The following is a 1120353-nucleotide window of genomic DNA, read 5'->3' on the forward strand; positions in this document are numbered from 1 at the left end:
AAGAGCCGGGCTGGCTCCCTGAGGTGCAGGACCCAGTGCCAAATGAAGATGTGGGGCCTCATCCAAAAATTAGGAAAATAGTACCATTAAAAGTACTAAAATGTTCTCCCCTTCTTCCATGGTCTCTCTCACATCTTGTTATGGTGGGTTTTTACTTGCTACTTAATGCTGTCCTAAGTAATGAAAAATTTAAATTCTAAATTATTAGCATTAATTTTATTCATCTTTATAGTACACAATTCCAGTTTGAAATGCAACTAGAAGACCAGTGAGCTCATGCAGACTCACCAAAATTAGTTTGTACTTAATAGCTTATGAATGTATACATGTTGTATGTATATGTATTGTGTCCTCACTAGAACACTGGAAACGCTGCAAAAAACCGCACTCAACTATTATTTCACTTCTTGATACGTACACATTCTACCAATACTCTTTCAGCTTACTGATGAGTAAGGAAGGACTAAAAGAAAAACTAGGAGCTGCCCTAAGTAATCATTTTCGGCAGACATGGATGGCTAACGAAGGAAAATGACATGAGTACAATAAAAATTTTAAAGTAACATGAGTAGAAAAAGGATATGACCAGGTTCCAGGGTCATTCACACTTCTTAGAATGCCATTACCTTCTTTTTTGCATTCAAATCAAGTCTGGTTCACACGGAAAGCACGGCTTCCTGGAGCTCTCAGTGCTCCCACTCAGTTGTAGGAATAACTTGCTTCTACTTTGAGTCTCTGAACCCCCATATCGTGGGTCTGCTGCGATTCTGTGCGCGCAGGCATCACAAAGACCCTGAGTGGGGTTTGGGGAACAGTGGACACGCCGCATGGCTCGCCTCCGCTGCTGTGTATGTGCCTTTGTCTCCTCAGACTTCACGTACAAAACACAAGTTCGAAGAGTAAATTAAGAACTTCAGACAGTGACAGGAGAGCACTCGACCACGCGAGAGGCCCACTGAGTGTGGGGCCCTCTGCGCCCACTCTGGTCCCGTGCCTGTGAAGCCGCCCTGGTGAAGGGAGGAGGGAGCTCCCCTGGGGAAAGACCAGACAACCCGTGAGCGGAGTGAGCTCCGTGGGGAGAAGACCCGCCTGCGAGGTTTGTCTCGAAACTAAAGCACTTTAAATGGCAAGAGGCTCTACTGTAAATCAGCTGCCCAAGGAAAAGATAACGATGCTGGAATCACAAAATGAGAATAAACGGCAGAATGCCTCACGAGGCCTTGATGTAGTTAAGATTGTGCATAAATGCCACTTCGTCATGCTGCTTGAGTCCTACGACAGGGAAGCACCCAAGCCAAGAACAGGACTGGCGGGGCGACTTGCGCAAAATCCATAGATTCTATCCCTTGAAGCTGTGCCTCCCCAAACCTGAACATCATCAGTGTCACTGGACTTGTGTGTAGAAAATCAGACACTCAGATCCCACTCCAGACCCACGACATCAAAATTGCAAGGACTCTTAATCAACTGCCATTGTGACAATAATGCTTCCTGAATCAGCTTTCTACTTAACGGGTCTAAGTGGTTGTGCTTTCACGTCATGGAGAAGATCTCAAAATCTGTTTTTCATCTACAAAAGCATGTACAATGATTAGAACAGAAGGACCAAGGGACCCTGTGGGAACACATGTATTTTTTAAACCTTTTTTTATGGAGACTTTTAAATATTTACAAAGATAGGTAGAATAATGACCCATGCATGCATCACCCCGTTTCAGCAATTCTTATGACCAAGCATAACTATTTATCTGGTCTTTGCCCTTCCAATTTTAATTTTTTAAATAATCCCATTTTAACTTATCTGTTGGTTTTTAAGTTACAGTTCTTTGCATTACGTTTAACAGTTGCTCGAAGGATTGCAGCATGTATTCTGTTTTCTGTTCAGCGCAGTTACCTGCTCAGACACAGAGCACGCCTAAGTAGCCGCATTTGTGTAGAATCTGGCCCCCTGAATGCGGGTCACGGGACAGTAGGGGGTACCAATTAAAGGGACTACACTTTAACCCTTGGGGTCTTGTGATGAATTCTCTTCTTTGGTTTAAGCTAGCGCAGACCGGATTGCTTTTCTAGCTGCGCGTGCCCTGGTTAGTACACAGCCTCCATTATGTAGCTATTGTGAAGATTAAATCGGCTAATAGCTGAGAAATCAGAATAGTCCCTTCTTTTTCCCTTCTTCCTAACGTGACTCCCACCTTTGTTTCTAGCCGTTCACCTTCTGTATGGGCCTCTGGCTCTGCCTTCCGATCCTCTCACTTCCCTTCCAAAACACCAGTATGGTTTCCTGCCTGCCAGCGCTGGCCAGATGTCCCTGCTCTGCCTCCCGAGGTCCCGCTCCAGTCTACTCCACCTCCGAGCTCTCCCTGGAGCCTAGTGCACCAGGAGAGCCCCCTCTGGGGCGGAGTGCCACATGCTGGTACCACTCAAGGAACCTTCGGTCATCTTGCCTGTTTCCTGTCTTCAGTGGTTGTTGAGACAGCAACTGTACTTTGGCAAGCCATGCTGCCGGTGTGGACTCCACGAACCATTAAAGGATTAAACTTCAAATCAGTTAACACACAATTTTGTGCCAAATCAAGAGCTGCCTCATACTTAAGTCCAGGATAGACAAGTAGGAACAGACAACCAAGCAAAGCAATTAAGAAAAAAAAAAAAAAAACAGTGTGAAGCGCAGTTAATTTAAATGTTTATGCAAATTGCGAAAAGGCAGCCGCTACTTTATTTTAGAAGCAGGACACTTTCATTCAGCACACAGACCACCTCTGTCTGAAGACCCTGCCATCACAAAACCTGTTGCTGATATTCCCATGTTTTGGCATCCAAACAATATCTCCCAGACTGCCTCTTGTCACTCCCTGGCTGTGGCTCAAAATCTCTGATCAGATAAGGTGCCTTGATTTATGGGTTCAGAAATGTAATCTTCCTGATAACCCATGCTTACGTTTTTTACAGCACCTAGCACCCAGGCCTTGCCCAGCACCCACCCTTGGTACGTGTAGCACAGGGAACGAAAGACCATCTAACTGGTTGTCTTCGATACCCACCCAGCTAGTCACACGGATAAAATCTGTTGTGAGCAGCCTTCCCGGATGGTGAGGGTGAACTGCAGTAGTGAGGCCCAACCAGAGGGCGACATGGTGAAAACAAGCGCCATAGGACCCAAGTGGACTTGGCTCTTGTCAGAGGTGTGCTCGGCCACGGCGGACAGCACAGGGTCGTTCGCACCGTCCCGACAGGGACTCGGGGGAGACAGCACATATAGGCAGATGCGTTGGCGAGGAGAGTGCGTATTTGACCAAATACCAATCATACGGCCCTCTGCTTTGAGGACAAGAATTCCCACGGCTCAGAACACAGCATGGGCAGGAAGTGGACATAGTTTTGTAGACACGGTTTTAAGTTCTTGGAGTAAACGTAATCCAAAGCAGTCTTATACACAAATTTTACCCCAAAAAACCCTCTTACGTAAAATGAATAAAACAGTAACAAAGTATATGCACAGGTGTATTTTCTCGTACCTGTGCTATCCAGTATGCCAGCGACCAACCACATGTAACCATCTAAACCTAAAATTTAAAATTCTCTCTCAGTCTCTCCAGCTGCATGTCAAGTGTTCAGTAACCACATATACCAGAGGCTATCATACAGGATGGTGCATATATAAAACATCTCTATCACCACAGAAAGTTCCACAGGGCAGCCCTTAGAACCACACAGGACTTGTCTTCACCTTACAATTCTCAGAATAACTCTGCTGCAAAGCCCTTTTATACTCATACTGTACTCAACAAATTACCGAAGACACTCTTTTTCTAAGACATGCACCCTTTCCTACTTCATATATTCTTTTTTTAACTCCTGGCTCACAGGGAAAGCCAGGGATGAGTCAGCATGTCACTGCACCTTGGAAAGGCACAGTGGGCTGTGCGGGTTCTGGGCTTTGCCCCGTGTGACAGTCAAGGGCCGCGAGGCAGCTCAGCCTCTTGGCCTCTGCAGTGTCCAGCATGGAAAGTGGACAGAAACAAAAGAGCAAGTTTCCGCATCTCTGAGCTGCTCATCCCCTCTGCCCTTCCAGGAACACGCGGGCCTGACTTGGAGAGCACCCTCCGAGCTCAGAAATAAGAAGGAACGTTTCTCAACGTACCTACCATTCTTCTGGAGATCGGTTATCTTTTTTCACAGCATAAAGATCGGCAAAGAATAGCCTGGAGACCAACCAGAGCAGGGACACAAACAGCCCTCAGAATAGTGCAAGTCCTACTACGGGAGAGACCTCATCCTTCAGGCAAAAGCTGCAAATAAAGGACCAACTACGAAGGGCAAGATTAAACCTCTGGAAAACCCACTTACCTTTGCCATGGCTCTCATTCCCAACCATCCACTTTCAAACTTGATTTGTAAATAAGACAACACCTGTCTTGGGGGAGAGATGAAGGTAGATTGCTCTCGAAGGTGCATTTACGTGTGTGGAGGTTCCCGGGGCATCTCCCACAGGCGGCTCTAGACCATGGTGACACGCGGGTTCTGGAACAGAGTATGAGGATTTCAGAATATAGGTTTACTAAGCAAATTTAATAAGAAAAACTTTTTTCCTTTAAAAATTTGATTCTAAAATGGACTGCTGTGGCCTTAATTACTATCTCTACAAATCATGTTTTAGACCATTTTAAAAAAGTGGGAAATCACCTTCAATATTATCCATTAAAAACAGGAAGAATTCAATCACAAGACAAATTCAAAAATTTGCCTTATATAATTCTTTTCATAAATACAACCTTAAAAAGTTTAACCCAAGGGTGAACTTCTATATACATATGTTGATTTAGGAAGTTGTCAATTTCCACAACCTTTACAATTTCAGGACAGTTTTTCTTCCAAAGAAATACAAATTATTTTTTTTATCACCTGCTGAGAGTGGATGCTGGATTAGAACCATTTCCTTCCATTGATACTGCATTTTTAAGGTTGGGTTGAGGTGGGAATCAATTCTATTCTCTTATTTCCAATCGTATGCCTTAATCTTCTTAAACAAGAAGGGCTCTGCTGTTGACTGAATTGCTCTAATCCTGTAGCCAGGTCTACCGCCAGCTGCTGTATACTGAGTTCTAGTAAAGATGACCTTGTTTAAATCAGTATATCATCTAGGACATTTTTTTTTCAGAGACTGGATAAAGCAGCTACAAAAGCTTCCCTTAGCACCCAGCTCTTCCTGTATAGGTACCACATTTTTTATTCTTACTTAAAAGTCGAGGTTTACAAAAGTATAATTATTCCACTGGGTATACAATTCAAGTATTTGTAGGACAGGGTGACTTGTCTCCATTTCCTAGCCCACTTCCCTGCCCAGAAGCATCTGCTGTCCATCCCCGGGACCCCCTTCCAGAGAGCAGTGCGGGTTTCACGCATTTCTAAGGTGAAGGCTATTAAGGGGCAGGAATTCAGAAGGAATTTGAGCTTCCTACTTTATTTTCTGGAAGTGCAAGAGACAAGGCCCCCACTTAGCTGGGTCCACCGAATAGTCCCAAGTACTGCAGTAACCTGTCCTAGGACAGGCAGGCCCACTGCTGACACAGTAACAAAAGGCGCCCCACTTACCTTGTGGCTGATTTAATGTTGGGTATCTAACAGGCTGTGCAGGTCCTCTATGGAGTATCTTTTCCATTTGACCAAAACTCATCTCTTCCCATTTTCCACCTAAATCAGATAACTCCTAGATTATATCAAAATGAATAGAGGAAAATGTATTAAATAGACACCAGCTGTCTAGCCCCTCCGATGGGAGATGAGGTGAGTGTGCCTGAGTCTCTGCAGACGTGGCAACTGGTCCATGCAAACCTTTTCCAGGCCCACCAGCCACAAGCAAGGAACCCGCAGTGTCCCGCCCTGGACAAGCAGAGGGCCCAGCACACACTGACCCTCCATAATCCTGAGGAGCTGGGTGTCACGGTCATTCCCCAGTGATGGTCAGGACGTGCTGTTTCTCATTCTCAGCCGTTCTAAGTATACAGCTGATTTAATTTTCCTGAACATGTAATACTCTACTTCTAAATCACAAAATGTTCTGGAAGCAAATCATTGTTGCTCATCCAGTAATTAGGGACAATCTCCACTAAGTCAACAACTGAAATGGTGTCTGAACTACAAAAGCATAAATCCGTACTTCTTCAGGTGGGTCATCTTAAATACTCTCTTTAAGGGGCTCCTGGGGGGCGCAGGCGTTGGGCGTCTGCCTTCGGCTCAGGGCGTGATCCTGGCGTTCTGGGATCGAGCCCCACATCAGGCTCCTCTGCTATGAGCCTGCTTCTTCCTCTCCCACTCCCCCGCTTGTGTTCCCTCTCTCGCTGTCTCTGTCAAATAAATAAATAAAATCTTAAAAAAAAAATACTCTTTAAATGCGATAACTAACCAGTGCTCCTTAAGGGAATATAAACGGCTTGGCCCTCCCTTAGTTGAGTATCAGCAATCTGAATAAACTCTCCCATAGCCTTTCACCAATCAGAGTAGGAATCGTGCCATCGCCAAGTCACAAAAGATGCTTCTGAACCCTCCCTACCTGTGCTACATGTACACGGAGATGGCTGGGTGGGTGTCCAGGTGAGTGGACTGCCAACTCATCGTTGATGTAAGATTTGTGCGTGATAAGAGCCCTTTATCAGCAGGAGTTTAGATGGTGTGGCCACCCGGTACACCGCCAGGCTTCCGGAGTTTGGCTTGGTCAGTGCGGGGCTGACTGGCTCTCCGCCCGCCAGGCCCAGCCCCGGGTCAGGCCGTGCCACATGCCGAGAAGAGAACATGTTGAAGCGGGGTTGACTGTTGATTAACAGGCTTTCTTCCGGTTTCTAGAAGAACAAAACCAGGCCTCGTGTGAGAGGCCAGAACACATCACTTCCTGTCTTTTGCCCCTGGGGCAAAGCATTCACTATCTCATCCTTACTTTCTTCGTACATAAAATGAAAATGCGGAATGGCCATATGGATTACATAAAACAACACATAACAAGTGTCCGCACGGAGATGCCATCAATACTTCAGCTCTCTTAAAAATCATTCAGAAAGGCCATGGCCCACGAATTGCCTAGCAACAGAATTTTTCTACCAAATAAGCTGCCTTTTGTGACAAAAATTGAGGGGGCATTTTAATATGAACCTCAACAGCAATTGCAAAATGTCATCCCTTCTCCTAGGCAATCAGGTATTTTTATTTTTACTCACGTCTCTGGCAAACTGTATAAATAGCTGCAGATTAAGCTAAGTTTTCATTGTAGTTGATGACTACCTCTCATGGCCCTAAGGGGAGGGACCATGACTCTCCTCTTCCCAGCTGAGTCCCCAGCTCCTGGCACAGGGTCACCTCTATAATAGGCCCTTGCGGCACATTTGTGACTGATGGTCGTTATTAATTTTCTAGAGCCGCCATAACAAATTACCACACACTTGGTGGCTTAAAACAATAGGGATTTATTCTCTTACAGCTCCAAAGGCCAGAAGTTCAACATTAGTTTTACTGGGCCAAAACCAAAGTGCCAGCAGGGCCATGCTCTCTCCAGAGGCTCGGGGCGGGGGTGGGGGGGGGGGGGAATTTGTTCCCGGCCACTTTCAGTTTCTGGTGGCTGCTGGCATTCCTTAGCATGTGGCCGCATTGCTCCAATCTCTGCCTGTCTTAAGACCTTCTCTTTTGTGCATATAAAACCTCCCTCCACCTCTCTCTCTTAAAAGGACATTTATGATTAGATTTAGGGCACACCTAGATAATCCAGGATTATCTTTCCATGTCTGGGTCCTTTCCTTACTTTATTCACATTTGCAAAGACCCCCTTTTTTTTTTTTTAAGATTTTATCTATTTGTCACAGAGAGGGAGCGCACAAGCAGGGGGAGCAGCAGGCAGAAGCAGAGGGAGTACCAGGCTCCCTGCTGAGCAAGGAGCCTGAGGTGGGGCTCGGTCCCAGGACCCTGGGATCATGACCTGAGCCAAAGGCAGAAGCTTAACCGACCGAGCCCCCCAGGGACCCCTGCAAAGACCCTTCTTTATCACATGTTCAGGTTCCTGTGATTGGGACCTGCTCTCTTTGGGTGGTCATGACTTAGCCTCCTGTGGTATCTGGTGATATACTATCTCAGGGCCATGAGCACAGAAAGGGTAGATTTGGGGGCGGTGGACAATGAGGCAGCCACCCGCAGGTTAGGAGCTCAGAAACCAGGTCTCCTGACTCTGATCCTTCACTGTATTTGATGATGGGCTTGGGAGAAAACAAAACAGGGTCTTCAGCCCTCCTGGGCCCTGTGCATCCTCCCTTCCATCCCCAAAGCCCTAAGTTATCTTTAAATCGAAAAAAACCTTAAGATTCCAAAGAAACCTAAACCCAGGCCTCTGTAACAGAAGAGCTTGCCTTCTTTGCTGGCAGTTCTGTAATTCCAAACTAACTTCAGAAAGAGGCAGGAGAATACCTATGGTGACGACCGTTGCCGGTCCTGAAGCATCTCCCGAGGGGAAGGTACTATTTTGTTCAATGCTTCTCACAGGTCTTCCAGAGAAGCTTAACCTCCTGAATTTAAAACAAACAAACGAACAACACTAATAGAGGAAGCCAGAGTAAGTGGCAACAAGGAGGGAAGAAATGAGCAGCAGGAATAATCCTTTAATTTCGCTAAGAACTACCAAACCAAGTTCCCAATAAAAAGACTCTCCGTACCTTGCTGTAACCAAGACATTAGTTGACCTTGCTTGCTTCCTCTGAGAATTTTTTAATACCTAAAATAAAATTAACTTCAGATTTATTCAGTCGCTTCCTTTTGAACGTGACCTTTTATTCCAAAGCAGTAACTCCCAGCAGAGCGCTAGGGGCCCCTAGAAGGACATCGAAGCATCTGTTCGCTAAATGGTGCAACAAAAATGCATCTTGTGTCTGCACGTCCCAACCCCCACGATATAGGTGCTCTCTGTCCGTATTCGCTGCGGACATAACAAACGCTCTGACAAACAGCCACATCATATCACAATATTACATGTTATTTAGAACCATAAGAAAATAAGCATTAACAACCTATGTATCTTTTCCAATACAGTGATTAAACTCAATTGTCTGTAATACACAGACCTCCTCTTGGCAGATTCCGGGCTTTCCTGGGGTGCTCACTTTCATCACGTATTATCTGACCACTACCTGCTGGAAAGAGCTTCCAGGCTCTCAGGAGAGTGGGGATGCAGAAGCAGAGGACACAGTCACGGAGGCCTGCGGGGAGAGCCTCTGATCTTCTGCTCTTCAGACAGCACGACTACATCTTGTCTGTAAATCACATGCACCCAGATTCAGGCATACAGAGGTTTGAAAAGTGACGCAAACATGGAGTTAATGGCTTGACCATCTACCTGTGCAGTGGTTCACCTCTCCCTCTTGCCAGAGACAGAGGTTCCACCCCGGGAACCAGGCACCACGGGGCTGAGGGGTTCCTGTGGAGGCTCGGCCACCACCCGGGCACCAGCCACCCCGGTGTGGCCCCTGGCAGTGCCTTCCCCACTGGACACCTTAACTTCTGATGACCGGTACTCAAGTGCCAAGGACTACATTTGTCACTCTGAGGTTCTCTGTAGACAAAATTTTAAATTTCCATTTTGTTTTGGGAACTTAGTCAATTTTTTGAGAAAATGAGTTTTTACATAAGAAGTAAGAGAGTTGCACAATAATTCAGTTTTTAAATGCTTCTCTAATTTTTGCATCAGCATTACAATGGAGCAAAACAAAATACATGGATAAGGTGATCTGTATGAGGTCATGCTAACAGGTCCTGCAAAAAACACTGATGCCTAATTAATAGGAGTTACAAAAGGCACATTGGCGGGCACTTCCCACTCTATTAACACAAAAGAATAAACAACAACAAGAAAGCCAAAGGGCCTGGAGGCCATTCCAAGCCAGAGTCCTTCTGACGAACCTGAGAAAAGGTTTCCCCAATTCAGAAGGTGAGCCTTTGGAGCTGTTTAAGGCCTTACGCCCAAGAGAAGAAGTTTCCAGCCATGGCATTAAACTCTATTTATTTAGTATTTGAAACATGGTGTACATTTATGAATTTGTATAAACATTTAGTACATCTAAAATCCACAACTGGTAAACAATCTGTGCTTTCTTTTTGTGTACAATTTTGGAGTTTCCATCTGGATATTTTGGTGTCGCGGAGAGACCCAGTCTGTGAACCTAATCAGCCCGCCTCACATGCCCTCAGTAACTGTGACCGAAGTGATCCGCTCCGTAAAACGGCTGCTCCTTGCACAGAAAAGGTGTCACACTTTGGAACTACTAAACCAGGTGTCAAGGAAACACGAGAAACACAGCTGACACAATGACGAAGTGTGTGAAGGAGACGCCGAGAGAGCCCCATCAGTGCCCAGCGCGGCCCACGCAGACACCTAGACATGGACACTCCCCTTCAGAACCTTCGGATGTTAGTGTCGAGTCTCTTCACCCCCAGCTGGAGGGACTCTGTCCAGCAGGAATTTGCACTCTTGGGCACACTTCTCAGGGTTCCCACTGGTGTCACAGCTGCAACTCTGCGGTGCCAACCAGGCCCAGGGCTCTGGCTTCTTCCGGAGTCAGGCCGCTCTTGAGGGTCCTTCGCACTGCAGCAGCACCCGCAGATCACGTAGGGATGAGAAGACAGGGAGGTGTTAACAGCCAGCACGTGGTCATCCATCGCCCCCCCCCAAGACCCCCCAGGGTAGTCACTGGGCTCACAGATGCTCAGCCCCACCCTGCTCCTGCTGAATGCCTGGCCATCTACCTGCCAGGGCAGGACAATTCGGGGGCTGCAAGAGGCTGACCTAAAGAGCCAAGTGGAGGGACTGAGCTTGTAAGAGGGTAGAAAGGAGGCCCACCCTCGTAAGGTTTCTGAGAAACGGGTGCAACAGTGAAGTACAGACGGCATGTGGAGAGCTCAGCGTCTGGCCAGCATAAGGAGTGGATCAGAGCTGGAACAGTCCTTACAGTTCCAACGACTGCAAACGAAGTAAGATGACCCCATAAATCTGTAGGATGAGCAATGATCTGGGGGACCTGGTCCTGCAGAGCAAGGTGTTAACAGAACTGGGCAAGGGGCGGCAGTCAGGACGAATCTCTAATAGCGTTGTGGCTCTTAGTCTCCACTCATCAAAGGGGCTCTGGAGGCAATAACTGTTGACTCCTTATGGACCGGCTGCCAGGGAGCAAACTGCCAAACTTCTGCCCGGATTCAGTAGATGTTTTCTGTGAAACACGCAAGGCTCAAGAAGGACCTGTGACACTCTCCTCTGGGGCTTACGACTGGCAGGTGGACGAATGATCATATGTGACTAAGAATTGGCTCGTGGTTAGCTTGGCATTATGGGCTTTCCCATTGTTTAGTGTTGATCAATTCTGACATCAAAATAAAGGCTGGATAAGGGTGAATGAGGAGGCAGCTGTCCCTTCCAAGACAAGTCCTTTCATTTGAAAGGTTACCTAATTACATGTCCCTTAATTTCTAAGTTGTATTTGGCCTACTTTCTACAAAAGGTCATAGGGAGTTTGGGGTATTTGCTCTATTTCCAGAAGAGATGTGCTATGGATATAACTTCCACCCTAAACCCTAAATCGGACAGCGGACCTGAGTTGAGCAGGGCAGGCCCTTGATCAGAATGTGGAGAAAGTAAAGCTCACCCCAGTGTCTTCCCATCTTCCTGTGCCACACCCAATTCCCCGCACCCCCTGTATTCGCCCCCTCAGGGGGAGGCCTTAGATGATACAGACGCCAGGATCCCAGCTCACGTGTCTACAAGCAACACCACATATTCCATGCCTTCCTGTCCTCCTCTAAGCCCACTCAGCCTGTGGGCAAAGGATCTGAAGAGACCTGGTAAAACGTACAGGGTCTAAATATCTATGAATAAATGGTTTCTTCTCTCCCGGGAATCAGCGCTTTGAACAGGGGCAAACACCTAACCCATCAATTGGTCAATCAACAAATACTTTATGGAGAACCTATTGTGTGCTTGGGACTTATAGAATCAAAACACTGCTAGAAGACTCACAGATGTCAAGTGTGGATTTGACACAAACAGAGACACAAAGCTCTGTGCTGAGGGTTACCCTCAAATCATGCCTCCACACACGACCGTAGCTCTGGGCTCCCCAGCCATCCGTCTGCAGCCGCTCTTGCACTGGCTCACCCTCCCCCCACCCTTGGCCCCTGGGCTCCAGACTGTCTAACTTGTCCAGACAAAATGTTTGGCTCCAGAGCCTCGGCTGGAGGCAGATTGCATTTAAATGAGTAATGGAATTTGTTCTATGGGGCAGCAATAAAAATACTAGTTTGTAATAACCTTTTATGTTCTTTAAACACTCCTTCAAGTGTTTGTTAAAGAAAGATAATTTTAATGGCAGAAAATGAGATAAAATGTTTCTCATTCTTGACAAGGACTGCCAGGACTTCTAAGATACAAAATTCGGCTTGAAGAAGTCCATGCTGCATGAGCAGGCCATCTCGAATTTCATTAGGCACAGAAGGCGGCAGGGACATGAGTCTGTGAACTGTAATCCCTGAGCCTTTAGGTACACGTGCTTGGCCAGGTGACTACAGAAGCCTTCACAGACTGATGGGCATTTCACAGGAGGGCTTTTCAAGATGCTTCCTTAACCTCTGTGCTTGCATTTGCTTTAGTCCTGTAACTGTGGTGTTCAGTTCAGTTCATGTAAATATGGTAAATAAGGACCCTGGCACCTTGTAGGGTGTGCAGTCATCTCACGGATACGGGCATTGGGCCGGCCTCTCTGGAACAGGTGCAGAGAAGAGAACCATGCTTAATGGCATTGCTTTGGCCTGAGCCTCGTAGCCTACTCTTTGTTTTGAGGGGCCACACCCTTTGGGGTCCTCCCTTGCCCCTTCTGCCTGGGCTCAGGTGTTCCGTGCTGTGGGGGTAAAAGCCAGCATAGGCCAGGTCTCTTTGCTCACCAGGTGTGTCCCTAAAAAAGAATTCATAGGAAAACCTACCCCATTAATGGAATCCGACTTTCCGTGGGCCTTCGTGACACTTGAGATAAATTCTCTCATATTAAATACAACCAGCCCATCATCAATAGGTGATGTATATAGTAACGTACATATACATATACAAAGTCATATAGTAACCCCCCCAAAGACCTTAAGAATCTGAACCCTTCCTTTGCTAAAAAGTCACACTACCACTTGAAAAGACGTGTGGAATGAAGATGAGCAGTTGAAATCGGTTTTGTGCTCCTGTTCAAATTACACATAGAGAGGGCCTCTTGGGGTAGCCATTCATCCATCTGCCTGCTCCTCAGTTCTTTCGTTTGTTCATTCATTCACTCACTCACTCAGCCAATGTTACTTGCGCCTCTACCCTGAGCCAAGTGTTGCAATCAGGGAGGCAGGGGACTGACAGGGACACGGTATGAGGAGACAGCTCAGGGCAGCAGACCCCGGCTGGAGAGGGTGTTGGCTCTCAGTCTCTGGAAAGCAAAAAAGGACTGGGACATAAGAAGAAGAGGGCTGGCAGGATAGGGAGCCTGTATAATAGAAACAAGTCATCAAGTAGGGGATTTCGCCAGTCCTGGGGGGGGGCGGGGGGCGGCGTATGTCTGATAGAGAACGTCTGGGCCGCTCTCCACTCCTGCTTCCCGCCTGAACGCTCCGGCTGCCCCGGAGCGGCTCCCCAGCCTGTCGCACGCACCTGCCTCCCCTCCCTGCAGCCGCTTAACAGACACCGGCCCGTGTGTATGTTCATACCCGGGTGCCCGCGGCTCTTCCGCAGACGGCACGGGTCGCAGTGCTGGCACCAGCCTCCGCTCTCTGCCCCAGGCACTGGTGACAGCTCTCACGAGGCGGCAGTGACAGCAGCGGATCAGACACAGGACAGCCTCCGCTGTCAACACGCAGCACAGGCGCGTCTGGGGACCCCGGGAAAAACTAAGTTCTTTTTCTCTCCCCGCCCCCAGAACGGAACAATATTTGATCCCACAAAGAGCTCTCAGGTGGCTCTTTGCTAAAAATGAGCTGAATCTGAGAACAACAGTGATGGCAGCCTGCCTTTCCTGAGGGTTAACCTGGATGATTCCATCTATTCTCTATGGAAACCCTAGGAGAAGAGTGCTGTCATTTCTCCAGCAAGTGAGCGGACAGCACAGAGAGATCAAGTCCCTGGCCCGAGGGCACACAGGAAGTGGTCCACAGAGGGACTGAAGGCAGGACGTGTGAGACCCCGTCCGCCCTGGAAATGGCAGGACACATTCAGACCGGCTTTCATACCCATGGGACACCCGCCGAGTTGTACTTCCATACGACAGAGGTCTATTTGCACCCTTTCACCTTTAGATCACTGAGAGGGTTTTTTCTCCTTTGCACATAATGCCAAACAATTTGGAAATAAGTGAGCTTTTTCGTAATCCCTAAGATTCTACTAAAGATTTTCTACCAAGTATACAGAGAGTAGTGTGTCCAGGACTGCGGGGACTAATACCAGAACTACAAGAGGTCTTAAACGCATGTCTCTGGTGGCTGGGAAGTAACAAGACTGCTGCTGTTTATCCACACCTCGTTCCCTGAGGGACCCGTCCACTGACTGGAGCAAAAGCGCCAGGTTCAGTCATGCCTCTTGGACTTAAATATAAGGAACTCTTTTTAGCTCTATCACGATTACTGATTCCATATTAGACTGTCTGTGGGTTGGTTCACTTTGTTCTGTCCATGTTGATTATCTAACCATCTGAGTTCTTTTTGTTGTTTCCACCCTCCATCTTGTTTTTCCTCAAGTATCTGTCCACTAGAAGCAGAGGTTTCCCAAATTGACAGGCATTCTACAAAATAACTGACCAGTACTTTTCAAAAGTGTCAAGCTCTTAAAATGTCCTCCACACATCAGAGGAGACATGCCGTCTCAATGCAGCGGAACAGCCCAGGGAGGGCAGTGGAACAGAAAGAGGACATTCATGGAAATATCGGTGAAACCTGAATCAAGCCTCTAGTTCAGCTAATGGTATTGCACCAAGGTTCATTTCTTAGTTTCAGTGTTGTCCTAGGATGTGCAAGGTGCTAGCATTAGGGGGCGCTGGGTGAGGGACACAAGGCAAGTGTACTCTTTTTGCAACTTAAGTCTAAAACTCTTTCAAAATAAAAAATAAACAACAACAACAAAATTCAGAACACTAACGAAAAGTAAAGGTTCCCAAACCTGGTTGATTTAAATTCAACTTTAGACTCAGCCCAGATGCACTGAACTTGAGTCTCAACGAGAGGTCCACGCACTGCATTTTAACCTTCCCCAGGAGATCCCGACGGCCAGCGAGGCTTGGGGTCCCGACTTAAATCACTGCCACCTGACTGAGACCCAGGGAAGAGCGGGCCCTCAGGAAAGCAATGGCCTTCATGACAGCAGAGCTGAAGTCTCCGAGTGCTGCCTAACCCAGGAGTAAGCTCACCCACGAGGAGACAGCTCTTGGAAATACTTACGGTAGCAGGTGCTTTCTAGAGCCAGTGGTCTGGCCATGGTCTTGGCTCGGCAGACCTACCTCTGCCTAGCCCGTGGCTACATTCGCATCCAGGACCCCACAGTAATCCCTGTCGCTCCTAGGCAGGCCTTGACCAGAAAGCACTTCCGAAGCAAGAGCAGACTGCCCCATAGGAGTTGTGCTATGGGTGAGGGAAGGAAGACATGAAATAAGTTCTCTCCACTGTTTCTGGGAGAGCCTATGTGAACTTGGGGCATTCCGCAGACAAGAAGGAAGGGGGCTTCAAGAGTCACAGACTCCTGGGTTGTCAACATTATTTCCTGGGCAGGACAAAACTGCCCCCCCTTTCCAGATGATGTCCGGCCTGGCAGTTCTCCATCAGAGATGTAGGCAGAACCAGACAAGCACCATGCTGACAACCCAGCCTTGGGTGCACAGCTCTAAGCCCACTCAGCCAGCGCCCTGCGGTACGAGGAGAGGTGAAGCTGGGTCTGGTCTCATCCCCGGGGGCCAAATCAGGTGGGTGCCGGTAGCAGAGTGACGGCTGGGTAGGTGTGGCTTCAGCTTCATACTCCCCCCGGGCTGGGGTCCTGTGGGGGCAGCAGTGAGACAGAGCCCGGGACGGAGGACAGTGGGAACCCGTCTGAGGCACCTCACTCAATGCTCACAACCACCTGGGAGGGGGCACCGCTGGCCTCACTGGACGGCAGCAGACTGAGGCTCAGTGGGGCCGAGTGAGTGAAGAGGGACCCCGACCCCTCCTCTGTTGTATGAATGTGTACATTCCGCACATGGAACAGGATTCCATTTGAACTGGGCAGCAACAGCAATGAGATACACTCACTTTGTGTCGGGAAGGTGCTCGGCTCTTTCCACAGCCCCCTTACAGGATCCCTCTCCGGCTTTCCTTTCAGAGCAGCTCTCACAGGCAGGACAGACTCCTGGGCTCCTCTTTTCACTGATCCTCCCTCCTCTTGAACCCCCAACACTGAGCCAAATGGGTGCCCGGCACCCAGACTTGGGGGGGAGACAGGTAAGCCAGCCTCTCCTCTTTCAGTGTGCTAGTTCCCAGTTTGGGGGGGGGGGTCATCTGAACACGAAACCAGAGAGCCATCCAGCACAGTAAAATATTTCCAAACTCTTCCTGCATCTGCCTCTTTGACCCGAAACTTCTAGCTGGGCTTCTTCCTACATCAGAGTCCTGACCTCTGGCCCGGCCTATGGGCTTGGGTGGGAGGCCTGTACACCCTGATGTTGGACCCGCCTTCAGGGCCTGGGTGATGTGGGATCTGTTGGCCATTCTGACAACACCTCCTCTTGTTCGGGCCTGATTTCTCTTCCAAGTTCCCAGACCCTGGTTAAGCCCCCCATCCCACCTCCACCCCTGCATATCCCTCCAAGGCTCTTTCCTGCATCTGTCCACCCCCACCTCCAAGACCCTCCCAACCCCGAGCAAAGACTGCCCATGCCTTCCTCACTTCCTGCTCTTACTTTTCTAGAGAGAAGGTCTTCAAATCACCAGAGGCTTAAAGCAGGACGCAAGAAATCAGAGAGCCACCATCAGCTCCATCCTGTCCCGGTCACCCCCTCCCATAGCCTGGAGGAGACACGGGTGTCACTCTTCCCACGAGGCACGTGCCCTCCGCTGACCCTCTAGAGGAAGAAACTCTTGGTCCTCTCTTGGACTTCTTTTTGTCCTCCTGTCCTGTGGCCTGGACACATGGGTGGGCACCCTCAGCCATCTTTAGAGGAAGGTCAGTCCCTCTGTAATGAGCTCTAAGAATAATGAGGGGCTGAGTAAATAGGAATGAGGTTGTTGTGGAGAAGCCAAAAGTTTGAGAAATTTTGGTCCTTTCCACTAATATCTTATTTTACTATATTGCAAGAGCATTAGTTTTCATTATTGCCATGGTTAGCTTGCCCTATAAAAGAATATAAAATTGATTCACAGTAAGCAAAAACTAAACAAAACACAGGGAAGTTTTTCTTGATGGGATTAATGGGAAATTCCTGGGTATTTACCACTTTGGAGAAGGAGAGACAAGTGAACGAAGTTGTGTACAGATCAGATCCAGGGCTAGATCTAATATTTTGTGAGGCATATCTCCCGTTTTCCCTAAAACAAATTGAATAATTTTTCAGATCTGTTGGTTTTCTTTCTCCATGAAGTTCTACTTAACAGCGTGTTTACATCCCTGAAAGTTCTGTAAAAATAAGATGTGAGTTACATAAATCAATGTGAGGTATGTCACAAGCCCTTTGAGGGGGATGTTGAAGCTTTAGGACATGATGAGGAGGCAGTCATGGTGGGGGGTGGGGTTTTGGGGGTCAGGGCGTCAGATCAAATCAAGATTCTGTGCTCCTTTCCCAGCAGTCCCTGGAACTAGACTCTGGCTCTTTCCACTGAGAAACTGTTCTTACAAGGGTGACCAGCCTTAAGATTTTAATGAGCTAAGAAATTGGCCAGTTTATTTGTAAGTCACATTAACGTAATCACATCTTTATAGAAATATAGCTCTGTGCCCAAACTTCATGGTTATGTCACTGGTGGGGCCCAGACCCCCACCTTAGAAGGAAACTCAACACGAAAATGGTACCCAGACTCTCACTACTGTGACAAGATCTGGCTCCCTGGGGAAAAGAGAACAGACAGACTGAGTCCCTAAACCCTGTTCTGTTCTGCGACAGTCTGGGCTGGTGGCCATATGCAGCCAGGGAGCTAGGCAGAGACCTTCTTCCAAAGATAGGTCCAAGAGAAAAGAACATGGGGGAGCAGCTCCTCCTCCTTACAAGCCACCAGGGCCCATCTGGCAGAATCACACTGGTAAGGATATTTCAAATGCCATTCAGCTTCAGGATTTTCTAGAAAAGGCCAACAACCAGGACACCAAAGAGAACAAACAGCCCTGGGACAATATAGCTGCCCCAATATGATGAAAAGAGAAACCAAAACAAGAAAAAACCAAGAAGCTCCCAGAATGTTCTCCCTCAATCTGATCCACCAGTCGATCGGAGAACCTCAGCTGGAATCAGGGGCAGGCACATGAGAGGGCATTGGGTCCACCATTTCACAGACTAAAAATCACTGTACAAGTCAAAACACTTGAAACCCGGATTGTCACCAGCTGGAAAAGCAGAACTGAGCCACGGGAACCTGCAAATCGATTAAGACGCCTTCCCTGTGCCCCCACCAGCTGCATATTTCAAGCTTTAGCAGGACATTTGGCCTGCGCAGTCCCAGTCACCAGCATCAAACACGAAAGCAGACATTTAATTATCTTGGAGGATGCTCCAGCGGCTTGGAGGTCGTAAATTTCTAGGTTATGGGGTGGATTCTGTTTGGTTTCCTGCAATAGCTGGACTATTACTGTCTTTAGCCAAATGAGTGATGGCCCAAATACGTTGGTTATTCATTACCCACTTGCCTCACCATGGCCATTAAACAATCAAATCAAATACAGCATTGTCCAAACCACGGAACTTCACATCGATTTTGCAAGCTGGTTTTTTTCTCATTCCTTTAACCTCTTGCAAGAAAGCTGGAGTTTATCATCCCTCTTCAACAGAAATCAAAGTAACTTTCCCCCGTCTTAAATTTCTGTTGATGGTGCCATTACTAATAAATTAAGCCTGTCAGATATAAACACTCACATACAAGCAGGGCTGTATTTGTTGTAGTAACTGCACCACAGAATAAAATGTGTTTGGCTAACTAAAAAGAATATACGGCTGTTTTGCATAAGATTGGAACGGAAATGGTACCACAGGAAATTGGTTTATGTCAACCACAAACACAGGCAAAATGTCTCCCTGGCCAGATTGAAGAGGAAAATTAATTATGACTGTGTTGTTGTTCCCAGCGACATTATGTGTCTCTCTAAGAATCTGGTTCTCTCTAGACCAGAGGGCAGGGCCTACACTCTTTGCCAACACAGGCATATAACCCAGGGGAGGAGCACATACCCTCGGCCTCCAGGCACTGGCCATGTCACTGCCTCACTCGGTCTCCTTTTCTGAGGCCTCTGGCCCCACAATGCCCACCTTCCATGAGGGCACTCCCCTGCCTGGCATCTTCTCTCAGCCCTCTTCCTTGGGCTCTGCAGCTCAAACCCTGATCCCCTCCTGCGTGAATCTCAAAGGTGGCACCAAACCGAGTCCGAGTTCTTACTGAACTCCTGCCTACCTGGAGTCACTTTCCTTTCACTTTTTGGAGCCAGTACTGGCAGAGGTAAGCAGTCTTCCCTCTTGTGATGGTCACAGATCCCTATGCTCCTTGCCATCCCTCATTCCTGGAGGCAGAGCCGGTAGAGACTCAAGCTGGTCTCCTGAGCTGAGTGATGCAGCACTGGGCCAAAGGTTGGGGGCTGAGCTCTTTCCTAAAACACGCGAGGGTCATGGCTCATGCAGACAGATACAGAGGAACCCTGTTTCTCTACGGAGAGCAGCCCCTTTGAGAGTTAGCATGGTGCCCACAGAGGCAGCCCCACGCCCATCCTTCCGTGGGCAGGAGCAGGCCGTGGGTTCAGACAAAGGGGAAAATCAGTCCCTTTGATTTAGTGGAATTCTCTGGTACCAAAAGAAACAAAATAAACTGGTCAACCTAGATTAACATTAAGTATTCCGAGCACCCCAATGACTATAAAATCATTGATTTTCACCTTCGACATATCTGTGAGCAGCAGTGAATCCCTAGGGAACCCATCTTCAGCTAGAAAATGGTCCCTGATGCAGAAATATGGCCTCAGCAAAGCACTGGGGCAGTGCTTGGCAATGGCCCCCCTGTACCTATCCCTGCACGTCAGAGATATTTCAGGCTCTTTTGGACCCTCTTGGGAACAGAGTAAGAATTGAGGGAGGCCTCACCAGAAGTGGCAAATACACTGGACAGGTGTGGCTGCAGCCCCCCCCCCCCCACAATGGTAACATTGATCGTCAACCAAGAAACCTTTCGTTGATGAGTCCGGGTGACCCTCCAGGCATCACTGACAACTGACTGGAGCTGGCCTCTAAGTGTCTGTCCCTCCCAGGGCATGTAGAACAAGAGGCCAGGTCCCTGTAGGGCCAGTCCCTCACCCGAGCTCCAAGGCACTTACGAGACTTCCGGTTGGCCCGGGAGCGCTTCCTCTCCCGAGGCACCACTCGCTGACTGGGCACCTGGGTGGCCGACTTGACAATGCGATCCATGATCTCATCGGCTGCATCATCCGTGACGTTAGGGGAGTCATCAGTTCCCATAGTCCATGAACTAGCGGATCCTGAAGAATGAAACAACCAGAGAGAAGGAACACACTAGAGAAAATGCCAACGCTCTCTTCCAGGCATGGAGCTCTGTCAGCAACGGATCACACCTGCGGCCAGAGCAAGCACATGAGCCCGCAGATCCCGGGGTACTCACCCGCCCCCCACCGCAGGGGCGCCACGGTGACCTGTGGCCGCTACTGCCACTCACGCGCACTTGGAGCACTTAACTAATAGGACCCTGTAACACAGCTACCGAAGGCCTCCACCTGACAGGCCCCGTGATGGTGGGAGGGCAGACCCCACAACACAGCGCACAGCACAGACACTCGGTGATGCACACCCAGTGAGGTCCTGAGATGTGCGTTCATTCAGCTCTCCAGCCATGGCTGTCCATGCCGAGTGAATGTCAACCGACCCTAACTTTTCTTCTAGTTAAAGAAAATGGATTTTGTGGAGAAAGGGGATCCCTCCTACATTGTTGGTGGGAATGCAAGTTGGTACAGCCACTCTGGAAAACAGTGTGGAGGTCCCTTAAAAAGTTAAAAATTGAGCTACCCTATGACCCAACCATTGCACTACTGGGTATTTACCCCAAAGATACAGCCATAGTGAAGAGAAGGGCCATGTGCACCCCAATGTTCATAGCAGCAATGTCCACAATAGCTAAATCGTGGAAGGAACTGAGATGCCCTTCAACAGATGACTGGATTAAGAAGTTGTGGTCCATATGTACAACGGAATATTACTCAGCTATCAGAAAGAACGAGTTCTCAACATTTGCTGCAACATGGACGGCACTGGAGGAGATAATGCTAAGTGAAATAAGTCAAGCAGAGAAAGACAATTATCATATGATTTCTCTCATCTATGGAACATAAGAACTAGGAAGATCAGTAGGGGAAGAAAGGGATAAAGAAAGGGGGGGTAATCAGAAGGGGGAATGAAGCATGAGAGACTATGGACTCTGAGAAACAAACTGAGGGCTTCAGAGGGGAGGGGGGTGGGGGAATGGGATAGGCTGGTGATGGGTAGTAAGGAGAGCACGTATTGCATGGTGCACTGGGTGTTATACACAACTAACGAATCATCAAACTTTACATCAGAAACCAGGGATGTACTGTATGGTAACTAACATAATATAATAAAAAAATATAATTAAAAAAAAAGAAAAAAGAAAATGGATTTTGGATTTTATAACAGCTTATCTTTGGATTACTTGATCTTTTTTTTTTTTTAAGGAACTTTATTTTTTTAAGGTTTATTTATTTTTAGAGAGAGCGAGCTAGCCCAAGTGAACGCATGGGGGAAGGTACAGAGGGAGAGAGAGAATCTCAAGTAGACGCCCCACTGAGCCCAGAGCCCAACATAGGGCTTGATCTCATGACCCTGAGATCATGACCTGGGCCGAAATCAAGAGTCAACTGCTTAACTGACTTACCCACCCTAGATTACTTGAGCTTTAAAAATCATAACAGGAGGAGCACCTGGGTGGCTCAGTTGGTTAAGCGTCTGCCTTCAGCTCAAGTCATGATCCCAGGGTCCTGGGATCGAGTCCTGTGTCAGACTCCCTCTCTCACTCCCCCTGCTTGTGCGTGCTCTTTCTCTCAAATAAATAAATAAAATATTTTAAAAAATCGTAACAGGATTATCTTCTTCAACTAGCAAAGGAGGAACCGACATAAATTTTTCTCTGCTTCTTGACCAGAAAAATACATTTATAAATAATTGTATATTAAAACAGAGCAGGTCTAAATCTGGCATAAAAGCATCTGCCTGTAGACAAGCAAGAAGAAAGCCCCACAAAAACATAAGCTCCCAAGTCATGTTCAACAGTTAGAAATGAATGCTATAATATATCAAGAAATGTGCCTTTGTGACAGATTAACTTCCTTGTGAAATCTCTAAGATGGGAAATAAGCTTCTGTAAGAAGAAAAATGTGCAATGTGCTCAAAAGTGTGAATCTCCTCCACAAACACGGCCCTTTGTAACAAACATACAACTTCAGAAGCCTGTAGGTGTGTTCTCACACCCTGTGCCTATGGAACACAGGTATGTGGAGCCGAAGGTCCAGCTGAGGCTGAAGACCAGTCAGCTTTTCTCAAACCACAGGCAGAAATGTTAGTACCTCTTTACCTTAAATTCTTTTTTTTTTTTTTTAAGATTTTATTTATTCATTTGACAGAGAGACAGCCAGCGAGAGAGGGAACACAGCAGGGGAGTGGGAGAGGAAGAAGCAGGCTCCCAGCGTAGGAGCCCGATGTGGGGCTCGATCCCGGAACGCTGGGATCACGCCCTGAGCTGAAGGCAGACACCCAACGCCTGTGCTACCCAAGCGCCCCTCTTTACCTTAAATTCTTGAGTTCTATTCCCATACTAATTTTTAAAACCTTTTGCCATTTGGATATCGATGGCAATAGCTGGGAACAGCTGATCACAGTTCAGTAGACTGTGATTCTTGCGGACATGTGTTTGTGGTTGAAATTTTACAGTAAATACGTAATGTGCTATCATTTAGTCCTAATTTCTGCCAGTAAAATGCACACTGCTGAACTGCATACATAAATAATTCACACTTTGCAAAAGGAGTAGCAGGATTCCTGGACCCCCCACCCCCAACATGCATGGATCTGTGGCTAGAGGTCAATATGTTTTCCAATGACAAAGTTTTGTTGTTGTTGTTGTTGTCATTTTAAACCTTAGTTGTATGAGTGGGAACATAGCTACAGCGCTGGCATATACAAAAACAGCAAATTGTATTTTTTCTGCTTATGCCCAAGGGCACTTGATCTACTTGCTTCCATCAGATGAGATTTTTCAGCATCATAAATCCCTTTAAAAATAGGCTCTTCTCAGAAAAGAAGTTTTGAAATGGCTGAACTTTGCTGCATTCTTGGGATGGTCCATGTGGTCTAACTGGAGGCAAGAGGCCTCCCATTGGCACAGCTCTACACTGGGACCCTTCGGCACCTCTGATCAGTGGTCTTCCTCAGAGCAGACAGGGCAATCCATAATACAATTGTGTTTTGCCCAGCAATTTCCTGTTTTCCCTTCTACCTAGTGATTTATAATTCTGTATCTCATTTTAAGAGATGCCAAGTTACCCTTCCAAAAACACACAAGTTTCAATCAACTGTCTTTGCTCATAATACATTTTCAGTGCAATACATTTTCAGAGCACTGGGCCAAAAATGAAGGCATCATCTGATTCTCCTACTAAGAATTCCCTATTCTTCCCATCTTCGACATCCCTAGGGATCCGCTTTCACTGTAATATGTCAAGAGAGGCTTCAAAGGGACGTGCTGCCATATGTTCAGGATTGCCAGACCTGGTTTTGTGATGATTTCATTCTTTTATGGCCTCAGGCCTGCTTCTGCTTTTTTTATCCCCCCCTCTCCTAGGTTACTTTCCTGCCTGATAACTTTAAATGCATTCTTTCTGGTCATGTATAAGCTATTTTCCCTGGAACCCTGCACCCACATATAGCATCAGGGAACCACTGCCCATACTTTTTACAGACCCCAAGAGGCCACTGGCTCACCACAGCCTCCCAAGTGTTAGCAAGACATTTATTTTTTTTTCCAAAGATTTATTTACTTTAGAGAGAGAGAGAATGTGTGGGTGTGAGGGGGTGAGGGCAGAGGGAGAGAATTTCAAGCAGACTCCCCCACTGAGTGTGGAGCACAGTGCAGGGCTCGATCTCATGACCCTGAGATCATGACCTGAGCTGAAATCAAGAGTTGGATGCCTAACCGACCGAGCCACCCAGGTGCCTCACAAGACATTTATATATAGTGAGATGTGGCAGAAGGAATGAAGTATTACAGACTCTGATAGCACCGTATCACTTTATTTTGACTTCAGTTTTAAAAAATATGTAAATTGATAACATACACTTGTTGAATCAGTGTTGTACACCTGCAACTCATGTGACATGTGTTGACTATACTTCAATTTTAAAAAATGTAAACTGCAGTTTGAAAGAAAACACTAATTTATTTTTTCTCTTAAAAATCTGACCTAAAATAATAGTCTAAAAGGGTAATAATTGTATCAAAAAAGAGATTATATTTTAACGTAATAAAAGTTTTCCTGTGTTTCTGAAAGAATTTCCCTGGATACAGACTTCTAGGTTTAAAGGTTTTCCCCTTGGCAGTTTGAAGATGTCATTCCACTTTCTTCTGACTTCCATGGCTCCTGATGACAGTGAGCCCTCATTCTGATGGGTGTACCTTAGAAGGGTAATATATCTTTTACATCGGCTTTTTAAAAGATGTTATCTTCATCGTTGGTTTTTAGCAGTCTGCCTACATTATACCTAGGCATGGTTTTCTTTTTATTTATTCTCCTTGGGTTTGCTAAGTTTCTTAAATACGTGGGTTGATATCTATCATCAGCATTGGAGATTCTCAGCCATCAGCTCCTTAGTTAATGCTTCTTACCCTCCTGCTGCTGCTCCAATTACATACAGGTGAGACCATTTGATTGTGCACCTCACACCTTACATTTTATTCTGTTCTGTCCATTTTTTCCTATGCTTCACTCTGTGCATTTTCTAATAACTTGTCTTTTGAATTCTATCTTTTGCTGGGCTGAGTCTGCTGTTAAACCCATCCAATGAGTTCCTTATTTCGGATATTTCTTTTGCAGTTCTCCAACGTCTATTTGATTACGAGTAAGTTCCAATTGGCTGTTGAAATGATCCACCTTTTAATCAATTTGTACGTATTTTCCTTTACATTAACATTTGTCATGGTTAAACCTTGGCTGTAAATTTCAACATCTGGACCACCTTTGGATCTGCTGCTTCTGCCTCCTTTTCCTTGCCGGGCACATTTTCATCTTTTCCTCTTAGCTTGTAATTTGGACTATGCACTGCACTTTGTGTACAGAAGGATGCAGAGACCGGGGTCGGTGTCCTTTCCCCCAGCCTTCACTCTTCTGTGAAGCAGACATGGTGAAGTACTGAGTGGGGTTGGGACTGGACTGTAGTTTTAATGAAGAATCCGTCCACCTCTGTTTCTAAATAGCTGTATGTATTTGTTGAAGATGCTCAGTCCAGTTTGGTTTTGTTTCCTCAGACCTTCAAGGCTACAGCAGACTTCCTCCAGCCTTTCTGGCTCTGCCTCCCTGTCTCCATGCTGCCCCGGCACTTAGCAAATGTCTCACGGAGAACACGGTCTCGGGGTTCAGAGACCCTCTACTTCCAATCCCTTGTGGCAGCATCCCATGGCTGTTGGACGCTCTGCTGGCTTCTCTCCCCTATCCGAGTCTCTCTGCCCATGGCAGATCCAATTCTCAGCCTATGCCCGGACATAGCAAATGGTCCTGGACAGGCACGCTCAGCTCATCTACAATTCTAGTTTGTCTAGTTCTCTTTCCCTTCACAGGTCACTGATACCTTTTAAAAGAAAGCTCTTGCCATTAGAAAAAAAAAAATTGCAGTTGTTTTAGAAGGAGTGGTGGCCTGCCACTCCCTACTACGTGCCATCTGGAAGCAGAAGTCCCTGAATGTGCAGAGAAACTGAACAGCCTTTCTTTCTAATCCCTTTCTCTTTTAAAATTAGCACAGTCTGTTATGTTCCATTAGACAAACTAGGCTCCATCTCCCTCGATGGCTTCCACTAAGCTACTCTTGCACCCACCCAGGTACAGGGGCTCAACGCTCCTGATGGCTGTGGTCAACTCAGTGCAGGCACTAATGCTGCCCTTCATCTTTGTGGTGGCCATGTTCCCTCTCCATACTCTTCATGGCCAGGACACAAAGCCTGCAAGAGCTGCTGGGGCCCACAGAGTCTAGACTCACCCATGGAATGTCTTAGGTCTTTTTGAGTACCACAGGTACAACGGATTCCCTTCCACACACCCCAAAACACTGCAAAACTGTTTTATTTATTCTTATCCTTGTTCGATGCTCCATCTAGAATGAGAATCTCCACTGCAAAGCATTTAATGGTACTATTTTTTTCACCATCTGATCTTCCCCACTTTTTCCTATCTTTTCTTGCTTATGCATTCTTTCTCTGTGTCACTACTTGGTTTCCTGAGAAATGGAAGCCTTCTATATATAGCACTGGCCAAGAAGAGGACACCTCTCCTTCCTTGTAGAAAACCAGGTCATCAGGGGTGCCTGGGTGGCTCAGCTGGTTAAAAGTCTAACTCTTGATTTTGGCTCAGGCCATGATCTCAGGGTTGTGAGATCAGGCTCTGCATTGGGCTCCACGCTTAGTAGGAGTCTGCTTGAGATTCTCTCTCCCTCTCCATCACCCCCCAACCACCATGTGTGCTCTCTCAAATAAATAAATGTCTTTTAAAAAAAAGAAAGAAAATCAGACAATCAGAACATACCACATAGAGTATTCAGGACTATGGTTCTTCATAGGTGTGTGTGTCTGCTGTTGGTCACCAAAAGGGTGCCCTTTCATTGCTAAAGCAGAGTATTTATGTATTTTCTTAACTCCACAGTCAAGACTACCGAGAACTCAGGGGGTTTGGGAAAACCAAATCCCAGAGAACCCAATCTTTGATTCTTTGACATAATAATAATATTTGGAAGTATTTGGGGTATAGTTTGGGAATCAAGGTTGTAGTAGAAGATAGAACTTTCCTACTTTGTCTGTGTCTCAGGATAACACTGGGGCGAAGGCGGAGGGAGGCAGCTCTTCTTCTGTCATGTTAACTGCTTATCAAAGTAAAAACCCTGCTAAAAGGTAAAGACGGAAGTCCAACATTAAGAAGCAGAGAAATGAACTAGGGTGATACAGAACTCACATGAAATAAGAAAAACATCTGCTAATTTCATAAAAAGCCTGAAGTGCAGCTCCACTAGGGAATCCCACATAAACCATAGGGATCTGGAACATGGCCTGAAGCCCTTTCAAGACTCCTCCGTAGATGGCAGCCTGTGGTCCTTGGGCTGACAAGAAGCTCCAAGAATCTCTATGCACCATGTGACCCACTTTCTTCTAAAGAAAACTTGAAACTACATTTATTTTTTCTCTTACGTTGAATTTATTGTTACTATCATTCTTTGTTTATATGTAACAGAGTTGACAACAGCAAAATTCCAAAGCACTGGTCAGTCCGCAAAGGCAGAAGTCACTGAAGGGCTTTCTCAGGGGTTTTTCCATTGCAGCTCAACCTGCCTTTCTGTCATCTTGTGAGCTGGAATGTTCTCCTGAGCCTGGGACGATGCCTGATGGGTACTGCATGGGCTCATTGCTTTACCGAGTTTCTGTGAGAGGTAAGCTAACCCACAACCCAGTTTACCTGGCCTGTTCTCTTTTGTCACCCAGTATAATCACTACCAGAACCGCTGTCACATGCCAGAGCATAACAGCTTAGACAGTAAGTGATAACGCCTTCTAGCTGTGCACATTGCATGTGTTAAGCAAACGCCAAGAGGAGAAAGCCTGTCCTCCAGGAGTTCATTCTCTTTAGTGATAAAGTCTGTAATTTTGAGGCAGCCTGAACTGGGGGTTCGGGAGTGTGTGGGAGGAAGGCGTGGCCCTCGAGTTGAGGAGTATGGAGGAGTAGGTAGGTTCTGGAGGTGAATGGGGGCTGGACTGGCAGAAGAAAAGGGGACAGCATCAACAGCAGAGGGGCTCAGGGAGACACAGGGTGCGGGGAAGGGCGGTGCTCACAATGTGGGAGTGCGTGAGTCCCAAGTGTGGGAGACAGGCTGGGACCAGACCACAGAGGGCCCCAAGGGACAGCATGAATAGCATGGGCTGCGTTTTGTAGGCAGTATGGAAGCTGAGGAGGGGTTCATGTGCTGTCAGTCTGGATCCGGGAACACCGCTAAACATTCTCAGGTGAAAAATGCACCTGAATTCTCAATTAAAGTAAAATATCCCTTCCAAGTTATAAAACAAACCTAGAAACTCGTATCTGTCTTTAGCACCTTTAGTTTTCATTTCTTCCTTGCCTCTAAAGATTTTAAAAGGCGCAAAGGGGCAGTGCTTGAATCCAGCAACCTTTCCCTACACAGGGCCAGCCAGTGAAAACCTGAGGCTCTACGGGCCCCCGAGTCTCTTCTACAACCGCTCACCCATGCCACCACCGCATTTGTGCACCATGGATAGCACCCACACAGTCCTCCTGGCTGTGCTCCAGTGAACACCTCATTTACATAACAGGTGGCCAACTGAATTGGGCCCAGGGCCATGGCTTGCTGACCCTCACTTTAACCCATAAGGGTTCATTCATAATCATAACTCCTCTTGTGTGAATGGAGTTACACTTGTGGGAGCGCCGTGTGGCTTGAGATGAGGAACTACAGTAAGTCACAGAGATGTGAGTGAAGGCAAGTGGCTACGTCAGCCCTGGCGGTCCTGGGGGTGTGGTGGTCCTTAGCAGATACTTCCTGGACACAGCCATCTGTAACCCCATGACAGGGACCAGACCAGAGGGGGAAGGCACCCCACCCACCGTCCCCCAGCCAGGAGTTACCTCGGCTTGCTCGGCTGCGGGTGCGGACGCCCAGCACCGGGGGTGGCGTCTTCCATGGCGGGCGACGAGGTCTTCAGCACAGCCTTCATGTTCTCGTGCTCCGTGGCATCCTCCGCGTAGCTCAGGCCCTGCGGCTGGCTCAGAGGTGCTGGAGAGCTGCTGGAGAACTTGCCGGACTACAAGACCAAAAGTAGGGGTTAGGGCGTGAGGGGACTCCCCAAAAACCAACTTCAGTTGAGGAAAACCTCTTCGTGTTTATATGCATTCTGCAGACACGCTCTCTACGGCAGTCCCTAAGGTTGTCCATGAGCCAATGACAAATGTCCATGGATACGGGAAGTTCTCCTCTCAGAAAGAACAGAGCTGCTCCCAGAAGGCCCACACACCCGTCCGCTTCAGTGGCTCTCCTGCCCCACCGCAGCTGCCCTCCGTGGGTGCCTGCTAGCGGCGAATGACCGGAACCCTGGGAAGAACTCAGAAACCCCATCTGTTTTTAACACAAAGCCCTGATATGAGAATTAAAATATGCCCAATTAATCAAATGTATTGAGATTTTTTAAAAATTTAGCACCAGAGAGCAGTTAAAATTTTTTTATAGATCACTGAGGATGTTAGCATTTAAAAAGTGGGATTCAGTTATAAGAATCCTACTATGGTAAGCACTGGGGAGACTCTTTCCAGGTCTAGTCCCATCCCACTTGACAGAGAAGGAAACTGAAGCCCTCCAAAATTCAGTGACTTGCCAAAGGCCCCAGGGGAATCAGCTGCAGGGCCCAGACCAGAACATGACATAGAAATTCATGCTGAAATGGAGTCTGGCAACTCATTGCTTCTGGCTGTGTCAGAAATGGGGTTGCTTGAACACGCATTCCATGTACATGATCATATTCTCTAACTGTAGCTGAGCAAAGAATCAGGGCATATATGCTTTAAAAGAGCTATGCTGGAATACTGGGCCATATGTACAGAAGGCCAAACCGCTGGATGAGAAGGAGAAAGTCAGATCAATGTTTGCAAAGAGCAGTCCCACAGATTCTTGGCTTCCTCTTTTCATCGAGTGTCTCAGCCATGGCACCAGGGCCCAGGACACATCTGCTAGTACCCTCTGCCCTACTCCCTCACCTTCCAGGGCCAATTGGTCCTGACATCTCTGGTTCTCCCCTCTGCACCTGGGCCAGGAGGAGGAGCCCCTGCCCTCTCACCCCTGCACGCATGAATTCCAATGAATCCAATGGAAAAGGGGCCCAAGTCAAAGCCTGCCCATGAGTGATGACCACTTCCATGGCTGCTGTCCCAATTCCTCTTTGGTTTTAGGGCTCTTTCCATGGTTATTCTAGAATCCAGTTCTCATATTTGGGTTGCCAAAAGGCTCAGGCAGGGGGCTGGAAGGAGGAGTCCCTGTCCACTTCTCCAATATTGGGAGAATATCTCCAATATTAGATCAGCTGAACCTGGCATTCTTGACAGGCCCTGGGACTCAGGAATGGCTTGGAAAATGCAGTGAGCCTTTTGATTCCTGGCATACCCATCATGATGAGAACCCACGTAAGGTTAGTGATCACACGGAAAGCAACCGGAAAACGATCATGCATGGTTTAGAGCACTGGGTGGTGCTGAGGCCTCATGCTGCTTAGGTCAGGTTAGACTCTACAGCACACTTGGGAAGGTCAAATGTGGCGTTCTTCAGGTTTATTCAACAGTCCTACCTCCACTTCATCCTCTTCATCAGTCTAGAGGACAGGACGGGATGGAAAAGACAGAAGGGATTCTTAGAAGGTACAGAAGTTAGTAAAGATGAGATCATCTCAATGTCATATCAAATTCCAAATACAGAAATTGGCCACCACAACCGGAGTCCGCCCTTCTGATGTGGGAGTGGCCAGGCCCTGACTGCATAGCCCTCCCGCCCGTGTCCAGACATTCCCTCTCTGAGCCCCAAGGCCAGTTCTGACCAAAGTCAGGAGGAATTTGTGGGGCTCCAGACCAACCTCCTGAGGCCGCCCAAGGGCGCCCAGCCAGTGTACCTGGTGTCCTGACTACTACAGACTTAACTCGCAGCTCTGTGCCCTGCTCTTCAGCTGGCCATGTCCTGTGGAACCCACCACAACCCACCGGTCATCAGGGCCTCTGCAGGTGGACCAGCCTCCACCTGCCTGGTGCCACCTGTCAGCTACTACCGCCCCCCCCCTTCCCCATCCCGAGTGCTTGAGCCCTCCCTGCCCAGCTGCCAGGTCCGGGCCTCCATGAATCCTTCCACACACAGGCCAGATGGGACAAGTGCTACGGCTCCCCAGGCAGACTGGCTCCCATTACTCTCGCCTCAAAAACATGAAATTCAGTTCTTTAAAAAATCCTACCTGCCCCTCATGGAAGCTTTCTGAGTGGACGTGCCCAACTTTTAATTATCACCAGATAAACTTCTTTAAGTACCTTTTAAATAAATATTCCTTTCCTAAAAATAAACTGAGGGTGGAGGTCATGTCCATTTCCTGGTTTTAGATTAAACACACCCTCAACATAACCTGTGTTTCCACTGAGGTTACAAGGCCAGGCCTGCAGATTAGACAAGGTTTTTGAGAACCGACTAAACTTTCAAGAGCTGAAATGACAAAATGCTTCCGGTTCATCTCGTTCCACACCACCCCCAGGCAAATGGCTTTCCACCCAGAGATGACAGTCCTGCTCTGTTTTTATGTCTACCTTAGAGCTTATTTATTTAACCAGGATGGCTGGTGTTTTCTCAACCATCAGCCCATGTGCAAGGAACTACATATACAAAATCTCTAGCTTTCTCAACATCCGTCAAAGGAACTTTTTGTAGGAGACAAAGCTGAGGTGACATCCTGCGAAACTGAAGGAAACATTTAAAATAGTCAGGACACTGGGGTGGGGGGGCTCTCATGCCTTACTATGGTCATCAACCACAGCCCCCAACAGGAAGTAGCCGACCTTACGTCCCAAGAGAGATGAAGATTTTCTCCTCACCTGGCAACAGACCAGCCAATGAGAAACTGCCACAACTCAGCCAATGAGAAACCACTGCCACCCGGGATGCTCACTTTTTTCCAAAGGACTTTCATTGGAAGCAGCCCCTCCCAATGCCCTCTTTGCTCAAAGTCATGTTCCTCTCCTTTGTTCTCTGGACTTGCCCATGGTTTTATCATAGCCTGCATGTCCCAAGTTGCAATTCCTCTGCCATTCCTGAATAAATAATTTTGCTGCTAAAATAAAATGACCTTCATTTTCAAGGTCAACAGAGCTCCCCACTGCCCCGATATGGAGGGCCTGGGATTGATGGTCTGAGTTCTTGCAGCCTGTCTTGAGTATGACCACAGCAGACAGGGCTACGGTTGTCTTATGCTTCCTGTCTATGTCACCTTTATGTCTAGAACTAGCTCGGGGAGCAAGGACGAGGAATCCCTTAGTTTCTCACTGACTCCTACCTGGGAGGATCCCCGGATTTTGAGAAAGAAAGCCTTCTGCATTTCAGAAACAGAGAAAGAAGAGGAAGGGCAGGCACACAAGGGCAGATACAGGGCAGACTCGAAACGCAGGGTGTTCAGACTTTACCCAGATTTCACTATGTCTTAAACAATAATTGTTTTTCTAAAATCATCTCCGCTTAATTGCTACCACTTCCACATTCATTTTACCCGGCATCTATATAACAAATGATTCGCCACACAGTTTTCTCTAAAAATTGAATTGAATTTCCAGCTCTAATGTTCAGGGACTCCATCTATTGCTGGGTTTTGTTTTTAGAGTTTTAAGTTGATATGGTTTTCTAACCAGATCATGAGGACACCCTTGGGGTATAAGCTTGTCTTTTACTGTAGTCACCTGCTGGTCGGTCCCCAGGGCAGCGCTGGACACACAACAGGGAAGCTAATTGAGAGTTGGGAAAAGCAGCTCTTTGTTTTAAGTGACAGTATCCTAATCTTCCAGCAGATGGCAGTCTCTCTACGTGAATGATGCCACTGTGCCCACTGAAAACTGGATGACATTGAGGATGAACCCTGAAGTCCGCCCTGTCCATGTTTTAATGGGAATTTAAATATTTTTGAGTCAAACTCCAGAAATATTTACTCCTGTTTATAAATAGGCAAGCTAGATGTTTTCAGAGAAGGGAAGAATTTGAAAATCAGTGGGATCTGTAAAAAAAAAATCTGAAGAAATTGGCAAGAAATTTTTGTGTTTTCCTAACTATAAGCATACCAGGCTTGTAGTTTTCACCCGCCAATGTGTCTCACTTCCACAGAAACGAGGAAGCCCCTTTTAAAACTTTTAAAAATAACACCTTGGAATGAGAAGTGGGCCACGGTTTGCCCAGATGGATTCAGTTTGCTTCCTGTTTCTGTCCTCTGGGAGGCTACACATCCTACTGAACCCAGATTTCAGGAGACGAGAAGGGAGAGTCTCGGCAGGTGGCACTGGCATCCAGAACCACCAATGGGCTGTACACAGGGCCCCTCTGCAGAGAAGTGATCTAAGGGTTGAGAAATTTCCAGGGGAACAAGGAGTCTGGTGAGGGAATGGTGAGGGGATGAGTCCCTAGTTGTTCTCAGAAGTGCCTTAAAATTACAACAAAATTTCTAAAATGATGGATCCAGTCTCCACATTCCTGAAGAATGTGGACAGTAATCACGCGCCCTCTGTTTCTCCTACAACCTGCACACCCTCTGGGGAGAGAAGGCAGAACTGATTTTGTTCCTCCCCAAAGAAATCGCCCTGACTTGAGCTCAGTTGAGGCCTGCAACCCCTAGGATGATGGCATTCTATTGCTTGGACCTTTTCCCATCCCATTCTCCATATCACTGAGAGCCAATGTGCTTCTTAGATCCATATACAGATGGCTTAAGTTTTACAAAGACCCACCAGAAGGAGGCACCTGCATGGTATGTCTTTGTCTCAGGCATCTTCCCACATCCCTTTCTCCTCTACTTACAAAGCATCTTGCATCTGAAAGCCCACAGCACTTGTGTCCTGCAGGGTTCGGGGCTGAGGTGGGAGAGGGGAGCCCAGGAGCTGGGGCAGCATACACATGTGCAGCCTCCCACCCCCACCCCAAGGGGTTCTGGGGAACTCCTGTTGGATTCACTGTTCTGCGGATCTCTTCCCACCTGAATATTCTCTGACTCAAGGGACTGCCAAGAACCCCTCGGATTATGTCTTTGAGCAACCACATCCATTATTTCTCAATTCCGATGCCTCGAATGGGTGGTCCATGTGTCAACTGATTGGTTATATAGCATTGTTATGGCGATTAAAATCCTGAATCAGTATATCTGTTCTCCTAGGATAAATGGCATTGTCTCTTATATTTTTTCTTTTCTTCCACTTTTACCCACATCCCAGAGGTTGAAAATGGAATCAAACCTTTAATGACACCACATCCTACAACACTCCAACATGGGTTAAAGTTCCTCCACTAGCCACACATCCTTAATTTACATGTATTTGTCCCACGTATATTATATAGCAGATTTTCACAGTCATAGTAGAGGAACAGTTTAAGAGCACTTTTTAAAAGATGGCATTTTTTTTTCACATTAAAAAAAAAAAAAGGCACAGCCCCCAAACTGCGGGGGTTGGTCTACTTTCACAATAAATGACACAAAGAGACAGATTTCATGGAACTTACATCGGTGATCATCTTCCCTCTGGTCTTATTTCTCTCTCTGTGGTTGGCCCGTTTCTGTTTCTGCTGCAAAACCCTTTCCCTGGTGGTGCGATACTCCAGTGCAAACTCGCTAATGATCCTGCAGAATTTGTTTATGTTCACTTCCCGAATTGCATAAGGCGGGTGACCCATGAAGAGCAAAAAGGAATGGAACCTGCAATGAAAAACCCAATAGCAGTGATGACTTCAGTTCTAAGGAACAAAACCAATTGCCTGAAAACTTTCAGCAAGAAACCAATCAGGCAGGCATTGGTCTTCATTCCTGGGGCTCTGGGGCTGCAGGGTCTTCTTGAGCGAAAAATTCAACTGGAAGTCAAGTTCAACTCACTTTCTCACTGATGGAGGATGTCTAGGTGGTAGGATTTTAGGAGATTAGTTACTGTTTTTGCTTCTCAGTGTCTTAATGTTTTTCTAAAATGTATGTGCAAAGCTTTTGCAAGAAAAAGGATAAAGCACTATTTTAAAGAAAATACTGCACAAGTTTCTAGGTTATGTAAGAACTGAATATGGAATAAAGAAATATAGCTTAGCAATTCCTTGAGAACCTGCTTTAATGCCTATTGGAATAAACACAAGCATATGAGCTGTTAACTGATGGTTTGTAAAAATGCTGATTAAGTTTTCCGTGAGTATATCTTCTGAAATATTTTCTCATGATCTTATATACAATCTTTTTTCTTTTTTTTTGAGAGTACACAAATGAGTGGGGGGAGGGGATGGGCAGAGGAAAAGGGAGAGAGAGAATCCTAAGCAGCCTCCACGTCTGGTGTGGAGGTCAACGTGGGGCTCAATCTCACGACCCTGAGATCATGACCTGAGCTGAAATCAAGAGTCAGATGCTTAACTGACTGAGCCACCCAGGCGCCCCACATACAATCTTAATTTTATTAGGAAACACCACACAAGCAGCACGATATAAATTTCAGCTATTTAACTTAATAAATGAAAACTTACTGGATTTTATTGACTTAAACGTTTTCTAGAGGAAATTAAATAAGCAAACATGTACACCATTTTTAGTTATCAGGAAATGAGAAAGAAGATACTAGGAGACAGAGGGACATTTGTATGTAGACCAAACAGTCTTATATAAATGATACCACTATTTGTGGACAACTATTTCTGTGTTCGATTGTTCTAATATGTATAGATTGAACAGGGGTTTCGTTTTGTTTTCAAGTGAGGGAAATGGGCATATTCTTTATGTGAAGAATCATAAAGTAAAACATACAACTTGTAATTGAAGAGGCTGAAAAAATGCTGTTTAAAGACAGAAAATTTAGCTACAACTATAAAGCTCTTAGAGGAACATGGCCTGTTAGTTTTCATGACTTTGGATTAGCCAATGATTTCCTTCTTATATGTGACACCAAAACCACTGGCAACTGAAGAAAAACATAGATAAACTCAACTTCATCAAAATTAAACACTTTGGCGCTTCAAAAGACCACCATTAAGAGTGAAAAAACAATGGGAGAGAATTTGCAAATCATATGTCTGATAAGAGATTTGTATCCAGAATATATGAAGAAATCTTACAACCCAACACCGAAAAGACAAAGAAAATATGGACAAAGGATGTGAATAGACATTTCTCCAAAAAAGACACACAAATAGCCAATGACCAAATGAAAAGTTGCTTCACATCCCTAGTCATTAGGGGAATGCAAACCAAAACCACAGACAGTAACAAGTGTCAGTGAGAATGGGGAGACACTGGAGCCCTCATACAGCAGCAGGTAGAAACACAAAACGGTTCAGCTGCTATGGAAAAGTCTGGCAGTTCCTACAAAGTTTACACAGGGTTACCATATGATACAGCAACTTTGCTCCTACGCATATACCCAAAAGACATGAAGATGTGTGTCCACACCAAACCTCTATAGAAATGTTCATAGCAGCAGTAATCATAACAGCCACAAGGCAAAAATGACTCAAACGTCCAACAAATGAACAGGTAAACAAAATGTGGTCCATCTGTACAAGGTACTGCACGACCGGCCCCACTTCCTCTCTCAACTCCACTGAACCCAGCCACAATGGACTCCTCAAGATTCTTGGAAGAAGCCCCAGGCCCCAGGGGTGATATGGGGGGGATCCTACAGGGACACGGAGATGGCTGAGAGCCTGTAGGGCCTGTGAGGAAGGGCACGGAGGCCATTCCAATGGCAGGACCACAGGCTCTGAAAGGTGTCTAGTCCCAGCCATTCCCTCTCTCTCATCCTACAGGATTCTGCCCAAATATCACCTCCTCAGAGAAGCCTTCCCTGGTCTTTCTATTTTGTAAAACAGCACCTGGTCACTCCCTGTGTTGATTATAGTCTTATCTTTCTTCCTGGCTCTTACTACTACCTGCATTATATAGTGGATATAGGATCAGTCTCTCTGCTCTGTTCCATCATCCACCCTTCTCCTCAAGTGTGCTAATGAGTAGGGGGTCTGGCCCAAGAAGGGGAGGGGTGGAATTTGGGCTACCAAGAAGCCAGTGTGGGTGTCACCTGTCTCCCCATCTCTCCCGCCAGCCCCTTGCTGAGTTCTCCGGAGGCCTTCCTCCACTGGCTTCCGGGCCCAGTGCCCACCACCACGTGCGTAACTCAGCCTAACGAGTCTATGGGAGTGAGCGAGTGCACTTGCTCATTCGTCAAGTGGACGAGGCTGCTGGGGGGGCACGGTCAAGCAAGCAGAACGAGAGCTTCTTAGCCATGCAACGGTTTGAAAGCTGAGTGTTACTTAAAGAGGATTGTCTAAGTTCTTTTATCTGCCCCTTTACCAAGAGGAGACCCAGTGGAATAACTAAGGGGGGGCCAGACAGGAAGGTGGGTGGTCAGATGTGTGTTCTCGTCTCTCTCCAAGGAGGCCCTGGAGTGGAGAGAGGTCTGTTGAGAGGCTAAGGGGTGCTGAGGACAAGAGGGATTTCTGTCCCACCAAGAGGTCCCTGTGCAAGACAGAGGGTTCCAGGCCACAACAGAGTACCCCAGGCAGAGTGCAAAGAGCAGCCTGGTAAGGAGAGGAAGCAGGAGGGTCTGGCCAGACTCACTGCCCTTCAGGGGATCCTGCGTGGTGTGCAGTGGACCCTAGGGAACACAGAGGGTGTGAGCAGAGAGCCTGCAGGGTCTGAGGGGATGAGTGGAGCAGAGGGGAGACCTGACCACTTGTCCCTTCAGCTGCCAATCACAGCAGGAGGTGCCCGTAGAGGCGGGCCAGGCCTGTCCACATGGGAGGCTCCATCTGAGAACCTATCCCCTTCTTCACCACTGAGCTCTAGAAATCACTGTTCTTTCCCAAGGCCAACTTTGAGAGGGGTAGCAGGAACGAGTTGAACTCCTGAAGACCAAGCATTCAGGAGACTAAAAGTTCAGCGGCTTACATTATTGGCTAGGTCAGCAGACGGCTACCCCGCCATGCAGTGGATCATTAAGGAGTTGGACTGAACACCGTGAAGGAAACAAGAGTTCTTTTCTCTGCGTATCTGAGTGTCATGAGAACAGATCCGCAGCTCTGCTACCTGTGGAGGTTTGAGTTCATCCCTAGGAGCCAGATAACCTTCACACCCCGAGAACCGCCGAGCAGTTCTGTGAACAATGGCGTCTTTCAAAAAGTGCCCTATTAAATGAATTCCTAATTACACAGATAAAAATGTAACTCTTACACTTGCAGGTGAGGAAAAAAGATGCAGGCCGAGCTACTTCCAACTTTCTGATCTGAAGTCTTCTATTTAGGCTGATCGGCATGCCCCAAAGGATTCGACCTGTACCCACCTCAACCAGGGTTTTCCTCCTCCCTGCGTCTCAGTTGCCCAGTGTGTAAAGGGAACATGTCCGATCACAGCAGTCATGGGCTATGCTCCTGGGAAATGCTGGTAGTTGGGGAGAGAAAGAGGAAGCATAGCCTCTGCGGCTCTGAGGCCCCCATGGCCATTTCAGCAAGATATTCCTACTTTCGTCACTTCTATATATGGCATTCCTGCTACCAACTTCATTTGAAGCCAGGGTTCTATGGTTTAGGTGCTTTGGCTTGGCCATTACCTGGACCCATACTTTAGCCATGGCCCCTTTACCACCCAGATTCCTAGCTTGTGCTGGTCGTCCCCAGTGGGACGGGCACCAGTGAGTAGACAGGGCTCTAGGTCATGCAAGAGCAACCGTCATGTGGGTGACCAGCTTACCAGGGAGAACAGGACAAGCAGAGCAAACATTATACGCATTTTATGCACACACACACACACACACACACACACGCAGTAGAGCCTATAGCTTAAGGAACAGCTGTGTCACCAAAATGAGCTCTTACCTGTCCGGGGTAAAATGGCTAATGTGATCAGGCCTAACAGCTTTACAAGACTTTCGGAAAACTGTTCCAGTTTCATGACATTCCAAGTGGAAACTATTTGTTTATTTGAGCAGTTTTAAGTTGGAAATTGCTCGAATCATACAAAGCATGGAGGGCCAAAGCACCTCACATTCCCTGCCTCCACTTTTTAAACATGTTAAAAGCATAGTGTACTTTGATTTCACTAAGAAACCTGACCAAATCTCTGATAAGTCCCTCCTGCCCAGAAGGCCCTGTGAGGTCAAGGTGGAGTGCAGTGAGCAAGGTTTATAACTGAATTCCCGAAGCACTGAGTAATGGACAGTCATCAACCTGGAGGGAAGAGTCTGTTCCCTATTCTTGTCCTGGCTAACATTTAAAGACTTCCACCACCTTCTCTGCCCTACAACAGTCTGGATCAAGACCCAGGAGGTATATGGTTACCAAAGCAGCAAATGGCACAAGGTGGGCAAGAGCTCGCATGCAGACAAGACAATTAGGTTATTAAAGTGCTGGTGGAGGGGGCGCCTGGGTGGCTCAGTCGTTAAGCGTCTGTCTTCAGCTCAGGTCATGATCCCAGGGTGCTGGGATCAAGTCCCGTACTGGGCTCCCTGCTCTGCGGGAAGCCTGCTTCTCCCTCTCCCACTCCCCCTGCTTGTGTTCCCTCTCTCGCTGTCTATCTCTCTCTGTCAAATAAATAAAATCTTTAAAAAAATAAGTGCTGGTGGGTTCAAGGAGGGTGAAGGAAGGAAAGAAAAAAGAAGGTTAAAGGAGGGAGGGAAGGGAAGAGAAGAAAAAAAAGTGAAAAAAAAATGAAACACACAGGGATAAATGAAAATACCACCCATCTGTTTAAAAAAATAATCAAGTGCTTGGACACCAGCCTCGGTGTCTACCTGAGAGGCAGGTCTCCAGGAAAGGCCCCGTGGGGAGGGCTCCCTTCACAGAACCGCAATGAGGCCTGTTTCAGAAGGCCCGTCACAAGAGTATCTGTTCCCGGTAGACCACAGCCTGCAGGTCTGGAGACTTGCACATTTATTCAGTAAGGCCCAGAACAGAGCATTCAGACCCCGAAGGTCAGGACCTGGAGCCTACAACCGTACTCTGTGATATCACAAAGAAGAGGGCGATGGTGCATGGTCAGAAGCGGCCTGGCTCAGGAAGTCAGAAGACCCAGGCTCCAGTCTTGGTGCTGCCACTGCTTACAGGTGAGCCACCCTGGACCGCTGTGGAGCAGTTCTAGACCCCAGCCAGCCTCCCTGCAGGCAAGCAAGGCCTCATACAGCCCTGCACGTCTCCCAGGGTCCTGTTGGATCCTGTGACTCTAAGGGCGGCTGGTCCAGGGGCTGGCACCCATGGGGGCCCAGGCCCCATCCAGGTGGCCTGCAGCAGAGCGGTCTTGGAGAATCAGCAAGGGGCAGGTCTTGGAGGGGACACTGCAGATGATGTAAAAGGAGCTTGTCTAACAAGTCAAGCTGCCTCACAAGGACACATGCTGTCTGTACGCAGAACTGTTCAAGCAGATGCAGAGATAAAACTTGTCAGAGATCTCAGAGAGGCAATTCCAGATCAAACGGGATTTTTGGATCACGTTATCTCTGAGATTCCTTCCAACCTCAGAATTCAATGACATTATTGGGGTGTGTGAGTGTGTGTGTGTAAGAAAAATACCCATGAAACAAACATGTGCAAAGGTGTGTTTTCTATGTTCCCAGAATTTAGAGTACAACTTTTGTAAACTTAACCTTCAGATATTGGTTTCTAGAATATTTTTAACATGCCATTGTATGGGTGTTGCCATTAGTTCCTTCATCCACTTACCTGTTAATTATTCTTCGATGGACAATCTTTAAAATTATAATTCGCTCTGCACAGTCTTTTAGGAACTCTGACATTCGCTGTTTTAAAACTGGTTTCATTTCATGTTTTGCAATTGCCTTGAGGTGATCCCATGAAGCTTTGCATCTTCTCTCCATCTGACATAAATTATCCTGAAGTTGATCAAAGTCAACCTGAAAATCGGAGGGAGAACAATTGTAAAGGCGCTGAAACCACCGGACACCAACCTGAACCAGGAAATTCAACTGCCTCCGGGAAGAAACAAACATCAAAACCAAATTTACATCTTGAAATACAAACGTATTTATGACCTAAAATTATCCACATGTGGATTTGTCATTATCTTAACATCAAATTATTTAGTGATAAAACTGTTCTCCAAATGAACCCAATGCAAATATCACTCTTTTTCCCCCCATATTTGGAAAGAAATCTTAGGAAAGTCTTCAGGAACTGTAAATTAAAACATGATATCAAGGAACTCTAGTACAAGAGGAACTGAGCAGATGTCTCATAAAATTTTTCAGAGCACTCTTGCTCTTCAGAGATGATTTTTCACTCAGGGCTATAGGAACAGACCGGACATACAGGGACGGTTCTAATAGGGTGGGGCCAGCTCAGGGGCAGACAGCGTCTCTTCACAGTGATCTCTTACACTGTGTGACAAATGTTATTTATCCACCCACTCATTCATTCATTTGACCCACACCCATGGAGAAATGGGTGTATGTCAGTTCCTATACCAGACACTGAGGACGCAAAGATAGATGTTGAACGAGACTAGGCTGCTGTTCTCAAGGAGACTCAGTGTATAGACAGGTGTACAGACCAGACATTGAGGATGTACAGAAGCCATCAGGCATGCGCGTGCATGTGTGTGTGTGTGTGTGTGTGTGTGTGTGTGTGTGTGAGAGAGATAGAGAGAGACAGAGAGACAGAGAGAGAGAGAAAGAGACAGAGAGAGAGAAGTCTTGCTGGCAGATGCAAGCCACATGTGCAACGAACAGATGTGCTCTTCAGGGAAGTGGGAACAATCTGGATTAACTGAGGTAGCCTGAGCGGAGGCTTTCTAAAGTGATGCTTTGGCTGAATCTCTAGACTAGAAATTATGTGAATCACAGAGTTCATCATGAAAAGAATGCACTTGAGGGCATTTAACGCAGAGAGCTGTGGGACAGGGGTAAGAAACTGAGAAGGCGAGGAGGGGAGGCAGAAACAGATAAGTAGGTGAGCTGTAGGCAGGAGACTGAGGGCACAGAAGTAGATGCAGAGGGGAAGATGGTGGGAGAAAGCGAACGCTGGCCAAATCAAGGTCAGAAGGAGAAAGCAGATGCCTGGAGGTGAGGCGCCATTGCTTAGATGACAGAGGTCAAGGGATGTGAGCCTGGATGTGAGTGCGCTTGCTGGAGTGGTCCCGCCCTCCACGAGACAATGGAGGGGATCAAGTCAAGGAAGGTCAGAGAATCTATCACCAGGCGGGATGAAGCCAAGCTGAGCACAAGGGATGCCCTGGGGGCCAGGCAAGACCTCGCAAGTTCTGGGTTTCTTGGGTGCTGAAGAGCCAACAACAGAAGGCAAGTTTAGGCAGAGCCCCGGCATTCAGGTAAGCAGGGGGTTCGTGTGATTTGGAGAAAAATGGCCTGAAACCAAAGGAATTCTGGGCCCAGAGTAGAAAAAGCTTCACTTTCCTATGATAGACTGGAACTGAGAAAAAAAATCAGGTGCTCATCTGAGAAGGAAAAAAAATATAGATTTAGAAAGGCACTAAATAGTTCAAAGAAGAAGTCTAGAAAAGGATCCGGATGACCTGGGACTGACAAGTAATGTCCAGGAGATTTTAAGCCAATTGCTACACGTCTAATCCTAACTCTCTGGATCTGTCCTCATTTGCATCTGGCAGCTCCCGGATGGACAATAAAATAAGCTCAGTTCCGCTCCGACAGGCACCGAGCAGCCCCACTCAGTCTAACCAGGTGACACTCGCCCGGCGCGGCCGTGGACACAGCAGCCGGCGGACCCCGTGGAAGGGATGGTTTTCCAGGGAAGAGAGTCCGCCGTGAGCCCTTAAGGGGGGGGCGGGAGGCAGGAGCCCACTGCCACCAGAAGCCAGGTGCGGAGGCTTCCGACGAAGTGCAGTTTGGGGGTTGAGCTTAATGCAGCCTCTCCTGAGGGGGCTTGGAAGCCTGCCTCCTCCGGCTGGCTGCCCGGCCGCAGGCCACAGGCACAGGTGTCCTGAGTCTGCACAATTCTCCCCGACCTCAGGTTCTGTCACCAGCTCCACTCGGGAGGGGACGAGCAGAGGCACAGAGAGGTGAAGTAGCTTGTGAGAGACCACACGGCTCGAAGGAGTGGAACTGGGATCTGAACCCAAATCTCTCAGGCTCCAGTCTAAGTTCTCAACCAGCATGTGGTAAGCCTAGATTTGCCCCTAAAAAATTCCACCCCAGAGACACAGCTGGCCTGGCCGCCTTCTTTGAGAAGGAACAGCTCTCCTGAGGACTGATCCACAATGGGCCACTGTTGTGTGTAGGAAGCCCCATGAGCTGTGCTCTGAAGCAAAGTCAAATCTTACCAAGTCAGACTGGGACGCTGTGGGACAGCTCAGGGGACACAGTTATCCTGCAGATGCCGGACAGCCTGCCCCCAGGGGCTGCCGTGCTGAGACCCCACGTGCAACAACACACCAGGGGACGGAGCGAATGCAAGGAGGAGTGAGGTTTCCTGAGGCTTATTTTGTGCCTGTCTACACAGGACGACCCCTCAGGACCCCAAAAGGCATTGGGAGTAAAAGCTGAGAAGGGGTAGCTGCCCTCTTGCAGGTCACAGGGAGCTGGGTCAACAGTCGTCTTTAGCAACTGCCAGAGTTAATAGGTAAAATCGACCTGCGCTTCAGGCTTGTGCAGCCAATCTTCGCACAAGGATAAGTTATTTTGTTATGACTTAACTACAAACTGAACATCCTCTGGGGATGGGGCGGGGCGGCGGCCGGGGCAGTCGCTGGGGGCCAGCCTGGTGTCAGGACTCCGAGGCCAGGGCTACTTTAGTTCCAAGCAGGCTCCACCTAGGAGAAGACCGTGGGAAAGAACAAAGGACCACGTATAACTACGGAACGGATTTGTCCTGTGGGGTCTGGAAGCAGGACAAAGAGGCCTCCAGATATGCAGCAGACTCTGTCTCAGAGACAGGTGTTCCTAAGGAACTGCCATCTGAGAAGGTGCTCAGGGCAGGTGTCGGAGCAGCCGTTGGAGGGCCCCCTGCTGCCGCACGCAGAGGGGCTCTAGGTCTTGGTTAGGAGACGGATGCGATATCTGTAAAGACTTCAGAACACTGTCTGGCACGGAGTAAACACAGAAAGCGTGCCTGTGAAGTACAGGAGTCTGCGTTCTCAGAAGCCTGCGGTCAGCGGTTGGAGCTGCGGGACTGCCGGCCATGCGTCCTTCGGCCTCAAGGCTGGCCCCCCGTCAGGCCGGCCCGGGGCCCCCTGCTTGCTGTACTTGGCAGCTGCCGGCCTGTTGCTCCTGAGTTAGGTGAAGGAGGGTCCCAGGCCCTGGGGTCCCACAAGCCAGTTCTGTGGGAGAAGGCGGTGAGAGAGAGTTCCGTGAAGGAGACCTCAGCAAGGCCCCTTCCCCACTGCCTGCCTCTCTCTCTCCTCTTCTTATACTAGGGTCCAGAGTGTCCCAGAGCTAAAGGTCATCTGCTTTCAGCTTCTCAGCCTGCTCAGGTTGGGTTTCCAGAAGTTTTCCCCACACTGGCCTGACTCCTTTTGCCCTATGAAGCCGTTCCCCATGCGGTTCCTGTGGCTCCCGAGACCCTCACATTGTCCAGCTGTGCCGTGTTGGGGATTCCTCGGGGGTTCTTCAGCCTCAGAAGTGCTCCTGCAAGTGGGGGCAGCTGGGTGTCCAGCTATTGCAACTGTCTCTTTTCTAATAAACTACAAGTTCATGAAGATTTTAACTGTGCACTCGATTTAAGAGTTTGCAGCTGAGGGGCCAATGCTACATACTGTTTACAGCCCTATAAAACCGTTCCCTCTGTGTAAGATCATAGGAATAGCCAGCCAGTCTTTGGCGGAGCAGAAGGCCAGGTGCCCTCTGTTTCCTGGCTCCACGCCTCACTGCAGGGTCCTGTGGAAGTCTGAGGAGGAGCCAGACTGCATCGTTGTGACATTTTTGCCCACTGAAACCTAGTGGAGAGGTGTTCATGCTCGGGAGAACCCAGACCTCTGAGTAACACTGCTCCATAGTGGACGCGGAGCTAGGACCAGGAGGGCAGACCTGCCTCACATACCTCAGTAGGAAAGAATCTGACAGAGAACCAGAGATGGGGAAAGGATCTTACAAGTCCATTAGAATCGGCATCAGACGAGTCAGATCCACAAACTGTAGAGCAAGGGTTGCAAGCAGCACTTGGACATTTTTACTTAATAGAGGCTGCGCTCCTCCAAGATGACTGACAGAGATCCAACATCTGAGGGAAAGGCACGGCCCACTCTTCCGTGCCCACGGACGTACCTTGGCTGACCTGGTGACGGCCCCGATCTCCGAGTACAGATCAGAGCTGTCTGGGAAGTTTTCTGCCACCATGGTGCACACGTGGTGGAGAAGCGACTGCTTGTGCACGGTGTCTTTGACTTCTGGAACCTTCTCGAGGTAGCTTAACTCAAACGCTTTGGCCTGTTTGGTGAATGTTAAATAAAAGGCAAGAATAAGTTTTACACAGGCTCTCAGAGAGGCACAAAGGGCTAGAAGCAATGCCCTGTTGGAGTACTGGGCATGAAATAAGCCTCTGGCTCTTTCCCACCACAGCCGTCAGCCACGAGCTGTCCCAGGCCTCTACCCCGAGATCAGGGAGCTGTGGGGCTGGGTCTCCACCATCTGGGTATCTACAACTTCTTTCTCTCTTTGCCCTCTACTTTTCTACTTCTTGACCAAAGATAGGCCAATTTTTCTAAAAAGTTGGTTTATAATGTGTATAAGTACAAATATTTGAGTGATAAGTTCAGGGAAAAAATGGGGGGAGGGAAGTGGAAGAAATTCTTTCCAATGTCAGTTTTGAGAGTAGCCAAGCTTCATAAGGAACAGGGTGCTTATTTTTCTAAATGTTCTTATTTAATAGCAAGATACAGACTCAAATAAGTAGGCCCTGGTAAGTTCAGGATGAAATCCTTCCAGATTTTCCAGCAAGAAAATACAAAAGTTACTTCATTTGTGCTTTGGAGGACCAGAGGTACAACCTCCCTCAGCAAATGGAGAGCAGGGACTTTGTGACAAGGGAGGTAGGAGAATAAGGGATACAAAACACTTACATTAGTTCCATTTAGAAAGTTCCCAATGGCTAAGAGAGTAGACAGGATAAAGCCCAAGGTTTTATTGTTCTCCAGTTGGTCTATTCCTTCCTTCAGATCCAAAAGTGGTTCTGCCACTTCCTTTCAATTAAAAAAAGTTGGAAGGTGATGATAAAGAATGCACATTTTGGCTTTCCTTTGTTCTTTTCAACTTTTGTACGAGGTAACAACAGAGGCGCTCTCTTGGTATTAGGCAGTCCCATGTGATGGGCGCACGCACCTAAGTATGGAAAAGTGCCAAAGGGCAGTGGGGAAGTCTAGTCCTCAAAGTCTCTTCAGTGGGGACCAAATGGGTGTGCGTGGCTACCTGTGCCGGGGTGACAAATGCTCTGTCTTCCCTCGTCCCTGCCAATCCACCAAGCTCAGGCAGGACCCTTAGACCACCCTCCCCTCTTCTCTACTTCCTCTGCATGTACCTTCAGCATTTGGACCATGGTCTTCCTTTTTGCTTTCTCCTTCTAGGCAGATGACACCAGAAACTGCCCCTCACTGTCCCTGGACCCCTCAGGTCTCCTAACCTCCCCTCTGGGCACTCTGTGGCTGGCCACTTCTTTGCTCTGGTTACTTTCTAGAAGACTGCCAACCTCATGACCGCCACTGCCTTTGTAATTCCCACTCTCGCAGACTTTCACACTGGCTTTGAGACTACGTCATGCCAAGTCACCTCAGCAGTCCTACGTCTCTTCATCCTCGCTTGATTTCTGAATGAATTCAAACACCATGGTTCCCTCCTGATGCCCCTACACCCACTGCCACCTACCTGGTCCTCAGCATAAGACCCTGCTGCCTCCTTTGCCAGAGGATGGAGACTATACGGGCTTCTCAGTTAAGCTATTCCAGCTCACCTTCCATCTCTTTCCTCCCTACTGGTTCCTTCTGCTCAGCCTGTAAAAATACTCCCATTTCCTCAGGTAGAAGACACCTGCTCCTTCCACTTCTTACTCAGATGAATCTCCCCATGCCTTCACTGTTAAGGTCCCTTTCCTTCTATTCTCCTCTCAACCTCTTAGTGTGTTTCGTCCTCAGCTTCCTACGGAGGTACTTTCTCAAAGTGACTCCATGCCAGGCTAACCGCCGCAGTCAATGGTACTATAGTGACTCGTCAGGTGGAAAGATAGTAAGTTACATTCTATATTGTGCATTTCTGTGTTTTCCAAATTTTTACAACGAGTTTACACAAGTCAGAAAGTTAAAAAAATTTTTTTAACCAGCGATCTGGTACCCTCGAGCAAGTGTCTGAGGCTGAGGCCAGGCAGCCACTGGAGAAAAATGCCTCAATGGCAGCCTGCCAGTCACTTAGTGTAGACACAACCTCACCATAACCAACTTGCCCTTCAGACCCTCACTCAAGAATGATACTTCATAACCTTCACTCATAAAAAACTGACTTTCTCAACGCTGGGGGTGAGGGCTGGCGGCCTCCCTTCCTAAGTGCATACCTTTTCTGTTGTTTCATAATCCATCTTGAATGCCCACAGGTGGAGCCGAGCCGAGAGCTCGCTGATGGAGGACAGCGTGAGGAGGAACTGCTCAGCACTGCCCAGTGGCACGTCAGGGTTGGCCAGCTGCGCCTCCTGGATCTTCTGCTTCTCTTCTTCGGTGGGAATCATGGTTAGAATTTTCTGGAAAGATGGAACAATGTAGTACATTCTTAGTGACGGACCCTAGCCCAGCCCTTTGATGTTTCCAAAATCATACTGTAATTTTCCAACCAGGTAGTGAAAAGATTCTGTCAGCATTCACATCATTCACAAGTGGTACACCATTATAAACCAAATACCACAAAGAAGAAAAGTCCCAGGAAGAGTCTAAATTCACATTTATTGTTCTAAACTGGTCTCTCTCTCTCTCTCCTTTAATCTCCTGTTTCAGAAGGAATTTAAAAAACTTGCCCCAAATTTTCTGAAACTGAGGACATATTCCACATAATAGTCACACCACATATTCCCCCCACCAGTAAGTATGATTTCTCAAGCACCTAGTAGGTGCCACTTCTGTGTTCGGGCACTTTATTATTATTATTTTTGGTTTCTTCTGGCCTCACCCCCCACATGGGCACAGTCACAGAAAGGACATGGCAAAGTGAGGCGATTGAGCCCCAGTTTTAGCTAGAGGACCAAAAAGGAAAGCCCCAGGGAACTAGAAAGTGCTAGGGAGGTCAGGGAAAAGGAAACCCTGGCAAAGCAAGTGCAAAAATGGTGTTTAAGAACTTCTGGGGTCATCCCTGAGCTGTTGATGTGTGAATCTGACCTTAAACGTTGTATCAAAGACTTGGAAAACTGAGCTGACATTGGAACCACAGCCCAAAAGAGGCAGGTCAGAACCTGTGGCCTGAATCCAAGCGAGTGAGGGAATAATTTTCTTTTCTTTCTTTCTCTCTTTTTTTTTTTTACGAGACCAAAATTACCAAAGATACTACAAGAAAACTGCAGACCAACATCCCTGATAAACCTATATGCAAAAACCCTGAACAAAACTATTTTTAAATATGTAAATGTCAATATATTAAGATATATAAACATTGTTATATTTTATAAAGTGACCTATTAAGAATAATAACCACAAGTTTGGTTCAGTACAAAAAACCAATCAATGCAATTAATCTACCATATTAGCAGTCAGAACAAGAAAATTCACATAATAATATCGGCTGATGGGGCGCCTGGGTGGCTCAGTCTGTTGAGCGTCTGACACTCAGGGTTGTACGACTGAGCCTGATGTCGGGCTCTGCGCTCGGGGCGGGGGGGGGGTCTGCTTGAGAGTCTCTCCCTCTGCCCCTCTCACCCATCTTCTCTCAAAAAGTCTTTAAAAAAAATAATGTCAATTGATGCAGAAACATTTTTTGTAAAATTCAATATCCATCCATAACAAAAAACTCTCAGCAACCCAGCAATAGAATGAATCTCCTCCATCTGATAAATGACATTTATGAAAAACCTCATATCATGCTTAACGGGAACAGACTGAACACTTTCCCTCTAAGACTGGGAACAAGATGGGGCTTATAAAATTAAAAAAAGACATAGAGATCAAAGAGGAAAAAGCAAAACTATTCCTAACACAGACAGCATAACTATGTGAATCTACAAAAAACTTATAATACTGTGAGTTTAACAATATCGTATGATTTAAAGTTAACATATTAAAGAACCATTTTATTTCTATATTGACAGCAAACAGTTACAAACTGAAATTTTAAAAAAGTACTATTTAGAGTGAAATATTTAGGTATAAATCTAACAAATCACGTGCAGGACCTATATGCTAGAAAGTAAAAATGTTAGTGAAAGCAATCGAACACAATCTAAATAAATGGGGATATACCATGTTCCTAGACTGAAAGACTCAATATAGTCAAGATGTTAATTTTCCCCAAACTGATCTATAAATCTAACTCAATTCCAACAGCAATAACACCATGAATTTTTTGTGGATATAGACAAGCTCGTTCTAAAAAAGTTATACGGCAAAACAGATGAACCAAAACAATTTTGAAAACGGGGGAGATCTACTGTACAGCTATAGGAAGAAGACAGTGTGGCCCAGGCCGTGGGACAGACACACGGATCAGTGGGACAGTACAGGGAGTCCGAAAATAGAGGACACAAATACAGCCCAGTGATTTTGACCAAGGTGCAAAGGCAATTCAATAGAGAAATGACAGTATTTTCAACAAGTGGCATTAGAACTGGAATCCATATGCCAAAAAAAAAAAAAAATTGAACCTCAAACCTTAAACGTTACACATAAATTAACTCAAAAGGGATCACAGATCTAAAAGTACAAAGTACAAACTTGAAAGTACAAAACTTTCAAAAGGAAACACAGAAGGAAATGTTTGTGGCCCACGTTAGGGCAACAAACTCTCAGACACGATAGCAAAAAGAATAGGTTGAGAAACTGAACTTCATCCAAATTAAAAACCTTTTCCTCTGTGAAAGACACGTGAAGAGAACAAAAAGACAAATTATAGTTCCTCAAAGTTATTAAACACAGATTTACCATATGACCCAGCCATTCCATTTGTAGGTATTGACTCTTGAACAATGAAAACTTAGGTTCACATAAAAACTTATAAGTGAGTATCTGTAGCTTTATTCACAGTTGCCAAAAACGAGACCAGGTTACACAATCCTTCGACAGACGAACAGAGCAACCGTGGCACATCCCAGTAATGCAGTGGTGCTCGGCAATGAAAAGGGACCAACTATAGACACATACCACAACTTGGATGAATCGCAAAAGCATCGATCACGCCAAGTGAAGGAAGCCAGTCTCAAAAGGTTACACACTGCATGCTTCCATTTACGTGACTTTCTCGAAAAGACAAAACCATAGTCATGGGAAGAGATCAGTGGTCACCAGAGGCTACAGGTGGGTGAAGGGCGTGACTAGAAAGAGCTAGCATGAGACTTTTTCTGGGACACAGGATGGTTCTGAATCCTGACTATAGTGGTCACTACGTGGATTTATAGATTTTTAAAAGTCCTAGAACTGGGCACCAAAACACGTCAATTTTCCTTTATATGAATGCAAAAAATTCAAAATAAGATAAAAAACAGGACAAGACAGCATAATCCACAAACACATCATTCACATGACTATGATTCAGGATCTGTCCGGGTGGGGTGGCTGGCATCCTGGGTCTGATGGGAGAGTTCTCAGGGCTGGTCATCTTTGTAGTTTCTTAGAAGCCAGTGATGCCAAACTGTTCTGTGCTTTAGTCATAGTGACGCTGCACAAGGGGAGCCTAGCTACGTCCTCTTCCAACATTCCCTTCATCGTGGCCCTCATGCTGAGACAGTGGGGGTGGTTGTAGGCATCAGGGCACACATCCAGTAGCCATGCTCGGTGCTCCCACCTGTCCACACAGATGGTATTAAAAAAATAACCAAAGCAATCTGAGATGTCACTCCTTTAAAAACATCCAGGATCTGAACTGAACTAGCCTTCAAAGCAAAAACTGAATTTGTATTTTAATTTTCTTACTGCTTAAATTGTTTGAAGCGTGTACGAGAATTCCAAAACAGAAAATTGTCAACACTCCACCCCCCCTTCCTCAGAAGGCATTTTCCTGCAATGATTTTAGCTGCTTCTTTCTTTTGGGAAAGTAATCAAACACTCTTACTTTTGTTTTTTACTTCTCTAATTTAAACCATTTGTTCACCACTGAAGATTTATGAGGTTGCCATCTGCCAGTTTATTTCACTTTATTTTTTTACACATCCCTGGCAGTCAAAATAGCCGCCAGGTGGGGGAACGGCGGGCTGAAGCCCTCTTCAATGAGCCGATGGCCCTCTCTTTCCAGGAGCAGAAGATAAGGGGTGAGCGGGAAGAGGTACCTTTAATTTGCCCCTCCGCCATGTCTGCGAATTTACTGATGATCTTACCGTCATCATTTGGTTTCACAGGGAAAAAGACATCAAACAAAACCACTACAAACTAATCTCACTGTTTGTTTTCTTTTTTTGCTTTCTCCCGGACGGTGTCCTGCCAGCTCTGCTTTAAGTCTGCTTGCTTGGTTATCTGAAAACCGTAGTCCAGAGAAAAATGGAGAGGTCTCATTTTTTATGAACCCAAATGCTTTTGGGTTTGGCCATCTCATTCACCTGCAGATAAGACCATCACGAGTTATTATTCTGGAACAGAAGCTGGAGAGAACCTAGCACAGGGATTTTGGTGACAAGAGCAGAAAGCTGGAGCACTCAGAGCTGGGGCTGGTTGGTGTACAACTTGTGTAATCTCATGAGTCAACGGCTCTCTGCTCATGCACTTATTCTTACGCAGGGATTTCTTCCCTTTGCTTCTCAAGGTACCTTGAGCGTATTTTCTTTCATTTTTAGGACTCCTCGGTGAGGCCTGTGGGGCAGAAACTGCTGCATCAGATTTGCAGGTGAAGTGGTTTGCCCGAAGGTAGGTTGGGTCAACCACGGCGGAGCTGGAGAGCCACCGAGGGGGCTGCTCCTACTTTCCCAGCACCATTGCCACAATTTGTGGCTATTCAGCCAGAAAGGCAAGACCCCCTGTGTGGCTAAGGCGCCCGGCTGAGTGACTGTGGCTCCTGGGCCCAGGCTCACCCGTGTGTCCAGCGCCCACTCCGATGGCAGTTGCACAGCACGAACAGCCTGAAAACGTGCTCTCGTTCTGTATATGCGGCCAAAGGGACTCTGTTTCTAGGACCCTGGCAGGCCTGGCAGCCACAGTGAGCCAAGGTAAGTGTCATATGGGACCATCCACGTGTGCTACTCTGCAGATACAGACGATAAAAGTCAGAAAAGCAAGAGAAAGAAGGAAAACCCTTCATACTTCATTTATGATAAGCCGATGACCTGTTTTATTTGGGAAAATGTCATGAATACTACTTAGAGATGGCCCCGAAATGTGCTCTCAAGTTCAACACTCTTATGAAAGATGAATTCCTTAATGCAGTTACTTAACCACTCTCTCAGGCCTTCGTGACAAAGCCGGACACACATCGCTGGGTTGCTAAGCAAAGCCGCAGGACGTAATTTAATACGTCCTAATCACATTTGGTACACAGAGGTTTCGAATGGCCCTATCGAGCCGTGGCACCATGCTACAGGGCCTGCGGCCAAGAAGCAGACAATTCGTTTGACAGAAGGCCCTTCAGGCGGTAGCTGGAAATCTTATTAGTAAAGATCTGTAAGTACACCACTTCCATCTCTTCTCCGTCCTGCCTTAGCTCTTGAACAGCAAGCCCAGAGAGTAAGTTCCGGGTAGTGGCTCAGGACAGGGATCTAGAACAGCGATGCCCCCTCAGGGCCAGGAGATCAACGGCCAGAGACAGCAGGTGACAGATGAGTGTGTCCGGTTTCCACTGGACTCTTCTCAGCACGACTGACCAGAACTGAAAAGCAAACATGGTCCCTGGGGCGCCTGGGTGTCTCAGTTGGTTAAGCACCTGCCTTCGGCTCAGGTCATGATCTCAGGGTCCGGGTCGGACTCCCTACTCAGCGGGGAGTCTGCTTCTCCCTCTGCCGTTGCTTGCGTTCTTTCAAATAAATAAATAAAATCTTAAAAAAAGAGAGAGACAGAAAGAAAAATATACACGGTCCCTGGATTCACAGGGGTGGCCTCAGGTCAGGTATCCTCAGGGGGATTTTGCCCCCAGGGTGCATCTGACGAAGCTGGAAACATATTTGGTGGTCACCGCTGGGGTGGTACCACTGGCCACTTTGGTGGAGGCCAGGGACACTGCTAACCATCCTACAACGTAGAGGACAGCTCCCAAACAAAGAAATGTCCAATCCAGGATGTCAGTAGTGACGCGGTTGAGAAACTGTTCAGACACACACTGTTAAAAATGCGCCACTCCCTGTGCTGTTGTGACTGGGGGTGCACTCACTGCACACTCACGACACAGCGAACGCTCAGGAAGGGTTCAGCGGTGTTTCTGTGGCTGTGTCCCCCCCGCTGTCACCAGTCCGCACCTCAGCTACTGCCCCGGGGGGCACACTGCAGGTGGCGCTGTGAGGCGGACTGCTTGCTTCAGGAGTCTTCTCCCTCTTGTTCCTTTTGTCACGAGCCCGGGCCCTGACTGACACTGGGACTCTCTCCTCATCCTCAACATAACAGCTGTATCACGAGCATCTGCCCACAGGAAGGAAGCTACGGAAGGCACGTTTACTGCCGCGTTGCTCCCATGCCCTCAGCCGCACTACTCCTCTGGAGTAGTGCTCTGCTCCTTCCTGGATCAAAAAGGTCCTCACTGGAAACCAGTCAGGAAAAAAATAAAAGTAATTTGCGTTATTCTGAAATCGAAGTAACTTATTGTACCTGAAACTTTCCCTACTCACGGAGAGCTACATTTCAGGAAAGAACAAAGGCAAACCCCAAAGGAATCAATCTTTCCTGACGGACTTTCAAGTTCTCATGACAAGAAGGGGAAATATTTTTAACAGGGGAAGATGTCATTTTTCCCTTCCATCAGGCTGGCTCCGGCTGCATTTGAAGCCTCTCTTTGGATGGATCTGAAGCTTTTGCGATCTCCAAAGGACACCGTGAAGTCAATACGACGGCTGGAATGTGTGCTAGGGCCTACCACGTAGTTCGCCCCAGATGAAAGACACGTTGCGCTGGGTTCATCCAGGTTGGCAGCTCCCACCTGCCTAGTGGCCAGCCAATGCTCTTCTCTTCCCTCGCTTCTCTGGGGGCCCCAGAGAGGGACTGCCTCACACCGAGGCCTGGCCTGCTGCCTTCTCACTGTCCGGCAACTGCCTCAATGTTCCTCTCTGTATTTGCCTGCTGTCACCGGCTCTCTCCTTTAGAACCCTGCCTCGGCCTGCCACTCGCTCTCATTCCTTGGCTGCCCACCTAGATATATTCACCTGGTCTGTTGCCTGGCCTGACTCCAGGGCTGGGGCTCAGTTTCCTCCCCACGCAGACAGCAGATGCAGGCTCCACCTCATACTGGCTCCTGGAACCGGGCGTGTGTGTGTTTCTCAGAGTGGAGCTGCTCGGGCTTTGCATTGGTTCCCTAGGGTTTAACCACCAAAACCGGGTGGTCAAAACAACAGAATTCTCTCAGTCTGAGGGACTACAAGTCTGACAGCAAGGTGTCAGCAGTGTGGTGTTCTCTACGAAGGCTCTAGGGAGGAACGTTCCTCACCTCTTCCTAGCTTCTGGTAGTTGCAGGCGATCCCTGGTGTCCCTTGGCTTCTAAACGCATCACTCCAATCTCTGCCTCGGTCATCACGTGTCAGTCTGCTCTGTTTCTGTCCCTGTGTTCTCGGTCTTCACAGGATGGCATTCCCCTCTGTGTCTCTGTCCAAACTTCCCTCTTCTTATAAGGACATTAGTCCCTGGAGTAGGGCCAACCCTAATTGAATATGACATTATCTTGATTGCCTCTGCCAAGACCCTATTTCCAAATAAGGTCACAATCTGAGCTTGTGGGTGGACGTGGATTTTGAAGGGACACTACTAACCCAGTATAAGCCTCTAGGAGCCCAGTTTTTCCTGCGGGGGCCTCTTCTTTCCAAAGCACAGAGGCATGCCCGCCCTTCTGGGTTCAGACCCACTTGGCCCCATGGACCCCAACTGCTCCTTCCCACACTTGGGGTCATGGGCGAGCCTTGCACCGTGGTCCTGGGCCCTTCCGCCCCGTCAGGAGCTCATTCTCCCTCTGCAGCCAGTCTTCACTGTCCTGCCCACTCTCCAGTCCCTCAGATAAGACTGCGCATGAATGAACCCCAACTATGGGAAGCCTTTAAAGGGATCCCGGGCTCCTTGCCACAAAGCAGTGTCTTCACATCCCCATGGTGACCCAGCAAGCCCCAGGCTATATTGCTCATCTGGAGGAATCTACGTGCTGGGCCACTTGCTCCACACACTCTTTCTTTGTTATTAGAAGAGAGGCTTTAACTTGCCGCAGAGTGGAAGCATCCCATGGTGGACACAGAACAGAGCCTGGTAGACGAGTGCTGAGCCCGGCAGGCCATACAGTCCCAGCCAGCGACCCACCTCTCTCCACTGCTGCCGTTCAGACCAACAACTGCCAAAGGCGCAGGGGGCGTGGGTTCTCCAGCTTATCACCCCCGAGCTAGCTCTACGCATCCCACTGAGCGCCGAGAAAGAAGGAAAGTCATTGTTAGGGAGGTGAGCATGCGCTAAAAGCCCTACTCATGAAACTGTTCATTTAGCACGTGCGGTGGGAAACGACGTGAAACAGACCCCACCAGCCCCCCTCAGGAGGTTATCCTCGTCTTCTTCCATGCTGAGGTAGGTGAGCGTGGTCAGAAGGCAGGCAGTAAATGAACCAGAGAGTGAGGCTCATTGAACTTCAGGCCAAGTGGGGCTTCCCCGCATGACCCAGAGCTTTACTAAAAAAATGTGAGAATTCTTAACGTTATTCAGAGTCTGGCTGAAACAGCAAAACGGCAAGCCACCCTGTGGAGAAAGTCATATTGGACACAGTAACGCTTTACATATGGGACACGTTAACAGAACACAAATAATGCTTGATAGAGCTTCTCTTACCTCAATTCCTTCTTTGTTTAAGGCATATTCATCAAAATTCAAAATGGCTATCTTAATCGTTCTCGGAGGTGGCAGCACTGTCAGACCAATATTAATGGCATTGCTCCTCTTGGGGTCCAGGACGATGACCTCCTGCCTTTTCCCATCGGCAGCAGTTTTCTTGGTGATAAAAAAAGGAGAATCCAAGATTAATGCATCATCTTTGGTCTTTTCTGTGTTTCATTACTAAAAGCAAACTCACTACTTATTTAGAGATGAAAACAAATGGCCCCGATTCAGCTCAGGGAAGGGCTGGCTACCGCTCTGCACAGAGGAAAGAGATCAAGGATTAGCTCTGAGAAGCCGCCAAGCATGGGTCAGCAATGGAACTTCACGAGTCAGACACATTACAAAATAAAATTGATTTTCCTTCAATTGGGAAAAATGTAATATTTGGCAGGAAGAAAAAAAACCCTGTTTTTTTCCATAGAAGCAGTGGAAACAAAACTAAAACCTCTCAGAGCTCCCTTCCTACAGGCTGCAAGGTGTTGGAATGTGCCTTGGTTGGCCCTAGCGCAAATGGTATGAGCCCGGAGATGGAGACCATCAGTGTTCATGCTGAGAAAACAAGAGTGACGAGGACAATCCGACCTCGTTGGTCAGTCAGCCCCTCTGCATCCCCGGCTGCAAGTCTCCAGGCTCCTCACACCATTTCCACAGCCTGTGCCCCTGCCAACAGAGGACCTGCCACCCTTAGACACCAGGCGGCTGCCCACTGGGAGGTGAAGAGGGGCCTTCTGAGGAAGGGAAACCAAAAGGAACCCGCTCAAGAAGAATGAGGGGCGAATGGGCAAAGGGGCCAAAGAGAGGGACAGGTGTCCTCACGGAGCCTTGTGTGTATGGCCTCCCTGCTGCCCTGGGTGCTCCTTGGGGGGCAGGCCCTCAGCTAGCACGTGACCAGAGCCTAACAAGTCTGTGAGGTGGTAAGCCAACAGGGGCCAGGGCCGCGATGACAAGGCCCTCCGCGCCCCCCTCAGCTCTCCAGAAGTTAAGGGTGGGTGGCAACGGGGCCAGTGGATGAGACCCGGCTCACAAGCACCCTGTTTGTGCTCAGATTTCCCTTGAGACAAACCAGAGCTGGGAGGATGACTGTGTTCACATATGGAACGAGCCCAGGACAACACTGATGAATGTGGCACAACGAGCCTCCTGAAAGAAAAGACCTGTTCAACACGATGGTGGGTGTGCTCCCCATGGGAAAGAGCTCAGCAGCGGGGTAACCACCATACCTGGGGCTGGAGGGGGTCAGGGTCTGGAAGGGCTGACACTTGAGCTGGGCCCTAAACATTGTCTAGGATGGAGCCCGGAACTGGGCAGTTAAGACAAGGAGAGAAGAGGCTTTGTCTAGCTCGCTGGGAACTGCCAAGGATGAGGCTGGAGGCTGGGGGGCCACATGCAGGGGAGCTCAGGGGCTGGCTGCTCCAGGCCCCAGCCGAGTGGCTGATGCTTGGACGGCCGGTCTCCTGTGCACAGGCCCTCCCGACTGGCCGGGCCTGCGAGTGGCGGAGCTTTCTGGAGAGGCTGGCTTGCTGCAACACTGGAGGCTGGAAGCTGGCAAGGAGAAATGGACTGTGGTTCCTTAAGTCCTCCCAAGCCCTTCCAAACGCAATTGCTAAAATTCTATTTTAAATCCTTAAATATGCATTTGGGAATAAATTAAAATTTCCTCATGAAGAAAAGAACTGAAAGCATCCCAGCTGTTCTGGGGCCTGGTGGCCAGGAGGAACAATTCCTGTGGGTGTGAGCAGTTTTGAATGCCCAGGGACATGTGGTGCCGAAGGTTCACCACTCTGCAGGGCAAACCGATCTTCTATGTATTTAATCAAGTAAGCTCACTAGTAGCCCCTGAAATTCAGCTTTCAAACCTAAGATATTATTTTGTGTGTGGAAAGTGAAGAAGGAACGAGAAAAGGTTTGGCAAAACAATGAGAAGAGGCAGTGAAAAGGGGTGCCAGCACGTGAGGCCTGGAGACCCTACGGTAGACATCCCATCAGCATGTGGAATGGTGCCACATGAGGAGGGTAGCAGGGACGGCGGGAGGCAAGCACCCCCAGCCAGGCTCCAGGACAGCAGGCATCTCCTGGAAGGCAGGGGTTCCCTGGGAATCATTACCCTTAGCCTCTCATCTATAGAGCCCCTCTCACTCCAAGAGCCTGGAAAGATGGCTGAGCAGACTGAGCCCAACCCAGCCTGTGTTCAAATGAGGAAAAGATGCCCCCCTCTGGCGAGACAGAGCCCCTGGCAAAGAGCTTGAGAGAGAAGCACCACTCAGATTTCAGTCCTTTCCCCTCAGTCAGCATTCAGGACAGCCTACAACGTGCAGACACCTATGTGACCGGCTCTGAGCCTGACCTGTCCTTGTCCCCGTTCCCAACAGAACTCAGTTGACACCAGTGGACACGCCCACACACTCCCCTGCGAGTCAGGGAGCAGCAAGCCACTGAGCATCCCGAAACGACAGGGAGAGCTGTCCCCAAAGATGACTCCGCATGTTTTCAGAGCACTTCGACCCACTCGGCGAAGGAAAAAATAAGAATTAAAGCAGTATCTGAGGAGGGCACGTAGTGCACGGGGCACTGGGTGTTACTGCATCAAAAACTAATGTGCTGTATGGTGACTAACATAAAAAAAAAAAATTAGAGTAATATCTGAAATTGAATTTTTCAATCTCTGGATTTTATCCAAGAGGTGTTCTAAATGCTGTTCTTCATAATTAAAACAGACTCCACTAGATGCTGAACACGCAAGTGCCCTGGGGTCTGTGCTGCCCGAGACAAGGGAGGGGTCATGTGGGGATGTCCGTTCTCTCCCTCCCTCCCACAGTAACCTAGAACAGCACCTTCAAGGGTGGGCCCAAGGTCTCTGTGCCCGGGAGCACATGTCCGTGTCTCAGGATCAGCAGTCATCGAGTCTGAAGCATCTCAATTTTCTCTCTGTGGTCAAAGCCCCAGATCAGTAAGTGTGACCTTCGTGATGTCCTTCACATGGTCCCGTGACAGAGTCTCTGCTTGCAGGGCCCTGCATCTTAGAGCGGATTGGTTCCAGAGAGCAGCCCCAACCCAGGAAGCGGACAACTAGGTGAATCTGGGGCTGCAGGGAACGGTCACAGCCCTCCCCCAAGCCTTAGCAGCCAGCAATAATCACTTAAACCAACTACCTCTTCTATACTTCTCAGAAGTCCTCTAACCCCTGGGGCGTGGGTGCTGCCCGTTTGGAGTCTCTTCCTGGAAGGGCTCACTTCTGCCTTCCTGGAAGCTAGACCTTCAGTCTTCTTGCATAGCTTGGAAAAAGGCTGTTGAACTGCCTTAGGGGCCTCCTTCCCGACCCTTCTGAGAGGTCTCTGTTGGCCTTGACAGCACTCTTTCCGTGGAGGGTAACCTCTTCTCTTACCAGTTTGGCCATTTACAACTCCCCCCCACCCCCCCGCAATCTTCTTGGCTGAATCAGAAACAAAAACAAACAAAAGCCCTACATGGCATCCAAGGCTGAAGCATTTCCCCAGAGACACATTTCTGGAAAGGCAACGGTTGGCATGCTAGAGGATCCCTGATAGTTGGGGCTTCAAAGGTGGTGCTCTCTTAGATACTAAGCATTACTGCCTGGTTCCGCTCAAAAGTTTGGGTTAACCAGGCTTTCTGGAAGCAAATAGAGCCTGGTTTCTTCCCAGGGTACCCCGTACCCCTTAAGGAAGTTCCTCTTTTCCCCTGAACACTTCGGGACATATTTGGAAAAGTGGCATGTTCAGAGACATATGGTTTCCCCACCCTCCCTTGATATTATTCTTTGGTTGGGGCAACTATCTCACCCCAGAGTCCGCTGCTCCTGTTTTCACTTTCTGCCAAGTCCTAGCCTAGCATGCTGTGCCCAGAGCCCGGGCCCCCAGGAGCCTCCTTCCAACAATCCTTTCCTCCCTGAGAGTTCTTGAGACTCTCTGAGGTGGAGGATAGAGCTTTGGCTGATTGACTTTTTGTCAAAGAATACTAGAAACAAAATGGAATCCAAGGATCACATGGACAGACTTAGGAGCCCTGAAAGGTAACTTCAGCTGGGATCTGACCATTCATGGCTGTGTGACTTTGGCAAGTCACTGGACCTCTCTGTGCTTCAGTTTCCTCTCTGGCACATATCTCACAAGGTTTGCTGTGAGAATAATATGACAATGGATGTAAAGCAGCAAGAACAATGCCTGGTTCATGGTAGGAACTACAGAAGTATTTGCTAGAACTATCAGAATAGTATTACTGGTATTAATACATGCAAAGTACTTATGACAATGCCTGGAACATAGTACTTTCTAAAAATGAGCTCTTACCTGTTTACCAACAGCGATTTCTTTTTATTGTTTTTACTCTATTGACATTTTAAAAATACGTGGTCTACCAATATATATTTTTCATGCCTAATGCATCTACCACATTTACTGATAAAAGGCACCTACATAAATACGAATGTCAGATCAGATCAGTGGCCCCACCCTGAAGATGATAGTTCCAGAGGAAAGCATAGAGACTCCATACTCAATGTAGCCCACAGAGCTGCTTGCCGGGGACACGGACAAATTGCATGGGGCTTTGTGAATGACTGAAAATAGCTCACGGGTGTTCATTAGAGTCTGCACAGACCTTCAGGCACATAGAATCCCAGAAAATGAGCGCATCTTCAGGGATACTAAAGATCTTGCAAAAAAGAATGTAGAGAACATCTTGGTTTCTGTTTTTAACAAAGAATATCATGGTGATTTCCACATGCCGAATTCCCTTCTGAAGCTAATAGACTGGTCTCCAGGACTAATGCAAAGGGATATTCTAGAGAAAGAACAGGAGATTTTCCTTTTCCAGAAGACATGGCTGCCTCCATGACTGACGGCAGAAAGGGTAAACATTAAGTCACTACCACTAGCTGGGAAAAATTCAACATCATGTATCTGAGGAGGAAGCAGGACTGATCAATCTACTAACACTTTCTGAAGGGAAGCCAGAAAAGCATTTTAGACCAGTGCTTTACAACTGTGGGTACACAAAGAATCTTCAGTGGTACTTCTAAACATCACTGACGTGTGGATTCTATCCTCTGAGATTCTGACCTCCTTGGTCTAGAACAGGGCCATGGGTCATAGATGTTAAATCATCTCTCATGCAATTAGAGTCACTGATTCAGACTTTTTGTAAGTCTAAAGGCTTTTGAGACAGGACTGTTGAGTAGAAAGGCATTCTTTCAAGAGGAATGCAATTTAAAAATAGGAAACAAAAGGCAGGGATAAGAGAACATTTCTTAAAATAGGAAAACAGTAACAGGGTCCTCCTGTTCATTCTAAGATGTAACAAGGACTGGTCCTACCATTTTTATGAATGATGTAGGATAAAGTCCCAACAGCTATAGACAATGTGGGGAGTTTTTATCAATGTTACAACGCGAATGACGTACCCAACAAATGCCAAGCTCACAGCCCAATGCAGGGAGCTGAACTGGCAGCTACAGAGAAAGTCTTTCCACACTCAGGGGTAAAGCAGCTTTGGATGCTGACTCCTGAAGACACGGCCACACATTCTGCCACAGCTAACACCACACAACCGCACTGTGGGTGTGGTTCTTGGAAATAAAACAGAAAACCTGGCTCCACCTCTCCACACAGTCCTCGGGCTTCTGCCTGCAGCAGACCATGGTAAGGAAGACCAAGGTCAGACTAGCGCTCCATGGAAGGCAGAAAATTCCTCATGAGGGCAAATATGAAATAAGCATGGGGGTAGAGGGGACCCACGTGGGGAGGCATGACATCTGGGCAGGTAAACAGGGCTTGGTTTCCAGTCTCCTGATGCTGCTATGAAGAATCAGTCCTCTGAATCTCTAAAGACTGATTTTACTAGAAATAAAGGACGCAACCTTTAAAGAGTGGATATTCAGTGTATAGAACTTGTCACCCAGATGGTGCTGTGACTGAACGTAGAATCTGTGCTCAGGATGTGATTAGATGAACACCCCTAAGCCGAGAACACTCCCATGAAATGCACGACCTCTCAAAACGCTTCTTAGCATCGCTGTCACAGACCCTGGGTCTGGCTCAGCAAAGCACGGGCTTTACGATGATAAATCATTCCTCCTCACTCCCTGCTAACTGCCAAAAGAGTGACGCCAGAAGATATTTTCAAAACTGCCTGTTGAGAAAGTGACAATGACAATGAGGCCATGATACAGATGTCATAAAGATGTGACAGCTGTGGAATTTTCCTAAATCCTGTAACAAGGGAGACTGATACACATGGGGGAGCATTAAGGCAACAACATCACCCAACTATGTCTAAATAAAGGCTGAAAATCCCATAGTTAGGAAGAGAGTTTCTGAGGAACTTGCCAGAATAGGCTTGCCTTATCATGACGTTTAGGGGAAAAAAAGTATTAATTTCCCCGTTCTGCAGCAGTCTTCTACAGCTGAGGCTAGCTGCAAAACAGCTGTGTTTCCAATGGTCATCGTGTGTGTACAGTACCCTAACGAGGAGACCCCTGAGGGAGCAAGGAAGTGCTTTAATAATCATGCTGGGATGACAGGCATACACAGGGGCCAACCTGGAAACACTAGATGTATGGTCAACCCACTGAAGTCCCAAAGTTGGGTTTTGAACTTCCAGACAGAATTCAGTTTTCTGAGGGTGATGTTAAATAAAATATCATTTCTGTATGTCCTGAACTTGAATACAAGGTAGAAAAACTTGACTCTCTTCTTGGAAGAATAAAACAGATTGGGGCGGGAGGGGGGAGTCAACATGGAGAGTGGTGGGGTGGGGGGATCAATACCTTCCTCATTGTTGCCTCAGTTTTCACTTTAAATCAGTGGTGTCAACTTTGATTCAGTCCCTGGGAAGCTTTTAAAAATAACCCAGGCTGGGGCTCACCCCAGACCAAATAAATCATCATTCTCTGAATTTTCTTAACAAGTCACTCCTAATCATTTCTGATACCCTTTGAAATGTCAGGGTAAATAAAGTTGAAAAAAATTTCTCCAAACCCATTTTGGAGCTCCCTTCCCATGATAAACTTAATGAGCCCAAGGGAGTATGACAGGATTGAGTCCCCAAAGGGGACACCAAGTCTCTTCCTTCTTTCTGTTTCCTCTTCCACGCTTCACCTGTCTGGGTCTATCTGTAACTTAGGACCTAAAAACTGCCTTTTGGGAGCAGGAGGGACTTTGCCTCTCTTGATTAGGCACACAGGGTGAAGACCACTTCCTGGGGGCTCCTCAGGATCATGGCAGGTCCGCAGAGGTACTTCCCCTTACGTCCAGGGGCTTTCTGCCCTGACACCTTTCTCTGGGGTCACTCCTACAATCTCCTATGTGATTCACCACATCTTAGACCAGCAGTAGAAACACAACGTGATGAAATTTAGCACCGGATTTCTGCCTTTCTCCACAAAACATAATTAAAGTCATCTTACTAAAAAGCTATATATATTTCCTGCTGAGAGAGAAAAACTATTCCTAAAACTATGTGGAAAGGAAATACAAAAGCATACTTTTCTGTTCTTATTTCCACTAAGTGGTCACCCAGCCTTGGATCTGGAATGTGAATCTTCATTTTGGGGGTGACCTGGATGGTCATAAGCATGTTCCGGAACTCTGGTTTGGTGTAAGCTGTCTGACAAAACCCAAAACCGATTCCCTTTGCTCTGTGCTGGCTCGTGAAGTCTATTTTATTTTATTTGTGTTGCTCGTTATTGTGTTTAATGAAAAACCTCTCATGAGCCAGAATTCGGAAGTGGCTGTTTACAGCTGTGTTTTATGAAAATCACAATCGAGGATTAGAAACAGAAGTAAAATTGGTTATATCTGCACTGCGAATGTACACTTAAGGATTCAACTCTCCAATGTGATATATTTTTATCTTCATGTGCATTTTCATCTTTCGTAACATTTGTGAATTAGTTCCTGCTCACATTACTTATCCCCCCCCCCCCCCCGCCAAAGAACAAAGGTACGGGTTTCTGGGTCCCACTGAAGAACATACTTGAATCCATGTGGTAAATTTTTCAATATACTATTACTTTTCTCTTATGCTCTCACCTTATAAAAACTAGGCAAACACGTGTCCTTTAGCCAGGCAATAAAGTATTTTATGAGATCATCACCTACTTCAAGCAAGAATGGAACTTCGGGCTACTGAGAGGGCGCTGACCAGACTCTTGTCACCAACCAGAACAGGGCCAAAAGAAGGAAGGAGGCAGGTGGGCCGCCCTTTTGGGTTTTCTCAGTGAAGCTCTAAATCTTGCTATTTCCTTTGTAAAAATGAAGTCAGAAGTAATTTCATTGCCAAACCATTACTCCCTTTTCTTCCTCCCACCCGAGTCAAGGGCCAGCAATGTAAGGGTGCTGAGCAACCAGGGGAAGCCCAGAGGGCGTACCCCCAGATGAGCCCACATGGGAGGTGGGGGCTGAGGGAGACCAGCCAACTAGATCAGTGGGTTGGAGGGTGGTGTGAGCGAGGGCAGGCCCCGGGTAACTCCGGGCCATCAGACACTGCTGTTTAAACCAGCCGGGCCTGTCTTCTCCCAAATGCCGGGCTGCACTGGAAGAACCGAAGGGGGTGTGCGGGCGGCTCAGCACCACGTCACCAGTCCTGGGAAAGTCAGGACACAGACGCACAGAGCGGGTGCCCAACCTCACCTTCCTCGATGTCATTTCCTAGAGAGGACCAAAGGGCGTCTCCTATCAGCTGAAGGAGTGCACCAACAGGACCTGATTTGCTGTGTTGGATTCTAGCCGTTTGGATTTATAAGCAGGAGGAAGCTTTAATTCTGACGTGGGGGGATTCCTGAGGCTGGAATTGTTTAGACTCACATCACTGCTGAGACTGGGCAGAAATTAACATCAGTGTAAAGGCCAACTTAGGAAGAGCTGCCCTACCCTCCACGCCCCACCCCTCCTCAACCAGTCACTGATCCTGTCACTTGGCTCCTCATCTGAAGAGCACTCTTGTCTGGACAACGCTGCACGTGCTTTTTGATTCAGAATTCATACTGGACTGGCAGGTTGGGGAGCCCGACTCAGCTGGCTTTATACTCACCCAAAACGCTGATAAACGGAACACATGTGGAGCTAAAACTAATTTATGGTAAGTTCCGGCCGGTAAGTCTTGCAGACTCTAAATCTAAGGACTCAGATTTAAACTAAATTAAGTCTTAGATTAAATCTAAGACTTAGACTCAGCTGTGTGGTTACAGCTGAGGTTCCAATAGACTACCACTACCATCGACTAGAATCAACCAAGGTAAGAGTAAGTGGACCCATCCCCTGGATAAAATCCATCTGTCTGATAAATCTGCACGACTGCTTTCCTCCAATTAATGCCAGCATCTATGATTGGGCTATGCTCATGTTCCCTGGTGGATCGTTCTGTCTTTTCCTCTGGGTTATTCGGTTCTTTGAAAGCTACTTTGCCTGACCGTGTTAGGAGGCTGCCGTCCATGTTAGCCAATCAAGGGTCCTGTACTGGTGCAGTTTACGTCTAGCACAGGACACAGACTAATCTCGGAAAGGGCAGACTTTTATACGGACCGCCTCTTTTTACCACATAGCCAAAGCAGCATGAAAGGATTTTGAAATACAATAGAGCTCTCAGTCCTACTCAAGAGCTCAAGAGCGGAAAGGAACTCTGCAAATCAAGGAGCATTTGGGATGCTAGCGGTACCTTCGAGACGGACAGTTCCTTAGATTTAGACTCAAACAGGTGCTCCAGCCTGGACGTGTCCACCTTAATAGGTTCCAGTTTCGACCACAGGAATTCTCTGCAGCGCCGGTTGTTCTTACATGGCCACTCGAACGGCCGCACTTCATTCCAGAAGAGACGGATGGTCTTCTTTTTCTTGGTGAATGCCGGCTGACCCCGGGGGACCTGGGGCCACCCTAAGCCCTGAGGAGCGTTGAATACTGGAGGAGGAGCCAATAAATTACCGGGGACTGGAGGGGGAGGCACGCTGTCCAGCAGGGGCGGTGGGGGCGGGGGCGGCAAACCCAGAAACGTGGGCGGGGGCGGGGGCGGCGGCCCCGGGGCCTCCCTGGGACCCAGGTCCACGTCCAGGACGTCCACGTCGTCCTCCTCCCCCAGGTCGGTGAAATCCATGTCTTGGATTCTGAGCTCCCTCGGATTGGCCATGAGCTGGTCCCAGATGTAGTCGGATTCTGTCTTCGGCTGTGCGGATGCTTTCTCTGGGACCTTGTCATCAGGCTCGGCGTCAGGGGAGACGGACCCTCTCCCTAGGTCCCCACTGTTGAATTTCTCAGCGAAGGCTTTCACGCTGCCCCGATTGTCCAGACAGCCAACGTCCATCCTCCTGACGCTCTCATCCTGGGCCAGAGAGTTGGCCTGCAGCGTGGATATCCTGCTAGCCAGGCTGGCTACCGCCTCCGCGCCCGGCTCAGTCCTCCCGCTCTCGCCCTCCGCCTTCTCCTCGTCATCCGTGGGCTTTCTGTTATGGGCATACAGCATGTCCAGCATGAACCTTTTGTTGGTGAGGATGTCGCCACACTGTTCATTTACACCAGCATCCTGAACACCCGTGGACCACAAACCTGAAAGCATACAGGCGGGGGAAAAAGTGAGCAAGTGGCAGGTGCCTAGTCTCATAAGAAAGCCGTTAGGTGATAGAGAGGCCTTACACACAGAGTGACAGAGAAGACACTGAAATAAAGCGATTGAAAAGGAAGGGGTCACAGCGGACAGGATGCTCATGACCAGGAAGAGATGCTGGTCAAAGTCACAATGACCTGCTCCAGGACCCAAGACACTTGTAGGTAGGACGCTGCTCTCAGCTCCCACTGTGGCTCATGGGAGTCTTTTCCTCACTTTTACTGCCCACCCATGACAGCGGGTCGGGACCCACCCAGCCACAGGTAACTAAGGGGCTTCTGTCCTAACTAGACACAGGGAGGCAAGGAAGACGCTCCCTCGCCCACCATAGGACAGTGTTGGAAAGGCTGCAGATATGTTTGTTTCCCCCTCCACTCATCTGTATCAGCGCACCCCAAATGCCTGGGGACACACATAAACCATGTCTCCAGTCGTATTTTAAGTCTGTGGTCACCAGTCTCCAGGAAACCCTTAACGCTGCCTGCAGCCTCATTCACCACCTTTCCTGGGGGACCTTTCCCACCTCCCCTCTCTCCTCTACCCTCCGCACCATCTCATCTGCACACCAGCATAGCCTTGCTTCCCAGTTCAACAGCTTAACAGAAGTCAGAGGAGATCTTCCAGGGTCTCATCTGGCCTTCCGCCCACCTGCACCTGAACCCCAGCCATGGCCTCCCTCCAGTGACTGCCAATAAACCACCCCCTTTAGCAGGGTCAGTCACTTCCCATGTGCATCTGGAAGCCATTCCAGCAGTTCTCTGTCTGGCATTTCCCATGCTCCTCCCACTAGACCTTCCTGCTGGCATGTTAACATGGCGTAATTTCACCCATCTTAAAAAAACAAAAAACAAAAACAAAAAAACAACTCCACTCCACTTAGCCCTCCAGCTATAATCCAACTTTTCTCCTTTCCTTTAAAGTAAAGCTGCATATCAGAGTTGTTTTGCTCACTGCTCCGATTTTTCTCCTTATTCTCTCTCTTGAACCCAGTCTCATCAAGTTTTTGCTCTCACCGCTTTTCAAAGCTGCTCCTTCCCAGGTGGTCAAAGACTGGTGCTGCACTAGACCCTGCAGCTCACTCCCTCCTTTACTCACAGCCTTCCCTTGGCTTCTAGGATGTTGTACTCACCTGGGCTGCTTCCATTTCTCTGGCTGCTCCTTCTCAGTCTCCTATGCCAGTTCCTCCTTATCTTTACCCTTTAAATGTCCTTGCACCTCGTGTCCTTGTACACTTAGTTCCCATCTCATCCAGTCTTCGGGCCTTAGGTACCATCACTGCCCTCATCCCCACCCCCTCTCCAAACCTGCTTCTCCTGCAGCCCTTTCCTATCTCAGACATGGCAACTTTCATCCATCTTGCTGCCAATTCCAAAAATCTCAGTCGTTGGACTCCTATTCTTTCACACGGGCACCTAATACAGCAGGGCATCCTGTTAGCAAAATCTTCAAGTCACATGCAGAATCCTCCCACTTTTCTCATCACTTGCCCTGCCATGGTCCTAGTCTGAGCCAGCATGGTTTCTGGCCTGCAACACTGCAGGGGTGTCCCCTAGCTGGTCCCAACTTCCATGCATGTCTCTCTAGAGTCAGTTCTTAACAGCAATGCGATGTGTTAAAAGGTCTGATCAGATATTTCTGCTCAAAGACTTCTAATGCTGCCACATTCCACCAAGAAAAAAGCCAGTGACCTTTCAATGTTCCCAAGCCTCGTGTGAACCCACATTAATTTTCTTGACAAACATACCTGGGCCTCTTTAGCTACAGTAGCTGCTTGACACTTCCTAGACCTCACCGGGCAAGATCTGGCCTCAGGGCCTTTGCCTATCCCAACACAAAGTGCACCCATCTAACCACACAATTTGCTTCTCAACCTCCTTTTAGGTCTTCCCTCAAACGCTATCTTCTCAGTGAAGTCTTCCCCAATCACCTTATTTAAAATTGTGCAACGCTCGCTCCCTCTCCCCAACGCCATTTATCACCCTTGCTGGCATTCGTCACCAGAGCACTTAGTACTGCCTCATCTTCCACACACTTTCCTTATTTATTTTATTGCTGCCTTTGTCCTACCACTGGAATGATTATAATTACTTGTTCAACTGTCCTCTTCATTGGAATGTAAACTCTACAAGAGCAGGGATTAGAGTTATTTGGTTGCTGTTGTTCACTGTTGTACTCCCAGCATCTAGGATGAATCAATGAACGGTCAGGAATATTATTCCTCTGAGTTTGCTTCCTAAGGGCCAGCAGGGCTGTTTGGCGGGCATTCAGGATGTGAGTTCCATCATGTACCCAGGGCCTCTGTGGATACTTGTGTTGGGGAGTAGCAGGGACCTAGGCCACGGACACATGCATCAGGAGCTTGTGTTCCACCAAAGGAGAATGGCCCAATCAAACCTGCTGGGAGGGAGGGACACTGGTCTCTCCCACATGGCCCTGCCCTGATCTTAGAGGAGGCATTACTGGAGAAGCACAAAGGTCCCCTGGTGCTCTGTTTCCTTTGAAGCTTCGTCCTCTGCTCAGCAGTGACCTAACCTCACCAAAGGACCAATAACCAGAACAAGGAGCTCTTGAACCCTCTCAAACAATACACTTAGGAGACAACCACCATCAAAGAGGGAAGAGATGGCATTTGAGGACATAATGGGAAAATCTGGGTACCCAGAGTCCCTACACCTGGCCAGACAGCCCCATAAGTGGGAAGACTGCTTTGAGGTCAGGGAGCTGTAGCACATAAAGTGGCTGAGTCTCTCTCCTTCTCCATTTACTGGGAAATGTTGCAATTTCTTATTTTGTCAACAAGGAAAAGGACAAAATCAGGTGGTATTTTAAATGCTGGTGTTCTCCCTTACTCTCTTTATTCACTTAGGTCTTCTTGGATCATTACGTAGTGTTGCTTCTTTGTCTCTAGTAATTTCCTTTGCTCTGAAGTCTACTTTATCCGATATTAATATAGCCTCTCCTGCTTGTCTTTGATTAATGGTAGCATGGTATATCTTTTCCCAACTTTTAACTTTCCATCTGCCTATGCCCTTATGTTTAAAAGGAGTTTTGTATACATGGCATATAGTTGGGTTATATTTGTATCCACTCTGCACATCTCCATCTTTTAATTTAAAGTAATTATTGGCTGGCTCAGTCGGTAGAGCGTGTCACTCTTGACCTTGAGGTTGTGGGTCTGAGCCCCTCGTTAGGTGTAGAGACTACTTACAAAACATAAAGTAATTATTACGTTAGGGCTTCAGTCTGCCTCTTTATTTTTTGTTCGTTCTCTTTGTTTTAGTTCCTGTTTCTCCTTTTTTTGGTCTCAGGTGGGTTACCTGAATATTTTTTAGAATTTCAATTCGATTTTTACTGGTTTGGGTTATGCTGCTTCATACCATTGTCTTAAAAGTTGCTCTGGGAATTACGATGTGCACGCTAACTTCTCTGTGTGCTGGGATTGATATTCTGCTACTTGAAGCCCGGAACCCTTACTTCCATCTAGACCCTTTTACCGTCCCTTCCACTTCAAAAACAGAACTGTCCCAACTATTTCCTCTACATACTTGAGCACGACACATCACATTTTAACTTTTGCTTCCACCATCACATAGATTTAAGAAACTTATAAGGCAAAGATAGTCTTTTTTATTTACTATTTTTACCTATTCCATTGTTCTATTTCTTTCTGAAATTCCGAGCCTTCTTCTGTCATCAGTCACTTTCTGTTCTGAGAACATCCTTTAGCCATTCTTTAAGAGTAGCCTGCGAGTGGCAAATTCTCTAAGTTTTTCTTTAACTGAGAATGTCCTCATTTTTCTCTTCATTCTTAAAGGCTACCTCCACTGGATCCCGAATTCAAGGTTAATAATTCTAGTCTTTTAGCACTTGACAAATGCTGTGCCCCTTCCTGCTCGCCTCCATGTTTCAGATGAAACAGTTGGAATTGGCATTCTTCTATAGATAACGCATTGTTTCTTCCTACTCCCATTCAAGACTTTTTATTTTCAATCTTTAGTTTTCAGAAGTTTGATTATCATTTGTTTTGGTATGAATTTCTTTGGATTTATCCCCGTTAGTATTTGCTTAGCTTCTTAAATCTGGAGGTTTACACCTTTTGCTAAATTTGGGAAATTTTCAGTCCTTATTTCTCCAAATATTTTTCCAGCTTTCCATTGGTCCCTACTGATTCTGGGTTGGGAAGAATAGATTGCAGACTAGTTCTACCTCCAACCACATCATTCTGCCTTTTTTTTGTGCTGGGTGGGGATGGAGGTTGAGCTCCCTGCTGGGCCCAGCTGGTGTCAGAGAAGGAGGGCAGGGGCAATAGAATGCTGGTTAGTCCTCTTCCACTGCCTCCTTAAGTCTCTCTCCTACTGGGTGAAAGTGAAATCTCAGATCTCTATAGGACCCCATTGACACTACCTCAATAGGGGTACTGGGATGCCCCTTGCTTCTGCCCTGTAGGGGATAGAATATCAGTTCCCTATTAGCCCAGAACTACCCCAGCGAGGAAATGAGAAAGCATTACTGGCTTCTGTTGGGCAGGGGACAGAGGACTAGCTCCCTCCTGAGTCCCACTGACACCACAGAATTGGAGGGAGGGGAGAATGGGAACTGTGTCACCCCTGTTTCCATGGAGTGGAAGTTATAGAAGATCACTTCCTCTTTAGTCCCACTGAAATTACTAGGTGGGAGAGGAATAGGACAGCAGCAGATTTTCCATTACTGCTTGTCTAGGGTAGGGCATGTATTAATAGCCAAGAAGGTTTTCTGTTCTGTTAGGCAATCCTTTTCCCAATTCTTTGGCTATGGGAATAGGATTTACTTAGAGCTTCACTGCCATGTCACTGAAGTCCAAAGGTCCTTAGACAGTCTGCCTTCTTTCCACTTTTCAGAGTCATCCTATGATTGATTGTTCTGTTATGCCCAGGGTGTTCCTATTTTAGTTGTAAGAGGAAGGGACTGGGAACTACAGAGCTGCTCCATCTTAGCCAGATGCCTCTTGATTCAATTATTCATCAGCGGTTTTTTTGAGCCTCTACTATGTTCTAGTCCTACGGCTAGGAAGTGAGGACTCACAATGAATAAGACAGACATCCCCATCCTCACAAAGCTTACACTCAAGTGGAGGTAAAGGACAGTTATACAAGGCATTACAGCGAAGTGTAACAAATGCTACGATAAAGCCTCTCACACTAACACCGTGGAGTGGAACACATGAACCAAAAAGAAAGCCACACAACCAGAATAAGTTGAGACTCTTTCAAGCCCCACAGATTCATTTCTGAGTAATGGATACAATCACTAGGATCATTCTGATTGCTTTTGTGAATTGAGAACACTCTGAAAGGCAAGAGCTATGATGACAGAGCTGCCTGACTTCACAGCTGCTGATGGTGTCTAGGAGCAGGATTTTCTAGGAACTAAGAAGCTACAACAAATAAACACAATCACATCTCTTAATAGCCCCAGACTGAAGCAGAAAAAACCACTGCAAAGCCCTAATTCCTGAGTCAATAGTCTTGGACACCACCAGCTTTTGGTAGAAAGTCAGTGGTTCTTCACTGGGAGTAGAGTCTCCATTTTTGGAAAGTTGCCCTTATTTGGAAAAATATTGGACAATCTGATCCAAGAAAGTTCTGTTCCTTGGCTTCTTCTCACCAACCCAACTTGTTGATATGTTTTAGGCTTGCTAAACCTAGTGGTGATGAATAATGCCTACAGCTATTTATAATAAAACATGATTTAAGACCAAACTGATCAAGAAGACTTACCCGACCCAACTCCCTGTACCGTGACCATAATCACATTAAATGTGAATACTAACAAGTAGAATTTGGGACACTAACTGCCATCCGATTTTGAAAGAAAATTAAATATCAGTATATGTAATTCCTTCTAGCACATACATCTTCAACTAGACACGAGATTTTCAATACAATAATTACTAAGATGTGAACTCACAGACTTCCAGTTCTTGTTCAGTGCATCATAATGGCCAGCAATATAAAGAATAAAACTTATTAATGTAGCTGGTGAAAACTCAAATATCAAGTAGGACTAAGCCACTGGTTGATAGGTCTCATGGTAGGCATGATGGCTCCATCCATTCATTCATCCAATTTTCATTCACACACCCATGCCTCAGGGACCATGTATCCTTAATCTATGAGCTAACGAGCCATGCACAGGTCATGTCACTGGCTGGCAGGCCCCAGCAGAGCTTCCATGATGCACTTTGGGCCCAAGACATAGGGTCCTTGAGTGTGTATCAGCCTGTAGGTTAATGAAGGCTGGCTAGTAAGACTTGGGTCCACTGGTGGAGGGTGTTAGTCGAGAGAGGTGGCTGTCATCTCAACAGCTCACAAGTCATGGGTAGAAAAATCAACCTTATGGGGTTGCATATGAACCATAAATCAATAATTATTCCTATAATCCTCTGTGGCGCCCTCCCTGAGTCCCCAGTGAGGATTAACATTCCATTTGGTCTCTCATCATAAAGTCACCATTACACAAATGAACTGAATGAGAATCCGCTATAATGCCAAAAAGATCTAATTTCATAAAGAAAAGCAAATACTTTCTAACAAGAGTGGCCCTGAGCATACTGAAGAAAGTTCCTTAAATTATGTTTATGCCACTGGCGTACATCAAACTGACTTCAGCACATTTCGAGCTGCCACTTTCTTTCTAGAAGTACTCATTCAATTCATTTTAACAAATTTGCTCTGGTCTGAAATGTCCATCATAATGGCTTCGCACACTTCACTGAAGAAATTTTCAAGGGAGCGGATACCAACATGACATATGTCTAAATTTAAAACAGAAAAAAAAGCTACATTTGCTGTTAAAAAGAAATTAGAAGGAAATGAGGAATTTCTCTTTTGGGACTTATTCCTCAGGAAAAGTCCTTTCCTGTCCTCATTATTGGGCCATTTTTCCACCTGTTGAAGTGATGGTACAACAGCCTGGCACAGGGCATGGGGGCCACCTCCCCCATGGGGCAGGAAACTGAGGGCTGCCCACAGCGTGGCCACACCCCTCACCTCCAGACACCAGGTGACACAACCCAGTGAGTGAGCTGAGCCAGCAGGGTCACCTCTGGCCAGCAAACCAACTCCCCCGCCCAGGGTTCCCTGGAATGTATTTACGAAGAAAAGGGGCTATATTACCAGTTCCCCTGTCCCTGGAGAGCTTGTCCTCCTTCTCCTCCCTCTCTAACGTGCTGCTGGAGGACGAGATGCTGGAGGCAGAGCAGTTGTCCTTCTCGTTCACCTCCTCACTCTGCCTCTCTTTCTCACTGAGGGAGGCCCGCTCTTCCGGCTCTTGCTCCAGTGCTCGCTCCACGTCACTCTCTGCTCCCACGCAGGCAGGGGCTACTTCAGGGCTGGCCTCATCCGTGCCCTGCCCCACCTCCACCTCCGCCTCCCGTCCAGGCTCAGGATCCCCAGCACTCCCTGCTGGAGACAACAATGGAGATTTTAATCACAACAGGAATTTCTTGGGAATGTCAAGTGAGGTGTGAAAGTCGACATGAGGTTGATTCCTCTTTGCTGTTTGGTGTGGGCAGATTTCTAAAGATGGCCCCCAGGATTCGCATCCCCTGGTCATTCAGTCAAACACTCCTCTAGGGACTGCTGATGGTGCAGTCTCCAGTCACTGGACTCTAAGATGTGGAGATTATCTAGGGGGGCCTGATACAACCCAGTGAGACTTTTAAAAGCACAGTGTTTTCTGATTGGCCACAAAAAACAAAGAGAGATTAGAAACATGTGGCCTTAAAGATGGAGGGGTGATGTGACGGACAAGGAATGTGAGTGGCCCTCTAGAAGCTGAGAGCAATTCCTGGCCAACATAAAATAAAGAACAGGGACTTTGGGTCTATGAGTGCAAGAAACCGACTTCTGCCAACAACGTAAATGAACCTGGAGGTGGATTCTTCCCAGGGCCTCCAGTAAGAGACAGGCCAGCCTCTGCCTTGAGTGGGGCCTCGTGATACCCAGGGCTGAGAACCCCATTGAACCCTGCTGGACTTCTGACCTATGGAAACTGTGAGAGAATGAACGGGTCTACTGTGAGTCACTGTTTGCAGTATTTTGCTACAAACCAGGAGCAGCCTTGTGTTTTATCAGTAGCCAAACCAATGGGGACTGTCGCCCTTTACTTGAATTAGGTTTGCTCATAATTTGATTAGCCCATGATTTTGAAAGTTGTTCAGGAGAATCACTCACGGGCACAGAACTATGTATAAACCTATCAAGACTGGAGATTTGATGCCCGTAGCAAGGTAAAATGTTCATGCTCCCATGTGTGACATCCTCTACAGAACAGGAAAATGGCATAGTATGGCCTTGCGTGGTTTTACTGAGCAAAATTCTCAGCTGGGCACCATATATCGGTAGCAAATGACTGACAATACAGAAAGTTCTGAGTCAGCTGCCACACATGAAGGCCAGAGGGAGACAGGTGACTCCTGAGAGCAGGGCTGGGCGAAACCACATCGCTGGAATCATGGCAGTGTGCCCTAAGAGCACGTGCTCAAGCCCTAGGCATATGCTCCGCAAATACAGAAAGTCAGCAGGGTCTGCACAGGGCAGGAACTGTAAGACACCTGCCCAGACCCCAGGAAAACAAGCAGATCAGGGCGTTCCCTCTGGGGAGGCAACCTGCTGGCTCAGGTAAGGGGGGGATGGCTGCCAGTGGAGTTTGCAGAATTCGCCCTCCAGCAGGCCGGCCAGCGCCATTCCTATGGGACAGGAGAGCTCAGGCCTCACTGGCCAGGAGCCCAGCTGCCCTCAGCTTCCCAGCCAGAAGTCATTCTGCCAAGACTCCTTGGGTCCAGCACCCCCACCCCCCATCTGCTCTCAGGCTGCCTTCCTCCGAGAAAGAGGGAATTGGGGAAGGTGCAACGTCAGCTTCTCCTTATGTCCTTGGGTAACTTCCAGCCACGGAAGGAAGAATCACTCCTCCAGGAGTCTCTCCAGTGCCCATCAGGTAGGACGTGAGTGTAGAGGTCAGAGAGCCTCTCCGTTCCGCCTGCCCGTGGCTTCATGACAGGCTGTCTATCTTCTAGTCTAGTACAGCAACCTGCTTCCCTGGGAGACTGGAGGAAGGCAGGCCGGGGCAACAAAGGCCCTCTGCTGTCTACTGGCTGTCCTGCTGGGTGTCCCCAAGAACTGGTGATATGAGGACAAAGTTTCCAGGCCGAGATGTGCTGCCTGGCAGTAGCAGGAGGAAACCAAAGGACATACAACCATGAGCCCACATACGTAAGTGTGGTACCATCGGACACTCTTCCTCAAAAGCAAAGACTGAGCTGAGTACAGGGAAAGAGTGAATACATCCTTGAGAAAAATTCCCTTTGGTATTAGAGGAATTTTTATGGTGATTTCGTCTTCATCTGATAATAAACTATTTAGCAAGGAGCTACAAACACCCCTTCGTTTACGAGCAAGGCAGAGCACCGTGTGACCAATACCACTGTCATCCTTCGGTTGACAGCAGGCATATGTCCTTGCGCACATTTACTTCAGAGCAGCCACATCAAAATGAAAATGTGTTTCCAACCGTCTAGCATGTGGCAGGCATTTGAGGTTTAATTGGCGAGCATATGGCGAACACTGGCTGGGGTGCCTCCCTGTGGCTTTATCACTGACAGGGTGGTTGCCGTGGGTCTGTGTCCACTCTCCATCCCCAGGACACTGGGCATGCGAAGTGGGAAAGACCCAGGATTCAGTGGCGGTTTGACTTCAGCACACGCGCACGCCACCATCATGCGTCCTTCCACCGAAGCAGCGACTCTGGCCCCTGATGAGCCGTGGCCTTCTGGACAGGTGTGGTGACAGACATGCACGTGCTAGCGAGCCACACATCCTTGTGGCTAAGACACGAAACAATTTCACACCCCTCCGCTAGGGCCCCACTTCATGGAGGCATTTCCACGTGCGATCGACCAGCGGGTGGTCTCTCTGTCATGACTGCTGGGGAGGTCGCCATCGCCACACCCGCCTCCTGACCAGAACGCAGACTCAGTAGCACAAGGCCAGACTGCAAATCTGTGGCACGGGAGGCTGTCCTGGCGACGGACAAATACACACATTCGAGTCAAGCAAAACCAGCACAGCTAGAGAGTGACGATGTGGGCGCAAACACACACCACTGCTCCTTCCTGACAACACCCGTCCTGCACATGCCTGGCCGCACACTTGTCACTGACAGAACACACACCCCGGCTTTCAGAGGGCTTGCTCCTCAGCTACGGAAACAGGACGTGAGAACCCATCAATGGGGATCACAGTGGTATGTCGCTGGGCACCCAAGGGAGGGCACTGGATAACAAGGGACAGGGGATCCCTGGAAGGAGCAGCCGGGACCCACGGCAGAGCCCTTCTGCAGTTGCATTAATCAAACACAGGAATGACAAGGGCAAAAGGTCCCCAAGGGCTGAGACCTGACCTTCCTCTTGTGTCCACGAGCGCCCAGCACAGTATTGAGCTGACATCTGCTCTCCCAAAGTCTTCGCTGACACCCAGGAAGCTCTCTGAGGCTGTACCCCAAGTTTCAGAACATTTCTGCTCCCCTTTCCCATTCTTCTCCATCAGGTCCCCTCTTATCAGCACCCTCTCCACACATACACCCCCATTCCTTGACACTGCCCTCTGCCAGGCTACCCCACTCTGGGCGGACAGGGGGAAAAGTATCATCTACCCTCCTGGAGTACCCAGGAAGCAGGAGGAACCATATCCTAGGAGTCTCCAGGAACAGCCCTAAAGAGAGCTAAGGCATTTGTCAACACCTAAGGGTGGAAACTGCTTACGACTTCCCCTATTGCCGGTCCTTGTGTTTAGTGAACCTTTCTCTGGCCCAACAATGGTGTTGGTGGTGAAAGACACAGTGATCCGTGAGTGACACAAGTGACAGACCCAGTGCTTGTCATCACAGGGATCACAGAGGAGCAAAGAGAACCTATGTGCCTGGCCATGGCCCCCGTATGGCAAAGGTGGGGGAACCCTACCCCAATGAACATGGACATCCCAGCCCCCAGGCTCACCCAGACACGGTTAAACATACCCATACATGTGACAGAGCTCTAAAAACAGCAGCATGGTGCCCTGGGGGGCGGGCGGGGGGCGGGTATGGCAAGGGACTTCGGCAAGGCCTGGGAAGGAACATAAGCCGCTTTGCCAAAATGACATTTAAGCAGGGTCTCCAAGGAGGAAAATGAGTTAAAAGGGTGAAGAGTGGCCATGTTCTGCGCAGAGGGAAAAAGCATGTGCAGAGACCGGGAGCACAGGGCACGCTGGAGGAATGAAAGCTGTCTTGCTGTTCTTGCAAGGTGGGGTGAGGACCTGGGACGTCATGCTAAGGGCAGTGATAGCTGCTGTAGGTAGAGACAGGCAAACAACACTTCCCGCTGGGACAGCTGACACATGCCTGGTGCTATGGGTGAAGCTCATCAGTCATGTGGAGCACCCAGTCCCGGAAGCAAGCCCTGCAGACAGAGACTCAGGAGGAAGAGGCGAATGCCAGACACTGGGGCTCAACAGACCATGATGAATAAAAACATGACGCCCATGGGAAGCTGATCCCACTCCAGAGAGCCACTAGGGGAGCTAGCCGGTCAGCATCTGAGGGAAGCATGGGGTGCTGTCTCCCTCTGAGGACTGCAATGGAGCACACCTCACATGAACGGTCTCCTAAATCCACACAACCCCTCTGTGGGGAGGCCTCTCCTATTGTCCTCAGAAAGCAAGGCTGGGGAGGGAAGAGTGAAGGCCCAGGCCATGGTGCTGGGCAGGGTACCCATTCCTGAGCACATGCCTGTAAGGACCCTGAAGCCCTGCCTTTGATGCAGGGTCAGAAATGACTGCAATAAACCAAACCTGCAAGTCAGGGGCTGCCAGGGCTCCCCGCCCCCAGCCTTTCCATCAGCAGCCATGCCCGCCTATCACCCCGGACAAAGGAAGGACGCGAAGATCTGCCGCATCTCTGGGACTGGGCGGAGGAGGAGAGGAGTTAAAAGAAGTTCCTGGGCCAAGCACCAGGTAGTCCTTCCCACAGCAGGCATGAGTATGGAAGCAAAGGGAGGACATGGCAAGAAATGCCTGGCAACATAAAAGGCATCCAAAACCGGCACCTGTCTTCCATCCTAATGGAGCAGACTGATGGGATCCTGGCATTGCCAGAACGCACTTAGCAAAGGCCAGAAAAATGTATTTGGCCAGATCCTGCACAGACCTGATTCAAAGGGCTTTAAACTAAATTTTAAGGTGGGAGTGCAGAGAGGAGAAAAAGGAGGGAAAAAATCAAAATTAAACTGCATAAAGGGATATAGGAATGGCTAATTTAGGTAATGTGGAAGAAATCATTGAAAGGAAGAGATCCACAGTATACTCAGAAAGAAGTAACAAGGAACCTGGTTGTCGCCATCCTGGGGATGGGCCTGCAACCCAAACATGGCCACTGAAGGGAATTCTTTATCCAAAGAAAACAGACATTACAGGAGAGAGAGACTGGGCGTGGGAGCAGGATGGGAACCCATCAACATGAGAACCACAGGGAAAGAGGGAAAACGTCACTGCTTTTGTTGAGAGAATAGAAACAGGGTATCCGCCAGATACTGGGACTTCCCTCATGCAGATCACAGAAGTGGGAGGGAGATGAGAGACAGCAGGCCCTGAGCAACTTAGCCAGGGCAGAGGATGGCTCCTAACAGCTAGTTCTCTTTGTCCCTCCGAAAGCCCAGCACCAACTCATCTGGTCCCGAAAATCTCACTAGACATCAGGCCCAGCATACTGGGTACCGAGCGCCTTCTATACACTGGAGCGTCCCCGGAACCGCATACACGCCACGCAATGGAGTCCTCACACCAGCAGTATGAAGATTTGTGTCCCCGTGTGGGAAGTGAGGACACCTGCCCAGAGAGGTTAAGCAACTTGTCCAGGGCTACACCGTGGGCTGGATGCTCACGGCTGCTCCTCCAGACCACTCTCTGCTCTGTGCCCTGGGAGGCTGGCTGCCTCTCACTTTCACAGGGAGGTAGCAGCAAGGGAGGGAGGGAGGGAGGGAGAGGCTGCAGTATTTATGACTCCACTCTCTTCACATGGGGCCTCAGTTTGGCAGAAGTGATCAGGCCTCCGTTTCTGTCCTGTGCCCTCCTTCCCAAGGCCACAGCTCTCACTGAGTCCCAGGCATGGACCAAGTTCCTCCAGGCCTGGAGGTGGGAGCAGTGTGGACAGTCTCCCACCACTGCTCGTCTCCGGAGGCTTCTCCACCGGATGGTCCTGTAACCTTCCCCACACCTCCGTGAACGGTTTCTTCACTGGCTGCCCTCAGGCACCCTCTGAGCACATCTGTCTCCTTCCAGCCTCCCCAACAAGCAGAGCTGGGATTTGCACCCCACGGGACTGACTGAAAGCTCAGGCTATTAATCACGATGGCTGTGAGGTGGGAGACTTATGCTGTAAAGGAGAAGTACATAATCATTCCTGAGGAGACAAGCAAATATACCATGCAGCGTGCACGAACCTTCCAGGTCTGCTTTCATCCATGTCCCTGACAGCTGAGTCCAGAGTGTCCAGTTGGGATCTCCTGTCATGCAACTTTTCTTTGAAGAGATAAATTGCTGGTAGAAAGATCTGAACTTAATAAGTCTTTGGGTGGCTTCAATTGATTTCAGTCTGTGATGGTGTCTCAATGACTCTGCCAGGACTTGGCTCTCTGGCAGGTCTTATGAAACCAAGGGCTGGGCCAGCCAATTCTATAATAGTTGCTCCAAATCCTGTACATTCCAGGGACCTCCCCAGTTCAGAGCTCATAACTAACACCATCAACGTTAAACTTGGGGTTTAATCACATAAATGTGAAAAAGGTCCCAAGAGAAAAAGCTCACAACTTTGGAAATTCTTTAGACTTTGCGTTTGGTGTTGGGCCAGTTCATGCTAAGCTATTCACTCAGATTCACTCTAGAGCGGGATTTCTTGGCCTTAATACCATGGATATTTGGGGTTGGAGAATTCTGGGGTGTGGGAGGGCTGTCCTGTGCACTGTAGGGAGTTCAGCAGCATTCCTGGCCTCTACCCACTAGAGGCCAATAGCACCTCCCCCTCAGTTGTGACAACTAAAAATATCTCGAGACACTGCCAAATGTCTCTTGGAGGGAGATGGGGGTGGGGGGGCAGCAGGGATCGTCCCATGTTGAGAATCACTACTCTAAGGGAACGGTTTCATTAGGATGGGCTCAAACTCAGCCTCCTCAGGCTTTACACAAACAAACAAAAAAACCTACTTTATCATGTGCAAAATACTGACCCATCAGTCTAGTGTACTCAGATGTCTTCAAAATTTAGCCCAGTTTTATTCTCAAAATTGAGATCTAGATTTTCTAAACAGGCTCAGCCTAAGTCACGTCTTAAGATGAAAACCATATGTGGCCAAAATTACCTTCGGAAGCCCTTTTGGAAGATGCCATTTTATAGACACCACACCAACCCTCACAGTTCCAACAGTCAAGGTGTTCACTTAGCTTCAGTGGAATGCCATTAAGAAGTATGGGGTTTGTAGTGGTGGGCGAGTTACCACGAAACACAAATCTTCATACTCTAACATCACTTTTGATGCAGAGCTGTTCACACTTCATGAGGCACATGAAAGTCAGAAATGACTCAAGAAAAAAACAGATCCGTGGCCCTTGTGTCATGCTCACATGGAAACCTACACCTGAGCTGGGGGTTGGGCAGGATTACAAGCACTATTCGAATTGAAATCTGCACTCCCCCCACCTTTGCCCCTCGGGTTATGCTTCTGATGGCGTTCACAGGATATAATTCCACTGTATTATCATGTAGGACAAAAAAGAAGTTTCTAGTTTCAGGTCCAACTATTGCAATATCGGTTAATGGATAGATTCTATTTTACACTATAAACAGAAAATGAAAAGAAAAAAGAAAAAAGAAAAAGCAATTTAAGATTATTGTATCGTGTATCACTACTCTGTATTTTGTATCATTGTTTTATCATTATCTTGAACTCAAACCATACGACCCCAGATATCAACCCCTGGATATGAAGACTTCCTTTGAACTTGTTTAAATTCTTCTAAAATCAGATGGACAGATCTTGTCTTGGCTCAGGATCAGTTCGGGATCAGAACAGGATCAGTTCCAATATTCATTTGTCTTTCCATGCCCAGTAGGACTGGTGGACCTCCTAGGTTAACTACATGCTCATTTTCTTACAAGAGCAAATAGGAAGACAGCAAGACTTTCCTCAAGGATGAAGACACTAATTCCAAACTGGCAATGCATGTCAAGAGCACCGCTAGCTCTTGTCATAGTCCCAGACAGAACATCAGTGACATCCAAACAAAACAGCTATTTTGGAAAGTATATACTAGCATTAAAATGGATAGTCCTGAATAATAACAGCTAGCAAATAAATTGACTGACCTTGAGTTTTTTTGGTTAATTCACTTTTTCAGGCTTAGCAGGAGGAAGTTACTTTTAATTAGATGTTCTAATGTAATTAGTAGCAACACTCGCTCACTCGTCAAATTTAGTGATACCTCTGTTGTGTCAGGTGCTGCACTAAGGCATAAGGAAGTCAGATGTGAAAAATATCTTCCACAAAATATTTTTCAGGATAAAGTGGTCTAGCCAAGAGATATTATGGTATCAAAACAACTATTAGCTAAAGAAAATACTAGCTCTTCCTGCCAGTAGCGTCTGACCAGGCCTAGGCAGAACCAGCTGACCTACAACTGGGGTACAACTAGAAATCTTAAACTCTCACCCCAAACAGTTGACTCTTCTTCACTTATAGTCACTAATCCATCTAGTCAACAACTTAGTTTATCTGAACTTGTCAGCGCATTCATATAAAAAGGAGAAAGATCCATTTATATTAAAATCCATTTATATTAAAATAAGGGACATTTTAATAGGTGGTTGAATAAATATCTCAACTATCCATTTATCAAGAATCATCCTCTGAATTTTCTTCTTCCTTTAGGGTTAGATCCTCAGAAGGAAATGGCCCACATAATGTCAATTCTCTGTAAGAGTTCTTTTTCTACATTATCCCACCATCCTTCCTTCAGTCTTTATAGAGCAGACTATGTTGTCAAAGATGTGTCCTCCATCATGACCCATGTAGTAAATTTCTGGATACAGGGGAAACAGTTGTCTCTATAGATTACTGTATTTTCTTTTTTCATGCTATTTGTTCATTCACTAGCTCATAAAACATTTACCGAATGTCTATTCTGCTCCAAGCAGTGGGAGATAACAAAGGTGAGTGCAGGCATGGGCTCTCCTCTGGGGAACACACAGATCAAGAGGGGGGACCATTTACTGCATATACAGTGAGATAAGCCCTGTATCCCTGGTATGCACAAGAGGTAAGGGAAACACATAAGAGGAATCAAAGGGGGCTTTAGAGAAGATGCTTCAATTAGATGGCTAAGAGCCCAGGGGACCCCTAGTGGAAGAGGGCTCTCAAGCACAGAAGCACACGTGAGAAAACATAGCCCCCTTCAGGTAGTGCCAGTGGTTTGGTGCTGATGTAATCTAACATGTAAGGGTGGTTGTGGAGGTTAAAGACTGGTAGTAGGGACTGGATAACCAAAGCCTTGAGTGCCACGTAAGGTCTTGTCTTTACGCTATAGATAATGGAGAGCCACTAGAGCTGTTTAAAAACAGATATGATTTTTTTTGGTTGGGTTGCTAATAAGAACCTGGAAGATATGAGATCTATTAGAAGTTATTGAAATGGTCCCCATGAGAGATGGTTGAGAGCAGGACAAAGGCAATGGCAATTGGGAGACAGGAAGGAGGGCTGAGTTGAGAGAAAGGAGCACATGAACACTTGGTGATTGCATGCCAGTGTGAGCACTGACGGAGGAGTTAAAATTTATATGCATGCTTCCAGCTTAAATGACTAGGCCAAGAGAGATGGTCTACACAAATGAGGACTGGAAGGTATGAACGAACAGGCTTGGGGGGTAGGGAGTTTATGGGTGAGAGATGGGCAAATCTCCCATCTGAATGCCTCTGACTGGCACCTGTTGAGTGTGACATGTCTGTGGAGCATTCAGATGCTGATGTCTAAGGAGGCTAGATAAATGTGTCGTGAGCTCCAGAAGGCCAAGGCTGGAGATGCAGGCCTGGCGGTTTTCATCATATAGTCGGGAGTTAACAATCACAGGTGGGGATGTGAGAAAACAGCCAGAAGTCAGGCATAAAAACAGAGGGTTGCTGGGAAAGGTCCCTTGGGAAAACCCAATACTTAGGAGGCAGGCAGGCAGAAGAGTCAGTAAGAAGACTGAAACAGAATGACGAGAAAGACTAAGGTAAATGATGAGAAAACAGTGAGGAGAAACGCAGGAACATATGATAAGCCAAATAACACACTGAATCTGGAGATTATCTAGAGGATACACAGGGACCAAGAGCTGCTCGATCTAGAGAGTCAACAAAAATCTACTGGAACTTCCAAATGTATCTGGCGGAGGCAGCTTTCTCAGAGGATGTCCCAGCTTCAGAAGGCTCTGAAGATTCGTGCCATGTTCAGAGACAGGTAAGATGCACTGCAGGGTCACTGACCCGAGGAGTTCTCTTGGAAAAGCATACTTTAGGGACTGGAAAGCTAATGTGTGATTATCCTGCCACACTGCAAACAGTGTATCATTTTGCACAAATGCCTTATCAGGGTGGGTGAGGGAAAGGCAGGGGTGGTAGAGTGGGGGCAGGGGTGCTGGAGGGAAAAGTGGAATGGCAGGGGGGTGGTCAAGGTCCTGATCACAGGTAAGAATGCTACAAGGGACTGGGTAGTTACTCATCTTTGTTATTTCTCAGTTCTTAATCAACAACTCGGGAAATTCAAAGTACCACACTGACTGAAGAATGCTCAGCATCCCTACCTGTGGAGGCCTCCGGAATGTCCCTGGGAACATTTACCCAAGGCTCCCACCTGGGATGAAAGACACTAATGTCTTTCCAGATTGCCTGTTAGCACCTCCAGATGCAGACAAGCTCATTCACCCCCAGTGCCTGCTCCAGACAGGGTCTTGCAACTCTGGATGCGCTTTCTTTTTGTCAAATAGGAACAAACAAGCTAATTCCTGTTCTAAAGTTGAATATTTTGTTTTCATTAAACAGATTTTAAGATGCAAATTTGTAAATGCTGGTTAAAAACCATTATAATCCAATGCTTGGAAACTTTTCTCCATGGGTCTCTTGTGTTTCTGCAGTCTTACAGGCAGGGGCACTGACAGTCTTAGCTCTGGAATATCTTTCCAAGGATATGTGCACAGCAAATGGTTTTGGAAGACAGAGATGGTGTCTCCCCCTGGAGCAAAGCACTGGTTGGTTTATAGCTCACTGTGATGAAGATAATGTCTCCCTCTGGGACAAAGGGAAGACATGTTTACTGCCCACTATAAAAGATGTGGTGTCCCTAAGTTCAAGGTTCCTCTCTGTGTATGCAGCCATCACTTGGGCCTATTCACATCAACTTGCAGGAACTGGGGTTTGGAGAAATGGCACAAATGCTGATACTCCGGCTACTACTATTGCCATGAGTAATAAAATCCATTGTCTCCGACCCTGGAGTTTCATGTCTTGTGCCCCCATCCACAAAATTGTGGCAGGCTAACTTGGTAACTTACAAGTCGGTAAAGTCTCAGACCCTTCAGAGATTTTGATACCTAATTACTACCTATGAAATGATCATGTTGTTCACATAATACCATTCTTTAACAACTTTTCCAATGCCATTCCCTGCCTTGTCTTCACTTAAGCATACTTAAGTAGGACTCATACTCGATCTACGTCAAAAGGATTCAAGACTATGTTTTAAAATGTGGTGCATGAAAGCACGCTGCAGGCAACTGTCATTTTCTATAGGAGGGGAAAAAGGGAAAATTTTTGCCCTTTTCCATTTTTAGAGATGGAGAAAAAGCGAGGCAGGAAAATCCAATGATTTGCAAAAACTCTTAAAGCAGTTCCACAGCAGGTGTAGCAGGCAGTGCCTTGGCCTTGGGTAGAGTTTCTGAGAGGTTTGGTCTAACTGACCAAATGGCATCAAGTCGCAGCAGTCAGGTGAGGTGTGGGGAGGTGGGGCCGCCCTGAGTCACAGAACCACAGGAATCTAGTTTCCTGCCAATTCATGAAATACTGGACTGGAGGTGTCCAAAAGGTTTATGCAAGGGAACCAGCATGCATTAGGCTGATGACTGATGATATTCCATTGCTACTGTGCCAACTGGAAACAGGATACCAGATGTTTCTGATTTCTGCCATGTGGATTGGGTAACTGAGGAGAGTGTCTACACCCGAAGGAGACTCAAAACATGTCACACAAGGTGACAAAGGTGCTCAGTCAATGACTGGTAACAATGACAGCAGCTGTGATGATGAATGATGCCTAGGTGAAAAATGATTATTCATTTAAGCTAATGGAACAATTCAGGATATAACTATAGGTCTGTGTTTTATTTCCAGGTGAGAGGACAAGGAAGCTAGAGGAAGAGTCCTATTTACCAGCACTTTAAAAGCTTGGATCTGTGAGAGGAAAATATCAGTACAGCATGTCAGTCATTTCTGTAAATGCCTCCAGGTGAATGCTGGTGAGTAGGTCATGGCCATATAGGTTATATCTCCAAGGCCCAACAGTAAGACAATTGGAAATATCTAGGAATCCAGTTACGGGAAGAAAAAAAATCATTGAACATATTTTTCCCTGACATTAAATTAATATAGTGTGGTAAAATTTTTAGATGCATCTCTAAAGTGTTGTTTCTGTATGTGATGCAGAGAGCACGGAGCTAGAAATAAGACAATAATCTAGCCACTATGTACACTTTCATTGGCTGCATTAGTGGGTACAAGCCACTGGTGAACTCATGACAGCAGCTGCTTTCAAATGGGAAAGGTAATTTCTCTCCACTTAGCCTCGGGATGGACTCAGGTGTATCAGCCTGGGAACAAGAAAGCCACACAGCGCTAGCCTCCAGGAAAGGCAGTTCCCAACGGGGCCACCCTGCAGGGACCAACAGCAACACCTGGTTTTGAGATGGATGGCGTCTCCATTTTGTTTCCACAAAACAGGTTATATGGATCCGCTACCCACTGGGATAATAGGTGACTTGGCTAAAATGATTTCACTTGTGGGTACACATTACTTTTATTCCTCAGTAACTTCTGCAAGAGTCATAGCAAAGAATTCTGTCCCAATAAGAATACTAAACTTCTTTCTTGAATTAGTGAGAATCACTTATTTCCAGAGACAGTTGTGAGTTTCAGAAAATAATAGGAAGTAAACGTATTAGATATTCTGACCTAGACTACCAGGGCTCAGTGAAAGTAAGGAAAGGCTAATTAAAGCAATGAACAGAGAGGACCTTCATGTTTAGCTCAATCGGGGGCTGACTGTCTCCATTAATTGCAGCACAGTACAAATGAGAACACGTGTATTTGTTCGTTCCTCACTTGGGCCTGGTCGTTTCACACAGAGGAAAAATATTCAGACCATCACCACGAAGTCTAGGCAGCATTGGGACACACATCTGCTGTGAGCCACAAGAGGGCCAGATGGAAAAGTAATTTAAGCACACACTGACTGGATGGTAGGGGTAGGGCTTCAGTTATACAAAAGTTACAGCAGATTTAGCTGGGAAGGCTTTTGGCTGAAGCGTCTCACTAGATGGCACCTAATGCTATTGCTATTTTCACATTTACCCTTCCTTCTTTCTAAATACATTGTGTAAGAGCAAAGGTAAAGAAGTGTTTAATGTTTTCCTATCTTCTGCTATTAACAATTCTCCAGACTCTTTAATTAAAAAAAAAAACCCATAAATTGACCTTTAATACTGAGATCTATATCATTCAGTAACAAATATCTGTCTTTCCTTTTCTTTGCAGACATAACTCTGAAATGTAGGCTGCAACGTTTGCAGATATTGGGGAAGGGGTCAAAGCAGAGGGATGGTGTGGCATTAATGTGAACACCACAAATATTAGGGTACCATGATGCCCTCATAAATGGCTGCACTGAGCGTGAAAAGATGGGTTCTACTCCCAGGATGGTGCCAAGAAGATCTGCAAATGGTGGCCCTTTCCATTTACTTGAGTCTCAGTAAAATATGGATAATAGCATCTCCCCTGCTTCCTCAGATGCCCAAGGACGTGTTAAATAGTAGCATTTGGGAGGGAGGGACAGAGCACTACACAAGTGTGAAGATTATCCTCATATGATTCCACAAGCAGAGAGAATGAAAAAGTGAGTCAACCCGGGCACGTGTAGACCACACAGTGCCAGGTGTTCGGAGCAGGACAAACATCTGCATCTGGAATTAGATTTTTTTATTCTTCCCCCAGATGTTGGGATATTGTAAACATTAGGAAGAAGCAAAAAATTACTTTGAGCCTTTAAAAATGGGACCCAGTAAAAAGAATAGATCGTGAATTGGTGGCTAGTAGAATGTTTCAGAGAACAATAGCAAGCTAGGCTGAGAAAAACCTTGCCGCCAGCCCGACTCTGTATTTCTGCCATAAGGGCAAAGGTCTCTAAATCAGAAGGCAGTCTCGGCACCTTTCTCAGACAACCTCTTGTCATACGCTTGTAACTGCCACTGTATAATTCAGGGATGTACTGGAACACAGACGTCAGATTACTTTGCTGGTTCCGACTGGTTTGGGTAAGTACTTAGCGTATGATGCACAGCTTGTCCAGATCCCACAAGAACCACTGCTTTGCTTTTTTTGACAAAGCAAACGTCATACGATGCTATGTCATTAATCTGTAATTAGGCTTCATTTCAAGCCCAGTATTCCTATTTCAGATGCATGTGGCGTGAGTTCAGTCAAACATTTTCTCTGAGTCCCTTCTCCGGAGAGGAAAATGACATTTACTATTAATCTTTCTGAAAACATACTGAAATAAATTTATTTTCCTCCAATGCATATGGCACGTAGCTCAAGTATTTTCTGTGTTCTTCCTGAAGCTTAAAATATTCTGCCTTTTTGGGCACCTGGGTGGCTCAGCTGGTCAAGCATCTGCTTGGGCTCAGGTCATGATCCCAGGGTCCTGGGATCGAGTCCCGCATCAGGCTCCCTGCTCTGTGGGGCATCTGCTTCTCCCTCTCCCTCCCCTCCCCAATCCCACTCATTCTCTCTCTCTCTCTTGCTCGCTCGCTCTCCCTCTCAAATAAATAAAATCTTTAAAAACTTTATTCTGCCTTTTTAATTGGATAGAACAGCCTCAAGTTTGACCATCACTGGGCAAAATATTTGAGGAACTGTCTTCTCGTCACAAACATCAAGAAGACTAAAAGTTTTAAGGACAAACAATATTTATATATACCAACAATTCTCTCTTGGCTTGGGGCTGCTCCGTATTTCCCAGTTTAGACAACCATTCCGTAAACTAGAGAGGGTACAACTCTTAGAGTTAAAAGTCCCAAGATTAAGTGCTGAACCACAACTTTGCAGGGGAATGTTTTTCATCTCGCCTCTGGAAATACCACAATCCTGATAGAGCAGGGATACCAGGCAGGGTCTGGAAAGCACAGAGCTGTCACAGAACAGTCTGTTTTCCTGATTCTTCGAGTCTCGGGATTTTCAGACCGACATTACTCATCCTTGACCGAGCCATCTGCCTGGGACAATGTTCCACGGCTCAGGGACCAGCAGGAACTGGACATGACGGAAAGCTGCAGGGAAGCCAGCCTGCTCCTGCAGAATGAGCCCCAAGGCTTGGAGAGCCAGTGAAGACTCAGACAGATGAGATTGTTCCGTTCCATCCATCCTGCTGAGGTCATGCAGTCCTGCCTTGTTGAAACTAAACTTGACGCCATATTTAGTCAGCCCTCTGAGAGTTAAAAGTTGAGCTCCTCTGCTGTCTTCAGTTGGCTAAGCCTCGGTCAGGCTGCAAGCCATAACACCCGTTCATGCTGAATAGTGCTAGCTGCAGGCTCGTCAACACGCAGTGTAGATGGTAGTACCCAAGACCTATCCTCTCTGTTAATGTCCGAGAAAATGGACCCACCGTCCTCAGAGCAATCAGGAAAACAGCTGATGCTCTCAGGCTGCAGTGTATAACATTGTTTTCTCCAAATAAAGCTAAGATGACAGACAATTTCTCCAGGGAGAGCTTGTCTGCACACAAGCATCTACACCCACACCACACGTGCCAGTAATCGCTACTATCTTCCCTTTTTTTCTGCTTCAATGTTTAACTTCTATTTCCACTAGGTCCACATTTTTTCCTTGCTTGCTTTAATTTTATTCTCCATCAGTTTAACTGAAAACAGACCCACAATTCCTAAGGTCAGAACATTCTAAAGTGGTCACTTTATTGGGCAGAGCCAATAAATAAATAATATCCAAATTAGAGAGTACTAAGTTAATACCCTGTGATTTAGGAAGAAATGGCCAAGTAAGCCTTGTTTTCAATATTCTCCCTTCTCAATGACCGTGCACTGACAATCTTCACACATAATTTTGCTTTAATAGAAGCGGCTCTGAAGGCAGCTGGTTTATTAGTGTGGTGCATTTGCCCTGAGTTTACCCTTTGTTACTACTTGATACCACTTTGCACGTAGTAATGGTCCCTACTGCCCAGAAGCCTCACGTGAATTACCCCATCAGAGTTCCCTGTGCCCTCCCAGCACTCACCTTGGGGATGCGGAGGTGTTCCTGGAGAGGAGGAAGATCCCGGGAGAGCCTCTTGTGAGTCTAGACACGGAGGGCTACGGCGCAGAGGGGTGGGGGAGGCAGGGGCTGCCGGGGAGGTCAGGTCCAAGGAGAGGTCACCTCTGCCCCGGCTCGCGCTCCGGCTTCTCAGTTCCTTCTCGTGCGCCTCGGCTGCCAACTGCTCCAAGTATTTGTATCTGAAAGTTAAATTCCAAAGGGTTTCCGTAAAAAGAAAGAGGAGCCCGTGGCTGATGCTTGTTTATGGCTGAGACACCTGCAGAGTGAGCTGGTTTCCTGATGCACGGAGCACGGCTCAGGGCTGGCTGGAGGGCCAGTCTGCCAAGAACAGCCAGCAGAGCCAAGATGCTAATGATTAAAAACCCCGCATCATTCATAACCAAACAAATTGGGAGAAATGGCAACATCACACAGTCTCCAGATACTGGATCACTGCTGCACAGTCCGATTTTGCTCTTTTAGGAAACATTTGTACAAATAAGCAAAACAGCCATAATGCCCATTACAGAGCCCCAGCAGTGACAGCTGAAAACCACACGCACTCAGAGCTTGCAGCTGTGAGATGGGAGGGGGCCCTTGGTGCGGCGGAGAGAAACAATGCCCCCAAAATACCAAAAGGGGTTGTTGGACGAAGCCCTCCCTGAATTTCTGAACCTGCTTCAATGCTAACAGCAATGCGACTGGAATTCACTTTGTTCTCTCAGTGTCGACCATGGAAACTTTTTTATATTCTAAAATATTTCTGAGTAGGACTCAGACAGCCAATAGCTTGGACCTGACGTCACATATAGTTTATTCATCAAAGTCAGTTTAAAAGAACAAAGATACATCTGTTTTGCATTTCAGGCAGGCAGAACCCACTAACTGTTTATTAAGACCAGCTACCAATCATAGTCCTCATAGTGTGCTTTACAGATCAGACCAAAATAACTTTGAAATACGTGCCTCTTCCAGATGTCTGCTAATTTTACCCACCATTATTTGTTCAGAAATAAATTTACGAATTCAGCTGTAGCAGGTTTCTATCTTACCAACCACGACCCTTTGAGACAGGTTCTTCCAGACCCTCACTCACACCTGTCCAGATTCACTGCTTCAGTTCCTCCCAATGGGCAAGCCCCCCAACTCTAGCCCACCGAAGCCCCCACCAGACACCGCACACGGCATTCCAAGTTCACCCGCATAAGAAAGGCAGCGTGCATCTACGAAAACTTTAAAAAGAATGCACTGAAAAAGCACGCATTCTGCATGCATCCACAAGGTGGCTGTGGCTCCCCCACGGCTGTCTGTCCGCGGTCGTCACCCCTTCTCCCTGCCAGTCCAAAGGCCATCTGCCCCACAGGCCAGGCTCGCACGCGTGTCTCCCTCAGCGAGGCCTGCCTTGACCACCACAGCTGGAAGTGATCTTGGCCTTGCCTCTGAACTCATGTCGGATATGTAGTCCATTCAACTCAGATGGCATTTTACATTTACTGCCTGGCATATTTAGTCATCTTTTCACATGTGTGTGTCTGTTCTCAACAAGCAGCTAATAGGATTTCTGAGAACAGAAGATTACCATCCTTTGTTCTTTCCCTCGGCGCCTTGCATTTGCAGGCGGAGGAGAAGCAGGCAAGGCGTGCAGTGAGGGGCCTGCGAGAGAGTGCCCCGCCTGCAGGGGTCTCCCTGCAGCAGTGGAGGCCCAGGGTGGCAAACACACCGATTTCACTTGCCGACAAAAGACCTGTGATGGGTCCGCATACCCAACGTCTGGGGCATGGTTGGGAGAGCAGCTGCCTCATGGTGACAGGGCATGGGAACTCAGCCCAGAGAGAAAGCTTTAGAAACTCTGGACTTTCTTCGCCAACAACGTCACCTCTCAAAAGGTAGGAGAGGTAACACAAGGAAGCTATCTGAACTTAACTTAGACCCGCAAGGAAAACCACCCGGCTGTGGAATCTTGGAAGAAAGGGACCTTGAGGGCAAGAGTCAGAGCCCCAACAGGAGGCATGTTCTAAATGAGGTGGAGGCACCCTTGGCCCGGGAATTGCCGTGAGCCCAGGAGGGGGGTGGGAGGTATCCCCATGCTGAGTCCAAGCCTTCTGCCACAGGAGAAAGGGGCAGCCAAGAAACGGAGTGCAGACAAAGAGACCTACATAGGCCCAAGGCTTCAGGCCAGGAGGACAAGCCATTTATGACCTTCATTTCCGGTGGCCCAGCCCTGGGCCTGGCCTCTCCACACCCCTACCTGCAGGCAGCCAGACTAGCAGGGACGTGGGGTTCACCCCACTTTCCAGAGGTTGCCAGGGGTTGTTCATCCAGCGTCTGGACAGATAGGACTCAGAGGCTTCCTGCACACCCTCCGTCTCAGAGATCTCATCCATAGGGGAGCCACAGGACATGGGAAGTGCTGAGGACTTAATATGAATTCTTCTGAGGAGGCTTAGCTGGTAGACAAAAATGGCAGGGGAGGGGGCCTGGGGACTTGTTTTATGGATATCAAGTTTCAGTTTTACAAGAAGAAATGAGTTCTAGAGATGGATCACACAGCAATGTGACCATACCCACCACTACTGAACTGATACGCTTAAAATGGTTAAAATGGTAAATTTGATGTTATGTGTATTTTGCCGCAACTAAAGACTTTTCATTTATTTTTTAGAGAAAGAGAGAGTGCACGCATACGAGGAGAGCAGGGGCAGAGGGAGAGGGGGAAAGAGAGAATCTTAAGCAGGCTCCATGCCCGGTGTGGACCCTCACGACCATGAGAGCACGACCTGAGCCGAAACCAAGAGTCGGATGTTTAACAGACTGAGCCACCCAGGGGCCCCTACAATTAAAGACATTTAAAAATGGCAGGGACAGGGGCGCCGAGGTCAAGAGTAACTAAATCTTTGTGAAAAAGCAGTGCCAGTGTCCACTTGCAACAGGCCAGAGAGGGGAGGGGACCCGGTGCGCCTGGGAAGGGCTAAGCCCCCTGGCATTTACTGCTGAGTAGCTTAGCAACCTCTCCTGACCCCGTCAACCTTTGGCAGTCCTTGGGGAAGAAGCTCGCTCTATGTCTCAACCTTCCCTTACAGACAGACTCTGAGCGCCCTTAGAGGCCCAACAGTACCTGATCCCAGGAGAACGGCAGCCCATGTGAGGATGGTCGTATGTCCCTGTGACTTTGTGACACACCCCCAACCAACAGACTCTCCTTAAGTTTCCTGTGTGCAAAGCACTGGGTTTTCTACCCACAGACCACAGCCTCAAGGAAAGACGTTTCACCATTCCCACCTTCATCTAAACATTCCCATTTATCCTACTTCTGCCCGTATCTTTTGTTTATTCATTCAGCGTTTCATTATTTATTGAACATTTGGTGAGTGCCTGTCATGTGCTAAGAGCTGCCATAGGTACGAGAGATTTCATAATAAACAAGAAAACCCCCACCCTGGTGGAGCTCACAGCTCGGTGGGAGAGACAGGCAAACAAACCTTAGGAATGAATTCACACATCCACCAAGGTCATGGGCTGCAGGGGCCGGGAGGACAGTCGAGGGAACATATACAGGGCTCTACAGAAACTGCTTGACCGGAGCTTAACCTAAACCTACTTCCAGATGACTTTTCCTGCCACTCTCCTACTTGTGAACTCTCCCTTACATTAAGCCAAAATCTGGCTCCTTCTAAGTACTACTCTGTCCTCAGACCTGCTAAGCAATGCTCAGAATCCTCTTTACTGCTTCACTCATCACCTTCATGCATCATTTCTCCAATCCTAGCTCAGTCCTGACATTCCCCCTGCCCTCTGTTCCCATTACCCCCGCTTGTCATAGGCATTTCCTATGCCATCCCCCTCAGACGAATCCCTGCTCCGACCCCATCCCAACATATGCTCAGCCTGGATCCCATTCCTTCTTAGTCCCTTAAAAAGATTATTTGTGAATATCACTTAATCATGATCAGATAAAGCCTTTCTCCCCTCCCCCCCAAAATCAGAAGTAACACTTCAACAGTCTACTCTGGGTCTGCACCATTGTCAATAAAATAGTTTGTCTGAGATTATGGAATGACAATAGGAAATAAATCAAAGTAAAATCTAATGGGCCATTACACCTCAAAATAGCAAAACTACATTCATCTTGTTATACGACAAACCTCAAAAAACACTCTGCTATGACTCTGGCCATTCTTCTCGGAGTCATTAAATTTAGAGCAAGAGACATGGGACCCAACAAACACACCAGGCTCTACCAAGAGTTGCTAGGGGTGCCTGGGTGGCACAGTCAGTTAAGTATCTGACTCTTGGTTTCAGTAATGACCTCAGGGTCGTGAGATCGAGCCCCCTATGGGGCTCCGCACTCAGTGGGGAGTCTGCTTAAGTTTCTTTCTCCCTCTCCCTCTGCCCCTCCCCTTGCTCTCTCTCTAAAATAAATAAATGTTTTTAAAAAACCCTTTCTAGATGGAGTCCTCTTCCTTACTTCTGAACCTCTTTCCACCTCTGATCTCCAGTTTCCCCATCCATTCCTGAATCCCATTATACTTGGCAATCTTATCTTTTCCTGGTCTACCAGAAAGCCCCAATAGCTTTCCAAACAGAGACAAAAGTTTATATCCCTCTCTCCCTTCTTCACCAGGTTATTCAAGAAGCAAATTAACCAAGAAAAGTGGCTGGTCCAAACCAAAGGGAAATTCTTGGCTGCTTCCATAACGTTCCGTGTAAGTAGAGATAGGGCCCACATGAGGCCAGAGAGAGCCCACTCCTGCACCGGCGAAGAAGGCCCAGGCAAATGGGTGGCATGGGGCAAGGACTGATGTAAGAACAAGAGGCACCAGGAGACAAGTGGCAAGCACCCCTCTGTATAGGTTTTCCAGGCATAAGTGATGCTGTGCTTTGATATCCAGAAAGAGGGAGCCTTCAATGGTTTGGGGAAATTTTGAGGTCAGTCTGAGCCAGTACAGGCCTTGATATCTCCCCAGAAGCTTTCAAGCCTTGCTGGTGCAGACATAACCTGACAGTCAAGTTGTCAAAGCTAAAAAAAAAAAATTTGGTTTCTTAAGCCTGGGCATGAAGTCGACAGCATTTTCAATAAAAGTCTATGTCCTCCAATATCAAAAATGGGTATGAATTAGAAAAATAGAAGTTTCTTGTTTCTTTTGCTCTAACTTTGCCGGCTACAACTGGTTATTATGATGGCAATAATCTAATAAAACACTGGAATTAAAGCAATGCCATAGTTTTTTTCTAAGTCTGACCTAAGCATCTAATTTTTTAATTGGATACAGGCAGGCTCCACTCTTCCCTGCCCTCAGACTGTCTTGAACTATTTAGCTGAAGGTGTCTAAGAAAATTCAGCAAAATTCCACTTTTTGGCATAGTTCACAGATGGTGAGGTTCCCAAATGGCTCTAGTAGGAAATCAGCCTTTCCATTGCTCCATGTACTATCGCCATCTGGTGGTTGATGGAATTACTACAAGGTCAAAACTTGCCTTGCCGGTTTACTTCCAAAAACAGTTTCTTTTGCTTCTCTTAGTTTATCAGACATTGAATACATTTACTTTGGATATTTTAGGATTCAAAGAATGGGGCAATTGAAAATAGTTTACAGCTTAATATTTTAAATAAAGCTGTGGATTCATTTGTTCATTTATTTCATATATCCTTCCTAAGTGCCTACTATGGGCCAAGCACTGTGGAGGGCACTGGGACAAGGAAAATGAGACGTGGTTCCTGCCATCTAGGAACTGAGAACAGTTCAGTAGGGAGACAGGTAAATGATCAGGCACATCCTGCAAGAGTCTCAGGAATGTTCGGCACTTCAGCCAGCGCCTGCCATAGTGTGTGCAGTCAAATATTTGTTAAAGGAATTCTGAAGGAGTGACCTGGAAGCACACAGTAGGGACACCTACCCAGGCTCAGTGGTGGTAGTGCAGGGTATTTAAAATACATACCATATGTCAATATGCAAAACTAGTGTGCTCATGTGGAGAGTAGTCTGGAGGAACAGACCTATATTTCACACCATGATGGCACTAAATAATAAATCTGTACTTTCTTGGAAAATTTAGATAGCTAGGACACTTTATTCTACAAAATACCAGTTACCCAAAGTCTTAGGTGTCTTAAGTGAAGCTATTTATTTTAATTAACACAGTCTACTCAGCATGCTCGGTTAAGAATGCAAAGTCAAGTGCCATTTGGTTGTAATAGGAAAGAAGAAATATACAAACCTTTCTTCTCTTGCTTGTCTTTGCTCCTCTCTTTTGTCTAAATACTCTCGGCTAATGGAAATATGCAGAAGAAACAAAGTAGGGAAGGAAAATAACAGAATTAGATGCTCATGAAATTGCCAAGAAATTATTGACAGTGTATCATGAAAGACTCTATTGCCTCAGAAATGGATAGTGGTTGTGTTGGATTAAAAAACAACAACAACAACAAATATAAAGGCTATACTTTAAAAGTACTAAATACAATGGATTTCTTATAAAAGCACAGGAATGAGAACATGGGAGACTCTACAATTAAAGAAAGAAGAATTTAGGTATATGGGGGAGAGGGGAGAAGAAAAAACTTTTTAAAATGTCAAACAATACACAAGTAACATATGTCAATTGCAAGCAAGCAATAGCTTTCAGAGACAATTAACATCCAATCAAGGTCTGGTAGGCTCCACAACTTTGGTCTCAAGAATTAAATCTGAGTGGGTCCAGGCATCTTGGCCATTTTGTGTTGTACTCTGCAGTTTGGAAATTCATCCCACAGTGCAGGATTCTTTCTCTTCACCTTTCACACTCCCAGTTTCTCTGCAGGGATCATGGGAAGCCCTTGCTTTGTACATTTACTTGTTTGCACTCCCAAGATGCCAAACTTCATCCAATTTTAACGTTTATTGCTCTGCTCCTGCTGATGAGATTCCAGCTTAAATCTAAGTTTAGCTAAGTTAGCTAAGTTCAGCCACTTCTCAATGGACCTCTTATTTGCTTGAAAAATTATGACTTCATGGTTTTCTAAACTGGACCTCACAATGTAGTTAAGTATTCTATCCCTGGGGCACCGGGGTGGCTCAGTGGTTAAGCGTCTGCCTTCAGCCCAGATCATGATCCCAGAGTCCTGGGATCGAGCCCCATTTCAGGCTCCCTGCTCAGTGGGGAATCTGCTTCTCCCTCTGCCCCTTGCCCTGCTTGCGCTCTCTCACTCTCACTCTGCTCTCTCTCTCTCTCAAATAAATAAATCTTTAAGAAAAAAAAGATATTCCACCCCTCCATGCACTGGTAACAGGATATGAAGGGGCGGTACATCAGAGCAATTAAAGCAGATCAGGAGAAGGAGAAAACACAGCAAAGACCCAGATTTGTTATCATTTATAAGCACCTGTCCTCATCACTTACCACATTAGAAATAACACATCCCATAACCCAGAAAGCTTAAGATCATATTCAACAAAATAACAACAGATAAGAATACTTTGCAAGGGAAAAAGCACAAGAAGACTAAGTAACCTAAATCAATAAAATGGCTGAAGGAAGGTCAGCCATTTGAGTCATCTCAGGGACTACTTGATAAAGCTTTTCCTATTTCCTTTTTTGAATTTCTTTTCATTCACATCCTAAGACTTCAGGATGGAACCACAGTCATCATAATTAATAGCTGTATGTGGTCTGTCCTGATGGTCAGCATTCCTTCTTGGACAGGGTTGTTTTGCCAGGATCTCTCTGTGTCTTAAATGAGAAGTGAGACCCACTTGGGACCAAGGGCAAACAGTGGATAGTTACAAGTACAGTCTCTGCCTACATACATGCATATGGCTTAATATATAATACAATGCACTCTTGTCCTGTTCTTCTGGGACTCTAACTACATGAGCGTGAGGCATTCTGTTATTGATCTATGGGTCCCTGAGACACTGTACATTTTTTCCAATGTTTTGCTCCATTTTTTGGATTGGATAATATTTCTATTGTTCTATCTTCCAGTTTAATGACCCTTTCTTCTCTCATCTCCATTCCGCTATTGAACCCATCCAGTGAATTTTTCATTTTGATTACTATATTTTTCAGTTCTGTAAGTATTTCCATGTGGTTCTTCTTTAAAGTTTCTATTTCTTTACAGAGACTTATCTTTTCATTAGTTTCAAAAGTATTTGCCTTTACGTCTTAGAACAAGTTTATAGTAGCTGCTTTAGTCTTTGTCTGATAATGATGTCTATGTCCTTTTGTAGTTAGCATATTTTGATTCCCTTTTTTCCTCTAAGATTCTCTTGGTTTCTTTGTGTGACAAGTGACTTTGGATTGCATTGAGAACACTTTAAATATTTTGAAAGGAGACTCTGGGTCTTCCTTGAATTCTATGGAGAATCTCGTTATGCTTTAGCAGGCAATCAACTAGGTTAGGTTCAGCCTTCAAGTTCCGACTGCCTTCTGACATTGGTTCCCATATTAGCTCAGTTTTCAAATATTTTTAATTTTCTCCAAATCAAGCCCTGTGTGTACCCACTCAGTGGCCAGTCTGGGAGCTGAGTGGTGGTCCACTCTATTTAGTTCTCAAAGTCTGTGGCACGCTGTTCAGGTTTTAAGCCACATGTGCACAACTGGAGATGAGCTCAGGAGTGCTCTCTTGACTTCTCTACTCTTTGTGAATTTCCTATAATTTTCTGGCTTCCCTGGGTCTCCCTTCCTGCTGCTCTAGCCAGAAAGCTTGGGCTTTATTTTCTACGCTCTGCTGCAACTTTCAGTAACTCCATCTGCACGCATCTGCAGTGTGCCAGAATGACACAGAGAAAAAAATGGTGATTTCCCTAGCACTCTTGGAGTCATAGTTCCTCTGGTCAGAGGAAGGGTTCCCCTCCCTTAGAGTTTTAGGCACCTGGCTGGACACTGCTGCCATCATTGTGCTTCTGTAAAAATAAAGCTTCAAGGCTGGGGTAGGAAAAAAGGGGAAAATATGGAAAAACAAGACATTTCTCCAGTCTCTGACTCTTAGGACCCCATTTGCTGCTCCTCAGTCCAGAGAGGTCTTCTCTTAGAGTTTTTTAGTTCACACTTAGTATGTGCTTCTGAGTTTTGGGGTACCTCTGACGACACACTAGGTGACAGTGGAGGAAAAGAAGGGTACGCTCTCACTGGCTTGGAACTTTGAAGACTAACCTCTGTCCCCAGTTCACCCACTCCCTTTTACAGCTCAGAATTATCAGAGCTCTCAGCATTCTGTCCATGATTTCTGGTTGCATTCAGTGATGCAGTAGAAGGGACAGGACGGAGGATGCGTATTCCATCTTCCCCTGAACTGGCACCCCGTTTTAATAGGTTTTTCCAACAAAATCTTTCTATATGTAAACAAATCTCTGAATCTTCCATGTTTTTCTGTCAGATTCTCTGCTGCTACTTGGTGGCAAAATATGCAAAACTCTCAGAAATCCCTGATTAGGAAGGATTTAATCTGTTCCAGTGGTTTTACAAATGGGTCTTTCCAGAAGTGACAACTTCCAGAGTTACCTCATGAGAAATGGTGCATATAGGTGTGGCATTTCCATGTATAATTTGGGAAGAGTGACAGCTCAGGGTACGCCATGCAATCACAGCGGAGGACGATGTTGGTTTATTTCCTGCAGGCAATTAACCCAGCCTTACAAAAGCCAGGATTAGCATTTCACCCACAGACTTGGGATATTTGTTTCCATGTAATAGTGAGTTACAATTAAGGCAACTTCATAACTCTGCTTATATTTTCACCATTTCTACAATTACACATGCTCTCCTGGGTTCTGGAAAAACATTACTGAACCTGTAAATCCTCAATGACAATGTTTGATATTCTTTGTGGATTTAAATGGGAGTAATTGAAGGGAATATGGTTTGCCAAAGAAACTGAACTGAGGAAACAGGAAATGAAGATGGAGTAAGAAATGAAAACAAGAAAGAACATAGGAGGTCTAGGAGCAATGACTGGAAAGATGACAAAGGGAGAGATTCGGAGGAGGAGAGGAAGCAGGGAAAGGAAGAGGAGAAGGAATGAAATGTGTCAGGAAAGAGTAATCAGCAGAATGGCTTTCTCCTTCATAGGAGGAGAGATTATTGTTCAAAAAAATATATTGAAGATTGCTACAGGGAGCAAAGAAGCAAACCAGAAGGTGGGAAAAGCATTTTCTTTTGGCATCCAATAGAATATGAATAAAACATGAGTAGCTTTAGGGGAAATGACAAATTAAGTTAAGACAATTAGGCTCTCAGTCTTCAGGAAGGCCTGGATAAGACCATTTTTGATAATGGAGGACCCAAAAATACACAAGTTCCTAATTGTATTTGGCTGGCTTTCTGTGCTTCCTGCCATATGGTTAGAGGAAGAGGGCCATAACAAGCCAGAGCTAGCCCATTTCAGGAATGTCTTACTGTTCCTTAAAAACAGAGACAGAATCTAAAGCAAACATATTACTACCTAACCCTTAAGACCCATATGAATCATACAGAGCATGAAGGTATGTGCTTTAATTTTCAATTTGTTATTTACAAAATCTTGAAATTTCTCTTACTTGAATTTGTTCCTTTCTTCCCGTTCTATTCTTTGCAACCTTTCTTCTCTCTCCTGCCGCCGCCGCTCTCTCTCCGCTGCCAGTGACTCTTGGTGCTGCCTAAAGGATGATGTGAGAAGACCACTCAGTGATGACCTAAAGATACAGAGTTAACGTTTTAGTGGCTTGGCCTGTGATTAAAAGTACCCAAGTAGGAACCAGCAAGACTTCAGTTAGAATTGAGGGTCTGGTCCACTGGTACCTAGGTATTGCTGGGGGAAAATTACTGAGTGTCTCAGGATCTTCATCTGTAAATGGAGGTAAGTAACACACTTCATGTGCCAGAAGGACAAGAAGGTGGCAATGTCTATAAAATACTAAGCACCATGCTTGACATATAAGCAGTCATCAATAATAGGTGCTATTATTATCAAAAAGAATTCCAGTAATATGCATAACATGTAAATACAGGTTCATCCCCTCTCTCCCCCTCCCTTTATCTCTCTATAGAGAGAAACACACACATTTTAAACGTGTCTACGGAAAGACTTTATAGAATCATCATTCAATCTAAAACTGTTTTCTTACTCAGTCATCAGTTTAAAAAAATGATATCTTACCATTTTCAACAACATGGATGGCACTAGAGGGTATTATGCTAAGTGAAATAAGTCAGTCAGAGAAAGACAATCATCATATGATCTCACTCATATGTGGAATTTAAGAAACAGAGGATCATAAGTGAAGGAAGGGAAAAATAAAATAAGACAAAATCAGAGAGGGAGACAAACCATAAGAGACCCTTAACTATAGGAAGCAAACTGAGGGTTGCTAAAGGGGAGGGGGTAGGGGGGTGGGGTAACTGGTGATGGGCATTAATTACATGATATAATGAGCACTAGGTGTTATATACAACTGATGAATCACTGACCTCTACCTCTGAAACCAATAATACGTTATATGTTAATTGAATTTAAATAAAATAAAATGAAATACAATAAAAATAAATAAATCTTTAGGGGAAAAAAAACTGTTTTCTATTTTACATATGCTAAAATATTTTACCATACACCAGATTCTCAATATACCCCCTCAAGATAATTGTGTCGTCTTAAAACAGGTGTTGGGATAACAGATGAAGGAAAAAAGACACAGCAATGGTCTGAAATCTGATTGGAATTAAGGAAATTTCATTCTACTTCAAGAAGCAGTCAAGAACATACAGCATGTTCAAAGGACTTGACTCTTAGTGATAGCTCCCAATCTTGACTGTCCACTGAAGATGGCATTATGGGGACAGCCAGCTGTGGGAGGCCTCAGTGAGGGATCACAGGGGTGGGTATCACAGGAAATGTTAAGTCAGGAGAATGGGTGGGAAGAGGGAAAATTATGTAAGCATATGAAAAATAAGGAAGGGAGTTTGTTGGGAAGAGGAGTCTGTTGGACCTCTGGGGAATAACAAAACAAATCTGTATGGACAACAAGGCCTTAATTTATTGAAAAAAATTCCAAAACTAAGATACAACTATTTCTGAAATATTGGTTGGGTGAAATCCTACCTGAACTCAGTGAAAATATGCCTGCCTAGTGGAAAACGCAAGGTTCCTTAGTGCAGGAGAAAGATGTGATTCTGGTATCACGCACATTCTGCCATAAGTCCCACAGCCGTTCTCCCTAGAAGAGTGAAGCTGCCTCTCGCTCTCATTCAGAGGTGGAAGAAGTAGAGGGAAGAAATTGCCTTCCTCATAGCTACAGGAAGGGAGTAACCAAATCCTAAACTCCAGGCTCACTAGGGAGCTATGACATCAGCCCTGGACAATCAGGCATGTATAGAATTTGATTTCTCCTTCACATAAATGAAATCCAGACTATCTTGCTTAAGTTGCTGTTATTTATTTTTCTGTTATATGCAGTTGAATCTAAGCCACAGAGTGGACAGGCTTACTATACCTCTCACACAGTGATGGATAGAAATTTCATGGACACAAAAGATTTTTTTCAACTTGATTAATAAGTTTAACATAACAAAGGAACATATATACCCAATGCCCCAAGTTAGAGAAAACACATTCTTCTCAAATACACAGAGACCATCCAAACACTGACCATTAATCCTGCCACAAAGCTCATAAAGAAACACCAAAAATTGGTTTCATATGGGCTACCTTCTTAACCACAATGCAACTGAGTCGAAAATAATAAAATTTAAAAATTGATATAAATGGAAAATTGTAAACACTTCTAAATAACTCAGGCCAAAGAAGAAAAATACAGAAAATCAGAAAATATTCAAAGGGTACTATAATGAAAAAGCTATATATCAAGATTTAGAGGATGTTTCTATATTAGTACTTAGATTTATTGCCTGCAGTGTTTATATTAGGAAAGAAGTTAACTCAATAATCTGAAAAGCAACAGTAGAACAAATTCAAAGAAGGCAAAAGAAAGGAAATAAAGGTATGAACAAAGATGAATGAAATAGAGAAATCAAGATATATAGAGAAAAATCAACAAAATCAAAGCTGATTTATAATTTTTAAAAATAATAATACATTCTGTCAAAATTGTTCAAGAAAAAAGCTACGAATAAGCAATATTCAAGAACAGCACATAGATACAACTACAAATATAACGAGAGAAAAATAATGACGAAAAAATGGGAGAAATTTCTTTGACAATACATCCGGAAACTTTGAAGAAATGGATGATTTTCTAAAAATAACTTACCATATCAGACAGAGGAAGAAATAGATATTTTAGATAGCCCTATTAACCTTAAGAAATTGAATCAATTCATTACAGATATATCTACACACACCAAAACAAAACAAAAACCTCACAAGGCTCAGATTTTTTAAAGGTATTTTCTATAAAGTAATCAAAGAAGAGCTCATCTTAATCATATACAAAGTTTCAGAATATATGAAGAATGAGTTCACTAGCTCATCTTATGTGATTAGTAATACTCCACAAAAACTGAACAAGAACAGTATGAAGATAGAAACTTAAATACTGACTGCAAATATAAACACCACTGCAAAATCTGAAATAAAATCATGTTTTGTTTGTCCAATGAATGGGAGGATGTTTAAGATGAATATATCAGGGTGCCTGGGTGGCTCAGTTGTTAAGCGTCTGCGTTTGGCGCAGGTCATGATCCCAGCATTCTGGGATCGAGCCCCCGCATTGGGCTCCCTGCTCAGCAGGAAGTCTGCTTCTCCCTCTCCCACTCCCCCTGCTTGTATTCCCTCTCTTGCTGCCTCTTTCTCTGTGAAATAAATAAAAAAATCTTTAAAAAAAAAGATGAAGATATCAATGACTATAATAGATATAGGAGAAAAACCAATGACTACCTCTTTAGATGCAGGAAAAGGTTTAAATGCAATACTCAATTGTTTAAAAAAAAAACACACACACAACGAACAAACCAACTTCAGCAAGCACTGGATTGGAGAGTACTGTCTTGGCCTGACAATGGGTATTTAGCAAACAGAATTTTTTAAAAACCTATGGTAAACATTACTCAATGCTGGAACATTAAGAGCATCTTAATGTTAGAATTGATCAATCAGTGGGAAGTGATGGACTATTTAACAATTGGACTATTAGCCACATAAAACAAAATACAATTAGGCCTTCCACATACCAAACACAAAAATAAATTCTGAGAGTTTAAGTGGAAAATGTAGAAAGCACAACTTTGCAATGTTTAGATTTCAAGAAAAAACTTTTATACCAGAAACCAAAAAGGGCAATCAAACACGAAAAACTTGATACATTTACATATATTAACATTTGAAATTTGTGTGCATTTAAAGAGTATTTAAGAATAAAGAAAAGCCACCACTTCGGAGGAGCTACTTGTAATACATATAAACCACAAAGGACTAGTATACATGCAACAAAAAGAACCACTCCACATCAGAAAAAAGAAATCACTCAGTGGAAAAATGAGCAAAAATGACCCAAAAAAATGACATTTTGCTGAAGAAGAAAACTAAATGGCCAATAAAAATACAAATGATTACCATCTTAACTAGAAATGAGGGAAAAAGAAAGCAAGTTAAACCCATAGTGATATATGGTTTCAGATGTCTCAGATTGCAGATTGACAAAAACTAATGCCTGATGACATGAAGCACTGGTACAGAACAAGACAAGAACTCTCTTATGTTGCTTCTGGGAGTCTAAGCTGATATAATCATTTTGGAAAAGCACTGAATACATTTGAAGATATACATATCCTACAACCCAGCAAATCCACTTTTAGATTTATATTAAAGAGCAACTTTTGCATGCTAAAGATGGCCAATATACAAGAATAGTATATGTTACACTGTTTTGTACTGTTAATGGTTAATGATTAGAAACATCTATATAGAAAAACATAGTATATTTTTACAAAGAAATACTCTATACCTGTGAAAAATGATTTGAGTGAAATGGATGAGTCTCAAAAGCACGATATATTGACCGTGAAAAGTACTTTGAAGAATATGAATAGTAGGCTGTTATTTCTGTGATGTTTAAATATATGCAAAACAAAATCATACACTATTTAGGGATATGTTTATCTTTAGCAAAAATATAGTAACATATATGGAAATGATTAAACCAATTTCAGGTGGTCGTGACTGGGGAAGAAAAAAGTTAAAGGGACAAGGGCTTCAATTTTTATATACAATGTTCTTTATAGGTCTATAACTTTCTGTCATTATCTAAAATCTTCTGTAAGCCTGGAATATATTTTTGGAGGTCATTCTTTTGCTTGGTAAGAATCAAAAGTACTTCTCTTTTAATACCAAATATCTTTGAAGCCTCAAGCTAGCTGAACATCAAAAGTTAAGTCTAGTTCCAGAATTTTATTTATTTATTTTCAAGATTTTACTCATTTACTTGAGAGAGAGAGCAAGAGAGAGAGCACAAGCAGGGAAGAGGAAGAGGCAGGCTCCCTGCCGAGCAAGTAGTCCTATGTGGGGCTCGGTCCCAGAACCCTGGGATCATGACCTGAGCCGAAGGCAGATGCTTAACTGACTGAGCCACCCAGGCGCCCCTAGTTCCAGAATTTTAAAACAAAAAATAAGGTCCTCTACACAGAAGAATTATGTTAGGGACTACGTGGGGGATTTGAATCCAGCCCAACTTCCCAGCCTGCCCTGTGCGGTTGTCTTTTTAAGCGCTAGCAGCTTTACCTTAGGAGTTCTCTTTTCAGAGGTAAGAGACAGGAGCAAACTTGGTGGTCTGCGCTCTTGGGTGAAGAGCAAGGTAAGGACCTTGCCATTTCCCCTTACACTTCTGACTTTAGTTTGTTCTTCTAAATGCTCCCACTTATTTCAGGAAAAACTTAATACATAACTTAATAATGGGCTATTCGAGGCTATGCTAAAGAAGTCTCAGTGAAGCTTCTCTATACCATATATTAACATGGTTTCCTTACATAAACTGTGGATATTAGAGCCTGTATAAAATTAAAGTAGCATTAGAACTTGAGAAAGTTAAGGAGGGTCCAGTTTAGTCAAATGGACAGGCCATTCGTCCTGCAGATTGTGCTCCTGCCCACTTGGACCTCGTAAGAAGCGCTCTCATCTTGACTCTCTGGTCAGAACACAGCAAACGCACTATCGGGCAGCATTAACAACACATGAAGTCTCCTTAATTTAACATTTCAGTGTGGAAAGAACTGAAATGTGAGTTGTTAACTCCAAACAATACAGAATGGTTCCTCTTTTCTGGAAATGATACAAAAGGCCTTGAGCAACTTAAGATCCATTCTCTTGAGCACCCTAACACAGATCCCTGTGGCAGGAAGGGAGAATTAAAAGACCCCCTCCCATGAGATTTCTGTCCTAGATGCATATAAGCTACTTCGGTCATACTGGAAACAGAAGACTATAAACATAATATTAAAAAATTAAATTTCCCTAGGTCTCCTGGATAAGCGCAACATGTGAGAATATAAACTGTGGTCCTATAAAGCCCGTTTCTGGAAATGGGCTCAACCTACAATATCAGTGCCAGAATGCATTCAAACCATACAAAGGGGACTATCCCAAATCATCCTCAAAAAAAAAAAAAAAAAAAAAAAAAAAAAAAAAAAAACCAACACCCAAATAGCAAAATTCAAGCTAGCATGGTAATTTCTTCTCCTTATAAAGACATCTTTAACAGATTTTTATCTTTCATATTAAGTTTTCCAGGAAAAATACCTACAGTGATTGGAAATTGCTGTGATGTTTCATCTTGGCCGGTCTGAGGGCCGGCTATGGCGGAAAGGAATGAGCACAAGGCTTAGAGAAAACCTGAGTATGGCCGATCATTGAACACCTGGGAGCCTACTTTACTTGTTTGTCAAATGGTGGTAATACTACTTGCAACTCACGAAGCACGCGGTAAGGTTAACAGGAGAGTTTAGGTAGGCGTTTGCTTAGAACAGCATCTGGGCCACAATGGGTGCATGACACATCTCATTTTATGTGGGGAGCCTAAAATCTCTAAATGCGGGGGGAATAGCTAAGCTGCCATCCTCAAGACTAGATCTGGAATATGACCCAGGCAGTTTCCAGCCTGAGGCGCAAGTTGGCTGGGGATTTGATCTGCACCTTCCCGCCACGGCTTCCAGCCGGCTGAGTCACCAGGACGGCGTGCCACCCCGGAACGCAGCTGGAAAGCTGAAGTCATGGAAGTTACACCCGAGGCAACTGCAACCGAGTGAAGCCACCTAAGAATGCAGGTGGAGAGGAGCCAGAGAGAGATTTTGCAATGGAGCGGATGATATACTCTGAGGGAGAGGAATTGCAATAATTAATCTTGGCCATCCCAGGCCCCCAGGGGCTGCCCCAGAAACCCATCTGGTTAAAGCCTCCCTCGCCAGGATGTCTGAGACAGGAACTCCATTTCACTGAAATGTGGGGTACTAAGAGTTACCATTTATGGAGACAATACCGTGTGGCAATTATTTTATGTGAAATGGTTCTTTTAACCCTATGACCTCTTGCACAAAGTTCCATTATTCTCCCCTTCGTAGGGGAGGAAATGGAGGCCAGAGGAGTCACACTGGGGAGACAGCAGAGCTGAGCATTTAAACAAGCCCATGAGGCCAGACCCCCCAGTGTGGACCAATGTCTTAGAGAAAGTTCAAGAGGAAGGAATACATTTCATCTCATTTTATGAGGCCAGCAGTACTCTGGTGTACAACCATTCTGGAAGACAGCTTGGCAATTTCTTAAAAAGCTAAACATGCCCCTACCATAGGACTCGGCCATACCGTTTCTAGATATTTAACCAACAAGAAATGAAAGCACACTTCCATACCAAGACTTACAAACAAATGTTCACAGCCAAAATTTGGAAACAACTCAAATGTCCACTAGCAGGTAAACAGATAAACTGTGGTATATTTATACAATGGAATACTAGTCAGCAATAAAAAGGAATGAAGTACTTAAACGTACAACAAAATGAATGGATTTCAAAACAGTTATGCTAACTGAAAGAAGTCAACCCTTCCCTAGGAGTACATACAGTGTGATTACGTTTACATAAAACTCTAAAAAATGTAAACTAATCTATAATGACAGAAAGCAGACCCATGGTTGCTTGGGATGGGAAGCAGCAGCCATAATCACAAAAGGGCATGAGAAAATGTCTGGGCTGATGGATATTTGCATTATCCCGACTGTGACAATGGTTTCACTGGCATATACGTATGTCAAAACTTTGGCTCAGCTTTTTTATGTCAATTATACTGCAAAAGCTATTTAAACACACAACACCCCTTTTGGTAAGTTGGAGTTAAGTAAAAGTCTTATCCGTAAAAGAAGATCTTCAACATTTTTTATTTAAAAAATTAGCTCTGGTGATACAGTAACAAAAGTCAGACTAAGTTCACAAATCATCTGATATTTGAAATGATCACTTAACTCACAAGTAGATGATTTAATATGAAGATACAGAGGTCAAAGAACAGTAATAAAATGGCAATTCAACAATGCACAACAGTGAGGTTGTCCTCACAACCTGCCTATGAAATTGGGGGTCCCCCAATCTAATCACAGGAGAAGAGGTAACTCTGGGTTATGCCTAGCTATAAAAGGCATGTGCTTGCCCTGAAATGAGGAAATGTCCAAATCTTCTTTCACACTTCGGGGCTACGAATCAGCTCTCAAGATGAAATGAGCAAGCCCCAAGAAACAGGTAACCTTTCTCCATGATCACTGCTACGATCCTGGAGACCTCTGCCATCAAAGATGGGGACATGGGTTTAAGGGTTCCTTTTGCTTTCCCTTCTCCAGGCTGTCACACATGGCTTCAGCACAGGCCCGAGCTTCTCAGACACGGAGGGGAAGAGCAGAGCGCATATAGCATGCCACGGAGACTGGTCCCACGTGCAGCCTCACGTGACTATGCTCACTTACGTGCAGGGCATGAGACCATTCCTCTAGGCCTAGCTGCATCATGCTTTGACCTGTCCCCTGGCCCCTTCTGCAGGCCCTGACCCCAGGCTCACAGTTCTTGCCAGTTCGTTCTTACTTTCTACCCCTCTGTCCAAGACTAAATGAGTCTGCCAGCCAGGAGGCCAGTCTTCCTGTCACAGCTCCAGGATCAACCCAATGTGGCTTCGTAATTAAACTCTTCTCCTGGCAGCTTCCAAAATATGGATTGCCACCAGCACCTCCTGTGCCATGGCTTCCTGGCCTTGCTGGCCCAGACCGAGGTCCATCCTCCCTGACTTCTATCTTCCTCTCCTCTCCAGGCCAACTTACACCTCCCATGCCTGCCTACCCCTTCTCTAAACACCGAATCTCTTCCAAACACAGTTCTCCAGCTCAGGATCATGTTTTGAAGACAGATGGGGACTCTATTTTCTTTTAAATTTCCCTCATTTAAATGGGCTTGCTCATCTCATCATGAGAGCTGTCAAACCTGGGATAAAATGCAACAGGTCTTACATTGGTGACTCAGTTTCCCAGACCTCTTACGAGATGTGTCCCTCACCAGGACAGAGCACCTATGCTGGGCTCTCCACTTTGATGGCCTCTAGCTCTTCTATGAAATTTCATTTTCTTCACAAATTTACTGCAATGGAAACTCTCTATTTGCTGATAGTTTGCTTATCTTCTCTTTCTGACGCTAGAGTGTGAGCCCAGTGAAGCCAGGAGCAGGGTCTGATTAAATCAATGCTAGATTCCCTTGCTGGCAGAGGTGGTCCGTCATGAGCGCTGAATAAATATTTACTGAATGAAATTCAGGAGTCACTGTGTATGAGTCTGTGCAGCCCCCAATGGCTAGGTTTCCGGATGTCGCTGGCTACCCTGGTTTTGCACTGGCACTGTACTAAGATTGGAGAGTGAGAAAGGGTGTGGGTGGGGGTTCTATCTAAATATTTTGCTATCTGTCTACACACACATACTCTTTCTCACAATCAACACAGGAAGAAAGTCAGCCTCTCCCATTATCATAGTAAAGCTTATTTACTTATGGCTGGGCTTTGTAGGAAGCGGTGGGGGAAATGGGACAAGGGACCCAGGAGGACATTTTCCGAGTGAGAAATCTCTTCCTCGTTCTTACCCTTTTTCACTCTGTAATCTTTGTACAATGCTAGTGCAACACCACGGTGGCCAGTGATAAACGGAAACCTGGTCATGAGGGGCTGACCCACCAGGAGCAGGTGCACAGAAGGGGGACGGCTCAGGGGCTCAGTGTGCAGCTGTCTGCCGCTCTGTGGGTGTAGCTGCTCCATCCACACTTTGGTGGGGAGTGATGTTTGCATTTCCTTGTTATAAATCGCACCTAACCCTAAGTGTTACACACACTGTTCTTGCTTCCCGACGGAATTACGAAACATACACTTTAAGGTTGCTGTGCTTACCTTTTATATAAACAAGGATGAGAGAATTGTCTAATTAAAAAAAAATCTATTCTAATCCCACTTTCCAAAGGAAGAAAACAGGATTCTGTGAGGTTAAACCTGGCCAGGCATCTGTTCACCTATTCATTTGAAAAAGAGGTATGGGGCAGGGCAGCGAACAGGAGCTGGGGAGCCTCATGTGGGAGACACAGAAATGGCTGCCGCCCAACAGCACTGAAGCAGCAGCAGTCGTCCTACAGGAGAAGGCAAGGGACGGGAGATCAGCACCAAGGGCTTTCTGCCTTGCAAAAAGAAAAATGGTCTCTTTCTCAGTCATGTGAACATGGTTCCCATAGAGCACAGTCCTGCTTGTCTTAATGATTTTCCCCAAATCTTATAATAAAATGGCCACTCTAGGAAAGTCAGCCATCCTGATCCCATGGCTTTGGGGGACCCAAGTTCATTCCCATAGACTACCGCAGATTTGTGAGCCCCATTTTGGAAACAAAAGGATAAATACATAATGATTTGAAGGGTCAAGAACTGAAATAGAGGTATATGAACCCACAGAGACGTTACAACTCATTCTGTCTGAGGAAGTCAGAGGAGTTTTACAGGACAGATGTCATCTACGTGGCTCTTGGAGGCCAAAAAGGAATCAAGTGAATGAATAAAGGAGAGGTTAGTCAAAGAACAGACAAATTTGAAGGAAGGGGCCTCAGGAGAGCCTGGTATGCTCATGGTGGCATCTCCAGGGGGTTGAAGTGCAGTGAGGACGGGGGACATGATGGCTGATGAAGCTGGAAGGTGCACGCAGGACCCAAATGTGAGAGATCCTATCGGTGATGTTAATCGTTCTGGGCTTCCCTGACAGGCGGGGGGCGGGGGGAATCATTCAAGGTTTCTAAGCAGGAAAAGCCACCTGCTCAGATCTGCATTTCAGAAGGACATTTATGGCTCAACAGCTAGTCCAGGCATGACCTAGATCTTGAACTAAATCTCTGGTAGTAGGAATGGTGAGGAGTCGGCCCCAGAACACGTATGGGAGAAAGAGTCTCTAGCGTCTGCTGAGGATTTGGAGTCCTCCTGCAGGACAGAGGGCTGAAGGTCTCCCAAGACCCCAGGTCACCACATGAAGCTGCCGTCAGGGAGCCAGACCTACTGCAAACTCGCTCGGCCACTGTACCGGCGCTTCTCCTCACCTGTGCTTGGGACGTAACATAGCTGGTTAATCAGGACCACCCCGAGCCTCACAGGAACTCAGTGCAACAAGACTGCTTTCAGCACTTAGCGACAGGCAAATAGGAAGTCCACACGGTAAAAGGAGAACACAACTTCTTTGAATGGTAGGGACTCAGTCCACATTGGTGCCTTTTATTTCCTATTGGCAGTTATGGACTGGGTGTCATTAATTGTGATCACATAATAAGGCAACATCTTTTATTCAGTTTTATGAGCAATTCAGGGTTTTCTCAGTGATGTTCGAGGTTTATTTTTTTTAAATCTACTTTGACAGGGAGCCTGAGTGGCTCAGTTGCTTAAGTGTCTACCTTGGGCTCAGGTCATGATCCCAGGGTCCTGGGATCGAGCCCTGCATCGAGCTCCCTGCTCAGCGGAGAGTCTGCTTCTCCCTCTCCCTCTGCTGCTCCCCCTGCTTGTGCTCTCATGCGTGCCCCCTCTCTCTCTCTCAAATAAATATTTTTTAAAAACCTACTTTGAGCAATTTAAATTGAAAATTAAAAAAAAAAAAAACTTTAAAGCCCCACTGTACAGTGGGCCTCTTGACTCTACTAACACAATTTTTAACATGATCTATATGGTACTTTGTTCATAGATCAAGTGATGGAACATAGCCAGCAAGTATTTGAGATCCAGAAAAACACATGAATCATATATTTGGAGAAAGCAGTGGTTTGAAGACCAAACAAGTAAAACCTCAAGGTACATGTAGGTACTAGTGAAGGCAAGAAGTGATAAAACCCAAAGCTGACCAGAGCAAGAGAACACAAGCACGCGGATCCACGCTGAACAGAGCCAACGTGGAGGAGGAAATCAGGCTGAGGAAGATTCAGGTATCAGCAAGTTACACTCAGGGCAACAGTCAAAAGGTCTGCCAGGCAGGTAATAAATAGAAGAGCTAAAGTTACTGAAAGGCAGAAAATGCATGGAAACAGACATCTTCATTCCGAGGAAGAAGTTGCCACACCAATGGTGGAGACAGGCATTGAAGGGGGTCACAGGAAGTGAAATCCCACAAGGGGGAGCCTGACTCGGGAGAAGTCACAGATCAACACAGCAGGCTCCCATTCCCCTAGTCCTCGCTGCTCCGTCCCGGGCTCCCCAAATACCCCTCATTCTCTATTCCATATGTCAACCACCATTTAAAAAAAAAACAAAACCACACAATAGCAGATGACAAAAATAATGGGACTGTTTCTAGGTGGCCCATGATACATTCCTACTGCGAAGACAACCGACTGAATGGTAAAGACAAGAACTGGGAGGAAGGAGAGCTCCTGACAGCCTCAGAGAAGGCAGGAGACGGGAGATGCTCCTAAGGGAACAGTTTGAACACAGACCCACGCACAAATCTGTGTTCCTGTCGGTGTAGGACAAATTGGTAGGGAAATGATGGATTATTCAATAAATGGTATGCAAACAAGCGACAATATTTAAGGTGGATCTCTGCCTCATGTTAAGTGCCAAAATAACTTCCGGATAGATACGATATTTCAATGTGAAAATTGTAGCTCGAAATTCTAGAAGCAAGCATGGGAGAAAAGGCTTTCCTGTTGGGGAACACAAAACCAGAAGACAAAAAAGATTAATACGTTTAACTCATAAAATATAAATTTTTCTGCATGGCAAAACCACCAGAAATGAAGTAAAAAGACCAATGATTGAGAAAAATAATTGCTGCTCTTATCACAGCCTATAAATTACCTCTACACTTGGGTAAGAACTCAATGACCATGAACCAAACATTCACAGAAAAGGAAATATTAAAGGCTTAAGAAGTATGAGAACATGCTCAATCACATTTAAATTTTACTGCACAAATTTAAATTTTACTGACATGTAACTCTTCACTACCAGGTGAGCAATGGTTGAGATGTTGAATGATCCTTTTGCAGGGGGATGGGCAAACAAGCTCTCTCACACTATGGTTGACACTCAAAACTGGTACAATCTTCATGAAGAGCAATTTGACAAAAATTAAAATGCATCAACAACTGACTTACTAAATCTATTTCTAGGAACTTATCCTATGGATAACCACACACATGTAATGTGACACATGGGTAATGATTACACAGCAGTGTCACTGGTCACAGCAAAACACGGGGGCCCATCAATATGGAACTGGGTACAGGAAGAGAAAAAAGTATGACGCAGCCATTAAAAAGAATCCAATAAGTACTGTGGTGGGAAGGACCAAGATATATTTTTTAAGTGAAAAAGCAGAATGCAGAATAGTCTGTATAGTATATGACTATTTGTGTAAAGATTATGAAGCATGTATACGCTTCTGTGAACATCAAAGGTCTCTAGAAGCATACCTAAGAAATTGCCAGGAGTAGCTGCTTCTGGGGAGGGAGCTTCACTTTCACTGTACAGACCTTCCCACCTTCTAAATGCTACATGGTGTACGCGTAAAGCCCATATAAAAATAATATTTAAAGTTGCATCCTTTACTCATCCCTTATTATCCATTATTACTCCAATGGAGGTGCCATTACTTATATGTGGGTTTACTGTTGTCCAGGAAGTAGGAAAAACTCTGCTGGCACAACTATACAGGACAGATAATTCCCAAATTTTCTAAAGTGTCCTGATATGCATCTATAAAACGGGCAGGTGACCGTCATTTCCAGTAACCAACGGTACTGTTGTAAGGGGAAGAGAGAACACAACCATTGCTTAAGGCACATCCTGCTCCTTCAGGTTTCAGCTCCTGAGTGCACAAAGCAGGCGCCCCTGCCCCCTGAAATCTGGGCCCAGGGTTCTTCCAGTGCGCTCCCACTGAGCGCTCAGTGTGTTCACCGGCTAATGCCCCCTTTCGTGGTATAAGCTGGGCCTCATTATCAGAGAACTTCCCAGGCCCAGCGCCAAGACTAATGGCCTCAAAGTACCTTCAGCCCCAGGCACCGGACTTCCAACCCCCTCACAGTCACCCAGGAACTGCAATCACCACACCAAACAAGCACCTGGCCGCCATTTCTGAAAAGGCCCACAAGATGGAGATGTCACTGCAGGAATGGGAAGAGAACGCGCCCTGCCCTCCCCAACTTCCCAGACACGTTTGCTCTGGTGTAATAATCGTTGCTTGTTTGTCTCATTTGAATACTCAACATGAATGGTTCAAATAATCTTGTAGTTTTTTCTTTAAAATATATTTAGAACGTTTCCATTCAAAAAGCACACTTTCAAAACTGAAGCATTTAGAAAGTCTGCTTTCATGAAACACTTGCATCTTGCATCCCTGAAGTCCTGTGCAAATAGTTCTGGTTTTCTCATTTTCTTTTGTTTTGGCATCACTCGACTTCCAATTTCATGGAAATTAATGTTACGTTGTTTCTGAAAGAGAGCCCTATAAATGAAGCTGTAATAGGAGATGTGGAGATGGATTCATTTTAATACCCTTGCCTTGGCTTAATTCTGTATATTGTTTCTTCTAGGTCAATTTATCATTGCAAATTTGATTAACGTCCAATATACGAGTATGCTTGGGAAAAACATGGAAAACTCTAAGCTCACAATGATGCCTGGTGGTATTTGGGCCGGTTGTAAGTGGCCCAACATGCCTGAAGGGGTGTTTTGGCTGGCCTAATTCTCCTAGGACTTCAGGGAAAGGAGTCTTACTTCCAAATCAAGGGAATAGAGTTCTAGATCTTTCCAGTACTGCACAGCACCCTGATAAGCTGTTTATTCGTCAGGAGTGTGTTAACAGAAGATGTGGTTTCTCACTGCAAAAATGCAACTATTCTTCTTAATACTTGAACGTCTTTCCTGAGTGTTTCGTTTTGGTTTCAATAATTATGGGTATGTAAAACATCTCAATAATCTTACAGATTCTACTGAAGTATATACCTCAGTAAAAACAATCATATACCTTAATAGGGCAGGAAATCGTCGTAAATGTGAACAGATTATGAGTGACATCCAAGACTCATTAAATATATAGTATCAAACTATATATTATAATAAATACAACTGACATTGTACATTTGGGTGATGGTATACAAATATGAGTTGGAGCTGGGGGCCCTCCTTCTCTCTCTTTTTTTTTTTTTTTGTAGTCACCCAATATAAGCCAGCAAGGTTAGAGTAAAACATGGTGGCACAGACAGGCCTGGGGACTTGCTGGTCTTAATAATGAAGCGGCACATCTGATGTTTCAAATAATTCATCACATGGTTTTGCAAAGCCATAGACGGTGATAGTTGGGGAAAAAAAAACATGCAAATGTAAAGGAAGTGATAAACTCTTTGAAGCTTTACTTGCTAGTGGATACAGTAGATGGTACAGGTAAAGAACTTCTGTGGCAGAGGGTGCTGTAAGAAAGAACAGATGACTTAGGAGAGGAAAGGACCCTGTTACTGGTTTCTCTGGTCACCAGGTCTCAGTAGGCTGCCTGAAGGGATTTCGTGCCAGTATGTTCTTCAAGCCAAGGACCACTGAGTCCACCTCCCTGTGCGCCGCCCCCCCCCCCATATCTCCCTGGGTGTCATACAGACTCCTCATGCCTTGCATACCCCAGGCTGAATATCTCCACCTTCTATTTGCTTTTCTTCTAGTAACTTCTGTCTCAGTTCCTAGTTTCTAACATCCTCATGTTCCAGCAAGCCTGAACCCTCACTCACTCTGCTACCCCTGCTCCCACCCTCCTCCAAGTCTGCCCAAACCCACTGTACCTCTCAAGTGGCCACTGCCCTTCCTGGGCATGGTCAACTCTCTCGGACTCAGAGGCATCTTCTGGCAGTCCCTGCCCTGTGGCCTCAACCCGTGGACTCCATTTATGGGTGTGTCAGAGCACCTCACCAACTGCTTCAAAACCCTAACAGCTCCTGAGGTCTCAGGATGAAGACGAGCCCCATCCCCAAGCACTCTGGGATCCAGCCCCACCCTTCTTCTTTTAATCCTCATCCCCGCCCCACCCCGGGCCCCAGGAGACATGCAGCCAGACCAAGCAGGGAAGGAGACACAGGCAGGAGTCTTTCCAGAGGACTCCCCAGCTCAAACCTGGAACTGGGCTTCCAGGGGATGGAAGGAGGCAGAGGCTGGGGCTTCCCCTTTAAGACCTAGGGGAAATTTCCCCTAAAGCCCAGGGCTTTGGACACCTGCAAACTTCCCATCCTTATAACTCGTCAACTTCAGGGTTCTCCACACTGTTCCCCAGCCAACAAGTAGGTAATTCACCTGATCCTTCAACTAGTGTTACCACCAGCTCTGCCATAGCCAGGCCCCAGGTACTATGGGGGACACAGCAATGAATGGGCCCTGGTCCTTGTTCCCAAGTTGCTGTCCACCTAGCAGGTACAAGACGTGAGATGTAATATCAGAAACACTCTAATATTCCTGACTTTGGCCTCAAATCCCACATCCCTTAAGACAAAGATCCTCTTCATCAGTGACCTCTCTGGGACCAGAAGTGATCCCAGCTGATCCAAGAAGAGGTTCCCCAGGGTGAAGGACAGAGTGTCTTCAACCTAATCAACTTGTTATCTTATTGCCAAGGCCTAACAAAGTCCAAATATGCCCAGCCCAGGGCCATGCTGGGCTGTGGAACCTGAGATTTTGACAGAGTGGAGCTTACATGACACCTTGGAAATTAACGTGATGGGTTAAATAGCTTATTGTACAGCCCCTCTTCCTGGGGCTGTAAAGTGTTGCCTGCTGTCCATCCCAACCAAACCTCGAGTCACCAGCCATGCTCAGCAAAACATACTTCAGAATACACAGATGATGATCAGAGTACGGAATACAGGTTGAGTTTGCTTTAAATTCATGATTTGAGGCAAATGATCTTGGGGAATTGCTCTTGTCTAGATTTCTGATCAGTCATGAGCCGCTGGGTGTTCTATCTTAATCACATATTGTCACTTCCCACTGGACCCACATGGTGGGGTTCACACTTTCATGGGTACCTTTCATGGGTACCTTTTCATTGGCTCATCAAAACCACCCTCTAAGGTAAGAGTTGGCATAAGTGGCATTTCACCCTCAGGGATTAAATAACTTCGCAGTGAGTATTTTGGAACCCTAGCCAGTCTTCTCTAACTCAGCACTCTTGCCCTATAAGGGTAACTGTTTTTAATTGTTCTAAAATTACAGGTCTTACCTTTTCCTTGTAAACACATCCTTGTGCAATCACTCGCTTCCAGAAGTAATAATTAGTTAATTTCTAGTGGTCTAATACTCTTGCCAAGTTACATTCCTTCCATGGACCAGTGCAATTCTTTTCTCTTCTGGTAGGTCCTGGATTAATTACCAAGGTACTGACCTTTATGGGCCCACTATCTCCTGATTTATATGGAATTAATCATTCAAAGGTAAAAACTGATGTGTATAGGACCAAATACAGACCTTACACAAAATCTAGAATGGTTTCTCATAGGTCAATCAAAGCATTCACATTTAAATATTTGGGAACAAATTTTTATACTTTCTATGGAAAGTCTGTAGGCAGATGAGGCAATAGTAACAAATATCACCTCTAATAAAATATTTACTTTGTAGGTAGTGTGAAAGAGAAGATATTCTTGCCCCCGGACTCTATTATATAGAGGAAAATACCTCAGATTCTGCTTTTTATTTATACTTTTCCTTTAGTCCCTCAATCAAACGGATTTCCTTCACTGGACAACAGTGAAGCGATCAGCATGCTTATAAAACCTACCTTTCCAGCCTGGCCTCCTGTGGGGGTGAGAGAGATGACGTGGGGGTGGTGGGCACAGCAGATCCAGAAGGTCTTGAGTGATAAGAGGTGTTGCCAAGGCTGTTGTATCTAAATAGGGTCAAAGTTTAAGGTGGGGAAGAGGGTGGAAGGACAGAGAAATGAGTACAAGTCAGTAAATGAAAAACATTTATCAAACTATCTTCATTTTTGCAAGAAAAACAGGCTTGGAAATGTTAATACCATTAGTGATTATTCTAACTTACAGAGATTTACTAATTGCTTTGTTTTGATTACTTCTCATTTAGAGAGGTTTCCCAAAGGCCAACCCTGTTAGGCAGCAGGATTTATGATAAAGGGTTTAAATAAAGCCGTCATCTTTCCTTGTTAAATGTACGTTAAAATTCTTTGCTAACAAAAAATCCAAATTATTTTCATTTGAATCTATGAAGATTCTTCATGCCTCTCATGGTGCTACAACTAGTGTTAAATCCATCAAAGATCTGTAGAAAATACCAAATGATTAGCTAAACCAACATCTTATTAAAAATTCTCCAAATCAATGCCATTCATTAAATGCAATCTTGTCACGTGACCAATGACCAAGGAGAAAATGTCCTCAGATCTTCTGAACCGATCTACTGACCAGAGGTACACGGATGCACGATTTCAGCCAGTATTTCTTTTTTTTTTGTATTTTATTTTTTTGATTTTTTTATTATAATATTTTTTATTATATTATGTTAGTCATATCCCTGGTTTTTGATGTAAAGTTCGATGATTCACTAGTTGCGTATAACAATATTTCTTTTGAACCAAGAGTACAGCCACCGGGTTTAAATGAGCCTTTATCATTTCCCAGTCATCTCTGACAAGTTTCAGGATTTGTTAAATTCTAGAGTTTTCTGTTTTTCAGAATAGCTGTCCTTTAGCAGTTTGCACTTAGCTATCATCACTGTGTATTCCCAGAAAACAAATCATCCCCTGAAGCCCTTGTGGGGGGGGGGTGGAGAGCCGACACCCATGATTAGTTACAAATAATGAGATTCAGCGAGTTCTGCCTCTCAACCTAGTCAGCCACAAGGCAGGGCCAACTCCTTCCCCTAAACTAGCAGGGGACACTGTGTGTGGGTGTGTGGGACCCCCTGGGTCACTATGATATAAGCGTACAAAGACCTTCCTACACACAGTGAATCCAGTCCAAGCGCCCATCAACAGAAATCAGCATGAATCATTTTGGGAAGCAACTTAACTTCAAATGTGGATATCTTTTCACAGAAGCAAGCCTACTTTTGGGAAGCTAACATAATCTTATGATTATTTACATATTGAAAATGTCATGCATGGCGATACTCACTGGAACATTACTAAGATCATGGTGGAAAAGCTGGAAATTACCCAAGTAGGTAACAACGCAAGAATGGCTAAAAATTGTGATCTGTTATTTATCAATGGAATATTATGCAATCATTAAAAATGATTGCCAATTCTGTACAGGATAGCAGGGGAAATGTTTATATACAGGCTGAAGCAAAACATCAGAATATTTATACCAAGTTAGATTACAACTGTATAAAAATATTCTCAAAGATCAAAAGCTTTGTATAGAAAAAAATTAAGAACAGGTCATCTATTTTAAAAAGTGGAATATAGACATACATTTTCCATTTGACTTCATAGATTACATTATTATAACGGGAAATAAAATATTTATATTACCCCAAATCCATCCTGTGCTAAGTCTGGTCTGCTCAGCTACTGCTCCTCTTGTGTATTTGGTGTCACACGTCAGGCCCGTGCTTAGTACCCAGGCATGCCACCAGGCAGATGACGGCTCAGATCACACAATCTTACTCTACCGGCCTCCTCAGTTAGCACAACACCTTCATGGGACTTGGTTTCTGGGCTTTCCTTTTCTTTTCTCTTTAAAAACCCACCATGCTACATGTCTAACCGGTTAACTGCTTCTCCATGTGAGGGTTGGTTTGACTTTTCGAGAGTGCTCCCAAACCACAGGGCATGGAGAAGGCAGAGAAGCAAAGGATGAGAAGAACATACAAAGAAAGGAGCGGCAGAGAAAGGAGAAAGCAGCTCAGGAGCGGAGAAGAGGGAGAAAAGTGGGCAGAGAGCACTGTGACGTGGGTAGGGAAGGAGGCTACCGTCAGGAGCTGAGTCCTCAGGGAGCCGGGGCCCCTGTGCTCAGGCTTCAGCCCTGCATCTCCCAGCCGCCTGGACACCCAGCTCGTTACTCCACGCAAGCGTCTAAAACAATGCCCTTCCCACCAAAAGTGGGCATCTTGGAGAATGTTTTAACAGGATTACTTTACTAAAATTGAGTTTAAATGGCCTGATGGAAATAAAAACAAGCATAACGCATATTCCCCCTGCTTTGGTTTTTCTAATGGCTGAGCAATTAATTCGAATACCTCACAGTCTGTTCAGTTTTGCTTCTCAATTTCAGCCCAACGAACTAGATCATACGACTCACTCAGTCCACTATACTTTTTTTTTTCCCTTTGGTACTTTCCACGGACTAACTGGTTGGTATCTACTAGAACTGGTTCAATGGCAGTCAACCACTGAGCTGTACAGACTCCATGAAAACCACAGTCCGTGAACATCAGAAAATTAACAGGTACAAACAATATTTATACAGCATTCAAATTCCTGTCAGAAAAAGATTAATAATTATAAAAAATTCTCAGTTAACTATAAGGCAATCCTATGCACAAGCATGAAGCTGTTTTTCTTAATTTATGTGTATACTCATCCCAGCGATGTGTTTCTATTACTCCCATCCCCCAGGACTATAAGCAAGTAGCGACAACCAAGTGGGAAGGACCTGGGCCCAGGAAAGCCTCATCAGAGGCTGTGAGACCATCACCAGAAAGTCCAGAGTCACCCTCATGGGCTAACACCACCCTGCTGGCGAAGATGAGGTTGCCCAGTTATTTTTATTCCAGTCAAACGTACAGCTCTTAACTTGCACATAGATACTGTTCTCGGAGGGCCTAAGAGCCGTGTTGGAGGCGCTCCATAAAAATCATGTGAGAGATCCAGCGAGCCCACAGTGTGAGACCCAGAGGAGACTCCTAGAAAACCTGCAGTTTGGAGGTGCTCACGGTGGAGTTCACACACTCCTGCAGGCATATAAAGCCACCCTGGAAACAAGAGGAAATGAGCTTCAGAGCCCCAGGCTCTGTATCTGCTCTTTTCTTAAAATGGGTCTGCCTATGGCCTCTCCGAGGGTCTCCAAGTTCTCCTCTCCTGCCTCCCCTCCCAAGACTGCCTTCCGCATTTGGGGGAAAAAAGCAACACCCTCACTCAGGCCAAATCAGCGTGGGGCACTGCTTTGAGCGTCAACAGCTCCAGGGTGCCGGGCAAAGGAGTAGTGCGGGCAATTCTTGAGGGAATCCCTTAAGAAATGCTGAAGAAGGAGAAGGCACTACCTTATCCAGGAGTAAACTCAGAGCCAGGCCTCCCCCACTTTCTTTATCTACCTGCCCACCTGCCTATGAATTGTGTCTAAATGGAATTAAAGTAATAAAATAAGCATAATGCGCTTTTCCCTCCATTGGTTTTTCAAATACCTGAGCAATTAGTCCAAATACCTCACAGTCTGTGCAGTTTTGCTTCTCAGTTCTAGAAGTGAGGTGGTTGTCACAGGGACATGTGCATATTTGAATTGAAACATGAAGTCGGACTTTTTCTGACAGAAATTCAGTCTCATTCGTCTGAGGACAGGCTTTGCCAATCAGGCATATGTAGGTGTTTCCCAGAATTTAATTGCTTAAATCTGAAACCCCAAGGTTTTGACAAAAAGGAATTTAAAGCACATATATAATAAACAAATGACGTCTTTTACAGCTTTTTAAACTCCTAACAAAAAACTTTAGACAGGCTATTTAAAACTTTGAGGGAAGTATGGGGCACCTGGGTGGCTCAGTTGGTTAAGCCTCTGACTCTTGGTTTCGGCTCAGGTCATGATCTCATGGGTCATGTAGGGCTCCACACTCAGAGAACAGTCTGCTTGAGATTCTCTCCCTCTGCCCCTCCCCAGCACCACGTGCATACTCGTGCTCTTTCACTGTTTCTAAATAAATAAATCTTAAATTAAAAAAAAAAAAAAACTTTGAGGGAAGTTTCAAAAAATTCTTAGGTCATATGTAAGCAGAAAGGTTGATGGTCACAGTTCTAGATTAATTCTTCTATTAGACGGTGTGTCTGACACCTGCTGCAACTGGTCCTATTTGTGGTGTGAAAGAGCTGTTCTTCAGGTCTGGGTCCCATAAGCCTTCATTCAAATCAAGGCCTAACTTCTTGCTGGGCACCCAGGCCGAGGGTCCCCCAAACACAGGCTCTGGCAAAAGCATTTTGTTGACAAGGACTTGCCCTAAGAACCCCTGGTGGGGAGCGTCTGGGGTTCAGGCCTGGTATTTGGAGCTGCTGTGTAGATGGCCCCAGGCAGGAGAGAGACAGACTGCCTAAAAGAGAGGCCTGCACAACCTACAAGTTAGAACCAGAACCTGGAGCAGGATGCTTGGGGCAGAAACCACTCCCCACTTCCCTGGGTCTCTGTGCCTTAGTTTCCTCATTGTAAATAAGGGTTGGTAACAGAACCTACCTCTTAGCATTAATATTTTAAGATGTTAATTTCATAGCAAGTATAGGGCCCAGCTCATAATATACAAGTGTTATCAATGATTATTACTCTAAGATAGGAGCAGTCATCAGTATTACCAATCATTGATTTTGGACAATTGGTTGCTCAAAATATTCAAACCCTCTGTCCCCCTTTCCCCACCCTGCAGAGAACTCCTAACCCAGGCAATAGTGAAGGGCAGGCACACGGGCACGCAACAGGCACCTGCTAAAATTTCCTTGTGCAGTTCTGATTTACACACCTCCCTTCCTCTGCTCCTCTCTTCAATTTTTACAAGAATTATCACAGCGCTCATACTTAAACAATGTACTTGCATCAATGCCTGTGAAGGGATTCAAACCACAATTGCTTGCCATCTCATGGGGAGCTATGAGCAATCTTTGAAAGAAAAACGCATACATTAGAATAGAAAGAGAAAGCAACAGAAAAGGAAGAGAAAATAAAGACAACCCACCTATTAGATGAGAAAGACCGCAAGTTGTAAGGTTCAGAGGCTGAATACGTGCTCAAAAGGAGAGAATCAGAGGGACTGTTAAAGGAAGGAAAATCCCACTCAAAACACTGCATGGAAAGGGGGCAGGACACTTCACTATATCCTGCAGGTCCCACACCACACAGGTAGGTGCAAGATGTAAAGATTTTGTCAAACCATGCATATTTTTAAAAACCTATGCTTAAAAATCCATTTTTAGTAATTGTATTATAGCAGAAGAGCTCCTTGATTCAAACAGATGACAATTTTCTTCTGCCTCTTGCCTAAATGCTGGTAGTTAGTGGTTAAGGAGTTAGTTTACGCCACAACTGCCCTCTGCTTGGACTGGAATCCACACAAACAAAGCAGAAGGCAAGCCCGAAGGTACAGTCAACATGCTGTGTCCCCTTCCCTGGATGAAGCTCACACAGGCCTCCCAGGAGGCGGGATCTACCTGCTTTCCTTCTGGGACTCGGCCTCCTTTTCCTTGGCGGACAAGGGCGAGTCTTCAAAGTCATAGGAGAAGAGGTGGAAAGGGCTGTGGGGCACATAGGGCAGCTTTCCTATGGTCGGTGATGCCTTCGGGGGACCAGGTGCAGTGGAGGAGGGCCGGGAGGTAGGGGCAGGGGTCAGGGGCGGTGACAGGAGGGCAGGCCCAGAGGACCCGCTGCACAAGGGACTCCCCATCGCAGTGCTGGCTGGAAGCTGTTTTCCCTGCAAGGTGGCACTGGAGAGGGCTGAGGTCTCGGGAGCAGCATCCTTTCTGGCGGGGCTCTGCTCCGAGGCAGGCCTGGCCTCCCTGCTGAGCCAGCAGGGAGGAAGGGAAGCAGGGGAAGGAAAGGGAAGTAAAGGTTAGGAAAGAGAAAAAGACACAGAAACCCCACTACTGTTATGGCCATTTAACTCCAGAATCCAGCTGTTTCTTGAACTGCAGCATGGAAGCCCACCACCAGAAGCTTTGGTTTGCCCAACAATCCTGGTGCCCTGGGCTTGTCAATCTGGGAGGCAAGGCTTGCCAAACGCAAGGACACATCTCTGCAAACCAGTCTGGCCTCTGGGCTTTCGGAGGCTTTCGTGTGGGGAGTTAATGGAGCTCCCCCTACGGCTCTTCTTCAATAGCTCCCCAGCCTTCCCAGTTTCTCCCCACTGATTGTACTGGGACCTGAATTTCCACGATTTGAATTTCATTTCTTTCTCTCGGTCAAAATCAAGTTCTGTCCTTCACCTAAAAAGCCCAGCCTGGAGGAAGAAGTATCCCCCAAGCCTCAGCGTTTAGGTCCCTATTTTCAGGTGCTTCCTCAAAAGCAGGTATGGAAAAGGACAAAGGAGAAGAGATGCCAGCAAGGAACGGAAAGAGCCATGAAAGAGGGACTGGCACACTCAAGTCAGATTTTGCCCGCCTCACACTTTCCCCACAACCCACATCTACGACTAAGCCCTAGACATCTGGACTCCTTCAGACAGCCCAATTCTGCCACAGTTGTAAACTTTTTCCGTCTTCACAAGACTGCATTTGGACTACTTCAATCTTTGGAGGTACCCTCTTCTAAACGACAGTCTCTGTTCAACTATGCATTTTTCAAACCATTTTTCTTCTCCCGGAGAACTTGACGCCCAGCCATGCCCATCGTCCTTCTTCCAGAATTTGACTCCCAGCCATGCCCATTCGAGAATGGGACGTGATCTGTTTTCTTTTCTACCTCAAATTGGGAGCTCCCTCTGTATAGAAGGGCAGGGACAGAGTAGTTCTGCTGGCCGGATGAGGGGACGGCAGGAGACCTCGCCGCAGTGCTCAGCGCAGGCCCGGAGCCCGTGACATGCACACAGAAAGAGCAGCCAGCAAGCAGGTCACGCAGGGGAAGACACGAAGCCAGCAGAAGCAAGCAGCATCTTTCTCGCCACTTTAAGGTCTGAGTGGATTACACCAAGAAATAAATACATCCACGTCAAGGTTAATGAGTGCCTTAGTCACTGTCAAGACCAAGCCCCAGTGTTAAATATGCACCACTTTATTTCCTAAAACTGGAAAGCTTAACTGTAGTTTGATCAAGGACACCTCCAGCATCGGGTCGTACAGAGAAAAGCCCTGACAGAGCAATCCGCCACCATCTACCCGTGGAAATAACAACCCTATGTAAAGACAGCACGACATCAAGAGGGATGCCTTGAAGGTTGCCCTTTCTAGCCAGATTCTTCCATCCGGTCCGAGGTGCTGTACCATGAGAATAGCCGAGGGCGGATGGGTTTGTGTGGGTGGGACAGATCACCCACATGTAAGCACGTATGGAGCCATACCAGCATATACATTGAGGGTCTCCAGGATCTCCTGTGGCAGATTTTCAACCTAAGGTGGGACTATCAACCAAACTCCCTCCCTCCCCAGAGCACCCCTGAGTATCATTACCCCCAGGCATGGCAGTTCCCCCTAGGTGACGGGCTCTGGCTAATGACAACTTTCTCCCCCTGCATTCTGACATGGGTGGCTCACTCTTTGTGACCAGGTCATTCTTTTCTTCTCTCCACACCTGCACCCTGCTGGCTTCTTCCCAGACACTTCCAAAGCAGGGAAACAATCACTAGTTTGTCGGATCAGAGAGGAATCCATGACCCCTGGGAATGGCGGGTGTCTCAGCAGGTGAAACGGACCCCTTTTTCGTGCACTGGTGGCCTGCAGAAAGAGGCCAAGCAGCAAGGAATCACACTAATTTTGAAGTTCGTAAGAAAGAGGTTTCACCCTAATTTATCTACGAGCTTTTTGATTTTGCTTATTTGTGGAAAAACTAAAAATGTTAATTTGCAGTGGTAATCAGTGAAACGAAAAATATTTCAACTTTTGAATTACTTTTGAATGTTAGAAAATGAAATTACTGGTGATCAAATTTTTATCTTTTAAAAACACATCATGTGGGGAAAATACCTATAAAATTAAAAAATATCGGCAAGATGCCTCTGTTAACGTTGCCTGAAGACAGAAAGAACGCATACTTGAAAAGTATGAGCAGAGGACAATAAATTCCCTCAAAAGGCTGTAGAATCATGGTACATTTTTCTGTGCTGCATGGGGTGAAAAGTACTCCTGTCCATTTGGATAAAAAACAAACCTGCATCATAAACACAATAGTTACCCACACACTTTAGCAACTATTATGTTGGTAAAATCAATAGGAGGAAGGGGACACATGGTATTATCCTTCCTACAACACTGGAAGAGTTAATAACATTTTCCGAGCAGACACGAACGTCCTTCTAGCCAGTGTCAATCTAAGCCAGCGCGCTAGTGAGGGAGGGAACAGCAGGGAGAAAACCAGTTATGTGATTTTTTTTCTATAAAGCGTGGTCAGGAAGGGACGGTGCAGTTCTCTAATGAGCACGTGCTCAGCTATTTCTACAAAACCAGTCACTCTGGGGCTCTGTGCTCAGGGTACAGCCTGCCAGTGGGAGCCAGTGAGGAAGGGAGATTCCCGAAAGGTGGCTGCGAACTGTGGATTAGGAAGGAACCGGGCTATTAGTGGGAGCCTGGGAGGGTCCAGGCTCAGTACCTGTCCTTGCCCTGACAGGGGGCATCGTCCTCTCTCTCTTCCTCTGAATTGGGCTCCGTGACTGGCTGCTCCTCTTCCTCCTCCTCCTCTTCCCTGAGACAAGGCCAGGAAAGAGAAATGCACAGACACGAGATGGAAAAGCGAGATAAGCATTACAAACAGGAAGATGAAGCAGAAAACAGAACACAACACAACGCTCCAGCTGGCTGAAATGAACAGAACACACTCAGTGTGTTAGGAGAGAGGAGGCAGTTCTGAGATGAGGCAAGTTTAAATGTGGGTAGAGATACAATAACCCAGCGCAGGCCAAGATTCTCTGTCAGGTTGGCTGGATGCCCCTGCCCTGCACCCCTCCCCCCACCACGCGGTTCAGAGCAGCTGCTGGCCTTGGGCAGGCCCCTGACGTGGTTGGCCCCCTCCACACAGAATCAGGCAGTGAGTGTTCCCGGCGGTGTCCAGCTCCTGCAGAAAGCACAGAGTCCTCACTGCACTCTCCCCCGTCCCCGGGGTTAGAAACCACTGAGGGTCAGGCCAATCTGAAACCTACCTCCATGGAGGGCACGGTTTTTACATTCTACTCCCTCGTCCCCAGGGAACTTGGGGCAGGGGGCTGATCTGTTCCCACTTCGAGGGTGGACACGTGGTCCTGGTGGAGTCAACAGTGTCACCCCTGGGATTTCCCCTGGTGCCTTCCGGGATCCGTAACTGGAAGGATACCCCAACTGCGTAGCTACAAGCGGAGGAAGGCTGCCTGTCACGAACGCCGAGCCAAGAAAAGCACAGTTGGGCGGGGGCGGTGCAGGTAGACATCCAGGACGATTCTAGTACTTGGACCCAGTACTTTGGAAGCTCTACCCTAGCCTTTCACTAACGGAAGATAATAAATTCTCACTTGCACTTAAGACAGTTTAATTTGGGTTTTGTCCTTGCAGCTACATGAGTACAGACTTTGATAACCAAATCATTACCCTCCTTTGGGCTCTGAGCCCTGTCAACACCTGCCTCATGTCACTCTCTACATGGAACACCTACCCCAGGGCCTGTGGACCTCTCCATCACTTGTGTTCTTGAACTCCAGTGACCTTCACCTTCTTTCACTTCGCCCCTCACACCCTGGACCTCACCGTCACACAGAACCTGTCTACCTCGGAAAACGTACGTTCAAACTTCCTACCCCACCGCCGGCCACAAACCCTCACTCACCCCCATCTCTCATTCCTCTCCTCCCACCAGAACCCCACTGCCATCTCCTCGTGTCCACCCTCTACCTTCTCAACGCTGCCAGCTCCTTCTTGCCTTCAGTCCTCACGAATCCACCTTTCCCCACCCCAGGCATCATTTTGCCAGGATCTTTAACTCTTTTGCCCCCTCCGTCCTTCACTTGTGTTTTCTCTTTTTACTGAAGTATAAAATACATTCAGAAAAGTACACAAATCACTGACATTTCACAAAATAATCACATCCCTATAACCAGTATTCCCTTAATGCTCCCTTCCAATTGCTTCCCTCCCGTACCTCGCCTCAAATAGCGGAGATCAGCCTGGCCGGTTTTTCTTCTGTCTAGAAGGAACCACGTCCAGCTTCTTTTGTTCAACAGAACATTGGTGAGACTCATCTTCGTTGTTATATGCCCTTGAAGAGCACTCATTCCCGTTGTTATGTAATACTTCCTTGTATGAATAGACCACAGTTTAGTTACCCATTCTACTGCTGATGATTACCAGTCACTTTTCAGTTTGGGGTTATTCTGAGTGGGGTTATTATGAGCATTGCAGTATATGTCTTTCATTGAATATGTGTATATATTACTAGGCAGTATGTATCTAGGAATAGCATGTCTGGGTCATTGATGCTTGGGTTCATCTTTGTTAGAGACTGTTAAACAGTTTTTTAAAATGTACATTCCCATAAGTAGTATATGAACATCCTGGCTGTCCCACATCCTTGCCAAGATTTGGCTTTTTCCTCTATTTCATTTTAGTCATCTGTTTGTAGTGACATTTCACTGTGGTTTTAGTTTGCCTTCCCCGATGACTAGTGAAGCCAGGCACTTTTGTCATACTTCTAAGTGTCCTCCAGATAGATATTCTCTTTTTGAAGTTTAAGTACTTTGCCCATTATTCGAAACCCAGTGTGTTTTTCTTTTTGATTTGTAGAAGTTCTTTATATAATTTGGGTACAGGTCCTTTGTCATACTTAATATGTTGCAAGAATCTTTTCCTTCTCTGTGGGTTGCCTTTGGATTCACTTCATGGTGTCTTTTAATAAATGAAAGTTCTTAATCTTAATGAAGTCCATTTATCTTTCTTCTTTGATAGTGCCCTTTTTGTGTCCTGTTTTAAAATGTTTTGCTTACACCAAGGTCTTAAAGGTATTCTTTTGTGTATCCCCCTAAAAGCTCATTACCTTTGTTTATATTTGCAACTCATCCAGAATTAATTTTTGTACATCACGTGCAATAGGTGTTTAGACATATTATTCCTCTATATGGGTATACGACTGGCCCAGAATCATTTAGTAAAAAGGTCATTCTTTTCTCCACTTCAGTGTCATCATTATCATAAATCAGGTAAATATCTGTGGGTTTTGGGACTTTTTCTTACCAAAGGTGAATTTTTTTTTATCTGTGAATACCTTGCTATCTTACTTACTATAGTTTTATGACAGATCTTGACATTGTATAGTGTTAAGTCTTTAGCCCTTTGCACTTCTATGAGAATTTTGAATCAGCCTATCAATGTCCATAAAAACCCTGCTGGACTACTATTTGGGATTACACTAAATTCATAGACAAATTTGCAGAACTGACATCTACGTACTGAGTCTTTCAAACCATGGTATGGTATAGTCTTTATTTAGCTCTAATCTTATTCCAACCTTCTTTAATATCTCCTAATAGTGTGGTAATTTTTCAGAAGAGATCCTACATATCTTTTGTTAAATTTATTTCTGGTATAAATTTTGATGCTACATTACATTTATCAATTTCTAAACTTCATTTTCTATTTGTTGATGGTATAATCTTTTAAAAAATCTACCTTGTGTCTAGCAACTTTTCCAAATTTATTGACTGTAATACTTCTTATATAGATTCTTTTAGACTTCCTCTGTAGACAATCATATCTGTAACTAATGACAGTTGTTTATTGCTTTCAAATTCTCACGCCTTTCTTGCCTTATTACACTGGCTATGAACTCCAATAAGATGTTAAATTGAAGTGATGAATTTAAGTATCCCTTTGTTTTTCCAAATATCAGGGGAATCTATGAGGTTTGCCATAGTTTTGTGTGGATATTCTTTATCAGATTAAAGTTTCCTTATTTGCCAAGAATTTTTATCATAAATGAATATTAAATTCTGTCAAATTTTTTTCCATTTGAAAGAATAAGTGTATGATTTTCCCCTTTCTCTATTAACAATGAATTACAAGGACTGCTTTTTTAAAATATTAAACCAAACTTTATACCAGGAATAAACTCTATTTTGTGGTATTATTCTTTTTATATATAGCTGGGTTCTATTTGTTAATATCTTATGAATTTTTTTTACATACACCTTCTGCAAAAATTGGCTGTAATTTCTCTTTCTTATCATGTATTTGTCAGATTTTGGAGTCAAAGTTATGCAAGCCTCATAAAAAATTAGGTAGAGCAGAGAGGGAGACAACTGTGAAACTAAGGAAGAGGAAGGGGTCTGAAAAAGATGAAAGCACACTTGGCTGAACTTGGTGACTGATTAGATGGGGCAGAAAAGGGAGAGAGAAACATTGGCAATACCCAATGATGACATGCCCCACACCTGGATGGGAGGGTGCCTCTGTCACAAACAAGGAGGCCAGTGGAACGGGGAGGCCAGCATTCCTTCTGTAATGCCACCAGACACACACCCACACACCTCATCTGTCCTTCTCAGCCTGGTACAGCTTTTACTCACAAGTCACCCCTTATCAGCCTTCGTCTTCTTTTCTCCCACCTGCTCCAACAGCAGCCCAGATAAAAACTGTTCCCTCAATCTTCAGTCTGATGCCACCCTCACTCAGCTTGAGTGGCAATTTGCAGATGCTATTATTTCTAGTCTACTGAGGCTGTCCTCTCCTGACGCCCTCCCTCCAAAATGTCTTGATTTTACTTGCTCCCCCAGGAGGTAAAGTCATCAGAAGCAAAGTCTGCTAGAGTTGGAGACGCTCAGAGCCAGGCTGCCTGGGTTGCACTCCAGCTACACCACTTACTGCTGTGTGACTTTGGGTCTTATGATCTCCTCCCCCCCCCCATGGGTTAGTAACAGTACCTACACCTTGCAGGAGGGTTGCATTCATATGTAAAAGCATTTTGAAAAGGCGTGGCATATGGCGGACAAATCAGTTTGTTTTAGCTATTGGCCATCATCAACAACGTCACCGTTGCCTTTTGGGCCCTCTCAGGAAATCTCTAACATCTCCCACCAATGGACATTCAGAACTCTGCTCAATGCCCTAAAAAAGAGGACACAGTACTCTGCAAAGCACTCTATACCACTGACAGACAGCAACACTTTTCCATTTATAACTTCTACCTGTGTAAACTCTTCTTGATCCTTCTCTCCTCTGCATAGTTGCCCCACAGATGTTTGAAGATCACTGTCCTGACCGACATCCCAAACTGTATCCTCTTTGGGCTCCACACCTGCCGATCCTGCACCAAACTGTCACATGACTTGTGTGTGCCATAGCTGAGCGGTGGGACAGAACCAATGGCAGGCAGCACAATGACCTACTTGGAGGGCCCACTTCCAGGGTGCCCTATGGTCAAGGCACTGGCCTTGCCCTATAATCCAAATAGATGGAGAAAGAAATACTCTCTCGTGGTACAAAGGATTTTCTATGCTTGATTTTAGTTTCAGCCCATGATGACTTAGTCAAAAAGAATCTTTTATGCTGATAATATTTAAGATGAAGAATTAGTTCAGACAATTTTGCTTTTCCCCTAGCTAAATTTTCTCTTAAAGTGTAACTTAATTTTGTTTACATTTGTTCAGAAAGAATTCTGGGTCTCTGGCCTTTGGCTTTCAAATACCACGAGGGGTGTTTTATTTTTAACTGATAAGGAGTTACTCCAGTGCACAGGTCTACTCTGAACCCAACAGGCACTTTCCTTTCTACCACAGGCAATCTCAGACTGGAGGTCACCCTTCCATATTAGAAAAGAGACCCAGAGGCCCACAGTCTGACCAATTCTGCAAAGCCTAGTTTCCTTCAAAGCCAACTTTACTTTCTAAATTTGGATCTCAGGCTGAGGTCACATTTCCTAGGCTCCAAAAGACAAACAAAAAGGAAAATGAATGTTGCTGAACCTTTCAAAAGTACAAAAAAACATTTAAAACAGTGTTAAAGTCTATTCTAAGACCAAAATACTACGGATGAGGGAAAGTCAAGCAACGCATTCAGAGAAGGCATTTCAGTACATCTAACAGACAAACTCATATCAAAAATATACAAAAATATATTTTAAAAATAAAAACACAACTATATGATTGGGCAAAATACATGATCATGGGCAATAAACTTCTATGAAGAGATATTTTAACCTATCCATCAGGAAATATAAATCAAGACCACAGTGACATACCATCTTATCTCTACTTGGAAAAATTAAGAAGTCTGGTAACACCACGTGCTGAAGAGAATGTAGACCAACTGACTCAGATTGCTGACAGGAGTGTGCACTGGTCTAACCACTTCGGCAAAGTAATTGGTGCTATCACATGAAGCCGAACACCCGTATTGCGACCCAGCAACGCCACTGCTAGATGGCACCGCGATCCCCCAGAGCAGTGGTTCGGAACTCGGGTGATTCAGTCCCCCAAGGGACATTTGTCAATGGAGATGTTTTAGTTGTCACAGCTGGGGAGGGGGTGCTGTCATCTGGCAGGTAGAGGCATCGTGCAATATGCAGGACAGTCCTCCACAACAAAGAAGAATTCAGTCCAAAATGTCAGTAGTGCCAAGGTTGAGAAACTCTCCCTAGAGATACTGAAACACTCATGCAGCAAGATAGGAGTCTAAAAATATTCTCAGCAGTACCGTTTCTAATTGCCAAGAAATGGAAACAACCCAAATGCTCAGCAAATGCTCGCCAACAAGAAAAATGATACACGGATTGAGGTAGAGTCCAAGCGGTGAAAAATAAATGAAGGTCAGCTTCACGTGACGATATGGATGAACATTAGCTACGTAACATGGAGAAAGTGTAAGAAGGAGCACACAATAGGATACACTTTCTAAAAGCTCAAAAAGGCAAAACTTATAATGGGTTTACTTACGCATATGTTTGATAATATTATAAAACAACAAACCCGTAAAGACGACAATAAACAATATTTGAGGGTGTTGGTTATCCAGGCAGAGGTGGGAAACATGGAAGCGCTCAGATGGGTGTAAGTTAGGGGAAAGGCTCTGGTTTTTTAGGTAGGCCATAGTCTCACTGATGTTTTTTTTTATATCACTAAGTAAATTTTACATCAAAACAAACGAGGAAGAGGGCCACACGTGGACCAACAACAATACACCATAAACCAAGGATTATCATTGATCCAACACTGTTAAACTGGGATTTTTATAATAGGTTTTTCTCAGAGCAGTTTTAAGTTCACAGCAAAATTGAGCAGATGATACAGAGATTTTCCATAAGTAACGACCGTTTTTTCAAAAGCAAAAAAGTCTAACAATGGGACAAGAGTGCTCTCTTCCTTTATCCAACAAATATTTATTGAGCATTTATTTTATGCAAGACTCTGGTTCCTACCCTTGGAGTTTACAGGCCCGTGGGGAAGCAAGACATTATACAACAAACTATACCAGGAAGTATTCGGCTGGGGAGTGGAGGACTGACTGGTCTGAAAAGCGAGACTTCCACACAGTTTTGCTGTTGGAACAAAACTCGGAAGGCTGATGAGGCATGGACCAGAGGAGAAGATAGGCTTTGCGCATGACATTGCCCTACTCAAATCTTAGGATTCAATCCAATTTGCCCAGCTAATACCCTAACTCCCTCTACCATCTCTTCAACTTCATCTCTCACTCTCCCTTCCTAAACCTCCCTCCCCCCGTCTTAATCGGTCTATTAATCTATCCACCCAATGCCCGGTGTATTTCAGCTTCGGGGTCCCCCCGCAGAAGCCATTTCCCTGCCTGGAGTTACTCCTCCAGCTATTTCTCCAGCGGACCCAGCCCCCAAGGACATCCAGTAAATCCCTGCTGACTGTTGCGGTTCTTTGGCACTGTGAACCCAGCATGGTGCTCAGCGCAGAGGCACCTGTTAAGGGTGGTCAAAGAACAAGACTGGCAAGAATGGAGATAGGGCCTTAGAGACCTCCCCATGCTGCAGAGAAGAAAGATGAGGTCCAGAGAGGGCAAGATCACACAACCTGCCAGGAAGAACTCTGGTCTCTTGATATCCAGGCTAGCGTCCTTTCTACCAGCCAGCCTACCCAATGAAACCAAAGCAGAATCTCAGCTGGTTTTATCGCTCTGTCATCAGTGCACTGTCCTTCTAAGCCACAGTCTCCTGCACTGTGCTTCTCAATCCTCCCGCACAGCACAGATGATAGGATACACAACACAACAGAATAATGGATGAAGTTGCTTATGGCCCCCAGTTACCCCAGACCTGCCTGGTTGCCTTGAGGAGATCAGCGTCTTGATATAAGTATGACTCTTGACATAGGTATGACATTTGTGGCAATTAATTGGAAAGCTCTGCTTTAAGGTTTAGAAATAATGCATACATTTTACATGCTCCATTCAGTTCTGTAAAATGTGCATGACTTATCAAAATTAGATGAAAAAATATTGCATAGAAATGCTTTGTTAAATTTATGACAGAGAAAGCATCCCCTTGGCTCCATTTGCCTCACCCTGTGTTAACGAATACTTAAACCACTTCGGATTTAGCTTTAGCAGTGATTCACACTTTCTGTTAACTTTAAGACTGTTTCCAGGTTACCAAGGGCCAAGATGAGATTTGAAAATGTCCAATTAGTGATCTTAATCAGTTAAGACATATAGCTGACCAAGTAAAGCAGTGATTTCATTCAAAAATAGTTTTATTATCCACCAAATTAAAAAAAAAAAGTTCCCTTAAAAAATTTTTGCCGGCCAAGAGAATGAAAAGACATTTAACCGAGCCCAGCTGTTGCTCTGATGTTTCCATGGTGAGAACCCAAAGTTAGACAGGAAAGTATTTATTGTCCTTGTAGCATGCAAAGTTTAAAAGGAATATAAAGCACAGGCCATGGATGCCGAATATATCTAAGAACTGGACTCCACTGGCAGAATCTTAATGCATAAGCCATTATTTTGTTATTCTGTTTTAGAAGAAAATACTAATGGATCCAACACATTCTTTCTGCTGAAAACATGCAGTAGTTTAATATAATGGAATTCCAATCTAGAGAGTATAAGCAGCAACAGGAAAAGATACATTAGCTAGGTTGCAGTTAATTCAGGTGTCAAAGTAATTCAGGTGCCAAGCAAATCAATCCAGTGATAACTACAGACAGAAGTGAGGCGTCTCACTACTTTGTATCTTGATTTTATGTTTAAAAAAACCTTTATTCCAGGCCATAGATACTAGTAAATTGTGTTAAGTGTCCCTTACAGATCTAGGAGAGAAGTGAAACTAGGATAAAGGGAGACTGGAATTCTCTATGAACTTTTGGAAATGGACGGGATGCCAAATCCCAGGCTGAGGTTTCAAGATGGCGGCCTCCAGAGGTGAAAACAGTCCTGCCCTGGGTCTGGCTTGTCTTCCTACTTATCTCATTCATATAATAAAGTGGAACAGGAGGATGGTAGCTTCCAGCTCTGGTGGTCTGTGATAGCTGAAGACACAAAATTGCATGGACGTTGGACAAGTTCTCCCATTTCCAGAACTCGTGCAACTACTAGTCTAATATGTGTTTACTGGTCAAGCTTAATTATAAATGTTTCAAACAATGGCCCCTCTTACACACATTCTTTCTCATGTTTTTCACAAATGGGAAGAAAAGTATAATAAAGAGTGAAAAACTTTTAGTTATAAATCAGAGAAACAGGATATGTGTGTCTTTGTGAACCAGATACCAAATGCAACCACCATGAGGAAGCCAACGTGTTTCAGAGTTTGTGTGCAGTAATATCTTTCTAACTCATGACTCAGTTTGCTTCTAGAATTCTAATTGCCCTTTCACATGCTTTAGACTTGAACCCACCAGAGTCAACTCTTAATATGGTAATAAAGTACAGATAATTGACATCTGGAGATAAACCTCAAATCTTATATTTCAGCCAGGGTTTTTCTCAACAACCTCATTTTCTATTTTCTACCCCCTCAAGTCATGCCTCCAAATTACCAATAGTAACCACACGGACTTGTGTGGGTAGATTGCTTTCTACTTCGCTGGCCATCTGCTGGTGAAGATGCCAATGAAGAATGAATTGTATAAAAGGGAGATAATAGGAAGAGAAAAAAGAGCAGCAAAGGGCCAGAATTATCTATAAGGACCATCACCAAAGGAACTGGACATGGGCCACCAGTCCCCACGCTGCTCTGTAAAGTCACACAGTCCCCAGAGTGTCCCAGTGTGGGACTCAACCTGGTCCAAGACAGTGGTCCTGGGACATAAAGCAGTGAGGACTACTGATTCTTTCTCCAGTGTGGGCCTCAAATTCTCCACAGCCATAGCAACCTCCAGCTTAATGATCCTCTCCCTTGAGATACAGGATTTTAAAATGTTAATGCTCAGGTCCTACCTTCAGAAATTGTATTCCACCATTTTGAGGTGTAGTCTGATCACAGGTTATTTTCAGTGCTCCACAGGGTTGAGAACCACTGCCCTAGTTCAAGGGACCAATGTTTTTCAGTAGTTCTGTGTATTAGCTACGACCCACCATCCCCGTGTCCACTTTTCTTCACCTCCAATCTGATCCCCACCAGGAAGACAGGCATCTCTTCAGAGGTGCACGGCTAAGCCTTGCATGTCAAATAGCCGCCAGACTCCATACTATGGTTTCCAAGGTCCTGCAGGACTTAACCTGCTTGCTGTGCAACCTCATCTCATCTCCATGGCACCTGTGTCCCCAACCATGCTCCACAACCCTATTTCTGGAAACCCCTATTCATTACCTGGGGACACCAAACCCTTTCCTCCCTTTGCCACCAAACATGACATTCCCTCAGCCCAGGGAGTTCTTCTCATCTTTCAGGATTCAGGCTAAGTGCCTGAGGAGACGTCTTGGTCAACTCCCATCCCACTATCCTTTTTTCTAAAGAACCTTTTAAAAATGAATATGTAATTACAGGAATATATGCTTCCTTCAAAAAAGTATAAGACTGCTGATAAAAACTGAGTTCCCTTTGATCAGGGATAACCACTGCTACAAATCAGGTGGGTAAATTTCCAGATTAAAAGAAAATTTAAAAACGTTATTCTATAATGTTTTTATACAGCCACTGATATAGCAAGAACGTTAGTACTTCCGGTATAGTACATTTCTTATAACTGGTTTCATTCCATAATATGCCTATTCAATGTTTTCCTTAGCTAGCCATTTCCCAATTCTTTGCTCTTATAAATGATACTGTAATGAAATCCCTGCCCATAGCTTTGTGCCCCTCTGCAAGTTCTTCTCAAGGATGTATCCTCACATCCCTGTTACCCTCTACCATACAGTCCTGTTTACTTCCTTAGAAAGCCCTCTGCCGAAGCTGCACATAGTTATTTGCTATACTATTTGCGCACACGCTGTCTGAGGCTTCCTGAGAGTCATTTCACCACTGTAGCTCAGAACCAAGAAAGTGGCAGGTACAAGAATATAGGAGTTGGCTGAACAATGAAGAATGAATAGGATTTTGCTTTCCTTTAGCCCATAAACTAGGATTTCTGCCACAGACACAAAGCAGTCATCCTACTATCAAGGCTCATAAAATGTCAATACTAAGAAGTCTATCGAGTTGAAGTCTATCCCTGAAATGAGACGCTCAGGACTGGGGGTTTCTCATCCAGAGGTTTGGCGGCTTCCTCATGGACTTAGACACACAAGCTATCATGATGAGGACCCAAGCCCCAGCCATGTTTTTACAAATACAAAGGCACTCATCTTCGCTTGTTTTTTTCCCCCCATTCCATGATCAAAATTATTTACCCTTCTATTTTGAAGGCAACTTTACAAAGCTTGTCACAGGTGAAAAAAAAAAGAAGTTTTCCAGTATCTTCTCAAGTCCAGTAAGTCAGTATTGGTTTTGGTCTGGAGGCCTGCTGCTGACACAGGTCACTACAGCCTCTGTCCCCCTCACACCCCGTCCTGTCCAACACCTGTACGAGACAGACACCTGCAGGCAGCGGGCTCTGACCAGCCCACTTGCTCATGGGGCGACTCTCTAGCCATTTGTAATCTCATGTTTATAAAATCAAAACCACAGTTGGGGGGGGAAAAAAAAGACACCAACTCTCTCAGGAATGAAATTATTTCTCTGGGACAATGTGAATATCCCAGTTGAATACTCCTTAAGTGCGGTATTAGTGTCTCTGAAATCCTCTCTGAGTTTCTGTGTCTTTAGGAATTATGCTCTATCATGCTCATCAAAAGGTATTTAGGCTGCAGATACCTGTCCCAGATGTGCCCGGGCTTCCTAGAATTCTCCAGCGCACTCTCGGAGGGTAAGGCTGGTTTCCCTCTTGGCTGGGCTCTGACTCTGCTCTGAGGAAAGCAGGAGCTACTGGGGTGAAGGGAGGCACCTGTAGTCACTCATTTATTCTAGTTATTTAATGTACACTGTGTGGGGTGTTCTCCTGCTGCACACTTTACCTGGTTTACTCCTTGAATTCTCACAGGAGCCGCTGAGGTAGGTACTAGTATTACTCCATTCACAGACGAGGAGCTGAGGCACAGAGTGGTTAAGGAGTTTCCCCTTAGTCACACAGCTAGTAAGCAAGCCAGGACCTGAACCCAAGTAGTCCAACTCTAGCATCCAAGCTCTTAACCACTATGCTTTGCTACCTCAGCTGTGATCATTTCTCTGCGGGTGGGGGCGGGGGAAGCCTTTTCTATGTAAGGACCAGAAAAGGCCATTAATCCTTCCTTCTTCCGAATTCTTTCCTGAACATCAAGGTCTTCTCACTGCATTCACGTGCACAGTGAGTTTACTGGCTCTCGCCCCTTGCTCAGCCCACCAAGGCTCCATCCCTCCAGAAGGAGATACAGCGCCGGGCACCACGAGACACATTTGGGCCACTGCTAGAGTCCATGTTAATTCTGGTCAGTTTCTGAACCATCAACAGTACCTCACTCAGGAATAAAGATTTTTTTCAACATGAATCCGATGCTTCAGTGATCACGGTCAGCGTGCTGAGCAGGTGCCGACAGACAACAATGCCATCAGGCTGGGTCTCTCTCTTTCTCGTTGGGTCTGTACCCTTCAATTTCCCAAGCCTATTCCCCAAAGGCTCCTTTGCAAAATGCTTCACCAGCTACACTGCTGGCCACTCTATCTTCTTTCACCAGGTCAGATTTGGCCTCTTCCACCTATATTTTCGGGGGTTTATTTCCCTGTTCATCCAACCTTCCTGAGTGAAGAGTCATCACCAAGCTTCTTCCGCAGACTCCTGTCAAGCAAAGGTAATCACATTCCTCCTCGCATGACCGGGACCAAACAGGTCACTCAGTAATCATGAGAAAGCCTCTGTTCCATTTCCACAGGCATCCTGGGACTCGCACGAGACAGAGAGAGAGAGAGAGGCTCACCCTCCAGAAGGACCACCCCACCCACACCCACACAGACTACCACGGAAAATCAAGCTTCTCCAGAAAGGGCTGTGAACATCCAGAACATGGAGGGGAAGGTGCACGTTATAGGAAAGGTGGTGTTTGCACAGGTCAAGGGGACGCAGCCTGGACACTGAAAGAAAATTCCCAGAGCAAGTCAAAGATTTAATGAGAAACAAGGACCTGTCCTTCTCTTTGAAATGTGCTCACTATGGCTCTCCCAGTAAAGGCTGTCTCTTCCTGAAACATCACACCAAAGTGGGCCACTCTAGCTTGAAACATAGTCACACCTGAAGACAACCAATTTCAAGGTTCAATGACTTGGCAAGTAAGTGAGCGTCTCGGTTCCAGCATTTCACACGACGATGAGCCTCCACTTTGCTTTCCAGGGCTTTCCCCAGTCACTGCTCCACTCACTTGCTTTCTCCATGGGTTATGGCATTTAAGCCTAGACGTCAACCATCACCTACACATACCTGAGTTCCAGAAATGTCTATACAACAGTAGGGGAAGTTGTATTTGTGATCCACTGACACTTGCACTTAATGCCCAAAGCTTGCAAAGTGACCTAACAGCCACCCCATGATGCTGGGCCAGTGGCTGCCTGGGAATCGCCCAGACTCCTTTTTCTCACCTTAAAATCCAGTCACTGTCCTGCAGATAATGCCCTGCCTGTCTCCTCAGCTGCTCCTAACTCGCCACTCTCCCGGCCACTGCCCGAGTCAGGCCCTCTCCTGGACTGCTGCCACCTGCTCTCTGCTCTTCTGAGTCATCTCCCTGGAACACAACCCTGATCACACGTCACCTAAAAATTCACTGGTAGCTCTGCTCAGTTTTAAGGATAAAATTTTGCCAATTTCCTCAGAACCTAGAAAGATCCCCAAATTCAATTCGGCAAAGCTCCGAATGTATACAAATGTTGGTCAAATCCCTACGTTGTGCACATGGAACATAATACAGTATGTCAATTATACTTCACTTGAAAAAAAGCAGCAAGGTCCAAACGCCCAATCAAGTCACAGTGAAATTTTAAGAAACCAGAGATCCTGCCCCAGAAGTCAGAGGAGCTTTGCGAAGTCACCTCTTCTCACACTTCAATGCCTCTGTTTTTTCTTTTCAGCAGTTCTACCAGTTCCAAGCTAACTCCCCTTTGCCCCCCCAGCACTCTCCCCTCCGGTCCACCCCCTTACTATTCAATACTCGGGAAACCAGAAAGAGCCTCTTAGACAGCAAATGGCAAATCTGAATCACCGGCTGTATTCCAATCATACCCACCTCACAAGGTCACATCCCTGGTCCATGACTCCCACTTATAACAAATCATTTGCCATCAGATAAATCTTCCCAGGTAGCCACTTGCCACTCAGGGTACCAGTGGTTATTAATCTGGCTGTTGTGAAATCCTCTAGCATGTTTACGCCAGGGCACAAAATCTTCTCCCCAGCTCGCATCCGTATTTATTTAACAATTACCTTCCTTAATAGAACAAAGCCCAGGAAAGCTCCAGGGCATGGAGTGGCTGTAATAATAACAGTGAGCTAAGCACACATTTGGGCAGCGTCTCTTAAATCACCCACCACCCTATTAAAGAGGTAGCATCATCCTGAGTTTACAGGGGAGAAGACCGAGGCCAAGCCTGGACTTTTACGCAGTCCCAGGTTGTGAAGACCTACCCTGTGCTCTCGGCCACTTCCGCCACTGCTCCTTTACTGCCCTTGGCCAAACCTTCCTCCCGGAGCCAGGGCCGACCACGGCACCCAGTTGTAGATCTCGCAGGTTAACACCAATTACACACCACCTACTCGTCTCATGCTCTTCGTCGGTCAATCCGTTGCTCATTGCTGTTTCCAAGAAAGAGAGCTAGGACTAGTCTGCTATTTCTGCTACTGACCCTACAACTAACCAGCCGAGAATTCTGTGACTCCTGGCCATGAAGTCCTGTGGACAAGGTGTGAGAAAGACCAGAGAACAAGGCACTGCCCCAGAACTCGGCATCCAAACACGCCTCTTCCCGTCAAAATATGGGAAGATGAGCTCACCCACCCTGCTAATGTTTCCATAATTAGGCTCTCCTTTGCCCACTGGTTCCTGTGGCTGGTGGAGAGGAGCCAACACCCCTTCGTACTTCTGCAGGAAAACAGAAAACAACTCCCTCTCCAATTGCCTCCCTCCAGCTCCCACTCAGAGGCTCAGCCCCAAGGCTTGGCTCCCACCACTCGCCGGGCCACTAATTGGTACACACCAGGTATGAGCCCCCAAAAGGTGAGGACAGCCTAGCCTCTGACCATTTTTAACTGTGGCTTCCTCTCAACCAGATGAATTTCTGTTCCTATACCTTCCTTCCTTCTTCTATCACAAGATAAAGGCTGCTTCGTTATGCTGAACGAGGAAGGCTTGCTCCAGTGTTGCAGTTACTGCTCTGAACATTTTCAGAACTCCTTAGGAATCGTCTTCAGTGCCAATTTTTGAGAAAAACAAACAAATCAGTGTGATTATCTCAAGATCAAAATCTAACAGGGACTATAAACAATACGGCTCATTAGGATTACCAAGTCACAGTAAATATTTGCTCTGAGTGATTTCTTGCTTTTTCAACAATCCTGATTCATCCTCGAAAGAGAAAAAGTTGTTACTGCTGAGCACGTTGTGCAGGTTCAGAGCACAGTCCCAGGGATATTTGGTTCTGAGCACATGCTCTGGACTAGGAAGGAATGGGTTCAAACTCAGCTGTGCCGCTTACCACCTGTGCGATATGGGGCCTGCTCTTTAACCTCCGAGCCTCAGTTTCCTCACCTTAAAAAGGGGAAGATTCTACCACGTTCTTCACATAACTTACAATTCATGCAAAACTGCTCAGCATGATAGCGAGCGCAGAGTCAGTGCCCCATACGTGCCGGCTCCTGCGATCACTGCGTATCTCCTAGACAGGGAATGAGGAAGAGCAAAGCATCCTCCCCGGACAAAGTAGAGGCTCGTTAGGAGGAGGATACACTTTCCTGAATCAGCACGCCACCTACAAGCTGCACAGGAAGAGACTAATAAATTGGGTACCCTAGCAATATCTTTTACGCATACCAAGGGACAGTGGAAGTGAAGATGTTTAATAGACAAGGAAAAAGTATTTGTGACATAGCTGTCAAACTTATTATCTATATCGTATAGAGGATGTTTACATTCTCTCTGCTTCTGTATCTGAAAATTTCCCTATTAAAATAGAGTAGGTGCTCATCAGTTTAAAAGGACAAACCATTCAGGAGACAGATGAGCCAAGGATATAAAGAGGCAACACTCAGGAAAGGAAATTTCAACAGCCAATGAGCAACCTCAGTGGTAATCTAAAAGTGCACAGGGAAACACTGAGGCTCCACAATTAACTCTTCAGAAATACGAAACTTCGGAACAACTCCTAACACCCAGTGCTGGTGAAGGTGTGACAAAATGGTCAGTCACGTGCGGGGGGGGGGGGGGCAGCAAAGTGGTATCGTCTTTTTGAGGACCAGTGGTGTGATATCAATAGTTAAAATGTAAGGCCCTTTGATCTAGAATCTCACTCCTACGAATCTCTCCTAAAAGAATGCTAACATACGTGTACAAAAACATGTGTGGATGCTTATTCCAGCAAGTTTAGTACTAGGAAAAAAAATGGGAATCAAGCCATAGCAAAATGAATGAAGGCATCCTGTCTTTATAGTACCCCGTATAATGGAACACTAAGCAATAACTTTTTTAAATGTACTGACATAAAGATCTGGAAGTAGTAATATAAAATATGGCAACGTGTATTTGATAGTTGCTTATTAACTGCCAAGTACCAAGGATATTTGTTTTATATTTATGGAATCCCAGGGGAAGAAAAAGTAGTTGAATAAAATGGGACTCTGGAGGCAGAGCCCTTGAACTCGAAAACCAGCTCCACCAGGAACTCTAAAATCAATCTGATCAGCTGTGGGACTCTGGACAGTTCCTTTAACTCTCTTTGCCTCAGCTTCTCGTCCTGCCACACAGAGATCCTATCAGCACCTACTAATGGGGTAATGATGAAAATGGACTTGGTGCATTGAAGCTCTCGGCAGAAGGCCTGGCAGGTAATTAGGTGCCCAGGAAAGGCGAGCCACAGCGACAGCTGCTAATTGCCATCATCATCCTCTGCACCGTATGGTCCAACTAGGTCTATTTTACACTGCATAGTTGCTACCACATCTTCACATCCTCGATCCTTTTTATTGGAAAACAGAGTTGCTATGTAGTCGGTGCCCCCTGTGTGCCTGGGGCCATATCTAAATTGCTACACGGCTCTTAGTGGTGGAGCTAAGCAGCCCCTCCCCTGCCTCAGTACTTCCATCCTAGGTGGGGATGGGAGGACCTGTGCAGGCTGAGGGTTCCTCTGCTCTCGAGGAGCTGTAGCCTATTCTCCGCCAGCGGGTTCACACTGAGCTCCCGATGTGAGGGTCCACACCATACCCAGCCTGACTCCCCCTCCCTGAAACGCGGGTGAACTAGCTATCTCCTGGTCAGGACCCATGGCCTGTAGCCCAGGTGGGCATGGTCCCTCTCGGCTTCCCCCTCTCTGGGACCCGCCAGAGGCAAGCCGCAACTTTTCCCTGCGGCTTGCAGATCAGGTATGTATACAAATGACTGTGTCTGGTTCCTCCCAGCAGCAAGCTCAAGGCCTGGCCCCAACCCTTATCTCCCCCATCGGCCTGTTGACTTCCTTATCAACTTATTAGAATGAGTACTTTGGCGCAACATATGTTAAGCCTTTTTTTTTCTTATTTTTACCTCTCGTCTAACTTATATAACAAAGTAGCAATTTTTGAATTCAACTTCTATTTCTTGACCACCAGTTGATAAAACCATGAGCCAAGAGGACAGTGCCCATTGCTCCTTCTCAGAACTGACTCCTCAGTGCCACCCGACCATCTGAGAGCCCTGGGTAGTCAGAGTGACTCTAGTGAGCTTGTCTTGTGTTCCTGTTCCTCCAGATTCCTGAGCCTGGCTGCAAAACAGCACAGCTTCCACTACAGAATCATTGCTCAATCTTGCCGCTTTGTAATATGGCTGGCGTCACGTGCTGTTATGTCAATTTGGGGGAATGTGATAGATATAAAGCTGATTGGCATTGGGTATACTGGGCTTTTGGACTACTGAGAAAAATCAGGAGGTCTAGTCAAACCTTTGGTTCTTCCAAAGAGGGTTCAGCATATTCCCTAAGAATTTGAAGCATAAACTTTGCTAAATCAATTACAACAAAAACAAGCAGAAAAGGGACTCTACTTTGTGTACAGTAGCCAAGAAATCTGAGAATTCTATTCTCTGAAAAAAAATAAAAAGCCAGCTTTGACCCATGCACATGAACGTTTGAAGGTAGATCCACAGAGTTCCATGTGCTGCTAAGAAAGACACCACGTCCTTCCAACAGTTGAAGCTCTCCCTACCTCAGCATCATCCCAAGGAGGAACGAAAAATTATAATCAATTACTTGCTGTCCTGTAAGGTGGGGTTTCTCAGACTCAGCACTACTGATATTTCAGAACAGATCATTCTTTGTGCAGAGGGCTGTCCCGTGCCTTGTGGAATGTTCAGTGGCAACCCCAGACTCTATCCCCCAGGTGCTGACGGCACTCCGCGATGATCGTGGCCACCAGACACGTGTCCAGACATCGCCAAATGTCCTGAGGGACAACACCACCACCTTCATGGGAACACTGGCACTGATTCCAGGCTGTTTCCACCTCTTGGAGCAGCCCCACCTTTCTTGGACTCATCTCCAGATCCCCTTCTCCTTGCTGGCTCTGTATGTCCCCTCATCTAACTCATCTCCTGCCTTGTCCAATCCCTTCAACCGCCCACAGTGCCCTGAGAACCTATGAGCAGCTGTCAGCCAAATCCCGGATAGTCTCAATGTCTTCATGGAATATTCCCTGCTCCCACCCTGAACTTAGCACACTGTTCCCTACAGCCCTCTCCTACGTCATGATGGGCTCTTCGGTCACACCCCATATACTCCTCTTTGCCAATTCCAGATCATTTCTCTGCCAACCTCCCTCTAGAAACTGAGCGTCTTAGAACAGGGGCTGGCCAACGATAGCCTGTGGGCCAAATCTGGCTTACCACCTGTTTTTATATAGTCCGTCTGCTAAGGATGGTTTTCAGATTTTTAAATGGTTGAAACACAAACCAGAAGGATATTTCCTGACATGTAAAATTGCAATCTCAGTGTCCGTACACAAGCAAGCTCATTTGCTTACCTGGTGTCTCGGGCTGCTTTTGCAAAGGCAGAATGCCATTGAAGGGTTGCAACACAGACTGCCCGACCTGCAGAGCTTAACCTATGTACTACCTGGCCTGACAGAGAAAGCTTCCAACCCCTGCCTTTGAGGTACGTGGCAGCAGTCTGGGCCAGCCAGTTGTCATCATCTACTACCTGCCAGGTCACTCTTCCATGTGTATTAAAATATACACAGGACCGAAGGCTGGATGGCACAACTGCTAACGTTAGTGACTGAATCAAGTTCAAAATTACCTCCGTGGGTTGGAATGTTGTGTGGAAATCAGCAGGATGAAAGGTTTCATATATTAAGTCCCATGCAATGTTCATTATCAGAGAGACTGACACACAGAGCAGAAAGATGATCTGGTGTGTGGTGACAGAGGTAAGAACTATGATGAATAGGGAAACACTATGGGGAATTTCATCCATGTAATGGCATACGAAGCAATAATAGAGCTAGAATATTATGGAGTGCATTTAGGTCAGAAGACCTTCCTCACAAACAGAAAAGTTCAGGGATAGAACGGGGTGCCCCAGAGAGGAGAGGGCCTAAGCCTAAAAGTGCATAGAAAGTCCTCCTGCTATAGGCTTAAAGATTTTTTTCTCTTAAGATTATCTACTATTTATAATTTAAACCAGCAACACTGGTTGTTTTGCTGATTTGAGGCTGCAAGTAATTTTTCCTTGGTAAAAAAATGAAAGCACCCACAGTTTTCTTCCAGTGCAAAGATGAATGTTTTTTTCTTTTTAGAAAGAGAGAGAGAGCACACAAAAGAGCGGGAGGCAGGGGGCGAGGGGCAGAGAGAATCAGAAGCAGGCTCCACACCCAGCACAGAGCCCAACATGGGGCTCAATCTCACAACCTGAGATCATGACCTGAGGCGAAATCAAGAGTTGGGTGATTAACTGACTGAGCCACCCAGGTGCCCCTAAAAGCATTTTTGGTGACTATGTGCCATAATGAGCTTTATCTTTACACTTATATTTTGGATTTCATTCTTGGGGTGCCTGGGTGGCTCAGTCAGCTAAGCGTCTGACTTCTGATTTTGGCTCAGGTCATGATCTCAGGGTTGTGAGATTGAGCCCTGAACTGGGCTCTGTGCTGGGCGTGGAGCCTGCTTCAGATTCTCTCTCTCCCTCTGTCCCTACCCCCCCCACACTCCCTGCTACCCCTTGCACTCATGCGTTCTCTCTCAAAGAAAAAAAAAGGTGATTTTAGGTGATAGATGACCAATAACCAACAAACTTCTACCTTATTTGATAAATGCTCAGTGCAGAGTTCTATTTCTTATGAAACAAAAGCAAACCAATCTGTTCTTGGAGTCTCAGTTCTTACTGGAATTAAAGCACATAGCCCAGCAGGCTTAAGTCATAAGGAGACTTTGAAATTTTCTCCTTCCGAACTCTGAATTTTTAATATTTGCATCAAAAAAATATACCTACATAGTATATAAATAAAATTTCTCCTCACTCGGTGACTGTGCTTTGGGATGGTGGGTTGAAGTGATTCCGTGTGATTTGGACACTGAAAGGCAAAGGCCAAAGACTTGTGTCGAACCCACAACTCAGCCCCTTAGTCCTGGGATCATCACACGGCACCAAGGCCCTGTCTCTCACTTGTAAAACGAGGATGAAGACACTTGTCCTGCTAGATCCTCCAGAGGACCATTGTGAGAATGTCAGATGATGTTAAAGGACCATCTGAGCAGGGAATGCCATATGCATTTTAGGGCAACGTGAATCTCTAAACTCTAGCATGTTCCTATCATCTTCTTTTCAGAGGTACCGGCATTAGTTGGGTCAGAATGATAAAATCCAGTCTAAAGATCCTATGTGGCATACACAAGGCACGTTGCCACAAGTCAGTGCTAAGCAGGGCCAGAATGCTCACATACATGAGGAGCCAGCTAGGTCAGGCCTGCTCTGTCTTTCAAGGTCTGTGGGGAGTCGGACACAAGGAACTACTTGATGCTAAGGTGCCGTGCGGAGGCACAGGTGTTGAGCAGCTGACGAAGCTATGCATGCAGGGATCATTTCCCATTTGGCCTCTTGTCACCCTTTCCCCCATCCCACTCCCACCTCTGCCAAAACTGTACTGCTGCTTCGGGGCCGGAGGGCCAAACCCCTCCAATAGTCTTCATGAAGCCACTTCATAATCAATCTGTAAAATGTTATGTCTTTACAAGTGGGAAAGTGTATTCTTCTCCAATAAGTGCTGTAAATGTCCGTCAAAGTACTCATTTCAGTAAAATGAAAACTCAGTCCTGTTTGAAAAGAATGAGACAAGAAACATGCAGAGCATCACGTGTGGCTCCCATTCCAGATCCCCCCCAAGCCCCACACCTCGAAACCGTGAACTGTGCCCATGACAGTCTACTCCACTGCTGTCATCCTTGCCAACCTGCCACAAGGTGTGGCCATCTGAGCTCACAACATGGGGACCTTTGAAAAGTGTAACAGCAAGAAACAGACCAGGCATCGACAGGACACAAGGCAGACAGAACAAGAGAACGCCAAGCGCTGCTGACAAGGACTCCGAATGACTGGCCTCAGCATCTGGGGTGGTTTTACGTACCGATTTGCAGCCTACTGCACCCCCTTCTCTCCCTCAGCTAGGAGCAGTGCTGAAAGAACCTTACGTGCCCTTTGAGCACTGCCTAAGTTTCTTGAAGATCTTAGACCACAAGGTGCAACGTTTAGGATAGACGCTCTCATTCCTCCGTCTGTTTAGAAGTTTGTCTTCTTTTAACACCTTGTTCTACACAGACTCTTAGAAAAATCTGTAGATGGATAGTTACGTGGTAGAGAAGGGTGTCAACGAGGATCGTGGCTTGCACATCACTCTCGGACTAGTGCCTTCCTCTCCTTCTGCGACAGGAGGCACCCAAGGGCATGGCCAGCTCAGCCTCCAGGGGCTCTATGCACACCAGACTGCTCGGGACATCGCTCAAGATGGGGGTGGATGTTCCTCAGGGATACAGAGGAGGGGACATATCTCGATCACTAGCTTAAGGGCATCCAACTTATGCGGAGTGACCTTCTTCTTCATCAGGCAGCCTCATGACTCACATGTGGCTCCCAGGTGGATCTCCATGATGAGAGAAAATGCTCCAGCCAAATGATGTAAGCAGAGCCTCCACGTGCCAGCAGCAGGGGGTGACGCACTGGCAAACCAGTGCACCAGTCAGTCCAGGTGGACCTGGCTGGCATGGACTGGTCCACAGAGCTCCATCACCCTAGTGAACGGACAGCATTCCCTTGGGGAGCTATCAGTGGACCCAGACTCCAGAACAGCATGGCCCTCCATCGTGTTGCACCTCTACTTTATAGAACCGTTTCTAAGTTCCTATAGATTTTGTCAAAATCTATTACTTTTGTGTGTGTGTCAATGGCATTTACTGAAATTTACATATTTATATATTATCTACTCATATAAATATAATATAATGTATATGTACATCTATGTTTATATTTATATAATTTATCTGTTTAATTCACACAGGCTTATTCTATTTAACTAAAATCACCCTCAACTATGCATTGCTACAAGTATCTCAAGACTAACGATCTTATATTTACAGGATGGCGCACCATTCGTTTCTAGGTAAAGTCCTGTGTTTTGTATTCTTTTCCATTTGATAAAGCACAGATTTTCGTACAGATATTAATAGAGATAGGACTGTGAAAACACAAGTGTGTGAAGAAGAGCTCGTGGAGTTAATAAGATCACATCTAGGCCTATCCCCAGGACCACCTTGCCTGGGGACGTTCCAAGGACCTCTGGGGTGGCGTTTTAAGGGCAGGGAAGAACCCAGAAGCCGGGAGCAAGTCAGGAGAGGTTGTGTGGCCAGCAGGGACGGGATGGTGGTGGGTGCCTGCGGGGTTGTGACCCCGCCCACCTCGTCAGGGTCCTTGCGCCCCTCGAAAGGGCTGGGGTAATGCTTACTTTTCACAGTGCTCTCGTACTTGACTGGGCTTGAAGCCAGGAGCCGACTGGGAGCAGGGACTGGTGGGGGCCGACAGGGGACTGCCAGTGCTCTGCACCGAGTGCCTGCGGCTGCGCCTGCGGTCCAGGCCCCGCTGCTCGCCCGCGCCGCCGCTGCCGCCACCGGAACACACGCTGGCCCTCCTCCGGTCCCGGCGCCCGCTGGGGGGCGGCTCTGCAGTCTCATCGCCGTCCTCCAGCCGCAGTGCCACCTGAAAAAGCAGAGAGCGCCCAGGGCAAAGTCAGACTTGACAGCCTCTCAGCGACCTTAGGTGGGATCTGCATTTCAGGTTCGCTCTAATGTGACTCCACATTCCTTCCATCCTGCGAACTCAGCTTCTCTGCAAGATCTTCACAACCACAGGCGTGCCAAAGTGCAGTCTGCAAACGGAAAGATGCTTGCCACTGTATATTTTCCCAGTCAAATGGGGATGAAAAGGCCAACAGATACCCTGAGCAGGTCTGCGAAGTACTCTGCAATCAGACAGGATCTTTACCCTGGAGCCCAGCACTGTCCCTTCCGGGGCTGCATCTCTCCCGGCCCACCCTGTGCTCTGCTGTGGTCCAGGAGGCGAGGTCTGTCCTGAAGCCCAGCCGCAGGGAGCCCTCCAGTGCCTGATCATTCCTGAGCTTGCTTCCCAACCGAGCGCAGCCAGGACTGTGGTCAGAGGCAAGGGCCCCAAGACGCAGGTGAGCGGAGTTGGCCGCACGCACGATCTTTCCGAGAGGCCCGGTGCAGCGGCACATCCGGCCTGATGTCAGCGCCCCCGCTTGGCGCTGCGGCTACGGGGCTACCCTCCCTCTGCCTGGTCCCTGGGGTTGGGGGTGGAGCCTGAAGTGACACCAGACAGCCTGCATATGCCAGTCACAAAAATATACACCAGAGATAAACTTCACCTCTAAATTGTTTTTAAATCTTCCCTTAAAAGTCATGCATATTTATGCAGAAGAATAATTGCCTTACACCTTGCCACTGTGGTTTCACGTGGAAATCGGAGCCAGCTGGCACCACACCCCCACACCACTGCCCTTGGCCGAAGGGTATTTTAGTCCTGCTCCTAGATGGCGCCCTTTCCAGAGGCCCAGCTCTGCCATCTTGTCCTCTCGCTCTGCCCGGGATCCTGCTCCGCGGCTGCCTCAGTTTAGGCTCTGACACCATCTGGCTGTGCTTTTGCACGGCTCCCTCCTTGCCCGTGCCCGCTCTCCTCGGCCAGGGGCACCGCTTGGCAAAGCACAAGCTGCCAATGACGAGGCCTGGCATGCATGCTGGCGGTGCCACTCACCAACCGGGTGTGACCTGCAGCTAATTACCTGCCTTTTCTCTAGCTCGCCCCAGGAGGTAACAGTATTGCGTTCGTGGGACTGCGGGAGGAATCGCTTCTATAAAGATGATTTATGTGGCTGGTACTCAATAAATAGGACTATCCTTCCCCAAGCTAGGCCGTCAGACGAAGGGGCCCAGGATGCCCACAAATTCCTCCATCGCACATAAGTGGCAAGCCTGAGCCCATCCCAGCCAAGTCCAGCAGTCTCTCTGACTCGTCTACCAGGGAGTTCCACAGTCCTGCATCCCCTGAGGTGCCGATTCTCCAGCCCTACAGGTGCTCTTGGTCACATTTCACAACTCAGTCCTGACAGGTGAGAGAATGGAGACCGAGATTGGCTAACCAAGCAAAATGGTTTTCATATCACCTATCTATAGAAAGCCAAGCTAGTGCAAAATCAACAGTCCCCTGTGTCCAAAGTTTTGGCACCTGCGCTCATTTAACAAGGTGAGCTTGACTGTGTCAAGGCCAGGTTGGCCACCCGCATCCCGGTTCACAGAGATGAACACCTGGGACAGGTGGCCTGTTTCACAGGGGTGTACTCCCCCGCTTTACCTGTCCCATCTCCAGTTTCTTCCAGCTCTGACTTTTGGGTAAGATCAATGTAGTGAAAACTCTATCTTTGTGCCAGATACATTTTATAACACACTCTCAGATGGATATAGGAAGACAATTTAATAATATTTTGACTATTTGTTCTCCCAGAATTTACTAGTCAGACATAATTTTGGGAGGTTTGAGGTAACAATTGATAAGAGTTGAGAAAAAGCACTGTTGTAAAATGTCACTAGAAAAAAAAAAAGTCATTGTAAAGTCGGTTTCCTAAGGGTCTTCACTCCAGTATCACTGCAGGAAGTAAGAAAGAAATGATGTGTTTGGTTAATCACATTTATCATCTCAACGTTAACACTTTAAATGGCATTCTCTAGGACAGTGGGAGAAGGACTGTACATCTGACGAACGACGGTATTTTTAAATATTTCTAACCAGTTGTTTTTTCTTCATTTTTAGATATGAAAATTCTAGACCATTTGAACTTATTCTGACCCGAAGTATTGATTCTGCTTCTTATTAAGGCACACATTTGGAATGATAAGATTAGGGGATAAAGTAGAGTTCAGATATTTCTAATTCCTTGTCTAACCTCAGAGATCCAAGGATCAAATAGCATGCCTCTCACAGCTCCTTTCAGAGAGGAGCTTTGTGTTCTGTGTGCACAAAGCAAAACCCATTTTAACTGCCTTTCGTCAGAGAAGATGGAGACAATCAAGAAGTTTAAATGAAAAGAAAAACCTGGAAAAATTATCAAAGCAACCCCATAAAACAAATTTTAATGAGGGCTTTCTAAAGTTCAGAGCCTCGGCAAAACATCTATCTCTTTTACAAAAAAAAAAAAAAAGAAAGAAAGAAAGGGGTGCACGGAAGGGTAGTTACAGAGCACAGAATCCCAGTCGATTCAGTGGCAGCCTGGGGCCTCACAGCGAGCATCTGCGTAACATGAAATTTGGGCCCAGTGTTCACTCGTGATTTTGTTTTTACCAGGAGAATCGTAGAATCACCAGTATCCACTGAAGACGGGAAGAGAGGCTTTACTTTCCCACACAAGGCTACGGTGGCAGTGCCCAGTTCTTTAGATTCTAGGGAGCGCAACAAATTAGTCAAGAACACACAGAGCTGGCAAAGACCTGGAGGGCCCAGCACTTACCACGACTCCTCCTCCGAATCTCGGGTGTCAGATCGAATTAACTACAGCTCAACCAGCATCCTCCACCAAACCCAAGATAAGACCAACAATGTCCCAGGGAATCTCTAGTCTCTCCCTAATGAGGAAGTGTTTCACTTGCTGGGCCCCTCAGCAAATGCCTTCTAATTCTTGTAATTAAATGTAGAACACAGTTTATACGCTAAAACCCAGTTGAGGGGCAAGCGGTTTCCAAATCCAGCACTGAATGCTACCACACTCTATCCCACCTTACTAGGAAAGCAGTTAGAAGATAGGGTGCTATCTGTGACAGCTTCCTTCCGTCGTTGAGGCCGGTGAGTGATGTGGACACTCTTTTCAAGTTTTCATTATGGAAATTTTCAAACATACACAAAATATGAAAGAGTATGAAGACTGTGATGCATTTTTCAGCCCTGATAGTCCGACAAGTATCAACCCCATCCAGTCTTGTGTTATTTATACTCCACTCCTCGCCCCCAAATCCCAGACGATATCATTTCATCTGTAAATATTTTAGTAAATGTCCCTAAAAGATAAGGATTTTTAAAAACCATAACCCCCGTACCACTGTTCCACTTAAAATAACTTCTTAATATCATCAAATATCCAACAATGCGAACATTTTTGATGGAAGTCAAAAGCTACCACATCTCTTCGAATTTATATCATTATTACTACTAACATTGTGGCAGGCTGCCATCTTGCATAATAGATACAGTCGTTTTCCATATCGCTATCTCATACCTTCTTTTTAATCCTATACCTGTACATGCATACCTATACGTCTTGGTTCAGCTTTAAGGTGAAGTGGATGCCAGCGCTAGTACCATTTCAAGAAGCAACATGCCAATGGCAGCTTGTAGGAAATGGTCACAGCGCTAGGCTCCCAGAGAACCATGCCTCCTTGTTTCCTCACTCTTGTGTAGCCCCCTCCTACACCGAGCCCATTTCCTATGGGACTTGCTTTGGCCAATGGGACATCAGCAAACATGATGCAAACAAGGCTTGAAAAGTGTTTGCACGTTGGGACTGGCCCTTCTGAAATGCTGCTACCATGCGAAGAGGTGCGAGCTAGCCTGCTCAAGACTCAGAGCCCAGCCAAGAGCCAGCACCCAATGCCAAGCCAAGTGAATGAGGCCATCATAGACCATGCAGCCCCAGTCAAGCCACCAGATACTCTCAGCTGAACCAAGCCCAAATACCTGACCCACAGAATTATCAGCAAATTCCTGTGTTGGACCACTGTGTTTGGCTTACCTGACATGCAGCAAGAGTAACTGATACACGTTTTTAAAATCACCTATGACAGGAAAGGACTTGAAGAGACTGGACTATTAGTTAATTATTCCTAACATTAATAGCTACCCCTCTCTTTTAGGGTCTCTGGACCCAATTCCAACAGTGGGGGGGGGGGAGTCAAGCAATTCTTGAACACCCGCAGGGTGTCTAAGAATTAACTCCATTCAACTCAGTTCTGACACTGTCTCCCCAGGGCCAGCATCAAATATTCTAGGTTAAGAGTTCAGTTCGACAGGACTGCCTCACTGCCTCCCACCCCAATTCAGATCCCAGCTGCAAGCTCCAGGCTGTTACCTGTGTTTCTGACCAACCAGACTGGAGGTTCCAACATCCTCCTCCTTAGGTTCAATGAATTTGCTGGAGTGGCTCACAGAGCTCAAGGAAACACTTACTTACATTGACCAGGTTATTAAATTATAGGATAAAAAATATAAATCAACAGCCAGATTAAGAGATACACAGGGCAAGTTCCCAAACAAAGGAGTTTCTGTCCTCATGGAACTTGGTGGAATGTGTCAGCATTCTGCTTCCCTGAGACTGGAAGCTCTCCAAAAAGGACCAAAGAGCTGCCCTCGTGGGTGTTTATGGAGGTTTCATGATGTAGTCATGATTAACTAAGTCATTGGCGATTGGCTGATCCAACGTCCAGCCCCTCCAACCCCAGGAGGTCAGGGATTGGGGCTGAAAATTCCAACCATTTAATCACACAGTTGGTCCTCCTTTGGCAACCAGCCCCATCCTTAGGTGCTTTCTGAAAGTCACCTCCCTAATATAACAAAATATACCTTTATCACTCTCAACACATAGGAAATTTCAAGGGTTTGGGGAGCTGTGAGCCAGAAATGAGGATAATGACCAAACACATTTTTCTTAAAATAAATCACGTTATCACACTCTCACCCCCAAAGTCTTCAGCCTTAATATGCTTTTCCATTACCAGGACCACATTTTTAGAATTAAAAATTAGAACATATAATCTGACAAAAGTTTTCATATTTTGATTTGTGAATTTATGTATTTGAAAACTCATATGAAGCTATAAAAATTAAAATGAATTTAATTAAACAGGAATTAAATCACCTCTCTGAAATGGAATTAAATTACATGGAATTGGGCCTGTCCCCAGAAAGTCCAGGACATGTGGTCACCAGACATCCTTCACTTTTAGCAAGAATTCTAGAAACCCAACCAAGTTCTCTGCAATTATTTGAAAACATTCATAGTCTTCTGTGAGGAAAAGCCTGGCTTTGCTCATAGGTCTCTTTGCTGTCCCTGCATATACTGAACTTAGTTGTCCTGTGGCAGTAAATAGTTTTCAGAACATTCACTTTCAGAAAGGAATAAAAACCCTGATTCCGCCCCATATCTCAAGCATCGAGTTGTCACCTTGGGATGTTACTCTTTCCTTTAAGATAGCTGCATCCTGATTAAATCATGCCCTTCCTTCAACCCAGCATCTGGCAAATATAGTCATAAAACAAGTGATATCTAAAAGAGACTTTCATTCGCGCACTTACTGAACATCTACTCTGGACAAGCACACTGCTGGGCTCTGGGGCAAAGAAAGAAATGAAATATGACTCAGAGTAACAGCTCAAAGGAAGACAGACAGACAAGTACGTCCTGAGGACTGCTCAGTCCAAGCTATGGTCATAGCGAGCTCTCTTTCCTAAGTTATGAGCAAAGAGCAGGGGACAAGCAGGAGGAACTCCTTTTACCTTGGCACGAACGCCTTGCGGATAAGGGGACATCTATGGATCTATGGTGACTCCTACAGGAGTAAGAATTTGCAAACTATGAGAGCAGGAAGGAAGAACTCTAGGCAAAGAAGAGAGAATGAAGGAAAACTCCCTGCCCACCCCCGCAAAGACCTGCCTTCCATGTTCTAGAGACAGGAGAGAACTTCAGAGACATTGTAGGAGTGGCCAGAGACAAGGCCACAGGAGCATAAAGGCCACAAACAATGTAGGTCTCTGTACCAACTCAATGTGTTTGGGCTTCATCCTCATGGCCACAGAAAAGGTTTTCTCATGTATTCATTCACTCATTTGCTTACTCAAGTTTGTTCTCTTAGAGGAATGGCATAGTCAGATCTAACTTTCAGGAAGATCCTTTTTTTCAGTTGCTGGGAGTTAGGCGGGGGAGAACAGAGAGAGGTCTTAATGGGATATAGCCCCTGCAGGATGCCAGCCTCTCCAGGCTCAGATCATGCTGCTGTCCCAGACCCTAACCTCTCCAGTCACACCAATCTCTATTTGACCCTTCACACCTGCCAAGCCAGAGCTCCTCTGCTGCTTTGCCCTCCATCACTATCCTTCTTTAGGCCATCTTCTCAGAAGGCCATCTTTCCTGTCCCTGCCTCACTTTCTCACCCCTACTTCATCTTGTCTCTCTTCATAAACATGTTTGGAGCTTCCAATTCTCAATTTATTCATGTACTTGGCCACTGTATGCACCCCACTAGGGTGTGCACTCCCTGAAGGCAATGGCCTTGTCTGTCTAGCTCACTACTATGTCCTAGGGTCTGGAATAGTGCCTGGAACATAGTAGGTGCTCAATAAAGTTGTGCTGAAAAAGCAAATTTTGAATTTGTTAAGAAGAGAAGATACTACAATGAGAAGATACTACAATAATCCAGGTAAGAAACAAGAGGACCAGAGCTAGGGGAATGGAGAAGAAAGTGAGGTTGTCAGCTATTATATTTCTAAATGGGAAGGGGGGCAGGAGAAAAAAAAATAAAGGAGTCTAGGATAGCTCCAGGTTTGTAACATGGAAGATTCTACTGTTTATAAAAGCGGAGAAACGAACAGATGATACAGGATTTTTATTTTCTTTATGGGAGAAAAATAAAGTTCAGTTAGGGCTGGTTACATGTCATGTGCAGCTTCCAAACAGCTGTGCCCAACATAGAGCTCCCTAGGCACCATCTATGTCCCTCTGCACTGTTACATTTGGCTCCTGGAGGAATCAGCTATTTGCTTGTCTTAGACTATAGGTTTAGAGTTCCTTGGATACAGACAGAACTTCTCTCTGCACTTTTAGCCCCAGCAAAGTATATGATATATAATAGGCCCCATGAATGAAAGTAACACAAGAAGAGAAGCAGGAAGAAAAGCAGGCAGCCATGGGCCTTGGCAAAAGCTCAAGGTCAAATATCAGCCACCAGCCTCAAAAACTGAACTCACTGGGTAAATCAGAACAGGCCACACACACTGAGAGAGGAGGTCTGGAACCCCGACACTGAAAGGGAGGTCAGAGAAGGATCCAGGGGAGGACACTGAGGATGAATGATCAGAGAGAGATCCTGGAGCCATTAGCACACTTAGCCACCAGAAGTACAGAAGCAACACACAAGAGTCATCTCACAAACACTAACATCATTCTTTCAAAATGCTAGCAAAACAGTGATGCCCAAACTGATAAAGACGGCATACAAAAAGAAGGAAAAGAAGAGAAGAGGTGGAGGGAGGATGAGGGGGAAGCCAGTAAGACTTAAGAATACTTGTGCACAAATCCTAAATAAGTTAGTAATAAACAGAATTCCAACAGCATATTTTAAGAAAGAATACACCATCACCAAGCGGGTTATAGTCTAGAAACATGAAGATGGTTAAAAACAAGAAAAAGTAAAGAAATGAATTAAATAACCAATTCAAAAAACTAGAAAAAAAACAACAAAGTAAACTGAAAGAAAGTTAGAGATGAAAATTATAAAGATAAAAAATTGAAGAGGAAGGAACACCTCCAAACTCATTTTATGAGGCCAGCATTACCCTGATACCAAAACCAAATAAAAACAACACACACACACACACTACAAGCTAATATCCCCAGTGAACATTGCTGCAAAAATCCTCAACAAAGTATTAGCAAACTAAATTCAACAGAACATTAAAAGGGATCATACTCCATCATCCAGTGGGATTTAATCCAGGGATGCAAGGATGGTTTAATATCCACAAATCAATCAATATCATACATTACATTACCAAAGGGTAAAAATCATATGATCATCTCAACAGGTATAGAAAAAGCATCTGAAAAAATTCAATATCCATTTATGGTGAAAATTCTCAAAAAGGTGGGTATAGAAGGAAATACCTCAACATAATAAAGGCCATATATGACAAACCCAGAGCTCACACTCAATGGTGAAAAGCTGAAAGCTTTTCCTCTAAGATCTGAAACAGACAAGGCTGCCAGCTCTCATCACTTTAATCAATATAATATTTGGAGTCCTAGCCACAGCAGTTAGGCAAGTAAAAGAAATAAAAGGCATCCAAATTGGAAAGGAAGAAGTAAAAGTGTCACTATTTGTAGATGACATGATACTATATAAAGTCCTCAAGACTCCACCAAAACAAACAAACAAACAAAAATGATTAGAATAAGTGAATTCAGTTAAGTTGCAGCACACAAAATTAGCATACAGAAATTGGTTATGTTTCCATATACTAATAATGAGCTATCAGAAAGAAATATTAGATAAAAATCCCATTTACAATTGCATCCAAAAAAATACCTAGGATTAATTTTAACCAATGAGATGGAAAACTTATTTTCCAAAAACAATAAAACACTGATGAAAAAAACTGAAGATGACACAAATAAATGGAAAGATACACCATGCTGTCAGATTGGAAGAATAATGTTAAAATGTCCCTACTACCCAAAGTAATCTACAGATTCAATACAATCTCCATCAAAATACCAATGGCATTTTCAGCAAAGTTGAACAAATAACCCTAAAATTTGTATGGAACCACAGAAGACCCCCCAAATAGCCAAAGCAATCTTGAGAAAGAAAAACAAAGCTGGAGGTATCATGCTCCCTGATTTCAAGCTATACTACAAAGCTACAGTAATCAAAACAGGATACTGGCACAAACATAGATACACAGATCAATGGAATAGAATAGAATAGAAATAAACCCATGCTTATGTGGTCAATAAATCTCTGACAAAGGAGGCAAGAATATACAATGCGGCAAAGACAGGCTCTTCAATAAATGGTGATGGGAAAAACTGGACAGCTACATGCAAAAAAATGAACCTGGACCACTTTCTTCTATCATACAGAAAAATAAGTTCAAAATGGAGTAAAGACTTGAGTATAAGACCTGAAACCACAAAATTCCTAGAAGAAAACAAGCAATAAGCTCTTTGACATCAACCTCAGCAATAGCTCTTTGGACCAGTCTCCTCAGGCAACGTTAACAAAAGCAAACATAAACAAATGGGATTATATCAAACTAAAAAGCTTTTTATACAGTGAAGGAAACCACCAACAAAGCAAAAAAGGCAACTTACTGAAAAGGGAGAAGATATTTGCAAATCATAGATCCAATAAGGGGTTAATATCCAAAATATATAAAGGACCTCCAAAGCTTCCCAAACAACCCAACTAAAAAATGAGCAGAGGACTTAGACATTTTTCCAAAGAAAACATCCAGATGGCCAACAGACACATGAAAAATGCTCACCACCACCAATCATCAGGGAAACATATCAAAACCACAGTGAGATATCACCTTACACTGGTCAGGATCAGCTGTTATCGGACAAGAAATAACATGTGCTGGTGAGGATGTGGGAAAATGGGAGCCCTTGTGCACTGTTGGTGGGAACATAAAATGGTGCACTCTGGAAAACAGTACAGGATTCCTCAAAAACTTAAAAATAGAACTACCATATGACCCAGCAATCCCACTTCTGGGTAATTCTCCAAAGAAAATGGAAACACCAATTCTAAAGAGATATATGCACCCTTATGTTTACTGCAGTTTTATTTATAATAACCAAGATATGGAAGCACCCTGAGTGCCCACTGACAGATGAACAGATAAAGACGACGTGGTATATATACACAATAGAATATTACTCAACCATAAAACAGAATGAAATCTTGCCATTTCCAAAAACATGGACGGACTGAGAGGGCATAAGGCTAAGTGAAATAAGTCCAATAGAGAAAGACAAATACCATATTATTTCACTTATATGTGGAATGTGAAAAACAAAACAAACCAAAAAAACAGACTCACGGATGCAAGAAACAAGCTGTTACCCGAGTAGGGATACCCTCAGAGGGCAGGGGAAACAGATGAAGGGAATTAAGAAGTACAAACTTCCAGTTATAAAATAAATAACTCATGGGGATGTAACGTACAGCATAGGGAATGTGGTCGATAATATTGTAATAACTTTGTACAGTGATAGACAGCTAGATTTATCCTGGGATCATTTCACAATGTATAAAACTATCGAATCATGATGATGTATACCTAATAGGATATTGTATGTCAACTATACCTCAATTTTAAAAACAAGTATTGAAGGGCACCTAGTTGCTCAGTAGGTTGAGCATCTGACTCTTGATTTTGGCTCAGGCCATGATCTCAGGGTTGTGAGATCGAGCCCCATGCTGGGCTCCAGGCCACATTCAGTGGGGAGTCAATCTCTAAAAATAAATAAATAAAAAGTATTGAGTTACAAACAGAAAAGCAGTGCAAATCATATGTAAGTCAAAATTATTCAGAAAAAAAAACAAAAAATAGACAAACTGCTAGTTTATTTAGAATTACAAACAAAAATTATGAACTATCAAAGGGAAAATATCTACTGAAACAGAGGAAATTAAAAACATTCATAGGAGATTTATACATCTCTTTGCTAATCCATTTAAAATCCAAAAGAAATGAATGATTTCCTAGTAAAATATAATTTAGCAAAATTGATCCCAGTAAAGATAGGGAGTTACAGAAGATTTTCTCTTGCCGCCAGCACATGCGTGCACGCACACACACACACACGCACGCACACTCTTTCTTCTCCTCCTCACACAGGCCCACACAATTCCCTAAAGGAATTCTATCAAATCATCAGAGAAAAAGGAGACAAATTTCTAAATATTTTTATAAAGAATAAAACTGATATTTAAACATAAAAAGTATTGCATACACACACAGAAAGGAAGTACAAGAACACTCAAGGCAACACTGTTTGTCATGGCAACAATACCACAAACCAACCAACATTCATTTCGAGAACAGTGGGTAAATAAATTGTCATACATTCGCCAGCAGTGAAAATGAATAAACGAGAACACCACACAATAACATGGGTAGGCTTTTTGTTTTTTTTTAAGTAGGCTCCACGCCCAGTGTGGAATCCAGCACAGGGCTTGGGCTCACGACCCTAAGATCATGACCTGAGCTGAGATTAAGTCAGACACTTTGGGATGCCTGGGTGGCTCAGTCAGTTATGTGTCTGCCTTCGGTTCCTGGAGTCCCAGGATCGCATCCGCATCAGGCTCCCTGCTCAGCAGGGAGTCTGCTTCTCTCTCTGACCCTCCCCCATCTCATGCTCTATTTTCTCTCTCTCAAATAAATAAAATCTTTTAAAAAAATGTTTAAAAAAAAAAAAGAGTCAGATACTTCACCGACTGAGCCACCCAGGTGCCCCGACATGGGTAGGTTTAAAAAACGGTAAGCAAATGGGAAAGTGTAAAAGGGTACAAATGATATATTTCCCTTTATAAAAAGTTTGAGAGCAGACATAATTAAACAGTGTGTTGTTTAGGGATACAGACTGGGAGGAAGGAGCTAGAACAGCTGGCCTGTGACCTCTTCACTCCTTTTATAGAGGAATGCCTCTGGAGAAAGAAACAAGGCAAGTGACTTCTTCTAGTCTTTTAAGTATACCAATAACCAGGCTACCTAATAAATAGCCTAATGATATTTGCTAAAATGAGAGCTCTTGTTTCTGGAATGCCCTTACCAGGATAGGACTGGCTAAGGATCTCCTGGCTGAGGATTACCTGTAGTAAATAAATGTAGAATGTGTGGGCTCACGAGCCACGACTCTCTGAGCCATGTAGTAGAGATGTCTCACAATGGAATAGTACTCGATGGGCGGGGGGACCTGTGATCCCCACACTTGGAGACCTCGCCTATTCCGGGTCAGAGAGCACAGGTATGATGAAGAAAAGACCTAAGACAGACCGCTCGCGGCTCCCTCTGCGCCTCTATAGTCTGTATTCTTGAAAGTATTAGCATAACTAGATTAGCACAGCTAGATAACAAGATCTCTGATCTGTCAACTGATTTGATATTCTGATGTTTTGTGTTAGCTCACAGAGTAAGGGATTTTCAGGTAAAAGTGTAAAGAAAAGAAGAGTGCTGGGGGATAGTGGGATGACAGCAGGGAGGGCTACAAAGGACACTTCCGAGTTCCTGGTAATGTTCTAATTCTTAAATACATGAGGGTATCAGTCAGGATTCTCCAGAGAAAGTGAACAAATAGGATATGCATGGAGATTTATTATAAAGAATTATCGGTGGTCCAAAGGCCTGAGAACCAACAGTGTCAGTCTCAGAGGGAGTTCAAAGGTAGTAGGCAACCTTTGTCCCAGCTCATTACCATCAGGCAGAGAGAATCTGTTCTACTGAACAGATTGGATGAGGCCTGCCCACACTGGCAAGGGCAATCTTTACTCATTCTCCCAACTCAAATCTTAATCTCATCCAGAAACCCCCTCACAGACATGCCTAGAATTATCTGAGCACCTTCTGGTCCAGTCAAGTTGACACATAAAATTAACCATCCCAATAGGAATTTGTTTTATTGTTCTTTAAGTAACACACAGATGCTATATTTGATGCTAAAAGTATGGAGGAAATGCAATTCGACAAAAGGAAGATGGTGAACACAGAACAACTTCTGAAAAGGTTGATGGGAAGGGGGAGAGGGAGATGGGGAGGTAGCTTGAGAGTCAGGCAGGCTGAAGAGAAGGTACAGCCTGAAGCGGGACGTTTCCTGGGGTAGGTATCCAGGCCACTTTTCAAAATTCTCTCCCAGTTGGCTCACTAACGGGAAATTCACCTGCATTATGCAGTCTTCCCGTATACACGGACTACAAAGAATCCAGAGCTGTATTCATGCAAGCCTCTGATTGAGCAGAGTCTCAGAGATGGGCGTTCTGATCGGGGGGCTAAGGTAAAAAGGTTGTCTGTACCAGGAAAAGTCCACCTTTCACCTCCATGTAAGCCAACTGTCTTTGGTTTCTTTCTGCTCCATCTCTAGTATTCTTACATTAACCTCTCATTTAGGAGTCGTAAGAATATACTCCTCCACCAGCCACTGGCTTCCCAGGGCCATTGGGCAGTGATAACAAAACACAAAAGTCAGAGCAGATAACTGGGGAAATGAGGGTCAGCTGGAGAAGATGCCCAGAGCAAGGACACAAAGAATTGGGCCTGCTGGGTGGCTATGGGAAGCTTTAAGCTCTGATCACAAGTATCTCTGGTTTAGTGTCTTCTGATCTCTCCTAAGATTATAAAAAGATAATTCTGTTCTGTCCCTCAACTGTCACTTTTTATGACAATGACTTGTAGCAAATAGTGAATTATATGTCAGTCTGTTCACTTCTACCCAGTAAAGTCACAATGGAGCCTCTTAACTGGGAAATATCCTTCCAAGGACTCTAGCCATGCACAAGAAATTTATGAATAAAGCTGTCCATCATAACAGCATTTCTAATTGCAGAAGTTTGGAAATAATCCAAATCTGGAAAAAAAAGGAGATTTCTACATTATGGTACATGCATACAGGTAGAATATTGTGTTCCTAATAAAATTAAGTTATTGACGATTTAATTTAACAAAAAAAGGCTCTAACATATTTACCAATAAAGATTCAGCACACGACCCTGTGTATAGACAATTATCTCCATAGTTAAAAACATACACCTGCATATACAAAAAAGGCTAGAAAAATGGACCAAAATGTTAACCATGGTTAGTAAATAAAATCATGGGTGATTTTCTTCCCTCTTACACTTATATATTCCTCAGTAAGTACATATCATTTTTGTAAGTGAAAAAAGGAAAGATTAAAAATATAAATCACTATGAATAAGACTGATCAGTTAGGTCAGACGTGGAACAATACAACCCATCTACTGGGAAAAATGTATTAAAATTTATATTGGATAAGGATCTAGTATCCAAAGTATATCAAGCACTCTTACGATTCAAGAGTGACAAAACAACCCAATTAAAAAATGGGCAAAGGATCTGAATAGACATTTCTCCACAAAAAAATAGAAAAATGGCCAATCGGCACATGGAAAGGTGTTCCACATCATTAGGCACTGGGGAAACGCCAATCACAACCAAAATGTGTACCACTTCACATCCACTGGGATGGCTATAATTTTTAAACAAGGACAATAATAAACACTGAGGAAGATGAAGAGAAATTGGAGCCCTCATTACACTGCGGGCGGGAAAGTAAAATGGCGCAGCCTCTGTGGAAAACAGTCTGGCAGTCCCTCAAACAGCTACACATCAAGTTACCATATGATCCGCGATTTACTCTTACAGAGATATAGCCAAGAGAAGTGGAAGTATGTCCACACAGAAACCCTGTACACAAATGTTCGTAGCAGCATTACTCACAGCTGCCAAAAATGGAAATAACCCAAATGTCCATCCAGTGGTGAACAGATGAAGAAAATGCAGTGTTATCAATGGAACATTAGCACGAAACGGAACAAAGTACAGATACATGCTTAAAACATGGATGAACCCTGAAAACACGTTACGTGAAAGCTAGTCACATGTTGTACAGTCCCATTTATAGGAAACGTCTAGAAAAGGCAAACCCAAAGAGTAGATTCGTGGTTTGAGTGTTATGCAGTATGCAGGGCAGGGAGAAATGGAAAGTGTCTGCTGACAGGTATGAGGTTTCTTTTTGGGGTGATGAGTACATTCTGGACCATGTCCTCAAGGACAGCCTAGTTCATACCGTTATTATGGGTAAGCATGTGTATAATTGTGTCTACAGTAATAAGCTTTCCTGTGTAGTCACACACCAGAGTGGAATCAGATCTCCAGATTCTGCCCCCTTCTGGCCATGGAAGGGAACTGGGACAGTCAGGATCAGCAATAAGGAATGTGAGTGGCTACTCATAAAACGGGCTCTAACCTTCATTTAGAGTCCAGACAAGAGTCACATCAAATAAGTAACTTCAATAAGAGGGCATTTGACTTAAAACTAACCCACAGGGAACAGTTTGAACTCCAGTCAACAGGCCACAAAGTCATGATGCGTAACCCAAATCCAGGCCACCTTGATGGATGTGTCATGCGGGCTCCATGTTCACACTCTGCAGGGCTCTGTGCTTGGTCTAATACTCTTTTGCCAGCTTGAAATTCTTATTAATTTTATCTTTAAATTTCTGAGGGTTTTTTAAATTTATTTTTTAGAGAGAGTGCGAGCAAGAGCAAGCAGGGGGAGGAGCAGAGGGAGAGGGACAAGCAGACTCCATGCTGAGGGCAGAGCCCGATGTGGGGCTCGATCCCATGACACTGAGATCACAACCTGAGCCGAAATCAAAAGAGTCAGATACCCAACCGACTAAAGTACCCAGGCGCCCCTAAACTTGTGTTTTAGAAGTGAAATCCAGTGGGACAATGGAGTGTGTGCATGAGTAGGGGAAGCAGATCCAGCACGCACATGTGCCAGCCCCTGCCCCCGTTAGCACAGGGTGCTGATAGAGGCACGGTCCACGGGGGCTCGGTGAGAATCAAAATGAGCACAAGGGAGGCGTGCTCCCTTGGAACTAAGCAGAGGCACACACAGCCCTGGAGCCCTAGAGGCCTTCCATGCAAACCGGAGCTGGCTCTGAATGCAGAGAGATGGCAACCCAAGGGTCCTACCATATCCCTTCTTAACTGGGTTACTCTGCTGTACTAGCCAACCACTTATGCTGCAATGACACAGAAAAACTAGAAAGTTAAGGCAGCCCACAGTTCCTTTTCCTTTCAGCCCTTCCTTACTCATCAGTCGAAGGTAGAGTGTTAACAGAATAAACACATACCAAGAGCTGAAGTAAAAACAGAGTTCACCTTGTACAGTATTTCCACTGTTCCGGTAGGAACAAAGCCCACAGGCCTGTAGGAGCCAGGAACTGCACACTGCATAGGATTCTGCATAGAAGTTAAATGCTCTTATATTTGCATTTTGAACTGGCATTACATAATATGAAAATGGACGGTAAAATCTATGCTAATATTTTAAAATTTCCATTTTTATTTCCTTACGATGGCATTAAATAGCAAATAAAACACCACAACGAGGCAAGAGAGGCCTCAGAGGGAAGGGAAAAGCTGTGTAGTATCTTGAACAGTCAGCAAGCGACGAAGTCTCCTCCAGCAGGGGCTCTGGCCTTTGCGTGAACACCAGCAGCACCTGAAGCTTGCAGCGTGCAAGCTGCTGCACCCACTCCCAGAGTTTCTGATTCAGGAGGTCTGGGGGTGGGCGGCCCCAGAACCTATGTTCTGTAAAGCTCCCAGGTGTTGTGGATGCTGCTACCCCACACTCAGGACCACCCATCTAGAACGCGTTCGCCTCAGCCCCTGACAAGCTGTACGACGCCATCCAGAAGGGACGTGCTGTTACCTCGTAAATGTTCAATTGCTCCACCAAGTCTAGGTCGGTTCCTTTCTTGTTCAAGTGCCGCTGGGACACGGCCGCAATGCCCAGCTCCTCCAGGCAGTCCACCACATCGTAGAAGCTGTCTTGGTCTGGCAATCCCGACAGTGTCTGAAGAAAGAACAGGACACGAGCATGTTTTAGGGGACAGTCTCAAGGCTCTCGAGGCATTTTTTTGCAGGGTAGCCAGTGGCCAGGATTCTAACTATATGGGACAAAACAAGACAAATGACCAGATTGTTCGAAAAAAAAAAAAAAAACCCTATAGCGTGGTAAGCAGAACACACCCCAAGAGCCCACTCCTGCTGTATAGGTCCTGTATAAACCCCTTGAGTCCAAGCAGGACACTCCCATCATTGAACTACATTATATGGCAAAGGTGAAGGGATTTTACAGATACTCAAATTCCAAATCAGCTGATTTTGAGTTAATCAAAGGGAAGAGTATCCTGGGTGGGCCTGACCTCATCAGGTGGGCCATTTAAAAGCAGGTTTAGGCATTTCCGGAGCTCGGAGACTAGGAGAGAGATTATCCCGCTGGCCCCGAAGAGGCAGCAAGCCACCATGAGTTCTCCAGCTGCAAGGAAATGAACTCTGCCAACAACCACGAAAGCTTGGAAGAGGCTCCCAAGCCTCAGACCAGACTCCAGTCCTGGTCGACACCTTGACTATGGCTTTGTGAGACTGAGCAGAGGACCCAGCTAGGCGGTGTCTGGAGCCTGTCCCACGGAAACTGTGAGATGATAAGTCTGTGTTGTTTTAAGCTGCTAAATTTGTGGTAATTCGTTACATGGCAATAGAAAACTAACATGCTCGCTGATTAGAAACTCCTGTTAGGAAAAGTCTACCAACAGCTGGAGTTATAACAATGCGATGAGTCCTTTTTCTTTCAATTTGGTAGCCCTTGCCCTTGGTCTATGAAGTTTAGGAAAACATGAGAAATTTCAAAGCAACAACCAAGAGAGGAAAAGATAACCCAAGAGTGGAGAAAAGCAGACTTCTTTTTGAATTCTGTGTCTCTTAAAAGAAGGATGATCTCTCAGACGGGGCTTCTGCTCAGAACTGGAGGGACCCTTGAGGTGATTTACTGCAAGCCCTTATCTCTCGAGTGGGGAGATGAGGGCTGGGGAGGGAAGGGGTTTGCCTGAGGGAACAAGAAGTTCCCGCAGACCTGGGACAGAAGCCTCGCCTCCCCTCACACACTCATGCTTCTGCACAAATTATTCTGGCCTGGAATTCCCAACACAGGTCTTTACTCCCTACTTCATTGCCTTTGCATTTCCAAGAACCCTACATACAGATTTCAAAATTATTCTGAATTCAGAAGAAAAAAAGACCAACGCTGTCTTAAGAACAGTTTGAAGCAGAAATTTTTCCAATGCTTCTATTTGGGGGCTAGTAATAATTAGAGAGAATGTCTCTATTCATAACCCAAATAATGGATTTTTTCCTTTCAATGCTGACTGAAGAGGACTCAAGTTACCGCTGTTGAGATCAGAAATGAATGAAAAATAACTGAGATGGGATAGCTTGATTAATGAGGGGCCCCAGCAAGGACCCAGAACGGGAGGCTGTGAACCAGACTCCGTCATAAACACGTGCTCACACCTACGGCACAGCAGCATCTCTGCATTAGCGGGACAACAGTCCCCGGAGCTGCCCCTGGCTCCCGACATGAAATGAAAGAGCATGCAGCCTTTTAAAGAATCCCATCATCCTAACAAGCCATCTTCTGGTTTTAGTGAAAACCTTGAACTCGTTAAAAGATGAGGAAAAGAAAACAGGACCCCAAAGCCTGGGCAGGGCTGGTGAATGGAGGTGCCCTGGTTTCGGCCCAAATTCCCCATTCGAGAAACCCAGATGAATTGACATTTAGTGTTGGGTTTATGGGGCACCTGGGTAGTTCAGACATTAAGTGTCTGACTTTGGCTCAGGTCATGATTCCAGGGTCCTGGGATCGAGCCCCACATCGGGCTCCCTGCTCTGCGGAGAGCCTGCTTCTCCCTCTCACACTCCCCCTTGCTTGTGTTCCCTCTCTCGCTGTCTCTCTCTGTCAAATAAGTAAAATAAAATCTTAAAATATCTCTAAGCTTTTAAAAAAATAAAAATAAAATAAAACTTCCTACTCAACTGTGTGGGGGCCACGATGAAGCAGAGTCCTCCTCACCTCTCACTTCCCTTCCCTTCTTCTTTCCTTTTTTTCCCTGCTGAGAATCAACTGAAGTCCTTACAAAAGCTTCCAGGGGGTTAGATTCCTAGACCTAATTCCCATTGCCTTAGCAAGCCCAACCACGATAAAGGGGGCTTACTATTAATTAAACAATTAGGTCCACAGAACCGAACAGATTCAGGGAGACTTGCTCAATAATAGGTCCAAAAGCAAGGGTATTAAGAGGTCATTTGTCATTTCCGCCATGGAAATTCAGGCTGGAGCCAAGCCCACACACACCCCTTCCAGGTATGGCTGCAGGGGACATGGCCTTTTGCCACCAACACACACAGGTGCTTTTCTCCAGGTGCAGAGGAAGAGGACTATCCATCCTAGAAGCACATTCGCCTATTTTCAGCTGATTCTCTGACATGCTTAGCAAATTGTACCATGCTCCCTTTGCTCCCTGGGTCCTGTCCTCGCATTTCTACCCTGACATGTCACCGCTAAATTGCCTCCTTCTGGCAAAGGGGGCAGCTAGCCCAGAGAAGTCTGTGAGGCAAATGTCTTTTGATGTCTTCACTTTCAGACGACAGTCACGACCCACCCCCCACCTGCTTTCTCTCAGACCTCGTCCTGCCAGGGCTTGTGACATGTAAATCTTCACAGACATCTCTCCAAGGGAGAAATTTCTGTCCTGAAGGACATTTTCTTTTCCTCTCCTGGGTTCTCACTGATTGCATCAAATATTTCTTCTAGGAAGAACCCGGTGTGGCAATGCATGCACACAAACTTTTAGAGCACCGTTACTGGTGAAATCCAAAAGCTGCAAAAAGCCAAGTCTCCTTCAATGGGAGAATCCATCGTGGTGTATCTATATTATAGACTAGGGCGCAGCAGCAGAAAGGAGCAACCATTACTGCCCTCGGTAACAGATCAGCCTCAGAGGCAGTATGCTGAGTGAGAGAAGCCAGACTCAAAGGGTTACATCTATCCTGTGTGGTTCTATTCGACACTGATGACATGACAGAACTACAGTCTAGACAATGGTTGTCAGGGTTAGGAAGAGGGAATCAGGAGATCACTACAAAAGGCTACCATGACAGAGATTTGGGGGAAGATGGGAATGTTCTATATGGTAACTCTGAAGGTTATGCATAGCTATCCAAGTTTTACAACTGACACAGCTGAATTTTTTCTTACAAGTTTCCGGTATGGTAATTAACAATAAGTGAAATGCAAAAGCCAAGGCGAATACTCAGCATGAATCCCATCCAGGTTACTTACCCCCCTTCCCTGAAAGCTCCAAGCCAGCCTCACAGAAACAGTAATACCTCTTGTGACTCACCCCCCCCATCAGCCTCTTCCTATTCTACAAGGTGGTCAATATCTGAGCCCCTCAAAGCGGGGGGTTCCCACTGAGGGGATTTCAGCTGGATCAAGACAGGGCATTAGGGAACATCAGCTTGCAGGGTGAGAAATGGTTGGTTTCTGATACTCCTTCAGATCTGACAACACAGCGTCAGGAGGTAGGAGCAGGAATGGGGGGAGATTAGTCTGGATCTTGGAAACCCCCCATTAATGTCCCTGTTTAACAAAGACAGCAAATGCCAGTCTCGGAACCCTAAGCAGGCTAAAATGTAGCACCCTTGTTTTGTCATAACAATGTTCATGTTTTGAATTCCATGTTGGTAGTCCCTCTTTTATTTTGTTGAAAGAAAACTCAGAAAAGCAATATAATCGTTTCCCAGATTTCAGAGTCTGAATTTTTTCCAGACCCATATTAACACTTCAATTTATTTATTTTGTTTGGGATCTCAGAACATTTACTCATTGGGGCAACAAACAGGCCTAAAATTCAACAAAGGAAAGCAAACCCAGTGTGGGTGCCAGGGGTTTACTTGACCTTTTTTTTGAGGAAAGGATGGCATTTGGAGTAATGTCCATAGGACCTTCCTCAACTTTCCCTGAGCCAGAACTAATAAAAGATGAGATAGAACTGCCCTAAGGGAAAGAGTAAGCGAGGAATTCCTGGACATTAAATGCCATCTGATGCCAGGGAGAATGTGACACGCGCTGGGTCTTTGCCAGTGACTGGCAGCAAGATGCCCACACACTCCCCGCCAACACTGCTGGGACCGTCGGAACAGCCCAGCGCGGCCTCCGCCAATAGGATGGGTAGCATGACAATGGAAAACATCAGGCAGGAGAGAAAATTCCATTTTTGCTCAAGTCCACGTTTTCCAAAACAATGTCACTGACTGAAAAGGGTAGGAAATAGATGACCTTAATCTTAAAAAGAAAAGAAAATTGCTTTAAAATTGCAAGGTAAAATCAACTCACAAAGACGTCTGAAAACATAAATAGAATTCTTAGGATTATCCTACAGAGAAGTACTGCCCATTCCTCACCAGGACTGTAGAAGAATTTCCTGGGTCCTCATCAACAAATGGCATTTCATTAAAAAGCAATCCCTGCCAATGAGACCTGGGGGAAAACGCCTGTTGTTTTAGTATATATTTCTTTACATCTTACTAGATTTAATGTCCTTCATTATTCCACTGGGTTCTTTATATATCGAGGATTGGGTAACTTCCTGCTCTGTTGTTTGCAAACAATCTCCCAGTTTGCCACTTGCCCTTAGCTTTTGTTTGTGGTTTTCATTTTACAAACAAGATCCATAATTTCATAGTTTCATGCAGTGAAATATTTAAAAGTCCTTCCCTTTGGATTCTTTTTGACAGGTTTGTTGATTAACATGATCTTCACCTCTACTTCCCATTTTGCTACTGTTATGTGTTACATCGAACTCTAACCTGTCTGGAATTCATTTCAGTACCTGTCAAAGGACGTATTTGTTTATTTCCATTTAGCACACCCCCGCCCCCAGTCATGAATGATGCTAAGCCGTTCCCCGCTGACTGCAGTCCTAGAGTGAGTTGTTCCGGGCGGTGAGGTCTGTTTCAGAGCTCCTCCGCTCCCATCATCTGTCTGCTGAGGAAAGAGCCAGGACCACATTGTTCTAATCCTTAGAGTTTGCACAACAGTTTAATATCTAGTGGAAATTTCTGCTCACAATGCTTTCTACTAATGTGTCTCCAGTTCATCAGGGGAAATGTTTCCCTGGTTGTACTTCATGCAGAGATTCTGAATCTTCTCTAAAGAACCTCCCATCACTGCAGCCGGTACTGTAGGCCTACGCTCAGCCGCTTGGGGAGGAAAGGCAGGTCCATGGGGCGGTTGTGGGATTCCTGGGGTCTAGGGCAGAGCCATCTGCGGGACATACCATCCCTCCAACCACAGCTTCAAGGAGAAAGTAACTCAGGTCCCGAGAGTGGGCTGTCCCAGGGCAGCGTGGGGTCAGCACCCTCTCCAGGGAGGGATCCTTAAGATGGCTGCTGCCCTCCCAGCTGGTGACCAGGAGGGATGTGTTGGGAGGGAGGGGAGCACAAGGGTGATATCACCTTCATAAAAGGAGGATGGGACCTGCCCCCAGCAGTCAGAATTCATTAAGCAGTGGAACAAGAGTACCTTCATTTCTCCTGGACTGTAAGCTATTTTCTTTCTTTTTTAAAAAAAAGATTTATTTGAGAGAGAGAGAGAGAGAGAGAGAAAAAAAAAAAACAAGCAGGGGAAGGGCAGAGGGAGAAGCAGACTGCTGGCTGAGTGCAGAGACTGATGCTGGGCTTGATCTCAGGACGCTGAGATCATGACATGAGCCAAAGGTGGATGCTTAACCGAGCCACTCAGGCGGCCCTGTAAGCTATTTTACTTGGGGAAAACTTGTGGATTTATATTCTTTTTTAAAAAATGATTTATTGGAGAGAGAGAGAGCAAGCAAGCACACATGCATGAGCAGGGGGAGGGGCAGAGGGAGAGAAAGAGAATGGGAAAGAATCTTAAGTAGACACTGTGCTGAGCATGGAGCCAGACATGGGTCTCCATCCCACGACCCTGAGATCATGACCTGAGCCGAAACCAAGAGTCAGATGCTTAACTGGCTGAGCCACCCAGGCGCCCCAAAACTTGCTAATTTATATTCTTAAGGAAAAATGTTTTTAAGTGGACATCTTGATAGGAAAAGTAATCATAAAATTCTGTCATCTCTCTGGTTTTGTTAGAAAAGACCAAAGCAGAGAAAGCACAGACACTCCCAGGCCTGCACACACATGTGCACTAGCCACGCACGCACACACACCATTTCCTCTTGCGAACAACACTGTAGCCATGGTTCCAGCCACCATCATGGGGGTCCTAGGTGACGTGGCTCTTCCTCAGAGGGCAAACTGTAGATTTTCACATTGTATGAGTTCCCTGGGGCTGCCGTAACAATGTATCACAAACTGGGCGGCTTAAACCAGCAGAAATTTATTTTCTCACAGTTTGAGAGACAAGAAGTCTGATCTCAAAGTGTAAGCGGGGCCGCAGAGAAGGAGGGTCCTTCTCTGCCTCATCTTGCACTGGCTGCTGGCAATCCTTGGCAGTCCTTGGCTAATAGATGCATCCCTCCAATGTCTGCCTCTGTCTTCACACAGCTGTCTTCCTCACGTACGTGTGCACACATTGTCTTCCCCCTGTGTGTGTGTCTTCTCCTCTTCTTCTAAGGACACCAATCATGTGGGATTACGACCCACCTTAATGACCTCATCTTACCTTGGTTGTTTCTGCAAAGACCCTATTTCCAAATAAGGTCACATTCATAGATATTCATAGGGGTGAAGACTTCAACATATCTGTTAAAGAGACATAATTCAACCCTTAACAATCATCAACCAACCTTGTTCACTAAAGTCATCGCATAAACCAGCAGCTCTGTGTCGACCCCATCTTTTTCCTCCAGGATTTCCATGATATTTGACCAGGGTTTGACTCCTAGGAGTAAAGCAAAAATCATTAGAAACAGCAAGTCAGTGCTCCTTATCCAACTCGTATCACAGTTTATCCAAAGACTTATCACCCAATGATGGCAGTCTTTCAGTCGCCAAATTTCAAAGTGTAACATTCTCCTGAGGATGGACTTGAATATGCTTCTAATTTGGCAATAATATACCACTTCATTCTCATCCACTTGAACATGTGTACTCTCTATTGTCAGAGTGGCTATCAATTTGCTTGAAAGTTCCCTTTACATTAAATATGTAATTTGAAAAAATCCATTCGTGGGCATTTCCCTCTCTGAGCATGGAAACTCTTGGTAAATACTCTCTGTATGTCCATCAGCGTGGTATGCTCTGATGTCCTGCAAGGAAAGGGGACATGGAGATCTTTACATTCACTCCAACAGTGGACTCCCAGAAATACCAGTGAAACCTCTGTCTAGCAAACATTTCAAGAACATAAGTATATTACCTCTATTCAATCCAGGCATAAATACCATTTAAGCATTAACAGGGTACAAAGAACCCACCTCACTAAGAACCTGGTCCTTTGAACCCTGTTGATGCTTAAACAGTATTTGTGCCAAAGGTGGCAGAGGACCTGGTACAAGAAGTGACTCTTAAATGGGGCTCTGCTAGTTAAGATTCAGGGGTGGTTATTCCCTGGCTCCCAGAGAGGGCGGGAAACCCATCACGTTCAGGACTGCCAAGCCAAGGCCAAGGTCACAAAGGGGATGCAAAACCTGGACACAATTTCCTACATCTGAGATAAGCATTTGAAGTGAAGTATTGCCTTGCCCTTGGCATGGCCACGTGGAGGATGAAGCTCCTTCCTGCTTTCTCTATAAAGATCTCTAGGGATAGTGTTTATTTTTGCTGCTAAGAGTAAATTCTGAAATACTGTAAAATCGGTGGCTTCTTGGCTGAGTTATGTCTGAGCTGATTTGCTGGCCTTGAGAACTAAGCTCCCCAAGGACAGCAGTGATCTCGGTCTTACTTCTTTGCTCTTAGCACAGCGTCTGGCACATAATCGGTCTGAGTAGTAAGTGGAGATGTCTGAGAGGGCATGAAATGGGTAAAGCTGGAGGTGTTCTGGGTTTTTTTTTTTTTAAAAAGCTTTTATTCATTCATTTGAGAGAGAGAGAGACAGAGAATAAAAATAGGGGGAGCAGCAGAGGGAGAGGGAGAAGCAGACTCCCTGCTGAGCCAGGAGTCCCATGTGGCGCTTGATCCCAGGACCCGGAGATCATGACCAGAGCCAAAGGCAGATGCCCAACCATCTGAGCCACCCGGGTGCCCAGGCTGGGGCTCTTTTAAAAGAGCCAGAGGGGGGCGCCTAGGTGGCTCAGTCGTTAAGCGTCTGCCTTCAGCTCAGGGCATGATCCCGGCATTCTGGGATCGAGCCCCACATCAGGCTCCTCCACTGGGAGCCTGCTTCTTCCTCTCCCACTCCCCCTGCTTGTGTTCCCTGTCTTGCTGGCTGTCTCTATCAAATAAATAGATAAAATCTTTAAAAAAAAATAAAAAATAAAAAAATAAAAATAAAAGAGCCAGAGGGCAAATGCACACAGTAAGAGAAGGAAGGGGGTCAGAAACAGGCACCTACTACGTGATGGTTAAGAACACAGACGTAGTTTGCTATAGAGGCGCACGGGCTCTCCTAGCTAGCTAACAGAAGGCCGTTTCCTTGGGCAAAACTGCCCAGCTGGTTAGAACCAGGCAAGCTTCTCTCACCCTAACTCCAAACACAAATGCCTGACCCTTTGCCTGCTAATGGCTCATGTTTACCATCAAACTATTCTGAAGTCCACACCTGTTCTTCAGCCCCCAGCAAGGCAGCTCTTCCTGCCCTCATGCAGTCAGTGTGGTGAGGAGCTCTCTAGTCTGTCAGGGCCAGTCTGAGCACCGCAAGTCCTTCTGCTGTGTGCAGGACAAGTGCAACTGGCAGTATTCCCAATCCGCACCCAACCTCAGCGCAGAACACGGGTTCTAGTGGGTTCCCCACAGATGGCTACAAGGGAGACTGCAGGAGACAGCGCTGAAGCTAAGCACTTCCAGTGGTGCTAGTGGGCCCAGAACGGCTTTCTGGTTGCATACTTTGGAGCCAAAGATGCCAAACGGCCTGGGGAAGAGAAGGGAAGTGTAGCCAGATCATCTCCTCCCTCTCACATATGGACATACTCGTGTGCACACCATTTAATCCTTTATCATGAACACATTCACACACTGGCTTCTTTTAATTGAAAAATTTAATTGAAAAATGTGTTCTTCAGATGTGGTATGTGATTACCTTTTAAGGATATCAAAGCCTGGAAACTTGCATATATTCCTACACTACTGAGATGAATGTTTACTCTCCATGGATTGTTTTGGGGCCACAAAATGGGAAACATTTTAAAGAAAGAAGGTGAAGGGGAGGAAACATTTTGGTGCAACAAAACAGCCTTGACAGGGCTCAAGCTGGCCCGTGGGAAGCACCAGCCACTCAACTCGCCCAGGAGCTGCCCCCACTGGAATGAAATGGTCCAGGGCAACCCCACCCCCACCTCCGCGTGCTCCATAAAGTGTGTGTGTGTGTGTGTGTGCGTGTGTGTGTGTGTAGGGGGGGTAGCCCTGTATAAACCATATGATCTGACCTCTTCCCATAACAGAGAAAGAAGCTGAGCCCCAAAGTAGTGGAATGAGCAGAGGCTCGAAAATGCTTCTATGTAGGGGTGATCGTGTCAACCTCCGAGAGTCCTGGGACGTGTCAGGGAGAGAAAGCACTTTGTCTTTTTGCCTCAGCGCTCATGAAGGACCCCAGGAGACAGTAATTTCCTTAATCATGTCCTTCTGTCTCCAGCTCCACCTCCAAACACTGGCTCTGTGAGTAGAGGCTCCATGAGAGCCCGTTTTTCCTCTGATGTTTCAAGCACATCACTGGCACTGAAGTATTTACTGAATCAATGAGTTTTATATGAAAAAATACTTAGCACAGTGTCTGGTACATAACAGGCACTTGAATATCAGTAGCTGTAACTGTCATGGTGGCGGGTGGCAGTGGTGACACCCACACTCACCCAACCGGCTTCTACACACTCCAGGGCAGGTCCCCTCTTCCCACCAAACCGCAGGGCCTCGCTCTCAACCCAGAAAAAGCAAGCACACCGCAGATGACTCAATACCTTCTCCCCCCGACTTGCCTCCTAGGTCCCTGTGGTAACTGCTCCCCCACCAAATAAAGGTTTTTAGCCCGATGCCCTGTACGTGAGGTGGTCTACCCCGCCATCAGAAGGGCAGCGTGTTCCGGGTCTTTCTACATGACTGACAAACATGCTTATCTATGCTTCGTCTATAGACAACCATGGAAACAGAGCTTAAGTTTTGTCACCTAACTCCCACCACGCTCCAGGAGCACTCCACAGATCAATATATCCTCGAGCAGGAGGCAGAGACGGGCTGGCTTCAGAGGATGGCTGGATTTGTCTTCCCTATTAATCAGGTGTGATCAACACGCTTGGGAATGAAGTCCTATCTCATTACCTCACATCCCAACGAACATGGAACTTCTTCGAAAGCAGTGCTGACCTCAAAAGCACTTGCTGACCCAGTTATGACTGAAATTTCAAAATAAGTTCCCCAGTCTGGTCACTTGCCCCACCCTCTCTCTGAGAGGCAAACCCGTAGAGTTAGTGGAAAGGGCACCTTCCAGAGGAGCAGAGCGTTCGGTTCTCAACCCGTTTCCTGCCAATCCCCATAGGGACAGTCTCAACCAAAGGGAGTCTCTGATGATGGCAAAGTGACAGAGCAAGGCCCTCTCACAGGCGCCTGTCCACACTCACGGCCCTTCCCTCTTCCTGCCACACCCTGTCCACGAAGATGGGAATGTGACCTGAAGATGGCAGGAAAGAGGTGACCCAGCAGTGTGAGCAGGCGGCTGTGATACTGCGCCACGCCCCGGACCCTGGCGCCAGTCCACCTCTCCATTCCCACCCCTGCGCAAATGTGCCACCTGCCGGGCTCAAAGGGGGCATAATTCATTTTCCTTAACTCACGGGTAGTTGTTAGTCCCTATGATGGACGTAGACCCCTCAGCTTCCATACCCGCTCCACGGCTGGCCCACTCCTGGCCAAAGGGCAAACCATCCACACTCACGGAATGCACCCTTCTGGGTAACAGCCATGCAGCCTGCACAGTCTTTCCAAAGCAAACGGGCAAATTTGTGCTGGATTCATCCACTGTAGGCGGTGCTAATTTTTGAGGACTCCTAGCTTACTTGTTGGCTTTCTTTGCTGATTATTTAAATCTGACAGTTTTCATCAAAGCCACTTTGAGGAGTCAAATTTATGGCTTATTTATACACTTGGGCACCACCGGCCATGCTCCATTGGCCCTCAGTCACCACCGGCACCTCTGTCTAGCCCTTCACCCAGCTGAGAGGGAAACGAAGAGCCGCTTCTAAACCGGCCAGGTGGAAACACAGCTGGGAGTCACGGGGCTCTCTGCAGAGCCCCGTGACATATTTAGATGTTTTAATTCCATCCTAGGGCTCGGGAACAATTTTACTAGCAGTAAAATAGGATGATGTTATATGTATGCATTATAAAATCACAGCCAAGACCACACATGTCCGCAGAGAAACGTGCTATGGAACCACATGAGAGGCTGTGTCTGAGTTTTTCCCTCAGTGTTGCTTTTCACTCCGCTGCTAGCGCTCAGTAGCAGACAGATGGCAGTAGCTGCCAAGAAGTTAAGAAATTTTATAGGCAAAACCATCAAGTTGAGAAAACAATCCATTAGCTACTTTTTTATTTTTTTGAACAAATTGGGAAAAGATGGCCATCGTTGTGTCTTGGGAGAGACACTGAAGATAGCAGAAAGCCTCTGGCAAGGCTGTTTGGTGGGGTCTTAGATGTGGGGACCAAGCCCTGGGTTATCCCAAGATCCCTCCTCTACCCCCCCCCAACACACCCTTCATAGAATGTGAAGTCCAAGGAAGGAAACTCTAAACTCCCAACTCGATGAAGCCAAAGGAGGACCCCAAGGCTGTGAGAAGGTTTATCCCTTACATACAGCCCCCATGAGAAGGGCCCATGGGTTACCCAGAATTTAGGACAGGAAGAAAAATCCATTAACTGTCCTAAAGTAATCTCCAGAGTTGGGGAATGGAGTATGACCCCTCCAAGGACCAGTAAAAGGGTCTGCCTCGCTGTCTTCCCATACACCCACCTTTGGACCTAAGCCTCATTAACTGGCCTTGGAAACACAACCCCTGGTTTCTGAGGAACTGGCCGTCTTCATTCAGGATTTTCAGATGGCCCCATAATCTGCTCTTGGCCATAAGAGATTTAAAATGTGGCACCAGATGGAAACATGCTATGGTAGAAACACACACACAGGCCTGCCCTGGTCTGAGATCCATCTTCCAGATTCATGGCTCGTGTCTACACACGAGGGTGTGTCTCTCTCACACCCCCACCCAATGCACAAGCCTAGAGTTACCTCCAGCCTGCAATCCACCATGCCTGGTGCTGACATCTGCCTGAGCATTCGTGGGAAACGTATGGGAGCTCAATTTATGGCCCTGGATGGCTTTCATTAACTTATATGAAACTGTTGAAGTAAGCAGTGAGCTACTTTCTTTCACCTTTGGATTCAGCACTGGGAGGTGGGTCTCAGAGCAATGCCGAGTCAGAGGTACAACTGGTCTGAATCAAAGAGCGCTATTTAGGCCCCTTGGTTCTGACAGTTGTATCTCGGCTGATTTGTGCATAAGTGTGTGCACAGAAACACATACATGAAACTGTAAGGAAATATACCAACGTGTTAACAATTATTTCTGTCTGGTGAGATTAGAGGTGATTTGTTATGGTCTCTTTTATACTCCCCTCCCCCCCCCCGCCAAATATTCTGAGAGTATTACTGTTATAAAAAGAAAAAAAATGTTACCAAGTTTTTGTTCTTCTTTGGGTCTTTGTGGGGAGGATAGTGGTAATAATAATGTCCTACTGGAGAACAAACCCCCAAATTTTGTTAAAAGGACAAAACCAAAAGCCCGTAACATTTCAGTTTCAGGCTTCACAATGTTACAGGGGCCACAGCATGTTACACACTAAACCAAATCCAAAGGCATTTTGTCTTCAAGTGTATGGAAGGCCTGCCTGCTGTGGGCCAGCTAGGTGCTCGGAAGCCAAGAGGAGAGCCAAAGGTCCTGCCACCCTCCAGCAGGGGGCACACTCTTCGGAAGGGTCAATGACAACAACAGAGCAGAGAAGTGAACATATGGGGTGACTGACCAGGGAAGGGGCAGTGCAGGTCAGGTGGGAGGTGGGGGGTGGCAGGTGGACGGGGACTGGATGGTGGTCAGTTGCAGGGCTTGGACCTAATTCTGTGGGAAGCCACTGACAGGGAAACAACGTGACCAAATTTGTGTTTGAGAAGAATCTTCTAATAGCAGGGGTGAGGGTAGCACTTCAGGGAAGTGAGGGATGCCAGGTGACGACAGATGGAGAGGGCCCCCAGGAGGGGGGTATGAGATGGAGGGACGGAAGGGAGCACATTTAAGGAACATCTAAGGGTTAGAGCCAATAAAGCATGTGTGAGAGCGGGGCGAGAAAGGAGCCACGGTGACCGGAACGACATGGGAAAGGGGAGAAGGAGCTGGTTCTCCCGGTTGAGTGGAGGGGCCTGGGGACAGGACATAAACGTAGACCTGTCCTGGGTAAGCCCATGAGTGCTTTTCTTTGCACTGTTAAATTTTCTTTGCACATGTTCCATCCCTGATCTTTGTGTACTTACAATTCTAGAAAATATGTTGCCTGCAGCGGGGAGCCCGCTCCCAGCAGACATGTCCACCTTGATGGAATAGTGTTTGCAGACCACTTACCCCTTTTAGTGTCCACAGCAGAGACAGCCTGGATCAGAAGAGGTGCATTGGACTCGGAGTACTCCACAAAGACGAGCAGCAGCTTCAGGGCTGTCTTCACCACCAGCCGGAACTGCCCAGAAAAGAGAAAAGCGTCACGCAGCTGTGGACAGTCTGTGTGCACCTGAAGGCAGGCTGGCCCCCAGCGCTTGCTTTGGCCTGGGGACTCTTCTCCTCAAGCAACACAGATGCCTTAGCCAGATGCCTCAGAAGCAGGAATTCATATTAGCTCTACTGCACAGATCAAGAAACTGAGGCACAGACTATCCTGCCCACAGCCAGAAATAGAACCAGAATTCGAACCCAGGGCCTCTGGCCCCGGAGCTCACACCCTGTGGTCTCTCAACAAACAAGGTAGCACTTGCCACGTCGGTTGCTTAATTTTATCCACACTAGAACACTATGGTAGGAACCATCACAATTCTCGTTTTTCTGGTAAGGAAGCAGGCACAGCAAGGTAAAAGACTTGCCCAAAGTCACACCACTGAGCTGAGGCGAGCAGGAATCTGAACCGAGTCCCATCCTGCTGGGCCCAGGGCACAACATTGGTGAAGAGCCACCCATAGCCCAGGGCCCTTCCGTCACACAGGCCACCAGTTACCCACCCAGAGAAATTCCCAAGCCTCCCAGCTGAAGCTTAGCCAACCCTGGGGACTACCTGTGGGAGCCTCGGGGGGAAGGGAGGGCTCCAGGTCACCTCCTTCCACATTCCCCCAGGTGCTGCTGCCACAACTCATTACCTACAGTCTCCCTTCCCTGAGCCCCGCCTTCTAAGAACTTCCTTCTAAAGGAACTCACCCACCAACTCTCTCCTGGAAATGGGTTCCAATCATGCATCTAAGAAATAAAGAGCCTGCTCTGGGCTACCATCCCAGCCCCAGCCATTTGGTTGGCAACGCCCCAGCCCCACAGACCATAGGGGAGGGGAGTTTATCTGCATCGTGTCGTGTGTGCAGGACCCAGAACTGCATTTGGCTGGAGTGGGCTCTGCGACGTTTGCTCACTGAATGGATCAGTTAATGGCCAGTCAATGCACGACCCCTCGACTCCATCACCTTGGCTGTGCAGAATCAGCTCCAGGTTCTCCATTTGCAGCCCGAGGAAGACCCAGGGCCTCCCGGAGGCAACAGTCACATCAAAATACTAGGGACACATGTAGATTTTACAAGGACCTCGGAGCATCGTGCGCCCCGCGGTGAATAGTGTCAACACCTCACCCATATCATTTCCCCAAAGTCATGCAAACACCTCGACCCCCTTGCCCTTTCTCGAAACTCTGGCATACTTCCCTAGTGAACTCTCTTCTCCTTGACTCCACGTCTCTCTCCAGCCAGTGCCTTGGTTCTCAGCTCCCCCTTACAGGAAAACTTTTCAGAAGGATTGCCACACTCCCTGGCTCCACTTCCTCACTTCCCACAGACACCTCAACCCAGTCTGATAGGGCTTCGATCACCATCGTGCAAATTAAACTTCTCTTGTTAGGGTTGACAATGGCCTCCATGTTGTTAAATCCAATGGTTGCTTTTCTGCTCACCGCAACCCCCAACAGCACATGACACAACTGCTTCCTCCAAGAACAGTTTCCTGTCACCATGGCCAACCCGTCTCTGACCCGAATGGCCACTCCTTTGCTGGCTCCTTCTAGGGTACTCAAACTCTAGGTGGGGGAAGGCCTCAGAGCTCATTCCTGCATTCTTTCCTTCTCTTTCCATACGCTCCCTCTAGGGGAGTCCATCCAGTCTCTTGGTTTTAAATTCTATCTGTGACTCAATGCTCACTGTTGCACCTCAGGAATGACCAAAGTCCTGGGCTCTGACACCCACCTGACCCCTGACATCACTACTTATATGCTAACAAGCACCTCAAATTCAGGTGGCCAAAAGGGAACCCTTGATCTCACATGTGCTCATTCCATCCCACCTACCATCCCAGCCTGTTCCTTCCACTCCCCATGTCATCACAAGGTCCTGCCACACACTGAGTGGCCAGTGGGGGTCACCCTGCACTTTTCTCACCCCATTCCCACAACAGATCCATCTGCGAGTGCTTGCCTTGAGAGCTGCCCTGAATCCATCCACCTCTCTGACTCCCTGTCCATCCTGGACCACTGTAAAGCCTCTTCAGTACTTCCAGACTTGTCCCTGCCTCCCCTGATGTTCATTCCCCAAGCTGTAGCCAGAGTGACCCCTGCACTCTCCACCCTCCCTTCATGGCCCACCGAGCTCAGGATGGAACCCCCTCCCACAGGCTGTCATGGTTCACCTGTCACTCCTTCTCACCCGGTGTGTTCCCACCACCTACATTTCTGCAGTCATGTGACTATGTGTTTTTAACATACCAAAGCTTGTTCATGACTCAAGGCCTTCTCAGGGGATATTCCCTGCCTAGAAACAGTCACCACAGAACAGGCCTTTTCTTATTCCCCCTCATGGGAAATGCCCTCCTAACCCCTTCATCCAAAGGGGCCCCTTGGTCACTCTCCTATCAGGGCGTTATATTCTTTTCATCCTTTATCATGATCTGAAATTGCTACATACACAGCTGACATTCCTCTACTGTCCCCAACGAAGACATAGGCACCTGGCAGCAAAGGTGTTCTCTCAGACACACCAGAAACAGCGTCTCTCCCAGAGCAGCTGACCAGTCAGGGCTGCAGGTGAGGCTTGGTCTTCAAACGCATCCCCCCTCATGTCAGTGGAGCAAGCCGTTCCCCACTCCACCCTCATCCTCAGCAAAGCTGGGGCCCCTCCACAATCACACTGAAGACAAGCGGTGCCTTGGGCTTCTGTCCTCACCATTATGTCCTTACCACCCCGAAAACGGAATTCTTTAGAGGGCTCGAAACTCTTTAGAGAGTTTTTACCTGCATAACTTGAGTCCTGCATTCAGTCCTCTGCTCTCAGACTAGGAACAGACTGAATTCCAGAGTATTTTTTTCAACCACAAGGTTGGGGGTAGAAGGGGAAGGCAAGGCATAATGAACTGTTCTATCTTTGTATGTTTAGAGCTGTAGACAGTTCTTTAAGTAAATAAAACAACCTAGCAAGCCCAGGCAACTTCCTCAGTGGGCGGACTATTATTAAGTAGATTAAGCCTTCTCAGTGCCTTCCTGGGCAAGATCCTGGCTGGTGCCCACCCCACTCCTCCCATGAGCTGGTCTCAGCGGGGGGGCTGCCCTTGTGCCCCTCTCATCAAGGTTCTTCCTGAGCATCTCTGTGGTCACAAGATCTTGGCCAACACAGTCCCAGGGACCCAGAACCCCCTAGCCATTCTCCCTCATGAGGCTAATTTTTTTTAAAAAACCTACTGTTTTCTAGCAAAGTCTTTTTTTATTGGTCTTAACATGTCTATTCATGTCTGCTTCTGCTTTGCTGTAAAGGGCTATGTTTGGAGCTCTTTTGGCATTGTATTTTTATTAAAAAAATACCAAACTCTTCTGATTCATGGTTTTAGGCTTCTATTGAGTCTAAGTTTACATTTATGTGTGTTTGGAAGCCTAACTATGTGAAATTAACAAACATGTTCGATAGCTAAAGTACTTTAGAAAAAAGAGCAGAATGTGAATTTATGGAAATACATGATACGGATTGCAAAGCATGTCCTAACTAATCACCAAATGTGTCCAGCAGGACTCCTCCCCAGAAATACCTTATTAGCATTACTGTAGAGACTTGAAAGTAATAAAAGCACATTACTTTAAAAGGTTTCTACATCAACCCTTATTTATCCAGAAATCATTTAATTTGATGCCCACAAGTATCTGGAATGCAGTCAAAACCCTCCAAAGCCTTGGAACAGCCACAGCGGAGGCCACACACCCATTCCTCCAAGTCCAAACACGCTGCTCCTCGCAAAGCTCTGAAAAATCCACACTTGGTGCGTCTGCACTGATCTGAGACACATTCTAATAGGAACGGCTATGGAGGCCGCCAGCCCGCATCCACTGGGAAGGGACAGACCACAGGCCAGCGACAGACCGGAGAGGCAGGCCCAGCATGGCAGCAAGAGCAAGGACCATGAATGAGGAAGGTGGGGGCAAGCTACCCGGGGGCCAGCACACACACCACAGCCCAGCTCAGCCTCTGAAGGCTCCTCCAAGGGACAAGGCAGCGTCCCTCCAATCTGAACTGTTGGATTTTCAGTTCTGCCTGGTGCTCCCTCATGTTTTGCAATGACTTACTAAAGGCTCAAACATACGCCCATCTGTCTAACATCAAAGGAAAGTCAGTAAGAACTGATTCTCGTTGTGAAGGCTCATCGATCACATGAGAAGAGAGAGCAACCAGTCATAAAACAGTCCAAGGAATACAGGGCAAAAAGGAGTCGGTCTCAGAAGCAGTGGTACAAAGCCAAATGGGCACATTTCTCACGTCTGGAGGTTTCTGAGGGGCCACCTGCTAACGCCCCTGCAGAAGAAATTCAGAACCTGGATGGTGGCGGAATGGCCTACCCCGTTTAAGGTCCCTCCCATCCCAAGACGCTGTGCTGCTTCTTTCAACAAGATCGGGTGCTTTCCAGACGCCCAGCACCCAACGAGGTTCTGTGAGGGGATAACAAAGCCATGGTCCTGTCTTCGCAGACATGCTCATCTCGCTGCTGAGAGAGGACTGAGAATACCTCCACACTCCACAACGAGTGTTCTCTGTACTAGAAGCCCTCAGAGTCGGGTTGCTGAGGAAAGAGAGCACTTGCCAGAAGCCAGCCCTGACAGTGGGGAGGGAGAGTCAGTAGAACCAGCTTGGAGCCGATCCAGCTGCCTGTGGAAGAGAAAAGCTGTGTGACAGCCTTTGGGTTCATGCTCCCACAAATAATGCCCCTTCCTTAGGGCTAGAGGAAACACGCTGGGGGTCTAGATTCAGCCTTTGAGTTGCACGTTACCTGCCTTTTATGTAATTATATCCTAGGGAATACTGGTATTCTATTTTAACACAAGTCCATTATAATAAATTATGCTTTATATTGCTTTAAACCAAGTAGCTAAATCACAGTATTTAACAGGACTCTGAGACAACCCCTTTGTTATAAGGGCAGGACAAGAACACGAAGCCAGCTGTGAAGTGTGCTTCTCTTAAGTATTTAGCGCACTTTGGGGGCCACTGGGCTGAGCTTTACTTTCTGCTGCAACTACCACTTTGCACTCCATTCTTACTCGGCGTAAAAGAGAGGCCACGAGCCTTCAGAGGAACAGAGATGCCTTTTGACCAAGGGATGTAATATTTGTCAGGTCAAGCCTCAGTCCAGGGATTGAACCTCCAGATTCCATAAACAACTTGGGGATCCAATGTCGCCTCCATGCCAGGGAGGCTGAGCCTGAGGGAGGGGTGGCAGGATACTGTCAACATAGCACTTTCCCTTTTTTTTTTTTTTAATTTTCTGGGCCAACCCACAGAAAGAGTGTGGCGTCAGCCGATACAGAACCCAGGTGTCTGGATTTTAGATAAAATGTAACTACCAGATGTATGGAAAAGGAATTAAAGCCAGTTTCTCAGTCATCTTGCACGTTAGAGCAAACTGGAGCTCCCTTCATGTTTTATTGTACTTAGAGAAACACAAGAACTATACTTAGAAGGTCAAATATGCTGCTTATTAAGTAGAAATAAAAGTATTCCAAAAAAAATCTCCAAATTCCTACTCCTCTTCTAAAAATTCAACAACCATAAAAAGAAAACAATTTCCAAACCTCAGGATTTAAATTACAAAGGAAGTTAGAAAAACATGCTTCATTTTATTTGTTTCATTTTCCACTAAAAAAGCATAAATATATGTTCTAGAAGCGGGTGCTCGTTATTAAAGCTGAATTAGAAATTGGTAAGATAACTTGACTTCTAAAGCTTTGCCACACTGTTTACCAGCTTACCAGAACTAAGAATATACTGAGTATTTTAACAACAAAGAGCCAAGTGACTAAAGACACTTACTTTTAAGACCTTCTCATGTAAACACTTTATTCCAAAGACATATTATCCTTAAGCTCAGAATTCCTGAGCCAGCAGCTCAGAACAGGCCCCAAAGCATTTTCAACTGGTTATCAAACAGTCCAACAGATACCTCAGACCCTGAATCTATCCCCGTTTAAGAGACTGTCTCCAAAATGAGATGGGTCTGGTCAGAAATCAAGTGTGGGCCCAAACAGATTACCTGAGTACAGAACTCTGGGCCATGGCTTTGCAGGCATCTGGCATGGGGGCGGTGGGGGATGGAGACCAGGGTTGGCGCATCTGCCAGGACAGGACATCACCTGCACCAAAGCCACGTGCTATGGCCTCAGGGCCTGATAACCGACCTGCTTATGACCTAATGGAATTTGTAAAAAGGGAACCAAGCTACACTTGTGATTCATGTAGTAGCCAAGTGTGAGTCTGGGAACCCCTTAAGACTTCACTAGTTAGTGGAGAGGAAATCTTGCAGGATGCAAGATACAGCAGAGTATTCAGAAACAAATATCAAAATAATAAAAAAAAGCTACAAATGAACATTTTCTTTCTACTGAGATAAAATTCAGGGGTTCAGCAGGAGGTTTCTTTAGAGAACAGTGGATAAGAATGGGCAAGGCCAAAACATACCCACTTTGCTAACTTTCCTTTAGGACACTCAATGGAGTTATGAGGAGCTGGTTGAGAATAGGTAACACAGATTCACTCTGTTATTGTTAACTAAGGAACACCAAAAACTCTGCACTAAACTACTGCCTTAAAGAACACCCTGGTGATATTTACAAAATGAAGGAGAGAAATCAACAAGTTGGGTCCTTGTCCAGTTAGTGATATCCCCATTCTCAGATGCAAAGTCTCGTGTTCTGGAAGGCTACCCAACTTGTCACATGACTCATTTCTGAAGAAAGTCAAAGGAAAACACAAAGGCCAATCTGATTCTTTCTACTGTACCATGGGGAGCCCCATCTTTCCCTCTGGTGCAAAAATTTAAGCCTTGGGGAAATGAGACAAATATGCTCTTAGGAGCTGTAATCAAGGTTAAAGAACTTTCCTAAGTAAATAATCCGCCCTGGAAACATGACAGAGGACAGCTAAGCCTGAGGAATGGTGAATGTGAATTAGTGAGAGTTTGACAACTTAGAGTGGGTGGAGGATGCTGGCAGGTGAGCCCTGGCAGGTGGAGAGAGGCTTCGCGAGCGAGCTGAGCAGCACTGGCAAGGGCAACCCTGAGCCTGCAGGGCCACTCCCAGGCCGGCTCCCAGAAGCCTACACTTGGTCTGGTTCTCCTGCCCAACCAACTCGCCTAGAGCACTGCTTGCTGAGGAACAGCGCTCCGGCTCCTCTGGGGTTTCTACATCACCCCAAATATTCCTCCTTATTAGAACCACCCATTCCTAGTCTCTTCAGCTGCCAAAACACAGCTGCTAGTCCTCAACCAAATGCCCTACCAGGGCAGAAGGGTCAAAGTCCCACCCCTGCTCCTGTTTCATGAGGATCTTACCTGTGTAAATTAGTTAGCTACTATTCTGGTTTATCAACAAGCCTCTTGAGAGTCATGGTTCCTACCACAAATCAGCTCCCTGAAGTGGATCATCTCAGTGTGGACGGAAGAAGCTGCTGTCCAGCCCTGTGGCTGGAGACCCATCCTGCTGATGGAGAACCATCGGGTTCTCTCCGCATACGGGCTCCTGTAAGGTCTGCCTCAAATCTCTGGTCTCTCCCCGTAACATTTTCCTATAATCATAATGAGTGGAACTACTACTTCTCTCTTTTTTTTTCTTTTTCTTCCGCTGAGATTATCCTCATATGGGGCTTCCAAGCGATCACACAGGTGAGAATTCGTTTTCTGGCTGTATGTAGCCAAGTAACCAGCAAGACGGTGATCACCCTTTGGACCCACCATCTCTTTAACACAAATACTACTTGAACATGCCATTAAAATTTGTACAATTTTTTAAACCTTAAAAATGATCCACTGATAAACATGGAAAAATATTCAAACACCACCTCACTCACTATGTTTTCATGAAGTTAGTAACAAAGCTCTTTAAACGGAAATAACTCAATTAATATGAGAAAAGTCAAATGAACTATAGTCCCTTTCTATGACTATCAAATGGGTTTTAATGTTTTAGTGTAATAACACAGGAAAATGCTGGTACTATAGAGTTAACTATGTAAGAAAGATTCCAAAGATTAGAAGAAAAAGTACAAAGTTAATGTTTAAATCTATATAGAAGTATTTCAGGTGATTTTTACTTTTTTTGTGTATTTCTAAAGTTTTAGACAAAGAGACAATATTACTTTTTTGATCATAAAAAAATTCACTGAAAGTTTTAAAAACCCCAAGTCCCCACCCGTGCTATCAAGAAACTAAGCAATCAACAGAACGAGATTTAACTCAGTGTTGGCACTTTATAATTCACAAGGACCAGTATGTTAAAAATTCTGGTGGAAAAAGTAGACAATGTACATGAACAGATGAGGAATTTCAGGGGAGGGAAACTCGTAAGGGTCAGATGAAAATGCTAGAAATAAAAAGCACTGTAAAAGAGATGAAGACTGTATTTCACAAGCTCATCAGGAAGACTCGCGTAGCTGAGCACAGAATCAGGTAACTTCATAAGTCAGCAGAAATTGCCCAAAATGCAGCAGAGGAAAGGAGAGCGAATCAGTTTTAACCACACGAAGCATATTTTTATGTCAATCACAGGCAGCACTTTAAAGACTAAAACTTTCCCTTCCTGGACAGAGAAGCCCGACGCAGGAACATCTTAACGAGCATCCCACTGAAGGTAAAAGGATACTAATGAAGCACACCATCTCCGTTTCCTCCTGTGAAGATCCAAAGATGCAGAGATTAAAAACCTTGGAAAATTATGTATCTCAAACAATAGTACATATGACGTTCCCCTAGAGTGAGAACAGGAATTCGGATAATGACTTCTCAACACAGTAACTCTGTTTCAGTTTTTACATGTGAACATGTTAATTAACGTGACCCCTCATGATACGGGTAAGAATAAGTGAGCACCGTATTTGCCGTTCTGAGACTTTACGACGCAGGCACCTCAAACAATGCAACGTTAATGTCCCAATTTTCAGAAAAAGGATTACCGATGAAGTCGAAAATGGAGAGCCCACACTTTATGAAGCCCTCTATTGATCCCTGGCAATGTGCTCCAAAGGCTTTCTGGATGGAAGTCTTATAAGCGCTTAGGAAAGAGAAGGAAACACCTGGAAAGCAGCTTCTGGCTGGCTGAGCATACCTCCCTTTTTTAAACAGGAAGTTGGTAGAAGTTGTGGGAAAAGAGAGATTAGCTCACAACACTGGGCACTAACGTGCAGACACAATCAGCAGTGTTTTACATATTCTTCACTATTATGTGCATCCCTATTTCATAGATTATCCCCCTTCTATAGATGAAAAAATAATCCACCCAAAGTATCACACAGCTGTATTTGGTCTCAGAGCTCCGCACTTAACAGCAGATGTAGCGTACCTTGACTTTGACCTTGGAACCCAACGAAGAAATGAGGCTGGCCAATCAAAGTTGGGTGCCTTCCCACTAACTGCACCAAAATGGTCTTAAAACAAGTGATGAGTGTCGACCTGCAAGCACCATTCACCGGCTTAGGCACCCTTGCCTACACCGACATTGTGGTTAAGAACAAAGAAGCTCCACTTGTTAAATTTATGTTAAATAAAACTAGAATTAACGGTTAACATGATGAATGGCCAGAGCAAAATGCAAAATAATCTTAAGGCTGGCCCTCTGACCTGATCTCAAGGGGAACAAAAACAAAGCCCTATGTTCAGGTGTAAATCAGTCACAGAGGTGCAGAATGGGAGAAACTAGCAAATAAGGATGTATAAAAAACAAACAAAACCCCTGGGAGGTTTAGTGCATTATCAGTCTGATGCGAGCCAGCACCCAGGGCGGCTGCTGCAAGCCTAGTGAGTCAAAGTGGGATTTGTGTGTGTGGGGGGGTGCTGTCTCCAGTATCCTGAGGAATTGCAAATTATGTCGCCAAGGACTATCTGTGGAAACCATCAAGCTTAGCTTGGACAGGATGACATGTTAATGGCTTTAAATACTCAAAGAGCTTCCACGGGGAAGTGAGGGTGTGTTGCTCTGAACAGCAGTGCATAATGTTTGGTTAAGGTCAGAGAGGTGGACACAGGTCCCAGGAAGGAAGGCTTCCCACCTATTCCAGGGCCCAGCAATGGTGCTCCCTCTGCCTCGAGAAGGATCAGGAAGGTGGCTGGTGAGTATCAGGAACATCTTTAACAAGACTTTGCCATCTCTTCAAGGCCAGGGTTCTGTTTGATATTCCATAACTCAAAGAGTTTCAGATCTCACTTCCATGTGGGGCATCTGAAGGGATCACACAGCAGTGACATGCCAATGACCCGAGACCAAAGGGCTCCCTGGATCTCCTCTCCTCTTCCTGGATCAGCTGCCACCATGGCGGCCCTGGCTTAGCCCTCCCTGTGGACACGACCTTCACCTCAAAACCAAGGTGTCAAAGCTTTCCTGCCAATGAATCCCAATATGCAACTTCTCCGTTCCTGCCAGAGGCCATACCAGATTCCTGGCTGCCCTGACTCAAAACTGTGACCCTATCTTTGATTCCCGCTTTCATGTATCCACATCCAGAAACCCAAACCTAGGAGGCTTTTCCTCAAAATGTCCCCATGTGTCCATTATTCTGTTTCCATAGCAACTTGTGCCTAGGGGTCACCATCCCACAGTTTTGATAGTGTGTGAGCATGCCTGTCGCCAGCCAGGCACGAAGAAAGCCTAGAGATCTGTGATCAGCAACCTGGGGCACAGCTAAGAGAAATTAGATTCCACAGGGCTGACAGAAAAAGAGAGATAGCAGGGCGAGCCAAGGTGGACAGCCAACTAGAAAGTGCAGATTTCATGACTGGAGGCATCCCTGGAGAACCCACAAGGAAGTGGGGGGCCCTGGGGCCTCCCCGATGGGCCAGAAGGGGATCCATACGGAGAGACAGACTTTCTGTGTTAGAGTGACAAAAGGCCAGGCTCTACAAGCCAAATCATCTCACCCCAATTAATTAGACTTCCAGATGTAGGAAGAGAAGAAAATCCATGCTGTGTAAGTAGTCATGGGATGGGCATCTGCTTCATACCTCTGACTGGGGAGTTTAAAGATGGGCTTTTGTAAATAAAATGAAACATTTTATTGAAAACACTTTTTTTCTTTCTTTTAAAAAGTGATTATTTGGCTGCAAATGCATCATTTTCTCCTCTGGCTAGGAGTCTCAAATATCTGCAAATATGCATTGCATAATGACCCTCTGGCAGGCTGCAAAATCACATCTTGCTGCCTTTCATGGAAGGAAAATGAAGAATTATGAAAACAGAATGACAAGGTTTCTCTAACCCAAGATTTCATGTATCAACACTGTGCCTGTTTAAGGCAAAATGAACAGAATCTTAACGTAAACCTTTTAGGTTCTGAGAAATCGGGCTTTGAATCAAAACAAAGCCCTAGGACCTCTGGCTTTCCTGATTTCTTCATGTGAACGGGGAAACCTATGTGTAAGGAGGGGACAGAGGCTTCCTTCTCCAGACCTATGAGTTTCAGGTCGGTGCAGCCATGCTTCTCGTAGATCCTCGCTATCCAGGCACGGGGGTGAGGGGGGAATGTCAAGGGTCCCCGTTACTGGTTTTGCAAACAAGAGATGATCTCATGAGAACTACACCAAACATCAGTTCGGTGGCTGCTGCCACTGTTGACTTTCAGCCACTAGCCCAGAACCGAGCACACCCTGGAGAGCAGAGCGAGACCTTTATCTGACATCACAGTAAGTGGACATGGGTGGCGGGTGTCACCCATAGTCCTGTCTCACAACACTGCAAGCTCCAAGGCTCAGGCTGACCATGTGCTCTATTTTCTCGCCTTCAGAGTGACCAACTCAGGGTCAAGCACAGGAGACAGAGATGATTATGGACCCTTTGGGAAATAAAAGATGGGGAAAAACCAGCACTGAATCCCCAGCTGGGAAGGAAGCAAATGCCCCACCCTAGACAGAGGCCCCAGGGACAGATGCCCAGGGTCACAAACATGTGGGTGCTGGGCAGGGAAAGGAGGCTGGGGAGGCAGAATTCCGACACACTCATTCTTGAAGACTTTGAATTTTATGATTTCTCCATGTTATTTAGAAATGCAATAAGGAGGTTCCCTTTTTTTTTTTTTTCAAGATTTTATTACTTATTTGACAGAGAGAGAGAGAGTGAACACAAGCAGGCAGAGTGGCTGGCAGAGGGAAAGGGAGAAGCAGATTCCCCGCTGAGCAGAGAGTCTGACGTGGGGCTCAATCCCAGGACCCTGGGATCATGACCTGAGCCAAAGGCAGAGGCTTAACTGCCTGAGCCACCCAGGCACTACCCTTTCAATTGCTTTCCTTAAAAGAATGATTCTCAAGAAACATCAGCAGGACTGTGTTGCAACAGGTTAGACTCTGAGCCCTCCTCCCGTCTACTGAGCAGAGAAATGATCTCTGTTTGGCCTGTTTTCTTTTTCTCTTCTCCTCTTTTTCTTTTCCTCCCCTGGGGTCTCTCCTCTCATTTTTCTCCACCTTCCCCTCTTTCTTTGTGCCTTTCCCTCTGTATCCTTGCTTCTTTCCTCGGGTCCCACCACCTAGATTTTGCCTTCACTCTATGCCCTTCCTGCTGATGAGCTAAAAGACTGTCATGTGTCCTGCTGTAAGTATGTAGGTTTTGTTTCCTTTTAGAAGTAGGGCTGGCTATTGGTGTTTGATCATGGCTGTATTAAAGCTACGAAGATTTTTTTTTTTTTTTTGGATGGGGGAAAGAGGGAAGGCAGCAGGAGAGAGAGAGAATCTTAAACAGGCTCCACACCCAGGGCAGAGCTCAACGAGCACAATGCAGGGCTCAATCTCAACCATAAGATCACCACCTGAGCCGAAATCAAGAGTTGGACACTTAACGAACTGAGCCACCCAGACACCCCCAAAGATTTCTTTATTCGTCTACAACATGCACCAAAAGTCCATTTCTACTGCAGAATCTCCTTCCATCTCCCTCGACTGTGGGGTCCTCGAGACCATCCAGAGACCCTTGGGAAGGGAGAAGCTTCCAAATGAACATGAAGATGGGGGAGGGCTCCCAGCATGAGGAAAAAACAGAAAACACTGAAACAGGATAGGAGATATAAATCTTCCCACAGCCTGCCTAATTCAACCTGGCAAAGCCAGCATGTCATTCAGCATCTAAGGTCACCCACGGCTGTTTGTAAATAGAGTCATTTCCATTTTCCATAGAAAACAAAGCCAAATACAAAAAAGAGAGAGAAGATTGTCAGCCTTCTGAGAGAAACCATGGCTATTTCTATTATGACATGTGTGTGTTTGGGAATCTATCATCAGTAATAGGAGGAAAAGGAAAATGAGAGGGAGATGTAAGGGTCAACCACGGATCTGGGACCCAAGGAGTCCTGCGTATCAACACCACGCACAGAGAAAAGGCCCTCCCCACCGCACAAGGGCGCCCTCACCAGGACTCTGAAAGTCTGTAAGGACCACAAACCTCAAACGGGATCTGTTCTCCAAAGTCAAATCACAGCTGAGCACTCACTCCTGAAGTACAGAAGCGTCTTCAGGAAGCAGGTAACAGGAGAGGTCGGGCCAAGGGATGGGACTTGCCACCACGAGCGAGATGCTAGCGCCCACCAGCCTTGATGGGCTTGCCGAAGTGTGCGTGGGAGCAAGTACGGGGACGGGGAACAGTTTGGGCTGACCGCATGCTCTCCAGACCCGCCCAAAAAGTTGTTGATTCTGTGACCTGTGTAAGTCAGGCTCAAGTCTCCCCTCCGGACCCCTAGATGCCGCTCTGCCTGACCCTGGTGCCCACAACACGACAGTGACTTTGATCTCCTCCACAATGCCCACCCATCCTCACCCCAAAAGCTGACCACATTCCAGCCTGGGTTCATTCACACCTGCTCAGGACAGGATCCCTTCTTACACCTCCTCCATCCCCCCTCCAAGTGGGTCTCCCATGGCCCCATGGGAGGACCCAGGAGGACCCCACCAGAGCCCTGCCCAGCTTCCGGTACACTTCAAGAGCCGGGGAGGTCTGTTTTCTTAGTGGAGCACTTCCAGAGTGTGGGGACCTCACGCCACATCGTGCCTGGATAAAGTCACCACATGCCAAGATCTGTGGGGGAAATCAGAGGGTCCTCCTAACTAAGCACTACTTTCTCAACTACAAAATGGGGTAATGTTATTTATCTCATCAAGGGCTTCTGTGGATTAAAGGAGATCATGCTTGTAAAGCACCTACTATAGTGCCTGGTCCATCTGTACTCCATGTTAGTTACTTCTATAACCGATGGGAGAGTTGGAAGGTGGTCTCACATTCCCTTACTGCACATAGGAATAAGCATAAACCTATGTACAACATAAAAATACGTCCCTAAGTAACTGCAAGATGGAACAGAGCAGCTAAGCTTGATACTCTCTCTGTGGTACAATCTTTTAATTAAGCACTAAAACCCAGAGGTGCCGAAAGCACCTGATCAAAGCTGAAAAGAAGAAAACATAAAATGCATTAAAAATTCAAAAGCTTTTTGCAATTTGAGTGTATTTTTAGATCTACAAAACCATAGTCCCTCACTTGTCCTGTTACAGGGCTTGGAACCAAGCTGAATAGAATTTCTTTCTGCAAAGCCAGCTCAGAGAATAAAAAGAAAGGTGGGTGACATGCAAACTGAATGAAATGTCCAACTACAACCTTCTCTTACCTTTGACCCAATGAGAGTGTACAGCCACTGAATGGTTTCATTGTGGGTTATGACTCCATTCATCCCATCCACATACAACATAATCTGGCCCAAAGCTACAAAAGAGAGGAGAAAAAGGAGGAGACATTATGGTTTTATATGTACATGTAATCTTCAGGAGACATAATGGCAGCTGAGATTTTCATACTGTAAGTACACGGTGTGTCACGAACCAAACCTGAAGAGATTTCCTGAGCTCTGACATTAGCTAAATCTCATCTCGGAGAGAAGGTGTTGACCATGGCAGAGGAAGCAAGAGCTATTCCTGGTGTCTGGAAGATGCAATTAAGGTACCAAATCTAGTGATTGTTGTTGCTGTGTGTCTTGATGTATAAATGCATGTTTTTATGTTTCTATATCTGTGTGCAGTCCCAGACGGGGCAACCATATCCCTTGGATGGTGTCTGGGTTGTGGCCTTCCACTGGGGCCAAGAGGAAAAATCAAGTTTTTAAAAGCAACCTGGCAGGTCTCAGATGCTATGGGACCATCCTGAGCTCATACAATTTTAATCCTTTAGATAAGAGATAAATATGTGTTTCATTATTTGCAATTCCTTTAAAAGACTTCTCAGATTTAGAAAAACGTCGGAAAGCAAGAGAAACATCATTTGTCAGACACCAAGTCCCAAATTCCTAGTTAAGGAAAAGACAGTCACTACATATTATCTTTATTCACCAGAAAGAAAATACAGGTCATGTTACTACCTTTTTTAAAACGATTATTAATTCTAATTTTTCGGTTCCACTAATACAAAAAACCATTTGGATTCTAGAAAATGAACAGAAATTACGTATGCTGAATAGGTTTCCTTAAATCACGCGTGACCTCCTGAATCTTCTTTCACCCGTAATTAATTGGCACAGGATTGACATTTTTAGGCAACACTTTTTTTCCTGGTCACAGTAGGATATCTCATTGTAGAGAATTGGAAAATATAGAAAGTGAAAATAACTCATAATCCCATAATTTAAGGATAAACATTCTTAATACATGGATTTATCTTCTTCCATTCTTTTATTATACACATGCACGTGCACACACACGTTTATATGTAGGTCATAGGAAAATGGTGTTGAATGAAAACAGTAAAACACAAAATAGTGATTATACACTAATTCCAAGCATAGAAATATATGTGATATTAAAAAATACTTATTATCCTAGCCAACAAAAGATCAAACAAAACCACATAATCATTGAGAAAAAATTCTCTTAAACATGCAAAAATTCAAAATTTTAAGAAATTATATATATTCGTGACACAATAAGCACTGTATTTTTGAAAATAACCAATTCATATTCTATTTAATGGTGAAACACTGGAGATATTCCTATTAAAATCAGGAAAACTCGAAGATGATGCCCACTAATCCCCATGATTATTTAGCTCTGTTATAGAATTTCAGGTAAATGTAAAAGACATGAAAATTAACGAAAGGTAGGATGGTTGGAAATGAATACATAATATTGTCGTTATTTGCAAGAAATATGGATCCAGTTAAAAATTCATCTATGGAATTTACAATGAAGAGATCACAATTACAACCACTTTCTCACCTTCATAAGAAAGGTGGACCATATAAAGAAAGTCAAGTTTAAGGTAAAGATGTAATAGATAAATGGACATATGACAGCAGTATGATAAAGGTGTTATTGTATAAATAATTCATAAATTGATTAGAAAATACTAAATGCCAAGAGAAAAAAGTCAAAAGCATTTCATAAGAGAGATGACAAGCTAGTTTACAATAACACACAAATTTGTCCATCATCACTATAATAAAAAAATTACAACAATGAGGTAGCATTTTCAGTTAAATCAGCAAAAGCATTTTTAAAAAGAAATAATTAGGTATCAATTGCTAGAGAGTTAAACAAATAACTTCACTCATAACAGGTGGCAAGGCAAACTGATATAAGTCTTGTAACAAAGCTACTTAGTGCTGTAATTGTTTTAAATTGTTTCCATTTATTTAATGCCCACTGTGTGCCACGCTCTGAGGGGATATTTTATATGCATTATTAATACAACAGCCCTCTGCACTGGGTATTGTTACCCCCGCTTGACAAGAAAACAAACAAAGAACAAAAAACCCAAGGCTCTGGAAAGTACAGGAACGTACTCTAAACCTCCATTGATACCAAGGGGTGGAACCCACCCTCAGTCGGGGTGGGCAGACTCCCTTATGTAAGTACTAGGAGCCTGAAAGTCCTCTCTGAGTTCTTCCCTGTCGTAATTTCAGGAATCTGTCCTAAGGAAATAACCCTAAGGGGAAAAAATGAAGCAGCAGAAAAGATAGTCACTGAAGTGCCACCTGTAATATTAAAATTAACTAGGACCTAAATATCTATCAGAGTTCTAGAACTCAGCTTTGGTAAATGATTACATATGTTATGTCCTAAACCATAAAATGTTTCTGATAATTAAAAAGTAGAGAATTATAAACATGAAATTATGCAATAAAACAATCAAGTCTTCATGCATCAAAGGGAAGGAAAACAAATGAAATAGTAAGCTTATGATTGGGTGTCTATTCTTTGGACATGTTTGGTTTTTTTCCCATTATGGGCATCAATTATGTCTATAATAGAAAAGTAAATAAATATACAAAAGGAACAAAATAAGACTATAAAATAAAGTGTTAGGTGTTCTTGGTTTTCAGAATTTTTTCCTAGCCCATCCCTCTCAATGAGCTCCTCCCTCCTTCAGAAAGATAGACCCCCCACTCCAGGGAATAGCTCTGAGAATTTAGTACATTCCACCCCATTCTTCCCCTTTCCCCCCTTCTTTCCTCCTCTCCCACCCAAAACAAACTGGCAAATCTCCAGGGAAGGGGAGTGCGCACCTCTGTCCTTTTCTCATTCTAGTTCCACTGCTGAAGCAAATCCAGAGGCAGAATTTAACACCTGCCTCTAAATTAGCCTGAAGGCACGGGGGAGGCCGTCTACTCGCCTGCCTTTAGGGACATGCAGCCTTTGGAAGGACCCTGCCCCTAAGGCTGAACAGCTGGGCCCGGAGGTCTTCACCCTAACTGCCCAGGGCCTGGTGCCAGTGCTAAAGGTACCCCAAAAGGCCAAGTCCCTGCTACAGAAGAAGGCAGCCAAGTGAGATTTAAAACCAACCGGAATTTCTCTAAGTCTTCTGTGACCAGCTTCCCTCCAAGATCCTATCGTTATTAACAAATCACACTGGACGTAACTCACCAGAAAGTTCACGTCTAATGGAATTCAAGATTCTGATCACACTGATTTGTCCTATTTTGGTCATCAGAAGCTTTCCCACTAGATCTTTTATTCCCAGCCCTAACGCGGAAGGACAGCTTCCTGTCAAATCCACTGCAGGCACAAGAGGGCGCTAAACAGATTTAAGTGAGTTAATACCGCACTGACTCAGTCTCTAAAACCCACCAGCCTAAATGTGGGCCAGTGAACAAAACTCACACAGAAACAAAAAGCAGAGGGCCTGGGTCACAGGAGCCATGAAAAGCAGTGATCTGCATTTTCAAAAAGGATGAGAAAGAGGAGAATGTCGGAGCAGAGTGGTGGGGAACAGCCGAGGTCTGAAAACAGACGGCCCAGAGTATCTGTCCTTCTGCCCCAGGTGGACTTTGCTCTGGGCACACTTATGAATATCTGTGCCTCGGTTTCCTCATCTCAAAAGTGAGTATCTATATCACAGGGGTGTCGCAGGGACTGAGTGAGAACAATGCCTGACTCAGAGCAAAAGCTCAAGAAATGTCAGTCATATCACCATCACCTACATCACCGACATCGGTCCATTATCTACTGAACAGAAACACCCCTGAAAGGATCTCAAAGACACCAAGCAGGGGAACAGACCCTCTGCTTGAGGCCAAGTCATAAAAATTTCTCCTGCATTTTGCTCCAGACATTTTGTAGTTTTACTCCTTCAGATATATGATCCATTCGGGGATAATCTTTGTGTAAATTGTGAGATTTAGACAGAAATTCATTTTTTTCCCATACAGATGTCCATTTGATCTAACACCTTTTGAAGAGACTATTGTATTTATTGCACTGCTTTTGCAAATTGGTTAAAAAAAAAAATCACCGGCTCTGCTTGTGTGGCTCTATTTCTGGACTCTGTTCCATTCCTCTGTCTCTCCCTCTGCCAATACCACATTATCTCGATTACCGTAACTAGAGTAAGTCTTATCATCAGGTAGTAGGATTCCTACAATTTCACTCTTTTTCAAAATTGTTTGGGGTGTTCCTGTCCTTTGGCCTTTTCATATAAATTTTAGGAACAGCTTGTCTAAAATCTACAAAAAATCTTCCTGGAAGTATTATGACAAATACATGAAGTCTACAGATAAACTTTGAGAACCGACATCTTTGCTAGGTTGACTCTTCTAATCCATGAACCGTCATGTCTATTAATTTAAATCATCTGACTGCTTCCATCAGTGCTTTGTAGTTTACAGATTTTGTACGTGACTTTTTGCTAATTCTTAAGTCTTCCTCATTTTTTTGGAGGTATTAGAAATTACATTTTAAAAACTTTTCCATTCTCAACTGCTTATCACTAGCACGTAGAAATAAAATTGATTTTTGTCTGTTGACCTCATATCCTGTGACTTTGTTAAAATGTATTAACGCTTGCAGTTTTTAGGTTTTGTTTTTGTAGATTTTCGAGACTTTCTACTTAGACAGTAATGCTGTCTGTGACCAAGAACAATTTCATTTTTTCCTTCCCAATCTATAACCTCCTTCGTCCTCCTTGCCCGACCACAAAGGTTTAAGATTTTCAGTACAAAGTTCAACAGAAGTGGTAAAGGTGGACATCCTTGCTTCCTCTCAATAATTGGGAGAAAGCATGTAGTCTTTCACAATTATGATATTAGCTGTAGGTTTTTTTACATTGCCCTTTGTCAAGGTGAAGAAGTTCCCCTCAATTTCTAGTTTGCTAAAGTTTTTTTTTTTTTTAATAAGTGGATGCTGAATTTTGTCAAATGCTTTTTCTATTTCAACTAATAGGATCATGTGGTTTCTTCACGCTGTGAATGTGGTGGGTTACACAGAGTGAACTTCAAATATTTGAACCAGCCTTGCATTCCCTCTTGGCCATGGTGCATTATTCTTGTTATATATTGCTGCGTTTACTAATATTTGCTGAGGATTTTTGCTGCTTGGTTCATGAGAGATATTGGCCTGTAGTATCCTCTCTGTCTCATCTCATAACGTGGTAATTCTGGCCTTATAAAATGAATTTTGGGAAGCATTCCCTCCGCTTCTATTTCCTGGAAGAGATCATATAAAATTGGTTTTATTTTGTCTTCAAATGTTTAGATTCACCAGGAAAATATTTGGGTCTGGAGATTTCTTTTTAAGAACATTGGTAACTGCAAATTAAATTTCTTTAGTAGACACTGTTAATAACAGTTAAAATAGGGCTAATCAGGTTATCCATTTCACCTTGTGGGACCATTGGTAGTGTGTGGTTTTTAAGGAATTGGTCTACTTCATCTAAGGTATCAATTTTATGTGCTTAGAGTAGTTTATAGTATTCTATTACTCATCTAATGTCTGCGGGGTCTGTCATGATAGTCTCTCTTCATTCCAGATGTTGGCAAATAGTGACTTTTCTTTTCCATCATCATTATTGCTGGTCATTTTTCTTTTCAAAAAAGTTATCTTTTTGTTTCACTGATTTTTTTTTACTGTTTTTCTGTTTTCAATTTCACTAGTTTCTACTCTATTACTTCTTTCCTTCTACTTGCTCTGGTTTTTCTTTTTCTTATTTTTGGTTTTTTAAGGTGAATATTTGTATTATTTTTTTTCTAACATAAGCATGTAATGCTAAAATTTTCCCTCCATGCATTACTTCAACTGGATCTCTCAATTTCTGATATTTTTATTTCCAATTTTTTCAAAATATTTTCTAACTTCCACTGGGAAGTTCTCTTTGACACAGGGATTATTTAGAAGTATGCTGTTTAATCACGAAGCGAACAAAATATTCCTGTTACGTTTGTTATTTATAGCTTAATCCTATTATGGTCAGAAAACTCATCATAGGGTTTTCTTTCTTTTAAATTTGCTCTAGTCTGCCTTCTGACCCCGGAGGCAGGCCATCTTGGTAAACGTTTTACGCACACTGCAAGACCGTGTGTGCCTCCCTGTAGTCGGGTGGAGTCCGCGAAGACTCTCCAGAAGAGCTGGTTGCGGGCGGGCGGGCGCGTGGGGGCTGTTTAGCTCCTCCATAGCTTTGCTGATTTTCAGTCTACCAGTTCTATATATCACCAAAGAGAGGAATGTTCACGTCTCCAACTATAACTGACCATTTTCCTTTTCTTATTTCAGCTAAGTTTCTGCCTTACGTGTTGAAGCTCTATAGGTTTTCCATTTCTGGGTGAACTGACCCTTTCATCATTATAACGTCCTTTGTCTTTTTTTTTTTTTTTTTTTTTTTTAACGTCAAAGTCTACCTTCTCTGATGTTAACATAGCCTTCTTTTGATTAATGTTTGCATGGTATTTATTTCTGAATCCCGTTGCTTGAAAACTACCTATGGCATTATCATTAAAGTGGATTTCCTGTAGGCAGCATTTAGTGGGGTCCTGTTTTCATTTTGATTATCTCTGCCTTTTAATTGCCATGATTAAGCCAGTTATGTTTAATTATTGGTGCATCTAAGGTCAGGTTTATCATTTCTAATTGTTTACTGAGCTCATCCAGTAAGCTTTTTATTTGGTTATTATATTTTTCATTCCTATATTTTCGATTTGGTTCTTCTTTAGATCTTCTGTATCTTTCTTTGCTTAGGCTTTCTATCTAAGTGTCACCCTTTCTTCCTGATGCATTTTTAGAATGGCTGCTTTAAAGTATTTGAAAAATCTAATATCGATGTTGCCTTGGCACTGGGGTCTGTTGATTTATCTTTTCCCATGCAAGTTGAGATTTTCCTAGTTTATTGTATGCCAAGTAATTCTGGCCTATTTCCTGGACACTTTGAAAATTTTAAGACTCTGGGTTTTGTTTAAATATTACAGAAAATGTTGACATTTTTGTCCCAGCAGGCAACCAACCTGGTTCAACTCAAGCCACAAGTTCTGACCTGCCTTTCATGGGCTCTGGTCCTAATGCCAGTTCCGTTTTCAAAGTTCTTACTGTGCTTTTTGATTGATCCGGCATGTGTCCCATCCAGTTTGAGACTTGGACATGACCCACCTTGTTGTTTCAGTCTCAGATTCTCCGGTATGCCGTTTAGGGTCAGACTTAGGCATGTACAGTTTGTAGGAACCCAAGACTTCCTAAGAAAAAGTCTCCAGGTGACTTTCCTGAGCTTCTCCTTCGATGTCTCCCTGATACTTTTAGGCTCCCGGGGCTCCCCATCAGCCAGGACACTGGGCCATCAAATGCCCTATTCTGCCCCTTACTTTCTGTGACTATGTCCTCCTCTGGAGCCAAGATGTGGGAGAACCAAGGGAAAAAAACAACAACAGAAGTTCACCTGAACCTCCTGGGCCACAGTTCTATCAGAGAAAAAGGTTATGCCTCCCTCCAGGTTTCAAGTGTTGCAGACCCCGCTGTTCGCACATTGCCCTGGCTGTTCTCACCCTGCCATTACCTAGGGGGCTGGGGCACAATGTAACATAGAAAGGAATAACAAACATGGGCAGCTTTTGTACTCTGAGTGTTTGCAGTCCTTTTTCCTCCTACTCAAGGCAAAAGCAGAAGGCTTCTTCTGGAATGCTCTCTGTCCACACAAATGCCCGCTTCTGAGTTTCAGGCTGATTGTGGAGTCCAGATCAGAGAATACAAGAAAAATGTTAAAATGTTAAAAGTACCATCAGTTCAATGCTATTTCACAATCTAGACTTCTTCCCTCACCTGCCACTCTTCCGAGGCCTTGACTGTTGCCCTGTGTGTTTGCTCCAGCATTACAGCTGCATTTAATGGGTCGCGTGTGCTCATTCCATCTCACCCCGAACCAAATCTCCTCCTTCCTCCTCTGCTTTTAGAATAAGAACTGCAGCAGCACCATAGGAGGAAGGTGGCCTGGAGAGCGCACATCCTGTGGGGTGGGGGCGGGGAGTGTGTCCACCAGAACTTGGCCTCTGCAGTCTAACCCCATGGTTTTCAATCCTTTCTCTCTCCTTCCTTTCTCCTCCTTCCCTCCCCCCTCATTTTTACTTTCTTTCCTTTCTTCCTCTTTTATTTTCCTTCCTTTTTTAAAGCTAGAGGTCTTTCACTCCAAGAAGCTCTTAAAAATAATCCAAACACGGTTAACAGATGCTTTGCTGGATTTTGACTGCTTCCCCCACCGCACTGGAACCCCTACCGCACCCTGCCTACTGCACACAGCACCCGGTCACCCAGGCTAGGTACTGGAGCTCAGGTGCAAACCTGCATCTTCAAGCACCCCCCGTGAGTCAGAAAAGCAGCCTAGTGAATCCAGACCAGCAATATTTTTTTTTTCAGGAAACAGAATAGAAAATAGAGTGCACTTCATTTATTCAAATAAGGACTATTTTTATTCTATTATAAATAAACAGGAATCTTTTTTCCTGTAGGTGTCCAGCCACAAAAGTTTAGAATCTCCTCCTCCAGACTCCTTCCCTTCCCTTATCTTCCACCTGCATCCACATGAGTCACCTAATTCCCTCAATTTGTCTTCTGAAACAGGCTGCAAATGCATCTTGTCTTCCATCACTGCCTCAGGTCCAGCTTTCGTTGTCTTTCTTGAATGACAGCTGCTGGTGTCCCTATGTTGACTCCCACTCTTTAGCTAATCCACAGTAGATGTTGTTACCACCCAATTTTCCAAAGCATCAAATGTCTCAGCTGAAGCTGGAAAACCTTCCAGCTCCCTCCTACCTCAGGACGAGGCCCGGGCCCCTCACCTCCCCAGCCAATCTGCCAGCCTATTGGCTTTTGGCGCAGACCCCCCGGGCTCCTGTGCCTCTGAATCTTCTGCCACCATCTAAGGGCTTCAACGCAACCCTATCAGCCTTGAATTCATAACCCATGCCTCACATTTAAGAGAAGTCCTTACGTATAAAATACACATTCGTTTTACAAACCAGAGCTAGATGTAAATTTTCTAAAAAAAAAAAAAAAAATTTCTTACACCCCAGAGACATACAAGAAAACAATTCCAAATCAGTCATTGGCCTGCTTGTTCATGTCCTTTCCTTTGGCCAAAGATGCCAAAAATGCCGTGGAAGAAGCTGGAAGGTAATTCCTTCCCAGCAGAGTCACTCTGACTTTTTAAACAAAGAGCTCAAACACTGCTGCCCCGTGTAGTCTTTTAATAAACCCTTCACCCATGCTTTCCTCTTATTCAGTGTTAGTGACATTATAGGTCACACATGTTCTGGAAACAGATTCAGGAGCTACGTTACCTTCTTAGGGGAGTTCCTATGACTTACGCCTACATTTTTTTTATTATTATTATTGTATGTTGGTCACCATACAGTACATCATTAGTTTTTGATGCAGTGTTCCATGATTCATTGTTTGCGTATAACACCCAGTGCTCCATGCAATGCGTCCCCTCCTTAATACCCATCACCGGGCAAGCCCATCCCCCCACCCCCCCTCCCCTCTGCAGCCCTCAGTTTGTTTCCCAGAGTCCATAGTCTCTCGTGGTTCATTTCCCCTTCTGTTTACGTATTTTAAATACAACATTGTTGCTGTTGTTTAAAGTGCTGTTATAAGTATGGCTATATCACACAATTTATTCTAAAACAGCTCTTTTACGTCCTAGATAAGCCTTGGTTTGTAAACTAAGTATCCAGGGACATAGTTGACCCTGCAGTTCCATCATGAAACAAAAGATGCTGCCTCCTGAAGTTGGAGTATTTCAATTTACCTTTTTTCTACAGCATCATCCTACTACTGTTGTTTTTTTGTTTTTTTTTTTTTTTTTTGGCATGTTTGGGTAACTTTTCGTTTTGAAAGAATTACAAAATTACCAAAAAAGCTGCAGGAATAGCACAAGGAACACTTATTTACTTGTATACATTTTACCCGAATTAATCATTTACATGGTATACTGTGTACTTTATCGTTCTCTTTCTCTGAGATTTTTAAAATTTTTCAATTAAAAAACGAGTATATTTAAGGTGTACAACATGATTTGCTAGACATACAGTGAAATGATCACCACAGTCCAGCTGATCAGTGTATCTCCTTGCGAGGTTCACGTCTGTGTGTGCTGAGAGCACCTGAAACCTACTCTCTCAGTCTATCTCAGGAATTTAACAGCATTAACTAGAGTCAGGCTTGTCCGTTAGATCACCAGACGTATTTATTGCCCTTACCCATTCTTGAGTTTCTCTTCACGAAAGCAGGAGGGAGGAAAGCCTGATCTACAGCCATTTCCTAAGATATCTTACCAATTGAAAATGTGACTGCAAATCACTATTTATTTAACCCAAAGTAGAGAAAAATAAGCTGTATGAAAAATTAAAGAAAAATAGCCTCATCTCAAGGGCAACTATCTGCTACTAGCAACTATTACTGGTCACGAAGGTATTTCCTGGAGGTGGGGGAGGCTGACCTGCAACTTGCCCATCGGGGGTGAAGATGGATGTTGCCGTGTGGTCAGACACCATCAGTTCCTCCTGGAGGCAGATGTAAGCACAAGACTGACCCGGCTTTCTTCAGCCAGAACCCTGTGGGGGCTCCGAGAATCTGCAGGGAGACTGCTTAAATCCAAGTTATCTCCATGGAGGGGAAAACCCCTACTACCACTCAAACCTTATCTTCTGGGAAGGGCTAATTCATCTCAGACTCCAGATTCCAACTTCTTTGAATCAGACCATTAAAACTTACTCTTCTTAATACTGAAATGGATTTGCCAATCCCCAATTTCCATTATTCTCCAAAGTCCGCAAGAAATAGTGAAAAGAGGTCGATAATGTTGACATTCTTGGAACTAAGGGGAGACCGTGGAGTCTGAGTTATTATTATGCTCTTCCACTTAACTGTCCGCCCTCAGTAACAAGCCCGGGCCCAGTTTTCCCCAAGGGCAACTGTCAAAAAAATACTCTTTCAACACTGATTACCACATGAAAATTAAGGAGAATAAGCTGCCAATTCTAGACTGGAGACAAGAATGTAATCAGCACAAAGAGCTCCAACAAGGTGTCAAAGTTTTGAGTCCCCAGCTGACATTTAGAAGGATTTGCAATGCAAATTTTCTGAAGCACTCTTAGAAAAATGACTAACCTCCCCTCACCCCTGAATGCCCAAAAGGTCCCCAAGATAAGTTTTAAAGTAAATCAGACCTAAGAGCCTTGCTTAACACTTGCGAGCTTCACCAGTAACACCCAGAGAAGGGAGGAGGGCCTTCCACCCAGGCTCCCTAGAACAGGATCATTGGCCTGGTTCTTTCTGATAGATCTTCCCACCAGGTCATTATGCAGCCCAGCCGTGTCCGCATCCAATACCACTCGCACAGGACCGAGTTGTTGCTGGTCTATTCCTTCACCTTCCAACCAGCAGCAGAGTTCAAACCCGTTTCTGATGCTCAAAGTTTAAAAGGCCTTCCCCAGCCATCAGTACAGGAACAGCCTCATTACTGCCAGGTCTACTGTGGCCTCAATCACCCCTAGGCTCCCTGGCCTCTCTCAGTCTCTGCCATTCCACATTACCCCATTTTTTAGATAAGGAGAAACCAAAGGAATAAAGATAGGTTTAATACATTAGCAGCTTTTCAGCTTCTAAAAAGTTTTGGCAGACCCCTAATTTCTCTATGAAAAGAAGAGTCCCTCTAATAATGCGTTCTATGATGATCTTCCAGAACTTTTAGCCAGTGACCTCAGAGCAGACGTGCATGCCCTTCCCAAGGCATCTCAGAGCCAGAGATAAGCTAAACCAGAGACTCCACAGGCCCAGCAGTGACCCACCCATCCTGCTCATCTCCTGCTCTCCCTCTAAACCCTGCTCTTCCCCACGGAGACCCGGGGTGGCCCCATGAGTCCATGACAAGGGCTTGCTTGAGAATGCCTCCGGAGAAGCAGCTCCTCCCCTGACCTAGGGAGGGTACACGCAGGAGGCAAAACACAAGGGGTACCACCGTCTGAGTGGCTTACCTCGACTCTGGGATGACAGAGGCCATAGGCACGAGGCTTGGAGGGAGCACTTAGACCCAAGCGGGGTGGGATGAAGTGGGATGGAGCTCATAAACACCCCAATTTAGAGAAGGGTGGGGTTGGTATGAGCCTAATCATGGAAGAGGGCAACAGAATCATACCTTAAAGGCTGGGGCACCCTTCACTGCAAGAAAACAGACAGCTTCCAGGGCATGAGAAGAGAGAAAGTACATCGATGCTTCCCCTGATTTCTGCTTTCAGGACAGTGTAGCACCAATGAAAATTCACAGAACTGGGACCCAGGGAGAAGTTGTTTTCCATGTTGCCGCCACCAATTCCTAGTTCTAAACAAGTGCAACTTATCCAGCCTGGGCCTCAGTTTGCACATTTCTAAAACGGAGGGTAAGTCCCACCTGGATCCCCAGTTGTAAAGATGAGACGAGGTTCTGTATTAGCCCAGCACACGGCTGACGGTCCAGCGGTCCTTGCCAGTGTGGTTGTTGAACTACATCTCTGGGCTTCAGCTTTGTCATCTGGGAGATATAAGGGTTTAACCTGAAGACCTCCTAAGCCCCCGCCCAGCTCCAAAATTCTCCCTTCTCATAACATTACTCCAAAGCCCCTTGTGGGGATGTAATATGAAGTGTCTGGCACCAGGGGGAGCACTTCTAATGGACTGCTAACCCAGGCCACCAAGATGCAACTCCAGAAAACTCAGAAATATACTTCCAGGCATTAAAGCAATCACAGTATATCCCAGTATACTAATTCTGTACTTCTATTTAGAATTTCAACACCTTTAGGATTTTAACTTCCTAAAAAAAAAAAGAAAGAAAGAAAGAAAAGCCTGTCTTACTAAACTTCCAAACTTACTAAGATTCTACCAACTACTGGTGAGTCTGCGTCTACAGGGGACTGGCCACTGGCCCCCTCCACGGTGCTGGCCCTCTTCAAGGTGTTGCCTCTGCAGGACCTACAAGGAACCTGTGTCCTGTAATTACCTCGGCTGCCAGTATCCCAGGCAATGATCCTCCTCAGGGCTCTCAGGCAGGGCTGCAGGGGAAACCCATTGCCTGGGAAGCCTTAAACCGCTGCTCCCGACCCCTAGAGCCCCACCTCAAGCAACCCCTGGGTCCTGGGTGTGGATCTGGCATCCAACGCTGTCAAAGGTCCGCAGGTGTTTCTCCTGAGCAGCCAGGGATGTGAACCACTGGTGGGCACTAAACTAGTCATTACCTAGGAGATGTGTTTGGGGTAGGCTCTCTCCCAGCTCACTCGCTCTCAGTACTTGTTTTGAACCAAAACCAAACTCAAAGGCAAACATGGAAAAAAACAAATTCCCGTGTCCAACAATAACAGTTGCTCCATGTTTTCCAATGGGGCAGAGGACTGTGGATAGGGACAAGGTAGGTGACACTGGTTTCTACGAGCCCAGCCTACATCTCTCCCAAAACTCTAAATGGCTGGAAATGGTTTCCGGGTCTCGTCTTGTTTGAAGGACAGTTTCAAAATTTCAATTTTTAAACATTATTTTGAGATCATAACATAATGTAATGCAGTAAATAATGTTTTTAAATAAGACAATCCCTTAGTCGCTTCTCAGAGGACTTTATTACAGACCTCCACAATGGAATTTCAAGGATGTTTTAAAAATGTGGGTCCAGTGTAGGCGTTACTTGCCTATGACTTAAACTTAAGTGTATTAGTATGACAAGCTTGCCAAATGTATTTTTATGATATTTTACACATTTTCAGACCTAGAACAATACCAAAATAGGCAAAATTGTCAAAGATCTGGAAGCCTTCCTCATGTGACTCATTCTTACTTGTACCTGTTGCCTCTAAATTGGTGTTCAAAGAAAAGGAAGAGAAATAATGAAAGCTCCTTTAAACACAAAAATAATCAAGTCCCTCTTTTGATTGCACATGCCCACTCCATTTTCTATATGCCATAAGGCTGAAATAAGTATGGAAACATTTTTAAAAATCCTATCAGATGCATGCTACATACAACACAGATGAACCGTGAAAAAACATCCCACTAAGTAGAACGAAGCCAGAGGCAAAAAGACTATACTAAGATTTCATGTACATGAAATACCTAGAAAAGGCAAATTCAGAGAAACAAAAAAGGGGTTGAGGAAGGGGAAAATGGGAAGCCACGGCTTGGTGGGTACAGTGTGTCTGTTTGGGGTGATGAGAAAGTTGTGGGAATAGGGGTGATGGCAGTACCACGTTGTAAAGAGAATGCCACTGAATTGTACAAAAGTGGTTAAGATGGCAAATTTTGTTATATACATGTTACTTATGTATATGTTATAAGAGATATATTTTAAAAAGAAAACAATAAAAACCGATGGCCTCACACCCATAGCAGAAAACCCTCAAAGCAATTAAAACGTCTTGGGAGTCATGTGGCCTGAGCACATTCCACAAGTCCCTCCCTGGCGCGAGTATGCGTAAGACTAGACCAGCCCTTGCCGAGCTGACCGATTGTTACAAGGCTGTGCATCCACGGACGCCACTGCCACCCATCCTGTCCCCTTAGCCAATGCATTAGACTCCCATTTAATTAACAGCTCTTCCCTGGCAGCTGTAGTCACATGTTCGTTAGAACTGGATTGTTTTGCCATGCTAATAGTCATTATGGGCTGTCAACAATGAGTACTTTATTTTCAATCCTATAAATCCATGAGCATTTCACATGTCATCAGCTAGTGAAGCTAAACAAAGACTTTAGGCCATGCATTCTCAAACAAGGCCAAAAACCAAAAAACAACAAAAAAAGTTCTCAGTTGCAAAAATACTGTAAATATTAGGATGGTTTATGGTCTACAGACACACAGTGCGTAAGAAATGCACAGTATGTGTGCAGCATTAACATTTCATGGCAGGGTGCGGGGAGAAGACGGGGTGATTAAGAAAAAAATGTCCCTAGGGGGGCTGAAAATGAAGAAAGGGTTGATAAACATGGCTTTGAATCCTATAATTAAAGATTTTTCCTTAAACCAAAAATAAACAAAAACCAGCTGCTCTTCACAAAAAAGAATAGAAAGAAAGAAAAGGGAAAAAAAGGAAAGCTATGAGAAGTTTTCACTGAAGACCAGGGTACAGCATTGCTGCAGACCTCCCTCTGGTCTTTTCCGCGCTCTGCGAGGGGCCTTCCTCTCCATGTGGCTCAAAGTCTCTCAGCTTTCCCTAAGACTGACATAGGTATTCCTTCCCCAAGCCGTGGCGCACAAGTACTAAGTGCCAGGCATTCCGCTAGGCCCATTCAGGCAGGACCCTCATCACCAGAAGGAACAGAGCCCCATGGCCGTGAGGAACAGAGGTGGCTGGACCCCTGGCCCGAGCAGCCTGGAAGAAAAGCAGCAGGGGGAAGGCCAGGGAAGAGCTCACCGCATGGGCTCTGAAGCCAAGAAACCTAGGTGTCAGGCCACGTGGCCCTGCCTCTTACCAAACTAGCAACTTTGGGCAAATGATTTGACCTGTGTTGCTTCAAAACCCTCTTCTGAGGGGGAAAAAAAAAAAAAGACACACGGTTGCATTGGGAATCAAGTGAGAGAGGACAAAATACACTGGTCTCTTGCAAGCTCAATTAACTACTGGTAAGGCTCTACCAGGTGAACTAGGATAATTCGAAGGGACACAGCTTGCTGCCACAATTTCCATCAGTGGACCCGGGGCACCGACATCATTCCACACTCCTAGGGCCCTGTAACATCTCCTGGGGCGACTCTGGCTTCAAGGTCAGCTTACAGGAGAATGGGCTCCAGCAGGTTAAATGCAAAGCCCAACCTGAAGGACCCGAGGACTACGGGAGCAGCGGCAGGCAGGGTTTCTAGGTCAATGAAGAATTTCAGCAACGTGTACCCCTTTTTTAGTTGAATTCATCTAGCTAGGGTGAGGCACTGACTCTGGTTGCCCAAGGACATACTGAAAGGACACACCGAGTTCACTTCCCACAAACTAAACTAATGAGCAGTTAAAAAAGTTGTCTGCATGATATCATGGGTCCTAGAAGGAATAGGCCCTTGAATAGATGCCTCTTGCTAAAACTTTATCAGCAGATACATGCTTCCATGCCACAAAGGTAAGGTTAGGTTGCAGCACACATCGCCTTGTGGGGTTAATGTAACTTATGACATAAAGCTTATGTTCCAGAGCCCTTCGCTCCTGCAGGTGCCTTCCCAGACCTTGAGGGGCCCTGGCAATGCATTCTCAGAGCCCTGTATTTTCACATAATTTGTAAGAGGAAGGTACTTTAACAGCAATTGCCCCAGACCATGGTTGCTTTCCACGCTGGTTCCCTCCATCATCCTTTCTCGAGTGGCGGGTAGAAGGGTGGTCATGGGCATTTGGGGAATCCAAATAAGGGAGGCGAGGTGGGGGTTTGGTGGGTATATTTACATGGTTTACCATCTCTGTGGCGTACAGAGGTTTTTGCTCGTCATCCCGATGAAGGAACGATTCTCCAGAATGTTCCTGCTGCCCAATGGGGCAACTCACCTGATTGTGTGACCTGAGGGACAGACCCTAAGGTCACACTGTAATATGAACGTGACCTAATTGTGAGGCAACACGAGTATGTGAATGGGAGAACCAGTGCTTCAGGTGGAAAGAGCTAGAAGTTTGTGGTGTATTCTTCCAATTCCTATAGCTCCCATATGAAACTAATAGAGGCTTACATCCATTTGAAAAAAAATCTCAGACATTCCCAAAGGATTACCAAGAATGAGCTGTGAAGATAAAAAAGAATAGTCTAAAGCAAGGGTTGGCAAATTATGGCCCCACAAATTATAGCCCACTGGCCAGATTTGGTCTCCTGCCTGTTTTTATAAATAAAGTTTTATTGGGACACAGACACACCCATCCATTTACATGTTCATAGGCTGCTTTTGCCTATAAAGGCAGAATTGACTAGTTGATACAGAGGCTCCCAAGGCCTAAAATATTTATCATCTGATCTTTTACAGAAAAAGTCTGGTGATCCTTGCTCTAAAGTATCAGTACAAAACAAACTGCAGTCATACCAGAACAAAGGCTGGATTATCTTCCTGCTTTCTCTATAGAAAACACATTGCAACAGTACAAAATCATTGTAATAGTAAGAACATAGAAAGCCACAGCCAGAAAGTGCAGGGAAAACTATATTATAGACGCACATGTTAGTATGCCAACTAAGAAAAAAACCAAGATTTTTTTTCATAGTAAGTTTTTCTGGGTTTGGAGATGTTTATGGTATCTGTCAGCCTCCTATAATCTATAATTTGTTGTGATTCATTTTCTCATTTTAAGATATTCACTTCTGGGTCCCCCCAAGTCACATTAGCTTCAGGCCACACAAGTCTGGATAACATACACCCACTAATGTATGAAGAGGTGGTACCCAGACATTTCTGTGGACCCTAGTCATCCCCAGACAGAACTCTCCTGGACTTTTCTGAGGGGAAAAATAAACACTGATAGGATGGAAAAGGCAAGTAGTTGGAGACGAGAGCTCAGAGTAAGACAGTGATTATAACCAAAATAGACACGTCCTCAGGGAGCGCCAGCCTCACACAATGAGGAAAAATCACTGTGCAGCTCACTTTAAAATGTGTGTTCTGTCCAAGCAAGGTGCTAAAATGAAACAAAGTCAGGTTCAGAGGAGCAGAGGCATTGGTAGCCAAATGACATACAATCACTCAACAAAAATCACATGTAAATTGCCACCTATTAAGAGGGAAAGGTAGACCAGCTAGTCCTATTTTAAAAGCTTCCTTCTGAGCTGGGGAGGGATTTGTGTGGGAGCAGGGACAGCTGCTCTTCTTTCTCTGCTTTTTCTGCTGGGCTGGGAGAAGCAGCAGAGAGGGGGATCCTGGGAAGACAAAAAATGCTACTGGGTCGACAGCAGGTAGGTGGTCTTGCTATTGCAGGGGAATCAAAGGCAGAGAGTTTTGAAACCTTCTAGCTTTTCTACATCATCCTGCCCTGAGAAGCTGAACATTATCAGAAAAATCCAACTCCCAGAAACCATCAAGGAACATTAGGAAGTGATAACTGTGATCCAAGCAGAAGATCAAGAGAGAAGACAGTGCTTTATACTAGGTCAGGATGAGTGAGGTCGCTGGAGCCAGGTGATTCTTCCTGTTCTGTCAAGACAATGGGGGCAACAGGGTAGCTACCAGGGGCAGCGGGACTGAAAGCTGAGAAAGTACCGGCAGGCAAACACGGAAGATGAGACAGACCGGATACCTGGCAGCTCAGTGGGGCTGCAGCTGTGGTGAATTTAGCCTCAGAGGGTCCAACAGGAAAACCCCAGGAGTCTCATTATACAGCAGCTCAATGCGGAAGGAATCATGTGTGAATGGCACGGAAAAAGATACTGAAATTCTACAAGACTCTCCTAATTCTAGATAACTAAGGCATAGCTCTGTGGATTAACCACAAAGGTTCCAGATTCTCATTCAATTTCAGTTAATCTGACTAGTAATGCCATTTATGGTGGCTTTTCTTTTTTTAAGAATCACATAAAAATGTGAATATGTACTTAAAGACGTAAGGCGCCCCTTCTCCCAGAGAAGAGGTAAAACGAGAGAGGTTATGAAACTTAGCTCCATAAAACATAATTATTAACCTCCCAAGCCTACAACTTCTCTTATACCAATACGCTCTTGTCTAGAGAAACTCTCACACATGCGTAAGGAGACATGTGCAAGAATCTTTGTAGCATCAAGGTTTGAAACTGAAAAACTGAGGCAACTTAAATGCCCATCAGCATTAGGAGGTGGCTCATGAAACTGTGTACCCATATACGAACACACCACACTACCAAGAAAATAAATACACACATACATATAGTATGCCTGCAGGGATTTATCTTATTTTTCTTTACATCTCTGCATGCTTTTGATATTTTGTAATAAATTAAAAATTATATTAATTGCAAATGGACAGATTCTAATACAATGATTAACACATTCTTAAAGTAGAGGAAACTGGCCAATTCAATCTTATCAAAATGCCATGTCATTTTGTGTATTCTCTTGAGTGTTTATACATATGTTTTGTGAGGCTGTACTGATGGCATACCATGGAATATTTTTGTACATCAGTAATGAGTTCAACATTAAACATATTTAATGTTGAAAATCTTCGAAATTGTCATTTAAAGTAACCCACTGTTTTATTGCATATAGATGCCTCAATTTTAACCACTCTCCTTTTCTTAAACAGATTTCTTCTCATTTTCCATTATAAATCACACTGTACAGAATATTCTTGTGTGCATAGCTTTTTCCTTTTAGAATTATTTAAGATATGTTCCCAAAAGTAGGATTACAGTTCAAAAAATTTTGATTTTTTTTGAGTCATTATACATTGTCAATACATTTTAAATATAAATGGTTGCAAGACTTCTTGTTCTGGCCGAGATTGAGAAACAGGCATCAAATTTCCCCTGCTGCTTAAAACATAAAAAATCCCAGCTTACTGCCTTGAAAAAATTTCCAGACATGACACGGGGAAGAGGACCCAAAGCAGAGCTGGGGAATCATCAAACTCCCTGAGTGGGAGATCTGAGAGAACAAGATAGATTGAGTTCATAGGACAGAATACAAAAGAGAGCTGTACAAAAAGAACTTGGAAATCTACAAGGATTCCCTTTGAGCAGTCAGCAGACTATTAATCAGTGCACGTAAGTACCTGAGGTCAGGAAAAGAACCACCCAAAAGGATTAGAAAGAAAAATACCCAGTGCTCATATACGGCTATTTCCACCATACAGACTAAAAAAAAAATCTCATGATTCACAGGACATTGGGTACATACAGTACTCGGAAGTACCTTGTCTTAGTCATGGATAAAAATTAGCCGTATACTACATGCTTCTCTGATACCACCTAATTAATCCTAAAAGCAAAATTCAAAGGCAAACTGTTTTCAAGTAACCGTTCCAGGACAAACTTTAAAAATGTTTATAAATTTTTTTTAAAAATCAGCATTCCAATAAGGTAAAATCCATTATGGAATTCATAAAAATCACCGGGCATACAAAGAAGCAGGAAAAAAACATCCCTAGTCTGGCGAAAAATTAACCAAAACTGACACAGATACTGGAAATATCAGTCAAGGGCATTAAACAGGTATTAGAACAATATTCCTTATATTCAAAAGCTAAAAGTAGGGACATGAAAAATGTTAAAGAGACCTAAATTGAACTTCTAGATGAAAACCATAATCAGACTAAAGATGAAAGATGAAAATTATACTACGTGGAATTAATGGCAAATTAAATACAGAAGAAAGGATTAGCAAAATTGAGGGCAAAGCAACAGAAACTGCCCAAAATGAAACAGAGAAAAAAAAATAATTTAAAAATAAAGAGAACATCAGTGAGCTGTAGGACATCTTCAAGCACGTGTGATTAGAGGTCTTGTGGAGAAAAGATGGAGAAGGTGTCAAAAAATACTTGAACAAATAATGACCAAATCTTTTCCAAATCTGATGAAATGAAAATTGTAAACCTACAGATCTATGACGCTCGACAACCACAAGTAGAAGAAACATGAAGAAAACTACACCAATTCACATCATAATCAAATTGATCAAAATCAGTGATAAAAAGAAATATTAAAAGAGACGTAAAAATGACAGTATATACAGAGGACCAAGGATAAGAATGACAGCACATTTCTTGCCAGAGACAATGCAAGTGAGAAGATAGTGGAATAACATATTTAAAACACTAAAAGGAAAAAAAAAAAAAAAAACCTGCCAGCCTCATTTTTACACCCAGTGAAAACATCTTTTAAAAACAAAAGTGAAATAAAGACTGCTGTGTACAGACAGGCGAAAGTGAAATAATTCATCAACAGCAGATTCCACTATAAGGAAGAAGGAAGGACGGCAGAAAGAAGATGATGCCAGATGGACATATGGATCTACAAAGAGGAGTAAAGAGCATTGGAAAATGTAACAATGTGGGTAAATACGTAATTTTTAAAAACATCTAAGTCTCTTTAAAAGATAACTGGCTGCCTAAACAGAAAAATAACAGTGTAGTGGGAGGTTTATAACATACGTTAAAGTAAAGGATATGACAACAGGCACAAAGACTAAAAAGGGAGAAATGACACTATATCGTGAGTTTCATATATGGTACATGAAGTGGTATAATAGCACTTGAAGAATGTCATAATGGGTTAAAGATACATGCTGTAAACCTAAAGCACCCACAAACATAGCAAAGAATTATAGCTAAAAAAAAAAAAAAAGAAATCCTAAAAAAATAACCTAAAAAAAAAAAGAGGAAAATGTAACAAAGTACAGATAGAAAACAAACAATAAAATGATAGGTTTAAACGGAAACATCCTTAATCACATCAAATGTCCTAAACATTCCATAATTTCCTATCAGATTACATTTTTTAAAAAAAGACCCAAGTGCTTCCTCCAGAAAAGAATTTTTCTTCTATAAAGGCAAAAATTAGCTAAAAGCAAAAGGATGAAAGAAAAACCATGATAATGCTAATCCAAAGAACACTGGAGTGGCTGTATCAACACTAGATGAGGTAAATTTAAGATAAATGAATATTGCCAGGGATGAAAGAGGTCATTTCAGAACAATGAAGAGGTCAATTTATCAAGTGGCAATAACAATCCTAAATATAAATGCACGCAATAACAGAGCTTCAAAGTACCTGAAGTAAAAATTGACAGAGCTGAAAAGAGAAGCAGAAATATATACAATTATCACTGGAAACTTCAACACTACTCTCATAGTCATCTACAGAACAGTAGACAGAAGATCAGTCAGGATGCAGAAGACTGGAACAAAACTATCCATCAACTTGACCTAATTGACATTTATAGAACACTGCACCCAACAACAGCACAATGTACATTCTACTCAAATGCCCAAGGACAGACCAGATTCTGACCCACAAAAATAGTCTCAATAAATTTAAAGGGTTTGAGTCACACAAGACATGTTCTTTGACCACAAATTAACTTATAAACAAAAAATAGTAAGATCTCTGAAAATTCTTAAATATTTATATAATAAACACTTCTAAATAGCCCATGGGTTAAAGAAGAAATCAAAAGGACAATTACAAAGTGTTTTAAAATTAATAAAAATACAATATGTCAAAATTTGTGAGATGCTACTAAAAAGCGGTGGTTAGAGGGAAATTTACAGTACCCAACCCATGTCACAAAGAAAGTTCTCAGGTAAACGACATTAGTTTCCACCTTAAGAAACCAGAAAGAAAGAGCAAGTTAAGCCCAAAGTTAGCAGAATAAAGGTAATAATACCTATCAGAGGAGTAATCATTGAATTTTTTTTTAAAGGACAACATTAAAAGAAAACCAATCTGGTTCTTTGCGAAGATACATAAAATTATACATCTCTAGCCAGGTTGATGAGAGAGAGAGGGGACACGAATTACAATATCAGAAATGAGAGGACAACACTATACACTCTGCTGATATTAAAATAAGAAGAAAATATTACGAACTTTACGCCAAAACATTTTGACAACTTAGATGAATGGATAAATTCCTTGAAAGGCACAAACAAGCCCTTACTCAAGAATAAATAGCCTGAATGGCCCAACATCTATTAAAGAAATAAAACTTGTAGTTAAATTTTTCTAGGAAGGGATCTTCAGGCTCAGACGGCTATACTGGCAAATTCTAATAAACATTTTAGGATGAAATAACGCCAGTTCTACACAAACTCTTCCAGAGAACTGAAGAGGAGAAAATTTTCCCAATTTATCCAATGATAAAAGAATGAGCATCACTGGGGCGCCTGGCTGGCTCTGTCGGAGTGCAACTTTTCACCTCAGAGTCATGTTCAAGCCCCACCTTGGGTGTAGAGATTACTTAAAAAGTAAATAAATAAACTTCTAAACAAAACAAAGAATAAATATTACCACGAAAATGAAAACAAACAGAGGAAAACTATAGATGAATATCTCTCATGAACATAGCTGCAACAACAAAAGAATTTTTAGCAAATCAAATCCAGTATTAAAAGGAAAATAGAGGGGCGGCTGTGGGGCTCAGTCGGTGGAGCATGCTACTCTTGATCTCAGGGTCGTGAGTTCAAGCCCCATGCTGGGTGTACAGATTACCTAAAAATAAATTTTACAAAAAGAGAAAAGAAAATACATCGTGAGCAAGTAGGGTTTACCCCAGTTTAATAATTTAAAAATGAATCAATGTAATTTACCATATCAACAAAATTTTCAAAATGATCTCCATACATGCAGAAAATTATTGAACAAAATCTAATGTATATTCCTGATATAAACTCTCAGCCAACATGGAATAGAAGTTAACTTCCTCAACCTGCTAAAGGATTTCTACAAAAAACCTACAGATAACACCATGGTTATGGTTAAAGACCGAATGCTCTCCTCTTAAGGCAGAAAATGAGAAGAATGTCTACTCTTACTACTTCTATTCAACATTACCCAACCTTACAGACAGTGCAATGAGGAAAGAAAAAGATTAAAAGGTATCTACTTGGAAAGGGAAAACCTAAACTGTCTTTATTCATCAGACAACATGATCACCTAGGGAGAATATCCTATGGGATCTACTAAGGGCTGGAGTTAATAAATGACCTTAACAAGGTTACAGAATACTAGATCAATAGTCAAAATCCAGTCTTAGATCTATGTAATGCCAATGAGCAATTCAAAAATGACATTTTAAAATATATCGAAAATATGAAATACTGAGGGATAAACTACAAAATATTGCTGAGAGATAGTAATGACCTAAATAAATGAAAAAATAAACCATGTTCATGGATTAAAAGACTCAGTATTTTGAAGATGTCAATTCTCCCTAAATTGATCTAAAGATTCCATGCATTCCCAATTAAATCCCAGCAGGATTTTTTTTTTTCCTCTAGAAAGTGACAGGCCAAATCTAGAAATTATATGGAAATGGCAAGAATCTAATATGGGCTCTTTGAAAGAGAAACACAAAATTGGTAGACTTACAATACCTAACTTCAACACTTACTATAAAACTACAGTAATCAAGACAGTGTGGTATTGGCATTATGATAGACGAATAATCAATGGAACAGAATAAAGTCCAGAAATAAACTTACATGTATATGGACAACTAATTTTTTTTTTAAGATTTTTTATTTATTTGACAGAGAGAGAGAGGCAGCCAACCAGAGAGGGAACACAAGCAGAAGGAGTGGGAGAGAAAGAAGCAGGCTCCCAGCTGAGCAGCCTGATGCGGGGCTCGATCCCAGGACCCTGGGATCACGCCCTGGGCCGAAGGCAGATGCTTAACGACTGAGCCACCCAGGCGCTCCACAACTAATTTTTAATAAAGGTTCAGAGATAATTCAATAGAGGAAAATAGTTCTTTTTTTTTCTTCAACAAATGGTGCTGGAACCATTGTTTATACATAAGAAAGAAAACTTTGATCCATACCATATGCAAAGACTAACTCAAAATAGATCATAAATTTAAAACCTGAAGCTATAAACCTAGAAGAAAACGTCAGAGCAAATCTTTGGGACCTTGAGTTAGGTAAAGATTTCTTAGATATGACACTAAATGTACAGTTGATAAAAGAAAAAAAACTCATAAATCAGACTTTTTCAAGATTAAAAATACCTTCTTTGAAAAACACCATTAAAAAAATGAAAAGACAGGCCACAGACTGGGGAAAATATCTGCAAATAGCATATTTGATAAAAGACTTGTATCTGCAACATATAAAGAACTCTCAAAACTAAAAAAAAATTAATAAATAAAAATAGGAAATAATATAATTAACAAAATAAAAAGTAACAGAAAACAGATAATCCCATTTAAAAATTGGCCAAAGATTTGAACTACTTCACCCAAAGAAGATAGGCAGATGGAAAATAAGCACATAAAATGATATTCAACATCATTAGTCATTAGGTAAATGCAAATTAAAACCCCAAAGGAATACCACTACTCACCTATTAGAATGGCAAAAATTGAACAGACTAACCATATCAAGGATTGGAAAGGATGTGGATGAATGGGACTCACACACAATAGCGGTGGGGATGGAAAATGGTAAAACCCTTTGGAAAAGTTGGTAGTGTCAAACACCCATCTATTTTATGATTCAGTAATTCCCTCTTAAGTATTTACCATACAGAAATGAAAGTATGTGTCAACAAAAAACACTTGTACACAAATGTTCACAACAGCTTTATTTTGAATAGTCTAGAACTGGAAACAACCAAATGTCCATCAACGTGTGAATGGGTCAACAAATTGTGGTGTCTCCATACGGGAGGACACCCCTCGGCAGAAAGAGGCATGAACTAGTCATAACACACAACGTGGATGGATTTCACAATAATTAGGCTGAAAGAAGCCAGACTATATGATCCAACTTATATAAACTTGAGAGAATACAAACTAATCTCCTCAGAAAAGAGATCAGCGGTTGCCTAGGGAAGGGATGGTGGGTTGGGGATAAGAGAAATTAATACGAGGAAAGTTTCTGGGGGTGGGGGACACATTTCACTATGGTGGCTGTGGTGACCATGGTTTCACTAGTGTATACCTACGTCACAATGTTTTAGATTGTACGTTTTAAATATGCAGTTTCTTGTAGGTCAATTCAATCTCAAGAGTGGTTTTGAAATATCTATGGTTGTACCTCACAACGCAGAAAAAGAAATATTCTAAAAACTAAAAGGGAACAATGGCATAACAAGTACACTCTCCGCAGCAAGTCAGTTGGAAGTTTCTCGCAATCTCGGAAATCCTTGCACTCGCCGAGCTAAACAAGGTGCCTGGCAAACTGTCAATGTTCGATGGATGGTTTGCTCGGTAAATGAACAAACCTTAAACACTCATCAAACTCAAATATCACTCCTCCACATTCTTTTTTTGCTCCAAGCCTGGCTCAGGAACACCCACTTGGTGAATGGAACGGTCTCCCCGGTACCTGCACACTGGGCTTGTGCTGGGGGCTAAGTCAGGCCAGGGAGAAAAGAGCACATGCTGTGTAAAGCTACCGGCACAGGGCCAGCTCCCACGAACGTGACTTCCCTGTCTGAACTTTTTTCTCTCTCTCCCCCCTCTTGTCCTGTATATTTGTGGGGATAAATGTTTGAGGTCTTTATCCATAGTTTTAAAATTAGACCATTTAAACTGTTAGGAATCTACCTCACAGTAAGAAAAACAAAACACAATGATATTCCCTTCTACCTTTGGTTGTTCTCCTCTAAGCCTTGGGCTGTTGTGTTTTGAAACAATCATCCTGAAGACAGTGAAGGGAAGGGAAAGGCTCTCCCACCCCAGTCAGTGCATCAGACCTTGGACTTCACCTGTGCAATGGACCAGCCCCTGGACTGCCAGGGACTTGCCCTTTCCTCGTCTATAGTCTCCTGTGCCCTCTGTCCCTACAAGGATGCCACTCCCCTCCAGCATCACTCTGTGCCTGCAGGCAGGGGGGCAAGGGGGCCAGGGTGAAGGCTGTCCCCAGGAGAAGCTTGGTGCAGGGAGGGATCAGCTGTGTGAGGTGGTAGGAGTCAACACTTCAGTCCCTCTGTCACGGGCTGCGCTGACTTTCCAGTCCCTACATCACAATTCTTGCTTTGAGCTTCTATACCGATTTCCCCATGAACAACAATGAGAGAAGAACAGAAGGCCTAGAGAATCAGCGTTGGACTCGAAGAGAAGCGTGTATGCAGTGGCATTGCTTACTTCTTCATGCATTTATTGGGTGTCTCCTGCAACACCCAATAAATAGGACACCAAAATGCTCTGGGCGTAGCGGAGACACCAGTGAGCAAGCAAACACATCCGCGTCCAACTGTTAGGAATCGACCTCACAGCAAAACAAAACAATATTCTCTGCTCCCTTTGGTTGTTGTGCTGTAAGCCTTGCCGATCATGTTTTGAAACAATAATCTCGAAGAGAGGGCCTCAAGTCCAAGTTTAAAACAGCCCCCTTCATCCCGAAAGAGAAGAACCTGGACTCTCCTTAATGAGCATTCCAGCCCGCCTGCCCCTCTCCCTTCCTGCTGCTGGACGGGGAACATGGGGGACGTCCTTGAGTTGCTCGTGAATGTGACTCTGAAGCAAACAATAGACCAACATCTGAAAAAAACGCTTTGCTCTTCAGACGGCCGTTCTCTGTGACCCGCACCTAAGCTGAAACTCACACCCACCACCACACACGTGTTGGAAGTTGCTCTGGGGGCTGTCCAGGGTCAGTTTTCTAAATAAGATATCACGACTCTCAAGTGCAAATGACAGGAGCTGGTGCAAAGAAACAGAAAACTGTAATACACAGATGTGAAATAAAAACAGCCCGAATGCCACTAGAAGCTGTGCCGTAAGTACAGCCTCGGGTGGTAAGCAACGCCCGTGTAGGAACACCAGACACAGGAGTAGCAGAAACGTTTGAAGGTGAAATGCGGCGGAATGACAGCCGAGGGAAATGCACCCCGAAAGGGACTGCTTCTGCCCGTACACCTACAAAATTTCGCTCCAGCTCCATCCTCCTGAGTTCTCCAGGAGGAGCAGCCTGCCCTGACACACAGATCCGAGACAGATTTCACGCCGGTTGCCCTCCAAAGAGCAAGCCTACGTCGCACATGGAGGGCCTTTCCCAGTAGCTAGTTCTCAGCAGCTCCTTCCAAGCAACCAGCTCGGTCCTCTAATAGTTGTATGGGCATAAAATGCCTTTTAAACAGCATTCTTTTTTACTGTCAAAGTAGATTTTTTAAAAAGAGAGATACATCAAGTTTTCCCCTATTTCTACAAGTCAAAGAAGCAACAGTAGTTCATTTCAACCTTTTCTTGAGGGAGTACCAAACACTAACATCACCCGAGTCCTCCACCGACTACGGAACCTCTGACAAATCCTGCTGCTGAGAAGCTCGTCTTTCAACGGCGTCTTCCTAAGATCAAGCGTAACCCATGCTGAGGAAAGGCGCTTGCTTTCCCCCACTCATCAAACACGCACAGAGAAACACAGAAATCGTTTCCAGAACCTAAAAACATTGCATGATAAACATGTCTGTGCTCATATGTTATCAGCAGCACTGCTGGTTGCTAAGGATTCAGGAATTTATTTCAAATGCCTTAAGCCCCCTATTTTTTAAAAAACATTTTGGGTGCCGATTAACCTCCAGCTTGGTCCATTCTTTTGGTGAAATGTCAGCTCTTCAGTGAGACTCTGCTTGTCCACACTGTGTAATATAGAGCCTGCCCACCTCACCTCTCCACTACCCTCCGTCCCAGAGCCCCACTTTATCTTTCTTCACAACAATTAGAACCACCTCTCATCATGACATACACCCTTTATACGTGCTTGTCTATCTCCTTGGCCAGAGCAGAAAGTTCCACGAGGCAGGGCCACATACAGCTCACCACTGTATACCCTGGTCCTGGCTCACTGGGGACAAAATGAATGTTTGCTGAGCAAAGTGAGAAGAGAAAGGGGAGGAAAAGCAGGCTGGGCAGGGAAAAACTTTAAGTTCTGAAGTGTCAAGTAAAAGTCTGCCTTAGTAACTCTCGCATCGTTCTAACCTATCCAACACTGAGCCCTTCTACAGACACGGCTTCACTGCATCCTCGTGAGGACATTTGGTTGATAGGACTATTAGTCTAGTTTTAGAGATGAGAAAACTAGAAAGTTATTTAGTCCAAGACTTTAATCAAAGAAATTCCAACTTCTGAAGATACTGTTTTTTGTCTCATTTTTAAGTTACAATTATCTATAAAATTTCTACTCAGAGGTTTACATAGAGCTGGAAAAGTACCCACCACTCTGTTCAAAGAACTGCCTGGGAAAGATGCGAAGGTAGGAGGAGACAAGTCTGAGAGGTTCAGCAGGAAAGGGGCAAGCACGCTTGACTACCAAGCCCCAACTTGTCTACCCACACTCACCTGGTTTTTAGGTTTCTCCAAAACACATTTACTGCTCCACAACCCTGGTTGGTTCTCCTTGGTTTTTTCGATCTGGGGCCAACTTTTCAGCTTGCCAAAACTTTTCCACATCCAGAGGCACTGGGGTAGCCGGTTACTATGACTGGTCACTGTGGCGTCTACAGCCACCCAACCTCCGAGTGACTCAGGTGCCCAGGCACCTCACGGCAAGAGCCGACTTGAGACTCAACCTGATTCATGGGGCCCAGAGATGCCTGGGCTTTGGCCCCAACTAATAAAGCATTTACCTATGGACTAGATGCAATTAGATGAGAAACAAACAAGGACAAGTAAAAAGGAAAGTCAACACGTGATAAGCAAGCAGGGAATGCTCCTCCCCAGTGATATCCCACGAGAGGGCTGGGGGTAGCATTGCAACAAAGAGCGTGTGTGGGGACACGGGGCAGGGAGCCTGTGCCAGCTTCCGGTAGGGACTCTACAAACCTACATCTCTCCTTAGAGAAGAATATGGTCAGGAGCCTTTCTTCCAGGGTAACACCCCACCCACTCTAATATTCAAGGATAATACTGCATAAATAAATATATGGATCTATCTCGGTAGAGAACAGCCAGAGAATTTCTCATTACATGACATGACACCTATCATGTGCCAGAAGCCTATAAAAAGACTTTAAAATAATTTTATGTTTTGCATGAAGATTTAATTCGCTACAACTATGTTGGAACCCCTCCTTCTGCCCTGGACAATGAAACTTGGGTTTGAGCCATGAAGTGCCCAGTTTTCATCACGGAGATAACTGGAAGAGATCAGAAGCATGATCTTTTTCCATAAACATTCTTATTTTAAGAAGTAGAACTGGTTTTGAAACACTAAGCACTGGCAATATCATGAAGCACTATTTAAAGGGTAGAGAGAGCAAGCTTTGAGAACAGGCACTTGTTCCTTTTGATGCTTTCCTCCACGGCACTCAGTAGGACCTCACCTTAATGCTGACACACAGCCCCATTTCTTTACCTCCACCCAAGTCCCAGTGAGTGGTAGGACTCCTAGGTCTTCTGAACCTTAGCCCAGCTTGGCTCAAAAGCTTTTCAGCACCCTCAAGCTTCAAGAATGTTCTCTTTTGCTCACCTTAGGTAGACAAACCAATTGAGATTCTTCTTGGCTCTCAACAGGCTGTTATTTCTGAGTGCCCTGAACTTTCTTCTCCAGACATAAGCAGGAAAAGTACATATGTGATGGCATATGGCCCAACCAGGGTATCAAGGAAAACATCATGCAATTAATTACTTGATCACAGATTTCTCTGCTGGTCGATTTCTCTAAAGGGAAATGTACTAGTCAGGGTTCTTCTGAGAAACAGAACCAATAGGGTGGATGGATGGATGGATTCACACACACACACACACACACACAGAATTATTTTAAGGAATTGGCTCATGCAATTGTAGAAGCCAGCAAATTCAAAAGCTGCAGGGTGGGCTGGCAGTCTGAAGACCTAAGAAGAATCAATGCTACAGTTCAAATCTGAAGGCCACCTGCTGCAGAATTCCCTCTTGCTTGAAGGAGATCGGTCTTTTGTACTATCCGGGCCTTTGACTGATAGGATGAAGCCCACCCACATTAAGGAGAGTAATCCGCTTTCTTAAAGTCCACTGACTTAAATATTAATCTCATTCACAAATACCCTCACAGAAACATCCAGGATGATGTCTGACAACTTATCTGGGCACTGTGGCCTTGCCAAGTAGACATATAAGATTAACCAACACAGGGGGCTGATGCACTCCCTCTCCCTCCTCCTCGCCTTGTTGTTCTTCCAGATACACTTAATATTTTGTTAAATATAGGAACATGTCTCCTGCAATACGGATGCCCCTAGTAACTGTGAGGCTTTATATACTATCTTTGACAACTTACACATTTCTCCCTTTACAAAGGAACTCACACAAATCTCAAGGTCAAGAATTTTCTTTTCTAAATATGACATTTTTTTTCTTTGGGGGAAAAAAATCAAACTTTTGAAAACAAACTAAAAAAAAGTGCTTTAAGGCAGAGTGGATATTTTCCCAGCATAATTCTTTTTCAGCCAATTTATTCTGGGACAAAGATGATCATTCAGGAAGCACCACATGTATTTATAGCAGGTAAAAGGGGTAAATGTCAAAGCCAAGAAATCCAATACAGAATACTCAGTGGAACTGTGTGGCCTTTCCTTTAACTTCTTGCTTTATTTTTAGGAACTATTAGTGTGAAACAGTTGCCTACTATTTTTCTTAGAATTTACACACACACACACACACACACACACACACAAAAAGGTTAATTTTTTAAATGCTTAAAAATGAAAATAAATTGAAGAGATGGGAGTCTATAAAAGAGATCAAGGCACCTCCACCCCTCCCTACCTACTGGCCTTGGCATCCGTGGGATGAAAGCATGTTGACCACCGAAGTCATGACGGGTTGTACTTCCTGTTTGGGCTCCAGCTCTGATCCTTCTAATTTTCACAGAGCATCTGTCTTCATAAAAAGGCAAGGACAGTACTAGCTCTACAAAGGGCTGTGGGGAAATCCATTAAATCAGCCTCATTATAAATAGCTCTATCCACGGTACATCAGCCTTTTAATTCCAGCATTATAAACTGGGATCCAAGTTCCCATTTGTGAAACAGCTTTGATGTGGGGCTGGTGAGGACTGGACCAGCAAGCGTGGATATTTCCTGGGAGCCTTTAGATGCCAGCACAGATCTCCTACCTCTGCCTCTGGCTAGTGCACTAGTGAAGGGTCCTTTATAAGCAGAGACTACTGTTATCTCAAGATCTCTAAGTACTTAAAAGAAAGGGCATTAATTTCTCAGAATTCTCAAGGGGGATAACCTGGAGACTTAGTTCAGTTCTGAGGTTCAATTTCAATTGTGCTCCATAAAGAGGCACATGAGATCAAATGCCAACTTTAAAAAGGTTAAACTTTAAAAAGGTTTTAGGAAACTTTGGACCCAGAATCTCAACCATGTAACAACTTTCCTACTATCCTAATGTCCTGGGGCTAGTTCTACATTTTACTGACCACCCGATTAACTTCCCATGTTACTTGGAATGAATAAACACACACATCTATATCTTGTTTCAGATTTCTGACTGCTAAAATGGAAAGCAAAACAATAAACTTACAGCAACATTTCTCACAATAATCTCCCTCTGAAAAGCAACACTAACAGGAAAAGAAACTAAACAGAACCAAACACACTTCCTTTTGGTAAGGGCAAGCCAGTCTTGAAGAAGGTGGGAAGACAGAGAGGTCGAGGGAAGGGGCACGGGATTAAGCATGCTGTGCCCCACTGATGTGGGGCCTGGTGACAGGAATGCCACACGAGTAACCAGGGGACTGGAGGTGGGATGGGGACACTTGCAGCTCCTTCCCTGAAAGCTGCTCTCTAGCCAACCAGCCCTTCCTGTCCTCACTTTGTACAAGTCTCCCTCCTCCTCCTGCACTCCGTCCAGCTCCCCTCCCTTATGCCTGCTTTTACATCCTTGAGTACCACTCAGTAAATAGATCTCAGGTGAGAGCAGGCCTGGAAACAGCAGCGCTGTCAATTACCTCAGACACATTAACTTTTTATTTATTATTATTTATTTATTTGACACAGAGAGAGAGACAGCCAGCGAGAGAGGGAACACAAGCAGGGGGAGTGGGAGAGGAAGAAGCAGGCTCCCAGTGGAGGAGCCTGATGTGGGGCTCGATCCCACGACCCTGGGATCACGCCCTGAGCCAAAGGCAGACGCTTAACGACTGAGCCGCCCAGGCACCCCTACATTAACTTCATTCAATCAGCAAGACCCACAAAGTCTCCGGGTCGAACTGGCACCATGAGCACCCTTCCGCCCAAGCGCACCTGTCTATGAAGGCCCTACCCCGAGTAAGCCCACATTCTGCTGATGAGGGTGCCTGACGTAGCAACAGATGATCTTTGTTCTAGCAACTACTTACACTTTTAGCCTTTGCAGTTCTGGGAGTCATTCCGAAAAGAAGAAATGTTGATGGAAACTATACTCGGCTGCTCTGCGAGCTGACAAATATAAATACAAGTGGATACTGTTGCCTCGGATGCACAACTTGACCACTGTAACTGGAACCTGGCCACATCGGATGTACTGGAGATGCAGAATATTTTTCCTTTTTCAGGGGCCCTACAAACTTGCCTAACATTTCAGGCCAACCCCACCCCACGTCTGCAGTTGCGTGTGTGTCATCGAGGAATCTGCTTTGATCTGTAGAAAGCGTGTTTGTTGGGGCAACATAATGAAAGGCTTATTATTTAAATGTAGGCTCCATGAAGCCAGAGGCAGCAGGGAACATTCTGCAGGGCTTCTCTTTGTTGAAGTCCAAGCCTTCACAGGATGCATAGAGCTGCGCCCCCATCACCACCCGTCAGAACTAGGCCTCTGCCCAAGGCCTGCTGCTTTGATTCATTATTGCTCTCCGTTCCGGGGGTGTGTTAACAAGCACATCATCCCCAAACTTGCCATTCCTATTCTGGAGCCGGTATCCTACAGGGACCAAAAATAATCCCAGAAAATTCTGCTTTGATTCTCTCAACATAGTGGAGATGGGTCCCAGTCCCATTTTAAGGTTTGGTCACCCCTGATCCCACCCACCTAGTGACGGATTTCATTCATCGCCACTGGCCAACAGCCTTGGTGCGCCACTAAAGCGGCCACGGAGTCCTCATTTCTCCCACGGCAGTCACCTCCTTGACAGCATCGCGGACGGTTATTCACCGAGTCTCTGCTCACCTGTGCACGTGTGTTTGAGAAATGGCAAAGCCAGAGGCTGTTCTCTGGCCAGGGATCAGGTTTCCTTACACGGAGCCCCAATCTCACTCCAGATACGTGCCATCCAGACCCTGGCAGGGGTTCTGGCCTCAGGGCCTACACATAGCACAACTTTGTGTCTTCTGTATCTGTGAACTATCCAAATAAAGTCACAGCAGGCCCTCCCTTGGCCAGCCTTGTCTGGGTTCCCTCAACTGCTCCTCGTGTGCTGGATTCCAGCCAGCTCGGCCCAAGCAGTCTGAAGTGCAGAGTAGCCTCAAGCTCGGCCTCGTCAGCACAGACAGCCTGAAGATTACGATGTCCCTTTATCGGACACGACAAAGTCATCAATGCAGCAGCCCACACTGCTTGTGGATGCTTTGGGGGCAGGGAGGGGGCCAAGGAGGGGCCTATTAGAACAGCTGAGTGACAGAGGATGCCCACTGCTCTTTTTTACTCTTTTTATTCTGAAATAAAAATACACAGAAAATTACAAAAGTAAGTACAGGTAGTCTTCACCAGTTTCCCCCAATGGTTACATCCTCTGTAACTACAGCACAGTATCAAAGCCACGGTGTCACATCGGTAGGGCACGTGTGGAGAGTCCCGTATCATTTGATCACATGTGCAAATGTAACTACCACACAGTTGAGACAAAGAACTACCCCACTGCTGCAAAGATCCCCTTGTGTCCCCCGTTCACGGACGCATGCACACCCCTACCCCAACACCAGCATCTCCAACCCCCAGCAACCCGTTTTTCATCTCGGTAAGTGTTGCTTCAAGAGTGTTACATACAGCATGTGACATTCTAGGATTGGCTTTCTATAATCAGCATGATGCCCTTGAGATCCATCTGAGCTGTATGTGCCCATGGCTCATTCTTTTTTTTTTTTTTTTTTTTTTTTTATTGCTGAGCCATATGCCATGGTAGGGATGCACCTCAGACTAGCCAGCTACTCACCTACTGGGGGACAACTGGTCCATTCAATCGGGTTTTTTTATTTTGTAATTTTTATTATTTATTACTTCCATCCTTCTGCTTGTTTTACGTTCATTTTGCTCTTAAGCTTCTGGAGGTGGGAACACAGAATATTCGTTTGAGATTTTTCTGTCTTTCTGACGTCAACATTTAGTTCTATAAATTTCCCTTTTGCACTGCTTTTTTGCATCCCACAAGTTTTGAGATGCTGCATTTTCATTCTTACTCAATTCAGTGCATATATTTTATTTCCCTTGAGACTTGCCGTGATTCATGGCTCTTGGGGAAGGGTGTTGTTTCGTTTCCAAGGGTTTGGAGATTCTCCTGTTATCCCTGTGTCACTAATTTCTAGTTTGATTCCACTGTGGTTGGGAGAACACCCTCTGTAGGACTTCACTTCCTTTAAGTTTGTTGAGGTTTGATTTACGGCCGAGTGCATGGTCTATCTTGGTGTACATTTCACAGGCCTTTAAAAAGCTTGTATACTCTGCTATTATTGGTTGGAGTGCTCTGTAAACGTTTGACAATATTAATGCATTCTTCTGTATCCTTGCTGATTTCTATTTGTTCTATTGATTGTTGAGGAAAGGGTAATGAGGTCTCATGCTAACCACAGATTGTCTATTTCTCTCCTCAATTTTATCAGTCTTTGCTTCACTTCCTTCGTAGCTCTGATGTTTCTTGCACACACATTTAGGATTGCTGTGCCTCCCGGGAAAACTGAACTTCTCATTATATGATATTCTTCTCTGTCTCTGGTAATTGTCTTTGCCTTGTTTCAACTGAGTAGCAGTAAAAGCCCTGACTATCCACCTGGTCTTCCACCCCAACAAGGAAAAGGGCAGGCCCCTCACTTCTACCTGATAGGGGTAAATGTCCAGACTCCCCATGTGGTCTCCACCAACTCCTGGGGGAGAGACACTCCCACTGCCAGAAGGAGATAAATGTCTCAGCTCCCCATCAGAGAACAGCGTGGTGACTGTAAGGAGGAGACCAGATGTGAGAGTGGAGAAACCCAGAGCAACTGTTTGACATGATAACAAATGGGGATGCCAAGAAAGCTGGAGACCTTGGGATCCTGGCCCACAGCAAGTGTGAATGATGGGGGAGTTTCCAAGGATCTCAGAGGCCACAGCCCCGGCTCTGAAGTGAAAGCACGATGGGGGTGGGGGAAGGGGAGTTAATGTCTTATCTACAGTGAAGACAAGCCAGCCTGACCACACAATGGACCCAGCAAATCACTGCAGGCTGGAGACTAACCCCAATGCAGCAAGAAGGCAGTGTGAGCAGAAGCCTTGGCTTTAAAACGAGACAGGCCAAGGAGGGTGAGGGGTCTGTCCTTAGGGGAAACCAAGGTCATGTCAGATTTTAGTCATGGGAAAACATTTTAATCAAGCTCCACTTGGATTCTGTAAGTTTACCTTTCTCTGCTTTTGTTTTTCTTTCCTTTTTTATTGTTATTTCTAGAAAAGATTCCATTTGAAAAATTACACTATTTTAGCTGAACTAAGGGGAAAAAAAGGACTATTTCGTGGGCACTGGTGTTGGGGCCAGGATTGCTAGCAGAATTCCTGTGTCCCGACTGGCCTGGTGTGAAGCAGCCTCTGCACGGCGAAAGCAGACAGGAGTGTGGGAACAAGGCCTTCCCTCCTCCTGCTGATTTGACCCCCACCAGGATGCTACGCAGCCTCACTCTGCCTCCAGCAGGGAGTCTGCGCTCGGGACAGCTTCCCAGGCAGGTGGCTGCGGGTCACAGAGGCAAAAGCGCCATGCGGGGCCAGCACGGGGCCTAGATAGAGAAAACCCGTGGGGAGCCGACTGTGGATACAGGAGGAAGAGCTCTGTGAGGGACCCCTGTCCAAGCTCACTCTAAAACGTCTAAGTGGGCACAGTGGGGGCACTGACTCCCTGAAATCCACTTTTCTTAACGATGCGAAGTCACCAAGACTTATTTGTAAAATTACACAAACACACAGAGCAATGGTTCAAAATCCAAGCATCATAAACATTAAAAGACCATTCAGTTTTGACAAAATTGTATTTGTGTAAGGCCAGACAGTTACTGTGGCCCCATTCGCGAGGAGGAGGGATGAACTTTCTAAGCAAATCATCCGTATAAATCAAAGTCGGCCAACGACAGCCGATGGGCCAAATCCAGTTCACCACCTGCTTTTGAACAGCGTGCGAGCTAAGAAGAGTTTTGTGCAGATAAACACGTCAATCTGATGATAGAAAACACTAATTTTTAACCTCAACTAAGGGAAATGCTATCTCCCCCCCTCCCAAGATTCTGTTCACATCATTAGCAGACCTGAGTTACAAGAATACAGTACTCATTTATTATATTTGAACTTAGTCAATAAAAAGTCTGTACAAATTTGCTTTCTCCATCATCACAGAACTGCCTATTCGATAGTCTCGATTTTGTCTCCTGGTCTGCAATGCCTAAAATATCTACTGACTGGCCCCATACAGAAAAAGTTGGCTACCTCTGGCATGAGTTAGTAATATAAATAAATAACAAAAAAGAAGTCTGAAATATTGTTAAGGCTATCATACAAACAAAATGTATGAATTTTTAATAATTACCTATTCACTATAGCATAATTAAGCAACACTCAATGTGCCTGTGGGACTCTAACTTAAAGGTAACAAGCTTTTCCTCCCTCCCTCCCTCTTTTTTTTTTTCTTTCTTTCTTTCTAGAGAGGGGGAGGGGCGGGAGGGCAGGATGAGACAGAGAATCTTAAGCAGGCTCCACACCCAGCACAGAGCCCTATGCGGGGCTTGATCTCAAAACCCTGAAATCATGACCCGAGCCAAAATCAAGAGTCAGACGCTTAACTGACTGAGCCACCCAGGCATCCCACAGGTACATTTATCTTAAACCATTCTCTAACCCAGACGTTTTCACGCAAAGGGAAATCACACCAAACCTGATTAAACGGATTCTAGCTAAACGCTTGCCTCACTGACCCAAATTTTTACTTCTGATGAACTTGAGTGTTCAGCCCTCAGATTAACTCAAAAAGTGGCTATGGGAGGGAGAAGAGCAAAGTGTGGGGAGGGAGAGGAAGCATCGAGCTGGACAGTGGCTTCTGCCAGCCAGACACCAGCCTGGGCTTGCAGGCTCTGGGGGAGGCAGGCTGAGAAACCCTGACCCAGGGACCCATTTTGGATCTCCTCATCTGGGATAAAGTCTTCAGCCTAGAGCACACAATTTTCACTCCTGGAGACTGAAAACTGCACATGTAACTTAATTCACCAATTTACTGAGCCTTGCCTATTAGCTCACAGCCCAGTGTCACGGGCAATGCTGCTTTGGTAATGCTAAGTTTTGTTTGTAACACTGATACTTTTCAGTCTGAAAAAGTGGGCTTCTTAGGGTAGCAGTGAAGTACAGTTGGAAGAAACAAATGGGGAAAGTTTGTAAAACAAGAAACACAAGAAGAAAAACATGATAAAGACATCAAAGTGGCCCAGTGGCCCAGTAGGGTCTCCATGCCTCCCACCCCCATGGTGGGTAAACTTTCACAGATGGTCCTGAGTGTTTTGAATGGCCTTCTAAGGACAGAAAATTTACAGTCAAGTAAAAACTAGACCTTGGAGTTTGCAAATTAGCGCCAGGGAAACAACCCCCTCTCTCGTGCTGGAAGGGGTCTTAGGAGCCACCTGGCCTAGTGGAGCTCTGAAAAACAGGGTAACGGTGAAGGTACTCGGGGTACCTTCAAAGGTACTGGTCAACTATAACAACCCAAGGCAACTAGATAGGCAGATGCTGGATTTCTAAGGCATACTAATAAAATTCCATCACTCTTGATTTTAGTTTTTTTAAGATTTTATTTATATCTTTGAGTGAGCAAGCGAGCAAGAGAGAGCAGGGGGAGGGGCAGAGGGAGAAGCAGACTCCCCACTAAGCAGGGAGCCCAGCGAGAGGTTCAATCTCAGGACCCTGGGATCGTGACCTGAGCCAGAGGCAGATGCTTAACCGACTGAGCCACCCAGGCGCCCCATAAACTTCCATCTTTGATGGTCATCCTGGGTGGACAGCAGTCCCTCGCAGGATCAGCTGCAGGAATGTCCCCTCCTCCACATCACCCTGGGGTCTGGTGCCCGCCCTGTCCCCACAGCCGGCCATGAGAAGCTGCCCACCTTCCCAAACAGAAGCATGGCGAGCGGCAAGCAGAGGCAGGCAGACGACAGCCTGACCTAGCTGCAGATCTCTCCACTCCCGAGGCCCTGACGAGAGCAGACAGCAGGACTGCGACCACTGTCTTTGGACATCTGAAGGGCTCCCACCAGATGGGGGATTCGAGCTACCGCATGTGCCACATCCAGGGCCAAGAGAGGCCACATCCAAGAGGCCAAGATGTCAAGAAGGTGCAGATTCCAGGAAGGAGGGACTTCAGTCATCAGAAATGTCCAAAACTGGGTTGGGTCCCCACTCCAGGCATGTTAAGTTTCTTTTCACTGGAGGTAGGAGACCCATCAGTCATGGAGGGGAAGTTAATTCAGAGGACCCTGTAATCTTGGCGTTCTTAACACTAATGGGGAACCTATTTCTCAACAGAACACATGCATTTTAGATATCCTATTACACTCTTCAGTTTTCCCCTTCCCCACTCCTGTCCTCTACACGCCCCTTTGGAAGCCTCTGCTGTCGGGTTTTTCTTAACCTCGTGATTTGTGCACAAGCCCCGGAGGGCAGGCCAGATGGAGCCGTGGCTCTCTCAGTAACTATGACAGCATGTCCTCTTCCCAGGACACTTCTGCGAGGGGCCTGGCCGCCAAATGCTCAGTCCCACTCGCCTTCATAGTTCTCAACCTCATGCCTTGTGACAATTATCTGAAGACCACCACCAAGACCCCCGGAACTTTGCAGAGCCCCTGGGCATGTCACAACAGCTCGCAGCCCTGAGCTCCATCCATGCCACCCCGTGGAGCCGCTGCTAATGGTCTACTTTGAAGATCAACACTTCTGGATGGGGTTGTTTCCAGAGCATGCCCCAAAAGAACAGGCGCTCTGTAAACATCTGAGAACAGGCAGGCTGGCCTCTGAGATGCGGCCAGAGCTCCCTCCTCCATCCCTGGCCCGTCCCTTCTGCCAGACAGGCCAGGAGTGGACTGGGCTTTTCTACAGCCCTCACTACGTGCTGGGATGAATTCGGGGCATCACACGCACGCCGTCATTCAACCCTACAGCAAGCTATAAAAGAAATACATGTGTTCTCCCGTTTAGAGAGGAAGAAACTAGGCCTTGGAGAATTTTGAGCTCCTGGTAGTAAAATCTGGCTGTCTACATTCTGCGAGTGGCCCAACTCACATTCTCAGGGTCTCCTGAGGTTTCACAGTTCCCTTTGATGAAGCACCAGCATTCCCACCTTGTCTGTGACCTTGAGTACCCAGAGTAGAGGTCCATTCTGGTCCGCACCCCGGTGACCCTAGGCATCTGACCCCAGGTGGCCAAGACAGTCCTGAGTGTCCTCCTGATTCTCTGACCATTTCCTTCCTGCTCCCTCTGGGCATCTGGTTTCTCCTTGTACCCTGAGGGCTGGAGTCACCAAGCTGTGCTCTTGGCCCTGCCCCTCACTGTAGAGTACTGTACACACAGTTCCTGCTCACACTTGGGCCCAAGGATGATTTCGGCGGGCCCTGCGCCATATCAGTCACACTCCTGTCCCCATCAGTCCTCAGGACGGAAGCCGTGGCAGCCCACCATGGCCTAGGACCCCGGCTGGCAGGGCCGGTAGCTGCCTCTCCATCCCCTAGGTAACCTTGAGGCCACCCAAACCTGACGGCCCATCCCACCTCCCTCTTGAGCTTTAGGCTCGGGTACCCACCTGCCTGCTGACAGTCACACGTAAATGTCCACAAGCAGCTCCAACCCAAACACCGCCCTCAAACTGCTCCTCCGACTGCCCTCTCAGACTCATTCCATAGTGTCACCACGTGCCTGATGACTCTGGCTGGGCACCCATTAGTCACCCGATGCCTCCGGCACCCTCAAGCCACCCACCAGCAGACACGGATGCTTCTACCTCCTGTTTGGGAAGCAGCTGCTCCCCTCACCCCCCTGCTTGGGTCAGGATCTTCTCATCTCTCACCTCTGTCCACACTGGCGCTCCCTCCGCCCCCCCCCCCCCAGCCCCAGCATGGGATCTCCCCAGTCCGAACCTGGACCACACCCCCTCCCACCCAGACCCTTTGCATGCCCCACCCTCTGCTGTACGACTGAGTCCAGCTCCTCTGCACAGCCGCCGACACCCAGCACCAGTGGGCCCTGCTATACCTCCAGCCTCCACACTACTCATTCCAGCCTTGCACCTGCCCTGAACACCCACTTGGCAGCTGGAAGCTTTTGGCAGGCATTATGCTGTCCCTTGCCTTTGTGCTTTTATTCTCTTGTTCCACTGCCAGTCATAATCATAGATGCCTCCCTCCCCAACCCACCATTCTCTACGCTCGCTCAGTGACTCCCTCCTCGCTATTGCCCTCCCCGTCCCAGCCAGGATGGTTGCTATCCAGGTAATTGTGGGTAGTTCCCCACCAGAGCCCCAGGGGTTCTGCTGTGCCGGCACTGACCCCCTGGGGACGAGATGGCCGACTTGTATCCATTTTCCCAGCCAGACTGCAAGGTGGGGGCTCTATCTTATTTCCTTATCTGTAGGTCTAGCACTCAGCAGGCCCTCATCACTACAGGAAGAACCGTCTCCTCACCTTTCAACATCCAGTCTGGCTGACGAAGATGCAGCATCCTTGAACCAATGGCAGAATGAATGAAACTGGGCAAGAGAATAGCACCTTTAATTCTTTCTCTACAACTAGTGAAACAATGGCGTCCCATGCTTGGACCTAAAATGTAACTTTCTTCTCCCCCTCCCTCCCTCATCTTTCTCCTAGTACTTCTCTCTTCCTCTGGCATTGTGAGCCTATGGGCATGAAGACTAAACACACAGGGCTCCTGAGTGGCTCCAGACAGCAATGGTGACACAGTGGCTGAGAGGCCACCACAAGAGGGCTGCTTCCGGGAATGTGCATAGCCTCTCGTCACTCGAGCCAGGGTCCAGGCTCTGGGAATGGAGAAATGAGCAGGGAGGTCCCTGACAGGTGCAAGGACACTGACTGCTCCAGAGCCCTGTTCTCGCGACCCACAGGCATGGACCTAGATCCTAACTGACAGCACTTGGGCAGGAGACGTACATGCAGAGGACGCATGGGTCAGCTTCACACAGGGGGTGTCCTTACAGAGCCCCACTACCACCACTGCAGGGAGCCCAGCTGGGAGGACCACCAGGCAGGCGTTGTGCTAGGGGCGGTGAGGTGAGCATCCATGTGGAGATGCATTACAGAGAGCCTCGAACGACAGGACGAAACACTCCATTCGTCCCCTCTAACAACGGTCTCTGACCTTTAATTGTTTTAACAGAACCTTTTTCAAAAGAACACCTACACACAAGCCTGAAATATAAAACAGACCGAAGTGAAGACTGTGGTTAAAGAGGAGGTGGGGCCTCGGAGGGACCATAGGATTTGTGGAGTAACACGTGGAAACCCCTGGTTCCTTATACAAATGGGGTCAGAGGGGATCCGAAGATGACACACAGAGGTTTTTGGGGAAATGTCCAGTCTCCCACCAAGAGCAGAGGAGGTGGGCGTCTCAGAAATGTTTTCAGCAGTGAAGGAAACCCACCCCCGGCCAGGCTGAGAACAAGTCATGTATCAGCCCCTTCCACCAGCCATGTCACCCCAAAGACGCCTCGGCTGGCCAGCCTCACAGCCGGAGCCTGCAGAAACACCACAGCCATCTGCCCTCCTGCCTCCTCTCTTCCAGGGAGGGTGGGAGCGGAGGCACAGGGCTGGAGGAAGAGGAGAGGGAAGGCCCTGGAGTGTCTCAAACACATCGACCAAGACTGAAGTCCTTCTGAACCATGGCACTCACTGCTATGAGTACAGGGCAGACCTACTGAGAAATGAGACACTCCATACTTTGCAGACTTGAAGCCTTAAAATTACAGAGCCTCGCTATGTCCCCAATTACAGTGATGGAGAACACACATTCAGGGGCATGATTTAGGGCATGGGAGGAACTCCAGGTTTTCCTCCAATGATGACATAAAAGCCGCACGGTAGGAAGATTTTTCCAGAAGCCAAGGGCAGAAGCAGGCAGGCGGCAAGGCCGAGAGGGAGAGGGTGGGAAGACCTACAACGAGGAAGTACAAGACCACGTGAGACACCCCGGGGAGCCTGGAGTGCTGGGCAGGGCAGCATGGGACCCATGCCCCCCCCCCCCACGGAGACCCCAGGAGGGGCCAGCCTGCGGGCAGACAACTCTGGTTTGGGGCGCTACCAAGAGGATGGCAGGTTGTTGACAGCTGAAGATGTGGGGCAGCAGCCAAATGAGGAGTCAACCCAGAGACTCGCATTTTGGAGACATTTTTCCTGACTTCAGTTAGTTTTAACCTGTTCCTCTAAGTTTGGTTGGAACAGGTGGGGTTTCGAGGCACAATTTTTTAATATCAAATAGGCTCTTTTCAAACCAAGGAGTTCGTGTCATCTGAGGTGCTGCAAATGAGTCCTGGGGATAGTCTGTCCCTCCTAATGAGGACACAAGGAGTGCTTTTCAGAGGGGGCACAGAGAGCTGGCCCCCATGCAGGAACGGAAGGTCCCTACCGCCGGAGTGCCATGGGACAGGAGTGAGAAGGAGTGCTGAAAGAGTAGTCCTGGCTGAATGAAAAGGCAACAGGACAAACTGAAAGCAGGGTCGCCAAAGAGAAAGCGGGTGAAGGGTCAGCAAGGGGGAGGAGGGAGGCGTGCTCATGTGCATGAGGCCACAGACTCCTATGAGGTGGGCCACAGACACATCGAGGCGTGAGGGAGGCACAGGTGAAGACAGTGGCTGTTTGCACACATCGTGTCGGGGCTGTTGTTAACCCTGTGGAACGTACCCCGCTGTCTGACACCCCTGGCTCAGACACTGTGCAGCTGTGAGGCTGTGGGCAGGTCACTTCAGCCCTCCGAACTCAGTTTCTCTCTGGGTGCGATGGGACGGGCTGACCGGGAGGCATCTTCTGGCTCTCGTGTCCTGTGTCCAGGCAGGCCAGCTCTCGATGGGACACTGAACTAGGACAGGCACGGTCACAGAGACAAGGCCCGGGGAACTGCTGGAAATGGGCCAAGGAAAAGCCTCTTCCCAGCCCAAAGACGCTGGTACCGGGGTCCCCAGTCCATCTAGGTCACATGGTCGCCCACCCCAGGGGCAAGAGGGGAAGAAGACTCAGAACCAAAGCCCCAACAACTGAGAAGCAGCCCACTGGGATGGAAGGTGGCTGTGTTCAATCAACTGTAGCTCTTTGGACTCAGGCTGGAAAACACAGCAATTCCACTCCTCAACGCACTCCCCAGAGAAATTCACACGAAGGCACAAGAATGTGCATGTTCCCATTGTTTGCAATTCCAGATACACTGGACACAACCTAGGTGTGGACCAACTCGCCAGCCAGAAGTACCGTCAATGCACTGGAGTACCGTCAAGGAGTGAACACGGGCAGACGCAGGCCCCGTGCACAGTCGCATCAATCTCACAGGGCTCTAGTCACTCCTTTCAACAAGCACTCACAAGCACGAGCCTCTGTGCGAGGCGTGTCCAAGGCAGTGGGGATACGTGATTGAACAAAATGGATGAAGCCCCTGCCCCGCTGGGGGGACAGAGAGAAGAAACCACCACCGAGTAACCCGTGTCGTAGGACACACTATGCTGTGCCCTATAGAGAAGCACGAAGCAAGAAAGAGCAAGTTCGGGAGGAGGCACTGTCTTACGCGGGGGCCAGGAACAGCTGAAGCGTGCATTGCTGACCTTAGGCTGGGGGGCACAGCTGGGTCCGTCTGTATTATTCTTTATACCTTTTTCTAAGTCTGATATATTTCAAAACAATAACAGTTTTAACTACAACTGAGAAGGGAAGCAATGAACAGCTGAGAATATAGGTAGTCTTCTACCTTAAACATATCCCATCCTCATGATCCCAAGCCACCTGTTCTCCCCACACACCCCCTCCTCCCTGCACAGACAGCCTAGTGCTCCCCTGGGGTGGGGGGAGCCATGCCCTGGCAGATGCATCCCTGAGCCTCTCCACCTTTGGTTGGAGGAAAAAACATTGCAAGGCACGGGTCCTATCTTCCATCCCCACGTGGCCAAACCTCCCACACAGGGAGCTGGCGTCTCTCAAGAAGCAGAGGCTCTCAAGGCCAAAAGCGATGCCCCTGGAATGCAGCCAATCCTTGTAGCACCTTCTGCTACAGAGCCCTACGCGGAACCTTGTCAGAGATGTGACTTCCAGCATGGGACAACGGGCTTCCTCTCCAAATTGCCCAGACTTTTCAGCCTTTAGGATGCCTTAGCCTTTTTACATCTTTAAAATACAAGTGATATGAAAATATTCCCCCCAATGTCTCTTTGGTTTCCCATTGAAAAGAAAAGTCAGAAAGCAAGATGCACTTATTCAATGAAGGCCCTCTCCCCCTGGAAATAGAAAGTGGCTGAAGCAGACGACGTCCAAATCTTAATCATCGGGACATTAGGAAAAGACATAACCACTGCCTCACTGTACCACACTAGCAGTCCGCAGACGGAATCACATGTCAAAGTCTATCCCTCTGATAAAGGAATTGGAATTTCAACCCATCTGTCCTTGAACGCTGCCACGTTTCCAGAACCACCATAGGAACTTCCCACCAAAAGGCTATTCAGAGCTAACACCAGAGTGTTTAGCTGTATCTAGGGAAGCAACATCCAAAGCCAGCCTGTGTATCACCAGCAGCCATATCAACTTCTCAAACTGCAAGTGAGAAATGTGCCTCCAGACCCCCTCTTTACAGCAAATGATGGTGACATATGCTTGGGGTCAAATCCCCTCCACACACACACACCCCTCAGCCCAGCGCCAGATTCGATGTGTCACATTCAGTCCAGCTGACTCCGATCCATGAGCAGGGTCCAGAGCATGAGAGAAGCAAGGTGAACAGGGATGTGGCACAGCACACCGGTGCAGAAACACACGTGAGAATGTGTACACGACCAGGCTTCCGAAAGGGCAGAAGCTAGGCCATGAAGTCAGCTTCTGCAGGACCCTAAACCTTCAAGCCAATCTGCCAGAACAGCCATGTTCCCTCGTTAATACGATATAAAGTCCAGTTAATAAAGGAGCTAATGGCATACAGCTGTGCATGTGGTACTGGCCTCGCATCAACACCAGGCAAATGCGCTCACCCAGCACCCCGGGGGCCACTAGGGTGAACTTCCTACACTACCCGAGGCTAAAAGGGAAAGCCACAGAGAGACCAGGGATGCCAGCTCAGATACCCAGGCTGGAAGGCTGGTCACCTCGAGGAGGAAGGAACCAGGACATTCAGCAACTGCCCTCTGCATCTCTCAGCACTGTGCTGTCCGTAAAGGAAAACAAAGTGAGCTCCAAAAGGCAGACTTTCCTCCTGAGAAACACAGGGCTCCAATCAGGAATGTAGAGCACTCTGTTCCCAGCAAACCATCCCAAACACCCAGAATGGGGTACATCATTCCAGATTCCCCCTAGCATCTAATACAGCAAGATTCCATCTAACTGTCCTCATGTGCTTAGACGTGGTTTTGGCTAGGACCATGTTCATCTTTTTTTTTTTTTTTTTAATATTTGAGAAAGAGTGTGTGTGTGTGTGTGCGCGTGCACACACACACACACACACACACACACACGAGCTGGGGGAGGAGCAGAGGGAGAGGGACATGCGGACTCACGCTGAGCCTGGAGCCCAATCCCACAATCCCAGGATCACAACCTGAGCTAAAATCAAGAGCTGGGTGCTCAACCGAGTGAGCTCCCCAGGTGCCCCAGCCACATTCATCTTTTGTGGGCTTTTCTTTGTTTTCCTAACTTTTGATTCTAGGACTCTCTGCCTTATCCTTGTTGCAGATTTGCTGTCCCCCACATCGTCTGGTCAACAGCTTTCCCTTGATGAAGGGCCTTGCAGACACCAGGCACCGTATGAGTGGGACAGGCCTGCTCAGAGTGGGACAGGGGTACAAGTAGGGAAGAGTGTCTGCTTCTTAAGGAGGACCCTGCCTGTGGTGGGAAAGGACAAGGGCATATATGGTCACAAATATTCTATGAGGTAGGAAGGCCACACCCACAAACAGCTTTAGGAAGGGCTCTCCAGAAGGCATCACAGGAGGGGGTCATGGCGAAGGCATCAGTGGGTAACAAGGAGCCCTGCATTAAGCCAAGGAGGAGGGCGAGGCAGAAAGAAGGGTCAGCACGTGCAAAGCGAAGAGGTCAAGGGCCCAGTAGATTCAGACACTTCCGGAGTCCAGTCTATGTACGCCCCTTCACAGAGCCAGAGCGGACTCTATCTTCCCCACCGGTGATATAAATATTTTCTCCCTTCCATGGCCATATGCCAGGAAAATGAACGTGCCCTAAAGGTGCTCATGCGGCAAGTTTCAGGAGACCCCACTGCACTCTCGTGACAGAAGACCTAGATACTGACAGAGACAGTGAGTTTGCCCACCCCTTGCTATCAGCTGCATGCGAAAAAACAGCCCCAAACCATTCCCCCCTGTAGTGCCCTGCCAGGGCAAAGAATGAAGAGGGAAGTATTGGTCGATTTACTCAAGGAGTCCATTAGGTTACGAGACAGGTTGCACTGTTACCATCCCTCAAGAGTTGGCAGATTCTAGACACTCAGTGTACATTCAGTACCTTTTAAAGAAATCCCTTTTTATGAGCAATTATATTTATTTCTTAGTGCTAGTCCGAAAACCTAATTTAGAGCAGATGACGCAGATGAGGGTACACCTCTCCCCTTCAGTGTAAGGAGTGTATCAGCACCGCCTGCTCACAGGTCGGCCAAACGCGGCCCCCCACGGGAACAGTGGACGGGCCTTGGGCTGGAATGTGCTCCCAGGATGGAAGAGCAGCCAGGCAGCCACCGCTCCCTCCCCCAGAGCCACAGAATCCAGATGCAGCCTCCACAAAATATCTGCTTGTCCAAACAGATGGGGAAATGACTGCCACTTAACGCATCTGGAAGGTTACTAGTATCTCAACTATACTTTACAAAGCTGTTCGCCGTTCTCGGTTGCAAGCACCTTTCACATTAGGACTAGAACTCCTACAACAGGGATTTTGTAATCCACATGAAGTTCAGAAACAACACCTTTCACTCGCATATTTATTTTCGAGCCCGATAATGCCTAAAAACCTTTGTGCTATGCTACTGGGTATTTACCCCAAAGATACAGACGTAGTGAAGAGAAGGGCCATATGCACCCCAATGTTCATAGCAGCAATGTCCACAATAGCTAAATTGTGGAAGGAGCCGAGATGCCCTTCAACAGATGACTGGATTAAGAAGTTGTGGTCCATATATACAATGGAATATTACTCAGCTATCAGAAAGAACGAGTTCTCAACATTTGCTACAACATGGACAGCACTGGAGGAGATAATGCTAAGTGAAATAAGTCAAGCAGAGAAAGACAACTATCATATGATTTCTCTCATCTATGGAACATAAGAACTAGGATGATCGGTAGGGGAAGAAAGGGATAAAGAAAGGGGGGGGGGTAATCAGAAGGGGGAATGAAACATGAGAGACTATGGACTATGAGAAACAAACTAAGGACTTCAGAGGGGAGGGGGGTGGGGGAATGGGATAGACCGGTGATGGGTAGTAAGGAGGGCACGTATTGCATGGTGCACTGGGTGTTATACACAACTAATGAATCATCGAGCCTTACATCGGAAACCGGGGATATACTGTATGGTGACTAACATAATATAATAAAAAATCATTTAAAAGAAAAAAAAAAAAACCTTTGTGCTATGTTTGGTGTACACGAAAATAGTTGGTTCAAGTGCATTTCATGTTTTATGAAATTCTCATGAAACCTAATACATCAAGCTGATTCTGTAAAAAAAAAAAAAAGCTGAATTATGAAAAGCAAACATCTTGAACGACTAAGTGAGGAGGAAAAACAGTAGGAAAAACGGTTTCCTATGTCTTTGAAATGGATCATATAGGACTGAACTACTTACAATTTATCAACCACCTTTGGAAACATAATGCTGATGCAAGCAAAGTTGAGGAACAAAAACATGATGATTTCAGGATTTTCATCCAAAATCTAACTTAATACAGTGTTTTTTGTATATCCATCCTTACTCGATGGCTCCCATCCTAAGGCCACTGCCAAGTTCCTTGTGGCAAGGGGCCTCAACTGGAGCCCTCCCCCACCCCCACTGCAGCTCTCTGCACAGGACACGTGCCGGATGTGTGAACACGTGAAGGAGCAAATGGTGTGGATACAGGGAAAGATGAACCAAAACCATCTTTGGAGAGGAGCAAGACTTGCCCCAGAGCCCTTGTGCCCCAGTTACCCACGTCAGACTTTACCAGCAAGATCACTGCCAGGTGACCCAAGTGATTGCTTAGGAACTTTCCTTTTTTTTCTCCTGAAACTCAGCCCAATCTTAAGACCACCATGTTTTCTCCTGACACCGGCATACTGGAAATACTGAGTTTTCTTCTGAATCACCTTCTTCAGTGACTCATTTGTGTACAACAGAGAGCCCTCTACTTGAATGGGTATAGACAATGCCAAAATTGAGAGACCCAAAGGAATGACTGCCACCAAGTGAGGGGTCAGAGCAGACGGCAGGAGAGGGTCACACACAAGCAGCAGCAGGGGCACAGAGGGGAATTCAGCTGGAAGAGATGGCATGTGGTTGCCGAAGCAGCCGAGGATGAAAATAAGAAGTCGGTGACCTCATGAAACCTTCCCCTAACTCCCCACCAGAGACCTCTGCCTCTCGTGTGTTCACACGGTATTTTGTACCAATTTTAGCAGGTCCAGATGGCTTTGCATTGTGATTCTTTGTGTGTGACCAAATCTGTTTTCTGCTGCTGTAGAACAAGCCACCGCAAACTTCGCGCTTAAAACAACACATATTAGCTCACAATTTCCATGGGGCAGGAATCCAAGCCCAGCTTCGCTGGGTCCTCTGCTCAGGGTCTTACAAGGCTGCAATCAAGGTGTCAGCCGGGACTGTGGTCCCATCTGAGGCTTGGGGTCCCCTTCCAAGCTTATGTGGTTGTTGGCAGCATTCGTTTCCTTGCAGCTGGAGAACTCATGGCAACGTGCTTCTTCAAGATCAGCAGAAGAGAGAGTTCTCTGACTTCAAGACTTTTAGGGGTTCACCTGTTTAGGCTCATCCCACCCAGGCTTATCTCCCTTTAAATGGACTCAAACTCAACTCCTTTGGGACTTTAATTACATCTGCAAAATCCTTTCACCTTTGCCATATGATGTAACCTAATCACGGTTCCATGATATTCACACATGCATCGTAATCACAGGGGCCATCTTAGAATTCTGCCTAGCATAGTGAGCACATCACTTCCCCTACTAAATTCTCAGCTTGCTCTCCTTAATGCCTCATTCAGGGACTAAACAACACAACTTGTTAACTGTTCAGTTTGTATTGTTCTCTGCTACTTGATACTCAGACCCCAAAGTGACTGACTCATAAGGTAATCAAGTCACACTAATGAATGAATGAACCATTTGACCCATCTTTATTTATTGAGGCCTCTAACCACAGAAAAATTGGGACCACCAACTGACAAAAAGCAATGACATCTATAACTTGGGAGAGGTCAACCTTTGTGCAACCCCCCAGTTAAGACCTGAGGAGCTGGAAAAGACAGGAGGAAAACATGGAAAAAAATATAGGGCAGGAAAACGCACATGGGGAGAGAAACTATTTAGACCACGATGGTAATGCGAGTAGATACCAAGGAAAGTCAGGAAGACAGCAACAGGTTGTCCAGCCCGTGGACACCCTCCTCATGGCTACCAACCTCCTTCTCCAGCCCTACCTTGCTTTGACCAATGAGTCCAACCTCACAGTGCTTCTATAAGCCCTCCTGGCTCCTGAGCCCCAAGCTCTGGAGGAGCTGCAAACCCACCATTGTCTCCTGTTCTCCTGACCTCACAATGTACATATAAATTCCTGGATATAAACCAATACTCAGCTGTGCTAGTCCTTTGAAATTCTGTAGATTAACATGAACATTAGCCCCTTAATGACTATGGGCAGTTCATCTTCCTTTTCAATGACTCGGCTGGGCTCTGTGTCATGCAACCATATGGGCTTCTTTGAAGCTGAACCAGGACAACATAAGCTCGGGGATAGGCTGGGGATCTTACAGCAACTAACACTGAACACGTAGAGGAGGAGCCAAGAAGCTCTGCTTTCATCCCCCATCGGCCTTTTATATTTTACTGAGAGTCAGTATCTTAGAGCTGAAAGGGATCTTAGAGGTCATCCAGCTTCACCCTTCCCCAAGCCTTATAACCCTAACAGGTCATCTGCTCTCTGTTGGAGCATTCCCAATGCAAAGTAGTGTGTTCTGTGGTTAGAAAATTAATTGCCACTCTCCTGTCTGAAATCAACTCAACAACCATTCTGAAAATCCCCAGTATTCCCCAGAATAAACAAATACCATATATAGTATTCCTATTCATTCGCCACCTCTCAGGCTGTTGACAGACATCACTAATCAGCTGTGGCACTCTTTTCTGCTGATGCTGGATGTGGCTTCAGAATCCTCAACAGAATGCTCCAGAAAGTCACCACTGATCAGTTTATGTTGGCAAGGGAAATAAACTAATTTTCCAACTCTGTTCTTGGAGTTTGTCTTCAGTCAAAAACCACTTTCCTATAACTCCTACTCACTGCTCTTAATCTGCCTTGAAAAGCATCAGTTTTGTCCCTTCCTCCAAAAACAACCCCTTACTTATCTAACCACATCTAAAACTTATCCCCCCCACTTAAACCCCTGCAGGCTCAAGCCCCGCTCCACGGAAGTGTTACCTGGAAGGGAAAGGGAGGGAGCTCTAATTGTGGGGTGATCAGGGTGCCCCAGTAGTGTTTCAGGGAACCCTGGAGCCAAAAAGTCACTGGGGACAGAGATGATGGTGTGCCTGCAAGAAGTGGCTCCAGAAATGAGTGAGGCCAAACTAGCATAGGAATGGCTATGGTGGAATCCAATTTTAGGAAGCTGGGGACAGGAGAGGCAAGGCACAGGAAGCAAGAGATAATGTGGTTGAGATCCTGAGAATATCAAAAACCAAAGCAAATGAAAACCCTCCAAATCACACTTCATCATTTACTATAATACTACTGTCTCAACGCTTCACATCTTCAGATCCTGTGTGCACAGTTCTCGATATAAAGTATATGCTACCTACAATCACTCATAAAACACTAAGACCAAGACAGAGCTCCCCTCCCATTCATTTTTTCCATCAAGTATCTGTTTAATATCTAACAAGGCACCAAGAAGCAGGCTAGAGCAGGGGCCACAAAGACTATGACAACACTGTTTCTGCCACCAAGGAACTCACAGTATATCTGGTTCAGAGGCAGGTGAATAATTCCTTGAGATACAAAGGTTATACAATATAATCCACTTTGCATGTATTTTATCTGTAGAAATCATGGCATATTTAAAATCAAACTATATACCACTTTGACCTACTGAACATGCAAAATTAGCAAAAGGAAAATTCAGTAACTTGACCTTCTTTTTAAGTACTACAAACAAATCCATTCATGCCGTAGTGCTTCAGGAGCAAGAGATCTGTTGGGCTAAAGCTTCACAATTAGCAGAACTGAGCTCTCTCAAACCCTTAGCACAAACCAGCAGCTTCCCTGGGAGTCATGAGTTCTCTTCCCTGCAGACATTCTGTCATTCATGTATCCTCTCCTTCAGCCAATTTTTGCTAAACTCCTAAAATGTGTCTGGCATCAGGGATGGAAACGGACACACAGGCAGCCAAGTATCATTCACAGAATTAGCCTAGGGTCTCTGGCCCATAGGGCATGCTCAACAAATATCAGTGAGGTAAGTATCAGAACCAAAACCTCGGGGGCAAAGAAAGGTCTCCTGCAGAGTATGGTATGCAAGCCCCATTCTGAGTTGGAGCAGGGAGCAAGGGATAAAGTGTGAAGCAGGTGAGGAAGGGCCTCCCAGGCAGATGCCCAGGTCAGAGAGAGCACTGAAGTGGACAGACAGGTACACCCAGCAGGGGAGGGCCCAAGGTGGGCGCTACCCACGTGGAAGAGTGAGGGCTTCATCCTGAGGACGAGAAGAGCCACTGAAGGATCTACACCAAGGACTGAGGAGACAGCTCAGCACTGGAGAAGGTCAACAAGGTACAGGGTACAAACTGGACCAAAGAGAGGCAAGAGGGAAAGCAGAGAGACTCATCAGCAGGCTGCTGGAGCAGATCAAGAAGGAGCAAGTGATGATCTCAAGTCAGAAACTAGAACTGGGAATGAAAAAGATGAAAGCACGTGAGAGGCAGTGGGGGCAGAGAAGTCCAGATGTGGGGACTGAGGATCACGGAGAGTGAGAGAGAGACAGGGGTCTAGGAGGCAGCGGTCCTGAGTATATGATGGAGGACTGCTCTTCACCGACACGGTGAACAGAGCCATGGGGGTGCTGACCAAGGTGTGAAGATGGGTTGGGTTTGGACAAGGTACACTCGGGACACCCAGGACATGGCTGGCTCCGCAGGTCTGCAGCATTGCAGTGACCTGGGCTGGGGACCTTGTCCACAAGGATGGCAGGAGAGAGGGCAGCATCCCACTGGGAGGCTGGCCCAATCTACCAAGAGCTCTCAAAACTCCAAAATGCAGCAATCGATGGACATAGTGAGTGATGTTTCCCCTGTAAACTCCAGGCAAGAAGATAATTTTAATCCACGTTTGGGGCTAGATTTAAAATTTGCTGAAGCCATTCTGTGCTATTAAAAGCCTGCATTTGTAAGGAGAAGTCCTAAAAAAGAAGATCACATGTAAGATAAAAAGTTACAGCCAAGGAAATAACCATTATGATTGAAGGTAGTCCTAGCCTGCAGTTCCTCGGGAAAAGTCTCCTGAGCAAGGAGAGAAGGACGGGGTGAGGCAGCACATCTTCCATATGAAGCGAGCAGAAAAATTCCTCATGAACACACAGCAGTGAGATTTGGTCGTGGAAAATTCCATACCTAGGAATGACCAAGTAACTCTGCCTTTCTTTCTTCTATCTCATCTCAGATAAAATGAAGAAGATTGAAGTTTCTGGTAGAGAGGAACATTCTGGAGAAATCTCTTTGGCTGAGACTTTGACTGATATGGTTTAGGTTGAAAGACTCAGAGACATGACAGCACAACATTTCAAGGGTTTTTGTTGTTGTTGTGTTTTGTTTGGTCTGCAAACTGGCCTGAACTTCTGGAAGGCTGTAATTCTATCTAAAGTGCAAGGTGAATTTTAAAGAAGCATCTAATCCATCTGGGAATTAGTCGAGATTAAATGATGATACTAATATTACGTAAAACCATTCAGGTCTACCATTTCTATAAGCAAAAATGGTCAAGTATCAGCAGTTTCACCTGATTTGGCCTCATGATGCTCGAGGTCAGAAATAATGTTTCCCAGGCAGACCTGGCTGTCTCCTGCTTTATAAAGACTGCTCTACACAAGTGTTTCTGTTACTACTTAATGCTTGCTACATTCAACAGTATTTTTTTAAAAGATTTTATTTATTTATTTATTTATTTGACAGAGAGACAGCCAGAGAGAGAGAGGGAACGCAAGCAGGGGGAGTGGGAGAGATATTCAACAGTATTAATAACTGATTTTTATTTTAGGAAAATTAAAGCTTCAAAGAAAAGCCTTATTAACCCCAAACCCTAAAAGCAAAATTATCAAGAAACAAACATTCTCTAATTACAGGGGGAAAGCGCCTTGGAAGAGGGGTTAGCAGGGAAAAAATCAAAATCCTCTTAAAGCCCAAGCATCCACATAGTTAGAAACTAAAGGCAAATATCCTGCTGGCTGCCAATTGTGGTGAGGGGCTCAGGGTCCCACAGGTCACCTGTCTCACCTGGGGTGTCTCCCAGTACCGTCCTTTCTCACCTGAGCACTCAGAGGGAAAACAAAGGGCACTGTGTCCCAACGAAGGTCAGGACCCAGCTGTGGGCTTTCCTCACTTTCTCAGGCAAGAGTTCCCTCATCGTCCTGACCCACTGCGTTCCTGTCCGCAGCACTGACAGACCAAGCTATGCCAGGGCACAGGCCACAAGGAAGGAGGATTCAATAACTGAGTACTTCCAGAAAAAACGGCACCACAACAAGCAGCCTCCAAACCACCCTCCTACCAATCTACCCAGAAGACCAGTGAGAAGCCCCAGTGGAGAAGAGATTCCACAGCCCCGAGATGAGGGGGAGCCAACCCCATGCCGCTGACTCTGAGGTCCACCCACATACATCAGAGATGGCAGCAGGTCCAAGGGGAAGGCTGGACCCAGCATCCGATGCCCTCTTTTGAGAAATGCATTGTTGTAGACGGTCATGGAGAAAAGTTGAACAAACCCATGGTACCCCATGATCTGGGCAGGACAAGGGAGAGATGTGAACTGCCCCAGTGTGAGCCCATTTTTGGCCTCTGTGCCCAAAGTGGCTGGAAGTGGAAGGACAGAAGTGTAGCTCTTAGTTGTTCTCTCAGTTGTTGTTGTTGTTGTTGTTTTAAAGGGGGTGCAGGCCTGATAAAGGGTGGTGGTGGCAGGGTGACAAGAAGGGACACAGATGGGACACTCAAAGCCCCCTGGGGTGGCACTTCTGTCCCATATACAGCAGCCACAAGAGGAACTCAGCCTTCCTCCCCAAGCAGGACAGGGTGTGGTTTCCCTGCCTCCCGACCCAATTTCTCAGCAATATGGCTGCTTCCACCTGTAGGCCACCTCACCAACAGCACGCCAAGTGGGTGAGCAGAAAGGTCAGGCTGAGGTCAGACACAGCCATGGCCCAGAGATCCTTAGACGCCAAAAGCAAAGGTTTCAACACGGGGAGAAAGGAAACAAACAAAACATAAGACCACATCCTCCAACTACAAGTGGCCCACCTCCCCCAGCTGGCTGGCAAATGCCAGAACCCACAGACCAAATCTCCGCCAGGCAGCCTCCAGTCTAAGAAGAGATTCAAACATGTCAACACACAGAGAGAGAGGAGCTAACTCTCCCTCACCGTCTTCGCCAAGCAGTTGCTACAAATAAAGAATGCAGGGCCCAGACACAGATTGCTCCCTGTTCAAAGCAGCACACACACAAGGGCAGGGGTGGCATGAGAAAGACCCTCTCCGGAGATAACACTCCAAAACCCAATTTACAGAGCAAGTAAACAACAAAAGGTCCCAAGAGAATATTCTCACTCTATCACATGGTAAATATCAAGGCCCAATTCAAAAACGAGACCAACAAAAATAAATACAAAAACACCAAGGAGGAATAGACCTAGAATTCTGTAACCAAGGCAAAGGGAACAGATATCTCCACAAGAGTCAGATGAACACATACAGGAGTTATACACTTGAAAAGCCTGGGACACAGAAGTGCATGTAAGCAATAGTTTTGAACTTTCAAATAACCATGTCAATTCTTCCCAAATTAATCAACAGATTTAACATGGTGACAACCAAAATTACAAACCACTTTTTAGAAAGGAGTATAATAATTCATTGGTAGTGATAAGGGTGTCCTGATCACCAGGAGTGACTAGGGTTAGAGAAAATGATCACCCCAGGCCTGGAGCAAATGAACAGAAAGGAACTCAGGTGGGAGCATCAATCCCCTCATCCTTTCTCAGGACAATGATTCAATCCCAAGCAAGATACAAATGTATGTACCATCTAACACAACAACCCTATCCTCGGAACTTTCACCCTAGGTAATAGACAAGTAACCCCCAGAGGGTTGTGCGCTAGGAAGTGTATCAGTCTGCTCAGGCTGCTGTAACAAATACCACAGACTAGGCGTGTAAGCAGCAGAAATTTCTCAGTTTTGAAGGCTGCAAGTCCAAGATTGAAATATCCACACGGTTGGTTCCTTCTGAGCCCTTTCTCCTTGGCTTGTATATGCCTATATTCTCCCTGGGTTTTCACATGGTCTCCCCCTGCACAGGCCTTTGTCCCCTCTTTTGATAAGGACACCAGCCATACTGGATTAGGGTCCACCCTAATGACCTCAGCTTAAGTACCTCTTTAAAGGACCCATCTTCAAATACAGCCATTTTCTGAGATCCTGGGAGTTAGGACTTCAGCATATGAATTTGAGGAAAGTATACAATTCAGCCTGCAATATGTGGTTACCTCATTGATATCATTGATTATTACTGATAATAACTGTCATAGTTACAATCTAATCCTTTATTTAGGCCTTTCTATGAGCCCTTGAACATTCACAACACTCCTATAAAGTAGATACCATCTCCCTGGAAACTGCAGTTGAAAGCAGTTTAATAACTCTACTGAGGTCTAAGAGATGTCACAAAGCCAGCTTCCAGGGTCCATATTTTCAAGCCACTCCCAGGCTTGACACAGATGGACAGCATACTTAGAGGACACTTCATTTTTGTAAAAGGCATGCATGAAGTAGACATGAACATGTGCAGGTAGGAAGTGGTTTTTATCTTTGTGTAATAGGACTATGGGTGATTTTTATCTTTTTTTCCCCTTTGTATGCTGTTTGCTTTCCATACAACAGTGTGTTCACAAACTGCACAATAAAAATTGTAAAAGGCTATTTGTTTGAAGAAAAAGAGGTATACCATCACTCGGTCTTACTCTGTTTTCTTTTCAGACACGTCCATCTGAGATTGCCTCTAATCTGCTAGCCTTGACACTCTGACATTCTCATCTCGGGCACACACCTGGACCCCCCCCCCCTTTGATAAGTGGACAGTAAGGACTTTCTGCAGTGGAGCCCAAGGCACATGATTTGGGATGGAGAGGAAAGCCTGGCTTTTGTCACGTTACAAGTGCAACCAATGCAGCAAATTTCCAATGGGAGTCTTCTTGTCAGTGTGCTCTGGCCTCAGTCAGCCACTCTACCTACTCTCGGCCTCAGTTTCCCAAGCGTGGCCATTCGGACTGGAGGATGCCACTATCTGGGTGGTGACACAATTTCTCTCCCTAGATAATACCCATGTAAGGGCTTGGGTGGGGGAGAAGGCAGAGGACAGTGCTGAGCTTCACACCTATTGAGAAATGCCAGGGTGGGGTACAATAAAAACACTACTCATGTTAGACTTGAGATCCAAGTTCACAAAGTAGCAACTACATCACAACTTATGCCCTGCTGTGACAGAGCTAGACTCTTCCGCTTTATCTCATTGTACTCCTAGTTTCACCGTCTATGATGTCATCAGTCAGAGATTTCTAACTTACATGCCTACAGGGCACAGAGGCCACGAAATAGGTGGAACCACCCAGGAGCAACACAAAAAAGAAGCGGTGGAAATGGAGGTAAACAGAGCCCACGTGCCCCATGTCAAGGGAACAGCTGCTTCTACTCTAGCGAATGACAGCCATGCAGCAATGAGGACCCCGTGTTGGCTTGAGCTTACAGTTTTTCAAAAGAAGTCAGAAATCCATAGTTTTATGTCCAGATCTCCCAATTTTGAAATATTCACCACTACTCAGAAAAGGTTTAACATACTCTTCTGGGCAAATAAAACACTTGCCAGTTGAGTTTGGCCTCATGGGCTGCCCATCTGTGCCAGCAGTCCCTGTCACACAGACCAAGCACGAGAGGGACATTAAGTGCAGAAGAGCTCCATCACTGACACTGGCTTCACCCCCCAGGAGCGGGTGACAGACCCCCCCCCCCGACACGTGTGCACTTGTGTCATGCGCATCAAAGCCTGCCCATGCGGCCGCCATGACGGATCCCTGAAGTCCTGACTGAGCACTCTGACACGCTCATCTCAGGAGATGAAGTTTCCTCCAAGAAAGGTCTGGGCACCCCAGGACCAGCGTAAGGGGATAGAGAGGCCGGATATTCAGAAGAAAACACAGTCGCCAAGGACTTGAGCTTGGTTCAGGAATTGAGCAGCTCCCCACTTCTGCTCCCATCCCCACCACCCTGGGTCCAGTATGGGCCCCTCCCTACACTCCCCATCTGCTGTCTGAGCCAAACGTCTATCCTCCTCCTTTGTTTAGAAATGGCAAAACACAAACTTCTAAGTTTTTCCAGTATGGAGGATTTTGGTTTAAACACCATTTGATCATTTTGTACCACCTAAGATCACAAATCTCTTTCCATGCTGTCTATAGCGTGTCTGTTCCTGGTGACGCCGATGCCGATGAAAACCTCCTGGCCAGGAGTCTTGAACCTCATTAAGAGATCCCCTAACATGGAAGGCATTTTTTCCCCCAGACTGGAATATAGTTAAATGATATTTGCCGAGGCACTGAAATTCTCTGGTTCCGGTTTTCCCCGAAGAAACCTGAAATCTGGATATTTTTTTTTAGGTCAAATGTTCCAATTTTTAAATGTTGACAGGCATTAAACCATTTTTAACATGCATTATAGGGACAAATAAAATATCTGCAGTGAAAGGGCTGAGCTACAGTAGTTCTAAAACCTTACCCAGCTCTGATAATGATGGAGGTATTTTATGATTAATGGGGACTTTGCTTCAGGTGAAATGATCAAATCAAATTTCTCCATGTAAGACTAGCCCTAAGAGGCAGCTTCCCTTGAAGTACAGCCAGAAAAGGCAGCTGGTCCCACTGATTCTACTCATCTCTTTCTCTTCCCCCACCCCCAGCCCCGAAGCAGATCACCTATATACACTCTTAAAATATATAAGGCGTGGGAGACACAGCATGCAAAGTGGCCCATGCACAGCACCTTCCAGAAAGCCTCACCAGGGCCTGCTGGTTTCATCGTCACATCCCCAGGGCCTGACGGGGCCCACAGTGAAGGCTCAGTATGTGTGCACAGAGTTCCCAGGAATATACCATTCTAGGTCCTACTTTAATAAGAATAATTGGGAGGAACAAAATTCCACAGGAGACTTATATTAAATACTGGCTATCACAAAAAACTTTACATCATTAGCTAAAACCATCCAAGAAAAATAAGTCAGATAAATATTATTTCTGCATGTTGTGCATTTAGACCTCTTCCCAGCAGCCGGCTCACATTTTTGGAGAGCACGTGGCTAACACCATCACTCAAAACCTATCTTGACCTCTCAGCAGATACATCCTCTACTAAAAGCAACAAATTCCTGGGCCTTAAGGAAAAAAAAAAAAAAAAGGCTGACAGACGGCTGAGCACAAAAATAAAGATAAATTAATCGAGTTCTAAAAGCAGATGTGGAAAGCACTGGGTTCTCCAAATGCTCTTGTTTCCTTTGGATCTGGGGGACTCACACGTGGTCCCACGGAGCAGAGCTCCTAAGGTAATTTCATGAAGGGCACTCTCTCCCCAAGAGCAGTTTGACAACCAACCCACTTCAAGGACTGTAATATTGCTTTTCACATGTCTGCTTCTCCATGCAGTTCTGAGGCAAGGGGTAGAGGTCGGTCAGCTCTTCTCCAGCAGCTCAAGTGCACACCCCCAGCCACCAGCCACGTCGGGCTCTCACACTCTATGCCATGATACTTCTACCCTAACCGCCCAAAACCCACAGAAATTATTCAAATACACCAGCCCATCCTAAGTCTACTTACCCCACCCCGCCAGCTTCCCCCCATGGAAACTACAACAAAGGTGCTGGCCCTCTTCCTCTGCCTCATGACTGACCTCCATGCTTCTCCTGAGTGGCCTCTGGGGGGCACGCTGGGTTCTCCCCAGGGAACCGTGAGTTACAAAACCATCACACTCTCTGCAGCCTCTCTCCAGATCTGCATCTGGCCTCACCATCTCTCACCCAGGGTAATATGGTTGAAACGAGGTTGAACAAAGACGCAGTTCAAAGGTTGTCCTTGATGGCGAATGTCTGGTGGCTGCCAGCAGCTGATCACAACCTAAAAAAGCCTACAAGAGAAGTTCTTCAAAGTCAGGAAGGGGTGACTCAACATGCGGGCTAGGAAAAATGATAGTTTCCTTATATAAAAACACAAAAGTCACACCCCGAGAAATCTGTCATTTACATCCCTCAGAAGGTATCTTCCTGGCACGGGCTCTGGTCAGATACATCACAATGTGCTGAGGTTTGCACACCGGGCCCTGCTCACACCGAGGCTTCTGAGGTTTAGCGGAGGTGGGGCAGGCACGCCCGTTCTGGAAAACAGAACATCTCCTAGTAACCTGAACGGGAGCGAGCACTTGCTCATTCCCCACGGTGAGCCTCTGGCCTTCAGTAGACGAACACGACTGGAAAGGAAAAGTCTGAAAGCAAGGCCCTGGCGGTGGCAATGAAAACACAGAGCCTGCTTCTGTGTAAGAAATGGGTGTCTGCAGCAAGGGTCTTTCGTCACACAGAGAAGCAGCAGGAGGCCGACAGGACTCTCCCCTCATTGTGCTTGGGCATTTTTTTTTTTTTAAGATTTTATTTATTTATTTGAGAGAGAGAGACAGCCAGCGAGAGAGGGAACACAAGCAGGGGGAGTGGGAGAGGAAGAAGCAGGATCCCAGCGGAGAAGCCTGATGCGGGGTTCGATCCCAGAACCCTGGGATCACGCCCTGGGCCGAAGGCAGACGTTTAACGACTGAGCCACCCAGGTGCCCCATGCTTGGGCATTCTGATTCTTAAACATTTGGTAACTGACTTTGGCACCTTCCTGCTACTGCAAACTGCAAATTAATAAACCATTGCCAAAAAATTACAAATAAAATCAATCAACCAACCAACCATTGCCAGTGTCACGAGAAGCACTGAGGTAGAGCCCCGCTGAGGTGTTCTGCATCAGTACCATCTTTCCCCACCAGGAAGCGCAATTCGCACAGCTCACCATCTGGGGCCACGTGCAGCCACTGAGGTTACTCTGCCCCGACACGATTTCCTCCGTGGCAGGGAGGCCCTCACTCCCTCCTCCTGTGCCACCACAGGGCTGCTCACTAGACAGAGCTTTCTCAGCAGGGCTGAGCTCTTTCCTGCTAACTCCAGCTATGTGGCAGAGACCAGAAACCATATTCATCAGAATATGGTTAGAGTCCAGGAAGCCAAATGGTCTGCCAGCCTCCCCTACAACTACAGATGGCCCAGTTCCAACCTATGAGAGAGGTCTGTGAGGGGCTTCTGACAAAAATGTGGCCTTCCTGGGGCGCCTGGGTGGCTCAGTTGGTTGAGCAGCTGGCTCTTGATTTCAGTTCATGATCTTGGGGTCCTGGGATTGAGCCCTGCATTGAGGTCCACACTCAGTGGGGCGTCTGCTTGAGATTCTCTCTCTCCCTTCCCCTCTGCCCCTACCCTCATGCTGTCCCTCCAATCCCTTTCATAAATAAATCTTTTTTAAAAAAATGTGACCTTCCTGGTAAGGGCTGATCGCAGCTAGCAGAGCCACCCCCTCAACCCAGGCTTGCATGTAGGTCACCCTGGCGTTACACTATAAAAACATACATATTCGCTCCTAGATAAGGGTCAGAAGAAGAAAGATAAACATGTAGATGGGTATAATATTAATTCGACAGAGAGGTGTGTGTCTATGCTTTAAAAATAACAACAACAACAAACCATACCATGTGGACCCACTATTCAAAATTAGGTAATTTTAGGTTTCTTTCCTTCCAAGTGGTTCGACTTATAAACATCCCTAAGCCAGGTAGAAAGTAAACTAGAGGAGTTTCCCTCACCCTTATCTCAGTGCCCTCCACTGTTCTAGGTGTTGGACCCGTGTGAAAGGAAAGCTAAGGATGAGAATCTCTTCAAACACAAAGACAGCCTCATTGGGAGGGAACAGCAGGACACACTGTAGGATTCATCTGTCTACACACCCCGTAGAAGCTTCCAGATTTTCATTACAGTGGGGATAGAACTCATCAAATTCATCCTTAAGCCACCTCTGACAACTTGTAATGAGGATCGACCACACACCCAGAAAAAGATGGAAGGTGGGCAAAAGGAGACGACGACTCCCCAGCCTCCTGAACGCTGTGGAGCAGAAGCAGGAGGCTGAGGAACGCTCTCTCACGCACACATTTGGATTTATCAAGAACAGAAACAGCACCGACTCAAAAATACAGTTTTTTTTTGTTTTTTGTTTTTTTTCCCCAGGAGCCCTGAGTTTTCTCTCTTGCTCTTTGCTGCCCTGGCTCCGCAGGGCCACGGTCCAAGAGGGCCAGCCTCAGTTGGCTGTGATGAGTAAAGCACAACAGGAGGCGCCTTCTCAGGGTGAAGTACGACAGGAACATGCTGCCCCATTCAGGGCTAACCACGGTCATCCGGGTCATCCGAGAGTAAATCTCATGTCACATACTTGTCCCTCACCCAAGGGAAAGGGAAAAGCACTCTTTCTCCCCTTTTGTGAACACGGAAGATGGCACTGTGGGGTTGCAGGTATACATGGTGATGAGGGAACAAGACCTGGATGAGACGTGGGCCACGGGGTCTGTGCACAGCCCCTACTTGACCCTGCCCTAGAGAAACGGACTCCATTAGACAGCTGCTCCAGGTCTTCGAGGCTCAAACCCTCCCATTGCAAAATGGAGATAAGGTTGAACTACATTTAAGCTCTCTTTTCGTAGGTCAGAACTTGATAGCAGTCATTTCTTAGAGTCCAGCCTAATAATTCCTGCTCTCCCTGGTCACATTTTTATAGGATCAAATAAAATTATTTATATGAAGGTGGACAAAAATACTTTAACCAAAGAGCATTAACTTTATGAACTGGAACAATGATCAGTGCTTCAAACTCAGCACATGCCTCACCTGACAAAAAAGGAAGGAGGGAGGGAGGGAGGGAGGGAGGGAGGGAGGGAGGGAGGGAGGGAGGGAGTTATACCGATAGCTTTCAGAATCATTCTTTAAAGTGTCAGCTCTGGACCCACCCCAAACCTACTGAGTCAGAAACACGAGGACCCAGTGGGGAATGTGAGCTTCTGACAAGCGCTCCCAGTAACAACCCAAGTTGGGAAAAAAATTTTTTCCCAGGAAATAAATTGGCCTCTTTGGTTTGGGGCGACTTCCTGCTGAAATGCAGGCCCTCTTAGTGTGGTCTTTGCCTTACCAAATGAAAGAGAGTGTCAAAAATTTAATGTGAAGTAGGTTTTTCTTAATAACCAGGAGGAGATGTGAGGTAAAAATCAGCCAAGTTAGCTCAGTCACTAACCAGTTACTAGGAAGTGATAAAACTTGAGGTAAGCGTCAGCTTTTGCTCTAGAGCGTCTTTATCACCTTACTCTGTAATCCAGGTCTTCTAAAAAACTCCTGGTATGGACTGTGGACTCCGGGAAACAAACTGAGGGTTATAGAAGGGGGGGGATGTGGTAACAGGGGGATGGGTATTAAGTAGGGCATGTGTGGTGATGAGCACTGGGTGTTGTACGCAACTAATGAATCGCTGAACACTACATCAAAAACTAATAGTGTACTATATGTTGGCTAATTGAACATAATAAAAAAGAGAAATGTTAAAAAAAAAAAAAACTAAAAATAAAATAAAAGTAAAATAAACGTCTCAGTATTGAAGTTCCTGAAGGCGATGCCAGGCCCCGCCTTGCAGCAGGGATGTCATAACTTACCCCTCAGAATGTAGTTCTGATAATTCTGGTCTGCCTCAGCTCCCACCTTGATCAAACACGTCAGACCTTCAGCCACCACAAATTCGTGCACCAAATCCTTGTCATCCTGGCAGGAAAGGAGGGAGAAAAAAAGACTTCAAATACTGTCCTAGTCCTTCCTCCATCCATACTGTTAAAACTATAGACGAGCCTTTGAAGCCAGACTGACCCTCTCAAGACTGTTCTGCTCTATTCAAATGAGGCATCTAGAACCGTTGCCAGAGGAATTTTACAACCAGTCTTCACATTGTTGGTTGCCAAAACCAATTATTGCCTTCTGGGCAATCTAATAAAGATAAAGCAAATGAATCCCCTGTCAGGAATATTTACAGTGTTCTGTTATTCATTCTTCAAAAATCACCAGGCTCCGTGCCCTCACAGGTCCCCAGGGACTGGCCACATGAAGCTTGCTGGCTTTTAGCAACAGGAAATGTTCGATTGCAGCACAGACCATCAAGTGCAGGATTCAAAGCCACTCGTGTGTTCCAAAAGACAGTCCTTAAGTTCAGTGGTTACAAGGGTCTTGCAAATGGTATCTCGGTGAGGAAGCAGTTGCTCTAGCTCCCAGGAGCTCCTGCTCGCAGGGCAAGCCGGGAAGCAGAGCGCACAACGGGCTGTGCGTTGGGGGCAGCCACCTGACCCCGCAAAGGGGCCACTCTGGCAAGCCAGCAGACTCAGGTCACAGAAGACAGGACGTGGAAGGAATCTCAGGGACCATCTAATTTAGCGGTGGTTCTCAAAGAGCGGTGTCCAGACTCACAGGCGGCATGAGCGTCACCTGGGCACTTGATAGAAATGCAAATACCCCAACTGACTACCTCGGAAACTCCACCCTGAGGCTCAGCAATGGGTCTTAACGCATCCTCCAGGTGACTCAGAGGTGCTCAGGATGGTTCCCAGCCCTGACTCCTTCACATTAGGACTATCCGGGGAGCTTTAAAAAGGAGTAGAAAGCAGGACCCTACCCAGATTTAATCAGAATTTTTAGGGTTGGGGCTCTGGCTCTGTTCTTAAATTCCCCAGGAAATCCTAAAGGGCAGCCAGTTCAAGGACCACTGACATAAGCCTACCTTCTCTTTACAGATAAAGATGCAAAACTTTGGCTGAGATCACCTCTGTCCAGCCAGCCCCATCATTTTCTGGAGTACCAAGTTCTACAGAGCTCTATGAGAGGGATTTTTCCACTACTATTTCAGGAGATTTCCTCAATTGAACAGTGCCTGGTCTCAAATGCAGCTAGCCTAAGACTGGAATATTCATCTTCAATTATAACAACAGAGAAAGAAAAAAAACCCTCAGTGATGTAAATAGTAGAAAGCTTAATGGAATAATGAGGGGTTATTATTATAGAAATGGTCAGCAACCATAGTTTATTTCCAAAAAAGAAAAAAATAATTTAGACAAACGAGCGTAATTCTCCTGTCCCTCTGTGAAATCAGCCCCTCATTTTGATTTTATGGCATTTTCCAATTATATGGATGGAGGACTTGAGCTTAGATGTGGGCAGGCCAGGCGAAGGCTCCCCCTTTGAACCAAGAAAACACTCTCAACGTTCAGAGGGCACTGGGGGGAGGGGGGACTGATGCTTGTGCCCTGAAGGTAATGAAAGACAGCTGTGTTAACTCAGACTTTAAGATAATCATGGCTTTGGAAGAGAAAATGGGACAATATCATGAGTTTTTGGAAAATTACTTTACACTCATATGTATAAAGGAAATAAAAATAATTCTCCCTCCATCCATATCCTTTTCCACCAGCATATGTGAAAAGTGAACATTTAGATGAGCTCATGTCTAGTCAGAAAGTTTTTCCAAGCATGTAACAAATGTTTATTACTTTAACTAAAACTAGATTCACACATGACTTCATGGTGAAAAAGTGAGAACAAGCTCTCAAGAAACCACTCAAGCTAATCACTAATATTAATACAGCAGAGAGTTGGCTGCCCGGCAAAGGCATTTGGAAAAAACATGGACAGGGGAGACAGTGTTTATAAAAATTCAGAACCATAACTAAAATTTATGTACATATGTAGATAAGGCACTTAAGTAATAGACATTTGTGGATAATAAATTGTGGAGAATGTCTTACAAATTGGCAATGGCTGAGATTTTGAACACGTATCCTGAAATACTTAGGCACTAATAAATGATTTTGAAAACATTGGTTTCCGACTAGAATGAAATCAAAATGTTCACACCAACTGATTAGAGATGATCCCTGCATTTCAGAATTTTCTACACTAGCCATACTTTAACCTGTGGTTTTTTTTTTTTAATGTCTATTAGTCAAGGAATATTCAACTCAATGCAAAAGACCAAGGACTTTGTATTTTACACCCTTATGTTCTAAGTTTTCCAGAAAGAACCCCTGCATGTAGAAAACACAAGATGATGAAAATGCAGACTGTGGGTGTGGGAGAAGGCGATCCAAGCCCCAGACAGCTTGCAGCCTGTGTAATCCATTCAACACCCAATGATGCCTGCCCTGGTTTGAGCTGTTCGGTGCCCGCGTGTGTGGTCTCACAAACAGATTATACACTGCTGGTAGCAAGCACCTTCTTCCTTGCCTACATAATGCCAGCAAAGGCTGCTCAAAAATACCAGTTTGATGAATACATGGGAGCAACAACATCCCTGAGAATTCAGATTTAACACTACAGAAAAAGAACTCGGTGAAGGAATGTGCAACAAAAACCCCAAACATGTTTATTTTTAAATTTTTTCACCTTGGAAAACTTTAACCATATACAAAAGAAGACAGAACAATTTAGTGAACCCCAGGTGCCAATCAATTCATACCAATCCTGTTTCTTCTATCACCCCATATTAATTTGTCTGCTGCCATATTAATTTGAAGCGAATTCCAGACATCACATCATTTAATCCATAAATACTCCAATATCCATCTCCAAAATACAGAAACTCTTTTTAAAATTATGTACTCATAATAAAAAACTAATACTTTATTCTTAAATGTCCAATCAGTGAACAAAATTCCAACTGCTTCATAAATACAGTTTTGTGTTGTGTGTGTTTTTGTGTGTTTTTTTGTTTTTCTACATTTTGTACCAGGATCCAAGTAAGATCCACATGTGGATTTAAAGGTCTTTTAATTCACTTTTTTCCCCTTTAAATGTATGTGTTAAAGAAACTGGGTCATTTGTCCTGTAGAGTAGCCTACAGGCTGGATTCTGTTGACTGCACCAGTGGGCTGTAGATTAACATGCACCTCTGTCCTAGATCATTTATAAATTGCTTACTGCATATGGAGGCATGATGAGATCCAGGGTTGATTTGTTGGCTTGACCACATCGTCAATGGTAACGTGAATTGCCATGGGGAGCCACATACAATCTGGCTGTATCTCCTTTCCACCATGTCAGCAAGTCTTGATGCTCAATGCCTAGATCCCTTCGCTTAGAGTTGCAAAACTGTGATACTTTAATTCTATTACTCCTCCTTACTTATAAGCTACAAGATTATGACAAACAATACTTCCCCCCTCAACTACTATTTGATTATCCTCAAGTTCACAGAGAAAACTTATGATTTTTGCTGCAATTGTAAAACTGCTAGAAGAAAACATAGGCAGTCATTATTTTGACACCAGCCCTAGAAACATTTTTCTAGACATTTCCTAAGGCAAGGGAAACAAAAGCAAAATTAAACTATTGCAGCTACACCAAAATAAAAAGGTTTTGCGCGGTGAAGGAAACCAAAAAGGCAACCTACTAACTGGAGAAGATATTTGCAAATGATATACCCAATAAGGGGTTAATTTTCAAAATATATAAAGAACATATACAACTCAACACCAAAAAAACAAATAATCCAATTCAGAGCTGAGGACCTAAATAGACATTTTTCCAAAGGAAACATCCAGATGGCCAACGGACACATGAAAAGATGCTCAACATCATTCATCATCAGGGAAATGCAAATTAAAACTATAATGAGTTAGCACCTTACACCTGTCAGACCAGCTAAACTCAAAAACATAAGTTGTAAATAACAAGGGTTGGTGAGGATGTGGAGAAAAAGGAACCCTCATGCACTGTGAGTAGAAATGCAAATTTGTATAGCCACTGTGGAAAACAGTAGGGAGGTTCCTCAAAAAATTAAAAATAGAATTACTATATGATCCAGTAATTCCACTATGGGGTATTTACCCAAAGAAAATGAAAATACTAATTACAAAAGATATATACACTCCATGTTTATTGAAGCATTATTTACAATAGTGAAGATATGGAAGCAACCCATGTGTCCATCCACTGACGAATAAAAAAGATGCAGCGTGTACACACACACACACACACACACACACACACAGTGAAGTATTACTCAGCCATAAAAAAGAATGAGACCTTGCCATTTACAGCAACATGGATGGACCTAGAGGATAGAATTCTAAGTGAAAAAGACAAATACCATATGATTTCATTCATTCTGTCTTAAATAAATAAAATCTTTTTAAAAATAAATTCAGGAACACAGAGTTTTTAACTTAACCTCTTCTACCTTTTTTTAAAAGGATTTTTATTTACTTGATATATATACAGAGAGAGAGTGTGCAGAAGCAGGGGGAGCAGCAGGCAGAGGGAGTGAGAGAAGCAGCTGAGCAGGGAGCCCAATTTGGGGCTCAATCCCGGGACCCTGGGATTGTGAAATGAGCCAAAGGCAGACGCTTAACCGACTGAGTCACCCAGGTGCCCTTCTTCTACCTTTCTATCTTCTTTCTCCCACACACCAAGAATCCTAATCCTCAAGAACTCTAAGAATGACAAAGTTAGAACACACACACCAGTCTCAGAATAGCAATACAACACCAGCAGCAGCAACAAGATGATTATAAATAGTTGGTTGTGTGTGTGGTTTCTTTTTGTTCTTAGAGTAGATTTACTCAACGTACACAAACCACAATGTTTTAAAGTCACTTGGAATAAGTAACACTTCCCTGGTCAGTTTGGCCACCAGCTGGACACTCCATGAGGTGAACACGGGTTTTGGAAGAAGTCAAAACTGAACAGAAACAGCAAGAGGCTGAGGGACTCTGGGTTAGGGCGAGGAGTGGCAGGAGCATGGCCCTCTGGTGGCACAATGAGAGTCCAGCCCAAGTGCAGCTGGGGAGCTGAGTTAAAAAGAAGGAGGTCATCGAAGGTAAACAAGTTTTATTTTGTTCAGCTAAGGAACAGGGAAATACAGATGGAAATTACTCAGAAACAGGAAAGACTGAAGACATAGGCATCTTCTAGACTATCCAACTCACCTAGTTCATTCACTCATTGCTTAAGCAGCCCCAGACATGCGCTGGGCTCCAAAGACCCAGCGATGAAATCCAGGGAGCTCGCATACAGCCAGACTCAGACAAGTGGCCTGTAGTATCTTAAGTTCTATACTAGAGAGAAGCACAGAGAACTTCAGAGATATTTGAAGGGACTAAGAGGAGTCACTTAGGGAGAGGGACCAAAGTAGGAGGGGATACCAGGAGAGGTCAGAGAGCAGATGTGGGGTGGCAACACATTCTGGCATAGAAGCAATAGGTCCAGGGGCAAAGGTGCAGAGAAGAGTGTGGCTTGCTCCCAGAATGCAACCATGAGTAGAATTTAGGATGCAGCCAAGGGCAGAGAAGTGGGCAGTAGAGGCCAAATCCACAGGGCTTCCATGTTATACTGAGAAATTCAGATGTAATCCAGAAGGCTCCATGGAACCAGCAAGAGAACGATTTCCTCAAACCCCTCTGGTAGGAAGTTAAAGAACAGACTGAGATGGAGAGAACCAAAAGCAGGCAGTGCCCAAGGACAGCTGTTGTGATTTTTCCAGAACAAACAGCCTGAACCAAGGCAGACCCCAACCCTCAAGGTATCATGAGGGGCAATGATACAGTAGGTTCACAACCATAATTGTCAGGAGAGCCAAGAGGACTCATGTCCAGAAATGCTAACATTGAGAAGAGACTCAGCTTGGGGAGAAGGGAAGGGCATGGTTGAACAAGTTTAAGGACCAGTGGGATGAGAATGTTCAGATGGGATGGATTTTTGGCCTTTTTGCCAATCCCCTCCCAGGAAGACATCCACGAGGGGGACCGCCACTCTACTAGAACTATCACTGAAACGAAAATTTTTTAAAAATACGGATAAGACAGGAATTGAAGAGAAGTAGACTATACACTAGAGTCCAGAATCATTACAGAAGGAACAACGAACCTATACAGACACCAGTTCTTGCAAGTTCCATCCTGATTCTGCCCAGGCAGCAGCCTCTTCCTCTTCCCCTGGCATGCTCGCTCTCTCTCTCCCCTCTGCAGTCTCGCATGAGAGGCTTGGAGCTTGTCTGCCCTCCCATCCTAGGCTCGTGACTTCCTCAGGGCAGGGATAGAGGGAAGGCTTAGGAGAAAAGGATAAAACAGACCCTGAAAAAGGGACACACACATGTGCACAAGGGATGTGTCCTTAGCAGCATGGTTTATACAACAGCCAACACCTGCCAATAGAAGAAGGAACAAGGTCCCTTGTGCTGTATTCGTACACTAGAACACTCCGAGCAACACCAGTCAGTCATGCCCACCGCTAGCCCACTGTAGTAAATAAGCTGGACTATGACACATGCAGCAGAACATATCTGGAGTCAGCAGAAGAAAAACACAGATACTGTCGGGGACTCTTCACCATCAGCACGGAAACACACATGCGCACGACCATCAATTGAGAGGGGACCTGGGGTAGGGAGAGGATGGTTGGAATGAGGGAGAAAACGTGACCTCAATTATAACTGTGGTAGGTTTGTCTTTTTAAAAGTCTGAGGTAAATATGGGAAAACATGATTTGATAAAGTTGTCATTACTTCTTAATGTCTGAAATATTTGATGCTGTAAAAATATTCTCAACTGAGATGTTGACCTCATTGACATTTTAATCCAAGGAAACCTTTCTTCCTGTAATCAGTGAGAGTAGAAACATGTCTGTATCTAATTCCATAAGCAATGCAAAAACAGGACCTAAGAGCATTTTTTCTTCTTTTTTACCTGAAATATCTGCTTCAGGGAGAAAAGGGCCCTTCTTAAATCTCGCCCACTGGAGTTGTACAGTTTTTCTGAAACAAAAAAAAACATAACATATAGAATTAATTAAACTGACTCAATGAATGGTAAAAACATAGCATGTGAACAATGAACAGAACTTCCACTGGAGAGGTGAGTAGACTGAATGCTTCAAAGATACAGCCCTCATGTCAGACAGTGCAGAGAACAGTCTGGGCTGCTACAGGTGGCCGGAAGAGAGGGTGAGAGGGTTGTGGAGAACAAGGCCCCATGTGCACCCTCAGCCCCCACCCTCCCTCTCTCCAGACTTGACTCCCAGCTGTTTGTAGACCATCGCACTTGATGGCCAACTATATCCAGAAAATTAACAGAGCCGAGATGGAACTCATCCTCCCACCTCCCTCCTTCCTTGCCTCACAGCCTCTGCACCACCATGCTTTCTGCAGCTGGGCTCCGCTTTGAGGCACATCCTTTTCTCCTGGGATCTAATGGTCACCTTGAGAGACCCAAGGGCAGCACAGGGACTTTAAGGACTAGATTCCTTAGTGATGGCCATCTAAACAGCCTTAGCTCTGGGTCTACCTGGGCTCTCACTCATGTTCAAGGATGGGCCTGGCCCTAAGCAAGCACATGAAGGAGCCCTGTGTTGGTCTTCTCTGGCTCAAGACCCAGGCCAACCCCTACAACTCCCAGTGTTCTGTTACTCACATTTAACATGTACCAGTTAGGCCAGGCCTAGTGAATAAGGAGGTGACCTTGACCTAGGACCCATCCTCCAGGGGTCACAATGTAGTAGGGAGACAAATGAATATGCCAAAATTACTAGTTAGCCAGCAGAGGAGAGCTACAAAGTGCTGAGGGCACAGGAGGGAGGGAGAAACCAGTTATTCCAGGGTACGTAGAATGCCTGGGAGCACGGACCCAGCTCAACTTCACACAACTCAAGCTTGGCCCTGACCCAGGTGACTCAGGGGTCACGTTAGGTTCCTAACATCAGGTACCAGACTGACCCAATAAAACTCATCCAACACATATTTCCTGAGCACCTGCCAGGAACTGTTGTAGGCAGAAGGTAGTGAAGAGTGGAGCAAAGACTAAGCAGTCAGAAAGCCTACATTTCAAAGCCAGTGTCACCACCTACTTGCTATACGACCTTGAACAAAGTAGTTTACCTTTCTAAGTCTTGGATCCCCAGTCTACAAAATAAGACCATGCAACAATAGATTTAGAGGAAGATAGTTTTTGTGTTAAACACTGAAATGATGCAGGGTGATGCCAAATTATTTAAAACGTTAAAGAATAAAGCAGTCAAAAGCAGTATTATGCTGGAGGCCAGCCTCTCTGAGCTTCAATTCCAGCATACGGGGGGCAATGCGCAGACCCACATTCTCTGCTTATGTCACAGACTTGAGTGGAAGGGCATGGAACACATAGGTGTATAAGAGTTGGCAGAAGTCTGGTCATAAGAAGAATATGCCTGCTTACACAGTAACTCTGGAAGGGAACAGGCTCCCACCTTCGATTTAAAAGGCTGTAGGGGATGTGGGGTTCAGCTTTTGCATGGCGGTAGCTTCCCCCAAAGGCCTCCTTACAGACATCTTGCCCTCTTCCCATGAACTCTCCACACCAAGGCCAGAAGGGGTGGGTCAAAATGACCACCTGATGATATTACTTCTCCCATTTAAACCCTTCATGGTTACCACTGCCTGCACTGAGAATGAAATCCAAAATCCTCTGCATGACCCGTCAAGCCCTTGGTCATGTAGCCCTGGCCCCCTCCCTGTGTTGCAGACACTCTGGTCTCCTCTAGGAAACTGGGCAGGTCAGGTTCCTCCAGACTCAAAACCTACGAAAACACCCAGAAAGGGGCAGAGGCTAGATTGTGTCAGTTTGGGGGTCTAGGGGGTGGTGTCGGACCCCAAGGCCTTCTTGCTATTTGACCGCTATGGATCCGCCACCTCTAAACAACGTGCAGGACACGATCGCTTACTGATTATGGAGAGTTTTGATTAAGACAGAAGGCATCGCCTTCCTAAAAACAAGCATCTGAGAAAACTCCAGAGAAGTCAGCCTTCCCTAAAATGAACATCTTGTTTATCACAGACCCTAAGACACGAGGCCCAGATAGCTTTCAAGCAGACCTCTAAGGTGTGTGCATGGCCACAAAACACACAATAAATAAACGGAGTGAACTGCATCACCCCTGGGTCAGTTTCGGCAGCTAACCTCTCAGACTGCTCAAATCCCAAGAATAGAAATTTTGATTTTTGCCAGTACCACTTCTAATAAATAAAGATAAATCTATCAGATGCAAGCATGGGGATATAAGCCCTGAAGAAAAGGGGCAGATTTATCCTACCCAGGAAGAGCATCGAAAGAGAGGGTCAATTCCAAGTATGTCTTCATAAGGGAATAAGACTTGCAGACTTTTCTTGCAGATGTGCCACTAGAGGACAAGCAGAAATAGGTCTTAAGTGAATTTACAATATCACAGAGTTGGTTATTGATGATCTGCCCTAGCTTCTTATTGATGTGAATGAAAATTATGGTTGTGTTCAGATTGTTAAGGTTTTTGTACTCCGTATTCTACTCAAAATCAGTTTTTTAGCTGAGAATAACTTAACATATTGTTGAGGATATTTTACATCTATATTCACGAGGAATACTGATCTGTGTTGTTTTTTTTTTAAGATTTTATTTATTCGACAGAGATAGAGGCAGCCAGTGAGAGAGGGAGCACAAGCAGGGGGAGTGGGAGAGGAAGAAGCAGGCTCATAGCGGAAGAGCCTGATGTGGGGCTCGATCCCATAACGCCGGGATTACACCCTGAGCCGAAGGCAGACGCTTAACCGCTGTGCCACCCAGGAACCCTGATCTGTGGTTTTGTTTCCTTTTCATGGTATTGATGTTGTGGCAATACTGATTCTCATGAGTTGGGAGTATTGCCTCCTCTTCTACTTTCAGCACAAGTCTGTGTACACTTGGTATTATACATTCCTTATGTTGGGCAGAATTCTTCAGTGAAGCCATCTGGGGCAGGAGTTCTCTACATTGGAAGGTTTATCAACTATGAATTCAGTTTCTTCAATTAACATAGGGCTATATCTGATTATTTCTTCTTGAATGAGCTTTGATGATTTGCATCTTTCAAGGAATTTTTCCAATTCATCTAAGTTGTTAAGTGCATGGGCATCGGGTTGTTCATAATATTCCCCATCACCATTTTATTGACTCTAGCAATCTCCTCTTTTACCCCTGTTACTGGTGATCCCTTTTCTCTACTTAGTCTGGCTAGCGATACATCAATTTTATTTATCTTTTCAAAGAATCAGCTTTTGATTTCATTGTTCTTCCCATTTCTTTCCTGTCTTTATAATTTTCTTCCTTCCACTTGCTTTTGGCTAAATTTGCTCTTTTTTCCTACTTTCTTAAGGTGGAAATTTAACAATTGATAGAAACCTTTCTTCTTTTCTAAGTGTTGAATGCTACAAATATCTCCCCAAGCACTGCTTTGGCTGCATTCGCACAATTTGCTATCTTGTGTTTTCGTTTTCATTCAAAAACTGAGTGAATGCTGAATTCAAAAGGGAATAAATCCTGTGATTTTGTTTTTGACCTATGGTTTATTTAGAAGTATACTGTTTAACTTCCAAATATTTGGGAATTTTCCACATATCTGTTATCAATTTCTAATTTCATTCCTTTCTGATGAGAACATAATCTTTTTAATACATCATTTTAAGTTTATTAATGTTTATTTTATCGCCCAGAATATGGTTAATCATGGAACATCTCATATACACTTGAAAAGAGTATGTATTCTGCTGTTACTAGGTAGACTGTTCTAGAAATATCCACTAGGTCAAACTGAGTGGTAGTGTTTTCAGGTCTTCTATATTTTCATGAGTTTCTGTAGGTCACTATGAGAGGAGTATTGAAACTTCCAACTATGACAGTGAATTTGTCTATTTCTCCTTGCACCTGTATGAGTATTTGCTTTAGGTACACTTTGCCTTTCTCTTGTTATGGGCACTCACATTTAGGATTGCTATGGTTTCTAAGTGAATTGACCTTTTATCACTATATGATGTCTTTCTTCATCCCTGACAATATTCCTTGTTTAAAGTCTACATTTCTAATATTAATATGGTCACTTTTGGCTAGTATTTGCATGGCATAGTTTCTTGTAGTTATAGTTGCAACTTGTTTTTATCCAGTCTGACACTAGCTTTTAATGGACATGCATTCATCATATTTTTAACCTCTAGGAGGACATCACAAATGATTCTTCAGTGACACTGAAACAAAAGATCTCAGGGAGGCCTGATGGGGCCACTTACCCTTTGATGAGAAACATCCTTGCACAAATGCCAAAAACATCTTTGAGTGGTGCCAAAACACTCTCCCCCTCCTTTTTTTGCCAAGTCTCTTTTAATTAAAACAAAATTTCTATTTTTTTTTAAATGTTTTTTGAGAGAGCTAGGGAAAGAGAATCCTAAGCAGACTCCATGCCTAGGACAGAAGCCAACTTGGGGCTCAATCTCAGGACCCTGAGATCATGACCTGAACCAAAACCAAGAGCCAGAGGATTAACTGACTGAGCCACCAGGAGCCCCTATAATTTCCATTTGAAAAGTACTATTTCAATTGTCCTTAATTTAAAGACTGTTTATAGTTATTCATTTAAATAATTATTCTAAACAAAGCTGAATAACGAAATAGTAATGTTCCCAAATAATTCTTTCATGTAAGAGAATTATCACTACAAAATTCAGAGAAAGATTCACATATTTTAATGTAGTTTTTTACTATCAAAACTCAAAAGATCAGCTTTCCTATTTAAGAATATTACCTATTTTAGCTTAAATGTCCTTTAAAAGGCAAAGTTTTTTATTCTATCTGTTAAAAGCACTAGGTGATGTCTAGATCAGGAATCTTTCCAGTCTCAAACCTGTTAAGTTGTAGCTTTTTCTTTTTTTTTAAACCCTTCATAAAAGCAATTAGCAGTGAAGCTTCATTTTTATAGACAAAGATATCCTCGCCCAAAGTACTATAAATCTTTTTTTCCTCCACAATCGACATTTTTTAGAATGTCATGCATTGGTCTCTGTAACATATGAAAGCAACACTGAAGTTATCACCATTGTGGTTGAAATTAAAATGACTTTTATTCAAAGAGACATTTCTCTAAAGTACTCAGTTTTTTAAAGATTTATTTATTTATTTTAGAGAGAGTGTGCACGCAGGGGCAGGGGAGAGGGCAGAGGGAGAGAGAGAGACTCTCAGACTCCCCACTGAGCACAGAGCGCAACGTGGGGCTTCATCTCAAGACACTGAGATCATGACCTGAGCTGAAAGCAAGAGTTGGACACTCAGCTGACTGAGCCACCCAGGTGCCCCTATTTTTTGATAAGAGCATTGACATTATCTTTCTTAAAGAACCAAAATCATGGTATAAAATGAAATCACAGCACTTAATTAAAACAAAATTATTATTTTTTAAACATAGTGGTACTGATAGCGTCTATACCCAACCTGACCTGTTCTGTTGGTTCTCCACATACATTTTAGGAGATACCACTGTTCACCTAGAGGACAAAAAAGGATTAGGAACCAAACATGTTTGTAAATGACACAGAAGCATACATTGGAGATATTCCAAGCTTGGTTCCAGACCAGTGCAATAAAGTATCACAACAATGCCAGTCAAATGCATTTTTGGTTTCCCAGCGCATATGAAAGTTATGTTGACACTATACTGTAATCTAGTAAGTGTGCAATAGCATTATGTCTAAAAAACAGTACACATATCTTCATTTAAAAATACTTTATTGATTAAAAAAATGCTAACCCCCTGAGCTTTCAGCGAGTAGTAATCTCTGATCGCAAATCACCATGACAAATATAATAATGAAGAAGTTTGAAATATTGTGAGAATTACCAAAATATGACAGGGACACAGTCAGCAAACGCTTTTGGAAAAATGGCACTAATAGACTTGCTTGACGCAGGGTTGCCATAAAACTTCAACCTGTAAAAAACGCAGTTGCTGCAAAGCGCAATCAAGAGCACTAAAATGAGTATAGTTTGCCGGTATGATGTGTCACTGTGGGAAGCACAGTCCCTGCTGGTAGAGGAGGAGCCCGCAGACATTTCATCACATCAGGTGTCATGCTCGAACCAGTGACTACTGATGGCCTTTGGTGTCGTTCATGAGCAGCCCCCACAGGCCAAAGGAGAAGCACTTTCCCACAGCCCAAGCCCCAGCTTCCTTGACACAGGGCTAACCATGCCATGGGAGGGGTGGTCTGGAGCCTTCGGTGCTGGGGACGCTCCAGAGTTCAGGAAACAGAGTGTTCTATCTGTAGCACATCCAGGCCTCACCATACAGAAAGTCAGACTCACCACGGCTGTGCAGGCCTCCCCTTCGGGTTAGATGGGACTATAAAGGACTCCCCTAGGAATAGGGCTGGCCTGGCAGCTTCCTGAGGCGATACCGGACATGGCTCTTGGATGCATCCCCTATTAAAGCAATCACTCCTCCTTTAGAAGCAGCCCATCTATGCAGAGCTCAGGTGTGATTCGCAGTCCTGGGTTACATGAGCGCATGCAAGACTTCCTTAGGGAAGGACGACTGAGCCCCATGGGGCTCCCTTGTTCTGCCCTCAGTATCCGCAGCCTCTGCTCTCTGTGTGGGTCCTCATGTGTGCAGATCCAGGTGCACCTTGGGCTTCAGCCTGTGGGTGACGAAGTAGAGCATGGGGGTCCTCTGATTCTCCAAATATACCCAATACACTGCAGACTGTTCTCATGGGTCCCGAGTCCCAAGGGAGGGAATTCCATATGTCCCTACTGCCTGAAACTCAGGCAATGCAGAAGAAAGACGCCGCCAAATGTAGAGCAGGGAGAGAGGCCCAAAGCCCACCCTGTGCCAGCAAGAGGGCAGCTCCAGAGGCTTCTCCCGTATGCAAAGGAACTCACAAAGGCTCTCCCTTTTCCTCTTTGTCCACCTACATTGTAAACACATGCCAAGGAGCATGCAGCCTCTACCGGGGGATGGTGAACGAGAAGACAGATCCTGCCACACCAGGCTCCATGTAAAGCCCTAATTCAGAGCACCGGGGAGTAAGATGCCTACGTGACCAAGATGTGAAATGTGGGCCCCTTCCTGGCAAATATCAAAAAAAACCCCACAGCATCTCAACCCAAAGCTGATTCCTACGAGTAAAGGGCAGGGCTGGGCTCAGGTTGGAGTCCAGAAGATTTGCCATTCTCCCAAAGCCTGGAGATGGCCAGGTGGGAGGTATGCAAAGAGAAGCCTGCCTCCCACCAGCACAGCCCCAAGGGTGGGACAGTAGCTCTCGAGAGCTCAGGTGGCAGAAAGTCCCAGGGAAGATGCAGTGCTTGTCCCAACAGCTGTGGGGAGCTATGGGGGGGGGGGGGGTTATGCATTCATTCCTATTAAGGTCAAGCACAGCCTGTGGTTGGCCAGTAAGTGAACGTATGAATGTATCCTCGAACCTCCTTCCAAACTGAATCTACCGAGGGCGCAGTCCTATGTACAGCACTAGCCTTTGGCTGAAAGGTCATTAGGAGCCTGCATTTGGTGGGGAAAGGAGACAGAACGAGAACATCATTTGTTAAAGTCTTTATAACTGCCCCCATCTTTTCTTTCCATGGTTCTTGCCTTTTAAAATGAAACACGTTCCTAAGAGATACAATGAAAGTATTACACTTTAAACCAGCTTATAATGATGAGCAGAGGGCAAACTAATTAAAGGCCATTCAGGACCATTCCTGTTCCGTCCTCGGGAAGGAAACCCACATGGCCCGCCCACACGAGCGCCGAAAGGCACAGCCTCAGCAGTCCTGTGTTTCCTGCTCAGCCAAGAGCACAGTGATGAAAACCTTGGGTGGGGAAAGCAGACCTGAACATTAGAATGAAACGGTGGGAAAATTAGAACCAATTTACATTTAGTGAAAAACGTGGATGGGAGGAACCCAGGGCATCTGTGAGCGTGCCGAGGCAGTGGGAGAATGAAAGATACATCCAGAACTTCATGCTTCAGACCCATAAAAATCACTGACTTCAAGGCTAATAATTTCAGCACATCCTTCTCTCACCAACCGCCCGACACACGAAGCAAGCACTCTGTGCGAATACTTGGACCGGGACCCTGGAGACCCCCCTCTGCACAGAGGAGGCCATAACTTTCCTTTAACCCTCGGGCTGCCACAAGAGACATCACACAGAGATTTATTCACAAAGTGTCCACACCTACATTTAAAAATCTGTTGGCACTGGCTACAGAGAATGCAGCCGTCATGATTTTTCAGATGGAGCAGGGAGACGTGAGCTCGTCCTTTGCCAGGCATTAGTGCGTGCTGTTCGCTCTTTACACTCACCCATCAGAGAGCTGGTGAAGAACAGCTCTGAGATGGGGCAGAAATCGCTGGCCAGGCTTAGGTGATGCTCCGCCCCCCAGCCGGGAACTCTGCAGTCCCAGGCTCCTGTCAGCACCGAGTCAAAGGGATTCCACTCTGGACATTCTCCCCATGAATTTGAATGAGCCACTGACACACTGATGACCAGCAAGTACAACCCACTTCAACCTGCAACTGTTGCTTCGTTAGGACATGTTGATATTTTAAAGACATCCACCAAAGTGGCCCAGTAGAAAATTTTGCAGTGAAAAAACCACTTGGTCGGTTTTAAAAAATCACTCTTCCCAACAATGTTTAATTAAGTGCTTTAGAGTCATGGTTTCACTTATAAATTATATACAGGTCATCACAAATGTTCACATCAGACGGTATGGGTACTTCCTGTGGGCCTCCAGACCATTCCACGGACCACGGGTGAGCAGCCTGGTGGAACTCAGCATCTTCAGTTTACAGGTAAAGAAACTAAGACCCTAGCGCTGGAATCACGGGCCCGAAGAAGTGGGGGAGAGTGACTGAAAATGGCTAGCAGAAATGCAAACTGGCTGTTATGTTCTGTTCATACAATAAAAATGAAGTGGGCCACTGAAACCCGCTCACATCCTAACCAGAACATTCATGTCACCATGTTAATTCAGAGACAAATCACACATGTACAAAAGCAAGGGCTTGTGTTCTGGAGGTGGGCTCTGAAAAGTACCTGGGGGATGGTGGGGAGTAGGGATTCATGAGGGTACCCCCGCCCCCCATTCATCAGGAGGCAGCCCTTTCAGCCTGAGGATGAAGAGGCTACATGTGAATGATGGCGAGGTCGTGAGTCCTGAGAGAGAAGACTGCTACAGACCACTGTATTTAAACCCAAAGTCCCTTGGAGTATAATCGGTTTCAGTATTTCTGTCTTATAATCCTTATGCTAATCGCTGACTGATTCTCTACTAAGCAGATGTGAAGGAAGACCGTCTCAGCCATCCAGAGTTGAGTGAGGGAGACAGACGTGCCCCCAAGTAATGCCCAAGCTATGTGAGAAGGTGATGGCAACACTAAGGGGCCACCAAGGAAGGACAGGTGACACCTGGGCGCCTGAGGCTGGGGAGCAGAGATCCAGAAGAGGTGATACGGAACAAATTTTGAGGGTAAGTAAAAACCACAGCGAGAAGTGCGGTGCAGAGGGGAACCCGAGGACGAGAAAGGACCAGGTGTACAGCCTGGACGCTGCCAAGGGAGGCACCGGGTTCAAAGAACACCAACCACCTCAGCGTGGCTGGCACCTGGGCAGGTAGGTTGCGGCGGTGACGGCATGAGGCCAGGGACACTGCGGAGTCCTCGCGGTCAGGGTCTCACACTGCCACGCCATGAAGTTTCAACTCCATGTCTCTCTCGGGCAGTGACAGAGGGTGCCAGAGGGATTTCAAGCAGGAAGGACTCTAATGACACAGGGTTCTAGGAGGCTCACTGCCGGTATCCAGCCAGGGCAGAGGAACTCCTGGAATGGGGATGGGTAGGAGCAGGAAACCAAGTAAGAAGCCTCTGGAGTCCCCTGAGCAAGAGGTGATAGGTCACAACAGAAACAGTGGGGATGGCGAGGAGGGGTTGACTTGAGTGTGATTGAGGGATAGAGCTGAATGTGGGGTGAGACAAGTGAAGGACCCCCAGACCTCCAGCTTGCCACCTGGGTTTGTGGGGAAGCCACTCCCTGAGACACGGGACAGTATGGGCAATTGCTGACAGCAAGCAGAGCCTCTGCCCTGACATGGACCCCCCAGGACAGTGAATACCATCCTTAGGTCTTGGGGGTAAAAAGAGGCCACATGCCCCAGGCTGGAGCATGGTTTTCCTGCTTCCTCCACCTCGCTCCCCGCTGTGTGCCTGTCACCTCCTCCTGAAGACACCGTCCTTCACCTCCCGAGCCGCCTGTGACCCCTAGTCTTCACCTGTACTCTAACACCTGTCCTGCAGGCCCTGAAAGTGGCCAGCAGCCTCCTGGGAGCTGTTGGCTACAGACGCTGCCCCAGACTTCAAACCAGGAGACTCCGTGCTTCGTGGCTTGTCCACCACAGCCAGCCACGTGAGCCCCGCCCAGCTCCACTCGTGGCCACTGAGGAAGGCATCGGGCAGAGCCAGGTACCTTCATTCCTGACTTTACTCGGAGGCGACTGTTTCTCCCTGAGTTTTAGGGAGCTGGTCAGCTTTGGGCCCCAGGGAAGCATACTTCTGTCTATTCCCATCTTCGCTTTCACAAAGTGTCCCCTCTCAGAGGCAAAGAGGCCGGATCGGCTGCTGCAGGCCACTTCTTGAACGGAATTCTGGGGAGAATTTCTCCCCAGGATCCAATGGCAGAGACAGAAGGGTCTACGAAGACATCCAATCCTACCACCACCCCCTGGAGAAGCTGAGCCCCTCGCCCAATCCACAGAACCCCCGCTCCTGAGCCTAGAGCGATCAGCACTTTGACAGCGTCCCTCTAAAAAGGGTGCTGACCCGGGGTGTTCAGATCATTAGCATCTGAAAAGCAGCAAAAACACCCTGAGCCAAGCAGTGGTGTGAAAAACGGGTGACAGGGACCTTTTCTATCAGAGTTCTGGTCTGTTGCTTCAGAACTCCTGCGTCTCCGTCTACACCTGTGCCTCTCCGTGTCCTGTAAATGGCTTGGCTCCCTGCCCCCTGCCTTCCCCCTGTCCTCCTCTCCCGCTGCAGCTCCTCCTTTCTTTGTTCTCTTCTTCCCTCATTAGGAAACTGGAGGACCTCCAGGTATTTTATTTATAGGCTTTTATCATTCCCTTTCTTTTAGAATTCAGTTAAAACATTTAGATGTATGTTTTGTCAAAATTATATCTCTCTTTCTAGATCTCTCTTAACAACAACCAGGAAAGCACAGTGCTAAATGGGTTTTGCTTGAGGAGAGGCTGCTTCTCCCAGAGCCACACAGCATCATGGCTTCACTGCCCTGCAGCGAACCCTGCTCGCCCCCTCCTGGCGGGGCACAAACGGAAGGGCATCAGCCTCAACAAAGGAGGCCAGCTCTCTCTTCTGGAAGCATCCCGAGTCCCAGGTGGTGTCCACAGGAGACCATCTCTCTCCGTGCAGTGTCAAGCCCAACTCTGCTTTCCTCTCTAAGGAGAAAACTTAGAAGAGAACCATCCCAGCCCAAGAGCCAGAAACCACAGACACTCCCCACCAGCCCCTGAGTGAACATATGGAAAACACTGAGCCGTATTACCCAGGACTGACTGTAGCCAGAACGGTCCTAGGCTTGGCCTCTGCAAAGCAGCTCTTTCTCCCCAGCCTCTGCTCACTGAAACTGCCACGCGTGGCCCCTGACCTCCTGTCCTGCCCACCCTTGGGGCACTGTGGACACTTCACCTGCCCTCTCCTGCACTCCCAGTGGGCAAGGTCCTGGCCCTGCACTGTGCACTGCTATGGTTTGCCCTTAGCCTTCCGTGCTATTCTGCCGTAGCCTTGGATAATACCACCATCCAGACTCCTAAACTGATGTTTGCATTTCAGAAGAGATTCCTCTCTGTGCCTCGGTTTTCTTACAAGTAAACAGTTTGAGAAATACACATCCCCACATTTTGAAGCACACAATAACATTGGTAAAGCATCGGGCACATTTCAGTGCTCAGTAAAAACCACTTTTCCTTCTCTCTCCAACCCCAAAGGCTTCAACAACATTTCTAAAAAATACCCAAGACTCTCTGTAGTGAATAGGCGAGCCTCTCATGGGGCCGGCGAGGCACCTCCTGTCGTCTGTCGGGTCCTTCTAACTGTGCACTGAGAAGGCCGCCTGAACACAGACAGCCCTGGCTGGGCCCTGGGGGTGCCTCTCCAACCACGACCACTGCCCCCAAGAGACGGCCTCTTCCTTCCTGGGGTCAATGGCTCTTGACAGGGAAAACGTTCACCATCCCTGCACTAAACATTTTGAGGAAAAGAAGTAAATGTCTAATCCCTAGAGAAAAGATAAGGATCATTAGCTGGGGTCAAAAGGGAACAATCTGGCATCAATCATGTCACTGAGCAGAGTGGCAAAACTCCATAGTTCAGCTGACCCACCCCATGGGGCCGGGCTCTTCCTTTAAGTCTTCTTCAAGACGGAAACAGCCATTAATCTATGGCAAGTATCCTAACACAAACAAAACTGCACCAAAGATTGGGTTTTTTACAACAACTGTTTTGATAAGAGTTTATTCTCTAACCAACGGGTGAGGACTGGGAGGACCACAGCATTTTCACAGTTAAGTGCAGGACGCCTTAAATGTTGTTTTGTCTTATGACAAATTCACATCTGAACTGAAGGTCTCTAGACATCAAAAGGACAAGCTGCATCCCAATCCTTCCTGACCTCCTGACACTTTCCCTCTGTGTTTATTTCCAGCCTGTGCCAAGGAGGGCTAAGCCCAGGGTTCATAAATGACCCAAGCGTCAGGTCTCATCCCCTCTATGCTACCAGCTAGGAGAGTCCAATAGAGTGGAAAACATAATTAGGAAGCATCGTGCATACCGCCTCACGTCTCAGACAGACATCCATTGCAGAGGACCAGAAAACCCAGGGATCAAAGCTGCTGGGGAATCAGTCTCTCTGACCCTAATCTCTCATCAGTATTTGCTAATGAAATCGACTATTTGCCTATCTGTGACTTCTCCTTGCAAACACGGCGCTCCAGAGGGACGTCACATAAAGCACAGGGACTATCGCCTCTGAGCCACTTGCAGGCAGTTACTTTAGCAGGAAGGAGCACTGCCTCCCAGCCTCAAAGATGTGCAGAAGATGGTGCTCCCACGAGGAACCGAGAGTCTAATAGGGCGGATCTATCGACAGATACACTCAGTCTCATGTGAAAAGTGATCAAACAGAGGAGGGCTTGCCGGGGGCGGGGGGCGAGGGTCCAATAAACTTGGGGGTTCAGGGCGGTTTCCAGAAGCCGAAGATGTCAAGCAAATTCTAGGGTCAGAGTTATCCAGGTGAATAAAGGCAGATAGAGATTTCCAGGATGAGAGCACAGATGTGACACACCCCAAGAAGTGAGAGCACCGGGTGTCTCTAGGTAACCTTTGCACCTATGACACTATGGACAGGAGCCACAAAGGGGCAGGATCATTTCTCTGGACCAGACACATGCTGACTCCTGGAATGATCATCAATCACACTCATGGTAGGTTGACAGAATGACTTTTTTTGATATTCACCCAACCAACACTACGTCACTCATTAGGTACCAAGCTTCACGCTAAGTTTTAGGTTCATTGTGTGTGGATGGGGTCTTACCATGGTGGTGACGTTTGCAAGAAAATGAAAGCAGTCCAACAGTGTTTGCCCCACCTGCCTAGTAAGGCTCACTTCTCACATCTGGCTGACTCTGACCCTCCAGGGTCTCTGCCTCAGGAGCAGCACGTCCACACTGGGGTCCACCTGCTCCCCTGAGTCAGGGCAAAGAGGAAAGTACTAGGACAGCCCCTGGATTCACAAGGACTGATGGGGAGCGAGGGCTGGACGCAGCTAAAGGGTAGACAACCCACAGGCTTTGGAGCATGGTCGGCTCCCGCAGTCAGCCTCTCACTGTCCCTGTGCCTTCACCATCAATCCACACTGGAGGCTGAGCCAAGGGAGCCTTTAAAAGAAAGATTCAGAACCACAGGCCACTGACAGAAGAGGACAAGCAAACAGGCACGTTCTTCTAACCGCACGGCGCAGTCATCACATGACCATGAAGTGGGCAGACCTACTACTGGTTGGATTATCTCGGACAGGGAAAGTGAGTAGACTTCTCGATGGTCCATGACAATAAGCAGGGCATGTTGGTGGTGAAGGGGACCCTAGAGTGCCTTTGTAAGAGATGAAGTTCTCTTTGACTTGAGGTTATCGACCACCCACCTACCCCCTAACACCCGAGCTCCACACATACTCCCCTCCAACATGGACGGCAGCCTGCATTCCCTCCCAAGGGCAGACGTATTTCCAGGCGTAGGAACTCGAGTGATAAAAGGGTACAGGGTTGACTCCGCCACACCCTCTGTGTGAACAATGATCTTGGTGGCAACCGCCAAGGGCAGGCGGCATTTAGAGTGACAGAACCAAGAATGGGAAGCTGGCCAGGGTGGCTCCATTTGGTGCCCCCGGTGGGTTCTCCCTTGGGCTCTGCCCTAACTCCACACAGACCAGAGCCACAGGCATGGAAAATGTCCTCAGTAATCTTTGTGGTCGGACAGCAGGGCCCCAGCCTTCACCACACCCCCCGAGGAGCTGGAGCTCTTTCCTCAGGAAAGAGACATGAATACCCGTCATTATACCACACTTAGAGGCTCCCTCAAACACTGCCTTCAGATAAAGGAGCCATTAGAACAAAACCAAGCACCCGAACTGTTGCTTGGCATTGCAAGGAAGGAGAAATCTGTTTCATTTTCTCCTAGCCTGAAAATTATGAGGTGGCCTGTTTCATATACTCTCTCTGGGATCTAAGACTACTAGATTTTAGCCTCATTTCACCAGTTAATTCCTATATTTACAGGATATTTAAATTTAAGCAAAATCAGCCTTAAGTCAGGGAAGCATTTTTAGCACCTCCATGAATTAAGTAAGAATTTAAAGAGCCACCCAACCCCGTCCAGTCCCATATGTAGCATATGGCATACGAGGGGCATAGAAGGTATACGGCCACATCCTATCTTTGGTTGCAAAGCAAATTGTCAGCAAATTTTCTGTGACACATATTAAAAGAGCTGGACAACTGAAGAGAAAAAAGATCTTGAGAAACCGGCAACAAAAGGAAGCCATGAGAGGCAGGGCTGCCCAGACGAGAGGAGCCCTGGTGACTAGGACCATCCACGGGGGGAGACAGTCACATGACAGGGTTTCCTTTACAACAGGCCAGCAGAAGGTTGAGGCACCTTTCACCTCCTCTTGCCGGAACGCACACAGAAACCGTCTAGGGAGTTGGGCAGCTGCAGATCTGGGTTAAGTAGGCCCAACTTTCTGCATGTCTACCAAACTCAGAGGTCCCAGAACCATACTGGGAGAACCACTGATCGTGGGGCACTGAGTTACCACCTGAGGACCCTGAAGGAGAGGCCACCCACCAGGGGAGACTAGTTAGAATTTGAAGGAGTCCATGGAAAGCATACCTACTGCCGGTGCTTCTAATCCTGCTGTTTAAACCCACTCTCGGAGCTCGTTCACCAGCACGGGAGAAGATAAAACACTCTCCAACTGCGCGGTGTGTGGTAGTCAAGGCAAATTCACCGGCTAGACAGACTAGGGGGCCACCTCCATCCTTGAACTGCAGTTAATCTCCCAACCAGTCCTTCACCAGAAAAATGAGGGTAATATAAAAACCCACCCTGTTCCTGTGAAAATACTTGGTAATGTACTTTACTAGCATTATGACCTTTCCACCTGGGAAGAGAACAAAAGGAGCCAGTGGAGGATAGACTCCTGATATATACATGATTTTCACACCCAAGGAATAGATTTCCTCTACAGGAAAACACCAGAAACTGACCAGCTGGAAGGGGTAAAGAGCAGGTATGAACTGGCTCCCACTTGTCCTGTCCTTCTTCAGCTCAGAGACCCTGTCTGGCTTTCTGAGTGGATCGTGGAGCTGAGCCTGATTCCACTGGGAGCTCTGTTCACATCTGGCAGCGCTGACCCAGACGGCTCCTGCTTCTCCATGAACCATACTGCCCTGCTGCCTGGTCCTGGGTTTGGGACATGCTAACAACTGTGGGTCCCCTGCAGTGACTGGCCTTCCAACCGGAAGTCACCACCTGGCAAAACCCCAAAATCTTCTAAACCTTCCCTCCCAAAGCACAGTCCTCCCAGGCTGCTCTGGAGCCAGGACAGGGAGCCTGGGGGATGCATTAGAAGTGAGGTTCTGCCTCTCTTCCCAGCGTTCTAAGTTCATGCATCTATTCCTAGGGCATGAGTGCATCCGGTTGGCTCAGAGAAGAGCCCACCGTGGCCCTTGGCTATCATTCTTACCACAGGTGAGTCATGCGTTTTGAACCTGTAGGTATTCTACAATGTTCTGTCTCTTAACTGATCTTCGAATATTTAATTCAGTTCAAATCAACATTTACTAGGCTCCATGGGGTATGAAGGAGAGATTAAATAGCTTGCTCCCAATGTGCTTATAAGCTAGCGTAAAACAATTCCACAAAGTATAAAACAAGACAAACCAAAAGTCTTTAGGTAACTGCTTCAGGGACCACAGCAGAGGGACCAGGAGCCTGCTCCTATTCTCAGGCTAGAGCCCTGTGGCCAGCCTTTGTGCTTCTCCCTCCTACACGCCCAGGCTCATCTGGCAAGGGACTCCATCCAGCCCTTTCTTATGACTGCCTTTCCACACCCCTGGTCTAGTAAGTAATCTTCCCTCACCTGGGTCATGCAGTGGTGTCCTATATGGTCACCCTGCTTTCGCCCTTGTCTCCATTTGATTCATGGCCTCACATCTTCAGACCTTTAAGAAAACATCCCCTTCTGGGTGAGATCTTCCCTGGCTACCCTAGTTTAAATTGCCAGCATGCACCCAGATAAACACAACTCAGAACCACTCTCCTGCTGTTCTTCTCAACACATGCTACCCTCTAATATTTTACTTACTTGCCTTGCTTACCATCTGCCTCCCCTTTTGCAATGTAAGCTCCACCAGAGCAGAGATTTTTGCCTGCTTTACATCGCTATAGCCCCAGGACCTTAAACAGTGACTGACACATAATAGGTACAGAATACATTTTTGTGGAGTAAATGAAAGAAATCAGTACCTTCCCTCCCCTCCCTCTTCCTCTGATCTTATGAATAGCGTGTTTGAAGTCTGTTCCCACCCCCTTCTTTCTTTTACAATTTCTGAGAGCTAGGAATAGCTTTCAAGATCTTTAAGTGTCAGACACACCTACCTTCTGCCTAATTCCTTACAACTCCAACCCAGATCCTGATGTAAAATAGTGGCAGGCTGCCTTCACATCATTGTTTGGAATTAAGGAAACATGAATTAATTTGTTCTCACTCTCAGCTAGATCAATGGCAGGCGTTGCATGTTCGGAACGCCTGCCTCTGATTTGGTAGAGACTTCTCCTTTCGTGGGTAGGAGGGGAAAGAACTGCCTTTTAAAATGCTAGCTGCCAGATAAAAATACGTTTGTCTTTGGTGGTTTTGATTGCATTTAACCTATGCCTAACATTATTTTCCATAGTTAATTTACTTAGGAAGAATAAAAGTCACATCTTTATAATTTGCATTTTAGGTTTATTTTGAGGTGAGGCGCTAATTCAAAATATCGAGACACAAATATTTGTTTGGTCTCTGTCCATGGTACCAGCAGGACACAAGTGCCCCCCATTTTCAGAACCACATAAAAAAAAGCTCTCTGTGGCAACCAACTTTGGGGAAAAGAGGGTAAGGGGGGGAAAGGAGAGGTGGTAAACACTGACTCCCAAAAGCAGAGTTTTCCACCTTTTTCCCAGCCACCTCTACAACAACATAAGGAAGTTTCACAATCTCAATAGAAGGATCACACGTTAATAGTCCCCTTATTTTCATTGTCTTCTCTGAAATTCTGTGGTCCTAGAGAGTTTTGGCTCACTTGAAGAGCTTGGTCCAAAAGGAGGCCTTTCAAGAGTAGATTATAGCTGACTGCAGAAATTCCTGAGGCAATTTACTAAGAAAAGAGAAGTGGACAGCAAACACAGAATGCAGCAATGATTTTCCACCACTCCCCTCCTTCCTTCCAGCCTGTTGCTTTTCTCCTTGCGCAGGGGCGTGGGGGGGGGGGGAGACTAGGGGAAATTAAGGTTTATTTCCAACACCAGCTACAGAATGCTTTAAAAACCTTAACAAAAGGAGTTACACTCTTCAAAAGCAAAAAGGCTCCCAATGCTTCCAGCCCTGTAAATACAGCACAAGAAAACTCAGCTTGGAAATGGCCTGAGTTTCCAGAGAATTCTTGAATATTCTTTTAATGCCACAAGAAAGGAAGGAGTCAAGACAGGAGAGGAAAACTGCTGGAATCCCACCTTTGGATTTGGGGGAAACTTTGGAATCCCAAAGCAGAGCAAGTAAATGGAGACCATTCATGACATCGTGGTAATCCTTAATTGAGATCACCAATACCCACTTATACGTAAGATATGCAAGTTATTCACTAATACTGAAGTTGGTCTGTTCTGTTGAACAAGGTTGCTACAAAGATATAAATCAAGGACCAAACGCTATTTGCTACATTTTGTATATGACACCTCCTCACAACAGTGAGCAAGATGATTGAAGTCACTCTCCCACTTTTCTAGAGTCTAGCAGAAACTGCTAACTTCCAGAATAAAGTTTAAAAACCATTCAAGCAGAAAAAGCTTTTGAGAAACTTGAGTAGTTGTCAATAGTAATAATGTCCGTGAAGCCACAGGCAAGAGCCTCATGCTTCATGTTCCTAGGACGAAAGAACCATATGAGGCTGCATTTGCTTTTCTGGGTGGACATTTCAGCTACCCCCAGTTTCTACCATACAAACCTTTGATGGACACTGGACATCTCCATGCATGTGTGCAAATATTTCTCTACAGAATTAAATCAAATGTTGTCCACGGTTGTAATGGACCTGGTGACGTGCTGGTCGAACACAGCAAATCGAAGGCAGTACCTAAAGCGTGGCACGGGCTATGAAGGCTCGGGATGCCTAGGGCAGCACTGAGAAGGAGAAGCCTCTGGCAGCGGACCCAGAGTGTCTGAGGCTCAGAGAAAAGCCATCTCCCACTGGGCCAAAGTGTCCCTGCACGGAAGAAGGCCAATTTGAAAATGTCCATTTGCCTAAACCTGATCTGCAGAATTGACTTGTTTCTCTCCATCATTTAGGAAGTTTTAGCAATCTGAGTGTGATGGGTGTTGCAGCTACTTCTCCCTAGATCTGGATGATTGGTTTCTAGGAAAGGCTCGTTTGTTTCTGAGCCAGCCCCCTGCAGCTGCAGCTGGGAAATCATGGGGGGAACATCAGCACGGCCTAACAGGGCAGTCGACTGGAAAGGCAGGTCAAAGGAGGAAAGGTGGGGGCGGGGGAAGGTACATGGAAGCAATTCAGGGCATCATGATGATCCTTCCTTGAGATCATTACCAAAATCTGCTTATGTAAAAGAAATGCAAATTATTCACAAATCGTGAAGTCCTTTTATAGGACAAACGTTTTTGCCTCCGATACTGCCTAGCACATTCCTGGTATGTACGTGTGTACACACACACACACACACACACTGGTAGTATACATACATTCTGACCATTTTCATGTCATTTGACCCTTTAGATCTCAGTTACCTCCTCTGTAAATAAAGGACTTTAACAGTCTCTTTGGTCATGTGTTGCCCTAAGAGTCAATGAAAAAGGATTAATATTCAATGGCTATCTAATCTCCTTTAATATCTGTTTCGTCAGATTATTCCCACTTTATCACCTCCATTTCTTGCCTCCTGAGGAAGAGTCTCTGCTTGACCAAACTCTAGCCAAGCTCCTCTGAGCCCTTTTTCCACCAGGCCTCAACCTTGGCCTGTCAACACTTGAGCAGGGACACCTGGCTGGTTCAGTGGGTAAAGCATGCGACTCCTAATCACAGAGTCATGAGTTCAAGCCCCACGTTGGGCTTGGAGCCTATTTAAAAAAAAAAGGGGGGGGCACCTGGGTGGCACAGCGTTTGGGCATCTGCCTTCGGCTCAGGGCGTGATCCCGGCGTTATGGGATCGAGCCCCACATCAGGCTCCTCCGCTATGAGCCTGCTTCTTCCTCTCCCACTCCCCCTGCTTGTGTTCCCTCTCTCGCTGGCTGTCTCTATCTCTGTTGAATAAATAAACAAAATCTTTAAAAAAATAATAAAAAATAAAAAATAAATTAAAAAAAAAAGACTTGAACAAACACTAACAGTTCTTAACATTTCAAGGTCACATTCCTAGGATGACTCAAGCCTCCCCTTAGACGGCATGCCTGAGAAACCTTATGGAAGCCTAAAGAATTCAGTTTGTTGTAGCCAACACCTGAAGATAGGGCCCCTGTCTCCCAGCCTCTGCAGGAGGGTAGGAGCCTAACTTTGCTAAGTGCCAGTTCACAAACCCAAAGCCAGATGGGTTTCACATGGACCAACGTCTCCTTCCCACTTTTTATAATCTTTCACTTCCCTGACTCTGAGCCCCCACTCACCCCTCCCTATTCCGTCACTCTCGCTTTCAATGGCCCAGCCATCTCTGCACAAACCGAAGCTGAGTTCAGTTCACGCTGGACTCTTTCCCCTCTTGCAGTAGATTACTGATTAAAATCTGCCCTTACTAATGTCTGGCTTTATCTGTGGCATTCCATCCAGCCACAGGGACCCATCCTTGGAGAGGGCCACTCCACCCATCCCACTTCACCCTCCTCCCCACCCGAGGAGTCAGCACACCCCCTGCAGCCCCCTCATTCTTCTTCTCCTTCTGGGGTGCCCCACTCTCCTCTCACCAGGCTCTACAGACCTCCACGGACCTGCTGTGAAATCCCTCGTCACCAGACAACTGCTGCCAAGCTGCTTTCTCTCGTCTGGAGTCTCACAGCACATCCCACTGTAGCACCCAGCCCCCCATGGATCCAGACTCCACCGGATACTTGTGTTACACACGGTCCTTGCTTCCCCAGCTAATGCTAAGTGCTTTTTGGACAAAACCCTCATCCTGTGCTTCTTGCATGTTCTGGCAGCTCTGGGAACACTCCTTTGTCAAGACCGTGTTCAATGAGTCCTGTGGTTGAACTGACTTCTCCATCCCCGCCGCACCCCGCACTGTATCGGCTATCCAGTTTGGATCTTCACACTTAGCAACAGTTGATTATGGAAGGAAGAAAGGTCAAGAGATGTTCTTCTTTGATCTATAATTCAATTTGCTTTCAGATTCCTAATTTTTTCCATGACTTGCTTTGAAGTGCTAAAAGAGGTGAAATTATTGCCTTTGATCACAGGGATTCAGTGACTCAAACTGGCTTAAAATCGGACTTAGACATAAAAGTGCCAAGTAGTCTACAGACCTTTCCCAGTGACAGGGAGCCAAAAGCCAGAGAAGTCGCCTTGAGCAACAACTTGGAGAGGGAGTACCCAGATCTTTTCATCCTCAGTCTCGGGGGCTTCGAGAAAAGGGCAATCAAGGAACAAAACCCTATTGTGCCACCATAAAGAAGCTGCTCCCCTGTGGTATCTCTGTCATCACCCCAGGCAGGGGGCCCAGCATCCAAGTCCACATCCCGTTCCCACACACCCAGGTCTCCGGGCTGTGGGCAAGGGAATCCGCCTGGGACAGCCCGCCCTGGCCTCCCAGCTCTGTCCTCCACATGTCATGAATGGCTTGGCCTCCACCGTGGCCTGTCTGGCCATCAGTGATTCATAAAATGGCAAGGCTTTACTGCCTCGTTAGTTTTGAGAGCGTTATGACTTGTTCCTGCAGGTTCCTGGTCCGGAGATGAGCCACAGAATCCTGGGATCTGGACAACCAGGGACTTGGGATACAACCAGGTTATAATCAGATCACTTTATCTGGCCCAAAAGTCTTTGAGTCCTTTTCCCCTAAAAATCATTAACCCCCAAAAACAAACACAATGGTAAAGAAAAATTTCATTTCGTTCCCGTAATAAGGAATATTTCAGAGGGGGGAAAAAAAAGAGCAGGACATCTGTTATCTTTAAGAACCTTCAAGTTGTTCCATAAGTATGGCAAGTAAGAGACACAACTTATTTCAATATTCTGACAAGTCAGGGCGAGCAGAGAGAATCAGGATGGGACAAACCGAGAGGAACAGGAGAGCAAGCTAAATGCCCTTTCCCCCATCTCACCATTTCCAGACCTCCTGTGGGGTCAAGATTTCTCCAATCCAGCCTTGCAAAGTCAGCCCCTTCCTAGGAGCCCTCCTTGGATGACACCAGCTTCGTGGGCTCTCCTCGGAGCCAGGCCCCGAGCCCCCGGCAAGGGAAGCCAGGGCACCAACCACATGTCATTCCCGATGCTGGGCAATTTCACTCTCCACCTTGCTGCCCTGTCTCCCCCAGGCCACAGGGCCACAACCAGCTTACCCTATGGGGCATAACGGGCTTCAGCTCATGGTCCCAAACCCTGTAGCCAAAGGGGGCATCCACGGACTGGACACAGAGATCCCTTCCTGCCCACTTGATGGCATCACCTTTCCCACCACCGCAGACACGAGCATGCGTCCTGGGGCCCCCTGGCAGCCTGTGCAGATGTTCATTACCAGCAGCACCTGGTGGAAACGGTACTGTAGGGGGCCAGGAGCCGGGGCACCTCAGCATCCTTGGGACAGGCTCAACACTGCGATTGACAACAGAGCTCGATAAAGGACTGACAGACCAAGTAAGTGAACGGACGAATTCATCGAGTCACTCTATTAGTTAAATGCTTTTTAAAACAAACTTCTTTTGACCAATCCCTGGGTCATATGTTTGCTAATATAGCTAGTGAATTATAAATTCTGTCAGTCACATTCTTCTTAATTTATAGCTTTTAGATAACATTGTCTAGGCCATTATTACCTTTTTAATTGTTTCTATTTTCTCATTATAAAAATGCATTCCCACTATTTAAAAAGTGCTATAATTATACAGAAAAGAGAATAAAACACTACAAATTATATGTCTGTATATGAAGTGAAAGTCTCCTGTAATCCTATCCCTGTGGATTTGGGAATATATGCCTCCAGATTTGTTAAAGGAAGAGAATAACCTCATATATACATTTAAACTAAGCAGTGTGAATGACCGTTTCTGCACCTCATTACATGAGGGAAAGTTTTGCAGAAATTGCCTTATTTCAGAGTAGGTCTTTCCTATTAGAATTCTCAATCCCTTTGTTTCTTCACCCCTCGCCAAGATTTGAACTACTTCACCGACTTAAAACACCCTCTGTGGCAGCCAGTGAAGACACACACTTTTCATCAGCAGCGGCTGGAGCACAGAAACCCCTGATGTTTCACAAGATGCAGACAACATGAAATTCCCAGAAGACTGAAACCCCTCGAACATTCTGGTACTAATCCTACCCTCCCCGAGCCTTAGGATATTTGACCCCCTCGAAAGACCCTGAAGACTGAACTGGCTCCAAACTAGCCAAGAATGACCTGCAACTCCAGGCAGCTTCGACCTTAAAGGGAAACTGGCCACACTTTCCAAAGTCCAGAGGTAACAACCTGCCAGGGGACAGCAGGCCTCGGGAATCCGCTCTGGGCCAGGAGAGGAGCATCTGGCCTTCTTGGTTCTGTGAGCCTTTCCCACCCCAGCATCTGAGGCCAGATCCAAGGCAGAGGTGATCTAAAGGGTTGGGGCGGGGTAGGTAGTGGGGGTAGCTGAGCACCAGAACTCAGCCACCTCAAGGTTTTTCCCTGGGGTTTCCAAGGCTTGCACCACAGGACCCTATTCTCTGACTCCTCAGACATTAGCCTTCCTGGGTTTGAGAGCCCTTTGGAGCCCTCCTCATCTTCCAAGGACTGTCAGGCTCTAAGCCACCAAATGCAGGGAAACGGCGCCAGCCCTCAGTTTGCAGTTTGCTTCCTACTCTAAAAATCCAGCTTCCCAATTATAAGACATGGCCCAAACAGTGGCCAGGATAGGATGAGAATGGTCTTTAAGGCATCTGTAAAAACCTGCACAAGTAACATCAGTGTCTCAATCCTAATTTACTCCCTCCTATTTGACATTCCCATTATCATTAGTGCATCTCTTCTGTAGGGTCTGAACTTACAGGGCAAAGCAAAGGGAACCATGTTCCCGTGGACACAGTAGAGGAGTCAATAAAACCAACAGGTAAATATTCTGGAGTATAATTTGTAAGGTCAACCAACAATCATGATGGCCCCTTAGGGACCTTTAAGTCCTTTCCAAGCTCTTTGTAATTTTCTATGTTGCATAGATACTAAAAGAAACATGGTTTCCTAACCGTTTTTAACTGTTCGTGGCCAACGGAAGAAGAAAGTTGGAAGGAAACTGATGCCTTAAATAGAGAACTTGGACATCACTGCTATAGGACTGTAACACAGGGGAAGGGTGGGATGTGGGATCAGCAATATTGGGATCAGATTTCCCAAAATGGGTTCCAAGTTGTGTTGGTCAATTTTGTATGTCAACTTGACTGGGCTAAGGATTGCCCAGAAAGCTGGTAAAACACTACTTCTCGGCGTGCCTAGAAGGGTGTTTTCTCAAAGAGATTAGCATTTGAATTGGTAGAGGAGTAAAGAAGATCACCCCCACCAATGCGGATAAGCATCGTCTGATCTTCTGAGAGCCTAAATAGAACAAAAGGTGAAAAAAGGTAAATTTGCTGTCTTTCTGCTTGAGCTAGGACATCTAAGTTCTCCTCCCCTTGGATGTTCATGCTCCTGGTTCCTGGGTCTTCCTACTTAGACCAGGACTTACGCCACCAGCTCCCCTGGTTCCCTGGCCTCTGGACTTAAACTGAATTACAGCACCAGCTTTCCTGGTTCTCCAGCTTGCTGACCATTTATGTTAGGACTTCTTGGCCTCCAAAATTGCATGAGGAAGTTCCTGTAATAAATCTTTTATATATATTGAGTTGACTCTTAAACAACATAAGTTTGAACTGCACAGGTCCACTTATATGTAGATTTTTTTTTTATAGTACAGTAAATGTATTCTCTTTTCCTTCTGATTTTAACGTTTCTTGTCTCTGTTTTACTTTATGGTAAATATACAATATATAACACATATAAAAAATTTGTGTTAATCAATGCTTTGTTATCTGTAAGACTTCTGATCAACAGTAGGCTATTAAAGTTCTGGAGGAATCCAAAGTTGTATGTGGATTTTCAACTTTGCAGGGGATGGGTACCCTAACCTGTGTTGTTCAAGAGTCAACCGTATATACTATTGATTCCGTTTCATTGGAGAACCCTAATACAGGCATCTCTCATTTTATTGTATGCCACTTTGAGCTTCACAGATACTGGTTTGTGGCAATCCCGCATTGAGCACGTCTCCCTGAGCCGTTTTTCCAACAGCATAGGCTTACTTTGTGTCTCTGGGTCATGTTTTGGTAATTCTTACACTATTCCAAACTTTTTCATTATTATATTTGCTATGGTGATCTGTGATCAGTAATCTTTTGCTTTGGGGTGCTACAAACCACACCCCTATAAAACAGCAAACTTAATAAATGCTCTGTGTGTCCCGACTGCTCCACCAACAGGCAGTTCCCTGCCCCCCCCCCAGGGCCTCCCTATTCCCTGAGACTTGACAATATTGAAATTAAACCAACTAACCCCACAATGGTCTCTAACTATTCAAGAGAAAGGGAGAGTCTCATGTCTCTCACTTTAAATCAAAAGCTAGAAATGATTTAGCTTAGTGAGAAGGCATGTCAAAAGCCAAGATCAGCCTAAAGCTAGGCCTCTTGTGCCGGACGGTTAGCCAAGTTGCAAAGGCAAAGGAAAAGTTCTTGAGGGAAAATAAAAGTGCCACTCCAGGGAACACACATATGATAAGAAAGCAAAACAGGCTTCTTGTTGATACGAAGTTTTAGTGGTTTGGATCGAACCAGCCACAACATTCCTTTAAGCGAAAGCCTAATCCAGAGCAAGGCCCTAACTCTCTTCAATTCCATGAAGCCGAGAGAAGTGAGGAAGCAGCAGGAGAAAAGTCTGCGGCTAGCACAGGGTGGTTCATGAGGGTTAAGGAAGGACGCCATCTCCGTAACACGACAGAGCAAGGGGAAGCAGCAAGCGATGCTGAAGCTCCGGCAGACTCTCCAGAAGACCTAGCTACTGCCGTTCATGAAGGTGGCCACACTCACCAACGGAGTCTCAGTATAGACGAATAGCCTTCTACTGGGTGAAAATGCCATCTAGGAATTTCACAGCTAGACAGAAGTCGGTGCCTGGTTCCAAAGCTTCAAAGGACAGGCTGACTCGTATTAGGAGCTAATGCAGCAGGGGACTTTAAGTTGAAGCCCATGCTCACTGACCATTCTGCAAATCCTAGGACCCTGACAAATGATGCTAAATCTACTCTGCCTGGGCTCTTGAAATGGAACAAAAAAGCCTAGATGACAGCGCATGTGTTTACAACACGGTTTACTAGATATTTTAAGCTCACTGCAGAGACCTACTGCTCAGGGGAAAAAAAATCCTCTAAAATAGTACCGTTATTGACAATGCACCTCATCACCCAACAGTTCTGATGAAGATGTTCACTGAGATTAACATTTTCATTTCTGCTAACGCATCCATTCTTCAATCCACGGATCAAGGAGTCAACTTTCAAGTCTTCTTTAAAAAATACATTTTGGGGACACCTGGGTAGCTCAGTCAGTTGAGCGTCTGACTCTTGGTTTTGGCTTGGGTCATGATCTCGGGGTCATGGGATCAGCCTCATGTTGGGCTCCATGCTCAGCATGGAGTCTGCTTGGGATTATCTCCCTCTCCTCCTGCCCCTCCAACCTGCTCTCATGCACTCACTCTCTCAATAAAAATGTCTTTGGGAAAAAAAAAATTAAAAATACATTTTGTAAGGCTTACAGCTGCCATGGATAATGGTCCTTCTGATGGATCTGGGCAAAGTAAATGAAAACCTTCTGGAAAGGATTCACCATTCTAGATCCCATTAAGAACATTTATGATAGGAAGAGGTCCAAATATCACCATTACCAGGAGTTTGGAAGAAGTTGATTCCAGCCTCATGGGTGACTCTGAAGCGTTCAAGACTTCATCGGAGGAAGTCACTGCAGATGTGGTGGAAAGAGCAGAAGAACTAGAATTAGAAGTGGAGCCAGGACACAAGACTGAACTGGTGTAATCTCCTGATAAAGCTTGAATGGATGAGGAGTTACTTCTGATGGATAGCAAAGAAAGTGGTTTCTTGAGATGGCTTCGACCCCTGGTGAAGATGCCGTGAAGATCGTTGCAATGACAACAAATGGGTTAGAACATTACATAAAGTCAGCTGATAAAGCAGTGGCAGGGTTTGAGAGGATTGACTCCAGTTTTGAAAGAAGTTCTACTGTGGGTAAAATGCTATCAAATAGCATCACATTCTACAGAGAAATCATTCACGGAAGGAGGATTCACTCGATGCTTCAAATGTCACTGTTGCCTTATTTTCAGAAATTGCCAAAACGTAGGCAAGACGCTCCATAGCAGAAAGACCCCAACTCACTGAAAGCTCAGACGGTGGTTAGCATTTTCTAGAAATAAAGTATTTTTAATTAAGGTATGTACATTGTTTTTTTTTGTTTTTTTGTTTTTGTTTTTTTACAGATAATACTATTGGACACTTAATGGATACAGCACAGTATAAGCATAACTTTTATGTGCACCGGGAAACCAAAAAATTCATTTGACTCACTTTATTACGATATTCCCTTTAGTGCAGTGGTCTGGAACTGACCCCACCATCTCTCTGAGGGATGCCTGTACAAGTATTACTGATTCCTAAGGATGCTTCTCAAAAATGTGTCCTGGTGTAAAGAGCTTTCTTTACCAAGTTGTTCTCAGAGCCACTGATACATTCCTGTGGAACCAAAATTTAGCAGAGGGTGGTTAGACACCGCCGGCCCAGGGGACTTGAGGGGTTAGCAGCACTCTGACAACGAAGAAGGGTGAAGAATCTTCCTTTGGGTTTCACCTCTTCCACTGAGTCCACGCTGATCTCATTTTTTCGATGCCCTGAGGAAGTTATTAATCTTTTACAGAACAATAATGCACTCTGAAAATGTCTGGACATGCTGTGGTGGGGCAATCCCCCAGCCTAGAAAGTTTAGGCAATCACAGCTCCAGCCCCGGCCGTGAGTCTCCAGGCTTCATGAGCTCACAGATCCCCCAGGGAGCATGAGAAAATGCAGGTTTGGATTCAGCAGGTGGGATGTGAGATTTTGCACTTCCGACAGGCTCCCAAAGGAAGCTGGTGCTGCTCCGGGTCCAAAGACCGTGATTTTGAGTAGCCGGGATCAGACAATCATTTCATTTCCCTGGGCTTGGGTCCTACCTTCAAATGAAGGAAGCTCAAAACTGGCTTTGTTCATCACCAAGGACTTTCCTGTTGTAAAATCCTAGTCGCTTCGGCGTGGATGCAAAGCATCTGTGACAACCGCACGCAGACGGCAGAGTTGAGAGCCTGGTGCAAATTCTAGCTCGTTATGCCCACACCATGTTCAGAGCAGTATGTTGCAGAACAGCTAAGAAGCAGACACAACCCGAGAGTTCATCACATGATAATTGGGTAACTGAAGCGTGATATATACATACAATGGAATTTTCTCAACAATAAAAATGAGGTACCGATACCGGGTACAACATGAAATTCAAAAACATTACACTTGGTGAAAGCAGCCAGTCACAAGAGACCAAATATTGTATTATTCTATTTTATGAATTGCCCAGAAAAGGCAAATGCGTAAGGACAGGAAGGAGCTTAGTGGTTACCTAGGGGCTGTGGAGGGGAAAACACAAATGAGGAGCGACTGCTAATAGATATGGGGTTTCCCTTTGGGGTGATGGGAATGCTCTGGAATCAGACACTGGTGATTGTTGCACAACTCTGTGGATGAACCAAAACCTGCTATACACTTTTAAAAGGATAAATGTTATGGTAGGTACATTATTTCTCAATAAAGCTGTTTTTAAAAGTTCTAGCTCCTTCATTTGCTATATATGTGACCTTAGACAAGTTAGAGGATTTTTTCCCTCATCCGTGAAACAGGAATGATGTAAGGGTAACTCACAATGAATTGCTGTGAAGCTAGCTGCCATTCTGTTCCCACCAGCGATCTGAACTTGCTCCCACAAAGCCTTCAACAGCTTTAGTACCAGATAGGACTTCGTGCTTCAAACTCATAGAAGTTGCATCTCTGATGCAAATCATGGAGGGCAAATAATTTATATACCGGAGAGTATAACATGTGACTATAGGGAAATGGGATTTGCATATATACCATTCCTTACTTTTGGTTAGAGACTTCAGTTTTTTTCAAGCAACATCATTACCTGAGCTGACGATTTTTTAAAAGACTGATTTATTTATTTTAGAGATAAAATGAGCATGTGTGCAGGGTGGGGGGCAGAGAGGGAACCTCAAAGCAGACTTCCCACTGAGCACCGAGCCCGACCCACGGCTCCATCTCATGACCCTGAGATCATGACCTGAGCCCAAATCAAGAGTCAGACACTTAACCAACTGAACCACCCAGGCAACCCCCTGAGTTTGGTGATTTTTATCAGCTCAGCCAGGATTCGCTGCGGCACTGGGAACCCTGGGTGCTAAAACCTATGCTAGTCATTATTCCTATCATCTAGTTCAAGAAAAACTTGCTGGGATAGAAGCAAAATTGTACTTTTGAGAGCTATATTCCTAAAACAAAGAACCTTTCCATGTGCTACAGAGAAAATATCCCCTCTGCTGTGGACAGACCAGCAACTGTGGGAGCAGCAGAAAACCAACTACCTTTAAACAGGGTCATTTTCCCATGGGGAGGTTCTCTGTTACCGTCTTCACCCTAGTGATTCTAATTTCCTACAGCAAAACCTCAAGAAGAACTTTCCAAAGTCAGCAATCCGGACAAAAGGAGCCTTTACTTGGAGAAGCACTCAATACACCATTGTTGGCTCCTAACTGCAAGGACTACTCTTTGTTCTGAATAAGACCAGTGCTCAGGAGAAGCCGGGGGCCACTCGTGCAGGGCAGCTGGTGACAACCACTTGCCCTAGACACAGGGTGATCTAGGAAGTATAAGGGGTGGTTTCCACTCCCAACAACCTTGCAGCCCTTGGGAAGAAGATACTACTACGGGACACCTTGGGAAAGCACATGACACAGCAGGAAGCAAGCCAGCAGGGGTCAGGGAGCAAGCCCCAGCCTGCAAGGCCCTGGCAGGAGACGGAGCTCCCAGGAGGCAGCGAGGCTTTCACCTGTTCCTGACACCTGTGGCAGCATCCCCAGAGCATGCACATGCACTCCTCGCCTTGTGGGGCCAGGCGGAGGACCAGGGCTGGCATCTCGAAGCCACCCCCTCCGAAAAGTGCACACCCTCTGCCCTTATCACATAGCAGGAAAGCACGAACACAATTAACTCTGGGGTGCGTAGTATCTGAGTCACAAGGAATACTCGTGAGCGTTTAGAGCCAGGATCCAGAGCCCTCAGGTCTCTGCTCAGAGAGGTGCGGGGGGCCTCCCACACCAGGGACCAAGGCCTCTCCCCAGGAAGGTGTGATCAGTCGAGGGGGGAAGCTGCTAGTTACTCACCATTCACCACCTGATTACAACCTGACGGCTCTTTATCTGATAGGTTCTTCCTTTCCAACCCTGTGACCTTGGCCTTTTTATCCCTTATTGCCCATGAGAACATCAGTGTCCAAGAGGCTTCAATACTCTGCTCGAGGTTCCATAGCTAAGCAGGAACCTGGCTAAACTCTGTCTGCCTTCGCCCTCTAGAAGCAGGGCGCTTACCTCATTTTGCTCCCCAAGGAATGTACAAAGTCACTGAATGCATCCAGTGTCTGTACAGATCATCGGGCACTAGCCCAGTTCAAAGTCTCTTATACCCTGGAAATATATTAATGATCTGTCATTACAGAACCATAGGGATTTTAGAGAGTGCGGGACATGAGAAAGTCCCCTTAGGAAGTGCACACTCTGCCCTCCCCAACTTCCATACCAAATCTTTGTCCCCTAAACCTCTCCACAAAGCTCCCCTGTCCTCCAGACAAGTGTCGCAGAAATGAATGATCAAACCTTTTGCCATTTCTGAGCTCATGGAGTTCCTTCCCGTTATGCCTGAGCAAGCAGACACCACGTGACACTCGTTCCTATCACTAATATTTACTGAGCATTTCCTGTACGCCGGGTACCTGGTAAGCAATGAGGAGACGATGGTGGGCCAAAAAAGAAGGGGAAGTCCCTCTGCCCGGGAGTTTGCAGGCTTTATAAGAGGATGCTAACTGCTGCCCCAAGTTCGTACATTCTTGGGGCACCACGTTCTGCCTGTGACTTTTGTCAGGGTCCCCAGGGAAAAGCAACACAGACAAAGCCCCTGCCTCAGGGCACTGCACCGTCCCACCGTCTGGAACCCCTGCCAGCTTGCCACGACAGAACTTCCTCATAACCCATTTCCTAAACTTTTAGGTCAGCTTCTTGACAAAGAACAGGAGCTGGTCTTCCAAAGCCTGCTTCCCACACAGATGCATCCCACAATTGCACAGATCAGGACACACGGGGAAACAGGCATGAAAATGGCTTGATTTGTGGAAATAATAATGCTTATTCTGGCTTAGCCACAGAGTGCTGGAGCTTCCCCCCGCCCAGACCCACTGCCACCCCCTTAAGCCTCCACAAGTTCCCACGGGGCCTACTGAAGCCCACAGCTCCCGAACACACGAACGCCCTTAAAACCTGGTCAGAGCACCAATCCGTTTCACAGTACGACCGCAGTGAACATGACACTGAGGCCTTGCAGCCCCTTGTGAAGCCTGCCATCAGCGGCTTGTCGGTCAAGGAAGAGCAGAGGAGGAAGGCTTGGTTTCTGGGATCTTAAGCAGCACTTTGGGTCCCAGGTCTCAAGCATGGCACTTTGCACTCCCACTCCTGCTCGCAGAGTGTGGCAAGGAGGGAGGGACGGACCCTCCACAGCTGCCCCCAGCCCCCCCACCCCAGCACCAGGCCGGACTACTGTCCACACGGCCACGCACGTGATCAAGGCCCAGGGATTGGGGTGTGGCTTGCACGTGCCCGTCATCTGCACCCAAATCCACAGAACCCAAGCGCCGAAGAAACGTCTCCTTAAGCTTCCGAAGGAGGACGTGGGCAATAACCACCCAGCCCCGCAAGGCTCAGCCTTCAGACACGGAGAGGAGCTGGCTCTGTCCCTGATGCTAGGCTAGGGGACAGGAGCATGTGCAAAACAGGAAATTCACCCCAATTCTCAGGAAGGATCAGAGTGGTCACCATTCCAAAAGGAAAGACACCCCCTGCCCCCCAGCTAGGTAAAGGAAGGCCAACTCCACCACCAGAGCAGCCTCAAGGCCCATGTTACCGCATCCCTCCCGGGGCTCAGCCCAGTCTGAACTAGCATCGCTGTGTGCTTGTTAACGTCTCACCTTCCCCAAGCTCCAGGAAGGCACAGGCCTGATCTCTTGTATGTCCCACTGAATCCCAGTGAGAAGGCCTGGAGCTGAGGCAAGGAAGGTCGTCCAAGGTTCTCTGCGGGTTTGTGAACGGCTGTACCAATGCTGGCTCCCGCCCAGAGGTGCCCTGCCCTCTGGGAGCACAGCAGAGGGAACAGCCACAGGAGGGCCTGGCTGGGGGGTAGGGGAGGTGGGGAGGAACCCTGTGGGATGCCCGGAAGAGCCAGGATTGGGCTAAGCTCCGCCACCACACTTGGAGGAATGCATATCTGAGCCACGGAGGTCTCTGCCATCAGGTACGGGGCAGGCAAGGTGGGGTAAAGCTGGAAGATCACTAAAATCCTCTTGGTTCTGTGGGCTCGCCCTTCCTTTACACCAGCCTGCAGTCGTAGGGCGCACCCAGAGGGCAGGGGCGGGGGGGATTGCTGGAGGCATGCTCCCACAGACATCTCCAGAGCCCCAGCTCTGTGTGCAGTCCCTATCTTATCACCCTGTTCTTTCCCCACCACCTCCACCTTCCCTGTCCCCAAGTGACATCCCTGACCATCTGGGCCCTTATCACTGTGTCTGGCTGGCTATTCTTAGTACCCCACTTTCCCTAGCGGTCCTGTCCTCCTGGCTCCCAGCTGGGCCTCCCTGCTCATTACCCCAACAGACAAGGGCGGAGACACCACCATGCACATGGCTCCAGTACTGCAGGTTCTTTAAGGTGGAGGGGACAGAGGCAATCCAGTCAGACTGAGGCCCCGCAGAGGACAAATATGGCTGCCACAGAGTTGGCACTAGAAAGCCAGTGTTGGCTAGTTCTCACTTGGTTGTTCCCCCCACACCCAGCAGCTCACACAGGAGCACCTGTCTTCATGTCAGTGTAGAGGGGGAGTGGGGAATGTGAGAGGCCCTGGGGGCCACCCTAACCATCTGAGGACAAACCTACCCTCTACCTGCAGACATGCACATCTTTGGGGGTTTCTTGGCATTTGGATTTATTTTAGCAAGTATCTCCATTTCTGCCGGGTCTACAGTGTGGGCACCCACGCCACAGTTGACCTGAGGTCACCTCCCCACCTGCACGAACCACAAGAGGACCCAAGTCCTATCGGGTTGAACGTTATATAGGGTAAAGCAAGTCTTGGAGAGCAGAGGCAACACAAAGGCTAGCACCGAGTGCTTCTAGAATGTTGGATGGTGTGATAAGCATTTTACATGTGATCTTCATTGACCCCCCCATAGTCCCATGAGTTGGGAATGGTGTTTTCTTGGTTTTGATAAACAAACTGAGGATAATAAGGTCCCATGGCCATTCCCCAGCTATGAGCTGAGGAGCTGGGATTTGAATTCAAGCAGTGAGAGCCCAAAGCCCTTGGCCCCCTCACTCCTTCCTGGCCACGCCATGGGAGTCAGCCTGGACCACCTCCTGCCTCTGCCCTGCCCACGAATGGCTGCAGTTGGAGAGCTTCGAGGGGCAGCCACACGGTGATGGTACCACCTCTTCACCCATAAGGTGGTTCTCTCTCTCTCCTCTCAGAAAAACATGGTACCTGGGAAAGGGCATTTCTACTTTAAACATTGCAAATATCCTGCACACCGTGACTTTCTCGCCACCCCAGAAGAAAATCTATTCTGTGGCAGATTGGAAGTCTGTCTACTATGAAACCCCAGAGGAGCCAAACAAAAACAAGGAGGACAGTCCATCTCCCAAGACAAAGGTGAAGGTAGAAAGTATACAGGAGAGGTTGGGACATACAACTCCTACCTTCCTAGGCACTCCCCAGAAGGCAATGTGTCCATCTTATTTAAGGAGCTGGAACTGTTGGTCAGCAGGAGAGGATGGGGTCTGGGAAGACCAGGCCAGGAAGCCACACCCAGACAAGCTCTCCTTCAAGCTGGAAGGCAAATTCACCCGTTTACAGTGACCTCTGTCCCTGCCGGTGGCCTGAGAGTCTCCTCCCTGGGAAAGCATGGACCAGAGTACCTTACCCAGAGGTATGGCAGCTCTCTGCGGCAGAGCTGGCAAATCTTTATTCCCTCACCGTGTCAGCATTACATAAGGTTTGTAGGGATGGGGCAATGGAGAGAAGGCAGGGGCAACAGGCATACACGAAGGTGAGAAAGCTGGAGTGTCTACAAGAAACTGACAAGTATTATCTACTTCAAGGACTTGCTCTAATTTTATGGTCAAGAATTGAGGTCAAAGCCAATCTCAGTCTGAGCAAGCAAAATATACCTATGCATGGAGAAGAGGGAGGAAAATCTAAGTTTAGTGCGATTCAGAAGGATTTAGATTATAGAGGGGAAAAAAAACCACGCCTCTTTCCCACTATCCTCACGGCATGCACTGTGTACTGAACCCACCAGGCCCAGGCACCACTTCGGCGTCATTCTTAACATAGGATTCTGGGAATCTAGTATCAATAAATATGTGTTACCCCCCCCACCCCAGAAATAAAAACTTCACAGGGATCCTTGATTGAAATCGGTGTGTGGATGATCAATCCCTAACAGAGGTTTGAACCTAGAAGCGTGAGGAGGCCCGCAGCTAAGCCTTCTCACATTACATCCCTGATGACAGTGTCAGTAACAGAGCAACAAGCTAGAAGGACCCCACGGGGCTGGAAGGCCGGTGCTGCACAGCCTGGCTCCCACCCCAGGGCTCTGCAGAAGCCAGCCCGTACCTCTGCTCACTCTAGCTCACTTCTGGACCCACAGCTACAGGAAGATGTCCGCACAGGTCACTGCATTCTGATACCCTTATCTATTCTGTGTCTGAAATTGTCACATCCCTTTTTAAAATTTGTTTTACTTAAAAAGTTTTAAACATGGTAGTTTGCCTGTGTACGTGCACTTTTACAGGAGACAGACACTGGAGGGCAGCCATCCTGTGGATGTCCAGGGCCCATGGCTCCCTCCCACCGAAGGGAGGAGGGGAGAGGGGACGAGATAATGGGGAGGGATGAACAGAGGAGCCAAGAGATGGGTCTTTGTTCTTGCTTCCACTGAAGCCAAACCACCACCACCTACTCCTTGGGGCCTCCCTCCCCCTCTCTGCCTCATCCTGAGCTCCTGCCCTCCCCCCCCCCAAGGGGACCCAGCGGCGTCTCCCTCCCTGACACTGGGTCTCTGGCACGCGTGCTTTCTCCACTTGCGCTCAGATCCTTTCTACTTTTGCAAGTTATCACACTGGCAGTCTGCAAGGAAAAGAAACGCAATGTCTCTTAGCTGTGAGTTGATGGAATTTTTATCTTCTTGACCCAAGTTTCCCCGGCTGGGCCTGACTCACTCCGCAGGAGCCGATCCGTCCCTGGCCTCCGGCTGCTGGGTGCTGGGGCCCAGACCGCAACGTCACACAGCACAGGGAGGGCTGGGCTCCCCGGGCCCCCCACAGGTCGGCCTGGCCTCGCTGCATGCCTCCAAGGGCAGGAAGCATGCTGCTACCATTCAGAGCCTTTCCTGGAAGAATTTTAAGAGCAGCAAGATGTCCTCAGGAGCCATTCGAACGTTATTAATGAAAGGAATGTGCATTGCTCTGTAACAGACTTGTCCGTTTCTAATCCTTTCCCCAGATACCTTTTATCAGAGAGGCACGCAGTTCATTTCTTCGACACGTCAATATGGACACAATCATCTGAAAACTCAAGTAGAGTGGCATGTTTCCCAAGAGAATTATCAACCTGGCCACAGATATGGTCCAAGTTGAAGGCCAGCTATGGAAAACAGAAGGCTTTTCTGACTAACTACAAATGAAAGCTGGTCTCTCTCTCCTGTTTAACCTCATTGCAAAAGCCACCGGCCATGTCATTCAGTGAGAACATTTCCATCGATACTGTGGCTTTCTTTTTAGATTAACCTCTTTTCTGAATTTTAGGGCCTGAGTATTTCATCAGTAAATAGGGGCCCATACAAGAAAAAAAAAATGCTCTTTTAAAGACAACTGTTACATTAATCTATCCATGTATGAAACACTTGTAAGAAATTACTGGATTTTAATTTCCCCAACTTCTAATATCTCCCCAGCCTAAAGCCACAAGAAAGCACTGAGAACTTTAATATTTTCTGCAGATAAACCAGCGCTTGGGCGAAATGCCCGTCACAGCCTGCAAGGCTATCAGGAGGAATTCTGAGCTATTCAGCTCTCACCGTGCAGAGATCATGGAAACCGAAAACCACCACCCTAATTTGGATTTTACTGAGAATGTTTAACTCTGGAGATAAAAACTAGTTCATCTCTGGCATGAAGATTCCCCATTAACAAAATCGCCCATCTTAAAAATCCAGAAATCACGCTCATCAGAGTTGAAGTGGATTAGTGTGCAACAACAACAACAACAAAAAACAGATTATTGGCTGCTATCTTTACACCACTAGGAATATTCCAGGGTCAGTAAACAGTAATCTGAAGGAATCGAATATAAATTATCTGGGGCCATCTAATACAAAGATCGGAGAACTAAAAAAAAGTAGCTAGAGGGGAAAACCTACTTGCTTGTACCCAGAGAACTGCACCAAAGCCACAGGGAGGTCTATCTCCTTTTCCCACCCCGTCTGGCCAGTGAGCAATCCTAAGCAGCCCAGCACTGTCTACTAGGGGGCGGAAAAAGCGTAAAGTAACTTCAATGAAAACGGGTTTGTATAAAATCATCTAAACATCACCACAACCAATTTCACTTTTGCGTATCATTCTACAGTGGAGCCTAAATTCTTAGATCTGAAAGAGACCTTCGATATCTTCAAGTCCCACTGATTTTATTAAAAAAGTAAAGTTCAAGCTTAGAAGGGATTGGCTCAGGCTCCCCGTAATTTGTGACAGATCCATGACTAAGGCAGAGGGCTTCCAACTCCTAGGGCAGCTCTTTCCACCGCATTACCCTTTCCCTGCTGGAACCCTGCTTTTTCTTACACAACAGACAGGCAGAACCCCAAGTCTGCAAGGCGAACTACCTACGTTCCAAGAACTTACTGGTAAGTCAGTTACTTGAAATTTAAAAGAAATCTCCCTATGAAAGCAACATTGTCAGGCCAGCCCACAAAAGTGAATTGAGAAGCAGAAGTGGGTAATCCTTGAGCCCTCTGAGTCCTGAAGTCCTCCAAAACCTCTAATCCAGGTACCAGTGCCGGGCAAGCACGGACTCATGAGCCAACTCACTGTCAACCCATGAGGGCAAAGAGGGTTAATATAAAGGCTTTGGAATGAGACCAGCCTGGATTCAAATTCAGGCTCACCCAACCTTAGCAGATAGTGATAGACTTTATTCTCTCTGTAGGAATCTCATGGAAAAAGAGGATGGGATGAAGAAATCCTTTCCCTATCCCTGCATGTGCCCATCGTATGGGTGGCTTAGAAGTCAAAACAGCCCTTCTCCCTTCAGGAACAAGGGGAGAGAGAGAATGGGGGAAAGATGACATCCCACAGAGGAAAGAGGGAAGCCTTGCTCCAAACAATGGTTGGTGGCAATGGAAAAAGGACACAGGCAGCCAGCCCCAGTGTCCAGGACAGAAGCCTAGGGCCATAGGAAGACTTGCAAAAAGGTACCATATAAGCCCCGCTCTCCTTCGCTCTGTGGGGACACCCCAGCCACTAGCTAGTCGGTGGCCCCCCAATCCCCATCCTGTGCTCCTCCCGACTTCTAACAACTCTCCATCTGCTATCATGGGAGGGGTCATCACCAACACCCCAGATTCTGGGGGGCTTCCCTTTCCCTGATCAGCAGGCACAGGGGTGCAACAGGGGCAAGTGGGGAACTGAACAATCATCTGCTCCATGTCACACATCTCACAGGTGGCTCCTTAGTCACCTCCCACCACCACCCTCCCACACAGGTCTTAATGTCCTCATGTGATCCATTCGATGCTAAGGCTCACACAGATTTAGTGACTTGCTCAAGGTTACATGGTAAGCAAGAGGGGAATCAGGACTCAAATCTACAAATGTGTGGCCACATGGCAAAGTGGGAGGTGTGCCACCGCCATCACTCGATGCCTGTTCCCATAAACCACTGTGCACAGAAGCTAGGAGCTACTGAAGCCCACAGTCCAAGCTGTGCACCGCACAGGTGTCTGGGACCGTTCAGGAAATAACATAGCAACGCTTCATGGGGAAAGTGACCTACGGGATGGCATCTAACACAATGATTGCATTAATGTCTCACACCTGCATCATGATTGGTGGCTTCCCACACCTCTGCTCCAAAGTAGTACTGGATTATAGTCCAAAACAAAAAAGAAATACCCACAAGTCTACACTGATATAAATAGAAGACTGAATAAAGGGGAAGAACATACAAGAAGAGAACTCCCCACCCCCTTGAGTTTGGGCTGTATCTGGTGAGTAACTTTCTTCCAAAGGTCCAGTACAGAAAGGGGAGACAATGAATAACTTTATAGTGGAGACACTGGACATACACCACATCAGCCAAGTGATCAAGGACACATCTAGATATAATAATGCAGTTCAGAAACAGGTCAAGTTCAGTAGAGAGACTGATTTTTTTTTTAGGCTGGAAAGAAGTAAAATTTATTTGAATATTAAGGTAAAAAAAAAATGAGGATTCATGAAATTTAGTTTGGGCAAATCATCCAGATGGTGCGACTGAGCCATTTTCAGGTTTCATGATGAAGGGAATTGGGGGGATGATTTTCCACCAAAAACAAATGAGCATGTTTGTTAAAAGGCTGAGACTGTCCCACCTCCCCTCGCCGCAGCAAAAGGTCGATGAACCAACAGAGGCAGGGAAAAGGGCCTGAGCAGAGGGGAGCACAATGAACCGAGACACTTCCATCCTTAATTCTCGTTTTCAGTCTTCTCTGCAACGAGCTCTGATGTGCAGACATATCGTCATACAAGTGACAGGGGTAAGTGAGTGCTGGTAAGCTGCATGCTCCCCAAAAATACTTTTTGAAAACTGTTCATTCTCTTTTATTTCACTTCTTACAGAATTATCAAGGGGTAAGGGAATGAGACAGCCACCCGACGACAACCAGAAGGGACCCCAGACAACCTTCCTCCCGCCTCCACTGCCCAACCTAACTAGTATGTCTTCATGTCTGTCCTTATTTCACCAGAGTCATTCCTATGGGTTTTCTGCAAACCTCCAAATACCCCCAGGGAGGATTTTACCGATTGATCATTCACACCATGCCAATGACTGCTTTAATCAAGTCTCAGAGTAGCGACCCCCTGCTACAGGTACCTGGGAAGAGATGGATCCCAGGGGGTGAAGGGACTCCGTGTTGCTCTTCCTTCTCCCTCTTCCTCTAATTTTTTTATGGATTCTCAAGTGTTCTCCTCCTCCCTGGGGACTCCAAGATTTACCCCTCTATAAGCCCAGGACTTTCTATGTTACCCAAATGTTATGAATAAATAGCACATAGACCATGAGGCTGTAATTTGTCTTAGATCTTGGCTTATTACATGGCATGGGATTAAGCAGATACAAAATTCTGTCTTTTACAATCTCCAAGCTGTGATGACTTGAGCCCAGTTAACTTCACTAAGCCCCAAAGGTGGGTCAGAGAAATCAAAAGCAAGCAGGAACTGAGTCAGAGAACAAACACTCAGAGCAGACACCTGGCTGGCTCTCCACCTGCGGCGACCAGCACTGCGGTTTTCCTCATTCTCATCCTACCGGGCAAGACTGTCAAACTCTATGCCATCAGTTTCAGCATTACCAATTCTACCAATCGAGGCAAATTACAAAAGCTGCTCCTTTTTCTTTTTTGAACACTCTGCCTCTGAATACTCTGAATTCAGACAACTGTAGTGTTTGAATGTAAGCCAAAAGTCTTGCAAAAACCAGATGCTCTGTACAGAAGCTTAGCTTCCTACCACATCTGAAGATGCTCGTCCCAATGGATAACCCACCAGTCCTGGTGGCTGTAACTTTCACCAGGAGGTCTGTATGACCCATCGCAGGAGGACCCTAACCAAGCTGAGTGACTTGCACAGCTATGCCGCAGCAGGACCCAGCGTCGTTAAAAAAAAAAAAAAAAAAAAAAAAAAAGCAAGTCAACACAAAGTAACCCTGAAGGGCATTTTAAATCCATAATGAAATCTCTCGAACAGGTATCAACACACAGGAAAACCATCGCAAGGTTTTCTCCCCCGGTCTCTCTCTTCCAATCACATGCATCCTGGTAGCTACTCCTTTAAGGATCTCTCTCCTCCCAAAACACTCTGGTCTTTCTGGCTCACTTCCCACTTCCTCACACGCCAGGTCGAAGGGCCGTGCTCTGAGCAGCCTGACCCATATCTTTCTAATACTTCTCTTCACTGTTCCACAAAAGCGAATGTACAGGTGCTAAATAGGGAAACACACAGTCCTTGAGAAGGCGATCCCTTTCAAAGAGAATATTTATACACCAGTGTGTTCCTCCTCAGACTCATTCATCAGCACTAAATGGCACTGTGACAAGTCCCCCCATGACAGAGGAAGGATGGTCGTTGCAGCTCCGGGGTCCTGCCTCACATGCACAGGCAAGAGCTGGGGCTATCCGAAGTCCAGACTTCAAGCAGGGCTCTCCTGGGAAGCTTGGTACAGCCCAGAGAACTCAACGCAGGAAGGCAGCAGAAGTGGGGGTCCCCTCTCTGACCCTGTCACTGACACGGTCACCCTTGGGGAGTCCACAGGTTGGAAACCCTTTTCTTTCCCTCCCAGCGGCCCCCAAGGAACATTGAGGGCCTCAGTGAGCACTTTGAAAACTATAGGCTAGAGGATTTCAACAGCCCTATCCTCCTACTCCATCCTGCCCTAGGGTCAAAGAGCACACATTTGTCTTTACAAGAAATGACCGTCTCTTTTCAAAATACTTTCTAATACAACACAATCAACTGCCTTCTCTGTCTCAAGAAGCACATTCAACCTATGAACCCCTGAGCTGGCACAGCTGTGAAGTCTACAGCTTGAACCCCAGTTCTCCGTGCAACCTTTTGCGTTTGTCAGAGAATTCCTCTTTCCGATCACTGTCAGAAGTTGATTCATCACAGGCCATCAAATGTTGTACAAACATGGAAAACCATGCATAGCCGAATGCTTTAAGACCCACAGTTAATTATAACTGTACCAGGGGCCCAGGAGTTGGACTCACCTGTCACCGTTCACTGCTTCGGACAAAAGGAGTTCAACAGGAACAGAAGCCCCATTAACTCCATGGGAGAGGCCTAAAAAACATCGGAAAAGTACAGGTCCTCAGGGACGGGGACCCAAACACCAGTGCACACGGACTTGGCAGTATTTACTAGCAGAGGTTCTGCACTGGGGTTCAGGACCCAGGAGACACAGATCTGACAGGTGTCTCCAGCCATTAACACATCATGGTCGGGGAGGGGGTGCAGAACCAAACCACGGATGCCAAGAAGGGAATGTGCCACTCTCCTGAAGACTGCAGCCCAATCTGCATCTACCTTTGCCCCCAACAGTGGCAGCAACCAGAATCAAATGTGCGCGGTGATCACTCCAGTAACTGCTGAGTCATCTCAGAGCATGAGGAAGGCAGGCCCCACGGCATAGTTTATATTTTTTAATAAATTCTTTGGCTCTTTCCCATATCAGATACATTTACCTATGATGCTTAGACAGCTTTTTAGAAATGGAAGTTTAAAAAAATATTGACAGCACCTGTCTCAATGGACAACAAGTCTCTCTTAATAAAATTGTCTTAAAAGGTTTTGCCCCAATAGGCTCTTTCTAGTGCCAGTGCTGATAAACTAGCACAGTGGGTGGGCTCCACGCCAGAAGCAGGGAGACGGGATTGCAGGGGCCCTGCAGATTGGAAGGTTCTGGAATAGTCACTGCAAGACATCAACTAGAAAACTGATAAGAAACTGAAGTGCCTTCCAGCTAAACACAGCAGCTTGAACACAGGCAGTCTGGTTTCTGAAATATTCCTAGCACACCTGCTCTGCTGGCATTTCCTCTCCCGTCTCCTTTGTTCTCGTTGCCTTATGCCTTTGTTGCATCAAGAGCGAACTTCACACCGGCGGGTCTGAAGAAGAAAGTGCTAAATGGGCCTGTGCTCAGACTTTGCAGACCAGGGAAAGCTCCCTAAGTAGGAGCATGAGGAAGCAAGTTAGTTCAGGATGCAGAAAGCAGGACACAGGACAGAGCTGAAAACAGGACTGGTTGCAAGTTTTAAAAGGAGAAGTTAGATACTAGGACACCCTTTCCTGTACCAAAAGGCCGGGAAACCAATTGTGCCTCCATCATAAGACAGTGGCAGGCTGTGGAGACACTACAGAGAGACAGGAGAGATGGACACCAGGAAAAAAGTCGAGAAAAAAATTGAATAGGTAGAATTTCTGGTGTGTCCAAACAGATTGAGGATTTTTTTTGAAGCTCTGTCAGAATTCAGGAATAAATTCACAACAGACACACAGACAATCAAGCAGGATGTCCTATGTCCTGACATCCCAGGGCTCCCTGCTCCAGCTGTTTCCAGGCCCCTTGATCACCCCACTTCAAGGTTGTGGGCAGTCAGCACCCATATTGATACCCATATCCCCTCCAATACACAGGCTCCATGAAAGCAAAAACCAGATAGCCTCTTGGAGAGGCCTCACGTGGGAAACACGGAGGGAGCACACGCCCACCCACGACCATGCCAGAGCACGGTGAGCAATAGGATTTGACTGGGGGGCACAGGACTGTTTTGAAGATCCAGCTTCTCCTTTCCCACTGGCTGTGTGTCCTCCAGGCTGACTCTCCTCGGAGCCCCTTTTCCACAGTTCTTACCTGACTACCTTCCATTGGTGGGGGATCAAATCATCATGTAAATTAAAACCTCTGTCTAACCAAAGGTGTTTCTAGAGCCAGAACTGCGTTAAGCTGATCCCTTGGTCCTGATGTCTCCACAGCGTGGGACCTAAGACAAAAAGCTAACAGAAAATTAGTATGTGGTCAGGGCAACACCAGGCTAGAATTAAGCTTGACCGCGAAGAACTCTGGCAAAAGTATTTAGTCTGTATTTTTAATTTTTGGAGGAGCCTCCATGCAGTTTTCCATTAGCAGCGAATACCATTTTATCCAGCAATCCTACTTCTGAGTATGTACCTAAAAGAATTAAAATCAGAATCTCACAGAGGTATCTGCACTCCCATGTTCACTGCAGTACTATTCTCAAGAGCCAAGATATGGAAACCTAAGTGTCCACTAACAGATACATGGATCAAGAAAAAAGTGGTAAATACATACAGTGAAATTCAGTCTTAAAAAAAAAATGGAAATCTTGAAATATGCAGCAACATGGATGAGCATGGAAAATATTATGCTCAGTGATATAAGCCAGTCACAGAAGAGCAAATCCTGCACAACTCCACTTACACGAAGTAGATAAAATAGTCAAACTCACAGAAGCAAAGACTAGAAGAGCAGTTCCCAGGGCCTTGGTGGAGGGGGCAATGGGAGGTTGCTAATCAATGGGCATGAAGTTTCAGTTACATAAGATGAATAAATTCTAGAGATCTGCCGTATGAGATGGTGCTTGCTTATAGTTAATACTGTATTATACTCTTAAAAATTTGTTAGAAGGCTTGACCTCATGATAGATGTTCTTACTGCCATAAAAAATTAATCTCTAAGCCTCAAGATCCAGAGATAGCTACCTCTGGTTCTCTTCTTGACTCCTCAGATTCTCTGGGCTTCTTTTCTTGACTCACATTGACAACCAATGGTGAGTAATTCCAAGCCAGACAGGCCTGCTTTGCAGGCAGACTTCATTAACTCCCTGAGGAAAAATACTGTCAGATCCTACGGCTCTGGAAAGGCAGCCCAAGTACTAAAAAGGCTCATGAGCCTTTATGAGTCAAGTCCCAAAGTTCTCCACGATTCGGCACAAAAAAATGCCAAGAGGCACCCTCATAATCCTAACTCCCGATGACAGTGAGCCACAGTCACAGTTGCGAGGGTGGCCAGTCGCTCCAGAGGGTGAGCAGGACCCCAACCCCCCCCCCCGGCTCAAAAGAACTTGCAAGCAAATGAGGTTGCTGATTATGGCTGATTATGGCAAATGAGATGCTTCCAGGGCCATGTCTGCGAGAAGGAACCACAGGCAGGAAAAAAGGAACAGGGAGAGCAGAGCAGTGTGAGGCTAAAAAGGAGCAGACGCACGACCACAGGTGTGCTGAGCAATTGTGGTGGCCCGAGAATGCAAACTGCATTCTTACCCGGTCAAGCTCATTCTGTACACAGGACCTCTGACAAGCAGGTATGACATGCAGGACAGCACAGCACAGTCCCAGCCTGGGTAACTAGCTGTAAGCCAGGTGCCTTTCCTTCCTCCCCACTCACCCTACCACCACCACAGGGAACTTGTACTTTGCCCTGGGTCCGGGGCGGGGGGGTGCTCTGCACCTGTCAGGCAGCTTTTCCTGAACACTGGTGTGCAGAGTCCCAGACACTGGGAGGAGGAGAGAGGCACAAGTCTGAGGAAGTACCAGGTTGGCTAGGCCGATCTACCGCCTGCGGTACTAAAGCAGAAGGGGGTGGGGAAGGGTGAGATGGGCAACACCATAGTTGCCAGGTGGGGAAAAAGGACTAGTTTTCGGCTTTTCCATCGTAGGCAGCTTTGAGTTCTGACAGACAGGGAGAGGAGAGAAAGGGGGATTTGGTCATCACTTTGAAGAAAGCAAAGGTCCCATGACTTTTCCAAAGTGACTTTTGGCTTCAGGAGCCTTTCTTTACCCTGGTACCACTTCAAGACGCGACCGGCTATGTGCTGGCGTCCTAAGGCAGGACACGGCACCCAATTCAACTCCGATCTGTGACCTCAGCCGCGTGCTTTAACGTCATGCATCAACTAGCTCTCTTTCCTGCACCCATCACATTCCAACTGCTGACCACCAGCACGGGACGCTGAGATACACACTAGGTTAATGTGGGACGTCAGGACAGGGCGATCTTGTGTTTTTCAATTGCTTTAGGGTTTTTCTTCTTTCTCTGGGATCAAGACATGAAAGTGGTTTGCTAAGAAAACTCATCAGGCCAATGTGGGTACATTTAGCTTGTAAAAAGAAACTAAATTGAAGGACAGTTGCAGTAGGAGCAAGTAAATGAATGAAACGGATTATCAACTCTTCTTCTTTAAGACCCCAGGGAATGGAAGCCAGGTTCAAACTCTCTGGGTTTACTGCTCATTAAACAGTTATTTCAGATGCCTAAAGTCAACGTTTTTTGAAACAATACCATGTTTTCTAAATATTCTCTAATACAATGAATTTTCTTTTTAGAAAAACACTTACGAATGCTGTTTGTCTAAAGGCTCCCATGTTAAATGCTTAACTTCAAAACACCATAGATGATCTCGCCTTGGACCCCCGCAGCCCTGCCTCCCCCAACCCGCGAGGGAGTCCCACTTCTCTCCTTAGTTCTGCTTCTAGATCTGTCACTTGCTGCTCATTAAGGGTGGACATTTCTTTCCTTTATCAAACTATAATAAAAACATGACTCCAAAAGTCCCCCAAAATATCATATGTTCGTTTTCATAATTATCATATAAAATCTTTAGTGTTTTTCTACCCACCATGGACCTCCATTCAATAATGAACCAATAATGAAATTGGACTGGAAAAACACTTTTCCCTAAATAACTCTTATTTTAAAATACATGTATCAAGAAAAGCTTACTGGACTAATTATTATGCACATCAGAACAGGAGGAGAGAAATGACATTTTTAAAATTCCAAGAATTCTAGCCAAGCATAAAAATATTGGAAGTTTTTTAGGCTTTACATTATGCTACTATTTTAGAATGCATGTAATTATCTCCCGCAGTAAAATTCTGGGGAGCAAGTTGGGGAAGAAAGGAAGTAAAGTGAGGGAAACAGCTAACACTGTGACTCAAGTTCTGCAGTGAGAATGACTTGGGCTCCTATCCTGCCCTTTGGTTCTACAATAGTGGGCAGGTGCCTTAAGCACTCACCATCTCTGCCCTCTCCCCAGAACATCAAGATAACGAGGGCATACACAGCATGGAGCTAATATGGGCACGTAAAGAAAATACAGAATAGTACCAAAAACTATTTCAGGCTGTATACTCAAAATTATATGCCTTCCCTACATGTTTGATTTTGACATAATAAAAACATAAAATATGTATGTACCATTTCCTCCCAATTCTCTAGCAGTTAAGCCCAGGGATAGAACTGCCTTTAAAACAGGAAATGTAGGTCGCTTCTAAAGCAGAGTGAGTTGAGAGCCACTGAGCCACATCTTCAGTATGTCCTTGCTAACTATGCAGCCCCAAATTTTACCATTAGGGATTAACTGCTTTGGTTAAAACACTGTACTCCCGAAGCATCTTTTAAACACTAATAACCTCATGAGGCCTCAGAGTAAACGAGTTCTTCCAGTCATTCCCAGAAAAAAAAAGAGCACTGATAAATGGCTGTCCTAAAGGGGCAAGTTGGAGGGGCTGGCGAGGTCGAACAGTGGAGAATGGGGAACCCTGGGTTGAGTCGAGGAGGACAGAGGCTGCATGTTTAGTCACAGAGTGCAAAGAGGTAAGGCCTCAGGGATCAAGAAGCGCAGCAAGGAAAGGCACCAAGGACAAACATCTCAGTTGCAAGACCCAGTATGGGTCACCCCTGGGGACAGCCACAGATGGCACACAAGCTTCCTTCTGCACCTTGGCAGGCAGCCGATCCTCAGTCATCCCACACACTCTGCCTGGAGCTTGACTGGGCCCGGTCAAGGCTGTCTAAAGAAAGCACTCTTTGATGCAGGGGAAGCAGGGACTCTTGTGCACCAGATGTTTGGGAAGCCAGGTCAGCCCGGTCCCAGTGAGCCGTGGGGCAATGGTAGCCGCCCATCTCCAGGCCTCACCAGCCCAGGCAGAGGCACGCTGACGAGGGTGCCGGCAGGGGTCTGCAGGACAGGGCTTCAGTATTATAATAAATGTATGGCTCAGAAACAGAAAATCCAGTCCACGCTTTCAAATTACTGTCACATACCCATCGTTTTGCATGATCTGGGAGCTGGCTCCTCCCCCATTCTTCATGCACCAGCATGGAAAATAGAGACTGAACTCTCTGCTGTGAACATGTGAGCAATGTCACGGAAATTCTTTCTCCACGTATATACTCACACTTGCCCTTTTATTTCAAAATAGTAATAATAATTATCTTAAGAAGGCTGGCGTGAAATGAAAACCGGCTTCATGGCTTCCTCGAGCATAGCTACTAACCTTCTACTGCTCCATTTCATTTTTTACCTATTTCTATTTTTGAAAAGGAAATACATTTACAATGTATGAAAGTCAAAAGGTACAAAAGCTTATACAGTCGCTCAGCCCTCCTGTCCCCCCAGCTATTTGATTCCCATTCTCAGGGGCAGCCAAAGAAACCAGTTTCTTGTTCAGATATGCATTTAATGTGTTTCTAAATTAAGTGCAAAATCTGCAGACGAATGGCTAAGGAAGATGTGGTACAGACACACACACACACACACACACACACACACACACACACTGGAATATTACTCAGCCATCAAAAAAATGAAATCTTACCATTTGCAATGAGGCAGATGGAACTGGAGGGTATTATGCTAAGTAAAATAAGTCAATCAGAGAAAGACAATTATCGTATGATCTCACTCATGTGGAATTTAAGAAACAAAACAGAGGATCATAAGGGAAGAGAGGGAAAAATAAAGTAAGACAAAATCAGAGGGAGACAAACCATAAGAGACTCTTAACTATAGGAAACAAACTGAGGGTTGCTGAAGGGAAGGGGAGTGGGAGGATAGGGTAACTGGGTGATGGACATTAAGGAGGGCACATGATGTAATGAACCTTGGGTGTTATATAAGACTGAAGAATCACTGAACTCTACCTCTGAAACTAGTAATTCACTATATGTTAATTGAATTTAAATGAAACAAACATTTTTTTAAAAGTAAAAATTTTGCTTTTATATGCCTCAAAAATCCTTTTTCAGGGGGCTACACTAAAAATGATGTTAGTGACTACATGATATTCCATTAAATTGATAGTTTGCTTGAACTTATCCTGTTGCAATTAAGCATTAAGTTTGCTTTCAGATTTTCATGATAAATAATGCTGCAAAAGCCAACTGGGGACACTGGTTGGCTTTTGTCATATTGTAGAAAATTTCCTGAGGCTGGAACTGCCTATCCTCCTCCCCAACTCCACCAACCCTTTTGATAACTATACTGGAGGTAAAGAGAAGCATGAGGTCCACACCAGCCTTGCTAAAGACCAGCTCATGTGGTCAAACTGAGCCCGGTCAGGTTGATGATGCCTGGACACCTGTCACATACCAAGGCCAAACCAACATCATTCCCAGACCAAGCACAGAGGTATGTGGATGATGGCATCCTGAGAGATGCTCTGGTCTGGGCCCCTCCAACACGCGCTCATACCCCAGGGATCCTCAAGGACACAGAAGTAGCCTGCAGGGTTAATGGTCCCCATCCTGAGCCTCGTTCTTACTCAAAATCTGGGAAATGAACTACTACATTCATATGAATCACTGATCCTTAGAAAGTGGAAGGCCTAGTCCAAGTGAGTTTCTAAAAGAAGACTAAGGAAACAAGAAAAGATTTCAACACTTTGGGAGAGGCAGGCAGTGAAGGCGCTGCCCCCATTCCTCCCAGAGTTTCCAGTGAGGAATGCTGCCCTACAGAAGTTCGCACCACTTACTCCAAGCTCTGCGTCATAAAAACACTGGTGTTTGAAGGAAGTCCATCTCAAATTCAAAAGAGGAGCTGCCACAGGTGCTGCGTGGCAAGGCCTTTTGGGTGATCACAGCAGGCCCAGGGCGAAGACCCCAGGGCCCCTGTCGCACGCTCCACCGCCTCCCAGTGAGGAAAGTCCAAAGCAGCCCCACCTCTCCGCACCTACATCCCAGACGTTCTCCTATTCATTTGGATACACTTCTGTTGTGGAAGACTTAAGGCCACGCACAAACTAGACAAATCAATGAAGATGACAGTCACCTTGCACTAACGCTCTCTGGTCGAGGGAGGCAGATACAACCGCTCCTGGAGCACCCATTACACCAAGGGTGCAGCCAGTGCACAGGGAGGGGTCACGAGAAGCTGGCCAGGGCGAAGAGCAGCTTTCCTCCAGGACCAACCATACACGAGCTGTGATTTCATGACCTCCCCAGTGGGGTCGGGGGGCTCCCTCAGTTCCACCTACTTTCAGATCCTGACTTGCAAAGCCTTTCCATTCAAAAAGGTTCAATTTGGGACGTGCGGACTAAAGTGAGGCAAGACTTGCCAATGAGAAATTACCCCATGACCTCCCTGGGGAGCAGTCTCCAGGGCTGATGAGACGGCACGCTGGAAGAGGAAAATGCCCGCAGAGCTCCTGCTGCTGAGTAAGAGAAATCAATACGTAGATTTAAAGCTGTGAAAAGACAGCCTGATTCTGCTGCTGGCTTCTCATGTTGCTGGTGAGGTCACTGTCACTACCGATGATCCATCATTCTGATAACCCCCAGGGCCCTTCTAGATGGCAGGGAGACCAGGTTCCCAGCATTCCGGAGTCCCAAGTGGTGGCCAGGGGTGACATCACATTTTGAGGTCTGGTTTTCACACAATTTGTTCACCCTGGATGGATCAGTCCTGTACCTGCTGCAAGATGAACCATGGTCAATTCCTGGGCAATTCTAAACCCTTTCGCATCCGGCCAACCTGTTCCTGCCCTCCAAGCCTGACCCAGCATAGGAGCCGGGGCATCCGTTCACCAGTACAAGCCTCAAGGAAGGCTTCAGTGTTCTGGATGCAACAAAAACACTGGAAAACCCTGGAAGAAGGTCAAGAAGCCTTCATTAATTGATTCAGAAGACATTTGCAACTTCATTTTCAACCTGACTGTATCAAGATCCATAATCGCAATTGTGTTGGCTAACCAGATAAAAAGCCTCAGTGGTAACTACCTGGAAATGCCCCAGTTCCTGGAACTCACCAACAAGCCATCCTCCGCGGGAAAGAGGAAATCCGAGAGGAGGCAGAGGCCCAAACCTTTCTAATCACACCAGTAGCCAGGCTGTCAGACATTGAAGTGAAACAAAGCTTATTTTTGTAGGCATTTTAAACACAGACTCATGGTCAGTGGAATGATTTAGAATCCCTCTTCTGACTTTAAATAAATTGAACCGGATTTGAGAGTGGAGAAGGGAAATACGTTTCAGTGTTTACCACTCCATTTACGATTTCTTTACTCCTCAGACCAACCCTATCAACCTTACCAGACACCATGAAATGTACTTTCCATACATTACTATTTATTTCTGCCATTTTTCAGGTCGGTTAAATAAAAAGCCTGCTTATGAGTCATACCACCGAAACTCAGGGCAGGACTCAAACCCAGAAGATTTTAACCCAGCCCCCCGTCTCAGCCCAGGCTCGTTCCCTAAAAGAGATCATTTCATGCACCACCATGAAGAGCAGCCCGTATGTCCCTGACGCAGCCTGGGAAGCATGGTTATCTACATCCCAGGCTGGCCTCCATTCTCTGTCCACTACACTGTACTGTTGCCCTAGAAGACAGGAGGAGAAATGTTCATAGCAGCAATGTCCACAATAGCTAAATCGTGGAAGGAGCCGAGATGCCCTGCAACAGATGACTGGATTAAGAAGTTGTGGTCCATATATACGATGGAATATTACTCAGCTATCAGAAAGAACGAGTTCTCAACATTTGCTACAACATGGACAGCACTGGAGGAGATAATGCTAAGTGAAATAAGTCAAGCAGAGAAAGACAACTATCATATGATTTCTCTCATCTATGGAACATAAGAACTAGGATGATCGGTAGGGGAAGAAAGGGATAAAGAAAGGGGGGGTAATCAGAAGGGGGAATGAAACATGAGAGACTATGGACTATGAGAAACAAACTGAGGACTTCAGAGGGGAGGGGGGTGGGGGAATGGGATAGACCGGTGATGGGTAGTAAGGAGGGCACGTATTGCATGGTGCACTGGGTGTTATACACAACTAATGAATCATCGAGCCTTACATCGGAAACTGGGGATGTACTGTATGGTGACTAACATAATATAATAAAAAATCATTAAAAAATAAAAAAAATAAAAAAAATAAAAAGAAGACAGGAGGAGAGAAGGGACAGTGGGTCCTCCCGGAGAACCACCATGCCCTCCACGGCCTCTCCATAAGCCCTGAATGTCATCGCTGCCCACCACCTCAGGGACACACGAGTCAGTACGATAGGCCTGTCCTATTTAAATTATCCTACCACATCTAAACTATAAAGGCCCTTTATCTTTTACTCCTAGGAATTTACCCTGACCATACGCCTCCTGCAACATGAAAATATACACACAAGAGGCTTATTCCGTGCGGTAATCGCAATATATTGAAAACAACCTAAATGCCTTACATAAGAGGGTTGAATAAACTGGTACATCCACACAATGGAATACGAGGCAGCTATAAAGAAGAATGGGGAGGATCTCAATGAACTGATAGGAAGGGATTTCCATGGCATTCTCTTTAAAAAAAAGTGCAAAAGAGTATCGTATTGCTACCCTTCACGTTAGAAAGAGGAGACACTATTCATGTATCTGTGCATTTGTGCAATAAGAAATACAGAATGATAGATGAAAAACAGATTGGTTACCTACAGGCTGTGCTGGGAACAATGTGGAAGGAAGGGGGGGATGGTAACATGATGGGTGAAGGGGAAAGCAACACTTCTGAGTACCCCTTTTTGAATTGTTTCGATTTTTAAAATTGGGATAGGCCAGTGATGGGTATTAAGGAGGGCACATATTGCATGGTGCACTGGGTGTTATACGCAAATAATGAATCATGGAACATTGCATCAAACACTGGGGATGTACTGTATGGTGACTAATATAACAAAATAAAAATTATTTTTAAAAAATTGTGCTTAGTTTCTCACATTTTCAAAAAAAATAATTAAAATCAACCAAGTTGTAAAAGGAACCCAAAATGGAGTGCAAAAAGAAACAGATCTAAACATGTTACAAATGAATAATTTAACCACACTGAAAGAATGGGTAAAGAAATAAGTATGTAATTAATATGTTCTCCAAAGAACCTATCTTTTTTTTTTTTTAAGATTTTATTTATTTATTTGACAGAGATAGAGACAGCCAGCGAGAGAGGGAACACAAGCAGGGGGAGTGGGAGAGGAAGAAGCAGGCTCACAGCAGAAGAGCCCGATGTGGGGCTCGATCCCATAATGCCGGGATCACGCCCTGAGCCGAAGGCAGATGCTCAACCGCTGTGCCACCCAGGCGCCCCCAAAGAACCTATCTTGACTAGATACTGTAAAGCTAAAGATGAAAGGACTCTACAGTAACTATTATACTCTACTTAGTCCCCCCCCCCATAAGTGCATGGGTTAATGATTCAGAAACTATTGCACTTTATTCTGCTTTCTAAGACTGAGTAAATAAGTAAACACATTGTGGCTAACAGGAGCCAGGTTTCTTTTTGATGGAGAAAGGAGTTACGAATAAGAAAAAGGGGGAAGACCAGAATAAGCCCTGTGTGGGCAGATTAGAATAGGTCCTTTCATTACAAACTCAAATATTTGGATACAAAGAGATAGGGAAGTGTGTGAATTCATACACACACGTACATACTTACACATATACATGTTTTCTAGTTCTGTGCTCTGAGAAGGTATAAAAACCAATGACACTCCAGGATCAATGAGCACACCTAGCATTTGGGATCTTGTTCTCTAGACACCATTCTCCACTAAAGGCAACAGAGCTCCTTGGAGAAACCACAGCTTCCAGGACTGAACAGGATAAACACAAGATGAGCATAAAACATCTCGAGATGGGAAATTTTTCTTAAGTCCAAAAAAATATAATGAGAGAATATCTAAAGGACACAGGAGTCAACATGAATGATCTCCCAAAGGTCAAGTCTGGAAAAATTGGAGAATAAATGATAATAATGGGTTAGAACCCATAGAACAAAACAGATATCCCTAAATTCATGATGATATTAATACATAAACACATAGAGAAGGGAAGACATCCGTTACAGAATTTCAATTCATAAATGCAAATAAGAGAGAAAATTACCATTAGGCAAACATCACAGTAATGATTGTCACAGGCAAGAATTACAAAGAGAATTGAAAGTATGATGAAAAGCAGAATATTTACTTCATCTCAAAGGACCTCCTGGCAGGATGTTTATTAATGACAAAGGGGCAAGAGCTTGCAGACAATACCTGACCCACACGACCAAAGTTACCATCTGCAGCAATGAAACAGACTCTAACATGCCACCTTCTCTGACAAACGGAGAAGAGCACGACACTTCTGCCATATGTTGGTCAAAAACATGTAACTTGAATCCAATAATGAGGAACCATCCAACAAATCCATTCTGAGGCTCATTCTACAAAATAATTGGCCAGTACTCTTGAAACATGTCAAGGTCATCAAAGAAAAAGACTAAGAAATGGCCACAAAGCAGAAGAGACGAGAAGATGTGACACCTGTGAGACGTGGGATCCTGGATTGAAGACTGAATTGGACCCTGGAACTGGGGGGGGGGGGGGGGGGAGTGGGACAGTTGACAAAATTTGAATAAAGTGTATAGAATAGTTGGTAGTATTGTAGCAATATTAATTGCCTAATTTGGATGCTGATACTATGGTTTGTAAGAGGTTAACATTTGGGGAAGCTGGGTGAAGGGCACACAGAAAGTCTATGTAATATTCTTGTAATTTGGGGGGGAAGGTCTCCAATTATTTCAAAAGGCAGAATTAAAATATATTTAAACAAAGTTTCCCCCAATAAATCCTCATTTCTTGGTAATCTGCCTGTGTTTTTCTATACAACCACTTAAGGTAAGAGAGAAACAGACTGGATGAAAAATAAGTCTATCAATGTAAGAAGTCATCCAATAAAAAAAATCCAATTAAAAAAGTATCTAGGAGGGAAAATCCATTTGTAAAGAAATGAGGAGTAAAATCCGCTGTTTTTAAGCTAAATATGGAAACACATTTCTATGTATGATAAACATTATCATGAAAATACCTTGTAAGAAAAAAAAAAAAAACTGTTAGCCTCAACAGACTCTTTTCATCTCAAAGAATGCCACATACTTAGAAGAATGTTTGAACCTCTATCTTGCAAACACATTACATGAAACAGAGGGAACAGGAAGGGGAATGTGGGGGAATGGGAACTGGGAGGGGCAATCCAAGAACACGTGGAACGTCCAGTGTCTGGAAGGTGCTGAGTATTCCAGACGCTGGCAATGTCATTTCTAAATTGTGAAAAATAATGACGCTCTCTCACAGAGTGACTCATAAAGGAAACACTCCGTAATCAGTCATTTTTTATTCTATTCCTCAGTTTTAGTCACTGTCTTTCGTGAACTGAAAAATCCTAACTTAGCATAGCTTGGCTTAGCCTTTCTACTTTTGGCGGGGGGTGCGGGGGAGGACTTTTTTCTATCAAGCAACGTGTCACTAACTTAACCAAGGTCTCTTCTAGCTCTACTGAACAAATTCAAGGAGTCCCTCATTCTGAGAAGGTACATTTTGTTCCCCAGGCACTTCATCTAAAATGTGATAGAGAGCTGGAGCTTATAATTAAGGCTCATAAAGGCAGTTGCACAGCCCAGCTGTTTGAATGATGCTTCCACCATGACATGCGGTTTCCCCATGTACCATCTCTATAATGACCTTAGAAATCAAAACTAAGGAGCCCACCAGCAAACACAAAGCCAAGAAGAATCCTGCCAGGGAAGGCTCTGCCTGCTACCACAGCTATCATACACCCAGCCTGCAACAGGGCTATCAGGACATGTGTGAACTCTTCTGGGCTCCCCACCGAGGCCTCCCTGTCTCCAAGCAGACTTCATTTAGACCCCTGGGTCTCAGAGTCTGGCCCTCCTCCTCTATGTTCCCAAAGATCCCCATACTTCCACACTTGCCAGCACTTCAAACAATCAAGTCTCCCAGCTGGACTTGAGCTACCTGAAGGCAGGGTAAACGCACAGCACTCTGCACCAGCGTCTGACGTGATGCCGGGTCCATACAGACACTTACTGCCTACTGGCTGCCAAGTAGAGCCGGTGGGAGGCACAGCTGACCATGCGTGCAGTCCGGCTATGGAGCACATGCTTGTTCGTGTGACCCACTTGACTGAGCTCCTACATGCCTAGAACTAGGCAGTGTTCTAGGTGCCGAGAATGTTGCAATGGCAGAGAGAGTGAGAGACCAACCATCCTATGGAACAGAGAATTTAGTGGGGGGTGGGGAATGGACTTTAAACACATAACCACGCAAATGATCATGTAACTATGAATGCAAAAAAAAAATTGTCAAATAAAACAAAAATATAGCAGGGCTCTAAGATCACGTAACTAGAGCAGCCGGCTCGTGATTTCTGCTCAGGTCCTGGGATCCGGCTCAGTGCTCGGGAACGAGTCGGCTTGAGGCTTCTCTCCCTCTGCCCCTACCCTTGCTCATGCATGCACGCACGCACTCCCCTGCCCCCCCCCCCGCCAAATAAAGCTTTAAAAAAATATATATCATGTAACTAGATGACATGAGCACATAAGTTCCCGATTTTTAAAGGTTATCCAAGCCAGTAATGGGGGTTGGGGAGAATCTCAACAGACACAACCCCAACATTGAAAATATAAAGGAAAAAAACCTGGAGGTGAGCCAAGTGCCAGCCTCAGGGGAATGACCCCACATGGCCTTATCCAGGCAACCTGAGGGAATGGAACTACTGAGCCATTTAAAAATGACAAGTATGTGAACTATGTTGATATGTGGGAAGATATTAATAGAGTTTACTACAGATTGGATTTTTTTTTTTTCTACCATAAAGGTGCTTAAGTCCATTAACAAAAACTTTAGAACTCCGCCCCAGCCACTGCTGCCTCAAGATAATCTACACCCTGGGGACCAGCAGCAACGGGTGAGCCTCGGGGTCTTGGTGGCAGAACAGGAGTACGTGGAGGGCTTTGGAGGTTGTCCGGTCATTTTCCAGATGTACAATCAGCTGGTCCCAACACCCAACCGGGACAGCACCTCATGCCCTTTCCATCCCACATGCAGGGGCGCCTCAAACAAGGAAAGGGGATTGGAGATCAGGCGAGCAACCCCATCCTCTATCAGGAAGAAAAGGCTCCCCCCTGGGATGGATGCGGAATGGCTTCCTGAAATGCCCTGGGGCCTGCTCCTCTCACAGGAGGCAACATCTGAGCCAGTCCTCACAGCACGTGGCTGGCTGAACCTGAAGGTCCCCCCTATTTTTTCTTAAAGGTTACTAGTTGAATCCAGAGCTATTCGAAGTGTGGAGCCTGGACCAGCATCACCTGGGAGCTGGTGAGAAGCACAGAACCTTAGTCCCACCAGACCTACTGAAGCACCACCTGCATCTTGACAAGATCCCTGCAAGAATCACAGGTACGTTAAGATCTGAGAAGCAACGGTTCAGTCCTAGACGGCAGGAAGATGGATTTATTCATTCCTCAAGCATTCAGTGACTTCTCTGCTAAATCCAGGGGGGAATCCAAAGATCTGACCAGGCACCTAACAAGGCCCTGGGGAAGAGAGAGCCAAGAGAGGCAGTGATCCAGCTGCCCTCAGGCAACCCCGGGGAGGAAATCCATGGCTGACCAACTTAAGAACTTTTCAGAAAGATGCCAGAGGGTCCAAGACTGGGGATGGATCTGGACGAAAGTCTTCAGGAAAACGATACATTTAGCTGCACTGAAACCACACTCTTAACATCCATAAAAGGCCCCTTACAACCTGTGCTGGTCAATAAGGTGCTGTACTGCTCCTTCCATCCGGCCTCCTCTGCCGGCTAGAAACTTGCCCATTCTCTCCCGCCCCACGTTTCCAGGAGCCGCTAGATTCGCTTTGTTCTGTGGCAGAAAACATGAACCCACCATGGCCCATATCAGCATCTGACTGCGTTCAGCATGACTTGGAGTTCAAGGTGGACACGGAGTCATCCCAGGTGACACCAGACAGGCTCGGGCCAGGATGTGGAGGGTCTGGGCCTCACCCCAAGGCCACCGAGAGGTCAGGTCAGGATTAGAACTGTTTTTTTATGTGAAAGCTCAGGTGTCTGAGTGATGGGTGAGCTAGAGGAGCGACAGGAATGGGGCACAGCATCTGTCAGACCGTGAGGGCCAGAGCCAAGTCAGGCTGGGAACTGGAGCAGAGAGCAAGGCTGGAGGGCTTCCCGGCCGTGATGCCAGGCATGGGTCTCCAAGACTGGTCAGTGGGTGGAGAAGGAAGCCAGCTGGGTAGGGACCACCAGCAGCTTTTGCTGACAAGGGGGATACTAAACTGTGGCGAGGCTGAGTCTGGGAGGCTGCTGGACAAGACATCCGTGGGCTGACCCAGGTGCGGGCCAGAGAGGAGGAACTTGGGTCTGATTAGAAAGGCTACTGCAGCCACAGCTGGAGGAGAATGGACATAGTAAGACCTGAGCAAAGGCCCAAGGGGGAGTGTGACCCCAGGAACCAAAAGAGGACCCACAGCAGCTGCCAGAAAAAAAGAGGGGAAAAGCACGGAAGCCTGTTATCAGGGGAGCCAGTGGGAGAGGAGAATGTAAAAATCATAGACGACAAATCACCTCCAGTGCTTCAGGGGAAGTAAGGACACAAGAAAAAAAGGTCCCTGCCTTTGGGAACTACGAAGCAGCAGTAGCTGGTGACCTATAAGCACGCCCCCTGCTGATGGCACCAGGGAGGGCATGCGGACTCAGGACAGGGGTGCTGGCCCATCCTCAGAACAGAGGCAAAAGCAGTTGCTGACAACACCCGCCATGCTGGTGTGCTTGGTATGCCTAAGGTTAACTGTATTGCTGGATAACGCCTTCTACAGTCTAGTCTTCGGCGAGGCTCGCCACAGCCCCGTGGTGGAACCCGCCGGTAACAGGTCCTGAGGCAGCCCTGAGCGCCGCCTCTGTAGAGGTGGGACACGGTGGGCAGTCCAGGGGATGTGCCACCTAAAATAAATGCTCTCAAAGATAAACCAGAATGATCCCTTAAGTGCTTCTCTGACTATCCATGTTGGAGGAACTGTTTTTTAGGTTATAATTTCCAATACATGCTAACCAATGCTTTTGTCAATTACACTCAAAGTACTAGCAAAGGAAATAAAACAGGACCTACAAATAAATACCAAATGTTTTATCATTGGACTCGATCCACAAAATTCTGCATTAATAGGATCTAAAAGACTTAACGTGAAAAGAATTACACATATAAGCATCTAAAAGAAAGCACATAGGCAATTAATGTAGAAAGTCACTAAGACTCTCAACTTTGTTGTCATGCAAACAAAAAGTCACAAGTGAAACAGATTCCCACATTAGAGCCTAATACACGTACGGTGAAGAAAAGCTACATATATCAGCATTCAAGGTCTTTCATGAGAAAAACTACCTTAGTTTTCACTTATTAACTTAGCTTGGTATCAGCCAAATTACTCTTAAGGAATAACATATATCTAAATTGTTTCTGTATTTTGTTTAGTAACACTCATTGTAGCAACCAGTCTTACGGAGGGGTATGCTGATGGAAATATGAGGGGAAGAGAATTGAGCATGACTTTGACAAACCCAGAACATTCCTTTTTAGCTTTTATTCAAAACAAAAGCAAATGATGCTGCATTTCCAAAATCCAGCTTCAATCCTATAGTAGTTGCCAGTTCCCCATCTATCCTGTGCAGTTACAGCTCGATTTAAATTATCTTTCGATGAAATAATTAAATACCAGATCCATAAATTTCCCAAGCATGGATTCTTTTGATAGGAAATCAGATTCAAAATGTTCAAATTCAGAAGGTATTCAGTGATAATGTTTCCTAGACGTTCAATGTCAAGATCATTACCTCCTTCACCGATAACTGTAGCTGAATCGTGGAAACTAACACAGCCGTCTGTGGATTCTGTTCTTACAAACTTCTTTTTGCCCTTTGATCTTACCTGCCGTTGAAAAACATGATGCCTTCCTCTGTTGCGTGCAGCTTATAACACCTAGGATCTCCAACAACTAAATCTGACTAACTGGTATCTTCAAAGAACTGAGAGCAAGCAGGTTCCTGGTCTCCGAGAAACACTAACAACTTATTTTGCAGTTCCTTTTCCACAGAATTCTTCCATAGGTAACCATCATACCTCAGCACTCAGTAATAGTTTTTAATGATTAGCATCCATATCATATAAAAGGGAGGATACACTTTAACACCTTTGCCTTTATATAATTTACAATTCTTACATCGCTAAGCACCCTGTTTAGTTCAGATGACATTTTTCCTATTACGGCTTTTTCAAGCCTTTGAAAAAGGAGGAAGGAGTGCATGATCTCCACTGCATTACGACCTCCCTAATCCATGCGCCTGTTCTAGAATATTCTCTTATTCTGTCAGAACACACTCTCTTACACAAAAGAAATCCCAAAGTACACTCGTTGACCACAAACTTCTTCAGTTTTATATGGTTCAGAGTTAGTTGTGTTAATCAGGAAAGCTGAGAATTTCTCCCATCTCAACATCATGCTCGTATTACACATTTACTAGAATTGCCACACCAGCAAATCTGCATCTTCTTCAAGCTATAATGAAAAATTCTCTACTATTTGTTCTATGGATTGGTTTTCTGTAGCACTAGCTAGTTTTCAGAATACATCATTGGAAAGTGATACTTGAGCCAGCTTCTTTGCCCTAGATTCACCCACCATTTCCACGCAAGCATTTCTGATGCCAGTCTCAACAACTGTCTTGGGGGAGTGGGGCAGAGGGAGAAAAGAGAGAACTTCAAGCAGGCTCCACGCCCAGCGCAGAGCCCGTTCTCAACCCTGAGATCATGACTTGAGCCGAAATCAAGAGTCAGACACTCAACTGAGCCACCCAGGTGCGCGTGTCTTTCGATTCTTAGCAAAGCAAAGTGTTATTTAATAAGAAGCCCACGAAGTACTAAAGTTGACACGTGCAACAGTGAACACCTGAGTCTGTCAACTCTTAACTGGATATTTTCAGATAATTCTTTGTTTTTCAATATATTTTTTGGTTTATCCGTTAATGCTCTAAGTATACATGCTCTTCTCTCTCCATCAGCCAGTACATTCTCACAAAATAACACATTGTGCTTAAGCAGTTTATCTGGCTAGTTATGGTTATAAAACTAAATGTACAAAGGTCCATACAGCCAAGAAAAACTAATACAAAATGTTTGCTCTCAAAATGGCTTCTGCCGTCACTGCATTGTTTACTACTACTATGCATTCAGGAGTTTTTTCTTTGCAAAAAAAGTTCGGTGACATATGCTTTGCCATCATTAAAGTTAGAACCAATATACATTTACTGAAAAATATTTAGCAAACACTGAGCTTTAAGAAACTATCTTTATTCATATAGGAGACAATTATGCATTTAGAATATTTAATGGAATTTTATAAAGCTGTTATGAAGGAGTATAGCAAAACTGCAGGATAAAAGGCCAATATACAAATATCAATTTTATTTCTATATATAAGCAATAAGAATTGGAAATTTAAACGTATAATAGCATCCAAAAATGACATACTTAGGGATACACTTCAAGTATGTGTTTAGGCCTGTACCCTGAGAACTATAAAACACTGCAGAGAGAAACTAAAGACGGTCTAAATAAATGGAGATACGTATCTTAAAAAAGCCTTGTACCAAGACTTGAGATTAAGTTGTCAATTCTCCTCAAATTGGTCTACAGATTCACTGCAATGTCAATCAAACTCCCGTGTTTTAATAGAAATCCACAATCTGATGTCTAAAATGCATATGGAAATGCAAAGGCTATAGAGGAACCAAAGTAATTTTGAAGCCTTACACTACGTGATTTCCACGAGTACTATAGAACGACAGGGAAGACAGCATGGTATCGTCCTAAGCAAAAACAGACAGTAGGGGAAGAGAATGCAGAACCACACACATGTTGTTGATTTTCAACAAAGGGGCCAGTATAATTCAATAGAAAAAGTGATTTCAACCACTGGATGTCCATACCTTACATTATCCATAAAAATCAACTCACACCTGAATCACAGACCAAGATACAGACCTAAACCCACAAAGCTTCCATCAGAAAACCAAGGAAAAGATTCTTTGTAATAGCAGGATAGGCAAAAATGTCTTAAGTAGAATACAAACAAATTTAAGCCTAGAAGAAAGCGCTAATACACTGGACCCCATCAAAATTTAAAACCTCTGCTCCTTGAGAGATACTTTAAGAAAATGAAAACAAGCCATTAAAAAAAAACCAGTCCAAATGTACATTTGGCAAAAGACAGGTATGCAGAATACATGAAGAAATCATAATTTGATAAAGACAACCCAATAATAATAATAATAATAATAATAATAATAATAATAAAGTCAGGGGAGGGGCAAAGATTTTGGATAGATCTTTCACAAAGGAGATACCTGGTTGGCCACAAAGCACATAAAACAATGCTCAACACCATTAGAGAAAAAAAAAACATCTAAAATGAGATATCATAAGAAGCCTCTTAGAATGACTAATACTAGCAGGACTGGAATATTGAGTGTTGTCAAGGATGTGGAGCAACTGGGACTTTCATACGCTGCTGATATTAATGTAAAATGGTATAATCATTCTGGAAAAAAACTGTCAGTTTCTTACAAAGTTAAACATACATTGACCATAATGACCCACCAATTCCACTCCCGGCTATTTACATAAGAAAGGTAAAAAATATATGAAACTTGTACATGTATGCTCACAACAGCTTTACTCATGCTGGCTAAAAACCAGGAACAACCCAAAATCAATCAACATTTGACATTTGATACAAATTGTGGTCCATCCATACCATGGACTAGTCATCAGCAATGGAGAATGATAAGCTACTGATAACACAAAGCGTCGATGGGTCTCCAAATCATTATGCTAACTAAAAGCCAGACCCCTCCCCCCAAAAAAGTAGTGAATAAATCCATTTGTGACACTCTAGAAAAGATAAATCTAACCCATAGTGACGGAAAGCATGTCGGTGATTACCGGTGGCTCTAGGATGAAGGGTGGGAAGTGGACAAAATGTCAATGGACTGCGAAGAGGCACAAGAAAACCTTAGGAACATAGACTGTGGTCGTGGTTGTTATGTGGACGTATACATTTTTCAAAGCTCATCAAACTGTCACTTAAACGGGTGCATGCTTCGGAACGTAAGGTATGCCTCAATAAAGTTGAGTAAGAATAAAACAACACCATGAAACAGTTGTAAACCACGTGACTGACGCACAGCCTAGGCCGTGTGTAACTCCACACATCAGTCCAGCAACACCCCATCTGTTCTACACTCTGGCCAACAGGACTGTCTACTGACCTCATGCTTGCATCCTTTAGCAATGTTACGTTATTCTAGAGGCATACCCTGGAAATACTGCAGGCTCGGCTCTAAGCCAACGCCTACAGTGAATATCACAAAGGGAGATAAATGAATTTGTTGGCTTCCCAGTGCATATAAAAGTTATGTTTACATTATACCATCATCTATTAAGTGTGCAATAGCACTGCGTCCAAAAAAAAAGAAAATAATTAAAAGACAGTTTATTGCTTAAAAATTTTGCTAACCATCACCTGAGCTTTCAGCAAGTTGTAACTGCCAATCACAGACCACTGTAACTAATAATGAGACAGTCTGAAATACTGCAAGAATTACCGAAATGTGACACAGTGACATGAACCATTCCAACAGATGTTGGGAACATGGAGCCAAGAGACTCACTTGACACTGGGTCGCCACAAACCTTCAATTTATTAAAAAATGCATCATCTGTGAAGCACAATTAAGAGAAGTGCAGTAAAAAGAGATACCTGTGATTGTTTCTAAATGCTCTCTCTCAGGTTCTGTACTTCGCTCACTGTCAAGTGCCAGCCAACAGCTCACAGATCCGCAGTCATCTATGGATGACACTTGGAGTAGCCATGTCTCAACTGCCTGCCTGGAATGCTTTAGATTCAATAAAACCCCAACGTGCTCAAAATTGAAAAAAATTATTACCCTCTTCACTTATGCTCAAAGTCGTACTGAAGTTCATTCCCTTATAGGGATTTTGGTGACATTCCTAATAAAGTACTAATTAGGGAGCTTGAGGAGGGAAGGAATGTAAGCTCCGTAAGGAAAATTGTTACTATCCCCTGCAATTCTTTGAGGTTTAAATGAGCAAATGTTTAGAGGAGTGTGGTGGATAGAATTTTAGGATGGTCCCCAAGATTCCCCCTCCCTGCTATACAAACTCTATAATCCCTTCCCCTTGAATAGTGAATGAGACTAATGAATAGGACACAATATCACTCTCACGACTAGGTTACACTATAAGACAAAGAGGAAGAGATTTGTGCATGTGTAATTAAAGTCCCAAATCAGTTTGAGTCCATCAAAGGAGAGATTATCTTGGGTGGGCCTGACCTGCAGGTGATCCCTTTAATAGCAAAGAGACAAGCAGTGGCAGAGAAACTCTCCTACTGCTTTGAAATAGTGACCGCCATGTTGACAAGAGCCACACGATAGGCAAGGGCAGGTAGCCTGTAGATGCTGAGGGCCTCAGTCTTACAACCTCAAGGAATGTAATCCTGCCAACAATTAGTGAGCTTGGAAGAGGAATTTGAGCCTCAGATGAGAACAAGGCCTGGCTGACACTTTTATTTCAGCCTAGTGATATCCTGAGCAGAGGACCCAGGTACGTGACGCAGGGACTCCTGCCCTATGCAAACAGGGAAAATAGATGTGTATTTTTAAGCCACTAAATTTGCGGTACCTTACTATGCAACAATAGGAAACCAATAAGAGGGCACCCAGGTAGCTCAGTCAGTGAAGTGTCTGCCTTTGGCTCAGGTCATGATCCCAGGACCCTGGATTCAAGTCCCGCATTGGGCTCCCTGCTTATGGGGGAGTCTGCTTCTCCCTCTACCCCTCACCCCTGCTCGTGATCTCTCTCTCAAATAAATAAAACCTTAAAAAAAAAAAAAAAGGAAACCACTAGAAGAATCCAAAAGTATAATTTACATTTATATACAAACAACTTTTGGCAAGTTTCCACCCCAAGGATGTGGAAGTATACAGAGATATCATCATGAAAGAAAAGCAGATGTGACCAAGTTATCCCAAGGAACAAGCTGACTCAGTTCACAGAAAAGCCCATGGAGGCAGGCCACATGGCAAACTGGTGAGGGCAGTCTCTGGCACAGGCCAGATCTGGTTTCCAACTCAGCTCCACCCTTCTGACCCCAGGACCTGTGGAGAATCATTTTTCCACACCTCATCTTGCTTATCAGAGAGACAGAAGGTTAAACACCTACTAAATCAGTGAAGTCTCTAGGGCCACAACCAAGAAAGTTACTGGCTAAAACAAACAACAGAGAAACGCATTAACAATATAAGCACGGGCTTCAGAATCAAAAGAAAGGCTAAGGGCTGGGCCTTGGGGAGTGCTGGAAACACAGTAGCCTGGGGGTGCGGGTAACTGACCACCAGCGTCTCATCAGGAGCCTCTGCTGTTGGCCTGAATCTGCTCCCCTCCCCCACAAGATCAGAATTCCACCAAGACAGAGGTCCCAGCGGGACCGAGAGTCAGGGAGCTCTGTTTAAGTTGATTCACAAGTGAGCCTCCACAAGACCTCTCCAAACATCAGGCCCTGCTGGGGGGGGGGGAGGTCCCTCAATGGGGCAGTGAGGGTGGGAGGGGAGTCAGACAGGTGGAAACACCACAGAGCACCCCCCCACACACCCCACCACCTCCTCACAGAAGAGGAAGTACGACACGGCAAGTACTACACACGGCAAGTGCTCAGAATGGCAGCAATTACTAGCCTCTACTCGTCATCTACTTGACACCCGAGTTGTGGTAAAAGATGATGATTTGGAAACATAATCCAACCACACATGAAGGCTATACGCTGCTCGGTAATACTTACGGGCTTTTAGATTTTGCTAGTTCTCTCGTTGGCCCTGGTTTGTGCTCTTCCACAACTCCCAGCATCTTTCCCACATGAGGTACGCATTTCTGTGCAATTTCACTAACTTGCATTCACCTTGCAGTACAGAATTCTGTCTTCAATGTCACTAAACCGAAGGCTAACCGTCTACTGAGTATGCACATTACTCTGATTTTTCAAGTCTATTTTTTCATAACATTTGTATTCTTATGCCTTAAATTCCTTCTTGTAGATCTCCCATAGTTTTAAATATATTTAATATTCTCTATCCAGCGATCTGTTATTTAAGTTTATAGCATTTTTTAATCTGAATCATTCATTATACATATATTATTTAATCAAGCACAATTGGCTATAAATCCAGTTTCCGGTTAACTTCTTACAGAGTAATGAAGATCAAGAACACATTTCTGCTGCTTTCAAATTCGAGGTATTTTTTTTTTTTAATGTTCAGTTAGCCACTGTAGAGTACATCATTACTTTTTGATGAAGTATTCAATGATTAGTTACGTATAACACCCAATGCACATCACAACTCATGCCCTCCTTAATACCCATCACCCTGTTACCCCTCCCCCCAACCCTCTGCCCTCTGAAACCCTCAGTTTGCTTCCGGGGGTCCATAGTCTCTCATGGTTCATCTCCCTCTCTGATTTCTCCCCGTTCAGATTTCCCTCCCTTCCCCTATGGTCCTCTGTGCTATTGCTTAGGTTCCACATATGAGTGAAACCATATGACAATTGTCTTTCTCTGTTTGACTTATATCACTTAGCATAATCTCCAGTTCCATCCATGTCAATGCAAATGGTGGGTATTCATCCTTTCTGGGGGCTGAGTAATATTCCATTGTATATATGAACCACATCTTCTTTATTCATTCGTCTGTTGAAGGACATCTCAGCTCCTTCCACAGTTTGGCTATTGTGGACATTGCTGCTATGAACATTGGGGTGCATGTGCCCCTTCTTTTCACTACATCTGTATCTTTGGGGTAAATACCTAGTAGCACAATTGCTGGGTCAGAGGGTAGCTCTGTTTTTAACTTTTTGAGGAACCTCCACACTGTTTTCCAGAGTGGCTGTACCAACTTGCATTCCCACCAACAGTGTAAGAGGGTTCTCCTTTCTCCACATCCTCACCAACATTTGTTGTTTCTTGCCTTGTCTATTTTTGCCATTCTAATTGGTGTAAGGTGGTATCTCAATGTGGTTTTGATCTGAATTTCCCTGATGGCTAATGATGTTGAGCATTTTTTTCTTGTGTCTGTTTGCCATTTGTGTATCTTCTTTGGAGAGGTGTCTGTTCATATCTTCTCCCCATTTTTTAACTGGTTTATTTGTTTTCTGAGTGTTCAGTTGGAGAAGTTCTTTACAGATCTGATATCACAGCATTCTAACCCCACTGCTGACCGTCCACACAGTCTCCAGTGTGGTGGACGGCTCTCTCAGGGGGCCTGTAATTTTGGATTGTGAGCTCATCTTCGGGAGCATTCCGTATGTGAGAATCCTGTGCTGCCTGAGTACAGCATATCCCTCAGGAAGGGCATCGCCAGCTTCTGGCCCCTCTCACGTTAATTTACCAGCTTGGGGATTCTTACACAAGTTAATGCAGTTCAACCCCCAAACCCAAGAGAGGGCTGGCCTGAGGTTACCACCCTACCACCCCCAGCCCTAAGCCAGGGTGCATCAACTTCCTGGTGATCTCCCCGATCTGATGCACACACTTTCTGGGGCCCATTCTTTCACCAGGAATATAGTCCCGAGAGACCTGGCTTTAAATAGGGGTCCCCACCCCTCTTGGGCTTTCGGGCTCATCTTTCCTGCCCTCGCCCCAAAAAAGACCTGCAGTTGCCAAGACTGACCAACTTTCCTGGAGCTGCTCCAGCCTCAGCTCAGAGTCCTCACAAAAAGCTTTTTGGGCACTCAGGGTTTCCTATGAGTGCTTGTTCTCTCTACACACATTCAAAAGGATGCTCAGTGTTTGACCTCCAGCAGTGCTGGCATTCTGTAAGAGGAGGGATTCCAAAATCTCCCATTTCCCATACTACCAGGGACAGAAGCCCCAGGGTATACATTCAACAAGTAAGAGATATTTTAAATCAAGCATCTTTTTTTTCTTACACAAGCTGTGCATGCAAAGTGATTTAAACCTCATCTAGTCTAGCCTCTCATCCATAAAAGATCCAGTCCCGTGACTTACTGGAACAAGTCAAATGAACACATTTAACAAGATGGTAAAAAAAAAAAATACAGGCAAGTAGAAAGAAGAAATAACACCAATCCCCTTACCATTAGACATAAAGTTTGTTTACATTATTAGGGCTCATTGTTATAAATAATGCTTTAAAATGGACGTGTGGAGCTTTTGTATTTCATAAGATTTCCTTAGGATTGATTCCTGGAAGTTAAATTACTGGGACAAGGAATAAATTTGTAAAGGTTTTTCCTAAATAGTAAAAATATCTAAACACACTGCTTAATTGCTTTTCTGAAAGAAGTGTACTTCCAAAGCAAGAGCAGAGTTTGGAAATGTCCACTTCATGTCCTATTAAGCTTGGGTTGTAGAAAGGATTTTGTGCAAAAGTCCATGAGTGGGCCTAAGACATCTGAACAATTAGAGGGAATGTAAAAGATTAAAAAAAAAAGATGAAAGCCTTAAGAGTTTATTTTATTTTGCCAGAGAGAGAGAGAGAGAGAGCAGAAGCAGGGGGAGCTGCAGGCAGAGGGAGAAGCAAGGAGCCAGATGTGGGACTCAAACCCAGGACCCTGGAATCATGACCTGAGCTGAAGGCAGACGCTTAACTGACTGAGCCACCCAGGAGCCCCTAAGGCTTTCATCTAAGCTGAAAAGGCAGAGATTCATACAATCAAGAAAAGCCACCCCCCCCAAAAAAAAATACAGTCCAAACTAAGAACACTAAACAAAAGTCAAGACAGAGCCATTATTATATGTGAGTGAAACATTTGCTTTACAAAAACAGCAAGAAGGTGCCATTTACTGCCCTCTGTGGTTGACCGTGACCCACGAGTGCCAGCAGTGTCTTGGCCCCGCCTGCCTTCCTCCCTTCCACGTGTGATCCCAACACACCCAGAGAATGGCAGGGCCAGGCACCCAGCACACACTCCTGAGATCACAACTTCCCAGGCTGTAATCAGAGGACTAATTCCAGAAACCTGCTGGTCCTTCCATCCTCAATGTCAGATGAAGGGGGTGGAGGAATTCCTACCCCCTTTTCTACTTGGGGCGGGGGAGGGACCTTCAACAGAAATCTCGAAGTGGTGATTTCATTTTCAACCTCCCCACACACTGAAGGTAAGGAGACCAAAAGATGCATCTCACCAATTTCTAAACAGCAAACACCAAAATTGACAGTCCTATTTAAAATTTTAAAAAATAGAGAAAGAAAAGAAAGTCTTTAAACTAGCATCCAGCTGGCGCTCTGTAGACTCTTTGTATAGTGGATTTTAAATTACAGATTAGAGTAAAACAACACGAGCAAAAATAAGGAGTAATCAGGGTCTCTTTCTGAAGAAAATCTCCAGGCCAGCCATGGGCCTGACGGTCTTCAGCTACCCATGCCAGCTCTAATAACCGCTCTGAAAAACACTACTCCCTCAGAGGCACAGCATTCTTGGGAAATCAAAGCTATGATTACTGGAAAGCGGAAATGCTCAAAAAGAATTACCAAAGGGAGAAAGGACTTTTTGTTTTATCTTCAAGATTTATTGAATGGAGTCAACCTTTACAGACTCAATGCAAATGCATTCTTGGGGACACATTCCACACACTGCCCGTGTCCCCTGCCCTCTTTCCCCTCGCTCTCCTGGTTCAAGTAACAGGATCATTGTATCCCCACAAGTACATTCCACAGGACTCGCTCTCTGCAAAAACAGTCATGGTTTCTCTCGCTTCGCTGGAAATTTCCTTGAGCCTTCCCACTTAAAGGACCGTCCTATCACGGTTTCCTTTTATAGTATTACACAACCCAAATTATAATGATAAACTCATCTCTAAACCATATGGTAGTGACTCCAAAATTAAAACGTAGATTGTCCAATACTGCAAAATCTCTGATTTAGAGAGGCTACCAAATTCTGCTCTCCACCCACTGAAGACACACCCTAACCCAGCCATCAGGCTTGTTCACAACGGAGTTCAATCTGTCCACCAGTCACCCTGACCCACAGAGTTAGTGCTGCACTCGGGGGCCACCCAGAACAGACGTGACCAGTGGGAAGAGGCTTTGGACAACCCTGCCAGGTTTCCCAGCCAGGCCTCCCCCAGCCCTCTGGCCATCCAGTATTCTCCTGCACGCTCTTCAATACACCCTCCAAAGAGTCAGGGCCCCCAACATAGGGCTTGCAGGGTACTGCGGCTGGAGGCACTTTATGTGCCTTTAAAGGAAAGTAAAGATTTATAGGCCGTCTCCTCCTATAAAGCTTTATAATCTGTAAATGTGGTCAACATACAGGTCTTTTATAGAATTGCTGTTTTTTTTAAGCCTATACTCCTGTCAAAATGTTTAACCCAAGAGGTAAGACATTTATTTCAATTACATTCCACCTTTTTGGTGGACTTGAATTGAGATCATAACTGGTCCCGCAACCGTTGAGGTATTCTTGTCAGCTTCCCAGCACTTGAAATTGCTCAGAGTATGTCCCCCAGATGAATGGATAGATGATGCCCTCTATTTTTTTTGATGAAAATATGAAAGCCTTGTGGCATTCTTGGGGTCCATTCTGATAACTTACAAAAAAATAAAAAGATTGCTTTTGAAGAAATGGTGATTTTTTTCTATACTAACATCTAGTCCACAAGGACATTACAAGAATCCCTATCAACTGTATTCCCTAAAATAAGACCTACCACCCCATGTTATCTCCTATCTGAGACTGGCTCGGCACTACTCGCTCTTAGCTAACCCACAGTGGTTCGCTCCTACTAATTCTGCATCATTCAGAAATGCTCACAATATGCTTATCAGTCTGCCCCCAATTTCACACGTTATTCAATAAATTTTTATCTCCTATGTGCTGAGTGGTATAGATTTCACTCAAGACTGCTGCCAGACTTCTAGGAGCCCAACATTTTGACCTTGTTTCTTTTCCAGTTTTAAAAACTGGCTATTCGCCCTACCTAGTCCTCTGGCAAATGGACAGCCGTCACAACGAAATAACCGGAAATTTCTATCAACACCAATGAGCTGTCAGAGTCCCTTATCTTTGTTCTCTTTCAAATAAGGATCTTTCAACTGTAAGAAGAGATGAAACTCTGTCCTGTATTCTGAGATCTCTCAGCTTCACAGTCTCAACCTCGAGGTCTGTGGAGAGAGACCCAGAGGTTCAGAGTCTGCACGAGGCAACAATCGTCCACCTCCACCAGTGAGCTCAAAGAATCTGGTCGGGCTTCCCCCCCCCCACCCCCCGTGGAAACAAGACCCACTGGTCTGCTAGTAGGTCAGTGCTCTCGACAGCTACTGCTCACCGTTGCTCGCTGCAACGCAACATGATTCCTTCCCAGCGCCGGCACTGCCACGCTGCCTTCGGGGCATTCCAGGGAATAGGAAAGGCTGCTCTCCCAAGAGACACCTTCTCCCGGCACCTCCACGGATGCTGAGCTGCTTCCTCCCTCCTGCCCTCTATGTCGTGCTCATCTCCTATTAAGCTTGAACTCCCTTTCACCTTGACCCCAGTTATTTTTCCAATCTTAAGACTTCTTTAACCTATGTTAGTAAGCTAGAAATAGACATTTAAAAAATTTTATTATTTTCAGAGGTAGAAGTTAGGGATTCATGAGTTACATATAACACCCAGTGCTCATTATATCAAGTACCCTCCTTAATGCCCATCACCCAGTTAACCCATGCCCCCAAACACCTTCCCTCCAGCAACCCTCTGTTTGTTCCCTAGAGTTGAGTCTCTTATGGTTTGCCTCCCTCTGTTTTCATCTTAATTTCTCCTTCCCTTCCCCATGTTCATCTGTTTTGTTTCTTAAATTCCACATGAGTGAAATCATATGGAATTTGTCTGACTTATTTTGCTTCACATAATATCCTCTAGTTCCATCCACGTGCTTGCAAATGGCAAGATTTCCTTTTTATGGCTGAGTAATATTTCATTGTGTATATATACGACATCATCTATCCATTCATCTGTTGAAGGACATCTGGGCTCTTTTCATAGTTTGGCTATTGTGGACATTGCTGCTATAAACATTTGGGTGCAGGTGCCCCTTCAAATCATTCTATTTGTATCCTTTGGATAAATACCTAGTAGTGTAATTGCTCCGTCATAGGGTAGCTCTATTTTCAACTTTTTGAGGAACCTCTATACTGTTTTCCAGAGCGGCTACACCAGCTTGCATTCCCACCAACAGTGTAAGAGGCTTCCCTTTCTCCACATCCTCTCCAACATTTGTCAGTTCCAGAGTGGTTAATTTTAGCCATTCTGACTAGTGTGAGATGGTATCTCATTGTGGTTTTGATATTTCCCTGATGTCAAGTGATGGTGAGCATTTTTTTCACGTGTCTGTTGGCCATTCGGATGTCTTCTTTGGAGAAATGCCTGTTCATGCCTTCTGCCCATTTCTTGACTGGATTATTTGTTTTCTGGGTGTTGAGTCTGACAAGTTCTTTATAGATTTCGGATACTAGCCTAATCTGATATGTCATTTGCAAATATCTTCTCCCATTCCATCAGTTGTCTTTTGGTTTTGTCGACTGTTTCCTTTGCTATGCAAAAGCTTTTCATCTTGATGAAGTCCCAGTAGTTCATTTTTGCCCTTGCTTCCCTTGCCTTTGGAAAATTGTCTAGCAAGAAGTTGCTGCAGCCGAGGTCAAAGAGGTTGCTGCCTGTGTTCTCCTCCTCTAGGATTTGGATGGATTCCTATCTCGCATTGAGGTTTTTCATTCGAGTTTTCATGTATGGTGTAAGGAAATGGTCCAGTTTCATTCTTCTGCACAGGGCTGTCCAATTTTCCCAAACCATTTGTTGAAGAGATGGTCTTATTTCCATTAAATATTTTTTCCTGCTTTGTTGAAGATTAGTTGACCACACAGTTGAGGGTCCATTTCTGGGTTCTCTATTCTGTTCCATTGATCTATGTGTGTGCCAGTACCATACTGTCTTGATGACTACAGCTTTGTAATACAGCTTGAAGTCTGGAATTGTGATGCCTCCAGTTTTGGCTTTCTTTTTCAACATAACTTTGGCTATTTGGGTTCTTTTCTAGTCCCATACAAATTTTAGGATTGCTTGTTCCAGCTCTGTGAAAAATGCCAATGGTATTTTGGTAGAGATTGCATTGAATGTGTAGATTGCTTTTGGTAGTAGAGACATTTTAACAGTATTTGTTCTTCCAATCCGCAAGCATGGAATGTTTTTTCATTTCTTTGTGTCTTCCTCAATTTCTTCGTAAGTGTGCTATAGTTCTCCAAATACAGATCCTTTACCTCTTTGGTTAGGTTTATTCCTGGTACCTTATGGTTTTCGGTGCAACTGTAGATGGGATTGATTTCCTGATTTCTCTTTCTTTTCTGCTTCATCATTAGTATATAGAAATGCAACTGACTTCTGTGCATTGACTTTGTATCCTGCAACTTTGCTGAATTCCTGTATCAGTTCTAGCAATTTTTTGGTGGAGTCTTTCGTGTTGTCTGCAAAGAGTGAGAGTTTGACTTCTTTGCCAATGTGAATGCCTTTTATTCTTTTTGTGGTCTGATTACTGAAGTTAGGACTTCAGTACTAAATTGAACGAAAGTAACGAGAGCAGACATCCCTGCTGCGTTCCTGACCTTAGGGGAAAAGCTGTCAGTTTTTCCCCATTGAAGATGATAGTCATTGTGAGTCTTTCATATATGGCTTTTATGATATTGAGGTATATTCCCTCTATCCCTACGTGGTGGAGGGTTTTTTATCAAGAAAGGATGCTGTATTTTGTCAAATGCTTTTTCTGCATCTATTAAGAGAATGATGTGGTTCTGGTTCTTTCTTTTATTCAGGTAGTGTATATCACATTGATTGATTTGCAGATGTTGAACCACCCCTGCAGTCAGGAATAGATCCCACTTAGCCATGGTGAATAATCCTTTTAATGTACAGTTGGATCCTATTAGCTAGTATCTCAGTGAGAATTTTTGCATCCACGTTCATCAAGGATATTGGTCTGTAGTTCTTTTTAGTGGGGTCGTTGTCTGGTTTTGGGATCAAGGTAATGCTGGCCTCATAGAATGAGTTTGGAAGGTTTACTTCCATTTCTGTATTTTGGGCCGGTTTCAGAAGAATGGGTATCAATTCTTCTTTAAATGGTTGGTAGAATTCCCCCTGGGAATCCATCTGGCCCTGGACTCATGTTTGTTGAGAGATTCTTGATTACTGGTTCAATTCCTTTGCTGGCTATGGGTCTGTTCAGGTTTTCTATTTCTTCATGTTTCAGTTTTGGTAGTTTATAGCTTTCTAGGAATTTATCCATTTCTTCCAGATTGCCTAATTTGTTGGCATATGATTGTTCATAACATTCTCTTGTAATTGTATTTCTTCAGAGTTGGTTGTGATCTCTCCTCTTTCATTCATGATGTTATTTGGGTCCTATCTCTTTTCTTTTTTGCTAAGTCTGGCTAGAGGTATATCAATCTTACTCTTTTTTTATTTAAATTCCATTAGCCAACATATAGTACATCATTAGTTTCAGATGTAGAGTTCAATAATTCAGCAGTTGCATATAACACCTCAGGTGCTCTCCTTAATGCCCATCACCCAAATTCTTTCAAAGAACCATCTTAGTTTCATTGATGTGTACTGTTTTTGATTTCTGTACCATTGCTTTCTGCTCTAATCTTTATTATAAAAATAGACATTTTAGGGGCGCCTGGGTAGCGCAGTCATTAGGCATCTGCCTTCGGCTCAGGGCGTGATCCCAGCGTTCTGGAATCAAGTCCCACATCGGGCTCCTCCGCTGGGAGCCTGCTTCTTCCTCTCCCACTCCCCCTGCTTGTGTTCCCTCTCTCACTGGCTGTCTATCTCTGTCAAATAAATAAATCTTTTTAAAAAATGACATTTTAAAAAGATTTTGAGAGCGAGCGCAAGTGAACAGAAGGAGAAGCAGACCCCCTGCTGAGCAGGGAACCCAACATAGGGCTCAAACCCAGAGCTCAGATCATGACCTGAGCCCAAGGCCGACACTTAACCAACTGAGCCACCCAGGTGCCCTTAGACATTTTTAAAAGCCATTCTTTTTCCCCGCTAGCAAAGGAATGAACTTCATCTCTAACAGATCTGAAAATTGCTTCAAAATACAAAGGGAATAAGGAGGACCCTCTACAGCAGATTGGTCATCTATGAGAATGGAGGCCTGTGTGGCTACCACTGGGGCCAGCCAGAAAACTGTGTTCTCCACACCTGTTTGGCTGGGGCTTTGAATATCATTAGTTATAAGTCTACTTAGTTCTTCAGCTTCCTTTCCCACTGAGGTGTACTCATCTTTGAAGATTAGTAGTGATTAATACTATCATAGGTGTCACTTCCAACCCCCTGCACAGATACAGCAGATACAACAGCCCAAAGAAGTCCTGTGCCTTCCAGCATTGCCATTCATAGCACAGTAAGCACCCAAATGACACTCCAGTTACTGCTTGCCATGCCAATTTGTTTTTCCCAGATGCCCCTGCCACAAAGAAGTCTGACCATCTTCAATTTCTAATGGGACCTCAAAACCTCTCATGAGGTGCCACTTCCTAGGCCAAAGCTTCATGTACCAGCATGGTATATCCTTACCTGAAGTCCGAGCAACATGGGCCCCTCAATTTAACATTCTCCTCTCAACTGATTCCTGCTGAAACTTTTTTTCCAGAATCTTATCAACTTTATTAAAAATTTTCAAAATTTATACCTGACCGTGGTCAATGCCAAAGCTCCGATCTACTAGAGATACTTAGATTGACTAAAAGTGACCTCAGTCTTATATTTAAACAATGCCCATGTTCAACTGTAAGAGCTATATTCTTTAATCCTCACCTACAACCCTCCTCATTGTAACACAACGAACATGCCTGTCCTTGTGAAGCTTACATTCTAGCAGGGAACAGACAATAGGTACACAATAAGTGAACAAATAATCTAGTTTGTCTTAAGCCTCTTGAACAGTGACCATGAGTACTGAATCCCAGGGCCAGCGGCTATCAGCAAAGCTTCATTAGAGAAGCTTGGCATGTTTCAGTAGGAGATCTCCATTATTCTAAGTTCACGTTTTTATTAAGCTTTGTAGAAACGTGTCATCACTTCTGTTCAAATCTCCTCCTGTAATTTTTCTAGAAACACACCTTACCGCAACGCATGCCTTATTTACGATGGAAAAAGAAAAGCTATCAAGACAGACTTGAGTTTAAATTCTAACTGTGCTACATTCTGTGTGTCTTCATCATTTCTCAGATAATTCCTATCTCACTGTTTGGTGCATGAGAACCAAACAAAGCCAAAGTGACTTTGGACATATTCTTTGAGTTGTATGGAAGATGAAGGTAACAGAACCAACCTCAAAAATATTGTCAATATTAAATGAAACAGAACTAAAAGCACTTATCCCAAAGTCAGGATCCCCAATTATCAGTTCTTAATGTATAAAAAGCAACTGGTCTTAGAATGAAGTAGAAATCGAATAAATGTTATTTCCTTCCTACATCTACATGCCTGCGCTTTCTTCTTTTGGGGGAGTTTTTGGTTCCTTTCGATGTAGGCCACCTTCCAAAGCACCTAGTCATTGGATAGAGGGCCCATGACATAAAGCGGGTAGGCCTCTGCTCTGCTCCCCAAACCTACCATCCTCACGCTCTGCTCACATGGGACCCAAGATCACTGTTATTTCTTATGTACATCTCTATGTCCTCTGAGGGAGGGCAGGAAACACATCTTCTTAACTGGAATCACCAAAACCTATGCAATCCCCTCAATGCATGGAGACATGGGCTCTGAATCCAAAATCCCCACATCCCAGCTCTATCACTCACCAGCTACACCACCCTCTCTGGGCCTCAGTGTCCTCATCTGAAAGAGGACAAAGTAACAGCAGCTGTCTTGTCAGGTTGTTGTGAGGATAAACTGCTATCAGCACATGGAGCACATCCCAAAGTCATAGCAAAGTTACATGTGTGTACATGTGTTATACACGTGCACACATGTGTGTCAACAATTCCAGCTAACAGTTTTATGCACACACCCAGTCTGTCCTTTACTGAACACTAAGTACAGACATATTTTCAGTACACATGCTAGGTGCTCAGGCAATGATTCACTGACTTAAGAATTTTAGTTTAAAAATACAAACTTGGGTCCTTCCTAACAACTAATCCAAAGTATCTTAAAATTCCTTTTTTATTTATTGAATTCTTTTGGAGTCAAACAACACCATTATGATCCCTTGGTTTTTTTTTCACTCTTTTTACTATGTGAACATAACCTCTTCCACAGGGCTGGCCACTTGTATTATTATTCTGATTGTTCTTACTTTAATTGATTTTTAATATGTTGTTAGAACATTTCTTCTCCGATTCAAATTCTCAAAAGCTATGTGACCTACATTCCACACTACCATTTTTGCCTCCCCTTAGTGGGCTATGTCAGCCAAAGAGCCAGACCTGTTTGCCAAACTCATCCACTATGCTATATCCCTTAACTGTAGTAATTTTAATAGGACCATTAATTTGCAACAGAATGTGGCTAGAACGCCATTTCCAGCAAAAGATCTGATAACTCATTCATTCACCAAGTATTTGTTAAGCACCTGTTCTGTGCCAGACACTGTTCCAGGGCCTGGGAACGCAACTGCGAGCCAATGATCAAAAGGCTCTGCCCCCTTGAAATGACGTTGTTGGGGGAGGAGGCAGAGACAAGACAATAAGCAGTAAACCTAAAGCAGTCATACTCCGTTCCTGTGAGACCACCACACACGCATCCCTAAGAAGTCATTGTGCTACGCAAAAAATCACACAATAAACACCAAAGGCCATATATGGGGGAAAAGGCAGAAACCTAGTAAAAATGACCACAATTGTAAACACACTGAGAGATTAAGATAGACACAAGTACTACAATAAACATGGCACTTTACTGCAAACAAACAAATAGAACCTGAAGTGCGCTTGAGGAAGCGGACGCTGGGTCTGCAGCTTGTGAGCAACGGTGGAGTGGTAGGAGCATTATCTGAAATCAGATGAAGTTGTCACATGGGGACAGAATGTGCCTCGTGAAACAAGACGTGAACGGAGGCGGCCGGGAGATGTTTCAGGGGTGTGCATGTGCTCGCCGTGTATTCCTCTGTGGCCCGGCTCAGCTGGGTGCAGTTTTCTGCATTCATCTAGCGCTTTTGCAAAGGAAATCACACATCAGCAAATCTGAAACCCGTGTTATGGTCAAATGGTTCAGTACTGTATCAAGCATGTTGAAACAAACACGTGCTTTAAAAACAAGTGGTACACAGCATTGGGCATATAAGGTGATAATTGCTGTGAGAAACTAGAGCAGGATAATAAGGACAACTGAGAATTAGGATATTGTTGAGTTTTTTAATGTATTATTCTCTACTACCATTTTCACTCTATACCTACGGTTAAGAAAAACCCCTGGGTGCGCTGGATTTACGCACAAGCCTGCCATCCTTCTGGTGCTTCTTCCAACTTTCCCAAGTGCATGCTGTGGTCCCAGGGCCTCCCAACACTGTGCCCACCCTCACAGCCCTCCTATGCGGCATCAGGTACTTTTTACTATTCATCCAAAAGGATTCGACACACTACAATGACAGCACAGTATTTCGAAGTCAGCCCCACGTGTGATGAGCGAGTCCAAACACATCTGAGTGTCCACCATCGGACTGGTTTGTGTTCAGGAATTCGCAGATTCACCCTGGCAAAGAAGCGGTAGATTATCTTCTCTTCACACTTCCCCTGTGGTCAAGACGCTGTTGAGATCTTTCAGCTGTTCCACATGCTTTGAGAGCTTCACTCCAACTCAGCCCATTTCCAGCTTCCTTTTCCACATCTGCTCATTCCTTATTCCAACCCAAACTAACCTCTAACAAGGCTCCAAAATTGTAATCACAGCTTCCAATCAAATCCTGCAAATTTTCTATCATAAATGTGTACTCTTCTCTAATCACCAGAAAGCTTTCAGTTCTTACATTTGAAAGTTCATAGCCGAAAGAGGATTCGGATACAGAGCTTCAGGAGGAGGAGAAGCAGATAGAGGGGCTGGGGGGCACGTGTGCACGGTAACCCCCAGAAGGCAGGCCCTGAGCAAGGAATGGCGGGGAAGGCGGGGAAGCCTGGGCAGTGGGACACCCAGGAAGGCTCCCTGAGCCCTGCTTCCCATCCTACCACCCCCTGCTTGGTGGCTTCCTGTATGTTGCAATGATGCAAACATTAAATCTTTTGTGCTGTCAAAATAGAGAGATTTCAAGCTGATTGCTCATCTCCCTGTTACACCCTTCTTACACATCTGATGAACACAGCTCCTGTCAGTGTTTAATTAAATCAGATTTGATTAAGGCCTTACTCAGGGACCCTGCTTTGTGTTTCCTAATCTGAACTGGATCTTTTTTGTTTCTCAAAAGGCTTTTTCAGCCACAGCTGCTGCTGGGGTATTAGAGAATGATGCCCCTCTGGGCAGCCAAGAGGCTGAGCTGGATCACAGGCCCATTCAAGCTTTCTGGGATGGGTGTCCTTGGTCAGGGTCCAACAAGCCCTAGTGTCCGGGGAGGGCTCCTCTGACATGACAGCAGGCCTCTGTGGGTCTCCTGTGCTGTTGGGAAGTGCTACAGCCTCATTTCTGATGGTGTTCTCACACCTACATGCAGAATAGGTTTTTTCCATTACTATCTGACACCCTAGGAAGTATTCCAACCTATTCAAATCAATCTCAAATTGCTGGTGGGAGGGGAAATTAGAACAAGTCCTATGAAAAGCTATTTGGCAATATCTATCCAAGTTCTAAGTGCACAGACCATCTGACTCTGGAATTTATCCTGCTGATAAACTTGCACATGTGCAAATGACACACATACAAAGTTACTCATTGTAGCACTTTCCTATGGCCAAGAAGAAACCAACTATTCTTCAATAGGGGGTGAACTGAATAGAGGTTTCTACATACATGTAATGCTGTATTAGGCAGCTGTTAAAACAGGAAGCACTTTATTCACTAAAATGGAAAGAGCCTCAAGAAATATTAAATGAGGGCCCCTGGGTGGCTCAGTCAGTTAAGCGGCTACCCTCGACTCAGGTCAGGATCCCAGGTTCCTGAGATCGAGTCCCACATTGGGCTCCCGCTCAGCAGGGAGTCTACTTCTACCTCTCCCTCTGCCCCTCACCCTATTCGTGTTCTCTTTTTCTCTCAAATAAAATCTTTAAAAAAAATACTAAGTGAAAAATAGTGCATATGATAGGCTAAATTTTTTTATTCTAAGGAAGAAGTAAATTATATTTTTTTCTCCATGTATAAAAACATAGGGAATTAATAACACTGATTACATGTGATGGCAAACTGGTGAGTTTGGGGGATGGGGCTAGAGAACACTACCAGAGAAGAAGGTAGGATATTTTACTATACATCATTCTACACTGTTCAAAGTTATAGCCAGGTGAATGTGCCACTCTTGAAAAAAAAAAAAAGTTTAAACTACTTTTAAAAATTAGAATAAACATTGTACACCTTGTTGAAATGCCAACCCCACTCTGAAAGCGACGGCTGTATACCAATGTAGGAAGGAGGCTTTGGGCATACTGGGATCCAGCAGACCCCTGCTCTCCTCTTCCTATCTCTTTTCTGGCTCCACCCATTCCGACACTGACTCCTTTGTAATTCTTCAGGTAACCTACCTTCTCTCTCCATTATCCACTCCCTACTCACACAGGTGCTACCACCCAGGAACCAGCATGGCCCTGTTGTCCCCTAGAACTGGCACGTGACCCAAAGCCACCACCAACATCCACAGCAGTCCTGGTTGGATGACAAAGTTGCACGTCACTACTGTGTTCTTGTCAACTGCTAATGGTGGAGAATTATTCCAGAAGATTTGCTAGCAACCTCCATTGGACTTGGAGCCACATTTATAAGTTTTCAACAGTACATATTACATTTATTGCTATGCCATATTTTCTAAAGAAAAAAAATTCAGCCGTTCACCACTTTACTGTCTTCTTCCTTCCAGAATTTAACCCATACAAAAAATTAACTATGTACAATCTCCAGTCTTGCTTTAGGTTGCAGTGCTTCTGGTCTTTGAAATCTCAGCTCCACAAATTCTTGGTTCAACCCAAGTTTTCAGAGCCAACTAACTTTAGAAGAATGAGAAGCTTTACAGAAGAGGCTATCCAACCTCCTCATTGGTTACTTCAATCAGTTTTTGAAAATTCGAAAACATCTTTTATCTAAGCATAAAAGTTAGACTTCAATTGTGTGTCTTTCCTCACCCGTGAATGTCCCGTGGCAAATCAATCTTATCTATATTTTTGTTTTAAAAAATGCTTTAGTTTTTGAAACATGCCTGGGAATACATTATTAGCTAATGGTCAGAGTAAGTTCTAATAATGAGCTATGAAAACCTACGCGAAGACAAAGACCAGTTGAATGCCAATTCTAACAAGACTTGTGACCATGGCACCATCTTCCCCGATGGTCATGACTGGGCTTCTGCCAAGCATTGGCTGAGTCACGGCCATATTTAACCTCACCATTTGTCTTTTGGGTAAGGAATGGGCGGGAGTGAAAGAAACAGTGATAAACATCAAAACCCCAGCACTACTGCGGAGTCATCAGCTGAAATTAAAGACGAGAAAGACACGTCTCCCCTTACTATTTACACCACCCAGACTGTGTGACTTCCTACTTGTTATCCTCAACTGCCACCAGACAGTCAGACCCCAACAGTCATAAAGCTGCTGGAATGGGAAAAGAATTTATCAAGCATCTAAGCTAATCACAGATAAGCTAAAGGATGCAGGCCAAATACTAGGGCTCCTGCCTGACCTGTTTCCAGAAGCTAGTTCGGACTTTAGGCAAATACCACTTTTTTAAAGCCCCTGAAGTGTGAGGATGAGACCTGTTTAACACTGAATTTCTAACTGTTGTGATCTAAGGGCTTGTTAGGAAGCCAGCTGTCCTGCCCTCACAAGGACCAGCCCCATGTAAAACTAAGAGCTCATTTAATAGACCCGCTCCCAGCCCCACCCTCCGATCCCGTGGGGCCACCGTCCCGAGGCAGCACGCAAGGCACGGGTGCTCTAACGTGAGCAGATGGGCACTCATGGTGTTCAGCCACACTGGAGGGGCACCGCATCAGGTGACAAGGAAGACCCATGATTCTAGACAGGCACACGACAAATAATCCACTAAGTGTCTGCAATAGGCTCACGACTGGCAGGCTGCACACCTCCATCCACGTGATAGCTGACTGCATGTGGTCATGGGCTCCGCTCTGCTTCCAAGTGTGCTCACCATCAGTGAGTTCAATGCGGACACGTGCCTGGCACGGTTATGGATGGATCAGTATAAACCCACAACAACTGTCAGGAATATCCAGGGCCCACCTCCTTCCTTTCTAGCGCCTACATTCAAAGAGATGGTCAGCTTCATAAAGGACTGAGCCCAAGAAGAAACGCAAGAGTTAATCAAGTGTCACTTAACAGGATCCTCCGGTGGGAGCCATCTGATGCCTCCACGTCATAGATGCCAGTAACTTCAAGAAAAGGGACAAACCCTTTCTCAGTGCTCTTCCAGGGCTTCCCAGGAGCCTGTGCTCCAGAGCTAACACTCTTGAGCCAGCTCATTTTGTTACTTAAGCATCTGCTCTTCTTGATATGGAAAGGAAGGCAAAAACAGAGTGCGCCCTCTTCCCCTCAGCCACACGGGCCTGTGCTGGCCCCAGGAAGCCCTCCCGTCTCTCGGAGCTCCGTGAGACACACAAGCCCCCTATTTATAGATGCCCCATCCACCCATTACTCAGGCACTTAAAAGCGCCTGGGCTCCTCCTAATCCAGGGTCAGCACAGATGCACGCTGGCTGTCAGCGTTCGCTCTTCCAGTAAACCTAAAAATTACAAGTAACAAGCTGCTACAGGGTAACTCCTGGGTATCAGCATTCTTTCCTTCCATGGTTTATGTCAATTCATGAAAACATGTGTGAAGCATCTGCCTTTTTATTTAAACAGAAAGCAAGAGCTCAGATTGCTGCACTGTGGCATTTCATGCACAAACCCAACAGCTAAATTGGGAGCTCCATCGATGGGAGGGGCACCCTGGAGTTAGGTCACCACAGCTGCCCCGGCCACCAGCTGCCCAGGAGGCCTCCCCGTGAACTGAAGGGGAGACAGTCAACCACAGAGCAAGGCCAAATGCTTAGAGAAGGAGTAATAGTTCCTTCTGACTTCGCTGCCGGGCGTCCGATTCCAAAGTACTCTCGACTGCAGAGAAGACGGCAAATTATAATTATTTTAAAATTCCTTTTACTGCATCCAGTATTATTTCACAACATTTTCCTTGAATTTGATACTGGTAAGAATTTGTTTATGGCCAGACCAATTGTAAAACGAATAAGCCTTCATTTTATTCAAGTTCTTCTGAGAGCCCTGTTTTGTTTTTTTCCCTTTCTCTCCCACTAACACGGAGCACTCCCTTCCCGCACACGGTTTTCGCCCTATTTGAGAGTGAAATTCCCATCTGGCGAGAGAATGTAGGTTCTGACAGAAGGGGCTGACTTCTGCATTCCTTTCATGTACACATTTTCACCATAAACCTCAACTCCCGTTACCTCCGTTTCACTGCGGCACCCCTAAACCCCAGCCAAGTTCTGGGGTACAAAGCAGTCAAGCCAACGTGGAGAATCTGCACACTGGTTTCACAAAAGCAACACGTGGGCCTTCTTAAAAAAAAAGAATAAACTGCAATAGAGGAGAAAGCATTTTATTCCATCTTTCTACCCCTAAAGCCTTCACTTGAAATGAGACACATTCTAGATGCTAATCTCTGTGAAATTCCTTTTCAGAATACATTAAGACGGGAAGCTGTGGTGACCATCTATGCTCGGAGCTAACCCCACCACTCTGAACCCCATCAGAAATGTGGACGTTCGTCTAAATGGAATGAGGTGAAGGGCTGCCAAGTTCCAAACCACCACCTGCGTACGGGAGCAAAGGTCAGCGACTCTGAGACAAAAAATGATGATTTTTGGTGGGAAAACTGAAGAATACGACTTCTCTTATAATATGCTTAATTATATGTATTAATAGGTCTAATGCTTTTCCTTTTTGTTAAAAGTAACATGTTTCAGCCTAAATTTCTTGAATTCATAGTAACATTAAAAAATAAAATAAAACCTCTACACCAAAAAATTTTCCAAGACAGCAAATAGTACTTGATTAGATGCATTGCAAGGAAATGAGAAGTTGGTAAAAGAAATTAAGGCCAACATTATAATCTTCTCTAAGGCAGTTCGTTTGCTAAGTGACTTAATTGTTTTCCAAGTATCTGGGGAGAAAGCCTCACTGAAAGTTCCCTATTTGTCTTCTTCCTCTCTTAATCCTCTGCCAGCTCCGACATCTACACAGCAGCAATAAGAAACAGAGCATGTGGTTAAGGAAATTTCTAAAGGATATAATCTCACAAAATAAAATCATGGGCATACAGACACATTTTGGGTCTTCTAGCATCTCTCACCAAGGGGGGGGGGAGAAATTTAAATAGAATTAAGGAAGCAGGTCTCCTTGGTTTTGAACTTTTGGACAGACAACGGAATGCTGGACAGCCAAGGAGATAAGAGGCGGGGACACCGTGCAGGCAGAGAGAAGGGCACGGGAGGGCACAGGACACTGGGCAGCAGGAGGAAGGGCGTGTGTACTAGAAGGGTACAGATGTGGCTGGACGGCAAGGGTGGGGGTGGGTCTTGAAAGCAGCAAATGTCCTAGTTAGATCTGCATTTCAGTTGCATCACCTGCAAAATGAATGACGGGTTGTCAGGGAATCCCTCCCAGAGGAGAGACCCCCCAGGGACAGTGCCACCGAAACTCCAAGCAGAGGTGTCAGGACCCCAAATTTACAGTGGTAGCAACTGGAATGGAGAGAGGGGGCTCATAGGAACAACTGTACAAATCAAAATTATGGGTTTTCATTAAGTAGAAATTAGAGATCAACCCAAGTGAGTGCTATTAACCCAACAGCTGTGGAAGGAGAGTGTATTACTGTTCACTTCATCACCTGTGTCTGAAGCACAGCCCAGCTCCCCCATATGAAGGAGGCGGCCCAGGATGGGGTCAGGACTCCTCATACTTCCTAAGTGATATCCAACCCACCTTCTCATATTCCTGTGTCATGACACATGGTTAAGAAACGACACCCATGTCCAGGATACTTAGACACTTAGGGTGTTTGAGATTGGTTTGAAAAGCAAATTTATTTCCAGCCGAATCACAAGTTAAGCAATATGGAAAGCAAAGAGATCATCTGATGACCGCTTAATTAGATCATCAACCTTAATCGAGGAGACCAGATTCCTTTCACTTTCGGGGATGCTGTGGCGTGGGAAGGGGTGGCACCACCCTTATGTGGTCTTGGAAAAAGAATCACTTGCTGGTGGGACAAAAATGACTGTCTGAAATTGAGAATAAACAACTGTAAATACCCCAGGGTTTGGTATTTCTTTTAGGATTTGAGAAACACGCTGATCATTTTAATCCTATTGGAAATGACTAACAAAGTTACTGCGGTGTATGCTAAATATAGACATACAGCAGCCTGGTAAACTTTAAAACATCAACCAATTAAATATTTATTGCCTTAATAAAACAGTTCAAATGAAATGAAGCTGAAAAGATCCTGTTTGTCCTCAGTGTCAAACTGAAGCATACAATTTAAATTTTAATGACGTATGAATAAATCCTTGCACACTAAGTCATTTTTACCAAGTCAAATTTTCTTCCTTCTCTTTTCTTCCCCTTTCTCTGACAGCCCAATCAACTCCCATCCTACACCCTTACTTCTTGCTGTTAGGACTATCAGAGGAACCTCACCGCTCCTAATTTGATTTTGTGGATATTTTGTGACTAAGAAATGAAATCAAAGCTGATAAGAATATATACAGGGTCAGAATAAACAAGCATCGTATGAGAACCTTTCCCAATTAGCACCAACACCTAGAATTCTGGCACATGACTTCCTCTGATTGTCTTGGGCTCGAAGCCTGCCCCCACCTCAGCCTGTGTTGTTTACATGAAGAAAGGGGCACTCCCCAGAGGTCCAACACCTCCCTGAAACGCTGAGGGTCTTCCAGCCAAGGAGTCCAGAAATGGAGATGTCCAACACCCCAGTCCTGCAGTCTCTGCTCCCCAGGCCCCCAACACCCCCCTCCTGCTGGCCAGGTTCCTTGGCTACTCAGGTGTCAGTTTTGCACAGAGGAGTGGCCTGGAAGAAGGAACCTTGCCCTACCCACTACCTAGCACAGGACAGGATGCAGCAGGGGCTAGAAAGTCGGCAGCCCCCAAGGAGCCCCTCTTAAGCCCCACGCTGTCACCACCAGCCAAGTGCTCTCGTGACAGCTTCAGCTGACCTCCGGGAGCTTCCATTTCCCCATGCTCCATCCACTGCCATCTCTCTTATGGACTGTGAGAGCTATAGAGAATGTTCATGAAACGCCTCACCCAGGCCCAGCCCTTGGATATGCTTGATACACATGTGAGGGTGGCTGCTACTGTCCCCACAGTTGTCATCAACACTGGCAGCCAGATGGAGCCGCTGGCTCACCCCCCAGGGCCCGGCATCAATGACGGACTGGGGATGAGCTGACAAGTGTAGACAAGTGACCCACTGGCTTTGGGTAAGGGAGGGGCGCCCCCTGCATTGTCCTGGTGTCACTCTGGCCCTCCTTAGTACTGCCGCCACCTTGCGCTCTGGAAATCACCCTGCCGAATATGACAGAGAAATGGAGGGTCCCCACCCCCCAAAATGTCCTTTCTGCACTCTGGAAGACAGTCATCATAGAGATGGACATGTTGAGGTCAGAAGGGTTTGGGTTTCTAACTCCTCTATTAACAGGACTTTTAGGTCAATGAATTTCACAATGAAAATCAGTTTCATCGTCCTAAAGCAGGAATGACTCACTCACTGAGGCTGCATGTGGAGCTGCTCACATCGACGTCCGCGCAGCTCCTCTGTGCTTGCTACGTGATACCCCCTCAAGACCTCTCCCTTTCAGCCCGTCTTCTGTCTCTCTGAGCAGTGGTCCGAGGGTGGAAAATGAGGCAGATCTGAAGTAAACTGCTCCGCTGAGAAACTGTACGACCTGAAGCAAGCTTTTCAAGTTTTCGACTCTCATATAAACTTTGCTTCTAAGACCAATTGAAAATAGTATTTTAAATTAGGTTTTAAAATTATAGGCAAATTCATAGCGACAGAAAGTAGATTCAAGGTTACAGGGCTGGAAGAGGGGAGAAAGGAGAGTTATTGTTTTTTGTTACAAAGTTTATTTGGGAAGATGAAAATTTCGGCAATAGTGATGATGGTTGCAGTGCCTGGGTGGCTCAGATAGTTGAGCGTCCGCCTTCAGCTCAGGTCATGATCTCCAGGTCCTGGGTTCGAGCCCCATGTCATGCTCCCGGCTCAGCAGGGAGTCTGCTTCTCGTGCTCTCTCTCTGCCTCTCCCCCTGCTCGTGCTCTGTTTCTCTCAAATGAATAAAGATCTTTAAAAAAAATAGTGATGACTGTCATACAAAATTGTGAAACGTAACTAATGATACTGAGTTGTACTCTTAAAATGGCTAAAAAAGCAAACTCTGTTATATGTATCTTACCACAGTAACATTTAGTTAAGTTATGTAGAGGATATGGTGAGCGCTGGGGAATAAGGAGAGCATAACTATTTCAACAAATAAGCGGTATGCCTTAGACCAGGATATGAATGAAATCTATAAACCCAGGCTGCCTAACATTATGGGTCTGGCTAGGATTGATAAATGGAGATCTGACATGGGACAATCTTGACTGTAAAATCAATGCACCATCTACAGGAAAAGCAGCCCCTGTCGCCCCGAGGCTGCCTAGCAGTAAGGGCTCCCTGCTCCGGTCAGCAGGCCTGACCTCAGAGCACAGCCCCCAGAACTAAGTGATGCCACGTTCCGGGCTCGCAGTTAGGACACGTCACACTTTCTACTTTTTTAATCAAGGGAAACATTAAAGAAACCTCTGGGAGGGAGCCACAGGCTCGTCGGGGTCTCAGTGCACACATCCTGCAGGTGAATATGAACCCAGGCCGGACCCGGCCACTCCCCTGGGAAATAAGCACATTTACCTCTAGGCCCGTAGGACATCGCCGGCCACCCATGCTAAGGTCTCTTTATCCAAACACCACCAGACAATAACTTTGGGCTTACGATGGAAAATGTGAAGAGCCCACCTTTTTGACAAGTTTCTGATCGGTATTACTAAAAACTAGGATGTTTCGATTATACTGAGTTTCTGAGAGAGGTGCAGTCCTCTGGGTCTGGCCCGGCCCATCGCTGGCTGTTCCACTGAGTCATTCATGGAACCAAGGTTCACCATGTGGCCTTGGTGGGCAGAGGCCCTGGCCAGGCTCTGGGGACAACTTCACCGGTGAGCTAGCTGGGACACACGTGCCATAGCCATGGGCTGCCAGAGTGTGAGAAAATTCTATCATTCACTCTTTCTCACATATTGGATTTTTATGCTTTTTTCATGGTTAGATTTCTACACCTAATCAATATTTTTTATCCTTAATATTATTCAATAGTGAATTTTCACTAATTAAAGCAAAAAGTCTGAAATGACTGCGGCAAAAGCTATTTCGACTTTTATAAAATTGCTTTAAGAGCCAACGCTTCTGTCTACCTTAAGTCTTGCTTTAGAGGGGAATAAATTCACCTGGCCAACTGTTCCCCAGAATCCCATTTACTTTCACATGAGGAAAATGTCACAATAACCTTCCAAGACACGTAGATAGCTTTCCCAGCTGTTCAAGAATAAATACGATTTTTCCCTCATCGCTTGTCAATTACCCTGATTTTAAATTATGTGTATTTAAGTAACGTTTAGCTTTTGTTGTTTTAAGAATGGCATCACCTTTTCCCTTTAGAGCTTGCCATATTTCTATAAATTTTAGCTTAATTTTAAATAGAACTAAAGTAGCTTTTATTTTCTGGGTAAGTAGCTTTATCTCACAGTGGTCTTTCAATGCATGTGTGAACATACCCATGGAAGGCCCTCGTCTTTGTACTGACACCCTTATTATAGTTGTTCTAAAAGTGCTAAAGAAAGGGCACTGTTTGAAAAGCTCTTCCCCCTGCCACCCTCCCCCCAAGGCCATAGCCCCAGCACTGTTAACATCCCCCCACCCCCCGCCCTAGCCGCCTGTGCAGGGTAGGGGTGAGAGGCGGTCCTGGTTATAATTAGGCAAGTACAGAGCACACTTTATACAAAGGGCTCAATTCCCACTCTACAACTCCAGGGATCCATTTGTCACCCCGCAGATGGCCCATCGGGCAATATCTATTCTGGGAGCATCTGAGTGGGAGGGAGAGGGAGGCCAAGGGAGCAGCCATTGCCGGGCGCAGGCGCTAATCAAAGGCAGCAGGCAGGTCAATCTGCCAAGGGTGGGACGGTGGCCTTCGTTTAGGTTCTGAAGCGAAAGAGCGTCAGATAACTCTGGAATGATTTAGGTACTCTCACTTTGTGAAGAGGAACCAGAATCTTGGTTCTGCTCTCTTTTTGGAAATTAACAACTGCAGCATTGTCCCGTGCCACGGAGGCCAGGTTCTGGAGATACATCCATGGGAGTACCTACTCTATATTGTGCTCCAAACATTTCCAATGTGGGCACTCTATTATACCGAAAAAAACAATTAACAAAGAAGCAAATAAACATAGAACACAGTGAATAAGAGAAAAACAACCACTGAGAAATAGCAACAAGGGGTCTAGAGGCCAGACCTTTGTGTGTTTTAAGAACTAAAATTCAGTGACTAAATATCCTTTTATAAATGTTAAAATATAAACAGAGCTATGAAGTCAATTGCTTCTTCCTTCAGGATCACATAATTGCCCTTTGAGGAATTAAATTTTTTTTTTAGCAACTCTCTTTACAACAGATCTCACGAAATTAACAAAAGCACTTAAGTTATAAGATTGAAATTTCAAATACATTAATTCATCAAAAATGTAGGGGGATAGTCTTTTCAACAAATGGTGTTAGGACTGGGTACTAACATGCAAAAGAATAGCTTGGACCCTGCCTCACACCATATACAAACTCAATGGATCAAAGACAAATGTCACAGTTAAAATAATAAAACTCTTCGAGAAAAACATTGGAGTAAAACTTCATGGTATTTATGATTATGATATTTGATTAGCCAATGATTTCTTACACAGCACCAAAATCAGAAGAAACTGATTGTAGGCAATGGGGTCCTTGGACAATGTCCTTTTCTTCTGATCATTTTTCTCACAAATATTGTTACTAACTGTTCCCTCTCCAAAACCAATGGGCGAACTGACAGGGGCCTTCAGGGCAAAGAGGACATTTGATTTCCAAGTCCTGATAAGAGTTGCACAAGCCACCATGAAACCACCTTTCAAGCAGTGAGCGGTATTTCTCCCTCAAGCTGCCAAAGCAGCCCCACCAAGCCACACCAGCAGAGCTATGGGACAAATATCAAAGCTTTGACTTTTTCCAGTGGCCAGAAGTCTGCATCTGGTGGTCAGTTCTGAAGACTGACAGCAAACTATGACCTCTTCCTTCATTCACTCAAACAACAAACACTTACTGAGCATCCATTTATTACCAGGCCCTAAAATACACATAGTACTTGGTGCTGAGAGCACAGATGAAAGACAAAGTCAAGGAACTCAGAGACTAGTAAAGGAGAAAGCAAGTAAATAACAATGCATAAGGGCACCTAAGAACACATATGTGGGCATCTAGACCGGCAGATGAAAAGAAGGAGGTTTGCTGGAGGAGCGCGCACAGAGTTGAATCGGGAAAGACAAGGCACTAACCAGGTAAGGAAAGCAGAGAAGGGTGATCAGCATGGAACAGACATGTCAAGCAACAGCATGGATGAAGAGTTTTTATAGACTCTTGGAACTGCCAACCATGTGTTACCATCACTCTTTAAAACAGCCATTCTTGTCTGTTTATTGATATCATGCCTGCATGTTCAGACTAGCAACTTAATTCTTCCAGGCCTTGAAAAGCAGGAGCTAAAGGAGATGAGCATATGCCTCAGCCACACTGGAGGAGAAGTTACCCACTGTCAATGAGGATGGTGGTTCAGATGGTCTCCTCCTGGGAGAGAAGGAATTTGGCAGGCTGCCAGGCTCAGCTATCCAAGAAGCAAGGGCAAGGCCCAACTGAAGTCTTTGCCCTGATTTTAACTGGTTGTATCACCTCAACCCAGTCACCGAAGCCCTCAGGCCTAGCTCCCCAGCAGGGAAGTAAGCAAAACATCTCAGGAGCCCCTCCCAGCAGTAACAAGGATTGCATGACCTGGTCAGCTTATCCATGACAGGCCATTTGCCCCAGTCATCCCTCATACTTTTTACTTAGCCAGCCCAGGAATGTGTCCCTTTCACTGTGGAGTCATGAGGCCTGCCCTTTCCAAGGAGGTGAACCACCACACATTCTGGGCTTGGCTCCTGGGCCGGGGACATCCTTGGTCTTCCTCATGATGGACACTCTCCAAGCCTGGCCAGATTCCAGTACCTCTACCCCCAGCTGCTCCCTGACAAGTCCCCGGCTATCCAGCCCTCACTCCGGGTGGCCAGTGGCACTGCATCCTGGATATGAGCCAACTGAGCATGCTGGTCTTCAGCTTTGTTCTCTGGTGAGGCTGCCACCTTTCCCACTTGCTGCCATCAGTGCTCCCACCCACCCCATGCTCCCTATGTCCTTCGCATCTCCTTCTCAGCTGCCCTGTAACACCTGTCAGCCCTGTCCACAGCTCTTCCACCTAGAGGGGTTAACCCTTACCTTTTGAAACACCCATCTCCTGGGCATGCATTACTATCCACTGATGCAGGCCCTGCCCTGTAAATCCTGCCAGCTGGGACTCAGTTTCACCAGGCTGATATGGGCATTTCCTCTTCATGACAAAGACCATCTTTAAGATTCCACATTAATATCCCCCAATTTTGCACACCATTCAGCTCTTTTCTTCCTTTACAACTGACTACAACCACCACGAAGTTCCCTGCTACTGATTTTAAAGGTTGGTAAATGGACAGAAGTTTACATAGCCTGCAATCAGTTTCTTGCTTCTGATTTTGGTGTCCTATAAGAAATCCTTGGCTAATCAAATATAATCATAAATATCATAAAGGTTTACTCCAATGCTTTTCTCTAAGAGTTTTATCATTTGAACTCTGACATTTATGTCTTTGATCCATTGAGACTGTATATGGTGTGAGGTAGGGTCCAACCTATTCTTTCACATGTTAGTATCCAGTTCTAGCACCATTTGTTGAAAAGACTATCTTCCTACATTTTTGATGAGTTAATATTTTTTAAGTTTCACTTTTACCCTGGAGAAGATATCATCAAGCATAGCCCAAGAGCTCTGCAAGGTGGTCTCACGGCAGCAGAGGCTCTCCCTGCAGGAAGCTGATCAGTCAAGGCCTCATACTTCTCAGCCTCAAACATTCTCAACAGCATTTGCCTTTGTTTCCTCCTGGGAAAGGACTGTGTTACTTAAAATAATATTTGACAATCACTGACCACGTCACCCTATAAATGTTATTATTACCCTTTTACAGATGAGGACACTGAGGGGCATAAGTTAAGTAGAATGTTCAAGACCCCAGCCAATGAGTGGAAGAGCCAGGATGCAAATCCTGTCCACACTCTGAGACCGAGTCTACACTGAATGTGACTTAATGTAGGGTGTCTACAGAGCTCAAAGTAGAGTTTAGTGAAGCAGCCTAACATATGAGAAGAATATGGCTTTGGAGTCAGGCAGACCTCCCTACAAATTCTTGCTTGACCACTTACACCTGTGTCTTTGGTGGTCTGTGAATCTTTCTGAGCCTCAGTTCTTACCTGTAAAATGAGGATGCGAATACCCATTTTACAAGGCGGTAGACTTGAACCTGATTGGAATAATGAGTGTGAGGCTCCTAAAGCCATGCTGAGAGTCCATGGCAGATGTGCTTCTCAAGCACCAGGGCTGTCACACCCATCATTGGTGTTCATGAGCACAGACAACAGAGACAGCACCCGTGGAGAAATGCAGAACTAGGGAGGGCCAAGGAATTCCTGGAGACTGGAATTCCAAGAAGAACTTGTGAAGCAGTAATTCTTAATTTGACTGCACTTGGCGTCACCCAGGAAGCTCTGTGGCCTGACAAAAGCACCTAGGCCTGCCCTACATCTACTTTTTCAAAAAACTCTACACACATGGGGAGGAAGAAGAGGAGAGGCAAGTAGAGAGGGAGAGGGAAGCCAGAGAATGGGAGACATACCCTTATCACTGTGTGATCCAGGCAGACCATACACTTACACTGCCTATCGATGGATCCCAGGGGCCTTCTATGTACAAAGCACTGGACTCATACATGACCTTATCCCTCAATAGGCGCAGAAGCATGTGTGCTTAGTACATATTTATAGGTGGGTGGGTGCCAAGTGGATAGATGGGTGATGTGACAAGCCCAAATGAAAACTTACATATGGTCTGAGTACACCCAATGAAGAGGCTCAGTGGGGCCTACCATTAATACACAGCCTCCTGCCAACAACCCTTCCTCTTCACCAGCCCATGAAAGGGGGTTACAGACTGTTCTGACTCTCAAGCTGCCGGCGAGAACATGCAGCATCAGTAACTTCAAAATTCCCTAATAACACTTCAAAAATAAGAGCACCCAGTCCCAGTGGGCAGCTGATCTCAGGTAAAAGACAATCAGATCAAATTCATTCATCCCAAGGTGAGAATGACTGATAGACAAGAGGGGGCAGACTCTCCGAGGAGTTTGCTAGTCTAAGTGCACCTCCTCTCAATGTCATGTGTCAGAGCTATCTGTATCCCTCTCTCACCTCCCACTTCTAACCCTAGGCCAGAGGGTTCTGGCACAAACACACCACTCTCATCCCCACATATCCCAGGCTACCTTTCCAGGCATACTTGGAAACTCTTGGAAAGGAAAACCCTTACAAAGGTGTAAAATTTAGCTTTCAAAAACACAAAAATACCAAAGAAGGCAGGAAGATGGGTGGGTTGGTGAGCTGTCCAGTTCAGACAGCCTAAATCCGCATCTCTTGTGTTGGGTCACATTTCTGCAAGTCCATTTGCAATGGCAATGCCTGTTAATGGCTGAATGCAGCAGACATGTGACCCAGCAGCATCCCATGAGTGCCAGCACTCACTTCCCTCTGCCTCTAAAAGCATCTGCTGGTGCCACCTTAAACACACACACACACACACACACACACACACACACACACACACGCGCGCGCGCGACAAAGCCCCAGTATGAGCTTGGGGCAGATCAACCTCCATCAAAGTACCCACTCCTGAAATGAATTTCCCATCAGGCCATCATTGAGAAACTCCTACGTGCTTGGCAATGCTGGGCAGACCCCTGTGCAGCTGGTTCAACTTCTGGAACCCACAGGCAAGTTGACATACCATGTTTTAAATAGAAACAGTCTTGCTTCATTTAACCAAGAAAGAAAAGGGAAAATATTTATTATGCAATGCCCAGCATCCATGAACCTTACAGCCACAAACAAGAGTTATTCCTCCATGTGGACAAGCAGCACATCTGTTCCGTATTCTGACATGTTCACAGTCATAAAAATGTCCTCACAGCTGGGTCCTTGGGGAGTGTATTAAGATGTGTTATTTGTTCGTCCCAAGTTCCACAAATACGGGCCCTGAGCTTTATTCCTTGGGTTTTTTATCCTATTTTCACCTGCATTTTTACATGTTCAAGAAATCCTTCATTAAGAGGTCACACATCCGTCAAATAAGGTAGGCACAGAAATTAGAACTGTAAGATGTAAGTTGTATCGTGCAAGCATCCCATGCTCGTCAGTTTGGCTCCTCGTGTGACAGCACCCCTCGCTGCTGCAACCACCTCAGAGGGCAGAGGGGCGAGAAAGAGGAGCAGCTCCAAAGTTCTAAAAATATATTTTGATCTTAGAACTAAATCCTCCTGCAGATTAAAACTTTTTTCCCCACAAACTGAGGGCTTCAGAGTGGAGGGGGGTGGGGTATTGGGATAGGTCGGTGATGGGTATTAAGGAGGGCACATATTGCATGGAGCACTGGGTGTTATATGCAAACAATGAATCATGGAGCATTGCATCAAAAACTAGGGGTATACTGGATGGTGACTAACATAATAAAAAATTATTACAAAAAAAATTTTTTTCCCTTAAAATATAATTAGACAAAATGGTGGTCTCTGTGGCTCGCGATGGTTTCCAATGACCCACCCAGTACGGTGAGTACCATCGGGCCCACTTCCCAGATGGACAGATGGAGGCTGGAGAAGTCCTTGGAAACAGCTACTAAGTGGCAGTGCCGGGAATTAAACCCAGAACTTCCAACCTCGTGTCCATTTCTCATTCTGCTTGATGGGGCTGATGTTTTATAAGACAGAAATGAACAGTAATGACTTCACAAAAGCCCAGAAATGAAAACCATTAGACACATGATCTAGTTGTCCATTGGTTTTACATCAGTGTCAACATGTCATTGACTTCATAATCCTTCTATAGTCGTGGGTAACTCAAAGGACTCAAAACCATTCTAGACCAAAGCTAGAAGCACACATAGCCATGCCAGGAGGAAAGCAAGCAGGGCAGCCCTCAGATCTAGGAATGGGAAGAACAGCACCCTGAGCACAGGGCACCTCGACTCAGCCCATGGTCGTGCCGGCAGCACCCTGCGAGCCACCGTGGTAGGGGCAGGAGAATCCCAGGAGCAGACTTGGGCCTTAGTATCATCCAGGAACTTGTCAGAAACAATCTCAGGTCCCACCCCAGACCTACCAAATCCGTGTCTCCAGGGGACACACGGGCACACTGAAGATGGACAAATGACCCTTTGGGCATCTGCAGCCTGGGAGGGGGTCAGGCCACATTATATGCAGCTCTCTCTTGTTCCTGTACTGGCCACCATGCCTTGTCCTTCAGGCTTCTAGCTCATGAAATCCCATCAACCCTGTAAGACTGGCATTACAATCCCTGATCTACAGATAAGGGAGTGGAGACCCAGAGAGGTGAAGTGAGGTCACGGAGCAGCAAGAGGCTAGGTCCATACACCCAGCCAGCCCCCAAGGCCCTGCTGCTTCCCTCCCAGGAGGCATGTCATCGATACCTGAAGCAGACCGCACCTCGAATCTGCCCAACCTAGGGCTGGCTCTCCAGAGGCCTTGTCCAGTCAGACCATCCCTGCAGGAGGCAGAGTAACCAAGGAGGTGAGGGAGGCCTAGGCTGGGAGCCAGCACTACCCAAACTTTCAGGAGGCAGCTGGGGGCTAGAAGGGGGGACCCTTAAGTTACTTAACACGGCTAAGCTCAGCTTCTGCCTCTGTATGAAAGGAATAATCAAACCTCTCTGCTAATGAGGCAGAAATGTGATCCCATAAGTGGAGTGCTTAGCACAGGTGGGGCACAGAGCAAGCTGATGGCTTCTAGTTACCCTGAGGGCACCGGAGCATGAGTTAGCACCCTTGACAATCACCTGGGGAAGCTTTTCAAGGTCACCAATGCCCAGGCCCCACCCCCAGAAAGTGGGACCCCACACCGGCCTGCAGTGGGGTCCAGGCACCAGTTCTTTTTAGAAATTGCTCGGATACCCTAATACAATCACTAGTAATTTCTACCTTATATTGAAGCGTCTTTGACAGACACTGGGAAAACTCTGGAATAACTTATAATGTGAATTATGCTAATAAAATCGGTAAGGATTGCACTAACATCTTGTTACAGCTTTTTATTCTTGTTTTTTTTGTTGTTGTTGTTTTTTTTTGTTTTAAGATTTGAGAGCGAGAGAGAATGAGCAGGAGAGGGCGAGCAGAGGGAGAGGGAGGGAAGCACACTCCAAGTTGAGAGCAGAGCCTGACACAAGGCCCCATCTCACGACACTGAGCTCAGGACCTGAGCTGAAACCAAGAGTCAGGTGCTTAACTGACTGAGCCACCAAGGCACCCGTTTCTGTGTTTTTAAATCTCCAGTTTTTGCTATGACTAAGTTTGAAAAGTCTTTATTGGGGCTTATCTTTTGTCATAAAGATGACCAGTGAGGTCCCTAAAATACTAACTTCCATGTTCAGAGCACACAGGATTGGTAAAAACGCACTGACACATGAGAGGGCTTCTCACATGTCGATCCTGGTAGGCGGCCCAGAAGGAAGACTTGCTGCCCATCCCGCAGGTAGCTCAGACATGTAGTTTATTAAAAGTACGAAATGAATTATGGGCTTTTTGTGAACTAACCAGGATTCTTCTTTCTACACTGACACCCTTGGGTACATGTCACCTCAAGTGATACCTCACGTTATTCTGCCAGTCTGGTTCCCAAGGGCAGAAAGCCTGTAGAGGACAGAAGACAACACTGGCCAGCCCCCCCCTACCCCCGCAGAGTCCTCTTCCAGCACCCTCCACTTGCCCAGGCCCTCCTCCAGCTCCGGCCTGTCACTGAGCAGTCCATGCAGAGCCAAGGTCCCCGAGCCCTGCACCACCCCGGCCCCTCCCCAACAAAACCATCCTCGCAGATTCTCTCTTCATGGTCATGACTTAGCAAAGTCTAACCAAGGAGAGCTTTCCTACCACCGAGCCAGCTTGAGTTTCTAACTTGCGTCACTGTTGGCCACAGCTTCAGGCCGAGCAGACACGCCTCTCGGCATATGTGAAACAAAAGATGCTATGAGTAAATGTTGGGTTTTCTGCAGCTGATGGAAACTCAGTGTAGTTCTAGTTCAGATACTCTGAAAACTGGAACCTATTTGTTGAGGCCTTAAAAATTCAGAAGGATGAAATCCCACTCGGCACAAAGCCCTCTCCCTTTCGGACACAAAGGACAGGCATGGCTCAAAGAGGCCCCACAATGTCACACCAAAGGAGAAGCACTGACGGTCAGGGAAAGAGGACTGATCTAATATCATTGCATAGTGGACTCCAGTCCCAGCCTTGCCTGTCACTAGTTGTGTGACCTTAGACAAGTCCCTCTCCGGGGGCATTTGCATATATATAGCTAGACATCAAACACGAGGAGCACTCGGGTTCTTCACAGGCTTCAAAGCTAAGGAATCTTCGCTTGGGCCTCTTGGCTGTTATAAAAGAGAGAGAGAGACATGCTGGCCTTCTTCAAACCTGGAGTTTTATCAGGTTTTCTGCTTTTAAACACCAAAAGGCAAAGCCCTGCTGGCTCAGTATTTCTATCCCATCTACCCCAAAGGCCACTGCTCCCTGTCATCATCTCCTGTGCTCAGGGCTATGCACAAATCATCACAACTTCAAAAGCACCATGTTTAAAAGATTTCTGCTTTTAAAAACTAATGGATTTTTTTAAATGAATTTTTTAAAACATATGCAAGAAGACTGGAAACAGGTCCACGTAAACATTTCTATATCAGAGTTCACACCAACATTATTCCTAATAACCAAAACCGTGCAAACGACCCAAATATCTATCAGCTGGGGGGTGCATATGCAGAGTATGGTATATCCATACACGAGAATATTAGTCAACCATAAAAATGAATCAAGTACTGGCTGAGCCAAGCTACAACAGACAAAGCTTGAAAATATGCTAAATCAAAACCAGACACAAAGGCCACATGTCACAGGATTCTATTTATATGAGATTTCCAGACGAGGCAAATCCATACAGACAGAAAGTAAGTTCGTGGTTGCCAAGGACCTGGGGAGAAGACTGGGGAGAGCTCTAACGGGCACAAGCCAGGTGGTCAAAATATCCTGGAGTTAGCGAGTGGTGATGGTTGCACAACTCTGAATACATTGAGCAACCAGGGAGAATATATTAATGCTTTTTCAAAGGTGGGGAGGAAGTTCTAGGGTATGTGTACTTGATCGCAAAACATCAAATATTGCGTCTGTGTACCTGGCTGTGTGGGATACTCCTAGAAAATTCTTCACAGTTCTGCTGGCAGCATCAGCGAGGTGCGACCCATCCTGCCCCATAGCCTTCAGTCCCTGTGAGACAGGCTGGTCACACTAGGCTACCCCCTGGGAGAGAGGTGAGCCGCCCACGTCTACAGGAGCATCGTCTCCTGGGTGACTAACGTGTTTCTACACATCCATCAGGAAGTTGGCAACACGGGCACTCAGCTTGGTGTGGCCAATTATGGCCATCCCGTGGTGCACTCCGAGCGAGAGGTCCTACGTGGGACGCCTCATCGGTAAAAGCTGAGGGCCTGATAAAGTGCTTCACAGGTTTCTAGCACGTTTACTTCCTTTACCACAGCTGATCCTCACAGACAGAAGCCCAGAGAGCACAGGGTGTTACTGTGCCCATTTCACAGACCAGGAGACCGAGGGTCAGAGAGGTGCAAGGACCCAACCAGGGTCACATTCTAGTAGGAAACGGTGCACAGCATGAAGCTGGGGATCCAGCCTCCCAGGCCAGCACTCTCTAAAAGACACTTGCCTGCCCCTTCTTGCCATGTTCTCGGCAGACGAGAAGGATCAAGCATCACATCCTCCAAAATGCTCCTTCACTGTAACTCGTACTCAGTGGCTCACCCCTGGAATGAAGAGTCATCCCGCTGTCCCCCCAGAGCAAGAGGCCAGCCAAGCTCCTGTCCTCCCATCTGAGACACAGAGGTGGAAGCCTGTGGCTCTCTCTCCTCCTTAAAACTCCTCCCTCAATGTCAAATGCCCCTGCAACCTTTTCAAATTCTCTGACCATTTACTCTCCTTCTGGGCTACGGCTTCTCCTCTGTCCTATGGAGACAAAGAGAAGGATTCTGCTGCATTCTAACCTGGTCCGGAGACCGCACTTTGAGTAGCAGACCCTGGGGTCTCCACTCAAGAGCTAGGAGGTAGGGGGCAGACAGCAACCAAACAGATTGTTTTCTAATGCCCTCCCATCTACAGGGAGTGGGCAGGAATGCTGTTTCCATCTCTTTGGAGGATTCCACTTTTCTAAAGAACCCAGAGTAGTCAAATTCATTGAGGTAGAAAGTAGAATGGTGAGTGCCAGGCCTGGGGGGGAGGGAGAAACGGGGAGTTGTTGCTTAATGGGTATGGAGTTCCAGGTTTGCAAGATGAGAACAGTTCTGAAGATGGATGATGGTGATGGTACAATGTGAGTCTACTTATACCACCGAACCACACACTCAAAAATGGTAAGACGGTTATCTGTGTGTATTTTGCATTTTTTTAAAAAGTGGTTAAAGGGATAAATGGTCCATAACTTGCTTGCAAGTGTGTGTGGCTTAAAACCAGCTTGCAAACCAGCATGGCTTGGGTTAACGCATTTCCAAATATTGAGATTCTGACCAAGCAAAGGGAACGAGCAGGAAAGACAGGGCACAAGGGACAACAAAAGAGAAATTATGATGAAACAGAGCCAAGGCCTTTAATTTTATTAAAGATCAGTTGTCTACTTAAGAAAAAAATGCCAATTTTTCTATTGAAGATTCTGGGTGTTTCTGACTTGAAGACTTAATTTGAATCGTCACTGAGAGACCTAAACCAACCCTCCCCCACCCCCACGAAAATGGTATCAAGACATTAGTTACACAGCGCAGCTTCCTTGGGGAGAAAAATCCGTATGGGTGTTAGAGTATTCAGAGATTAGTATCTCGCCCACATAAGCAGGATTTGTATATTTAAACTTTCGATAAACAGCAAATAATTTTTAAACACGCAACGACAAGACCTTCGCATTTTAAAAAAGCTAAAATATTTCCCTGCCCCTGAAGATTTTCTAAAAAGGCAATTTACTTCAGCCTGTGTGCTTTTACTGCACTTTCTTTTTGCCAGAGCCATGGCCCCACAGCGCAAGTACGATGAGGTAACGGTTTCAGCGCAAGAGTTGAATAAATGTGTCCATGAAGCACCCGGGGGGCTTCCTTCGGCCCAGCTGGCAGCACTAGCGCCACCTGAACACCTGTCATATTCCAGAACAAATACCCTTTTGACACAATACCCTATGATTTCTCCAGTCAAACAGAGTGAAAGAAGGGACTCAAACACAGAATGGCAGAAATGCAAATTAAAACCTCAGTGTGCTATCGGCTCACACTCCTTAGAATTGCTATGGAAAAAAAAAAAAAAAGAAAAGAAAAGAGACTGAAGAAAATTAAAAGTGTTGATGGAGATGTGGAGAAGCCGGAAGCTCATGCACTGCTGGCGGGAAGGTCCAATGTGCCATTACGATGGACAGCTATTCCTCAAAGAATGAGAAACAGAAGGACTCGAGGATCTAGCAACAACGCTTCTGAGTCTATGTCCACAAAATAATTGAAAGCAAGATCTCAAAGAGATTTATACACCAATATTCACAAGTCACATTCTTCACAATGGCCAACATACACAGAACCGCAAAGGGAACGTGCTTTCTCATCACCCAAGCACCAAAGACCATCTGGGGCTCCACACACTTTACACTAAAGTGAGCCCAATACAAATTTTTCCAGCCTAACATCAGACTCAGCTTCTGCCAAGTTCTTTGACTCTAGTCAGTCAGGGAACTGCAGAAGCTCCCACGAGGCCATCCCAGCCTCAGGAGGAAAGTGGAAAAGTCACCTGGCACTTCTGTCATGATACGTATGTTTTAGTGGCTTATTGGATGTTTACCTATCTAAATAAACAAAAAAAAAGCCACGGAATCCTTTAAATCCAGTCATCACAGCATGGATGTACTCAGGGATTGGCATAAGACCACACTGACAAGTCAGTGATTTAGGCATTACTGCTAGAAAGGCAGACGGCAGAGCCGCCCGTCCCTCCCACCAAGAGATTCAGGATTTGCACTGAGATGCCATCAGCAGTCTGAGCTTTGTGCAAAAAGGTCAACGCATAACACTGAATTGTTTTCATTTGCAGAACAGCATAAATTTAATAAGAAAAATATGTTCGAGATTACAATCATATTCAAAACGTCCTTTTAACTTCCTACATGTTTACTCACTTTCTGTAGGTTTGTTCGTGCACCCGGCAGGAAAGGTCCATTTGCCTGAGCTGCCTACCTCAGTATTCACACTCACATTCTTTCTTGTGAGAAGAATCCCAATTTTCCTGAGGGTGGCCCTGAAGCCAACTAAAAGAATTTATTTCCAGGACTCCTTAGCAGCTATCTATAGCTACAGAACTCAAATCTGGCTAATCCGATGCATGCAGAAACTTCCGGAAAGGCCCTTCCTCAGCCCTCCCTCCTCTCTGCTGCCTAAAATACAGAAGGGATGACTCCAGTTCAAGTGGTCATCCTGGACTGTGAGGGGTTGTGCCAGGAATGACAGAGCCAATGAGAAAGAGCAAACTATGTCCCTGATGACCTTGGAACCGCCACACTAGCCCTGGAGAGCATCCCTCCAGACTTCCTGTACACAATAGGGAAGGAACCTTCTATCTTCAAACCATTCACTGTTGTTTTGAGGGCTGCACTATAGAAAGGTAAACTGAATTTTAAGTAAACAATGTTAAGGACATTCTATCTTTAAAAAAGCAACCAGACAAAACAAAAACCCCAATAACATCTTTTCCAATAAAATGATACATGTCAAATACAGGAGGCTAAGGAAAAAAACCCAAAACACTACAATTTAAGTGGTAAGGACAACCACCAGTAGCCTTAAGACATGTATGGTATTGTCATCTGCTTAGCAGAAAACAGAGGAAACAATGAGACATCTGACAGACATGAGAACAGGAGAACCCAAAATAGCTAATAGGTATTCACTGGAAAGTATGGTAGGCCAATTTGAGAACAGCAGCAGAAACTGAGATGGGTATTGACCAATCCACTACCAGGCAAGTCAGTGAGCCCATGGTTGGGACTGAATGATCTGGAGCAGTCTAGCCCTGTGAACTCTTAAAACTGGCTGCCAGGGCCCCCTTCCAGGATAGGAGAAATGCTGGGAGCGGCATCAAAACTGAGCAAGATAGGAACAATACGGAGGAAAGAGATGATCCAGTTAAAAATAGACAGGAACAGAGCCCAGAAGTCTAAGAATGCAACCAGCCAAGTCTCTGAACACTATACTGAAATAGATATGGAAGCTCTATGGCTTAGGAAAACAACACTGAACCAAGCCACCTTCTCAAAGTTCAGGAAAACTAATTTCATATAAAAATGAGCAACATAAAGTATAAAAGCCAAATTGCATGCAGAGTTACTACAGGGAAAAAGTGATTAAGGAGCTGAATGACAGCTTATAGGCAATGAAAGCCTGCCAGAAAGGCACACCTAAAGAACAAAGCCATAACTTCCTTGTTAAAAAGTGAGAAAAGATAGAGAATTAATATAAAAAACAACATAAATCAGAATTAGGAAAACTTAGAAATGAAATGACAGAACTTGGGTATTTGAAATTAAAAAAAAAATCACTTCAGAAATATTAAACTAGAAGAAACACCAGAGTAAATGAACACAACAGATAATGCTTTAAAACATGTGTACATTTAAATGAGGACTTTGTTAATTCAAAAATAAGAAAATGATTTGAAACAAAGTGAATTACCAAAGGTCGACAAAGAAGATCTAACATACAGAAAACTGGAGTCCCTAAAGCCAACCAGCAAAGCAAGAGAACCAATACTAAAACCTAGAAAACAAGAAAACTTTCCTAAAATTAATAAATACATTTATTTGACAGTACATACTAGCACACTAGGCACCTGTGGGAAGAACCCACGCCAAGACACAGTCTGATGACTGAGTGTTACAGAAGAAGAATTGGGGGACGGGGGTTATCTAACCAAAAACAGGTGACTTATGAAGGAAAGGAGAGTAGATGATCACCAGACTTTTTTTTTTTTTTTTTTTTTTTTGAGAGAGAGAGAGATTGAGCTTGAGCAGGAGGAGAGGGAGAGGGACAAGCAGACTCCATGCCAAGCAGGGAGCCCGATGCAGGGCTCATGACCTGGGTCTAAGTCAGACACTTAACTGACTGAGCCACCCAAGTGCCCCCACCAGACTTGTTTTAAAGCACTATTTTATATAGAATGAAAATAGAGTAACAAGAAAATGTCAGCCAAGCATATTACACAGAGCAAAAACACTTAAGTATCAAGTGTATCAGCAAACTTACCAATGTGCAAAACCCCAAAGCCCTTCCTGAATAATCTACTAGAATAAGGATGCTCAAATTGTAATCGGACTCTTTACACTCTTCAAATTATTGAGGAGCCCAAAGAGCTTTGTGTATGTGGGTGAAATCCACATAGCTTACCTTTTAGAAATCAAAACAAGTTTTTAAATGTTTTATAATCAAAAAAATAACAGACCCGTTTTATGCTATCATAAATAACATTTTAGGAAAAGTAACTGTTTTCCCAACCAAAAATAATTAGTGAGAAGAGTAGCATCGCTGTTACTTTTGTAAATCTCTTTCTCTCTTAATACATGACAGCCTGACTCACTTATCTGTTTATGCAATTTGTTATGAGATCATAAGTCACATAGCAGCTTCTGGAAAACTCCACTGTATGCTCATGACACAATGAGGTGGGGGGAGGAAACTAACACTTTAGAATTATTACAAAAACAGGTTTGTTGTGTTGTAAGATTTCATTTGAGAAAGAGAGCGAGCACGAGCAGGGAGGGGGGAAAAGGGAGAGGGAAAAACAGACTCCCCATTGACGTGGGACTCGATCCCAGGACCCTGAGATCATGACCTGAATCGAAGGCAGACGCTTAACAGACTAAGCCACCCAGGTGCCCCTGAAAACAGTTTTGACCTCAAGGACTCCCTAATCAGGGAATGAGCTTTGGACACATCAAAGGACTAAGAAGGTGTCCGCATAAGGGTTGGTGGTGAATGTTAAGCATGAAGGTGCCTGTGCACCTAGGAGTAAACTAGGGCTCGAACAAAGAGGACAGTTCGAAACGGCTCTGCATTTTGATAGCGTAGATTCAGAACTACACAAGTGAGCAAAGCAAAAAGCAGAGGAAAAAAAAAAAAAAGAAATTTAACTCTTCTAGGTAATTATATTGCCAGTGGTAGTAGTGTTGTTATTCTGGTACCTCTGTGAGTATGGGCTGACTCTAGGCTATTCTGATTCTATCCCCCCCCACCCTGTGTGCAGCATCACAAGCAACCCTGAACTCATAGCCCCCCTCTCCCCCTCCACATGCCTCCAGGAGCATCCTTCTCGGCAAGGTATCTCGTCCTTATTCTCAACTCAGCCTGCCCCAAACTGAATGCACGACCATCTCCCGAAGTCAGCTGCTCCTCCCAGGCCTGCCAGGCTCCACCGGGCCCCAGCTGAGCTTCAGAAAGGGGTTTGGCAAAAACAGAAATGACCCCACTAAGACCAATGAGGCAAGATTTTTAATTGTGCCTCCATTTTTCCAAAAAAACTCAATAAAAGAAATGTCCATTTTAACAAGGTTTGGGTGTTGTTGTTGTTGTTTTTTTTTAATTTGCAGCTAAAAACATTCTGTGCTTTTGTATATCTAAATCAGAGCCAAAACACTGGTTTCTTCCTCTAGACCATCTCAAAGGGATACCCCAAATCAAGAGCAGCATCTAGGTTCTAACACAGTGGTTGCCCTTTGCAACTGAACTAGCAGCAAGTTTAGTGCTAACGTTGAATGACCAGCTGCAGTAGCAAGTTCATCCCAGAGGCCTGGTATCTGCTTCTTTGTTCGTTCTGATTTGTTATGATCCATAAGTAATGTGCTATTTTGTGTTGTTTTGGTTTTTTAAAAAGATTTTATTTATTTGACAGAAAGAGCACGCAAGCCCAAGCAGGGGGAGTGACAGATGCAGAGGGAGAAGCAGACTCCCCGCTGAGCGGGGAGCCCAATGCGGGATTTGATCCCAGGACCCTGGGATCATGACCTGAGCTGAAGGCAGACACTTCACTGATGGAGCCACCCAGGTGACTCTACACTATTGTGCATTGTTTTAATACTGTACATCACTTCTAATCATTTTGGGGAGCAGGAAAAGTGTAACCATCCTTAGTTAATCATGGAACCCGGTCAACCACTGCATCCCGCAACCACGCTTCTCAATTATAACCCTGGAGTCCCTCCTTACCACCAAGACCCCCTGAAGTATTCTGGTAGTGGGCAGCAACACCAGCCTCCTCTCCACCCTGACCTTTTGGCTTCTCCCCATGCAATTCATTCTATATACCATTTCCAGAATATTCTTCCTTATAGCCTATTTCCATCTTACCCCCTACCCCGTTCAAAATCTTATTTCGATGATTCCCTGATGTTCTTTTTAGTAAATAAAGTAAAAATGGCATTTTGTATTTAAAGACTGTCTACACAAAGACCTTAATAATCTTTATTTGGGCAACCCAATATTTAAATTGATATTATCTTGTTTGACCCTAACAATGAAATTATGAAACAGACTGTATCTTTCCCCAGTAGACAAGCCAGAAAACCAAGGCATTTCTCTCCTCCCAACACCGCGTGCCCACCCCCCCACCCCCACCGCCGCCATGCACACCCGTGTTGTATCCTGCTTCGATCTTCTATCCAAGTAGAGTAGATTCTCTCTGCTGCCACATTCATTCTGCTCCTGCCTGTGCCCACTCAGGTGTCTTTCCTCCAGGCACCTCTTCAGCCCCCCTCTACGTTACCTGTATAAATCCTTCCAGACTTTCATCAAACCACTCACCACCTCCCAAGACCTCCCCTGAGACAGTTCAACTGTAGACCCCACGCCTGTGAGTCTACGTGGCTTAACTCTGCCCTCACAGAGCATATCCGCAGAACTCCAACTTTTGTGAAGGTTGGGGCCATATTATCAACGCAGTTAGGAGTTAGGAATAGACCAAGTTAGCACAATTTAAGAAGCAGCAGCCAGTTCTGCCCTCCAAGGAATATCTGGCAAAGTCCGGAGGTGTTTTTCACTGTCACAACTAGGGATGTTGCTACTGGCGTCTAGCAGGCAGAGGCCAGGGATGCTGGAAAACATCCCACACTGCACAGGGCAACCCACAACAATGAAGTATCCTGCCCGAAATGTCAACCCTGCCGACGTCAGGAAATCCGGCTCTAGCAGAGGTAAGAGAAAGTGCCCAGGAGACCCAGGCCCTCTAAAAGTGAAGGCAACATCATGACATGAGATCCAGAGCCATCAGAAATGCTTTCAACATTACATTTCGTTCCTGAATTCTAAAATTAAGCAGCTCAGCCTCCGGCCGTGCAGCCGTCCCTGAAGCATGTGGTGGGCAGGGCAGACGCTCCAGAATGACCACATCACCAACGACTGGGGCTGGCGGCCGCACGGCTGCCTACTAATTTTAATCTCTCTTTCCCAAAGGTCAGGAATATTTTCAGACCTCTTAGCACATGCATATTGTGGACAGACTTGATATATGTCGCTTCCAGTTGGCAAAGCGTTCCATTCGCCAGCACCCCGAGCTGAGTTACAGGCTTAACTTTGTCCCTGTCACTTTCCAAGGGACTTTCTCGTCCATTATCCTAATTGGCAAATGATATGTAAGTACCAGAAGGCTAAGTGTCCCCAATTATATTCATAATGAAAGCTTAATCTCCAAAAGAAAACAGTAATTCATTAAAACCGCCCTTCCCATGTGCCATTACAGGAGCCAAAAGTAAAAGAACGTGCTCCATGGTGAGGGACAAATTAGCCGCCTGAGCACGGAATGCAGACGAGGCCAGAGGGGAAGCAAGAGCTGCGTCCTCCTTGGCTCCCGTCGAGCTCTGTCCTTGCTGCACGCAGCCCTGCCGCCTCCCTAGGGCAGGGGTGGAGGACAACACAGAGGATGGGGGTCAGGGCTGGCAACAGTGGGAAGCAGTCCTTTCTCAGGGCCCTGCTCAGGGCAGCTTTTTAGCAGACCCTTCAGCCTTGGCCTCTATATCTTATCAGCACTACAGGGAAGGTTTCGGCGGGGGGGGGGGAGGAAGACAACTCTCTGGCCTGATATTTCAGCTTGACTCTCCATAATCCCAAACTTTTCTGCCCTTCCTCTTCCTATAGGTCTGTGAAGGCCCACCATATGCTGCACAATGTGCTGGGGAAGCCCATCGTATCTGCTGCACCCAGCTTACAGAGGGCTGACTGTGTGCCCCGGGGCGGGGGGCGGTCTCACTACCTGATGTGGACTAACTCATTTAACCACCAACAACCATATGATTGTGTCATTTTACAGGTGAGAAAAGACAGGCAAGAGAAGTCACTTGCTGAAGTCGCACAGCCCTTTAGTGGTCAAGCCAAGGTGTGAACCCGGAGGACCAGCCCCAACGTCTGCCCTCCTAAACAGGGACCAGCAGCGCCACAGAACAGCCAGCACTCCTCACGTGTGGGGGTGGGGGCTGTGAAAAGCACTCCATATGTCCCATCTCACCCGTGGGGGACGCAGAAGGCCACCCATCATTTTCCTTGTGGTGTGGCGGGGTATGTGAGCCAAGCCCAAATGTCTCACTAGGAGTCAAAAAGTGGAGGGCACAGAGTCATGGGGCTCTGTGGCCTGTGTGACAGGTCCCCAGCAGCCCTGCAGAGCCAAAGCTGGAGGGGCAGGACAGAAGGCATCTTACCCAGATCCCCAACCACCCCATGACATGCACAGAATGATGACCACCGCTTTATGAGAAAGTCACCTGCTCAAGGTCACCTGCTGCTCAGTGGTAGAGCCAAGGCTCCACTACCCCGGCATGTCTCAGGACTTCCTAGGCCCAGGACATGCCCCTGGGGTTGGAGGCCTTGAACTTGCCAGAGCTCCAATTCCCTGAATGTGCCATTTCCACAGTATCCCCTGTAGAACCCACTACTGTTGTGAAGAAGCTTCCCTGGGCAAGAGCGGCCAACGTGGATGATGGATGGATCCCCATCTGGGCTCCCAAGCACCCAAGAGCACCCCTTCAGATGCAGGGACCCTGGTGCTTGTATGGGACGAGGGCCAACCCCTGGCAAAATGACCTCTCCACCTGTTGCATGAGCCCTCTCCCTCAAAAGCAGGTACTCACATGCCAAGTGCCTCTAAGGTCCTCCAAACCCAGGCCATGGAAAGGCTCGGCATACGTCAGGCCTCCACCCAAAGCATCCCCTCCCAGGAGCACTGGCATCTGCACATGAAACTCAGCCTTCTGCTCACGGGAAAATGCTCCAGCATCAGAAACAGAACCCTGACTAATGACTACAACTCAAGTTCTTGGGCTCTTTGCCCTCCAATTCCTGATCTCCCAGTGCACACAACCGTCACTCCTTGGTCAGTACTCAGGGCCCCTTTCACAGGCAGGAGGAAAGAAAGCTAAAGCAGTGTCACTTCCCACCCAGAGGTGGCCTCCTGATCATTCACGGGTGACGGGGTATCGATCAATGTGGTCCTGTCCTTATTTCCCAAATTTTGCAATCCCTGCTTCCATCAATTCTGTTCCAGATTACTCCAGGTCTCAGAGCTTGACAGCCGAGCTTCCCGCTTTCCCCTCCGAATGCTGAGCGGAGAATCACGCCAGGCCTAACGGAACCACCACCATCACTGAATGTGTCCTGTTACATCAGTTGCTCACAAAGGGACTTTCTACAGCAAGTCTGCCACACACGCACTCATCTCAAAACCATGTCTGGGTCACGCCTTGATATGCCCAGCCGGAAGTTAGAACATGAGGTCCTAAATCTCTCGTTAAAGAAGTGTTGGCCAAAAATTTCTAAGAAGAAAATGTGCTCCCAGAAAAAAAAAATCAACACAGGCTGAACTGGGGACAATGAACATCACGCAGGTCAGAACCAGACCCCAGCCTGGAACAGGCACCATCACTTCTAGAACAGCAAGCACCAAGAGAGCATCTGGCTGCACACCCCCAACAGAGTCACAGTTTATTTTAGACTCACTCCCTCTCTTTAACCTCAAATACTCTAGCCTTAAAAAGCAGAAAGCTCGGGGCACCTCCAGTTTTAATTTAGCCTGGCGCAGCCACGCTGCTGCAAGCTGGAAACACTGCAGAGGCAAGAAAGGCAGAGGCAGCTGTCTGTCCGCTCTGCTCCGGACACATCACCCCTTCCTGCTGAGCACACAGCTCATCTCTAAGCTGCTTGGCAACGGCGCTCTATGCCTGTGGGAGAAGGGGTCGAGCTAAAGTACTCACAACCCCAACTGCTGAGCCTCACATACAGAGAATTGCTGTGTGGGGCTCCGGGGGTCCACAGATCACGCTGCAGTCTCTCCCTCCTGAGTTCAGAGGCACACCGGCCACACTGATGCCTTCCCTTCGATGCCACCCAGGAGAGAACTGGCCTCCCACCCATGGCCAGACAGGCTTCCTCGTAGTTCAGGGAATGACCCCAGGCCCGCTATGGGGACAGGCTGCTCGCCCATGGCCAAGCAAAGATCTTGAAGATCCTCACAAGAGGACACTCCAAGGAAAGGGAGAGGCTGGGCCTCACTGGATGACTGCCCTCGCCCAGGCCCACCCATCTTTCCCTGGCAGGAGTGAGGGCAGCCTCAGTGCCCCGAGGAGCCGATAGAATTCCCAGCTCCCACTGCACATGGGAAAAGCAGGGTTCAAAGATTCCCCTAAGATGTACCCGTATTGGAGGAAAATAAAAATCCATACCCCATCATCCTAGGGCCAACATGTACAGGGAGCTAGGATTTAAAAAAAAAAAAAAAAATCACTGCTCCAGGAAAGGACAATAACCAGTAACCGTGTACGTTCATTAGGAAACAAGGAGAGGAGTTCTTCAATTCTTGAGTCTGGGACTGTTACACTCCTCAAGGAGTAAGGAAAGAGAAACAGCAATGCACCTTGCGGCTTCAGGCGGGAATGAAGGGCTGCCTGTTCCCTTCGGACATCCTGGGCCTTTTCGGGGGGCTGAGCTCTGGTCCCCAAAACACATTTTGTCCACTTCGTTTCTATCTAACAACGGACCTGGGAGGCACATGGGGGCACTGGGGGTTTGTTTTATCTCTGCTTAGCTTGACACATCTAGTTTAACCGTCTTATCAGTCAGATTCTGTACACAGGATCAGGAGAAATGAAGAGTATAATTAGAATTTTATGAGCAAACTTCCTTGGAGAACAATAAAGGTAAGATTCAAGAGAAAGCTCAGTGTAACCATACTATCAAAGAGACCAAAAAAATGTATTTTCAACGTGTATGGGAAATTCTCCTACTTTGAATTGAATTCCATCCCCAAGATCAGGTGGGGAAACAGAGGCTCAGGGCAGTTCTATGATTGGCTCCTAGAAATCCAACTCCTTCTTAGAGGCCTCTTTACCCTTCCACCCTGAGAGAGAAGAAGGTCCTCCATCCCGGCCTTAAGGATCACAGGACACAGATCACCCAACTGGAGGAGAGACGAACGGTCAGTGTCCCAATGCTAAAGACACTGGGGCACCAGGGGCTGGGGAGCCAGAGTCCTTCCGACGGGGGTGAGGAACAGGAGATGGATGTGGGACCAAGTTCAGTATCCAGTGGACCCAGCACAGATCTCGACGGCAGCTCCTGAACTCCAGGAGAGCTGGAGCCTGCAAGTCCACAGCTTCTAGTTAGAATCAGGAGTGCGGATGGAAAAGCCTCATGCCTATTTCCTTTCTAGCACTTAACACGGTGGTGGCATCCAGGAGGCATTTAATAAGTGTTGAAGAGCTCTTTCCCAAGTCAGGTGGAGAGCTAACCAGGTCCAACATTACAGTCGCATAAAGGACAGTGATGTTTTCCAACCCCCCACCAGACGCTGCTGACTCTTGGCGGCAGCAGCCACGAAGCCCATGTTCATGAGAATCGCACAGGGCAACCAGATGGCAGGTCCTTGACCTAAGACAGCGCATGGCTCATCAGTGCCTTCAGCGGTTCCGAAGGGAAGCGTGAGGGTCTCCGTTCCTGGGGAAGCTGGTGCCATGCCCCGGGCCTAGCCGCCTGACTATGCCGGTTCCAGAATTCGGATCCCGCCTATCACTGCTCTTCCCTCACCCACCTTCTCCCCTCAACTAGGACACCCCTGAAGAGGAACCAGCACCCTCCACTACAGGCGGGGCGCCCACACCTCAGCAGGACTGCGCCAGAGCATCTGCTTTTTATTTTTTTTATTTATTTTGCCTCCTCAGTCATTTGTTTAAGTAAAACGAAAACATGCCAAAGGAGGGTTCTATAAAATACATGTATATATGCTGGTATGTGTTAAATATTTATCCTTGGATCCTAGGGACAACCTCATTTGGAGTCCTCACAAGTCCTCCCCACAAGGCCCAAGTCTGCGGTAGCCGGCCCGGCCGTGAGTGGGGTGGACTCTGCAGGCTGTGTTCCCTAAACCCCCGAGCCAGCAGCCACAGCCTGGCACTCCCTAAGAGCCCTGACGAAGGCCAGGCCTGCAGTCAATCCCAGAAAGGACTGCACTCCAAACCTTGGAGGACAGCCAAGGAAAGGCAGGGCTGCGACTAGAACCCCAAGACCGAGCTGCCCTCTGACGATCACCATCCCGATACCTGCCGTGAACACATCCGCCCGCCACCACCCCGGAGAAGCCTGGCCTCAGCCGTTCCAGGCAGTCTGTGAGGCCATCCCAACAGACATTCCTCACTTCTAGAATCTACCATCTTCCATTAAAAAAGAAAAAAAAAAGGAAAAGGAAAGAAAGAAAGAGGAAGAGGAAAAAAATCCACAGCATGAATCTCATCAGTGACTCACATGGGCCTTGGCAATTCCCAGGGAGGACAGCTCTGTGGAGCTCCTTTTTAAGTCCCTAATGGGCTGGGAATTGGTTTTACAGCTTTCTGATGAAGTGTGAAGTGCTCCGTGGCACCCTGCTTTGCTTCCTGGTGGCTTCCGAGGGCCCTCCCGGTGAAGGGAAGAAGCGCCTGGTCAGCCCATCCCCACCCTCAGCAACCCCAGCCCTCAAGGTGCAGAACGGGAGGCCGAAGAGACACCGACACATGACATGGTGGGAGCTTTTTAAGGTACCCTGGGCCAAACAAGGCCTAAAAAAAATCCTCCGGATACAAAGCCAGCTGACAATTGCTGTGATAGGTTATTTATGTGTCCCAGTTTACCATCACTAGAGTAGCTGTAGACAAAACATACAGATTTTTTTTTTTTTTGGTGCAATTTGAACAGCTTATCTGACCGTTCTGTAAATATCAACCCATACAGAATATTTTGACTAGTTTTATAGTGCTTAGAACATCATTTTTCCACTTTAAAACTACACAATGTAACTAGCACTTGGTGTGACATTATGGTGTTTTCACTCCTTTCATGCACCCAACCGTCTCGTGTAATGCCTGAGCAAGTTCTCGGCGTCACCCTCCATCTCGGCGGTCCCTTCAGGAGGACACTGCTGGGGAACACAGAAGGGGAGCATCAAACTGCCTTCACACTCACAAAACCCACTTAATTTCAGTCAAAATTAGAGTTTTTCAGCACACACGCTGATTATTTGATGCTTGCCAACACTGGAGTATTCTAAAATGCATCAAAACCAGGGTAACTGAAGAGAAGATCACCACAAAAAGACCCCAATGCCACCAGTTACACAGGAATCACGGACTCGGGGTGGCCAACTCCATTCTATCGCATCAAGTAAAATGTTAATAGAACCCTACCGACCTGCAGTTTCCAATCTGTCCACCGAGCAGAAACGGGGAGCAGCTGAATCATACCGTAAACACACCGGTTGAGCATTATATGGGTTTTACATGTCTTACCCTAATACAATTCGGATATCCAGTTCTGGATAAGGAAGGCCCTTCAAGCATGGGAGGCAAGCCTTGCATTTCATCCACGTCAGTTTTCTTCTTAATTTTTTATTATGTTATTTTAGTCACCATACAAGTCAGTTCTGTCTCTAAACACATCAGACACTCTTCAAGTACTTTGAGAACCAGTGGCTGATCCCATTTCAACTTCGATCTGACAATTTGTAAAGCAACGAAACACAAAGCTGTGATGAGGAAGATGATGCGTTTACCACCATTGGCTCGAGGTAGCGCACGCCGGGCAGTGCTCGCCTGTACACACACTGTCTCCATAAATGCTCACAGCACTGCCAGGAGGGAGGCACCAGGGCCCCCCTGTCCTCACCATCACAAATACGCAGACAGACCTCACAAGGTTGAAGGCAGGGGAGGTAGCGATGGAGGCCCCAGGCCCCAGTCACATGGCTCTGGCATACATGCGGGCCACCCAGGCCACAAGCCGTGTCAGGCCCTGCATTCCGGATCCACACAGCACCCCCACAGAACCCAGAGCTCTCCTGGAAACGCTTTAAAATGGCATTCCACCCACGTCCACAGATTTGTTACTATTTACTTTCACATTCTACTTACTGCCTTTTATTCTCCTTCCTAAGAAAATACCAAATTCATTTCTCAAGTAAATAAATTAAACATGCATCAGTACCATGAACCTTTTAGCAGATCTTTTGGGTTCCTGGACCAAATTGCAACATCTGTGTGGGTAGGCTTTCCCACACCACCAAGCATTAGACACCAACTGGGTGCCCTACAATTCAACTCAATTCTGACACTCCCTGTAGATAACATCACATGCCGCAGGTTAAGCGCTCAGTCTTCCAAGACTGCCCACCACCTTCAGATGCCAATCACAAATCCAGGTTGTCACCTGTCCTTCTGATCTACCAGCTTTTGATCAGAGGTTCCAATGAATCCCTCCTTGGGTTTGATTAATTTGATAGAGCACCCCACAGAACTCAAACATTCTACTAATAAACTACTAGTTTATTATAAAAGGATGTAACTTAAATGGAAATGATGCATAGGGCAAGAGAAAAAGGGGTATGGCCCTTCCGTGTTCTCTCCCCGAATCTTCCTGTGTTCACCAACCAGGAAGTTCTCTGAACCCTATTTTCTTGGGTTTTTAAGGAGGCTTCATTTTTGGCATGATTGATTGAATCACTTGCCAATGGCTAAGAGGTCAGGGATAGGACTGAAAGTTCTAACTCTCCCATCACATGGCTGGTTCTAACCCACCACCATCCTTAAGGTGGGGACCAAGTCACCTCATTAACCTAACAAAAGGCGCCTTTGTTGCTCTTATCACTTAAGGAATTTCAAGTGTTTTAGGAGCTCTGTGCCAAAAACAGGATGAAGGTCAAATATTTATCATAAATCACCAGCACGGTGGCTTTCCTCAATCAAATACTTTAGGGTCTGCTTCTGTGGGCTGGACACAAAACAGTCCACCTTCAAATGCTCAAGAGCTAACTGCTACCTGGAACAAAACCCCTACCTCCTAGATCTTCCCAGATAAGGACCAGACCTCCAAAGCGACAGCAGGAGGACTCACAGCCTCCAGCCTCAAACCCCTGTGTTCCTTTCGGACAGCTCCTAAAGCCAGAGCTGACAGCATGTAGTTCTGATCAGTCAAGAGCCTTCGTTTCCAGGTCTTCCCCACTTGAAGCCCAAAATGAGAAGCCATGTCCAGCCAGGCAGGATGGAAGCCTGGAAGGGATGTGGAAGCTCTAGCTCCTTCTACAGCAGTCAGCACCCCGGCTTGGAAAAAAAGAGATTTCAACTGCATAACTAAACACAGTCAGCTCTTGAAGGGTGAAATCCATTTTTCTCAGCTGATTAACTTTCCCCTAGGGCCATCTGTGAACCACACCAGAACTCCAAAACCATCCTTTGAAGGATGGTGAAACCTCACTTCAGGAAGATGTTTTGAAAGATTTAGAGATTTGGGCAGAACTTCAGACTTTATGGACCTGAAGGGTCGCACTGGGCTCTACAATCACATATCTAGAAAAGGGCTAAAGACCATATAAATGCCCTAAAGGGCTAAAGACCATATAAATGCCCTAAAGAGCAGAGGAACAGGCCAGCACAAAGAGCACTAGTTGGAGAATTGAGAAATTCAAGCTTTACTCTCTCAGCCCCTCCCATGGCTAATGAGAGTCCATGAAACCAAGGGTGGAAAGGACCCAACTGCAAAGGTGCCGCTCCCTGAACATGATTCACATTACTTTGGTTTTTTTAAATGCCCAACGTAGGGGGCACTTGGGTGGCTCCGTCATTTGAGCATCTGACTCTTGGTTTTGGCTCAGGTCATGATCTCAGTTGTGGAATAGAGCCCCACATCGCGCTTCAGATATTCACACTCTCTCACTCTCAAATAAAATCTTTTTTAACAAATTAAAAATTAAAATGGCCAAGGTAAATAGTCTACAATTTAGAATTCTTCTCAAACTGTCTTCATGGCATTTTACAACTTGAAATACTTGCAGATACATTATCTAATTTTTAGAGTGGTAGTAAGCTAACTATTGAATCTAAAGTAGAATCTTTTTAAAAGGCTAAGAAATTATTGAAATATCAACTACATGCCAAATGCTAGACCTTGTCGCACAAAGATTTCCCTAAATCCCTGAAAATGCACCCTGCTTCTGCCCACACCATCACAGTCCAGTTACTAGGATAGAAATAAACCACATTACCTTTCAGTACAATTACCAATGTTTTCATTTTGTTGTTTTTTTTTTTATTTTATTTGAGACAGAGAGCACACAAGAGTAGGGGGAGGGATAGATGGGAGGAATTGTGGAAGGAGCCGAGATGCCCTTCAACAGATGACTGGATTAAGAAGATGTGATCCATATATACTCAGCCATCAGAAAGAACGATTACCCAACATTTGCAGCAACATGGACAGGACTGGAGGAGATTATGCTAAGTGAAATAAGTCAAGCAGAGAACGACAATTATCATATGGTTTCACTCATTTATGGAACATAAGAAATAGCAGAAAGATCAGTAGGAGAAGGAAGGGAAGAATGAAGGGGGGATAAACAGATGGGGGAATGGACCATGAGAGACTATGGACTCTGGGAAACAAACTGAGGGCTTCAGAGGGGAGGTGGGTGGGGGATAGGTTAGCCTGGTGATGGGTATTGAGGAGGGCACATATTACATGGAGCACTGGGTGTTATATGCAAACAATGAATCATGGAACGCTACACCAAAAACTAGGATATACTGTATGGTGACTAACATAATAAAAAATTATTTTTCAAAAAAAAAAAAAAAAAAAAGAAAAGATGGGAGGGGAGAAGAAGAAGGATAAGCCTGACGTGCGACTCCATCCCAGGACCCTGAGATCATGACCTGAGCCGAAGGCAGACACTTCACCGACGGAGCCACCCAGGCACCCCTGTTTTCTTCTTTCCAATTAAACTAACGAGATTCCAATTCTGCTAACCTTTTTTGTTTTCTCCTTTTGCTATTCTGTCGCTACCACTCTGGCATCTGAACTTGAGACTGCAGCACTTATAACCAATTCCCAAACACCTTTTTTTTTTTAACCTCCTTCGAATTAAATATTCAACTGGCTGCATGTGTTGAACTACTAATGCTTTCCATGTGTTTTGATTCCCAAGTTAAAATAGTTCCCATTTGGTATTTCTAACGCAACAGGAATCGGTAAAATGCGCCAAGAATCCCCACCCCAGAGCCCATTTTTTCTAAGTCCCTCAGCAAGACCTGAAAAACACATGGGTACACATCTAATCATTGAGGAACCCCCTTGTGGCAAGGTATATGCAAGCCATCCGTCTTACTTTTCAGCTCCCATGCCCTCTGGATACCAAAATTTCTAGTAACCAATCACTTTGCTTCCTAACATACCCTTATCGCTCCATGACAAAAAATGATGCTGTTCCTTCATGGGGGGTGGGGGGGAGCCTCAGTGCAGCAAGCCCATCACTGGAGCTTGCGTCACATGCCTCAGGCAGCTCAGACCTGCAAGTAGAAATCATTTACAGCGACACTCGAGAATTCCTTCGAAAGCATGGTGCTTTCTTTACCAGGGGTTGTTTTCTGGATAAAACTAAAGGTTCTGCTGGACAGCAACTTTGGAGTCTAGCAGCCAGCACGTGGTTTAAAGTTGGAACATCTACGACAGGTGTCCCCCCCACTAGGACTACCTTCTCCAGAGTATTTCTGGACTCTGGAGGAATGTCATGGTCCTTGTTAAGGATAGAAGCAATTATTACGACAGGGCAAAGTAAACATCAATAATGGTTCCAAGGCAAGCCTCAATTATCATTCAACAATCTAAACTCTTCGGAGGTAAAACGTAACAAAGTCCTAAAGAGGCAAAGAATGAATTACTTAAATAAAGTCAAGGGGAGAGGTAAGCGCACAAATGTGAAGTCAAACTGCCTTAAGAGACCCTGGATAAATGTTTCTTTCCTATGGGTCAATCCACATTTGTTCATTTTTCCTTCCTCTTAATTCCCATAGCTGACCTGAGTTTCCAGCTGCATCTGGAAGGTTCTCATGCTAATTCTCTCATAGGTGTGTGTCTCCTTTTCTTTATTCACTTTCTGTATTTATGTTTGTTTGTCGATGGTCGAGTCATTTTTTAAATTCATTCTCTAATTGTACTTTTAATTCCTGGCAACAAATCATTCCTGACCTATCTATATACTGTCCTCTAAGATTACAGCCTGTGTGGACAGGTGTGACAGTACTGAATAGCCATCAGCATTTAAACTCCAGACTCTGGGCAATTTAACCATCTAGTGGAATGTTCCACGTGCTTCCCCATATGCTTTCTCCCTTGGGGGCTGGTGGCGAGGGCACATCTGTCAATCACTGTTTGGCCATAAGTAGAGGTAGCCACCTACACAGAGCTGAGAGGCTGACAGGCTAGCCTCTCCCAGCCCACACTGAGTGGCCTTCTAGACATGTGGACATTCTGTGGGGTCTGCACCTGGGAGCTGAGGTAGGTTAATAGTAAACAGATGATGGGAGGTGTTTATCTGATTAGCCCAGAGAGCCTGTTTTCACCTAGAGAACAGAACTGTAGGTAAAAAAAGGGTCACAGAGTTGATGGGATATTAAAGGGAGGTTTAACAATATATATGAGTACTAAAAGTCTCCTGCTACAAAGGGAGACGCAGGATTTCAAACCTGAGCCCAATTTGTGCCAAGGCCATAGCCAGCCACTCAGGTCTCTACAGAAAGGTGGGGATAAGGGATGGATCCCTACATCAAAGGACAGAAAATTGGAAATGTGACCCACTATGCCTAACCCCACTAGGGAAGGACATAGCCAGGACACGGAGTTTGGCCATCGTGACATCCACAAACAGGGCAGGAGGAAACCCTGCCCCTGTCTCAAGACCACGGAGGCAGGATAAGAGCAGAAGCTGGGGAAATGCAGAGCAGAGTCAGCAAGAAGCCCAGGCCCAAGACTTGGAATCAGACACAGCAGGGCAGGGGGGGCCAGGAGGGGAAAGAGGGATTGTGGGGGTGGTTCTGGTCACAACAGCCTAGGTTATGGTTTCCATGGTGATCCAGTGGATGCATGGGGGCCCGCCACCTCAGACAACATAGGGCCAGCAGCATCTGTGTGGACCCACTCCCCCTCCCAGTGCCCAGAGGGGCAGGACCCCCAAGCTACCACACAGGCCTCCAGTGTCTCAGTGTTGTTGCTGCCACGCGTGCGCCCCCCCACCCCGTGCTAAGGAGCTCCTCTTCTTGATTAGCTAATTTAGAAATACCACCCAGATGCTATGAAGCCCAAGAAGGTCAAAAATACATTTTGCAGTTTGTAGAAGGAAACCTGTAGTTTTCATGGGCATTCCAGAGTCAAGAGGTAGGGAGGACCACGTTGGAATCCAATTAACAGTCCAAAACCCAGTGTCACATAACAACCCACCTGAGGGGCAAGTGCAACATCAAAAAAAAGTAGGGGGGAGGCCTCCCTGCAGGGGCAGGAGAGCTCAGCCACATAAAAGTCCAGCTCAAACTTAACATGGAGGGGGAAAGACGCTCAAAGCAGGGGACGTGGTGCTGGGCCCAGTCAGAAAGCTTGGCAAGGTGGAAGAGGTTGGTACAAGCCAGGCTGATCCACAGGCCTAAGAAGGCAGAGCCTGAGGAAAGGATTGGAAAACAAAAATGTATGGGTGGGGGTGGGGAGTAGGGTGCAGTCAGGGGTCATGAATCCCCTCAGTCACTCCTGCACTAGAAGGTTCTTCTTGAAATGCCACCCTTCCCACCCCCCTTTGTCATTTGTCTCTTCACTGGAACAGTATAGTTCAAAGCAGAGCTGCATGACTTAGGTCAGGGGAGAAGAAGTCTCAGCAAATGATATCTGATGCCTTGTTCTGTTGTTTGTGTTGCTGCACATGGATTTTTTGCATCAATGGGTGAAGCCGCCTTCTCGTGTGATTTTCTGGTCTCTACAAGGGTCCTCTCTGGGATTTGACCTTTAACGAGCGAGGAGACTAACCTAACAGAGAGATTAGTCACCTTGCCAGTTTCTGCCTACCTCATCTGTATCTTCATGGGCAGATCTCATCTCCTAGGTTTGGGGGGGAAATACCTCTACTCTAAAAACCCTTCGTACCCAGTTGTCCTTCACAACTGCCATCAGAAATGACACTTTGCAACCTTCAGCCAATTTATCCTTTTAACTCAATGCTGGATACTTGAAAGTGTCCACCTTATGGGCCACAGACAATCACTGGACAGAGTTTATTCTCTTAATGAGAAGACAAGGTCTAGTCCAAAAAACTGAGCACAGAGGTTTTAAGTCCAACAAAATGCCTTCAAAGCAAGCCAGTAGAAAACACTCAGATATTACCTTTAGGATCCTAACAACTTCAAATCTTTTCTGTTTTTAAATCCTCAGTTCCATCCCTCACCCCTACAATTCTTCCACTCCGTTTCTCTTCAAGATGAGATTGAGTCATCAGAGCCAGTTGGCCCTCTGAACATTTTTCTGGTGTCTGGAAATAGGATCACTTGCAGAGACCAAAAAATTTATTTTCTCTAGCTAACCTCATAAAAATGCAGACTTTACATGCCTGTCAGATTTTTTTTCCATCCATATCTAAGTTCATGCCTACAACATGACCACTGGTTTTTCTGAGGGACTGAAGCTAGATTTGGAAGGCGAATCATGCATTGTCTGCTACAATGTTACATCAAGTGGTCATACTCAAAACCGTGCAAAGAAATAAAAATTACAGTGGAGAAGAGCATCTCTCTCCATCCCGAGATCTCATTCCAACTTCCTGCTTCAGCTCTGGCGCGCTATCAGAAAAGGCCTGTGTCGGCTACCAGCCATGACCTTCAAAGCAGTGCCCGATGGCCTTCACCTTTTGTGAGGTCTGTTTGGTTGCGGACCATAAAGACTCCGCTCTTGTCCCAATTGGGTCCAGAGTTCCAAAGTTAACACTGGAGAATTCCAACAGCATGTCACTTCCAATTATCAACATGCAGTCCTGGATTCTAAACATTCCTATACTTAATAAAAGCAGGAATGAACGAGAAACGATTGTAGGGTGAAAAAAACATTTTGGAGAAACTTACTTGATAGCATTTTCAACCCATGAGCCCAAACTGATTCTGGACCCTTCCAGTCCAATCGCGTGGTGGGAAAGGGGTCATTGGGGAAATGGCGTATGGTGTCAGCGGTAAGGGAACGGTGATTGTCCAAAGCCTGTAATAGTTCAACCATTGCTTATATGGCAAGGAGGGGAAGTCATCTGGAAAAGAAATGAGGACTCAACCAACTGATGTAAAAAAGGTTTTCTCCCCTCTTGTCATGTTTTCTTTCGTCATTTCGGCTGAAGATTGTTCCAGGTTTGGGTTTTATATCCCAAAGAAACCTCATCTAATATTGCCATTTGGAAAGGGAAAGAATATGTCACAATGGGGGTTGGTACTTTATACATACGATTCCATTTTCTATACATACATTCCATTTTCTATACATAACCAAAGGATAATATTTAGTGCTATTATAATAAATCTATTCCAGATCTTGCGAATAATAGGAAATGGGACAAGAAAGAAGGTTTTTTTTAGTACACAGGAAAAACTTTGCCTTCTTGGGTACTGATTAATTTATACAGTCAAAACCTCCCATCCAACATAATTAGGGCTGGGGTAATGAATGGTGAGAACTAATTAAAGCACAAAATCCTTTTGAAGTAATAAACACCTTAAGACTTTATTTTAATGTGCAGCTATAAGACCTGATCATGCTGGTTTTGCCTGTGATGAGACACTGGGCATCCAGCATGATAACGACACACACCTTCACACCCACTTTCAAGCTACGACGTTTCTTTAAATAAGGGTCTACTTACTAGAATTCTCTGTGGACCTGCTTTCATGAACCCCTCCACTGATGTGGTCTGGGATTTCCAATCTCAGTTTCAGTGAAGTCAAGCAAGAACAGACACTTGTGAAGACTATAGCCCGTCTAGATTTTTTGCAATATTCCAACTTTTATAGTTGTTGCAACCCACCTATGTTGACTAATGCTTTAGTAACCAATTTTGAATCTTGTCCAAAATAGCCTGTAAAGTTTCAAAGCACTGACCTTTTATACTCCTGTTTAATCAGTATATATGATATTCACCTACCACTTCATTCAATTACTTCATTCCAATACCAAGTACACCTGGCATTAAGAAGGTTTGGGAACAAACACCCTGATTCTGTTAGCACCCAGCTCAACCCCTCCAGCAGGAAGGACTGCGTGTCCCGGGAGAGTGTAAGACGGGCTGCTGGCGCTCAGCATGCTATGGGGAGAAGTTGTGTGTTTTACGTGGTACATATGTTACATGAGACTATAGAATACCTAAGTTAATGCAGCAAGTCAATAATATAGAAGCTGGTTTAAAAAAAAAAAACTCCTGTACTTGAAATATTTATTCACAAAAAGTGAATTTACATAAAAGGAATTAGTTCATTAGGATTCTGATCTAGCCTATTTTAGTGTTAATCTGCTTTCCATTGCCTTACTACCTTGGGAAATACCAATTCATCCTCGTGTCCCAAATCTCTACAGGTTATCAGCTATACTTCAACCAATAGTTAACTTCAACAGTATTCAGCACATTACATACTGGAATTTGCTCCAGATCTGGATGTGGGGGGAAGGTGGGGTTACCCAAAGTCACAGGTCACAGGCATTTTCTTCAGGTAGACATGATTTATATATATGAAACAACAGGAAAAAGTGTAATGCAGGTAATTTAAAAAGCAAATGATTAAATATAGAGTGTATGTTTTTACAGTACATAGTTCATGGTCACTCAGTACCACCGGCAGTTGAGAGGTGAACAGTCACTGCTGAAGGTTCTACAGATCTCACTATGTCTCCAACAAGATTAGGGTCCCTCCCACTCTGAGGCTGGGGAGTCTGCTCTACAATTCCTCTCTGCCCACACAGAGATCGTCACTGGACGTGCTTACGGCCTCACATATTTAATAACACATGACCTATAATTACACAGCTTCCCCTCCACGTTCAGCCACCTCCTCACCCCATCCCTGGGTCTCCAACAGGGAAGCAGGGAAGGCACCGGAAACAATCCTTTCCACTCCACTCCGTCCCCACACTCCAGGTATGAACTGGGCCTCAACATGACTACCTGTGCTCTCTTAACAAGAGGCCTGAATTAAGACCACAACCTATAATAAAAGCAGAATGACTCAGATAGGGAAAACTTCCATGTCGAAAGTGAATTTTAATTCTCTTCTTCTTTTTAGGACACTAGATATTTGCCTCAACTTAGCCCAACGCCAGGAGGAAACCAGGCCAGTTTTAGATATGCTTCACATAAAAATGCTTTACTTCACATCAATAACTGCTTTCATTGCCGTTCAACTCACACATGTAGGTAGGGAAACCAATAGGTACAGGAAAATGGCTGCAGGAATGGCCCCAGTGGGGTCCCTGTGTGACCACTCACAAACCATTCCGAACCACAAATACATCCCCTTGACACCATATTGTCTGTATCCATGTACGCCCCATCCTCCACGGACCTGAGAAGTCCCTTTTTATCACCTGACCCCAGCCTGGAGCCTCAACCCCCACGGCCCTACAGGGAGCTTCCTGAAGCCACCAGAAGGCACATGAAGATCACTTCAACCAGCGGGAGGTTCACTTGGACACTGCCCCACGAAGAACCTCAACAACCCGTCTCCCCTCCCCCTCTCGTCACTCACAGAGCAGCAAAGGAAGTCAGAATGAAACAGTTGCTGGAAATTGCCTCACGAAACTAACAACCTGGGATAGGGGCTTACCCAAGTAGACAGTGTAACCCTATGTATTTTATTGCTTAGAGGACATTTCTTATCACACATTTAATCCCTTGAGGGCAGATGGCAAGTCTCCCCTTCTGCACATGTCACTCACCGATGCAGGCATGGACCCTCACGGACAGCTGTGTCCTCAGGATGATGCTGTGCTTCTTGCCCCGCCTGATGGAGACAGAAGACAAAATAGACATGGGTATCCCGGAGGTCGCCAAGACGACACCTACATGCTGTCGATCTGCTTGAAGGTTCTGGCACACCCACGTCAGAAACTCTACACAAGTAGGGACCAAACAGAACGAGAATCTACCCTGAAATAACATGAAGTCACAGGGCTTTACAGAAAATTAGACACCGAAGTTTGACCCTGTTGGCTGGCACACACATTTTATTACCAAACCTGGTCAACTCGTTCTATCCACAGAGTTGAGTGTGTACTCATGCTTGACCATGTTGGGAAAATTGTAAAATCTGTGCCCATCAAGTGACACACATCTGCTTGACCATTTTTACATTTTTTTTAAAGCTTTTATTTGACAGAGAGAGACAGCCAGCGATAGAGGGAACACAAGCAGGGGGAGTGGGAGAGGAAGAAGCAGTCTCGCAGCGGAGGAGCCCGATGTGGGGCTCGATCCCAGGACTCCGGGATACGCCCCGAGCCGAAGGCAGACGCTTAATGACTGAGCCACCCAGGCGCCCCTACATTTTCTGAATATAGAAGGGCACACAGCAGAATCATCACAAAAAGCCGGTTTGCTGTGTAGTAAGTCAAGACTACTAGGGCTTTTACCCTTCACTCATGGGAAGGTAGGAATCCACCAAAGAGCTTACAGGCCATTTATTCTCAAGAACGCTAATTTACACCACGACTTTGCATCCTACTCACTTAAGAAAACAGCACTGGGTGTTATACACAACTAATGAATCATCGAGCCTTACATCGAAAACCGGGGATGTACTGTATGGTGACTAACATAATATAATAAAAAATCATTATTAAAATAAAAAAAAAAAGAAAGAAAGAAAACAGAACTGGGGGGGGCGGGGAGACAGGAGTGGCTCAAGATGGTTAAGTGTCAGACTTCAGCTCAGGTCATGATTTCAGGGTCCTGGGATTGAGCCTCGCATCAGGCTCCCCACTCAGCAGGGAATCCACTTCTCCCTCTGCCCCCAACTCGTGCTCACACTCTCAAATAAAGTCTTTAAAAAAGAAAAAAGGGGCCCTCCTCCCCAATTCATCTCCTAGTGGGGCTCGGCCCACCTTGTGCAGAGAAGGACCAGGCACACAGCAGTTAAGAGAATAATTGGGAGAATACAGGAGTCCTGACTCCCTGGGGTGACAGAGGCTTTGAGATTTGGACAAAGGCAGGAGCCAGCCAACCAGCACCTCAGCAGATAACCTATGGGGTCTCTCAGTGGCTGAGCCCCCTTCCATCACTGGGAGCTCCTCTCTCCTCATCAGGGCTCCCCCCAGAACAGTCTGGCAGTGCTCTCCTTCCTGGTTTTGGGTTGTGTTGGAAGGAAAGGAACAAAAATCTCACCAGGGCACATGACTAATATCGTGATTATGAATTCATAGTAATCACTGCAACAGTTTTATTCATTTTTTTAATTATAATATTTTTTATTATGTTAGTCACCATACAGTACATCCCTAGTTTTTGATGTAAAGTTCGATGATTCATTAGTTGCATATAACACCCAGTGCACCATGCAATACATACCTTCCTTACTACCCATCACCAGCCTATCCCATTCTTGAGACCCGGTAAGAGGGGAAAGTACAGCTTTTAAGAAGGTCTCTTCCAAAGGGGAAAGGAAAACCCCTCGCATAGTCCTACAAAAGCATGTAGTGGCCTCCAGCCCAGCAGCTGCTTGTAAGCAGCTGCATTCAGGACTCCTTCATGTCCCCATGAGCCCCTCCCTGATTCTTTGTTCATCTGATTGTTTTACGATTGCTGTGTGCAAGGCACTGGTCTCGAGGAGCTTTCCCCACATACACAACACTTGACCCATCTTCCCAAGTCTGGGATTCCTATAAACACAGACTGCAAAACTTTCTTCACACATGAAAATCTTTCTCTGGATAATCCAGGTGTCGACCCTCCTTCAATTCTTGTGATCATGCTAGAAAGTTCTAAGTGCATGGAACTGAATTATTAAACAGATTTTGGGGGTGTTCTGGGATGGGGGCAACCACCAGGTGTTAGCTTCACCCAGAGATGGGCAGAGGTCAAGCTTGGAGCAGTAACCAGAGAACCAATGAGTTAAGGCCAGACCCTAATGAGGAGTAACAGCAAACCCTGAGTCCACAGACCTAGAGGATTTTCTGTAAAATTCATGTTATCAGCAGTTAGGAGTCAATAAAGAAAGCATGTAGACAAAAATACATGCTTTAGATGCCTGGATATGGGGGGCTGGGGGGAATGGAATGACCAGGGAAAAGATTTCAGAACATCTCAAGTTCTGGAAAAGTTCAAGACAGCCGATTGCTAGCCCTGTTTTTATCTTCAAGCAACTACAAAAAAAAAAAAATCGAATTTTGAGGAAGTGCTTGTTTTCCCACAGAATTCTCCAGTCTCACAGTGGGGGGGTGGTGTGGTGCGGTCTGGGATTCCGGGCACCCGCACGGAAACAAGCACAGTCTTCCTAAGGAAGCTACGGTAGGCCCACCGTCTTGGAGGGGGCGTCTTTTCTGTGCTCATGCACTGAGAAAGCAGGCAACTGGCTGGTAATCCTAAACCCTAAGGGAATTTATAAGACCACAGAAGGCAGGCCTTTTTTGTAGTTTTATCACTTATGATTCCTCTGCTTCAACATTCTACCTCTTTCCCATGCCCCTGTACATGAAATCCTACAATGGAAGAAACCTGTGTAGAATTGGGGGCCACAGGCTATGGAAGTTCCCTGAGAGGAGGCCCCAGAACCCAGGAGTTCCTAGCGAAGGAGAGGACTGGCCTCAGCTGAGAGGAGTGGTGATGAGTGGCAGCTAAGCCCACAGAAGGTGTCCTCCATCTCCCATCCCTGGTTTCTCCCACCTTCAATGTGGGTACCATTGTTGTGCCCATTTTGCAGAAGAGGAATACGCTAGTAGAAAGGAGAAACTGCAGCAAGTCACATGGCTAGTAGAGACAGACCCAGGCTGAAAGAGTGACTCCATGATCACCTGCACCATCCTGCCCATTGCTGGACGACGGCCTGACCTCCTCCAGGGCTTACAAAGGATCAAGAGTCTAGGCATTCTTAGGGAACTGGTATAACCACAATACTAAAACCTAACAAAAGGGACATACATTAGAAAATTAAGGTGCAAATTAAGAAAAAGTTAGAATCAACTTAATTTGGTTAGCCAAGAACTCAAGAAGAATTACAGGAAGTTCTAGGTTTTATTTAAATCTATAAAAAGGGGGACCCGGGTAGCTCAGTCGGTTAAGCGTCCAAGTCTTGATTTCAGCTCAGGTCGTGATCTCTGGGTCATGAGATCAAGCCGCGTGTAGGGCTCTGCGCTCAGCAGGGAGTCCGCTTCTCACTCCCCCTCCGCCCTCTCCCCTACTCACGTTCTCTCAGTCTTTAAATAAAATCTTTAAAAATTTAACAAAACAACTAGTCTGGATGCAGAGATAGAATCCTCATTTTGAGGATGCTATAGCAGCTCCACCAGTCCCAGGGAGGACTGCCCACATTGAATTCCACCAAGATACAAGCTCATTTTGGTTGAAGGTATACCCTACCCACTACATGCCTTCTTGCCTTACATGATGCTGGAAAGTGAGCAGCCGTATCTGAACTGTGATGAAGCATGAAAGATGGAAGCCACATCCTAAGGATGGCAAAGTAGAGAGATAAGCCGGGCCCCTAAGAGCACCTTATCAACATACCGTCCTTCAAATGGCCCTAATTATTCACTTTAATTAGACTTCATTTTTAAGAGAAGTTTTAGGGGTACCTGAGTGGCTCAGTGGGTTGACTGTGCAGCTCTTGGTTTCAGCTCAGGTCATGATCTCAGGGTCATGGGATCAAACCCCTATTTTGGGCTCCAGACCCAGCAGGGGAATCTGCTGGAAGATTCTTCCCCTCTGCCCCTCTAACTCGTGCACTGGCTTGCGTGTGCTCTCAGTCTCAAAATCTTTCTAAATAAAAAGAAGTTTTAGGTTTACAACTCCCTTCCTCCAAGGAATCACCCCAGCCTCTCTGGCCTTTGATGCTCTTCACCTGGGTCCCAGACTAACATTCCTCACCTGGGTGCCTCACACCTTGGGTATGGTTCAAGGTAACCTCATTTGTATAAATGCTCTCTCCCTCCCAATTGCTCCCACTCCAGAAAGCTCACTACTTTTCCAAAGATGTCATGTGCCCGTTTTACTCTTTTCTTGCCATAGTCAACTAGTACCACAGCACCCTCCCCTCCACCACAGGCCCCAATCCACCCCCACCACGCCTTCCTCAGCCACCAAAGCTCAGGTGCTTGAGATCACAGGGGGCCACATCGGACAGCAACCTCCCTGCTCAAAGTTCTGTCCATTCACGCCACCCTCCCTGTTACTGGACTTCCAGGAGGACTCCCCCCTTTGCAGGCCAGGTCTCTTCTGACTCCCACCATCACCTTAAAGCCCAGTGCCCACCCGAGCTCACCCATTCCTGCTGGACGCCATCTTTGTTCAGTGATGTGATTGGCATTTGAAGGTACTCAGAGCCTTTCCGCTCCTACCGTCCACTCAGCATAGGAGTGGATTCTCTCCTGATTTCCTAAACACATCTCCTTCCCAGGCAGCCCAGGAGGGCTTTAAAAAGCACCACTGCCTAGGCCCACCCCCAGGTTCTGATTTCATTGGTCTGAAGCTGAGCGGGAAGGGAAGTTGAAGTTCCTCAGGTGGGTGCAGTACCCGCCCCAACATGGAAAACCTGTGCTGTCAGTTCCCGAACACCAGGCCACCTGAGGAGCTTTTAAAGAGGCGAGAATCCCGAGCCCCACGCCAAACCTCCGGAAGCAGGCGCCTAGAAGCCAGCATTTCTAGGCAGCTTTCCTCCAGGTTATTAAGGCAGCCCAGCACTGGCCCAGGGCCGTGTGCAAGGTTTTAGGCGGCGAGGGGTTCCACAGCCTTCCATCAGATTCTCAGAGTTCTTTGCATCCCAAGAGGTCAAGTTTGAAAGAATAGCTTTCCCTTCTTACTATCTGACAGGAAAGGAAACCTCATCACTCACCTCTTTGTGTCTCCTCTGCTTCTAGACTTAGCAGTATTGAGAAGTCACCCACATTTTGAACCCAAATCTAAAAACTCACTGAACCTGAAAATCCAAGCCATACACAAATGGGAGCTCTGGACAAGTTGAGAGACCCTGGTTCGGGTGTGGACAGGAAGCAGTGCGCAACTTTTCCTTCTCCTCCTTGGTGAGGACTTCCAGCTGAGAGCGCAGGCGTGTTGTCTGGGGCTCCTCTGGCAAAGCAGCGAAGGAGACGAAGAGTCTCCTGTCTTCTCAGTGGGTGCCAGGCTCAAACTGCAGCCCACCAAGCCCTTCCGCTGGCCCCGGGTGAGGGCGAAAACTGGCCATTTTCAAACAACAGGGGCCGTCCCAGCAAGGTCAGGGCTCTGCTCTTTGCTGCCGAGCTCTCCCACGCAAAACCCTGTGTACCCACAAACCATGCAGAAACCTCGGGGGTCCATGGGCCCCACACACATGGTTCCCTGGGGTTCACGAGCTACGGGCTGAGAAGCTAGGCATGTTAGAACCAAACCAGGGCTCTCCCCAACCCCCTCGTGTCCCTAAGCACGTCAACAGCAAAGCTGGCAGGCTCGGGACACAACGGGCCCTGCAGACCGGCTTCCTCACCTGCACTGGAGGGGACTGAGAGCCGTCCCGTCGCACCGTCCGCCCAGCGCGCACAACTCCCGGCCGCATTTTCAGGACTGGCCTTCCCAGGCAGCCCTGGAGGGCTTTAAAAAGCACCACCGTCTGGGCCCACCCCCAAGGTCTGATTTCATTGGTCTGAAGCTGAGCGGGAAGGGAAGTTGTTAACGTTCCTCAGGTGGGTGCAGTACCCGCCCCAACACGGAAAACCTGTGCTGTCAGTTCCCAGCCAAAGAGCAGACCACCTGAAGAGCTTTTGAAGAGGCCAGGATCCCAGGCCCCAGCCACACCTTCTGAAGCAGGCGCGTAGAAACCAGCATTTCTAGGCAGCTTTGTCTGGGGTATTTGGCTCTAAGTACCTTCACAGGTTCAGCCCTTTCCAGCCCTGCCTGGCCTGAGCCACCAGCCTCACGCTGCCAGGCTCTCCCCACCCCACCCCCACAGGGTTGTTCCCGACGTCCCCCCACACACACAGCGCTGGGAGGACCAGCAGGGGGGTGTGGTGTAGTTAGCAGTGCCCAGCCAAAGAGGAAACTGGGAGAGAAGCAGCAGCTGTCTTCAGAGCTGACCCTCGGGCGCAGGCCTGCACGGAGCCAAGCGCAGGGAAGGGTGAGTACCCTAAGTGACCGAGACAAAGGCAGCAGCACTTGGGGACGCACACCCCACGTGCAACAACCCCACATCTCACCCTGCAGCTCTCAAGTGCTCTACCACGCTCCCCCTGACGGCCCTCTCGCCCATCTACCTCTCAACCACTGTCCCCTCCAGGGCTAACTTCAAGCCCCACCTTTTCGGTGACAGGTCTCTGTGCCCCTCAACTGGCACTGGTTTTTTTTGGAGGCAGTGGAGATAGAAATAAGCACAAAAGAGGCGGGGGCTCTCTGGCCCAGCTCTGTCCTGTGGAAAAGGATCCAGCCTTGGTTTCCTTAACTAAAAGAAATGAGATTTCAGAGTGCTTGGCCTGCATGGACCCTTCCAGTTCTAAAATCCAGTGATTCCCATTTCCGTGTATCTGCTTCTCAAATTCTGACTGTAATTATAGTAAGGGCTGCAACTTTTGAGTTCGTATTATATGCTGGCAACTAGCCTGCTGTTTCAGTACTATACGTCATTGCGTTTTTTTCCTCACAACAACCCAACGAGGATGCGTTATGATGATCTCCAGTTACTAGGAGACTGAGGTTCAGAGAGGGGAAGTAGCACCCCCATGGTCACACAGCCATGAGACTAACAGCAGAGACCACGTCCCTAACCATTAGGCCATGCTGCTCCCCGCTGTGCTCTCCTCTGGGGCCAGAGACCTTGTTGGGATCCCTGCCGACACGGGGAGCTAAATGGAACTGGGTAGTATTCTCCTCGTTTCATAAATAAATTTTATAAACTCCAATCAGAGATAAAGTGACTTGCACAAGGTCACACAGGAAGGGTCAGGGATCATCATCCAGAGGCTCGGGGTTTCTGGCTGTGTGCACCGTGCTGTGCTGGCTCGTGTCCCGGCCTTGGACGGCAATACATGGACCTGGCTCCATTTTGGTAGCATAATAATTGCTTTGTCCTTCTACTTTTGAAGGTCTTTCTCCTCTTCTCTGATTAGCTATAGCTTAAGTGATCATTCTAAACAGGGAGCGAGTTAATTTTTAGTCTTGACATAAAAGAGCAGGGTAATGGACAAGCACCAAGAAACTCCTCCAGCAAGGAAAATGCTCTCAGAACACCCTGTGCAAAAAAACACCACCATTTGCACACCGCCTGCCACACATTGTCATTATATGGTCACAACATTAGCAGATTTTTGCTATAATTCACACAAAGAAATCAAGAGAAAGAATGGCTTCATTTGTCCTTTTCATGCCTCAGAAGGGCAATTCCTAACTAGGAAGAAATTATATTTTAACTCCCATTCGTGGGAGACAAGAGTTCTCAGGCATACAGACTTTGCCAAATGCCACCCTCTTAGAGGGACACTCAGTGCGAATGACAGATGTGCCCAGACGCCTCCCACCTGTGCAGGAAGGCTCAGTCTGCCGGCTGCTTCCAACCAGCTCCCAGCAAGCTGCCATATGCTGCCAGGGCTCCGTGGTGTAAGTGACCCGGGGAAAACGGAGGACCCGGCAATGCCGGGACAGCATCATCCTGGCCTGTCTGCTGCAACCTAGGCCAGGGACAGAGGGGCCCCACCAGTGGTTAGTAAAAGTGGCTTCTTCATACTCCTCCCGACAAAAAGGAGTGCCATCTTGACTACATTCCAAAGGACAAGGTGGGGAGGTCACCACAAACCAGGACTCTTGGAAAGACATAAAGCCCCCTCTGGAGTGAGTTTGGGGCCCACCTATCAAAAGCACAGCCACCCAGCATGGTCTGGCTACCTTCTATTGACACTTTCCCACATATGAATCCTGCCTTCTCATCTTGCCATAATCCATCTAAGGTGTAGGGTGCAGAAATGTTGTCAAGGTTGCACCTATCAGATGGACCCATGGCCAGGTGAAGATTTGCAAGGAAGCGGAGTGAGAAAGTAAGCCCCAGGATCTCCTCTGGGGAGCCTGCAGCAAGGTTCCTGGCTCTTCAGGAACGGCTGCGGGGCCTACCAGCACCTGGATGCTGATGCTGACAGGGCCAGATGACGGCAGCAAATACATTCCCCCGCCCCCGCCGCCCCCCGGAGCCACCGTGAGGCGTGCTTGAGTGCTATTTGGACCAAATCCAGTGTTTTAGCCTGGGACCGATGATGTCCTTGCATGAACCAACATTATGTCACCAAAGGTGCCACCGTACTTCAAGTAAACCTGAAATGCCTTTGCCCAGAAGCTCCTGGGATGGTCAGGGGAGCACAGACTTGGAATCGGGTCCACCTGTTTTCAAACTTGGCTCTACCATACTGGCTCTCTCTCCCCGGATGTGTAATTTACCTCCTGACCCTCAGTTGTTTCAAATGAAAAACAGAAACAATGAAATCCAGTCACATGACTGTTAAGAGAATGAACTATTAAATAAACAGACCGTGAATAAGGTGCCTGGTATTGTGGTTGGCAGAACAGGTGCTCCCTAAATGTTATTTTCTTCCCCGCTCTAATTTTCTTTTTTAGAGAGAGAGTGTGCACCTGCTGGGGGCGGGGGGCAGAGGGAGAGAAAGAATCTTAAACGGACTCCATGCCCAGCACAGAGCCTGATGCAGGCTCAATCCCAGGACCCTGAGATCATGACCTGAGCCGAAATCAAGAGTCAGGTGCTTAACCGACTGAGCCACCCAGGTGTTCCTTTCTTCCCCGCTCTTAACTCTTGATACTGCTGTCTACTGTAGCGATGCTTTTCTTTCCCCTAAGCTCCCATCTCCAAATTGAATTTTGATAAGAAAGAAAAAAAAATCAAACAGGGCATGGTCTTCAACTATAATACCAGTAGAGACATTTTTCAGGTTGATAATAATCTACTCATAACATTCCTGGTGTATGTTTAATCAATGAGCCATGAAGTCATCCAATTAGACTGACATCCAGCCTGAATTCTGACATCTTATATAAAGGAATGTCATTGTCAAATACTCGGTAAAAACTATAGCAATGAAATTTTCCCAAGTCCATCAATCTAATACTGTTATTTTTTTTTAAATAATGATGAGAAGAATCTGGTATGACATAATAATGAGTGTGTGTACAGCCTATGGAAGTTTCCAGGGTCTGTTCCCATTGGGTCCTCAGAAAACCTTGCTGGTTCCTACCAAGGATCCTGGCCTTAGTGCTCACGGTCATGTTATTCAGGAGTCCATTCTGGGATCCTGTCATTTACCTGACTACCAACGTTCAGTAAGTGCCTATAATGTGTTGAGAAGATGCCAGATGAGAGATATTCAGACAAGCCCAGTACTAACCTAGTAGAGCTTTAGAAGCAGACAACTAAGGACAGGGGGGGACAGTTAAGAAGGAAAGCACCATAAATTGTGGCAGGTGTTAAAGTAAGGGAAACCCAGCAAACCACCGTAAATACTAGAGTCAGGTAGAAAACTAACACTAAGAAGGTTTCCATTTTCCCTCATTTTTGAGCCATTCAGGAAGAATCAGCACTCCCAGATAAGATTCATCTGGCTGTAATCTATTTTTAATTCAGGCAAGGTAGCTTCAAAGCAACTTTTGGGGAGGTCCTCGAACACCAGATTAAGACAGCTAAGCTTTATTTGGAAAGCAACAGGGAATCTCTGAAGGTTTCTAAGGAAGAAGGTGATGAAATCAGAGATATACTTGGTTCTGAATGGATGAAAGAAGGCAGGGAGCCCCAATCAAAAGGCTATTTCAATAACCTAATAAATACAGGAATAGCTGATCGTGTGGGTATATGTGATTTATATATGATTTCACTTCCTGCACACCTCTCTGGTTTTTTATGTCTATTGCTTTATTCAGATTCACAGCAATCAGCAGTATTAAGCAATTCTAGATGTAGGCTAAAAGTGACTTGATGACAACACCATCACAAGTCATTTTCTCCACTGCTGTGAGTTTGAAAGATAATATAGTTACAAAATAATCTACTAGGACATCTGCCAAGGAAGCAAAATATCCTGGAAGTTATCATTAAGAACAATGCTTAAAATAGTTGTCAAGCTACTAAAATCTAGAAAATATTAATTTAATTATATTCGGTTTAAAAAATTCTATTCGGTTAGAAGGTCAATATAATGTGCTTCATTAACTATATCAGAAATTTTCCTGCCCCCGAGCAGCCTTGTCAAGAAGAATTCCTCAAAATGCAAACAGGTTTGCTATCACTACCGGTCAGTCACTTGCATCTGCCTTCTTTGGTGTGACTGTGAGTGCAGAGAAGGTCAAAGCTACAGTGGCCTCTTCCAAGAATTAAGGCCTTACTGTACCCCCATGTCTTGGAAGCTTGGGACTAGTCAACAGAGACAACCGTTGCTCTTACCCAGCATCATCCTGGAAGCCTTCCAGCTCGTCCCGTTGCTCAGCCAGGGTGGCCTCCAAGTCCAGGTAGGCGCCATTGTGGGAGAGCTGCAGCGTGCAGTCATCGAGCTGCAAGAGAAAGAGCCTTTAAGCCCAGTCTGCTCCTGGGATGCGGACTTTGGATGCAGAAATCACTTCATGTTGCCCTCAGGTGTTTTTTTTAAATCAAGCATGATTCTGAAATTCAGATTGTAACTGGAAGAGGTAGCGGGTTCGTACAAATAAATTGGAAGCACACGACATAGTGAACAGATGGCAATGACACCTATGAAGGGAGTGGCCCTGATAGGGCCCAGGAGACGTGGACAAGGGAAGAGAAGGAGCCCTTTGGTACCCGTGTCACTTTCCACTCTGAGGGCCCCAGGAATACGCCATGGAGGATTTGGGGAGTAGAAACCAAAATCACAAAGGTCACAGAGTTTAAAAGGCAAATCTGGTGCAGAACATGCCCTTTGCTTTGATTCAGTGAGAAGCCTACTCCTTCAGATTCAATGGTCAGACCTGGCACATGACAATTAGTAGTTGCTCAATAAACATTTTTACGGTTGAATTGAAAAAAACGTTCTCCATCTGAATGATGCCATACTCAAATGACAACATACCAAAGAAGACATTAGGCCTCTTTGTTACTAGTCGTATTTTTTAAAAAGTCGTTTAACACTTTCATGTTATTATGTCCCATGCATAATTCTAAGCATTTTACATACATTACATCATTTGATTCTCACACAAACCCTATTAACATCTATTGTTCTCCCCATTTATCAAGAGGAAACTAAGACACAGAGAAAGACTAAGTTATTTGCCCCTTGTCACATCTGGGAAATGGCAGAGCTGGGACCTGGATGCTGGTAGTCTGTGTGAATCGAGGCCATGCTCTCGATCATTATGCCTCCTCTCTATGGCCACAAACCTACAAAGGACTTGAAAATACCACATTTGCAAAATGCAGTATGTGTCATCTTAGTGTTCCAGTGTGGCCAAGGCCATGCCACATGTTTGCCACCCCATTCCCTTTTCCTTCTGATCACGGAGAGCACATATCCCAGCCTTACAGTCGGGCTAACAGCCATGTAACTGAGTACTGACCAATGGAATATTAGGGAAAGTAAGAAAGGCTCCCAACAGGCCTGGCCTTGACACCCCCGCACACCCATCCACCTTTCTTCTGCGCACAGCCAGAGGCAGAGAAGCCAGAGGCTGGATGCAGAAGAGCCACAGGAGGCCTCCAAAGTCAAGAAACCAGCAGAGCCCCGGAGAGGAGGAGCTCTGGTTCCTGAATCACCGCGTGGAAGAGAGCATTCTGCTGCCCGGCGTCCACTACCCACCCTGGCTGGTGACTAGAGCACAAGCCGTGAGCTTCGCTGTGGTAAATTGTTAAGATTGTGAGGCTGTTACAACAGCCAGCATGACATGACATTGGGAATGATCGATACACTTAAAAATACAGGGAAATAAGTTTACTAAAGTTAACATCCCGAGGAAAGCCGACTTCACGCTTGATTTCTTGGGCCACAAGTGTGGTTCTTAGCATTCACCTACCTGATGGGTTAAGGCTCTTATTCCAATGACAGGAGATTGGGGGAAAGCAAAGGCAAATATTTAGCTACTTTAAAACATCTAGATAAACGCCTGATAATCCTCCCACTATAAGTGAGATTTCAAACTAGGAATTAGTCTCTTTTGATGGAAAAGCTTTGCTTATTATCCTCAACAAGAGAAATGTAGACCGTCGACTTGTCTAGAATTGGCATCTGTAACAGTCTGCTAATTCTTGTAGAGACCCCGCAGCTCCTATTTCTAGTTATCCTCAACAGAATGAAAGGAATTTGTTTTATATTATTTGTAAGAAATACCTAGCTCAATCATTTGAAGGGGTTAATCCTATTTGATTCACTTGTTTTCTTTCTCTAATAACAAACTGGTCCTCTTAGATACTAAAGGCACGCTGGTAAGGTTCAGCATTCTTGACTGGCATTTTACAGAGGGATCCTCTCATCTGAGAAACCATTTAAACCCAAGGATCCAATTGGCCAAACTCCCTGTACTGTGGTGTGAGAGGTGCGCCCCAAGTTTGGGGGGAACACGCAGGGGAGCTGTTTCCCCCAGCCTGCGGAAGCAGCAGACAGGAAGGATTTCCTGCAGAAGGCATCTCCTGGGCCAAGGGTCTCCTGTGGACTGAAATCAGACTTCATTGTTCCTAGATGGAAAATTCCATTAGAAACTGGACCTGTTAACATGTACACTAAACCATGGGTAGAGCTGGAATCACTCCAGCTCAGTTTGCTTTGACCCCCTGTTGAGGTTATTAGCTAAGAAAACTGACTTGATCTGTCCTGTTGATAGTACTAACACTTTTGCTTATTTTACATCCCACTTGTTATCAACAGACCAGAAGATGGGGATAATGAAAGCCCTTTAAGCCATAACAGTTTCTTTTGCCTCAGCCCCCTGGAAACGTGGGAGCCCAGAGAAAGAGGCTTTTGGATAAAGAGTTTCTGCTTCTCCTCCAGGGGGGCCTGAGTCATTCCGAGGCTGGGGTCCACACTCAGGCCAGACAGAGAGAACTGAGTCAGAGAGGAAGTGCTGCTGTGGGTGTGGAGAGAGGCAGAACGTGAACGTGCATGTGGTATAAATATTCCCACGAAGGCCCATTTCAAGCTACCAAAGGGAAGTCACTGAGCTTAGAGTTGGAAAAAGAGACACAGGAGCCCACCAGTACATAGTACCTTCACCAGATACAAGAGATGTCAGGAACCTCGAACGTGTGGGTAGCAGTACAATATAATAAAACAATTAGGAAGTAACATGTTTTGAGGATTTATTAGCTTTGTTTTTAATATAACGTGTTTAATAAATGTTTACATAATTTACTTTTTAATAATGGGTACATTCAACAACTAGCTCATGAAATTCCCAAGAATTGACCTGTCAGCCCCCTCCAGTCACCCAGGCCAGCTCCAGCACACACCCCTCTGGCCCTCCCACGTCATTCATTGGAGGAACCCAACGTGGAGACAGCAGGGAGTGGGTAAGTGGCCGAGGAACCTGTCCCGGCCTTCCGTCCTCACCACCCCACCCAGCCCTATGGTCGTCTCCTTAGCTGGGGCAGAGGTGGGGCTCACTGGCTACCAGCAGATATAGCCCTGTTCTTACTGGCAGCTGTGGCCAGTTTGCCCATCTTCTCCATCCCATACCTTTTGCTTTATGCTCAGGAGCCTGAGATGAATATGAATATCCGGTTTTCCTCAACATTCACCAAGGATCTGCCCACCAAGTCTCTGCCTCAGCACGCTCCCGGCCAGCCTGGAACCACAATACAACAGCCCACAGTCTCCCTGGCCTCCAACAACAGAATCCCAAAAGCGTAGCAGAACTGCCTGTTCTCATCATTCCTCTCCTCACATTCGAGGCATCATGACTACCCTTTTCATAGTTCAATTTTAACAAAATTATATGTCAGGCACGGGCTGGGCACCAAGGAACACATAAACGCTTCCTCCCTCAAAGATCATTTTATTGAGTAAATATAACACACAAATAGAACACAGAAGAGAATTAAAAGCCGTTTAAACCAACTGTTATAATGTGTGGAAGTTCATCCTCAGTCGTATTCCTTCCCTATAATTAGCAGCCACAGGCTCCCGGGACCCAAGCATCCTCCATAAAAATGCCCCAGTCCTCCTCTCAGCAGAAAGGCCGCCATTACTTCCTAAGCCAGTGTCACAACCCTGCTCCCCTAATTAATAGATGGGCAATTTGTGCTAGTGTTAGTTAACTAAAACAGGAGAGATGAATATGGGCCTTTTAATCTGTCAGGAAGTGTGTGTGGCGTCCTCACAGGAGCGCTACCAGAAGGGGTCAAGGTCAGACGTCACAGCCTTTAGCGAGCTGGACACGTGAGCACCACGGGGGTCCCAACAACACGTGCAGCCTGTGAAGACACCACACAAGTCAACGCACACGGCTCGCTCCACTCCCCCACCCAAGCCCCACCTCCTCTGTACGCCCAAGACACAGGAGATTAATCTTCAAACCATCACATGAGCCAAGGAGTCGGAATGAAGGGCTTCCTTGCTGGACACTCACACTGAAACAGCGAAATCCCCTAAAAGAGGGTCCACTTTAGGTACCACTTTAAAAGCAAACTGGTGAGTCCACTCAACGAATTCTTCAATCTCGTCAGGGATAACTGTTCCAAAAGAACGCACCGACCTTAATAGGCAGTGAGTCAAGGTTCGTTCCAAGCTGGCTGTTCTAAAGATTCAGACAGAACTATCCCGACTTTGCCTCCGCAGTGGAGGACACAGACACCTCCCAGCGCCTGACAGGGAACCTCAGTTCCTACTTCCACCGAGGCAACCTGATCCCCTCCCTTGGCCGCTCATGTCAACCATCTTCCTGAGTGACTTAAGGGCCCTGGAATTTCCTGACTCCGACAATTTTCACGTCAACCCTGATCCCCTGGCTGCATGTTCCCCGCACTCCTTTCTTGGCTTTCGGTGCGGTGGCCAGGACACTGCCGGGCACTTCAGGACAGAAGACAAAGCAGGGAGTCCTATGGGAAGATCCCATTACAGGGCTGTTCCAGAAGTGCGGCAGCAGGGAAGTCTAGTGGTGGTGACCCCGGCGTGGCAGGGAGACTTCGGCTTCGGCTGCCGGCTGTGAACGTGTGGCCAGGATTCCAGGGAGGGGGCGGGGTGCTCAGGAGGGGGTCAGCCACCGAACCACAGGAGGGCTCTGGAACTGTGTGTACCCCCGCTTCACACACCATTAAGGCAGGCCCCCCACCCCTTGCAGGCAGGTTGCACTAGGCCACTCTCGGGCTCTTTTGCCTGTTCTTACAAAGACAGGGCATTCAAATAGAAAAGGCAGACTCGCCATCCCGGGGGAAAAAAATATATCTAAAACAAGGCTGATGTCACGTCTCCATTTGTATATTCTTTTCTTTCCTTAATCCAGTGAAGTGGCCTGTTACTGGTGGTTTAATGATTACCTCTGTTTGGCAGCAGGTCCCCAGTGATCCTTAGTCTAGGCAATAAAATAGATTTGCATGGAACCGTTTTATAAATATACACGAGGGCAATCCTTTAAGCTAATTTTGGTGATAGTTCAGAAGTGGGAACACATAGGCTGATTTTCAAGAGAAGAATAATAAAAGCTAAAATATCATTTGCTCGTGTCATTTAATTGGTGCCTCCCATCCTCATATCCACACAGCTGACAATATGATTTTGAGGCTCCTTCCGTCAAGAGGTAGATTCTTTCTCTACTCCTAGAATCTGGGTTGGCCTGTATATGGCTTTGGCCAACTCAGCAACAAATGTGACATCATAGAGACTTGAAAGATACTTGTCCCCTAGGGCTGTCCTCTCTTACTGCTCTTGGAACTCTGCCAGCGTGTGAAGAGGCCTGGGATAGCCAGCCTCCGGGGTGACTGTTTGTTCCCACTGCCCCTGCCACATCCTGCCAACTGCCACACACTAAGTGAGGCCGACATGGATCATCGAGCCTCCAGATGACCCACCTGCTGATGACAGACACAAGAGAGCCCAGCAGATGCCAGCCAAACTGGCCCAAACCAGAAGAACCACCCAGTAGACCCCCAGACTCATAAGCAACATCGTAAGATTATTGCTTTAGGTCAATCTCCCTTTCCCAGGGCCTGCCCCTCCATCCACAGCAGACACGCTGCCCCCTGGAATGCAAGTTCACACGATAAGTGCTCAGTGCCTGGATCAGTGATGGGTGAGAGGCTCCCATCACCAAGGTGCCCACCAAGCACACCACGACACCGCTAGCTCCATGCAAGAAGGCCACCACGATGCCCAGGCTCTGAGGCCACAGAGCAGGCGTGTCCTTCCCGGAGCCCCTACCGGGGACAGAGGACAACAGCAGATGCTGGGCAGAAAGGCTGGGAGCATCAGGGAGTGGGAGAGTAGTCAGCTGAGACTCCCTCCCAGGGAGGTAAGGAGGCAGCAGAAGGCAAAACCATGCATGAGCCGTGCTTCTGAGCCCTTAGAGCGTGTTCCGTCGTCCCATGGCACAAAACACACGCTCAAAGATAAAAGTATGAAGACTCTCAAGATGGCACCTGCAAGCACAGGGCCCTTCGGACTGCACTGGTCACACACCCACAAAGCTGGCCCCGCTACTGGCTCAGAAATGAAGCATGGCTGTGGGTCCCATCTCTCTCCAGGGCAGGCTGACCGGGGGCTCCCTGGGTGCCCCCCTTTCAGGCTCATCCCAGCTCTAAGAGCAGCAGAAATGCAGTCAGCACATTTCCATTCATTGGGTCTAAGAGCACTATGCCTGTTTCCCCCTCAAATGGTGTTTCTTTTGCTAGGCAGTCACCAAGCTTGTGGCTTCTTTAAATTTTGTCATTCCTTCTAAAGGCAGCAGAGACAAGGAACTAGACATAGGTGACAGGCAAAAAAAAAAAAAAAAAGTTAGGAAAAGAGAGCTTTCCAATAAGCAGTGCCACAAGGTCCGTCCACAATTTCTTAATAAAACCTGCACAAAACCCGGGCTCAGCCATTCCAGCATCTATGGGCTATGGTTCCCCCATAACCCATACAGACCACTGCAGAGGGACGAGGTGGAGAGGGGGCACGCACGTCGTGGCTGCCCTCTGCCATGTCCTGAGACGGACAGTGAAGACGTGCCATGTGTTTCATTGTCCTTCAACCACACAAAACTTTCACATTTGTTCCTTTGTACATACAATACATTTCATAATAAAAAATGATTCGTTTCACATATCGGTCCATCTTCTTAGAGAAAAACCAAATGAAGCTGATTTACATGATATCAGAAGAAAATAGGTCCTATTGGTTAACCCCAGCAAACCTTATTCAAACTTTTAAATCCCTAGGGGCCCATTTAGCTTCTTTGGAACAACAAATACATCACAGGTACTTTTTTTTTTAAGATTTTATTTATTTATATGAGAGAGAGTAAGAGAGAGAGAGAGAGAGAGCACAAGGGGAGGGAGGGCCAGAGGGTGAAGCAAACTCCCCGCAGAGCAGGGAACCCAAAGCAGGGCTCCATCCCAGGACCCAGGGATCATGATCTGAGCCGAAGGCAGGTGCTTAACCGACTGAGCACCCAGAGGCCCCCATCACAGGTACTTTAATAAATGTTTTAGGGTCAAGTACAAGGATATTTTTGAAGATCCAGCATATATGGGTTATGAAATAATATGAATGTATTTACTTTGAAAGGGGCTGGATTTTACTTCCTCAGAAACCTTCAGTAAGTTGTGTTATCTGTGGCCACCAACTTCAGCGAGAGAAACAACGTCCTGAAATTGATTTAGGCAGTTTCCAGATTTCTATTTAAGTCAACAAAACCGTACAGCTCACCAACCAAAGGCCAGGGCTTCTGCCAAAGTCTACAAGAAAGACAAAGGCAAGATTTCGCCCATTAAGACCTTAAGCCAAGGGGATGTGATAATCTGGTAAATATTTGAATTACTTTAAAAGACTTTGTTATCATTAAATAAATAACCAAGAATGCATTAACCTTCTCTCTTAAAGAGGCTGGAATATTTACTATGTTTACAGGTACCTTTTTTCCATTTTCTGTTTCACTTTGGTCAATCTGAAAAACAGTATCAGCACTAAATTTCAGGATTATATCTGATCCATTACAGTCATCCATTCCTTCATGCAGGTTCATAATTCCTTCCTGTGCTTGTTCTCTGCACCAGGCACTGTGTCATGTCCTAGGGAGCCAACCATAATCAGGACAGCCCCGGGAGCACTCACAGCTGTAGATGGGGCTGATCCCCAACAGCGGGTTGGAGTTCAGGGAAATGTGAACAATGAGTTCGTCACCTTTGTTGTCTGTTCTTGATTTCACTGTGGGACAGCGGGACGGGTTGGTGGAGCAGGGAGCTAAAGGATTCAAAATCCCTGCCAGGGCAGAAGTGTGAGTAGCCAAGACGCTGAGAGAAGGAAGCCAAGGGCTCTGAGAGGGGAGTCTTCCTGGCCACAGGAGAGTTTGGGCTTGATTCTAGGGCAACGGGAAGCCATGAAATGGCTGTAAAGGGATGCATGCAGGACAGCTTTGCCATGTGGGGAAGGAAGGGAGAAGAAAAATGAAGATGCCAGTGCTGGAATTAGAGGAGATCTGAGGGGGGGCTGGACAATGATGGAAGCTGTGGGAGTGGACAGAAAAGAGGGAGAGGGCTGATTCAAAGAAAGAGAGGGGAAGGGAGAAGGAAAAGCCAGGGCAACATGGGCATTGATGAGATGCAGTGATACCCAACAGAGAGAAGCAAAATCTTGAGTTTCTGGTTTGAGCAAATTAATATCTTTTGGTGATACCTTTACAAACATGAGAAACATGAGACGGGAAACTCTTGGGGGCAGGGAAACAGGATAGAATAGGGGTTTTTGTTGTTAACATGCTACCTTTGAAACAAGTGGAGATGCTGAGTAGAGAAATCGATTTTGGGGGTTTGGGCGTACATACGAACATGGCAGTTGAACTCTCATAAACGCACTGGTGTACCGAAAGATAACAGCTAACTTTTTGTATCTTGAAGTTCTGGAATGCTATCCCCCTTTTCATTCCTGATAGTGCTAATTTGTGCTTTCTCCATTTTCTCTTATAGTTTAGGGAAGGTCCCTCATTCATTTATTAGTCTTTTCAAAGAACCAACTTTTGATTATATTGCTTTTCCACCATTTAAGTTTGTTTTTTTATCTCCTTAATTTCCTTCCTTCTACATTTTTTGTGTTTCATATGCTGGTTTTTTCCTAGCATCTAAAATCTTATGATTTTCAGTCTTTCCTCTTTTCAATTATGTGCATTTCAGACTATAATTTTCTTCTGTCAGGTTTAGCTACAGCCCACAATATCTGATATGCCGTATTTCATATTTTTATTACCCTCAGTCCGCAATATTTCCTAAATTTCATTGGGATTTCTTCTTTGATTCATGGGTTATTTAGAAATGTGTTACACACTTCCCAAATATTTGAGGATCTTCAAGTAGGGACACCTGGGTACTCGGTCAGTTGATTGATATTCCCTAGTAGACTCTCTTAGCAGTACGAGAGTCCCTCCTTATCTGCAGTAATGTTACTGACCTTAGACATGACGTCATCTGTTGCTAGGACAACCAGACCACTTTCGTTAGGTTAGCACCCCATGGTTTACCTTCTTTCCATCTTTCACTTACAACATTTGGGGCCCATATATGTAAGATGCATCTTTTTTAAGTAGAACATAGTTTGGGTTTTTTTTTAATCCAATCTGATGATCTCAGTTTTTTGATACAAGTATTTAATCAAAGTCTGTTAACCTAAAGTGATTGCTGATATTTAGGTTCAAATCTGCATATTCTAGTTTCCTTTTTCCTCCTTTCTTGCCATCTTTGGGATTAATCTACTCTTCTTTATTACTCCATATAGCCTCTGTATTTCCTCTCTATTATTCTATTTACTCTTAGCTCCCCAGTCTTATTAATTCTTTTAGTAATTTACCCTATAGGTAATCACATGGCTTCCTGAGTCAGAAGTACCTACCAAAAATGAGCATTATCACTTCCCAGACAATGTAAGGGCACTAGACCACTTTAATATGGTCTATACCTTCTGAGATATTGAGATATGTATTTTGAACCCCATGACATAGTATTGTTTTGAGCAGTCAGTATTCATTTAAATTTATCTACATATTTACGTTTTCTCTTGCACTTCATTCCTTCCTCCATTTCTGTGCTGCTATCTGCGATAATTTCCTTCTGCCTGAAGAACTCTCTCTAGTATTTCTTTAGTGAGAGTATGCTGGCAATAAATTTCTTTAGTTCCTAGTTTCTGGAAACATCCGTACTTTACCTCCATTCTTTGGGTAACTGCTTTGTTGAGATATAATTCATATATCCTATAACTCACTCATTTATATTGTACAACTCCCTGGCTTGCAGTTTATTCACAGAGTTGTGCCTCCATCACAACAATCAATTTTAAAACATTCCCATCGCCCAAAAAAGAAACCACATATCCATTAGCTGTAACTCCTCATTCCCACAATCACACCCCCGGCTAGCCCCCAGAAACCACTAATCTACTTTCTGTCTTGAAAGATCTGCCTATTCTAGACATTTCACATAAACGGAATCACACAATATGTAGTCTTTTGTGGCTGGCTTTTTTCACTTAGTGTAAAGTTTTCAAGGTTCATCCACATTATAGCATTTATCAGTACTTCATTCCCTTTATTGCTAAATAATATTCCATTGTATGGATATAGCAAATTTGATTCATCCATTCTTCAGATGATAGACATTGGATTGTTTCCACTTCTTGGCTACTATGAATTACTGTGAACATTTGTGTATAATTTTTTATATAGACATGTATTTTCATTTCTCTTGGGTACACTTTTTAAGCAATTGCCAGGCTGTTTTCCAAACGGGCTATACCATTTTACACTCCCACCAGTGATGCATGAAGGTTCCAATTGATCCATAATTCCGCCAACACTTGCTTGCTTTTAGCTTCTAGCCATCATAATGAATGTGAAGTGGTATCTCATGATTTTGATTTGCATTTCCCTGATGGCTAATGATTGTGAGCATCTTTTCATGTATTTATTATTGGTCATTTGGGGATCTTCTATGGGGAAATGCCTATTCAAATCCTTTACCCATTTTTTTATTGGGTTATTTGCCTTTTTGTTGTTGAGTTATATATTCTGGAAACAAGTCCTTTTTTGGATATGTGATGTGTAAAATATTCTCCCAATCTATGGGTTGTCTTTTTACTTTCTCAGTGGTGTCCTTTGAAGCACAAATGCTTTTAATTTTGAGAAACTACAATTTACTTATTTTTTCTTTCGTTGTCTGTAGTTTTGGTACCGTATCACCTTCACTTTGAAAGACATTGCTGGAGGATACAGAATTCTGCGGTAGCAGTTACCTTCTTGGAGCAGTCACCAACTGTGACCCCTGGTGCTGCAGCTCACGCCAGCTCAGTTGAAACATTGGCTGCCAGGCCTACTGTTGTTCTTTGTAAAGGGAAACTATTTTTCTCAGGCTGCATTTAATGTTGTCTTTGTCTTAACTGCCAGGGCTTTACTGTGAAGTGCTTATGTGTGGTTTACCTATTATTTATCTTGCCTGAGGTTTGTAGCACTTCTTGAACTTGTGGCTTGCCATCATCTTTTGGTCTTGGAAAATCTTCCCCATTATCTCCTCAAATATTGCTTCCATCCCATTTTCCTTCTCCCATTCTGGGACTCCAATATGTGTATTTTAGACACATGTACCATATGCCTATTATGCTCTTTTCTGCATTTTCCATTTTGACTCTCCATAAATTGGTCTTCATGTCTTCTGACCTATGTTCCAGATCATTGACTTTCCCTTCAACTGTGTCTAATTTTCATTTGAACCCATCTACTCCATTCTTAATTTTTGTATTTTTCATTTCTATAATTTCTATTTGCTTCTTTATATTATATACCCCCGCTTTGTTTTGTTAAAATTCTCCATCTTGCCTATTTTCTTGAATGTATTTATCATAATTGTTTTAATGATCATGTCTGGTAACTCTAGTATCTATATACCATACAGATATTTCTATGATCCAAGTCTCTGGATGTACCATGTATATTTTATTAACTACAATCATTGTTTATGAAGAAATTTCAAGGCGCTGGGTGATATCTTTCTCCAGAGAGGATTTTCCTTGGCTCCTGGCAAGCTGTAGGAGTGCATCACCATAATCCAATCAAGGATTGAGCTCATTCAGAACTGGGTTTCTGTCTTTGCAGGCCTAATCTGTTTGCAGTAACCCCTTACTTCTAGGTGTAATCTTCAGGGGTCTCAAATGAATGCATGGAGAGTTTATGAAGATCCGTCTACCTTGGTGAGCTCTGAGCTCTGTTTTCTTCTCCCCAGCACTATGAAACTGCTAACAGCTTTCCCTGACTTCTCAGCCTCCTCACACTCACTTTCTGCTCGCCTTCATCGTCTCTGCACCTGCCACTGATGAACTGCTGAGTGCATCAAGGTGAAAAACAAGTTAGGATGCCAGGCTCATTGACTCTGACCTCAATGACTCTCCCTTCCCTCTGGGATCTTGGTTTCCCAAGTTCTGGCTGCCTTGGGAGCTTCTCTGGTGCCTTCCAGAAGATATTTCTGATACTCTGTCTACCTTAGCTGGTTGTCTTAGATAGAAGTATTGGTCTGCCACAAGCTAGTTATTACAGTCAGAAGCAGAAGCCCAAACATCTAACTTTTAGTCGCTAAAAACATTTCCTATTCACTTGACATGAATTGAGATGAATTATTTAATCCTCACCCAGGCCATGGGAAAGGGACTGTTACTATTCTCACCTGCCCAGCGACATAAACCCATGGAGCACAGGCTCACAAAAAACAAACAGCTCCATCAAGATCACCAAAATTAGTGGCAACTGAACCCAGACAGCCTGATTCTGAGCTCATGTCTTTAGCTACAAGAGAGTATAGAATGAGTTGGAAAGAAAGGCACAAGTGTAAGCCCTCAGAAGTCCAGCATTTAGAGACTGAGTCAAAGACAAGAGAAGGAGCAGCAGAGGGAGGAGAGGAAAACCAGAAGACCATCCTATCAGCCAAGGGAGGAGAGGGTTTCAAGTAGAACGTGGTCACTGAGACACAGACCGTAACCACTTCTATCTGAAGATAACTAGGCCTAGCGATATCAGCTGCTCATCTCTTTGAACAATAAAAATCAAAACTTTTGCCAACACACCAACACATCCAATCCTCACATCCCACACTTCTACAAACATTCCCTGGGCACACCCCGTGTCCCAGGTGTACCATGCTAATTTGGCCTGCCAGACTGAGGCGGTGCAAAACAGTCCTGACTCGCTGAACCACGTAACCAAATTCATGTGGTTAAAATGGAACTCTTCGTAATTAGAGAAACCGGGCAAATATGATAGCTTGCACAGTTTCTCCTTAAAATCTGCAAAACTCCTACAGGAAATTTACAAGGGAATTTTTAACTTATGATTGCTTTATTCTTCAAAATTTCTTTTATTCACATTCATTGGAAGAAAAAGATTGGAATGCATAATACAAAGATACTTGTCAACATACAGAAGGCTCTGGGTATTACAATCAGAAGGAAGAGTTGAGGAAATGAGGACAAAGAGAAGGCAGAGGGGAAGGAGTACATTATGTCACTAATGTGAACCACCAGTCAACCAGATCCACTGAGACCAGAATTTATGCCTAGGGTCCTCCAGGCCGGCCATAGAATTTACAAGGCCCGGTACAAACTGAAAATATGCGGCCATGTTCAAAAATTAGGAAAAACACTTTTCCCTTTCTCAGCAGTCTCTCTTTCAACCTGTCACAGTGTTGTGATATTGTGTTTTGTTTTTTATCTTCTATTTACTATTTCTATTTCTAGTAGAAATAGTGTTATTTCTAGTACTATTTCTAGTACTATTTACACTCCTTTGGGCTCAGGGATACTTACTGAGCAGTGAAGACCTCACCGGCACCTCCACAACTCAGCACGCTGGCATGGGCCTGCACCCAGGCTCCTGCTGGGGTGGGGGGCCGTGGAAGCCACTGGGCAGACAGGGTGGGTGGTGTGGGGAGCCCACAGCAGGGAACCTGTCCTAGGGAGGTGGGGAGACAGAGGCAGGCAAAACCACATATGAGCAGGGGCTCTAACCCCCCAGATCATGCTCTGTTGTTCCATTAGCCTTCATTTAAAAGACAAAATCAAAAATAAAATTAAGAATTTCCAAAGTGTTTTCAAGAGGCACCTGGGTGGCACAGTCCAACTCTTGGTTTCAGCTCAGGTTGGGATCTCAAGGTCGTAAGATCAAGCCCCACATTGGGCTCCACACTCAATGTGGAGTCTGCTTAAGACTCTCTTTCTCTCCCTCTGCCCCTCCCCCTACCATGCGCTCACTCTCGTGCTCGCTCTCTCTCTCTCTCTCCCTAAAATAAATAAATAAACTTTTTTTAAAAAGTGCTTTAACAATGAATCATGAAACACTACATCAGAAACTAATGATGTACTGTATGGTGACATAACATAACGTAAGATAACATAAAAACAAATGAATGAATGAATGAATGTCTTAAAACATGCTTTTTTAAAGCAGGTCATTAAGCCCCAAGTGTGGGGCGCTGTGTGACAACACTGATTGCACACCAGTGAAAGCATTCCTGTGACCACCCCTTAACACTGCCTTGTGGGTTCTGGGCTGTGAGCCAGAACATTCTGGTTGACCCGCCAGCTCCTCTGATCTGCTTGTATTCCTGTGCGGTGGGACCTACAGGACATGGCTTGGATTCACAAGACCCTATTGCCCAGTGTCTCTGCTATCCCTAGAACAGTCCTTAAGCTTCTGAGTGCATAATAACCTCCTGGGACATGTGTCTAAGAGGGAGTTCTGGGTCATACCCCAATATTTTAGTTCTGAGGGTCTCAGTGGGCTGGGCTCAGAACACTGTTCCTTTCCCAGCATCCCCAGGTGATCTGATGCAGGGGCCTTGAACACTCCTCAGAACAGGTGCCAAAGATACCATGTTAACTCCCGGGTTGGGATGGGGGTGGTGGGTGGGAGTCTCAGGTTAGGCTGGGGACCGAGAGCAGAAACTCAGCAGGGAGAGAGGGGGGTCCCAGTTCCTTTAGATTTTTTGGACCTTTGCCGTCTTCGCCCTGTCGCCAGTACCTCCTTCGTACTCCCCCACACTGGTGTGTGGTGTTCATGCTGAGCCAGTGTGTCTTGGGGTCCAAGTGGGGGATGGAGTATTAACTCCATGCCCGAGAAGGTATCCTGATATCCTAGGAAAACACACAAATAGGCCAAGAATCCAGCTCCACCTGGCATGTGTGCCATAAACACCCAGGAGGAGAAGCCACACCTCAGGGGAAGTCCAGCTGGCCATGACTGTGACTTCTAGGAATAGCTTTCAAGAACCCTAGAGGGTGAGCTGCCTGCCAGCCAGGAAACCCTAAATACCCCAGTCGCTCCACGGCACCCCCAGAAAGTGGCCCGTGGGGAGACAAGAAAATCAGCCACAGAGTCAAGAGACCGGGTCTCTAGGCCTCGGGCTGCTGCCAAGCCAGGAGCAAAACCCAGGGCCGGCCAGTTAGCGCTTCCTGTAAAACGAGGGAGGCGGGCGGGCGGTGGCGTGCAGACTGGCAGCTCCACGCCACACTCGGTTTGGCCTGCATGGCATTTTAAAATATTTCTGGTTAATTGCCAAATAGTTCAAAGAAGTTGTACATAACATTCCAAGCTTCCAGCTTCTCCTGAAGGATGGGAAGATCCAGATGCCCGGGACCATCCCTTCCAGGCCCAGGGAGGCTGGGCTGAGCATCACCCATCCTTTATTTGGGGTACATGGTCTTCTGGTCCCCGGGGCTACCTGCCCACCTGACTCTTTCCATCATCTGTCTGGGCCCCAGCTCAGCTGACTCCAAGGTCCTTTTTCCTTAAACGCTCTCTGATTAAATGTGCAGTTTCTTCCTTTAGTTTCAACCGTGCAGAACACTAATGTTCCCTGCCTGACACATTCGCACCAACCAAAGGATTTCAAAATCAGCAGTGTGAAATCAGCAGACTATTCGACTCTGCTCTGTTCCCCGAGTAACTCATTAACCATGCGACCAGACAGCCCTAGTTTAGTGATCAGCTGGGACCCCTCAACCCAACACTCTACCCTTTAGTAGCTCACTGAGGTTTGTACTCAGCGTCCCAGGTACCAAGTCAGCATCCACTGCCCCCCCTTCCTCCTTCCTGTCACCATCGCACATAGGAAGCGTCCTCGTGAGATGCCTGATGCCCTGGTTCTGAGAACCCTGCCTGGTGGCGATGCCTCCCCCCCACCTCCCATGACAAAGTATAGGGCTGGTGAGAGCTGTAATTAAAGCCTGGTCTCTGTATTCCTGGCCACAACTTTTTAAATCCAATTTCAAAATCCATAGGCACCCACATATTTCTAAATTCCAACTGGTCCGTGTTTAACTTAAAAAACAAAAACCAAACAAAACACAGCCCTGGCTCCTGAGCAGAAGACCACATGACCCTCAGACAGCTCCCTCCTGGAGCCTCTGGACCCAGGAGGACCCCCTTCCAAACAGCCACGTGCACGGAAAGCCAAAAAAGTAGAAACACTTCCATTCATGACGCTGCATGCTTCAAGTAAAGATTCCCTGAAAAACCCCCAAACATGTTGTCATCTCTAACAAGTGTCTGACAAATGTTTGTAGAGAGAAAGTCACCACCTCTGGGATTATTCACGTTATATGGCAGCCGCGAGCAGGACCAGCACCGTGACCGGGTCTGGGGCATTCAGGGATCGCACTCACCATGCAGGCTGTGCACTTCTGGAACCGAAAATAAAGACCGTCCGTACACGACTCCAGCTACATTCGTTCTAAGGTAGCTCATTGGAGAGTCTGGAGAATCCGGCTATTTATACAGAAATAACTGTCAATCTACGATTGTTCAGGAACAAATTTTTGGAATCAATGAACACTTGTTTAATGTAGTATATATTTTCTGGTGAGTGAAAATCCACACTGAACTTTTGAATTTGTAGATTCACACCAGTCGTCAGTCATCATTGTTTGGGATCTGGAGATACTCCACAGCTGAAAAGTGTACTACAATGTTGGCTTTAAAAAAAGAAATCAAAATCAAAATTTTCTTCGTGTCCCAGAAACAGTTGCAGCAGCTTCGGTTAGAAGTAGAGGCACGTCGGCGACAGAACTCCACTCAGGTCCTTTTCTGACTGGACAGTCAGGTAAAGAGACTCTGGCGTTCATGGGAAAAAACCTCACAGCTACTACTCTCATGGAGGAGCACACATGAGCACGTTTGCCTGCTTATTTTTTTTTAATCCACCTAAACGCGAATTTCGTATGGCCGCCTCACAGTTCGGTTGTAGGCAGAGAGTAATCGTTCCCAGATGCTCAAGAGAAAGGCTGTGGCCATGCAGCCACTGCAGCACCAGATGTGTCTGGTGTATGAGTGCGTCCTGTGTCCTGTAAGGTGGCCACTGACACTTACGCTATTCTTGCAGCAAGACACCCAGACCATCACGTGCACAAGCACGCCCGGGTGTCACACGCACCTTCATGCACCCTCATGGCCGAACAGGCAGGAGCCACTCATGCCTTAGGTCCCTTGTGCTGACCCTATCAGAGCCACAACCCCGTAGCAACAGAGGTCTGTAAGGAGCACAGAAGCGTCCAGGTTTCCGCCCACCTGGAGGACAGGAACAGTGATGAGCGCACCGGCATCGACATGAAGCAAGGTGGGCCTGTCCCTGAGCCAGCTCGAGCAAAGCTGGACAAACAGGACAGAGTGTACTAAAACGAGACGCTGGACAGCACTAGAACCTTGAGATTATGACTCCAAGGTCACAGCTGTTTTACTAGGCGACGTCCACGGGCATCCATGAGCCCATACCAGGTCCTGGAGGGCTGTAGCTGCTCCCAAGGCCAGGAGGGTGGCAACACGCCTCAGGCACAGCTACCGAATGGCAGGGCGCACAGCCAGGGGTGCCAGGCTGAATGGGCTAAAGGTGGATTCTGGAACGCTTCGGACGGCCTCTCACCAGCTGCTGGAGCTCCGTACAAGATTAATTAAATTAGTCCCTAGGCTCTGAGCCAGAGTGGCAGGCAGGACGATTCCCTCTCTCCTCAACCCCGCCCCCCTCTCATTCCCACTGGAGAATTCTAGTAAAACCTGCAATCATGTCATCAGTTACAGTTCTCAGAGTAGGTCAGAAAGTGGGTTTCCTGGTACAGAGCCTCTCAACCACGCCTGGGCGCTGCACGCGGCAGATATTCCCCCAGCTTCACTGGCCCTCGGGGAAGCCAGGCCGTGCAGGTTTCAGACATGCACTAGGGCTTAGCAGCCAGGAAAACTCAACCAAAAACAGCCCTGCTCTACCTCTTTAATCTACGGGGACTCCAACTTCTAGAAAGGAGACAACACACCATAGTAGTAGAGAATTCTGAATTCCTTCTTTTGTGTCCTGAAATAGTTATCGAACCCCTGCTTTATGCAAGACCTGGTGTGAGCTGTTGTTTAAAGCATGACTCCCATCTCAAAAACAGGTCATCTGAGTATAGCTACTCCTAGAACAAAGGTGAACCAGGTACATGAATAATGACCCCCAGAGAGTCTGCTCATGTCAGTGTCAGTCTCTTGGGTTTCTGTATATTTTTTTGTGGTTTTTTTTCCTAGTAAATGTATTATTAAAATGTAATCAGTAAAAAACTATTTTTTTTTAGTACACTCAGAGTGGTTTGATCAGTGCTTCCTAATCCCTACACAGGAATCAGCTACAGATCTTGTGAGATGCAGATCCCAATTCAGTAGGTGGGGCAGGGCCACGATTCTGCATTCCTAACAAGAGCCCCTTGATGCTGGTGTTTCTTTGGGAAGACCTTACACAATGAAGGTCTGAGAGAGAGAGAGAGGGAGAGAAAGAAAGAAAGACAAAGGGGAGGAGGAAGCAGGGCGGGAAGGGAGAAGGAGGAGGGATGGAGAGGGAAGAGACAGAGCAAGCTCCATCAGGAGGGAGAAGGCGCACCTGTCAGAGGTGGGGGAGGGGCGTCCAGCAAGGCATCATGAAGGAAGGAATATGTGACTATGGCCAGGAATACGGATGTGATTTCAAAAGGCACACGTGAAGGATGGAGGGGCGGGTAGGGATGAAAGCTAAAGAAAGGAAGAGAAAAGAAAGCACAAACTGGACTCGACGCGCACTAAGGTATCCGTCCATGCAGTCCGACTACCGGGTGAGGCAGCAGTTCTCAACAGGAGCATGGACAGTCACGGGGTGGGGGGGGCTTCCCACTACACAGACTGCTGGGAGCCACCCCCAAGCGTCTCTGGATCGCTGGCAGAGGGGCAATTTGCACATCTAACCACTACCCAGGTGTTGCCGAAGCTGCTGGTCCAGGGACCGGACGTCAAGAAGTGCTAGGATAGGTTTTGGCAAAGACAAAGGACTCGGCCCCACTCCCACCCGCACTACATTCCAGGGAAGATCATCGGATTGTCTCAAAGAGTGGACTGTTCCCATCTGGAAATGGCTGCGACCACTCGTGTTACAGCCTGCCAAGGCAAAGACGGTTATAAAGCTAAAAGGGCAAAATCGTGCATCCCTCTGGATAGGCTTTACAATGGGTTCGAATCCGTCCCACCAAGTTAAGTGGGGACCACATGGAACCCTTTCAGCCTGTAAATGAATTCCCAGAGAAGAACTCGAGTTGACAAACAGCCACCCTCCATGTCAGCCGGTCCAGTGTTCCAAGACAAAGTTATCTTTGCCCCACAGTCATCGTCTCCAAGACTAATCTTCCTCCTTCCCTCCTCTGGCAAGTAATAATTGGGCCCTGAGAACGTCTAGAAAGCCAGCTCTCACAGACAGAGTCAGGGAGCTTCTGGGGCCGGCTGTGAGGTAAGCCTGGGGGCACCAGCAACTCCACTGAGTCCAGGAACCAAGGCCTGGTCGGCAAGCCTAAGTTACAGAGAGGCTGCCCCTGGCCAAGGACAGTGCGGGCAACAGATACACAAAGAATGAGAAGCTTCTGCCTTCAAAATGCCCGCAGGCAAGAGCGGAGCGAGACACGGAGGAGACAGGAGCCAAGAAGTGCCACCCCAGGGAGCAGACTGGCTCAGACATGGGGCCTCTCCTTGGCTCTACTTTCCAACCACACGGCAGGGGTAGAGGTGCGATTAAAGCCTATAGATGCCAGAGCCCACCTGCGATCCGTGGTCAGAATGTACAGGAGCGAGGGCCCCGGCAAAAGGATGCTGAAGGCCTCAGCCCTTCCCCTCCTGCACCTGGCACCTCAGCTTTAAGGGCACGCCCGCCCACCCCAACTGAGCCCGAGAGCTCGGTCCAGCCCTCATGGCAACAGGCCAGAACCTGCCCTTGTGCCCAAAGTGTGCCAATAAAGAGAGATTCTTTCCAGAAATTGCCCAAGCTGTGCCTGGAGAGTCCGGGCCTGCAGAAACACGCGTCCTTCAAGCATTTTGTACCTCCAGTGGCTGGAAGAGAGAGGAAGAGAGTGGGGCATCCTCTGTGAGCCGTCAGAGATGCCACTGCCCCAAGGCACCAAGTCAAAGTCATAATGCAGGCCTCTCCAATAGGGGCTCAGTTCCCAACACACACGATCCCTGTGCCGCAGGCCTGCGACAGGGGCTCACGGTCCTCCTCCACCACTGTCCTTGCTGCCCTGGCTGCCCAAGAAGCTGCAGGCTTCTAAGGAGAGCCAGTCCCTGCGAGAGCCAGACTGGAGAAGCAAACAGGGCAGCCCAGAGGAAGGGGGCACCATGCATCCTCATAAACATGCTGGGGCCACAGGTGAGGCAGGAAGGGGGACCCAAGGAAGCCGGTTGTCAATGGATTTCTCCTCACTCCAGATTCACCCCTCAATCCATGCTCTGCGTTAAGGGAAGGAATTCTCCCTGCATTTCTCCTTCACGGAAGCACAACGTTAGGCTTTCTCAGCAGAGGTACTGGAAGGATGCTGCAGGAGGAAGGGGCTGCAGGGGAAGGGGTAAGCTATAGGGTGAGGCCATCCAATGGGGCTCGGCCTCAGCTCCACACCCAGAATGTTCTATCTCCCAGCAACCTTGCAGCCCCTGCACAGCCAGCCCGGCCATCGCCTTCCTGTAGCCCCTCTCACGACAGACATCAGGCCCTGCTGGCCTCCTGCCCACACTGGCACCCCGGTTCCTTCTGCTCACTCACTGCCTCCCCAGGTTTCTCTCCGATGATCCTCCTGATGCTACAGCCTTCTGGACAGAGACACTTGGGCTCCAGGCCTCCTGCCTGCACCGGTGTCCCCTCCCCCTGCACACCCACACCACCACAGCTCACCCACCCCTTCTCAACTCCTGTTTGTCTGGTGAGCAAGGACCAACCAAACCAGCAAACTTCTCTACCATCTAGTGCGACCAACTACACCTTCTCCAACGAGGTCTACATCCCTTCCAGGTCTGTCCTTCCTTGGGCACTTTCCCTCAGCCCCGGGGTACCATGGAGAGTTTTCGTATATCCTATGCTCCTTCATCATAGTTTCATAATTCTTAATAATAAACTTCCCCTGTTTAAATCACTGTGTGGTTTCTACCTCCCACCTGGACCCAGACCATGGTGCCAGAGGAAGTGTCCCTGAGGCGCACCCCAGAGCAGCCCTATAGTTATCAGGGGTGCAGCCAGGCCAGCAGACCCCGTGTCACTCACCTGCTGACACCGAGATCCTCACAGGATCGAGGGGTCCCTACAAAGGGACACTAACTTCCAGTGTAGCGTGTGTTAGTCAACTGAGTGTATACAGAAGCCAGGAACGGTCAGACCCTCCTCTTGAAGATTCTTAAATCACCTGTCAATCCCCAAGTTTTTTGGATGCTTACTAACAATGAGTATTTCATAGCTTATTTCTATCAAAAACAGGAGAAATTATGTGTATCTTATTTTCAATGACTTTTTACCTCTTGACCAAAGAAAATAGGAAAGGGGCTCCTGGGTGGCTCAAACAGTTAAGCCTCTGACTCTTGATTTTGGTTCAGGTCGTGATCTCAGGGTCGTAAGATCGAGCCCCACATCGGGCTCTGTGCTGAGAGTGGAGCCTGCTTAAGATTCTCTCCCTCCCCCTCTGCCCCTGCCCCTCCACCTCACATGCACAAGCGCACTCTCTCTCTCTTAAAAAAAAAAAAAAAAAAAAAAAAGGAGAGAATTGGATATACACCTCTTTGGAGGAAATCTTACCCAGAGGTCAGGGGAGGAGCTTGGGAGGGAACAGGGAATGTCTCCTCTCGGGGGCAAGTGGACGATGGCACCAGCCCGGAGCATGCGCAGTCCCAGCCCCGCCACGGCCTGTGAGCCACTTCCCGGCTCCAGCGCCATGTGGGCTCACTCGCTCGCTCGCTCGCTCGCCAGAAGGTACTGAGCATCTCGCGGACTGGGATGGGATGAAATACGTTATCTGATGCTGCGTTCACTAAACTGCTCCTGACCTTGATGTGATTCCCCAAGGAGGCCTCCCTGCTGGGAGGGGACCGAGTCCAGACGCAGCCGGCTACCCAGCCACCAAAATCATTTTCAGGGACGAGGCTGGCCTCTCCATGTGCAGCCAACTCACACAACTGGAAACACAGCCGATTTTTCAGGGGGTGGACCTCCGCTGGATGAACTGGCCATCCAAGTAATGGACGACAGGTCCCGCAAGGCCACGTGCCCCTGCCTTCAGCCTGCCCTCACCAGCCAAACCTTCATCCAGGTCCCGCGGAGCTCATCCTCAGAGGTCACGGTCATGACCCGAGGGGAGGAGCTTCAGTGGAATGAAGAGCAATAAGGAAGTCTGTTCCCTAATCGTTTGCATTATGGCTGAGCTGGTTTGCCTCAAGCAATAAATAATAATACGTCCTCATATTTATAGGGCACTTTACTGCGCTCGAAATACTTTTACAAACATTTCCTTTTGAGAAAGGAAATCTCCCGCTACTCTGGGTATTTCTTTCTCTCGGATGCTTGGTTTTCGCTTCTTGAGAAGCTTCTGTGTAATCCGCTCCATGATATAAAACACAGCCCACAACAACGTTAAGGGTCACCTCCAAAGTACAAGGAGAAAACCTGTGACTTGTAAAAAAAAAAAAAAAATTTAATAGATTTGGTTAATTTGCACTTAAGTTGGTTAATTTCAAGCCAGATCTAATTCGGTGGGTATCAGGCTCATGCAGCACAATCCCCCGCAGGTATGTGGGGAATGCCACGCACTGTGACAGTCCAAACACCCGCTGTCAGTGCAGAAACAGCCTCCAGGACCAGACAGGCAAACCCAGCCACACACACTCCCCGCAGACAGGACTAAGCCATCACCTTGCTCTTCCACCTGCGACCCGACCTCCAAGCTGCACCACGGGCGGGCACTATCAGCAGATCTCACACGGCGAAAGCCACAGAAAGCTGCCTGCCCTTCCTAAACCACAGGTGCCCTGGGCGCCCTGCTCAACGTCTTCCCTAGGATTCCATCTCCTGTTGGCAGGTGGCTCAGAGATCCACACTGGCATCCCCAAGACATCTGTAGTGGTGCCAGGAACGTGCTCACGTGGCAGGGTCACAAACCAGCTGGCCTCCTTCCTCCTCCTGTCCTGTTCTCCTCCTTCACCATCAAGCTAAAACTCAAGTCACCCACCTACCCCCCTTTCTACATCTCCCTAATACAGTCCTGCATGATTGAACCACCCTGGCCCACATGCCTGCAGCCATGAGACCACAAAGCCACGGCATGTCTCTGATCCCCGCTCCGGCCCCTTCCTCATCGTCATGAGGGAGTATTTCTAAAACATGAAGTCTCTCCACTGCAGTGATTTACATCTCTCCAGAATCTTCTCGTGCCTTTAGCACAATAGCTACCCTTGTATTATATAACGCTGGGTGAGGGAGTGGTTCTTCTGGGCAGCAGAACCGTGGAGACCAGGATGGGTAAGGAGAGCGACAGAACCTCCTTCTGCTTTGCTCACAGGCAGCGTGAGAGTGGCTGGTGGGGCACGAGACAGTGAGGAAGGGCAGGCCGGGGCTGATCTCACGGAGGAAGGTGCCCGCACACTCTTCTGCATGCTCTGCACACACAACAAAGGTTTCGGAGGGGAGGGACGGGGCTGGTGTCAAGTTTCTGGAATCTCTGGTAGCTCTGTGGGTCACAGACAGCAGGAAGTGGGAGCTTGCTTTTGCTTCCTTCTATTGCCTCTAAGAGCTTTGGGTCTGGAGGCCTGACCGCAGGCCGTGGGCTGCCAGAGTGTGAAGCCTGGGGATGGTGGATGACCCCCAAGCCGCAGCCCTTTTGTCTCTAGGGAACTGGCTTCTTGGGAGAGCAGGAGGTGCAGAGATGGTTAGTTTCTGAGTTTTAACAAATAAAGTAGAATCTAAAAAAAGTGGGGGAAAAGTGGTTTAGGCAAGAGCCTGGAGGCACGAAATCAGGAGGGAGCTACGGACTCCAGCGTAGCCCGCCCTTCCTCTGCACGCACTTCCTGGTCAGTCCCAGCCAGCTCAGGACGTCAAAGCCCACCCATCCCTACTCCATAGCCCCAGCCGAAAATCCAAACTTGAAAATCCATTGCCTATTTGGCATTTGCACTCGGATATCCAACCAACCGCCCCAACTTGATACATCCAAACTAAGCCCTTCATCTCGCCCACAAACCTGCTCTCCCACAGTCCTCCCACCTCAGCAAGGGGCGCTCTGACCTTCCAGATGCTCTGGCCAAAACCGCCCATCCGCTTTGACCCCTCTCTTCCTCCCACATCCCATACAATCTGTTGGGAAAGCTCGTGGTTCTGTCTTCACCATATATTCAGACTATCTGACTTCTGCCACTATCACACTCCTGATGAGCTCCGGGTATCACCTCCGCTCACCCTACAGATTCTCTGGACCCTGCGGCTAAAGGGATCCTCTGCAGCGTGAATCAGATCCTGACACTGCTGCTCAAACCCCCCCCATCGTCTACCCACTGTGAAGTCCTACAGTGACCTGCCAGCCCCACGGGAACTGCCCCTTATCTGTCTGCCTCTCCCACTACTCCTCCCCTCACTCGCTGCACCCTACCCACTCTGATTCTCGGTTGTTCCTCAAACGTGCCAAGCACACTCCTACCTCAGGACCTTTGCACTTGCTATTCTCTCTGCCTGGAATCTGGAATCCTCTTCCTCCAGCGTGCCATGTAGGTTCTCCCCTCCCTTCCTGTAGTCCTCTGCTACAATGTCACCTTTCTGGAGTCCTTTCTTCACTGCTCTATATAAAATAGCAGCCCTGGCACTCCCTAATGCCTTGCCCTATTCTTCTTACCCTTCACCACCTGACATACACCTGTCTGTCTCCCCAGCAAAACGTCAGCTCCATATCAGGAATTTCGTTCTGGCCACTGCCCTACCCCCAGTGCCCAGCACACAGCAGCCAGTCAAACATTAGCAGAATATGGGACTTCGACGACTGAGCAGGTCGAATAGAAGGCTTCTAAGAAAACAGGAATGCTATTCACAGAGAAGTGGGAGCACCAAGGATGGAGGGGCTTGAAGAGAAAAGAAGGCAGCATGGAATAAACCAGGGGTCAGCAAACTATGGCCCGCTGGCCCAATGCAGCCCCTCACTTGTCCCTGCAAATAAAGCTTTATCAGCACAAACACCTCTGTTTACGTTTCGCCAGTTGCAGCACAAGATTTGAGCAGTCCCGGGGGTGATTTTGCGGCCCACAGAGCCTGAGTGCTTACTCCCTGGCCCTTCACAGAAAACACTGGTCAACCCCTTACATAAAGCAGAATTTTTCAAACTAGAAACTCATGGACAAGCCTCCCACAAAAAACGTCCGCAAACCTTCCCGGAGGCTCAGACCCCAGTGTGCGGGACAGTCAGAGAGAATACGGCAGTGGCGGGAAAGTAAGGCTTGGATTCAGTGCCCAGTGCTGCCGCTCAGCACTGTGTGACCTTACGTAAGTAACTTAACTTCTCTGAGGCTCTTCTTCCTTGTCACTAAAACCAGAAACACTCCCAACCACCCTGCAGAACTACTGTACGGACTCTAGACTGTGGCGGGGAAGCACCCAGCAATGGCTAGCTCGCAGCAGAGCTCCGCCACTAACCACCGCTTGAGAAGGTCCTGAACCCACCCCCAACGGTCTTGACGCTACACGTTTGGACTCCCCTGACCCTCACAGAGACTCGAACACGGCTGGGCCAGGACTCCAGCGGGTTCCCCTTAGCATGGAGGAACATGATTTTAAAAACTGCGTTTTTTCAAAGAAAGGGGATAAAGTCCATGGCTTCAGCATTGGGAAAGCACGACTCGGGGGAAGTCAGGGAGAGCCTTGAGCTGCCTTGGAGAGCCGACGGGGCGCTGGGACAGTCAGGACCCCTGTCAATCTCCTCAGCTGCTTCCCGAATTAGCAAGAAAATCTCCAGATCCAAAGAAACCTCGTGACACACTTTGCAGAGATACCGTGGAAAGCAACTGATTTGGCGGCTATTTTTGGCTGGTTAGCAGATAACTGGTCCTTGCTGAGGCAGGACTCTTCAATCACTGGCTTTAACATGCCAGGCTCAGAGCAGAGAAACAGCCGTGCGGCGAGGGCAAATTCTGTCGGGCACCTGCTCCCACTAGGGCTCTGTTTCCTAAGCCACTGATGTTCTTTCGACTTTTCCACAAACCGAATACACAGTATTATTTTCTCAAGTATTTTCTAAAGTTTGAACCACTTTAGTAATACGAAATATGTCGGGGGGGGCGCATGGGTGGCTCAATTGATTAAGCATCTACCTTCAGCTTGGGTCATGATCCCGGGGTCCTGGGATTGAGCCCCACGTTGGGCTCTCTGCTCAGCGGGGAGCCTGCTTCTCCCTCTCCCTCTGCCTACTTGTGCTCTCTCTCTCTTTCTGTCAAATAAATAAAAATCTTTGAAAAAGAAGGAGAAAGAAAGAAAGAAAGAAAGAAAGAAAGAAAGAAAGAAAGAAAGAAAGAAAGAAAGAAAGAAATGTGGGAAAATTCTGCACCATGGAAACGTACTGGGTTTTTTTTTTTTTTTTAAGATTTTATTTATTTATTTATTTGACAGACAGAGAGAGAGCACAAGCAGGCAGAGTGGCAGGCAGAGGGAGGGGGGGAAGCAGGCTCCCCACCCAGCAGAGATAGCCTGACATGGACTCAGCGCAGGACCTGGGGATCATGACCTGAGCCGAAGACAGACACTTAACCCTACTGAACCACCCAGGCGCCCCGAACTGTACTGTTTCTTAAATCAGAGAAAAGAACTCTCAGCTCAGACTGGATACATGAGAAGCAGCACTAATTAAGAACCGATAGCAAATCCTTTAATGATACCATTTTTTAGGAGTAAATAAGGTTTTTAACTTATTTAATTAGACTAACAACAAGCAGAATTTAAAGGGAAAGCCTGACTTGGAAGTCAACTTAATTATGGCCCTGGCGTGCATAGTTGAATCTTTTAGTTCTCGTAAACTTGTGTCTCTCATTTCATTCCTTGACTTTCCCATTACCAAGATGGGGCCAGACTGAAAACCCTAGTGCTTACACAGGGCATTTTTTATTTCAGCTTGACCACCAGGCTCACAAAAGATGGACTTGGCTAGGCTGCTGAGGGGTCCCAGCTAACAGCACTCCACCGAGAAATACCCTCAGGGAAGAGGTAACTGTGTTCCAGCCATTAAACCAAGTGAAGTTTTATTTCCCTATCTTATCTTGGGTTGCTATCACAAAATACCATAGACTAGGTTACTTCAGTAAGAGATATACACTTCTTACAGAGGCTAGGAAGTCCACGATCAACATGCTGGCAGATTTACTTCTCGGACTTCCTGGCTTGTAGATGGCCACCATCTTGCTGCGAGCTCCCATGGTCTTTCCTTGGTACCTTCATGTGAAGAGAGGGATCTCTCCTGCCTCTTTTTCTTATAAGGATACAAAGTCCCTATTAGGCAGATATAAGGGCACTACTCCCTTCATGGCCATGGTGTATGACATCATTTAAATCCAATTACCTCCTAAAGGCTTCACCTCCAAATACCATCCCATTGGAGGGTAGAGCTTTAACATATGAATTTTAGAGAGACCCAAACATTCAGCCCATAACATTCCCTGAATAAAGTTTTTAAAACATTTTTTTCATTCAGGTTGTGAAAATTAAATTCTTGCCTTCTGAAAGAAGCCCTCTCTACCACCCACTGGGTCTAAGCTCTATTACATTCTGAAATCTTAGCATTTGTGTCTCAGTCTACAAAATACTAATTTACATCTGTCCTTTTGTTAAATAAATGCCCTTCTGTCTCTTTCATCTGTGGGTGTGGGCTCCCCTATCAAGAATTCCACTCTTTGCAACAGAGTAAGAAAAGAGGAGGGGGAAGGAGAGGGACAAGAGGAGACAAAAAAGAGCCTTTGCTTTCCTTCCTTCTGCCCACAGCACTCTGCCCACAGCCAGCGTCATCTATGGTGGATAAGGCAGAGACGATGGAGCTCTGGTGTCTCCAAGGAAGACAGGGGTCCCAGGAATGGCTATTTCAATGATGCCTGGTCCAGAAGCACCTCAGAGACCATGATGCTAAAAACACTCACTGTGCTTAGGGATGAAGATAAACCTGCTACTGGACAATCTCAAAATCAGAGCATCTGAAAAATATCCCAGACTTTATCGTCACCTCCTTTTCCACATAGCCAGTTCCCAAATGGCAAAAGCCAAGAGATTCCATACCAATGGCTTCTATCCTCTGCGCTTTTTTAAGTAGTTTTTTTTATTATTATTATCTAAGTATAACATTTAGAAAAGCGTACAAAGCAATGAATTTTTCCAGTGAATACGTCCATGTAACCACCACTCAGATAAGAACATAGAACATTCCTGGCATGCAGAGGCCCCAGCCAGCCACTAAATCCCCCTGCTCGTCCAAAGGTAATTGCTATCTTAACTTGTAAATCATAAACTAGTTTCCCCGTACTTGAACTTGATATGAATTGTGTAGGTACTCGCCAGTGTCTAGCTTCTTTCACTCAACTGTATGTCTGTGAGATCCATCCGTGTTTTGCATGGATGTAACACCACATTGATTTTCAGGGCTATACAATATGCCATTGTATGAATATAACACAACCATCCATTCCACTGCTGATAAATGTTGCATGGTCTCTGTTATTTGGTATCACACAGATTGCTACTGTGAACATTTTTACATATGTCTTTTGGGGCATCTATGTTTATCTATCTGTTGGGTCTCTATGTAGGAATGGAGTCGGTGAGTCATGGAGCATGCAGATGTCAATTCGATAGCCTGTAAAAGAGTATTTAAAAGTGGGAGTATGTGAGCCTTCCTTTGGTTCCACACCTTTGCCAACCTTTAGTTTTATCACGCTTTTAAATTTTAGCCATTCTGGTGGGTGTGCCTGTCCCTTATGAATAAAGTCTATTGGTCACGTGGATATCATCTTGAAGTGCCTGTTCAAGTCTCCCGCCTCTTCTTCTATCAGACTGTCTCTTCTTATTTATTTGGTAGGAGTAGGGGCTCTTTATGTATTTTGAATATGAGTCCTTTGTTGAATAATACATACACATGGATAGATAAAGAGCCCATAAATATCTTCTCCCATTGTGTGACTTGTCCTTCAACTGGTATTGGTGTCTTTTGATGAACAAATCTTCATTTTAATATACTCCAAATTATCACATTTATTCCTTTATTGCTAGTACTTTTTGTGTCTTGCCTAAAAATCTTTGCCTACCCAAAGTTGTGACTATAGTTCCCTTTACTATCATCTAGGGGCTTTACTGTTTAAGCTTTCGCCATTAGACTTATGATCCATTTGGAACTGGGTTTTTAATATAATGCAAGAAAAGGGGCAAGATGCATTTACTCCCATGTGGATATCCAATTAACCCAGGACCATTTACTGAAAGGACAAACCTTTACCCGTTACCTCTGTCATCACCAATACATATGTGGGTACGTCTCTGGAGTCCGTGCTGTTCCAAGGTCTAGTTATATGTCCTTGCACCAATACCACAATGTTTTTGGTGCTGTAGTCTTCATCATTGCAATGTAAGTCCTCTAGTTTTATCTTTTTCAAGACTACCTTGGCCATTCTTGGCCTTGTGCATTTCCGTATAAATATTAGAGTCAGTTTGTCAGTTTCTACAAAAAAAAAGAAAATCTACTTGGATTTTAATTGGGATTACACATACCAACTTAGGACAAATTACATCTTTGCAATACTGAGGCTTCCAACTTACGAACATTGTGTATCTGTCCATTTAATTCAGTTTTTAAAAATATCTCTAAAATTCCTGAGTAAAGGTCTAGAATATCTTTGGTCAAATGTATTCTTAGATATCTGATGATTTTATTCTTTCATCATTTTTAGTTTCTAGTTTTTGTCACTGTAATATAGAAATTGAGTTGATTTTTGCATACTAATCTCATATTCAGTGAGTTTGCTAAGTTTATTTGTTAATTCTAGGTGATGAGTTAAGGTTTTGAATAAATTTTTTATATAATCATGATGTCTACAAATGACAATTTCATTCTTCTTTTCAAATCTTTATACTTTTTATTTCTTTTCCTGGCCTTGTTCCTGCTAGAGCTTCCAGCGCCATGTTGAAAAGAAATGATTAGAACCAACTTCCTCGTCTCAGTCTCATTTGGGGGCTTTCAATATTTTACCATTAAATATGATGGTTGCTCTATTTTTAAAGAGATATCCCTCATCGATATCTGCAGTTTGCTGAGATCTGAGTTTGCTGAGTTTTTTTAAAAAAACAAGTGAGTATGAACTTTAACAAACACTTTTTCTGAATTATGAACATGATCTTTCTCTTCAGCCTGTTAAAATATTGAATAACATTAGTTTTTAAATATTAAACCAAATTCTCATTTCTAGAATTAATCCAACCTGGTACTACTCTGTCTTATCCTTTGAATACGTTGTTGAACTTACTTTGCCAACGTTTTCTTTAAGTTTGTATCTATGCCGATGAAAGAAATTGACCCAGGCACTTTTCTTTCTTGTAATATCCTTGCCAGGTTTGGGGATCAAGGTTATATTCATAAAATGAGTTTGGAAGTGTTCACTTCTTTTCTCACTCTCTAGAGGAGTTGGTATAAGATTGGTGCTAGTTCTTTAAATATTTGGCAAAGTTCACTAGTGATATCTGAGCCTGAGGATTTCTTTATAGAAAGAACTTATTTACAGATTCAATTTCTCTAAGACCCAAATATGGTAAATTTTGGCAAATGTTCCTGTGCACTTATAAAGTATGTATATTCCACAATTGTGGGGTATAATGATCTCTACATGTCAATTAGGTTATATTGGTTGATAGCATTCAGATAAAAATCTTCTATAACCAAACAGATGTTTTTGTCATCTTCTGCTATCAGTTACTAAAAAAACATGCCAAAAAGCCATTCTAATTGTCTATTTGTAAATTTGTCTATTTACATGATATTACATGTTATTTTGTCTGTCAAAATTTATTTCATACATTCTGTAATTAGATGTAAACAAATTGGAATTTCTGGTGTCTCCTTGGTTGATTGTCCCTCTTTGTATCTAGTCATGTTTTCTGGCTTAAGTTCCACTTTGTCCCATTGCTATATCACCTGATTTGCTCATGGAATATTAGTTTTCCATTCATTTCCTCTCAGTCTTCTTCTGTCCATATATCTAAGGTGTTTTGGTAAGCAGCATTAGTTGGATTTTGCTGGGTTTTTTAAAATCAAATATCACAATTTCAGAGTTTTAATTGGAATATTTAGCCATTTTTTAAAAGATTCATGTATTTATTTGAGAGTGGGGGGTAGGGGCAGAGGGAGAGAGAGTCTTACGCAGACTCAATGCCGAGCACCGAGCCGAGCGCAGGGCACGATCTCACGACCCCGAGATCACCACCTGAGCCAAACAAGAGTCGGACACTCAACCAACTGGGCCGCCCAGGCACTCCTAACCCATTTTTATTTAATGCAATTACTAACATATTTGGATTTAAATCTACATTCTATATATTTTCTATTTTTCCTAATGGTCAGTGTCCCTTTTTCTCTCAAGTCTCTCAATTCTTATCTTCTTTTGGGTTAGACAAGTTTTTTTAAATATTCCCTTCCTTCTCATCTTGCTAATTATATATTATTTTACTATTATTTTAAGGATTATCATGTAAATAACATCCTTCACTTATTACCGATTAGTACTTTTCCCATTCCCCAGGAAATAAAAGGACTTTAAAACACTTCAATCCTATTTAACCCCTCATTCTTTTTTTATTATTGGTTGTTGTATATTTTGATTTTATATGTACTTTAATCCCATGAGACATTATTATTGTTTTTTTAGAGTCAATATTCATTTAGATTTCCTCACGTTTGCCTCATCCATTGCTCTTCGTTCCTTCCTGAATCTCCTGCTTCTAACTGGAATCATAAATGCTTCTTTCTGAAGAACCACTTTTAGTGTTCTTTTAGGGTGTATCTGCTGGCAATAAATTGAGTCTTTGTTTCCAGAACTGATTTTATTTCATCTTTATCTCCAAGGAAAATCTGGGTATAAAATTCACTTTGGCATTTATTTTTCTTTAACGGTTTAAAGATGTATTTCATTGTCTTCTGGATTCCATCATTTCAGTGGAGAACTCTTGCTTCTTCGAAGGTAATAAGTCTTTTTTCTCAGGCTGATTTTAAATTTTCTTTTTGTCTTTGGCATTCAGAGCTATTACTGGCATGTGTTTGTGTCTTTCTTTACATTTTTCCTACTTGGGGCTGATAGCACTTCTTTAGTCTGTGTTTTGATACATTTCATTGGTTTTGGTAAATTCTCTGTTAGTACCTCTTGAAATATTGCTTCTTCCATTACCTTTCTGGGATTCCGATGACATATGTGTTAGACCTTTTTCATTATATATCATATCTCTTTTGTGGACATTTTCTTTATTTTTCATCTCTTTTTTCTCTTCCTGTTTCAGGCAAGATATTTTTTACTGGCCCATCTTCTAGATCACTAATCTCTCTCTGGCTGTGTCTAAGCCACTGTTAAATCCACCTGCTTATGCTTAATATCAGTGATTCTATTTCAGTTCTAGAATTTCTATTTCATTTATTTTCTATTGGTTTTTTATGTAAATAGATTCTAATTCTTTGGTGAAATTCTCTATCTTGTCATTTACTTGTCTTGAACCTGTTAATCGCTGACATTAAAGCCCCTGTCTGATAACTACAATATCTGTATCACCTGTGTGTCTGTTTTGAATGTCTTCAATGTCTCTTGATCTTGCTTCTTATTATGCCTGGTATTTATTTAACTGAGTGATGGATATTATACACACACACATACACACACACACACACATACATATATATATGCAAAACTACAAAGGATCTAGATGGTATTACATGATTTTCTGATTTTCTTAGTTTGGGACAGGCAACTTAGATCAGAAATAGACCATCTTAATCCAAATCAGCAACTGAGCTGATCTGAGGTTTAGTTTCAGTCTTTGTAAATTTGGTCTATTTCTGGGGCGCCTGGGTGGCACAGCGGTTAAGCGTCTGCCTTCGGCTCAGGGCGTGATCCCGACGTTGTGGGTCGAGCCCCACATCAGGCTCCTCCGCTATGAGCCTGCTTCTTCCTCTCCCACTCCCCCTGCTTGTGTTCCCTCTCTCGCTGGCTGTCTCTATCTCTGTCGAATAAATAAATAAATAAATAATCTTTAAAAAAAAATAAAATAAAAATTTGGTCTATTTCTGATCAGCTAGTTTGAGGTTGGGTTTCAGTCTTTATAAAGTTGGCCTATTTTTGGCAAGCCATTTCTCCTAGGATATAGTCCTTCAGGGTTTCTGACTAAAGTGGGAGGGTATTTAGAAGCACGGGGTGTGTCCAGGATCTCTCCACCTTTGTAAGCCCTGCACTCTCCTTTCTATCTCCTTAGCATCATGAGACCGTGGACAGTTCTGCTCAGCGGTTCACCCTCTCAGCCTGCGCTGCTTATGAATCAACCATTTTTCTTTGGAGAGGGGGTCTCAGAGACGAGACAGTAACATATGAAAAATTAAGTTTGAGATGGAACTGACCTTTTCAGATTTAGTCTTTGGATCACCTTCTAATAAGATACACACCAAAAACCTAGAACCAGGATGGAAAACTCATCAAAAACAATTTTAATACCATAAATCAGAAGCACAGAAAAGTAAAAACGAAAAGGCTGAGAAAGTGTTGGAAGAGGCAGCGGCCATGACTTCAGGGGATACAGAAGTGATTGAGAGCAGCATCCTATCCAATGAGTGCTTTTCCTCTCCTGAGGGAGAAGTAATTCAAACACATTCTCATAATCTAAAAAGAAGGAAAACCTGAGGAAGGGGGAGACCCATCACTGGGAAGGCGAGCAGGAGGATGGTGACTTCTGGCCACTGTCGGCAGAGAAGCCTCCATGAAAGATGATAGCATCTCTCTGAGCCAGTTCAGTCCCTGGAAACGGGGAGGCCTTGGGGAACCGGAAATAGCTGAGCACCGGTGTGGGGGTGCACACGTGGCTCAGTCAGAGACGAGCTCGGGCGTGGGTGGAGGCAGCTGCCTGAAACCAAGTTAGCTCCTGCATCTCCAAACCTACCTGCACGAGTGTATACAGCTGGGGGAATGCAGGAGGATGCCATGTCCCAGGACCAGCTTCCCTTGGTTCCCTGCAGGGACCATTGCTTGTGCAGTAATGCGGATCTAGAAAAGAGGGATACCGCAAAGGGACAAGAAATGGCTGGTGGACCGATGGGTCAGAGGACAGTGGGAGGGAAGGCAGGCTGAATTCAGGGTGTGGAGGGCCACGAATGTCAAATTAAGAATATCAAGTTACTTAGGCCTTTGGCCACAAGACCCGAAGCACAGCTCTTCTAACCAGACCATCCTTCTGCTCTCCACTCAGCTCAGCACATTTCTCTCACGAGCACCACGGCCAAGGCCACAAAGGGTGCAGCGTCGGCAGCAGCACACAAAGCAGATGGGAAGCAAGATTTAGAACACGAAGTCCAGCAATGGGGCACGTTGTCAAATTCTTCCCTTAGCACCATGGCAAAGACACTAAGAAAAAAAAAGACTGCACTGGGTGGGACTGTCTGTGAGGCAAGACTGGAGATAATGAGGAGACTTCAGACAGCATGTTTATTACTCACAAAATGCGGCCCCTGCTGGCTTGGGGGGTCACAGCCCCAGGCCAATCGGGATGCCTCTCCCCACCCCTTCTAGCCCCCCAAGAGTGTGTGGTCAGGCAAAGTGAAACTCTTGATCCCAGCAGCAGAGGACCCACCTTTGCTGCCAGCCTCAGTGCCTCAGTGTCCCAGTTCCCGCCACTCCTGCCCTCCACCCCAGCCCTGTGTCCCCTCAGAAGGCAGACAGACCCAGCAGCAGTGCTCTCAGGGGAATATTGCGAGAGTGCTGAAATCATTTTCCCCCAAATACTTTCACCTCTCGATTATAACCTCTATCACACAAGATCATAATTGTCAGTTTAACTGTCTTTCCAGATCAGGAATAACTGGCAGACGTGTTCTAATACCTCCCTGGATATTCGGTCCCCATGTAAGACTCAAAATACACTGATTGCATTTCTCAATTTGGTTGAAAGCCTTGGAGCTTGATCCCAGCTCTGCTGATCACCAGGACTCAGAATTATGATCATGATTATGGATACACCAAAGCCTGGTTTCAAGAGCCAGAACCTAGGCCTGGCATCCCAGGCTCTGCACCAACTGGCCTGGCTCATCCCTCTCCCCTCTCCGAGCCTCCAACCTACTCTCCACTTGCCCACCCACACTCACATCTTCTTTCCATACTTGACTACATCCTACCTCCGTCTTGAGGCCACCCCTGACCACATCGGTCTGACTCCCACAGGGGAAGGGACCCAGTCAGGGACTCCCAAGCCAGTGATAAAACAGGAAAGAGAAGCAGCAGCAGAGGTCTCCCTTTCCCTGAGTGGGCCAAGCACCACGCTGAATGCTTTCCGAGTGTCATTTCATTTAAGGCTTGCAACCACGCTCTGAAAAAAGCACCATTATTCCCATTTTATATACATGGAAACTGAAACTCAGAGAGATTGGAAGCATGTCTGTGGGATCCAAAGCCTTGCTTTAAACCATTGTGCTGCACTGAACAGCCGAAGGAACGTTCACAAAGGGCTCCTACGTAGCCTGAGGGCGGCGGGGTGTGGGCAGGCCGCAGAGCCCAGCAGCCGTATCTGGCATCTTCCAGGCAGCACTAAGTGCCAGTGGAATGGATGAGTGCATTAACAGCAGAACTGACCGTCGAAGAAGATGAGGATGACCCAGCCTGGAAAGGAGCGGGGGCGGGATGATGGCGGGAAGGCAGAGGCAAAGGCAAGCAAGCTTGAAGCAGCTGAGAATGTGAGGAAGGAAGGCCGCCGGCTTGCTGAAGCATGAAACAGAAGACAGAGACTGAGGGGCAAGCCTGGACAGAGGGGACCTGCCAGGTCCCTGAAGGCACACAGGCCCCCTGCCAATGCCGATGACCAGTACCTGAAGGGAATGGCTGGTTGGGCCCTGCACCTCTAAGTCAATGTGCCCGACACTGAACCCACCAACTCCCCCACGAAACCTGCTCTTCCCTTCAGGCCCACAGGCTCCAGGACAGACCCAGCTCCCGACGGGGGCCTCAGCTCCGCCTTCCCCTTCATCCACCCCTCGCACAGCTCTAAGTGGGGCCCAACCTGGGCTGCAGCAGTGAAGAAAACAAGCTCGATTCACTGCCCTCCTGGAGATTTCCCAAGGACATCTCGCTCTCCGTCACCCTCTCGGAGGAAGCAGTGTGTCCCCAGCCCGTTCTCCTGGCCCAGGGCAGCCCAGGCCCAGGGTGGAAGGGGGGTCCTCTTCCGGCCACCCCCTGCTCTTTCCCTTTCAAGGGTGGAGCCATGCAGCAGCACCCTCCCTCCTCATCTGTCCTCAGGACCCTGGCATCAGCCCACAATCTCCACCCCACCCCTGTCTGCCACTCTCTTAGAAGAACCCTCCACCTCAATGGCCTAGCACCCCATTCCTCAGCAAGAAAGAGGCAAGAGGGCACGCTTACACTGGGTTACGTTCCAACCACACAAACTCACATCCAGAAAGTTGGCAAATTCACATTCTTTTGCTTTTTTGTTGTTGTTATTTGGTAGGGAGGGCGCAGAGGGACAGAGAGAGAATCCCAAGCAGGCTCCATGCCCAGCGCAGAGCCCCAGGCCGGGCTCAATCTCACAACCCTGAGATCATGACCTGAGCTGATATCTGGAATTGGATGCTTAACCGACAGAGCCACCCAGACGCCCTCACATTCGAGCACCGCTAAGAGACAGCGTCCTTGAGGCAGGGGCTCTGCCGCAGCACGTGGTCACGTGGACAGCGAGGCTTTGCTGCGTCTCTGGCACTCCTACCCGAGGGAGCATCCAAGAACCCACGGCATCACCTGCAGCCCTGCACCCTTCCTCGTGGCTCACGGACACAGGAAACAGAAAGCCCACCCCCCTCCCCATGGGTGGGAAGCTGCCCTCCCCGAACATTTGCCGCTTGGTTCTCGGGCACCTCGCAGGAAGGGCGGACGGCCCTGAGCTCTGCTCCTGGGCACTGGGCAGTCAGGCCCCCAAAGGGGTGTTTGCTACCTCCTCACCCTCGCATCCCCTGCACCTGGCCCGGTGACTGGTGGTCACGGTTTTACTTAAACTGGGCGGAAAGCAGCAGTTCTATAGATTCGGAAAGTGTGATGGTATGAATGAAGGTTAGCAGCAGCCCCATTCTCGGAGACCCCCAGCCAGGAGAGAGAAGACAGAGGGATCAGTCCAGAGCCCCACTCGCCAGAAGCTGTGGAGACTGAGCGCTGGCCTGAGGGGGCCCGGGTCCCTCCGTCCTCCCTTGCGCACCCGCAGAGGGGGGCACCCATTGCTAAGTGCACCTGACCGCCCTCCCACGGCCACACGTGGGAGCACCGGGCTCAGCGAAACCCCCAGAAGTGGAGATGGGCTCGGGCCACAGGCTACGTAGATTATGGAGTCACACCACTTCCCTCCAGACACCTGGAGACGCACGCCCACTGGCACCGACAACGACGCAGAACCACACAGCTGGCAACGACGCTGTGTTCTCACGGCGCGTATCTACAGGTAAGAAGGACAGCCGGTTCTCCTCATGGACGGTGCACAAAACGGATGAGGCGATCCAGAGAAGGGCTGGAAGCAAGGGCCACCGGGGTCCGGGCCAGCTTTCTCATTTTGCCGCTGAAGACACTGAGGCCGGGAGAGCCCACCACAGATCACCTAGCACGCGAGGCCCCTTGCTGTTTTGTTTTCTTTCTTACCCCTCTCTCTCTGCATCTCTGCCACTAGAATACACGCTCCAAGGAGGTCAGGAGGCTTGCCTGTTCTGTTTGCTGTTGTTTCTACAGTGCCTACAACAAGCCTGGCACATAGCAGGCACCCAGTAAAAACGGGACTAGCACAGCTAACGACCCACCGTCATGAGCACTGTGCTGCGAGGACGTCAGACTGCTTCTGAACACGCTGCCAGCTACTGACCCAGAAGGATTCACAACAGCCTCACCTAAAAACACCCCCAAGGGGCCGTGCTGCAGAATGACGGGCCAGCCCCCAATCCACGGATTATTCTGAGCCTTATATAAACCGGTGGAAAACACTAATGTCATCAAGGCCCTTCGATCAACGATGACTGATCCATACGACCAAACGGCACTGTGGACAGTGCAGACAGCCCCAGAAACCCAAAGAGTTGACCCTCTCCCCATCAGACGGGTGTTCAGCCCCAGTGGCCCAGGCGGGAGAATGAGAGCAATGCCACATCAGCTGGTGAAGAGCAGAAATGCGGCCGAGTCCTCCCGGGGAGGGCCCACTCCCCCCGATGCAAGAAGGGAGACACAGAGCCTGGCCCTGGGAGTGCAGTGGGCAAACCCTCTCTTTGCCCCCTCGCAGATTCCAGACAAACGCTGCCCAGAATAATGAAATTTAAACTGTTTAGACTTCGCAGAACCGCGTGCACTAATTTAGTGGTGCTGGCCTGTTCTGCTTCAGGGACCAGGCAGGCCAAGGAACTCTGTAAAATGACAGCAATGGCTCTCCAAGAGTGTGGGGGAGAAAAGAGGCTTAAAGAACCTGAGCCCTGAGACACAAAGAACTCCTGGCCCGTGAGGGCCCCTCCTCTCCCTTCCCGCTCCTCAGCCTGGGATTAGCCCTTGTCTTTCTCATGGCCGCCTCACCAGCAGCGTGGGGCGAGAGCTGCCACTTGGGAGCCTGGCAGGTCACAGCACTGGGGGACAGCTCACCGAGGACAAGACGGGGGACACGCACCAAATCAGGAAGGCAAAACCACATTTACCAAGTCGGGGTGATGACAGAAGCAGGGCGGGGGGTGCCGGGGTGAGCACGGCTGGTGTTCGCTGGGACATCGCAGATCAGAGGGGCCTCTGTGCGGGCGGGCATGGAGCAGGAGCTAATGAGGCACACATGGCAGCACAGACAGGTTCTGGGCTTTCATTGAAGTCTCCCTCCCTGCTGACATCAGGCCAGGCCCTCACCCAAGCGCTGTTCACAAACACTGATGTTAGAAGCAAAATTCAAAATCTCAGGATGCACCAGAGGCCTAAGCCCACATCCCATCAGGGGAGCTCCCCACTTCCCTCTAAAAGAGGAGCCTGGCGGAAGCTTCTGTACACTGGACAAATGACAGAACCAAGAGGCTCAGAGTCAGGCGGACATCTCAGAGGGAGAAGACTTTGGTCATAGGAGGCAGAATCTGGAAACAGAGCTCTTGAGTGGCCAAGGACATGAGCAGAGACCAGAAAACTGAGAGAGAGAGGAAGAGACTGATCTCTCAGGGAGGTGACCAAGGGACATTGTCCTAAACATCTTGACAGAAACCAAAAGGGCTAATGAAACTGAATATAGACCAATCACGATTTCCTACATAAGCCCAGCCCCCAGCTTACCCCACGGGTGGCGCTCAAAAGTTCTCCATGACTTGGTGTCTGGAACTCGGAATGCATTTTTCATAGAAATAAAGCGATACCTATGGTGAGGCTATCAGGCCAGCCGGTCACCATCGTGGCCTATAAATGCTCAGCATCAAGGCCCGTGCTTTATTCTTCTTTGATTTCCAAATGCACTGCAGAGAACCTGACAAAGAGCAAAAACTCACATGGATACAGGGTGAGTGAAAGGCTTCCGTGAACGGCAGGCTTGGTTTCACCTTTCACTTCCCTGTGCGTTCCTAGAGAGGACCTGGTGTCCTCGGTTTTTAAAGATACTCAGAGAATCACGCTGAACTCCCCGTTTAGGCCGTTTACCTGATTTATGTACTAGGATATCCTAAGGAAACCAAGTATTCCTAATAACCCCACAGAATAGAAAGACAGCTAAATGGGCCCTGCTTGTGCATTCCAGGCAGGTCTCCGGGCTGGGAGCTTCATTTAGTCAAGGACAAATGGAATGTTCAAGAAGCCCTGACCAAGGGGGGAGGTCCTCCACTGATGGCCACCTTGAGGCCTTGGCAACTTTCTGGACCCTGAGCTCTCCCTTAGTAAACAGAAGGTAGAACTTATTCAAAAACCAGATCTTGGGGCGCCGGGGTGGCTCAGTCCTTTCAGCATCCAACTCTTGGTTTTGGCTCAGGTCATGATCTCACGGGTCATGAGATCAAGCCGGGCACTGGGCTCTGCACCCAATGGGGAGTCTGCTTGAGGATTCTTCCCCTCTGAGCCTCCCGCCACTCACACCTTCACTCTCTCTCTCTCAAATAAACAAATAGATCTTTAAAAAAACAAACAGATCTTTAACATTCTAGCCTCTGAACTTCTTAAGGATTTAGCGTCTTCCCATTGTTCCCACCACGACCTCCTTCACTTTAGATGGGTCCCTTCGCTGCCTCGCCAGAGGAAGGAAACCACGGCGGTCTGGCCACCTACTCACCACTGCTCACTTCAGCTCTGTGATGATCGAAGGGCCGTTTTCACACTCTGAGGTCCTCCCATGCTGCCTGCGGCTTCATTTATTTATGGTATTTTGTCAACTGATAGAACTTCTGATGATCTATGCCCTGCAGGGTTTGAAAAATGGTCTCCATACAACTCAGTCACAGGCACTGTCCCTTTGTAAAGTCATGGAATGAGGGCACAGAGTGAGAGCTGGGTGACGTCACAGCTCGGGGTGATGAGGCCGCAGGCGGACCCCAGGGCTTCATCTCACGTTCCTCCCCAGCAGGGTCTCTGAAGGCTTAAGAATAAAGAATTGTCAGAAACCCAAAAACAATGATTTTTAAATGAATGGTCCTTTCTCTGGGCAGCTTTTGGAAAGATTCTTCTGCTCTGAAATTCAAAGACTGGACTAACAAATTCTTCTGACAAAGGGTAATTTGCCTAATAAGTACAAACCCCCTGACAGGCCTGCCAAGGAGAGTGCCAGGTCATTCTCTGCCAAAAAAGCAATCCCACTTCTAGGTATTTATCCTAGAAAACTGAAAACGTCTGTTCACACAAAATCTCTACACGAACATTTACAGCAGAAAAGGCGGTAGGACATCCTGGCTGAGACGCTGGCCTCCAGCTCAAATGTTTGCAGCGGCCTTATTTGTAATCACCGAACACTGGAAATAACACAAATGCCCTTCAAGGAGCAAATGAATGACCAAACTGGTAGAGCCATACAATGGAATACCACCGGCGGTAGGAAGGCACGAACTCTTGCCGCACACGACTCCGATGGGTCTCGAGGGCATTATGAAGAGTGAAAGAAGCCAGGCTCTGAAGGCTACATACTAAACGATTCTCTATACAGCCTCTGGAAAACACAAAACTATAGGGAGAGAGAAGAGACCTGTGGTTACCAGGGATTAGGGGTGAGGGGAATGTCTGACTACCCAGGGATAGCCCTCGGGAGTTCTTCAGGGAGTATCCTGTAGTAGCTGTGAGAGCCTCTGCATGGGTCAAAACTCCTAGGATTGCGCACCAAAAATCAGAGTGAATCTTCTTGTGTATAAATGACTTTTTAAGACGTTCGCAAATCTCTGACACTTCCCACCGTGTAACGGGGGAGTCTTGAACAGTGGCCAGCCTTGCTGATTCATTTGAATGTGTAGAGGACCAGTGAGAAGGACAGAAAAGGGGAGACAGCACCCCCCTGGTCTCCAGCCGGAGCCCTGAGCTGCCAAGGAAGAGTCCAGCTACCCGGAAGCCACCATACTAGAGACCCGCAGAGATACCAGAGAGATAACAAGACCAGAGAGATAACGAGAGATGCCCAAGCTGAGCTCAGCTCTCCGAAGAAGCCATGACCTGGCTGCACCCTCATGACGACCCTGAGACAGAACCACCTGGCAAGAGGCTCCCCAATTCCTGGTCCAAGGAAACTGAGAGAATATGTGACAATTTTAAGCAACGATGCCTCAGCGGGACTCGTTCGCAGCCACAGATAACCAGTCGGGCACACTCTTGAGCTACTGCCATGTGACACCTTCTCACACATAATCTTGCTTGTTTTTCCTTCATTTCATCTTTTGCTGGGCACTTTCTACACGCCAGGGACTCTCTACGGAATGGGGCAAGAAGAGTTGAGAGCCAACAGACTCCCCAGAATGTGGGGGCTGAGAGATGGCCGTCAGAGCCAGGGAGAGGGTGTTGGCTTGGACCGCTGGCCAGACATGGTCTGTTCCTCACAGAGGCAGCGCGGGTCTGTGGGAAGATCACAAGATCCGATCTCAACACAGCGTGTGTTCGGCATCTGTGGGACATCCAAGGGGAGCTGTCCAGGGCCACTTGGATTGTTGGCCTCAGGACCAGAGAGAGCACTGGGCCAGACAAAAGAACAAGGGCGTTATCAGATTGCACTGGGAGCCACCCAGAAAACAAGGTCATCTGTGAGGGGAAGGCATGGTCTTGAGACAAAGCCCTGAGGAAGGCCAACCCTCAAAGGGCAGGAGGACACCGAGGACTGAGAAGGAAGAGAGGGGAGGGGAATCTGTCACTGTAGAGCTCAGAACAGCCAGTATTCTTCTGAGGGGATGACCAGAACCAGCAAGTGCTGCTAGGAGGTTAAATAAGATAAAGACAGAAAACTGTCCCTGGCATGAAAGACGAGCTCCTCAGCAAGGGCATCTACGTGCTGAAGGAATGATCCTAGAGGGAAGCCTAGCTGAAGGTACAAGGAGGGGCAGGGGCTGCCTTGTCTCTGCAGTCATAGGTGGGGGGGGGGGCAGCTGGGGCTAGAGCCACTAATTCAACAGTAGGATCCTTTTTTGGTTTTGTCCACACAGTCCTGTAAGGAGGATGCTATTGGTCCAAGTTTTGGGAAGAGGGACTATGGAGTGCACAGGCGGGGCTAAAGCTGTCACCCACCGTAATTTTGCTGACCCTTGGTTTCCTTAATTTTGGTTACTGTGCTGGCCCTCCCAGAGTCTGACACTGAGCAGACACCTCATAAACGTGTGCGAAAGAGAGGAAAGAGGGAGAGTCCCTGAAAAGGGTCACATCTTAGCCCTCGTTGGCTAACACCTGCACTCACGGGGAACAGCAGTGACGAGGGGCGTGGACAGCGGGAGACAGCATCCTCCAGGCCCAGGCCAGGCCCTGCCCGTGGCTTGTCCCCGACCATCCTCCTCCTCCCACACATTCTTCATCAGTGGCTTTTCAGTCACTGCCTGTCCATCCCTCTCCTTTCTTCTCTCGCCCGTTCCTTTCTCTCCCCTTTTCTTTGTAATCATTCCCTTCCCATATTTTCATTTTTCTCTCCTCTTTCCTTCCTTTTTTTTTTTTTTTTAAGATTTTATTTATTCATTTGACAGAGAGAGAGACAGCCAGCGAGAGAGGGAACACAAGCAGGGGAGTGGGAGAGGAAGAAGCAGGCTCCCAGTGGAGGAGCCTGATGTGGGGCTCGATCCCAGAACTCCAGGATCATGCCCTGAGCCGAAGGCAGACGCTTAACGACTGAGCCACTCAGGCGCCCCTCCTCTTTCCTTCCTTTTCCCTTATGTTTTCAGTACATGGAATGGAAGTCACTTCTGAAACGGCTTTGTGCTCATTGTGACAGCCCAGTGTGCCAGTCCAGCCCCTCAGCCCACCCTCGTGCATCATCACTCCCACATTGCGGACTGCTTTCACTTGCCCAGAGCCATCCAGACCTGACCCCCACCCCAGGTCCCATCTACGTGTCACCTTTCCATTCACGTACTCAATCCTTCCCATCTCACCAGGAGGCTTTCTGGAATGTGAGCCCACGTACATCTTTCCCACTGCCGACATCTCCATAGCCCTGGCCGCCTATGTCACACGTAGACGTGAGTCATATGCTGCCTTGTCAATTGTTACTTCACTCTTTGTTATGTCTATGACTGATTTCCCCAACCAATCATAACCGTAAAGGAGATGATTTTCATGGCCTGGGATCAGTGGCCTTGATAGAAAGAAAGCTTCCCACTCAACCAACCTCTGCTCCACAGCTCCCTGGGAAATAATCACCAACTGGTGACATATAACGTCTACGAACTCGGCCGAAATCTCCTCCAGCTTTCTCTGGGTGTCCAGCTATGCTCCCTATGCTTATCTCTGACAGACTGAGGCTCAGAGTCCTCGCTGGACAGACAGTTGGGGGCCTGGAGGCCAGAAGACGTGGCCAAAGGTCTAGCCCTGCCATCCCCAGAGGGGCTGTTCCTGAGCATGGGCCATGAAGCCACCCTGACTTTAGTGTTCTCAACTTGGAGATGGAGCCTAACTAACCCATCCCCCCCCCTTTTGGGGTTGTGTAAGGATCAGCCAGGCAAACCCATGTCCCAGGGCCGTGTAAACTGCACAGACACGCCGTGGTTCCTTTACTGGCAGATTCAGTGATGAATCACCGTCCACAAAAATGCACCCGGTTCTGGGAACAAAAAACCACTCACATCCCTGACTATTGTTCTGGACAGGAAGGCCAAAAGCTCTTCTTTCCTGCCCCCAAATAGCCGGTGCTATTGAACTTGAATGCAAGACCCCCGGAAAGGCTGGATAAGCTCTCCCACCTCCAAGCGCTGGCCCCTCAGACACCAGCCACTCGACAGCGCCAGGTCCTGCAGAAGCCAGGGTTGCTGATTTCTGGAAGCTGTGATCAGGAGCCAGCCTGAGCACTCCTGCAGCCCGTGACTACGACCTGATACGGCCAAGGGGTAACAGATCCGTGTGAGCTGAGTGGCATCACCTGAAACAAAACCTTTCCAAAACCTCTGAGGTTGGCAAAGGGCCGAAGCTTCCTCTGTGGAAAGAAGGGCAGCTGGACTCTGCCGACACCGCTCCAGGCTTCCAGACCCCCCTTCCTTGGGGACTTCCCACTAATCCCAGCAGCAGGGGTCTCCCCAGCTTCGGCGACCCTGCCCCCCACACGAGCTCACACCTTGCCCTCCCCACGGCGCAGCATGGGCAGGAACAGCAAACGAGGCGGTGTGCAAGGCCAGGAGCCAGGCGAACAGGGGCATCTGGCCCGTGAGGTGGTGCTGCTTCTCCATCTCGCACGGCAGGCCTCAAATCCGGCCCCACGGGGGACCCCTCACTGCCCAAACGCAGCAGAGCCCCAGGCTCGTCCACACCCTGCAAAGCCAATAGGAGATGCCACGGACAGGACGGGGGGCCTGCTTTTGCCGACCCCAGGCTTCCGATCTGAGATCCTAGCACAGACCCGGTGCAGAGAAGGCCAGAAAACCAGGTTTCGACACACTGAAGAATTGTGTCTACCTCACTCACCTGCCGTCTGTGGGGGAAATTGTAACATGCAGATCACGTTCACAGACCAGGATCTGAGGAAGGATCGTGAAAGTGAAGGGTCTACTCGATTGCTGCAATCATCACGATGGAAATGTGTACTGTGGTTGTCCACTTAACAGTCCTTCCAATATTCAAAAATTATGTATTAGGCTTTCTCATGTGCCAGGCACTGTCCTGGGAGGTAAGTTAAACCGCACTCCCTGCTCCAGAAGGGTTACCCCTGGTGGGAGGACGGGAACACAGTGTCATGGGGGAGGGGGCGCACGGAGCACAGCCCGCCTGGGTCTGGGGGGGGCCGGGAAAGCCCCCAGAGGTGACCCTTAGATGCGGTCTCAGCTCAGGCTGGAGGGCTGAAGAGGTGGTCCGGGTGGAGGCAAGAACCTGAAAGACCATCCAGGGCAGCCTATGCGGAGATCTGCAAGGATTTAGCACAGGGTTTGGGAGGGGCAGGGAAGGAAGGACGGCCGGGGACCCTGTGGGAGCGGCAGACCAGAGGCCAGGTCACAGAGAACCCTGAGTGTCCCTGTGAAGGGCTGGGACTTCACCCCGTAAATAGTGGGGGGCCACCAGAGGGAAGAAGGGGGAGGCAGGGAAATCGGGCTGGGGGTGGGGGGACGGATCAGAAAGCTGTTTTCTAGAGCCAGGAGTCCGAATGAGAGCCAAGAAGACTCAGGAATGGAGGGGAGGGGACCGGGTGTGAGCAGAGGAGTCACGTCTGACTCGGCGTTTGTAACGAGTAAGATGCAGAAGAGCGACATGACCAGGTCTCGGAGGAAGAAGTTACTCAGACATTTCTTAGCTCCATTTCCGTACGTACGATCTGATGATTCCTGTGAGTTGTTATGGACTGAATATGTCTCCCAAAATGCATATTTTGAAACCCTAACTCCCAATGTGATGGTATCAGGAAGTAGAGCCTTTTGGAGGTAATTAGGTTTAGATGAGGGTGGGGCCCCATGATGGGATCAGTACCCTTACAAGAAGAGGAAATTAAAGGTACAAAACCACAAAAGAAAAAAGGAAGGAAGGAAGGAAGGAAGGAAGGAAGGAAGGAAGGAAAGGAGGAAGGAAGGAAGAGAGAAGAGGGAAGGGAAGGGAAGGGAAGGGAAGGGAAGGGAGGGAGGGAGGGAGGGAGGGAGGGAAGGAGGGAGGGAGGAAGGAAGGAAGGGAGGAAGGGAGGAAGGGAGGAAAGGGAGGGAGGGAAGGGAAGGAGGGAAGGAAGGGAGGGAGGGAAGGGGGAAGGGAGGGAAGGAGGAAGGGAGGGAAAGGAGGGAAGGAAGGGAGGGAGGGAGGAAGGGAGGGAGGGAAGGGAAGGGAAGGGAAGGGAAGGGAAGGGAAGGGAAGGGAAAGGTAGGGAAGGGCAGGAGGAAGGAAGGAAGGAAGGAAGGAAGGAAGGAAGGAAGGAAGGAAGGAAGGAAGGAAGGAGGAAGGGAGGAAAGAGAGGGAGGGAAGGGAGGGAGGGAAGGGGGAAGGGAGGGAAGGAGGAAGGGAGGGAAAGGAGGGAAGGAAGGGAGGGAGGAAGGAAGAGAGAGGAGGGAAGGGAAGGGAAGGGAGGGAGGGAAGGGAAGGAAGGGAGGGAGGGGAAGTAGGGAGGAAGGAAGAGAGGGAAGGGAAGGGAAGGGAAGGGAAGGGAAGGGAAGGGAAGGGAAGGGAAGGGAAGGGAAGGGAAGGGAAAGGTAGGGAAGGTCAGGAGGAAGGAAGGAAGGAAGGAAGGAAGGAAGGAAGGAAGGAAGGAAGGAAAGGGAGGGAGGGAAGGGGGAGGGGAGGGGAGGAGGAAGGGAGGGAGGGGAAGGAGGGAAGGAAGGGAGGGAGGAAGAGAGAGGAAGGAAAGGAAGGAAGGGAGGGAGGGGAAGGAAGGAAGGGAAGGGAGGGAGGGGATGGAGGAAGGAAGGGAGGGAGGGAGGAAGAGAGGAAGGAAGGGAACGTAGGGAGGGAGGGAGAGGAAGGAAGGGAACATAGGGAGGGAGGGAGAGGAAGGAAGGGAGTGAGGGGAAGGGAGGGAGGGAGGGGAAGGAGGGAGAGGGAGACACCAGAGCTTTCTCTCTCTGCCACGTGAGAACACAGCAAGAAGGTGGCCTATCCACAAGCCAGAAAGGAGGACCTTACCAAGAACCAAATCTGCGGGTACCTTGATCTTGGACTTCCAGCCTCCAAAACTGTTGAGAAGATAAATGTCTGGTTTAAGCCCCCCGATCTATGGTATTTTGTTATAACAGGCTGCACTAGGATAGGAGTTTTATTAGCTGCCCAATATTCTATCCATAGGAAAATGTAATATATTTAATATCTCCCTTGTCATGGGACATTGAGGATTGTTTAGCTCTTCATTATTAAAATAATCCTCAGGGGTGCCTGGGTGGCACAGCGGTTAAGCGTCTGCCTTCGGCTCAGGGCGTGATCCCGGCGTTAGGGGATCGAGCCCCACATCAGGCTCCTCTGCTATGAGCCCGCTTCTTCCTCTCCCACTCCCCCTGCTTGTGTTTCCTCTCTCGCTGGCTGTCTCTATCTCTGTCAAATAAATAAATAAAATCTTTAAAAATAAAATAAAATAATCCTCAAATATCTTTATACATATAGCATTTTTATATTTTTATTTATCTCTTCAAATAATTCTTGTAAGCGGGGTCACCGGGTCAAAAATAATCATTGTTATGATTCGTACGTGTTGCCAAGTCTCTCGAAAGAGGAAGGGCCACTGACGAGGCTCCGGCAGCATGCAAGCGCCCGGTTCTCTCACAGCTCCAGCAGCTAATGAGAGGTACCTTTGTCTTCCTAACACAATACTGATTCTCGTCTGCATACAATGTGGCAGTTCTAAGTTTAGCTTTGACTTTTAAAGTATAGTCATGATTTTGTCCCTCAAAATAGGCAGAGCCCATGGGATACAGACACATAATTTACTAAGGGTTTTAACAGTCTTCTCGGAATCCCACCTGGTGGTACTCCCAGAATCCAAATGTTCCTCTCAGTCCTGACACCAGCTGCGTGTCCGGACAAGGTCACCCTGCAGCTGGGCTTCACAGCTTGGCCTAGCTCTTCACCAGCCCTCCACTGACTCTGGGACCACCTCTCCAACCATCTTCTTAAAATGGGGAAACTGTGGCCATCCCAGGTAAATTCCTCACCCTTCTGCTCAGCAACTAAACCCCTAGGAATTCATCTTAAGGAAATAATCAGACATAAGCACAAAGGTTTTCTTTCTGCAAGCATATATGCTACAGCCTTATCTCTATTTTTATAGTGACAACTACCTAAACGTCTAACAGTTCATTCATTTCCTGCATTTGTTTACTGAGTATTAAGCCCCAAGCACAGGCAAATAAACATGGCAGAGACCGAGCCCTTTCCCGCACAGCGCAGGGGAGCAAGGCTTCCAAGGACCACAGTACGAGCACAGAATGAATCACCGTGCTGTCATTAAAGAGGATATGCTCCAAGAGTATTTAATGGCTTGGGAAAGTATTCATAATATTATAATTTAAAATGCATAGCTATTAAAATCCTGGCAAGACACAAAGTGGTAAGAGTGATTGGTTCCCTTTGGGTGGTGAGAAGAGTGGTTTTTATTGCTTCAGTGTGCTTTTCTGTAGTTTCCAAATTTATCCACGTGCTCGTTCTGTGATGGGAACAGATGCTCTGTTAGTTTCGTGTGGGTAGGACTCCTTGCCTCGTGGCCTTTCTCTCCCTGAATCCAGCTCTGCTAATGGTAACCTCTCCCCGGCTGCGTCACTCTGGATTCCACACACACAGTTTAAGTTCACAGCCAGGTGGAAACACAAGTCTGAAGACGGTTGAGGGTATAAGCAGACACAGACCAATATAGATAATATTGACTTAGGCAAGAAAAACAGACCGCATTACTCCACGTTAACATGAGAAGAAAGGAGCTTTTTACCTCTGCCATGACAGGATAAAGTGGCAGGTTGGATACTTCCAGCAACCCCATCTAGGCAATCTGCAGGTCGCAGCTCACTCCACTTACCAAACGCTGTGGTCACGGCCCTTCTGGCTTATCCATCCTATTACCGCCCTCTTAGCCACAGTCAACCAATAGTGTCCAGACCCATCCCCATCCCCTTCTGTGAAGATATGAAAATCCACTTCTGCAAGTGAAAATCAGGAACAAGTAAAGAATAAATTCTAACAAATAGAGCTCAAAAAGGGGAAAGGCTGCCCACGAAGGGAGGGGCAACTACTCACTCTCATACTAGACTATGCAAGTCAGAGGTTTTCCAGAAGGAACTAATGCCTGGAAAGAGTTTGAATGAGACCACACTTCCTTCCTGCTAGCTCTGAATGCTATGACCATTCGCCCGTTCGACAACCATTTACTAGACATGTACTTTGTGCCAGGCGCTGTTCTAGGCTCTAGGGCTACATCAGTAAATGAAACAGACCATAAAACCGGCCAACCAAGCAACCCTGCGTTCTTGGAGCAGTGAGCCGGCCCTGCAAGGGCTTTGGATGACCCTGAAGGACAGGGGGCTGAGGGAGGTTTGGAGCAGAAGAGTGATGTTTTCTGACTCTCTCTTTCCTCTTTTTTTTTTTTTTTAAGATTTTATTTATTTATTTGAAAGAGAGAGCAAGAGAGGGCATGAGCAAGGGGAGGGAGAAGCAGACTCCCCGCTGAGCACAGAGCCCTACATGGGGCTCCTTCCCAGGACCCTGAGATATGACCTGAGCTGATGACAGATGCTGAACCGACTGAGCCACCCAGGCGCCCCTCTCTCTTTCCTCTTTAACAGGTCACACGGGCCCCTTTTGTAAGTATTCCTTCACATTAAAATCCATTAAAGGGACCCTCTTTCACCATTTTTCCTATTAATGGCTACGCTGCAAGGCAAGGAGAGAACGTCCACCCACCAGATACCCACCCTTAACTATAAACCACAGTCAGTAGACAGTGGGGCACCGGCACAAAGCAGACTGCTAGACAATGGAGCAGACAGCCCAGCAACGGCCCTCCGAGGCTGTGGACGTATGTGGGTCAGGGAGACACCGATGAGACTGGGCTCCACGCCCCCCACAGTCCCTGTGACTGGGATGTCGTCAGCCTCTCTTCAGTCGGCCGCCTTCCCAGGGAGTCCGCACCCGTGCACCTCGAGCCGCACGCGGCCTCCCTGGTGCAATCAGAGAACCAGACGGAAGTCCCCTCAAAATTGTTCACGAGGATCGAAAGCTTGTGAGTGGGTGTAGCACACTTAACAGCATTAAATTTCATTTAATTAAATTACAAGAGGAGAAGGGAAGGAAGCACTGTTTAAGCCCTTTGTCTCAACCCCAACACCGTCACACACGTGTTCATGAGTCGTGAGGGACTTACCTTTGACTCTGGATTAATTAACTATCATGAGGGGAGGCCTGGGGAAGGTGAGCTCTAATCATAGAGAAAACAAAACAGCATTAAAGTGGTATAAAATGTAAGGGGTCTAAACTCCTTTAGTCAAAACTCTGGCCAGCATTAACAGGCAAGGTGAGTGGCCGCAGTGCTGTGGGTGACCGCAACTTCGCCAGAAGGACCCTCCTTGTCATCCTCTCCTCTAAGGACCCACTGCTCCGTCTTGCACCTGCTCTCAACCTGTCAGAGTCTGGCCACTCAGCAGCATCTGCCCTTCGACTCATCTGCTACGAGCCCCAAGCCACTCTCGGGATCCGTCCGAAGATGCATCAGTTATATCTTCCATCCTGAGAACTTCGAAATAACCTTTGGGGTGTCCTGTGCACTCTGGTGAAGACCACCGCATTCCATTCGCTGCCGTAATACCAGCACAAAGAAGCCTGATCGATGACAACAAAGCCTTCTGCGTTTTCTTCTTTCCAAGAATGTTAAAAATACTTGATGAGGCGATCAACAATCCATGTGTCTGTGTCCCTTTTGCCAAATCTAGGGCTGTGAGGCTATACTGAATTGCAAGTTGGTTAACATTTTCCCTTTTTCCAATGTGCTAACAATTTCGAAACATTTTTTTCCTGATATTAAGTTCTAAACATTCCCCCTTGGAGTTCACAATTTTACTTTCTGGTTACGAATCTAAGTGGTGAAGAGGAAGTATGTTCCCAAGTTGTAAATAGATACAATGTAATGCGATTTGTTACTATGTGGCTCTAAAAACGGACCAACTTCTGGGTATATAATTTTGCTCATGCATGGTAATCTTTTTTTTTAACGATCCATCTTCCCCCTCCCCAGTAGCTAATCCATAAACAGTTTAATCTGTCCATAGGAATCAAAAGCTGCCTGTAAGAGTGCCAACATATACCATCAAGTTACATTTTCATATACATGACAACATCGCTGCCCGGCAACTGCATTCTGGGAAGCTCTCCTGGGGCGTACTCAAGGTCCAGGTGGAGAGAACCAAGTAAGACCCTGGGTGTGGCCGTGAGAGCAAGTGGCTCCAACAGCCACTGGGAAGCTGAGCGCCTTTATACTGGCATCATTATTTATAGCCTTCGCAACACCTTGGCTTCATGATAAAAATGGAGAGGCATCTACAGAAGCTGCACGTAGAATCTCTCTACCTTAACCCTTCCTTTACCAAACCGATGATCGCTGAGCTGGCTTCATCACAAGAACTGACTGAGCCTAGAAACATATCCTGAACGTAAAAAGACTGATGTCCTACACTTGTTTCCCAAAGATCTTAAGGAGAACGCAACCATCAGGGTGGGAAGAAAAACATCAGTGGGCGCACAATGACCAGTTTGCTGACAATTGGCCAGCTCGGCCACAGCGAACCCGCTCAGGACACCAGTGACACTGAAGGAAAGGACTCGGATCCCAAAGGGAACATTGGAACTCGTAACCTAATTTTTTAGCTCTTTTATTTAAAAAGTTCAAAAAAAAAGTTCAACATATATAAAAGTATAGAAGATAGTATAATGACCCCCTCATATACCCATAATCCGGCTTCAACTCATGGTCTATCTTGTTCCTCTGTAAACTCACCCACCTACTTTCCCCTCATCCGGGATCATTTTGAAGCAAATTCTGGACATCCTATAATTTCATCTGTAAATATTTCAGTATGTATCTTTGAAAAACCCAAATGTCCCTTTAAATAAAACCATAATATTGTTATCACACCGTAATAATTTTTAATATCAAATAATTTATTTTCATTAATTTAAATTTAATGAATTTTAATATCAGTCATTATTCAAGTTTCCCCAATGACTTCAAATATTTCTTTACTGTGTGTTTGTTCAAATTAGTATCCGATTAGAGCCACACATTGCGATTGGTTGTTATCTATCTCTTAAATCTCTTTTCATCTAAGGTTCCTTTCTATCTTTTTTTCTTTGCAATTTAATTTTTGGAAAAACTATAATTGCCCACCATCTGGATTTTGCTGATTGCACCCCTGTGGTGAGGTTTTAACATTCATTGTAACTTAATTTTCCCCATTCCTTCTTAGTTCAGAACAAGATCCAGAAACACTTCCCAATAAAATTGTCAAAGACAAAAACAAAAACAAAAAGCAGTCTGCTTGTCTCTGTAAAGGAGCAAATGCTGACGAACCCGAGATTCTGAAAACGCCCCCGGATCGGAAAGCCAGGTGGCCCTGGGGACCTTCCTGAGCCAGCCACAGGCAGCAGGGGCATCCCCTGGAGAGACGCGGAGGGTGCCGGGAGCGGCCGGGGGCCGGAGGGGGGGGGGGCAGAAAAGTTCGCCAAGTGTTCAAAGTTCCCTCTTCACAGAGAAATAAACCCTGGAGGAGAAAGAAGGCTGGGGGAGGGGTGCTCAGCGCCGGCTTCAGCATGGTAATCAGTTTTAAATCTGCCACCACTAAGAACCAACATTGCAGAGCCCGGAGGGGGAGGGCGGACGCAGGCCTGCTGTTTTCCAGAGGGACCCAGGTTGGACTGCGAGGACAAAAGGCACAGAACTCACAGAGCTTCCACGCTGGAAGGACTTACCAGAGCACAACCGTTTAAGTCACAGCCCTGTGACAGGCAGCCGCGTGTGAAGGCACTGCAGTCGCCCCCCTCCCCCACCTGCACCTCCCCCTGCACAGAGAGCATGTGCTCTGCTGGCTTTCTAATAATGGGACACAGTTGGCTACAGGCTTTGGAGTAAAAAAAAAAAAAAAAAAAAAAAAAAAAAAGACTTGACCTTAAATCTCAGCTCCTTCACTTAAAAGCAGCGTGGCCTTAGATAACCTGCTTTGCCTCCCCTTGTCTCAGTCTCCCCATCTGTTACCTGGGGATACTACTGTCCACCTGCTAGAGCTGTTATGAGGATGGATGAAGTTATGCAGGGAGGCCTGCCGTGTAGTGCCCAGCACACTCCCAGCAATGTCTCCTTTTCCCCCCAAAGATTTCTGCCAGTCCCTTCGAACCCAGATCCTTGCAGGAAGCCATGACGGCACCTGCGGGACGTCTGGCTGCCTTACCGATGCTGTCTGTGGCCATGCATGAAGCAAAGCCAACTGACCCATAAAGAGTTCAATCCCATGATCCTGATCTCAATAGCCCAGCTCCAACCAACTGAGCTAATTATGGTAGAGTCAGATTCAACCCAGCTTCCACGGAGATGCTCTTAGCAGTTCATACAACATTCTTAAACAGTTTTGTCCTAAGACGCTCTGTGACACGACACACTTGCCAGCTTTACCAGCGATCTCATCTTTTAAAAATCTTAATGTAATGTAGCAAACAGATGTGTCCCTTAAGAGGATTAAGGTGGAAATTCATTACAGCAATAATACCAGTGGATTTGTGTTCCATAACTAACACAGATTGATCAACTTAGGGCACACTCCGTCTCAGCACTAGTCAGCTTCAAGAAAAACAGGGGAGAACTCGACAGCCAGGTCTTCTCCCTCAAGGAATTTATCTGCAACAGGGGAGACAGTCAGAGCCCCACCTACTGAGAGCCTGACCTAAGCGACCTCTAATCCATGCTGCTTGGACTGTAGCATGCACAGGAATCAGGAAGCATGTTGGAAAAGAACTCTGGCAAATGGACAGGCTGCCTGAAAGGAAGACATCCAAGACATTACCGTGGAGTCATTAAGAGCTCAGACCTGGTGTCAAATGCCAACCCTGGAATTTCCCCCTCATGTGACCAGGGGAATCCCATCTGCTGTGGGTCTCCTCTGCTCTGAAATGCAACAGTACCGGTACCTGATCCGTGCTCTTGGTGAGATGACGCATGTCTAGGATGCTCCTTGCCTCAGGCAAGTGCCTAGAACACAGCCACTAGCATCACTCCACTCGGTCTGGTCCACAAAAGGGACCGAAACATCTCCTGAGCTAAATTACTGTCTTAATTGCCATTTTAACGGGTAAGCTAGTTATCACATTTTTTGTAAAAATATTCTCCAATTCCACTTTTGTCTATCAAAAGGAAACAAGAATCCTTAGCCTTTTGTATCAATCAGTCCAACACATTTAAATTTTGAAAGGCCTCTGACTTACTAATTCTACTGTATAGATTTTTCTAAATTAGAAGTCCTATAATTATAATTCTTTAAAACACTAAACCAGAAACAAAACCTATTCATACAACATTAGACAACAGAAGGCCTTACCTAGGCCAGACAGAACATAGAACCACCAAAATGAACATCTCCCCAGTGAGAATACAACATCTGCTTTGACCTTTTTGTTATCAAACTCATCATTAATGTAACTGTCTTCCCTGGAACTACTAGCCGCTTAGGGAAAAAACAAAGAAAGCATAATATGCATACTATATCTTTTTTGTCCAAGATGATACTAGTTAAATGAACAACTAACTTCTAAAGGAGTCAGCAGATGTGATCTAAATTAATATACCATTAAGTTAAGAAAAGATGCACAGGGGGCACCTGGGTGGCTCAGTCGGTTAAGCATCTGCCTTTGGCTCAGGTCATGATCTCAGGGTCCTGGGATCCAGCCTTGAGAAGAGCTCTCTGCTCAGTGGGGAGTCTGCTTCTCCCTCTCCCTCTGCTCCTACCCCCCCACACACCCTGTGTTCTCTCTCTCTCTCATTCACTCTCTCAAATAAATAAATAAATAAAATCTTAAAAAGAAAAGAAAAAAGAAAAGATGCACAGACTCTGGTTTGGGCTGGGAAGGGCCTGAGAGATTATCCAATTCACAGGTTCCCAGCACAGGAGAATCCTAGGAAGGGGGCTGTACAAATGAGAGGTCCTTCTAGAGGCTGGTTGCACAGGTGTGTTCACTTGGTGACCGTGCCTCCAGCTGCTCACCTTTGCCCTAACTCTTCTGTACGTGTGATCTACTTCAAGCAACAAGTTTACTCCCCAGGAGAGTTGCACGTGCCGGACCACTGGGTACACCGAGGGTGTCTGCATGTTCCCCAGTCAGGCTTCTCTGTCCTGTCCATCACACAGATTGCCCTCCCCCAAGGAACTCCCTATCTTGCCAAGGCCGGGCTCACCCTAGGAGAAGCATTCCACGTGGTGTGCGAAGCCTTACTCATCGCAGGGGCCTGGAGTGACAGCTTGTCCACTCCCTCACCATCAGCTAATTCATGGCAGGGTTGGTAACTATCTGTTCCCACCTCTCAGGTGAACTCTACCAGACCAGGAATTCTGCCTCAAGGCTCTTACTCACGCTTGTAACATTCACCTGCCCCAGGCCAAAAAGTACCTGGCACACAAAGGCGATTTGGTAAGCTCCCCAAGTTACTGGGACGGAACCCCCATGAGGTGCTGCTTTCTGCCCACAGCCACACAGCTGGTCCAGGGAGCAGAGCAGCCCTGGGGGCTCAAGACACACAGGCCTGGCTTGAATCTCAGCTCTCTGCCCCTAGCGGAGAAACTAGGTTACTTCATTGCTCTCTGCCTCAGTTTCCTCATCTGCAAAATAGGAATTATAAAAGTATCCCCTTCACAGAGGTCCGTGGCATTTAATGGGACCGTGCACTCACGTCCCTGGTGGTGAGATATAGGTGTATACCGATATGCCAAGTGAGCAAAACTCGTTCACTCTTTCCATCGCAGGGGGGCCATGCAATTTGAAGATTCCCTGCTGGAAACTAACAAGCATTTTAGAACATGAATGTGCACCTAGGCACATAAATGCCCTGAGTTCTGCCTTACAGAACCCTGGCTAATAGAATCAGCCAATCACTCCGTTCTAGATGTAAAAAACAATGCCAAACAGCTGAACGTATTGCAGAGGTCTTTGGGCAAAAGATGCTGAGACTAAGGCTGGCAGGCTGCCGAGACAGGGAGTCAAGGGGTTCTATGGGATACCTTCTGGTTCTGCTTATTCTACAGGGGACACCTCAGAAAGTTCTGTGAGCCAGTGCAATTTCATTGCTGTGGCTTCTGCGCCGGGAGGGGGCGGTGGTGCAGGAAGCCCAAGCTGGAGCCCCAGGATTTCCTCCTACCAGACCAGACCAGGGACACAGGATCAAGACTAGGGGGCTAGTCCAGGGAAACATAAAACCGTACTTCCACTTCCAGCTAGAAAAGTCAACCTATGTATATAGGGCTTGAAATCCAAGAAAACCACTTCAAGGTCATAGTGCCACAATTATGAGCCTTCTGTGGTTTCGACAAAAGATCATTGTAATCAGAGATGATAATGAATGGAATATCAGGATGCTGAAGAAGCCCTTCGAAAACCTGTGACTCAATCTACTGATTAAGAAGACCCAAATAATTTACAAAAGTGATTCTGATCAACTGAATTCACAGCACCTCATTCTGTCCCTCCATCTCCCAATCCAACCTGCTTTTATGACCAGAGAGATTCCCCCAAACAGTGACTGAGATCCATTCTGCACCAACATGGAGAGAATGAGCTAGCGCTGACCCCTTCCTTACTCCTGAAAACAGGTTACTAATTAAGTAAGGAGGGAAAGCACTGATACTCTCCTAGTAGAGGGAGAAAAACAGCACTGCCAAAGTTCACTAGTTTCCACATACAACCTCCCTCTCTTCCAAGGCAGGTGAACGTCATACAGAAATCTAAAGAATTTTCGAAAATCAATTTTTTCTTTTTGGTATCAAGGGTTATCTCTTCCAAATATTTATCAATGTTGATCTTCAAAGAATAAATCATCTCCAAGCTTTGATATGAATCCTAAGCAAAAAAAATGTGCTGGGAAGTAATTAATTCTTCAAGGTGCAATCTGTTTAAGTAGGAGGAAGGGCTCTCCTGAGTCACTAAATGGTTAGCTTGCAATGCCCAGCTCTTTGCAACACACACTTTGCAAGATGCCTGTCCTCCTGCAAAGGGTTAAAAAAGAAGAAGAAGAAAAGAAGAAAAAAGCCTCTATCGGGAGGACTGAGAAGCCATTCTTCCCAGGGGACACTCATTTCGGGCTGCAAGGCTCAGGCTTTGTGCGCGCGCCGCCCCTCCGCGCCCCCGCCCCTCCTCCCACAGTGACTGCTCCTCCAAGGTTCCCAAGGCCACCTGCTTCTCCCGAGAAAAAGGGACTACTCGGAGCGCTATCTCAGTGCGCAGTCGGCGTCCCCGGCGATGCCCCGCGGGGGAGGAGGTGTCCCCAGGGAAGCGTGCTTTGTCGCGAGGGTCGCGCGGCCGCCCTCAGCGGCCCCAGAGGCCTGGGAGATTTAGACCTGAGTCCCCCGGGCCCGGGTTCTTTCCGCGCCCCGCTCAGCGTCCGCCCAGGTAGCAGGGCAGACCGCCGGCGTCGGAGCTCCACCCCGCCCACCCAGCCGAGCTAACGGCACCGCGCCGGGGAAATCTTCTCCATCCCGCCTCCGGCCGGCGCGGCACCTGCTCGGCCCCGCCCGCTCTGGGCCGGAGCGCGGGGCTCTTCTCCTCTCGCGCCCGGGAGATCCCGCGCCAGCCGGCGGATGCCCGGGGCCCCTCTGCCTAACCGGGAGGGGGAGGTCTGCCCTTGGGCGCCTGTCCCGGGGGGCCGCGCCTACCCCAGCCTGCGCGCTGTGTCCCCACCTCCGCGCGCCCCGCAGCACGGGCTGCGTCCAGGAAACCCAGCTGGCACCGGTCGGCCGTACCTTGTGCGGCGCCCGCAGCAGCCGGTGGACCCCGGCCAGCTGGGTGCCGAGAGCGAGGTCCTCGCGAAACGTGAACAGCGGCGGCCGGCTGGGCTCGGGGAAGTTGGTGCTGTTGAAAGGGTCCGTGTCGTCCAAGAACTGCACCCGGCAAGCCAGCGTGGCCATGATGCATCCCTGCCCCTGGGAGCGCGGGCGCCGGGACCGGCGGGGCCGCGGGCTGGGACGCCGGGGTCACGCCGCGAGCAGGGGAGGCCGCGGCCGCCGCTCGCTGGCTCGCGGGCTCGCAGGCTCCGGCGCGCCCGGCTGCAGCCCGGGCTCCGGCCGCGGGGGGCGGGGCGGGGGCGGGGCCCACGGGCCCCTCTGTCCCCTCCTTCTCCGGCTCCTCCCCTCCTCCGTCCCCTAGCGCCCGGCGCCGCTGCCCCGGCCGGCGGGACCTGCCGCGGGGAAAGGGAAAGAGAGAATGGCTGGCGCGGCATCCGCAGCCCCGCGCCGAGCCTGCTACCAGCGGCGGCGGGGCGGGAATCCCCGGCGGGCCGACTCCGGCAGTACGTGCGCCCCTCGGCGTAGGGAGCACCCGCGGAGCTGTACCCCTACGAGCTCCGGGAACTGGAGGGAATGGCCATCCTGTCTTCCCCATCTGTGAGAGGGCTTAACCCCTTCCAGATGAAGGCGGCGGCGCCGGGCTCCTGCTGCCTGGATCTGAAAAACCCCAGCTGGGCATCTGCAGGCGAGGGAGCCGGCCCCTGACAGCAAGCAGGGTGGCGGCAGCCACCGAAAGCCCAGGCAAGGGTGACCGGGAGGTTTCCCTTGGGGAGAAGGGAGCTTAGAAGAAGGAGGGTGAGCCGGGGAACCCAGGCAGCTCCTCATAGACAATCTCAGGAGGCGCTAGGAGAGACGACTGGGGGACTGCGAGGCTCTGCCCCAGGACCCCAGCGCTGGGCGTGACACCGGGGCCACCTGGTGGGTGCTAGTTGACCCTCTGTTATCACTGCAGCCTCTTGACCAATTCGGTCCCAAAAGCCCACACTGGACCTTGTGGGGCCGCGGACCGCTTCGGAGAGGTCACCGAATTGCGGAGGGGCCGCGGCGACTTAGAGACGCGCTCGCGACCGAGGGACGTGGAAGGAAGGGCTGCAGCGCGCCTGCCTCGGCGGCAGCGCGCCAGCCTCGGCCACGCCGGAGCACCGGGGCTCCTCCTCTCCGCCTCCCTCCGCTCTCCTCGCTGCTCGCGAGCGACCCCCTCCGTTTCCAATAAGGATTCGACAGTTCTCTCCTTTCCCAGGCGGTGACCAAGTCAGTGTTCCTCACACCTTATATAGGTACCTGGGCTAATACGCAATTGCTCTTAGCATCGGTGTCTATTTGCAAGGAGGCTCTATGACCTCTCTCTCTCCCTTCCCTCTGGTTTCAAGGAGAAAGAAACCCTTGTCCCATACTTACCCCCTTCACTGACTGGTTTGTTTTTAACATTTTATTTTTAAGTAATCTCTACACCCACCATGGGGCTGGAACTTACAACCCCAAGATCAAGCGTCGCCTGCTCCGTGGAATAAGTCAGCCAGGCGCCCCCTTCAGCAGCACCTTTAGCCTTCCCTCTCCATAGACTCTCCCTGCCACACATGCAACACTTAAGCCTGGTCTTAAAACAACAATGATCCATGACACTTCTGCTCATTCAGAAGAACTCGAGCTTTCCTTACTTCTGCTGCTTACTTGCTCGTTGAATGAGTTCTCTGGTCCAGGGAAAGAAAAAGTTATAACAAAAAAATCGGCTCCCTATTTTACAATCCCCATTCCCATCCCACCGTTCCCATCCCATCCCACTTCTCAGAGGCACACATTTCTCTTCTTTTTTCAGAGGCACCCATTTCTAAATAATGTAACCACACTGATCTACTTTCAATTATGAATTTTAGATAATACACTGGCTTTCTATCATGCTAAATGAAGATTTTTTTTTAGCTTTATTACAGACCACTTCCCTTTCTCCATCTTCCCAATATAGTTTTATCACAATTCTAATTGAATTCCTATTCAGTGATTTTTTTAAATGATGATTATGTTAATATTGTTCACTTTTGTGCCAAGTAGTGCACATGATTACATAACTTTTGTTGTACAACTTTTTGTTTTTCTGAAGTTAATATTTGTTTCAATTTTTTTCACTTCCCTATTTTTTTTCTTGAACAGCTGGTTAGGTCTTCTCATATCCTTTTTTTTTTTTTTTTAAAGATTTTATTTATTTATTTGACAGAGACAGCCAGCGAGAGAGGGAACACAAGCAGGGGGAGTGGGAGAGGAAGAAGCAGGCTCCTAGCCGAAGAGCCTGATGTGATGCTCGATCCCAGAACGCTGGGATCACGCCCTGAGCCGAAGGCAGACGCTTAACGACTGTGCCACCCAGGCACCCCTGGGTCTTCTCATATCCTGCAACAGCTCTGAAAACACCTCTTTCAATACTGTCAAATTATTTCCCAGTGCTGTATTTTCTCCTAAGATATCCTTTTCAGAGATATTCCTCCGGTGTCCTCCATGCTCCTGGTCTCATTTGGAATGTGGCTCTCTCAGCCCTATCTTCCTGGAGAGTTCCTTGGCTTCTCTCTTGTGTGGGACCCCCTGGTTCCATCACTTGTCTTATTTTTACTTGATTTATATTCTCATTTTTGTCAATATATACCTTAGTAGTTTCCTGAAAAGATAAACTTTTGGTCACTCTTATGTCTGAAAGTATCTTTGTTCTCTATCCTCAGACTTGGCTCGATGTGGTTGTTTTGCTGGCAAGAATGGCCACAGTAATTCTTCCCATTCCTTTTATTCCCACCATTTCGCAATCTGACTTTTCCACTTCTTCCATAAAAAGGTGGGACTATTTCCCCACTGCTTGAATGGGGATGGCTTTGTGACTTGCTTTGACAAAGAGGATCTGTTGGAAGTGGCTTTGTGTGATTTCTAAAACCAAGCATCAAGAAGCTTTACAGCTTCTGCTCTCACCCTCCTAGAATGTTGACCTGAGGGTGTCATACACAAATAATGAATCATGGAACAAGACATCAAAAACTAAGGATGTACCGTATGGTGACTAACATAACATAATAAAAAATTATTATTAAAAACAAAAAACAAACAAAAAAGGTGCTGGGTAAATATTCAGTGGAAAAAAAAAAGAAAAGAATGTTGACCTGAGAATACCATGTGAAGAAGCCAGGTCTCGCTTTAGAAAAGCGGTAAGAGAACTACTACTGAAGACTGGCGATATGGTTAGTGGTGTTATGTAGTGGTGAAACAATTGGCAAAATGACTACCCAACTGCCTACAGTAATTTGGGAGATCAAAAATGTATCTAATGAACTAGGAGTCTTAGCTAAGGAGAGCTCTAGACAGTATGTCAAAAATATCTGATAGGTGCTTCTAACTGCATATAGTAAGATATTCTGTTTGCTAGCAGAATTTAGAGGAAATACAGAGGGCCTAAGACTTGCTGGGTTGTAGAATAAAATAATCTCTCAACCCCAGTCTGCCCAGCTAGTAACTGACTTTGGTAAAGATCAATTTTTAAGTGTGGTTATAAGACCCTTCGTTAAGATCTCACAGAGATTTAAGGTGGTGCCTGGTAACTCTCATTTAAGCAAAGGGACTTCTAAGAATCCTAATGGGTGTTATTCCACGGCAGCCTGAGAGACCCAAATGAGAAAGAATTATGGATATAGTGTTGGGAACACAGAGTAAACCCTAATAAGATTCATAGAAAATCCACAAAGTGTTTAAGATAGTTGCATTAATGGAATCACAGCAAATTTGGACTAAAAGGGAATTAAAATTATTCAAAATAAAAAGAAACCTCTGGAACTCCAACCTGCAGTGGAGTTCTAAGAGAGCTGTTCAGCAGCAAACATGGAGCTATTGTTTTGTGTTTGTTGGGTTTTTGTTTTGTTTTGTTTCGTTTTGTTTGGGAAAGTAAGGATCTATCAGAAGGTGGAGCTAAGAGCCGTGGAGAACAGTGAACTTGGGAATCATCACAGGGAGCAGAATGGGGCCCCACTCCCCGGAGCAGGAGGAGCTGGCAGCACACACCTGTCTGGAGCTCAGAACTGCCATGGGTCAGTGACCGCTGTGTGTCTCACAGTCCCTTTCTTTTTGAATGAGTGTCTGTTCTGTCCAGTCTCGCCATTGTAGATTAGGTGTTTAAGGGGCAGAAAACTTGTCTGTTTAGGTCACAGGTCTCTGGATCAGAGAAGTGGTATCTGAGGAGCCCATGCCTCATCTGTGCAGTGATTCAAATAGCAGTTTCCTCACCACCTTTCCAGCCTCTGCCCCTGCCCAGTTCCCAAACCAACACCACACATTTTGGGGTTTCATTATGGTAGCACTTCACTCCCTGGTACCAATTTCTCTTTTATTCAGTCTTTGTTTCATAACAAATCACCCCAAAAAGTAGTAGCTTAAAACAATAACTATTTTGGGGCGCCTGGGTGGCTCAGTCGTTAAGTGTCTGCCTTCAGCTCAGGTCATGATCCCAGGGTCCTGGGATCAAGCCCCGTGTCGGGCTCCCTGCTCAGTGGGAAGCCTTCTCCCTCTCCGTCTCCCTCTGCTTATGTTCCCTCTCTCACTGTGTCTCTCTCTCTGTCAAATAAATAACATCTTTTTTAAAAAATAACTATTTTATTTGTTCTCAATTGCAATTTGGGCTGGGCTCAGCTGGGGTCACTCATGCAGTTGGACTCATCTGGAAGCTTGACTGGGGCTGGTTGGACTAAAATAGCCTCTGTCTGAATCTGGTAATATGTGTTGGCTGTCAGCTGATTGATCTAGGGAACGTCACACGAGCTGGTTCTTCTCTCCTCCACATGGCTTCTCATCCAGTGAAGTAGACCTGGCTTCTTCCCACTGGCCATGTGAGCACAGCATTCTAAGAGTTCTAGAGCAAAAACCGCAGGATCTAATTTTCTCAACGTTTTCCACCCTGTTGATCTCTTTGATTATTTTGTTCCACGTTTTGAGTGATTTCCTCAACTATATGTTCCTTCTGTTACTGAATTTTTAGTTACAGCATTCATGTTTTCAATTTTGGGGAAATCTTTCTTGTTCTCTAATTTTCTTTTTGTCTCCAGGATTCCCCTGATACTATTCATTATCTTTTCTTTACAGTTTTAATTTCATTGCACTGCTTGTATGTTCTTTGGGGTGTTTTTTCCCCCCTCTTACTTTCATTCTTTTTCTTTTATAACAGAGGTCATTCTCAAATTCTTGTGATCTCTAGCTGCTCATTCATATTAAAAACTGACTGGAAGCTCTAAGTTATAGAAGAGATCCTTTGCCTGGTGGGCTTCACTGTAGACCAAGCTGATAGGCAAATGGCTTTTCCCTTGAGTATCTTTGGATCCTCTCTGGGGTAGTTCACTGTATCCAGAAAAGTCCTTACGAGTACTTCCCTTAGCCCAGAGCAAGAGGGGCCCCTGCCCTAGCCTCGGTGCTTTAGAGAGTCTCGCTCAGCCCACCCCTCCCTAAAGGGCAAGAAGTCCACAGCACCAAGAGCTCATGCCCACCTGGCTCTTCTCTCTCTAGAATTCCCTGCCCAAATGGCACTGAACATATTTCCAAGGCCTGTGGGTGCTTTTTCCCTAGAGACACCCCGAAGCCTGAGAAGAAGTTAAGGAGTGGCCATTTGCAGTGGAGCACAGGCAGAGTTTAGCTGTATGGACATCTAGGGTTCATGACTCAGGGCTGAGAAGAAAAAAGGTATAGGCTGTGGCTGGCGACCAGGGGCTGGACCAGTTCTCCTCATGTCATCCTATTCCTGTGCAGAGTGCCAAGGAGCCAGAAGACTAAATTCACATCTGTCATTCTAAGCTGTTATAAAGATATATTTGTCAAAGTTGGTAGAACATATCTTACTTAACATTTTGTTTGACTTATGAATTTTAAATATTTAGACATATGGCATATGGACCCCCACTCGAACTTCGCCCAAGCCCCTACATATGTTGAAAATGGACCTTCATCTTTCTGCCTCCTCACCTCACTTTCTGGGGTGAGTGGGGGAAGGGGTGGGGTCACTTGTTCACTCTGCAGAGTTTCCCTTACTCTCCCCACTCCCCATTGCGGGACACACCACTACTTTCTCTAAATCCTGAAGCCATTCTGGCTCATTTTCTTCAGACTACACCTGCTGCCCACTAACAAGTTGCCATAAGCACAAGGGGCTACACCAAGGAAGAAATGGAGCATATTTTCCAGGTGATACACCTGGGAGCCCAAGACTAGGGAACCTGCAATGGCTGGGCCAGCATGCCGTTGAAACACTACAGTTATAAATCCGGTACATTTCTATTGGAAAATGTTATGACTATACCCAGCAATATTTTCATAATTATTGTCCTGGAATCCCACTCAGGTTCCTAGAGAATAATTTAGCAGAGGCAAAAATAAATGAATAAATAAATACATAAATAGCCATGTTTAAAAGCAGAGTATATTGCAGTCTTACTTACAAAATGAAAAACTCAAACATGTTTCAATAGGGGTGTATTTTAATTACTTATAGTACCTAAATGCAACTATGTATCCATTTAACGTTACGAAGACCATTTTGAAGTACACCAAATGTTTAGAGTAAAATACACAATACAAAAGTGTGCACTGACTTCAGCCACTGGAAAGCAATTGTGTAGGGGTAGAAGGGTCCTGAGTATCCAATTTCCAATCCTTCTGCATAAGCTGACTTCATCTTTTCTGCTTAAAAATTTTAACTAGTTACCTAGTTAGCTTTAAAAAGCAACAACAAACAACAAAAAACCTGTATTTTACCAGACTGTGGATAAACATGACGTAGTATTTCGTTGTCCCTCACGAGGAGATGACAGTAATACTTTCTGATTACTCCACATGTCTCAGTCCATTCAGGACTGCTATAACAAAATATCCCAGAGCAGGTGACCGATAAACAACAGAAATTTATTTCTTACAGTTCTAGAGGCTAGAAGTCAAAGACCAAGGTGCTGGCAAGTTTGGTGTCTGGTGAGATCTTCCTTCCTGGTTCGTAGATGGCCATCTTCTGGCTGTGTCCTCACATGGCAGGAGGAGGGAGGAAGCTCTCTGAGGTCTCTTTTTAAGGGCACTAAAAAGTGAGGGCTCTGCTCTCATGCCTCCAAAAGGCCTCCCCTCCTAATGCCATCACATTGGGAGTTAAGCTTTAACACATGAATTTGGGGGGAGACAGAAACATTCAGTCTATAGCAATAAACTTCTGGCAACAGGGAGCCTGGACACCCATGCCGGAAGGAAATCCCAGGTCTTGGTACCAACCAGAGCAGGCAGGGTCCGGGGCAAGTCGCTATCCCAGAGTGATGATGACACAATTAGTTTCCAGCCACAGGTGGGAGAGAGAAAACCAGGACAGGTCTTCACGTGGCTGTTTCTTTTAGAAAGTGAATAAAATGTGGTTTCTTCTGTAAACTGCAAAAAGCAGGAACAAAGTAGCCCTTGAGAGTTTGAGTGGTGCTCAGTTGCACTGGGAGAGGAGAGCTGCAAACAAACCAGGCAAAGGTGGATTGCTTGCAAAAGTCACAAAGCTTAAGCCTCGCACTTGCACAGATGCCTTCCAAAGCCCTTTCCTTTCACATGTAAGTTAATGTCCCTTTTTTTGCCTAATTTTTATTTTGCATTCTTTCTTAAAGATGATTTTTTTTTAGTCCTAAGAAAATAGGAGACTCCAAAAGAATGGTTGATGCCATGCCAGTGTAAAATTCATCTGACCCAGATGACTGGGTGACTCGGTTGTTAAGCCCCCGACTCTTAATTTTGACTCAGGTCACGATCTCAGCATAGTGAGATTGAGCCCCGTATGGCTCCATTCTCAGTGCAAGGTCTGCTTGAGATTCCTTCCCCCTCCCTCTGCTCCTCCTCCCAACCCCTCCCCCAGCGTGCTCTGTCTCTAAAATATATAAATAAATAATATCTTTTACTTAAAGATATTATTTATTTATTTGACAGACACTGAGAAAGAAAGCATAAGCAAGGGGAGCAGCAGGCAGAGGGAGAGGGAGAGGGAGAAGCTGACTCCCCACCGAGCAGGGAGCCCGATGCGGGGCTCAATTCCAGGACTCGGGGATCATGACCTGAGCTGAAGGCAGCCACTTAACCGACTGAGCCACCCAGGTGCCCCAAATAAAATCTTTTTTAAAAAAATTTAATCTGACCAAGACATAATGCAGGAACTAACTTTTAAAGGATTCCAACATCAGTAATGAAAAGCGTCTCAGAGCTTCCACTAAGGAAGCCAGGCGGAGAGAAGTGAGCTAATGTTTGTCATCCTTTGGGACTTGCCCACCCGATCTGAACTAGTGTTCAGCCTTCTTTAAATAACGCAATCTGCAATTACCGAATGCTGCCACTAGGTGGTAGACGTGGCTTACTTGGCATAATTATTTTGCGGCCCTGTGCTAAACACAAATGTTTCATTCAATTCTCCATTCCCTGAAGAAACTCAGATCTCAGTTTTCAGATGAGGCTTAGATCTGTTCAATAGCTTGCTCATAAAGAATGAGGTTTGCTATGATTTTAATTTGGGGGTTTGCAAGGTCAGATACATAGAAGTTAATTGTCAGCACAAAACAGGTGAATTGGAAAAAAGGAAGCTAGAAAGTGTCTGCCAGCTTGCTTTCTGCTTCCTGTTGTGCCCTGAACTCCCCCTGCAGCGAGAAGAGCTTTGGCCTTTCTCAGGGATACTGGGTGCTCAGACCTCTGACTGCCTGGAGAACGTTTCATCCACTGCCAGGGTCCCCAGCAGGCACCTTGCTGAGAACACTCGGCGCCCACTGGCATGCAGTCTAGCGGCGGGTCTCTGCCCGCACTGGATCCCCGCAGCCTGTGCTCTCCTCGGCCACTCACCACCTCCCTCCCGGAGAAAGGAGAGCTGAGAAAGAGGGAGCACCATTGGTACCAATGGCTTCTTCTGGTCAGGACAGGGTCACTCCAGAGAGCAAATGCCAATCACTGGAGCCGGCCTTGCACAGCCTCACTTCTCTCACTGCAGAGGGAAGTTTGGGGAATGTCCCAGCATGGTCTCTTCATCTCTTTCCCTTGCCAAAGGCCCTGAAGGCCAGAGATATTTGTGAGTGGGTGTGGACATGGCTTTCTTTCACGCACAGGAGATGGCACTGTTCTGATCAGCTTTGCAGAGCATTCCTTCCACCCTGCCCCCCACCCCGGGCCAGCCCCCACACTCCCAGGTGTGCCCCTGACCCTTGCACTTCCATCAAAGCACCATGGTCTGGTGATCCTCTGATATGAACCCCCAAGCTCTCTGAATATAGAACTGCGGCTTTTCCTTTTCTCACGGTCACCATCGGGTTGGGAGGGGGGGTACACACTAGCCGCCACGGATCAGGAGCGGTACTTTCTTTTTAAATAATGTTTCTACTTGTACCAAATGCAAAGCAGTCTGTTTAATAAACAATATGGCTTTCTTAACTTTACACCCCAAAAAGCTTTTAGAAAAGAGCAAAAAAGCCCAAAGTTAGCAGAAGAAAGGAAATAAGACTAGAACAGAAATAAATGAAATAGAAAATAGAGAAACGGGGGCACCTGGGTGGCTCTGTGGTTAAGGATCTTCCTTCAGCTCAGGTCACGGTCCTGGGGCCCTGGGATCAAGCCCCTGGGGTAGGGCTCCCTGCTCAGCAGGGAGTCTGCTTCTCCCTCTCCCTCTGCCCCTCACCCTCCGCTCATGCTCTCTCTGGTTCTCTCTCAAATAAATAAAATCTTAAAAAATAAAAAGAAAATAGAGAAACACCAGAAAAAATCAGCAAAACTAAGAGTTGGGTTTTTTGAAAGGATAAGCAAAATTGACAAACCCTTCACTAGACTAGGGGGGAAAAAAGAGGACTCAAATAAAATCAGAAGGAAAGAAGAATTACAACTGATGGCACAGAAATAAAAGGGGTCATAAAAGACCGCTATGAATAATTATACTCCAACAAAATGGATAGCCTAGAAGAAGTGGATAAATTCCTAGAAACATACACCTTAACCAGAGTAAATCATGAAGAAATACAAAGTCTGGACAGACCTATAATAAATACAGATATTTAATCAGTAATCAAAAAACCTCCCAACAGAGAAAGCCCAGGACCAGACGGCTTCAATGGTAAATCCTAACAAACATTTAAAAGAAGAATTAAAGGCAATCCTTTGCAAACTGTTCCCAAAAATGAACAAGAGGGGGCACTTCCAAACTCATTGTATAGATGCCAGCATTACCCTTACCCAAGATAGACAAAGACACCACAAGAAAACTATAGGACACTATCCCTAATGAATATAGATGCAAAATACCTCAACAAAATACTAGCAAAATGAATCCTTTAGCACATTAAAAGAATCATGCACCATGACCAAGTGGGACTTCTCCCTCCAGTGCAAACATGGTTCAACATATAAAAATCTGTTAATGCAATATATTAACAGAATAAAGGCTAAAAATCATATGATTATCTAAATAGATGTGTTAAAAAGCATTAAACAAAATGCAACACACTTGCACAATAAAAACTCTCAACAAACTAGGAATAGAAGGAACATATCTCAACATAGTAAAGGCCGTATATGAAAAGCCCACAATTAAAATTATGGTCAATGGTGGAAAACTGAAAGTATTCCTCCAAGTTCAGGAAGAAAGCAAGAATGCCCACTCATGCCACTTCTATTCAACACAGTCCCAGAAAGCCTAGCCAAAGCAATTAGGCAATAAATAGATATAAAAGACACCCAAATTGGAAAGGCAAAAGTAAAATTATCCCTGTTTAGAGATGACATGATATTATATACAGAAACCTTAAAGATTCCATTAAAAATCTGTTAGAATAAGTGAATTTAGTAAAGTTGCAGGATACGAAGTCAACATACAAAAATCAACTGCTTTCTACACACTAAAAATAAACTATCTGAAAAGGAAGTAAGGAAAACAATTGCACTTACATGGCACCAAAAAGAATAAAATACTTGGCGGGGGGGTGCCTGGGTGGCTCTGTTAGTTAAGCGTCTGCCACTCAGGTCATGGTCTCAGGGTGCTGGGATAGACCCCCATGTCGGGCTCCCTGCTCAGCGGGGAGTCTGCTTCTCCTTCTCCCTCTCCCCCTCCCCCCTGCTCGTGCACTCTCTCTCTCTCCCTCTCTCTCAAATACATAAATAAAATCCTGAAAGAAGGAGAAGGAGGAGAGGAAGAGGAGGAAGAGAAGGAGCAGAAGGAGGAGGAGGAGGGGAAGAAGGAGAAGAAGAAGAAAAGCACCTAGAGATTCTTCCTAAAGACAAAATAACAGCGTGGGAAAATGGCAAGATAAAGGTTCAGCATTCCCACGGAGCCTCATTAAAGATCTCACCTAATTACTTCCAGTTCTGGAAAGAAATAAGTCACCGGAATAAAAGGTCCAGCACAGGGAATAGAGTCAATGATACTGTAATAGCGTTGTGCGGTGACAGATGTGCTCACAGGTGTGGTGAGCCCAGCATAACACACACAGTTGTTGATCACTGTGTTGTACACCTGAAACTAACACTGTACGGCAGCTACACTGAAATTAAAAAAAAAAAGTAGTGATAGAGAAAAGAGACAGAGAGAGAGAGAATTATAATAGGAAAAAAAAACACCACCTCATCTGGGGCACCTGGGTGGCTCAGTTAAGTGACTGACTTCGGCTCAGGTCATGATCTCGGGGTCCTGAGATGGAGCCCCATGTCCAGCTCGACGCTCAGCGGGGAGCCTGCTTCTCCCTCTCCCCCAGCCCCTTCCCCTGCTTGTGCTCTCTCTCTCTCCAAAAAATAAATAAAAATCTTAAAAAAGAAAGAAAGAAAGAAAGAAAGAAAGAAAGAAAGAAAGAAAGAAAGAAAGAAAGAAAGGAAGGAAGGAAGGAAGAGAAAGAAAGAAAGAAAGAAAGAAAGAAAGAAAGAAAGAAAGAAAGAAAGAAAGAAAGAAAGAAAGAAAAAGAAAGGAAGGAAGAAGGAAGAAAGAAAGAAAGAAAGAAAGAAAGAAAGAAAGAAAGAAAGAAAGGAAGGAGGAAAGACAGACCCTCATCAGATTGAAGTTACCCTACTTCAAACCCACAGGGGCAGGTTGCTGGGTGCGGCACAGCTCCTGGGTGCTGCCCTTGCTTCAGGAAAAGCCCGGAGCCCTCAGAACCGGCCTCCTGAGCTTGGCAGTGCACACAGGAGAGCGGGAATTAGGGGAAGCCAACAAGGGCTCCCTCTACCCCCAAGAGAACGCTCCTTGTTCAAAAGATGGCGTTCTACTGAGCCATGTGCTGATCTCAATAAAAGCAGACGGAGCTGTAAAAGAGAAATTTTAATTAACGCCGAGAAAACATTTCCGGAGATAACATCCCGATGTTAGTCAGAAGCGGGTAAATCAGGGTGCTCTGCGTTTTCTTTCAACACAGGGAGCACCTGGGACCCTACAGACAGGAACCGTGGGGACGACAAGTCCAGAGACACATGCATCAGATACACTCCAAAGTTCACCTGTGAACAAGACAGCAGCAACAAGCTAGATTATTTTAGCAGTTGAAATAATTTCATAAAGAAGAATGTGCAACTAAAATCAAGTCAAATCTTTGAAGACATGTCCTAGAATGTAGTGGGAAATTGGAATCCCAATTTCAGACACCAAAGATTCTCATTTAAAATGTCCTTTCCCAGGGCGCCTGGGTGGCTCAGTCAGTTAAGCGTGTGCCTTCTGCTCAGGTCATGATCCCAGGGTCCTGGGATCGAACCCCACATCGGGCTCCCTGTTCAGTGGGGAGCCTGCCTCTCCCTCTCCCACTCCCTCTGCTTGTGCTCTCTCTCTCTCTCTGTCAAATAAATAAACAAAATCTTTAAAAATAATAATAAAATAAAATGTCCTTTCCTAGGGTGCCTGGGTGGCTCAGTCAGTTAAATGTCCAACTCAGCTCAGATCATGATGGTGAAATCAAGCCCTGCGTAGGGCTTCACACTGAGTGTGGACCCTGCTTGGGATTCTCTCTCTCCCTCTCCTTCTGCCTCTCCCACCACCACCACCCCCACCCCCGCTTGCACGCACTCATGCACGTACTCTCTTTCTCTTAAAAATAAATACATACATACATACTATCCTTTCCCAACAGTCACCCCACACCGATTAATGGCTGGACCCATTCTTTTTTCTCCTTCCTGTATACCCTGAGCTTCTGGTAGGAGGGCCTGCATCCTGCTCTCTGCTTCTGACCACTGCCAGGCCAATTTCTGCTCTGTTTCCTGATATAAAAATTATTTTGTGAAAATAATAGCAAAATCCTGCATTTTCTTTGATGTGATTTTTTTTTTTTTTTTTGGATGTGGGGTAGGTTACATTCTCCAAACTCTCTAGAATAAAGATGGACGGTCCAAAATAAAGAGTTGTGTCAGTCTACTCAAAGTTTGCCATCAATGCAAGTGAGGCAGTAAGAACTGTTTGGAGCACACGACGTGCTCCCAGACCTGGCCATTGCTGTGATAATATCAGCTGGACACCCCCATGTTCCAGGCCCCAGGCTAGGGACTGAGGCCAAATTAATTCCTGAGAATTGTGCACATGTGGGTGAAGGGTACACAGGAATGCTCTGTAATATCTTTGCAATTTATCTGTAAATCTGAAATTATTCCAAAAATTATTTTTTAAAAAAAGTTGTGTGCACAGATTCTAAGAAGTACTATTGTCCTTCCATGCCCCATAGTATTTATGCCCATCCACCCCCCCGCCGCATGATGCAGACTCAAGGTCCCCACGCCCCAGGGGACACGGCCTGCACTCAAGTACAGACCAGTGTATCCCGTATCTGTAGGGAGACTGTGGCAATTACATAGTGTGAAACAAACCCCAGTTTTGGAGAGACACAGGAAACAGAGCAGAACATTTAAACCATGAGTGGACCTTCTAATTTATTACCGGAGAGAGATTAAATATTTACCCTATTTCAGTTAATTTTCAAGAAATGCTCCATGCAGCCTGTTTACCTGGCTTCCTAGAATTCTTGGCAGACAAAACCAGAACGTACTAGCCTAGACATAGATCTTCCTAAAGAATCAGTCTGTTATAAGTTCAGTTTCTATCATCTGGCATCCACAAAAACAACATTTGGTCATATGAACCTTCAAGAAGATGACTTACAGGCTTCTGAGAGTGAAATTTACTGAAATTGTCCATGCAGCTACTCTACTCACTAGATGGCATTCTACTCTCATGAGACATCCGTGGTGAAGAAAAGAATGATCAGGACAATAAAATCACTTCGCTTATGTACTCATTTCTTATTTATACCCCATTTATCATCAATGAAATTTGAGAGTACCAAAAATACACATCATAAGACCCCAAAAAGGAAGGAAATTGAGGGAAAGGAAAAATCAGTTGGTGCTGTGGATGAGCTCAGAACCTTAATGGTAGCGCATCAGCCGTAGACTGTCTCCCCACTTCTAAAGCTTCCTCCGCGCTCTTACTCAGAACTACAGCTCTGGTGTGGATAACGAGCCAGGATCATAGTTGGCAATCATGCTTACCTTTCTCTCGCGCCTCTCAGAAAGCTTTTGGAAAACATTTTGGTTTCGCTGCCCGGTTTGCTGGTCGATGCAAATCATCTGGCATCTGTGACAAGGCCCCGAAACCTGGGAGGTGAGAAGGGAAAAGACAGCGTTGCCATGAAAGTGACCAGGGAGGAAGCTGGGTCCGGGAGGACTGGTTGTAAGAGGTGGTCTCCAGCCCCAGTCATGCGGGGTGCTCAGTACTCTAGCTGCAAGGAGCCAGAAAGAGGCACCTCCTCACGTGGTCCTGGGGAATCATCCATATTTGCTCATCAGCTGAAAGACTGCTGCTTCAGGGCTTCATAGAGAAAGAGAAGAGTGGTTGCTATCTCAGGTTTCTTCCTGGATCCTCCCAGGAAGAAAAGAACTAACTGACTGGAGGGTAAACTGGGAGACAATAAACACCCATGGCCCCAGCACTGAGTCATCAGTAGAACCTTACTGTGTCCATGTTCTTTGACCCAGAAATTTCCCTACTAGGAATTTCACCTAAGACAAGAACCACAGGTGGGGCACCTGGCTGACAGAGGCGATGAGCATCCGACTCTTGGTTTCGGCTCAGGTCGTGATCTCAGGGTTGTGAGATCGAGCCCCACATGGGGCTCCATGCTCAGCTCTGAGTCTGCTTGAGACTGTCTCCCTCTCCCTCTGCCCTTCCCACTCGTGCATGCACGCTTTCTCAAATAAATTTTTAGAAAATGAAAGAAAAGAACCACAAGTACAAACACAGATTCATGTACAAGTATCTTTCTCACATTATTTGTAGCAGGGAAATCTGGGAGTATCTTAAACACCAAAGAGTAGAGAAGAATGGCCACACTCCATGTATATATCATGCAGGTATTAAAGTTAATCTATAAAGGGCTTTAAATAAAAGGGGTATTATTTATGTTTGTAATTGAAATAAGCAGGAAACAAAATTACATGTGTAGTCTTACATATATATATATATATGCATACACAGATTCTTAACAGGGGTTATACCATATGGTAGAACTTCTATTCTGGTTGGCCTGCCATGAGCGTGGATTACTTTATAGTGAGAAAATCTCCCATAAATGTTAACATAAAAAAAGAAAGTATGCATTCAGCAGTGACAAGATGCTTCTTCTTTTTTTTTTTTTTTTTGCATATATAAAAAGGGCAAAGGTACTTGATTTTTCTCCTTTGCTCCTCTGCTCACTCATGAGCAAACACAAAGTATGCACCGAAACCAGAAACACCTAAATGTGGCTACATCTTGGCCTGTTCCTATCGCTCACCTTCTGGCTGGTGGGCACTAAGTCAGGGAAGATATAACCTCACTGTGGTACCGAAGTCAAGATGGGCAGTCTTCCGTAAGCAGCTGGGGGTGCTGTACGGGGCTCTACCCTGCACTGGCTTTGATACTGGGCAGACCTACAACCTCTCGAAGCGGCATTTCACCATCCAGCCCCTTAGCTTGATTCAATGAGGATTCCAGGTACTATTTCTAGGATGCCAAGCCCATACCAGGCACTTAGCCATGCTCAAAAGTGGAAGCTATCATGATTATACACGAGAATCCCCCAGATGGAACAGGACTTCCACAAAATTGGAACACTAAGCCCTCCAGGATCAAGGACAGACATCCTGCCTTTTCTGCCTAGAACATTATGATTCCCAGGCCAGGCTCCCTCCGAGCCTGCAGAGACATAACCCACGGAAGAGATGTCCCACAGAAGGGATGTCCCACCAGCCCTGGGCCCGGGGACCCCAGCTGCCACCTGACGGACAACACTTCAAGAAAAAATACTGTCACTTTAATGAAAAGACTCTCTTAAAACAGTTTCTCAAGCTGGCAGAAGGAAAGATATTTTCCAGGCACTTTTTTCAAACACCAAAACAAAGAAATCAATTTTCTTAAAACACTGTAATTTTTAAGCTCTTTTTTCTAGTACTGTTATCCATTGGGATTTTTAAAAATTGTTTACAAGCATATGTGTTCTTTGAAAAATAACTCAAACAATGCAGAAGCTTTAAGAATTAAAAGAGGGGCGCCTGGGTGGCTCAGTCGGTTAAGCGGTTAAGCGTCTGCCTTCGGCTCAGGTCATGATCTCAGGGTCCTGGGAACAAGCTCCACATCAGGCTTCCTGCCCAGTGGGGAGCCTGCTTTTCCCTCTCCCTCTGCCTGTTGCTCCCCCTGAGTGTGCTCTCACTCTCTCTTTCCAATAAATAAATAAAATCTTTTAAAAAAGAATTCAAAAAGAAAGCGCTCAGCAGTGGCCTCCCTCTCTGTCCTCAGAGGCAAGCACCGCTAATGAGGCTGTAGGTTGCATGGGACTGCTGCTCGCAGCAGGACCCAATGAGCCATGCACCTGGGCAGCACTCTCCCTGGGCTCTCAGAGGCCACTGCACCCTCCCTGTCCCATTACTCCACAATACATAGTAGACCCCCTTCCATGTCTGTACTCAGAGACGACTCCATCCTTGGGCTTTGCAGCGTTCACGATGGCCTGGCATTCCTGGGGGCTGATGTTCTTCACTGTTCTATGAAGCCATGGAAACAGTTTCTAATTCTTTGTTGTTATCAATGATTTTGTAATAAAGGTCTTAATCCACATAACCCCTTTGGCCATTTAACATTTTTTAGCATCGATCTCTTTAAATGAGATTCTAAAGGCAACAGGTATCAAAGTTTTGATGACTTGATGATCCCCAGTGAAAAATTACTTTCCAAAAGAGACGTGCTAAATCTTTCTGCATTGCAACAGCCTCAGCCTGAGGATTAGCATCAGCAATGTCTTTTAAGCAGTTACTTTTTGAAAGGCACAGAACTAACTACAGTTTATACTTTTTAGCGCCTGCACAGGACTACACTGTATGAATATAGCATAATTTGTTTAACCAATCTCCCTTTTGTGGATATGTAGAATGTCCTCCAATTTCTCATATTTATAAAAGCACTACAATAAGTAAGTTTAAAAAAAAGATTTTTATTTATTTACTTGAGAGAGAAAGAGCAAGCAAGAGAGAGAGCATGAGCGGGAGAGAGGGCAGAAGGAGAGAGAGAAGCAGACTCCCCACTGAGCAGGGAGCCCTACACAGGGCTCCATCCCAGGACCCCGGGGCCATGACCTGGGCCAAAGGCAGACGCCCAACCAATTGAGCCACCCCGGCACCCCAATAAATAAGTCTGTAATATAGCTCTGCATACTTGTATGACTGTATTTTATGGAATAGATTTCTACCAATGAAAGTTTTGGGCCAAAGGGCAGGCATATTTTCACTTCTATTAATGAATGTTTATTAAGAACAGTGACCTAAAGAAAGCAAAGCATCTCAGAAAAGTTTCTTAAAGACTCTTTCCTGTATTTACGTCCCAGGGTAGAGCCATAGGTGCTAACATTGCCAGGACTCATGCTGACAGTGACAATTAAGCTAGTTCAAGTTCTTTCGCTTTCCTCTTTTCTTCCTTTATTTCTCCCTCCTTCTCTCCATTTATCAAACAACATACATTAATGTCTGTTCAGTATTAGGCAGGATATGTGAGAGCAAGTGTTTTAAAGACATGGCAGGGACAGAGCAACAGGAAATAAGAAGGGCAAGAGGAGGTCAGGACACAGGGATGGGTTGGGGGGTGGCGGGAAGGCTGATGCCAGAGAGAGGTCTGTGGGAGTGAATGTCAGAGAAGAGAAGAGATTGCTTTCTTCAAGCAGGAGCAGCTGCCAGGATAAGAGGAAGTCTGGGGAGTTAAATGGATAAAAGAAATTCTTTAGGACTTTTTGTGCCATTCAATTTAACTGCCCTCCGCAACCTCAGACCTCTGACATTCTTCAATCAAGATTTCAATTCTTGTTTACCGCTTTTCTGGATATTACAGTTGTGTTCCTTCCAAGTGCAGAGCCGGGACACAAGGTAGCCCCATTACAGTCAGTTTATATCACCGATTAATAACTCTACTATCAAAATAGTCTCATCCCCCACTTAAAGAACTGGCACATTCTGTGCAGATGACCCATCTTTCCATCCCTAGCTATTCCTTATCTATCCTGTCTATCCATTCTCTCAACAATCATTGAGCACTGACTCTGGACCAGGACTGCTCTGGGCCCTAGAGGGACAGCAGGGAACAAAACATACTTGGGCCCCACCCTTGGGTGCTCTGAAGGAGTAAGTAGGTGCTATGCAGAGTTGGACCTTTCCAAGGAGATGACCTCTGAGTGGAGAAGGGACAGCAAGACAAAGACACTCAGACAGGAAGCTGGACATGTTTAGGGAATAGAGAGAAGGGCGGTATGGCTGGAAGGGGGAGGCTGGAGGGGTCAGGGGGCTCAGGTCTCAGGGGTCTCAGGGGTCCTTCTTGGCTTGAAGGAAGAATGCAGGTTTTAGCCTAAGACTTCCTCACATCTTCCAGGCCCACAGCACGATTTGGGGCGCTCAGAGGCTGGGGAGAGAGGGCAGACATGGTTTTGCTTCTGACGACAAACTACTCTGCAATGGCCAGTGAGGCCAGAGGCAGAGGGAGGGAAGGAGGTGGGGTGGCCGTGGGCACTGAGGGACCGCTAGGCGTCTGGGTCCTCCTCCACAAGCACCAGAGAGCAGGGAAGTCCAACGGGTTTCAAGAGGATAAAGTTCTCACAGACACAAACATTCTAAGAAGACAGAGTTTAAGCCTAAACATAATGATGAATTGGGGACGCCCTGAGCCTGCGATCACTGGTACGGGGCAGATTCTCTCTGCCCCCACAGGAAACAGACTGCTGCCACCCTCGTGGGGAATAAGCGATGGGTCCTTCCAAGGGGACTCCCAGAATGCAGATGTCACAAACCCTCCCGCTGAGGATTTGAGGGGCAGAGTCAAAGACAGAGAGGGATTCCCACCTGCCGCCCTCCTGGCCTCAGACAGAGGTCAGTCTCCATCTGCAACCCTTGAGGAAGGAACTGAACTTCCCCCAACTCACCTGGAAATGCAAGGAACCAATTGAAATCTCATCCCACTTTTCTTCTTCAAAAGCCCTTGTTCCATTGGTAATAATATTGGCACGGAACCGTGAGATGAGGTCTTTCATTGGGAATAATTCCTCCTTCCCATTCTCATCACTGTTTAAGACATACCAGAACGGGGGAAGTGAGGAGGGGTGGATAACCGCACTGTTGTAATTGTTCAACATTTCTAGCACTCAATGCCTGACTTCATCAACCGTACCCTGGCCTGAGGCCTAGATGATCAGAACAAGCTCCTACCATGAGTAGCAGGCCCGCAGACACCCATCTGTCACACAGACCTCCAGGGTGACCCCTAGAGGCGGTGCAGAGGGTGAGTAGATCTTAGCTGAAGAGATGAAGGACGCTAGAAACCAAGGGGACGGGGGTCAAGTGAACCAACTTCTCCAAAAATACCCGTTCTACAAGGTGAGTCCAGACGAGACATTTAAGGAGCCTCGACAGGCTTAATTACCAAGGACCTAAAATGTTCCAAGAGCTCTACTCTTTTGGGATATCAGAACATCATGAATCACCAACAAGTACATATGGAGGTTTTAGTATTTATTTCCCACGGAGGACAGACTGGTGGTTTCCAGCGACGGGGGTGGGAGCAGGCAAAATGGGTGAAGGGAGTCGAATGATACAAGCTCCCAGTTATAAAATACGCACGTCACAGGGATGTAACGTACAGCATGATGGCTATAGTTATTTATACCGTACTATATATCTGAACGTTGCTAAGAGAGTACATCGTAAAAGTTCTCATCACAAGAAAAATAATTGTTAACTATGTATGGTGACAGATGTTAACCGAACTTATTGCTGTGATCGTCTCTCAATATATATAAATACTGAATCATTCTATTATACCTCTGAAACTAGTATGATATCGTGTGTCAATTATATCACAATAAAAACAGATTTACTTCCTGACTTCCATCCTGTTGGCAGTTAACTAGCATATACTATTTTTGTAATTCTTGTTGACAATTTTTTGTCTACTGCCATGAGGCCCCACAAAATGATTGTCTGCACCTCCGTGCACCCCCACCCCCAAGGGAAAAAGCACTGAAAAAAAGCATCTGAAAACTTCAACCAAAGAACCCACTCTATGATCCCATTATATTGGGTTCAAGACCAGGTGAAACTATCTATGGTGAACAAAGTCAGAATGGTGGTGACCTTCTGTAGGGCTGAGTCAGACGGGACACAAGGAAGGTTTCTGGTTTTCTAGAAACGTTCTCTACTTGCTCTGGCTGCTGGTTACATAGGCATACACATTTGTAAACACTCACTGAGCTACGGATTATGATTTTTGTGCTTTGTTGTGCTTCAACCACAACAACAACAAAATTTAAGTTGGGGAGGAAATTCTTAAGCATGGCTGGAATTTTCTCTGGAAACAGAACTGAAAGGCTCTGGTGGAGGTTAAGGCCGTATCCCCTTCCAAGCAGGGAGTGGTGTGTGAAAAGCCGGGAGCCAGGAGAACCAGGGCTAGCTTTGCCACTAGGTTCAACTCCCATGACCAAGGAGAGCGACAGTTTCCTCATCTGAAGTGCAAGGCTGGCACTTTCCAGTCCTAAAATCCTTTGATTCCGGATTTACCCTCCAGGTTACAAACCCTTCTTTTGTGCTTTTGGATATCAGAACATCATGAACCACTTGAAATAAAAGGAAAAATTTTATGTTCAAAAGCTATTGTGGTCAGCGTATGCATTATAGAGTCCATCAAATTTGAAAGTAGCACAGAGACACACCAACCAGAGCCCCCAGCAACCCTCTTGGGTACTAGGCACAGGCTGGTCCTCTCACCTGTCCCACCGACTCCCTGCTCCTCAGCCCTGCATTCAACCAGCTGGTAGGAAACACGGTCCCCTCCTGGTAGGAACCAGGACAGCCGCAAGCCTGTCTCCACCTCCTAGTTTTCCACACCATGAATCCCAGAAGACCGCTGCCCTGCTCTTTCCAGGGCTCTGGGGACCTGAGGAGTGTCCCTCGGTGCTGGGACAGCTCAGTGAACACCCAGGGACCACGCAGCTGCATCACACTTACGTACCCAAGGAGGGCGAGCTGGGCCACGGCCCTCTGTTGTGTGGTTTTGCCAATGACTATAAACAGGAATGACTAAAAACAGTCCATCTGTGTCATTTTTATTAAGCTATATTTTGTGAGTATGCACACACGTGCCCAGGACCACATGGCATGTGAGAGTCACAGGATCCCTGGCTCGTGATGACAGGCTCACGCACACCCCTCCTGGCCTGTGAACTAGGGATCAGCAGCTAGTCGCAGCTCTCACATAACAGTGGGGTGATTTTTTTTTTTTTTGCCCTAATGGTCTGACTACCTTGGGACTTCAATTTCCTCTAAAGAACAATGAGGGGGATTGAACGAACCCTTTCTAGAGCAGTGGGTGGGGTAAGCAGGCAGCCGTGCTATTCTGTCTGGTGATACAAACAAATAATATCTCTAGCTACAACTCTAGAGGCCTTCACAACCGCTCTCCCTTTCCCTCGAAATGACTGTGGAAGTAGGGCAAGGCTCCTAGGGGACAGGGAGTGGTGCGAGGGTGGGCAACAAAACTGGGTCAAGTTCAATTCAATTAAAGAAAATGTTAAGAAACAGAATGATTAAAAAGCGAGAGTTGGGGTTGACTAAGCATCATGAAGGCATCAAGAGAGACGTGGGAACTGGACCTAAGGGGTTTGTAACTTCCCGGGGCCTCAGTCTCTCCTCTGGACTCCGTGACTCCCCAGGTAGGTGCCAGGCTCACTCCCAGAGTCAAGTGGGTGATGCCTGTCTGCTGTTCCCAAGGCAAAGGGTCTTACCTGGCATTTAATTGCTGCTGAAGTTCCAAAACACTGGATCTGTTTATCAGCAAATACTGTGCTTCATTCACCAGAGAAAGGGTGGCCGTTTTACTGGCAGACTGATCTAAAAGTGATGGAGCATTTTAAACAATCTAAGTATCCATCGATGGAGGAATGGATAAAGAAGATGTGATATACATATATATCATATATCACATATATGTACAATATTATATATATATATCATATATACGTACAATATTATATCCATATATCACATATATCACATATCATATATATGTACAATATTATATATGTATATATCATATGTAATATGTAGATACATGTATACAATATTACTCAGTCATAAAAAGGAATGAAATCTTGGGGCACCTCGGTGGCGCAGTTGGTTAAGCGTCTGACTCTTGGTTTCTACTCAGGTCCTAATCTCAGTGTCGTAAGAGAGAGCCCTGCATCTCTCTGCTTGAGATTCTCTCCCTCCCCCCTGCTATTCCCCCCACCCGCTCGCACTCTTTCTCTCTCTCTAAAATGAATAAATAAAATCTTTTTAAAAAATGAAACCTTGCCACTTGTGACAACATGGATGGACCCTGAGGGCATTATGCTAAATGAAATAACTCAAACAGAGACGCCATATGAGCTCACTTGTATGTAGAATCTGAAACAAACAAAAAACAAAACAAAAAACAAGCTCATAGATACAGAGAACAGATTGGTGGTTACCAGAGGCAGGGGGTGGGGGTGGGCAAGAGGAGTAAAGGGAGTTAAAAGATACAAACTTCTAGTTATAAAATAAATATATCATGGGAATATCATGTACACATGGTGACTGTAGTTAACAACACTGTACTGCGTATTTGAAAGTTGCTAAGAGAGTAAATCTTTAAAGTTCTCATCACAAGAAAAAAATGTGTAACTATATATGGTGACAGATGCTAACCAGACTTATTGTGGTGATCGTTTCTCAATATATACAAATGTCAAATCATTATGTTGTACATCTGAAACTAATATAATGTTATATGTCACTTACACCTCAAAAAGTTTAAATAAATCTAAAAAGAAGAGTTGCTTTCTTGGAATACAAATGAATCATGTTTCCATTAGCTTGCATTTTTAAAAAGAAGACACTATTTCTACAAGGGAAAAAACTGCCCTGGAAATTATAAAAATGTTCTAAGCATGGCTCAAACCTCTCAGAAACAGAAAGAAAATGAGCTCCTAGAATACTCTGTTAATAATCTGGGGGAAAAAATAATAATGAAATGGTGAAGTGAAATTGGTCCAGCAAAGAAGACCTGGAGGCAACATTTAGAGAAGGAGAGATGGGAGGGAGTGGGGTATGGGTGACTTCCCCAAAACAGTCAAAAGAGATGCCTTGAGGAGGACCAGAAGCCCAGGAAGATCTTCTGAAACCAGTCAGGAAAAGCTGGTTTTTCTCATCAGGCAAGTGTGTGATGTTGACTTTGAAATAAATAATACAGGGGCGCCTGGGTGGCTTAGTCAGTTAAGTGTCTGACTCATGGTTTCCGCTCAGGTGATCTCAGGGTCTTGAGATCGAGCCCCGAAGCAGGCTCTCAGCATGGAGTCAGCTTGATATTCTCTCTCTCTCTCTTTCTCTCTCTCCCTCTCTCCCCCTCTGCCCCTCCCCCCACTCTCTCTCTCAAATAAATAAATCTTAAAAAAAAAAAAAAGAAAGAAAGAATTCAAGTTTTAAAACTACTGAAAGGAAAAAAAATAGAAAACGAGTAAAAGAAAAGTGTGCCCAGAACCGCTAGCAGCTTCTGTCAACCGTTTGCAGGCTGGGCATCGCTGTCCTTAACGAGATGTGAAAAAAGGTCAGCCGGACCAAGGCCACGTTAGCTGTCTCCAAACCAAGCTCGTGGAACCCAGAGTACACAAGAATGGATACTTTAAAGAGGATTGCTCTCCAGACCCGCTACTTCCATAGGTCCTCTTTGCTGAAACGGCTGCGCCAGAGAAGGGAGTGGAGTCCGAGTCCCCTCTGCAAAGGCCCTTCCTGAACTTCCCCGGAGGAAGGCTCACTCACCTCTCCTAAAACGCATTGCCACGGGGGCTAAACCTCTCCAGGGCGGAAAACGAAAGCCCCACTCCAAGCCCTGGCGTCTGTGCTGAGAAAATACAAGCCTCTAAAGCACGAGTGAGTGAATGAGCCTCCTGCAGGTGAGAGGGGTTCCCATTCCTCACTCTACACAAACCTGCCCAACCTAATTAAGGGGCCAAGAGACAGACGGTCTGAGTCATCGTGATGGGAGATCCCTGGGCTTTAATCATGTGCCTCAGAAGGAAGGTCTGAGTGACAGTGCGTTCACCGAATTCCTTTCATCCCCAGCTTTTTACTGACTTAAATAAGGTTTTCCAGAGAAGAATCAGTGCTGAGCACCCGCTTTCCAGGGCACAGGTGACAGTCATTCAGGGACAGGGGAATTAATGGCAGCAGCGGGTGGGGCGGGTGCATCACATTAAGAGATTCATTTTCAACAATGTTTTTATGTTTATTAACTATTTTTTCAAACTTTGTAATATCTTGTATTGCTTTGATAAACTGTGTACTATTAAAGACTCATCCTAGAAAATACCTCCTAACACTTAGACTCTTATGATCACAGCAAACTTGGAAAATGTGTATATATTTCTATTTATATGTAACTGTAGTTTCAGATAAATATGATAGAGTGATCAAAGAAAGATTTTCAAGCATGAAATATATAACACTAAAACAAAATTCCATCAAGGAAGTGGGATGGAAATACAAATTGAAGAAGGAAAAGGAAAGAAATAAAATTTCTGACCATTAAAAGGCAGTTTGCCCATACGTATGTATTTTTTTTTAATGAAAACTCTTGAGAATCAAACCACTAAATATTGAAATTCCACTGGCCAATTTAGATGACAATCTAAAAATGTCCAAGGAGGTAGTGTAACTCTAAAAAAGTTCCTCTCGGGTGTACCAACGTGAAAATATTCAAAGACCAGCGGCCTAGCCCATCAGAGACCACTCCACCATAAACAGCATCCATGCAGTTTAATATTCTCAAGCTGACACTCCCTGGCACTGCAGGGACAGACTTCCCTTCCCACCTACCTCACCAGGTCGCCATCTCCCACCAGGACAGTCACTGCCGCCTCCCGCCTGGCCCCCGTGCTCCCCTCACCTCCCTCCCTGATGCAGCCTCCACACCAGGCCAAGAGTGTCTTTTCAGCACACGTGACCTCACAGAACTCCTCAGCTTAGAGTTCTTCAGTGAGTGCCCCCAACCACAAGACAGTGCTCACTGACTCCTCAGCCAAACATTCATCTCTTCTCCCCAGCTCTGCCCCAGGGCGCCCCTCCCCACATGCAACCCTTCCTAAACCCTTCTCTGCGCCCATGAAATGCCAAGCCCTGCCATTCTGCTCCCGACTAACCTTCCTGCCTCTCTCTGCCTAGAAAACTCCTCTCTCATGTTAAGGTACAGCTCCAAAGTTACGTCCTCCCTGAAGCTCTCCGTGATTCACTCCAGGTGTGGGGGACGCCTCCCCCACACCCGTGCCCTTTGCATAGATCTTTATTGTGACCTTTATGTTAACGTCACTGTCTACTGGTAAGCCATAGCTTCTAAACTTAGATCTCGAAGGACCATTACCATTGCTTCCTAATCTTCGCCAGCCTCCTGAAGACCCAGCTGAGCCCCAGGTAGACAGGAGGCACTGGGAATGATCAGACCTTATCCTGTCAGTTCATTTCTATGGTGGCCCTGGTCCTGTCGAGCCCCACTCCTTTCATGTCCCTACTCACAGAATTGCCCATTTCTCTCTCCCCTTTCATCACGTCTCTTAGGTCACCTGTGCCCAAACACCACCAGCTCACCTCCTCAATTAAGATGAGCATACATTTATTCCCCTTCTCCATCACACAGCAACTCAAATTATTGAACGACTTCTGACACGACAAATTGTCGACACTTCTAAAAGTGCGAGTAGATTATATCCTTTGAATCCTCTCTCTATTATACGTTTTCAGGGATTCATAGGTTCACCTGTCCAGGTCCCTCAATCCAGTCACTGGTCCCCATACTGTCAAAATGCTACTTGAATTTCCAAGCCAGTCTCTCTGGGAGCTAATCACCAAGCCAGGTCATCCCTACACAAATTAATAATGTGGCAATGACTCACCCACCCATTCATTCATCTAGTATTTACTGAGCAACTACTATGTGCCAGATGCTGTTCTGACACTGGGGATACAGCCCCGAACAAAGCATACAAAACTTCCTGTCCTCTCAGAGCTTACGATCTGTCACAATCCCATAAACAGAATAACTGAGTAAAAGGCATGGCCTCTGGGATGGGAAAAGTACCAGACAGAAAAATAAAACAGGGAATGAACTGAAGAGGTTCCGGTAGGGGCTCTGGTTCTAAGGAGAGCAGTCAAGCAAGGCTTCCCTGAGAAGGGGATGCTTGAGCAGACACCTGAAAATGATCTCTTCTTCCCACGTGGTACTGTTAACTTTCAGATACTTTCTTCTCTGCTGTCTCACTTCAGATAACAACAGCTCTGGCAGGAAAAACTGTCGGCACTTTTACAAGTGGAAAGAGTTGGGGTCTACACCAGTCGAGGCACCACAAGGCTTAACATTTGCCAAGCTCTTACGGCCATGTGGCAGAGCCAAGACTAGAAACCGGGTTTTCTTGTTCCTGCATACGATCTGAGGACATACCAAGCTACCCATGTTTTTATGTAACCCAATGAAACTGCTTCTAAACAGGGAGGACTGAGACAGAGAGCTTGTCGGTGGCAGAGCAGCTGGCTGGAAGCCCACCTCCACCTCCTTGGGGTCATCCTGGAGACCACACGTGGGTCCTGCAGACCACCCTGCTTTCCGCGCATGAGCAGGTCGCCCTGTAAATCCATTCCGCGGGCTGATTTGGAGTATGCCAGGGGAAAGTTCCTGTCCCCTAAGAACTACGTCCAAATGTGATACCTTTGCCCCGTCTCTTTGCACTTCTTTGAAAGTCTGAACTTTGTTTGATCAATTGACATGGACGGCCGAAAAACCTTGACAACCAGCTCGAAATTTTTTCTCCACAATTATAAGTATTTACCCTGAGGGAGAAAAAAAAAAAAGGAGGGGGGTGAATGTTATTTAGTATTCCTTTAAATAATTCTTATTCTAAACAGCAAAAAAGTTAGATTGCAAAATATAATACAGTGTAATAAATATAATGTAATACGATATTGCATCCCAGGGAGAGAAGCCTAAAGCGACAGCGTGATCAGCTGAGGGGGGACGGCCAACGCAGGGGAAGACCCGGGGCTGGGGCTTGCGCAAAGCCTTTAGATCAGATAGAAAGCTTTAGGTGTTCATCTTGAAAATCCTTGTTTATATTACTTATAGCCACTGAATAGCACAGAGCTTAGAATTTGAGAGCTTCCAGGGCTGTTCTTTGCTTTAAGAAGCCCTTGAACCCAGACATATGTTCTGGATTTTTACTATGGGCTTGACTAATATTTTTCCTCATGGCCAGACCACATGGAATAATGGGTTTGGTTTGTGAAAAGAACGCTATGCCTTCAAGTTACCAATAGAAGTACATCTATTGATCCAGCTTTTTTTTTTTAACTCTGCAATCTTAGAGACTTCTTAAATGTAACTTAAAGCATTTAAATTTTTAAAAATTGCTTTAAACTCTACACATCACCAGGATTTATAATGCAAAATTGCTAATAACCTACATTGGGATTACAAGATAGATAGAATGGAAAACCTGTCATATCCTTAATTTTTACTGGAGCAAATAGCTGCCTACCTGTGTCTAGAAAGGGAAGCGTAGAATGAAACCTCATTTAGTTGCACTTTCTCTCCAATGCTCTGAGAGATTGCATGAAAGTCCATTTTCATCAATTGGGGCACTTACGGTTCTGAGCAGAAGATGCCTATCTACCCCTTTAATAGCCAGAAAAGAGCATTTCTCTCAAATGCAGCTAAATGAAATGTACAACCAGGAATAAGCCTCATAAAAAACAGCAGGTACCCCTAAATGGCTCCATTTCTCTCTGCTGGCATCCTGAGGAAGGAGCACATTTGGTAGGTTTGAAGAACAGCGTGGGGCAGTGTGGTCAGAGTGAGTTCGTGAAGGGAAAGGGGCAGCCGGCTGGATACGGGGTGCAGCTGAGGACCAATCTACAGGGCCTTCCTCTCTTCCCCCTCTGTGCCACCTGCAGACGGATCTGAGGGTTTCACCTGCCGCAGACTCTCACCTGTCCGCGCAGACCTTGCTTTGGCAAATCTGAGCCCGTTCACCATTTTCCTCAAGAGGCACCTCTATAGGCTCCATCCCTAATGAAAAAGGTTAGAGACAGATTAATTATCAGGCAAAAAGAACAACTATTTAAGTGAAAGTCCATTATCATGAAATACACAAGAACTGTAATGACCCTGGAAACTGGTTGGATTAAATCACTGGCCAGATGTTGGAAATCTCCTTATAACTGAGATTCTCTTTCGCATGATCAAGACCACCAACTGTATGTACATCAAAGAGCCTTCTCATGGAAGACTCTGCACTCGGGCAGTCGCATCCACAGTCACTGGAACACTATAAACCCCTTAAAAGACTTCTCTACCTCTGGACAACTCCACATCCCAAGGTCATTGTTTTCTAAGCTACCTTAAGTCCTTTAGAAATAGGCAGGCATGAAGGCTCATTCTGTAAAGATATCAGCGTAGAGTGTTAATTCGCAAGAACCCATGGGAGTCAGCATCAAAATGGGCTCCTGCACCAATCGTCATTACCTGGAAAGAAAGACAGATAGATGGACAGATAGATAGATATACAGACAGATAGGAATAAAACTATTTCAGTAGGGTTGGGAAGCTTTTTTTTTTTTCATTGTTACATGTATCATAAGTATGAAGGAGTATATAGCATATGTATGCAACAGTTTAAAGAATAATAATAGTTAACACTCATGTACCCATTACCCAGCTAAAGTGCTATTTATTCTTTAAATAAAGTCAGAGTGAAATACGTGGATGAAACGAGAAGAAACTGATCCAGTGCCATTAAGGAGTGAAAGACCTTTGGTAAAGGCTGGAACTGCTGAGGCCCTTGCTACTCTGCACTCCTTGCTCTCTGTGAGTCCTTAAGAATCCAGGGAAAGGCATGAAGCCAAGACGCCTGAGTGGAATGTGTGGCGGCCCCTACTCTGTGGATGCTAGAAGCAGGAGCTCCTCCTGTGTGACCCACCTGAGCCCTCCGGCCTTCTCAGCACTGCTGCCAGTCACACTGCTCACCAGCATGACCCATCCTGGCCCTCGGGCACGCGCATATCATGCACACCTGTATCCCTGCCCATCCCAGTCCTTCTTCATCACACAGAGCACAAGAAATGGGCATATCACCAGCTTTGCATCATGCCTGCTACTCAGGCCCTGCCCATCACAATGGGGCTTTCACCACGACAAAGGGAGAGATGCAACAATTTGAGTACTAAGTATTCCATGAACTGTGTCCCCTGCTCCTCTGCACCTTACAGGTGCACAGCCAGTTCCATGCTCCTGTCCCCATGTGGGGAAAGCCAGAAGAATTACTAATCCAGAATGTTCCCGAAGTTTGGAGAAGGAATGTGCTGTGCTGAATAATTACAGATGCTGCTGTGTCAAAAGGGTGTGCATGGAAGAACGGCACAGTGCCAGGTATGCACCCACAGAGGAGAGCAGTAAAGTGAGCTTGGGACACTGGTTATGAGGAAGTAACCAGAGCAGGGAGGACAGCATGTGGACAACGGCACTCCCTGGGCAGCCAGCGAGGGGCCTGTACACACCCTCTTTCTATCCTTACACGAGGCTCTAAATAAATCCAGGGTCTTTGGCCCTCAGTTGCCTTCTAAAGGTCATTGCAGGCCTCTGGTTAAGGCAACAAAATCTGGGGTCCAACCATGAATTGAATTCAAGGGCCCCCAAAAAGTTCATGGGGAGTGAGTTCTTTCCATATGCACTAAGTCCTGTGCTCGGCTCAGAGACGCAGAGAAATAAAAGAGCCTGATGTCTGGACTCAAGATGGCTAGAATCTTTGGGAGTGACGAGTCACACGCATGAAACCATTATAATGTCTTGTTTTACTGTTTATTATTCAATTTGTGTTGTCATGCATTGCCAAAAGATGCCCTTACTCCACCCACAATGTGGGAGTTCCCTGCGAGTGAGCAGAATATCTGATACATGGTAGGAGGGGACACCACATGGCTTCACAGAGTGCTGCTAATTTGGAGTGCAAAATATCAGATATTTGTTTTCTTTCTCTCTCCCATTCCTCGCATTGTGGGATAAACCCTACATAATCATGATATATATTTTTATGCCTCAGAGAATAGAAAGAAAGAGAAGCAATCTACTCAATTCTTTTTGTATGTTAATATCCTGGATACCTGAACTTAAATAAGAAAAGCACAGTAAAAGAAGGTGATGTATCAATTTCACTAATAAATAGGTACAAAAATACTAAACGAAATATTAGCAAACCAAATCCATCAATGTATCAAAGAATCATTGCCAAGTAGTGTTTCCCCCCAAGAGTCCAAGGACAATTTATTACTAGACAGTCTACTAACATAAGACATCACAATAATAGACTATAAGAAAAAAATATGATAACCAAGAGATGCAGGAAAAGCATTCAATAAGAATAGACCATTAGTCATCATATGGCTAAATAAGAAAAGAACTATTTCAGCTTGGTAAAACAAATCTATCAAAAACCTACAGTAAGCATCATTCTTATTTTTGAAACTTTAAAAGCATTCTATTCAGATCAGTAACAAAGAAAGATATCTTCCATCACTGCTTCACCATTATACAAGCAGGCTAAGACAATGCAGTAAGATAAGAAAAAGAAAGAAGAGTAATAAAAATTAGAAAGAAAGATATGAAACTATTATTATTAGAAGATGATATGACAATTTACACAGAATGTGTGAAAGAAAATCTTCAGATTGACTAATAAAACTAATAGGAATTCAGAAAAAGTAAAGGGGAAAACATTATATACAAAAATCAATAGTGTCTCTATGTGCATTAAATGGTATTAAAAATATTCCAACAAACTATTACATAGCAGGGCACCTGGGCAGGTCAGTTGCTTAAATGTCTGACTCTTGATTTTGGCTCCAGTCATGATCTCAGAGTTGTGAAATTGAGCCCCACATCAGGCTCCACGCTGTGTTCTCTCTCTCTCTCTTTCTCCCTCTCAAAAATAAATACATTCATTCATTAATTAAAAAAAAATTTACATAGCAAAAAAAGGTGTAAAAGTTTCTGGAAAATATTAAAATTTGGAGCAATAAAAGAAGTCCTAAAAGGAAAGAGACACTATTAGAAATAAAAGACTCAATACTATATGATACAAATTCTTTTGAAATTAATATATGGTATTATAATCAAAATATGATTGCAAATATATGACTACAAAATATGTGATTTTACAATCAAAATCCCAAGAGGGCACACCAATAAAAATACAGAGATTGTCAAAGTGGATTAAAGAGCGTGAGCCAACTCTATTCTGGATACAGGAAACTCACTTTAAATATCGCGATACAGGCAGACAGACTAAAAGTAAAATGGAGCCTTCAGAAAGATGAAAAAAAACCTCCACAATGGGAGAAAATATTTGAAAATCATAGATCTGAAAAGGGACTTGTATACAGAATATAGAATGGACTCTTACAACTCAATAATTCAAAAATAAATAAGCAAAGAATTTGAATAGATATTTTTCTGAAGAAGATAGACAGATGACCAATAAACCCAAGAAAAGATAGTCAGCATCATTAGTTCTAAAGGAAATGCAAATCAAAGCTGGAGAGGTACCACTACACACCCACTACAAGGACTATTGAAAAACAACAACAGAAAATAACAGGTATTGAGGACGTGGAGAAATTAGAACCTCTGTGCATTGCTGGTGGGAATGTAAAATGGTGATGCAGCCAGCCACCTTGGAAACACTAAACATAGAGTTCCCACGTGACCCAGCAATTCTACTCCTAGGTATGTACCCAAGAGAATGGAAAACATATGGCCACATGAAAACTTGTACACAAATGTTCACAGCAGCATGATTTCTAATAGCCAAAAAGTGGAGACAATCTAAATATCCATCAACTACTAAATGGATTTTCAAAATGGTATATCCATGCAATGGAATATTATTCAACAATATGGATGACCCTCGGAAAACATAGTGTTAAGTGAAAGAAGCCAGTCACATACCACGTGATTCCATTTACACAAAACATCCAGAATAGGCAAATCCATAGAAACAGAAATTTGATTAGTGGTTGCCAAGGACCAGGGATGAGGCTGGCGATGGGAAGTGACTACTAATGGGTATGAAGTTTCTCTTTTATGGCGATGAAAGTGTTCTAAAGTTGATTGTGGTGATGGTTGCACAACCTCATGAATATACAAAAAAATGACTGACCTGCACACTTCCCTCAATAGCCACATGTAAGCAATGGCTACCAACTTGGACAATATAGACACTGAACATTTCCATCAACACATAAAGTTCCATTGGACAGAGCTGATCTATACTTCTGTATATGTTAGATAGTTCATAACAAAAAATCAACAAGGAAGAATTAAACCTTGAGTATGTACTATGACAAGTGACTGAAATAAAGGGAAGGTAAGTGAAAAAACCTATAATTTCACATTTTGTACATCTTTATTTCCTGAGTGAATTGTCAGATCTTTACCTCTCTCTAGGAATTTCTCAAAACAGAAGGAGCAAGAACTTTGTGTTGTCTCTTAGACAACATTTCACTTACTTTAGGATTATTTTAGTATTTGTAGAGGAAAACCAATTGTTTTAGTTTCATAGGAGTATAAAAACTACTCTTGACAGTTGATTTGTGAAAATGAACCCAGTTTTCACACCTTTGGCTTTGATGACCATGACCTTTTGCTGCAGGTCAATGAAGGGCTGGATCAGGCAGAGCCGGGGCTCCTGCTTCTGACTCAGGCACACACCGTTGTGGTTCACAACCATCCAGCTCCGGTCATACAGCAGCCCTTGATTTCCTAGAGGCCACTTGGTCACCTAAACAAAAAGGTAAGTGCATTTTAGGGCAGGGCTCCTCAAAAATGGTCTTTGCATTATTGCACAGGTACAGACAGACTTCATGAATTCAGCACATACTCTGGAAGGAAGACATGAAGGAAGAAAAGAAAGTAAAGCAAAGAAGACGATGCAAAGGAGACAGTGCGAGAGCGAGATACCTTCCATTCACCCTCCAACTCCACTTCTGCCCTTCTCGTCTTCAACCTGTCTTTTAAATGGGTAATGTGTGTGCATGGAGCAATATTCAGAAAACACAAGAGTGTGCATGGAAAGTAAGTCTCCACTCCACCCCATCTCGAAGCTCCCCTCCCCGCAGACTTCCATCACTCTCACTTTCTCTATATCCTTCCACAGTGCTAAATGCTGTGCAGGCATACCCTCATGCTACAGACATATTTCTCGCACAAACTGTGGCTATCCTGGCATGGTCACTGAGTTGATCCACTTGAAGTGTACAAGTTTTCCTGAATTCTTCGTATTTCTACAAAATTAAAATGTAAATTACACCCACTGCCCAGATAGCTCTTGCCTTCTAATACCATTCTCCAATAAGAAAGAACTGGAGAAATGGTTGATTCTAGGGCTGGGTCAGGAGCATCTGGTGGTGATAGAAAAGTAAGGAAATACTCAAAAAACAAAATGATGGGAGTATGTCAAAAGGGTGCAGGAGTCAGCTGAAAGCATGCCCACTGGCCAAAACTGGAACAATTTGAGCAAAAATAAGAACAATGATGTATTACTATTGTCTTATAACCCAACATATAAAATACATATTCATGAGTCAATACTGAAATAAATACGTGATGGAATAAATAATAAATAAATACCCAAATATATAAATAAGAGAAGTTAGCTCTCCATATAGAAGAACCTCAAATAATTGATGTAGATGCCCCCCCCAAGAAGGAGTATAACCCCCAACCCCTTACATGTAGGCTGCACTTACTGACTTACTTCCAAAGTTCAGTATGGAAAGGGAGTGGAGGAGAAACTTTATAGTGAAAAAACCTGGTAAATATTCTCTCAACAAGATGATCAGGGTTAATTAACATCAATAGTGATAAGTCATGTTGATAGTATGCACTATGGTATGATATGATATGATATGATATGATACAATATGATATATGATATTTGATATGATGAGAATAGCCCTTTGCCTCTGTGGTCCTCCTCCCCCAAAAAACCCATAACCCCAGTCTAATCATGAGAAAGACATCAGACAAACCCAAATTGAGGGACATGCTAAAAAATACCTGACCAGTACTCCTCAAAACTGTCAAGGTCATCAAGAACAAGGAAAGTCTGAGAAACCGGTACAGCCCACAGAAGCCTAAGGAGACATAACCGCTAAATATAATATGACATCTGGGATGAGATCCTGGAACAGAAAAAGGGAATTAGGGAAAAACTAATAACATTTCAATGAAGCATGGCCAGGTCTTCGGAAGAGTTTTGTTCACGGCTTAGCTGCTAACAGCATTGCACGCGACAGCACATGTACCGTAGCCCCATCAGTGAAGGCTCTTCTGGAACCAGCATTCCATGGAAGAAAAGCATAGGCAAAGGAGAAAAAAATGCTTTTGAAATAGTTAAGAGACAATCATTCTTGAACTGTGAATCAATTTCATCCAATTGTTTTCCTCTGAGCATTCAATTCAGCTACCCAAAGAACCTGAAAACTTCAATAGCGGGTGATGAAGAGTGGGAAACAATTTTTAATTAAGGGGCATTTTGGGGTGGGTCTTCCAGTAAGGGACCTCAGGGAAGACTGAGGCACCATGGAAGTGGAGAGGAGCTGCAGGGCACAGGGGGAGGGCAGAGAACTCAGGGAGGGAGAATGTCAAGGTGAACTTCACCTCAAGTGGAGCGAGCCCTGTATTCAGGAAGTGGAAATATCGTGTGATGAGGGGTAGGGGCACTCTGGAGACTGAGAGACCACTGGGTTTAAATCCTATCTCAAGTGCTATTAGCTTTGAACAACTTCCTAACCTTCCTGAGTCTTGGCTTTGTCACATGTAGGATGGACATTATTATCATTTCTCATTGTATTGGCTAAAAGCTAAAATGAAATCTAAAATGTAAAGCAACTAAAATATATCAGATGATCCATAGATGTTAATCCCTTTACCTCTCCCTTCAACTTTTCTCATATCAAATAGTCTCCCCACAGACTATAGTTGCTTCTGTTGGTCCAACACTCAAGCTCCGCAATATTATGGTCTCTATAAGTCTTTACAGGTAAGCCCAGAAACCACCATCATTATTTCTTATTTATTTCTTTATTATTAATTATTATTTCTATAGGAAAGCCCAGAAATCACCATTATTATTTCTATAGGAAAACGTGTTTTGAATTACAAATAACTTTTTAGAAGACAATGTATTACTGGGAGACGATCTTCACGGTCTCTTGTTTCTGCACGTCTGTTGTAAGGAGCAGAAGCACTAAGTGCCTTTTTGTTGCAAACTACCATCATGAGTATGTTTGTATAGCGAATACAAATAAACACAGTGAATACAAGCTTCTGGGTAGAGCAGGTTTGCTCCCAGTCCAATATATCATGTCTTCCTCCTGAGCATGGCATGTTTGCTCACATCCCATTATGAGTACAGTTCCCTAAGTGAGGGGTTCCTCAGCCATGTACACAGCACCCACCTGGGCCCCTCTGTAACCCCTCTTGGGACTTGGGGGGCACAGGGAAGCAACACAAACATGAAGCTCATGCTGCCTGCTGTTCTGTCACTAATAAAGCCCTTTGTCTCTGACCCAGGAGTCTCGTGTCTTTAGCCAGCATCGAGAACACTGTGACAGGCTCGCGGGTTAGCTTACAAGGAGGGCAAACCTCAGACTCCTCACAGTTCTTCACCTATTTGTTGAGAGAGGTCTATAATTTTCTATCTTTTAATTTGCCATCTAAAAATGTAATGTGCTGGCCTCCCCTTTCCTCCTTTCTTCTTCCTGAGGGAGGGGGAAACTGGCATGTGTGGGGCTGAGCCTTCAGCTGTTGAAACGGGGGTTTGGTTCCAGAAGGAGGAGTTGAGCAAATAAGTATCTGGTGAAGATACAGAAGCCAGGTTTCTCACAGGAGTTACGAGTATGGAAAGGGGCATAGAAAGAATAAACAACGTGGTACTGGATTGAAAGAGGAGGTGTTAGTGGGAAATCAGGAGCATGGCTAGCTGATAAAGATAGATGTTAGATAGATAGATAGATAGATAGATAGATAGATAGATAGATAGATAGATAGATATAGAAATACAGATGTGTGTATGCACACATGTATGCAGAGTATCCCAAAGTCTCAACACGTACACATATGTTGTGGACAGAATAAGGGTCCTCCTAAACAGGTCCACATCCTAATCCCTGGAATTAGGCAAAAGAGACTTGAAGGTGCAATTAAAGTTGAGGACCCTACAATGGGGAGATCTTCCTGGATTATCCAGGTGGGCCCAAACTAATCAGATGAGTCCTGTTAAAAGTTTATGATAATCTGTCACAGCAGCAAATATTCCTAAGCTCTGTACACTCAGAGGGCATAGTAGCAAGAACAAGGATCAGACCTGGCGACCAAGTATTTGTTTCTCAGTATCATTCTCTGATGTAAGAAGTGCGGTGCCTTTGATGAAATGACCTATTCCGTTTCTCAGGCAGGGAACATATAGAATGAGCCTAGAACACATTATTATACCAGAAAGTAAGGAAATGCTCATGGAATTACAGGGACATATCAAAAGGACACAGTAGTTAACTTGAAGGAGCTCCCAGTGGCGAAGTCTGCAGCAATTTAAGCATCAAAATAAATACTGGTAATGATGGGTTGAAACCTTTTGAGCAAAATCAGAATCCGTGAGTCCATGCAGATACAAAAAGAGACAGAGAAGAATTAATGAGTAAACATGGAAGAAGAGAAGCTCTATCCTACAATAGAATACCAACCAATAAATCTAAAAAGAATGACGGAATTTCTTAAATTACCATTTTGCAATCATCATCCCAATCATTGATTTAGGCAAAAGTCATCAATAGATGCTAAATCCAGTAAATAAAAGTTTGACAAGGAACAGGATATTTACATATCCTCAAAATATCTCTCCACAAAATACTGATGAATTACTAATTAATGAATTTTATAGTAGAGAAACCTGGCAGACCCCATCTTAAGCAAATGATGATAGTTTATGTCACCAGCACTGGGACAAATGAACAGAGTGTGTCTCCTTCTGGGATGCACTGAGAAAGCATAGTACCTCTCTTATGGAATTCCTGCCAAAAATACAGAAATCATAAGGAAACCTCAGATAATACCCTTGCATTGGGGGCTCGGGGGCCTTTGGGAGGTGACTAGGTCATGAGGGTGGAGCTGTCATGAATGTGATTGAAGATCTTATAAAAGAGGCCCCAGAGAGCTCCCTCGCCCCTTTGCCCCGAGGACACAGTGAGAAGATGCTGTCTGTGAACCAGGAAGTGAGCCCTCACTGGACTTCGAATCTGCCAGCGCCTTGATCTTGGACTTGCAGCCTCCACAACCAGGGGAAATACATTTTTGTTGTGTATAAGCCACACAGTTGATGGCACTTTGCTATAGCAGCCTGAATGGACTCAAACAGCCATCCAGCAGAATTCTGTCTGGTGCACCCCACTTCTTGCCTTCGTGGTTCCTATCACCAGGGTGATTCTATTCACTTGGGTGGTCCTTGGTCTTGTGTCTGTCCCCTCTGAGATATTGCATTCTCTGAGGGAAGGAACCTTTTCCATTTTGTTCATCAATGTATACCGGGTGCTGGCCCAAGTGCTGGCAGGCAGCAGGTCCGTGGCATGCAGTTTTTGAATGAGCAGATGGATAGAAGACCTTTAGCAAACCTTACTGAATATCAGTGTCCTACTCTGTAAAATGGGACACTAATTCCTGCCCGGGATATCTGTGCTATGTGGCTATCCTATGGAACACGACCAGTCCGTGAAAATACGAGTCCTCACACACAAGGGAAACATGGACTCCTCATCTTCCTCCATTAGGAAGTGAAAGTGAACTTGCTTGTTATGGTCTCAGCCTGGAGGACAGGCTCCCATAGGACCACCCTGCAAGGCAGGCCACAAACAGCGCTGGCCGTGGTATGTCTGACCAGGAACCAAACAGCCTGTTATTCCAGAGGCTCAGGGGTCTGGGACCTTTGCCTGGGACTTGGGACACACACAGAGCATAAGAAGATAGCCGCAGTTTGGCCACCGCAGGGGTGTCAGGGCTGGATGGCCAGCCAAGGCGGGCACCCCAGGCTCCCAGCTCAGGTAACCACCAGGCTGGCACATTTCAAGACATAATAGGTCATACCCATAGAGAAGGATGAGTAGAACAAGTCACATAAAAGCATTGACCCAAGGAGTCAGCAGACCCGCGTTCAAATCTTTCCTCTTATTGATTACGGGGCAAAGTACTTAACCTCAATAGCCCTCCACATCTACAAAATGGGGGTGATATTACCATGTACCTCGTATGATTGTTTTAAGGATGGAACGAAACAAAGCATGTAAAATGCTTCAGCAGGGAACCAGCACACGCACTTGGTGAAAACCGTATCCGTAATTATTAAGAGTAGCTAGGTGTTCCCCATTCAGAACAGGATCTTCTCAGGCGTAGCCCTAAGAGGAGCCATGTTCAAAAGTCAGCTCAAACCAAGAAAGGCAGAATGAGAACGACCCTTCATATGTCACAATACTCTGAATATGATTTTGATTTTCTGCATGCTTTGCTTTACCTTCTGTCCTTTTTCTTCACTTTATCAAAAAAAATCATAAAATAAACAACAACAAAAAGCAGTCTGTGTACCGCCATGAACACGCTTACCTCAAACGCAGCACAGGATTTGATCGGGTAGAGGTAAAGGTTGGTGATGACATGTGGCCCAACGCCCCCATCCAGCACTCCTGCTGCTTTCTCTGAAGGGACCTGCTGGGTCCCGGCGGCCATCAGCGGAAGTGGGCACGAACCCACTGTATCCACAGCACTAGGCAAGTCGTTGCAAACCCCAGAGGCTGTGGGAGCGTCTTCCTGAGGGGAGGAACTGCATCTGTCCACGGTGGCAGGCCCGGCGTCCTGAGCCTCACTCTCTGCCGGGGCTCCAGCCTCCCCAGGGGTGGTCTGAGGGAGAGGCTGGCCATCAGACTGGTGCAGCTGCATTGCTATAATGAACGTGAGAAAGGCCTGGGCATCCTCAAGTGTAGACATATATCCAAAGGAAATCCTCACAGACCCTGTAGGCTGCCCATCTATGAGGTCCACATTGTCTCCGCAGACATGACCAGCCTAGAATAAAAGCGAAATAAGTCAGCCAGAGTGACTCATTCCTCATGGATAAATTAGAAATCATTTTGAAGAAACTTTATCCAGGACAAGGAACTGCCACAGTCACGTGCGCTGTGTGCCCGAGCCATGCTATCCTAAGCGCAAGGACTCCCTTGTGAACCTCGCTGTACTCAATACCAGTCTCAATGGATCATCAAAAAGTTTAGAAGAAATACTGCATGGAAGGCATTTACCCAGAGCCGCACACCATGCCAACCCACAGACATATCAAGACAGACCAACATTTCAGCAGCGTGATGGGTCAGCTTCTTGGTCTCCCCTGGGCTGAGGCTGGAGAAACACAGGCTGGTCGCTGCTTTGAGCCTCTCTCAGAACCAAAGGGAGGGCTGCATCCCTGAGAGCTGCCCTTTGACAAGAAGGCAAGACAGAGATGCTCCCTCTGTGAATGACCAGCCGAGGCCACTACAAAAGCCAAAGGCAGGCTGGGTGCTCCTGCTGGGAGGTGGAGAAATAAAGGCGAGAGGTCCCCAAGCCTCTCCAAGTGGGGCTGCCCGGTATCAGTCACTGCTAATGCCATCTACCTGCCCCAGTGCTGAACCCAGGTCAGTCCCCCAGCAAGTTGGGGTCACAATACTCCACAGGATCAAATATTCTATCTAAAACTGCATTTGTTTCTGTGCCAGGCCTTCCTCTCTCTTTTTAAGTAAAATCCAGTTCATGGTTGGTTGGGATCTCTGACCCCAGACATGAGACCAGCCTCCAAGGTGGTCGGAGAGGCCACCATTGGAGACAACCAGCATTACCAACCTCAAGATGCTTCTTGACCATCTCGTCGCTTAGCCCCAGGTGCCGCTGGCAGGCCCCAGTGTTGCAGAAGCAGCCAGTTCGCAGGTGGATGTTATAAAGACTGGCCATTTTATCCACCTGCGGGTTCAATATGACATGAAACCAGTGTTAAGGATGTCCAGTTCGCTCTGACTTCCTGGGAGAGAGCTTCAGACCAAAATGCGGGCCTCCCTTTCCTATCAATAAAATGAAAATCTGAGCTGGGAATTTTGCTCCCAAGTGCCATGATCTATCATGGGTTTACTAAACACATTTTATAAAATGTCACTGATAAATAAAGGACTATAATGTATGCCTGAGAAAACCGAAAATATCAAATTCAGGCCGAACTCCAAGTTAGGAGCTCATATTTCAACAAACAATACTATTAAAAATGGACAGAAGATTTGAATAGACATTTTTCCAAAGAAGACATACAAATGGCCAAGAGGTACATGAAAAGATATTCACCATCACTCATCATCAGGGAAATACAAATCAAAGCAACAATGAGATATCACCCACACCTATTATAATGGCTATTATTAAGAAAACAAGAAATAACAAGTGTTGGAAACAATGTAGAAAAAGGGAACCCTTGTGCACTGTTGGTGGGAATGTACATTGCTGCAGCCACTACGGAAAACAGTATGAAAGGTCCCCAAAAAACTAAAAATAGAACTACCATATGATCAGCGATCCACTTCTGAGTATCCGAAGAAAATGAAAATACCCTCTTGAAATGATACATGCACCCCCATGTTCATCACAGCATTATTTACAATAGCCAAGACATGGAAACAACTTAAGTATCCATCGAAGGATGAATGGATAAAGAAAATTGGTACACACACACACACACACACACACACACAGAGGAATATTTTTCAGTCATAAAACAAGGAATTCCTATCATTTGTGACAAGGAACTTGGGGACACGATGCTAAGTGCAATAAGTCAGACATAGAAAGATAAATACTATATGATATCATTCATATGTGGAACCAAAAAAAAAAAATCAAACTCACAGATCCAGAGAACAGATTGGTGGCTGTCAGTGGCAGGGGGCAAATGGGTAAAGGCAGTCAAAAGGTACAAACTTCTAGTTTTAAGATAAAGAAGTTTTAGGGATGTAATGTACAGCATGGTGACTCTAACAATCCTGTGTTATATGTATTTGAAAGTTGCTAGGAGAGTAAATCTTCAAAGTTGTCATCACAAGAAAAAAATTAACTATGTGTGGTGATGGATATTAACTAGACTTACTGTAGTAATCATTTTGCATTATATACATATATCAAATAATTATGCATACACCTAAAACGAATACAATATTATATGTCGATATATCTCAATTTTTAAAAAATAATAAACTAGTTATTTTTTTCTTCAAAGAACCCACATGCTCCAAGGGAGAGTCACAAGAATAAAATCTGAGGGGCCAGGATGCAGGACAGCTCCTTGGCATCTTCCCCCCAGGGTTGATCACAGAGCAGTCCCCAGCTGAGTTACCACTCAGAGCCGCCCTGTCTGGGCTCACAGCCTGGGCCACAAACAGTACTGTGTTGACACTGTGTCTTATCAATTTGCTTTCCGTAAAATCCCTTAGTTTGAGTTGAATCACAGAATTGCCATTCAATCCAGAAGTTCCAAGGCTCTTTCCTGTCTCCTGAAGGCTCTGGGAAGCAATCTGCGTTCACTCAAGGCTCAAAGGGGGAGCTAACAAGGGGGATATTTGCCCGGTTGCTACGGCTGTGGGCCAAAGGCTCCATTTTCCCAAGTGTCTGGGAGCCCGTTGAGGGTCCTCAGCCCGGGTGACTCCGCTAAACTCAGGGGAGTCACCTAACTGAGTTCAGGAAAATAGTTTGCCCAGCTGGGCAAACCTTTGAAGGTTTGCTCCCTGGGAATCCACACTGTGGGGTGGCCAAAGGCAGCCAGAAGCAGTACGGCCCTCTCTGCAGACACAGGTCACCACACGGCCAGGCTGCGCACGGCAATGGCGCCTCCCACACTGGTGAGACCATGGCTGTCTTCACGTTAGCTGTCTCCCCTGGACTGTCAGAGTGAGAAGAAGCCATTCTCTGGGTGGTCAGGAAAACAACTCTGCTCCTTTACCCTGGGCAACAGCTCAATGACGTGGAGACCTGCTAATGAAATTCAGGCATTCCCTGGCTCTCAGAGCTGAGACCTGGCAGCACCACTGGGTCTGGCCAACTCCATCTCCAGAGTCAGGTGGCCTCCATTCAAAGGGCAGCTGCTAGGGAAGCTCCCTCATTACCCCACTCCAACCCCTGCCAACTGGAATTAGAAGTCTCCTGTACCCAGCCCCCCCACACACACCCCACATTCACCATCCCAGTTACCACTGCTGTGAAACAAGCCACCAAACGTGGTGGAACAAAATAATAACCATTTTTTTGTGCTCACAGCTACTGTAGGTCAGGAATTCGGAAAGAGCACAGAAGAGATGCTTGACTCTTTTCCATGATTTCCCAATTCTCAGCTGGGAAGACTCCAAGGCTGGGAGTGACGTGGTGTCTGGGAATAAGAATCATTGGAGACTCACTTATGTGTGTGTGTGTCTGGCCTCCCAGCCAGGAGGGCTCAAAACAGGACAGCCACCAGAGGGACTGTGCTTGGCCTCTCCACGTGGCTTGGCTTCCTCACAGCATGGCAAGCCTCAGGATAGACCTTCTTACATGGTAACTTGGGGCCCAAAAGTGGATGTCCCAAGGAATACTGCTGATGTGGCATTGCCTTTTCTGCCACGCAGCGTCGCCTTCTGTGGCATTCTCCTGGTTATCAGTGAGTCACAAATCCACCAAGATTCAAAAAGAGAGAAGGCCCCCACCTAGAAGAGGATGTGGGTACAGCAGGCTGTTTGGGCGTTCCTCCTAATTCCCGTCATGAGGCGGTACCCTCTCACCTTGAGCCCCGTGGGATCCCAGCCCGCACCCGGCCAGGTGAAGGATTTGGTTTCGGCGGCAGGAGGAGCACAGCATCCGGGGACAGCGAGAAAGCAGCCTGACCACAGTGCAGCACGGGAGCCTTCCCTCCCAGGTGCCTTCACCTCGGTGTTTACTGAGCACTCGCTTCCTACTGGCCCCGCGCTCAGGTGTTCTAGAGCGTGTCTCATTTAATCCTCACAGCAACACTATCAGCAGGGTACCTTGCTATCCCCGTTTCATGGACACTTGGAGAGTTTCCACTAACTTGCCCAAGCTCACAAAGCCAACAAAAGGCAGTCAGAATCTGAGCCCACAACGTAACCACTGAGTAGAGTGACGTCCACAGAGGGGAGAATGGAATTAGGGGGACTGGATATCACAAACAGGAACCCCAAAGCTTCTTAAGGAAAGCTAACTTCTTTGAAAAGATTCATAGATTCTTTTGAAATCTCCTGAAAAGAGAGCCCAACCGGCCATGAAACCATCTGATCTTTCTGAAGGCCACCAGTGTCCCTATGGAATTCCCACACCAGGAAGGAGCCGGGCTGGGCCCTCCTGAGCCAGCAGCACAGCTGGCCATGCCTCAGTCATGGAAGCCACTCATCAATCATGTGACGAGCTCCCTCTACAAACACACAGAGGGAGAAACTTGTCCTGGGTCCGGCCTCGGGGAGTAAGAGTCCTAGTGAAGTCAGCGGGACACCTAGACAGGTGTCTCCCCCCGCCCCCACCCTGGGGATCTTCTCTTTGAGGCTTCTCTGGCCAAATGAGGCATTCCTTCCCTGCTCTGCCTGCCACAGCATACTTCATGGTCACCTGTCTGTCCTCCTCCACACCTCGCAGGATATACAAACTTACTTAGGTCCAAGAATGAGACTTACTTTACCAGTCACCCAGAATAATGTATTTAAGAAGGCAAAACGTTTCCTCCTGGTGCATTTTCCACCATCCTCCTAAAGCCTTTAAAATCGCAGGGTTCTTTGTGGCGTCAGGCTGTCAGCGTCTTACTGGGTCGGGGGGGTGGGGTGTGCACAGTAAGCCTACCCAAGAGACAACCTCAGATTGTAGAGTGTCCACTCCCAGATACCAGTAAGAATCGACATATCCCCAGAAGCGTATTTCTCAACTTTGTTCCTTTGATAGTTTATGGCTGTTGAGGAAGAGGGGGGGGGGGGATATGTTTCCTTGAGAAATGGATTTTGTTTGAGAAATTCTGCATTTAACAAAGGTGAATAGGGATTGTAGCTTTCAAGGGAAGATGAGCACCTTCACCCAAACTTATCTGACCATTGAACCTGTTCCTCACAGATTTGCTCTAGGAACCCAAGCTCTGGGAAAGGCCTCGGCCCCCCATCCCTACCAGTCTGTGACACCCCATCGGGGAACCATCTACCAAGATGTCTGAGTGCTTGATATGACTCTGGACATTTTAGTGGACTAAACAGTGACCGGCTTACTCAGCTATGGCAAGGACCCAAGCAGTTCCCAATCTCCACTATTTGTCCTGTTTTCATGGGAAAATAGCTACAAAGAGTACACTTGCACAAACTACTTTACCAAACTACTACATCCTTTAAACTCATAATATGCATGAGCTATGGCAGAAATAAGGGTTTTTGTGATACTAAGGACATTGTTTCTACTTGTCAGAAAGGAGTTCTGGGGTGCCTGGTTGGCACAGAGGTTAAGTGTCTGCCTTCAGCTCAGGGCGTGATCCCGGCGTTATGGGATCGAGCCCCACATCAGGCTCCTCCGCTAGGAGTCTGCTTCTTCCTCTCCCACTCCCCCTGCTTGTGTTCCCTCTCTCACTGGCTGTCTCTATCTCTGTCGAATAAATAAATAAAATCTTTAAAAAAAAAAAAAAGAAAGAAAGGAGTTCTGAATTCTAAGCCACATGCAAATACATGGTGGTAACTGGCCCACGTTTTGTGTGATGCCATGATCCGGTCTGATGTATCACTGGGGACACCCTGCTGAATAGACACAACATGACCTGAGAAGTACTATTCTGTCTACACTGCTTTTCTGTCTACACTCTTTAGGGTGCCTTCCCTTGCTGGCAAGCTGTCAGCTGTCCCCTTGCACTGTGATCAAAGACTCTGCCCCTCTCTCCTCGCACTTGAAATTGACCATTTCTGGCTGGAAAAGGAGGGCTGGTAGACAAAACAGCCACACCTGTCAGAACGGCATGGAAAGGAGAGTTCGGCACCTCTAAGGAAGGGCCGGGGCCCCTCCACCCAGGCCCGGGCTGCCCTTCACACAGCTGCCGCAAGCACCCGGGGGCCCGCACTGCACATTTCAGGGCTCAGAAGGCGGCAGAGTGCCAGAGGACAGCATTCCTGCTGTGAACGAGGGTGCGAGGTGCTGAGGAGACCCACCTGGGAATAACCAATGATGTTCCCACTGGGGTCGAGCACATTAAAATTGATGACCGGACCCTGCACCTCCGGGCTGCTGAACTCAGAGTCGCTGTAAATCCGCACGACGGGGGCTCCACTGGGGTACCGGAGAGCAGACAGGGCAGTGTAGGTGTACTGAGCCAAGGTGAAGGTGTGCAGCGTTATATTCTCCATTCCACCTCAAAAACCATCGTGAAACGTCAGAGAAAAACAGGAACTTCACGTGTAATTCACTCATTCTATTTATTTATTTATTTATTTATTTATTTATTTATTTATTTGAGAGAGACAGAGCGAGCACAAGCAGGGGGAGCAGCAGAGGGAGAGGGAGGGGCAGACTCCCTGCTGAGCAGGGAGCCGGATGTGGGACTCGATCCCACGACCCTGAGATCATGACCTGAGCCGAAGGCAGACACTTAACCGACTGAGCGACCCAAGCACCCCAAAACAAGAGCGTTCTAATCAACAAAGCTGAAGCTCAGATTAATGATTGTAAATACTGGTAGAGAGTGTGTGGTACTGTCCGTATGGTTACTGTGTAGATGTGGGGCCCTGAGCAACATCTGACTGTTGCTGTTCTGTGGAATCTTCCACAGGAATTCTTGTCATCCTTCTTTTTTCTTTTTTTAAGTTAGACCCTTGGGTTACAAGTGGCAAAAATGCACAATTTTATCTTTATTCATATTAAAAAAATTTTTTTTTAATTTTATTTTTAAGTAATCTCCACACTCAACGTGGGGCTCGAACTCATAACCCCGAGATCCAGAGTCGCATGCTCCACCAACTGAGCCGGCTGGGTCACAGTTTTATCTTTAAAAGTATCCTTTTGTTGCTGTTGTTTCTTTTAATGTTTAAATCATTTTAACACTATCCAAATCAATTAAGGATACGTGTGATGACATGGATGAACCTTGAAAACATTATGTGAAATAAGCCAGAAACAAAAGGACAAATATTGTGTTATTCCTCTGATATAAGTGCCTAGAATAGGCAAATTCATAGAGACAGAAAGGAAAATCGAGATTACTTGGGGCTGGGGGAAGGGAAAAAGTTTGCAATGATGCTGAGGCCCTAGAGACGCTCAGCGCTGGATGGCTGCATAACAGTGTAAATGTACTCAGTGCCACCAAAGTGCACACTTAAATTGGCTAAAATGGTGCATTTTATGTTACAGATATTTCACCACATTTTTTTTCCAAAAGAGCAAATAAGTAGAAATATTCAGGGTTTGCTTTACTGTGGCACTGATATGGTCAGTCTGCTTTCAGTTCAGAGGTGCCCCTGCCCCACTTGCGGTGTGGGTATCTACTCATCTCTTTCCTTGGAAAAGTGCTCATTGCTCATGCTTGTCTTTATTATCTCCTCTTTGTCCTGGATGATGTCCAGTCACCTCCCTGCATTACCATCAGAGCTACCCTCCCCTGCCTTCCCCTCCCGTGAATCCTGTCTGCCCCCAGTCCTGGGCTCAGGTTGGGAACCTAAAGGGTCTCGTTATAGTGACGAGAGAGAGAAAGGAAGGCCTACCTAATCATTAAGCCACATCCCTGGTTCACCACAACTCCAGCTCCATATGGATGGTACGAGCAGTGCCAGCCAGTTCTAGAAGCTCAGCCTCTGGAGCAGTGCCCAGGAGCGCAACCGGATGGCGGATGCCCGGCTCATGAGTCAGAGGTTCTTGCAGTCATGTATACCTTTGTGGCAAGCTCCACATGATGGGAAGTGGCATCTGTGTGCGTGTCAGCCCCCACTTGCCCACACACCCCAAACACTTGCCAGGAAAGAAAACGTGCATCATTGCAAAGTCCACAGCAGAGACAGAGGCCGGGGCTCAGGGTTAGGCATTTTTTTTAAGATGTATTTATTTATTTGACAGAGAAAGAGAGAGCGCACACAAGCAGGAGGAGGAGCAGCAGAGGGAGAGGGAGAAGCAGGCTCCCCGCTGAGCAGAAAGCCTGGCACGGGGCTTGATTCCAGGACCCTGGGATGATGACCTGAGCTGAAGGCAGACGCTTCACCAACCCAGGTGCCGCAGGCACTGTGAAGGCCTAGGTTGAAATCCCTGCCCTCTCAATACTACCTCCCTGACCCTGGGGAAGGCATTTGACCTCTCTGAGTATTAGCTCCTCAAGGGCAAAGTGGGCTCGTCAGAGAGCGCCCCCGTGTGACCGGAGGGAGGACCTAGCAAGGGACCGGCTGAGTAAGGTCTCAGGTCTGTAACCATTCCCAGTCCAGGGCCCGAGGACGGCTCCTTTGTGGCTGTGAAGCTACTCATCTCCTGATTTACAGTATCTCTTACTTGTTAAAATGTTCTTTTAACTGGCCAAAAAAAGGGGGGGGCACTTCAGTCTCTTGCTCCTACCTCAGAAGTCATTCTGAAGTTCTTGAGAATAAGATTCAACTGCATTCCGGGTTCAGCAGCCAAATGCCAGCCAGTAGCACTGACCCTCTCTCCTTATCCAAACTGCACCCGTTCCAGGAGCAAATCTGACCCGGATGAAAGCGTCCACTGACCTGTGAGGCGCTCCAGGGCATCAAATCCATGTTTTAGTGCTATCACATCAAGGAACGAGATGGTGCCGTCTTCAAACCTGTAACAGTGTTGAGGGAAACAAGGTCACGCTGTGGCCAACATCTCCCTGTGCATTTTGTGCTGTGTAACAAAGTTCTGATTTTTGGCTTAGCCACAGTCCCTGAATACTTTGTCTACCACCTTATAAAGCACTACTCGCTCTCCCCGTCAGGACACAGGGCTTTGCACACCCAGATCCATGGACCACCTCTGGCCCTGACTCGCTCGGCAGCTTTCTTGGGAGAGGATGGCCATGGTAATAAGGGAACTAAAAGACAGTCACCACCTTGAGAAACGCTATCCTGCCCCATGAAGACTGACAAAACCTCAAGTGCTTCGGGCTCTTGAAATGCTGCCCTTGACCCCAAGAGAACACCACTGACAGGGCATCGGTTCAGTGTGATCAACGTGCTATGCGTCAGGATCCTGAACTCTATGGAACCACATATCATTTTGGAAACACTACCATTCCAAACTCTGTGGAACCCAAGTATCATTTTGGAAACAGCTGAGTTCACAGTTTCAGAGGGAAATGGCGTCCCAGGGAGAGGTTGCAGTAAAGACCCCAGGCTGGCCGAGGCAGGCACACTTCCCGAGTAGCAAGAACGTCAGTGCCGCTGGGAACGCGTGTGCGTGAGCTGGGAATGAGCTGGGAATGAGCTGGCAAGGTGGAGAGTGGTGGGAGACAAAGTCAGAGGACATCTACCTTGGGGAGATACCACGTGTCTGAAGGGCTCTGAGCAGAGAGTGGGGAGAGGACGGGACCCAGGCTTTGACAAGCAGAGTCAGTCGTCACACTGCTTTAGGAGGGGGGGAAGCTCGGAGACAGGAGGTTTCAGGGAGCATGGGATGACGATGGTGACAAACAGCAGCCTCTGGGAACCGGGCTGTGAGTTGTCAAAGCAAGTTGAAGCTTTCAACGGAAATACTGTGCTTTGTATTTTCATATTCTAGGGATAAGATTTGCTCAGAATATTGTTACTGAAACATGAATTTCTTTATAAAACCAATGTATTAACAATTAATTATGAATCAAGTATATGAACCAACAATTAATAATGAATCAATTGTGAATTGATAATGAATTAGTTGATAATGAATCAATTACTAATTGATTAATCACTAGTTAATTAATAAATAATCTTTAATAAAGTAAACAGCCTATAATGACTTAAGTTATTGATCAATAATAAGTAATTATTTATTCATCAGTAATTAATAGACTATTGGGGGAAAGGAAGGTTTTTGTTTCCATCAAAGGCTTTATCTCCTTGGGTTATAAAACGATTAAGAACATGGTTTGGGTACATGTACAAAAACCATTTGGGTTGAGTATTAAGGCTCTTGAGTTCTAGTCTTAAGTTCACAAGAAAAAAATGAGGCTTCTAGTGGTAAGTAAATACCTTCAGCTTTCTGGGAATCTTGGTGCAGCACCTGCCATGAGGCAACCTGCCCAATCGAAGGAAGCCCAGCCCAGCCCACCCGCATGCTGCCCGTTTCGAGCTGCCCCACTTCTCCTGGCCTTCAGATGCTCCTATGGGCTCAATAAAGTTTGAGTTGTTATTCTGATCTGCCTTTAATTTGTATGATGTGTGCCTGTCATTCTTTTCTCACTTGGTTATTTTACTTGCTATTTTATCACACTTGGATACAAAATGTTTTACATTAGCATTGCTGTTTCAGAATCCCCCAGCTATGGAGAAGTCCTAAATACAAGAGACACCAGGGGCACCTGGGTGGCTCATTCAGTTAAGCATCTGCCTTCGACTCAGATCATGATCTCTGGGTCCTGGGATCAAGCCCTGTGTCAGGCTCCCTGCTCAGCAACGAGTCTGCTTCTCCCTCTCCCTATGCTGCTCCCCCTGCTTGTGCATTCTCTCTCTCTCCCTCTCTCTGTCTCTCTGACAAATAAATAAAATCTTTAAAAAAAAAAAAAAAAAGATTGTTTCTTTTTTAAAAAAGAAGAAGAAGAAGAAGGAAGGAAGAAAAAAAAAAACACGAGGTGCAGAGATCAAGTCACATGCCCGTGTCCCCACAGCTGGTGTGGGGTAAAGCCAGGATTCAACCGCAGCAGTTCAGCTCTGGGGCCCACACACGTGACAGCGACTCTACCGCCAGGGACACGCCCCCACCCGCAGAACCCTGAGTCTGCACCTGGATCTGTGCGGGATCTGACCCACCTTCCCATCCAGGCCCCAGGCCTTCTGAGGCACCAGCAGGGTGACTAGCTCCCCAATCCCATGGTACTCCCCCCTGCTGGCCCCAGCAAGACCCTGGGTCGACTGCCATTTTTACCCTCTCACGCCATTGACCTTATGGGTCCCAGCCATCCCCACGGGAGAGCTCCTGGCTCCCCACACCCCCTGCCCTGCTGCCTGAGGAAGACACAGAAACCCACAAAGCTGGGCCGTTTGCAGGCAAGCAGCCACCTGCCCTCAAACCCGCTTTGTCACTCACAAGGCTCGCAGAAGCTGCCCCACATGGCCGATGGCCTCTGAATTAACCTAATCTTCTTGCCAACCAGCTGCCAGGCTGAGCGGATTCCAGCCGCTGAATAGCCAGTTGGACGGTCCGTACACCAACCTGTCCCGAACATGCCATCTTTCTCAACGGCTGCTTGCATCAACTCTGGGACAAGGCCTGGTGGCCCCCCCCCCCCGTCCTCTCCTGAGAGCCCTTCCCCTCTCCTGCCTGCGGCCCTCGTCCTCTCACAGCTGCGGAGAAGCCCACAAACGGGGGCCCTGTTCACCAAGCCGCCTGGGGCAGCTCCAGCCCACCTCGGCCTCCCAGATCGGAGCCCTGCCGCCAGCCTCCGCCCCTGCCTCCACTCCAAGCCGCCCACCACCCCACCCAGTGGCCCAGTCTGGCCCCTTGCACAATCGTCTAGGTGCCCCAGGCCAGCCCCTTGCTGAACTGCAGCCAGCCATTCCCAAGGGGAGCTTACCTTTCAGCCACCGAGCGCCTCGGGATATAGAAGTCGTCGCCGGCAAGGTAGGCAGCGGCCGTGCCCCCTCCAAAGTAGGTTTTCCTCAGCAGAGGAGCCACGCGGTTATTCACCAGCAGGGCGCCCAGGCCGGTGGGGAAGCCAAAGATCTTATAGAAGGAGATGGGGACAAAGTCGGCCTGGTGGACCGACAGGTCCAAAGCGGACGTGCTCACGTAGGAGGCCGCGTCGAGCAGCACGAACCACCTCCCAGGCACGGCCACGGGGCCCCTGCGCCCGGCCTGGACCTCTGCTATCCAGGACAGGGGGTATCTGGTTCCGGAGAAGTTACTCTGAGCCGGGTAACAAAAGAGATGCGGAGGCTGGCCGTCGGGGGCACGCGCGCCCGAGCCCCTTGTCTCCGCCCGCCGCATGTCCTCCGGCCGGACCGGGACGCAGGTGACGTTCAGGGCCATGGCGACCTTCCTCATGCCCACCACGGAGGTGTGGCTGTCCGTGAGGTAACAGAACCGGCTCCCGCCGCTCTCCGGGCCCGGGGACACCCACGGGAAGGCCTCCGCCACCAGTTTCAGAGCAGCCGTGCTCCCTGCCGTGAAAATCACGCTGTAGTCCTCCGGGGAGGTGTGGAAGTGCGCCAGAATCCTGGAAGAAGCACAGCGTCAGCCAACTGCGCGCTCTCGCTGGTGTCGCGTGTTCAGAGGCAGCCGTATTTCTACGACACGGGGCCGCTCTCTGCCTTCGTATTTAAGGAAAAAGCCCGGATCAGGTTCGCCACAATGGCGAAGTGGGGGCAGGGGCAGAGCAGGCTGCCCGAGGAGACGACAAACAGGCTCGGACTGGCAAACGCAGCTCCACCTCGCACGTCCCCCACCCCCACCCCAGAGAAGATAAAAATCCACAGGGCGCCTCGGTGGCGCAGTCGCTCCAGCCTCCAACTCTTGATTTCGGCTCAGGTCCTGATCTCAGGGTCGTGATCTAGCCCGGCCTCTGGCTCCACGCTCAGCGGGGAGTCTGCTTGGGAGTCTCGCTCTGCCCCTCCCCCTGCTCGCGTGAGCTCGTCTTCTTCTCAAATAAATAAATAAATATTTTTTAAAAAGATAAAAATCCACAACAACCTTAATCCTAGAAAACACTCTCTCCTTCGTCTGCTCTCTGGCTCTACTCACAGCAAGGTTTAAGTCATCAACTTATTTCGTGGTGCCTTTAATATTGGCAGCCCAGCATCCCTTGCGAATTGGAAATAACTTGAAATTATATCAATTCAAGTAACTTTAGGCACCACCTGGAAATTACTTACTAAAAACTAATTATTATATGTGGAAAAATATAAAGAGCTGTTTCAAGTTCACATATTAGTTAAAAGATTGGGGGGGGTTAATAATGCCTGATGAAACATGAAAAGAAAGCCCAAAGAAAACATTTTTCCTCTCTCTGAAAATGAGACTTAGGAAACTGGGTCCCTCCTGGTCACTCTGGCCCCCAGGCACTCTGGCATCAGCCCAAAGCCACATAGAACAGCTGTGCACACCTCAGGGCTGCCCAGCTGTGCTTCGGGGCTTTCCCACTCTGTACCTACTCGCTCTCACCTTCCCGTCCTCTGCCCCTGATGCTTGACACTGTGCACGTGACCATGTAGCTGCACGTGATCTTCCTGAAACCAACTCAGAACCTTTGTGGGCTGCGGTGGGTGGTAGGAAAGAAGTCCGTCCACCTGGGAGTGCCGATCAGGCTGGCACCTCTGACACTCACCTGTAGCGCACATGCTCCACGGTATCGTGGGTGAGCCTGCTGCTGATATTCTGGCTGTGAGGATTACCTGGCGGGTTACAGAAACAAAGCCATCAAGTCACTACTTCCGTTTCTCCTCTGCATTCCTCCAAAACCCTCTCCTTCCGTGTCTCAAAAAATTAAGCATAACTACTATATGACCCAGCAATACCACTCCTATATACTTAAGGGAAATGAAAAGGCGTGTCCACACAAAGATTCATGCACAGAAATGTTCATAGGCAGGTTTATTGGTAAAGTCAAATTCTGGGAACAACGTGAATATCCATCAGCTGATGAACAGAGAGACAAGATACGGTATATCCACACAATGGGAAAGTATTCACAACAAAAAGGAACAATCTACTGGCTATGTCATGAATGAACCGCAACAACATGCTAAGAAGTCACTTACTGTATGATTCCATTTATATGAAATGTCCAGCAAAGGCAATGGTATAGAAAGAGATTCAGAAAATAGTGGATTAGTGATTGCCTGAGACTGAGGGGGCAACAGGGATTGACTATAAACAGGCATCAGAGATCTTACTGGGGGAGTGAAAATGTTCTAAATAATTTATAATAGTAGTAGCACCACTTGATAAAGTTACCAAAATCACTAAATTGTACATTTGAAATAGATGAATTTTATGATATGTAAAATATAATTCCATTTTTTAAACAATTTTTTAAACAAATAAACCAATTCCTGTAGAACGAGATGGGATCCAGGAAGAACATTCTGGAGATGGAAGTCCGCTCATAGGCAACCAGGCCAATGTAAGAACCTTTTCTGCAAGTTCCCTGAAAGGTGGTTCTGATAATTCCAGGGAACCAAGTACACAACCTCAGGAGGCTGCCCTTTCCCCCAGTCATGAGACAGAGCCATGAACACCACTTAACCTAAATCCCCCTCTGTTGTCCTGTGTTCACACCCCTGCTACTGGCATCATTCCTGCACACATCTAATTTCTCCAAATATGTGAAGGGGGCCATCACATCTCACTTTAGCCCATTCTCAAGGTTAAAGTCTCTCCTAATTTCACTTGTCGATTTCTAGTTTTCCTCCCCTTCTCGGATCCCCCGGGGGTGTGCCCCAAAGTATCATCATCATCTCTCAAAACACGGCCCCCAGACGAGGATGCAGACCTCTCAAGGGGCAAGACATGCAGGGATCAGGCATAAGCATTTCTCGGGAGCAGGACCACAGATGTGCGTTAACACAGTCTTGACCTTTTTTGTTTTAGGGTTTGTTCCTTTGTTTTCTCATTCCATGCCATCTGGTCACACTGGATTTCTGGCCACTAAAGCGACCAATGTTCCTTTTCCATATGCACTAGTAACCAGTTGGACTTGGTACTTCCCCTTACTGCCTCTCAACACCCTGGTTTTTAGCCCCACACCATCAACATAACCTACAGTCTAGATGTTGTTGCCCCTCGACACCTTTCCCACCGTTACGACTCTTGCAAAGGTTCAAGTCTTGTGGATCTCCTTGCAAATCATGGATTCAAATCAAGATAAGGTCCCTCACTGGCATCGCCCCTAGAAACTATTCCCCAGATTTAAAGCTCCGCTGGCTGCCCAGGATCTTAGTGTGGCATGATACGATTATCATCAACTGAGGGGGTCTGGGGAGGGCTCAGGGCTGGTGCCCTGGAGATCCAGCTCCCCCAGCTCGGGCGCTTCCTGACTGTGTGGCTGCGGGTTAGCTACCTACCCTGTCCGGGGCCCAGTTTCTTTATCTGTAAAACAGGAGTGAGGACAGAACCTGTACCTTAGCTCCTTTGATAGCAGTGCCTGTACCCTAGTTTGTGGGAGGACGGAGGGGGAGGGTGGAGCTAAAGCATCTGGAGCAGTCCCTGGAGTGAGTGTTCAGGACACCAGGGCACTCACCGCTCTCACCCCTCCTGCACCTGCTACTGCTGCTTTCAGTTCAAGCTCCCTTTCCAGGCTGCCCATGCCATCCACAGTGACTGCCCATGCTTTCTAGAATAAACATCAGACTTCACAGGGCACCTACAATGCCGCTCCCTACCTCCTCCACTCTCCTCCCCTCCTCTGTGCTCTAGGGCTAATTCCCGGAACCACTAAGGGTCTTGGTTCAGGCTATTACCTCTGCCTGGAATGCCCTTCTCCTCCTCTTTCCTGTGTGAATCCCTGCTCATCCTCCAGGACTCACCCCACTCCTAAGGCAGCTTTTTCTGACACTCACACTGCCAACGCTGTGGCCCTTCAGCCACACACCCCCCAATGGTATTGGCAGGGGGGGGGGGCTTTTGTTCACAGCCCTTCACATAGCTGGTCATTCACATTTATTTTCACTTGATTAAGGTCCTGTGTTGACTAGATCGCAGTCCATGAAGGCAGGACTGTGCTTCCTTTGTTTTCAGGATAGCACCATGTCCCCCTTAGCAAAGTGGCTCAAAAAACATTTACGGAGTGAAAGAATGGGGGGCGCCTGGGGGCACAGTTGGTTAAGCGTCTGACTCTTGGTTTTGGCTCAGGTCCTGATCTCTCAGGGTCATGAGATCCAGCCCCACAACGGGCTCTGCACTCAGTGGGGAGTCTGCTTGAGGTTCTCTCTCTCCCTCTCTTTCTGCCCCTCCCCCCTGATTATGCTCTCTCTCTCTCTCTCTCTCTCTCTCTCTCTCAAATAAGTGAATAAATCTTTTAAAAAAGAAAATGCCTGCATATCCTTCCTGCCACCCTACGCTCTGCACTGCCCTGTCCCACAGGGTCATCCCACCATAAACACAACAACTTTGTACCTCTGTGCCCTTCTGACACTGACCCCTCCTTCTAGAAGTAAACTGTGTCCCTGAGGTAATTCTTCCTATCCTGGTAGTGCATGTGTTCTAGGGACTGACCCGAGGGCTTGCTGACCCCCTCTCCCGTGGAGCCCATTCAGCTCTGTGTGCTCAGCACAGCCCTGGTCTATTAATCTGACGGTTAGTAAGCAGGGATATCAGCTGAATGTAGTTGGCCCCTATTCAATGCAAAACCAGTTTTGGTGTGTTGTTCTTTACCATAAACATTTTCCATGAGATCTTTAGTGAAGCTCGTGAGCTGACTCTGGGGGAACAGTGTGGCTCCTGCATGGTCAAGGTAGACAGTTCCTGAAAGAAAACGCAGAATAACACTGTGGTTATTTTTCAGACGTATTCCACTCATTTCACCTAGATCTGGGTTGTGCGAGCTAACCCTCACAGGGGGCACCACCGGGCTACCGACTTCTCCCAGCCTCTTGATAGGAGCTCCTTAATCCAAATGTAGGCATGAGCAATGGAAGGTTGCACTTTCCATATTGAATGACCTTTAGAGCCCCAAGCAAGCCTTCCTGATTAGCCAGCTCTTTTGTGACCGTGGAACAACATCCCACACAGAGGAGGAGCCCAGCAGACATTTGTGATTCCTGACGGTAAAGCAATTTCACATTATGACTCACTTCCTCCCTGGGATTTCCTTGTCGCTTCCCTGGCAGGCGAGCCCTGATTCTGCTTTCCTGCATGTGAATTCTACATCCCTCAACCCTAGAACAGCTCCAACAGCTTTGGACAGTACTAGGATCATAAATGATCTTCCTAGAGTCTCTCATCAACAGAGACAGGCAAATTTAGATGAAAGTGAGATACTGAGGTTTTTCCCATCAGATGGTGGAGACCAGAAGGTTGGAAAACTCACCATGTGGACGAGGGTGCTGGAAAACAGGCCCCCTGGAACAAGGCTGGTAGGAGGCTACATTGATAGAAATTCTTTATGGACAGCAATTTAGCAATATCGGTCGCACTTTAAAAGCAAACCCATGGGGCACCTCAGTGGCACAGTCGGTTAAGCATCCGACTCTTGGTTTCGGTTCGGGTCATGAGCTCAGGGTCCTAGGATCGAGCCCCACACTGGGCTCCGAACACAGCAGGAAATCTGCTTAAAACTCTCTCTCCCTCTCCCACTGCTCCTCCCCCATGTTCTCTCTCTCTTAAATAAGTAAACAAATCTTTAAAAAATAAAATAAAATAAAAATAAAATGAAACCCTCTTTGACCCAGCAATCCCTCTTCTGGGAATTCATTCGTAAACCTCCATGGTTTGTGAAATGGCCAGCACGTGAGGACATTTAGTGCGACATTGGCTGCAACAGCAGGAGACTGGAAATGACTTAAATATCCACGAACACGTGTTTAAAATAAAGAATTCTTGTACCTCCATCTAGCACTTTATAAGGACTGACAGGAAACAAACTCTGAGATACACTTTCGAGAACATCAATATGAATAGATTCATTCCTTCTTTCATTCACTTAAATGTTTTGTGGGGGGTTTTTTGTGTAGAATGGATTTTTTGTTTCTTTTATAACAGCTTTATTGAGATATAATCCCCATACCATAAAATTCACTGTTTTAGTGGTACTTTTAGCAGATTCACAAAATTGTGCAACCATCACCACTATCTAATTTTATAACACTTTCATTCATCCCAAAAAGAGAGCCCATACCCATTACCAATCACTCCCCAATCCATCCAGCCCTAGCCCCTGGCAACCACTAATCAACCTACCTGTCTCTACAGATTCGCCAATTCTGGGCATTTCATGTAAATGGGATTATACACTCTGTGACCTTTTGTGTCTGACTTCTTTCACTTAGCGTAAGATTTTTCGGGTGCATCCATATTTTCATGTCGTTCCTTTTTATGACTGAACAGTATTCCATTGTATGGACACACCACATTTGTTTATCCACTCATCCCATGATAAACATGTGGGTTGTTTCCATTTTTTTGTCTATTATTAGTGATGCTGCCATGACCATTTACGTGCAAGTTTTTGTGGAGACATCTGTTTTTTCCCATTTGGTGGGTTGTCCTTTCTCAGTGGTGTCCATCGAAGCCTAAAAGGTTTTAATTTCGATGAAATCCAATTTGTCTATTTCTGTTGTTGCTATTGCTTGTAATTTTAGTGTCATAAAAAACTGTTGTCTAATCCAAGATTCTGATGATTATTGTTCATGCTTTCTTCTAAGAGTTTTATATTTTAAGCTCTTATATTTAGGACTTCAATCCATTTTCAGTTAATTTTTTAATACAGTGTGAGGTAGGGGTCCACCTTCATTCTTTTGCATGTGGATACCAGCTGCCCCAACACTATTGGTTGAAGAGACTATTCTTTCCTCTATTGAATAGTCTTGGCCTTCAGTTAAAAAGCAATTGACCATAGACGTATGGGTTTATTTCTGGACTTACAATTTTACTCCATTGTTCTATGCATCTGTCCTCATACCAATACCACACTGTCTTGATTACTGTAATTTCGTATAAATTTTACTTACTTTACTTTTATGGGAAGTGTGAGTCCTTCAACTTTGTTCTTTTCCAAGTTTGCTTTGGCTATTCTGGGTCCCTTCCATTTCTGTATGAATTTTAGGATCAATTTGTCAATTGCTGCAAAAAGGTACCTGGGATTTTGATTGGAATGAGATTCCATCTGTAGGTCAGTTTGGGGAGTATTGTCATCTTAGCAATATTTAGTCCTCAAATTCATCAATACAGGATGTCTTTCCATTGATTTAGATCTTCCTTCATTTCTTTCAATGACATTTTGTAGTTTTCCGTGTTTAAGTCTTGTACTTCTTTTGATAAATTTATTCCTATGTATTTTATTCTTTCTAATGCTTTCCTTTATGTCATTTTCATACCTCTTCTTGCTAGTGTAGGGAAATCGGGTAGATGTTTGTATATTGAGTTTGTGTCCTGTAACCTTGCTGAACTTGTTTTTTAGTTCTAACAGTTTATATGTGGATTCTTTAGGATTTGCTATATACAAGATTGTGTTACCCACAAATAGAGATGGTTCACTTCTTCCTTTCTGATCTGGGAGACTTTTATTTCATTTTCTTGCCTAATTGTCCTGACTGGAACCTCTAGTACAATGCTGAATAGAAGTGGTGAGACCAGATATCCTTGTCTCATTCCCGATCTTATGGGTAAAGCTGTCAGTCTTTCTCCAGTAAGTATGATATTAGTTGTGGGTTTTCTATGCAGATAGCCTTTATCAGGTCAATTAAGTTTCCTTCTATTTCCTAGTTTCTTGTATTTTTACACTCGAGAAATGTTTACTGAGTACTTACTGTGTGTCTGGCACTGCTCTAGGTAGCAGAGACATAATAGACAAAAGAGAAGCCAGTATAATAGCGACAAAGAAAGACCATAAATAAATGTAAGCTGTGTCAGGTAACATGCTATGGCTCAATTGTGTAATAAAAAAAGGTACACACACATATAAATAGACAACAACTCAAAAGAGCTGACTCTGGGGCAACCACCATGGCTGTGGCTGGAGTGAGAGGGGGCTCCCTGGCCATTCTTTACCCTCCTTTGGCATCATTTGAGTGCTGTGTAAATGTGCTACCTAGCCCAAAAAGTTAGTTTTAGAATAATATTCTCTTTAACTGAAGATTCAGAAATACAAAAGCAGTACACCAAAAGAAAGGCTTTTGTCCCCCCCCCCCCCCGGCATCAGGGCGATGTTTATGTGAGGACACACCGCATGTGTGAAACCTGAGGGGTCCCCAGGGAGCACCACAGCCTTGGCCATGGTCCAGGGAGGCTTTTGGGAGAAGCCTGCTTTGGCCTTTGGTCCAGTAGTTAATTTTGCAAAACCAGGCAAGCGTGTTAGATTAGCTAGAGATCTGATCTTCGGAGAAGCCAGCTAGCATCGTGGTTAACAGTGCGGAATCCAAGTCAACCAACTTGATTGAATCCTGCTCTACCACTAGCCATTCTGGATCCCTGTTTCTTCATCTGCAGATGGGATGGGGGTTAAAAGAATTGGTAAACAGAGCCCAGTTTAGTGCTTGAGACACAGTAACACCTCATGAGATTTGGCAAGAAGCTGGCAAATGACCCCCAAACCCACTGGCATTGGGTCTTCAAGAAGGAAATTCCAGGGTCTCTTCTAGATCATGCTTCTTCAGTTCTCAGTTCCACACAGGTTGAGTGGTCATCCACTGGCACCCTGAGACTTCAAGAACCATTTGAACCACATCTGAAAATTCAATATGCTCCCTTCACCAAGACAAGGGAATTCCCATCCTATTGGCTGGGCAAAATATTTCATTTAAAGATTAAGCATGTAATTATCTAGAACTACCACTTAATCAGATAAGCTCTCAAACTTGCACAAAACTATGAAGGGAAGGAGGAGGGGAAAGGAAGAGGAGGTGAAAGTTATGTTATTTTGTTTTGTTTTTCCCAGCCCCATGAGAGAAAAAAAAGTGAATATGTTCCAAGACTCCCAGCTGTGGGACGGGTGGATTTAATCCACAAAAAGTCTACTTGAACTATTAATGTAAAGGAAATGCTGGATACTTGCACTAGATAGATAGATAGATAGATAGATAGACAGACAGAATACAATACAGTAGATGTTAAAGGGGCTCTGAAGGCCAGCCTCGGATCCTAGCTATCACATTTAAATTTCACATTTAAGGGAAAGGGTGCTGTTCTCTGAGGGACACAAATGAAACAAGTAGGGGCCCAGAACATACCTCTACTTTCCCAGGGTAGTGTTGAGGGGAGAGGACAGCCAGTGGTGGCTGTGAGGGACCAGAGCTGGAAGGATTAGGGGATTAAGCAGGTGTGGTGCAGAAATAATTACGGACTGCACAGTTACAGCCTCTGAGATTTGCTTCCAAAGAATGGGGAGCCTCCTTCCCTCCCCCCACACCTGTGGGTGTTCATTGTACTGGTCTATTTCTAGGGTGGAAATTTCCATAATAAAAAATGTCAGGGACAGCAGGCAGAAGCGGAGGGGTGAGGTGCTGTCTCCTCCAGGTGAATGTGCCACTGGGAAGAATGGGGAGGTAGTAAAGGGGCGGCCAGAAGGTCCCCTGTCTCCCTCCTGAGATTCCCTACTGAAGTACAGACAGGAGACACACGGAGAGGAGGCCACAGCCCTGAAAACCCCAAAGGGACAAAACAGTCACTACCCCAAACACGAGAACATGACCCAGAAGAGCTGAAATCAGCTACCTGATTAATGACACGGGACATCACCTGCTGTTCCGCCACAAGCTTGGGAGCAGTCTCCTGTTGTTCAACGGGAAAGAGTAAGTACACCTCCCATCCTGGTGCCTGGTGCCACGACCGTGCCCACTTAACCTCCCGTCCCTCCCTGCTCCAGGGGCAGGCAGTTCCAAAGCTCCAGGAAGACCCTCACACGAGGTCCCTGGCAAAACAGTGAGTCCTGACCCGAGCGGGAGCAAGCGCTGGGCAAGGCCACGGGCCAGATGGAGCTTGATTAAAAATTTATTTATTATTTTTAACGATTTTATTTATTTGACACAGAGAGAGAGAGAGAGAAAGAGCGAGAAAGAGACAGAACAAGCAGGGGGAGCGGCAGGCAGAGGGAGAAGCAGGCTCCCTGCAGGGAGCCCGATGTAGGGCTCGATTCCAGGACCCTGAGATCATGACCCCAGCCGAAAGCAGACGCTTAACCAACTGATCCACCCAGGCGCCCCTTGATTTAAAATTTAACCAGCCTGTTCTGCCTTGAGGAAATCAAAGGGACGATGTGATCCTGGTCCTCTCGTCCAATTTACAGGCTCGTCCTGTACTTAAAGCTCAAACTGCACGGTTTGCTAATGCGCGTCCCCCAGCGAGCTGGAGTTCGGAGGTATTGTTCTGACCGCACGAGTGAGAGAGATGAGGCTTTGAAAATAGAAGATGCGGTGAACTCAGTCTCCCGAGGCTGTAGCCTCTCGGTCCCAACCGCGCGCGCCCCCCGAGTCGCGGTCCCAACCCCGCGCACTGGTCACCCACGCACTGCACCTGTCCGCAGGCGAGCACCTGAACAGTCAGGGGCGCGGGACATTCCTGCATTTTGCAACCCTGGCTCCAGTCGGACCTTTAGAGCCCGGGGTCTCGTAGCAAGCGAGGGCAAAAGGAATTCCTAAGCCTGGCCCGCGGAGGGCGAGGACGGGTGAGTAAGGACCAGGCTGGTCCTGCACCACGGTAAAGTCTAAGGAGCAAGAGTAGCAAGAAATCTTGGGCTGCCGGTGCGACCTCAGGGAGCCGGGTCCACGAAGCGGACGCGTGGACACGTCCCTACAGGTCTTTCGATCCAACATTTATCCCAGATAAGGTGAGCTGCTTCCACCTAGAGCCAAAGCTCCTTCCACGTCAGTTCCAGAACACGGCGCCCGCCACGTACCCCATGCCCACCCCGCACAGGTGCCCCCGCCGGCCTCACCTGCCAGGCGGCCGAATTCGCGCTGGCGCAGCTCCCGCAGGCTGCGCGGGCCATAGCCGTAGGCGAGCGGCTGCTTGCTGGACTCCCGGAACCGCGCGAAGGCTAGCAGCTCAGCACCCCGGGGCGCCGCCCCGCCGGCCATGACTCAGGGCCGCCCGCCGCGCCGTCCGGGCCGCCGGGCCGGGGGAAATGCCGAGGCCGGCGGGCGGCGACTCCGCCTCCGCCGCGCCCGGGCCGCACCTCCCGGTCCTCCAAGGGCACCTGGTCCGCGGCCGAGGGCGGCGCCTCTCCGGGCGGCCCCGCTTGCCAGCGGCGCTGACTCACGGAGTTTCACTTCTTTGCGGCCCTTTTCCTGGGGGCGGGGCAAGGAAGTGCCCGTTTTCGTGATCCCTTTGAACAGCTTCCCAGTGGAGCCCACGGAGATGCCCCCAAAGCCCCGTCGAACACGAAGCTCTCGTTTACCTATGGTGCCACGAAGAGGCTGGTGGCAGAAGTAACTGCTTTTTCCTGCGAGGCAACCTGAAACCTGGCGATCCTCCCGGCCCGATTCCCCCGGTCCCTAGCCCCGCACGGCACCCGGGACCCTCACTCTCCGCGGCGGAACCCTTGTGGACGTGACCCGTGCCGGGAGACTTCTTGCTGCTCCGCACTGGGGTGTGCGCTCGGCGTGTCTGAAAATGCGGCTGAGCAAAGTGTGGGAGAGGAAAAAAGATCGGGGATCCTTGCGGTTGGTTAATACCTGGTTGCGCACCGTCGAAACCGTGGCTCGGATGCGATTCGGACCGGAGGGCCTCCTGCGCTCCGCCCTTGGGCCTGCAACCTGGGTACCGAGTCAGAGCTGCTCTGTTCCGGGCACCAGTGCCTCAGGACTGAGCAGCCTGCTAAGCCCAGGTGTCGGAAGTGCGGACCCCGTGCGGGAGCGAGTGGGCTGGGGCACAGCGTGGGGCCCAGGTGCGAGGTAGGGAGATCTCAGGTGCGATGGCAGGGTGGGGCCGGTTCGGAGGATGGAGTGGAAGATGACCTGGTAATGGAGGCCCAGGCGAGATGCCTGCTGTGGAATCAAGTTAGGGGGGTCTTAGTGCAGAAGCGGCTGGGGAGGGGGGACAAAGTGCTGGGAGCCAGGTGACCTGACTCAGATGTGGGCCCAGTGGGGCAACACACCCAACGGGGGGGTGGACCACTGGCTTTTCGACCCATGGTATGGTGGGATGAGGTGGGAAGGGAGCCCATGCCACAAGTTCACCAACTGCACCGTAGCCAGGCCCACTGCAGCCCAGTGCGGTGCCTCAGGCCCTTGGGATGCCTGATGATGTGTGAGCCAGATCCCTGGGTGCAGACTCTGCCTGTATAAAAAGCATCCTGAGGGTTGCCTCTTGGCCCAGCGTGAGAGCCACCAGAGGGCCATGCAGTGTTGGCCCTCCTGGCCCAGCCCCCCTGTACCAGGTTGCAGTGGGGGGGGGGGGTGTCTATAACGGCCCTGACCAGAGGTTCCCCATCCTGGGGCTGCAGCCGTAAGAGCCAGTTCCCTGGGTGCCTCCATGCTTAGGTGGTCTCCACCTGCAGACAGGCGCGGCTCACCTTCCTCATTGCCAGATCCCCAGGTCCTTACTGGACAAGCATTCATACTTGTTCTGGAAGGAATGAATGTTATCCATGAATGAATGCCTGAATTTGCTCTCTGGCATCACTGACCACCCCATCCTCTTCTGCGTACCTTCTGCCTACACTTGGAGCGAGAACCTTGGGCATTGGTGACATCTTGATCCCTCTCCACTGCACTCTCTCCTGAAATGCACCTTCTGGCAACAAGAGCAGGTATGCCCTGGGCACCCGTTCACCGTTACCTGTACTCATTATCCCACAGTTAATTAAGCAGATCTATGGCGCGGCTCCTACAGGTGGAAAGGTAAGTCACAGAGACATAGAGTAACTTGCTCAAGAGCACATAGCTGAAAGATGGACAAGTCAGCACCTGTGAAGTCAATTTCCAGAGCCCAACTGGCTAAATGTGTCCAGCAGCCTCTCTGGTACAAGCCTCTGTGGTCCTCAGGGCCTCAGTTTCCCCATGTCTAAGATGGGAGGGTGGTGAGAGTTGGTCCTCCCAGAGAGTGTTCGGTGTGTGTGCTACTCACCCCTCCTTTAATGCCCTTCTTTCCAGGGAGGCTCTCCTCCAGGCCAGGCTTTTCAGGCATTAGCTTGCATGGATTGCCTAGAAGCCTATTAAAAGGCAAATTCCAATTCTTTAAGTTTGGGTTAGGGTCTGAGGTTCTGTGTTTCCAAGAAGCCTGGGGTGATGCTGTTACTCAGGTCCCTGAACTACACCCTGAGAAGTGAGAGCCTTCCTTATTTCCCTAGGAATGTGAGGGGTACCCCCCTCTCGTCAAGGTGTTCTGTGGCCAAGTAACAAATCCCAGCCCCACCAGGGCGCTGCTTTCAGACAAGCTTGCCTAGTGAATCATCTGATTGAGCCAACTCAGGGCAGAACTCTTTTTAAAAAATTTTTTTATTTTTAATTGTGGTAAAATATACAGAAAATTTACCAACTTAGCTATTTTTTAAAAAAGATTTTACTTATTCATCTGAGAGAGATTGAGCACGAGCAGGGGGAGAGGCAGAGGGAGAGGGAGCAGCAGACTCCCCGCCCAGCTGGGAGCCCGACATGGGGTTCGATCTCAGGACCTGGAGATCATGACCTGAGCTGAAGACAGATGCTTAACCGTCTGAGCCACCCAGGTGCCCCTGAGTTAGCCATTTTTAAGTGTACAGTTCAGTAGTGTTAAGAATATTCACATTGTGTGCAACCAATCTCCAGAACTCTTCCCCTCTTGCAAAACTGAAACTTCCTGTCTTACAAAACTGAAACTGTTTCTATCCACAAAACAACTCCCCACCCCACCCCACTCAGCAACCACCATTCTATTTTGTCTCTGTAAATTTGGCTATATTAGTAGAATCATACCATGTCTTTTTGTGACTGGCTTATTTCACTTAGCATAACGTCAAGATTCATCCATGCTGTACATGCATCAAAATCTCCTTTTTAAGATGGAATATTCCATTGCATGTATACACTGCATCTTATGTCTCCATTCATCCACTGATGGACACTTGGATTACTTCATCTCTTGGCATTGTGAATAGTGCTGCTAAGAACACAGATGTGCAAATACCTCTCTTGAGACTCTACTTTCAGTTCTTTTGGATATATAACCAGAAGTGGGACTGCTGGATCATGTGGTGGTTCTAATTTTCAAGGAACCACCATACTGCTTTCCATTAGCAGCTGCACCATTTCATTCCAACTGAGCACAAGGGTCCCAATTTCTCCTCATTCTCATTGGTGGGTTTTTGTTTGTTTTTATATAGTAGTCATTCTACTGGGTGTGAAGTGACATCTCCTTGTGGTTTTAATGTGCACTTCCTTAATAATTAGTGATGTTGAGCATCTTTTTCTGTGCTTTTTGGACATTTGTATGTCTTCTTCGGAGAAATGTCTATTCTAAAGTCCTTTGCCCATTTTTTCAACTGTGTTACTTTTTGTTTTTTTGTTTTTAGTTGTTCAGTTGTAGGAATTCTTTATATATATATATATATTTTTTTAAGATTTTTATTTGACAGAGCGAGACAGCCAGCGAGAGAGGGAACACAAGCAGGGGGAGTGGGAGAGGAAGAAGCAGGCTCGCAGCAGAAGAGCCTGACGTGGGGCTCAATCCCAGAATGCCAGGATCACGCCCTGAGCCGAAGGCAGACGCTTAATGACTGAGCCACCCAGGCGCCCCGTGGAGTTCTTTATATATTCTGAACATTAACCCTTGTCAGGTTATAATTAGCAGCATTTTCTCCCATTCTATAGATGGCCTTTTCACTTTAATTGTATCCTTTTATGTACAGTGCAGAACTCTTGAAGATCATTAAAAATCACTGAACTACCATTCAGTCAAGAAATATCTTTAAGTTCCTGGCTCTGCCCAGGGCACCGCACGCATGCTCAGGAGGATGGGAAGGATTGTGCCTATGGAGCCATGTAGGGAAATAACTATTGAACATCCAGCCACAAGGCCATGTGGCCTGAGTGCTGAAGGATGCAGGCGTAGAATTGCAGGGGAGAGGAGAGGGGCTACTTCCAACTAAGGAGTTCAGGGAAGGCACCCCAAAGGAGCAAGCCTGCAAACCTGGGCCATAGCAATGAGCCTGCGAAGAAAGGTGGCAGAGTAGTGGGGGACAGCGGGAGGCTCCACCTCTAACTGGCACCCTCAAGTTTATTTTACCAAGATCCCCAGGCCTCTCCTGCCAGGAGGACTGTCAGAAATCAGCCTGCACATTCTTATTCAGCCTAAAGCAGAACCAACGTCCTGCCTCCATCAGTGAAATGTCTTACACGTGTTCATCACTCGTGGGCTCCTCCGGCCTGTGCTGTGGGCCTGCCACTGCCTTGCCTGCCCTGGCCCAGCTGCTGACCCGGGGGCCTTGGAGGAGCCTGAGCTGGTCCATGATGAGGTCCCAAGAAGCTAGCTTCTGCATCCAACGTTTCCAGCTGTGTAGGGGAACAGCTCTTCAGCTCCTCCTTACAGCTCTCTCTCACCTTGGAACCGTGAAAATTATGTGCCTCCAGGCCAGACCGGGCAGACATGAGACAGCCCTGATTTTGTACTTAAAATCTCTCCCCCTGGGTGAGGCTTTGTCCCTCGTCCAGCTCACTGAGCTTAGATGAGATCTCCCCAAAACCCCTTGCTCCCACGTTACCTGACTTCTACAGGCCCCCACCCCCCAGTCCTCGGGCAACGGACTCCGTTTGCAAAAACCTCCACTACACAGAAGGTATTCATTCCTGTATTCTTCATTCCCTCACTTGGCAAAAGTTCGATGAGTACCTCTCAGAATTAAAGTCTGTAGTGGTTGAGGAAGGCAAGGTAGATTTGGGGGGGGGGGATTTTGGAAGGCTGTAAGTCTTCCAGAATTTCATTCTGAACATTTTTGAGCACAAAAGTGGTCCCAAGAGATGATTTAGGTGGGTCTAGCTAATGGCCACAACCAGGCTGGATGGGTGCTAAGAAATGGGCGTAGGACCAGCTACAGCCTCCTGCAACCTCTAGGCTTGAGTCACTGAAGAGGAAAGTGGGCGCTGGCAGGGGCATCACCCAGTGCTCACTGGCGAACTGCTCCCCACGAGGCCCATGCTCAGTCCTGGGAAGCCAGCAGTCAGTAAGGCGGCCTGTGTGCCAGAGAGGCCCCAGTGAAGAAGGGTCCGCAGCTGGATCACCTCCTCCACACTGCACAGTGCCGCAGAAGGGGGCTTCACAAAGAGGTTGAGGCTGTGAGGGAGAAAGCCCCCCCAACCCAGGACTCCAGAAGTCCTGAAGAGAAGGTGCGAGAGGGAGGGCAGCATTCCATGTGCAAATGCTGGAGCTACAGAACAGCTCAGAAAACTACAGAAGCACAACCTCCACTGAGCCTGGAGCACTGGCTGTGGCTGTGCAGGCGTAAGGGGTGGGGACGGGGAGCGAGGACAGGGAGGAGGGCCAAGCTCTGCAGCCAGGAGGGACAGGAAGATGCCAGGGAACCCTACAGCAGAGTGGCTGAGTCAAAAGTGTGCCTGAGAGCCCAGCAGCACGGAGGAGAGGCCTGCGGGGAGGCTGGCCGGAAGTGCTGGCAAGGAGCAATGAGGGCCCCCCTGGCACAGAAGGGATGGAATTCATCTTGGGACTGAGGGAGGACTGGCCCAGGTGACTCAGCACTGTTGGGAGTGGATGCCTTGGTGGATGCAGGGAGGAGGGGGCTCAGGCATAGGCGGACAAAACGGTTCAGGACATCAAAGTGGAGATTGGGGCTCAGGGCTCAGGAAGGACAGTGTCAGGGTGGGAGACACAACTCATGGGAGAAGCTTGTGGAAAGGTCACTCCCTAGGCTCTGAAGCGTTCAGGGAGAGGCAGAGCCCTGGGAAGAGCAACATTTAAGCGGCAGCTACCTCCGTGCCGATGACTGGTGAGAAGATGCAGGCGGAGAGAGGGGAGGAGAGCCAGAGGAGAACACCTTGGGATACTAGGGCTGACAGGCCGGTTAGGGCAAGGGCCAGATTGGCGAATGTGCTGGCTAGGTGGTGGTGTGGCAATCTTAAGTGAGACAATTTCGTTACCTTGGTGGGGATGGAAGCTCCATTATAATGGTCAACTTTTATTTTTTTTAGATTTTATTTTACAGAGAGAGAGAGAATGAGCGGGGGGAGGGAAAGAGGGAGAGGAAGCAGGCTCCCCACTGAGCAGGGAGCCCAACATGGGACTCAATCCTAGGGCCCAGGGATCATGACCTGAGCCGAAGGCAGAGGCTTCACCGACTGATCCCCCCGGGGCGCTTCTATAATGATCAAGTCTTAAACAGCAATGAAAGGTAGAGGTTTTCCTACTGGCTAACCCCCAAGGCTTCTTGATCCTGGAGGTATTTGGGGACTGAAATTACGATGGATCAAATTTCCTGCCAAGTAGTTGGGATGGAGGGTGGGTGTTTCAGAGGCTAAATTTGGTTTGGATGGAGAATTTATTATTTCCTGCTAGAGTGAAATGCATCCTTCTGTAACAGTGAGAACCTGCTAGCCGAGATCCTCTGACACCTGAAAAATGAGAAGGGAGTCGACAGAGCAGGAGTGAGACAGCAGCGGAGCAGGATTCTCTCCAGAGCCTGCCAGAGTAGAAGTTCTGGGAGAAACAACTTGAAAGCAGTGGAAAGATCAGAAACCCTAGGAAGCTCCCTCCCCTACAGGGACAGGAGACCTTTTCTGTGAATAGAAGCTAAAAGGGCAGGACGGAATCCAGAACAAGGCTCCATTATATCTAAACCCCTAATGTTCAAAACAACAAACCCCCACTGGCCAGTACTAGGCAGACCACAGGAGTGACAGGGTGGGGGGACCCAAAGGGGTTACTTTCCTGAGGCTGTTTTCCTGGGGTCTCAGCTTCTCCCGGTGTTCATTCAGGGGCAGGTCCGCTGGGCAACCTTCATGGTCCCTTCCATGTTGACACCTTCCCTCCTGCTCTGTGCCTCCTACCCCTTTATGCTACCAAGACAGGGAGAAGATCTGATATCAGTCATTCTATTTACTGACTAGTGGATTACACCGAATCCTTCCTCCACCAGCCAGCCATCTGTGTTGTCAAATTTACTCATCCTTAAATGCAGCAAATATTTGACAATACACTGCTCGACACACTGTGCTAGATGCTGTGGAGAGCAAGAAAACACGTTTGGGCTTTAGCAGGCCTGTATAGTGGGAGTTCATCAGTTGCCTAGCCAGCACCCACTGCCCCTCTGACTTTGCTTTGGAAAACCACCCCACATAGAGCAGCCATGTGGTCGTAATGGGACGACCCTGCCTCCAGCTCCAGAGTCATCCATGGCTCTTCCACATCAGACGGGCAGGCCTAAGCCACTCAATGTGTGGTTCCCCCGCGCCCCCCCCCCCACCGTCTTCCCCCCACCGCCCATTGTGATCAGGTCAGGATGTTTGGGTCAGAGTAAAGCTAGGGACTTAATGTTTAATTTATTCCCTTTGATATGAGCAAGGAAATCTGTAACTTCAACAGCTGCTTTCATCCATGGGGGAGGGCAGCCTTGGAAGAAAGCTGACCCCTGGAGAGGTCAGTTGAGAGTAGAGAGAGGGTCACAGCGCGCTGATGAAACCATACTTGATTGTTTTCTGTCTACCACTGGATTGTTTTCAGTTACGTGAGCTAGTAACTCCCTGTATCATTTTGAGGCAAACTATCTTACTACAGGAAGAATCTAATTGACATAATGTAAGATAGATGTAAATAAAAGATAGGGAATGAGAATGCCATTAAAACTGGTAGTACTGTGGAACTCAGAGAAAGGAAAGAATACTTGGAACAAAGGGATTAATAAAGGCTCTATGGAGGTGACATGAACTGAGCTTTATTCAACCTAACAGTTGGTGTCTAAGAATATATATCCAGACCCTGAGCTAACACTTTTCATGTGCTGGCTCATTTAGTCCTCCAAACAACCCTACAAGGTGGCTGCTTTTTACAAAATGAGACTAGTATTTGTTCTTTCTTCCAGAATAAAGCACCTCAATTCCCAGCTGAACACATGGCCCCTGTAATAAAAATTTTATTTCCTAGTTTCTCTTGCAGTATGGCCACAAGACTAAATTCTGGCCACAGTGATTAAGCAGAACTGTGTGGACTTCCAAGAAGTTTCCTTAAAGCTAGGGACAAGCCTTTCCTTTCTGTTGGTTGGAATGCAAAGATCGTGGCAGGAGGCCAAGCAGCCATCCTGGATGGTGAGGAAGCCACACACTGAGGATTACAGATAGCAAAGAAAAAGAACCTGGGTTCCTCATCATATTGAGAAGTCTCCCTGCCTGACTGGTCTGCCTACCTCGATTTCCTTTTTTTTTTTTTTTTTTTTTTTTAAAGAAAAAGAGAGAGCTCATGAGCAGGGAAGGGCAAAGGGAGGGAAAGAATCTTAAGCAGGCTCCACACCCAGCGTGGAGCTCGATCCCACAACCCTGAGATCATGACCTGAGCAGAATCAAGAGTTGGACGCTTAACTGGGCCACCCAGGCGCCCCTACCTTGATTCCTTTTGAGAGAAAACTTCTACCTTCAATAAACCAGAAAGAACATTTGGCATTTTCCTTCTCACACAGCTGGATGGAAGTCAGGCTGATCCACGAGTATTATCTCCATGTAGAGCTGAGGGGAAACGCTTACCCATACTTACTGCAGCAAGAGCCAGGATCAAACATGCTTCCGATTCCTCCAGTCCAGCTTCCAACCCCCAGCTAGGTGCCTTGAGAAACACACAGGAGTTTGTATAAACGTAATTCACAGAAGGCCTGGTATTCCTTAAACCACCCAGGATTTTCTGTGGTGGCCAGAACTTCTAATTTAAGAGAGAGAGAATGAGTCTGTCCTTTCACTTTATTCCTGAATTTGCAGTCTCCCTCCAATTCCCACATTCCCCCTCTGGAATCCATAACCAACTCTGCTTTCCCTGAGGTTACTGGGAAGTGATCTGGCTCCGTGCTGTACAAGGTAAAAATGTACTCAGAACAATCCACTTACCTCCCCCCAAGTCTAGGAAAGTTGTACACGTCAGAAGACAGCAGTTGCAGGGTGCCTGGGTGGCACAGCGGTTAAGCATCTGCCTTCGGCTCAGGGCGTGATCTCGACGTTATGGGATCGAGCCCCACATCAGGCTCTTCCTCTATGAGCCTGCTTCTTCCTCTCCCACTCCCCCTGCTTGTATTCCCTCTCTCACTGGCTGTCTCTCTCTGTCGAATAAATAAATAAATAAATCTTAAAAAAAAAAAAAAAAAGACAGCAGTTGCTTAGATTGGCGCTCGACATCAATCTGAGCTCTGATGCTGTGAATCAGGCAGAGAAGTGAGAAGTTGGGGAAAGGGGCAGGGCAAGTCAGGGACTCTGAAATACTCCTCCACGCCTCTGGGGCAAAGTTCTAAGAGGTCCCTTTTGCTTTAGATATGATGAACAATGTGGTTCATAATACGATACGGTTCAAAGGGTACTCCTTTAGTAGACTGAGAGGCGTGTAAAATTACAGTGTATGTGTATGAATGACAATGCAGACTGCCCCACTGTACAGCAAGTCCTCTGAATGCTTACTGAACTGGATACTCAGGTGGTTACCGAGGAAGATGCTTCAGGGCAACTTATGAAAACTGTCTAATACAAACCCAAGTGACAAATTAAAACAATAACCATGAATTCAGTCTCTCTGAGACTAGGCCTATTTTCAGGGAACCTTAGGGGGTTGAGTTCTGTGCATGAAAAATGTTCTAAAACACCAAGTTAGTTCAGTGAATCTTCTCTGGGGTCCCACACGCATGGGATTCAAACAAATCCCTGTGTGCCAATGGGGGTGAAGACTCAGATACTTTAGTTGATAAGCAAGGAAACTGTACTTCGGGGCATCCTGGTTCGAGGCTGGGAACTCAGATTCTCACTGCTTTGGTGTATGCATGCACGCATGTGCCTGAGGGCATGAGACAAGTTTATACAGACTCAATAGTCTAGAAGTGCACAGTCCAAATACGGATGGCCACTAGTGACATGTGGCTAGTCCAAATTAAGATGGGCTCTCAATGTAAAATACACTTCATATTGTACAAGGACTTTATAAAAGAAAAAGTATAAAATACCTCAACTATCTTTTATGTTGTATATGTGAAATGATACTATTTTGGATATGCCGGGTTAAAAGATGTCACTAAAATAAATTTCACCTAATTGTTTTTACTCTTATTATATAGCTACGAGGAAATTTTAAATTATTTACGTAGCTCAAATTATATTTCTGTATTTCTAGAAAAACTGGATAGTGGTCTAGAAATCTCGATTTAGACAAAATATCACAACTCCTTTGGAAGCAAACTGTCACATTAGATCATGGCAAACTCCAACCAAGAAAGTCCTCACTTCCCCCCTTTCAGCATATTTATTACGCACAGTATTCATTTCATTGCCAATTTCCCAGATGACTCTGGGTCAGGGAAAGCCTCCACTCTCATGCCAATATTCCCCCGAGCTTAACCTCCCTCCACCCAACTCCCAAAACTCCCGACTCTCGTGGTGCATGTCCCAAACTTCTGGCACACCCAACATCCTGTTTCTAGCATCTTCTTCTTCCTTCTGCTCCCACTACACACTCACCCTCAAGGGCATCCTTTCTCTCATGATTCATGTATGTGACTTCACACCAACTCACATGAGACACAACTCTCCTTTTCAGCCCCGACATCTACCAGAGTAAATGTCAGGATAGCCTGCTTTAAGTCAAACTGTAAAAGAAGAATCAATCTATGTACTTTTAAAGAATACAAGAAAGAACTGACTGCAGTTCAAATTCACAACTGCCTGCCAAATTCCTAGAATGGTGGGCGTGTACTGGAAGAAAGGTCAAGACCACACAAAGTGTAGTCTGTTAAAATAAAAATTGAGTAATCTAGGTTTTATCTCTTTTTATTTTCTATGTCCTCTCTTTGAAGAGAGTAATAAATAATGAAATGTCCCAAAGAAGGGCATATGAAAAGAAAAGGCCCCAAATAACACAAAATTAGGCAAATTCACTCATGAAGAAAGAGAATAAACAGAGGTTCGGGACACCAGGGTGGATCAGTTGGTTAAGCATCTGCCTTTGGCTCATGTCACGATCCCAGGGTCCTGGGATTGAGTCCCGCCATCAGGCTCCTTTCTCAGGGGGTAGTCTGCTTCTCCCTCTGCCTGCTGCTCCCCTTGCTTGTCCTCTCTCTCTCTAACAAATAAATAAAATCTTTAAAAAAAAAAAAAAAAAACGGAGAGAGGTTCTTAATCTGGGACACATGGATGCAGGTCTGAATCCCCGAAAGTGTGGGCCTGAGGTTCTGAGGGTGTGTGCATACGTACATCTGTGAGGAAAGAGTCTGCAGCTTTCATCAGATTTCAAAGGGTCTGTGATCCAAATAGTATTACTGCTATGGGACTTAAAAATGAAACTCGATGAAATTAAAGGTGAAGAAAGTCATCTATTTACAGGATAAATATCTTAAGACACCAATGACAACATGTCCGTGGTTATTAAGCCCATCACAATGCACATCTGTTAACTTTGTAGATCTTCACAGTGTGATCTTCACCACAACTTGCAAAGTGTAACCACTCAGCGCCTTCTGCTTCATTCTCTTCAGTTTTTCCGTTACAATTCTTCCAGCATAATTTTTTGATAGCAAGTGTATGACTTTGACTAAAACAAAGATAGAGAAATCATGAAAGGAATGTATGCTAGGACTACAAAATATTTTATCTATGTATTAATTTAATTACCCTGCCCTTGCTATTAATGTTGTTAACATGAATGGAAGTCAAAACCTGAAAATCAAAATGTACCAGTCTTACAAAGAGCAGAATCAGACCTATAAATACAGAGAACAAACTGATGGTTGCCAGAGGGGAGTTGGGTGAAGGGCTGGGCAGAGGAGATGAGAGGGAGATTCAGACTTCCAGGTATGGGATGAGTAAGTCACGGGAATGAAAGGCACAATGAGGAATACAGTCAATGACACTGTAATAGTGACATTAACAGGGACAGACGGAAGCTACACGTGGGGTGAACGTAGCGTAACGTGTGAACCTGTCAAATCACTAAGTTGTACACCTGAAACCAATGTAATGTTGTATATCAACCATACTCAAAAATAAAATTGTAAAAATTAAAAAGTACAGGTTTTAGAATACCATCACTAATACTTTAGCAATTTTATTCTACACTTGAAAACATCTTACTCTACTTAAAACTGTCAGACTAAATATCTTATTTACTGACAAAGGACACTACCAAAAAGAGCAAGAAACGAACAATGAATTCCTGTCAAATTTTGTTTAAATGATCAGTAGAATTCATGAAATGGCTGTTAAAATCAGTCTTTCAGATAACATTACTAAATGTGTTTCTTTTTAAAGAATTCCAACTTGCAACATATTCAAAATTATTTTATTCTTTTGACATCCCTGTGACACAGATGGACTCTTACGTTTTTACTGCTGGGTAAGGAAAGATCTAATAAACTGCCCAATGAAACAATCTTGGTCTCCAGTGTGACCTCTAACTGCATGACCTTGGGCAAGACACTCATATTAATGCCCCTTCAACCCCATGACAGGCCTAGAATGCTACTAAACATATATTAAGAAATCCCTATGAAAACATAATACCCTCTAAAAATTTAACCTCCAAACCAAAGAGGAATAAAGTTAAAAACTTAAGTAGGTTTTAAGGCAGTAAACCCTGAAAACAATATCAGAGCACACAAATTATACTTTCAGATGCTGAGAGCCCACATGTCACCAGATGCACTCTCAGGATCACAGGGAGGAATGAAATAGAACCTTGAGGTAATGAAACACATTTTCACAAAATTGGCATACCAGAACCTATGCAACCCCACGACCGTGAGCCCGTGCAAGTGGCCACTCTGGAGGCTACGCGCACTTCAACAATGCTACTGTACATCACAGTTTCCTGAAGTGCTTCTCAAGGCAGTGCTTCCATACTGTGCAGGCTATGACTTCAACACTATCTCAATGACAGTGCATCTTTTGTGAGTCTGACTCTAATCTGATTACTGAGGGTAGTCAAGAGTCATCAGGAGATGAGCTTTATTAAAGAAATCAATGCCAAACTTTAAAAAAAGTGATGAAGTGAGTACAATTATAAAACGTATTTAATTGGTTTTCTTGAATCACTTGTAAGCTGGTTCCTAAAGAGAGGTTCCAAAAATATTTTAAATGACACCAACATGACTAGAATCTCATTTGTTATTGATAATATTAAAGATATACCATTTCACTGGAGGAATGGTTTGAAGTAGTGACATTACTGAAACAAGTGTATAACAGTACAGCTGACCCTTAAACAACACGGGTTGGAACTGCATGGGCCCACTTACACACGGAATTTTTCAATACATACAGTACAGTACCATAAATGTATTTTCTCTCATGATTTCTTAACATTTTTTCTCTAGCTTATGTTTATGTTATCAATAAGGCTTCTAGTCAACTGGAGGCTATTAGTAATTAAGCTTTTGTGGAGTCAAAAGCGAAACACCTCTAACCCCCACACTGTTCAAGGACTAATTGTATATACTGCTTCCCAGGGGAGCTATGTTGAGGAACAGTACCTTTTTTCCTATGTAAGCTTTAAGATGGTGGGTTTCTTTCTTTCTTTCTTTCTTTCTTTCTTTCTTTCTTTCTTTCTTTCTTTCTTTCTTTTTTTTGTAATATTCCCTCTAAATCTAGCATGTTAAGAGATCACATTTAGAAGACAGGGAGTTTGGGGGAGCCAACCTAAAAGGCAGTGTTTGCTTGTATTACCTCTGCATCTCATTATTAGCAAAAAGTTTCATTTGAAAGGTACCTGAAATTTGATAAGTGGGATATTAACAATCCAAATAATATAATGTGGTTAAGTCATGAATTAGTTCTTACAAATCTAACACCACCACAATGACAAAAAAAAATCTTAAAATAAAAAATAAAAATTCTGTTCTTGTCCCCTTCCCATGCTTTCTAAGGGGCTTCCTGCCAGTATCCCACATTCAGGATCTGTGGAGGAGAGCAAGCACCATGGCAGGGCAAGGTAAAAGGAAGGAGAAAAGAAGGGAGGGGAGCCCAAGAAGAGAGAAAATTTCAAATGCCTGGAATATGGAATTTTCACTGGAGTACTTCCCTCTTCGGTAAGCAACACCATGAACTATTTTAATTGCTAAACCCACCATCAGAGGTGGGAGAGAAGCCAAAAGGGCAGCAGGAACAAAGATTAATTTTAACCAATATAATTATTACGAGCACTAACATGCTTTGCCAATAAGGAGACAAACCCCCATGGATGAAATATCTTATAAAAGACATGTGCTCACAGGTCTCTCTCCACTAAGCCCATCACTTTCATCATGATACTATCATTTGGAATTGTATCTGACATTCTATTTTGTTTTTTTTTTTGTTTTTTTTTTTAAAGATTTTATTTATTTATTCGACAGAGATAGAGACAGCCAGCGAGAGAGGGAACACAAGCAGGGGGAGTGGGAGAGGAAGAAGCAGGCTCATAGCAGAAGAGCCTGATGTGGGGCTCGATCCCAGAACGCTGGGATCATGCCCTGAGCCGAAGGCAGACGCTTAACCGCTGTGCCACCCAGGTGCCCCTGACATTCTATTTTGAACAGTGCAGATATATGAAGGTTGAAGAATCCAAAAAAAAAAAAAAAAAAAATCTGACAGAATGAGGTTAATGATTTTTTGATAATTTAGACATTTTTAAAGAATAGTTTGGGTTAAAAATCAGATTAAAAAAACATCCTGCTATCTAAGTGGGTGAGGGTGGGGAGAGGGTTATAAATGACAGGTGCTCTAAGCCAGCTCAGGCAGCAAAAGCCCAGGTCTGGGGCATGAGGCTCAAGGAGCACTTACTGTGCATGAAAGCAGGCATGTGACTTTGAGGGGCACCTGACTGCTCCACCATGGGATCTGAGCTGAAGTGTTCAAACACAACATGAGGCTACCAAAACACAATCTATGATATTTCAAAAAATCACCCACATTTTTAATCCAATTTTGTTACAAATCTACTCTAGTCACTTTCTAGATGACATCGTTATGAAAATCGCTTTCATCTCAAATGTGTTGTCTATAAAGATATTATGCAAACAAGCAATCTGTTCAAGCAAACTTTTAAAAACCAAGTGCAATATAGTAACAAACATCAATCTCAAGAGACTACCACAGTACCACTTGGTGGTAAGCACAATGAATAGAGATTTATGTACCTCTCCATGTAAATGTGGCATAAATTTGCCACTAAAGACGAACACTATATGATCTCACATAGAGAATCTTTATAAAATAAAAACAAAAACTCATAGGAAAAGAGATCGGATTTATGGTTACCAGATGCAGAGGGTAGGGAGAGAGGGAATCAGAGGAAGGTGGTCAAAAGGTACAAACTCCCAGTTATAAGACAAGTAAGCACTAGAGACGTAACGTACGACATGATGATGACAGCAGACACTGCTGGATGATGAACGGGGAAGTTGTTAAGAGAGTGGATCCTAACAGTTCTCATTACAAGGAAAGACTTTTTTCCTATATTCTTTTCTTCTTTCCCTTCTTTTTATTGTATCCATATGAATAAATGGATGTAAACTGAACATACTGCGGTAACGTTTCATAATGTATGTAAATCCTGCTATAGGCTGTAAACTTACACAGTCACTTACACGGATCACTTCTCAATAAAACTGGAAAAACACTGCCACTAAAACCTCGATGCTTCGGGCGCCCATGTGGCTCAGTAGGTTAAGTGGCCGACTCTTGATTTCAGCTCAGGTCAAAATCTCATAGAGTCCTAGAATCCAGCTGTGTCTGGCTCCCCAGCAGAGTCCCGCTCCCGCTCCCTCTCCCTCTGCCCCTCCCCCAGCTCATGCCCGCTCTAATAAATAAATCTTTAAAAAAAGATCTATAAAAGAGCAACTTATTTTTTAAAAATTAATTAAAATTAAAATTCAATGCTTTATAACAAATACAATTATAATTTGTATAATTATAACAAAATCTAATCTGATAAATAAAAATAGTAAGAAAATACCTTTGACTTGTTTCTACACAGTGGGTCCAGTCATTTATTTCTGGAACTTGATCAGTCTTTTTCCAGGTGTATAAACGAACCTTTCCACACTCTAATCCTACTGCAACAATGTATCTGTTTTTAAGGGAGGAGGGGAAGACAGTGATTAATCAGCATGAATTTTTGTTATCTCCGTCATCACTCTAACAGAGTTCTTTACCATGTTCCCAACTTCCGTGGCTTACGAAAGGCTCTGGTTAGAAGTGCCAGCCAGGAGAGAGTACACTGCTCCTACCGTGCCCTCATGGAGCCGCCTCTCTGTCAAGGGTGCACAAAGTTTCCCTCTGACCTCTACTGGCAAAGCCCACAAGCCAGTGTTCCGTGGCTGGCTGCAGGGGTCCTCGTTCTACCGCAGACACTTGTTACCGAGAAAGTACCACGGTTCTAAATTTGGTGAAATAAGGACCTTTGAGCCACACTCCCAATCCCCATTTTCCTACTCTGCATATCATCGAGTTCTATCAATTTAACAATTCTTAAAAGAAATGTAAGCATTATGAAAAAAATAGCAACTTGGAAGCGAAGAGAAACCAAGAATGAAAATGTAAGAGGGCTACATATTAAGAAACCAAGTGTTAACAAAAATGTAAAACAAAGCCCCACTCAGAGACTGACCGTTGGGAAAGGCTGAGCAGCGGGCAGACACTGACGGCCGTCACTGCTCCGCCCACGTCCAGGACGGAGGAGCAGGGGCCGATGCTGTGCTCCACGGAGTCCTCACTGGAGTCGCACTCGCCCCACACAACCACCTAACAGAGACAGACCAAACTCTGTCAAGCTTTCTCTTTGCAAGGCTTCAGCAATGCATTAGAGTATCGATGGCACAGATAATGCAACATATTCACTCTAGCATTTAAAAAAAATTCTTCGTTCACATTTGCAGACGATGTTCCAGGATTTCAGAGTATTTCAAGCATCACGGAGAAGCCACGGTGTGACAGACAAGTCTGTGAGACCTCAATTACCTAAGTGTGCTGGTCCAAACATGGACTGCCCCTGCCCAGAGACCAGGGATTGTCTAGCCCGCTCTTTTATACTCAGGAAACCAGTTCTGATCCAGGGAAAGTCTATCAGTCACATCCTCACCAAGAGGTTCATGCACGTCTCCAAGAAGTTACCAAACAACACATGGGGACCTATCAAGCCCTGGCTCTTCCTCTATACCACCAACTGCTGAGGCAAACGACTCAGCAGTCAGGAGCAGCTAACCTTGATGATACCCTGTGGAAGAAGTGACACTTCCCTGCAAGTGTTAGGAGTTAGTTGGACAGTTAGGTGGTCAGGGTCCCCAAGAAGAAAATATGGAGTCAGGACAGCTAAGATAAAATAGCACTGACATTCTGCTTTGCAGCCTTGCAGAAATTACTTCTCCAAAACGTCCTAAAATAAGACAATTAACCAGAAAGTGCTTGTCAATATCACGGGCAAGGGGCAGTTAAGACCTTAGCCCCCAGATGTCAGCAAAAAAGGACCATCAGCACGTGGACATTAACCTAATAGGTAGACATATATGTGACCAAAGTCCTGATCGGCACGACTCAGCATACCCTGATTGCTTAAAAAAGTTCTGCAAAAGACCTCATAAAAACCCCTAAACTTAGAAACTTGGAGGGCAACCCTCTAGGGTCCCCCTCCCTCTCTGGGAACTTTGTACTCTTGCTCAATAAACTCTGCTTCGCTGCCCACCGCTCCTCATCTGGTCTACCTCTTCATTCTTCGAAGTGGCGTGACCAAGAACGCGGGCACTAAGGGGACACAAAATCCTGTAACAGAAGCTCACGCCTCCAGGGGGGTGACTGGTCACAAAGAAACAGAGAGGGAAGTGCAGTGGACAACACTTGCAAAATCCAGACCAAAGCAAGATTCCAAGCAGGAGGCTCTGACCAAGTAAACCGAAGTGCACTTCTGAGAATGTGTGGTGGGTGACACTCTGTGTGTTTCAGGCATGACACAGCCCTGGGAGCCACAGCTGGAGCACGTGCGAGTGCGCGCAACCATGGAGGGCAGAAGCAGTCCTGCTTCCTCGGTGGCCAGCACAGAAGCCCCAGGGAAGAAAGGAACCAGCAAATGGACACAAGTGAAGGTCTAAAAGAAATGGGTTTAGAGGCTGACATTTCAGTGTTTCACTGAGTGACATTTCCAAGCTAGTCCTCTGCTTCAGTAATTTGTACCATGACAACTAGAGAGAGCAGGGAGAGAAAAGGAAACGCTCAACTGTCTCACCACCTCTGATATGCAAGCACTCAGAAAATGGAAAAGGCATTTTAAAGTGTGTGAGGACAGGAGACACCAGAGGCCAGGGTGAGGGCCGTGGTCAAGAACCCATTCAGAGCTAACTTGTTTTGATTTTTTCAAAGCTTGGGAAACACACACCCACACACACGCACTGCTTCCTCCACTGAATGAAAAGGCAATAATCATCTATTGTAGAGAAAAATTTTAATTCATAAAGTATGAAAAAGAAAAGAAGCCAACTGTTTTCCTCCTTACGCCCCTCTACCCTCTCCTGCTTTCCTAGCTGGTTAGTCTTGAACCATTTCATTCACTACTTCTCTCCCACTGGGGACATCTGATGAACACCATGTGTCTAAAAGGTTTTCTTTTCATATTTGATTTTTCAGAGAAATGTATTTATAGAATTTAACAAGAAAAGTCTTTTTATGCATGCATATGAAAAACACAGAAGAGAATACACAGATTGATGTTTTTAATTGTATCAGAAAGTCAGGATTATGTGTTTTTATCCAAACATACCTGTAATATTATTTTACATTTGAAAAAATATTAAGTTAAAAAAAATTACCTTTTTGTCCCGACTCCCAGTGAAGAAATACTTGCTATCGGGACTCCAATCACAAGACCAAATAATTCTACTGTGCACAGCAGTTACCTTGTTGGTGAAGGCGAAGAGGCTGAAAACTGGGTCTGAAAGAAACACCATACACACTACTCACAGGGCAGACAAAGCTGTTTTTATCTGGTAGAAATTTAGGCTTATGTGCAATATACATCACACCCTTTAGCAATCATTTTATACATGCAGACTTTTGCAACAGACTAGGTTGCTGGCCCTCATCAGAAGGCTATGGGCATACAGTTACTTTTTCAGTAGGGAATGTCACTAGTCACTCTTTAGTGACTGGTGGCAAACACCTTCCAGGCACTTAACTAAAAATTCAACTTATGCCCATGAAAGAAGCCTGAGCAATTTAACTTTACTCAGGAAGTGGCCAGATTTACACATACGGAAAAAAGATTAATGTACTCAAATAATGAAAAAAACCCAAATGAACGAAAACCTTAAAAAACCTTTTCCCTTGTAAAATTTCAGTGTAAGGTAACTTCTAGCCTTCATATGGACCACACCTAAAAAATAAAATTACTTATGAAGAGGGAAGAGGAATGTACCTATTAATCTATAATCCATAAGATACAATAGATTAATGGATGTATCATTAGTATCATATTAACTTTTTAAAAACTAAAGGCCGCATGTTAGGAAATCACTAGTTGCAGAAGAAATCAGTCTGTTCTAACATGTACTGTTTAATATGCGTCAGTCTCTAAAATACCAGAAACTGAGAGACCAGGAACATCACACGATCAAACTGCATGCAAGTTATACCAATAGAAAGATTAAAACAGAATTAAACAACATGAAGATATCTTAAACACTCTAGATTTTACCCAAAGAAACCCGGGGAATAGAAATAGGCCATGCTCCAACAACACAAAGGTTTCCCCCCCTTTTGTTTTTAATTTATGCCAGGCTCAGAGGAGAACGCAGGTGGGTGTTAATATCCTGCCCAGGGGTCACGGTATTCACAGACAGATGCCTAAAATGCCCTTCCTAATTAACAAAGTGACAGGGGTAAGCAGGAAAAAGGTAAAAATAATGGTCTTTCTAATAAATTTCACAATTTAATTGTATCTTCATTATTACTGTCCCATAAAACCCTAGCTCAGAATATGGTACCCATTTAGTTTTATGCTGGCATTCTGTAAAAATTCACAAAATCTACATTTTTTAGATTTCTATGTTTCTTTTAACTGAGATGTCTGAATACACGCCATCCTGACTATATAATCACAAGGAAGTCAACTCAAAGATCACTGCATTTAAATCTTACACGGAAGGTCGAGTCTTCCTCAGAACACAACTTTGAAAGACTTCACAACAGTGAGACTCTGGTCTTCACCCTGTTATTACTTCTAGTCCTCTTCACCCAGTAGCTCCACAAGGTACATAAGATGGACATACGTGTTTCACTAACAATCTTCCAATTGGAAGCTGTTTTACCTAACTCAGGCGAGACTGTGTCCTGCTTTTTCCACAGTGACCATGTTCGATCTCTGGAAACAGCTAGTAAGAACTTGTCATTAGGTGAGAAGGCCATCTGCGTGACAGTCAAACTGTGAAAAACTAAATTCTGCACCTGTTTCCAAGATGTAGTGTTCCAAAGAATGATGGCTGCATGCTCTTTCTTAGCTGCCTGGAGGACAGAGATGAAACACATAATTTAAGTAGAAATAAACTAGAAAAAAACTCACATTTTAAAAATAACATATTGTTTCTATGGGTACATTTTATGTATCTATATAAAGGGGAAAAAAATTCTGAGGAGATACATACCACAAGCAGGTGTAATCCCCAGAAAGAGGAAGACTGGGATTAGACTAAGTGACTCATCAAACATGGACACTGTCATCACAGTGTTTCAATGTTTTACAAGAATATGTTCGTAGATTAATTTGTAATTAAGAGTTTAGAGACTTTCACTTTCAATCAATATAATGGAACAAGAAGGACCAGACTGACTCTCTTGTATGAAATAACTAAAAAACCAAACATAATACCTGAAAATAATGGCACTCCCAAATATGAGATATTTGGCAACAAAAAAACACTGATCTCTGAGAGACAAAGTGAATTTGAGTAGGAAAAAAAAAAAAAGGACCTCACTAAACTCTATGACAACTTCAAGCAGCCAAAGAGGTGTAACTTGAGTCCCCAAAAAGGATAAAAAGAAAAAATACTTAAAAAGATAATGGCCAAAAATTTTCCAAATTTGATAAAAACAATAAACAGACAGATCCAAGAAGTTCAGTAAAACCCAAGCAGAGCAAACATGAAGGAAATTATATCAACAATAATCGAATTGTTTAAAATCAGCAATGAGCATAAAATTGCAGTTCGAGGGGAAAAAACCCATCACCACGAAACAGAAAATTATAGCAGACTCCCATCAGAAAAAATGCAAATAAAAAAAAATGGAGCTACATCTTTAACGTACTTAAAGGAAAACCAACAATTTTTTACGCATTATAAAAATCATTCAAAAATTAGGGAGAGAGAGATTCTGCTGGACAGGCAGAAACTCAAAAAAGTCATGACCAGCAGAAGTGCATTATTAGGAATGTTAAAGAATATCCTTTAGGCAAAAGAAAATGATATCCGCTGGAAAATATTTTATTTAAATAACAACAAGATCTTGTGGAATTTCTATGAAGAAGTAAAGTGTCAAACAATACCACAGAGTAGGGGGAAACAAAAGTATACTTCTGTGAAGTTCTTAAATCATACACGAAATAGTGCAACATTATTTGGAGGCAGACTGTGGCATATTACAGATGTACAGTATGAAATGAAAGACAACCAATAAAATACCAGTGTTTGTATCTACTAGCCAAACAAAAGAAAGAAAATGGACTCATAAAAAGCAATCAGTCAATCCAAGATAAGTAAAATGAAACAAAGAAAGGATAGATCAAATAGAAAACGAATAGCAAGATGAAAGACTTAAATCCAAGCATATTATTATGTTAAATGTAAACAGTCTAATAAATACCCTGTTAAAATGGAAGATTATCAAAGTGAGTAAAAAAGCAAGACCCAACTGTAGGCTGCCTTTAAGAAACCCCCTGGAAAATAAAAGGAAACAAATAGCTTAAGAGCACAAGGATGGAAGAAGATACATAATTCAAGCATTTCTCAAAAGAAAGCTGGAGTGGCTATATGAGCATTGGACAATGTAGATTTAAGCACAACATACTGCCAGAAATAAAAAGGATCTTTCCATAATGATAAACTAGTCAATCAAGAGAAGATAACAAATCATAAATGTTTTAACAGCAGAGCTTCAAAATATATAAGGTAAAAACTGATTGAAATACAAGGATTAAAAGTCCACAATCATAGTCAGAGTTTTCAAAATGCTACTCTCAGTAAAACTGAAAGGATAAAGAAGACGTGAACGCTATCAACCAATCTGACGTAATTCATATTTTCAGAACACTCCACCCAACAGAAAAAGAATCCACATTCTTTTCTAGTGAACATGGAAATTTACCAAGATTAAATTTCAAAGGACTCAAATCATACTATGTTCTCTGACCACAATGAAATTAAATTAGAAATCAATAACAGAAAGATATTTGGAAAACACTCAGTATATGGAAACAAATAAATCTCAAAATAATCCATAGGTAAAAGACAAAATCAAAGGGAAATCAAAAAACATTTTTAGTTAAGTGAAAATGAATAAAACGTATCAAAATTTGGGGCGCCTGGGTGGCACAGCGGTTAAGCGTCTGCCTTCGGCTCAGGGCGTGATCCCAGCGTTTCGGGATCGAGCCCCACATCAGGCTCCTCCGCTATGAGCCTGCTTCTTCCTCTCCCACTTCCCCTGCTTATGTTCCCTCTCTCGCTGGCTGTCTCTATCTCTGTTGAATAAATAAATAAAATCTTTAAAAAAAAAAAAAAGTATCAAAATTTACAGAATGTCTCAAAAATAATACTTAGAAATTTATAGCACTCAACACCTATATTAGAAAGATCTAAAATCAACAGTCTCAGCTTTAACCTTATTAAACTAGAAACAGAAGAGGAAATAAAATCTAAGAAAAAATAAAGGGGTGCCTGGGCAGCTCAGTTAAGAATCTGCCTTCAGCTCAGGTCATGATCCTGGGGTCCCTGGATTGGGTCCCATATAGGGCTCCTTGCTCAGGAGTGACCCTGCTTCTCCTCCTCCCTCTGCCCTTCCCCCTCCTCCTGCTCTTTCTCACTCACTCTCTTCTCAATTAAATAAATAAAATCTTTAAAAAAAACCCAAAAACAGCAAAACGCAATGAAGTAGAAACAAGAACAATAGCAGAGGAAAATCAACAAAACCAAAAAGCTGGTTATTTGAAAATATTTCTAAAAAATCATTATTTTCCTGATTCTCAGAATGCTTCCTCACAAAAAAAAAAAAAAAAAAAAAAAAGGCAGGGGAGGGCGTGAGGAGTGAGAAAGAAGACACAAATTGCTGACTGCAGTTATAAGAAAGGTGACATCACCAGAGATTCTACCGATATTAAAAGAAACATAAGAGGGGTGCCTGGGTGGCTCAGTCAGTTAAGTGTCTGCCTCTCGCTCAGGTCATGATCTCAGGGTCCTGGGATCAAGGCTCAGCGCAACAGGGAGCCTGCTTCTCCCTCTGCCTGCCCCTCTGCCTGCCTGTGCCCTCCTCCCCCATCAAATAAATAAATAAAATCTTAATAAATAAATAAATGAAGATCATAAGAGAGTATTATAAATAACTTCATGTCAACAAGTTTGACAATTCAGGTAAAAGGGACAAATTTTCTGAAAAATACAAACTACCAAAGTGCACTCAAGAAAAACTGGATAACCTACACAGTCCTATATCAATTAAAGACATTATATTTGTAGTTAAAAACCCTCCCACAGGGGCACCTGGGTGGCTCAGTCGTTAAGCACCTGCCTTTGGCTCAGGGCGTGATCCCAGAGTCCTGGGATCGAGCCCCACATCAGGCTCCTCTGCTGAGAGCCTGCTTCTTCCTCTCCCACTCCCCCTGCCTGTGTTCTCTCTCTCGCTGGCTGTCTCTGTCAAATAAATAAATAAATCTTAAAAACAAAACAAAACAAAACAAAAAACCCTCCCACAAAGAAAACTCCAGGATCAGTTGGCTTACTGGGGATTTTTCTCAAACATTTAAAAAAAGAAATAATACAAATTCTACACAAACTCTTCCAGAAAATTGCAGAAAAGTATTTCTAAGAGGCTAGCATTACTCTGAAACCAAAACCAGATGAAGCCATTATAAAGAAAGTAAACTATACTGCAATATCTATCATATACTCTATATAAAAATTTTGAATAAAACTTTAGAAAAATGAGTCCGGTAGTATATAAAATGATAATGTATCACAACAAACAGGTAGGGTTTGGTTCCAGAAATGCAAAGTTGTTTTATTATTTAAGGTCAGTATAATTCACCATATTAGTAAACTAAAAGGAGAAAACTGTATGATAATGTCAACAGATGAAGAAAAAAATATTTAGCAAAATCTATCATCCATTCCTGATAAAAACTATCTGCAAACTAGAAATTGTAGGCAACCTGATAAAGAAGAATCACAAAAAATCTACAGCAAAGATCACCCGTAATGGACAAAGAAGGAATGTTCCTGAGGGAAGGAATAAGGCCAGGGATTTCTGCTATTACCACTTCTATCCAACATTAAGACATCCATATGGGAAAGGAAGAATAGAACTTTCTTTATTCATATGCAACGTAGGCATCTATATGGAAAATGCTACAGTATCTATAATAAATTTAACAAGAACTAGTAAGTTTAGGAAGCTTGAATAAGCTTGAAATAAGATCAATATACAAAAAGTAACTGTATCTCCATATGTAAGCAACGAACAGATATAAAATATACGAAATAAGAGTAAATTTGACAAAACCGTGTAAGACCTGACACTGAAAACTACAAAACATTCCTAGTGATATTAAGATGTTAACACTGGGGGAAACTAAGTGAGAGGTATTCTATGTATCATCTCTGCAACATTTTGTTAAATCTACCATCACTCTAAAATAAAATGTCTACTTAAAACAAAAAATCATTCTTAAGAAATTAAAGACCTAAATGAGAGATATACTGCATTTGTGTGTCAAAAGACCCAATATTGTTAAAATTTTCCCCAAATTGACCTATAGATTCAATGCAATGCCCATCAAAATTCTAGTAGGTATTTTTGTGAAATTGTCAAGCTGATTCTAAAATTTATATAGAAAAGTAAAGAACCTAGACTAGCCAAAATAACTTTGAAAAGAAGAGCTTTGATTCCTCATTTCAAGACATATTATAAAAAGCTATAGCTATTAAGAGAAGGTGGTATTAGCATCAACATTAAGAAAAAAAGATGAATGGAAGAAAATAAAAGTCGAGAAATAGACCCACACATACATGGACAGCTGATTTTTGGCAAAGGTGCAACAGGCAGTAGGTATAGTCTTTTCAACAAATAATGATGGAACAGTTGGATACCACATGCAAGAAAACCACCTTTAACCAATATTCCAGGCCAAATGCAAGAATTAATTAAAGATGTATCACAGGTCTAAACATAAACCCTAACATTTATAAAACTCCTAGAAAAAAATGTAGCAGATCTTTGCGATCTTGAGTTAGGCAAAGATTTCTTAGATATTACACAAAAAGCATAACCCAATATAGAAAAAAATTGGTAAATTAGGCTTCACCAAAACATACAACTTCTGTTCTTTGAAAAACACTGTTAGGAAAATGAAGACAAGTCACTGGGAATACTTATCTAAATAGCATTTATCTGATAGTTGTATCCAGTGTATATAAAGAACTCTTCCAGATTCAGTAGTAAGAAAACAATGCAATAAAGAAAAGGCCAAAAGATTTGAAGATACTTCATCAAAGAAGAGATACAGATGGAGAATTAGCACATGAAAAGATGCTCAACATCACTGGTCATTAGGAAAATGAAAATTACAACCTCAATGAGATATTACACACCAAACAGAATGGTTAAAAAGATTGACCATAACTTACAAAGTGTTGATGAGGGTGTGGCGCAATAGGAGCTCCCACTGCTAGTGGGCCTGTAAAAGGGTATAATCACTTTGGAAAATAGCTTGGCAGTTTCTTAAAACTTTAAATATACATCTAGGGATGCCTGGGTGGCTCAGTCGGTTAAGCATCCGACTCTTGATTTCGGCTCAGGTCATGCTCTCAGAGTCCTGGAATCAAACGCCACATTGGGCTTGGTGTTCAGTGCAGAGTGCGCTTGACCCTCTCCCTCTGCTCCTCCCCCAGCTTGTGCTGACTCCCCCCACCCTAAAATAAATAAACAAATTTTTTAATAAATAAATAAACATACATTTAGCAATTCTACTCGCAGTTATTCATTCAACAGAAACGAAAGCATATATCCGTATGCAGACTTGTATACAAATATTCACAACTGCTTTATAAGTTAAAGCCAAAAGCTGGAAACTCCAATGTCCATTAATAAGTGAATACATCAGGGGCACCTGGGTGGCTCAGTGGGTTAAGCATCTGCCTTCAGTCAGGTCATGATCTCAGGGTCCTGAGATCAAACCCCGCTTTGGGCTCCCTGCTCAGCGGGGAGTTTGCTTCTTCCTCTGGCCCTCCCCCATTTGTGCACTCTCTCTCAAATAAATAAAATCTTTAAAAAAAAAAAAAAGTGAACAGATGAACAAATTGTAATGTACCTGTAAAAGGAAAAACTACTCAACAATAAAAAAGAATACACTGCTCACACATGCAACAACACAGATGAATCCCAAATTCTTGTACTGAATGAAAGAAGCCAGTCCACAAAAAAGAAAAAAGGGGAGCATGCTGTATGATTCCATTTATATAAATTTTAGAAGACTTACAGTACTCTATCATGATAGAAAGCAGATTAGTGGTTTCCTAGGGATGGGGCAAGAGAGGGTAAGAAGGGACAGGAAAGAGGACTTATCAAGGGGCAGAGGAAATTTCTGGGATTGATGACTATGTTCATTATCTTAACTGTGGTCATGATTTCATAGGTATAAACAAACATATGTCAAAACTTATCGGGGCGCCTGGGTGGTGTAGTCGTTAAGCGTCTGCCTTCGGCTCAGGGCGTGATCCCAGTGTTCTGGGATCGAGCCCCACATCAGGCTCCTCTGCTAGGAGCCTGCTTCTTCCTCTCCCACTCCCCCTGCTTGTGCTCCCTCTCTCGCTGGCTGTCTCTGTCAAATAAATAAATAAAATCTTAAAAAAAAAAAAAAAACTTATCAAACTGTTCACTTTCAACATGTAACTTATGGTATGCTAATAATACCTAAATAGAGTTGTTAAAAATGTTAGTTTCGGGAACCTGGATGGTGCAATTGGTTAAGCGTCTGCCTTCAGCTCAGCTCACGATCCTGGGGCCCTGGGATCGAGCCCCACATCGGGCTCCCTGCTAGGCGAAGAGCCTGCTTCTCTCTCTCCCTCTGCCACTCCCCTTGCTTGTGCTCTCTCTCTTTCTTGCAAATAAATAAATAAAATCTTTTTAAAAATGTTAGTTTCAAAGGAAGATACATCCAATCATTTGCTTTACCAATCAAAACCAAATGTGTGGCTGGCATCCCCCATTCAAGAAACCCAGCTAGCTTCAGGTAAACCTTCAGATTTAAACTTTCCAAGCCACACCTCTTTTCTACTGTTTATTAAAATATAAAATACACAGAAAAAGTATACAAATAACAATAAGAAAGTTGCATACATTTGCTATGAGCAAGCCCACGTGAAAAGGAAAAATAACCAATTATATGACTGCCCAAAGCTAAAAACAAAATAGCTGCCCAGTAGAAGCATGGCTATTCCTGCTACTATGCTGCATTCTTTACACAAGCCCCTATAACAAAAGGAAGTAGTCTCAGTACCAACCTCAAAGAGGGGACAACAAGCAAAGGAGGTGAGACAGGAGGGGCACAGCAATATTTCTTATGACGCCTCTCAATGCAGGCAGTGGCAAGAAGCCACAGGAAAAGCAGGGACAGAGGGGCCCAACCATATAGGTAGCTCGCATCATCAGCTTAAAACGAATAAATAAATTCTAGAACATGTAGAGAAATATATGGGTCTCAGGCCTTTCAGTCAATCCTCCATACATATTCACTCCACAGAATATGGATAAATACGGAATTGTGAGTTGGAGATCATTCTCCCAGGCAAAAGCTTGAAGAGCACTATTCCGCAATGCCACGTGCTAGTAAGCCAGCCACCACCGCGCCTCACCGCAGCACGGTCTGAGGGACTCCATTCACTCCAGTCAGTACCAGTCTGTTCCTGGACAAACTGTCAGATGGAGGGGAGCGCGCTCTGGGTCTCACCCTTTCACTCCCTGTGTCTTCAGAACTCCCAATTATTTCAATTTATTTATCGCATTTTTAGGTCACTGAAAAATACCTGATTAAATAAATCAGGCATAAATCAACTCAAACCAAGTTTAGGAACAAAAGTGTGTGCTGAAACAGATTTAAAATTCAACTGCAGGCTTTTTACTTTTTATTTGTTTTTATTTTTAAGTAAGCTCTACACCCAAAGTGGGGCTTGAACTCACAATCCTGAGATCAAGAGCCACAGGTTCTACTAACTGAGCCAGCCAGGCGCCCCTCAACTGCAAGCTTTTAAGGGATAGAAGGGAAATGAAACTGAGAAAGCAAGATTCAGAAAAAACCAGGCCCAGTGGCCTTTCACAGAGCGTTCTGCCTCCATCACCACAACTTGCAAGAGCCTGAGGATTCAAATAACATGTGAACAAATAGAATGAAAAAGTAAAATTCCCTACCTTACATGCTGAGGCAAGCAGAGCCTTTGAATTGCTACAAGCAACACAAAATATTTCATAACCATGTCCATATCTAAAATTTAAAAAGAAAAAAAAATGCATGACCCCTACATTAGTATATGTACCTATTCTCATGCTGCAAAGTTTTCAAAATCTGAAAAGAACATCAGTTTCTCTAATATACAATTCTTTTAGGGATGTTACATTTTTGTCTAGACAAACATTTAGGGAAAAAACAGAGACTGGGGAAAATGCCAGCTTCCTAAAGGTGATATAACTTATTCAAACAATTAGATAAAAATACAAATTTTCACCCCCAGCCAGCCAATACAACAAACAAATCCAGGAAAGGTTTTGATAGAGAACCACAAAAGGGAAAAAATAAAAACAAACAACAGAATAATAAATATTAGAAGTCCTTTTAAAAAAGGAAAAGAAATATAATGTTATATCTCCCTACTTCAAAAATGAAGACCAGTAAATAAATCCAGTAAATAGAATACATAGTAATATAAAAATCTATGTGAAGTTTAATTCTTTCCCCTTAGGAAGGCCACTGAAGATTTTTAGATGAGGGGGGGACAGTATAGGTGAAAGGAAAGCAAAGGAGAAAATCAAATCGTGGGGAGAAAAAAAATCACAAGTTATGAAAGAATCATCAAAGAGCTTAGCACAGTTTAACTTACAGTTTTTGAACTTCAGGCCACAAAGTATTCTGCAGAAGATGGTCCTCAGTGGGAGGTTCTACAATACATGTATAGCATTGCAGTTCATTTTTCTATTTTCATGCAAGTAAGTGAATTCTATAGCACTTACGTAGGTCAACGTAACAGGTACCATACCATGTGTACTAACGACTCTATTGAACCCCCTTTTTACCATTTCTTACCAGTAAGTATGGAGGGGTGAAAGGCCACTGGCTGATAATCGAAACTAGTACCAGTTAATAGTTCTTCTTCATCAGAAGGCTGAGAAGCTATATCTCCTAGTTTAAAAGAAACACACCAACATCATGAATTAGTCCCCATATTTATAGGTCCTATACACGTCCCAATATTAAGACCTTCAGAAAGCAATGGCACCTCAAAGTACTTCAAAGATGCATCAGTGTGATTCCAAAGCCATGGGTATATCCACTACTCCACTATTTTGCAATTGTGCTCCTTGAAGCACCAGTCAATTCCAGAAAGATTCCTTTCTTTTTCTTTGACCTAACAGTTCCCAAACTTAAAACAATCAGACAAGTTCTTCAGCTAGCCATATTAGCACGTGTGGTGGCAGTGCTCCATGAAACACACTTTGTGAAAGCTGCACCTATTTCAGGGTCTGCATATGGACAGAGCACTTAGCATGAAATGTCTGAGGCAGAAAGCAGATGCATGTATCGTGATTTAAAAAAAAATCAGGGGCTTTTAGGTGGCAGAGTCCATTAAGTGGCCAACTCTTGGTATTGGCTCTGGTTGTGGGGAATCGAGCCGCGCTTCGGGCTCTGCACGCAGCAAGGAGTCCGCTTGAGATTCTCTCTCCCTCTGTCTCTGCTCCTCCCCCCTTCTCTAAATACATAAATCTTAAAAAAAATTATTTAAAAACTCAGTAATGAACATGAGGTACATGTTACCCAAGTGTGTAACTAGGTTTTAAACACCACTATGGGTTCAAAACTTTTGGACACAAAGCCTTACCCTGAAAGACAGCTTTATTTGATAACCCCAAAGCAGGGACAGTAGCTCCTTCTGGAAGATCACCGTCTTGCTGGAATAAAAAGTATGATACATGTTTTAAACACTAAAAGTTACTATTACCTCAGGCACACAAAATGTCATCCTCATAAATGCAGAGGAACAATTTAAAGACCACATTGTGTGGGTATCTGCCCACACTTCCATTTTCTTCTAAACCAACAGATGGAATGCTCTCCAAAGACAGGCTGCAGTTAGCCCCCAACCCTCTACACCCAACACATGAAGTGGAGTATTTTCTCATCCATGAGCTCGTCAAACCCTAACAGCTCAGTGAGTTTCAGAGTCTGACAAAAGTGTACTTGTCTGGTTTCTAGCAAAAAGTGGGCTGAAAATGGCATGCCCGGGGCTCTACTTCCAAGAGTCTCCCAAGCACACCCCTAATGATGCTTGTGTAAACATCACTGTTTTCCTAAAAAGGCACACAGTATTTTCATTACACATATTTAAACAACTCAGTATTTTAAAAAAATTTTACAGAGTCTCATTTGAAGTGCCAATAATCTTATACCCTGCAATTTATACCAATCAAATTATCTCATAAAAAACTATATGCTAACCATCAAAACTGGCACATGTCCATACGCTAAGAGCATTTCTCACAATTTAGACTTTAATACAGGGGCTGGAACTCAACACAAACATGAGCAATGGGAATTTAAGCCATCATCAAGAATAGCTACCCAGGACATAAGAGACTGCATGTTTTATCTCAGAAACAAAGAAAAACAAACCAGCATGGAAAAGAGCAGCAAGAAGCATTCCTACAAACCTATCCACACATTCAGAATGGGAACAAAACCCAAAACACGGCAAGAGGCTTTCCAGTCTAGGCAATTTCTGTATCTTGGGACACAGAGTTGAGTGTATACCTGGACTAAGGCTCTCATGGAATCCTAAAACCACATTTCAATCCCTAGAACTGAGAGATCCTGAAACCAACGGCCTTTCCACCCCCATAGCTCTACATAATAATCCCAATCAAGACTTCCCTTTTGATCTCATTCCCACTATTATGATTAGAAACAAGCAGAACAGAATCTTAGATATTCTTCACATAATCAAGAAAGCCTGTGTCATGAGGTGCTCAGTATATGCTCAAGGAAATTTAGCTGGGACTTTTATTTCAGATGACTCACTTTCTTCACCAGTCTTAACCCAGCCCTGCCTTCAGGGTCTCCAGGCTCAAAGGCATCCTGTTCTCACATAATATTCTCCACCCAAAATACCTTTCAGGACTTTGTTTAGGAACCCTCCAACAGGGCCCCCTAGTCAAAATGGTGCCTGCCTCCCAAGGTCCTCCAGCACTTGACTTTCTCCATTCTCTCCATTTCCATGGATATACTACTCTTCTACCCTGCTGCTCGCTCCCTCTCTCCTTCCTTCTGCCTATCAAGTGTACTTATCCTTTTCAACCTCAGAACCAAATCTGTGACCCATCTCTAAGTACAGCAAAGAACGATATGATACTCACACTTCTGTATAACACAACTATCTTCCTAATTTCCCTTCCTTCAAAACTAACTACTTTACAATTTTCATAACTTACATATTTTTATAAGCAGCTCAAATCTTCTGTAAAAAGAGAATATAAACACTAAAAACAACTTACCTTTCAAAACCCAAATTAAGTCCCATTAAACATTTTCTCTTTACCCTAGTATAGTGTACTTCTTCCTTCTATGAATAATTTACTTAAGCCACAAAAAAAAAAAAAAAAAAAAAAAAATTCACTGGTCTCATCTAGTAATTCCAGGTACTTCTGTTCCACTGCTCCCTATCCCTAACCTACAGCTACATGGACATCTCCTTGAAAATATGACCTATCTAGGGGCACCTGGGTGGTTCAGTAGGTTAAGCGTCTGCCTTCGGCTCAAGTCATGATCCCAGGGTCCTGGGATTGAGCCCCGTGTCTGCCTTCCTGCTCAGCGAGGAGCCTGCCTGTCCCTCTGACTGCCACTTGCCCTGTTTGTGCTCACTCTCTCTCTCTCTCAAATAAATAAATCTTTAAAAAAAATTTTTTTAAAAAGGAAATACGACTTATCTATTATATTAGTTAGTACCTATCAATGTGATGATATGTGGTATTCCTGCCTTGATTTAACACTGTAATTCTTTACAGTGTCTTAGGCTACGTTTTAGAGAAATTTCTGGTTTTAACGCCTAAATTATTACATGCCACAATGTGCACTGAAGTTTGTCAAGCCAATAATAACATAATTTGACTTCCTTTCTACCCATGAGCTCCATTTAAGCAAGATTTTGCTTAAAGCAAAAAGTTTTTTACATGAAGTACATGACTTTTTTAAATGACGTACGTGAATTTAGTTGAAACATTTAAAGGAATACTCACAGTACAAAGCACAAGATTCAGTGACTGGCCCGTAATGGCACAAAAATTTTCCACAAAATTTCGAGGTGCAGAAAATACTCGAAGAACTTTTTCATCTGCTCCAGATACAAACTGAAACCGACTAATCATTGCCAAACATTTCAGGTCATATCCATGTATCTGAGGCCTGGCAATTTCATGCCAAGTCACCTGGTATTAAAATAGGATAAACAAAAATGATGTTTCAAAAACCAAATTCTTCTCAACAAGAAAATACCAGATGCAAAACCATTTAGTATGCAACAGAAATATAGCCACAGAGCAGATTCATTCATGTCCTGCTTACTGATAATTCAACCCTTTTTGTTACTAAGTAGTATTCCCTTGTACAGCTATGTGTGTGTATATAAATATGTGTGTGTGTGTATGTATATACATACACATATGGAAGCTTGTTGATCCATTCACATACTGACAGACATTTAGGTTGTTTCTAGTTTTTGTCTTTTACTGAAAAAGCAGTTGTGAACATTTCTGTACAAGTCGTTGCATGGACATGGGCTTCTATTTTTCTTGAGTAAATACTACCTATAAGTAAAATGGCTGGATATCATAGATGCATATTTAAATTTTTAATAAACTGCCAAACCATTTCCCAAAGAGGTTATACATTTCACAATCCCACCAGCAGCGTACAAGAGTGCCAGCTGCCTGCTCCCTCACCAACACTTGGTACAGTCTTTTACTTTAATCATTCTGATAGGTGTATAATGGTATCTCATGTGGCTTTATTTTGCATTTCCCTGATGACTAATGGGGTTGAGAATCTTTTCCTGACCTTATTTCCTTATATCTTCTTTGGAGAAGTATCTCTTCAAATTTTCTACCCATTTTTTACAGGATTGTTTGTTTTCCTATTACTGAGTTCTGAGACGCTCTTTATAAACCCTGGATATCAATCCCTTACCAGAGATGTGCTTGGTAAATACTTTCTCCCAGTTCGTGACTTGTCTTATTTTCCTGACAGTGTCTTTCAAGGAGCAGAAATTTTACTTTTTGGTGAAGTCTAACTTATCCATTTTTTAATGGATGATTAATAAACAACAGCTGAGCCGTACCATTAACAAATCATAAAGAGTCACAGAAAAACACTACAAATCACTTGCTTTATTTTTTTAATGGACGCTAGTGTTGCTCCCAATGTCCTCTCCTTTATCATTTGAATCTACCACTGTACTGAAGTATGGCAGGTTTCACTCATTTTCAAGGACTGACCCACAGTCAGTTTCAAGTTCTTTTGTCAGAAATTGAAGCTGAGTACACAGGCTTTCTCTACCACATAGCACAGTTCAATGGCTTGCCAGTGGTAAAGTTCGGTTGCAATTTTTTGAGCTCAGGGCCAAGACTGAAAAGTTTACTGAACAAAAACTGTCCTTAATCACTACTACCTAATACTGTATGACTTTAGAAATTAGATTTTACTGCAGACTTGACAGTGTTTCTTAATGAATTAAACCTAAAATTACAAGGGATAAGTGAACTTTTATATAGAATGGAAGTAAATTCATTTTGAAAACTAATAAACTGAATTGTAAAGAGCATATGTATGTTTTGTTTAAGTTTTTAAGAAAATACCGAACCGTTTTCCTGACTGCTGTGTCACTCTGCACTCCTACCAGCAACATATGAAGGCTCCGGCCGCTCGGCATCCTTACTGCCGCTCCCTGCTGTCAGTACGTCTCACCTCAGCCCCTCTACAGTGTGCAGAGGCACCGCGACACTTTTCACTCGTGTTTCCGTAGCGGCTAACAATGTTGCCCCACTTTTCACGTGCTCAAGGATGTTTTTTAAAGTGCATCAGTCAAGTAGGAAGACATTTTACCTGGGATTGGTCTTTTCTCTTCCACGGAGCAAACAGTCGAGTTGTCTGGTCAGTACCAACAGTGATGATAAACTCTCCTTCTGGATCCCACATTAGGTCTTGGACACCGTCAAAGTGTCCTGAAATAACAATCTCTGGAGTCCACTCTCTCTGCAATGAAAGTGCTCATGACACATCAAATAATCGGAGATCACTACTACCCAGAATCAAGTCTGATTATGATAATGCCTTCCGCCCTCAGGGCTAATGATGGAAAAGACTGAGGCCCCCGAGCAAGGCAAAAAGCTAAAAAAAACAAGACAGGACCTTAAAATAATAAGATCCTAAAATAAAAGGATGGGTTTTCTAATCAAGCATGTTTGAACTTAAACATTCAAATATGTGTTGCGTCCTTTGAAGCAGTAACCCTGGGAAATTCCCCTCTGTTCAGCATTTACTGAATGCCTCCTAGAAGCCAAACACTATTTAACTTTTCTCTGCCTCAGAGAACTCTTCTGTAAAAGAGTTACCAAGCTTGTACGGTTGTTATGAGAATTAAATTAATTTATATTTGTAAAGCGCCCAGAACAATGCCAGCACATACCAGGTATTATGTATTTTTCTGTTAAACTACATAACAGAGTATTATGCAAAATGAGTCAGTAGATTCTGAGTATGTGCCTGATTGGCTTTTTTAAAAAGATTTATTTAGAGAGAGGGAGAATATGAGGGAGAGAGACAGCGGGAGGGGGAAAGGAAGAGGGAGAAAGAATCTCAAGCAGACTCCACTCTAAGCACAGAGCATCAAGACCTGAGCCGAAACCAAGAGTCAGATGCTTAACCAGCTGTGCCACAATGGCTTCCTTTATCAAGTACAATGAGCTGCAGGTGTAGAGAACAGAGGCTGAATCAAACCCAGCTGGCTCACCTGAGGGAGCCTGTACCAGCAACCATGTGAACAAATAAAGACAATAAAATACAGAAAATGCCGTATGTCTCATCCACACAGCACAGGTGATGGTTTTGAACAACCTCAAGTAGTGGTAAAATGATCTTTTTTTTTTTTTTAAGATTTTATTTATTTGTTAAAGAGAGAGCGAGCGAGATAGTACAAGCAGGGGGAGCAGGAGAGGGAGAAGCAGGCTCCCCACCGAGCAAGGAGCCCAATGTGGAACTTGATCCCAGTCCTGGGATCATGACCTGAGCCAAAGGCAGACACTTAACCGACTGAGACACCCAGGCGCCCTAAAACAATCTTTAGAGTAAAATTAAACTTGTATAAATAGCTAAAAGCTCACTCAAAGCCAAGTATGATGAATACAATCAGTGATTAAGCTAAGCTATATTATTTTCTAGTCAAAAAAATTAAAAGGTTGTGACTAATAAGTGACATAATTTCTTCTGTGACATAAAAATTGATTCTGAAGTTAGCACTAATAGGAGTTTCCAAAAAGTCCTGAACAAAGGGCAGCACTTTTGTACTATCAGTACAGTTTTCCACTGTAACAGTCCTAAAGTACAGTGTTTGTTTATGAAATCAGCCTCAATTATAACAAATGTGCCACTCTGGTGTGGGAGGCTATGCATGTGCGGGGACAGAGGGTATATGGGAACTCTCTGTACCTTCTGCTCAATTTTTCTGTGAACCTAAAACTTCTTTAAAAAATAAAGTCTATTTTTTTAAAATGTCACCTTAAATACTTGGTAAGCAGCTATTACAAATCTGAAGTCAAATTATAAGTACAAGTCCTTGAATTCTGTCTTCCGGTTTGAGTTTCTTTTTACTTATCTGATGCTTTTTTCTATGAAGGCCCTCAAAAACTAAAGCTGAAATATGGCTCAAAGGAGCTCTGAGTTAAAAACAAAATTTATCCTAAAAAATATGTTATTTCAAAGTGTCTTAGGGGCACCTGGGTGGCTCAGTCGGTTAAGCATCCTCCAACTCTTGATTTCGGCTCAGGTCATAATCTCTGGGTGTTGGATTGAGCCCCACATCAGGCTTCACGCTCAGCGAGGAGTGTGCCTGGGATTTTCTCCCTCTCCCTCTGTCCCTCATCCACCTATGCACACCTGCACACTCTCTCTCAAATAAATTTAAAAACCTTAAAAAAAAAAGTGCCTTAGCTGATGATTCCCTGGCTCATTTCATAGTAGAAACAATTCTTCTGTTTTTTGGTGTGTGTATACAGTTGACACACAATGTTACATTAGTTTCAGGGGTACAACATGGTGATTCAACATATCTATACATTATGCTATGCTCCCACCAGTGTAGCTACCACCTGTCACCATAAACACTATTACAATACCATTGACTATATTCCCTCTGCTGTACCTTTTACTCCCATGACTTACTCATTCCGTAACTGGAAGCCTGTACCACCCACCCTCTTCACCTACTTGGCCCAACCCCCACCCCCCTTTCCCCTCTGGCAACCATCAGTTTGTTCTCTGTATACACAGGTCTGATTCCATACTAGTAGAAATAATCTTGAAGGTCAACTCCAAATGGAAAATATAAGAGAAAGAGTAAATCATTCCATGCATCGAGAAGTCAAATCCTCATATATGATACAACTATTACAAAGCCCACCAACTAAAGGTTATGCAAATCCGTGAATACTTACTTTACTTAGAATCTACTGACTCACATTTCACTCAATGCTATTACTTCTTTCATTTATTATTACCTGATTTAAAATATATTAATATACTATCCCTCCCGTAAGTGCCATGCCTAGGTTTTCATACTGTACAAATACAAACTCATTGAAGCATCACAGAAACCCTATGAGTAGGTGCTATTTCTAGCCACATTTCACAGAGGAGGAACCTGAGACAGGTTAGGCAATGTCCTCGAGGACACAGAGCTAGTAAATGCTGGTGCCGGGGTCTGAACCCAGGCTGCCTCCCTCCAAGGCCTATGCTCTTAGCTGCTGTTCCTGCAATGTTGTATCCTCACGTCCAAAGAAGCAGATCAAAAGCAAATTAGAAAGTAAGAGATGGAATAATGTGGAGGCAGCTACATGACTAGAGAAAGATTACCTCTTTGATAACAGACTAACAACTATAAAAAAAGATGTAAAAGAACCCAGTATCTAGAGGACCATTTAAAATTACACTTATCAACACCCCTGAGAACATTAATATATTCCTTCACAAAATAACAGGTGGTCCTACTGCCCTTTTGTCAGTTGGACCCAACTGTCCAAGGAAAGACCAAAGCATGCTATCTTCCTTAAGAAGACAGGGAAGTTAAACATTTTAGGAAATACTCCCATCAAAAAATTTACAGAACTTAAAGGCAGAGCTTAAAACGTATATAGCTTAAAGTTCACTTTTGTAGAAAGTTTACTTATGTGCAAATTTCAAACCCTCAACAATGCTGGACAAATGAATACTTTTAGTCTTAGAAAAGCATAAGTTTCTTACTTAGCATAACTACAGTGTAATGTCTATAGTAAGAAGTGATGTCATTTGAACTTAAACACCTCTACTATGTTTCTGGAGAGTATTGTAAGTATGTAACATAGTTTACCTAGGTTTCATTTCACTCTGTTTAATTACAAATGCTTTACTTAAAAACACTTTTCTTACTGGGTTCGCTGCATTCTGTTTCCAAAGGTGCAATGCTCCATGGAAAGCATGAGCGATGATCATGGAGCCATCTTCATTGAACTGGCAATCATAAAATCCCAGAGTATTTCCACCTACTTCACCTACTCGAACCTTTGCAATAACAGAAAATAATTCACAATCAGTATTCCACACTTGTCACAGCAGAAATCGGAGAGTCCAGAGATTATGATGTTCCCTCTTACTTAGGGAACATAAAGAGTAAACATCTGCAGCTCCAGAAATATAGACTTGGAGGTTAAATATTGTTTATTAAACCCAATTTTCTGTTCCTTCAATATTCACATTTTTACCTGTTCTAGCCAAACTCCTGACTCTTCATCTGGAGCCCAGAGAATCATGGTTTTATCCATGGAGGCGGACAATAATCTCATTGGCTGCTGAAGAACACCATCTGAAGAATAAAAGCTAATGTCTTAAAGTGACCAACAAGCATGACGTTGGTAGATCAGCAGGAAATGGGTACTGCAAGAACACTCACTTGCAGCATTACAATAGCAAAACTTCTGGAAACACACGGAAGTCTACCATTAGAAGAACAGATGAACAAGTTGTGGTATATTTAGACAATGGAATATTATACTTCAATAAAAATAAATGAGAGCTACATGAATCAACATGGATACATCTCCAAAACATGTTAAGCTGAAAAGACAAGTTATAAGATGAGAATACATATTGGTATCAAGTTTTAACAACTGTAAAGCAATACTGTTTGTGGCTACATAAATGTGTAGCAGAAGTATAAAATCACTCATGGGAATGACACGCAGTGAATTCAGTCCCGTAGTTGCCCTAGGAAGAATGGAGGGGAAAGGGTTCAGGAAAGAATATACACAGGGGTCCCTCAATACCAATAATATCTTTTTTTTCAAACTGCAATAAATATGGCATAATATCAACAACAGCTGAATGGTAACTACCTGTGTATTCATTATTGGTATTTTCTACTCTTGCCCAGGGGAAGGGGCTAGGGGAAGAATGTGAGGCTTGTGCCTTGTTCAGCTCTACACCACAGCACCAGCTTCAGCAGGCAACCATCACACCATAAATGGAGATTGAGGGCAAAAGAAAGAGGGAGAAAGTCTTTTTTTTTCATAAATGTTGTGTCTCAGTATTACACCAACTTTCTATTTCCAGGGGCAAAAGTTCCAGTGAAGTTGAAGTTGGCTTACAAGTCAGTTTCTCTTAAATCCCATAATGACTAGATGAAAACTTTAAAAGGGAGTTAAAAGGGGTGTGGTGGTTTCAGCATCACAGCAGTGATCACACTTTTCCTACTCAGGATTGTAAGTTTCAGTGGAACTGGGTGTCCAGAAGAACATATCAGCAGCTGCAGTATTGAACTTTGCCAACTTAATGTCTTGTAGTTGAGATTTTTCTTTATTTTTTAACCGGTTTTTTTTTTTAAGATTTTATCTTAAGTAATCCCTACACTCAACATGGGGCCCAAATTTACAACTCCGAGATGAAGCACTGCATGCTCTACTGACTGAGCCAGCCAGGCACCCCTATTTGAGATTTTTAATCAAACTAAAAAAGAAACCCTCCACTTCATTTGGTCAGCTTAAAATTCTAAACATGAGATTTAAATGAAATGAGGAATATGTGTGTATTCTTTTTCCTACCTTCGTAGAACGAAGGCTGCCAGTGAACTGCATTTACCCAGTTCTCATGACCAGCCAGCACAGTCTCCAGAGTAACTGCACACACTACCTTAGTACCTGTAACAGAAACAATGACATTTTCTTTTCTCAAAGCTCTTCTAGAAAGAATTTTCATAACCCAAGTTGTACAATTACATACGCCCCTTCAAAAATTAGAACATGATTTAGATTCAACAAAAAACTAAATTTCACTAATTTAATCCATTCAAAATCACGGAGAAAAAAAGTTCTAAAGATATGTAAGTTTTTCTCTCAATTTTTCTCTATTTAGTCGTAAATACATGTTAAGGAATATATTCAATTTTTAAAGTTTTCTGGAACAGCTACTGTTATATTCCAATTAAAAAGCAAAACCAGACATGTCAGCCTCCTGGCTATCCACACTCATCATCAACATGCAATAGCCTAAATACCACTTTTTTAAAAACTTAAGATAAATGCAGAAAGAGAGGAGGTCAAATCAGTATTGTAACCTTTCAAATAAAATAATAAAAATGTCACAAAAATTTCATATTTGGGAATAGCTAGCTACTCGTAACATGCTGGTTAAGGATTTCTTGGTTCTCCCCATAAAACTACGTTACCAAAATCTCAACTCTAATGGGCTTTAAAACCAATTACAGTAATAATAAGAAGAGTATTCCTAGGTGAACAATGCTCACTGAGGGCTAACTTTATAATTTAGTTGAACACTCAAAAAATATTTCCTTCAAATACAACATTCCAGCAGGATCTATCACGCAACGGTACTGTTCTGATTCCAGACAGTAAGAAAATCAGATTTACATATACCACTCAAGTGTAGCGCTTTGGCTTGTCTCTTATTCAGTAAAGGTATGGATAATTCTCTTTATTCCTTTAGATCTTCCTATGCTAAAACTGCAAATTTGGCATCATTTTATAAATTACTGAGAATGTTTTACTGAGAAAACATTTAACATTTTCAGCAATTTTTAAAAATCTTACTAATATGGTTAGAAAAAAATAAGTTTCATATATGAAAAATAACTTATCCTCAAATAAAACCTTTTTTTTTTTTTAAAGTGCATAGTATCAGTTTCAGGTAGGGATTGGATACTTCTGAAAAACTAACCTTCACATAGGTGTGTAGTGAAACAGATAAATGAATGAGCTAGGAAGCTGTTACATCAAATATTTTCATTATTACTCACTTTCATTTTCTATTGTAAAAGTATTTTCCTTCAGTTTTATATTATCATCATCCTGAGTTTCTGAAGATGTTGATTTTATATACAGCTTCCATATTCGTATCAGGCAATCTTGTGAACAGCTTGCTAGGAAAAGATCTCTACCTAATAAAACAACAAATGTTACTATTTTTTAAACATTATATTCTTAAATTTAGGTATAAGACTTTCTCTCTACAATATGCTGATCTCTAGATTTCCTGAAAAAATGAGACTCTGCTTCCCTACCCTTTATTCATTTGACCTGTATTTTCTTAGTAACACTGGCAAATATACATACAACACTAATAAATGGTTACAATGTGCAGCATTGTTATACAGTCCACAAAATTCTACAAAGAACTCAAGAATGTTTGCATATGTAATAGTCAGCTAGTGAGCTCCTTAAAACATCAACTAGTTTCATCCTCTACCACCCAAATTAATAGTTAACAAAGGGGTAAGTATCCTCTTTTCTAATAGGGACAAAGAAAAATGTTACATACAAAGGAAACATTAAATGAACATATAAGAGGCTGCTTTCCTGGAAGTTCCACACACTTGCCCCATCATATGTACTTCAGCAAGATTTCATACTGACCAAAGGTTGCCCATTCCACGCCTCTTATCCAATCCTCATGTCCACAGAGAAAAAGCACTTTCTGAAACTAGTAAGATAACAAAAATCATCGGGCTTGGTGTAAGAATTTAATACTTTATGTATATCAGTGATTTCATTTGGGGTCACAGCCAGTCCCAATGCACAGTTTTTGCTTGTTTGTTTGTTTTTAAATTGGGAACATTCTGATCAAGATAAAAAGATAGAGCTCTCATTTGGGAATAAAAATTTCATTATCATCTAACTCATCTGAGTAAGTAATATAGTATCCATAGACCTTAAATAAATACTGTAAATGTTTACAGGATAAAATGACATGTGCTGTCCTATAGAAAAAAGTTGGGTGGTTGGACATTCACAACCATTGTAAACTTTCTTATAGGATGCAAAGAAACAAGTATCTCCATGATTAAATAAATAAGCCTAAAGTTAAACTACCTCTTTTCTGGAACTTCCCTTCTGTAATTTAACCACTCAACATGTAGGTAAAGCTCAGAATGACAAATAAACACTATCAGGGGAATTTCACCATAGATATATGAAAATTTACAAAAACAACAAAAAAATCCACTACCACAACATCTTCCTCCTGTCCTTTCCCCATCCAACAATCTGTTTCCCACCTAACAACACTGGACCAGGTGGCCAAGGTAGCGCTTACTTGGTGTTCAAACAAAGTGGAAAACTGTCTAAGAGAAGACTGTCAAAAAAGATTCTCCTACTGGATTATTATGGTTTAAATTAGAATATCCCTAAAATTCTACAATCTGGAAATAATCTGTATTAAGATATGTAATTAAGCAGAACATAATTCTAGTATCTTAATGAAATCATTAATTACCTGGTCATCTCGCTGAACGAATAAATGAATTTTGCAGTCATCATCGCCACATGCTAATATTGGTACTGAAAGGATAAAAGAGGCTTTACTGTAAATATTCCATCACATGTTATGATTATCACCAATGCTGGATTCTAAGCACTAGGTAGTTAATCCAGGCTTCTATTTTCCGCACCCTGAACAAACATTGAAAGTGCTCAATAAATGTCTATAGGAATAAAATGAACACTCTAAAACGTGCTATTAAATGGTTACTTAGAGAAGAATGACTGAGAGTCCTTTCCTCCATCCTGTGTCACTTGTGATAGAAGTAGTGGTGAAAAGAGAAACACAAACAACATTTCACCCAAGTCAACCAGAAGATTAATCCAAGAAGTTGTTAACCCAACTGAGTAAAAAAATGTAAGAGCTATGAGGCCAGCACCACGACTATTGCACAAAGATTTAAGGGTATGCTTGTCACTTCAAGTATCTTACATTTTGTTTGAGAATTCAAAAATAAAACCAAATTCATGAAGCAAGTGGAAAACAAAGTAAAAGGCTGTGTAATTATTGCACAATTTTAAGTTGCTAAGAGAGTAGATCTTAAAAGTTCTCATCACAAGGAAAAAAAAATTCTGTAACTATGCATGGTCGGGGACATTAGCCAGACTTACTGTGGTGATCATTTCTCAATATATACAAATATCAGATCATGATGTTGTACACTTAAAACTATTATGTCACTTATACCTCAATTTGTGGGAAAAAAAAAAAAGCAGGTAAATACGTAGTTAAAACACTATTGGGGCGCCTGGGTGGCGCAATCGTTAAGCATCTGCCTTCGACTCAGGGCGTGATCCCGGCATGATGGGATCGAGCCCCACATCAGGCTCCTCCGCTATGAGCCTGCTTCTTCCTCTCCCACTCCCCCTGCTTATGTTCCCTCTCTTGCTGGCTGTCTGTATCTCTGTCGAATAAATAAATAATATCTTAAAAAAAAAAACAACAAACTATCAAAGATGAGGTACAAAAACTCATATCACCAAAGGACTGCAGATAAATAAGGACTCTTTTTCTAAGTAAATGGAAAAATAAGTGTGTTTTTCAAAGATTTTCTCACTTTAAATCAAGTGAAAAATAAAACTCCAGTCACTGGCCTCAGTGTGCATGAGAAGAAACGAAATTCTCCGTTATAAAGCCAGAATGCGTGAGTTCCTCCTACTGGGATCCCTCACACAGAGCAAAGTGGGAGCATCACATGAAACGGGGGAGCTACAGTTCCTGCTGCAGAGCGCGCTGGAGGCTGGCGGCTTCCAGGCCTGCCTCTCTCCGCCGGGTACGTCCTCCAGGAACCTAAGGTGGCAGAGATGGACCGACTCGCACTGGCCATCAACTCTGGGGAGGATCATCAAAGGCACAGACAGACAGGTTTCATAGCAAAAGGGAGAATTTTGTGCTGGGAAATTTTAAGTGGTCTTGGGCAAATGGTCATTCTGTAGGATGTGAAGAGGCGCTCATCTTCACAGAAATGTTCACAGGGTCCATCTTCGGTATTTTTTCAACTTATTCTAGACCTTCACCTTCAAAGGGTTAATTTTCCCAAATCAGGTCTACAGATGTTGATAATATATCTGATAAATAGCAGTATCAATCCCAAGTACATGTTAAGTCACTTAAATTTTCAAGGGTTATCAAAATTCTTAACAGCTTCCCTTAATTTTATGTTCTATACAAAGATCATTTGAATACTGAAAACAAAAGTACACCATAATGTACAGAGTAGTAGAGTCATTATGCTGTACACCCGAAACTAATGAAACATTTTGTCAACTATACTTCCATTTTTTAAAAAAAGTATATTATCCACGTTTCAACTTGTTTCATGAAAACATTTAGATATGAAATTAAGACCTAATGTTTCTTTTAGGTTCTGGTTGTATGAAGACATAAAAATACATTACTGTTTCAGTGTATACTTAGCAGGATACTCACCATCAGTATTAGGCAAATAAGATAAGCAGAGAGCCAGAGTGAATCCATTTCCAAAGTTCAAGGTCTGAATGCACGTTACTAAGAAATAATAAAAAACACCATGAACAGCTAACTGTGAGCTCATCCGCCCTGAAAGCCCTAGGTGCAGAGGGGATCAAAGAGGTCAATCCTGACCCCCCGCCAATGACCATGTAAATTTAAATGATCAACCTTTAACAACATTACAGAGAACAAAATGACTTAAAACACTGAAAAAAATGGTATGTATGTTCTTCCATCATTCATTGGACAATTACTACTTCCTTTGGAGTATAATGTCCATAAACCTACCTTCTGCACCCTTTTTAGACCAGATTCGAACAGTAGAATCGGAAGCTGCAGAAACTATCAGTGTATGTAATCCAATATCCGATGCCCTCCTCTGGTAAAGAGCATGCACTGCGTAAACAGGTCCTTCATGGCCTTGGAGATGGACTGCTTTTAAAAGCTACCTCAGAAAGAATTGACAAAAACACGGTGATAAAAAAAGGAATTAACAGTTCCATCTTTATTTAACTAAAATCACAGAATTAAAGGTACAGTTAAAATGCCTGACCCAGAAATACATCCTTTCAAGTTGAAGAGAATGTAAACTTCAGAGAAGCTGGTCTGAACACAATAAGAACACATGAACGTGCACAGCCTTTGACACAGCAATTTCCCATCTAAGAATCTACCCTGAGATGCTAACCACACTAGAGTAACAGATAACAAAAGATAAATGCAGAAAGACATTCATGACACACTCTTTACAATAGTGAAAAACTACAATTAATCTAAAATTGCTAATAGGGAACTGATTAAATTGTTATACACAGACACTGTAGCCAGTAAAAAAGGTAACATGGAAAGACAACCACAACACTGACATTTTTGAAGACTACAGCCAGCTTTGTGAAATGTTCCTTCTTTTGGATTAGTGTGATATTTCCTCATGATTAGATTCCGGATATACATTTTGACATCATTACTATCCACGTACATCACATCAGGAAGCACATGATATCACTCTGTCCCAATTTTAGTGATGTTAACCTTGGTATCCTAGTAGAGGTCAAGATGATTAATGTTATATATTAGGATCCATACACTAGCTTCCAATAATGATTGACCTTTGGCTTCTTTGAAAAACCATTTTAAAAAACTCAAGTACAGTATAATCTCTTTTATGTATAATTATACACACAAAATAGAGAGGTAGAACAACGTTCATTAGAACGTTAACTGTTTTGTACTTAGTTTTCCTTCTTTATACTTTTCTGTATTTAAACTTTTTTCACATGAGTCTATATTATTACTCCCTAAAAAATTAAATCTATTTAAAGTACTCACTTTACTTTTTTAAGCAGGGTTATATATCAACCATCAGAGACCTTTAAAAACTCAAACAAAAGAAACCTCTCAAGTTCACCAGCTTGTTAAAAAACAATGCTCAATCATCAGAGACTCAAACCTCTCATTATACCAGCTTAGAATTATTTCCTTTTATCGGAAGTCAAGGTGTGTTGAGCTCCTGTGTACATGGAAATGAATATGGAAAGGAACCTGTAAGCCTCTAAGGTTTTCATGTGTGGACCCATCCCCTAAATCCTCTTATTCCCTTCATCCCCCTTTTATACCTTTTACCTTCCTGCTGTCCTCCTCCTCGTTTGGCCTCACATTCTCTTCTGGCCTCTAAGTTTGCTGTCTGCCATCAGATACTCGCTCAGCCTACAGTCATCTCTATTGACAGAAGCATGAGGCAACGCTGAGGAAACTTTTCCAAGGATTACCTCAAAATCTCAAAAATGAGTGCTCAAATCATTCTCTGGATTCCTCTGCCAAGATATGTCCAAGTAGGAGTTAAGTTTGCTACACCCCTCTTTGCTCTCATTCAAGTCTAGGTGCTTCCAAAATCCCCACCTCCACATCTGCCCTCTCTTTCTAAGGACAAGTCTGGATGTCTGGCCAGCAATTCAAGTGACATGTCTATAAGTAAATTCCACATCTTCCTTCCTACTTCCCTATTTTTCTTTGTAGAAGCACCTTTCTCCCAGAGCCTGAAAACAGAATCCCACTATTTTTAATTACTCACTCCCTTAACACCAGCTCCCACTCCTCTGATAACCAGTCAATGTCAAAATCATATTCCCTTCAAAAACACACCCCACACTGCTTTCTTCATATCTTTTCCTACTCTAATTTGGCACACTGCTGTCAGATTAATCTTCTTTTGACACTCATTTTCTTCTGCTTAGAAATCATCAATGACTTCCAAATGCCTGCTAATAAAGAACAAACTCTTAAAGCTGATATTCACATTGCCATACAATCTTCTCCTACTGTACTTTAGTACCACCGCCTACAATGAGTTACCTAGGAACATTTCCAAAACCATGTTGTGCAGAGTTATAAGGAATGCTAAGCGATTTAAAAGGAAAAAAAAAAATCAAACTTGAAAGAAGTTTGGAAAATGCTAGTTAAACAAAAATACTCATGTTCATCCATGTCAGAACTCCGCAGGGATTGCACTATACTCAGGGTGCACTGGGACTCTCTAAAGAAGGTATAGCATATATACCTTAGGTATATATACCAAGGTTATTTCCCAACCTTGAGTGCCCATAGATTCCTTTTCTTCATGTAACTTCTTGAAAGATGAATAATTCTCTGAACAAACTTTAGAAAACCCTGCGCTAAAGACATCTTAGGCTTTGGTTAAGACTGGATACTGATGACCAGGTGGTCTCCTTTATCACCTGAGCTTTTTTATTCATGCCATTTTTCCTACCAGGAATTCTCACTCCTTAAATTCCTCCCAAGGAAACCATCCACACTTTAAGACCCAACTCAAAGGCCACCTCTTAAAACTCTACTGAACTCACATGGTTGTGGTACAGCATGTTAAGAGTAAATATCTACGAAGCTACCCTTGTACTTTAGCTCATCAAGTACATTTTGCCATCAAAACCATGTACATGACTCATAAGCAGAATTCTGCCTCCTCTTCATCTTCTGCATGACGGATGCTCAAATGTCTAACATGCTTTTAATCTTTGCTTATAAGTAGAAACAACCCAATGCCCATCAATAGAGTTCCATTCATACTCAGCAGTGCACATTATAACATTACTTAGAATTATGTAAATCTATACCTACATGGTAAAAGCTGTCCTATGAACACAGGCAGTGTTAATTTTTGCTATCACTGAAAAGAGAACAAACGGCCCCTGTTCTAAGTGCAGTTTGAAAACTATTCCAAAGTGATGGGAAATTCACAGAAATGAATGACAGCATATGAATACTGGAGCAAATATTAGAGAAAAGGGTACAGGGCATGTGAAGTATAGAAGATACAGGATCTGGATTACTGATAAGAATGAAGCGACTTCATAAAAGAACACAGATTTTAGGAAAAGAGCTGAAAATAAAAGCAGATATAAGTTATTTAACTATAAACATGTCTACCCACCTGATCATTCTCTATTTCCCAGTGAATCACTTGATTATCAGATCCTCCAGAAACTAATTCGGTAGAAGAAGCTGAAAAAAAATTGATTTCCATAAATATATTTATTTTTTTTCCCAGCTGTTTTCAGAACTTTCAAAGCTATAGAAAAGATATAAGAAAACTCATATACTCCTTACCTAGACTTCCCAACTGTTAACATTTTGCCACGTTTAACATCTCACTTTCTCTATATATGTTTATGCATAGACATCTTTGTTTATGGCAAACCATTTAAAAATAAGTTGCAGACGTGAGGACCTCTGACTCTTAAACACTTTATCATGTATCTCCTAAGAATTGGAACATTCCCCTACATTGCCACAATACAATTATCATATTCAACAATTTTAATCGTTGACATAGTATTATTAACGTAACATACAGTCTATGTTAAAATTGCCCCAAATTGTCCTAGTAATATCTTTTATACCTTTTTAAAATTCTGAATCTAAGGACCACACATTGCATATTTGTCATATCTTTTTAGTGTCCTTTAACCTAGAATAGTTTCCCAGTTCCCCTTTTTTGTGACAATGAGTCCCAGCCAATTGTTTTGTGGAATGTCCCTAGTCTGGATATATCTGACTGCTTCCTCATGTAAGATTCAGACTAAACAGTTTTGGCAGGAATAACATATATGAGATACTATACTCAGCTGCTGCTATCAAGTATATGACATATTTTTGAAATAAGACAAATATTTCAAAGTTTTTTTAACCATTTATAACTTCTTAAAGATTTTATTTATTTGACAGACAGTGAGAGAGGGAACACAAGCAGAGGGAGTAGGAGAGGGAGAAGCAGGCTTCCTGCTGAGCAGGGAGCCTGATGAGGGGCTTGATCCCAGGACCCTGGGATCATGACTTGAGCAAAAGGCTGACTCTTAACGACTGAACCACCCAGGTGCCCAACCATTTACAACTTACTGTTGATAACAAATGGAGTAACAACCAAAAGGGGGGTAAATTTCATTTTGATTTGGATTTTCCACTTGTTTGTTTCTTCTGGCCTATGTGCTAGATACTTAGGGGAAGCAGCAGGGGGATTATCTAAAGGACATTAGACTTGTTGTCAGAAGTCTCAGGTTCACGTCCTAACCCTAGCACCAACCAGCTGTGATATTGGGCTTTAATTTCTTTATACATCACAGAAATTATGCCATTTAACTACATGATTTTGGAAATTACTATAAGGTACATAAAAGTAATGTGTTAAAATTCATTTTAAATATATAAAACAGTATTTTTTTTAAGTAGGTTCCACACCCAACATGGGGCTTGAACTCATGACTCCGAGATCAAGTGTCACATGCTCTACTGACTGAGCCAGCCAGGCATCCCTGAAAATATGAAATGTATTATTAAAATTTTATGTTCACTAATACTTGGGTTAGAAAAAACATCTTAATTATCTGGTGACAGTGCCCTAATCTTAGAGGAAATCAAACATAATAGTTATAGATTACAGTGAAACACAAGCAATTCATTTTATGTAACCTCACTTTTAAAGGGAAGATAAAATACACTAACCCAAATTAATATTTTATAATAAATCCCTATACAGAAATTCAAGTAGTCTTTGATGTCACTTGGTGGCAATTAATATAATTACAATTGTGCTTTAATATCTGCACCAACAGCCACTCTTTCTATTATTTAGAGGTTTTTACTGACCTAACATGACTAATCCTACATTACCAAGTGAAATCAGTAGCTTATTAAACTTTTTTTAATGTCACAGATAAAGTCATGGCAAAGTCTTACTCATTCAGGAACTTTTGCATTTGCACATGGCTCAGAATACTCTCAATAAATGTTTATGGAAAGGAAAATAAAATTAATTCAGAGTCCATAAGAATACCACAGTAGGTATCTATAAGACATTTGAGGAAATCCCATAGGATTTCAGAAGCACCATCTAAAAGCAGTATGTTAATTAAAAATTCTTGAGTCACAGAATCATAGAGATAAAAGAGACCTGGAGATAATCTAGTCCAGTAATCCTCAATTATTTTGGCACCAGGATTCTTTTACACTCTAAAAATTTTTTGAGGGGGCGCCTGGGTGGCTCCGTCATTAAGCGTCTGCCTTCAGCTCAGGGCGTGATCCTGGAGTCCTGGGATCGAGCCCCACATCAGGCTCCTCTGCTGGGAGCCTGCTTCTTCCTCTCCCACTCCCCCTACTTGTGTTCCCTCTCTCGCTGGCTGTCTCTCTCTCTCTGTCAAATAAATAAATAAAATCTTTAAAATAAATAAATAAATAAATAAATAAATAAATAAATAAAAATTTTTTGAGAATCCCAAAAGCTTTTCTTTTTATGGCCTATATGTACCAATATCAACCACATTAGAAATTAAACCAGAAATCTGAAAAAACTTTTTTATTAGTTTATTTAAAAGTGATGATGAACCCTATCACATGTTAACATAAATAACATTTGTGAGGGTCAGGGGGAAATCCCTATATTTTCCAAAACAAAAAAAATTAATGAGAGGCACTGTTTACATTTCTGCCAATCTCTTTAACATCTGACTTTATTAGACTACAACCGGATTTTCATACCTGCTTCTGTATTGAATCTGTTGTGGTATGCCACCATATAACTTGAGACAGAATGAGAATGAAAAGTGTCAGTAACTTTTTTTTTTTTTTTTAAGATTTTTATTTATTTGACACAGAGAGTAAGAGAGCACAAGCAGGGGGAGCAGCAGGCAGAGGCAGAGGGATAAGCGGGCTCCCAGCTAAGCAGGGAGCAGACACTGGACTCTATCCTAGGACCCTGGGATCATGACCCAAGCCGAAGGCAGACGCTCAACCTACTGAGCCACCCAGGCGGCCCTGTGAATAACTTCTTGTATTATTCTGAAAATAATTTTGACCTCACAGGTGTTGTGAAACCCTAAGGTCACCCGATCGAGTTCAAGCGTTTACTTTCCAGGTGTTACTAAGGTGTAAAGTGGGGGTGAAGAGAGATGCAATGTCCTGCCTAAAAAAGCAACAGCTTGTCTGTGGCAGAAAGAGATCTCAAGCCAAATCCTCTGGATCCCAGCCTGCACCCCAGCACAGGCCCTGCTTACAGGCTTTCAGTCAAAAACTGTGGGCAATGGAGAGGGTCTAGCCAGAGTCAGAGGCTGTCTCTACACTCATCCTAGGCACTGCTGTGTTATCCATGGTTTAGTTCCATGAAGTACAGGTCAGATATTTCACTGGGCATACCATTTTTCTTCTGTTTTCCAACTGCATAAAATCAGATAAGCTAATGTTAAATTAAAACAAGTGATAAAAGAAAAACAACTAATTATACTTTATCAGGAAACAATTGAGATAATCTTTAACAACTAGATTAATACTTACAACCATCTTGTTTACAAATCCACTGTATGCAATTGACTCGAGCAGTGTGACCATTCAGGTTGGTAATAACAACTCTTTTCTTTACAGAAGAAAACACCAGTTAGTAAATTACAATTTATCCTACAGAGGAATTAATACATTAATAAAAGTCAGATATCAGCGGTTTTGATACTAATCAAAAGTTCAGGATTACTTCAAAACGAATCACCCCTCTTAATTCATAAACTTTAATCCATAGCTTAAACCATCCATTCTGATGTGTGCCTGCCTTTTCCACTACTCCACATTTCCTATGTCCTGTACTCTCAGCACACTGAGCTCTCTGGTTTTCATCTGCTAGCTCCTACTAATCGCCTCCATCCTTCTCTACTGGACAGCCTGTCTTGACAGCCCAGGCTAGGCAAGGTAACTCTTCCTAGTGTCCCCACAAGTCTCAGGGCCTACTTCTACCATGCTTACACCAATCTGAGGGCTTTATTGAGCAAAAAAAACCCTCAGTAAAGGAATTCATGATTACTGGATTCAAATTCGTGACTCAGCTTTGCATACCATTGCTAATCAGGTGTTGGGTCCTCCAGCCTTAATGATACAAAGTTACCAGCCACAACTACTTCCTCAGAGAGCAGATCTCTTCAGGGCCTATAGTCAAGTTCCCAGCAGCCCCTTAGACTGTGCTTTCAGCAAAATCCCTCCACACTGTTGGCTTTCTTTACTTCCCGCACCACTGACAATATTAACTCTATGCCTATACAGTGCCTTCCTCTTTAGAGCCCCTTTCTCTACTGCCAATAGCAGTAACTTCCTATTTGCTTATATGCCAACTGAAATTCTCATGACGAGAAGGTATGCAAAATAAATGTGCAAAAACTAGTATATTTCATATGTAAGTTATTTGAAGTTGTGAAACAACTTATAGTATATTTCCCTGTCTCTCTCACTAGATTAAGAACTCCTTAATGATTAAGATCTTCTGATTATCTTGGTGTCATCACTACCCAGTCCAGGGCGAGCCCACAGAGGGTCCTCAAAAATTTGCTGAACGAATATCACTCCAAAACTTTATTTTAGCATCTGACATGCTCTTATTCCTATACTAATTAAGTGCCCAAACAGTAAATATTTAACAAAACACAGTACTTTTTAGGCCCAATATACTTTTTTTGTAAGTTAAAATCCCCTAACATGACCACCAAGTTATCATTAAAAGTAAAAATGTAATGGAAGACACAGGCACAAATACATTAAATGGCTGTAGAAAGATGGGCTTCTACAGCTGACTGAGTAAAGTCTACGGTTGGTTTTCGTGCTTTCTCTTGCCAGTTAAGAATGCATGGCAGTAACCGGAAACTGCGACGGCAACCTAAAGACAGGGAAAATGAGTACAACTATTTCATATATAAATTTGAAAAGGTTATGAGAATGGGATCTTTAATCAAACTAATAAAGCAGTACAAGAAATACCGACAGCTATTTCCTGCACTGCATTTTCATTTCTAGCACTTTTTTTTTTTTAATACACTGAGGCTCTTTTTGAGAAGTAACACTAATTGTATCGTCCAAAATTAGACAATGATAATGGAGTCATAACAACTCTGGGAAGAGTGCAAAAACTAGGCACTTCAAAAGTTAGGTAGGTACCGCACCAAGAGAATAATCAACTGACTGGGTGAAGTTCAGGGAATGTAGAAGTCCTGCCTTAGTAGTAAGGTTACTGCTTACTTACTACTTAGTAAGTAGTTACTGCTTAGGATCCCTAACCCCTTCGACCTTTATCCCAACAGCGCCTTCTTTAAAATGTCTATTCCCAACGCCAAAATAAAAGTGATTTTCTTTGAAACTCAATACAAACTTATTAAATAAATCTGAAGGAAAATACAGAAATGAGCACCTGTGATACGGCTTTCATCCATACCTAAATGGCAAATCCTTTAAAACCCAAACCGGTTAACAGTATGACAGTTCCCACGGAAGGCTTCAGGTGGGATTACGGGGGCTAACAGGCCACTGGCAGGACCTGGTGACCCCAGACTGTCGCGGCGTGCAAGAGGACGCGCGCACCCATGGGAGACTCCTTGCCCACAAACCCACCCAGCCGCTCCCCAGGAGCGTCCACAGTCTGCCCCGAGCGCACGCAGAGAATTCGGCCCGCCGAAGAACATGGAAACGGGCGTCCGGCCACTTCTCTTACCTTAGGGTCATACAGCACCACGGAACAGGACGTGCCGAAGGCCAAAAGTCCTCCGGGCCCGGAGCTCCAGCTCAGGGCTCCCCGCACCCGGTTTGGGCAGCAAAACACGTGAGTTATCTCCAGCCCCGGCGCTACCATGCTGCTAGCTGGGCCGCGGCCGAAACCTGGGCGCGCACTTCCGCCCTCGGAGCGGAACTACTAGCGCAGTTGCCTCTCCCGCTGGCGTTATCCGCACCGCGTTTCAGAGGCGGCCGAGGGCGGGGCGGAGGCGGCTACGCCCCCGCCCCGCCAGGCCCGCCCCCTCTCCTGGCACAAGTGGTCCTCAGTGCCCGGGCGCAGATACTAGCTCTCTTCTGGATCGTAGCCCAGCGCAGAAGCACAACCTCCGTCCCAGGAACGAAGGCCTTACTGGAGTGGCTCAGGACCTTCCACAAAGACCCGGGGCTCGTGTGCCTGTCAGGACCATCCCGCTGCCCCTCTCGGCCAGGGAGGGGGACGGGGCTGGCCGGGGGGCCTGGAGCCCCAGCAGCGGACGGGGCTGGCCGGGGGGCCTGGAGAGCGAGTCTCGGGCCTCAGAAAGGCGCAGGGCCGCCGCGGGCCTCGAGGAAAGGGCCCTCAGCTAGCTGGTGTCAGCGCTCGCAGCCCACTCTGACCGCGCCTTTGCCCCTCCCGCTCCTGCTAGCCCCGTGGCGCCGGCGAACAGGCGGACACGCGGATCCGCCTCACCGGGACGGGATTCCGGGTCGCACTGCGCATGCCCTGAAGTCATGGCCGGCGGAGGCGGTGGTTCGCGGCGGCGCGCTGCGCGCGGCGGTAATTAGTAATTGTCCTCCTGCTCCCGGGAGGCGAGGCGCGTGGGGCGCGGCTTCCCGGTGGCTGCGCGGCGGTACCCCGGCCCGAGGGGCAGCCGGGTAGATGAGACCGCCGCTTTTCCGTGCCGTGTAGAGGTTTCTCAGAGAGAAGCACGGACCGGTTCCGAACCCTCCGGACCGCCCGCGGGGAACTGAACCGGCGCGCGGGGACGGGCCGCGGAGAGGTGAGTCTCGTGGGTCCGGGAGGGGACAGCGGAGAGGGGACCCTCGCGGGCCGTGGAGGCCGGACTTTCCCAGTTTCGGGTGCATGGTTAGGCTTCGGGATGCAGCGAAGGACTTTAGGAGGAAAACGGTCTGTCCTGTTCATCTCGTATTCGAAGAAGGTACTGTCGTGTTTAAAAACAAAAAGCCTTTGGAAGCAGTTTTGTGTCCTCTTTCCCATTTTCTCCACTCGCCCCTTTTTTCCAGGCCCTTGTCCTTAGGCTTTCTTTTTTTCTTCCACATAGTGCCGATTTGCAGGGAATATCCGCCGGCCGATTCGCCGGCCGGTCCACGACCGCCCTAAGCATCCTCGCTGGAGAAAGGCGTGGAGCTGCCCACTGAGCTATCGGTCTATGTCCCCACCCACCCCGCTCCTTGCCTCTCTCTCCTGAGAATGATTTCTTAATCTTTCACTTTTGCATTTTATCTGAATTTCCAAAACTTCAGACTCTGAAGATTATTCTTTTAGGAGTCTAGTCCTATAGTAGATACATACTTCCATTTTCCACTGCTCCCAGTATGATCAGCAGCAGTATGCAAGAAACAAATTACAGTTATGGAGCACCTGCACAGATGTTGGTTCATATTATTTCTTCAGTCATCCGTCAAATATGTATCATTACCAGCTTTTCCTGGTGCAGGAAACAGCTGAAAGTGGTAGAGCTAGGTTGCCCCGTCCTTGCTCTCAGGCTCCAGAACCCAACCCCTAGCCTCTTTGGCTGAAGGCAGATGAATTTGGTCACAATTGCCATCCATCAGAGGTGGTGGACATCTTCAGGGTCCTGCGATATCAGTCCATCTGCTTCTCTGGACTATATCTTCCCTTGTTTAACTGAGTTCTGCTTTTCAAGGCTCAGCTTGATTTTTTTATATATATAAGATGGGCTCTTCATTTTTTTTATTTTTACTTTTTTAAAGATTTTATTTTTAAGTAATCTCTACACCCAGCGTGGAGCTCAAGCCTACAACCCCAAGTTCAAGAGCTGCAAGGTCCACTGACTGAGCCAACTAGACACCCCAAGGCTCAACTTGAATCTTCTCTCTGGAGTGTAGGCCTTTCGTTCCAAATACTATTGTGTGGATGAGTGATGATAGTCTGTGATAAAGTTTTCACTGTTTTATAGCCACATAAGAACGATACAGTCTTTTATGAAGTTTAATTTACTTGAAGAGGTGTTATTTTGCAGTCTTTCAAGGGAACAAGATCAATCTATATGTACCAACACAGAAAGGTGTCATTTGTTGAGTGGGAAAAAGGATCCCGTTTGTGTAAAGGAAAAAGAACACATCTATTTGAGTATGCGTAGAAACTATCTTAAGAGATAATATAAGAAACCGGCAAAACTAGGTACCTTTGAGGAGTGGGATTGGGGGAAATAAGACTTAAATTGATGTGTATATATTTAAGAAAAAGTTTTAGATGTGAATTATTCTGAGATTGCCATTTCTTTTTTTTTTTTTTATGTTAAAAGATTATTCTATGAAATGATGGTGGTGGGGGTAGTTGAGTTTTGTTTCGAATCATTGTTCTTACCTTTTGAGGGTCCCTTTTGAAAGGGTCCACAGAAGCAGTAATGAGAAGTTGCCAAGTATGGCTGTGACCACATGAATCTCCAGTTTCTGAATTACTTTTGCTTTTGCAGTGCTAATTACGGTCTCAGCACTCAGTTGTTCTCCAGTTGTTTCAAGTGTTTTACCAATACAAGGGTAGAGCCTAGGATTCTTCATATTTCCTTTATGTATATATGTAGGTCTTTATATTTTCATAGTATGTAGCGCTAAACTAGTCACACTAAATGATGCTTTGTAAACCTTCATTATTTGATAGCAATTTTCAGCATGAGATTTCTTAATTCAAATTGTTTTAAAAGTGAAGGCAAGAATTTTTTTTTTCTGTCTTCTCTAGGAAGGTGCAATGGCGAGGAATTTATCTGTAGTCTTGATTCTGACCTTCACCCTGTCAGTCACAAATCCCCTTCATGAACTAGAACCGGCAACTGCTTTCCCTCAGACCACTGAGAAAATTATTACAAATTGGGAATCTGGCATTAACGTTGACTTGGCAGTTACCACACGGCGACATCATCTACAGCAGCTTTTCCATCGCTATGGAGAAAATAATTCCTTGTCAGTTGAAGGGTTCAGAAAGTTGCTTCAGAATATAGGCATAGATAAGGTTAAAAAAATCCATATACACCATGACCACGACCATCACTCTGACCACGATCACCACTCTCACCGTAATCATGCTGCTTCCAGTAAAAATAATCGGAAAGGTCTTTGCCCAGACCGTGAGTCTGATAGTTCGGGTAAAGATTCCAGAAACAGCCAGGGGAAAGGATCTCACCGATCAGAACATGCCACTGGTAGAAGGAACGTTTTAATCAAGGATGGTGTTACTGCTAGTGAAGTGACCTCAACTGTGTCTAATGCTGTCTCTGAAGGAACTCACTTTCTAGAGACAATAGACACTCCAAAACCTGGAAAACTTTCCCCCAAAGATGTGAGCAGTTCCACTCCACCCAGTATCACAGAAAAGAGCCGGGTGAGCCGGCTGGCCAGTAGGAAAACAAATGAATCTCTGAGTGAGCCCAGAAAAGGCTTTATGTATTCCAGAAACACAAATGAAAATACTCAGGAGGTAAGATGAATGCTTTTCATTATGCCTGCTTGTTTGTCCTGTCATTGCCATTCTATCTCTAGTTGCAAGGAGTATAAAGTAAAAATAAAATGATGAGGTTATTGAAAAGGGAATTTCTACTTTCTCATCCAAGCACTTGGCCCAAAGGCCCTTGTCCCTACTGTGTTGTAAACATTCCTGATAGAAAACTTGGGGGATAATTTTTTGGTAAGAATGGTGCTGGCAGCTAAAACTATTTTCTAATATGGAACTTAAAATGAGTATGGAAAGCAGTAATCAAGGTTATTTTTGGATAAAGTCTTTAAAAGGGGAATATTGTTACTGAAAAGTAGAAAATGGGAGGTTGAAAAAGCATGCGTTAGAATCCCTGTTTTGGAGAAAGGTGTGGTTGAAGGCACAAAAGAAGGCTTGAAGAACAATAGTGTTACCTTTTTGGAAGAGGAATCTCAATGACTTACAGAGTGCTGAAACTGGAGCAGCTACCAAGAACCACGTGCTGGACATTTGGAAAGTCTGGGAAGTGAGATTCTGAAGTCATGTGTTTTTCCTAGACTAGACTTCCAGACTGTACATAGTTTTCCTTGGCTGAGAGATGTCAAGAGCAAGGAATTAGTTGGTATGCATTAATAAGCAAAACTTAAAGAGTACTTCATTCAAGTCATCCTATGACTGTAACAATTCCAGAATAATCCTAATGGTCATTCCCATAGCGACACCGATAATAAAGTTTATCCTGAGTAGTATTGGCCAAGAACTATGGAAATTTAAAGTAACTTTACAGAAGACGAGAAACAGGTGCTACTGCCAATTTTTGTGTGTGTGAGAAGGGGAGCTTAGATTACCTAGAGGGGATTCTCTTCAAACTAAGCTTGTCATCTAATTAAGTTGTTGAAACAGCTGCCTGCTGGTACAAGTTTGTTTTATTAACCAGCCTTGCTCTCTGCAAGAGTAATATACATAATTTAATATTCTCTCGTTGTAGAGCTTTTGCCAGGTGTATAGACAGAACTGAGCTAAGTTTTGCAAGTACGGTCGTTGGTGGAGGAGTGACGTGTCTTGGGCTTGTTTAGGCCAGGTAGGGTAGCGTTAGTACTAAAAGCAACATATTTCTCAATCTCTAATGAACTCCATCTCAAAATTAAAGCTCATTTCCTTAATAGGTTTATACAATGAGTTAACAGGCTTGTGAATGTCCATTTATCCTCAAGCTTATTCCACTCAGGGCTTTTTCGCTAGATTACTAGTGATTAACTACTTCTCCCAAGAAATAGACAGAAGAGGTGGGATATCCCCCTTGTGACATAGTATCTCCACGGAGCTTGAGGCAAGTTACAAAGTGCTCAAGACGAAAGTTGGATTTAATGCATTAACTTGAAAAAATAAAGAAGTAGCTTCAGTAGGGAAAGGGTGTCGTATCATCAGACAACTTTTTGGATTGCCTAATGAGAATGCTTTTTGGTGATTTTCACTGCTTTGTTTTCTGCAGTGTTTCAATGCATCAAAGTTGCTTACGTCTCATGGCATGGGCATCCAGGTTCTGCTGAATGCAACGGAGTTCAACTATCTCTGCCCAGCCATCATCAATCAAATTGATGCTAGATCATGTCTGATTCATACGACGAGGGAAAAGAAAGCTGAAATCCCTCCAAAGACCTATTCTTTACAAATAGGTAGAGTTGCCTTTCTTATGTAAAAATATAATTTTTTACATAAAATTTCATTTTACATTTATGTTGTACTTTTCCTTATACTTACATCAACCTATTCATTTTTTCAACATAATTCCAAGTATCTTAATTGTTCTCTGTCTTGAATGTGAAGAAAGCAAGCTGGTTAGCCTTGCCTTAAGAAAAAAAACAATAAATAAAAAAAAACAACAACAGATTGTAACTGAGGTCACCCATAGGAAATCAGGGCCATCCGAAATTTGGGCTTTTTATGTTGTCACACTATTTCAGAAGGTCAGAGTTCATATCTGCTGTTTGGGAGCCTAAATCTGGTTCTTATTAATAAATGAACCCAGGATCAGTTCTGCTCTAGTGTAGACCTGTGTTGCTCAAAAACTATGGTAAATAAGTAATTGCTTTGTTTACTGAAGAAATCACTGAATTCCTGGTTTCTTTCTTTCTTTCTTTCTTTCTTTCTTTCTTTCTTTCTTTCTTTCCTCCTCTCTTTCATTGTTTAGCTGTATAGGGGAGTCCAAAAGCTTAGTTCCCAAATGATCTAGAATTCATCATTGATAACCATATTCTCCCCTCCTTTCAACCCCATCTGAAGAACTTTCCACGAGACTTCTGCTCTTTCCCAGGAGGGTTTAGTCAGATTGTTCATTTGTGCCAGCAACAGATTTCTTGGTTATTACTCTATTACCACAGTCCTCTTCCACTGAGTTTGTATTTCTTTAGCTTAAACTTGCTTTTATAAGTTGCTTTATGTTACTCTTTTAAAGTTTATCAATTGTAGGGGCACCTGGGCAGCGCATTCATTAAGCGTCTGCCTTTGGCTCAGGGCGTGATCCCAGGGTCCTGGGATCGAGCCCCACATCAGGCTCCTCCACTGGGAGTCTGCTTCTTCCTCTCCCACTCCCCCTGCTTGTATTCCCTCTCTCTCTGGCTGTTTCTCTCTCTGCCAAATAAATAAATAAAATCTTTAAAAAATAAACAAACAAACAAACAAATAAATAAAGTTTATCAGTTGTATAATTTTTCCTTTGCTGTGTTTTATTTGACAGCCTGGGTTGGTGGCTTTATAGCCATTTCCATCATCAGTTTTCTGTCTTTGCTCGGCGTTATCTTAGTGCCTCTCATGAATCGGGTGTTTTTCAAATTTCTCCTAAGTTTCCTTGTGGCACTGGCCGTTGGGACATTAAGTGGTGATGCTTTTTTACACCTCCTTCCACATGTAAGTACAGTCATTTGTCCTATCAGTATATTTTTTTATTCAACAGTGAAAAGATTAATGTATTTTTGGTTTGTACTAGAATTCTTTGTATTAATATATATAAAAGGTTAGAGATTTGGTTTAGAAGAGTTGATTTTAAAATCTGGTGACTGAAAGCTGCATTTTTGTACTAGATCTTAATATTTGTTCGTGGTTTGTTTTTTGCTTTTCTCTTTAAGGGAATTTACTAAATACAGACTAATTTAACTTTTTGGACCCAGTTAATAAAAGGAGACAAATTCTGCACAGATATTATTACTGTGACAGATGGCAACAATGTGAATTATCTGCTTACATTAGTGTAATTGGCACAAAAATAAAAACTGATTATGTGCTCAAGAAGCGAGTTTTCCTTTAGAGTTGAATTTATGTGTGTAATCAGAGATTCATACTCCATTGACACAAGTAAATTCTTATATAAGTTGAGTAAAGTTTACTTAATAGCTCCATTAAAAACTTAAGATAAAGTATTTGGATCTCATCTTTTAAGTTTCCCTTAAAGACTTAAGGTCAGTGGGGAAAAGAAATCATTCCTAGAGCTCTTCTACATATCCCATCATGTTTCATTCTGTAGTGAAAAACCATTTTGCTGTGCTAAGCTTCCCCGGCCCCAGGTGACAGATGTTCAGGAACACCCACTGCACCAAGCAGCCCGTGTGTAGGGTGTACCCTGTGACCACCCCCGTCTCACCTCTGTTGCTGGGCTCCACACGCGGTTCCCTGACGTGCCCTAGTGTTAATGCCTGCTGCAGACTGCTGGGATGGCGTGCCTGATCTCAGGTACCTGTGACACACTAGGCTTCTTGTAAACACAGTGACAGGACTAGTATGGGCTTTTTCAGTTTGGAGTATAAACAGTAAACCCTGTATGCCTATTGAGTCTAGGAGTTCCCTGTTATTTGTGGCCATGGTAACTTGTCAAACACTGAAAATAAGCCGCTACCTTATGAGAGTCGTTAGATAAGGTAGCTGTCTTCACGCTAAACCAATGCACACCGTTATTGCCTTAGCACATTATACTTAGGCTCTAGGTCGCTAGCAGCCTGTGGGTCATTTTAATGTGTGAAACTTCCCCCTCAGCTCTGAAGCAGCCCATTAATTGCCTAATTCTGAATGGTTTCATATTTGACCTTATTATCTTAGCCAATTTTTCTGACATGTATGAAACTAATGAATTCATAAAGTACGTACTGTTTTTCCTGTAGTCTCATGCAAGTCACCACCATAGTCACAGCCATGAAGAATCTGCAATGGAAATGAAGAGAGGGCCACTTTTCAGTCATCTGTCTTCTCAAAACATAGAAGAAAGTACCTATTTTGATTCCACATGGAAGGGTCTGACAGCTCTTGGTGGCTTGTATTTCATGTTTCTCGTTGAACATGTACTCACATTGATCAAGCAATTTAAAGATAAGAAGAAAAAGGTAAGAGAAAGTACGGTGTACTTTCTATGCCTCAGACATTATCTGTGTAGTATTCTAACTAGACTGCTAGCTGAGCTTGTCCGGCAGGTATGATCTTTATTCGAGAGGGTTTCAGTACCCTGAGATAATTTTTGTTTCCAGAGGCATTCATGGAGAGCTGTTCTCTATCTCGATAACCCTGGAGTTCTCTGCTTTCAGTATTCCCTTCAAACTCCTGAGAGGTTAAGAATTTCAAAGGATGAACATTTGTGTAAAACCAAACAAGGCACAAGCAGAGCCTTAAGGTCCGAAGCATCATGATTACGGCCTTGATGGTGGCGATGGTTTCTTGGGTATATATACCCAAATTCATTGATTTATCTATGTTAAATATGTATGCCTTTTTCATTGTCAATCATACCTCAGTAAAGTGTTGTGGTTTTTTTTGTTTGTTTGTTTGTTTGTTTGTGTGGGGTTTTTTTGTTGTGTTTTTTGTTTTTTGTTTTTTCTTAAATAGGCTCCATGCCTAGCAAGGAGCCTGATGTGGGATGTGAACTCATGACCCTGGGATTAAGACCTGAACTGAGATCGAGAGTTGGATGCTTAACCAACTGAGCCACCAGATGTCCCTATGTGTTCGTTTTGTTTCGTTTTTTTAAAAAAATCATTAGGGATACATTGCCGGTATTTATTGGTAGTTATGAATAACTGTTGTGATTAACTTTATTCACCTAGTAGCTGAATATTCTCTTGTGTTTCAGAGGGTTTGTGACTTTCACAGTCTTGTTCTTTGCAAATTGCCACCAGAAAATAGCATGAAGCCAAACCAGCTCTTTATTTCCAGTAAAAACACCCCATGAGTTGCCTGTGGTTATCTGCCACCTCTTAAACTGATGTGACCAGGCAAGTCAGTCAGAAGACTGTCCTAATGGGAACTCTTTAAAAGGACATGTACACATCGTAGACATTTTAATTTAAAACATCTGTACATTCATATTCTGGTCGTTTGATGTTGACCAGGATTTTCTTTGAGTCAGAGCTCTGTATGGTCGTTTTCTTCGGTAGCCATGCTACTTCCTCTGTAGTCTCCAATTTTGGTTTCTCTCAAGTTGAGCGAGAGGTTACACACTTGGGAAGCTATTCGAGAGTAGAATTTAGGCTTTGTAAATTTTATGCAGTGGTTGCTTTACCTAACTTGCTAGTCTTTTTTTTTTTTTTTTAACAACTTGCCTTTGAATCTTTCAAAAGCATTCAGCTTAAGTTTTCATACAAGTTACTATTCTCACCATCATTTCACAGTTTGAGTTATGTGTAATTAAATTGTGCAATTACAATAACAAGCCTAACTGGCATGAGGAGGTTTGAAAACAAACGTAGTTGTTTTTTGCTGAGCACAGATCTCACTGTGGGAAACAAGTGCGTGTGTGGACAGGAGAGTTGCCTTCTCCATCCTGTGAGTATTTGCCCTTAGAGATTTGACCTTCAGTAAGACCTCAAGTTACAGATTGTGAACCTTCTCTTTACTGGACCTAAACTTAGAGGAAAGAAGTGAAATGAGAATAGCCTTTTCATTCTTAATCCAGAGAGTCCTCTTCCACGTTCCCATCGTCCCAGGTGCTTCACTTGGACTGACTGGAGGATATATACTAGTTGTTTATATTCCCTGAAATTCCTTTCTTAAAAAAAACAAATGATCTTTTATTAGTTTTCTCTTGGTGGGGGTGAGGCTTGGAGGTTTGTTTTACTATGTCTCTAGTTCACATGCCGTCATTTCTTTAACATGCTAATTTCAATTTAGTTTTCAAATTTTACCTGTAGATAGCTTTTCTTCAATCTGGTACTCTTTAACATGCGACTAAAAAAGTAGGCTCTCTGATTTATTTATTTATTTATTTATTTATTTATTTTTTTAAAGATTTTATTTATTTGACAGAGATAGAGACAGCCAGCGAGAGAGGGAACACAAGCAGGGGGAGTGGGAGAGGAAGAAGCAGGCTCATAGCAGAAGAGCCTGATGTGGGGCTCGATCCCAGATCACCGGGATCACGCCCTGAGCCGAAGGCAGACGCTTAACCGCTGTGCCACCCAGGCGCCCCAGGCTCTCTGATTTAATACACAACAATTTTTAACTCAGTAAGTTGTGAAATCAATCTTCTGTCATGACCAATGTTTTTAAAGGCAGCAGTAATATTACAGTATATGACATGTTTTACTATGGCTTATAGTCAAAGAAGTTTGATGATCTCTTTTCTAAAATAGTTTCTACTGGAATAAAAGCACTTAAGACTTAGGACTTCCCCTACATCTCCAATGCCTAGAATAGCATCTGGCACATGATAGATAGTTAACAAACATTTGTTTAACGTATAAGAAACATTAAATGGCAAGTAAGCATAATTTCTACACCGACTTCCCACAGGAGTTTTGCAAATGTTACTTATTCTCTTCCTTTTTAAAATATATTGAGTTTATTTTCTGTTAAAGGTGTCCGGATCTTAGCATTACTCATTTAACAGTTTTAAATTACATTTGTTCTCTCAAAACAAAACAAAACAAAACAAAACAAAAACTCTTCATTATATGGTGAGTGTTGAGAACTTTTTCAGCCTTATAAGAGGACCTAGGATTTTCCTTAAGGATATCCATTCTGCATCCCTGGGAGATTCCATATATCATACATCTATGTCAATCTGAAATCTATATTCAAATTAGGGTTACATCTCATACTTGATATAGGTAGTTGGACCTTTGTAATAAGTTCAGCCTCACAATCTTTTTTCTACCGGTGAAGGTTATTACTCACGCTAGGAACCCGCAAGTCGTCTATGACATCTCCCTTACCCTCATATCCAAGCTGGTTTTAGTGAATATATCCAGAGCCTTTCCATTTTCTCTCCCTCTTCCTCGCTATCATTCTAGTGTAAGCCATGCTTATCTCCCACCTGGGCGACAGAAGCCACTTCCTAACTGGCCTGTCTACAGTATTTTATTGTTTTCATCTCCCAGTCCAGAGCAGAGCAAAGTGATTTGTTTCAGTGGAAATCTAACGAAGTTGTACACCACCATTTAAAATCTTTCCTTCAGTGACTTCTCGATACTTGAAGGACAAAGTCCACACTTCTAACTTGGTTTGCATTGTCTGGGTCTCCTCCTGCCACCCAGCCTCTAGCCCCCTGTCTCTGACCTACTAAGCCCCAACCACCTTGCACTCCTTTCATTTCTGGGATGCGGTTGGCCCCTTCCTGTTTTGGGGCCCTCCCACATGCTGTTCTCCCTACCCGGAATCCACCTCTCCACCCCTATTCCCAGCCCACCCTCCCCACAAACTCTTGCTTATCTTTAGGTCTTGGTTTAAGGATCACCTTCTCACAGAAGCCTGCCCTGGGACTTAGTTAGGTCTTGTCATACACTCTCATAGCACTATGTGTTTTTCTTTTGTAAAACATATCAAAAATTGCTATGAAAGAATTGTTTAATCATTATATCTGTAAAGCCTCCCTCCCTGTGGATGATAAGCTCCATGAAACGGAGACCATGTGTATCTTGCTTTACGTTGTATTGCCAGCACTCAGTGTAGGGAACATTATATAGGTCCCTGATACTTATAGAATGAAAGAATTGGTTAAGCTCTAAGTCCTTGGTCATTGCCCAACAAGAAAGGGTTAACTGAAGTGATATAAAATATCCTAAATTCATTTATTTTCAGAAATATTGAAGTACTTTCTCTGTTTAAGGCACTAAGCTAGGGGTAGATATAAAGATGTGTCTGTGTGCTTGCCTTTAAGAACTCTTACAATCTAAGAATGTACAGATAATTTACATGTTATCAGAGCTAGAATGAAATCTCGGGTCTGGTGGTGATTGTTTAAGTCATGTTCAAAAGTTCTGCAAATAAGAAATCTATTATTTGTGTGACAATTTTCATCACTTTGAGTATTCTCTTTTACGTAAGAAAAGTATATAAGTATTACTTCTACGTAAGTAAGTAAAGTAACAGGCACCATTGTTCAAATGGTGACTTTTATGCTTGGGCTCAGAGATAAGGACAATAGCTCAAGCATGGTATTGAGGTGGTTAAAAAACCTAGTGATAAATTCGAGGCTGACTAATAAGATTTGTTTAAAAAAAGAAAGCTTGTTGGGGCGCCTGGGTGGCTCAGTTGTTGGGCGTCTGCCTTCGGCTCAGGGCGTGGTCCTGGCGTTATGGGATCGAGCCCCACATCAGGCTCCTCCACTGGGAGCCTGCTTCTTCTTCTCCTACTCCCACTGCTTGTGTTCCCTCTCTCTCTGTCAAATAAATAAATAAAATCTTAAAAAAAAAAAAAAAAGAAAGCTTGTTAATGGTGTTTTATTATAGGAGAAGTATTTTAGTTTTAATAGCAAACACCTAATCACTGTCATAGTATAGTTTTAGGTTATAAAAAGTATGGGAAGTATGGGGTTTCGGTGTCCAAAAGAGGGATGGAGAGAACCAAGCAGCTGGTTAGCAGATCACAAAATGCTGGAGAAAATGTCTCCAGTTGATTCTAAATTGATAACCTGAGGCAGAGTTCAATTTTAATATGTGTATGAATCATCCAGGCATCTAGTTAAAATCCCTGTGCTAATTCATTAGGTCTGGGGTGTGGCCCAAGATTGTTCATTTCTAACAGGCTCCCAGAGCACACTTAAAGTAGATGACCTAGGGGACACTGAGAAAGATGAATATGTGATTTTGCAATATTTCGTATTACTGAAGCCTTGATGCTTCACCTTCCTGAGCAGCTGTTATGCCTAAAACACACAACTAGGTGCTATACAAGTTAACTACAGGCCCTGCCTGCCCTTGGAGGACTTTTATCCCGATAAAGGTCCTTTCTGTTGTCTTTCTCTGGATCTTTTGCTTAACTGTTTGTCTATAGTTGTACACATAAGCACATCAATGGTTTTAAAGTGTTGCTTTCCTTTTCCATTTTAGAATCAGAAAAAGCCTGAAGCTGATGATGATGTGGAGATTAAGAAGCAGCTGTCCAAATATGAATCTCAACTTTCAACAAATGAGGAGAAAGTGGACGCAGATGATCGTAAGTCTTAACAAGTCTGAGGGCTGGAGGGAGTTTATTGCTCTGTGATTTGCAGGCAGCTTGGACTATTTGGGAGAAAGGGGACCATGTCCCTTTTTAAATTTTTTCTATTTTTTTTTTACTTTTGAATAATTTAATTGCCAGTAAGTTATTTATATTATATTTACTTTTTTTTATTTTGAAGGAATTTAGATATACAGAAAAGTTTCAAGAGTAATGTAAAGAATTTCTCTATCTTTCATACATCCCCCAGTTATTTTACCTACCCTTATCATTCTGTTTCTCTCTCTGAGTACACATACACATACTTTGTTGCTAAACCATTTGAAAGTAAGTTACAGATGAGAGGTCTCTTTATCCCCAAATGCTCACTGTATATTTCCTAAGAAAAAGGACATTGTCGTATATAACCACGGTTCAGTTATAGGAAATCAGGAAATTAATGTTAATACTGTGTCATTATCTAGTCTCTAGACCTCACTCATGTTTTTCCAATTGTTTTCATGATTCCTTTATATTTTCCCTCCAAAAGAAAAAAGTGGTCCTGAGCAGAGCCTAGGTTCAAATATTGCATCTAGTTGCCCCTCATTTGGGCTGCTTCTAATCTTTTTTTACAACTAGATTGATCACTTGGGGCATAATACCCCAGTGTGGTACTGTGTTCTTTTCAGTGATGTGGTGTGCCACCTGACGTGAGGCTCTGCTGTAAAGTTCCTATTTGTCCTGTAGCTTGACTGTTAGTGGCATTTCTTATTGGACAGATTGAGTTAGGATTAAATTTTTAAACCAAACTCCTTGTCATGACCTTCATGGTCCGACCCTGCCCTCCACTCTCTCCCATTGTTCATTGTGTCCAGTCTCACTGGCTTTCTTTTCATTCTGTGAGCACATCAAGGTTTATCTCTGAGCCTTGCATTCACTGTTGTTTCTGCTTGGAAACCTCCTATCAGATCTTCACACAAATTCCTACTCCCATCATTTGGGCTCAGAATCCTTCCCCGATCACCCAAAGACGAAGGTCTCCCAGTTACTGTCCTTTTAATTACCTTTTTCTGGTTTTTTCCGATGCCTTCCCATGCCTCATATGACCTTATTTACATATGTTTCCTTATTAAATGTGGCTATCGCCCTACAAGAATGTAACTTGCTTGAAGTTAGAGACTTTGTCATGCTCCCATCCATCCCTATGCCCAGCAGCATACCTGGCCGGGTAAGTGCTCACTAGATAGTTGCCAGCTAACAAGGGAGAGTAACTGCTTAGTTGCTACTGCCTACCTGAATGGTTTCCTGTCCTCCCTTTGTTTTTTATCCTGCGTTGTTCTCTAAAGAGTAAATAAAATGTTCTTGCTCTTCTTGTGTCTGTTCTTTCTTCAACCTTCCTACTGGAGTCCAGTGAAATATGTAACAGTGAGAGGGAACGCCTGCCCTGGAACTGGACCACAATGTTGGGAATGTTCCTGAGAAAAGTGTGATCACCGAACAGGACAAAGGGAAAAAACAAAAGCTTATTGTTGCAATTTACTTCTCTTTACACAAGCAGATAATAAATGGTCCTTGGTGATCACTGCATATCAAATGCTTGTTTTTCCTTGAACTTTACCCTCAAAAAAGAAGTTGGACAACGGGATTATACATGCTTTTTATTTCCAATTATCAGTATTTTTCTTAAATGTTTTTCTAAAATAAGTATGTGCTGCTTTTATAATTGGGAAAAAGTCATCTTTTAAATGTAAGGAGGCAGATATTACACTACATGTTAACTAAATAGAATTTAAATAAAAACTTGAAAAAGAAAAAAATGTAAGGCAGAAGAAATCAGGGAGAATCTGGGGGCTGGTTATTGAAGGTTAAAGTTTAAAATCCATTCTTAATATGTGAGACCATTTAATTTCTCATATGTGAGACATTTAATGTTTTGCATCAGCAATACTCTGTTTAGTTCTGTATGTGAGAGATTGCCATGCTCTAAGATCTTTTTTGACTTTGTCAGTGGGAGTGTTTGAGATGTATCTAAGCACATTAACAAAATCTTCTGACTTTGACCCAATGTCCTTTATGTTTACACTTAGGACCTGAAGGCTATTTACGAGCAGACTCCCAGGAGCCCTCCCACTTTGATTCTCAACAGCCAGCGATCTTGGAAGAAGAAGAGGTCATGATAGCTCACGCTCATCCGCAGGAGGTCTATAATGAATACGTCCCCCGTGGGTGCAAGAATAAATGCCATTCACATTTTCACGATACGCTCGGCCAGTCAGACGAGCTCATTCACCACCATCATGACTACCATCACATTCTGCATCACCACCACCACCAAAACCACCACCCCCACAGTCACAGTCAGCGCTACTCTCGGGAGGAGCTGAAGGACGCCGGCATCGCCACGTTGGCCTGGATGGTAATCATGGGCGACGGCTTGCACAATTTCAGCGATGGCCTCGCAATTGGTACACATCTACGTGTTTGCTTCTCATTGGCTGACTCTGAAAATGTCACATGAAACCACCAGTCCCCTTTTAACGAAGAATAGGGTGATTTTGATAGAGCTAATAACTTCTAAGATTATCAAAATGTTATTTCTCCTGTAGCTGCTTTGACAGTGAAGTACTCAGTAAACGTTACATAAGATTAAGTGCTGCAAACTGCCCACCCCATTACCTAAGTGGTAACTCTTAAAAGTTACTTTAATTTGTAGAGTCTTAAAATCAAGCTCTAACGCGTGTGGAGCATGTGTTTTTGTGGGTTTTTTGTTTTTACTTTAGAGTCCCCTTCTCTGCAATATAAACAATATTAAGGTACAAGACACTTTTTTTCATCATCTTTTATACTGAAGGAGTCTTGGCATATCTGATAAGTTCAGTTATCAAAAAATTTAGAGAGTTTTTGCTATTAAATTGTCCTATCGTGATCAAGAGATAACAGAATACTTATAAATTATAGTTAACTTGGTGCTGGAAGGAGCAGTGGAAATAATTACAGGTTAGGCAGCTAAGGCCTGGCAAGGTGAACCACTTGCCCGAGGAGGCAGTGCTGTTTTATAAGCAGGCGGAGAAGAACCCAGGCCTTGCCTCCCTGGAAGCCTGATTCCCTTCCTCCTCTGTGTACTGTGCACAGCACAAGCAACAAAGGAGGACATGCGCATGCTCGGTCACACATTATAAGCGATCAGTTGTATACAGTGTTAGCTTTTAAAATGGGGGAGCTACGGGGGGAGCTATGTATCTTAGACTTTCCTTATTAGACAGCCAAAGAATGAATATAAACAAGTCTAATTACCTAGTGAATTCTTCTGAGGCCAGTGAAACGTATCTGTACTCTTGACTGCTGCGTTTTCTTCTAAACCTTTTAAATCAGTGTACTTTTTACATAAATGTTTTACGTGATAACAGTTACTTCTCGGGTCTGTGATAAGATCCTCTAATCACTCTGAAGCATAGTGGAACTTTCCCTTCTCACTTGTACCTGCTTATGCTGCACTGGGAACTTTAAACCTAATGGAATGTAATCTAACATGACTTGTAAAGAAGATGCAGAGTGCAGCTGGGAAAGTTCTGTTAATTCATGACTAGAATCTGGTTTACTTCGTTCACCTCATTATGTATGCTGGTAAGATTTTTTTTTAAAAAACACCCGTAAAATAATGTAGCCAAAATCTCTCTGATTTTTACCCAGGAGCTGCTTTTACTGAAGGTTTATCGAGTGGTTTAAGTACTTCTGTTGCTGTGTTTTGTCATGAGTTGCCTCATGAATTAGGTAAGAGAACCACGTAAACAGTATTTTCCAGGGGGATGAAGTATCCTAGTGTCACTGGCATTGGCTCTTGATAGTTCTAGCAAGTTTCCTCATAACTTTTGTGCCTTCTACTCACCCAGCTGGCTTTCTTTTCTTACTGAGTATAAGTGTGTTTCCAGCCAGAACTCTGACCCTATGAGTATGATTCCACAGTTACCTCTAGGGGGTTGCCGGAGAGATACCTGGGCCTCCTCTCTTGTCCTTGTGCCCTACCAGATGCCTTCTTGTACTAGCATACTGGTGACATCAGTGATCATTATCTTCATATCTACAATATGAATAAGACCACAGAATTCAAAGAAATCATCTTCCGTTAACAGAGAGAAATTGGCAAAGAGACTGTCATTGAAGCTAAAGAAAAGGAAAGTTGATGAATTCTATTTTGAGTATTTTTCTCCCCTGTCACCAGGACTTAAAACCTTCCCAGAGTTGTTCTGGATCCCAGTTCATGTCCTCGTTTTTCTTCTTATAGATACATATTTGCACACACCTGTGCTGCCATTTTCAGTTTTGTTCCTTGGCATGTGTTCTGCCATTCAGAAGGCCTCCCATCTGCCTGCTAGATGCTTATAATCCTCAACATCTGGTTTATGTTCCACATTCTAGATCCTTCATATTCCATGAAGCCTCCCTTAGCTATTCCCATCTTAATTTCCCTTTTTATCCTTTTATAACTAGAATATTCGATTCCTTAGCTCTTAATTATAAATTGCCTTTATCATTTGCTGATCATTTCATGTGTGTTCTCCACCCTCCTCTTCTTTGTGCCCAATTATAAGCTTGTTGAAGACCGTGTAAGTTCATGGTATTTATCATTCACTGACAGAGTGGAAGCCTTAAGAAAAACTTTGGACAAAAAAATACCGTCATTTATAGAGCTGTTAGGGTGATTGACACTGACACTGTTACCCCTGGGTAATTCTTAAGTTTGCTGTTTTTTTTTCCCTCAGACAAATCAGAATTTCTTTTTTTTTTTTTTTTTAAGATTTTATTTATTTATTCGACAGAGAGAGACAGCCAGCGAGAGAGGGAACACAAGCAGGGGGAGTGGGAGAGGAAGAAGCAGGCTCCCAGCAGAGGAGCCTGATGTGGGGCTCGATCCCATAATGCCAGGACCACGCCCTGAGCCGAAGGCAGACGCTTAACCGCTGTGCCACCCAGGCGCCCCTCAAATCAGAGAATTTCTTAAATTGAGAAGTTTCTTGGGTATGTGTCTGAAAGTGATTTTTTTAATTACTTTGTCCCCTTTTTTGTTTTCTGTTAAAGGTGACTTTGCTGTTTTACTAAAGGCTGGCATGACTGTTAAGCAGGCTGTTCTTTATAATGCTTTGTCAGCCATGCTGGCATATCTTGGAATGGCAACAGGAATCTTCATTGGTCATTATGCCGAAAATGTTTCCATGTGGATATTTGCACTTACTGCTGGCTTATTCATGTATGTTGCTCTGGTTGATATGGTAAGTTTTTAAGAAGTCTAATTACAGTGTTGACTAACAATAAAATAAAGAAAATGTTCAGTGAAACCTCTTTAAAAACAAAAAAAAAGAGATTTATTTATTTATTTATTTATTTATTTGAGAGCGAGAATCCCAGGGTTGGGGGAGGAGCAGAGGGAGAGAGAGAATCGCAAGCGGACTTGTGCTGAGTGCGGAGCCGACGCGGGGCTTGATCCCAGGACCCTGAGAACATGACCTGAGCCAAAACCAAAAGTCAGATGCTTAACTGACTGAACCACCCAGGCACCCCATGAAACCTCATTTTTAAAAAGGCTTTAGTTTAGGGGGTACCTGGCTGGCTCAGTCAGTAGAGCATGCAACTCTTGATCTCAGGGCTGTGAGTTCAAGCCCCCACTTTGGGCATAGAGCTTACTTTTTAAATAAATAAATAAATAAAATTTTAAAAAGGCTTTAGAGTAGGGGCGCCTGGGTGGCGCAGTCGTTAACCGTCTGCCTTGGGCTCAGGGCGTGATGCCAGCGTTCTGGGATCGAGCCCCACATCAGGCTTCTCTGCTAGGAGCCTGCTTCTTCCTCTCCCACTCCCCCTGCTGTGTTCCCTCTCTCGCTGGCTGTCTCTGTCAAATGAATAAAAAATAAAAAATAAATTTTAAAAAAAGGCTTTAGAGTAAACGCAGTAATAAGTGCGTCTATATAAGGTAGCATAGAAAACACAGGTTCTTTAGAGTTTATCTTTTTGGATTGTTGATCACAAGCACACTTTATCCTGCCTAATGTATATCAGGATACACAGAAGTATCTACCCCTTTCTGATGTGTTTTTTTGAGAGTAGACTCTCAGTAATCAGCCACTCATTTGTATACATTTGTTGGAAACCCAGCACAAGCCACATGTTGTTGGCATACTGTGTATACTTCAGAATGCTCATAATTTCCTTATTAATGAACAAAGGAGTTACTTCTTTTTGTCAGCAAAGTCTGCATAACAATCCCAGCCAGTCTGATTGCTATGATTTTATATATAAAGTGTCCATATCTCCAAATTTAGTGTTATATTCGGTTCAGCTCCAGGCAGTAACTAAAGCAGAGTAATCAGTATAGCTCTTCGTTTCATAGTGGAGCAAACTGGACCAATATAAACTTTGACTTGTTGAACATACTGTGAATAATCATTGTGAATTAAACTGCTAGGAAATGCTGTGTGACATTATTAGCTAGAGTCAGTAGGTATATGGTCCTGTTTCAAGGAGTTGGATCAGTATATCCAGCTGCGTATAAAGCTGATATTACTGCCCTGTAAATCCTTCTAAAAACTAATCTGTGGTTCTGAAAACTTAAACGTTGCTCTTGTTTTTTCTTTAAGGTACCTGAGATGCTGCACAATGATGCTAGTGACCATGGATGTAGCCGCTGGGGATATTTCTTTTTACAGAATGCTGGGATACTTTTGGGTTTTGGAATTATGTTGCTTATTTCCATATTTGAGCATAAAATTGTGTTTCGTATAAATTTCTAATTAGGGCATAAATGCTAGAGTAGCTTAAAAAAATATTGCTGTCTGTAGTTTGAATAGGTCATAGGGAGATGAGAGTTCATATGCTGTGATATGCAGCCTTTACCGTTAGTGGATTTTGTGATTTTTTTTTTATTGAATATTTCCATTTGTTATGCTTATAAGGTCAGTTATGGTGATAACACAAAGGTACGTTTTAATATTTAAGTTATTCTATTTTGGGAATATGAGCTGTATGTGCAGTTTACCAGTTTTACCAGTTTATCGTATAAACAAGAGATTTGGCATGACATATTCTGTATATTTCAGGAAAAATGTCTTTAATGCTTTTTCTAGAACTAATTTAACACAGTAAGCCCCATGCTGGATGTCAGGCCTCTGAAGAACTGCTGGCATTTAGGAGTAGGCATACACAGACAGCCTGAGATACCAATAAAGCTCATACTAAGTTTTAGCTAAGAAACAAAGAGAAAAAAGAAGAATCTGTAAGAATTAAGAGAGCACAGATTTCCTACCAAAAAAAAAAAAAAGTCACAAAACTGGCTATGAAATAGAAAAGAAAACTTAAATTAAAAAGGCAATATTAGTAAAGTATAGAGTTCATTCATAAAACATTTTTGTCAGAGTAAAATAAACCAGAGTGAGCACTTTTTACTAAGTTAGTTGTACATTTAACTTTGTATAATAGAGAAGTCTAAGTATATTTAATGAATTCAAGCAATATATAGCTTAACCAAGAAATTGGAATGTTAAAATATTTCTGTGGAGTTATACCAGATGAGGATGAGTAAGTCTATGGCCAGAAACTTGGGTATTGAATGTTCTAGTTATCTGGTTTACCAAATGTCAGCATATCAGAGCTTGGAGATAGGCAAGGACATTAAAACCGTACTGAGTATAATTTGACTCCTTGGATCAGAAAGTACTTTGGTATCTTTCAGTGCTTCAGTGTTGTCATTATGAGCAATTATCATTTTTATATGTAGTACTTTAGACATACTAGAACTGTCTATGGCATTCTCTAGATGTTGCTTTTCTATAAAATAAATTCCCCATGTCAGCTTGATATCAGATATCCAATTTTCTTTTCTTTCTTTCTTTTTTTTTAACCATCATAACTATTTAAGCATAGAGCTTATTAGTTTTAAGTTTATTCACATTGTTGTGCAATAGATCTCCAGAGCTTTTTCATCTTGCAGAACTGGATCTCTATACCCATTAAACAACAACTCATTTCCTCCTCCCACAGTCCCTTGTACTACTTTCTGTCTCTGAATTTGAGATGTCTGATTTTCTTAAGTACCATTCAGATTATAGTATACTTACCGACTGTCTTATATTATTAGGTGGCCTTACTCAGTTTTAAATTCTTTACCACAAAGACACTTCAAAAAATATTAATCCACAGTTTGTTCCAAGGTGCCCCTAATTTTTCTTTTATAACAACAAGAGCCTTAAGCTTGAGAAGAAGCTCGATACCCTACAGTCTAAAGAGAATTAAAAATAATAAAATGGACAAGACGCTCTACCCCACTGAGGGCCTACTGAGAGTCAACTGGACTAGCATTTCTATTCCCCAAGCCAAGTGAAAGGGATGGATGTGGGTAGCAAGAGAATGGCTTAGATTAACGGTGCCTCAAAGGATGACTTGAAGCATCTCCTCTAGCGGAATGATTGCTCTGCTTCCGAATTCTGCCCACAGACCTACCTTACTGCTGCTCGATCAGTGCAAGATGAAAACGGTCTGGAACAGCTGGAAATGTTCCTGAGTTTGGGGAACACAGACTTGCCTTTTCACAGATTCTGAAGGTAGAAGATGTGCTGGACCAACACACAAAACAGAGTGAACTGGAAGGATAGTTCCCACTCCAGGTTGAACTCCGTAGCGGACACATGGAAGAGTTAAGTAGTTAGTTTCCATGGCTTCGTATAGGGGAGAATGGAGATTAGAAGAAAGTGTAGGAGCTGTAGAATGTGAACCAAAAGCTGATCTCTAGGGGAAAAAAAACTTAAAAGACTGATAGAAAAATGCACAAGTAATACCTTGAATGAAAAAGACCTAAAGATAGAGGGGCATCTGGGTGGCTCAGTCGGTTAGGCCTCTGCCTTGGGCTCAGGTCATGATCCCAGGGTCCTGGGATGGAGCCCGGGTCAGGCTCCCTGCTCAGTGGGGAATCTGCTTCTCCCTCCCCTTCTCCCTCTGTCCTGCCCCCTCCCCTGCTTGTGCTCTCTCTCTCAAGTAAATAAAATCTTAAAAAGACCTAGAGACAGAGTAGATTATGTATACTTGAGAACTTTATGGATTAATTTTCTGAAAAATATAAATATTTACTAAGAAAAAATAGAAAGTCAATTACTATTAAAATAATCACACCAAAATCCTTCCCTTTCTCCTCCCAAACAAGGCACTGTTTGCTGTGTTCTATGAAAATGTCAAGCAGCACATAAATACCCAGCTTATTTAAGTAGTTTCTGGGATTAGAAAAAAAGAATGCCGTCATGTTAATTGAGAGTAGTGTAATCTTGAAACAAAGCCATGCTGGGAAAGGCAATCTACCTCAGACCCTAAGACTCCCTATACATTCTTGCTAGCTATGTCAACAATGGAGGGCCCTGACCACTCTTTGCTCAGGCCATTTATCAGTGAACAACCTTGAAGGAAGAGGTCTATGACAAAGCTCAGGCCTTGTGTAAGAGGCGAATTCCCCAAGCTCCGTTGCTGCACAAATTCACAGCATGTGCAACATTCACCTGAGACCTTTCACTTTGCTATTGTGGGATAAGCATCCAGAGGTACTAATGCAAATGCTCGTGCTGCTTGCTCTCGTGTGAGCAATCCAGTCCTTCGTGTCCCAGGAGTCTCATGTCTTCAGCCATTATCCATGAAACGTAACTGGCTAACTTGCAGCTTCTAAATGGGGTAAAATTTCAGACCCTCCCAAAACCTCACAGGATCATGTAGGAAAAGCAAAAGTGAATACAGATACAAGAATCCTAAATAGAAAATCAAACTCAGTATATAATATAATCAGGTAAGGCGATCCTAGGAATGGAAGCATGGTTTATCAGAAAACCTATTACTGTAATATACTATGTTAGCCGATTAAAGAGAAAAAAAAACTTAAGATCATAACTGAATCAAAAATTGAATAATTCCGGGGGTGCCTGGGTAGCGCAGTTGTTAACCTGCTGCCTTCGGCTCAGGGCGTGATCCCAGCGTTCCCGGATCGAGTCCCACATCGGGCTCCTCCAGTGCGAGCCTGCTTCTTCCTCTCCCACTCTCCTGCTGTGTTCCCTCTCTCACTGGCTGTCTCTCTGTCAAAATAAATAAATAAAATCTAAAAAAAAAAAATTGAATAATTTGGGATTAAGGAAAACATTTTAGCATATTAAAAGTATAAGAAATTTTTTAGAGTTCAGGAAGTCCTTTAAAAACTTATCTCCTTTGTGGTATCCCCACCCTATGAAGTCAAGGGCTTAAGAATGAGCAGAGGAGGGGAGGGGAAATGTGCAGAGAGGGAGGAACTAACATAGTCCAGAAAAAGAGAAACTACAATTCCAAAAACAGTAGAGTTTGAACTTCCCACTTAAGTGTAATGAAAATCAAAGGAGGTAGCAAATTACTATTTCTTAGCCATCATCATAAGCACTGTGTTATTGATAACTAGAAAGATTTTTTCCTTGTAAAAAAAATTGTGGTAAAATATACATAACATAAAATGTACTATTTTAACCATTTTTAAAGGTACAGTTCAGTGGCGTTCCATACCTTCACATGTTGTGCAGCCATCGCCACCATCTGTCTTTCATCATCCCATACTGAATGTCTGTACTTTTTAAACAGTAATTCTCCATCCTCCCTCCAGCCCCTGGTAACCACTGTCCAATTTTTTGTCTCTATGTATCTGACTATTCTATACCATGTAAGTGAAATCATAAGATCTGTCCTTTTGAGTCTAGCTTATTTCACTTAGTATGTCTTCAAGTTTCATCCATGCTGTAGCATGTGCCAGAATTTCCTTCCTTTTTAAGGCTATACTTCATTGCATGTATATACCACATTTCGTTAATCCATTTATCCATCAATGGACATTTGAGTTGTTTCCACCTTTTGGCTGTTGCAAATATGTTGCTAGGAACAGGGGTACAAATAATCTTGTTTTCCTAACTTTCATTTCTTTGGGAGTATACACCCAGAAGTGGAATTGCTAGATGGTGTGGGAATTCGAGGTTTAATTTTCGAGGAACTGCCGTACCACTTCCCACAGTGATGCACTATTTCACTATTCCAACTATCAAGGTACAAGAGTTCCAATTTCTCCACATCGTCACCAACGTTTGTCTTCTATTCTGTTTGTTTCTTAGTTGTTGCTAATAGCCATCCTAATGGGTGTGAAGTGGTGTCTCGTAGTTTTGACTTGCATTTCTCTAATGACTAATCATGAGCATCTTGTGGCTTTTTGGCCATTTGTTAATCTTCTTTGGAGAATTGTCTGTTCAAGCTCTTTGCCCCTGTTTTAATCAGGTTGTTTGGTTTTTGTTCTTATTGAGTTGTAGGAATTTTTCACATATTATGGATATTAACTCCTTATCAGAAATGTAATTTACAAATACTGTCCCCCATTCTGTGGGTTTTTTACTCGTAATATTGTCCTACAATGTCCTACAAAAATTTTCAATTTAAAGTTCAGTTTGTCAATTTTTTCTTTTGTTGTCTGTACCTTTGGTGGCGTATCTAGGAAATCATTGCCAAATCCAGTGTCACAAGGCTTTTCCTCTGTGCTTTTTTTTAAGAGTTTTATAGTTTTAGCTCTCATTTCTTTGATCGAGTTAATTTTTGTATATGGCGTTAGGTAAGGGTACAACTTCATTCTTTTGGATGTAGATATCCAGTTTTTCTAGCATCATTGTTGAAAAGAGTGTCCTTTCCCCACTGAGCAATCTTGAGCCTTGTTGAAAATCATTTGACCATATATGCAAGGGTTTGTGTCCGGGCTCTATTCTATTCCGTTGGTCTGCCCATCTGTCTTTATGCGGTACCACACTGTTTGCCTACTGTAACTTTCTGGCTGTATTTATTTGAATCTATTACTGAAGTTTCTATTCTGTCTTGATTACTGAATTTTTTAAAGTTTATATATTTACGTAATCTCTACACCCAACGTGGGCCTTGAACTCACAAAATCAAGAGTCTTATCCTCCTCTGACTGAACCAGACAAGCACCCCCGAATTTTTATAAGTTTGAAATCAGCAAGTCTTGAAATCGTGAGATCTCCAATTTTGCTTACTTTTTTCAAAAATATTTAGGATGAAAAAGAATGTTTAGGATATTCTAGTCCTTGTTTTCCCATAAAGATTTGAGAATCACTTTTTCAATATCCAAAAATATTGTGCTTGGATTTTGATTAGGATCAGGTTAAAACTATAGATAAAGTTGGGAAGAGTTGACAGCTTAATAATATTGAATCTTCTAATCAGTGAACAGCAGTATTTATTTATCCACTTATTTAAGTCCTTAAAATTTTCTTTCATCAGTGCATAGCATTTAGCTTGCATAATCCTCCACACATTTTGTTAGATTTATACCTAAGTATTTCACATTTTTGGTGCCATTATAAATCATTCTGGTTTTTTATTTTAATTTCCAATTTATTTCCTAATATACAGAAATAAAATCGATTTCTGGGTGTTAACCTTATATCCTGCAACCTTGCTAAACTCATTTATTCTAAGAAATTTTTTTTTAGGATTTTTTTATTTTTCAGTGGGTCTCAAACTCACAGCCCCAAGATCAAGAGTTGCATGCTCCACCAACCAAGCCAGCCAGGCTCCCCTGTTCTAAGACATCTTTGTAAAGAGTGTGGGATTTTCTATATAATACCATCTATGAGAAGAGGTCACTTTATTCCTTTCTAATCTGTATGCCTAATATTTCTTTTCCTTTTATTATTACACTGGCTAGGACTTCCTGTGTGGTGTTGAATAGGAATGGTGGAAACGGACATTTTTGCTCTGTTCAGATCTTAGTGGGAAGGCATTCTGTGTTTACCATTAGATATAGTGTTAGTTGTAATTTTTTATACATTCCCTTTATCAGATTGAGGAAATCCCTTCTAGTTTGCTAAGAATTTTTATGAATTAATGTTGAATTTTGTCAAATGCTTTTTTGATATCAATTGATATGATCATGTGGTTTTAATAAGGTAGATTACATTAATTAATTTTAAATGGTGAACCAGCCTTGCATCCTTAAAATAAATCCCATGTACATGATATGTTATTTGTGTATTGCTAGATTCAATATGCAAATATTTTATTGAGTATTTTTGTTTCTATATTTGTTCATGATAGATATTGGTCTTTAGTTTTCTTGCACTGTCCTTGTCTGATGTTAGTGTCAGAATAATGCTGGCTGCACAAAATGAGTAGGAAAGTTTTCTCCTCTATTATTTTCTGGAAGTGGTTGTGTAGAAATGGTATTGGTATTTATTCCTTAAATATTTGTTAGAATTCACTGCTTAAATAATCTGAGCCTGGAATTTTTAATCTCTGTATTCAATTTCTTTAATAGATATAAGAATATTCAGATTATATATTTCATCTTGATTGAGTTTTGGTATTTTGTGTCTTTCAAGGAATTAGTCCATTTCATCTAACTCACAAAATTTATAGGCATAGAGCTGTCCATAGTATTTGCTTATCCTACTAATAACAGCAGTAGGTTATGTAATGATACCATTTCTGTTATTGGTAATGTGTCTTTTTTCTCTTTTCTTCTTGATCAGTCTAACTAAAGGTTTATCAGTCAGTGATTTTCACAAAGAATACACTTTTTGGATTCATTGATGTCTCTGTTATCTTTTCAATTGCATTGATTTCTGTACTTATTTTTATAAGTTTTGGGTTTATTTTGTTCTTTGTTTCCTTATTTAAGTAGAAGCTTAGATTATTGATTTGAAATCTTCTCGTCTTCATTTAATCTTGTAAATTGCCCTCTAAATACTGCTCTAGCTGCATCCTACAAATTTTAATATGTTGCATTATCATTTTCAGTTCAAAATAAAAGGATAAAACTATATTCACAAAAATTTGTAACTTAGAGCATATGAACCAATTCCTCAAAAACCACAAATTACCAAAATCATCCAAGATGACTAATCAACCTATATAATACCATGACTATTAAAGAAATTGAATTTGAAGTTAAAACCTCCTGAAAACAAATTTTCCAGGCTGACATCATTTCATTGGTGAATTCTCCCAAATATTTAAAGAGTACAAACAGTAAATGATTTTTCTTAGAAAATAGAAGGGAGCACTTCCCAACTTATTTTATAAGGCCAACATTATTCTGTTATCAAAACCAGACAAGAATAGTACAAGTAAACTACAAAAAAAACAAAAACAAAAAACCACATGATTATATCAATTGATACAGAAAAGGTATTTGGCAAAGGTTAAACGAGTCATGATTAAGAAAAAAACAATAAAGCAAATTATATTTTTCCTTATCAATAAAGGAAAAATGCTTCTCCCCTAAAATTGGGTATTAGGCAAGGGTGTCCAGTCTCACCACCAATTTTCAACATCGTACTGGGAATCCTAGTCAGTACAATAAGGCAAGACAAAATAATTAAAATGTATATGGATTGAAAAACAGATTAAATTGTTCCTAATCACAGGTGACATGATCCCAAGGAATCTACAAAAATACTTCCTAGAACTAATAAGTAATTTCAGCAAGGTTGCAGTACACAATGTCTATAACAAAAGTCAATCCTATCTCTATTTTTGGCAATGAAGAATTAGAAACTGAAATTTAAAAATAAAATTCAATTTAAAATAGCTCCTCTCAAAATGCAACTCTTAGTTATAAATCTAACAAAACATGCTGAACACTACAAAATGCTGATAAAAAAGAAAGACAGCATGTTCATTGATTGGAAAGCTCAACATAGAAATAAGTCCATTTCAGTCAAAATTCCAATGGGATATTTCAGGTAGACAAGCTGATTCTAAAACTTATATAGAAATGCAAAGGAACTAGAATAACCAAAGAATTTTGAGAAAGAGTAAAGTTGATTGAATTATACCATCTAACTTTACAACTTACTATAAACCTACTATAATCAAGACTCTGGAATTGGCCAAGGGATAAACAAACATATAAATTAATGGAATAAAAAGAAGAGTCCAGAAATAGACCCACACAAAGATGGCCACTTGTTTTTTAGAAAGGTGGAAAGAAAGACAATTCAATGATAAATTCAGTAGTCTTTCCAACAAATGATTAAGGAACAATTAACATTTGGGGCAAAAAAATAAACATCTACCTAAACCTCACAACTTTTACAAAAATTTACCCCAAATGGGTCATAGATAGAAATCCATGAAACTTTTAGAAGAAAATATAGAAGAAAATCTTCATGTCCTGAGGTTAAGCAGTGTTCTTAGACATGACACCAAAGCACAATCTATAAAAGAATAAAGTGACAATTTGAACTTCCTCAAAATTGAAAAATTTTGTTTATAAGAATGCAAAAGAGAAACTTACAGACTGGAAGAAAAGTATTTGCAAGTCACATATTCAAAAAAATTCTTGTATCTAGAATATGTAAAGAACTCTAATAACACTAAGAAAAATTTGCTTTGAAGGTGAGTAAAAGACTTAACAGATATTTCACCAAAGAGGATGTATGGTGGCAAATAAGGACATGAAAAGATGTTCAACATCATTAATCATTAGGAAAATACAAATTAAAACCTTGATAAGTAAAAACCAGTAAAAGAGAAAATTAACAATAGATAAAATCAATAAAATCAAAAGAGGTTTCTTTGTAAAGATCAATAGAATTGATAAGCTCCCTAGCCATACTGATCAAGCAAAAAAAGGGATGACATAAATTTCCAATGTTATAAATGAAAGAGGGGATAGCTCCTATGGATGTCAAAAAGTTATAATGTTATGAGCAAAATTATGGCAATAAATTAGATAATCTACATGAAATAAGGAAATAGTATAGAACAGTGGTTCTCCAATAGTGATGTGTCACATATGTTGCTATTAAGAGGCTTTGCACAAGTGACATGTTTCCAATGATGGTTAAAATAATCTGTAACTTTTCAAAAATAAATTGGGGTGGATTCACAGTCGATCCTATATAACATTAGGAAATTACATTTAGTAATTTATGTACATCCAGCACTGGGAAGGATGGGAAGCTGTAATCTATCTTACTCATGTCTCTGGTACTACTTGGGAGAGTGTCCCACACGTAGACATCCTTCTATCATGGGTGGTAGCAATATTTGAATATCTCCCAACTATGGAAGTATCATACACAAATTAGTAGATCATGTCAGGGCTAGAAATGTTGTTGGTTGTTTTGGGGGAAGGTCTTACTGAGTTTTGAAAGGAATAGCATATTTCTAATGGCAAAGCTTAAGAAACGCCAGGTTCTTAGATCTAGAAAAACTAGAAATAAAACCATTATGCTGTATACTAAATCGAAAGAAAGAAAATTGACTAAAAAACAAGTACTATGAGAGAAAGAAAAATTAGTTCTTATCAAAATATTCCCTTTGAAGATCCAGGGCACACAACTTTTTAAGACGATTTAAAAACAAACCATGATGAGAGGGGCGCCTGGCTGGCTCAGTCAGTGGGCGTCTGACTTCGGCTCAGGTCATGATCCCAGTCGGGCTCTGCACTCAGCGGGGAGTCCGCTTCTCCCTTTCCCTCTCCCTCTGGCCACCCCCCACCCCTCACCCCCACTCATGCTCTTTCTCTCTCTCTCAAACAAATAAAATCTTAAAAAAAAAAAAACAACCATGATGAGATAGCACTACTCACCTACTAAAATGGCTAAAATAAAAAATACTGGTGGAGCACCTGGCTGGCTCAGTCAATAGAGCACATGACTCCTGATCACAGGGCTGTGAGTTTGAGCCCCCCATGTGGCATAGAGTTTACTTAAAATTTTAAAAACATTTTTAAAAAATACTGGCTCTCAAATAAATAAAATCTTTTTAAAAAATACTGGCAATATCAATTACTGGCAAAGATACAGAACAACTGGAACTTTCATACACTGCTGGTGGGTAATACAAACTGGTACGGCCACCATGGGAAACCCTTTAGCAATTGCTTTGAAAGTAAACATGCACCTACGTTATGACCCAGCAATCCCTCTCTTGTGTATCTTTCCTAGAGTAATTGAAACTTCCATTTACACAAAATGCTGTAGAGCAGCTCTGCTCATAACTGCAAGACACTGAAAACCACCCTAACGTCCCTCAAGAGTTGAATGAATAAACAATCGTGGTGTATTGTTCAATGCAACACTACTCAGTATTAAAAAGAATGAACCATTGATAGAGGCAACCACTTCCATAACTATGAAAGGCATTATGCTATGCAGAAAAAGAAAGATAGAGAAGGTTACATATTGGATCTTACCATTTACATGACATTCTAGAAAAGATAGTAAGATAAGGAGAACAGATCAGTAGTTTCCCGAAGTTAGTGTTGGGGGAGGAAGATGTGACTCTGAGGTGGTAGCACAAAGAGTTTTTTGAAGTAACAGAACCCATCTATAGCCTGATTTTTGTGGTAGTTACACAAATCTATATGTGTATTAGAATTCATAGAATTCCAAGAAGTTTAGAAGTTTCCTGTATGTTAAACATTTTTTGGTAAAGATTTTATTTTTAAGTAATCTCTACACCCAACATGTAGGCTGTAGGCTCAAGCCTACAACTCTGAGATCAAGAGTTGCATGCTCCAGCAACTGAGCCACGCAGGTGCCCCCCCATTTTTTTTCCCCCAAAACGAGGAGGAGGCAGATCTTTCTCTCTTGATTTAGTTATACAATTTAAAATATCAAGTTATTTATTTACACAAAGGTGCAGATGTATGCTTAAAGATTTTGGAAGTACATACAGTAAAATGGGAGTTTTAGTATTTTTTATAAATTTCTCTATTTGGATTTCATTTTCTTTACCATGTCTTTTTTTAAATTGTGACAAAATATACATAACATAAATTGTACCACTTCAACCATTTTTATGGGGATGGTTCAGTGGCATTAAGTACATTCCCACTGTTGTGCAGTCATCACCACCATCCGCCTCCAGAACTTTTTCATCGTCCCAAACTGAATGTCTGTACTCACTAAACAGTAATTCCCCAGTCCCCCTCCCCCCAACCCCTGGTAACCACTATCCTACTTTCTGTCTCTATGTGGTTAACTATTCCAGATATACCATGTAAAGGGAAATCATGCAGTATGTGTCCTTTTGAGTTTGGCTTATTTCACTTAGTATAATGTCTTTAAGGTTCATCTGTGTTGCAGAGTATGTCAGAATTCCCTTCCTTTTTAAGGCTGAATACTGTTCCCCTGTGTGTGTATACCACATTCTAACGATCCATTCATTTATTGATATAGAAGGGTTGCTTTCACATTTTGACACTGTGAATAATGCTGCTATGAATGTGGATATACAAATACCTGTCTGGGTCTCTGCTTCACTTCTTTTCATATATACCCAGAAGTGGAATTTTTGAATCACATCTTTGGATGTTCAATGTTTTGGAGAGCTGCTGTACCTTTTTCTGCAACAACTGCACCACTTTAAATTCCCACTGCCATGGGTTTTCTTTAAAGCCAAGGATAAAGATATTTGCACTTGGGCAGAATTATGTAAGTAAATAAATTATTTCTTAAGTCTGGTTTAAATGTAAAATTCTATCATAGAATTTTCTATTACAACTAATTTAATGGTAAGATTAGTGAACTGATTTATAAAATTAAGCATCATTTGTAAACTTGTCTCTGGGAGAAAATACCTTCACAGATTCCCTATGTTGGCTTAAGAAGTTGTTTTATATTTGAGGACACCAATACTGGGAATATCTAGAATGTATTTAAATCGGTACAGTAAGCCCCGTTTAATGGAACCAGTCTGCCACCTTGTGGAATTTTAATGCAACTTAAATTTTACAAATTGAGAAGACAACTGTAATTTAGAAATGATGCTACCTGTGTTCAACTATTGGGTTTTTTCCCTGTGTCAACTTAAAGAACCAGTTTTATTTAACATATCTGTGCAAGATCTATGTGAAAATAATTTAAAATGCTCCTAATGGACACAAATATTTGAATAAGCCTAAAGTATTTCTTGTTCTTGGCTAAGGAGAAAGGCACACACACATGATATGAATTGTGGGGTCACAGGAAAAGAGTCAAATCACTTTTTATCATATAAAAAATTATATACTGCAAAATTTCTCACTCATGAGAAAAAATTCAACTCAAAAATATAATTGTCTACAACATGATGAACCATAATGAAAACATTATGCAAAGTGAAATAGCCAGACTCAAAAGGGCACGTTTCCTTTTTTCCCTGTATGGTGTTACCATAAAAAATAAGCTCTCTACTTCCACTTCATCGTAGCTGAAAACACTTGACAAATGGGAAAGGGTTATGAAGTAAAAATGACAGCATTTATTAAGGTCTGGTATAGGCTTATGCATAATTCTCTCGATCCTTACAACAACTCTGCAATATAGACCTGATTGGTTCAAGTCGCAGATGAAGAAAATGAAGTTCGGTTAAATTCATTGGTTTGACGAAAGTCTCAGTGCTACTTGATGCCACAGAAGAGGCTTAAACTCCTATTAGTCTCTAAAGCTGAAAAATTTGGGAGTTCAAGATGGGCATCCCTGTCTTAAAAGAGATTTCCCAATCTGATATCCAGTGTCTTTTCTTCTCCATCTCCTTTGAAACAAGTGATTCCATTATTAGAGATGAGGCACATATCCTGAGCTCCGTGAAGTCAGCTGGTTATGAATTTTTTTTTCTTCTTCAGTTCAGTGGAAGTACGTGGTGCAGGATGGGGAAGCATGAAGTAGCAAGGTAACTGTCTGCAAACAGGCTGAGCTTGCTGGGCTGCACCATAAAACGCCAGGCTTTGAGCAAAGGAGAACCAGCCTAGTATCTTAGGACTTGTCTAGAACATACTGTCCTGGGGCCTCTGGTTTGCTGTTCCCTCTGCTGGGAACACTCTGAAAAAGCTGCCTGGCCCTGGCTAAGCAATTTAAAAATTCTAACATTAATTAATTAATTAACATTAATTAAAACAAATAAAAATTCTAACACACACTACTACCACCATCCCCCAACCAATGACTTTTGCTCATGGCCCTTACCCTAGCATGCCACGTATTTACACTTACATACAGGGTTCATTCTTTACCTCCATGTAAGCTCTACAGGGGCAGAATTTTTTGTTTGTTTTCATTCATTGCTGTATTCCCTACGCCTGGCTCCTATTGGGTGTTCCATCTGTCAATGTCCTCCAGTCAAAGATCTTGACGAACACACCAGTAGTTGAACAACATAGGTTTTTGGCTGTTGCAATGAGGGAGAATGTACACTAGGGGGAACCATGAAGTGACTCAGTTAAGGGATGTTAGGAAGGACTAAAGCATTCAGATTTTTATTAGGTGACTTTGAGGGGGGTTTCCAGGAAGTGAGGCTTTTCTCTTGTTCAAGTATGTGTATTTTTGAATGATTTAGTGAAAGAAAATAAAGGTGGCCTTCATATACCTGAAGGGCTGCCATATAAGATTGATTTTACAAGATTTCAGAGGGCAGAGTTGGGACAATGCATAAAGTAACAGAGTGAACAAGCTTCCACTCACCGTAAGAATTTTAACAGAATGAGCCCCTCTGCAGGAAAATGAATCCCAATAACTTGACTTCCAACAGAGGCTGGAGGAATAATGGACTAGGATATTGTAGAAGTAACTAAGGCACTGAATGGAAGGCTGGACCTAATGGCCTTAGATTTCTATGAAGTTTTGTGAAGATCTGCCAAAGCTCACGTGGCCTCCCAGCTTTCTTTCTATGAAATTCCCGGGAAGAATCCAACAGTGGCAGGGCGCCTGGGTGACACAGTCGGTTAAGCTTCTGACTCTTGGTTTCAGCTTGGGTCATGATCTCAGGGTGGTGAGATCGAGCCCTGGTGCTGGGCTCTGCGCTCAGTACACAGTCTGTTGAGATTCTCTCTTTCCCTCTCCTTCTACCTCCCCCTCCACTCTTTCTCTCTCTCTCTCAAATAAATAAATAAATCTAAAAAAAAAAAAAAGAATCAGACACTGGCTACCTTAAGATGAAGAAGAAGCTCTCCGTGTTCTTTAGGATTTCATAGTCTAGAAGTGAAGACATCCATGAAAAGAAGCATAGGCAATGTAGTTCTTAAGGGCAGTTCTGAAGATGTTGTTCTCACTGGGGGCAATGTTGCCTCCATGGGACTTTTGGCAATGTGTGGAAACATTTTTGGTTGTCACAAAGGGGAGGAGGGTGCTACTTGCATCTAGAAGTGGAGGCTAAGCATCCTATAATGTACAGGACAGCCCCCATATCAAAGGATTATCCGTCTCAAAATATCAATAGTGCCAGTGTTGAGAAACCCTGCTGTAGAGGGAGGGGCAAAGAGTTGTGAGTCCACAGGGGGCAATGCGTCTTGCTAGCTCTAGGGGACGTGGGGAAAGGCTTTACAGAGGAGATGGTGTCTGAGCTGGGTTTTGAGGGAAGAATAGGAATTCCTTGGTAGAGAAATAAGTTCTTTTAGAGGAATAGTCTAAAATATTTATTGATGAAATGATCTAATGTCTGGAATTTTCCGCAAAATAATTCAATGTGTGTGTGGTGGAGGAAGGGTATGAGAAAGGGTAGAAGTTCAGCCAGGAGTTGATAATTGTTGAAACTCTCGATGGGTACATGGAGGTCCATTATATTTTTTCTCTTAATTTTTGTATGTTCCTGAAATTTTGTATAATAAAAATTCAAATCAAGTTTTTTTTCTTTTCTTATGGTAAAATATGCATTATATAAAATTTACCATTTAAAAATATTTTATTTAGAGAGAGAGAGAGTGCATGTACAAGTGGGGGGAGGGACAGAGGGAGAGAGAGAATCTCAAGCAGACTCTGCACTGAGCACAGAGCCCAACTCAGGGGTGGTGGGCTCGATCTCATGACCCTGGGATCATGACCTGAGCCAAAATCAAGAGTCAGATACTTAACTGACTGAGCCACCCAGGCACCCCATAAAATTGACCATTTTAACCATTTTTTAGGGTATATTAGTGGCATCAGGTATATTTACAATGTTGTACAACTATCACCACCATTTCCTGAACTTTTTAATCACCCCAAACAGAAATTCCGTACCCATTAGACAATAACTCCCCATTCCTTCCTCCCTCTGCCCAGCCCCTGGTAACTTCTACTCTAGTTTTTGTGTCTATGGATTCGCCTACTCGAGGTACTTGCCATAAGTGGAATCAGACAGTATTTGTCCTTTTGTGTCTGGCTTATTTCACTCAGCATAGTGTTTCCAAAGTTCACCTGAGTTGTAACATGTATCAGGATTTAATTTCTTTTTATTGTTGAACAATATCCCATTGCATGTATACACTGCTTTTTGTTTGTACATTCACCTGTTGATTCAGTTTTTAAAAGGACGTTCTTTATTGGGGAAAGGGCAGGCAGTTGCAGGAAGGATATTATTTGCGTGTTTAAGTGGATAGAAGGCAGTGGAAAATGGAATTGAATAGGATTCAGGAAATAAGTAGAGAAGTTTGGCACTGCTAGAGGCTCAAGAACATAGGGAAGCTATGCAAATGGGGCTGCTGGGAAGAGTGGAACTCAATTCATGAGAACTTTGTATGCCATACTAAGGATACGATCTTTTTCTTACAGGCAAGGGGAGCCAGTGGAGGTCCTTCTCTGGCCCTAATCAAATATATTTATTCTTTTTCTCGATCCATGCTTGCGGTAAAAAACTCAACCCATACTGCAATATATACATTGTAAAGAAGAAATTACCTGTTTTCTTACCCATACAGCTAACCACTAATTGATGTATATCCTTTATGAGACCTAACCAGCTGAAAGACCACAAGAACTACCTAAAGTTGAAGTTAGGGGTTTTTTGGTAACTTTTTCTTTTTCTTTCTTTACTTTTTTTTTTTAAGTAATCTGTACACACAACATGGGGCTCACGCTCATGACCCCGAGATCAAGAGTGGTGTGCTCTCCCGACTAAGCCAGCCAGACACCCCCTAAAGAGGTTTATTCAATTTGCTGCAGCAAGGAAGAACACATATCCGAGAAACCGGGGGCGTGTCTTTAGGAAAGAATTGGGAAGGGCTTATCAGAAGGTTTGAGCTTGTGTTGGCTGATTCTGCGGCAGTTTTCCGGAAAGCAGCGGTCTGTTCTGGATTGGGTGCTGTCAGGAAGCAGGGCCAGTTTGGTGAGTGGGTAGATCTTCGATAATTTTTATCTATAAGGCCAAAGGATTAAGGTGGGGTTAGAGCTATTATTGGTAGAGCACCTGTAATCATTTGTGTTTGTTTTAAGAGGAAGATGTTAGCAATTTCTGTGGTTTCAAAGTGGCCTCCGTTCTGCTTGGTTCCGCTAAAGTCACAGAATGGCCTTATCTCATTATTGTTTATATCCTGTGAGGGTGGTTGATGTTTGGTTAGGAACACGACAGTCTAGCTCTCCACTTGCAGGGTTATCTTTTTCCTTTCTCACTTCCCCATTTTAGCAGGGAGCAGATGAAGTCAGCCTGCAGGATATATTATCCTCTGAAGTTCAGATCCACTGTGAAGATTCCATTGATTGGAAGGTTGTTTAGAAAACATCATCTGTTACTGAACTGAAGTCACGTTCCTTTTGTTGGAAGATGAGCTGTTGAATCATCTGATGCGACAATGGCTGTATGGCAGTTTTTACACGTATGGGAAAATCAGCCAAAGTACCTGATCTCCTAATTTATGTGTTCTCTGGAATAGTTGAGTAATACTAGAGATTTCAGAGAAGTCTGTTGGGTTTTACGTATACTGAACCCTGAACAAGGCAGGGTTTAAGTGTGCCAAACTCCCTGCACAGTCAAAAATCCATGGATAACTTTTGACTCCCCCAAAACTATTAGCTTCCTGTTGACTGAGCTTTACCAACAACATAAACAGTTGATTGACATATATTTTATATGTTATATGTATTGTATACTGTATTCTTACAATAAAGTAAGCTAGAGGAAAGAAAATGTTATTAAGAAAATCAGTAGGAGGTGCCTGGGTGGCTAAGTCCTTGAGCATCTGCCTTTGGCTCAGGTCATGATCCCGGGGTCCTGGGATAGAGCCTCATGTCAGGGGCTCCATCCCGGGGTCCTGGGATAGAGCCCCACATCGGGGGCTCCCTGCTCAATGAGAAGCCTGTTTCTCCCTCTCCCACTTGCCCTGGTTGTGTTCCCTCTCTCGTTGTCTCTGTCAAATAAATAAAATCTTTAAAAAAAGAAAAGAAAAGAAAAGAAAAGAAAAGAAAAGAAAAGAAAAGAAAAGAAAGGAAAAGAAAAGAAAGAAAGGAAAAGAAAAGAAAAGAAAAGAAAAGAAAAGAAAAGAAAATCATTAGGAAGGGTCACCTGGGTAGCACAGTCGGTAAAGCGTCCAGCTCTTGATTGCAGCTCAGGTCATGATCTCAGGGTCATGAGATCCAGCCACGCATCAGGCTCTGTGCTGGTCATGGAGCCTGCTTAAGATTCTCTCTCTCCCTCTGCCCCTCCCCTTGTTCACGTGCACGTGTGCACACATACACACTCTCTCTCTCCAAAAAAAAAAAGATAAAAAGAAAAATATGAAGAAAAGGAACTTATAGGGATTGTGCTCAAGAGGTATCAGGTATCTTAAATCAAAAGAGAGGAAGAAAAATTACTAAAAAATAAAGAACAGGGGCACCTGGCTGGCTCAGTCGGTAGAGCATGCGACTCTTGATCTCGGGGTCATGACTTCAAGCCCCACATTGAGTGTAGAGATTACTGAATAAGAAAGAAAGAAAGAAAGAAAGAAAGAAAGAAAGAAAGAAAGAAAGAAAGAAAGAAAGAAAGAAAGAAGGAAAAGAAAAGAAAGAAAGAAAGAAAGAAAGAAAGAAAGAAAGAAAGAAAGAAAGAAAGAAAGAAAGAAGGAAAGAAAGAAAGAAAGAAAGAAAGAAAGGGCGGGCAATAGAATGCATATTAAAGCATGATAATCTTTGGTTCCAGGTATTTGGATCTAGTTCTGTGGGTCTTGGGTCAGAGCTGCGTACTCCATGCAGTTGTAAAGTTGGTTTGAAGACCTTGGGTGGATGCTTTTCCTATCTGTAGTTTTCTACTTCTGGAGGATTCCTGACTCACCACATAAGGGTCTTTAGCTGGAATAGTCTTGTAGTATATGGTGATTTCAAAACACGTCTGCAAGTTGTTGGCACTCCTCCCATCAAGAGGTGAAGTCTATGTCCCTACCCCCACAAACTTGGGGGGGGGGTGACTCTCTCATCTAATAGAATAAGATGGAAGCCATGTTGTGTGACTTCCAGTTGCCCCTGGGACACTCACTCTAGGAGGCTTCAGCAATCATGGAAGGGATCTGCCTACCCTGAGGCTGCCATGTGGAGAGAGAGTGGGAAGGAGAGAGGGAAGGAGAGAGAGAGACATTGAGAGAGAGATGGTCTAAGGGGCCCCAGCTGTTTCACCTCCCAATTGTCTGAGTCTTCCCAGCCTAGACACCAAACATATGAGTGATGAAGCCTTCAGGGTAACTCTAGCCACGGTCTGGCTATAACCTCATGTGAGACTCTGAATGAGAACTATCTAGCTGAGCCCAGTTGATTCCCCAGATTTTTGAGCAAAATAAAATGATTTTTATTGCTTGAAGTCCATGTTTTAAGGCGATTTGTTATGCTTCCAGAAATACCATGAACACAATGAATTGAGTGTGGCTTGTGTCTCTCTAATTGGGAGAGTTGAGTCCAAGGATTAACACCTTGGGTTTTTACTGCTCTGTAAGTTGGTAACAGCACTTGCTAACGTCCTTCCCATTGAAGTTATTCTCTGATTTCCTTCAGAACTTAAAAGCTCTTGGTCTAAGATCAGGTAGAAGCAGATTAGGTGGCTGGTATAGACAGTGGCAGTTCATGATATTAGCGATAAGACTAAACAGCTTTCCCTAACTTATCATATTTAGTACCATTATCAGAATACGGGAGAGTAGGATACTCTATTGGGAATTAATTTATGATTATTCTGAGAATAGTAAATAATCTCCAGGGCCTTTAATTTAGTTCATAAGCTATTGTACATTCTGTCAGCCAACAGGAATATTTAAACCTGGAAACCTATAAGTAAAATCTTTTGTAGGCTATTTTTGTACAGTCTTTGTACATAAACATTAGTATGGTTCTTTTTATTTTACTTTTCTTTTAAAGTAATCTCTATGCCCAATGCAAGGCTCTGAGTCACAACCCCGAGATCAAGAGTCACATGCTCTACCAACGGAGCCAGCCAGGTGCCCCTAGTATGCTTTTTTTATTCTGAGAAGTACATCATTGAAACATATCTATATTAATAGTTTCTACATAACTTAACTTAGAAAGACTAAACTCTTTTAGTTTGTAAATTTTCTTTCATCCTAGGTTTGGTAAACATAAAAGCCCTCAAAGCAGTTTTAGATTAATTAAAATTTGGAAAATATGAAATAAACCTAATTATTCCTGTTAGGCTTCCTTTTTTTTTTTTTTTTTTTTTTTTTGGTACTGAGGTAAGATGCACATAACATGGAATTAATTATTTTATTTAAGTTTTTTTTTTTTTTTTTTGTAATCTCTATACCCAACATGGGGCTTAAACTCATGAGTCACATACTCTTCCAACTGAGCCAGCCAGGTGCCCTAGAATTAACTATTCTTAAGTGTAAACTTTAGTGGCTTTTAGTGCATCTATGATGTGCTGCAACCATCACTTCTATCTAGTTCCAAAATTATTTTCATCACTCCAAAAGAAAATCTCCGTTAAACAGTCACTCCCTTGTTCCCCCTCCCCCAGCCCCTAACAACCATTTCTATCTTTGGATTTACCTATTCTGGACATTCCATATAAATTAAATCATGTGCTATGTGACCTTTGTGTCTGGCTTCTTTCACTTAGCATAAGGCTTCTGAGGTTCATCTATCTTCTAGCATGTATTACTACTTCATTCCTTTTTATGGCTTAATAATATGCCACACTGTTTCAATTTCTGTAGCTTTGCAGTAAGTTTTGAAATCAGGAACTGTGAGTTCTCCAACTTTGCTTTTCTTTTTCAAGATTGTTTTGGTTAGGGGCGCCTGGGTGGCACAGCGGTTGGGCGTCTGCCTTCGGCTCAGGGCGTGATCCCCGCATTATGGGATCGAGCCCCACATCAGGCTCTTCTGCTATGAGCCTGCTTCTTCCTCTCCCGCTCCCCCTGCTTGTGTTCCCTCTCTCGCTGGCTGTCTCTATCTCTGTCGAATAAATAAATAAAATCTTTAAAAAAAAAAAAAAAAGATTGTTTTGGTTAGGGGCACCTGGGTGGCTCAGTCAGGTAAGCATCTGCCTTCAGCTCAGGTCGTGGTCCTGGAGTCCCGGGATTGAGTCCCACGTTGGGCTCCCTGCTCGGTGGGGAGCCTGCTTCTCTCTCTCCCACTCCTCTGGCTTGTGCTCTCCACTCTCTTTCTCTCTGTCTCTGTCAAATTAATAAATGAAATCTTTAAAAAAAAGATTGTTTTTGTTATATACCATCCTTTGCAAATTCACATGAATTTTAGGATCAGCTTTCCTATTTCTGTACAAAAGGCCTTTGGGATTTTAACATGGATTGCATTGATTTTGAAGATTACTTTGGGTAATAATTGCCATATTAACCATACAAGTCTTTCAATCCATGAACAAGGTATGTCTACAACTTATTTAGGTCTTTGATTTCTTTCAACAATATTTTGCAGTTTTCAGTGTATACCTGAAAATCTCCTTGGTTACATTTATTCCAGGGTATTTCATTATTTTTTATGTTATTGTAAATGGGATTATTTTACTGATTCCATTTTCAAATTGTTCATTGCTAGTACAGAGACCTACACCTGATTTTTGTGTATTTATCTAGTATCCTGTTATTTTGCTGAGTTAACTTATTAGCTCTAGTGATTTTGTGGATTCCTTAGGATTTTTTTTTTAGGATTTTTTAAATGTATAAGATCATGTCTTCTGCAAACAGAGATCATTTTACCTCCTCCTTTCCAATTTGGATGTCTTGCATTTCTTATTACCTAATTGCTATGGCTAGAACTTCCAGTGTAATGTTGAATAGAAGTGGCAAGAATACATACGCTTGTCTTGTTCCTGACCTTAGGAGGAAAACGTTCAGCCTTAAATCATTGAGTAAAATGTTAGCTATGGGTTTTCCCATACACTTTTTTTTTAAAGATTTTATTTATTTATTTGACAGAGTGAGAGAGCACAAGCAGGGGGAGCGGCAGGGAAAGGGGGAAGGAGAAGCAGACTTTTTGCTGAGCATGGAACCCAATGCAAGTCTTGATCCCAGGACCCTGGGATCATGACCTGAGCTGAAGACGGATGCTTAACCTACTGAGCCACCCAGGTGCCCTCCCATACACTTATTATGTTCAGAAAGTTTCCTTTTATTCCTATTTTGATGAGGGTTTTTTTTTTAACATGAAAGGGTGCTGGATTATTTTTTTCATCAATTGAAATGATCATGAGTATTTTCCTTCATTGTATTAATATGGTGTATGATATTGATTGAATTTTGTATTTGAACCACCCTTGCATTCTCGAGATAAATCCCACTTGGTCATGCATAATCCTCTTAATAGGATGCTGGATTGGGTTTGCTAGTCTTTCGTTCAGGATTTTTGGATCCATATTCATAAGCAATATTAGCCTATAGTCTCTTCTTGCAGTAGGCTTCTTTTTTTAAGTTGAAGGAGCATATCTCTTTGTTACTCAGTGGCTATTCTAGGAAAGCCAAAGATAGTTTATGAAAAAAATATATTATTCTGAATTTCAGGCCTGTATTTGGAAAGACAAAATCAAGAAGTAGTCAGATGATATTATGAAAATAAGTCATAATTATCTAAGGGCAGGGGTGCCTGGGTGGCTCAGTTGGTTAAACACTTGCCTTCGGCTCAGGTCATGATCTCAGGGTCCTGGGACTGAGTCCCAGGTTGGGCTCCCTGCTTGCTGGGGAGGCTGCTTCCCCCTCTGCCCCTCCCCCACCCCCTGCTCATACTCTCTCTCAAATAAATAAATAATCTTTTTAAAAAAATCCAGCATTTTGACATGTGACAAATGACTTATGTATGACAAATCCATGCATTTTGTCATAGTACTATGAGTTCATAAAGAAAGCAGAAAGATAGATACTGTCGCATTCCAAATATTAATATAAACTTCAAGAAAGATAAGTAAAAAACCACAGGAATTCTTATCTTTTGAAAAGTACTGTTCAAGAATTTTGCACCAAGTAGGCATCAGATGTGTTTTTTGTTTGATCATAATTATAGTTTATCATTCCCATTTTTATTTTAGTTTCGTTTTTTTAAGATTTTATTTATTTATTTGACAGGGAGAGACAGCCAGCGAGAGAGGGAACACAAGCGGGGGAGTGGGAGAGGAAGAAGCAGGCTCCCAGCGGAGGAGCCTGATGTGGGGCTCGATTCCAGAACGCCAGGATCACGCCCTGAGCCAAAGGCAGATGCTTAACAACTGCGCCACTCAGGCGCCCCATCATTCCCATTCTTAATGTTACTACGAGGTTCAGAGGATATCTCAAGAGGTGAGATAACTCTCCTCTCTCTTCCTCTCACTCCAATATCTATTTCTGTCTCTTCACACTTCTGTCCCTGTTGTACATCCTTTCGTTTTTCCAATCTGTTTAGTCTAGTTTTTAGCCTGAACTTAGAGTTTAACTTACCTGTCTTCTGACACCTCATTGTATCTTCAACAGTATTCCCTTCCATGAACACTGCAGCCACCAGAATTGCTACAAAATATCTCCCAAATTATGTTTTCACTTGATTCCAATTCTTCATACTCCCTTCTTCTCTACCTCAATTCTACCTGAAATTTAAAGACCACCGTAAATTCCACCTTCTTTTCTTTCCCAACCAGTTCAATGTATGTAAAAAGTTCCTTCCTGTACTCATTTACTGATTTGAATGCCTTATTTAGCACTTACACTACTCATCTGTGTTATTTATAATTATATAGTTTAAATATTCTCTCCCCAGCTAGATTTTGCTCTCAGTGACTCAGGCAAAGCATCAACTCTTCTGTTTGTTTTAGTCCTCAGTCTGATTTGGCTGCTCCTGCTATGGACTTATACAGTATTCTCTACATGTGTGTAACATGGCTTTCCACACAAAGCAGTTAAATCTATATTTATTGACATTGTTACTTATTGCTGTGTTTTCAAAATATTGGTTGTAACTGCATATGCCCTTAGATAATTTTTTTAAAAGATTTTATTTATTTGAGAGAGAGAGAAAGCACCCTAGAGTGCACATGAACAGTAGGGAGGGGCAGAGGGAGAGGGAGGAGACTCCCTGCTGAGCAGGGAGCCCAACGTGGGACTCAATCTCGGGACCCATGACCTGAGCTGAAGGCAGATGCTTAACCAACTGACCCACCCAGGCGCCCCAAAATGCTGGATTAATTATGAGATCTCTGAAATTAATTTTTAATTATATAAGAAATACATGAACCCATTCTTGTAAAAAATGAAAACAATATAAACACAGTTTAAGGGCTCCAATTCTGATCCTGTCTTTGACACCACTATTGATGTAGTGGGTATTCTTCCAGACTTTTTGCCATGCATTTACATACTTATGAATTCATATATAATATACACTTTTATTTTTTAAAGATTTGATTTATTTATTTATTTATTTAGAGCGAGCATGAGCAGGGGGAGAGGCAGAGAGAGAGAGAGAGAGAATCCCAAGCAGGCTCCTCGGTGAGCAGGGAGCCCAGCGGGGGTGGGACTGGGGGGGTGGCTCAAACCCACAACCCTGAGATCACGACCTGAGCCAAAATTAAGAGTCTGAGGCTCAACCGACTGAGCCACCCAAGTGCGCCACAATCTAGACTTTTATAAAACAAATGTTATACTCTATTTTTCACTCTGAAACTTAAAATAATTCTTCAATCCACCACTGGATTTATTAATCTTTTAAACTACTACATGTATTCTATAATATGCAGTATCACAATTAATCTAGCCATTTACCTTCTGTGAATGTCCCAGGTCTTTAGGGTTAGTGAGCCGGACCGAACAGCTAGCATACAGTTCCTTGTGCAAACGTGCTGCTATTTCCCTGGCACTGATGGCAATTAGCCAAATTGCAGGGTCACTGGGAAGGTGCAATTTTAAAATGTCAAATAGTCAAATAGTCTTCCAAATTGGCTGTACCAATTTACAACGTCGATGTAGAGATTTTCAATCACTCCTTTTTCAGCAGATAGTTTTACCCTAGAAGGGGGCAGGCTGGGCAAACCCCACCCCTCCCCTGGCTAAAAACCCGGCGGCACGCCCCCGTGTGCCTCCCTTGTGCCAGTTTTGGCCCCGCCCTTTCGCTAAGAGGTCCCGCCGCCTGGCCTCGCCTCTTCCGAGGGCGGGGCGTGGGTGGGCCCTGACGTCACTGCCGGCCAGACGCCATCTTGCTGGTTTGCAGCCGGTCTTGGATGTGGCGGCAGCCGTGGTAAAGGCGTGGGGAAGGGTGGGGTGAGGGGGCGAGGCCGCGGCGCGGGCGGCTAAACTCTCCTCCCCTCAGCCCCACCGCGTGGGACTGCGTGAACGCTGTGTCGGAGGGATGTCAGCCTTCTCTGAGGCGGCGCTGGAGAAGAAGCTGTCGGAGTTGAGCAACTCGCAGCAGAGCGTGCAGACCTTGTCCCTGTGGCTCATCCACCACCGCAAACACTCGCGGCCCATCGTCACCGTGTGGGAGCGGGAGCTGCGTAAAGGTGAGTCGGTCCGCCACCCGGCCTGTTCCCTGGTGCCGCCGGGCCCCCCTCCCTGCTAGCCCCATTCCCCCAGCGACCCCAGCTCCGTGCTGCTCGGCACCACCCTACCCGGCGCCCCCGGCTCCCTGGCGTCGGTAGTCCACGGGCTAGGAGGAACGGCGTGCACCGCTCTTCCCGCAGCCTCTGCGCTTGTAGTAGGTATTATTGCATAGGGAATGAAGGATTAAAAACAACAAAAAAACCCCCACACAACCCTCTGATTTAACACAGAGGCAGTAGTCAAGGGCTGAGGACCCTGTCCCTGATTAGGGCCTGAAATTCTGGCAGTCAGGTTTGGGGTTTTTTTGTTTTGTTTTGTTTTTTCATTCTGTAGATCATAATGGAGGATAGGGGTGGAAAAGGGAAGTGGAAAGGAAAAAAGATTGGTATGGGGATGGGAGTTAATACCATCATTTCTATAACACATCAACTCAATCTTGTAAAATTAATAGTGGAATCAGAGTTTTGGAATTGGGGAATCTAAAATTGTATCCATGCATGATGCAGTGGAAGAATTTGTAGATTTTAGAGGACTAGGATTCGGCGAATTTATTAATGTCTGGATTGCAGTTGCCTCACCTCAAAATGAAGGTGTTAGATTGAGTGATATAAAGTCCTTTCTTGCTCTGTGATTATATACTTCTAGGGCAGCGTGCTTGTTTTGCAAAACATTAGGGCTCCTGTAAATAAAGTTAACTTTTATGAGCAGTATGTGCTCTCACTAAAATATTCAGAATCATTTCACTTCTGTAGAGCAGCTTTATCTGTAAGAACTGATTGTATGTCAGTGTGACTAAAAATTAAAAAAAAAATCATTTGGTTAGGGTCTGGGTTTGCACCTTAATTCTTAATTCATTGGGTAGGGAGAATGGGCACTCCTTGTTATTGTTGCAGACATCCTGGTGTATCAATGTGATGGTTATTTATTAGTTAGGGGTTTTAACAACTGTTATTAATCAAAATAGATGCTTGTTTACAGACCCATATGACATCTGTATGATGTGTTAATATGAGAGCTAAAATGTGTCATTGGCTATAGGGAATGGAGAACTGTCCTTGTGTATTTGTTTGTGGTTAATCTCTTAGGAGAAATTGACTTAGAGCCTTGTTTCTCAGTTCATATATAAGTGTATGTGTGTTGGCGCCCAAGGAGGAATTCATCTCCTGTGAGTGGTCAGAAAGGTTTGAGAAACCTAGTTATAAAAGTGAACTTTGAAAAGGCAGTAATTGTCTTTGCTCCTATACTTTAGTAGATTTCAAAATAAGCAAAAGGCTTGTACTTTTGGGGGGAGGGGATTTTAGAAACACATATAATCAATAAAGGATTGGTACCCAGACTATTTTAAGAACTACCACAGATCAATAGAAAAATAGCAATACCGGTAAAGGCATTTCACATGAGAGGAAACCTGAAAGGCCAATAAATGATACTTAATCAGGAAAAAATAAACCAATGATGTACCACTTTATACCCTTCAGTTTGCAAAAGTAAAAAAGTATGACAATATCAAGAATCAGTGAGGATGAGGAGAGACAGGAACTCTCATAGACTACTGGTTGGGAGTGTAAAAAGGAGATCAACTTAGTGACCTCTAATGAAATTGAAGGTACATAGTGTTTGACCTAGCAGTTTTCCTTCTAGGAATGTATCCTAGAAACTAGTACCTGTGCTCAAGAAATTATATTTATTGCAGCTTCTTAGTAACAAAATTAGAAACCGCTTAAACATCTCATTAGTTGAGAGTATGAACAAATATATTGTAATATTCATAGAATATAATACTGACCAGCAGTTGTCATGAAACAACATGACTGAATTAGAAAACAACAAACAAGCAAAATGATGGGCCAAGAAAGCAAGGTGCAGACCAAAATGCCATTTGGTAAAGTTTGAAAACATGTAAAAACAATAGTCTCTTGTTCACAGATACCTGTAGTTACAGTTAAAACATGCATAGTGATGATTAACATCATATTGCAAAATAGTGGTTACCATAAGGAAGAGAGGAAGTGAAAATGGATCTGTGTTATCTTATATTTCATATATTTTTTGAAAAATTTGATACACGTGGGAAAATGATAAGATGTGCTATTTGCTGGGTTTGGAGGCATTTCTATACATTGAAATGCTTCATAATTAGAAAAAATTAAAGGCATATAAATAGATGCTTTAGGAGGAGAGTGGTATTGGGTGATGACATGAGGGTGGTAGTCGTGGTGGTGATGGTCATGCTGCTGCTGCAGTTTTGTTTGGTCTTGGATTATCTGCCAAAAGTTTCCTTTCCTTGACATGACTGTACCTTTGTAGGACACAGTCTTTGTGTTCCCCCACCCTCACCTCTGCAGTTCTGCTCCTCGGCTGGGATCCTGTATTGCCTGTAGCATAATGATAATGAGAATAATATACTGAGTATCAGGCATTGTTTTAGCCATCTTACTGTGATTTCGTGAATCCTCACATTATCTCTACAAAATAAGTGTTTATAAAACAAATTGATCAAACTTAAAGAAGTAAATGAGTAAAATCATTTGAATGTTTTATATTAAGTTTGGCATTCTTTAGTTTCTTGAAATGTTTAAAGAAGACAAAAATGTGACACTACTAGGAAAAATTACTGTTCAGAATAGAAGAATGAATAGGTAAAATGATAATGTCACACATGGTAATCATTCAGTTTTGAAGATTTCCTTTCTTGTTCTACCTTCCTTATTTTTGTCTCCTTTAAAGAAAGAGAATTTCTGGAGTGGGGACAAGAAAAAGAGAATTTCTGTTTAGAGGAATATACCCCAAGGCCTTTATGAAGACTAAAGTAGCTATAATTTCCCTGAGAAATGCAATAGAGTGTAACCAAAAACGTAAGTCAGGATTTTGTTGTTTCGTAACATCTCTTAAAAAAAATTTTTTTTTAAGATTTTATTTGAGAGAGAGAGAGAGAGGAAGATCAGGAGCAGGATGGAGGGGTAGAGGGAGAAGCAAACTCCCGCTGAGCAGGGAGCCCTATGTGGGCCTCAGTCCCAGCAGCGTGGGACCTGGAATCATGACCTGAACCAAAGGCAGATGCTTAACTGACTGAGCCACCTAGGTGCCCTGCAACAACTTTATTGAGATATAATTAACATATCACACAATTCACTCATTTAAAGTATACAGTTCAGTGGTTTTTAGTGTATCATATAGTTGTGAGTCTGCCACCACAATCAATTTTAGAGTGTTTTCATCACCCAAAAAGAAACTGCCTTTTAACCATCATCCCCCAACCCCTTCCACCTTCCCCAGCCCTAGGCAACCATTAATTTACTTTGTCTCTATAGATTTGCCTATTCTTAGCATTTCATTAAATGGAAGCATACAGTAGCACTCTTTTGTGATTGACTTCTTTTTTTTTTTTTTTTAAAGATTTTTTATTTATTTGACAGAGAGACAGCCAGCGAGAGAGGGAGTACAAGCAGGGGGAGTGGGAGAGGAAGAAGCAGGCTTCCAGTGGAGGAGCCTGATGTGGGGCTCGATCCCAGAACGCCAGGATCACGCCCTGAGCTGAAGGCTCAGGTTAACGACTGAGCCACCCAGGCGCCCCTTGTGATTGACTTCTTTGGTTAGCATAATGTTTTCCAGGCTCATCCATGTTGTAGCATTTATCAGTATCTTATTCCCCTCCCCTTTTTTTTTAAGATTTATTTATTGTAGAGGGTGGGTGGGAGGGGCGGAGGGAGAGAGACAGAAAGACAGACAGTCTTAAGCAGATGCTGAGCGGAGCCTGGAGCCCGATGCGGGGCTGGATCTCATGACCTTGAGATCACAACCTGAGCCAAGACCAGGAATCTGATGCTTAACCAACTGCTCAACCCAGGAGCCCCAGTACTTCATTCTTTTTTATGGCCAAATAATAATCCATTTTATGAATTGTTTTATTCATCAGTTGATAGACATTTGGGTTGTTTCCACGTTTTGCTATTATGGGTAATGGTGCTATGGACATTTGCGTACAAGTTTTTGTGTGGCTATGTTTTCAAATTTTTTTTTGGAGGTATACCTACGGGCAGAATTGCTAGGTCGTATAAGAACTCTATGTATAACCTTTTGAAGAACTGCCAGACTTTTTTCCACAGTAACTGTATCATTCATTCCTACCAGTAGTGTATGAGGATCCAATTTTTCTACATCTCTGCCAACACTTGTGTTATCTGTCTTTTTGATTATAGCCCCCTATTGGGTGTAAATTGGTGTATGATTGTGATTTTCATTTACATTTCCCTTTGACTAAGGATGTTGAGCATATTTTCATGTGCTTATTGGCCATTTGTATGTTGTCTTGGGAGAAATGTTTGTTCAGATCCCCCTCACCCCCCTTTCTTAAAGTAGGCCCCACACCCAGCCTGGAGCCCAGTGTGGAGCTTGAACTCACCAACCTAAGATCAAGACCTGAGCTGAGATCAAGAGTTGGACACTTAACCTACTGAGCCACCCAGGCACCCTGATCCTTACCCATTTTCAAATTGGGTTGTCTTTTTATTAATTGAGTTGTAAGTGTTCTTTATGTATTCTGGATACGAGTCCCTTATCACATCCATGACTTGCAAATATTTTCTCTCATTCAGTGGCTGTTTCTTGACTCTCTTACCTACTGTCTTTTGAACACAGTTATTTTAATCTCTGACTCAAGATTGGGGCTGAATTATAAAACTATTAACATATATCACTAATTAAATTATATATTGCATTCATTGCTATGGAAATCATGACCATGAACATACCAGAATTTACAAAACAACACTGATATTTGGGCTCTTTTCTACACAGAAACACAGCAAAATTGGGCTCATTTGGTTGAGTGTCTGACTCTTGGTTTTGGCTGAGATCGTGATCTTGCTGTTATGGGATAGAACCCCACATCAGACTCTGTGCTCAGCACCGAGTCTTCTTCAGCTTCTCTCTCCCTCTTATTCCTGCTCACTAGCTCTCTCTCTCTCTCTAAAAATAAAATCTTTATTATTTTTTTAAAGATTTTATTTATTTGACAGCACGTACAAGTGGGGAAGCAGCAGAGGAAGAGGGAGAAGCAGGCTCTCTGCTGAGCAGGGAGCCCAATGTGGGGCTCGATCCCAGGAACCTGGGATCATGACCTGAGCTGAAGGCAGATGATTAACCAACTGAACCACCCAGGTGCCCCTAAATAAAATCTTTTTTTTTTTTAATTTATTTATTTGACAGAGATAGAGACAGCCAGCGAGAGAGAGAACACAAGCAGGGGGAGTGGGAGAGGAAGAAGCAGGCTCATAGCGGAGGAGCCTGATATGGGGCTCGATCCCATAATGCCAGGACCACGCCCTGAGCTGAAGGCAGACGCCCAACCGCTGTGCCACCCAGGCGCCCCCCTAAATAAAATCTTTAAAAAAAATTAAGGACCTCAGATCTTTCGTTTATGTGGGTTTTTTTTTTTTTTTTAAAGATTTTATTTATTTATTTGACAGAGACAGCCAGCTAGAGAGGGAATACAAGCAGGGGGAGTGGGAGAGGAAGAAGCAGGCTCATAGCAGAGGAACCTGATGTGGGGCTCGATCCCATAATGCCGGGATCACGCCCTGAGCCGAAGGCAGATGCTTAACGACTGCGCCACCCAGGTGCCCCTCGTTTATGTGGGTTTTAATATCTAGTTACAGTTACATTAGAAACGAAAACATTTTTCTTTCTTTCTTTCTTTTTCTTTCTTTCTTTCTTTTAAAGAATTAATTTATTTGAGAGAGAGAGTGTGTGCATGAGAGAGCAAGCGCAAGCAGGGGGAGGGGTAAGGGGAGAGGGAAAAGCATGGTCCCTGCTGAGCAGGTAGCCAGATGTGGGGCTCCCTCCCAGGACCCTGGGGTCATGACCTGAGCTGAAGGCAGACACTTAATGGACTGAGCCACTCAGGTGCCCAAAAATGAAAACAATTAAAATATTTACTTAATAATTACTTATTTTAAAACTAGAATGCTAAATTGATTTCATGTTAATGTAAAGTAACATAATGAAAGGTAACTATTTCCTAAAAATATTAGGGAAAGGAGTGACTTACATTTTTTCAAATCTTCGTATCTGTCTTACTTGAAGCCAGCTGGATTCTCATGTCTGCCTTTGCATTTAGTCTTGCTGTATTATGTATCACATGACATGGAATATACCACTCTACACGTGTGGGAGAACTAGAATGAAAAAGGCAAATAGTGTAAAAAAAAAAAAAAAAGGCAAATAATGTCTTGGTGGTATTGTGAAAATAGTTCTGACTTCATGGACTCTGTGAAAACGTCTGGAGAAACCCCAGGGATCCATAAGCCATATACTGAGAACTAGACCCGTTCCTGTAAATTGGTAGTTAGATCAGAGTCTATGATATATTGCATTCCCCAAAGCAGACATTGCTTTGCCTTAAGCAGACATGGTCCCTCCAGAATATTAATTCCTGTCCTACTCAGTGTGAACTTAATTTATGAAATTTTGCTTTGTCTTGTCATTTTTTTAGGTTCTCTTTCCTACTACATAAGCTTTTTAAAGAATTTATTCATTTGATGTTTTTGCTGGTACAAAATTTTAGGCAAATTACCCTTAAATTTCTTTTTTTTTTTAAGAGATTTTATTTATTTATTCATGAGAGACAGAGAGAGAGAGGGAGGCAGAGGGAGAAGCAGGCTCCCCACAGAGCAGGGAGCCCTATGCGAACTCAATCCCAGGACTCTGGGATGACCTGAGTTGAAGGCAGACGCTAAACTGACTGACCAGGCACCCTACCCTTAAATTTCTAATAAAAATAAAGGTGTGCTTCTAGATTAAACATAGTATGATATTTGATTGTGTCTCAGGTCATAATCTCAGGGTCCTGGCATGAGCCTTGTGTCCACTCCACACTCAGCGGGGAGTCTGTTTGAGGGTTCTCCACCACATCTCTCAAATAAAAGAATAAATCTTTTTAGAAAAATTACTGCATGTATTCTGTTTTATGGGTGCACCAAAATTTACATAACCATTACTTTATTGATGAACATTTAAGCTGGATCTGTTTTTTAATCTTAAAATTTATAAATATTAATTCATGTTACTAAGTATTCTAGTTTTTTTCTTAGTGGTTTCAGCTGGCATAAGAGACCGGGATAGGCATTAGTGTATCACACCATTTTTTTAGGTTCATTTTTATCCCCATGTATTTGAAATGTCTTTTCTCCTAAATTAAGTTTTTATCTGTATTTGGTATATTTCTAGACTGTCATTCTGTTTAATTGGTGTGTCTGTTCATGTACCACTGTGACACTGTTTGGTATGTTTTCATATCTGGTAGAACATCTCCCCACCCAAGTCCTTCCTACCCTGCCCCCTGCAAATTGGTCTTTTTCTTACCCCCAGTTTTCCTGTGTATTCTTGTTTTGTTTTTCCAAATAAAGTCTAGAATCAACTTGTTATTTACAGGGGAAAAAAAACGTTTTGGTATTTTTGGAGTTACACTTCAATTTATACATTAGCTTACAGAAAATTCTCATCTTTTTAATGGCAAATCATCTTAGGCTGAGAACCAGGCAATCTTACTCTAAATGTATTCATTGTAATTTTTTAAATAAGTTCTCAAACTTGTTCTGTTATCACTTCTTGATAACTTTATAAAGGTCGCACACAACTTTAACATAACTGTGCTAAAGGTATTTTAATTAATTCTAGTGTAGGCTAATAGAAGGAAGTGTTAAAGGATTAAGCTTTAAGCAGAAAGACTTAAAACTGAAAAAAAAAACCATATTTTTGTTAATTGAGACAACAGCTTACTTTGGTTGATTTTTGTGATGGCACACTTTGGTCCAGCTCATGGAATGTCATTCTGCCTCAAGAACATGGCTTTAAAATTCTTACCTATTCAGCAAATTGTCTTTGTTTTTTTAGTATTTGCACAAATTATAATGTGTACTGTATTCTCTTTTAAAGGTGTTTGTTTTTTTTTTTTAAGATTTTATTTAGTCATTTGACAGACAGCCAGAGAGAGAGGGAACACAAGCAGGGGGAGTGAGGGAGGAAGAAGCAGGCTCCCAGTGGAGGAGCCTGATGTGGGGCTCGATCCCAGAACGCTGGGATCACGCCCTGAGCCAAAGGCAAACGCTTAACGACTGAGCCACCAGGCGCCCCTTAAAGGTTTTTTTTTTTAAACAAATGAAATTTGTTTGGGTAGTCAAGGACCATGTTTTGCTGATGAAAAAATTCAGTTTTCTTAGGAGAGTATCATGAATTACTGTCTTGAACCACACTTGTGCTGGCTTATTTTATGTGTCAGCCTGGCTGGTCCCTGAGGTGGCTAGATATTTGGTCAAAAAGTATGTCTTGAAGAAATTTCTGGAGATTTAACATTTGAATCTGTAGAATGAGTAAAGCAGATGCCCTCCTTTAATGTGAGTCGGCCACAGTCAACAGAAGGCCTGAATAGAACAAAAAACTGACCCTCCTGTGAGTAAGAAGAAACTCTTCCTGCCTGACTGGCTTCTTTTCCTGCCTTTGGACTCAAACTGAAACATGGATTCTTCCTGGGTCTTGAGTGGGTTTTCAGACTGAAACCGTACTGTCAGCTCTCAGGCGTCTCCAGCTTGCTGCCTGTAGATCTCAGGACTTGTCAGCCTCCATAGTCTCATGAGCCACTTCCTCTTAATATTATAATCTCTTTATATGTATCTACACACACATTTTATTGATTATGTTTTCCTAGAGAACCCTGAGTAATATAGCAGCTTTATCTAGATTTACTACAATTTAGTTAGTAAATCAACTATATTTTTTGTGGATTTAATCCAAGTAAGTTACTGTTAGAGAATTTTAAAAATGGAATTGATGTGCTGTAACTAGCACATAAAAACTCTTAATGATTAAAAATAATTTCATTTTATGTCTATATAATTTGGTGCCTTAGTTGCTGTATCTACATTCTGCCATCAGTATGTTGATGACTCGGTGATCCTTTTTTTTTAAGCCTAGTCTCAGTGTTATTGAATGGTATTTCTTGAACACTGCAAACTCAGTTTGGACAAAGCAACCCTTTATGTCATCTTTCCCCACTTCTATCCCACTGTTGTTCTTCTTGGCTTTCCTATTCCACTGAAAGACATTACTGTCCACCAGTGCTTAAGCTCATAACTTTAAGTTTGGTCTGGGCCCTCTGCATACATGCCTCACTTTTGGCTACTTTGTTGCTATTTTAGTAATATCGCTACTGCTCACATCCTCCTCTTTTACTAGCACCATTGCAGTAGCCTCCATGTAATTTCCTTGTATCTAGCCCCTTTAACCAACCAGTTGTCCTACTTAGTAGTGTTAACATAGAATTACTATATGACCGAGTAAGTCTACTTTTAGATGTATATTCATAAGAATTGAAATATTTAGGTATTCAAACATATACTTTACAAGAATGCTTATAGGAGTGCTATTCACAATACCCAAACAGTGGAAACAACCTGAATGTCCATCAGTGGATGAATAGATATATGTGATGCAGTGGAATTCATGCAGTAGAAATTATTCAGCCATATAGTGAAAAGGAATTCTGCTACAGTGTGGATGAACCTCAAAAACATGTGAGGTTGAAAGAAGCCAGACACAAAAAGTAACATATTTTATGATTCCACTTGTATGAAATAGCCAGCGTAGATAAATCCATAGAGATAGAAAATGGTTGCCAGGAGCTGGGGGGAGGGAAGGAATGGAGAATGGATGACTGTTTAATGGGTCTGAGGTCATCTTTGGGGGGAGTGACAAAAACGTTTGGAACTAAATGCAGGTGATGGTTGTACAACCTTATGTTTGCACATACTGCTGCTGAATTATACACTTTAATGTGGTTAATTTTATATTATGTGAATTTCCCCTCCAAAAAAAGTGATATAAACACCTTGCACGTTTATGTGCTTTTATATACTTTTTTTTTTTTAGACACAGAATGCAAGGAGGAGGGAGGGGCAGAGGAAGAGGGAGAGAGAGAGAATCTTAAGCAGCCTTCATACCCAGTGCAAACTCCACGTGGGGCTCAGTCTCATGACCCTGAGATCATGACCTGAGCTGAAATCAGGAGTCGGATGCTTAACCGACTGATCCACCCAGATGCCCACATGTACTCTTTTTCTATTTCTACTCTGTCTCCTAACCTCCAAGCTCTGGGGTCAGTTCCTTTCTGCAGTTTCCTCTAGTCTCCAGGAAGAGTTAAGTGTCCATCTGTAGTCCTTAGTCCTAGTTTTTGGGATGAGGTTTTTTTGGGGAAAAAAAAGATTCCAGGTAACATCCTAAATTCATAACAATGTAGTTTGAATTGATACCAACTTTTCTTAAGTAGCATACAAAAACTGCTCCTATACAGCTGTCCCCCCCTTTATGTTATTATTGTCCCAACTTACATCTTCATCAGTTCTATGCCCATCAACAGACTTATAATTATAGTTTTATGCATTTGTCTTTTAAACAAAGGAAACAAAGAGTTACAAATCAAAATATAAGTTAATACTGGTTTTTATATTTACTTACGTAGTTACCTTTATTGATGATCTTTCTGTGGCTTCTAGTTATTATCTAATGTCCTTTCATTTCAGCCTGCAGGAGTCCCTTTAGGATTTCTTGTAGGACAGGTCTACTAGTGACAAACTCCCTCAGCTTTTGTTTACCTTAAAATGTCTTAATTTCTTTAGTATTGAAGGATAGTTTTGCCAGATTTCTTTCAGCGGTTTTTTTTTTTTTTTAATATGGCATCCCACTTCCTTTTGGTCTCTGTAGTTTCTGATCAGAAGTTGGCTGTCCATCTTATTGAGCTTCCTTTGTACATGACTGGGTCATTGCTTGCTGCTTTCAGAATTCTTTTGTCTTCTGGAAGTTTCTTTTAAATGTGTCTCAGTGTGGATCCGTTTGAGTTTATCCTACATAGAGTTCATTGAGATGCTTAGATTTGTAGATTCATGTCTTTCCTAGATTTGGGGGCATTTTTGGCCGTTGTTTCTTCAGATATTCTTTATGCACCCTCCTCTCTTCTGGGAATCCTATAATGTTTATGTTTGTTATATTGGTGATGTGCCACAGAACCCTTAGGCTCTGTTCACTTTTCTTTATTCATTTTCTTTCTGCTCCCCGGACTCCATATCAGTGGTCTTATCTTTAAATTTGCTGTCTCCTAACTCTGACATACTCTGTGGTGTCACCTCCCAAGTACTTTCTGTTGCTATTGTTATAGCACTTATCGTCCAGTATTTTAATGGTTCTGTGTTGAGTTTCTTTTTACTGGAGGACTGAGCCTATTCCTTTGTTGACTCAGAATCTATCACAAGGTAAATATGTCTTGAGTGAGTTATTGAATGACTGTTGGAGAGTGTGTGGCATCTGAGATGTTTATTTATTTTATTTTTTTTATTGTGAAAAAAATTATGTTTAGATTTAGCCAGCTGGACTCAGTTTAGATGATCCCAATTTTGTTGGCAACATCCGAAGCATCATAGTCAGGAGCCAAACATATGCCTTCTTCTCTCCATCAGGCCTGATCGAGGTGTTGACTTTGGCCATGTCAATATCATAGGGCTTCTTCACAGCCTGTTTGATCTGGTGCTTGTTGGCCTCGACATTCACAAAGAACACAAGTGTGTTGTTGTCTTCTATTTTCTTCATGGCTGACTCAGTGGTCAGGGGGAACTTGATGATGGCATAGTGATCAAGCTTGTTTCTCCTGGGGTGCTCTTTCGGGATGTTTGGGCTGCCTTCGAAGACGCAGTATCTTGGTCCTCAGAATGTAGGTGACGTGCGGATCTTTTCTTTAATGACTGTGGACGCCTTTCAGCACCGCATTCTTGGCCTTCAAAGGCTTTGCTTTGTTTGGCTTCAGCTTTGGGAGGGGCAGGGGCTTCCTTCCTAGTCTTCGGCGCCATCTTCATAAAAGGGCGCATCTGAGACTTTTAGAGCTGGAAAGAGTATTGCAGAATGTTTTGCTGTTTCTTTTAAAGGTGGTGCCTGATTTAGGAACTTCTGACATCTTAAGGCAAATAATGAATTCAAATTCTGAACATTTCCCTTATTGAGAAAGACTTGAAAAATGTCTAGCTTTCTCAGTCTGTCATATTGTTCTATTCTTCCTATATTTATCAATTCTTAGAGTAGTATTCTTAAAGTGTGGCTGGTGAGTCACCAAGATTCTTTTAGGGGGTGTATGAGGCCACAAGGTAAAAATTATTTTCACAATACTTCTAAGACATTTTCCCCCTTTTAACTGTTGACATGTGCTGTGATAGTGTAAAAGCCAATGTGGGTGAAAACTGGTAGTACCTAAATATTAATCAAGGCAGAGGGACCACTCTGTACTAAGGTTCAATTGTGTTTTTCAAACCACATTCATAGCTAAAAATATATCACAGTCCTGACTGCTGATCAAAGTAGTTCACATTACTAATTTTATTATATCTTGACCCTTGAGTGCTCATCTCTGTGTGTGTGTGTATGTGTGTGTGTGTGCGGTGCACCTTTCTTTATCATGGTAAGGTATATGTAACATAGGGGCGCCTGGGTGGCTCAGCCGTTAAGCATCTGCCTTCGGCTCAGGGCATGATCCCAGGGTCCTGGGATTGAGCCCCGTATCTGGCTCCCTGCTCAGCGGGAAGCCTGCTTCTCCCTCTCACACTTCCCTTGCTTGTGTACCCTCTCTCGCTGTCTCTCTCTGTCAAATAAATAAATAAAATCTTTTAAAAAAAAAAGTATACGTAACATAAAATTTAACATTTTAACGTTTTTTCTTGGTCTTTATGGTAATATAAATTTACCATTTTAATCATTTTTAAATGTGCAGTTCAGTGGCATTACATACTTTCACATTGTTTTGCAGCTGGGATTGCCATCCATCTCCAGGCCTCTTTTCATTTTCCCAAACTGAAACTTCATACCCATTAAAAAATAACTCCCCATTCTCTTCTCTCCTGGCCCCTGGCAACCACACTTCTACACTCTATGGATTTGACTACTGTAGGTACTCATATAAGTGAAACCATATAATTTATTTTCTGTGTGTGTGTGTGACTGGCTTATTTAACTTAGTATGTCTGCAGGATTCATTCATGTTGTAGCATATGCCAAAATTTCTTATTTTTCTAAGGCTGAATAAGATTCCATTTTATGTATATACCACATTTTATTTATTTATCTGTTGATGCCACTACGGTTGCTTCTGCCTTGTGGCTATTGGGTATAATGCTGTTATGAACATGGGTGTACAAATATCTGTTTGAATAGGTTCTTCATTTCTTCTTAGTAAGTATACAGAAGTGGAATTGCTGGGTCATGCAATAATTCTGTGTTTAATTGTTTGAGAAACCACTGTAGTGTTTTCTGCAGCAGCTGCACCATTTTACATTCCCACTTGCAGTGTACCATGGTTTCAATTTCTGCACATCCTCGCCAAAATTTATTATTTTTTGTGTTGTTTTGTTTGGTTTTGGTTTTGAAAATAATCCTAATGAGTGTGGAGTAGTATTTGCTTGGGGTTTTAATTTGTATTTCCATAATGACTAGTGATGATTCTATATGTAAGGGTTTATTTCTGGGCTATTGTTCCTTTGATCTGTTTGCCTGTATTTATGCCTGTATAATACTACTATTCCAACTACCGTAGCTTTCTAGTAAATTTTGCAGTCAGGATGTACAAGTCTTCCAACTTTAATTTCTTTTCTAAGATTCTTTTGGCCATTTGATATCACTTGAGAATTTATATGAGTTTTAGAATGGGTTTTTTTTATTTCTGCAAAAATGCCATGGGGAGTTTAATAGGGTTTCCATTTAATCTGTAGGTCACTTTGAGAGGTACTATCTTATTAACAGTAAGTCTTGCAACCCGTGGACATGGGATCTATATGAATTTATGTCTTCTTTCATTTCCTTCAGCGGTGTTTTGTAGTTTTCAGTGAACAAGTCTACACCTCCTTGGTTAAATTTAATTCTAAGTATTCTGTTGTTTTTATCTGATTATAAATAGAATTGTCTTTGGTTTCCTTTTTACATTGTTTATTATAATTTATAGAAATTGAATTTTGAGTGCTGATTTTATATGCTGCAACTTTGCTAAATAGGTGTGTTTTTTGTGGAATCCTTAGGGTTTTCTACAAGTAAAATCATGTCATCTGTGAATAGATTTTTGGAAAACTTGCATGTGTCACCTTGAGCCTAACAACTTCCCAATACTTTTAAACACTTTTCCAGTGAAATCAGTAATGATATTTATACTTTTGATACTGCCTAGTGAAATATTTCAGTAGTCGGAATGTCTGTGTAACTGTGAAGCAGTATTTTTCAGAAGACCAATGCATGATGTTACAAAATTATGCATGAGTAAAAGATCCAAAGAGCATGGTAGAGGCGCCGGGGTGGCATAGCGGTTAAGCGTCTGCCTTCGGCTCAGGGCGTGATCCCGGCGTTCTGGGATCGAGCCCCACATCAGGCTCCTCCGCTATGAGCCTGCTTCTTCCTCTCCCACTCCCCCTGCTTGTGTTCCCTCTCTCGCTGGCTGTCTCTATCTCTGTCAAGTAAATAAATAAAAAATCTTTAAAAAAAAGAAAAAAGAGCATGGTAGACAAGGATTTTAACATAACAGTTTTTAAAGTTGATCAATATGTTTTAAGATTCCATATTACAATTTAGGATCTTTTTAAAAATTAGAATTTGTTAGATTTTGTTGTAGTTTCAAAAAAGAATATCCACAATCATCTGTAATAACTATTAAAATACTCGCACTGACTGTATCTGGGTGAAGTCTGCTTTTTTTCATTACTTCCACTGAGAGAACATTATCATGGTTTATTTAATAGAGAGCAGATATGAGAATCCAGCTGTATTCTGTTGAGCTGAAGATTTGCAAAAATGTAAAACAGGACTCTTCATTTTTAGGTTTTGGAAATACATTTTTTAAACATTATGTTAATACCTAATTTTTTATTACTACTTTGAAATGAATTAATATATATTTTAAAGTTGTTCTGTTTTAATTTTTAATAAGATAAGCATTGGTAAATATGAGCTATATGAATAAAATTTCTTGGGTGTTCTCCATAATTTGTAAGAGTGTGAAGGGGTCCTGAGAGCAGAAAGTTTGAAAACTGCTCTCAGATTAATAAAGACCATGAATGTTTTACATAATTTTGTTTTATTTAATTCTAATCTTGCCTAATTTAACATAGTAATTGTTTTAATTTTTAAAGCTTTAGCTTTCAAATCCTTTTGGTGTGAAATCAATGAAATTGCTATTAATGTCTAAATAAGTACGTAAATACCGTATGAAGTTTCTTCCAATTACCTTCTTTTGGGCATTGCTTGTGTAGTGATTCTTCGGCCCTGAAACTAGAGGTATTAATGTGAAATTTTTAAAAATACTGTATATTTTTTGATATTGTAGATTAATTTTCAGTTGTAAGAAGTAATACATCCTGTTTAGCCTTTGCCAGCTTTCTCCAATGGTAACATCATGCAGAGCTAGTTTTTGTGATTAAAAAAAAAAAAAAAAAGTTGAATAAAAAGCCCAGCACAGTTGTGATGCTGACATTATTATAGTCAAGATACAGAACATTTCCATCATCACAAAGAATTTTCTTGTTTCCCTTTCGTAGCTATATTCACTTCACTCCTAGCACACCCCCTACTTAACTGCAATTTATCCAATTTTTCTATTTTGAATCATGCCTTTTTTTTTTTTTTTAAGATTTATTTTAGGGCACCTGGGTAGCTCAGTCGTTAAGCGTCTGCCTTTGGTGCAGGTCATGATCTCAGGGTCCTGGGATCGAGTCCCACATCAGGCTCCCTGCTCAGCGGGAAGCCTGCTTCTCCCTCTCCCACTCCCCCAGTTTGTGTTCCCTCTCTTGCTGTCTCTCTCTGTCAAATAAATAAATAAAATCTTTAAGAGAGAGAGAGATTTCTTTATTTTAGAGAGAGAGAGAGAAACTGTGCATGTGCGTGAGCAGGGGGATGGGAGTTCAGAGGGAGAGGGAGAGAAACAAACTCCCTGCTAAGTGCAGAGCCCAGTCCTGGGCTCTCTACTGAGACACCAGGATCACTACCTGAGCCGAAATCAAGAGTCTGGTGGTTAACTGACTGAGCCCCTGGTTGCCCATAATTATGCTTTTGATGTCATTTAAGAACCTTGCTTAGCCCTGGATTTTTTTTTTCCAGTGTTTTGTTCTAAAATGTTTATATAATTTTATATAATGTTTTGAGTCAATTTTTGTATAAGATGTGAAATTTAGGTCAAGGTTAGGTTTTTGCATGTAGGTGTTCAGAATCCCCAGCAGTTTGTTCAAAGGCTATCTCTTTCATTGAATTGCTTTTGCACTTTTGTTTAAATTGACTTGGACTTATTTTTGTGACTCTGTGTCTGGGTTCTCTTCTGTTGATCCATATGTCTTTCCTTCCACCAATGAATACCATACATAGTCTTTTTTTTTTTTTTTTTAAGATTTTATTTACTTGACAGAGAGAGTGAGAGAGCACAAGCAGGGGGAGCAGCAGAGGGAGAGGGAGAGGGAGAAGCATGCTCCCTTGAGATCATGACCTGAGCCGAAGGAAGATGCTTAACCAACTGAGCCACCCAGGCGCCCCACCATACATAGTCTTGATTACTGCAACTATGTATCTTGAAATTGAGTAAAATGGTTCCTTCTATATTCAAAATTGTTTTAGCTATTCTAGTTCCTTTGCTCTTCTATACAGACTTTAGAATAATCTCTCTATATTAATAAAAGTTATTTTGATGGGATTTTGATAAGGGTTCTTTAATGCTGCGTATCAGTTTAGGGAGAATTGACATCTTTATTACTTTGAGTCTTCAGTCTGTAAACATGGCACATCTTTCCATTTCCTTAGATCTTCTTTGATGTTTATAATCAACGTTATGTAGTCCTGTATGTGTTTTGTTGTTTTTGCACTTAAGCATTTCAGCAATTTAAAATGGTATTTATTTTTAATTTCACTGTCCACGTGCTTATTGCTTATGTATTAAAATAGAAGTGATTTTTAAGTATTTATCTTGATTTCTGTGACCTTGGTAAACATACTTATTAGTTGTAGGAGTTTTGTGGTAGGTTTCCTTGGGATTTTTCTGGGAAGATGGTCATGTTATCTGTAAATGGGTACACTTTTATTTCTTCATCTTTGACCTTTGTGTTTTTTTTTTTTTTTTTTCTTATTGAACTTGCTGGCATTTCAAGCACTGTGTTGAATAAGAGTGATGAGAGTGAACTTCCTTGTCTTCATTATTGGGAAAGCGGTCAGTCAGTCTTTCACCATTAGATAGAATGTTAGCTGTAGTTTTATTTTTAGATTCTGTATCAAGTTGAGGAAGTTCCTCTCTATTCCTGGTTTTTGAGAGATTTTAAAATAAAGTGTTGATGAATTTTATGAGAAGCCTTTTTTGCATCAGTTGATTATGTGATTTTTTTCTTTAGCCTCTTAATATGCTGTATTATTGATCAGTATTCAGATCTTGAGCCAGGTATACATCCCTGCCATAAATCTCACTTGTTTGTGATTGTGAATTCTTTTTACATATTGCTGAATTCTGTTTGCTAATATTTTGTTAAGGATATTTACATCTGTGTTCATAAGGACTTTTGGTCCATTTTGTGTGTGTGTGTGTGTGTGTGTGTGTGTGTGTGTGTCTTGTTTTGAAATCAGAGTAGCACTGACTTCATAAGATGAATTGGGGTTTGTTCCCCTATGTCTTGGAAGTGGTCGTGTAGAATTTTTAAAATTCTTCAAATATTTGGTAGAATTATTTGACAGAAACCATCTGGATCTGGAGATTTCTTTTTTGGGACCTTAAAAATTATATATTCAATTTTCTTAAATCTTACAGGACTTTTTAGATTTTCTGTATTGTACATTGGGTGAGTTGTAGTTTGTATTTTTTTGAGGAAGTGTAGTCCATTTTGCCTAAGTTGTCAAATTTATGTGTCCTGGGTTGTTCATTGTATACCCTTAGTATCCTTACTGTCCTTTTGATATCTATAGTGATATTTCTGATACTGAAAATTTGTGTATTCCCTTTTTTCCCTTGTCATTCCGGGTAGAAGTTTGTCAGTTCTATTCATATTTTCAAAGAAACAGCTCTTTGATGCTTAACATTACTAATCATTAGGAAAATGCAAATCAAAACCACAATGAGGTATCACCTTACACCTGTTAGAATGGCCATCCTTAAAAAGATAAGAGATAACAAATGCTGGAGGGGATGTGGATGAAAGGGAACTCTTGTGCACTGTTGGTTGGGTTATAAACTGGTACAGTTACTATGGAAAACAGTATAGAGGATCCTCAAAAAATTAAAAATAGAGCTCCTATATGATGTAGCAGTTCCACTTCTGGGATATATCCAAAGGAATGAAAATGCTAACTTGAGAAGGTATCTGCATCCCCATGTTAATATCAGTATTATTTACAGTCTCCAGGACATGGAAACTACTTAAGTGTTCATCCTCAGATGAATGGATAAAGAAATTATTGTATATATACACAGTGAAATATTATTCAGCCATAAAAAAATGAGAAAATACTGCTATTCATGACATGGGTGGACCCAGAGGGCATTATGCTAAGTGAAATAAGTCAGGCAGAGAAAGACAAGTACTTTATGATCTTATTTATATGTCAGATCTTAAAAAAAAAAAAAAAAGCCCTAGAAACAGAAACTCAGCAAAAAGACATCAAAAATGTAGTTACCAGAGGTGGGAGGGGGGTTGGAAGAAGGGGTCAAAAGGTACCAACTTCCAGTTACAAGGTAAATAAGTACTAGAGCCGTAATGTACAACATGGTGACTAATTTATCTCATTGTATTATATAAATGAAAGTCGTTAAGAGTAAATCCTAAGAGTTCTCATCGTAAGGAGAAAAAACTTTTTTTGCGTGTATATGAGATGATGGATGTTAAAACTTATTGCTGTAAGCATTTCAAAGTATATGTAAGTCAGACCATTATGCTGCACACCTTAAACTTGATGTATAACGATGTATGCTAATTAAATCTCAGTAAAACTTGGGGAGAAAACAGCTCTTTGTTTAACTGATTTTTTTCCCTCTATTTTTGTTTTAGTTTCATTAATTTCTGCTTTTATTATTTCCTTTTTCTGTTTCCTTGGGTTACTTTTGCTCTTATGGTAGGTTTTTGAGGTGGGAATTTAGATTATTGATTTGGGACTCGTTCATCTTTTCTTTTATATGCATTTAGTGCTGAAAGTTTCTCAGCCCTGCTTCAGCTTTATTCCACAAATTTTGATAGGTTGTATTTTCAGTATATTTGTATATGCTAGTTGAAGCATTCTTATGACGGCTGCCTTAAAATTTTTGTCAGATAATTCTAATGTCTCTGTCACTGCAATTCTAATATCTGTGTCACCATTAGCATCTATTGATTGTCTTTTTTTCATTCATTTTGAGATTCCTTTGGTTCTTGGTATAATGAGTGATATTTGCTTGATCTGTATTCTATATGTGTGTTATGTTTTGAGAATCTGGACTTTATTTAATACTGTTTTATCTGGATTTCTGTGATATCACCCCATCGGGGAGGGAGGTACTCTTTGTTACTGTTGAGTGCAAGTGGAAGTCTGGCTGACACCACAAAGTGGGAGATTAGGAATGTGTGGTTGTAGGACTGCTGGGCCATTGTGGAAGTCCTGGCTCTCCACTAGGCCTTCTATGACACCATCCCAGGGGGCACTGCCTTCTTATTGCTGGGTGGGCATGGAAGGCCCAGGCCTCCATGAAGGCCAGGCCTCACTAACTTTGCCTTCTCTGACACTACTCTGGAGAGATGTTGGGCTCCACATCACAGCCTGGCTTCCCATTTAACCTTTGTTAGCGTGGGTGTGGGTGGGGCACAGTTTTTTGTGCTGTTTTGTTTTATTTTTTTCCCTGTGGTGTTTGGCTGGAGTAGATTGGTTATGGTCTAAAAGTTTTCTGTCTTTCTAGGCTGCCCTTTTCCTGGTCATTTGGCTAGAATGAAAAGGTTTGTGTTGGAACTTTTTGTGTTGGCACCTGTTCGGATTTCTGGGTTGCTGACTTTTTCAACTCCCAATCTAAGATAAAGGCAAAAAGAAAATTCCAGGAACTCACCTTGTACTGTTCTTTGGGTCCCAAGGTCCCTAGCAGTCTGCCCTTGTTTCTCTTCTTATGTTTGTTTTATTTAAAAGCCCAGGATATGTAGTTGTACTTTGCAGGAGAAATAGGGAAAACTACTTCTTCGAAACACAAATTCCCTACAAACTGGTCTTTGTATTGGAACTGGGACACATCATTCGGAACTCTGAGACTAGTATTTTTCCTAGTGCTTTCTTGTCTTAGATAGTATAAGATACTTTCTGGTTTGCGTGTTGTATTTTAACAAGCTTATTTTAATATAACCTATGCTAAACACTTTTAGTTTTTATTGCTTTAAAATACACACTTGTTGTAAAATTTAAAACAGCACAGTACTATGTTAAATTGCCAAGTAAAAATTAATTGCAAGAACACCAGTTATTCCCAATTAATTTGTAAATTCAGGGCAGTCTATAAGAAATTTGTTCTTTTTCAAGAAAGTTAAAGCTAAATCTAGAGGTCATTGGGGAAAGTAAATGTGGAGGAAGAGCCAAGGCAATTTTTAATTTTTGTCTTGTGAATTTTGACAGTTTTTTAAAAGATTTTCATTTATCTATTTGACAGAAAGAGAGAGAACAAGCCGGGGGAGTGGCAGGCAGAGGGAGAGGGAGAAGCAGGCTGACCACTGAGCAGGGAGACTGATGTGGGCTTCCATCCCAGGACCCTGAGGTCATGACCAGAGCCCAAGGCAGACGCTTAACTGACTGGTGCCCCATGAATTTTGACAATTTTGAAGGGAAAACAGTAATGGAGATATTGTGCTCTTTTAGGTGTCCACACAGCCTCTGAAGGCATTGAAGTTACAAGAGTATGATGTCAGTACAGGAATAATAATATACATGTAAGGAACAGAGGAGACACTTATGAGGAAACCCATTTTGTGTAGGCATTTGGTAAATTAGCCGCTTTATATTCATGGGAGAAGGACTGTAATATTAACAAATGATTATTAGATTTCTGCTCAGTGCCTTATGTAAAATTAATCCAGTTAAAGATACAACACTGAAAAAAATCAACTATGGAATCATGTAAAGAAAACATGCCTTTATAGTTTTTTCTAGTCTTGCGTTGTGAAAAGACTTTCTAAGTAAGGCCCCAGGGGTCTTATAACAAATACAAGGGGATCATGACCAGAGCCGAAGGCAGTCCCTTAACCAACAAAGCCACCCAGGTGCCCCTATAGTCATTCTTTTTGATGCTCATTTGCCAGTGGCAGCCTCTTAGAGGGTCGCTCCTGTCTTTTGGATACAACCCCAGTGATTTTAAAATAGCTTTCTTGCTTTCTATCGTGACAAGTTATGCCAGGCTTATCTTAATGCATTTCCTGCTTTTATTGGCAGATGTGTAGGGACCACAGTTTGGGTCCTGGGATTGCTAATTGATTTCAGTGCATTTCTTTGAATGCATTTTATTACTTGAGTAATTGTTTCATTGGTAAATGGAGATAATAACTTACTTGTAGGGTTGTTTTGAAAATTAAATTAGATACACAGTAAACTTTCAGAGCAGTGCCTAGGTATAAGAAAATAGTCAATATGTATTTTTTTTTAATTCGAGTATAGTTAGCATACAGTATTATTAGTTTAGGGTGTACAATATAATGATTCAGCAATTCTATACAGTTCTCAGTGCTCATTGTGATAAGTGTACTTTTATTTATTTATTTTTTTAAAATTTTTTATTTATTTGACAGAGAGAGACACAGCAAGAGAGGGAACACAAGCAGGGGGAGTGGGAGAGGGAGAAGCAGGTTTCCCGCTGAGCAGGGAGCCCGATGGAGGGCTCGATCCCAGGACCCTGGGATCATGACCTGAGAGGAAGGCAGATGCTTAACGACTGAGCCACCCAGGCACCCCATAAGCATATTTTTAAACCTCTATCTGTTTCACCTACCCTCCCCCCCACCTCTTCCCAGCAATCACCAGTTTGTTCTCTGTATTTAAGAGTCTGATTTTGTGTTTGTCTCTTTTTTTTTCCTTTGTTTTGTTTCTTAAATTCCATATGAGTGAAGTCATATGGTATTTGCCTTTGTCTAATTTGGGATTATACCTGCTCGGTCCATCTGTGTTGTTGCAAATGGCAAGTTGTTTTCTTCTTTATGGCTGAGTAATATTCCACAGTATATCTATCTTTTTTATCAGTCAGTGGACACTTGGGTTGCTCCCATATCTTGGCAATTATTTTTTTTTTAAGATTTCTTTATTTATTTAGAGCGTGCGAGAGAGAGTGGGGGGAGGGGTAGAAGGCAAGGGAGAAAATCTCAAGCAGACTCCCCGCTGAGCATGGACACGGGACTCAGTTTCACAACCCTGAGAACATGACCGGAGCTGAAATCAGGAGTTGGATGCTCACCCTCTGAGCAACCCAGGTACCCCCATATCTTGGCGACTGTAAATGATGCTGCAGTAAACTTGGGGTGCATATATCTTTTTGCATTAGTGCTTTCATTGTCTTTGGGTAAAGACCCAGTAATGGAATTACTAAATCATATGGTAATTCTGTTTTTTATTTTTTGAGGCATCTCCCCACTGTTTTTCACAGTAGCTGTGGAAATTCCACAATATTATTTTAAAAATACTATTCTTAAAGAGCAAAAAAGTTTTGGTCTCAGTCCCACTCTAGAAGTATAATGTGAATAAACTGTATGATGTGTATTCTTCCAGAACTCTTCCAGTTGACAGTGTCTTCTGTAGTGGTTTCTTAAAAATTCATTTGCCGCATATACTAAAATCAAAATTTTTGAAATTATTTCGGGAACTTGAATTGTCTTTGACCTGTTAGACTGGGGAAGATGTCCATTTGCTTAAGTCTAGGTAGAGGTTTTTGTGAGGTTTTTTGGTTTTGTTTTTTTTTTTTACACCAAACATTGAAATAAGAGAGATCGTGTACCTATAGGACAAAGTCAAATTGGAGCATCAAGTGAGCACTACCCAGAAACCCTTTTCGGCATGTAGGTCCAAGTTGATTATTTAATATATAACTCATTTTATTTTTTTTTAAGATTTATTTATTTATTTTAGAGAGAGAGTGCGTGGCAGGGGCAGAAGGAGAGAAAGAATCCCGAATGGGCTCTCTGCTGAGCCGGGAGCCTGATGTGGGGCTTAATCCCATAACCCGAGATCAGGACCTGAGCCAAAATCAAGAGTCAAACGCTTAACCCACTGAGCCACCCCGGTGCCCCATGTGTTTTCCCTTTATTACTTAAATCTTTGTTGGTAACTCTTGATATACACCCCCTCCCCAAATTATTTCTTGATCTTCCCCCAAAGTAGGTCTTTCTGCTCTCTGTGTGAATGTGTGTAATTTAACACTATGTTTGAGATACATGTTTGAGGTATCTTTCCATATCAGTATATAAATTTCTCTCTCTCTCTCTCTCTTTTTTTTTTTTTTTTTTTTGAGGAGCGGGAGGGGCAGAGGCAGAGGGAGAGAGAATCTCAAGCAGATTCCACACTGAGTGCAGAGCCCGACACGGGGTTTGATTCCATGACCCTAAGATCATGACCTGAGCCAAAATCAAGTCACATGCTTAACTGACTGAGCCACCCAGGTGCCCCTCTGTCTCATTTTTGAACAGCTGTAGAGTATTGGATTGTATGGATATACTATGATTTATAGTCATATAGTCATATCTTATTATGATGAGTATCCTTAGTGATTTTTTTGTGCAATTATGATAATATATCCATAGGGTAAATTCCTAGACATGAAATTTGCAGGGTCAAGGGATTTGTGCATTTACATTTTTTATGGATATTGCTAAATTAATTTTCTAAGATGTTGCACTAATAAGTATATTAACCACCAATGTCTAAAGGTATCTAAAGGTGATAATCTGGGACGCCTGGGTGGCTCAGTCGGTTAAGTGTCTGCCTTCCGCTCAGATCATGATTCCAGGGTCCTGGGATCAAGCCCCTCATCGGGCTCCTTGCTCAGCAGGGAGCCTGTGTCTCTCTCTGCCTCTGCTGCTCCCCCAGCTTGTGCATGCTCACTTGCTCTCTCTGGAAAATGAATAAATAAAATCTTCAAAAGAAATAAAGGTGATAATCTTAGTCATACTCTTTCCAACTTAATTAGTGTCAGACTTTGATCTCGATCAGTCTAATAGGTGGATAATGATAATTGGTTTTAGTTGCCCAATATTTGTGTTTCTTTCATCTTTCCATTCACACTAGCCCATTTTTCTATAGGTTCTTGACTTGTGAGAACTCTAGAATGGAGAAGGAGATAAAAATTTTTGAATTCAGTACTTTGAAAATAAGCAAGATTGGCTAGATCTGTAAGAAAGTTTGTGTTTCATAATCTGAATTTGAAGTCGAGGTGCCTGAGAGCAGTGTAATTTTACATTTTCCCCCCTTCAGCTATGCCGAGTGAGGTTAAAACCAGAGGCCAATTTAGTGGAACAAATAATTAAAGGAACAGGTCTAGGCCAAAAACTATTGATTTAGTAAATAACTAAGCAAAGTTTGAATCAGCTATTGAGCTTGATTCCATAGATGGGTAGATGAAAGTGACAGTTGTTGCTTTTGATGGAGCTTAGTTTAGTTGGGAAGCATTAGATTAAATAAAAGTAATTATAGTTGGAATAACACTTTCTTATAGTGTTCCATAAGAAAGTCTGGGGTGCTATGAGACCATATCAGTGTTGCCTAACCTGCGTACCGAGTGGTGAAGGAAAACCAGAGGAACCTGTTTAACTGAGGTCTATAGGATGGGTAGGAGTTGGGGAGGTAGAGGAGCGGTTGTATTGGGCATGAAGAGAGAGTAGTTTAGAGGGCAGAGACAGACATTTTTGGGCCTTTGGTTTCTATTAAGGATTTACAATGTTATCTAGAGAATAGTAGAAAATCTTTGAAGGATTTTAAAGTAAGGGATGGGTTGCCAAAAGTCTGAGGCATTGTGGCAGTGGTACAGGAATACACTGGCTTTATCCACCTCATTTTTCACCCACCTTGGCTATTATGGAGCAGTCAGCTGTGTCTGACTGAACTCTTGGTCCTGTCTGGGACAGATAGAATCTATTCATGAATGACTTGTGGATTATGCACTTTCTGTGGCAAAGAGAGTTAAACCAGTTTCTGCCATATAACCAACTGTTCATCTATATGAACATGACTTGTAGTCTATAGTGATAATTAGTTTACCAGAGAAATAATTATGAGGCTGTCCAGCAATTGTTAGTAAGTCCTTAATAGATTTTTCTTTCAAGATCATGGCTTTTCTTTTGATTTCCTCCTATAGGACCTACAGTAGTGTTCATTGGTATGTGTGTGTCTGTGTGTATATATATTTGTTAATTCAGTTTTTTTGCTGCTTCTCCGACATAGAAGGCTTCCTCTGTAAAGAGGTTCTTGTGTTGATAGATAACACAGTAAAATTCTAGCTGTTGTATTTATTGGCATTGTCATCTAGTGTGGTTTTAAATTTCAGTCACCATAAAAACATGGGTGATTAACTTAGATTATGATATTCTGCATTATATCAAAATGAATAGGCATGTGGTTTGTACAGTTGTAAGAAAATAAGTAATGATGCTCTCACTTAAAAAAATTTTATTTATTTATTTATTTAGGAGAGAGTGAGTGGGCAAGAACACACCCAATTGGGGGAAGGAGTAGAAGGGGAGAGAGTGGGAGGAGGGGAAAGAATCCCAAGCAGACCCTGCGCCAAGCATGGGAGCCAACATGGGGCTCAATCCCATGACCCCAAGATCATTACCTGAGCCAGAACCCAAGTCATATGCTCAGCCGACTAAGCTACCAAGGTGCCCCAATGCTCTCACTTTCTGATTATGAACAAGTAAAACTAGATTCTGAACTGATCATGAATTGGTGAAACTAGGTGGCATATATATAGTCCTTTGACTGGCAAAGTTTGTTTCATGTTGTTTATCTAAGAGCCCAGGCTCTTCTTTTTGAAGCTGTGTAGTTGATATTTTTTTCATTTGAATTGTGAATTATTATGTAACTGTTTCTTATTTATGTGATGAACTGAATTTGTATTGCCCTTTTGGGGGATGTGCTCAACATTTTAGGTAATACTATGTCCTTATACATTAGCCAGCCAGATTTTATTATCATCTATTTGTTTTGACTTACCTGTTCACATTACAAGTTCCAAGGAAAAGGGCTATACTTAATACCCACAGTAGCTTAAAATTTTTAGTTCAGAGAGGTGAGAGATATAAGAAAATGATTCCTTACAATGTAACTATTGACTGGTCCTTATTTGCTTATACTTTATTGGCACAAAAGTAGCAGTATACACACATACAGTTACACTGGGATATAATATTATATTTACGATTGCTTCCAGTGTTGGTGTGATACATTAGTGGAGAGAAGGAATAAAGAGAACTCACCTTTTTAGTGATGTGACCTATCATGTGCCAGTCTATATAGAGCTTGAAAACTCTTGATTGAACAGGAAAGGTTATTTTTGGTCAGTGCCCAGCATGGTCGCTGGCACATAGCAAACATTAAATAAGTGCTAAATTGAATGGAAGATTTAGAAAATAGCTGTTTTTACAAGGAGCCCTGTGACAATAGAAATAAAGGAAGTGATTAGGTCAGCCCCATTTTTAAGCGTTATATTTTATTATCAACAGTTTTTTCTTTAAGGAATTATGAAATGGTATCTTTGCTCTTTCTGTTAATTTTGTATGCTTATTTAACAATTTATGGCTCTGTTATTTTCAAATTATCAAAATTCATTTGAAAATCATTTTTGTGATTTTCTTATGGAATTGCTTGTTGTGATTACTTCCATCAGTTTATTTTTGTTCTACATGAAGGTACACAAAGTTTTAAATGGAAGTAAGTTTTTTTACTGAAAATTTGGAAAAGGGTATACATTATAGCAGTTTCTAGGATTTTTTCATAGTTTAGCTTGGGTTCCACAAGGGGAAAAAAATGAAAATAATGTCTTGATATTTGGACCCCATACCAAATCCATGCTGTGGTTTTGGTTTGTTTTTGAAATATGCTGGGTTTGTTTTTTGGAATATGCTGGGAAATATATTTTGAAATCTTGTAAAATTTTGCTTTATTGTACATTGTCGAAACCATTCTGAATTGTATTTTTGAGAGATGGTAGCCCATGGATTTAAAAATATTGCAAAATACACATGTTAAGTTTGTGTGGTACAGAACAGAATTTACCATTTTAACCATTTCTAAGTGTTCAGTTTATTGGTATTGAGTACATTCACACTATTATGCAACCATCATCACCATCTATTTCCAGAATTCTTTTCATCTTATAAAACTGGAATCCAAACCCATTAAACAATAGCTCTCTGCCTTTCTCCCCCCAGCCTCTGGCAATCACCATTTGCTTTCTGTCTCTATGAATTTAACTATTCTAGGTACTTCATATAAGCAGAACCATATAGTATTTGTCCTTTTGTGACTGGTTTGTTTCACTTAGTATAATATCCTCTAGGTTCATTCCTGTAGCATGTATCATGATGTCCTTTCTTTTTAAGGCTGAGTAATATTCCATTTGTATGGCTTACCACATTTTGTGTATTCATTTGTCTGTCAGTGGATACTTGTGTTGCTTCTGCCTTTTGCTATTGTGAATAATGCTGCTAACATTATAAAATATTTTGGTTGAGTCACTATGTGATCTTTCCAAAAGGTAACATCCTTTTTCATTTATAACATAGTCATAAGAGGCATAGTACAGTTATTAAGTGGGAATGCTTAGGAGTTGGACTTTGGATTCAAATCCTGGCTGATCCCTTCCTGGATATTTCACTATGGGCAGATAACTCTTTTGATGCCTATTTGTTAAACTGCCAATTGTAGGTAATGATGGTACCTTAACATTATTTGGATTAAATTAGGTAATATATGTAAAGTGCTTAGAATAGTGTGGAACACATAGTAAAAGTTTGATCAATGTTACCGCCATTTAGGAAAAGGAGCCTGTTGGTTCAGGTACCCATTTAAAGTACTGCAGATGGTCTCCCAATTAGATAATAATAAAAATTTGAGTTTTTAAACTCATTTTGACGCTGAGAAGGCGAATACTTGAATTAATTAATATTAACCTTTGGGTGGGATTTTCTTTGGGCAGGGATAGGTAAAAAAGAGACAGGCTTGAATATTGGGTAAGTTGCCATTATGATCTTCTTCATGGGAAAGGGTCCTGGTATCTTAACCAGTTATACTGAATGGTTTATCTAACCAGACAAGAGCCAGAAGAATCAGAAGTTGGTCTTTGTTATTGCCGTCTCTTCCATATCTTTATTCTGCTCCAGGACTTTCAAAAGCATAGTGGTGGTCCACATCTTTAGATAGGCAAATGAGACTATGCAGTGGATGGCACAGATTTGTAAAGTCTGGTCGTCTCTGACTCAGTATTCTAGTTTTTTGTGAGAAGGTGTGTGTGTCACTAGTTTCCCCCTCAAGAAAGACGTGAACTCAGAAGTGGCTTTTAATGTGTTGAATGATTAAACTGGAAACTCAAATCTAGAGGGCCAAATGTAGCCTGCCTGTTTTTGTCTTAAATGGTGCACTGGATTATCAGTCCTGACCATAAGTTTCCTACACCATTGAATGTGGATGCCACAGAGTACAGTGTTTCTGAGTATAACTATACTACTTTGAATAATTCATATTTAATTCTAGTAAAATTATATTATGAAAATTGTCAGTATAAAAGATTATGTTCAACTAACGAAATTTTACCTATATGTATCACTCTTATTTGAGTTGTACTTAATACTATACCACTTAACATTGTAGCTAGTAAAAATGTATCCTGGCTCACAATTGTTGAAATCTTTTCCCTTCTTTTAGAAGGATGATTACACCCATGGAATATTGTGAGAAGAGACATCTTTTTGTCTAGATGAATTCAGTTATTTAAGGCCACGTAATCTAATGTGGGTGAAAATCTAAACTGCCCATTTGGTCTCTCCAACATTAACTCTGTTAGCTTGGGAAATATTTATTTCATAAACAAAAAATACATAATTAATTGAAGTGAGGTCTCTTTCAATGTATTTTACATTTCGTACTCTTGTTTTACAATACCTTAATGATAACTTTAAAATCAGTGTGGGTATTAAAATAGTTATAAATTCAGGGGCGCCTGGGTGGCACAGCGGTTAATCGTCTGCCTTCGGCTCAGGGCGTGATCCCGGCATTACGGGATCGAGTCCCACATCAGGCTCTTCCGCTATGAGCCTGCTTCTTCCTCTCCCACTCCCCCTGCTTGTGTTCCCTCTCTCGCTGGCTGTCTCTCTCTGTCGAATAAATAAATAAAATCTTAAAAAAAAAAAAAAATAGTTATAAATTCAAGCTTTAGGGTATCATCTTAACGTGACCAGTCACCATCTTATTTTAAATAAGTTGTATTTCATGTAGTGTTTAATAGTTTTAACAAAATTTAGTACAGATAGAGTCACAGAGATGCATTTTTACAGACCTAAGGATTTTGGTGTATAAAAGTACTAATTTGGGAATAGTGATAAGAGTAGGAATTGAAGGTAAGTAGTTTGGGCAACTTAGTAAAAGTTCAAGGAAACAAATTAATTATTGACCAGTTCCTCCTCCTGAGTCCTTTTTTTTTTCCTCACATGATGCACTTCCAGGAACTATAGAAACCTAGTGAGTTAAAGAATAGTGACTTGATGTTTGGTAGTAGGATGAGAAGCTAGAGTTGAACCTGATACATAAAGGTTAGTAGGTTTGTTGTAGTTCTCAAACTCCTTGATTCAGGTATTGAGAAAATTTGTCCAAGTTAAATGAGGGTATCTCAAGTAGATTTTTACTTATTTTTTTTATTTTTCAGCCAAACCAAACAGGAAGCTTACTTTTCTCTACCTAGCCAATGATGTCATTCAGAACAGCAAAAGGAAGGGGCCGGAGTTTACAAAAGATTTTGCACCAGTTATAGTGGAGGCTTTTAAACATGTTTCAAGGTATGGTAATTGTTTGGGTACTAGGTAATCTGTTTTAAATGCACATAATATGTCCTTTTGTTAAAATTTGCTGTAAGCCATTCAAACAAAAAACGGAATGTATTTCATTGAAATTTTCATTTGAAAAGACTTACTATAAATGGCATTTGTAAATATGTTAAATACTTTGTGTGAAGGGAAATTTTTGAACGGTTGCAGTGGTGGGTATTTGGAGTACTTGAATTAACAGCTTTCCTTTAAGAGACCAAAAGCAACTGCCATTTTGGAATGAACTTCATTAAGAATGAATGAAGGTTTTGAATTGAAAATTTGTGTGGTTATAAAGCTATCACTTTTCCAGCTGATATTTCTGGATAGCGTCATATCTTTTCCTTTCATATTGCTTTTAATTTTAAGGTGTTCTAGTGTTTGGATATATATCATAACATTTTAAAATGCTTTGGAACATTTAAAATGCTTTGGAACATATTAAAATAGAATATTTATGTAGAATAAGTATAAGCCTGTTGAAAAATTTTGCTACAGAAAAATTCTGAGGGTAAAAATCAGTGCTTTGGCTTATGTCCTTTTAAAATGCTTATTTCCAAACATATGCAAATATTTGGTAGGTTACTGGGTAAACATTATTGGGTAGACTACTAAATCAGTCTAAATTATAGAATCTAGGGGTAAATGAAGATCTGTGTTCAATGATTTAAGGATGAAAATAAACTCCAGGCATGCCCTGCAACTTTAGTCATAATGGATGCATTTTTTAAAAATTTACAGTGTGTGAAATACTGCTGTATGTTACTTTCTTAATGAATATTATTTATCTTTCCTTTTAGATATTGTCTTTTACCATCTTTTCAGATGTTGGCATTTTTTAAGAGTTCAGTCCTAGGCCCTCTTTCTTTGGTCATATTCTTCACTTGACCTCTGGATGATTTTATACACTGCATGTATTTAGTTATTATCCACAACCTAGTAACTCACAATCCTACCCTCCAGTCCAGATGTGTTTTCTTTGTTTTAGACCTGTATCCTGTTGCCTCATGAATTTCTAGTTGTATGCCTTCAGACATCTCAAACGTACTGTATCTCGTATTGAAATCATATATTGTATCCTTGCTCCCTATCAGACTTGCTGCTCCTCCAGGTTTCACTCTCTCAGTGGATCCAACTCTATCTATCCAGATGCCCATATGAGAAATTAGCCGTCATCTTTAACTTTCTCTGTTACTCTGATTTATAGTATATCACATTCTCCTTTCTCCTTCACTCCCTTTTATCCCAGGTAGTATATATAGTTCGCACAGTTCTTTAGATTTCTTTCCATTCTAGTTTCCATAATGTCATTTCTTTTTTTTTTTTTTTAAGATTTTATTTATTTGTTAGAGAGCACAAGCTGGGGGGGAGGGGCAGAGGGAGAGGGAGAGGCAGACTCCCCACTGAGCAGGAAGCCCACTGAGCAGGGAGCCCAAGGCGCAGCTCAATCCCAGGACCCCAAGATCATGGCCTGAGCCGAAGGTAGACACTTAACCGACTGAGCCATCCACGCGCCCCCATAATGTCATTTCTATAATTGCAGGAGCCTCTAGTAGGAAACTAGTCACAGTTGCAGAGCTGATCATAACAGTCCCTTGCCTTTGAGTTGTTCTCATTTGTCCCAGAGATTAAGTCTAAAGTCCTGAGCAAGACTTGCTTCATGGCCCTATCCACATTTTCAGACTCCTGTCTCACATTTCTTCCACACACACGCTTTACAGTCCAAGTTTAAGCTAACTGAACTCACTCTTTTAGTTCTTTCTACCTTAAGGCTTTTAAATATGTTGCCTCTCCTGAGAAATTCAATAAAGTATTTATTGACTGCCTACTATGTGTTGGGCCCTAAGGATGCTGTAGCAAAAAGGATAAAGTTCTGTCCTAGTGGAGCTTGCATTTCAGTGGATGACAAAGGTAATAACTAGATGTACAGGTGAACATATATTATGCTAGTAGGTAAGTATTGTGAAGAAATAAGGAAAGAAGTAGAGAGTATGAGAGCTTTATATCATGAGATAAAGAAGGACTATTTTGGGGAGGTGGCATTTGAACAGAGACTGAAGGAAAAGATGAATGAGCCACTTGAGCATCTAAGAGAGGATTCTAGGTAGAGGGGAATACTTGGCAGAAACAGTGAGACAACTATGTGCTGGACATGTTTGAGGATCAGCAAGGAGATTTGTATGGGAAAGGTATTTGGGGAATGTGGACTGAGAAGTAGCCAGGAAATAGAACATGTCCACCTTGTGGTCCAGGATGAGGATTTTGGTTTTATTCTTGGTATGATTGATAGCTCTTATGTGATTGAAGAGCCCTGTGATTTGATTGACATTACGTAGAGCATAGAGTGAGGAGTAAGAGCCTAAGAGACCACTGAGACTTAAGAAATCCAGGCAAGAGGTATAGCAGTCTATAATGGTAGTGATGAGGGCAGAAGGAGGTGGTTGGGAGTAGTCTGTTTGCCACTTCCCTGATGTTCCAGTCGTTGGATCTCAAATATTACTTCCTCAGATACTTTTTAAAATCTGTCTTGAAGTCAGCCAGGCCTCTGCATTATGCTTGTCTTTAATACCTTGTTCTTTTTTGTGGCCCTTATAAGTAACAGCTGCTATAAAGCTCCATTTGTATCTCAAAAGAGTGTCAAAGGTAGTGCCTTGGTCAATAAGTATTTGTTAAATAAATTCAAAAATCACCTGTTTGAAATCTTCTTAGTTTCATATTCAGCCCCCATTCAGTTAGGGGCACCTTCTTTGTAAACCCCTAGTAGCCAGTGTGAGCACTCTTAACATTTTTTTGTAATTTTTTGTTTAATAATGTGTCTAGGGGCACCTGGCTGGCTCATTTGGTAGAGCGTGTGACTCTTGATCTCGGGGTTGTAAATCTGAACCCCAGTTTGGGTATAGAGATTACTTAAGAAATAAAATCTTAAAAAAATATATGTCTATAAGCTTTTAAAGGAAGCAGGGAGTAGGTCTGTCTTGATCCACTCCGAACCTCTGGTCACATAGTGATGCTCAGTAAACATTTGAACAGCTTTTTTCAGGGAATGAATGTCTGATTGTATTGAAAATCACCATTACCTTTTCAGTAGCTCTATTAATTGTTATTATTTGTATTTTTTCTTCAGTGAAACTGATGAAAGTTGTAAGAAGCACCTTGGAAGGGTATTATCTATTTGGGAAGAAAGGTCTGTTTATGAGAATGATGTGTTAGAACAACTTAAGCAAGCTCTGTGTAAGTGTGTAATCTTTTATCATGATCTCTTCGTTAAAATGTTTGCTTTCATTAAAACTTCAGTGTTCTTTCAATTCAGATGGTGATAAGAAGCCTAGGAAGCGAACTTATGAACAGATAAAGGTGGATGAAAATGAAAACTGTTCCTCTCTGGGATCTCCAAGTGAACCACCACAGGTAGAAGTTTTTCTCTGTTAAGGGAGTTATGTTACTGTTACTTCATGTGGCCACCAAGCTTTATTAATTTTGGTGTTTTATTTCTATAAATTGATTTTCATTATAATTCTGAGAACAAGAAAGAAGCTATGTGAATATTTCTTATTTTCTGATTAACAGATTGCTTATGTTTAATGTAGTATGTTGTATATTATATATTAGGCAACTATATTTTGCATAGAAAGAGGATATCTGATTGCTAAATATGATTAGGTCTGGTGAGATATCCTCCATTTAAATAGTTTCCTTTTAAATAAATAAAACATTATATGATAAGACTATTTTGTTATATGATTTAAGTACACTGAAAATGCCATTCCTAGAGATAAACACTGCCCTTTAGAGTATTTTTTCTTTTAAACATGTAAAAGTGAGTATTATAGTAACAAGCATGTATTCATACAGTTCTATGTAACTATAGAGTTCCATGGTAAAATAAGTTGGATTAGAGTCATTATCTTAATACCCCATGTCCTCCCAGGTTGGTACAGTATAGCATTCTTTAGCCATCAGATGATTCCAGAAAAACATTTTTAACTTTTAATTATGTGGGCATTGAGTGTTAAAGCTTCCTCCTTCTATGTTTCAAACATATAGGAGGGACAGATAAAATTTAAAAGGAGAAAATGAAGACATAGCCATACTCATAAAACAAGGTAAATATCTTCGTGGGCTAGAAATGGTACAGAAGCACAACTCAATATGTGAGCCAGAGCCTGGTTCTTGCTAAGCTTTGGTCCGGAAGCAGACATGGCTTTCCAGAAATACTAGGGTAATAAGAACTCGAAGTGCTCCGTGGGAGTTGGAGGACTGGACCTGAATTCATTGCATGAAACCAGAGGCTGGGTGAAGCTCTTTCCCCAATGAAAGGAGTTTGAAAGAAAGACAAAACCAATCACTGCCTAAATCTATGGGTGTGTTGTATCAGTGTTAATACTGGGGAGGCAGAAAGAATCTCAGCTAGGTGCTCAGCTAGTACCTGAACCAAACTACCCGTTCACTCCTTGGCAGGAGGTGCTGAAGCCCACATGATCACCAGGGACAAAAGCTTGAGGAAAAAATAATAACATTTCAAACAACCAAACGCTAAGGTTTATATTTCTTTCTGTTTGGTAATAATTAAGACAAAGCATTTTCTGCTGAGAGCCTATTATGATTCCATGAACAGTATTTTACCCAAGTTCTAGATATAGGGTCTGATCCTCTTGTGTTCTCCCTGATGAAAAGAGTAACCTCCGTTGTACTTCTTAGGAGTATTTGTCTGACTCTAATCTAGTACTTAAATAAAATGCTGTTGCTTTTCATTTTATAATGAGTATTTTCAGATTAGTTGTACTACTTAATTCTCAGTGGTTCGGCTTTGTAGCTATCATTTTATTTATGTCATTCTTTATAAGAATGGCTAAAATTCCTCTTTGTAGGATCCAGTTGAACTCATTTCATTTTCTTCTGTTAGAAAGTTGTAGGCTAGTGTTGTTTTCAGACAACTTTGTTTTTTTATCTGATCCTTGACCCAGTACTGGAAACTTAGAATTAATTCATGTGGGAATGTGAAGGTGAGATGAGAGGGGTTTGTAGTTAAAGCATGCATATCAAGACCATAAAGCCAGATTACTTCTTAGAACTTCAGAAAATTTTAGAACTTTCTAAGACTGATTAAAAAATGACAATATAAAAGTTAATTGGAGCACCATGAGAAACAAGTTTCCTGATAATCATCATTGCTCTTAAGCTCACTTTCATTTGTAGGGGGTTATATCTTACATCAAAATTATTTTTTTAATATTAGAATATTAAACACATAGTAATGAATGAAAAGCATATGCGGGATAGTATATTTCTTATTAGAGTCCATTCTTTCTTACCATGTTTGATGCTAGACTTTGTACTAGACCCCACTGACAGCATTTTTTGGTAAGGGAATAGCTTAAGGAAAAATCAGTAATGATCTGTCATTGTCATCTTAATGTATACACAGAATTGGTTATATCCTATATTTTTCAAGTGTATTTATAATTTCCTACTGTTCCAGGAACTAGTCTTAGGGATTAAAAAAAGAAAAAAAGAAGGAGGTGGGATGGAAATGGAGACCAGTAAAAAGAAAATGTATTCATTTTTCTCTGGAATAAATTTATAGACATTATGAATTGTGAGGTTACCAGCAAAGGCTTGCCGTTCCCTCCTAATTATATCTGATATGAAAACAGTGCAAGTAAAATATTCTAATGATAAAATAATTTTTATATTGGCTAAGTGTTTATATAAGTATTAGTCATAAGATTTATGGAATTTTGTGATATTTTAATGATCTTATTAACAAACTGTAGAATAGTTGAAGATAACCATATTTAAGCATATTCCCAAACTGTGTTGCTCTTGTGCTTTAATTACATCATGCAGAAGTAGAATCGGTGAGGCTCTTCTTTGTTGTAGTAGAACATGATTTGTATCCCCTTACCCCAGATATCCAATTTAGTATTAAAAAATTCTGCTCATGTATAATGATAATATAATGAATATGTTGGATGTAAAACTTGTATTGTCTAGGTTGAAGTTATAGCCTGCTTTCCCTTTTGCCACTGTATGTATTTGGCATGTAAGTGAAGCTTGTCACTTTCAGAGTCTGATAATTATTTTTACACTATCTGTCTCTACCACTGGAGTATGACTTCCTCAAGGCTGAGAGCCATGTCTTATTTTAGTTTTCAATTTATATATTTCTAATACTTGACGTAGTGTAGTTTCTTTTTCTTAATATTTCTTAAAAGAAATGGACTGCCTTCAAAAGTAGTTTATATTTAAAACTTTGAACAAATATATAGCCCATAAAGAGTAAGGATTATGAAATAAATTTTAAGTCTTTTGTATTTGTTTAAGCTTCATTTATTATGGTTCTAAAGTTGTATAACTTTTTAGACTCTAGATCTTGTTAGAGCATTACAAGATCTAGAGAATGCAGCTTCAGGTGATGCAGCAGTTCATCAGAGGATAGCATCTTTGCCTGTTGAAGTCCAAGAAGTATCCCTACTAGATAAGATAACAGGTAAGAAAAAATGTGATCTGGAGCTTCTTTGGAAGTCAGGGTGAGGGAATGGCATATGGCATTGTTTTTGTTGTATAATAATGTTGTTGTTCTGTGCTTTTCTTAGATAAAGAATCTGGAGAAAGGCTTTCTAAAATGGTAGAGGATGCTTGTATGTTGCTGGCAGATTACAATGGCAGATTGGCGGCTGAAATAGATGATAGGAAGCAACTCACTCGAATGTTAGCAGATTTTCTTCGTTGTCAAAAGGAAGCCCTTGCAGAGAAAGAGCATAAATTGGAAGTGCGTAACCTTTTCCTTCTTTAGTGCTTATTTGTTTAATTTATTTCTTGGTAGGCATTTCAAAATACTCTTGTTCCCTCACATTTTGCATTTTTTTGCCAATGGCCCAGGTAAGCTACTCCTTGCAGAAATGGGTATCTTTCTACTTGAAACAAATCAGCAGCCTAAGTAAACTTAGAAATTTGGTATTGTGAAAATTGGTTGCTTTATAAAAGTATTCATGTGGAATTCCAATAATAGTAATTCATCTGAAGAGTTTAAACTCTTATTTTCAAGAACGTAACTAATGGGAAAATAGCAGTGTAAAGTCTGGTGTCAGCTACAGTAAATTATGGTTGGATTTATTGAATTCCTGTTCTGAGTACATGTATGTACTTCTAGGTATATAATCAAAAAATAAAGAGTTTTTTGGCATATAATTAATTGTGGGTATGCTAGTCCCCCTCTCCCTGTCCCTGAAAAGTTCATCAATTCTGTTCAAGAAGTTAGTCTTCAAGTTACTCTTTTGTTCATCCCTGATTCTGATGTTTAACATATTCCCACCTCACTCCTGGCTCATACACACCCTTTGGTAAAAGAAAGTCCTCTCTACTTTAAGTTAAGTAGTGATCGATACGATTGATGGGTCTGGAGGTACAGGGCTGAAAAAGAGAAACATTTTCCTCTTTCTTTTGAGCAGAGTAGCTGTTGTCAGGGGTGGATGGACCAGAATCTTTTTTGACTAGTTCTTGTTTAAATTGTTTATTGCTCTAGCAATTTCTTATTCTATGTGTATATGTGGGAGAATTTCTAACTTGTCTGGATCCCTTTATTTAAACGGTTCAATGTAAATTTGTAGGTACGTTATGATACTGCCTCTACTAAGTGTCTAGTTCTTGTTTTAGCAGTCTCTGCCAAAGAGGATCGTCATTTCTACCTGTGAGACCAGCTCTTTGATCAAGAGCTCTTCCACCTCAAATTCTCAGCTTTTAATTTAGCATTCCCCCTTTTCAATTTGGAGCATAGTTATTGGCACCATGCTCTACCTTTAGAAAGGTTTCCCAATTGTACATAGAAAGGAAAAGGTAAAAAATTTTAAGAAGATACATGTGATATTTAAATTGGCTAGTTTTTGATCTTGTAATGCAACTTCAATCTTAAACATATTGTACTTGTTTTATTGTTAGCAGAATTAAGGGTAAGTAATGTGAAATTTTTGTCCTTAGTCTTTTGGTATGGTTTCTTTAACTTCTATTGAGCTTCTGTTGCAGGTATTGGACATGGGCGTATCTTCTAACGATGTCATCATCATTAGCATATTCTTCCTGCTAAAAATAAATATCAAACTCCAAAGCCTCTATTGTCTCATGTTTTTGAAAATTGAAGACTGAAACTGTCATTCTACTGTATGATACTTTTTCACTTAAGTTGGTTATTTATCACTGGTTACAAAAATAGAATTTATGTTTGAAATGTAAGGAAGTGTAGAAATAGATCAAATGCCACCCTCCAGTTCCCTCTTTTCCCGGTTCCTTTCAGCTAGATTGCAAAATTGGTAGTTTTAGGTGATGAGGCTGATGATAATAGCAGTAACATTTACCATGTGTCAGGTACTATTGTAAGCACTTTACATCTGTCAACTCATTTAATCCTATATAGCAGGAAGAATGATCCCCATTTTACAGGTAAAGAAAACCGAGGCACAGGGAAGTTAAATAACTTGTCCAAGGTCACGAAGAGGTAGTGAGTTGTTAAGAACCGAGGAACTCTGCCTCCAAAGGGCACGTTTGCTTCCAGGTTTTATTTAAAGAAATGTAAAATCACAGCAAAAGCTAAAAACTCCATCTCTCCAACTCTTTCTGCTTTCTCCCTCCTCAGAGGTAATCACTGTCTTAAAGTGTCTAGGAACTTTTTTGTTTTTCAGCATGACCGGATATTATCGTACTAAGAGAGACCACCTAAATTATGCTGAACATGTTTTTACAAGTAATAAAAATGTAGATTTCCAATAAATTAGGAAGTCATTCCACAGAACTCTTTGTAAGTTATCATTTATAACTAGGTGATTTCTTTGTCAGAGATTATGGAAATGATTTGAGATATTTAGACATTTTTTGTATCAAGTAGGTGGCATCACTTTGAAGTTGAGACTGAGAGGTCAGGATTTATACTTACCATATATATAAGCTGTGATACCATCAGATAGTTTTCAGTTATCTGCATCTTTGAACATTAACTGTCATTGACCAGGTATTCATGAGTAGTTGTTTTTTGTTTTTCTTTAAATCAAACACAAATTTAAAGTATTCATTCAGGGATTGTCTGTTTCATATTTTTTAAGGAGGTTGCTATTTAAAGCATTTGTAATGAATGAAAACATGAAGTGTTTTTTAAAACTTTGGAAATTATGAATCATTTTTGGAACTTGTGACTAACTTTAGTTATTAAGCAGATAACTGTTAAAATAGACTATTAATCTAATTTATATTTACAAAATGCATGTCACAGATTGCTGTAGAAATCATATTTCACCATTCAGGAGTTGAAATTATTGAATAAACTCTTGTTCACCTAGTTTATTATTTTGGAAGGCATTCATGGATAGGGGACTTAAAGTGGCATTTTGATTTTGATACTGTTTGGGGAGGGGAAAGTACGGAGATCAGCAGTTCTTTCACATTTAAGATAATGTCTTTGATGCTCAATACAGCTGATATAAGGAAATTTGCTTTTATAAAATCCCTATTTACGTCATAGTACCTGGATGTGTTTTAAATTGCTAGAATTCCATAGAAAATTGGAAATCACAATTTGATGGCTCTTAAGTCAAATTATAGTTCCAAGTTCTAGAAGTCATATGGGAAAACTGTCAGAGAGGACTGTGTTATCTTTTGCAGTCTAACATCAGTATATTCAGATTTAACTCATTTTTGAAATTGAGGACGTAGTATTCATTGTGTGGGTGTTATTTGTTGAGTTTATTTAAGTCTGTCCCTCTTCTCGTGGTGTCAGATTTCAGCTACTGGGTTGTTTTTATTAGTTTTGTGCATTGTAAGTAGTGCTGCAGAGAGCATCCTGGTGATGCAGGCATCCGAGTATATGTGCAGGATTGATTCTCAGAAGCAGAATAGAATATCTGGGTCTAAGAGAATGTATGTTTATGTGTTGATGGGATACTCAAGTCCACCAAAAGGTTCTGCCTTTTTATTTAATTTTTTAAGATTTTGCTGCATTTATTTATTTATTTATTTATGAGTATAGTTGATGCACAGTGTTGTATTCATTTCAGGTATAAATGTTCTGCCTTCTTAAACTCCATGCAGTATGAGTGTATCTTTTCCTGTACAACCTTGTCCACACTGAATATCCGTGATTTTTAAAAAACTTTTGCATATCTGATAGTTTAAAAATTATTTTTTTGTTCACTCAGATTGGTCGTCTTTTAAAAATATTTATTCACTATTTTTGTTGCAAATTCCATATATCTTTTGACTACTTTTCTATTTGGTTCTAAGTTTACGTATTAATGTTTGTCTTTTCTTTTATAGATTCTGGGCTTTCTGGATATAGTTAAGATGGTCTTCTCAATTCATAACTTTAAAAATAGTGTGCTGTTTTCTGGGGTTTTTTCCCCTAGTAATTTTATCCATTAGGATTTTTTAATTTATGGTGTGACATAGGGATCTAATTGAAAGTGATAGTAAATGTCCCTTGTCATGTATTAAATAATGATTAATGACTTAATAACTCAGTTTATCTTTTATTATGTTGTGGAATGCCATTTCTGTTATACTTAATTCCTATATGTGTATACATGGGAACGTAGTCCCTTTTTTATTCTAATGGCCCATTTGACTCACCTTCCTTTAATTATGCAGTAGATTTTTGTTCGTATTATTTTTGGTATTGTTCGTGGCTACAATTTTAACTAAAAATGATTGTCGTGTATATGAATTTTTACTTTCCACTTATTTTATACATATTTGCTTTCATACTTAATATTTCAAATGACATTTTCCTAAGTAGATACTTCTTACTTTACTTGGCCTTCTCCCTGTTTCTGAACACATCGTTTACTTTTGCTGTCCATCCCCTCTATCTGCTAGACAGTATTTTCCAGGATTTTCAATAGTGTTTATTTTCATAAAACTTTGTTTTCCAGAAACTTCAATTTTCCTTTTTTAATGCTTAAGAGAAATTTTGTTTTGCCTGAGACATTTAATGATTAGAAATTCCTAATGTCAGTTCTCTCACTATAAGAAATGAGAATGTCTTAAATAGACAGCACTCAAAGTGCAAATTTAAAAATCTTGCTGAAGGTGTTACCTACATATAGCTTTTTGATGGTTATTTATCAAATTTCACATTTTATTAAGGGTATAGTGGTAAGGATATGGAGAACTGCTTATGGAATCTTTCATCTTATGGAATCTTTCATCTTATGGAATCTATTACATTTTAAACATATAGCTTTTTGATGGTTATTTATCAAATTTCACATTTTATTAAGGGTATAGTGGTAAGGATATGGAGAACTGCTTATGGAATCTTTCATCTTATGGAATCTTTCATCTTATGGAATCTATTACATTTTAATCTTTTTTTCATTCAAATCATTGATTTAAATTTAAAAGTAATTTGATAAGATGGAGCTATATGGATTTTTTTTTAAAAGCAGACATTACTAATTTCTTAATGGTTTCTTATTTTTTGAGATCTAAATATCATTAAGTAAAATTTTTATGGTTAATTTTTCAAGAATCATAATCTTAATATTTTTTATTAATTTTGCAGTTAATCTATTTTTATCATAGTTTTCCTATGATAAGCTCCCTGAGCAAAAGACTTAGCCTTGTGTTTCGGCTTCATGTATTTTGCATACTATCCTTTTCGTGTAATATATGTACAACTTAGGCCACTGTTTTCCTTTTTCATGAATGACTGTATCATAATTTAACAGCTCTGTGTTCTTTGACTAAGTGTTTCAGCTGCTTTGATATTGTTATAAACAGTATTGCAGTGAACATCTCTTTTAATATACTCTTGACTCATGTATGTCTTCTTTTGTGATAAATTCCTAAGATGAAATTGCTGATTCATGTTAAGGACTTGATACATGTTATCAATCTAATTTTCACTAAGATTGTACTACATCATTGTCCTCGATAATTCCCAAATATTATCTATAGGTCTTCTGGGCCATTCATTTTTTCTAAAAAAAAACAAAAAACAAAAAACGCATCACATTTGCTGGGTAGATAACATAGGGCATCTGTTTTCAGAACAGGGCCGGCCTTTTGTCTGTGAGTTGGGTGTTCAGATGCAGATCTTTGGCTTGGTTTCTCACTCCTGTCTGTGGCTCTATGGGATAAGAGTTTTAACAGACTGATGTGGAGATTCTCAGTTGATCTTATTGTCAGCCTTAAGACTCACTATTACATTTCAAGGAGCTTGGTGTACCTCAAAGTCCTGACCCTCTCCAAAGTTCCTCAGGATGAATTATATCACTTTCGGTCATTATTCCTTGTTCCAGTTTTTTCCGTCTTCTTAAAGTGTCTTGGCAGCTGTGTACGATCATTCCCTCTTCTCCATTCCTTTGGGTTTCCACCTTAATAAATTGTTTTTACTGTTTTAGTGGCTTTTTGAGAGGGAGTAGAGATAAATATGAGTTCAGTTTATTATAAAAATGGAAGGCCATTGTGTCTTGTAAAATAGAACTATATAGTATATGTGTTTCGTGACTTCTGCCAGACTACCCTTGTCTAAGTGGTTGTCATTCATTGCCTAGATTGTTAACAACTCATCTTCCTGTTCTTTCTCTTAATGCCCTTTGCAACTGCAGCGTGGTTTACTTTTAAGAAATCAGGGCTCATCATACCCTTGTTTAAAACTCTCCAATGTTTCCCATTACACTTTTAGAGCTTATTTAAACCTCCACGATATCACTAGTCATGAGTGTCCATTTAACATCATCTTGAACCATCTCAACAGCATCCGTTTTTACTACTGTTAAAGCAGGTGAAGCGTTTTGAAGGGTTTTGCCTTGCTAATCACTTAACAGAATAGCTGGAATGCTGTCTCCATCAGATCTTTACTTGGCTGGGCCTTTTTTCATTTAGATTTATGTTCTTGTGTCACCTCTTCAGCTTCCTTCACTGCCCTTTCATTCGGTTCCACCTACAATATTAAACTGCTGTGGTTTTTTGTTTGTTTGTTTTGTTTGTTTTTGGCTTTTTATTTATTTTTCCTTCATAGTATGTATCACTCTTTGAAAATTTAAAACTTGTATATGTACTTAGTTATCATCTGTACCTGCCATTAGAATGTGAGCTCCGCGAGAGGAAGAACTCTGTTTAGTTTTTTATGTTTATTGCCATATGCTAAGCGCTTGGAGTAGTATTTTCTCCCGGTGATCTTGTTGAGTGAGTAAATGATTCAAGTGATGAATGAGTGAATACCAGTACAAATGTAATTTGCAAGAAGAATATAAATATATTTTAAATTGGTGATTTATTTTGTAATTAAATCAGAAAAAGAATAGTCCTTTAATAAAAATGATTAAAGAGATTTGAGGTTTTTGAAGAAAATTATATCAAGCATAGTAGATGAACTAATTTTTAAGTCATTAGTATTAATATAGTCCAGTACTTTAAAAGGTGGGCAGTGTGTTCAAGAACTGCAGCTTCTAGAACTGCAGCTGAGCATTTGAAACAAAGGAGTAAGTGGCCATTTAAAAATTGTAAAATTATTTTACCAATTTGCCCTGTTTTTCCTTCAGTGGAATAACATGTTAACAATGTTAGAAAACATGAATAACAAATGATTGGTACTCAGCAGGGAAGAAGGTCTGAATTTGTGAGTCACAGTGCTTGCTACCTGGTAGAAGAACTGGAGCCACAAATGAAATCAGTCTTTAAGCCAGTGTTCTTTCTTTTTACATAAAAATAAAGTAATTTAAGCTGTAATTGCTTTCTGCTTGCTCACCCATTCAAAGAATATAGCTGATAATAGTAATACCCTTCAAGAGGGGTGTTGTGATTAGTGAATTCATGCTTACAAAAAAGTTAGCACTCACCCTGAAGCAAAGTAAGTGCTTAATAACTGACAACTTCTATTGTTACTGTAGCAGCTGAGAATTACTAGGAGTGAGGTGAGATTGAAAGGAGGTTGGAACCAAATTGTGGAGAGCACTGAAGGTCAGGTTGACCTGATGGTTGTTAACAGTCCAAAGGTTGAAGAGGAATGGTAGCATTGGCAGTGTTTGCAAGCCTAGTTAAAGTTACGGAGTAGATTACAATGGGGAGAATTTGCAATAAGGAGACCAGATAGGATTTAATTAGAAAATTTTATATTATGGATAATGAAGGTCTGAGCCATAATTGATGATAGATAGCAGTGAGAAAATAAAGGAACGGGCAGGTATGGGAAACAATTGAATCACAAGAATTTACTAATTGGGTCTGAGGGAGAGAGGTAGAAGGAATCCATGATAAATGAAATTTTGAAAACCATGGGGCAAATGATTCTGACATTGACTAAAAGAATATTAAAATAGGGAACTAGTTTGGTGGGGAGGATGATTTTGGTTTTAGATCAAATTTAAACTTTTTCGTTTTTATTTTTTGTGCAGTGAAGTCTGTTGTTTTTATTTTTTCCCAGGTTTATTGAGATAACTGACATAATGAGTGAACTATTTTAAAATTCTTTTTTCTTTCTTAAAAATCAAATAATTGACACCAAAGTTTTTCTGATTGTACAAGTAGTAAGTGTTCCTCATAGTTCAGAAACCATTTATAAGAACACACAGATACCACCTGTAATCTCATTACCCTTTAAATACCATTTACAAGATTTGGAAGATGGAATGATAATAGTGCATGCTATTTTACATATTTTCTTTTTTTACACATTTACAGTAAACATTTTCTCATTACAAATACTATCTAAAATGAAGTATTTCTTTAACCAGCTGCCTGTTTAGCAGTTTTTTCCAGTTTCTTGCTATTGAACAACATTGTTTTGAATCACCGTTAGCTAAATCTTTGCCTATCTGTGATAATTTTTTTCATAAATTCCTAGATGTATGGGGGAAAATAAAGCCGTGAAGCGAAGTGATTTTCATGCTCAGTCTGCTACAATTTAAGAAAACAAAATGATATCCTGTCTGGTGACAAAAGGAGGTGGAAGTGGAGATGCCTTAGTTGATTTTATTGGTATAAATTCATGTGACACAATCTGTGTGAAGACGGTAATAAATATCAGAACCCCTTATTTTACATAATAATTTTTTCTGCTTTTATCCTTTTACCAGGTCATTTAAGTTGCATAATGCTCTAAAAGTAGCTAGTTAGTCGGGGCAGTTCTGGGAGCCATTAAAGTGATGGCATAGTTCTTGTTTTTATATTTTAAAATATTGTAAAATACGCATTACATAAAATTGACCATCTTAAGCATTTTTAAGTGGACACTTCAGTAGTGTTAAATACATTCTCATTGCTGTGCAGCGTATCTCCAGAACTCTTTCATCTTTCAAATCAAAAGTCAATACCCATTAAACAACTCCCCAATTCCCCACTGTCCCCAACCCTGACAGCTGCCATTCTTTCTGTCTCTGAATTTGCCTGGGTACCTAATATAAATGGAATCATACACTCTTTGTCTTTTTCTTATTGGCTTACTTCACTCGGCATAATGTACTCTGGGTTTTGTTAGTGTTGTAGCAAGTGCCAGAATTTCCTTTTTAAGGCTGAATAATATTCTGTGGTATGTATATACCACAATGTTTTCCAGTGCATCTGTTGATGGACACTTGGGTTGCTTCCACTTTTTGGCTGTTGTGAATAATGCTGCTGTGAACATGAGTTCTTAGCACATATCTCTTTTGAATCCTTGCTTTCAGGTCTTTTGGATTTAGACCCAGAAGTGGGATTGCTGGATCGTACGGCAATCCTGTTTCCAGTGTTTTGAGAAACTGCTGTACCGTAGCATACCGTCCATAACAGCTGCACCATGTTATGTTCCTACCAACAATGCACTGAATTCTAATTTCTTCACTTCTTCAACACTTGTTATTTCTGTTTTTATTGATAGTAACCATCCTAATTGATTCTTTATCATCTTGAAAAAATGTCCATGCCCTTTGTCCATTTTAATTAGGCTGTTTTGTTGTTATAAAGGGATGATAAATATAGTCTAAGGTTGATGATAACTTGTTACTAGAAAGAGTTTTGGAGATCATGTAATCCACCAGTGCTGGATTGTGTTAGATGTTATTCTAGAACATTTCCAAAGGATAGCCTCTGCTTGAATGTTTCTGATGTAAAGGGAGCACGCTGTTTGGAGAGCAGTCTTTTCCATTTTCTGGAAAATTGATAGAAACATATGTACTTAATATTTTAAAATTTTCACAAGAGTGTATTTGCTCAAATATATATGTGTGTTTGTGTGTGTATCCACACACACAGATTTATGCATTGGGGAAAATGGAAAATATCAAAAATCTAGAATGGAAGATAAAAACCAGAATCTACTATTGATATTGAAAATGCATAATTTGAAATAAGAGCCCCTTCATTTTCCCCTTTCATCTTATAGATGAATTCTGTTTATAAGTTCTTAGACCCTTTATTGATGTATAAAGAATCATTTTTCTTATTTTTTTATTGTGTCATTACCATTTTTCGTGTTTTGTCATTAAAAATTTTACTTGAATAGCTATCAGTCAACTATGTCAAAATAAAGGACAGTTATAGCAGTCATGAAGAGTGACAAAAATAGTGCACGTCCTTGCATGTCTGAGAATGGCTTTCCTTTCTACTCACCCATGAATGACTGCTTAGCTGAATATAGAATTCTTGGGTCATGTCTTTTTCTCTTTTGTCCTAGTTACTGTATTTTTCCTTTCTCTTGCACATTTAACACTTTACCTAACACATTTGTAGGATCTTGGTCTTCTGTTAACTTTGCTTGATATTTGGTGTTCCCTTTTATTGCAAAGATCTAAGTTGCCTTTTATTTTTGTTTCGATTTTTCAGATCTGCTTAAATACCTGTTATGTTGAATCTTCATGATGTTTATCTTTCCTCATTATTTTTCCTCATTTTTGTAATTTTCCTTGAGTTTTTTGTTGTTGCTGTTGTTTTTGTTGCGTTTGTCCTTATAGCATGCTTATCTGATGTTGGGGGTTGAGATCGTTTTCTCACATTTTTATGAGATTCTTTTGAAAAAGGGGATTTATTATAGCTTTCACTGGGACAGTTCACAGATTCTACAGTTCTGGGGCAAGTCGAAAGGAAGTCAGAGTCACAGGAGATGGTAGTGCCAGAGTTTTGTGAGTTTGCCAGGTCAACCCAGACCTGACCAGAACCTTGCCTCTGTTTTGCCAGCACACCAGCCACACCATCCAGTACCAGTTTGGTTATTGTGGTTCCTGAATCTTCATGTGTTGGGAGTTCCAACAGGCGCAGGTTGCCTTGTTAAAGTGGCCCACAGGAGAATCAGTATAAATGTCCATGACTACTAGAAAAGTCATGCCTCCAAGAGCTTGATACCAAGAGTGTTTGGACCTATTTAATGTAAATGTAAAATATTGTTTAGGTAGTAATTTTTATAAAGCTTTTATTGTTAGGTTGTAATTTTTATAAAGTAATTTTTATAAATTGTTTTTTTTTGTTGTTGGTTTATTTATTGCTGCAGTGAGTGCTTAAAGCATTTATTCTCCTCGCTTTTAGATAACTTTTCCTAATTCATGGGTTTAGGAATAACGCAAGTAAATATTTAAAAGTGTATGTCTGATGAAAGTAATGGGCTCTGAGAAAGGATCTAAGGATCAGTTCAGTAAACAAAGTATGTAATTATAGTAAGATATGTAATGTGTCTTTATATTTTTTATTTTTTAAATAAAGAATATTTAAGGTCCAGTAAATAAAATTTTTACTATAGCATAAATAATTTATGACATTTATTTTTGTTGTGTATAAGCTTTACTTCTAGGCTCTGAAGTGTGCGTGTGTTTTTTTTTTATGGAGTGTACATATTTTTGAAAGTGGAGCATTGGCATTTTTTTGGTCATGTTAATTTTGGGACTACTTCAAACCTCTTTATTTTTTTTTAACATCAGGCATTTCTATGAATTGCTCATCAGGTTCTTACATACTTAATTTTTAAAGTATATGTATCTTTATTATCTTATTGAGTCAGTGTTTCAGCCCGTAGATTTTCTTGAAAACTCGACTTTTGTCATTTCTTATTTTGGCTCTCTTGGCTTGCTTTCTTTTGCAGACTTCTTAAGGATATATTCTGAGTTATAGATAAAATGTCTTTATGTGTTGAAGAGATAAGGCCAGAACACAGGTCTGTGGTTAGAAATTTTTCTTAGTTGACTTTGGTCTTAGACCAGTGGACACTTTGAGAAGCAGTTTAGCTTTGTGATGAAAGGTGGGAACTCTGGAACTGGATTATCTGAGTTTAAATTCTGGCTTCACCACTTACTAGCTCATTGATATTAGGCAAAACATTTGACCTCTTTGTACATCAGTTTTCTTGTCTATAAAATAGAAATAATAATTATACCTGCTTTATATGGTTATTATGGGAGTTACATGAATTGGGTGCTTAAAACTGCCCAGCATATAGTAACTACCTCAGAAGTTCCAGCCCCACATAAGAAAACTTGGAGGTTTTCTAGCTAGTTTATGTCTGTCTTAGACCTATAGACCTTTCAAAAAAGGAAGTTCTTATATTGCTAGTTATATTCTTAGCATCTTAAGGATTGTGCCTGGATTCCTAAGTTCTTTTAAGCAATATGTTTAGTCATTTTTTGAGATACTGACTTAACCTGTATTAGGTTTACTTGTCTGTTGTCTATGGAATCTACCTTCTTAAAATTAGGTACAGTATTTGTGCACACGTTCACCCTTTTAGTTCTTCAGGATTTCTTGAAAGTAATGGTCTCAGAAATCAAGTTGATCTGAAGTGTTTTCTACATTTCACCCCAGTGTTCTGGAATGTAATTGATTATGTTGAGAGACTTGGATTCAAATAAAGTGTTACATTATTTCCTTGATGATTTAGATTTTTATTCTATTCTGTAGAAAACACAAAAACAGGATAGTTGCTTAAACATTCTACCCTTGACTTCTATTTTAAGATGTTAGAATAAATGTATAAAACTTAGTACTGTCTGTCTTTATCATATAACTAAAAAAGAGGTATATGTAGATACCTTATATATTGTTACATATCTATTACATAAATACAAAATAAAGAGATATAATGAAAAGAGGGTCAGAGGAGAGAAATAAGGTGGAAAGCCAGATGAAGTAGAGGGGTTGAGATGAAATGTATAGAGATACAGAGCTGCATGCTTGTTCAATAGGTGGCCACTAGCCACCTGTGCTATTTAAGTTAATTAAAATTAAATAAAACGTAAAATTTAAATCCTCAGCACCAGCTGTATTTCAAATGCTCATTAACCACATGTGACTTTTGACCACTTTGTGGGATAGTGTGGGGTACACAGCATTTTCTTTGTCACAGAAAGTTCTGTCCATAATGATTGGTCAAAGTTGCTTAAAAGACAGATATTGATACACAGACAATGAAGAAATTATATTTACTATATATAATATATGACATAGCTCTGCTCTGATAAAAAGGAAATGATGGGTGCCTCCCAGTGGCAGTATTCTTAGAAGGTAAAATACTGACAGGAATTGAAGAGAGGAACTGCATCTTAGCATTTACTCTACTAAAAAGTGGGAGCATTTATACAAATACTCTATGCCCCACATGGAACACCTAGAAGCAGGAGGTTGGAAGTAAGGGTACTCCAGAGTGGAAACAATCAGGAGGGTTAACTCCAATGCATCTCCTTCCTTGACCAGATTGCAGTGGTGAGGAATCTGTGTCTGCATGGGAGCTTCGAGCAGAGGAAAAGAGCAGTGTCCCGTTCTGGCTGGTGAGGCCTAGGAGTGATGGGGATCATATATATTCAAAAAAACTAATCACTGCTGTAGTTCATGTTGGATTTTGTCCACTTTACTGACAGTCAAAGCACGTTACATACAGTCTGTAGTTACATAAAGATAATATCACCGGAACCACCAAGCATTTTCAGAAAGACAATGTATAAGACGGGCAGAGGGGAAAAATTTCCCCTAGGAAATAATAGAAAACCCAGCAGAGTGACGTACTGAAAATGCTTTAACACCTGGAGAGCCCAGCCCACCCCTATCCATCAGAAAGTAGAGTGTCCTCACAACCATGTTACGAAAAGCTCTGTACTTTTTAATTCTGATTGACAAAAGAATGGTTGGAGATTCTAGGCAAGTAAGGAAACAATATAAGCAACAGCATTATAGTCATAATGGCTGTGAAATGAGAGCATAAGAGTGAAACAGTGGGACAGGGAGCTACTTTGTGAGATTGTGGAAAAGTGTGGCTGCTGATGAAGTTTAGACTTACGTAGTCAGTGTTCCATCTTCACACATAATACATTCCTAAAAAATGTGAATAAAAATATAGGACATTTTAGCAACAAACTTATATATTATGAGGGACAGTGTTTTCACCAGGCAGATTTCTTAAGTTACAAATTACTATAGTTATATATATTTTTAAGTTGCTTTGTTTTTGTTTTATCAGAACGTGAACAGAAGATGGGGGTGCAGAGGGGGAGGGAGAGAATCCCAGGCGGGCTCCCTGCTCAGTGTGGAGCCCGAGGCGGGGCTCCGTCTCACGACCCTGCGACCCTGAGTTCATGACCTGTGTTGAATGCTTAACTGATGGAGCCATCCAGGTGCCCTGTAGTTAATATTTTAAGCCCTTATATGTTATTTGAGATGTAAAATTAGTAAGGACTTTGATCAATTATTAAAAAGAAAATGCAGTTTTAAATAATATATCATTCTCTTAACTAAATAGGAATAACATTTAGTAGTCAGGAAGATCCAGTCTTCAAGTTGGAAAGAAGGATTTAGTTTTTAGAGCCTTGAACTAGAACTGCAATGTTGCTTTTGACCATAGTCCCGTCAACTTTCCTTCAATCTATAAAGCAAAAGATGTGCAAAAATTTGCCATCTTCTCTTGTCTTTTCATGAAATGTAAAGGAGCAATATACTTCTCTTTGGATTCATGAAATTCCCTTGTGTTTGGACCATCTGTTCGCATTTTCCTTTAATATGGAACATACAGACAACCAGCTGAAGTCCACGGAGTATCTGAGTGGATCTAAATATTTGCCACCATTAGCATGTCTTTCTATCATTCTTATCACAAATATTAGTACCCACATGTCTCCAGACTGCTGTACAAACTGAAATGACTGTAGCATCCTTATGGGGTAGTTTGACTTGTTTGCTAACTATTTTGTGAAACCTGAATTTGGTGTCAGAGCTGTTTAGAATTATCTGTATGTTGTGTACATACATAGTGTACATTAGGCATACTGGTATATATACATTTCAAGCAAAATGAATTTTGTGTGAAAGTTGGAGATGCCCTGTAAGTAATGCAGACCTGAAAATTTCACAGTACAGCTATAAATGATGACAGTGTTAAAGAGTTTCCTTTGACAGCATGAGGCAAGGGAACAAATGCAAAAGAGAAAAAAGATGGACGGAAGGAAAAGTGGGACAAAGAAGGAAGATAGGGACAAACAGTACCGCTTGCTTAATGCCTGCCAGAATTTAGTGTTGTGTTCCCATCCAACACCTTGTATCATGTATACCTGGTGACCCTTTTTCCTCAACTCACTGCCTGTCTTAGAAGTTATCATCTGGGGGTGCCTGCGTGGCTCAGTCGTTTAAGCGTCTGCCTTTGGTTCAGGTCATGATCTCAGGGTCCTGGGATGAATGTGGAGTCCCTGTATAGCAGGGAGCCTGCTTTTCCCTCTTCCTCTGCCCCTCTCCCCTGCTTGTGCTGTCTCTCTCAAAATCTTAAAAGAAAAAAAAAAAGGAGTGGACCATATGGGTGACTGGGGCTAGTGGGTTTGAGTTCTAGGTTGTCAGGTTGGGCTCTGCATGGTAGATTACACTCTGTCTGCAATCCTTTCTGACTAATCAGTGAGCACCAGTGCCCTCTGTTTGAGCTTTGTAAATGAAAAAAAAAAAAGAAAACACATGTATTCATCAAGAAGCTCTGCTCTTGAAGCCTCTAGTAGCTTATTAGTTTTTGTATACTCAGAATTATATGGCCTCTTGACTGAATCTGCCAGTAGTGCATGAAGGATATGTTTCCATGAATTCTGTGAGTGAAAAATTACCAGTGTCTTTGTACCTAACCTGAAACCCTGCTGTTGCACTTAAACTTCACTGTAGGAGAGAGAATAATTTAAAATTGGAAATTTTATCATAAAATAACTAACAGCATTTACTCTGTGCCAAGGTACTGTTGTAAGTACTATTTTTATTTGTAATTCTATGAAGTAGATAACTGTGGTTAAACATGTTTTACAGCTGAGAACACCGAAGCCCAGAAATATTAATATATTACAAGGAAATTTGAAAAACCCATTAAACTGAATACATTAAAGCCACTTACCTCCTAATGACATTTTGATATGTTTCCTTTTATCTTATAAAAATCATAGACTGAAAAAGTCATTGTAAACAGTTATAAAATTTTTTTTTAAATAGTTAGCCATACTGCATGTACAAATTTACATTCTACTAGGATAACTTAGTCTTCAGTGAGTATAGAGTATGTATGAACTTAGAATAATGAACTGAGAACTTAAGAGTTACAGGTTCTGGAACTTACTATGTGAACTTGAAATTGTATAATATCAAGCCTGTTGTTTTCTCATCTTTCAAATGTAAATATCAGATCTAATGATTTATAAGATCTGTTCAGGTTCTAAAATTCATTGCTCTTGGCTTTTTCCACTATTCCTTATCTCATGCTTGGTAACTTCTAAGTACCTAAGCTTAATTCAACTTATAAAAGCAGTATGTAAAATTTAAAACTTTTTCTTTGTCTTTTTTTCCTAAAACACTCTCCCACCATGTAAATAATACATGTTTATTATAGAAAATCTGGAAAATAGGGGCACCTGGTGGCTCAGTTGGTAGAGCATTTGACTGTTAATCTCAGGGTTGTGATTTAAAGCCCCGCATTGGGTATGAGAGCCTGCTTAAAAGAAAAAAATCTGGAAAATACTGAGAAATACAAAAAAAAAAAAAAAAAAGCATTCATGAGTTTACACCAACCACTAAAAACAATTATTATTAACATTTTGATGTATTTTGTTCCACTCTTTTAAAAGTTTTTAAGTAGTTGTGTACGTTCACTTTGATTTTTTAAAAAAATGATGTGCAAGTGATTTTCTAAACTTAACATTTACAGCTGCTGGCCAGCATTTATTTTTTGTTTCCTTCATTTCAGATAGGAGTGGAACTTTGAGGGGAAAAAAAAGACCATTTATCCACATTGGGTAAATAAGTTATACTTATTGGACTTTTTTAAAGAACTAGGTGTCTGTGACGAAATTGTGGAGAGATGTACTATCAAGAATATTTAAGTTATTTGTTTAATAAAAGTTATTGCCTAGGTCCAGTTCCTTCAGTACACCGTTGTAATTTATGAGGGGAGTGGTGTTACTGGTAACTATGCCATCTAATTTATTCTCTCCTTGCTTTTGAAGTAAGATTTGTGTTAGAAATAGAACTTAAGTCTAGATAATTTTAATACCATTGCATACATCGGATTTGTTTCAGTAAAATATAAACCTCTCATGTAGTTCAGTCAATGAAAAATTTATGGAGAACTGTGTGTCATTCATACTAACCATCTCATAGAAAGAGTTCTGTCAGACTTAACTTCCTAAAGCAGAATTCTTTGTAAAGCATCTCCTAAGTCTGGTCATGTTTAGATCAGTTTATGGAGAAAGTTAATTGCTTCAGAGCAAAGCCTTTTCTTCTTGGAAACTTTCTAAGATCCAGTCATTTGATTCCAATATAAAGTGATATTCTTGGGAGGTTTTTAGGATTAATAAGCAATACATTTTATTTTTTAACTATGCATTTTAAAACAATTTACATAACAAAATGCACACAGATAGTAAGGCAGCTCATTATCTGTAAACTTGATAAGTTTGGTGACCTATTAGTTGCTAGACCTAACATGCCACAGTAATGTTTTGTATTCTAATTCCTAATGAGATAGTAGTTACCATTTGACTTGTGGGAATGTAAGTGTGTTTAGGGTTTTTTAATTTAAAAAAGTGTTCATGAAAATCAGAAAGATATAGAATACCAGAAGAATATGGACATTCTTAACCTTTTTTGAGTTGCCAACAGCTTTGAAAAATCCAACATGCACACCGATTTGCTTACAACTTCAATTTAGGGCCACTTCTGAGACTAATAATTGTTCAGAGTTTAATGACCATTGTTCCATAACCAGTGCAAATTGAATGGGGATCTGTGGGAATCTTGCATTGCTTTCTCTGCTTAAAAACTTCCACAGTCAGTTCCTCCTAAGCTCACTGCATCAGTATGGTCAGGACCTGGCTTGGCATCACTTCATGAGAGGAAGCAGTAGTCATGGAGCAGTTAGCATGGTGACGTAGCTGGCATAAATAGTGTTAAGATACACTAAGTGTTATATGGCAAGTACATTCTGTTTTATTGGATGCTGGTTCAGTCACTGATGGGTTTCTTACTCAGCTTCGGATTCCACGTTAGCAAAAGGAATTAACTGCAGTGTATTCAGAGGCAGGGGCCTGGATGACGAAATAGAAACAGTACTTTGGAGGACATTTGAAGGAAATGGGGATATCAAAGATCAGACCTGGGGACAGGCATAATTTATGTGCTGCTACCTGTCTTCACATGAAACTATCAGATAATAGTTTGAAAACTATCAGAAGAGAGGAGTTGGGTTTAGATAAGAGGGTAGAACTAGGACCAGTGGATATGGTATAGGTGACAAGACCATTCTGCCAGTTAGAACTCACTAATGTGAAAGGACTGTTTAATAAAGTACTGAGTTTAAGCCTCTGCCATCCATATCTACAGCAGACACAACCCGTCTCCTGGCCAGATGAAGGTAAAACCTCACAATAAAGATGTTTATCTAAGTTCCCATTACCTACAATCATGTTCAGCTTTTGAAAAAACACAAAGCATGCCAGAAGTCAAGAAACAGCCTGAGGAGACAAAGCAGATTCATGTAGGACACAACTTTTGGAATTTAACTGATGTGTTAATAACTCTAATGGAAAAGTAGATACCATGCTAGAAATAAAAAACACTGACAAATGAAGAGTGCCTTTGATGGTCACCTCAGTAGACTGGACACTGCTGAGGAAAGTATCAGTAAGCTTGATAATAGGTGAATAGAAACTTCCAAACTGAAATGCAAAAAGAAAAAAGAATAAGGGGGAAAAACCCAACATAGAACATTGAAAGAATTGTGGGATAATTTGGAAAGATGTCACACATGTGCTTGGAACACAAGGAGAACAATTGAAGCAGAAGAAATATTTGAAGAAGTAATGACCAAGAGTTTTCAAAATTATGACTGACATCAAATCACTGATCTAAGAAATTGCAAGAACAAATACTAGGCAGGATACCAAAAAAACCTACAGTCTACACTTAAGCGTATCTCAGAAAGCCAAAGCCAAAACCTTGGAAGAAACAGTAGGGGCAAGGGAGACATGAGAATTACAGTGAGTTTCTCAGCAGAACCACTCAAGAAGGGAAGAGGAGTGAAAAGTGTTTAAAGAAAAACCTCACCAACCTAGAATTCTATATCCAATGAAACTACTCTTCGAAAGTGAAGGTTAAAGTAGTGAGTTTGCTGTTTGAAGTGGTAAAGAGGTTGAATGACCAGGACAACAGAAACGTTGGGTCTATTGTTTGTATTCTATATATAAACTATTAGCCCTGGGAAATGGGTAGGATGTATTCAGCAAAAATGTATTTCAGTGATTTTGAGGAATGTTGTAAATCAGATTTTGCTCTTGGAGCTTTGCTCTGAAATGAGCATGTTAAGGGTTGGAGGAGGGATGTAGCAGAGAAACTATTTTTGCTCCCAAAACAGCTCATAATCTCTGACTTATGTTCTGCCTATTAAAACCTTGTGTAACAGTGTTCCATGAGACACCCAATTTGTTAAACACCAGATGAGCTGACCTTTATGACCCTAAGATAGTGTGATTCTTTAGTAACTGGATAATATGTACTGAGGGAGTGAGGCTGAAAGGTCACATAGAAAATGAAAATAAAGTTAGCATAATTAAGTCTACTTGCTCACTTAAATATCAGTAGAAATAGAATAGAAAAATTAACTTGATTGTTATAGCTCACTGACTTAAATTACTGCTCCCAACTTGATTTTTAAGTTGTTTAATAAACAGAATTAGCCTGTATGCTATTAGCTCCTGGACAGCCTCTTCCCAACTAAAATCAAAACTGATAATTTATATCAGCAGGTTCTGCTTTCCTGGAATATTGGTCATCACTCCTGAGTAGACTAGCTCCTTTTCTTGTGTCATTTCCCTGTGTCTTCTCCGTGTTGTTGCTGCTTTTACTATTATTGGTCCTTTTTGTGTTTAAAAAAATTAGTCTTAAGGCCCATATGCTATTCGTAAGAAAAGGACAACTCTCCACTACTGGGAATTCGAGGGATGTTTAAACGGCAGAATTAGACTACCTAATAAAAGTCACAATTTGCTTGTTTATAGGATTTTGTTTTACGGACAAGACTTAGTCCTGCCACTGTGGTGATCCTGTATTTGATGTAGAGTAACTTTCAGTTGAATAACATACTTCCTCAGAATACCCATCCCATTAATAACTCCAAGATATGAAAGGGTAGCATAATGGTTAAGCATGAGAACTCTGAACCCAGACTGTCTAGGTATGAATTTCTTTTTGCTCCTTAATCTCTTGATTTTGGGAGAAGTTTCTTAATCAGTGGTTAATTGTGCTTTAATTTCATTATATGTAATGCATGGGTAATAATAGTTTCTACCTATGAAGATTAAATGAATCACTTAGAACAATGGTTGGCATTTAGTAAGCACATCAAAATTCTAGTTAGGATCACAATATGCTAGATTGCATCTGCCTTTAGAAAACTTATTTAAGAGAATCAGAGTAAACCTTCGAAAGATGTCAGAGGTTGTGTTAGAGGTTATTTACACTGAAGTATTTCCCACTAAATGCTAAAACTTGTGCACACAGTCAAGGAAAAATGGCTTCATCAGGAGTGATGTGAAAGGAAATAAAGGATTTGATGGCTGCATTTATGTATTTTTTTTTTTAATTATCAAAAGCAGGTTTAGATCCCAAGCCAAATTTGGGTATTTATAGAAGACAAGTTAGAGCAAACCACTGAATATCTTTATCTGCTTTGCCCTCTTTCTCCTGGAGATGGCAATAGACTTGACTACTCACAGTCTGAGAAAGTCCCTAACATCAGGGAATTTTTTGGCCTTGTTAAAAAAACAACCCTGTGCAATTTTTTTTTTTTTAAGTCTTGATCAACTTCAGTTAACTTTTCCTATCTATCCTAGCAAAGAGCCCCAACCCCAGGGTAATGAAATTAAAGTCAAGTATAGTGAATCCTGAAAAATAAGAATCAAAGCTTATATTGAAGACAGAGGCTTAAGAAAGATGTGTATGTTAACATTTTAAGAGAGGCAAAGGTCATAATGAAATACACGTTAAAGAACAAAACCACTTAGGGGTCTGCAAGAGAACAAATGAAAGGAATCAAGATTGTGAGGATTGGGTTCTATAATATAAAAATTACGCCTCAGTACTATTTTGAGTGAAGATAACTAACTTTACCTTCAACACTAATTTGTTCTTTTGTCACCCAAGAATTTACTTATTTTAATTCTCAAATATTTAGTTACAATGAAGACTGGCAAGAATGATAAAAACATTAATTTTAAATAGAACTGAATCAGATTTCAGACCAAGGATAAATGTATTGAGATACATAGGAAGAAATTAAATTGCTTAGGTATTTGCATAGATATGCCTTTGGAAATACTTCGGAAATAAGGTGTCATGGATATACTACACCACTATCTCCATCGCTAAGAAATACTGTTGGGGAAAGTCTAACCATCATGCTCAGATGTTCCCTGTTTCCTTTGCTGAAAAAAAAATTACTAGCATATCTTTTTATTGGGTGTTATTCAGTCCCATCACATTGTTCTTGAAAGGGACCATAAAGATCGATTTTACAAATGAAAAGTGAGAGAGAATGACTTCCCAAAGCCCTGTTTTCAAAGCATTCTGAAACCTGGGCTATGCTCAGATTTGCATCCTGCAAACACTACACAGCTTGCTCAGTAGAATGGGGATTGGGCTTCCTGCTTGATGCATTCCTCCTCCCACTACAGCAGCTCTCAGAAAGTGGATAGGGAGAAGGGCTGTAACATGGTAGGCCTGATGCTTGCAGTTGTTGCCCAGTTTTAAATGACCACATGTGGATGCAGCTGAAATTCTCCCAAGTCTTTTTTTAAAAGTCACTGTCAAGTATGACCTGAGAGTGGAATTATTAGTAGCATCTGTAAGAAAACAGCCATATAAATATTTAAATTCAGAAATAGTTAAAACATTTATTTAAAGCAATTGGAATTTTAGAACAACTGTATCTTAGCCCTAAAATGAACAAGAACTCCAAATTTGGGGACTTTTATTTTCTTTACTCTTCTTAGTGCAAGATGATTCTGGTACCATCCCAGAATGGTAATCACAAATTATATAGCACTTCATAATTTGAAAACTTGTACATTTACTTATTTAATCCTCACAGCCCTATAAAATACGTGTCCCTGTTTTATAAAGAAAACACCTGAGGCTTAGATAATCTTAGGGAGTCCTTGCGCAAAATCACACAGGTAGTAGATTGAGGAGGCAGTACTTGCACCCAGATCTTCTGACTTCATGTCCAGAAGTATTGACTAGGGATCTGTTCATAGCCAGTGCTCTGCTGGACACAAAGTGTGTTTCACCCTAATTATGGATTCGAAGACTAGTAAACAGTATAATAGTATTTAAGTTCAGAAATAACTAATAGAAATGGCTCATAGGAAGTTAGCGTGAGGCTAAAGTAGGAAAAGTTTCTGTGGCAGTGTCTGGTCTTAAAGGAGGTCTTCCAAAATGGAGATGATCAGACAATATATATTCAGTTGTAAAGAAAGGTTTTCCAAAGGTCAGATTTCAGGCTAGCTCTAACCCACTTTCAGTGTGCACAAGTCATCACACATAATTCATTAATGTCGAAGTACATGGTAATCAAAGTTTTCAGCCCTTGGGAAACAACACATAGTTCTAGCAAATAAAGGACAGAAATATGGGCCTTGTTAACTGAGGGAAATAGTGAAGATGTAAAGTGACTCATGTCAACGATGGGAATGAGGTAAATCTTTGGTTCTAAGTGCTACTCCTGCCACGGTGCTGCCTGAGAACATTTATTCTAGTAGTTAATGTGTGAGTGAAATTCCAAGTAGCACAACAAAGCTGAGATTATATGGATGTTGTTTCTTAGAATGAAGCTCTTAGTGAGTTGGTTTAAAGGGAAATGCTATATAAACAGTATAGGTGACTTGTGAAGAATTAATAAAAGGTGGCAGTTAGTTAATTGAAGTTTGGAAAATAGTGATTAAAGGTTGGGAGAGGTAGTTTGAGGATCAAGCCTGGGGTTCTGAAAAGCCTATCTCTTGTAGAGTTTTGGGTATGTAACACATACACTACTTGAATTATACTATGTACATAATAGTTATGGACTTACAGGGGCCCCGGCTGGCTCAGTTAGTGGAGTGGGTGACTCTTTATCTTGTGGTCATGAATTTGAGCCCCACGTTGGGTGTAGAGACTACTTTTAAAAAAATAGTTATGGATTTATGATGTGTCTCATTTAAAATGTAAATAGCTTTTGGCTAAACAGGTGGTTAAAATGGAAAAGAGCAGGGGCGCCTGGGTGGCACAGCGGTTAAGCGTCTGCCTTCGGCTCAGGGCGTGATCCTGGCGATCTGGGATCGAGCCCCACATCAGGCTCTTCTGCTATGAGCCTGCTTCTTCCTCTCCCACTCCCCCTGCTTGTGTTCCCTCTCTCGTTGGCTGTCTCTATCTCTGTTGAATAAATAAATAAAATCTTTAAAAAAAAAATGGAAAAGAGCAGAATTTGTAGAGGGAAAAGATGCAAAGTTGGTTCTCTAGTTAATTTAAATATCATTTGTTCCTAGTAGAAAAGCACTCAGGTAAGTTTTTCATTTGATTTGTATGCTGTTTTCAAAAATAATTTTTGGGGCGCCTGGGTGGCTCAGTTGAGTGGCTGGCTCTTGATTTTGGCTCCAGTCATGATGTCAGGGTTATGGGATCGGAGTGCATCAGGCCTGGCCCTTTTCAGGCTCCACCGCTCAGTGGGGAGTCTGCTTCAGGATTCTCTCCCTCTACCCCTCCCCGCCTAAAATAAATAAATCTTAAAAAAATAAAAGGTTGTAGCTAAGCCATTAATGAAGAAAAAGATCTGCATTTTCTTATGAATGTTGTATTTCTCAAGAAATCTATGTGTGTGTAAAACAGCTTTAGCTATTCAGGTGACTAGAATTGGTTTCTGTTATTTTTTGGTGTTCTCATTGTTCATTAACTTTCTAGTGTATCCTATATGTGTAGTATGTGAATAGTCAGTAGGATGTCAGAGCAAGATGTTGTTGAATGATCAGGTAGTAGTGAAAGTTCAGTATGGGAGAAGTAATCAGGGAAAGTTCAGTTGGAGGGCTGGGGATTTGAGCTGGCACTTGAAGGATGAATAGAAATTGGATGCAGATCCTGGGCAGGTAAAAGGAATAATTTGGACAAAAGATTCTGAAGAAAAATTTGTATCATTTTTGGCTCCACAAAAATTTTGTGTTCAGAGCAGGTTTAATACAATTCCTCATTATTTGTTAATAAATTTAGTGTAGTGCTTTAATATGTTATTAGGAGTCTGAAATTGCAGATCATTCTGCAATATTCTTAACAAATCTGTATCAGAATGTGGATAATTTAATATAAATGGAATTCTCCAAAACATCTTGAGTAGTTTTTGATTGTATCAGCATTTTGAATGGTGATTGTTGTAGCATTTGTCCAAGAATAACTAAGATCTATTAGTTTATTTTTCATTAATTTTGGTGAATGTTATTAAATAAAATGTGTTGCATGGCTGGCATCGGGCATTTCTGACTTGAGCAATTTAATGCTTAATTTTTCTAAATCTCAGTTTTCTCATCTGTAAAACAGGGATAGAGATACCTCTGTTGCAGGATTTTTGTGAAGATTAAGATAAGAATGTATGTAAAACAACTTCAGTAATCTAGGGAAATGTTTAATTTGTCCATTAGATTTTTTTTTTAAGATTTTATTTATTCATTTGACAGAGATAGAGACAGCCAGTGAGAGAGGGAACACAAGCAGGGGGAGTGGGAGAGGAAGAAGCAGGCTCCCAGCGGAGGAGCCTGATGCAGGGCTCGATCCCAGAACGCCAGGATCATACCCTGAGCCGAAGGCAGACGCTTAATGACTGAGCCATCCAGGCGCCCCTAATTTGTCCATTAGATTTTTTAAAAAAATTTTTATTTTAGACAATTTTAAGTTCACAGAAAAGCTGTGAAGACAGTACAGAGAGTTCTCATTGTACCTCATATCCAGTTTCCCTGTTGTTAATATTTTATGTTAGTATGGTATGTTTGTCACAATTAGTGAACCAGTTTTTATTAACTAAATTCCATACTTTATTCAGATTTTTTAAAATTTTACCTAATGTCCTTTTTCTGTTCTAGGATCCCATCTGGGTTATCACATTACATTTATTTGTCATGTCTCCTTAGACTCTTGGCTGTGGCACTTTTTCTGACTTTCCTTGTGTTTGATGATCTTGATAATTTGGGGGAATATTGCTCAGGGATTTCATGACATATCTCTCAGTTGGGATTTGTCTAACGTTTTCCTCAAAAAATTAGACTGGGAGGAGGGGGTGGCGGGGAGGAAGGACGACAGGAAGACACAGAGGTCAGGTGCCATTTTCGTCACATTTTATCAGGGTACTTACTATCAAATGACCTATCAGTGTTGATGTGCCCTTGATCGCCTTGCTGAGGCAGTGTTTGTCAGGCTTCTCTACTGTAAAGTTAGTTGATTTTTTCCCCTTTTCATACTGTACTCTTTTTAAATAAGTCACCATGTGCAGCCCACACTTAAGGAGTGGGAATCCATTAAACTTTTCACATATGAAATGCTTTAAGTGGACCTTTTTGAAATCTCAGATTATACCGATTTGTATTGAGTTGTCGCATAAGAACTTGGAGAGCAGATATTGAGTTGGTTAAGGATGATTACTGAGTTCTTCACATAATGGATGTGAATGGTATATTGTTCTTCTGAGGGTTGGATAGTCATAGTAACAAAAGAATCTGTTGGGAAGATTGTATTTTCCTAAGAAAAAAGTTCAGACCTTTCCACGTATAGGCCTTCTGATTAAGTTTCACTGTTTTTTTTAGTCCTTTTTAATACTAGGAACATTTCTGCCTTCTGTCATTAGACTACTTCTCTTTCTTGTATGTCTGATTCCCAACCAAGAATGGGAGGACACATGCCATATTTTGGTGTAATTAGAATCATAGGATGTGGCGTGGTATGATGGATAATTCAGTAAGGCAGGTTCAGTATACATTTATTTTTTTCTGAAACCACGAAAAGCAAAGTTTAACAATATCTTGGCTGATGGTAGATATACAGAAGATAGAGTGGGGGAAGGGTGAAGCAAAGTGGTTTAAGATGGCTCAGAAACATTTCTATGTATGCACTCATACAGGCCTAATGGGCTCCTGCACATATCATGGTTTATAGGTAGATTTTTATTTGCTGCCTCTGAAGCCCACATCTTACTTCCTGCTCAGAATGCTAGAACCACATTTCCAAGTGCCTTCTACTAGAAGTCCCAAGGATAACACACCTCACGTGTTGAAAACTGAACTGTTTATCTTCCCCAAAGGAGTTTCTACCCATCTTCACTATCTCAGATAATAGCCCCTCCATCCAACCACTCATCAAGCCTGAAACCTCATCGTTCTTTACATCAACTACAACCAGTCCTGCTGATTTTTCTTACTACAAATTGTTTTTGTCTTTTGAAGTAAGGTGTTGGATGCGTTCAGCGTAGTTTGTAAAGTGCATTGCTGCTTGACATACAGTGTAATTTGTGAAGTGCTCTGCTACTACTGGCTTGGTTCAGGCCCTAGTCTGTCTGTCTTAGACATTTGCAGTAAACTCCTAATTGGGTTTCTTCCTCAGGGTCATCCTCTTAAATGTGATTGTATTTGGTAATGGAATTAATTTCTTCACTTTGTACCGTGCTCTGTGTTGGTAGTGAATTGGCATGCTCATATCATGCTCTTTATCCTTCCTCACTGCCCTGTTATCTTGCTGTTCCTATGTCCTATTATGTTGTACTCACTTCTCCTCAATTCTGAAAATCTTCCCTGAACTCCGCAGAGTGGCAAAGTCCTCCATCCTCCAGTTCTGGTATGTCACAGAAAGTGGTTTTTGCCTCTAATGGAATACATCATATTTTATTGTAATTACTCATTTGATTGCATGCCCATTAAATTGTGAGTTCTTCTAGGTGAGAATTATGATTCATCTTTGTGTTCCCAGCATAGTGACTGGTACTTTCTGTAGTAGATACTCAAGAAACGTTTAACTCAAGTATGGAATAGAGCAGTTGAGACACTCAAATTCAATATCAAATAACAGAATGGTGCATTTGTTTGAAAAATGAAAATAATATGCAGTAAGAGCTAGAATCTCAAGTCAGAAGACTGTCGAACTGACATCTAAAATGTTGGTATGTAAATTAGTGGGTGTTGTAAGTTACAGGTGATGTATAGAAAGTAGGTTATGATAAACAATGTCTTTATTTTCTATGGCATTGATTTTGTTTGACGCTTTTGACCATCACTCATGTTCATGACTGGTTTTTGTGTAATATTTTCATTAACAGATTGGTCTTTTCAAGAAGGCAGGTTGGAATTTGTTGGAGAGTGTTTATATTGTATGAGCTTGGCATTTACTGCACCTAGAATAACAGGCTCACCCTTATCCTTGAATGTGGTTTTTTTTTTTTTTAATTGAATTTCTTAGTAAAGTAGCAGAACTTGGAATCCATTTCGCATTAAAAGCAATAGTATTTGGGGGTGCCTTGGTGGCTCAGTCGGTTAAGCGTCTGGCTCTTTATTTTGGCTCAGGTCATGATCTCAGGGTCACGAGATTGAGCTCCACATCAGGCTCCGCATTCAGCGTGGAGTCTGCTTGTCCCTCTCCCTCTGCTTCTCCCCATAAGCATGATCTCTCTTTCTCTCTCTCTCTCAAATAAGTAAAATCTTTTTAAAAAAAGAAACAATACTATTTGTGGCATTGAGTTTCTCAGCCTTTTTTCCCCTCCCTTTAATATTTTTATTGAGATGTAATTCACATACCATGTAACAACATACAAGTTTTTTGTGTTTTTTTTTAAGATTTTATTTTTAAGTAATCTCTACACCCAACAGGGAGCTCCAGCTTACAACCCCCAAATCAGGAGTCACACGCTCTACCGACAGAGTCAACCAGGCACTCCTACAGTGTACAATTATTAAATATCTTTACAGGATTTTGCAACCATCACTACAATCTATAATTTTAGACCATTTTTATCAACCCTAAAGGAGACTTCTTAACCATTTCCACTTCATCCCACCCCAAGCCCCTAAGCTTGGCTCTATAAATTTGGCTCTTCTGGAGATTTCATGTAAATGGAACCATACAGTATATATAGTCTGTTTAGCTAGCTTCTTTAACTTAGCATGTTTTCAAGGGTGTTTCATATTGTAGCATATATCAGTACTTTTTTTCTTTTTATGGCCAAATAATATTACATGGTAGAAATATATCATGTTTTGTTTCTCTATTCATCAATTGAGGGATATTTGGATTTTTTTCCCTACTTTTTGGGTATTATGAATTACTATGAACAATCATGTTAAAATTTTTGTGTGGCCATACATTTTCATTTCTCTTTTGTATATTCCTAGAAGTAAAATTGCTGGGTTATAGTGTAACTCTGTATAGTCTTTTGGGAATTGCCAGACCACTTTACATTTCCACCAGCAGTGTGTGAGGGTTCCAGTTTCTCCACATTTGTCAGCACTTGTTATAGTCTGTCTTTTTTTTTTTTTTTTTGGTTTATTTATTCGAGAGAAAGAGAGTGTGAGTGGGGTTTGGGGGTGGGGAAGGGGCAGAGGGAGAGAGAGAATCTCCAGCAGACTCCCCACTTAGTGTGGAACCCAATGTGGAGGCTTGATCTCATGACCCTGAGATCATGACCTGAGCCAAAATCATGAGTCAGACGTTTAACCGACTGAGCCACCCAGGCGCCCCTTGTCTGTCTTTTTTATTATAGCCATGATTGTAGGTGTGAAGTGATATCTTTGTGGTTTTGATTTGCATCAAAAGTTTTTCATACTGGTAGAATAAACAATACTATACATTGGCAGTAGAAGTAGTATATATCAGCTCAGTATTTATTGCTAAGGGAAGGGGCTTAATTTCTTAATGATTTTGCTCGGGGGGAATTTTTTATCTTAAATTTTGTTTTATTTTATTATTATTATTATTTTTTAAAGATTTTATTTATGTGACAGAGAGACAGCCAGCGAGAGAGGGAACACAGCAGGGGGAGTGGGAGAGGAAGAAGCAGGCTCATAGCGGAGGAGCCCAATGTGGGACTCGATCCCGGTAAGCCGGGATCACGCCCTGAGCCAAAGGCAGACGCTTTAACGACTGCGCTACCCAGGCGCCCCTATCTTAAATTTTAAAATTCAAGTTCTTCCCTTTCTTTGGAGCTGGACAGAATTAAATTCATTTAGGACTAAAAAGTTAAGTTTAAACACAAAATAAATTTTTTTTTAAGATTTTATTTATTTATTTATTTGAGAGAGAGAGAGACACACACACAGCCAGTGAGAGAGGGAACATAAGCAGGGGGAGTGGGAGAGGAAGAAGCAGGCTCCCAGTGGAGGAGCCCGATGTGGGGCTTAATCCCAGAACACCAGGATCACACCCTGAGCCGAAGGCAGACGCTTAATGACTGAGCCACCCAGGTGCCCCCAAAATAAATTTTTTGAAAGCTGTTTTGGCAAAATACAGGTTTAGTTAGAAAAGAATGAGAAGATTAGGAAAGGGATTTTAAAAACCAGTATTGGGGCCACCTGGGTGGGTCAGTTGGTTAAACATCTGCCTTCAGTTCAGGTCATGACCCCAGGGTCCTGGGATCGAGCCCCATGTCGTGCTCCCTGCTTAGCGAGGAGTCTGCTTCTCCCTCTCCCTCTGCCTGCTGCTCCCCCTGCTCATGCTCTCTCTCTGTCTGTCGAATAAATAAAATCTTTAAAAAATAAAATAAAAAACCAGTACTGGCTTTACCTATTGACTGACTTATCAGGTTGACTTTCCCTGATACAGTACATGTGTGCCACTGGACCCACAAGTTTTGTTTTCTCTTTCATGCTTAGATTTTTTTGTGGAGTTTTTTGGGGGGGTGAGGGGGCAGTGTTGGTTTACTAATAGGGTAAGGACCGATTTGCTTTTCCCAGGTTTACCGAGGTACACCTGGGAAATGGGCAGATAAAATTGTATATTTAAACTGTACAGTGTGATGATTTGATACCTGTCTACTTCTTGAAATGATCACCCCAATCAGGATAATTAATACATCCATCACATCACATAGTTGTGTGTGTGTGGTGAGAACACGTAGGTCCCCTCTCAGCAAATGTCAAGTACACAACACAGTATTATTAAATATCGTCAACATCCTGTACATTAGATCTCCAGAGCTTATTCATCTTATAACTGAAGGCTGGTACCCTTTGACCAGCATCTCTCCATCTCCCCCCTGCTATCCCGGCTCTTGGTAACCACCATTCTACTGTTTCTATTGAGTTCACCTTTCCTTCCTTCCTTCCTTCCTTTCTTCCTTTCTTTCTTTCAGATTCCACATGTACGTGAGATACAGTGTTTATCTTTCTCTCTCTGACTGATTTCACTTAGCATAAGGTCCTCTAGGCTTATCCATTTGCAAAGGCCAGAATTATCTTTTTTCTTACAGATGAATAATATTCCATTGTGTGTGTGTGTGTGTATATATATATATATATATATATATATATACATATATATATATATATATATATATATGCACCACATCATCTTTATACCTTCATCTGTTGACAGAAACTTAGTTGTTTCCATATCTTGGCTGCTGTGAATAATGCAGCAATAGACATGGAGTGCAGATATCTCTTTGAGATAACTGATTTCCTTTCTGAGGTCAGTGTTAGATTATTTGTTCTGACACCAGGAAGTTACCTTCCAGCTGTCTTCTTCCCTAGTTCTCTCCTGCAAATTAGTTGACCTACAGTTTAGCTTCTATTACGAATCTCTTAGTTGCCTTTTACCACAGCCTCCACTGTTATTGACGGTACCCTTAGACTTGAACTTCTTGCTTTGTTGTTGTAACTAAAATGTGAAGAGATTAGGTTCTGTTTTACTGCCTGCTTCTGTCAGGCAAAATCTTTTGTGTCGGGGGTCTGTAACTAGGGATGCGGACAGTGGTAAACTTTTTTGAGTGTTACCTCTGCTATAGAAGCTGAGCTCTTAGTGAGAGTGAGGAGGGGTGCAGCAACCTGTGTTCATCTCAGCTTTCCCTTTCTGATTAGACCATCACCTCCTGAGCCAGGGGCAAGGGTTTTCAGTGCCCCAGTATTCTTGGCTTCCCACATCCAAGGTAGAGCCTCTGTTTCACCAATGGGGGCTGATTGAAGGGCCCCTGGGCCCTTAACTACACTATCCTGAGACAGCCTTAGCAACAGGTAGCTGATGTTGGGGGGTAGGATGACAAATGCTGATATCTTGTCCTTCTCAGGAAGAAAGCCCTCTGACTGGGAGCTGCGAGAGAGTGATCCTTGTGTTATTGCAGTGGTCTGAGAGGAGTCTGTCTTGCTGAGCTGGGAGGCGGGGGGAGGGAACATCTTGGTTTAGAGACCACAGACGCTTGCATTTCTTAATGGATTTTTCTGGACTGGATGTTTCTTCATATGTTCTTTGCTTTTAGGATCATTTCCAGAGGCTTTAAATGGTAGTATGGTTTTTAAAAATAGTTTTCACCAGGAAGTAGGCTCCCTGCTCAGCAGGGAGTCTGCTTCTCCCTCTGCCTGCCACTCTCCCTGCTTGTTCTCTCTTTTTCTCTCTCTCTCTCTCTGGCAAATGAATAAATACATAAACAGTATTTCAAGATAGCTTTAAAAAACTGTAATGTAATATTATACAACTTGTTTCTATTGGAGACAAACTCAAAGGTACTGATAATGCTCCTGTGCTTTGTTGCCAACATTCACAATTGAAAATAATGGGTTTGTGAAAACAGATATATAATTTTTCTTATCCAAGGATGCCTGAAAATCTTACACGTTGAGGTTAAGTATATTAATATATTAGTCTTCTTTTCACAGATGTGTGACAACTGTTTAAGATTGTGGTTTCTTGGGGCACCTGGGTGGCTCAGTCAGTTAAGCATCTGACTCTTGATTTCAGCTCAGGTCATGATCTCAGGTTGTGAGATCGAGCCCCGAGTTGGGGTCCATGCTGGGCGTGGAACCTGCTTAAGATTCTCTTCCTCTGCCCCTCCCCGCCCCCTGCTTGGGCTCATACTCTCAAAAAAAGAAAAAGATTGTGGTTTTTCATAATAATAGAGTTTACCTTGCAGTATATTTCCGAAGTCCTCCTTTGATCCTAATGCTAACATTGTAATCATCCTTTTTTATTCAGCATTAACTGAGTGTAATACCAGATTTTATGCAGAGTATTAGCTAGATAGTTCTCTCAACTCCAAGAATGCTAATAAAAGTGGTTTGATGTTACAGGAATACAAGCGCAAGTTAGCCAGAGTTTCCCTGGTGCGCAAAGAACTCAGGTCCCGGATCCAGAGCCTGCCAGACTTATCCCGATTGCCCAATGTCACTGGAAGCCACATGCACCTGCCCTTTGCAGGAGACATCTACAGTGAAGATTGATGACCAGTCTCTTTCCAGGGCCCAGGACTTTGCAAGAAGTGGAGACAGGTTAGGTGGACAGTCCTGTAGCGTTATTTTTGTATATGGCTGAGAGGATGACTAACAAAAGAAGTGACAAGTAATTTATAAAATTGTTTAAAATGTTGGTTTGTTTACTATTTTATTGGTAAGTTAACATGACTTAGTTTAAACAAAGTGATGATCTCTGTGTATTAATAAGCTCACAAATAGTGATTATTTTCAAAAGATCCTTTTGTAAATTTTTTTGATCCAGGGCCTTGTGAGAAATTCCATGTTTCTATTTCTTCATGTATTTTCAAATATTTTTCTTTATTTTCTTCAGTATCTAATCACTGTAAAGTATGTAATTCCTAAAGGGTGAGAACTAATCAAGAGTTGGTAGAGACTTTATTATGGTATAGTTAGGCCTTGATTGTAGAAGTGATTAAATGTTCCAACTTAATCTTCACCCTTCTCCCTGACCAAAATATCAGTTCTGTGCCTCTTAATGCCTTTGATTCCTTATTCCCTAGAGGTCAGTAATTTAATACTAAAGTAAGGGTCAGAGTCAAGCTTAGAGAACTTTTCCACAATAGTACTGTAGGGGTTCCATTCCAGCTGCCAGTGTAGAATAAAAGGAGTGTTAAATAGGGACCCCCTTGATCAAACTGTTTAGAATTATTTGAGTAGGTTAATATGAAAATGCTTTAGAAATGTAAAATTTGACCTTCTACCAAGAGGACAACTTTGATTCTGGAGCTGATTGCTATTTTCAAATCAGTCTCCTTTTAACATAATCGATCCCTTTAACATAAAGCCATCTAGGGGATTAAAAGAAACATAAAATAATGATACTTTTATTATTCGCCTAGCCATTTAACTTTAAAAACAATAGTATTTTTAGCTCTAAAATCTCAACACAATATTCCTTGAAGTTCAGTAAAGTAGCCTGGAACATTTTTAATGTTTCCTTAAGGTTTTTGAATGACTGTATATTTGGAAATTAAGCAGTGCTACACTACAGGGTAGATCTGGCAAATGCTATATTTGTATATTTAGAATTACCAAAACAAATGTACTTTTACCTTTTATTTCTAACCCTGTGTGTTAGAGCAGTTGCATGCTCTCCTGCTTTCTTTTTAAATCACATTGTTAAGCTGTGGATTTGTACTCAATAATGACTTAGGATAAACATTATTTTCATTCATTACATATTAGACATTTTTCTTTGCCTTGTAAGCAGATTCAAACTAGATAGTCAATAAAACATCTTTTAAATCCCACAAGCCAATTATGTCTCACTAGTCTGAATGGCTTCACTCTTTTGTTCTCAATATTAGAAATTATAGTTAAAATGAATTTATATGTGAAGGAGAAGGCAGATATTTATTTTTAGTACCCAATAGCTCTGGAAACAGTGCTTTTAATGGTTTGAGCTCTCTCCAAAACATAGACACATATTAGTAGTCCCCATCCATATATGGCTTATAGTCCAAAGTCTTTAGTCAACTTTTAGGACTCTGGGCGGATTTTCTCACAGAAACAATAGAAGTTAAGTTCCCTGTAAACACTACCACAGAAAGCTCACCTGGGAACCTAATCCACTTAACCATGAATGTACTTAATTTGTAATGTGGTTGACAAATTACTAATAGATCCTGACCAGCATTTGTAACATCACTCTAAGGAAATGGTGTGCAGCAGCCAGACTCACACATTGGGGTGTCTGTCTGTCTAGTGTACCTCTGTCCCTAGGTGTAGGATATGTAAGAAGAAGATTCAGCATGGGGGTGGTGGGGTAACCAATGCACAATTATAAAAACCTAGTTATACCTGTTATAAAAGTATACCATCTAAGTTAGTTTTTCTTGTTAAAGTGAAAGCAAAAACGTGTATATTAATTTATTTTCAACGTCTTGATCTTATTTATGATCTGCTAAAGTGGTGATTTACCCATTCAAAATATATTTTTTTCCATTTAAAGCTAATTTATAAACTATGTACTCCTGGGAAGATTTGAATTATTAGAAGTTTGTTGAAATATTTTCACCATTTAAGACAGACTTCTGACTTAGATACTGATTTTAATGCCAGTATCTGTTCTAAATATTTATGATAAAAATGCATTATTTTTTTAAAGAGCTTGATGCGATTTGTGATAAATGATAGTACTCAACCTGAATCCTACCCCCAGTCCCACCCTTTGACCAATCCTCCACAAACCTTTAGCTGTTGATTAATTCACTAACTGTAAACACAAATAATATGGTCTGGTTTAGAAGTTATCTTTTCAGCCTTATGATAGTTAACATGGTAAGCCTTAGCAGCAAATAGTCTTCCTTTCTAAAAGGTAGACTTAGATTTTCTCAAGAAATGGGGTAAGATGGGGTACTATAATACCAAACTCTAAATCATGAGCATTTTCTCCACTGTGTATGTACATGAGGCAAATCATGCGTCTTTGAGTGCGGTCTGGCCTGGCCCCTCAAGAGAAAAGCATGTCACCACACTTGCGGTAGGGGTGCTGTGGTTTGAATGGATACCATCACTCTTTTCTCCACAAACAGTGCAGAGAGCTGTCTGGAGTGGCAATTTGAACAGATCCCCTGGCGTTCCCTCTGCTCCTTCCATCACTACAGTAAGTAAAAGAACCACCTGGGGGAACCCGGGAGTCTGAGAAAATCAGCTGTGCTCAATAGCCAAACTCCCCCTCTAGGAAAACCAGTCCAGATGCAGCTATTGTGGTACCTCTTCTCACTTGCACTCTGAATCAGGGTTTTTCTATAAGAATTTCTTCAGAATCAGCAAAAGGTGGGATGACCTGGTTATCTCGATTTGCAAAATTAAAAGAACAAAACTAGGTTGTCAGTTGTCACTGTAGATGAGCAGATCGTCTATTAAAGTATAGTTACTGTGAACCGGCTCTGAGAAACCTTTAGAAAGAAAAAACTCAAAAGTACAAATTAGTTGGGAAAGTTAGAATGCCCTTTCTGAATTTTCCATTCTGAAAATTTGTATTATATGAAATAACGTAAAGCTACAAAACTGCTTTGTATTCTATTAAGAAATAGCTCCTAAAGATGTAGTCTTGTTTCATAGTTGTTGCACTATATCAAAGCTTTTTAAAGTGTAAACCCAGTTCTTCTCTGTATAGAAAGGGAGCGTTGTGTTACTGAATTTATTTATACAGAGCATTTGTTGCCGTCTGTAATTCCAGCCATCCGCACACAAGTCTGTTCTGAGGTGGCAATAGCACATGGGAAGATGAAGTTTCCCTGTTTATTTACCCGTTTTTTTTGGCTGTATCTGATGACAATATAAGATGTTCTTAATAAAGTTTTATGTTGTTTTTGAAATGTGTAGATGATTTCAGTGAATCTGATTAATTGAATGTGCGGTGGGAGGGGAGAGATTAATGGACTGGGAAGGAAGCAGAGTACTGAAGTATTCAGTGACTTTATGGTGCAGAAACTTGGAGGAGATTCCTTTGGCTCGGCCAGTGGTTCCCAAACTTAAGCGAACGTCAGAATCACCTGTAGGGCGATTAAACTACAGATCACTGGGCCCCGCTCCCAGAGCTTCTGGGGTAAGGCCTGATAGTTTAGATTTTTAACAATCTGATGCTGATGGCCACTGAGTTGAGGGACCACATTTTTGACAACCACAACTCTAGACCAACTTCGAAGTCCATGATGTGCTTCACAATTTGTAATTCCAGGTAATGAGATAATAAAGTATGGGTTTTACAGCTCATTCTTCAGCAAGTTCCTTATGGGGAGAGAACAGGATCACCTCTTCTTTTGTGACCTGCACAGTAATGCCGAAGTGCTTTTGAGTGGACAGATTCATTTGGTACTTCGCGCTTCTGGAGCACAGGCCCTCACCACATCTTGAATTTAAAGCAGAATTGGGGAATACTAAAAATCTGTGGGAATCTCTAGCGCAGTGTTTGTCAAACTTCTTTGATAAGACTCACTTGGGACATTTTCAGAAAGGGCACCTACCTACTAAATCAGAATTTTCTGTGATTCTTATCGTCTAGAAAGTTGAGGAAATGTCGTCCTCTGACCACTGCTCCTGGGTCTCCTCTGTTCCTGGAAGTCCTGTGGTCACTTTATCTGAATCTAGGTGTTAACCATTCATTCCCACCCAGTTTTCCCCTTTGCAGTAGCAGGTTTTACATAGTGGAACCTATATCCAAAGATGCTGTTTCAGAAGATTTGGGATCTAGAAGTCTGCATTTTAAGCGAGGTACCCAGATGATTTTGATGCGCTTTGAGAAAAGACTGCACTTTGAGAAACGGTGCCCTACAAAGCAAATTATAGTCTGTACTGTACAATAATGGTAGTTCACACACATATGTTGCTTACCTGTGCACCAGAAACTGTTCTAAGCACTTCATATATCCTTTGTAATAGATACTCTGATTATCCACTTCTACAGATGAGGAAACTATGACACAGTGTAAATTCTTTGTGACCCTGAACAGGTCACATGGTGAAGCTGGGCTTCAGATCCAGTTCCAAGTTCGGCCCTGAGCCTGGGCTTCTTAACCACTACACTGATGATGCCCGTTACACTGATACGTTCTGTAAGCAGCTCCATGATTACCAAATTCATATTTTGGATCACATGTCAAGTTATAGTGAAATTATAATATTGTGCAAGTATGCAAGTTAAAAACCAGCACTGCTGGAGGGGGCTTGTCAAAGGATGTTACACCCGGGTTTGTTTTTGCTTTTACTGAGGTAAAATACATGTAACAACAACAACAATGACAACAACAACAACAAAACACATGTAACAAAAAAATTACCATTTTTAAGTGTACTCTGGCATTAAGTACATTGATGATTAGCATTGGTGTGCAATCATCACCAGCATGAATCTTCAGATTTTTTCATCTTCCCCAATGGAAACGCTACCCATTAAACAATAACTGCCTATTCCCCAGCCCCTTGCAACTGCCATTCTGCTTTCTGTCTCTGTGAATTTGACTTCTCTAGGTACCTCATATAAGTGGGATTAGAAATATTTGTCCTTTTGTGACTGGCTTCTTTCACTTAGCATGGTGGCTTCTAGGTTCATCCATGTTGTAGCATGTGTCCTTTTTAGGACTGAATAGTATCCCATTGTATGGATATGCCACATTTTGTTTATCCATTTGTCTGTTGATGGATACTTGGATTGCTTCCACATTTTGTTGTGAATAATACTGCAGTGAACATGGGTGTACCAACATCTGTGCAAGTTTCTGCTTTGATTTCCATTTGTTTTTTTCAGAGCAGTACTTACATTCACACAAAGTAGAGTTAGAATGAACTATTGATAAGGGTATTCTAGACAGTAAATGTCAAACCTTTTGAGATATACAGAGATTATTCAACTGCATGTCTTCTCTCAATCTAGTGGGAATGAAATACAGTGACAACTTTTAGAATTGCCCAAAGCTTACTTTCATTTTGAAACTAGCATATTTTTTCTAAGTTAGGGGTTCCATAGGCCAGCAGTATTAGCCTTAGCTGAGAACTTGTTAGCAGTGTAAATTCTGGGGCTCCAGGTCTATTGAATCAGAAAAATCAGGATGGGAACCAGTGATATATCTTTTTAACAAGCCCTCTAGGTAATTCCGACCCACACTCAGGTTCCAGATTTGCTTTGTGCATCACAGGTCCAGGCATCCAACACTTTACCTCAAAGAGATTTCTTCTCCTGTATGAGAAGCCGTTAGAGGGAGTGAGGATTTGCTCCAACAAAAGCAACTGTTAAAAATACTGTGCTTTCTTGACAAGCCAAGAAATGCTTTTCATCTGTCTTCTTCCAAGTCTTAATGAACCCCACTCTCCACCCTGGCAAATTCTTCCATATTTCCTTATTTCATTTCTCTGTCCAGCGCATGTCTTGCAATTCTTCAGAGGTGGGTAGAGTGAAGGAGAAACTGAAATGCAGTCTGGGGTCTGTCCATCATCTACCCGATATAAAAGACTCACTAGCCCTTGGTGTAGTTAAACCACCACAGGTTTAGCCATTTTTGTTGCTGAAATCCCTGTGATTTTATTTCCAACTATTCAATGATATCAAAAATGGAAACTATTTTTAGTGCCTTTGTGGTAAAGATAATAATTATCTTAATAATTATTGACTTAAAGTGGAATGTGAAATGAGTTTTAGAATTATACATTTCACATTTGAATTCCATGCACCATGGAAAAGGTACAAAACTGAAATTTTGAATTTAAGTGAAATTGTTATTTAGAGCCATTAGCTAATTCGGATATTCTAGAAAAATTAAGTTGTACTGGTATTGTTTGGTTAAGTTTATCATCTTTTTAAAGCCGTATTTCTTTGTTCAGGAAAAAGTTTCATTTTACTTGTGGAAATACACATCAGATGAGAGTTTTTAAGAGGTTTTAAATCATGCATTAATAGTAGTATTTATTGTCTCCTTTTTCCAGCTCTTGATATTTAAATTATAAAGTCTTGTATTTTTATGGGCCAAGTTAATAGAGCACTAGTGATGCTGTTTGAACTCTTCTTAAAATCTCTTTGCGGAATCCAGTTATATAACTGCCCTAAGGTGGGAAGTGATGCCTTGGTTATATACTGCAGCTGGAGTGTGCTTAATGGAGGGAAATTAAACTGTTTTCATTCTTCTTTTTGAGCTGGTATTTGAGCTATGTAGGATCTTGGGTGAGCTTCATGTTCAGTTCCTTTTCCTAGCTAGCTGGTAGCACTAAATATTCTATCCTGAGGCAAATGGCATTATTAGGGCTTAACATTCTCCCTGTTTGGACTAGTCTCCATGTCTTGGCTAGCATGATGAAGAAAGATCTAGTTCCTTTATCTTTGGTTTCTTGCTTTTATATCCATTGATGGACAGAGTAGTTACGGTTGTGGTGAAATTTTACATCAGTCGCATAAAGCTCTTTTTTCCAGTTGCGTGTAATATTTCCCACCAGGAACCAATAAAAAGCTAACTGCTAATGATTGAGCTTATTGACTGAAAAAGTGTAATTTTTTCTTATGGCATAGACTTTTTTGTTGTTTTTTTTTAAGGCTAATATCTCTTTCAAAGCATGTGACTTGAAAATAATATTTAAACAGAAAACCTGTCTTTTTTTTTTAAGATTTTATTTATTTGAGAGAGAGAGAGAGAGAGAAAGAAAGAGAGAAACAGAGCATAAACAGGGGGAGGAGGGAGAGGGAGAATCAGACTACCCGCTAAGCAGAGAGCCAGACTGGGGGCTTGATCCTGATCAGGACCTGAGCTGAAGAACACACCCAACTGAGCCACCCAGATGTCCCAAACCTATCTTTTTAAACAAAAAGTGTTTTTGGTGTGAATTTTTTAGAAGTTCTATATTATTTAAATGAGTCTAAAAATCCTCATAGTTATACAGTGAAACAGCTGCTAATTAAAATAACCCAGGGCGGGGCGTCTGGGTTCCTCAGTTGGTTAAGCGTCTGCCTTCAGCTCAGGTCATTATCCCAGGGTCCTGGAATTGAGCCCCACGTCGGGCTCCCTGCTCAGCGGGGAGCCCGCTTCTCCCTCTCCCTCTCCCTGCTGCTCCCCCTACTTGTGCTCTCTTTCTGTCCAATAAATAATAAACCTTTAAAAAGTATAAAATAACCCAGGGCAGGGCTCAGTCAGTTAAGCGTCTGACTCTTGATTTTGGCTCAGGTCATGATCTCAGGGTCGTGGGATCGAGCCCTGGATCAGTCTCCATCCTCAGCACAGAGTCTGCTCCAGATTCTTTCTCTCCCTCTCCTCTGCTCCTTCCCCTGCTTGTGTGCATGCGCGCTCTCTCTCTCTTAAATAAAATCTTTAAAATAATCCAGGGCAATAAGTATACAATGTTATTTTCAGATGTTACTTAGTCGTAGTAATATATGAAATAAAATATCCACTAGATGTATTTCTGGCAGCTTAATAATTACCTTTGAATACTCTAATGAGATTAGATACAATGAGGAGATTTACTAAGTGCTTGTTTGCTGTCATTTTACAAATTCTAAGTAGTTACTTTTATTATATAAAATTAGTGCCAGCATAAGCATCATTTGGTTAAAATATTCCTGTTTCATGTTTACTTTCAACTTTGATTTGGTTTCTGTTTTTGTTACATTAGTCAGTGCATCATATGGATATGATAGCATTCTGTTGCATCATATGGATATGATAGCATCCTGTAGGCACTTTAAAACTCTTCATTAGAAACCTCATTTGTTATTAAACTGCAGCGTTAAGAATGTATAGACTTGTTTCGTTGTATGCTACTTAATGAAATGGTAATTTGTATTTTCTCTAAGAATGCTTCTGCACAATGTACTTTTGTTTCCTAAAGGATAAAACTGAAACCTGATTTCAATAATTGTTCCCAGAGATCAGCAGATTAAAAAAATAAGTAGTCTTACTCTCTAGAAAGATATACCAGCTAAGGTAGTCAATAAGAACTAACAAACTTTAGTTATAAACTCAAAATTGTATCATCAGGTGCTTCCGATCCTTGAATAGTTTATCGAAGAACTCTGCAAGTTTTCATTTTGTTTGAATCATGCCACTTTTTTTTTAGAGCAAGAACGACACATATATGTCATACATGCCCTTTATCCCATTGGTTTCTCTGTCTCTGGCTTATGGCATATGTCTCTGTGAAGCCTCATCAAAATCAAAGCTTCGTGCAGCCATCACCTGTTGACTAGGGTTGAAACAGGAATTGAAATACATTTCTTTGATATCTGTCTAGGGGAAAAGTTGGATGTTTCTTCGGTTTCAAGAATGGTGCCACCATTCTGAACTTGAACTGTAGTAACCAGTAAGAGGAATAAGTTCTCAGAGTTTGTAGTTTCCCAAGAATACCTAGTCCAGAACTCTTCCTCAGCTTATCAAGATTTTATGGACCTAAATTGTCAGAAGCCCAATTAATATAGCCAAATAAATACCCCTTTTCCATTTAATAAAGCAAATACAGTTTCTGTGGTTTTTGAATGAATGCGTTGTTTAATATGCATTGTTTAATACATACCAGAAGCTGAGAGAATTGAAACATGAGGATACAGCTTTGCCCTGTAGAACTCAGAATCTAATGTGGGAGAGAGAGACACTGACTGTAATATCATAAGTTCTACACAATGGTATGAAAAAATGTTACCGAAAAGATGAAAGGCATTTGAACTCATCTCTTAAGGTTGATCAACTGACCATGGGTCGAAAAAATAATGAAAAGATTTTAAAAAATATGTTCTTTACCTGTGTCTCAACAATACTGATGAATTAAATGAAAAATTAATGGAATAGTATATATCAACATACTTTTAGCTCAATGGAAATCTGAAGGCATTAATCTTACTCATGTTGAATAACATGGCTAAGTTTAGAGTAGTTCTTTTGGATAGAAGGGTAAGGTTTTAAAGAACAATGTAGTTGCCTGATTTCAATCATGTGCTGTTTGGGTTAAATAACAGAAGCTGTCTTTAATGGGGCGCCTGGGTGGCACAGCGGTTAAGCGTCTGCCTTCGGCTCAGGGCGTGATCCCGGCATTATGGGATCGAGCCCTACATCAGGCTCTTCTGCTATAAGCCTGCTTCTTTCTCTCCCACTCCCCCTGCTTGTGTTCCCTCTCTCGCTGGCTGTCTCTATCTCTGTCGAATAAATAAATAAAATCTTAAAAAAAAAAAAAAAAAAAGAAGCAGTCTTTAAAATTGTTCCCTTTGTTCTTAACTCCCACCCCCAAGCCACAGCTGCGTACTTATTTTTCTCTGCTCTGTAGATAAAAAGGTGATAGTTTTTTATTCTGTTGATGTAGTATGAAATGCTATGATGGCTAGAACATGGCTCCATATCTAAAATCAATTGTAATAATTGTTATAGTATGAACCAGTAAAATAAAGACCCCCTTGCACATGAAAATGAAACATGATGGGCAGTCTAACTTCTTTCATTATACTTGTTGCCATGACTGGGATTGACTGTATTTGACAAAGGGACAGTGGGACAGACTGACTGTCTTAACTGTAGACCAAGGACCATGCCACTTGTTCTCACTGCTAAAACGACTAGCTTTACTTTCGGTTGGACACAACATCTAAGTTTGTCTGACCACATAATTTGAGGAATGCCATTTCTGACTGTAAAGTAGCTGAAGCAACAGCCAGAACTGTGTACTAGCTAAAGTAAAATATTTGAATTCTCCTTGAGGGAGCATCTCTTACCCAGCTTTGACTGTGTCTCTCAGACTTGGACCTTATTATAAAGACTTGAGTGAGGGTTCTGTTTACAGTTTAACCCAAGGACTGTCTAGGTGGAATGTATTCTCCTGCTTTTATTGAAGTTAATACTGCCTATGTGAGCCCAAAGGCTCACGTATTAATTGAGGTTATTGAATTCCCCCAGGTAAAACTAAGGCTGGCTGGTCTGAGTGTTTCTCTCATGAATTTAAGTACTATAGTTTTCAAGGAAATGCTTAGAATATTAACATATTTGGTTCACATATATTGACTGATTAGAAAGTTTATAAATTTTTTAGAATTGGTATGCCTGCAATATTTTAAACATTCTCTCTAATGAGGACTTTTATCCTAGACAAGAGAGTGCATTTTAGAGGTACCCTGGAAGCTCGTGGGAATAGTGAAGTTCTTATTGACTGGACATGAGGAAACAACACAGCGCTTACCAGAATCTTAGCAGAGGAGTATGCTCCCTGCAAAATCCAGAAGTCCAAGTGAGAGTTTTAAACAGAAGCTTGAAGGTAGCCATACTGCTACCCAACTACTCCTTTATATTCCAATTGTCCAAAAGTCAGGTATTTGATCAGCCCAAAGGCAGAAGTTTAAACACATATTTAAAATTCGGAAACTTTGCTTGTGTTGACTTGGGAATGCAACATAAAACTGAATTTTAAAAAGATAAAAACTGTCACTAGTAAAAAAATAAGCCTGCTTTTGGCCACAAAATTTAGAAATTAAAAGACAATTTTAGACCTAACCTAAAAAAACTTCTATTTATCTCTTCTTGTTAGTCATATACAATTATATTTAAATACCAGATATCTCAGTTGGTGTTTTCCTGAGGGTATATGAAAAAAGTAGCTGGTACTATAGTTAGTTAATACTAACAGGGAGAATTTAGATCTATCCCTGTAAATGTAATTCTAAGATATTGAAACAAAAACCCAAAACATAGATACTTAACACCACTATCTAATCTTTACATGAGTTGTGTGTGATCTTTTCCTAAGTTCAGAATAAAACGATGAAATAACTAATCTGAAACCAGTATGATTTAATGATAGGTCTAAAGATTTTATATTTCTAAAAGTTGAGGATTTAAAGACATTTTTTAAATACTGTAAATTATATGTACATTTGACCTGTGTGTGTGTGTAATTGTATACTAAAGTTAGTAAAAAAATGTTCTCTAAAAAGCTAATTGGTCTGAAAAGATAAATTTAAAATATTTCATATCAATACAAAAGGGCTTAACAAGATTGAAATGAATATTTAAAAAACTGTATACTTTAAACACTTGTACCACTGCGTTCTCTTTTGTCTGTTAACTTTAATGACAATTGATAATTGTACCCAAGATTTAAAACTAACATTTTGGGATGCCGAATTTATGAAAGAATATGTTAATTCCAAAAGTGTTACTACAGTTTCTGTCTTTGAGAAAAGTAAAAGGTGATTTGGAATTATTCCAGAGGAACTTGGGTATAAAAATTTTGCACTTACCACTATGGATTGAGCCACTGCAAGAAGACATAACTGAAGCTGGAATGACCCCTTGTGCATAACTTTGGAGACCGAACCACTTGGATTTTCTGCATTTCATGAAGTGAATTCATAGGACAGGTTTCCCTTAATCTCCAGTACTCAAATGCTACCTCAAGGAATCAGTTGCCAAAGCTGTCAATTGTTAGAACACCAAACCGCCTTGAATTGAATATGAACTTAAACAATTAGACTGAAGATATATTAAGACAAGTTTTGATACTGTTAAAGAAAAAAATTATTGTAACACTTGTCAAAAGGGTAAGAAAGACTTTTTATTCAGGACTTTTGTGATATGTATCAAGACTATCGCAATAGGGGAGAGAGATGGGGCTCAACTCTGAAGATGTCAGACAGCTCAGGATTTATAGCCAAGGAACAGAGTGAGGGGAACAATGGGGTGGGAGATTACTAAGAGGAGACATCAAAGGTGAGGGGATTCTTGCTGAAGGCAGGCCAGATGATCAGATGTCAAGGGTGGGGGAATTCTCCCTCAACTGACCTAGCAGGATTCTTGCTAAATCTGGGTTAGGCAGGTAGAAGACAGAGCCCAAGGATGACACCTAGTCAAAAATAGGGCTCAGTAAAGTTTGGTCAAGAAGAGAGTCTTTGTCAGTATAATCACAACAGTTTTTTACAAATGCTTTCAAAGGACAACCACCCAGGGGAATGCTAGATCTTATTCTTCTAGTGTTGTTTTTTTTTGTTTGTGTTTGTTTTTGTTTTTTACTGGTGTTGATATTCATAATTTTATAGATTTTTTTTTAGATCAATTATGATAGTAGGACAAATTGCTTGAGCACTTTCAATATGCCATCTACTCTTCTGGGTGTTTTTAACGTACCACCTCATTGAGTCCTCACAGCATCCTTATCAGGTAAGTACTGTTATTATTCTTACTTTACATGGAAAGAAACAGACTCTTGGAAATTAAGAATGCCAAAGATTACACAGTTAATTAAATGTCATAGACTACCACAAAGGCTACAGTCTTAACCAGTAGGCTGTACTACCTCCCAAACAAGTCATTTTTTTATCAGAATTAAGAATAATTAAAGGAATAATTGTATGGCTCATCACATTATAAAGGATACTGTCATTTGGTTGAAGGGTTAAAACATTCAAGTAGGCATTTGGTAATGTGAGAGGTAAATTTTAAATATGAGAACTCAGGATTTTTAAGAATTCATCTTTTTGAGCTCTCACTTTCTAGGAGTCTGGTAGCAGCACCATTACTATCCTTCGGTAAAAGTATCCACAACATCCTGTTTCTGGCATCACTACTTTCTGTTCGAAACTAGCAGGGTTTCTTGGAGAGTGGATGCTTCCATGTCTTAGGCCTGAGAGAATGACGATGGTCCTGGAACTTTTTTGCAAGAAAGCAAGGAGAATGCTTTCAAAGTTCTCATAGGGTTACAAGAATAAAGCCAGCTTAAAGGGGGCTCTCACTGGCCAAGACAGAACAATTTAATCATCCAAATAGAAAATAAAAATTATGTGGGGCGCCTAGGTGGCTCAATTGGTTAAGCAGCCAACTCTTGATTTTGGCTCAGGTCATGATCTTAGGGTCCTGGGATTGAGTCTCAGGCTGGGCTCCGCACTCAGTGGGAAGCCTACTTGATGATTCTCTCTCTCCCTCTGCCTCTGCCCCATCTCTGCTCGCATTCTCTCTCTCAAATAAATCTTCAAAGAAATAAAAGAAAAATTGCACTTAATTAAAGCTAGTAGCCTCTGGAAAAATTGTCTCCATAATGGCTTTTAAAAGAAAAATTGGTATTTTCTTTTCAAATAACTAGTATTATTTTACAAATTTATTTTTATTTATAAAAATTCCTGTTTATATTTAATTGTAAATTTAGTCCCAGGATAGAGAGAAGCGTGTTGAACACTTTCTACCTGAATTATACCCTGGGGTTGCAGCACCCCCAGAGTTCGGACTGGGAGGCACACAGGCACAAGTCTCACCAGACCTCTGTGTGAGAAGACTGTGCAGGCAGGAAGGGTGCCTTACAAGTCCAGTTGAGGCATCCAACCCGGGCTTGTGGTCCAAGCTTTGAGCATTTCTCTGTGGGTGTTACACATCAATAAATGGTTTACTGAAAGAAGAAAAAGTGTGGAGGGGAAGGATCCAGAAGAGGAAGAAGCTGAAGATGAAGGAAAAGGCAGGACTATTCCAATGACTGGAGTCAGAGCAGGGGTGGCATCCAGGCTAGATGGGCAGACTGGCCTGTTGGGTAGGAGGAAGGCTGGCTCTTCTGGAGAGAGAAGCAAGAGAGGCACCGGTGAGAAAATGAGAGAACTCAGCTTTGAAGTAGAGTGGCGCCTCAAGTGTGTAATTGCATTTGAAGTCCCAGTTAATTCACTGGGACTGTCCCTCTGTCCCTCTCAGGGGTGAGCCACCTACGAATATTACTCAGAGTTCTAAAATCTGAGTAGTGGTCACATTAAAATTCACCATTGTGCTTTCTGCAGTTAAGGTCCAAGGGGCTGTGCTGAGGGAGAGAACAATGGCCTACAGATTGTCATCAACTATGTGACCCCAAAGTTCTTTGTGATGCAGATGAGGCCATCATTAGGTCTATGCTCTCGCCCCTTTCCCACCCTGTCTTGATTAGGTTTTCTTCCTCAGCATTCTGCCCAGCCCATCCCTCTCTGGATGGTGAGGGCCTCTTTTTCATCCTCATAATGGCAGCCTTTAGCATGGGGTTGCTGCAGTCCCCAGGGTCAGTGGTGCTCTCTGGTCACATGTTCTAGGCTCCTTATCCCATGACTGGACAAACAGCCCAGAGCTAACGGGAGCTGTCTTTAGGAAGCACTGCAGTAGATACATCAGTGTATGAACAAGCCATATGGCAATGGGACGGACGTCCAGGAGTTAGAGCTGTACGAAGCCTGAGCTGTACAAAGCATGTTTGCTGCTTCTCTTTACGAGACTATCATTTTCATTTAATCCTAAGTATCTACACTGTAATCTGTTTAGGAAATGTTTCGTTTTCATTTTTTTAAGAACAGCTTTACTGAGATAAAATTTACATACCACAAAATTCACCCTTTTAATTGTAGACTTTAGTGGTTTTTAGTATTCAGAGTTATGTGGCCGTTGCTAATTCCAGAACATTTTCATCATCCTAAAGAAACTCCATACTCATTAGCAGTTATTCCTTGTTCCCCCCCCAGCCTCAGGCAGCCACTAATCTATGTATTTTCCTATTCTGAGCATTCCTTATAAATTGAATCATACATTATGTGGACTTTTGTGTCTACTTTCTTTCAACATATTTTCAAGGTTCATCCATGTTCTAGCATGTTTCAGTAATTCACTCTTATGGCTGAATGATATTCCACTGTATGGATATATCACATTTTATGTATCCATTTGTAGTTAGGTTGACATTTGGGTTGTTTCCACTTTTTGGCTATTACAAATAATGTTGCTATGAATATGTATATACAAGATTTTGTTTTCAGTTCTGTTGGATATGTAACTAGGTGTGGTATTGTGTGTCATATGGTAATTTATGCTCATCTTCTTGAGGAAGTGCCAAATTCTTACATGGTTGCACAAATTTTACAATCCCAGAAGCAATGTGTGAGTGCCAATTTCACCACATTTTCATCAACACTTGTTACTCTTTGTGATTTTAACCATCCTAGGGGGTATGAAGTGGTAGCTCACTGTTTTGATTTGCATTTCACTAATGACTAATGTTAGATGTAAGATGTTGTGCATCTTTTCATGTGCTTGTTGGCCATTTGTTTCTTCAGGGAAGTGTCTGCACAGAATCTTTGTCCGTGTTTTGTCTTTTTATTATTGAATTTAAAGTTTTTTATAATTCTGGATATAGGCCTCTTAAGAGATACATGATTTGCCAACATTTTCTCCCATTCAGTGGGTTATCTCTTCATTTTCTTGATGCTGTCCTCATTTTAAACACACGTTTTTAATTTTGAAGTCCAATTTATCTATTTTTTCTTTTGTTGCTTTTGATTTTGGTGTCATAGCTAAGAAACCATTGCTTAATCCAAGGTTATGAAGACTTAGTTCTAGGTTTTCTTCTGAGTTTTATGTCCACAGCATTAATATTCTCTTTAAAGATGACCAAAGACCTTCTGCCAAACAGAAGAGAAAGTCAAGAATCCATAGTATTTTTCATTTGCGACTGAGTTAATGTGAACAACTTCCCACCTAGAAGTTCCTGCTTTTACTACTTCTTATCCATTTCCCAGTCAGGTAGCTTAAAGGACCTGTGTTCTAAACCTGGTCTGTAACAAGTGGGCTAATGAATTCAAATGTAAATGTAGGGGCTTAGGGATATTTGCCGTGCTTGTGCTATGTGCTGGGCCACAGCAAATGAGAATCATGCAGGCTGGCAAAGAGCTCACAAGCAGTTGGGGACACAATCAGAATCAGGAAATGATAGGGCCACCAGCACTTTGATAAAAGAGTGGCCCTTCATAATGTGGTGGGGTTGGAGTGGAGGGCAGTCTGCAAAACCATGCAAAGGCCCCAAACTGGCAAGAAAATGCTATGTCCTAAGAACTATAAAGAGGTCACTATGGGTGATAAGCAAACAAGAGCAGATAACTCCAGTGAGAAGTTAGCGAGAAAGGTAAAGTGCCATGACCAAAGTATTGTATTAGATGCCCTGGACACAAAGGGAAGGCCCAGCTCCCTCAGCCTGTGGCTCAAAGGCTAAAGAAGTTCAGAAGGATGACTCTTGCCATCCCTCTCTGATGCTGGCACTATTAGTATAATTTCACTTCATGTAACTACAAGACCAACTTGTTAATAACCTTGGACTTTCAAAGTTTGCCAGGCCCTAATAGAAGTTTAAGTTTAAATTTTTAAACAGCAGAGAGAGCTTGGAAACAGATTATAGTTTAAAGTATCTAAATTACTTATTTAAGGAACTTTTAAAAGACAGGTTGACTACAACCCTAGCCTATCATTTTAGTATATCTGTGTTCCAGAGAAGATTTAACATAGCTAAACTGTTAATATGTTGTATTCTGCTCTAAATTTTAAGACCTAGAAATAAGTCTTCACCAGAGCAAATGAAATGCCACTTGAGATAAAATATTGCTAGGAACAATAGAAAATTATAAAAATGAAACCTAGGGTATCTGAGTGATTTACAATTAAGAATGCTCCATATATTGACTTTTACATGCAAAACAGGAATAATGTTCAGCTCTATTTTTATTTTTGTTATTATTTTTTTTAAAGATTTTATTTATTTATTTGATACAAACACGGAGAGTGGGAGAGGAAGAGGCAGGCTCCCAGCAGAGGAGCCTGATGTGGGGCTCGATCCCAGAACACCGGGATCACGCCCTGAGCTGAAGTCAGACACTTAACGACCGTGCTACCCAGGCGCCCCTCAGCTCTATTTTTAAAAAATTTTTTAATGTTTAGTTTTTACTAATAGTTATGCAGATGATTGTGGAAAAACAAGGACACATACTTCAACCTTTTTCTGAATTAGCAATAAAGCCAAAAACACCTAGAAAGGAATGAGCAGGCCCTCTCATAAAGGTCTCAATTTCTTTCTGAAAGAAAATGACATAATGTAAACTGCTAATTATGGGAAGATAAAATAATATAACCACTCAATGTCCATATAGCTTTGCTACTTACAAGGACCTTTCATATATTTTACACCACCTCACAACCACCTGTGAGGTAGGCAGGATTCGGTTATTCATTTTCATGAGGTGTTCTCTCCATAAACACTGAAAAATGCCCAGAAAAGTTTGTTCTTGGACCCTAGTTTCCATGTATTTAAAGAATAAATAAAAGGTGTTTGGTTTTTTTTTTAAGATTGTATTTATTTATTTGAAAGACAGCAAGACAGCAAGAAAGAGCAAGTACAAGCAGCGGGGAGGGGAAAGCAGACTCCCCACTGAGCTGGGAGCTGGACCAGGGGCTCGATCCCAAAACCCTGGGGTCATGACCCGAGTTGAAGGCAGAAGCTTAACCAACTGAGCCACCCGGGGCACCCCAGAATAAAAAAGAAGTTTTAAGAAAGCTGTTTTTCTGACTAACTTTAGTTTCAGAAATTGCATTAAACATTTATTTTCACAGCCCATCCTTTACAAAGACAGTAAGAAATTTCTGAAGTCCAACTTTGAATTCTTTTGGGATTCACTCTGACTAAGCAACATTTTTAGTTGAGAGAAATGTTTCTTTGTTTTGCTCACATTTTTTGAGGAACAAGTGGGTGTTGACTGTCCAGATATAGGTGTCCTGAAAACAAACAAAACCACACTTAGGCATACTGATAAATACGTTTAAAAAGTGCTTTTCCTGCTTAGCCTAAATAATTGCTTCTAGAATCCCTTTCTACTCTTGTGTATTATGGCCATAAATGAGCAGTGGCTGGACGCAGCATTCATTCCCATTTTGTTAAAAATCTCCTCACTACATAGGCTTTAGGCAACCTTCAGGAGATATACTGGGTGGTTCTGGAAGTTTCTATCACACCTGAAGAAGGCTAAAAGTAAAGTGTCATCAGGTCTGAGTTCCCTTTAAGTCTGACATCAAGATTCATGACAATTCTAAGGACTTTAAAAACCTCTTTCTTCAGAGCTCAAGACCATTTCCTTTCTAAAAAATGAAGAATTTTAATCTACACGTGCAGGTACCACTCCATTGTATCTCCCCACCTAGAATGTAAGTTCCATAGGGCAGACTTTGTACTACTAATTGTATATTCCACTAATTCTTAACAGTGCCAGGCACAGAAGAGGTCTTCTAAAAATATTTGCTGGATGAAATGATTCCCCTGCTGCTGTGTGTGTATTTTTGTTTCCTTCTATTTCATGCCCTCCAATTGTGTTCCACACCCACGAAACTTTATTGGGGTTTTGTCAGTCTGATCCTTCTTCTATTACCCATCTGTACGATAAATGTGAAATATCTTTCTCATTCCTGCATATAACTAAGAAGCAGTCTGATCTAAACGCAAGTGAATTATTTTAAATATGCCAAATTCTCTTTTATCTACATTTATCCAATAAGGTAGAAACCTCTATGAATTCCTATCATGCCAAATATCAAAATAATTAAATCAAAATATAGAGAAAAATAGACTTGAAATTTTAATTTTTATCCAATTTTATAAATGTCAACCCAATATAAAAACTCAATGCAGTAAACAGATAATTCAGTCCTTGCTGAATTTTGCTATTTATGTTCAAGAAACTATCAGACTCAGTTTCTCTTTTGGTATAAAAATGTTCAAAAATTCCTTTCCCAGTTTCTTTTTTTTTTTTTTTTTTTTTTTAAGAGAGTCTTTTTTTTGGGCGCCTGGGTAGCGCAGTCGTTAAAGCGTCTGCCTTCAGCTCAGGGCGTGATCCCGGCGTTCCGGGATCGAGTCCCACATCGGGCTCCTCTGCTGGGAGCCTGCTTCTTCCTCTCTCACTCGCCTGCTGTGTTCCCTCTCTCACTGGCTGTCTCTCTGTCACATAAATAAATAAAATCTTAAAAAAAAAAAAAAAAAAAAAAGAGAGTCTTTTTTTTTAAAAAGATTTTATTTATTCATTCAACAGAGATAGAGACAGCCAGCGAGAGAGGGAGCACAAGCAGGGGGAGTGGGAGAGGAAGAAGCAGGCTCACAGCAGAAGAGCCTGATGTGGGGCTCGATCCCAGATCACCGGGATCACACCCTAAGCCGAAGGCAGACACTTAACCGCTGTGCCACCCAGGCGCCCCCCTTTCCCAGTTTCTATGAAACTAAATTTACTATCACAGTGAATAAAGTACTGTGAATTACAAAAATAGTTCAGTGCTCAGTCATATAGTTAACTGAGTAGCAGCTGACAAATCCCTATCCAGTGAGGTTTCCACAAGAATTTCTGACAGAGGAAATACCCAGAACAAAGGTTTAGAGCAGGAATGTAAACTGTGAGTTTACTTCAGTTCAGTTTTGCTGACACATAGGATGAATTAAGGCAAAGTAAGCCAGCAGATGCACTCGTGCCAGCTAGGAAGGGCTGGGAAGCCATGCTGGAACATTTGATCTACATGCTACAGCTAATCAGAGCTGTGCTTTAAGGAAATTATCAGACTAGAAGGGTTTGAAACTAGAAGCAGGAAACTAATGTAGTAGTCCCAGCAAAAAGTGAATACAGATTGAACACAGCAGGAGGAAAAAAGAACAGATGCAAACCCCATGGAGGAAGGACATTTAGAAATTGGCAACTAATTGGACAAGGACCAAGGGAGTAGGAGTTGTCTACTCTACGCACCATTTCACGTCAGACTGTCTACAAGGGCATGTTTACTGACAGAATAAGGAACTTAGGAGGACGAGCCGGTTTGAGTAGTCAGCTGTGGGGACATGTTGGGGTGATAAAGTGGATATATTTAGCAGGAGCTGAGAACAGGCAGAGGGAGAGGCTGGAAGTAGAGGAATATAGCTGGAAGTTATAAGCACAGATTATGTGTGCATATGACATTAGAGAAGAAAAGGGTATGGACGAAAAAAATGGGGGCCAAGGCCTGAACTGCTTGGCAAATTTAGGGAGTATAAAACAGAGGAAAGTAGAAAAAATAAGAGTTTACACCAGCAATGCAAATAGCTTAACAAATTAAGATACCTGAATATCAAGGCTGGACTCTTGCCCTTGGAACCACACGTATGACTGAGGTTTGCAGAACTTGGAGTCTTTCTCTCTGGTGTCTTCAGGCTGAGCTTACTCGTAGGAGTGGTAGGACTGCTCTTCAGTGCTGAGAGAAAGCTTCTACTTTTACCATGATGTTTAACTGTTCTGTTGCATGTTTTACAAGTAGTCAACTACCGTAAAAAGGAGAAATATTGGGCCTGATTTCTCTTATCATTTAATTCAATAAACTACATGTTCATTAAATTCTTGTACGTAAGGGACTACACCAGGTATGACCAAGTAAGAGAGGCAGCCCTCAGGGAGTCCGTAATCCAGCAGCAGTAATCAGACAAGATACAAATTTAAAATGAGAAAATCTTCAATAAAAAGTTACTGGCTAAACATCTGTATTTAATATAAAACACATTTTTTTTTAAATTTATTTTAAAGATTTTATTTTTAAGCCCCAGTGTGGGGCTTGAACTCATGACACCAAGATCAAGAGTCCTATACTCCACCAACTGAGCCAGCCAGGTGCCCCTAAAACACCTTTTTAAAGATAACAAAGTCCCTACTTTTTCAATGTAAAACCATGTTTGGGGGGAATCAGACTGTGACTGATACCCTTTAACATCTGGAAGAATGTTCTTTATAAAAGCAGTTGACATTTAATATTTGTTGGAGAACTCCAAGCTGTTTTCCAATAAAACATGGCAAATTATCACTGAAAATCTAAGTGACCCCTTCAAACCCTTAGCGATTCTATATTCTATAAATATAGATCTAAATCAATTTATAAAACCAATCAAATGAATTCTCACACCTCTTTACTTCATTAATTCCAGAGGCTGACTTATCATGGTTGGAATTTCATAATGTATATAACTGTCAAATCACTGTGTGTAAACCTGAAACTAACGTATCAACTATACATTAATCAATTTTTTAAAAATAAGTTTTACTCTCAATGAAACATCAATCACTAGAAAAAGAATTTATGTATATATTTTGACAATCCATGTATACTATCACAAACCTCTGAGTTATAATGTAGCCTGATCCTTAACCTCATTTTAAGTAAAAGAAAATTCTAGTTTATTTATACATACTGGAATTGAAATCTTACCAATACACTTTTAGAGTCTTTGTACTTTTTCAAAATTTTTGCTTCTTTAAAACTGAGTGTATAATTTCTTGCCTCCCGGTTAAGAAGTTTCTGTATTTTGGGTGTCAGTCTGGACTTGGGTTTGAGGCGCACTCGAGAGTTATCCAAAACCAGCAACTGGAAACAGTACGGACATGTTCCTTCAAAAGTGATGTTATCATCTGAAATTATACAAATGAAACTCATGATTCAGCAAATCAGAATATCTGTTACCTCAAACAGCCAAAATTCTGTGATAAAGTATACTATTTAATATGAACGGATATATATTCTCTTTAAGCAAACTCAAAATAGGAGAACTTGCAAAAAAGACAAATTGGCAATAATTTATTTTGCAAAACACTGTAATTCTACCCATTCACTCCTTTTAGCAATAGACATGTTAGGTCCCCACTCTTTGCTACCTTACTCATTACTTGTTACTAAGTAACAAAGGCTGTCTCACAATTTTACAAACATATTTATCACAAATCAATAAATTATATGTATACTGTCATTTTCTTTTTTAAACAATTAGCACAGTTTTGTGATTTGTGGGCCAGGCTTTCTGCAGGTAGCTCTCAGTACAAGGTAATAGAACAGACTTGCCCCAGACTGTCTGTGCAATCAAGACAGCCATCTATCATGCTAGGCTGGGGAGTCATAAATAAGGAGTAAAAAAGCTGCTATCTTTAAATAACTCACACTCTAGGGGAGCCATTGGCAAACAAAAGTAAGACTGGTAACAACTGTAACAAAATATGATTAAAATGCCCTGGATACTACTAAACTTTGTATGGACCAGCCAGAAGCACTCCAAAGAAGTGGCTTGACGAAGGTCAAATACTCCAAATATCTGTACTTGGAGATGGCATCCATTACTGGTAAAGCGCTTTCAGGTAGAAGTACAGTGAAAAAGAAAGCGTGGCTATTAGGGAAAGGTGAGGGTGTGAGGGCGATGCAAATGGAAAGGGAGGCACACCATGATTTTATTCACCAATTATTTGTTAGTGAGCACTCAACTAAGGACCATGCTTTCACTCAGCTCTGCCAAATGTTAAATTCATTCATACTTATTGAGTGACTGTCAAGTGCCAGGCACAGTTCTGGGTACAAGAGACAGAACAGTGAATAAAGGACAATTCGTGGACAAAGTAAATATAGCAACACCAACTGTGTAGCGCTGGGAAGACAAAAGAGGCGAACAGGGAGTGGCAATGGGGCTGCCATGCTCTTAAATAAGGTAGCCAGGGAAGGCTTTGTGGAGTGACATCTTTAGAGAGCAGAAGGAACCGAGGAAGGAATTCACACAGATATGTGAGGTAAGAGTTCCAGTCAGAGAAAGGGCAACTTCAAAGGCTGTGAAAGCAAGCAGGCCTAACGGTGGAGCTGAGTAAGCCAAAGGGAAAGCAGGTTGGAATGATAAAGTGGGCTTTTGATGTAGGGCCTTGGTAGTCCTTTTAAAAGATTTTCACTTTTACCCTGAGATGGGAAGTCATTTGAGAGTTTGTGGCAGAGAAGCAACATGATCCAGCTTGGACTTCTCCTGGGCTCACTTTGGCTGCTCAATTGGGAATGGATGTAGACATGCATGAGTGCTGTTGGCAATAACCCAGCTGATGACTTGGTCCAGGATGATAAGATGGATTAGTGAAAAGAGGCTAGGTTCTGCATATATTCCAAAGCCAACAGGCATTATTTGCTGGCATGTTGGCTTAGAGAGGAAGGCTATTAGGGAGTCACGAATGGCCCCAGGGTTTGGGGGCTGAATTCACCCTAAGGATGAAATTACCATTTACTGAATTGGGAGGAACTGGAGGAGGGCTTTGTTGGGGGGTAAGGCTCAAGTTTTGGCCTGACAGACATTCAAAAGGTGTCAAGGCGGCATCTGGTTATGAGCCTAGAATGGGGAGAAGTCTTGGTGGGGTGTATAAATTTGGAAGCCATGAGACTGGATGAAAAACTGTCACCAAGGAAGTGAGGGTATCTAGAAAAGAGGTCTAAGGAATCCGGAGTTTTCACGAAACAGAAGCCACTGGGGGGGGGGGGGGTTACGAGGGCAGTGGGTCGATGAGATTTCTCTTTTGCGACATCCTGAGCGCTGCGCGGAATGGAGGGGAGCGGGACGACGAGAACCTGACCCACAACCGTCGGACGTTCTCCCTACCGTGTGACGAACTGTAGGCCCAGCTGCAAAGAAGAAGAAGACACGTGAGGCACGAGGGGAGACCCCGCCGCCGCCGCCGCCCGCCTCCCCTCCGCCCCTCTCTTACAGTAGATAGCGAGCCTGGCCCGGGCAGCTATCGTATAGTTGCCGCGCCGCAGCCTCAAGGTAGTGCTTCTGCCTCATCGCTCCCGCCGCCCCACGCCACTAAGGCGAGCCACAAGACGACTCTCCGAAAGCCGGCTTCCCAACCTGCCGGCCTTTCACCTCGGAATCCAAGCTCCCTCCGGAAACCCGCGCTCGCTGCTGACGAGTTCCGGTCTCCCTCGCGTCCCGCCCCTCCCGTAGGCCGACCCTCTCCTCGCCCTTGGCCCCGCCCTAGACTCCGCCCCCAGGCTCCGCCCCGTCCCCCGCGGGCCGGCGAGGATCCTCCGCAGACTTGCGGCTGCGCGGAGCGGTGTGACCCAGCGGGGTTGGCGACGTCTGCACGCCGGTGCTGTGCGGGCCTCTCTTTCTCGCTCCTGATAGCGCTTCTGTGGTACTCCTGTTGTCATTTCCTCAGCCCGCGTCGCCTTCTAGATTCTCCATCCGGGGTGTTGATTTGGGCCGGGCAGGCGGTGTGCGGCCCGCAAGGAGGCCACCCTTGTCAACTCGGCCGTGGGCCTGGGAGGGAAGAGCAGGCCGGCCTGCTCTCAGAGCAGAAGCCAGCTCACCTTCTTTCCCGTTCTTCATGCACACAGCAGAACGTTAACAGTTCGGCACAGGTTCAGTGTTGTGCAAACCCCGCTGTTACCGAGTTTGGAAACGTTTCTGTCACCTTGAAGGGAACCCCATCCCAATTTAGCAGTTGCTTCCCATTCTCCCTTCCCTCCCAGGCCCTGGCGACCACTAGTCGGCTTTCTGGCTCATTGGGCTTATTCGGGACATTTCTTGTAAATGGAATCATAGGCGTGATCTTTTGTGTCTGGCTTCTTCCACTTAGTATAATGTTTTTTAGGTACACACACCTTGGAGCTTATATCAGAACGTCATTCCCTTTTATGACTGAATATTACATTGTATGCATACCAAGTATTGTTTATCCATTCATCCATGCTGGACATTTGGGTTGTTTCTACCTTTTGGCTGTTGTGAATATTGCTGCTAGGAACAGGTCTGTTTTCAGGGGTTGTTTTTGGATAAACACCCAGGAGTGAAAATGCTGGGTCATATGGTAATTTCATGTTTAACAGGGTTTCCAATTTCTCCATATCTTCCCAACCCTCATTTTCCTCCTTTGTTCATTTTTTAAAATTTATTTTTATTCTAAACATCCTAGTGAGTGTGAAGTGGCTTCTCATTGTGGTTTTGATTTGCATTTCCTAGTGAATAATGACGTGGAGCATTCTTTCATGTGTTTGTTGACAACTTGTATATTTTCTTTGGAGAAATGTCTATTGAAGTCCTTTGCCCATTTTAAAATTGGGTTGTTTGCCTTTTGTTGTTGAGTTGTTAGAGTTTCAAAAAATAAATTCTGGAGACTAGACCCTTATTATCCTTAATTTTCAATATCTGAAAGGACTTAAATTGAGATAGGGAAACTGAAAGGATTCCATTTTTAGAAAGGCTCCATCTCTGCTGTTTTTCTGCAAGGCCCCATTTGTTCATGTTCTATATTTCACCTTGCCGCTGAATAAACCAAAGAAACTATGTTCCTGCTCCAAGGGGGAGGCAAGAAAGTTAATCATCCAAATACCTGATAAAATACAAATACTAGGCATCCAAATACCTGATAAAATCTAAAAAGAACTGAATCTTAAACATGTTCCAGGACATTAGGTTTGAACAAAACTCACCCAACACTGGCATCAATACCCCCACCTTTGATGATTTATGAAATAATACCTATTATTCACCTGTCACTCACCTTTGAATTCGACCCTACCCTGGATTTATGAAGGAACATGTACCCTGGACCCCTTTCCAATATGAACCCCTAACCCCAAGTGTTGAAGAGACTCACTCTCCTTTCCTTTCCGAGTCTCCCAGACTCTCCATCTGCTATACTCTGTTACTTATACTATTCAATAAACTCTGCTTTCACTTCCCTGATTGCTCTCCTGCACAAAGACAAGGATCCTCTTAGCCAAGAGGGATCCTTAGCCTCTGGGTCCTCAGACCTGGCCTGTCTTATGTCAAAATGATACAGAAGTTTGTAAAGAGAAAAATATATTTACATCTGTAGAGACATATTTTAATTTTTTAAAAGAAAATTTATTACATCTGCTCTTCCCACCTTTCCATCCTACTTCTCTGATCAGCATTTAGTCAAATGATACAGAAGTTTCTAAAGAGAAAAATGTATTTACAATCTGTAGAGACATATTTTAATTGGGTATCTTCTCCTCTATGTCCACACATAAGTAAATGGATTAGTGTGTAAAAATCCCCTCTCACCACACACACACACACACGCACGCACACACACACTAAAAAGCCAAAACATACACAAAAAATGCTAAACCAAAAATAGAAAGTTAGTCCCTTACTACATAACTTGCCTTTTTCCTTAACCATAGATCATACACATCTTCCCAGGACAGGACGTATATTTTTGCAACAGCAAAAATCTTGTATATACTGGTGCTTTTTATTTCTTTTGTCTGAATTCCTAAAGAAAAATTACAGAGTGGAATGCTATGCACATTTTTATTTGCCAGATCATCCAAAATAGGTTGTAGAAATGTGCAGTGCCAGCATCAATATCTGAGAAACTTGGGTCAGAAGATGTGATAGCCATTGGTTCACCTAAATACTAGTGAGATGAAGTCTCTTTTCATATGTTTCTTGATGCTTTACATTCTCTCCTGTGAAGAGAAATCTCCTGTTGGGTTGTTTATCAGCTTCTAGGAGATCTTTGTGTTTTGGGGAAATGTATCCCATGCTTGTCATATATAAGGCAATACTTTCTTACCTCTTATCTTTGGCATGGTTTATAGCATTTTTACCATATAGGATTTTGTATGTGGTCAAACATTTTTCATTATTGGGTCTGGATTTCCTGTGTAGCTTTAAAGATTTTATTTATTTATTTGACACAGAGAGAGAGACCACAAGCAGGGGGAGGGGCAGAGGAAGAGGGGAAGCAGACTCCCCACTGAGTGGGGAGCCGGACTGGGGCTCAGTCCCAGGACCTGAAATCATGACCTGAGCCGAAGGCAAATGCTTAACCGACTGAGCCACCCAGGCACCCCTCCTGTGTAGCTTTAAAAAAGCCTCATGTAGGCTTGCTTCAGCAGCACATATACTAAAATTGGAAGGATACAGAGCAGATTAGCATGGCCCCTGTGCCAGGATGACATGTAAATTTGTGAAGCATTAAAAAAAAATTAAGAAATAGTAAAATAAAAAAGCCTCATTTATGCCAAGACTAGACAACTAACTATTCATCCAAATGTTTTTCTTATACTTTTCTAGTTTAATTTCTTCAATGCACATCTTTAATCAATACAAAATGTATTTTTACTTAAGTATAAGTAAACACATTTTTCTAAATGGTTAGCAAGTTGTGTGGATATCTCTTCATAGGTAAATTACTCTTTTGCTATTGGGATTGAAGTTTAAAAAAACGTAACAAACACTGAATATGTGCCAGGCATTTTTCTAAGCATCTTACTTGTAACTCATACAGTCCTCATAACCCCAGGGCATAGGTGAAATGCCAGTTTATCACATATAAGCTTTTTAACATCATTGCATCTGTTTCTGGATTCTTTATCTGCTTCACTAACCAATACAACAGAAAGAAGAGAGATGCACTGTACGTGCACACATGCCTACTTCCCCTGCCCGCCCCCTGCCCCCCCTCCGCACACTTTCCTTCAGTTCTCTCGCCTCTGAGTACTACACTCCTATATCCAGATGCCTCCTCAGCATCTCTGCTTGCATTGCAACTTGTCTTCTCAGATGCAGTGCGGCCCAGATGGCATGCTTGATTTCCCCCACCAACCTGCCCAGCCACCCTGTCTTCTTCTATCCCAGCCCCACCAAGTGCCATGGCTGCTTCCTCTTCCCACCCCTTGCAGCCAGTGCATCTGCAGTACCAGCTCCCCACCAGGAGCAGATAGGGACTCTGGTCACTTCTCTGCACACCTTAGCCACCCTCCCTTTTGCCTGCACCCCTGCCATGGCCTCCAACATTCTTTTCCGGTGCCCTCTGTCGCCTGCTTCCTCTCTCCCAGTCCATTCTTCACAGAGCAAAGTGACTTTCTTAAAATGGAGGTCATTTTTTGGGACAGGGAGTATCCTTGCTCAGAGTTTCCAGGCTCCTCATTGCACCTGGAACGCAATTGCCTGGCTGTGTTGTGCAGGTCCCTGCATGGCTGCTGCCCCACTTCAGACCTCACCTTGTCTCACCCACCCACCCTCACCCTGGCCCTACTACACTGGCCTTCTCTGTCACTCAACATGTCCTGCTCAGACCTACTGCAGGGCCTTTGCTGTTTTCCACTTTGAGACAGGATCCCTCCCATGGCTGCTTTTCTTCATCATTCCAAGATCAGCTCAAATATCTCTCAAGAGGCCTTCCTGACTACTGGAATAAAGAACTTCCCCCCAACACATACACCCTTGCCCATCAAGTCCCTCTCTGCCATAATTGGTTTTTATTATTGTCATCATAACCTCACTATCTGAAATTATTATTCATTCACCATTTACCTGTACCCCTCCTGAATGTGAACACCTGGCAGCGGGACTTGTTGGCTACTCTGTACATGGACTCCCAGCCCAGGGCCTGGCACAGAGCAGGGGCTCAATAAGGATTTGCTGCAAAATCATACTGGAAGGAAAGGAAGTTGAAGGGGTTGAAAATGAAATTAGCTTGACCATGAGTTAACAATTGTTAACAGTGAGTTTGGATGTTGAATTTTGTCAAATGCTCTTTTTTTTTCCTTTTTTTGCATCAATTGAGATATAGGTTTTTTCCTTTATTACCTAAATATAGTGAGTTACACTGATTGATCTAGTCACACCGACTCTGTATTCCTGGGATAAAACCCACTTTCTTGTGATGCTTTTGTGTATTGTTGGATTTGATTCACTTATGTTTTATTTTTTAAAAGTTTTATTTATTTAAGTCATCTCTACACCCAATGTGGGGCTCAAACCCATGACCCCGAGATCAAGAGTCTCATGCTCCTCTGAGCCAGCCAGGCACCCCAATTCACTTATATTTTATGAATGTTTTTTGTATTTACGTCATGTAAGGTTTAGTGTCAGAGATATGCTGGTCTCACAAAACAAGTTGAAAAGCATGCCTTTCTCCTTCTCATTCCAAAAGAGGTTTTTGGGGTTTGTTGTTGTTGTTGGGGTTTTTATTTATTTTTTTTTTGAAGATTTATTTATTTATTTTAGAGAGAGAGAGTGTGTGTGCTCAGGGGAAAGGCAGAGGGAGATGGAGAGAGAGAATCCAAGCAGATTCCTCGCTGAGCTCAACTCTGAGCTCATAACCTGAGCCAAAAATCAAGAATCGGACACTTAACTGACTGAGACACCCAGGCACCCCCTGAAAGAGTTTTTTGTAAGATTGCTATTATTTTTTCCCTAAATGTTTGAAAGGATTCTCTAGTGAAACCATTTTGGGCTGGGGTGTTCTGGGAAGGTTTTTGATAACTAATTCAATTTCTTTAATAAATCTAAAGCTGTTCTATTTCTTTTTGTGTTAGTTTTGATAAACTATATTCTTAAGCAATTTGTCTATGTCATCTAAACTGTCAAATTTATTGGCATAAAATTATTTGTAATATTCTCTTATTATCTTTTTCATGTCTATAAGATCTGTAGTGATAGCTCCTCTTTAATCTCTTATTAGGGTTCTCGTTCTGGGTAAGAATGGAGTAAGTACGCTCCATCCTGCCTCTCCCACTGACTGTAATCATAAAACCTGGGCAGACTGCATAGAGCACCCATAGGAAGACTGAAAAGTAAACAGTAGCAGGTTGAATGACTTAAAGTGCCAATGAACTGGAGGTGAGTTTATCATTATTGTTCCTTTGATATCTGCTGGGCTGAATGCAATGCAGCCTGAAGCCCAGAAGTGGAAGTGGGATGTGTGTAGGGAGAGCTCTAGGAGCAGCCCTTGAGTTATGGCTGACTAGCTGAAAACATCTAACCCTCAGAGGGTGTGGAATTCTCTCCATTTTCTTTTCCTTCTCTCCAGTAGTTGAGCCTTAGCCCCCAACCCATCCTTTGTTGGCAGCAGCAAAGGCCACAACAGGAGCCAGCAGGAGCCAAATTCTGAGGAAGGGGAACATTCCTCTTCAGTCAACCAATCTCTCTTGCTTTTCCTCCCCCTCTCTTTCTGCCTCTTCCCACTTGGCCAAAGATGGAGTAACTTTCTCTCCCCAGCTTTCTGGCCACAGAACCAGAAAGGGGCATTGTAGAAAACTACTGGAAAGTACTGGGGAAATTATGGAGAAAGAAGAGCTCTTTCTTAACTTTATAGGAAAATCCCATTAAGTTGGATGAGAATTTCCAAGCTCACTGAGCTGTGCACACATGGATATGATCAGTTTAGCAGTGACTTTGTGAACAGAACTAACAGACCATCGATCAGGTTCCAGATGACCACTGAGTAGTAAATATGCAGGATCTACCCTAATGGTACTGCAAAGGCTTTAGAAACTGAACCTAAATTTGAACCACAACTCAGAGAAGGCGGGTTGAACTTGTAGTGTGAACCTAAGCAGGTCTATCGCCTAAAACAAAAATAAGTACATTCCCCATAGGACTTTAAAAAGACCCGAGTTCTCATTACATAATATTCAAAATTTCCAGGAGACAATCTATAATTACTTGGCCTATGAAAAAACAAGAAAATCTCAACTCACATGGGAAAAAAACAAATCAACAGACACCAACAGCAAAATTGACACAGATGTTGGAATTATCTGACAAACAAAGACTTCAAAGCAGCTTTTGTACAATAGCTCTACCAAACAGGCAGTCAAACTCTTGTAGAGTTTGCACACTTTTCCCACAAAGGGCTTGGTAGTAAGTATTTGAGGCTTTGCAAGGCATGTGGTCTCTGTTGTATGTACTCAGTTCTGTGAAAGCAGCCACATACAGATAACCACCCACAATACAGAAGCAAGTGAGTGTGGCTGTTTCCCAGTAGAACTTTATTCATGGGATTTGGCCCATAGACCACAGTTCACCAATCCCTGAGCTATGGTGTTTTTTAGATATTTTATTGATTTTTCTGTGTTTACTTGTTCCATATATTATCAAGAGCAGGGTCTTAAATTCTTTCATGATGATTTTGGGCTTGCTTATTTCTCCCCTTAGTTCTGTTAGTTTTTCTTAAGATATTTTGAAGCTCTGATATTAGGTGCATAAATACTTTCATTGTCATGTTTTCCTGATGCATTGACCCCTTTATCATTTTGACATTTCCCACTTTATCTCTAATAATGCTCTGCCTGAAAGTCTATTTTGTCAAATATTAATATAGTCACTTCAGATTCCTTTTTTTTCATTGAGGTATAAAACACATAACATTAAGTTTACCATCTTAACCATTTTTAAATGTCCAGTTTGGTAGTGTCAAGTAAACCCACGCTGTTGCGCTACAGACCTTTAGAACTGTTTCATATTGTTAAACTGAGACTCTTTACCCTTCAACGCTAGTTTACTCTCCTTTCTCTCCCTAGCTCTTGGAAACCACTTTTCTATGTTCTGTTTCTATCATTTTGACTACTTTAGATACTTCATATTAGTGGAATCATACTGTCTTTGTCCTTTTGTGACTGGCTGATTTCAATTAGCCTAATGTCCTTGAGGTTCATCCTTTTGTAGCAGGTGACAGGATTTCGTTCATTTTAAAGGGAGCATAATATTCCCTTGTGTGTATATACCAGACTTTCTTTATCTGTTCACCTGTCCACAGACATTTGGTTTGCTTCCACTTCTTGGCTACTTTGAATACTGCTGTGATGGACATGGGTATGCAAAGTTTTTTTTTTTTTTGAGATCCTGCTTTAAATTCTTTTAGATAAATACCTAGGAGTGGGATTGTTGGACTCTATGGTAATTCTATTTTTAGTTTTTTGAGGCACCTTCATACTGTTTTCCATAGTGGTTGTACCACTTCATAGTCCTGCGGCCAGCACATGAGCATTCCGATTTCTCCTCCTCCTCACCGACAGTTGTTGCTGCTTGACTTGTTTGTTTGTTCAGTAGTGACTGTCTTCATGGATATGAGATGATATTTCACTGTGGTTTTGTTTTGCATTTCTCTTATGATTAGCGATGTTGAGCATCTTTTCATATGTTTGCTGGTTACTTCAGATTTCTTATTCTTCCTCTCTGTCTGGTGTAACTCCTTTTACTTTCTTTTTTCCTTTTACTTATTATTCTTTTATTATTTATTTATTTGAGAGAGAGAGACAACGTGCGTGCAAGAGCATGAGTGGGGGACAGAGGGAGAGAGAGAAGCAGGCTCCCCACTGAGCAGGGAGCCCGATAGGGGGCTCGATTCCAGGACCCTGAGATCATGACCTGAGCCAAAGGCAGACGCTTAGCTGACTGAGCCACTCAGGTACCCCTGTCCTTTTACTTTCAACCTCTTTGTGTCCTTGTACTCAAAGTACATTTTTTTTTTTTTTTTGGGTGTATAGCATGCAATTGGGTCTTTTTTTAAAGTTTTGTTTTGTTTTTAATCCAGTCTGACAATCTCTGTCACTGAATTGGCACACCTAGTGTATTTAAGATAATTATTGATATCAGGATGTGACATCTTTGAGGCAGAGGACAGACTCTGGTAGGCAGCATGGTGGCCCCCTGAAATTGTCCATGTCCTAATCACCAGACATGTGAATCTGTTGTTGTACATGACGAGAGGGATTTTGCACATGTGATGAAGGTTACTGACCCTAAAATGGGGAGGTTATTCTGGATAATCTGGGTGGGCCCAGTCTAATCACATGATTTTTAAAAGTAGGGAACCTTTTCCAGGTAGGTCAGAGAGATGAGACAGAAGACAAAGAGGACAGATTTGAAGCCTGAAAGGGACTCAACCCAACGTTGTGGCCTTTGGAGATGGAGGAAGGAAGCCTCGAGTCATGGAGTGCAGCAGCGCCCGGTGGGAGCTGGCACTGATGCTCGGCTGACAACCAGCAAGAAGGCAGGACACTCAGTCACAGACCTCAAGGAACTCAATTCTGTCAACAAGCTGAGTGAGCAGAAAATGCATTTTCCCCTCCAGCCTCTGCAAAGAGACAGGCTGTGTCCTGTTATCTTTGGCCTGGTGAGAGCTGTTCAGGACCTCTGACCTCCAGAAGTAAGATTATAAATCTGCGTTGTTTTAAGCCACTAACCTTGTGGTAATTCGTTATGGTAATTCAATGGAAAACCATACAGCAATATTTAGGGGTTCATCCTTTGCACGGATTCCTCCCTGGATTACTCCTCTAACTTTCCAATTCTACTGGCCTCAAACTGTTTTTGTCCCCTCCCAGTCAGTAGGCTGTAGCTCTCTGCAGTTGGAGCAGCCCCTGTCTTGGGGGGCTGCCCTCGGGTAAAAAGCTGCCAACTCACAAATCTCAACAATTTCTGTTCGTCTTTCAAGGTTGCTCTCCTATCCAGTTTCTGCCTTCTTTTGGTCATTCTCCAAGGTCTTCAAATACTGCTTTTAAAAGTTTTGCTCAACTTTTATCATCATCATCTGCAGGAAGATTAGTCCACCATTACCAAAAGCTGGGACCTCATTATACTCTTCTGCCTCCTTTTACGTTTGCAATTTTCCTTGGAAATAAATTGTTAAAATTTAGTTTGTGCCATGTCTTAATGTTTCTCCTCCTCAGTAATCTGAGGGCTAAAACGGAGTTGCCTCCTCTTAATATGGCACTTTAAAAAATGAATAAAAGGCAACTTTTCTGACTTTTGATGGGGTGGAAGGTGGGAAGGACCCCAACCTTAGCAGCCGGGAGGGAAGGAAGCTCGGTGGCAGGTTTATTCCATCACCTGCAGTTCCCCATAATCACCAGCAGGGGGAAAATTAGTTTTCTGTTTCCGATGGATCCCCGCGCCCCGCCGCTAATTCCCTAACCAAAGGAAAAGGGAAGAGCGCCGGGGAGGTCTCGGTCAGTGTTCGGAGGGAACTGGCTTCGAGGGGTCCCTGAGAACGCCAAGACCCCGCGAAATAGGGTGTACCTACTCCCAGCAGCCGTCTCTTTCGAGGCACACGGATAAGTTGGCTGGACCTCCCTGCCGACCCGGCGGGCGGGGCTGCAGCAGAGCAGAGCCGCCTCCAGAGCGGCCGCAGCAGCGCGAGCAGGACGCGAACCCAGGTGCGGCCGCGCCGCTCCGCGGTGAGCAGGTGAGCCCGCGGTGAGCAGGTGAGCCCGCGCCCGGGTCTGGGAGTGATCCAGGTGAGTCCGCGAAGGAGCAGGTGAGTCGGCGCCCGGCTCCGCGGCGGATCCAGGTGAGCCCGCGTCCACCACTCCAGCGTCTAGGTCAGAGCCCGGTGCTGGGACTCGAGCAGTCGGCGGGCGAAATGGGTTGAAGCGGCGAGCGTAGCCGGCTGGTGATTCAGGCTCGGGGCCTGGGCACAGTTGCGGCTCCCAGGGCTGGGGTCAGGAGATCTGAAAGGACCTCCTACTAAGTGGGTTCATGGTATAAAAACAAATCATGCAAATAAGATGATGTGTATGGGAGAGGCGGCTAAGTGGTTATTTTATTAGTGCTGAGCATTAATCATTCTCTTGAGGACCTTGGCCAAAGTGCTTCTTTTGTAAACGGTGGTACAGCCCTGGTCTGTGCCCCTGAGTTTTGAGTAACTGCGTGGGTAAAGCATGAGCTGCAGACGGGAAGACACGGCCACCACTTTAGGGGTGTTTTAAGATTGAAAGTCAGCGGATGCTGAGGCAGTGAGAGATTGGAAGCAGAAAGCAGACAACAGAAAGATAAGAAGCAAAGATACGGGAAGTAAAAGCAAAGTGAAACAAACAAAAGACTGCCTGGAAACAGCCTAGTGGGTCCCCTAGCTCGGTGGGGCGCGCAAGTGAGCAGCAGGAGAGCTGTGTGGGTTGCCGCGTGGGTGGGGACATGACCCTGAACAGGTCACTGGAGTCAGAGGCGGTCTCTGGCGAGGAATACATTGGTTACCGCTGGGATTTTAAAGTTACCAGAGGCGGTATAGAAACGGATGCAACATGTAGGCAACAAGTTTTCCTTTGACAAATTATCAAATGATAAGGTATAAACATGTAATTGGGTTAGTAGATAAATTGCAAGGTGCTGTGTTTTTCTATACCTTGATGAACATTCAAAGAGGAATCTCTAGAAGAGCATTTAGTGGAAATAATTAGACTTTAGGATCAAAGTGTTACAAAACAGCACGACAAATTATTATTCTAGGGCTCAGTTGTCTATGGCAGCAGAACGTTATATTTAAATGTATTTCAAGAATGTGTCCCTTTGTTTCAGATAGCTAACTACTAGTTTAAAATAGATGAGAATATAAAATATTCTAATACTTTGAAATATATACTAAAATCAAATGAAACATTTGCTAAACTCTACATGAAAACGAGTGAAATAATAACATAGCCAAGTTCAGCTGCTTTGCAAAAGACTGGTATTATGCTTGGATGCAGCCATTTCCTTTGCTGTCCTATTTGAGGGCTGAGGAGTTGGTTGTCACTGCAGAGTTACATCTGTGTGCCCATCAGGCCTGTAATACCTAAATGGCCTTCCCACTTTTCAGTTTATCAGTCCCAGAGTCTTCCTAGGTACATCTTTTTTTTTTTTTTTTTTAATCCTGTTCTTGTGTTATAAAACTTGCCTATTTGATGTTTTAAAAAATTTGAAAGGGGAGAGAAAAGGCAGGTTACATATATCCAAGAATCAGATAAAGCCTCAGTTATTGGAGAGGGTTTGTTGATTGAATGGGAAATGAGAAATGAGGGGATGGAGGATGTGGTGATACTATTTGAACTTTGCATACTATTTCTTCCTAAATGGTAAGGCGTTCAGAACAGGCACTCAGGCTTAGTTTTGGCTGAAAGACATTAAAAGTATTTTTCTTAGGCAGTGTTTATATGAGGAGCCTCTTAGCACTTTCTCATAAGCTCCCAGGGACTGCCTCCTAATACCTTAGAGGCAAGGTACTTGTCACTAAATTGTTACTTTAAATCTTGCTTTAGTATATCTTATATGGCTCTAATGGAACTTAATAATCAGAATATGTACTATTAGTTACTTTTTTTAAAACAGGAAATGAGTGTGGGCTATGCAATTCCTTCTCTTAGTTATTCTTATTTGAGCCTGTGTCCACTGGAAAAAACAAATAACTATTGTCTAAGTAAGATCTGTATTTATTTTTTATTATTATTTTTTTAATGTGTAGATGCTCTGGAAGTAGAGGCTGTCCTTGGCTGGTATAGCAGCTCCTCTGTCTCACCTAGAACCTAATCTCCTTCTCTCTTTCTTTCTGCTATCCTCAGTGTGTAGTTTCCATCTTCCAGGTAACCTCATGGTTGCAAGATGACTGCTGAGGTTCCAGTCATCACACCCACATTCTAGACAGGAACATGGAGAAAAGGGAGAAAGGCAGAAGGGCACCTGGTGGCTAAGTAAGATTTAACAGCTTCCACTTAATGTTTTGTGGTAGATTGTCTACAAAGATAGCTGCCAGTAATTCTTGCTTAGCTCACTATTCCCATCAAGGAGTGGAATTTATTTTGCTTCTTCTTGAGTTGGGACTGGCCCTGTGACTTGCTTTGACTAATAGAATGCATTAGAAGGCTTTTCCAGGTCTTACTACTTCTGTTTTTGCCCTCTTGGAATCTAGCTGATATGTAAAGAGGCTTGCCTGAGACTACTGAATAATGAACAACCATGTGAGGAGAAATCTAGCCAGTCCCCAGCTAATCCAGCTACCTCACTTGAGGTAGCAGTCATGTGCTTGAAGCCATCTTGGATGTGCCAGCCCCAGCTGAGCACCAGTAGGCACCATGTGGAATATAAGAACCACCCAGGTAAGCCCTGCCAACTTGTAGAATTGTCCAGGATAATAAATCGTTGCTGAATTGGGCTGAAACATGATCAGTCGGCCCCCTTTTTCCAAATGCCAGGATGTCCAAGAAGTGAGGTTCATTAATGGTGTCCTTGGCTGCACTGGCCATGGTAGAAATTCGTACAACACCCCAGCAAGCCCTCTGGGATGGTTACCTACACGCTTGGCATTGATGGGATTGGGTCACCCGCATAGGCTGCTGAGTTCCTGGGTTCAGCGTCAGCCCTTCTCTGCTCTGCAGCTTCTGTGCCTGCATCATCTCCAGTGGCCCCTGAACCCTCTCTGGGCGCACTGTGAACACCCAGCTCCCTGCTGCTGTCAGGTCGCCCAGCTCTTGTTCTCAGAGTGGAAGCCTGATTGGATCAGATCGGTTTGCAACTGGCCCGTGGCGAGGCCATTGCTGTGGTGTGGATTTGCTGACTATCCCTTACTTCTTATCCCTTTCCTAGTCAGCCCTCGCAGGAGAGGGACTTGGTCCTTGAGCTCTGAAGGCACTGGATCCAGTTCTGGATACACGCCTTCCTGGCTACGTGACCTTGAGCAGGCTTGATCACTTTTTGCCTCAGTTTTCTCATCTGCAAAGTGGGCCTAAGGATACCTACTTCATAGCATTATTGTGAAGATTAAGGCTGGAGTGCCTGTAAACACATGGTGTATGGTCAGTAAACAGTGGCCATGACTATTCATGTTTTATTGTAACTTACACAGCAACTACGTGCTCCCTTTGTGAAATCCATGATTGAAAAGTCAGCTATCCATCAAGTGATACTTTCTCATAGATGTCTGTCATAAAATGAGAATTTTTTTCCCCACTGAAAAGTTTATTTTCAACCCTGTTACTACATTTAACAACTTCCTTTAAAACACTGCAAAACTTTTTTCAAAATCATGAATCTAGAGGAACATTATCTGATAATATACTTAAAGATAATCAGAAGTCTTTGTGCACCATATACACCTGGTTTTGCTCTGTCTGGGGTGAGTGAGGAGGTAGAAAGCATGAGGTGTCCTTTCGCATTCTGTGTCACACGGTCCCCCACCGCAGCTTTTGGGTGGGACTTACACTGCTCCCCTGGGACAGAGGCAACTGAAGAGAAAAACCAGGGACATCTGGGTGCTTTTGAAGACACACTTTCTATTTGCTCTAGGCTGTGCCTTATGTGTACATATGAGCTTCCGTGCAGAGAGGGTTTAAAAATTTTTGTAAAGTGGATTCTCTCATAATCGCTTATTGCATAGCTAGGGCTAGGGATGATACACTTTGTTGATGCATTTACTTGATTTTTTTTGGTATGTGTTTATAGTGAGGACAGGTTTGCCATTCTGTTTATGATGTACCTTTAAAATTACTGCGTGCATTATGTATTACTTTTGTAAAGACAAATCCTCAAAGGGGACCTTTTGCCCTTCCTAGGCTGTAAAGCACTATATAAATGTAGGCATCCCTCTAATTCTTTAAGTTGGATACACCCTAACTTGGTTGCGATATTTCCTTTTGTAACACTGGAGGGCCAGGAGGTGCCATATGTAGATAATGATGATTGATTGTGTGAGCTTGAGCGTGACATGGGCTTTATAACCGCTGGTCAGAGTATACACTCACATCTCAGTGAATCTGTCGATAGGAGGCAAGGGCAGGATGCTTTTCCTAAAACAATGAGTTTTTACTTATTTATAAACCAATCTACTCTTATCAAGTTCAGACAAGACAGGAGGGTATGAGACCTCCCTCCCATCCCCCAGAGGTAGGCAGCCACTGCTAAGAGTCTATTATCCGCCACGTAGCAATTTTCTGTACATTAACAAACATGTACTCACAAGATTTGCTTCTATTTCAACACAAATGGTATCATACTGTATTTGTTGTTATGGCATCTTTTCTTTACACATCTCTAGGCCTGGAATGTATTTCCATTGCAGCGTCTACATGCCATTTTATTCTTTTTAACAGCTCCAAAACATCCCCTTGAATGGCAGGACCAAGATCAAACCAATCCCAGGTGGTGATCATTTCCAAATAGGCTGTATCTAAAACTAAACACTTTACTAGAATTTTTCAGAATTATTAAACCAATTTTTAATAGACTTTATTTTTTAGAGCAGTTTGAGATTACAGCGAAACCAAGGAGAAAGTACAGAGATTTCCCAACTAAGCCCTGCATCCACACATGCCCAGCCTCCCCACTATCAACATCCCTATCAGAGAGTGGGATATTTGTTATAATCCATCAACCTACATTGACACATCATTATCATCCAAAATTTACAGTTTACATTAGAGTTCATCCTTGGTGTTGTATACTCTATGGGTTTTGACAAGTGTGATGATATGTACCCACCATTATAGTATCAGAGTAGTTTTACTGCCCTAAAAATCCTCTGCACTCCACCTCTTCATTCCTTCTGCACCCCACCCCTGGCCATCACTGATCATTTTACTCTCTTCGTAGTTTTGCCTTTTCCAGAATGTTCTATAGCTGGAATCATTCAGTATACAGCCTTTTCAGTTTGGCTTCTTTCACTTAGTAATGCGCATATAAGTTTCCTCCAGGTTACTTCATGGCTCGATAGTTCATTTCTCTTTTGTGTTAAATAATATTCCATTGTGGGGATATACCACAGTTCATGCATTCATTCACCTACTGGAGGACATCTTGGCTGCTTCCAAGTTTAGGCAATTACGAATAAAGCTGCTATAAACATCCCCATGCAGATTTTTGTGTGCGCATAAATTTTCAGCTCATTTGGGAAAATATCAAGGAGTGTGATTGCTAGATCATATGGTAAGAGTATATTTAGTTTTGTAAGAAACTGGCAAACTGTCTTCCAAAGTAGCCATACCATTTTGCATTCCCACCAGCAGCGAAAGAGAGTTCCTGTTGCTCCACATCCTCACCAACATTTGGTATTGTCAGTATTTTGGATTTTGGCCATTCTAATAAGGATGTAGCAGTATCTCATTTTTGTTTTAATTTGCAATTCCCTATTGACATATGATGTTGAACATCTTTTTGTATGCTTATTTGCCATTTTTATATCTTTTTTGGTGAGGTGTCTGTTCAGATCTTTTGCTTATTTTTTTAAATTGGGTTTTTAGTTTTCTTATTGTTGAGTTTTAAGAGTTCCTTTTTAAAAATTTTTATTTATTTACTTGAGAGAGAGAGCAAGAGTGGGTGGGCGCAGGGTCAGAGGGAGAGGGAAATGCAGAATCCCTGCTGCTGAGCAGGGAGCCCAACTCAGGGCTCAATTCCAGGACCCTGGGATCATGACCTGAGCCAAAGGCAGACGCTTAACTGACTGAGCCACCCAGGTGCCCCTAAGAGTTCCTTCTAACACTCTTATATCAGATATATTTTTGGCAAATATTTTCTCCCAGTTTGTGACTTGTCTTCTCCTTTTCCTGACTTGATTTTTTCTAATTACTGGGAAAAAAAAAATCATGCCCATTATGGCAAGTCTAACAAAGCAAAGATGAATTAAGAACAGTGCAATAATCTTCTCTTTCCCTCTGATTGCACTCCTTCAGGCAACTAATCTGAATAGTTTGATTTGTAACCTTCTATATCTTTCTTTGCTCAAATGCTCATCTTTTCTTTATATTTTGCCTAAAAATAAGCTTCTTTACATATTTATCCATAACTTTTTTTTTTTGAGTAATCTCTACACCCAGCATGGGGCTCAAGCTCATGCCCTGAGATCAAGACTCACATATTCTATTGACTGAGCCAGCCAGTTGCCCCCATAATTTTCTTTTAAATACACTCCCTCTATATAATACATCACTGACATTCCTAGGCAAATGTGTATAAATATAACTTATTCTTTTTCATGGCTGTACAGTATTTCCTGGTACAGATACCATAATCTAGTCAGTTGCTCCTTAATTGTGGGTATTTAGGGTGTTTCCACACTTATTTTCCTTTTCTGTTTTTAACAATGATGGTGTTTTTATTCCTGTAGTAGAAATCTCCCAAAGTGGGACTCCTGGATCCAAGGTGATATGTATTGCTGATTTTAATGGGTATTGCCAAATTATTTTCCCGAAAATTGTAATGATTCATACTTCCCCCAGCACTTAAGAAGTGTGCATTTCCCTGCATTCTCATCGGTGCTGGTGTTAGCGGTCTTTAAAATGTTTACCCATTTGTTTGTATTGGGTTTTTTTTTTAAGGTTTTATTTGAGAGAGAGAGAAAGAGAGCGAGAGCGAGAGAGAGCACACTTGCAGGGGGGAGGGGCAGAGGGAGAGGGAGAAGCAGACTCCCCGCCAGGGAGTCCAATGCGGGCTCAATCTCAGGACACTGAGATCATGACCTGAGCTGAAGGCAAATACTTAAACGGCTGAGCCACCCAGGCCGCCTCCGTCAGTATTGTTTTAATTTGCATTGTTTTTACAACCAGTGGCACGGGGCATCTTTTTCTAGGCATGAGTGTTGGTCTTTTATATCTTTGCCCACGTGTCTACTAGGTTTAAATGTAGTAGCCTTTTACAGGCTAGAGTAGGACACAGCGGAACAGAGCAGCCAGCGCAGGCACCAGATTTATGGTGGGCAGGGTGCAGGGTTCCGCCCTCTGGGCAGCTGCTGTCCCCACAATAGGACAGTGATGCCCACCGGTGATGCCCCGCCCCCACCCATCTGTGCATCCACTTGCAGAGCTGCGCCAGAACGTCCGCGCGGCTCTGTTTGCCAACCTTTTAGACTCTAAACTTACTACACTTTGCTCCTCAATGCCTAGTATGGTACTTGGTACATAATTAGGCCTCCAAAGGGTTGGCTGATTGAATAAAAGCGTCTGCAAGAGCTGGCAGGCCTCAGGTGGTGGTGGTGGTGATGGGTGTGTGCGCACGCGCATAAATGTCAGGCAGTCAGGCAGGCCCTTAGGTAGGGGCTGGGTCAGGAAGTTCAGCCTGGGCATGGAGGAGTGGTACCCGGCAGGTGGGAGCCCCTTGCTTTCTACGTTCCTCTACCCGCTTCGCTTGGCTTCTTTCTGCTGTTCCCTTTCTCTGCAACTTGAAGTAGGAGTCACCGTCCCTTCCTCAGAACTCCCTCCCACCCCCAGCTTGAGGGGCCAGGAGATTGTGTTAGATGAAGCCAATTACTCCCCAGAATATTCCTCCCAGAGAAGGTGAATTCTACACACTAAACATTGCCTTGTGTGTGGTTCGAAAGGAACTGGCTGAAGCCCAAAGCGGGAGCTCAGAAAAAAATCATGACCAGCTATTAATGATTAAAGGAACTAAGTGTGTGTGTGTGGGGGGGAGTTGAGATGCAAGGTGAATGGGGGGGATGGGGAAAAGAAATTGAATGGACAAGAAAAACCATTTTACTTATCAATTTTTTTCCATTCATTCATGTAACAGATTTTAGACAGGTTCAGGATTTCCAAACTTTTTGAAGTCAACAAATTCTCTGAGTATCTGGCGAAAACAATTGACAACTTCTCTGACAAAAGCACAGGTTATATGCACAAAAGTCTCACATACAGTTTGGGGGGACTTCATCGCCAAAGACCTCTAAGTTCCTTGGTTCTTTGTCAGTAGCCTCAGAGGAGGACAGATATCCTAGAGGTAGCTGACTTCTTAAAGGACTATTACCACATTATAATTACTTTTTTCCCCCAAAAGCTAATTAAAGCACCCACAAAGCATTAAAATTTTCTTAGTAGGATTGAGTCGCAGTGGAACAGTAAGGAGAGGGATAGAAACATCTGTTGCCAAAAGCACATGAATGCCAGGTGAAGATTAGAAAAGCCTTATAAGAAAGATAAAAGGCATAGTTTTCACTTTGAACTTGAAAAACATCCACTCTGCACAGAAGCAAGTAGCCAAAGTTAAACGTGACAATAACAAACAACAGGGTTCAGAGCCGTAATCACAGGCATTTAAAGCTGTAGGGACTTTTTAGAAAGTGCGTCATGCATTTACCCTCAGGGCATTTTTATACATTTATTGCATAATTTTGTCATATTTTCCTGTTCTAAACCTCAGTGTCAGGGGCACCTGGGTGGCTCAGTCATTAAGCGTCTGTCTTCGGCTCAGGGCGTGATCCCAGGGTCCTGGGATCGAGCCCCACATCAGGCTCCTCCTCTGGGAGCCTGCTTCTTCCTCTCCCACTCCCCCTGCTTGTGTTCCCTCTCTCGCTGGCTGTCTCTGTCAAATAAATAAATAAAATCTTTTAAAAAAAGAAAAAAGAAAAAAATAAACCTCAGTGTCATCTCTATCATCATTTAATAGGAAAAGGCCTTGCAAGGTACCCGGGCTAGGGGCCACGATGCCCTTGTGTGACTGGGGGCGAGGCAGGACTGATGCAGCCACCAGGCCTGGAAAGAAGGCCCAGAAGTGGAGGGAGGGCCTCCTCCTCCATGGAGGGGCCGAGGTTTCCATCCTGAGGTCTTCAAAAGGTCCTCGCCCTCTCAGGCGTTGGCTGTGAGTGCAAATCTCACAGAGGTCATTTCCTTAGGATTTGCTGATTTCCTTTTCTCGATTGCCAGCAACATGCTCACTATCCCGGGACTTTGAACACGAGTTATTCTATATTAATAAATGCCAGCCCCTTACATCCACATGTCCTATATCTCTGAATAGAAATCATTCCAAAAACATAACACATGGTTTGACCTTACTCAACTGAACAGACTATTTTGTTTTGGAGGGATGGGGGGAGAGCCCCCCAGTGGTTAATGCCCCGGGAGGACCGTATGTGGGCTCACATAAGTTCCCAGTATTGGCCTGCTTTCCAGGTTCTTTCCAGAAGTACAAAGGAGAATGTGGGTCTGCAGACCTAGAGACAGGAGAATGAGGCTGCTTTCTTCAAAATTAATGAGTTCCAAGCAGAAGCAATCTTTTCCCACAACGCAAAATGCTTTCTTAAATGCCAGAAAAGCTCCACTTTTTTCCTTTTTCTCTGCCACCATCCCTGTCCTTTGATTTTCCAGTGGCATCCCAAGTGTTGTCCACTGTTTATGCATCTCCAGCACAATGCGGTTCTTCAGCCAACCACCCCCCCCCCCCCGCCCCGCCTCGCTGATGGGGAGCTTGCTCAAATATGCAGGAGCTGCCTCCCTCACTGTCTTCAGGTTTTACCCGAAGCCCACCTTCTGAGCTGAGTGCACTTTCGCCAACATAACAGGAGACTACAGTTCCTCTCTAGCTTCCTTGGTATTTTACCTTTTCACTGAATTCCAAGCAGAGGAAACATTTGAAAATCACAGCTTTCGTATTCTGAGGCTGAAAGTCTTGGTGAGTGCTGCGCCAGTCATTACGCTGTTGTGGCTTTGTTGCAAACCCATCGTTCTCTGCTCTGCGTGGCTGGGCTGGGACTTGGCAAACCCTTCTGTTTCCCCCTGCCCCCCACCTAGTTAGGCTCTGCCAGTAGGGGGCGCTCGATAGAACCTGAGGCTGCAGGAGGAGGGGACTTTCTCTGGCCCCCTTCTCCCAGTTTGTAGGTTCCTGTGACGATCACTTAAATAATGGTTCCCACTCTGGTGGTGACGGTTCCTCCCAGGGGGCAGCTGGATCCTATCTGATCCTGTTTGTAGTTTTTCCAACACTTGTGAAGCCAGATTCACCATACTCCTCTGAGAGACTGCAGCCCCAGCTACCCAGTGCCTCCTCCCAGAGATCGGAGTTGCAGTCACAGCAGGCCTCTGTCCAAGCTTAGCCACCTCAGCACCCACCATCCATCCACTGCCCCGTCCTCAGGGCTCTGGGTCCCAGGTCTGGATGTCACCTTTCTCTGAGCAGCTCAGAAACACCAGCGTCCGTGGAAGCAGCTTGCTCTCTGTGTCTGAAGAAATTAGCCTTCCCTTGCTGGAGAACTTTCTTGTGAAATGTCTCCTGAAATGAGATTCTTTAATAGCATTTTATTTTCTGAATAATATCTTGAAATGTTGAGGTAAGAGCGATGGTAGAAAAAAAAATCTTGGCCTCTTTCCTTGCTCGCCGCCTTGTCTAGCAGTAGATCCGTTTGCTGTCCTCAGGAAAACCCCTGGCTGTAGTGACCACTGGATTCAGTTGCATAGATACAACGCAATCATGAAAGGACCCTTTCTCAGCACATTGGCTCACACTTTGCAAACAGCTGGTAAAAATTGAGAGCTTGAAGAAGATTAGGTTTCTTTCTTTCTTTCTTTCTTTCTTTCTTTCTTTCTTTCTTTCTTTCTTTCTTTCTTTCTTTCTTTCTTTCAACGGATGCCTGTAGCACTAGGATATGCAAAAGGAGTCAACATGTCCTTTTTTTTACGCTTCAAACTAGGGGCATGTGCTCCACTTAGAAGGAAACTGGCAAGCACCATTGCGAGACCCGTTTCATCAGCCCTGTACAACTGCCCAAGAGAAAGAGTACTTTGTAGCGCGTTTGTCTGAGAATTCCGCATGCGGTCCAACAACTGCATGGTTTGATCGTGCCTGTCATGACTCACTTTGAAACGGGCAAGTCAATCTTCAGAAAATGTATCATTCAGTCTGACGTATTATTCGGTCATTGAAAGCTGTTGTCTTTGGCCACAGAGCCAATCCTTCCCTAAACACCTCTTCCTCCTCCGCACCTCTTTCTTCAGAGCTGGGCAGCGGTCAATGATTTCTCACTAAAAGTCCAAAGCGGCTCAGAATCTGCTGAGCTGTCCCTTCTGAGCTGTGATGTCCTCTACGCTGCTGCCTTTTCTTGGCTAAGTTTGCATTTGAGCAGAGCCTGCGACAAGGGCTTTGCTGCAGGCAGTTTGTTGGGAGCTGATTCCAGGAGAGGGGACAGTGAGGAGGCATACAGAAGCCTCCAACTGCCGTCGCAGGGCCTCCTGCCGCGTTGCTCCTGGAGCATTTCTCCTCTGGCTCCCTTGGCCCATTGATGGCAGGCTTCCCAGGGCTCTTCATGCCTCATACTTGGGGCCGCGGGTAGAGTGAGACAGCGTGGGAATGTGGAAAGGTGCAAGCGAGCTGGAGGGGCTTTCACGGTTCACAAGGAACTGTCCCCCGGAGCTTAGCTCCCATTAGAGGGGATGGATGGGATGGACATGGTGACCACCTCAGATCAGACCCTTAGCTCCCTCTCTGATGAGCCATGAAATCTTGGTCAAAAAGCCAAACATCGCTTTCCTCGTCAGATATTAGCATGATAATAGGGATAATAGTACTCCTAGTCCAAATTGTGTCCAGAGCTCCCTTTTCTCTTTCAAGGCAAGCACAATTTCTCTGTGCTTCCATATTTCTCCATGGAAATGTGGAGCCCTGTGTCAGCATAGGAAGCCTATCTTCTCTCTCCTGCCACATACATCAGGGTCTCGCAGCTTAGTTACCTCTCTGAGGACTCCCACATGGACTCCCTTCTCCTTTGTCATCTATCTGCTTCTCTGCCTTCCTGACCTGTCTGTCCTCTGGGCACAGAGGGGCTGCAGAGCATAAGCCCTCACTGTGCCCTCCTGTTTCTGGCTGGAGCCCTGTGGGGCTGGTGTCACATGGTGTTTTCTTTAAAAAAAATTCACTGCCGCTTGCTGTATTTTCTTGTAAGTGCTGACATAAGCATTGTAATACTTCTAGTACTTAGATTAATGCTGATGCTTTGACCCTCTAATACGGATAAGCTGAAGTGGTTTGGTTAATATCAGTGTTCAGGGGCCTAAACTTTCCAAATTGTCTACAATCACAGTAGAACTTACTTACTTATTTCTGGGTTAAAAATGCCATATCTTCTGGCAAAAAGGGATTTTTTTTTCAGATAATAAGAATTATGTAAAAATTAAGCTTTTTTTTTTTTTTTTAACCTTGGCTGCCAGGATGCTCTGAGCCAAATTGTTATGTTTCTGTGTAATGATTATACTTCATTACTGTTTTTGCATATATCCATTTTTCCCTCTGGATATTTAATTTGTCTTTTAATTATCCTAATATATAGTGTTTTTAAAATTGTAAGCTCACTCAAATCCACTTAGGGCAGTGTATAAGTAGAAAACAGTGCATGAATTATTGGATGTGTCATTACCCCATGAAAATATACAGTTATTGTTGGTTTTTGGTCTTTTTGAGTATAGTACTTTTCAAAGCCAGGGTTGATTGACTGATTGATTGATTGATTGATTGATAGCATGCGTGCATGCAAGCAGGGGGTGCAGAGGGAAAGGGACAGAGAGAATCAAGATGCAGGGCTTGATCTCACAACCCTGAGATCATGACCCTGAGATCATGACCTGAGCTGAAATCAAGAGTTGGATGGTGGGGTGTCTGGGTGGCTCAGTTGGTTAAGCATCTGCCTTTGGTTTGGGTCGTGATCCCTGGGATCGAGTCCCACATCGGGCTCCCTGCTCAGCGGTGAGTCTGCTTCTCCCTCTGCCTCTGCCTGCCTCTTTCTCTCTCTCTGTCAAATGAATAAATATAATCTTTTTAAAAATTATTTTTAAAAAGAAAGAGTTGGACGCTTAACCAACTGAGCCACCCAGGTGCCCCATAAGACCAGATTTTTTTTTTTAAGATTTTATTTATTTATTTGACAGAGAGACAGCCAGCGGAAGAGGGAACACAGCAGGGGAGTGGGAGAGGAAGGAGCAGGCTCCCAGTGGAGGAGCCCGATGTGGGACTCGATCCCGGAACGCCGGCATCACGCCCTGAGCCGAAGGCAGACGCTTAACGACTGCGCTACCCAGGAGCCCCTAAAGCCAGATTTCTAAAGCCTGTCACACAAGATGTTGGTAGTTTCCATTTTATTAACTGTTTAGTAATTCAGAAGACATGGTATTTTGGTCAGGCTGTTTTTGGTTACAGGTTACTGAAAATCCCATTTAATGCACAGGCTTGACCATCGGAGGAGATTCACTGGGATTTGTCCCCCAAGTGCTTGATGAGCTCCAGGAGTGGTTTGATCTGGGTTGTGTTTCTGGCTCTATTTCTCTTAGCTTCTCCTTGCTTGACTCTCCTCTCTGTTGGCTCTTTCTTGAGACTGGCTTCCCTTGGCAGGGGTGGGGGATGCCAGCTCCCTCCAATGAAGGATGAAGGCCCTGTGCTTCACTCTGCTCGAGTCACACTAGGGGAGCTCAACCCTGAACCAGACACCTGAGCCAGGGGAATGGGAGTGCTTTGACTGGGCCAAACTCATCAGACCCTGCTTGTAGCTGCAACCCCCCAAAGACCCCAGGTGCCATACAGTCGGCTGCAGGGGGAGTGAGTTGAAGACAGAGAGGGAGGTCTATTGCCATCTCCATTGAACAGGGCGAGTGAAAAGAGAACATGGGAAGGACTTTGACCCACTGTGAGGAGAGCTACTATAAAACTGTATATTTGCATTTATTTGCCACAGATGATGCCAGATTATGCCTTGATGGGCCTTGTAAGTTCTAGCAGAACACTCACGTTTTTGTTGGCCTGCAGAAAGAATTTGCCTTGCGACGCCTGTTGAATGGGGCAGGTGGAACGCTTCCTGCAATCGTATGCCTTATACGTCACATTTCTCCACCAGACGCTTGCAGGTTTATAGAGCCCATCAACCAGTGGGCAGCTGATTTGAGATCTGAGTTTAGTGCATCAGAGAAGGAGAGGCGGGCGCCCAGGGAGCAGACTTGGGCTTGGCTCAATGTATCCACTAAATGCCTGACACCAGGAAAATCCTTAAAGGAATGACTATACTTCTGAGAAGAGTGCTCAAAAAAAGCAATCTAGACACTTTGTCCTCTTACTTAACCAAGGAATATGCTACTTCTTTTAAGAAAATAACCCTTTTCTTTCCCAGTTCCTGTATTTTCCTATATCTAGTTATAATTAAGGTCTGCAGGAAGCATTTAGTAGAGGGTTCTCAGAACTTAGGAAAAGGTGATGCCCGGAGAGCGCGTGCGTCCATACGCATGCGCACGCTTACACCCAGCCACACAGCGACTGCGTCCCTTTCCTCCCGCAGGTTTTTCATTGCTGGACTAATTATAGGACGATGGCGTCTGTCAGAGGCCTTTTCCCGGAAAAGTACTGTGGCTTTCAGGTTCCTTTGCAGAGCTTGGCTTGGCCATAGCCACAGCATAGGCAACGCTGGGTTTGTGAGTGGAATGATCCAGGGCAGAGGAATGAGAATACTGGCTGGGTGAGAATGGAACATGCCCCAAGAGACAACCTTTGCCATTTCTGTACCCTTCAGATGTCCTGAGAGCCTGTCCTCTGTTGGGTGAGGCTAGGGTGCCCGCATCTCACCAGGGCTGGGAGTGAAGTACGAACTTTGTGGCTTTGTCCTCAGTGAGGAAAACCAGGCCAAGGTAGCCTGAGATTCTCTTTATAACAGGAAAGATGCTGTGTATTCCAGGTGTTGTTGCCATCTTTTTGGTAATTTGGTAATTACTGTCAATGCCTCTCCCCACCTGTCTTCATTTCTACCTAAAAAAGCAGAAATGAAGAAGTCACAAAGGCCGTTTGTTGACTCCACTGTGGTTTTGGTGACAGTATGAGACAATTGAGTGAACCAGGACTGATTCCTGCTCTGGGAAACGTTGCTGCACACCTGTGCCAATAAATGTGAATTTCTACCCAAATGGAGCCAGTGGTGGAGATGTGCACGGGGCCTTCTGTGAGCGCAGCCACCGGGTGCCGAAGAGGACAAAGGAAGGTCAGGTCAGGGCTGGGGAACCAGACCAGCTAGAGGGCTCACCCTCAAAGAAGTGGTTAACCATTCAGACTACAAGGTTCCAAGGATTGTGGGTAGCTCTGGATTGATCTGTCAGGGACGTGAAGCTCCGATTCTTGGGGCCCAGCCTGCTGATCAGGGCCCTGAAGCAGAAGCCCCATCATGGGAATGTTGTGAAGACTGGGATCTCTAGAAAGTCCCTCAGGTAGGCTCTGGGAGAACACTTCCAAACTTACCACAGTCTGGTCTTTAGCAAAAGTCTGGAAGATTACTCAAAGGCCATGGAATACGTCCCCAGCTCCCCCTGCTGGGGGTTAAACTGGGAATGCGGGAATGCTGGTCCCTGGACTCTGGCTGGGCCCGGCATCCACACAGCTGCTCACTTAACTGAAATCTCAAGGTCAAGCCGTCACCCTGATGTTGATGAGGACATCCATGGTGTGACACAGTCTCTGCTTCCCGGGCACCCTCAGGAGAAACGTGACCTACTTGAAGAAGAGTAAATGGCACTTCTCAGCAGGAGACTTATTTATATCTTAAGGACACTGTGAACTAAGTAAGCTTCTCTCTGTGCTGGAAGTTTCTTAAAGCCAAATGGGAGTATTAAACCTGTTTATAGGGCTTTATTGTATGCATTATTATTTTTACTAATTCCTGGCTCCATTTTATACCTTATCCTTGTTTCATTCCTTCTTTTCCACCTACTTTTTGCTTATGTTGCCCTCTTGCATTTTATGTACCTTTTAGTCTGCCTTCCAATGGTGTGCTAGAACCGTTGCGGTTGTTCAACACTGTATTCAGGGATTTTGTGATCCCCTTGTTAATGCCGATGGCTTGAAATCAGCCAGGGTGGGAGTATTTACACCATGGCTATAGGCAGGCACTACAAAACAGATCTTTCTTTTTCTTCCAGAGAACTAGTTTATCAGCATACCACTATCTCTCTTATCTAGAAAAGGTAGACTCTTAATAAATATCTTTTTAAAGTATTATTTTTAAAAGTATTATGAAAATATCTGTCTTATTTAAATATTCTATGTGTTTTTAAAATAAATTTTTTTAAGTAAGCAGTATTCCCATCATGGGGCTCAAGCTCACAACCCCAAGGTCAGGAGTTGCTTGCTTTACTGACTGAGCCGGCCAGGCACCCCTTAGATGTGTTTTTAAGTCTTAAGAACAGTGGCCCTGTTTTGGGTCCAAAAATGTTTCAAGGGTAAATAAATTTATGAGACTGCTTTTTATTGATGGCAAGGGAAAAATGGGATTCATCCAAAATGGGCCTTCTGGTCAACTTGGCTACCGTGCAGCTCTTCTATAAAGGAGGATATTTATGTATGTGGATGTGGTGAAAGCTGTTTACATTTCTGTTTGTCACATTTTAAGTTACACTCTGGAAGAGCTAAGTTTTTGGTAAATCTAGCAGTATCAGAAGCAAGTTGATATCCCATTCAGTGTGTGATGGTTGCTAAGGGACCATTCAATGCAAATTAGGAGTAATAATAGCTCTGGTTTAAAAGGTCAGAGAATTAGGACAGGGAAGGGAAAATGAGTCCCTACAGAAGACAAGGGTTTTGCAGTGACAAATGTGGATGCCTGTTACACAACTCCTTTCTGCACTGTCCGGTGACGGAGAGCCAAGGAGGAATGGGGGACAGCACAGGGATGAGGAAAGCTACAGTCACTCCTCGTTGGGGCCCAGGCTACTCTGGTCTTGGCTTACCTTGGAATAGGTGCAAATTACTACAGAAAGCATGTTTGCTAGCCAGAGTTGGCGGTTTCAGCAAGCGCAAACTTCGGCAACAGCACCAAAGAGAAGAAAAAAAAATCTCTGGCAGTAAAATTGTAACTCCTGGGCCACAAACAGCCATACCAAAGGCAGCTAGAAAGTGCCCCAAACCTGAAGAGCCCCCAGAGGCATGGCAACGGGATGGTTCATGGACTGTGGAAGAGCTAACGATGAGTGCGCATTTACTGCAGGACTGCGCTAATAAACACTTTCTTGGTATTAATCCATTTAATGCTCACAACAGATAAAGAAACTGAAGCATGGATGGGTAAATCCCTGCCCGGGGTGCTCAGTGGATAAGGGGAGCCAGGATTTGAGCCTCTGTTCTCAACTGCTCAGATCAAGTAGAAAGAAGGGCTTGTGTGGATGGCGGTGGTCTGACCTGCAGTGATCGGGGCAGGGTGGACAGTGAGGATATAAGGAGCCTGAGAACAGTAAGAGAGAGACGCCGATGGCAGATTGAGGGGTGGGGACAAGACAGGGCCCAGCTCAGGAGGTCTACAGCCTGAAACAGAGGGAGACAAAACCTACCTCCAATACCTAGACAATCTGCTATCGCCCGGCCAGGTCACACCATATCCTGAGGCCATCGCTGAGCCCCTCCTACAGTTAAAGCTAGCTCTAGGTGGGGGATTTAAGGGGTTGGGACCGTCAGGGAAAGGGCCAGCCAAGGCTTGTTCTCTTCTCTTTAGTAGTTCAGTGTTGAGAGAGAGGTTAGGCAGTTTCTAGAGGGGACCATGCTGAGCTGCATGTCGGGAGTGGTGACCTATAATCCAAGGGGTGCATTATTATCACTCTGTTGGGCTGGGGATTGGGACAGAGATTCAAGCTCCTGAGACAGTCAGAAGCAAACCCAAACTTAGGGGAGAAAATGGGAATCTCCGTGTCGTTGGAATAGAGTGAGCACCACAAATTGGCGGGATAAGCACAGCCTTGGTTCTTCCTTGTGAACTCCATCTGTTTATCCCTGAAGCCCACTACTGCTTATCAAAGAGCCTCAGACACCATACTCTTCCTGATCCCGGCAGGAGTTGCATCAGGGGGTCACAGAACCAGCCAGGAGGGTCCTTGCTTTGGGAAGGATGGAAATAAAACATGAGCCAGCAGGAAGTGAGAGCAGTTTATTGAAGACACAGGGAGAGCAGCTACCGATGAAGCATCAGGGAGACAGAAAAGAAAGGAGCATGAGTCTCATCTTTGTTCAGAGTCTGGGTTTTACTGAGGACAGTGGCCTGGTGTTCGTGTCCTCTCCAGCATCCAGGAACCTGATAGAACAAAGACAAAGGCCCAGGTGTTATTCCTTGGAGCCACGGGTTCTTGGCGCTGAGATGTCTAGCTCTGGTGTTCTGAAATACGCCTGTGATAGATTCTCCTGGTCATTCTCACGTGGTCCTTCTTTAGATGTTACCTATTCTAGAGAAACCAGGAACTCCTGTCCCACTTACGAGGAGGACAGACACTATTGGCATTACAAGGCACGTGTAGGGTGGGAGAATAGAAGCAGGAAAAGGAGCAAAAAGCAGATTTTTATGGAGTCCTTCAGGTTCTCTGTCTCATTATTAGCTGATGAAAATCTTTGTGGATTACTGGTCAAGTAATTACAGATCAACCACCATACGAACACACCAGGGGCTAGACCTTCTGTTTGAGGAGCTCCTGCTGCTCATTTTTACCAACCTGATTTCTGCCAAGTGACTTTGGTGTTTCTGGATCCAATAGCAATGAAGACAGGCTCTGGCTTATAAGAAGTGAGCTGGAGGTTGGTTGCATCCCCTCCTAGCCACCCCCTGAAGGACCCGTGTCTTCACAGAACAGTTTTCTCTCTCCTTTTATTTTTTTTATTTTTAAAGATTTTATTTTTAAGTAATCCCTTGATTTTATTTTTAAGTAATTAACCCAACGTGGGGCTCGAACTTACAACCCCGAGTTCAAGAGCCCACCAACTGAGCCAGCCAGACGCCTCTCTTTCTTCTTAGAAAAAACAGTTTTAGGAGATATAATTTATATACCATAAAATTCACCTGTTTAGTGTCCAATTCAATGGTTTTTAGTATATTTAAGGAGTTGTACATACACGACACAATTCAATTTTAGAAAATTTCCATCACCCCAAAAAGAAATCTCTTGCCCATTTGTATTCACACCCCATTCTTACCCCCAGGCCTAGGCAGCCGCTAATCTACTTCCTGTCTGAACAGTTTTGTATGCCGCTGATACGGTGTTTTGTGCAGACACGGCATCTGCCCTGCACCTGGGGTGAGGGAGAACACGGACACGTTGACTGCTTTTGTGTGAGCCAATGTGCAGTCCCACAAACTGATAAATTTGGTAACTTGACCAAGTTAATGTGTTAAAAAATACTATTGCTTGTCACCTTTGAATATATTCTGTGAAAGACCCGTTCAGAATGATTGGCTGACTTGAAGGTCCCAGCTTTTAGATTGCCAGATGACTGTAGAGGTGCCCTTGAGAAAGTATGGGGTACGGTCTAGATTTTTTTGGTTTCCCATTTTCTTTTCCTCTGCAATTCCATGTCACTGATGTAACACGTACCTTGGGCTGTCCTCAGAATATGAGCTGCTATTACAAAGCAGCCCTCATGAGGAAGCTGGTCCTGCATTAGACTCGGAACCTCACATGCATTTGCATCTTGCCTGTACTGTTTGATTTGTGGACAGCTCCCTCTCCTTTCTCTGGTTGACCCTTTGCTCTTGCAGTTTTCCTCCATTGGACCTTCTGGATTCACCCTTGCTGTAATTTCTCACATTTACAAAAACCCTCACTTTGACCTGGTTTCCCCTTGGGACACTGCCCATCATCCCTGATTACCTTCTCAGAAGCTTCGGTGATGGAATTGTCTAAGGTAGCCGTCCCTACCTCGTCTTCGGTTCTCTCTAGAATTCTCTCTGGTCAGGACTTTGTACCTGCCACTCCACCAAAATGGCCCACGGTGCTGTTGCCAGTGACCTCCTTGTGGCCAACCCAATAGCTGACCCTCAGCCCCTTGTAGCTTATCGGTTGCACTGACACATTGATTATTCTTACCTTCCTGAGACACTTTCTTCTCCTGGCCTCTCAAGCAGCCCTGTCTCTTGCTCTTCTGTCCCACCGCCCTTCCTCTTCAGTCACCCATGCTGGCTACCGCTTATCAGCTCTCTAACATGTATGAACATGTTGGGGAGCCCCAAGTCTCGCTGCTATACCTCATCTCTCCCCTGCCTGCGACACCCCCTGCGTGACCTCATACAGACTACTGGGTACATTAGATACTCTCTCTGCTGACTTCCCAGCTTATACCTCCAACCCATCCCATCCTAAAGCTATGGGACTGCAAAAGAATTGTTCACGGAGATGCTGGAAATTAGATGCACGGAGTTAGGGAGGGAGATGTGACAACAGAAGCAGGGCTCAGAGTGATGCAGCCATGAGCCAAGGAGTACAAGTAACTTCTAGAAACTGAAAAGGGCAAGGAAACCAATTTGCCCTTTATAACCTCCAGAGGGAACAGAGCTCTGCCAGCACCTTGATTTTAGCCCCGCGTGACTTATATTGAAATTCTGACTTCCAGAACTGGAAGATAGTAAATCTCTGTTGTTTTAAGTCCTTAAGTTTGCGGTATTTTGTGAATGTCAGCAATAGGAAATTAATCCAGTGGTAAAGCTGGCGTTGCAGTACCGATCTCCTGCCTCCCGTGCTGATGCCCTTCCTGCCACAGCTCTGAGCTGGTGATGAAGCACAGTGATTCCTTGAGCAGCTTGAAAATTGCCTGGCCCTGGCCCGAGCCCTGGGCTGTCACAGAGGCGTGGTAGGCGATGCAAGATGGGAAGCCTCTTTCCAAAAGATACAGCCGCCTCAGGTGTGATTCAGATAAGGACAGCTGCCAGGGTTTTGAGACCCAGAATCCAGGCTGGTCAGTGCTCGAGAATTAGGGAGGCCACTTAGCGCTCTCTGCCTAAGTGCTAACGAGACCTTGGACTTGGGATCAGGAGGCCCACTGGAGTGGGGCAGTAGGACCTCAGCTACTGAACAGTGCTCCTGGGTTGGAACCAGAGCAGAAATGAGTGGGGCGCTTGGGTGGGGAGGGCTGGACCAGCAGGCATGCATGAGAGCCCTGTGGCGGTGTTAAAGGCATCGAGCGAACGAGACTTGGGAAATGCAGTGGTGAGCCTAGGCCCCTTAGCTCGGGGCTCGTGGGAAGGCTGGGTGACCTGAATCACTTCTTCCCACTGGGACTGCTTTAAGAACGGAGGGGGGCCTGGCAAGTTTGGAGGGAAAGGATGTCAATGAAGGCAGCTTCTGGAAGCTGAAGAAGGTGGGAACAGTTACGGAAGCTATCATGTTTCCCACCAGCCTCGTAGACGATTCAGTAGAGTCATAACAATTTACAGGTCACGCAAAGTCCTCCTAGCACTGGACTATGACTGTCATATAAGGTCACGTTTCCTTTTAAACCCCCAAATTCTAATAGCTTAGTGGCTCTCAACCTTGGCTGGATAATGCAATGGACCTGGGGAGCTTTGAAAAATCCTAGGGCCTGGTGCACCCCCAACAGGGGTCCTATCCCTGGCTTGACATGTTGGGAGGCAGCCTGGGCACTAGGATTTGAGGAAGCCACCTGCTAGTGTAAGCCCCACCATCTTACTGGTCATTGAAAGGGGAACATGCTGGAGAGCAGCTGACAAACCCTAAAGATAAGCTGGCTTCTGGGGCCCACAGAGCCAGGCCTATCCTCAGGGACCCTCACAGGACCACTCACTGCCAGGAAAAGCCAGCTTGTCTCCTGGCCCCCATCACCACCACTCAGCGAGCCGACCCCACTACCCCAGCTGGCTGCCCCCTTCTCTCACCCAGCATCAAGGCCTGGTCTGAGCTGCGTTTCCAGCCCCAGGATGATCGACAGCGGGAAGGTCCACTCTCTAAGGGGGAAAACTGCCCTCCCCCTTATGGCCTCCAAAGATATTCGAATACAAATGTGCAACATCAGCACTTTCCGGGGAACTGTCTGAGCAACGTGTGGCCTGCAGAACCGCCTCTTCCAGTGGCAGGGGTAGGGCAGAATCTGAACCTTCAACGTGGACCCCAGGAAACAACCACCCAAATAACCCAGACAGTAGTCGGTGGGCGTTCACAGCCAGGGCCCATCCGGACAATGGCCCTGGGTCTCCCAAAGAAACAGTCTTTAGAGGGGGGCAGCTTACAGAGTTATAAATACAAATTAGTTACAAAAATAAATATTTATATAGAATGAGGAAAAAAACCATAATGAACTTCAAATTGTAAAAGGCTGAAAATGCCTTAAGTAGCACAAAATGCAGGAAACAGCCTGACGTTTTAATTAATCAACAGCCTGACACACTTTTATGTTTTTCCCTATTCTTTGGACGGCATATGCCTTGATCACTTACCTTATTCTACAGAAAGCAGGGAAAGATCATATTTTCTCTTTGGCACAATTTCAGATTAGCATAATTTCCTTTAGCATGACTGATGAAAATGTACTTTGGCTGGAACCCCCGATGTCATCAGGACAAGATGCGTCAGATTTATTAAAATGGAATCTGACATGTTGGGATGCATAAAACACACAACTCTACAGAGACGGCACCAGTGCTGGTAGTATTTTCCAGGCTTATGAAAAGAGTATGGTATGTTTATAATCGTATAAGCTTCATTTGTAGAGACTGTTCCTGACAAGAGAGAACATCCATTCTGACTAGGGTTGCTGAGAACTGAACCCACTGCTTACGATTTTATATGCCTGGTGATTCAAGGAATTTTCTGCAGAATTTCCATAGGAAATTTCCAGCTCCTGGCTCTGTGCATTTCAAACTTTGTTTCTCCTCCTACCCACATCTTTCTGTTGCTGGACGTCCCCACATATGTTCAGGTTACAGTACGGCCATGAGCCCTCAGCTTCCGTGACCAAGGAGGGGCCCCTGCCCAGAGCAGGGTAGCCCTGTCCCCAGAGGACTTTCTTGTACCAGGGAAGTCAGCAATAACTTAACTCCACCAAGAGGTGACTGTAGGTCCCATAAATGGATCCGCTAAATCCAAACTCAATGGATGCCCACCCTCATGTCCTTTGTTGGATCCCCAAATGCCACGGCCATTCCACTGTCACCTGGCCTGAAGGTGAGTGTGACATAGAGAGTTTGGAGTAGACATGGGCAGTGGTCTCACTCGGTGGTTAAAATATCCTACCTTTAGGGGCGCGTGGGTGGCACAGCGGTTAAGTGTCTGCCTTCAGCTCAGGGCGTGATCCGGGCGTCATGGGATCAAGCCCCACATCAGGCTCCTCTGCTATGAGCCTGCTTCTTCCTCTCCCACTCCTCCTGCTTGTGTTCCCTCTCTCGCTGGCTGTCTCTATCTCTGTCGAATAAATAAATAAAACCTTTAAAAAAAAAATCCTACCTTTAGGGGTGCCTGGATGACTCAGTTGGTTAGGCATCTGCCTGCAGCTCGGGTCATGATCTCAGGGTCCTGTGATCCAGCCCCACATCAGGCTTCCAGCTCAGCAGGGAGTCTGCTTCTCCTTCTCCCTCTGCTCTCTCTCTCTCTCAAATAAATAAAATCCTTTTAAAAAAACTTACTTTTAGAAATTTTACGGAAATAGATGATGATGTTTCCAGGGTCTGTGAAATGAGGTAGCAGAGAGGGACCCTGAAGCAGGAGCTCCAGAGGTGACGGCCAGCTGGAACGCACCTTCTCTGGACAGTGCGATACCCTCCTCTGGCTCTTCGCCTGTAGGTCTTCTAGGGGGGGGGTGGACCTCTAGACCTGAGGAAATGGGACTTGTCTTTCATCTGAATAGCCAAAAGGCCATCTAGAATGTTTTTCCAACAAAGGACACTGCCTCAAAACTCAAGCCTCCACCATTGGGGTGGTGGGGAGCCTTGAAATTTTAATTTAAAGTTTTTCCAGCCTCTCTTTATTAACAGCTTTTTTTTTTTCCATTCAGAACTAGCCACTTCCTTTTTTATATCTTCAAGGACACATTGCTGATGTCTTTAGTTATCTGTATCAGTCACTACATTTATGTTTTGCAAACTGGTGTCCATAAGTTCTTGATGAGAATTTAAAAATGTTATATTGAACAAAATGTCCCAGGTGCTCTGGAAAAGTTTAGAAGATTTTTTAAAAATAAAACTAAACATCCAATTACCACAAAACCCAGCACCCTCCCTCTTAGGCTTTCATCCCAGAGGAATGAAAATTGACGTTCACACAACAACCTGCACATGAATGTTCATCGTAACTTTCTTCGTCATAGCCAAACACTTGCCACCACCCAGATGTGCTTCGACTGGTAGATGGTCAGACAAGCGGCTGCACCTGTACCATGGATGTTACTCAGCAGCAAAAAGGAACATACTATTGACACACACGGCACTTCGGCTGGATCTCAGGCCATTATACTGAGTATAGTCCTGACACATTGCATCTTGTATGATTCCATTTGTATAACATTCTTTAAATGACCAGAGGACAGATTAGTGGTTGCCAGGGGCTTGGGGGCTGCATGCAGCACAGGAGGGAGATGTAGCTCCAGGGGTCCTTGTGGTGACAGGACTGGTCCAGATCTTGACTGTGGTGATGGAGACGACACATGTGATAACATCACATAGAACTAGATACACACAAAATAAACACAAACGAGGACGTGCATGTTAACCTGGTGAATTCTGATGAAGATTCGTACTTTGTCATTGACATTGTCAGCGTCAGTGTCCTGGATATGATAGGACTGTAGTTTCACAAGATATTACCACTGGGGAAACTGGGTGACAGACACATGGATCTCTCTGTATTATTTCTTAGAACTGCAGGTGAATCTATAATTATCTCAAAATAAGGAGTTTGGTTTTTTTTAAGATTTTCTCTATTTGAGAGCACGCGCATGAGTGGGGGGAGGGGCAGAGGGAGAGGGAGAAGCAGACTCCCTGCTGAGCAGGGAGCCCGATGTGGGGTTGTGGGGCTCCGTCCCAGGACCCTGGGATCATACCCTGACCCGAAGGCCAACTTTGAGCCAACTGAGCCACCCGGCACCTCTCAAAATAAGAAGTTTAATTTTTAAAAAAGTTACATGGTTATTTTCATGGCAATAAAGAGATAATTATTAGCATATTCTGGATGATCTGAGTGCCCTCTTTATAGCCTTGTAACTAGTTGCCCTGGGGGCCGTCTGTGCTGTCTTTGGCATGAAGGTTTATTGTCAGTCACTTTGCCCCAGTAACAACCATTAGGCAAGAACAGAGTCAAAGACAAGCCTCCCCAGGGAGCAGGCTGAGTGTCAGGCATGTGGTATAAACCAAGGAAGCTTTTGTAAGGCAGGACTGGAAAAAAAAAAAAATTCTTACGGATCCCCAGTGTTGGTTTTCATATTGTAATGCTATTTAAATACCTATAAGCTCATCTACAACTATAAAACCAAAACAAATACTAACCAAACATAATAAAAACGACAAAACCAATAAAATTCAAATTAGTGACATTAATTTGAGACGATGAATGATGTCGATGTGCTGAAACGAATTTGCTGATCACTTGTGGAGCTTATATTCACACTGCTACAGAGCTCGCCTGCCATCTCCGTCAGAGCTGGGATCTTTACACCTTGAACTTTCTAGGGCGCTAGGGAGCAAGTAGGAAAGGGCCTCAGAGCTTCCAGAATAAATGTAGCAAGGACTGCTAGTTCTCTACCTGAATAATACGCATGTGGCTCCGACACAGCCTCGACCAGCTTGGTTAGCCAGTTCCCTGGTCTTCACAAACAGGGCAGGGGTGCTCCTGCCGGCTGTGCCCTCATGAAATGACCACAGACAATCTGCCATCATGGTGGGATTGGAAATTTACGAAAAGCAGGTATAGAAACTAAATATTTTAGCACTTGAGAGGAAAAGGCACGGAGCTTTGAGAAAATCACTGTATGACTGGATTGCACAGTACATAGTGTCCATGATAATAACTCTGAGCAATAAATGAAAGGTTGAATTAGGTTAAGAATCTCATGTTTAGGAAGACTGGGCAGTGCCATCTGGACCCTCATGTGTTTTTGAAATCTGGTCCTTGAAGGAGTAGACCTCAGTTATCTCCAGACCTGGGCATCTGTGGTGCTCCCTCCCAGTAAGGAGGAGGCAGCTGTGTGTGCACATATGTGCATGTGCGTGTGCGTGTGTATGTGTGGGGGGCGTGTATGTGTTGTGTGTGTGGGCTGTGGGGGGGGTTGTGTATGTGGTGTGTGTGTGGTGTATGTGTGTATATAGTGTGTATGTGATGTGTGTGTGATGTGTGTGATGTATGTGTGGGGTGTGTGTGGTATATGTGTGTATGTGTGGGAATGTGTGTATGTCATATGTGTGTGGTGTATGTATGGGGTGTGTGTATGTGGTGTGTGTGGGGTGTGTGTGTGTGTGTGTGCGTGGTATGTGTGGCGTGTGTGTGGGGTGTGTGTATGTGGTGTGTGTGGTGTATGTGTGTATGTGTGGGAGTGTATGTCGTGTGTGGGGGTGTGTGTGGTATATGTGTGTGGGGGGGTGTGTATGTGGTGTGTGTGGATGCATGTGTGTATATAGTGTGTATGTGATGTGTGTGTGATGTGTGTGATGTATGTGTGGGGTGTGTGTGGTATATGTGTGTATGTGTGGGAATGTGTGTATGTCATATGTGTGTGGTGTATGTATGGGGTGTGTGTATGTGGTGTGTGTGTGGGGTGTGTGGGGTGTGTGTGGTGTATGTGTGTATGTGTGGGAGTGTGTATGTCGTGTGTGTGGGGATGTGTTTGTATGTGGTGTGTGTGGGGTGTGTGTGGTATATGTGTGTGTGGGGGGGAATGTGTGTATGTCATGTGTGTGTGTGGTGTATGTGTGGGGTGTGTGTATGTGGCGTGTGGGTGGGTGCGTGTGTGTATGTGGTGTGTGTGTGGGTGTGTGTGTACGTGTGGGGGGGTGTGTATGTGTGGTGTGTGTGTGTTTGGGCGTGGGATGGGGGAGGGGAGACTGAATTCACTGACATGCAGGACAAATGGCCTCATGCACGATTCATCACGCCCCACCCCCACTCCACGCTCAAGGCGGCTGATAATTGTCCCCCGTTTCAGGAGTTTGAGGCAGCACATCCGACCTTCTGAGCTTTCATCTTCACACCTCTTCATGCCTCTCGTGACAGATAATTATGGCTGAGTATGAGCATCAACAGGAAAGCAGACCTCTTATCTTCACATTGGGCACTTAAATGAGCATTTTAAGACAAATTATTAATAACTGCTCGAAAAAATATCAGCAAGAGCTTCTGAGATACGGGATTGTTGTATTGTGACTATGGAAGAGAAAAGGCCATTTCTATGATAAATAGGGGCATTTTTATGAAGTAATTAAATATTAATGTATGCAACAAATATTTATTACATACGCTCAGTATTCGAGACACCTTATTAGGGGCCACAAGGTACACAAAGCCATACGTGATTGAGTTCCTGATCTACTGAGGTTTACAACCCACTCTAGAAAACATTTATGGTTTAGAAGTCTTACGCTATAAAGAGGTGTCAAAAATGTGGTTGCGTCCTAGCGCTCGAGGAGGTGAGAAGCGGGCGTGTCTAGTGAGAAGGGATGCCCAAGCTGCCCCCGAAGGACCGGCCGTGCAGTGACGGGCAGGGCCAGGGAAGGGCACGCCGGTGGAGGGACAGTGTGAGCAAAGTTGTAGCGTCAGCTCCTGACGGAGGAGCAGCTGGAGATGGACAGAGATCCGGCTGTAAAGCATTTTTAAATGCTGGGAGGCCACGGCCAGCTTCAGGAAGAAGGCCTGGAGAGGGGAAGGAGAAAGTTTTCAGTGGTTTCAGAGAGCCTGGGAAGACTGTTCAGTGAAGTCAGGAGAAGGGTGAGCCTCCCTTTGGGTCAGAAGATTGCATCGTGTCTGATAAGGCTGTATGGGGGACAGCAGGGCGGGGACCCAGGCTCTAAGGCATTCTTGCCCCCGCCTCCGGTGTCTTGAAATTAACCTTGCAAATGTCTCCTATCTGCGGGTTGGCACGTGCGGTTTTGAACCGATCCCAGTCATGTGGTTTCATGCGAGGTGCCTGAATCTCCCCCAGAAGGTAACCCACAGCTGGCAGTGAGTCCCAAACCTCTTGCTGGAATCGGTCAGCAGCCTTCTTCCTGCTGAGCATGCCTGGGACCCAGGGCGTGCACGGCATATGCAGAACTCATAACTGCAGTCTCCAGCAAAGGCCTCGCTCAAGTCAGACCTTCACCCACTGGTTGGTTCATTCAGCCGAGTATTCTGAGCCCTACCGTGTGCCGGCCGCTGGGCCAGCTCAGTGGCTGGCAGCCACAGTGACCTTCCTCTGAAGTCCCGCACTCAGGAACATCGGTGGCACATCTATGTTTGTCTCCCAGGCCGGTTCTTCCCTCTGGAGGTGGTGAGAGCGGAGGGGTCACCTGCTGGGTGGGATCTAGACTAAGCACCAGTGAGGAGTGGATTGAGGGTCACCTCTGTGTGGAGCCTGGGGCATAAGCCATCATGTCACCTCTGCATGTGTCACCGTGAAGGAAGTCCCACGGCTGGTGCCTACCAGGTACCGCGGGCCATGTTCTTTATGATATCTTTATGTGATATCACACCTGATCCCCTCAGGGCCGTTCCGTGAACGCAGCACTGTCACCCCCGTTTTCAAGATGGAGAAACAAACGTGTTTTAACAAGGATTATGTAACGTTCCCTGGGTTACACAGCTTGTAAATCAAATTTGAATCCAGAACATTCTGGCTCCAAAACTTAGGCCCTGGCTTACTTGCCCTACAGCCTAAACGCCCCTACCGTCACTGTGGATCGAAGATCGGATTGCATTTGGCTGCAGGTAACGGTTGCTGGGCACCACGGCCTGCACAGGTGTGCTGCTATGACCTGATTTCCAGCACTTAGCACAGGGCCGGGCACACACCGGAGGCTCAGTAGCGTTTGTGACACGAATGCAGGGTTTTCCTTTGATAATAACTGCACTCATATCTTCCATCGACATAACATTGTATTGTTAGCACTTGCTCCCATTTCGGGGGGTGACAGGGAAGACCCTCTGCTTCTCTACCTGTGAAAACAGCTCTGGGCAGAGGCCAATGCAGGCTGAAATCTCTCCATTTTGCAGAGGAAGACACTGAGGCTTAGAAAGTTTAAGTGACTTGTCTGAAGTCCCAGAGGAAGGGCATCACGGTGTGGAATTCAAAACCCCTTTCTTTATTTTTCTTCATTTATTTCTTTACTTCGAGGTCGGTACTCCTTCTCCATCACTTGCCTTTTCCTCTAAATGACGTGGTAGAAGGCGAGGTGCACAGACTTTCTCTTCTCATCAGCATTCCCTCCAAACGCGGTGTAGAGATTTGAGGCCATTCTATTAAATGCCATGAACCAGCAGCCCCCAGCCTTCCCTTCACCATGTGGGCTTCCGTCCTGCTTTGGGAAGCACCTGTGAGCCTCGTGTTCTGAAGCCAAGGGGAGAAAATGTATTAGGTTCTTTAATACGATAATAATATAGAAGAAATGTATGGTGCCCCAGAGGGAGAGCATTACAAATGGATGAAAGGTGATTATTTAATGTAGAGGCTTTTTTTTTTTTTTTTTTTTTTTGGGTGTAAAAAGAAATAGAAGAAAATAGCATATAGAACCCTCGGTCAATGGAAGGCAAAAGGGGGCCTGTTCCATTGGCACCCCTGCACCCCCTGCACAGTGAGGCCATTTTTAACACATCCTATTTTGTCATTTTGAGGCAGTTCTGCAGTGTCTCACTTCTTTGCCTGTCCTCAGAGCGTTTCTAGAGCTCCCAGTGAAGGAAGGGTGCATTTGGCCCTGTCTTTCCTTCCCTTACTTCTGCAGGCCTTGCCCCCACTGCCTCCCTCAGGGTTCTCTGGTTCTTCCTCGAAGTGAAACCCTGGGCCAAGCACAGCAGGGATGGGTGATGGCCAGGGCGGTACTCCCAGGTGCCCCCTCCACCCAGTCCGCCATACTGGGACGGTCAGTATGCCTGGCTCGGGGCCCGCTGTGGGCAGCCCCCATGAGGGTCAGGGAGCCGGTCAACCAGGGAAGCCAGGCCTTTGCTGACACTCACACGTCAGGGTCCTTCATGTGTGCTGGTCTCTTCTACAGCGTTTTCCCTCCCAAACTCCTGGGCAGGTTGTCATGAGCTCCCCCCCACAGGGGGCACCCAGGGGCCGGCACCCCAGAGGCACAGCCCCGGATGGGGGTTCTGCCCCCTGCCCTCCAACTGCAGGCCTCAGCCTGCCCTGTGGGCACCAAGCCAGCCCTGGCGAGTGGGGAAGCTGCCAGGATGCTCCGTGCAGCCTAGTTCTGCCCTGAAATCCACCTGTGCTTTACCAAGGCCACTGGCCATTCCAGAAGTGAATTCTTGTTTCCCCAAGTCTGTTCTTGGGGAGGCCACTGACCCTCCACCACTACGGTCGCCACCTGCTGCGGATGCTCTCTGACTCACCCAAAGCATCTTTTCTCCTTTGTCTTGGGCCTGCTGCCCTCCCTGTGTGGTTTCCTTATTCCGCCATCTGACACGTAGGGTTCTGTGAGCTACAACTTTTGCCCTAAGCTTTGCTTTTCATTTCTTTTCATTTCTTTTTTAAAGATTTTATTTCTTTATTTGTCAGAGAGAGAGCACGAGTGCATAAGCAGGGGTAGTAGCAGGGAGAGGGAGAAGCAGACGCCTCGCTGAGCAAGGAGCCCGATGTGGGACTTGATCCGAGGTCCCTTGGATCATGACCTGAGCCGAAGGCAACCACTGAACCAACTGAGCCACCTTAGGCGTCCCTAGCTTTTCTTTTTGATTCCTATTCTCTGTTCACGCTGCCCTCTCATTGGCTCCAACAAGCCACGCAGTTCCATCTCAGGTTGGGCATGGAGGAGACCACTGGTTCCCTCCAGGACCAAGATGGGTGGGGTGGGGGTGGAAGGGCCCAGAAGCTTGTCTTGCTCTCATCTTCCCGAAACCATGCCCCCTTCCACTGCAGGTCTCCTCTGGTCTCCACCTGTCTTGGACTCACCTTCCAGCTTGCGTGGGCCCAGGGTTTTCTGGCTGGGCCCCGCCTCCTCCTGGGCACTCGGCTCCCCTGCGCTCAGGGTGGGGCAGACGTCCCCCAGGTGCTGTGGGCGGTTCTTCCACCCCGTCAGAGGCCTGGCCCGGATGCGGCTCCGGTGGAACAGCAGAGAGGCGAGGGCAGTCATGGCTGGTGGGCTGAGGCTCTGCTCCTGTGTGGCCCACACTTCGGGTGCTGGTTCCTGGAGACCAGGTCTCCTAGCATCAGGCGAACAGGCAGGGCCTGTGTTTGCTCGTCATCGATCTGTTTCTGGAATCTGCTCATCATGGCCTCAGCAACCCTCCGTTGCTGCCTGCCCAGGGCTGGGGTTTGCGTCTCCCTGCCATGAACACCATGGCACTTTCTCCCTAGTTCTCCGACTGCCTCTGTGTCCCTTAGTTTCTCAAAACACACCACAGAGTGCCAGCTATATGCTGATAAATATGGGGACACCTTCATTTTCCTAAAACAGAACATCACACAAATCCACTTCTGCTCTTTCTCAAAGGCAAGGTCATCACGTACAGAATTTCAGTTTCTTCCGAGTCTAACCAGAATGAGCCAGCCCCCTGAGCCTGGCCACCTGGGGACGTGGATACCCTCAGTGGCTGGACTTTCTAAGCAGAGGTCCTGGGGAGTGGGGAGCTTCTCCCAACAGCCAGCAGCAGGCCACTGCCTGGTAGCTGTGACAGGTTCTCCTTTTTCAGAGGTCCTGTCCTGGGCCCTGAGAACACAACAAGATCTTAAAAAGGGAGTGACGTCCAAAAAGACAAGACAGAAAAGCTCCAGGAGCTTATGAAGGGCAAGATCAGGGTAGCCGGGAGTTTCTTGGTGGAGGTGTGCAGAGGGAGTGAGCCTACCATAGTTGGCATGGGCATGAGGAAGGGAGCCCCTTACCTGCTTAAGCCTTGGGGGTCACTTTTCTATTCCTTGCAGTGGCATGCAATTCTATTTAACATACAAGGGGACAGAACAAGACACTAGCCCTTGCCATCTCTACTGCCATCCACTGATTTTTTCTTTCTCAAGCCCGTGATATTGGTGCAGTCTGCTCTTTCTGCTTCCCTCCCTCCTTGTGGCACACGTCACATGGCCCTCGCACTGTCTTCCTTCACACCTTCCCAGGTACCCTTGTGATGTTTCCTGTAGCACCTCTCCTGCCCTGCACTCCTAGCCCTCTGGTCCTGCTTTATTTTTCTCCCCAAGCACTGCTCCCCTTCCATCATGTATTTGCTTCTTTATTTGTATATTATTTGTCTATCTCCCCTAGAATGTGACCTTGATGAGGATGGGGTCTTTGCTTTGTTCCTGCTGTGTCCTTGGTATCTAGAAGAATGCCAACTATCAGAGCCACTGTGGTAATATTCCTTGAATGAATGCATGAATGAAACAAGAAGCCTGGAGGCGGAGGATAGGGCTGGTGTGTGGCCCACTGAGGACGTGGGCTCTTTCTCCCTCATGCTCACAAGTTGCTTTCTCGGCAGCACATCCATATTCTGGGCAGGAGGAAGATGACAGCCAAAGGCTAAAAAACATATGCCTACTGGTGTGAGCCCTTATGACAACAGAAAAAGAAGAGCTTAAATCCCTCATGATTAGAACTATGTTACAGGCCACCAGCTGCAAAGGATGCTGGGACATGGCCATTGGGAACCCATGAGGTTGAGCTGGAGAGGAAGAAGCAGGGAAGGGAAGGAGGATGGCAGCCAGCAGTGCCTGAACTCTGTCCCCTGCTGTCCTCTGTGCCCTCTGCTGCTTCCCCAGGACCTCATTTGCTCTTCGGAAAGAATCATCTGGTTGGTGAAAGGAGTCTGGGGGAAAAATAACTTATTTGGGGAATGCGTACCTCCCAGACACTGCACACACTTAGATACAATGGGTGAGAATTCAGGTCCTTGGGGAAGAACCCTTTTTACATCATTTAGGCAGGAGAAGGAATTATTTTCCTTTGAAATGGTTCATTTTTAACCTGTTCAGTTGTTCAGTCTATACAAACGTGGGTGTGATATGTTACTTTGTGAGCCTCTGGAATTCTTGTCTTCTTTTATTGGTGGGAAAACCATGTGATGTTTAATTTCTACATTTTACTTAATATCCAATCTGTGCTCAAAGTCCACTGCCCTTTTGAAAGATGGGTTGAATAAAACTGGTGCGTCTGCGTTGGTGGAGGCAGAAGTAGGGTGAGCGTTGCTGTGTGTGGTTCCTCCATCAGTCCCAAAGCCCAGGACTTCAGCAGAGTTTAGTGGAAGGGGAGCCTGGAGCAGAAATTGTAGTAGGTCACCTTTGCTGGAACTGAAGTTGACCATTCTTTTGATTCTGGACCCACCTCATTTTATTTTGTAAGGAAAACCAGAAATGGCTCACTGAAAAGAATCCACATAAAAATGATATGTAGGAGTTTTTGAATAAAAATAAGTCATAAATAAGTAATAAATCCTCCATAGGACCATTGGAAATGGATAGCAATAATGCCGTGTTTACTGCCTTACTCCCAAAGTACAGATATTTATTATAATTCAGGGCAATTCATTGTACTAGTCGGGCATTTATAAAATTCTCATCATAGTATTAGAGTAAGAACCCATTTCCTAGGAAGTATTGTTGTAATAAACTGTAATTAGTGGCTTGTAAATAGCCATAATTCATTCTTTGAAGGAAAAGTCATGTGGGCAGCTGAGTATCTGTGTGCCCATCGGCTCTCGGAGCGTTTCCATCAGGCCCCGGGGACTCACCTGGAACGCGCCGCACCCATGCTGCCCCGGGCGGGGCTCCGTGCTGCCGGCTCCAGGCCGCCCCACACTGACGCCATCGCTTTTCCCCTGCTGCCGTGGGTGCAGCCCCGGTCCCGGCGCCCAGACCCGATGCCGACCTCTGTTTTCCAGCTTGCTCGTCCCGGTGCACAGCAAGTCGGATTCGCCGAGCCGAAGCCAGGCGGCCCACCTAGAAGAGGAAGCGGGGCAGGGGCCCACAGGCCGGGCTCCTCACGACACGGTGTGAGACCTCGGGCTACAACACGGGACCCGGGCGCTGCTCCGACCCCTCGTGTCTTGTGTTGCAGCCGGAGGGACGCAGGTCCGCAGCAGAGCCGGCAACGCCGCCCCCACCCCGCCCCGGGACTCGACGCCGCTGGTGACACGGAGACAGCAGAAGGCCCGGCTGGGTGGAAGGTAGGTGGGGTGCCTGGCGGGGTGGCCCGTGGGCCGCCCGCCGTCGGACCCCTTCTTGGTGCGCGATCCTTCTCGGTGCAGGGCTTCGCCTCACCCCTGGTCCGCTGCGGGGAGCGTGGCCAGCCGCCCGTGGGCAGGCGCTCTTTGAGCCGGGCTTTGCGGGCGCTCCGCCGCTCAGCCCCTGCCCCCCGGCTCCACAGTGAGGCTTGAAGGTCAGCAAGGAAGAAGTAGCTCCCCAAACATCTCTCTGGCTGGTGGGAAAGCCTACCGTTAGACCTGCGTTCGGGACAGCAAGCACTGGCCTTTTTAGTTGTCTGTCACAACGTGAGTGTTTTCTGCAAGGTGCTAGATTAAGTGATGCCGCTGCGGGCACCAGCTGGGTTTCATTTCGTTTGATTATATTACTTTCCAAAGTAACAGAGCCTGGATCGTGAATTCCAAAAGGGAAGAAGCTCCAACACAGGGACCCTAGAAACGGAGGTGGGGGGCGCAAAGGGCAAGCGTCCTTCCCCCTTAGGTCAAAGCCGGCGCTGGGGCGGGGGCTGAGGACCCAAGGTCCGCTGAGTGGCCCCTGCCTTCTCAGAGGGTCGGTTTTCTGCAAAGCAGAATTCCTTCCGCCAGGTCGGCCGGGCGTGGTTCGTCCACACCTGCCCCCAGTTCCACGTAGAAAGCACGTTTATTCCCACACTTTTCACCAGCCTCGTGCTGTTCACAGGGCCCCCTCTTTTGGAAGAAATTTACTAGTATTTACATGTAATAGGTTCAGCTTTTTCCTTCTGATTTGGAGGGGACTGGAACGAGAGGAGAGGCTGTCCTGCTGGCGCAACCAGCTTGAGATGAAGGCATGACGTTCAGCCGCCCAGGGAATGCTGCTTCCGCCCTGTCTTAGGAAAATACCGGGGCATGGGAAGACCTTGGAGGTGTGGTTTCGCAGACATCGAGGTATCAGCAGAAACATCTAGATTGCTTTATCTTTGAAATGGAACATAATTGGGGGGTAGGGGAGAGCAGAAAGGGAAGGGGAAGAGAAGAGAGAGGGTCAGGGTGGCAGGGGTTTTATTGTGCGATTTGATGTTTGTGTCGCTGAAAAGGAGCCTAACCTGCCTCATTCGACATTCATTCACTCACGTTACAACCACAAAGGCTTCATGGGAATGGGGTTCTGTTGGTTTGTTGGTTTTGAGGGAACTTGGAGGAGGCTGGGTTTCACATTCACAGCCCATGTGAGGTGGCCTGATGATTCGTGCACTGAACTAATTTAGGAGAAATGTTCGTTTGGACACCGTAGGAATGGTTAACCTTCAAGAAATTTAAGAAATCATGGTGGCGAGATGTAATGGTTGATTTTATGTGTCAGTATTTGGTCAAACATTATTCTGGATGTTTCTGTGAAAGTGGTTTTTTTGGATGAGATTAGCATTTAAATGGGTGTAGACTTTGAGTAAAGCTTGTGAGTGGGACTTACATATTACTTGAAGGCCTTGGTAGAACAAAGACTCACCTCCCCTGAGTAAGGAGTCCTGGCAGGGGACTGCCTTTGCTCTGGAACCACACCTCTTCCCTGCATCTTCAGTTTGGTGGCCTGCCTTACAGATTTGGGGTTTATCAAGCCTCTACAATCTCATAAGCCAATTCATCAAAATCTTTCTTTTTTCCTCCCTTCCTCCCTTCCTCCCTCTCTCTATGTACATATCCTGTGGGCTCTGTTTCTCTGGAGAACCCTGATAATTCAGGAAGGGCTATCAGATTTCCATAGAGTAAAATAAAGACCATCTTATCTCTATCATTTGAGGCAGGGAGACTGCTGATATACATGTGAAGACTTATTTTGTTTTCCAAAAAAACAAAACCTGATTTCTAGTTTAATTCCATTGTGGTCAGAGAACATATTCTGTATGATTACAATTCTTGAAATGTGTTGACTTGTTTAATGGCGCACTGTATTCTATATTGATGACTATCCGTGTGCACTTGAAAAGAATGTGTATCCTGTTGTTGGATGGGGGGTTCTGTAAATGTCAACTAGGTTAAGTTGGTGGGTGGTGTCATTCAAATTTTCTATGTCTTTACTAACATTTCTGTCTGCTCATTCTAGAAATCACTGAGAGAGGAGTGTTAAAATATCCAAGTAAGATTGAGGATTTCTTTGGTTCTGTCAATTTTTGCTTCATGTATTTATAATGTGAAGGCATGTCGTTGGGTGCATATATTTAGGATTGTCATGTCCTGTTGAATTAATCCTTTTATCATTATGAAATATTTCTCTTTTACTGGTAATAATTCTTGTCTCGAATCTACTTTCTCTGTTATTAACATAGCCACACGAGCTTTATGATTCATGTTAATGTAACATACATCTTCTGACCCTTTTACTTCTTTTTTTTTTTTAAAGATTTTATTTATTTATTCGACAGAGATAGAGACAGCCAGCGAGAGAGGGAACACAAGCAGGGGGAGTGGGAGAGGAAGAAGCAGGCTCACAGCAGAGGAGCCTGACATGGGGCTGGATCCCAGAACGCCGGGATCACGCCCTGAGCCGGAGGCAGACGCTTAACCGCTGTGCCACCCAGGCACCCCTGACCCTTTTACTTCTGACCTTTGTCCTCATATTCAATGTGTACCTCTAATTAATAACATAGACTTAGACTTTAAAAATCCAAGCGACAATCCATATCTTTTATTGGAGCGTTGAGTCCATCTATATTTACTGTAATTACCGATATGGTTGGTGAAATCTGCTTTTTTTGTTCTTTTAAAAAAAATAAAATTTACCCTTTTTCTTTTTAAAGGATTTTATTTATTTATTTGAGAGAGGGAGAGAGATCACATGTGAGTAGGGGGAGGATTAGAGGGAGAGGAAGATAATCTCAGTAGACTCTGTGCTGAGCCCAGAGCCGGACATGAGGCTCAATCTTACAACCCTGAGACCATGACCTGAGCCAAAACCAAGAGTCAAGATACTTAACTGACTGAGCCACCCAGGCACCCTTGCCATTTTGTTCTTATCTTCTATTTGTCCCATCTGTTCTTTGTTTCATGTTTTCTTTCTTTTTTTTTAAATTTAAATTTTTTTTTTAATTTGAGAGACAGAGATAGTGACAGAGATAGCAAGAGAGAACATGAGCAGGGAGGAGAGGGAGAAGCAGGCTCCCCGATGAGCAGGGAGCCTGATCCTTGATCCCAGGACCCCGGGATCATGACCTGAGCTAAAGGCGCATGCTTAACTGACTGAGCCACCCAGGTGCCCTCATGCTTTCTTTTGTACTTTTTAGTATTCTATCTCTTCTATTTGCTTTTTAACTATGCAGATAGATAGGTAGGTAGATAGATAGATGAGGTAACTTAGTGGCTGCTTAAGAGGTTAGAGTACCCGTCGTCAAGTTATCACATTCAATCGTGAATTAATACTATACCGCTACAAAAAAAAAAATAAGAATCTTTAAACAATATTTAACTCCATTTCTTGCTTTGTGCTATTTTTGTTGTATATTTTACTTCTGTATTTGTTACAAAGCCCTGCACACATTGTTATTGCTTTTACTTTAAACAGTCAACCGTTTTTCAAAATCTTTTGCTTTCGAAAGAGTTACAGACTCACAGGAAGTTGCAAAATTAGTACAGAGAATCCTGTGTATCTTTCACCCATCTGCCCCTGGTGGTACCATGTTACCTGGCTGGAAAACAGTGACAAAGCCAGGAAATTGTGCCTTATTCACATGCCACCAGTTTTCATGGGGGAGCGTGTCTGTGTGCATTGGTATAGTTCCGTTTTACCACGTGCACGCATTCGTATAACTTCACCACAAACAAAATACGAGCCTGTTCCATCACTACTGAGAAATTCCCCTGTGCTACTTATTCCTTCATAGTCCCAACCCCCCCCCCATCCCACCCGCACATTCTTATTCTCCAGCAACCATTCATTTGCTCTCTGTCTCTATAATTCTGCCATCTTGAGAATGTTGTCTGCATGGTGTTATTCAGTATGTAATCTTTTTAGACTGGCTTTTTTTCACTCAGGATAATGCCTCTGAGATCCATGCAATTATCATGTATCAGTAGTTCACTCCTTTTGAAGGACATTTGGGCTGTTTCCATATTTTGGCTATTGTGAATAAAGCTTTAGTGAACATTCGTATATAGGTTCTTGTGTAAGCATAAGTTACCGTTTCTCTGGGATAAATGCCCAAGCATGGAAGTGCTAGGCCAAATGGTAAGTATATATTTAGTTTTATAAGAAACTGCCAAACTGTTTCCCAATTTGGTTGCCCCGCTTAACATTTCCATTAGCAATGTATGAGAGATCCAGCCTCTCCATAGTCTCATCCACACGGATTATTATCGTCATTATTTAACTCATTCCAATTGGTTTGTAACAATGTGTCGTTATGTTCTTAATTTGTATCTCTCTAATGGCTAGTGATGTTGACGACTTTTCTTGTTTATTTGCCATCCATATATACTCTTTGGTGAAATATCTGTTAATGTCTTTTGCCCATTTTCTAATTGGATTGCTTACTTTTTTACTTGTTGAGTGTGCGAGTTCTTTATAATTCTAGATACAAATCCTTTGTGATATCTGTAGTTTGCAAATATTTTTTCCCACTCTGTGGCTTATCTTTTCCTTCTCTTATGGTTTTCACAGAGCAAAAAGGGTTTTAATTTTTTTTAAAGATTTATTTGTTTGAGAGAGAGAGAGTGCACAAGCAGGAGGGGCAGAGGGAAAGGGAGAGAGAATCTCAAGCTGACTCCATGCTGAGCACAGAGCCCGATGCAGGACTTGATCTCAGGACCCTGAGATCTTGACCTGAGCTGAAACCAAGAGTTGGACGCTTAACTGACAGGGCCACCCAGGGGCCCCAAAAAGGTTTTTAATTTTGATGAGTTAATTTAATTTCGCAATGTGTTCTTTTAGGAACCCTACTTTTGGTGTCTTGTCTAGCAACTAAGTAATGATGCTGAGCTTAGCCCTAGGTTCCAAAGATTTTCTCCTATGTTTTCTTCTAAAATCTTATAGTTTTTAATTTAAGTCTGTGGCTCATGTGAATAATTTTTTATATGAGGTATAAAGTTTAGATAGAGGTTTTTGTTTCTGTTCGTTTTGTCTTGTGTCTGCCAATCGCTCCAGTATCATTTGCTGACCGGACTGTCCTTCCTCCATTGAACTGCTTTCGTACCTTTGTCAAAAACTAGTTGGGCATATTTGTGTGGGTCTGTTTCTGGCTTCTCCATTCTGTTTTGTCGATCTATGCGTCTGTTCCTCCACTGATATCACACTGCCTTGATTTCTGTAGCTGTGTAGTAAGTCTAAAAATTTCTCCCACTTTATGCTTTTCAAAGCTGTTCTGGTTATTCTAGGCCCTTTGCCTTTCCATATGCATTTTCGAATAAGCTTGCCTTCAATTTTTTTTTTTAAGTTTCTGTTTTGTTTCGTTTTTTTTTTTTAAGGTTTTATTATTTATTTATTTGAGAGAGAGAGAGAAAGAGAGTGAGTGAGAGAGAGAGAGCACAAGCCAGGGGGAGAGGCAGAGAGAGAGGGAGAAGCAGACTCCCTGCTGAGCAGAGAGCCTGACATGGGGCTTGATCCCAGGACCTTCGGATCATGACCTGAGCTGAAGGCAGATGCTTAACCAACTGAGCTACCCAGGTGGCCCAAAAGAAGGTTTTAAATAGTCTTTTATGTTTACTCACAACTTTACTAATTCCAGGACTCTTTACTTCTTCCTACAGATCTAAGTCTTTATCTAAGATTATGTTCCTTAGGATTTTTTTTTTTCAGTATGTTTCAGCTACTAATTCTGTTTTTGTCTCAAAATGCCTATATTTTGTCTTCATTTTTGGAGGATATTTTTACTGGATATAGAATCTAAGTCAACTAATATTTTCTTTCAATGCTTTGAAAATGTCATTCTACTGTCTTGTGAATTCCATAGTTTCCAGTTAGAAGTCAGACATTATTAATATTGTTCCTCTGAATGCAATGTATCCCCCTCCCTACATTGGCTGTCCTTTTTTTAAAATTAATTTATTTATTTTTAGAGAGAGAGCAAGCGAGTGAGAGAGAGCATGCATGTGTGAGTAGAGGGAAGGGCAGAGGGAGAGAATCCTTCAAGCAGACACCCCCCCCCACCCCCCGAGCAAGGAACCCCATGTGAGACTCCATCCCACAGTCCATGAGATCACAACCTGAGCTGAAACCAAGAGCCTATGCTCAACTGACGGAGCCACCCAGGTGCTCACAGTGGTGCTTTTAAGATTTTGTCTTTCCCTTTGGTTTTCTGAATTTACTATGATGTGCCTTAGGTGTGGTTTTCTTAGTATTCATCCTGCTGCGGTTAACTTTGATCCTTGGATCTGTAGATTGATGTATTTCATCAATCTTTGAACAGTTTCATTCATTATCTCTAAAAATGTTTCTTCCCCATCTGTCTTCTCCTGTGACTCCATACATATATGTTAGGCTGTTAATGTCCCACAAGTCTCAGATGTTCTTGTTTATCATTATTATTACTATTATTATTATTATCTTCTCTATATGGTTCATTCAAAAAATGTTCTAATTAAAGAATAGTTGCCATACAATATCCTGTTAGTTTCAGGTGTACATCACAGTGGTCCTCTATTTTATACATGGTGAAATGAGCCCCGTGATAAGTCTAGTTATGGTCTTAAGTGGTTCATTTTGGATGCTTTCTGTTGATCTAGCTCTGATTTCGCTGATCATTTCCTCTTCTGTGTCCAGTCTTCAGTCAAGCCCTCCAATGAATTCTTTGTTCGGGTATTGCATTTTCAGTTTTATAAAGAACTGATTGGCTCTTTTTAAGAGTTTCTCTTTCTCTTTTGGCATTTCCCATCTATTCACCTATCCCACATCTTTTCCTCTAACTTTTAAAACACATTTGTAGTGGTTATTTTATAAATCCTTGTCTGGTAATACCAATACCTGAGTCATCATGGGTCTGCTTAATTTTGTATTTTCCCTCTTGATTATGGATCACATTTTCTAGAAATTTTTTCTGAATGCTAGAAATTTTAAGTGATAAATTGTATGGGCACTGGGCTATTTTGTCTTTATCTGAAGATTGTTTTGTTCTCTCAGGCAGTGAAATTACTGGCAAATACTCTTGATCATGTATGTAGCTCCTTGGTTTTAGGCCAGATACATATATATATATAATTTTTGGAAAAATGGATTGTAATAAATCTCACTGGAAAACAGTAGATTAAGTGCTTAGGACCAATGAAAACTACATACTTTAGGACCTAAGGATGGGTGTACTTGAAAAATTAACTCTGGATTAACTGCAGATACAGGTTTTTCAGAATTTATTGGATGAGAATTTCTTTAGACTCTAGTATAATTACAATCATTTTAGATATCAAGAATCTTCAGAGTACAGGTCTAAAAACTACCTGTTTCAAAACATCTCATTAATCAAGTGATTGTTACCACAATTCTTAAATCTTTTTATCACAGTTCCCAGTATCACAAATAATGAGACAAGTTTACAGAGAGGTTGTCTACAAGGATGTTTATTGCGGCATTGTTTATAATAGAGAAAAACAACCCAAATGTCTATCAGCAGATGACTGATTAAATAAAGGCGGCCTTAAGTCCTCTACTACAGAATGCTGTACAAGTAACGTATCTATATTTAAGGGCACAGGAAAATGTGTTCATTTTATATTAACTGAGAAAAGGTTACTAAACAGAGTATAAAATATCTATTTTCCATTAATAAAAAATGTTGGAGTGTATAGAAAAAAGTGTGTGTGTGTGTGTGTGTGTGTGTGTGTGTTAAAGAAAAGATTATCTTTAGAAATAGGACAACAATTTTTATTTTATTTTTTATATTTGCATCGTGGATCCCAAGACCATCCATTATGTTCATTGATTCACTAGTAGGACTCACAGGACTCAGAAAAGCTTTTATGCTCATATTAAAATCAGCAAAGGGAAAAGGCACATGGGACGGAGTGCAGGATAAACCAGGACAAGCTTCCAGTTGTCCTCAGCCTGTGGAGTCACCCCGACGGTGCTCACTTTGCCCAGCAACAACGTGTGACAACACATGTGAAATGTTGCCGGCCAGGGAAGTTCGTAACTGGGGAGGCTCACTGAGCCTCAGTGTCCCGGGGTCAGTCACACGGGCTTGCACTCTCCACGTTCCGGTCAGAGGTATATACAGCAGGCCCGAAGCCTCAAGTGTACAAAAGCGTTGTTCACCGTAAATCACGTTGTTAGCACCAACTGTCGGGTGTGGCCCAAGGCCGCATACAAAGACACTCTCACCGGGTAGGATACTCCAAAGGCTCAGAGGTCCAAGGGCAGGTCCTGGACCTGGGAAGGTGCAGGTTTGAGCAGCCCAAGCCTGCTGAGGTAACTCTTTACTGTACGATACTTTTCTTGTTTTGAATGTTTTATAATAACCACATATTGCCTTTATCATCACAAACAGTAATTAAATTGGGAAAATGCTGCAGAAAATGAAATGCATCAGAAATGTCTGTGTGTTGTCATTCTAATATTGTTAGATGTCACCAATTCACACCCTCAAAGACAACTTTCCAGGCTGCCAGAAGTGACAGCTGCCTAAGTATAGGTGACATATATCATTAGAAGGAGCTTTGCTGCCAGGAATTCTCTGAACTTTGTAAGTAGTCTCATGAATTTATACCAGAGACCAGGAATCAACTCTCTTCCTGCATTTTGAAGAAAAAAGTCTTAGTCCATGATGCCCACTGACTTTCCTGGGCAGTACTGTTATAATAAATTATAATTAGTGGTTTGAAGCAGATACTTTTTTCCTTTAAAAAAAAGCGTGTGTATCCGAGTAAAGAGCTTTGTGGGAGCTGTACCCTTTGAGTTAGAAAAGAGCTACAGTAGAAAATGGCTTATTCTTTTGGCAGCTGGGAGAAACTGTCACTCAAGAGCCCGAATATTATTCAAACAGGAGAGAATGAACCTCGTAGAATGTTCAGGTGTGGAGAGGCCCTCGGAGCCTTGGAAAATATTCTGCATTGCTTAATGCCGAATGCTAATTGATGGATCTCTGCTGATTGCTGTTAGTTTTAAAGCTGCGTTCAGATTAGGCTTTCTCTGCCTCAGAAAATGTGGCAATTAAAAAGCGCTTTAATATAAGAGAGAAGGGGCCCAGGAGCAACGCGGATGGCTCCGTGAGCTCATCCAAAATAACGACAGATGTGGGGCCGGTGAAAGTGCTCGAGGTGGGTAAACAACTCGGCGCAGGCGCAGCGATTTTTAAACACAGGCTCAGAGGTTAGCTTGTGATAGTTGACAGCAGGGAGCTTTCTCCACTTTGTTCCTGTTACCTCCCAGCCCTGCCTTTTCTCCCTCTCTGTTGTCCTTTCCCCACCTTTTCTCCTTTGCTCTCAGCACCCTGGATTCTAGTTACAGTGATGGAAACTTTCTGTGGCTGCCTTCCCTGCGAAGAGCTTCAGCAAATCCAGTTATTTCTAGAACTACTGGAAATAGGAGTAAACCAGAGGTGGGTGATGTAGGAAAGATGTTAGGGTTCGAAGCTGATGGCCCAGAAAGAATTCTGGAGATGTCTTTGGTGCAAAAAGGTGGTTTTATTGAAGCACAGGGACAGGACCCGTGGGCAGAAAGAGCTGCACTGGGGTCAAGAGGAGTGGCCCATTGTGTACTTTCAAGTCGAGAGGAGGTTAGGACTAGTGTAAGTCTCTAAGGAATTTTGGAGGCAAGGTTTCCAGGACCTTGAGGGGACTAGCTATTTTTGGGAAAAGGTCTTTTATCACTGCCTAATAAAGCCTTAGTCATGAGACCCTTCAGATGTATATTGGTGGGTCATGTGCTTGGGGGATGATTGCCAACACATATCTTGCAGGTTTAGAGTTAAAAGAAGTTTCCAAAGGAATTTTTATGTTAGAGTAGACTTAGAGGATCCTGGGGATCGGACAAAGGTTGCCTTTCACCCTTAGCAAAGTTTTCACATGAGGCAGCTGAGCTCCTAGCGGAACGTCACTCGGCCTGTGTCAAGGGCTTGTCAATGGGCTGTAAGTAGGAAGGAAGTGTAATTTTCCCACGTCAGTGGGCAATGGCTGGGAATTTTGTTTCCCCACCCTCCCCTCCCATTCTCTGCCCCCAAAGACTGACTTCTGTGGGCTGCGACAGCTGGGTGTTTTTGCCCTCTGGCTTCTGATTAGATCAGCCAGTGGGAGGCACCAGCCGCAGACGGGAGGATGGGAGACAAAGAAGTGGAGGTATTTTTTCTCCACCCCTGGTCCAGCCTGACTGCTCAGCTCCCATCAAGCACACCCTCTCCTGTGGCAATAGATTCCACCTGATGCCAGTAACAGCTCCCTTTCCTTGCCCTTTGAGGCTTGGGGGTCTAATAGTTGCCTTTATATCCCTTGAAGCTCCTCCATGCTTTTCAGTTCCCTTAACCCTCCTCACCCCTCTGGAAATAATCTATTCTTAAAACTCTCTTTAGGGGGTGCCTGGGTGGCTCAGTTGGTTGAGCGTCTGCCTTCAGCTCAGGTCACGATCACAGGGTCCTGGGATTGAATCCCACATCGGGCTCCCTGCTCAGTGGGAGCCTGCTTCTCCCTCTGCCTGCTCCCCCTGCTTTGCGCTCTCTCTCTCTGACAAATAAATGGATAAAATCTTGAAAATATAAAAAATAAACAATAACTCTCTTTAGTATCTATCCCTTTTTGAACAGTCACGTGTTAGCTTCTGGGACCCTAAATGACACAGGCAGCCACTTCGGTCCTTTCTGCAGGAGGGGTTAAAGCAAGCATCAGGTACCATTAAGGTACTGGGGAGTCACTTGTCACCTGTGCAGTCAGGTGGCTGCCCTCTTTGCTGCCATGCTGAGGTTCCAGTTAGGGCAGTGAGACACAGGGGGAGGTGAAGCCAGGGCAAGCTAAAGCAACGTGCAAGCCAGAGAGAGAGCTACAACCACAAAGGAGTGGGGGTGGTGATTAGTAATAAATGGAACAGGGAGGAGAGACAGAGGCGAAGCAGCTCACGAGCGAGAGTTCCTCAGCTGCCTCAGAACCCGATGGCGCGCCCCTCTAATCCCTGGGCTAGCCAGCTGCACCACACTCTTTGCTCTTCAGTCCCATATGATCGCAGTTTTCCCTTATGTGCCAACTATATCCTATGAGTGGTGGACCCTTTAGCGGATCACTGTCTGTTCTTCACAATAAAAGCAAGCCTAACTAAAATATGTGTGGGCCCCCAAAGTTGACAGCACACCTTACTTGGGACCTGGAGAACCATAGCGGGCATGAAAGGTCTGGAGAAATAATGGAAGAAGTGGAGGAGGAGTAGGGAATACGTTCCCCAACTCCTTCCCTACCCCTTTTGCGTGCTCTTCTCTATGGTTTCTGGAAGGCGACTTGTCTGTCCTCTGTCCCTTTTTCCCTGAATCTGGCAGTTCCAAAAAGTCTGGGGCTTAGAGGATGTGGTACAATGTCGTGATTTAGAGTGATGGCTCTGGAGTCAGCCGGCCTGAGTCTCAGTTCCAAACCTTTAAACTACTAGATGTGAAATCTTGGACAAGTTACTCAGCCTCTAGCTGAACTTCAACTTCCTCATTTGTAAATTGGCAAATTAATAGTATCTAGTCATAGTGGTGTTATGAGTGCTAAGTAGACTAATCCATAGGAATGGTTCAGCGATCAGTGTAGTGGGTTGTATCATGTCCGCCCAAAAGATATATAGTAAGTTCTACATACCCACCCCTGTACCTGCAACTACGACCTGATTTAGAAATAAGGTCTTTGCAAATGCTATTAAGTTAAGAATCTTGATATGAGATCGTTCTAAATTTAGGATGGACTCTGAATCCAATGGGGAGTGTCCTTGAAGAGAAGAAAGGGGCACCTGGAGATACATTCATAGAGACATAGGGAAGAGAAGGTCATGAGGGGAACAAGGCTGAGACTGGACTGGTATGACCGCAAGCCAGGCTATGGCAGCAGCCATCAGAAGCTAGAAGAGACAAAGATGGATTCTCTCCGAGAGCCTTTGAGAGAGCATGGCCCTGCTGGTACCTTGATTTTGGACTTATTTCCTACAGAACTAGAAGAGAAGAAATTTCTGTTGTTTCAAGCCACTCAGTTTGTGGTAATTTGCTATAGCAATCCTAGGAAAACATGCAATCAGTATGTTTTCTCTTGTTACTTTAAGAGGGATCCATGTCCACAGTGACTGAGGAAAGATAAGGGTAACGTTCAGATGCAACTGGAAACAGTCTCTTGATTTTTTGATGTCCTCTGTTCATTTACAAGAGAAGGGTGAGCAGACGGAAGAGATAAATTCATGAAAGTGGCCTCACTGTGATTTCTTTTTATTGTTAATATAATTCTTTTCAGTTTTATTAAGATATAATTGACATGTGACTGGCATAATTTTAAGATGTACAACATAATGGTTTAACTTACATATATTGTGAAATGATTATCACACTAAGTTTAGTTACCATCCATCATCTCATATAGATACGATAAAAAGAGGAAAAAAGGAGAAAAAACATTTTCCTTGTGGTAAGAACTTTTAAGGTTTATTTTAACAACTTTCATATATATAATAGACTGGTGTTAACTATGGTTATCATGCTGTATTTATATCCCTCATACTTATTTATCTTGTAACTGGAAGTTTGTCTTACTCTGATTCTTGAAGAAACAGGGAAATGCTGTGGAAAGTATTTTGGCAATGGCAGAGTAGGCTGACTGACCCAACCCTTCCTTTGGAGGCCAATTACAAGAACTGGATGAAATAGAAAAATATTTATTTGAAGGCATCAGAGAACTAACAAAACAGTGAAAAATTGCAAGACCAAGATCTGGAAGAGGAAAGAAGCCCAGAGAGGTGAGCATGGAGTCAGTTTAAACTCAAAGCGTTTGCCGATTCTGAAAGTGTAGAGACTAAGAAGCTGAAGTTCAGGAGACTCAGTGACTTCAAGGAATGAAGATGGGAGTTCAGGATTCTACTAGAAAGAGATCCTGTTGAACTCCAAGGCTTGGGCCTGGGCTAGGAGCAAGAATGAACCAGAAATAATCAGTCCTGGGAGTCAGAAGGAACCAGAAATAATTAGTCAGTATATGAACTGAAGCCATTTCAAATTCTCTTAATCCCTTATTGGATTAAGATGGTCTGGGATTGAGAGTGCCTGTAGCTGCTTACCAGAAATGAAAGTAAATCCTTTCTGGGGAAAGATACCAACATTCAGGATTCAAATTTTAACTATAATTTTTCATATACCCTGTCTAGTACTTGAAAAAATAGTACCAGGATACAAGGAATCAAGACTATATGACCAAAAATAAGAGAAGCAATAGACAATAGAAACAGGGCCACAGGAGATGCAGATACTTGAGATATCAGATATGGGATTTAAAATAACAAGGCCTAGAGGCGCTGGCTGGCTCAGTGGGAAGAGCATGCAACTCTTGATCCCAGATCGTGAGTTCAAGCCCCATGTTGGGTGTAGAGATTACTTAAATAAATAAACTTTAAAAAATAAAATAACAATACCTAATATATTCGAGGAGTTAAAAGATGCTATTGAAAATTCCAGGTAGCTCAAGGAAAATGCATAACTGCTGATTGGTCCACATATCCTCCAAAACGTGTGTAGATCAGTACAAAGAACAAATAAACCCACATGAAACAGCTGACTTCAGGACAACTAGAAGATAGAAAACACGACAAGCTTCAAGTAAGCTGTTAGTATAAATACACTAAATCCCAGCAGCACTGTCTCTCTAGTTTCTAATCCTTTGTGGAGAGTGGTTGGGGGAGGGGAGACTTGGAAAAACTGTGTGGAAGAGCGTGAGTCAAAGCTCATGTTCAAATCACTCTCAGGAAGAGAAATTTCATCCCAAATACAAAAATACTGAAAATGAGTTCTGCTAAATCAAAGCACTGACTACAGGGAAGGGACTTAAAAGTATGTGGAATTTGAAGTGGAATTCTGGGGAAGAAGAGGGTAAAAGTGAGGTCCTTTGTAAACTGAGTGGCGAGGGGAAGAAAGAAGCAAGAGGAGTTCTAGAATCCTGTGAGAAAAGAATAAAAACTCAAAGGAAAGCAAGCTCCTCTCATTCCATTACAAAAAAGCAATCCATTAAAAAAATGTGCGTCAATGCACTGACAGAAGAAGGTGCTCTCAACATAGAACTCTTGAGAAACCTGCCTCACCCCATGAATACACGAATGCACTCATCACCTGTATAAAACTTTTATTAGAAGAACATAGAAAATAAGAGTCAAACTTTCCTCCTAAACCAACCATGAAGCAAAAAACAAACAGATGAACACAGTACTTCAAACTGAATCAATATCCTCAAACAAATATTTTAGGATATGAAAAACTACCTTTTCTTAAGAAACAAAAAGGAATGAAAATAGATAAAAGCAGAAAAAATGAAATAAAAGTTGATTAGACTCAAGGAAATGGAAGAAAAAGACAAAATCATCTCAAGAATGAAGACTAACTTACAAGATAAGTAAGAGAGATCTAATGAACATTTAATCATGGGTCATTGAAGAGAGGCAGAAAACAACCAAGAAAATGAAAATGAAATACAGAGGATGTAAAAGGGATTGTGGAGAAAGTGGTTGAGATAGAAGACAGTCAAAGCAAATTCAACATAATTTCTGCTTCAGGGAATAGAGTAGAACTAATGTTTAAAACTATACAATAGAACTAGGGGCACCTGGGTGGCTCGGTTGAACAGCCAACTCTTGATTTCAGCTCAGGTCATGATCTCGGGGTCCTGGTATCAGCCCCAAGACAGGCTCCATGCTCAGCAGGAAGTCTGCTTGTCTCCCTCTCCTGCCCTTTCCCCTGCTCTCTCTCTCTCTCTCTCTCTCTCTAAAATAAATAAACAACTAAATAATAAAACTATAGAAGAGAACTAATGTTTAAAACTATAATCCAATGGGGTGCCTGGGTGGCACAGCGGTTGAGCGTCTGCCTTCGGCTCAGGGCATGATCCTGGCGTTGTGGGATCGAGCCCCACATCAGGCTCCTCCTCTACGAGCCTGCTTCTTCCTCTCCCACTCCCCCTGCTTGTGTTCCCTCTCTCACTGGCTGTCTCTATCTCTGTCGAATAAATAAAATCTTTAAAAAAAAACAACACTATAATCCAAGAAAAGACTTTGGAAAAAAAATTAATAAAACAACCCTGAATCTACATATTGGTAAGTTCCATAGGGAACCCTGGAAAATTCACCCAGAATGGTTGATTCCAAGAAATATCTTAATGAAACTACTAGATTTCAAAGATTAAAAAAAAAAAAAAAATCCTCAGAGCCTTCAGGCCAAAAGACTAAATGATTTTACAAGGGCAAGGGAATTAGGCTAGCAGCAGACTGCTCAGAAGCATCATACAAACCAAGACAAAAACGGAAGCCATTACAAAAAACTCAAGGAAAGAAAAGTGTGAAACAAAAATTTTATATCCAGCCAAGCTGTCCTTCAAGTATCGAGGCTGTAGAATAACAGTTTAAAATATACAAGAACTCAGCAAAACCTGCGTTCAGTGAACTCTCAAATAAGAACAGGACCTGAGAATAAGCCACAGAGATCAGTGATCTAAAGATAAAAACAAAATCATACATTTCTCAGAAGAAAGTATAAGTGAATGCCTTTATAACCTGGATATAGGCAAAGCTTTCTAGTTATCAAAATATAGGGGCAATAAAAGAAAAGATTGATTAATTTAACTATATTTTAAAAACCTCAATCTTTGCATGACAAAAACAAACAAAAAAACCCATAAGCAAAGTTAATGAATGAAAATATATATTTAAAACATACATTACAGAGAAAGAGTTAATTGTAGGAAAGTAAAGAACTCAATAGAAAAATGGATAAAAATATATGAGAAGCGTATTCACACACACAATGTCTAAAATCACTCAACATTAGAGAAATGCAAATCAAAATTATTCTGAGATACTAATTCCTCACATAATGGATTGGCAAAGATTTTATTTAAATTTGTTGAGTCTAGCTGACCCACAATATTACATTAGTTTCAGGGGTGCAACATAGTGTTTAATATCTCTGTACGTTTGCCGTGCTTACAGCAGCGTAGCTACCATCTGTCACAGTACAATGCTATTACAGTATCATTGGCTATATTCCCTATGCTGTGCCTTATATTTCCATTACTTATTCATTCCATAACTCCCACTCCCCTTCACCCATTTTGCCTATCAAGGAAGCAGTGAAACTTAAGTTCAAATAAATGTTGATGAATAGCATTAATATAAGCTCTGCTGTTGTGTTACTTTTGGCAGGTAACATAACCTTATGTATACCTCATACACATGTTGGTGAGATTTGATGAATTAATGCTTCTAAGTCATTTAAGACAAGTTGTGGAATAGAGTATGCTGCTCTGTCAATATTAGTTGGCTATTGCCATTGTTATTAACAGTATTTTTATTATTGGAATTGGAATCTCAGATAAGTGTAGCATGGGAGGTAGCAGGGATGAGTCGGGGGAAAAAAGCTTGTGAAGTTTCTAAAGTTAACAGAAATACATGTTTAAATATGTTTTAAATATTTAAGGAAAACCACTAAAAGAAAATGAAGTAAACAAAATTCAGTCAATCTTTAAAAAGGCAGTAAAGAAGAAAAAATACTAAACAAATCATAGTAAATTTGAAAGCATAAATTTAAAATTTAATCACAGTAAACATAAATGGGCTATATTCTATTAAAATTCACAGTGCTTACAATAAGTAAGTAAATAGGGGCGCCTGGGTGGCACAGCGGTTAAGCCTCTGCCTTTAGCTCAGGGCGTGATCCCGGCGTTATGGGATCGAGCCCCACATCAGGCTCCTCTGCTGTGAGCTTGCTTCTTCCTCTCCCACTCCCCCTGCTTGTGTTCCCTCTCTCGCTGGCTGTCTCTATCTCTGTCGAATAAATAAATAAATAAAATCTTAAAAAAAAAGTAAGTAAATAAATCAGCTCTGTGTGGTACATGAGGTTCTCTAAAAATAATAAAGGAAAATATATGCCAGGAAAGTGTTAACAAAAAATACATACAGCATGACTAATATCAGGCAAAATAGAATTTAAGGCAAAAAGCATGTTTGGGGATAGTGGTATTGCTTCATATTGATAAAAGTTATATTCCAATAAGAAGATATAATAATCAGGGGCGCCTGGGTGGCACAGCGGTTAAGCGTCTGCCTTCGGCTCAGGGCATGATCCCGGCGTTAGGGGATCGAGCCCCGCGTCAGGCTCCTCCGCTATGAGCCTGCTTCTTCCTCTCCTACTCCCCCTGCTTGTGTTCCCTCTCTCGCTGGCTGTCTCTATCTGTCAAATAAATAAATAAAATCTTAAAAAAAAAAAAAAAAGAAGATATAATAATCATACAGCATTGTATGTTTAAGAGTAGTTTCAAAGTACAGAAAAACCCCTAATAGGTAAAAAAAAAAAATGCAAATGAAAACCACAGTGCACCACCACTTCACATCCAGTAGGATAGTTATCATCCAAAAGACAATTACAAGTGTCGGTGTAGAGAAAATGTAGAGAAATCAGAACCCTCCTATGCTGGTGGGAGAATGTAAAAGAGTGCAGCTGCTTTGGAAAACAGTCTGGTGGTTCCTCAAGAAGTTAAACATCATAGGTGATCATATGACCAGAAGTTTTACTCCTGAGTATATATCCAAGAGAAATGAAAACATCTGCACAACCGTTTTACATGAATGTTCATAGTAGCATTATTCATGATAATCAAGAAGTGGAAACAACCCAAATATCCATCAAATGGTGCAAAGATAAACAAAAAAATGGTGTAACTATTATTTAGCAATGAAGAGGAATGAAATACTTATCCATGCTACAACATGGATAAAACTTGAAAATATTATGCTAAGTGAAAGAAGCCAGTCACAAAAGACCACATATTGTATGATTCCATTTATATGAAATATCCAGAATGGGCAAATCCATAGAGACAGAAAAGTAAAATTCATGGTTGCCTAGGACTAGAGGAGTTGAGGGGAAATGGAGAGTGACTGATAATGGGTATGGGATTTGGGATGATAAGAATATTCAAAATCGATTGTGGTAATGGTTGCACAACTCTATGAATATACTAAAAGCCATTGAAATGTACGCTTCAAATGAGTGAACTGAGGCATGTGAATTATATTTTAATGAAGCTGTTATAAAAAATAAATACAAAAAGAAATATAAGAGAAATTGACAAAAATACAGATTAAAAAATCAGTTGTAGTGTAATTGTTTAATCATGTATGCACAGTAGATTATTCTTGGAGCATTAAAAATGTCCATAAATGTTTGCTAATGCTGGGGTGGGAACTGACCCCCACAGATTTAATATAGTGTGAAGACCATGATTCTAGTCCCAGATTCTGATACCAACAGGAGATTATGTGATCACTAAGAACTTTCTATTCTCACAACCCTTAAAGACTTAGAACCTTCCCTTGGTGTGCTGTCTCTGGTGAGCTCTGTGACATTGGCACAAGTCCTGGCATCTACCCCCAAGTGGGAATTAGAGCCCCACCCAGTCAGCAGCAGGCACCTGAAAGATATCTGTGCAAAGAGAAAAGATAGAGTGTATGTTCATTTCACTCTTGGTGGAAGCTATTGCTAATCTGGACCTATGTTCATTTTGGTTTTTAAGGAATATATTTTGTCTTCTATTTAAGATGTAGTCTGTCCTTATATTCAGGAATTTAATGGATATTTGTTTATTTGCATTTTCCTTTCTGGGAAATTTTCCTTTCTAGGAGTTCTTTCAAAAAAACTTAAGCAACCTTTTTTTTTTTTTTTAAGATTTATTTATTTATTTATTCATTTGAATAAATGGGGAGAGAGGCAGAAGGAGAGGGAGAAAAGCAGACTCCCCACTGAGTGCGGAGCCCAAAATGGAGCTTGATTCCATCACCATGAGATCATGACCTGAGCTGAAATCAAGAGTTGGACACTCAACTGACTGAGCCACCCAGCCACCCCCAAACTTAAGCAACTTTGATCCGAGGTAGATAAAGCAACGAGGGAATTTGCTACTCTGCATTTATTATTGACCAGTCAGGTAGAAACAGGCTGGACAGGTAGGAATGGGAAAAAATAAACTGGAAGGTCAGCAGCATCAAGGTGTAATGGAATGAATGTGCAATTTAGAATCAGATCTGGATTTGAATCTTGGTTCATCTCATTATTAGATGTATGATCTTGGGCCTGCTAAATTACCATTTTGAGCCTCAGTTGTCCCAATTGTAAAATGAAGACAGTAGGCCTTCCCCTATAGAGTTGTTTTAAGAATTAGAGATAGGGTCGCCTGGGTAGCGCAGTCATTAGACGGCTGCTTTGGGCTCAGGGTGTGATCCCGGCATTCCAGGATCGAGTCCCACATCGGGCTCCTCCACTGGGAGCCTGCTTCTTCCTCTCCCACTCCCCCTGCTTGTGTTCCCTCTCTCGCTGGCTGTCTATCTCTGTCAAATAAATAAATAAATAAATAATCTTAAAAAAGAAAAAAAGAATTAGAGATAATAACAGTAGCTGTTATTTTCAGCTATCAAATGTGGAAACTATTTTATAACAGCTAGTTACTGCTCACATACACAGGGCTGAGAAACTTCCTTTGCAGCACGGAAAGCCATGTCTTTGTAAGCATCTGTGATGGCTAAAATTTCATCTTTATGTTGAGGTTAAATATTCATCCTTTAATTTCCATCTATTGTCCTGGTGTTATTGTTTGAGTGATTGTCATCCTCATGATAGACTCCAGATACGTCATATCCTACTCCTCGCACTAAGGAGTCTCCTGGCTAAGTATGCCCCACTGCCTTAATCTTTCCTTCTGGAACCAGGTTTCCGGATTCTCCGCTGTCCTGGATATCAGCTTGGTGACAGCCACTGTGATTTAAAACTGGGACCAATGGTCTAATCAGGGTCTGATTAACCCAAAAAATGGAGGCTATTTCCTCTCTTGATAATTGTAATGGAGCCTGGAGTGTCATTAGCTTTTTTAGCTGCCTCGTCAAACAAATCCTTAGTTCCTGCTGAACTTGCATTCAGCCGAGACCTGCAGCATTTTTCAAATGGACTTTTTTCTATCAGGTACTTGGTCCTTTTTATCCTATAGTTGTATATGTATTTTGAAACTGTATGTGTATAATACACACACACACACACACATACACACAAACATACACAGTGTTTACCCCATTTTCAGATAAGGAAACAAGTTAAATTGCTTGTGCAAATCTATATACATGCATGCAAATAATATCTAACATTTATTGAAAACTCGCTGTGAGTCATCACTGATTTTTACCCCATTTTCAAATGAGGAAATAGGTTAAATCGCTTGTTCAAAATATCACAGCATGTGGCTGTCAGAACTTGTACTAAAGCTTGTGCTCTTTTTTTTTTTTTTAAAGATTTTATTTATTTATTCGACAGAGATAGAGACAGCCAGCGAGAGAGGGAACACAAGCAGAAGGAGTGGGAGAGGAAGAAGCAGGCTCATAGCAGAGGAGCCTGATGTGGGGCTCGATCCCATAATGCCGGGATCACGCCCTGAGCCGAAGGCAGAGGCTTAACTGCTGTGCCACCCAGGCGCCCCTACAGCTTGTGCTCTTAACCACTGCTCTGTACGGACTCCTGACGGGGCACCAAGCACGTGTGCCTACACCAGCCTCTCTTCCGTTAGGGTTGGGAGGGCACTGAGCCGCAGATCTTAGTTAGGTCGTAGTCTCTCGGGGCCCCTGTCCTTAACTGTATGGTGACTCGTTGGGCTAGATAATTTCTGATGTTTCGCTCAGCCCCAAGAATCTGCATACATCCACCAAGACTCTAATCAAAGTGTAGAAGAGAAGTTCAACTTCTGACTTTCTTTCACAGGATTCTGCTTACACTTGAGCTCACAAGCAGCAGCGCACATCTGTCCCTGTTGAATTGTGGCTTATCAGATGTGCCGCAGTGAGGAGAGCTTCTGGGGCAGTGTTTCCGCCCACGGCCACGTCGCCGGCCCTCCTTCTCACTGATCCTTTTGGTCTTCTTCCAAGTCGCTGGTCACAAGCAGCAGCCCACACTGGCTGGCAGGGTCCTTGCATGGCCCCTGGAAATACTTCTAGGACGTGGGGACAGTTTTGCATACTTCTGTCTCCACAGCTGTTTTAAAGATGGGTCACATGAGCTTCTTTCCTGGACTAACCATCTGTTGTCTCAACCAGGATGAACCATGACCAGTCTCTAGGTCAGAGTGACCCTGAGCAAGTCCCCTAATGGCTGGCTGTGCCCAGGGGGGTCAGCTTCCAGCAGACCCTGTGAGCACTTGGGCAGGGGTGAGGTGATACTGAGGAGCTTGCTTAGACCTCACTCCATCACCCTGTGCCCAGCAGGCTCTGTGAGCCACTTCTGCTTTGGTAAGATCAAAAGCTCACTTCTGGTAAGAAGACAATGTTGGCTTTTGTATTCCTAGCCTTCTTTCCTCTCACCCCCAAACCTAAGCACGAACCTTCCTTTTCTCAGTCAACACACATGCCCTGTCTGAAAGAAATAGATTCTTTTTATCACAAGGATATATTTTTGCCAGCCATGCCTGTCTCTGGAATGCAAACACAGACCAAGCTCAAGTAACATTTGACTGGTAGAGAGACTCTGGTACTATTTTGGGAAATCTTGGGGGGGAAAGTCTCCTTTTTGGTGCTGGAGATTTTTCTTTCTCATTGGCAGCAGATAAAAGGAATAGAAAAAGTATCTTTTTCTTAAGCAACTGTGCAATGATTGATACATTCCTTTTCAGGACAAGTACCTGGTATCTGCAACCAGGAAAAGTACATGCAATTTTGTAAATTTCTTGTTAATTTTCCCTCCTTGTTTAAAACTACCATTGCTTGTTGAAGAACATGTGTAGTCAAGACTAGGGGGAAGGGTGTCTCATTGGGACCCACATGAGGGAAGAGTTTGTGGTTAGATGTCACCTTTAACCCAGAATTTCTGTCCTGAAGAAAGAGACAGAAAGAAGTCAGGCTCCCCTGCCGCTTGCATAGATAGAGCCTCAGGGGTAGCCCTCTCAGTTCTTTTGCTCTCAAAGGCGGGTAAACCAAACCAGACACCAGGGCATCTGGTCATGTGCAGAATCTCACGCTCAGAGGAAGTTACATTCAGGTAATATGTGGATTTTATAGGGCTTGACTTTCATAAGGCAAAGGAATAGACAGAGGGTATAAGAGATGGAAACCCTTTGTCTGCTCTCTGTCCCTCAGAGTCCCGGCTTTCTATCTCATTGTGGTAAAAAAGAATGTGAACACGACCTGACTCAGACAGGGACGGCATCCCTAATTTTGACAGGTGTTAAAGTAAACACCAAGTGTTTAAGTGCCTGTGCCCAGGTCACTCCATACCAGGTCAACTCCTGACTCTAAACCCACGGTTCTTTCCTTGAGTCTCAAGGGCCAGGTTTCCTTCAAGTGAAGAGCTAACAGGAGCTACCCAGGGCAGGGTTTCTGGAGGGGGCCTCCACTGACCTCACACTTCCTCTCATGCTGGGGCACCCAGCCTCCAGCGCTCTGGGGAAGGAGGTAAACGACAAAGATATTTCTGCCAAACATGCCACCTTTGAGCACGATGTAAGCAATAGGGTTTCTCAGCTTGGAGAAAAGAATTAAGACCGGACCCGAGGCTCGTTTTGGACGGTCTGGCCCTCTGCACAGCCGTGACCGCCACCGCCGAGGGCACTTCTTCCATTCGCTGTCATGTTGCTCTGAGCAGCCTGAGCCAAGCACAAAGCTGGATTCTGTCCCAACTTAGTGAACTGTGGTGACATCAGTTATTCTGGTTTTCTAGCTCTCCGTGGTTCACTTCCTCTGCTGATTGGTCTGTCCTTCATCACTGGACCTTGCTCCAGCTCCGGCTCCCTCTTGGCAAGGTCCGTGGACCATCCAGAGGAGGGCGGCTTTCAGGCCGCCGTGGGTGCCCGCTCCTGGTCCGCTGCCCGCTGCCCTGGCGTCTTGCCTGTTGCTGGCTCTGACCACAGCGCAGGCATTCCCTCCAAACATGCTACTTGATGCCAAGGCCCCCACATGAAGCATTCGGAAGCCAGTTGATACAGAAGCGCTGGAGAGGCGCCGTGGCAGCCGTGCACCCTCAAACCCTTGGACTGCATTGCGTAACATCCCAGCCCGGCTGAGTGCCACCGACAGCCAGCCCAAGGAGCCCATTTTCCTGGTGACAGCGGGACTGGGAGACCAGGGTTCCTTCGAGTGCTGTTTCAGGTGCATTAATCCGCGTTCCTAAACTGGTCACTGTTTGTGCCCCGGATCTGCAGGAGCTCTTGCCTTGACCCAAGAACGCGTCAATTCCTCTGCCTGATCTTAGTTTTTATGATAAATACAACCCCAGTGAGAGACTGAAAGTACAAACAGACAATGGCCAGACCATATGTAACAATGTGACTCTTACAACCTTCGCAGCAACCAGTCCCAGAAGGGCCAGCACTTGGGCAGTGACTGTGGAGTCCCTTTCTTGATCACACCCCCTAACTCAGGAGCGACCAGAGAAAGCGAAAGGAGCTCCCCAAACCAATCCCATGGGATGACCCGCTTCTGGTTAGCCCTCCCTCCTCCAGCTTCCCCATGCCAGCAGCCTCCAATTCGAGCATTCCTGAAGCCTTCCGCTCTTTTCCACTATAAGCTTTCCCACTCCCTTGCCTGCTGTTGAGTCTCCGCCAAGCACCAGGGATGGCGGCTGACTCCCTTGCCATTGCAAGCTCTGAGTAACTAGCCTCTGCCTGTTCTCATTCAGGAAGTCTTTGTTTATTTCCACACTGGGTAAGTATAATAACATAACAGCTCCTGAGCTCCAGCCCCCTCCTACCCTCAACTGCTCAGAGGGAAAATATCCTCAGTAATGGGAAGAGAGTGATGTTATGGTGATGGCTCTATTTCCTTAAAAAAAAAAACAAACAAAGTGACAGCAGAGGAACAGAAAAGCATCTTTTTTTCTCAGTGTTTAGCATTGTCTCTGTATTACCAACATTGATGTTAAAGGAAAAGTGGCTACCCTGGGGCCGAAGCTCCACTGAATGGAAAACTCTAGAAGTTCTGCGAGAGAAGAGAGCGTTAAGGATTCCAAAATCCCCGCCCCCCCATAAGTGTCCTTTGTACTTCTAGCTGAAGCCCCACCCTATCCCCCCATCTCACCCCACCTCTCCCCCCTCCACCCCATTTTTCTCTTTGGAGACCTTTCTTTTTGCAGGATAGCTCCCTGGTCCCTCTAGAACCTCCTATTAGTAGCAATTAAAAAAAGTCTTCCAGCAACTTGACACTTTTTGAAATGCTAATTGATGCTAAGCAGAGCCATCAGGCTGTCTTTCACACCTACTCAGTCCCTGCCCCAGGCTTTTTTGCATATTTGAATCAATAAGTTTCTAAACCGAGGAAGTGTGAGATATGCAAATAGCCTGCTCCCACTGCCCTTGCTGAAACTGTTACCTGTGGGGACCCAGAAAATCCCATAGCACCGCACAGGCTGACAATGTCTTAACCCTTCTGCAGGTGGAATGCTCAGATCGTTTTGGAAGGAACGGTTGTTAGAGTTTGTCCAACGATTTGCATAGCACTGTGACAAACAGTTGGTCGAGCCTGTTGCCCAGGTGGTGAGCTGTGTAACACGAAACCAGCACGCACCACCAGGGAAAGAACGAATGCAGAGACGAGATTGCTGAGCTAGGCACAGGACTGGCTGATGTCCACCGAGCAAGAAAACCACCATCACTGGACAAAACCCATTTACAAAGTATTGATCTCTGTAAGTCAGTATCTCATGTCCAGATGGATCCATAGTTGACAGTATGTTAATAGTATGTCAGACCAGGCTCCGTTTCTCTAGAGCAGCAAACGACCCTTCGGCTTGTCAGACGGTGATCTCCTGTGTGTTTAAAGGGGCATGCAGTAATCTTTTGCTTTTGTTTTAAATATTTCACACTTTCGGAGGTTGTCCCTGAAGGATAACAGAATATGCCACTCCAAAAGATGCCTCTTTGGCATAAGGATTGTTTTGAGCTGCTTATTTTTGAGAGAAGCAGGAGAAGCTCTAAAAACGGAGTAGAATTTACTCCTTTGTAAGGGAAATTTACATTTATAAGGAAATCTCCATTTGTAACACCCGCTCCCTCTTTGTACCAAAAAGAGAAGGATGACTAAACCACTGATGTAGGAAAGATGTTAGGCTGTTGAAGCCAACAGCCAAGAAAGAATTCGTGAGACGTTGGAACAAAAAGGTGGGTTTATTAAAGTACAGGGACAGGACCTGTGGGCAGAAAGAGCTGCACTGGGGTCAGGAGGAGTGGCCCATTATATACTTTCAAGTTGGGAGGAGGTTAGGACTAGCACAGACCTCCAGGTATTTTGGAAGCAAGGTTTCCATGACCTTGAGGGGCTAGCTGTTGTTGGGAAAAGGTCATTTATTACTGTCTTATGAAATTTTAGTCATGAAACCCTTCAGATGTATATCGGTGGGTCATATGCTTGGGGGATGATTGCCAACATATATCTTGGTGGGGGAATAGAGATAAAGGAAGTTTCCAAAGGAATTTTCGTATGTTCAGGTAGACTCACAGGATCCTGGGGGTCGGGCTAAAATTGGCTTTTGCCCTTAGCAAAGTATTAACGTTGAGGCAGCTGTGCTCCTAGAGGAATGTCACTCTGCCTGTTTCAAGGACTTGCCAATGGGCTGTAAGTAAGCAGTAAGGAAACGTAATTTTTTTTTGCCTTTGTTTCCCACATCAACCCCTGTCACAGCATCTGACTTAAAGCTGCATGACAGCCTCATCCATGTTTACTGGATTTTTCCTGCTACCTCCCCTAACTTGCCTCCATTCCTACCAACATCCTTCTTTTGTCTTTTGGTGACGATGGTCTCTAAAGTGATGGTGTGGGCATTTCAGGGACTTTTAGTGTTCCTGGCCCTCTCCCGGCTATGCGTGAGGTAGACATTATTAAACTTCTGTTTGTTTTTCTCCAGATAATCTGTCTTTTCATACGGGGAGTCTTCCACACAACCTAGAAAGGTAGAGGGAAATTATTTTTCCTCCCCTATATCCATCCCCACATCGACAAGCCTGCCCCAAGACTTCCATGTGAGTGGTCTCATCCAGGGAACACATCTTCGCAGTTCACGACTGCATCAGGAGTGACCAAAAGCTCCTCTCTGGTGGGCCTTCCTGTCCCGAAGCCCCAGTTCGGGCAGCTTCTCTGACAAAGGCTCTCCTCTACCAAACATTAGTTAGGCCACCGTGAGCCCTCTTCTTCTTTTTTTTTTTTTCTTTTGTATTAAGTTTTCTTTATTAGGTTAAGGAAATTGTTCCTACACATAATTTGCTGAGTTTTGATCATGATTACATTTTTTTAACTTTTTAAATTTAAATTTCAGTTAGTTAACATGCAGTGCAATATTGATTTCTGAAGCAGAATTCAGTGATTCATCACTTACGTAAAACATCCAGTGCTCATCAGAACAGGTGCCCCTTTTTAAAAATATATATATATATATATATATTTGTATATATATATATGTTTTTTTATATATATAAATATATATATATTATTCTTATTAACATATAATGTATTCTTTGTTTCAGGGGTACAGGTCTGTGATTCATCAGTCTTACCCAATACACAGCTGTGAGCCCTCTTCTTGACTAGGCCTTGACCATGGACTTCTGTGTCCATCCTTGCCGAGTCCCCACTAAGTCAGTTTAGAGAGAATACCCACCCTTGATATCTGATCAAGTTGTTCATCTTCTGCCTTTGTCCAAGTCTTTAGCCTGCCTATAGCAAGAATTTTATTAGATCAGTTTAGCAAGAATCCTGTCCCCTTCATGTCCCTGCTTAGTCATTTTCCATCTACTGACCCTTCACCCTGCTCCTTGACTATAAATCCCCACTGTTTTTGCTGGATGTGGAGTAGAGCCCAATCTCTCGCCCTCGTTGCAATAGTCTTGAGTGAAGACTGCCTCACTGCTTTAACAAGTGTCAGAGTAATTTTTCCCTTAACACCATTCTTTCTGCCAGGCTCAGTGTTGCTGAGTTCTGGGGCTTGTAGCAACACTGCCCAGCAGGCACGCTGGAATGGAGAATGATGGCGCCACTGCTTTGGCCAGCACAGTCTCCCCTTCATCTCCTTTTGGTAGTGCCAGCCCCTCTCTTTGGCCACAGGTGGGCACAGGATTCAGGCCTGGGCCATCCCCTGGACATAGGCTGGTCCACATGCTCTGGACCTGATACACAGACAGTGGTAGAAATAAGGTCTCTTCTGTTGAGGTTGCCAAGCTTGGAAGATGTTAAATTGGGGCTGCCTCTGCCCGCCAATAGGGAATCCCTCTTAAAATTGGCCAGAATGAAGCTAAGATGCAGAGAGCAGTAGGGCATAAGGGGAAGTGTCCTGAGGATATCCCAGACATTTCAGCTGGCCCCAGTCACTCCCAAGGCCAGGACATTCCCTTTGGGTCTGAGTTGAGATTTTTTTGTTAATAGCAGCTGAGAGCCCCGAGTATTACAGGGCAATGGTTCAATTGCCCCCCTTATACATTCCCAGAACAACCCTCCCTCATCTGACCCACCAACCCCAGGAGCACCTTCCCTGTCAGTTCCCAGGCGCTCTCTCTCTGAGGGGGCACTACTCTGAGCATGTCTGAGCTGGGTGTGGCTTTCCTTTTTTTTTTTTTTTCAGTGCTCATAATGATAAGTGTATTTTAATCCCCTTCACCTATTTCACCCATCCCCGACTCCCACCCCCACCGGCCCTCAACAACCACCAGTTTGTTCTCTATATTTATCTGGGTGGGTTTTGTTTTGTTTTGTTTTGTTTCCCTTTTTTTCTTTCTTTGTTTCTTAATTCCACATATGAGTGAAATCGTATGGTACTCGTCTTTCTCTGACTTATTTCACTTAGCATTATATCCTCTAGATCCATTCATGTTGTTGCAAATGGAAGATTTCATTATTTTTTATGGCTGAGTAATATTCCATTATATATATACCACCTCTTCTTTATCCATTTACTATTGACGGAACTTGGGTTGCTTCCATATCTTGGCTATTACAGATAATGCTACAGTAAACAAGAGGGTGCATATATCTTTTCAAATTGGTGCTTTTGTTTTTTGGGGAGTAAACACCCAGAGGTGGAATTACTGGATGATATGGTAATTCTATTTTTAATTTTTAAAAAGATTTTTATTTATTTATTTGACAGAGAAAGAGAGCACAAGCAGGGAGAGCAGCAGGCAGAGGGAAAGAGAGAAGCTGACTCTGCTGAGCAAGGAGCCCGATGTGGGGGTTCGATCCCAGTCCCCTGGGATCATGACCTGAGCCACCCAGGTGCCCCTCTATTTTTAGTATTTTGAGGAAACTCCATACTGTTTTCCACAGTTGTTGTACCAGTTTGTTTTCCTACTAATAATATACAAGGGTTCCTTTTTCCCAAATCCTTACCAACACTTGTTGTTTCTTGTGTTTTTTATTTTAGCCATTCTGACAGGTGTGAAGTGATAATTTCATTTTGGCTTTGATTTGCATTTCCCTAATGATAAGTGATTTTGTGTATCTTGTGCCTGTCGGCCATCTCTCTGTCTTCTTTGGAGAAATGCCTTATGTCTTCTGCCCATTTATAATTGATTATTTGTGTCTTTTTGGCGTTGAGTTGTGTAAGTTGAAGGTTTGTATCATGAATGAATGAACGGATGTTGTACTTTGTCAGATGCCTTTTCTGCATCTATTGAGATGATCATATGGTTTTTACCCTTTCTTTTGTTAATGTGATGTATCACATTGATTGATATGTGAATATGGAATAACACTTGCAGCCCTGATATAAATTCCACTTGGACGTAGTGAATAATTTTTTCAATGTGTTGTATTCAGTTTGCTAAATATGTTAGGGATCTTTGCATTATGTTCATCACAGATATTGGCTATAGTTTTTTTCTCTCTTTTTGAAGTGTCTTTATCTGGTTTTGGTATCAGGGTAATGCTGGCCCCATAGAATGAATTTGAAAGCTTTCCTTCCTCTTCTATTTTTTGGAATAGTTTGAAAAGAATAGGTACTAACTCTTCTTTAAATGTTTGGTGAAATTCACCTATGAAGCTATTTGCTCATGGACTTTTGTTTGTTGGGAGCTTTTGATTCCTGATTTAGTTTCATTGCTAGTAATTAGTCTGTTCAGATTTTCTAGTCCTTCCTGATTCAGTTTTGGGAAGCTGTATGTTTCTAGGAATTTATCCATTTCTTCAAAATTGTCCAAATTTTTAGCATATAATTTTTCATAATATTCTTTTATAATCCTTTGTATTTCTGTGGTGTCAATTTTATTTCTCCTCTTTCATTTCTGGTTTTAATTGAGTCCTCCCTTTTTTTTAAAATTTAAATTCAGTTACTTAACATATAGTGTATTATTAGTTTCAGAGGTAGGGTTCAGTGATTCATCAGTCTTATGTAATACCCAGTGCTCAGTACATCACATCCCTCCTTAATGCGGGTGTGGCTTCCCTTTTCTCTTTATAGCTGCTCTCCAAAGTCTGTCATAACAATGCATTAAGGCAGTGTTTTTCAAATTTGAGCAAAGAACAGACCCCTTTCAAGGAAAAAAAAATTAGCAGACCCCCTGTGTGAATTTGAATTATTTTTATACTAAGTGCAAACATACAACATATGCCCATGGCTATATGAAACCAAAATAAATTTTTAACTATGAAACCAACAAAACTCAAATTAAAAACAATAATTTAATGACATATTTTGCTACAGCCACATTGCTGACATTGAGTTTATTGTTAGAAAATCCTCTCTAATTAGTTATGAATTTTGATGGAGAATAAATGGTGGGAGAAACCCTTGGGCCAATTACTGTTTCCAAACATCCTAACATTTTTGTTTCATAATGATCTCCTGAAAGGAGGCAAGCACTTTGGGGTCTGGGAGGGGTATGACCTCCAGGTTCATGACCTGAGCTGAAGGCAGAGGCTTAAGCAACTGAGCCACCCAGGTGTCCCTATTTATTTATTTTAGAGACAGCACAAGCCAGAGGGGCAGAGAGAAAGGGAGAGAATCTCAGGCAGGCTCCAGGCTCAATATGGGGCTGGATTTCACGACCATGAGATCATGACTGAGATGAAACTAAGTCAGATGCTTAACTGACTGTACTACCCAGGTGCCCCATGGCATTATTCTTACATATTTTTAAGTTCTTATCTTTTAGGGAGACACACTGAAAGACAGGAGGGGGAAATATGGTTAGACTATAGATGAAGCAGTACTGACCATGACCTGATTATTGTTGATCTGATCATGGTTGAACCTAATACATGCCAGTTTATTATACTGTTGCCTACTTTTCAACATGTTTGGACTTTTTCACTGTAAATAGATTTTTTTTTTAAGGAAATAAAACAGTAACAGAAAGTCAGTTTTATTCCCGTACTTAGTACTTAGCTGATACCTCAGCTGTATGTGAATTATTTTTTTTTTTAAGTAGGCTCCACACCCAACGTGGAGCTTGAACTCACAGCTCTGAGATCGAGAGTTATGTGCTCTACTGACTGAGTCAACCAGGCACCCCTTTTATTTTTTTTTAATCTTTTTTTATGGAAGTAGAGAATTTTTTTAAAGAGTTTATTTATTTGAGAGAGAGAAACAGCATGAGCAGGGTGGAGGGGCAGAGGCAGAGGGAGAAGCAGGCTCCCCACTGAGCAGTGAGCCCAACATGGGGCTCAATCCCAGGACCCTGGGATCATAAGCCCATAAGCCGCAGATGCTTAGCCGACTAAGTCCCCCAGGTGCCCCAAGAGACAAGTTCTTTATCATCTGTTTTAAAGAGGTTTCTTCACTGATGTCTTCTAATTCACAGTAAAGTTAGTTTCTGGGAGGTCCAATGCTTTTCTGAGTCCTGATCATTGGTTATAGATAGCCTGGTTTTCTCCCTTTCTGTAAGTTTCTAAGAGTTTCCTTTTGATTATTTTAGTTCTGTAACCTTTCTTTCTTTCTTTCTTTCTTTCTTTCTTTCTTTCTTTCTTTCTTTCTTTCTCCTTCCTTCCTTCCTTCCTTCCTTCCTTCCTTCCTTCCTTCCTCTTTCTTTTGGTTCTGTAATTTCTTAATCAAATTCTTTGGCATAGGTCTTTTTCTCCTCTTCATTTATTGTACTAAGAATTCAAAGGGCCTTTGAATGTAGACTGTTTTGCTTGAGAAATCATATTGTTCTTTGATAATTTTTGTACCATTTTCTTTGTTCTTGCTGAAATTCCTATTGTTTGGATATTAAACTGATGCTATTTTTACTGGGATCACATTAAGTTTGTAGATAATGTTAGGAAGAATTGATGCTTCTTATCTGGTAGATTTTCTTACCTTGTACATGTTATGTCTTTCCATTTATTCAGTTGTCCTTTCGGTTTTGCCCAGAGTTTAGAATTTTTTTTTTATCATATTTGACATTTTTAATCATCCTATTCCTGCTTTGTTTTTGTGTCATTTTAAAATGAAATCTTCTATTGTGATGTTTGCTAGCTGGTTATTGTTGCATGTACAAAAGCTACTGATTTTGTTTATTGATTTTTTTTAAAGCAAGTTCGCTAAATTCTCTTTATTTTAATAGTTTTCCGTTGTTCATCCCGGGTTTTGCTCCAGGTCTACATCCATATCATCTCCAAGTGAAGTTAATTTCACCTCTTCTTTTTTGAATTTTAACCTTTCTTTCTTTCTATTCTTCAAAAATAAATAGCGGGGTATTAATTTTTTGAGTGTGCTGCTACATTCTCTTTCCTAGTTTTTCCTTTTCTTTCACTATTGATGGGTGATATTGGGTTCTGTTGGTTATGGTGCAGAAAAACACGTGCTTCTGGCTTCCGTGTTTCCTGCAAGTTGGCAGCTGAAGCCAGAAACTGGACCAGACTCAAGTTTAATTCCTTTGGCAAGAATACAAGAGGCACATAATATCTGGTTGTTTTTCTTTTTGTGATCATAGCCACCGCTGATGCTTACTATCATATTAACTCACTGAAGGATTGCAAAACGGTAATATTCTGACATTTCTTTTTAAAATATTAAGTGAACTTTTTATTTTAGCAAAGTCGTAGATTTACAAAATATTTGCAGAGTTAGTACAGAGAATTTAGTGAAGCCTGTACCGGCTCTCCCTGCGGTTAGCATCTTATACTGCTGTGATGCATGTGTTACGACTAATGAACCAATATCAATACCTTACTGTTAATTGAACCGCATACTTTATTCAGATTCCTTTAGTTTGTGCCTATTTTTTTTTTTCTATTCTAAGATCCCACCCAGAATACTACAATCCATGTAATTATCATGTCTCTTTCATTGCTAGTTGGAATGCAGAATGGTACAGCCACCTTGGAAAATAGCTTGGCAGTTTCTTAGAGAGTTAAACATAGGCTTCCCATATGATCCAGAAAGGATGCTCCTTGGTATTTACCCAAATGAGCTGAAAATTTATGTCCACACAAAAATCTGCACATAAATGTTTATAGCAGCTTTATTCATAATTGCCAAAAATTAGAAGTGACCAAAATATCCTCGAATAAGTGAATGGATAAATTAGTACACCCACACAATGGAGTATTACTTGGCAATACAAAGAAATGAGATATTAAGCCATGAAAAGACACGGAGGAAACTTAAATACACATTGCCAAGTGAAAGAAGGCAGGCTGAAAAGGCTGCCTACTGTGTGCTTGCAGCCCTATGATGTTGTGGAAAAGGCAAAACGAGGTACTCAGTCAAAAGACCAGTGGTTGCCAGGGCCGGAGGGAGGGAAGAAGGCATGAATGGGTGCTTTTATGGTAGTAAAACTATTCTGTATGGTGGTATAATGCTGGACACATGTTATTGTACACCAGTCAAAACCCATAGAACGTACAACACAAAAAGTGAACCCTAGTATAATCTATGGACTTTAGTTAATAATAATATGTCAATATTGCCTAATAAATTGTAACAAATGAACCACACTGAGATAAGATGTTAACAATGGGGAAAACACTGTGTGTGTGTGTGTGTGTGTGTGTGTGTGTGTGTGTGTGTGGTGGGGGTGGGGAAAATATACAGGAACTCTGTATAATTTTTCTGTAACCCTAAAACGGCTCTAGAACATGAAATCTATTAATTTCTAAAAATCTCACTTCTCCTCATTATCCCAATTTTGTTAATTAATTAATTACTTGTGTAAAGATTCGTAGATTCTGATTCTGTCCCATGGGTGCTACTCCATTATTATGAGAAAGACAAAGGCAGTCCTGAGGTGTGGGAGCCAGTGTGATGCTCACAGCCAGGTGTCAGTGTTTGAAGCTAGCCTGGTGTTGGCAGCCAGGCCGTGTATATTCTTCTGTTGGACACAAATCAACTCACAGACCATCAGCACCAGACAAGGTCCCTCTGAGACCATGGTAAATTGAGACAAAACAAGGCCACTTCGTAATTTTGTCTAGGCACAACAAAAACGAGATGCAACCCACAAAATGCCAAAGATCCCCCTCTTTCCTGCTTCTTTACCATTACAGCTTTATCCCTAATCTAGTCTGCCTTCCTTATACATATAATTTATTCAGATGCCTAATTGCAGAAATGTCTCCACTTTCGGACAGTGTGCAATCCAGAGTGGCCCCCACATTTTTGGACTCTCCTCAAACCCTTCCAAATGACAGCCCAATCCTATAATAGGTTTTTCTGACACCCTCTTATGAGACACTCCATGGTTCCCCATGGTGTGTGTTTGCTCTCACTGTAATGAGTAATGAACCCTACTGGTTCAACTACAGGCACTGACTCTATCATCGATTTTGATAATAGAATTGTCTCAGATCTGGCCTTTTGACAAACTGTTCTTTGAGCACTTTCCCACTTTCTGGAACAAAAAGATGTCCCAGGCTCCTTTTGTAGGTTCCCTGCCCCAGCCCTGGAATCAGCCATTTTTCTAAGGAGTCCTGGCTTCTTTTAGTTGAGAGTGATATTTAAAAGTTCTGGGAGGGGTGCTTGGGTGGCTCAGCTGGTTAAGCGTCTGACTCTTAGTTTCTGTTCAGGTCATGATCTCAGGGTGGTGAGATCGAGCCGCATGTCAGGCTCTACACTGGGCATGGAGCCTGCTTGAGATTTTCTCTCTTCCTCTGCCCCTCCACCCCTTAAAAAAAAGTTCTGGGAGCTAAGCTCCTTGCTTTTGGGGTGCCACTGCTTCCAGGTGTGGCCAGAGCTAGGGAATATATATACATACTTTGATTTACACACTTACAAACACTTACGGCTGTATCTTGCTTTGTCTTGATTCCCATGTATATATAGGAATATGCGTTCACCCTGATACTGCCAATTCCAACCCAGCACCACGGGTTCATTCTGTTTTCTCCTTCCTTATTTGTAACTGTCATTTGTCACCCCCTCCCCACCCACCCCTTCCCCCTGCTGGGGCCTTCCTCACCTCACCTGGGCTCAGAGCTCCTGTGCTGGGCCGTCCGCTAAGCACCACAGCTGGGCTCTGAAACACCGCCTGGAGCCCCCGCGGCTTTCCCCCACCTTGCCCTGTGCCACCTGATGGCTTCAAGACTGAACTGAGAGGAAGGGAATGAAGAAGAGGGAGAAAAGCATTTCTGTATTTCCTTTAAATTAAAAAAAAAAAAAAAAGAATGGTGTCAGCCAGTTTGGTCTAGGCAAAAACTCTGCCTAAGGGAATATTCATGGCAGCTTGTATATTAAACGTTTAATTTTACTTAACACATGTTCGTTAAAGCATATGCTCGTGTTTTATTTTAATGTACTTTGGTGACCAATTTAGTATAAATAGGATATATTTCAGAGACAGCGCAGTTTGCAGCCTTGCGCCTGTGGAGACGGGTCCACGCGCCGTGGCAGCTCGGGGACCGGGGGCCGGGCGCAGGGCCGGAGAAGGGCAGCGCCAAGCTGCCCCCCCCCACTGGACCTTAGGTGTGGCCCCACCATCGGCGGCATGGGCAGGAAGGAGGGAAGTGAGTGTGGGGCTGGTGGCAGGTGGGGCAGGAGTGCGGAGGCCGGTGGCCCTGCGAGAGGACACTTGGTAAAGATGGTTAGGCAGCCTTTGTTCAGGACCCTCACGATAGGTGCAGGGACCACTGGGAGATTTTGCAGCAGGGGAGAGACACCGCCCTGAACTGCCAATGCAGCATGGGCAAGTGGAAATTTGTCGCCAAGGAGCAGAGTAGGGGTTTGGACTGTCACCGAGAAAGAGCAGCAGCAGTAAGAGGGGTCCTGACTAACCCAACCCGACAGGCTGCTTGCTGAAGGCAGCGAGTGGGATCAGACAGCTCCTGGGGGAAGAAGAGGGGGATGAGGAGCCCAATCAGATCTGGGGGTGATCCGACATCGAGGGGGGGTTCTTGCGGAAACTGGATTTTATAAGGCTGTGCAGAGATGGGCCAAGGAGAAGGCTAAGGAGCCTGACTTAGGTTTGATCAGGCAAAGAGTCTTTGTTAGTCCTCACAGAATCAGGCTGGCCCATGAGGCCTGTCACCCACTCTGAGCCTGTCATAAGGGACCGTCCTCCAGGGACCCCATGCTGAGCTACCGTGGTTCCACCTCACTGAATATGCCTAGAATCCCCCACCATTTGTTGATTCAGTCAGATGAGGCTTGGGTTCCCCCCCCCGAGACCCCATATTCACTAAAATGACTCCCGATAAAGCATGGGTTGCCTCTGTTACATGTGAACTTTAAACTAATAGATACCGTTGAGGGAAGATACCTCCCCGGCACACCACTGCGACACATAGAAGACTCACCGTCACCAGAGCGTGCTTCGTTGGGAAGCTCTGCCCCTCCCTGGAATGTCCCCACCCAGCCTTCCGTCTCTGCCCACCATGCCCACCCTGAGACTCCACTCAAATCTCTCCCTGACCCCAATGCTCACCAGACTCTCACCAGAATGACCCTCTTCATCTTTCCCCGCATTACCCAGGCACACAGGCACGCCTCCTTTCTACCGCCACGAGAGCACGCATCCCGTCTTGCTGTCCCCCGGTTCCTGTCTCTGCAGTCCCACACGGTGTGGGGCCGAACTCAGCAGCCTGGCCCAGAGCCCCTCACCTGGTGGTGCCCAAGGAAAGTTTATAAATAGATATTACCTTCTGCATCATGGACGTCAGAGATCATGACCCTCCAAAGAGTTTCCAGAGCCTTCTCTCCTCTGTATTCTCTTTCTCCATTCCCCCAAGAACTGTAGTGGGTTTTTTGTTTGTTTGTTTTTGTTTTAATAATCATTATCTTGACATTAGACAGAATTGCAGAGCTACTGTGATTTCACCCCGGCAGTGGCGGGGGAGTTTGGGGGGGTGGCATTGCGATCATCAGCTCTAAGGAAAGAAGACTATCCTCGAGTCATGGCTGAAAAGCCCAGAGGAGGCTGACCAAGTTCCTCAAGCAGTGATTCATGTTTTCAGGAAGCTATCAGAAAATTGTGTATTTTACTAGCTGCCTTGGGCGTCCACTCTGGTGAGTTAAGTGTTGACGCGCACCTGCTGCTCCCATTGGTATTCACCGGACTCATCCGCTGGCTCTCACTGTGGGGCTCTGTTTCCTCCCAGCAGGCTGCACCCTGTCCTCTGCCTCCGTCATCTCTGTGAGCTGCTTCCCCCGTGCCCTTGACACTGAGTCGTTAGCCCACTCCCTCAGCCGTCCCTGTGGTCACCCAGCCCTCCTGGCTCCTTTGCTGCCTACAGAGGGTAGATGGGGGATCCGTGATGTTCAGAGATGTCTGTCCATTTTCACAGACCCACTGACTGCTCCTCCCCCCCAACCCAGTGGTTACCCACCCTCCAGAGTGCCCAACCCCTGAACCACCGCCAGCCCTTTAGACAGTGGGAGTGTGAGTCATCAGGTTTTTCTGTCTCTACAGGGGTTTCACTTTCTTTTTTTCAACGTGTTTGGACTTTCATGGGCATCTGACGGCTGTATATTTTGCCAGCAAACGTATAGTCTTCTGATCTGGTTTACTTCTGGGACTGTCTCAACAGGCTGTGATTTGTTGTAGGTTGTGTGTGTGTGTGTGTGTGTGTGTGTGTGTGTGTGTAAATAAGGAGCCACAGGCTGGGAAAGCAATTTGCCACTTCCAATTCTTTATCCTCTTAAGGCAGGTGGCAAAGAAGCTATTTTTTTTTAATTGAAGTATAATTGACATAGAATATCCTATTGGTTTCAGGTGATTTCATACTCATACACTGCAAAATGACCCCCGCAATAAGTCCAGTTACCACCTGTCACCGTCCGAAGTTATTATATGATTGACTGTATTCCCTAAGCCGTACATGACATCTCCATGCCTCAATATTTTATAACCGGAGTTTGTACCTCTTCATCCCCTTCACCTGTTTTGCCCCCAGCCCCCAACTCTCCCCGCTCCGGTAACCAACAGTTTGTTTCCTGTTTCTATGACTCTGTTTCTGTTTTGTTTTATTTGTTCATTTGTTTTGTTTTTTAGATTTCACGTAGAAGTGAAATCATTCGGTATTTGTCTTTCTATGCTTGACTTATTTCACTTAGCATAATACTCTCTAGGGCCATCCATGTTGTCACAAATGGCCAGATTTCATTCTTTTTTATGGGAGTAATATGCCATTTTATATATATATATATATATGTCACAACTTCTTTTTTTTAATTAACATGCTGTATTATTAGTTTCAGAGGTAGAATTTAGTGATTCATCAGTTGTATACAACACCCAGTGCTCATTACTTCAACTGCCCTCCTTAATGCCCATCACCCAGTTACCCCATCCCCTACCCAACTCCCCTCCATATGCCACAAGTTCTTTATCCACGTGCCTGTGGATGGACACTCGGGCTGCTTCCGTGTCTGGACTGTTGTAAATAATGCCGCAGTGAACATGGGGTTGCATATATCTCCTCAAATTGGTGTTTTCATTTTCTTTGGATCAACTTCTTAGAAGTGAAGTTACTGGATCACACAGTAGTTCGATTTTAATTTTTTGAGGCAAGAAGGCCATTTTTGGCGGTGTTCTCACTGGCCCAGCCTGGGGCTGGAGTATCCAGGGGCCTGGCAGGGGGTGGTCCTGAGCAGGCTCTGAGAGCTTTCTCTCCCTGCAGACCGTCCTGCCGTTATCTGAGGCGTTTCTGGGAGGCTCTGTGCTCCGTGCTTCCCTGCTGGCTCAGCGTCACATGAAATCCTCACCGCAGCGCTGGGAGGCAGCTGTTAGCAACCCCATTTTCCAGAAAAGGAAACCGAAGGGGTAGATGCGGTGTCTCCGGCCCTGACAGGAGGCTGCAGCCCTGGACTGCTCCCCCAGCCCGCCCGGACTCGTTACGGGTACGCCGTCTCAGCTCCCGGCAGCACACCCACAGCCTCACCGCGAGAGGCCCGCTTTTACTACAGTGCGGGCGCTAGTGGTCCGAATGACAAATAGGTTGTCCCGTGCAAGCGCATGACATGGTTGCAGTCATCTTTATGTGACTAGAAGCCCCGATCTAATTTCTCTCCCTCAAGTAACACGGACCCACGCTCCCCTAGGTCCCCTGATGGAACTTGAGGGTAGAGATTCCTGCTTTTGTCCAACACACCGCAACCTTCAGACCCCAGCCCCCACCCATGCTTAGGAACTCAGACTGAGCAAGCTGTCATGATGGTCCGCTTGGCCTCCCCCTCGGGTCTCTCAAAGTCTTTCTGGGATCTTCTCTCATCCCCACATCAGAGCACATTCTTGCTCCTTTGTCCAAGGGTGTGATGGTGCCAGAAAAGCTAAGCTGGTGTTTATTATGGGACGGCCATCTAACTTCTTGGTCTTGGTTTTAGTCTTGGCCGGTAAACCAGTACAAAAAACCAGACTGGGTGCCCACTATGCCTCAGATCCATCCCGGCCTCTCTTCTGCTCCTCTTCATCACAGACACCTGCGTTTCCCCGGGCCCTTTACCAATGGCCATTGGTAGGCATGCCCAATAGGAGGCCTAGTGGACACTTGGGGGGGAGGACAGGAGACTCCCTGGTGCTTTTCTCCCTCTCTTTGCTCTTGCATCTCAGTGGTGCCTGCCTTTCTCCGTGGCCCCACTCCTGCCACATAGCCCCTCCCCGTGGTCCCAGCTCACCACGGTCTCAGCATCTACAGGAAGACCTGGTCTGGCTGTGGCCACACACCCCTGCTCCTGCTGTCTCTTGGGCCCTGGTGTGTTTGTAGCTTCCTGCTGGGGCTCATTTCTGCTTTGTCCGCTGTCCCCTGTTGAATTCCCCTGCGCTCCTGTCACCTGATCAGTGAATTCCCTGTATTACCTTCCTCTGTTCAAAGACCTAGAGAGATTTCTGTTTTCCTGAAAGACCCCAACTGTCACCACGTGCTTTTTGAACCATCCCGCCGAGACAAAGGGAAGAGGCTTTTGTTCCTCTGTTTTTCTCTGCCCATCTCAGAACTGAGGAGGCCAGAGTTCACTTCTTTAAAAAAGAAAATCTATATTTGTTCTGATTATAGACATAATGTGTTAGTGAGGAGAGCCCTGAGCGGCAGCCATGAGACCCTCCACTCAGACTGCGGGACCGGCCGCTCGTTCCCCTAGCTGGTCCGCTCTGTCAAGGGGAGTCAGATAGGGGCTCCTGGGTGGCTCACTTGGTTAAGTGTCTGCCTTTGGCTCCGGTCATGATCCCGGGGTCATCGGATCGAGCCCCACGTTGCGCTCCCTGCTCAGCAGGAGAGTCTGCTTCTCCCTTTCCCTCTGCTCCTACCCCCGCTCGCGCTCTCTCACTCGCTCACTCTCTCTCTCAAATAAATAAAATAAAATAAAATAAAATAAAATAAAATAAAATAAAATAAAATAAAATGAAATAGGGAATCCGATAAACATCTATAGCCGAGAGTTCTTACCCCCAGATGCCCACCACCACCCGCTGGGAGCCAGGCTGCAGATCCTTCCTGGCGAGGTCGTGGCTCAAAGCTTCCGCTCACCACGCAGGGACTGTACCTGGAAACACACGGACACGTTCAGTCAGGGCCTGACAGCAGGCGCTGTGAGTGTGAGAGAGATCCTGCGTGAAAACTTCACATGCCATTTGCTGGGATGGGAGTTTTATCTGATAGGGTCTCCACGGAGCCCAGGAGGGGATGGGGTGCTGGGGAAAAGAGCAGGAGTCTGACGCAGATCAGCCCTGTAACCCCGGAGACCCGTGCGGTTGGTACATTCAGCAAACACGGGAGCCTTCTTTCCTCTGTGATATTTATTTCTTCTAATGTGTTACTATTTGACACCATAGTTATTATACTTTGTTAAAAAAAAAAGGGACTATTACATCTGAAGGCGGCATTCAGCAGTTCTCTCGTGGGAGGGGAATGGAAAATGATTCTGGCAGAAGAAAACCTCCACTTCAAGTTTGTCAGGTGCCATTGAAGGTGGCCGTCCTGATGTTGCCACGACGCTTCTTTCCTGATGCTCTGATAGAGGGAATTGCAATGGTCCAGGTCCTTTTTCCCTTGTGTCAGAGCAGTGAGAGCTAATTATAAGATATCATTCAATATACTCTGTGTTGAAGGATGGCAGCCACTCTGTGTTCCCCTTCTCAAAATGCAGAAGCGACTGCTCCATTTCACGGCCGGGCCTGGCTGTGTGAAGTCTATCTCAGTGCACGTCCGGAATGCTAACTGTTAACATTTCTTAGAGCAACTTCCCTTTGATAAAGTTTTCCCAAATAGTAGATGGTGCATCCTACGCTTTTAAGAATGTGCCATGGAGCAGAGAGAGATCAACTGGGGCAGAAAGAGTCTACTTCCTGCCCTCCCAACCCTGAGACTGAATGCTCAGGGGTAATTCTGCTTCTGAGTCCCCGAGGGAGGGGGCACCACCTTCCCCAAAACTCCAGTCTGGCCCAAGGGAAGACCAGGCCCCAGAGTTTGCAAACTAATGCTCGCAGCTATTTGATAAGGGGTGAGAAAGAACCCCTTCCTTTGGGCCCTGGGCATGGCCTGGGAAGAGGACGATGGACCTCAGATGGACCTGACACAGGAATGAAAGGGCCCACAGAGAACAGTTATTCCCTTCCTTAGTGTTACACTGTTTTGTTTCTGGAAATCATCGTTAATCATTGGGGTGTGTGTGGGGGGTGTTGGGTGTGGGGGCATTACTGCCCAAAGACTATCGCAGGGAACTGAGGGAAAGTGGAGCAGGGGCTCCCCCTGGCAAAGCCCTGCGGGGTGGCTCTGGCGTAGGTGGAAAGCGGCAGGAGGAGCTGAAGGCCGTGGGAGCTGAGAACCGCACAGGACATCAGCCATGTGGCTGGACAGAGCAGGGCCTGCGTGAGACCCACACCGCCTTCCTCACAACGGGACGAACAATGAGCTCTGGTCGGTGGGGCTGATATACACTTGTCACAGATTCTTCCAAGGCTTAATGAAGGATTGTCCTAGATGTACCCATTGATCGTGATTTTGTGATTGGTCAGCAGGCATTTCCCCCCCAAACCCATGCTATTAGAAAAGTGAGTTAATATAATAAGTAGCTACTTAAGGGAAAAGTCCCACCCCACGTGTGGCAGATCATTATTTGGGAATGTCGGAGTGTGGTGAAGTAAAGCCTTAAAAGGCTTCATGTTATGATGGACAACCGTGAGGAGTTTTATGCTTTGAAGTAGGAAACACTGACAACAAATTTAAATCTCATTCATAGGATTTATTAAGAACTTTATTCTAGGGCTAATAGCCTAAAACTAGTCCAGTAATGAAATGGTCACTCATCCACACAAGATAGACATTCAAAGTATTTCACAGTTGAGTGGGACACGGGCATCAACCACTTAGATTGCCTGTCAGCACGGAGTGCTGTGCCCCATGATGGCTCTTCGGTTGCCAGTTGTAGGAAGGACTGATGGCTTTGTGGGAGGAAGACGAGGACTCAAAGCAGCCGGGACAATCCGACGCACTTGAAGAGCTCAGGGAAAGGGTTTTTACCAATTTGTGTGGAAGTATTTTAATATTTTGGTGATCTGAATGCCCATACTGTTGCATACCATCTTGGCCCAGCTTGCTTGCTTCCTCCCTCCCTCCCTCCCTCCCTCCCTTTCTCCTTCCCATCCATCCATCTATCCATCCACCCATCTACCTACCCACCCACCCACTCCCTGTACACTCAGTATTCCACCTCGCTGTTCAGCAAGCATAGCCTGGGGACGTGTCCTTGGGGGATCCGCGTCAGAGTGCGTCTACCGATGAGTTGGAATGACTCCTATCCTTGGGGAGCTCACAAGTTATTCTTGTTACTTGTGGGAAGGATGCGTTGTAGCCGCTGCCATTGTGACGATAGTGAGATGTCGTAGAATAACAAATTAAATAAATTTACAGAGACTGTGTTTATCATTTTGTATTTTTGAAAGAAAGTTTGTATTTTCTTGCTCGTTCCCCATTGCAGTTCCACAAAGACCCCGAGATACACAACACTTAGGTGACAGCCGCAGGGGAACAGAGCCAGGAATCTGGCCGGTGGATTTTTCATCAAGGGGGAAAACACTTTGTTAAGTGATTGTGGTTTCAAAGTATGGATTCTCTTCCTATCTTGGCACTGACATTGTCTGACGACCTGGACAGCTGGGAGGGGAGGGTCCAGTGGATTGTGGCTGAGGTGATGCTCTGACTCTGCGGTTACCCAGTGTTTGGCTCTCTGCTGGTTTGATAGAGTACGATGGAAGGAGGGGTCTATTGAAATTCAAGAGTCCCCTGTGGTTGGAATAATAAATTTTCATATAAAATACAATTATTTCATCACCCTCAAATGAATCAAGTGCTTTTCATTTTCTTTCAAGAACCTATTGAATCAAGACAAACGTCCCATTGTTCCCACTGGGGTTTACTCTCTTCCTTTTCATGAAACCAGTGTGAGTGCTTACTTTTCAGTCATGTAGATCTTTCTGTCCTGACTCGGACAGACTCTGATAAAGGGACTGCCTTTGGCTTTGAGGGTGAATGGAGAAACATATTGTTGTTGTCGAATGAAAGACTACCTCCCAGAAGTTGGTTAAGTTTGAGTCAATTTTTAAACTGTCAGTAAGGAACAGCCTATAGGGTATTTGTAAGAGGAAAATAAAATTTACTGTCCTGTCTTCTCTGAACATCACTGAAGGTTTTGGCTAGAGAAGAAGTAACTGCAAGATGCATGACCTATCCTCAGGAGATTTATGACCAGGGTCTGCCTGACAGTGATTTAAGCTAAAAGCACCCAGTTGAAAAGCATGAGAGTTCACTCTTGGGTTATTGGTCGTTCAAAGGGTGAAACAATAACCAAGAATTATTACCCCCCAATCACATCTGCTTGAAGTGGGTCAGCACCTCCTGTACCCAGAGCAAGGGCAGGTGTATCCTTCTACCAAAAATCAGATGGGCTCCTTTACTGTGCATGATGGCTGAAACCACGGGAGGCTCTGTGAACAGAATAGATTGTTCACGCACAAATGATCAGAGGTTTTCATATGCCTGTCAGAGATGTTAACTGAGAAGAGGTCCTGGGGAGCCTGCACTTGACCCTGTGGGCTAGGAAGGGACCCTGGGTGGAAGTGGGGGTGGGAAAGGAAGATAGAGCGTCACAGTCTGGTCCTGGAAAGCGGCATCTGAAAGAGGCAGAGCCAGACATAAGAAGGGGACGATTAGACAGGCCCTGTCTTCTGCATGTGTGTGGCCTCCTGGCCACCTCAGGTCTCTCTGGTGACCTCCTTCACATGGACTCCTATAAAGTTGGAGCTTCCGTACTCGTACATATACAACCCCAGAAGGCATCAGAAGGCCTGAACAGCACGTTAGCTATTACAAAGAGCTCAGATCAGTTGTCCATTGCTGAATTAAAAGCCACCCCAAAACTTAGAGGCTTAAAACAACTGTGTTACTTGCCAATGATTCTGTGTATAAAAAAGTGAAAAGTGGCACCAAGAGCCAACAGCTGGTAGTTCTCTGGCAGCTGTAGTGCTCCTGAGTGTACATAAGCAATTTTCATGACATATAAACAATATTCAGAAAAGGCCATCCTTTGACCGTGATGGAATAAAACAGAGGCAAGACTATTTCGTGATCATGCCTGAAACGATACAGAGAGGAGGACATCCCACAACTCAAAAATAATGAAACATCTCCCTCTTCCAGCTAATACAAATTACCACTGTCAACTTTCATCGACTTTAATCCTCCCACTTTGTAGGTAAAAATTACCAAGAGATCCAGTCACCAGGTTGCCCCTCCTTTCTGACAGCACCTGATCAAACACTCTGCCTCTGCTTCTCTAACCCCTTCATGGAATCACCCAGCCCAGCAAACACCCAAATCCTATAATAAGGTCCACCCACCTTTCCCTTTCTGGTTCCTCTGGTGTACACTCTCCCTTTCTGCCACATGTTTAAATAAAACTAACTTCATTTGACTACGCGTGTGTTTCTAGTGGTCTTTGACATGTGGGTCACTAATTTGGGATGGGCTCAGCTGGCTGGTTCTTCTGCACCTGGAGCCTCTTATTATATGGCTACAGTCACCTGGCAGCTCAACGAGGACGGGATGGTCTAAGATGGCCTCATGCACATGGCTGGTGGTTGGACTGGGTGATTGCTAAGTCACACAGCTCCAGCAGGCTAGTCCAGGCATCTTCACATGGTACACTTGAGTGGTATTAAGGCAGCCCCAGTGCACAGTGTGTTTTAAACCTCTGCTCAAATTATGTTTGCTAATGCGCCATCAGTCAAAGCAAGTCACACGGCTAATCCCAGAATCGATGTGGGAGGGGACCACCAGGGGTGTAGATACAAGAAGTGATTGGAGGGCCACTCCTATAACAAGCTACCATGGTGCTGAACACACGGTTTCATTCAGTTCTCACAAACGAGGACACTGTTATCCTATTTTTACTGATGAGAAAATTCATATTTAGAGATGTTTGAGCCTCGACTAAGGCCATAAAGCTAATAAATATCAGGGCCAAAGCCCAAGACCAGATCACCGAGTCATGCTTTAGAGTTTCTCTCCCCAGAGCCTCAGTGTGGATTTGCCATTTGGGTGCAGACGTATTGTCGCTTTGGTCCGTGGGGTCCTTCAAGTATGTTTTGTGACTGATTTCTTTCGTTTAGCATAATGTTTTCTGGGTCATCCATTCCTTCTTATGGCCAAATAATATTTCATTGTATGGATATACCATTTTTTGCTTATTCATTCATTAGGTGATGGGCATTTGGGTTGAAGTTTCTTCCCCTGGAAGGAAAAGGTCAGTGAGTTAAATTATGAACTTTATATAAGAAATTCATGCCAACCCATTTATGCATTTTCCTGGGGCAATTGGATAGTGAGGTTTAAACATCTCAATCTACAAACTGCCTTCTCTCCTCTGTGTTGAGGAAGAAAAGGTGTATTCCCCAGGTTGCAAGGATAGAGGGGGAGTCATGAAGGGCCCCAGTGCACTGAGACTCTCCCAGAACCGTCTGAGCTGTCTTGCTCCCGTGTTGAGGGGTTCCCCCACAGGAGCCTGTCTGGGGCCCGGGCTCTTACTGTAGGGCACAATTTTATTGGTGAAGCATCTGGACACAGCTTATTTTGTCTATCAGGGATTTCTTCTGTCACCAGATCACCAACTACTGCCCAAACACAGCTGGGAAAAGATTCCCTAAAAATACGGATTGGACCAATTTCTGATTTTTTTAGTTAAACAGAAAAGGCCTAGGGTGAGGGTTGAAAATGAGGAGAGGATCTTTCTCCAAAGCTACTCCACAGCAGACAGCAGGATGTGTGGGGTGCCTGGGACAACTGGCTGCAGAAACTAGATTTGGTTCTTAGATAAAGGCCACAGAAAGCAAAACAGTGGTGCATCTAGAAACGTGTTGCCAGAACTGACTGTAAGAGGCAGCGATGAAAATAGTTGTCAGGAGGTGTTCTGGGACCTGCTCCAGCTGCACGGGGGTCCTGGGAGTCCACCTGCCCCCACAGGGTTTACCAGGGGCATCTGAGGGCACCCAGAAATCCACCCTCTTCACAGAGCCCTGGGTGGTCTGAGCACCCCAGAACAGAAACACTGTCCTAGAGGCCACCTTTATTCTTTCCTGATGACGGTGTTCATTTCTGAAGGTGGAAGTCACAGGAGAAAGGAGACTGCTCTGGGGTCTTCCGGAGAGGAATGGATTAGTCCTCCCCTAACTGGAAAATGTAATTGACCAGCACCCATGCCCATTTAGGTCAATGAAAGGAATATTGTAGTATCGGTTCAACTTGTTTGCATTGAGAAACCCTCCAGGGAGGCAGAACCACATCATTTCTACTGGAAACCAATGGATAGTCACAGGTTGACCACGTTACGTTGTATTAGTCAGGGTTCCTCTATAGAGCCAATAGGATGTGTAGGTGAAGAGATTTATTATAAGGAATTGGCTGATGTGATTATGGAGGCTGCATCTAAGTCTGAAGCAGGAGACGGGATGGTGGACCGTGTAACTTCCAGGCCAAGTCGGAATCCCAAGGCAGAAGCCCAGGTCCCAGCTCAGACAGGTAGAGAGAAAGAGTGAATTTTCCATTACTCAGCCTTTTTGCTCTATTCAGGCCTTAATGGGATTAGGTGAGGCCCACCCATATTGGGGAGGGCCGTTGGGGTTACTCAAGCCTGCTGATTCAAATGCTAATCTCATCCAGAAACATCTCCGCCACAAGCCCAGAAGAATTTTTAATTGAGTATCTGGGCATTCCATAAGCCGGTTAAATTGACACATAAAAGGAACCAATACATACGTTTTTTCACATTTTAAAATAAAAAGGGATCTGAATGTATTCTATTACTCTGAATTAAACTGGGTGAAGGACCCCCAAGTCACAAGGTCTCTAAAAAGATACCTCATTAACCTGTTTTTTCTTGGGTTTGCTGGCTTCGTGCCCTTCCTCTGTCCCTGTGTTGTAACACTGGGGCTTCTTGACACCCTTTGGTTATCAGACTGTGACTTCCCAAAGCCAGAAGTCGGGTCTGTGTTGCTTTTCCAGTCCTGTCAGCCTGAGATGGTGCCCGGCACACAGAAAGTACACAATAAGCTTTTATTTAAAAATTGAACTTGATACGTGGCCCACCATACTGGTATGTTGAGCTGGTTTCCCAGCCCCCACCAACTCTCTGGCAGAACGGCTTGATGGCATTGTGCAAGCTTGGTTTGACAAATTAATATGAAATACGAAGAGAAATTATTGACATTTTTATGACAGAGAAAGCATTAGAATGAAAGGAGACTATAAAATTGTAGCAAATGACTAATAGAAGGGGCTCCAGTTAATAAACAATCTTTCATTTGTTTTAGTCTGGTGAATCGTGGCGGCCACTGCTGATTTACACAACAGGCTGGTTCTGACCAAATCCAGCTCAGCTTGTGATAAAGAAAAATAACTCAACAGTAGATACGAAATACGTTTCTTTTTTTTTTTTTTTTCTCACCAAATGTCATTGAGCCATTTAGAAAAATGTTAAAATACATTTCATGGATGATTTTTCTCCAGTAAATTTTTAATCACACCAAATACGCAATAAACAAAATGCAGTTATTTCCTCTATAATTAAATTGACTAAACTCACAAGTTCATCACATTAATTAAAAGAGCAATCACCCAGTTGTAAAATTGCAAATAGCTGGCTTCCTCTTGGGCTTCAGATGGTAGCTTTTATTAGTTCATGTATTTAAACATGTACAGGCTATCATTTGCCCTGAACTGTTTCAGATTTGTTAATTTTGCAACAAATCCTTTGTTAGAAAAAAGTGGAAACTTGAGTAAAATCTGGCCTTTGTCTGAAGCCCATGGTCAGACCTGGTACATGTAGCATTTTTTAAGTCAAATGCCAGCTATGTCCCTATAAATAAAGCTAGTTACCAACTTCAAAGTAATAGCTAACCTTGAACTTTCAGAGAAAAAAGTGTGTTGATTCTAATCCATTTTAAGCCTGGATATAAATGGTTTCAGGACATAATGGTGCAAAAACCCAATATTCCCGGAGACTGATTGTATTGTCTCTATAGACCCAGTGATAATACAACATAATTAAACACGCGGGGCACAAGTGTCTTTGAAATACATTCTCTTCAGGGTGGATAAAGAGAAAAGAAATGGGATTCCTTTTTTTTTAAATGGGATTTTTAAAATGTAAATCTGGCTTTAAAATGTTTGGCTAAGTCATTCTCTTATCCGTCTCTCGAATCCCACATGAAGTCCGTTTTCATAGACTCAGATTTGGACGCCGTTGAGTCTAATTCCGGACTCAGCGCTGGAACCTGCTCCGTGCTGCTCTAAGCTCAGGCGGCCTCTGAAGGCCGCGTTTCCCTCTGCGAGGAGGGCTGCGCGCCGGAAGCTGTGTCCTTGCGTTATCAGAGATGTAAACCATGTCCCTGTAGTTTCCACAATCATCAGTCTTTGTTCGACCCTGTTTCTGGAATGTGGCAAAAGCCCCCTCACCCCTAGAAATAACCCAAATTCTGCAACTGTGGCTCATATTATCCGTTTCTTAGACTTCTCTCCATTCTGGACACCATATCCCTGGCAGACTCAAACTTGTCAATACTAGTTTTAAAATGCAAATCACAAATTCATCTCTTTATTGAGTGCCACGTACCAGGTTTCTGCTAGGAATTGGACATTGTAAATAGATCATTTATTCGCATATACAACAATAGTCCTGTTCTCCAGCAGTTTCTAGTTGGGATAGAATAATCCTGCGCCTCCTTCTGCCCCACCCCAGTCTCCCTCCCCGGGGGAAGCGGCACCTGCGGTTACGTAGGTCCCAGAGTAGTCAATGGGCCATATTTTCCTGGAGAACTAGCTGGCTGAGCCTTTAAAGATCGCCACCCAGGGGCGCCCTGCTGGTGCAGTCAATAGCGTGTGTGACTCTTGGTCTCCAGATTGTGAGTTTGGGCCCCACGCTGGGTGTAGAGATTACTTAAAACTAAAATCTTAGGAAAAAAAAAAGATCACCTCCCATTTGCGGTACCCTCTCCACCTTCCTGTTTTATACCACGGTAAGACCTGGGGCCTGGTGATTGGCTAGCTGCCTGCTCTTTCCACTTGCAGCGTCTACTCCGGTGAGCGGACCACGTGCCCACGTGCGCTCTCTCTGTCTCTCTCTGTCTCTACACTGGAGGCGGAGGTGGAAGAAGGAAGAGTCTCACTTTGACTCCAAGCCAAGACTGCCTATTCCAACTTAATTATCCTAGTGGGTTCTACTTTGTGGATCAAGGGCATTGGTTCAGATTTACTCATGGCACTTTATTCTCATTCTGCTAGTGTTCTTTACACACGGATTCCTCAGTTCGGGCCCCATGAAGCGAAGGCAGTTCTCTGAGGAGGAGAAGCATGACGCAGGCATTTCCAGGGCCCTCCTTCTGCCGAATTCCACCAGATGAACATCATCTGGAATTATGTATATATATATATATATATATATATATATATATATATATATATATATATATATATATATATATATATAGTTATATATAGTTATATATAGTTATATATAGTTATATATAGTTATATATAGTTATATATAGTTATATTTATATATATATAGTTATATTTATATATATATAGTTATATTTATATATATATAGTTATATAGTTATATTTATATATAGTTATATATATCTCCATAAGAGCAGAACAAAAACATGGAGTTTTGTGGGTGGGAAATTGGAGGTGGGGTGGTAACACAAGGGACAGGAAGGACTGGAACTTTCTGCAGGTGCAGCTGGAAGACTATGGAGAGAGATGGCAGCCAGTGGGGGGCTGGGAGAACTACAGGCAGAGAATGCAGAGATCTCCTATTTGGTTGACACATACAGGAGAGAGTAGGGAGAAGAATGCTGGAAGGAGGGGGTGGCCAAGGTACAGAGAGCTCTCTCAGACCAAGGCTTTGCACGTGATTTGGTAGGCGGTCAGGAGCTGCTGGAGGTTGGGGTGTATGGATATGGAAGTGGCCCCTGCACGTACAGTGACCCAGCTGCCTAAAGGGGCCGGGGAGGAGCGAAAAGGGCTGGGCACCCGGAGGCCAGAGAGGAAACGCTCAAGCATCACACCCTCACGTGGCCACCCATGGAGCGGGCGGTGCAGCCCCAGGGGCCTGCTCTCTGGCGAGCTTGAGACAAACCCGCCTTGGACCCATCTTTTTTAGCTGCCGCATCGAACTCTTGGTTGACATGGGGCCTGGCGTTGACTGAGATCACCAGGTCCTTTTCTCACAGGAATTCCCTCAAGTCTTCCCACACTCACAATGTATTAGTGATGTGGAGAACGTCTGTGTAAAACCTGACCTTCCTCCTTTTGCAAATTAATCTTTATTAGTGTAAGCTTGACATCCCTGACTCCCAAGATAATTCTGAATCTTCACTCTGTTGTCTATCACTTTCTCTCTTCTTCCCAGCTCTGTTTTGGAAAACTGAAGAACCATCAACGTTTTGCTGAAAATGTTGACAAGGTTAAGAGCAAAGACAGGCCCCTGGAGTTCTAATCGAAAGCCCCACTAACAGCACTGAAGCCACTGACCAGCGGAGCGCAGGGACATGGCTTCCCCGGAGGCACGTCCAGCCCTCAGCCCTCACGTGCCCCTCGGCATTAATCATTTCATTCCATACAGACCTCACCGTCATCAAAGCCTGCGTCTTCCCCTGGCCGGCGGACTCGGTAGTGCCAGTGTGATGAGAGAGAGGTCCATGTGACACTGTCATTCTGCTACTTCTGCAAATGCTGCTCGCTCTTACTTTTATTTTAAAGATATTCTCTTTTTTTTAATTTTTAAAAGATTTTTTTTTCAAAGTAATCTCTACATCCAATGTGGGGCTCGAGCTTAGAACTCTGAGATCAAGAGTCACATGCTCCACTGACTGAGCCAGCCAGGTGCCCCTATTTTAAAGATATTCTCATTTTTCTTATACAAATGCAAGAGGCAGGACTGCCGGGCCCTAGGTTTCCACAGTGGCTGCACCAGATGAATGTTCCCAGCAACAGAGCACAAGAGTTCCCTTCTCTCCACATCCTCGCCGGCACTGGTCGTCTCTTGTCTTTTTGAGAACAGCCGCTCTCACAGGTCTGAGGTGATATTTCATTTGGTTTTGATTAGCATTTCCCTGCTGATGAGTGATGGTGAGCACTTCTTCACGCACCTGTCGGCCATTTGTATCTCGTTTTTGGAAAACTGTCTATTCAGTTCCTCTGCCCATTTTTGAATCATTGTTTTGTTTTATTGCTATTGGGTTGTGTGAGTTCTTTATATATTTTAGATGTTAACGTCATATCAGATATGTGATTCGCAAGTGTTTTCTCCCATTCTGTAGGTTGCCTTTTCATTTTGTTGATGGTTTCCTTTGCTGTGCGGAAGCTTTTTAGCTTGATGTGGTCCCACTTGTTAGTTTTTGCTTTTGTTCCCTTTGCTTTGGTGTTAAGTCCAAAAAATCATTGCCAAGACCAATGTCAAGGAGTTTACCCGGTATGTTTTCTTCTAGGAGTTTTATGGTTCCAGATATTATGTTTGAGTCTTTAGACCATTTTCGAGTTGATTTTTGTGTATGGTGTTAAGATAACGGTCCAGTTACATGTTTTTGCATGTGACTGCCCAATTTCATACCACCATTTATTGAAGACACTATCCCTTCTCCGTTCTATATTCTTGGCCCCTATGTTGTAAATTAATTGGCCATATATACCTGGGTTTATCTCTAGACTCTCTACTCTGTTCCTTTGAACTATGTGTTGGTTTTTTTTTTTCCAGTGTCATACTATTTTGATTGCTATAGCTTTGTAATATGGTTTGAAATTAGGACGTATGATGCTTTAACCTTATTCTTAAGATTGCCTTGGCTATTTGGGGTCTTTTGTGGTTCAATTCAAATTTTAGGATATTCTGCATCTATGAAAAATGCCATTGGAATTTTGATAGGGATTGTAGTGAGTCTGTAGATTGCTTTAGTATGGATATTTTAACAATATTAATTCTTCCAATCAGTGAACACTTAATATCTTTTTGTTTATTTGTGTCTCCTTCAATTTCTTTCATCAGTGTCTTAGAGTTTTCAGTGTATAGTCTTTCTCCTCCTTGGTTAAATTTATTTCTAGGTATTTTATTCTTTTTGATGCAATTATAAATGAGATTGTTTTCTCAATTTCTCTTTATGAGGGTTTGTTATTAGTGTGTAGAAAAGTAACTAATTTTTATAAATTGATTTTGTATTCCACAACTTTACTGAATTCATTGATTAGTTCTAATAGATTTTTGGTTTTCTATATATAACTTATATAGTCTCTCTATATTATATATTCTTTATATAATTTATTTTATTATTATTAAAGAAATTTTTTAAAAACATACCCTGTAGGCAGAATTCTAAGGTAGTTCCGTGCTCACCACCTCCTAATGTTATGGCCATGATTAGGTTTCATTATATGGCAAAGGTGAGGAGGTTTTTCAAATGTAGTTAAAGTCCCTAATGAATTGACCTTAAGTTAATGAAAAGAGAGATTTACTAGAAGGGGCATGACCTAATCAGGCAAGCTCAAAGCAAAAGCAACTCCAAGCAATAGACCTCTCTCCTGCTGGCCCCAGTGAAGCCAACAGTCATGGGGGAACTGCCTAAGGAGAGCAGCAGCCCACAGACCTCAGTCCTACAACTGCAAGGAACTGAATTTATCCGCAACCTGAGAGAGTTAGGAAGCACATCCTTCCCAAGCTGAGCCACTGGATGGGAGCCCCACCCAGCTGATAATTTACCGTTGCCTTGTCAGACCCTGAGCAGAGGACCCAGCTAAGCATTCCTGGGCTCATAGCCCATGGAAACTATGAGATAATAAATGTGTGTAATTTTAAGCCACTGAGCTTGTGGTGATTTGTTATTCAGTGATAGAAAACAGATAAACACACAGAAGTAGAGAGAATAGTACAATGAAGTGCTATTCAAACTGTAATCCATGGACCGTGGTGTCCACAGTCTGTTTCTGATTCATGAGAAGTTAAGTACAGAAGTTGAGAGTAAACACTGAGAAACTTTCATAGCAGTACGACGTTGCCATGACCTCAAAGTGGATATCACTGGACTCATCTCAAGGAGCAGGATGTAGACCAGTCTGGATTTGTTAAGCTTACATGATGAATTATGTATGGTGTGACCTGTGTACCAGACACACATTACAACATGCATAATTTTAAGTTTAGTTTGGCAACTAAAATCTGAAAGGGTACAAAAATAGGAGAAATCTAAGTGTGTATTTTTATAACTTTTAAAAAATCTAGTTTGTTCTTAATTTACCAAATTATTAGTTCAACTAGGAAAATAATAATCCAGTGGCTTATTTTTTAATTTTTATTTATTTATTTTTAAGTAAGCTCTAGGCCCAACATGGGGCTTAAACTCACGACCCCGAGATCAAGAGTCACATTCTCTACCGACTGAGCCAACCAGGCGCCCCTCCAGTGATTTATTTTTAACCCTGTTATTTTGATCCTATGTTTCAACAACCATAGATTCACATAGTCAGGAACTGCCAAGTAATACAGAAAGCCAGCCATAGAGCAAGTAAACCAGTGAACCATTTGTCACCGTAGCTTAAGGAAGGCCCAGGTTTGTTAGTGTGGCCGTTCTAGTCCATCTGCAACGTGAACACGATGGTGGTATTAGCGGTTCTTTTTAACTTCATTTTCCGTTAGTACAACTAGCTCTGAACGATTATATAAAACTATGAAAGAATACACTATCAACAAATGTAGTTTGGAACTAAAGTTTCGTGTAGGAGGCTGTGTTCTGCTAGCACGGCTGAAGGCACGGGAGAATGTTCTGGAGCAATCATCTGGTTAAGGAGCTCGTGAACCAATGCATTGCTTCCTTCACTGAAAAAGTCTTGCTGCCAAAAAAAAAAAAAAAAAAAAAAAAAAAAACCCAAACCAAAAACCAAAAACTCAGGTGAACTAAATAGGGTACTTAGTGATTAATGAAGAACCTGTGAGTTACATGAAGGCAAATGCATTGAATTAAAGATCATCCGGCTTTTATGTGAGAGAGGGAAGTGTAGCCTAATTTCTTACTGTGTGCTGAGTACAATGTTCGTTTTGGGGGGAATTCGGTCAGAATGAAATGCAGAACAAGTCTTGGTGTTTCTGTGAGGCAAGGAATCAGTCTGGTTCAGTGTTTAAAAACGTGACTTGGACAACCCGACTTGCGGCTTTGTCTGATAGCTTAGATATATTTAATGACCTTGAAACTTCCTTAAAAATAACAAAGGAGGGGTGCCTGGGTGGCTCAGTTGGTTAAGTGTCTGCGTTCAGCTCAGGTCATGATCTCAGGGTCCTGGGATTGAGCCCCATGTCAGGCTCTCCGCTCAGCGGGGAGTCTGCTTGTCCCCCTCATTCTCCCTCTGTGCGCGCTCTCTCTAGCTCAAATAAATAAATAAAATCTAAAAAAAAAATAATAACAAAGGAATGCAACAAAAGATCAAAAGGTAAAACTAAAAGTTAGAATTCCTATAGATTTGTAGGACATATTTCAACAACAATCAGAAATGTGGATGGTGGCCTATTACTGTACACCTGTACATCTGTGAATTTGAATTTTAGTTTCCATCAAAAGATAATGCACAGGTAAGGAAACTATGGCTCTGGAATCTATTTTTTTAAATCCAAAGATGTGGGTAATTTAAATTGAACTACAACTTTACAGGACCCAGTGATGGCACTGGCTACTGATCAAAGACAGAGGGTGAATTCTTAAAATACAGCATTATTTGTTTCATTTTTGGTAGAAGTTAAAAGGATAGCCTGAGCTTGCTGAAATTACTGTAAACTCTCTACTGCCTTTCCAGTCAACACACCTCTGTGAGGCTGACTTCTCTCCTGGACGTGTCATGACAACAAAACAGAAAAGTTTAGATGGACATTATCTCCTGTGAGTAGTATTGTCAGCAGTCCAAAGTAGGTTAGATAAATTAACAAACAGGAAGTAAGCTCACTCGTCACATTAAAAACTTTAAATATTGACATACATGACTTTTGTTCAAACTGGGTGCAGAGACATTTAATATGGGGAATCTCTATCTTGCTCATAACTCTCTGAGCTGTGATTGGGGAACTGGAAAAAGTTATGAATGTTAAACAGCAATTCCCCAAATTCATCACTTAGATACACACATTCAATGGAAAACATATATAGTTTAAAGCATTCTTTTCTCTTTCCATATGGTATGTTTGTTCGGATTACATTTATTGAAATATAATTTTATGTATGTTGAACCCAATGAAAAATTTTAATTTCTATATTGAATATCTTTTTTTAAAATCATTTAGCTGTTTTGGCAATGAAGTTTTATTGTACTTTATAAAAGTGTTGGTCTACAATAAATTAGAAATTTTTTATTTTTTTAATTTTTTAAATTTTTTTTATTTTTAAAAGATTTTATTTATTTATTTATTTGACAGAGATAGAGACAGCCAGTGAGAGAGGGAACACAAGCAGGGGGAGTGGGAGAGGAAGAAGCAGGCTCATAGCAGAGGAGCCTGATGTGGGGCTCGATCCCGTAACGCCGGGATCACGCCCTGAGCCGAAGGCAGATGCTTAACCGCTGTGCCACCCAGGCACCCCTAGAAACTTTTTAAAAAAGGAAACCAGTCCTCTGGATGAGATGCTACATGGGTATAAAAGTGCAGGGGCCAACAGCTACACCTACAAAGACCTACCCACCTTTCAGCATTCTTGTCTCAGCTATCGCCCACTTATATATTTTGCAGGAGTATTTTAAAGCAAATCCAAATAATATATAACTTTATATGCAAATACTTCAGTATGTATCTCTAAAAGTAATAACTTAAAAATTCTAACCACAATATTATCATTTTCAACCAAATAAGTAATTTCTAATAGTATCTCATATCTGGCTTATATTCACTTTTCCCTGATTATCTCAAAAATGTATTTTTATAGTTGTTTTGTTCAAATCAGAATGAAAATAAGGGCCACACACCGTATTTGGTTATGACATCTCAGGTCTCCTTTGATCTAATGACACCGTCCTCTTTTTTTTTTTTAACTAGATGTTTATTGAAAAAACCGGAGTTATTTGTCTAGTAGGATTTCTAACATTTCTGGATTTGGCTTATTGCTTCCTGGGATTGTCTGTTATTCTATCCTTGATAGCTCCTTCTCCTGGGAGTTAGAGTCAGGAGATTAGATTCAGGTCTTAGTTTCCTTTTTCCAAAACGTCTTCCTTGCTGGTGCTCTGTGCGTCCTACTGCATCACCCCAACAGCACGTGAAGTGTGGTTGCCCACTTTTGGAGATGCTAACTAACATTGATCAGTGGGTTTAATTTTTCACCCTGATCCATTCATTATAATATCCTCCATTGACTTTTAGTGAATGGTTTGCAGTCATTAATTATTACTACCTGGGTCTGTTTTTCATTAGGAATTCACAAAATGGTGATTTTCCAATTATCTCATTGCTTCTTCATTTATTAGCTTGAATGGCTTTCTAGAGAAAGAAACATACCTTCTTTATTTGATTATCTTGAAATATAGTCTGTAGAGGAAAGCAGGATAAATGCTCAGTTCTTTCCTTTCTTTTATCGATTTTCAGAATAAGAAATTTGTGCCTCAGCAACTTCCCAAGATGATCAATTAATTTGGGTTTTTTTTTTGAATATCAATATGAACTCATTGATTTTCATATAGTTGATGTGTTTCAAAACATTGTTGTCATTATTCAAATGGTCTCTTCGTTGGGCAATGGGAGTCCCTTCAAGCTGGCTCTTGGGTCGCTTGTCATCACTCTGGTAGTAGTTGAGAGCTCCTTGTTTTCAGGCATGACAAGGTGTGCCAGGCGTATGTTATATACTTTTGGCCGCACATCTGGAATCAGCCATTTCTCTAAGGAATCCGGGTTCCTTTAGTGGGAGTTAGCCTTTAGCGGTCACAGTCTGTGTTCTGCATTTCTAATTTCTTTAAATTCTTTTTCTCAGGGACTGAAAGAACTCAGCAGGGACTGAATACATTGGAGTTTGGGGCTAAGGCCATGGCTTCGTTTTGATAACCTAGTGTATGTGTCATCCTCAGGGGGCCAATGGGGAGGGGACCTCGGTCTCCTGACCCAGTGCCAGAAAATGTCACTTGTACCACCCCCTGAAACATCTGATTTCATGCATGCATTCGTTAATTTATTCCTTCCTTCATTCATTCAACAAATACTTAATGAGTACCTATTACATCTATTGTTTTAGGCCCCAGGGGGTAGCAATGAACAAATGGTACAGTGCCCGCTACCATGGAGATGACTTTCCAGGGAGGGGAAGAAGACAACAGACACACATGTGATAGGGTGTAGGAGGTGCTTTTCTATTCAGGGTAGTCAGATCAATGTTGGAACAGAGATCTGGAGGAAGTGAGGAAGGATGCCAGGCGGAAGTCTGGGGGAAAGTGCTGGGGCAGAGGGAATGGTCGGTATAAGAGCCCCGAGTAAGGAGTGTGTTCACTGATTCCTAATACTGCAGACACGGACAAATTCTTGGCTATCCAAGGTCTCAACGTTTCTTATCAGTTGCAAAATATTTTTTTCACAGTAAAATTTTGAAGTTTACAGCTGGTCTTTCAAAAATAATCTTTTATATGGTGACTGTTATGTCATCACTCATGAGGTCTTACAAAATATACCATCTTCTCCCCACCCCATGCTCATATTCTTAAAAATAACTTTTCTAATTCCATAGGTGTTTATTGCATAGGTGCTTATTGCAGAACACATGGAAAGCACAAAAAAATAACACAGAACAAAATCAAATGAAAACAAAACAGAAACCATCTGTTGTCCCCTCTACTCAGAATCAAACTCTGTAACATGGCGTTTGGTGTCCTTCCATTCTTTTACAAAAATGCTGTCCAGCTGTGAGTTCTACATTCTGCCTCCCTACTTTCAGACCTGGGCTTCAGCAGCTGTAGAGATTTCTAGCTTTTATCTGCTCAATACTTCCTTGTCAGAACCAGAGTTCCTTGCTGAGCTCCGGCTTACACCTGCTGGCTCGAATTGTCCCTTCAGACCCAGGGGATGCTCTGGACCCCATCCTTCCTTGTCTCCAGGGGACATGCTGCTGAGTCCTGCCATTTCCATGTCACCAACCAGTTCTTGCTTCTTGGTAGGATAGAAGTGACAAAGAGAGTGTTTCCTCCCCCTCATTTCTCCTTTCTACCGAGAGAGATCATGGTGGAGGGGGATGAGGGACAGAGGAGAGGAAGCAAGCAATATTTCAAAGGTAACAGTGAGTCAGAATGTAATCAATTCTTCTTAAAAGGGAAGAATTTATTTTGGGGTAAAATGGAATTTTTATTTGCTGGGTTTGCTTTCATTACCTGAGGCCATGTGTAGTGTTATCACAGAGGACCTGTTCATTTGGTGAGTTTCATCAACAGTGACCTGACACTTGTCTAAGGGAAATATTCCTAACAAATCTAGACACGGGTGTGAGGGGTAGTCCACCCAAATGAGAACAAACAGATCCCAGGTGTTCGGATTTCAATCAATCTTTCTTGGGAAAACAGTTCAGTTCAACCTACAACAGGTACCTTGATACTAACAAAAGAGTATTTTTGAGACACAGACTAGCACGGTGGTTCGAAGGGGGATTCTGGGACCAGAATATCCAGATTGAACCCGCCTTTGCTGCTTCTTAGCGGTGTGATCTCGGGAAAGATAGTAGGTAGCCTGTACTTTCGTCTCTGCGTCTATAAAATGGGGATGATACTAATCCACGTGCCGGCCTTTGGGGGGTCCCAGGGCACCTTGTGACTTAGCCCATGAGCGGCACTTCCCACAGCGCGGACGTTCCATAGGTGCCCAGCCCATGCTGGCCGTGTGGACTGACTGGAGTGCCTCACAGGATCAACCTTCATCTTCAGAACGACCCAGTTAAATGCATATAAGCATCATCCCCATTTTAAGCTGGGGCAGACAGCTTAACAACTAGGCCGAGATCTCACACACTGGAAAGGGGCACAGCAGCATTCAGACGCCGACTGTCTGGGCTCGGAGCCCGAACTTCACTGTAATGTCTGGTATAATGACCCACTGTTTCATTTACCCGGCGTTCCCTCCGGACCCATGGGGTCTGTTTCTCTTGAATGCTTTCTCTTCCTCAAATATCGATATGAATATGGTTCTGAGTTTAAAATGAGGCTTCTTTCTTCCTCCTCAGTCCTCGAGCTGTGGCCCCTTGTCCTGGGCTGTCCCCACTTCTCCAACCGCACAGACTTTTGACCTTCATGACGAACTCTCCAGACCCTTCCTGCCTTTGCTTCCTTGCAGGGAGCTGCCAGCAAGACTTCAGTTACAAAATGTGTCCCTCTGCAGACGGCTGTCCTCATGGTCTGCTGGCCATCTCTTGACATTTGCCCTTTCTCCCTTGTTGTGTTCCTTTTTTAGAAAAGACTCATTCCCAAGGCTGGTTACTTCATGCTTTATTTGTATCTGTAAGAAACGGCCCCTTTCACAGAGTTCACACCCCAGGTGCCCGTGAGCATGACTCAGAGGACCACACAGGGACAGAGAGGTGGCAAAGCCTGGCCACAAAGGAAGGAGGGGCATGACTTGACATCGGGTTCATTTTGGAGGAATTTATTCAGAGGCTGCTTTGAGGCACGGCTGGGAATACATGAGGAAGAAGCTCCCAGCCTGGTCTTGTAGTCTAGCCATGGGGGCAGACACATAGCAGGGTATGATGCAGGTGCTACATGGAGGGTGTGTGGAAATCAGGGAAGGCTTCCTGGAGGAAGAGACCCTGAGCTGAGTCAGACCCAGGTTTGCCCTGAACGTCATCACTCCCTAACTGTGTAACATCTAGCCTCTTTGGCTTTCTTCATCACTGGCTAAACAGAGCTGTGGGGACAACGAAATGTGCGCCATATGTGGCACCCCAGGGTTGCCCTATAAATCACATCAGGCGGTGCTAGTGTTCATATTGTACCCGCCGTTAATGACAGGGTTGCTTTCTAATGACATACCCTCCTCATGTTACATTCAGAGATTATATTCACTCCCAGTAACAAATCCCAGCCTACATACAAATACAGCTCTTTAAAAATGTGATTATAAAGAGAGGAACAAGCTTTTTAAAAAGGGGCTCTAAATTGATTTCGTCTCAGATCATTTTGTGCAACTCTGGCCCCGGCTGGTCTCTCACTTTCTTCTCAATGAGCATGCCATGAACCCCATTAAACATTTGGGGATTTGCAGAACCCGAGCCAGACTTTCCATCCCCAGTGCTGGCTTGCTTCGTGGGTGGTAGCCACAGAGACGTTCCCTGCGCCTTTAACACATTACCAGGGATGTGTAATTATGACAGTGGTGGAACATTCTTGGCTCCCTGGGCTCACATCCTAGTGATGATTCTTTTATAATATTGCCATTATTTCTCCACAGAGTACAACTGAGCAAAGCCAAGTTACTGAGACATAAATGGTGCAAGCATGTCATTGCATTAAATGGACATGTTCCCTCCCGTGGCCTTTAATAATTTATACCTTAAAGAAGACAAGTAGCTGTCCAGCTAGCTGATTAAAAATACGGAATCTCACAGATGAGAAGCATGGTTCTTATTAAAGTGTCCATTTGCTACCTTGACAGTTTCTAAGAAGCAAATATTTCTACTGCTCCAGATAGAAAGAAACGAAGTTACACAGCCATGGGAATCCACTTTGGAGAACAAATGAATCCAGGAGACTCCCCCATGATGACACAGCCCTCGGTGGGAAATCAGGTGATGAAGTGGAGTGCCAGCAGAAACAATGTGGCTCTCATGCAATAAGGGAACTGGACCTTCTTAATTCCAATATCAGCCTCTGGTCCACATATTTCCATCGTTTCGCAAGGAGGGCATTTATTGGACGTAAGTACCAGGCATCCCCTCGTGGAGGGCAGGGCCTCACTGAGGCGCGGTTCTCTGGCAAGGCGGGCCCAGGGGAAAGCTCTAAGGGCCACCCTCACACGTGCTGTGGGCTCACCTGCCTCTGATCCCTCCCCAGAGTCCTCTTACTGATAGTCAAGGGACAAAACAATTGTGTCAAAAAGCATAAGCCCTAAATGGAAAGGGACTAGGCCAAGAGAGCCCAGCTAGCTAATTAAGAGAGAGAAGGCCACAAATTTCGGGAAGCAGATCTTGGCACGGGTCCCTGGTCTAGCACACTCTTGAAACTGAGAAGCCTGCAGGCCCCGAGTGCCAAAGGCTGGCCCCCGGGCTTCAGGGACAGAGACCGCAGGTGCAGTCAGGACCCTGCTAGCTGGGAGCTGGCCTGGCACCCACCACCGGGCCACCATATTCTCCTGTTGACAGAAGCAGTTGTGCAGCAAACTTGCGTCAAACAAGGCTGCTCTGTGACGAGACAGATGAAGCTAGCAACAGGACAGTCCCTGACCACCCCTGAGCCATGACAGCAACCGGAACACTGCCCCCACCTGAAGACCAGAGACCGCCCCCCTTCCTGATGAAGGCAAATGACTTCTTTACTGATGAGGCTTCTTTACTGATGACAGCCTTAGCCTGCTTTCTGCCCTGCGGCTCCTACATGAAATGCGAGTATCCCTCATTGCCACACTGCCTGCACTCCAGAGGGAAATGCTCCCTCCCTGAGCTGTCCCCCAAATCACCTCACTCAAGTCCAGATCAGACCCTAAGTCCTTTCTAACCCTCGCCGAGACACCCACATTTCTCCGGGTCTGGCCTCTCTCAGTGCCGAAAGACCGTAAACCTGACTTTGACCAGGTGTGCTCCCGGTGGTGTCTGATGGACACGGACAGGCCCCAGAGCCCACCGGCTGCCCCACCCCAGTGCAGGCAGTGAAGGGAGGCAGGGTGCCCCAGAGAGATTGGACCCCGGGGGACTGAGGCCGCCGGAGCGCTGGGCCCTGCTGAGGAAGGGGTGTATTCTCCAAAACAGGGACATGAGATGACTGATGACATCACAGTTAGACCCCCAGTCCCCTCCCCTGCCAGGCTGTCAGGAAAGACAAAGCAAAGAGGAACTGTAACTGTCACAGGAAGCAGAGACAACGGCAAGAGACTAAGAGACGAAGAGACTGTCTCCAGCTGAAGCATATTCTTTAACAAATACATTACAAGAGCAAAATAAGTTGGAAGGGAAATTATACATTAAAAGAGATCTCTGAGTTTTATCAACCAATAGCCAAGTGTGGACCTTACTTGGATTCTGATTTAAACACACCACGAAAATAAAACCATTTATACAACAACCAGGGAAAGATGAATATTGATTGCACCTTTGATGCTATGAGGAAATTGTCAAAAAAAAAATTTTTTTTTTAAGATTTTATTTATTCATTCGACAGAGATAGAGACAGCCAGCGAGAGAGGGAACACAAGCAGGGGGAATGGGAGAGGAAGAAGCAGGCTCATAGCGGAGGAGCCTGATGTGGGGCTCGATCCTATAACACCGGGATCACGCCCTGAGCCGAAGGCAGACGCTTAACTGCTGTGCCACCCAGGCGCCCCTCAAAAATCTTTAAATGTGATTCTTGGGATTATATTTACATAAAAGGTTCCTTATCTTTCAGAGGTACTATGAGACTGTGTGCAGGTGAAATGTTTTGAATTCTGGAATTTGCTTCAAAATAGTCCTCTGGGGGGTGGGGTAAAGATGAACCAGGACTGGCACAAAGGGAGATGTACAGAGGTTTATCATTCAGTTAGCTCTACCTTTGTATATGTTTGAAATTTTCCACAATAGGAAGTGAACAAAAACAAGAAAAGACAAAAACAAACGAAACTCCTAAAGGCTAACTTTCTTCCTTTTCCTTTTCCTTTTTTTTTTTTTTAAAGATTTTATTTTAAAATAAAGTCTACATCCCACATGGGGCTTGAACTCACAATTCCAAGATCAAGAGTCACATGCTCTATTGACTGAGCCAGCCAGGTGCTCCAGGCTATCTTTCTTTAACCTCACAAAAGTGCCTCTGTTTATCCAGACCCACCCTAGACCTCAAGCCAGAAAGATGTGAGAGCAGTCCATCCTCAAAGCCTGCAGACACAGAAAACAAGGCGTTAGGATGCTCTTTGAAAATGGCATAAAACTTATCAAGGAGATTAAGCAGGGAGGTAAGAGGACAGCCCCAAGCACTGTTGTACATTGCTGTCTCTCCTCCTCCCCACTTCTCTGCCCTCACTGTTCAGTGAGCCTGTGGTTTCTGCAGACAAGGCCCCTTTCATAATCCAGAAGCCGCCTTGCTGAGCAGCTTGGCTGGGGTTCCTGGAGGTTGCCCGAGGTCAGATTTGGCCCTGGGTGGGAACAGGGAGGTGGCTTGCCTTTGATGCAAGGAAGGGGATGGAAACGCTCTCCACTGATGGGATAACAAGTAGAAGGGAGGCCTGGGAAGGCGAGGATAACTCCATCCGTGGCACCTGAATTGTTGGCAGAATGAAGGGTGGGGTGGGACTGGACTCCTGGAGGCAAGGAGCTAGAGCTCAGGGTTTTCCTAGCTCGGTGTCCAGCACCTAGGACAGCTCTCCGTACCACCATTGGATCCTTGTAGGGATGCATGAGAAGTAAGCAAACTACAGCACGCTGTGAAGAAAACCAAGTGCTGGGATGGTGCCTAAGGGGGGGGGGGGGAGGCAGAGGGAAGATATCTCCGTAAAGGAAGTGGGGAGACCAGGGAGGAGGGATTTAAGCTGAGTCCTGAAGAATGAGAGCTGGGGAAGAGCATTTCAGATGGGAAGATCAGTGTGTACATAAATCCCAAGTCATGAGAGGTGTGCTGTGGTGAGGGCAGAGGAGGACAGGGTCACTGGGGCCTTGGGAGGGCACCTGATGAATCTGGAGCGTGGAAAGCACCCAGACACAGGGCCTTCTAGGCCAGGGTAGAGCTGCTGTTTTAATTCTGGGTGCTATGGGAACAATTGGAAGGTTTAAGCCATGGAGTAATACGATTTGATTTACATTTTCAGAAAAATCACTCTGGCTACTGTGTAAACCATGGGGAGTAGAGGACACAGGGGGCAGCTGGAGACCAGGTGTCCGGATAAGAGGTGATGGGGGCTGTTTGGGTAGAGAGGATGCATTGGAGTTGGTGAGAAACGGCTGGACTTCAGTGACCATTGGAGAGGCAGCCGACCAGGTGTGGTGATACATTTCATGTGGACAGAGGAAACCCCTGACTTCTGGCTGGAAGGGTGGTCTTGTAAATCACAGAGATGAGGAAAACAGAACAGGCTTTGAAGGAAAAATTATGAGTTCAGAGTTGGATGTATTGTGTTTGAAAGTTGACTGGAGATGTGGAGTGGAGACGTGAGGGAGGAGGAGCCCAGAGGTGGTGTTTGAGCTGGCAGCTGTCACAGCACAGGGCGGGGGGGGGGGGGGGCGATTAAAATCTAGAGAGGTTAGGGGACACAGAGAGACTAAGTGGCCCTAGGGAGGCAGGCACAGGAGACCGAGCAGAGGGGAGAGTGGCCGAGGAGACAGGGCGCTGACCTGGCCCTCGGTGCCTTCTCCAGGCCCTCTCAGTCTTGCTGGCAAGACCCTCTGCTCTTCAGCCAGGCTGCGGGGGCCCTGAGGCTGGAACACACCATTTCTACTAGAGTCTCCTCACTTGTGCTCTGCTCCTCCTGCCTATGATGCCCTCGCTAATCTTCTAGGCTTTTCTCAATTCTGGCCAACCCTTGAATCTCGGCTCAGTCTGCCTTGATGTCACCCTGGGGCCCAGCCTGCCTCTCACTTGCTCATTTTCCAGGCAGGCGTCCATGGTGCCCCCCCCAAACCTCAGAGAATGCTAAGCAAGCTCTCCCGGTGCTCTGCTAAAGGCCCTCTCTGTACTTGACGTGAAGGGGAACCCATCCATCCCAACTTTTAGGCCTTCTATGCCTTAGATGAGGGTGTGGGTGAGAGTCACAGGACTTTTGGACAAGTCCTGCATCATGGGCTTGCATCCCACCCTGGAACATGGTAGCGATATGGGACCTCTTCTCTAACTGCCATTCAATATCACATTTATCATCCTTTGTTTCAAGGGGAAAAGGACTGGGAAGTGGTGGTGTCTTCATGTGGGCCCTGGAGCAGGGGCAGGATTTGGAAAGGGAGGGAGGAGGAGAGGAGGCCATGGGGTAGAAAGGTCTGACAATTGGTATCTGGGACCATTTCAGTGATTCTCTTTTGACAAAAAGAATGCTTTGTCTCAGTCGTATCAGAATGGGCAAGCGTTCCTCTTTTAACCAATTAAGCTACACAGAGGTGTCCTTCATGTTCCCTCCCTTGAAGCTGCTCATCGTAAGCACCATGACTGGACTTCAGGGTAGGCTGGGTTCCTGAGAGCCAGAGAGGAGAGTTGTCGAGGGTTGGGGTCGGTAGCAGGGAGCCAGTGTGGGTCCTGGAGGAGGGGAGGGGCCTACAAGAGCCCCACGAGATGAAGACCTGAGAAGGGGCTGGAGGCTGAGAAATCAGTGAGGCACTGCTCTGTCATCCAGGTGGGAGGAGGTGGGAGGCCAGGACCTTGGGATGTCCTCTGGATCAGAGCACCCGCTGGGCCTGAGGCGCCCACCTGTCTCCCAGGAGAGGCGGGTCCAAGGCTGAAGGAGAGGAGTGGGTAGAGATCCCTGTGCGGAGTTCCCTCGGAGTCCAGAGAGTGAGGGAGTGTGCAGGGAAGAGGACAGACCCCCTTAGCAGTCTCATTCCGCTGCTTTTGTTTGCTACTTTGGGCTATATCCAGAGAAGTCACGTAGGCCTCTGGCACTGGCCAAGCCGCCCCGGGCGTGCTGAGAGCCGCCGTTCTAGGAGGAGGCCGCCTGGCGCTGTCCGGCCCAGGGCTGACAAACAAGAAAGAAAGAAGGCCCACGGTTACTCAGGGCTGGGCCAGTGGCTCTCAGTGCTGTGCTGGTATGTGGTTAGCAACTGCCTCTTTCATAAAAAGGGGGACTGGTTTGTAAATGCTCCCACTGGGGCCAATTTTAAGCCACCAGCATAACCTTCCTGAATACCACATTGTCCTTCCACCGTGGGTGTGAATGAGCGCAAGGACATAAATAGTAATAAAACCGTAACGAAGTAATGAGTTTTGAGTATATTTTACCTTCATGTTTAATATATTTTGTTTACTTAGAAGTTGATATAATTTAATTTTTAATAATGATTGTTGAGAAACTGGTTTGCAAATTTGCTAAAAACATCATCCTCAGCTCTTGAGAGGTCGTACAAGCCAGACCGAGCAGGCTACCGCTGATGCCGAGGACAGGTGTGACCTCGGCATGGGGGGCCCTTCCTGGCCGAGCTCCCCTGTAGGACGCCGCCGCTTGCCAAGGTTGGGAGGTGGGAGAGCGACCGGCTGACTTCTAAGAAGAGCTCAGACCTGGGACAGCTGGACCAGCTGACAAGATGAGCACTTTTTCTTTAATGCAGGTCCAGGGACTGTCTGATTTTTAACCAAAAAAGAACAAAAGACAGATTTAAAACTTGCATTTGCAAGTGTGTCATTTTTGTGGTAATGGCTACGATAAGACAATGTATCAGTGTTAAAATTAAAGTGAAAATTAAGCACACGCCACCCTATTAGTCAGCATTTTAAGGCTGTATTATTGTGAAGTTCAGAAAAAGAGTTAAAGAATCTAGTTAAATGCAAATATGCCATAAACCCGACTAACAGCAATGCATCTCCAAAATGCTCTCAGCCCTTCTCTCAACACACTCGGCTCATAATAGCATCAGGGTTTTTTTCAACTTGGGGAATAATATCTCTGAGAAATCCTGTGTTGGTGGAGTGCAGCTGTGTGATTACCTGGGGGGGGGGATGTTTGGGGGTGGTGTTGCTGGGGTTCCCACTGGGGCGGAATCGGCACTTGTGCCCCCCCCGCCCCCCCCCCCCCCCCCGTGCCCTCTCAGGACCGGCTGACCTGGAGTTGTGTTCACAGACCAGGGTACTGCGTGGTGCCCCCACTCACAGACTGAACGACACATGCCTCCAAAGGAGGAAAGCACAGCACCTGACTTGGACGCCGTGAACTGCCGTGTGGACCGCTAACCCTTCCGCCCTGTGCAGGAGGGAGGCGGGAGGGGACAGACCCTCGCTGAGCCTCCGAAAGTGGCCAGTGCCAGCCTCACCCTCACAGCGGCCCTGCCAAGGAGGCCTCACTGCCCTGACTTGACCGAGGCTGGGACGAGGGGGCACAGGCGGTGGGTGGTCATGCATGTTCGGCTTGGGCTGGAGGATGTCCCCAGCCCCCGCCCCGCGTGTGGAGGGGACCAGGCATCAGGCAGTTAGCGCAGAGCTGGGTGATGAGCCCCGCCTCCTGCTGGTGAAGCCATCGGCTGCTCGGGGGCAGCAGGGCCTCCACTCCTGTCAAGGCCCAGGCCCACTCTGGGAGCAGCCAGGGCCCCTAACGTGTATCCAGAAGCCCATGGCTACCCTTGGCCCTATCCCCTCAACTGAGAGGACACTGTGCACTCGAAAGCCCCTCGAACTCAGAACAATGTAAGAGCTACCTTGTTCAAAGCCCACCTGGCACAGCTCACCTCATCTCCAGCACTGAACTGTGGGCACCTCAAGGAAGGACCACGGTCCTGGCACCAAGACCAGGGCCCGGCCCATGAGTGCAAGCAGTAAAAACGTGTCAACTGCTTGGAAACTGCTACACAGGTACGTAACATATAGAGAGGGAGAATGTCTAGCTCTTGTAATTTTAATATAAAGTTAGCATTTCTATAGCTTTTTTACTTTGGTTTTTTTTGGAGTCATTCACCATTTGGCTTGAGGGACACCATGCTACAGTGGGTCCTCTCCCTCCCCCTCCCTCCCCCTCAGAGGACCCCCTCCCCACAGGACCCACGAGGGGGTGCCCCACCTTGGGAAGATGGAATGCAGGGTTGTGAAAACCTCCACTTCTGTCCTTTCTGTGTTTGGGGACACTGTGGGGGTGGGCACCGTTTGGGTCTAGGATTCCTTTCTGCCTGGGAGAAGAGGCGAGAGCCAGGGCTAAAGAGGGGGCTGAACTTGGTGCCCAGGGCTTAGAGTACGTTGGTTCAGACAGGGCGGCATCCGTGTTGTTCCCCTCCTGGGAATCCAGCCAGGCAGGGATGGCCTGCAGACAACAGACTGCGGATGACGGGAGCCCCCACCCGTGGGAGCAGGAGGGGAATAGCACCTCACAAGAAAGCATGAGACAAGCTGTCACCGGGGAGAGCCCACCATGTACCCGACACATGCACTATTTTATGTGATCTCGCCTCCAACTACCTCTGTTTGCAGACGACATAATCACGAATGGAAAAATCTTCAGGAATTTCAGGAATGCACTAAAAACAAAAACGAATTGGGATGCCTGGGTGGCTCAGTCCATTAAGCGTCTGCCTTCTGCTCAGGTCATGATCCTAAGACCCTGGGATGGATTCCCTCATCAGGCTCCTTGCTCAGCAGAGAGCCTGCTTCTCCCTCTGCCTGCCTCTCGCCCTGCTTGTGTGCGCTCTCTCTCTCTCTGACAAATAAATAAATAAGATCTTTTTCAAAAAATGAAAACTAATGAGGTCAGCAAAATTACAGAATATAAGATCAATACACCAAAAAATATAAAGTGTACATACAAGATACAAAAAAATAATTGTACTTGTATACACTTGCAGTAAATAATCCAAAAGTGAAATTAAGAAAATAATTATTTATAATAGTGTCAAAAAATAAAACAGGAATAAATTTAAAGAAGTATAAGCCTTGAACATCAAAAATTATAAGACATTATTGAAAGAAATTAAAACCTTAATTAATAAAGGAGACAATTTTTTAAAAAATATTTTATTGATTTATTTGAGAGAGAGAGAGAGAGAGCCCTAGCAGGGCAAGGGGCAGAGTGGGGAGGGAGAGGGAGAGAGAATCTGAAGCAGACTCCCCACTGAGCGTAGAGCCCATGCAGGGCTCAATCTCACAACCACAAAATCGTGACCTGAGCCGAAACCAAGTTGGACCCTTAACTGACTGAGCCACCCAGGTGCCCCAAAGACTTAATATTTTTAAGATGGCAATACTCCCTACCTAACCTGCAGATTCAGTACAATCTCTATACAATCCCAAGTGCCTTTTCAGTTGAAATCGATAAGCTGATCTTGAAATTCATATGAAATGGCAGGGACCAACAATAACCCAAACAAAGAAGAACAAAGTGGGGGACTTGTGCATTTCATATTTACTACATGGCTACAGTATCAAGAAAGTGTGGCGTAAGAATAGACATACAGACCAAAGAGAGAGAACTGAGAGTCTAAATATGAACTTATTCATGTTTATCGTCCATAGATTTCCAACACGGGTGCCAAGACAATTTAATGGGGAGAGAATAGTCTTTTTAGCAACTGGATATTCACACACAAAAGGTCCCTTCCTCAAACCATACATATGTCAAAATTAACTCAAACGGATCCTAGACCTAAATGTTCGAGCTCAAATGATAAGACTCTCAGAAAGCTCTCTTTTCCTGCCTGGCTGCTTGAAGCTTGGCCACCATCCTCAGTGACACAGTAACACTCCAGACCAGGAAGTTCATGACCAATCGACTGCTTCAGCATAAACAGATGGTCACTGATGTTCTTCACCCCAGAAAGGCAACTACCTAAGACAGATTTTCAGGAAAAACAAGCCAAAATGTACAAGACCACACCAGATGTCATCTTTGTGTTTGGATTCAGAACCATTTTGGGGGTGTCAAGATGACTGGCTGTGGCATGATTTATGATTCCTTGGATTATACAAAGAAAAATGAACCCAAACATAGACTTGCAAGATATGGTCTGTATGAGAAGAAAAAGACCTCAAGAAAACAGTGAAAGGAACGCAGGAAGGGAACGAAGAAAGTTAGGGGGACTGCGAATGCCGTGTTGGTGCTGGCAACAAGTGAGCTGGAGACTGGACGACAGAAGGTGTAAAGACTCTACAGTGACTTTATCTGTGGTGACTGCAGATTTTTCATGAGAGGGTTAAAAAACCAGGAACTTTTGGGGCTCAGTTGGTTAAGCGTCCAACTCTTGGTTTCAGCTCAGGTCATGATCTCAAGGTCATGAGATGGAGCCCCATGTCTGGCTTAGCACTCAGCAGAGTGGGCTTGTCCCTCTCCACTCCCCCACCCCTCCTTCCTTCCCCTACTCATGCTGTCTCTCTAAAATAAATAAAATCTTAAAAAAAAAATAAATCCACCAGACAAAAACTAAGCTTTTATGTGGAAAAAAAAAAAAACTCTTAGAAAAAAATATAGATATAAACAATTATGACCTTGGATTAGAACAAGCATTCTTAGATACGACACCAAAACACAAGCAACAGAAGGAAAAAAGATAAAACAAACTTCGTCAAAATTGAAAAGTGTTGTTCTTCAAAGATACCACCAAGAAGGTAAAAAGACAACTTACAGAAGAGAAGAAAATATTTACAAATCCTATATCAGATAAGGAACTTGTATCTAAAATATATAAGGAACACTTACAATTCAGTAATAAAAAGACAACCTAATTTTAACATAGGCAAAGGATCTGAAATAGACACTTCTCCAAAGAACATTAGAGATGGCCAATAAACAGATGAAAAGAGGCCCTAACATCATTAGCCATCAGGGAACTGCAAATTTAAATCACAGTGAAATGGTACTTCACATTCACTAGGATGACTAGAATTTTTCAAAAGACAGGAAATAGTAAATGTTGTAAGGAACCCCTCATACTGTTGGTGGGAGTCTAAATGGTACAGCTACTTTGGAAAAGTCTGGAAGTTCCTCAAAAAGATAAACACACAGTTACCATAGGACGGGGCAATTTCACTCCTGATATACCCAAGAGAAATGAAAACATATGTCCACATAAACCCTTACATACAAATGTTTGTAGGTATATTATTCATAATAGCCAAAAAGTGGAAATAACCCAAATGTCTATCAACTAATCAATCAAATGTGCTATATCCTTATGATGGAATATTATTTGACCATAAAAGGAACCGAAGGACTTACACATGCTACAACATGGGTGAACCTTGATTATGGTAAGAGAAAGAAACCAGTCACAAAGACTACATGTTTTATGATTCCAAATTCATACAAAATGTCCAGAATAGGGAAATCCATAGAGACAGAAAGTAAATTAATGGAGCCCAAGGGCTGAAGGTTTGGGGAGGTAATGAGGAGTGATTGCTAATGGGTACAGGCTTTCTTTTTTGGGTGATGAGAATGTTTTAAAATTAAGTTAACTATTTTATGATGGGTGAGTTTTGGTAGATTGTGGGTTTTGGACAGTTTGGCCCATTTCATGTAGTTTGCCAAATTCATTTGCACAGAGACGTTACTATTGCTTTAATGTCTATGAGATCTGTAGTTATATTTCCCTTTTCATTCCTGATTTGGTCATTTCTGTCTTCTTTCTTTTTCTGTTTGTTAGTCTGACTAGAGAAAAATCAATTTTATTGGTCTTTCAAAGAACCACTTCTTGGTGGCATTGATTTTCTGTTTTTCTGTTTCCAATTTTATTAATGATTTCTCTACATTATTTCCTTCCTCCTACTTACTTTGGGTTTATTTTGCCCCTTTCCCCACCCAGTTTCTTACTCTGAAGCTTGGATGGTCGCTTTGAGACATTCTTTGTTTTGTAAGACAAGCATTTAACGTGGTAAACTCCGCTCCCACTTTAGTTATAACTCACAAACCGTGGTATGTTATATATTTATTTTCTTTCAGTTTAATCTATTTTCTAATTTCCTTTGAGATTTCCTTTGACAAAGTGTGTCATTTCTTTCCTACTGTTTGGAGAATTTTCAGTTCTCCTCCTGTTATTGATTTATAGCTTGATTCCATTATAGTCAGAAAGCATGTTTTGTGTGATTTAAATCTTTTTAAATTTATTAAGGTTTGATTTATGACTCACAGTGTGGTCTATCTCGGTAAACGTTCCATGTGCACTTGAAAAAAATGTGTAGTCTGCTGTTGTGTGGAGTGCTCTAGAAATATCCGTTAATTCAGGTTAGTTGGTGGTGGGGTTCGGTTCTATCTTTGCTAATTTTCTGCCTTTTATTTCCAGATATGACATAGAGAGGATGGTTGCCGTTTCCAGGTATACTAGTGTATTCATCTACTCCTTTTCTGCTCTGACAAGGTCTGCTTCTTATATTCTGAAGCCCTATTCTTGGGTATTAGACATTTAGATTTGTTATTATGACTTCTTAGTGAATTGATTCTTCTGTCTGTATGTAATGTCTCTTTTAACTTGTCATTTTCTTTGCTCTGAAGTTTACCTTGATAGTCATACGGTCACCCTTGCTTTGTTTTGGTTGGGGCTTCCGAGTTATAGTTTTTTTCATACTTTTTCTTTTACCCTACCACTGTTGTAATATTGGAAGAATTTCTTTAGACAGTATGTACTTGGGTCATTTTTAAAAAATCTGTGCTGCCAACCTCTATCTTTTAATTGGTGTGTTTACTTCATTTACATTTAATGTAATTATTGATATATTTGGATCTAGGACTCCCATTTTATTACTTCTTTTTTCCCTCTATTTTTCATTTTTGTTTCTCCTTTCCTATCTTTGGGTTAAACTTTGTTAGTTTGTTTTTAGTATTCCATTTTAAGTTATCTAAAGAATTTTGACATTATCTTATTGTATAATCTTTTTCAGTGTTGGGGAACACAGTCCTGGAGCATCTGCTCTCCTCCATCTCCTACTGTGTGCACCGAGACGGCAAACCCTGACCACTGTTACTTGGGCCATTTCTCAGCACTGGGCATGGAGGTGCCAAAAGCACTGAGGACGGAGGACCATAGGTTGGAATGTGGTGGTCAGTGTAGGGGGAAGAAGCCCCAGGGCTCAGGCTCTAGAAACTGGGAGAAAGAAGTACCCATGCTCAGGTATAAACCCTGAAGGAAGGGAGAAAGGAAGCTGACCTTGTTTGCTTCCCTTTGCTTCCACTGTTCTCCCTGGGCTAGCCTCCACCCCTAGCTGGGGGATAGCCTGGTCTCCTGGTTTTAAGGACTTGGGTCATGGCAGTCCCTGACTTGTGTGCATGTGACTCTGCTCCATGTTCTCATGGAGAAAAAAAGTCTCCTACATTCAACTGAGGGGGATTTGGTGGAGGAAAGGTAGGGAAGGAAAGCCTAGGTGGTCTCTGGGTGGGGCGCCGTGGGCCATGCACTGTACTGTGGGGGCTGCCCACTGCGGAGCCTTAATGAGATTCCATGTGCTCTGGGTCTGCACTTTCTCTCCCGTAAGCGTCAGAGGGGATTCTCCCATCCCGAATGGCTGCATGTACAGAAATGCTAGTGGCTCATGTAGACTGCACCCTCCCCTTCACCCCTTCCTCCCTAAACCATCCCTGGTGGTCCAGCAGAAACAATACAGAATTCCAGCAATATAAAAAGAAATCGGTTTTCATCAAAGATTTAATGGCTGCTGGGGTACTTAGGGGCATTTCCTAGTGTAACAGTGCCACCTGCTGGACGAGCCGCCAAATACAATTTTTTTTTTTTTTTTTTTTGAGGAAGTTATTAATAGCAAGTTCTTGTTGACACTGCGTCTTGACCTGTAGCCTGACATCCCCATATTTTGGGGTAGATCAACTCAGACTCAATGACTAGCAAGGTGACAAGAGCCTGTCGGGTCTCTCTGTTCCATGGGAATGGCATATTGGAGAGCTAAATATCTGTTTTACATCAAGTGGCAGCAATGCCTTGCCGGCAAACAGTGCCCCCCAAGACGCCTCCTAAAGCAAAGCCGCTGACTTAACAGGGTCCTCCGTTCAGGAAGAAGCTGGGGCCCGGTTCACTGGTGGTTTAGCTAAAGTGATGGCCTCCACAGCACCATTGCCACTCTTCCGTGTCACCGCCATCAAACAGAGTGACCATGATTGATCCCTCAGGGCAGAACTCGATACCGTCCTATCTCCCCGGCCAATACTCCCCTTGATGAACCTTGCTACGTGTTTACTGTCTCTGAGCTGTTGCCAGTGGCCTGGCCACGGGAAGGACTCTGGTTGGCTGATTACAGGCACCCCTCCGTGGGACAGCAAACTGTGGGAGCAGATCACTGCTGCTGGTGGGACAGTGGTGTCGCCGATGCAGATGGACTCTGTAAGGGTTTTCCAGTGAGACCAGCTAGAGTCAAACTGCTGCTGAGGCCTTCAGGGCCCTGGTCCACGAGCAGGTTTCGGGCTGCCTTGAGCCCACGCAGGGGAGTACCACAGGTGGTAAGCTTACCACTGGGGCTGGGTGCTCCAAACATCACTCTCCCGCCCCAGTCCCCTGCCACGGTGTACTTGTCACGGTCCTCGGCTGCTCTGTGCAGCTGGCCGGGGGTGTAGCTGCCTTCAGTGGGACATGCGGGGTGGACTGTGCCTTTTCCATCTTGCCCAGAACTGGAACTGTGGAAGGATTTGAGCAGGTGGAGATGGGAGGAGAGGGCAGTCCCTGGGGGGCCTCAGCAACACCGCAGAGGCATAGAGTGGGGGATACAGGGTCCACATCTCGTCCTCAGGGACAGGAGTAGCCCATCTGGTGGCGTCCTGAGCTCTGCAGGGGAGCAGGGAGAGAGTAGTTTGACAGAAGGGCTTGGCCTGAGCATGGGGGGCCCAGTGTGGGCTTTGCTGGGCTGCAGTCATGGAGATCACTCAGGGGAACAAAGCCAAGAGACGGCCGTGACCAGAGCTGTGCTTCAGGGCCCCGTTCGTGCTGTCCCTTCCACCTGGAATGTTCTTTCTTCTGCTCTTCACTCAGCCAATTCTTTCTCATCCTTCAGGTCCCAGCTTAAATCTCACTTCCTCCAGGAAGCCTGCCTGACTGCTCATTACCCGTCCAGTTCAGACAGTGGCCTCCACAGAATTTTGTATTTTTCCCTCCTGGTCCTTACAATGTAACTGTTAACTTAGTCATTAGCGATTGTTTAACTCGTACCAGTTTCCCCTGCTAGACCATGAGAAGATGGTGTCCCGCTCATTGCTAAGTTCGGTCGGTCAGCAAACTTGTGGGGAGAACGTGCTCAGTGCCCACCATTGTGTTGGGCTCCACCGTGCCTGAGGACGAGATGCGGACCTTGCCCCTGCTCTTTGCCTGGGGTCTGCACAAACGCTGGAGCCCAGTGTTAACTGCCTGCCTGCCAGAAGGTGAGCCTGGCTGGGGGGGGGGGGGGGAGGGCTGGGGGCAAAGCAGAGAAAAGGGGCAAGAAAGGCCAGGCCAGGATCTGTTGCCGTAGCTCAGAGGTCATGACCAGGCTGTAGCTGGACTCGAAGTGGAAGCAGACACTGCCCTGATCCTTTTGAGACCCTAAGGATTAGGGAGTTGCCACCATGGAATCTTCTGGTGTTTGCCAGTCGCATGTAGGCTGTCATGAGCCAGGCTGCCCTATCCTCCTCTGGCAATCTCAGAGAACCATCAGGGCTGGTGGGAGGAAGGCAGCCCAGACCTAAGGCTCTACGTCAGTATTTCCAGCACTGTGGCAGATAAGGCCAGAGCCCAGAGAGCTTTGAGACTCACTCTGGGACCCCTGACTTGGGGAAGTGACAGGGCCAGCCTGTATGTTTGGAAGCCCCCCCCCCCCCCCCCCCCCCCGCCTCCAGCTAGAGCTCCTCTGGGACCAGCTTGAGGAAGAGGGGCCTGGGTGGGGAGGCTGCTTTGGCCAGCTCCTTCATCGTCCTCTCTTTTCCACACTCTGATTCCGCTTCCTTTTAACCTCTCTAGCGGCCCCAGGTCCTTGTGTTTTGAGGAGTTTGGCCTGCGGAGCAGAGGGCTCTGTCGCATCCAACAGGATTTCCCCCAGAGGGCGCGCTGCGACCTTCCTCTTGCACCCCGGGCTGGAGTCACTCTGCCGAGAACACAGGGAAACAGCAGAGACTTGTCAAAATCTGTCTAATCCAGAGTTTCACGCACCTATGTCATCAGTGTCCACTTCTCACAAAACACCTTTTAAGATCCCAGGCAACCCCGACGGGGAAACTCCTGGATAAACTTTTTCCATTTTAGCCTAGTATGTAGTAGGTGCTCAATACATGTTTACTAAGCAAATGAATAATTGAAGGGGTTGTGCCTCCTCCCCCTCACCATTTTGGCCTCTGCAGGTGCACCGTCTTTTCTGCCCACCCTCCTCTGCGGCCCAGAGCTGACTCCTTCTGGCCCTAAGTGCGTGCTCCCCCGGGGGCTGCGCACAGGCCACGCTCAGCCTCATCCATCGAGCCCTCCCCAGGAGCCCGGATCTGCCGCTTATTTCTAAGCCAAGGCTGAAGCTCTTCCCCAGGTGGAAAGGGGGCTGAGGAGTCCAATTTCCATTTAAAAGAGCATAGGAAATGCCATCAGCATTGGTTAAACACACCTTTTTTTTTTAAATATAGATTTATTTTTTGGGGGGGGGGGAGAGGGCAGAGAGAGAGGGAGAGAGAATCTCAAGCCAATTCTGTGCTGACCGTGGAGCCCAATGCGGGGCCCCATCTCACAACCCTGAGATCATGACCTGAGCCGAAACCAAGAGTCAGATGCTCCGTGGACTGAGCCAGCCGGGTGCCCCAGGATCGGGTAAACACATTTCTTAGGAAGTACTGTGTACCAGGCACGGCGTGGTTGCTTTTGGACATGTGTTCTGCTCTGAGACGTTCTCGCTGCTCTTGGGGGTGCATTACTTGATCCGGGAATGAACAGGCCCCCGTCTGCTTGCCCTGCACTGGCTCACAGAGTACCATTTCTGGACGTAGACCACACCTGGGCCCTCATTCCCAGCACCCTCCTACCTCAGTCAGTGCAGAGGGGGAGCTGGGTCAGACTAGGAAAGGCGAATGCAGTAACACACAGTGTGGCTGGAGCTCCGGGTCGGGGCAGGGGGGAGCAGAGGTGACCGGTGGCTGAGCTCCTGTGGTCTGTGCACTCCTCCAGCGGCTTGGACTCCTCGCTTTCCACCGCTAAAAAAAGAGGCAGAGACCCGTAAAACCCCCACATCTTGACATTTTAGAGGCAATTCTAGTCATTTCAGTAGACGTAAGCTCTAATGACTAGAATGCAAGGTCTGGCAATGTCTGTCTATAATTAAAGCTGGTATTCCCTGGCAAATTCATTCCTTTTAGAAGCAAATTATTTCAGACTCACATAAAGTCCCTTGCTCATTGCCGGTGGGTCTCCTAGCTGGGTTACCGATGAGCCATGATGACCCTCGCCGTAGAAACCCAGGGTCCTTGTCAAAGTGACAAGCAACATGCAGCACTCAGGGGCTGCCTGAGTCTCGGGAAGGGTGATGAGGCTGGGGCTTCCAGGGTTAGCTAAGAGCCCACGCCTCACTGACGGTGTGTCCCCACCCCCCGTAGGCCAGGCTGTGGTATGACCAAACTGTATTGGGTCCTTTCAGCTGGGAGGTTCTCAGATGTAGGGGAAAGTGTATGATTTCATGGAAACTATGAATTGTTTAGATCGCATGCTTTGGGGATTATCTAATTCTGGTCTTTAATTGCCAAAGTGCTATTTTATTTTTTATTTTTATTTATGTTTTAAGTAGGCTCCACACCCAATGTGGGACTCGAACTCATGACCCTGAGATTAAAAGTCGTGTGCTCCATGGACTAAGCCTGCCAGGTACCCCCCAAAGTGCTGTTTTATAAATTGCAGATGACTGATAGCAATGCAAAACACTTCTTGTCTACAGGCATGCAAATGAACTCTCCACCGGAAAGACAAGCTCCTGCCCTGTGGAAAAGCCAGTTCGGGATCCATTTGCAAGTTCATTGACTACTCCCCACGTGTCAACATGGCTGTGCTTTGGATTGAACTGATTGTAATCCCCCTCAGGTTTCTTCACTAATAATGAGTTAAATGCAATCTTGAACGCAAGTTTATTTTCTATCTGTTGGAGTCCTACTTTGACTTTTTGCTGAAATGGATCCTGTAACACAACTTCCGTGCCCTGGAGTCGATCCCGGAGTTGCTGTTACACTAGGTCTGGAGTGGAGCCTGCGAGCGTGACTGCTAGTAAGTCCACGGGTCCCACCTGGGGAGTCTGCTCTGCGGCAGGCGCGGGGATGCTGGGGGTGACAAGGCTCCATTGCAAGGGGCAGTTCTCCAGGGGTTACAGGGTACCGCCCAGACTCTCACGGGGACTCGGCTTTGCAGAGACCAACCGAGGGGAACCTAATGAAGCGAAGCCAAGGCTCTTTCCCCAGTGCCCTCAACACACGTTGCCCGGGCTGCGGACTCTCGTCTGCGTGCAGCCACCACTTGTGCCCCTCAAGGTGGACATGGGGCCCAGGAAGGGTGGCAAGTCGGAGCTGCCTCCCCGGATGCCCTCGCTCTCAGGCAGCACAGAGCCGCCTCCATGCAGCCCTGCCTTGAGCAAGGGGGGGCATCACGTACTGGGCTAGTCTCAGGACCTGGGACCCCGAAGAGGGAGGGAGGGGTCACTGTGGCACCCCATCCTACTACCATCCCTCACCGGGACCGCCTTCTTTCCCCAGACCAGGACCCAGAGGACAGGGAGACCTGAAGCTGTGACTAGCTGTGACCTGTCCGAGGCCGGGCTAGACTGTCCCCACAGGTTTCAGAAGGCAGGGGTCTTTCTGATTTTTCGTGGCCACACTTGAATCCGGCCCAGTCTGGCTCTGAAAGAGGGCCTTCTCTGTCACGGAAGGGGCTATCCACACATGGGGGGCTCCTCTGGCTGGAAATATGCCTGCTTTTGACATCTGACCCTGCAGTCTCCATCCTGCTTTAGGCCACGGCACACCACCAGCGTTGTGACCCAGGACAAAATACCTAGTCCTCCCAGACCTTGGTTTTTCTACCCATAAAGGGAAACAACAGTGATGGGACCTGGCTTGAGGAGTGCTTGTGGGGATTTCTTGTTCCTCTCCCCAGAAGCGGTAATCCTGGGGTCAGGCCTGCCATCCGCATCTGCCTGCCTTGACGCAGACGGTGCGGGAGGCAGAATCATGGCCCTCAAAGATGTCCACATGCTAATCCTAAGAGCTGAGGATTACGTGAGGTTTTGTGGTCAGTGGGAATTAAGCTGGTTGCAGATGGAACGAGGGTCGCTAATCTGCTGACATTCACATAGGTAGCCTATCCCATACGATCCAGGTGGGCCCACTGCGATCACAAGGGTCCTTAAGTAAAAGGGAGGCAGAAGAGGCCAGAGTCATGGAATCTGAGAAGTTGACCTGCTGTGGCTTTGCAGACAGAGGAAGGGGGCCATGTGCCCAGGAATGTGGGCAGCCTCTAGAAGCTGGGAAAGTGCAGGGAACGGATTCTCCCCTAGGTGCTACAGAAAGGAGCACAGCCCTGCCAGACTTCTACCCACAGGAACGCAGGAGGAGACACTGGTGTTGTTTTTAGTAGAAGCTGTTATAGCGGCCCTAGAAAACCAGTACGGACGGTGAAGGGGAAGGCCCCTTGTCAACCACGAGCAGCAGCAAGTGTGCTATCGTTCGTGGATGGAGACTCCCCATTTCATGTGCACAGGTCCCACCTTCAGAAACAGCAAAAGGTTTAAAAATAGTCAACGAAAATGGGGATTTATGGCTCCTCCCAGCAAGACAGAATAAACACACGCCTCCCTCTTTGGCCTGCTAAGTGCAACTAAGAACTTCGGGCGTTACAGAGAACACACAAACCAGAAAGCACTAAAAGGTGGAGAGAAGACGGCAGCCCAGGAGACTCAGGACCTGGGTGACAGGGTGATGTTGAATTCTGTCTTTTGTGTTTATTACTGTTGTGCTTTATATATCTAGAACGGGTGCTAGAGAAGCCTAAAACCTGGAGACCCCAGTGCGTGCAGACAAGCCTTAAGAAAAAGACCAGGAAAGAGGCCGACCTAGGAGACAGAAACAGCTTTTCTGCTCCAGCCAGACATCACAGGAGGACTGGCTCCAACCAGCCCCATCTCCAAAGGGACAGCCTAGGCTTTTTTTTTTTTTTTTTTTTAAAGGTTTACTTATTTATTTGAGAGAGTGAGACAGGAAGGAGTTGCACAGAGGGAGAGAATCTCAAACTCCCCGCTGAGCGCAGAGCCCCGCGCAGGGATGGATCTCACAATCCCACAACCCTGAGATCATGCCCTGAGCTGCAACCAGTAGCGGGAAGCTCAGGCGCCACTCGGGCGCTGCTGGAGAGCCTAGACTTCTGTCGTTGCCCCACTGTAACAAGAGGCCCCGCGCCCCCACCTAGAGGGTGTTAAAGAAACCCAAGGGAGGAGCCTGAACGCCCACCCACGGCACCATCCCGCGCGCTTGCCCCCTCCCACCGCGTGCGCGCAGGCGGAGCGACGAAGGCCAATGCTCACCTGGCTGCAGCAGGGGGCGCTCGCTCCCCTCCCCGCCGCCCGCGCGCGGTCAGAGCTCGCGTGTTAAACTGCACATTTAATTAAGATCCAGAGTCTCATAACCCAAAATGTCTGAGATGAAAATCACTTATACCTTGAATGAGCAAAGGTATTAACAGATAGCAACACTTCCACGACACAGACTTTGGTATGATCTGACAAGGATGTTAGAGCCGCTTTTATTTAAAAAAAAAAAAGTTTCAATGAGCAGTTATGAAGCTTGAAACAAATGAAAAGATAAAAATTCTCAGCAAATAAAGTCCCACCAAAGAAACTGAAGATTTAAAGAAGACCCCAATGGGAACTTTAAGATATGACAATAGCTACAACGGAAAACTCACTTGATTGGCTCAACAGTGGAAAGGAAGGACAGAGGGGGGAAAAGTCAGTGAACTCGGAAATTTCAGAAGGGAAAGGCGCGTTTGGGTAATCGTGGCCTTGGACCTTGGCAGACATCTGATTGGGGCCCCAGGGTTCCGCAACAGAAGCTGGAGTTGCAGCCCTGGGGCCATAAGCTCCCTCCGGGAAGGCTCTGCATCTGCTACTGCCCGCCCCCCAGCCCCTTCGCTCCCGCGTTCTGGCCACTGCATGCTACCCCTGCAGAGTCTTTGGGCCCAAGTTCTAGGTACTGCTGGGCCCTTGGGGCCCAGTGCTGCTGTCCATGACTCGGAGGTGGGGGAGGCGGGGGGACATGAGGCGTTGACAAGAATTGGAGTTTGGTTGATAGGTGGTTTGAGCCAGACTCTTTAAGGAGCTTGAGATGGAGAGTCTCTGGCACGTGGGGCACCCAGCTGTTTCTCATTCCAGAACTCACCTGCCACCCCGGTGGATCTCCTGAGAGCCTAGATTGGGCTTCCTTTAAAGGAGTGGTCTCGGCAGCAGCACCTTAGGCTTACTTCCTCCATTCCCTGAGTTTCTCGTGAGGCTCAGTGCATTCCAGCCCGTTCTCTCCCTGCCCCCCCCCCCAAACCTCACGGTGCACCTTGTTTGCCCTCCTGGGATGCCCCACACTCTACCCCTGCTACTCCCCACCAGGCCCCAACCCTGGCACTCAGCTGTCCCTCATGGGGCTCAAAAGAGGAGAGCATTTTCTGACGGTGGGCCTGGGGTGAAGGAGCCAGCACCCCACACAGGGTGCTAGCAGTTGGGCTGCGTCGGAAGAGAGCAACATCCCGAGGCTGTCTTCAGAGGGAAGGCTGGAGCAACAGGAGGATGGTCCCCAGGACGAATGTCAGACCCCTCGCAGCCTCCAGGAGGACCAGCTGGCCTGAGGATGTGCTTGAGGACCCGAGTGGTGACGTATGTGTGTTTTTTTTCTTCTAAAACCTATGTGAAGTGTACTGAAGTGACTGAGCCCTGGCTCTTTCTGGATAGCAGTGCTCAGGATGGGTAGCCCAAGGCGGCTGAGGACCAGCTGCAGCCTGTGTGTTCAGTAGCATGGCTTGGGCTCCGGGAGGAAGGGCTGTTTTTTCTCCTGGGGCCAGCTTCTGCTGTGAAGGAAGAGACTGGCTATGGTCGGGCGGTGGAAGGTGGTCAAGGCTGACGGCGCTGAGTGTTATCAAGCAGACTCCCATTTAGTTCCTCTGCTGGTCAGCGAATCTTATTTTCTGAATTGAGAATGTAACTGTGTGTTCCGGGGTGCTGCAGCCTTTGACCTTGCCAGATGTAAGCCTGGAGCCCCTGGAGCCCCTGAACTTGTGCTGGTTTCCTGGGGCTTCAGCCTCCAGGGCCCTGGGTATCCTGGAAGGCGAGACTCCCAGGTGAGTTTCTCTCCCCCGGGTGGGCTTTGGATGTTCGTTCCCGCCCTTGCACTTCTTTGGGACAGAACCTGTCCCTCAGTCCTGCTGGGTCTTTGGGACAGCTGCAGTCACAGGGGGACTCTGTTGGGTCAGGAGCAGCTTTGAAGAGGATTTATGTTTGCTTGGTGGGTGGCCTGAGCCATAGTCCATGCTGAAGGGTTTGGGTAGAGGCGCCAAGATGTCTGGTTGGCCAGCTATCCACTGGGGCTGTCCTGTACTTAGCTTCTTGCTTTGAGATGCCGGGTTAAGAGCCCATCTCATCAATGTGTTTGTGGCAAAATTGCTTTGGTGTGGTCTCTCGAGATTGAACACATGTGGGAGGAGGCGGGAGGGTGAGGGCAGGTGGAACCTATTGAGAGGTGACAAAGCGGCCTGAATGGGCAAGTGGGTATCTTACGCTGATCATTATTTGAGGGGGATGGAGGGAGTCCTGAAGTTTATAGGCAAGTAACAATTATTATCAATATCTATATGTATAAATTATATAATCCTAAATATAAAACCTAGACTGTTAAAGTATACATCTGTATAAAAAGGTAAACATGTAAGCTATAAAAAAAAAATAAAAATCACCCAATCTGAACAATAGAGGAAAAAACAGGTAAAAAAAAAAAAAAACAAAAACACAAAACCAGAGCCACAGGGAGCAGTGAGATTTACCAGTTGTATTACTGTAGTCTCGGAAGGAGGTGAGAAAAGAGTGTGGGGCTGAGAAAGTGTTCAAAGAAATAATAGCTGAAAATGTCCCTAATTTGACAAAAGTTAGAAGCCAACATATCCAAGAAGCTATCAAATCCCCAACAAGATAAGCTTAAGAAAGCCACACTGTGAAATATGATAAGTCTGTAAAGGAAAGACAAAAAACTTCTTTAGCAATGAGGAAAATGACACCTTACCTATAAAGGAAAAATAATCCGAATGACAGAAAGCCTAGAAGCCAGAGGAAATGGCACGACATTTTTCAGGCACTGAAAGAAAAGATCTGTCAACCCGCAGTTTTATATTCTCTGAAAATGTTCTTTAGGAATGAAGGGTAAATCAAGACCTTCTCAAATGAAGAAAAACTAAGAAAAGTAGTTGCCTGTTGAACTACTTTATCAGAAGGGCTAAAGGAAATTCTTAACACAGAAAGGAAATGAAAAAAAAAAAAAGGCATCTTAACACCTAACATATCCTATACAAACATTAGCTCAAGAAAGATCAAAGACCTAAATTTAAGAGCTGAAACTATAACACCCTTAGAAGGGGGCGTCTGGGTGGCTCATTCAGTTGGGTGTCCGACTGGTGATTTTGGCTTAGGGTGTGATCTTGGGGTTGTGGGATTGAACCCCGTGTCCAGCTCCACACTGAGCATGGAGCCTGCTTGGGATTCTCGCTCTCCCTCTGTCCCACCCCCCCACCCCAAACACACACGTGTTTTCTCTCTCTCTTAAGAGAAAAAAAAAAAAAAGTAAAACTCTTAGAAGAAAACCTAGGAGCACATCTTTGTGACCTTGGATCTGGCATTCCTTCCTTAAATAGGACACCCTACACACAAGAACCAGAGGAAAAATAGATAATTTGAATTTCATAAAAATTTTTAACTTTGGTACTTCAAAAACACCATCAAGAAAGTGAAAAGACTTGGGGTGCCTGGGTGGCTCAGTGAGTTAAGCAGCCAACTCTTGTGATCCAGCCCTGCATCTGGCTCCTGCTGGGTGTGCAGTCTGCCTGGGGGTCTCTCTGCCCCTCCCCGCCTCTCTAAAATAATAAAACTTTTTTTTTTCCCTTAAGTGAAAAGACAGCCCACACAATGGAAAAAGATTTTTTTCAGATCACGTATCTGGTAGGGGTCTTGCATTTATAATATATATAGAACTCTAACAATTCAGTCATTTTAAAAAAAGGTTAAAAATGGACAAAGTATCTGAATAGACCTTTTCCTAAAGAAGATAAACCAATGGCCAATAATCAGATATGAAGAGGGTCCACACCATTAGCAGAAAAATGCGAAGCAAAGCCACAGTGAGATAAGCTCCCTTCTCAGTGGGATGGCTATTATGGAAAAGACAGTAACAGGTGCTGGTGAGGATGTGGGGAAATCGGAGCCCTCAGACGTTACTGGTGGGAATGTAGAATGGTGCAGCTGCTTTGGAAAACCATTTGGCACTTCCTTAAAGGTGGAAACCTAGAGTTACCACATGACCCAGCAGTTTGACTCCTCGGTGGATACCCAAGAAAAATGAAAGCCATAGAAATTTGCACATAAACATTCATGGCAGCGTTATTCATAATAGCCAAAAAGTGGAAACAACCCAGAAGTCCATCAACTGATGAATCGAATATGGTGTATCCACACAGTGGGATATTATCAATATTATTTGGCGGTATAAAGGGATGAAGGACTGATCCATGCTACGACAGGGATGAACCTAGAAAATGTTATGCTAAGTGAAAGAAGGCAGTCAGAAAACATTATTATTTCAAGATTCCATTTATATGAAATCTCCAGGATAGGCAGATCTGCACAGCGAGAAAGTCAATTGGTGGTTGCCTGGGACTTGGAGGGTGATAGCTGAAGAGTGGGGGGTTTCTTTTGGGGGTGATGAAAATGTTCTAAAGTTGATCATTGTGATGGTTGCACAACTCTGTGAATATACTAAAAACTGTTGAATTGTACGCTTGATGTCCGTGAATTGTATGTAGCTGAGCTAGCTCTCAATAAAGCTATTACAAAAAAAAGGAAGAATCTTAGAACAGCAGTAAGGAATACAGAAAAACAAAGGGTAAAAATATGAGTAAATACGATTTTCCTTTTTCTTTTGACTTTTCTAAATTATGTTTGGTTGAAACAAAAAAATTACTGCATTTTCTGGTGTGGTTCTCCTTGTATGCAGAGAAAATAGTTGACAGTTTAAATGGGGAAAGGGTTAATGGAATGAAAGAGATAAGGGTTTGGTTTTTTGTTTTGTTTTAGTTTTTTTTTGTTTTGTTTTTGTTTTAGTTTTTGTTTTGTTTTGTTTTTTTTTGGAAAATACATCTCCCCTGGATTTCTCAGTGTTCTTATTAAAGCCTCAGACTCCAGAGACCCAGAAATTAATATTCACTAGAGCATTTTTTCACTTCCCCCTGAGAGACATGTTACTTTGCACCTATCATTAGGATTAGATCTGCAATCATTGGTTTCCCTGCAGGCAGAGCGAACCATTTCCATCCAGTAGCTTTGTCTTATCTCGCCGAGAGTGCAAAAAAAAAAAGAAATTTTTTTTTTTTGTTCTAGGACGGACACCTAGGTTAGAGCGTTATCTTCCTAGGCAGTGGCTTTTGAAATTTCAAAAGGGATGAAACCAGGACACGCAGACATTTGTACATTTTTAAAAAGCTGACATGTTGAGCTTATTTGGGCCCTGGAGATACTTATTTATTCCAAAGGGCTAGAGTAAGAGGTTTCCAAGGAGACTCTCGAAGGGGAGAGGACCCTCCTTCTCTTGTACATAAATGGCCAAATTTCTGTGTTCCTCACTTATACTACAGACTGTGTCTTTGCATTTGACCTAACTCTCGTTTCAGGGACACAGGAGAAGCACATGCTTGTCATTTTTCGTATGGTAAATACAGCTGACCCTTGAACAACATACGTTTGAATTGCATGGGTCCACTAACAGGTGGATTGTGGATTTTTCTTTTCTTTTTTCTTTCTTTTTTTTTTTTTTAAGTTGACAGTAAAAGACACATGACATTTTATTTTATCTTTTAAAATATTTTTAAAGATTTTATTTATTCGACAGAGAGACAGCCAGCGAGAGAGGGAACACAAGCAGGGGGAGTGGGAGATGAAGAAGCAGGCTCATAGTGGAGCCCGATGTGGGGCTCGATCCCAGGACTCTGGGATCACGCCCTCAGCCGAAGGCAGACGCTTAACAACTGCGCTACCCAGGCGCCCCCCACATGGCATTTTAATACAGCTGCCCTGCCAGTCTCCCACAGGACTGACAGTAAGGTGACTGGCACAAAGCTCTCACCTGCTGCTCTCTGCGTATGTGGGGAGGTCCACTGAGACCAGCAGCAGGCCCCAGAACTGGCAGGCAGAAGGTGGGGCTCACATATAGGAATGCACCCAGTGGGCAAGGATGGCTGGCGGCCCCAGTGCCCAGGTCCGCCAGTCCTCTGCTCTGGCCCTGGGACTGTGCAGGGGTAGCTGAGGACGTGGGACCTCCCAGCCAGGCACAGACTCCTGGTGGTGGGTCTCCCCCTGGTCGCCTCCTGGAGGCTGGCGGACTCCCATGTGGCCACCGCCGCAGGTGACCAGGGGCTGGCGGCGCACCTCCAGGCAGATGGGGCGGCTGTGCTGCACTTTCAGGCGCCCTTGCCACCCACAGGCCTCCCGGGCAGCTGAGCTGAGGCCATCAGGCTGCTGATCATCATCGTCTGTGGGCCGGGCCCACCGCCCCTGTCCTTGCCACCTCAACACCGTATCTTTCTATAAATACATGTACAGTGCTATGAATCTACACTCTTCCATATGATTTTTTTTTTCTTTTCAAAGAGATTTTATTTATTTGAGAGAGAGTAGGGGAGGGTCAGAGGGAGAGGGAGAAGCAGGCTCCCCACCGAGCAGGGAGCCCAGTGTGGGACTGGATCCCAGTACCCAGCGATCATGACCTGAGCCGAAGGCAGACATTTAGTCAACTGAGCCACCCAGACGCCCCTTCCATATGACTTTCTTAATAACCTTCTCTTCTCTCTAGTATACTTTATTGTAAGAATGCATGTAACATACAGAATATGTGTTAATTGACTTTTACCTTGTCAATAAGGTTCCTGGTTATTGGTAAGGCTTCCAATCGACAATAGGCTATTAGTAGTTCAGTTTTGGGAGAGTCAGAAGTTTTACGTAGATTTTTCAACTGCACAGGGGGTCGGTGCCCCTAACCCTTGCATTGTTCAAAGTTCAACTGTAATATGAAATCTGTTCCGTCCTTTCCGTCCTTTCCGTTACTTTGGAAGACAGTTGGCAGTTTTTTACAAAATTAAACCACCTCTTACCACAGCATCCAGCAGTTGTACTCCTTGGTATTCACACAAAAGAGTAGAAAACTGATGTCCATGCAAAAACCCACATGTGGCTGTTTATAGCAGCCTTATGCCTAATTGCCTAGACTTAGAAGCAACTAAACAATCAGTACGTCCTTATGAGTGGAAATACAAACCATAGTACACACAGACAATGGAATGTTATTGAGCACTAAAAAGAAATACATTATCAACCTATGAAAAGACATGGAGTAACCTTAAATGTATATTACTAAGTGGAAATAAAAGCCAATTTGGAAAGACTACATCCTGCGTGATTTCAACTATACGATATTTTGGAAAATCAAAACTATAGAAACGATAAAAAGATCAGTGGCTGCCAGGAGTTGGAGGAGGGAATAAATAGACCGAGCACGGAGCATTTTTAGGTCAATGAAATCACTCTGTATGATATTATAATGATGGATACATGTCATTATACATATCTCAAGCCCACAGAATGTACAACACCAAGAGTGAAGCCTAAGGTAAACTGTGGACATTGAATGATTATGACGTGTCAATGTAGTTCCATCCTTGGTAACAAATGTACCCCTTTGGTGAGTGTTGTTAATGGGGGAGGCTTGTGTGTGGGTATAGAACGTATATGGGAAATCTCTGTACTTTATATATTTTGCTGTGAACCTAAAATTGCTTTAAAGACTTGTCTTAATATCTACAGGAAAGTAAGAAAGTGAGAACTGAGAAATTAAAAGCAAAACAAACATTTAAAGAAATGGGAGACTTAATCCTTACATCAATAATCACATTAAATGTATGTGGTCAAGAGATGGAGATCGGCAAGTTGAGTTTTAAAATGTCCCAACTGTACAATGTCTATAAGAAACTCCTAATATTGCAAATAGGTTGAACATTAAAAGATGAAGAGAGATATTCAAACACTAATCAAAACAAAGCAGGTGTGGTTGTATTGTCAGACAAAGTAGACCGTGGGTCAAGGAAAATGATCGGGGATGGAAAGGAACATTATTAATAATAGAAGGGTCCACCTCTTAAGAAGACAGAGCAGTCTCACATGTGTGCGTGCTCCAAAGAACAACACTACAAAATCGAATGAAGAGACTGCTAGAACTAAAAGGAGAAACAGAGCCACAAAAATACATTTCAAGACTTCAACGTCCCTCTCTCAATATTTGATAGAACAATTAGAAAATTAACAAGGATATAGAAGAATTCATCATCAACCAATGGAAACTAATTGACATTTATAAAACATTCTACCCAACAATAGCAGATTATGCATTTTTTTTCCCCAGGTGCCCATGGAACATTTACCAAGGTAGGGCATATCCTGTGCCATAAAGTAAATCTCATCAAATTTTTAAAAGTTGAAATCATACAGATTGTGTTCTTTAACCGTAATAAATTCAAACCAGAAATTAAAAAAAAAAAAAAAAAAAAAAGGAAATCTCCAAACACTTGGAAGCTGAACAACGCACTTCTAAATAATACCCAGGTCAAAGAGGAAGTCTCAAGGGCAATTAAAAAAAAAAAAGGAACATGAATGACAATGGAATGAACTGAATGACAGTGAAAATACAACATAATAAAATGCAGGACAGCTGGGGTGGTGCATAGAGGGGAAACGTATAGCACTACATGCTTTCATAAGAAAGGAACAATGTTTTACATCAATAATATAAGCTCCCGTCTTGAGAAACTGGACCAAAATAAGCACAAAGCAAGCAGAACAGAAATAATTGGGCAGAAATAATAAAAAATGAGGGCAGAAATCAAAGGAATTGAAAGCAGAAAAATAATAGAAAAGAATCAACAAAACCAAAACAGATTCTTTGACAAGATCAATAACATTGACAGACTTCTAGCAAGACTGAAAAATCTTAAAAATGGAGAAGAGAAATGATCAGTATCAGGAGTGAAACAAAGGATATTACTACAGACCCTGCAAACATCAGAAGGACAACAAAGGAATACTACACGCAGCTCTGCACAATTCAGCAACTTCGATGAGGCGAACCAAGTTTTCGAAAACTACAAATTACCGAGTTCACCTAACATAAAATAATCTAAGTAGCCCTGGAAGTTTAGAGGTACTGAAGCTGCAGTTTAAAACCCTATAAATATCCAGGTCCAAGTGGCTTAACTGCAAAATTTTACCAAGCAGCTGTAGAATTCTAATTCTAGAAATTTCTCCCAGGGAACACTTTCCAGTCCTTTATATGAAATCAGCATTAGCCTGCTATCAGGAGGCACAGTGATAGCACAAAAATGACATCTACAGACCAATAGCCTTCATAAGCGTAGATGAAAAAATTCTTAACATTAGAAAGCAGAATTTATCAATCTATAAAATTATACACCAACACTAATTGGGCTTATTCCAGGGATGCAGTGGTAGTTCAATATTTGAAAATAAATCCACGTAATCCGCCATTGTATTGGTTTCTTATTGTTACAAATGAACACAAACTAGAGGCTTAAAAACACAAACCTATTATCGTACGATTCTGGAGATCAGAAGTCCAAGATTGGTGCCATTGGCCTAAGATCAGGTGATCAAAGTAGGGCTATGTCCCTTTCTGGAGAGTTTAGGAGTTAATCTGTGTTGTCACACTTTCTAATGTCTAGGGGCTGCTTGCATTCCCTGGCTGTGCCCCCTTCGGTCTTCAAAGCCAGCAGTAGCCTGCTGAGTCTTTGTTATGTCACACATCATTCTGACACCGGTTCTTCTGCCTCCCTCTTTTATATTTAGGGACACTTGTGATTGCATTGGGACCACCCAGATAATCCAGAATAATTTCCTCATCTCAAGGTCAAATGAGCAACCTTACTTCTGTCTGCAAACTTGATTCTCCTTTGCCAAGTAACCTAGCATAATCACAAGTTCCAAACATTAGGACATGGCCATCTTTGGGGGCCATTACTCTGCCTATAATGAGCCCTCTGGTTCAATGCTTCTTGGTCCTGACTTGGGCCCTTTCCCTTCCCCTAGTTATTCCCTGGGCACATTGCTCTGCTCATCCTTCAGTTCGCTAACCTTGTCCCTATCCCAGAGCCTTGCCCTGTCTACTCCCCAATTGCCCCACAGCTTGCTCTTTGGTACCTTTCAGGCTGTGTCAAATAGCCCTTCCAAATAGACCTGATACAGAATGGCTCTGTCCCCTCTATGACTCCACTGGCTGCTTGAGTTTTCTCCAAGGCACCTTCTTTATTTTGTTTCACTTTTTTTTTTTTCCTGTCTCTCCACCGTCCTGCCTCATGTCAGCTCTGTGAGGACAGTTTGGCATTCTGAGCCCCTGAATGGAGTGGGATGTGGAAGAGGCTCTTAGTGTATATTTGGTGAATTAATGAACCAATAAGTGGCAATCATCTGCAAATAATGAGGACACATTGTTGTTCTTGATGATATTTTTTTTGCCTCCTTTCTGTTTCGTGTCCTAATGTATTGCCCAGAACTTCCGGAACACCGCTAAGTGGTAATGGTGATAACAGGCATCCTTGTTTTGTTTGATTTAAATAACAAAGTCACTAGGGGTTTCCCACGAAATATAATTTTGGCTTTGGGTTTAAAATAACACGTTAAAGTACAAGAGTACTTAAAAAGCAACATGTTCAACACCTGCTCTTGCAACAAGCTCTTACCGGTAGTGTTTCATCAAACATTTACTGATACAATATAGGCATAGATATTTTGTTGAACCTTAGTTACATTTTAAGACAATTCCAACTTGGTTGAAGTGAATTGTCCTTTTCCTCTACTGTTGATTTCTCCCCGATAATAGTGTGTCTGGGAGTGTTGAGTCTGCAATCATGAGAAAGATTGACTAAGACTTTTCTCTCTTTTGGCCCTCTGTTTCAAGTTCTTGTTTTATCCCTGAAGCTGCCTGCGGCCCAGCCTTGCCTGGCAGGCTGCACGCTCAGGTGCCGAATGGGGCGGGCCGGGGGGGGGGGGGTGCTGAGCTGAGTAAGAATGGAAGTGCCAAAGAGTACATAGTATCCTGTTTCTTTTTACTTTTTGCGGTTTTAAATGTTTCTTGGCTAGAGTTGAATCAGGCTGCGCATTGGTTAAGGAGGACCAGATTGACTGTTTTCTGAACCCGATCCTCTTCTGGCTGTGCGGCGGCTGGGGGGTCCTTGGTCTGGCCTGGTAGGCGGCTGGGTGCGGCTGCTCCCGCCATGGGCCCTGCCCCAGCAGCAGCAGCAAATGATGACTGAGGAAGGACAGGTCATGGGTTAGTGCTCTCAAGGTGTCCTAACTCCCCAACGAGTCATTTTAGGGATGACAGACTGAAGCCTGGACGGTTACTCGCTAAAGATGCCCCAGCTGATGCATGCCCACTTTGGGTTTGAACCTGTAACTGTCTGACTTGAAGCCTGTGCTCTTTGCACTGTGCCACGTCCCCTTTCACGGCTGGCACCCTCGCTTTGCCCATTCAAATGCCACGATTAGGAACCGAGACCGTGTACCCTCCCCTCTTCCATCCTCCCATGGGACGTGCCACGTCGCCTGCCGTCCTGAACTGTGGCAGAGGCCAGAGCTGAGGACGGAGAGCAAAGATTCTTCCCAGCACAGCAGGCGGGAGCCGAAGTAGGGCAGCTCCCGCACACAGGCGTCCATGGGGGCGCCAGTTCCTGACCCAGCCCGCCTGCCTTCAGACCCGTACCATGCTCCCCCTGCGTGTCTGAGCCTGAACAAGGAGCTGGGGCAGAGGGAGGGGCCGGTCCTTGAAGACACTCTGCCCTTCCTGGGGATGTGCCCACTCAGAGCGGGGTGCTGGCTGGAGGGAGCCCAGCTTCGGCAGCACGCACGCTGCCTGTCTGCTCAGGCAGTGCGGGGCTGTGGTTCCCTCCACCCCTGAACAGCGGACAGACCCTGGACGGCAAGAGCTGCCTGGGAAGGGGACCCTCGTCCCTAATAGTCAAGAAGCAAGATGGCAAAGGACCCCAGACCTGGGAGCTGGTCCCAGAGGCCTGTCCCCACCTCACACGACAGGCCAATATAGGGAAGAACAAGGGCAAAGCTGATGGGAAGATCCCCCCGTCCCCTGCCGCACCCCCTTGCCTCTCCCAAAAACCCTCTGGGAAGGAGGACAACAGGAGGATTCAGCTCAGGACTCGCTATCACAGCAAAACAAATGAAGGGGGCTAAAAAGTTGTGAAACTGGGCCAAGGTGTTCTTAAGGGAACTGCTCCCAAATGGAAGACACCCCAAAAGATGGCTGGGGACAGTGACAGGGACAAACAAAAGCATTGCAGGTGAAGACTTCCCAGTAACCGGTTTCTGCACTGTTGGTTGGCGGAGGGGATTCCTGCCCCTGCCCCGCTCCCACGTGGGGGGGAACAGAAATCCGGGACTCCGCAGGCGTTTGGGGGAATAGACGCTCAACCGCTTGCCTTCGCACACACTCAGCTGGCTGTGAAGCCTGCAGCTCAGACCAGCGGCATGCCCAGCAGGCCTGCAGACACGGTGTGGCCTGCGCTTGGGAGTTCCCGGGCCTTCGCAGCTAGGCCAGCGCCTCCTAACGGGCCGGGCTCTTCCCTTCCCGGTGAGACTTCGCTGAATAAACTCTATTCTCCTTCCGACCAGGGTTTGAAGCCTCCGCTGAGATAGAACTGAGGGACTACGGAGGAGGGGTTAAGGTAGGAAAGGTGCGTGAAGGCGAGATGACGTCCACAGGTAGGATTCCTGCCGAGGCTCCTGCACAGGGGCTGCGGGGAGAGCACAGATGAAGTGGCAGGCTTCCTAGCAGCCAGAATAGGGGGGCATCACTGTTCCCGCAGGGTCACAGCGAGCACACGCCGGATTTTCCCGCTGGAGTCTGGTGGGGGGTACGAGGGTGAGAGGTGACGTGATGAGCATGCCCTGGGGTGGTACTGGGTGGCTTTCTCAACACCCCCTCTACCCTCCAGGATTAGTCTAAACAGCTCCGCGCATTCTCATCCCCCACATCGTGACTGCGGGGTAGGGGAAGAGTCCCAAGCCCGGCGATGAGCCGTGACAGGTGTGCTGGAGAAGTGAGGTTCTGCAAAAGGCGTTCTTGCCCCTAAGGAGGGACGGCCTTCTCCCTCTGAATGTGGTCTCCAGACTTGGGGCCTAAGATCGCGGCAGCCGTCTTGGCCCTGGCTGGGGGATGGGCTTCTGAGGAGAGGAGAGGATGCGGCCAGACAACCGAAGTTTCTAAGCTTCTCTTTGAACCTCTGCTATGTGATGATAAGTGTCCTCATTTTGAAGGTCCTTGAAAGTGGGGTTGATATTACTGGGAGCTGGAAGCTTGGGATCTCCCAGTTAATAAGCCTGGGTTATCTCTCCATTTTGTAGGTTTTATTTACTTTCTCTCGCTGTGCTTTGTTTGTTTGTTTACTTAGAGAAAGATTGCTAGCATACATGCACAGGGGGTGCGGGGAGGGGCAGAGGGAGAGGGAGAGACAGACTCTTTTTTTTTTTTTTTTTTTTAAAGATTTTATTTATTTATTTGACAGAGACAGAGACAGCCAGCGAGAGAGGGAACACAAGCAGGGGGAGTGGGAGAGGAAGAAGCAGGCTCCCAGCAGAGGAGCCTGACGTGGGGCTCGATCCCGGAACACCGGGATCACGCCCTGAGCCGAAGGCAGACGCTTTAACCGCTGTGCCACCCAGGCGCCCCGAGAGACAGACTCTTAAGCAGACTCCATGCCCAGTATGGAGCTTGATCTCCCCACCCTGAGACCATGACCTGAGCCAAAACCGAGTTAGCTGCTTAACTGACCAAGCCACTCAGGACCCCTCTGGTGCTGCGTTTGTAATTGTCAGCATAAATATTTTGAATGTGTTTCATTAAATTTACTCTTGTCTGTTGGTTGTTGTGATGGCAAATATCATCATCTCTAGTGCTTTTTGTTCCTTTTTATAAATTTGAATGTCCATCTATTACCATCACCTTCAGCATGAAGAATTTCCTACAGAATTTCTTATAGTTCAGGACTATTGGCAACAGAAGCTCTCCGATCTCATTTATACGAAATTTATTATTTTACTTTCAACTTCTTGTTTACTTGGTTATTGACTCTTTAAAGTGTACGGTTCAGTAGTTCTTAGTATATTCACAAAGGTGTGTCCCATGTCTACTAATTCCAGAACATGTCTATAACCTCAAAAATAAACCTGTACCCGTTTCCAGTCACTCCCCAGGCCCTCTTCCCCAAGGCCCTGCCAACAACTAATCTATTTTCTCTATGGATGACTAATCTGAACATTTCATATCTAGAATCATAAATTGATGTGTCCTTTTGAGTCTGGCTTCTTTTGCGTAGCATATTTTCAAGGTATATCTATGTTGTTACATGCCCCAGTTCTTCATTCCTTTTATTTCTTGAGACTTTATATTCTTAGAGCAGTTTTAGGCTCACAACAAAATTGAGAGGGAGGTACAGAAATTTCCCATATACTTCATACCCTCACACGTGGATGGCCTCTCCCCTTACCAGCATCACTCACCAGAATGTACATCTGTTACCAAGGATAAACCTACACTGACATGTCACAGTCACTCAAGGCCCGCAGTTTACTGTAGGTTTGGACCAATGTATGATGACATATGCCCATCTTTATCACATCCGAGTACCTCCATTGCCCTAAAATCCTCTATGCTCTGCCTAGTCATCCCTTTGCCACTCAGCTCCACCGCCCACACCTGGCAACCACTGATCTTGTGACTGTCTCCATAATTTGGCCTTTTCCAGAATGTCCTATAGCTGAAACCCTACAGTACGTAGCCTGCTTGGATTGGTTTCTTTCACTTAGTAGTGTGCATTTAAGGTTACTTCATATCTTTTCTCACGGCTTGATAGCTCGTTTCTCTTTTTCTTTTCTTTTCTCATTTCTTTTTAGTACAGAGTAATATTCCATTGTCTGGATGTACCACAGTTTACCTACTGTACCACATTTACCTACTGAAGGACATTTTTTTTTTTAAGATTTTATTCATTTATTTGAGAGAGAGTGCGCAAGCATGAGCTGGGGGGAGGGTCCAGAGAGAGAAGCAGACTCCTGGCTGAGCAGGAGACGGACATGGGGCTCAGTCCCAACCCTGGGACCATGACCTGAGCCGAAGGCAGACGCTTAACCGACTGAGCCACTCAGGCGCCCCTGAAGGACATCTTGGTTGTTCCAAGTTTAGGCAATTATGAAAAGGCTGCTAGAAACATCCCTGTGCAGGTTTTGTGTGGACATGTTTTCAGCTCCTTTGGACCAATACCAAGGAGTGTGAATAGTGGATCATATGGTAAGAGTATATTTAGTTTTGTTAAAAAAAAAAAAAATCACCAAACCATCCCAAGTGGCGGTACCATTCTGTATCCCACCAAGCAAGTATGAGAACTCCTGTTGCTCCACATCGTCGCCAGCATCTGCTGATCTTTTTTTTCTTGTGGTAAAAACTATACATAGAATTTATCATCTGAACTATTTTAACTGTACAGTATGGTTATGTTAAATATATTTCCATTGCTGTGAAATGACCCTGTTAAACAGTAACTCCCCTGCCAGCCCCCCCACCCCCGCCCCTGGTAAGAAATTAACTAGCTGAAAATAGTTTGTTTCAGTTTTGTTGCTTTCAGTTTGTTGCTTAAATTCCACATATGAGTGAGATCATATGGTATTTGTCTTTCTTTGACTGATTTCACTTAGCATTATACTCTCTAGCTCCATCCATGTTATTGCAAATGGCATTTGCAAAAGATTTCATTCTTTTTTATGGCTAAATAATATTCCATTGTGTATATATACCACACTTCCTTTATCCTTTCATCAATCCATGGACACTTGGGCTGTTTCCATAGTTTAGCTATTGTAAATAATGCTGCTGTAAACATGGGGGTGCATGTATCCCTTTGAATTTGTATTTTTGTTTGGGGGAAAGAGAGAAGTGGGGGAGGGGTAGAGGAAGAGAGAGAATTTTAAGCAGGCTCCACGCCAGCAGAGAGCCCGAGGTGGGGCCCAATTTCAGAACCCTGAGATCAAGACCTGAGCCAAAGTCAGGCACTTAACTGACTGAGCCACCTAGGCACCATGCTCTTTTTTTTTTTTTTTCCCAGATTTAATTTATTTATTAGAGAGAGAGCGACATACGATGAGCAGAGGGGAGGAACAGAGGGAGAGGGAGAAGCAGGCTCCCCGCTAAGCAGGGAGCCTGATGGAGGACTCGATCCCAGCACCCTGGGATCACAACCAAAGAGGAAGGCAGATGCTTAACTGACTGAGCCACACAGGTGTCCCCCATGTTCTTTTTGATGCTATTGTTATAAATGGAATCAGTTTCTTAATTTCTTTTTCAGATTGCTCATCATTAGTATATAAAAATACTACTGTTTTTGTTTGTTGATTTTATATCCAGCAACTTTGCTGAATTTATTCTAACATTTTGTGTGTGTCTGTGTCTGGAATCTTGAGTTTCTACGTATAAAATCATATCATTTGCATACAGAAAACTTCTTCCTATTGTTTTTGGATATCTTCTATTTCTTTTTCTTGACAAATTGTTCTGGTTAGGACTTCCTAATATTGTGTTGAATGAAAGCGTCAAGAGCAGGCATCCTTGCCTTATTCCTGATGTTAAAGGAAAAATTTTCAGTCTTTCACTATTTAGTATGATGATAGCTGTGGGCTTTTCATATATGGCCTTTATTATATTGAAATAGTTTCTATTTTCAGCTAGTTAATTTCTTTTAATCAGAAAAGCGTGTTGAATCTTGTCATATGCTTTTCTGTATCAATTGAGATGATTGTGTGGGGTGTTTTACTTCACATGTTAATGTGGTGTATTACATGGATTTTCTTATGTGGGACCAACCTTGCATTTTAGGAAAAAATCCCACCTGGTCATGGGGATTTTTAATTGGGTCATTTTAATTTGCTACTGAATTACATTTGCCAGTATTTAGTTAAGGATTTTTGTTGGTGTATCGTTTTCTTATAGTGTCTTCATCTGGCTTTGGTATCAGGTTAATTCTCGTCTCGCAGAAAGAGCTTAGAAGTGTATATTCCTCCTAAATTTGGGGGAGATTTTCAGGAGGATTAGTGTTAAATCTTCTTCAAATGTTTGGTAGAATTCTCTGGTAAAGCCACCTGGTCCTGGGCTTTTCTTTGTTGGGAGGTTTCGATAACTGATGCAATCTTCTTACTCATCACTAGTTCAGATTTTCTATTACCCCATGATTCACTCCTGGCAGATTAATGTTTCTAGGTTTTACCCATTTCTTCTAGGTTATTCAATTTGTTGGGGTACATTGTTCATGGTGTTTTCTATAATGCCTTTTATTTCTGTGGTATTAGTTGTAGTCCCCTCTCTTTCATTTATGATCTGTTATTTGAGTCTTTTCTTTTTTCATAATTAATCTAGATAAGGATCTGTCATTTCTGTTGCTCTTTTTAAAAATCTCTTGGTTTCATTGATTTTTTTAAATTGTTTTTCTATTCTTTAGTTTATCTCTGCTCTAATCTTTATTATTTCCTTCCTTCTACCTTTGGGTGTAGTTTGTTCTTTTTCTAGTTTCTTGAGGTACTGATTTTGGTTAAGATCTTTCTGCTTTCTAATGGTGCTCATTTACAATGATAAACTTCCCTATTAGCACTACTTTCATTACATCCCATGTTTTGGTATGTTGTGTTTTATTTTTCATTTGTCTTAAGGTATTCTCTATATTTTTTTTGTAAATTCTTTGATCCACTTGTTTGAGTGTATTGTTTAATTTCCACATATGAATCTTCTCGTTTTGTGCTGCTGATTTCTAGTTTTATTCCATTGTGATAGGAAAAGATACTTCGTATTTCAGTTATCTTGACTTAAAGAGTTATTTTGTGACCTAACATGTGGGCTATGATGGAGAATGCACCGTGTGTGCTTGAGGAGAATAGGTGGAGTGTTTTGTGGACCTTTGGTAGGTCCATTTGTTCCTTGGTGGTGTTCAAGTCCTCCATTTGCTTATTGATCTTTTGTCTGGTTGTTCTATGCATTATTGGAAGTGTGGAATAGAAATCTTTAACCAGTATTGTGTTGTTATCTATTTCTCCCTCCTATGCTTTTTTAAAAAAAATCCCAGTATAACTAACATACAGTGTTATATTAGTTTCAGGTGTACAATATAGTAATTAAACAATTCTATACATTACTCAGTGCTCATCACAAGTGTACTCTTTTTTTTTTTTTAAGATTTTATTTATTTATTTGACAGAGATAGAGACAGCCAGCGAGAGAGGGAACACAAGCAGGGGGAGTGGGAGAGGAAGAAGCAGGCTCATAGCGGAGGAGCCTGATGTGGGGCTTGATCCCATAACACCGGGATCACGCCCTGGGCTGAAGGCAGACGCTTAACCGCTGTGCCACCCAGGCGCCCCCACAAGTGTACTCTTAATCACATTCACCTATTTCATCCATTCCCCCACTTGCTTCCCCTCTGGCAACCACCAGTTTGTTCTCTATGTTTAAGAGTCTGTTTTCTTCTTTGTCTTTTTTCTGGTTCATTTGTTTTCTTTCTTAAATTCCACATATGAGTGAAATCATATGGTATTTCTCTTTCTCTGACTTATTGTACTTAGCATTATACCCTCTAGATCCATCCATGTTGTGGCAAATGGTAAGATTTCATTTTTTTTATGGCTTAGTAATATTCTCTCTGTGTGTGTGTGTACACATCATATCTTCATCCATTTATCTATTGATGGACACTTGGGCTACTTCCATATCTTGGCTATTGTAAATACAATAAACATAAGGGTGCATATAGCTTTTCAAATTAGTGTTCTCATATTCTTTGGGTAAGCAGTAGTGTATCATATGGTAATTCTGTTTTTAATTTTTTGAGGAAACTCCATTATGTTTTCCACAGTGGCTGCACCAGTTTTCATACCGATAGTCCAAGAGGATTCCTATTTCTCCACATCCTCGCCAACACTTGTTGTTTCTTGTGTTTTTGATTTTAGCTCCTCTGACAGGTGTGAGGTGATATCTCATTGTGGTTTTGATTTGCATTTCCCTGATGATGAGTGATGTTGAGCATCTTTTTATGTCTGTTGGCCATCTGGATATCTTCACTGGCGAAATGTCTGTTCGTGTCTTTTGTCCATTTTTAAATTGTGGGGTTTTTGGGGGGCGCCTGGGTGGTGCAGTCGTTAAGCGTCTGCCTTTGGCTCAGGGCGTGATCCCAGTGTTATGGGATCGAGCCCCACATCGGGCTCCTCCGCTGGGAGCCTGCTTCTTCCTCTCCCACTCCCCCTGCTTGTGTTCCCTCTCTCGCTGGCTGTCTCTCTATGTCAAATAAATAAATAAAAGCTTTAAAAAAAATTGTGGGGTTTTTGTTTTTTTTTTTTCCCCTTGGTGTTGAGTTGTGTAAATTCTTTGTGTTTTGGATACTAACCCCTTATCAGATATATCATTTGTAAATTTTCTCCCATTCAGTAGGTTGTCTTTTTGTTTTGCTGTTTCCTATGCTGTACAAAATCTTTTTATTTTGATATAGTCCCAGTAGTTTATTTTTGTTCTTGTTCTTTGTTCTTGCCTTAGGAGACACATCTAGAAAAATGTTGCTACTGCCAGTGTCAGAGAAATTTCTGCCTGTGTTCTTTTCTAGAATTTTTATGGTTTCAGGTCTCACAATTAGGTCTTCAATAGATTTTGAGTTAATTTTTGTGTATGATGTTAGGAAGTGGTCCAGTTTCGTTCTTTTGCATGTCGCTGTCCAGTTTTCCCAGCACCGTTTGTTGAAGAGCCTGTCTCTTTCCCAGTGCATATTCCTGCCTCTTTTGTCAGAGATTAATTAACCACATATTTGTGGCTTTATTTCTGGGTGCTCTATTCTGTTCCATTGATCTATTTGTCTATTTTTGTGCCATTACCATACTGTTTTCATCACTACAGCTTTGTAGTATTTCTTTCTTTCTTTTTTTTTTTTTAGTTTCAAGGGTAGAATTTAGTTATTCATCAGTTGCATATAACACCCAGTGCTCATTACATCGAGTGCCCTCCTTAATGCCCATCACCCAGTTATCCCTCCCCCCACCCACCTCCCCTCCAGCAACCCTCAGTTTGGAGTCTCTTATCGTTTGCCTCCCTCTCTGTTTTCATCTTTTTCCTTCCTTTCCCCTATGTTCATCTATTTTGTTTCTTAAATTCCACATATGAGTGAAATCATATGGTATTTGTCTTTCTCTGATTTATTTTGCTTAGCGTAATACCCTTTAGTTCTACCCACATCATTGCAAATGGCAAGATTTCATTTCTTTTTGTTGGCTGAGTAATATTCCATTGTGTGTGTGTGTGTGTGTGTGTGTGTGTGTGTGTGTGTATACACACACCACATCTTCTTTATCCATTCATCTGTCGATGGACATTTGGGCTCTTTCCATATTTTGACTATTGTGGACATTGCTGCTATAAACATTGGGATTCATGTACCCCTTCAAATCACCACGTTGGTATCTTTTTTTTTTTGAGAGAGAGAGAGAGAATGAGCGCAGGGGAGGGGCAGAAGGAGAGGGACAAGCCGATTCCCCACTAAGCAGGGAGCCTGACATGGGGCTTGTTCCCAGGACCCTGGGATCATGACCTGAGCCAAAGGCAGACGCCCAACCAGCTGAGCCATCCAGGCATCCCTGTTTGTATCCTTTGAATAAATACCTAGTACTACAATTGTTAGGTCATAGGGTAGTTCTATTTTTAACTTTTTGAGAAACCTCCATACTGTTTTCCAGAGTGGCTGCACCAGGTTGCATTCCCCCCAACAGTGTAAGACGGTTCCCCTTTGTCTGCATCCTCACCAACATCTGTTGTTTCCTGACTTGTTAATTTTAGCCATTCTGACTGGTGTGGGGTGGTATCTCATTGTGGTTTTGCTTTGTATATTTTGAAATCACTGATTGCAATACCTCCAGTTTTGTTCTTAAGATTGCTTTGGCTTTTTGTGGTTCCATACACATTTTAGGATTATATCTTTTAGTTCTGTGAAAAATGCTTTTGGTATTTTGATAGGGATTGTGTTAAATCTGTAGACTGCTTTGGGTAGTAAAGACATTTTAACAATATTTGTTCTTCCAATCCATGAGCATGGAATATCTTTCCATTTGTTTGTGTCATCTTCAATTTTTTTATCAGTATTTTCTAGTTTTCAAAGTACAGGTTTTTTACCTCCTTGCTTAAGTTTATTCCTAGGTATTTTGTTATTTTTGGTGCAGTTGTAAATGGGATTGTTTTCTTAATATCTCTTTTTGCTACTTTATTATTAGTGTATAGAAATGCAACAGATTTATGTATATTAATTTTATATCCTGTGACTCTACTGAACTCATTTATCAGTTCTAGTAGTTTTTTGATGGAGTCTCAGGGTTTTCTGTATATAGTACCATGTCATCTTCAAATAGTGAAAATTTTACCTCTTCTTTACCAATCTGGATGCCTTTTTTTTCCTCTTTGTTGTCTGATTGCTGTAGTTAGGATTTCTAGTACTATGTTGAACAAAAGTGGTGAGAGTGGACATTTTTGCTTGTTCCTGATCTTAGGGGACAAACTCTCCATTTTTCACCACTGACTATGATGTTAGATGTGCGTTTTCAATATATGGCCTTTATTATGTTGCAGTATATTTCCTTTAAACCTACTTTGTTAAGAGTTTTTATCATGAATAGATGTACTTTGTTAAATGCTTTTTCTGCATCTATTGAAATGAACATATGGTTTTTATCCTCTTGTTGATGTGATGTATCACATTGACTTGCAAATACTGAACCACCCTTGTGTCCAAGAAAAAATGCCACATGATCATGGCAAACGATTTTCTTTAATGTATTTTCTGATTCAGTTTGCTAATATTTTGTTGAGGATTTTTGCATCTATGTTCATCAGAGATAATGGCTTGTAGTTTTCTTGTTTTGTAGGTTGTTAGCTGGTTTTGGTATCAGGGTAATGCTGGTCTCATAGAATGAATTTGAAATCTTTCATTCCTCTTCTACTTTTTGGGATAGTTTGGAAAGAATAGGTATTAACTCTTCTTTAAATGTTTGGTAGAATTCACCTGTGAAGCCATCTAGTCCTCGACTTCTATTTGGAGAGTTTTTGATAATTAGTCTGTTCAAATTTTTTATTTCTTCTTGGTTCAGTTTTGGGACAGTATATGTTTCTAGGAATTTATCCATTTTTTTCTAGGTTATCCCATTCATTGACATATAATTTTTCATAATATTATAATTTGTATTTCTGTGGCATTGGTTATTTCAACCTCTTTCATTTCTGATTTTACGTGAGTTCTCTCTCTCTTTCTCTCTCTCTCTCTGTTGGTGGGGGGTGGATGAGTCTGGCTATTGGCTTATCCATTTTGTTGATCTTTTCAAAAAAAGCAGCTCCTGGTTTCATGGATCTGTTTCATTGTTTTTTTTTTTAATTTCTATTTCATTTATTCTCTAATCTTTATTATTTCTTTCCTTTCAGTGAGTTTTGGATTTTGTTTGTTCTTTTTCCAGCTCCTTAGGTGTAAGGTTAAGATGTTTATTTGAGATTTTTCTTGCTTCTTGAGGTATATAATCAAACCTCTTAAAACAGTTTTTCCTGCATCCCAAAGATTGTGGACTGCTGTGTTTCCATTTTCACTTTTTTTAAATGTGTTTTTTAATTTCCTCTTTGATTTCTTGGTTGACCCATTCATTGTTTAGTAGCATGTTATTTAACCTCCATGTATTTGTGTTCTTTCCAGAATTTTGCTTGAAGTTGATTTCTAGTTTCATAGTGTTGTGGTCAGAAAAGACGGATGGTATGACTTCAGTACTTTTTAATTTGTTGAGACTTGTTTTCTGGCCTAACATCTATTCTGAAAAACGTTCCATGTCTCTTGAAAAAAAAAAAAAGTGTATTCTGCTGTTTTTAGATGGAGTGTTCTGAATGTATCTGTTAGATCCATCTGGTCCAATGTGTCAGTCAAAGCCACTGTTGCCTTGTTGATTTTCTGTTTGGATGATCTATTCATTGATGTTAAAGTCCCCTGCTATTATTGTCTTACTGTTGATTTCTTCCTTTATGATAATAGCTGCTTTATGTGTTTGGGTGCTCTCATATTGAGTGCGTAAATATTTACAATTGTTATATCATCTTGCTGAATTGTTTGCTTTATGATCATGCAGGGTCCTTCTTTGTCTCTTGTTTTACAGTCTTTGTTTTAAAGTCTATTTTGTTTGATATAAATATTGCTACCCTGGCTTTCTTTTTACTTCCATTTGCATGATAAATGTTTTTCCATCCCCTCATTTTTAATCTACATGTGTTTTTAGATAAGAAATATGTCTCTTGTACACAGCATATAGATGGGTCCTGATTTTCTATCCATTCAATTACCCAATGTCTTTTGACTGTAGTGTTTAGTCCATTTACATTCAAAGTAATTGCTGATAAATATGCATTTATTGCCATTTTGTTACTTGTTTTACAAAGTTGTTTTTACATTTCTTCTCTGTTCCTTTCTTGTCTTGCCCTCTTGTGGTTTGAGGGCTTTCTTTAGTGATATGCTTGGATTCCTTTCTCTTTATTTTCTGAATATCTATTACCAGTTTTTGATTTGTGGTTAGGTTTATATATAACAACTTAGGCATATAGCAGTCTATAGGAAGTTGATGGTTGCTTAAGTTTGAACCCATTCTAAAAATTTTAAGTTTTTACTCCTCTGCTACCCGCACATCTCAGGTATATGGTGTCATACTTTACATCCTTTTATTTTGTGAATCCCTTGATTGATTTTTATGTTATACTTGATTTTACTACTTTTGTGCTTTAATCTCTGTAGTGCTTTTATAAGTGATTAATCTACTACTTTTTTTGTTGTTGGTGTTATGATATGGTACTCACCATACAGTACATCATTAGTTTTTGATGTAGTGATCCATGATTCAGTGTTTGCATGTAACAGCCGGTGCTCCATGCGATACGTGCCCTCCTTAATACCCTTCACTGAGCTACCCATCCCCCCACCCTCTCCCCTCCAAAACCCTCTGTTTGTTTCCCCGGAGTCCATAGTCTCTCCTGGTTCATTTCACCCTCTGTTTAACCCTCCCCCCTTCGTTTTTCCCTTCCTTCTCCTAATGATCTCCCTGCTATTCCTTATATTCCAGAAAAGAGTGAAACCATATGATAATTGTCTTTCTCTGCTTGACTTATTTCACTTAGCATTGTCTCCTCCAGGCCCATCCATGTTGATGTAAATGTTGGGTAATCATTCTTCTGATGGCTGAGTAATATTCCATTGTATATATGGACCACATCTTCTTTATCCATTTGTCTGTTAAAGGGCATCTCGGCTCCTTCCACAGTTGGGCTATTGTGGACAGTGCTGCTATGAACACTGGGGTGCATATGGCCCTTCTTTTCACTACATCTGTATCTTTGGGGTAAATACTCAGTAGTGCAATTGCTGGATCATAGAATAGCTCTATTTTTTTTTACTTTTTGAGGAACCCCCACACTGTTTTCCAAAGTGGCTATACCAACTTGCATTCCCACCAACAGTGTAAGAGGGATCCCCTTTCTCCTCATCCTCTCCAACATTTGTTGTTTCTTGCCTTGTCAATTTTTGCCATTCTAACTGGTGTAAGTTGGTATCGCAATGTGGTTTTGATTTGAATTTCCTTGATGGCTAATGATGTTGAACATTTTTTCATGTGTCTGTTAGCCATTTGTATGTCTTCATTGGAAAGTGTCTGTTCATATCTTCTGCCCATTTTTTGATTTATTTGTTTCTTAGGTACTGAGTTTGAGAAGTTCTTTATAGATCTTGGATAGCAGCCTTCTATCTGTAGTGTCATTTGCAAATATCTTCTCCCATTCCGTGGGCTGCCTCTTTGTTTTGTTGACGGTTTCCTTTGCTATGCAGAAGCTTTTTATCTTGATGAAGTCCCACAAGTTCATTTTTGCTTTTGTTTCCCTTGCCTTTGGAGATGTGTCATGAAAGCAATTGCTGTGGCCGATGTCGAACAGGTTACAGCTTATGTTCTCCTCTATGATTTTGATGGATTCCTGTCTCACATCGAGGTCTTTCATCCATTTGGAGTTTATCTTTGTGTATGGTGTGAGAGAGTGGTCAAGTTTCATTCTTCTGTATATAGCTGTCCAATTTTCCCAGCACCATTTAATGAAGAGACTGTCTTTTTTCCATTGGATGTTTTTTCCTGCTTTGTCAAAGATTAGTTGAGGGTCCATTTCCTAGTCTGTATTCTGTTCCATTGGTCTGTGTGTCTGTTTTCATGTCAGTACCATGCTGTCTTGGTGATCACAGCTTTGTAGTATAGCTTGAAGTCAGGCAACGTGATGCCCCCAGCTTTGTTTTTCTTTTTCAACATTTCCTTGGCGATTTGGGGTCTTTTCCGGTTCCACACAAATTTTAGGATTGTCGCTTTGAAAAATGTCATTGGTATTTTGATCGGGATGGTATTGAAAGTGTAGATTGCTCTGGGCATCATAGACATTTTAACTATGTTTATTCTTCCGATCCATGAGCATGGAATGTTTTTCCATCTTTTGTGTCTTCTTCAATGTCTTTCATCAGTGTTCTGTAGTTGCTAGAGTATAGATCCTTTACCTCTCTGGTTAAGTTTATTCCGAGATATCTTATGGTTTTTGGTGCTATTGTAAATGGAATGGATTCCTTAATTTCTCTTTCTTCAGTCTCATTGTTCGTGTATAGAAACACAGCTGATTTCTGAGCATTGATTTTTGTATCCCGCCACATTACTGAATTGCTCTATAACTTCTAATAGTTTGGGAGTGGGTTTTCCACATAAAGTATCATGTCATCTGTGAAGAGAGAAAGTTTGACTTCTTCTTTGCCAGTTTGGATACCTTTTATTTCTTTTTGTTGTCTGATTGCTGTTGCAAGGACTTCTAGTACTATGTTGAATAATAGTGACGAGAGTGGGCATCCTTGTCGTGTTCCTGATCTTAAGGGAAAGGCTCTTAGCTTTTCCCCATTGAGAATGATATTCACTGTAGGCTTTTCATACATGGTTTTTATGAAATTGAGGAATGTACCCTCTATCCCTACACTCTGAAGTGTTTTAATCAGGAAAGGATGCTATATTTTGTCAAATGCTTTTTCTGCATCAATTGAGAAGTCCTTATGATTCTTCTCTCTTCTCTCATTAATGTGTTCTGTCACACTCATTGATTTGTGAATGTTGAACCATGCTTGCATCCCAGGGATGAATCCCACCTGGTCGTGATGGATAATCCTTTAAATGTACTATTGGATCCTATTAGCTAGGATCTTGTTGAGAATTTTGGTGTTCATATTCATCAGGGATATTGGTCTGTAATTCTCGTTTTTGAGGGATCTTTGCCTGGTTTTGGGATCAAGGTAATGCTGGCATCATAGAATGAGTTTGGAAGTTTTCCTTCTGTTTCTATTTTTTGAAACAGCTTCAGGTGAACAGGTGTTATTTCTTCTTTGAATGTTTGGTAGAATTCCCCGGGGAATCCCATCGGGCCCTGGACTCTCTGGGAGGTTTTTGATCACTACTTCAATCTCTTCACAGTTAATTGGTCTAGTTAGATAATCACTTTCTTCCTGTTTCAATCTTGGTAGTTTATAGGTTTCCAGGAAGGCATCCATTTCTTCCAGGTTGTTTAATTTATTGGCATATAGTTGTTGATAGTAGTTTCTAATGATTGTTTCTATAGCCTGGTGTTAGATGTGATCTCTCCCCTTTCATTCATAATTTTATTAATTTGGGTCCTTTCTCTATTCTTTTGAATAAGTCTGGCCTGTTGCTTATCGATCTTATTAATTCTTTTTAAGAACCAGCTTCTAGTTTTGTTGATGTGCTCTACTGTATTTCTGGTTTCTAATTTATTGATCTCTGCTCTAATCTTAAATCAGTTGTCTTTTTGTGCATGGCTTAGGCCTGTTCTTTTGTTCCATCTCCAGCTTTTTAAGGTGTGAGTATAAGGACTGCATTTTAGATGTTTCTATTCTTTTGAGTGAGGCTTGGATGGCTATATATTTCTCCCTTAGGACCGCCTTTGTAGTGTCCCATAGGTTTTGGACCAATGTGTTTTCGTTCTCATTGGTTTCCATAAATTGCTTAAGTTCTTCTTTAATTTCCTGGTTTACCCAAACATTCTTAAGCAGGATGGTCCTTAGTTTCCAAGTGTTTGAGTTTCTTCTGAATTTTTTCTTGTGATTGAGTTCCAGTTTCAAAGCATTGTGGTCTGAGAATATGCAGGGAATAATCTCAATCTTTTGGTATCGGTTGAGACCTGTTTTGTGACCCAGTATATGGTCTACTCTGGAGAAAGTCCCATGTGCATTCGAAAAGAATGAGTATTCTGTTGTTTTAGGGTGGAGTGTTCTGTATATATCTATGAGGTCCATCTGGTCCAGTGTGTCATTCAAAGCTCTTGTTTCTTTGTTGATTTTCTGCTCAGATGATCTGTCTATTGCTGAGAGTGGAGTGTTAAGGTCCCCTACTATTAATGTATTATCTATATGTCTCTTTATTTGGGTTAACAGTTGGCTTATGTAGTTGGCTGCTCCCCTGTTGGGGGCATAGATATTTATAATTGTTAGATCCTCTTGTTTGATACACCTTTTAAGAATACTATAGTGTCCTTCTGTATCTCTAACTACAGTCTTTAGATTAAAATCTAATTTGTCTGATATGAGAATTGCTACCCCAGCTTTCTTTTGAGGTCCATTGGCATGAAAAATTGTTTTCCATCCCTTCACTGTCAGTCTGGAGGTATCTTTAGGTTCAAAATGAGTCTCTTGTAGACAGCATATGGATGGGTCATGTTGTTTTATCCAATCTGCAACTTTGTGTCTTATGGGAGCATTTAGGCCATTCACATTGAGAGTGATTATTGAAAGGTATGATTTTTAATGTCATCATGTTGCCTGTGAAGTCCTTGTTTCTATAGTTTGTCTCTGTAAATTTCTGTTCTGTATCACTCTTGGGGTCTTTCTACTTTTATGGAACCCCCCCCCCCCCTTAATATTTCTTGTAGGGCTGGCTTGGTGGTCACATAGTCTTTCAGTTTCTGCTGGTCTTGGAAGCTCCTTGTCTCTACATCCGTTCCGAATGACAGTCTTGCTGGATAAAGTATCCTCAGCTGCATGTTCTCATTTAGTACCCTGAAAATGTCTTGCCAGCCCTTTCTGGCTTGCCAGGTCTCTGTAGACAGGTCTGACGTTATTCTGATGTTCCTCCCCCTGTATGTAAGGAATCTTTTTCTCCTCGCTGCTTTCAAGATTGTTTCCTTGGATCTAAGATTTGTGAATTATACTATTACATGTCGTAGTGTTGATCTGTTCTCATTGATCTTAGGAGGGGTCCTCTCTGCCTCTTGGAGACAAATGCTTGTTTCCTTCACCAGATTAGGGACGTTCTCAGCTACAATTTGTTCAAATATCTCTTTTAGAGCTCTTTCTTTCTCCACCCCCTCAGGGATGTCGATAATTCTGACTTTGGAACGTTTCATTGAGTCAGTAATCTCATGTAACTTTTTTTCATGAAATTGGAGGGTTTTTTTCCCATGTTACCTCTCTTTGCTTCTTTTCTATCATCTCATCCTCTTAACTCACTAATTCGTTCTTCTGCCTCATTTATCCTGGCCATAAGAGCATCCAGTTTAGACTGCAATTCATTCATAGAATTCTTAATTTCTGCCAGATTCGTTCTCATTTCAGCCCTTAGAGATTCTATATTCTCGTTAATATTTTTCTCAAGCGTATACATCTTCTTGATAATTGTTACTCTAAAATCCATTTCTGACAACTTGGTTATATCCATATCCATTAGTTCTGTGGCAGAGGCCACAGTCTCTGTTTCTTTCCTTTGTTGGGGGTTCCTCCTCTTTTTCATTCTGATGAGGTGTGGTTGGGGGGATATACTGAGTCCAAATTATTCACCAGCACCCAAGCAAGATGCACCTGTTTTGTAGGGACCTTAGGGATGTGGGCTTCTTGTTTTTTCAGCCTGCCTTCTGGGGGCGGGGCCTGCCACGCTGATACTCAGGCAACCCTGTTTGGGCAGAGTTGCCCTGCCCCCTATGTGAGGGGCATGGGCTCAATGAGAACCAGTTTTTTGGGGCTTCTGTTCTCTGATGGCTTTCTCTGGTGGCTTTCTGTGTCTCTTCTGAGAGTCAGAGCAGCAGTGGCCGTATCCTAGCCTCTGTCTCAGAACAGAGAGATCACAGTCTGCTCTCCACTGAGCTCTCCTGGCCACTCTAACTCTGTTTTAGTCGATGCTGCTAAAAACCCTGCAGTGTCCCAGGTCGTGCGCCCCACAGCCACTCTCCCAGCCCTTGCTTCCAGGGCTGGCACGTCTCTGTCCTTTGTGCTTCTAACACCGCCAGCCGCCCCTGGTTCCTGTGCACGCTCCCAAGCTCCCAGTTTCAGTCCGGTTCCAGTGAGTGCTCCGGAGTGCCGGTTTTCAGTCTGGTCGCGTGCGTGCATGCTCTCGAGCTCCCGGTTTCAGTTTGGTTTCCCAGTGGCTACTGGTTTGCGAGTCCGTCCTGCTCCCCAGCGCAGGAGGCTACTGCTTTCTGGTGCCCGAGCACGGCGGCTCCCTCCCCCTTCCGTTTATCTTCCGATATCTGCGTGCAGACTCTTGGCTCCCCGCTTCATACTTTGAGACCAAGCACCAGAGATGTTCCGTTTGTAGAGATCCAGATGTATTTTCTTATATCTCAGACTGATTTCATGGGTGTTCAGGATAGTCTGGTAGATGTCCAGCTCGATTCAGGGGACTGTTGAAATAGGGTCGCCTACTCCTCCTCCACCTTCCCCCCCCCCCAATCTACTTTTATTAAGTTTATATGTACCTGTGAAATTTTTCCTTGCCTACCTTTCTGACTCCTGACTATGGTCTTTCCCTTCTACTCAAAGAATCCCTTTAACATTTCTTGTAAGCCTGGTTTAGTAGTGATGAATTCCTTTAACATTTGTTTAGGAAATTCTTCATCAGTCCTTCTATTCTGAATGATAGCCTTGCTGGGTAGAGTATTCTTGGTTGCAGGTTTTTTCTTTTCAGCACATTGAATATGTTATGCCACTCTCTTCTGGTCTGCAAAGTTTCTGCTGAAACATCAGCTTATAGCCTTATGAAGTTTCCTTTGTGTGTAACTGGTTTCTTTTCTGTTGCTACTTTTAAAATTCTCTTCATCACTACTTTTTGCTGTTTTAATTACCATATGTCTTGGTGTGGACTTTTTGTGGGGGCTCTTTGTGACTCATGGATCTGGATTTCTGTTTCCTTCCCAAGATTTAGCAAGTTTTCAGCTATTATTTCTTCAAATAAATTTTCTGCCCTGCCCTTTTTCTTCTCCTTCTTGGACCCTTATAATGCAAATGTTATTATACTTGATGGTGTCACTGAGGTTCCCTAAGTCTACTTTCATTTTATTATTATTTTCTCTCTCCTGTTCAGCTTGATTACTTTCCATTACTCTGTCCTCCAGGCCACTGATCCACTATTCTGCTTTCTCTAGTCTATTATTTATTCCATCTAGGGTATGTTTAATTTTGGTTATTGACATTTTCATCTCTGATTCGTTCTTTTTTTGTTTTCAGTCTCATTGTTGAGGGTCTTACTGAGGTCCTCCACTCTTTTCTCAAGTCCAGTGAGTACTTTTATGACTATTACTTTAAATTCTTTATCAGGCATATTGCTTATCCCCATTTCATTTGGCTCTCTTGCTGTGATTTTGACCTGTTCTTTCATTTAGGAAATATTCCTCTGTCTCATTTTGTCTAGCCCCCTGTGTTTGTGTCTATGTGTTAAGAAAGTCAGCTGCATCTTCTGCTTTTGAAAGTAGTGGCTTTATGAAGAAGAGTTCCCATAGTGCCCTGCAGTGTAATGTCCCCACTTCAGCAGAATCTGGCACTTCAGGAGTGTCTCCTGTGTGTGTTGAACATGCCCTACTGTTGTGGCTAAGCCACTTTTGCCTTCAGTCCCGTCATCTGCAATGGCTCTGTTTGCCTATTGTGGGCAGGTATTGGTCCCTGTGTTGTTAAGCAGTCAGTCTGGTGCCACCTTGGGCTTGAGTTGGGTCAGATCAAGTGTTTGCCAGAACTGTGGTCACTCCAAACTGCAGGGTGTTCTCCCAGCATTGTCTCCTGAGAGGCTTTTCTTGGTACAGGTGGGGCCTGCAGTCAGACCTGATGTCGGCCCCCAGCCTGCTGCTGGGACTGCACTTGAACTTGTGCGTGGTTATTTCCCCCTCTGCCCAGGGCAGGAGTCATTTTGGAATGGTGCTGGCCACTGTTGGGTTTGCTTGTAAAATGTCATGCTTGTGGCACTGCTTTGGATGAACTCATGCTGAGGGCAGGTTGGATGGGGCAAGTCCATGGTAGAATGTGGGAGCATGGCATGCCATTAGCAAGCTAGGCAGAGATTGTTCATTCTCGTTCCCACAGGTGTCAGTGTATCTAGACTGGGGCGGGGGGGCGATGCAGGGGAGAGAAATGGCACCAGCCAGTTTTTTTCGTTCTTGGAGAACTCTATAAAGATCTCTGCACCTCTTGGGCATGTTCTGAGATTAGGAAATAAATCTCCCTTTGTATGCCCCAGATGTTTTTTACACTGTTGCTTCTATGCTGTATTTCAGTGGGGCTGTTTGTTATGCTGTCTTTTTAAGGATGGGGATTTAGTTTCCTGTCACCCTGCTGGCTCTCTCAGAGTGAAGCAGCTGATTTTTAAGGTTATGGGTGTTAAGCCCCACTGACTGTAAAAACTCATGTAATTAAGCCACTTTGGCTTTCAAAAGGAAATATTGTGGGGATTCCTCTTCCTGGCATGGGGTCTGCTCCTCTTCCTTCTCAATGCCTGTGGTGTCCCTCGCTCCCATGGTTAGTCTCACAGGTCATTTTGGTTCCAAAACACATCTCTGCCCTTCCTACCCTCTTCAATGTAGTCTCTTCTCTACATTTAGCTGTGGAGAGTCTGTTCTGTCAGTCTTTGGGTTGTTTTCTGAATTATTTACACTGATGTGGGTGTTATATAGGTCTGTCTCTGGGAAGAGGTGAGCCTAGGGTCTCCTACTCTACCATCTTCCCCGTAACCTTCTCCCTTCTAGTTTATCAAAGTTTGCCTCATATATTTAGGAGCTCTGAGGTATGGTGCATAGATATTTAAAACTGATAATGCTTCTTAGTGAAATTGATCCTTTTTTTCATTATAGCATATCCTTCTTTGTCTTTTATAACAATTTTTGATTTAAAGGTTGTCTGACTTCTGTATAGCCACTCTTGTTCTATTCTTGGTTAATTTATATGGAATATCTTTTTCCACCTTTACACTTTTAGCCTGTGTGCGTCCTTAGGTCTAAAGTCTCCTATAGATAGCATATACGTGGATCATATATTTTTAAAATCCATTCAGCCAATCTATGTGTTTTGAGGAATTGAATATTTATATTTAAATTAATTACTGATAGGGAAAGACTTACTATTGCCACTTTGTTTTCTTTTCTGAATGTCTTGTACCTTTATTGTCCCTCCTTCCTTCTCTTACTGCCTTCTTTTGTTTCATTGATTTTTTATTTTTATTTTTTGTAATGGTATGCTTTGATTCCTTTCTCCTTTCCTTTTAAATACATATGCTATAGATATTTTCTTTGTGGTTATCATTGCAATTAAATATCTTAAAGTTGCAGCATTCTGTTTTAAAGCAATAACTTCGGTTACATATAAAAACTCTGGTCCTTTGCAGCTCCACCCATCACTTTGTTATTGATGTCACCGTTGTATCTTTAAATACTGTAAACCTATTGATAAAAATTTATAGTTATTTGTATTTTTCTAATTTAAATTTATGCACCAAGGGGCACCTGGCTGGCTCGGTTGGTGGAGCATATGACTCGATCTCAGGGTCATGAGTTTGAGCCCCATGTTGGGTATAGAGATTACTTAAAAATAAAATGTTTTAAAAAAAGTAATGTATGCACCAAAATTACGATAGTAGAAGTTACAATATTTACTTACCTTTATTGTATAGCCTTATCTTTTCATACAGCTTTGTGTTATTCTTTACCATCCTTATATTTCAACTTGAAGGGCTCCTTGTAGCATTTCTCGTAAAGCAGGTCTAATGGTAATGAACTCCCTCAGCAGTTTATCTTGGAATTTCTTACCCCTCTTTCATTTTTGGAGGACGATATTACCAGATAAGGTGTTTTTGGTTGAGTTTTTTCCCCTCAGCACTTTCAATATATCATCCCACTTTTTGCTTTCAAAGTTTCTGCTATGAAATCTGTTGATAATTTTATGGAATTTCCTTTGTATATGACAAGTTGCTTTTCTCTTGCTTTCCAGATTCTGCCTTTGTCTTTGACTTTATACAATTGTATTATAATGTGTCTTGGCGTGGTTCTCTTTAAATTTATTCTAGTTGGAGTTTTTTGAGCTTCTGGAATCTATATGCCTATTTCTTTCCTCAGATTTAGGAAGTTTGGGGCTATAATTCCCCCCAATAAATTCTCTGCCCCTTTTCTCTTTCCTCCTTATGGGATTCCTGTAATGTGAACATTGGTCCATCTGACAGTGTCCCTTAAGTCCCTTAGGTCCTCTTCACTTTTCTTCATTCTTTTTTCTTTTTGCTCTTTGACTTGATAATTTCAAATGACTTGTCTTCAAGTTTGCTTTCCTGATCAAGTTGGCTGTTGAATCATCTACTGAATTTTTTAGTTCAGTATTTATATTTTTCAGCTCCAGAATTTTCTTCTTTTTTATAGTTTGATACAAGATAGTGTGATGCCTTTAGCTTTGTTCTGCTTTCTCAAAATTGCTTTAGCTCTTCAGGGTCTTTTTGTGATTCCATACAAATTTTAGGAATAATCTATTTCTGAGAAAAATGGCATTGGAATTTCAATAGGGGTACATTGGATATTTTGACATTTTATTTTATTTTTATTTTTTAAAATATTTTATTTATTTATTTGACACAGAGAGAGAGAGACAGCCAGCGAGAGAGGGAACACAAGCAGAGGGAGTGGGAGAGGAAGAAGCAGGCTCCCAGTGGTGGAGCCCGATGTGGGACTCGATCCCAGAACGCCGGGATCACACCCTGAGCCGAAGGCAGACACTTAACGACTGAGCCACCCAGGCGCCCCAGAATATTCTGACATTTTAATATAGGCATTTTAACAGTATTAATTCTTCCAGTCCATGAGCATGGAATATCTTTCCGTTTATGTGTGTCTTTAATTTCTTTCACCCATGTCTCATAGTTTACAGTATACAAATATTTCACCTCCTTATTTAAATTTATTCCTAGGTATTTTTTCTTGTTTCTTATATCTTAGAGGAAAAACTTTTAGCTTTTCACCATTCAGTGTGGTGTTAGCTTTTTGTTGAGGTATGTTCTCTCTATACACACTTTGTTGATATTTTGATATGATTTTTATCATAAATAGATGTTGAATAGTGTCAGATGCTTTTTCTGCCTCTGTTGAAGTGATTGTATAGTTTTTATCCTTCATTTTGTTAACTTGGTGTGTTACATTGATTGATTTGTAGATGCTGAACCATCCTTGCATCCCTGAGATAAATCGCACTCGATCGTGGTGTGATCTTCCATTCTTCCCGAGCTCAGCGAGCATCTTTAGGACCATTACTTTGATCTCTTTATTCAGTAGATTGCTTATCTTCATTTCATCTAGTGCTTTCGCTGAGTTTTTGTCTTGTTCTTTGGAACATATTTCTGTTGCTTCACTGTGTTTGACTCTCTATGTTGGTTTCTAGGAATTAAGTGGAACAGCCACCTCTCCTGATTTTGGAAGATTGGCCTTATGCAGTAGATGAAACTTATCATTCATCCCTACTTTGCTCTTGGTTGTCTGTCAAACTTTGTGATTGTCCAGGAAGCCTATTTTAAATGGCTCCCAGTGTTGAAGGGTCTACTAAGATCTGTTAGTGTCCCAAATGGGAGGATGTCATTCATCATCCAGATTTAGGCTGACTGGAAGCCAGACCCCTCAGCAGCAGCTTTTAAAAAATGCAGATATACAGAATCCTGTAGGACTGCAAGCATAATCCCCACTGGTCACTAGGGCCAGGATATCAGGAGATGGCCCACAAAAATCAGGGCTCCAGATGAGTGTGTTCTAAGCTCTTTTCTGGAAGATAACAGTCAGCTGTAGTGAGGCAGAGGGAGAACTCAAAGATGGTATCCTCCAGTCTGCGTTCCCTATCACCTATGTATCTCGTAGATCTGTGCCAAAGCAGAAGCCTGCCCCTCGTCTAAGCTTCAAGACAAGCACATAGACCTCTTTTACAGAAAGACTCGGGGTGTGTTTCAGTCTGCTCTGTGTAGTGCCCTCAGGATGGTAGCTTGCCAAGAACTGTCTCCAATTGTTATAGTCCATGGGACCCAGGAACACAAGCTCCCCCGACCACCGGCTAAGCAATCAAGGGGCATTCCATGGGTGGCAGCTGCACAAACCAGGTCACCAGACATAACAACTGGGGCACCAGATGCGTGTAGAAGCTCCCCTCTGAGAGATACTGATGCTATGGAGTGCAGCAGGTGGAGAGCATGAAGATGGTACCTGCTGTCTAAAGCAAGGCAGGGGGAGTGCAAAGATAGCATCCACTTGAAAAAAATAGAAGATGGAGCATACCAGCTTTAACAAGGCAGAGGGAGAGTGAGAAGGTGGCACCTGCCAGCTTCTTCCCCCAGAGGGTATCCTAGCTGGCTCCTGCCCCTCAGACTGATGCTTTAAACTTAGCAAAGAGCCTTTCACATAAAGTCTAGGTGCCTTTCAAAGGGCTGCTTCTATTCTAGGCTATGGGGTGAGTCCTCTTAAAAACATTTTAAGACCCATTTCTCAGCTCACCACAGCCCCATGGGTCTCATGGGCATTAGCCCCATTGGTTTCCAAAGATAGATGTTTTGGGGCTCTATCTCAGGTGCAAGCCTTAAAAATCAGGGTTCCCAATGTGGGGTACAAACCCTTTGTTCCTCAGGGAGAAGCTCTGTGTTTTGTGTTCCCTCCCATTTGTGGGTCACAATGCTGGCATGGTGTTTATGGCAAGTTATCTCTCAGCCTTTCTTACCCTCTTCAGAGTGTGTGTGTGTGTGTGTTTCCTCATTTGCCTGATTTGAAGGCATTTCTCCACTAGTTTTTAGGGTTTTTCCACAAGAAATTGTTACATAAGGAGCTGTAGATTTGGTGTGTCCATGAAAGATGGCAAGTTCAGGATCTTCCTACATTGCTATCTTGAACTGGACTCCAAAAGCTTTTAGTTTTTGTTTTTATTTTTTAAAGATTTTATTTATTTGAGAGAGTGAGAGCACATGTGCACAAGTCAGGGGAAGGCAGAGGCAGAAGCAGACTCTCTGCTGAACAGGGAGCCTGACATGGGGCTTGATTCTAGGACCCAGAGATCATGACCTGAGCTGAAGGCAGCCGCTTAACCAAGCTACCCAGATGCCCCAAGCTTTTAGTTTTGATAAAGTTCCATTTGTTGGGGCGCCTGGGTAGCTCAGTCATTAAGCGTCTGCCTTCAGCTCAGGGCGTGATCCCAGCGTTCTGGGATCGAGCCCCACATCAGGCTCCTCTGCTGGGAGTCTGCTTCTTCCTCTCCCACTCCCCCCGCTTGTCTCTCTCTCTGGCTGTCTCTGTGTCAAATAAATAAATAAAATCTTTTTTAAAAAAGTTCTGTTTATATATTTGCTTTCTACTTTTGCTGCTGCTTTTGGTTTTATATCTAAGAGATTATTGCCCAGTGATCATGTTGTGAAGATTATGGATATGTTTTCTTCTACGAGTGTTACGGTTTTAGCTCTTACATTTAGGTCTTTGATACATTTTGAGTTAATTTTTGTATATCGTGTGATATAGGGGGTCTAACTTCTCTTTGACATATAGATATCCAGTTGTCCCACAACCATTTATTGGTATTCTGTTAAATTTTCTTTGTACCCTTGTTGAATATCGAGCATAAGTGTAGGGGTTATTTCTGGACTCTCGATTCTATTCCATTGATCTATGTATCTATCCTTACTCCACTAACACACTGTGGTGATTACTGTAGCTTTGTAGTAAGACTGGAAATTGGAAAGTTTGAGTACTCCAACTTTTTTCTTCTGTTTCAAGATTGCTTTGGCAATTCTGGGCACCTTGAATGTCCATACAAATTTTTTAGGATCAGCTTATCAATATCTGCGAAAAAGACATTTGGGATTTTGATAGGAATTGCATTGAAACTGTAGCTCAGTTTGGGAAATATTACCATCTTAAAAATATTCTTTTGATTCATGAATATGTGACTTTTTTTTTTTTTTTTTTAGAACTGCTTTAATTTCTTTCAGTGACGTGTTTTTCAATGTGTATGTCTTGCACTTTTTTTGGTTAAATGTATTGCTAAGTATTTTATTCTTTTTGACACTATTTTAAATGAATTGTTTTCTTAATTTTATTTTGGAATTTATTGCTAGTGTACAGGAATAAAACTGATTTTTCTGTACTGATACCATATTCTACAACCTTGCTAAATTCATTTATTAGTTCTAGTAATTTGAATGGAATCCTTAGGATTTTTTAATATATGAAATTGTTATCTGCAAATAGTTTCATTTCTTCTTTTTCAACATGAACGCTTTTTCTTGCTTCAAAATTGCCCTAGCCAAAACCGCCAGTACAGTGCTGAATACACATAGCAAGACTGGACATTTTTGTTGTGTCCCTGGTCTTACGGGGAAAGCATCCAGTCTTTCACCATTAAATATGATAGTAGTTATGGATTTTTCGTAGGGGCCCTTTATTAAATTGAGGAAGTTCTCCTCTATTCCGTTTGTCTGTTGGTGCCATTTCTCCAGTGGCATTTGCTCACTTCATGTCTGTGTGTCATGTTTTATTAATTGTTACAATATTACACACTTTTTCATTTTTATTATACTTGCTATGGTGATCTGCGATTACGACTCACTGAAAGCTCAGATGACGGTTAGCATTTTTTAGCAATGAAGAATTTTTAAGGGCGCCTTAGTGGCTCGGTTGGTTGAGCATCCAACTCTCGATTTTGGCTCAGGTCATGGTCTCATGGTTGTGGGACGGAGCCCTGTGTGCTCTGTGCTCAGCAGAGTCTGCTAGAGATTTTCTATCTGCCCTTCCATCCACTGCTAGTCCACTCACTCACTCTCTCTCAAAAATATTTTCAAATTATATACATTGGACATGGTGTTTTTAGACATGTTATCACACACTTAATAGATTAACTTAACTTTCATATGTCCTGGGAAACAAAAAAAATTAATTTGACTTGTTTTATTGCAATATTTGCTTTATTGCAGTGGTCTAGCATTGAGCCTGCATTACCTCCAACGGTGTGCCTGTAAAGTCTAAAGTGTTTATCAAACCCCTCCGAATGGGACGAGTTTGAACTCCAAACTCTGTTCTTGGTACTGGGAAACTAGCTAAGAACTCTATTCAATTCTGCCTTGTAGTGACTTCTTGGAGTCTCATTCTGTGCACACTTAGTCAAATCAATCAAATGCAGATTTGGGGGCTCCTTCTGTTCTAGGTATTCTCCAATTTCCAGCCATTCTGCTCATAAATAAGATTTCTCCTCAGCCCGAGACAACAGTCACTATCTGTATGACCAGTACTTCTAGTGTGTTGTGTGCACTGGAATGCTCTTTGGAGAAAAGCTATACATGTCATCTTACCCAGAAGACCTTTTTTAATAAGGGTTGAATCTCCTACATTTTTGCCTTTTGTTCATTCTCCAGGGCACTAAAACATTGTTTAAAAATTATTGTCCAGGGTTATTAATTTATTGGCAGGTTTAGTCTGACACAACTATTGTCACTTTGCCAAAAAAAAATTTTTTTTTTTTTTTGCTAACACAGGTGGTTCATTTTCTCTGATAGTGATTTCATTATTTAATTTGTGGGTGTATAGGGGCCTATATATATATTTTTCCCTCCAAAAGACATTGTATTCTAATGGTTTCCAGCAAGTGCCATAAGTCTAGATTCACTTTATTTTCTTCATCTGCAGACTTCATAACTGTGGTTTTAAACTCTTGATTTAGGGGAGCCTGGGTGGCTCAGTTGGTTAAGCATCTGCCTTCCACTCAGGTCATAATCCCAAGGTCCTGGGATCAAGCCCCGCATCACACTCTATGCTCAGCAGGGAGTCTGCTTCTCCCTCTGCCCCTCCCCCCACTAGTACTCTCACTCAGTCTTTCTCAAATAAATAAAATCTTAAAAAACAAAAAAAAACTTGATCTATTTAAAAGCAGACCTTGGGACACCTGGCTGCCTTGGTTGGTGGAGCGTGTGATGCTTGACCTTGGGGTTGTGAGTTTAAGACACACACCACATTGGGTGTAGAGATTATGTAAAAATAAAATCTTAAAACAGAAGCAGGTCTTATGATCACAGTGGTGGCATCATCCTCATCACCACTTGCTACCTAGAAAAATGGCAGGGTCAGTCAGATTACCCTTTGGTTTCCTTTACATGGCAGGAGACTTCCTTATGCACCCTTTTACTTGTAGGTGTAACTGAATGTTCCAGTTTTACATAGGGATCTGACGTGCAATTCCTCACCTTTGTTCAGGCCTAAGGCCTAGGAGCTATCATTCCCCAAACTGGTTATTCTCTTTTGTTCTTAGGAGAGGAAGGGCTTTCGTATTTAACAGTTACTTCTGTGGCTTGTTTACGTAGATTTAGAAATTTTTTTCCCCTGGACTTTATAGATTTTTCCATATTTTCTTGTGAGTTCAGTATCTCACTTAATAGTATGTTTATGGCAACCGAGCCAGCCTTTGGGTGTTTTGTAGCAGTGGAACACTTTTTAGAAAACCTTGATGCTCTCTCTCTCTCTCTATATATATAGTATGATCCAGCAAGGTAAATATCTTATTTCCCCCCTGCACTTTATTGAGGTATAATTTACATATGATAAAATGCATATATCACAAGTATATAGCTCAGCAGAACTTTAACTTACATCCACGTTGCCATTATCTCAATCAGTTAAGACTATTTCCCTCATTCTAGAAAGTTTTCTTATGCCACTTTCAAGCCTATACTCACCCAGAGGTAAGCACCTTAGGTTGGTTTTGCCTATTCTTGAGCTTTGCATAAATGTACTATGTCTAGCTTTTGTTCAGTATTTTTGTATTTATCTGTATTCTACCAGTAATTCATTTTTAAAAACTGTGGACTAGTATTTCAATAACCATTATTTGATTATCCATTATGTTGTTGACAGATATTTGAGTAGTTTCCTGGCTGGGGGTTCTCTTGGGTTTCATCACTAGAAGTGGAATCACAGAGTAGGCATCAATTTACATTTTTAAGAAATGGGCCCGCTATTTCCATGGTGATTATGCTAACACTTCTGCTAGTTGCTGCTACACTTTCTCACCACTCAGGCAGGTGTGCAATAGTGTTTCCGGGGGGTTTCATTCTGCCTTCCCTGGTGGCTGATGTTGAACACCCTTTCCTATGCTAATTGTGCATCTGGATAGCTTCTGTGAAGTGTGTACTCAAGTTACGTATTAACTTGTATACTGTGTTGCTTTTGCAGTGGCTTTTAAAGGTTCTCCGGCAAACGTGTCTTTGTCAGTTATGTGTACTGCAACTGTTTTGTCCTTGGCTGTTTTTCACTTTTATATCTTTCTGATAAGAGTGTAATTTTGGTGAAATGTACCAGTTTTTTCTTTCTTTTATGAAGTTTATGTCCTAAGATCTCTTTGAGTTTCCCAAGAGTCATGAAGATAGTCTGTTTTCTTCTCTAGGATTTGTTTTGCCTTTCACATTTAGGTCCCACGATCCACGCTGAACACATAGTGCAATACATAATTGAACACATGTGCACGTTGAATGCATAGTGTGAAAGCATCAATGTCCAAAGTCTTTGCCTATGGAGTTGCTTGTGTTTTTGCTGAAAAGCCAATGACCATATGTATGTATGGGTCTGCTTCTGGACTCTATTCTAGCCACTGATCTATTTGTCCTAACTCTAATACCACACTCTTAAGTACTGTGATTTTAAAGCAAGTCATGAAATTGGTGTAAGTCTTCCAACCCCCTCTTCAAAATTATCCTGGCTGTTCCAGGTCTGTTGGATTTCTATATATATCTGCAAATTTTTACAAGAAAGCCTCACAGGATTTTTCTCTCATTGAAATTTGATTTCTAGAAATCAATTTTTGGGCAAACAGATCTTGACAGTATGCAGCCTCTCAATTCATGAATATATTTATTGCAGCGTTCTATAGTTTCAGCAACATGGGGTAGTTTTGTAGAGTAGAAGTCTTACATATCTCTTGTTAACATTCTAGGTATTTGACTTATGTGATTACAGATGGTTAAGATTTTAAAATTTAATTTTTAATTGTTGCTAGTATATAGACAATATGACTGAGTTTTGCCTCATTTCCTGCAAAATTATTAGTTCTGGTAGATCAAGCAAATTCTTGTTAAACTTTAGGAAGTCAGAGAATGGGAGAAGTGTTATATAATTGAGAACATCTAATTTTCCAGAGTAAAAAATGATTCATTCTTTGTATACCTCTGCTCCCAGTTATTGCCTCAGAAACACTACCTTCTGATTTTCTTTCTTCTTTAAAAAACATAAAATTCTGGAGTTCAATTTGCTCTTGCTGTACTTCTTGAAAGATGGGGAGAGCACCAGACCCTTACAGAAGCACTTCTGGTTCTCAGCTAAATGTAGAATAGGGAAATGAGAACATGGTACCTGCTGCCCTTCATTTGCAGAATGGTGAGCAAAGTACTATTTTTTCAGAATGCCAGTTAGAACAGAAAGACATTAAAATGGATTGGGATTGGAATAAGGTGAATACATTTGAGAGATTCAGATTATCCTTGGCACATTTATAAATTCTTCACTGATCCAATAATCCCTCTTTTCATCCTTGGCTTTCTTTCTGATTAATTCTTTTCTTCCCAGTCTGATGTATAACAGAGTGGTTAGCATATTGCCTGATCTACAAATGGACATAATGACTAGGGATCCCTTTTAACTTCAAATAAAATCAATGTAAGGCACAACTATTCAGGAATATTTTGTATTTTCAAAGTATTTAGGAATTCTTTAATTAGAAAAATAAAGGCAATGGGATTATCCCTCAGGTTCTAAAAGTACCCATGAATTAAATCACTCACATTCCCCTCTTAAAAACAAAACCAAACCTTAAATCACATTGCTATTAAGCTTTCTTACAGTAAGAAATAAGACCAAGCTATACTAGAGTACAAACACCTGAAAATTCTGAGCATGAAAATAATTTATTAGACATCTGGTTTATTCAAACATTAGGCCTACTGACGACAGAATTAACAGAGCTCATGGAGTACGAAAAAAAAACCACAAACCCACCCAGCACCTGCTTCACTGCAAATTTCCTGGGGACAGAATTCATGCCTTCTGTACTACAGTCTCAGCCTAAAGCATCCACACGTGCTTGATATTCTTGATACTCATTAACTTGAACAGAAGATGAGAAACTTCCCGAACACTCACCTTCGCAAGTAGCATTAGTGATAGAACTTTCAGAAACATTCGTAGGCACAAGAAACAGCACTGCCTGCAGTGAGCATCTCTGATGATCAAAGAAAAGAATGTCACTAAATACAATCTTACAAATAAGAAGGAAAATACACACTTGCCAATGGACTGCCTTACATTATCAGGAAAAACGTCGCGAGATTTATGAAATTAAAACTGTTTACTCAACTTTTAATTGATTCTGAAGTTATTTTGTGGTACTAAAAATCAGAAAAAAAGAAAATGGATTTAACCTAAAGAATTTAGGGAAGAAATGCAGTACTACTATGCAACAGTAGCTGCACTTCTTTGGTTAACTCATTAAAACGATGTCCAACATTTTCAGTCAAATTTTATTAAAAAAATCATTACAATTCAAGAACCTAATCTAAATATGCACTTGACAATAAAGCACATCTGAGTATGGAGTGAAAAAAGGTTTCAAAAAACCATCCATGTATCCTCTCCAAATATCCAAATCATCACTTCTGCAGGCCTTTTGTTGAGTGGAATCATAAAGAACTGAAGATTTATTGCTGTGAAAATAAATCTGTAGTACAGTAGTATGAATCTTGGGTATTAAGCATTATCAGCTGAATCAAGTTAAGAAGTTCAAAATCTAATAAGAAATTTGTGTGTGAAAGTCTATAAGCCAGTTGACCCAAGAGCAACTGAGAGATCTAACATGTTCAGTGAGACCAGACATTTTAAATCTTCATTCTTTGAAGGCAATTAAAAATAACAATTCCAACAGCCCATAAACCAAATAAAAAAAACTGAAGAAAGCAATTAAAACTACGTTCAAAGAGCCATTTTTTTTCCAGCTCAATTTCAGCACCCCAAGGAAAAAAAAAAAGCATCCATGACTATCACAGATGAAAATGAATGTCACTGGAATCAGTTATTTTTCCCCACTGAGGTATAAAATCTATATAGAAATTTGATACTATACTATAACAAATTGTACTTCTCATAGTTCTGTTTTAATTTCCTTTAAACCCTGTTTAATATAGTTTCTTCTTAAATTGTAAAAATGTTGTTTTCATGATTCTGAAACTGGTTCCAGTTCTTTTTCACTTATTTTTATATCAATATTTAATATACTGGTTACCAGTTCTAATCAGAAAAAAAATCTTGGAAATCTCTTCATTATGACCGCACATTCAGCAGCAGTTACCGATGTGCAAGCAAACCGTACAAGGTGCAGCTCCGGAAAGCACGTTTTGTTGATTGCTTCATTGTCTGAATATTCTTTACCATGATTCTGGGTGAAAGACACTTTCCATCTTGTAAACATCGGTGTGCACAGTCTCGCTACTATGTAGTTTCACGTCCTCGGACAAGAAGGCTGGTTCACAGCTAGTGAAAAGCGAGAGGAGTCTAAGTTTTAATGGCTGATAAACCTTACATCCCCGCAGGAGGAAAGCACTTTTCCTTTTTTGCTACTTAAGAATGTGGCAGAAATGTATGCTGAGGTAGCCCAGTCAATCCTTTTTTTTTTTTCCTTTTCTTTTTCTTTTTTTTTTTTTTTTTTGTAAATTTGGTCTCAGAATATTTCTGGAAGGGTGACATTTCGAAGAAGCCACTGCTGGGAGCGGCTTCCATTGCAGTCTCTTATGCTGGGCACCTGGCTATCCTCTTCTGTGGCTTTATCCAGGCACTGATTACTGTTCACATGCTGCAGGGTTAATTTCTGAAAGTGACAGAAAAGAACCGTTAACATGAAAAAAATCACACACCTCAACCATCATTTCTGGTGAGCATGAAATTGCTCTGTAGAAAAAGTGTCTACATAAAGACTGCTGTAAGACCTATGTGGGAGGGAGAAAGGCACTGGGGTACGGTCGGTTACACTGAACTTGAAGTACAGTGACCAAAATGCTAAGTCCCAATTCTGGACAAGCTCTAGAACACTGTGAGAAATTTCACTTTTTGTGCTTCAGCTTCCTAAAAAAAAAAAAAAAAAATCAGATTAGTGGTTCCTAATTTGGGATCCTCAACCTATTTTCCAAAAGCTATTTCAGGGGCGCCTAGGTGGCACAGCGGTTAAGCATCTGCCTTTGGCTCAGGGCATGATCCCGGCGTTATGGGATCAAGCCCCACATCAGGCTCTTCCGCTATGAGTCTGCTTCTTCCTCTCCCACTCTCCCTGCTTGTGTTCCCTCTCTCGCTGGCTGTCTCTATCTCTGTCGAATAAATAAATAAAATCTTTAAAAAAAAAAAAAAAGCTATTTCAAAATTGCTTCATTTCCCTGTGATAAGGCTGTTCAAATTAATTCTGTGATTCCAAACCTCAAGTCCTTAGAAACTCAGGTTCTTCTGAAGACTCAAAAGCTTAAGAGATCGTAAGATTGATAAAGCAGCCCTTAAAAAATGGCTGAGAGATGCAGCTATATAATTTTGTGTACTTGTCTGTGCTACAGACTTGATTTTTAGAGCAATTTCAAAGCGTCAGGACAGAGGAGTGTTATGAGTGATAAGCGTAGGTCAGTTCATGTGTCTGTTACTCAAAGCAGCCAGGGAGGGATGTGAATTACACATTATCCTGTAAACGTATACAACTATAAGGAAACGTGAACTGTTTACTAAGACACATTCATCTGACTCTTGCTCATCCCTCTATTTTAATGTAATTCTTTTATCTGGAACATGTCATTTTCATGGGGACTGTGGTCACTGTACTCAGAAGAGGACCAGTCAGCACGACTAGTCTCCAGACAGAAAAACCTTGATGAAGGCAACTGAATAAACCAGTGACAGCTGTAACTTACGCAGCAGAGGATAAAAGCTGTAATTATCATTGCCTACAGTCTACTTGTAACCTAGAAAAGATCATTTTGGTGGCCCTTGCCCCTAATCTCTACCTATAACTAGGTCAAAATCATCTGCATTTTATTGTAGAAAGGACAGCTATAAGCATCAAAGCACAAGAACCTGGTGTCCTAAACTGTATGCAATATCAAATATAAATAAGACAAAGATTTAAGAAAATACAAATTTAATCAAAGAATCCTAGATCTAGAGTTCCAGCATTGTTTGAGACACAGATCATTTTAGCTGCTCTGTGACCCTGGGTACGTTCCATTCTGGGCTTCAATGTCTCTACATGTATTAAACAAGGCCCTAGGTTTTATTTCTAGGGTTCCTTTGGAACCTACGATGTCATGATTTATAGGTTTACAAAGGGGCACCCGGCTGGCTCCAGAGAGCATGTGACTCTTGATCTCGGGGTCATGAGTTTGAGCCTCATATTGTGTGTAGAGATTACTTAAATAAACTTAAAATATGTGTAATTTATTTTCTCTTTAGTTCTCCAGCTTGCTGTGTTTCTGACTGGTGGAGGCAGGACAACGCTGACACGCTGTCCCTGAGCTTCCTATGCAGCTGGCTGAGTCTGGGGGAGCTGCATCGTGGTGTGACTCCTACCTTTGCCCAACTCGGTCTTCTCCTTTTCCCAGGTGTTCAAAGGCTGCTCTCTAATAAACACCACAAACACTAACCTTTGTCTCCGAGTTTGCCTGTGATAGAACCCAGCCTGCAAACTAAAATTTTATCTCTGGGAAGACTGTGCAAAGGGCTCCAAAGTTGTTTAAAACTTAACATTCATAACTGGCTCTTTCTAAATCCCCTAAACCCACTTTAGCTCCTTCCATTTCTACCTTCAGCTACCTCTGGATAACAGGTGTGGTGCACTGTGCGGATCATACACAGGCTACCACTGCCATCCCCACTTCCTGTCTCCATCACACCGGAGACTGGAAACCCAACGCCTGTGTAACCAGCCTCCCTTTTAGCTGGTGGAGGTGGTGTCACGATGGGCTGAAGTTCTGGCCCATAAGACATAGCAGAGTCTGCAGAGGGGGGTCTAAGAAAAGCTCTGGCTTTCCTGATAAAGAGCAAAACCTGGGGTAGTACGATGTCCCCTCTTCTTCAGCAGCAGCCACCTGTGGCCACAACCAAAAGGGGAGGAATATGCAGCAAAATTATCCCTGATGGCACTGTGCCAATGAATCTCTACCCCAGAAGCCTTCAGAATTATGAAGAAGAGTAAGCACTGATTTGTTCATGCTACTCTAAACAGGTTTTATGTTTCCTCATTAAAAAAAAATTCAACAAGCCTCCCAATGGTGTGTTCAATGAAAAGTGACAGTACATTAAAGATTTATTTTAGAGAGAGTAGGAGCTGGCGAGGAGGGGCGGAGGGAGAGAATCACAAGCAGACTCCCCGATAAGCTCAGAGCCTGCCGCAGGGCTCGATCTCACAACTCAGATCATAACCCGAGCAGCAATCAACAGTTGGACACTTAAATGACTGAACCACCCAGGTGCCCCTCATTTTTAAAATAACCATGGGGTGCTGCTGGCATTTGGTGTCTGAAGTCAGAGATGCTATACACCCTGTAGTGTCTGGGGCAGCAGCATGCGCCCATGAAAAACCCCAGAACACGTGATAGAGGCCATTTCGAATAGTCATTAACTGAAGTGTTATGTTTAATATTACTTTTACCATAGTTTGACACTGTGGAGGGAGACCCAGGATTTATAAAGCACAGTCTCTACCCTTGAGGAGCTAACAGTCTAATAGTGGAGAAAAGACTGGTAGAGAAACAAGTACAAAGCAGTTCAGTATGACAGAGGTCAGAGAAGATGTGCAGAGGAAAAAGAACCAGAGAAAGACCTACTGAAGATTCTGGTGCCAGTTCCAGAACTATAAAGCAAAAGCACAAATTGGGAGGTTAGCCAGATAAAGGCACAGGACAGAGACTTACTGGGGATGCTTTGATCTTTTATGCACTCCTGTGTAAGTACAACATGCAGTGTGTGGTGAGCGGGTGAGGTTTCAGAGCAAAGATAAAAAGTTTTGTTGTATGTCACAGAAAAATCATCATGAGCCAGAGAATTTCATTATTTAAAGCTCACCTTTTTACTTAAGTGTTTAATTCAGCCATTTAAACAGTCTACTCCTGGCTCCATTTCTCCCATGCTAGACGACAGAGCTTGAGGACAGAGGGAAGAGTGGCTATAGTGACAACAAGGACCAGGGACTGGAGGCAAGGTCAATTACTGGGGAGATTACAACATATTTATATTACTTAGGTTGTTTATCCCATCTGTCCATTTTTAGAGTGTAAGAACAATTTGACCCATATTAAAACTGTACAAGAGTTCATTCTTTTCACTATAAAGAATTCATTCTTCTAGCTACAAAACACACCTAATTTCATTCCTCCATGCAACTGAATAACTTACCACTGGGTCATACTCCCAAAGTTGGTTGCCTTTTAGGTGGTGGCATTTGAGCATTGTGACTGGGCCATTAAGTTTGGAGACATCCAAGCAAAGGTCATCCGTTCTAATTTCTTTGTTGGCAGTATAAGAGAAAACCTGAAAAAGGTGCACACATGTAAGCTTTAACAGTAAAAGAAACCAGCCAATAGTCTGGCAAAAAAAACCACCCAAGTATCTCAAGATACGTGATTTTTGAACTTGATTAATGTGGTATTAGGAGAATAAATGACTCAGAAAAGCTACCACTAATTTTGCACAGAGGAAAGGAAAAATGACCTTGAGCTCTCTGTATACACTGACTGTATTGTCAAGGGCTGTCATCTGTTTGACTAAAAAGGGCAAAGTAAATCTCATGCACAGCAATGTAAATACAGTTCTCACAAAGGGGCCTTTTACAAATGTTTCACTTAAAAGTAATCATTAAATTGAAAGCTCCCTTCTCCTAAAAGGTCTTTATTATTGTCTCTTCATAGGTAGGAAAATACTTCCTGAATGACATAATGAGATAAAAGGGGCAGAAGATTAAAACAAATCCAAAAATTATTCCTTTTAAAGCTTAACTAAGAGACTTACCTGGTTACCTCCCATACCATGACAGTTAAAAATTCCAACTTTTTCATTCTCTTTTCTAGCCATGTTATCTAGACACTGATTTGTTTCCACATTTCTTATCTATGGGACAATAATGAAAACAGAAGTTAGAGGTAAACTAGACAAACATACAGATACACATGCACATCTACTGCAAACATATACACAGTGTGGACTGACAGCAGAATGCTCAGTGGCCTTGTTGCACTACTGATTCCTTCCAGTTTCCTCACATTCCAAGTTCCACCTTGATGACTGTCTTGGAAAGAGAAACGAGATGTCCTCTTGTTGGGTAAGATATTTGGTAATCTTCAGGATGTCTAATGACAATTGAGATTCTAAATTATTAGGGACCCTTAAACTAAAAGACTTCATGTAGGAAAAGAAGGGAGCTTGTCATCATTGGAATAGATACTCCTGAACGTAAGTATGATCCTGATGTTCTCCTTAGCCCAGCAGGAAAGTAACTACTGACGGGATGGTTTGGAAATCTGATACAGTACTTCCCTATGGAAGTTGTTCTAGGATGTACCTAAATTATTTGAGAGTAAAAATGATTACAGAGGGCATACACACAGAAGAACTTGAGACGATGGAAGCGTTCTATACTTATGCCATCCAATATGGTAGCTACTAACCATGTGTGGCTATTGAGTACTTTAGTATATTTTTTTCTTTTACTTCTTGCTATTGAGCACTAAATATGTGGCTAGTGTGACTGAGGAACTGACTTTCAAATTTTATTGAATTTTAGTTCATTTAAATATAGCCACATGTGGCAAGCAGCTACCACACTGGTTGTGCAGGACTAGATGTCGACACACAGGATAGTCTTCCACAGTTTGAGAGGGACTACTTGTCAATGATGGAGACAATATGCACACACATTAATAAAGCCAAGTTATATCCTTAGCCCTCTGTGAAAGGCACATGGAAGTGCCCATGTTCGGTTCATACTCTCTGGAATTAGTAAAAATCTTAGGGGATCTAAATAATTTCAAGGGGCAAAGTTAGCAGGCTAATGGCCCTTTTAATAGGATTTGTTTATGTCTGAATAACACACCTTTCCTTACAGAGCCAGGCTTGCCAATGAGCCAAACCCAAACGGTCATAAGCACCATGTACAAATGTGAGAATGCTAGCGGGTGAGGAAATAGGAAGCTTTCTACTTGGAACACAGCAACATCTGAACTATGGTGGTCGGGGGGAAAGGGCTGCACTTCTGAGGTATATGGAGGCAGGTGGGCAGGAGTGAAAGCTTAGGGTATGGGGACATGCAGACGTGGGCTTCTCTCCCTACCCTAGCATTACTAGCCACAAGACTGTGACTGGTTAGCACTCTAAGACAGTGATTCCCAGGACCACGATCTGAACAAAATTATCCAGCCAAGTGTTGACACATGTGCCACTATACAGGGGTTTTGTGATCAAATGTGTCTAAAAATTACCAGGTTAAACATATTTAAATAGGTTTCTTTGCTGAAGGACTTCTCAAAGCTGTTTACTATACTGTGACTCTTGGTAGGGGTGGGGACTGGTGGTAGAGAAGGATGTAAGATATAAAAAGCAGCATTTCCCAAACATCTCTGGCCACAAAATCTACTCCCTCCTCCCCTACCTTTCTAATCGAGCACCTTGGGGGACCTCAGACCTCAGCACTCTTTAGAACACAGTAACTGGGAAAGCTGGCTGTAAGAACCTCAGTTTCTCATCTGTGTAACAGGCACACCAATCTCTCAGGTTTGCTGGGAGCTCTTAATGAGCTAACACATACAGAAGCCCAACAGAGACGGACACATGGTAGGTCCATGGTCACTGTCAGGTTTTCCTCCTTACCCACACATTCAGCAGCTCTTCCACCACTTTCTGAAGTAACAACTTGGTGTACACAGCTATCACTACAATATTAGTTTTGACCTTGGAAGTTGAAAATAACTGTGAACACACTCATTCCTGGGAAACAGGCAGGAACCTAGAGCCTAGGTTTCTTAGTTTTTGCTCAGTCTCCTCCAGAATCTTGGTACCTCCACTAGGTGGAACCACCTAGGCAATTAAAGGATTTTTAGACTCTAGTGTAATGGAATCTGGATCCACTTTTCCCCCCTCTCTGCCATTAAGAGAAATATTGGTCAGATATGAGAAAGACTTGGGTATTAATGGTTAGGAGCACAAGCTCTCAAGCCATACTGCCTATGTTCAAATTCTGTCTCTTCTATTTTGTGGCTGTGACCTGAGAATATTGTTTTAACCATTTACGTATGCCTCAATTTACTTACTGTCAAGTGGGGATAACAGCACCTATATCTCATAGTGTTGATAAGAGGATAAAATGAGTTAATGTTTGTAAAGCACTCAGACCAGCACCTGACACAGAGTTTATGCTCACTCAATCTTAGGGTTATTAGATCTGCCTAGAGAAGCCATCGGTTAGTCCACAGACTGGCTAAGTGGTCAAAAGGTCTGACTTGTTTTCTGTCATGGTTTTTTAGAGTATCTATCTCCTCAGTTAACAGTTATTAGACATCACAATGAAACACATTTACTCAGTTCCAGGACCTACAGGAGCTATGAGAGTCAGTAGTGAAGGCAGAGACTAAATTCATACCTCTCATTCCCCTTTCTACTCTAAAATCCTATGATTTCAGGCTTCTCTGGACCCTTTGAAGTATGACAAAAGATCCCCCAAAGTCTAAATTCCAGTTTTCAGCACAGTAAAGCTCATGCAGGTGGAGCTATGATCCCAGCATGAGAGCCCCAGCTGCACAAGGGTGGGTGCTTAAGAGCGACCCCAGCCCTAGAAGTTAGAGCTTTAATCTGCATAAGGTGCCCCGATACTAAGGGCAAACAAGCTTAAGACCAGCTGCTTCATTAAAAAGGCAGTGACAAGCAGGCCACGGATGGTAAAATCTGTTCCTTTTATAGAAAGCCAGCTGGCAAGAGGCAGGTAAAGAACAAACTTGCCTTGGCAATCATCTACCGTGGGTTAGACAAGTGGCTCTTTGTAATACACCTGTATTCTGGCCCAGTGAACAATGTTATCCAAAATTGGGTCAGTTCAAGAGAAAAAAAACAACTCATTCTCTATTCTAAAGGCAAGTTATACTCACAACTATATGGTCAACTAATCTTCGACAAAGCAGGAAAGAATATCCAGTGGAAAAGACAGTCTCTTCAACAAACGGTGTCAGGAAAACTGGACAGCCACATGCACTAGAATGAAACTGGACCACTTTCTTACACCATACATAAAAATAAATACAAAATGGATGAAAGAGCTAAACGTGAGGTAGGAAACCATCAAAATCCTAGAGGAGAACACAGGCAGAAACCTCTCTGACTTTGGTTGTAACAACTTTTTACTAGACACATCTCCAGAGGGAAGGGAAGCAAAAGCAAAAATATACTATTGGGACTGCATCAAGATAAAAAGCTTCTGCATAGCGAAGGAAACAATCAACACAACTAAAAGGTAGCCTATGGGATGAGAGAAGTTATTTGTAAATGACATATCTGATAAAGGGTTAGTATCTAAAAATCTATAAAGAACTTATCAAATTCAACACCCAAAAAACAAATAATCCAGTTAAGAAATGGGCAGAAAACATGAATAGACACTTTTCCAAAGAAGACATCCAAATGGCTAACAGACACATGAAAAGATGCCCAACATCACTCATCATCAGGGGAAAAAAAAATCAAAACCACCTCACACCTGTCAGAATGGCTAAAATTAACAACACAAGAAACAGGTATTGGCGAGGGTGTGGACAAAGGGGAACCCTCTTACACTGGAATGCAAACTGGTGCAGGCGCCCTGGAAAACAGTATGGAGGCTCCTCAAAAAGTTTAAAAAAGAACTATCTTATGATCCAGCAATTGCACTACCAGGTATTTACCCAAAGGATGCAAAAATACAGATTCAAAGAGATACATGGACCCCAATGTTTACAGCAGCATTATCAACAATAGCCAAACTATGGAGAGAGCCCAAATAGCAAATGTCCATTGACTGATGAATGGATAAAGATGTGGGGTGTGTGTGTATAAAATGGAATATTAGCCATCAAAAAGAATGAAATCTTGCCATTTGCAGCAATGTGGATGGCGCTAGAGTGTTATTATGCTCAGTGAAATAAGTCAGAGAAAGACAAATACCATAGGATTTCATTCATATGTGGAATTTTAGAAATGAAACAGATGAACCTATGGGAAAGGGGGGGGGAGGAGAGGAAAACAAACCATAAGAAACTCTTAACAATAACGATAGAGAACAAACTGAGGATTGATGCGGGGGGGAGGTGGGCAGGGGGATGGGCTAAATGGGTGATGGGTATTAAAGAGGGCACTTGTTATGATCAGCACTGGGTGTTGTATGTAAGTGATGAATCACTGAATTCTACTCCAGAAACCAATAGTGCACTGTAGGTTAACTAAGTAAAATTTAAATTAAAAAAAAAAAAAAAAGGGCAAGTTGTAGGAGCAACTGCTATAAATCTTCCCATGGTAGATTCCCATGGTACATGCCCCACTCTGGGCCTTCCTTGACTGGAATGAGGCTACGGCAAAGGAAACAGTCTCATTAATGAAGCAAGAAACTCAGCATACTTCTCATCTGTTTCAGGATGAATTTCTTAAATCACAACAAAGTTCAGAGGTGCTCAAGTCAAGCCTGAAGTAGCCTCAGTAACAACTAAGGGCAAACAGTTGCCTGTGCTCCCCCTGGCATGGGCTGAATGGTTTCACTCTGACTCACCACTGTCAGTCACTGGGCTCCCCTGTGTGATGAACTTGCCCTCCAACACCCTACTCTACTTTACATCTCTTCCTTGTTCCCACATCCCCAACATCGCTACCCTCTCTTCACTTTCAACTGATGATCTTCTGTTCAATAACGAAACAGAAAAATCAAAAAGCTTCCTCATACTTCTACCACAAACTACTTGCTTCTACCCTCAAATCAACAACTGACCTTAACAGTTGTCCCCATTCCCTCCACCCTCCTTCTTATTTCAATGGATGCCATCCTTTTCATCCCTTCCCACCATGATCGTCTACTAAACAGGACTCCTACAACCAACAGCTCTTTTCAAGCAAACAAAAAAACCCCTCCTTTAACTCCATATTCCCCTTCAGCTACCAACAATTTCTCTGCTCTCCTTCACAACAGAATTTCTTGCAAGACTTGCCACGCACATGATCTCTAATACCTCTTCTTCCCTGAAGTCATCAGGGATATTGTCCCTACCAATCTTCATGGGAACCCTTTTGGGGTCGGAGATGGAGCCCACAGACAACTTCTCCCTTGCCAGTCCAACGGCCAGTTCTCTGTACTAGTCTTACTCAACAGCCAACCACTTCCTCCTTCCTGAAACACATCCTTCACTTAGTCTCTGGGATACCACTCTCTTGGTTCTCTTATTTCAGTGGTCACTCTTTCTAAATCTTTTTGGCTAATTCCCTCTCATTTCATAAATTCTAAATTGTGGAGTTTCCTATGGCTTGGTCCTCAGTCCTCCCCCTTCTCCTCCATCTACACTTGCTCTTCCCAAGGTGATCTCATGCAGTTTTGTTTTAAAACCTACCTATATATTGATAATCCCTAACTTTAGATCTCCATCCCCAATCTCTCATCCAGACTGCACATTTGTAAATGCAATGACCTACCCTGTATCTTTACCTGGATCCAATTTAACATGTCCCAACTGCACAGCTGAATGCCCCTGCACCCCCTCCACAAGCCTTCCCATCTTGATAATGCCAACTTCCCTGTCCCAGTTTCTCAGGTGAAAATCTTAACACAGTCCTTTACTACCCTTTCCTTTCACCAATACTCCAGCTCTACTCTTGTCTGCACATAGTTTTGCCCAATGTAGTAATCTGATCTTTTCCCAGTGAAGGTTTCCTTGTCTCTCTCTAGCTTCCCGTTCTCCTCAGAATAAAACCCAATGTGCTTACTGTGGCCTACCAGCTCTATGTTATTTGACCCTCAGTATGTCTTGACCTCATCTTCTACTACACTCCCCACCCCTGTTCACCCCATTCCAGACAACTGGCCTCTGTTGTTTCTGGAACGTGATAAGTATACTCTTGTCTTAGGGCCTTTGTACTTGTTTTTCTCTGTGCCCGGAACGCTCTTTCCCCAGCAGTTCAAATGGCTTGCTCATTCACTTCTTTAAATCTCTGCTCAAAAATCAAAACTCCAAAGGGGGAACTTTTTCAACTGCCCCAACATAAACAGCACCAATACTCAAGCCTGCCAGCCATTCTCATTCTCCTTTGCCCTTAGTACCGCCCACTATACTGTGTACTTTAAAAACCTGGCTTCCTCTACAGACTGTGAGACTTGCAAGAGCGGAGACTTTATTCATTGCTGTACTCCTTGTATGTAAAATAGTATCTACCACATAGCAGACACTCAAATATTTGTTGAATGCATGGGAAGACTGAAGAAGTGACGGCCTCCTGTGCAGTGGGGGTTACTTTTCCTAAGTGTCAGGAGGATTCAATCCTGGGATGGGTCCTGTTTGTGGCCTTGTCCACAAATATCATCTGCTGCTATGATTTATATTATATATGTTCTTTTAACTTTACTTCTTTCATTCAGGTTAATTAACACCAGGACATCATCTTTAGGAATATATGCTTTCAACTAAATGGTTCAGTTTGTTAAAGTAAGAAGTCTGCTGAAGACATTAAAATACTGAAACAACAGTCCAACACTGAAAGGTTAGGGGTGGAGCATTCTTATTTTAATAAACTATAACACGATGAAAAATTAGCAATATTTCAAGTTAGGAGGCAGATGGTGTTAACTGTCAAGAACTTTCTTGCACTTGAGGTTATGTATTTTAATATGAAAGGATTCCCTTGTTGGATGTTTAACCTCTATTGTTTTTGATGAATGAGAACATAAATAACCACATAGACTATAAATATTTTACCTCTCCCAAAGAGAAATAGTGACGTGGAATCTGAGAATCAGGATAAATATTCTCTAGGTACCAAGAGAAAGGTTTGCATTGTAGTTTGTGTCTTAGACCAAGTCTTGATGATATATCTCCATAATCTACCTTTGTAACACCTGTTGAAAGAAATAAATGAATTATTCATGTTCTATTAGGTAACACATTTCTATTTAAATATTGCATTTAACAAATGGTACCATTTTGGTGATGTGTGGCTATACAAGTGATATACCACGAATCCATTGTCCAAAATAAAAACCAAGGAAATATATTTATATGTGTTTTATTTTTTTTCAAAGAAAAACTAAATTTTTTAAAAAAGATTTTATGTCTTTGTCAGAGAGAGAATATGTGAGGACAAGCAGGGGGAGCGGCAGGCAGAGGGAGAGCGAGAGGCAGGCTCTCTCGGGTGAGCAGGAGCCCAATGTGGGGCTCAATCCCAGGACTCTGAGATCATGACCTGAGCTGAAGGCAGACGCTCAACCAACAGAGCCATCCAGGTGTCCCGAAAAATTAAATTTATGTGAGAATGAAATACAATGCTAGCAATATTACACACAAATGTAAATTTTCATAGGATCAGAAAACTTTCATATATGTGAAGGCAAAAACAAGAATCAAGATCTCTTTTGCCCAAATATTAAGCAGAGCAACTGTTTCCAGTCAGGTTTCTCTCATACAACTCACTGTGTGAACTGTGACTTGACGGTATTGTGGTAATTAAAAAACGAGGCTGGAATGCTAACAATGTCAGGAAGACTTATAGCTGATAGAACAACTGTTCCCACAAAACCCTGAATGGCAGTGAAGTTCCTGGACAGAAGTCCCTTGAGACACGCTACAGTGGCCCTGAGAGACTTGAATTTTCATATAAACGTTACACATTACAATTAGGTTAAAAATAAAACAGAACACTGGTAACACCTGGACTGACAGTAATGTCTGCAATACTGGCCCGGATAACTTATTGTTAATAATATAACAGGCATAGTGCTAAGCACTCTGTACACTGTGCAATTTCATTTCTTCCCTAGGACAACCCTGTGAGGTTGGTGCTTTGCCTCTCTCAAAGCTTTTCTACCCCTTCTTAACTCTTCTCAGATGCATTAGGATCAGAGGCAAGAAAGTTCTAGTCCTGTATTTCTAATGCAAAATGCTAACCTGGAGAAATTATATAGAAGAAATTCTTGAACTCATCCATCCACACTTCTGCAAGTCGTCTGTTATTTTTATTGATAATCTGTCCTGTGCCTCCTGGAAACGTGTAAGGTGTGGCTTTCCGAAACACATGTCCAACATGTGAGCAGGTGACAATCTCCAAAGTTCCTCCACATTGCCAAATCTGAAAACAATAGCAAAGAAGACCATATTAAGATCCTGATGGTTAAAAAACAAAAAAAAAGTTCACATCTATGGATATTCATAGTTAAAATTTCACAGAATCATGACCATCCACACAGTGGAGCTCCTGCCATATGATCACAAAAGCAGTGCTTCCTCAGAAGCATACTTTTCTGTAATTTTTGGTTCTGATCAAACCAGAAGTTGGAAGGTTAAATTCAGAAAAGATAGGAGGTCTGGAGCAATATTTTTCTAACTATAGGCCAGGACTCATAAAAAGAGCATAAGTTTAAATTTGAATTAAGTTTAAATTTTATTTTTTTTTAAGATTTTATTTGAGAGCGAGAGCAAGAGTGGGGGGAGGGACAAACGGGGAGGGACAAGCAGACTCCATGCTGATCATCAGGGAGCCCAATGTGGGGCTCGATGCCAGGACCCTGGGATCATGACCTGAGCTGAAAACAGACACTTAACCAACTGAGCCACCCAGGCACCCCTAAGTTTGCATTTTAAATTCAAGTTTAAATTTTGTGTGTAGTATATGCATGGCTCATAGTCAAAAAACTTTTGACCATGGAGCATTCACCCAGAGTCCTGTTACTCCTTTTCCAAACTTGTCATAGCCTGTACATGAAACAGACCCTAGAACTCTAAACTGGATCTCTCATGAGTTATCCACTGGGACAGTGACAGCATACTCTGTCATCTTCATGAGAATAAAAACCAAGAAAGGGTAAAAGAGGGATCATCAAGTTTGGGTTCACATTCTTAGTTTAATGAAATTATCCTTCTGCTCCTTTCAAAATGCGTTTTTCTGTAAGCTAAAAATCTGTTATTTACAATTAAAACAAATTGAGAAGTTTTGATTTTGTTAAATATTCAGTCTACTTTAAAGTTCTCCCAGGATCTTAAAGTGATACAGCTGGATAGGATTTCCAAGATGATCTAGAGTCCAAACCTCCTTTTATAAGACAGCAAAGTGATCCACTAGAACAAAGTGAGGTAGCTGGTTTAGATTACAATGCAGCTCAGTGTGGTTTCCACTATAAAGCTATGTGTCTCAAGTGGATTATTTTCAGAAATACGCAATGTCACTTAACATGTTGATTTTAGTGAATGTGAAATGCTTAAGAGTTTTATATAAGGTTGACTGGGTTAAATTAAGTTAGAGCAATTTCAGAATTCTTTTGCCTCTTTCTATTGAAAAATGTAAAGCCAGTAAAGTGACCACGTTTTATATAAGAGAGAATAATTTTCACAACAGAAGGACAAAGCATATTAGAGAAAGTGAAATTATGGTTTTGGCAGTCGAATACCATAGTAGCATATAGAAACTACATATTGTTTTTTATTTTTAGAGTTTGAATTACTTCCTTGAAAATAACAGAAATTCAAAATAACTAGGGAATCTTGTGTAAGTTTTATAGTTTAACCATTAAGATCACTGATTTATTTGCTTAAAATATAGTTTATAAGGAAGCCTTAATAGTAACATGAAATTTTTTAATGAACTGAGGTTCTGAAGTCTGACAAAACTCATACTAAATCAATTTTTATTTAGAGATATATAATATGAATAATTAGAGCATATCTACATTTAAGATTAAATAAAAGATTATTTTTTTTCAAAGGGAACTTACCCTAAAGGAAATTTCTAGGTTTTCTCCTCCCCAAATATCCATTCCAGCATCATATGTTCCAATTTCCTGAAAGTAATCTCTGTCTATTGAAAAAAGGCCTCCTGCCATTGTAGGTGTTCTGAAAATTCAATCATAATACTATACTGTTAATTTTAAGAATTTAAAATTTACAATCAGTTCTTGTTTTTAAAAGTAGAGAATAAATGTTTATTCTCACACTCTTCAGAAACTTTCACAGGGACCTAAGGATTTTCTTTGTTTTTGTGCTATACTATTTGGTCTTCAGACATGCAGACTGTTGGGCCTACCCTCTGTCACAGCTTGTGCCCTGAGAGCCTTCTCTGAACATCCCAAGGCCTCTCCTGTTTTCAGTACCTTTCTTGGTCCTCAGGTCCTGACTAAGCTTCCATCTGAAACTCCTTAAATTGAAGCTAGTTGTCATAATTCTCTTCATCTATCTTCCCATAGTTCCTAGCAATTACACTGACTATATTGACTATATAACCAACTAGATTCATGTTAGCAATTCAAACATACCAGGTTCTAAAGTGAGGCAAATACTGCAAAGAGATAGACTGCATAGGACGAAAACAATGAGGTCCTTCCCTTTCCTATACCTAACAGAAAACTTTAAGGAAAGGAGAGGAAGTAGAGAATACAGTCAGTCACTCCCAAGGGGCTGTCAGCCTGACCAAGAATGGTACATTTTCTGCAGAAGAGGGGCCCAATTCATCAGAATATGGTCCAGGGATGTAGATTGGGTACAAACAGGTAGCATTAAGCAGAGAAATGATAACAAAGTAGGACTAAAATAAATGAATACCAGTTAACCATTTGATTTCCATGAAGGATGAGTATGGAGAAAAATGGACTCCAACTTAAAGAAAATAATTAAGTTCCAGGGACAGAGGAGACTATGGTGACTACATTTTAGGATGAATTATCACCTCTGATTCTATGCCCTAAAAACATATGAATTCCATGCTGTTGGAAGGGTGGCAGCAATTGCCTTTCCAGTACAAACAGTCGTTTCCACATAAAAGTTAAGACATACTTTGATTTTAGAAGAGAAAAAAAATGAGAAGTCTACTATGTTAGAAGTCAGAGGAAACAGGCCAACTACCATTTAGTACCAGGGTTTCTTGACCTAGGTTTTGAGAAATCTCTACATTTCCTAGAACTGTATGCTCAATCCTCTGTTCGCACATGTACATTTTCCCCCATTAGAGAAGACTCCTAGCTTTTAACAGATTTTTCAAAGAAGCCCACTGTCTACGAAATGTTTAGGAACTCCTGATTTAGATGGTTATTTGAACTGTCAGCAAAAGAGTGGAAAAGTACCTTTGCTATAGGAAAAGACTCAAAATAGAATTAATGAAATTCTCCTCAGCTTTGCCAGAACGGGATCTGAGTTCAAGGGAAAGCAGGCCGAGAAGGCCAGGAGGGGAGAAAGCTAACGCCTGGCTCTGAAGGGCTCTCCGTCACTAGAGAGGCAGCAGGCTGGTGCTGCCCCAACAAGTCCCAGGATGGTTCAGAGACTCACGGTCTCAACATCAAGGTTCTGAAAAGCATCAAGAAGATTCTTATCCCTTTCAGAAAAAAAATCTATAGATGACCAAGTATAAAACAGAGGAAAAATCAGAATGTGCTCATGGAAATCTTTTTTTATACTTCTGTCAATTCTGGTTATTTTTATATCTTAAACGAGCTTTTCTAACCTCATCAGTCAGTAACTACCATCCAGATGGTACAAGTCTGAATTTACAAGCTTGTATTTTGGTACTACGACCCACTTTTAGGTAATATTTTCACATTACACTTACAATTAATTAAGGGATAGTTGGATTTAAAGGTAAATATTATATCCTTAACAACTGAAAGCACAAATCTGACAGATTTGCAAAATGTTGTTCATATAGGAATGAAAGAACATATGCATGTTACCATCACCTTTCAGGTGCACTAGATTTATATAAATGAAAAATCCCAATTTTATTAATGGATCAGAGGAGAAAGCCCCCTTTAAAATAATAATAATATGTGTGGCTCTTAACTACATATATGGTACACAAATGCCTCATGTCTCTCAAAATACACCTAGAAGCCTTTTGGTATGATTCCCAAAGCTCCACTGTTTCCTGTCAATAACACTTTTGGAAAAATGTCTGACAAAAGCTCCACTGTTCCCTGTCAATAACACTTTTGGAAAAATGTCTGACAAAAATGTAGTTACCTGACAGGAAGAGTCCGATCACCTTTCCTTCGGTCCATCTCTCTTTGGGGAACAGGATACCAGCGGAAATTGAGCTTCCAGTTGAAGCCACCGTAGGTCATATCAGAGCCTGCCATGTACTCAAAAGTATCATCGCTGATCACATCAATGATAGGACAGACCACTGTTTTCCTGAAATTATAAAAGCAAATGAAAACATCTTCACTTTCCTTTTTGAGGCATAGCATAACAACTATATTATAACTATATGCCATGTGCTTTTAAAATAAAAATACATTCTATAATGTTAAAAGCAATGGTGGAAAAATTTCCTGCTATATCTTACTAAGTTACCATAATTTTTTTTTTTTTTAAAGATTTTATTTATTTATGTTGACAGAGACAAGCCAGCGAGAGAGGGAACACAAGCAGGGGGTGTGGGAGAGGAAGAAGCAGGCTATCAGAGAGGCCTGATGTGGGGCTCGATCCCAGAACGCGGGGACCACGCCCCGAGCCGAAGGCAGCCGCTTAACGACTGTGCCACCCAGGCGCCCCTACCATAATTATTTGTTAAAAAGATTTATTTATTTGAAAGAGAGAAAGAGGGACGGGGGAGGGGAAGGGAAGCGGGGAGAGAGCGAGAGAGCCTTAAGCAGACTCTGCGCTGAGCGCGATGCCGGGCTCATTCTCATGACCCAAGCTGAACCCAACAGTCGGACGCTTAACGGACTGGGACACCCAGGTGCCCCTAAGTTAGCATAATTACTTATCACACTTGCAATTGTTGATAACCCTCCATCCTTTTTTCATTCATACGTTAACATATTTGCCACATGTAAAAACACTCCAAATATTTCTAGTTTTCAAAAATAATATTTTTAAATGATTACATATTTAATCATCTTAAGGTGATGATTTTTTCTTTCTTTCTCTCTTTCTTTCTTTCTTTCTTTTCTTTCTTTCTTTCTTTTTCTTCCTTCCTTCCTTCCTTCCTACCTACCTACCTACCTACCTATCTATCTGGCAGGGAGAGAGAGCCAGCGAGAGAGGGAACACAAGCAGGGGGAGTGGGAGAAGAAAAAGCAGGCTCCCAGTGGAGCAGGGAGCCCGATGTAGGGCTCGATCCCAGAACCCTGGGATCATGCCCTGAGCCGAAGGCAGATGTTTTAACGACTGAGCCACCCAGGCGCCCCTAAGGTGATAGTTTTCTTAATAAACTCTAGGATATTTGTGTTCCTTACAGTTTTTTGCTATTAAAACTACGAGCACTGGGTGTTATACGCAACTAGTGAGTCGTTAAATACTACATCAGAAGCTAATGATGTACTATATGCTGGCTAATTGAACATAATAATTAAAAAATAAACTAAAATCTTTTTATTCAAAAAATAAAATAAAATTCTAAGTGAAAATGTTCATATAACCAGTATTTTGCTTTTAAGATAGGAATGGGTTTACTGAATTAATGGAAAGAAGTTTTTCTGTAATGCTAATCTTTACCTCTTTCCATATACATATGTATAAGTATATATTTCTCCCTGCAACTTCTTTATAATACTATCAACTTTGGATGCTATTTTCTTATATTTTTTTGCCAATATAATAACGTTAAATAGTAAGTAGAAAGGATATTTCCCTGCAGGTTTGTTATTTGTTCATACAAATTGTCTGATTCCCCCAGACATTTAAAATTTATTGTATTGGTATTGTGGTATTTTTTATAAACCTGAAAAAACTTCCACATGACCACAGCTCCTTCCTAGGAAAGATGCACTACTCATAGCCCCTAGCAGCCACATTCTAGAGTATGTAACATCTGCACCACCCCCATCTTTCCTGTCTTATTTAAGAAATCCTTCCCTACTCCAAAATCATAAAGATATTCTCCCCTATGCTGTCTTAAAAAGAATTGTATTTTTGCTTTTCATATTTAAGTCTTTTAGTCCTTATGGAATTGATTTTGGTACGATATACAGTAAAGTGTCCCAACTTCATTTATTTTCCTTAGAGATAACCAATTTTCCAGCACTATTTACTTGATGGTCTTTTCTTCCTCTGCTGTAATTACCAATGCCCTCTCTGTCATAAGTCAAGTTTCCATATAAACATGGGATGGTTTCTAGACATTACTGTTTCACTAGCCAATTTGTGAATTCCTGCATCAATAGGTCACTGCCACAATTAAGATAGCCTCAAAATAAATCTTGGTACCTGGTAGTGCCAGCCCTGTTGTACGTGACTCTTCTTCTTCAGGGGTATCTTAGCTATTTAAAAAAATATATATGCATTTCCACACAACAGAATCAGCCAGTTCCTCCAAGAACATTCTTTCTGTTGAGGTTGCAACTAGAAATGCACTGAATTTATACATCAATGTGGGGAGAACTGTTATTTTTACTTTTCTATCCCTGAATATTATCCTCCTCTCTACTTAGATTATCTTCTAGTAAATTTCAAAAGTGTTCTATTTTATGCATTTTTAAAATTTTTATTTATTTATTTATTTGAGAGAGAGAGTGCCTGTGAGAACACACGTGAAGGGCACAGGGAGAGGGACAAGCAGACACCCCAGTGAGTGCAGAGCCCGATGCAGGGCTCGATCCCCAGACCCTGAGATCATGACCTGAGCCGAAGTCAGACACCCAACCGAGTCACCCAAGTGCCCCTATGCATATTTTGTTAAACATATTCCTAATTATAGCTTTTGATTTCCATTGCTATTATAAATGGGATTTCTTTTTTTCTTTTTACATTACATTTTCTAACTATTCCTTGCTGGTATGGAGAAAGCTTTCTATAGAGATCTTGTATTTGGCAACACTGCCAAATTATTATCTGTACTATTTTGTGTAAGATTTTTTTTTCCATTAAGAACACATCATCTGCAGTTGACAGCACTTTCCTTTCTAATCCTTTTTTTAAAAAAATATTTTTCTTTGACCTTGAGATTTCCTTTCTAATCCTTACACCCTTTATTTCTTGTATTACTGTAAAACTTAAGGCTTCTAATAATACTAACAGTAGTAATTCAGGGCACATCATAAGGATGCTCCATATCTTTTAGAAAATATTTGGGGGGGGGGTGCTGGGTGGCTTAGTCAGTTAAGTATCTGACTCTTGATTTCAGCTAAGGTCATGATCTCCAAGCCCTCTGTCAGGCTCTGTGCATGCAGCCTGCTTAAGATTCTCTCACTCCCTTTCCCATGTACTTTCTCTCTCTCTCTCTCCCAAAAAAACCCCCAAAAAACAAACAAAACAAAAACAAAAAACAACTCTTCTCTATGAATATGATGTTTGCTAGCTAAGGCTTTTTTAAAAGCCATCCTTTCTCAGATTAGTAAATTTCCATTCTGTAATAGTTCACTAAGTACTTTTAATCATAAATGTTCATTTTAATCACAAGTGAACACGTTTTTTTATCTATTGAAGTGATGACAGATTTTTAATGATAGGGTTTTAATCATAGTTTTAGAAATGTTAATGAGGATATATTATGTGAACTGGTTTTATATTATTAAACTAAACCAATTAGTCATATGTTCTTTTACGTATTTTTTACATAAAAATAAAAATATATTGGGGTGCCTGGGTGCCTCAGTCAGTTAAGCATCTAACCGGCTCAGGTCATGACCCCAGGGTCCCGGGATTGAGCCCTGTGTAGGACTCCCTGCTCACTCTGGAGTCTGCTTCTCCCTCTCCCTCTGCTGCTTCCCCGGCTAGTGCTCACGCTTGCTCTCTTGCTCGCGCTCTCTCGTTCACCCTCTCTGTCAAATAAAAATCTCAAATAAATAAAATCTTAAATAAAAAAATAAAATATAATTACTTTTCCTGCCAGTGGACTCAATTTTCTGGTATGAGATTTTTGTGTTAGTGTTCATGACTGGGTTTGGGTAATTTTCCATGTACTTCTTTTCTGGCTTTGATATCAAAGTTATATTAGTCTCATAAAGAGCTGAGTTGCTTCCCTCCTTTTCTATATTGTTTACAAATTCTTAGGGGAGATCTGTTTCCCTATCACCACCCCATACCGAGGCTGAAACAGGCGAGTTTTCTTTGGTGTGGTAGGATTTATTTCTCATTCTCTCCCACGGAGATACAAGAGCCTACCTTTACACAGGTGTTTGCTATTCATCTTCCAGCCTCAGAAAGGGCCTAGACCCTGTATCTTATCTTCCCATCCATTTGTCTATCAAGGCAGAGAGGCAGAGAGGCTCTGTGTCCTCTGAAGTTTGGCAGAAATTCTCCAAGTGAGAGCTGGTTTTAGTGTCTGGACCACTCACTTGTCTCACTCTGTTTTGATGTTTGCAAAACTTCAGACTTCAGTGCCAGCTCAGTGATGCCTTTAAAAATGTGTTTTACAATTTATCCAGCATTTAAGCTCTTTCAGCTGGAAATGTTACTCAGGACACCTAATCTACCATACAGCCCAAACTGGAAATTGTGGTTGTCATTTTAGTCAATCCCCCTTTCATTTCTGCCATCTCCTCACACTGCTGCTTTCTCTCCCTGGGTCCAGGCTCCTGCTTACATGTGGTCTTATGCAAGCCAGGATTTCCCAAACCAGTCATGTGTTACAGAAAACAATTTACAGAGATATTCTCTTCCTTCTTTAGGCAATGTTCTCCTTCCTAAAGCTGCTGTGCCTTCTCATTGCCTCAATGCTGGTTTTTCCTATTTATTCATCTTTGAAAGGGCAAGATGTAGTCCAGTGTTTGGTAACAGAACAGATGCAGTGGCTTTGCCATGCTTTACTCAACTAGTACAAGTTTACCTTGCTAAAATCTAAACCTTAATTTAAGTTGGCACAGACAGCCTCTAGCTCAAACTGCAATGACAAGAAAAAATTCAACTAATGTTAAGTCTAGCAGATGGAAGGTAGCTTCCCTCCGGATACACAAGAATGGTGCCAGGGACCAGCAGCAGGTAATTCTATTGAAAAATGCATGCACTGCTCCCACTGCTCTTCCTGTATCATCAGAGACTATAGTACTTTTCCATATGCAATGAAGCACTTTAAGATGCACTGTGTTATCTCCCCACCCCCTTCTTCTTGCCCTGCAAAAAGTTGAGGGCTAGAGTCCTGGTAAGGAAGGAGACAGGGATGAGATGACTTGCCTGTCCCAGTCTTAGCCTTAGACAGCACGGACAATAAAGGGTTTCATCCCACCTTTCCTGAAGCCACTGTCTTCCGTTCTGCGCCCATTTAGTAAATACAGCAGAAGGTATACATCTGAACAACACGCTTCCTAATCCAGCCTCAACAACAAGACTACAAACATTTCTTCACGGTTGTCTTCCCTTTTAGTTTAGAGTTCTTCATGGGTATTTTAAAGGAAACTTCAGAGGAAATTATTTTTGCATTTATTTATATACTCAGAATTTTTCAGTTTATCATACAATTTAGGACAAACACACCAAAACAAATTTATAGACTTCAGAACATTACCTGTCATGTTTGATCCTGGCTAAGAGAGGCTCCAGCCACCCCACTGTACATTCACAGTGAGCATCTAAGAAGGTGATCACTTGGCCTTTAGATACAGCAGCTCCTTTCAATCTAGCTCTGATCAATCCAGAACGTTGCTCCATTCGAATTACGTGAACTGGTACTTTTAATTTTTTCACGTAACTCTCTAGAGGTCTTTTCAAAAAGTCTGAAAAATTAACAAAACAAAACAAAAAATGACATGAAAAGACTGACCTGGTGCTACCCAGATGTAAAGCAATTCTGATAGGCAATATTCATTCACCACCTATTTACTGAGCGGTTTAAGTGAAGCTCCCTGACTCAGAAACCCATTTCACTACAGGGAGCCTTTTTATTTCCTGAGAGCACGTCCTGAGAGCATATCCCAGAGCTGCCTCTACCTCACTACATGAAGAATCAGGACAGCGCCTTTGGGCTCAGGCTCAAAGACAGACAAGTGACCACAGTTCCCTAAGCAACTCTGTCAGCTCACTTCTTTTTCTAATCACACTTAAGGATCAGGAGTAGAAAAAAAGTAGTTCAAGAGCATTAAATCCAGACCTCAATAGACAGAAGGAAGAGAATATGCAACAGCTGTCAGAATTCAGACAATTGTGGGATTTCTTCAAAATCCAACCTGAAGCCAACTGTCTCATTGACTACCACAGTCTTTGACTATGTAGTTCTTCTATCAGGAGGCAGGGAGTGAGATCAAGCTCAGAAGGGAAATGCTGGGCCAAACAGAGTTCCTTAGCAGACAAGTAGGTCTAAGTAATGGAGGTCTTAGGAGGGAAGCGCAACTGAAGGAAAAAGGGGGAAAAGGAAAGGGAGAGGAAGTGGTTGTGTGAAACCAGCAACTATCCTTGAGTGTTCAGATAAAGGTTATGCCTCTAAGACAAGGAAGTCTTGCCTTCAAAGTTATGTATCTGACTTTAAAAAGCAGGAAAGGCTCAGGTTCCTCAATGCAAAGAGAAAGAATTTTTCAGCTCAGGTTAGTTTGTGGAATTTCTGCTAGAGAAGCTACTGAGGGTCGTATGGTCAAATGTCCTTCCAACTAGTCCCAACAGAACTGGTATGAGGATAATCTCTTTAGGGGAGGAGAAACTTGAGAGAGAAGTGCTGGGACTTCTAGGACTAGAAGGACCCAGAAAGGATGGTGTATGTATTAAGTGGCTCCTTAAATACTTATCATAGGAATCCAAAGGGGTTCCTATGTAACACAGAGAAAAACAAATAGGAGTGACATGGTTCTTGCCTGCTTGAACTGGTGTGACCAGAATGACTCAATAATGAAATACTCAGGATATGAAAATTTGAACGAGAAAGGTCTATGGACCCCCCCATACCAGAATATTGATTGTTCTGCTAATGTATTCTGCTAATGTATTTCCTAGGCTAAAAGCAGGATCGTAAAATATCTGGAGTAGAACTCCTACTGGGTCACCACTGTGATTTTATGAACCAAATCCTAGGATGAGAGAGATATAACTCCATAAATAAAAAGGTGAGGGCAATGCCAATCCCGGAGAAGAACAAGATTTGGCAATAGTAGCTATCCTTTTCTGTCTGTTAGCATAATGCCAGGCTCTTTACCTATTTTATATCATTTAATCCTGACAACAGCAATGCTACGAGACTGTCATTACACATATTTTAGACACAGAAATCCAAGTCTCAGAATCTAAAATGAACCGATCAAAGTGACACAGCTTGTTAAGGCGTGGATCCAAGCTTCAAACCCAGGTCTGCCTGACTTCAAAGCTCATCTTTTCATCCACAACAAGAAATCCTAGAAGGGAACTAGAGAGAATAATTCAGGACCATGGAATCATCTGAGCTGACACAAATTAAAATTACTTTATGTCCAGAGTTTGATGGACTCCCCTGTGATAGGGTGTGAGATATATTCTAGTGCTTCAGACCGGTTGAGGTTGGCTGTGTCATACGCAAGATGTCTCCCAATAAGCTTTCCCAAAAATATCAGACAGCTTAAAGTCTTCTTAAGAATCAAAGCAATCTAATTCCCAAGTCCCACGTCTTTGAAAGTTAAAATACTCTGTCCTGTCTATAAATAAAATGAAAAATGCATGATTCTCTGGTCTGGCAGCTCAAAAAAGTTGCCATTCCACAAATTTTCTTGGCATCTTTGTTCCATATCTTTGTGGCCTTCATGCAATAAGGCTAAGAAATAGGTGTCTTCCTAACTGATGATATAGAATTATGCATCCAGGGCTAATTCTACAAAAATGAAGCCACGGGGGTTTAAGTGATTATGGGTAGAAGCTAAAAATAAGGGAGAATCTTGTTTATCAGAATATCTTTATAGCTATTAGCCCATAAATGGATCCCTAGGCATCTCTCCATCAGGGAATGTGAGGCTGCCAGGGAGTGTGTCAGGGAAAATTTCACTGCTTATAGCAACATCTGAGAAATCTTCGCCAGAACTCTAAAGAGCAGTCGAAAGAACAAGTAATTTAGAGTCTAAAAAATCTGACTCCTAATCCCTACTAAATAAGAATCTCTGCTTCCTTTTGTGAAAGACGAGAAAAACAATAGTCATCTCAGATTAGGAACATTATATCAGTTCTAAGTCTTAAGATAACTTTCTGAGATGACAATAACTTCTGACATGAAGTAGGGATTCATCCAAGCTCTGTCTTCATTTTAGACCTTGTAACAGAGAAGTTATGAGATGTGACGTACGTAGCAGTTAAGAGGTCAAGCGCTAGGTTTATGCTAAACCTCATCAGTAAAATAGGGATAATTATAGCACCTACTCCATATGTAATAAATGGAGCTACTGACAACTCAGCAGGTTAACTGTGAAATCGGGTAGCCTGAGGCCATAAGCAAACCAGGCATGCTGATGTGCCCTAATTAGAAGTCTGCACAGACAAGAAGAAAGGCAAGAATTAACTGACTAGTAGATTATTCTTTCATTCACTCGTTAAATTCTGGACTGTTTATGCAGTAAGTGCTGTGGGCACTGAGGAAAGAGGGGTGAGCACACCGCTCTGATGGGAGTGTAGAGTCTAGCAGAGGAGATGGTCATCAAACAAACATAAACAGTTAAAACTCCGATGAGAGCCGTGGAGTGTAGCGTTCCAGAACATGTCCAAAGGGACACGACCTGATCTCGGGAGTTCAAGGAAGGCCTCTCTAAATATATCTTGATTCTGAGTAAACATGTGAGCTGAACTGTGGGATGGGGTGGGCAGGGGATGGTTTGGGATGTGAGGAGAGATGCAGGTGGGGAGGCCAGGTCACACAGGCCTCAGAGAATGGTGTTAGTCAGAAGTGCCAAGATCGGAGTGGGTGTTTAAAAGCTCCCCGTGCATGCAGCGTGGGGAACAGAGTGGGAGGGCGAGGGTGTCTGCAGGAGGACCAGGCCACTGGTCTGTTTCAGTAGCCCAGATGAGAAGTGAAGGTGCCTTACCTGTGTCTCATGAGTAAGAAAGGCAAACTTATAAAGAGTTACATAAAAACAGAGCCTGCTCTGGTTCTGGGGCCCTACAGTTCCCACCAAAACAAGAGAGCCAAAAAAAATTACACTAGAGAATTCTCAATCTGGATAGAAGGACTATAGTTATAACCACGACAACACAATACCTAGTGGTTTCCAACCATCAGAAATGGGGAGGTACCCATCGAGGCTTTCCAGGCAGAAACATGAAGGAGAACCAGACTCCTGACCGGGGGCTCTGGAGTAGGACTCCGGGGCCCTGCTTAGTGAACCGAGAGCCCCAAGTAGACCTCTGCCCACGTTTCTCTTATAATTTGTATAGGTAGGGTGATTAAGAAGGGCCCACATAAGGAAGGGAAAATATAACTGGTATATGTGACTGTGTCACGTTAGAGCTGTGGGCACATGTGTCTTTGATTAGGCCACGTTCTACAAAAACGGGCTCTTACAGCCCTCCCACGCACTCAATAGAATATCAGAGAACACAAAGGAGGAAATGGAAAAATAATTCATTTCATCTGAGGAAAGACAGCTCGCCTTGAGGAAAATTTTTTTTAGCAAATAACAACACATAAGTAAAACAAACACTAGTCACTCGCAGACTCAATGTTTGTACATATTACTACTTCAATGAACTTAAGCTAATTTTCTTAAAGAGGGATTAATTAACTCAGAGCAAACAATTATCCCCCCGAGGGTTTACACTTCTGTCAACAATAACTCTTTAAGTGTGCTATTCTTATTTTCTAACAGCTCATTTTGACATTAATTACATTATATACTATTATTTAAATGCTTTGTGTGTTTATAAACTGGTCATCTTTATTCCCATGAGGAGGTAAGCTATATTATTTTTTGTTTGTACTTCTACAGTCTGGCACAGTGGTGAGATTTAAACTGTTATTAATGTGCAAATTACTCCCCATAATTAAAACACGAAGTGATTGTGATTAAATTTACATACTCAGTATAGTCATGGAAGGAGAAGGTAAAATACCTAAATAAACCATCTTAGTAGATGCAGTGAGAGATTAGGCAAGAAAGCTGAAGTAGCAAAAGAGCTTGAAATGATGGTCAGGAAGTCTAAGGCAGGTCAAGGAAGGAAGAGCCATTTTCTGTAGTTCCTTCCAAATTTTTCTCATGGGAGCACAGGAATATTGGGGGAATGAACACAAGACACCAACAGTCCTCAACAGTGCTGTGAAAAAAAAGCCCGCTAAATGTTGGGTATGTCTGAGTTTGATAGGTTTCTCTACAGATGGGATTTAGCAGAGCCTTTTCTACACTACCCCATGGTGTAAAATCTCCATGAAGGATTCAAAATAAGTCATATTAGCTCAAGGTACTTTTAATTAATATAACTTTCCCAAAAGAGTGCTTCATAAGATAGTCTGAGAGATTTTAAGCTTGTTCTGAGATTCCTGGAAGAGTAAGAGTCATGTAGAAATTTATTATCATATTACATACCACTCTCTCCTAAATTCCTTCCTCATCCTTTTATATAACTAGCTATAGATTACTCTTGAACCCAGGAATGGAGAAAATGCGAAAACCTAAGAAGAATCTGGAGAACGAGGGCTTGCCCAGTGAAGGCTCCATTTTCCTGTCAGAGGTACTTCCCACTACACCTGGAACTCAAGCTCTCCATCCTGGCTCTAAGAAGGATCCAATCTCTCTCCACTAGCTCATGGCTGCAGCTGCCCACAAGGAAAACTCTAACAAAATCATGTGGGTTTTTTCACTGTTCTGCATAAATGTTTACATTATATAGCATTATTTCTTTTTAAAAACAAGATTAAGCTGTGACACAAATTAAATGCTAATTAAGGCAATATTTTAAGTTTCACAAGGGCGTAATTTTTTGCATATGTGAATGAGTCCAAATGCCACAAATATTTTTAGGATAAATTAGAAGTTTGTATAAAATTATTAGGTTAAAAATGATATCGACATTTCTTAACCATTAATGATAAAAGCTGTAGCATATTATTGGCATTAAAATTTAAAATTTACCTCTTTCACTGGCATCATCTACTAGAACAATTTCTTCTAGCATGTGTCTTGGTGAGCGATTAATGACACTATGGACAGTTCGCAGAAGTGTGCTCCAAGCCTCATTGTGGAAAACAATCACCACACTTGTTGTAGGAAGATTATCTGGATACACCTTTGTTTTACACCTAGAGACAAAGCAAATGCCTTTATAAAAAGTGACCTTTAAAACAGCATATTCAATGCATCTGGAGTAGAAGGGGTAATAGAACAATAAAGACAGTTTGCTCTAGTGGTGGAACTCTTGGTAACTGTTCATTTATTTAAGTTTTGGTTAATGTGTGTTTAATAAATAGTACCTATTTAAAGTTATAGGTTTAGATTTAAATTATCTTAAAGATGTCAACTGTATTCTTAAAATTAGGCACCTCTTCCTGATCAATGTTTTCTGTTGATTCATTTTAATGGACAATGCTCTAAGACTACACCATCAATCTGAAACTGAACGTGTTTCAAGAATCCGATTAGACAAAAAAAATCAGAACCATTAAAAGTCTATGCAGTTTAATGATCTAAACAAAAAAAAATAACTTCCACAAAAGAAGAGAACTAATATTTACTGAGTATCTATTTTGTATTAGGCACAGAAGCTTCCTAATAATTCCGTGAGGTACCTGGAGCCACATTTCACAGAGGAGAGGCTGAGGACAGATACAATGAGGCAGTGGCAGAGCCTGACTGAGGACTCCACAGTCCATGCTCTGTTGAACAAAGGCTTGATGTTGCTTCCTCCACAGTGAAATACCAACACGCATGTTGTGTAGTAAAAACTACATCTAGAAATGCAACCATCAAAAAGACCAAACACATCCAAAATATATGCACACAAAATCAACGTATTAGTTGTACGTTTCCAGCACTTTGTTAGGCAACATGGTCTCCTCCTGCCATCTTGTTAGCTGGATGAAACCACCACACAGCCGAGAACAGCAACAGAAGTAAGCAACCAGACATCCAGGGATGCGGTTTAGAACATCGGCACTCCTAAAAAATGTGCATGTAACTCTTTTGTAGGTATCTCCCCAAACTGCAACCGTTGGCTCCAGCCTTCTCTTTCCACCTTTATTTCCAGCTCTCACAAGCTCCTCAAACCTTGTTGTCTCTCCAATCCCATGTGCTTTACCTGCCAGTGGGAGTGGAGATGGGAAAGACGGGGAAAAAAACTAAGAAAAATGCCAACGAACCCCTCTTCTGAAGCGGCCATGACGACCTAGCTACTGGAAGTGCCACCCTAGGGCTGCTGGCTGGCAGCTGGAAGAAAAGGAAAATGGGAGGGAAAGACATGACAAGGGACAGAGGCTGAAAGGAGAAATAGAAGGAGAGTTCACTGCGAGCCCATCAACACCAGTCCCTCCTCTCTCCAAGGAGGAAAGGAGAAACAAATTGCTTCCATTGTCCTTCATTATATTCCTCTTAAGCCCCTACCACCGTCTTGACCATTCTCCAGGCCCCTTCACAGTGTGCTTGCCATCTCCTCCTATTAGTAACCCCACTCTTACTCACTGGGGCATGAAGTGAATACACCTTTGTTTTACAAAGACTCCTTTTCACACCACGGTCCGTGCCCCTCACCCTGGGTTCGCTCCAGGCTCCACTAGGAGGCCACTGCACAGCCTGCCGCCCTGTATACAGCTCCTTTCCTCCAAGTCTAGGCAGCAGAGGTGAGGCCCCGAAGACCAGGTGCTTAGGCTCTGGGAAGGATAAAGCGTCCTTAGCATTCCAAGTAATACTTCTGAGAACAGCTTCCCATCAAAACTGTTATGTTATCAACAGTGGCTAGATTACACATTTATACATCTGTACGCAGTACTGTGCTTCAAATACAACATAGTGAGCAAGCCGACACACTCGTGTTCTCATCCTGAGGGCCTGACTCACAGACGCTGGCACAGGGCTTTGAAATCAGGAACAGGCCTGTGTATGGGTAAAGGGGGTTCAGAAAAAGAGTTTGTAACATTATTTAACTGAAGCGTACTAAGTCATATATGATTTCTTTTCCCCAATTAATCCTACTCATTACTGTAGGAGAACTGGGAAGCAGAACAGCCAGGGTGACTACAAAGCTGCTGGCTTACCAAACAACAAAAGAAAAAGATAGTGTGAGACACAGAGATGATTAGGTAATACGCACAGCGTATAAACAGTATTGATAGCCATGTGCATGGCTAGCAAGCGGACAGGAAGAAGAGAAAATTCTGATGGCAGATTCTGCAGAAGAAAAGTAATAAGCCAGATTTATTTCTTGGAAGATACAGAAAAGAATTCAATTCTGAAATTATGGAAAGGAAGACCATAAAGACTGTAAGAACACTAGGAATAGCGACTAAAACGGAAATTGTTCACAGGAGGAAGAATCACAAAGCAAAGCACATATTAGGATCTGGACAAAAAGGAAAATAATTTCCTAAATCAGTTAAATTTAATCATTCAGAGAACACAGCAAATTCATAAATATTCTCTCAAAATAACACAGGAAATATAGAGAAAGTATGAAAAAGTCAACATAACTGATCTCAGAACAGGTAACCTCCACCCCAACCTGGGAAATACATAAGGCACTCAAGAAGAACCAAAGTTCCTTTCAGCCTTCTAGTTAAGCTACTCCTATGGAGGGACGACCTGTCCCCACGGAGGTGGGAGTGGGGAATCCTTCTGGGGTTGGGGGACACAGAGCTGAGGGTGAGCAGCAAGGCCACAGCTGTGTTACCAAGCAGCTTTCTTCCACCCTGTCCCAACTGAGTCTTTCATCCTGAGGAATGAAAATTAGCCAGTGTAGGGTTGTGCTACTTAAAAAAAAAAAAGTTACATGCAGGTTTAACAACAGGGTGTGGGTTGGGGAAAGGGAAAAGAAGAGGCTTAACTTTTTACTGAAATTATAATATACATATGAAAAAGCGGACCGACCATAAGCATGCAACTGAAAGAATTTCCACCAAGTGAATGCGTCAAGTAGTCAGCGCCCAGATGAAGAAACAGACTGTGACCTACACCCCAAAGGTTTATTTTGTGCCCCTCCCAAAGTAACCAGTATGCTGGACTGTTAGCATTACAGATGAGTTCTGCCCTTTTTTTGAACTTTATATAAAGAGAATAATATAAAGCAGTTCTCAAACTTTTTGACTTATAACCTCTTTATGTGTTTAAAACCTGGTGATCCCAAAGTGCTTTTATGTAAAGTATAGGTGTTGGTATTTACATTATAAACTAAAACAAATTTTTAAAACAGAAGACTCTACAAACACATATTACGCTATTCAAGAGATGATCCATCACTATCACAGAGTGTGCCCATTATTGATTTATTGCCTGTTAGCTCCAAATACACCCTCCACGGCCTGGTCTGTGATAATGTAACTGGCTCCCATAAGCCCTTCTTCTTTGCAGCTGGCAAGAGCCATACATAAGCTCTGCACGGCACACACACACAGAGGGTGTTGGAGGGACACTGCAGGAAGTGAGAACTTCCCTTCCTGCTTCCAGCACACTTCCTTCCATTTTTCCTCTCCCTCCTACTTTGGTGCTGCCAGTGGTGTGTGGTGGACACCCAGATGCAGTATCCCCACTGAGTTTCAGTAGCACCCACCCTCTCAGGCAGACTCTCAGTAAGTCTCCCAGGTACTCAGCAGCTGGCTTCCCAGTTTTGACTTTCTGCACCCCAGAAGCGTGATTCCTGTTTGCCAGTTCTGGCTCTAATTTCCTGCCCAAAGGCATTTCAAGTATATTTCCTGCTTATTAGGCCTGCCTACCAGCCCTCACTTCTGGAGGGTACTTCGTGCCAGGTCTCGCCAAGGGTAACCAGCAAATATCTCCACCATCCAATGAGCAGCAATCACAACTTCTCCAATGAGGTCTGAACCCTAGCATTAGGGAGCGGGCTCCCTTTCAATGTTTTTCATTCCTTGGTACTCTCAACCCTAGGATATACTTTATAACTGTCTTTATCTCCTTACAGTTAACCCCAATATAGTTAATAATTATATTAAACTTTTTCTGTTCAAAGAACATAAAACCACCACCACTTTCAGGAAACAGAAGAGTTCCACCTCCAAAGAACCCCTTTTGTTATCCTTTTATAGTCTCACCCTCCCCTACACATAACCCCTAGCAACCAGTATCTGTTCTCCACTACAGTTTTGTCCTTTCACAAATATCCTATAAATGGAATTATACAGCATGTAATCTTGGAGACTGGTTTCTTTCACTCAGCATGTCTTTGAGATTCATTGCAGTCTTATGTATCAAAAGTTTATTTTTTATGAAGAGTAAATCAGAAATCCATTCTGCTCTATCAGTGTTTTCATTCACCAGCTGTTTCCAGTTTGGGGCTATTATGAAGAGAGCTGCTACACATATTCAGGGACTGACTTTTATGTGAACATGTTTTCATTTCTTTAGGGTAAATATCCAGGGATGGGCTACTACTGGGTTACATGGTAAGTATAAGTTTGTAAGTGTAATTTTTAAGCTGCCAAACTGTTTTCCAGATACTATATCATTTTGCATTCCCACCAGAAATGTATGAGAGTTCCAAATGCCCTGGATCTTTGTCAGCACTTGATACTATATTTTTTTTGTAGCCATTTAAAGAAGCATAGAGTGGTACCTCGTTATGGTTTTAATTGGCATTTCCTCAATGGCTAATGTCTTTTCATGTGCTCATTTGCCATCCATATAGTATCTTGGGTAAGTGTCAAGTCTTTTGACAACATTTTACTGCATTCATCTTTTCTTAATTGGGTTATGTTTGAGAGTTCTTCATATACTTTTCATACAAGTTCATACCTTCGCTGGAGGTATGGTTTGCCAATATTTTCTTCCAGCCTGTAGCTCATCATTTCATTCTCTTAACAGTGTTTCTATCAGAGTGAAAGGTTTAAAATTTGATGAAGTTCAACTTACCAATTTTTTATTTTATGAAATGATGCTTTTGGTGTCATGTCTAAATACTCTCTGCCTAATGCCAGTCGTGAATATTTTCCCTAAAATTATGAACTTTTAGAGGTTAGATTTATGATCCAATTTGAGTTAATTTTCAAAAAACACCCGAGATTAAGGCTGCGATTCATATTTTCGCATATGGATGTCTGATTGTCCTAACACCAATTGTTGAAAAGACGATCTTTCCTCTACTGCATGGCTTTTACACCTTTGTCAAAAACCAAACAGCCATATCCATGTGGGTCTATTTCTGAACTATCTCTTCTGTTCCACCAGTCTATATGTCTGCCTCTTTGCCAACAGCATACTGTCTTGATTACTGTAGCTTTATAGTACATCTTTAATTTAGGTACTGTTATTTCGTCTAACTTTATTCTTCTTTTAAAAAATTATTTTAGCTATTTCCTTTGCCTTTCCAAATAAATATATACTGATATGGGGCTTGAACCCAGAACGCTGGGATCACGCCCTGAGCCGAAGGCAGTTGCTTAACCACTGCGCTACCCAGGCGCCCCCCAAATATATTTTTAAATCTCTTGCTGGGATTTTGAATGGAACTGCATTAAATCTATACACCTACAGGGGGAGAATAGACCTCTTTTATGTTGACATTCCAACATAGCTAGAAAGCGGAGGCTTTGGTTTTCTCAATCTGCTGTGCACTGCTTGTCTGTGTCTGTGCTCTAGGCCAAGCAGCAGGAGGTAGGAAGAGATGCATGGGAGATTCTACCAATACTCTGTGGAGGCCAGAGATCCTCTGGTCAAAAAGATTCCCCTCCCTCAGTTTTAGTTGCTTGCCTGGCATGGCTCCCATAGCTGTGTTGCCTTGGCAATACTGTCTAGGGACTGGGATAGCAGAGAAGGGGAAAAAGGAAGAGACAAAAATGGGGGGGTTTCTACCACTAACCCCTAAGAGATCCCGTTCTCATTCCTAAGAACAGATAAAGAGTGGGTTTCTCTTGGGGGTTCTCCCTCTGCACCCAGTACATACTTCTGAGTTCTGGACTGCCTTCAAGTACTATGTTGAATAGAAGGGGGGAGCAGACATCCTTTCCTTGTTTCTGACCTTAGGCGAAAGCTTTTAGTCTTGTACCATTAAGCATGATATGATACTAAAAGCATAATACAAAATAATACATTTGACGTCATCAAAATTAAAATTTTTTGTGATTCAAAAGTAACCACTAAGGAAAAGACAAGTCACAAACTGGAAGAAAATATTTAGAAATTATATATCTGATAAAGAATCTGTATCTAGAATACATAAATAACTCTTAAAACTCTGCAATAGGAAGACAATCTGATAAAACATGGGCAAAAAAATCCAGAGAAATTTCATTAAAGATATAAGAATGCCAATAAGTACATGAAAATAGCCCAAATATCATTAGTTATAGGTAGTGCAAATTAAGATCACAATGAGATACTACTTCCCATGCTGCAGAATGGCTCTAAGAATAAAGACAGGCACAAAGAAGTGTTGGTGAGGTTGTGGAGAAACTGGAACACTCGTATATTTCACTGGTGGAAATGTTCATAGTGCAGCCACTTTGGAAAAAAGTTTGGCAATTTCTTAGTTAAAATCAAAGTTACCATAAGACACAGCAATTAGGAATCTACAAGACAAATGAAAACATAAAGAATAAACAACAGTGCAAAGCTTGCTTTAAAAAGCTGTTCTCGGGGTGCCTGGGTGGCTTGGTCGTTAAGCGTCTGCCTTCAGCTCAGGTTATGATCCCACGGTCCTGGGATCGAGCCCCGCATCGGGCTGCCTGTTTGGCGGGAAGCCTGCTTCTCCCACTCCCCCTGCTTGTGTTCCCTCTCTCGCTGTCTCTGTCAAATAAATAAATAAAATCTTTAAAAAATAAAATAAAAATAAATAAAAAGCTGTCCTCTCCCCTCTCTACCATTTTCTCCCTTGGATGCATCTCCCATGTGGATGCAATTCTTTGACCTCTTTCTCTTGCTATTTACACCTCCATAATTCTAAATACTATACCTGAATTTTTATTTGCTGATTTTTTTCTAGTTCTAGATATTACATATTAACTTACTGTAGAGTATAAGGATTTACTTCCCTCCTATCCCCATCCTAACACATACACTTGTTACTCCCTCAGTCTCCCAATGTAGTTATATTAGAAATTTGGTTGGATGTTATTTAATGTTTATATAAGGACTATGTAAAATGCTATTTATAGATGATTCGTATACTGTGAATACTTTTCCTTTTCTGCACATTACCTTCCACTTTACCCTAGGTTGTTTTGCCCCTTTTCTTCAAACCCAGACTCTCTACAAATCCTTTAAATAGTCTCTTAAGATGTTCTGAAGCACCAGCTATAATATGAATGAAATCTTCTTAAAGCTCTCCCTCCTGAAGTTTTCTGGGTGGTTTGCCTCTATGCCCGCACCACTCTGGTCCAGGGCTCTCCCTCTGCCATCCCCATGGGGATTCTATTAGCTGTCTTGCACACTGAATCTCCTGTTTCATATCCCATGCCTTTCTCTTTCCCTTGTTTACTCCTTTGTTTGGCAGAGAGCACAGACTGAGAAAGGATGAGGGGAGATAGGCAGGTTTTTAAAACTGTACCATCCCTACCACAGTGGACTGATGTTTTTAGTGGGAGTGAGTTATACACTGAAGTGGAGCTGGAGTTGTTTGAAAAATTAAAAGATGGCCTACACAACAAGCACTCTTGTTATAAGGGAGTGAAAGAATTACTGAATTAACTAATGCATGAAAATCACTATGTGGTCTGAGTTAGTTTGAGTGCCTGCCTGAGTGACTCAGCAGTGTTTTGGGAAATAGATTATTAACTTTGCTTAGGACAGTGATCATCTCAGCAAGACTGGGCTTACCAGAGAATCAATCCACACAGATACCTAACAATTCAGGAATGCAGAACAACAGAAGTCCCATGATAATTACTATTTATATTATTTTGCAACTGTTAAAGTCTCATTGTACTTATTTTAGCCCTCTTAGGGCCTGAAAAGGCATTATGAGTTTTTATGCATTACCTCACCTTATCCTCACAACAATTGTAAGACAGAGGCACTGTTCTCCCAGTTTTACAGATAAGGAAACTTATCTGGCCTAGGGAAAGGAAGTAGCTTTACGCTAAGTCAAGGTGAGTATGCATATATAATCCGATTCGCTTCTCTACGTCTTTACGCTAAGTCAAGGTGAGTATGCATATATAATCCGATTCGCTTCTCTACGTCCCTGAGTTATAATTTTTTTTAAAAAAAATTTATTTATTTATTTGACACAGGGACAGCCAGTGTGAGAGACAGCCAGTGAGAGAAAGACAAGCAGGGGGAGTGGGAGAGGAAGAAGCAGGCTCCCAGCAGAGGAGCCTGATGTGGGGCTCGATCCCAGAATGCCGGGATCACGCCCTGAGCCGAAGGCAGACGCTTAACGACTGAGCCACCCAGGCGCCCCTGAGTTATAATTTTTAAAGTATTTGTCATCCACTAAAGTTAGCCTGTCACTACCACTTACCAATGATAAGTCAGTATTTCTTAAGATGGCTGGCCATCTGTCTGGCAGTGTCTGGCAACGTTATGTAATTTCTCCTCCAAGGACTATCACTCAGACAAAATCAATGAAGCTCCACCATACAAGTGATGGCAGAGCACAGTGATTAAGAATACATGTTTTGTCACTGATAGATTTCACTTGGATCACTTATTAACTGCACTTTGCACAAATCATTTAATCTCCCAAAGTCTGTTTCCCCATCTGTCAACTGGGCATACTACTATTTTATTCAACTGCTTAAATATGATAATGTGTGTAGTGCCTGGTACATACTAAGCACTCACTAAACTGGTATTATTTTTTAAACATCTGAGACTAATTATATTGGATGGAATTGCCACATTAGATGACATGGAATTTGCCTCAAAACTCCTTCCCTAACATCACACATTACAAAAGTTATTCTTTGTTTTTCATTCTTTGTGACACTTGAACAATGTTATTCCTTCCCCCAGTTTCCTGCAGGAAATGTGTCCTTGGAGATCCTACAAGATGGTAAAGGTTCCTGGCAGGCACAGGATGGTCTGGATACTGCTAGCTATACTACCAGGTAAGCCCATGACTTAGATCAAGCAGGGCTTTTCTGGATTCAGACAAGAAGGTGAAAAAGCTGCACTCTAGGGGCTGTCCACACTACTTATTCTTCCACTTCTGAGAACTGGTTTGAAAAGCACCTGCTGGCCAGCTTTGTTCATCTTAGTGCAGAGATAGTTAAATATACATCTGATATTTCTCATTGCACATTTCATTGTAAATATACTTCAGAAGCCAGACAGTGATTAGTAAAAAAAAAAAAAGAGTGGGGATGGAAAAGCATGCTTGTGGTTGGCTTTTCATGAGACTCGCACTAGCACCTAGAGCTTACTTCCTGAACAGAGGCCTTCTCTATATCCGAGGGGCCAGGAAGTATTTGAAACACTACAAATCCTTACAACAGCCCTTGTTACTTTTCTTAGTGTACAGATAAGGATCCTGAAGTATGGGTCACTGCCTCTTCCAAAGCCACAAAGCCAGTAAATCACAGAGTGAGATCTGGACTTTGCCACTACCGAGATATTAATGAGAAATTCATTATATATAATTCAAAAAGGGACAAAGGGAAAAAAATAATAAAAGTATAGATTGAGAAGCTCTAGTCTATGCATATGAGTAATTCCAGAAGAAAAGGCTGAAGGAATGGTAACACAGCAACATTTGAGATTATAGCCAGAAATGTCCTAGAACTGAACAGTATGAATGCTCAGATCAAAAGTACACTATGTGCACTAAACATGTAGATAAAGTCCACACATTGACAATTACAATATGCCCAGGTCTTACTACTAAAGGAATAAAAATAAAATGTGCAGCTTCCAAACCAAAAGACACAAAAACAAGAATACTAAAAATTTTATCAAATGAAACTGTAACAGTTAGCGAAGCAGGAAAGGAGGAAAACATAAAAAGGATGATAAATAAAACAAGGTTAGGTTGAACTTTATGAAACTCGTTTTCACAGGTCAAAAATGGTTGAATATCAATTTCATATGGTTCAACCTAAAAGAAGTCCAAATTTAACAATAGTTACAAGTGTAGATGCATCAAACTCACCTATTAAAAATGATTAGAGTGAAATGAAAATATAAATCCATCCATTTAGAAATACACAGAAAATAAAATCATACAGATGGCTGAAAGAAATAGAAAAAAAAAAAAAAACAGACACACCAGGAAAATGTTTTTGTTTTTTTTTTTTTAAAGATTTTATTTATTTATTCGACAGGATAGAGACAGCCAGCGAGAGAGGGAACACAAGCAGGGGAGTGGGAGAGGAAGAAGCAGGCTCATAGCGGAGGAGCCTGATCCCATAACGCCGGGATCACGCCCTGAGCTGAAGGCAGACGCTTAACCGCTGTGCCACCCAGGAGCCCCACACCAGGAAAATGTTAAACAGACTAAAAGTAGTATAGCGATGTCAAAACCAGGGTAAAAAAATTAATACAGATACAGTGAACACTGGGCTTAAAAACAAGAATATCGTCAGGCTCCTCTGCTATGGGCCTGCTTCTTCCTCTCCTGCTCCCCCTGCTTGTGTTCCCTCTCTCACTGGCTGTCTCTATCTCTGTCTAATAAATAAATAAAAAATCTTTAAAAAAATAAAATAAAATAAAAACAAGAATATACTATCAATTACTGTAAATGCATCCAATGAAGCAGCCTTGAAAAATAAAAGAATGAACTGAGAAAGTGTCAAGTCCATAATCATAAGGGAGGTTTTTTAAAAATACAAATTAATCAGAATCTAATACAGCATGTACTATGAAAGAGAAAAAAATCCAGAAGTAACAGGCAACCAAACAGTTATTTTCAACTGCAGAGGAAACATTTTTTAAAAAACTGAACACTTTCTAGGTCAAGAAGGTTTCAACACATTTGAAATAGATCATGTTCATAAGGGTCATGTTCTCTGACCATGATAAAATTAATCTAGAAATCACTAATAAAAAAATGAGTAAATCAAAAGGCAAAAAGAAATGTACCTAGAAATATTTAAATGTATTTCTAGGTCATCCTGAGTTAAGCAGAAATCAAATGGAAATTACCAACTACTTAGGAATAAATAAGGAGGAAAATACATAAAACAACAGTCTGCACTGAAGTGTTCACAGATACAGAGTCTTTAATGACTATTAGAAAACAAAAAAATTTTTTTAAAGACTTTATTTATTTATGTGACAGAGAGACAGCCAGCGAGAGAGGGAACACAAGCAGGGGGAGTGGGAGAGGAAGAAGCAGGCTCTCAGCGGAGGAGCCTGATGTGGGACTCGATCCCGGAACGCTGGGATCACGCCCTGAGCCGAAGGCAGCCGCCTAACGACTGCGCTACCCAGGCACCCAGAAAACAAGAATATTTTAAAATAATAGGTTAAGCATTTAACTAAAGAAGGAAGAGAACAGATTAAACACAAAAAAGAAGAGATAATTACATAGAAAACAAATTAAAAAAAACAATCAGAGGAAACGCTACTTTTTTGAAAATTAAAAACTGCAAATCACTAGCAAGATTATTTAAAGAAAAAGGAGAAAAGTAATAAAAATATTAGAAATGAGAATAACTACATAATTATATACCTAGTGAAAATGTTCTAAAACTGTAAGATAATGCTGTGAACAAGTAACAAAAAACCCAGGCCTTCCAGTTATTATGAATTACCCAAATCCTAATTGCTGTTGGGCTAACTAAAGCTCCTGACCTGTGTGAAAATTAATGAAGAGAAATTTCATGAAAACGGTCAGGAGGCCAGGAAGGGGGAGCCATACCACCCAACTTCAGTTACAAGAATGTCAATTACAGACCCAAACAGAATGGTCAACAGGAAAGAATCACTAACTACAGGTCCCAACAGGAAAAGATGTACACTGTATCTTCTACAAGAGACTGAGGACCCGCCTGCACCTCAGCGAATGAGACACCATCATCACCCTGAACTCTTGCTTTTCTCTAATGAGCTTTCATTCAAAATAGCTTCTCCCGGGGCACCTGGGTGGCTCAGTCTCTCAGCGGAGAGTCTGCTTGAGATTCTCTCTCCCTCTCTCCTTCTCTCCCTCAAAACAAACAAACAAACAAACAAACAAACAAACAAACCCTCTTCCCAACTTCTTCCTCCATAAAAGCAGTCTTCCCCTTTGATCAGTGGATGTGCCTATGGTTTTGCACAGTTTGTCCTGAATTACAATTCTCTGCTATTCCCAAATAATCCCATTTTGCAGCTAAAGTAACTGGCAGGGTTTTTTGTTTTGTTTTGTTTTGTTTTAGATTATCACCTGCAAACCTTTCCCCTTTGCTGCTGGGAATTCATGGTTTTGTTACCAGTAAAATCGGCTATTTTCATAATCTCTTTTTTAATATTCCCTTCTACCATTAATCTGATCTTCTTAGGAAGTGATCTTCTACCATTAATTGAAATATTGCCAAGAAGATCACTTCCTAAGTAGTCTCTCTCTTCTCTAAAGATTATTTATTTGAGAGAGAGAGAGAGAGAGAGAGAGAGAGAGCGCGCGCAAGTGAGGGGGAGGGGCAGACGGACAGGGAGAGAATGTCAAGCAGACTCCTTGCTGAGCGTAGAGCCTAACACGGGGCCCAATCTCACAATCCATGAGAACATGACCTGAGCCAAAATCAAGAGTCGGACGGTGCTTAATCCACTGAGCCAGCCATGTGTCCTCTGAGTAGTCCTCTTTCAAGAGAAGGCTGCTTCTCTTCCCTATCTCATGTACCATTGAATCTGAAGGGGGTGGTAGATCCATCCTTGTTCCTTACTGTTGATTTAAGACTGTTGCTTTTCCCTTTTCCCTAAGAAGCCCCAAGTCTTTTAAAGAATGTGCCAGTTCATCCTTTTCATGGCCATCTATCACCTTCCCTATCAGTTCCCCTGCTAGTCTTGTCATCACATTCTCGGTCATTTTAGCATCTATGTAGTCCATTTTTCAATACCCTGTCCTTTCAGATCTTTGCCCTGCCCTCCTCCAATGAAACCGTCCTCCACCACATCTCACCCATATACTTTCATGCTACATCCCTAGACCATGCCATTACCAATCACCTCCATTTTGTTTTTATTTTAAAGATTTTGTTTATTTACTTGACAGAGAGACAGACAGTGAAAGAGGGAACACAAGCAGGGTGAGTGGGAGAGGAAGAAGCAGGCTCCAAGTGGAGGAGGGAGGACCCTGGGATCACGCCCTGGGCTGAAGGCAGATGCTTAACGACTGAGCCACCCAGGCACCCCCGATCACCTCCATTTTAAGCATCACAATCTCTGGTCACCATCCTCCGCCTCCCCCCAAATCCTTGCTCTTCCAACTAAATTACTCTAATAATCCCAGATCTTTAGCTTCCTTCATGGGGTCTCCACTCCAGACCACCCCTCTTCCTACTTTCTGTTGCCCTCTTCATGTTTTCCAGGTCCTCTACTCTGCTTAGATCCATGGCTCTTTATGATTATCACCACCCTGGAGCTCCCCATTCTTTCATCTCACTTGCTGGAATATCCCAGTCCTAGCTAAATCCCACTTTCTGCTGATTTTGCATCTCACTTGAGCTGCTGAATACGGCTAAAGAAAACATGTGAGCATGCTGAATGGCCTCATTTTCAATTTATAACCACAAACCTCAAGCAGGCTCTCAGCGCTGTGCAGAGTTCTGCCTGAATTTCCTACTCACCTCCTTCAGTGTGCTTGTTTCACATGTCCACAGATTTCCAATACCTTTCCCACCCTCCTCACTCACAGGTGGCAATGTCACTGAAAACACAGAAGCTGTCAGAGAATTTCCATACTCCCATGAACACATTTACCATCCTGTAGGCATGTGTGATCGTGAACATTGTGCCTTTTTCCCACGACACAAGGCCCGAATTATCCCTGTTCCTGTCTGAAGCCAACTATATTCCTTCTCACCCACTCAAGTTAAATGCTCTTGCTGTAATACTCCCCTCTCAAAGTTACCCTCGGTGGGATCATTCCCATGAACACGCACAGACTGCACTATATACCATCTTTGAGAAAAGAAAGATAATGTCTCCCTTAATCGCACAATCTCCCCAGCTAACACCTCCACTTCTCTTTCTCGGATGACACCGCAAAAGCACTGCTGCACCTGCTGCCTCCACTGCAGCCCCTCCCACTTTGTTTCCCCCACTCTTTCTCAAGTTGATTTTATTTGAAGTAAAGCAGAGTGCACAAAACATAAATTTAGAGCTGAATGAGTTATCACACAGCAAATGCCCATGTAACCATGACTCAGGGGAAGAGAGAAAACGTGGCCAGCACCTCACAAGTCCCCCTTGCTCCCATTACCTTGTCCTTCCCCCCCCCCCCCAAAGGTGATCAATCGCTGTCCTAACCCTTAACACCGAATTGTGTTGCCCGATTCTGGCTTTCCTCAAGATAGCATAATTCCGTATATATTCTTCCGGGACTCTAGCTTGGTATAAATGGTGAGATTCATTCATGTTGTGACTTTTGTTCGTTTCCACTGCTGTAAAGTATTCCATCGTATGATCTACCACATTCCACTGATGATACACAGATTATTTTTAATTCGGAGCCAATACAAAAGTACTATTAGCATTTTTGTCCTTGTCTCTTGATGCACACGTGCATGCATCTGTTAGATACGTCTAGATGTGGATCTGCTGGGTCATGAAGCATGTTAGTGTTCATTTTACTAGATACTGACATGTTTTTCAATGTGGGTTTAACAATTTACACTGCCACCAACACTATATGAGAGTATGAAATGGTATTTCATTAGTTTTGTGTTTTCTTGATTACTAATAAGGTTGAGCATCTTGTCCTATGTTTATTGGTCATCTGGTTGATCTCTTCAAGTCTTTCATCCATTTTCCTTTTCCTTTTTCAATGTGTAGGAGTTATTCACATATTCTGGATCTGAGCATTTTGCTGGTTATAAGTACCATAAATTTCTTCCGTGACTTATCTTTTCCATGTATTTTTCTTTTTACACTCTCTTTTTTTAAATGAACAGGAAGTTTTAAAGTAGTCCCATTTATCAAACTTTCCCTGCATTTCTGGGAGTCTCTATGTCCTGTTTAAGAAATCTTCCCCTCTCTCAAGATCATAATGAATTCTATGTGATCTGCGAGGGGCTTTATTGATTTGCCTTCACATTTATATCTGTAATACACATGAAAATGGTTTTCTATATTGTGTAAGAAAAAGTTAGTTTCAGTTTTACCCTTAAATTATTATCAGGATGACCCAGTACTGTTTACTTTTTTCTTTAGAAGAACATCTTTCTATTATGCAGTGCCATCTTTGTCCTAAATCAAGTGTTCAAGTAGTATGGGACCGGTTATAAATTCCCTATTTTGTTTCACCAATCTGTTTGTCTATCCTTACGAAAGTACCACACTATCTTAATTACTATACTTTCCTGAGAAATTCTGGTAACTGTTATTGCAAATCCTCCAATCTTATTCTTCTACAAAAATGTCTGGCTATTCTGGGTCTTTGCACTTCCAGTTACATTTGAGAACCAATCTGTCAAATATACACACACACTCAAATGTGGTGACTGGAAATTCACTGAATCTATAAATCAATTTGGAGAAAATGAGCATTTTATAATACTGAACTGTCCACCCATAAAGATGGGCATTTTTCCATTACTTAGATCTTTAATTTCTCTCAATAACATTTTAGAACTTCCTTTGAAGAGAGTTTCCGATATTTGATATTTTCTGATTGCACTCTAAGTGGTATTTTAAAAAAACTTATTGCCCACCTTTTGTTAAAAACTGACATAGAAATACAACTGATTTTCATTATAAGTATCAACCGTAAAACAATCAATAGTTATTGATTCTAATCTTTTATCTGTACTTCTGAATTTTCATTATATATAATCATGTCGAATGCAAATAATAAGTTTTATTTCCTTTCCAGTACTTATAACTATTATTTCTTTTGCTTGTCCTCCTTACTCTGGCTAAAACCTCCATCACAACAGTGAATAGAAGTGATAATGGGCACCTGTGTCATGTTCCAGATTTTGAAAGGAACACTTTCAAAATTACTGTTAGACCTAAGAGGCATTGTTTCATTTTGGTTTTGGTAGACACATTTTATCAGATTAAGGAGGTTCCCTTTCATTCATAGTTTACTAGAATTTCTGTCATCACCAATGACAAATTTTCATCAAATCCCTTTTCTCTATCTACTGAAATAACATAGTTTATCTCTTTTATTCCTGTTAATGTGGTGACATTAAATGATTTTAAAATATTAAATCAACCTACCGTGCTAGCATAAACCAATTTGATTTCAATATATTATTAATATTACATATTGCAGGATTCAGCTAACATTTTATCTAGAATCCTATGTTTATCAATGAAACTGGCCTGTCATATTCCTTTGTCATGTTCTTGTCAGATTTTCATCTCAAAATCATCCTGATCTTATGAAACAAGTTTAATATGTTCCTTCTTTTTCTAGTTATCTAAAAAAGTTTGTGTTAGTTGGCATTATTTCTTCCTTAAATATCTGATACAGTTCATTGTCACGGACACCAACACCTAGAAGTTTAGGACTGTGTGCGTCCATATGTAAAAATTTTAAATCATTTATTTCATTAATTTATTTAATAGTTACAGTACCTTGTTCTGTTTTTCTTGTGTTGGTTTTACTAAATTGTATTTTTCCAGGAATTAATAATTTCATTTAAATTTTTAAGTTATTGAGATAATGTTTATATTATCTACTTATAATTTTTTTAATGTCTGCACGATGTGTGGTAATGTCCTCTTTTTCATTCATGATAGTTATTATTTAGGAAAGGGTTCTTTGATTTTGTTATTCTTTTCAAATAACTAACTTTTGGCTTTGCTGACCCTATACTCTATGTATTCTCTTATGTTAATTTCTGCTCTTTATAGTATATTTTCTTGTGGGGGCGGCACCTATAGTAATGGTACCTTTTTCATACCTTATATGGATTATTTGTCACTCCTCTTATTTTCTTGACTGGTTAATTTTATTAATTTTTTCAAAGAACCAACTTCTGGCTTTCTGTTCTCTCTACTGTATATTTATTAACTTAAGTTTCTACTCTTCCTTCTATTTAAGTTTAATTTGCTGTCCTTTTTCAAATTTCTTATGATAGTTCATTTATATTCTATCTTTCAAAAAATTACACGCATTTAAAGCTATCTATTTTCATGTAGGCATGAAATGAGCTGTACCTTACGAGTTCTGATATGCAGTATTTGCATTGTTAACTAGGATAAAATATTTTTTCTTAAAGCACTTAATGCTTTTGGCCTTGAAGTTTACTCTATTTACCAGAGAGTAACTATCAGTCAGGTATCAAATATGGTATGTTTTGTTCTATTCTTTACCCTAAGTATTCCTATATTCTTTTTTTAAAGTTTGCCTCCTATAATAATACACAGTTCTCATTTTTTCTTACTCAATCTAACAACCTTTGTCTTTTAAGCAAAACCCTTAATAGATTTAATTATATACTTGAGTTTAAATCTAGCATCTTATACAAATAGAAATATTTGCCCTTTTTTCTCCTTTCCTTCTTTTAAATTTATATATTTATTATTTATATATATGGACTCCGTACCCAATGTGGGGCCTGACTGAACTCATGACTGCAATATCAAGAGTCACAATGCTCTATCAACTGAGCCAGGCAGGCGCCTCTGAATTTATATTTTTCTAATTTTTACTTTTTCCACTCTACTAAGATTTATCCTCTTCTGGTAGTAACCTTAAAAATTGCAACACGCAACCTTGACTTATTAAAGTCTAATACTAATTGCTATCTTTACCCACGACTTGACAATACATACACACCCCAAAAAAACCATACAACTGTTTAACTCCATTTATCCCCACCCAAGAAAATGCTTTCTTCTCTATTTTTAATTTTATTGATATATTATGTCATATCATTTACATAGTTGACATTAATTTATCTACATATTTACCAATTCCATTGTTCTTCCTTCATTTCTATACCTGATCATTCCAGTGATTCTCTTTCTGCTTAGAGAACATCCTTTAGTGTTTTTTAGCGTGGGTAATGAATTATCACAGTTTCGTTTCTCTTAAAGGTTTTTCTTTTTGAAAGATACCTGTGCTAGGTATAAAATTTTAGGCTTATTTAAAGTTATCTCGGACTTTAAAAGATACCATGTTATTTATTATCTTTTGGCTTCCTTGTTTTTTCTCTTGAGAAGTCAGCTGAGAAGTCAGCTGTCAGACTTACTGTTGCACCTTTGAAGGTAATTTTTATCTTCCCCCTCCACCCCTTTGCTTGTTTTTACAATTCTTTTCTTTTTAGCTCTGGCTTCCAACAGTTTTATTATGATATGCCCAAGTATGATGTGGCAGGTATCCTGCTTGAAGGTTCATGAAACTTACTGAATCTGTGCCTTAATGTTTTTAACATTAGTTTTAGAAAATTCTTGGCCATTATACTGTTGAATATCACTACTGCTCTATTCTCTTCCTTATTTTGACTACAATTTGTTGACAATCCTAGACCTCTTTATCTTCTGTATCTCTAACTTATCTGTTCTTTATTTTCCATCCTCCATGCTTCATTCTGGATATTGACTTCTGATCTATAATTCAGCTAACTCTCTCTTCAGCTATGTCTAGTCTGCTGCTAAACTCATCCATCAGGACTTCACTATTTATTACTGTACTTCTCCAGTTCTAGAATTTCCACTTGGTTATTTTCTAATAGATTCTAGTTCTCTGCTTAAATTCTCAACCTTGTTTTTAAATCTCCTTGAACACATTAATATTATGTACAATCATTTTAAAGTCTGTGTCTGATAACTCCATTACCTGGAGTCCTTCTGGGTCTATGTCCATTGTCTACTGTTTTGTTTTCTTTCATATGCCTTGTTTCCTCGGGTGTCTAGTATAAGCCAGACACTGTGTATGAAGTACCATTTAAATATTTACTGGCCTAATAGCTTTCTTCAGAGAGGATTTACATTTGAATCTAGGGGGAGCCAGAGGCAACAGTAAATTCAATTTTCTGGAGTAAGATGGTTTAAACTCGGGCTTCAGTCACCACCAGGACTGATCAACTTCAATTTCATCATTATTTCTAGGAACCTAAAACTAAAGCATGCAGGATGGGTTATCTGACTTGCCACCCCATCCCCAAACACATGATAGGCTCTGGACTCCAGGTTTTCTGCCCCAGCACCAAAAGGCTATCAAAAGTACTATTTATGAACACTACATCCAAAACTAATGATGTACTATATGTTGGCCAATTGAACTTAAATCGCAATGTCAAAACAAAACAAAACAAAAAGTACTATTTAGGTATACACCTTCTGGAATGTGGAATGCATCAAGGTAAAAGTTCCAAGCTTGCTTCTCTGAGTTTTCATCTTCTCCCATAGTTTGGCTCCATAATTCTTTACTGCCTTCTAACCTCTATATGTTTTTAAGGAAATCATTTACACATATGTATTTTTCCTCACTTTTAAATGTCCTCAACTGAAGAGCTGCTCTAAATCACCAAGGCTGCCATCACAGAAACCGGAAGTCTTCCTCATTCTTTTAAATCAGAGTTTCATCCCTATCATTCCACAGAAACAATTTTATCTAAGTTCCAACAGCCACCATACACTGAAATCCACGGGTCAATTTAGAGACGTCATCCTTCATCGCAGCAGAATTTAACGGAGTTGACCACTTATTTCTTAAACATTCCCTTGACTTCCATATACTCTCCCCCTCATACCTCAGGTTTTCTTACCCTTTTGCTAGATCTTCCTCCTCTTCTCACTCTTCAAAAGCTGAAATGTCAATCATCTAACCTAACCTCTTTTTCATCTCATCCACTCCGAAGGCTATCTCAACCAACCCCGTGCCTTTAAATTCACTTGTCCAAGTTCATAGCTCCAGCTTCAACCTCTACCCTGAATTCCAGGCTTTTATAAGTATATGCTAATTGATTTCTTTCCCCATATTTCTATTTTCCTCTTCTTTCTATCTTGGCAAGTATTACTGTAAATGAGATGGCTGCTCAGGCCTAAATTCTTACTCCTCCCTTTCTCTTTTACTCCATATCCAACCCATCAGCATTCTGGTAGGTTCCATCATAAAAAATGCAATCAGAATTTTAAAACTTCTTCATCTGTGGTAGCCTAGCCCATGCCACTATCATCCTCTGCATGAATTCTCTGTGGCTGGAAAATGTAAATTGGTAAAACCAGTGTGGGAGCAGTTTAAAAAAAAAAAAAAATTGAGTGAAATAAAAAAGTGCATACCTCTCAGCACAATAATTTCACTTCTACTGTTGAACACTTTTGGCCATAACCCTTGGTAACAAATACATTTTATGTTAACCTAATACACACATCCTGAAATAATGATTAATGAAAAAATACTTTACATAAAACACACTCTATCTTCTACTTCACTAATTAAAATGCTAACAGGTATTCACTAGACTGATTTTATGATCCATTAATGAGTAAAGGGTCCTGAACTGTAATCTGAAAAGCATTGTTCTACAGAAAACTGTTAACATCTGTAGAAGAGAATACATGTAAAAGGATGTTTACAGAGACACTATAACCATAAAATATGTACACATAAAGTAAAAGAACAATAGATAAATTATGGCATATTCATACAATGGACTTCTACAAAGCAGTTAAAATGAATGATCCAGAACTACATGCACTGACATGGATAAATCTCAAAATCAATGTGTGAGCAAAAACAATTTTTAAAAAGCTGCAGAAGGATCTGTGCCTATGCTGTACTACCATTTGTTAAGTTAAAAATATAAAACTATAAACTATGTTATTCATATATAGAGACATGAAGAAGTATTTCTAAACATGAACAGTAATGATAAATGGAAAAACCAGAACGATGGTTAAAGAGAACTGGGGAGGAGGATACAAAGGGATTCAACTGTAGCCATAAAGTTTTAGAGCTAAAAGCAAAATATAAAGAAAATATGGCAACTTAAGATTCAGCAAGGCTGGTGGTTGGTACAAAAGTTTGTTATCTCCTATAGCTTCCTGAATGTTTATATCAATTTATTTTTAAAAAATAACAGTTAGGGGTGCCTGGGTGGCACAGTGGTTAAGTGTCTGCCTTCAGCTCAGGGCGTGATCCCGGCGTTATGGGATCGAGCCCCTCCTCCACTATGAGCCTGCTTCTTCCTCTCCCACTCTCCCTGCCTGTGTTCCCTCTCTTGCTGGCTGTCTCTATCTCTGTCAAATAAATAAATAAATAATCTTTAAATAAAATAAAATAAAATAAAATAAAATAAAATAAAATAAAATAAAATAAAATAAAAAATAATAAAGAAAGAGAAGTCTAGTTTTTCCAAAAGAAAAAATAAATAAAATTTCCAAGAGATACCTAGTAAAAGATGGAAAATACATGACAAAAAATACTTTAAGACAAATATCTTGAAGCATAATTTTTATTTTTTAAAATATTTTATTTATTTGGGGCGCCTGGGTGGCACAGCGGTTAGGCGTCTGCCTTCAGCTCAGGGCGTGATCCCGGCATTAGGGGATCGAGCCCCACATCAGGCTCTTCCGCTATGAGCCTGCTTCTTTCTCTCCCACTCCCCCTGCTTGTGTTCCCTCTCTCGCTGGCTGTCTCTATCTCTGTCGAATAAATAAATAAAATCTTAAAAAAAAAAATATTTTATTTATTTGAGAGAGAGAGACAGAGAGAGCACAAATGGGGGGAGGGACAGAAGGAGAGGGACAAGCAGATGGAGCCAGACTTGGGGCTCTATCCCAGGACCCTGAGATCATGACCTGAGCCAAAGTCAGACGCTGAACTGACTGAGCCACCCAGGCGCCCCAAGCATACATTTTTTAAAGATTCTATTTATTTTTTTATTTATTTGAGAGAGAGAAAGAAAGAGAGAATGCATGAGCTGGGGGGAGGGGCAGAGGGAGTGGGACAAGCAGACTCCCTGCTGAGCAGGGAGCCTGAACCAGGGCTCCATCCCAGGACCTTGGGATCATGACCTGAACAGAAGGGAGATGCTATACCGACTGAGCCACCCAGGCGCTCCCCTCCCCGAGCATGTTTTTAAACTACGAATTATCTCGTCTCTCTGAGGCAAAAGACAGAACAACAAGAACAACAACAACAAAATCAGGGAATTTGCTAAAGTTCTATAACAGAAAATTTACATTTCATGAAGCAGGTAGAAACCAAATCAGAAGACCAATCAGAGGTATGGTAGAAACCAAATCAGAGGTATGAAAAAGTAATATTTATACTAGAATGTACACAACAGTTTTATTTAACTGAAACAAAACACTTTATCAGCCTTAGAAATACCAATTATTTATAGAGCAATATCAGTTACTGAAAATACCTGGGAAATGTAAAATCTTAAAAATTATAAGCAAAGCAACCTCCACAAATTCATCATAATCATCTAGAGGAGCTTATCTGAGAAAACAAATATAATTTTACTAAATACATTATTTTAATCTGTTTCCAGAATTTAACTTAGCATTAAAAGGAATGGTTAAGAAAATGAGAAAAAATAACTTCCAGCAATCAGGTAGAGAAAAAAGAGAAATAAGAGCCAGACCTGGATCCAAACTCAATTTAATTACCCTGGGCCACAGCAATTTTTTTGAAGAACTTTAACAGCAACAGCCTGCTTCATGGAACTGATTATTTTTTAAAAATTTATTTACTGTGAGAGAGAGAGAGAGATTGCACACATGCAGGAGTGGAGGGAGGGGTAAAGAGAGAGAGAATCTCCAGCAGACTCCCCGCTGAGCACAGAGTCTGACACGGGCCTCGATCCCAGGACCCTGAGATCATGACCTGAGCTGAAACCAAGAGCCGGATACTTAACCAACTGAGCCACCCACACACCCCAGAACCGATTATTTTTTAAACGACAGTTAAATTTACTTTAAAAACTAGAAAGATTAAAATGCTACCATTATACTAAATATCTCACAAATATTTATATGTATAAAAATAGTAAAGTGGAGGGTTTTGTGTCTACGTTGTTTAAATGCCAGATAACAATGACAAAAACTTAGCAATAAAAAACTTAAATAAAAAATTCAAGAGAATAGCTCAAAGACAGTCTAGAATATTTCCCTGGAAGAAGAAAAAAGATAAGAAAAGACAAAAATATAAGAGACCAAGAGAATCAATTCAAGTAGTCCAAAAAAACAGAAGGATGGGACATGCAAGAGACCTGTCCAATGGGGATGCACATGACTAAGCAGAATGCACACCTTTAGTACCATAAGCACACAATCTGGCTGACTTGAAGGATGCTGGTACACAATGCCTTTAACCTACCAGCGGCAGCGAACAGAGGAAACAGAACAGTCGATGACACCAAAGTGACGCGGTCCACAAAATGCAGGCTGAGGAAAGATAGAAGATACTTTGCCTGGTCTTCGGGGAGAAAAATAAAAAGGGAACCTACAGAGACTAAGAGAGGCTTAAGAGACATGTGCACCATTTGCAATGTGTGGACCTTATTTAGATCCTGATAAAAACACTACAAAAAAAGAAACATATGACATCACTAGGGAAATGTGAACACTAACTGGGTATTTCATGTTATTACGGAGTCACTGTTAATTATTTTTTTAGGTATGAAATGGTATCATGACCTTCCTTCCTATAGGAGTCTTTGAGAGATACATGCTGAAATATTTACAAATGGTACACCTTTGCCTGGAACTGGAGAATCTGCTTCTAATCACACTTAGCTACTTATTCACAGGCGGCCACGAACCACAGGGGCTTTACCATAGGGCTGCTGTTGTCAAGTTAGCTGGCTAATTCCGGAGCTAATGACCCAAGTGAGAGTAAAAAACCAAATTTGAAATCACAGTGTATTTTCTAAAAATGACACTAAGAGTGACACTCCATCACTTATACTGTGCTCTACTGGTAGAACATACAGACCAACCCTACTACAGCAGGAAGAAGATACACAGAGGTGTAAACACCAGGAGACAGAGATTGTTGGGGGATATATAAAAGGGTATAAGTAAGAGACAAGACTATTAGGCATTTCTAAACCGAGGTAAGGAACACATGAGGATTCCTTAGACTACTGTCTCTTTTTGTACACACTTGAAATTCCCCACAAAGTTATGCAAACAAAAAACTTTAAAAGATACCTGCACAGAGATGGAGCAAGAAGGTGTAAAAAGGCTACCCAGTGACAGTAGCGACTTTGTTCCACCTTGCTCAGCAGCCCACTCCCACAGAGACCAAACGGTTGGCAAGAAGGACTGAGTATCAGCAGCTTGTGCAAAGTGAGACTTTCAAATCTAGGCAGTCCTCATCAAGCCCGAAATTCAGTGCACAAGCATGTGTATCACACCATTTAAACACTGTTCAAAACATAAATGCTTAATAAAATGTATTAAACAGTAATGTACATAGGGGAATATTCTACCAGAACAATAATAATCAAGGCTCTTTTTAGCACAGACGCCATTAACATTTCAACTGCAGGATTCCCTGAACGGTGTAGCTTTCTTCAGTAACTTTTATATTGTTCAGGAGAGTTAACAACTTGGGAAAACTTAAGAGTACAACGAAGCTTCTTTTGACTGATCGCCACTTAACCAATCTGCTGGATGAACACACTGATACTCTCCATCCCCCACAAAGTTTAACTTTTATATGCACAACATTAAATGGTGGCGTTCTAGGACTCATTCACAGCTGTGCCATGTACTAAACTATAATTGCTTTTGCTTTCTCTGAACAACTTTTTAAAGTTTTCCCTGGAATTATGTTTTCCCTGCTATGGTTTTCTATGTACTTATTAAACGCATCCCAAACTCCCCATCGTCTAAATGTCTTCCAGAGGCATTCAGCTGTACCATCATCTGTCTTCTTGAAGTCTCTCCTGGACTGTGTGTCCTGCTTCCATCTGGGTGGTTACCTCTTCGCCTAACAACTCCCATCCAGGGCTCTCCCTTCACCATCCTCGAGGGATTCCCACAACATTTGTTTTATGCCAAATCTCCTGTCTTCCGCATCCTGTGTCCATCTTGTCCCGAGTTTAGGTCCTCATTTGGTACAGCATAATCTCCAGTAACTTTCCAAGAAAGGGTGCATGGATGGGGCGCCTGGGTGGCACAGCGGTTAAGCGTCTGCCCTCAGCTCAGGGCGTGATCCCGGCATTAGGGGATCGAGCCCCACATCAGGCTCCTCTGCTATGAGCCTGCTTCTTCCTCTCCCACTCCCCCTGCTTGTGTTCCCTCTCTCGCTGGCTGTCTCTATCTCTGTCAAATAAATAAATAAAATCTTTAAAAAAAAAAAAAAAGAAAGGGTGCATGGCAGTTCGATGTTATGACACTGCACATTTCCAAAAATGTCCTTTTTTAACCTATGCATTTGATTGCAAGTGTGGACAGATATGGAATTCTAGGCTCGCAAATCTTTCCCTCTGGAATTTTGCTCCTTTGTTTCCAGGATTGCTGCTGAGTTGCATTAAGCTTTGCCCTTTTTTTCTTTCTTTCTTTTTAAACTCAAAACACTCTTCTGTTCTCCTAGTGTATCTTTTGAATAGTATCCTATTCTTGTTTTATGGTTGTAATACATTTTATTTCATTGGGATTAATTCTTTTTAAGTTTTTTTTCTCCCTGAATAGTTTTTTCCTTCCTCCAACTTGCGTATTTCTCTTTTGGGGACTATATTTTTCATGTTTGGGGGTTTCTTGTGATTGTCTAGTATTCCTTGGTTACATATTTGTTATAAAAATGGGGAACCAAAAAGCTGAATATTAGCTCGGAGTGATGATGCCTCGTCCTACTGTATCAAGAATCATCCTGCAATCTCTTGCCTGGAGAAAGATGGCCTGGCTGTTGGCATTAATGGGAGGGCAAGGTGGCTAGGGTCTCAGAAGCCAAATGTGTATGCTCACTTGCTCCATGTGTTTTCTGTATAGGTCCTTTGCTTTTAATAGGGCCTGCTGTCCTCTAACCCAAATATCTTATTTACCTTCTTCATATGCAACAACTGGGCCTCTTAACATTGGTGGTGGGAATGTAAATTGGTACAATCATCCTGGAAAAATGTTTGGCAGCACATACTAATGCTATATAAATGTATAACCTATTCCTTTCCCCTGTACATACCAAATAGAAACGAGAACCTAAGTCCTCCAAAAGACATGCACAAGAATGTCACAACTGCATTATTCATAACAGTCAAAAGGTGGAAACAACCCAAATGTCTATCAATGTGTAAATAAATTATGGAATATTCACTCACATAACACATATATCTTGATGTGGATGATGATTAGACAGGTATATATGTATATGTAAAAATTCAGTAATCTGTACACCTATGACTGTACACATTACAGTTTTAAGTTATATACATCTTAAAAGAATCTTTTTTTAAAAAGCTGATTACAGGAATGTTTTGAGAAATTTAAAATCCCCTACTAATCTACTGAGACAAATCATTATTTTCCAAAGCCTAAAATTTATAGCCTAATGATCAGTAGTATTTTTATCAGTATTTAATTATTTAAAAGTGGGTAAGTAGTAACTTAGTGATACAACATTCACTTTAAGAACAGTCAACACTACTGGGAATTCAGAACACACTTTCATTCAAATTCAATGCTGTCAGTACCACACTAGGTACTTACCCTTCTAACCTGACGTCTGGTAAAGATCTGTTGAGCGCGATCATCTCACTCGCCATTAAATTGAACTGATTGATTTTAAACATCTCTTTCATCTTTTCTTGATCCTCTTTAGGAATGACAACTGGTTTCCCCATTTCTCCAGGACCTTCATGAGGCTTTTGTACTGGCTCTAGAACTAAGAATATGGAAGAAACTTAACATCAATTTTATAACAATTGATAAATGTTTCTGTTTAATAACGAGTTTAAATTGTACCCTCAACAACCAGAGCCATCTCTGAGCCCATCCTCTCCCAGTCTGTAAAACCTCCTAGGGGCTGCCCTGTCCTCCTCCTTCCACACTAGTGTCCTCACTCAAGATCTCCTCACCCTGCACTACTCACCTGAATCACCCACAGCCTTGGCATTCCCATCTCAAATATCACTACCACATTAACCTCTCTAAAGCATGACCTTCGTTGTGGTATTCCTATGATCTCCTAGAGTCTACTCTTCAATATGGAATTTAACCTAACTTTCCAAACCCAACACCTGCTTGGCCCTCTACCATGCCACTCCCCACACCCACTCCAGTACTTAATCCTTCAGTCAAACAGCAACTCACTACTTTCCTTAACATGTGCCTCATGTTTTCCTGCTTTGGCACCTTTGCTCACAGAGGTCCCTCCCATAACACCTCCCCAGTCTTATTTCTGTAATACCAAACACCTACTTGTCTTTTAAGGACCAGCTAAAACAGCTTCTCTTGTCTGAAGCTTTTCCAAATCTCTCTATAGTGATCATCCACTACTCCTGACTGCCACATCATTCCATCAAGGGCTCTTACGTCTCTAATCAATTGCTACCTCCTATAACGATTGTTAACCTGTCTTGTGGGCCCCCCACTAGATTACATCTTTTTATCTCAGGTTCGACTCATTCGTGTACTTTTTGTGGAATTCAGCATGATGTCCTATAGAAGTTTTATTAACTATATGCTGAATTAGTATGTGAGCAAAGTGCTATTCAAAATAAATCAAAATGAAATCCCAGAATTGATAATAGACATTATAATAAGCATTAAGCAAGGTGGAGCATCATGAAAGAGAATTCTAATCAGAAGTAACGTTATCTCTTGATATATACATAAAAAGAGTAATATTCAGGGTTACATGGGTGGCTCAGTCAGTTAAGTGTCTGCCTTCAGCTCAGGTCATGATCTCAGGTTGGGCTCCCTATTCAGCGGGGAGTCTGCTTCTCCCACTCCCTTTGCCCCAGCCCCACTCATGCATGTGAGCACTCCTCGCTCAGATAAATAACATTTTTTAAAAAATTAAATTAAATTAAAAAAGAGTAATATTCAGCAATTTCCAAATATTGTTTTTTGTTTTACACTTTTGAGGTCTTCAAAAGTGTTCCAAGAAAAACAAGTTCTCAGATATATTAAACTTGGAAAAAAGTGTATTAAACTTCTCATCTAAAAGGCATGGATAGAGAATGAGACAAGGTCAAGAATGGGATAAAAATACCTGTTTTGTACATTACTTGTTTATTTTTAAAGCTGAAATTTTTATTCTCCCGTTGTTTATTTTTTTAGGCACCTCTAAAAAGTCTTTGCACAAAAATAGAGACATCAAGGCAGTAAACAAACCATCTCTCTTCAGCCAGGTTTCATCTGCCCAAGAATAGCACTAGTGGGTAAAGCTGACCTGTAAGATGGTTGTTTCAGATGGTGGTACAAAGCAACTGTAGAATACGAAATTATTGTGTCTTCAACAACTCTGTCTAGAATATAAAAACCTATCTTAGACAACCATCAAGAAAAAAATGGTATAAAATAATTTTGTCCCTGTTGTCAGAATGAACTGTGATTTTAGGAGGGCATTAAAATATCAGGAAATAACTAAAATTATAGAAAACTCATGTAAAACCATTTTAAAAAACAAATCCTGCCTAATGTTTGCCAAGTAACTAAGCTCTTTATTTTTTTATTATGTGTTTTTGAGAGAGAAAGCACGTGTGCGTGCAAGTCGGTGGCGGGGGGGGGGGGGGGGGGAGATAGAGAGAGAATCCTGAGTAGTCTCCATGCCCAGCCTGGACTTGAGGTGGGGCTCAATCTCATGACCCTGAGATCAGGACCTGAGTCAAAATCAAGAATCGGATGCTTAACTGACTGGGCCACCCAGGTACCCCAGAGAGAGAATCTTAAGCAGGCTCCACATTCAGTACGGAGCCTGATGCAGGGCTCGATCTCATGATCTTGTGATCATGACCTCAGCCAAAATCAACAGTCTGGCACATAACTAATTAAGGCACGCAGGCACCCCAAAGCTCTTTAAATATTAGGGTTGATAGATTTCAAAAACTGTCAGTGACAAGTGTAATAAAAACTATAATACAAGTACAGATGTATAATCCCCATATACAATTTTAAATGTTAAAAATCATAAATTATAAAACTCTTAGGGTCAATTCTACTTACTTACCTGTCTCTGGAAAAAAATAAAAAGAGCAACCAACAGATTTGGGGATTGGGACGTTCAGGGGTCAACAAAAAGCAGCAGAGTTCTGGAGGTGGCAATCATCCTGTGTGCATGGCAGAGTTAACACAAGGAGTAAGTAGGAGACATCTAGTGGCCCTGATTGTAAGTATCTTTCAGTTACCTGAGCCCTATTTTAGTATAAGATAAGATGATGCTTTAAAGAAAGGTTAAAATGGAAAAAACAAAACATTTTTATGCTGTTTAAAAATTAAGAATATTAAGTTATACAGAACACCATCTAGAACATATTTTTGCTGGGGTGAGGTGGTGGGGGTTGGGGGGGGTGGATCCTGAACTTGATCAAGCCTCTGGACCTACCTACCAATTCACAGAAAATATAGGCACTGAAGGACATGACAAAAAATGTTAAAGGGATGTAAATCCTGACGGTGGGAACCTGGAAAAAAGAAACAACCCAATTTCTTTGTCAACAACAACAAAAAGATTGAAACGGAGGACAGAGAAAAAGAAGTATCCATGTATCCATGCCACAAGACTAGTCTTGAATTGACAACTGTTGAAGCCAGATGGTGGGTATATGGGAGTTCTATTTTCTCTACTTTTGTTTATGTTTGACATTCTCCATGGGGGTTGGGGGAACATGAAGGAGGACTCCGGATATTATTACTGTGAGGATTAGTAAGTATAAACTTGATTGCTTACAGAATAAGAGACTATATAGCCAGAATGTTAAAATCTTGCCCCATCCTTATGAAGTAAAACTCTGGCTTTAAGATGTTAAAGAAGCAAACAAAACTGTACAACATATACAATCCTATTATTGCCACATTTTACTGATTTGACCACCTAGTACTTACTAATAATCTGAATATCTAGTATAATGTCCACCCTGTATCATTTAACCTAATGGTACACATGAGATCTCCAAGCTACAGTGGAAATTACCAAGAATTGTATGATTATTACATGACTTACAGAATCCACCACAATACTCTAATTTAGAGATTATAATATCCTAAAGAATTAAATGCACTAGTCAATTAGTTTTCATTGGCAAAGAGCTCAGGATAAAATGCATGTGGATAGTGAATATATTTTTACTACTACTGTGCTTGCAGATTAAATGGTAAGCATTAACTTTCCATGCATTCTACTTACCAGTCTTTTATGTAAATTAAAAGTGAGTTCAGTGAAATTTTTGTTAGAGCAACCGAAATGGGGTTTGGATATCATTTCCTGAACTGAAAAGAAAATTTTTCTTGGCAAAAAATTTTACATGCAGTTCATTTCTAAGAATCAAATCAACTTTGACAAGGGAGAGACTAAAATGTTAATCCAAAGTATTATATGAGAACAAATGTGTTTTATATTCAGGTAAACTTCATTTCTAAGGCAATGTAGTATCGTGTTTTAAAAACTTAATTACCAAGAAAACTACAGATTCACTCTGAATGCCACCAAATCATATCAATATACACAAACCACATGATATACCTTTGAATGTACTCTAATAAATCTTAGAAATTTTTAATTTGTGTTTTTCTCATATAAGTAAAATAAAGAAGTATAAAGCTATGATACCTTTGGGGGGAAAATACTAATAAAAGGCTAAAATCATTTCTCCCAAATGATTTTATCTTATTACACAATTATCACCTTTACTGTTTTTAGGCATTATATTTTACCTACCCCAAAATATTTTTTCTACATTTTAACAATCTCTAAAAATGGGATGTGGCTTACAATAACTGGAATGTTTTTGCTTTCTTAGTAGTATATAAAATATTAAACAAAAGTATGTAAGATGGTAATGAAATACAGCAAATTACCTGATTTTTTTTTTTAAGATTTTATTTATTTATTTGACAGTGACAGCCAGCAAGAGAGGGAACACAAGCAGGGGCGTGGGAGAGGAAGAAGCAGGCTCCCAGCAGAGGAGCCTGAGGCGGGGCTCGATCCCAGAACGCCGGGATCATGCCCTGAGCCGAAGGCAGATGCTTAATGACTGCGCCACCCAGGCGCCCCTACCTGATTTTTTTTAACATCAAAATTATAGGGGTGCCTGGGTGGTTCAGTGGATTAAGGGTCCGACTCTGATTTCAACTTGGGTCATGATCTCAGGGTCATGAGATCGAGCCTGGCATCAGGCTCCGTGCTGAGCATGGAGCCTGCTGAAGATTCTCTCTCTCCCTCTGCCCCCCTACCACTTCCCCCTTGTGTGCACGTGTGCTCTCTCTCCCTCTCTCAAAAAAAAAAAAGAAAAGAAAAGAAGAAAAAAAAACAAAGAAACACATCAAAATTATATAGCAAAATTCACTGATAACTCAATGCTACCTCAAATCCTTGTTGGTTTCAACCCTCATTCCAATTTTATGCTTGATTTATTTGCACTGTGTTCAGCACATAAAACTCTATACATGCAAAAAAACCTGTAAGTTTCTGAAAGCCTTTACTAACAGTATTTTTAGGTTTTAATCATCAAAAGGCTTGCTGATGTTTGATAATTGAAAAACTTCTAGCACACACATACGACAACTTGAATCACTAACATCTTAATGACCTGAAAATTGAGTACAGTGCTGGCATGAAAGATCAATTCCTACCTGAAACTGTATCTGTAAAAATACTCGTATTCTATACAACATCCAAATCCATAAATTGAACAAATGAGCTAATTCGAAAGGCAGAAGGGCAACAAAAATATTCCCAGGACACAACCCACACTAACCTCAGTTTTTCAAGGGGAGTCTGTCTAATTCTCCAGCAAGAAAAGAACTTTGCTATTCTCAGATAGCCTGGGGTATAAAATGCCAAATATAAAGTGGTCAGCAAAACAAACCAAAACCAATCCTTCTGTAATCACGAAGACTGACCCATTGTTACCTGAAGTAGGCAAGTAACAAGTAAATCCTAGAAAATGGATTATCAATGACAATCTTTTAAGAGATTCAGCAGTATGGTAAAGATAATCAATCCATTCCACTTAAAAACAGGACCCCTTTATTCACAATATAAAGACCAGAATTTGATTAATTTCACCAAATGAGCACGCAGAGCAGTTCAAAGAATGTTCAGAAATCAGATCTTTACAATACTGAAACAGTAATTCTGGAGTGTCCTATCTGTTCATTGCTCTCTGCCTTTTGCTTTTGTTTTGGTTTTTCAAATGCCATAAAAACCAAAGATCCTGGAGACTTCATGGTACTGTCAAGAGACCTCCAATATTCTGATCACTGGGTGCACCTGCTTATCCACTACGAAGGCCCACGTCCTTGGTGCCCTCAGCTATGTGTCCTTGCCCAGCCACCTCAGGGCGAGTTCCTCAGGGGTGCTCACTGCAAGCCCTTCCCAGCCTTCTGCCAAGAACCTGCTGACTTCAGGGTGCCGACACCACCTGCGACCTCCCAGCTCCTACCGCACTGAAACTTCACAGCCAGCAGATTTTTTAAGCCTTTCTTTCTTAGCATCAACTGTCCCCCTTCCTCAAATCATTTTCCCCCTTTCCCGTCAACTCCTTAAGGCTATAAGGAACAAAGCTGCAAAGAGACACTTTAAAGCCCCCTCTGGAACTGCCACCCTCCCACTATGTCTCCCTTCATACTGTCTCCTCACCCTCAGGCATACTGCTCAGTCCCTTTCTCTTGTCCTCCTCTCCTTCTCAGTCATCCCACCAAACACCCAGATCCCCGCCGTGGCCACTGTAAAGCTTCTTCATCGTTTTTCTCCACAACACACAGGCCCCTTCCTCTGGACTTAACTAAAATCTGTCCTCCCCCAGAGCCCGCTAGCCTCACAAACCTCTTCTGGGAGAACTGGTCATTCTTTCTCAGGAGGTTCCGACAAGGGCTCATAGCTTCACGCTATTACTCCCAAACCATTTCTCCTTTACGTAGTACTTTTGTACTTTGTATAAAAGCCACTTCTTGTCTTTGATGCTCATGCCACAGTAGCTTTCAGGACTGTACTAACCTTGGCAATTTCTTCAAATACAATCCTTTTCTTATGGCTTTGATGCCTCACTACCTCATCTGCTAAGAATGTGCTCCTTCAGGTAATTACATTTTCCCTTGTATTTTAAACCTCCCCCTTACGGTACATAAAAATACATGCATACATATGACTTTGCCTCCATTCCTTTAGTGCACTACACCTTTTCTTCTTTGTTTTTTCTTTTTGTTAAGATTCTGTTTGTAAGTAATCTCTTTACCCAATGTAGGGCTCAAACTCACAACCGCGAGAGCAAGCATTGCATGCTCCACTGACTGAACCAGCCAGGCGCCCATGCAACACCCCTTTTCCTCTGTGTGGAAGCTTCCCGAGAGTAAGCTACACTGCATCTCTACTCCTGCATGGGGACATCAAATCTGCTGGTATTGAAGTGGCACCCGCCAGGGTCAAAGGAAATCGCATTACCAAACATAAACAAACACCTTATCTTCATCTCACAAAATCTCAGACAAACAACACTCCTGAGTTTTCATGACCGCCCTCCCCCTGGCAGCCCCTTCCACCTCTGACTTCCTGAGAAGCCTCTCTTCCTTTACTGACCTCCAGGAAGCTCTCCAACACTGGGTCTGTCTTGTCTAAGTCTACACGTGCTCCTGGCACAGTCTTCTGCACAGACAAGGCTTACACTACTACCTATGTTCTGCACCTTGAACAACTGTCTTCTGTAGTCAAATACTTCCAACCGAGCTCATCCTGCCACTTTCCATCAAAGCTGCCCCACCTCTGGGGGCCTACCCTCCTGCCAATTCATCAAACAGGGAAACCTGAAAGATATCTCAAACTCTGCTTTTATTACTACCCACATTCAGCGGTTCCCCATGTTATATAAATTCCACCACTGACATACTTCTCACATATATTTTCCTTTCTATTTCAGTATCACTTTAGTATAGGCCCCAAGAACTCCTCTAAACTGTCACAACATCCTTGCAGCTCGTCTCTTCTAGTACATTAGCCACATGACCACAAAAAGCTTTCTCCTGAAAGTCTGGATCCCATCAGGTTACTTACTCCCTTGTTTAAAAGCCTTCAATGGCATGCTACTACCTACAAAGAAATCCAAAACCCTCAGCATGCCATAAAAGGCCTTCTGTGATATGGCCTCTGCTAACCTCCCAAGCTTCCTCTGTGCTCCTTCCTCACGTTCTCTATCCATCAATTCTGTTCTCTCACTTGCTTGTCTTGCACATGCTTCTTTCCCTTGCTTATTCATCCAACCTAACAAACACCTGCTCACCCTGACACTGGTCAACATGAGCACTATTTCCTTACTGAGCCCTCTCAGACACATGCTCCTTCCGTTCTGCTCTTATGCACATCTCTAGAATGCTGTTTATCCTATTAGTATTTTACTATTATTCTTCCTCTCCTATTGGACTATAAGTTCCCTGAAGGGAGGAATTTTGTCTTATTTTTTGTTGTTGTTGAGCTGTGGATCATTAGCTCCTAACACACTGCCTAGCGTATATCGGAGTTTTAAAAACATTCACCAATGAGGCATGTGGGTGGCTCAGTCGGTTGAGTATCTGACTCTCGATTTCCACTTGGGTCGTGATCTTGGGGTTGTGGGATGGAGCCCTGTGTTAGAATCTGCGCTCAGCAGGGAGTCTGATTCTCTCCCTCTGCCCCTCCTGCTGCTCACATTCTCGCTCTCTTAAACAGATAAATAAATCTTAAAAAAAGAAAATAACATTCACCAAGTAGATCTTCACATACTAATTCTTTCTTACTTTCTTACTTTTTCGTGTCTTTGCGTTTAAAATAGAACTCCCACTATCAATGACAATGAATTAAAGTGGAGGGGAAAACTAATCTGTTCTATTTGGGAAAAGAGTATCTGAGTTACTGGTGGATGGTAATACCCACACTTTGAGTAAACTGCAGACAAGAGTTATAGTTCTAACAACAGTTAAGGAGGCAGCATTTTTCACCCAACAAGGTTACTAAACAGAAGAGCCATAGAGTAAAGCAGGAAAGTCAGCAAATTAATAGGCTGACTTTGAATTAAAGTATATTTTATTAAAACTTAAGGGGAAAGTGAAAATTAAGAAGTCAGGGGTTAGCCTAGGTATTACTATAGCCCAGTACTAGCCAATGAGCCTAATTTTAGGCAAATTTCCCAAGAAGAAATAAATAGGACTGGTTAAGTAATCTCATCTACAAAAATTACAGTAACTAGGCACGGTTAACCAATATAAACAAATATTTTTAGATTATAAACTTCAGGCAACCAGGTCCTCTCATTATAAAAATATGAAAAATTTAAATATGATCATATACTCAAAGCTTACATTAAAACAAATCATTCACATATAATTCCTAAAAATAGAATCACTATACAGCCAGATTTTCTATAATTAATCATAGAGAGTTCAGAGCTCAGAACACCTGAATTATTGACTCATAATGCAAAGTCATTTTGATTATGTTAAAAAAAAAAAAAAAAAAAAGGAGGGGCGCCTGGGTGACTCAGTTGATTAAGTGTTGGACTCTCGATATCCGCTCAAGCCATGACCTCAAGGTCATGAGATCCAGCCCAGAGACAGGCTCTGCACTCAGGGGGGAGTCTGCTTCCCCCTCTCCTTCTCCCCCTTTGCCCTCCCCCCCCAGCCTGCGCATGTGCAGTCAGCTTCCCCTCTCCCTCTGCCCCCCCCAAGCCACCACCTCAGCCTGTGCCCGCGCCTGCTCTCTCTCAAATGAATGTTTAAAAAAATAAAAATAATTAAAAAAAAAAAAAAAGGCAACATTTGTTTGTTGGTTTGAACACAAGGAGTTCAAAACTGAATTTTCCAGGCATCCACTGACAAAAATGTTAGTACTTCCAACCCAGGTCCTTCATATTTGTGTTTCCTTTCTTTTCCATACCAAATACTGCAATCTTACTGCAGCCTCTATTATATGGCCTCATCTTTACAAAAGCCCTTCCTCAAAGTGCTAACTGGAGCTATCTACAGCATTAACAAAAAGAACTCGCCAGATAACATCTATCTAGAATGATTTCCCTCAAAACTGAGATGGGAAGGCAAGAAAAAAACATCTTTTGATACCAGATATTATAATTTTAACACAGCATTGCTGGCATTACACTAATGCCATACAATTCTGTTGGTTCCAACTATTAGTTATTATTAGTTTAATAACAGTTGATATTAGTTTCCCCACGTTACTTGGTAACACAACTTGCAGAAAATTAACCACGTGTAACACTGAACACAAATAATGAATTTAGCAATTCTATACATGATACTTTAATATTTTAACCATTGGAAGAACCCACTGGAAAACTGTTAGTTATATGATTGTCATTATTTAGGATGCCAGGGATTACTATTAATCTAAAAAAATTAAAATTTTATAATATCCAAATTAGTGAGCAAACTAGTAATATACTTATTAAAAAAGATGTATTATAAAGTATCACTCACCATCCCCAGCAGGAAGTCCTCGCTCCTTTTTTTCATCACATTTGTTGCATTCACTGAAGTAAAGCAGCAGGAACATATCCAAGAGTACCCAAATCAAGGAGGTGGCTAGGACCACCTTGCAATATGCAAATTTTCTCATGGCACTTAAGTCGAACGCAAAATTTTAAAATATATATATATAAATATACAAAGATCATGAAAATTATTCCAATCCAGTTTCATCAGAAATCACGTTCATAACCTATAGAGACAAAAAGAATAAAAGATTAACTTAAAAATATCAGAACCTTAAAAATGAACTATAAGATTATTTAACATGCACATGAAATTTTACTATTCAGAATAAATTGAAAAATCAGGCTTAAAAAATACTTGTAAAATACATAAAAATAGTATCAAGAATGTACAAATAGCTCCTACAAATAAACATACGACAATCCAATAGAAAAATGGGTAAAGTATATAAACAAGCACTTTGCAAAAAGCAAACCTGAATAGCCAATAAATGTGGAAAAGCACTCAATTAAGTGTAATTAGGAAAATGCAAATTAAAACAATAGTGTGCTACTATCTCATACCCATCAAACACACAGGGCTTAACTCCCTTCTATTCGACTGTTTTATTAAAAATGCTAAGCTGTTAGTTGCCACAGGAGTTTAAGAAACCAGCGATTCTCAGTCCATTTCGACCACTCAGATTCAGTTCCCAGGTCCCAAGGAGCAATAGTTCTCCTAGTTTTGTACTACAGCTGTTTATTGGGCTAATTCTTATCTCTCTCCCATTGAATCCCATCTAAAAACACTGAATGGTCACCAGCACTCAGGGAAAGAAAGTATAATGGAGAAGAAAAGATAAGATCTGAGACCTAATCCTGGCTCTGAAGTATTTTTACAGACTTCCCTGATCTTTAGTTCCTACTCCCCCACCCCTGCCCCTCAATCTGTTAAAATATCATGAGAAAATAACTAGAGAAACTGTCACCAAATTTGGAAAGTCATTTGGGATAGTCTGACTAGTAACATTCCTGCTACATAAGGAGCTCATCTTGGGGAGCTCTGGAGCACACGGAGGGACCTCAGAGAGGTTGGGAGTCATTCTGATGAACAGCAGTCAAGGAAGCTCAAAGGCCTATGTCACTGCTGACCAGGAGGGAGATAAGCCAAGTGCATTCAGATGAAGCAGATAGAGGAAACACACACTTTGCACACGTGCCTCACAATGAAAGCCAAATGAGCAGAGGGTCTGAAGGACTGGGCTGATGAGCAACACAGCAGCTTCTCAAAGGGCGCCTTTACGTTCCATGGTGGGCGGCAGAGGTATTTACCTGGACAATTCAGGCCAGGCCAGCGAGTTTATCTACGAAAAAGATATAATAAGTCTTGCCTACTTCACGAGGCTGCTAGACAGCAACCTGAAAAGCACCCCCAAAAAATTTTAAGTGATACTTATAATGTATTATCTGTGCTCTGTTCTCTCTGGGACTTTTGCTCTCTTGCCTATATTCCTCCTTTCATCAAACCAATATTTCCTGACTGAACAGTGAACAGGGATGTATGTTACTGCCGTATTCCTGCCTCAAAATTGTACTTACTCAATATTTGATATTGTGTCACATGCAGTGAGGACTACTGATGAGTATGGTAACCACGGTGAGGGGAGAACGAAAAACATTATAGTGCACAGCCTCATGAAACAATAGTTCTTGCCAGAAAAGCTAGACAGATATAAATTTATATTTTGAGCTACTTTACATGACAAGCTACCTCTTTCAGTCACTGGCAAAGCAAACAATCTGACTGCCAGTACAGTATCTGAAATTCAAAAGTAACTTTATGTTCTCGAAAATCTATTTTTTTTAAAGCTTACAACCCAGATTACTTCAGTGCAAATCTCTATTACTTTGTATTCATTCCTATTTAATTTTTCAAGGCAGCACAATTAGACTCAAAAATTGAAGGTGAAATGCCGTGGGTAATGTATGTGTTTGGGAGAAGGAGTATGGAGGAAGCAGGAGGTGTAGGCAGAAAGGAGGATAAAGGGGAGGCATAAAGTCTTTGGGACCTTGGGTTAGGCAAAGTTTTCTCAACAAATCGTAAGACTGATTAAAATGATTTCACAATTATAATCTTCTTCAAAAGAAAATAAAAAACAAGTCACAAATTGGGAGCAAATACTTACAAATTACTTAGCTGATAAATGACTTGTATCCAGAAAAGGTAAAGAACTCTCAAAATACAATTAAAAAAACCCAATCCAATAAAAGAGGCAAAAGGTCTGAATGATCTTGTCACCAAAAAAGCGATACAGATGACAAACAAGCACATGGAAAGATGTTCAACATCATTAGCTTTTAGGGAACTGCTATTTGAGACCACAATGAAACACCACTAGGTGCCAATCTATATGGCTAAAGGGAAAAAGAAAAACGCCAAGTGCTAGCTAGGATCTGCTGCAGCTGAAACTGTAATATGGTGCCAGTGGAAATGCAAAATGGTACAGCCTCTCTGGAAAACAAGTTTGGCAGTTTCTTCCTACAAAAATCTGCGATTCCATTCCTAGCTATTTACTTAAGAGAAAGGAAAACATATGTCTACATAAAGACCTATACACAAATCTTTATAGACGCTTAATTGTAACCATTAAAATTTGGAAATAATCCAAATGTCCATCACCTGGTGAATGGATAAACAAACTGTAGTACGCTAAACAGTGAAATACTAACCCAGCAACAAAAAAGAACTCTTGATATATATGCAATGATATGGATGAATCTCAAAAGCATTATGCTAAGTGAAAGTAGTCACAAAAATGTTAGATACCGTATCCTGCATGATTTCATTTAAAGGGCAATCTGGCAAAGGCAAAACTATGGGTATAGAAATCAATCAGTGGTTGCCAGGGGCTGCGGAGGAAGGAGAGAACTGCCCAAAAGTGGAGTGAAGGAACTTGTGATCATGAAAACATTCCATATCTTGCCTGTGGTGGTGGTCAGACAACTATGTCCATTTGTCCAAACTTATAAGGGTGAGTTTCTGTGAATTCAACTTCAATCCCCTTAAAAATAGATAAATATGGGGGAATACTTCAATGAAACAATGTCGATTTTAGGAGGAGACAAATGGTGTACATTTCCTCAAATGACATATACCAGAATTTATCTTGGAAGTCACAATAGATTAAAGCCTTCCATTTGAAATGCATTTGACTGCCTAATTTATTTTAAAAGTTATAAAACCAGAATTTATGTGAATGTACAGTGATCAATTGTATCAGTAAATTTCTGATCCTACCGTAGCTACATGTCATACTGCCAAATTCCTCTGAAAACTGATCATTATTTTCTAGGGCTAAATAATTATTTTCTCCTACCCCTCATACTTCTAACCAAGGCTCTCCAGAAATTTCAAGCCTAAGAAGACACCTTGACAGTCATTACCTTTAGGAGAAAATGGAAGCTTCATTCCCTTGGACCTAAAGCTTTCGACTTCTGGGTACATTACAGTGCTTATCTTTCCTCTCACAAGAACACAGTACCCTTGGCTCCTAGGATCACTACCTGCATCGTATGACCCAACAGAGGTAGGAGAGACGGGACGTTTCAATAGATCTACTCAAGACTTAATATGTAGCTGGAACTTCTGCCAGAAAAACTAAAAGACTTAAAAATATGATAATCATCCTCTAACATAGTAAGGAGAGGCTAAATTATTTTATTTACCAGTTATATATTCTGTTTACTCTATTTCCCAATCAGAACCATAATCAAACATATTCATTCACTTATTAATTCGTTCAATGCACACAAACTCAGTAAATACAGAGAATGTGTCAAATGCACGGAATAGAAAAATGAACAGAATGCACACCCCTTGTGCCCTTATGAAATTTAGAGTTGGCTCCAGGAAAGCAGGGATTAGTCAAACAGCCACATATACATAAAATTTCACTGGTGATAACTTTTGAAGGGAGGTACACAGCAATATAAACATCTGTATTACAAAGATCGGACTTTGTCAGAAAGGCTTCCCTGAGGAAGACATGATTTGAGGGGAAAATAAGCATTGGGGGCAGTGAGTAGCAAGGGCTCTGTAGCAGGAAGGAGCCCAACACTGAAAGGTCAAGGGATCAAAAACAAAAGAAGAGGAAACTGTGATGTGAGATAAAACTGGAGGTGGTAAGAGTGGGCAGATTCAAGAGGTATTCAGGGACAAACTCAACAGGATTTAGGGACAAATTAGATGGGGGGAAAGAGGAGGAAATCCTGGCTTATACCACTGGATGCAGAGTGGTGCCAGACATAGAAACAGGGACCAATAAAACAGGACAAATTTTTGGAAAGAAGAAGCAAGACAGGAAGAAACTTCTATTAAGTTTGACTTTGGACATGTTAAGTATCAGGTAACCCTGATAACTTCAAGAAGAGATATTAACCACAGCTAAGGATACAAAAGTTTGGGGCCCAAAGGAGGGGTCTAGGGGCGCCTGGGTGGCACAGCGGTTGAGCGTCTGCCTTCGGCTCAGGGCGTGATCCCGGCGTTGTGGGATCGAGCCCCACATCAGGCTCCTCTGCTATGAGCCTGCTTCTTCCTCTCCCACTCCCCCTGCTTGTGTTCCCTCTCTCACTAGCTGTCTCTATCTCTGTCAAATAAATAAATAAAATCTTAAAAAAATAAATAAATAAAAAATAAAAAAATAAAACAAAGGAGGGGTCTAAGGTAAAGACATATGGATAGAAGCCCTAGCTCCTATGCAACGTCACTGGGGCAGCAGACTTTTAAAAAATCAATATGCAAAACAATTTTTGTGGAGTGTCATTTCCCTCCTAGCATGGGGCTGGACTTGGTGTCTTGCTTCTAATCAACAGAATACGGTAGAAGTGATGGCGCACGATTTCAAGGCTAGTCATAAAACACACGTCCTCCTAGCTCTCTCTCAGCTCACACTCTGGGGAAAGCCAGCACCAATGTCAGAAGGATACTTAAGCATCCTTATAAAAAGGTCCACATGGTAAGAAACTGAAGCCTCCTACCAAGAAGCAGTACTATCATGCCAGGCATGGAAGTGAATGAACCCCTTTGAAAGCAGTCCCAATCAACCCTTCAGATGGCTGCAGCTCCTGCTGACATTTTGAATGCAATATCCTGAAAGATCCTGAATCAACACCACCCTGCTAAGCTACTCATGCACTCCTGGCCCAAAGAAAAAACAAGACAATAAATGTCTATTGTTTGAAGCCATTAACTTTGGAGGTAATTCATTATTCATCAATATAGGATTTCAACAACAAAAAAGGCTTAGAAAGAAAATTCTTTAATCTACAGTAAACATACTTAATGATAGGGCTGTTGACTTGTCATGCATTTCTGTAACGTAAGATGACTTATGCATCCTTACTTCATTTGACATCATGATAAAGTCTAAGCAATAAGACAAGAAAAGGAATAAGGATGAGGAGGAGAAAAAGACAAAATTATCTGCAGACAGCATGATTTCTATACAGAAACTCTAAAAGAAATCAACAGATAAACCATTAGAGCTAATTCATGACTTCATCAAGGTTGCTGAATGCAAGGAGCCGCCTGTGTGGCTCAGTTGGCTGTCTGCCTGCCTTTGGCTCAGGTCATGATCTTAGGGTCCTAGGATCAAGCCTGGCGTCGGGCTCTCTGCTTAGTGGGGAGTCTGCTTCTCCCTCTCACACTCCCTCGGTGCTCTCCCTAATAAATAAATAAAATCTTAAAAAAAAAAAAAGGTTGCTAAATATAAGATGAACATATAACAATCATGCTCCTGTCTAGTAATAACTACTCGGAATATATAAAAGAAAACAAATCACATTCAAAATAGCTATAAAATCCCTAAGGTATCTGGGGATAAACTTTAAAAAAAAATAGGGGTGCCTGGGTGGCTCAATTGGTTAAGTGTCTGCCTTCAGCTTGGGTCATGAACCCAGGGTCCTGGGATCGAGTCTGGCATCAGGTTCCCTGCTCGGCAGGGAGCCTGCTTCTCCTTCTCCCTCTGTCCCTCACCCTGCTTGTGCTCTCTCGCTCTCTCTCTCTCCAATAAACAAATCTTAAAAAAAAATTAAAACTTTAACAAAATATGTGCAAGACATAGAAAAAGCTGTGGAGCTTTATTGAGGGACATAAGAGAACAACCAACTAATGGCTAGGAAAAAAAATAGCCTTTTTCCAAAATTAATCTATAAATTTAATACAATTCTAATCAAAACACAAGGAAGCTTTTCGGGACTGGATTTATAATAAAGCAGAAGAATCTAAAACCATGTGGTTCTCTAAAACAAACCCATACATGTACAGAAAACTGGACAGGTGCTACTACAAATCAGAGTAGAAAACTGATAGAGGGACAAATGGCTTTCCATATGGTAAAAAATAAATTTAGATCTTACCTTATACCAGTAACAAAGGTAAATCTGTGAAAAGATAATAACTAAAGCCAAAGTTGTCAAAACAAAGTCACAGCTATTCTGGCCTATTACCTACTAGCTGACGTAAGTATGGCTTTAGTCCTGTATAGTTTTTAATTTTATAGTTTCCACTTCCAGTGAAGTGTTTAAGGCCAACATTTCTCCCACTGTCTTTGAGTTGTCAAGTGATTACTTACTAAAATTTGGCACTGAGAAGACTCATTCACCAGCCAAAAACATGAACCAATTTTTAGGTATCAGCATACTCTCATTCTGAGTATTTAACAAAAATTAGCTAAGAACTAGTCTAAAAATTCTACACAAAATGATTTCCACATTCCACATAAATTTGGATATTCTTTTTCTCTAATTGTTTCCCAGGTGTTACTCCAACTTTAGAGGTCGGGGAAACATGTTTATCATCTGGGGTACTCATAGTAAAGACTCTCAGAAAATTTACCAGTATCTTGAATAAAATATCAGTTTCCAAGGTGATAAACTGACTTAACTTCTAGCAATATCTTTAAAAAATTAATATTTCTCCTAGTTATAAAGTGGTATATGCTCAATGCAAAGAACTTGGCAAACAAAAAAGTAAAAGAAAACCACCTATAAACCCTCATCCCATTTAAACACTACTACCAATTAGTTAAGTGTCCTCCCAGTCATCCGGAATACAGCAGATATGTCTCAAAGCAACTTTGTAATGTCTAGTTTGACTCAAACATTTTAATGTCTTAAATGAATGTTCTTATCAAGGAGAAAAGAAAGGAACTGGTGTGACTATAAAGGGGTAGCAAAAGAGGTATTTGTGGTGGTGGTGTATTTCAATTTTTCTTTTAAGTAATATGTTCAACAGACATTTCTAACCCTTCTTACATCCCAACTACTGAATATCACGTTCTAGGCAACATCAAATGTCTTATGGGTCATTTCAAACTAGCCTTGATATTTACAAAGCTATGTCAAATGCCACATATTGACGTACATGTAAAGAACAGACATAAAATAGATACAAACCAAGGGGGCTTCCTGGTTCATGATGCTGACCCTCGCTCTCCTTGCCCTCCCCCAAAGGTTTCTCCTGGTAACAGACCCAGCCCCCTGGCCAGAAGATAGTCAAGTGACCTAGGCAGGCCAACCACAGGACCTCACCCCTTGGTTTCTCAAGTCACAGAACTGGAGGCTATGCATGTAGCTCTGCAGTCAGCCACACTGCCCAACACATGGAGAAAGCCCACCTGCAGTCCAAGAGAATGAGTCCAAGCAGAGGCATACAGAACAAGAGGCAGAGGGTCCTGATGGTGACCAAGTCCCTGACTCTTCCTTACCTTCTGCAAAGAGCAGCAGTCCTTTTACTAATCCCTTTTCTGCTTAGAAGAGTTTGAAATTGGTTCCTGACACAACCAGAACACCTGGGATATGGGGGGGAGGGGAGGAAAGAGGAGGAGACCTATAGGTGAAATCAAATAGGTTCTGGTCTACTGATGAGGTTCCCTTCTACTAGTTATAAACATTGTACATCATGAGGCAAACTACACTATTTGAAAAGATACCTTTTAATACTCCAAATCACAAAAATATATCAACTATCAAAAGTACGTAGAAGGAACATCACTGAAATAAAGGATCACAATACAACATACATATATCATGTATCCACCACCCAGTTTAAGAATAAGAACATAATCTCTAAAGCTCCCTCTCCAATACCATCTCTTTCCCAGCTCCTCAAAGGCAACTTCTTTTTTTTTTAATTTTCATTATTTTTTTGTATTATGTTCAGTTAGCCACTGTATAGTACGTAATTAGTTTTTGATGTAGTGTTCAATGATTCATTAGTTAAGTATAACACCCTCAAAGGCAACTTCTATTCCAAACTTACCATTCCCTCTTTGCCTGACAGTTTTACCCAACTGGTATCCTTAGCAATGCCTTCTTTATATTTGTCTGTTTCTGAACTGCTTATAAATGGAAAAATCTGTCTTGCCTTTTTTTTTTTTAATACCAAGTTCCTGAGACCCATCCATATGTTGCACGCAGTTACCATCAATTTGTTTTCACTACTAAATAGTATTCCACTGTCTTAGCACACCACAGTTTATCCATTTTACACTTAATGGACATGTGGTTCTTCCTAGGTTTCTATCGTTACAAACAGTACCGTTATGAACATTCCTACACATTTTCTGGCACACACGTGCAGGAGTAAGGGGGGCAGAGGTGGTAAACTTCTGCAAAGGGCAAGATGGTAAATATTTTAGGCTTTGCAAGACACAAGAAGTGCAGTGTAAGCATTCAACTCTGGTACTATACCACAAAAGCAGCCATAAATGATATATAAACAAGTAAGTGTGACAGTATTCCAACAGAACTTTATTTATGGACACTGAAATTTGAATTTCATGTAATTTCCATATTACAAATTACAAAATTTTTTTCACAATTTAAAAATGCTAGAAACCTTTTTTAACTCATGAGTTGTCATGCCAGCCCCTGATCTAGAGTACACACATAAGGGTATTAGGTCATAGGGAATGCATATTTTTCATATGACTAAACATGACCCATTTGTTTTCCCAGGTGGCTGAAGCAAAACAATAAACAAAATGAGAGCTCACCCGGATGTGTTCTATCCTTGGCAACACTTATTGATGTCAGACTTTCTTATTTTTTGAAAATCTGGTGAGTGTGTAGCTGGTATCTTAATGTAGTTTTAATTTGCATTTCCCCACTGTCTGACATTACTGGTCATTCCATTTCCTCTTCTCTAATGTGCCTATGAAGTCTAGTCCACTATTCTATTCAGTGGGTTGTTCTGTCTTTTTCCTACTAGCTTGTAAAAGATCTTTGTGCAGTCTGGATTCTAATCTTGTGTCGGCTACATGCAAAGCAAGAATCTTTTCCCAGTTTATAGCTTGTCTTCTTAATAAGAGGTGTCTTTTCTGGTTTACATTTTCTATGTCTTAAGAAATTCTTCTCTATCTAGAGGATGATTAAAAATAATGTTCTAATGTCTAAAAATTTTTAAGTTTTACCTTTCAGATTTAAGTAGAGATTCAACATCGCTTTCTCCCATATGGATAACCAACTGTCCTGCCACAATGTGTGTAAAGTTCAATCTCTTACTAAAGGTGTGCGTCCAATGCAAACTTTGTCATAAACCAGGGTTCTGTGTTCTGTTCCACTGGCCCGTCTAGCCTTACACCACACTGCTGTCTTACTTACAGCTTTATAATAATTCTTCATATACACTAAAGAAGTCTTCTGGCCTTGCACTACTTCTTGAGGAGGGCCGTGGCTACTTCTGACCAACTGGCCTTCCTTAGGTATAGCAACCATAATTACTAAAAATGATATTCCACCTACTGAAAAAAGAAATCTAGTAGTTAAAAATTTACATGTCTATGGTGGAACAATTCTACTATTAGGATTAAATTAATTTAAAAAATGATACAAGTCACAGAAAAGAAGCTAGTGATGAGTTCAAGAGCCATTTAAAAGAAAAATTCCAGGGGCACCTGGGTAGCTCAGTGGGTTAAGCATCCGCCTCTTGGTTTCAGCTCAGGTCATTATCTCAGGGTCGTGAGACTGAGCGCCTCGTGGGGCTCTGCTCTCACCAGGGAGTCGGCTTGTCCCTTTCCCTCCCCTGACTTATGTGTGTGTGCCTCTCTCTAAAATAAATATATTTTTAAAATGCTTTAAAAAAAATTCTGAAAATGTCTTACAAAATGACATCATTCTTAAAATTAATGTACAGCACCTAACTTTTATGTCTACTATACTGCTGTTCCTTAAAAAAAAAAAAGTTTCAGTATTTTAGAGTCACAATTCATTCCATGCTATCTGGATATTTACCAAGTCTTGGCCACCTACATTCCTGATTACCAGGTCAGGTACCACAGACGGTACAAGCCTGAGGCAATGATTCACACCATGGAAGCCCTTATCTCACAGTTAAACACCAATCTAAAAGCCGTACCGTTCACATTACAAAAGAGAAACATCAACTCAGGAAACCTGGCAGGAAAAAGACAAACAGATAGGGAAGTTTCTAAAGAGTTTTTATCAGAAGGCAGAATAAGATACTAAACTTTTCTGCAACAAGGTTTTCTTCTCTTTCTTTTTAAAAGATTTTATTCATTTATTTGACACAGCAAGAGCACAAGCAGGGGCAGTGGCAGCAGAGAGAGGGAAAAGCAGGCTCCCCGCAGAGCTGGGAGCTCTATGCAGGGTTCAGAGCTGGATCCGAGAACCCTGGGATCATGACCTGAGCTGAACACAATCACTTAACTACCTGAGCCACCCAGACGCCTCTGTCCTTCTACTTTGTTCTAAAGAACACTGTAACTGCAGGACCCATACCTGTGGGTTCTTACTGAAGAAATTGCATGGTTAAGTAAGTTAGGGAAATGTTATAGACTTTATATGCCCTGGGAGGTTCATACTGCATATTACTGCCCTAAAGATTCTGTGAAGTTCTGCAATAAAGAAACATACCTAACTTCATTAACTCAGAACTTCTCGTTTTCAGGCATGGAACTTTCCCCATCTACTTTGCCTTTTTTGCACAACACAATGCAGGTTTCAAACAGCAATAAATAAAGTAATAAAGACTGGTTTCAAATCTTAGGATCAGCTAATTTTTAAACTATGGGTTATTCTTTTTCTGCAAAACTGGTTATTTCTGTGCACCTGCAAATTCCATACAAGAGAAATCCCACCGTGTTCACATGAAGACCTTCATAAAATGAAGGTTAACTCTGTAATATCTTAATTTAACTGTTTAAAGTTCATATTTCTGCACTATTCTTTAACATATATAACACACATAGTTGCACACAAAAATGGTAAATCCAGAGGTCACCATTATATAAATTCCGAAAAGAAAAGAATCTAAAAGAAGTGAAATTTAGCAACTATATTTATTATTATTTTTTCTAAGTTTAAAATATCATATTCTAAAGAATGTCTCAGCATTAAATGTTATATTCAACAACACAATAGGATGCTATAAGGAAAGGGTTAACACAGCAGGTCTGTTTTATTCAGGCCTTGCTAATCTCTGGGGGATGCCTGGAGCCATGGCAATGACCCCTGGCCAAACTCTGAGAACTGAATTTGTGGAATGTTCACAGTCACTGGGTAAGGATGTTAGAGGCAATGGGTCAGGACGTTATCAGGCTGTCAGCATTGTTTAAAGTAAGCATCAAGATTTATGATGTGCACCTGGTATCTGGTCGGTATTTAGTCACCAGGGCTGGCCACAGAAAATCATGTCCATGTGATCCTCACAGAGGAAAGACATGAACATTTGTGTCTTATGTTCCTAGCGTTCACCTGTGTGTAGCTTTCTCCTGCTGTTTCTGTACCGCATCCTTTGCTGTAATAAACCCTAGCCGTGAGTACAACATTATGTTAAGTTGGGGGAGTCCAGCAAATCAAAACTAATGGGCAGTCATGGGACACCCCCCAAAATAAACACCATTAAAACAATTGGTTTGCCGTAATACCTACTTCTAAATGCTAAACGATCATAGTCACGATCTGCTTAAATGAATAAACCAATGTACAGGATAAAAGTTAACACAGCAGGCACAAGATTACTACCCCTAGAAAGACATGGTTGCAAGGTGGGCCCTTGACTAGCATCTGGCAACTTAAACGATAAGCAATTTCCTACACTGATATAAAACTTATCTTAAATGATAAGTGTGCCTAACTGTGCCTAACCTATTTGTACAAACAATACGGTTTGTGCCAAACACCTGATTTCCTTCTGGGAGACTGAAATTTTGGTACATGCTAGGCAGAGGGTGCCACCATGACCAGGCCCAGTAAAAACACTGGCACTGAGTCTAATGAGTTTCCCCAGCTGGTAACACTTCACATGTGTTGTCACAATTCATTGCTAGAGCACATCATGTATGACTCCATTGGGAGAGGTTCTTGGAAGCTTGTGCCTGGTTTTCTCCAGACTTCACCCCATGCACTTTTCCCTTTGCCAATACTGCTTTGTATCCTTTCACTGTAAGAAGTCTTAGCTGTTATTATGACTATTTGCTGAATACTGTGAGTCCTCCTAGCCAATCACTAAACCTGGGGTGGCCTTGGGAACCCCCAACACAATCAGCATATTGAAAGAGAAGAGAGTATCTATTAGGCCCAATGCTGAAATTCAAATCTGGGTTCAAATTCCAATTCCAACACTCACTAGTTAAACAATCCTAGCAATGTTACTTTTTATTTGCATAACCCAGGGGCTCTTCATTCCTTTGAGAAAAACATACCCACCTTATAGTCCCATTTTGCTAAATTAAATGAGGTAATTCACATCACTTATATATCATAGCACACACTCAGTAAATATTAAATAGTATTTCTAGAGGTACTTTCTTAGATGAAACAAAAAATCAGGAACTTTTATATTTGTACTGATGCAATGATTATTCAAATGGCCATGCAGGGTACTGCAAAAAGGAGCTCAGAGGTAACCTTTAACTCTGAATCTTCAACAATAATTCTATGAGTGATTTCCAGCCCACATGACAGGATTATTGGGTGAGCTCAAGCAGGTTAAACCCCATATAATAAGAACCTTTTTATTCCTAAACTTGATATTCATCTAGTCTTCAAATTGACCTCCCTAAGGAGATATGAATGCACTAATTAATTAGTACTGGGACTATGCTTGACGGTTACATTTCTCAAATAACTGAATTTGCATTTTAGTATAAGCCATTCACTTATGTATATATGAGGCATAAAGTCCCATCAGCATTAAGTGTGATACCTCCATAGCTGTAAGAGCAAGCCCCAAGGAAAAGAGAAGTGTAACCCTGAAGTCATTCACTCCCAGCTATCAACTTACCCCAAAGTGGTTTTTCAAATGAATTCATATCCCAAATCCAAATGTCCCACATTTCCTGTGGAAAAATAAATTTCCTAAAATCAGATTATTACAGAATAACTCTATCCTCCCCCTTATTACTTTAGCCACCCTATTCCACTGGACTTTAAGTCAGCCATAGCTGAGGGCAAAACCCATGTCTTATTTAGCTATTTCTCCAATGCTGAGCATGGGCACGTAACAGGTATTTCCCCAAACCTTGCACAGAATAGGTGTTCAGTTAATGCCTAGTACATGAACAAAATATTACTAAGATCCAACATCAAGCTCTGTGGAAATACTATAAAAGTGTCATTCCTCCTCTTAGAAATCTATCAGGATATTAACTTTCCAGGTGGGAAGGCCAAGACACAGAGATAGCACCTGCAGCAGGTACTGTTTATTTATTTTTTTTAAGATTTTATTTATTTATTTGAGAGAGAGAGATAGCAAGAGGGGAGGAGGAATGAGAAGCAGACTACCTGCTAAGCAGGGAGCCAGATGCTGGACTTGATCCCAAGACCCGGGATCATGACCTGAGCCAAAGGCAGCAGCTTAACCAACTGAGCCACCCAGAAGCCCCAGTACTGCTTATTCCTTATCCCACCCCCACCCACAATGTTACACTCCATTAGACCCCCAACTGAGCTCAACTGATGATTCTCTGCTAGACTACCTATTCTTTATTCATTCAAGCTAGCCATGGCTGTTCTATTCCTCTTCCTGGTGCAAGTGACCAAATCTCAACCAACAGGACCCGAGGGGTCACAGTGAGGAAAAATTATGCTTTCTCAGAGGTGCTGCAGGAGAAATTATACTCATAATGGGGGAGCTATTTATGTGTGGGGGCAGAAGGCATATGGGAAATATCTACCCCTTCCTCTCAACTTTATTCTAAACCTAAAGCTGCTCTAAAAAAATGTCTTAAAAAAAAAAATTAAAGCATGAAAGACTTACACACAGAAAGGTGAAACAGTTTATACTGGACTAACCTTCCCACAAATAATGATTATAATCCCTGGCCAAAATGTAAAAACCACTACTGAAAAGCACTAGATAGGTGAAATAGGTGATGGGGATGAAGGAGGGCAACTTGTGATGAGCACCAGGTGACGTTTGGAAGCGCTGAATCACTGTACTGTACACCTGAAACTAATTTTACACTGCATGTTAACTAACTGGAATTCAAATAAAAACTTGAAAAAAAGAAATTAAAAAAAATTAGAGAAGCACTGGATAGCAACCAAAAGACAGAAAAGAGAAGGCAACCCTTGAAACGGGAGCCATACTAGGTGAAATTTGCCTTTTTATGGCTGCTTGCCTGAGGGCAGAGACCACCCTGCACTGTGTAGAGCAGATGAAACTCAAGAGGGAAGTAACACACTCATCCGCTTGTGGCATCAAAGGATGAAGGCTGGGGCTAAAAGAGCAACTGGAAAGTTAAGGAAGAAAATCCTAGACATATTTATATATGTAAACTCCACCACAATCCTTAGCTGAGCTCTGAACACACAACACAGGAGACTCCAGAGGCCCCAACGAAAAGCAACAGCTAAAATGTCTGAAATAACTGAGCAAGAGATCAGGTGTTGCCCAATGCAGGAGAAAGAGCTTGGAATTTAAGTCCAGCCAGTTAACTGCCCGCTAGAACAACAAAGAATCAACACTCTTTCAGAGAAAACAGAATTATAGGTCACAAAAACATATTTACAACATTCAGTATACAATAAAAAATTACTAGACATGAAAATAAACAAGAAAATGTGACTATGGTCCAAAAAAAGCAGTCAATATACTTTGAACACACGATTACCCAAATGTTAGAATTAGTTGACAAGGGCTGTAAGGCAGCTACTATCAATGTGTTAAGGAACTTAATAAAGGAAGAAAGGTAACTCGTCAGATAAACACAAAGTATAAAAAGGAACCATACAGGATACCATGCAGAACACAAAATACAAAGTCTGAAATGTAGAATTCACTTGACAGGTTCGACAGCACATTAGAGGTAAGAGAATACAGGCATATCTTGAAGATACTGTGGGTTCAGCTCCAGACCACCATAAGAAAGTGAATATTGTAATAAAGTGAGAAATAATAATTTTGTTTCAAAGTTGTTTACATTATAGTTTATTAAGATGTGACAGCATCGTGTCTAAAAAAAAAAAACTAATGTACATACCTTAAAAAATACTTCATCGCTAAAAAAATGCTAACCGTTACCTGAGCTTTCAGTCATAATCATTTTGCTGATGAAGGATCTTGCCTCTACGCTGATGGCCACCGACTGCTCAGGGTGGTGGAGGCTGAAGGTTGGGGTGGCTGTGGCAATTTCTTAAAATAAGACAATGAAATTTGCCACATCAACTGACTCCTCCTTTCATGTATAACTTTTCTGTAACATGCTAGGCTTTGACAGCATTTTACTGAGAGCAGAACCTCTTTCAAAATTAGAGTCAGTTGAGGCACCTGGGTGGCTCAGTTAGGTGTCTGCCTTTGGCTTGGGTTGTGATCTTGGGGTCTTGGGATGGAGCCCTGCATCAGGCTCCCTGCTCAGCAGGGAGTCTGCTTCTCCTTCTCCCTCTGCCACTCTACCTCCCATCTCTGCTTGCGTTCTCCGTTCTCTCAAATAAATAAAATATTGTAAAACAAACAAACAAATTAGAGTCAATTTTCTCAAACTCTACCACTGCTTGATCAACTAAATTTATACAATATTGTAAAACCTCTGTTGCCATTTCAACAATCTTCACAGCATTTTCACCAGCAGTGCCATCTCAAGAAACCACTTTCTTTGCTCATCACAAGAAACAAATCCTCATTTGTGCAAGTTTTATCATGAGAGTGCAGCAATTTAGTCACATCTTCAGGCTCTACTAATTCTAGTTTTCTTGCTATTTCCCCCGCATCTGCAGTTACTTCCTCCACTGATGCCTTAAACCCCTCAAAGTCATCCATGAGGGCTGGAATCAACTTCTTCCAGAGTCCTGTTAATGTTGATATTTCAACCTCTTCCCACAAAATCACGTATGTTCTTCATAGCATCTAGAATCCTTTCCAGAAGGTATTCAACTGACTGCCCAGAGCCATCAGAGGAATCATTATCTATAGTAGCTATAGCCTTACAAAACGTATTTCTTAAATAAAAAGACTTAAAAGCCAAAAATACTCCTTGATCCATGAGCTGAAGAATGGATACCGTAAGACATGGAAACAACGTTAATCTCATTGTATATCTCCATTAGAGCTCTGGGGTGACCAGGTCCATTGTCAATGAGTAGTAATATATTCAAAGGAATTTTTATTTTTTCCTGAGCTGTAGGTCTCAACAATGGGCTTAAAATACTCAGTAAAGCATGTTGTAAAAAGATGTGCTGTCATTCAAGCTTTGTTGTTGATTTCTAGAGACAAGGCACAGCATTTAGCATAACTCTTGAGACGTAGAATTTTCAGAATGGTCAGTGAGCATTGGTTTCAACCAAGTCACCAGCTGCATTAACACCTAACAACAGTCAGCCTGTCCTCTGAAGTTTTGGAACCAGGCACTGACTTCTCCTGTCTAGCTATGAAAGTCCTAGATGGCATTTTCATCCAACAGAAGGTTATTTTGTCTATATGGAAAATCTGTCATTTAGTGTAGCCACCTTCATGAATTACCTTGGCTGGATCTTCTGGGAAAGTTGTTGCAGCTTCTCCACCAGCACTTGCTGCTTCACCTTGCACTTTTATGTTATGGAGATGGCTTCCTCCCTCAAACCTCGTGAACCACCTTCTGCTAGCTTCAGACTTTTCTCCTGTAGCTTCCTCACCTCTCTCGACCTTCATGGAATTGAAGAGAGTTAGGGACTTGCTCTGGATTAGGCTTTGACTTAAGGGAATGTTGAGGCTGGTCTGATCTTCTATTCATCCCACTAAAACTTCCTGCATATCAGTAATAAGGCTGTTTGGCTTGCTTATCATTCTTCACTGGAATAGCACTTTTAATTTCCTTCTTTCTTTTGCATTCTTTTGCATTCACAATTTGGCTGGCAGATTTCACCTAGCTTTCGGCCTATTCAGTTTCAACATGCCTTCCCAACTCAGCTTAATCATTCCTAACTTTTGATTTAAAGGAAGAGACATGCAACTCCTTTTACTTGAACACTGACTGAGAGGCCTGTAGGGTCAGAATTGGCTTAATTTCAATATTTTTGTGTCTTGGTGAATAGGGAGGCCTGAGGAGAGGGGGAGTCAGGGGTGAACAGTTGGTACGTGAAGCAGTCAGAACACACATAACATTTACCAATTAAGTTCACCATCTTATATGAGCAGTTTGTGGCACCCCAAAACAACTGCAATAGTAACATCAAAACCCACTGATCAAAGGTGACCATAGCAAACATAATAATAATGAAAAAGTTTGAAATATTGCAAGAATTACCAAAATATAACACAGAGACACAAAGTGAGTAAAACCATTGGAAAATATCAACAGACTTGCTGAACACAGGGGTGCCACAAACCTTCAATTTGTAAAAAACACGGTATCTGCAAAGTGCAATAAAATGAGGTATGCCTGTAAAGGGTCAATTTAAAGATACATCAAAAGCAAGTATCCAGTCTGAAGATCTGAAAAAAAAAATTTCTTAATGAACAGAGAGCCTCAGTGAGTTATGGTACAATATCAAAGTTTAACATATATGAAATCAAAGTCCCAAAAGGAGAAAATTACACAAAAATTATATAAATTATACAGAAAAGTATGTGCAAAAATAACAGCTGAAAACGTCCACAATTTGGAGAAAACATGAAATCGCAAATCTAAGTCCAGTGAATCCTAAGCAAGATAAATACAAAGAAAATCTCAACCAGAGCATATCATATACAAAGTGCTAAACACTAAAGGTACAGACAATAACCTGAAAGCAGCGAGAGGAAAAAAGACATACTATATACAGTGAAAAAAAGTGGCTGACTTCTTATTACATGAAACAATTTTCAGGTAAAGAGAAGCCAAAACAACTCATCTCTGCAGACCTGCACTACAAGCAATGCTAAAGGAAGTCCTTCAAGGCAGAGGGAAATGACACCAGATCTGTAAGGAGAAATGAATAGAAGGTGTAAATGTAAAAGTCTGCTTTTTCCCTCTTGCTTTCTTTCTTTTTTTAAATTTTATTTAGGGACACCTGGGTGGCTCTGTCTGTTAAGTGTCTGCCTTTGGCTCAGGTCATGATCTCAGGGTCCTGGGATCAAGTCCCACATCAGGCTCCCTGCTCAGCAGGGAGTCTGCTTCTCCCTCTGCCTGCTGTTCCCCCTGCTTGTGTGCTCGCTCTGACAAATAAAATCTTAAAAAAAAAAAAAAAAAGATTTTATTTATTTGAGAGAGTACACAAGGTAGAGAGCACAAGAAGGGGGAGCAGCAGAGGGAGAGGGAGAAGAAGGCTCTCCGTTGAGCAGAGATCCCGATACGGGGCTTGATCCCAGGACCCCTGAGATCAAGACCTGAGCTGAAGGCAGTTGCTTAACCACGTAACTGACTGAGCCACCCAGGCACTCCTCCCTCTTGCTTTCTTAAAAGACATATGGCTCATTAAATTAAAAATTCTAACTTTGTACTGCGTTAATTTCTTATTATGAAGATGTAATATACGAAAAAAAATAGAGAAAACAATAGAGGTGGGAGTTAAGTGGAACTACATAGTTGCCAAGGGACTTACAATTTTATGTGAAATAGTACAACCTAGCACCCACTCATATTTACAACAAAAAGGAAAGAAATACCAGGAGACTGAAATTACGAATAAACTTTGTTAACCTGATAAAGGATATCTACCCCAAATCTACAGTAAACAAAACAGTTTCTGGTAAAGTGTTGGAATCATTCTCTTTAAAGTTAGTAAAAGGATAAAAATGTATTCTACCACTTTTTCCTGTCAACAACGTACTAGAAATCCTACCCAGAAGAGTAAAACCAGAAAATGAAACAAAAGATTTAAGAACTGGAAAGAAGAAGGAAAAAAAAAAAAAAAAGATGACAGAAAATTTCAAAACAAAAAAGATAATGAGAATTAATGAGAACTTTTAGCAAGGTTGCTGGATACAAGTTCACTGCAAAATTTGATAAATTCTTATTGCCAATAACTAGAAAATTGCTTAAAAAGATCTTAAAAAAATAAAAAAAAATAGCATGCTCAAATATGGATAGTTTATTAAAGAGATAAATTCTCTCAATATTAATTTATATACTTAATACAGAAATACAAAATCTCAATATAATTTTTTTTATAGAACTTTAAAAAAAAAAGCAGGCTAAAATCACATGGAAGAACAAACCCATGAAAACCAATAAAATTTTGAACAGGGTGAAAGAACTCTGTCAACCATATATCAAGCTACAGTAATTAAGTCTGTGTGAGACATGGGCAGAGACAGATTAAAGAACCAATAAAACAGAATGGAGAGTCCAGAATCGGACCCACATGAATGAGCAAACTTGATATACGACAGAGGTGGCACTACAAATCAGTGTGAAAAAGACAGGCTGTTTAATAAATGTTCATCCACATGTAAAAATGAAATGAAATTCCTACCTCACACCATACAAAAGAACAATTACAGGTGAATTAAAGATTTAAGGATATACGTTCTAAAACTTGAAAATAAAATATAGGCAAATATCTTCATATCTTCAGATAAGGAAGAATTTCTTATTAAAAAAGCACAAACCGTAAAGGGAAAAAGTAATTTTCACTACATGAAAATTAATTTTTAAAAAAGATTTAATTTATTTATTTGACACAGAGAGAGGGAGCACAAGTAGGGGGAGAGGCAGAGGGAGACAGAGAAGCAGACTCCCTGCTGAGCAGGGAACCCAAAGTGGGGCTTAATCCCAGGACCCCTGGGATCATGACCTGAGCTGAAGGCAGATGCTTATCCAAGTGAGCCACTCAGGCACCCCAAAAATTAATTTTTAAAGTATAACCAATAATATCATCATGGACAGTCAAATGATAAACCAAAGACTAGGGAAAAATAATTTTTTAAAAAAGATTAATGTCAGAATGTATTAAAAACTTTTCCAACTAAAAACAACACACAAGTGAAAAATGGCATGGTAATGGGCAAATCAGAGGCGAGGAAACATATATAGCCAATGAACATATGAAAATATGCTCAACTTCAGTAGTATGCACAAAAATGAATTTGACCTCATCAAACTGGCAGAACACAAGTGTCAGTAAGGAATAAAGAAATGTGACACTCATACAGTGTTGTTCCAAGTGTAATAATTTGGTACAGCCACTTTGGAGAGCAATCCAGCAATATCTAGAATAGCTGAAGAAAACACTACCCCATTATTCAGTAATTCCACTTCAGGTACGTACCCTGGAGAAACTCTCACACATATGTATAAGGAGACATGCACAAAGCCCACAGCATTGTTTATAATGGAAAAAAAAGGGTAACAACCTAGATATACAGCAAAAGGAAATGGATAAATAAACTGTGTAACAGAATAATACACGGCAGTTAAAATTAAACTACAACTATGTGCGTCAATATGGGTAAACACTGCTGAATGAAAAAAAAGCAATATATGCAGGGTATGTGTAGTATGTTCGTTCCATTTATATACAATTTTAAAGCATATTAAAATAAGACATTATTCATAGACACAAACATCTATTGTAAAGACAGAAATTCTTTTTGTCTTTATTGTAAAGACCAAATTCACATTACGGATATTTCTGAGGAGGGAGGGAAGGGCTTCAATAATACTGGAACTTTTTAATATAAAAGATCTAAATTGTGGCAGACTGCTACAGTTTAGTTTCTTACCAAATTCCTATTTTCCTCTTCGGTCTTACAAATCAAACTGCTCTATGTCTAAAAGTGGCAATTTACACATCTTGGCCTGCACAGCAGATTAAGGTAGTCAATAAGATAAAATCAGAAATCACTAGGTTGGGCCATGGGAAAGATACTGAAATGGTAAGGACTTCATGGGGGCATGGGCCCTTTTCCTTTACTCCTTCCTTTATCCTCTCGCCTGGGATAAGACATGAGGGATGGAGCTGCAAGGACCTTCTCAGCAACCATGAAATGACCTTGAAAAAGAGAGCCACAAGCTAAGGACTGCAAAGCAGAAAGGCAGAAGACGTCCAGTCCTTGATGACCGCACAGCTGCCATGTCCTGAGAGGAAAAAAGTCCTCTTTAAAGCACCTTTTCGGGGGGTGGGGGAAGAAGAGGTATAGGGATCCTTTAAATGCAGCCAAACCTAATGCTAATGGACACAGAAGAAAATAAGGGGAAAAAATGCTAAGACAAGGGGCGCCTGGGTGGCACAGCGGTTAAGCGTCTGCCTTCGGCTCAGGGCGTGATCCCGGCGTTATGGGATCGAGCCCCACATCAGGCTCCTCCGCTATGAGCCTGCTTCTTCCTCTCCCACTCCCCCTGCTTGTGTTCCCTCTCTCGCTGGCTGTCTCTATCTCCGTTGAATAAATAAATAAAATCTTAAAAAAAAAAAAAAGTGAAAAGTATGTTTTAAAAAAAAATGCTAAGACAAGACATAGGGGAAAGGCAAATTCTGCTACTGTACTTTTCTATATGTTTTTATTTTTTTCTTAAAAAAATCTTTCACCTCCCAGATTTGAAACGGAGATTCTGAAATGTTAACCACAGACAACTGCTGGCCCACAGATCAAGAAAAAATACAAAGGCAACACATATACTTTATGAGGTGGCCAACCAGAGTGGATAAAGAATTCACTAGAAACGAGCCAACCACACTTGGAGAGTGCAGACAGCTACTATACTATTGCCACCAGCACTGCTACCGCCGGTTTGGATAACAAACAATCCCACAGTCTCTTGGCTCTGGGCTAGGGATGAGAAAAACCAAAAACAATTTGCAGACTAAATGGAAAACTCTGTTGTCATTCCCTTTCCCTATTTTTCCTTCTCCATGCATTCCCCAGAGCTCAGTGCCATAGTTTTCTGTCTCCACAAGTGGATCATCTGAGAAGCAAAAATATCACAGGCCAATAGTACCTTCAGATGAAATTTAGTTGTCTTTTACAATTGCAAAAAGGAAGGTTCTTTGGAGAACTACTTCTCCTAAAACACTGCCTGATGTTACTTGGATATTAACTCAGGTGACCTTCTGGGATCTAAAAGGTTTTAAAATTTGCTCAACAGGGGCGCCTGGGTGGCTCAGTCGTTAAGCGTCTGCCTTCGGCTCGGGGCGTGGTCCCGGAGTCCTGGGATGGAGCCCCACATCAGGCGCCTCTGCTGCGAGCCTGCTTCTTCCTCTCCCACTCCCCCTGCTTGTGTTCCCTCTCTCACTGGCTGTCTCTCTCTCTTTCTGTCAAATAGACAAATAAAATCTTTAAAAAAATAAAAAAAAAAAATTTGCTCAACAGACCAGATGAAAACACAAGTTTGGAATGAAGGTAGATTTTAGATTTTGACCCAAGATAATGGTCTGAAATAGTTAGTTATCATGTGAAAAAGAACACAAGAAACAACAACAAAAACTCTTGTTCACTTACGGGCCTGTTAGAGAAAGATAATGATCTAGTCAGTCATGATTTATCACAGGTACCACGCAGTGCAAAACATACTCTTCATCTTCTTTCTTTAGCTAGTCAGCAATAGGGTATATTCGTTTTTGTGGATTTTTTTTTCCTAATTTGATTTCTCACTTATTTGGTTTCTCTCTAATGCCACTTAATTTCGTTTCTTAGCTTATAACGTTAGTGGTTGTTCTGCATTCTCTCCTGCTGATTTTACTCACTTTCTGGCCCCTTGCCTTTTGTTTCTGTGAATAGCTATGCTCTGCCTCACTCCGTCAATTTGGTTTTCCCCTAGTCTCAGATGGCTTCTGCACTTATACCAGTTGAGATCCACACTAGGCCCTATCATCCCAAGACTCTTTTCCTGGAATTTTTTTTAGCCCTTTGGGGACAAATGATAGGATTTGCTTCCCAATCTTAGAACGAAAAAAAAAAACCCCAAAACAAAAACAATAAACCACTGTGATCAGGATGTTTACATTTAAGAATGTATAGAAAGCTAACAGGAAAATTATTGAAAAAAAATCCCTGAAAGAAATCCTGCTATATTCACATCAATAACGCAAAACATTTCTTCTGTATTTTTTTTTTCTATTCCACTGAATTCTCAAAATGTATTCTGCTTAAAACCTCTGAATACTTGGGTTCTCTCTCCTTCCTACTTACACTAAAGAGTTGCACATGTTTTTCTTTATTACTAATAAAAATGTAACTAAAAGATAATTTTTTCTGCAGATGACCTTTTTCCACTTCAAATTTAGAGAATTTAAGAATTGGGTTCACACACGAGCAGTTTTTTTCAGACATACTATGTTACAGCCTGGATTTAGCTTCCTTCTTCTCACTATAAATTCAAGCAGAATAATTAAAATAGTTAAGATACATTTAAACATTATCGAAGAGCATATACTTTTTAATGAATATAAAATAATTTTACAGCTTTAATGAGAAGTACTAACAGCACTGCAGAGAACAGTTCAATTTAACTATAACTCAGTTTTGCATTTTGCTGTGCTGTTAACTGTAGTACTGCCCTATATACATGAAGTGTTTGATTACCAAAAAAAGAACAGCAAAGCAGTCTTAAAGGAGAAGATGAAAGCTTTACCTGATACAGCAAAGTTTATGGTTTTATTATAAAAAAACTTAATCTTGAGGGAGAGTTATTTTAAAAGGAACAAAGAAGAAAGGGAGAGAAATAATAAAAACTAGATATTGTTCTATTTCTCCACAAAAGAGTTGTTTTTGTTTTTGTTTCATAAAAACCAAATGTAATGTGTGGATTTGTTTGACTTTTGAATCTATAAACCAACTCAGACATTTTAGGGACCATCAGGGGAAATCTGACTACACACTGGGTATCAGATGATACTAAGGAATTATTGTTAATTTTATCAGGAATAACAGCAGCATTATGGCTAGATTTGAAAAAAGTTCTCATTTTTGGAAGATCCATACTAAAGAATGGTAGAGGTAAAATGACATGATGTGTTGTATTACTTTAAAACACTTGGGGCTTGGGGGTCAGGGGGTGGAAGGGATTGAGAGGTGAAGCATGTGCGGCAAATCTTAACATTTGCTGAATACCGAAGACGGAGACAGGTTTAAAGGGAATCGTTTTACTATTTCTTCTACTTTTATATATGTCAGAATTTTTTGAAATACAAAGAAGTAACTTCTAAGTTTGTTCCAGATAGCTAAAAGCTAACGTAGGATTATGAATGGATTTAACATCCTACTCTGGCAGGCCATATATTGCAAACATTAGTGTTTTGTGAACAAAATCAAGGCATCAATACATTCATTCACTTAACTTCAATTTAATAACACCTACTTACTATATGCCAAGCATTTCACCAGACCCGGGAGAGCAAAGAAGAGTTAGACAATGTCCCTGTCCTCAGGGACACAACAGTCACCATGAATACCTGTGATAAAGGACTGAGGGTGGTCTGGCAGAGGGCGCGGAGAACAGCAGCCACAGACAGAAGACCGAGAGGAGAAATGTCAGACGGCCTGCGATGTTTCATACACGTTACATCCAGATATCACTGCTGCCCAAATGGAAGAGGAACCACTCGTGAACTTCTGTCTTCACACAAGACTCCGCCCCAAGCATAAATGAATCCGAATCTGTGGGTATAGTGTTCCTCTACAGATGACTGTGTATGAGAAAATTTTAGCCTAACAGCAAACCTTTCAAGTGGGTTTTATATTCATGTTTCAGCTGAGGAAGCTGAAGAGTCACAGGTTTTAGGAGTGAGCAGAATATGCACATTTGAAGAACTGAGAGGCTTAAGAGGTCAGAGAAGAATCTGCAGAGTGGCACACAAAACCAAAAAAGAACGGAGTTCCCAGAAAGGAGTTCTCCACGAGGCTAACTGCTACGGGGGGTTAAGTGACACTGGAAGCTGTTTTTGTCAATATTTAGCAAGCTTCAGTGAGTTGGGTGATTTAAACACGACACTAAAAAACATCAGAGGGGGCACCTGGGTGGCTCAGTCGGTTAAGCGTCTGCCTTTGGTTCAGGTCATGATCCCGGGGTCCTGGGATCACCCCTTGATGGGCTCCCTGCTCAGAGGGGAGATTGCTTCTCCCTCTCGGTCTGCCCCCCCCCCCCCCCGCTCATGTGCGCAAGCCCACGCATGCACGCTCTCTCTCTCTCTCACATAAATCTTTATTTTAAAAAATTATCAAAATAGGGGTGCCTGGGTGGCTTAGTCGGTTAAGCGTCTAACCTTCAGCTCGGGTCATGATCCTGGAGGATCGAGCCACACGTCTAGCTCCCTGTTCAGCCAGGAGTCTGCTTCTCTGTCCCCACCCTTCCCCCTGCTCCTTCTCTGTCTCTGTCTCACTCTTTCAAATAAATAAAATCTTTAAAAATAAAATAATTATAAAAATAAAAAACATCAGAAGGGATGCCTAGGTGGCTCACTCTGTTAAGCAGCCGACTCTTGGTTTCAACTCAGGTCATGATCTTGGGTTTGTGCTCATGCTCCGGGAGGAGTCTCAAGATTTTCTCCTTCTGCCCCTCCCCCCACTCATGCATGCTCTCTAAAATAAATAAATCTTTAAAAAATTAAAAAATAAAAAACATCAGAGGGTCTCATAAACTGTGCTAGGTAAAGAAATGAAACATTACTCGAGACTTCAGGATATTTCAAGCTTTACTACTAGTCCCATTAGCCATATGCTCTGGAAGCCTGGATAAAAAAAATAGAGTTCCTAAAGCCAGAAAGGCTATTCTTTCCTTTAAAGGGGACAGAAGTTAAAGAAGGAGAAGGAAAGCACAACAAGCACAACAACGGCTACTTGGTACTGAGTGCTCAGCGGTTCAGGGCACTCTGTAACATAATCCTCCCAACAAGCGGTGAGCTAGTACTATGGCGCTCATCACCTCCCACATAAGAAAACTGACACTTCAAAAGGATGGGTAATTTGGCCAAAGTCACACAGACTTTGTCAAGACTAGAATTCAAAATTAGTCAAGTCCCTGTAATCATGGTAAAACCCATAAATCTGTACCCTCTATAGTCTACTTCCAGAATTTATATAAACGGAATCATAGTATAATGCATTCTTCTGCTACCTTTTTACTCCAACGTGTTTTTAAGATTTGTCCACATTGCTGATTAATAGTTCATTAACTTGTTAATAGTTCACCAACTCTTCTTTGGTGTCACAGAACAGGAGTTGGCAAACTGCTATTTCTATAAACAAAACTTTATGGGAACACAACCACACCCATTCTATTTCTCTACGAATGGTTTACGGCTGCTTTAGCACTATCACCACAAAGCTGAGTAACCACACCAACCGACTATACGGCCTGCAAAGCCTAAAATATTTACTGTGTGGAACTTTACTGAGAGCTTGCTGACTTCTGCCACAGAGTATTGCAGTGGTATACTTGATATTGTCCAAGTTTTACAATCAATGTAGTTTCATTTGCATTTCCTCGTTGAAAAATATTTAATGGCTATTCATTTTTCTTCTATGAAATGGCTTTTCTATTGACCATTTATCTTTTCACACTGGAATAGATGGGTGTATACAGACTGTGCATAGAGACATATAGACGTGTGTATATTACTGTGATAAAAATTTTTTTGTCAATCGTTATGTTAGAGATTCTTCCATTTCTGTACTTGTGACTAGACTCTGCACTCTGTTGTAAAGAAAAAATAAAGGATCTTAATTCAATATAGCCACATTTATTAACCTTTTCCTGTAACAATTTTGCTTTTAGTATCTGGTTAAGAAAGCCTGAGGTTATAAAATACTCTAATATTTTATTCTGAAAGCTTACGTTTTCATCTCATAATTAACTTTCTAATCCATCTGGAATTGGTTTTTTTAATATGGTGTGAGGTAAGAAATCTCTTTTTTCCCCAATGTGGCTAAATAACAACACCAATATCATTTACAGAGTATTCTATTTCCTTATTTGATTTGTAACACTAGCTCTGCTATATATCAGATTTCCAAGTATGCAGAGTTCTGTTTTTCACCTCGATTTTCTTCCATTACCTATTTGTCTATCCTTGCCCTATTATTACATGATCTCAATTACTGAAGTTTCACAATAAGTCTCACAATTTAGTAGGACAAGTGGTCTTCAGAAACATCTTGGCTATTCTTGGCCAAATTTTAAATTAATTGGTCAAGTTCCACAAAAACAAAGAAATAATAACCATACCCTGCAGGGTTTTTATTGAAATAGCAATGAATTTATATATTAATGACAGACTGATAAATTTACACAACATAGTCTTTCTCCCTATGAACATGATTGGCCCCCAAATTTATCTGGGTCTTCTTTAATGTCTTCCAATATAACTTTTATAACTTTCTATATAAAGATCTTGCCACCTCTTTTTATATTTATCCCTAGGCAGCTTTTTTTTTTTTTTTAACTGTTGTGAAATATCACTTTTTTTATTGTGAGCTGTTAGGTTAGAGTAATAGAACTGATTTTACTAAATTGATCTTATAAATAAACCCTAAAGATTTATCTGATTTGAATTTCCTATTACAATATTCATGCTGACTTTAAGGAAGACCATTTTGTTCATTTTCTATAGCCTTGCAACTTTTTTTTTCCCCACCAGTGCAATGCTGGAGAGATGAGGTGGTTGGTTTTTAAAGGAATGTTTTAAGAAGGTTATGGAATTTCTCTCTTACTCCTTAGTTTTCTGTATCCTAAAAGAATACTGAATTTTAATAAATGTTTTTCCTGCATCATTTCAGATGATGCTTTTTTTAAATTAAGAAATTTAGAAATTAACAGATTTTCTAATGCATGACCCAGCTTGCCTTCTTGGAATAAACCCTTTGTTCAATATGCAGTATTTCCTTAATACATTGAATTCAGCTTGCCTAATTACTTTTGATAGCCTCTTGTCCTTAGCCATATTTTTATACTCTCTGAACCTATCAAACATTTATTTTCTATTTTGTACTTAACAACTAGAATATCTGCAGTTTCTGAACGCCTGACGATACAGTTTCCTAGTTCAGCTGATTAACTCATGGTGACTTATTTGAAGCATTTTTTTTTTTTTATTGTGAGCTCATGTTCCTAGAAACTTTATCTGTGTCAACTCCCTGAGGTCTGTGTTCCCCATATTCCTTCACAGACAATTTCCTTCTCAGGCCAAACAATTTGAGACCACTTTCACAAAATTCTTGGCTTGGGTTTTTTTCCTCTATTCAAGTAGTAGGAACTCCAACCCCAAATCCAGTGAAAATGAACTTGTCATTACCATTTCTCAAGGAAGACTCAACTCTCCAATGAAAGACAGATTGAGACAGGGAACCCTCCTTACCCCACTCAACAATTCTCCCCGCATTCTTTCGCTAGTTTACCCAGCAACACCTTTCAAGGAGTTTCAGCTTTACACAGTCTCTGCATCTTCTTACCCTGCTTGATCCGTAGACTGTACCTAGTACCCTACAGTCACCCTGCAAAATCCAAAGCTCTAGGTTTCCAGGGATCTACAGATACCAGAACCCCCAGCATAGCAGCCAGTATCACCCTTAGTTTATCTCTCTGGATTCAAGATTTCTTGTTTTTGACCGCTGAGGAGTTCCTTAATTGTCAGCTCAACTAATGCACTTTTTAAAAATATTTTGAATATTTAGTCCAGTATTTTTAGTGTTTCATAAAGGGGAACTTCAAAAAAAAAAACTATAATCTGCCACATTTCCAGAAACTGAAGCCTCTAAACATTTTGCATAGTCTGCTAGCTGAGTACTTTTCCCCAGAAGAAATGTATCTCTACTCCTAAAAGCCAAAGGAAAAATAATTCATATTCAATTAACAAATATCTGCCAAACACCATTCTAGACACTTGCATAAATCAGTAAATTAAACAGAGATTAATGCATTCAAAAACTCTATGAGAGAGGAGAAGTGCAGACAGCAAACAAAAAACATAAGTAAATTGAATTATAGCAGGCAGTAAGAGCAACTGGAAAGAAAGAAGAAATCAAAGGGTTGGGTAGAAGAATCAGGAGTAAGGGGCTGGGGGGCACTGCTCTGTTCAACAAGGCACCTATTACTACAGCTGTATTTCCCCACAACATTATAACAATTATTTTTTATTAAACATAAAATTACAAGAAACTATGAGTATTTTTCTCCTCTCTTGATGTGAAGTATGACAACAAGCAACCTATAGACTTGTTAATACTGTATGACTCCACCCACTTCAAAGAAATTGCAGCACATTTTAATATCAAAAATTGAAGATGATGCTCAAAAAGTTATGATGCTACCTATTCAAAAAATAAAACTGAGGGGCGCCTGGGTGGCTCAGTCGTTAAGCGTCTACCTTCGGCTCAGGGTGCAATCCCGGCGTTCCGGGATCGAGCCCCACATCGGGCTTCTCCGCTGAGAGCTTGCTTCTTCCTCTCCCACTTCCCCTGCTGTGTTCCCTCTCTCGCTGCCTGTCTCTCTCTCTGTCAAATAAATAAATAAAATCTTTAAAAAATTAAAAAAAAAATAAAAATAAAACTGAAATAAATGGAATTTAAAAATAAACTTATGGGAGCACCTGGCTAGCTCAGCCGGAAAAGTATGTGACTCTTGATCCTAGGGTCATGGGTTCAAGCCCCACACTGGGTGTAGAGATTACTTAAATAAACTTAAAAAAATATTTAAAAAAATAAACTTATGATGGGATCAAAGTAGGCACTTAAATATTTACTGGAAAAAAAGTTAAATGAGTATTATCTTTCATATTTCTAAAGATACTTAGAATTTAATTATCACCATTAGGCAGTTCTTATAAATGTTAAATTTACCTAATCCAGAAGGCAATTAGTCCAATTATATCTCATTCTATCTTTTGTGGAGAGATGTACCCTATTTATAACTCTTTAAAACAGGCTTTTCTCTTCCCATAAGAAGAATCATGTCTGAAGCTGACTTATAAAATCATGCCTTAAAATATTTAACTCCAAGTCCAAGACAGTACTTTTCAGTCCTGTAATTATTTTCTTTTATTTATTTATATTTACTTATTTATTTGACAGGGGGAGAGAGAGAGAGAGCACAAGCAGGGGGAGCAGGAGAGGGAGAAGCAGGCTTCCCGCTAAGCAGGAAGCCCAATGTGGGGCTTGATCCCAGTCCCCCTGGGATCATGACCTGAGCTGAAGGCAGACGCTTAACCGACTGAGCCACCCAGGCGTCCCAGTCCTGTAATTATTTTCACTGCTTTTCTCCATATCACTAAATTTTTCCTTCCATGTCTTATAAGGTAGACAATAAAGCTGGAGCTTCAGAAACACAGTGTTGTAATTATATACAATAGATGATCTCTCTCTTTTAATGATACAGGTAATAAATAATGATGGTAATGAATGAACGTTCCAGCACAGCCACTTTTATTTGTCTGTCAAATAAAACGTCCTAAGGACAGGACCGACAAAACTTAAATATTTACTTGCAACAACAGAAGCTTTACAGGAAATGTGGGACCCTCTTTTACAAGACAAAAAAATTAGAAATGGTTCCACATAACAAAATAAACAAACTTGAGAATGCTGCCTGAGGCAGACAATTACAGCACTTTAACACAGCACCATACAAAAATCAGCTGGTGTTAACAACGCTTAAAGCTCTACCCAAGCTCCGATCTCACTCCTGCTGGTCTCACTCCTGCTAGCTGCAGGCCATTCTCTTCCCCTCTCCAGATCATGAGAACTCTGCCTCTATTTGGCAACTAGAATTAGACTTCCTCCAGCTCCTTACTTTTCATCTTGATTGGGCCTCGACTAAATTTTATTTTATATACTCAGACATGCGAAGACAGCAAATTGTCCAAAAAACCCTAGTTAGATGATGTCTAATGACGTAAATACTTGTATAAAGTTGCTGCAAATTTCAGTTACGTTTTCTTACCTTAAACAAAATTGAAAAACCAGGAATAAAATTAGACCTCTGGTTGCAATTAAATCTTTTTATGAAAGCAAACCTATGATACTGTACTTAAAGGAAACTGGACTTGATAAAATATTAATACAAGTATTTCAATGCTTAAAATGATATAAAACTATGATATAAAAAGCCACAAAAAAATTACTGAAAGCTAAGTTATGGTAAAGTAGGAAATCTCCAAGTACACCCACCTGCCTCACTCTCTCACACACAATATTCCCATGCTAGAGGTATTGAACCCTTGGTTCAATTTAGCAGCTTAGCCAAAGGAACCGAGAAAGGAAAAGCAGGGATCTCTCCTCTCCTCCCTAACCTCCAACACATATGAACTTTTATCTGTCCCATACATTGAAGCGTGGTAGAAGATATCTGAAAACGTATCCCTGCTACCAAAAAGTTTCAAAACCATCTACCTACTGCAGTAGGTCTTAAAATGGTAATACAGGGACCACCTCTAGGGGTCCTCAATATCCTTTCAAGGAGTCTTCAAGGTCAAAACTATTTGTAAACTAATACAAAGTTATTATTATTTGCCTTTTTACTCTCATTCTGTCTTAAGTAGCTGAGTTCCAGAGGCTATATAACATGTGATATCACAACACAATGAATGCAGAAGAAGATACAAGAATCCAGCTATGAGAAGCCAAACATTAATGAGATTTACACAAATGTAAAACAAGGGTGCATTTCTCACTAGTTTTGTTTTGAAAGCAGTTATCTTCGGGGACGCCTGGGTGGCTCAGTTGGTTCAGTGTCTGCCTTTGGCTCAGGTCATGATCTTGGGGTCCTGGGATGGAGCCCCGCATCTGGCTCCCTACTAGGCAGGGTGTCTGCTTCTCCTTCTCCCTCTGCTCCTCCCCCCCATTTGTGTTCTCACTTGCTCTGCTCCCTCTCTTTCAAATAAATAAAAAATTTAAAAAATCTTTTTAAAAAAGTTATTTTCATTAAAATATATTTATATTAACATGTAATAGGTTTATTTAAAATGAATTAATAATGTTTTTTAAAATGCTTGGGTTTTTATCTTTAATTTCATAAATATTAATAGATATAACCCACAAAGCAGTAAACTCTTTGAGGTCTTCAATAATTTTTAAGTATAGAGGGGTCTATGAAACAATAATATTGACAACCACTGGTCCACACAATGCAATCCAAAATTCATATTTAAAAAAAATCGATACCTACATATGCTCCACAAACATTTGTGAAATGCCAGCTTTATGCTAGGTTCTAGGTGCTGGGGCTATAGCAATCAACAGCATAGACCAGGTTTATGCTCATGGAATACAGTTATGTGTTGGAATACAGACAATAAACAAAAAGTGTCGGCTAGTAAGAAACACTATAAATAAACAAAAGGGGAGGCGGTGCGTCAGATGGTGACTGGGCAATTCATTTACACTGGGTGATCAGGAGAGGCTTCTCAGAGACAGCGTCATTGAGGAGGAGACTGGAAAGAAGGAACAGGAGCCAGCCAGAAGGGTGTCCCAAGCAGAGCCCTTGGGACTCTGCCTCACATACTCGACCACACTTTAATTCCACTCTGCACCTCCTTCAGGTGCCCTGCCCTTCTGTGGCATCCAACCACTCCTAGTGCCCCAAATACGCCATGCTGTCTCCTGCTTCCATGACTCCACAAGTGTTGTTTCCTCTGTCTCATATGGCCTCTGCTTGTCCATCTGCCCAACTCACACAAGATTCAGGCCAAAGGTCCGTGAAGACAGAGGTCTTGTACTCCCAGGACCCAGGGCTGTGCCTGCTGACACACTGCTAAGACTCAAGAAACGGGTCCTCACCTCTTCAAACTCCCCCTCTATACCACCTCTACTGATGTCATCACACGGTTGTATTTTTGTACGCCAAGCTCACCCATTTGACTATGACTCTGTGAAGGCACTTCCGAATGCAGCATCGAGCACAGTGTCTGATTCATAGTGGTAGGTGCTTAATAACTATCAAACCATGACTAAATCACTGAATCACATTTGTTATTCAAACTACAGCTATTTTTATGTCTAACCTCTTAAAGGTGGGCATTATGTCTTATCACCCACTCAGTCTACCACTGGGCCTTATACATCATACATATTTCATACATGTTTGTCACATTACTGAATTTCATCTGCAAAGCACATAATAAATTTCAAAGCATTTTTGTAAAGGACAACATTCTCGAACAGGAATATGTCTTGCTCGGTTTTTACCCTAATGGTGTAACAAAGAGGTGGCCAGTGTCCACATCACAGGTCTCAGCTCCCAAAGAAGCAAAAGCTCCTTGTTAGATAGACACCGGACCGTAATACAAGTCAGTCAAAAACTGAAAGGTAAAGTGGATTCCGCTTCCTAGCAGGCAACTGCACACGGCAAGCAAAACAGTAAAAGATGACCCTCAAGCCTCACTTAGAAGGGTGTCTGTTCCTACTGTTACTCATCAGCGGAACTGATTCTGTGACGTGAGAGACAGCTCCACAACACAGTAGCTATTTACATTACAAACTCCCTTAACCTCATTGTATTCTCAATTCTCATGTGCTATGAACAATCTGTTTACTCATGAACTTTTCTGGAAGTTCTCTTCAGTTGGCTCTCCAGTTATTCACCTGAGCCTGCGATGCTAGAGGACCGGGTCTTATTTGCATTTTATTGTCTGTGAGTTGAAACATCATACAAAACTGTGAACGCTAATGAAACAAGATACAAAAATGCCCCCAAAAGTGGCTATCATAGGGTCAATATTCAAATCTGAAAGTGATTTAACCATGAATCACACTTAAGTAACAGGTTGCTTCCATTTATTTCTATCAGCGGTCACAATTAAAGTGATTCTGCAGAAAGTGTGATTAATAGCTAAAACTATAGCAACGAGGGTGTATACAGCAGGTTTTCCATAACAAATACATGCTGCCTATTCTTCCACGTGTCCTATGAGCAACAGTACATCTGCCACAGTGACAGAGGCACCACCCTCACTTGTAAGGAGTTTGTTCATCTATATTATAGCTTATAAAAAAGGCCCTTTGCTTCTCTTCATTCCCCTTCCTGTGAGTCCTTTCAAGGCCCATTAGAGCTTTCAGAGAATTTACAAGAAAATAAAGAAGTTTAAATCTAAGCCAATAAATTTTGCAGCAGGACAAAAACTATGATCGATTAGAAAACAAAAGACCTCGTTAGATGGAAAATTAGTAAATAATTCAGGATAAAATTGTTTGGGATTATTTATCTCAACTACCCACACCATTATTTTTATGACCACTGAGAAAAACTGATAGTAATTTTAAATTACACTAACTATGGCTGCAGATTTAAAGGTAGCAAAAAATTTAAAACCTTCAGAAGCATCAATTTTTTAATGCTGAGGTTTTGGTCCTGCTATACGGTAACGATTTACCAGTATTTGGTTGCATATAAAGGTTACACATCCTTATCTGTAAATGGAGGGACCTGCACTAAAAGAATTCTAAGAGTTCCTTGCAGTGCAGTTTCATGGACCCTGTGACCCGTGCTGTCACACAGGCACCAAACTTAGAAGGGCCCTCATTGGGTTAATGCTCTGCCATCACTGTCTTCAAGTTCTCAACAGTTTGTTTTTTGTTTTTGTTTTTTTTTTTTAATAAAAAGTGGCCTCATGTCTTCATTTTACACTGGACCCAATTATATAGCTGGTCTATTCCCTGAAAATCTAAGACTCTGTCACTCTGTGAAAGCACCCCTCCACCATTCCAGGAAGATAAAAAACACAAAACTGAAGTGACCCGTGTTCCATCTGTCTCAGAATAATTACTCAGAACTATTTTCTACCTCTGTCAAAAAGAAATATATGTACAGGGAAGACAATTCAAACCTAGGGATTGGGATGCCTGGGTGGCTTAGTCAGTTAAACTTCTGCCTTCAGCTCAGATCATGATCTCCAGGTCCTGGGATTCAGCCCCACGTCAGGCTCCCAGCTCAGCAGGGAGTCTGCTTCTCCCTTTCCCTCTGAGGCTGCCCCATCTTGTGCTCTCTCTCTCAAATGAATAAAATCTTAAAAAACAATAACAAATCCTAGGGATTAATTTCATTTTTTTTTTTTTTTAGATTTTATTTATTTATTCGACAGAGATAGAGACAGCCAGCGAGAGAGGGAACACAAGCAGGGGAGTGGGAGAGGAAGAAGCAGGCTCATAGCGGAGGAGCCTGATGTGGGGCTCGATCCCATAACACCAGGATCACGCCCTGAGCCGAAGGCAGACGCTTAACCACTGTGCCACCCAGGTGCCCCTAATTTCATTTTTAAACATGAAAAATATTAAATATCATTTGGAATGCCATTATTACAACATATGTCATTCAAAGCAGAGAATCTAAAGGGATTAATACTAAACACAGAGCTGATCATAATCAATACAAAAAAAATAATTCCCTTTGTCTCTACTAGTCACTGCTTTCTCCAAAATGCTTCTGATGATCTTTCTTACCTTCCACTTAAAAAAAAAAATTATTTATTTGACAGAGAGACAGAGTGAGAGAGAGAGAGAGAAAGAGAGAACACAAGTGGGGCAAGGGGCAGAGGGAGAAGCAGACTCCCTAAAGCAGGGAGCCAGATGCGGGGCTCAATCCTGGGACTCCAGGATCATGACCTGAGCCGAAAGCAGACGCTTAATTGACTGAGCGGCCCAGGTGCCCCTCCTACCTTCTACTTTTGAAAATACAGTTGATCCTTGACTAGTATAGGAATTAGAGGTGCCAACCCCCATGCAGTAAAAAATCAGTGTATAAATTTTGATTCCCCAAATACTTTACTTACTGATAACAGAAACACTTAACACATATTTTGTATATGTATGATATATACTGTATTCTCACAATAAAATAAGCTAGAGAAAAGAAAACATTAAAATCTTAAGAAAGAGAAAACACACTCACAGTACTGGACTGTATTTATTGAAAAGTATTTGGATATAAGTGGACTCTCACAGTTCAAACCCATGTTATTCAAAGGTCAACTACAATTCTCTTATAGGAAAACTTCTTGGGGGGACAGTCCCAATAGTATCTATGATATCAAGACAGTAAAGAATTAAAATTAAAGCTATAATTAATCCAAAAATCTACTATGGAAAATAGTGCTTTCAATGCATACAAGGAACACAATCTGACAGAGCGAACAGAGAAGAGGCTCCATGGTAGTAATGGACTCCAGGTAAAATAATCAAGGAGGAAACACCATTTTAAGGAAGAAGTCTGAAAAACAATGCTATTTCCACATACCAGGATCTAGATGGGCTGCAGAAACAGTGCTTTATTAATCTCATTTTATCCCATATATTCTGCATAAGTTGACAGCACTTTAACTGACCTGAATTTTTTTGTATAAAAATTTCATTCCAATCTAAGCTTTTGTGTAGATATCCCCTAAAGCACCACTAATACCAAAGATCAACTTTTTAAAGACACAAAAAAAGTAAATGAGGATGAGATTTAAAGTAAAACAAAACACCACTGGTAAGTCAATGAAAAGACTGTCACGTAAAGAAATGTTCAAAAGAAAACTTGGTTTTGATAAAACTAGGTAATCGGATTATCTGGAAAACTGGGATTTGTATGAGAAGAATTTTCCATGACATAAAGCACTGTACATACAGTGTTATGTGTATTGCTCTTCTACTGTGGTAGGTTTAGGGATTTGTTTTTAAAAAGCTTTTATTCTGGGAGTGCCTGGGTGGCTCAGTTAATCAGCCGACTCTTGATTTTGGCTCAGGTCATGATTTCAGGGTCCTGGTGTCGAGTTCCTGACTCGATGGGGAGTCTGCTTGAGGATTCTCTTTCCCTCTCCCTCTGCCCTTCCCCCACTTGTGTGCACAATCTCTTCCTAAAATAAATAAATCTTTGCAAATAAAAAGTTTTCATTCTGTTCACTGATAGGGAAGAATTGGGGAATTCTCGTAAGAAAGAGTATCTGAGTTTGGACTGACACCGCCCGTATCAGGGCTAATGCTTAGTTAGAGCCAAGGTGTGGGTCTTCAAGTCACAGGACTTCAAGAAAAGAGAAGATACAGCCAGCATTCTTTGTCAGTCTAATAGGTATACTTTACACCTTTAACAAGAACCTTCATTATTACATTTATCATACTATACTATTATTATTTACTTATACACCTGTCTCTCTGCCAAACTGTGAGCTCCTTGAGGACAGAAATTACACACTATTTCATTTTGGTGTCTTTTCAATACCTAGGCCCATACTTGAAGTACACAGACACCAATAAAATGTTTAATAAATGAACACACAACTAAATCTTTGTTTAGTTTGGCTGAACCAATTAATGGAGCAGAAACTCAAGTACAAAAGAGTGTAAAACGAAAGAAGGAAATGCTAAGAGGTCATTTAGACTCTCTTCATACCAAAGCACAGAGACTGCCTTAAGCAACAGTTTACTTTCAAGATACATAAAGCAGACTAGAAAGTGTCACTCAATATTTATGCCCAACTTTTCTGCAGTTACAGACCCCCAATTTTTACCAGACACATAGACTGCTGGAATAAAGATACACTCCCCTGCATCCCTTGCAGTTAAGTTCTAGTTGATAAAGTATGAGGGAAGTCTTGTATGCAACTTCTAGAGGAGTCTAAAAAGACCGGAGAATACTCCTTCTTCTGCTCTTCCTACAATTATTCTGCCCCTTCCCTGGTACGTTATATCACCTGAGAGAACTGAAAAGTCTATCTTCCAGAAAGAACCGGGGATCCAATTCTAGAAACTGGCATTTTTTCTCTTGAGGATGTTTTCTAATTATCTGATCTAAAAGTGGCAATAAGCAAGAGTTAGGGCGCCTGGGTAACTCAGTCGGTTAAGCATCCAACTGGATTTTGGCTCAGGTCATGATCTCAGGGTCGTGAGATCTAGGCCTGTGCTGGGTGTGGAGCCTGCTTAATAAGATTCTCTCTCTCCCTGCCCCTCTGTCCCTTCCCCCCCACCCCCATACGCACATGCATACTTTCTCAAATTAATTAATTAAGCAAGAGTTAAGAAAACAGTGAGGTTAATTTTAATAATATTGCCAACACTTGGCCTTGAAAAGTAAATAGGTCTTGAAGCCTGAGCTATTAACCCATAAAGTTCAAAGGCAGATGAGATGTTATATTTATCACAACGCTGTGACAGTCATTAGTTCTATCCACCAAATTTTTCTGGTTCTTTTCACAGACACATGACAGTTTTGCACTCTTCCATCCCCTTGTAATCTGTTGAGCCACGTGACTTTCTTTGACCCATGACATGTGACTAGAAATGACACACCTTAATTCCACAAAGAAGCTTAAAGAGACGGTGCTGCTCTGTTTACCCTGCTCTCTATCACTCTGTGACAATGCTGCCAACATACAAGGCAGAACTGCTCCCTCAGCATGGGTCCCTGAGGAGCATGAGGCAGAGCGGAGTCCCCAGCCAACCAGTAACAAAGCCAACAATTTGCATTGTTGTAAGACACTGAGATTTGGGGGTTGTATGTTAGTACCACATAACTCATCCTACCTTGATATGTACAAATATGAATGCCTAATATTCGCAACTGTCTGCCCACAATTGCTAATATAAAGTTTTCACAGTGTTGTAACTTCTTTTGAGGCCAAAAAGAACAATATTAAATAAACATATGCAGGCAACTGAAACCTTAAAAGCAAGGGAGACCTAATTTAGCTCCAAAGTTTACTTGGAAAAAGTTTCTGTCCCGAAGAGCCAAATGTAAACACTTAAAAGCTACTGGTTTTAAGACTGTTAAAATGTTGGGGCACCTGGTGCCTCAGATGGTTAAGCGTCTGCTTTCGGCTGAGGTCATGATCCTTGGGTCCTGGGATCGAGCCCCACGTCTGGCTCCTGGCTCAGCGGGGAGTTTGCTTCTCCCTCTCCCTCTGCCTTTCCCCCCTGCTCATGCTCTCTTTCTGTATCTCTCTGTCTCAAATGAATAAATAAAAAATCCTTTACTAAAAAAAAAAAAAAAAAAGACTGTCAAAACGTTGGTAATTCCCAAGGTGAGAAGATAAATATATGGGAAGTTCATTATACCATTCTACCTCTACATATATGCCACAATAAAACATTAAAGAAACAAAGAAACAGGGAGAGAGAATATGAACAATCAGAAGAATCTTAAAGAAACAAACAAAAAAAATTACTGCTGATTTTAAGCCCTCAGAAAGAAAAAAGCTTTAATAACACTGTTAAAAGACTTTACCAGTGCTACTTACGACAAGTCATAGAAATCGAGTCTCTTGCACTGCTAGATTATAGTAAAAATCTGAGATGGCTCACTGCTTTTCAGAAAACATCTTCTTAATTCCTAATTAAGTGTAACTAGATATTTTCCATGTGTTCCAAAATTAGAGACTATCTGAGATGAAAAGTACAATATAGCATATCTAGGGCAACCTCCTTGTTATTACTGACAAGGAAATTTAAACCTGGTGACATAGGTAGTTAATGGCAAAGTAGAAACTAAAACCCAGGTCCCTTTTGACTCTGATTCATGCAGTTACTACCTTGCCAGGTTAGGGTACTAGCCTACTCAACAGTACCTTGTTCATTTTACTTTGAACATCCAGCAGAAAAAATCTTGTTACCTCTTCTCATGCAATTCTGCATTACGACATCAGCTGGGATACCATTTGCTGTTAAGTGAACAGTAATCACACCTCAAACTGCTTAAACATAAGGACATAAATGGTAGGCCATGGGTAGGATGAAATTCAGGGTTGGCTTAACCTAGCAGCTTTAGCTCCATCCCTCTACAATTCTCTCAGTTCTGCCATCTTCTTGAGCTAGTTTCCTCCTTAGGTTTGATAACAAGATTGCTGTAGCAGCAGCTCAGAGCTCACGTTCACATACAGCAATGTCTGCATGGAGAGGTGGCCACTTCCAATGCGAAAGTCAAGGAAAAAAGTCTTTCTTAGAAGCTTCTGCAAACTTTCTTCAGCCTAAGATGGTAACATGCCTATTTCTGAATCAATCCCTAGCAAAGGGAACAGGACTTCCATGATTGCCTTAGGGTCCACCACTGACTGCCACACAGGAGGAGAGCGCATGAGCCATGGTTGGGAAAGAACTACGTGTGATTCCTAACCTACAGCCAAAGAGCCTTGGGAAGTTGAAGAACTGCCTAATTCTTTCTGAATAAATTATATAACATGCTTGTGTACGTGAAACAGAGAGACACAGAAACATGGTTTCAAACCCATTAAAAGTATGTACAGATACTCTAAAATTAATAAAATCCAAATTCAATTAAAAGTATTAACTAATTCAGGGCTCCTGAGTGGCTCAGTTGGTTAAGCATCTGCCTTTGGCTCAGGTCATGATCTCAGCGTCCAGCGATCGAGCCCCGCATGGGGCTCCCTGCTGAAGAGGGAACCCACTTCTCCCTCTTCCCTCTGCTTGTTCTCTCTCTCGAATGAATAAAATCTAAAAAAAAAAAAAGTATTAACTAATTCATGGTAATTTTTAAAATAGCATTAGAGGCAATGCAGCATCAGACTACCTGGATTTGCAGCCAGCTCTGACACCAGCTATCAAGTTCACACAGGTGATTACCCACATCACAAGATTACTATTAAAGGGGCAGCATGTAAAGGGCTGGGATCAGGCAGAGCATAAATCATATCTAGCAAAGTACTAAATATATTCCTGCTATTATTTGTCTCATACAAGTAAACTACTAAGGCGTGGGAAAAAAAAACCTAATTTTTTTTTTAATGTTGAAAATTGGCCTGTAGAAGAGATTTCTTTTTAGATGCCCAGCATCCATCTACTTCCTCTTCCCAATTTTCTTTTGGAGAATTACTTCTCCTCTGTCTTGTATAGTCTTGCCAAGACTGTAAACCCATGCATCTACCTTCCCACTATGGAGACCACGGGGATTCCACGAAGTTCCTGCAACTAAATCCCTCCCTTCACCACTGAGCAGGACCTAGGCTCAGCCAATCAGATGTGCTCTCCAGGGGTCTGAAATCTTGAGCAACTTACCTGCAAAGATGAAAGAAACAAGTAGAGTTCATCATCCCAGTGGTGACATCCCAACCTACAATTTTGTTTTCCAGCCCCCTACCCCAGCCCCTGAACTTTTGCTTGTTTCCAAACTTGGCTCTCCCCTAGTCCTGACAGTTAAGTTTCTGATTCCTTTCCAATAAATTACCTCTTAAGTTAGGTAGAGCTGAATTCTACTGCCTGCAGCTAAAGAACCCAACTGAGAAGCAGACTAAGATTAGTCACTGGAGTTTAGCCTGAAGGTACTGTGTTGAGACTCAAGAGTGGAACCAAGACTCTGTGAGGATGAAAAAGGCAAGTCTTAGAAAAATGTTTCTAGAAGTACTGGGAGAGGCCAGAGGCTAAGTCGTGAAGCAATGGGATAAAGTTTATTTCTGTGAAGGGATGTGAAGGGCTGCCCCAGAGATCTGGTCAACCCATCAGGTGAGAGGTAAGTTACACAGGAAGAAGAGAGCCCAACTACTTGCCCAACGAAAACTTCTGCCTGCTGAAATTCCAGGGCAAGTATTTTTATCAGACCTCTTTCAAAGAGTTACATGGTAAAAAGCATAACCTCAGGTACACAGGTGCCATCTATACAAGAACACAAAGGGGGAGACCTGCCCCCTCTTACTCTCTGGTGGAAATTCTTTTTCCCTAGGTCAGCACACTTTGGCATATAGAAGGTTCAAGTCCATAAATGAAACTCTATTATAGCTCAATAGTATTTAAAGAGCAGAGAATATTCAGAGGTAAGAGAACAGTATAAAAGTTATCCAGCGGGCCTGGTTCAGGTTTAAAGTCCTCAACATTTTCCAGAAATTCTATTTTTACTCCTAGTCTAAGTCACTAAATCCCAGTTTGCTTTGACTTGACTACCTATTTCCACCTTCGCACCCAATCTGAATCAAGCTACTGTTTTTAGCTTCCATGCTACATCTCTGGAGAAAAGAAGTTTAGCCCAGTCCAGGACTCAGATAAACTCATGTTAAGTGACCTTCCCTAACCTCTATATCCACCACTCAGTGTCCTAAGTTCTCCCTAAATTCCCCATTTCCCTGGTCTCCACAACGTCTTCTCTTTCCAAAATACACATTCCCTACTTTCTACCATTTCTCAAAAGGCACCCCAAATTTAACTTTTAAAAAATGCCTCCAGCAAATCACAACTAATTGGTGGGTTTCTTTCCCTTCTGTCTTAATTATCATATACCTTCATAATATGTGTCTTCCACTTACAATGTTTAAAAAACAACAACAACAACAACAAGATGGAAGAATTACTTTTCACTGTATATTTTTGGTATGGTCAGGATATTTACCACCCAAACATGCTACTGTTTTTTTATTGGGAAAAATTCTAATTAGATTTAATAATGCAAAAAAATTTTTTTACCTTATTCTTCTTACTCTTCCAGTAGTATTTTTATACATAAATATGTGGATATTAGAGGAGGAGAAGAAAGCATCCCTAAACTCATTATTTTTTTTGAGTTTTGTTTTTGTTTGGATGGTGGCAAGTGGACAGGCAGCAGCTTTTTATCACTGATTTAAGGGCCGGTTATTGGACAAACTAATGGTCTCATACTACTGAAAGTGTAAGAGAAATCTGAAGACCTTTTTCAAGCCCCTGACCACTCAGCAAGTGATACTGCAAGTACTTTAAGATTCTCAGGTGATGGCATGACTGTGTTAGTCAATCCCACTTCTCACAAGTCTGGGAATTGCTGGTAAATGAGAACAGAACAGGTCAGGGCCAGCAATAGAGCATCTCTGTGGGTGTAAGTAAAATGAATCCTGGTAGGCTCCACCTTGCCTGCCCTAAGCAAAACGGCTCAGCCCTAATCTCTTTATATATTATTATTTTGTTGTTATATAGAAGAATATTTTACATATGATATTTCACAAAATTTACAATAGCATATGTGATAGTTAAATTTGAATTGCATATTAGCCAAACCTGCTACTTAATTTAGCACCCCTGCCGCCCAAAAAAGATGTACCCTTATATTAGGAGACTGATCTTCAAGGCACCATCCAATTTCCCCAGTGAGTTGATGTTGGCACTGAATTCACCATCTTTCTCTCCACCTCCGACCTCCCTCAATCTTGTTGCTCCGACGATCAAGGCGACTTCTAACACTGTCGTCTTCAGCAGCCTCGCTCCTGGTGATCTGTCTTCTGGCTCAGGGCCCAACACCAAGCTGCCTATCAACACTGTAAACTGACACCTCAGCCAAAACCAAATCCAGATGCAAACTATCACCCAACCCCCGTCTCCTGACCACCTGATGCTTAGATTCCCTTACCTTGCCAAACTTGCTCTTCTCCCTCTGCTTCCAAGTCCTGTCCTGTTCTACCTAACTAGGTTTCTAGTTTCACGTGCTTGCTTAGCCACCAACCCAGAAGTCACACAACTTTTGGACGTCTTCAGCTTTTCAATCCCTAACCCTAGACAAGTCCCACTGTCCACTTTTCTCTGCTTCAACTTCCAGGACGTTAACATCACAAAGTTCTGAAACAAGGCCAGCTGAGTCAACAGCACAGCCATGCTAAGTAGACAGACGGAGCCCTCATGCTCTTTACAATTCCTCTCCTGTACTCCCCTCACCACCCCCTTCCCGTGTGTGCACCCTCAGAGACGGCCCGCCACAGTCCTGGCCACTGACTCTACCATCTCACCTCCTGGAACTCAAGTCCCCTCCGCCTCCCTATCACCTCACATTCCCTTTGCTCCTCTCTCTGAGTCCCTTCTTCTTTCCAAGGATCATGCTCCTCACTTGTACACGTACCTGCACCCCCTTCCACAGCCTTGGAAGCCTTGTTGCACAACACCCCTCTCCTCTTTCACACTCACCAACCAACCTGACTAGCCCTTTCTCCCGAAGTAACTTTCAGGCGAACTGTGCCCTGAAAAGAGCATTTTGTCTCTCCCCTCTCCACAAAAAAATATTCTTAAAAACTGAATTGTCAACATTTGCAAATTAGGACACTTCACTTGAAAAATCAGGATTCCTGGCTTCTCTGGTAAGCTAGGATCCTCCACCACAGTGGAATAAGCACACCCAAACGGCAAAATCTCAGGAGCTAATCACTGGCCGCCCTCTTTCAATGCGTATTTATCATCTCCCATGCACCACACTACCCTTTCCTTGTCCGGGGTCAACTCTCATGCATCTTACTTCCCTGCCTCACGGACCACCCCCCAACTGCTTACAAAGAACAGGCTCTGCTCATTCCTGTCCTAAAAGACACGTCCCTCAACTATTCCAATTCAAGCTACACTCTCCCCCTTTCTCCTCCCCACAGTACTTCCTTCAAGGAATGGTTCACACTCGCTGTCCCCACTTAGCACCATGCACTCACTCCTACTCCCTTGTGATGTGATTTCTGCTGTTCCGTCTCTGCTGAAACTGTAGAGAGCAGAGAAAGCAAGAAAGAGGAAGAAACCTTTTCACATTCCTCCCTGCTCAACAGGACTGGACATCAGTACCTGTCCTTCTTCATAAGGTCTCTTCCCTTGGGTTTCTGGACTTTGCCCACTTACAATTCTCCTGCTATGGAAATCCTGCAGACTTCTGCAGTTGGAAACCTAGAAACACCTGTGAATGGCACACGGGCCCCAGTCAGCACGCTTTCCCTGTAACACTGCCACCAGTGTCTCAGAGGTTCTCTCAGGAAGAAAAACAACAGAATAAAGACTCGGTCTAAAACCCGACCATAGTTTTACACCTCTGAAGATAAGCACACTGATTTTCTCAACACTTACTGATCACTTCTCAGTGGTCGGGACTGGTGCTTAAGGAACCAGTAAAACAAGGCCCATACCCCTGCCTAAAGAATTCAATCTAGAAGAGACACAGATAAACTGACAGAGTTGACCTGATACATGATATGACAAAGGGAGGGGTGGGCGGGAAAGGAGGCACAAAGGGAAAGGCCAGGGAGGGCCACGGCAGCTTGCTGAAAGAAACACTAGAGCCGCCCTCGGCCTCAGACACATCCACTGTCGCCATTTTAGGCCAGGCCCCCTGCAATTCTCCCAACTGGTCTCCATGTCCTTTTAGTCACCCTACCCTCCAAATCCATTCTCCACATTGCAGCAGGGGTGGTCTGCTTAAAATTCAAAATGGAGCTCTCTCCTGCTCAAAACCTTTCGACAGCACTGAGACTAAGGTCCTGCATCATCTGTCTCATGCCCATTTTTCTCCCTTCAGCTCACCCCCTTTCCCTCGTCCCAGTGGCCCTTCAACCACACTGATCTCACAGTTCCTTAAACGGAATGAGTTGTCTTCTGCTACAAGGTCACTGCTCATACCATTCTTTTTACCTGCAATCCTCTTGCTACCACTCTATTAAAAACATTTTGAACTCCGGGTCTCAGCTAAAATGTCATTTCCCCTATTTACTTAATTGTTTCTATTTCTGTCCACCCCATTAGAGTGTATGGCCAAAACTAAACCATGTCTGTTTTAGTCACTTTGTATTCACAGTATCCGGCATGCAGCGCTCAATAAATATTTGCTTGATGAAGACGTAAAAGACTCTTTCCTCCTCTAGAGCCCTAACTGTAAGCCTCCCCTCAGGTTCATTTCTTAGTCCTCTCTACCACTACTCCCCGTTTTCACCACCTCAACGCTGCTCGTGCTCATCTGTGCCCCCAGACCTGACCTCTCCTCCCAAGACCGAGTTCTGCAACTATGATGCCTGCAGGATAACTCCACCTGAAGTCCCTTTCTGATACCTGGAACTGGACAGGTCTCAAGACTCACTCATTAACTATCCTCAAACTGTTTATTTTTCCATTGCTGTTAATGGTGGCATCCTCTTACAGGTGGAGTGACTGACTTCTCTCTTTCCTTAACCCACTGACAAGAACAACTGTTTCCATCCCTAAAAATGCACCTGTATGTTCTAAACCTCCACAACTGAACTACTGCATTAGCCTCATTTCCTACCTCTAATCTTTCAAAATGTGTACATTAAAGCTTAATTCTGATGTCGACCAATATTCCCATCAAAATCCTTCAATGGCTCTCTGTCGCCTTCCAAATAATATCCATACTCTTCTGCTTCGTATTCAAAACCCCTATCAATCTTGTCCACACTATCCTAACAAGGCAGTCTAGTTTGGTGGTTAGGACCAAAAACTCTGGAGCCAGACTGCCATGCTAAATGCACAGGAACAAGGACAGATGCAGACCCCAGATACACCACTTAATCTCTGCACTACAGTTACTTCATCTGTACAATGGGGATAATGATAAAAGTATTTACCTCCAAGGGTTGTTATAGAGAAACAAGTGACTAATATAAGCAGAACCCTTAGAACAGCACTTGGCACAGGTCAGTGCTATACACAGTGTTTTACTGCCCCATCTCCAATTAGCAATAGCCTATCCCAGTCTATCTGAACCAAATCACTCTTCCCAATGCTCTTCAAACTTTCCCTTCTGCGAAGAGCCCACACCACCAGCTGATAAGCATCAGCTTAAGTTACCAGTATGACACCCCCCTCCTCAAGGGCATTTCCAGTCAAAAGCTTCCACCACAAAGCTCCCTTCTCTCCAGGAGTGTCCTTATAGCTCATGTACTGAAATTCCCCAGAGGCTGCTCATCAAAGGATTTCCAGCCCTGTTCAAAGACTGTTAGTCTACAATTAGCCATCCTCTTCTTCCCTCTACTTTCTCAATCTCCTCCCAAGTTTCAGATCAAAGACCACCCTAACACCATTTTCCATGCCCGTGGTAAAGGTGTTTTAGTTCTCTTATGTCCCTAATTTGGGTAAAAGTTGAAACTCTCATGACTACTCTCCCCACAATGGTTTGATTGTATCAGATAGTGCTCCCTTTGCATGAAAACACTTAAAATAATTAAATTTAAGTTCTGTGCGGAGCCTGGGTGGCTCAGTCGGTTAAGTGTCTGACTCTTGGTTTTGCCTCAGGTCATGATCTCAGGGCGCGCTGGGTCGTGCTCAGCACGGAGTCTGCTTGTCTGTCTCCCTCCCCTTCTACCCCTCCTAGCGCTCACTGTCTCAAATAAATAAATAAATAAATAAATAAATAAATAAATAAATAAATATTTTTTAAAAATAAAAAATAAATAAAATTAAGCTCTGTAATCTTATGAGCAGAATATGGATGAAGCAGCCAGCCCTCACCACCATGACAGTGCTGTCCTTCCTTTCTGAAATCCCTGCATCGCACGGGAACTTGGAAATAATAGTAAAGTGTGTATTAATATCCCACTTATTCCTAGGAATGGAAAAATGAGAGTTATAGCATTACCAGAAATTTTAATCTTAAGGAAAACAATAAATTATAAAATATGTTGTTTCCAAAGAACCCAGTAACTGAACATGTGGCTCTCCCAATGCAATGTAAATTCTGCTCCTTTTAATAACTGAACTGATACTTCAAATCAACATTTTTTTTAATGAGAAGGAAGTCATAACCACCAAAGATGCAAAAATATAGTGAAAATCATGACATCTTAACCTGAGGAACGGTCTTTAAATCACCGCATGGCTCCCCAGAAGGCTTCGCTTAGTGCCCCCGAGTGTCCTGCAGCTGAGGTTGTCGACAACAACAAAAACATACTGAAGCCTATGCTTAGACATCTTTACAGAACCAAAACCAGTCATATGTTATCCGTGTAACCTCAGAAGTCATAAATTGCAACGACTGCAAAAGATTCTCACAAGCACTTAAAAAAAAACTTATTTTATGATTTGTAACAAGTTTGAAGAATTATAAAAATTAAAGGAGAAATGGGTCCCATAAAACCAGAGATGCACTCTCAACACTCATCACCATTGCTACAGCTGCCATGAACAATCCCAAACATTCCTTCCCCTTAAGGACTAAAAAGGTTTCACACTGAGGACACATCTACAAAAATACAAGGAAAACAGCAGAGCAGAAACTAAGCTGAACTGCTAATCACTGATTTATAACTTCAGAAAGAATCCGGTAGTCCTACCCAAGGCAGTGCTAGTCAAAGTGTAGTCACTAGAGAGCAAACTGCCTGTGCCTACTCCTTGAAAAGGTATGTGCAGAGACTGAGAGTAAGCATTTATAAACTCATAGCAATCTGACAGGAATTTTACATCTAACAAATCTAATGATTCAAAAAATTTGGGAGTTAAATACCGTTATGTTTTTTATTTCACTTATCATGTAATTCATTTTTTACATATGTTAGAAAAGAATCAGCCCATGACAAAGGGGGAATGTTAAAAACTGGTCCTTCAGGGATGGTTGCTTCTGGGAAGATAAACTAATGTACTTTTCCCTATTCCTCCCATTAAGTATGACTAAAAATTCTGAGTATTACATATAAAACAAACATAAGACTCTTAAGTGTGCAGAGAAGAAGGTAGGCTGGCTGGGGACCTCAGGACCTGAGGAACAACACAATGGTGAGTTTCCTGGGTTTTATTTTTGCCTCATATATTCCAGACTTGGAGCCGAATAAGCTGGCAACCTGGAAATGCCAACAGGCACAGACAAAAAAAGCCCCAACAAAAGCCTGCTCCTTCCAGCCAAAGGACTAGAAATGGGACATCTTAGCAAGACAGAGAGCTCTTACAGAAAAAAACCACTCTACTTCAGACAAACGCCACAGAAAAAACTGTGGTCCCACCTAGGCCAGGTGGGTAGGTGGCCTTCCATATTCTCACCAAGCTGTAACAAGGCACTCCAACTCCCTCCACATTAGGGTGATGTTGAGAAGGCCAAGGAGGGAGCCCAGGCTTTCATCCATGTCAGCTGGTATCAAGGCACCCTTCCTCACCATCACCCCAGAAATCCTGGACCTCCACTCCTACCTGGCAAACAAAACAGTCCACTTCTGGGTCAAGAAAGTTTAAGTGGGGAGTCTGCAAACCTACTTCCTCTAAGCAATAACAATGCAGCACGACATGCTGTCTGTCCCTTTCCCCTACTGGAGTGGTGTCAAAAAAAAGCCAGCTAAAACAGAGGCTTAACTAAGATCCAAACTTTCGCAGAATATGAAAATTTCCAGGTTTTCATTTTAAAAAATCACCCATCATACCAAAACTTAGGATAAACTCAAATTCAATGAAAAAGACATCAGTGGACACCAAAACCATAATAACAGACTTGCTGGAAATATCTGCCAATGATTATAACACAGCTATGGCAGAAATACTTCAAGAAACAATTCCAGGGGCGCCTGGGTGGCTCAGTCGTTAAGCGTCTGCCTTCAGCTCAGGGCGTGATCCCGGCGTTATGGGATCGAGCCCCACGTCAGGCTCCTCCACTATGAGCCTGCTTCTTCCTCTCCCACTCCCCCTGCTTGTGTTCCCTCTGTCGCTGGCTGTCTCTATCTCTGTCAAATAAATAAATAAAATCTTTAAAAAAAAAAAAAGAAAAAGAAACAATTCAAACATGCCTGAAACAAATTAAAAATAAATAACCTTAGAAAAGAAATAAAGGTAAGTGGATGGGCTCAAGAGCAGAATGGAAGGAACAGAGAAATTAAACTAGAAGACAGAGCAAGAGAAATTAATCTGAACAGAGAAAAATAAAGAAAAATGGACAGACTTAGGGACCTGTGGGATCATAATAAAAATCTACTATTCAAGTCATCAGTCTTGAAAAGGGAGGAGAAAGAGAGAGCACTGAAAATGTACTCAAATAATGGTGAAAAATTTCCCACATCTGGCAAAAGACATAAGTCTACAGATTCAGAAAACTGAGTGAACCCCAAACAGGATAAACCCAAAGGGATCCACACCAAGATGTATCACAATTAAACTTCTGAAAACTAAAGTAAAAAAAAAAAAAAAAAAATCCTGACAACAGTGACCCCTTAACCATAGAGGGATAAGTGAATGACAATGAATTTCTCATTAGAAACTACAGAGGCCAGAAGAAGTGGTACCACATTTTTCAAGTGCTGAAAGAAAAGAACAAGATAGAATTCTAGGCCCAGAGAAAGTATTCTTCAGGAATGAAAAAGAAATCAAGACATTCTCAAACAAAGAAAAACTAAGAATTTGTCACTGGCAGACCTACCCTAAAGAATGGCCAAAGAAAGGGACGACTGGGTGGCTCAGTCGTTAAGCATCTGCCTTCGGCTCAGGGCGTGATCCCAGAGTCCTGGGATTGAGCCCCGCATCGGGCTTCCTGCTCTGCTGGGAGCCTGCTTCTTCCTCTCCCACTCCCCCTGCTTGTGTTCCCTCTCTCGCTGGTTGTCTCTCTCTCTTTAAAATAAATAAATAAAATCTTTAAAAAAGAAATGGCCAAAGAAAGTTCTTAAAAAAAGAAAGGACAAAATAATGAATCTTGAGAAATCAAGAGAAAACCCAGTAAGCAAAAATAAAGGTAAACAGACTTTCCTTCTCCCCTTGAGTTTTCTTATTTATGTTTGACTGTGGAAGCAAACTCTGTAACACTAATGTACTTCTAATTGTATGTAGAAGAAATATTTACAACTGTATTAAAATTAGGGAGGGTAAAGGGATATAAGAGGAAGTAAGGTTTCTATACTTCACTTGAACAGGTAAAATGATGACACCAGTACACAATAAGTTGTGTGTGTGTGTGTGTGTGTGTATATCAATGTGTGTGATATAATATCAAGAACCATTAAAAACATTTTTAAATTTAAAAAAATACAAAGAGGGGCGCCTGGGTGGCACAGCGGTTAAGCGTCTGCCTTCGGCTCAGGGCGTGATCCCAGCGTTATGGGATCGAGCCCCACATCAGGCTCCTCCTCTATGAGCCTGCTTCTTCCTCTCCCACTCCCCCTGCTTTTGTTCCCTCTTCTCGCTGGCTGTCTCTATCTGTCGAATAAATAAATAAAAATCTTTAAAAAAAAAATACAAAGAAATATAGTAAAAAACAGTATAGATAAATCAAAGTGGATTTTCAAAAAAATCTTCAAGTAATCCACAGTAAGTCAAGGAAAAAAATACCCAGAGAAACAAAAAACAGAAGACACAAAAAACAAAAAAAATGGCAGACTTAAGTCCTAACAGAAAAATAATTGCATTAAATGTAAATGGCCTAAATGTATCAATGAAAAGAGAGAAACTGGCAGAATGGATTAAAAAACATGACCCAGGCACCTGGATGGCTCAGTCAGTTAAGCATCTGCCTTCAGTTCAGGTCATGATTCCAGGGTCCTGGAATCGAGTCCCCAGTTGGGCTCCCTGCTCAACAGGCAGTCTGCTTCTCTCTCTCCCTACCCTCTCCCCCTCCCCGCCCCCGGTTCATGCGAGTTTGCACACGCATACTCTCTCAAATAAGAAAAATCTTAAAAAAAAATTTAAAAGACATGACTCAACAATATGCTGTCCACAAAAAAATTACTTCAAATATAACAATACAGGTGGGTTAAAAGTAAAAGGAAAGAAAAAGATATATTTCCCAAAGAGTTACAGAAAAACAATTAAAAGAAAAAGAAAAGCAGTGGTAATATTATTATCAGATAAAATAGCATTCAGAGTAAAGAAAATCACTAGAGACGAAGAAGGACATTACATAATGATAGAAAGGGTCAATCCACCAAGAAAACAAAGCAATCCTAGATGTGTATGCACCAAAAAGCTGCAAAATATGTAAAACTAAAAACTGATATAACCTAAAAGGAGAGACAGACAAATGTACAAATATAGTTAGAGACTTCAACACCCCTCTCTCAAGAGCTGACAGACTATCCAGGCAGAAAACCAACAAGAGTATAGAAGAGCTCAACAACACAACCAACATGACCTAACTGAACAAGCCACTCAACAATAGCAGAAAACATATTGTACTCGAATATCCACAGAATATACAGCAAGACAGACCATATTTTGAGTCATAAAACAAACCCCCAAAAATTTAAAACTGAAATCACAAATGATTTGGTGTGTTCTCCAGTCACAATGGCATCAAATTAGAAATCAACACAAAGATAACAATAAAATCTCCAAACACTTGGAAACTAAGCAACACACTTCTAAATAACCATGGGTGAAAGAAATCTCAAGAGAAATTAAAAGAAAAAAAAAAAAAAGAACCAAATGAAAAAAACACTATGTATCACAATTTGTGGGACAAATTCAGCTGAAACAATGTTGAGATGGAAATTTATAGTGCTAAGTGCCCTCATGAATTTAAATGCAAAAAATCCTTAACAAAATATTAGTAAATAGAATTCAGCAATATATAGAATTATACCCCATGACCAAGTGGGGTTTATTTCAGGGATGCAATGTTGACTCAACTCAAAAATCAATCAAAATAATCCATCACATTCATAGGCTAAAGAAGGAAAATCACACATCATATAAATGTACAAAAGGCACTTAGCAAAATTCAACACCCACTCATGATAAAAACTCTCAAAGACAGGAACAGTGGGCAACTTCCTCAACTTGACAGAGCATCTACAAAAAACCCTACAGTTAATACTATACTTAATATATTGTGTGTAGTGTAGGTGCCTGATAATTAGCTTTTTGGATAATATAAATGCTTGACATTAAGCTTGTGATTGTCCAGGCACCCGCCTGAAAGACATCCATCTTGAATAAACACAATGCCAACTACACAATCAGATAAAGGGCCAGGCTGCCCCACCCATGACGTCCCCCTCAACCCTTTTTTAGAAAGTGCTATTAGACTTACAAAACTAACCATTTGGCAGCTTTCTTTTCTCTTCCCATGCCCTAATTCCCACTCTTATGTTTTAAATTCACCAATAAAGAGTGAACCCGCAAAACCCTAGACGCCTCACCCTCTACGCCTTCAAAAGCAGAAGCCCAGGTCTACATGCTCTATCTGCAACCTCACTGTGTGGCCTCAGGCTTGTGGTGTACCCTGCAGGATCTATACGTAATAAATCTTATCTTTTCACCGTTCACCGATGGTTGTTGCTGAGGTGTGTCTTGCAATCATAATGAGAACCACAAGGGCAAGTCCAGCCACAACTCTGGCTCCAAAAGGGGAAATGTCTATGGGGGCTCACCAGGTGAGTGCTTCCAGGCATTTCTAGCCAATAGTATCATACAGATAAGCTGAGACTGGCCCAAAACATGGTGAAAAACTAAATACTTTCCCCTTAAGATCATGAACAAAGCAAAGATGTCCTCTTCACTATCCTTATTCAACACAGTACTGGAAGTTATAGCCAGTGCAAGACGGCAAGAAGAGGAAATTAAAGGCATGCTGAAAAGAAATAAAACTGCCACTATGTATACATGACATAGCTATCTATTCAGAAAATCACAAGGAATCTACAGAAAAAGTCCTAGAATAAAAGGGTTCAGCAAGATTGCAGAATACAAGATTGACATGAGAAAGTTAATGCTTCTCTATATTAGCAATCAATCCATGGACACCAAAATGTAAAATATAGTATCATTTTCAACTGCTTGAAATAAAAATGTATATCTAATGTAACAAATCCAAAAAAATTTAACAAAACAGACTTGTATAAAACTACACAATGCTACTGAAACAAACCAAAAAAGATACAAATGGAAAGACATACCATGTTCATAGATCGAAAGACACAATATAGTAAAATGGCAATCCTCCCCAGATTGATATACAGGTCTACTGCAATTCCTATCAAAATCCCAGCAAGATTTTTTTGTAAATATAGACAAGATTATTCTACAAATTATGTGGATAGGCAAAGAAACAAAAATAGTTAAAACAATTCTGAAAAAGATGTGGGAGGAATCAGTATACACCAAGTTATGACTTATTATACAGCACAATAACCAAGACTGTGTGATAGTGGTGGAGGGACAGACACACGGATCAATGGAACAGAACAAAGAACCCAGGAATAGACTCACACAAATATACCCAACTGATTTTTTACAAAGATACAACCAATTCAATGAAGGAAAGATATTGCCTTTTCAACAACAGGTGCTGTATAGCAAAAACTAGAAACAACCAGACATCCTTCAAAAGACAAATGGTTGAAAGAACCATAAAAGTACATTCATACTGTGCAGTACTACTAAACAATACCGAAGAATCAACTATCCATACACACAACAACCCGGATGAAACTCCAGACAATTATCCTGAGTGAAAAAAGCCAATTCCAAAAGTTACGTACTGTATGATTCCATTTACAAAACATTTTTGAAGTGACATAATTATAGAAATGGAGAACAGATGATTGTCAGGGGTTAAGGAGCAGGTAGCGGTAGGAAGCAAGTGGGTGTGGCTATAGAACACGAAGAAACCTTGTAATGGAAATGTTCTGTATCTTCACTGTATCAGTGATACCATCATGGGTCTGCTATTGTACTACAGTTTTACAAAATGGTACCACTGGGAGCAACTACGTAAAGGATCTTTCTGAATTCTTTTAACTGCATGTGGATCAACAATTATGCCACAAAAAGTTTAATTAAAAAAAACTGGGGATCCCTGGGGGGCTCAGTTAGTGAAGCGTCTGCCTTCAGCTCAGGTCATGATCACAGGGTGCTGGGATCAAGTCCTACATCGGGCTCCCTCCTCAGCGGGGAGCCTGCTTCTCCCTCTGCCTGCAGCTCCCTCTGGTTGTGTTCTCTCTCTCTGACAAATACATAAATAAAATCTTTAAATTAAAAAAAAAAAAAAGCGGACCTTCACTCACTGCTCTAAAGTTTATCACTCAAATATTAACACCTCAGAATGGATCCAGCCTCTTAACGACCCTTTATTAATCTTGGCTTTGTGCTGGACTAAGTTAAGACACACAGATATAAATGTAAAATGCTATCCCAACCCTCAAACACCATACACTTAAGTAGAATGACAAAGGCATAAATCAACAGTGGAAGACTTCGTAAAGGAGATGGGATTTGAGCAAATTCTTGAACAAGAGGTAGTACTTCCACAAGCGGAGGAAAGAGGGGCATCTTGGGAAGAAATCATATATAAAGACACAGAGCTAGAAACAAGCACAGTTCCTATGGAGAATGAGGCATGTGTGTGTTTTGAAATAAAAGAACTATGAACAAACAGCGTGGAGTAATTACGGAAGGTCCCCAAAAGTCACAGAGAGTTCAAATGTCACTTATTCAAAGAAGCCTCCCTCACCAACCCAGCCAACCAAAAGCAGCAGTTCCCCCCACCCACATTCTCTCCAACATCCTTTACTTTTTCTTTTTTCTTTTTTTTATTTATATGACAGAGACAGAGACAGCCAGCGAGAGAGGGAACACAAGCAGGGGGAGTGGGAGAGGAAGAAGCAGGCTCACAGCGGAGGAGCCCGATGTGGGGCTCGATCCCAGAACGCCGGGATCACGCCCTGAGCCAAAGGCAGACACTTAACCGCTGTGCCACCCAGGCGCCCCCATCCTTTACTTTTTCTTTACAGCACTCATCACAAGTGGTAATTATTATATACTTATCTGCATGTCTATTTGCTTAATGCTGCCCCACTTCTGGATATCTTGACTATCTAGTACTGGGGCTGGTACACAATAAGCACTCAATAAATACTAACTGAATAAGTGAGCAAACAGTAAGCATTCACTCCAGGTTCTCTTCTGTGCAGCTACTCACTCGTCTTACTCCATTCGCCTTGGTCCCTCTCTCACCTACTGTCTCTTTCAATCTCCTTTTCCCTTGCTCCTCTACCTCAGCCCAGCTCTTACCCCATCACAAAAATAAAAACTCGGTGTATTTTAAAAGAGTGGATCACAATCACAGTGCCGTAATACTCTTCTGAATCTCAATCAACGAGGAACTGTATCCCAAGAAATCGGTTACTGAAAAAAAGTACTCAGGTTGTATGTTGTTACATAAGCATAATAGATGTATATATTACATAAACGAACAAGAGCTGAAAGAGTTACTCCTTTCACAGCCTTATTTTCCTGAATACAAGAGCCATTTCCCAGAACTGGATGATCCTATCTGGTCTACAGAAAGCTGCCCAGAGAGCCAGGACAGTACTCCTTAATGCAACCAAGGTTATGGAAAACAAGGAAGAAACTGCCACAGACCAAAGACCAAGAAGACATAACTACTAAATGCAATGTGGTACTTGGACTAGATTCTGGAACATAAAGAGAGTAATTCATGGAAAAACCGGTGAGATGAAATCCAAATGAAGTCTGGAATTTGGTTTAAAAAATATATTTACATACATACGTATACACATACACATATATATACGGTATTAATATATGATTGAGATTTAAATGTTAATATTATCTTATATTATTAAAAAAGAGAGGGCACATGCAAGTGAGCCAAGAGTGAAACTCAGGTCACAGCAGTTGGAGCTTGGAGTTGAAAGGCTACAGAGAGCTTCGTTTTTGACTCCGGTCCCATGCTTTTACCTGATGCCATGAGAACTAACTTGACTGCAACTGCTTGAGTTTAACGACCAGTTCTGACTTCCTAGGAAGCTCATTCATATACTCAGCAAGCATTCACTGAGTGCCTGCTGCTTACCAGGCGCTGTGAAATCTTTGGGGATACATGGCTAGAAAAGGAAGACACAATCTCTGCTCTCATAAAGCTTATATTCTATTGGAGAAGCCAGGCATTTAATAAATATTTGCATAAACGGTTAATGTTCCCAAGAGTTTTAGAACCTGCTTCTTAAAAGCCCTACCAAGAAAAGGGGTGCCTGGGTGGCTCAGTCAGTTAAGCGTCTGCCTTCGGCTCAGGCCATGATCCCAGGGGACTGGGATCCAGCACCACACTGGGCTTCCTGCTCAGTGGGGAGTCTGCTTCTCCCTCTGCCCCTCACCCCACTCATGCTTGTGCACACGCTCTCTCTCTCTCAAATAAATAAATAAAATCTTAAAAATAAAATAAAAGCCCTACCAAACAATCCATCACGACATCTGTTAAACCTGGGTATCACTGGTGTTCTGAATAAGGACTTCAATGTGAACAAATCACCTGAGATAGATCTGTAAGCTATCTATCACCTGTGATCTGATAAATCACTTTAACAGGTACTCATTCAATTGATGTGGTTTAGGACCTGAGATTTTGCATTTCTTCCAAACTTCCAGAAGACAGGGATGCTGCTGCTGGTTCACAGACCGCACTTTGAATTAGCAAGGTTCTGATGTACCATGGAAACATCACTCAAACTATCATGTTAAAAGCAAGCTCCAAAAAGGCGAGGACATTCTGTCTCTTATTCACCACAGTACACATAAGACTTAAACTGTGCCTCATAAATAGCACTCAATAAATACTTATTTTCGTAATAACTAAATGGATGTAAAGTCCTGATAAGCACTGTTCAATAGTAGTCCCCAGCCACATCTGGCTACTGAACACTTGACGTGTGGCTAGTGCAACTGAGGAGCCAAATGATTTTTAAATCAACTTTAATTAATTTAAATAGCCACATGTGGTTAGTAACTACCACAATGGATAATCCAGGTCTAGACAAAAATATGATGCGAAGAGTACAGGAATTAATAAAGCCTAGGTTTGAATCCCAGCTCTGCTGCTTAGCCTGTGACCTGTAAAGTTACAACTTCTTAAGCCCTCAACTTCTTCCTCTGTGAAATGAGGACAAGACCCCCGCCCCCCCACACCCCTTCTCAGGGTTCCTGACAGGTATTATTATAAATTAATGTATGAAGCAAAAGCTATGATTAAGGTAAGATTCTCTGCCCTCCAGAAACAGTTCACAATCCCAAAGACTACTTTGCTTATGGACCATACTTGCCAGAAAATGCCAAGCGGTTTTGGTTGAAGGGCTGGTTAGCTCAGTGGCTTTGAGAATGAGGCCAAGGTCACAAGTTTCGAGGAGGGAGGACCCTCACTTAGCCAGAGTGATCAGGTAAGAGAGGCAATGACAATGCACATCATCACGATTCCTGGCAAATCTTTAAATGGGCATTGTGTTGACTATGGATGAGTAAATGACATTTCATTCATTCATTCTTCCAGGTAGAGCTGCCACATTACCTAAAGCCCGCTACTTCCCATCCACAGACCTTTGCTAAACCAGGGCCGGGTACCCTACGGGGGCAGTGCGCCGGGAAGCCCCCGCCCCGGGCCGCCCGCGTGTCCTCCCCTCCCCCGTCGCGCCGGCCCGGAGAGGGTCAGCCTGGCACCACCGCTCCAAGTACCACACGGCCGGGCCGGACCCAGGAGCCATATTTAGCTGTATTTCTGGTCAATAAAACAAACTTCCGTCTTCTAAAGAAAAACGGTTCTAACTCAATGACAAACTAGGACGGAAACTCGCTGCTCGCCGCAGTTGCCAACCAGAGGCGCCGCGTGTCCGGCAGCCCCGGAGTCCCCGACTCGGACCCCGCGCCGAGCGCGCCCGCGCCCCGGCCCCGGCAGCGCCGGCCACAAAGGACCGGAGACGCGGACGCGGCCGGGCCTCCTCCTCCTCCCCGGCCCCACGCTAGCGGCCCCGGCTCCGGGACGGCCCGGGCGCGGGCGGACACTCACCTCGGTCCGCGCGCGGCGGCGGCGGCGGGCGCTCCTCGGGGCCGGCCCGGGCGGTCGCGGAGCGGTCCCGCGGGCCGCAGCGCGGGCGCTACTCTCGGGCCGCCGTCCGCCGCGCCGCCTCCTCGGCCACTGCCGGCGGCTCCCCCGGCGGGCGGGCGGGCCCGGCGCGGGCCCCGCCTCCGCCGCGCCCGCCCCCGCCTCCGCGCCGGGCCTCGCGGGCTCGGCGCGCTACTCCCGGCCGCCCCGCATGACGCCGCCGCTGCCGCTCGCTCGGGGCCGCCTCACGCGGCGGGCCGGGGCCGCAAGGCCGCCCGCGCAGGCCGCTCGGGCGCAGTGCTCGCAGCGCGCGGCGTGCTCGGCGGCGGCAGCGGCGGCGGCCCGTGCGGCTGCGCGGGGGAGGCGGGGGCGCCGCGCGCTCACCCGGATGCGCCGTCCCCCGCCCCTGCGGCGAGCCCACCTCGGGGCCGCGGCGCTTCCCTCAGGGCCGGGGGGGTTCCGGCGTCTCGGCGCCTCCACCCCTGCCTGCCTGAGCCGCGGGGAGGCGGGGAGGCGCGGAGCCGAGGCGCCGCGCTGCAGCGGTGGGGGCCCCGGGCCGCGCGGCGGGCCTTGTTCGCGGGCGCGAGACTCCGTCTGTGACCTGCTCAGCCGTGCGGTCCCGATCGGTGGCCTACACCTAAACCTGTGTACGGACAAAGAGGCTATCGCAGCAAGTAAAATAAAACTCGGGCCGTATCACGTCGAGCAGATAACGGGGTGGGAGGAAATGAAGGTGCCCTCACCTCGCCGAGGAGGTTCTGATTCGACCTCGGCCGAGCACAAGGCTGCTCCAGACCCGGGTGGAGCCGCCCAGGAGCGGCCGAAGAGCACTTGGAGCTGGAGGACTGCCGGTGGCACCTTCGTGCGGCCCTTCTGAGCCCCGCGCCAGGCGACGGGGATGCAGGAGGTCCAGGACCAGGGTGGGCGGTGAGAGGCGAGGCCACCGACCGGCACCGCCGGAAGAGGCAGCCAGGCCTCGGGGGACAAAAACGCCCCGGCCCCCTGCGGAATGGGGATTGTTGGGGAAGAGTCTCCTGCGTTGTGCTCTGAGAGGGGCCCTTCCACGGTACCCCTTTGGGAAACACTCCGCTGTAGCACTAATTCCATTACCCAGCCGTACCTTCTCCCTCTGAAGAGAAGACCCAACCCTCGTCCTCTATTACTCACACGAGGCATTACCAAGAGTTATCATAATAAATTAATTTTTTACTTTAAAATCTTCCAGAGGTCTTTGTGTCTTGATTGCCATCCAAGAGCTGGTATGATTGAGACTAATGTTGATACTATTATTTAAATGGCCCCATTCTTATTTTTTAAATAAATGCTGTATATGTCACAGAAAGAAACAAAAGGCTGTAAGCAAAAAGATGTTATTGAAGATTATCTGAAACTACCTTGTTTTGTGCTTACCTACATTTTCCAAATATTCTAAAATAAAAGGTAAAAGTTGCTTTTTAAAGGTACTTATATAATCATTTTGAAACAAGGTGAATCATGGTTGGCCTGGTAAGGGTACCTAAAGGAAACTTCACTTTTGTATCCCTTAAAAATACTGTAACAAAAAAATAAAATACCGTATCTAGGTGGAAAAGACTTGCAACTCTTGTATCTGATAAGGACTTATATTTAGGATATATATAGAACTCTTACAACTCAATAAAACTAATAATTCGATTTACAACGGAAGAAAGAGTTGAATCGACATTTCAACCAAAGAAAATATTTCAATGGTCAACAATAGCAAGAAAAGATGCAAAACATAGTCTCTACAGACAAAGGCAAATCAGAACCACTGTGAGAAAGCTCTTCATACCCACATCAATGGCTGTAGTAAAAAGGACTGACAATGACAAGTGTTGATAAGAAGAAAAAGAAATTAGATCCCTCATACACTTCAGAGGGGAATGTGAAATGGTGCACTTTGGAAAAGTTTTGTTAGTGTCTTAAAAAGTTGTACATATGACCCAAGAATTCCATTTCCTAGGTACGTACCCAAGAAAATTGAAAACATGTCCATATGGCAAGTTGTACAGAAGTATTCACCAGCAGCATTATTCATAACACCAAAAAAGTGGAAACAATCCAAATGTCCAGCAACTGGCGAATGGGTAAACAAAAGATGATACATCCATACAACGGAATGCTATTCAGCAATAAAATGAGATGAAATATTCATAGAAGATACAACATAGGGATGCCTGAGTGACTCAGTCAGTTAAGCACCTGCCTTTGGCTCAGGTCATGATCCTAGAATCCCGGAATCAAGTCCCTTGATGGGCTCCCCCCTCCCCCTCCTCCTCCACTTGTGCACTCTCTCTCAAATAAAATCTTTAAGAAATGGTATTTTTAAAAAAGAAGATACAACATACAGGAACCTCAGAAACCTTAAGCTAAGTGAAGGCAGATGCAAAAGAGCACATATTGTATGATTCCATTTCTGTGAAACATCTAGAAAAGACAAATCTATGCAGTTTACTGGTTGCCCAGGTCTAGGGGTGGGGATGGGAAGTAAATGCAAAGGGGAACAAGGGATCATTTTGGAGTGATGGAAATGTTCTAAAATCAGATTGTGGTAATGGTTGCACAACTCTAGATTTACCAAAAATCATTGAATTGTGCATTTGAAACTAATGACTTTTATGGTATGTAAATGTTATCTCAATAAAACATAAGGGAAAAAAAAATCTGTGTGCCACAAAGTAGCCCAGGATAATAGTAGCTTATCTACTCATAACAAGTTCTTCACAATAAAAAACTTCCAAAGCAAATGGAAAATTGTATGCTGTTTGCACAGTATAAGGTAATAAAATGCCCTTTTTGCAACTGGTTGTGTAACCAAGCACAGTAACCTTCCACACCCTCAATCTACCCACTCCTATTCATTCAAAATGTGTCTTCACATTACCTACTAAGAGAATTGGAAATAAGGCAGAAAAGGGTAAACAACCTTGAGAGCAAGAAATAACTGGGTATCTTACAACAAGGAGGGGGGTGTAAAGACTCAGACTGGGAATCCAAAGTTAGGACACTGATATAATCTTTCTGAATTTTTTCTTGTTTCCCGTCAGTCCTGTGCCCCAGACTCACCGGCTTCTTCCGGTTATGGAGATGTGTGCTTCAGGGGGAGAACTGCCTTTGGGCCGGATAATGGTATGATTTAGGATCTTTTCATGATTTTATGGGTTTTTCATGAATTCTATGATTTTACCATGTAAGAAATTAACCTTTAGAAGATTACTGGAGACAAAGTGGACTAACCTAGACGAACTAGTCTACCTGCCCTGACTTTCTCACCAAGGCCCCTGAGAAGCGCCCCAGGGGAGCTGCTCCGTTGAGTGAATGATTAATTCAGTGCCTTGTTTCTCTCAGACCCTCCCTGTTATTTGAATAATGCTAATATTCTTTTAACTTGTGAATGAGGACTAGTTGTTTGTTCCCAATTAGCTAGAAAGAGGGAGAATAGCACCTCCTTGGATTCATTATAATGGGGAGATGTGGGACATTGCCTGAAGCAGGGTAAACTGCCCAAGAATAATTGAGCCCACGTGGTGGGTGGGAGGCGGAGGGAGGGGATCAGTTACATGGAATTGTGTGTCAAACATCCTGACAGGATGGGGAAGAACAGAAGAAGGTGACATTGAAAGAGGGATAGGCAAACACAAGCCCACACAGGAGTCAAATGACATGAAGTAGGTGGTAATTATGCAGAATGTGTAAACGCTATCATTTTATGATTTTTTACTCCTTGTTTTGCTTTTCCCACCAAAGGCCTGGCTGCCTTGCCTTGGGCTTGAAGCCTCAGGAACGTGGGTACCCTTTCTCTTCACACGTGGTGGATTTCGCCTGGTCTCTACACTTCCTCCCCATGTGTCTCTTTTATGCATGCATTTCAATGACCAAATCAAACCCCATGCCACATCTAACTTCCAAAAGAGCAGGAAAATGCCATCAATTCCAGCATTGTCCCCAGAAGGCAGAGAGCTTGGAAAATTGGTAACATTGATGACTCTCAGAAGAGAAAATTGGAGGATAACACTTTTTTTAAACTTTTTATTTTGAAATAATTATAGATTCACAGGAAGTTGTAAAAATGGTACAGAGAGGTCCTTTGTACCCTTTGTCCATTTTCCTCCTTTGGTTACACCTTTTTTTTTTTTTTTAAGTAAGCTCTACTCCCAACCTGGGGCTCCAACTCACTACCCTGAGATCAGGGGTGGTATGCTCTGCCAACTGAGCCAGCCAGACGTCCCCCTTTGGTTACATCTACAACATAAAAAGAACTATAGCATAAAATCAAAACCAGGAAATTGACGTTGGTACAATGGGTGTGTGTAGGTCTGTGCCGTCTTACCACTTGTGCAGGTTCCTGTAACAACCATCAGAATCGAGATGCAGAACTAGCCCATCATAAAGATCTTCTTCATGCTACCCCCTCCTAGTCACACCCACGCCTCCCCAGCCCCGTCTCTCTAACCCCTGGCAAATGCTGTTCTCCATTTCTATACTTTTGTCGTTTCAAGAATGTTATATAAACGGAATCATACAGGATGTGGCCTTTGGAGACTGGCTTCTTTTTTATTTTTTATTTTTTTTAACTCAGTATAATGCCCTTGCATGTACGTGGGTCATTTTGTTTTGTTTTGTGCTAATCACTCTGTCAGCTGGGCCAGGATGAAAGTCCTGGCTCCCCACTTGGTCTTCTCTGCCACCACCCCAGCTGGGGGATGGGGAGTCACTAGGGGGGCCTTGTCACAACAGGGTGAAGGGGGAAATTCAGCCTTCGCTGACTGGATGGGGTGAGGTTGCATTTTTGTTCTGCAGAGGTTGGCTGGAATCGGGTAGTTACTATGTGAAAGTTTTCTAAGTTGCCCCTTCCTGGCTCTTGAGTTAGCAAGAGCAGGCATTTCTTGGGCTTTGTTTTTTATTTTGTTTATTTTGTTGTTGTTTTTAAAAATCTGTTCCCATGGTGTTTCCAGGTTGCCAGCTTCTCCAGCACTCAGGCCAGGATATACGAAGCAAAAAAAAATTCAGGGAACGAATTGCCCTGTCATTCCTCAGATCCCAGGGGCCGTAGTAAATTGCTTTCTTCTCCCTACCTTCCAGAGTCTTCTCACCCTCATTTTATATACAATGTCCAGGGCTTTTAGCTGTTCTTAGCGGGAAATGTACCCCATTCACTATTCTATCTTGTTCTGGAACCAGAAGTTGAGAATAAAGTTTTAAAACATAAATTAGAGCAGATTGCAGAGTATTCCTATAAAAATGTCACCCCCAGTTTCTTGTGTTCCAATAGGCTTTCTTGAGTCAGAGAGGAAAGGGAAGATTTCCTGCAGGTTTACTGGAAATTCCACACATACACTAGGGACATTTCTATGGGCTACAATGTTTATTATATGGAAAGGAATGGGGGAAACTCTGGGAACTGGCAGATCAGGGACTCAGTGGGGGCTGAGGTCAGTAAGTAAGGAGGAATGGAAAGGTTGAGAGAGTGAGAGCCTGAGGCACTGCAGGTGGAAAAGGCCTTGCACTGATAAGGCTCAGGAGACACCATTTGGACTTATGGTCAATGACGGCAAAGAAGAAACCAAGAAGTTGAAAATGAAAATGAACCCAAGAAACTGAAGATAAAAGAGTCAGGGGCACCTGGCTGGTTGGGTCGGAGGAGCACGTGACTCTTGATCTCCGGGTCATGAGTTCAAGCCCTCTATCTGGGTATAGAGATTACTTAAATAAATAAACTTGGAAAGAATCAGAAAGTGATCAATATAAATTTTTAAAAATTTTTAAGAAAAGCAGGAGTCAAGATAGAAGGAAAACCTAAGTTGGGGATGAAAATCATCAAGGACAAAAGAAGCAAGTCTTAGATGGCACAGATTTGGGCAGTCATTACTTGAAAGGAAATCAAATGGCATGAACCTGAAATGAAGAGAAATGGAAGAGATGTTGAGTTTGGGGCTCAGAGAGGTGCTATGAGGTAAGATGACACAATTTTAACTATGAATGCATAGGAATTCATGGTATGGTTAGATGGCATTTAAGAAGAATCAATGAAAGAAAACATGTTAAATAAATAGCACAGAGTTGGGGAGAAGACTGTAGAATTTTTCCAGTCAAGACTAACTTTCAGAGATTTATAAAATACATTTTCTTGGCCTCTTGCATTCTCTGTCTACACACATCAACCAGGGATTCCAGGCCCTGCACAGTCTGGTCCCATTTCCCCCTGTCCCGGCCCTCTTGCCCACAGTTCACCCATAAGCCTCTGCTCCAGTCACACTGTCCACCTCCCTGCTGCCTCCTCCCCACATTCATGATGCTATTTGCTTCCTTGCCTACTTTCCTCCAACTATTTGATCCCTAAGGATGCCGTTCCAGGGCAATTTCCCCTACCGTCTACAGCTTCTTCAATCAGATTGGCCTTTTCTTTTCTTTTTTTTTAATTCCTATAGCTTCATTATCTGTAGCATTTTTGCCCCAACACAAATTAGCTGCCTCATCACATTGTTGCTATAATGTTTTATGTGTTTAAGGCTCCAGTCACCTCCTGGATAGTTTGCACTGTACTGTGTACCTTTTGAATATAAAAGTAATACATACATAGGATACAAAATTCAAATAGGACAGGAAGATACGAAGCAAAAACTTATAATCTCTCTCCCAACAGCATTCCCAGAGGTAACTACCTTGAATTTGTTTGGTGATTGCCATCCCTACCTCTCCTGATGAATAACTCTCCTAACTCTAAGAAGTATACTTATAGTTCCAATTCTTGGTTTATCAACTTCAGACTGTGTTTGTTAGTTTTTGCTGTCATACAAATAATCCCCAAATTATGGCTTATAATAAACACTTATTGCAAGCTCACAACCATTGGCTGCCGCTATGCTGGACTTGGCAAGGCTTGGCTCTATGTGTCTTCTAATTTGGGGCCTTGGGCTAAAGGAGTGTCTACCACTTGGGGTGTGCTCTTCTCATGGCAGAGAGCCATAGTTAAAGAGAAGCAACCAAAACACATTTCTTTGTTCAAAATCATTCACAGGGCTAAGCCCAGAGTCAATGGAGTAGGGATGACACTATATAGGTCCTACCAGGAGGCACAGCAAAAATCATATGGGCAAAGAGTATGGATGTATAATCTATTCCAAAGAGGGAGCAGAAAGTTGGGAACAATGATCCAATCTACCCCACACAATTTTCTATTGATTCCCGCTTATCAAAGATAAAGAATCGGGACACCTGGGTGGCTCAGTCAGTTAAGTGCCTGCCTTTGGCTCAGGGCATGATCCCAGGGTCCTGGGAGAGGGATCGCTTATCAGGCTCTTTGCTCAGCCAGGATCCTGTTTCTCCCTCTACCGGCTGCTCCCCTGCTTGTGGTCTCTCTGACAAAAAAAGTAATAAATAGTCTTAAAAAAAAAAAAAAGATAAAGAATTGAGCTCATTAACACCACCTCTGATTCCCTCCTTTTCTCAAAATTTTGTTAGTTGTATTATAAGTAGTTCTACTTTATAACTTTATAGAGAGAAAATACTTTCTCAATCATTTAACTTTGGATAGAACCTAAAGTATTAAAATTTAGCTAGTATCTTCAAGTCTTCATTATAAAAAATAAGGGTATGTACACCCTTACACTTTCATACCCTTTCATACCCTCTCTTCCCCTTCTATCTCATAACTCACACTTTGCGAAGTCTCGTAACATTTCCCTTCTGTTTTGGAACTATAATTAAGTTTTCTACATGTTGTATACAAGCTGATTCAAGAAAACTAAAATCCAATAAGAAAACTTAAAATACTCTAATCGTAGATATTATTTTCTGCAGAATCACGAAATGTAGTTGGACCCAGTTGCCTGGGTGGCTCAGTTGGTTGGGCGTCTGACTCTTGATCTCAGCTGGGGTCTTGATATCAGGGTCATGAGTTCAAGCCCTGTGTTGGGCTCCACAAGCCTACTTAAAAAAAAAAAAAGAAGAAGAAGAAGAAGAAGGAAACGGAAGTCTTTTCCTAAATACGTATAGGTCGAAAATGAATATTTCCAATACCAAGATTGAATGATTTATCACTCATTATAGTCTATATCCTATTCAGAATTATGCTACATGTGATTTGTTTTATAGGGGCCATGATTTTGTTGTAGAGGTTTTCATTTTTCAGGGAGTTTCTGTTTGCCTTACTTTTTTCTCATTGACAGAGGAAATAATCACCTTCACTCGATCACTAAGTTCATACAACTCTTAAGTCATATTATTTGTTGAAGCAAACCCATTTTCCTCTCAAATACATTCGTCTGCAAGTCTTCTAGCTATGTATTTTACTTTGAACCAATTGCTTTTATACCTGCTGCTCAGCTAACAGCCTAAGGATTCATTTTATTGCTATTCTGAGTTGTGGTCATTATTTCTTGGATTCCCTATCTTCATCTTTTTTGATGTCTATTTTCATTTTCTTAGAGCATATACTCAAGTGATTTTTTTTCTCAGAAAGGGAAGTAAATATTGAGTTTGTTCAGTCTGACTTGCAGACTGATAAATTGGCTAGGTTTAGAATTCTATGTTCCAAGCCACTTTCTGTTCACATTTTGAAGGCATTGTTCCATTGTATTCCAGCCTAAGGCTGAGAGAATCTGAAAACCAATATGATTCCCTTCTCTGCAAATGAATTGTTTTTGCTCTCAGGAATCTTTTAAGAGTTTTCTCTCTAACTTAGTGCACTGAAATTTCATTAGGACGTGTGAGTTCACGGTGAATGCTTTTTGAAAAGCATTCAATTATTTAACCAACAGGCATTTTTGATATCCTATTACATGGTCAGCAGTGCTGAAGACATATGGGGTACATATAAGAGGAACACAATTATTTCTCAGAGAGCTTTAATCTATAGGAGAACACTTGCAGTCTAGCTGAAGAATGAATTCTTAAATGGCTCTTACGTAATGAATTCATAATGAGCCAAATTGGATTCAGACATTTATTTTGTGTCTGATGAGATTGGGTTTAGTAAAGTCTATTTATTTTTGCACCTTTTGGTAAAAATATTAAATTCTGTGACTTGGTGATGAGGGGACAAAGTCAGCCATTCCTTTGCTCTGTTGCCTCTTTTTGCTAAAATTTAGTTACTTTTTCTACTAATCCTTCCCCATTACTGTTGTTGAAAAATAATTCAAAATTAATATTTCAAATCGTATTATGACAGGCCACGTATTTAGCAAATGACTATAGAAGCTGAAATTTTTTTCATTTCCTCTTTTTGGCTTGTCCTGCAGCTTAGTCACATCTACAATAAGCTTTTTGCTAGTTTGTTCTGTTCTCTTGAGACTATTATTATACTTTTTTTTTAGGGTCATGGAATCCACATTCCCTTACCTAGGTATCTATACCAGCAAAGAAAATAAAACAATGAGTATTTTTGTCTTTTTCTTGTGGGTACATTTCCAGATCACTTAGACCACGAAGGCCAGATTCCCGCCATCACAGTGAATAATGACATGATCTCCTTTCAAAGTAGAGAAGAATAAATGAAATATGACTGAAAACAAAGACCTGAGATGGTTCCCCCCTCCCCCCGCCAAAAAAATGAACAAAGTGAGAATACTACCTCCGAATGTCTTTATAGTCTCTGTGTCTCCAATAAAAGAAAAACGATCAAGGAATATTCTAGAGAAACTGGTATTTAAACCCTGGGAAAAGGGCTTACTTCTTTTATGAAAAGGCTTTGAGATACCTTAAATGCATGTTTCTCAATCCTAGTGTGATTCAGAATCCTCTGGAGATGCTTAGGAAAAATACAACTCTCTGGGTCCCACCCTTGGAATATCTTGGAGCAGGTAGAGCTGGCTTTCTCCACTCCCAGCCCCGGAGACCTTCCAAAAAATTCTTTGAGATTTTTTTTGGGGGGGATAGATCTTGATCTGGCAGTTTAAAACCTGAGGATCTGTATTGCAAAAGAACAGCTGACTGCTATTGCCAAGTAGTTGCCACCCACCCCACCCTGGAAAGATGTTGCTCTGTTCTGAAGGTCTTGCAGTGTTTATCTTTCTTCGCTTATCTGTTAGTAACTCTGACTACTAACTGTTGTTGACTTACTTAGATGATATATGACATTAAAATTTCCTTTTGGGAGGTTTTCTCAGACAAATGGTCAGAAGACAAATCTTAGAGTAGAGGAAATAGAAGTCCTGAGAGTGGACATGTGGGTACGTATACATTCTAACATACCAGAAATCATCCTCTTACATCTACAGACGTGTGCAAGACTTGTTACTTTAAAGATGAGGCTTTGTAATGAAATGGGAACATTAGAATTGCCTTCTGATGCATGACTAACCAGAAAATCATCTAGCCCTAAGAGGATGAAACAATTTGAAAGACAATGGGAAAATGAGACAAAATATTAGGATTTCAGGATCGAGATGAACTATATGGTCATTAAGTCCCATCCTTTCTGTGGTGGTTTAATGTCCCCCACTGAGCCACTGATCAAGTGGTCATCACCTCAGATTTGAATTTCTCAAGGGATGGGAAATTCAGTGACTCCAGAGGTCACTCATTCCACTTTTGTTTGACTCCCTTAGAAATTTTTTCTTTATATCGAGAGGAAAATCTGTGTCCTTTAGTTTCATCTTAACATCTATTTTTTTCAGATGTTCATATTACACTACCTATTTTTCTGGTTTTGGCATTTTTTCCCCTATCTTTCCATTTTCAACTCTCTGTTCTAGGTATATCTTTTGAAAATGACACATAACTAGATTTTTAAAGTCTGTGCAACTAACCTTCTGTTTAAAACTGAGTGTATTCTACTTAGAATCCTATTTGAACTTGTTTCTGCTGTTTATTTCATACTTTATTATTATTATTATATACTTTCTATCTGTCCTATCTTTCCGTTTTTCTTTCTTGTGTCCTTTTTTGCCTTTTAAAAAATTCATTCTGCTTTTTCTCCCTTCATTTTATTTTTACCCATCTAGTAGTTTGGAGATTATATACACTATTTTTATTTGTTCTAGAAAGGTTAAAAATATTTAGATTTACTGGTAATTTTATTGATGTGTTTCTCTTTGGAGACATCTCTAGTCAAATTCCTTGTACATTTTTTTCTCCTTGTCCATTTTTAAAAATTGGGTTATCTGCCTTATTACTGAGTTGTAAGAGATTTTATATATTCTGGATATAAGACCCTTTTTTTTTTTTTTTAAGATTTTGTTTTTAAGCAATCTCTACACCCAACGTGGGGCTCAAACTCACAACCCTGAGATCAAGAGTTGCATGTGCTACCAACTGAGCCAGCCAGGCGCCCCTGGATGTAAGACGCTTTTCAGATATAGGAGTTACAAATATTTTCTCCCAATCTGTGGGCTATGTTTTCACTTTCTTTATGGTGTCCACTGAAGCACATTTTTTAGTTTTGATGAAGTCCAATTTATCTACTTTTTCTGTGTCACTTGTGATTTTCATGCAATATGCAAGAAACCATTGCCTAATCTAAGGTCATAAAGACTTGCTCCTATGTTTACTTTTAGAACTTTATATAACTTTCGCAGTTAGGTTTTAGATCCATTCTGAGTTCTTTTTTTTTTTTAAGATTTTATTTATTTATTTATTTATTTTTTGAGAGACAATGCACATGAGTGGGGGGAAGGGCCAAGGGAGAGGGAGAGAGAGAAACCCAAGCAGACTCAAATATCATCATCAAAATACTAGCAAACCTAATTAAGCAGCATATAAAAAGAATTGTACACCAAGACCAAGTGGGATTTATTACAGGAATGCAAAGTTGGCTTAACATGTGAAAACCAATGTAGTAGACTACGTTAACAGAATAAGGGACAGAACCCACATGAGCATCCCAATAGAAATAATATATACTCCAGAAAGAAAGCAACTAGGGAAATGTAAGATTCTGAGGAAGTGTACAGACATAAAACTTGAATCAAAATATCATTTACTATGGGTGCCTGCTGATTCACCTGGTAGAGCATACAACTTGTGAGTACAAGCCCCATGTTGGGTATGGAGATTACTTAAAAATAAAATCTTTAAAAAAACTATTGTTGACTAGACCAAAAAGCAACCAAACAGAAGTATGTTGTTGGCTATGTATTTTTTATAGATGGCCTTTAACAAATTGAGGATTTTTTTCTTATATCTCTAGTTTGTTGAGTGTTTTTCCATGAAATGCTATTGGATTTTGTCAAATGCCTTTCTGCCTCTATTGAGATGATCATGTGGTTTGAGTCTGTATTCATAAGGGATTTTGATCTGTAGTTTTCTTATGATATCTTTGTCTAATGGCATCAGGCTAATACTGGCCTCACAGAATGAGTTAGGAAGTAGACCCATCTGTTCTATTTTTTGGGAAGAGTTTGTAAAGGATTGGTGTTAATTCTTTTTTAAAGTTTAGTAGGATTCACCAGTGAAGCCATGTGGGCTTGAGTCTTGCTTTATGGAAGGAAGTTTTTTATTCTTGCTCATTTAATCTCTTTAGTTCTTATAGCTCTATTCAGATTTTCTCTCTCGCTCTCTCTTTTTTTTAGTCACTTTTGGTAATTTGTGTCTTTCTAGTAATTTGTTCTTCATTTAGTTTATGTGATTTCATGGCATACGTAGTATTTCCCTATAGTGCTTTTTATTTCTGAGAGATTAGAAGTGATATCCCCTTTCATTTTTTTTTTTTTTACGATTATATTTATTTATTTGACAGAGACAGACACAGTCAGAGAGGGAACACAAGCAGGGGGAGTGGCAGAGGGAGAAGCAGGCTTCCTGCTGAGCAGGGAGCCCAACGCAGGGCTTGATCCCAGGGCCCTGGAATCGTGACCTGAGCTGAAGGCAGACGCTTAACAACTGAACCACCCAGGTGCCTTTTTCATTACATTTATTTTTATTTTTTATTTTTTTTTAAGATTTTATTTATTTATTGGACAGAGAGAGACCCAGCGAGAGAGGGAACACCAGCAAGGGGAGTGGGAGAGGGAGAAGCAGGCTTCCCACCAAGCAGGGAGCCTGATGCAGGGCTCGATCCCAGGACCCTGAGATCATGACCTGAGCCAAAAGCAGATGCTTAACAACTGAGCCACCCAGGCGCCCCAATTTCATTCTTGATTTTAGCAATTTGAATCTCTTTTTTTTCTTTGTCAGTCTAGCTGAAGTTTTGTCAATTTTGTATATCTTTTCAAATCAGTGAAACTTCCAGTTCCATTATTTTATCTATTTTTTTTAATTCTCTATTTTATTTCCTTGCTAGTCTTTATGATTTTGCTCCTTGACTTTTTTGGGTTTAGTGTGCTCTTTTTTTTTTTTTTTCTAGTTTCTTAAGGTAGAAGTTTAGGCTCTTGATTTGGGATTTTTCTTCTTTTTAAAATGTAGACACTTGTAAGTGTAAATTTCCCTCTAAGCCCTGCTCCTGCTGCATCCCATAAACCTTGGTATGTTGTGTTTCATTTTGATTCATGTCAAAGTATTTTTTAATTTCCCTTGTGATTTCTTCTTTGATCCCCTGGTTATTTAGAAGTATATTATTTAATTTCCATATATTTGTGGATATTCTAAATTTCTTCTGTTATTGATTTCTAATTTTGTTCCATAGTGGCGCACACACACACACACAATGATTTTAATACTGATTTCTAAATTTACTGGGACTTGCTTTATGCCCTAGCATATGTTCTATTTGGAGAATGTTCCATGTACATTTGAGAACAATGTACATTCTGTTGTTATTGGATGGAATGTTCTGTATATATCTAATTAGGTCTGGTTGATTTATAGAGTCATTTACTTTTTTGGTCCTTTAAAATTATGCTTGGTTCTTTTCTTTTCTTTCTTTTTATTTTTTTTTAAGATTTTTTATTTTTTATTTATTTATTTTTTTAAAGATTTTATTTATTTATTCAACAGAGATAGAGACAGCCAGCGAGAGAGGGAACACAAGTAGGGGAGTGGGAGAGAAAGAAGCAGGCTCATAGCGGAAGAGCCTGATGTGGGGCTTGATCCCAGAACACCGGGATCACGCCCTGAGCCGAAGGCAGACGCTTAACCGCTGTGCCACTCAGGCGCCCCTAAGATTTTTTATTTTTAAATAATCTCTACATCCAGTGTGGGGCTTGAACTTACAACCCTGAGATCCAGAGTCAAATGCTCCACCAACTGAGCCAGTCAGGCACCCCCATATGCTTGGTTATTTTCAATTAGCTCTTTCTCTCTAAGCATAGTTTGCCTCCCTTTTTTATTTCTATATACAAATTAAGCAAATTTATTTTATATTTACTATCTTATAATTCCAATTAATGCAAATGTGTATAGAGTGAGTCTGCTGTCTGCTCTCACTCATGTTGCCCTGTTTTCTTGGATATTACGTAATACTTGCCAGAGAACTCCTATTCTTTGGAACTTAATCTGTGGAAATTCTTTAAGGCCTGACTTTCAGGTATGTTCTTTCATAAGAGGTTTGGCTTGCTTCTCTGGGTGCCCAAGTTTACTTTAACCTTTTAGACTGAGGTTTTTAAAACCAGTAGGTAGTTGGAATTGAGGCCAAAACTTATAGGAGGCCTCCTACGGATAATGTGTTACCAGGGCAGATTTTCCCCACTCCCTCTAACGCTGAAGTCACTATAGCAAGTTTCCTTCTTGTCATTTTCATCAGAGCAGATTCATTTGTCATGTATCATGACATTGGTACTATAGCCCTTGGGATTCCCAGCTTTATACAGGGTATCATTCTAGATTCTGCACTTTGGGCAGCCTCGGACTTTAGCTTCTGATTTTTGTACCCTGAAGGTCTACCGAAGGAAAGCTCAAGGTCATTAGAGTTGGGCAGATGGCCTCAAGGTGAAAGCCAACCTCAGGGTGATTTTTCCTGTCTGGATTTCAACTTTCATTTCCTTTTTGGCTTGTGAGCCTTTTTTACTGCAATTTCAGTGATGCGTTTATAAATACATGTTTTTAAAAATTTCATTCAGCAGTTTTAACTGTTTCTTCGGGAGAGCTATTTAAGGTAAACAGTTCATCATACTGCCCTATATTACCCATTAGTCCTCAGAAGCACAGCAACATCTGCAATTCAGAGAAAAGAACCTGTTAAAAAGTTGCTACTTTTGACTACCTTTTTGATGCATCTCACAATCTAAAAGGCTCCTCCTTAAGAGGAAGTGCTTGGGGCATAACCGTTCCCACTGCTCACCCTTAGCTTCTCCACTCTTGTGTCCATCAATCTCCTTGATGTCAAAGTCTTGCGTCAGAGAGAGTTCCCAAAGCAGAGAGCAGCAGGAAGAAGGAATGTGTGAAGATACAGAGGCCCCAGGGTGGCACAGTCAGTTGAATGTCCCACTCTCAGTTTTGGCTCAGGTCATGATCTCAGGCTTGTGAGACCAAGCCCCCAGTCAGGCTCAGTGCTCAGTGTGGAGTGTGCTTGGACTCTCTCTCCCTCTCCATTTGCCCCTCCCCCCTCTCTAAAATAAATAAATACATCTTTAAAAAAATGTATGAGAAGCTAAGCAGCTGCCAGGCTGAGGGTCGGGAGCAGGTGGATAGTTGGATAAAACAGCAGAGGAAAATGCGAGCATCAGAGTGAGAGACTAGGGTCATGGCTGTGTAGAGCTAGAGTGCCCCAGGATAGCCCTCCAATATTTGAGGTCAGTTTCATGTCTCCTCCACTTCCTTAAGCTGTGCGTCTATATCTTTCACACGGTGGTATGAGAACTGTCCCTTTGAATGTTGCTAGCAGAGCCATGCCCACCCCCCCCCTCCGTGGCAGACCGTGTCACTCCATTAATACAGTCAGTCAGAACTGCTCCAGCTTTGCGCGACGATGCATTTTGATGCATTTTGAGCCATCACCTAAAACATTCCAATTCTTTTCCACAAGTAACACTCATTCACGTGTCCCCCATTTCTTATCTTATTAGATGTGCATGAACGCCTAAATGCATGAACACACATTTATCACCTCACTTTGTTAGTTTAATCCTGCCACTCTAGCCAACAAGAGCTTTTAGTCCTGATTCTGTCTTTATCAGTGTTTATTCTTTTCCTTGTCATTTGCAAATTTGATGAGTACTTTGCTATCTATCACTCCAAATCACTGATCAAATATTTAGCTAGGTCGAGGCTCACGCCTTGAAATTTCCTTCCAAGTTGAAGTGGATGCATTACTCAGCACCCTTTGGGTATGACTGTTCAACCAGTTATTAATCCACCTTGGTTGTATTTGTCCCCAGAGCAAGTCTGCATGGATGACATGTATGTTCTTGTCAGTAACTTTGTCACAAGTACCTGCTCTGTCCACCTACCGGCACAGCAACCATCTCAAAAGACTGAAACCGAGACAAGTTCAACAAGACTTATTCTTGGTGCAACCGTTTTAGAGCCTAGCAATCTCTGCTACCTTTTGAAGTGACTCACCAACATCCTTTTATTAATCTACTCCAGAAAATGACCCAAGACTGTCATCAAACTCACCAGTTTAGGGTTGATGGACCAGGCTTTCTTCCCTCTTTCGAAGATCAAAAAACCATTGAAACCCATTGAAATCATTTAGCTTACCCGGTTGAACTCTTGTGTTAAGTAGGCAGCTATAAAAGGAGGCCTAAAGCACAGGGGCTTAAGCAGAAATAGAAGTTTATATCTCTTTCACGCGGAAGCTGGGTAGGTATCTCCGGTTGTTATGGCAGCCTCATAATCATCAGGGACTCCGCATCCTCCTCTCCTGTAGCTCTGGCCTTCTTAACACGTGGCTTTGACCTCACAGTTTAACATGGCTTTACCTGTTCCTCCTCTCTTGTTCATTTGAGCCAGTGGGAAGACAAAAAGGAAGGTAGGGGGGGGGCATGCTCTTTCTTTTAATGTGAACAACTCAGAAAGTACAGACATCACCTTTGCTTTTATTTTATTGGTCACAACTTAATCACAGAGCCACATCTAGCTGAAAAAGAGGCTGGAAAGTGGTCATTTTCCTCCCAAATAGCCGAGGACCCACCGAGGGTGGCCAGCTCATCCCAGCTTACCCGCGTCTTTTCTAGTTCTAGCACTGAATGTCCTGCATCCTGGGAACCTTCTCAGTTTTGGGCAAACAGGAAAGTTGGTCACCCTATATCTAGCTAAAACTTGGGGGTTCTCAAGAAAGAAGAGGAAAATAGTTATTGGTAGACCACTAGGTCTCTTTCTTCCTCCCCAATATGTCTTATGGACCCACTATTTCTTCCTATATGTGGGGCTGCCTTCCCTCCTTTTAGCTTTCAGATTTTTCTCCATGAAATAGAGGAGTGAGGCGTCTGGTGGCTCGGTCAGTTAACTGTCTGACTTTGGCTAAGGTCATGATCTCAGGGTCTGGGTTCAAGCCCTGTGTCAGGTTCCACACTCAGCTCAGCAGGGAGTTTGCTTGTCCCTCTCCCTCTGCCCCTTCCCCCCTTCCTTGTGCTCTCTCTCTCAAATAAACAAATAAAATCTTAAAAAAGAAAGAAATGGGAAACTAAAGCAAACTAGGTGTTAAAGAGTCTGCTTATCTGTATCTGTCACACTGCATCTATTACCCATTCTCCCTTCTTTTGCCTCTCCCTGAACAGTTACTTACAGTCCCTTTTGCTGATCGTGGCATTGAAAAAAATGTCACTCAGACAATTCACAAAAGAATGTATAAAAATAGCCAAGAAACAGATGAACAGGTGCTTAATGTCACTGGTAATCAGGAAAACTACCTGTTTATCTATCTATCTATCTATCTATCTATCTATCTATCATCTCTCATCTATCTAATGATCTATTCATTCATCCATCCTATGTTGCTTTTCCAGAAGGTGTTATAGATTCTCATTCAGCTGGGTTTCTCTAGCATTACACTGGTTGCTTACTTTTTCTTTCTTCTCTGCTACCCTTTTGTTCCAGTCAACAATAGCTTTTTTTTAAGATTTCATTTTTAAGTAATCTCTATACCCAACATGGGGCTTGAACTCACAACCCCAAGATCAAGAGTTGCACGCTGTATTGATTGAGTCAGCCAGGTGCCCCTAGTCAACAATGCTTTGATTCAAGTTTTACTTCTATACACTTCCTCAGAATCTTATATTTCCTAGTCTCTGTCTTTCTGGAGTGTATATTATTTCTTCCAATGGATCTAGGAAATTTACCTCTTCTCTCAAGTGGCATCAGAATAATATTAAATCGTTCTTTTGGCAGGGAAGATATGAATGCAGAAACATGAATATCCCTTTAAGAAGGGGCTCCGCTTTTGATGAAGGGGAAGTGAGGAAGCGATCTCATGACTCTTTGTTTATTCAGGTGCAGTACAGTAAATCACCTCTGTTCTAGAATATTTCCAAGGCTCGTGAGTTACACAGCTCATTTCCAAGCTTGCCTGGGCAGACTGAGATCAAAGGTCCCTGCAGACAGCGTTCAGCTCTACTTTGGCTTTCCCTCCTAAGTCATTTGCTTTTTGCTTATTGTCACTCAAGGTCCAAGGAGATGAGAACTCTCAGATGTGTTACAGTGTCAGCCTTTGTCTTTTAAAACAAAACACTATCCTCCATGCACTTATATACCGCAATGTCTTAGATAACCTCCCAGAGCATATGCAGTTGTACGAGAAAATGAGAGCCACATACAGGCAGAAGCCGACATACGAATAGAAAGAGAACACGTTGCTGCTGTCTCTGAGGCCTGCTCTGTCCTGCCTTGTCATAGATTATTTACTGTAGCCCAAACTTTCTTACTTAATCTGATAGGATCTGGGCTTCTGTTACTAGCATCCAAAAAATCCTCGGGCAGTAAGTGTGTCCCTCCTGCCAGTGGGATCCCAGTCAATGACAGCTCTTGTTAGTAACTGGATTTTGAGAAGGCAAGATCAGATCTGGAGCCTCCAGACCTGCAGGCTGGGACTTGGGAACCCAGATGGCAGGGAGGGTAGGAAAGAAGGCAACTCAACCAACAGTTCAGATGTGGAAATAGTGGCTTGTTCCTCCAGAGTCTGGGCCACGGTCACCCTGGTATACCAAGTGATCATCATCTACAGAAGGCAAAGTGAGAACACTTCCCAATTCTTTGGTTGAGTCCGTCACCACAACTCCTCCTTCATTGATGGAGTCTCTTCTGGAGAGTTGGAACGCCCCTCCCCCAATACTTCTAGAAACTTCTAGAAACCTTCGAGAGTGGCTCACAGAAAGGCCCTTATCACTCTATAATAAAGCCTATCATTCCATGCACTCTGAAGCTTTAGTTTTTGAATGTAAGTAGTCCTTTCCAATCAAGACTATCAGATATTTAGGGGGCACCTGGGTGGCGCAGCGGTTAAGCATCTGCCTTCGGCTCAGGGCGTGATCCCGGCGTTATGGGATCGAGCCCCACATCAGGCTCTTCCACTATGAGCCTGCTTCTTCTTCTCCCACTCCCCCTGCTTGTGTTCCCTCTCTCGCTGGCTGTCTCTATCTCTGTCGAATAAATAAATAAAATCTTTAAAAAAAAAAAAAAAGACTATCAGATATTTAAGGAAGGTCCCTAATTAGTCAGGTTGCAAAACAAATAGGAGGGAAGAAAAGACACCTGAAGAAAAGAGACAATGAAGAAAGCAACAGAAAATTTAAACAAAAAACCCCTGAAAATGCCATCCTCAAAAAGATAAAAGAGGACATTTCACTCCGCAATAAAAACAGGAGTTTCTGAAAAAGAAAAATTAGAGAACAAGGAAGAGCATTTGGAAATTTAAAATATGGTATAACTGTAATATATGAATATAATAGAACACATGGAAGATGATGTTGAAAAAAAATCTCCAAGAAGGTAGGTTTAAAATGCAAAGATGGAGACATCAGGAAGGTAAGAGGAAGAAGATGAGAATATTGGAGACCTCTTATAAGAATCCAACATCTGGGGGCGCCTGGGTGGCACAGCGGTTAAGCGTCTGCCTTCGGCTCAGGGCGTGATCCCAGCGTTATGGGATCGAGCCCCACATCAGGCTCCTCCGCTATGAGCCTGCTTCTTCCTCTCCCACTCCCCCTGCTTGTGTTCCCTCTCTCGCTGGCTGTCTCTATCTCTGTCAAATAAATAAATAAAATCTTTAAAAAAAAAAAAAAAAAGAATCCAACATCTGCTAGTAGGAATTCCAGAAAACAGAACAAGGAACCAGAAGGGAAGAATTTGTATCTCTAGATTACAGGGGCCAACCAGATAAATGCGCTGCCAAACACACGAAAAAGACTCACACCGAGGACCATTATCATGACATCTCAGAACCTGAGAGATAAAGAGGAGATCCTACGTGCTTCCAGATTGGGATAGGGGGTGGAGGGGAATCACATAGAAAGAATGAGAAAAAGAAGAATTAGACTTTAGAAAGGTAACAGTGGAGGCTGAGGAAAAATGATGCAGTCAATTGTGTTGTTCAGGTCTTTTTTATCTTTATGGATCTTCTATTTGTTCTGTCAGTTATCGAGAAAGAAGAAAGTTGAAGTTTCCACTACAATCAGGAATGTGTCCTTTCAGCTCTAGCAGTTTTTGTTTCATGGAGGTTGGACGTCTGTTGTTAGGTGTATCGCCATTGAGGATTGCTACATATTCTTGGAAAATCTACCCCTTCTCATGATGTAATACCTCTTTGAGTCCCTAATAACAGTTCTTGCTCTATAGTCCAATTTATCTGTGTTAATATGGCTACGGCATCTTCCTTTTACTTCCTGTTTTCCTGTTTTATCTTTCTCTATCTAAGCACATTTAATGTGATTATTGGTATGATAACGACTGGGTTAAATCCTACCATCTCGATAGCTGATATTTTCTACCTGTTATTTTCTTTTTCCTCCTTTTCTGCCTTCTCTTTGGTAATTTGAACACTCTTTGTGATTCCATTTTATCTCCGCTATAATTATTATGTATACCTCCTTAAAAATTTTTTTAGTGATTGTCCTAGGGTTTACAATATATTTTTTAAATTAATCAGAATCATCTTGAACCATCCATGGCACTTCACATGTAGGATAATGACTTTACAACCATGTATTCTCAATTTCTTCTTCCCATTCTTTGTGCTATTGTTGTCATACTTTTTTACTTTAACATTTACTTAAAACATGTAATACTTGACTACTGTTTTGCTTTAGGCAGTAGGTTATGTCTCAGAGTAATTAAAAATAAGGAAAAAAAGAATTTTATTTTACTTGATTCAATTTCTAGTTCTCCTTGTTTGTGGGTGTAGAGCTAGTGTTTTGTCTGATATATATAGTTTTCTGGCCTAAGAACTTCCCTTTACTATTTCTTGTAGACTAGATCTGCTGGCAGTGAATTTCCTCAGCGTGTGTTTGTCTGAGAAAGTATTTATTTCTCCTTTTTTTTTACCCCCAAAGATATTCTTGCTGAGTATAGAATATTCTGGGTTGAAAGCTTTCTCTTTCAGCCCTTTAAAGATGTCATGCCATTGTCTTCTTATTTTCTTATGAGGAATCTGCTGTCAACTTTAACCTTTGTTCTTTTGTTTCTCTCTAGCTGCCTTCAAGATTCTTTTTTTTTGTTTGTTTTCTGTAATTTGAATATGATATGCGTGTGTGTGTGTGTGTGTGTGTGTGTGTGTGTGTTGCTTTGGTTTCGATCCATTTTGGTGTTCTCTGAGCTTCTTGAATCTAGGATTTAGTGTTAGTCATTAATTTTGGAAATATTCAGGCAATATTTATTTATTCATATATTTCTTCTGTCCCATTCTCTCTACCTCTCTCTTTTCATTCTGGAATTCCAGTTATGCATGTGTCAGAATGTTTGATAGTGTCCCACTGCTCTTTGAATGTTCTGGTCCCCTCTCCACTCCACCCCTCAATACACATACTCTTCTTTTCTATTTGTTTTTTTTTTAAGGTTTTATTTTATTTATTTATTTGAGAGAGGGAGATCTTGCACAAATGGTGGGAGGGGCAGAGGGACAAGCAGACCCCCACTGAGCGTGGAGCCTAAGTGGGGCTCCATCCCAGGGCCTCAACATCATGACCTGAGCGACTGAGCCACCAACGTGCCCCTCTTCTTTTCTATTTGTATTTCAGTTTGGGGAATTTCTATGAACCTATCTTCAATCATACTCATTATTATCTCGGTGATGTTGAGTCTACTGTGCTTTTCCTTTCTAGGATTTTTATCTGATTATTTCTTATAGTTTATTATAGTTTTCATCTCTTTGCTGAAATTAGTCATTCCATCTTGCATGTTGTCAACTTTTTCCATTAATCACATATTAATCGGAGTTATTTTAAATGTCCTGTCAGTTCCAACTTCTGTGTCATATCTGAGTCTGGTTATGATTTGTCTCTTGGGAGTATGTTGCTTCATACCTCTTTGTATGCCTCATAATATTTTATTGGAAACTAGATCTCTTGTGTAGGACAAAAAGACTGAGGTCATCATTTCTATGCCTGGCAATTGGCATGTCTTTCCTTCAGTGAGACCTTTAGTATGGGGGTTTGAAGTAATGTCGACAGACATAGGACTGGGCTTGAGAGGAGCTGTGGCTATGGTTCCCTTCTGTGCGCCACAAGCTGCAAATTCCAGTAGGGACACTTCATTTTTAGGATGAGGGTCGCTTTATCAGAGCAATGCCTGTTCCAACCTGAGCTTTAGGTCTCCCCTTTGTGCCACACATCGCAGAGGGTCTGTTGGAACTGCTGCTCTCCTGTGTCTCTCCCAGTATTCGGCTGTTACTTGTTATTTAAAACGTGCTAGTTTAGCAGTGACGGGCGCACAGAGGGAGTGTGTTCTATACTTTCCGTTTCTTGAGTGTCAGATGTAGCCATGCACCATGCCCCTGGAACTAGGGGTGGAGGAGTGGTTTTCTCAGCTCCCTGCCCTCTTTCAGCGGTGGTTGTGGGCCTGCAGCGTCCTGCCCCTCCCACAGTATGCTTTTCTTTTTTCCCTGTTCCTAGCTACAGTGAGTTTTTGCCAGTGGCTGAAGAAAGCCTGGCCCTCCCCCACCCCCACCCCACCCCCACCTCCCGCACATGTGCATGCGCGCACGCGCGCACACACACACACACCCTGCACACGGATTAAAGCTTTGTATTCTGTTTAAAAGATTGAGGGGGGAGCGCCTGGGTGGCTCAGTCTGTTAAGTGTCTGACTCTCGATTTCAGCTCAGGTCATGATCTCAGTCGTGAGATCCAGCCCAGCATGGAGCCCCCCCATCTGGACCCACAGTGAGCCTGAGGAGAGCCCTGTGTCGGGCTTATGCTGGGCATGGAGCCTGCTTAAGATTCTCTCCCTCTGCCTCTCACCCCCTCCCTGTCTCCAAGAAAGAAAGAAAGAAAGAAAGAAAGAAAGAAAGAAAGAAAGAAAGAAAGAAAGAAAGAAAGGCTGAGGGGGAGAGAATCTAGGGCAGGTTTTTTGTCTCTCCCACAAGGGCTGTTGTAAAGGACATTACTGGGTTAATGGAGAGAGTGGTGATATGTACTACAGATGAGATAAAAGTATTGTGCCAATGTGAAATATCCTGAAGTTGATGGCTGTAGTAGAGTTTTGTAAGAAAATAACCTTATTCTTTGGAAATCTACACCAAAGTACTAGTAGGTGAAGGGGCATGGGGCATGAATGACTCAGGATAGATAGAGAATAATCAAACAGATGTGGCAACATGTTAAAAATGGGTGAGTTCGAGTATAAAAGAGTTTTCTGCATCATATAACTGCAACTTTTCTGAAAATTTGAAGTCATGGCAAAATAAAAAGGTTTTTTAGAAGAATCAGTTTGTTCCACTCAGGATTTAGAGAGCTAGAAGGAGTGTCACACTCAACCCTAGCCCAAAAAAATGAGGTCAACTAACTTCAAACTCACAATGTTTTTGAAGCCACTGGAAAGCTGAGGTTGAGCAACAACCCAATAGCCCAACATCTAAGGAGCGACAAGCACCTTCAGGGTGAGGGAGGCTCAGCCGCTCCCTTACCTGGGGTGGCTGTGAACACCTGTGAGAGCTCAGTGGCAACAGCTGATGGACTGATGAAGGGCCAAGTGTGAGTTGACGGGACAGTGTGAAAGCTTGCTGGCATTCAGGTGGTTCTTTCATTCAAGCTCTCAAGAAGAAAAAACCAGTTAAACACCAAAGAATTATCTAGAACTCTGGGGTTAGAGACAGTAGATGCAGACCCTCCACTGCGGGGAAGGAGGGCTCTGTCATTAGAACCAGGAGATGGAAGGGGTGCAGTGTGGAGGGAGCTCCTGATGGGAAATGAGATTTTCTGTCTGGGGATGCAGGCCGAGGAGGCAACCCATAGAAAGGGAGCTTGGGGGGAAAAATACCTAGAATTCATTCTCTTCCTTCCTCCCATGAATCTCCTGCTGGCCTCTCCCCAGTGGCTGAACCCAGAGAGCCAGGGAGCTGGCTGGCGCAGGCTGCCTCCTGGGCCGTGCAGCACGGAGGCAGGGCAGGGCCGTCTGGGAGCAGGAGTGGTTAGAAGCTGTCAGTGGTACCTGCCAAGCTGGCAGGTGGTAGCCGAAAAGCACAGAAATTAGATGTTTTGAGTCCTCAGTGCTTCTTATTAATCACATGCCTTTGGGCAAACTCCTTTCCCCTCTGATCCTGTTCGTGCTTTATAAATACCAAGAGTACTGCCTTCCTGCAGGATGGTTGTGGGTTTTAAATAAGATCAAGTATGTACGTGAAGTGCTTGGCCCCAGTTAGTTTTCAATAACTAGAAACTTAAAAAAAATTTTTTACAGTAATTGGTGTTCTGAGTATAATTGTTAGCATATGAAAATCTTAGCCTCTCCCCGTGGAGATGCCCAAGAGACTGGCGGGTCCTACAATGTCAGTGAATGGAGAAGTTAAAATGGGAGAGACTGGTGCAGTGTTTACCGGGAATGTTCACATGCTCCTACCTTTCAACCCGGTAAATTCCACTTCTAGGTATTTATTATGAGGAAATATTATTTGAAAAGTGAATACAGAGGTGATCCATAATCTTGGCTCTACAGGCAGAGAGATCTAGACTGAAATTCCAGTTCTGTCACTAGTCATATGACTTTGGGTAAGTTACCAGCTTCTCTCAGCCTTTCTCTATCCTTCTATAAAAGGGGCATGAAAATAGTACCTGCTGGATAATTCTTATAAGAATGTATGTAAAAACTTAATGCAGAGCCTGGCCCACGTAAAACAATAAGCATTAGCACTTTTACTTACAGTAGTGGAAAATAGGATACAACCTACGTGTCTCAAAATAGGAAAATAGTTAATTTACAAAAAGAAATATTATGCAACCATTAAAAATGATGTTTTAGGAAAACTATCTTCACGGCCTGTTGTAGGCAAAGATTTTTATTTATTTATTATTATTATTATTTTTTTTTTTTGAAAGAAAGAGAGCTCGGGGGGGAGGCGGGCAGAGAGAGAATATTAAGCAGTCTCCATGCCCAGCACAGAGCCCAATGTGGGGCTCAATCTCACCACCCTGAGATCTTGACCTGAGCCGAAATCAAGAGTTGGAGGCTTAACTGACTGAGCCACCCAGGCACCCCTAGGCAAAGACTTTTTAAATAGGATATGAAAAATCTCAGTGTTTAAATGGAGATGGTGCTCCATGTCTGTAGTCACCAGGGAAGTGCAAATTAAAATCACAGTGAGAACCCGTGACCTACCCAGAGGAATGACTAAAATTAGAAAGACTGACAATGTGACAGAAGGAAAAACAGACTGACAATGTCAAGTGGTGGTGAGAATGGGAGTAACCGGAACTTCCTTCTGGTGCTGGTGGGAGGGTAATCTGTGTATCACTTTACACGGTTTGGTGATATCTACCGAAGCTAAAAGCACATTTATCATAACATGCAATTCTACTTCCGGATGTAGGCCCAAGAGAAACGGGCACTTAACGTGCACAAAGAGACAGGTACAAGAATGTATAATACAGGTATTATAGCCCTACACTGGAAAAAATGCTGATGTTCATTCATTTTTTTTTAAGATTTTATTTATTTATTTGACAGAGAGAGAGTGAGAGACAGCCAGCGAGAGAGGGAACACAAGCAGGGGGAGTGGGAGAGGAAGAAGCAGGCTCCCAGCAGAGCAGGGAGCCCAATGCGGGCTCGATCCCAGGACGCTGGGATCACGCCCTGAGCTAAAGGCAGACGCTTAATGACTGAGCCACCCGGGCACCCCAAGATGTGCATTCATAATAAAATAAATAAGCAAATGCTGATAGCTTCATACAATGGGATCAAGTGCAGCAGTAAAAAAGAAAAGACCACAGGAACACTCAAAACACAAATAAATCTCATAGAGCGAATATTTACCAGTGAAGAAGTCAGCTGCAAAAGATTACTTGCAATGTGGCTCCCCTGAAACGAAGCTCAAAAATAGGCAAGATTGGAGGGGGCAATAGTAGTGGAAGTGTTTTCTGTAAACATGTCGATGACAGTTATGCAGGTATTTGCATAGGTCAAAGTTCATCAATCTGTACACTTAAGATCTGTGTATTCATTGAGTGTAAGAAATATCACAATAAACAAGTAAATGAAAAGGAAAAAAATGATGTTTACAAGAAATTCTAATGGCATGGGGAAAAGATCTGGTATAATGCCAAGTCAGAATCAAACTATTGGGGCGCCTGGGTGGCTCAGTCGGTTAAGCATCTGCCTTTGGCTCAGGTCATGGGCCTGGGATCCTGGGATCGAGCCCTGCATTGGGCTCCCTGCTCATCAGGAGTCTGCTTCTCCTTCTGCCCCTCCTCCCTGCTCGTGATCTCTCTCTCTCTCTCTCAAACAAATAAATAAAACCTTAAAAAAAAGAATCAAAATATTGTATGGAGAATAAACACAACATTACCTTAAATATTACAATGAGCCACTGGAGGGAAATACACCAGAAGGCAAACGGTGGGTCTCTCTGAGGGTGGGATTAAATGTTTTCTTTATGCTTTTCTGTCTTCAGAATGTTCTTCAATAAGCATTTGTTACGTATGATTAGGAAAAAAATATCTTAAGAAGTTAAAATGCCTTTTTAAAATTTGCAAGCCTGGAAATCAAAAGGAAGGAAAAGAAATAGCCTGGCAAAACAGCATTTATCTGAAATGCTTTAAATATTGCTGTAATTGCCTGAGTTTGAGGCTTTAAACGTAATCTTAAAATAGGTCATATGTTCAATAACTTCGAGTTGCTTCATTTGCTCTTATTCTTTTATATTATAGGCAAGAATCAAAGGAATAAATGGTTCTACAGTTAAGTAGTCACATGTATTCAAGACTGAAAGGATCTCATTTTGCATTTTTTGTTAGAGATATGCTCCTGTTTCATTTTGGTAATTAATGTGCAAAGCTGAATTAAAGACGCCTCATTGGCTTTTGAACATTTCGATGGAACTCCCATCTGTTAATGATACCTTGCATCTCGTCCTCACCTTTGAGGGGGTAGGTTCTGAGTACTCAGTCATTAGAGGTGAGGTGGGAGATTGTGGTTGAAGAAAGCCAAGTCTAGGGGAAGCAGGAGCCCGTCACGCCTTCTTGACCCCTGCCTGGGGCGATGCACTCAGTCTTGTCGGATTATCTGGTTTCTTAGCAAAATGTTCCCAGTAAATCAGAGCATGTGGCAGAGCCTGTCAGACCTGTGGTGGCCACAAAATCTACCCATGCTGGTCTAGCACTGCTCTGCTGCTAACTATCCCCCAAATGGCGACAAACTCAGGCCCACCAGCTGGAGGAAAGGACCCCTGTCATTAAAACTACTCTAGAAGACCAGAAGGAGAGGGGAAGATTCAGGCCACACGGTCTTGCTGCCCAACTGGGTCTTCTAACAGTCCCTGATTCACTCAACAAACAGTTATCGAGCCCATTTTCCAGGCACTGGATCAGGTGCTGGGGATAGGTCAGTATCATGGGCTGCACTGTGTCCCCCCAGAATTCATATGTTGAAGCCCTAACTCCCAGTTGCCCAGAATGTGATTGCATTTCGAGGCAAAATTACTTTAAAGAAGAAATTAAGTTAAAAGAGGTCATTGGGGTGCACCTGGGTGGCGCAGGCATTAAGCGTCTGCCTTCGGCTCAGGGCGTGATCCCAGCGTTCTGGGATCGAGCGCCACATCAGGCTCCTCCGCTAGGAGCCTGCTTCTTCCTCTCTACTCGCCCTGTTTGTGTTCCCTCTCTCGCTGGCTGTCTCTGTCAAATAAATAAAATCTTAAAAAAAAAAACAAAAGAGGTCATTAGGGTGGGCTCTATTCCAGTAGGACTAAGAAAGGAAGATTTGGATACGGACATCAACAGAGGCACTTAGTGTGAAGGCCCTGGGAGAAGACAACCATCTCGAAACCAAGGAGAGGCCTGGAACAGATCCTTCCCTTGTGGCCCTTAAAGAAACCGACCCTGCTGACAAGTTGATCTCAGACTGTCAGCCTCCAGAACTAAGAAAATCAACTTCTGCTGCGAAGCCTTCAGTCTGTGGGGCTTGTTACGCCAGCCCTAGGGAAATTAATACGGAAGGAGGAAGATACAGGGTCCCTATCCTCCTGGAATTTGCTTTAAAACAAACACAAAAGAGAAAACAAAAAACTTTTTATTATGGACGTAGTCATCATACATAAAAGGAAAGAGAATGGCACAGTGAACCGCGAGGTACACATGACCCAGCTTTCACAATTAGCAACCAATGGCCAACCTCTTTCTTCTCTACCTCCCCATTCCCTCTGAATCTCCACTCATTATTTTAAAGTAAATCCCATCTTATTTCGTCTTATTGGAAATCATCTTATTTCATCTGTAAATAGTTCCAAATGTGTATCTAAGAGATAAAATCTCTTTTTAAAACAGAACAATTATACAATGATCATATCTTTGAAGCTAATGATAATTCATTAATATTTAATATCCAGTCAGTGTTCAAATTTCTGATTCGTCAATAGATTTTTTTTTATTCGATACATTGGAAACATGATCTAAACAAATTTCTGAATTCCCCCGCCCCCCCCCCCTTGCCTTTTTTCTTGCTATTTACGTGTTGTAGAAACCGAGTCATTTATCCTGTAGAATTTCCCAGATTCTGGTTTTGGCTGACTGCATGCATCCCTGTGGTATCATCTACCATATTCTTCTATTCCTTATTTCTTATAAACTGGTAGTTGGGTCTAGAGGCTTGGTAAGATTTAGTTTCCTTATTTGACAAGAACATTTCAAAAGAGGAACTGTGAGTTTCCTATTATATCACATCATGAAGCATGTCTGGTTATCTGCTTTTTTGATGATCTAAGATTGATCCGTGGCTTCAGGTATATTCTCCTGGTCCAGTATTATAACGTTTTTATGAGATTGTCGAGGAAAATATATTTCTGCACTGTTGGGGGCTTTCTGAGCAAATTTCACTGATTTTTTTTCCTGACCTGAGAGTCAGCTTAGAAGGCCATTTGTGACTGATCAGATAGTGACAGCATTCCTGAGAGATCTTCCTAACGCTGGTGGTAAGAGGCCCAGGGCCTTGGAGAGATCGCGGAGTTGTAAAACTATAGACACTGGCCTTATCTTTCCCCTCAGAGATTTATTTTCATACCAAAGGGTTAGGGTGAGGATCTCTTGCATCTGATCCCCAAGAATATTTTCAGAAGGTGATGGGGGGGGCAGGATGTGTTTGCCCTTCAGAAACAGAAGAAATACATATTTCTCTGTATCTTATCTATGGAGTGAACCTCCCAGTGGTGTGGGGCAATTTTTTTCCCAGCTGCCTCTTGCGGGGCGCTCTGTGGCGGTTGCTGAGCACGGGGGAATAGTGCGACAGTGTCCTCTGGCTGATGATCTTGCTGTGAGTATAAAAAGAAATCTGCCTCTGAACCAAAAACCTCGTGTGCACATCCAGGACAAAATTAATAAAGATGAATATTAAAATCCTAGCGGTTCCCCGCTGGCCTTTTACCCTAATGGTTTTTAGCAGTTAGTGTTGACCACTGCCTAGACACATTATTTCATTAAGGGTTGCAAAATGGCAATCTTCTAGCTGTACCATTTATTTTACATTTAAGAGCTTAAATCTCTTATAAAGAAGACATTTCTCTCATTAACTATAGGGTTACTTTGAAATACATTTCATATAGGAAAAGCAGGGAAAATAATTCCTTCCAATTATTTACCAATTTCTAGCATCCTCCCAAGGGGATCGGTGTGGTTTTCCAAAAGTATGATTATAAGCACATGGATTTAATAATTTTATATATTTCAACCTACTGCAGGCATTTTTTTTTTAAGATTTTGTTTATTTATTTGATAGAGGGAAAGAGCTCGAGCATGAGGGTGGGGAAGACGCAGAGGGAGAGGCAGACGCCCCGCTGAGCAGCAGGGCTCGAGCCCAGGACCCTGAGACCATGACCTGAGCTGAAGGCAGACACTTAATCAACTGAGCCACCCAGGCCCCCCTACTGCAGGTGTTAGTAAGTCCAAATCGCTCATCTTTGCCCCATGAAAGCTTTTAAGGTGGTTCCTGAGAACTTTGACAAGACTCTAGCAGCCTTTTTGCTGTTATGAAAGATGTTTCCGGTTCATCTTGTATATGTCACATCTCAGACCTGAAATCACCTATTTCTTCACAGTCTGAGTTCCTTTTAGTGAGAAATGGCCTTTAAAGACTCCAATCTGAGTGTTAGAGGTGTTTACTGCTACTGAGTTGCTCACTGCTTTTTATACCTTTTAGCGGACAGAATTGAGGAATATTTTTTAAGAGTAAAATCATCATGATTGCACGTTGCTATTTCCAAACTTAAGATCGCAGAAATTTTATTCAACTTCCTTGATTTTTATATTTGTCTCTTTTTTCATGTGTGCCAAAAATCTAAATTCTTAATAATATTAACACATTTGCTTATTTGCTTTATCTTACTATATATGGATAATAGCTTACAGACTACACTAATAATATTATTATTAAAAGTATGATTATTGAGTACTGTGTAATTTTGTGTGTGTGCACAATTCTTTGATGTTAGAATCTACCTTACTAGGGAGATACAAATTACTGTGTTTTATTTATTTTTTTCTAAGTTTTCATTTTAATTCCTGTTAGTTGACCTGCAGTGTTACGTTAGTGTCAGGTGTACAATATAGTTATGCAACAGCCCCATACAGTACTTGGTGGTCATCTTGACAAATACACTCCTTAATCCCCTTCTCCTATTTCACCCATCCCCTCATCCCCCTCCCCCCAATTAAGTGTTTTAAAGTCACATTACTACCTGTTAGATTACATGGTTAAACCATCAATCCAATGTATCATGAGATTTGTTTCATTTTTCTTTTTTCTTTTTATTGATTTTTTTCATTTTGTTTCATGGTTGCACAAAACATTTATATAGTTCCAAAGTCAAAGCCTTAAAACAAGATGCATTCAATCAAATATAGTTTTCGTGTCTCTTTATTTCCTCCCTCTCCTATAAATAATAATTTTCAATAGATTTGCATTTATCATTTATTTTAAAAATTTTATGCAAAAATGTGTAAGCTGAAAATGGGCCTCAAAGAGAGCCAGATCCTAAGGAACCTGTGAATGTTACCTGACATGGTGAAAGTAAACATTGCGGAGGTGATTAAGTTAAGGCTTTTGAGGTGGGGAGGTTAGCCTGAATTATCACCCAGTGGGCCCTAAGTGTAATTACAAGGATCCTTATAACAGAGAGGCAGAGGGACACTTGCTAGACACAGAACAGAAGGTGGTGTGAGGATGAAAGCAGAGAAAGGAGAGATGCGCTCTGAAGATGAAGAAAGCTGTCACAAGCCACGGAATATAGGCAGCCACTAGGAGCTGAAAAAAGCAAGGAACTGAATTCTCCCCTCTGGAAGGAACCAGTCACACCAGCGCCTTGATTTTAGCACCACAAGACTCCTTTCAGAATTGTGGCTTCCAGAACAAATTTATGTTGTTTTAAGCCACTAAATCTGAGGCAATTTATTGCAGCAATAATAGGACACTAAGTGTGTGTGCCCAGCTAATTCTAGACATACCCTCACTATTGCTGTGATTAGTCACGGGCACAGGATGAAACGGGATGGAGAGGGGCAGGGATGGGAAACGAGACTTGACTGAAGGTGTCTTGTCTTACGGTTTTGACTTTGGCACCATGCACAAACACACACTGTTCTGCACCTTGGCTTTGTTCACTCAATGACATATCCTGGCGATCACTCGAGAACAGTTTATAAAGATCTTCCTCGTTCCTTTGTCTAGCTGTATTGTGCTCCACAGCACAGATGTACTATCTTTCCTTCATTCCAGTTCCCTCTTTATAGAAAACTGGGCTGTTTCCAGGCTCTTGCTACTTATTACAAATGGTGCTGTAATTCACAGCTTTTTGCTTGTGATACTGCATATTTTTGTCAGTGGGTCTGTGTGAAAGATTCTTAGAAGAGGAATTGCAGTGTCGAAGGTCAAAGCGGATGTACTTCTGCTGGATATTCCAGATTCCCGATCCCTTTCTTGGCAGTTAGTTATACCTTCTTTTGCTTTCCAACCAGTATGCATGAATATGTTAGCTCTTCCATTGCCTTATCAACAAAATACCTTTTCCAATTTTGGGATTTTTTTGTCTGTCTGGCCAGGAGAAAAGGTATCATGTTTCTAATGAATAATTCTGTTATTGTGAGAAAGACTGACCATCTTCCCAAATGTTGAAGGGCCACGCGTTTCTCTTTTTGGGAAATGCCTTCGTATGTAGCCCATCTTTCCCACAGGGTCATTGATCTTTTTTCCCTTAGTATTTGAGAATGAACTTACTTTTGAGAGGCAAAACAAACAAGTAAACATGAGAAGTGAATGAGAGGCATTTGACTCATGATAAATTGAAGAAGAGAACGAATAGGCTGACAGAATAGAGGTGACGGAGTAAGGTAACTTCTCCTTTAGCTGGAGAAGTCAAGGACTCCTCTCTTCTTGGAAGAGAGGAATTTTTATGGTGAAATTTTAAGAAAAGCAGGCAGGTAAAGAGTGGGTGAGTTGCTGTATTAAAGGGTAATTGCATATGTTCTTTTTCTAGACGTTCCAGTTTCCCAACCCCTTCCATGGGAGTCATACTGTTTGCACTCTGACCAGTGATGCCCGAATTGTGACTCTATGATGGGGAGTTTGTGGCTGACTCCTGAGACCTGCAGGCCTTTGCCCCTGGAAGTATAGCTGCCTCCCTTTCTTCTTCTTCTGCCATCCAGAGAAGCTTTAACTGCAATTTTCCGCTTAGATTTTTCTAAAATATTAGCCCACCACCTTCCAACAGACATGTGCCAAATTCTCCATGCTGCTCCCTGCTCCCTCCACCTGGGAAACAACTTCCGAAGAAGAATCCACCACTAGTTTTACCTGATCTTCTCCCAGCCCTCCTTATATATCCTAGGAGGGGGTCCTGGGCGAGTGGTTGTTTTCTTAGGTCTAGTGTCGGTGGGTACAGCCATGCTGATCTGGCCCCTGTTGTTCTTGACCTCAGGCAGCGTCTCACTCACCATCCTGTTCTGCACTCGGTCTAAGACTCTTCTGCAGGCCGTATTTTTCAAGTTGAAGATTCAAGCCTGGGAACCAAACCCCGTTCATGCCCAGATCAACTGGCCCCTCCTGTGTGCGCTCACCCTTCTTTTCTGGGCCTGAGCAGGGACCTGGCTCCAAGGAGAAGGGGGGAGGACCTTGAAAGCAGTCAGTATGTGGTTCCTTTGCTGGGTCAACTTCCTCCTCCTGACAACTCTAGGATGTTGCTCTTGCGACAGTACCTGAGGAGACCCTGTGGCTTAGCTTCCAGGACAGCTCATATCCTGAACGTCAGTGTGCTCAGACTGTGATTTCTGGTTTGATTACCAGCTGCGAGGCTAGCCTGATCATTTGGTAACCTTGGTTGGCTTCTTGTGCTCCCAGTCTGGCTTCGCACTTAGATGCTGCCTTGGGGGACTCTGCTCAGGTTAGTGACCATCATACTGGCAGCTGGTCTTTACTGAGGGTGCCAGGAACTACTCTAGGTCCCTTTACATACTTAGCCCATTTATGTCTCCCAGTAACTGTGAAAGATGGACTGCTGAGATGATGCAGAGAGGGCAAGGGACCTGCCCCAGCTCACACAGCACAGGTGGTTCAAGAACAAAGTTGAGAATAACACTCAGTTCTGCTTGATTCCGAGGACATGTTCTTTCCTCTGCAACAGATTTATGACCTTCTGCTCAGCAAGGGCTCAGAGGGGATGCTGAGTTCTGGGTGTTTTGCGGACTTTTTTCTCAAGCTCTTGCCTGCTCCAGGTGGGCTGGACAATTGCTTGGGGGCAGTGTTCCGGTCTGTTCCTGCCTTCTTTCGGAGGCCCCCGTGGTGGCACTACAACCGGTCCAGCTCAGCGCTCAGCGGGCACGATTCAGCTCCTGTCAATGCCTCTGCATAAGGACAGATTCAACTTGTCCACCCTCACTCAGTAAGCCAGGTACACCCCACGGAGCAAAGTGGACTGATGTATTTGGAATTAACTAAACTGATGACATTATATCTAAAGTTATTCAAAAATACATAAAAAATTACGTAAAAGAGGGCTGTTTAAAAGCACTTAAAGGCGTTAAAGGCTTTGGGGCTGGAGTTCTGTTCAAACTGGCGGGGGGGGGGGGGGGAGGACAAGATGTAACATGCAGATTTTCTATTTAAAATATAGGGGAGAAGCGAGTGCTGAAAAGCCTTCTGCCCGGCGGGTTGCCATGGTAACACAGGAACACTGATCTGAATTAGGCGCAGTTACTATAGGTTGGGCTTTACCAGAAGGAAAGGTAATCTTGCGCGCGAAGTGAGAGAGGGAGACGGGGGAGAGAGTGTCTGGCTGAGAAGGAGGGAAGGAGGGGAAGCATTGAGGAAAAGGAAAAGGAGGAGGGTAGGGGGCGGGGAGAGGGGTTTGGGGACCATATCCAGGAGGGAGGGGAGGGAGAGATTGCTCCAGACTTTTCTTCTTTTTAAAAAATTCCTATAACTACAAGTAGAAAAGACTGGTGCTGGACGAACAGGTGAGGCTGTTTCCTGCGTCTTGGATCGGGCAACTCACTCACTCAGCCAGCGGTGACTGCTGGGGCAAGCCAGACCTGCTGCCTGGCCTCTGGGTCAGGAGCGCCAGCGAGCCTCTTGGATTCTGCTCTAAGTCATTGGCAGCCTGGAGCTGGGCTGGTGTTGGCTAAATGCTGGCTGACACTTCTGGAAGGCTCTCATTCAGAAACTGCCTGGAAGGAACAGGTCATGCTCTCTCCTGTTTGTTTTGAGCTTTAGAAAAGATAAAGCAAACGAGAAATAAAGAGATGGGTAAGAAGCACTTCCAGTCCTCTAAGAGCTAAGATGGCAGGAGACCAGTTAGCGCCCCCGAGTCACTGCCAGGCCACAGGATCCTTGATGCTCTGGAGGAGAGGGAAGGAAAGAAGGCAGAACAGTCTCTTAACCGCTATTAACAGGCCAGGTCTAAAGGGGCACAGGCTTTGGGAAAGCCAAAAACGAAAACACTTGGGTGCAAGCCACGGAACTACTACTCGCTACCTGGGTGACCGTGGGCCAGTTAATTAACTTAGTGCTTCGCTTTTCTGATCTGCAAAAAACTAATAGTTGTTCCTGTCTCACGGGGCTGCTGAGAGGCTTAAAAAAAGGGTTTAAAACTATTAGCCCTTAAAGTAGAAGCATTCCATACTGGATAATTCACGATTGGGTATGTTATTATGACAGTCTATCTGGGGAGCCACAATCGGGCCCAATGTGATCAAGCAGAAGGTCCCCGAAACTATGCAGGGCGCTGGGCACACTGCCTTCTGTTCCTCGACTGCACAGTTTGAGGTGTTGGTGTTTTCTGTGTAACAAACCATCCCAAGATGTACTGGCATACAAAAACACCGGAGCAGAAGGCAGACACTTAACCACGTGCACCACCCAGGCTGCTGCTTTACCAAGTACAGCTTGATCCCTGCTCTAGTGAGCCCTTCCTCTAGATAAGTTTTATTGAGATACTCACAGAATTGTCTCACTTTCTGTCCTCACTTATTTGTGCAATCCAGCATCCTCCTCAAATACTCCCAAAGCCCAAATTCTACCGTAGCTCTTTCTAATACGCTCTTATGCAGATGCCCCACAGTTTCCCCTGGTGAACATTCTCTCTAGTATGATGAGTGTCAACCACAGGGGTGTTTCTGGTGGCCTTTGGCCACTTGCTTGTCATTATGAGCACTTTCTTTCTTTCTTTTTTCTTTTTAAAGATTTTTATTTATTTGATATAGACAGAGAGAGAGACAGCCAGCGAGAGAGGAAACACAAGCAGGGGGAGTGGGAGAGGAAGAAGCAGGCTCCCAGCGGAGGAGCCCGATGTGGGACTCGATCCCAGAATGCCGGGATCACGCCCTGAGCCAAAGGCAGACGCTTAACAACTGAGCCACCCAGGCACCCCTATTATGAGCACTTTCAACACTTTCAGAGCTCCCCAGAGAAACAGAACCAATAGGATATACACATATCTTATTGACATATAAAAACATTTATTTTAGAGATATGGTAGATAGATAGATAGATAGATAGATAGATAGATAGATAGTAGACAGAGATTTATTATAAGGAACTGGCTCACATGATTATGGAAGATGACTAGTCCCAAGCTCTGTAGTCAGCAAGCTGAAGACTGGGAGATCTGATGGTGGAAGTCCGAGTCCAGAAGCCAGCAGCCAGCAGCCTGGATACCCAAAAGGAGCCAATGTTTCAAGTTTGAGTCAGATGGCAGAAGACTGATGTCCCAGCTCAAGGCAATCAGGCAGGAGATGTTTTTTCCCTTAGTCACGAGAGGTCAGCCTTTTTGTTCTATTCAGGCCTTCAACTGATTGGATGTTGCCCACCCCCATGGAGGGAGAGCCATCGGCTGAGTTGAAGGTGAATCTCATTCAAAAACACCTTACAGAATAATGTGTTTGACCAAATACCTGGGCATCCCCATGGCCTAGTCAAGCTGACACATAAAATTAGCAATCACACTGGGGTTTGATGTTGGCTGAAGGACTGAAGAAAGGCCTGGATAGAGCCAGCATGCTGCAGGTGAACAAACGGAAGCTGAAACAGGAAGGACCCAGTGTGACCGCTGCGGCCATATGCTTGTTGCCCTTGGCCCGGAGCACTGTGTTCCAATTTTCGAAAGCTCGTATTAGGGGAAGTTTGGTACAGGGCTCCAGTGAGAGGTGGAAGGAAGGAACATGCTGGGTTACAGCACTACCTGCTCAGCCAGGTAGACTTGGGGCCTTGGAGGCAAAGGGAGCCCCTAAGGACGGGAGCCAGAGGTGACTTTCTTAGGGGTTCTTTGCATAAATAGTCCACGCAATGGAAGGAGGTTAAAGAAAGTCACCTGGGAAATCTGGACAGGACATGGCCATGACCCAGGAGAGTTAAATTGTCCAACAGGGTGTATGCAGCCTGTATAGTAACACGGCATAGGTGGCCTGTGACTGGATAGCGCGCTCGGCTGGTCACAGACTTGCAATTCTCAACAGTTTTTAAACAAGGGGCCCCACATTTTTATTTTGTACTGGGTCCCACAAATGACGTAGCCTGTCCTGACCACGTGGTCTGCAGCCCTAAATGGGGACACCCATGCTAGACGCAGAGAGAGACTGATTTAGAATGGACCCCTATGTCCCCTCGGTCCAGATGTGGTCCCACCAAAGCACCTCCGGTCACTTCAGATCAGGCTGGGTTAGAACCTGGCAATTGAGGACCTGCGACTTTCTTTTTTTGTTCAGTTAAATTATCTCAGTAAATGGAAAAATAGAAATGACAGCCTCTCTCCCCCAAAACCTTAACACCTTGTGCGCGGCTGTCCTTCATGCTGAAGGTGGAGGAGGAAGAGGAGACGTGTGCTGAGGGTGGGGTGGAGCCAGGAAGTGGTCAGGGGATAGAGACTGCTGGGGAGGCTGGCTCCGGGAAGCCCAGGAGGGGAAATGTGTGGGTTGCTCTGACCTGCCAGGAATTCCATCACAATTTTCCACGTCTCCCCTTGTTACGTCTTCATATCCAGTGAGAGCCTTCAAGATGCAGGAAACAGCAACATTCAAGCGTTCTTGGAGACATTTTTAAGTACCGGGGTTTAAGCTAGTCAGTATTCTCTTACTTGGTCTTTTTGAATAGGCATGTTTTTTTCTGCTTGGCTTCATGACCGTATCGCAACAGTATTGCTTTGTACCAGTTTGACGGCGCGTGCTATCACGGATTGTTTTTCGCATGGTTTCTGTGTGAAACTGAATTCTGAGAGCCTACAAACCAACATGCACGTCTACTTTTGGAACACAACTTGTTTGTAAGCTGGGACTGTGCGTGTTTAAAATTAGCAGAATACTGTATTATTACAAAGTCCCAAAAAGAGTCACAAAGCAAGCACGCCCTAAATATATCTCTAGGAGAATTACAGAGGTAGCCAGTCTCCATCAGGCCCTCAGTAATGGGCAATGATGACGACAGGGGAAATTTTGGGTGCAGGGTGGCTTTATGCAGTCTTCAGAGTGTTTTTATCATTTAAGGCCACGAAATTTTATTTGACTCCATGCCAGTGGTGTGAGGTTGCTGGAATGAGCTCTGGTGTCTATTTTGATGGTAAGGAAAACCGAGGCCCCAGATAGAGATCCCCTGGCTGATCTAAAGGCCAAGGGTGTGTGCGAGCAGAAGGAGCCATGGTGCCCCTGTCAGTTTGGGAAGCCGAGGGTGCCTCCTTGCTCGGGCAGCCCTCTCCTTTACCACTCTGATCTCTGTTTTCTTCCTTTCTTTCTCCTTTCTTTCCTCCCTCCTCCCTTCCTCTCTTTTCTTTCCCTTTCTTTCTTTCTTACAAGATTTTATTTATTTATTTGACAGACAGAGAACAAGCAGGGGGAGGGGCAGAGGGAGAAGGAGAGGGAGAAGCAGGCTCCCTGCTGATCAGGGAACCCAATGTGGGGCTCGATCCCAGGACCCTGAGTTCATGACCTGAGCTGAAGGCAGCCACTTAACTGACTGAGCCACCCAGGCACCGCTGATCTCTGTTTTCATTTGCTCATTTTGTTTTTACTGGTGTGTCCAGACTGAGGGTTTCTGAAAGTAATCTCTACACACTTTTTCCTTCTTATATTTCCCTTTGCCCAGCTCCTTGTCTGAGCTGGGGTCAGCCCTGTCCTTACTTTCCCTTGGAAAGCAGGCAGCAGGCAGCTGAGTAGCATGACCTCTAAGCCAGACTGAGTCTATCTTCCTAAAGTCTGTGCTCATAGGTCAGATCCAGATAGTCTGGAACAAACCGAAAGCAAGAAGGATTTCCCCGGGGAGGACAGGGTGTCCTGGGCCTGGAGAGAGTTGACCTATGTAGTAGGCTGAACCTGCAGGGGTGCAAACAAGAAATCCTTTATTTTGCCTTCTGTCTTTAAACATACGCGTTGAATTTCCATTCCTGGCCCCTTGCTATCTCCGACTGACTTTTACTTTGAGGGTTGGAAGCATGCAGTGTCATTTAATTTAAAATGTCAACCCCGGAACGCCTGGGTGGCTCAGCCAGTTGAGCCTCCGACTCTTGATTTCAACCTGGGGTTGAGCCCCACATTGGGCTCCATGCTGGCCATGGAGACTGCTTGAGATTCTCTTCCTCTCCCTCTGCCTCTCCCATTCGTGCTCTCTCTCTAATAAATAAATCTTTAAAAAAAAAAGTCAACCCCTCCCAGATTGAATCCTAAATCTCTCCCGTCCTCTCAGATGGAAGCAGGGCAAGGAGGAAGGGGTGTGGCCAGTTTCTTTGCTCTGCCCCCGCAGCCCCCACACCCGTCTGCCTCAGAGGCAAGGAAAGGCCACCTCCCTCTTGAGTCACGGACAAGACTTCTCAGCGAGCTCTCCCATTGAATGTCTGTCCTCCTCTTTCATCTGGGTGTGGACTGAAGGCGGAGGGCCGGTTTAGCCTTCTCTCAGTTGGATATCCTTGAGGATGAGTGCATGGACGAAGGTGGAGGTACGGAGAGAGATCCCCGCACACAGGGCACTCTGTGGGGGCCTGAAAACAGAGACTTGCTCCAAACTGCGTGGCATCCTGCGTCCTCTGAGACGGGGCTGTGCCCTAAATCTCATCTTAGGAGAATTACAGAGGTACCCATTCTCCTCAGGACTTGAGCCCTTCCCCAGAGAGGCAAGGCTGGCAACTGGAGGCCACAAGCCAGAGCCGGTGGTAGGGACAATGCCTTGTTCAGCGCGGTGGCTGTAAGCAATCTGGATGTCACTCCAGTCTGCTGTCAGCCCCGTGCTCTTTAGAGTCTGGCCCTAGAGGGCCCCACTCATGTCCATGCACCATCTGGAGCCTGGATGCCCGGAGCCTGGGACCCTGCTTGGAAACCCGGACCACGGGCTGCCTTGACCCACATGCCTGCTCCCTGAGGCGCCCTTGGAACAGATGCCGCAGAGAGACCCAGTCCCGAAGAGGCCATTTGGGGGCAGGGGATAGGAGCTGGTTCGCCTCACCACATACGTGCCCTGGTGCTTTGTAACCTGGGAAGGAGGCGGACATTCTAGCAGGGAGAGCTCACGTTCTTCACCAGCCAGGAAGACTAGGGTCTAGGAGCCAGCAATTAATTTATTGCTTAAAAAAAATAAAATCAATTGACTTCTTTGTATACTTGAGTTGCTGAGAGAAAAAAATGAAAAAGTAAAGGTAACAATTTACCAAGTTATCTTATTTCTTCTATCATCTTTCATCCATCCTTTCAAACATCTATTTTTGTGGTCACCTTCACCATTATTGACAGTCACTGCTTTTAACAAACGGATTTGTTTATCTGTTCATTAAAGCCAGGCACCTGCCACCTGCCTGTGATTGGGACTCAGGACAAAACCAAACAAACCACCAAAAGAAAAAAAAGGGGGGGGGCGCCTGCGTGGCTCAGTCAGTTGAGCATCCAACTCTTGATCTCAGCTCAGATCGTGATCTCAGGGTGGTGAGATCGAGCCCCATGTCAGGCTCTGCACAGGGCATAGAGCCTGCTGGAGATTCTCTCTCTCCCTCCGCCCCATCCCCCACCCCTACCTCCCGCTCTAAAAAGTAAAAATAAAAAGTCAAAAAGCCTCTCTGTCCTGGATGCATCCGAAGCCAGAGGAAGGAAAACATAAGATTCTCAGAAACACACCCTGGCCACAAGCAGACACATCCTAAATCCTGGCCAATCTGCTTCTTGAACTGGAGGTATTTATTGAATAGAACCTCAGTGTGATGGGGTTGTACTGGCCCAACGGCCACTATCCCTGCACCCCCGACTTCCTGTCAGAGAGAGATGGGGGATGGAAAGCATTGAATCAGAACTGGTACCATCCTTCCTGGGCAACAGAGAGAGTCCCTGCTAAAGGCTGGTGGTGTGTGTATATGTGTATGTATGCGTGTGTGAGAGTGTGTGCATGTGTGTCTGTGTTATGGACGCACAGGTGTACGAGTAAGTACGTGCATGTTATGTGCAATGTGTGCGCATATGTGTGTGAAGGCGTGTGTGATATGTGAGTCTAGGTAGGCATGTATTTTGCGCATGGATGTGTATGTGTGCATGTGTGTATGAAAAATATGATGTCAAGCCTGGGGAAGAGGTGGGTGGTGGAGAGCAAAATGCTTCTCAGTCCTGCGTCGCAAAAATGCAGCCTGGGGCGGGGCTGTGGGGGCGTTTTGGCCATTCGTGAAGACTGGATCCACACCAATAGGAGCGGCATTGTCTCTCTTTTTCGTGGGATCGGACCTGGTAGCCTCTGAGAACAGGAATGACCTTGAGCGGCCGACCAGTACTCCGACCAGTACTCCCAGAGAGCCTTGCTGGCCTGAGCACTCTGCTGGCCGTAAAGCGCTGCAGGGAACCTGGGCGGAACCCTGGCTGAGAAGGGTTGCCTACTCAAGAGGCCTGCATGGAGAATCTCGAGTGCAAGGGGCCATGAACCCAGGGCAGGGAGAGAGGGGTCAGAAATCATTTGCAGGCTTCAAAAGGCTGCCACCCGATGAGGCAAAGGAACACTGGGGCTGCTGGAACCTTCAACTTTGCTCCTTGTTCATTGGGATACTATTTGAAACTGCCTGACTCATACATAATGTTAACACAATAACACCTGTCATAATGCTATGGGGGTTGGGCAGGGCTCTCCAAAATTTAGTGTTGTAGAATACAGAGTCAAGTTCCAAGGAAATAACCAAGTGGTCAGAGTGGCCTGTACAGCTGACAACTATTGAACCTGGCTGAGATTTATGCAGGGTGCATTCCTGGCTTGGGGGAGGGGTTAACATGTCCTCAGACACCTTGGCCTGGCAGAGGCTGGGGTGGGCGGGGTAGGCAGGGTGGGCAGGTGGCCTGGGAGGGGCAGAGAGCTCAGTTCCTCACAGGCCCTTCTGTGGGATCACCATGATTTTCTGTGGGAGCTTCGGAGCTACCCCAAAGCCTGTGTCTATGAGAGACAATAAGATTCCACTTCCTGTTTGCTCCCTGAACTGTCACACGTCACCTTGTGGGAAGGGAGAAAGGAGCACACGTCTTTACAGAGACTGTTTTCCCTCCATGACACAAAACAAATGCAGCATCTGATTTCTGCAAGGCATATCATGGTATGGGAGGAAGTGAGTCACCCCGCTATCATGGGGTAGTCTGGTTCATAATTTGGTGACCCTGGTCAGGTGACCTGTGGGAAGGCCTGTGTGAGTCATTACTGGTGTCCCCTGCATGTCTTCTTCCAAGTGAGAGGTTGTCTCTTTACCTTTGCTGGGACATCATGAAATTAAGGACTCTAAAGCATAGTAGGTTCAGGGACAAGTGAGGGGAAGAGACCCACTGGTTACATAGGGCTATAAGTCCCCTCCAAAAGACTAGGCAGAGGATGGATGAAAATGCATGTGACATGTTGGACACAGGTCCTGGCCTGCAAGATATGTCCAGGACATTAAATGCCTGAGGATTTTTGCAGGCTTGGTTCTCAGGCTGAACCTTGCCCTCCCCTACACACCATCTGGCTGAGCAGAGTGGAATGGAGTTGCTTATACTGGTGGCATAAAATCAAACTCAACTTCCCCTTACCCTTTCTGGAGAAAGACAGAAAGAGTTTAAGATTCCAATTTTTAAGATTCCCATTCCAAATTTCAAGTGCTATTTAAAACTCATTTCGAAACAACTTTGACAGTATTTCTTCCTTTTATAGTAATTTTACAATCTTAAGACTTTAATTAAAAGACCCTGAATAGCCAAAGTGATCTTGAGAAAGAAAAAGAAAGCTGGAGGCATCATACTTCTGATTTCAAACTATATTATAAAGCTACCATAATCAAAACTGTATAGCACTGGCATAAAAACAGATACTTAGATCAATGAAACAGAATAGACAGCCCGGAAATAAACCCACACACATATAGTCAATTAATTTTTGACAAAGGAGGCAGGAATATACAGTAGGGAAAAGGCAGGCTCTTCAACAAATGGGGTTAGGAAAACTGGACAGCCACATGCAAAAGAATGAGACTGGACCACTATCTTACACTGTACACAAAAATAAACTCAAAATGAAAGAAAGACTTGAGCATAAGACCTGAAACCATAAAACTCCTAGAAGAAAATATGGGTGATATCCTCCTTGACATTGTTCTTGGCAATGACTTTTTGGATTTGACAACAAAAGCAAAGGCAATAAGAGCAAAAATAAACAAGCGGGACCACATCAAACCAAAAAGCTTCCGCACATCACAGGAAACCATCAACAAAATGGACTTTGTGGGCTTGTTTGGAGGTTCTAGCAGAGGAGCACCACTACTTGTATACCCTTGGCCCAAGAATGACCCTTCTCTATCAGGGAAGTTCCTCTGCTTCAGGAGGGATGCACATGGAGTGGTGAGGGAGGAAGGGAACACCTGCCCAGCCAGCCAAATCAGCCAAATCAACCCTTGTGACCAATGGGATGACAGATGTCCCAGCCAGATTGCCCTCGCATCCACATCAACAAAATGAAAAGGCAACCTACAGAATTGGAGATAATGTTTGTAAATCGTATGTATCTGATAAGGGGTTAATATCCAAAATATAAAAAGAACTCACATAACCCAGTTAAAAAATGGGTAGAGGATCTTAATAGACATTTTTCCGAAGAAGACATACAGATGACAAATAGGTACATGGAAAGGTGCTCAGCATGACTCAGTATCAGGGAAATTCAAATCAAAACCACAATGAGTCCTCACTTTACACCTGTCAGAATGGCTATTACCAAAGAGATGAGAAAAAAACAAGTGTTGGTGAGGATGTGGAGAGACCAGAACCCTCATGCACTGTTGGTGGGAATGTAAATTGGCACAGCCACTATGGAAAAACAGTGTGGAGGTTCCTTCAAATATGAAAAATAGAACTACCCTATGATCCAGCAATTCTATTTCTGGCTGTTTATCTGAAGAAAACCAAAATGCTATCTTGAAAAGATATATACATCCCCGTGTTTGTTACAGCATTATTTACAATAGCCAAGATATGGAAACAATCCACCCATCAGTGGATGAATGGGAAAAGAAAATGTGGTGTGTACACACACACACACTAGATTATTATTCAGCCATAAAAAAAGGAAATGTTGCCATTTTTGATAACATGGATGGACCTTGAAGGCATATGCCAGGTGAAATAAGTCAGACAGAGAAAAGCAAATACCATATGATATCATTTTTTGAATCTAAAACCAAACCAAACCCCCAAAACCACAAAATCCCCCAAACTGAACTTGTAGATCCAGAGAACAGATGGGTGGTTGCCAGAAGCAGAGGGTGGGGTTTAGGCAAAATGGGTAAAGGGAGTCAAAAGATATAAAGTTCTAGCTATAAAATAAATAAGTCCTGGGGATGTAATGTACAGCATGTTGACGATAGTTAATAATACTGTATAGCATGTTTGAAAGTTGCTAAGAGAGTAAATCTTAAAAGTTCTCACCATGAGAGAAAAAGTTTTATAACTATAGATAGTGGCAGATGTTAACTAGACTTACTGGAGTAATCCTTTCACAATACATTCAAACATTGAGTGATTATGTCATACACTTAAAACTAATGCGATGTTATATGCAATTATACCTCAATAAAAAAATAAAATAGGAAAGAGAAAAAAAATACTTTAATCAATCCCAATATAGGATTTGCAGTTATAGGACACTGAGTTATGATCATTATGGGCCCATTGCATTAAATAGGTGATATATTTGAGATGCAACTGTCTTGAGTAAAATCAAAGGATTTTTTTAATTGTGCTCCCATTTGAGTTGGTTGCTTTCCTTTGTTATGAGATTACTTCAAAGTGCATACACCCAAATGTGGTGTGACATTTTTTCAATCTGTCATTAGTTCTAAATGGGGATTTCAAACACTTTTCAAAGTCTATCAGCAGGAAATTGATGCAGGAAAGGTTTAGAAAGGTGTGGTTGGGTGTCAGGAAACCACAGAGAGGAGTGTGGCTCCCCAGAACTGTTATGGAAACCTGGAAGGAGAAGAGAAGAGGCATAGAGATGGCTTCCTTGAGAGGAACTGGATCCTCTGGTTGTGAGTTACAGCTTACTCAAAGTGACCTTGCCCAGAGGGAGCTAGGGAAATAAATACTCTGACCCCACTCTTCCCAACCCATTTCCTGCTGAGGCTCCCCATTGGCTGAACCCACGTGAGCACCAGAGGATGAGACAGAACTTGGTATGTCCATCTGGGTCAGCCCTCAGGTAGAAAGCAGGAGGAAGAGCAGAAGATAGCTCTGGAAGATCATTTGTCAGAGGAAGGTTTTCCAATTTTAGAGAGATATACCTGGAGTAGAGAATTGAGTGACCTCTCTTCAGGTGTGTAAAGTTTAAAGGGAATGGCATCTAAAGAAGAATTAAAACCTGAATGGTAAACTGAAGAGTTGTAAAAATGCAACATCAGACTTTTAAGGCTAAAGTGTTATTTTGTCCCCCAAACAGTTTGTAATGTAATAGAAACAAAAATATAATCCCATAAAATTCACATGCTCATAACGACAGTTAACCTGCCCTGTGATCTGGGTACCCACTGGAACTGGGGGTGGGTATGAGCTAAGTCCCTCTGACACTCAGGATGAGGGAGGTTCAAGATACCTGCTGTCTGTTACTCAATCCTAGGCTAACAGTTGGGCTGCAGATATTAGATAAGAAGGGGAAACTTTAGGGGGCGCCTGGGTGGCTCAGTCATTAAGTGTCTGCCTTTGGCTCAGGGCGTGATCCCGGCATTCTGGGATCGAGCCCCACATCAGGCTCCTCCGCTGGGAGGCTGCATCTTCCTCTCCCACTCCCCTGCTTGTGTTTCCTCTCTCGCTGGCTGTCTCTATCTCTGTCGAATAAATAAATAAAATTAAAAAAAAAAAAGGAGAAACTTTAAAGGCACATGATTGAGCCAGCTTTCTCTGGGGCAAGAAGTGAAAACACGGAGTCTTCCCCAATGCTTCACTAGGGCCAGGCTCTGTGGCCAGGAGGGTTTCTGAGACTTGCTCTCTTTTTTGACTCCTGATGGCCAAGATGTGGTGTGACCTAATGCTGAGCCAGCCCAAGTTATGGCAACAGCCAAAGGGCGAGGAAGGCCACAGGGAAAGGCAGGATAAGGGAAGAGAAATCAAACAGCCAAGAGACCTGGGTCAACGCAGGACCACTAGCAGATTCAAAAAGACATCAAGATTATCTACAGAGAGAAGCAGGGGCCAGAAAAACGGGGAACTAGAAAATGGGGAGATGATATTTTGAGACTGTGGATTTGGGTGGTAAAGGTGTTTATTTTAACAACTGCTGATAGGTTGGTTTTGGATCATCAGAACAAATGCTCACTGCCCTTTGAAATACTAACTTTCCAATGGTGGAAATGACTTTCAACTCCTCTTTATTTTTGAAATTAAGGTATACTTTATTAATGAGTTCTAAAGATTTTTTAAAAATAATATGTGATGAAGCAAAGTATGGTTTTAGAAACAACCCTCAAGCGTTTAATTCTGCTTGGGAGTGGAAGTGGATAGCATTCACTTGAAAATATATCTGAATTGGACCCTGGTGGATTTACAGGCCAAGGTCATGGGGGCCCAAGGAGTGAGTGAGTGAGTGGTGAGACCAAGAACCGAGGGAGCGTGACAATGTCAGGGCTGGAAAAATGGGCCCTGGGTCAGGTGAACTTGAGACCTGCTCCCTTCACTTGATGAAACGTAGGCAAAATGTTTCAGGTGTGGGAGGTATTATCTTTTCTCATACACGCGCTGAGAGCTTTTATTAAAAAATCAGGTCAGTTAATTTGTGAAGAGGAAAACCAAGCAATGTTTGGAAGGTATGCAGATCTGAGGTACAACATAGGCAATCATCTATGAGAGAAAATTGTATTTAAGAAGATATTCTCCCTGGTGTTTGTTTTCTAGGGGAGTGGTTGCTGAATGAGTAGGCAATTATGAAATTAGAAATTTCAATTAGAAATTAGAAATTCTTATTATGAAATTAGAAATTCTTTTTTTTAAAAAAGATTTTATTTATTTGACAGAGAGAGAGAGACAGCCAGCAAGAGAGGAAACACAAGCCAGGGGAGTGGGAGAGGAATAAGCAGGCTCCCAGGGAGCCCGATGCGGGGCTCGATCCCAGGACCCTGGGATCACATCCTGAGCTGAAGGCAGACGCTTAACAACTGAGCCACCCAGGTGCCCTGAAATTAGAAATTAGACTGAGCCACCCCAAGGTGCCTCCTTGGGCCCCCATGACCTTGGCCTGTAATACCTTGCTACAATGTCTAGGCTTAAATCAGTCAACCTCTTATCAGGTGTTCTGAGGCAATATAAGACAAGTAGTTTATAATCTAGTTAGAGAGCAACATGGAGGGATGAGAAATAACACAAGGCAGAATTTAATAAAAGACTTAATCGCGTAGTTCTGGCTGTCAGCATGACAAGAATTCAGAGCAAGTATCGTGTGGTGTTGACAGGTTCTCAAGAAGTTGGGAAAGACGCCAGCTGGGCCTGGAGGGATGGGGAGAATGTGAACAGTGCAGGAGAGAGAATATGCCATTTTGGGGGTGGGGGCCGTGGGACCACAGACTCAAAGAAAGGAATTCAAACCAAGTATACTGAGTGCAGGCCTGGCTGAGGGTCCTGAGTGACGGGTCTAAGGGGTCAGGGTCTGCGGGACCTGGAAACATCATTAAGCCGTCTGGAATAGTTAGTACTAACTCTCAGAAGCTATTGGTTTCTGAAATATTTGGGTCGCACGAGAAAGACACTCTTTGTGAATTCAGCCCCATCAGGTACCACCTGAGCGTCATTCAGACGCCAGCCCCATTCTTGCCAGAAGCTGGTGGGGATGAGCGAGAATAAGGACCCTGCCTGTTGCTGGTGAGGATGCTGATGCTAACAATAGCCACTGGGATTGGCAGTCGCTGATATTTCTCGGATTATAGTTTTTATTTTTTATTTTTATTTTTTTAAAAGATTTTATTTATTTATTTGACAGAGAGAGAGACAGCCAGCGAGAGAGGGAACACAAGCAGGGGGAGTGGGAGAGGAAGAAGCAGGCTCCCAGCAGAGGAGGGATCCCAGGACCCTGGGATCACGCCCTGAGCCAAAGGCAGACGCTTAATGACTGAGCCACCCAGGTGCCCCATTGGATTATAGTTTTTAAAAAATCACACTCGAGGAGCCTTAAAACAGCCACAGATAGCTTCTTCACTGGTGAATTCAACAAAATATTTGTGGAAGAAACAATACACAAATCTTCCAGAAAACTGAAGTGAAGGAAACAGTTCAAACCCAATCGATGAGGCCAGCATTACCCAAATACCAAAACCAGGCAAGGACACAAGAAAAGAAACTACAGACTAATATCTCTCATGAGCATAGATGTAAAAATTCTTTTTTTTTTTTTAAAGATTTTATTTATTTATTTGACAGAGATAGAGACAGTCAGTGAGAGAGGGAACACAAGCAGGGGGAGTGGGAGAGGAAGAAGCAGGCTCATAGCCAAGGAGCCTGATGTGGGGCTCGATCCCATAACGCCGGGATCACGCCCTGAGCCGAAGGCAGACGCTTAACCGCTGTGCCACCCAGGCGCCCCAGATGTAAAAATTCTTAACAATATTTAGCAAATTGTCCTGGATTGGGCTCCTTGCTCAGCAGAGAGCTGGCTTCCCCCTCTGCCTGCACTCTCCCTGCTTGTGCTCTCTCTCTCTCTCTGACAAATAAATAAAATATTTTTAAAAAACCCACAACATTTAGCAAATTGAATCCAACAATATACTGAAAGGATATTGCATCATAACCAAGTGGAATTTAACCCAAGAATTTAGGGTTGATTAAACATTCAAAAACCACTCAATCTAATTATCCATATTAAAGACTAAAAAACCACTGTATGATGTCCTTAATAGACATAGAACAAGCATTTCATAAAAACCTTGCCTCCATTCCTGACTAAAAACTCTCAGCAAACTAGCAATAGAAGGGAACTTCCTCAGCTTGAGAAATGGTGTCTATGAGAAACCCACACTTGACATCACACTCAGATGGTTGAAGATGAATGCTCTCCTGCTGTGATCAGGAATAAGACACGACATCTGCTCTCATGCCGCCTGTTCAATACCGCCCCGGAGGCGACGGGGAACTGCACTGGTTTGTTCCAAGCCGCCTTCGTTTGGCCAGTTCTCCTGCATACCTTGCATGGTTTTGAGAAGCTGTGTCACTTCTAAACAGGTGACAGTTGTGGCTTTTGGGGGTGGAGTTGGTCTAAGGTGTGGATCTTTACAAAAATAGTGAAGAATAAAACACTGTTTTGATACTGTTTAGTTGTGATTTAAAAAAATCCAAAAAGAATGAACGACTGGTAATTGCCTTAGCTCCTTAGTAACCAAGCCCTAATGGCTCCATATCTGAACCTCTTCCTGGCTTTGGGAACCCCGTCCCTCTACAAAAGCTGAAAATGCCAGATCCTCGTTCTCGGAGTCTCCCTTGCTGCTAGGGCCTGAGCCTAGGTCATGGGCTTCATCCACCCACTGGCCCAGCCCAGATTCTGATGCAGGAGGGCATTGCAGGCAAGTGGCGGGCGGAGATGGTGACAGCCACCTGCCCTGCCCAGCCATAGAGGACATAGGGGTGTGTGCTGCTGAGCAGTGAGGGGGCTGGCCCACAGTGACCCAAGCAATGCGTTGCCCTTGCTTCCTTCTGGACTCCGACTATTCTGCCAGCTCCGTCCTGCTGCCTGAGTGAAGTAACACCACTGTGGGGCCAGAACTCCTCTTGCCAATGTCTCTCGGTCATTTCCCACCTGCCCTTCCTAAGCCTTCAGCTGGTCAGTGTCCTTGCTCCAATTTGAGCCCAGCATTTGAAGCAGTGTGTCCATGGCACACACGTCTAAGTCTGTAGTTTAGCGTCCATCCAGAGCTGGGCCTGGGCCTAGCCCAGGAAGATGCCAGAAAGCATGTGAACAAAGCACTTCTCAAATAGCAGTGTGGATGTGGGCATATGAACACCATGAAATATTACATACACATTTTTAAATGGCATAGGTCCAATCTCAATTCATGGAATTTCATAAAATGGCCAAGACGTTTATAGATGGAAGTGGTCTTAAATCAGCATCGCCTCAAACTGAGGACGTCAGGGACCAGAACACCTGCAGGCTTCACCTGGGGTCTCACTTGGGTGTGACTGCTGCCATGCTCCACTGCTCCTTCCCTTGCTAAGGACGTTTATTTGACAAACACAGGTATATTATCAAGTTCAGTAAAAGGTTTCTTGATCATTTGAAATAACCAGAACTCTCATTAGCTGCTGGTGGGAAAGTAAATTGGTACCATCACTTACCAAAACTATTTGGCAGTGTCTACTAAGCCATACCCTAGGACCCAGCAATTCCATTCCTGGTATAATCCAATAGAAATGTGCACATATGTGCACCAAAAGATATGTACAATGTTCGTAGCAGCTTCATTCAGCAGAGCCAAAGTGCCCTGGAGACAAGCTGAGGGTCCAGCAGCACAATGAATACAGGTGGCACGTCCACACCCTGGGAACCCACACAGCAATGAGAACAAAGCGCTGCTACTGGACACAAAGATGAATGTCGCCAAAGGAGAGAGACTCAACAGAGATACAGTGAGCACGACTGCATTTACGAACACTTCGGGACGAATCTCAGGTGTGAGAAGCCAGGACAGTGGTACACTTTGGGGAGTAGAAGGGATCGGCGATGGGCATAAAACAGGGGCTTTTAAGGTGCCAATCATGTTCTGTCTCTTGTCCTGGATTACCAATGTGTTTACTTTGTAAAAATTGACTGTACACTTACAATTCTTATACTTTCTGTGTGTGAGTTATGCTTTAATAAAATATTTTTTAAATGTCTGAAAACTTAGGTAAACAAGATCAGTGATTTTATTCTGCAGTAAGGAAACTGAGGCCCAAAAGATACAAGACTTAAAGACAAAGCCCTTAATCCGTCAGACTGTATCTCCCAAAGTCCACACACGAAAGCACATGACCTTGGTCCCTGGATGCCCACTCTGGCCCCACCAGGGGCCCTCCTCACTCACAGACAACTGTAATGATTTTAGACATCTAATACATTTGCAGATCCATCACTGTAGTCCACACCATATTAGAAAGAGAAAGTCTTCTAAGTATATGCATGTGCTGGGTGAGATGTCTAAAGCCAACTCTTTAATGGTGGAAATGAAAATCAGAGGGCAAGAACTCAAACTGCCTTAGTATAGGGAAAATGCCTCAAACACCAGTTTCGGGTTTTTGTTAAAGATTTATTTATTAGAGAGAGAGAAAGAGTGTGGTGCGTGAAGGGGCAGAAGGAGAGAGAGAATCTTAAGCAGGCCCCACACCGAGTGTGGAGGCCAACGCTGGTCTCAATCTCACGACCCTGAGATCATGACCTGAGCCGAAATCCAGAGTCAGACGCTTAACCAACTAAGCCACCCAGGCGCCCACCTCACACACCAGTTATAACTCATGAGAACTTGCTTGTATCAGAGCAGAGTACAAATGTTCAGATGTTTAATTCACTCATGATTCCCAATCCTTATGAAAAGTTCAGATTCTTAGTGCACATAGGTGGAACCAGATAGAACATTTCAGAAAAAGCTCCACAAGAGTTGGGGAGTTGCTAACACAAGAGGCCAGAAGCCACCTCTGCACACAGGTCCAGCAATTGGGCTCAAAGGAGCCACGGCAGGACTGAAGCCAGGCTAGGGTGGGGAGTGGCCCCCAAAGAGCCCTGAGAGATGCGGGATGGAGGGCAGGGCAGGTGGGCTTGGTCAGAACCCATCCACGTGCCCCAGTGAGAATTAAAGACAAGGCAGAGATCAGTCATAGTGCATCAGAGGTAGCTGGAGACTTTGTTTTAAAAAGATTTTTATTTATTTATTTGAGAGAGAAGAGAGAGAGAGAACTAAAGGAGGGAAGGACAGAGGGAGGGACAAACACACTCCCCACTGAGCAGGGAGCCTGATGCGGGGCTCGATCCCAGGACCCCAGGATCATGACCCAAGCAAAGCCAGATGCTTAACCAACTAAGCCACCCAGGCGCCCCATAAGTAGTTTGAGACTTTATAGAATGAATGGTTTTCTAAGGAACTGAGAGCACAATCACAGGTTCCATTTCTTGGTCTTTGAAACAATAGCAGGCGGCAGCCTCATCAGCAAGCCTGGCTTCCCTGGATAAGGCGCAGGGGTGGGGGGTATAGGGGGGCGGCTCCTGCACCCACAGGCCTCTGGTCCTCTCCACTGTACTAGCAGGGAAGAAGGTGGCTGACACTCTCCTTTTGCTCAGAATAGGTGTCCCTTACTTGTCTGGCCAGGCCCTCTTCTGGCCCCGGCCCCTGTCCCCAGGGCTGAGGCACATTCTGGGAGCCGGACTGGTTGCTTCACCTGCCTTGGGGCAGGAGCAATGTCTTCTGAGGACATGGAGTGAAGGGCACAGTGGAGGAAGTCTCAGCTTCTCAGAGTCTTTGGAGGATTTCTTTTTGAGCTTAGAAAATGAACATCTCTGAGCCTCCATGCCACCTCTGTCTTATTCCACAAGGCAACTGTCCCCAAGGCTTTTTGGACTGACTTTTTCCAGTACTTTCTCAAAGTGCAAGTACAGTTGGTGGAAACATAATGTCATGGGAGAATAAAAACAAACAGAAATCAACAACATGGCAGCAGAGTTAGGAACCATGGTATGGGGAGGAAAAATCAAAGCAGGCTGACAATTTAAGCAGGCAGGTGTTGTCATAGCATGGGGATTAGCAAATTTGAGGTTTAGGGAGAGCAAAATAGGGAGGGAATCTCAGAGATGGGAGAATTATAGTAATTACAATTGTTTTCTTTCTCTATGGTATGCACAGAGTGTTAAAATAATAATTCATTTTAAGTAACAGGTAGGACCTCTGTTGAGGGAGGAGGGAAGGACTAGTGCTCAGGGGGGGCCAGGTTCACTAGCGTGGGTTACACGGACGAGGAAAATACTATCCTGGGAGTGTGATCCTGGGACTCAGAATTAAAGGTAAGCACCCCACTATTTAAGAAAACCTTTGTCAGCCTTTTGGGGCCATATTTGTAATGTTAAATTAGTGTTTACATAACAGGCCTGGACTTAAGAAGTAATTCCAGCAACCATAAGGGCCCTTGAAACTACTTTCCCTCATTCAGACTTGGCAAAACAGTATTAACTGTTAGGGCTCAAACAGTTTTCACACTACGGAGAGGAGATTGTGTGAGCCTTGGTCCACTGGGTGTGGCTGTGTAACAGGCACAGAACCTGAGTCAAAGGGTTGCTGTTCACACGGTGGTGATGGTAAAGGTGCGACCTGCCCCCGAGGACGCAGGCAGCCATGGCAGGCCCTCGGCACTGCCAGCAAGTTTCTCACAGCCTCCTTCCCTGCCCTTTCTCATGAAACTGGTAAACACTGGCTTTTCCAAAGTCTCCTATAACTTTCCCAAGCCTCTGCCCCTGTCCCTTCACCTAGGAGGTGACACTACCTACCCTTCACTGAGAAAACCCAGGCTGAGAGATGGAAATTACAGGAATTTCCTGCTACCCCCTCCAGAAATGGGTCTCTACCTCCCCGCCCTTTCCCTCCTCCCTCAGCTTCACGGGAAGCTGGAGCTCTCTTCCCCTCACTTGTGCTCCTTATCAGGACTGCCTTCTGACTAGGACTTCAGTAAAGGTGAATCCCTGGACCACACTTCTGCACTGAGCAAGGAGTCTATGCAGACAGGGATATGTGCCCACCTGGGTCCATGCCACCCCTCTTGTAGGACATGCTGTGGGTGCTGGAGATCCCAGAAGCTCCTGTCCAAATGGCCCTGTGGGCTGTTTCCCTGGGCCCAATGTGTATACCCCCAGGCCCAAGGTATGGTAAAGAGGAAGCTGTTTACGAGGGTGGGGGAGAGGATGGATGACGTTGAATATCTGGGTTGGGGTTTCCACAGGGCTGCACATGATGCCTCAGGGTGCCCAGTGGAGTAAGGGCTGAAAGGGAGCAGGTTAGGCGCTCCCCACGTGACCACCTCTGGAGCAGGACTCCAAGCACTCTGAGAATACTACGTCCAACTCTGGCCTTCTGAGTTATGAAGGTATGTTTGCCAAGATAGAAGGGTTGAATGCATTCTGTTTTACAGTCTAGCAGCTTGATTTGTACACTTAAATCTCAGGATATATGGTATGTAGGCCTCTATGTGTATTCCTGCCCCAGACCCTGCAAAGTTAGGGTCAGGCCTATTCTCAATCATTCATTTTTCCCTGCTTTTAAATATTTCCATGCAACTGTCAGGGGAAAAATAAGCAAATAACTCTGTGAACAAAGGTCCCTCCCTCCCAGCCCCCACTGCCTGGACTCTCTCCTTCTAGACAATGACTGTTTAAATAATGAGACACTCAGCAGATCATCCCCGAATGCGCGAAATATAGCGACGAAGAAGAAACTGTCTCTGCCCAAATGTTCCTACAACCCACAGGCACTTACCTTACTGGCCAATCTGTGATGAAGGAGTGTGTCCCCACAGGTCAGAAAATGTACCGCATGCTCTGCTGCCTCTTGCGGACGCTGGGAGGCAGGGAGCTGGAGGGTCTTGGCAGTAGCCTCAAGGTGTTTTCACCCCACCAAGGAGGCCCGTATCGACTGGAGCAGCCAACGTTCATACAGTGAGCAGTGACTATCACACTTGACACCAGTTACCAAGGGAAGATGGGCAGTGCGTCTTCCATTCGGTAGCGTGAGCCCAGATACCCGCCTTGTTTCCTGAGATTTTCGAGATGGTAACGTTTGTGTATGAAACGACATGGGAGAGCTTAACAAGTATACTATTCGTTTTTAATCATTAAGTCTTAACAGGGTCAAGACTGCAGGTGAGGCTGCTTCAGTGGCAGGTCCTGGGGGGGCATTCGCACTCCAGGGGAGGCTCTGGCAGCTCTTGCCAAAGGAAGTGTGCCACCGCTGAGGGACACGGGAGCAGTGGGTGCCAGCAAGGAGGCCAGAGAGGTGTCCCACTGCAGCAGAGGTGAGACGCGCCCCACACATTCTCAGGAGCAACCAGGGAGGGGACTTGGGGAAGGCCCTGCCTCAACGCGCAAGCCAGCCGAACGGGGGTCATCGGTGTTCATTTATCTTGAGCAGTAGGCACGGGAGCGTGAGTGACTTGTTACATGTTACAGTTACACGTAGCTGATGCGCGGGGTCCCCAGGAGTGCCAACGCTGCCGTGCCAGGTGCTGCCGAGACGGACACAGGAGGGGATTCTCCCCAGCCCACGGCTGCCGCTCCCCTGAGTGGCCGTCTTCCCACTTTCTTCTCGCTCTCCTTGCTGTTATTTTCAGCCGGTGCTCTGCCACTCAGCCCTCTGTGACTCTGGCAACTGCCCACAGGGGGTTTTGTTCAGCCAAGAAGACCAATCGAGGGGCTCGTAGGCGGCTCCGTTGGTTAAGCATCTGCCTTCGGCTCAGGTCATGATCCCGGGGTTCTGGGATCGAGCCCTCCATCAAGCTTCCAGCTCAGGGGGGAGCCTGCTTCTCCCTCTCCCTCTGCTGCTCCCTCTGCTTGTGCTCTCTCTCTCTCTGTGAAAGAAATAAATAAAATCTTAAAAAAAAATAAAAAGAAGACAAATCGAATGTCTCTTTTCCTGTATGACCTTGTCTCCGTCCTCAGGGCTTGGCAAAGAACACATAATCAACAGGTCCTAGATGACCGGCACTGAAAGAAACACAGAACAAGGGCGTTTAACCAGAATGGAGGGGTAAGGGAGGCTGAATAAAATAGCACGTCAGCCAAGACAGAGGGGTGGGTGGAAGTAAATGAGACAGGTGGGCCGCTAGGGGAGAAAAGCAGCTTCCAGGCCTGAGCAGGAGCGGTCTGGGTCAAGGCCCTGAGGGAGGAGGGAGCACAGCGGGCCTGTGGAACTGAACAAAGTGAAAACTGAACTGGAATGTGGAGAGCCGGGCCAGAGGCAAGGCTGGAGAGATGCATGGGCGGGTCTCCGAAGACCTCTGGAACCATGTTATGGACACTGGACTTCATTCTAGGAGACATGAAAAGCCACTGAAGGGGTTTAAGTAGAGGGCATGATCTAAACATACATATCTGTATTGTCAAAGAAGCCACTGGGAACCGCTAATGGTGACTGGGTTGGAGGGACTGGAGGTGGAAGCGAGACAATAAAGGTGATGTGGGAATCTGAGAGATAGAGGAAGACTGGCGTGGGTCACGTCCTGGAGGTGGATGAAGTGGGGAGGCAAAGGTGACTCCCAGGTTTCTGGTTTGCACAACTGGCGCATAATGGTGGCATTTACTGTTAGGAAAGATGGAGGAGGAGCACACTTTAGAGGATCAAGATGGATGATGAATTCTGTTTCTGCCATGCTGGGCGTGAGATCCTGTAAGCATTCTGAGTTTATATCTGGGTGGGGGATTTTATATCTGGGTATGCATCTTTGGAGGAAGACCTAGGTAACAGAAGCCGATCTGAAAGTGGTCTGCATTTGGATGGTACCTGAAGCTCGATGAGTTGGAGAAACAGCTGGGAAAGTGCAGACTGAGGACGGCAGAGAGGCTTTGACCAAGCATCGAGAACTCTCAGTGTCTAAGGAGTGAGGAGAGAGACCTTAGCTCATCATTAGATTCACCTGGGAAACGTTAGCAACAAGTATCTGTTAGGGGAATAGGACCATATAACCTGTATTTTGAAAAACGTGTAGTAGGACTAGGACCCACTTGATAGAAGATGACAACTGTAAAAGGGGACAGGTGGTTAAGAGAGAGGAGAATAAGAGGATGGTGGCCTTCCAGATCCCAAGGGAAGGGCTTCAGGAAGAAGGGCTCAGACAAGATCAGGACTGAATTTACCAACGGGAAGCCAGATGGTGGTGTATCCACCTGCCTGACTCCTTAAAAGTAGGGAACTGGTATTTGAACTCGACAAACATTTACCAAGGGATTACAGGAAGGAGCCCAGCAGAGCTTCTGGTGCTCAAAGCTCTCAGAGAAGGGTGCATAGGGTGGGGACAGGTGAGGAACAGGAGGGGGGGGGTGCACTAGATGGCAGAAAACTTTGTGCTGGAAGTAGCATTTGAACGGAGGCAAAGGAGCTAAGAAGTCCTGGAGACGAAATAATGAAAGTGAAAGTATGATGAGTTAGAGTCACATCCAGTTTAGGAAATAGTTAGTCCCTGGCTGGAGCACAGGGGATTAAGTGTTGGGAATGAAGAAGAAGGGGGCGGGGGGGGGGGGGGGTGAGCCCAGTTATAAGCCAAGGTAAAAATTCTTTGGATTTCAAGGTAAAAGGGCCTTGAAGAATACAAGAAAACAGCATGATTTGATTTGTGATTCAAATAGCCCATTGTGGCAGCCAGTGTGAAGGGTGGCTTGGGGTCAGGGAGGATTAGGAAAAGATGGAAGCCCAAACTTCCCTCAGGAGGCTGTTGCAGGGATCCAGATGAAGGGGGATGGAATCATGAGGGTAGGAGTAAAGGGGAGAAGTGAGCTGAGGGCGGTGGGGTACTAGAGAGGGGCGCCTTGGGTTAACACCTGGTTTCTGGCTTAGGTGACCAATTGATTGGAGGTGTCAGTCACTGAGATAAAAAATAAGGAAGACTAGATTTAGATGAAGATAGGGTGGCTCCTGGGGCATCAGAGAGGACATTTCAACACTGGTAGGTCATTCCTACCAAAGGAGGAAAGGAGAAAGATGCAACATTATTGCTAGTTTCCCTAACTATTCTCTCTCCTCTAAGTTTTCTGCAGCCTGTTTCCTTCAAATATCCATATTCATAAACACACCTGTCCTGTTTTAGAACACAGTTACTTCAACTAGTTACTGCAGGGGATTTGTTCATTTATGAATTACTTCATTAAGGACAAAGCAAAATTTGTTCCAAACTTGCAGGGTAGTATCACCCGGAAAAGGTAAGTGAACAAAACATAACTGGCCTTCACCTCATAGAACTTACATACTGTCAGGAGCCAAAAAAGACATTAACCAACTTATTACAACCATGTGGTATGTGGCAAGTAACAACGGGGCGGGGGGCGGGGAGAGGGTGTCCCATCGAAGTTCATAATTAGGTTTAGTAGATCCGTGAATTCCCTGAAATCCACATGTAAAATTTTGTCTACACCTGCATACATTTGGTGAGGGCGGGGAGGGGCTTACATGCTCCAAGGAGTTCTGGGGCTCGCTCCTAAAAGGTTAAGAACCTCTCTTCAAGTCCATTTGGACTCCCAGCCAATATACACAGACTTGTTCCGCATGCGAAGGCAGCGACCACGGGGAGAGCCAGCAGCTTGGCAGTCTGTTCAATCCACTCAGAACAACCCTAACTTTACTTAGACATTAAAAGTGATCAGTCTTCTGACTTAACGTGAGAAAAGACAACACGGTTATTAATTTTTAAAAGAACCCAGTGTTTGAAAAAAATCACAAGATGTTCTGTTCCTCAGTCACGACGAATTTCCTAGCACGTGCCCAGGTTCAGAGCGCCTGAGTAACAGGACACGGCCTGGCTGACACGCTCCCGCCTCCACAGATTGGACTGCTCCGACCTCCGCCTTTTAGAATTGGCCGAAAGAAGTCCGCGAACGCGCCGAGAGTCCAGGCCGGATTTTCGCGCCTGAAGGCGGAAGTAACGGCGAGCCGGAAGTTCCAAAGCCTGTAACCGAGAAACTGGGGGCGGGGGAGGAGGAAGATTCAGGATAGGAATGGCGGCTCAAATTCCAATTGTGGCCACCACTTCCACTCCGGCGATAGCCCGGAACAGCAAGAAAAGGCCAGCCAGTCCTTCCCACAACTGCAGCAGCGCTGGCGGTTACAGCGCTAGTAAGAAGAAAAAAGTGTCCGCCTCCAGCTTTACGCAGGTATGCTGCGGCTCGTCAGGCTGCGCGTGCGCGAGGCCGTGCGGGGCGGGGCGAGGGCGCGTGCGCAAGGCGGGGCAGGGCCCTTGAATCTGGCCTCGTGGATGCAGATCACTCGTGCAAATGAAAGGTTTTCCTTGGTGTGGACAAGTGGACTTTGGTTTAAGCACCACCCGCGCTGCATTGTCCTTGAAAGCAGGAGAGGTGGGGATGTTATTACTGACTTAGTAGAATGATCGTCCCTTCCCGTCGCGTTTAGGTTGAGGCCTGGGACTTTTCTGTGAGTTTCAGTCTTGCACAAGTCAGCGTGTCTCACCTTCGTCCTTTCTACAGACGTGTGCCGAGTGTCCGTGAGGTGCAGAGCGCCCTAATATCCTAAAAATGGAGGAATACAGGATGTATTGATACTGATGGCTTCCCTCATTCTCAGAAAAGTACTTTGTTGACACTCAGTTTCCCTGTCCCAAAGTGGTTTGGTCTTACTCCATGGTGTTGGTAAAAGGATTCCATGAGATCATGGTCGGAAATCCCTGAACACAGTGCCTGGCACAGACCCCATGGCATCTGGGTAATCTAGGCTCCACAATTCGAGCAAAGGATTTTCTGCAGAGGAGTGATTTGGTTAGATTAGTGTTTTTCTTGGCTCCTGCATTTTATTTTAAGCAATAGGAGAGCACTGTCCCAGGCACTGTTCTAAGCACCTTTTTTTCCCCAAGATTTTATTTATTTATGTGACAGAGAAAGCACAAGCAGGGGGAAGAGCAGGCGGAGGGAGAAGCAGGCTTCCCGCTGAGCAGAGAGCCCCACGCAGGGCTGGATCCCTGCACCCAGGGATCATGACCTGAGCCAAAGGCAGACGCTTAACCAACAGAGCCATCCAGGCGCCCCCCTAAGCACTTTCTAAGTACTATCTCATTTAATTCTTTTTTTTTTTAAGATTGTATTTTTTTAAGTAATCTCTACACCCAACATGGGGCTCGAATTTAACAACCTCAAGATTAAGAGTCTCAAGCTCCATTGAAGGAGCCAGACAGGCCCCCCATCTTACTTTTTTATTTATTTATAATATTTTATTTATTTGTCAGAGCGCACAAGCAGGGGGAGTGGCAGGCAGAGGGAGAAGCAGGCTCCCCTCCCAGCAAGGAGCCTGAGGTGGGAGGTGGGGCTGGGATTTACCCCAGCGACAGACACTTAAGGGACTATGCCACTCAGGTGTCCCACCCCTATCTCATTTAATTCTTAAACCTCTGTGTTTTGTTTTGTTTTGAAAAGATTTATTTATTTTAGAGAGTGGCACAAGTGGGGGGAGGGGCAGAAGGAGAGAGAGAGAATCCCAAGTAGATTCTGAGGTGAGCGCGGAGTCTGATGCAGGGCTCCATACCAGGATCCTGAGATCATGACCTGAGCCAAAATCAAGAGTCAGATCCTTAACCAACTGAGCTACCCAGGTGACCCTACCCCAGCTTTAAAAAAAATCATAATGTTAGTTTTAGAAGTTCCTTTTTTCTATTTTTTAAAAATTATTTATTTTGAGAGAGAGCGCTCCCATGTGCATGAGTAGGTGGAGGGGCAGAGAAAGAATTTCAAGCAGACTCCCCTCTGAACGTTGAGCCAGTGGAGGACTTGTTCTCACGACCCTGAGATCTGAGCTGAAATCAAGAGCTGGACTGAATCTACTGAGCCAGCCAGGCCCCCCCCTTTTTTTCTGTTTTTAAAGTGGACATAAAAAGTCACCCACTTCTTCCCTGACAAGTATTATAATTTGTGTTTTCTACCTTGAGATAGTTTTTCATGAGTGTCCTCGATATATAACTTTGTGCACTCAGCATTATTTCATGAATCTCCCTATGTTGACAGGCTTCTCAAGGAATTGAGTGCTCTTATTTGACTTTATCGAATATTTAGGTTGCTTCTCACAGTTCTGTTTTATGTCACCCCACTACAATACTGCAGTTCTAGATTAGGCTCAGCGACTTTATTCTAGAATACTGTTAGATTGATGTAACTGGGCATTTGATTTTTCAGTGACAAGACAAAGGGCATTAATCTGTGACCACACTATCCTCACGCCTGAGTCAGTTATGCAGGTTGCTGTCGGGAGAGGTGAAGCTGTTTATTTGGCGAGTGGAGGCCTTGCGGACTGCAGTCTCTGTTAGAGGTAGGCATGTGCTGCTTTGATAGGGCCAGGTTTCTCCTCCCTGGGACTTGCATCATCCCTTCTTGAGCTCCAAAGAGGGGACAGCCCTGAATGCTAAGTGTTACTTCTCTCCTCTTTGTAGGGTGTTCATGTCTTGGGAATGGGATGGTTCATCTCATAAAGTCTCCTGGTGTAAACAGTGGCTTAGTAATGTGGAAACTACATCATTTAAAATTTTATTTTCTTGCGTTCCAGCCTCACAGACTTGATCTTGATCCTCCGTTTCACTGAAGGCTGCTCCCTCATCCCGTGGCTAATAGGCACCAGAGTCTCAGCCCCGCTAAAGCCCAGGGTGTGGAAGAAGGAGGGTGCAGTATTATGCAGGGTGGGGTTAAGGAGGAAGGAATGGCACAACACCCAGTTCTGGACCCCGGGGGGGTGGGGGGGTGGGGGTGTACTTTTGGGTCCTGGTCTGAGAGGGAGGAGAGTCCTCACTGTTTCTCAGGCAGGATGCAGCTCTGGAATGATGGGGCTCAGTTCTTGTTGGGATGGCTTCCTTTCTCTGCCCCTTCTTCAGCATGGCTCCTCACTGGCCCTGCTGACCGGGAAGGACAGAGGATGGAGGGACCAAATTAACAGGAGGGGACCGCTCTGAAACTCAGTGCTTGAGCACATCCTCTCCATCCCTTGCTGCTGCTTCTCTGGCATGCTGCCCGGAATGGCGATGCACACTTCTGGCACTCTCTCGCACACCTTCCCCTTCCTCCCAGCAGACACACCTGTCTGACGGCGCGTCCTCTCCCCTGGCAGAGCTCCCAGACCTCCCAGCCCACACACACTTGCAGAGGTACCTGCTTCTCTTGGTGGCCTTCAGGGCAGCATCGCCTCCCCAATCTCAGCGAGGCCTTTCTGCCTGCCGGCGTTCTCCTGTCTCTCCCTGGGGCCTGGGAACAGCCTATATCAAAGAGTGCCCTGATTCCTTCCTAGGATTTCAGTGTGCACACAGCACTTGGAGCTTACCCACTAGGAATCAGGGAAGGGGCCTCCAGAGAAGGGGAGAGATGCAGTCTCTGTGCCCTTCCTGCACGGGAGGAAGAGCCAAGGCTGTTGCTTGAGGTTGGTGGCTGCCAGCTGGGTGTGTTCCGTAGTCACTGTCGGGGCCTGGGGCCTGCTTCCCCATTCCCCTCTGGGATCTTCCCCTTGCTTCGTGAGCAGTTCCGTTTGCTTATTTTCTCCCAGATGGAAACATTATATAAGCAGTCATTTTCTTTATGAAAAACTGCAACAGTAAAGTTGAAGCTTAAATGTATCTGGCCCTGGGAAACCTCTTACTTTCTGCCTGTTTCCCCTGAGTTGTCCCTAGCGGTCTGGCTTTTCTGTTCGGGCATGATGCTTGCTGTGTAGTTTTTAGGGCTGTCTTTCTCTCTCTCACGTACTTGAGGCCACCTGTAGGCCAGCCTCCTCATGGTCCCTGCCCACTGGCCTGCTCCTCACTGAGTAGTCCCATGGCCACCCTTACGAATTGCTCGATTCCTTGCGGAAAAGACCACTTTGCTTCTTCTGACACTGGCTGGTTTCCTTAGACCTGCTCATCTCATGTGCCTCCCAGCCAGTGAGCAAGGCTTCCTCCTTTGCCCCTGAACCACAGCCTCTTGGGAGAGCCGGTGATAGTCACTCTTCCTGACCCGCATGCCAGCTGTAGCTTCCTCTTGAGGTCCGTGGAGCCCCTGGCTCATTTGCTGTCTGGTTAGCAGCTGGGCGTACCCCAGGGGAGAGGTTTCTCTTGGCCACTGTATTTTTTTTTAATGCTCTAGATATTTCAGTGTGGATTTCCTACACCAAAGGCATTCTCCTATGTAACAATAGTACAGCCATCAAATTTAGGGAATTAACACTGAAGCAATGCTGACCCCTAATGCTGACCGTGTTCTTGTCTTTGCTCGGGTCCAGGATCCATCTAGGATCATGTGTTGTGTTCAGTTACCATGTGTCTTTAGCTTCCTTTTTATGTAGAACAGTTCTTTGGTCTTTATCTTTCACGGCCTGACACTTTGGAAGAGTACTGGTCACTTATTTTATAGAATGTTCCTCAATTTGGGCTTGTCTGATATTTCCTCATGATCAGATATGGGTAATACATTCTTGGCAAGGGTACAGAAGTGACGCTGTCCCCTTCTCAGTGCATCGTATCATGGCACACGATGGCCTGTGTTCTATTACCACCACCGTTAGCTTTGAGCACTGAGTAAGGTGGTGTCTGCTAGGTCTCTCCACTGTGAAATTATTTTCCTGTTCGTATTGAAGTATCCTGTGGGGAGATACTTTGAGACTAGCTTTATTCATTCATCCATAAATTTGTTTATTTGTAACTGCTTTATTGAGTTATAATTCACATACCATAAAATTCATCCTCTTAAGATGTGCACTTCTGTGGCTCCTAGAGTATTGCAAATTGTGTAACCACCACCATCATCTAATTTCAGAGTATTTCCATGACCCCAAAAAGAAACCCTCTGCCTATTCGCAGTCACTCCCGTCGCCCTTCCTCTGAGGCGCTACCTCTGATCTTTGCTGTAGTTACCTCATGAGAATGGCCTTTTATGTCTGCTTTCAACTACCGTAATATTCTCTTTCCCTTTTTTTTATGATGTATTTATTTATTAGAGAGAGTGTGAGGAGGAGCAGAAGGAGAGGGAGAGAAACTCAAGCCGACTCTGCTCTGAGTGTGGAGTCCAATGTAGGGGCTTGATCTCATGACCCTGAGATCGTGACCCGAGCTGAAGTCAAGAGCCAGACACTTAACCGACTGCGCCACCCAGGCGCCCGTCAGTTATCATAGTATTTTCAGGGCTTATCCGTGTTGTTGCGTGGGTCAGTCCTTTATTCCCTCTGTGGCTGAATGAATCTGCCATTGTGCGGATGGACCACACTTCGTGTATTCATCGGTTGACGGACAGGTGGGTTGTTTGCACGTCTTAGCTATTATAGGAAATACTTCTATGAATGTGCACGTTTTTGCATAGACTTATTTTTTTAATTCTCTTGAGTTGAATTATTAGGTCACATGATAATTCTATGTTTCACATTTTGAGGAAACACCAAACTGTTTTTCAAAGTGACCACACTCTTTTACTGTCTCACAAACAACGCGTGCGGGTTGCAGTCTCTCCAGACCCTGGCTGACACATTCTTGTCTGTGACTGGCCGTCCCAGTGGGTGCGAAGTGACACCTCATTGTAGTTTTGACGATGCGGAGCATCTTTTATGTTGGCCATAGAAGAAGAAATGTTGATTGAAATCCTTTGCCCTTTTTATTTTATTTATTTATTTATTTATTTATTTATTTATTTATTTTATTTTATTTTATTTTTTTAAAGATTTTATTTATTTATTTGACAGGATAGAGACAGCCAGCGAGAGAGGGAACACAAGCAGGGGGAGTGGGAGAGGAAGAAGCAGGCTCATAGCGGAGGAGCCTGATGTGGCGCTCGATCCCATAACTCCGGGATCACGCCCTGAGCCGAAGGCAGACGCTTAACCGCTGTGCCACCCAGGCGCCCCTCCTTTGCCCTTTTTAAAATAGAATTTTTGTTGTTGTTGAGTGATAACAGTTCTTTATATGTTCTGGATCAGGGTTATTTGTTTTGTTGTTCAGATTGTCCTTTGCTAGTGGGAACTTCTTCAAACTGGCTTCGATGTGCTTTAATAGACCCCCATCGTTTTCTGAGTGCTGTTGTGAACTGTTATGAACTGAATTGTGTCCCTTCGAGATTCATATGAAGTCCTAGCCCCCAGTACACCTCAGAACATTACTGTATTTGGAGATAGGGCTGTAACAGAGGTAATTAAGGTTAAATAAGGTCATAAAGGTGGAGCCCTAATCCAATATGACTGTTGTCCATATAAGAGGAAGAGACACCAAGGAGGGGAGTGTGCAGAGGAAAGGCCGTGTGAGGACACAGCAAGAAGACCGTCGTCTACAAGCCAAAGATCCAGGCCTCCGGAGAAACCAACCCCGCTGACACCTTGATCTGGACTTGGAGTTTCCAGAGCTGTGAGAAAATACATGTCTGTTGTTTAACCCACCCAGTCTGTGGTATTTTGTCAGGGCAGCCCTAGCTGCCTGATACAGCTATTTTCTTACTTTCTCGAACCACAAGGCTCATCCTGTACTTTCCTGCCCCAGCCCTAGAACTAGCTACTTTTTTAAGGATCAGTGGTTCTTGGAGAATCACATTTAGAAACCAGGATCTGAGCACAGGTGTGCCTGTTCTTGTTTCCAGCTGTCTCTGGAGAGAGCTAGGAAGGATGGGGGGGGGGTGTGCCCCCCTCCCCCATACTCTCTGTATCGGTTTCTCTGTTTCTCTGCCTGAGCTGGGTTAAAGCTGTGAGTCCACACTGGGAACCTCTGATTTCAGTCCAGTAGCACAGGCTTCGCTCTAGCCTCCCCTCATTCCGTCTGTGCTCCTCCTCAGGATACACATGACAGTAGTTTCTGATCAAGTTTGATGCAGGGAATGGAAGACCCAGCCACGCGGTGAGGCAGGATGCGCAACCGCTCTGAGGCTCTCTCTTCCCTTGGTTGCTCACCTCTCTCTCTTGTCTCTCCTTCTGCTGGTCTGTTATTCCTGTTTCATAAAGCTGCGATTTTTTCCTTGACTAAGACATAAATACAAACTCTCCATCAATATATCTAATTTATAGTAGATATTAGTCTTACAACTAGTCAACCCAAAATAAATTGATAGCTGGCTAAAACTCTACAAGGTAATGTTGGTTATTGATTAAATGTGATGGGAAAATCAAATTTTCCTCATCAAATTGGGCCTCCCAGGATACATGTATCTGGCAGAAATGCCACGACCATGAAGGAAAAATTACAAGGGCAATAAAAAGTATGTACATAGTGCTAGATCTAATCTTTGTTATAAAATTAAAACTGGCATGGACTAATCCCAATGAAAATAATCTTAGTTAAGCATAAATGAAAATGGGGAAATTGGGAACTATTTGTGCCATATAGAAAATGACTCAATGGATTTTGTACCAGAAAATACAAAATGCAGGAAGGAAGGGTAGTGAAAGGTAAGGCTGGAGAGGAGGCCAGGATGTGTTTCTAACCTCAAGGTCCGTCAGGCCCACTGGCCCGCTGTAAAGGAGGGGCACCCCATCAAGCCTGCCTTTAAGAGTGCCTCCTGCCTGTGCTGGAGAGAAGGGAGTGGGCCAGGTGTGCACTGCAGAGCCCCTCCTCTAGGGCTGGGAGCTGAGGAAGGTGCCAGATAAGGGCTGAGGACAGTGGGAAGGACGGCTGGGAGAGGGGGGAGGGAGTGCGAGAGGAGAGAGAGACACAAGAACACTTGTGGCTGTGGACGGTGGGAAAAGTGAGAAATTGAAGGCCTCTTAGTTCTTACAGAGTTGACGTTGAGCTGGGCTTTGGAAAGATCATGCAGGGTAGGGGGGATGAGTTGAGGGGCATGCCAGACAAAAGAGGTGGTGTGGACCGAGGAGGTGCACAGGCCCACGTGCAGAGACCCTGGGAAAGCGTCTGGGAAGGTGTTTGAGAGGAGACCATTGAAGAACTACTGCAGTGAAGTGAGTGGCCCCCGTGTCACTGCAGGGGTGGGGGTGGGGGTAATGGTGTACACCCCCCCCCCCCAGCACTCTCCTACATTGCTGCCCGGAGTGTCAGAGAGGGCCACCATTTAGGAAGACGACTTGGCAGATTCTTATAATGTTAAACATACACTTACCCTATCACGCAACCATTCCGCTCCTAGGTATTTACCCAAGAGAAGTGCAAACACAGGGCCACACAAAGCCTGGTACAGAATGTTCACAGCAGCGTTATTTATAACAGCTGAAGACTGAAAATGCTGCCCGTGTTCATCCAGAGCAAATGGATAAACAAATTGTGGCACCTCCGCACGGCGGGATACCGCTCTGCCGAGTGCGCGCAGACACAGTGCAACAAATTACTGACCTCTGCAGCAACATGGAGAGATCTTAAAAACCCTCTGCTGAACTAAAGATGCCAAACACGAGTACATGCTGTCAGATTCCCTTTACATGAAGTTGTAAAAGGGGCAAATGTGGCGTGGTAGCAATCACAACAGCGGTTGCCCCTGAGGGTGGAAGGTACTGACTAGGACGGGGCATGAGGGAACTTTCTGGGATGACGGAAATGTTCTTTATCTCCGTAGGGACACAGATTACACAAGTGTAAAGATTTGGCAAAACTCACGAAACCTACACTTGAGATCTGTGCCTTTCACTGTATGTAAATTACATATCCATTAAGAATTTATTGCAGTCTGGGAAGACTGGAAATTGCATTAAAAATCAGAAGCGATGTCTTACTTTGGCTTGTTTTTTCTTGGTAATGGTGAACTTGAAAGGTTTTTTTGTTTTAAAGCATTTAGCCTGCTTGTCGGGGCGCTCTGTCTGCAGCCAGCTGACCCGTGACCGCGCGGCCCCCTCTCCCTGTCCTCTCCTTCCTCAGAATGCCTGCATCCCGTTGCTTGCCTGGAGCAGAAGAGCTGCAGCCTGGGTTCTCTGGCTGATGACAGACACCCTTACAGGGGCTGGCCTTTTTTTTTTTTTTTTTTTTTTTTGTCTCAGTGTTTTAAGGCAGTTTAACAAGATCAGCAGGAGTAGGCACGAGGTTGTGTTGTGGAGATGGTGAGGGCTTTGGAATTGGCCCCGCCTGGGTTTGAATCCAGGGGTAATCACTGTGTGGCCTTGAACCCATACCCCTGAGCCTCAATTTTCTCTTCAGAAAACTGGGGGTAACAGCAGTTGTCAGAGTTCAATGAGCTGGCTCAGGGAGGACACACACCCCTACTGCTTGGCGCCTGGGGGAATCAGGAAGCATGGCAGCTGGGGTCCCGGCTGTCTCTCCCAGTCTGTCATGCCCTTTCGGTGCAGGCTACCTGCGAGGGCTCTGTGGCACCGTCTTCCTTCGCATGTCCCGTGGTATCCTCTTCAGTCTTTTTGGGCGCCGAGTTAGGGACCTCAGCTAGAAGAAACCGACCTCAGACTATTCATTATATTTTAAGGGTATCAGCATGGAAGCCATGAGTGAGAATAAGATGGTGCCCTCCGATTTCAGCACGGGACCTATGGAGAAAGCTGCTAAGCCATTGCCATTTAAGGATCCAAACTTTGTGGTAAGCTTCTAAGGTGTTTTATAAATGAAAAAACCAAACAGCCACACCCTAGCCTCTGATCCTGCTGGGCCTGCAGCCCGGGTGGCACTGGTGTCCCTTTCTCTGTCAGTCCAAGTCACCACCTTCTGTGCCCGGGGCTGTTAGGAGAGGGTGGGGACAGGAGGAGAGCCCTTCCCGTTGCTCACCCAGTGGGCTGGTTCCCCAGGATTTTGGTGCTCCTCGTGGAACCGGTTAAAGGATAGTATTTGGAGGGTGGGTCATTTCCCTGGTTGTTCACCATCCCTTTTCATTGGGCTTACATAAGTTTTATGGGACTTAAAACAATTAAAAGGGGAGTTCTCCTCATTAGTTTAAGTAAATCTAGCTTATGTGGCTGTAAAGTAGAAATAGGCTACGCTTCCTTTCATTCTTGAGAGCTATAATAATTCCAGAGACTCATATGACGTCATTAGAAGTCTTTTTTTTTTTTCCCCATTGGTTTTAAAAATACAGTATTACTAGTGCCTGCCACAGATTTTGGTATTCTTTTCCATTTTATTTTATCATTTTTATAGAACAAAAAAGAAAAGAAATTTCCAGAGGGCTTGCCATGCCATGACTGAGGCTTATTTGGGTTTTCCAGCATCTCCCATAATTTGCCAGGCAGTGACCTGCCCTCAGAAGGGAGTTGAGAGATGTGGTCATGAGTTTTAAATCTAACTTTGGAATAAATTTATTTTAAAGTAATGGGGAATTCAGAGTGAATTCTCTAAAGTTAATCCAATAAAGGATGTGATTTTTCTATGGATTATAAAAAAGGACAACAAAAAAAAACCCCTTTTTATTTCTGCTCCATGACCAACTACCTCATGGGTTTTGATAATCCAAAAGCTTTGTGTTTTTATAAGATTGAAGTGTACAGTGTAATACTTAAAAAAAAACCCAGCCCTTCGGGGTACAGATAAGCTGACAGAATGAGGGCTGTGTTACGGTTAAGAGTAAGCATCCTTCAGATCCCGAAATGATAGCCTCTGCTGATTTCTGTTTCTTCTCCACGTCTTTCATGCCAGCACTCTGGCCACGGTGGCGCGGTCGCTGGCAAGAAGAACAGAACCTGGAAGAACCTGAAACAGATCCTCGCTGCTGAAAGGGCATTGCCGTGGCAACTGAACGATCCTAACTGTGAGCCGTCTAGAGCCTTCGTGTGTTTATAATGTTCAGAGTAGGAACTTGTAACAAACCTACGTGGCTTGCCTGTGTTTGACTTAGTGGAGGAAACGGCTTGTCGCTCAGGGATCGGAGCAGTGCATCAGCCTTAGGAGAGATGTGCACACAGCTGTGTGCCAAACCTGTTTGTGTCATCGTGGGTGTGTGGTTGTTAGTGGCACCGGTAACATGTCAATCTGGAGAAATCGGTCCTGATATGATAACACTGGTGTTTCTGTCAGACAAACCTCTTATTCAGGAGTCTGCACTTAAAATGTTCTTTCCAAGAACAGGGTTGCCCAAGATTTAGGAGGCTTTCCAACAACCGTCTTAAAGGCTAACTCTGTGCCATTGTTTGTCAGAGTAAATGCTTTACGCTGTAGTATTTGCACGTCTGTGTAAAGCACTGTGCCGTGTTCTGTTCATCCTCACTGGAAAATTCGGGTCAGAGTTCCCTCCGTCTCCTGTCCCACAGCACATCTTTCATGGGGGTGACTCAGATGGGTGAGGAGTGAGCTAGTCAGGGTCTGGGTGTGGGCATTCCGGTGTCCGGATGCTCAGATCCAATTAGTGGGTCCTTCGGCATCGCCCACAGCCTGTGTAGCTTGTGGCAGTGAGAGTGGCCTGTGGGCAGATGAGTTCTCCGGGGGTTCTTCTGGCGTAGAGGGGCCCCAGGGATGGGGCAGAGCTCAATCCAGAGCCTGCGCTTGGTCTCTGACGTACTGCATTCCTCCTCCAGAGAATTCTGGGAGGACTTAATCACAGAGTAAACATTTCAGAAATATTATCAAACAGCATTTTTGGAGAAAAAAGGGAAGGGATCTGAATATTTTAAAGCCAGCTGAGTTATCTTCTTTCTTTCCCGCCCCCCCCCTCCCCCCCAGACTTCAGTATCGACGCTCCTCCCTCCTTTAAACCGGCTAAGAAGTATTCTGATGTTTCCGGTCTTCTTGTGAGTATAGTTACATCTCTGGGTCTCATAGCGCTGAGCTGGAAGGGAGATTTCACAGTGCCATTTAGACAGGGGTGATACGGGCTGCCCCTGACCCAGCCTGGAGCCTGCGTACTTCAAACAGGTAGTGGGTTCGTGCTGAAGCGCTTACATGCTTATCGTAGAGTGGCCAACACCGGGGGCCTCCGCGTGGGCAGCCCGGAGGGAAGATTGCTCCAGAAAGTGGGAGACCCAGCTTTAACCTCCCCTTCCTCTGCTTGTTAACATGTGAGATGACAAGAAAGAAATGATTTCTTTTTTTACTGCTGAAATTTTTAAAATTTCTCATATTTTAGAGATGATTGTACTTTTAAAAATACAGTTAAACCAAAATGGAACACTTCACTTTTTAAGACTTATACATATCATTTAAATGCTTTACATTTTTATGAAAATGTATGACTGCAAACTTTTGTAACAAACTGACTAAACCAATGATACACATTTTGTGCTGGGAAAGATTTGAGTTTTTCTTCTATTTTGGAAAATAATGTTATTTTCTCCGAATCAGTCACTTGGCATCCTCCCTCCTGTTCAGAATACTAGGTCAGGTCCGGTCTGCGCGAACTTTCGTTGTAGCTTCTCCTCTGCAAAGCACAGACTCCTCTGTGTACTACAAACTTTTTTTTTAAAGTAGGCTCCATGCCCAGTGTGGAGCCCTATGTGGGGCTTGAACCCACAACCCTGAGATCAAGACCTGAGCTGAGATCAAGAGTTGGATACTTAGCTGACTGAGCCACCCAGGTGCCCCTGTACTACAAACTTTTTAACATACAGCCTTAAATACAGTGATCGTAAAACACAACAAGGGAGAGTAGAGGTACTGTAACATGGCGTGCGTGTGCATGTTTGTGCGTGCACATGTGTGTGTGTGTCATGGGTTCTTCTGCCATCCATTTCAGGGCACGTATCTCTTTCTAACCTCAGAGGAACTTCACCTTTATGAGGAGTGTTGTGGTCTTACACGATCTCTTGTCTACTGCCTGAAAATAGTCACCTCATCTATTTCACCCATTTTAATAATTGTTTATAGCAGGAGAGCTAGTGTGGGAGCAGTTGTTCTGTTCCAGCCCCAGATGGACATTCCTCCTTGGAGAGGCCGTGGCTTATGGGCAGACTTAGGTGGTCCCTTACAAGGTAGCTTATCCTCGCCGCTGGGCAGCTCATCTGCTAGCGCAGTGACTTGCACACATTAGGAGGCACGAGAATCACTTTGAGAAGCATTGTTCCAGGCCCCTTTATGCCACAGGCAAGGACTTGTCATGTCATATGTAACCTAAAACCTCTGGCGCCATTGTATATAAGAATTAAGAAATTTCGAATATACAAAGAATGCTACCAAATCATTGAAAGGCAATCCTATAGGAGGACTGGCTAAAAGGATATGAAGACAGTTACAAGGAGGACATACAGATGAGCAGTAAGTAGATAGTCTCACTGATAATTAGGAAAAAGGCTCATGAGCAGGGAAGAAAGGAAGGTGTTTGATTATAAACATCATCAACACAGAGGAACAGATATCCTCAATTCACGGCCCTTTTGAGGTGGGAATACATTAGTCTGGATTCTTTGGAGGACATCTGGCAGTACCTGTTGAGACAGAAAAGCTAAAGCCTATGACCCAGCAATTTGCCTTCTAGGCAGCTCCCTAGAGAAATAGTGTGTACAAGGAGCTTCATGCAGAAATGATTATGAGAAAATGGAATTATGAACAAAATATTGGGAACACAATAAAGGTCAGTCAGCCAGGGCTTGGGGGTAGGGATGATTTCATACTAGTCTGTGAGCTTGATGTGTATGTAACCACAGGTATAAACTTCCAAGACGCATCATTTACTGAAAGGTGCAAGGCAGCATAAGCAGCATGCTACCACTTAAGCAAAAACCCACACACAGTCACAAAAAAATAGTGGGTAGTTTCCCTGTTGTGTTTATATAGGTGTGTAAGGGTATACACAAACAAGGTCTGGAAGGGTGCCCGCGTACAGTGGTTTCCTCAGGGAAAGGCAAGGACTTTTGGATGGTAGATGGTTGGAAAAGGGGACTTGAGTCTTATTAATAATGTTTTCTCTTTCTTTTTTTTAAGAGGAGAATGTGTCCATTTGTTACTTGTGTAAATTAAAGTTGCATAATTAAAAAATAAAGCCCCGCTCATGTTTACACGGACGCACCTGTTCCTGGCCGGCCAAGTAGCTGTCCGCCCCCCGTGCGTGGGCATGGCAGGAAGGCAGGTGCGGTCACATCTGTGTGTTGTCCTTGTTCCAAAGCTATGGAAAGAACCGTGGCTCCGGGTGAGACGGGGAGAGCAACGAGTGCTGCCTGTCACCTCGTGGCAAGGGAGGCCTTGGAACCGATGACTGCCACCCTACGGGAAGGTGGCCTTTGTTGCTCCTCTGGGGCTGGAAGCCAGAGGAGGGCAGACTGGAGGGGTGCAGTTTTTTCCTTGTTCAACTCTGGGGTGTCACTTGGCATCCTCCCTCCTGTTCAGAATACTAGGTCAGGTCCGGTCTGCGTGAACTTTCGTTGGTAACCGTTCTGTGGTGCCAGAGTATCTCTGTATTGAGCCTTATTTACTCAGCAGCCTTCCTGGCAGTGAGGTCTGAACTTGGGCGGGCCAGCGCTGCACAGTTTGGTGGTGGGAGTGAGGCAGCCACAGAAATGGGGCCAGGCCGGAGCTGGTTCCTCTCTGGAGGCCAGATGATCAAAGCCAGCTGTGCAGGCCTGCCCCCCTGCTTGCAACTGCAGGGGGGCCTCTCCTGCGGGTCCGCACTTCTGACTGCCTCGTGGCCAGTTCTCCAGAGGGGCTTGTTGCTGTTTTTCCGTGTAAGCCTTCCTTAATATTATGGTCGTTAAAGGAAATGTGGGACAGAAAGGCAAGATCTAGATGAAGCCAAAGGATCAAGGTTTTATTTTCTGGAAAGCTTTAATTAATCTTGAGGAATAATCTCCTTTTCCTGCCACGCAGATGTTAACTACCTTAGGGAGATCCCCTGAGGCAGAATTGAGGACTTTGTATAGAGTGTGAGAACCCTGTGACTAAGTTCCCCTCAGCTATTGCTTCTGCGGCCTCCCCTCCCATCTTCGGTGACACAGCACTGCCGCCCGGCGGGGTCCACACAGACGGTCCGCACTGCAGTAACTGGACGTTATCTGTCTAGACTTTAATGGCATCTTTTATAATTTTTTAAAGGAGTTCCAAGTGACTCACCCTCATGGTTTCTGTTTCAAACTCTGTAAAAGCCATGTGACTTGGGGTATATAGTAAGTGAATTTTTTTTCTCCATTTTGCATGTGGGGAATACAGACCAAAAGAGAATTTTGATGTCAGTGAGAAATGAGTTCTCTTTTATGTGATTGTCCTGATCCTCCATTTGTTCATTTGTTCCTTCCTTCCTCATTGTACAAACATGAGCTGAAGGCCCACGGGGCACTCTGCATTGCACTAGGAACAGGGATGCCATGATAAGCAAACCACAGGGTTCCTGCCCCATGGAGCCTCTCAGCCTAGACCTCACTCAGAGAGTCATGCAGATAATAAACGTGAAAGCAAGAGAGATAAGCATTCTACAGGAGACAGATGTGGGGAGAGTGGGGGAGCAGATGAGCCTTCCCTGGTGAGATGACTGGGGTCTGAGCCCTGAAGGATGAGCAGGCGATTAGGGAGCACGATGGCCCCTCCCCAGGAAAGGGCGAGTGGGGTATGAATGCAGGGAGGGACGGAGAGCCAGGGCAGTTGGAACCAGAGTAGGGACGTGTGGCTGAGGAAGAGGTTTGGAAAGGAGGAGGGCCCAGGCTGGCTTGCGGGGTCTGAGGAGCCATGCTGAGGACTTGAGAGGAGCTACTGAGAGATTTCACGCCAAGGAATGACACGATCAGAAGTGCAAGTTGTAGAGATGACCTTGGTTGCAGTTGTAGGGTGGTGGTCCCTTCCAGTGGGAGGGTGGGGGGTGGGGGCGTGGACCAGCAGCCCTGTGGTGTAGCCCAGGGAGCCATCCATGGGAGTGGCGTGGGCAGGGCGTAGAGCAGGAGAGAGCGCTTGGAGCGGGGGGGGGGGGGGGGGGGGGGGGGGTGCCTGGCAAGCCCCTGTTCCCACCTTGGGGGACAGAGCTGGAACATCTGTTGGAAGCAGGTGGGAGTTTGAGGGCAGGGGCCAGGGAGGGCCGATCATCAGGAATTCCGTTTTGGACTGTTGCTTGTAGTCCTTGCAGCACCCACCAGAAGAATCCTAGTGTCTGATGTGGTTACTCCTCTTCTTCCCATCCATACCCTGAAGTATTTCTCAAGTCTGGGAAGATTAACAAGTCTTTGCCAAAATGAGCAATTTAGCATGCTTGGTGACAGAGTAAGACAAAATGAAGATACTTCACTTTAAGTAAAACAGGAAAAAATTTTTAAACTTGAACTTCAAATATTTACCACCACCACCAACATTCTGCCTTTCTCTGTGCCGGTTTCCCACCCAGGCCAACTACACTGACCCCCAGAGCAAGCTGCGGTTCAGCACCATTGAAGAGTTTTCCTACATCCGGAGGCTGCCCTCCGACGTCGTCACTGGCTACCTGGCCCTGAGGAAGGCCACAAGCATCGTTCCCTGAGCCTTGAGAAATGGGGAGGAGGTGGAAAACTGTTTCAAAGGCCGACTTTGGACTCATGATTTTGTTTCATGGAAACAAACTCATTCTGCTGTCAATCTGGAAATGTCAGTGCTGTGCCTTGGAAAGAATGTTTGGCTTTAATTTCAGGTTTTTTTTTTCTTTTCTATGTTTTCCCTCCAAGTGTGATATTTCCTGTTGAATTAAATTATACTTCAGTTGTTGCTTCAAGTGAAGTTGTTTGACAAGAAGATATAAAATTGTGCTTTTAACTTAACTCACGTACTTCCTCAAGTTTTTGCTTCAATGTGAACTCCCCTGTAACACATCTAAAGATTCTACGGTGACTTCTGACCACAGGGCTGGATTATTCCTGGTCCTGGTGACTCCCACTTTAGAGCAGATTAGTTTTTTCGTTTTTGTTTTTTGATGAGAATGCTTGGAGGAGGTCCAAAATTGGGACTGGTGAAGAAAGAGCTGAGTACTCTCCCTGCTGCGCTGGGCCAGCCTCTCCCAAGCCTCCAGAACTGAGAGAGATACATGTCTGTTATGTAAGCCACCCAGTCTGGCGTTTGTATGGCTGCTTTAGCTGGCTAACACACCAGCCCTAGCCCCACTTCTGGAGTATGGGGTGCAAGCACTGACACCTCTTCCGAGAAAGGCTCTTGTCCCGGTGCAGGGTGCTGTCCCTCTGACCAAAGCCTGCTCTGGAACAGCAGTGTTGGCTTCCTCTTCTCGAAGGGGGAGAGTGCAGAAACATGGCCTGGGCCTCTCTGAGTCCACTCCCATATTTCTCTAGGGAGGACAGTGGAACTAGACCCTGAGGCTTCGGGGCCTGAGCTGCCGCTGCTTTGGGGGATTAGGAGGCCAGGTGCCTTTTCTTTCTGAGGGAACACGCCTCCTGCAACCTCTCCTGCCTTAGAGAAAAGAAAAACAAAGCTGGGAGAGCAGCCTGCTGGGCAGGTGGCAGCCCAGAACCTGGCTTCCTTTTCTTCTGGTACAGCTGCCCCTGTGTCACCCCAGTAACTAGTGGTGAGAGTGGGAGGGGTGCAGGGTGGCTCCCCTCCCACGGAAAGGGACTAAGGGAGGACCAGGAGAGGTGGGAACCTTTAAGCCCGTGCACACTGAACATTCGCGCCTCTGGTACAGGAATCCTCAAACCTGAAACCGAAGTTCTCTGAGAGACCAGAGGCTGCTTCTTGGGCTCCCACTCTGGCTCCTGCACTTGCTGCCAGCAGTCAGCCTTGGAAAATCCCCCAGTTTCCCTTTTGGTGAAAATAAGGAGTAAGTGAGCCAAGGGCCCTTCCTGTTTCACTTCCACCTTCTATTATACAAAGAAAACTTGGGGAAGGTCCACTTTTTTTCCATGAAAGCCCCCAACTGGATAGTGCCCCACTATCCAATTTTAACCATTTTTAGAGATGGAAGCTCTAATCATTTCTAACACTTACTGCTGGGCGATACCTCTGTCCTAACTGCTCCGGCTCTCCTGGGCCAAGGTCCAGGATGAGAGCGAATCCCTGCCCTGTATATGTGTCCCTCATGGGGGCCCCCAGACCATTGCTCCCTTAGGCCTCTCGGGGCTTCTAGGGGTGTGTGCATGCATGCTGTGAGCCCTCTGTCAGGGTCACCTGGGACCCATTCAACAGCAGATCCCTGGGCCACACCCTCGACTTCTAACCCTAGCAGGGAGTGGGACCCATGCATCTGCATTTGACAAATACCCCGCACGAACGTGACATGTAGGAGTGTGAGGACTGCCACCTTCCCCAGGCAGAGGGAAGCACGTGTGCCACACACCTGGCTCCCAGCTTTCCTGTTCCCCTGCCAGGCTGTCCTTGCTGGCCTCTGCGCAGAGCGCTGTGTTCCAAAGGTCAGGTTGGTTCACCTCAAGCAAGGGGTCCAAGCTGAGCCAAGCTAAGCTTCAAACTGTGAACACTTCCAACCAGGAGTCCAGGCAGGTGATTTTGTGCTGAAATAGCCCTTGCTGTCCATGCCTGGCCCAGAGGTTCTCGGCCCTGGCTGCACATTAGCATCCCCTCTGTCGCTAATGGAGGGGATGGCAGGGAGAAGTGTAAAAGTACCCAGGGATTCTGACTCAGCTGGCTTGACTGGGGCCTGGGCACAGGATTGTCAAACTCCCCAGGGGATTCTAATGTGCAGCCAGTGTTGAGAACCCTTGTGGCTCTAACTACAGAGTGGATATTTCACATGGGGTATGTTTTCTAATCCACAGATCAGCTGGCTCTTTCCATTTCAGGGCCATGGGCAATTCGGAAGGGTGTGTGTGTGTGTGTGTGTAATTCGGAAGGGTGTGTGTGTGTGTGTGTGTGTGTAGGATTCCTTTTCACACAGCAACCCAGCACTGGAGATTCCTTCCTCTTCCCTCTTTATTCCCCACTCATCAGTCCCCAGATCCCCTCTTCTCTTGTACTGATCCTTCCCCTTCTGTCTGGTCCTCTTCCTACCTGACTTCAGAAGGAGCACGGCGCCTCCTGCCTGGACATTTTCAGTGTCCTCCTAACTGCCCTTTCCAGTGGTCTGCTCCCCACCCCTCCACTTTCCCCTCTGCCAGCGGAGGGTCCTTCCTCAACTTTGGATAAGAACTTGACTCTGCCCATCACAGCATGTCTACAGGTGATTTGTCTCAGATACCTTATCAATTCTGCCATTGGCCTATAGTATCCAAAGGATACACTCAGCCCCTTAACATCAGATTGTTTTCCTAAGACCAAACCCAGGTCCAATCTGCTCTGAGTGGATTTGACTCTCTCCCAATATCTGTCCGATACTTGTCTTCACTCTAAGAGGAGAAGAATCTATTATTGCACATAGATTAGAACCTCTTGTAAGGTTGGACAAATGCCCTCCAGGGCCCATGTGGATGAGAGGGACCCATTTTGCTCCTGTCTCCCAGGTTAAAGCATACATCCATCTGGATTTTGAATTTTGTTTTATAATTGGGCCAAAAGTGTTTTTCAGTGAGAAATCTCTCATTTCTGAATCCGTGGCCATTGGAAAGAGACATCAGACTCTGGATGCTGCTTCTAGTGACCTATAACTGAGTTGGGATGCTTAACTTAGTAAAAATAAAGGGTAACGAAAGAAATGGATGGAGTAGGGAGTAAAGAACCTGACCAAATAGGACAGTTACCTTGGGAAGAGATTGAGAATGATGTCCTCTTCCAAATATGTGAAATGATAACTATTATTTAAAATAATATTCTCTCTGATAGGAATGTGTAGGCCTTATCTGGATACTGATTCAAACAAAAAAGACTTAAAAAACATTTTTGAGACAATTAGACATTTGATATTTGATGATATTTAGGAACTCTTATGAATATTGTTAGTTGTGATAATGGTTTTGTAATGTTAAAAGAAAGGATTGGAATCTTTTAGAGACACATACTGAAATATTTATGGACGGAATGATATGATCTCTGGGATTTGCAGCAGGACAATATGGGAGAGAGGAAGTGGATGGGAGTAGCACTGAAACAAGATTGGCCATGAGTCAATAACTGTCGAACTGAGTGATGGGTGTGCGGAGGTTCATTATAGTATTCTGCTTTCATATGTGTCTGAATTTCTCCATAATAAAAGCTTTTTAAAAGAATATGATGTTTTGGGGCACCTGGGTGACTCAGTCGATTAAGTGTCCAACTCTTGACCTCAGCTCAGGTCTTGATCTCAGGGTTGTGAGTTCAAGCCTTGTATTGGGCTCCACATTGGGCATGGAGCCTACTTTAAAAAAAATTATGATGTTTTTAATACTAAAAACTTAAATTTTTTCCTAAAATTGGTGGTCTGTATTAGCTTGATGTTGTGGATGCTGGCAGTTTGAGAACCGCTGCCTGAATGGCATGAGGTCTTGAACAGAGAGAATACCCAATTCCTAAAACATTGCACAAAGGACACGTTGGAAGAAAAGAACCACAAGGCAGGTGAAGTTGTCCTTTAGTGTGCTCTGTGATCCCAGAGCACTGTAAGAGTACGTCCTGACATCGGCATAGGAGTGGAGAGACCGAAGACGTCAGCTTCAAGTTTCTCCGGGTGTATAAATAATTTGTACTAGAGTAGGTTTGGGATGCAGTAGAATGACTGACTATGGTTTGGGAAAATACTGGTTGATCTACTGCCCAGAGACACAGGCCTACAAAAATCACTACTGCCACCGATACAGAGATACCCCCGAGGGCCCCTCACTGCCCTGCACTTCCTGATGGGGCACCCACACACAGAGCCTGATAGCTTGGGTTTGAATCTCATTTCTGTAACTGACTCACTCTCTGGTCTTGGGCAAATTGCTAACTTACTCTCAAACTGTCAGTTTTCTAATCTGTGCATCATAATAGTATCTACCCCACATCATGGCCAGGATCAGATGAGAAAATGTCAGAAGAGCATTGAATTCAGTTTCTGGCCCACGCTGGCAAGTTGTGAACTGTGATCACTCACCTCCCTCCGGGCTCTGCTTTGGAAAGGCAGGTCTTTTCCTGACTCACCGATGTATTCCTTCTGCCTGATTCTTTTTTCTCTGTTGTTTTTAAAATTAAAAAAAAATTTTTTTTCTTTCTTTCTCCTGTCTTTGGCTTCTATGGCTCTTAGATCCACATTTGCAGCCCACCTGTGGTAACTGAACAACATCACATGATAGACGTCTCCACGTGCTCATATTACCGCTGGCTCTATCAACTATTTTCCTTGTCTTCTTCATGCCTTATCTTGGTCATTTATGCCATTTTCTGTTCTGTGTATTTTTATAAGCTGGTTCAATTTTTTTTTTTAATGGTGTAAGGGAAGGAGTAAATAACTAGCTAAATAAATAAGCCGTCTGTGACTGAGGCCAGGGGAAGAGAGGAGTCATGAGGGTGGACAGGAGAGGACTCTGATGCATGAACTCCATCGGAGTAACAGGGAGAGGAGGCGCTGACAGAAATGACCGTCTGGGCCTCTTCAAAATCATTGCTGCTTAGGACGCCTGGGTGGCTTAGTTGGTTAGGTGTCTGCTTTCAGCTCAGGTCATGATCCCAGGGTCCTGGGATCAAGTCTCACATCGGGCTCTTTGCTCAGTGGGGAGTCTGCTTCTCCCTCCGCCTGCCACTCCCCCTGCTTGTGTGGTTCTCTCTCTCTGACCAATAAATAAATAAAATCTTTAAAAAAAATCACTGCTGCTTTATGCCTTCTTGGTATTCATCACATATGTTACCATTGTTTGTTTCCCTGCAACAGGCCATAAAATCCTTAAAAACAGAAAAGGGGCAAGTTTGTCTACTTGTTTTGGTGGCAGGGTGTGAAAATGGGGCAACTTTCTTCCCACTGCAAACACAGAAGCCCAGGACTCAGCCAGTTTTCTGCTATGACTCAGTGGCCCCTGTCCACTGGTGCTTCTGTGTCCGCAGCGGACAAAGCCTTTCCTGGGAAGAGGTAGTCCTTTCCTGGCCAACAGGATGCTGACTGCTGACAGGCGCACCATGTGTACCAAACACACCACTCTCTTCCACTCAGGGTCAGAGAGATGAGTCACCTCCACCAGCCCGGGGGACTCAGAGCCTTGGATCTTTCCAGCTCGAATGCAGAAGGGCATGCCTGGGGCTTTGTGATAGGGAACACGGCAAGGGCTTTTTTCAGAGATCTAACCAAGGCCTTGGTGACTGATATCTCCCCTCATAACAACTGGGAAGGAAGCTGCTAACTAGAGATAAAGATGACAGAGTTTCTGGTCTTTTCAAAGAAAAAGTCCCTTTAGAGACAATATCAGACCTTGAAAACGAGGTGTCCCAAAAGTACACATTAGCGCTCTTCCCCCAAACTCCTTGCTTGCTTGTCTGGAAGGTTTTACAAAGAAACAATAACCTAAGTATTTGTGCCACTCATTACCATTTTCCTTCAAATTTGATGCTGCTGTCTCTGCTTGTGGAGTGGCAGGGGCCATCAGCTTTGCTCAGCCTCAGAGGCAAACATGGCTACAGGAACAGAAGGAAGAGGCAAGGAATGGAATGTGTCCATGGGGCATCTGGGTGCACGCTGGTTCTGGGACAGCGAAGGCAGGCCCTCATAGCCGCACTGCCTGGGGCCGGGGCCCTCCTCCGAGGAAGGGGGCTGCACAGTGTGGACACTCTCAGAAAGCTGATTTCCTAGGCCTCTGGCAAGGTTCATCTTTAATTATAAGGAGCTTATTTATTTATTTTCCTTCTTTATCTTTTTTTCTCTAATAGAAAAAAACCCACGATATATGAAAAGTCAGAGTTAGACATGAAAACCATGAATGGCATATTGCTAAGTACATGAAAAAGAATCACAAAATCATTGGTGAACCCCATTTTTGTAGTAACAAAAACATCAATAAGAAAAGATGTGAAAGAATTCATGTCAAGGAGTGAATAATCTCCTCTGAAGAAGGGAGTGGATTTGGGGTAGGAGCTATGAAGAAGGGGAACTTAAACTTTTTACTCTGAAATTCTGGAATTTGGGGGAAAGAGCATGTAGTCATTTTAAAAGAGTAAAACAGTAAAGTTAGGCGCCCTGGGTTGGGAGTATTCACCTTCCCGTGGAATGCAGGCTTGTCCTTGAGGTGGAACCCTCCCTTCCGGGCTTCCTGGGTCCACAAGGAAAGCCCCTCACCGCCCGCCCTGTCTACCAAGACCCGAGACGCTCTGTCCGGCCGCATGTCAGGGTCCGCTAAGGCTCCTTGACAGCGCAGCAGCGCACCCAGGAAATAAAAAGCACACCCGGCTGTTATTCTTATGTAATGCCCACAGCGATCCTGTGACGTCGGGATAGCAGTGTGTCCACTCTTACCTGAGGAACCTGGAGCTCAAGGGGCGAAACCACACAGCTGCTAGGAGGTAGGGAGGGCAGTGAGGCCGGCCCCCTGCACCCACGCTCAGGCCTCCTTCCAGGCCCTACTTCCTCTGGCAGAAGACAGTTGGTGTGGAGCTACCTGAGAACAGCAAGAAGGAACACAGGGACTTGCCTGGATGGAACACGAGGACACCATGTAAGTGCACATGTCCATGTAATTAATGTCCTGGAATGGTTAACTTTATGTGCAACTTGGCTAGGCCATGATACCCAGATATTCAGTCAAACACCAGTCTAGATTTGCTTTTTTAGATGACATTAATATTTAAACCAGTAGACTTTGAATCAATCATTACTCTTCATAATGTAGGTGGGCCTCATCTAATCAGTTGAAGGCCCTAAGAGAAAAAGACTGAGGACCACCCAAGAGGAGGGAATTCTGCCTCCAGGCTCCCTTTGGACTCAATATCAACCCTACCCTGGATCTCTTGCCTGCTGGTCTGCCATTGAAATTTCAGACTTGCCAGCCCCACAATCCTGTGAGCCAATTCCTTAAAATAAATCTCTTTCTCTTCATATATACACACATTCTACTGGTTCTTTCTCTAGAGAACCCTGACCAATACACTTTCCCTAAAGGGTGGACACATTTAATTTAAACTAGCTTTTGTTGGTATTACCATACCTAGCAGTGAGGCTTGCCCATCTTATATGCTTCATAAACATTAGAGTGAAAACCAGCAGCTAGACTAAAAATGCTCAATGGCTCTGCCAGATGTGACTTTTATTTAAACGATTATTTTGTTCCCTTATGAGTCACTCTAAAGGAAAGGAACAAAAATTGTCTTGATTAAATTAGGGGAGGGAGAGTGGGAGCGATGAGTGGTAAGATGCCTTCCATTTCTGAAGATTCTGTGACCCAGCATCATTCCCAAAACTATAACTTTTGTTTTGTCTTTTAAATCAGAGTCAGTGGGGACTGGCAGGGCCAGAGAAGAGCTCAAAGTGCCTCTCACCTTCTCCCCAGGGGCCCTGGACCATCCTTTCCGTAAGGAGTTGCCCAATCCCATTCTGTCTATGCCACCCCCACACCACAGGCAAACGCTCTCTTGCCACCATGGACATGATGCTGAGGCCAGCACGAACTCATTTACGTGTTTTGCTCGGCAGTATTTGCATTTCACAAGAGCTGGGAGAAGAACCCAAAGAAACAGCACAGGGATGTTGGGCAGTGTGCCCAAAGGCTGCATAGGAGTCATGGTCCAAGCTGGTCATGAGGTGGCTGGAAGGAGAAAGGTGTCTGGGAGGATGTGCCTCGCTTCTCTGGAATCCCCATTCACCAAGCCTCACCACTTCCTGGAGAGCAGATTCTGAGGAAGGGACTGAGACTTCACGTCCCCAGGCCCGCATCCTGGTTATAGAGGAGTGCTTTTTCATTCCCAGTTACATTTTGGTCTCATGTCTTCTTTCAGATAAGTTGTGTTCAAAGCAACGTTCATTTCCCACAATGTGGCGAGCTCATTTCCTGCCTACTATCACTTGGAGAGTTCCCTTATCCCTCAGCACTTAGCTTAGCAGTCACCTCCTTCAGAAAGCCTCTGTCTGTCTTCCCTGCCCCAGAATTCCCCCAAGTGCACAGTGCACAGGCTCCATGTTTGCTGCCTGGCACGGTCACCAGGCTGAGATCCTCGAGGGCAGGAAGCCTGATACTGAGCAGGGTCTGGCTCACGGTAGAGCCAGTAAAAGTGAGTAAACCAGAACTATTTCCTTTTCACAGGGGAAAATGACTAGAAATTACTAGTACTGTTGCCTGATACATAACGGGCATTCCGTATTTATAGAACAGTTCTTAAGAGTGCTTAGAATAAGCACCCCCTGACCTAAGTTATGCTGTGGGGATTCGAGGCAGTATTGCTATCATATCTGGGTAAAATGTCAATGGCTACGAAGAAATTTTTTTATAGTACATGCAATGTTTTAATTTTTGAGAATGTTTTTAATTTCAAGTTTTCCTCCCATAAATTTTCTAAAACCATTGGCATTCTTTTTCCTTCTCCAGAATCTAGTAATTGGCACAAAATGTAGCCTCAAATTATGTATTGTAAGTATTTTAAACTTGAAATGCCATATGACACGATTCCAGGGGCCTGCCAATTATTTAAGATAAATAAGATCCATCTGGTCTCAAAATTCTGGTTAATTCAACAAATTAAAAATCACTTGGTTTAGACATTTGGCATCATCGCACTTGTTCATTTTTCATTCATCCATCCATTCATATGGGGAACGGAACCCTCCTCCACAGGAAGGGTAGTAAGGTGGTCAAGGAGAGAAGACACTGATAAGCAAGAAGGAGAAGGTCAGAAGTGCGCTGATTGGTGGTTGGGGAGTACCTGGATCCCCTCCCCCACAAAAGGACAGGCTAACCTTTTGACCAAAATGGTGTTATAACTGTCAAGGAAAACCAGGGAAAAAGAAGTATACAAATAATGTAATTAGGAGTGGGGCCCAGCAGGGATGGGATAAGCTAGAGCTTAAGCAGGAGGTAGGAAAGGAAAGGGGGTAACTTAAGTATGGAAAAATTTTCCTTGGATAATAAATTGCCATTTCATGTAGGCAGCAAAAATAAATGTAGTATTTTTGAAGAAGAAAGGCACCAGCCACAGGATGGAATGGATAGCGGCCGGTCTCCAGGCCACGCTGGAGGAAAGGCAGCATGTGGCCTGGGGCGGTGACTCAGGCAGGAGGGATGTGGCATAGGTCGCCTGCAGCTGCAATCGGGAGGACAGGATGGGACACTGCAGAGGACATCCTGGGGCAGCCTGGGGACTTTCCACGCAGGAACATATGTGGAAACCCATAGCCTGAGAGAATTCTGGCCTGCAGGCCAGGCAGAGTCCTTGAGTGTGAGCAAGGAGAGATGAGTGGAAATGCTAACCCTCACTGCCACAGCGCAGCGGAGATCAGGAAGGAAGCATGGTGGATGCCCAGTGCCCTCTACAGACAGTTTCATTACAGGCCTGGCTGGCTCCGGCCTTCCAGAGCCCTGCCTTCCATGAGCTGTGTGGAACCCTCTTCAGGGTAGCCTGGGTGCCCCATGCTCTGCGGCTTCCAACCCATGGACTCAAACCTCAGACACGTTTCTCCTACCAGACTGGTTTGTGCCTTATCTGTGTCATGCTTGTGCCTTGATTGACTTAAGATGCTCCTTTAACTGGGCTTGCATTTTAAACATAGCCTCTGCCTGCTAAGTAAATACCCACATTTATAAATCACTCCCACCCGAACCCCCCCCATCTCCCAACCCACCCACCCCCAGTCACTGGGCTTCCTCGCACAGTCAAAACTGGGGCACAGCACACCTTCTCCCACCTTGGAAGCAATCTTGTCACTCAGCAGACTAAATCTCGGGGGCTTCCTGGGAGGCACAGGTGCCTGCCTCCTCAGGTTTCTCCACTTTTTAAATTCTGTCGTGGAGTTTGGAGCTCAGGCCCAACACCCTACAACCTCTCCTACACACACCTAGGGGCTGGGGTTCTGGCCTAGCCATCAGGGAGCTCCCTGTTTCCTCAGTGAGGTAAAACATTATCGTATTAACGCCCACAGTGGTAAGTCACGTTGATAGCACCCACTCTTGATGAGACGTAATGAGAATAGCACTTCATCTCTGTGGTCTTCCTTCCAAAATCCAATAAGCTCAGCCCAGTTATGAGAAAAGCCTCAGACAAATCCCAATTGAGTGACAGTCTACAAAAGAACTTACCAGTGCTCCTCAAAACTGTCAAGGTCATCAAAAACAAGGAAAGCCTGTGGAATCGTCACAGTCAAGAGGAGCCTAAGGAGACATGATGACTAAACGTAACATGGCATCCTAAATGGGATCCTAGAACACAAAAGGGACATTAAGCAAAAACTAAGGAAATCTGAGGAAGGCATGGGCTTTAGTTTATAATAATGAATCAGTATTGGTTCATTAATTCTAGGAAATATATTAATAAAAGAAGTTAATAATCGAGGGAACTACATGCATGTGGGGTTATGTGGCAATTCTTCATCTTTGCAACTTTCCTGTAAATCTAAAACTGTTCTAATTAAAAGTTTATTTAAAAAACAAAAGCTTTTTAAAAACGTCATCCTAGGGGCACCTGCGTGGCTCAGTCAGTTGAGTGTCCAGTTTGATTCTAGCTCCCGTCATGATCTCTGGGTTGTGAGATCGAGGCCTGTGTGGGGCTCCATGCTCAGCAGAGAGTCTATTTCTCTCCCCTCTCTTCCTCTCCCTCTGCCCCTTCCCGGCTCTCTCTCAAATAAATAAATCTTAAAAAAAAAAAAAAAAAAGTCATCCTAAAACCTGCAATGGGACAGCAACTGCTGGATCACATGTCATTGAAGAAAATTTTATCATGGATCCTCAATGCTGCTTTCAAGCCACAGGCAAGAGAGAGTATCAGCCACTTACTAAGTGAAACTGATACACTTTAGCCTCCTTTACTGCTGTTTTAAATATCTATTATACAATCCATAGTCCATTCACTTTAAAAATTCTGGTTTGGGGGTGCCTGGGTGGGTTGGTCGGTTAAGCATTGTGCTATTGGTTTTGGCTCGGGTAGCGATCTCAGGGTCGTGAGATCAAGCCCTGAGACGGGCTCTGCGCTCAGCTTGGAGTCTGCTTAAAAGACTGCCTCTCCCTCTGCCCCTCCCTCCTGCTCTCTCTCCCTCTTTCTCAAATAAGGAAATAAATCTAAAAAAAAAAAAAAATTCTGGTTCATCTTGTTTCTAATTCAGAAAGTAGTATGTTACCTGGTGTAACTTGAGAAAAGGAAATTGTTGTCAAAATTGTTTCTCCCTTGAGAAATAGTATTATTTGCAGAATTTCCCTTAGAAGCATTTTTGGAAATGACTCAGAATGCTCACCAGCTCCCCCACATTCTACTTGTAGGAACTGTGATAATGAAGCTGTAATCTCCAGTAACAGCTAGATGTGACAAAACCCAAATGAGCAGATTCCTCATCTTACTGTGCATATGCAAAGTCTGGCCCATTGTCCCCTGGAGTAATTTGTGAGGCTGTAAATACATGTGACTCTGTATCCGTCATGTTTCTTGTGCTGTTGTTTAATGGGGAACGGTAGGATTTGAGAAGGGGAGAGAGATTATCAAGGGGAAGTACAGAGAAGCTTTTTTTTGTTCTTAGTAGAAATATCTCCAACAGTAATGCTCTGATTTGTCTATTTGGCACATAACACATCATTCCAGCATCATGGAATCAAGTTAGGAAGATTTTCGGTTCAAAGGAAAAAAACGGGCTGGTCAATGCCTTTGAAACTCTGAAATATGCACCCCGAGCCGCGTCACGCAGACATGCCCTGCCACTGCAACGCTAACATCTCACCGTTTTGTTTTGCCAGCTGTCGTTCCAGCTCTCTTGTCTCTTGGGCTTCTTCACACCTCAGTCCTATCCCTCTGTTTTTTACCCTTTGCCAGCTTCTTCCTGGTTTCCTGTTCTTCCTGGTCCATCACATACCCTTCACCTGTGTAGGAGTCAGGACAGAAAACCAGGGGGGTGTCAGCAGGACTTTTCATGAGTCCTCTGGATGCCCAATCCCTGGTCAAACGCTCCTCACAGTTTGTCTCATTTAGTTAGCAATGACTTTGGCATTTCAAAATGAAACAAGGACTAGAAGGCTCAAAACAATCAGCCAGTCAAAAAGCCACAGAGCAGTGGAGTGTCGCCCATGTCTTAAAGCTTATTCCTGAGCAAGGCCCACGCCCAGAGGGATGGCCTGATGAGATTCTCTCTTGAGGCCGTTTGCTCACTTCTCTGCTGGTGACTAGTGATCCCCCGTTGAAGCAAACCTGGCTGGTCTGCTCCATCTGGAGGTCCTAGTGCTGCTTACTTCCAGAAAACAACACCTGAGGTTTCCTAGAACCTCCGGCAGCTCTATGTTGACAGCGCATGGTCATGTTGGGATGGGCAAAACGTCTGACTGTTTTCACCACTGTTCTGTAAATTCTGTTTGCACATGGATTTGTCACTGTGCTCACAAAGCAGAATTAGTGACTGATAATATTTTCAACATCATTTCACAGCCAGGCCTGACAATGAGGTGGGAAGTGCTGGATTTGGAGGCCGAGGATCTGGGTTTAAGCTCCAGGCCTTCACTTACGAGGGTGTTACCAGAATGCTCAGAAATCTTAATGTGCTCGTCTGAAAATGAAGGTAATAATCCCTGCATGTTGTGCAGCTTATGTGAAATTTCATGTAAAAGAATTTCGTGAGGGGCTCCACATAGGAGGTGCCGTAGTAGTCACGGTATACAGTTTTACAGAAGATGCTTCTTGAGCAAGCGGAGGAATTACGCAGCAGTTTCAGAACTGTCAATTTCATTGATTTTCAAAATGTGATTCTTAAGGCCTTTTGCGCCTGGAACCTGGCTACCAACTGAATATTAAAAAGAAGGTTGAGAATGGCTAGAATCAAAAAGACAAGAGAGGTAACAAGTGTGGGTGAGGGCGTGGAGAAAAAGGAACCCCATACACTGTCAGTGGGAATGTGAATTGGTGCAGCCACTGCGGGAAACGGTATGGAGTGTCCCCCCAAAAATTAAAAACAGAAATATCATATGATCTAGTAATTCCACTACTGGGTATTTACCTAAAGAAAACAAAAACACTGATTTGAAAAAAATATTTGCACCCTTATGTTTACTGCGGCATTATTTATAATAGCCAAAGTATGGAAGCAGCCTAAGTGTCCGTCTATAGACGAGTGGATAAAGAAGATGTGGTATATATACACAATGGACTATATTACCCAGTCACAAATAAGGATGAGATCTTGTCATTTCCGACAACACAGATGAACCTAAAGAGTATGATGTTAAGTGAAAGAAGTCAGACACAGAAAGACAAATACCATATGGTTTCACTTCTACGTGGAATCTAAAGAACAAAACAAACAGCAGAAACAGACCCATAAATACAGAGAACAAACTCATGGTTGCCAGAGGGGAGGGTGGTAGAGGGATGGGCAACATGAGTAAGGGGAGTGGGGGATACAGGCTTCCAGTTATGGGATGAGTAAGCCATGGGGTAGAAGGTACAGCATAGGGAATGTAGTTAACGGAATTGTAATAGCGTTGTGTAGTGACGGGTGGTAGCTACGCTTGTGAGCACAGCATGCTGCAGAGAGATGTTAGATCCCTATGTTGTACTCCTGAAACTAATGTTAGGCAGGAAAGCTCTTGAACTGTCCGGGGCCAGACGTGTCCTTTACAAACTGTCAATCTGTCAATCTAAGTGAGAAAAGATGGGCAGTTGTTAACACGGTCTTTTACATGGTTCAAGCCTTGGAGGAGGAGATTGAGATGCCAGTAAAAGTTGCTGGAGCCTGCGGCTGTAGTGGTCATCGGGGCTCTGCATTCCTTTCATTCTCTGAATGCTATCTTCTGATGAGCTGAGTTTTAATTTTGATGCCCTTTTTTAGATCACTATTTTTCTTGTATGGTTAGTGTTTTTTGTATTCTAAGAAATCTTTGCCGACCTCAAGGTCATGAAGGTATTTTCCTATGCTCTCTTTTAGAACCATTAGTTTCCCTTTTCTATTTAGATTTGTTATCCATCTTGAACAAATTACTTTGAGTATGACGTTAGGGCTTGTATAAATGTATAATGACATGTATCCATCACACTGGTATTGTACAGTGTATTTTCAGTGCCATAAGATCCTCTGTGCTCTGTTTATTCATCTCTTCTCTCCCCCGACCCCTGGCAACCACTGGTCTTTTTACTATCTCCATAGTTTTACGTTTTCTGCAATGTCATATAGCTGAAATTATACACAGCCTTTTCAGATTGGCTTCTTTTGCTTAGTAATATGCATTTAAGTTTCCTCCATTTCTTTCCATGTCTTGATCACTCTTTTTTCCCCCGTTCATTTCTTTTTAGTAATAAATAATACCGCATTGGCTAGATATACCATAGTTTACTTATCTATTCACCTACTGAAGGTCATCTTGGTTGCTTCCAAGTTTTGGCAATTGTGAATAAAGCTGCTATAAACAAGCCTGTACAGGTTTTTGTGTGGACATAAGTTTTCAACTGCTTTGGGTAAATACCAGAGAGCATGATTGCTGGATCATGTAGTAGGTGTAGTTTTGTATGACACGTCAATCTGTCTTCCAAAGTAACTGTACCATTTTGCATTCCGACTAGCAATGAATGATAGTTCCTTTTGCTCCTCATCCTTTCCAGCATTTGATGTTGTCAGTGTTCTGGATTTTGGCCATTCTAATAGTTGGACAGAGGTAGTATTCACTTTTTTGGTGTGCAGTTCTATTTTGCATAGAATTTTAAAATTTGAGATATAATTTACATACAATAAAATCATTTAAAATTGTACACTTCAGTGATTTCTAGTATACTCAGAATGGTATGCACCACTATCTAATTTTAGAACATTTCCATAATGCCCCACCCAAAAACATATCCATTAGCAGTATCTATTTCTTCTCCCCATTCCCTGGCAACCACTACACTGCTGTCTGTATCTATGGACTTACCTATTCTGGATATTTTCTATCAACGGAACCATGTAATATGTGACCTTTTGCATCTGGCCTCTTTCACTTCGCATCATGTTTTTAAGGTTCATCCGTGTTGTAGCAGGTGTCGGTACTTCAGTTCTTTTATGGCTGAATAATATTCCATCGTATGTGTGGGTAAACCACATTTTGTTCATCCCTCCATCAGTTGATGGGCATTTGGGTTGTTTCACCTTTAAGCTATCATGAATAGTGCTGCTATGAACACTCGTGTATAAGTGTTTGCTTGAATACTTTTTCCCAGTTCTTTTTAGTATATACCTAGAACTAGAATTGCTGTATCATTTGGTAATTCTACGTTTAACTTTTTCAGGAACCATCAAACTGTTTTCCACAGTGGCTACACAATTTATATTCCCACCAGCAATGCATGACAATTCCAATTTTTCCACATCCTTTCCAACAGAGTTTATTTTCTATTACTGTTTTTTATAATTATTATAGCTATTTTAGTGAGTAAGAAGGGATATCTTGTTATGATTTTGATTTTCATTTCTCTGCTGACTAGTGATGTTGAGCATCTTTTTATGTGCTTTTTTGGCCATTTGTATATCTTTGTTGGAGAAATACCTGTACATTTGAAATCAAGAAGTGTGAGTCCTGGGGCGCCTGGGTGGCACAGCGGTTAAGCGTCTGCCTTCGGTTCAGGGCGTGATCCCGGCGTTGTGGGATTGAGCCCCACATCAGGCTCCTCTGCTATGAGCCTGCTTCTTCCTCTCCCACTCCCCCTGCGTGTGTTCCCTCTCTCGCTGGCTGTCTCTATCTCTGTCCAATAAATAAATAAAATCTAACAAAACAAAAAAAAAGAAGTGTGAGTCCTTCAATTTTGTTCTTTTTAAATCTACTTTGGCAACTGCAGTCTCTTAAGATTCTATTTAAATTTTAGGTTTTTTTCTATTTCTGTAAAAAAAAAATGTCATTGGGACTTGGATAAGGATTGCACTGACTCTACATATTGCTTTTGGGTACTACAGTCAGAGTAGCAATATTAAGTCTTCCAATACATGAAAATGGGATGTATTTCTACTTACTTAGGTCTACTTTAATTTCTTTCGGCAATGCTTTGTAGTTTTCAGCATACAAGTCTTATGCCTCCTTATTCCTAAGTATGTTATTCCTTTCATGCTTTTCTAATGGAATTGCTTTCTTTATTTTCAGACTGTGCGTTAGCACCTTCAAAAATGAGATTTCAATACCCCAAAGTGTTCCCTCTGGCCGTTTTTGTGAAATGATATTTTTTAATTTAATTTTTACTTGTTTGCTACAAGTGCATAGAAATACAATTTACATTTGAATATTGTATTTTGTATTCTGAGACCTTGCTAAATTCACTTATTAGTTCTAGACAGTTTTAATTCTTTCTTTCCAATCTTTATGCCTATTTTTTTTGCCCTACTGTCCCAGTGAATAGTGATGTCTAGTACAATGTTGAATAGAAGTGGTGAGAGTAGGGATGCCTGGGTGGCTTAGCTGGTTAAGTGACTGGCTTCGTCTCAGGTCATGATCCTGGAGTCTCAGGATCGAGTCCCAGAATTGAGTCCCATATCGGGCTCCCTGCTCAGCAGGGAGTCTGCTTCTCCCTCTGACCCCCCCTTGTGCTCTCCCTCTCTTGTTCTCCCTCAAATAAATAAAATCTTAAAAAATAAAAATTAAAAAAATTAAAAAAAAAGTGGTGAGAGTAGAAAGCCTTGCCTTGCTCTTCATTTTAAGGTGAAACTTCCAATATTTCATCATTATGTATGCTATTAGCTGTAGGTTTTTTGAAGTTTGCTCTATCAGGTTGAGGAATTTTTTTTTTTTTTAAGGAAGTTTCTTTGTTATTCCTAGCGTGCTGAGAGTTTTTTTCCTGAAGAACTACTGGATTTTGTAAAACGTTTTTCCTGTATCTATTGAGATGCTCATATGATTTTTCTTTTATTCTGACAATGTGATGAATTATATTGGTTGATATTAAAAAACTTAAACAACCTTACATTCCTGGGAAAATTTCCCTGGTTTTGGTCATGTTGTATTATCCTTTTTAAAAAGAATGCTGGGCTAAATTTGCTGATATTTTGTTAAGGATGTTTGTGTCTGTGTTCATGAGGGATATTGGTCTGTGGTTTTCTCTTCTGGTAATGTCTTTCTATGCTTTTGGTATTAGGGTTGGGCTGGCCAAAAAATTTAAAAATTGGGAAATGGTTTCCTTCTCTATTCTCTAAAAACAGTCTGTGTACAATTGGTATAATTTCTTCCTTGCAAGTTTGATAGAATTTACCAGCGAAACCATCTGTGACTGGAAAAGGTTTCAATCACAAAAGGGTTTTAGTTGTACACTCAATTTTAAAAATCAACATGGAGATCTTCAGATTTTCTATTTCTTCCTGTGTCAGTTTTGATATTGTTTTCTAAGGAGTATTATTTTATCTAACCTGTTAGTATTTTTTAGCATAAATTGTTCAAAAACTATTAACCTTTATTAATCCTTTATGTCTGTAGGACTGCTAGTGAAATCCCCTCTTACTCCTGATGTTTGAAATTTGTGTTAACTCTCTTGTTGACTTACTCAGTGATATCATTTTCTATCAACTTTAAGGACCTTCTTTATATTTCTTGTAGTGTGAATTTGACAGAGATGATTCTCAGCTTTTGTTTATCTAAAAATGCCTTATTTTGCCTTAATTTTTAAAAGATATTTTTGGTAGTGTACTGATCCTAAGTTGCAGGTGTTTTTCTTATAGGACTTAAAAGGTTTTGTTCCGTTGTCTTCTGGCCTTCATTGTTTCTGATGAGATGTCAGCTTTAATTTTGTATGTATATAATATGCCTTTTTCCTCTTGCTTCTTTTAACATTTTTCTTTAACTTTATTGCAGCATTTTGACTACAAAATCCCTGAGTGTGATTTTCTTTATATTTATTCTGCTTTTGACTTGCTCAACTTCTTGGGTTTGCGGGTTTATATTTGTTTTCTCTTGTTTAATCATGACCTAACTGTCATTTAAAGCTTGGCTGCCTCCCAGGAACAATGTCTTCTTCTATAGCGGACCTGTTCTTCTACCTACCTGCACCGGGCTAGGTTGGCTTAACGACAAGGGGCTCATCTCCACCTAAAATTCAGTTAATCAGGGCTTCCCTGTATCTACAACTCATTCACCAAATAGAAATGTATGATTCTTAGTTCATCTAGATTTATTTTGTTGCTGTCATGGTCCTGAAGGCCTTCTGCATTCTTCTTCATCCTAATCCTGAAGAAGAACTAAAGGTGCTTCTTCTTATTCTTTTCATTCTCTATATATGAGAGATTGTACTTCCTGCCTCATAAAAGTTAGGTGTGGCCATGTGACTTGATTGACCAAAGAAGCGTGTGAAATGTGAATGCTTCGAGGCATATATCCTTGTGTATGATTGGACACTGTCACTCTGTGTGGTAAGCTGAATAATGGCCCCCGAAGATGTCTAAAGCTTAATCCCTGGAACACGTGAATATGTTACTTCACTGGACAGAGAGGATACTGCAATGTGATTATGTTGGGAGTTTTGAGATAAAGAGATTATCCTTGATTCTCTAGGTGGGCCCAGTGTAATCACAAGGATCCTCAAAAGAGGTAGGCAGAAGAGTCAGAGTGAGAGATGTGACATGGTAGCAGAAGTAACAGAGAGAAAGAGCGAGAGATTTGAAAATGCTACACTGCTTGCTCTGATGGAAGATGGAGAAGGGCCATGAGCCAAGGAATGCAGGTGGCCTGTAGAAGGTGGAAAAGGAAGGAAACAGATTCTCCCTTAGAGCCTCCAGAAGAAAAGCAGCCCTGCCAACACCTTGATTTTAGTCCATTCTGGAGTGGACTTCCATAACTAAGTCAGTACCTTTGTGTTGTTTTAAGCCACTTAGGTTTGTGCTAATTGGTTATCAGAGCAATAGGAAACAAATACACTCCATCACAACAGCAGCGATGCTCCCCATTGCGGGGACTGTCAGCCGGCATTCTTGAGTGAGCGACACAGAGCGAAGCAGAGTCACCAGCTGCCCGTGGCGGACTCGGAGTGTGAGTGAGAAATAAAACATTGTCCTTTTAAGCCACAGAGCTTTTGCAGATGTTTGTTTTTATAGCATAGCTACATGTGGGTACAAATCCCACATAAAGAACTTTCCTCTGTACAACTCTGCCGTGGGGTATGAAGCCATTTCTCCATGGAGCCTGAGAGTTCAGGCCTTTAGAAGTGATGAAACATTCGGGCTATTCTGACAGGAAACTCAGAAGCAGTTTAAAGCTACTTCAGCAGGTCTGTGGAAGGCCTGGCATGTTATGGCTCCTCAGTGGCCAAGACAATACCTGCAGAGGTTTACGGTGTTCTGCTCCTTCTCTCAGGGAGAGTACAGTCTTACTGGAGGGAGAGTCTGTGCAGGCAGGAAGCCTGGATGAGAATATAAGGTGAGGATTGAAGCACACCTCAAGGGTTTTGGTAGTGCTGAGCAAGAGTTACTATGGGGAGGAAACTTACTGAGAGAAAACAGCATCTCTCAATCAGAAATGAATTTTGCTAGATGTTTCTGCTCAGGAAGGGCAGAGCAGAGGTCTTCATTCTACTTTAGTGAGAATAAGTCAAATAACAAAAGCAAAAACAAAAAAATAAGCTGAAAGCATACAATTCTGCAAGCATGTACATTTCAGGGTCTTTCCTGGGGTCTCTATCTCCTTTGTGTCTCTGTAGAAGAGGGCAATAAATGTTCCCAAAGAGCGATCCAAATGTGTTAAGATCCTATAGTACTGTAATTGTGATTGTGTTTTGCACAAAGGGTAAAATGTGTCCATTGCTTTGGCATCTAGGGCAGTGAGGAATTTATTACATTTTTTGAAATTTCTCTTGGGATCCAGGAAAGATCTGATGAATCATTTCATCTAATGCCCTGTGAGGGCTAACTGGTCCTGACCCTGACTCTGGGTCCAGGAAAACTAGGGGGTGGGAGTGTGTTTTCTAGATTCTGAGGTAAAAGATTCCAGGAGCTGGACTGAGTCAGGAGACCCTTTTGAGGGTGGGGTTGGAGGCAGCCAAGCAGAGTGTGTGTACTGAAAGGAGTATGAACCATGATCAGGGGAGTGAAAGGTAAAGCAGACATAAGGAAAGCTTACCCACCACAGGGGAGGTGAGGCAAGGAGCCACTAGAAAACGGAGTCCTAATGACTGAAATTAGAAATGTGGAATCAAGTCCAGAGACTGAATGGGATGTGTTCAATGAGATAAAGTCTTTCTTCATGAGGTGCTGGCCTCATGGCCTGGGAAGGCCTGTGGCTCAGTCAGGAGGTGAGGGGACTTTTTGAACTTCATATGGAGGAGGGCCCTGATTTCTGTGGAACCATCCTCTTTCCACTCTCCCATATTGGCCCCCTGTAAACCTTACCCATGAACTCTCCCTGATCTTGTTGCCTCAGGGCCTTGACACTGGCGCTTCTTTCTGTTTGGAAGGCTCTTCCTCTGCAAATCCACTTGGCTCTCTCCTGTTCCATCTTTTCTCAAATGTCACCTTCCCCGGAGGCCTTTCTCTGACCACAACTGTAACCCGCTTCCCCTGCCCTGTTACTGCCCACCTCTCTTCTTTTTATTCTTCTGACTTTTCTTTTTCTGTGGCACCTGACTTCTGGTACACAGTGAAATTTACTGATTACTCTGTTAGTGGCTCATTGTCTGTCTCCTCCCGCTTTGGGATGGGACTGTGTCTGGTTTGCTGTATGTCTAGTATTGTACTGGCCTAGCATACCCTGGGGACTCTAGATACCTGTTGCCTAGCTGTCTGGCTGAGTCTAGCATATTGCATGACCAACTCAAGTAACTGAGGGGCTAGCACACATCATATAACTCAAATCAGGGCTGGCTGTCAGCACTATATGGGAGAATCCTGACACCTATTTGTGGCTGCCAGTTAAGTAATTTTAATCTTCTTTTAAAATATCGTTACCTTTTCTAAAAGCTTGAGTCCTCTTGCTTCTTTTCTGCAAGGGTAGAAGCAGATATCTACCTCCCCAGCTACCCAGCTAGGAGTGTCGGCTGCATAAGGACCGAGTTGCCTTCCCCACCCCATGTGAAGGTCACAAGGCTCTGCTTCAGTTTATTCTTGGGTTATCTCTTCCCAAGGGGGCAGGAGAGAGTGGGGATCAGTATTACACACCAACTAACCTTTCCCCCACACAAGACTCACATGCACACCTCTACAGAGGGCTCGGACATCTGCCACAATGCATGTATCCCCGACTTGGTTCCCCAGTCTCTTAGGGGCCTTGTGCTAGGCCAGGACTACAGGATTTTGGGAACAGTGGGACCAAGGTGCTGAATTGTACAGTCAGCTTGGGCCATATTTCTGGCCTCCCAGAGTCATAGCTAATTGCTAGGACTCATGGCAATGACCCTCATCTCCAACATACATGTGCATGCACATGCACACACACACACACACACACACACACACACACACCCTCTTTCCTGAGGCAGGCAGCTGTCTTTCTGGTCCATGCAGCTGCTAGGTCCACCAAGCTGCCCTGCACTCCAGGCCACACTCTGGATTGCTCTTCATTCAACAGCCGCAAGGGCAGCAGGTCCCTAATTTTGGTCAACAGACACATGGTGGCTCTCTCAGAGTCTAGGTTTAGAAACAGATACTAGGGAGGCATAATGCCAGAGAGAGATGGCAGCTAGGGCTGCCAGCTCTGGGGCTGGCTTCCAGCAGCACCATGAAAAAGTGAGGAGATTACTCTTCTCCTGCCTCTGCCTCCCAAGAGCTTCTCCATCTACGTCTCAAGGCTCCACATACACAAGAGCTCATGCAAGTACCACACAGGTGCACAGTACTCACTGTATTCTCCCCAGCGCATGGGTGAGGGAAGTGGGGAGAGGATGCCTGGCCTTCTCATATGCAGGCTAGTGGGTTATCTATACGACGTATCATGGCCTATTCCTTTTTCCTGTCCAGCTCTCTCTAATCCCCCATGTGACTGTATTTGGAGATGGGGCCTATAAGGAGGTAAGTAAGGTTACGTGAGGTCATAAGGGTGGGCTCTGAGTCCATAGGATTACTGCACTTATATGAAGAGACACCAGAGGGGCGCCTGGGTGGCTCTGTCTGTTGGGTGTCCAACTCTTGATTTTGTCTCAGATTGTGTTCTTGGGGTCATGGGATCAAACCCTGCGTGGGGCTCTGCACTGAGCCTGGAGCCTGCTTGAGATTCTCCATCTCCCTCTGCCCCTCCCCACTCATGTGCACTCTCAATCAATAGGCACCAGAGAGCTCTCCTCTCTCTCTCTCTTTCTCAGAATACACATGTAGGAAAAGTTATATGAGGGCATAGTGAGAAGATAGCTGTCTGCAAGCCAGGAAGAGAGTCCTCACCAGAAACTGGCCCTGTCAGTCCTCGATCTTGGACTTCGAACCTCCAGAACTGTGAGAAAAGAAATTTCTGTTGTTCAGCCACCCAGTCTGTGGTCCTCTGTTACAGCAGCTTGAGCAGAATACTACAGGAGCCACCATGAAATCATCCCAGGATGGCCTGGCTTATGGATCCAGGCTCTGGGGCCTCTGATTCTGAGGACAGTGGTCCCTACTGTGGTTCCTTGACCCAGGATTGCAGGCCTGGGCAGGTACCTGCCTGTTCTGGCCTGCAGTGCTCACTAACCATTTATAGTTTAGTCGTGGAGGACACTAGAAATGGATTTTCCTTTCCCCCACAAGTTGATAATAATCTTCCCCAGATATCATGTTGAAGCCTGCAACAAAACCTCCTTCTTCAGACCCCATCCTCCACCGCAGAACATAGGGAAGAGACCACAGTGATTACCTCCCATGGTTCCCCTGGTTCTCTGGGGGTACTGAGGAGGCACAGGTGGCTGGGGCAAGGTCCACATGGGGCTTGTACAGAGTGGATCTAGGCAGGGGCCAGCTGGTCTCTGCTTGGAGAGGAACACTGAGAACTGTCCCCTGGCACAGGTTACTCCCTGGGCCTGGACACCATCTCCTCCTTCCCATTGTCCAGGGCTGGGGGAGGGGGTTGTGGTTCCTGGGTGAGGATGGCAGTTTATGGCACCGAGGCTACAGTTATATCTCCATTAGGACCACTGATGCTTTGGGGTTGAGATCTAGTTGGGTTACTTGGTTAGTTTAGTTGGTTTAGCTTAGTGTGGGGGAGAAGGGGGAAGAAAAGGAAGGAGAAACTGGAGGAGAAAAAGGGGTCAGGAAGAAAAGGGGGGACAGAAATCATAGGAATCAAAGCACAGAGATGTCACATCCCACAGAGCCAGGCTGGGAGGGGACACAGGTGGCACTTGCACACAGTGACACCCGTCATCTCTCTGGAAGATGCTTCAGATAACAAGATATGTGAATTCCCAACTCAGAGGCACTGTGCTCCTAGCATCCTCATGGATTTTGCTGCTAGGGCCAAATCACAGAGGAGGGCGTTTATGGAGAAAAGTCTTTTTAGAGCCTTGACTCATTTTGGATTGGGAAGGCTTTTTTCAGACTCGTGTGTTTTTGAAAAAGCAGCACAATAGTCAGGCTGACATCATCTGGTGTTAATGGGAACACTATAAACATTTCCACTTTGAATCAAGCCAAAGTGTTATTTTACAAAATTATTTAATCATTTGTTCCAGCATTCACCTAATCAGTACAAATGTCAAGCAAGTGTTCAAAATGAAAGAAACCAATGTATTAAGAAATAGATGAATTTGTGGTAATGATAATAATGACAACAAGCCCCCAGTCAGGCTAAGTACACAAGGCTCTGGATTTCTTCCAGGGGCTTCCACAGAGCAGAGCAATGTTTTGCTGTTCACTTACACAGCTGAGCTGGCCGGCTGCCACGAGAGGCAGCTTGGTTTATTTGGTTTTCACTTTCCAGCATGAAATACAGTCCTGTCTTGATTCTCCTGCCTCTGGGGCTCTTTGAATGCTTCTAACTAGAATCCTTTCTGCTCATTTGCAGAATGAGTCCCTCCCCTGGGACTAGTGGGTGCCTCGAAGCACTGCTGGGGGCAGGGGGTCTGCACGGACTGCAGCTCTGCTTGGCCAGCTCATAAATCACAGTTTCTCAGTTAAACCTTTCCTGAGCAGAAGGCTTTATTTGGGGATAGCACTGATTTGGCTTTTGAGCTCAATGTGACTTGGTGGTAAGCCTAGGGGACTGCTTTATCTGGGGAATCTGTGAGTGGGCTGTCTTGTCGTCATGGCCACATGATGCAGCTAACAGGCGCGGTGGCCTTTGTGCACCCTCATAATCCCAGCAAACGCTCCCCTGAGGAAGGACATTGGTCAGAGGCTTGACCTCAGGTCTGCTGCCAGCATCAGCGCTTCTTATGCCTGCTCCAGCCCAGATCGACCGCGGGGGTGCATGAGGAAGACAGATCAGACGCAAGACACCTAATAAATTAATAAGCTCATCACAGAGTAGAGGAGAAGGTGAGATGCCGTGGAAAATATGACAGAAGAGCAGGGTGAAAGATGTTGGGTGTTTCTGGGTATTTGTGGGGAGTTTACAGTTCAAGATAAAATGGCCTGAATTTCTTAAAATATTAAACATGCAAAAACAGGCAACCTGGCAATTGTACTCTTGGCCGTTTATCTTAGAGAAATGAAAACTTGTGTTCACCTAAAAACCTAAACATGAATTTCCAGAGCAGCTATATTTCTAATAGCTCCAAACTGGAAGCAACTCAGCTGTCCTTCATGGGGTGAATGATCAAAAAAAAAAAAAAAGAAAAAGAAAAAAAAGTCTATCCCTAAGGGTAGACTTATACCATACTATATGTCCAGAGAGGCACTTATACCATAAGTCAACCCTAATACTATATGAGTCTATTTCTATGGCATTCTTGAAATGACAAAATTATAGAAATGGAGCACAAATGAGCGGTCGCCAGGGTTATGGAGGGGGCGGGGCCAGAGGGGAGGGGGCGCGGCTGTAACAGAGCAGTGCGAGTGATCCTTGCTGGGATGGGGATATGTTGCATCTCGACTGTATCAACTATAAACGATATCATATTTTGTGTCTTGATGGCAATGTCCCGGTTGTGCTATTGTGCTATAGGTTTGCAAGATGTTACCACTGCAGGAACCTGGGTAAGAGGCCTGGGAGATCTGCCTGTTTTATTTCTCCTAACTAAATGTGAATCTACAACCACCTCACAATAAAAATGCTTAATGACTCCCAAAATAGGGTGGCGCAGGTGGGTCTATTGAGAGGGTGACATTTGAACTAAGACTTGAAGGAGGTGGAGGAGATAGACATGTGTTTATCTAGGTAGGCATGGGAGATGAATCACAGGGGTAGCTGGGGCCAGATCCCAGAGGCCGTGGTAGGCACAGTAAGGCCCTGGGCTTTCACTCTTAGTGGTCAGGGGAGCCATGGGTCATTCTGCCCAGCAGGGTGACATCAGCCAACTTTCATTTTACTAGACCCCTCCCCCTGGCTGTTGAGAGGAGAGTAGACTGTTGGGGCCAAGGCAGAAGCAGGAAGACAGTAAGGAGGCCATGACAGGCACCCTGCCCTGGCGGGCCCTGTCTGTGTCTTCCTGAGCGTGCATGCAGGGAGATGTGTGGGGACCCATGCAGGAGCCCCGTGAAGAAGCACCAGTCCCCAAAGCCCGAGTCTGCATTGGTGACCCATGGAGAGCATACAGCATGTGTAGGATGAGGGTCAGAAAGGTGAAGATGAGGAACCACCAAAGCACAGGAACCTTAGGCTACAACGTACGTGGTTTAGTACAATAGAAATAAGAATGCCCTGGATGGTGTCCAGCATATTCACAGGCACGTCACTGAGCCTTTCAAGTAGGAATGCCTTTCGCAGGAGGTTTTGAGCACTTGCTATGTGTAGGAGACCGGTGCCCAGTACAGAGAGACAGTGGGGGTAAGCCTGGCATAGCTCTTACACTCGGAGAGCTCACTATGGCCATAGACAAGTGAGCAAATAAACAAATAGTGACAAATCATAATAAAGGTTAGGAAGCAAACAAATGGGCTGGGAAGGATGTAAACAGGGAGAGGGACAATAGAACTCCCTTAGGTGGAAGGTGACACTTTGGTTGAGCCATTCAGTGGACAAAGAGCCATGTTAGTCCCCAGCAGAGCGAGCAGCCTCTAAGAAGGCCCCGAAGCAGGGAGGAGGTGGGACAGGGTCCAGAAGAGGCAGCCACACACCACGGTCACCCGGCTCAATTCACTTCCCACTTGGCCTTTCAGCAGGCCAGTGCTTCATATCCAGGGTGCCAGCCTTACACTCCTGCCATTCCTGTTACAGTGTCATACAGTCAGGACTGGCTATCTCTTCAACAGAGCCTAAGAAACTGCTGTATTTGTGCAGTGAACATGAAAGATAATTTCCTCTATAACGTATGAGATGCTGATAAGTGTAAGAAATTGTGGGCAATACCAAAAGGCTGTCTTGTAAAAATCTAAGTCTGTACAATGTGCCTGCTTCCCAATGCCACTGACCCCCCGCCCCCCGCCCCCGGCATGACCACGCAGTCCAGAGGAGGACACGGCCGCCAGGCTGGCATCGCAGGCTGTGGAACAAGCAGGGGTGAAGATGGAGTGAAGCATGACAAAACACGCACACCGTGTTCCTCAGTTTCCTAGGGCTACCACAACAAAGTACCACAACCTGGGGGGCTTAAAACCACAGAAACTTATTCTCTCACAGTTCTGGAGGCTGGAAGCCCAGAATCAAGCTATCAGCTGGGGCATCTTCTCTCCGAGGTCTCCAGGGGTGGATCCTTCCTGGGTTGTCCCAAATTCTGGTAACCCCAGGCATTCTGTGGCCGGTGGCAGTGTCACTCCAATCTCTGCTTCCAGCTTCCCATGCCTGTCTTCCCTCTGTGTCTCCGTGTTCTTGTGTCTTCACATGTGTTCTCCCTGCGTGTCTGTCTTCACATCGTCTTCCCCCTTCTTATAAGGACACCGGTCATGGTGGATGAGGGCCCACCCAAATGACCTCATCCTAACTAATGACATCTGCTATGACCCTATTTCCAAATAAGGTCACATTCTGGGGTACTTGGGGTTAGGACTTCAACATATCTTTTGGGAGGACACACTCAACCCATGAGGCAATACTGTGCCAGGAAAGGAAGCGTGGTTAGAAAGTACTGGGCAGCTGTTGGATGGAGTCACAGATCCCACACCAGAGAAGTCGTTCTGAGCTCACGTCCACTCCCTGGATCTGCTTATTCTGAATCATTCCCACTAATGCCTTTAAAAACATGCTTTACCCTAAGCATTTCTGTTATTGATTTTATGTGAAAAGTATTTTTTTGCTGCTGACACTAGCGAACTTTTGTTAGTGGTGCAGTCACTTACACTTGTGCCAACCCGAATACCTGGTCTTCTCCCTGTCCTGCACCCCATGGCCATCATGCTGTCCAGCTGGGAAGTAAGTGGGAGTAGGTAAGACCAGGCCAGGCCAGACCACAGAAGACCCAGCAAGCCAGCAGAACCTAGACTAGCTTGGCTAGGCAGTAGGAAGCCATCCAGTCCCCTGCAGGGGAATGATGTGTGAAACACAGGGTCTCTCAAGTCTGGGCAGGGCGGGATGAAGAGGACAAATCAAGAGGCATTGGGAATTAAAGTGGAAGTGAAAGGGTCAAGAACTGGTAACCATCCAAATGAAGGTACAGATTACATAAAGCTCCCAGTTTGGGGAGATAAAGATGAACCTTAGAGCTTCTTCTTAGGAGAGAGTGAGACTTAAGGAAAGATGTGGTCAGCGATGAAAACAAGAGCTCAAAGAAAGGAGAGCTTCAAGTAGAAGGAGAAGGTCAATGGCTTCAAACTTCACCAGAGACAAGTATGCAGTGGTTCCAGTGGGAAGGCCTTCCTTTCCACATGTCCCTTTATCCTCCTCAGGCAGGGATGGCTCTTTGCCCTGCTTCCAGGGTCCTGGGATGTGTCAGTCTCCCCTGGTAGCCATGTGGCCTCTGAGACCAGGGAAGGATGTCCTTCAGGTCCTGTAGCCTCTTTTCCCATGTCCTCATCACAGCTGGGACAAGAGGAATGGGATGAAAAGGAGGAGTGAACTTAAGGACCAGGGGAGGTGGTCTGGCAGGTGCCTGAAATGGCCACAGATCTCGTCCATGTGCAGACTTCTACTTTTTCCTGGTGCCACAGATATTACAGTTGAATCCATTTAAAAGAGGATGACAAATATATAAATCATGACCCTCAGATTCTTTCACCCCTTGCAGGACACCAAGGAAATATTTATATTATGCCTCAATAACAACCATGGTCAGAAATAAATTCAGGATTCTTCAATTTAGACTCTAGTTCATTCATATGCTTGTTGCTAAGTTAAAAGCTTGAAATAATTTTCTGCTGTAAAAATACAAGACTCTTGCTATTCAGATAAATATATTTTTCAAATCAAAGACTTTAAATCTTAGAAATGATTTCCAAGATGCCTTTTGGAAAGCTTTTCTGTTTCTGACCATGAAATGTCAAAGTCATATTACAGTTTTTCTATACTTGATCTTAGCCAAAAAGCAAAGAAGCAATCCAGTTTTTCTAAATTTAGTTTTACTTATTAGTACTCATTCACAGCTAAAATGATAACATGTCACGCCTAAAAATAATAAAACACATTTCTTTAGAGCCTGGGTGGCTTAGTTGGTTAAGTGTCTGCCTTCGGCTCAGGTCATGATCTCGGGGTCCTGGGATCGAGCCCCACATCAGGCTCCCAGCTTCTCCCTCTCCCTCTGCCTGCCACTCCCCCTGCTTATTCTCTCTCTGTCAAATAAATAAATAAAATCTTTAAAAAAAAAAAAAAAGAAATTAAGAGATCAACAACCTCTAATCCTCCCAACTAAAAACAACTATAAAACTGGACATCATTGTAAAAAAACAATCTTTTCAGGGCTATGAAAACTGACCACAGGTAAACAACAAATTGAGAAACATACAATCATGAAAAACTACGGAGATTCAGTTAAAAGCAGTGGAGAGAGGTGGGTTCTTGCCTGAGATTGCCTCCATCCTTCAACACAGCCCAATCAGCCTGGTTGTTCTGCCAGGACAGGACTGGCCTTCACTTGATTTGGAGTAAAGAGTAGAAACTTACAGCCAGCAGCAAATGGGAAAAGCCTGCAGATCTCCTAACCTGAAGCTGCTATCCTGGTTGGGATGAGCAATATAAGACTTTAAGACTATAAGAAATTGTATAGGAAATCTTGGAAATGAGAGAGCCATTGAGTTCTTGGTAAACATTCCACATAACCCTGCTTGTCTAGGAGCCTGTGCACATGAACAGCAGAGACCCAAGAGGGCCTGGGGCTAAAGTAACATCAGAGGCAGAGTTGAAATTGCCAAATTTAAATACATCCCCCAACTCAAACACAGGTCCATAGTGTTTATGCAAAACCTTTGATCAATCACTGAGTGGCCACTAACCTATGCAAAAACAAAGGTGACCCAAAAGAAGCTAGACCCCCAAAAGAAAAAATACAAATAATAATTTAAAAAAACAACAACTGAGCAGATTCATCAGTAGATGCACACTGGGGTGCATGTGCATGTGTGTGTGCGTCTGTGTGTGTGAGATGGATTCTACAGAGCAAGTCCAGGCAAATTAAAAACAACAAAATGCAGTAACTGTTAAGAATCTCAGAGGATAAAAAGAATCTAGATTAGTTATATGATTTAAAATATTCAATTTTCAATAAAAATGTATGAGTTGGGCAAAAAAAAAAAAAAAGAAAAGAAAAGAAAAAAAATGTTAGCTATAGTTGGAGGAAAAAGCCAATGGAAACTGTCTTTGAGTAGCCCAAATGCTGGATTTAATAGACAAAGACTTCAAAGCTGCTATTTTAAGTATGTTAAAAAAAACCAAAGGAAACCATGTTTAAAGAATTTGAAGAAAATATTATTAAAGTGACTCGACAAGTAGGAATATCAGTAAAAATAAAATAAAAATAATTTTGTAAAGGACCAAATGGAAATCCTAGGGTTGAAAAATACAATAACAAAATGAAAATTTTATTATATGAGATCAGCAGTAGATTTGAGATATTAGAAGAAATAATCAGTGAATTTGAAGATGGTTCAATAGAAATTCTCCAATCTGAAGAACAAAGAGAAAAACAATTGAAAAAAAAAGATCAAATTCTCAGAGACCTGTGGAACAATATCAAACACACCAACCTGAATAAGAGGAGAGAGAAAAGGGGCAGGAAAAAAGTTTAAAGAAATAACGGCTGAAAACCTCTCAAATTTTATGAAAGCTTTGATCTATAGATCCAAGAAACTTAATGAACACCACTTAGGAAAAACAAAGAGATCTTCACTTAGTCATATCCAACTCTTGAAAGCAAAAAACAAAGAGGAAACCTTGAAAGTAGCAAGAGAAAAACTAATCATATGTAGGGGATCAAAAATACACAGGATGACTAAATCTCATCAGAAAAAAAATGGAGGCAGAAAGCAGTGGAATGACATATTCAAAGTGCTGAAAGAAACAATTGTTGGCCAAGAAATCTATATCCAGCAAAACTATCCTTCAAAAGCGAAAGTGAAATAAAGATAGTCTTAGATAAACAAAGACTGAGATAATGTGAGACTAAGCTACATGCCTTACAAAAAATACTAAAGCAAGTCCTTCAGGATTAAAGAAAATTACTTCACTTGGTAATTTGAATCCACAAAAAGAAATGAAGAAATTAATGCCAGAAATGGTAAAAAACATAAGTAATTATAAAAGACAATGAATATACATCTTTTACTATTTCTTTAGATGGTGTAAAATTATATAGAGCAAGTATATTTTGGGGTTTACAACATATATAGATGTGTTAATATATGCGACACTAACAGCACAGAAGTGAAGGTGGAGTAGGGAGAAAAGGAAGCTATACTGGAACAAGGCTGCTATAATTTACTGGATTAAGTTAGTATAAACCTGAGGTAGGTTGTAATATGTTAAAATGCATATGGTAATTCCTAGAGCAAATACTAAGACAATAACTCAAAAATATAGTTTAAAAATCAACCAAGGAGGGGGGGCCTGGGTTGCTCAGTTGGTTAAGCATCTGCCTTTGGCTCAGGTCATGATCCCAGGGTCCTGGGATTGGGCCCCCACATTGGGGTCCTTGCTCAGTGGGGAACCTGCTTCTCCTTCTGCCTGCCACTCCCCCTGCTTGTGCTCACTCTCTCTCTGCCTGTCAAATAATAGAAACAAAATCTTAAAAAAAAGTTAAATTAAAAAAATTTTAAAAATCAACCAAAGAAATAAAGTTCGTTTAACACAAAAAAAGGAAGTAAAGGAGGAACAGAGAAACAAAAAGACACGAGGTATATAGAAAATAGCAAAATGATGCATAAATCCAATCATATTGGTAATTACATTAAATGTGAATAGAATAAATATCTCAGTCAAAAGACAGAAATTGTCAGAGTAGATAAAAAAGCAAATCCAACTACATGTTGTCAATAAGACACACACTTTCAATTCAAAGACACAAATAGGTTGAAAGCAAAGGATATCTGCTCTCACTACTCTATTCAGCATAATATTGGAGGTTCTAGACTGTACAATGAAATAAGAAAGATTAACCAGATGTAATACATGCAAACTGGAAAGAAAAAGAAAAACTGGTTTTATTCACAGCACAATCCAGTATGTAGAAAATCTCAGGATAAAAGATCAATATACAAAATACCAATTTTTCTGATGTACTCACAATGAACAGTCCAAAAACAAAATCAAGAAAAGCTTGTTCACAATAGCATCCAAAGGAATAAAGTACTTAGAGGAGTAAATTTAACTTAAAAAGTTTAAGACTTCTATGCTAAAAAGTACCAAACATTACAAGAGAAATTAAAGATCTATATAAATTGAGATATATTCCATCTTCAAAATGGATTGAAAGAAACAATATTATTAAAATGACAGTTTTCCCCAAATTGACCAACAGAATCCCCATCAAAATCCTGGGAAAATTGCTTGTAGAAATTGATAAGCCAATTGTAAAATGTTTATGAAAATGCAGAAGACCCGGAGTACCCCAAACAATTTTTTTTAAAAGAACAACAAAGTTGGAGGACTCAACACTACTTGATTTCAAAATTTACTACAAAACCACAGTAATCAAGACAATGTGGTATTGACACAAAGACAGACATGTAGATCAATGGAACAGAATTAAGAGTTCAGAAATAAACCTTCATATTTATAGTCAATTGATTTTCATCAAAGGTGCCATGGTAGTACAGTTGAGGAAAAAAATGGTCTTCAACGAATGTTACTGGGAACAGTTGGATATCCATATGCAGAAACATGAACTAGGAACCTCACCTCACAAAACATAAAATTTAACCCAAAATGAATTATAGGCTTTAAAGTAAAAGTGACTTCTAGAAAACAGCACAGAAAATCTTTATGACCTTGGGTTAAGTAAAGAGTCCTAAAATATTGTACAAAAAAAGCACTGTATGATACCAAAGAAGTAATCACTGGACTTCATCAAATTAAAAACTTTTACACTTGAAAAGATACTATTAAGAAAATAAAAAGACAAACCACAGTCTATAAGAAAATATTTGCAAATCCATGTCTGATAAAAGATTTGTATCTCAAATATACGAAGAACTCTTACAATCCAATAAGAAGTCAAACAAGAGAATTAAAAAATGGACAAAAGATTTTAGTAGATATTTCACCAAAGAAGTTATTCAAATGATTGCTAAGCACATGAAAACATAAGTCTATACAAAGACTTATACGTGAACGTTTCCAACAGCTGGGCACTTGGGGCTGACTCTGCCCCTGTTGTTGCTTCTAGGGCCTCCTTTTTGGGCTGCCCTGCTGCGCTTGAATGGATCTGCAGTACACAAACCAAATCGATCCCCAGTTGTAGTAACGATAAGAACAATCCTATTATGTAATCTATTCATTCCTGCCAACCATGGCATTATGCTCCAGTACAGGCTCTGCCAATTCAACGCACAGTGACGACCATCATTATTATCTAAGCCTCAATCACCCAGTGGGTAGAATTCTCCCGAAGACCTCCCCTGGCCACCTAGTAAGCTCCTCACTATCCCTGGGTCACCTAGCCACCTCCTCACAGCCTCACAATAACCCAGGTGGCAATGGCCTAAGGTACCCAGTCTGTTATTCACAAGAGGGTGCATCGTGGCTGGTTAAGATAGCACTCCTACTCTCCTAATCATTGTCTCTTTGAAACAAAAAGAAATGTCATATCGCCCTGGCGTGTCCTATAAAGAGAACAAAGGAGAGAGAAATGAGAGCATTTACTATGACTGAGCTCCATTTGCTGGGATTTTAAGAAATCAGTGCAAAACCACAGTAGCCAAGGAGGAGAGAGAAATGTGGTTTACTGAGCTTTGCTGAAAAGAAGGAATTTCTCTCATGGGACAACTTGCTTGGAAATAGGAGATGAAGTTTAGACATGTGATTCTCATTACCAGCTACATCCTTTCAGACAGAAGGCAGATATAATTGGATCCATTTCTATTTTAATTATAATTCTTTGGCTTTAAAGAAATCACCAATGGAAATTTGCAAGCCACCACAAATGCCGCCATTTCAAATTCCCTGGATTTTAATGTGGCCTGGATTTCCTTCGGCAGGGCTGAGGCTACCCACCACAACTGATGTTTGTTGTTGTTACGGACCTAAAGTTTCCCCAAACAAAGATGAACTGATCCCTTCTCTTTCTCTTCTTTCCTCTTTCCCTCCCTCATTCTATTTTTCTTTTTGAAGAGAGAGAGCTTCTAAATTTTGCCAACCCCTCCCCCTACAAAAAATAGGAGAGAGAAAGCCTTTTGTGATAAATGACAGCAGAGTGCAGACACATAGGGCTTCCTTTTGTGCCCCCCCCCCCCCCCAGCCAGCCAGAGGGGTTCTCCAACCTCTCTAGATCTCAGATTCAGGAGCTGTCACAAGTCCTGAGACACGCTTGACATTTGGAGAGCAGGCTCCTTATAAAGTCAAACAGTATAACCAGCACTGTGAAACCCGAGTTAAACCTCATTTTAGCTCTTTTTCTTTCCATCAGTCTCTGTCTCAAAGGCATTCTTGGCAGAGTTGGAAGGGAACCGTGGCAAGATCAATCCTGGGGATAAGTGCTGAGGGCAAAGCTGAGGAGCCCATGCAGCCGCCAAGAGGGTCCCTGCTCCCCAGTCCCTGAGAGAGGAGCCGGGCAACTACCTGAGGCCTGCTGCCCATCCTCTGACATTGGCCCCACAGATGGTTGGTGGCTCATTGCACATGGCCTGCATGGGACAAAGGCAAGACCCGTCTTTCTTTTGAAGCTAAGCAAAGAAATCTAAGAAGCATGACCCATGCTGTAGCCATAGTCTTGCTTTAAACTAAAATTCAGATAAAAGAGTTATGAGTATGCTCCAATGTTTTTGCTTAGTCCAGTTTGCCCTGCACTCAAGTGTTTTACTTAAATTCACTCTAATTCAACAAGTCTTAATAAGTTATGTTAGTGTGGAAGTAGAACAGTATTTTTTTTTTTTTTTAAGATTTTATTTATTTGACAGAGATAGAGACAGCCAGCGAGAGAGGGAACACAAGCAGGGGGAGTGAGAGAGGAAGAAGCAGGCTCACAGCGGAGGAGCCTGATGTGGGGCTCGATCCCATAACGCCGGGATCATGCCCTGAGCCGAAGGCAGACGCTTAACCACTGTGCCACCCAGGTGCCCCAAAGTAGAACAGTATTTCTTTGTTTATTTGCCTAGTTGGTTCCTTTATGCACACATGCAAGTAAAAGAATGCAGCATGTACACACACACACACACACACACACGCCTCAAGAAATACAAATAGCAAAACACTGCTATTTAATGAAACTAAACATGAGAGTTACCCCATATCTATGATACAGTTTCAGAAAACAGAAAATATACAAATGAAAAATGCCGGTGTTAGTATTTGGGAATTAAACCTCACACGAGGTTTTAGCAAACGAACAATGGGGAGCAAACAGCAAGAGCAGATCACTGTGTGAGTGTGCATGTGTCTGCAAATTCTGGCAATCAGCTGACATATAGCAAAAAAGACTTGGAGGTGAACCCTGGTTTACAAACATGTAGTTCATGCCAAAAAACGATGCCTAAGAGATGGTTGTGAGCCAACCAAGAAGTGTTCTTGTTTTTGTTTTGTTTTTCAGTTTTCCCCTCTTCTATGCAACCCCTGAGAAATCTGAACAAATGAAGTCTGACATTTCTTAATGGTTCAAAAGATGAGATAAAATGAAATTATAAAACACCTTATTCAACAATAGTTTTTCTGTGGCTTGTGTTCTTGTTCAGATCAGGGGGTTCACATCCGAGTCGATGTGGCCTCTTTGTCAGCTGACTCACAGCGGGGGATGCTGGGGTCCCAGCTCTCATCCTGACAGCTGTGCTCTCTCTGGATCCCTGGCCCTTCCTGACAAAGGCACACGGGCAGTGAGTGCCAGCCACTTCACTAATGGACAAAAGCTTACCAGCATCATTGGTTTACATTCATATAATTTTAAAAAGTTCCACAGTGACTTTTCTCATCACAGCAAAATCCCTGTTTAGAGAGGAAAAAGGAAGGGCCTTCCTTCTTCTCCAAACACTGAATATAGCCCAGGGTAGCAAATCATGCAAAAGAGTTTCTGTTTTCCCTGCCTCTTTCTCCTGAGGTTTTCCCATCTCTTTTTCTTATGACAGGGACACTGGAAGCCTTGCCCCTGAAGCTGCTTATGCAGAACTTGAGTTCCTTCTCTCATGGTTTTTCAGGTCCTGTTGCTATTTAGCTTCTCCTGGCTCTGGCCCCAACCATATACCTAAGGCCCTTGGAGAAGTAATGAAGAAGGGGGCTTGTTGTAGACCAAATAATAGCCTCCTGAAGATGTGCACACCCTAATCCCCAGAACCTGTGATTATGTTAGGGTACCTGGCAATGCAGAATTAAGGTGGCAAATGAAGATAAGGTTGCTAGGCAGATGACTTTAAAAATAGGGAGATGATCCTGGATCATTCTTGTAGGCTCAATGTCATCTCAAGTTTCCTTAAAAGTGGAAGAGAGAAGCAAAAGGGACTCAGAGAGAGAAAGACGTAACCGAAAAAAAAAAAAAAAGTCAGAGTCATGCACCATTTCTGGCTTTGAACACAGAGGAAGGGGGCCATGAGCCAAGGAATGCAGGCAGCCTCTAAAAACTGGAAAAGGTGAGGAAAGAGATTTCCCCCAAAACCTCCAGGAAGGAGTGAGGTCTACCAGCACCTTTATTTGAGCCTCCTGACACTGATTCTGGACTTCTGACCTCCCAAACTGCGAGATAAGGTGAAGTTTGTGCCTTTTTAAGGCTTTGCTACAGCAACAGAGAACCAAGACAGAGGTGAACACCTCACTGCCAGCCTTGCTTCTCTAATTCCATCTTGTGGCCTCCTGCCTAACAGACCAGCTAAAATCAGTCTTAATTTTATTAGGTGTGATGATGTCACATGCATAATCTTATAAGAAATAATATCCTCATCTGATGGAAATATATTTATAGTTGAAATGACATGATGGCTGAGATTTGCTTTAAAATACTTGTATGCAAAAACCAAGTTGAGGGCACAGATGAAACCAGACAACTGCTGATAACTGTTGAAGCTGGATGATGGGTACATGAAAATTCATTATGTTATTCTCTTACTTTGTGTGCCTGTTTGAATATCTCCATAATATAAACTTGAAGAATACACAGATGAAACAAAATTTAAAATGTCCACCTTTATAGATATTTTATTCTAAGTAAGCTGAGGAATATTCCCATTGTTTTTACAGTTTAGTTCATGAGACTCTCATTATTAACTTCACCTATGCTAGAGAAGCCAGCCATGGCTCTGGGTTCTTGATTTTTACTCCTTTCTCAGCAAGAGGAGAAGATACTAAGACTAATGCAAACAACTGATGAAGTATTACCATCTTTCTCCTCTGCATGAAAGGTGTTGAGGGCTCTGAGAGAGGAGGGAGAGCAGGGCCAAGTTACTCATGGCGGGCAGGTGGACAAGTCATCCCTAGGGTGTGGCACTTCTCAAGTCATCTCTAGCAGGCTTCTGCCTCCCTTCTTCAGGTTTTGATTTGGCCTTGAAGCTTACATAGAATTTAATCAACTCTAAATTAATCAGCCAAGTATAATTTACTTAGCTCTAAAATCCAATTGTTTTCACACTTCAGTATCGATGAAGTAGGGGTACATTTTATAAATTATGATGTATATATATATGTTCCTGCTCCTTGTGATACTGACCCTTGTGATCAGTATCTGGGACATAATAATGCACAAGATTGTTACATCAGGATCGCCTTCCAACAGGATTTACATTCATCTCAATGTTTTTACTGTTCTTTGACATTTGTGTAAGGCTCTGTGATAGTTTTGTACTGCTACTATAACAAATGACCACAAATGTCATGACTTAATTAATACAAATATCTTATAGTTCTGGAGGTCAGAAGTCCTATATATGGCTCTTACTAGGCTAAAGTCAAGGTGTCAGCTGGCTGCATTCCTTTTTGAGAGTTGCTAGGGAAGAATCCATTTCCTGCTCATTTGAGTTACCGGCACAATTCAGTTCCCTGTGGATGTAGGACCAAGGCCAACTTGCTTATTGGCTATAAGGTGAGAGTTGTTATCAGCTTCTATAAACTGCCACTTTCTTTCACTTGGCACCCCCAAAGTCATCAATGGTAAGTTGAATTCTTCTTACATGTTGAATCTGTCCTTCTTCCATCTCATCTCTCTGATCCAGCTGAAAGGATCTTTATTTTTAGACTAATGTGATTAGATAGGGCCCAATGAAATAATCCAGAAAGACCTCACCGTCTCAAAGCCCATACCTTAATTACACCTGCAAAATTCTTTTTGCCATGTAATACAACATATTTACAGGCCTGCGGAATTAGAACATGGACATCTTTAGGGCACTTGGGTGGCTTAGTCAGTTAAGCATCTGACTCTTGGTTTTGGCTCAGGTCATGATCTCAGGATTGTGAGATCCAGCCCCAAGTCGGACTTCATGCTCAGCAGGGACTTGCTTGAGATTCTTTCTCCTCCCCTTCCTCTTCTGTTCCTCCCCCTGCTCGCACTCTCTTTCTTTCTGTCTCAAATAACTAAGTAAAATCTTAAAAAAAAAAAAAAAAGAACATGGACATCTTTGGCTGGGGGAGGCATTATTCTGCCTATCACTGCTTCTCTCACACAATATTTTGCCTGTTAAGACAACTAATCCCAATACCTTAACCAGCAGAAGGCTTTCTCACAGATGGGAAAACTGAGCTAAAACCATATGTATGCTCCATCTTTTGAACACATAGGTATATTGGGGATACCAGAGGGTGGTGAATTTCCTGGGAGACCTCATAAAGAGTAGAAATCATACAGGTCCTACTGTACCTATCTAAGCTTGGTAAAAGTTAAGAATGAGCAAAATTCCTCAAGTTTACCTCAGACAAAGAGAAATCTTGGCTGAACCATATCTTTTCATCTAAAAATGAGCTTGTATACACATACATATCTACATATATTTGTACACTGTCCAACATAGTGTTATTTCATCACTTCTTTCCCAAGACTCCTGCCAGCATCACTGTGTCCTAAGGACACTGAAAGCACATTATCTCACTCCTCAGACCCAGCTGTGCTGGGGCTCCTCCTGTACCAAACCAAATGCCCCTGCAAATAGACTTGAGTGGAGCCTTGGAGAGGGATACAAAGGCAGGCATCTCTATTCCAACTAGCTAGAACCCAGGTATACCTAGAACCCAGAGTGGGCATGGTTCCATGCCCATCTGCCACTGGCCTTGCCACTGAGAATTTAATACTTCATAATAAGTTCTCTGAGAGTGAACTCATAAAAGAGTTTGAGTGTTCCATGATTCTGTGGTTGAACATTTCCCTTAGCTGCAGAATCTATTAGGCAGGGTGCTGAGTAACTTGCT

General features: G+C 43.6%; 8 protein-coding genes, 2 long non-coding RNA genes, 1 other non-coding gene and 1 pseudogene across 32 annotated transcripts in view; 5 read left to right on the forward strand and 7 right to left on the reverse strand.

The window, feature by feature from the left end:
* Window positions 1–10010: 10010 nt before the first annotated feature.
* FHOD3 (formin homology 2 domain containing 3) lies at window positions 10011–460587 on the reverse strand. Its single transcript, XM_044382961.3, is given in 30 exon segments — window positions 10011–10609; window positions 20561–20722; window positions 29159–29198; window positions 29200–29334; window positions 30865–30888; window positions 34800–34992; window positions 40968–41158; window positions 45497–45658; window positions 46291–46410; window positions 47769–47951; window positions 56329–56487; window positions 66046–66926; window positions 74139–74423; window positions 90640–90854; window positions 96871–96921; window positions 101169–101303; window positions 118895–119002; window positions 124009–124083; window positions 124481–124825; window positions 127566–127658; window positions 150562–150812; window positions 167413–167556; window positions 174371–174465; window positions 181337–181448; window positions 196105–196199; window positions 260486–260591; window positions 267551–267618; window positions 391346–391410; window positions 402010–402116; window positions 460307–460587. Coding segments are annotated over 30 exon segments (4848 nt in total). The 5' UTR covers window positions 460472–460587; the 3' UTR covers window positions 10011–10526.
* A 12035-nt stretch (window positions 460588–472622) lies between these two features.
* MOCOS (molybdenum cofactor sulfurase) lies at window positions 472623–523136 on the reverse strand. Its single transcript, XM_026496203.4, has 15 exons — window positions 522778–523136; window positions 516564–516653; window positions 513517–513583; window positions 511768–512409; window positions 508766–508842; window positions 506234–506433; window positions 500889–501005; window positions 499623–500081; window positions 493590–493752; window positions 488909–488987; window positions 487632–487753; window positions 482644–482749; window positions 479791–479929; window positions 474848–474952; window positions 472623–472813 (listed from the first exon to the last, which is right to left on the reverse strand). The coding sequence occupies exons 1-15, from the start codon at window positions 522917–522919 to the stop codon at window positions 472682–472684; spliced, it is 2640 nt and encodes an 879-aa protein (XP_026351988.2). The 5' UTR covers window positions 522920–523136; the 3' UTR covers window positions 472623–472681.
* An 11159-nt stretch (window positions 523137–534295) lies between these two features.
* ELP2 (elongator acetyltransferase complex subunit 2) lies at window positions 534296–577295 on the reverse strand. Its single transcript, XM_026496205.4, has 22 exons — window positions 576556–577295; window positions 574368–574446; window positions 570976–571046; window positions 567816–567972; window positions 567486–567563; window positions 565512–565576; window positions 564653–564719; window positions 564037–564177; window positions 562826–562921; window positions 561491–561591; window positions 561159–561290; window positions 557583–557732; window positions 555722–555910; window positions 553312–553381; window positions 552519–552614; window positions 552316–552373; window positions 551630–551702; window positions 543271–543463; window positions 541774–541895; window positions 539586–539719; window positions 538932–539045; window positions 534296–534533 (listed from the first exon to the last, which is right to left on the reverse strand). Exons 1-22 carry the CDS (start codon window positions 576691–576693, stop codon window positions 534377–534379), a joined length of 2481 nt encoding a protein of 826 aa, XP_026351990.2. The 5' UTR covers window positions 576694–577295; the 3' UTR covers window positions 534296–534376.
* A 197-nt stretch (window positions 577296–577492) lies between these two features.
* On the forward strand, window positions 577493–597680 carry SLC39A6 (solute carrier family 39 member 6). The gene is made up of 10 exons (XM_026496206.4): window positions 577493–577591; window positions 579535–580269; window positions 581756–581939; window positions 583001–583170; window positions 584415–584633; window positions 589569–589674; window positions 591744–592121; window positions 593347–593427; window positions 594733–594923; window positions 596283–597680. The coding sequence occupies exons 2-10, from the start codon at window positions 579544–579546 to the stop codon at window positions 596433–596435; spliced, it is 2208 nt and encodes a 735-aa protein (XP_026351991.2). The 5' UTR covers window positions 577493–577591; window positions 579535–579543; the 3' UTR covers window positions 596436–597680.
* Window positions 597681–620995: 23315 nt separating this feature from the next.
* RPRD1A (regulation of nuclear pre-mRNA domain containing 1A) lies at window positions 620996–693667 on the forward strand. Of its 3 annotated transcripts, XM_044382953.3 has the most exons (8): window positions 620996–621059; window positions 621132–621321; window positions 651291–651420; window positions 654572–654678; window positions 654758–654855; window positions 657811–657937; window positions 658044–658219; window positions 690162–693667. In XM_044382953.3, exons 2-8 carry the CDS (start codon window positions 621171–621173, stop codon window positions 690309–690311), a joined length of 939 nt encoding a protein of 312 aa, XP_044238888.1. In that variant the 5' UTR covers window positions 620996–621059; window positions 621132–621170; the 3' UTR covers window positions 690312–693667. The 3 variants fall into 3 exon arrangements, with proteins under 3 accessions (XP_044238888.1, XP_044238889.1, XP_026351987.1); XM_044382954.3 differs by lacking the exon at window positions 690162–693667 and adding an exon at window positions 667098–681333 and having other exon boundaries at window positions 621008–621321; XM_026496202.3 differs by lacking the exon at window positions 690162–693667 and adding an exon at window positions 659470–667091 and having other exon boundaries at window positions 621008–621321.
* On the reverse strand, window positions 632787–640016 carry LOC123000871 (60S ribosomal protein L23a-like; annotated as a pseudogene).
* Window positions 693668–696966: 3299 nt separating the features above from the next.
* CUNH18orf21 (chromosome unknown C18orf21 homolog) lies at window positions 696967–714304 on the reverse strand. Of its 7 annotated transcripts, none has more exons than XM_044382950.3 (6): window positions 714106–714304; window positions 714000–714022; window positions 711815–712014; window positions 710683–710879; window positions 708283–708328; window positions 696967–699395 (listed from the first exon to the last, which is right to left on the reverse strand). In XM_044382950.3, exons 1-6 carry the CDS (start codon window positions 714180–714182, stop codon window positions 699267–699269), a joined length of 672 nt encoding a protein of 223 aa, XP_044238885.2. In that variant the 5' UTR covers window positions 714183–714304; the 3' UTR covers window positions 696967–699266. The 7 variants fall into 7 exon arrangements, with proteins under 7 accessions (XP_044238885.2, XP_044238884.1, XP_048074429.1 ...); XM_048218472.2 differs by lacking the exon at window positions 696967–699395 and adding an exon at window positions 699407–704336; XM_044382949.3 differs by lacking the exons at window positions 714000–714022; window positions 714106–714304 and adding an exon at window positions 713314–713992 and having other exon boundaries at window positions 698349–699395.
* Window positions 714305–714417: 113 nt separating this feature from the next.
* Window positions 714418–723805, forward strand: LOC113253343 (uncharacterized). The gene is made up of 4 exons (XR_007189897.2): window positions 714418–714534; window positions 719848–720005; window positions 722415–722574; window positions 722991–723805. It is a non-coding gene; the product is annotated as an uncharacterized LOC113253343 (long non-coding RNA).
* LOC113253590 (U6 spliceosomal RNA) lies at window positions 717263–717365 on the forward strand. Its single transcript, XR_003315481.2, has one exon. It is a non-coding gene; the product is annotated as a U6 spliceosomal RNA (small nuclear RNA).
* Window positions 723806–881044: 157239 nt separating the features above from the next.
* GALNT1 (polypeptide N-acetylgalactosaminyltransferase 1) lies at window positions 881045–1064731 on the reverse strand. Of its 9 annotated transcripts, none has more exons than XM_048218466.2 (14): window positions 1064242–1064731; window positions 1060564–1061650; window positions 960242–960296; window positions 946943–947183; window positions 937028–937202; window positions 910304–910470; window positions 904807–905014; window positions 899382–899552; window positions 897149–897266; window positions 895329–895509; window positions 894144–894283; window positions 887185–887283; window positions 886573–886707; window positions 881045–883015 (listed from the first exon to the last, which is right to left on the reverse strand). In XM_048218466.2, exons 4-14 carry the CDS (start codon window positions 947079–947081, stop codon window positions 882869–882871), a joined length of 1680 nt encoding a protein of 559 aa, XP_048074423.1. In that variant the 5' UTR covers window positions 947082–947183; window positions 960242–960296; window positions 1060564–1061650; window positions 1064242–1064731; the 3' UTR covers window positions 881045–882868. The 9 variants fall into 9 exon arrangements, with proteins under 9 accessions (XP_048074423.1, XP_057169109.1, XP_026351980.1 ...); XM_057313126.1 differs by lacking the exons at window positions 1060564–1061650; window positions 1064242–1064731 and adding exons at window positions 948161–948299; window positions 1006442–1006491; XM_026496195.4 differs by lacking the exons at window positions 1060564–1061650; window positions 1064242–1064731 and adding exons at window positions 963917–964078; window positions 1005663–1005737.
* Window positions 1064732–1064786: 55 nt separating this feature from the next.
* Window positions 1064787–1081287, forward strand: INO80C (INO80 complex subunit C). Of its 6 annotated transcripts, none has more exons than XM_026496190.4 (6): window positions 1066965–1067097; window positions 1070984–1071130; window positions 1074132–1074242; window positions 1075292–1075403; window positions 1076312–1076379; window positions 1080882–1081287. In XM_026496190.4, exons 3-6 carry the CDS (start codon window positions 1074141–1074143, stop codon window positions 1081011–1081013), a joined length of 414 nt encoding a protein of 137 aa, XP_026351975.1. In that variant the 5' UTR covers window positions 1066965–1067097; window positions 1070984–1071130; window positions 1074132–1074140; the 3' UTR covers window positions 1081014–1081287. The 6 variants fall into 6 exon arrangements, with proteins under 6 accessions (XP_026351974.1, XP_048074426.1, XP_026351975.1 ...); XM_057313129.1 differs by lacking the exon at window positions 1066965–1067097 and adding an exon at window positions 1067581–1070033; XM_026496189.4 differs by lacking the exons at window positions 1066965–1067097; window positions 1070984–1071130 and adding an exon at window positions 1064787–1064942.
* Window positions 1081288–1085534: 4247 nt separating this feature from the next.
* Window positions 1085535–1120353, reverse strand: part of LOC130543954 (uncharacterized) — a 62985-nt gene continuing 28166 nt past the window's right edge. Inside the window, exons 2-4 of the long non-coding RNA XR_008959755.1 lie at window positions 1093206–1093344; window positions 1091581–1091700; window positions 1085535–1087956 (exon numbers count right to left, since the gene is read on the reverse strand). This is a non-coding gene — a long non-coding RNA (uncharacterized LOC130543954). The remainder of the gene's footprint in view (window positions 1087957–1091580; window positions 1091701–1093205; window positions 1093345–1120353) is intronic.

This window comes from Ursus arctos, unplaced genomic scaffold (genome assembly GCF_023065955.2).
Source record: "Ursus arctos isolate Adak ecotype North America unplaced genomic scaffold, UrsArc2.0 scaffold_17, whole genome shotgun sequence".
In the NCBI taxonomy this organism is placed as follows: domain Eukaryota; kingdom Metazoa; phylum Chordata; class Mammalia; order Carnivora; family Ursidae; genus Ursus; species Ursus arctos.

Coding starts and splice junctions, on each gene's coding strand:
- RPRD1A (XM_044382953.3), top strand. CDS start 621,171: ATGTCAGCCTTCTCTGAGGCGGCGCTGGAGAAGAAGCTGTCGGAGTTG. Junction 621,322..651,290: donor GGAGCGGGAGCTGCGTAAAG/GTGAGTCGGTCC, acceptor TTTATTTTTCAG/CCAAACCAAACAGGAAGCTT. Junction 658,220..690,161: donor AGAAAGAGCATAAATTGGAA/GTGCGTAACCTT, acceptor TTGATGTTACAG/GAATACAAGCGCAAGTTAGC.
- GALNT1 (XM_048218466.2), bottom strand. CDS start 947,081: ATGAGAAAATTTGCATATTGCAAGGTGGTCCTAGCCACCTCCTTGATT. Junction 937,203..946,942: donor AGGACTTCCTGCTGGGGATG/GTGAGTGATACT, acceptor CCATATTCTTAG/TTCTAGAGCCAGTACAAAAG. Junction 886,708..887,184: donor ATGGTATGGGAGGTAACCAG/GTAAGTCTCTTA, acceptor CACCTTTTTCAG/GTTTTCTCTTATACTGCCAA.
- ELP2 (XM_026496205.4), bottom strand. CDS start 576,693: ATGGTAGCGCCGGGGCTGGAGATAACTCACGTGTTTTGCTGCCCAAAC. Junction 561,291..561,490: donor CAGGAGTTTGGCTAGAACAG/GTAAAAATGTGA, acceptor GTTATTGCAAAG/GTTCGAGTAGGTGAAGTAGG. Junction 552,374..552,518: donor TCACCCCTCCATACTTACTG/GTAAGAAATGGT, acceptor CATGTATTGTAG/AACCTCCCACTGAGGACCAT.
- SLC39A6 (XM_026496206.4), top strand. CDS start 579,544: ATGGCGAGGAATTTATCTGTAGTCTTGATTCTGACCTTCACCCTGTCA. Junction 580,270..581,755: donor CAAATGAAAATACTCAGGAG/GTAAGATGAATG, acceptor TGTTTTCTGCAG/TGTTTCAATGCATCAAAGTT. Junction 594,924..596,282: donor ATGTTGCTCTGGTTGATATG/GTAAGTTTTTAA, acceptor TTTTTCTTTAAG/GTACCTGAGATGCTGCACAA.
- MOCOS (XM_026496203.4), bottom strand. CDS start 522,919: ATGGCCGGCGGGGCGGCGCCCCGGGGTGCTGAGCTGCTAGCCTTCGCG. Junction 500,082..500,888: donor TGGTCAAGAAGCATCTTGAG/GTTGGTAATGCT, acceptor CTTTTATTCTAG/GCTGGTCATGTCTGCGGAGA. Junction 493,753..499,622: donor AATCCTGTGCTGCGTTTGAG/GTAAGCGTGTTC, acceptor CTTTTTGTTTAG/GTGACCAAGTGGCCTCTAGG.
- INO80C (XM_026496189.4), top strand. CDS start 1,064,787: ATGGCGGCTCAAATTCCAATTGTGGCCACCACTTCCACTCCGGCGATA. Junction 1,074,243..1,075,291: donor TTAAGGATCCAAACTTTGTG/GTAAGCTTCTAA, acceptor CTTTCATGCCAG/CACTCTGGCCACGGTGGCGC. Junction 1,075,404..1,076,311: donor GCAACTGAACGATCCTAACT/GTGAGCCGTCTA, acceptor CCTCCCCCCCAG/ACTTCAGTATCGACGCTCCT.
- CUNH18orf21 (XM_044382949.3), bottom strand. CDS start 713,425: ATGCATGTCTACATCCATTCCCAATTGAGCAGCCAAAGTGAGCCCAGG. Junction 710,880..711,814: donor AAGACTCTAAAAGTGTATTG/GTAAGATTTCAA, acceptor TTTTTACGGTAG/TTGACTACTTGTAAAACATG. Junction 699,396..708,282: donor CCACTTGTTCCTCAAAAAAT/GTGAGCAAAACA, acceptor CTCCCACATTAG/ATTCTGAGTTCTACAGGGCA.